Source organism: Cavia porcellus, unplaced genomic scaffold, assembly GCF_034190915.1.
Source record: "Cavia porcellus strain 051 isolate PalLab524CR breed Dunkin Hartley unplaced genomic scaffold, mCavPor4.1 scaffold_12, whole genome shotgun sequence".
Taxonomy (NCBI): Eukaryota; Metazoa; Chordata; class Mammalia; order Rodentia; family Caviidae; genus Cavia; species Cavia porcellus.
This window is the reverse complement of record NW_026947495.1, coordinates 37,496,916-38,650,348: the sequence shown is the minus strand read 5'-3', so window position 1 is coordinate 38,650,348 and position 1,153,433 is coordinate 37,496,916. Positions and strand designations below refer to the sequence as shown.

The 1,153,433-nt window shown below is 35.6% G+C and overlaps 4 protein-coding genes, 2 long non-coding RNA genes and 2 other non-coding genes across 22 annotated transcripts; 5 read left to right on the top strand and 3 right to left on the bottom strand.

The window, feature by feature from the left end:
- Window positions 1-52,120: 52,120 nt before the first annotated feature.
- Epc2 (enhancer of polycomb homolog 2) lies at window positions 52,121-168,493 on the bottom strand. Of its 3 annotated transcripts, none has more exons than XM_003478705.5 (14): window positions 168,189-168,493; window positions 125,922-126,081; window positions 88,800-88,945; window positions 80,449-80,655; window positions 74,831-74,979; window positions 73,859-73,991; window positions 71,464-71,655; window positions 67,731-67,820; window positions 66,022-66,167; window positions 65,609-65,940; window positions 57,303-57,439; window positions 55,657-55,816; window positions 54,335-54,668; window positions 52,121-53,377 (listed from the first exon to the last, which is right to left on the bottom strand). In XM_003478705.5, the coding sequence occupies exons 1-14, from the start codon at window positions 168,339-168,341 to the stop codon at window positions 53,305-53,307; spliced, it is 2,412 nt and encodes an 803-aa protein (XP_003478753.1). In that variant the 5' UTR covers window positions 168,342-168,493; the 3' UTR covers window positions 52,121-53,304. The 3 variants fall into 3 exon arrangements, with proteins under 3 accessions (XP_003478753.1, XP_012997986.1, XP_012997987.1); XM_013142532.3 differs by having other exon boundaries at window positions 57,303-57,433; XM_013142533.3 differs by lacking the exon at window positions 71,464-71,655.
- Window positions 168,494-282,126: 113,633 nt separating this feature from the next.
- LOC134478372 (uncharacterized) lies at window positions 282,127-283,601 on the top strand. Its single transcript, XR_010051000.1, has 3 exons — window positions 282,127-282,405; window positions 282,903-282,975; window positions 283,435-283,601. It is a non-coding gene; the product is annotated as an uncharacterized LOC134478372 (long non-coding RNA).
- A 10,523-nt stretch (window positions 283,602-294,124) lies between these two features.
- On the bottom strand, window positions 294,125-701,125 carry Mbd5 (methyl-CpG binding domain protein 5). Of its 7 annotated transcripts, none has more exons than XM_063259600.1 (15): window positions 701,064-701,125; window positions 571,738-571,831; window positions 525,324-525,475; window positions 439,695-439,807; window positions 354,186-354,357; window positions 344,478-345,147; window positions 341,577-341,679; window positions 340,075-340,255; window positions 335,279-337,414; window positions 322,213-323,238; window positions 320,404-320,612; window positions 316,185-317,393; window positions 304,048-304,121; window positions 297,688-297,763; window positions 294,125-294,713 (listed from the first exon to the last, which is right to left on the bottom strand). In XM_063259600.1, exons 6-15 carry the CDS (start codon window positions 344,588-344,590, stop codon window positions 294,642-294,644), a joined length of 5,199 nt encoding a protein of 1,732 aa, XP_063115670.1. In that variant the 5' UTR covers window positions 344,591-345,147; window positions 354,186-354,357; window positions 439,695-439,807; window positions 525,324-525,475; window positions 571,738-571,831; window positions 701,064-701,125; the 3' UTR covers window positions 294,125-294,641. The 7 variants fall into 7 exon arrangements, with proteins under 7 accessions (XP_063115670.1, XP_063115669.1, XP_063115675.1 ...); XM_063259599.1 differs by lacking the exon at window positions 701,064-701,125 and adding an exon at window positions 700,373-700,525; XM_063259605.1 differs by lacking the exon at window positions 701,064-701,125 and adding an exon at window positions 700,373-700,525 and having other exon boundaries at window positions 322,912-323,238.
- LOC111754170 (small nucleolar RNA SNORA2/SNORA34 family) lies at window positions 516,451-516,587 on the top strand. The gene has a single exon (XR_002788885.1). It is a non-coding gene; the product is annotated as a small nucleolar RNA SNORA2/SNORA34 family (small nucleolar RNA).
- Orc4 (origin recognition complex subunit 4) lies at window positions 700,419-767,875 on the top strand. 6 transcript variants are annotated; one of them, XM_063259607.1, is made up of 14 exons: window positions 700,419-700,652; window positions 739,341-739,415; window positions 742,286-742,362; window positions 743,239-743,329; window positions 748,116-748,191; window positions 748,582-748,667; window positions 752,171-752,219; window positions 752,597-752,748; window positions 757,274-757,447; window positions 761,978-762,064; window positions 764,492-764,600; window positions 765,062-765,157; window positions 765,237-765,304; window positions 767,411-767,875. In XM_063259607.1, the coding sequence occupies exons 1-14, from the start codon at window positions 700,419-700,421 to the stop codon at window positions 767,597-767,599; spliced, it is 1,563 nt and encodes a 520-aa protein (XP_063115677.1). In that variant the 3' UTR covers window positions 767,600-767,875. The 6 variants fall into 6 exon arrangements, with proteins under 6 accessions (XP_063115677.1, XP_063115683.1, XP_063115678.1 ...); XM_063259608.1 differs by lacking the exon at window positions 700,419-700,652 and adding an exon at window positions 701,295-701,466; XM_063259609.1 differs by lacking the exon at window positions 700,419-700,652 and adding an exon at window positions 701,452-701,470.
- Window positions 754,998-755,104, top strand: LOC111754211 (U6 spliceosomal RNA). Its single transcript, XR_002788917.1, has one exon. It is a non-coding gene; the product is annotated as a U6 spliceosomal RNA (small nuclear RNA).
- A 2,232-nt stretch (window positions 767,876-770,107) lies between the features above and the next one.
- Window positions 770,108-851,350, bottom strand: Acvr2a (activin A receptor type 2A). 2 transcript variants are annotated; one of them, XM_063259606.1, is made up of 13 exons: window positions 851,224-851,350; window positions 850,753-850,886; window positions 803,189-803,396; window positions 800,581-800,690; window positions 800,241-800,395; window positions 788,799-788,822; window positions 784,693-784,836; window positions 782,783-782,926; window positions 781,660-781,805; window positions 779,884-779,998; window positions 777,396-777,534; window positions 774,596-774,726; window positions 770,108-773,758 (listed from the first exon to the last, which is right to left on the bottom strand). In XM_063259606.1, exons 2-13 carry the CDS (start codon window positions 850,805-850,807, stop codon window positions 773,564-773,566), a joined length of 1,566 nt encoding a protein of 521 aa, XP_063115676.1. In that variant the 5' UTR covers window positions 850,808-850,886; window positions 851,224-851,350; the 3' UTR covers window positions 770,108-773,563. The 2 variants fall into 2 exon arrangements, with proteins under 2 accessions (XP_063115676.1, XP_023416876.2); XM_023561108.2 differs by lacking the exon at window positions 788,799-788,822 and having other exon boundaries at window positions 850,753-851,315.
- A 247,645-nt stretch (window positions 851,351-1,098,995) lies between these two features.
- On the top strand, window positions 1,098,996-1,116,669 carry LOC134478202 (uncharacterized). Its single transcript, XR_010050687.1, has 3 exons — window positions 1,098,996-1,099,103; window positions 1,114,092-1,114,151; window positions 1,116,571-1,116,669. It is a non-coding gene; the product is annotated as an uncharacterized LOC134478202 (long non-coding RNA).
- The last annotated feature ends 36,764 nt before the right edge of the window (window positions 1,116,670-1,153,433 follow it).

The following is a 1,153,433-nucleotide window of genomic DNA, read 5'->3' as shown; positions in this document are numbered from 1 at the left end:
TCAAGCCAAAAACAGAACATTATAAAAACCTATCAAAACAGAATATTGAATAGAGCAAAACAGTTAATCAGAACAAAGCAAAACAGTGAAAATAGTATTTACCTTCAAAGACAAGATAGAAGGAAATCCCCCATATTTGCTATATTGCACACTATCATCTTCCCAAGAGATGCGCAGATCTCTGGCCCCAGCTCAGCATAATCAACCAAACAATACAAGCATTTAGTTGCTTTATGTGCCTTAGTTGCTATCAACTCCAGCTGGCCTCGAAACCATCCAGTTGCTAAGGGATGGGGTAGCCAAGGGACAGGTTGACTCTCAGCCTGCCCACAGGCTTATGGGAAACATTAACTTATTCTCTCCCTGGTGTGCCTGCAGCTGGAGCCACTTATCAGAAAGGTTAGCTTGTTGCTTTCTTGGTTGGTCCCCCAAGTTCCAGCATGGTTGGTTCTCAGGAGACACTTTTCTCCCTGGCAAGCCTACAACTCGCTCGCACTGCTTACCAGGAAGGATGGCTCATTGCTTTTGATTGCTTTAACTCTTTGGGAAGATATCTAGAAGAAGAATAACTGAGTCAAATGGAATTTCTATTTTTAGTTTTTTGAGGAATGTCCATACAGATTTCCATAGTAGTTGTGCTACTTTACATTCCAATCAACAGTGTGGAAAGGTTCTTACCCACCCCAGCCTTGCCAGAATTTGTTATTAGTCAATTTCTTGATAATAACCATTCTTTCTAGAGTGTGATGCTGTTGGTTTCTAGGAAAATTATATGTAAAAGTACCTATATGGCTAAAGTAATGTTGAACAATACTTGTTTAGATACCACTTCTACTTCAACTTGGTCAATGACTAAGATTCAGAAAATGCACTGGTGAGGATTATTGTGTCGTATAAATGGTCCTGGTCCCTTGGACCCTGGGAAAAGTCAAAATTAAAGTCCAGTTTTGAGGGGTTTCCCTCCCTGTTTTGGTTAACTGTACCTGAGACAGGCTGTGTTTTACAAGATTTATTTTATTTTACCTTACATTATTTTATTAATTTTGTGTGTGTGTGGTTTTGGGGATTGAAGCTATAAGGCAAGCACTGTAAGAATGAGCTGTATCCGCATCCTAAGGTTTATTTTTAAAAGAGGTTCAGTTAGTGCACAATTTTGGAGGCACAAGGCCTAGGAGCCACATCTAGGAGCAGATGATGCTCTCGTTGGCAGGATCCGGAGGCAGCTCATGGCAAAAGGCAGAGGATGGCTAAGGAGCTAAATTGCCTGGTAGGACACAAACTTGAAATCTTCCTGCCCCAGGCTCCTTGGGGCTCCATCCTAATTATTTTGTTAACCCTAATCATCTTTCAAAGGCCCCACTTCTAAATATCATAGTTGGATTAAGTTTTCATCCTCTTAATGCTCTATAATGGGGAGTAAATTTCAGCATTTGAAGGCTTGAGAGTCCCTGGAGCCACCTGTAGACCAGAGCTGCTTCCATGGTGAAATGTCTTCCCCTCATCTCCTTTAGGGAAGTCTCTGCATCCCACAGTCTAAAATCAAAGGTGCTTTAGGGGATTATAGCCCAGGGCAAGGACACAGCGACATCTACCCCTTCAGCTCCTGGCTGAGATATGCTTGGTGGTGGCAGCAGCAGCAACTTGCAGAAAGACCATAATCTCCTGAAAATGGCCATTATAAAGCCAGAGAGAGTGGATGTCCCACAGCAGAGCTGAGGGAGGGGCTAGAGGCACACTACGGAGAAGAGGTAGTCCCTCACAGGAAGATGTAACATAGTGAAATAAGGCAACCCTAGAAGAAAAAAAAGAGGGACAAATCTACTGGCACATGGTGGGGACCCGCGTAGTTATCTAGCCTCACTGCCCAGCACTTTTCTTCTAATACCTTGTGTACCTTAGCCTGCCTTGGACCCTGCATATGTTGTTGGCTCTGACATTGCCATACCAAGCCCCAGCCATCCATCAAAAGCCTATCGAACTCTCAGCAGAACCTTCCCATTCAGAAGAAAAGGTTCTGGAACTAGATAACTGATGGTCACATGACACTGAGTATACTAGGTGCTGCTGAATTGTGTATCTTAAGATGGTCATTATAGTGACTGACTGATTGATTGATTATGTCAGTTTGAGACATTTAGGAGCTTAACTAAATGGGTTTAGTAACTCTACACCCAAGGGTGTAGAAGAAGACCCACCCTAGGGTGGCTCATCCCCTGAAGGTATAGAAGAGAAGGAAAAAGTATGAATGCATTCCGTTCTTGGGAGAAGCTCCACTCTTCACCTTTGGTTTGGACCTCCTCTCCTGGCTTCCAGTATAGACTCTTCAGCCTTTCCACTGAAGAGCCTTCCGCTTTCTGTCACAGTCCCATCAGCCTGCTGGTGTGGACTTGCATAAGACACTAGGGTGAACTCCAGACTTTAGATTAAATTCTTTGGCCTCAGTGCATAGACACCCTCTACAAGTTTCTTCATCTGACTCTGTAGCTGACCATCGTAAGCCAGTCTTGGTGTTTTATCTGTTCTTTCTAGTAAAACCCTAATACAGTCATGATCAATGACCAATTTTAAAATGATCAGTTTTATGTTAGGTATATTTTACTACACTAAAATAATTGACTTAAAAAAAAAAAAACCTTCCTGAACAGTTCTAGCTCACAGGACTCTCTCTTCTCAAGGCACTGGTGTCCCTGAGTTGGCACCTGATAGCTTGGTGCTTAGCAACAGTTTTCATATTGATATTTGATTCTGTTCTCTGGGTCTTCTTTGTGTCAAATGTTTTGCAGATATTCTTGCTTCTTTTTCTATGTTGTAAGAATCATATATTATTTACAATATTTGATAAATATTGTCTGACTGTTCAATACAAGTCTATCATAATCATGACAATGGTGAGGACAAATGAATATATATGTGAACCTGAAAGAAAAGGGATTATATCATAGATGGAGCCTTGGGTTCAGAATCCTTCAATTTCCATTCAGGCCATCTGCAAACAAATCTTGTGACTCTAGAAAATGTATTAAACCTATCCAAATATTTTTTTCACCCCATCTGTTGAAAAAATATTAAAAATATTATCTAGCCAGGCATGCTGGCACATGCCTGTAATCTCAGCAGTCAAGAGGCTAAGACAGGATCACTGAGATGTCAAAGCCAGCCTGAGCTATGTAGCAAGTTCAGAGACATCCTGAACTACAAAATAAGACCTGTTTTTAAAAAAGTTTAAAAAGTAAAAATTTCTATTCTGCATATCTGAGAATTGAAAAATGTTTCAGGCAATGCTTTGGAAATAAACTGTGGGAAAGGCTGTGAAGAGATCTGAAGAAATTGCTTCTTGTAAGAAAACATGAAACAAAGTGTAAAAGGTCTGTGTGACTACCCAGTACATTACCATTCCAAGGCCAGGCATGAAGTAACAACTCAGTAAATGTCTTGCATGCATTCGCTCTTTATTACATTATTTCAACAAATGTGGTTTTTCAATTGTGAAAATGAATCTTTGAAAGCCCTAGTAAATAAGCCCTTTGCTTCTGAGAACGACACAGCTCTGCTCCTTTGATTTTCGCTCATGGGTAAATTAACAGAAGCAGTGTACTCTGCCAGGAATGGGCCTATCCACTCCTCAACTTCTGACCCAGCCAGGCCTCCAAGCAAGGGCTTACAGGTCATTGGAGAGGATTTAATGAGATGAAAAACTCACCAGACAACACAAGAGAAAGGCCTCAAAGAGACTTGATGGCCCTTATCACAATTTCTTCTATCATCCTTGGATGGCCCTGAAGCTTCATTGTCAAGATGGAACAGAAAATGGGGAATTATTGGGATCATTCGGCCAACAATGAGCAGTTTTTTGACTTACTTGAGTCTAGTGGAAATCAAGGCCAAAGTATGTGGAGTTTTTGACCCTTTTCTCCCCTGGGTTATCAGAATCATTTTCCAAGCACTCTGCTTTCCTTTATTCAGCCTACTCCTAGAGAATAGTTTCAATCCCAGTCTCTACTGCCAGTGAGGAGTGTAAATTGAAGCAATTATCTAGATTGTTCAAGGGAAAAAAAAAAGCCTCAGAAATTCTTGTGCCTGACTGATCTAGGTAATTGCTTCAATTTTCACATCAGCTCCCTATCTTCGGCAGCCCCTGGGACAGCCATTTAACTCAAACCATGGGGCTGCAGGTTACCGAGCAGGTCTAATCATTTCTGATTGCCCAGGCCTGGCTCCATTCCTACAAGTGCAAAAAAAGATCTGACCCTGTGAAGATTTAAAAACCAAATGAGCAGATAAAATGTTTTTTAAAATGTTGAAAATACCTTTAAAACTTGCAAAAATAATCTGTTTCCATGGATAGAAAGTCTGGATGTCTTTTAAAATGTGCCACTTCAGTTCAAGATGTCCAGATAACCTAATTCAGGTGAGGAGCAAGTAAAGATTATCACATCCTTTTAGCATAACATTATCTGATCTGAAGGAGAAACCCCTTTCTCTTCCCAGAGAGCTGTTACACTGACTGAGGTTCATTTTAATGGATTAAACTTTTAGTATTAATTCTTGCAGAAAAAGAGGTCAGGACTCTAAAAGATTAATATGTAGAATGACTGAATTTAAGGAAGTAGAATAAAAAGCAAGAGAAAAGCCCCATTCTTGTGAACTGGCAGCAGGGTGTGGGCACCTGTGAGTGAGCACTGGTACTCATAGGACAGTGTGGGGACACCAGTCACTAGGCCCTCTCAACAGCTGAGATGCAGGAGGTTAGAGCCACTGAAGCCCCCTACTGTACCAGCACTGGCCTGACACAGTTCCAGGTGAAATGCATGTTAGCTATTCCTCCATCTTCTAGAAACTCTGCCCAATTCATTCAGGCTCTATTTGGGTACAGAATTCAACATCAATAGTTTCTCTAAAAACTCATGGAAAAGCACTAAGAAGTACATATGGTAAATGATTTGGTTTTTGGCATGATAAAAGGGAGAATATAAAATAAAAATAGCTTTTATTCTAAGGATGAGGAGAGAACTCCATGACTGCCAGGGCCTGGCTTTCTCTGCCAGAAACGTGGAGCATGGGATATACATATAGTGCTTAGGGCAGACATTGCTGATGCGCAAGTAGCTGATTGGAATTTTCTTCACGTGCAAACAGAGCTGGGAAAGAAGCAAGAAGTGGTAGGCGTTCCCACTTTGGCCTTCTGCCTCGTCAGACCACCACCATAATTTCTACCGAGGCAGGAACTTTTTCTTCTTTCTTTCTTTCTTTTTTCATTTTCATCGGTACCAGGGATCGAACTCACGACTGCCTGCTTGCAAGGCAGGTGCTTATGCCTCTGAGCTAAATCCCCAGCCCCTGAGGCAAGAACTTTTCATTCCCATCTTTGTATTGTTAGGAAAAGGGCGAGGTCTCTTTCTTACTTTTTCCTGCCAAAAGGGGGGTGCCATATTTGGATGCAGGAAGTTTGATGGGATGATGGTTGATGCCCATGCAGAAGCTGGTGCCAGATGTTTCAGCCAGAACAAGTTTATCATTGGTGAATACCCACATCTTAGACTGAAAAAACAAAGAGATAAGGTGCTATGAGGGAGGCAGGCCACTATCATATTTAAGGACCTAGCTGAGATTGAAGGAAAGGTGTCTTTGATTTAAATACGCAATTTCATCAGGACCACGGTGAGGTAGAATTCTGAAAAATAAGTGTGGGATTAGGAGGAGTGAAGTTATAAGAGGTGATTATTCCCCCATCTGAAGTTAAAAGCATAGGTAGGTAGGGCTTGTCTCTGGTCCAGGAGTTGAGCTGGAAAGAATAAGAGGGCTGTGTCACTATAAGGGAGATAAGAGCCTAAGCCTTTAGGGATCTCATGTTTGACTAAACAGCTGAGGAGAGAGAGAACTAAGACAGTTGTCATGTAGAACAACATGAAGATGATCTTATACATGATGTGGGAGTCTTTAGAAAGGCTGTTAAGAGTCCTCCTGTAAGAAAGATAATTAATTAATAGAATATAAGGAATTAGAAACCAAATTGGATAACAAAACATGACTTAGCCTGAGAGTTGTGGGCTGTGAGGCCTTGGTGAGATGGAGATGAATGGGGGTCCAGCAACTTTGACCACTGTTGGGGTTGCCAAGAAGACCAGGTAGGGGCTGCTCCACCTTAGTTGTAGCCCTTGGGATGATTTCCTGTAACAGGACTTTGCTAAGTATAGCAGTAGTCTCCCTGATTGTGGGAAAGGCTTTTATCTATCCTAAAAAAGTATAACAAAGGTGAGAAGATATTTGAAAGTTTTGTGGCAGGGCTTGTGTGTAAAATCTGTCAGTCCTGACCAGGGACTGGTGTCCTCGAAATCGATGAGTAAAGGAAGGGGTGTTATATGTCCCTGAGGAGAGGTCTTAGCACAGAGATGACAGATGTGAGTAATGTGAAGAATGATAGCCTTTAGAGAAGGGTGTGTGACTACTGGGGCTAAGAGTTTGTATAGGGCCTGTGATCCTATATGGAAATAGTTATGTAAGTCAGTGATGCTGTCTAAGGCCTGATGATCTGGGAGAACAAGTTTTGATCCCTGGGAAATCCATCCCTGAGTGTTTTGTGTGTAACTTGGTTTATGAAGTAACTGTAGCTGCTCTGGTGAATAATTAGGCTGAAGTAGACTGTTTGGGACTAATGGGAAAAGATGAGAAGGATAAGACCTTTGTGCAGCTAACTTGGCTTGTGAATCTGCAAGGGCATTGCCTTGAGCAATGGGATCTGCAGAATTTTGGTGTCCCTTACAATGAATAACTGCTGCCTGCTTTGGAAGTAGTTCGTGCTGCCTCTAGGAGTTTAAGGATAAAAGGTGCATTAATGATGGGGTTTCCCTGAGAGTTGATAGAACCCCTTTCTTGCCAGATAGAGGCAAAGGAGTGTAAGATGTTAAATGTATACTTTGAATCAGTGTATATATTTATGACTTTTTCTTTGCTAGTGTAAGAGCCTTTGTAAGGGCAATAAGTTTTGCCCTCTGGGAAGATGTCCCAGGTGGCAGTGGATTTGTCTTTATAACTTTTGACTGATTAACTATTGGAGTGATCCAGACACTCTCAGGTCTCAACAACTTACTTGGGCAGTGCTCCCCCAACGGTTCAGGGATAGTCTCCACTTCCTTTTTTTGGCTGTATTTGTTGAACTGCCATCTATGAACCATGTATCAAAGGCTAAAGAGAGAGGCATGCTACTAATGTTACAGAAAGGGGTGGGAGTCATCTGTAAGACCTCAACACAATCATGGTGAGGATGGCCCTCTGAGGTGGGAAGTAAAGTTGCCACATTAAAAAGACCACCAGTTGCAATAGAGATACAAGGGTCCTGAGAGAGGGCTAGATGTATCTGTTGAAGGCAAGAAGGGGTCATCAGGATGGGGAGTGCCTTATGTGAGATAAGCTCATTTAGATGATGAGGTGAGTGTACTATAATAGACTGCCCTCATGTAAACTTCTCAGCTTCCTCTGTCAGTAGGGCTGCAGCTGCAAGGACATGGAGACAAGGTGCCTATCCCTTTACTGTGTTGTCTAACTGCTTTGACAAGTAGGCTACAGCTTTAAAAGAAGGTCCCTTCTTGGTCCTAGTACAGCTACAGCATTGAGGCCCTGAGAGGTAGTATATAGAGTGAGAGATTGGGTGAAGTCAGGAAGGGTAGGGGCTGGAGCCCTTAGGAGGGCCTCTTTCAATTTATGAAAGGAGGAATGTATGGGAATAGTGGGATCTAAGGGTTCTGATAAGGGACCCTTAGAAGCCTTGTAGAGGGGTTGAGCTAGAACTGCAAAGTTAGGAATCCAGAGATGAAAGAAATTAGCTAAACCTAGGAAAGATGTAACCTGTTGTTTAGTTGGGGACACCTAGAGATCTTGAAGAATAGCCTTATGATCTGTAGTGGTGGAATGAGTGGTGGGGGTGAGAAAGAGACCTAGATATTTGACTTTTGGGGAAGCTATTTGGGCTTTAGCGGGAGAGACCCTGTACCCATGACTGGCAAGAAAATTGAGACTAGCTGAATGGTTAACGTATGAGATGGTGAACATAAGAGAAGGTCATCTATGTATTGAAGGAGAGTGCTAGGTTTGAGATCAAGTTCTACTAGGTCAGCAGCAAGAGCTTGGCTAAAGAAGTGGAGACTATCCCTGAACCCTTGGGGGAGCACTGCCCAAGTAAGTTGTTGAGACCTGAGAGTGTCTGGATCACTCCATGTAAATGCAAAGAGGTCCTGACAATCAGGATGTAGAGGGATGGTAAAAAAAAAAAAAGGCATCTTTAAGATCTACAACTGTAAAGTGAGTGGTGGAGGGAGGGATATGAGAGATCATGGTATAAGGGTTTGAAATAACTGGGTGGATTGGGGTAGCAGCACTATTGATTACCCTAAGGTCCTGCATTAGGTGATAAGGCCCATCAGGCTTGAGTACAGGGAAAAGGAGAGTATTATAGGGTGAATGAGTAGGTTTAAGAAGACCATTGTCTAAAGATGCTTAATTATAGGTGTAAGTCCCTGTAAATGTTTGGGAGCTATGGGGTATTGGGGAATGCAAGGAAAAAATGAAAGATCCCTGAGACGAATTAAAAACAGTCATGGCATGGGGTTGGAGGTATCTCAAACTATGGGATTGACTAGAGAAGAAGGGAGTCTGGAACCTGCATGGAATAGGCCCTGTCTGCAAAGCCTGTGTAGGTTGGCCGTCAACACCCACTATAGAGACTGAGGACTTAACATAGTAGCCTAAAAACTCAGGAGGAACACTATACATGGCCACTATGTCCACAAGTACAGAGAATGTCTTACCTGAGACCTCCAGTGGGACTTGGAGCTCTGAGAAGGATAGCTTAATAGGCGCTGTGGGCCCTAAGCCCTATCAGTCTTCAGCAGCAAGTCCAAGTAGATTAGTCAGAGATGAATCTAGTGGTGCTGGAGTCTCCTGTGAAGGCGAGGAGTTAGAGGATGGCTTACCCACTCCCTGGCAGCTAGGACAGTCCCTCTTCCAGTGGCCCTTGAGACTGCAGTACGGACAAGGTCACAGAAGAATGCCAGGGTTGGGGCACTCTCTTGCCCAATGTCCTTCTTTGTTGTATTTGAAGCATGGTGTGGGATGGGCTCAGGCACCTCCTCCTTGTGTCAGTTTACCTGTCTTAGAACTCCAAGTGTCACTACTGAAAGACCAGATTGTTATTTTTCCTTTTGATTTTTATCTCTGTTGTTGAAAACATAAAAAGCCATATTAAGAAGTTCTCCCTATGAGGTTTGAGGGCCAAGTTTAGCTTTTTGTCTTGGGATCTGGCCCACAGTGGAAGTATCTGTCTTCTCCACAGTCACAAGACATCTAGTTTTTATCTTGGGTAGGTGTATAGTTTAAAGTCTTAAGGAGACAGAGGCAAAGAATCAGTTAAGTATGCAGGGGTCAAATAATACAATCAACAATATTTATGGTTTTAACTTTAGTAATGGCTTCCCATAAGGAGGATAAGGCCCAGGGAATCTTAGAAACTGACATATCATTCATTTGTCCTACACACATTTAGGTTTTACAATTGTATAGGTACCTCTCATGCTGTTAGAATGTCTAATACCATATGATTTTTGGAAGATGGCCTATTTTATTAATTTTACCTTTTTATTTAGGAGAGAGATCAGCTGCAGTATCATTTAATGCCAGTTGAGTATAGTTAATTATGGCCACTCCAAAATGCATCATATAACATTTTTGGAAAAGATCTGGTGGTTCCCAGCAAAAGGAATCCAAAAGGAATTATAATTATCTCCTAATTTTAGTTGTTAAACATCCAGAAGATTGATAACAGTACAGTGTAGTACAGGCAGTAAGCTTAACATAGAACATTAAATGGAACTATTATTTTATATTAACCATGGGTGTTTTAACATTTGAGCATTGAGGAAATTTGTGACATTGTTTGTATTGCTCACTATTTAAGCATCTCTAAGTATAACATATATATTATATAAATTTTTGTTTAAAAATTATCATTTGACTGGTGACCTCATGTTGGTCTGACCTGAATCTCCTGGCTAGAACACACAAAAAAAGGCAGACATCTGGATCTGAAAGAAAATACTTGTCATCATAAACAATCTCAATTCTACATTTGAAGGCATGAATATACCATGAGATCAGTAACAATGAATTGTCTTAATCATATGAACTTTATTTAGTTGGGGTATCTCCCATAAGGCTATGGAGATTACTGGGGCCTCCAATTAATGAACAATAGCTGGTTAAAGTTACCAGGTAGGCAACTCTCTTGTTTAGCAATGGGAGTCCTGTCCAATGTCTCCTCACCCCAAGGGATTTTGTTTAACTAATTTTAGCATCATTTTGATGAGCTGGCAAACTAGGCAGAAGCATGTTTTTAAAATCTATAACCCAAATAAACCTTGATTAAATGATCTGAATTGTAAAAGAGGAGGAAAAATTGTTGAGCTCAAATAAAAAGAAACAGCTGTTTACAGAGCAGGCAAATGGACAGACAACCGATATATAAACTGACAATCATCTTATAAAATTGGACTGCACTCAAACATATTTGGCCAATTTGAACTATAATAAATAGACTGGTGTGAACTTTTTGTAAAGTGGTCAGTGGGGAGGGAGAGAGATCCTGGTGGAGCAGAGCAAGTCAGAAGTATTTGGGCCATCATATAAGACAGTTAGAGAAGGACAGATTCTTAAAGTGAGCAAGGCCTAAAGATGAAGGGTTTCTGCCAACTTGCCTCCATTGTGACAAAAGTATAAATAAAAGATCAGCTTTTTGTTTTTATAGCCTTCTAGAGGCCAAGAGCACCAAGGTTATGAACCAGGCACCCCAGAGGTATGTTTTTTGGGGGCAGAAATTGGTCCCCATGACCAAATCATAAGTGAGCTGAGAGAATAACTTTGCCTCAGGACGTAAGAGCTTTAGCTCTCCCTAAGGAACGTGGAAACTGTGCTGGGTCACATTTAACAAAAGAGATTGTCACCTGTTTTGAAAGTGTGACATGAAAAGTCCCAACCAACACCCATTCCCCTCAGCTGGGTCACCAAAGGGGGCTGGGCGGGGTCCCAGCAAACAAAAATGTCAGTCTTGCCTCAAGCCATCAGGCCTAAGAAGCATGAAAACTGGTATCCCTGTTTGGAGATGGCAGATGAGCTTTCTGTCACAAGCTTACTAAGGAATGGAAACAGAAAACTCCGGCAGCTCACCTGTGTTCAGTGAGGAAGGTCATTGTCACATGCGGATTAGCGGTGGCAAGTAAACAGTCCCAGAGGAAGAAAAAGGTGGGTCTTAGGCAGGGGAACTCAAACTGGAAGGGGTTCCCAGGAGCCTCTCACTCTGCCTTCCCAGGTGGGGAACCAAATGATAGGGTTTTTGGAATGATAAAAGAAATTGAATATAAAATAAAAATAACCTTTATTCTAAGGATGTGGAGAGAACTCCATGACCTCTGGGGCCTGGCTTGCTCTGCCGGAAACGTGGAACATGGGATATACATACAATTTCCAACTGGGGTGGCACTTAGGGTGGGCATTGCTGATGCACAAGCAGACGATTGGAATTTTCTTTGAGTGCAAACAGGAGCTAGGGAAGAAGCAGGAAGTTGTAGGCATTCCCACTTTGGCCTTCCACCTAATAGACCACCACCATAATTTCTACTGAGGCAAGAACCTTTCAGTAAGCTTTTCTAAAACAAACCAGGAAACACAGATGAGTGATGTCTAATGCATATCCTACAGTGAGCTAACTAAAAATCACTACATAAACTCCATGTCTCCCAAGTCCTGTCTCTATCATGCAACTATACGAGGTCCCTTCCTCTCCTGATATGCATATGGCTCCTCTGTCCTGAGTCCTGACTCCTTTGGACCCATCCTGTCTGATGTAGAGACATTCCTCATGGTGACCCAGCTCTGTTCCAGGTTCACAGCCCCAAGCCCATCACTATCCTCATCAAAACAAAGCATGTTTCTCTAGTTAGCACCACAACCTCCTCAAAGAATGAAGAAGAAAGCATATATATATACACTCATTTCTGTTACCCACCATGGAGATGTACTGCAGCATTCTCAGCAAATGAGTTCCTTTAAATATGTTAAAGACACTCGAGACCTCCAGTGACTATGAGCTCTCCGTGGAGATTCTCTTTTATTCTTGAAGCAGTAAGTGCAGTGAGGCTTTCATCATCCGAATTCAAGAAAGAGTCCAAAGACAAGAGGACTTTTCCAACACTTGTATTTGTTATCTATTGCTGTGTAACAAGTCATTCCAATATGTATGGTTTAAAAAGCTGGTCAAGAATCCAAGTGCCACTAGTGGGTCCTGTGAGTCTGGTCCTATCTCATGAATGGCTGTCACATTACCTTAACTGATGAAGGACTCACTTCCACAGCCCCATTGTGGGGAAACTTTGGTCCTTTACCTTGAGCATCGCTACTTGGATCCAGAGGGGAAAGATGGGTGTTATTCATTCTCCAGGAGAAGTTTGTCATGCTGGCTTTCTGATATATACTCAGCTGTTCTCATCACCGGCTAAACTCAGGACCTCATTGTCACTAAAGATGGCTGTGGTACTTTGTGGGGGGGCCCGAGTCCTTACTTTAAGTGTTGTTTCCTGGCTCCAGTGCAGAACACTCAGCCTGCTGGCACAGATCCTTCATCCCGCTGGCACAGACTTTCTAGCTTCCACTGCTGATCTTGTGGCCTTCCCAGCACAGATCTGTGAAACAGACTTGCATGAGTCATTGTCATGGGCTGTAGGCCTCCAGTTGGACTTCTGGGGAAATTGTCACAGGCTCTAGGTCTTCAGCTACACTCATGCAAGACTTTGCTGTGGGATCCAGGCCCTCAGCTATATTCTCTAGGTCTTCAGTGTGTGGATAGATTTCCTGCACTTCTTGTGTTTAACTATTTGGGTGACTATAATATAATAATACTATAAATTATATATCCTTTCAGTGACTGTTTTCTTTGCATTCTCTGACAATGACAGCCCCTTTGTCTAGAATCAAATAGCTGTATTTGGTGAGTCTGTTTCTATGTCCTTTATTCTATTTCATTGGTCTAAAAGACTTTTTTTATGCCAGCACTATGCTGAAAACCCAATCTCGTATAGCTTAATCTTATCTGTCATTTTTACCATATTCCATTGTTCAAAAACAAGCTACTAGCTCAGTGAACATTTAGAAGGAGAAAGTCACACCTTGTCCTGGTTACTTTCCTCATTACTGAGACAAAATACCTGACTCTCAAAGCTAAGGGAGGAAAGATTTATTTAGCTCACTGTTTGTAGAGGTTTTAGTTCATAAATCAGCTGTCTCCATGCCAGAGTGGTATGGCAGACAAGCATCACAGAGGAGAAACAGTTCAGGACAGGCAGAAGCTAGCAAAGCAACAAGCAAGGAGTGACTACAGTTCTTTCTATCCCTTATATTTTATCTAGGCTATGTAGGGTGGCCTCACACTCTTGATCCTAGTGCCCTTGATCCTAGTGTTACACCCTGATTCAATCCCAAGCTCACACACTAAATTCAGTCACCTCTGAAAAAGCCCCACCTATGACTGCATGGATCTTTGCAGGAACATTTAGACATAATAACCATAATAACACAAAGGTGTGAATACTACAAAAGCTACCTGCCATGACATCCAGTTATTTAGTGATCACTTGCAATGAAATGGATAGAGTCAGGGAATACAACTTTGGAAGCAAAATAGACTCTCAAAGAGCTTCAGTCTAACAGGGAGGTGAACTACAGAGAAATTGAGAGAATTGTCATTCTAAGAAAAAATCCAAGACAGCCATTGTTACATGAAAAAAGCGATGTGTCACAACTTATAAAAAATAAACTCCTATCCGTCAAAACCTGTACACAGAAAAAAAAGTGAGACAATTAGCTAAGGAAGGTTTTTGCAGCATATGTAACAGTCAATATCTTTAATAAAGATTTCAGAAAAATTAATAGGACAATGGTAAATGTACAATAGAAATCTAGCCAAGAGCATTGAAACACAATACATGAAAGAACTACAAATTACATTGAAGTGCATAAAAGCTATTCAACCTCATTAGCAACCAAGAAAATACCCATGAAATTGGCAATTATAACAAAGAATAATAGCGTTCTGTGTTGCACAGTATGTTAGGAAGGTAGCCTTGTCTTATCCTAGTGATAAGAGAATAGATTTCTACACTTTTTCCAGGAAAACAACATAAATCTAAACCTGAAAAGTATGTAGCCATAGATGTTCCACCCACAATGATAGAGGCATCAGTGTTTCAAACATGTACCTTTGTGGGTAAGAAGGGCAAAGTTGTATGGTGACATGTAGGGACTAAAACAGGGACTTTTAAAAAAAATTTATTTAAGGAGAAAAAGAAAAAAAAAAACAGAAAAAGGGTACAAGTTATACAGAATTTCAGAAAGAATAAACAGTAGGAAATCACTAGTTAGTATATTACATATTGTTATCTTAGAAATAGCTGTTCAAGTTACAAAATTAAAACATATAAAGTGGACTTTCAAACAGTGAGACTGCAAACAGTTCTGTTCAATGATCCAACGAAACTCAGTAATATGGTTATCTATCTTATACACTTAAATATATATGCAGTTATATCCTTTAGAGCACTTTCTTTTCCTTTTTTTTTTCTGTACAATGACAATTACACATTTTGGGTTTTATTACTCCCACAGTTCTTATTACTTTTTTTAAGAGAATAAAACCAAATGTGACATAACAGAACAGAGTCAGTCAAATCAAAAGGATGGACATAATAGATAATGTAAAAACAAAATACAATGTGATCCACAATGGTTACCACACTGCCTCTTTCTATCTTAAAAAGAATTGCCTATATCATCAGTTATAATAAAATTGAGCAAAACAGTAAAGAATAAAATCAAAATATTAAAAGAAGATAATAATCAACCAGAATGGGTGTCATAATGAATCTTATTGTCTTCACAGTTATGCCTATACTTTCAAACTTGGTACTATCAAGCAAAGCAGAATAGGGGAAAATCAGTCAAAACAAGATGGTAAGGGCAATACAGGGTTTCAAATCAAGTTAATAGGAAATTAAAGTGGGTTACTATAATGTATCCTGCTATTTTTTATTTATTTTTCCCTTAGTTAAAAAGAAAAAAAATAGAAAAGTAAATAATTTTAAAAAGGAGATTGAGATAAAAGAGGGCATAACAACAAAACAGTGCAGGTCAAAACATAACCATTTAAGCAAAATAGTGTTTTACCACAAGATATCCTGACATAAAAGTAGTTACCATAGTGTCTCTTTCCTTGAAATCTTTGAATATAACTTTGTATACTGTAGCACCAAACATATCAAGACAACGTAAAACCACAGGGTATTTAGAACCAACTATCAGAAAATGAACAATGGTTTCTGTATAATCTTCTTGTCTATAAAAGTTTTTGTTTATTTTATCACATATAATAAAATCCAATAAGATACAACCTGTTAAGACAGATGGAGACAGAAGAATAAAAGCTTGATGGGACTTCAAAACAAGATGATACTAAGTCAGCACTAGCTATTATAATGTCTTGTTTTCTCCAAAATAGCTGTTCCTACCATCCAACCTTCTCTGCCTCATTTCTGTTGAGCTCTTTTTCTGTCATTTGTTGTCAGTTTGTCTTCATTTCACTTTCTGCTCCATTCATTGTGGCCTCTCTGCTACTGTTTCTGGAATCTTGGTATTTTTCTCTTTTAGAATGTCCTGCAGTATTCTCTGTACAGTTGAATTGGTGGTTGCAAATTCCCCTAGTTCCTCTTTATCCTGGAAGCATTTTGTTTCTCCATTAATTTCTAGGGACAGCTGTGCAGGATATATCAATCCTGGCTAGAGGTTATTGTCTTTCAAAGCTTGAATTATTTAGCCCCACACTCTTTGTGATTTGATGGTTTGTGCCGAGAAGTCTGCTGTAATTCTGATGGGTGTTCCCTTGTAAGTGATCTGTTTCTTTTCTCTGACAGCTTTTAATATTCTGTTCTTATATTAGATTTCTGGAATTTTGATTATTAAATGCCTGGGTGTAGTTCTGTTTGGGTTGTAGGTGGCTGGGGTCCTGTATGCCTCATACATCTGAGTATCTTCACCTTTTGCTAAATTAGGGGAATTCTCTTGGATTATTTCTGTGAATAGCTTTTGTAGTCCATTTGTTTGTGTCCCTACTTCTTCTTTTATGTTCTTAATTCTTAAGTTATAGATCCTCTTATCATCTTCTAGTCTTTGTATTATTGCTGTTTGTTTTCTTGTTAATTTTAAGAAGTTTTTCATTTCATGCTCCCACATTACAAATCTGCCCTCCAGTTCAGATAACCTGTCCTTAGTTTCTTTCAAGCTGTTATGCCAGCTTTCAATAGAGTTTTTGGTTTCCTGGTAATCTCTTTGAACCTGCTTCATGTATTCTATGTTTTCTCTATTTTCTCCATCAGACAATTCTCCCCTTTTTTTCTGTTCTTCCATTCCACCATCTGTTTTTTCTTGGGCGGTGCTTAGCATTTCTCTAGCTATTCTACTTATATCTTGCTTTATTTCATTGAATACTGCTCTTTTGAACTTGTCTATGAGGCTCTGGAGATATTGCTTTATGTCTATTGGTGCTGTGTCTGATATTGCATGTTTTTTTTCCTCATTCTCCTTTGCATTCACCTTTCCTGGATCAGTGTTCTCAGGATTGGGGACTGAGGACTCTTTCTTGTTGCTTCCTCTTCCCATACTTTTTGTTCCTTCCATACAAGTGAATATAAGAGGCCCAGTTTTTTCTTTCTCTTTGTCTGTTACAGTTTGTTTGAATTGTGCCAGATAGGTGTTCCTGCCCACTGCAGTGTACTAGGGAGACACAGACCTGGGCAGCCTCTGCTGGGCCTGCCTCTCCATGTCAATCTACCGAAGGCTTCACTGCTAGGGTGCATCTCCAGGCGCTGGGACCGGTTTGGGCTAGCCTACTGGGTCTTAGTCCGCGGCGTCACCCAGGCCAGGCACCCCCCAACAATCCCGCTTGAGAGGGGAATATGCGACTAAAGTTACTGCAGCATCCTATTCTGGCAAGTCTGCACAGTCCCAGTATATCCTTTGCTGAAGCCTCCTACTCTATGGAAGGGTCCCCGTTCTGCTCACTCACCACAGGTCGATGCAGGGCTCCCTGCCAGTCCCACTCTCAACTCCGTTCACCGGTTCCTACTCTCAGAGTTTTCACGCGTCTCTCTTCCTGCCGTGCCGAGTTGGACGCAGCAGTGGCAGCAGGAAATTCAAATGGTGCCTTCCAATGGTGCAGTTTCCAGCTTCCGCGCTGAGGTTTTATTTGTTTCTGTTATAGCACCGGGATTCTGTTTCCAGTTGGTTTCTCTTAGCTTAGTTCGTTCCTGGGTCGGCAGGGTATATCTCCCCTTGCTTAGGACTCCTCGCACCGCCCCATTCCTGGATTCTAAGTGGGGTATCTCAGAGAGCCTCCGTAGCTGCCGTTATCTATCCACCATGTTCTCCTGGAAAAAAAACAGGGACATTTTTTTGAAGTCACTGAGACCCTTGAACAACAGAGTATTGTATTTGGGTGTGTCCTTCAACTGGCAATGGGAAAACATTGGCAGCTTGTAACTAGACTACAAGAAGAGTCCTAAACACCATTACAAATGCCAGTGAGGTATTGGGAATCCAGGGATACAGTTCAGAAGACTCATCTCTCTCTCTCTTTGTTTGTAATCTGACCTTTCCCTTTTGGCCTCTTTGTTTAGCAGAAACAAATAAATACTCCTTACTAAGGGAGACTGGAATGAAGAGTTTGAGCTTGTTTGGCTTCTCCGGTCTTGGGCAGTTGAGGTCTGTGGGTTTACGGGTAAATACTGCCTCCTCCAGGAAATGGAACTGGTGTTGTCAAGAACCCGTGCAATGGAGGTCCACAACCTAGGGTAGCTAATCAGGATTCTTTAGATTCCACATACAGTAGTATACTTAGGTTAACTAAAGCAAAAAGCAGGGAAGGGTTTAATTTTCATTCTTGAAAAGATAAGGGTGGCCTGCAGTGAAACTCAGAGATAAAATGCCTGAGGCAGTAAAGATTCTCTCTGCCTTGTTTTTGTTCTATGTGGACATATATGTTTTATTTTTCTTTTTGTATTTTGACTTCCTCACCCTCTTCAGGCCATATCACAGAATCTTCAACTGTGACAACTCGAAAGTATCTGGATGTATAATTGCTTGGTGAATTATGAAAATTCTTCTCCCAGCTTAGTGTCTAGGAAAGGACACAGCACAAGACAGGTTGCCTTTGTTGGACAAATTCACTGTGACCAAGGGCAGCATCCTGGCTGTCAGAAGTCATCTCCTTAGTCAAGTGGATGGGGACAGGAAAGGGCAGGCAGGCAAGTAACAGGAAAGGGGAGGTCCTGAGAAAACAACCATGACACTGATGTCACTGAACCTCAGGGGGGAATGGAGGCAATGAAAGGTTTTGTCCCTTTCCCTGTGCAATTCTTCTTCAGATGCAGAGATCGCCACACCCACACCCACATACACACTCACACTCACACATCAGCACCATCCAGATTTCATGGGGCTCCAATACCACCAGCGGTCAGCCTGTCACCAGCAGGATCTGCTTGCAAAGCCAGCTGACACCCTCCGCCCAGCTGCTCTGTGGATGGCTCAGGATGCTGAGCGTGGCTTTTTGTTTCCTTAGACAACCTGTTCCCTTGTGAGAGGAGACAGAGCAAAATTGAATTACCAAGGAATTACCTGACTAAGACACTCTAACCCAACACAGAAAAGAGATGGATTTGGTGTAGTACTCAGAAAACCCAGTCCTGTCATCACTCGTGAAGCTTCCAGACTCTGCTGGTGTAAGCACATAATTGTGGGAAGCGACAGCTTGAACCCATTTGGCAAATGATTCCTCAGCCCTATTTGAAGGACTCTTTACTCCTCCAGTGCACACATTGGCCACATTCAGCCTCCTAATTCTGATTAATAAAAACTAACACTACGTGCTGTTACAGTTTAAGAACTGAAAGTGTAACTCGGAGGTAGAGCATTTGTAGAGCACAGGTGAGGCCTGTGCTTTCACCCTCAGCACCGCAAACAAACATATATATATATAACAAGAGATCGTTGTTATAGTATTTTGAAAAGTCCATGTATTTATCCATTCAATGAGATTTATAACATGCCTAGTAAGTGTCAGACACTATTCTAGGTGCTAAGGATGCAGGGTCCGAGGCTCCTCATATAGTTTATGTCCTCCTGGAGGAGCCAATAATAGACAAATGAGATTATAGGTGACATGGCATGCAATGGTAAGTGCCCTAAAAGGAAACTAAAGATATGAATAAAGAAAGAGGTTAGGGAAAGGCAGGGATAATATTTTAGTTCAGGTGATCAGGATTAAAAAAGAAATTTGGAGAAATACTTCAACTTGTTCATTTGCAGTGCTGAGGATGAAACCTAGGGCCTCACCCATGCTCAGCAAATGTTCTACCGCTGAGTTACACTCCTGTTCCCTTTCAATCCTTAAACTGTAACAGAAGTAGTATAGGGGAACAGACACATGTCCGTGCTCAGAAAAAAAAAAAAAATTTCTTAAAGGAAAAGCACAAAGGAAGAAATGGAAACAGAAATGATATTAGGTACTGCTGTGTAATTAAACTTTTCCGTAAAATTGTGGTCTAGATGGCGTGGTGGCACATGTCTTGATCATAACACTCCAGAGGCTGACGCAGGAAGATTGCTCTAAGTTTGAGGCCAGCCTGGGCTGCATAATCAGTTCAAGTCCCAGCTTGAACTACACAGCAAGATGCTGTCTCAGAAAATAAAACAACAACAAAAAATGTGGTCTAAAGTGACAGTATTTATTATTTCTCTCCTCAGTGCGTCAGTGGAGCAGTTCTGATGCGCCAGGGTGGGCTCAGCTGCCTCTGCTGGGCTTGTTCACGTTGCAGGGGAACCACTGGTCATGAGCTGGTGCTAAGATGGTCTTGGTTCTTCTCAGTGTGTGTCTCTTCACACCAGCAAGGCTCTCTGCATCCACCACTCGAGGACACAGTGAGAAAGTGTCACTTGAAAGCCAAGAAAGATAGTCCTCACAGACCTCAGCTAACCTTGGTCTTAGATAGTCAACCTCCAGAACTGTGATTGAACAACTTTCTATCTTATGAGCCAACCAGCCTAAGGTATTTTGTTATGATAGCCAGAGCTAACCAAGATGGGCTCATTCATGTAACCAGCAGCCCCCAGAAGGAAGGAGGAAAGGAAAAAAGGATGGGAAGAAGAGAAGGGAGAGAAGACAAGGAAGAAATAGGGGTTGATTTATTTTCTAAAATGTGAGGAATGAAAGACATGAATAACCTCTACTTTTCTTTACCTGAACTTGAGTCCCGCACCTTCTGACTTATCTGTAGTCTCCATCTGTGATCAGAGGCAGTCAGAAAGGGACAAGCACTGAGACCAGGAAGAGAGAAAGAATCCATGACTGGTTCATTTTATTCCAAAAATAAACAGAAATGATTGGAGATTTTCCACACCTGGAACAAAATGGATTCTGTGGAAAGCTTCTGGTTCTGCCTGGAAGACTCTCGCCTTGGGCTACCTTTTTCCTATCTCAAAATTTCAGACAAGCTTAGGATTAGATATTTTTTTGAAATAAAAAAGACATCTTTCTATCTGATAAACTCTGAGGTCACCTACAGGTGTCCCTGTCCTAAAATAGAAATAGGCTCTAATGAGCAAACCTACATTAATCTACGTTTGGCTTAAATTACTGCATGTTCAAAAGAAAATCTTCTTTCACTCATTTAATGGTTGATCCAAAACTTTCCTAGGAAATTGTACCATGTATCTCTAAGAAGTCTTCCAACTCAAAGAAAGAAAAATAAATGGTGTGTTCTTGCTATTTAGGGAGCTATAGAAGAAGCATGACAAAGTTCCTTTTTCCTAGAAGTTACCACCTACTGGAAGACCAAGGATGAGAGAAAGGATTCCATGCATACTTCTCTGACATGAATTTTGGGCTTTCCTGTGTGTGTTCCAAGGAGTGGACCAGTGGTCATCACAGCGTAAAGCTACATCCTTGCAGGACAGAGCTAAGACCCAAAGGTGCAGAAGAGGAAACATGCCCATCTTTTACACCTGGAGGAGGAAGGAGGGCCTGGGCAGGTAGAAGAAGGTGCCAGTTCTCCCTAGGCCTCTGTGGAAGCCTGGATGAGTGAAGGAAGAGATAATAGAATTGGTGAAGTTCTGAGTGGGGAAGACATTGGTGTTTTTGAAAAGAAAGCAGCTCATGGTTCTGGAACAGGTCAGTGGGTATGAAGCTAGATAGGTCAAGGATCGAAGTCTGAATCAGGGAGATTTGGTTTAAAAAATTATATGCTAATGATATCATGAATGGAGACTTGTAATTTATGCACAATTCATTCCTCTGACTTGCTAAGGTCTGTTATGAATTGTCACCATTACATAGATCCCTAGGTCTCAGGTAGGACATACTATTTTATTGCTCACCTTTACCACAGGACTAATAAGTTCTTTACCTGAAACATCTTTCCCATGTATCCCTGCCTTTTTGTGTCCTTAGCAATCATTCCAATCTAAGCCATTGTGACACTGCCCCTAAATTACTACAAGAGCTTCTTCACGGCTCATTCTGGCCTGGATTCTCTCATCTCATATTTATCCTCCCAACAGCCACTGAAAAAACACGATTTCATTTTTATTGTCCCATAAATTAGAGCTGATGTGGGGAGGGAACAAACAGAAATGGGAAGCATAGCTACAGAAAAAGTGGAAACAAAATGACACATAATTGCAGAAGAGATGATTACCTCTGCCACCACCAGCTCACAAGAGAGTTAGCTTTAAAAAGCAGACAGACTGAATATGAGCATTCAATTAGGTGATCAGAGGAAAAAAATAGACAAAAATCACTCACTTTCTGTTTGTCAGTACGATTCAGCTTCAAAAAGAGACAGGATGCCATTGACAAGAGCTGCCAGTCTTCAGTGCTACGGTCTGCCTGTTTGTGCCCACACGATTCACATTTGAGACCTAATTTCCAATGCAGTGGAGTTAGGCAGAGTGGCCACTGGAAGGTGACAGGTCATGAGAGCAGAGTCTTCATCCATGGGCCACATGCACTTTTATAAAATAAGCCCAGGGGGCTCATCTGCCCTTACACCAACAGAGGACATGGAAAGGTGCTGTGATGAGGAAGGGTCCCTCCTCAGACTCACAATATGTTGGTGCCTTGAACTTCCCAGGCTCTGGAACTGGGAGAAGTAAATTCCTGTTGTTTAAAAGCTGCCGGATTGTGGTATTTTGTTACAGTGGCTTGTATAACCATGTGAAGCATTCAGGACTTCACATGGAAGCGGAGAAAAACAGACATTTGCCAGCAGTAGACAGCAAGTGGAGTAAAGGCAAGGTCATTAGAGCTGGACTCCCTGGCTTTCAGTCCCCGCCCCACTTCCTCATAGCGGACTGACATGGTGCTAGCTCAACTCTCTGTGCATGAAATCCCTCATCTGTAAATGAAGATATTATTCATACTACCTCAAAATTACTGTAAGATTAATGAGATGATGCACATAAAGTGCCATAGCCAGCTCTGGTGTGTTTGCTATCATAATTTATTATTATTAATAATTATTATTTATTAACCTACCCTCAGACTTTATCACCTTCCCTGAAAACTTGCCTGTGATTCTGAGAGTCACAACTTCTCGTATGAAAACGGTTCCATTATCTCCTAACCCCAACCCTTTTGTTAATATGAGGATCAGTCCATGTCCAAGGTCCAGGGACTGTGCTCTGTTATCCGTCAATACTGTCTCCTTCCTGAGGGGAATTTCCCCCTCAGATAATCAAAGTCTGCAAAGCTACAACTCAGCAGTCAGCAAAGACAATGTTTTACTGCCTTAGATATCAAGTGTAACCCTTTGAAGGAAGTCCCAGTGCCATTTAGAAGAGGATCTTTTGCTTTACAAGGGCTCAACTAAAATTTCTGTATGATATAGCCAAATCCAAGAGAATTACCTCTACAAGGCAGATTTTAAATGACAGGAGCAATTTGTTCATTTATCTTCTCAAGTATCAAGATTTCAAAGGTACTAGGATCAAGAGCAAGCCAGGTACAGACATCCACTACTTTTTCTATGCCAAAGGCTTTAAGATACTGCAGTAGTCATGCCTGGATAATTTGGTCACTGACAAGGGACAACAGTATCTGCTCCCTGGAGCCAGGAAAGGGTGCAGCAGGAACCCCAAGCTAAAGATGCCTAGTAAGATAGATGATTTCTCTTCACTCATGTCCCCTTTGGTACCTGGAGCTCTCACTAACCTTTCAAAAAATCTTCCAGCCCGTTCTTGGCTGTGCCAAATGGAATTAAGCAAATTGGTGAATGTTCTAATACTTTGGCTAAACACTCAAAGTAAAGTACAGGCCCCTGAGGCCAGCCTGTAGGTGGTAGAGGCAGTAAGTGAGAGATTCCCAAGAGGAAAGTGAATCTTAGAGTGGGAGCCAGGGCTTTGAGGTCCAGCCAGCACTGCCTGCTTGGTGGTTCCTGCCCCCGCAGCCAGCCGCGGAGGATCTGGGCTAGATTTTATTAGGCTTGACCATCTGGTTCCCTTGCAGCATTAACATACGGGAGAATGTTATGCTGTGAATCAATAGTGTGGGGGTTGGGCTAAGAGTTATGAAGATTCAAAGAAGAGACAAGCTATCTGTGACTGTCAAAGGATGTGACAAGACTTCATAAAGAAAATGCCGTTTGAAGAAAGGGGCTTAAACACACAGAGATTTACACTCTTTGTTGAGATCCATCCAGTACTGATATGACAGTTACAAGAAGTAACAAAGGACTGAGTAAGCAAGAAAAAGGTTCTCTCTGCTCTGCCACGCTCAGTGTGACTTCCATCACACACTGCCTCATCATTCAGTATGCCTGCTAGTGCACCAGCCATCAAGGCCTATTTTAGGCAACAAGAAAGGCAAAGGTTTACATTCCTGATTGAATAACTCCTTTAACAGAGTCCTCCAGGATGTACATAACACTTTCCTTTGCAACTCATTAACCAGAATTCATTCATACAGTCACACCTAACTACTGTAGTGTCTTTGCTGGATGAAAATAACATTGAGATTCAGTGCTGAAGAAAGGGAAATGAGTATAAAATCTCAACTAGTGGTCCCTGGAATAGACAAAATAGTATCAACCAAAATCCTCCAAAGACAACCACTTCATGAGCAGGAAATAAAAAGGAAGGCATTGGGTAGCAGCTCCACTTGCAGTGTGCGGCACAGAGAGCTCTTCCAACCTCTTCTCCAGAAAACCAAGCAGAGTTGGTGAAGCCTGTTTTTAGAAAAAACAATCATAATAAGTCTCTAGAAATTGTCTTAAGGGCATATGACTAACACAAAAACATCTATTCAGGGAAAATTATCAAACTCGCTAAGAACAGCAAGCATGTGTGGCATTTGAGCCATGACCCAGACCCTCCCTTTCTTTACCCATTTCAGCCTGATAAGAGCAACACCTCAAATAGGAGAGGTCCAGAGGGCTCCCTCTCCCAGTCACCAGTTACCTTTCTTCACTAAGGAAAGCAGACCACCAGCATTTCTCATCCCCTTCACTTTGCATAGATTACATTCCTGGCGAGCTTTATTCCACTCAGCCCTAACCCACAGGATGAAGGATCTCCCCCAAACAAGGCTAACCAAGAATACCAGAGCCTCAGTCACCCCAGGACTCAGGGAAACTAGGGAGACAAGAGCTGTGCTAACTTACCAGGTGTCAGAGTGGTTGCTCAGAGATTGTGCCCAAGGAAAGAGATACTCCTTACGGAAAGAGAACTCAGAGCTCTGGCAAAGGAACTGACTTGATTTGAAACACTGTGCAGTAACTTGAGCTTGAGAGTGTTCTAGAAAACAATAACTCCTTTTCACTTCCAAGCCGTGCATAAAACCACAGCTAGCTAGCTTACCAGAGAACGAGGGAAAGAGAATTGAGGTAGTGTCCTCTCCTCGGGTCAGAATGAACCAAAGGCTAACTTCAAAAATTATTCCTGGGAGAATTCTGAGAAGCCAGTGGAGAAAGAAGCCTCAGAATCCCGTCTTCACACCTAGACACCATTACAGTCAGAATTGGCCTGATGTTCTACTTTGTAACCCTGAAGGCTCTTGAAAGGTTGCGTCTTTTAGGGGAAGGCTTTGAAGGTTCCTGAAGCTACTTTTGGTAAATTTCAGCTGTACACAGTATACAGTAGCAGTTACCCTACTGCCATCCCCACTCCACATCAGTCAGCAACACACGTTCCTGGAGCAGTGTACACACAGCTTGCAAAATCCAAGGTGGGCAGAAAGGATTCTGTTCTTGAATATCAGAAATCTGTACCCTGACTGTTGTTTCTTGCTGCTGATGACAGACCAAGAAGTAGTGGACATTGTTGTAACTTCTTTACCCATCATGCAATCCCCTCCCATTGTAGCTGAGCCATTTTTAGGAGATGTAACGGGCCAGTATCTGCCACTATGGAGTCCAAAATTATCCAGACTAAATCAAAAGAAAAAGTGTGAATACACACAACTTAGTAAGAGAATAGACTTAGCAATTAAAATTCTCCTGGCAAAGAAAAGTGCTGGACTTGACAGTTTCACTGATGAATTTTACATAACATTTAAGAAGGAGCTAACATCAACCCTTCTGAAATGTTTCTATAAAGTTGAAGAAAATGTTCCCAATCATTCTGAGACCATTATTACCTTCATACCAAAACTTGCCAAAGATACCACACAAAACCACAAAACAACTCTACAAATGAGTGTTCTTTATTAATATAGTTGCAAAAATCATTAACAAAACTCTAGTAAGCAGAATTCAGTAGCATACTAAACGCATTATGGTCCACAACCAAGTGGGATTTACTTCTGGGATGCCAGGATGGTTTATCATATGGGCATCTATCAATATAACACAATAAGATAATGAAAAACAAACGTATCATCTTAATGGATGAAGAAGCATTGAACAAAATTCTACATTTTTATGACAAAAACAATTCAATAAACTAGGAGTAGAATGTAACTATCTCAACATTATAAAAGCTATATCTCAAACACTCATACACCATCTTTGAGTGAACATCACTTTCGATGATGAAAAACTAGAACTTTCCCCCTAAAGATCAGGAGTAAACAAAGGAAGCCCATTGTTACCACTTCTGTCCAATGTAGTGATGAAACTAGGAGAAGAATCAGTGAATTTGATAGACTGATGGAGACTGTACCATCCAAAGAGTAGAGAGAAAATCAACCAAGTAAAGTAAACAGAATCTCAGAGAAATATGGGAGATATTTAAGCACTCTAATGTGTCATAGAAGTAGATGAAGAAGAGAAGAAAACAGAGCAGAAAAATTCAAAGAAAGAATAGCTCATGGCCTTTTTAAGTTACTAAGTAACAGTAATCTATTAATCTATACATCCAAGAAACCCAACAAACTCCAAGCAGGATAAAGGCAGACCCACACTCAGATACATTATAATAAAAATGTTAGAGGTAAAAACTGCAAAGATAGAAGAAGCTTGAAAGTAGTGTAGGAAAAATAACTCATACGCAAGGAGCACCCAGTAAGATCTGTAGTTGATTTCTCAGCAAAAACCATGAAGGCCAGGAAGTGGTAAGATGACATTTTCAACATACTGACACAAAAAAACTGTCCCCCAAGACTCTGTGTCAACCACATTACCTTTCAAAATTGAGGTGAAACCAGAAGTAGTGGCGCATGCCTGTAATCCCAGTAATTTGGGAGAATGAAGCAGGAGAATTATAAACTTAAGGCCAGCCTAGGCAATTTAGCAAGATCCTGTCTCAAAAGTAAAATATTTCAAAAGGGCTAGCTATATAGTTTAATGTAAGGCCCTAGGTTCAATCCCCAGAGGGGAGGAAAAAAGGAACAACACTACAATCACCACAAAAAGATAATAACAAAAACCAGGAGATGAAGCAAAGACGTTTCAGGATACCAAGAGACTTTGTTGTCAGCACATCCGTCTTGCAAGAAATACTAAATGAAGTTTCTCTGTCTGAAAGTAAGTAAGCCAGGATGGAAGTTTAAATTCTTGTGAAAACAACGAGAACCCTTAAAGGTATTTTTAATCATAAAACCCGTATAGGTTCATATTTTTTTCTTAAGTGATTTACAGAACAATTGTGTGAGAGAATACGTAAAGAATTATGTGTTAGGACCGATAAAACATAGAAATGACAATGTCACCACGAAGGAGGTGGGTGGGTGACTGTAGAGTTGTTTTGGAGTAAAGAAATGATACCAGATGGCAACTGGGACTCACAGGAAGGGAACTGGAAATGTTAAAGTAAAAGGTGAATATAGCAAACCTTAAAGATACAGTTTCTCTTTAGTTGGTTCTTTAATAGCTATAACATTTTGAAAAGTAACAATTTTAACAATGTATTGTTAGATTTACAACATTCATGGATAAAATACACATAATGGAAATAGCACAACAATGAGGGAAAATAAATAAAACTAAACATGTCTACACCTCACTGGATTAAGTTAGAAAATAGTATATGACCTGGGAATAGTGGTGCATTCCTGTAATCCCAGGACCTGGAGGCTGAGGCAGGAGGATTGTTGCAAGTTGGAGACCAGCCTGGGCTATGAAATGAGCTCAAGACCAGCCTGAAAAAAAAAAAAAGAAGAAAAATAGTATATGGTTAAGAAGACATGTATCTGGTGAGCCGTATGAATTAGAATAGAGATAACTGATTTAGAGAAGAATAACAGAATCAATAAAAACAAAAATTGATTCTTCAAAAGAAATCAACAAAATTGGTAAACTTTTAGCTAGACTGATCAAGAAAAAAAAGGAGATTTAAATTATTCAAATCTAGAGGGGACATTACTATTGACATTTCAGAAACATAGAGAATGTAAGGGAATGCTGGGAACAATGGTATACCAAATAAATAACGTGGACAAAATAGACAGATTCCTACAAAACACAAAGTACTTACACAGATCAAAAAAGAAATGCTTTTAAAAATCTGCAGGATATCTACACAATGGAATATTGTTCAGCAGTAAAGAGAAGTAAAGCACTGATAAATGTTACATGTACCTTCAAAACGCTATCTAAAAAGAAGCCAATCACAAAGTAGTTCTAGAAAATGCCCAGAATAAAAAAACCTAGAGAACAAGAAAGTTCATTAGTGATTGTCTAGGACTGGGAAGTAGCAGGGATTTGGAGGAGTGATGTCTAAGCAGTGTGAGGTTTCTTTGGAGATATTGAAAATATTCTAAAATAGATTGTCACGATGGTTGTACAATGTTGTGAATATACTCCAAGGCACCGAATCTGACACTTTAAACAGATGGGACACAGAGTATATGAACGTGTTGATGAAGCTGTGTTGTAAATGCTTGTGAAAAGGAAAATCAGAAGATATGGAGGCTGGTGTAGTGACCCAGATCAGAGACTGGAGCGCTGGGTGGGAAGCAAGAGCCAGGATGGATGCTAGTCTTGGGCAATCGAAGATGAACCAGGAGGGAATAGCGGCTGCACGAGTGAAAATCCTGCTCTTGCAGAATATTAAAGGTCACTAATCTATAAGAATATTATGCAACACAGTAAGGATAGTTAATGACAATGTGTGTACTTGAAAATTGCTGAGAGACTTTGAGTGTCCACGCACATACAATGCGAGGTGATACATACCTAATTTGATTTTGCCACTCCATGAAGTATGCCCACATCAAAAATCTCATGTTGTGATCATAAATATATACAAATAAGTCAGCAAAAATGAACTGTAAGAAGCTTGGAAATTGTTTCTAAAAAGAGCTTTGTTTGAAGTTTAAGAAAATGACTGTCGTGCATCCACAAATAACTCCATGCATATAAGAGAGTTGGGCACATGGCTGATTAGTACTGACTTGAAGTTGAGAGGGCAGTGCATTACAGCAAAAGGGAAAAGCTGGCCTTGCCTGGTGAGGAAAACAGGAAACTTCACTGAGGCTGGATAGTCATTAATCCATTCACCAAACATTTGTGTCCGCTCTGACCCACACCCTGGATACACAGAGTTTAAGAATTGCTGCCACAGTGCTTTTGATTCATTAGAGCAGGCAGAGAAGGAAGAGGTGTCAAAGTGGCAAGACAGAAGAGCCTGTAGTGCTGAGTGCTCTGGGTCACATGAAGCCAGGTAGCAACATACACTGGAGTGACCTCATATGTGACACGGACTGCTTGGAGGAGGTGCATGTGAGGCGACAACATACAGACACCATGAAATGCGGGCCATGTGACTGGGGGGCAGAGGCCAGCGTCTCAGGCAGAAGGGCTGCTCAAAGCAGTGCAACCGAGGATGACGAGACTTGCAGAAAGACCAGTGTGATGTGGCAGCAGCAGAGGATGATAGGATACGGCTGAAGACGCCAACAGAGGCCTTATCACCCACCTTCTAGGTCTTCAGCCTGCCACGGTAAAAGGAACACAGTGCAAGTGTGGAGTGTGTGGTGAATGCAATGGGCTGCACGGGAAGGTTTTAAACAAGGACTGATATAATCTGATTTCTATTATAAAAAGATAGGTAGAGAATCGAGGTGCTAAGTAAGTGTGGAAACAGTATTACACATTGAACTGTCTCCATATCCACAAAGGCTTGTCCTAAATCCTAGTATCCCAGTGTCTGTGAATGCAGCATTATCTGGAAATTGGCTCTTTACAGATCTAATTGAGTTAAAATGAGGTCATTGTTACAGTGAGCCCAAATCCAGCGTGGCCAGTGTCCTCATAAGAAGAGGTAAATTTGGGAGGATGTCATCATATAAAGACAGAGACAAGAGACATCCACATGAAGTCAGAGGCAGAGCCTGGGGTCACACAGCTCCAAGCCAAGGAATCCAGGTCTTACCTGAAGCTCCTGGAGGAAAGGAAGGATCTGCCCTTAAGATTTCAGAGGGAACACAGCTTTGGATTTCTGGCCTCTAGAACTGCAAAACAGTACATTTCCGTTGCTTAAGCCTCTGGATTTGTGGCATTTTGTTAGGACAAGGTTCAAGGAAACCAGCAAGGTGGTTACTGCAGAGGACACAACAGGAAGAGCAGGTCCCTGAGACAGAGAAGTGGCAAGACAAGGCCTCATTCCTCATGGATTTCAAAATCAGAACTGCTGGCACATCAGCAGTTGGGGGTCAGGTGTAAAATAGAATTAGCTGGCCAGGAATAACAAAGCCTTTAAATCTGGAATTTCTAGAGAAAGGGATCCATCAGTGGAATCTCTTAAAGTTTTAAGGACCTTGGAGGTGCACCCAAGAATAAGCAAGCATAAGTGCTTGTTTCTGTGGAGTAACGTTAGGAAGCTGGAATACATTTGAAACAAGTTGACAAGTGAGGCACAGGTACATCACTGCAGACTCCTGAGTCCTAGGGGCACTCAGGAGTAACACTGCCAGGAGCTGGACAGCAAGTAGCTCTGTGTTGCAGACGCAGCCCGAGGATGCAGGGTTACAGTCGGTGAGGATCACTAGCAGGGGCACCATGGCAACCATGCCTCACTTCATTCAGGAGAAAGTAGCCCCTGGCCACGCTGGGGCATTTAATCCAAAAAGCATTCAGGCAGATCTTGCTTCCTGAAAGTTAATTGGGTTTCTTCTTCTTTGGTGGTGGTGGAGGGTGGGCGGTTTCTGGAAAGAGCAAGCAAAGCCTATGAACTACTGAGTATTTTCTACTTGCTGACATTATGTTATCTAATTTGTTATCCTTTACCACAAAGGAGGCTAAATTTCCCCCATTCTTAACAGATAAAGAAACTGAGGCTCAAAGAACTCTAAGGCAGTAGATTTCATATTTGGCCAAAAACTTGGATCTTCCCACTGAGTCATATTATGTCTAACTTTTTCATGGCTGAGACACAACATCCACAGTTATTCTGGCTCACAGTGTGTAGAGGTTTCATCTACACTTAGCTGGCTCCAAGGCAGGATAACATGGCAGAGAAGCACAGCAGAGAAGTGTCTTTATGGCCTGATGGCAGGAAGCACAGAGAGCTCAATAGAGGAGGGTGGACATAGACACTTCCAGGTCCAAGACCCATCTCTGACCAGGCTTCACTTGCAACTTCATATTTAGCTATATCCGAATATGATTAGTCCACTGATGAGTATCATGCTCTGTAATCTAATTACCTCCCCAAAGTCCCACTAGTAAGTACATGAGGCTTTGAGGGGACAGGGACATCTCATTATAAACCATACCATTGAGATCTTCCTTATTATTCAAAGTGTATTTTATGGACTGGCCGCCTTGAGTTCTTATTCAAAATGCAAACCTTCAAGCCACAGCCAGGCCTATTGGACCGGAATCTGCACGTCTGGGAGATTTACAGGTAATTGAAGTGCACACTAGAGCATGTGAAGCATTTCTCTACTTAGTCTCAAAAGACATTTGATAAATATCCACTCAAAAGTTCAACTGCCTTGTTTTATAGATGAAGAAACCAAGGGCCAGAGAGGACTAGTGAGCTGTCCAGTGCTCTTGACTCAGTGCTGCTGACACCACGAGCCAATCTTGCAAGCCTGGCGCAACATACTGCTGCAGCTGGAGAAGGAAGCCACACACCAGGAGCTGTCAATCAAGAGAGGCATGAGGTTAAAAGAAGACACTGCCAGTCTGTCACAGAGACAACAGAGGAACAGCAGCAGTGTTCCAGTCACTCAGCCAGCCCTGCTCCAGGCTCCTTTATAGCTAGGATACTGGGGCTTCTTCTGGGCACATTGATGTTCCCCCTTCTTTCTTTAAATCTTCAAAGCCTGCAGTTATGGCTTGCACACAGTAGATGCTTGGTTCACCTTTGCTGTCAAAACTGACTGTAATGGATGGAGGGAGGTGCAAGGAGTAAGAGGCCCCGGCAAGAGGGGTACAGATAAAAACTGCTTTTTTGCCTGGGGCAGCCCTGCTAGTATGCACTCTAATTTCCCATCCTTTGACATTTACTATAAAGAATGTGACAGCTTCAGCAACTCGTGGCCTTTCGGAATTCCTTACCAAGAGTGCCAGTTAGTGTGCCTGCACTCTACTTCCTTGCACTGAGCTGGTCATGTCAAAACCATGATTACTGGTGGAGCTGCCCAGCCACTTACTCTGAGCTTCAATGGGCACTGGGCAGCTAAGCCTCAAAGCATCAGCAAAAACATTTTCTGGAGCAGAGCTGGGCACTGGCATCCAACCCTCTCCACTGCCGACCCCCAGCTTCAACTTCCACTTGCTGTGGGCCCCTTCAGGCTGCCCTCTGTGGATGTGTCCCCTCTCTAAGTGGAAGTGTGGCCAGAAGTCTGTGAGCTAACAAGAAGAGCTTCCACCTGCTCAGGTCTCTGGAGTCTCAGATCATGATGATCAATGAGGAGCCACTAAGATTGAAGACTCACAGAGCCTCATGCCCAGCCCACCACTTCACTGCTAGAAAGCGGCCTCTGGTTGGAGCCCTACAGCCTGCCCCTGTCTTTGCAGAAAAGAGAGCATGAATTAGAGTGTTCCACCCTAGGGCCAATGTGTACAACCCATTCCTCTCTCTGCCCAGGCTCAACTCTCCACAGTGCACCGGGATTCTGAATCCACTTCCGTTGCAGTCTGTGGGATTGTCACCTCTTTTTTGATCTCAGATTCTAAACCTCAGCCCCTTGAATTTACACATCTTTGTAGAGCTGACCTACCCTGTCTGCAGGTTCTGTATCAGTGGGTTCTAGCTGCCACGAATGGAAAAGATTTGACATAAAATTTTGTCTGTGTTGAACATGTAAAGACTTTTTTCTTGTTATTATTACTTAAATAATATAGTATGACAACTATTCCTTTGGCATTTGTGCTGTACTTGTTATCATAAGTAATCTAGAGATAGTTCTTAAAATATAGGAATGGGCATAGTTTATTGTTGGGGACCACAGATTATAAATTGAGTCTAGATGTCTGAGGTAATCCTTATCCTGCTATTTGAGCCAGTTTGGACAGCAGAAACTCATTTTCTTCTGGTCACAGCTGCCAGTCCCAGGGGCAGTGACACCATGGCACTTACAGGGCAAAGTAAGACCTGCTGAGGATTATAAGGTATCTGGGCAAACTACAATTTCCTACTACCCCTGTTTAGTCCTTGCAAGAATGCTTTGAAGAACAAATCCTTCTTACTAGCCCACTGAAGTTGCCATTACTGTTTCCAGAAACACTCGCTGCCCTTCACCTATTTTCCTTGACACAGATGTAATCAATAAATACCAAGGTTCTGCTGCCTCGTGGCCTTTTGTTCCATGAACAACCGGTCGTCCCAGATCCCTGTTGCAGAGTTATTTTGTCTCTTGCTCTTTCTTTTCACCATGTGCTATAATGCCTGGCAGGAGATTGGAGCCCACTGCAGAGATCCTCAATAGGTTATATCAAATACTGTGCCATTTACTTGTGCATCTGCGGGGGTCCTGGGACCAATTCCCTATAGATACTAAAGTACCACTGTACACTATCTTCTGAGTCCTGAGCTTTTCCACGGCAAATCCATATTGGTCAGGCCATCAGTCTTCCACCTGACCATCTACTGGCCAGTTTCAAACCCACTTGATGGTATAACCCATGACTGTTAACTTCTTGACCAGTAACTTCTTGACCATGACACAGAGGTTGCCACCCCTGTCCTCTTTCACACATTTCCCTCTCACACTCTTGGTTACATTTTGGCAGATAGAAAAGACAGAACAAATATGTGGTCATTTATCTCAAGCTGCTAATCAAATAGACACACCTTGAAAGACTTAACAAGACCCAGTTGTGTACAAACTGATATCTGGTCACTTTTGTAAAATGGAAATTGTCCTCCTACATTGCATCTCTGTTCACTCAGATAAGATGTGGTGGTAGGGACCAATGTGAGTCAAGACATTGACTAATAAGATTGTTAGAGCTTAACGTGCAACCTGATCTGGGTGATGGGAAGCTGCGAGCTCTTCACAACTTCATCAGTCCATGCCCTGTGTTAGTCAGTTTTCCATTGTTGTGAAAAATACCTGAGATAAATCATCTTTAAAAGGAGAGTTCAACTGAAGATAGAGCTCAGTCTGCCTGGCAAATACAAGGTAATGCGTTCAATTCCTAGTACCAAAAGAAAAAAAAAAGTTTATTTTGACTCATGAGTTTAAACGCATGGTTGATTGGCCCTGTTGCTTTTAAGCCTTTGATGACATGGTACATTGTGGTGGGTGTGCACGGTGGAGGAAACTCATGGCAACCCAGAGTTAAAGAGAAAGGAAGGGAGTAGAGCTCCAATATCTCCTTCAAGGGCACAGCCCTGTTGGGGACCATAAATTGAGTCTAGAGGATGTCCACACTTGTTCTTGTCCTCCCTTTGAGTCAGAGTGGAATGCAGAAACTCTGCTTTTTTCTGGATCACAGCCAGAAGCCCTAAGGCTAAGAACTGCCGTAGTGCTTACAGGGCAAGATAAGACCTACTGGAGAAGATAGGCCTCTGGGGAACCTACAGCCTCCTCATTGTCCTCTCTCACCCATGTCCTTGTCCTTGTAAGAATGTTCTGTTCCTCTTACTAGCCCACCATAGTTGTCATTACTACTCCCAGAAACACCCACTGCCCTTCTTTCCTTGTCCTTGACTCAGATGTAATCAATAAATACCGTGGTTCTGGGGGGCTCATGGTCTTTTGTTCCTAGATTGTAACTGGTCATTCCAGATCCCTGCTATGCACCTCTAATTTAGTCCCTTGGTCTCTTTTCTTTACCTGCTGTGCATCATAACTCAGTCAGGAGATTGGAATCCACTGCAGGAGTCTCTAGTACACCTCCAGTAGCGTAACTTCTTCCCATCAGGCCCCGCCTCCTAAGGGTTAAACCACCTGTCAGTTGTCCCACAGGATGGCAGCCAAGCTTTTAATATGTGCACCTCTGGAGGACACTCAAAGAGCCCAGCTGTAGATCCTAATCCAGGCAAATTTCAAATCATGACAGGGAATATCAAAAATTATTTCCTCTATGGGAGATGGAACTAGCTGAGGCAGAGGGATAGGACAGGAGTACTTTAGGCCCAGGGTACCACCTAGAAAGACTCAAAGAGAAGAGGGGAGGAGGAAGAAGGATGAAGCAGGAGGGCCTAATCCAAGTAAGAAATGATGGCCAAAGAGTCAAGAGAAAGTGGATCAAGAGGAGACACTGAATCCCAGCCATAAGGTAGCAGGAAAGCATCCTATGTATGGTAAAAGTGCAGCCAAAGTAGTGAAAAGAGAAGGTAATATTCGAAAGAAATGGGATGCATTAAGCTCACCGCCTAAGTGAAGATCTTGGCTGTATGCTTTTCTATCTGGGTAATCTTGGATGCATTAATTCACCTCTCCAAACTTCAGTCTCTTCTGCAAATGCTGCTGACAGCCTGTTGAAGAGGCTTTTGGTACTGCCCACACCCAGCAGCAGTCTCTGCCTTTGGCCCCAGCTGATGTGGATAGTCTGATCCCGGAAAGGCTCATATTTCTGCCAACAGCTCTGTGCTGAGGAGCAGCCAGATGCTTCTTGGTCAGAGTGACTCAGGGCTGTGGAGCAGCTCCTTCTCTGAAGCAAGAAGGTAACTGCTCTGGAAGTTTACTGTCCTACAGCAGCTCCAACCATAGGCAGATGGGAGCTGCAGGGTCAGTCTGGGGAAAATAAAGCTCCCCAGCTTGGGGAAAGATCTGGGATTCTCTTTATACTCCTTAGAGTTCTGAGAGTTAGGCCTCTTGTGTGCTCCATTGTAGTCTTTGGGTTGACCACGCCTCATCCATCTGATCCCTTCTTTTCCTTTCCACCTTGACTCACTTTCCTTAGACAAGCTTGGCCACACTTTGTCCCAGGCTCTATGTCTCAGGGAGCCCAAACTAAGAGCTATTTACTTGCCCTCTGAGGTAGTCATAGAGACTACAGAAGATAATTCATGTACAGTATTTAGGAAAAAAGAGCATCCAAGATATGGAGGAAGAAAAAAGAACTCCTGACACCTGTTGAATGGTCTGACACTCACAGCCGGCCTCAGGATAATGACAGCTCCTGAGATGCTCACAGCTGGGCTATGTGGTGCTGCTGAATGCGGATAAACACCAGCACCAGACATGACACCATCATACAGTGAGAAAAAAGCAAGGTCATTGCACAACCTGTAAAATACCAACCCTCCTCTCCTTTACTCCTCACCTATTTCCCTCTTCTCCTCCTTCTACTTCTTTATCAGTTAGAGCTTTAGCCTCAATCTAATCTGCCTTCAAATAGATAAGATCCCCCCCAATCATAGACATATCCTTCTTGCTAGCAGAATCCGATTCACATTAAAGCCTCCATGTCCTTAACTGTCCCTGAATTACCCAATCGAAGCCCAAAGGCTCTCCCAGGTCCTTTCACACCTCCTTGTGATCCCTTGTGATACTCTAGTTACAGAATGAGGCCTGTTTCTCTTTGCCTCACTCCACCCAGTATGCCAATCACTAAAACAAGTTTTGCAAAACACAGTCTTTGCTAGTCAGCCAAGCATGGCAGTGGGAGGCCCAAATATGCAGTCCACTTCTTTGAAGGATAGGGTTTGAAGTAACGAAGCGATGTAATGAAAGGCACAGGGAAAGGTGATTGGAAGGGATCAGTGGTCTGCAGATCTTCGTGGCTTTCTATGGGACATAGGTTCAGAAAATGGTGAGGTCTGTATGACCTGAGCATAAAGTGTTTTGCTTCCTTATGTCAAAAAGTCACTCACTGGAACTTTTGTTTTGTCTTTTTTGAGACAGGGTCTTGGTGTGTAGTTCAGACTGGTGTTGAACTGGGATTACAGTTGTGCATCTTCTCCACTGGACACTTTGACACCTGTGTAGGCTCAGTGATTTGGTCAAAAATGACCTTTACATCCCTGAAAAATAACCTGGGCAACCATTATCATCATAATCCATGCAATTGAAGTGTGATCTACGCTAATGCTAGTGGGAGACTAATAGTATATAGCTCAATTGTATGACTTCTAGAATCCGTGATTTTAAAGCCAAGTAAAAGGAAGCACATAATGGGAAGCACAGAGGTGCAGAGCTAGAGGTAGAAAGCAGGAAGTGTTGGTTTGTGTAAACGAGACCAGGCCAGCCGTATTTGTTGGCTGACAGTCATCAGCGTTTGGATTCTGTCCTCCCACAGAGTCTAGAGACTGGGGTCTTATACTCTTTCAGTGGTGGTCACAGTCTTAAGTGTGGCTCTTAGGTCCTTGAGAGATGCTACTGAGATGCAAAAGCTACACATTTACAATTATAATCTTCATTCAGTAAATGCCCAGCAGATAGTTTTGGCCTGTTGAGCAAGGGCTCAATTTTACCACTTTTCTCAAAGATGTGCCTCACAGCACAAGGAGGAACACCCGGGAGGAAGACAGCCTAGCCTCCTTCACTCCAGGCCCGTTTGGCTATTTCATGAGTGTGTGTTGGCCTCCTACTATGTATAGAGTGCTGAGAAGCCTAGGATTGGTGCCGAGGTGCAGACAAACTTATCCAAAGTTGTGATTTTTCAATCTGGAGGCCTTTACCACCTAATCATGGTGGAGAATACAGGCACACCTTGGATCAGTCTGGGTGGCTAAGGGCACTGTCCTTCATTGTTGTGGGGCGGTGTCTTTTCAATAGGCTCTCAGAAAACACCAAGTGTTGGTAACTACATTGTACTTTCCAGATAACCTATTTGTTTTCATCATGTTAAAAAGAAAAAGATATTACACTATGTGCTGCTCATAAACATAGTCAAGAATCTGTTCTGGAAATACATTCAGGACAATTTTATATGGTGATGAAGTTTAATATCTTCAGTCATTTAATATCTTCAGTCACTAAGTCATTTTGATGCCTTATATCCTTGATATGTGGGTCAAGAATGGTACTTCAGCTCTGTGGTTTTTTCCCAAAAACCCATAATCACAGTCAAACCAGGAGAAAAGCCTAAACCAAATCAATGGACATTTTACAAAATACTTCATCAGTATTACTCAATTCTGTCAATGTCATCCAAAGGAAGAAAAGTCTGAGAAACATCACAATGAAGTATCATCTAAGGAAATACAATGGCTAAATATCATGCAGTGTTCCCGATGAGATTTCAGGACAGAAAAAGGGCATTAGGTAAAAATTAAGAAATCTGAATAAAATATTGAGTTTAACTAATAATGAAATATCAATACTTGTTCATTAATTGCGATGAATACATCATAATAACCTAAGACAAAAATAAAAAGGGACACTGTGTTCTGGGTTTATGAGGAATGGGAAACTTACTGGTCCTATCTTTGAGGTGGAGGTAAAACTGTGGCACATAGGCTCAACTCCAGGAAACTGAATTTGAAATTCAAGGTCAAACAGTTCCTATGAATGGCTAAAGATTTCATGTCTTTTTAAATATTTTAATAAAGTTCCCCCAGCTTTCAGATTTATATTAATAATTCAAATAAGGTCAAATTGTTTAAACAAGGTTCTCCCAAAGAGAGAATCAATAGGAGATAGATAAATGGATGATAGGAGATAGATGATAGGTAGATACATAGATTGAGAGAGATTTATTAGAGGGATTAGCTCATGAGGAAGTGGAGGCTAAGAAGTCCTGAGACTGGCCACATGCAAGATGGAGACCCAGCAACACGGGTGCTGTGACTCAGTCCAAGATCAAAAGCCTCAAAAGCAGGAAAGTCAACAATGTCTCAGTCTGAACCCAAAGGTCTGCGGCCCCAGAGGACTGCTAGGACAGGTTCTGGAGGCCAGAGGCCAAACTTCTGGAGTTCTGATTGTCCATATGCAGAAGAGTGTCCCCGCTCTAAGAGTAAATCAACCCTTTATCTGCCTTTTTGCTCTAACCCTGCCCCAGCCAACTGGATGGTATCCAATCACAGCAAGTAGAGATCTTTCCCCCACTCCACCTGCTGGCTCACCCACCAGTGCCCTCTGAAAACACCCTCACAGATACACCCAGAAGTAATTCTATACTAGTTCTTTGGATATCCCTTAATGAAATCAAACATTAGCCAACACCCAACTATATAAGGCAAGACACAATACCTTTATTCCCACTGAATCTCCTAGGAGCTAAGGTTCTATACTGTTTTGCCTTATAGCACATTGACAAGAAGTTGGGACAAATGTTTGTTTCCTTTTACTTGTCAGTTTTCAAAATAATGGCTTCTTCACTGAAATGCTGAAAGTGTCATGCTTTAACCTGTATTGTTATGTTGTTATGCCCCCTTTTATCTCATCCTCTCCCTTATTCATTAAAAAATTATTTAATTTTTTAAATTTCTTTTTTAAACTAAGGGGAAAAATCTAAAATCTATCAGGATATATTATAGTAACTTTTTTGATTTCCTATCAACTTGAAGTCCTGTAATACCCCCGTTATCTTGTTTTGACTGATTAGACCCTATTCTGCACTGTATGAAAGTATCAAGTATCAGAGTATAGGCAACTACTTTGAAGGGAATAAGAGTCACTGTGATGCCCATTCTGGTTTGACTATTATCCTCTTTTGAGGTTCTGTAAGATTTACAAAGTTTAGGTTTTATTGGTCTTGTTCTCTACTGTTTTGTTTAACTTTATAATGCCTAAAGATATAGACAATTCTTCTTAAGGAAGCAAGAGGCATTATGGTAACCATTGTTGATAACCTTGTTCTCTGTTTTTACATCATGTGCTATGCCTATCCTTGGTTTTGACTGACAGCTTTGTTTTATCATGCTTGATTTTATTCTCTTACAAAAAAAGTAATAAGATTTATGGGAGCAATAAAGCCCAAAATGTGTAAATTTTGTTGTAATAAAGAGAGGGAAAGAAAAGTGCCCTGAAGGATACAACAGCAAGGGTGTTTAGGTGTGTTACATAGAAGACCATATTAATATTTTTGATTGGATTACTGAACACAACTGTTTGTAGTCTCACTGTTTGAATGTTCACTTTGTATGCTTTGATTCTGTGACCTGAAACACCGTTTCTAAGATGATAGCGAGTAATCTATTAACTGGTGATAGCTTACTGTTTTTTTTGTTTTGTAGTTCTGAATTACTTGTACCCTTACACTGTTTTGTTTTGTTCTGCTTTTTTTCTCTTTTTCCTTTTAAATAAAATTTTAAAAAAAATAATGGCTTCTTTCCTCCATAATGATCAATTAGGTTTGTCCTTGTTATTTTGATATTGTTACGCACACAAGCATTTAAATATATTTGATGTGCTTCAACTAACCATTGTTACTGTCCTCAGTGATGTACAGATTGTGCAGTCTTTAGTCATGTCTTGCTCCTGAGTACTGGCGAGGTAAGACATCACAGTGTCATACTGGGAGGTCAGTCTCCAGTAAATATTCAAGTTGAAAATCCAATAGGAGTGCTTTCACCCTGTAAAAACGTTTTATTTGCACAAGTCTTGGAGAATAGAAAGCTTCTTAATCTAACAAGAAGATTCCAAGTGTAGAGAGTAGATGATACTGCAAAACAGAAGTATACATCCTCAGTTAAGACCACATTTAGACCAACTTCTCATTTCCTTTTATGCAGAGATACTGCCAATGACTAAGGCAAAATGTCTGGTAGTGAAGTAGTCATGCATCGTCCCATATCCATTCTTCATCCTAAAAATTTCTGATGTGACACTTTATTTTTGAACAGCACTCTGTTATTGATGTATAATTTACACAGTAAAATGCATAGTCTAGGTTAATGGATTTAATCTAGGTTAATGGATTGTGACAAAATGCACATCCTGTATGTCTATCATCGCCTAGAAGAAATAGAACATCTCCATCCACAAGAAAGTTTTCCAGTCATGTCTCTTCCCAGTAATCATCCCACCCACTCTTTAGCATGGAGCTACTGAATTGATTTATTACCACAGATGAGATTTGTTTTTGTACTCCAAATGAATGGTATCAGATACAATAAACCCTTTAATGTGTGGCTTCTTAGTCACAAAAAACTGTTTTGGGGATTCATCTTTGTTGTTGTATCACTAGTTCGTTCATTTTCAACACTGAGTTGCAGCACAACACAATTTGTTAATCCTTTCAACGATTGACAGACATGTGGATTGTTTCTTGGGTTCACCTATAATAAATAGAGTAGTTATAAACATTCAAGTACTGTACAAATCTTTTTGTAGTCTGAAGTTTCTATTGCTTTTGGGTGGAAATTGGGGTTATCCTTTAAGTACTATATGCTTAATGTTACGAGAAACTACTGAACAGTTTTACACAGCACTGCACTGTCTAATATTTTTACTCTATTTGCCCTATATTCTCACCATCACTTGGAATCATCAATCCTTTGAATTCCAGTTGTAACAATGGATGCGGAGTGATTTTCACTGTGATTTCAATATACCTTTCCCTCATGACTTATGAAGAGCTGAACATCCTTGTTGTGTGCATGTTGGCCGATTTTATATCTTGCTTTGTGAGTTGTCTGTCTTCGACCATTTGCTATTGGGTTTCTATTTTATCACTGACTTATAATTTTTTCCTACATTCTGCATATAAATCCTTCATCAGGAACATGTACTTTTGAATACTCCCTCCTAATTCATAGTTTGTCATTTTATCTACTTTTTGTTTATTTTTTGCTACCACTGGCTTTGAACCTAGAGCCTCACATATACTATGTAAGCTCTTTACTGCTGAGCTGTTGCCCTAGCCCTGTTTTCAGATTTTATTTCTTCATTTCTACACTCCAGACTCTTCATTCAATTGTCAACACAAACTCAAATAGAATATACCACTTTTTGAGGACTGACTGTGGACCTGCTACTTGCTAAGCCTGCTATACTACTGACCCCTCTGCTTCTCATAATTTCTTGAGGCAAATAACTCTGACCACTCTGACTCAGTGGAGAAACCGACTCTCAGCAGTCTCCTACTCACCCAGTGAGTAAGCGGCAGACAGGCTTTAAGCAGTGGTGTTCAATGCTGGCTGAACATTGAGTTCCCGAGGTGCACGTGAGGTAAAAATTACTGATGCTCAGGCTCCAGCTTTGGGAATTCAGATCTGATTGGTCTGGGAAGGAGCCCAGACATGGATATTTTTAGAAAGCTCTTCTACTGATTCTGATGATCAGAACCTCTAATTTGAAATGTGATGAGCACTCCATCCCCACTCCTGCCTTGCACTGATAATGATTTGGCTCTTAAAGCTTGCCCTGCCTAATAGCTCAGAAAGAGTTAAATAACAGGCCATTCCAGAGGCCATATCTCAGTATTGTTTACAAGCTGTGCAAAGAGAAAGCACGCTTGGCTGATGCAGTTCTCACTGTGAAGGTGGAGATGCTCTGGGTTTTAATTTAAGAAGCTCTTTAAAATCTGCTGTCTCCTCCACCCCCACCTTCCCAGGAGGTAGCATATCCACACGTCAGCTCATGAAACCAGAGGCTGCTGCAATCTGGGGAAGCATGCAAGGTGTCTTTGCACACAGGCAGGCACCACTCGGAAATAACCACTGCAGAAGGGTTTCAGTGTTGTGTTCAGATAGCTCCCTTGCTGGCAGTTTCTAACTCACTCTCATTTAACGAGGCTTCTCTACTCTGCAAGAAAAGCTGGCACCCAGCGGGGGAGGGGCCCTCCTTTTCAGTGTGCAGCCCATAGAGTGGCTTTCAAAAACTGAGCTGGGGTTCCCGAAAAGTCATCATCTTTATCAGTGGGAAAGGAGAGGCAGCCAGGCAGACATAGTTTTCTCTAAAATAAGACATTTCCTGGTCTTTCTCCCTGTGATGTGTGTAGCTCATACTTATGAGCTCCAAAGAGCTTCATTCCTTCTAGAATTAGGACCCTGGTCTCACTCAGTCAAGGATTGGGGAATGGAATTTAATGAATACTTCTGTGGAGCACTGAAAATTACCATCATTACTTCAGTGTCAAAAATACACACAGTGTGCAAAATAATATTGGATATTTGTTTCCTGGCCAACAAGTTCTGGCAGAGCAGTATGTAAGAATTGCTGCAGAGAAATGAAATGATTCACATCAAACAGAATCTCTCCTCTGACGGCTCAGGCACTATGTTTTGAACAACAGAGACACTTGAGTTTCAGGAGCGCCCGGGGCCAAGGGCATCTCAGTTAGTGACAAAAGTCTGAGTGCTATACCTGGAAAAGTGGTTCTCAAAGTGTTGCTGGGCCTGCAGCATCAGACGTGGTAGGTATGCACATTCATAGGCCATAGTTACTGAGTCAGACTCTCTCTGCCTAAGCCCATGCCATCTGAGCCTTGACCAGCTCTCCATTTGATTCTGATTGATGTACCTTAAAGTTTGAGCACCAGTGATGGAGTCTTGAGTCTAGAGAATCATTCTTGAAGACACAAGCCCTATGGTTTCTCCCTTTCCTCTCCATTATATATTGGGGTGTGACTGGGGTTGGATGGGTGAAGATGAAGGAGGCTGAGGAGCAAATCCTTTCTGACTTTATGTTGCTGCTCCAGGAGGCTCAGCCATTCCTCTTTCTCTGTGGAAGAAGGAAGCATTCTGATATAATAACAAAGTAGCTGCACGAGTAGAGCCTGCCTTGTTTCAGGAGGCCTATAGATGGGCTGGAGTAAGGGAAGTAAAGCATTGAGAAGGAAGATGTCAGGAATAGTCTGACCAGTCCATAGAGACACAGACCTTCTCTAGCCAGCCTTCTCTATTACAGGCAGGTTGAATATCAGCTCCACCTGACTGCTATATACAACCTGCTGAACTGTTCATTGAAGCGGCTTCAACAAACAAGAGCTTCACCCTCACAGCGAAGAAGAGAGAGAGAGAGAATGCCAGGGTGAGGGCCGGGGTAGATGAAAAGGAAAACGAGCCCCGTATCAGTGTGTTTTAAAGGTACCTGGGATCTGTCATAATAAGGTCCGATGGGATGTATAGACACAGAAATGACTGTAATGAAGGAAACTGGTGATGTTTATTGGTCCCTAGGGCAGAAAGTGTGGTATACAATACAGGGGCACATGAGGAAGTTCTGGGTGCGGTCAGGAGACAGAGGCAGACAAAACATGAGCAAGAACATTTATTGTGGTTTCCATGGGAGGGAATGGGTGAGGCAGGGTAGGCAGATTTAGAATTGGTGAGATTAAGTAAGTGAGCTGCTCTGGAATCCAGGGGTGTCTGGTTTTTGGTCCTGGGTGACTTGGGAAGGTGAAAGAGGCAGGAGTATGAGAGTCCCAAGTACCCTTGTATGGCACCCTCTCCAGGCTTTGGCCAGTCCTGGCAGGATCACAGGATCTGGGCCCGTTTCCCTCCAGCAAAGAAAAGGCTGCTAATGCCCAGGAGCAGCTGAGTGAGACTGTGAGTTCCCCTACTCAGCCGGCCCTACCACTTCATTACCACCTGTAACACCTGCACCTCCAGCACAGCAGTCCCTCGCTGCATGGACCTATCAAGCCCTGGAAATGTAGCTGGTAAGACCAAAGAATTAAATTTTACTTTTCTAGTTTTCAAAAACATAAAATAAACTTCAAAATTGAAGGGGTGTTACGCAGAGTTCCTAAGAGTGTAAACTGTCTCTGGTGGGACAGAGTGCTCACCTTACACGTGTGTGGGCCCCCGTGCACTTGTGCACAAGGCCCTGGGATTGGCACACACTCATCAGGATTTGGAACAGTGCAGTGGAGGCATCAAGAGATGCTGACAAGGCTTTAAAGAAAAGAATCATACTCAAGTAATTTCCTGAGAAACTTAATTCTCACAACGGCCACGAGGCCTAGAAGCAATCTGCAAGGCCTCCAGGAAACCACCAGAGCTTTCCCATGATGCTCTGTTCCTTTTTCCTGGTCCGGACCCACTGCTCCCTGGTAGAGGCAAGGACCACCCAGGAGCACCATACCAGGGGCTTCTAAGGCCTCAAGCCTGCTGCACTCCCAGGTGGCCTCCTCCTTGGTGTGTTCTTGTGTGACTTCCAGCCCTAGAGAGTATATGTTTCACAAATGGCCTCAAGGTTAGAGTTTTGGGGCATTGTGGTTATCAATTAGTACAAGAGCTTTCTCTGCATGGGATCCAACAGCTCTGGACTTTCATTGCCTGTAGGAAAGCGTCTCAGTTGATTGAGGGGGTGAAGAGGAGGATGGAGGTATACAAGGCAAAGCTGTCCCAGGCTCACCTGTGGAAACTGAGACTCAGAAGGGCAGCAGTAGACACCAAGTGTGGGAAGGTGGCCTGAAAGGTACAGGCAGCAGTAGACACCTGGGGGATGAGAGGTCACGGCCAGTATCCCTCTGCACCCACATGCTTTGGCCAGGGCTGTGAGAAGCACTAGCCTCTTTGCTGGGACAACTGGATGCCACATGCAAGAAAATGACATTTTCCCCTGATTCATAACTTCATATAAAACTAACTCAAAATGGATCAATGACCTAAATATAAGAGCTAAACACCATAATAATCTTATCAAAAACCACAGGATAAAGTCTTGATGACCTTGGATTTGGCAATGGATTCTAAGATATGATACCAAAAGCAAGAGCAGGAGCAACAAAAAATAAATGTATAGAACTTCAAAATTAAAGAACTTTTGCTTATCAGTATTATCAGGAACAGAATAGGCTAGAAGCTTTACAAGTCATATAGCTATAAGGATATGGTACCTAGGATATATAAAACATTCTTGCAGTTCAACCTAAAAAGGCAAGCAACCCAGTTTTAAAAATGAGCAAAGGACTTGGATACGCAAATTGCCAATGAGCACATTGAAAGATACTGAATTCAATTAGTCATCAGGGAAATGCAAATCAAACCCACAATGACTGTAATTCTTTTAAAGGAAAAGAAGTGTTGATGAGGATGTGAAGAAAATGGAAATCTTCTACACTGTAGATAGGGATGTGAAATGATTTGAAATGTAAATGATGTGAAATGATTTGAAATATGAATGATGTGAAATGTTGAATGTGAAATGAAGTGTAGAAATACACTTATGACTGTATGTATGCTTAAGTGTGCAAGACAGATAACCATACTACTAAGTTTTTGATAGATCATCAAACAGATTAGTTTGTGCTGTCATAGTTTGTATGTTCATTTCTATGCCTTAATTTTGAAACTTGAATTACTTCTAAGATAACAATATATATCAACTAGTGATGATTTCTTAGTGTTATTTTTTGAAATTCTGAATCATTTCTACCCTTTTTTGTTTTGCTTTTTTTTCTAAAAAAATTTTTAAAAAATTTTTGGTGCTTTCTGAAAGAGTTAAAACAGAATTTTCACATGACCTAGAAACCCTACTCCTAGTCATATACCCACTAAAAAGCACTAAAAAATAGGTACTTAAACAAATACATGTTCACAGTAGTGTCATTCACAATAGTCTAATGGTAAAAACAACCCAAACTGTGAATGAATGGACGCACAAAGTGTAATGTGAATACATAATGTTATGCAGACATAAAAAAGTAATGAAATACAGATATACTATCACATGAATAAACCTTAAAAACATTACACTAAGTGAAAAAAAGAAAAGGACCAACAATTCAATAGAAAAATTGGTAAAAGGACAAGAGTGATCCTTAAATATGTGAAAGAATGCTTTCATTGTAAGAGAAATTAAACCTACGTGGATACTATTTTTCTTGTCTCAGAACAAATTCAGTATTTCAGTTTTAAAACTCGTGAGGGTCAGTAGCAATGAACACTCAAATATTACTGGTAAAAGATGCCAGGCATGGTGGTGCATACCTATAATCCCAGCACTCAGGAGGCAGAGGCAGGAGGACCACTGTGAGTTCAAGGCCAGCCGGAACTCCATAGTGAGACCTTGTCTCAAAACAAATAAGAACAAGAACAAAAACAAAACAAAAATCCACTTATTCTCATTCTGTTCTTACCAAAATAGTAAACACATACATCCTCTAAGTCAAGTAGCCTCACTTTGGAAAATTGTTCAGGCTAGAAGTTTATCGTTTTAGCAAACAATGGACATTGACTAAATATGGCCTACAACATGTTTTAAGAGGGCTTTATGCTAAGGATCAGGAGCCATTTTTTGAAAAAATTGTCCAACTACTGAACATGTACAGATTTTTTCTTGTAATTATTCTCTAAATGATAAAAGTACTATTTACATAGTGTTTATTGTATAAGTAGTCCACAAATGATATCCACAGGGTTGTGAACTATTTTCCTGTGGATAGACAGAGATAACTTGCATAGAACCTTCCACCCTGTCCTTGATTTCAGGCAACCATTGAGAGACTTAGATACATTCCCCCAAGGAAAAGGAGACATTACTGTAGTATAGTAGTAAATACCTAAGTGGAAAGGGTATACTGACAGCCGATGGTGTAGGGAGGCTGGAAACCTCTCGCAACGGTAATGAAATGTGCACTTGGAAAGTGCTGACAACATCACCTTGGAGAAACAATTCTCCGAGCATGATGTTCTGGGAGTGATTCTGGAAATTCAGAATGCTGGAGATGGGAAGGTATGAGGCATATTTAAGAATTGCTGAAGACATTTTAAGCACATTTTAAGTCTGTAATGAGCTGCCAAAATAGAACTACTGTATTTTTGAAAATTCTACAATCTCAAAAGTTTAAGAGGGCAGTTTTGAAAAAGCATTTGTTACAGGAAATTCCTCATAATTCATGTGATTTCTAATGGCTATGGAGCTTGCTCAGTGGGAGGAATTCTCTGTATTTCCTTAGAGTTAATGAGACTGGGAAAATAATTTAATTCCCTTACTTGACAGCTAACAAAATAAATTCTGAGGCTGTCAATAAAGTAACTTGCTCATTATCACAACTACAAAACAGAAAAATTAGTCATTCCCAACCTTAGCTTTTGTAGTGTGTTGATAAAAACTAACCAACTATATGAGCAAATAAAAGAATATATGCACCAAATACTGATACCGATTCACTTTGAAAGATTTTGAATAGATCAGCCTGGAATGAGAGAGACCACATGTGTTTTCAGTACTGGGGATTGAACCTCCATCTCCAGCCCTATTGTAAAAACACTGATAGGATCTAGTTAAGTTGCTCAGGCTGGGCTTGAAGTTAGGCTCCTCCTGTCTCAGCCTTTCTGAGTGTTGGTATTATTGGCACACACCACCACTGGATCGCATATGTATGTTTAAGTACTCTCCCCAGGTGCTGACAGCCAGAACATGAGGTAGGACTTGTCCTCAGGCTTTCTGACCTGTGTTCTACACTTTTTAAATGCTAATACCATCATCAGCTGGCTTTCCTCATTCCTCTCTGCTGCTGCATTCTGCTGCACAGCTCTAAGGGAATGCAGAGCTCCTGGATTACAGATTCTCCTCCCCACTGTGGTCTCAGTGCCCCCACCCCAGCTTGGCCACCCGAACACTGAGGTTCTATGGCTCACACTTTCTCATTTGTTTCTACAAAGGCATTGGTGCTGCCACTGCCAATCTTACTATCTTGCCAACATGACCTACTCAAGATCCAGGCCTGGGGTTCATGATTTGCAAAACAGCAAAATGCTTGCATTAGAGTACCTTAAATTGTTTTTTATTTTTTAAAAATGGGTGCTATATGGAGGCAAAGCATTACCCTAAATCCCAAAATGGGAGAAGGCTAGGAAGTAGCAGAGTGGAGTTATCCAATTACAAGCATGTGGCAGATACATGCTCGATTTCCTGGCGTTAATTTCCTTCCCCAAGTGCAACCAAGACCAGTGACTTGTTTCTAACCATTATGATATGGCAAAGATTAAGACATCTGGCAACTATATGTACTGTGTGCCCTAATCATACAACTGAATTTATTGGACCATGTTGCAGGGGCCTGGTCTAATCACATTAGGTCTTCCAAAGGCCTCAGACCTTCTCTGAGGATCCCAAGTGGCAGAAACTTTCCATTGCTGGCTTTGAAGTACATTGCTCCGTATTCTATAGGAAAAGGGAACCCTGTTGCACTCCTAGAAATTCAGAACCAGAGTCTTTCCCACTTGAGCCACTAGATGAGAATGAAAACCAGGCAGCACCTTCAGCCATGCTAGATTCCTAATCTACACAGCAGTATTTGTGCTAAGCTTGTATTATGTCTTATTCAGTAGTGTAACAGATGTTCTATGCTGAAAGCTGAAATCCTACAAAATGGCTAACTCTAATCTGGGCTCACATGAGTCACTAACCAAAATCTGTTTATTGCAGTCAAGAGCACCTCACCCAGGTATTAGTAAGGCAGGAGCTCTGTGATCCCATGGGGTCCAGTGACCCTGGGATAAAGCAGAGGAAGGTCAGTGTTTTCACATACACTCGTGGTTAAAGATTTTCAACACCTACAAGGAGAAAATGTTACTGCTCTAGAATGTGCTATTCATGAAGTCGTTTGTATAGTGAAGGTGAAATTTTTTTCTGAAAGACTACACCTGTGGTTTAGTGTTACCTCCTCTTATCCTAACATGTAAATCTTTGCAGTTAAGTAAAGGCAAAGTAAGTACATATAAAGTAAGCAGTCCTTCCTTCTGACTCACAAGAAAGGGAAGAGTTGTAGGAGGGCACATAGAGGCTGACTTGTTATTGATCCTTTTAAATGGTGCTAGCAAGCCAATGCTTACTGAGGATGGCATGGAAAGTGAATTTTCTGGGAAGCAAGGAAGCCATTTGGGAAGACAGTCACAGAGTGGGGCTGGGGAGGGATGACTGGGAAATTAAGATTCCTATGGTACTCCAGCTGGAGAGGGTAGGTTATGTAATTACACCCATTTGTTGAATAACATGAGTTTAGGGATTAGAACTTCAGAAAAAGGAAAAAAAAAAAATCCAGCTCAACTAATTCTCTTGCTACCATGCTGTTTTCTCCCTCTCAATTATCTTCCCTTTGTTTCTGCTCCTCCCCCATATATACAATCTTTGAATCTTGTAGTCATTGGTTAGAATTTTCACACAAGCTTAGACACATGAATAAATCACCTATTTCCAACCTTGATATTGCCTTTTAAAAAGCTCTAGATTAACTGTATATTCAGCCTTAAATCAATGTCATTAACTTAAGCAATCAGTACCAATCAGTACATGAATACTTCTGTCAACCTTCTTGGAGTAGCCTCCTGCATAGTTTCAGGAAGTCGCTGATCTTACCCATGGTGAAACTAAGGTCCAAAAAGGCTAACCTCAGCCAAATCCTGGCCCAGGGTCTGCCCCACTGCCTTATGTTGATCTGAGAGTTCCACAGCACTGACTAGACATGTAATTGGTTTGGGTTTGCTTGGCAGCTGGCTAGGAACTACAGTAACATTTAATGCACTCAGCGTGGTGGTGGAAGAGTGGGGAGGCTGTCTTCTAAAGGGAACTTAAACTACCAAGGATGCTGTCAACAAGGGGAGTGCGAAGCACAAGTCCTACCAAGACCTTTTTCATGTTTAAGATGGGAGGCAGTGGTTAAAATGTGGTGGCTACAAAAGTTTAATTCCTGGCTTAGTAATTTACTAGTTACACAGCAGAGGGTATATACCTTCTCTGATCTGTAAAATGGGAAAATAATACAACTTCACAAAATTGGTGGGACTAAATGAGAAAGTCATTGAGCAATCTACATGCTCCAGGACTTGTTAGTGACGAGAAAACACTTGAGTTTAATATGATGCTATAAACAGGATTACTTAACATAGCCTCATCCTTAAGTAGTTTGCCAAGTTAATTAAAAGAAAATAAAACATTTGTCCAAAGTGTATTATTGATCAACAAAGTTAGGGAAGTGTCTGAAATATTAGTCCTCCTTAATGTCCCACCCTCCACTATCCCCCAAATTGTATTAGTAATAAAAAATAATATGCATAGTTACAAATACCATATTCTTTTTAATAGTCAGAATATGTATTATGTATGTTACAAATATGCCCTCTAGATATTAAAAAATGGAACCCTTTGTTAATTCCTAAAGGAATTTGTTAATTTAAAACCAACCAAACCAACTCCTCCAAAGAAACACATTCTCAATATTCTAAAAGCCCCAAGTTGTAATACTATTTCCTCTGAGAAACAAAAGAGGGTAGTACTGCCCTGTCAATGTATGTCTAGTGCAGGAATAAACTATTCTTCAATTGCATAAGTGAAACAAGATACCTATCACTTCAATTTTTGAATAGTACTGGAAAAATGTGTATGCAAATAAATGAAATGCCATCCATGAAACAGTTAAAACCACCAACAGAAGGAAGGCTTATTTTTTCTATTTTACTTCAAAAGGAACAAATAAATCGGTCATCAGTCTTTGATCAACGTTCTGGATTTGCCACCACCTTCAGAAACTGTAAAATAAGACAGTTCTTTTGTTTTACTTATTTATAACATATATATCACATAAGGCAAATTGCTTCATGCTTTACTTCAGTAAAATGGGGAAAAAAGCTTTCTCTGAAATTGGCACTAAAGTTGTTTTAAGTCCTTAATAACAAGAAGATAACATTCAACTATAAGCAGAATGAATACAGTCATAATACATATCAAATCAAAATTATTTCCTTTATATAATCAGCAATAAGTAACTCCAGAGGTAGTATGGTAGAAATGAGCATGGATCCTATCAGGTCACAACCAATGAAGAAATTAAATTTATTTTTTTCTATGGTTTTGACCATAAATTGCTTTACACATTTAGGACCTGAATAAAAACCACTCTCAGCAGAAATCCTGGCCCACTGATTCAACTGACACGTCAATTTACAACTTTCAGGACTGCAGATATAAAAAATGTAAAGTATAAAATGTTAAGTTTGAAATGGTTTTAATTGTATTCATTAAAAATATTTACATTTCCCAGTACTTACTTGACAAAACCCCTTTGCAATATAATTCTATTCTAAACTCTTTTATAAAACGAGGCTCATTTATGAGATTTCAGTGACCATTATACTGCAAATTACGTACATTCGGTAAAATATTTTAAGAACATTTCATATCAAAGGTAGTTTATATTGGATTATCTGAAACCCAATAGTGCCCACAGATGAGCTTCTTAAATTCTTTTCATTAATGCTTGGAAAGCACTGTGAAAATGAAAAGTGCTGTTAAGTGCTATCAATTCCCTTAAATTCTCACTTACACTGTGTGCACATTGTGAAATAAACACATATGCAGCATGTCCATGTTTTGATATGTATTTTTTATTTCCCTGCAGTTTTCACTTATCAAGAACAAGTAACAGGGAAAGTTGTCTGAACTAGTGCATAAACAAACATTCTGAAACACCACTACACATATCTAATTTACAAGAACCGTATAAAAAAAGTCACTAAAACACTACACTATGAAGGTGTCCAACGCTTACAGTCAGACTTTTCCAACCCGTTACTTGCCTTGTAGCCACAGGAAAACTCTCCAAAATTGAAAAGACAATCTTGCCACAACCCTCCCCCCCTCCCAACACCTGGGATGGCTCGATAGCTAGACTTCCAATAATTATTGCAATGATATAATGCAATACATACCTGGTAAATGTCATTTATGTGGTGTGTTACAGTTTTAAAGTCAGTTAAAATGCAGTCTTCCGATAAAATGTAACCCTTGAAAAATTTCCATATCTGCACAGTTTAAATGTGCTAGACACATAATTTTTCCTAGTCCATTTTTTCTGTGTAATTTTTTTATAAACTGGTATTATAAATAGAAATATACATTCAAAATATATGGAAAAAGTGAGCTACTACATTAAATTTGCATGTATCGATCCATCCCTTTCCCCTGCACAGTAATAGAAAATACTATTTTGCCTTGAACTTCATATTTGACAGTGAAATGCCACTAAAGTATTTACCAAAAAGTCCATCTAGTCAAATTGTGAAACAAAATGAACCAAGTGAAAACTTTACAGTTTTAGAAAAAAATTACAAGAATTTCATTTCCTAGCTATGAATCTTTAACTTTTTAGACACAAAGTTGGATTTATTTTTACAAGATACAAAATGTAAACATGGCAAAATAAATAGTTAAAACAAGTGATGCAGGATCCCATTTCATGCTCATGATCCCATTAAAGAATTATTTTTTAAAATCCATTCAGTTGCAAATTCAAGTGCAAAAGCATGATGATGAATATCTACTATTCAAGTAACAGAAATAATATTGATGATACAAATAAACTATTTTACAAGGTAGTGATTTTCCCATTTTACAAAATATACATCATATATGGATTTAACATCCAATATACTGTAGTCCATTTAGGTCCATTGTTACGCTCTGTGATCCACAGAGTGTTGCCTTTTGCATTCAGCTGGAATATGAATGACTGCACACCATCCACACAGGTCAAAGCCACATGTTTTAGGTTATGTCACTTCCATAGCTACTGTTGTCTCTGCTATTCCATTTAAACCCAATCTTTCTGGTTCATGGTTCTCTCTATAATAAGGCAAAGAGTAAAATAAATATTAATACTCTCTAGAATATTTATTACCACTTAGTATTTACAGATGACATTTTTATGTAATTCCAACTAAACATGATTTCACAAGATCCTTCCCCATTTTTATTACTTTTCAGACAGGAATAAGGAAGCTTTCTTTAGTTCATTTTCCAGACACGAATGAGGAAGTTTTCTTCAAGTCAGATGTTCCATTAATTTCTAATTATTTAATTATAGCTATTTAGGAAAGACAGTAACTGTTTCTTTAGTAGAACCTAATGATCAATTGCTTATAAAATATATAACATAGTATAATCCCAGTTTTTTATAACAAGTGGAGCATATACTGTGCAAAGAGAATTATCACTAGGAGTACAATACTGCTTAAATTACCTCTGACTAGAGGGTAATTCTCTAGGCTTAAGGTCATGCACCATGCAAATCAATTGTTTCTGATTTAGTATTCTTCTTGCACTACTATTATAGAAAAAAAAAACAAACTCACTATGAGATACAATATAGATTTAGTTAATTCTAGAATTTTCTCAATTTTATTAACATATATGTAGAATAATTTACTTTCTTTTTTGATATAACACAAAAGAAAATACAAATTTTGATTTGCAACTAAAACTGTACATAGAATTAGTAACAATTCTAATCTTTCAGACTGCTTACCACAAAACTGTAATATAAGAATATCTGAAGCTTCTAAAATGTACTCATTAATCTGATTTTTGAGATTTTCTTGTTTATTGTTTTAAAGAATTCTGGCCAAGATTTAAGCATCCTACTAGGAACTTCAAACACATAACTGAAGTCACAGAGCTTTAGCCTCCATATGTGTTCAAAACAGTCTATTAACAGATACTGCTTAAACAGTAGAAGTAAGGTCTTTTTCCTCCCACTGGGTAGCCAGCACAAAACGAGGGAATGGTACTTGAAACACACACCTTGCTATGCTGCTGATGGCACTACTGGGAGTAACCTTTGGCACTCTGTCCATACTGGCAGCAACTGTGGCAAGTTTTAAGGCTGTTGGCGATGGTGCTGAAGTCCGTGTATTGATATGCACATTGACTGGAGAAACAACACTGACGTTATTGAGGTGCACTGCATTTGTCAGGCAGGAATTGTTCATGGGAAGTGTTTGAGGACTGCTTGTGCACAATGCTGGGATTAAGTGGTTTGTAGTAGTGTGGCCAACTGTCCTTACAAGTTGTACAGCTGAAATCCCTGGGCTGGATGATAAAGCCATATTGGTGGAGTATAATGTTTTAGAGGTTCCTGAAAGAAAAAAATACATTCAGTTAGTGTCACGGGACACTAACTGGTAATACCTTGTGAAAGAAAAAAACCAGGAGTCTAATAAAAACACATGCAAACATAATTATTCTAATAGACTACCAAGTTAACTTTGATCTAACAGTTTCTCTCCAAAGAAAGCTGATGATCAGCAAGCACAAGTTAACTTTGATCTAACAGTTTCTCTCCAAAGAAAGCTGATGATCAGCAAGCACTAGGTAACATCAAGAATAGCCTTTTGCTGGTGTGTGAATAAAAAGGCTTTGCAAGTATTCTGCCGCCTCTATTTGTGGCAACCTTGGAGGAAAGTACAACAGGACAGATGGAAATGATAGCGAAGTTTCTCTAAAAATTTATAGGTAAATGAACTTCAGTAAAAATCAGGATCATGGATAATGTAGAACTGGGAAATGCTAGGGTCTGAGCAACAGCTGAAGGAACAACAAGTCTTAGAGGACTACGGTAGCAGGGAGAACACACATGTCATACCAACTGTCTCTTCTGAAGAATTATGAGAGAAAGTATGCCTACTAATATGTAAGAGTGGGAAAGTAAACCTGAACTAACAGTTGTTTAATGGATAGTCCTGGTTTATACGTCACTTTTTTTTTTTTTTTGGGTCTTTTTCCAGTACCAGGTTTCGAACTCACGACCACACACTTGCAAGGCAGGCACTTATGCCGCTGAGCTAAATCCCCAGCCCCTTCCTTTTTTTTTTTTTTTTTTTTTGGTTTAACACGTCACTTTTAATCAGTACACAGATTTCCTAAAATGTGAAGCAACTGACAAGTCTGGATGAAGCTTCCCAGGAAGGGTAGAATATCTAGTGTATGGGAGAAAACAGCGAATCTTAGAAAAATAGCCACATCTTACCAAGGTACTACAAAGAATGCTTTGTTATATACATTTCCCAAACTCAACTGAGTTACAACATCAAGCCAATAGTGCAATGTGGAAACAGCAGCCCTACCTGAAGGCTGGACAACACCATTTATGTTGTTGTGGCCGGTGTTCTGTTCCTTGGCTACCTCACTGCGACTTGGAACAGGTGCACTGACCACTGCAGATGCAGCAAAGTGGGCGCTGGCTGAGTCAAGTGTTTTAGACATACAGTCAGAGGTGCTTGAGCCCTATAAGATGGACAAAGTCAAATTCTCAGTTTTTCGGATATAATTTCATAAACATATTAGGAATGGTGTGAATCCAAGAGGCTACTGCCTTACTAATTCGAACAGTCACAAGTGATGTTCGAATTAAGAGATCTAGGACTTCAGAGACTATTTGTGGTATATGTAGCAGGATGTAATTAGAAACTAGCAATGATTATTTCTGAGAAAGGACTAGGCTATTAAAAAATCCACATCTTCAATGTTCTAATAATTTTTCTAATACTGTTAATAAATGACTTTAAGAATGTTTGACAAGCTAGATATGATGGAATAAGTGAATCTCAGAAATCATTATTAGTCATTTTTGTTATAATGGAAAAACCTGTCTTCGTTTTACCCTAACCTTTTTAGTAAGTTAAATACTTTAAACACAAGAGACTCACAAAAGTCAAATACAGCTAAGTTAAATGACCACTCCTTGACTATGTGGAAAACTGGTTAACTGTTACTCAAGTCAACAGCCTTCTCATCTGTTAGCCAGCCCCAGGACTACTTGGATGTCATGAGAGTTAGCTGACAGGGTCAGGGCCACTAAAATTTTCATGGTGTTTGACTTAGAATCTTTAAGGGAGATGTACTGACCCTTTTAAAATGAACTGAACCACGATGGGCAGAACCTGGCCCAAGGGCTCAGAGAATAATGAAACTAAGGTAACTTGCTAATACCTAAAGTACCTTTAGAATTATGAAGTGAGAAGACTTAATACAAGGCTTATTCGTTTTATGTGGATCAACTTTGAAATAATCTTTTAGTTTTGTTTTTGATGTCTTGAAACAAGAAATTTATTTCTTATAAAGTTCTGGAAACGAGCAGTTCACATGGAGTCTTAAAAGGGTCTCATATCAAAGTATTGGCAGTTAGTTCCCATGGTTTTATTAAGTATTTTTATTCTTATCCTTAGGGTTTTTATTAATGGTGTCTATGAACAACTTCCCATAGTGACAATTTTTTTCTATAGAAAATGTGATTCACAGAGACAAGGGGCTATAATGCTTATTTCTACTGCATAATTCAAACAATTACCTATCACCCTATATGGCATACCTACATAATACTTAAAGACATGGTTTAGGAAGGCATTTTATTTTATTTTAGTATCAAGAATTGAACTCATGACCTCACGCTTGCCAAGCAGGTGCTGTGCTGCTGAGCTATAACCCTGGCACTAGGAAAGCTTTTTAAAAAGCTGGATTCTAAAACTAGAGGCCAACTCTTTCCTAAACTAAAAATACAAATTTTTGGCTCTAGTACAATATTCAGACTAGCTAATGATCTAGTCACTTAAAATCACGTAAATTACTTAAAAACTGGGTTAGATTCTTAAAATCAAGAGTGGTAATCCATAGTAATTTCCTATGACGTAACTGAAATTGAACAAAACTACATAATTTAAAAAAAAAAAAAAAAGGGAGAAAAGACAGCACCAGTATTGAAAGACAGGTTTACCTGTGCTTTTGGATGTGTCTGTTGCGAGGAATGCTGAGATTGCTGTTTCTGCTGAAGCTGAGCAAGTTGCTGCCTTTGCATTTGAACTAACTGCTGCTGATGTGTCTGAAACTGTTCTTCTGTGATGCCCCCTGTTACTGGTGAAGGATAAATAATGTTTTAAATGTTTTAAAGTATTCTTAGTAACACAAGTCCATGATATAAACTTATTTCACAATTAAATCACAGTATACACCAGAAAAAAAAACCCTTAACACAAATGACCAATCTTTCAAGTATGGCATGTTTTTTATATCCATAACTGCCTTAATATTACATCCTACATGTAGTTTTTACTGTGTAACATAGTTCTAACATGAGAATATTCAGACTTAAGTATCTTTTAGATCGCCCCTGATTATTTACAGTATGATGGCTAAGTGATAGCTGGTTATCATGATCCTGAAGTGAAAATGCTTTCCATCTGATTATAAATCAGAGCAGAGAACAAAATGTATATCTAACATAACCACAAACCACAATTAAGCCAACACTCAATGCTTAAAATAAATCCAGCATGTGCAAATATGTGCTAGTAATCAGAAAAGCTTTTGAAAATCAGAGATACAATGTATCTTTAGATGTAAACAATTATGCTATGAACAAATATATTAAAGAGTTAGGGGTTTCAAATAAAACAAGATCTGTTTTCTTAACTGATTAAAATATTGGCTACTAAAAATTATAGTAGTAATCATTTTTCTTGAAGAAACACAAACAAAATTTCATTCACTGATATTTAAGTAGATCACTGACAAACTGACATAGGGGAGACAGAGCTATTTCCAGAGAGGTTAGTACTACCCCTCCCCGCTCCAGCATTAGGGAATGAACTCTGGGCCTTGCTGATATTTAGGCAACAGGCTCTATCACTGAGCTACATTTCCTGGCCCTCTTTCTAAATCTGGTATTAGACTTGTGATTTTCCTGCTTCAGTTTCTGAAGCAACTAAGGTTATCATGCAAGGTGAAGTTTGTACATTCTTAGTTATGAAATTGGGGGCTGGGGATTTAGCTCAGCGGCGTAAGCGCCTGCCTTGCAAGCAGGCAGTCATGAGTTCGATCCCTGGGACCGATAATAAAAAACCAAAAACTAAAAAAAAAACCCACTTAGTTATGAAATCTTAAATTGTATCGAAAAATACAGTAATTCTACTTCTGCCCCTCATCGAGTATTGGAGACTCAATCTAGGCCTCGTGGTGCTCTATCACTGAGACACATCCTCAACTCTCCCCTTGTTTTTATTACTTTCTTTTATCTCTACTATAAAAATCAGTATTTACCATTTACTATGGTGCGGTTATAGGGAAAAATAAATTAAGAAAGCCCTTGCTATTTAAAGTCCTATAGTGCAGTCGGGAAGAAAAGGTGGATTAATCCCCTGCGATAAAGATGAACTTGAGTCAGTCATATGTAGGAAAACTGTTGCACTTGGAGATCATAATATTAAATGAAATAAACCAGCCACATGAGCTTATATACTGCATGACTTCACTAATGAGAAACCCAAATTATAAAGACCAAAATAAAAGATAAGAAGAGTATGGAGACAAGAGTCTTCTTAAATGGGAAGGGGATCAAGAGTTAGAGGAAAGAGGGACAGAGGAGAGGGAAAAGAGGCGACAAAAGATGTGTTGTGTACACACACTAAATTCCACACAAGGAATACAAACATTATGCACTATAAAAACATACTAAAAAATACCAACAAGTTTTATATGCAGTTGCGTGATCTAGTCCATATGACCTATAGAGATCTAGATTATGGACTATACTCCAAATCCAGGTCACATCATTCCTCCTAAATATTTTGTTTAGTAGGATCACATATGAAAAATTTAAAAATGTCTTTATGATAACTAAGATATAAATTATGACTAGTGAAGGTCTATTTTCTATCTTTAAAATCAAAACAAAAATGCAAAATATTCATGAATTTGCAAATGTTTAAAAACCATAGGGAAGAGACAAACAGCTTATTACATGCAAAGGCAGGAAGGAAAATCTTGTAAAACTGTAAACCCTGGGTATATAATAAGAGTGGACTGTTTCAAAAGAAAGGGATTTGCAATCTGGTATTAACTAAGTCCTTAAATCCAGTACTGATTGCTCAGGGCTGAACTTTATGTACTGGTAGAAGGGTGAGACTCACAGTGGTTAATTTTACAGAATAGACTTAACATGAAGAACATAATTTTGTTGGCTATTTCAAATTGGAAATGAGAATGAGCAGCTTTTCTTTTTCCAAAATCAGGTAAGGCAGCTGACAAAATGTTACTTATTGATAATAAAAATATAGGCCAAGTATCCCTAGTAGGAAATGCTCCAAATATAAAACTACCTGACTGTATAACCCAGAGTTTCGATTTTAGAGCATTTTGAATTTTGGATTTTTAGATCAGGGATGTTCAGTAAAATGTACACCAATATTCCAAAATCCAAAACACTCAAGAAATCTGAAATACTTTTGTTATTTTAGATAAGGGACACAAGCTGTATGTGTCTAAATGAACAAATTACATTTTTAAATTAAAAAACTACTTTGGGGTGGTAGTTTATAGCTAACAGAGTACTGCTAACTAGAGGTATTTTAACTTGCTTTTATGAACAGATGAACATTTACAGATATATTTAAAAAGGATGCCGCCAAGATTATTTGCCTTCTTGGATGCCTACATCTGATCTATCTTGTTGAAATCATTAATTTGCTCAGAAATCTATCCTTTTCTTCTCACAGAAACTCATAAAGTTCCAACCCATCTCAATCCAAATCATTCTCAATCTTTTTTAAATTTTAGCTAACTTAGACACCAAAAATCTCATCTCTGATCCCATTTCTGGTTGAGAATCATGGACACAAATTTAATTCTACAATGTGGAAACCCTCTGAAAACTGCATTCACTTTTGTATCTTCCACCACTTCTAAACTCAGAACATTATATTCGTTCTTGACATTTAGATCTTTCTTTACTAATGGTGTTCTGTGTTTGAAATAAATTGACATTCTTCATCCAGAATTTTCTTCATTATTTAGTGTTACTGCAACTCTCTAGATAAAAACAGCAAATAGTAATCATGATAAAACACCCTTTCTAACTTCTTTACTATTTTTAAGGTAAAGGGAAAGTGATACAGTTTTAATAGTACACAGGAAATAATCAACCACCATTCTCAATACTGACCTTGTTAGCAGGTAAAGGATAAAAATTTGATTATAAGTACTATTTACTAATTATTTTTCCTAAATTACTGAAATAGTTCCATAAAAGACTTTTTCTTACACTGACTCTAAGATATCAAGAAGCATACATTACTGTGGGAGCTGAAGCAGGGGAATCAAAAGATTGAGCATAATCTGCCAATTTAGAAATTTAGTGAGATCCTGTTGCAAAATAAAATGAGACGGGAATGTAGTTCAGTGTGAAAGTCTTGTGTTTATTTCCTAGGACAATAAATAAATAAATAGATAAGTAATTTTTTAAAAAAGGCATCCATTAAAGTATATCAAGAAAAGTTCACAGTTATAGCAAAAACCTCTAATTAGGAATGAGACAGAAGACAAGCGATCCAGTTTTGAATGAGCTAGTATAGACATAGAGCAAAGTGGAATGCATAAAAAGAAACCCTTTGTTTTTCTTGCTCAGAACTAAGCCAAATTATTTTCACTAGCAGATGCCCAATTTGGGGGTGGGAGCGTATTTGGTAGCTTAACAGAAAATTCACCTCAAATTACAAAGTCCTGTAAACTTAAAAGCAATCATAGGCATTACTGTTTTGTGAAGGTAGAGTATTTCTCTAGATAAGATGGGAAATAAGTTCTATAAAATATTCCTGGGATAACACATTCTAATACATTGGTATGCTTATCAAGAGGACTTTCTACTTTATATGTCCAGATATGTGATTTTATACCTAAGTATCTTACTTGAGTTTTAAGTCATTGTGCAGATATAACCCACAGTTTTCCATGAAAGCTCCTAACCTTTCTAGCTAATTCATATGTATCTGATTCATTATCCATCTTAGATTCAACAGTCTTTTATTCCTCAAATGAATCCATGTGCCTTTTTTTTTTTTTTTTTTTTTTTTTAAAGAATACTTGACACCATCCTTGGAATGTTTTCAAAAGTCCTAGGCTTCTTTCATTTCATTCTTTACCTTTTTGGTTTGTGGCTCCTACATAGTACTCTCTTATGCTGACCTTGCTTCCCATTTTCTGACAATGACCCAAGAAAAACATACTGTGGATAACTCCACAGATTTTACACTAATACATAATTTAAAAGTTTTGGAAACTGTTTCTTAAGTTGGAGCTCAAAGAGGTAAACCTGAGTGTTTGTAAAAGTTTAACTGGTATTTGCTAGCTCTGTATTGTTGTTTCATGATAATCTTAAGGAAAATAAAATAGAAACACATTCTGGATCTTCTGGATGATTATCTCCCAATGGAATATGAACAGAATTGTGTCTGCCTTTTTTTCTCATCATCTTCCAACTTTTATTGCAGCATTTTTTCAAACTGGGCTAAGATGATACTATTCTTAGAGGGGCATGAATTGTCAAAGACCGTTCTAAATCAAATTTTCACGCTTTAATAAAGATTATCTGAAATTTGAAATGAATGCATGTTCTAGTATTTCTTCATCTATCAGTTTGGACTTTTTAAAAAATAAGTTTTAACAAATGCTTTACCATGGTGTTTTCATTTATTTTTTTAAAGGACAGGTTCTAGGACAAGATTAGGAGCTGAGAGGAAATGGGGATTGTACCTTATTTACTCTGATGTTAACATTGTAGGCTTGTGCCAGATGTGGTGGTGCATGCCTATAATTCCAACACTTTGGGAGGCTGAAGCAGGAGGATTGCAAATCTGAACCAATGCTGGGTAATTTGGAGACTTAGTAAGACCCTGTCTCAAACTAAAAAAGGAGGTTAGGAATATTGCTCAAATCTTTCAGGGGATAGTAGGGAGCCAGATGACTCAGGGTTTCTATAAACCACTCTGCTACTCTAAAGTTAAGCGTGCAATCCAAGAAAGTTGACATTACTTTTCCCAAACTATAAACATCCTGTAACAGCTGCAGACAAACTGACAAAGAGACTTATGTATAAGTACAACATGGCAAGGTAAGGGGACAGAGAAAAATGGAACAAATGGATTTCATGATAATAAAAACAGACTTCAGAACCATTTAAATTTCTAATGCTCAAGCTAAATAGGTAAAATTAATAGTTCTTTATTTCCTTTAGCAGTCAAACTAAGTTCTTTTAATCCTTCAGGTTTGAATCTTTTTTTCACCTTTAAAAGCGACATTAATCCAAAAACTAAATCCTTTGTTCTTAGTTATAACAGTTTTGCCCACCCTAAAACTTTTATTATGTTTGCAAAAATTTCATTGCACTGTAAGAAAGAATGGCTGGGCATGGATATACTTTAGTGGTAGAACATGTACAAAAACTAGGTCCAATCCTCAGTACTGTCTCCTCACTCCTGAGAAGAAAAACTGACTAAAAGTCAAAACGTTGTTTTAGAAACTACTACAGAACACGTCTCTGTAACTGCTTTTATAAAGTGGTAATATTAAGACATGAGAAACTACTGGTCCCTAAGACAGGTGACAAAAGAAAAAGCAGGTTAATTTGCAACGGCATTAGTCAAAACTGTTAAATGTCAATTAATCCGGCCTTCAACTCTGAACAAGAAAAGTACTCCATGATATGTAATATATTTGAACAGCATCTCAAAAGGCAGTTATAGTACTGCAGTCTCAAATGACTAAACTTTGTAACTTAAATACTTAACATTTTGGCTTTGCAAATGTAAGAGCCTAAATAATTTGTATGAAATAATTTTCCTTGTTTATTCATTCAGTACAATCTATCTTTCCTTTGTCTTGTTTTTATTAAGAATTTTTCAATTAAGAAAACACATTTAATATTTAACAAAACATGTTTCTGACTTAAAAGGAAAAGCCTAGTTTTCGTTTGTCTATGACACATATTTTTATGTATCTATACATATTTATTTGAAAGTAATGAATGATTTATTTGAATGATTTAAAGTGGGCATATCATTCTCCAAATTAGTATTTTTTTCCTAAACAAACTTACATAAGGAAAATAATATTTCATTATATATACAGAAAAAAGAATCTATTTCTACTCCACTCCACCTTATTTACTCTGATGTTAACATTGTAGGCTTGTGCCAGATGTGGTGGTGATGCCTATAATCCCAAAACTTTGGGAGGCTGAAGCAGGAGGACTGCAAATCTGAACCAATGCTGGGTTATTTGGAGACTTAGTAAGACCCTGTCTCAAACTAACAAAGGAGGTTAGGAATATTGCTCAGTGTAAAGGCCCTGGGTTCAATCTCCAGTACTGAAAAGAAAAACTGCACACTGGTGATTTAGGTTCTAGGAGACATATATGTATGTGTAAGACAGCATTTTAAAGGCTTATTTCATACTGATGTATACTGGTGTTATAGACTATGAAGATGACTGTCAGTGAACTATTAAAGTTATATTTTAGATCAATACAATTTTGTATTGATAATACAGTAACATATACAACATATACATTTCCTACTAAACAGTCAAGTTAAATCTAGATTTTATCTGGAATGTATAATAGAAAGCTGTAAATATCTAGCTCTGTTCAGGTTGAGAAGATACATAGTAAATTCATCTTGTATCATATACACTGGTAAATAAAAAAAAAAAATCAGCCTATGGTCAAACACAAATAAAATGCATTATTGTTTTCGAACTCTCCTTCCAAAAATTATTTTGAGTAATGTTCAGTACTAGTATTTCCATTTGGTTAAACAATGTGAACTGTGACCTCAGAACTGACTGAAAAAAAGATTTGATTCAGTATTTGTCAACTTCCTACAGCTTTTATATTATTAAGAACTCCAGGATTATAATTCATACTAAGTATCTGTCCATTTCTGTTTCAAAGGCTCATTAAATTTTAGACATATATGAGATGTCATTTTCCTTACCTAAGTTTGTTTAGGAGAAAATTAATTACTAATTTAGAGAAATGATATGCCAACTTCTAATCGTTCAAACAAATCCAATTTCCCATCATAATCTTTAAACAGGTAAATGTCTACATCAAGTTGAAAAATAGGCAGTTCAGTAAGTAAAAAAGACTGAATTCATGTGTGACTGAATTTCAAATCACTTTAAAGAAGTTTAGTAATTTCATATCCTAAATAAATGTAACATCCAGGAAATAATTTAAAATTATGTATTTTTACAGAAAGATTATGAATAATATTAACACAAACCACATTTATTTTCTTCCCTCTGTATACTATGCATTATTTGTAATATTTAATAATATGTATATATTATACATATTTGTATATATATGATAAAGACTCTCCACAATAAGGGGAAAAAATCAGAATTATTTTAGATTCTCTAGGCATTGTACATTTACAATGTACACATCATAAACTAATTTCACATTATTATCTCAGAACTAGTTATTCAGGTTACAAAATCTAGATACAAAAGTAATTAATGACAGAACTGTTCTTTTTGTGAACTAAATTAGTAGTATAGTTATCTATCATTTTTATCCTTTTTTAGTTTTGCTTTTTAAAATTTAAAAAAACCCTAATTTCAGCAGAATCTCTCTGAGCAGTATCTTTTGAAAAAAGACTTTCTCATTTCAATTACAGAGTCAAATTGTCAGACAATCACTATTATTTATAGGGAGTCTCTTCAAAACATTTTTCTGAAAGACAGCTTCCATTGGTATTTTTAAAGAACAATGTTTACATTTTAGCAAAGTTAACATACAAAAATGAAAACTACCTTTTTTTTTTTTTTTTTGGTACTGAGGATCGAACTCACGACCTCGCACTTGCCAGGCAGGCACGTAAGTCACTGAGCTAAAATCGCTGGCCCAATGAAATCTATCTTTAACAAAACAAAAACTCAGAGAATACTATATAAGGGCAGTTTGTATGCAGTCTGCCCCCAGGGAACTCTGCATTCTGCCTACACATTAACCACACAGAAACTCACACTCTAATTCACATCAGTGGTTTTACAGAAACCAGGTAGGACAATTTGGTTAAAAAATGTGAACCATGTTAGTAGTTTTGTTTCTTAGATTAAAGTTCCCTTTTTGAGTGAGACGAGGGAAATAAAAAGGCTCCAAAATTTACTGAGAGTTTATTTGGTGAATAATGACACTTAAGGAGAAAACAATACTGGCATGTACTCTTAACAGCAAAAGCTCACCTGATATGCCATTCTTGCTGGTGTTCAATAAAGCTACAGATGCTGCAGAAACTCTTTTATTGTTCACAGTCTGCCCTGGTTTTCTTGAGGTACATTCTTCACTATCACTGTCTTGTAAATTTAGTAGCCTTGGTTGGAAACACTGTAGTCGACAAGATCTGATATTGCTTAATATTTCAGATAGAGACAGTCTATTTTCACAACGTTTATTGGAAGCATTGGTCCGAGAGATATTAGAGAAGTCTATAGTTTGGGAAGGGCTATTCAGCATTTCAGGATCTATCTGTTTTAGAACTGGATCATGTTCTGTGGATATTCGGTCCATTATGATCCTGAAAAGCAACATAAAGCCAAATATTAACTGGAAGAGTTAAGAGCTTTTTTATTTTGTCTTCTAGCTCCAAATAGCTTACCTTCCACCTCTGCCAATTCGCCTCCTTGCAAATCCTATACATCTTCTTGGGACTGTAAGTGTTGTAAGGCAATGCCTATACCTCAACTTATCTAAATCTGCCAATTCTGAATTTTCACATGTGTGGTTAACTTGGTCCAAACGAGGCTGCAAAGACAGAAAAAATAACTTATGGAGTAAATTTGAAATCAAGAAAGGTTACATCATGATAAAAATAAAGTATTAGGAGACTAAAAATCTAAACGAAAAATTGTAAAATTAGGGCTTAATTGACATTAACCAGGTTAACATGTAACACTGCATCAAAAATTTACTCATACAAAATACTCACACACTGAATTTAGCTGATAAACACATTTAGCATGATATACTTTTTCCCATTAAAATTCTATATTATATAATAATAATATTTATCATGAGGAGTTGGTATGGGTGCTTAATAATGTTGTAATTTTCTTTTTCTCCTTTCCTTCCTCTCCCTCTCTGCTTCTTCCAACTCCTGGTCTCTTTCCATTTTGTAAAAGCTCTATTTTCATTTTTTTCCCTTCGATTCTTTTTGTTTTCCATCTTCCTTTTCTCTCCTCCTTTCCCTTTCCTTCATCTCTTATTCCCCCAACCATTTGAAAAAGATCTCCTTACTTTCTGTGCCTTTTCTTTTGCTCTTTACTTATATGTATTTTAGTATTTATAAGTCGAGCTGTTAAGTTAATAATTATGGGCTTTCTACTGCAGCGAAATAGAATGAATTTTTTTCCTAAACTAAAAATTGTCACTGTAAATGTGCTCAATCTCGTCTAAACAAAAAGTTGAGCTTCAAGCATATGTGGGTCAAGCTGAAGCTCATTTCTTTGTCTTCCTATTACCTCTATCATTTTATGTTTGTGTCTTACCACTCTCGTCCTTTCATTTTAATTTTTATTATTCTTAATACCATAAATCCCATCTCTCTTATATTAAGTATAGTACATATTCACTGAAGTTATCAGTGTACAGTACATGTTTACATAGCACAATTAGACAAAAGATCTCTACAAGCCATATAAGAAAATGAAACCATTCTTTAACTCCATAGTTGTACCTTATCAGAAAACCCCCCTGTGGAGGGAGAGCCTTCCCTAGATATAATATTAGCTGAGCCTTCCCTAGATATAACATTAGCTGCACAAAACTTGACTTAGTATCACAACTAAATTTCTAAGTACGTCAGAAAGTTATAAATACAATTATCTGAAAAATATTGCCAAGTTTAAAAATCATTATTTTGATACTCACTGGGTACAAATACACAAGACAGACTTGTGAATCAATAAATTTCAATAAATACTCGGCAGCCATCAAAGGTTTCAGAGCCAATTTAGAGATTCTGGGGTCAATTTTCACAATTGCTAAAGCTATAATTAAAGCTCAAAATGAAATTATATATATTGGGACTGGGGATTTAGCTCAGCGGCATAAGCGCCTGCCTTGCAAGCAGGCAGTCGTGAATTCAATCCCTGATACCAATGAAAAGGAAAAAGAAAAAAAAGAGAAATTATATATATTATCAATGTCCAAGTAAGAGATTCTGAAGGACTCAGTACATTTCAGCATCCTTTACTGGTATTCTCACAGTGGATGCTAAACAAAAAATACTAATGCATGACTCATTTTTAGATTAAGGTTACTATGAATTATCTGTTAATTCCCATCTACAAAAAATAAAGTTCTTACAGCATAATACTGGCATCCTGCCCGCCTTCTGAAAGCACAGGGACCATCAGGATCATTTTCTTCTTCAGGTTCTGATACCGGGGATGGAACCTGGACAAAAGGAGCATACTGTTTAGGAGTTATCAAAAGTCAATAGATGAATGTTCATGATGGTCACTCTTTTAACTATATTTAGTAGGCAGTAGATTCCATTTTATGACTAGCAAATATGTTCTATGGTTCAAGATCCTTACTCTAATGATTTAGGTCTTGTAGGTAAGTATATGTGGTTATTGCGCAATTGCTTCTGCACATGAAGTATTAAGACTTAAAAAGAACATGGCTTTTACATATCCCACTGTATAAGTAATGTACGTGACTATAAATGGGATAATGGTAGTTATGCTTCACCTACAGGTAGATTTTTTTTCTCAGATAGATTTTCTAAGAAGCCAGTGAAAGTATAATAGACAGGGAAAAAAGGCACTCTAAATTTCATATATTTTACTCAAAAGATTGTTTTATATCTCTCATCTTTTAAAAAGGCGGCGTTCTTTAAACGTAACAGATCAAAAGCAGAAAATCAGAAAAACATTTGCTTCTGGTTTTTTTTTGGTCCTGGGAATTGAACTCATGGCCTCATGCTTGCCAGGCAAGTGCTGTGCCACTGGAGCTATATCCCCAACCCCAAGTATATATATGAAAAGCACTTGCTAAAGGTTAAATTGATCAGTTGCAGACAAAAATGACAATTAAATAGCAAAACAAAAAACTTTTATATAACTATCACATTAAAAAGTATTTTGCCCAGGGCATGTGATAGAAATCTGAAGGGGGATTCTTAGGACACCCCTGAAGACTGTAACACATTTTATAAGTGTCACAACAGATAAAATGATGCACACATAACACTATGACATGTCTCAGAAACAATGTTTAGCTAAACTTTCACCCTTTAATGGTTAAAACCAAACAAATAGTTTCGAGTACTTAAGTTTCAGTTGTTTCATTTCGTAGTACATCTCTTTTTCTGATAAATGATGGCTGAGCAATATTTACTTGTATATTTTAGAACCTCACAAATCCCTTTCATCCATGGAGAAAGGCATTTGTTTGAGGTTCCAATATGCCTCCAACAACCCTATGGGGGAAGGCTAATTCATGGGGAACCAGCACAAACCTGAAATTTGAAAGAAGTCATAAATGTGAATTTTATACTTTGGTTCCTTTGCAAATCATCTACTTCTTCTAAGATATACAAGATATACTAAGAAAATGTCAAAATTCAAGTTTTAGAAATTCTTTGCTCTTAAAATGTATCACCTTCTTTTCCTACTACCATTCCTCAGGGCTGGCTTCTATGACACTGTGGCAAGACTATATCACAGAGGACAGAGAGATTCTCTGATTTTAAGAGAACTTGAAACATTATCACGAGGAGACAGTTCTCTTAACTCTTTAGTCTCATGTTCCTTGTTTACTGGAAAAAGAAGCTATGTATGATTACCTAAACAATCTTTTGAGAAATAAAATTCTGAAAATAGAAATGCTACATGGCTTCCTCAGGGAATAATGCTTAACAATAGGTAAATACTTTTTAGCAATGTGAAGCCACATTGCTAATTAAAAATTAATGAGAAGGGATATAGCTTAGTGGGAAAGCACCTGCTGGCAAGCATGAAGTCCTGAGTTCGATTCTCAATGTCATAAAAACAAACAAACGAGAGTTGTTGAAACCTAGCACAGGGACTTAGAAAAACCTACAAATTTAAAAATGTAATTTTCTAGAAGTTGGAGAATACATGAGTAAACATACAAATTTAAAGCAGAAATGAAAACTTCTTAATGCATAAGAAATGTATGACCTGTTATGCTCTGTGAGCCTCCTCTCAGGCTGGACAGACAGTCTAGTGAAAGAGAAAAGCTAGCTATTACAGGTCACAGTACCTGGCATCATTATTAAAGGAGCAGAAATGTGTAACAAAATTTTCTAGGCTCTCATTAATACTATCTCTACAATATTGTTTTACATATACTTACCATGTCATTTTCTTAAAATGTTAAGTACTTTTCCAAAATGTATAATATATGAGATTTTATTGATATATAAAATGTAAGGCCACTTGGCTGATATTGCCAACATCACTCCTTTTACTGTCTCTTCCTCTTCTGTGTTTTGTGCTTCAGCAATGGCAAACTGTAAGTAATTCTAATAATTGTTTCCTCTACATACAGCATTTTTCTATATTCTGTTATCTGAAAAACCACTATTTATCAAGACCACTATATCTCTTATTTCTTCAAAAAGCCACATGATTATTGGCCTATGGTTATTCAAAGACTTGTCTGAATTTAACTGGGTGATCTCTCTGACAAAAAGTATTAACTGGTTTTCTAAACTAGTTCTCAAAAATTTTTAAATAGTTATATAGTATTAAACGTATTTGTTACTACCCACATTAATGCCAAACTGTTATCTGTGGCAGAAAAACTAAGGGTAGAAATAAGACAATCTAATCAAGGGTCACACTTTCTATAAACTCTATAAATGGTTGTAGCAATAAAGTGTTTTTTTATAAGTCTTTTTTGCAAATGTGTTTTTAATGCCGATTTAAAAAAATCTCTTAAGCAAATAAGCAAAAATATTAAAATATGATAAACCTAGTAATAAATTCAAGGTATTTGTTACTATAGTCTCTTAAAAGGTTTTATATAACAGAAAAAAGAAAAACAGAATATTGCTAGACGAGGTTCTAAACAATGTTACTTTTTTACAAATAGATCTTTTCATATGTAAAATAAAAATCTTGCTTTAAATACAATACTTATGAAAATAAAAGCTAAAATAATGATTTATTTTTTGAGACAGGGTCACACTATGTAGTCCAGCTGGCCTTGAACTCAGTATGCAGCCCAGTCTGGCCTCTAACTCATGGTCCTCCTGCCTCAGTCTTCCACATACTGCTGGGGATTACAAGTGTGTGCCACCACCCCTTGCAAATTAAAAAATTTAAATTGTAAATATTTTGCTATAAAACTGTTGCAATATTCACTAATTATTTTCACAAATAACTTTAATCAATTCTTCTAAGTCTCCTTTAGAATCAAATAGCTACTAACTAGAAAATTAGCAAAATTTATATTAAATGTTATAAAACAGAATGCTGGCAGAATATGATACAAAGGTAATTTTTGAGGGGAGGTATTGGAGATCGAACTCATGACCTCACACTTGCCAGGCAAGTGCTTGTGTCACTGAGCTAAATCCCCACCCCTAAAAGGTAAGCACTGTTAGTGAGTATGTATAATTATGGGATTTTTTTTTGTAGACAGGATCTAACTATGTAGTTCAAGCTGACCTCAAACTCACACGAATCCCCCTGCCTCAGGCTCTCAAATGCTGGGATTATAGGCATGCGCCACCACACCTAGCTATGTATAATTATGTTTAAATGTCTTAAAAATATTGTTACTCTTTGGTTCAGTAAAAATCTCACTTTTATAAAAGAAGAAAACTGAAAACCATGTAAATGTTGCACATCAAAATAAATTCTATCCAAGGATAGAAAATACTATTTTTGTGACTATATACGTATAGTCACACATGTGCAGTCACACAAAAACAAACACATGTAGAAAATGTTTAGGTGAACAAACCAAGAACCAAATCTCTGAGATGTCAACTGTATTTTAAAATTGCAGCAATCTTAAAGAGTAAGAGGACATGTCTTTAAAGTAGTTTTAAAACAAGCACCTGTGGAAATTCATCTTCATCTGAGCTGTGAAAGTCATATTGCTTAATGTCACTCTTATTGATCACAGGCAATGTCTCAGGAGTGGGCTGCTGAGATGTTATCAAAGCCTCTGCTTTAGGCTTCTTTGGGTACTTCTTCTTTTGACGAACCACATCAGAAACCTCTTCTTTCAAAGACAAATGATGAGGGTGCTGTTTACATGACGATTTTTCCCCCAAAAGGAAGAAATAAAAATCATTTTAGAAATCATAAAAAACTATACTATCCTTTGAAAAACATACATTTTAATCCTGGAGGTAATTTTATTATTTTTAGTATGCAAAAACTATTTTTTGATCATAAATTGAAACATATTTTAGATTTATTTTCTGCAAGTTACAGTGAAAAATAATTATGGTATTTAAGTTTCTTATATTGTTATATTGGTTAAACCTACTGATTTTTTTAGTTTGCTCTATTATTTGACTCAGTGTTTAAATGGCATTTAAATTTAATTCTTAGTTAAATCTATATTGATGAAGAAACCTAGTAACTTATTTTAAAAATACTTCTAAAATTATTTTCGATTTTTTAATATCTGTGGGTGGCTAATTTTTGAGAAAAATAAGCTTATTAGCTAGAAAAAATCCTCCACTTTTAAGTATGGATAATTACTACCTGAACTGAACAATAAAATGGTTCTCAAGTACCCAAGTTATGTGGAAGTATCTGACAGATGATGTGGCAAAGGAACCAACTGAAGGAAGAAAGTTCTAGCCCCCAACTTCCTTTCATAGAGCAGTTCTATTTCTGTTCTAAAATATAGGATTCCTTTTAATAAAATGGGATTTATCATTTTTAAAAAATTGGAAATAACTGCTCTGAGTACCAGAGTACAAACAATATGGGAGTGTAAAGTTATCAAACAAGTTATACATTTCCCCTGGTAGTCTGATGATAAAACTATTTTAGGTCTGAGCATGGTGGTGCATAACTAACTGTAGTCTGAGCTAGCTACAGGCTCAAGAATGTAGCTCAGTGTAAGGGCCTCATTTCAATACCTAGTACTGGAAAAAAACCAAAAACTCAACTATCTATTTTAAAGTCATAGATTTTACAGAATGAAAATGTTGCTTCAGTGGCAAGCTGTATTCAGCAAGACATAAAACTTTCACATAGTAAGTGTAATTGTTCATTTAAAAAAAAACCCAATTTCTTAGAAACTCCCTATATCTTAAGGTAGGGAGTACAACAAAGAAATTGTAATGGGTAAGACAATAATGGAGGCAAGTATATCTCTAAAATTAGTATTTTGACAGGTTAAAAAAAGTATTCCTAGAAAAGACCTAAAGTAAGATCAATAATAAAAAGATAATAAAAGGTTGGCTCTGTCAGTAATTACAGGTTAAGGTTTTCATATTCTAATTCCTAACAATCACATACCTAGGAAATGCACTGACTGATATAGAATGGATTGTAAAAATAACTTTAAAAAATGACATTTGTTGCACTGTTAACTTTTTGGGTATCACTGTAAATGTGATTTAAAGGATATTGAGTAGGTGGGCTAGATGCCTGTGATTAATAAGAAACTGTTTTTTGAATTGACTTGAGTAAAATAAAGGTGTCTTCCCATTCCACATTGTTCCTTGGCCTTTAAGAATAAACCCATGAAAAACAAAAACTGTACATTGTAAAAAGATGAATTTCCCACAAACATTCTAAGTTACCTTTAAAATCTTGCTAGAGTAAGGTTTTATTGTCTACATGCTTCAAGTCAGTATGTTTCTTACTTATATCTAAACTCTTTAAAATTAAAGGCTTTAATTTTTATATATCTCAATTAAGTAAGGTACCAGAGTATTGAATAAATACAACTATTTATTCTAAGAATAAAACAATCATCAAGTCTAGATCTTTAACCAGGAAAAAAATGTGATCCAGAAATTACAGAATTTTCTCACATTCAAGGTAGACAACAAATAAATGCTGGTTCTTGGCAAAGATGGTGACTTAGTAATTTAATAGTAACAAAGAACAACTTAATAGTCTCAAAAAGAAATCCTCAAGGTTTAGGTTTTGATAAGATGCAGGGTTTGGCAGGACTAATAAAAATAACTACCCTCATTTTCTAGGAAAAGCGGATATACTTTTTGTAAAGCAATATACTTTGGTATCTGAACTCAAGCCTTAAACCTACCACTTATTAGCTATGACATAGAGGTCACACCAAGGTTAACCCTACTTCAAAAGGTTATTCTGAGGATTAAGGGTTAACATGCAGACTCCAAGCAAAGTGCTTAGCAAATTAAAACAAATTCATGTTACTTTCTTCCTTAACCACTTTATATTAAAAGAGAAATCTGTAACTCTGCTCAATAGTATCATACATGCACCTTCCCAAACAATATTCACCTTAGTTTTACATTCTTGAACTTTGTGATGATTTCCATTATGAAGAGTTGCTGGAGTAGCATATACTTCTTTTTCTGACCTACTGATTTTCACCTCATTAAGGATTTCACCTCCATAGTCTCCCAAATGGTATCTTCAAAAGGTAATGCAAGAAAATGTTAGCTTAATGATAAAGAAAAACCCCCCAAATAATATTATAATTAATTGAGCCAAGAAAATATAGCCATCAGATTTTTAAAGAAACAAAACAGCTCATATTTGGAATTCAGCAAAAACAAAGAACAACAACAAGTTGTTTATATACTTTACATCGAATGCTAGGAAGAATTATTTACCATACTATGGTTTAGGCTAGTTCAGACAGAAAAAATACATTAGGGAACACATTTCCAAATAGAACTGAAAAAAATTTTGTCTTTCTGGACAGAAAGTAAAATCAAATATTTATTTCCTTTAAATTTTAATAGAAATTTTAAGTTGAGCATGGTGGCATGTTCCTATAATCGGAGTAGTTGGGAGGCTGAGTCAGGAGGATCACTTTTGAGTGTGAGACCATTCTGGACTACACAGTGAGTTTAAAGTCAGTCTGAAGAACTTGTTGGTCTCAACCACCCCCATTAACAACCACCAAAACACAGTAACAACAAAACCTCAAAAGAAAGAAATTTTAATACAGAGAAATAGACAACATGATTTCTAGGTTCTTTTCTAAATAAATTTAATGATCTTGCAAAAAATTACATTTACTAAAAGATGTATTTCACATAACAAAATTCTTTCAAACTTGCAATTCAAATTAATAGTCATCTAATTAAAAAATCTAGTAATTATAATTATTTTATACACTGGAAATTTTATTGGAGAATCAATAAACTGTCATAAAACTTAAAGAGTCTCCACCAAGATTTATTTTGGTTACAGTTTGCCCATTGTTTGGCTAAAGTTGCCACTAAATATTAATAGCAATTTTACCTTTTTTCCACAACTTCTAAGGTTAAGTGCAGTAATTCTCGTTTTGTTTTCTCTCTTCTCTTAATCATTTCCAAAATTGTTATGGCTCTACTAAACTCTCGTCTCAGTTTCAACATCTTTTCATAAGAGGCTTCATCATTCTTACGATTCTATTAAAAATAAAAATTTTAGAAGAATTTTCTCATTATCTGCATTTCCCTGCTTCATTCAATAAAACATATTCAAATTTTTCTGGTCGAAGTAAAATGTTAAATGTAAAAATGTTTAGAAATCATCCAGCCTATAGTGCCAGCTATTCAAGACGCTGAAGTAAGAGAATGCTAAGTTTGAGGCTAGTCTGAATAACACAGGCAATGTAGTAAGATCAAAACCAAAACAGCAACTAGGAAGGAGAATCTGTTTAACTCTGAAAATACTAAGTATAGGCATATATTTCTCAATATATATTCAGGAAAAAATCATTGCCAGCTATGGAAAGAATAATTCTAATGTAAACAACTTTAAAAACATTAACTGAAAACAAAATTTATTACAAAATTTGTATTTTTAAACTGTTTCATAGTATTAGATTATTTTTATTGCTGTAAGATTTTAAGGACAGAAGGCTCTGCCAAAATCAGGGTATTTCACATAACCAAAGTGTATTTTTACCTATTTATCCAATTCTGTAAGTAGAGATTAGATTATAATGTCTATCATACTACAATGTAAACTTGAACAATGACAAGCAAAGCTTTGTTTCAGAAACACAGAAAACTCAACAGTAATATATATCATATATCTCAAGAAATGGGATTACCATACTTCAACATTTCATTACAAAACAATTCTGAATTTCAGAATATCAGTTTGTTTTTCAGCGTAAGATGCAACCTTCAGTTAATTACAAAGTGAAAGCTTAGTTGTAATTAGCAGCATCCATTTGCACATAAACATTACTATTAGCCAGGTGTGATGGCACACATCTGTAATCCCAGCATGCAGGGAGACTGAGGCCAGAGAACTGTCCCAGTCCCAATTGGGCAACTTGGTGAGAATCTACCTCGAAATAGAGATCAGCAAGCAGAAAGACTCAGGGTTCAATCCCCAGCACTGCCAAACCAATAACCAACCAACCAACCAACCAACCAACCAAACCAAAACACAATCTATTAATAAACTATTCTGTTAACCCAAATATCCAGAGTGTTTACTTCACACTGGACAGGGAACTACAGTTTAAAACAGGCAGACTGTGGCAGCATGCCTGTAACCTCAGCACTTTTGGGGGCTAAGACAGGGAGATCTCAAGTTCAAGCTCAGCCTACGTAGATAAGTTCTCTCACAGGGAGAACCTGTCTCAAAATTGAAGACCACTATTACCCCTTAATCTTTGTCCACACAAATCTTTGTCCAACTGTACTGATACAATTGTTTCATTCTCATTAATAATTCAACATATAGTAGATGACATTAAAACCTGAATACCAGTGGTTTCATAAAAGAAGATTATAAAAAGAGAAAATAAAAATTGAAGAAAATTCAAAGGTTTTCTCTTTTGTGGACAATTTTTTTTGCATGTAAAAAATAACCATCTACTGTAAATAACCCATCCCATGATACTGTGTACATAATATTTAAAAATGCTGAGAAATCATCTTTTTCATCTAGTCAAAAGAAAATTTTTATTTTATCCTTTGGTACTGCATGAAAAAAGAGCATGTATTCTAAAGCATGGTTTTAAAGCAGGTGATACTTTTTGGAAGGGTTTAAACAGACAATTATTTTCCAACTTAAAAAAATTAACATTATTAATAGTAAATACTAAAGTGCCTATTGTGTGCATATGCCTCTAACCTCAAAATAAAAATGACAGGGATACAGACTCATAAGACAAATGATAATACAAGATTACATGGCACTGACAGCTGAGTAATGATCAAAAGGATACCAGAACCTTTAAATACTGGCTCCCCCCATCCATCTTACTCGCTTCCTGCTATGTTAAGATGGAAATAGCAACTCTTTCTAACTTTTTCTTTACCCAGTCCTGTCCTTTCCACTCCAAAGCTAAAAGAAAACCCATCGTCTTCATACAGTTTTATCCAGAATCACTAAGGCTAATATTTTATAATACTTTCTAAGTATTACATATATGTACATACATATAAAAACACATATACAATATATTAGTGATATTTTTGAAATTTCTGAGCAAAGTTGAGATGTAATGCTTTTAAACATTCCAATATGTCTTTTTCTGAACTTTTTTCTTTCTTTTTTTTGTATTTTTACCGGTACCAGGGATCGAACTCAAGACCACAGGTTTGCAAGCCAGACGCTTATGCCGCTGAGCTAAATCCCCAGCCCCCTAATATGTCTTTTTCTAAAAATATATATTTATGTAATCAAGTACTAACAAAAATCTGGAAACTAACAATGATAAAATCTTATTTAAGTCTCAGATTTTATTTATATTTTGTCAACTATCCTAACCACTGATCTTTATACTAATGGTTGCTACTATAAAGGTCAATAGTGGGACAATAAGGATTTTTATTGTTAAAATTTATTAATAATACATTTTTTTCTGAATGTAGAATTGGATTCCGGACTAATAATTGTGTTTTGTTTTCTAAATGCTTCTTTAATCACTTATAATTTGGAATAGTCCCTCTGCCTTCCTGTGATGATTATGATCATGACATTCTTGAAGAATAGACAATTATTGTGTGAGATTTCTTCAATCTGAGTATTGTTGATGTTTTTCCATGGTTAAATTCAAATTTTGTAAATACTATAGAAATTGTATTATATCCTTCTAACATCATTAAAGAGTTAGATAACAATACCTGTCCTATTATGGCTAATCAACTGATTAAAATGGTATCTTTAGGTTTCTTTAAATACTATTTTTCCCTTTTAAATGAACAATAATTTTTTTTTTTTTTGGTCTTTTTCGTTTTTATCGGTACCAGGGCTCAAACTCACGACTGCCTGCTTGCAAGGCAGGTGCTTATGCCGCTGAGCTAAATCCCCAGCCCCGAACAATAATATTTTAGGACTAAATGATTATCTTGTTTCTCATCAAATTCTCTGCCGTAAGTTTAGTGTCCATGGATTCTAACTTTTACCTGAAATAATTATTACTACTGTGGCTGCTGAATGGTGATTTTTCTAACACTTCACCAGCATTTATAAATTTGGAAATCTATTTAAAAAACTGTTTTCTTCTCTTTTTCTTAAGCAACATTTATGTCAGTATGGACGCATGGGATATCATTTATTACTTTCACTATTTTAACCTTTGAACTTCTCCAGTTCTGATCAGTGGAGTGCCCTTTTCAAGCTGGCCCACGTGTCCTTCTGCTATAGATTCACAATATTCTTCAATCACATTATTATTTTCTGGGTTAGCAGAGTATTTCTTAGAGGCTTATCTTTATATTTTTGAGATCACACACTTTTCTATTCTCTAAAAATTGTCCTATCCAATTTTCAAAAATTCGAAAGTATTCAAACTTTTTAACCTTTCTTATGTACAGTTGTCTCTGCTTAGGCCAACTCTTTTCCTCCTATTCCAGTTACATAATATGGTTTCTGTACCTATTGCCAAATCACTAGAGGGGTGTTTCTCAAACTCCTAAACCTTAGAAATAACTGCCGATCTTTTTATAACCAAGGGTGGTTCATAGGTGATTGTTACACACAGCCAGAACTAAGAATCACTATCTTGGGAATTTTGTTTCCTAACTACTTTATTTCTGGTCCTCACAGAGGGAGGAGAGAAGGCATCGAAATGAAGAGTTATATCCATGTGGCTAAACCAAGTATTTTGATTCAAGACATCTCAGTGCATTTAGACAGAATGATGTCATAAGACTAAAAATGGACGTCTAAATTAGTTTGGTGAATTAAAATTAAAAGTGCCAAACATATATGTCAGAAGTCTTTTGGTATTTGCATTCTCTATATAAGCGTTTTTTAACTCTATGGAAATACAAAAAGCAATAGCTTTTGTCAGTAGTACTCATTTTTTGTGTCCCTTGGTGTTTGCCCACTTTCTGATCCTCTAGGGAATACAGATTACTTACTGAATGCTTTCCTATCTTTCTCATTTTGAAGCACACTGACATTTCTAACTAGCAACATTGTATTACAGGAAATAAGTGTTTTTTAGTTCAACAACAACATAAAAAAAGGGCATCAGAAAAGAAAGTGTATATCACTCAGTAGAGGAATATGAAAATAATAGAGTAGGATCAGTGTCAAGAAGGTTAAATGTAAGAACCACTTGCTAGTAATTCTCAATATAAAGACAATAAATCATATTTTAACATTATTTTTATGCCAATAAATATTATACACTTAAAGTATTTTAACACTTTCAATAATGGAAGTCCAAAACACAATCCTTGCTAACAGTACATGTTTTACAATGTATTCAAGTCAACTACAGAGCTTTTAATAACAATCAGTCCATCAGATTTTCCAATAGTTCAGATAAACTTATCCTTCAATTCCAACAGTTCACATTTTTATAGAGTTTCACTGAATTTACATGTTTTTCTCATTTTAGTTTTTCTAAGAAAGGTTACATCTTCATAAAATATCTTAGATATCTTTATTCAAGAACCAAAATCCCAAACTAACAATTTAGCCTGAGTTAGGAAAAATCACCTACACTTGGGAAATTCATCTTCTAATGTTTAAGAAAATCACAACTACTTAAGTTACAAAAATTTTGGTTATTAACTAGTAGGACAGTTTCTACTAAAATATACCATCCCTAGCAGCTGTTATGCTTCACAGCTGTTAACAAATCACAAAGGTAAGCACTCGGTGTTAAGAGAAACAAGAATCCACAGAAAATGTTTTGCTTTTGATTGTAATTCTTCATGAGTTTTACATTTATGTTTCTGATTCTTTTAAAACGTTAGAAAATGTGTTACCATGTGTGGTAATCGCTGTTAATTATGACAAATGTAAAGTAGCAAATAGCTTCTGAAGCAATGCTTTCTTCTATTCCGTTATCATTCCACAGTGTGAGATCCTATTTCTTTTAAAATTCTGGCTCACACTGCTGCTGAAAGCGAGACAGGCACAAGTTCATCAATTTGAAATCTAACACAACTGTCAACTCTCACTGATACTTTTGCTGTTGCAGGGAATGGGCTTGAAAATGAACCTTTCCCTACTTCCCAGACTCCATAATAGCTAGAGGCAGTAAGATCCATTTTTTGCTTGCAAGAATTAGGATATCATTTTAAAGGAACGTTAGCTGTTAAATGACAAACAAAAGTAGTAGTATTTAAAATTCTCAGTTTTCCAAACAGAAGAGGTTCACAACCCAACATGTAGTTTACTGAAAAACTCAAAACTTTTAAGGCATATAAGGACACAAAATTCTTTATATCATGTCAACTCCAAGACTAAAAAAACAGTATATTCAAATTTATAAAGGGTATGGATAGTAAACATTGTAAACAAATGGCCACAACTGATGAAGAATTTCTAATTAAGTTTATCAGTCATTAACTCCCAATATGTTCAAATTATTCAAAATTCAAATTCTGAGAAAAAAAATTCATCTTAAATACTATTAAGTTACACTCAATTATATCTAATTTGCACATTACCTTTCGAGTTTGCATTTTCTCTGTTCTCCTCCGAAAAGCAACATAAGGGTCATTGTTTGTAGAGCCATCTCTTTTCTCTTGTTTTATCTGAGGAATGAGGGATGGCCCCCTACAATTTTTACGTTTTCTCACCCAGTAGTCATACACAGCTTTAATAAGGTAATCATCTTCATTTAGCAGCAGTTTTGCTTCTTGAAGTGTTACGAGCTAAACGAAAAAACACAAGATGTCATTGACTACGATGTTTGAAAGAGAAATCAAAGTTAAACTATAGCTATAGAAAAAAATGTGATTCATTCTAAGTTGTAATCAGATATTATGATGGCAGATGAAGACACAATTCAATTCAACCTAACAAAGAATTCTTAATTAGGACATGTAGCTACCAATATTCTGCCCTAAAAAGCAGTGGTTCTGCCTCATAAAAACACTTAAGAAAGCTAGATGAAAGATAGCTGGGAGGATAACAGATTTTTATATCACGCAAATCTTGACTAGAAGATATCTAGGATCTTTAAAAATTCTCATATTCTTTGATTCTACATATCTGAAGGTCACTAATTTTCCAATCTATTTTGGCTTTTATCTGTTTGATTTTTAGTAGAAACCAGAAAACACAGGTTTTGGCTTTTTTATCTACTTCCAAAATACATCACAACTTACTATTATGCCTACTTTAGAAATGATAAACAAAAGGACAAACAGCATGTTTCTATAGGTTTCAACATTATGCAATTCTGAATTCCTTGTACCAACTACATATAAAAGTAACTCTGCCATCCAAGTTGAATAAGTACTACAGAATCTTTGTACCTAATAATCCTTCTGCTCATGGTACTATGACGTCTGGGACAGAGTTCTAGGATGCTTTTCCTGTTAGTGGCGGCAAATCTTTTACAGCTTTCAGTGATACAAACAGCCTGCTATGGTACAGATGCCATAGGCTTGCCTCCACTGCTGTAGGTGTTCTATTATGGCAGGGGCCTACTTTTTAAATCAATGTAGCTGACACACTTCAGACTAAGGTTTATAAAAATTTGGTTGATCGCACCTGCTGCCTTGCTCCTTGAGAACATCAGATCAACTAATCAGATTTAGAAGGATAGAACTGGCATTACACATAACCATTTAAAATGTATTTTAGAAAAAGGTCATGTCACTTTAGGGATGGAAAGCCTCCCTGCAAGGATGCCATCCTAAGTCAAATTTGCAACATTTTGAGATGAAGACTCATTTTTCAGAAAAAGTTGAGTTATTTCCTAAGAAATGTTTCTCTAAAACTTGGAAATGAAGGGCAAGTTTTTCTCATTAAAATTGTAAGAGCAAAATATAGATTGATCTACATGCTACATGAAATCATCTGAAGGAGGTGTGATTCACTAAATGAATTTTCCATTATGATTTCACTTTTCATGTTGTTGTAACTTCATGGAATAAATGAACTCGTCATAGTCCTATGATGGTGATTCCTAGCATTATAATTTGGCTGTCAATATAATTTGAGCACAGGAAGAAAATACACTGACAATTCAGCTTAAGTATCCTAGTGCAGGTGACAAATACATTTAGTGCCAAAAAAGAATCAGTGGCCATTCTTTGGTTACCCAAAGAATATCTCAGTGAACACAACAACTGTATCTGAGAGGCTAAGTAACTTGGACAGCTAGATCTTAAACCATGAGACCAAACCAGCATTTAAATCAATCAGTATTTCCCAACATTCCCTTTATTTTATTTTATTTTTTACTTTATTTATCTTTTTGGTACCAGGTATTGAACTAATGACCCTGTGTTTACTTGGCAAGCACTTATGCCACTGAGCTAAATCCCCAGCCCTCAACATTCCCTTTAAATGGATACCATACCACTGCTAGTTGTTCTCTGTGATGGTAACATAGTATCTAACCCCTAGTCTATAAGAACAGTAGTTAAGTAAGGATTGAGCTGTCTATGGGTTTGTTTGTATGTGTCTGTGTTACTGCAGACTGAACCCAGGGCATCATGTATGCTTACTCAAGAGCTCTACTACTGAACTGTTGACTCACAACTGAGTTTTCTGAATCTAACAAAATTCTACCTCATTTTAAAAGCATCACAGCACCACCAGCAGCTCTCATGTGCTCTGGAGCTGTACTGAATGTGCTTCAGATGTCTGGCCACTATGCTGCTGATAAAAGCTTATATTCTTTGATAATTAAATAAAATATGTAAACTGATCCTACAGTAAGGAGAAGGTTAAGAGCTCTTTCTATCACTCAGCACAACAGTAGTGAGTTTCCTATTTAACAATATTATCAAACTGGCACTTCTTCCTATGTTCTTGCTCTTGCACAAGGTGTCATGAGAATTAAAACCTTTGGTCAGCTTTCCTTTTTTGGTGTTGCTTGCTTCAGCTCATGTCTTTTTGCCTTGTTGACAAGTAGGTTTTTTACATCATAACTAATAATTTAATAAAGGTTACAGTTAAACACCATATTGCTTCAGTGAGCTGCTATGTTGTCACATAGCAACCTTCTGTTTTATGAGAAAAACTTAGCTTTACAATCATTCTGTAAAATTTATCTTTAGCTATTTTAAAGTATCACACATTTCATTAATACTGACTGCATTAATTTGAGTAGGAAAGAACTTTGCAGATATGGCAGTCAAAATTATTGTGCCACATTATAAAAATTCACAAGATCAGAACTCTACTTTTATATACTATGTAAAAAATTCTGTCACTTTGTTTGGATTTCATTCTCTTGAATATGGAGGAAACCAGTTATCTAATTGGCAAAAGGCTCTGTGGTAAATTTATTATTTCTGAGATTGCTCTGAATTGTTTGATTATTTGCAAGACTTGAAGTTGGGGAGTTAAAAAATTATTGTACCATTTGGGTTTTTCTTCTGGACTGCTCTAGCTTCATGAGGACAAGGACTAGTTTACCAATAGGCAAAACTAATGACCTAGTAATTTTGATAAATATATTTTAAATATACAAATTAATAAATTATATCTGTATTTAGTGGTTTTAATTTATAAAAGTTAACTAAGCAAAAACAATAATAAAGTATCATTAGCCTACCATTAGTTTATAGGTTGTGGGGATGGAAAAAACTATGATTGAATTCATTATTGAAAATAAACATTCTATGGCTAAAGGTAAGATAATTGCCAATTAGGTAATAAGAAAACAACGTGAATTTTAGAACTGCGTATTAATGCAATAAGATACAATAAGAGAACTTTCTGGAAGTATCTGCATTCTTTTCTACTGTTATAAGCTCTTTTTTTCACTTCATTTCTTTCAAATTTGATGACTTATTATCTGTATAAAAGTCCAAACAGTACTACCCAAAGCAGGTCTCCAAATAACTATAAACATGTTAAATTAAGAAAGGGTTAAAAAAAATTCACTTTTCACCTTATTTAAGAATCTAAGTTCAAAATTGATACAGTATATTATGATACGACTCAGTAAGTGACTGGAAACACTGATCTTTATAAATGGCCTCCAGAGCGATGTGACGTGCAGTAGTGAAGACATGGGTGCTCTCGCTTTTTTCCTCTTTTCTCAATTCCAGTTTTGAGGTAGTGGCAGCTGGGTCCACCATTCAGTTGCCAACATGTGGCTCTCGGTCTATGCCAGGACCTACATATGTTCAAAATGAGTGACCAGATCAAGCCTCATATAGCCTCACTGGAGAGCATCAACCTGAAAGATCAAATTGTGCTCCTGGCGGGCATTCTACTGGAGGATGAAGCCATCTATGCCAGTGTAAGACAGAAGCCCTGGCCACTCCTGGCAGTAGCTGGCCACATGCTTGGAGGTAAAGTCCATGGTTTCCTAGCCCCAGCTAGAAAAAGGAAAGGTCAAACTCCCCAGGTGGCCAAATAGAAGATGACAGGCTGGGCCAGGCAGCAGATGCAGTACAACTGGTGCTTTGTCTATGCAGTGTCTACCTTTTCCAAGAAGGCCCCAAAGCCAACTCTTAAATCCTACATAATCCTGGCTATCTTTAATAAAACCACTTCACCTATACCCCTCCCCCAAAAGGCCCCTTACTGTATGTACACAGTGCCACAAAATTAGACAGCCAGTATGAGAAAATATCAAAACTTGAAATAAAAATACATATGCTATACATATTGAATATTCTATGTAAATGAAAAGAAAGCATTACTTTTACTAAAGGTCTAGAAAATGGAAAAGATTTCAACTACAAATTTAGAATTGATTATAAAATCCTTCTATCGCTGGGAAAACACGCAAATATAAACCACTATTTTTTTCAAGGGACACACCCAATAAAAAAAGAAAATACCTGTTATATTCTGTGACTACAAATGCTGCAGGTGAATAAATACTTTTCTCTCACAGAGAAGTGACAATCCATTAACATTCATTCACACTATTATTAGTCTGCTTATCTTCATGCTTGACATAACCACTTTAGAAAGATCTGTTTGTTCATTTCTTCCTTCAAAGCTTCTCCTATAGTTTTTTGATTCTTAACATTGCCAAGACTTAGGTGAACTACAGCTATTATGGAATAATGAAATCATATTGATAAAATAATTAGGATAAAGGCCTTTCCAACTTTGTATTGTTTAAGGTATTAGAAATTGTCAACAGTTCTATTAATCTTTCATTTTGGAGAAAATCTTTTCTCACTACACATTGATAAGAGTAAAACCAACCTCTGTAGTCATAGAAATGACTCTTTGATCTTTTAACAATAAATAAATCTAGGTAAGACAAGAATTTATCTGAAATGGGAAATATAAACATTAAATTCAAATTACTTTTAAAATCAGACTAGCCTTTACATAGCACAGTTGTAACATACATGTATACACATATTATAGCACTATGTGGTTTAAGAACTATTCTCATATGACAGGAACAACCAGATCTAGACAAAAATTTCATTTTTAATATAGAAATATTTAAAACTTAAAGAACACACCCACATTTCTAGAATACACAAGAATCACTTTTGCTTAATTGGCACAGTATCTGGTATATCAGCTTGAGGCCTGGCCCACTCAGAAGATAATTAATAATGTCATTTCATGCACTGGAAAGGCATGATTTAAAAACTGTGTAACAGAAAAACTGATGGCTTGATTACTGAGTTTTAGACACCTTTAATTAAAATTTTCCAAGTACAATGATGGCTGGAAACGTACACTAGCCAAATTTCAGTCTGTAAGTAAGAGAAAGGAAAAAGGTTACTGAATAGTTCAACATTGTTTAAAGTGTTACAGAATCAGACTTAAGACTCTCCAATGCCTAAAAGTAGGCCACAGAACTGATCCAGTGGTGCAAACCACCTCTGCTTACACTTTGAGCACCAGTGACATGGGGACTGTAGTAGGATAGCTGATATTGTTGTCAAGGTAACTCCAATCTCACCACCATCTCCATGATCTTTGCTTCTGGGTTTACTGACTCTCAATTCAGATTCAGAATCTTTAATTGGCAGAACCTAGGTCATGTGACAGTACATTCATTCAACACAGGGCAACAAACAGTGCCCTGAAAGCAAAGGGGGCTAGAGAAAAAAAATCAGTTAGCATTTTCGGTTTTTAAGGAGACAGGGTAGCAGGTTCTGCCTTGTACAAAGATTAAGTAGAGGTGTCTCAAACGCAGGATGATGGCTTAGGTTATAAACAGCCACATAAAAGAGTATTAAGTGAAGAGTCAAAAGAGATGGACATTTACCAACACATATCTTTCTCCCAAAAGGACTACCTAACTGTTCAGTGTGCTTTAGGAGCCTTCCTGGTACAAACCCACAGCTTCAGCTTCCCTCTGGGTTTTAATCTCCAAGTATCTGGCAAGAATCTGGCACAGGAAACAGACCTACTGCAAACCAAGGACTCTAAATTACAGAACTTGGCTGAGTAGAAGTGGGGAAGAAAGCAGTGCAAATTCCTTTAAAGATACTGTAAAGTAACTGTGAAATATCTAGTAAAATTACCATGTTGGGATATAGACTACATGTTTAGTAAGAACAGTATTAGAAATGTAGAACTTGGTATTACTAACAGATGGGACAATGTAAACCTGTAAAAAAGCATGTTATATTAGGGGACCAGGGAGAAGTTCAATGTGGGTCAAGTCAGGTAGAATATAGTTTTTAAGGATAGTGTAAATAATTGAAGGCTTTTGAAAAGTAGGCTGGTTTTGAATAAAATAGCCAATGGCAAAACAGCAGTGGTTGAGGTGAGAGGCAGTAAAAATGAAGGAAGTGGGTATACTCAACAAATACAGTATTTTAGAACAAAAATTGGCTTAAGTATGATTCTGATACAATTTTGGGGGGTGGGGGGTACCGAGGGTTTGAACTCACAACCTTGTGCTTGCCAGGCAGGTGCTTATGCTGTTGAGCTAAATCCCCAGCCTGATACAATTTTTAAGAAGTCAATCATTTCAGTGGAGTGTTGGTCAACTGTCTAGCAGACCATACACTAATGCCACTAATTAAGAGAAAATAAATGGGGTGTGGAATGGATTGGAAATGCTGAAGCACTTGATAATGTAGGATGTTTTTGTAAGAAACATGGCTTACAGTTCAGTAAGTAGACACAGGAAATGGGAATGATTAATACAATCTTGGTAGCTTAAAAGATTATGATGTGTGATAGGAAAATACAATGCATATCTGAAATTCAAAAACATAGTAAAAACACTACTACTAATCACCCTCAAAGTACTTCCCCCTCACTTCAAACATACTTATCCCATTGTACTCAGTACTTTCTAAACCAGTTCTGGAAGTCTTTTTGGAAACAAGGTCTTGCTTTATAGTCCAGGATGGTATTCCACTCATAGCAATTGTTCTGCCTCAACCTCCTGAGTGCTGGGATTATAGGAATATACCACCATATCTGGCATGGAAGTCATTTCTTGTGAGTGTCTTTAGTTGCACTGTGTGACTGTCTTATTGTTCTGAACTGATTCAAAACATTTACCTCTCATGGTCATTTTTACTTTGAGGAAGAGAAGTCACATGGTACCTATATGGTGTTTTTATAAGACACTCTTTCCACTGGATAGTATTTGGCAGCAGCATGTATTTTTGATCATATCTCAAAAAGACACTCATGAAAGACAACTCTCACAACTGCTTCACATAGAGGCAAGAATAGTAAGTACGGGTGAGTATTCTGAGGGTCACTAATGGCTATGTGTCTTGTGCTAATAAAACCTCAGGGACCTAAAAACTTAAATTATAGAATATAGGAAGTTAATTTGTATATGTACATTGAAAAATTTAAATCTACTGTAAAATGTTTTAATTTTAACTTTGCTACCTGTACTTTAATGACAATTAGTATACTATCAACATACCACACAGGTACACCAATATTATTTTCAAAAAGTTTATTTTGAAAATTAAATTACTCTATCAACAAACGATCATTATATTAAATTTGGAAAACAGAAAAACAGATAAACATAAAAATCATCAATAATTCCAACATCAAAATACAACCATTTTTTACATTTTGTTGAACTTTTCTTAAGTACTATGTAAATACAAATGCTTTAAGAGCCTCAGAACTCTCTACATAAACAATCCTATATCGTGTTTTTGAGCTCTAGTAACTCTATAATGCATAATCTCCTATTAGTCACCTTTCAAAAATCATGACTTTTTAATAGCTGTATTATATTTTACCCTATATACAACATACTGAAAAATCTTTTGTGATCAAATCCAGGGCCTTGTATACATTAGGCAATCTTAAACCCTCTATTTTTCTTGTGAATGATTTCCAGATAGGATTACTAAATCAAAAGGATCTAATAAACATTTTAAAGTTCCTTGTATGTATTGCCTAACTGCTCTTCAGAAAGACCCTTTTAAGTTCCCTGTGCCATACATTAACATCTGACTAAAGAAAATGTGCCATTATTTTGTGAATTTTTCCTAACTGAAACCTAATATATAATTAAAACTAAAATCCACATAAAATGAACACCTTAATATGAGTAACTGAACAAAATTTCATGACTATCTTAGAGATTCAACCAAGCAAATTTAGTTAATGAAGCATCAAAAATACAGTCTTGTGCTCACTTCAGCAGCACATATACTTAAAAAAAGTCTTATGAAAAGGATTTAAACAATACTGTAACACTGTATTTTTTAAACCGTACAGTAAAAGGAACAGTACTCTTCATGCTCCAATTCAAGATAATTATTCTTATGTATTCTGTCCAAGGACTACTATAAGTAGAAATTCTGGGATATACAGAAACTCAAGAGATAATAAAACACCTAAAGAAAACGCAAAATAAGGTGCCAACTGAGTTAACAGTAAGATAAGAAAACATTTTTAGATGGTACAGTACCTGATTAGAACTGGCTTTTTCCAGTCTGTCAATCATAATTTCAAATTGCAAAGGCTTAATTTCCATCTTTCTGTTAAGTCTATTTAATAAAGTTTCATCTTCTGAATCCATATCATAATCTGGTTGTTCATTGTCTAGATTAAAAGCTAGAAAAGAAAAGAAGAATTCTTCAAACTAAGGTGAAATTAGTTATGTAGTATTGTATCACATTTCACCATAGGCTACTTCTCAATTCGTATGCAATGAGCTCATGAGCAAATATCTACTTTCAGAAACTGCACAATGGGAAAAAAATTTGCTTTACACATGATTTAAAATTTAATAAAAAAGTAAAAACATTAAGAAATTGTTTTTTGATTAAGTATCACAGATGTTTAACAAATAATAAAACAACAATTATTTTTTAAAAACCCATGATGGTGGTTTGGTAGTATAATAAGAAGCTAAGGAACAAAATTAGGAATACACAAATGAACCTGAAGTACATAGTGTATGATGAAAACAGTATTTTAAAGTGTTGAAAATAAAAGGTAAAACAGATTATGAAAAAAGCAGAAAGGGACAGATGGTACTTTAGCTAAATCCCAATCCTAACACCAATAAATGACATTATAAAAAAGATTCATAGCAAAAAAAAAGAACAGATAAGCTATAAAAATATTTGAAGACATTGCTGGAGAAAAATGCTGTATGGGCAGGTACAAATTCAGAAATCATACAACTAGTTAAACATAACTGGGCATGTAAAATTTATAAATTTTAATTAAATCAAAAGAAAGAACTGAGGAAAAAACACATAAAGGGCCAATTTTCTTAAAGATTTCTTTAAAATTACTAAGAAAAAACTTGGTAACTCAAAATCAGGCAAAGGATTTTTATTGGAAAATAAATAGCAGTAACTTTTGAATATGAAAAAGAATATTCATAACTACATAGATGCAAATAAAGTAAGGAAATAATGTTTTTACTCATCAAAGATCTAAAATTTTATACTATGCTATTTTGAAATGTAAGAAGGCAATTTATAAACTGATATTTAGTTTGATTAAAAATATATTCTCCCAGAATTGACAGTTCTAGCTCTAGGAACTTTTCCTATAGACTTACACTAAAACAAAATATATACAAGAGTATTAGCTATGACACTAAGAAGTAAAAAACAGCAGTAATATGTAAGATAAATGATGGCTTATATATGTATGGAATATAGACCAAAGTTCTGGGAAACAGCAACAGTGACCTACTGATGTGGAATGAAACTGATGTTTATGAAGTGAAAAAAAATGTTGAGTGTGTATAATGCAGTTTCAGGTATTTTAAAAAGGATATGGACAGATATATCCATACAAAGTATATGCATATGTTTATAAATGTACAAAATGTTTTTGAGAAAGTATACTCAAACTGGTAACAGTTCTGGCTGAGCGGATTGTGGGAGTAGGTTCAATGAGGTTAGAGGGAATTAAGATTTACTCTGTTTCCTTTCATATGCTTAACAATCTGAGCATGTACATGTGTTAACAGCTTATGTGGGAGAGGGAGACTGTCACAAACTACAGTTTGATACTATATGAGAAGATTTAAGCAAGGCAATAAAAGATATACCAATCACCAACAGGATGGCTAAACTGCCTGCACACCAACGTATAAATGAACAGCCTACATTCATTACCACCTGAAATATCCTGGTACTCTCAGATTCAGTATGACATTCTTAAGTAGTTTATGACACAGTGAGAGAAAATAGATGTGCATATGTATATTTATTATGATTTTAGTACAATCAGTCTCTTCCTACAATTGGTACTAACTTAAAACACTTAAAGGTTTTATAGTCAGTAAGTGACTACACCTCACAAATCTGAGCTCTAGTTCACTTGGGTCAGGCAATCATCAATGTGCTTTACACATACAAACTTATGGTAACCTCTCTATTTCGTAGGTAGCATGTTATCTTTCAGTGAGTAAAATGTTAAAATGTTATATTTAACTTAGATAATATACAATAAAATAACCAGGAGTCACAGCCATTAGTGAACTAATGACACAGGTTATTTTGCAAATTCACTTAAATATTACTGAAAACAAAATGCATTTTCTTCTTTTACATGTTACTCTTATTATCAACAATTCAAAAGTATGTTTTTTTAAAAGAAAATCAATCCAATCCATATCAAACTTAGTGACAGCTGATATGAATCCTAAACACTATATAATAAGGATTACTAAAAACTGTTTTTCCTTCCACATAGGATGTTGTATTTGTGAAGGCAGATAATGAATGATCAATGATCTGTGTTTATCCCACAGACTAACAACAAATATTTAATAAAATCGAGTAGTTGATACAACTAGAAGATACATTTGAGAATGCTGAACACAGTTAACCCAATATACTAATTTGTAAGTCAAACAAAAAAAGTTCAAGGGCAAGACTATATATACAAATTTTGCATGACCGTCTTTTACACACCTACCTAATCTTACTCACCTCTTGTTCCTCCACCTCCTATCTGCTCTATCTTCTTATTCTATTCTTACAAAAGCCAGCGCCCCAGCTTGTGAGGCAGGGGAAGGGACAAGAAAAGCTGGGAAATAGTTTAGAAAAATTAATAGTGAGAATTGATAGGAGATTTGTCAACGTGTTAAATCAGAACCAGGGCAAAGACTTGTACTAGGCACTACTATTTCTTTTTTTATTCAAAAATTATACAAGAAGCATTTAAGATTTAGGTATTTCTGTTGCTTCCAAACCAGGTACAGTTGGTTCATTTGTCCTCTTTTCACCTCATGTTATACTGATTATCTCCCCCTACCAGACAAAAAGATAAATTCTTTAAAAGCAGTAATTACTTCAGTAATATGTGTATTTCTTCGTCAAATACTTCAAGGGACCAAAAAAAAAAAAAAAAAAGTACTAAAAGCTGTTGATTAAAAATAGCATTTCTTAAATGTAAGAGATTTAAAAAAAAAAAAAAAACTATGGCAGAGTACTCTTGTAAGCTTGATACTTCATTTTTGAAACCCAGAAAACCCTGATAAAAGCCAAATCTTACAAACAATGGGTTAGTTCAACAGGCCAGTCAACCAAACAAGTAGCTATTCCTCCTACATCAATGTACAAGAGAAAAGAGACAAGGCAACAAAGTTGAAAATTTCTTGATGTGGTAAAAGAATAAAATTAAAATACGAATAAACTTAATAAAGAATGTGTTTGTATAGAAGAATTCCTGTGGTAATATTAACTAAGCAATAAATAATAAAAATGAGGGAATTTAAATATCTGTATGGTTATTACTACAAGAAGAAAAAAGAAATAGAAAAGAAAACAGACTGGAAAGTTTCCTATACTAATAAAGTGCAACAGCTTCCATGGAGATACAGAAATGGGAATAACCTTGTTAGAATATGAAGTATTCACAGGCTGGGGATTTAGCTCAGTGGCATAAGCACCTGCCAGGTAAGTGCAAGGTCCTTAGTTTGATCCCCAGTAAAAAAAAAAAAAAAAGAGAATATGAAGTATTCACAAGTTGACTGGTTATCAGGTAGAGAATATATATTTAAGTTTAACATTAGCTGATATGCCAATATCTAAGAAGTACAGATGTCTAATACAGCCTAGAAGAAAGAATACAAGGAAATTTCCCAGTATATGGCAAAATGTTCCCAGATAAAGAGATTTAGTAAGCATAGCACACAATGAGTAACATGCAATTAAATGCAGCAATAAGCCAGTTATTATCCATTACTTCATAACATTCTTATGAATATGAACTAGTTTTACAGTATGACCATCACATATTGTATTATTACTCAAATCTTCAAGAGGCAAAAATATAGGAATAATATTTTGAGTTTCTTGTTACCCCTTCACGGTCTCATCGTTCTCCTGATTGGTAAATGTGAGAGGAGTCCTAAATCGGCTCAGAACCTGGGTGTGGGCTCTCTTGTGATTCCTTTCTACCCTGTATTCTACTCAGCTTACCACTATCATAGTAAGCAGAGAAACTTGACTGCACCTTCAGGGGGAGATCTCGTATTAGTGAACTACTAGGAGGAAAAGTTGATCTAATTCAGGTTAAATATTAGAAAGTCCATTAAACCACATTTATTTTTTCAGGTTTGTGTTTTTAAAATTTTGTTATTATGCTGGTACAATTTAGATATACATATTGATTCATCATAAGGAATTTGTTATCTGTACACAATATAACGGACCTTCTGGTATATGTTTATTAGTTATAAAGCTGAAATTTTATGTCCATTTCTTAATCAGTTCCAAAATTGAGAAAAGAATGTTATTTCTTGCCTTCCTAAGCCCAGTTTTGCAGGTTATACTCAATATTTTATATCTTGCTAAACTTGTGTCTCCAGAACATTCTAGTTTCTATACTTCAGTCTCCATCACATGGCCCTCAAACAATCTATCTTCAACACCTGGAGTTTATTTACTCATTCTCTTTTTTCTTGTTATTTGGATGCAACATCATATGTAGTACAAGTACTAACACACTGCCGGCATTGAAAAACACTTTAAATTCAAGGCTTTACATTAACAACAAAATCCATACTGATCTTTCTTTACTTAATCCTGTGGATTCAGAACTCTGCATAAACCCCTTTGTAAATCACTGTGTCTGTTTGCCTGGATCCTCTTCAGCTATGTTTGTACCATAAATGAGCATCTCATCCTCAAGAGAGTTTGAAGCTTACTTGGGTCAGACATCTTAACAAAAATGTGAGGACAGAGGTGACTTCTGATTAAACTAAATAAAAGGATCACATAGTTTTCTTAAAATTTCAAACAAAAAGCAAAAGAATTCCCCCTCCCCATGGCATAAATCCTCAAAAGTAATGAGAATGAAGTAAAAATTATCTAATTTTCAGAATCATAAGGGTCATAATAATCAGATAAGAGAACACTAAAGCACCAAATGGTTGGGAAGGAGAATATAGATAGTAAGAAGGAAACTTCCTTTTTCATCTTGTCAGACTCTAAAGTTCCCTGAATCTTATCCTCATTCTCCTTATAGGAAGCCATTATTAGTTCCTCTGGGTGAAAATCTTTGTTAATTGTATTCATAATTATCTTGTAGAGTCTATTACTTGGCCCATATATACTTAATTATTTCTTTGGCTTTGTCTCCTCCAGACTTAAAGCTGTCTGTCTACTTAAGATGAAAATACCAGGTGCCACTAGAAAGGCCTTCCGTGGAGTATCTCTGACTGCCCATCAACAACTACGATCCCCTTTAGCCTGAAGAACCAGAGTGGTCATCTCCCTTTTCTCCCTCATGACAGTTTGGAGTACTTCTTCAGAGAGGAAATGTTATAGACAGCTAAGTTAAAATATTATAGACAGACAGGGATGGGCCCTGAAGGAGCTAGTGCAAAAAAGCATACCCTGCAACTATGAAGGAAAACAAACACCTCCCACTGCAGGTCAGATCTTAAGATAAAAGACAAAAATGCAGCCACACCATAAGGATAAACATCAGGGATTGATATTCTAATAGGTATCACCTTGAGTAAGCCAGAAGGAGCCACAAAGCCAAACCCATAGGCAAAGGCCCTGTATGCATGATTTCTACATGACTTGCTCCCCCATTTGCTCCCAATGTAATCAACTTTACCTGAGCAATTACACTCATAGTTTTATTGACTTACCTACCTTATGCCTGCCTTGCAGGTTCCCATTATTTCCCACCTTGGACCGGCCTTACCTTGTGGTTTTGCTCTATAAAAATCCCTGGAAAAGGTAGTCTTTGGCAACCCACTCAGCACCCCTCTGTCTCACTCAGACAAAGACTTTCTTTCTCTTGTTAATATATTCTGCTCTTATCCTCTGTTGTTCCTAATATTCATTCTTTGATTTTAGAGAATACAAACTCATACCAGACATTTAGCAGGCTGGGAGTTTCTTTCCTGTATATTAATCTGAGACCCAGAGTGTTGAAATTAAGTTATTCTTTGAAAGGATGGTATGTAGGGTACTTCTGAAAAATAGAGACCAGATATCAAGACCTTTCCTTCTCACATGTTATCACCCCAAAGGTTAATGCACACAGGCTGTTCAGGGCAACCTGGGGAATATGAAGCACCAGGCACAATGAAGATAAGTATAGGGCTCCAAGGCAAAGGATAGTAAGTGAAAGTCTGCATGATGTATCACAAAATTTCTCACCATATTACCCACCTGATGCATGCACCCCTTCCCACACCATCAACTCTGCTATAAGCACAAAAATACTGCCATATACTCCAAAACAAAACAGAAGAATTCCATTATGGGAAAACTAATCTCTGAAAAAATTACTGTCACATAAGCAAGCTTATTCAAATACAAATGGATATTAAAATGGTTCAGATATTTGAGAAAGGACAGAAAACAAACATTAAGAAGGATCTCAGAGGTAACAAAGACAACGCAGGAAGAAAAAAAATTGTATCTTGAAAGAAATAGTATTGAATCCAAGAAAGAGGAGGAAGAGGATATTGTATAAAAGAAATACCAGGAAAACAAACAAAAAATTAAAATGTAAAATTATAATAGAGAACATCAGTTCTCTCAACAGTAACAGTGGGAAGTGAAACACAAAGATATAGCAAAATTCCTGAAGGATCATGGTTTCCATTCTAAAGTTCTTCTATCAGTTAAATAAAAGTAACTAGACATGTAAGGACTCAAAAATTATCTTCTCTATATATATTTTCTTAAGAAGCTACCGGAAGATTAGAAGGGAGTATATCTAAAGGGAAGGAAGTGTGGAATGCAAAAATGGTAAAGTAATATGAGAAAAGTAAGGAAATTTCCAGGATGAAGACTGATAAACATGATGACTGACTGGTCCAAGACCAACCAGGACAAAACAAACAGCAAAATGAATACTCCAAGAAAATATGTTCAGAGAAAAATATGAAGAGACTATTCAACTTTTTAAACATGAAAATTACACTTTTGCTTAAGAGTTGGGAAAAATTTAAGTAAATACACATACAAAAGGAAGCAGACAGATATAGGTAAGAAAGCCATCATCTTTGAATATACAACTTAAGAAAGAAACACAATCACTGTTAATTGCCTACCCCAACTGTTAAAATCTGCATAAAGGTAATTTTGTATATAATGAATATTAATTTAATAATAATAATAAAACTATACCAGGAAACATGGGAAAAGTATGCAGAGAAGACAGAGAAATGAAACAAAAACCTCATTTCAAATACATTACAATACATTTCAAATATAGTAGTTTAAGAGCTGTGTGTGGTAACAACTGCCTATGGTTCCAGCTATTTGGAAGGATGAAGCAGGAGGATCACATATTCAATGGCAGTTTGTGTAAAGCAGTGAGACACTATCTCAAAGAGGAAATGGTGAAGCACTTGCCCAGTATGAGAGGCCCTGGGTTCAATTTGTAATATAGAAAGACAGTGATAGACTATTATTTTCCTCCCACTTTTTATTTTTGTTAAGTACATGTTTGCAGTACGTAACGATTCTATTTCTCATAAGGAGTTTGTACATGAACTTTTTTTTTTTTTTTCCCCAGACAAAGAGTTGCTATGTTGGGTAGGCTGACCTTGAACTTCCTTATGAAGCCTAGACAGGCCTCAAACTCATGCCGATCCTCCTATCTCAGCCCCCCAAATGTGGGATTACAGGCATGTGCCATCATACCCAGTTTACATAACACATCTTAATTTGTTTTTCATAACCCTCTTCTCTTCCCTCCTTTCCCACTTTCTCCATGTCTTGATCGCTTTCCCATTTTCAAGAATTGACCAGGGATTTTAGTTCAGCGGCATAAGCACGTGCCTTGCAAGCATGAGGTTGTGAGTTCAATCCCTGGTATTCCCCCACCAAAAAAGAAAATAAATCCATTTTCAAAAGATCTGTCTTCCTATTTTCTACTATCTTTATTTTTTTCTTTATTTATATTTTGGATATTTAAGTATGTGTGCCTGATTTATTTCATTTAGCATTAAGGTCTCAAGGTGCATCTATGTTCCTACAAATGACTCAGGGGTATTCTTCTTTTTAAGAGTAGTACTGCAGAAAAAAGTAAAAGATTTGAAGGTATTAGCCTCAGAGTGAGAAGGCTCATCTTTTTAGAGAAAAAAAGTATTTTTAATAAAGCCTAACAATAAATCTATTTCTTTGATGAAAAGAGATGTATATTTAAAAGTAAACCCTTAAAAAATCTATAGAGACAATATGATACTTAATGATGGGAGCAGAGAAAAGAGTCTTGGTCATGAGAAACTTATTTGTGAAGCAGTAAAAAAGTAGGAGGAAAACAAGTAAAATGTGAAAAATTCTAGTTTCAGTTCAGAGGCATTAAAAGTCCTTAAAATAACTTCGTCTCATTTTTTACATTAGTTATCTGAGTGGTCCATAGAATGACGAATAAAAGCAACTATTTCAATCAGTTCACCCTTTGCAAAACACAGTTATAAATTTACTTACAGCTCCATTCAAAATGTACCTTAACGTTCTAAGTCCTAAGGCACAACTTATTCTTTGACTGCTGACAGTCTCATATACTCTGTTAGTTTTGAGTACCTTAATAAAATCTTAATTCAGTTAAGTACTATACTGCATTACAGTTCTTCATAATGTTTGCTATGATGCAAAATCTTGTGTACATTTTACATATGGTAAATGGTATGGTACTCCACTTTGGAGGAGGGTTTTATTAGTTTGCACCATGTCACTGAGAATGAACACAAGTGTGTTGGATTGTGAAGTGCTACAGTTTTTCTTTTACTCTTCCTTTCTAAAGGGAGAGCATTCATTTATATCTTCTCCCAATCTTGTTTTGTTATGACATCTTTTGTTGTGTAGAAATTTAAAACTTAATCACTTTTCAACCTATGATTTCTCTTCTTTGCTTTAAAGATTCTATCTTTACTATTAGACTGTAAAGATATCTTTATACACTTTCTTCTACTTTGTTGTTTATTTTTAATCTTTATTTTTATATTTTTCCATATGGAAAAACTAACTGGTCAGCACTACCCTTAGGAAATACTTCCATCCTGTTTCCTTACAGATCTATAATTCTTTAGTCATACATCAAATTGCCTTTTGTATGGGTATACAGTGTTTCTAATCTCTTTTTAAACTTCCTTTTGTCTACCTATCAATGACTGAAAAAATCATTAATATCTCAAGCCATAAAATTTTAAGACAGGGTTAATTACAGGATGAAGGAATAGAATGATGGAAAGGGAAGGGCTTAAGGGACAGCAACTACTTCTCTTTGAATGTACCTCATTTGACAGCACTTTTAGAACCATGTAAATATTTTACCGTAATGATGAAACAAAATACTGGAAAATATCCTTAAAATTCAAAATTAGGGGCTGAGGATGTACCTTAATGATAAATCTCTTGCCAACCACACATGAGGGCCTGGGTTCAATCCCAGCACAGTAAAAAACCAAACCAAATCTAACTGAACAGAATCAAACTGAACTAAATCAATCTGCAGCAGAAGCACACATCTATAAGCCCAGGATGAATTAAGAGTTTAGCAAGTTCAAGCCCAACCTGGGCAACTTACCAAGACTTTGTCTCAAAATTTAAAAAAAAAGCCTAGGGATTGAGCATAGTGATTGAGCACTGAACTAGCATGTGGGAAGCCCTGGATTTAAGCACCAGTAGTGGGGTGGAGGGGCAGGGAGCCAAAAACTCAACAGAAGAAACAAAAAAACCTCAAACTCTTTTCAGTAATTACATTGTTGGTGAAAGTGATGTCATTGTTATGACTTTGTCACATGGAATAAAACATGAGGATTATTTGGTTATTCTCAAGAACTGATGCGTGAGACAAATGGAAGAAAGCTGCAAGTATTTAAGGGTAAAACTTTGTAGTCTTGTTTTGTTTCTGTGGTGCTGAATCCAAGACCTAGCATATGTTAGGTAAACACTATACCACTGAGCTATATATTTATCAACTCAACCTTGCACTCTTGAATTAAGAGTAAGAAACTGTAATATAGTCACATGATATATTTTATCTGTAAAGATTTTAAAGTGTGTCCCAGGTTAGGTCTATTTACAACTTTAAAGATAATAGCCAACACAGCAGCATGAATACCCTAATGCTCAGCTTTTAATCTCCAAGTATAACTCCTCCCCTAAAAAAAGAACAAAAGCATCTAACAGAAACAGCTGTTTTCAGATATGGGCATTAAATACACATAATGAGCCTAGTATATCTAGTGTTCCTGCTTTCCAGGATGGCAGGGTCATCACAAAAACACTTACGAGCTAATTTGAATAGTTTCCTACTGATCCAACACAGATGAACTTGAGTATTAATGAAGATAATAAACTGAATTAATTGAAACAATATGTATAAATCCATAATCTGTAATTACTGCAAAATAAAACATTTTCATAATCATCTTTGGAGGGTACTAAGACAATAATCTCTACTAGGAACTATGTAATTTTTGGTTCTCTCACTCTTTGTGATGTCAGTAACCATTAACAGTCATTTTAATTAATCAATCATTTTTCTTGGTTTACTGTAGCTGCAATACTTCTATACAAAGAAACTTGAGATCTTGAGACATAGCAATGTCATAGTTCACAGCAATGTCAGGATAAATGTTTGGTTCCTTATTAGAAGAGTCTGAAGAGACTGATTAACCAATTATAACATATGCAAGCATTCTAGATCTCAATTCAAAAAAATTTAAGTTCTTCTGTATATATAATTGCTCAAATTTATAGAACAAAATTCAAACAAACTTTTTTTTTTAAAAAAAGGAAACCAAGAGATTGGCAATATTTATAGGACAGTCAAAAAATGTGCACACTGACTAAGTATTTGTTACAGGTATGAGTACAGAGCTACCTCAGGGGATACTAAAAATGTGCATATATGCATACAAACATGCACATAATAAAAAGGAATCATTAGCTTGAGGGTGCTGAGGCAAAATGGGTTGCAATAATAGAGTGTTGCGTTGAGGGTTCCAGACAAAAAGTAAGCTATTAGCTGAGAGTCATGTAAGGCAAAGAGGGTACGGTACCTCTGCAGAAAGGAACCCTATTAGCAACAATTTGCTTTTAATTTCTTAATTTAGAGTTGAAAAGAACCCATAGAGGTGGAACACTCAAGGTGAAGTCTTTGCCTCTCCCCAGTGAAGATATTTTTCCTGCTATTCCACCTCCTTTGGATAAACTCCCACAGATTATGGATACCATTCTCTTTTGCATCAATTGTTCTTGAGCTGGTAGGTAATTAGAGAAATATATGGTGCATAACAAAATGCACAATATAAATTACTGAAAACTAAAGGAGCAACTATATCTAATCATGTCTCATTTTTCTTGTACAATCTAAAATGACACAAATTGATATTATTTATAAAGCTTACCAATAAAATAAGGAAAATGTAAATAAAAGTATTTTGTATCTACATAATCATGTACTATCTACATTATTACTGATGGTCAACATGCCTCCAAAGTTTTTTTTAATTATTACACTGTTATGGTAAAACAGATGTAAAATAAAGTTTGTCATCTTAACTTTCATGTGTGTGTGGTACTGAGGTCTGAACCTAGGGCCTCTGCACTGCACTGTATCTGCAACCCTTTTTAGTTTGTTTTGGTGTTTTTTTGTTAGTTAGTTGAGACAGGGTCTCATTGTAGTTTAGGCTGGCCTCAAACTCCAATGATCCTCTTGCCTCAGACTCCTGAATGCTAGATTTATAGACAGGCACCACCATGCCTGGCCCTCAACACTTTTTAATTTTCTTTGAGACTAGGTGTTGCTAAATTACAAAGCTCCTGGATACACTCCCAAAATGCTAGGATTCTTCACCATTTTTAACTATACAGGCTAGTAGTACTAAGTACATTCACACTGTTGTGCTGCCAACATCACCATCTATATCTAGAAGTACCCAAGAATTTTATTCCCATAATTTCCCTCTATCATTTCTCATTATGCTGCAAAAAAATACAGAAATACCTGGTACTGCATACAAACAATACCTACCTCTGCACCAAAGGAATAGTTTACAGTGAGTCAAAAGATGTTTGCAAAATATGTTATATGCTTGGTTTTGTGCTAGTTCAATTTATTAAGTGCTTATTTAATGGATCAGATAGAGAACCAGAGATGCAATAGATGAAAAGATGAGCCCCTGTCCTAGAGTTTTATAGGCTCTCATTCTGTGGATGTTAACATCAACTTTAATTTATAAATATACCAGAATAAGAAAAGAACTTGTGTCCACTGAGATCTTCTTAATACTCATGCATTATGGGTACTGGGCTTAGAACATAATCTATTCATCTTCCAACAAGAATGCTACATGCATTTTTAACTTGATCACATCCAGTTTAGGTTTTGCCTATTCTTTGAAGTTCACCTTCTTAGAAGTTCACCTTCTTTCCAGTTTGTTACAGTAAAGAGGTTACTTTGGTATGTAACTCACTGTTTGAATTTTCTGCAAGGGGCTTGCACCACTACTGGATGTCATGTGCTACTGAAAACTTCCCTTCCAAAGAAGCAACCTTTCTTGAAGAAAATTTGGCAAGTTCCCCAATTCATACTAGTTCACATGATAAAGTTGTAAAAATAATAACCCAATAGAGCCAAAATGATAAAAACTCTTCCAAATTATAATACAAATATAAAGTATGACAAATCCAGCTTGAATATTTCCACTAAGAGGACACAGAGATTTGTTTGACAGTGATTTTGTACACTGGGTCAAAACCTCGCATACTTGTATCTTGTTATGCACAGAAAATTGGTTCTGAAATCCTCTCTGTTCCCTGCCACAGAATACCAATCTGTGGATGTTCAATTTCCATTATGTGTAATGGCATAGTATTTGCATATAACCTACTCACATATTCTTGCACATCTTCTTGTATACTTCCATGCTTCTTTAGAGTTCTGTAACACCTAATACAACATTAATGCTACATATTGTTATACTATATTGCAAGGAAAAAAAGAATAAAAGTTTGCATATGTTCAGTACAGATGCAATTTTCCCCCAAATATTTTGTTTTTTTTTTTACTTTTTTTTTTTTTTTTGGTCTTTTTATCAGTACTGGGGATCGAACTCATGACTGCCTGCTTGCAAGGCAGGCGCTTATGCCGCTGAGCTAAATCTCCAGCCCCTACCCCAAATATTTTCAATCCAGGTTGACTAAACCCACAGATACAAAATTCTTAAAATACAGAGGGCCAATTGTGTATTTTTCTCTCATATTTCTTAATAATTGGGTAAAGTAATATAAATAAAATAATCCTTGACTTAAAAAAATTAATAATCAAAACTATTTTTGTTCTTATTGGGGAATATATACTTCATCTAAAGTTGTTGGTCTTCTGGACAGGAATTTAAAAAACAAGGTCATAAATACGAAAGGCAGAAAGAACTGAGACAGTATTTTCTACTGTGCTTTCAGAGTCCTTTCCTTATGAGCTGATATTTCGCTAAAGAAAGTTACTGAGGGTCTACAATGCACAAGATACTAGCAATTAAAAGAAGATGTCCAGAGTAAGTACTTTCTTAAACATTTCATGATTTATTTGTAAACTGTCAAGGGAAAAACTAGAATAAATAAAGGTAACTGGGAGACAGACTCCAATTAGCTTTGCCCTAATTATACAGTAGTTACTCTTCTCTAGTTAATGGGGGAATGGAAGGCTTAAAAATCATAAAAATTAGTAATTCCTATGGGTCGTAACAGAATAGAACCCAAATGTTCAATTCATTATGTAATTTCCTCTCATACTAGTGGGAAAACTCTGGGTGTGAAGAAGTATTATGTAATTAAATATGGTAACACATCGATAATTAATAAAGTAAAATCTCAGTGCCATAAAATAAAATTTGATTAACTTTCACTTTTCAAATATTTCCCCCTCACACACACCTTTTTCACTTTCTATTATACAGAAGGGTAACATAGTATGTCATCCCAAAATATGCTACTTTGACATCAGTATTATTTTGAGCTAACTAAATCCACCTTGTAAATAGCAGGTACAAGAAAGTATGGCTTCTTTTTTGCCCCCTGAAGGCAGGACACAAAATTGCAATGGATCCTGCCCTTCCCTACACCACAAGAAACTTTCTTTTCTTTCTTTCTTTTTTTTTTAAATTGGTACCAGGGATCGAACTCACAACTGCCTGCTTACAAGGCAGGTGCATATGCCGCTGAGCTAAATCCCCAGCCCCCAGTAAAAACTTTCTTAAAATCAGAGATGGATCAAGAAGAATCAATAAAAACAGAATTGCTGAAGTAACTCTCCTCCTCCTTTAGTCTTCCCATGTATTTTAATTATTTTCCGTAATGGCTATTCTCTATTCATCCATGTGTATCAGGACCTAGGACCATCAACTTTTTGGGTCTTCATTTTCCTAATAGGTTCTACATGCAGACATAAAAACTTGTATTTTTTTACCTGTTAATTTTTTATGCTGATTTAATTCTCAGCCTGAGCTAGATATTAAAGACAGTACAGTTTTGCTACACTGCTACGTCTGGAGTCTACTAAAAAACAAAAACAAAACCTGGAAGCAGTGGCATATGATTGTAATCCCAAGCACTCTGGGAGGCTAAATCAGGAGAATCCTAAATTACAGCCCAGGCTGGGAAATTTAGTGACTTAGTAAGACCTTGTTTCAGTAACAAAAAGGCTGGGGATGTACCTCAGTGTAAAACGCCCTAGGATCAATCTTCAGTACTGCCAAAACAAACAAACAAATAAGCAAACAAAATAAAAAGGTAAGGTGAAAACCAAGCCATTTTAATATAAATATTCAAAGTCACATAATTTAGAGCTGGAAATCCTTATATTATGGGTTAGAAAATGCACAGATCAAGAACTTTTGTGAGCTAAGCACAGGTTTCAGGAACCCTGGCTCATAAAGCTCAGTACTTTAGCTACCATATCACGATGAAGTTATTTAAATGAAACCTTTCTAATTGTTACAGCAATAATGAAGAAATCTGAGGCCTGTCAAAGGGAACATATCTATCAATAAACCCAATGATTGTTTTGTTTAACTTTGGACTTACATATTTATGTTTACAAATTACATTTAGTAACCAAAGACAATACAGATTAATATAGAAGTAAGAGAAATATTTTAAGTTGAACTAAAATAAACTTTGTCTATCTGGAATATCAGGCCTAAAATATATATTTGAAAATATTGAAAATTAAATTAAAAAGAAAACACCTCTTTCTTAAAGATATTTCAAGTAAAAATAAAAACTTCATCATTTATGAATTGGCAATGGTAGTTTGTTTTTAAAGGAGTAACACATATCTTTATACCAAGTACGTACATTAATATGTGTTTGAATTTCCTAAATTTTAATTCTGAAAATACCTAATTTCTCTGCAGGCAACACAACAAGACAGAAGTATGAATATGAGGGATGATCAAATTTGTAGTGAATGCTTGAACTAACAAATATTACACGAAGATATTCTGATATTAATCCATTAATCCCCCTCACAATACACTTGCTTCAGATACATTCCTTCACTTTCATCACCTCTTTTTTTTTTTTTTTGTGGTGTTGAGGATGGAACCCAGGACCTTTGCACCCAAGCAAGAACTCTACCACTGAGCCATGTCCCCAGCCCCTGCCCCCATTACTTTTTGAAACACTTATGGAAGTCCTTTATCATGAGTTCCTTTATGAGGTATGAATAAAAAGATAGTAAGATCTGTTGCTGAATGCCATCCAATGAAAAAGGAGGCTTGTAATAACATTGTGGTGTGTCCTCATTCACCTTATTCCCTGGGTCTGGCACCATGAGACTTCCTTCTCTTCCCCAAAGTTAAAATGAGGGCCAGAGAGGTAGCTCAGTGGCACAGCACCTTCCTGGCAAGTGTCAGGCCCTAGTTAAATCCCCAGTGCAAACAAACAAACATCCAAAGTCAAAATGACCTTTCATGAAAGGTGAGCATCTTGAATTGATTCAGATCAAGGAAGCCACACGGTGCAATTAATAATACTCAGGAAACAGAACTTCCAGAACTACTTCAGAAAACAGCAATAATGAAAGGATTAAGTGTATTTGATGGGGCAAAAGTCTTAAGAAGAAAATGGCAATGTTACTTCTTACCATAATAAAGTTTAAAAATTTAAACAATCACCATATTTTTTGGTCATACCACATATATCTTGTTTTTTAAATATATATCTTGTTTTTAAGGTTCTTCTCTCAGTATTAATAATGACTTTTCAAAACTATGTTTACTAATTTGAGTACAGTAACAACCAGACTGTACCACCTCAAGCACAGCATGTAGAGCGGGTTCCTCTCAAAATCAGGCTGGACAGCAATACCATAAAGCATAGAGAAAGTGAAAGCAAGGGCATTTTAGAGCAAAGTCAAGGGCAGAAGACATACTTAACTACAAAATATGAATTACCAAAAAAAAAAAAAAAAAAAAAAAAAACCAGATAGGAGGCAACTCAAATCCAACTCAAAAGTAAAATAAACATTCAGAACCATGTGTCCAAGGTTGTATGCACATATTTATAATGCATGTTTTAAAAAGAGTTCAATAGGTTTAGAAGTCTATTATCAACAAATGCTGTCACATTTCTAAATCTCAGTTAAATGGAATGCAGCATACACTAATAGACACTAAGTAGGTAGATCTATGAACCAGGCAGGAGTTTGAATAAAGTAACACTTCCCTAAGATTCCATACACTTAACCTTATAAAAGCTGCAGAAAGACCTGGAAATCTCTCTTTGATATCTCCTTGGTATATCCAGGGTGGAGCTTCTTAGTTTGCATTTCTAAATTCCCAAGAGTTAGTAGATCATGTTTTGAGAATCACTGCTCCAGTCTTCTCTCTAAAACATTACAAATCTTACTTGCAATTAATGTGAAATATACTTAATTGCAAGACTGTAAATCTTTAAGGTTTTCAAGCTTTAAATAATTTACCAGGACAGCTGTTGAAAAGCTAGTGCATCTCAGAATTCAAGCAATTAAAGTACCATCTTATAGTCTACTTGGAGCTCTCCAAGGTTCTGATTTGCTTTCCAAGTTTATTTAGAGATACACCAAGAGATTCTGAACACTGGTATCCGGGACTCTTTTACTTTCATTGTTCAAATTCCCTACAATTGTAGTCAGAGTCGATATTCACAGCCCCCATCTCTACTATTTATGGACAAAATGAACTGAAGCAAACTTCAGTCATTTGCTATCACGTCACAGTGATATAACTTCTCTTACTATTTTGCTCTTTAAGAAGTTTCAGGTCTTTAAAATAGTCAAGATTTTCTTCTCCATTTCAATTAGTCAACTACTTTCCTTTCCCTCTTTGAAAAATTCACCTTTTGTATAATTAACAAATATTACTGGCCAAAATTAGTGGCAATTATGACAATTACAAGAACCACCAATCATGAGAAAAGTGGGTACTAAGAATCTTTCAGGTAAGGGATTTTCATGATTACAGAAGGGATACAGTCTCATACTATTAGGACCCATGGGATACATAATAGAAAAATATTAAAAATAAGTCATGGGGTTGGAGGTATAACTTAGTGACAGAACATTTGATTAGTGTGCAATGGAATTTGATCCTAGTATTGCAAAAAGAAAAAAAAGTCAGTTGTGTAAAGATAATAATCTTTTCATTTTCCCTCTATGCCATTTCCCTACTTCAGATCATTTCCCTCCTTGTTGCTTTCTAACAACTCAACGAAAGTTCAGTGAGGATCAGTAATAGTTCAGAAGATAAAAATGCAAATGGCTTCTAAGTATTTGCAAAATCTCTTATCTCTTTATAATAATAAATTCAAATTATGACACTGAAAGAACTTGAAGTAAAAAAGTTTTAGTTCTTAGTATTTTACCAGCTAGTCTCTAGTTTTTACATAGGTATCACAGTAATGCCAGATGCTAACACTACAGGAAACTAAAAATGAGTAAGAGGTATACAAAACACTATACATGTGCAACTTTTCTATCAATCTGTAATTTTTCCAAAATAAAGTTTATTTAAAAGTATATTGTGCTCATTTTTGCAGCGCATATACAAACCAACCACACACACACAGACATTATTTCTCATCTACCAGACTGCGGATATCTGAAAAATTAAATGCTAACTGCTAACTGGACATGGTGGCACATGTTTACAATCCCAGCACTTCAGGAGACTGAAGCAGGAGGATCCCAATTTTGAGCCCAGCCTGGGTAACTTTGTGACTTGGTGAAGCTCTATCTCAAGATAAGAGGGCTGGGGATGCAGCTCAGTGTGAAGACTCTGAATTCAACTCTCAGTAAATTCCTTTGCTCAACCAAAACAATCAGTTAAATATGAGAGTGTTGGGACACATTCTCATATATTGCTAGCATAAATATAAAATAGTGTAACTCCTAAAAAGTACTATTTGGAAACTTCTATAATTAATAGATATAACCATATCTTTATGAAATTCTGTATGTTCATGGTTACTGCTGAAGTGTGTATGCAGTAACACAAGTGCACGTTTACTTTTATAGGAAACTGGACAATAAACATACATACACAATGTCCTAGTAAGCAGGAACAAAAGAACTCACTGTACATAATAGTATGAGATAATTTGCAGGCCATATTGTTAAGCATAAAAAGGTAAGATTCAGTAATATATGAATCATATGCTAAATTTTTTGTAATAGTAAATACAAAAATGTAAATTCTTATATACTTGAATTTACATAAGGAAATCCAAAGAATACATGAACTAATAAAAGTGGTCATTATGTAAAAGTAGCTGGAGTGGAGGTTGGACAGGGATAACGTTTGCTTTTTATGTAAGTACTGGGTGCTAACTGACTGCATCACTGGTTGTTTTTATATGGAATCAACAGACCATATTATGTTTACTTAAAAGAAAGTTATTTTGAGATCTGAATCAGCTCGGCAGAGAGAGAGACGTGCGAAAGCACTGAGAACAGGAATCGGTGAATGGAGTTAAGAGCTGGGCGGGAGGGGAGCCCTGCATCGACGTCCGGTGAGTGAGGGAAACTGGGACTCTCCCACAGTCTAGGAGGCACCAACAGAGGACATTCTGGGACCGGGCAGGCTTGCTAGAATAGGGAGCTGTAGTGACTTCAGTCACATATCCTCCTCTCAAGCGGGATTGGTGAGCAGTGCCTAACCTACGTGATGCTGCTGGCTGAGATCCAGTAGGCTAGCACAACCCAGATCCCAGCGCCTGAAGGTGCACCCTAGCGGGAAGGCCTTTCGGTAGGTTGACCTGGAGGGGCAGGCCCTGTGTAGACTGCCTGGTCCTTAAGTCCCTGGTGCGCTGTGGTGGGCGGGAACACTTAGCTGGCGCAATTCAGTCAGACTGTGGCTGATAGGGAAGGAAGCTGGGCCTCCTATATACGCTTGCATATATAAGGAACACAGAATATGGGAAGAGGGAGCAACAAGAAAGGCTCCTCGGCCCCCAATTCTGAGAAACAGGCAATAGCAGACACACCACCAACAGACACACCATCTCCAGAGCCTCACAGAGGAGTTCAGGAATGAAGTTATTAACGACCTGAAGCAAGACATAAGCAGAATAGTCAAAGAAATGCTAAGCACCACCCAAGAAAAAGCAGATGGTGGAATGCAAGAACAGAAAAAGAGGGGAGAATTATATGATGGAAAAAATAGAGAACATGCAGAATACGTGAAGCAGGTTCAAAGAGATTACCAGGAAACTAAAAATTCTATCGAAAACTGGCATAACAGCTTGAAAGAAACTAAAGACAGATTATCTGAACGGGAGGGCAGATTTGTAATATGGGAGCATGAAAGGAAAAACTTCTTAAAAATAACAAAAAAACAGGGCTGGAGGTTTAGCTCAGCGGCATAAGCGCCTGCCTTGCAAGCAGGCAGTTGTGAGTTTGATCCCCAGTACCAATAAAAAGGAAAAAGACAAAAAAAAAAAAAAAAAAAAAAAAAACAAAAACCAGCAACAATACGAAAACTAGAAGATGATAAGACGATCTATAACTTAAGAATTAAGAACATAAGAGAAGAAGTAGGGACACAAACAAATGTACTACAAAAGCTATTCACAGAAATAATTCAAGAGAATTTCCCTAATTTAGCAACCGGTAAAGATACTCAGATATATGAGGCATACAGGACTCTAGCTACCTACAACCCAAATGGAGCTACACCCAGGCATATAATAATCAAAATTCCAGAAATCCAATATAAGAACAGAATATTAAAAGCTGTCAGAGACAAACAAATCACTTACAAGGAAACACCCATCAGAATTACAGCAGACTTCTTGGCACAAACAATCAAATCACAAAGAGTGTGGGGGGAAATAATTCAAGCTTTGAAAGATAATAACCTCCAAGCAAGATTGAGATATCCTGCACAACTATCCCTGGAAATTGATGGAAAAACAAGGTGCTTTCAGGATAAAGAGGAACTGGGGGAATATGCAACCACCAATTCAACTCTACAGAGAATACTGCAAGATATTCTAAAAAAAGAAAAATACAAAGAATCCAGAAATAGTGGCAGAGAGGCCATAATGAATGGAGCAGAAAGCAAAATGAAGAAGACAAGCTGACCACTAATGACAGAAAAAGAGCTCAAGAGAAATGAGGCAGAGAAGATTGGATAATAGGAACAGCCATCTTGGAGAAAACGACGTCATAATAGGTAGTGCTGATTTGGTATCATCTTATTTTGAAGTCCCATCAAGCTTTTGTTCTTCTGTCTCCATAGGTCTTAACATGTTGTATCTTATTGGATTTTATTATATGTGATAGTATAAACAAAAACTTTTATAGACAAAAGTTGGGCTGGAGGTTTAGCTCAGCGGCATAAGCGCCTGCCTTGCAAGCAGGCAGTCGTGAGTTTGATCCCTGGTACCGATAATGAACCATAGTTCATTATCTGTTAGTTGATTCTAAATACCCTGTAATACTGACATTCTCTTGAATGGTTATACATTGTGTTGATATATTTGATGCTACAGTATACGAAGTTATACTCAAAGATCTCAAGGAAAGAGACACTATGGTAACTACTTTTATGTCAGGATTATCTTGTGGTGAAACACTAATTTGCTTAAATGGTTATGTATTAATCTGCACTGTTTAGTTGTTATGCCCTCTTTTATCTCAATCTCCATTTCATTATTTACTTTTTTATTTTTATCCTTTTAATTAAAGGAAAAATAAATTTTAAAAAAGCAGGATATATTATAGTAACCCACTTTGATTTTCTATTAACTTGATTTGAAGCACTGTATTGCTCTCACCATCTTGTTTTGACTGATGTTCCTCTATTCTGCTTTGCCTGATAGTACCAGGTTCGAAAGTTTAGGCAACAGCTGTGAAGATAGTGGGATTCATTATGATGCCCATACCAGTTGACTATTATCTACTTTTGAAGACCTGTAATGTCTCCAAAGTTTTGGTTTTGTTGGTTTCGTTCTTTACTGTTTTGTTCAATTTTATTATAACTGATGATATAGGCAATTCTATTTGAGATAGCGGGAGTCATTATGGTAACTATTGTTGATCACCTTGTATTATGTTTTTACATTATCTATTATGTCCACCATTTTGATTTAACCGATTCTGTTAAGTCACATTTAGTTTTTACTCTCTTCCAAAAAAAGCAGTAAGAACTGTGGGAGCAATAATACCCAAAATGTGTAATAGTCATTGTACAAAAGAGAGGAAAAGAAAGTGCTCTAAATGGTATAACTGCATGTAAATTTAAGTGTATAAAATAGACAATGATATTATTGAGTTTTGTTGGATCATTGAACAGAACTATTTGCAGTCTCGCTGATTGAATGTCCACTTTAATCTTGTAACTGGAACAAATATTTCTAACATGACAATATGTAATCCATTAACTAGTGATTTCCTACTGTTTATTTTTTTTTTCTGAAATTCTGTATAACTTTTTCTGCTATTCTGTATAACCCTTTTTCTGCTTTTTTTTCCTTTTTCTCCTTAAATTAAAAAAAAAAAGTTATTTTGTGAGTCTGTAATCCTATTTATTATCTGACGCTCTCCCCCATTTTTCTGTTTGAGCCTAGTAATTTTCTTGTTCATTCTTAACCTATTATTCACCAAGCACAGAATTTGGGCAAAATGGTCTTAAGATAGCTGGGGTTCAGGCAATATTCTGGCTTAACCACAACAAACTAATATTAAAATAATAATATGTACAAGTACAGAAAGTATATTAAGAAATGTCAAATAAATATAATGTATCTCTATAAACCACTAAATGTCCAGGTACTTAAAAACAAAATTTTTTCTCAATAGATCTGTTTTACTGTTAGCAAAATAATGAATAGACAAGGATATAAATTCAGTACATACAAAGATACCAGAAACATTTGAAACAGTAATCTTAGTAGGTGTGAAAAACCCAGCTTATAAAACAAAATTTGGAGAGTAATTAATAATTTCCTTTACTGAAGGGACTCCCCAGTGAAGATTTTACTTTAACTTCTTTTTAAAAAAACAGCTCTGCTAGGGATATGAATTATCTTTTAAAAAGCATACATTTTAAATTGCAAAACATTACAAAGTGACAGTGATGGCATTAGCATAAAGACATATAGATCAATAGGAACAGCATAGCCCAAAAATGGCTGGCAAGGGTCCCTAGACTATACAGCATGGGAATGTCTCTCCAACAAGCAATTTTGGAAACTGAATAGTCGCATGGCAAAAGAATGAAGGTGGACTCCTAGCTTATATAAAATTAACTCAAAATGAATTAAAGATGTATATATCATACCTGAAACTATAAAAACCCTAGGGAAAAAACCCACAGGCAGAAAGCTTCAAGACCAGATTGACAAAAATTTCTTTCTTTCTTTTATTTTTTTTTATTTTTTTTTGTCTTTTTCTTTTTTATCGGTACCGGGAATCGAACTCACGACTGCCTGCTTGCAAGGCAGGTACTTATGCCGCTGAGCTAAATCCCCAGCCCCTTTCTTTCTTTTTTTAAACTCTTTTCTTTTTGGTGTCAGGAACCGATCTCAGCCTCATGTTTGCTAGGCAGATGCTGCACCGTTGAGCTACATCCCCGGCCCAAAAATTTCTTAACTATAACACTAAAACCAAAAGTAACAAACGCAAAAATAGACAAATGGCACCATAGCAAATGTACAACAAAGGAAACAACAGTGAAAAAAACAGGAAATCTGCAAAGCATATACATATGTGATAAAAGATTTACAGCCCGAATATATAAAGAGCCCTATAAATCAAGAGCAAAAAAAAAATTAACCCACATTATAAATTGACAAAGGACTTGAAAAGATATTCCTTAAAGAAAATACATAATGGCCAAAAAGCTAGGCATGATGATGCCCACTTGTAATCCCAACACTTGGGAAGCTGAGGCAGGGGGATTGCCATGAGTTGTGAGGCCAGCCTGGGCTTCATAACGAATTCAAGGGCAGCCTGAACTGCATACCAAGATCCTACCTCAAAAACTCAAAATAAATAGATACATGGCCAAAAAAGTGTGCAAAAAGATCCTCAATATCAATTATCATCAGGGAAATGCAAATCAAAACTACAGCTAAGTACCAGCTCCCACCTACATTAGAATGGTCCACTACCCAAACAAACAAACAAACTAAAAATCTTAACAGCCCCATTCTGGAGATACATATGTATATATGAGAACAGAATCTTCAAGAGATAGGTGCACAAAGTCAAGATGTAAAACAAATTTCCACAGACCTGTGAAAAAGAAAACACAGTATATAATACAACCAAGTACTACTTAGCTTTAAAAAAAGGAGAAAATCTGGTCATACGCTACAGCATATATCAATCTTAAGGATACTGTGTTAAGTAAAATTAGCCACAAAACACAAATATTACATGATTCCACCTATGAGGCATCTAAAGCAATCAAACTCATGGAACCCAAAAATAGAATGGTGTCCATCATGTCTTGAGGGAAGGGGTAACAAACACTTGTTCAATATATATGGTTTTGGTTTTACAAGATAAAAAAGTTCTATAAATCTGTTGCACAACAATGCTTATATACTTAACACAGCTATTAGTATTTAAAATTGTTGAAAATAAATTTGTTATGTGTTTTTTAACTTCAAATAAAAGATAAAACAAAAGACCCTTACATTTAACCTGAATCATGTTGTGAGCAAACAGGTAAACCCAAATTGAATAACTTTTGACAAAATAATTAGGCTATACTTGAAAAACGTCACAGGCATAATGTATAAGACGACTTAGATGTAGTCTCAACAATATGTAGAAAGCCAAACAAACAAAATTTAATAATTCTTAAATGATAGAAAAGTGATGTCACAGGTTAACCACTGCCCTCAAAACTGGACAGGGAGGCAAATATAGAGACTGACAACTTACTGGAACAGAGAACTAACTCTATATGAACAAATGAGGAATGAAAAGTGTGGAAAACTAGAACTATAATTGATAAATTACTGGAAGTACAGTATGGCCACATCTGAGAGAAAAACTCCAAGCACCCCAGTCCTCACACTTGTTTTATCTTCAGGAGCTTGATCAGTTCCTCACAGTGAATACTGTGGGAAAAAAATCCCCTTGTACTTCTGAAGGAAAGAAAAGGTACACATTTTGAAATGTGTCCAAAAACATTTGGTTTTTAAAGCCTATAGTCAATAGATACTATGTCCCCAGAGCCTAATCTGCTGATGTGTTATCAAGAGTCTACTGACCTGGGGAAAGGAAAGATATAACTTCAGCTGCCTCGAGTCTCCCATGGACTGGTGCAGGTGGTGGGAGGAACCAGCTAGAGTCTCACTAGCAATACTGTGTCGCCAAATGGGGAAAAAGAAACTGAGAAGCACAGGTGACGTTCCCAATCCAGAGAATTTAAACTCATCAAAGATGGGTCTAACTGTAGGACTTAAGAATGTTTTCCCCAGACTTATATACCATTAAAGTCCTTTCTGTTGCAGTTCTTCATTTACCCAATACAAGTCTAGCATTCAAGAGACAACTGTAAAGTGCAGTAAAAAACAAGTCTGGAGAGATAAGATAGACAAGATAAGCATCTGAACCAATCAGATATGACAGGAGTGCTGTGCTTATCTTACCAGAAATTATGAAAAATTCTAACATGCCTAAGCCTTTAAGGAAAAAAAGGAAACAGCATTCAAGAAGAGATGGATAAGGTAAGCAGCAAGACAAAGATTATAGAAAAGAATTTTTGAATCACAGAAATCAAAATTACTAGTAAGTGTCTCGTAGATTTAAACATCTCTGAATTTGAAAAACATAACAATATGAACTTGTAAAACTGAAAAGCAGAAAGGAAAAAAAAAGAGTAAAATTCAGAACAGAATATCCACAAACTGTAAGATAATTATAAAAAGTGTAAAATGTATAACAGAAGTATCAGAAGAAAAAAAGACAGAAGATAAGCAAATTAATCAAATCACAGATGCAGAAAGCTTAAAGGACATCAAATAGCATAAAATCCAGACCACCACTACCACCAACAAACCCTGCACATACGGATAGCATATTTAAAGACAGAATAAAAAGGTTGATGTAGCTTAGTGTTAAAAGTGCTTGCCTAGCATGCAAGAAACCATACTCAATCAATCACCCACACTGCAAACAGAAAAGACAAAAATAAAAGTTATAAAATGTCATTACTAACCATTTATAACTTCACATATTAACATAGCTCAAAATAATTATAGAGGGGCTGGGGATTTAGCTCAGCGGCATAAGCGCCTGCCTTGTAAGCAGGCGGTCGTGAGTTCGATCCCTGGTACCAATAAAAACGAAAAAGACAAAAAAAAAAAGAAACAAAATAATTATAGATTTATATCGTTTTGGTTTTTACTATGATTTCTAAGTTAAGTTACTTTGGGGGTCAAGGGAGCAGTTTTGTAAATATTCCTAAACTAAACTCATATTAAGAATTTATCTCCTTGCTACAAAACTGTTTAAAGAGATACATGAACATTATACAGTGCTCTAAAAAAATCACCAAATTACTGTTAACAGAAAAGTTCTTTTTTTTTTTTTTTGTCTTTTTTTCATTTTTATCGGTACCGGGGATCGAACTCACAACTGCCTGCTTGCAAGGCAGGTACTTATGCCGCTGAGCTAAATCCCCAGCCCCTAGAAAAAGTTCTTAATCTTTTCAATGGTAAGCATGCAGTGGTAGGTATATAGAGAAGACATCTAACTTGAAGGTTAGAACCTAAAGATAGTTGCTAGGGCAGGAAATTCTATTTGGCCAACAGTTCTCTTAAATGATGATTATACAATTGTAATTAATTCTGTGGTAAGTGATAAAAATGAGATGAAACACACAGGTGAGGAAAAAACAAGATAGAAGATTCTTTGTGAGTGAAGATTAACTCATGATAATTAAAACTTGAGGAGGCATAAAACTGCCCCAAATTAACAGATTATTCAGAAACACTCTAAAACAGGTAATAAAAAGGAAGGGGGGAAAGGCACCAAACACATGCAGTTCACCTGATGATGATGTTTGGCTGCCTTAAAATGAACAAAGACTACACTTAATTACATGCATAATACATAATGCCTTGCACCACTGAATGTTTAAAATTACAGCAAGTATGGAATTATGGGAAAGACAAGGCTTCATCTTACTGCTTTTGTTCACCAGGTATAATTTCTTATACAAGTCATTTACTCCTTCTAGCTTTTATTACTGATATGTGTTATCAGAGTATTGGTCCATCTCTTTTATAATCCTCCACTGCAGACCAAACTGGTTTAAAAAAAAAAATCACCTAAAGAACTTGTTAAAAATTCAGATTCCAAAGTCATACATTAGCCACCAGTCATTTACACAATCATCAGGTGGCGCAGGGATAGTCCCTTCACACCAGGTCGAAATCATCCCAAGAGCTAGACTAAATAATGTTTAACATGTCTACTAGCTTTGAAATTCTTCAAATTTATATGCTTATTTATATGCTTAAAAGGAAATAGGAAAAGAAATGAAGGCAAATTTTTATCATCTAATGCCACCCTCAGGCTATTTCTTCACTAGGTATATTTGACAGCGTATCACTTTGAATTTTTATTTTCTTGTTAAAATGACAAGAGCCTATACAGCTAGGTTTTTTGTTTGTTTCTTTTTGCAGTACTCGAGGATTGAACCCAGGGCCTCGATTATGCTGGACAAGGACTCTATCACTAAAATAATTTCTCGTAATCTTGGATTGTGATTACATTTTAGAAACAATACCAAAGGAAGAGTATATTGTTAAAAATTGATAAATTGTGCTTCATTAAAAACTATACTGTAAGAGGACAAGAAAATGAAAAGAGAAACCACAGACAGAGAAAACATATAAGCACATATCTACAGAGGACTTATATTTAGAATATACAAAGAACACTACTCAGCAACAACAAACAATCCGATTAAGAACTGGGCAAAAGACCTGAACAGACATTTCATTGAAGAGAGTAAAAATCAATCCTAAGTCATTATGGAATAAAAATACCATTTCACACCTATTAAAATGGCTAAAACCCCAAGAATGACAAATGTTAAGTGCTAGTAAGGATGCAGGGCAACAGAATTCTTGTCACTGCTATGGGAATGCAAATGATACAGCCACAATGGAAAACAGTTGTCAAGGTAGGTATTTGCCAAACTGAGTTAAAACTCATCTTTATACAAAAAACCCATACATGAACATTTAGAGAAATTTTATTAATGATATGAAACTGGAAGCAACCAACATAGCTTTAAAGAGGTGAAAAGAGAAACAAATTATGGTATATCCATACAGTAGAATGCTATTCAATGATGAAAGAAGTGATCTGCTGCCAAGCAGGGAAAAGGTATATTGGTAAGTCAAATCAACTGAAATACCTACTTAATCTATGATTCCAACAATATCACATTCTGGAAAAGGGAAAATTTTGTTTTCAGCAGGGTGAAACTATTCTGTATGATACTGTCATAGTAGACGCATGACATACATTTTTCAAAACTCGTAAAACTGTACAACAAACTGCAAATGTAACTACAGAATATAGTTAATAAAACATCATCCTTGTAACAAACATACCAATAAATGCAAGATATTAATTGTAGGGAAAAGTGTGCAAGTGTACACATGAGCACTTATGGGGTAGCACAGGGGAACTCTATACTATCTGCAGGACTATTTGTAAATCTACATTTAAAAAAAAATAAAGTGTACTAACATTTTAAAAGCCTAAAACCTTACTTTACTTTTTCTTTTTTTTTTTTTAATAGCAGGGTCTCATTATGTAGTTCAGGCTGACCCTGAACTCACTATGTAACCCAGGCTGGCCTCAAACCTGTGGCGATCCTGCCTCAGCCTCCTGAGCGCTGGGATTACAGGAGTGTGCCACTACACCTAGCCCAAATCTTAGTTTCTTTAAAATTCATTTTATAATACAAATTACTAATTTAATACCTAGTATACAACTGTGTTTTGTTAATATAGCAAAACTACAAATAATCTGAATCTAAAACTTCTTGATAAGACAGAAGCAAACTTTTCAGTTAAAATCTTCAACTTGGGGGCTGGGGATTTAGCTCAGCGGCGTAAGTGCCTGCCTTGTAATCAGGCAGTCGTGAGTTTGATCCCTGGTACCGATAAAAACGAAAAAGACAAAAAAAAAAAAAAAAAAAAAAAAAACCCTAAAATCTTCAACTTGTAAATAGCCTTAATATGGATCCCTGCTGACTACTGAAGGATATAAAACTAATTCCTAGTATTTTATAGCTTTAAAAAAGTATTCTCATCACCTGAAAAAATAGCATCTTAAATAGTTAAAAACTGAAACCCATAAACACATAACACATATGTAAAATATAGTGGATATATGGAGTTTTTTGTCTGTCTGTTATTTTGACCAAGGGTCTCAACTATGTAGTACAGGCTAGCCTCAAACTCTCTGTGATCCTCCTATTTCAGCCGTCTGAGGGCTGGATTACAGACACGTACCACTACACTCAGCTATAATGCACATTTGTAATAAAAGAAAATACAACTTTTACCTGTATCATCTTTGGAAGATGGATTTTTCCTGCAATTAACATTTTGCTTTTTATTATAATTAGAGTATAAAAAATAATAAAAAAAAACCAAACCACCCTTCTTTCTTGGAGATTCTTAAGTCAATAATAACAAAGAACTGTTTCTGAACAAAGTTTAGTTTGAGTGGGGCAATATAAGAGCCTTAGTCAACTCCATGTAAGAGAGGAGACTGTATTCCTGTAATTTTGATTACTTTATTGATAAGAAGAATGTCAGTGAGAAAAGTTATTTAATCACTGAAAAGCAACATCACAACAGAAGCTATGTTTTAATTTTTTCTCTCATTCTAATTCTACAGCATTCCTATTATCCATTTTAGCCTCCTCTGAATCTTAAGAGGTGCCATCATTTAAACAGATAAATAAAGCCCACTTGACCAAAGTGCTACACAGTCTAATTCATTACATTCAAAGCAAACCATAGCTGCCAAACACAGGGCTCAATTGAAGACTCAGAGATCATTACTTGGACACAGCCCTTCCCTTCCTTGAGCCTCTTTTATGAGGACTATGTGATTATTATGGATGATAGAATGGCTCTGGAGCAACCCTAAAGCCACCAGAAGTTATTTTCTATCTCTGCTTGGTTAGGTGCTAAAGCCCAAACATTTGGCCAAGCCTCTTATTTGCATGTGTGCGTCCATGTGTAAGCAGCACATGTGCCCGTGTGCTGGAACTGGAGCAATGTTTGGCTCAGTCTATATAATTTTGCAGTGGTTTTCCCTCCAATGTCTTTGATTTGTAAAACTTTAAAAGCTCTTTTACAAAGTTGAACATAGGCTTTTTCAAAAGGCAAAATTTGCCTCTTTATAATAGAGCTGTCATTTCTCTACGAGAAAGAGCAAAATATGAAATGCTTATTTTTATTATCTTCATGGTTCCCTTTCCTTCAAGTGTCTCCCTTTACCTGGAATCTCCCCTTCTACCCATGCATAGTGCTTGTTGTGGTTTATGTTTGGATTGTGCCCCCAAGCCTCATGCAATCATGGATACCAGGGAGACTGGTGTTTGTAAATGGTTTGCTGGCTGGTACTGGGACTGGTGGTGTGAGAGCTGCACTTGCCAAGGAGTGGAGCTGGCATAAAAGTGTAAGGACGGGAAGAAAGTGTGTCTTTTCTCTTTTGCTCTGTTTGCTCTTGTGGCCATGAAGGGCTATCCCACCATGCTATCTTGCCTTGGAGCCAGCTGAGCCCTCAAAACTGTAAGAAATAAACCTTCTCTCACTTCTCTTTGGGCATCAGGTATTTTGCCTCAAAAATTAGAGAAAAATAACTTAAGACAGTTCTCTTCTACCCACTAAACCCCAGTAGGTCAAAAGAGAAGAGGTGTGTGCGCCTGACTTTTCTATCAATAGGCAACCTACTCCTTGCCCTGCAATTTACTGATCCATTCACAAAAGACAAAGTCCTTTACTCCCCCACTGTTGAGCCTATTTCCAAACCCTCTGGAATGGCAATAAATATCTATGTTTAATGTATATTAGTATTTGCAACTTATACTAATAATAGACCATGACTAAGAGGCAAGGTTAAAAAGGCACACTGTGAAGTCAGATTGTGTGGATTCTAATTCTGACTCTTGCAATTGTTTAGTTGCAAACTTGTGCTCTTTGGGTAATCTTTGGTTTATTTATTTATTTAATCTTCAATTTTAAAATGAGGGTTAAATACATTGGCTGTCTCAGCCTATATCCCAGGATTGTGACAGGCTGGAGGATTGTAAATTCAAGTACTGTCTAGGCAAATTAAGACACTGTCAACTGTGAAGGCCCTGGGTTCAATCCTCACATGTGGGGGTAAGGGAATGCCTCATAACATTCTTTGAAGAATTGGTCTTGTACACAAAATACTAACAGAACATGGACAGAAAGGCCAGTACATGTCAGCTATTTTACTGTCTTTTATTTGTAACTGTGCAAGGAAAAGCTTAGTCTTTTAAAATTTTTAAGAAATAAGCATACAAGAGAACATTTTTATAGGCAGGCACCCATAGAATAGTACTGAGAAAACAATAGAAGGCAAATTTCCTTTAGGTTTTTTATGGAAAACAGATGCTAAAAGGTGCCTACTCTTGTGCACGTGTGGCATGACTGGAGAATTTTCATAGAGATGCAGTCGTTAGGTGAATATGCTCAAAACTATTTTTGGTAACATCTACTAGCACAAGTAGGTGTGCTGAGTTACATTATAGTATCTTCTTCAGAGGCCTCACATGTGAGTTTTCTGTGCTTTCATGCTACCAAACATGCACTTTGAGACCAATCTTGCTTCTATGCCTTGCTTATATTTCATCTAAAATACATACTGTGATCCATCAAATATACCTCATCACTGTGCCTTTCCTTTCTCTTTTATTTTTTTTAACCACTGTCTTTAATCTTGTGTGCTGTGGTTTATTTAGTCGTTACAAGTCACCCCCCATTTATTTGTTTGTGGAGCACCTGACATAGAAAAATGCACACGAATCAAAGGGGCAGTTTCCTTGAACTCAAGACTTCTTTCATCTTTTTATTTCAGACCACTAAATGATTACTTCACTATTCCTCAAAATGCCTGACATTATTTTACTATATACTATTTTCTGAAGTTTAGGAGCCCATCTTTCTGGATTAGCTGCTACCCAAATAATGTTCTATCACTGCAACCTTCCATGCCACCCTCACAGCTCTTCCAAATACAGGATTTGGCGACAGGTTCTGTGCAATCTGAGAAGAGAAGAGCTAGTTTATTTGAATGTCAGTTATTCTCAGGGTTTGGCCTTGCTCACTGTCCTCATAGTCACACCTCTACTCATCTCAAGCTGGTAACTAGCTTTACCTGGAACATGTACTCTACAAATATGATAAAACCTACTTTTGTGGCACTATTTTTCCACGACTTCATAATTTGAATGTGTAATATCATTTCATGGGATTTGTGTTTCATTTTTTCTTATATGCACCCAGTGACATTTTTACAAGAAAATGTTATTCCTGGAATGCAGCCTTTTCACCAAGAGGTGTTACTGTGTAAGTAATACAACATTCATTACTTGGGCTTTTGATCTTAGGAGCAGAAGCAAATAATGTAAATCCCTTTGAGTTCCTTTTTCTCCTGTTGGGTAAAATAAGGAGTTATCCCAGCTGTCCTTTTCTCCAGAACACTCCTTTTAGTCCAGCAGGTGTGGTGGTCTACTAATCTGTGTTTGCAGGTGTAAGGGAGTGAAAAGGGGAAAATGAAATTTCATTTCAAATCAAGGAAGGAAGTCCTGCTTCCAAGAACCATTTAACTGGTTTCAAAACAGGACACAAGTTAACTTTATGAAACAATACCTCAATTCCTTCTTGTTCTAAAATTCTAATATTTAATGTCAACATTAAAATATTATCACATTAAATAAGAAGTGTAATGGGAGTTAAATAATTTACTCAAAGTAAACAAGTCCTTTTTTCCTTAAGGAGAAAAATGTGGATCCCAAATTTAATGAAGTTATTGAACTCCAAAAGCAATAAAAGAATTGTAATATCCGGGTTGACATATCCAAAATAAATGTGTATTAAAAAAACTAAATAAAACAAAGGTAGCATTTGCTGCATGCAATATAGAAATGACCACTGTAAAATCAGCCTAAATGAGAAAGAGTATGTAGGGTCATTATAGATTATGTACCTTCAAAATGCTTTTATGTTGCTAAAAATATGGGTTTAAGTTACCCAATGTGTTGTAATTAAGTTCCCCAGAATACCAATATGGTGACTTAGAAAACTAGTTCTTAAAGGGACAAAATGAAATAAAATGTTTATTTTATATGCATACAAGACTGGAGCCACCCTACTCACAACTCTTTTGCTTTAAAATGATACTGTTGGCCAGGTGTGGTACTGCAGTCCCGTAAGCCCAGTGCTTGGGAGGCTGGGACAGGAAGATCACTGTAAATTTGAGGCCAATCTGGACTACAAAGTGAGTTCAAGGCCAGCCTGAACTGCATAGTAAAACACTGCCTCATACTAAGATAAAGTAATATAAAATAAAATGACACTGCTGATGAATAAGAGATCTCTCTTTTTAATTTCTAACTTGGATGTCACCGCAGGTCTCTAAACCTGCCTGTGTAAAATAAGTCGTGTATATTTTTAAGCCCCATAAGATTGGTGTCTAAAAATGCCACAATGTGTGTGTTTTATCTTCAATCATCAACTCATTCATTTACTTATTCTGTATATATTTAATTGCATGTATAATTACATGGCAAGTACTGTGCTAAGCAGTAACATTCAAAGGTTTTTAAAAGTCCCAGCTCTTCTTTCAATGAGCTTCATATCATAGTGAGGCAACAGAAGGCAAATGATCAAAATGGAAGTTAGGTTTGCCACAATGAGGTATATATGTGACACAGGAGGCTTTGAGGCAAGTGGTGCTAAGAATTCTGATTAGCAGAATCAAGAAAAGGCTCCTAAAGGTAATACTGGAGGTAAAGTATACTTTACCAAGTGGAAGTACAGGATTATGGGAAGGCATGAGAAAATAAGGTATCAGTCAAAAAAGTGCAAACAGTTTACTATTACTGTAGCTTAAAACATGAAGTGTTAGAGAAATCAGAAAAAGAAAATGTATATCAAGACGACTGTCAATAAATAAACAAAAAAGGGAGACTACTGTCAAGACTGCACTGGATAATAAAATATGTACCAAAGTGAATGATTCTGAGTGCCTACTACTGAGTAACTTGAATGCAGATGAGGGAAAAGGTCCTTAAACAGTTCATTTCAATAAAACTGGGGTCACAGTGGAAGAACATACAAGGCAAATGGTTGGAGAGGCACAAGGAAGGAAACTCTTATGTACTATAAAAAGATGCTAAAACTTTACTCTGTAAGCAACAGAGAGCTGCTGAAAATCTCTTCATATGCGTAGTCACAAGAGTTGCCAATCTGGTGATGGATTAGGACATACCAAAACTAAGGAGTTTTTTGCCAAAGCCCAGGCAAACAATACCACAAAGATTAAACAGAGTCACTAGTGGCAATTTCATTTTTTTTTCCTAGCCTGGCAAAGTGAGAGTCTTTCAAATTTTTCATTAAAAGAAGGGACAAATCCTGAGTGATATTTTCCAAAATTCTTTGTATGTGAGGGCTGGGGAGAAATACTTTTAAATGTTCAAAAAAAATTTTTGGAAAACTTTTACTTAAAACTCAATAAAAGTATGAGTTTAAAATAGTTACATATAAGACCTTGACTCTAGTATTTGGCATGTAAGGGAGCAAACTACGAAATATCAATTTGATGGAAATTTATATATACACTGAAAGTGACCTACTATAAAAACCTAAGAAATCTGAAATGAAAACAAAAAAAATCCGAATTAAAAACTATATACAAACTGAGCATGGTGGCATACATCTGTAATCCCACCGTTCAGGAGGCTGAGACAGGAGGACTGCTTTTAGCTAGATACCCACCTAGATTACACAATGAGTTCAAGAACAGTCTCAACTACACAGCAAAGTACATGCTTCACAAAACCAAAGTCAAACCAGACCAAACCAAAACAAAGCTATATGGAGAGTATGACATTGTATAGTACAATATATGGCATATACTTACAAACTAAAAGAAAAAATGAAATAGTTAAAACATTTTGTTATTTTTAAATTCCATTTTACAATAAAGGAATAACAGGATAAAAATGAAATGGCCTGACCAATTTTTTCCTCTCAGTTTCCCAGAATGATTTTTACAAATAGTCCCAATATCTAGCTCTAAGTAAAGTACAAAACAACTGATACTTTGGCTAGAAGAAATCCTTAAAATTCCCATTCTGAATAGCCATGTCTTTTCTGATAAAAAGATAAAGGCAAATTTTAAAAGCTGAATGCAGGCAAAGTCAAAGAGCAAAGAGGAGACAAATCACACAAATAACTTTTGCATGTATGTTTCTCTTGAATGCTCTGGAGAAGTTTCCGGAAAATGGTTCTACCACAAAGGATTTTTTTTCTTAAGGCCATCTGAAAACAATTTAGTTAGTCAATAAACATAGCATTCATTGAACATCTATAAATCAAACACATAAAAGATACAAAAGAAAATAAAACAGTTCCTGTTCTTGAGCTTGAAGTCTAACAAAAGGATAGTTATAAATCATTACAATTAAGTATAGTGGAGCCAGGCATGGTGGTTCAGGCCTATAATCCCAGCTCTCTGGAGGCTGATACAGGAGGATCATTGCAAGTTCGAGATCAGCCTGGGCTACAAAGTGAGCTTAAGGTCAGCCTGAACTGCATAGAGACCCTGTCTCAAAAATACAAAACAAAGAAGAAAAAAAAAAGTATGGTGAATTTTCTATGAATTATGGATAATATGCTATGATAAGCAAAGATAAGAGGTAGATGAAGGTTTTTTTTTAAATCGGAACCAGGGATTGAACTCATAACCATGCACTTGCAAAGCAGGCGCTTATGACACTGAGCTAAATCCCCAGCCCCAAGAGGTACATAAAATTATAGAAAGCTTCACAAGGGAGCCAGGTCTAAAATGAGTGATAGAAAGGGAAAAAAGACTTAAATAGTACAAGCAAGAAAGTGTGAAATGTGAAACAAGGTGAATGTGGATAATCTTCAATAGTCCCTATGGCACACAGCAAGGTAAAAAAAGCAACAGAAAATGAGTAAACAAATCATAAAGAACCATACAGTCATACTAGAAAATCTAATTATTTAACGATATCAAATCTAAGCTGCCATCAATTACAAGGTGTACCTTTAACATACATATCATAAAAAGAAAAAAGATTTATCTTCAGTCTTAACATTAACCAAGTTTAATAAGAAATATATCCTCAGTGTAAGATACAGAAAGAAAACAGACTTTGTAAAAACAGACATTAAAAATTTTGCACTTCTGAAGTAGTCCAAGGGCTAGAGGAAGAAGAAAACAAAATCTTGCCCTGAGAACTGAATTTTGAGCAGGTCTGTAGTATGAATTAAAGCTAACACTGTGGTTCAAAAACAAATGTAACAGATTTTCAAGTAGTCTCAAGTTGGTAAGATCCTCAGATACCTGGCAGAAAAAAATGGAAATTCTCATTGGAAGAATAAGGCTTCAATCATGAACAACAGCAATTTAAGATGCAATTTAATTTCAAAGATGAACAATGAAAAGTATACATTAAAATTAATGAAAACAGTCAATTTAACATCAATATTAAATCTGGTGAATTTACTTGAGGAACTTTTAAAAATATTCATCACTATTTTGAACATTCAGAGATTCTGTCAGATACATACTTCAGGTAGATATGAAACAGAGCACTGAAAACCTTTTTAAAACACTACTCAGCAATTTTTTTAATCTGATAAAATACGAAGACACTAGTATATGTGGCAGAATCAGCTGAAAACTCCTACTATAGAATAAACAGTAGAATTTTGATCAAGAGTATAATTTGATTACACTGACAATTTAAGAAAACCACTATGGTACATGGTACATAAAGATTTCTTGGAGACCGTAAAAAGAAGAAAGTAAGGACAAGAATTGGAGGGTTGTAAATACTACAGTTAGGAAATTATTGAGATAGTTTTAAGACTAGATGATAATCATTTAAATAGTAACAATAGGAAGAAATTAAGAGCATAAAGGAAGCAGAATTTTATAAAAACCAAATGAATGTAGAAGTGTAGTACCTAATTTAAAAATTTTTCATACTCCTGACCAATAATTGACCATTGGGGCTTTTAAAACAAATCTACTCTGGGTATGGCAAACCAATAATTTTCAGCTATATATATAATACAAATGCCAATATAAAATCCTATATTGCATAAACATCATATGCTCCTTTCAACCGCTAATAAAATCAAAATGATCTCTAAATTCACATGTAAGCATAGATGAATTTTAATCTGCAACATTTAATATTTCTACTAGTACATACAAACAAAAATTAAAATCTCTGGACAAAAGCAAAGATTTTCACTGGTTGGTAAATCTAAATTACAAACAGAAAACAATGAATTAACAAACTTACGCTGAATATGAATGAACTGTTTGGGCTGTTTAAATTCTCCTTTGTACAAGCGATTGTAATAGTTGACGTTGCTCTCTGCCTCAGGAACAGGAATGACCATGCTCTCTTTTTTTTCTCTAAACACTTGCTGTGCTGAAATAGCTCGCTGTAAATGATGTTCCTGGAAAATGTAAAGGAGGCAATGTAAGTTGTTTTGCTAATATAAATTCAATTCATAATTCCATTGAAGAGTTAAGTTTGTGAAATAATGGCAACAATCAATTATAACTAGGTTTCTTCACTCAAAATTTCTCTGATGCAAGCCTATAGAAACTACTCATCACTCTCCTTTAATACCTATGTTTCATCATGATAACATTACCTTAGATTAGATGGTTACATTTCAGTGAGTAGAATTTTTACAAGATTAAACATGAATTTAGTAATAAACTACAATTTAAAAGTTCAGTTATAATAAAATTGATTCTTGTTTGCTAAACTGTCACCTCAAGGAAAACATGCAAGTCACAGAGTAAAGAAAAATATGCAAGTTACAGAAAACTTGTATTACAAATTTTAAGTATCTTCTGTTTATATATTTAAAACTTAGTAGTACAATATTCTGAATCACTAAAAAAAGATAAGATTATGTTCAAGAAATTGTGTTGCAAATCAGGGCAGGCACTATTTTTAAATTAAGTCTAAACAAAAAGTTCCTATAAAATATTCACTTCCACAATTTACTCCAAGAGTCTCCTAAATGTTTTTCTTTCTTACTCTACTGCCCTGCTATGGCCCATACCCAATATGGCACTTTATGCTTTGGAAGATGGTCTCCTTTACAGTAAGCTTCACAAGGGAATAAGGTCTAAGATGGGCTCCAACACCTGTTATCTCCTCTCCCATCTTTATCACAATGTTTCTCCTTACTTTTCCCAAATACTGTTCCTTGCTTTTGAAATTCCTTAAAGTCTCGTCCGTCACAACCCTTCCACCACTTCTTAAGAACATTCCTGGTTCAACAGCAACCCTCTCCTGGTTTATTTTTCTCCATGTTTATGTTTCTGACTTACTACTGTAGATTATTATTACACAAGCTAACACATGACATACTAAGGATTTCATTTATTTATTGTCCACCTCCTGCCAACAATCAAGTAAGCTCCAAGAAAACAATGATTTTTGTTCAACTTTTATATCTCTAGTTCCATGTATTGCTTAACACATATTAAATTAATGAATAAATAAAATTTTTACTGGATTTCTGCTATATATGTGTCTATGCAAACACTTTGCACATAAAGTGTAAAAATGTTCAGTAATCCATTCAAGGTCACGCAGTCCTAAGTAACAAAACAGGTATGAACCCAGACTCACTCTCTTCACCTCCCTATCAATCATCTATGTAAAAGCAAAATCTTTAATTCTATGTTACACTAATATATCTTTTGAAGTTTTATAGTGTTAGCTATTTTACCTTCATTCAAGTCCTTAGGGTGTGTAAAAAATCATTCAAAAAAATATCAGTGCAATGGCTGGAGAAAAGCTTTCATTCAAGGTACTAATAAAATTAAACTGAATGCCCATTATATGCAAAAACAGATTAGATTAAAAGAACTTTAAAATGAAGATGGAAGAGGGTGGTATCAAATAATGATGACAAAAGGATTTTGTTAATTTCATGATAGTCTATTGTTTATTCTTTTTTTTTTTTCTCTTTATATCGGTACCAGGGATCGAACTCACAACCACCTGCTTGCAAGGCAGGTGCTTATGCCACTGAGCTAAATCCCCAGGCCCTATTGTTTATTCTTAAAAAGCAGGCAGAGGATATAAAAACAGCAGTGAAGGAACAGAAACACAATGCAAGTGGAGAAACAAGCTTATGTTATAAACAAAAAAACAGTAAGCAAGAATAGCCAGTGAAACTCTCGCAAGCAATGTTAAGTTTTCTCAGACCCAATCAAGTCATGCTTGCTTCCTCCAAAATAATCAGTCAGTGCTGACTGAGTACCTGGCTGGCTGGCTCAGTAGGTTAGGTATTTGCTTAGCCCTTCTGGCAGGCGAGGCCAGCATGTGTGATCACCAGTTCGATACCCTCCCTCTCTCTCCCTTCCATCCATTCTTTCTTTAGGGGGTGGAGCAGAGATGGCGGACAGATAACAGCTGGCTACAGAGGCTCCCTGAGATAGTCAACTTAGAATTCAACATAATACAGCGTGGGGAGCCCCAAACAAAGAGAAATGAATTTTCTCTTCCCAAGGAGAAACTAAGGTGAGAAGAACCAATCAAACATACAGTCCCGGTGCTATTATTGGAACAGCTAAAGGTTCAGTGCTCCAGCCACAGCGGGGCACTTAACCAGCCAACCGAGGTCCCACTGCTTCGACTCACTGGAGGCGCAGTCACACTGAGGTTGGGGGTCGGCCAGTCAAACAGAGAGCTGAGCTGGTGGGGAGCCTGCATCAATCTGTGGTGAGGATGGGAGTGGAGCCATTCCACAGAAAGGGGGGCTCTGGCGGATGACATTCCAGGGCCAGACAGGACTGGCAAGTACAAGGGGCAACAGTGAATTCAGTCAGTTGTTCCCTTCTCGAAAGGGACTGGTGGAGTAGCTAGGCCTGGATCACGCGACCTGGCTTGATACCCAGTAGGTTATCCAAAATCAATTCCCTACCGCGGCGGTGCACATCAACCCAGTGAAGCCTGAGAAATTTGACCAGGAGGGGAGTCAGTGCACAGTAATACCGCGCAGGCCTCAGCAGCTTGACTGAGCCAGAGGGGAGGGGACAGCATACACTCCCCGTTTGCAACTCACTAGCACACTGCACTGGGAAGGGTCACCTAGCCAGTGTGCTTCAGAAGAATTGTAAGCAACAAACAAAGAAACTTGGGCCTCCTGGAAGAAACAAAAAAGATGGGAAGAGGAAGCAACAATTGAAGGGAGCTGCGCGACAGTCCCATTGCTGCCTCCCTGCCTCTCGCTCTCTCCTATGGGCACAATGCGTCTTCCTACATTAACCATAATCCTCTCCTGCTTACCTCACATACCCGGACGTGACAATGACCCTGTTTTATTCATCCCAGTAGCCTCTTCCTGTCCCACCAGCCCGCCCTTGGCCTATAAAAGATGTGATCACTTCCAGAATAAATGGGGCTTGATCAGATTCTCTCAACTTGCTCAGTCTCTCTCTCTGTCTCCCCCATGTGTTTATTTAATCCTTGTTCCCCCTCCAGGTACACCCCAGGGATTGATCCGCGGGCTGGATCTAACAACAAAAAGTTTCCAGGTCCCAACCCTGAGAACACTGACCCGGGACAGGAAAATAGAAAGGAAAATGAGAACAGCAAACATGCAATATCATACATGGCACCAGTGGACATAAAGAGACCTTCAGGACCTCATAGATGAGTTCAAAAGTGAAATATTTAGCCAAGTAAAGCAAGATATGGAAAGATGGCAAATCTGCTTGAAAGAAACTAAGGATAGATTATCCAAACTGGAGGACAGTTTTGCAATGTGGGATTAAGAAAGGAAAAACTTTAAAAATAACAAGGAAACAAGCAGTAACAATACAAAGGCTAGAAGATGACAAGAGGATCTATAACTTCAGAATAAAGAATGTGAATGAAGAAGCAGGGGTACAAACAAAGGAACTACAAAGGCTATTCACAGAAATAATTAAGGAAAACTTCCCAAACATAGGAAAAGGAAATGCTATTCAGATGTATGAGGCATAAAGAACTCCAGCCACCTACAATCACAACAGAGCTATACCCAGGCATATAATAATCAAGATCCCAGAAATTCAATATAAGAACAGAATATTAAAAGCTGTTAGAGACAAGAAACAGATCACCTATAAAGGAAGGCCCATCAAAATCACAGCAGACTTCTCCACACAAACCATCAAGTCAAGAAGAGCCTGGAGCAAAATATTGCAAGCCTTGAAAGAAAATAACCTCCAGCCAAGATTCATATACCTTGCTAAACTGTCTCTGGAAATTAATGCAGAATCAAGATGCTTCCACAACAAAGAGGAATTTGGTAAATTCGCAACCACCAATCCACTGAAGATGACAAGACTCTACGATATACTTTCTGGTTTGATTACTGCCTGTTTTTGAAGTTTTATACTATATACAAAGATGCATTTTTACAGTTATGTACTGATAAATACTAAATCTGATGATATAGCCAATTCTAGTAAAGATAACAAGAGACAACACAGGAACAACAATCTTATATGTCTTTTTCATTTCATGTGTTTATAGGAATATGTTTTGTTTTGTTTCTCCCTCTAATATAGAAAGGATAGAAATACATGTTAAGACTCATGCATGTGTAGAATCTATAAACAGTTTATAAGAACTGATCTTATGACACATGATGAAATGAACAGATACTTTGAAGAAAAAGAGACATTAAAGTACCCAGTACTGATCCTGGAGTGTCATAATGTGACACCCAGTAGTAGTAGTATTTTTTTTAATCTGTTCAATGAAGGGTAACATAGATACAGTTAATAAATTTATCATAAAACAAGTTATTTTTAATGGCTAAATCTCTACGAAAGAATTCCGACAAATCAACAACAAAGACACAGTCCCAAATAATGCTGGTAGGAGATATAAACAGGCAATTTATTTTGTTAAAAGCCTCAAATGTTAACACACATTCAGAGAAACACTCTAGTTCATTAGTGGTCAAAGAAATGCAAATTAAATATAAAAATTATACCTGGTCTCAAAAATGGGAAATTAGGGTTAATGCTACATGTTACAAAGATGTAAGATACAAATTTCTGCATGTATTGTCTTTGGAAACAAAGGCTGTTGCTATCATTCTAGAGGGCAATGGCAATATTTATAACCCAACTAAGTCCAATTACGGTCTCCATACTCTACAGTAACACGCACATCTTAACATACATAACCCCAAGAAAATTTCAAACAGGTCTGTAAGTAAACATATATACTGAAACAGGATCTGTAGTGGAGAACAGTTTGAGGCAGTGTGGATATCTACGACTGGAGGGACAGAAAAGTGAAACTGATAGATGTTCACTATGTATACTACATAGCAGTTGGTATCAATAGTCCAGAGATACACATAATATGGTAAATCTTAAAAAGCAGTGTTGAGTGAAGAAAAATTCCTAATAGAATCAGACAGGTAATTTATATTGAAAATAAAAAGAAAAACAAAAGAATTTAAAAAAAAATAATGCACATAAAACAGTATAAATTTCACCAGAATATGTATTAACTACTTAGGTAGATGCTTGAAAAGTGCAGGAAGGAGGAAAAAGATTGGGAAAAGGGATAGAACAGAATAAACAGAACTGGTAATGTGCAATTTCCTTTAAAGTCAGGTGGTGTGGGATTACTGTGTCAGAGATGAAACAAGATTGGCCATATCTTAAGGGATTCATTGTACTATTTTCTTTAGGGGGTTCATTATATTTTTTCTTTGCTTTTGTTAATTTAATAATTTCCATAATAAAAATTAAAATACATTGCAAGACAAGGGGAGAAGAGAAGCTCTTGATAAAAGACCAATGATCATGTACCATAATTGGAAGCAAGCGAAAATTCAACTATCTGCAAATGACTTTCCTCCTTTAAAACAATAAAAATACCTCTATGGTATGATAGTGTACTACAAAATTTTCAAAATATACTTAAAGGTTGAACAAAGATTATTTACTAATGTACTCAAAGCATTCCAATAACCATAGACTTTAAAAAGTGAGACTATAGGCTGGTCCGAGTGCAGTGGTGTTTACAACTAATTGATCACAACCAGTTACAGATTTCTTTGTTCCTTCTCCACTCCCACTGCTTCACTTGACTAGCCTTAAAAAAAAAAAAAAAATTAAAAAAAAAAAAAAAAGTGAGACTATCTCATATAACCACCATTTATCCCTGAAGATAAAGACAGCAAATACTGATAATTTTATAAACATAAAATGACAAGGCAGAAAGTGACCTAACAGGTCGCTTAATTGCGTGTTTTTTCAAACTGCAGATTACCATCCATTAATATACTAGAGCAATTTTTAAACAAACAAAAAAAAACCTCAAAATTAAAAAGGTTCTGAATGTAGAAAGGAAAAATACTGTTTTTAAACACTTTAGTTATGCATATGTATAATATATATCATCTTTTATTGTCAGTCATAACCAAAGCTTTTGAAGAACTCTGAAATAGTCAAACTACTCAGTTGATGTGTTTTGCTAGGGTTTCATCTGCAATAGAATTAAACATGTATAGCCTTCAAAAGATTCATAAATTGGCAGGCATGATGGCTCACGCCTGCAATCCTAGCACTCAGGAAGCTGAGGCTAGGGTCATGGTGAGGTCAAGATGGGCCTTGGCTACAAAGTGAGCTCAAGGCCAGCCTGAATTGCATAGAGAGACCCTATCTCAAAATGACAAAAAAAATTTTATAAATCATTAAATACTAGTAAAATGAATTGCTATTCCTTCTACCTGTCACCCTCCACAACCTCCTGAACAATCACTTACTTTTAGACAACAAGGCCTTTGGGTTTTTTTTAAAGAGGTCACTTCAGAAATGAAACCTAACCATCCTATCTTTTTTAAAAAAACTCCTTTATCAGTTCTCAGATTCATATATCTCTTCAATGTAAGGAGATACTCAGACTTGTAGGTTTATATTTGTTTTCACAATTACTGACTGATGCCTTCTTATGCTTCTGGACTAAACAAGAATTTTGACTGTTTTGCATCTACCACTCATCCCCAATACCTGGCACACAGCAAGCTCAGTGTTTTTACATCATACTGGAATAAAGGAATTCAGGCTATCACCTATAAAATAAAGTCTTTTTCTTGTTGTTTTCTAGGAGCTTGACAAACATGTCTCCTCCCAGAACTCAATCTATCTTAGCACCGCAAGCTCATATAGTTAAAAATGATTGGTTGCCAAGTAACAGACCTTCTGCAAAATGACTGGATAGAGACATGAGTACGCCAACTTTATCAGCTCTCCTAGGATGAGATCATAATGTGGTGCTATCAAAGGTAAGTGATGGAAACTGGGAGGTGCAACCTGGTTGAAGGAGTAGAACACATGGGGTCATAACCTTTGAGTCTACATCTGATTCGCCAGTTCCTTCCTCTCTGGCTTTTTTTCTTTTCTCTCTGCTTTCTGGCTGCCATGAAGTGAGCAGCTTTTCTCTGCCACACTCTCTATGATATTCTGTTTTCCCAGAAGTCCAGAAACAATGGGACCAGCCAACCATGAGTTGAAAACTCTGAAACTGAGTCAAAGTAAATCTATCCTCTATAAATTGTTCTTTGCAGGTATTTGGTCACAGTAACAAAAAAGCTAATACTACTCTATACTCAAAAGAAGAGTGTGTGATATGAAAAAACTACCCTGAATCAGAAACTCAAAAAATAAGAACACAGAGTGAAAAAAAAGAAAAAGGTCAGCTTTGAACCACCACCCCCAAAAAACCAAAAACAAAGTTCTCTCAGGGATCAAAGTTAGTATTAGCAGGAGGTCAATGAAAACTATACTTAAAAAAAAAAGTATGCTGATTAAAGTCAAATACCAAAAACAAATGAATAAAGCAAGCAAAAAGCAAGGTAAAGAAAATGGATTAGAAAGATGTTAATATAAAACAAGCAAGCAGAAAATGACACCTATATAATTGCATCCTTGAAAATCAAACCAATGCAAGGAACTATTAAAAACTGGTCTAAGAAAACCTTTGTGGAAGAAAGACAAAGAAGACTCGTCACCAGAAAAGGTTATGAGAGACCCTCTGAATCTCTAGCAGGGTTGAACAGGCAGTTTGCATAGCTTACAAAGACTAGGAGAGGCGACTGCGACTATGTTTTCAAATGTAGAGATCATAGCAAAAAGTAACACAGTCCATAAAAGAGGGATATATAGCCCAATAAAGGAAGAAAATGAATCTCCAAACACCAAAAACAAAAGAGAGACTGACTACGAATTACCCAATAAAGAACAAAGGAACATCTATTAGCAAGAAAGTGAAATCAGAAAAGTGATGGATATACAAAATAATATCAACAAAGACAAACTTAAAGAGAAAAAAGATACAAGTAACACTGAAATAGTTTCAAAAAGGTTAGTAGGACAGTTACAATAATTAATATATTGTGTATTGTCTTCATAGTGGTTATAGAGTATAAAATATAGGCATGACATCTTGTGTAAACAATAATGGCACAAACCTTTCTTTTCAATATATATATATTTTGGGTACCAGTGATTGACTCATGATCTCACACTTGCCAGACGGATATATATTATTTTTTCTTTTTACCTTTCTTCCTTTCCCTTTTTCCCTATCACAAATAAAAATCTTCTCTGATAAATAAAAACAGAGTTCATCATTACTATTTGCCTTAGAAGAATTGCTAAAGGGAATTCAAGTTGAACTGCAAAGGTGCTGATAAACAAAAACATACAAAAAACAAAGCTCTCTTTGAGCAAATATACAAATACAGAATCATGTAATACTGTAATGATAGACATAAATCACTTTTTTTTTTGTCTTTCTCATTTTTCTCGGTACCAGGGATCAAACTCACGACTGCCTGCTTGCCAGGCAGGTGCTTATGCCGCTGAGCTAAATCCCCAGCCCCATAAATCACTTTTAATTTAATTTTTATACTATTTATAAGACAAAATATTAAAAACTGTAACTATAAAAAATGTCAATGCAAACAAATATATAAAAATCTACAATCTGTGACATTTAAAAGCATGAAGTAAGGAGAGACAAAGTGGTTTTCTATATGACTGAAAGTAAGTTCTTGGTTTTTAGATTGTTGCAACTATAAGACATTTTATGTTATCCCTCTACAATAATCACACATCACCAAAATTCCCTCTAAAACATATACCAAAGAAAACTTACAGTGGTAAATGTCTATATAAAAATTTCATATCAATATCCAAACTATAATTAAAGAGCCAGAAAAAGAACAAGCCTAACTCAAAGGCTGAAAAAAACTGGTGAAATTTTATAATAGATTTTACTTAACCCAATGTACATATTCAAAACACTATCCTTGCAATATGTAATATAAAAAATATGAAAATGATTTTTCTATTCCAAGTCTACAAAATCCAATGTGTTTACTAAAAGTATAAAAACATCTTGATTCAGACTGCTCATATTTCAAATGCTCAACAGCCACAAGTGACAGGTTCACAGTGGATAGTGTAGTTTCGCATTGATCTTGCCTTCATTCAACCAAAAGATAACAAAATTTTAGCAAAATTATACATTTCAAAGATGAAGTAAAAGCTAGAAGACTAATACACAAATATCTGCACACTAATGTGAAAATATACTACTAAAAAAGGAGAGCAAAAACAAAAAAAAAGAATAAATGCCTTCTTATAGGAAAGCCATAAGAAGTAGCAATTAAAACAGGAAAGTGTACCATTAAAAAACTACTAAACCAGGTAACACAAGATTAATAGAACTAAAAAGCATTAAGTAGGTATAAACAAAAAGATAATCAGTATAATAAAAATACAAACCTTCTCAAATAACAAAAATAATCCCGTTTTAGGTCCCTGTGTTTTCTCTTGTGTGTGGCCCACCCACATTGTAGTGTACTTCCTTTCCCTACTTTTACTTGGCCTAAACTTGCTCTACAGAGCCTATTTCATTTCCTACCTTTAATAAAACTCTGCTGTTTAAAAAAAATCATTTTTGAAAAGGAACATAACAAATACAACAATACACAAAATTATAAAATACGAAATGAGAGTAAACACATCCATCAGTCACATCAATAACTTTGAGTAGACATAACTCAGCTACTAAATCAAAATAATTTTCAAGGCTCATAATCACTCAATATTCTGCATAAAAGAAATAATTTTCAAGGCTCATAATCACTCAATATTCTGCATAAAAGAAATATATGCTACTCATTAAAAAGTGACTCAGAAGGGCAACAATAAAAGGAGAAACAAAGCTTAACACATAAATTAGGACAATAAATACAATTAAATTAATAACAAGAAGTCTAGCCAAAGATAACAGAAAAAAGTATTTTTATTTCTAATAATTACAACTCACAACAAAGATGAGCATTTATTGCAATCTACTTATCTATCTACTTGCATCAAACAATAAACAACTATTTTTATGAAGCAACAGCTACAATATAGGCAAGGACCAACAGATAAAACTACATGAACAAATTTAAATGCATCCCTCTCAAAATAAAACAAGTCAAATAAACAAACAAACAAAAAGATCTCATAACCGTCAACCAAACTTTACACTCAATGTTCCTCCTTCCCAAAACCCCATGAGACAGTCATATAATAGTTAAAAATTAGAAAGCATAAGATAGTATGACTGGAGAAGGGAGGATGAAAAAGTAAAAATTCTCTAAGACCCTGAAGCTGTTTATAGAATTCCACATGATATTAATTAATTTCACATTGTTAGAATCATATTAATCTCTCAAATGGTCAAAAAAAACCCAAACAATTAAAATCAATAGGGATGTGGGAGAATCCAATATAGATTATCAAGACAAACAAAAAATAAACCCTACTGTATTAGAAATAAACATTCATGCAATCAACACACACTATCAGTTCATCTATAAAACTTGGATACTAATACAGTATATAATTTATGAGTGTTGTGAATATGAATAAACTGTTCAGAAGGGTTCACAGAACAGTGAAAGGAGTAAATTTTTTCTTAAAAAGGCACAGTAATCAAACAATGGGAGTTTAAAAGTAAAACAAAATGACTAAAATTTTGAGTATTAAAATAAACTTTCCCCCCACTCTAATCAGGAACTCAGCCAAACAAGTTACTCATTGGTTTTTCAGAAGCTGCAGGTGGTTCCCCTTTTTGCATTACAACGTCAACATTTTTAAAACTGTTTTTCTTCCTTTTTTGTATATTTAAAAAGCAGTATCTTTTGTACCATGAATTTGCAGAAGCTGCATAATGCATTTTTCTGATTTTTTTTTTTTTTACTTCTGTTGGTGTGTTTTGTATTTAGTCTGTGCTTCTTGTGATGAATAGAGAATAAAACTTTTTCTTAAAAAAAAAAAAAAACAAACCAAAAAAACATCTTTCTCATATGATAGTGCAACCCGGTAATCCCAGCACCCTGGGGGGTTGGGGCAGGCAGAAGATTTTCAATTCAAGCCCAGTCTTGGATAATTCAGTAAGACCCTCTCTCAAAATGAAAAGGGAAGACAGGCTTAGGTATGGGGCTGAGGGAAAGGACACTGTTCCACTTCCAGTGTGGGGGAATGGGGACTTAACACCCACTCACAATAAAACATAAATTTCTCAGAAAGAAACCTACAGCATAAGGCACCTACAGCTAATGTCTTACTTACCGATAGCCAACATCTTATTTTAAGTGGTCAAAGACATTGCTTTCCTCCTAAAATCAAAAACAAGCCAAATATATCTGTCCACACCACTTGTCATCATTTTATTTGAAGTTCTAACCAGTGTAATAATAAGAATAAAAAAAGTAATGAGGGTACACAGATTTAAAAGAAATAGTAAAACTATCTGATAAATGACAAGATTCTGTAGGGTTGTATATACAGCAAAACCTCAAAGAGCTGGCAGAATTATGAAGTTAATTTAACAATACCACAGATCAATATTCAAACTCAACTGCATTTCTATACTCTTATCAACTGGACAATGAAAACTAAATACCATTCAAAAAAGCATCAAAACCCACAAAATTCTTGGGGCTAGATTTAAGAAAAACGTATAAAGCAACATCAAAAGAAAAAATATGTTCATGAATTAGAAGACAATGCTATTAAAATGTTTGGGGGTTTGTTTCTTTGTTTGAGACAGCATCTTGCTATGTAGTTCATAGCTTTAAACACATTATGTAGTCCAGGCTGGCCTCAAACTTTAGGGTGATCCTTTTGCCTCAGTCTTCCATGTGATGGGAGTAGGCGTGCAGCACCAGACCTGGTTTAATACTATTAAAATCTAAACTTTTCCCCAAAATTGACCTAGAGACTCAACACAATCCTAATAAAAATTCCAACAGACTTTTAAAAATAACTTAACAGAAATGTGCACAATAATTCTAAGTAGAATGGCCAGAAAACCTTGAGATAAAGATATTTAAGAAATTTAACCTGATTCTAAGACTTAAGTTACAAAAGCTAAAGTAATCAACAATGTGTTACCGGCATAAAGACAAATAAGTAAGACAATGAAAAAGCCTAGAAATAAATCCACACATAGCCACTAAGTTTTGAAAAAAAGTACCAGTTAAAGAAAAGACAGGTGTATTTTTAACAAGTAATTTCAAATAACTAGATACAAGTTTGGGAAAACATACTCCAATGTTACTGTTTCATACTGTACAGAAAAATAACAAACATAAACATATAACCTAAGATTATAAAATATCTAAGTAAATGTAAGAGAAAATTTTAGTGACTTTGATTTTGGCAAAGATTTCTTAGACAACAAGTAAGCACATATTATAAATGAAAGTACTACTATATTAGACTTCATTAAAATTTAAAATTTGTGCCTTCCAAATACACTTTTCATTAGAAAATGAAAAGACAATCAGACTGGAAAGAAATAATCACCATATATATGAGAGGTAAGAGAGGTCTTCTATCTAGAATACAAGAATATATTTCTAACAAACTCGTGTATCCTAATAATAAAAAAGCAATCATTTGAAAAACAAGCCAATGAACAGCCACTTCACAGAAGATAAAAGACTGATCTAAAAATACCTGAAAAGATGCTTAACATCTTATATCAAAAAGGAAAACAAGAATCATTTGTACTATAAGCATATTAAAATAATCAAAATTTACAGAAACCACCAACTGTTGTTGGAGTGTCAAGTGATAAAACCACTATGGAAAATTGTCAAGCAGTTCCTTACAAAATAAATATTCACTTACACCTAGAAATCCTACGACTGAGTATCCCATAAACAACTTGCAGATAAATGTTCAATGTAATTTTACTCACAACAGCTCAGAACCAAACTATCAAAAGGGAAACAAGGTGAAATGCATTCATTAAATGGAATACTGGTTAACAAAGAGGGGAGCTACTGATACAACATGGGTGAATCTTAAAACATGCTGAACAACAGACACAAGTGGCTGCCTACCGTATGGTCCCATTTATATAATGTTTTAGGACAGACAAAACTATCTGTAGACATTGAAATCAGGCCAATGACTGAAATAGGATAGAGAATATGACTGCAAAACAGTTAAAGGGAATTTCTATGGGGAATAAAAATGTTCTACTCTTTGATTAGTGTGGTGGTTATAGTGGTATACTCATTAAGACAACTGTTTACAAAGTAAATATGTATAAATTAAGTTTCAAAAGGTTTAACATTTGAAGTGGATTGATTAATTAATGGTCAACTTGAATGGGAATGCCTAACCGCATTGATTCAGTGTGGTTCTGGTTGTGGAAGACCCACCTCAGGATCTCAGGATTATTGCCAATGCCACAAAAGGAGAATGGGAAGGAAAGATTGCATGCTGCTAATTTCCCAAGAGAAGCTCTGCTGTGGCTGGTTTTCCTGATATGAACTCAGGTGTTCTTGTGATTAGAGAAGCTTGTATCCTTACTGTCACAAGAGATGGTTATGGCTGTCTTAGGAGAGCTCTGAACTCTGTCTTGAGTATTGCTTCCTGGCTCCAGTGCAGATCACTCAACTCTGGCATAGATCCTTCACCCCACTGACCCAGACTATCTAACTTCAACCGTTGGCCTTTGGGTCTTCCTGGTGCAGATCCTTAATTTAGATTTGTGTGAGATACTACTGTGGGCTCTAGGCTTCCAAGTGGACTTGTGACGATCATTGCCCTGGGATCCAGGTCCTTGGCTGGATTCTTTTCAGTCTCCAGCACACAGACAAACCTCTTGCACTCTTCTGCATTTGACTTTTTGGGAGAATATCATAAGATACTCCTATAAATTTATGTGCTCTGTATCAAATCTATTCCTATTCAAACCACTGATTACAACAAGATCTAAAAACTACAATCTCTGATATAAAAAATGAAGGCAAACATGTCAGTAAGGTAGTATTTATAAAGCTGGTGAAACTGTAATTAACAGGCACTTTCAAGAATGAATGATGGTAAACCTGCTAATGTATAAACTGGTAAGTTCTTCACCTTTCTACTAATACGTTAAGCCTTAGTAAAATTTGTTAACTCATTATTTACACAATTATAATTAGAAATAAACTAGTCATCCCCAATAATGGACTAATAATATTTTAGCATATCCATCTGATGAACTTTTACACTTCTATTTGCCACTCCTTAAACCAATTAAAAGTACAAGCATTTTCAAGACATTAAATATAAAAACACTCATATACCCAAGATAATTTCCAGTATTATAAAATAAGTATAATGAGTGGTAACATGTACAGATGGGAAGAAGAAAAAAAAAAAAGAGTTACCTACAATGGCCCATGCCTGTCACAAGAGATGGTTATGGCTGTCTTAGGAGAAGCCATAAGAATACATTCTTATGTAGAAGAAGCCACTAAGAATACATTCACAGGTGAGTACCTATAATCCCAAAATTCTGGGAGTCTGAGGGAGGATCATAAATTCAAACCCAGCCTAGGCAATTTATCAAGAACTTATATCAAAGTAAAACATTTTTAAAAGAACTGAGGATGTACGTTAAGTGCATACATCCTATGTTTGATCCACAGTATGAAACACTGTAAATAAAGCAAGTAAGCAAGCAACCAAGAAGGAGGAAATGTAGCAGAACATTTGGTGATGAAATAATAGGTGGCTTTTGGGGTAGGAGGCCACTACTACAGATGGGACCCAGAGACACTCTACTCCCACTGAGCTATGTCCTTAGATTTTCTCTTTAAGACAAGGTCTCATTAAATTGAATTCCCCAGGCTGACCTCAAATTCACAATCAAGCTATTCCAGCATCTCAAATAGATGATGGGATTATAGACATGTACCACTGAATGTCTTCTCTATACTTTCAATATTTTCTGCAAACTACTCAAAGGGCATATATTACAAAAAGCAATTAACAACAAACTTTAAAAACCATTTGAACTGAACTACTGGTTCCTTTCATAGTCAAAGAAAAGATGAAGACAGATGAAGAAAAACACATCTTATTCAAAATAAATTTTCAGTTCTTCCAGTAAATTTTAAAACTGATTCTCAGCCTAGCAGCATATTAAAATGTTCTGGAGACATAAAATACGGACATGTTTATAAAGGCAAAAATGACAATAGGCACTAGTCCAAAAACTTCAGTAGCTGACTTATACTCTAGGATGAAATATATTAATTCATCCATAAAAAAGAGTAAGTGTAGAGAGGCCACATTGACTCCATATTGTCCCAGACACATCTGGTTGACAGTGTTTTGGTAGAAAGTACAGGTCTTGAAACATCCCCCCACCAAGGTAAAAACATGAAGTCCTATAAGGACAAGAAGAAGCAAACAAGTTACATAACCTAAGCATGCGCAATATGAGTTTCTTTGTCCTTTATCTCAATAAATGCTGTTTGCTTATGCTGACCGGGCAGCAGCCATTTTGCTGACCCTTAGTATGTCTGTCCCTTTATCTTCCCTTTGCTTGCAGAACCCCTACAAGTAAGTACAACATCAATGAACCATGAAAACATAATGCTGTAAAAGAATTCATATAAATATAAATAACCATCTACAGTATAATCCCATTTATATGAATTCCCAGAATAGGCAAATTCACAGAAAAAGGATACTAGTGACTGCTGAGGACTGTACGTTAGGGAATGACTTAAGACTATGAGATTTCTTTTGGTAGTGATGGAAGTATTTTGGAAAGAGAATGGTGACTGGTCACTATTGGGAATGTAACTAAAAAACTATGAATTATACATTTTTAATCATGAATTTTATTTCAATAAAAACTGAAAGATGATGTTACAGAGACAATACATGTAGAATTAAAAATAAAAACAAATCTGAAGAAATAAAACGCCGACAATATACACAAAACAATGATTTTCTTTTGTTTGTGACAGGGGCTCACCAGGTTATCTCAGCTGGCTTCAAACTTGCAATCTTTCTGCCTCAGCCCTGTCAGTGTTGGGATTATTAGGTGTGTGCTAACATGTGTAGATCAAAACAATGTTTTAAAGATACTGTACAAATGGTAGGAAAGTTATTGCTGAGAAAAGCCAAACAAGGTGAGCCCAACAATCACCTGAGTTTATGGTCTTCAAAGTTTCCAGACTATAAAGCAGGAAAGTGAACTGAGAAGTCTTCATGAAGCCCAGAAAACTCCAAAAGTAACGCAAGAAATGAGAAGACGAGGAAGACCAACACAGCTAAAATTCATAGGTGAGTACCAAAGAGGAAAGATATTCACAAAGAGAAAATATGTATTTCAAGCAGCTCCTCAGAGTACTCAGCTGTGTAGCAATTATATTAAGAAACTACCAGAAGCTAGAAAAATAACCATACAAAAGAATTAGGAGAGAAATGTCTGGCACTCTAAACAGTGTCTATTCTCAAGAGGATCAGAAGGACACAAAATTCTAAGGACACTGGATACAGAACTCAAGAAAAATGCAAACAGCAAATAATAATCCAAGAACAACCAAACCAAATCAGTAAAACCTTAAGTTATCAAACTATATATAAGTAATTTAACCACACTTAAGCTCAAGGACATTTACATAAATACAAAAATAGATTTTTGAAAAGGAAGATTAAAAACAACATTAGAAAATGGAAAAATATGCCATGTTCCTAGATAATCTGAGTCCAAATATTCAAAACAGCCATATTTCCGAAACTGGTATATAGGTTTAATGCAATTTCAATCAACAGCATTTCTCATACAATTATAGAAAACAATCCTAAAATTCATATGGAACCAGAAGAGATACAAAACAGCAAAAGCAATCCTGGGTAACAAGAACGAAGTGGGAGGCATCATAATCCTTGATTTGAAGTTATATTACAAAACTACAAAGATAAAATCAGCATGGTGTTGATACAGAAACAGACATGTAGACTAATGGAACAGAGGAAATAGGAAAAAAAACTCAAACACATCTAGCTACTTAACCTTTGACATACACTGGAGGAAAGACAGCCTCTTCAATAAATGGTATTAGGAAATCTGGCTATCCATAGGCAGAAGATTGAATCTATACCTATGTATCTCACCATGTACTCAACTAAAATCAAAATACAACAAAGATCTACATGTTAAAACAAGCTGCTAGAAAATAAAATAGGTAAAACTATTGAAAACAACATGCTGAATAGAACCCCAAGGCACAAGAAATAATATCAAGATTCAAAAAATGGTATTAAATTAAATTAAAAAGCTACTATTCAGCAAAGGAATCAGCCAACAGGGTGAAGACACAACCTACAGAATGGGAATTTTTTTTTTTTTTTCTGGCTATTCTTCAGAGGACAATCTAGAATATATAGTGAACTCAAAATTTAGATCCCCAAAATAAAAGACTCGATTAAAAAAGCAACTAAAATGAATGATACTTCTTAGAAATACAAATACCAATAAATAAATGAAAGAACTTTTCAATATCTTTAGCCATTAAAACACTGAGATTCCATTTTACTACAAAAGGAATGGCTATGCCCAAGAAATCAAATAGTAACAAATACTGGCAAGGTGCGGGTGATGGAGGAGCTGGTTATATTGTTGGCATGAATGTAAACTAGCACAACCACTAGTACAAATCACTATGGAAATTCCTCATAAAACTAAAAGTAAAAATTCCATTTGACCTAGCTGTTCCTCCTCAAAGTTTATCTTCCCAAAAGAGTAAAGGATATTATAATATAGTAATAAATATGTATCTTGAAATCTCCTTGATGGTCTATATACCCATCAACAGATGAACAGATTTTTTAAGTGTTATTTATACAGAATGAAGTACTACTCTCCTATAAAGAAGGATAAATTTGAGTCATCTGTAGGAAAATGGATGCACCTTGAGCCCATAACATTCAGTGAAATGAAACAAATGCACAGCTCAGATATCTACAAATAAATTTGTAGGATTGGCTTTGCTAGTCGGTTCTCTTCTGATTCTATATGAATTTTAGTATTATTTTCTCTAATTCTGAGAGGAATGCTGTTGGTATTTTGATTGTGATTGTATTCAATCTGTGTATTGGTTTTGGGAGTAATGCCATTCTGACAATAAGGGATGCAAACTATAAATCGAAGAGCAAATAAAGCACAATGGAAACAGAAAGATACAACTTTTGCACATGGGAAGAGGACCAACAATGGAACAAGGAGTAGGAGGTGAAGAGAAAAGGATAAAAAAGGATTCAGATGTGTCATGTACATGTACCAATTCCCCATAACCCATATAATAATTATGTACTTACTGCAAACATGTACTAACAAAATTTTTAAGAAAGACTCATGCAAACAAAACTCAGGGACAATGGTTTTACTGGTAAGTTTCAACTAGTACGTGAAGAGGATAAACTACTAACTCCACAAATTTTTTTTCCAAAATAATGGAGAAAAGGGACTATTTTCCGATTTATCTTAAGAGTACTACTCTAAAGATAAATCCAGAAAAAGTCATTGGGTGGGGCAGGGAAGCGAATTATAGAAAAATATCCTTGAGAACATAAACAAAATTCCTCTACATAAAAATTTAGCAAACAGAATCCAACAATGTAATAAAAGGGTAACACATGACCAAGTGGAGTTTATCTCAAGAATGGAGAACTTGCTTACATTTAAAAATCACAGTAATTTATCACATTAATATACTTCTTTTAAAAACTGCATGATCTTCTTTACAGACACAGAATAAGCATTTGACAAAAGCCAACAACTATTCCAAAAACTCACAAAATCAGAAATACAAGGTAATTTCTTTAATCTGAAAAATAAAACCAAAACTAACCATATACTTAAATATTAAGTATTTCCTCCTAAAATGAGACACAAGGCAAGAATATTAGGAGTTGATACTTCTAGTTGAATTTGTGAATTCGTGATTTTTATTGATGCGATAATCAGACAAGAGAGAAGCGTAGGGTTAGGGTTATTTTAATCTACCTAACAGAATAATGAAAACAAATCCCTGAAAAGATCTCATTCTAAATCACAGTGGTTTTAAACAAAGTAGCATAATAACTGCTTCTAATAAGTACTGAAACAACCTTCTACACATCCAACTTAAATCTGTCTGATTCAATTGCTATGCAGCCCTATGGTCTTATATCGATAGTTTTTTTTTGTTTTATTTTGTTTTGTTTTTTGGTCTACAAAATCTTCATTCATCTAGCTAAGGGCAAAGTTAAGCTTGTCAATTCTTCAAATGAATTTTAATTATGTGACCCTGCTTCTGGTATTTAATAAAACAACAGATTCTTCCTTTTTAATTTTGCATGATATTTTCAACCATATCAATCTCCAGCCACACATACTGTTTGCCCATCTAAGAACATGTAGCAGATAAACTTTATAACCAACCACTGGCATTAAGTGTTTAGAACTATTTAAGAGTGCTGTCCAGTTCTGGTTTTCAAACAAAAACAAAAACAAAAACAAAAACAGTTCTATGGAGCACAGCAGAAAAGTGCACAATAGAAACTACAAGGCAGCCTCCAGCAGCTACTGGATCTGCAACCCACAGCCTTTCCCACATAGATCAAGTTATGGGGCTGCTAGGTGGCCGTAACAATGGAGGTCCTGGGGTTTAAGTACATAGTGTTGAAGAGAAGCTTCTGTATCTGGAGGGACAAGGACAAACACCTGACTTCTGAACCACCAGATCTGCCTTGCTTGGCAAGTGCTACCTTGTCACTGGGAAAATACCTGAGGGACCCACTAGAGGACCTGGCTGCCAGCAAGGCCACAGGATACTCTGGGGTACAGCTGCTAAACCTGTACAAGCTTCTGGGGAGCTAGGTAGTTTTTGCCCTTCATTCTAGCCTTTGAACCCTTTAGGCTTTTGGGGGACAGTTGGAGATGCAGCCTCAGGGCTGGCACAGAGCCACTGTACCTGATTCCCCTGTGCTCCTTGCATGTGTTTCAGTCCAGATTCAGGAAGAGACAAGGCCCATTGGCTACTGTCTGGGGACTTCAGCCATAAATGCTCAAGAACTGACATGGCACGGTACCTGGCTGCTGTCACATGGAATGGGTACTGGGCTAAGCGAACAGCCTAGCTTGGAGGCTGAATCCAGAGAATTGCAGAGAATTGCAGAGAATTGCTCCATAATGCTGTGGGATACATGTACTGCTGGAGGTGCACCTGGAGTCCCAGTGCAAGAATGCAATCTCAGTGGGCAATATACGTACTAGTTACCGGTGGAAGAACCAGTGGCAATCAGTGGTGGGACTGACAGCCTTGTGGTCTGGCACCTGACATAAATGGCAGCCATCATCCTTAGCTTCATTAAAGCATAGTGTGGCATCCTGACTGAAAAACTCATTCTCTGGGACTTGGCTAATGCTTGAAGACAGTCAAGCTTCTTCAATAAGTTTTTCAACCCTCACCCATGGTTCCATCTGCCAGCATTCTCAAGAAACCTCTACCCACTCCAGAGACTCTGGCTCATTTAAAGCCCAGTCTACCCCTCTACCCACACTACTTGAGGTTAACTATGTTAAAAGACACTGTCAACTAAGTATACAAATTCCCATTTGCAATAAATTTTCTTTAAAATTATGAAAAGGGTAAAGATTTTTTCCTCCTGAAAAAGTTACAGTAAGTTTAAATAAGTCAGAATCACCCATGGTTTATCTATCTCGATTGCCTTTGAGGTATAGGAAGATGTGGAAGAGAGGGACTTTAACACACTAACATATCTTATGTAGAAATGTAAAAGTGAAAGCAATCTTATTCTGTAGCAACATATCATGGTAAGCATTATAATTCTGAAATATCTGATATATAATCAACCTTTGGGAAATTCAGTTATAAGTTGCTTAGTACTAATTTACTGTGCTTGATAAAGTAACAAATGTTTACCTTTTTTTTTTTCTTTTGGAGACAGAATCTTGCTATGTATTTCAAGTTGGCCCTGAAGTCACAGGGATCCGCCTATCTCAGTCCCCCAAGTGCTAGAATTACAGGCATGTGCCACCATGCCTGACTTACTGTTTTTCATACATCTAAATGTTGCATTTTAGGGTTGAGAATGTAGCTCGATGATAAGAGTGCTTGCCTAGCATGCACAAGGCCCTGAGTTCAATCCTAGTACCACCAAGAAATTACACAAAGACAACAGATATCCATTACAAGGAAGTATTCATGTCTGGCTAGCGAGCTCAAAAAATGTTTGAGAAGCAATTATTCCCAAATTACTAACTCTTAAAAGGGTAATGGCCAAATCATTTTATTGTTTTACATACACCTCTAATAGAGCAGTCCTCAAGGTAGGTAAAACACTGTTTATGAATATTATGTCAGGCTTAAAAAATAAAATCTCCAACCCCCCAATCCTATTTGAGAATTTCCACAGAAAACCTATCAAAGTCTTCAGATATAGTATGGCAAAAACAAAAAGAAAAAAAAAAAAAAAAAACCTTCAAAATTACTGCTCTCAATCAGATCTTTCCAAATGAGCATCTAAATAGCCCAGTGATTTTTCTTTCCTATGCATGTTTTTATATCATACTTAAGATAATAGCCATGAGTTTGAGTTTTTAACAGGCACTCAGCTGATCCCAAAGCTGTAGAACAAAGTTCTGAGAACAAGGTTCTAAACCACATAAACATCTCCAAAAAAGATATTTTTATGGTAAAGCCACTCTGAAAAAATATGACAGTTTCTTAAGAAGTTAAATATTTTTAATATGTTCTAACTGCCATATGATCAAGTTGTTTCATTTTTGGGAATTTACTCAAAGCAAAGAATGCAAATGTCCACACACAAATGCTCACAGCAACTTGGTATGTGTAATAGCCAAACATCACTCAAAATATAAATGATACTGAATACCATGAAAGGGATAACTATTGATACAATTCTAGAAAATGCAAACCACTAATGTACTGTGATAAAAAGATCAACGTTTGCCTGAAGACTAAGGAGACAGAGAAGGTAGAGGATAACATATGTTTAGTCTCTTGACTGTGGTGAGTTTCACACATGTATACACGTGACATTTAAAATACATATAATCTATGTGTCAAGTATGTATCAATAAATTTTTTTAAAGACACCTTTTAAATATCAAATTCTGGCTAAAATAATGTCACTATACATACAAAATGCAAGTTGTAATTCTTAGAAAACCATGTAATACTCAACCATTTCTGATTATAAGAATCTCTTTTAAGGACTAAAGGCGATAAGTGATTCAGAGGATCCTTTGGGATTTTAGTTTCCAGTAGCTACTAAAAACCTACTATAGAATAAAATATCCAGGTCACAGAATGTCATTATCAATAAAGGAAAAATTTATCTATATTCAATTTGGAGTTTTAATAACTGTAATTATGCATTTTGTACTGTAAAAGACAAATTGTAGTAGATACTGTCTCAGTTATTTGTTCCACACATCAATTTTTTAAACTATCATTCTCTCCTATAGGTGGTGTATTACCATCAGCCAAGCTTGTAAATCACCTCACCTTACCCAAAATCACAGTTAACTGAATGACATTACATACAACTGACCTGAACTATGCCAATAACATTCCATTAGTTCCCAGAAATTTAGAATTAAAGACTGACTCATAGAAGCTAGGAGTTGATACACAAGAAAATCCCAAAGTTTGGTTAAGTGCTTTTTCAGGGAATCAAATAATAAAACTAAGGACATTTCTCAAAAGATAATACCTCATTACTAAATAAGGAAAGCTAGGACAGTTTGTATTATAATCCTCAACAATAGCTCTAAAGAAAAAATAATACAGGACAGCTCCATAGCAGCAACCTCCAAAAAAGCATTTACCAATATTCAACACTCATTCATAATAACACAAGACTTTTTGTCTGTTTCTTATGTATTACACATATAACAATGTATATAATATATGATGTATTTGGCCATATTTATGTATATTATTTGTCTTCCACACTCATAAATCAATACAAAGTAGTCTACATCTTATTTAATTGGGGTATTCACATTAAAGTAAAAAAATAAAAATAAAAATAAACTCTGCTACTTCTACTTGTTAAATTGGGAGTATATGCCAAAAGAATTTTTTAAAAAGAGGGAAGGCAATTAGAGGCCACTATTTGGGAAAGCAGAGGTAAACTATCTCTATTAGCAAATGATATAGTAATCTAACTCAACAACGTAAACGAATCAATGCAAAAACTACACAATTAGATAAATTAATAAGTGGCAGTATATATAATTAGCTCACAGATTAATAGTTTGCTTAAATACAAGCAATAACATGTTATCAAGAATAATGACAAAGGAAATACGTAAAATACTTCAGTTCATGAATGTCTCTATTTGCAAACAATTTGGTTCATGAGCAGAAATGTTCAATAAATTTTGCTTTTGTTCCTGAACATACCCATGGATAGCCATCTCCTCTAGAATTGTGGAACAAATTAAATTTAGCAACCAAACAGGTTAAACTCCTAGGAACAAGCTTCAAAAAATACAAAATCAATGTAAGAAAAACACTCCTAAAAGATTAAAAGACTTCAACAAGTCAAGAGACAAACCATGTTTTTAGCAGTCAACACAACTGGGGATTTAGCCCAGTGGCACAGCCCTGCCTGGCAAATGCAAGGTTCCGAGTTTGACTCCCAGTATCAAAAAACAAACAAACAAACAAAAGTCAACATAATAAAAATGTCAGTTTTATTTATAAAATTTCTCTAATTTATATACATATGATGAAAACCAATAAAAATAGCATTATCTTCCAGAGTTAGCATCTAAAATCAAAGAGGAAAGATCATTTATTTTTTAAAAGCTCTTTGGACTACTGAATAACTATACGGATAGAAAGGGATTTACTAGAACAACCCATACAAGTTTGCAGGGGTTGGGAAAACTTTAGATAATTAACTTAAAAGGGGGAAGCTCCTTAACTTTAATTCTAAGAACCAAAAATACTTTTTTGTGAGGACTAAACATAGTAAATTCATTTGCTAAACCACCAATTATAGTAACAAGTTACAGTCAATGTCCAGCGCACAAGGATTTATTTAATGACCATATCTATGCTTTAAATTCCCATGTTTTTCCTTCCAAATTTCCTTAGACCAATGATCCAAATGCAAGCTGCCATTCTCCTACACCACCCACATCCCAGGCTACAGTGGCTATAACTAATCCTGTAATTGACACAATAATCTGAGCACAGTAATCTAGTAATTAACAAAATGACACAACGTAAGCCAAAGAGATTCTTTCCACAAAATTTTCAATGTAAAATGAACAGGTTTTTAAAACAAAGTCCACTTGTCTGTGTCGCTCACACATTTATTTACTAATATATAAATACATAGAAACAGGCTGTATATAGATACATCACACTAACAGAATGAAGGAGAAAAGCCATATGATCTCAACAGATGTAGAAAAAGCATCTGATAAAATCCAATATTCCTTCAAGGTAAAACCATGTAACAAATGAGATAAAGGAGAAAAATAGCTGAACATTATAAAGGTCATGTGAACTAACATGCCAACAGCTAACATTACACTGAATGAAGAAAAGCTGGAAGTGTTGTATCCAAGACCTGTACTAAGACAAGAATGCCCACTTTGATCAGTTTTACCTGACAGCGCTTTAAGTTGTAGCCTGAGCCATTAGGCAAATTGAAAACAAAGAAGTCAAGCTACCATTGTTTGCATATAACATAATCACATATACAGAAAAGCACACAGATCCTACAGGAAAACAATCAGAATTAATAAATTCAGCAAAATTGTACATATAAAAATCAGTAGCACTGCTATTTACCAACAGCAAATTATCTGAAGTAAAACCATTTATAATAGATATCCCCAACAATAAATAAATAAAATACCTAGGAATTTAACCGAACAGTAAAAGATTTCTACAGTCAGAATTAAGAGGTTTACAGAGCAACTTAAGAGAACGAAAAAGTAGAAAGGCATCCTGTGATTGAAAGAATCAACAGTGTGAAAATTGTTCATACTACTCAAAGCAGATTCAATATCATATTTATCATAATATCAACAACGTTCTTTAAGGGTCAGAAAAAAACTTCCTAAAATCTGTATAGAAACACACACACACACACACACACACACACACACACGCACGCACACACACACACACATGCACGCGCATGAACAGTCCAAGAATTTGAAGCAATAAAGAACAAAGCAGGAGGTATTGCACTACCAGGCTTCAAATTATATTACAAAGCTGTAGTAATCAAAACAGGATGGTACTGACCAAAATACATACAGAGACCAAGGCAGCAAAATAGAGAAATAAAGATAAACCAAGAAGTCTGCAAAGGAACTGGTTTCCAACAAAGGTGCTAAAAATATGTATAGTACTGGAAAAGGATGGCTTTTCAAATGAATGGTGCTGGGTAAACTAGATATCCACAGGCAAAAGAATGAAGCTTGACCCCCTCTCACATCATTACAAAAATCAAGTCAAAGTGAATCAAAGCCTTAATTATAAGCCCCGAAACCAGGAAACTGCTGAAAGAAAACGACAGAAAAAATGCTCCAGAACACTGGAATGAGTGAGTTGTTTTTGGACAACCTCAAAAGCACAAGAAACCAAAGCAAGAAAACTTCCCCACAACAAAGAAATAATAAAGCACAAAGAGACAACCTACAGAATGGAAGAAAATACCCACAAACTACGTATCTGACAAAGGAATACCAGAAAATTCAATAGTAAAAACAAACAAATCAACAGACAAAACCCAATACATTTAAAAATGAATAACAGAACTAAACAGATGTTTTTCAAAATTAGACAAATGGTCAAGGGGACCCAAAAGTGGTGGCACATTTCTGTGATCTCACAATTCTGGAGGTTAAGCCAAGAGGACTGCAAATTTAAGTTCCAATCTGGGCAATGAAGCAAGACTATGACTTAAAATTTTAAAAAACAAAAAGGGCTGGGGATGTAGCTCAAAGTAAAAGCTCTAAGTTCCAACTCCAGTACTGTGGGGGGCTGGGTGTGTGTGTGTTCCAACAGGTATACAAAAAACATGTTCAATATCACTTATAGTCAGAGAAATGCAAATCAAAGCCTCAGTAAGATATCATGCTTCTGGTTAAAATGGCTACCATCTTTTGATGGCACACAACCAGTACTGGAAAGTTATGTGGAAAAAGGTAAACTTTCTCTCCCTCTCCCCCTTTTTTTCTTGTATTGAGAACTGAACCCAAGGTCTTTGCATTGAAGTATATCTTCAGTCCTTTTTAAATTTTTTGACACAGGTTTTAAGTTGCAGAGTTGCCCATGATATGCCTGAATTTGTGATCCTCCTGCCTAAGCCTCCCAGGATGCTGGAATCACAGGCATGTGCCAAATGTAAAGGGAACAAACTCATATAGTGTTGATGGGAATGTAAATTAATACAATCACTACTGAAAACAGTATGGAGATCACTTTAAAAATTAAAAACAGAACTGTATGACCCAGAATCACACTACTGGATATATATCCAGAAATGAAATCAATGTTTCAAAGAGATCTACATACATTCTCATGTTTCTTGCACCACAATTCACCATGAACAAGCAATGGAAACAACCTAAGTGTCTATCAACTGATGAATGGATAAAGAAAATGTGGTACAAATACAAATGTAGCATTATTCAGCCATAAAATAGAACCAACTCCATTACTGTATTTGTAACAACAAGAATGGCACTCAAGATCATTAGTGACACAAGCCAAGCACAGTAAGTTAAGTCCTATATGATCTCACTCATATATGGAATCTTTAAAAACTTTGGTGTCAGAAGTTGGGAATACAGTGGTAGTAACTAGAGGATGGGGAGGAGACAGGAAAGGTTTGACCAATAGGCACTAAATTACAACTGGGAGTTAAGAATCCTAGTATTTTACTACACAGTAGGGTGACTAAATAGTAATTATATGCCGTATATTTCAAAAAGCTAACAGATATATAATGTTTTTATCCTTAAAAAACAATAAATGTCTAAGAAAATAGATTTATTAGTGCTGGAAATTGGCCCCACAATCTAAGCATGCTTATAACATACTCTTCTACTGAGTTACAGCTGCAGTTCCTAACCTGGTTTAAGTATTACAATATATCCATGTGTTATAGTTACTACCCCATGGCTGGGGCAAAATTCCTTTATTCTGTCTCATAGTCTCAATCCATAGTAGACTGGCTTAATGCAGAAACAGGATGGCAGAGGAAAACGTGCTCAACCCAAGAAGCCAAATGAAAGAAGTACCTAGGGAAAGTTATATATACCCTCTCAGTGGTGCTAGTGCTAGTGGTTTGCCTTTTCTAACCGCAACAGCAAGCAAAAAAAACCAAACAACACCCAAGATCTGGAGGCAGATTTACATTGATTGCCACTGATAGGGATCATTCCCAGAATATCATGCCCTGATCTCTGATGCTATAGGGCTTATATAAGATAGGCATGCAGGAAGTTTAGAAGCAGAATGGCTTGTCAATTGGGGACTGATTTATACATTATGCATCACAGTGACCAGCAATTTCTAAGAGATAGGAAAAAGCAAAACTGGAATGGAAGCTATTACCTGGGTAACTAACAAACTGAAGTATACTGGCTAGAGACATGGAGCCGGTGGGGAGAGGTTCTGTTGCACTCTCCCCCTCTTTTTAGTTTCTGGCAAATTTTTGCTGGGCATATTCATGTGATCTTCTGAGACAACTCCCAACTAGAAGCAGCAACACTAAGGTTGTTAGTGATCTTAGATGGTCCCTAGCCATAGTCCCCAAGTGGCTGGAGTTGTTCCACCATGAGTTTGTTGTTTCTTTCTTTATAAGGTTTCTCCCTAAAGTAACTTTGACAAGGATATGAAGGAGTTAATCTGACCTAGGGCAGTGTCCAATGTGCCTTGGACATTCATCAAATACTGGTGAGTGTCTGAGTGTTTTATTCTCTCGGGGCAACTGTCTACAGAGTTTAAGGCAAAAAAAAAAAAAAAAAAAAAAAAAAAAAAAAAAATCACTGCCAGCAAGGGGAAGCAGGGAAGCAATGACTGGGATAAGTAGCCTGAAAAGAGACAAAACTCAAGGGGAATAGTTATGGAGCAATCCTGTAAACAATGTATTCAGACTTCAGCTGTGTGTGGACTAGTCAGCATCCAGTGACCAGAGCAGGGCTTTGAGTGCCCTGTCTCTTTAAAGTGAGTCTTGGAGGAGCTGTCCAGCTAAAATTTCCAGTGGTTCTAAGAAGGCTGGGGTTCTGAAACTTGTAGAGGTAGTTAATATGTACCTGGGTTATATGTGTGTGCAGGAATGTCTACAGATAAAGCTAGTCTTTTTATTGACTAAAATTTTGTTTTACGCTTTTCTAGTGCTTTGCAGCATGTATGCTGAATGTACTTTTTATTTAATCTGGTTTTTGAGTTACCTCTGCTACAAATGTAGGCCTGTTATCATTGCAATGATCAAGGGTGGTAGGCCATATCTAAGGATGATTTTTTTACAGCAGGAACCTACAAACTTTTATTAGTCTTCTCAGTACAGGTAGAGAATGGGAGGTCAGAGCCAGTGACACAGTGAAGCCTGAGCTGGCTGCAGGAGTTTAAGTGCCAGCGCAGCAGCTTGAGCTTGTAGAACATATAGTGGGGGCAGGTTTGGTGGCTGGAGTTGATATTTCTGTCAATCGGACATCCAGAGGAGGCTTAGGCCTCGGGACCAGATTATTTTGAAGTCATTGGTGGCAGGTTTCCAAACAGCAGCAGGAAGCAGTTTGCGGTGCAGATCATCCCTGCAGTAGAGTTTTGGCTAAAACAGTTTTGTCCAGGGTGACCAGAGCATATTGAGTCTTTCAGACTTTATTTCTAACAGAGCTATTTCCACCAATCTCTGAACTCAGCATCTGTCGGGGAGTCCATTTTTTAAAATACCATATAGCATGTGGATGTGACACCCAGACAGTTAGGTCTTAGTCTAAGGTGAATATGTCAGCTTTCTTGATCAGAAGTATGGAGGCAAAGGAAAGAGGCAGCCCTTAGCAACCAAACTAAAGTGTTTCCACAGGTAGGCTACTGGGTGTTGTTAGGGGCTAAAAGTCTGATTAATTTTTATTGTTTTTGTGAACTCAAGGCCACAAAACCTATGAGTTTCTTTCTTGTAACGAGCTTCTGTCAGATACTGCAGCAGAACTTCTGTGTCTTTCCAGCTGGCAGCTTGAATGTCTTTTTTAAAGAGAGGAAATAAGTTTTTGAATTTCTGGGAGGCTGAATCCAGATCAGTTGGCTTTTGAGTCCAGAACTGGGGTCTTCATTTAAAGACAAAGAGGGGCTGACTGACAAGAGCCAAACAATGGCAGAAGGCATTTCTTTAGGTTCAAGCAGGTATACCAGCAAGCTGTGGGTGGCAGAAGACTGAGGCAACACATACTGAGGGCAATCACAGTAGCACTGGAAGCTTGGAGATCCTTAACTGGCTTTACAGGCAGGAGAGGTATAGTTTAGCAATTTGACAGTCTATACTGTTTGCTCAGGGACCATGACAGAGCTCGAATGGACAGAGGTTTAAGGTGCTAGTGGCTTAGTCAAATCTGTCATTAGAGCCTCTCCAAAAATAGTGGGAGAGTTTTTAACCCTTTGTGGCAATTGAGTACAACTGAGCTGGCCTTTAATCTCAGGATCTGCCCAGTTGAGGGGCTTATGAGAGCAACTCACAGAGAGAGGAAGGCATCTTTTAAATCTAGAACAGTCCAAAAAGGGTATATGCGCTAAGAACCACAGAGTGCAATGTGATGGCTGTGTCACTGACAGCATGGAGCACTTGTCCACGGTGATTTACAGTTAGTTTTTATTTAATCTGGCTTTTGAGTTACCTCTGCTACAAATGTAGGCCTGTTATCATTGCCAATGATCAAGGGTAGGCCGTATCTAAGGATGATTTTTTTACAGCAGGAGTCTACTAACTTTTATGGTCTTCTCAGTACAGGTAGAGAATGGGAGGTTGGGGCTGGTGACACAGATGGTGTCTATCAGGCTGTGACTGGTTGCCTGTTAAGTGTTTCCTGTGACAACTGACAGCAGTGCAGGTCGTGGTGAGGTGGCATGATTGATGGCCAGGCCCAGAGGCGAGTCTTTGGTCTATACCTCTGGAAGCAAAGTTTTCAGAACTTCAAGACTGCTGTTATCTGTCTCATAATGATGCAGGCATCATTTTTTTCTCAGGAACAGTTAAAGTTGAATTTCCAAGGTTAAACAAGAGGTGGCTATCTTGGTGCAAAGGAGATGTCCTCCCAGCCTGTAACTTTGTGCCTGGCAGAAGGGGTGAGAGGTATGAGTCCCAGATGCCCTAGTGATGGTAACTTTTGACACAGGAAATTTTTAAAGGCAGAGTTTTGATCCACTGTCTATCAGGAAAGTCGCAAGTTTGCACCTGACTTTTGCAATGACGGTGGGCTTTCGGGACTCAATTTGATAGAGCTCAGTCTAACAACTTGGGTCCTACAAGGGTGCAATTTATTTGTCAGGGCTGACAGTCCAATTTTTCCTCAGTCAAAATGTGGACATTTCTGTGTTGAACAAACTCAAAAGGAATTGTTGACAGTCATCTGGGGTGAGCATTAGATACCATCTGACCAGGGTAAGCGTAGCTGTGAAACAGAAAGTTAAGGGTTTGGGGGCCTTCTATGGCTAAAGGCAGGGAATGGTTAGCTGGAACCAGTTCAACTGGCTGAAAGTAGACAAGTCAGGAGCAAGCAGGTGAAACTACTGGCAGGAATTGTGGTGCCTGATGAGGATACCAAGGTTGGATTCTCAAGAAGAATGTGTCCCCCCCCCCCCGGCAGAGGGAGCAATTTGGTTTCATTTTTAACTCTAAAAGTTCTGTTTCTTGCAGACAGGTACTATGGATTTTGACTAATTAATTCCCATTTCTGGCTTCCTGCATGTATATAGTGTACCCTTGAACAATGATGCAACAGACAAAGGCTAGGTCCTCCTCAAAGAGAAACCATTCAGATGCTCACCTGGCCACACTCTGAGGAGACTTAGGAGTGACTTCACTAAGGAGAGAGTGAGGCCTCCTTTATGCCATATGTCAACTGCCACAGGTAAGGGTCCAATCAGCCATTTCAACCAGTGCTTCCCAATCTTAGTGCACAGACTGAACAACTTATGCTGTCCATTCCATTCATATATTCATTCAACAGACACTCAGAGGTTAAAACATTCCAACTCCAATTCTCTCGAGTGGACTTAACTAACAAGAGTTGATCAAGTATTTTTTCTGCAGCCACTTGAGTAGGGAGTTAGAAATTCTCCTCCACATCTCTCAGGGAACCTTCCTTTAAGGACCTGGAAAGCCACAACCAGTGAGCAAAGAGGTCAGAACAGTCAGTCTTCCCAGTGGACACAACAGATGCAACAGCAAGTAGAAATACCAAAATGACACCCAAGGGTTTCCTTTTGTTAAAAATAATTTTAGCTGTGAGCACTAAATTGATTTTGTTTTACTGCTAGTGTAGAAAAGTGCACACTATCATTTCTAAGGACAAGAAAGCAATTAATGTTCCTTTGTTCAGTGAGGTTGACTGTGAGCTCATCAATGAACTGACAATGTACAATATATTAAATAGGGTATTTTAAAACAAAAATACATATAGGAAAAAACTATGTATCTATCAGTTGATAAAATTGATGTGACCAGAGGCTTGTACATTTCCCCCAGGAGCAATGGTTCAAGAGTCAGTAATTTTGCACACATGGCGGTTTTATAGATCATAACTACCTCAAACAATAAAAAAAATCAACTGTATTCTTTGTGTATGTATGTATCTGTCAAAGTAGACAATATTCTGGTTATACACACATACATTCATACCTAATGATGGATTAGCTTAACAAGTGTGAAAGTTAACTGATTAGGAAAGAAACCTTGAAAAGAATGTTAAAATGCTAAGACAAAAGGCACGGACTATGAGCACACAGTCCAATTTCTTTTTCCTAAACATATCATCCTACTGTATCAGATGAACTTTAAATTGTGATCTGGCTGGTAATCCAGTATGAAGCTTACACATGGATTTTATAAAACCATCTCAAAAATTCTGATGTGTGGTCAAGACAAAAAGCATTATTCAGCCTCTTAAAATGATGGTTCTAAAAGCTGGATCTCTAAACAAGCTGTATCAGGATCACCTGAAAAATGTAAATCCTCAGTCCCTAAACAAGACCTACTGAATCAGATACCAAGGGATGAGATCCAGAGATCTGTGTTTTAATAAATCCTACAAAAGATTTTGATGGGGGCTGGGGATTTAGCTCAGCGGCATAAGCACCTGCCTTGCAAGCAAGCAGTCATGAGTTCAATCCCCGGTACCGATAATTAAAAAAAAAAAAAAAAAGATACTGATGCATGCTGAAGTTTGAGAATTACTGACCTATATCTTTTTACATGTCTTTAGGATCTATCTTGAAAGCTTCAAAAGAAATACACACTATACTGCCTCAAAGCTATGTGTTAACTCCTACTGACCAAGTCTATAATATATAGACAATCTTGTTCCAAATACTTTCTTCATAGAAAGTGGTTACTGTGGTTTAAACCAAAATAAATAAAATCTATGCATTATTTATATATTAAATAAGCAGCACTATTTCTTTACAGCACCCTTCATAACAATTTGTTTTCCTTCTAACTCTTTTAGCAGCCACTATTTTATAATACACTTTTACCTGTCCTGAAGGATGAATCTACACCAGGCCATACAAATTGTTTCAAACCTGTAATAATTTTACTGGATATTACATACTTCCTCACATGAAAGTAATGAAACATCTAAAAACAAAACAAAGAGAAAACAAAAACCAAAAAATCCTCATAGCATTCTGGCATAGAAATCAGCCCAAGCCAATTTATAAAAATTAATTCAATAGTATACTATATAATGTCTATTTATTACAGCAATTCATATATATATTCTTGTTCAATCATGTCACTCATGACATAGATTTTCGCAATACCATTTTTCCTTCCATTTTAACACAATATATCTCATATGGACTTATCTGGGTACACTCTTTCTTGTCCTTTTACCTCATCTTGATCATTCTCTATGGTCAATAAGTCCTTATGATCATTCACTCTATATTTGATGAATCTACAAGCTGCCTGAAGATAGATACATCTTAGTCCTGTTTGTCCAAACCACATACCAGGTTTTGCTCATTCAGTTAATAAATGTTAACTAAACAGCTCCTGTGGATCACTTCCTGTACTACATGGTGGGGACAAAAAGGTAATACAGAAACACAGTGTCTGTGTTCATGAGGATATATACTTAATGAATAAACATCACAAACAACTATACTAAAAGCTTAAGAGCAGTCTGTATAAAACATCTGGCTTGACAACATGATCCCTGAAATAATACAGCTTTCTTCAAAAAAGGAATCTTATTGCTCTTCTAATCCAAGCTACTAAAGTCAAAAATGTTAAGAGAAAATACACTGACAAGTCAATCAACAGTTCATCTGATTTAACAGCAATTTTGGACACACACACACACACACACACACACAGGAATATAAACAAAAACCCTTTATAAATTCAAGATGTACAATTCCTATATGGGAATGACAGGTTAAAGTTTGCTGTTTAATCTCCAAGCAACCTAACAGAAAGCTATATCAATTCTCACTTCTTAAAGATTTCAAAAGAAATTTAAAATCAATATTACCTAACTTTTATGATCCTAGACTGAAATAGTAACTTTGAGGTGACATATTAATGACTTGTTAAAATGGTTCCTTGATCAAGTAAAAACACTTATCTAGAAATTCTCTAGAACATACACATACATTCTGCTAATAGTACCTGCCACTGTAGAGTACAGACAAGAGAAAAGGATGCTTACTTTTTTATGTATAACCTTTTGTGCATCGGGGCAGCAGTGAACAGGCTGAAAGGAATAAGCCATGAGGGAGACCAACAGAGATGGTAGAAGATCTATCATTTTTTGATTATTTGCCTTGTCTGTTTTATGTTAAGTGGAGCACAACCTTAAAACTGCCTGTGTTTTTAAATTATGACCCAAGCTGCTAAAGTCATGTTTTTATTTTTTAAACCATGCATCTCCATTATTTTTCAATTTGAAAAAGGCAATAGAAAGTATCTTAAATATAAAAATAGCACAATTCTGTTTATAGCAGCATGTCCTGATAGTGACAGAAATAAAATCTGCCACCTGCCTAAATATTTGGAAGAAGAATGCCACAGGAATGGCATTTAAGCCATGGAAATTCCAGTGGAGTTCTAAATCTCAGGTCACAAATCCAGAGCATCTGTAGAAAGACTGAGGGTTCTGTGACCTCAGATAGGAAAAAGATCATGAATTTTCCTGACTTCCCACCAATTTAACATTTCTTTCAATTACTAATACAGACAAGACATCACAGCAGTGCTAGCAATACTTGTGGCTAACAATACCAAGAGAAATCATATTGCTGAAAAAAAGGAAATCATAGATCTTTTCTGGGAACTAAAGACGTAAGTTTGAGAGCTATGAGACAGTGACTCTTACTTCACAGCAATACAGCCACAGGGGGAAAAAAATCTAAAAAAGCCTAAACACACAAGGAAATGGTGCTAGGGAAAATCTGGGAGTAACTGTCATTTTCCTTCTACTGTATTAGCTCCACAAGGTACAGTCCTGAATGTTGACAGACAACTTTAAAGTTCCACTTCAATTTTATTTAAATCTAAATGAAGGTGAGTGCTATATGCTGATACAACCAAACTGAATCCAAGTGATCTGGGTCATAATTGATGTCTATATTACAAACTTTCCACCACTTAAAATAGCAATAGAAGTACATGGATCACTATCCTACTTATCTAAGGTACTGAATAAAAAAATATGATAATTTCATTACAGAGTTTAGTTGCAAAGTAAGCATATTCTCTTTCTCACAATCTCGTATATACATAACATTCACACATCTTACAAATAAACTCAAGTAAAAAACATGAAGTATTAGAAAACTGACTAAAGATATTATCAAAATTCAGAACATTTCACAGCAATGAGTAGTAAAGATAAAAAGATGAAAACCAGGGAAATGATTACATCCAAAATATAAAGAGTGCTCAATTGGGGTTTAGGAAAAATTAGTATCAAATAGTGATGTGACTGATTCGCATTTAAAAAGAATGCTAAACCACAGTGATCACATGTCAGTAGTGCTAAAGAGTTCAAACTCAGATCTTAATATATTCCTGATATTCACTATCACATTTTTAGTGCTTCTCATCTAATTAACAGTCAGGACAGTATTCCCAGTAGATAGACATGTGAATTCATAGATGCAAATAATTTTTAGAGCCAAAGTAACTTAAAGGTCACTCAGTCCAATTCTATTTCAGCAATTAAAAAACTGGGGGATATAAAGTTTCAGTGATTTCTTCAATGCTACGCAAAACTTATCCCTTACGAATCTGAAAATTAATAATCGTGACAGCTTTACATTCTTTGAAAAGACGAGACGGTTTTTAATTCAAATTTTGAAATGCAATCAATATATTTTAATTCCATTAAAATACTTTACAAGTATACAGTTTGTAAAAAGAAACTAGTACACAGGTTCATCTTGGGACAGATCATGAATTTAAACAATTCAACTTCCCAATTTGTAATGTTATCTATCTATCAGATCTCTCGGATCAGCTCCCTAGCTAGGAGAGTAAGCCTGAGCAACACACATAGCATGTTCTAACTTTCCCTACTCCCTACTGGGCAAACTTAGAAATCGACCTGTTGTTGCAAGCCAAACAGTAACAGTCTGCATCTCAACAATAACAATCATGACAATATATTTACCAAATGCTTACTGCATGCCACAAACTGTTCCAAACGCACTACAACTCATTCTTCCAACAATTCCATGGGATTTTCAAAATTATACTAACCTGCCCCAACGACTGAAACATACAGCCCAAGAACACATAGAGGTGACCAACAGAGTACTTAATGAGATTCAGAATTATTAAAGTTTAGTAATTTTGAATTTTAATCAATTATTGTTGATGGGCCATAGTTACTCAATCCTTCCTTGGAATCAGGATCCTCAAATTAACTAGATTTGGTTTCTGTTACTTGAAACCAAACTAATCATTCCACCTGGCAAATATTTATGACTTCATTTTTAGACACAGATAAAATCTAAACTTTTGCCACAGATATACCAATTTCTTTACACTTTTTAGATTCAATGGTTTCTTTCATAATATTCCCTTACGCAAAAAAACCAAAAAAGTTTCAATGAATCTGGTGTCCTTATAAGATAATAAATGGTAGAATAGTAGAACTTTTAACTATCATTTTCTTCTCAAACCACTCATTTAACAGAGGAAGCAATATAAAGGTGAAATTCAACAGCCCTGGGATTAATCAGCCATAGGATATGAGTTCAAATTTTAGTACCACGTTGCACATGATCCTGGGTTTAAGTATGCCCAATAGGCAGCAGAAAAAATTAGTATATTACATATGTGTTGGTCAGGGCTACCCTCCTAGCTTTAATTTCCAAAGCCCCAGTTTTTCTAGAAAAGAGGTAACTGTACTTACATACTCCTGTTATAATGAGCTCTAAGTCACCTACTGAATTTAACAATGTGTCCAGCACATGCCCAACACACACATTTAACATACTTAATAAATGCTGTGATGACAGCAATGAATAACCCGAAGCTCATAGAAAATAGGCAACTTCCAAGTTACATGGCTATAACAGAGCTAGAAAGGACTCCAGGCTCCACACTTCTAAGATCCTACCAACCTACAAACTCCTGGGTCTAACATTTAAACCTATGTATAATCTGGCATAGGTCTAAATTTTTCCAACCTAATCACCAACCCAATTTTTATTCAGTCATTCATCAAATATTTCCTCAGTGCTTCTGTTTTTGTTTTTGTTTTTAGTTCTGAAAGGACAGAAGGGAAGAGAGAGAGCAAATAAAGTAAAAATGTCTGCATATCCGAAAGAAACAGCTAAGAGACAAGACAAAGTGCTACCTACCTAAAGTTTGGATCAGTAGTGAAAGGTCAAAGGTAGAAAACACAGAAAAACTTCCCTTCACTCTACTTCCACAGTACTTGGTTTAAATATTCCTCTGCTCAAGTATTTGCTTCAACATATACTCTACAGACAAACATAAAAGTTCAAATTGTGATTTCTCTCCATGTAGTGTACTCTATATGTTTAGTAAATTTTCCCTCAATCGCTTCAAATACACTAACATTTAACTTCTAATGTTCTTCTGATACCATAATCTAGTACTTTTTGGTACCTTTCCAGTAAACTCACATAAGTTCTATGAAATCAAAATCTGTATTGTTTTTTACTCCTAACCTCACTTCAGCACATAGCACTACATAAACTTTTGGCATACAACCCCCTTTAAGTAGTTTCTCAACATGCTATTTACATAACATCAAGCATTTAGATAATACTTGATATTTCATTTGCTTTTGTTGAAAGAAATGCTTCATGTTTTTGCAGTATAAACTTATAATTTCACACTTCATATCCTCTATAAAAACATGAAATAAATTGTGCCAAAAGTAATTTTTAAATGACATTAAGATTGACTATACTTCTACCCTAATGGTCAAACATCACTTCAGATAGTAAGATAGCAACAAAAATTAAGCAACATATGAGGGAGAAATGACAATTCAGGTTAGTTATATTCTCTTTAAAACAAACTGAATCTCATGAATCATGCAAATTAAGTCTTGCTGGTATGAAGAAATATACAACTTTGCATATAGCTTTAGGAATTAATACAAGATAAAGACTAATAGTCCAGCCATACCTCTGTGAAGAAAAAGTTCTATTTAAAGAGAACTCTGATTCAAAGAAAATAGAAGATTTAATAGCTACTCATATGTAGCATTAAAGAGAATTCCTGGAAGTTACCAAACTGTGGTTATAAACACACACACATGCACACTCAGAGATACAACAAAGATAAAGTGTGTGTGTGTGTGTGTGTGTGTGTGTGTGTGTGTGTGTGTGTGGTGACACAAAAACAAAGCTCTTGGTTTAGGGAAAAAAGCAAGCCCATGCAACACTTAACAAACATCTACCAAGCATATATATAATATGTGCCACGCACAGTTCTAGGCTCTTGAATGTATTAATGAAGAAAAGAATCAAAGCGATTGCCCTTTACAGAAATTATGCTCTAATAAAGACAAAAATCTAAATAATACTAGGATACTTCCTCACAGATTTCTTATCTGCTTAAACTAACTTAAAATACCCATAAATACAATGGTGCTTACACAGGGAGGAACAAAATTAACTAAGAAAAATGATAGAAAATCTGAAAAGTCAAAACGGCATATAGGTCACTGGTAAAGCCTGTATCTAACACATATAGACATTCAGGCCAAAAGTTTGAACCCCAAGCACCAAAAAAGAAGAAAAACACATAAAAAAGGAAATGACAGTTCAAACCAGAGGAAAGTCAGAGTTAAGAATTTCTGAATAATAGTTTGACAAAACTGATTTTGGCTTTTACACTTTACAATAAAAGTACTATTTACAAAAATTATGCTGAAATTAATAATAGTTCAGATATAATTCTGGGTTCTATTAATTCTAAATGTGAAGAATGGTGATTATGAAAAATGGCTTTTGTGACATTAAAGGTTAGAGTCTCAATTCTAGCCCTGGCCATAATTAGCAGTAAGACCTTCAGTTTCTTCATCTGTAAAACAGAAAATTGTAGTAGGACGTGGTGGCGCATGCATGTAATCCCAACACTTGGAGGCCAAGGGTTTGAGGGCACCCTGGGCTAGTGAGTTCAAAGCCAACCTGAACTACATAGTGAGACTGTCTCAAAAAAAAAAAAAAAAAAAAAAAAAAAAAAAAAAAAAAAAAAACTGTGACACCTCTTAAAGCCATTACTAACCAAAAAGTTAGTCCCTCTTCTTCTCTAGTTTCAAGCAATCACTGTTTTTGCAGTTGTTTCAGTGTAGATTAGTTTTACCTCTTGTAGAATTTCATGTAACTGGAAGCACACATACTTTGTTAGATTCATCCAGTGCTGCATGCATCACTTTATTCCTTTTTATTACTGAATGGCATTTCAGTGACTATTACTGAACAGTATTCCAATGAGTTGGTAAATGTTTCTATATCCATCTATTGTTGGGTATTGGAACTGTTTCCAGTTTTTGGTTGTTTAATCAATGTTGGAAATGTTCCATCTTATTTCCCATTTATCAAAACTCATGAAACCCTGCTGTAAGTGTACACCTCATTGTACATGAACTTGTACCTCAAAAAAAAGTGACTTAAAAAGGATTAAATAAAATAGATGTTAAGTACTAGCACAACATGTAGGGCACAAAAAGCATTCAGTAAGTGGTAGTTACTAAAGACAATAATACCACTATAAAGCACTCACGAGGTAGCAAAAATCACTGATCTGATTTTTCTCCTTTCTATTTTATATAAACATTAGCTTACAGTACCAAACCTAAATCAAGAGCCATGAGGAACACCACAGACACCAAGTTACCAGAGGATGCCAATGCAGATGGTAAGCAAGACTGTGAAAATATGGTACGGAAAGAAAAGAAATTAAAGATGCTTGCATGTCCAGCAGAAAATCCCAAAGGAATGACACCGTCAACAACAGTAGCAGACTACCAAAGCCAAAGATCACCTTGTATTACCTCATGAAGGCCTTGTCAAAAAGTAACTCAAAATTGAGTCCATGACTCTATACAAAGCCCTATAATACTCCAATAGTTACACAGAAGACATGGGTTTTAATTCATGAGTGGGATAAAAGAAGTTTCAAAATGAAGTCCTGGATCTTGCCAACCAAATAGGAAAGAACTGTTTAAAACACCAGTCAACACAAACCCATAACCCAGGAGTTTGTAAACAAATTGTGCAATTTTAAATTATGAACATACCTAATACATTTAGACGCTGGAAACTGAACTAAAATACAATTCAAGCAAAACACAAAACATTTGTAGAATTTATATTCTACTGCTATTTAAAACTTTATCAAGGTAGAACTTTTTAAATACATCATTATGCTTAATAAAAGAACACCTATAAATAAAACATGTTATAAAGAGAGAGGGGAGGAGGAAGGAAAGAAGAAAGGAAAAAAAGGAAAACTTACATCCAACTGGACATTTCAGGAAGCAAAAAAGACTTTACACAACAAATCTTAACCATTACAGTTTGTTTTGCTTTGATTTAAAGCAGGGGGGCTGCGTTTCAACTCTATTCCAATCATAATTTGAATTATTATTCTTCTTTAAAATTGGGTACATGAAGCAGCCTAGAAAACAGAATTTGGGTTTAGTACCTACACCCTAGACTGAAAAGCACAAATTTTATGAGAAAGTGAATAGCACAAAAATGATGGGTTAAGCATTTATTTTTAACAGAACATTAAAAAACTAATCTGCAAATTTTCCTCAATTAAAATTCAAAACCTCAACATATTGTAAATGAGGACCAAGTGCACAACTTGATTGCAAAAAAAAAAAAAAAAAAGTAGTTTGTCTTTCGAGGGTTAACTAGCACAGCTCTCTTGACCCAAGTTCTAATGTAATAGGATCCAACCAGTTACATACAATATTGATATTATGGCTCATAAGATACTTTCTTTTTTGGGCCAAAACGTGGAAAATCAGAATGCTCAAAACTGTCCTTTATACAGTTAAATTCAATTAATTCTTGTACCTACTATTAACATTAAAACTATCCAATAGAAAACTGAGTAACAAATTTTATAAAACAAAAGCAAAAAATTCTGTCATAAGGTTCACCTCTAAACCTCAAGCATTAATCGTGAGTTTAATTCCATTTTTCAAAAAACTGAATGTTTACACTGTTGTTCTGTTATACTCATCTGAAAATGTTAAGTTTTCCAAGTAATCAAATGCCAAAGAGAAAAGTGATTCAATTACAGGAGAAAGTGGTAATAACAGAGTAACACAGTGAGATCAGAACTCGAGCAGCCAATCACATGCTTAAATGTATTTCCTGCATTATTAATAGTCAAAAGAGAAAACCAATCACGGAAACCTCGGGCTTTCTTTTGACAGTCACCGAACCAATCCACACACTCCCGAGGTTGACAATAAGGCGGGACTGCAGGTTCATTGAAGAAATTCTTGAGGGTGCAGTTACTATGAACTTCGCACGCAAGTAACACCGCTTCAGTCAAAAACACACTATCACACTAGATGAAATTAAATCTTATACAAAATTCAATCTCCCTCCGGAGGGAGAGCAACAATTTTTCAAAAGGCACTGCATTATCAAAATTATAAGTGCCAACCCAGATGCCGCAGATCCTGAGCTTCTACAGGACCAGCCCGCAAAGCCCAATTCAGGGAAACGCGAGAAGCGGAGGCGCAGGGCGAGCGACTACTTCCCCACCCGCCGGCTGCCTGCTATCGCGGCGCCCCGAGCAGGGCTGTGCCGGCGGGGCACAGCCCGCTGCCAGTCACCGGCTCGCTCCGTAGCCGCGGGCCCAGACGCAGTGCTGCACACCCTCCTCCCGCCGCACCACCTCGGGCGGGGGAACGGGGATCCTTCCCAGGCTGGGAGGAGGATGTTTGTTTTGAAAGCACTTTACTTTCCCTAAATCATTTCAAGTGCAATCCAATGCGAAACCAAATTTAAAAGTGAAAGAAAAATTGTCCCTCGCTAAAGGATGCCTCAACATTAAATAACCTCGCGCTGGTGGGGAAAAAAAAAATTTTTTTTAAGGTAAACAGCAGCTTACGCTAAGTGCGGCCAGCGCATCTCCTGCGCCATTCCCGGCCGCCGCTTACGGCAAGGCCCCCTTACGGCAGCTTAAGCGGCGCAGCGAGCTAATCACAACACTGGGACGCAACAACATGGCGGCAGCGGGCGGGCGCTGCGCCGGCCGAGAGGGTTTACGCTACTCCGCCAGCGTAGGGTCCCATGCGTTGGAGCAGCAGCGGCGCCCTCCAGCGAGCGTAAAGCGCTCTGTGAATGGCGAGGCCCGACTGACAAAGGGGAGGGGGGAGGAGGGGAGGGGGGGTAATAAACACTCGAGTCCCTACCGATTCCTCCTCCTTCTCCATCCCGGTGGGCATCTGGGGCACGGCCCGGTTGATGGAGACGCAGTCGTTGAGATCAGGCATGTCCTTGCCGCGGTAGATAGGCAGCGGTTTGGCGGCGTCCAGCGCCCGCGCTCGGAAGGAGAGTTTACTCATTGTCTCCCCGCCTTACAGGAACAGCCCGGGCGGCGGCGGCGGCTGCGGGGCGGGCGGGGGGGGGAGGACTCCCGCCGCCTCCTCCACCTCCTTTCTCAGTGCAGCGCGGCCGGCCCGCTCCTCCTCCTCCTCCTCAATGCCCCCGGCCACAGCATGGGCGCCCACCCCGCCCGAAAACAGCCCCCCGCCGCCCGCGGCCGCTTCCACACACTAGATCCGCCGCTCGCCCGCCCGATCCGCTCCCTGCGCCATGGCCAACATGGCGGACATTACCACAGCGGCGGCGAGCGATCCCGGCAGCCCGCGCGAGAGCGCGCCCCCGTCTCGGGGACGCGCCTCGCCCTCTCCCTCCCTCCCTCCTTCCTCTCCCTTCCCCTCCCTAGCTTGCCCACCCACTCTCTCCGCTGCCGAGCCGGTCCGCGTGAGCGTCCTTGGCCTCCGGCCGCTCGTGGAATCACGGGCGGCGACGGAGCCCTCTGCTCGCCGGCCGTCGCCGTCGCCGTCGCCGTGTGGCAGGTGCCAGGTGCGCGAGTTCAGTGGCGCCCAGAGCGTGCGCCTGTGCCCCTGCGGCCCGTCACCTCTCGCCCGGCGCCCGAAGGAAGGAAGGCGCGGGGCGGCGAGCGAGCAGGCGGTGTGGCGTGTGTGTGCCTAAGTCCGTGCGCGGGAAAGGAAGCTGTTAGCCCGAGCCCGACAGCCGCCGCCCGAGCCTGTACTTAAAAAGCGCTCATCTATCTCCGGGGCGCCCAGAGCGCAGGCTACTCCGTATCTCCAGTTCGCGCATCTCCGGGAGCGGAAAGGGGTTCGTCCCGTCTGCCCACTTAAGGGCACTGCCTTGCAGGGTCTCGCCCGCCCCCGAAGACGCCCAGGCAGCCCCAGCTCGCTTCTTCGCATTTCTCTCTGCAGGATCCGTCCGAAGAGCTCTCCAAAGAAAGGCGTCAGCGCTCAGCCTCGCCTTCGCCGGGAGGATGCTCAGAGCAGCAGCGAGGGTTAAAGGTTGCAGACTGCGGGATGCAACAAGTGAACTTCAGCCTGTCACCCAAGCTTCATTAGTTATTTAGTGGAGAATGGATATTCTGTGATTTCCAAAAATACTAGTATCTTAAAAGGTTCAGTCAAGGCAGCACACAAAGATGGTTGTAAAAACTGAGTGCTGTGAACACATAAAGAAAACTGAGATAAAAGTTCTTGCCCTAATACAGTGTTTGCGTTAATCAGATGTTGGGATAGTTGAAAAGATGAATGACAGTAAGAGCTGTAAATACTTGAAGAAAGGGAGAGCTGCAAAGGGAAACCACAGCCCTCAAATGTATAAATAGTGGAAGAAAACTTATAGACGAGATGACACCAGGCAGTAGTGCATATGATTAATTACCGAGTGACCTCCACAGGCAGTTGCTGCAAGAGTTTAGAGAAAAGAGACATGACTAGCCTCAAGTAGTTTGAAACGCTCTGAGGAGGAGGGGAATAAGATTGAGTCAAGTACCAGTATTGTTGAGGTCAGCTTCATTTTGCCAAGTTTCTTGGTTAGTCTCTAAGCGGCACAGATTTCTCACAAAATCCACACAGTGTTAACAGTTTTACTATATTTTAATAAATAGTAAAAGCTCAGAAAAGGGAAGATGGTTTGCTAAATTCCCACAGTGGGAAAAAAAACCCAGTGATAACATTGATTCCTATTGTCAGTTCTATATGACTTAGAAACTATAATTTCTTTGTTACCACTGTTCCCTCTCCCCCACTCGCCGTTTCCTATCTCTCTTTCCCTTTTCATCTCCTCCTTGAAGGTAAATGATGATACAGACAACATGGTAGAGTCTAAATAACCTCACCCGTTAGTCCCAGCAAGACTTGGGGCATTGTTTAGTGGGCTTAAGTGTTTCACATTCACTATTATTGGAAACAATGGAAATGCTGTGACTCATTTCTTGTAAGCAGTACCTTCCTCAAGCGTATGGGCATGTTCTGCTCTGAGTGCTACCCTCTGGAGCAGTTCCAGTCCCTGCAAGAAAGAACCAGAAGTTCTTAGGAGAGGGTCATCACTGGGTTCAAGACTGAAAGAGGAAAAAAGCGATGGTTGAAGAAATGAGTCATCCAGGGCTTTTAACTGGACGCCCAGCACTTCTCAGGGTCAGAAATTACAGTTTTTTTCTAATTTCGATATTTATTTGTTACTCTTGGGGAAAGAAATATTAAGTAACTGATTTCACTCAATTCTTATAACCACATAATTCTTATTTATTCATAAGAAGGAATATTGTAATATTATAATTTTACTAATAAGGAAACAGTCTCATAATTTGTGAATAACTTAGTAATATTATTTCTACAGTAATAACACAGAACTGAGTTCAAATCCAGATCTAGCCTGACTCTAAAGCTCTTATTTTTACCAGTGGTTCTGCCCTTCTATCCAAAGCTCTTCCATTTATTAAATATTCAACCTTTTAATGTTGCTGATCCAAATTACTGAGATCTTCCAACTAATGGCTAATAAGAGTGTATAATCCAAAGCCTTAATATTCAGTGACCCAAGACAGAAGAAAGAATATCTGTTCTATCAATCACTATATTTCCAGGTTCATGCCTCACATATAAAGGCATGAATATATATTTGTTGACTGATATTCCATGAAGATACTTAGTGATAGCAATACCATTCCACTCCAGCTTGGAGTTCATATACATTACTAGCTTGTCACCTGACCATGGCTTTGCTGCCAGTACCTTCTTTTGTTAGCTTACCTTGCTCTCCAGCTTCCCGTGTTTGGCCATAGGAATTTTAGAACCAACTGAAGCAATTCAAAGAAACTTTGAAATCTGAAATTCAGCTATAGGAACTGGCTTTGCTTTAGTGGCAGTTGCTTTGCTCTTGTTCTTTCAATCGAGTAACAGATTTCCTCCACGTATCTCCATTTTCTTTTGGTCCTACAGAAATGGGAATAAAATAATTTGCAGCAAATAACACAATGCTATGTTTTCTGGGCTTGCAATTCAGTGCTCAAATTAGAATGCCTCTGTTTTACATTTGTAAAGTAGTTTTTGTCTCTATATAAAAGTTATTTTTCATAAAATTTATTTCTAATCTATTTGTTGTACAATTATGTAATTGTTAGTGCCAAAGACAAAATCTTGAACTTTTTAAATATTTCCTTTTATAAAATGTCTTTAGCAAAACCTGTTTCAATGGTTATAAAATTCTAATAGCCTGTTTTAATTTCCATGTACAATGCACTAAGTACAATTGCTCTAAAATCAGTCCACTTCAAATGTGCTCTGTTAGCTATTCAACATGACCTGCATTTAGTACAACAAATGTAATACATAAACACCCAAAAATTGGAACCACTTTTAAAGCCATATCAAAAATAAAACCACTGTCTAAATGTAGTTTAAATTAAAGCAAATACCAAGTAACTGTAAAAATTGAGATTATACCCCAGTTTCTGTTTCCCAAAACTATAGTGAGTATGCAGCTTCCAAATAATGGACAAATGACTTTTTGAAAGGAAACTTAAAACTAGTAAACACAGTTGTTATTCAACTATTTCTGAGTTTTGTAAATGTCAAGTTCTTTCTAATTGGCTCCCTATTTCAGCAAACCCAATTGAAAGTTAATTAAGTTGGTATGTGAACTGCATCTCCACCCCTCCCCCCATGTTCCCTGAATGAGTCTATTACCAATAAAGCTTCGTTGTTTCCATATGTAACCTAAGTGTGGGGTCTGCATTCATTACTATCAACTGGAATCAGTCCTGTGGCTCCAGCGCCCCTTATGGAGGCAGCTCGGAATCTTTGAGGTTTAGGAATGGAGACTACACTCAGAGGTAACATGCCAAACATCTACGTCCACCTTTTCATTTGCCACAGTGGGAATACCAGATGGTAAATAAAAATGTGCAGCTGTGGCTCAGCCTCTTAGCAGCTCTTCACTCAGACCTGGTTGGAATCACAGGGTGCCACCTTGTGTATAAGCTGATGATTTACTTCCCACTTCCACAAAGGATCTAAACAGACGTAAACATAATCAGCCTGAAAGCTCTGTATTTTATTAACCAAGGAAAAAGAAGGCAGATGTAATTGAGGGAAAGAGCTTTGAAAACACATAGCTCTAGAGGGTCTAGAATGCTCCATTTTGAATCCCACCAACAGCCTGTTCATTTGTTACCCCACTCCTGACTAGAAAACAGACTCAGTGCCCCACACATGGAATAGTTTGATGCCACACACTCAGATTTTAGTGGGTATATCGAAAATAAGTAAAGCTCTTGTGATGTGAAAGTCTAATGAGTTGGACTTGGATAATTATCTGTGTCCAAACAGAAAGTGAGTTATGTAGATTTAATTTCAGGGCTTTGAATTTCTAAGGGGCACTAATGTCTATTGGGCTGATGATTATGATTCTGCATATTTTAGCAAAGTACATGATAGTGATATTTGAAAAAAAGTGAACTGGAAAGAGAAGAATTCACTTGTTGGACCAAGGTCGGGGAGGTAAAATAGATTCTTTTCAATGCAGCTACTTTGTCCTTGAGAAATTATGCATTTGGAGGGAATCAGCTCTAAATTCAGCATAGTTGCCATTCAGCTTGAGCCACTGCCACATTTATGGAACTGGCTGGGCCTGTCACATTGTTTTCAGTAGAGAGTTGGAGCCGAGATCCAGAGTTTTGTGGGGCTGTAGGTGCACACCTGCTGTTGGTTTAGTCTCCTGTAACATACATTCATCTCAGCTGCCTCGCTGACTTCCTTCACAGGCTTGTGCTTTCCTCCTGAAGTGTCACTGGAAAGTAACTGGGAAGGTTGTTTCTCTGTCTCACTGACTTGCTGGCAGCTTTCAGACAATGAGCTGGTTAGAGCACTGAGCTTGCTGGGGACCAAAGTGTTAGCTAAAGAACTCCATTGCTAGGAAACCTAGGTTGCTATTTTAAATATGGCTCACCTCACCTATTTATCTCTCCTGTACACTGTACCTACAGGAAGACTGTTCTTTAATTGATATCAATTGCTCATTTATAAGCACAGATTTGTGAGTGGAGTATGCAGCTGTAATCCTGAATTAAGGAAAATGAAGAATTAATAACTACCACATTTAATGATCGTGTCCTTGTTCCCTAGAACAAAATAACCTCTTTCCTATGTAATTAGCAAATAGAGAGCCCCCTAAATTCCACAGTGACTTGTTAAGAGGCAGAAAGAAAAGCAGCTTTGTTTCTCCTAATCTGAAGACAGGTTTTCTGTCTTTCATTGGCTGTTAAGGTGACTTTGGCAGGGCCAAACATAGAGACCATTGAAATAAAACCAGTTACTAAGATATTTATTGACTTACTCAAAGCCCTAAACTTTTTTCAGAAAGAATTTCAGGTGCCTTTTAAAAGTATCTAAACTATGTGAAGATAGTATTTGGGCTCTCAATTTCTTAGTATTATGAAATTAAGAAACCTTCTCAGCTTCACATTCACAGTGTTCATTGGATAATATGATTGCTCAGGAAATTTATAACTGTTCTTTGTCCTCCTTGAAATGTTCAAGAGCTTTCATAAATAGAACAACTTGGTGGTATAACAGTATCAACAGTATCCTTATAGTAAACACAAAAAGAGCTTCTTAGGGCTGTCTCGTGTAGTACTATTCCATATAAACTGACAGCATCAAAAGCAATCAGCATATAAAGTCAACCCTACAGTGGTTAAATATTCTATCCTAACACTCTGGAGGCTGATGCAGGAGGATCACAGTATAAACCCAACCTGGGCAATTTAATTACTTAGGGAGACCCTGTTTCAATATAAAATATAAAAATGTTAAAAACAGCCAAGGATGTTGTTCCGTGCAAAGGTTCAATTCCCAATAACACACACACACTCTCATGCTCAGAAGGCCGAGGCATCTGAGGCTATGAGTCAGTGTGTACACCTGAAGGTGTTGGCAGACACTGTGTCCTCCAGGCCATCCTTCCTTTCTCTTAATTTCCTCCTGAAAAACAGGGCTGATAGCTTAAAATTGTGCAGTACTGTACTTACCTGAAGTGTGACTCTCTAGATGCCCAGTTAAGGGCAGACTCATATGCTTTAACTGGCCATATGCTTTAAATGATCATGTTATGGAAGATAGAACTAATGTTCATTTTTGGATTACAAGGAGCTTAACAAGGACCAATAACTAAATAGATACCTGTCCCTTCACTCTTGGAAGGGGTTAAAAGTGTATACTGGCAGGGCGAAGAGCTAATTTGACTTTTGCATAAACAAGGTATGGATTGGTATCACAGGTTAGATGGCATTGGTGGGTGCTGAGGTACAGAAAGAATGTCCTTGCACACCATACCCACAGGAAGGTTGTCCTCTAATTGATATCAGTTGCTAGTGTTTGTAGCTGTTTTCCAGCTGTGACACTACTTCCAGTGCTTGTTTTATGCCCTTACTTAAAGAGCAGCCCCATTCCTAATGCGGCTAGAGCAGTAGGTTTTGAAGGAAACTAAGTTTTTGAATGTCCACTTTTTCTTTTGCAGTGCTGGAGACTGAACCCAGGGCCTTGTGCATGCTAAATAAGCACTCTACCACTGAGCTACATCCCTTCCCCCTAGTGTCTACTTTCAAAGAAGGAAGTCAGTCCCCTTTACTCAGCCAGGCAGGGGACACTGATGTACCAAGTACCCATCTCCCACACTTCTCCAGGACAGCAGTCTTGTAGCACTGAGCATTTTCCTTGAGCGCTGTTATACGTGCCTGGAGGTGACCAACACCCATCTCTTCCAGATAACTTAGGAGATCTTCATGGACTAAGGGACTCTGGAAGTGGGCATCAACTTGAGGGCCAATTTTACCGCCATATTAATGCCTGTTAGTAGTTTTGCAGGCACCTATAATGGGATGTTGAGCTTGCTGCTTAAAGGTCCTATTGACTGTTACGGTCCTTTCTCCAACAAATAGTCCTTTTCTTCTAGTTCACAAAGGTGAAATGGCCTAAGGAGTATGTATTAGCTGATATGAGAAAGGATAAAGTCATATAAAAGTGCCTGACTGGCTAACCAAAGAAAATACATTCAAAGCCTCTTTTAGGAAGAGAAACGCAGCTGGAATACTTTACCAAAATATTCTAGTATGAGAGAAATCAGAGTAAAGGGAAAGTATGATGGTAAGGAGACATCCTTTTCTTTTTATTGATTAAATAATCATCATAATAATTCTAGATCGTTTTAAAAACTCATTTAAAGAATTTAAGTCTGGTAATGTAGCATACTTGGACTTTAGAAGAAAATAGTCCTGTGTGTTCTCTGATCCTAGTTATATTGCATAAACTATAATCCTATGATCATAAACCAGGATTCTATGATCCTAGTAATAATGCATAAACTCTGTGAATTTGTGAAATGTATATAATGTACCTTTCTCAGAGGTTCTTTATGAAAACTAAATGAAATAATATAATATAAATTGGCTAGCACAGTTCTAGAAATTCATACCAGCCCCATAAACATTAAAACTACTGTTCTCAGAAGAGATCTAGAATAGCAATTCTGGACAACAAAGACAAGGCAGGATTATCTTCTAAAGCTACTATAATAAAATAAGCATGATGCTAGCAAAAATAAAATAAACTGAGATGAATAAACAGACCTAAGGATCAGTGGAACAGAACAGAAGATGCAGATACAACTCCAAACACACTCAGTCCACCTTATGTTTGACAGAGTCTAAACGTGTTCACTAGAAGAAAGACTCTTTAATAAATGGTGCTGGAAAAACTGGCTTTCCACATGCTTAAGACTAAAACTAGATCCATGTATATGTACTAAAGTAAAAGTAGATTAAAGTTCTAAATATTAAAACAGAAACTAAATGTACTGGAAGAGAAACTGGGTAGAAATCCTGAAAACATAGGTGTAGGCAGAGAGTTCGTAAACAAAACGCAGGTCACAAAGAAAATATTACAAAGAATCAACAAATGGGATCTCATCTCATTAAAAAGCTTTTGAACATCAAAAGAAATCACCAACGAAGAGAAAAGAAATTCACAGAGTGGGAAAAAATTACCCAGCTGTCCCTCAGACAACGGACTCTTATCTAGAATATATAAAGAATTGAAAAAAATCAGGCCTCCAAATTCAAAGAACAAATCCAAAATGGGCATCTGAGATGAATACACACTATTTAGATGAAAAAATACAAATGGCACATAAATATATGAAAAATATGCAACATCATTGGTCATTTGAGACATGCAAATTAAAACAACGCTGAGATTCTATCTCACTCCAAAAAGAATGGCCGTCATCAAGAAATTAACCAATAGTAAATACTGGAGGGGCTGTGGGAAAAAAGGAACCCTTTTCCACTGTGGGTGTGAGTTTAGATTGGGACAGCTACTGTAAAAAATCAGTGTGTAGCTTTCTCAAAAAACTAGGATTAGAGGTCCCATTTGGCCTACCTATCCCCCTTCTGGATGTCTTCCTGGGAGAATTCCTGGGAGAATTAAAAACATCATACAACAGCAGTATACACGCACTCATATATAGCAACACAATTTGTAACAGCTAAATCTTGGAAACAACCCAGATGCCCATCAACTGAAGACTGAATAAAAAAAGGTGGAGTATTTTTATACCATGAAGTACTACTCAGTCATAAACAAGGACAGACTTGAGACTTTTATGGGTAAATGGATGCAACTCGAGACCATATTCATAAATGAAATAAATAATCCACTTGTGAAAATATCATACTGTCTCCCTGAGAGAATAAATAAGATCCAAAATGTATAAAACATACTTTGAAATGGGAAGAAATTATTCAAAAGCAACTAGGATAAGGAAAAAAGAAAGGGAAAAGAAGGAAGGGGAAAAACACAAGATAGTTATACTGCTAGTTTCTCTCAGTTCATTGTTTGTTTGTTTGTTTGTTTTGTGTGTGTGTGTGTTGTTTTTGTTGTTGTTTGTTTTTAGTACCGGAGATTGAACTCAGGACCTCACACTTGCCAGGCAAGTGCTTATGCCCCTGAGCTAAATCCCCGGCTCCCTCTCTTAGTTCATTGAAAAGAACAGTTTGTGCTAATACACTTGAAAAAATTTTATGCACAAATTTTGTACTCTGAATAGCTACTTTAAAGATAACAATAGACAATGTATTAACTATTGTTATTCTGTTATATTGCTATGATATTTTGTTTTACTTTTTTCATAAAATAAAAAGAGAACTACTGTTTCTTTCCTCTTTTTTCTGTTTTATTTCCATGATTAAGGTGCTTAAAATTAGATAAAATTAGAACTATAGCAAATATAAGTGAAACCTGGAGTTTGGCTTATGCATCACTTTCAATTCTTCAATTTCATCACTTCCACCTTATTTATTTATTTGTGCTGGGGTTCAAACCCAGGGTTTCAAGCATGCTAAGCAGTCACTCTATCACTGAGCTACAACCCCAGTTGCTCTTTGTCCTTCTTAACACCATTTCCTGGCCTTGTTTGGATCCATCGAATTACCCTGAACTGGAGTGAAACTATGAAGTCATCATGGCCATACAGTCCAGCCATGAAACAGCATTAACCCTTTCCAAATGAGGCCATTCCTTTATTAAAGAGAGAATCCTTTATACTTAAATACTGAGCCAGGCTCTACAAAGTTAATCTCATTTTCCAAAAGTTCTCTTCAGGAGCTACAATGAGATGACTCACATGACATGAAGACCACATTTGAGTAGAGGAATCCTGTCTTCCCTTCCTTTTTTCCTTTGCTATCTTCCTCCTTCATTCTTCACTCTCTCTCTTCTTCTTCTTCTTTTTTCTTTCTTTCATTTTCCTCTTATTTTAGAGATTCTAAAGAAATTTTAGAAATTCTAAAGTTAATTTTAATAGTTCAAGTTTCTGTATGAACAGCAACAAAGATGACATCCACTCAAAATCAGAGAGATGTGCTACCAGTCCATGAAATATCCTGTCATCATCTGTGGTCTGGAAATATTTGGGTTTCTGTTCACCTGTGAAATTAGGAAACTGTGTATACAAGTGATATCATTAATGATTAGCTTTAGTAGTATTGCAATGGCAAATGGAAACACTGAAATGACACTCAGGATTTGGAGGCAGATTTATTTTACTTCAACAGACACTGATCAGGATCACTCCTAAAATATCAGGCCTCAAAGGCCCAGGGAGAGAGGTTTTTATGGGTTGAAAGGGACAGTACAGAGGCATACAATTTCACTGTCTTTGATTGGTTTTTACAATATACACCATAGTGACCAGCTTGACTAGGTATTTCCAAGAGACAGAAGTAGCGGGAACTGTAATGGGATTTGCTACCTGGCAACTCACACGCTGACTGGAGGTGGGGGCGTTTTCTGCTACAATATTACATTAAACAGACTGGCAGAACTTCTGAAAGAATTTACAAATGATATTTGAAAATGTTTAAATTAGGTATGATGCTGCATGCCTGGAATTCCAGCATTCTGGGAAGCTGAGGTAAGATTGCAAGTTTGAGCCTAGCCTAGGCTATTTAGTGACTTAGTAAGACCCTGTCTCAAAAAAACAGAAGTTGGGACACAGAATAGCTCAGTGTGAAGGTTCTGAGTTCTGTCCCTACACACACACACACACACACACACACACACACAAAGTCTGCTTGCTTTTTAATAAACCTGTCAGGACATATCTACTCTAAAATGTTTCATTGTATATATCCACATATTCACATGGCTTTATAAAAATATAGACATTGCAGAGTCAAACCTGGTGGTGACTAAAGTGACTGAGTCATCTGAGTGTCTGTTAATCCTCTATCATAAAGGAAGGAGATAACAACATTTGTTTACTTTTGTGTGTATAAACTAGCTCTGAAGTTCTTTCCAAAAGAAGAATTCACCTTAATACAGTCAGCTCACTCACTCTGATGCACAGATGTGTATATAGGTGTGCTTCTTAAGCCAGCCCCATTCCCTTATACACTATCTCTCCTCTTTATTAACCTTTGATATAATTTGATTACAAAGACATATATGAATATAAGGCTGGTAGTCTTGTTTTTTCTAATATTTTGTGATTCCTCAAAGATGAGAAAATTCTCCAGTAAAAGTTTAGCTAAAAAAGAACAACATACAGCACTGTGTTCTTTCAAGATATTTGTTCTTTACTATTTTTATGAATTTTTTAAAATCTCTGAAGGCACTTTACTTGAATAAGCTTGAATAAAGCTTGGTTTTGTAATATAGATTTTAAGTCTGTATAGATTTTATCGATTAGAGATATGCTTTATTTTAATCACAAATAAATTGCCATTATGTGAAATAGATGAGAAGAAATTGTCCCCAAATATCAGGAACTAGGCATGTCAACTTCATTCTATCCCCAAATCAAAGACTTGTTTCCCATTCCTCAAGATAATACTTACTCTCAATACTACAATTAACAGCCTTTAGCAAGTACAGTTAGTGGCTTCTTTAATGTTCTGTCATCTGATATATAGCAATGAGTTCCCAGGGTGGTCATGCAATTATATGTGACTTGATCACTGTCGCAGTAGGCCCAGCTACATCTGGGTACACATCATGATCGCTTATCCAGTAGGCATTGCTCAATATTGTCAGACAACATGATCACTACACATCAGGCCCTTTTCTATATGGATTTCTGATGTAGTCATGACAAACATATCCAGCAACTTGCATGCATCAGACTGCAACCATCATCCTTGCATGAACAACTTGATGGAGATAATCACATAATACCATTAATTCTACCTCAATGCTCAGGTGTCAACACCCGGGACAAGGTCCTTTAGTACAGATGTTTCTACTATAGAGAAAGTTAACCATAGACACGGTTGAAGCAGATTTGGTCCCTCAGACAAGATGTGATAGAACCTCTCAGTGGGACTGTTAATATTGCAGCAATATTCCAACTTTTGTCAAGTGCCTATAAGAAAAAGCCTAATGAGGAACAAAAGATTTGTAATTTAAGATACATTCTAAAAAGTAGAGCTGAAGGAAAAGAGAAGGAGCACACCATCTATGTAGAATGTAGGTTTTTCTGCATCTATAGCACTAATACTTGTAGCACAGGTGCATGCATTTAATATTATCCTGCTACTCTCATTAGAACAAATCCTATTGATAGAAGGTTCTATGTCTTAGAGTTCCTTTGATATGTATGAAAATACGTCAACTTCATGAAAAGTAGATTACCAACAATTGTGTATGATAAAAAACAAAATATCTTTTAGATAAATCAATGAAATATTTTTGTCAGCTTTAAATAAGCAAATGGACTTGCAAATCTGAAGTAAAAACAAAGTCTGTAATTGAATTAACAAAAATGGATACTAAATATCTATCAAAAACTTTCCATATACTTCTAAGTGATGCTACTCCTGTAGATGCCAATTTGGCTGATTTGGAATGTGGCCCAGAAACCTATATTTAGAAAATATGCCAGGTGATTCTACATCAGAATATTTCACAAAGCTTCAACCCAGGGATTCTTTTCTTCTTTATCTTTCTTTTCTGTCTCTAATTTTTATCTTCCTCTTGCCTCTCCCTGTATCCTTTACCTTTTTGTTTGGCTCTGTTTCCTTCCTTTTCTTTTCTCTCTCTCTCTCTCTCTCTCTCTCTCTCTCTCTCTCTCTCTCTCTCTCTCCCCCCCCCCCCTTTCTTCCCTTTCTTCTTTTCTTTTCTTTAGGCATACACAGAAAAATATTGGGTAAAGTGTGGCAAAAGGGGTGGGGACATTGGTTGGAGAGATGAGGAAAAGAGAAGAAAGAAAATCTTGCCTATTTCATAAGCCTCAAGCTGTGTTCCTAAGCAGTACAAGATCTCACTTTCTTCCCTGTGTCCCTTTAATTGTAGCATACAGATCATGCCACTTAATTTTCTACAGTCATGGTTAATAAAAGGAGGTCACTAGAACCAAGAGAAGATGGGTAGAGAGCTTGGAGTTGTCCAAGTTTAGTTCTTCCAACTGAAAGATGTCACATTTATGATACTTAGAGCAAACTTGGGACTGGATCAATTCTTGTTTTAATTTCCCACCAATGTTCTTTGCACATATTGAGTTCCAATATTTGCTGTCATATCTTTCTCTGCCCTCTACTCCAATCTCCTGTCTACTTAATGGCCATTTTGCTTTTCTTTATTTCTGCTATAGTTTTTTTTTTAATTTTTAACATAGTAGAGCAATATAGTTTGAAGAGCCCTAATGTAGGAGTCAAAAGAACTGGCCTTGGCATTGGCAACTTTGCACTTGGCAAGGTCATATAACCTTTTTGATCTCATCATCCTCTATTATTAAAGTGAAGGAGTTACCTGTAATGCTTATATTGGTTCTAAAATTGTACCAAATAAGGAGAGGCCATATTATTATACTGTAATAATGCCAGATAAACAAGGCCAGATGTAAACTATAACAAACCTTTTAGCATCAGAATAAGTGATTTTTGTCTTTAAAAAATTAGAAGTAGAGAACCTAAGATGGCCAGAGATCATTGGCTGCTCTGCCCCCTCAACCCTCAGACAGAGAATATCAGGTGGGTTGAGGAGTGTGCTGATAAGGCCTCCCTCAACCTGCAGGAAATCAGAAGGGTTTATAAGACACCTGGTGACACAGTAGGGTCCCAAATGAGGCAAACATTATAGCCAGGTAGATCTGGTGTCCTGAAACAACCTGAAGCTATAGTAACAGCAGAAATGGAGGGCTGACTTAAATCAATACTCCTAGGATAGTCAGCCAGGGAAGAATGTAGGACTCACCCAATAGGCCCTGCAGGAGGAATTCAGATGACTGGCCCTCTCCTTCACTGTGGGGCCCAACAACTGGACAAACATCAACCACATAGTAAGACCCTAAGATTGAATGCTCTACACAGTTGAGACTAGTAGGATTGAAAGACCAAATATTAACCCAAGAAAATGACACAACGAAAAAGCAAAATACCATCACAAACATCTAGTCCAACAGGAATAAGTACAAGAGAAATTGAAATAGAGGACATTAAAAGTCATACACCTGAAATTTCTGAAAAGATAGCAAGTGAAATAAAGAAATAAATCCATGAGGCTATAGAGGAAATCAGATTAGAAATAATCTCTTGGGGCTGGGGGTTTAGCTCAGAGGTGTAAGTACCTGCTTGGCAAACATGAGGTCATGAGTTCAAACCCAGAACAAAAAAAAAAAGAAATAATCTCTTATGTAAAGACAGAAATGACAATCTTAATTAAAGAATTGCTCTGCATAGCTAGAGAAGACATAAATAAAATAGTACAGGAGCACAGGAAAATGATTGAAACCTTGAATGAATAATATAGAAGAGACAAAGAATGCATGACACAAATTCAAAGAGATATCCAAGAAATAAAAAATTCTACTGAAACCTGGCAAAACCATTTGAATGAAGTTGAGGACAGAATTTCACCTTGAGCACTGAATCGCAGTTAGTGATCATGAAAGGAAAGAACTTTTAAAAATAACAAAGCAGCATGAAATGACAATTCAATAGCTTCAAGATGATGCAAAGAGAAACAATATAAGACTAACAGGCATCAATGAAGACACAGGGGTCAATGCAAATGACATCAGTAAACTCTTCACAGAAGTAATAGCAAAAAATTTTCCAAACATGAGAAAAGAATCTGATATGCAGATAAGTGAGGCATATAGAATCCCAAACAGTCATAACCAAAATAAACCCACACCCAGACATATAATAATTAAAATCCCAGACATACAGCATAAAAACAATACTAAAAGCTGTTAGAGAAAAGACACAACTAACTTATCAAGGAAAGCCCATTAGAATCACAGCAGACTTTTCAGCACAAACCTTCAAGTTAAGATGAGCTTGGAGTGAAGTATTTCAAGCCCTGAAAGAAAACAAATTTCAACCCAGATTGATGTACCCTGAAAAACTTTCTTTGAAATTTAATGAAGAAATAAGATACTTCCATGACAAAGAACAACTAAAGATATTCATGCCCACCAAATCAACACTAGAAAGAGTACTGAAAGTCATAGAGAGAGATACAAATGACTACAATTCCCAGAACAACAATAGAAAGAAACCATTAGACAGGGCAAGCAATTAAACAAGGGAGAAAAGCAGAAAACCAACAGCAAGAAAATGGCATGACAAAGCTGAACCAGTATATATCAGTTATATCCATCAATGTGAATGGCCTCAATTCACCTATTAAAAAATTAGGTTGACCGAATGGATCAAGAAACAGGATCCAACAATATGCGATATACAAGAAACATATCTGACTCAAAAGGAAACTCATAGATTAAAAGTCAAAGGACGGAAAACATGAGACAGGAACCCAGAAAAAAGCAGAGGTAGCTATTCTGTTTGCAGATAATGTGAACTTCAAACCAAAAACGATCAAAAGAGATAAAGAAGGTCACTACATACTTGTCAGGGGAATAATTCAAGAGGAAGAACTAATAATCATAAACATATATGCACCAAATATAGGAGCACCCAACTATATAAGACAAATGTAATAGACATGAGAAACCAAATAAGCAACAACACAATTGTAATAGGGGACTTTAATACCATATTGTCACAAAAAGATAGATCAACTAGACAAAAATTCAGCAAAGAAATAACAGAACAAAATCAAACCTGTGAACAAATGGACTTGGTAGATGTTTACAGTAGATGTTCCACTTAACCACATCAGAATGCATATTCTTTTCAACTGTTTATGGAACAATCTCCAAAATAGACCATATATTAGCTCATAGAACATTCTTAAGTAAATGTAAAGGGATTGAAATTATCCCATGCATATTATCAGACTATAGTGCACTAAAATTGGAAATTAATGGCAAAAGAAATTGCAAAATCAGCATAAATAAATAGAAACTAAATAATAACCTCTTGAACAATCAATGAGTTACAGGTGAAATTAAAGGAGAAATTAAGCAATACCTACAATTCAATGAAAATGCATACACAACATACCAAAACCTATGGGACACAATGAAAGCAGTTCTAACAGGGAAATAATAGCAATAAATTGTCACATCAACAAAAAGAATGAACACAAACAAATAACCAAATGCTGCATTTCAAGCTTCTAGAAAAAGAAGAGCAAGTCAAACCCAAAGCTCATAAAAGAGAGGAAATTCTAGGTCTCCTAGAATAGCAAAGGCAATTCTAAGCAGCAAAGGCAAGGCAGGAGGCATCACAATCCCTGATTTGAAGTTATACTACAAAGCAACAGTAGTAAAATCAGCATGGTACTGGAATCAAAACAGAGCCGAAGATCAATGGAATAGATTAGAAGATACAACCACAACTACAAAACACACTCAACCACCTTATCTTTGATAAAGGAGCCAAGCAGGTTCACTGGAAGAATGACAGTCTCTTTAATAAATGGTGCTGGAAAAACTGACTCTCCATTTGCCGAAAATTAAAAGTAGACCCATGCCTATCACCATGTACTAAATTAAAATCTAAATGGGTCAAAGATCTGAATATTAAAACAGAAACACTAAATCTATTGGAAGACAAATTGGGTAGAAACCTTGAAGACATAGGGGTAGGTAGAGAATTCATGAACAAGACTCAAACCACACGGGAAATACTTCCCAGAATCAATAACTGGGACCACTTCTTATTAAAAAGTTTCTGCATGTCAAAAGAAATCTCCAGCGTAGTGAAAAGAAAACCCCAAACTGGGAAAAGATTTTAGTGGACTCTCTCTCTCAGACAAGGGACTCTTGTCTAAAACATATAAAGAATTAAAAAAAACTCAGACCCCCAAAATTCAAAGATCCAATCCAAAAATGGGCATCTGAGATAAATACACACTTCTCAGATGAAGAAATACAAATGGCAAATAAATACATGAAAAAATGTTCATCATCATTGGTCATTAGAGAAATGCAAATTAAAACCACACTGAGATACCATCTCACTCCTGAAAGAATGGCCAGGATCAAGAAAACCAACAACAACAAATGCTGGAGAGGCTGTCTACACTGTTGGTGGGAGTGTAGACTGGTACAACCTTTGTGGAGGTCAGTTTGGAGATTTCTCAAAAAGTTGGGATTGGAAATCCCATTTATTCCAGCTATTCCACTTCTAGGCATATTCCCAGAAGAACTGAAAGCATCCTACCACAGTGATATATGTGCACCTATGTTTATAGCAGCACAATTTGTAATTGCCAGATCTTGGAAACAACCCAAGTGTCCATCAACTGAGGAATGGATAAAAAGTTGTGGTATTTCTATACAATGGAGTATTACTCAGCTATAAAGAAGGATCACATTGAGATATTTATCAATAAATGGGCGCAGCTTGAGACCATACTCATAAGTGAAATAAATCAATCTCGCATGTGTGAATACCGAATAGTTTCCCTAATGTAAGTAATGACTCAAATATATAAAAGTATGTGGCAATCATGATTCCCCATTATGTGGCCTTAAAGCCTTATAAAGTTTTCACTTATTAATTGGAATGGCTTTATTCTGGGCTTCTTGATATGGAAATATTTGAAGCTATAGTATATGAAGTTATATTCAAATATTTCAAGGAAAAAGACAGACACTATGGTAACTACTATTAAGTCGGGTTATTTGGTGGTGAAGCACTAGGTTGCTGAAACAGTCATGCTTTGACCTGTATTGTTATGTTGTTATGTCCTCTTTTATCTCAATCTCTCCCTTATTCATTAAAAAATTATTTAGTTATTTTTTATGGTATTTTTTAATTAAGGGGAAAAATGTAAAAAATTAGCAGGATATATAATAGTAACATTTTTGATTTCCTATTAACTTGTTTTGAAGTCCTGTAATACTCCCACTATCTTGTTTTGACTGATTAGACTCTGTTCCATTCTGTATGATAGTATCAAGTTTGAGGGTATAGGCAACTACTTTGAGGGCAATAAGATTCACTAAGATGCCCATTCTGGTTTGACTATTATCTCCTTTGGAAGTCCTGTAATGTTTACAATGTTTAAGTTTTATTGGTCTTGTTCTCTACTGTTTTGTTCAACTTTATAATACCTAATGAGATAGACAATTCTTTTTAAGGAAACAAGAGGCATTATGGTAACTACTGTTGATAACCTTGTACTCTGTTTTTACATCATATACTCTGTCTATCCTTGGTTTTGATAATGTGTAATCTATGTGTAATCTAACTGGTGATTTCTTACTTTTTTTTTTTTTTTGTAGTTCTGTATTACTTGTACCCTTACACAGCTTTGTTTTGTTTTGTTTTTTCTCTTTTTCCTTTTAAATAAAATTTTAAAAAAAGAAGAGAGGAAATTATAAAGATCAGAACAGCAATTAATGCAATTGAAACTAAACAATACAAAGAATTAAAGAATCAAAGAGCTGGTTTTTTGAGGGAATAAACAAAATTCATAAGTCTCTAGCCAACCTTAAGAAGAAAAAGAAAGAAAAAACTCGAATTCATGCAATAAGGATTGAAAAGAGAGAAATTACTACATGTCCCATGGACATTAAAAAAGCATGGATACCTACTTTGAGAATCTTTATTCTCAGATTCATGGCTGAATTCTACAAGAAATTTATAGTTTTAATGCCAATACTCCTCAAACTCTTCAATGAAATTGAAAGGGAAGCAATCCTCCCTAACTCATTCCTGGAGACAAGTATTACTCTGATACCAAAACCAGAGAAAGACCCAACCAAAAAGGAGAACTATAGGCCAATCTCACTAATGAACATTGATGCAAAGATTCTCAGTAAAATACTGGCAAATAGAATGCAGCAAATCATCAAGAAGGTTATACATCATGACCAAGTGGGATTTATCCCAGGAATGCAGGGATAGTTTAACAGAGCCACAGACAAAAATCACATGATCATCTCAATAGATGCAGAAAAAGCTTTTGCTAAAGTTAAACAGTTGTTCATGATAAAAAAAAAAAACCCTACAGAAACTGGGAAAAAATGTTATCTACCTCAGCCATAACCGACGGCCATTTTGATTTATTACATGCTCTCTTACTTTGGTTCATCACATGAGTTGCCTACAAGAAATTGGCCATGTGCATTGGTCATGTTAGTTGATTATGGGAGTCAATCACGTGGTTTCTGCCATGTTTGTTTACCTTTTTTTTTCCCAACTGGCCTCTTGGTCACCAGGAAATCTCACCCTTACAGATAAAAGCTAAGCTTCCAATTTTAGGTAAGTGTGGGCCTCCTTCCTCTTTTTTTGAATTGGGCTAAGTTGCTTTCTTGTTTCTTCTAACAAAAATTCAGATTAGCTTAGAGACATATGCCTGATGAGCTGAGCAGAACAAAAGAGAAGCCAATAAAATTCAACTCAAGCAGCTATGAATATGCAAAAGTACAGCCATCTCTGTACTGTTGTGATAAATAGTAAAGGAATATTATTTTTCAAGTGTCTAAGGGAATCCCCTTGGCAAGGGGCTCCATCCTGATCCATAGGAGTTTCTAAAGGAGCCCATGGGTAGGCACTGCCTTTCCCTCTAAGGAGTCAGTGGGCCAATGCTTCAGATCCCAGCAGCCTTGCCAGAGTACAATATAAAATTTTACTCTGAAGAACCATAGTAGGCCACAAGATATGGAGAGTTCTAAAGAAAAAGTTAAATAAGAAGGCACCAGTGTTGCTTGCTTCCCCAGAGACATCGGATAGTACAGTTAAGTGTCATGGAGAATGTTCCAGGGATTTAACAGGTTTGTATCCTTCTGTAGGGGCTGCCTTTTGAAGTCCCCAGACCTGGCTTTCTCTCTCCATAGGCCCCATGCTGGTAACTAGTTGCAGCTCCAGATGCTCCACCCTTGTCTTTACTATTGCAATATTGTTTGGGTCCAGAATCCAGGGAGTGGCAAGAGATGGGTACAGAATATCAGCTAGATTTTTTTTGGAAAAGGTAAGGAGAGAGGTGTGAAATCCTTTATGTTCAGGCTTTTATGACTTTTTATCCTTGTAAAGGATAAAAACTCAAGACCTACAGTACTTAAAGAGGCCTCCAAAAAAAATTATATCATTGATGACCCTGTTTTCACATGCCTACCTGTCTCTCAGGAAAATATGTCTCTCCCACCTTTTCCCCAGACCTTAGTGCTCGAGTGACCCAGTATTTTCAAAAGATCCTGGTAGATTTGCATATGGAGCCTCAGAACCCTATAACCCCATCACTGGGCACAGCCTTTCCTATGTACAACACTTAGGACATACATGAAGACAAAATGAGCAGGGCTGAGAAAAAAATTATGGCAGTTACAATGGCAATGCTTTAAGCACACCTAAGTCTTCCAAGGAAAAACTCAGGGTCAATCAAGCCCTGTAAGAAAACTAGATTATTTGGCCCAAGACTATACCAAGTCTTTGTCTAGGTCCTGCTCCCTGTGCCCTGCTCTGATATGCCTGACTCACAGAACTAGATAATTGACTGTCTCTATTCTCAAAGAGGGGTGAGACCAGCCACCTCCCTCTTTGTTCAGATAAAAAGACTGAACAGGTCTGGGGAAACTTGCAATGTCCTGGTCCCTGGAGAGCTCGGTATCCTGCAAGAAATCCTGGGTGACCTTTATGGGTAAGTGATTAAATCCCTTTGGCTTCTGTTTTAACTTCTTTTGGAAAACTCTGCTCTAGATCTATAGTGATAACTGGGGACAAGGAGAGCCCAAGACAGGTTTTCTTTACTCTTGCTGCAACATGTCATTTCAAAGATCAAATATTTAACCATGAGTTTTTAATTGTCCCACAGTGTCCTATTCCTTTACTAGGAAGAGTCTGATTACAAAAATTGGAAGCAGTTACCCAATTCTGGAAGAAGTCAAAGCAGATTTTACTTGTCTGAGCTATGCCAGGCATGCTTCTTAGACATCCCTGAGATTACTGTAAAAATATGTTCTATTGTTAATCCTGTCTGTTCCATGCCCTATAGGGTCAGAAGTTAGCCACTCTTGTGAACAGGTGATTTCCCAGACTTATGCAAGCAGCACATCAGCAACCTGCCCCTAAAAGACCTGAGGAGGTAAGGTTCACTGATAGAAGTAGCTTTGCACAAGAAGTACCTTAGAAGGTGAGTTATGCAGTTGACAATTTGTAACAGGTTATTGAGATCAAACCCCTTCCTCTGCTCAAAAAGAGAGCCGATAGCTCTTACTTGTTCATTGATATTAGGAAAAGACAAGAAGCTAAATATCTATAGAGGCTCTAAGCATATCTTTTTGGTGCTACATGCCCAGGCAGTAATCTGGAAAGAAAGGAGCTTGGTGATGAATAAGGAATAAATTCTACAACTCTTAGAGATAATGTATCTCCCCAAGCAGGTCGCTGTCATTTATTGCCAAGGGACCACAGTAAGACATGTCTGAGTATCTTTAGGAAATCTAAAGACTGTAGAGAGGGAAGAAGGGCAGCCTTACAGCTCCTCAAGAATCTAAGCTTTTTCACAATTCCTGAAGAACCATTAAAGTGGTCCTTCCTCAAGGGATGCAGTGGAAAGCTATAAAAATCCTACATGAGAAAGGATGGCCTGAATATTCACATGACTAAGATAAAAGCTACTCTTGTAAATCTATGGAACACTTGAGGTTCCTCCTCAGAAAGCAAGACTTTGGTACTGCTCCAGGTACAGATAAGTAAACAGACACCTGTCGAGCATCCAGGCTCCCTGTATTAATTAGATTCATAATGGAGGTAATCTTTCTAAGGCTATGGCTCTCAGGCTATTGATAGTTCATCTAACATCCTTCTTTACCATACTTTCTCCTCCACAGGGAGCATGGAAATTTGACCTGCTGCTCCTCATATTTGTACTTTACATCCCCAACTTAACATTTTTCCTCATATAGACAGATCAATAGTCATTCTTTTCTCATAGTCTTCTGATCATTTTTTTCAACCCAGTCAGTGAGACACAACAACTCAAGGTAGTTGGTGAGCACATAATCTCCAGTAGGTATGGCCTAAAACCCCTTTCAGCAGGAAATAGCTATATGAAGGTGAAGACATCTACTCCCTCAGCATCCTATAAAGAATTATGGGGATGTATGTTTCTCAGGCAAAAATGAAGCAGGAGAAAAGGGTGTAGCCACGTTAGCTGGCCTGAGTAGGCATGACCTATTAATTACAAAATTCCAGGACATGTGTTCGTAACAGTTCCCAAAGCCCTGCACATGGACTTTTCAGAAGAACTTGAGCAAGTTTTTGATAAGATGGCCTAGATCTGGGGTCACCTTAAGGAGCGGGACATACAAAAACGACAGTTGACACTGAGCTATTTACCAGTGTGTTCTCTATTGCATTGTGGTCTGCTCTTCTCCTGTACAATGTGCTTCGTTTTCTACTTTTCCTTGGCCCAAACTCACTCCACAGAGCATGTTTGTTTTCCTATCTTTATTAAATCTAAAATCTTTCCACCATTAAAAAATTGCCAGTTTCTTAAAATTCATTATTATCAAGAATATATGTTGGGTTGGGTGATACAGGCCTGTAATCTCAGCACTTTGTTGTTTTTATTTTTATTTTTATTTTTATTTTAAAGAGATTAAGACAAAACAGATCAGAACAGAACAGTGTAAGCAACACAGTATTTCACTACAAGGCAACAGGTAATTAAGAGTAACTACCATAATGTCTCTTTCTTTGAAATAGTTGAGCATAACTTCATATACAATAGTATTGAGCATAACAAAATAGTACATAACCATTGAAAAGAATGAAAGTATTACAGGGCATTCAGAACCAACTAACAAAGAATGAACAATGGCTACTATATTATCTCATTTTACATAGAAAATTTATTTATACTATCACACATAATAAAATCCAATAAGATACAATATGACAGAACCAATGGAAACAGAAGAACAAAAGCATGGTAAGACTTCAAAGTAAGGTGATATTAAATCAGCCCTGGCTATTATAATGTCTTGTTTTCTTCAAAATAGCTGTTCATACCAACACATAATAAAATCAAACAAACCAGGGTAAAACCATTTCAACTAATGAATGCAAAAATTATAAGGCTTCAAAGCAACATAATGGGGAATCATGATTACCATAAACTCTTATGTACTCTTACCATTTCTTATGCTAGGGAGTCTACACGGTATTTATACATGTGAGTTTGATTCATTTTGCTTATGAGTATGGTCTCAAGTTGCGTCCATTTATTTATAAACATCTCAATGTGATCATTCTTTTTAGCTGAAGAGTACTCCATTGTATAAAAATACCACAACTTTTTTGCCCATTCCTCAGTTGATGGACACTTGGGTTGTTTCCAAGATCTGGCTATTACAAATTGTGCTGCTATAAACATGGGTGCACATATATCACTGTGGTATGATGTTTTCAGTTCTTCTGGGAATATGCCTAGAAGTGGAATAGCTGGGTTGAATGGGACTTCCAATCCCAGCTTTTTGAGGAATCTCCAGACTGACCTCCACAATGGTTGCACCAGTCTACACTCCCCACCAACAATACAGGAGAGTTCCTTTTTCCCCACAGCCTCTCCAGCATTTGTGTTTGTAGTTTTCTTGATCCTGGCCATTCTTTCAGGAGTGAGATGGAATCTCAGTGTGGTTTTAATTTGCATTTCTCTAATGACCAATGATGATGAACATTTTTTCATGTATTTATTTGCCATTTGTATTTCTTCATCTGAGAACTGTGTATTCATCTCAGATGCCCATTTTTGGATTGGGTCTTTGAATTTTAGGGGTCTGATTTTTTAAAATTTTTATATGTTTTAGACAGAAGTCATTTGTCTGAGGGACAGTTCACTAAGATTTTTTTCTCAGTTTGTGGGTTTTCTTTTCACTATGATAGAGATTTCTTTTGACGTGCAGAAACTTTTTAATAAGAGGTGATTCCAGTTATTGATTCTGGGAAGCATTTCCCATGTGGTTTGATTCCCGTTCATGAATTCTCTACCTACCCCTATGTCTTCAAGGCTTTTACCTAATTTGTCTTCCAACAGATTTAGTGTTTCTGTTTTAATATTCAGATCTCTGATCCATTTAGATTTTAGTTTAGTAAATGGTGATAGGCATGGGTCTAGTTTTAGTTTTCAGCATATGGAGAGCCAGTTTTTCCAGCACCATTTACTAAAGAGATTGTCATTCTTCCCGTGATCATGTTTGGCTCCTTTATCAAAGATAAGGTAGTTGAGTGTGTTTTGTAGTTGTGGTTGTATCTTCTAATCTATTCCACTGATCTTCGGCTCTGTTTTGGTTCCAATACCATGTTGATTTTACTATAGTTGCTTTGTAGTATAACTTCAAGTCAGGGATTGTGATGCTTCTGGCCTTGCCTTCGCTGCTTAGAACTGTCTTTGCTATTCTAGGTCCCTTCTCACTCCAGATGAATTTTAGGAGTGATTTCTCGAGATCTATGAGGTATGTTGATGGTATTTTTATTGGGATTGCATTGAATCTGTATAACAGTTTTGGGAGAATGGCCATTTTCACAATATTTATTTTTCCTGTGCATGAGCATGGGATGTCTTTCCATTTTCTGAGATCATTTTCAATTTCTTTTTTCAGTGTATTATAATTTTCGCTGTATAGATCTTTCACTTTTTTCATGAGAGTAATTCCTAAATATTTCATTTTTTTGGTTGCTAGTGTGAAGGGTGTGGTTTCTCTTATTTCTCTATCAGTGATTTTGTTGTTAGTATATAGAAATGCTATTGATTTTTGAGTATTGATTTTGTATCCAGCTACATTGCTGAATTTATTTATTATATCTAAGAGTCTTTCAATGGAGTTTTGGGGGTCTTCTTTGTAGAGTATCATGTCATCTGCAAATAATTTATTTTCCTATCTTTACCCCTTTTATTTCTCTCTCTTGTCTAATTGCTCTGGCTAGTATTTCCAGTACTATATTGAATAGGAGCAGTGATAAGGGACATCCTTGTCTTGTGCCTGATTTTACGATAAAGGCCTTCAGTTTTGGCCATTTAATATGATACTGGCTGTTGGTTTTTCATAGATGGCCTTTATCATATTGAGGTAAAGACACCTATTCCAATTTTCTGTAAAGTTCTTATCATAAATGAGTGTTGGACCTTATCAAAAGCGTTGTCTGCATCTATAGAAATGATCATGTAATTCTTTTAGCTTTATTGATATAATGGGTTACATTTATTGATTTACGTATGCTGAACCATTCCTGCATGCTTGGGATGAATTCCACTTGGTCATGGTGTCTAATCTTCTTGATGATTTGCTGCATCCTATTTGCCAATATTTTATTGAGGATTTTTGCATCTGTGTCCACTAGGGAGATTGGCCTGTAGTTCTCTTTTTCAGTTGGGTCTTTCTCAGGCTTTGGTACTAGAGTAATATTTGCTTCCAGGAATGACTTAGGAAGGATTACTTCCCTTTCAATTTCACTGAAGAGTTTGAAGAGTGTCAGCATTAAGTCTTCTTTGTATTTTTTGTAGAATTCCCCAGTGAATCCATCTGGGCCTGGGCTCTTCTTTGTTGATAAGGACTTAATTACATTTTCAATTCCATTAATAGAAACTGGGTTATTCAGCAGTTTTACATCTTCTTGACCCAGCTTTGGTACTTCGTATGTTTCTAGGAATCTGTCCATTTCTTCTGTGTTATCGAACCTATGAGACTAGAGGTTTTTGAAATAGGTGTTGATGATCTTCTGATTTCCATGGAGTCTGTAGTGATTTTGCCTTTTTCATTCCTTATTGCATGAATTCGAGCTTTTTCTTTCCTTTTTAAAAACTAGGTTGGCTAGGGACTTATCAATTTTATTTATTCTTTTAAACAACCAACTCTTTGATTCATTGATTCTTTGGATTGTTTTCTTAGTTTCTACTGCATTAATTTCTGCTCTGATTTTTATAATTTTCTCTCTTCTTTTGGCTTTGGGCTTGACTTGCTCTTCTTTTTCTAGATGTTTGAAGTGTAGCATCAGGTTGTGTATTTGTATTTGTTCTGTTTTCCTGATGTGGGAACTCAGTGCAATAAATTTTCCTCTGAAGACTGCTTTCATTGCATCCCACAGATCCCAGTAAGTTGTATTTGTATTTTCATTTGCTTGTAGGTATTGTTTAATTTCTTCTTTAATTTCCCCTGTGACCCACTGATTGTTCAAGAGTGCATTATTCAATTCCATGTGTTTGTGAGGGTTTTGCACTTTCTTTTATCATTAATTTCTAGTTTCATGGTGCTATGATCTGATAACATGCATGGGATAATTTCAATTCTTTTGCATCTATTTAAATATGTTCTGTGGGCTGGTATATGGTCTATTTTAGAAAATGTCCCATGTACTCCTGAGAAGAATGTGTATTCTGATGTTGTTGGATGGAATACTCTGTATATGTTCATCAAGTCCATTTGTTCACAGGTGTGATTCAGCTCTGTTATTTCTTTGCTGATTTTCTGTCTGGTTGATCTGTCCCTTGGTGTCAATGGTGTGTTAAGGTCTTCTGTTATAATTGTGTTATTACTAATTTGATTTTTCATTTCTATTAATACTTGCTTTGTATAACTGGATGCTCTGGAATTTGGTGCATATATATTTATGATTGTTATGTCATCCTCCTAAAGTTTTCCCCTAAGCAGTATGCAGTGCCCTTTGGATCTACCTCCACTTTTTTTTCGGTTCCTGTTGCATGAAGTATTGTTTTCCATCCTTTGACTTTCAGTCTGTGAGTTTCCTTTTGGGTTAGAGTTTTGAGTTTCCTTTTGGGTTTCTTGTAGACAGCATATAGTTAGATGTTGTTTCTTGATCCATTCTGCCAGTCTGTTTCTTTTAATTGGTGAATTGAGACTATTTATATTAATGGTTATAACTGTTATATATTGGTTTATTGTTGACATATTATCTTTCTGCTGTTGCATCTTTATCTTTGCATTCTGTTTAATCGTCTGCCTTGCTTAGTAGTTTTTTCCTATGTGTATCTAAACTGTCTTTTAGTATTCTTTGCAGGGTTGGCTTGGTGATCATGAAGGTCTTCAGCTGTTCTTTGTCATGGAAGTATCTTACTTCTCCATCCATTTTTAAGGAGAGTTTTTCAGAGTACATCAGTCTAGGTTGAAATCATTTTCCTTTAGGATCTGAAATACTTCACTCCATGCTCTTTTTGACTTTATTGTTTGTGTTGAGAAGTCTGCTGTGATTCTGATTGGCCTTCCTTTATACGTGATCTGTCTTTTCTCTCAAATAGATTTTAATATTCTGTTCTTATGTTGGATTTCTAGGATGGTGATTATTATATGTCTGGGTGTAGTTTTATTTTAGTTATGACTATTTAAGGTTCTATATGCTTCACTAATCCATATGTCAGTTTCCATTCTCAAGTTTAGGAAATTTTCAGCTATTACTTCTGTAAATAGCCTGTTGATATAATTTGTGTTATCCCCTTCTTTTTCATTTATCCCTATCAATCTTATGTTGTTTTCCTTTGCATCATCTTGCAGCTTTTGAAGTGTTATTTCCTGATTCCTTGTTATTTTTAAAAGATCTTTCCTTTCCTGTTCACTAGCTGCCATCTTGTCTTTGAGGTGTGAAATTCTATCTTCACTTTTGTTGAGGTGGTTTTGACAACTTTCAATGGAATTTTTAATTTCCTGTATATCTCTTTGAATATGCTTCATGTATTCTGTTTGTTTCTTATATTATTCATCCAGGGATTCTATTCTTTTGTTTCGTTCCTCTAATTTTTTGTCTTCTTTAGATGTGTTCAGTATCTCTTTCATTACCTTTATCCTTTCTTCTTTTATCTGGGAGATTATTTCCAGTTTGAATTCCTTTAAAGCTTCCCAGAGTTGCTTCTTTATTTCAGTTGCTATTATTTCAGATGTATGGTATATATTTTCTTCTATGTTCATGGCTCCTAGGCTTTCTTGGGATAGGCTGGAGTTTTGAGATTGCGTTTTGGTCTTTCATTTTGTCATTTTCCTATATTTACACATTTCAAGTTGTGTTCCAAGTCTTCTCCTGGGCATGTTGGAAATCGTCTCCTATGCCATCGGCTCCTGGGACACTGTGGATGATGGTCCAAAGCTCTCCCTGGGCAAGGACCAATGTGCTGGAACTCACTTCACATTGCTCTCAACTCCCCTGATTGAAGAAGGTCACTGGGGATAATCTAGTCTGGCCTCAAAACCTTCTGAGCCTAGTCTAGTGTGGCTGCAAGCTGAGCGTGTCCTTGACCACTGGGAGTGATGATCTTAAACTCTCTGGGGGCTAGGGATGGTGAGCAGGAACTTACCCCAGCAGGCAGCCCAATTCCCTCCTCCAGGTAGCACAGTTCCTTGGATTGAAAGCAATTCCAGCACTCTGGAGATAGGAGATTAAAAACCAGCCTTGGGGAAATATAAACATAAATTATATATATATATATATATATATATATATATATATATATATATGTAATTATATATTTATATAAATTATATTTATATATAATTATTACATATATTTACATATAATTTCCTAATTTTTCTCTTTATCTTTGTATATGCTTTTTGGACATTTGTGTGTCTTCTTTGGAAAAATATTTTTTCAAGTAATTTGCCCAATTTCTTTGTGGTTTGTGGAACTAATCACAATTTCTATGCACACTGGACTATATATTCTGTTTTTCAAGACTCAAAGCCAGGAAGCCATCTTCAGTGGTGGCCTTTCTTTTTCAAACTATGAGATAACTTTAGTGAACTTCCATCTACATATTAAGTAAGGTGACACTAAGAAACAATGGAAAGGACACTGGGGAAATGCAAAGAGTTTCCTCATCATAGCCCCAGGATTCTTATTCTTAATCAGATGATGTAACGAAAAGTTTTACACCTCTCAAGCATAGCACTGGCTTACCAGACATCTTGACTCAAACCTGACCTAAGTTTGATATTCTATGCTCTTGACTTTTTCTTTTGTCTCTTCCCTCTTCTCTTCTTTTCTTTGTCTTCTCTTCTCTTCTCTTCTTCCCTTCCCTTCCCTTCTCCTGTCTTCATTTACCTTTCCTTTCTTCTCCTCTCCTCTCCTTTCCTTTTCCCTTCCCTTCCCTTCCTTTCCCTTCCTCAGCAGCCACGGAGGTAGATTCTGGAAGTGGCAAGGAGAGGAACATTTCATTGCATCAGGGCAGTTTGGATATTAGAGAAAACAAAAATTCTCTGTTCCTTTAGTACTTTCTCTGGCTCTGAAGGGTTCTGGGAAAGTTCTTATGGGCAGGATCCACTCCACTCTGGGAACTAGACTTACACCAAAACCTTACCCTAGCATCAGGCCAGTGAGACAAGCACAAAAGGATTTGCTGACCAGCAGGTTTTACCTTGAGACTTTGGTGGTGGAGCAAATCCCAGAATAGATTATTAGCTGCCTCGTGGATGACTTGGACCTTGCTGAACATCATGATGGGTAAGTCAGAATCAAGAGACTATTTCCAAACTGCTGTGACAATACTGAAGAGTAAAATGAAACATGAAACAAAAGCAAGAGAAGGGGAAAGGGACATATAATATTCTCTTTTCTCATGAGGAAAATCTCATTGAAGAAAGCTCACAACCTGAGCCAAGTTGCTCATTAGGGAGAAACAAGGGTACCTTACCTCTTTAAAAGCACCTGAACTTTTTCATTTTCACATTTATATTGCCATGTTTGCACCTCTCTACAATAAAGTGAGACAGGCAAGGGAAAATTGAGTCCTTCAGATTGTAGGAATGCTGGGAGATATTTCTAAAATAAGAAAATATACAAGCTGTAAAATCTGCCTATACATTTGCTAAAGGTAAAGCTAAAGGTAAGAATGAATAAAGCTAAAGCTAGGGGTTTAAAGCTAGAACAAATGCCAATATGAGTGCTTTTAGAAAATCCTTTGATGTCACCAAAAACCAAGAAGGACCTAACCTTTCTTTCAAATGTAACACACTCACTATGAGGCTAGAAGGTATTCTGTTTTGAACGTATCTGAAAAGATTTTTGTATTTTTCTTTTATCTTTTCTTCAAAACAAGAATAAAGGCTTCTGGTGACTTCAGCTTGCCTTCGTCTTTATTACTCCAAGGGCGATAAGTGTTGACAGTACATACAATTCTGGTAATAAGTATTTGTTTGGTACCTGGTAAAATTTCTAGTATGTGAAACTCTCTCAGCTTTGAAAGAGCCCTGAGTTTCTTATTTATACCTAGAGTCAAAAAAACCTGCTTGAATCCTACAATTAGCAAAAGACTGAACTTCTTGGGGCCCAGGCTTCTCATTGTAAAATGCAATGATAATATTTACATCATAAAGTGTTATATGTACTAGATTAAAGAAAGTATCACATAGAAAATTTGTGTTGCACAATTGCTTGGCACATCTGTGAATCAACCACACACTCTAGATCTAGCCATCTCTGAAAGTGTCCTGTCTATGACCACATGAGGTTTTGGGGAAACATTAGACTGTAAGAAAAGAGCTCTTGAATATTTTCCTGTCCTTTTATTCTAGTGTGACTCTGTGATCAATAGGCAACAGACAGGAAGAGTGTCTCAGAAGAAAAATAGAGAATATCTATTTTTGTGACAATATCACTGAGCCATTGATTTAACTCTGGACCTCCCTCTCTGCAATAAAAAAATTATAAAGCAAAATTTTACCTCCCTGTTATATACAGCCCAAAGCATTTTTATACAACACAAGAAGGGCAATGTATTGCAAGTACAGTTGATTTTTCAGAGTTTCCCAGGTTATAATTTGTAGTTGATACCTACATCCCACTTCTAATCTTAAAAGTACAAGGCTCAATGTGAAATGAGAACACATTATGGGGAGAAGATAGACCTGGAATGAGACCTCCTGGGTTTGTGTAGCTTTGTTCAGCTATGAGTCAAGCATCTCTTTGAAGTCCTTAAAGAGACCCATGCATTGACATCTAGAGATTTCACTCTTATGCTGTTCCCCTGAGAAAAACAGCATTAGGATCCTTTTAGGGTTATTCATATTGTTGCATTGTCCTGAGATATTCTGAATGCTCACCAGAAAAAGACACCTGGGAAATTCACTCAGATCTGGTAAAAATGATAAATAATGATTTAAAACATAAGAACCTGAAGAGGATGAAGCTTTTCTTGCAGTGGAAATAAGGAACTAATATATGGACTCCAGACTAGGTATCAGAACAAGCTAATGACCACCCAAAAGACAGAGAATCTTTACAACTTCATAAGGTAATGCTAGTAGCAAAAACACAGGAGGAAAATGTTTTGAAAAAGCAGGTGATGTAGGTCTTGTTCTTGGATGCAGACTTGAAGAATGTCTGCTTCTCTTAATAGTTTCTCTGGTTGCCCCCACAATCAGGGCTTTTCAGACTTGCTACAGGAGCTCTGGACACAGTTGACAGGAAATGATATTGAACAGGGGGTGAAAATAGCTCTATGTCCTCCACCTTCTCACAAGTCACAGTTCCCGGCTCATCTCATCTCTGTGTAGCCTGGGATGGGATCTGATGATAACTTCTTCGCCTACTCCCAAGGCTCTGAGCTTCAGAGCATTCAGCTGTCAGGCTAAAGCAATAGAAGGACAATGGTGACAGTGAGAAGCCACATTCAGGGCTCTCAGCACTAGGAAATGGTAGAGAATTCTAGGAAGTCTGTGAATGGCCTCTGAGGCTGTTTAGAGCTTATAAAGTCCTTCTTTCTCCTTTTGCTGAAAACTCCCATAGAAGTGAAAGGAACCTCTGTCTGGTTTATTTCAAAGGAGTGTTTGTAAAACAAAATATACTACACATTATCCAAGTTGCTCCTTACTGGCTGATTTTCAGAGTTAAATATCCCAACTGCTTCAAAACATTTCTTTTTCATATAATTCAAAGGGACGGAGAATGGGGCCTGACATCAGATGCAGTTTCCATTTATACGTTCTGTTTCTCTCTCTCTCTAGGGAGGTAGCAAATGTTTAAACCCTTTCAGAAACTATTTTTAAGGAAAAACTGTTCACTGATAAGTGTATGTCAGAATAAAGTCAACTTAAAAGGATGGGAGCTACTGCACTGTATTCTTCTTATTAGATATCAAGTGAACTCCACACAAATGAAGCCTGACCCAGTTCACTTGCTAAGTAGACAAGCCAGCAAGAATGTGGCAGGGCCACTCTAGAGTCATGGCCTTTAATTCTCGGCTTTGTGAGTGAAATTCTAGAAGTGACATGTAAAGGAATAATTACAACACCACCTCGCTTCTCTCATATCTAGGAAGCAGGCACACACACACACACACACACACACACACACACACACACACACACGGATTGGTGGTATGCGTATGCATGTGCATGTGAATGCATGTGTATACATGTGTAGTTAAGCTACAATTATTGCACTATTCAAGATTAGACTATAAATAATTCAGTGACAGAGACACATTCAAGTTACCTCAAAAAGCTGTGTGTTAGAAGCCGTGCTTCTCTCGTGACTAATGGTGATTTGAAACAGTGGGGACTCAAGGAAAAGCCATATATTCTACCCACAGGAAGAATGGGAATTTAAGTAGAGTCAGGTGAAAGGGAAAGGAGGAATTGTCCAATTCCACACAGGAAACCTGCTCTTCATATAGCATTGAGCTATTCTTTGTGGTCCGTATCTCCATCTTACTATTTCTGCTTTCTCATAGCTTTAATTATAAGAAAAACTCCTGCTATGATTTCTACTTCCCTATAATCTCTTTGGTCATGTGCAGATCCAACTGCACCTGACAAGTTATCTCAATGCATTGTTTCAGCCCCAGAGCTTACCTCTCCCCACCTCACAGTCTCTGGGAGAGAAACTGATAACTCAATTTATCCCTGTATAGAAGGGTCCCTGTTTTGTGGTTCTACTTTCTGGGGTTTCAATTACCTAGTGTCCACATGTAGCTTAAAATGTTCAATGCAAAATTATAGAAATAAACAATTCATAGGTTTTTGTTTGTGAACCATTCTGAATAGCATGATGAAATCTATTTCTGTCTCACGCAGGATGCTAATCATCTTCAGTTTGGAATTCCCAAGCCAGTCAATGTGTGGACAGATATGAGTTTATAGGGAGTCCAGCATTGAAAGATTAGAGCTAGATTTAGTTATTACCAAGCACAGTCTTGTCAAATTACTGTTGCTTACATTAGATGAAAAAGTTGTGATCTGCCGTTCACAGGCCACACTAAGGCGATCAAGAAGCCAGCCATTTCCTGTGAGTCAACACCATGCATGGGCTGCAGGGAGGGCAACCAGATGCCAGGCCCTCCTGGTCCGTGGGCTGGGAGACAAGAAGAGCTAAGGTTCCCCCTTCCCACTTCCCATCCTGTAAGCAACTGGCTGATCTGGAGAAACACAGGCTGAGATGATAGCTATTGAAGTAAAATACAATTTAATGCTTGTAATGTTTAGTGTTTCACTGACTTTGCAGGACTAAAAGCTGGTAATCTGATCATCTATTTAAAGGACAACAATACACAGTATATCATCTATGGGGGATCTCCTTCTGAAGGTGGTAGCTATTGTTAATTTCCTATTATCTTATTTTGAGGTCCAGTATCATGTTCGTTGTTTTGTTTTGTTGGTTCTATTCTGTTTGTTTTGTTTGATTTTCCTATGTCTGACAATATGGGCAGCTACTTTGAAGACAACAAGAGGCATTATGGTAGCCATTATTGATTTTCTGTTATCTTGTTTTAAATCCTGTATCACTTACACTGTTTTCTTTTGGTTGGCTTTATTCTGTTTTATTTTGCTTGGCTTTATTTTTTCAAGATAAAAACAATTTTTAAAAGCTATGATCAAATAAAAGGTATCAAATCCACTTCAAGTACCAGCAACATACATTGCTCAGCACCTCATTTATAGCACATTGCCAGAGCTTCTGAATTTGCAGTGTTCACCAACAGACTAAAGACTTTATAAGATATCTTTCTTCCATCATCATTAAAATTCTCATGCAATTTGTTTAGTGATTTTATGATATAACACATTAGAAAATGAGAATAGAGTTTGCACCGAAAAGATGGTGGAGCAGTAAACAAATAAATCAACTTCTCTAAGTTTTGGAATCCAGGCACTGGAAAATAACCATTTAGGAAAGAAAAAAAGGAGTGGAGTGAATTTTTGGGACTCAGGAAGGACATAAAAGAGAAATTGGAGCCCACAGAGAAAGTAAAGAGGCAAGCCTTAATGCAGAGAAAAGAAGGAGCAAACTATACTTTCTCACTGACTCTTGGCTCACAGCATGAAAGAAGAGGATCAAATCTATGGAGACACAGTGAGGGCAGGAAAGGAAGAAATTAAACTATCACTATTTGCAGATGACATAATACTCAATATAGAAGACCTCCAAAATGTCACTAAACACTCCTAGATTTAATAACCAAATTTGGTACTATAGCAGGATACAAAATCAACACTCAAAAATGCATAACATTCCTATACACAAATAAACTCACCGAGAGAGAAATTAGGTAAACAGCATCTTTTACAATAGCATCAAGAAAAATGAAAATACTTAATACTTGGAAATCAGTCTAACAAAGGAAGTAAAAGACCTTTGTGCTGAAAACTACAGTTCTCTGAAAAGGAGATCAAAGAGGATATCAGGAAATGGAAAGATATACCTTGTTCATAGATTGGCAGAACCAGTATAATAAAAATGGCATTACTTACAAAGCTGTTATACAGATTTAATTCAATCCCAATAAAAATACCAATAGCATACATCACAGAACTAGAGAAAACAATCCTAAAATTCATTTGGAGTCAGGAGAAACCTAGAATTGCAAAGGTAATTCTGGGCAACAAAAGCAAGACAGCAGGAAGCACAATGTTTGACTTGAATTTATACTACGAAGCTATTGTGGTAAAAACAACATGGTACTGGCAAGAAAAAAAAGACCCAAAGATCAATAGAATAGAATAGAAAATGCAGAAACAACTCCAAACATGCTCAACTACTTTATTGTTGCCACAGTAAAATAGGCCAAAAATCTTCACTAGAAGAAAGGCAGCTTCTTTAATAAATGGTGCTAGGAAAATTGGCTTTTCTGATGCAAAAGATTAAAGCTAGAACCCATGTCTCTCACTGTGCACTGAAACTGAAACTAAAATTGAAATGGATTAAAGATCTAAATGTTAAAACAATTTGCTGGAAGATACACTAGGTAAAATCTTGAAGACATAGGTATAGCAAAGGTTTTATGAACCAAATCCTGTCGCACAGGAAGTGTTACAAAGAACCAACTGGGATCACATCATAGTAAAAAGCTTTTGCACAGCAAAATTAAACCACCAATAGAGTGAAGAGATAGCTGAGAATGAGAAAAAGATATTTACCAGCTACTTCTCAGGCAAAGGACTAATATTAGAATATGTAAAGAACTAAAAAGTACCAGACCCCAAATTTGAAAAGCCAATTCAAAAATAGTTACCTGAAATGAATAGACACTTCTCAGACAAAAAGTACAAGTAACAAATAAATATATAAATACATATTCAAATTCATTGGTCATTCAAGAATGCAAATTAAAACATCGTAAGATTCCATCTCGCTCCAAAAAGAATGGCTTTCATCATGAAATCAACTATTAACAAATGCTGGAGGGGCTGCTGGGAAAAAGGCACACTTTTCCACTGTTGGGAATGTGAACTGGTGCAACTACTATGGAAATTAGTGTGGTGATTACTCAAAAATTAAAATTACAGGTGTTAATTACCTCAGCTATTCCCCTTCTAGGTGTCTTCCCAAAAAAGTTAAAAAATCATACCACAGTGATATATACACATCCAAGTTTATAGCCACACAATTTGTATAGGCAAATTTTGGAGGCAGCCTAGATACCCATCAACAGATAAATGGATAAAGAAAATATGATTTTTATGTACAATGGAGCACTATACTGCCATTAAGAAAAATAAACCTGACACACTTTTAAGTAAATGAATGCACTTTGAGACCATAATTTTAACTAAAAGAAACTGGACATACATGTTTAAACATCATATTGTTTCTTTTGTGTGAGAAATCCAAAGGATAAATAAGAACCAAATGGATGTTAGACATTGAGAAGTAGGAAGAAAATGTTCAAATGGGAAGGGAACATGGGAGAGGAAAGGGGAAAGAGAAGGAAGGGAAAAGAAAAAAGAGAACAGAAAGAGAACAATATAAACAGTTTTTGTAGATGGAGAGGGAAAGAATAGTTGAAGGGAGGCGAGGGGAATGGAAAAAAGAAGCATTAAGATATATTATATAGAAGTACAAATTCCTCATGACGAATTGTTATGTATGACAAATATTAATAATCAAAGTACAGAATTTTTTAAAAAGAAAAAAACAGAAAGTAAGAATAAAGGAAATTGTTATGGTACATAACCCTCACAGCCTCACAGGCCAGAGGAGGGCATTTTTAATGTCCCCACTTAATGGATGGAGAATGTGAGACACAGAGAAAAGTGAAATGACCTACTCAGAATGGCACAGATGGTAAGTGATGGAGCCAGACTATGAACCAAAGTACTCAGGTCCTAGAGACTGCATATTTAATCCCTCAAATGAAAAAAGAAATCTGAATCTTGGCAGGGTCTTTTAGACACCTGCATGAATCATACTTAGCACTAACTAGGGCTTGCCATGTACACAGGACAATGGTTGTTTTTATTTAAAGTGGAGGCTGTATTTTCTGTCTTTAGCAATTAAAGACTCCTAATACCTTTATCAAGTACTTTCAATTTTTTTGTATATCCAGATTCTTTTTCTCTTCTTTAAATTGTTTTTGTGCCACTTGGACAACTTTAATCAAGATAGTCAGAACATGGCACAGTGGTGCACAACTGTAATCTCAGAACTGAGGGAGGCTGAGGCAAAAAAGATGCCACAAGTTTGAGTCTTGCCCAGACAACTTAGTACAACTCTGTCTCAAATATGCAAAATACAAAATTCAGGGGCTGGGGATTTAGCTTAGCGGCATAAGCACCTGTCTTGCAAGTATGCAGTCGTGAGTTTGATCCCCAGTACCAAAAAGAAAAAAAACCCCAAAATTCAATTAAATTAAAATGACTGGAGATATAGTTCAATGGTAGAGCTCCCCTGGGTTGGATTCCCCAGTACTTGGGGAAAAAGGTACTCAGAATATTTAGGATATAGTTGGCATTATGTAAATATGTTAGGTAAATACATAGGTTTCTTTTGCTTTTCAGCCTCTTCTGCCAGTTCTTGGCCTTCTCCTTTTCTTTCATGTTGTCATCAAAGTAATGACTTTTGCTCAGATTTTCCTTTCTTATCTGAGGAAGTTCTAGAGAAAGTATTTTTATGGTTTGGAGCAAATCTTGGGTTGAATCTTACAGTACCTTACAAATTATACTTGATTTATTAGTCACAGAGAAAATCAGGAATTTCTACCTTTATAGGTTAGCTATATTTAAAAACCCTTGCATGAGAATGTATGGTCCTTCAGGACCTTGTTGAATGTATTAATTTCTAAGCCTCTCCATCTCCTCCGTGCCCCTGGTGGTGTTGCTCTGCAGCCATGTGCGGGGATCCCCATGCCATGGCACCATGAAACTCCTTCATCTGTAGTTTCTTCATGGATGGTGCCAGCACAAGCTCACAGAGCTAAAGAGTAAAGAAGTTGGGAATTTTAAAAATTCCACTTCTGTGGCTATGAAGAATAGAATATTTTGATAATTTAAGGTTTGGCTATGAACTTGAGTTCATAAGAAATGAGAGCTGGAGAAGACAGTTACCAAGATGGAGGGTGAAATGCCTTTGCCAAGAAGAAAGTAATGGATGCCAAGCAAGCGTAAATAACAGGTGTCTATTAAAAATATTTTGGCAAGGTAGTGTGTCTCCAAATCTCTCTACACGGCATATAAGGCATTTCATATCCTGAGCCCTCCTGTTCCACATAGACATAGTTCTGTCCTTTGACTATTGATTAACACCAAGGTCCTATGCACTGAAGGCCTGGTCCCTAGCCTATGGCATCACTGGGAGGTGATGGAACCCCTTAGGAGATGAGACCTAGAGGAAGGAAGTTATGTCACTGGGAGCATGCTTATGAAGAGTGTTTAGGAATCTTAGTCTTTTTCTGTTTCTCTCTCATTGCTTCTTGATAACTGTGAAGTGAACTTTCTCTACCATATGTTCCCACTATGATGTACTATGTGACACAGGCCAAAAGAAACAGGGCCAAGTGACCATGAAATGAGACCTCTGAAACCATGAACAAACAAATATTTTCTCCTTTTAAATTGATTATTTTAGGAATTTCGTCATGTACAACCATACTCTCTCTCTCTCTCTCTCTCTCTCTCTCTCTCTCTCTCTCTCTCACACACACACACACACACACACACACACACACACAAACTATCATAATATCTAACAGCAGATAGACTGACTGCTGTAATTTGAGTATTTGTCTACAAAATTCATGTGTTGAAAACAATCCCCAAAGTCATATTAGTGGCATTTGGAGGCAAATACTTTGGGAGGATCAGAAGCTATTGTGAGGGTTGGACTTCATGATGGCATTAGTGGGTTTACAAGAGAAACCTGAGCTAATGTGCTTGCTCTGTCTTGCCATGTGATGCCCTCTGATACAAACAAAAGGCCCTCTCCACACACCAAGCAGATAATCAGCACCATGTTCTTAGGCCTCTCAGATGCCAAACAAGCACACATTCTTCATGAATTACTTGGTCTTGGGTATTTTATGTCTCTAGAAAGTAGACTAAGACTCTAGCCTTCTGGCAGATTACCTTAGGCTTTTATACTGTTTGGCCTCTCTGGGAAGTGGTATATTGGTAAATATTTGTCAATTGGATCTTCAAGGGATAAAAAAAAAAAAACCCACTGATAATGTTTTCCAATCTCTGTTGTGTAAATGACTGGTTCCAAGCAATTAAGGTGACATCAATGAGTGTAGATTTGGGATGAGAGGCACAGAAAGGCACAGAGTAGTACCAGCAGGCTCCAGCACACCACACATCTTCAGATCTTTCCCATTCTTTTCTTTCTATTTAGAATAATGACCTTGCCTAAGTGATCCTTTAGCTTCCCACAAACACTTCCATGCTAACTCCTACAGGTCTTTAACCTATGGCCCAGCTACTGCCACTTTGGGAGCAGAGCTCTTCTTACTTGCTCCCAAGACTCCTGCATTTCTCTCTAGCATAGGTGAAATGTAATACGCTTATGGTACATATGTACTTCACAAAGTACCAGAGACATAATGAGTATTCAACCTCATTCATTGAATGAATGAGTAGATGCATTCTGTGTCTTGCAAAATCTCTGTGTGAACAGCTGTCTGCTTCACGTGGAATGAGGCCAGGAAGAACATATTTACTACAGATGTAAACAACGAAGCTTGAAAATAACTGTCCAGAGGCTGGGCTAGTTCCTCAGTCTTACCTCATTAAGAAGGTTGTGCCCCAGTGACCAATAATTCACTTTTTCGTCTGTAGTACTGTGCTTGCCTTCCTTACTAATGAAGCCCCAGGGAGGTATTCATTAGTAAATGAGAATCTCATACAAGGAAGAAAATGTGTGCCAGAACTGAGTCCTTGCTTACCTTTGTGAGATATTCTCACCAGAGGATGATGTGGCATGGTGTGGTATGGCAGGGGATGCTATGGTGGTGATGGGAGTGAGCCAGGGAGAAGGAGCCTTGGGGAGAAAATTCAGGGGAGATAAATCCACTCCCAACACATGACCTGAGCATGGAGGGAAGGAACATTCTATATTCAAAAGTGCTTTGGAAGTTGTTATAATATTGTACTTTGGGGGGGGGCGATAGATAACAGGTAATTCTGACCTTCAGTAAAGAAAGAAAAAATACATAAAAATCACAAATGTCTCAGAAAAGGAGTCTAGTTTCTATTCGTACAAGAGGTAAGAAAACAAAGCTTGTAAGCTTTTTGGGCACCTCATGGAAAAGACCCAGCACATATGTCCCTGTCTTCTTCTGTGCTTCCACCTCCAAGAGACATTTAAGGTTGAAGTTTGTGCATAGATTAAATCCTGTGCACAGCATAAACCGTGTGCACACTGGCTGAACAGCAGCATAGACAGGAAGTGGAGGGCTGACTGTCATTGTCTGGTGTGTGTGCCTTTGTCATTACACCGTATCTGTTGAAAGCAGGGAAGATTATTGTTTCTTGAGCCTTCTTATGCCTTGTAGCATCAGTATTATTGAAAGTTTTCTTTTCCTTTTTTGCTTCACTGATTTTCACACTCCTGCCAAGGGTTTCTAAAGCCCTCGCACAAAAGGCAAACATTTCCATCACTCCAGTGTACCAGCCACATAGGTGAAAAAAGAAAATAAGCTTCAATCTTGTCTATAAAAGTTTTATAGATGAAATGGCTCTTTACTTTGGTCCCTCGACCCTGAGAGATTCTAGGAGCAGATTCCAAGGGTGCATTCCTTAACACTGAATGCAAGATTTCTGTCTGAGGAGATGGTCCTCACTGGTGTCCCAAAAAGTTTCCCAAAGGCCACAGTGTTAAGAGGTAGGCTCATTGCTGAACACAATCAAGCTGCAGTCAGGGTGTCAGGAAGGCGCTGTGGTCTCACAACAACCTGCACAGTGGTGAGAACTTAGAGGTGATATCCTGAAGGAGGAAGCAGGTCAGCCTAGACCACAAGAGTTGAAGTTTAAATGTTGGGTATGCCACTGAGTCAGGGGAGAAATTGGACAAGTTGTTTGACCTCCCTAATTTCATGGCCTTACTTGCTTTTTAGAGTTAAATGAACAATGTACAGAATGTTCTAAAAGTTAGGGAATGTTAGGAAAAACTTATTTTCAGATAGTATATCAGTTACATTTTCCAACACTGTACTCCCTCTATTTTTCTTCAATATTTGGCCCCCTTTTCAGTTGGACAATTTCCCAATTTAAAGCAATGGGTTCATTTGTTCATGTGAAAAAATATACTTAATGTTTACTTCTGATTTCTAGACATTGTTTTATATGTGGGGAAGTACTAGGGATTGGGGATTGAACTCAGTACTTTAAATTATTTTTAAATTTCAAAACTGGGTCTTGTTAAGTCACTAAGTTGCCCAGGCTGAACTCAAACTTATGACCTTATTGCCTCAGCCTCCCAGAGTACAGGGATTACAGGTGTGCATCATTACATCAGTTAGTCTGTAGACTTTTTGGCTCTAATATAATAAGATTTGGACAAAATTTACTTGAAAAGCTGTCTCGAGGCTTAAAAAAGAGTATTGAGAATATTACTTGAAAGCACTGTTTAAACATAAGTATACCTTACTTTTACTGTAAGACTTTAGAACATATCCTATCTACAGGTTGTTTAGACAGTGTTATTGTATCTTATTTTTCTATAGAAGGAGCAGAGTACGTGAATTCCAGAGATAGTTAGCAGCACAGATGGGGACTGAACATAGTTTTGAAAACATGATGGTTAAAGAATCCTGAAGGAGCATATCACCTCCCCATCATGTGAAGAGTGCTCTTGTGATGTGTGCCTAGGGGGCTCTGCATGAAGCACTGGGGTCACACAGCTTACTTGGTAGGCGGTCTTCTTCCCTGCCTTCTGTCAAGAGATCATAGAAATAGCATGTGTCAGGGGCTGGGGATTTAGCTCAGCAGCATAAGCACCTGCCTTCTTGCAAGCAGGCAGTTGTGAGTTCGATCCTCGGTACCGATAAAAAAGGAAAATGACAAAAAAAAAAAAAAAAGAAATAACATATGTCCAACAGGTGCTTTTCAAGGAATCCCTTCCTAAAAAAATTCGAATGCCTTTGAATATGGAATGCGTTCAGTATTCAAAGGGAGTATGGCTTAATGTTATCCAGTTACATTTGGAGAAAAGTTTCTGGAGAAAAATTAAGTCTTATTAGTAAAGCCAAATATAGAAAGTATAATCTCCAATTTATTTTTTCCATGTAATTGTTTCATTAACATAAGAAGATACAAATAAGCAAATAAAAACTAATGTGCTAAGGGACATGATTAATGAAGTTGAGTGTTTCTGGTGCCACTTCAAGGTCTTAGCCCTGTTCCCTAGATGTTTTCTTTTTGTGAGTAGCGTATTAAAGACAATTTGCATCTTGAAGTAGTTAAGGCAGTGGTTCCCAACTCCAGTGGTTCCAAGCATCAACCAGAGGTCCTTTGGAATGTACAGGTTCCCAAATAATACTTATGGAACTGCTGGTTCTGGAAGTCTGAAGTAAGAGACCCAGAAACCATGATTTTAACAAATGCTCCCTGTGATTCACTTGATCTGTTAGCTGTGAGGACTTATTTCTGAGGGATTGTAACAAAGCTGGGTAGTCTCTATGATTCACTTCTATAAAGGAGTGGTTAGCTATTTTGAAGAATCACCAATATGGCTCACTAAAAATAAAAATTTCATAGTAGAAAATGACTTTGATAAAAAGTAGAGAATTCAGTAAATACGGGTTAAGACATAAAACAGCTGGAATTCTCATTATATTGCTGATGGGAATGTAAAACTGTGCAACCTTGTAAAAATGGTTGAGTTTTTCTTATCAAGTTAAATATAAAGCTATTCTGAGATTGAGCGATTCTACTTGTAAGTTTTTACCTAAATTAAGTGAAAGCATAGGTTCACACAAAGACTTGTGCACTAGTTTTCATTAAGAGTTGAAAACTGGAAATGATTTTGGTGGACATATCCTAGGGCAGACCCAGTGATCCATAGCTTTGAATAAGCTTCTCAAGAGTAAGTGAGACTTGTGACTTACTTCTAAGCTTATTACAGCAGTGATGGAATGTCACTCCTTTGATTACGTTACATTAAGTAAGGCTTGGTTTTAGCAGACTGAAGAGAGATATTTTCCTATTTGTCTTGAAGAAGCAAATAGCCATATTGTGACCTGCCTATGGAGAGGGTTGCCTGGGGTAACTGAGAGGGCGGCCCCCAGCTGACAGCCAGCAAGAAGCCCAGACCCTGAGTCCTACAATGGCAAAGTTCGGAGGTCTGCCATGTAAATAATCACATAATCTTGGAAGAAGACCCTGGACAGTAATGTAGCCTGATTGATACCATGCTTGCAACTTGGGTAGGGAGACATGGGTAGGGAGCCTAGCTCAGTCATGACTGAACGGCTCACCCATTGAAATCTGAGATAATAAATGTATACCATTTTAAACTGCTGTGTTTGTAGTAACTTGCTATGCAGCACAGAAACCAAATACACAACCCAAATGCCATCAGCTGGTGAATGCATAAGCACATTGTAGTGCATTCCTATAATGGAATACTATTTAGCAATAAAAAGGAGCTAGATATTGATGCCTATAATCACATAGATGAACTTTAAAACAATGTTCCGAGTGTGAATAGATTGACATAGGAAGTTCTTTGGCATGATAGGTGTCTTCGTTGGGGAGTAGTTACATGGTGTGTATGCATTTGTCAAATCTCATTGAACTTGCATATTAGAATCTGCATTTACTTTTCTGTAAATTATATCTCAATTTTAAAGTGCAAGTACTCTTCTCTCCTAGATTCTGAATCAGTGGGCCTAGATCAGTGGGTATGGAGTTATTCTCTAGACAATTCTGACTCAGAAGTCACCCAGAGCTGCATATCCTTAAGGAGGAAGGATAGAGGAATCAGGGACATATGGTTTCGTCTGACTCAATCTAGCTTTCTCCCAAGAGGTCTGTATTCTAATTAGAACAAGAATATCTTAATTTGTTATTTATTTAGCCAGTCAACAGGCAACCTCATTCAGAACTGTTGAGTATTTTCTTAGTACTTTCTAAATAAAAAATCGTAAGACACAGCCATTCTTCCAAAACTGCTGAACACTTAATGGAGAAAAGACACTTCATATGTGTGTGCAGCTGGAAACTGTTCGCTCTTGACACTAAACAAACAGGATAAGCATTCACTGTCTAGTTATTGAGTCTACTTTTTCTTGCTCACTTTGCAAAGTATTCTCAGTTGCTCCAATTGTCTTATAGGGTCTATTTAGCCTTTAATATTTTAATGGAAAGCTTAGTAATTTTAAAGGCCATTAAGATGTTGTTGCCGCTGTTTGTTTTCTTTTATTCTCAACGTTTTTTTCCCCACCTCATTTTACTCATTTTTTGTTCTAGCAAGTCATGAATCATGTTCCTGCAGATTTCAAGAGCTCTCTATTGAGGATCATGGCAACAGTAGCCCCAGCGGCCTTCTCTGATGTCCTGGCAAAGCCCGTGCTGCTGCTCCATATTCCACGAACAAATGAAGAAACCTCATTCTAATCAAAAGTCCAGCTGGACAGATTTTAAAAACTTCTAATTTCCAGATTTTTTTGTGGAACTCATTTCATTTAGGCAAATTTCTGTTAATGACTTAAGCATTGAATTCTAATCCTAATTATCTCACCCTGTAATATTCACACAGATCCATACTTTTGAAATCTTCCCAATAATTTTCCACATGCATTATCATAGAAATGGGATACGAGGAAGAGGATTTTGAAAATAAGGATAAGCCTAAAGTCTTTTAATAGGATTTCAAGTTGATCTCTTTCTATCTCCCTCTTCCCACCTTTAAAATCTAGATAGAACCCTTATCAGATCATATACACGCTGAAATGTTATACTGTGTTCCTTAAATATGTACAATTATTATCTCAAATTCAAAAAACTCTAGATAGTCCAGGATGGCACAGAAAATGACAAGAGCAAAATGGACAAGGGGAAATGGTGAAAAGTTTCACCTGGTTTGTTTTCCAGAGGCCAATCATGACCCCTGAACTACAAAATTTAGAATATGAAGCTGTACTTAATTAGAAAAAGGTACCAACCATTTCATTTTTTGTCTCTAAACACAGTGAACTGTTTGCTTTATTTTTAAAAAGTCAGTCATAATCTGATCTATTTTAATCTTTCACTGAGTTATACCAAGAGATCAGTATTTGAAGTTGTCATATTTTCTAAATACCTTAGCTAGTGATAAACATGCCTATAGTGCAAATGGTCAAGTCTCTTCAAAACTGCCAAGCTGAAAGTTTCAAACTAGGGCTTGTAGTTGCTTGAAATTCTCTGTTTGCTCTGAATTCTGCTCACTTCAAATGCAATTCACACATCACACTCAAGAAAGACAGGAAGCCACCTGAAATTTCCTAGTACCAGGCAAGTTGAGGCAGGCTCCTGTCTTGCTCCCCTTGACAGGTTTTGATAGTATCTTCTTCTTCTTCTTCTTCTTTTTTTTTTTTTTTTTTTGGTCTTTATGTTATTTATAGGTAAATTCCAAATAACATCAGTGCTGATAAGTACAAGACAGCCACTGTGACTATAATACTACCTTTGCACAGAGTAGATTTTGTTGATCTCTAGCAGTTTTTCAAACTGAAAGTGATGAGACCCAATGAGGGTTGGAGAAGCAATTCAGTGAGTCACAACAGCATTTAAAAATAAACTCAAGTTGGATAAAAGGAAAAATACCAGACTTTATAATTCATAGGAAAATTTCATTTTATGAAACTTAAATTTTAATCACAGATGTACATATGTATGTGTTATGTTCTAGATTTTATGTAAAATCAAATGCCTTTCTTATAGTCACAGGCAAAAGAGTTTGAAAATCATCGACCTACACCCAAAATTGGTAAACTATAGTCTACAGTCAAAATCAACACATTGCCCATTGTCTATATGGCTTGCAAGTGAAGAATGACTTTTACATCTTTAAATATTTGCATAAAGCTCACTAAAAGAGTATTTTATGATGTGAAAGTTGTGTGATATTTAAATTTCAATGTCTATAAAATATTACTGGAATAAAGGCGCACTACTCGCTTATGTGTTATCAGTGGTTTTTTTAGTAAAGCTGAATATAGGCATTAAAACAAACCTATTATGGCTCATAAAACCTAAAATACTTACTATGATGGGGGAAAAAAGTCAGCAACCCCAGATCTAGAGTACTTGTTTTTAAGATGCATTTTTAAGCCAGTATATTAGTTTAAATTGATTTGTAGAAGAAATAGGGAAATGATCTGGCAAAGAATTGGACTATGGTTCACAGCTGAGATGTCATACATACATCTGATGTTATACATGCATCTGTCATACATATTGTCTCACACGACTACATGTCATCACCGCTGTCCCTTATATCTTCTGGAGTCCTCTATTCTGTTGTGAATAGAGGACACCATTCTCTTGGCATCTGTGTCTTCTACCACCTGACCAAGAACTCTCTGCAGAGCCTGCTCCTGGGCTCCAGAAGGAGCGGTTTTGCCTGGCTATGCAGGAGCTGAAGTACCAGAGCTAAGTTAGGCAGGTCCTCTTTCAAGATTCAAGTATTCAGGATAATTTTCTTGCCTCAGTCATGAAGATGAAATGCTGAAGTATAACGTTCACTTTAGAGGTGCCCTGTGGTTTCAGCCTGATGCTCTCTCCCTCTAGACTTTGCCTGAATCACGTGGTTCCTTGCTGTCTCTCCTTTTCGAGTCCTCTTGGCCTCACTCCCATTTAGGTTGCTCAAATCACTTTCTTAGAATTTAGACAGTAGAGAAACCTTGGTCTCAGGTTCCTGTTCTGGGAATTAAGGCTATGAGACAGAAAGTGGAGGGAGAAATTCATAAAAGGCAACTGTTTCTGACAAAACTCTGGCTTAGTAGGTGTCACCTACATGTTTTGCTAAATACAGACTTTTTGCATGTTCATGTCCTTCTTCAGAAAGAGGAAAAGTAGTTCATTTAAGATGAATTAAAATGAATTATAATTTCAAAGATATCTGGGATAAGTCAAGAGAATTAGATTCTAGTTCCAGTGGATCCACTGGGCAATAATAATCACTCTAGGATTCTTTTGTCTTCATTTGAGAGAGTTAGACTACCACATTTTACCGTTTCATTTAACTTTTAGAGTTTCCTTGTAAAGTGGGTTGTTTAAACTGTTGTCTGGATACTGATTACTCCTGATTAAGCCATATGACCTGCAATCCTTGCAGGGCTCCAAAATCTAGAATTGAGCACATTGTGCATGCAGCAAAGTTGCTGATCGTCCTGGAACCCAATCATCCCAAATCGCAAGATGAGAAACTAGAGGGTCAATCAGCAGGACTAAGAGACTTTGCTTTCTTAATATAGAACCATTATGTGTTGTTATAGGTTTTTAAACCCCAAACTCTCTCCTACCTTCAATCTCAGATAGAATTGTGCTTATTGGGCTTCCTATTTGGCACCCAATTATATCAAAATCTATTGTTCTCTGTCCATAGCTGGCATTATTGCATTAGTTCTATCAGAATATCAAAGTGACTTCTTGTGGATTTGAGAATCACTAACATCTCAATGGAACCAGCAAAAGATCTAGGTAAACATGCAAAAGGACAGAAAATCTAAAAATGAAGGGACAGAGGAGGGAAGTAGTAAGAAAGAAGATCACTAGAAGATGGCCCCATTTTATTTTTATCTTGTTTCTTAAAAAACACTCTGAGTCATATAAGAGGACAGAAAAATTCTCTTACATTGTTGATGGGAATATAGATTAGTACAACCATATGGAAATCAGTGTGGAGATTTTGCAAAGAACTAAAAATAGAAATTAACATAGCTCTGTCAAGAGCTATGGCATGACATAGCTTCTGATTATCTTCCCCAAAATGTTAAAGACATTATATTAGAGTAATACATGCACACCAATGTTTACAGCACCACAATTCATAACAGCTAAATCCTAGAAGCAGCCTATATGTCCACCAATAGACAGATGGATTTTTAAAATGTGATATTTATAGGTAATGAAAAACTTCTCAGTGACAAAGAAGGATAAATCCAAGAGATTTGTAGGAAAATGAGTATACTTGAAAAACAATGTCACGTGAAATAACTCAGATACGCAAGCTTAAATACTATATAATGACTCTCATTTGAGTAATGCAAAGTACAAATAAAGAGTAAAATAAGATTGATTAAAGAAAACAGACAGGTTGCTTTTTTGCAAACGAAAGGGATCTAACAGATCAAGGCCTAATGGAGAAGAGGGAAAGATTTAAAATGTGTCATGCACATGCACTAATACAATGAATATGGGCATTATATATTGTAAATATGAAATGACAATAATGATAACAATAATGATGAAAGTTGGGGAAGGCAGTCTATAGATGGAAGGAGGGAGGTAGCTGGTGAGGAGAAGGAGAATAAAAAAGAATCAAGATATGTTATATACATGTATCTACTCCCTAAGATGAATGCAAACTTCATGTACTGCAAACATATTTGCTATAGTTTGTGTCTAGATGTGCCCCCAAAGCCTTATGCATCATGGAGTCAGGCTTCTAGAATTTGTGATTGATTCATGGTCCAATGCTGGGATTCTGGATGTGAGTGCTACACCCAAGTAGGTGTGGCCTACATGCAATATAAGGGACAGAGTCTTCTCTCACACTCTCCCTTTTTGCTCTTGTTGCTTTTGGCGGCTGTCCCTCTGCCACACCATTCTGCCTTGGAGCTAGCTGAGTATGGACTGAAACCTCCACAAACCGTGCATTCAATAAATCTTTCCTTCCTTAATTTTGAGTGTTGAATACATTGCTCTAGCAATGAGAGAAAAGTAACTAACACAATATCCTACTAAATATAAAATTAAAAAGAAAAGAAGGGCAGAAAGTATTTCTTCAACAAGATCTAAAGACCCTATGGATTCTGGACACATATTGCCTGAGGTCTGCAAGTTCTTTATATGAAAGTGTTTTTAATATTATGTATTTATTGGAATAGCCATCTCAGTGACTAGATGTTAAAATCTCCATTATCCAGATTTTTAGATTGTGATCACATTCAACTTAATGCTTGATTTTTAACTGTGCCACCCTCATTTTCATTTGTGTTTATAATCTTTGAGAATCAAGTGATAGACATTTATTTTTAATTTTTCCACAACAAAATTAGATTTACTGTGTATTTTAAGTTTATATAAATAATCATGATTCTTTAAAAAGTTTAAAATAATACATGAAAGGACAAGGGAAAGATAAAAATCACTCAAACTCCTACCACTCATGCCACTTTCTTTGGGTTTTAACTTTTTATGAGTCAGAAAGCAAACCTGACTGCCATAAGTTGGCAAATGCAATGTCAAAATAATACAATCAGCCTTAGGTTGAATTCTTTTTGAGTCATTTTGACCAAAGTTTCTTTTCGGCTATAATAGTTTTACATCTGAGTGGCCTTCTTATACATAGAGACTTAAATTTAAAAATTTTTAATAAATTGAGAATTCAAGGTGACATCCTGAAAATTCACATAATTAAAATGAGTAATACACTAGTTTAATTAATGAGAGACAATAAGAAAAGATCAGAAACTGGCTTAATGTGAAGATGATGCCTTTGGGCTTTGTGAAAACTGTAGGACACAGTGCTCAGGGTAGATTGAACTTTCAGTTAGAGACAAAATAGAAATAATGATAAAAATCTCAATTATGATAGTTTTTAAAAATAATATGAATGACTTCAGTTTTTACTATTTTCTTTCCAAACACTATGAATTTTATGTTGCAATTATGCAGTTTTCAACATCTACAAAAAATAAAGATTAACATTATTTTTGTTTCCCAATAGTTAATGCTTTAAGAAGCCCATCAGATAGTAACTCTAATTTTAAGAAAATAAGACAAGTTTAGAGTTTTCAAGTGCCATGGTTATTAAAACTGATGTATAATTGGTTAACATGGTCTGATTATCCTGAATTACAAACATAGACTTGACGTTTTGAAGATTTTTATAGCATTAACTTGATCAGAGATACCATTTTTAGTACAACATCATCTGTTAATATGGATTTGTATTACACAGATTTTTACAGCATTTAATTTGTAAGTTATCGTTGGATTTATATTTTTATCAGTGCTAAATGCATGGAGAGTACACTGATTTCTTTTACTTAGGTAAAATTTAGGACCAAAATCTTAGAATGACAGCGAATATTTAAAAGCTATTTCCCTTTACAGGTTCTACATATACTTGAACTTGATAAATCCTAATGTAAGGCTAAGAAATGTATCATGATCCTGTGTAGACTTTAAGCTACAAAGATTTCAAAAAGTAGAATAATTGAGTCAAAGAGAATATGTTTTTAGGTTTTTAATAGATCCTGTCCAACTGCTTTCCAAAAGGACCTTATCAGTTTCCTCACACATTCAGATTATGGAAGTTTACCATCTTGCACCAAGAATTCTGTATCACAGAACTTTTAAATCTTAGGAAATTTGTTGGTTGAGAAGTAAGAATTGTACCTAACTTGAGTGTTTTAAGTGTATATAGATGCTGCTATGCTTGCTGAAACACAAAATCATTTCAAAGTGTTAATACATTCATTTGAGCTATTTATCGTTCTGCATTTTCTCAGTCAACAGCTAATAACCACTGTCCTGCAGAGGTTTATGATTTTCCTTTTAAATATCAAAAAAGTAATGCTAAGGCTGTACTTAGAGGTCATTTCTATAGTGATTATAAAAAGTTATGCTCACATTTAAAAATGTTCCAAAGCTTGCAATTTTTGGAAGTTTGTTTTTGTTTTTGTTTTTATTTCCTGCCTGAGACACTTCTCCAGTCTGGTAACACCCAGGGAAAACAGGAGAAGATCAGGGCCTGGGATGGGTAGCCTGGTAGCTGCTCTTCACAGCTGTACTGACAAAAATACAATCTCAACTGTCCTGTATTCAAAAAGGATCCCAGGAAAGACTTGTCTGAGAAAAGATTTTTCTTAAATAAGAAATAAAGTAATCAGGGCTGGGGATTTAGCTCAGCGGCATAAGCACCTGCCTTGCAAGCAGGCGGTCGTGAGTTCGATCCTTGGTACCGATAAAAATGAAAAAGACAAAAAAAAAAAAAAGAAAGAAAAGAAAAGAAAAGAAAGTTATCTCTTCTCCTTTTGTTTCTAAATTCCAGAGATCTGGCTGTGCTTGAACCGGTGCAGCCCAGATAGCCCGCCAACTTCAACTCACTGGAGAGGCATTCACACCGAGGGCAGGAGTTGGCGAACCGAATTGAGAGCAGAGCTGGCGGGGAACCCTGCATCGACCTGCAGTGAGTGAGCAGAATAAAATCTCTTCCATGAGAAGGGGGAGCTCCGACAGATGACATTCTGGAACCAGGCACATAGGCTAGAACAAGGAGCAGCGGTAACTTCAGCCAGCTACTCCCTTCTCAAGCAGGATTGGTGGGGTGCACTCAACCTGGGTCTTGCCGCAGACAAAGACCCAATAGGCTAGCCCAAATCAAGTCCCTGTGCCTGGCAGTGCACCCTAAAGCAGTGAAGCCTTCAGCGGGTTGACTGACCTGGAGGAGCAGGCCCATCATAGGCTGCCCCAGTCTGTGTCTCCCTAGTACACTGCAGTGGGTGGGAACACCTAGCCACATGATTCAAATAAACTGTAACCAACAAAGAAAGAAACTGGGCCTCCTATATACGCTTGTATGGAAGGAACGGAAAGTATGGGAAGAAGGAGCAACAAGAAAGGGTCCTCAGTCCCCAATCCTGAGAACACTGATCCAGGAAAGGTAAATGTAAAGGAGAATGAGGACAGCAAACATGGAATATCAGACAAGGCACCAATAGACATAAAGCAATATCTTCGGGACCTCAGAGACAAGTTCAAAAGTGAAGTATTTAACCAAGTAAAGCAAGATATAAATAGAATAGTTAAAGAAATGCTAAGCACCTCCCAAGAAAAAACAGATGGAAGAATGGAAGAACAAAAAAAGGGGAGAATTGTTTGATGGAGAAAGTAGAGAAAACATAGAATACATGAAGCAGGTTCAGAGAAATTACCAGGAAATTAAAAACGCCATTGAAAACTGGCAAAGCTGCTTGAAAGAAACTAAGGATAGACTATCCAAACTGGAGGACAGGTTTGCAATGTGGGAACATGAAAGGAAAAATTTCTTTAAAATAAAAAGAGAAACAAGCAGTAACAATACAGTGGCTACAAGATGACAAGAAGATTTATAACTTAAGAATAAAGAATGTGAATGAAGAAGCAGGGGTACAAACAAAGGAACTGCAAAGGCTATTCACAGAAATAATTAAGGAGAACTTCCCAAACATAAGAAAAGGAAAAGATACTCAGATGTATGAGGCATACAGAACTCCAGCCACCTACAACCAAAACAGAACTACACCCAGTCATATAATAATCAAGATTCCAGAAATCCAATATAAGAACAGAATATTAAAAGCTGTCAGAGACAAGAAACAGATCACTTACAAGGGAAAACTCATCAGAATTACAGCAGACTTCTTGGCACAAACCATCAAATTGAGAAGAGCGTGGGGCAATAATCTAAGCCTTGAAAGACAATAACCTCCAGCCAAGATTGATCTATCCTGCACAATTGTCCCTAGAAATTAATGGAGAAACAAGATGCTTCCAAGATAAAGAGGAAAAGGAGGAATTTGCAATCACCAATCCAACTCTTCAGAGAATACTACAGGAACTTCCAAAGAGAGAGAAAAGCACCAAGATTTTAGGAACAGTGGTATAGAGGCCCCAATGAACAAAAAGCAAAATGAAGAAGACAGACAACTAATGATGGAAAAAGAGCACAACAGAAATGAGGCAGAGAAGGTTGGATATAATTTCTAATATAGATGGCCTAGATATACTAACTTAAGGGAAAAAAGAGAGAATCACAGGCAGAGTGGATCAAGAGGTAGAGTCCACCGACCTGAAGAAGGGTATATGGAGCAAAATCAAATATGAGAAAAAAGAACTCGATTTGATAGGGAACCAGAGAGTAATAGGGGCAAATAGACCAGAACTTATGGATAGGTTGAAAAGACCTTCACTTACTAAAGTAAATAAAGAAATACAACTAGAGAGCAAGTCCAGGAGTGAGAAAGTTCAGAAACACTTAGGTAAATAGCAGGTTGCCCCCCTAATATAAAACTGAGAGTGTTGGGGAGATCCAAAAATACAAGTACATCTTGAAGGAGTGAAAGGGGAGGAATAGTCTTTAAAAAAAGATAGCAGAAGATATTGCTAATAGTGCATCAGGAATTAAAACCCATATTACTCACACAACTCTGCTTAGATGGAAGTTGTTCCGTCCCAGCTTGCATGTAAGCACTGGATTTGAGGGTACAGACAGCTGTCCTGAAGATATCAGGGTATTGCACAGTGATCATCTTTAATTTCCTATTAACTCAATCCAGATCCCTGTATGACTTATACTGTTGTATCTTGACTGATCTTAGTTAAATCTGATGTTTGACTGCTGCTTATTATTGACAGATTTTACTCAAAACTGATTGGTTGATGGTATCAAGTCGGAGAGTATAGACTACTATGCTGAAAATGACAATAATTCAGTATGATACCCATTCTGATTTGACTACTACCTGTTTTTCTAGCTCTATACTATCTACAAAGTTGTATTACTATTAATTCTGTAATGAACTGATATATTCAATTATACTTTATCTGATGATATAGCCAATTCTGTTGATGATAACAAGAGATAGCACAGTAACTATGATAGAACTCCTTGTACAGCAGTGTGTCTTATATGTCTTTTTACTTTTATGTGTCTATAGGAATATGTTTTGTTCTATCCTGTTCTGTTCTGTTCTGTTTCTCCCTCTAATATAGAAATGATAGAAATACATGTTAAAAGTCATGCTTGCGTAAAACCTATAAACAGTTTATGAGAACTGATCTTACGACACATAATGAAATGAACAAACACATTGAAGGAAAAAAAAGGGGCACTGTAGTCCCCAGTGCTGATTCTGGAGTGTCATGATGTGAAATCCAGCAATACTATTAAGCTTTGTTCAGAATGATTTTAATCTGCTATGTTTTGTTTGGTCTCAACATAAATGAAGGTATGGATAAATGTGTACATGTCTAAGTGTATAAGATTGATAGCCATATTACTTAGTTTTTGTTAGATAGTTGAACAGAACTGTTTGCAGTCTCCTGGTTGAATTCTCATTTATATGCTCCACTTTTGTATCTTGAACAATCAATTGTGGGGGGACAATATGTAAACATTAACTAGTGATTTATTACTGTTTATTTTTTTCTTTCTTTGAAAGTATGTACTATTTCTGCTCATTTTCTGTTGTTTTGTCTTTCTTTAAATAAAAATTTAAAAAAGAATAAATTACAGGAAAGGGAGAAGAGGAATAAAGAAAAATAAATTATCACCATAAAAATAAATTCCAGAGACCTAATTTGCATTACTGTGGAATCAGTAGAAATGGATAATGCCCACACAAACAAAATGCAATGCTGCCCATTTATGCAGGTGACATTAACAGCATGCTCTGTTGTGTTGCTGCACATGGAAGTTTTTGGGCAACAGATTGAGTGTTTGATCCATTCTGAGTCCCCCACTCCTTGCCAGAATGGTGCACAGATGAATGAATCAGTGGAGAGAACCCTTGTGTGCACTGCAAACCTATATGGGAGAACATGCTTTCTGTAATATTTCTTATTCTCCCAATTAAGCTTTAGCCTTAGGGAAATTCATTAGAAACTGCTAATATAGCTGAGTCTGATTTGGACCTTTACAAAAATTGATGACAAAATTTTTAAAAATTCTCTCTGCATATATGCAACTGACTTTGAAATCATCTAGTCTACTAGTTACCTTCATCCAGTGAAGAGAGCTATGATTACTATTTGATTACTATTACTAAGTGCATCAATCATGTTAAACACCACATTATGGATTTTTAAAAAGTCACAATTTAGGGGACAAAAATTTAGCAATGACAAATAAGAGAAATTTCTCTGAAGTGATTTTGGATCTCTTTTATTGTGATCATGAACCCAGTCAGCTTTGTTGGATTAAGTGATGCCCAGGGGATATCAAGGCACACTTCTGGGTTGTCTGGGTCAGTCATGGAGGTGTGAGCTTGGACACCACATATGGTGCCTTGCACCTTTTCTCTTACTCTTCCCTGCTCATCTTCCGGACTGCCACGAACTAAGTAAACATTTTTGCTCTGCCCGCGCCTCCTGCCATATTTCTGCCTTAGAGATCACCAAATAAGGGCAGAGTCGCCTGAAACTGTGGTGTGTCAGTGACTGGAAAGTTCGCTAATATAGTTATTAGTCAGATCCTTTAATTTTTTAATGGAGTATCATTTAAATATCACAAAATTTACATTTTTAAGTGTATAATTCAGCGGTTTCTGGTATGTTCACAAAATTGTGCAACTCCTAATTACTGAATGTTTTCACTACTTCAAAAAGAACCTTCCTGCTTCTGGATTCTGGATGACTGCCAGTCTACCTTCATTCCTTCTGCTTACCTCTAGTCTCAGCGATGTGGTGGCCATTAGTAGTACCACAACCTTGAGAATATTTTGTTTCTGTGATGGTGTTCTCTCTCTGTCACCATTAGTAAATGCTACTGGCCAAGCATAGAAACCTCATGAAAGTTTCAGAATGACAACTAATCTTTGCCACATAAAGAAAGGTTGTATGAGATGGCTGGGGTAGGATTAACTGAAGAACATGTAGATTAGGTCTTTGCTGAAGTAGAATACTGATTATCATAAGTGGCTGAAGACTGCATTCTTTTGGACAGAAAACAGAAAGACAATTATTTGTAGAGTTAAAGAAACTGCTAACAAGTTTAAAGAAGGGGGTGTCATAAATTCATTAGCAAACTATGAAACTTTAATTTACTGATAGCTTGCTGACAATTCACATTTAGTTTGAAAGCATGGCAAGATGTTCAGGAGAGAGCTATGTAAGAAGGTGTGAGAAAGAAAAACAGCCCCAGCAGCCAGGTGTTAGCCTGGCAGTCACAGCTGGTTTGTCCTCTTGTAGAACATACCTGTTTCACACAATACTAATATAAGACCACTCTGTGACACTTACAGATTAAGTGCAATGTCCTACCAAGTCTACACATGGACCAGAATGTGAGCATCGTTCAAACTACAAAAATGATTAAACATCTCCTTTTCCTGGCTAAGAGGAGTGAACACCACTTGCTTACCAACCTCAGCATTAACTTACCTTCATTTCTCTCATCTTTGAGATAAGATTTAAGATGAAAAATCACAGAAATTGCCTTTGCTACCTGATAGCATCTAATCCAGAGCAGAGCCCAGCTTCCTGGAATATTCCTCAAAAGTTGTGTAACACAATCCCAAATCCTATGAAAAGTTTTTTTTTCTTTCTTGCTGATATTTCTTGCTTAAAGTATTTACTTTCTAAATACTTCTTGCTGATATTTCCACAGTTTTTCATTACAATGGGTAAAAGACCCAACTTGACCATCCACAGATGTGTTTCTGGTGGCATTTGGCTGGAAGACACTGACAGGGGAACAAGTTGTCATCCTGTAAAGGCTGACTTTAGGAGATACATACAAGGCAGCGTGTGAGTTATTTCATGTTGTATAGGATATAAGCTTTCCTTGTATTTTTCCCTGAGTGACTCCATCTTCTAAAACAGCAGTCTGCTCAAGGAAAACTGCTAAGGCAGAATGAATGATTCAGTAATTTTTTTGTGCAAATAGGTAACTACCAGGCATTGGACATACCAGATTTATCAAAGAGAACAACTTCTAACTGCACAACACAAGTATAAGGTACAAACTGATAAATTAATGATGCTAATAGAAATTTTCCTCTGTAAACCTATCAGATTAAACCAGGGACATGTGGGTCATGACTTATCAAAGTCATATCAGGGGAAAATAGGGCTGTGGACTTATTGAAGATGTCAGACCAACAAAAGATAGAACCCCCTCACCTAGATCATATAAAAAGAGGGGCACCAAACACTGCGGCACTGAGACAGACAGACATGCACGCGCGCGCACACACACACACACACACACACTCACACACACACACACACACACACACACACACACACGCGCACACACACAAATGACCTGTCATTCATCAGGCTACCTGGTGAACAGATTATGAAATCAATGCATGATCAACTCAGGCTCAGTCTTGCTGGCTGCTTTGACCCCCTCAAACTGTCTGCTACTCAGACTTGGTCTCTGAACACTCTTTATGTTTTCCACAAGCTCCACACCTTAAACAAGCTACGACCACACGAGCTCTGCCTGATCTCTAACCCTATCTGGCCACCTGCAATGCCTTTTTATATCTTGATGGGCTTTCTGCCTCAGCTGCTGTAGACCATTTCTTAGCTGTTCTGTAACCTATATATTGTTGCGTGATGTGTGATTTGAGTGTTAAAAGTAATTAAAATCAGAATCAAACAACCTACAACTGCTCAGCTCATAGCTATCAAGTGAAATCTAGAGTACTCCCCCAGCCAATGCTGATGATGTACCTTGCGAATTTATCATTAGTAAATAAATTTTGACTTTGTAGAAAGACAAAAATATGGCACAGCTTTCTCACAACAGGGGACCAAAGAAAGTATCTTGCCCGAAATTATTTTGCCTACCTGTCTGTCACAGGTAGAACCTGAAATTCCATTATGAGAATGTTATTCTTTATGGTCAGCACTTTGTCATTGACTAAAACACAAATTCTCTGAGGGAATAAATTATTCTTTAAACACTTTCAATCATAAGTACAAAACTTTAAGTAAATCACTTTCATATTTCATTTATTTAAATTTCTCTACATTTTAGCACTTCTGAAATTAAGACACACCCTATGATTTGTGGTACCTTAAATTCTTTGAAACATGGTCTTATTTCTGAGCTTCAACTTCCTCTATTGTGAGTGCTAGTCGTTGATTAAATATTCTTTCCCAAACCTCACTTCTCACAATTTTTGCTTATGTATGTGCTACTATAATGATATTCATATATTTGTTCTTTATAACCACTCACTTCTAAAATTAAAGATAATGTGTCTTTTACTTTCTAAGAGTATCCTTAAAATTCGAGGCCAAATATGCTTAGTTATAGAGTTCTCTAACATATAAAGTATCTTTAATGTATGAAAATACATAGAAAACTATAAACATTTATAAAATACATGCGGATGTTCCATCTAGGGTTATTTCACTTTCCCCCCACAAGTAGCTGTGTTGTCCTTGAAGGGCATGGAACCAGCTACTTTCTAAGCATCTTTGCTCTTGTGTTTGGTGATTTCGTGATGCTATGCCAAAGATACACTGACTGTCTCCTACAGTTAAAAATCTCAGGTTTTAAAATTAGTATGGACAAACAGGCGTAGATACAGTGATACACAGTTTTTTCAAACAAAAATATATCATCTTGACTACTGATATGGCCTTTAAATAAGGATAATGGTGCTGAAGTTACCAGAGCTTGCAGTTTAATTAGCTTTGTATTGGCAAAAAGCAAAGATCTCTTGCTATTGGAAATATACATGTAGGGTTTCAGATATGGATTTTTGTTTCAAAATATATATATATATATATATATATATATATATATACTGTTGGGGAAAAAAGGAAAATGAATTTGTTCTGAACAACTCGAGAAAGTCTCTTGGAGGAGAAAAGATTTTAGAAATTATACACCTTCAGCCCTTATCACCACCAGCTGGAAGTCCTCTGAGCCCTTTCTACTCAAAGCACAGTGGTGGGCATTGGCACAGCCCGGGAACTTGTTAGAAATGCAGACTCTTAGGTCTCAGTCACAGCCCTGCTGAAGTGGAATCTGCTTGTTTCCTGGCCTCAGGGAGTTTTACGCGTATTAAAGCTTGAAAAACTCTGCTCTAAACCACGGAAACCTATACTGGCCACACATACCTAAAAATAGTCCTTCACAGACATATCCTGGCGAGGTAGCAAGGAGACATTAGACTCTCATGTTTCCCCTTCACCACCTTTGAGGAATACCACATTACACAGAAGATGCAGGAAACAAAAGTTTATTTAGGGAATAAGAAATAGTTTAAAGTAAAATCAAAACCCCAAATCATAACTTGTGGTTCTAGAGCTGTTGGAGTAACTGAAGCTAAGAATTATGCACCACTAATTTTCTTCCTCCTTTCCACCAAATCTCAGTACTATCTCTTGTACCTACATTCACTAGCCCAGAAACTCACTTGTCCTACACTGCAAAATTGCAGGTGTTCTAGTCACACCTGAAGTGTAAAGGTCCATGTATAGTATAGATGTGAGGGCGATTTGTACACATGAAAAATAAAAGACCCACTTCTGCATTTATCTGAAGAAACATTTTCCCTGGAAAGCACAGTTCAGAGGACTTCCTTTTCCATTTTAAGACCCCTGTTCTTACACTCTTGCCTTCATTTAGTTAATGTTCAACAAGTATTTATTGAATGAATGAAATCACATTCCTTCCTGGGCAGAAATTCTCCTTTCTTTTCAGCCTTTATGGAAACTGGATTCTTGCCAAAGGTCATGTAATACCATAAATATTATTTGCCATCCTAATAAATGAATACTATCAAAATCAGTTTTAAAAATTTCTAATGACTTAAGCAGAAATTTGCTATTAAGAAGGCCAAATGAAATGAACCAATCAGACCACAAACAATTAGACGCAGACGCCATTGGCTCTTTGCCATCAAGATTTGTCTATTATATGAACTGTACTATATTGAGATATAAAACTATTTATCTTTAACTTATTCACTTCTTTTTTTATTTAAAGAGAAAACAACAGAAAAAAGGTAGAAATAATACAGAATTTCAGAAAAATAAACAGTAAGAAATCACTAGTTGATAAGTTACATATTGTCATCTTAGAAATAGTTGTTCAAGTAACAAAATTAAAGCATACAAAGCGATATTCAAATGACACTGAAAACAGTTCTGCGCAATGATCCAACAAAAACTTAGTAATATGGTTATCAGTCCTACACACTTATTTTTTATCTTAAAGAGGGTAAGATTAAACATGTCAAAACAGAACAAAACAGTTCATAAGGAAACAATTTAAAGAAACACAGATTTCTAAGCAAGTCCATTATCTTTACTGTCTTATTGTCTCTAGTTTTCTTCCAAATAGTTGTCCCCATCTTCACACATATGGACTATATACTGAATATTATAGAACTAATCAAATCATTACAGGATGATGAAGGCTTTTTAGGTCTTCAAGATCTGATTTTGGGGAAGTCAATAATGACTACCGTAATGTCTCTCATTCTCTTTGAAGCAGTTGTCTTTATCTTTATGTATGCTGAAATTGAGCATAAGAGACTAGAATAATATCACTCTGAACAGTGAATAATAGTATTGCTAGATTTTATATCATAATGCTACAGAATTAGCATTGGGTTTCTTAGTGTCTCTTCTTCTTTAGAGTATCTGCTCATTAAATCATGTATTATATAATCTCTTCTCTTCTCTTCTAAATAGTTTAGAAATTCTTCTCATGTGTGAGTCTCTACATGTATATCTATCCTTTCTGTATTTTAGGGAAAAACAGATCAAAACAAGACAACAAAACAAATTCCTAGAAACACATGAAATGAAAAAGACATATAAGACCACAATATTAGGTGATCTACAGTAGTTACTATGCTTTCTCTTGTTATTTTCAACAGAATTGTCCACATCATCAGGCATTATATAGTTAAGCATAGCATTACATAGCTATTTTTATAAAAACACAACTTTGAAAACATTGTAGGACTTGAAAGCAGTTAATAATCAAAACTGGAATGGGTATCTTTTACATCTTGCCATCTTCAGAGTAATTGTCTCTACTCTTAGACTTGATACTATCAAGCATACCAAATTCGAATAAAATCAGTCAAGGCAAAATAGCGGTCTAACAGACCAGTTTCAAATAAGATCAGTCATAGTAAGACAATGTAAGTAATACAGGGTTTCAGTTTAAGTTAATAGGAAATTAAGGATAGTTACCATGGTATAACCTGCTATTTTTGGGTTAGCTGTCTGTGCCCTCAAATCTCATATGAGTAGACAAACTGGAACAAAATATAATCAAACTAAACAGAGCGATAAGACTACTGTGGCTTTTAAATTCTGATACACTTATAACAATGTCCTCTGCTTTCCTTTTTAGGCAGTTCCTCACCTTTCCTCTTCTCAGGATGCTTTGTATATTTTGGGTCCTACTAGCTCTTATAGTTTTTAGACTAGGGGGTCAACCTGTTATCTATCTGAGTGTTGCTGAACCTTTTTACCCCTGAGCTTAATCTTGAGCTGTACTCCTTTACTTACTAAAGCCACAAAGGTTTTCCTTCCTTCCAGCTGTGTAGTTCTAAACTGCACATAAGTGTCATAACTTTTCAATCTATCTGCAGCTGCTGGATAAGTTGTCCCTATTTCTCTCTGGTTTCCTGTCACATAAAGCATTGTTTTTTCATCTTTGACTTTCAGTTTATTAACCCTCTTTCAGTTTGAGTGTATTTCCTATTCAGAGCCTCTCAATGGATCCTGCCTCCTAATCTACTCTGCCTGTGTTTCTTTTTTGTTAGTTTATCAAGGCTATCTGTATTAAAGATTAGAGTTTACCATCTCTGCCTCATCTCTGCTATTCTATTCTTCTGCTATTATTTGTCCACTTTACTCCTTCATTCCACTGTCTGCCCCATTCATTGAGGCCTCTCTGCCACTGTTGCTGGAATCTTGGTATTTTTTCCTCTCTCTCTGGAATATCCTTCCAGTATTTTTTGTAGGGTTGGGTTGGTGGCCATGAACTCTCACAGTTCCTCATTGTCTTGGAAATATCTTGTTTATCCATTAATTGTGAGAGAGAGAGTTTTTCTGGGTACATCAGCCTTGGTTGGAAGTTATTTTCTTTCAGGGCTTGGATTATTTCCCCCCAGGCTATTCTCAATTTGAGAGTTTGTGTTGATAAGTCTGTCGTTATTTTGATAATTTGTTCTTTGTAGGTGATCTGCTGCTTTTCTCTGGCTGCTTTTAATATTCTGTTCTTGTGGTGGGTTTCTGGTATCTTGATTATTATATGTCTGGGTGTAGCTCTGTTTTGGTTGTAGATGGCTGGAGTACTGTATGCCTCATTTATCTGGATATCATTTCTTTTTCCTACGCTTGGGAAGTTTTCCTTAATTATATCTGTGAATATTCTTTGTAGTTCATTTGTAGTTTACATTTTAATTCTTAAGTTATAAATCCTCTTGTCATCTTCTAGCCTTTGAATTGTTTTTTCCTGATTCCTTGTTATTTTTAAGAGATCTTTTCTTTCACTATCACACATCATAAATCTCTCTTCAAGTTTCAAAAGGCTAACTTTAGTTTCTGTCAAGGCATCTTGCCAGCTTTCAATGGAGTTTTTAGTTTCCTGGTAATCTCTTTGGATCTTTTTCATGTATTCTAGATTTTGTTTATATTCTTTATGAAAGGTTTCTCTTCCTTTTCTGAGTTCCTCCGTTCCTCCATCTGTGTTCTCTTGGGAGGGGCTTATCATTTCTTTAATTAATCTTTTTATATCTTGTCTCACTTGGATTAGAAGTACAGCTTTAAATTCGTCTAGGAGGTCACAAAGGTCTTTCTTTATGTTCGCTGATGCTGTGTCTAATATTGCATGATTACTTCACTGATTCTCTTCTCTATTTACCTCTCCTGGGCTTATTTTCCCAGGGTCAGGGGAATTAATTATATTTGAAAATTATATTAATTATATTTCAAAATTATATTTGAAGAAAAATAGTAAACATTGTGCTTTTTATCATAGTTTTACCCACTAAAATGTAATCTTTCTTTTCAACATTTGAATATGCTGTACATCAAGTTATTTCATAAAGTCTGCAAGACTAAAAAAGGACACATTCTAACATAGTTCCTTTGATGAACGTTAGTCTCTTCCCCCAATATCACCCTGGGATATCTATCTATCTCTTGTCATGTTTCTGGTTTCTTTCAAACAGGGTGTCCTGGGGGTCTCTGGCCCTCTCCATATTGCTTAGGGTCTTTCCAAAGCTTGCTGACTGGGGCTTTGCTGTTCCCCTCAATTTGCTGTTATCTGAGATACAAGCAAGGACACAGGGACAGTGCAGGCTAGCCTCTAGCCTCTGAGCCAGTTGACCTGCAATTTCCTTCAGGGACTTATGTTGTACCTTGTGGATGTCACTGAGTCATGAACTTTTGTCCTTGGTTATTGGGTCTCAACCAGAGGCGTAGCTCAGCCCCAGCAGAGCCCACCAGTCCTCTCTGCGCTGGGACAGCCAACTGACACTGCCTCGGCGCTGGGCTCTGCCCAACTCCAAGATGTCCTCCAGCCAGCGACAGCAGCCATGGGACCCAATCCTCAAGACTTACCTGGAATCAACACAGCTTCTCCTCTTGACTCTACCTCACACCATGCCGTGTCCTCCTGCCAAGGGCTCCGGACTCAATTCCCATTATGGGCAGCCATGGCTTCAGCTCCACGTTGAATCACCTGACTCCATGGCACTCCCAGTACAGTGCAGATTGGTCTCAGTGAGCGCGTAGGGCTCCAGCCTTACACTCGCGTTTTTCCTTCTTTCACAGAGGTAGATTCTAGCTTGATGTGGTTTTTCCACATCTTGATCAGCATTCTGCCTCTTCAGAAAACTGTGCGTCCTGTCACCTGGCTTTGGCGCCCAGGTGCAAGGTCCTCTCTGTGGCCTCCTCCAGAGCAGGGCCCTGGGACCCAATTTCCAGTACTCACCGAGAGCCAATCAACTTATTCACTTCTTATTCTCAGGTTTCCAGGCTCCAATGTTGCCACCATTTCATTTTTGTGTCATATTTCATCAGCAGATTCAAAATATTTTCTTAGCCTTTCAGTGTTTGCTGTCAGATAACGATAGAAGGTTATTATTAGAACATTATCTCATGTAATTACATTTAATGAAGCAGTTTGACAAATTCATATGAAGAACAGTAACATCATTTATTTGAGTTGAAAGGTCCTACAATATGTACATTTTGACAAGCATATTTAAAACCCTATATATAAATATGTTTTACTTTTCTCCAAATACCTTCTAGCAAGGAGAAAGAATGGAAAAGGAAACATTTTCCACATGTTCCTATTCTGGGTTAGATATGTGATAAGCAATAGAGCAGATAAATGATTAGAGAAAAATACATTATAGATGGGTCTACTGTGTGTCAGGTATATTTTTGAACTCTAAGAGTCTAATATAGAAATTGTGACAGTAGCTCTCAACTGTAGCTGTACAGTACAATTGCTTGGAGTCTTTAAATATATACACTAATTCCCAGAGCCCCATTCATGGAAATACTTGAATTAAGTGGTTGAAATGAGACTGAAGACATCAGGGTTTTGTTTTGTTTCTTAAAGTCTCTAGTTGATCTGTCTGTGGGCTGAAGTTAAACAGTATTTCTTTTCAGTTGGGGATTTAGCTCAGTGGTATAAGCGCCTGCCTGGCGAGCACAAGACCTTGAGTTCCATCCCCAGTATCAGGAAAAAACAAAGCAAAAAAACCCTATTTCTTTGAAACATACACATTTACAGCATTGTATTAAAATCCTTTATATGTAAGTCAGAGGGATTAAATTTCTTAAGACTTCAGTGTAATATTGATAGGACATTTTCTTTTTTTTTTCTTCAAAACACAGATCTTACATTTCCAGTACCTGTTACTATACACTAAGGCTGACAACTGAGAAACTTCTCGAAGTCATACCATACTGCTTGGCCATCTCAAAAATGTACTATATTTATTAAATGGAAAAAAGCTTCAGATAATGAAGGAATGGTGAGGTGCCATGGTACTATATTACTTCCTGGAAACAAGGAGCACAGAAACTCTCCTAACCCCGCTGTTTCTGTCTGGGTTATAGTGAGGCACTCACCACTCATTTTCTCAATAGCAAATGACCAGCACGAGCCCTTTACCACAGACTGGTCAGATTCTGAGTCCATCTCCTTGGACCCTCCCCTGCTTTGTCTAGAGATCCTCAGTGTCAGGGTCAACCAGGCAGGAGGAGCAGGCGGAGGATAACTTCAGCAGGGGAATCAGATGTGATGTCATTTCCATAGACTGAAGGTGCCAGGGACTGAATTCTATTATCTGAATAACTCTCCTTTATTTTCTTACTTACAGACAATTGTTCTTGTAAAAAGTCTGAACTCTGTGATATGAATGACTCCAGTAGAACTGAGCTGTCAGGCACTGAACAAAATTTTTATGATGGAAGGATAGATATGCATGTATCTATTAAATGCTGCATTCTTTGGAAGAGTTCCTTCATACAGTCTGTTTTGCCAGACTCTGTACAGCATATCTTGATAACTTGGTATATACCATTATGGGATATATTATATTGTGTTCTTGGAGTTGGAGATAGAGCTTTAATGGTAGAGTACTTCTCTAGTATAATTAAGGCCCTGGGGTCGACTACATTACCAAAAAAATTATATTTGAAGAAAAATAGTAAACATTGTGTTTTTTATCATAGTATTACCCACTAAAATGTAATCTTTTTTTCAACATTTGAATATGCTGTACATCAAGTTATTTCATAAAGTCTGCAAGACTAAAAAAAGGACACATTCTAACATAGTTCCTTTGATGAACGTTAGTCTCTTCCCCCAATATCACTATGATGAAGTCTCCACTATTCGACAATATTCTATGTAACTGTATGTGAAGTTTTATGCAGGATATTCTAAGACAATTCATCTGCTGCAGCACCAACACTGTGAATGTAACTAGAGTTCCCAGGTATCTCACTTGGGAAGATTCTAGTTCAAATACAAGCATCCACTCTTCCTTAAAGGAACATGTAAAGACCAAACCCCTAGGAATGCATACAATGCAGGAGAAAGTTCCTCCGAACTCTGGGGACCAGAACTGTACACAGATCTATAACAACACTTGGAAAATGAGGACAAGCTAGAAAACCAGCTCGATCCTGTGTAATGGCATATATATATATATATATATATATATAAAGCATGCATATATATATATATATATATATATATATATATATGAAGCATTTCACAAGCAAATTAGCTCCTTTTTCATTTGGTCTACCTGTTCTTCAATGTTTACTTTGTGATCATATTTTTAAAATGTATCTGATCACTAGAATGAGGAGCTAGGGTATATATATATCTGTATGATATGACATATAAAATATATAGCTTCATTCCTGTTATCACAGCTCACCTAATTTTACCTGTAAAACAAGTTGCCTCTTTACCAACTTATCTTGCACTCATTTCTTTGCTCCTTCCTCTTACAAGTTTTCAGTAACTTTTTTCTTACTTTCTCAGCATCCTCAGAATTTTCAACCACTCATTTATCAAATCAACTTCCCCCATCAATATTCTTTATGGCTAAAGAATAATTGTAAAGAAGAAAATTATATGAGGTGCCAACTGTATAGCCTTCATTTTCCTGAAGCAAAATTTCCTTGAGGTTTTGGTTCTGAGTGATCAACTACATTATCCATAGTTTGATAATTTTTTTCCTTTCACATTCCTCTATTTCTCGACGTCTCTGCTGAGAGAAAACAGTGCAGTCACCTAGGGAATTAAGTTTGAGGACTAGAGTGGACAGCAGAAGGGACGAAATAGTTTTCCAGGGCTGCTGTAACGAAGTACTGTGAATTTGGTGGCTTAAACAGCAAAAGTTCATTCTTTCACCGTTCTAGGGGTCCAAGAGTAGGATGTCAACCAGGTTGGCTCCTTCTAGGGCAGGTAAGAAAATGCATTCTATTCCCCACCCCCAGCTTCTGGTGTTCTCTCACATTCCTGGGCTTGCAGAAGCAGTACCTTGATATCTGCTGTATCCCCACATGGTGTTCTCCCAGTATGTACCTGTCTCCAAATTTCTTCTTTTCATGAGGAAATCTGTTATATAGGATTAAAACTTCCCCAGTGGCATCATTTTACTTTACTGCTGTGAAGACTATTACCAATTAAGACTACATTCTCAGGTACTGGGATTTAGGATTTCAAATTTTGGGGAAATAAATTTCAATTTATAATTGAGCATGACTTTTTTCCTGCTGTGTCCATACTGGATTGAGCTACCGCTTGTTTCCTCAACAGCTGGCTTGATTATCAATCTACAGTTCCTCCCAGTTTCTTTCTGCCTTTTGACAACATGTTACTAGTCTTACTTGATATCATCATCCTTCAAAGGAAAAAGCCATTGTTGGAGAGAATTTACATTGGACTTAGTTTTAGAAAATGTGCCCGTCATTCCTGTAGGAGAACAAAAACTGTCTCATACTTGAATATCTTCATTCCCATCTCTCCGCGTCCTTCCCCATTCCCTACTCCCAATCCTACTCCCAAGCTGTCACTCCATCTGACATGGTCTTCTTATCCTCCTCAAAAGTCTTTCTGACCTAAGTCACTACCTGCTGCTTTGCAGAAAAAACAGCAGCTTATCTAGGTCTTTTTGTCAAGCAGCTTGTAAGAAAAGGTAGCCTCATCCAAAAGGCAGCTTCATCCAACTCAAAACCATTTCTTCACAGTTTAATTCTTGTCAGCTTCCTTAGCATGTCCAAATTAAAATCTATTAGTCAATCACCAGAGAAACATTGAGAATAAACCAAAAACAAGTACAGTAAATGAATGAATCAATTGAGAGTCCCTTGTGGATCTCAAGGCCAACACAAAGTAAGAATTTTGCTGTGTATATTTTAGCCAGGTTTTTCACAATTCCAAGTACAGATGCCTCCATGGTTTAATCTCAGGACTGGAAAAGGGATTAATAATAATAATAACAACAACACCAGCAGCAGCAAGGTAAATGAAGAAGACAGCTGTTTCTTCCTCATATCGTGCAACTGCACAAGAAGTGGAAGAAACAGGGCCATCTATCAGGCAGGCTGAAAGACACTGGGCTGCCAGCATCCCTTCTTCTCGGTAACCAATGTCTTCCCTATTGCTTTCTCCCCAGAAAGAAAAGCAGTGGCTGGGCTGGGGATTTAGCTCAGCAGCATAAGCGCCTGCCTTGCAAGCAGGCAGTCGTGAGTTCGATCCCTGGTACCGATAAAAATGAAAAAGACCAAAAAAAAAAAAAAAAAAAAAAAAAAAAAAAAACCAAACAAGAAAAGCAGTGGCAGCCAACTGCCACCTGGTTCATATTCTAATCTCTCCCCTTCCGTTCCCTCATCCTCAGCCCCATGTCCTCCAGGCAGGGAGGAGAGCATGGGTGGATGGAAGAGGTGGCCAGAGGCATTTCCTTCAGGCTGATCATCAGCCTGGGTTGAGGCTGATCTGCCTTCTATTATTATGAGGGTTGAGGTAGAAGCTGCCTCCATCACTTGAGAATCTTCAGGTCACCAAAGGGCTAATTTACCATAAGATGCATCATGTGATAGCCCATTTGCTGCATGATTGCCTAATCAGCACACTTTGCTTTCCTCTCTCTCCTGCAGTTGCAAAGACTGAGCCACCCCACAGGCCTGTGCCCTAACAAATGATTTTCTACTCCAGACTGCAACATGCAGTCACAGGAAGAAGCAAGACAGCCTGCTCTGCTCCCCTGCTCCATCTGCTTCCCCAGTGGTCCTCTAGCCCTACCATTTCTCCCTGGCATCATCCCCTGCCTCGTTCTCTGAGAAGTGTTTCAGCCATACATTGTTTCGGGTGTTTTCGGAAGGGCTAGGAGCCTTTGTGGATCAAGCTGGCCCCGTGAATGCTAAGCCACTATGAGCCAAAGCTGAGAAATCAACACACACTGCGGAGGTGTGCAGGGTGGCGTGTGGCCAATGCTACAATACATTCATGTGCACCTGTGCTGCTGTCACTGACTCACTCCCGGGACTAAACAACAATAGCTCTGCAGGGGACAGTTTTCACTACAGTTCAGAACTTTGATATAATTTTCATTCAGAAATTGTTTTAAACAGCAGCAATCTGTGGTCAGGCAAGTATTCAGCCTTGGAAGCCTTTTGGTTTAACAGAAGGACAAGAACTGTTGTCTGCCACAGATACAAATACATTTTTGAGCCCTTTTCTGTGCCTTCCCCCATTTGCCAGTTCCTTCCATCAGAAGTCTCTACCATCTGCAGGCACAGGAATGTGTTGGACCTGTGGCTTCAGACAGCTGCCCCACAGAAGTGATGAAACAAGGCTACCACTGAGGCAGAATGAGCTGGTGGTTATCGTTCTGTAATTAGCCTGTTTCTGGAAAGATCTCTGCCCCAGACAAACTTCTGTGCACTAGGCTGTTAGCATAAAAAGATGACTAAGAAGGTACAGTCCCATAAGCCTACCACTGAGGTACAGTAAATGGGATAACTTTATATGAGTGTATACACTCATATAAGAAAAGAAGAAACTTTCTTTATTCTCTAAAAAAAAAAAAATGCTTTTCCCTTTGAAACAGAGGTAGTCAGGAAGAAGCCCCGAAGACTAGACATATGAGCAAATCCTACGCTTGAAATGCAAGGAAATTGTGATAGGATTCACCAGTGGGAATATGACAGCATAGGTCATCAAAGTCAATTTCTGTCTCTGCCTGTTGCTAGCTGGAGGTTTTGGATGTGTGACTTAACCTTTCTGTGCCATGTTCCTTTCTTGCAGACTCATTGTGAGCATTGAATAAGACAAAGCACAGGAAGATCTTAGCACAGTCCCTCGTAGATGTTAAGTGCTCAATAAACATTAGCTAGGAATCTTTTTGCTTTGCCTAGTAGGCATAAAAGTGGAGGAAAAAGAGAAGTCTAAGAGATAGGGGGAGAAAAGGGGACAAAGAGATGGGATTGGAAGATCGAAGGGAAGATGATAAGTGGGAGGCAAATCCTTAGGTAGATGGAGTCTCATGGAGTCTCCTCCACTCTTCTATGTGTCTGTGTGCTGAGTGAAGGAGAAGCGAGCTGTATGTTTCCCCAAGATGCATTGAGGGATGGTCATACTAACAGGTGGAACGAATTTCTCTAAAGGCCCACAGATGAGAAAGAGCATGCTTATTGCAGAATGCACGAGCCATCAGGCATCTCGGGAGCACAGGAGCTAGGGCTCTGTCAGCACAGTGTGTGCGCTGCCTTCGCACTTGATCTTTCTAAGCTGTGAGCAATCACTGAGTGCCCTTCAGCAACATAAAAGAGAGTGGTTTTGAAGGGACTGTGATCACACAGTGAGAAACAAATTAAAGACTAGTGCAGTAGTTCAAGAGGGGCAGAAGGATTGGAAGATCGAAAGGAAGAAAGTAGGAGTCATGGAAATGGAGGTAATTCACCTTTTGTAAGAAAAATCAGGAGAACTTGTAGAACTTTTAAAGGATAAAGAAAGACTTTCTAGCTTCTGAGTTGACTAATGTGATTCAAGAGACAAAGTACATGCAAGTGGACAAGAAAACTTCCTTTTGGATTCAGGATGAAAATGACAAGCAAAATGAGAGGAGTCTATATGAATGAGTACTAGGCATGAAGTTAGTAAAAAACAAAAACAAACACACACAAAAACAACCTCTTTCCACAGTGAAATGGAAAAGACATTTAGCTTATCTGCTGTTTTGTATTACTTTTGCTGCTTTTTTTTTTTTTTTTTTTTGAGTGTGGATGTTTAAAGATACCCAAAAGCAGAAAAAGCAACAAATGCTTACTAAATGTTTCCTTGGTGACTTCACTAAGTGGTTAAATACCTATATTACCTCATTTGATTCTCAAAACAGTTTTATGAAATGAACATTATCATTTCCCTCTAGTTTACAGATGAGCAAATTGAAATTCAAAGGGATTAAGAACTAAAATCCTCTTTGTTAATAAATGGTAGGGCTGATGCCCTCTGTGAGAATAAAGACACTTTCTGTAAAGGAGAAAGGAATTTCGTTCTTCCTGCTTCTGGTTGGAGGAAGATTGGCTGATAAGAAAGGTGGATGAACAAATATACTTTGGCAGCTTTATCACCTTCTGTTTATGATGTTTGTGCTTTCAAACAGGGTCACATTCCTTATCTCAGATTTCTCTCAAATTATCTGCATGAGGCAGCCAGAGCAGATGCTATGTCTGTATCAATCAATCAAACATTTGTTGAACATCGCTCTGACAGGTCACTGTTCATAGTGAAATTTCCCTCCTAGCTCTCCTCACAAGGAATTTGCAGAGTAGTGAAGAGAATCTGCAAGGTATTCACACCAAGTGCTAAACAAAGACCATAAACTGTGGCTTTCAAACTTTGTCCTATGGAAACCCCAGATCCTTGTGCCTAGGGTAATGCTTCTTAAAGCGCCGGATGGTTTTGCCCTCTAGGGCGCATATGATTCAAAACAATTCTGACTCTCACAGTCATAGCAGGGAGAAAAAAGTATGTGTGCTGCTGGCATCTAGAGGATTTAGGGAAACTGCAAAACATCCTACAGTGTACAGGACAAATCCCACAACCAAGAATTATCCAGCCCAACATGGCAATTTTGTTGAGGTTGAGAAAGCTGCTCTAGAGTAACATAACAGTGTGTCAATTTTATCTTGCAAATTACACTTTAAGAATAATGATAAAACAAAAGATACGTTAAAAATTATTGCATACAAAATTTTATCACATTGTACTCACCCCAGGATTAAACTTGGTTGTGCTACCAAACTCAGCATTTTTGTGAAAAATGTGGACTAAGTCTTCCTGGAATAGTGATTGAAAAGGGGAGTAATTGCTAGCAAGATTACTCACTATGAAGAACATCCTAAAATTTCCAGCTGAATTATCATTTTAAAAACTAATCATTTCCAACTAATTGCATTGTGTTTTATCAATAAAAGCAGATCTAAACTGCTGTCATCTACAACATTCAATTTTATATTTTTATAACATCAAATAGATTAATTGACTGACCATATAAGTAAATGTTAAGTTTAAACTTATACGTGTATATGTGTGTGTATATGTATATGTATATGCATATGTATATAAAATAGTTAAAACAGTTATACTACTGATTTCTCTGAATTCAGTGAAGGGAAAGATCTGTGCTCATGCTGTTGTTGAATGCAGATGTCTTATGTTCTGGATAACTAATTTGGGGATGACAATGCACAATTGACGTGTTTTGAAATTTTTAGGATTTTTTCCCTCTTTTTCAGTTTTTCCTTGAAAAAAAATGGATTTTATTTTTTTGTTTTTGTTTTTGTTTTTATGGTACCGGGGATTGAACTCATGACCATGTGCTTGCAAGGCAGGCAGGCGCTTATGCCACTGAGCTAAATCCCCAGCCCCAGAAAGTGGATTTTAAAAAACAGAAAGAAAATCTTATACATATGAATTCATAAACTGCTGATTTCTGTTGGAAAGAACACAGGCCTGTGCACTGGGACAGGGCGTAACACCCACGGCCTGGCTCTCCAAAGATTATCACTCAGGTTAGCAGTGTTAGCATCACCTGGGCTCTTGGTACAAAATGCAGCCTCAGGTCCCAGCCCAGACTTTTTCAGTTAGGATCTGCTTTACACAAGGTGTCCGTTGCGTTACTGTTTGAGAAGTGCTGTTCCTTAGAACTTCACACAAGAAAGGCATCAAAGCGGGCTACTCAGTAAGGACTGCAGACGAAATGGAGGTGCATTCAGGGCACTATTCAAATGAACCAAACAAGGAAATATGGGGCGATAGGAGAGAATAGACTACCCTGACCAGCTGGAGGGTTCTAAATAGAGAGCACAAGTCAAGTTGGAAGGATTCATAAGGGGAACTTGGGGCTCAGGGCTGGCAGAGGCAGTAGCCAGCCAGCTCCCCTAGGAAGGGCTGCATCAGGCAGGCCAGGCTGCCTCCTTACCTTGTTGACAGAGCAGCCTCCACTGAATTTCAGGCCAGCATTGCCAACCTCTCAGCCACCATGAATCAATTAAACCTTCAATAGCCCCATGAAGTTGGGTCTCATTATCTCTAATTTCTAGAATGGGGAGCCAACCACTTCCGAAGCTGTAATTACTGAAGGTCAGAGGGCACCTGAGGCAGGAAGTCTGGTCTGTAACAGCAAATTCTTTGCCCTCTCAGGTCTCCCTCCCAAATAGCCCAGAGGCGGGGCTGCTTCCAGCTTCTGGGAGTCCTAGCAGAGTTTAGGGGATTTGGGGAACCCTGGAGGGAGAGCAGGGTCTTTTTCCCTCTCTACCCAGGCCAACTCTGGAAACTACTGAGACTTCGGCCTCTTCCAGAAGGGGGCAAGCTGTGGCGAGGGTTCATGGCAGACAGGCTGGGACAGGCAGCCTTGGACCTGACAGGCTGGGAAGGGCTGCAGAGGGGGCAGATGCGGAGGGAAGGAGGCCCTCTCCAGAGAGAGCCATTGCAACTATCCCAGGCATCAGGCCTCCATTTGAGCCTTTCAAAACCCTCAGTTGGGTCAAGGAGTCACTCGAGTTTCTTAAAAATACAAATAGAGCTCACAGAAGACTTCTGGGTCTGCTGAGTTCTTTACAGGCCCATATGGAGGTCCTGAGAAATGGACTTCGCAGGTTGGCTGGTGGCCTGAAGCATTAGCTCTGACGGAGCATACCTTACTAGCCTCATTTCTCTAGGAGACTCTGTGGAGGGCCAGCTTTCTCTTGATCTCTTCAAAAGGTCTAAATCAAGACAGTGGACTCAATGCTGGTTAAGGAATAAATGCTCAGAGGCTAAAAGGAAAATGTCTGGCCGGTGCCTTGTCCTTCAGGGCCACTCTCAGCTACTCTGTCCTGCCTAGATGCTGGTGTAGACTCCTCTGCCCTGCACTGTGCCGAGCCAGTGCCCCTCAGCTTTGTCTTGAGACTGATTCCTCAGTTCCTGGAGGCCAACAGTGAGGTTTCTGGGCCAGTTTGAGGCCCTCTTTCCCCTTGGTGCTGCCCTTTGATTCCTGGTTAATGACTCCCAGCTGTGCAGGGTCCTGAGTTTGTTCAGATATTTTGGGAAAGCTCTGAAACCTGAGCCTTTACTAGATGGCTACATACAACAGCTATGAGGACAGACCAACTGTTGCTGGTCCTTGTCCTGGCTATGCTGTGGCCTGGAGCATCCCCCACAGGGAAGATAGAGAGGCTGAGGTTTCTTCAGGGATGTTGCCCCTCTTTGGTTTCCTAGGTCTCCTGGCCAGGTGTCATGTCATTCAATGGGATAGGTCTTGGAGTAAGCTGTCTAGGAGTTCACCCAAGCAGATGGACACAGGTTTCTTGCTCTTCCTCCAAGTTTCTGAAACACACACTCTTGGAATATTAAGCTGATTCTGATAGTTAACAAAGGCCCACGGAGGAGATGATGTTAAACTGAAAACATCTTAATATAGGAAGCATGTTCAGGACTTTCTACAAGGTGTGGGTTAGCAAAGGCAAGGCAGAGGAGGAGCCATGGCATGGGCGAGTGGATTGTAAAGTGAAACAGGCCTCAAATCATTATTAGATATTCATTTTTGAGGTGCCACAGGTGAGGTTATTAACCAGGAGCTAAGATAGCTACACCAGAACCTGGGGGTGCATTGCAAGGGGATGTAAGGGGCAGCATCATAAAAGAAAGACAATGAAACTCTAAGTTGACAGGTTAGGCCAGCCCCAGCCCAGGTATGTGTTCCTGGACCTTTAGAGAGAAAGCCAACCCAGCTGGATTCCAAGGTGCCAAGCCAAATGTCAGTAAGACCTATGGGCACTGGCAACATGACTTCCCCAGGGCCAGGGCAAAGTGTACCTAGCTGATTTTGAACCCGAGGCTTCTGAAAGTATGGTCCATCCATATAACAGCACTGTGTAGCCTTTAAAAATCACACTACTCTTTAAGAATGTACAAGTTCATGGGAAAAGTCGACATATTTGAAATTGAGAAAAAGCTAACATTATGAACAAGAGATACAGCATCTTATTGTCTTATTGAAAAAACATATCCATGCTGGAAGTGTGCAACACTGGAATGATGCAGTGCATCTTGGCTGTCTGTGTAGAAGCACTGAGGTTAATATTTATTTTTTTCATGCTTTTCTGTATGTTCAGAAATTTTTGTAATCAACATATCTTTATGGAGGACAATATTTTTTTATTTAAATAGCAGCATTAGGTATGCAAAATGGTGAAGTGTCAGAGTCAGAGAGCTTTGGGTAGACGAGAAGGCCTTTGTGGGCGCTGTTACTTGTCTACCAGCATCATTCCTTCCTCCTTCCTAATGAAGCCTCAACTTTGTTCCAGTGTTGTGCTCTGTCTCCCCTTTTCCTCTGCAGACTTACTCTCCACCTCTCTCTTCCCTACTCTGGGATCCACAAAGGAGGCTGTCCTTTATGGACTGCATCAAAGCTCTGGTTGTGTTTGGCTCAGAGGAGATGGTAGCAGGAAATCAAAGGGAAACAGAACCATAAGGTCAGGTTATCAATTCCTCTTGCTTCCTCACGGTGGGCCTGCTGTACCTCCTGCCATCAGACAACCCTCTCTGCAAAGCTTCCTTTGTCTCTGGCTCCCATCTCTGCTACTACTATCTTTTGCACAGGGGAGCAGGCTGAATAGTAGCCTCCTCCCAGTATCCTAACCTGCAGACGATGCCTGTGACTTGGTTTGTAAAAAGAGCATCTGTTGTTGTGATTCAATTAAGGATTTTTAAATGAGGCGATTATGTTAGATTACCTGGGTGGACCTTAAGTCCTGTGACAAATATCTTTATAAGAGAGATAGTGGGAGACAACATACAGAAAAGATGACAGTATAATCGTGGAGGCAGAGACTGGTGTGGCCCTGAGTCAAGGAAAGCCCCAGCCACCAGAAACTGGAAGAGATACAGAACAGATTTTCTCCTAGGACCTCTAGAGGGAGTTTCAGACTTCTGACTTCCAAAACTGTGGGAGAATAAATTTGTGTTATTTTAAGTAACCTAATTCACATTGATTTTTACAGCAGCCACAGGAAACTGATACTGATAGTGACGGTGTGCCCCACTGTTACTAGCCCCAGATGAGTGTACATGTGTGCATGTGTGTGCGCACATATGCACGTGTATGTGTGTGTGTTGTGACTTTCTTGTTCGCTTGTTTTTCCTCCACTTGCCCCTTGCTTCTACAAATAGTCTTACTGGTAAACTCTCCTCACATCGTGCAGTTTCACAAACCACCTCTTTCTATCCAGGAACATGCCTCACCCACATGTAGCACATGTCCCAGGATAAACTGAGCCACCTCCATGTTTAGGTGAAAATCCTGACTTGTCCAATCATAACAGTCCTGTTCTTCTCACCATTTATTGCTCTAAGAATGGAATTTACTAACTGTAACCACATCCAAGGGAAACTCGGGAGGTGCTGAAACAACTCCATATGACAGAGCCACAGGCAAAGATGATCCTGCTCTCCTTTTCCTCTGGACACCTGCATGTCTGAGTAATATGTCTGCAATGGCAGTTAACTATAGTGCTACATTCCCCTGTAAGTGTAGACAGGTTCCTTGATCAAATACCACTTCCACCAGCCAGACTGTCCAATAGAACCTTTTCTTTGAGTCATGTAGTTCTGATACATTAATTCTTGTAGGAAAACAAAGAGAGGGATTAAGATAATGTTATTTGGGAAATCAGATATGTTGAAATATTCAAGTTGGGAAATCTCTGTTAAGCAAAAGGCTAACTGAAGGGCCTATAGGCAAGCCAGCTACTTTTATCTCTCTTCTTGGTGCTATTTCCCATTTCTCCTTAGCCTTCTCATAGGAAATTTTCCAATAGATGCCAACTTCATCCAATGAACCTCACAAAATTTTGCTCCGTGGAACACTATCCCTACACAATATTTAGAAAATTCTGTAATTCTATAAGCTTGGAAAATGTTCTGTACTGAAAGCTCTCATAGAGTCACTAGAGGTTCTGTAGTCAGGAATTCTAATTTGTGTGCACATAGGCCAGCGTCTCCTAAATTTTTTTCATCAAAGGACTTGTTACTGCATGTGAATTATCACCCTTTAAGAATATATTCTGAGGGTCCTGCTGGCTGGAAAGAACCAGGAAGGAAACTACACAGTCCCCTATGCACCAGCAGTGACCTTGTTGGCCAGGGAAATCAAGAAGGAAGCTACACAGCCCCATGTGTACTAGTGGTGGCCATACCAGCCTAAGGAAGCCTGTGCACCAGTGGAAGCCACATCAGCCAGGGAGAACCAGAAGCTGCACAGCATCCCATGTGTCAGTAGTGGCCCTGATGGCCAGGGAGAACCATAAAGGAGGCCACTGCCACATCCACCCCCCATAAGTCAGCCAGCCAGCACACTGGAAAGAACCAGCCCCCAAGCAACCAGCTAATTTGGAGGAATGCAGGTTGAGGTGATAACAACTGAAGTAAAGAAACAACCTAACTCTTATATTGTTTGGTTGACTTTGCAAGTCCAAAGCCAGTAGTCTCAGAAACTATTTAGAGGTTAACACTATGCAATATAATAACTACTGTGGATTTCGTACTGTCTTATCACTGTTTTGTTTTGCTTCATTTTATTGTCCTGCTTTATTTCCTTTAAAATATAAATAAAATAAAGTAAAATAAATTTAAAAAGAAAAGAAATAAACCAGACCCAAGTGAAGAACTTCTATTGGAGAAAAAACAGTGATTTTTCACATATCATCCAGTTTTTGTGCATCCCTAGATGTAGTGTCTTCTGTTTCTGTGCTTTAAATGTTTCTACACTTATTAAACAAGTTCTACCTGAAAAAAAGAGAATATATTCTGAGAACTGCTTATCTGATGCTCATAGTTTTCTCAATGGTAGTATTTAGTATGGAGTGTTTTATAATCCAGTGGTGGTGTACCTCAGTTCACTTATGCTTTTGTTTGCCAACAATTTGATTCACAAAGCAGTATTTGGCAAAATTTTGTTTTTATTTGCAAACCCTGCATTGGGTGATGAACATGACTGCAGCCATCTTTCACTCATGCACACAAACATGCCCATCTTCTCTGGAATTGTGGAATGAATTTCTGTACATTCATGAATCAAGGTACCACTGTATTTCTAATGCAGTTCTAATATTGCTAATTCCCTATCTAACTGTCAATCTATGACACGTGAGTAAGAAAGAGGATGCCTCGGTCTACTTTCTGTTACTATATTACAGTAACTGAATTGAGGGAATTTATAATAAATAGAAATTCATTTAGCTCATAGTTTTGGAAGCTGATGGCATAACATCTAGTGCGGGACAGCAGGCTGTATCATAATGTGACAGAGAGCATCACGTGATACAGAGCACATGTGCTAGCTCAGATCTCTCTTCTTCTTACAAAGTCACTGATGTCAACCATTATGGTGGAGGGAACATCCTCATGACTTCACCTAATCTTAATTGCCTCGCACAAGCCCCATTTCCAAATACCATTAATATGTTACTTTGGGGATACATTTCCAGCACATAGACTTTCAGGATGTATTAAGAGGACAAGAGGCAAACTGCATTCTGGATGCTCTGCTGTTTCTCATTGACATTCCCAGGAAACAATTTGAATGGGAGCAGATTGGCACTATTCCTTACCTTCCAGTCAGCAGATGGCACCACACAGTGCAATGATATAATTTCTCTTTTCTTTATAAATCATGAAAGTTGGTTTCTGTCGAGTTGTTCTCTTCTTTACGTTTTAAAGTAAAGTTTCCTTGAGTCTCCATTATTATTACTCTGCAATATTTTGAAAGAGTCCAAAGAGCTACTTCAGGAAAACTTTCACTGTTTCTGATCTGAAAATATTTTAAATGTAATTATCACAGATGTAACTGGATACTCAGAATGTCATCTGAAAGCCATCACAAGACTGCCATTTGTGACCACAAGAGACAGACCCCAGGATTCACTGTAACACTTTCCTGCTCATAGTGAGTTCTATGCTGCACAAGCACCACATGTTGAGAACTTGTCCGAAATGTAGAAACTAAAGTCCCACCTCAGACCCAAAACCCAAATTCTGTTTGCAACAGACATAAATAATTTATGTGCATGTCAATATCTAAGAAAGAGCGGGGATTTATTCCTTTATGTTTTATGGTGGGATAAGTCATTTATTAACAAATGATTATTTGGCACCCCACTATGCACCAGGCTCTTTTGTAGGTATGGTAACATAGTGATAAAATAGCAGGTAAGTTCCTCATTCTCATGCAGCTTACATTCTAGTGGTGTAAACAAAGTTTAAAACAAAGGATTTCAAGAAGTGCTAAATGCCTGAAAATATAAGAAGGGAATAGATCACAAAATGGGAGTTGGGGTGAGATACAATGGATCTGCAATGTGCAATCTGTGTGAGTAGAGACCTGCACAGTTAGAGAAAGGGAGGCCTTAGGAACTTTCCAGGCAGGTGGCCTGATTGTACCATAGGACCTACGGAGACCATGAACATGGTAACAGGGAGAAAAAAGGATGATGTGGCTAAAGCGTAGGCAGTTAGGAAACTATGGTGTCAAAGAGATAGAGAAGGACCAGATTATGCCTACCAAACTTTCTCAAATTCAGTGGTCATCAGAATCACATGAAGAAGGCATGTTAACGGGAACTCAGATTGCTGGGTCCTACTCTTAAGAGTTCTGACTCAGTAACTCTGGAGTGGATTTAAAAAGCTCATCTATTAAAGGTCTGTCATGCCACAGGTGCCCTGAGTGGTTGCCCCATAGTCATTCACTTATTCCCCATCAGTATCTCCCTTTATGTAGCTGCGTCACTTCCATGGCACAAACATGCTTCAGTATCACTGAAGTATGTATCTGTTCTTTGTGTAATTCATACCTATATTTCTAAATAATGCAACTATTTCTAGCTTCATCAATTTTAGAAGTGTTCTATAGCCTACTGTCATGAATTATGTTGGTGGCCCCCAGGCCTCATGTGTTTGCATTGTGCATTTGTGATTGGTTCATTGTCTAGTGCTTAGATTGATGATGTCAGTGCTATACTCACCTCAGGGTGGAGCCAGCATACAATGCAATGGCAGGAAGAAGGTGGGTCTCTCTCTCTTGCAGGTTTCTGCCTTGATGTTTGAAGCCACCATGAACTACGCCCCCACCCCCATGCCACCCTGTCTAGGAGCCAACTGAGTATGGATTGAAACCTCCAAAAATTGTAAGAAATAAACCTTTTCTTTCCCAACTTGCATCAGGTATTTTGTCTCAGTGACAAGTAAAAAGTGACTAAGACAGAATTTGTTTACCAGGAGTGGGGTTGTTGCTGTGACTACACCTGACCATGTTTTTTGAGAGGCTTTGGAAATGACTTGTGGGCAGAATTTGGAAAGGTTCAGACATGTTACCTGGATGCATAGAGGTGGAGCAGCTTAGGCTGTTTTGTAGAGGAGATTCTGGTCAGAGCTCAGGAGACCAGAAGGCTAGTAGAAAGCCTCATGGAAAGACAACGCTTGGGAGGTTTCTGTGTTGGTTGTAGGACTCCCCATGATGTGTGTTATGGCTTGGCAAAAAGTTTGTATGCATTTTTCTCATTCCCAGAGACATTGCCTGAGACTGAGACTAAGGGCAATGGACTGATTAATCTGGCACAGGAAATTTCAAGGCAGTCGAATGTTGAGGTTGTGGCATGGCTGTTGTTGGGGGCTTTTAGCCAGCTTTATGCTGCAAATCAAGAGCAAAGAACCCAACAGGATAATTTAAAATGCTGTGCGTTTGGCCAGAAGGAAAACTTTAGGAAAGCTGTGGATTGTAAAGATAAAACTGAGACTTTGATTGCTGAGAAGAAACAGAGAGATAAGAAAGACAGCCATGGGGCATCCCAGGAAGCAGCATCAAAACTGCAAAAATGAAAGAATTTGCTCAGAAGCAAAAACTACAGAGCACCATGCTCCAGAAAGGTGATGGAGGCCACATGAGGTTCCAGAATGGCGACAACATAGAAAAGCTTTTCCTCACAATAAGGTAGATAGAGCCCAGCGATCCAGGGCTCTGTCTACCTTATTGTGAGGAAAGAGAGAAAAAAGCCTGGCTGCTGCTCCAACTGCCTGCAGACCTTGGCAGCACCCACATGGTGCTGATTTTAGGTGCAAGGAAAATGCACAGATTCTCAGGGTAAGAGGACTTCCGCCTTGATTGCAAAAGGCCTTGGAGGCCAAGCAGTGTGCCCTGTGAGGGCAATTTATAAAGATGTAAGGATGAAGCCAAGGGTGCAGTGGAGTCCCCAGAAATTTGGGAAAGCCAGGAGCATGGATCATCCAAGGAAAGCTGCAAAAAGTGAGCAGAGAGGGTTTAAGAGAGAAGCTGCAGGAGCTGATATCCCTGAAAGTGCTGTGGGGGTAGAATTACACAAGCCTTTGGAGCTTGCAACCAGATTGCTTCAAATGCTGAGCATGGAACTCTTGGACTTAGTGTTCGCTCTAGTGGATGCTGGACTTGCTTTGTTTCCAATGTTTTATATTCCTGTTTGTAACTTTTGGAATGGTAATGTTTATCTCCTGCCTTTGCACTTCAGAAATGTTTAACCTTGTTTCATTTGTACAGGGGGTTACATTTAAGAGTTTGCATAGACCTTGGAGGACTTGGACTTTTCAGCAATGCTGAAATTGTTAGGACTTTGGCAACTCTTGAAGATGGACTATATGTTTTTTGTATAAAGGATGTGCATGAGTCCTGGAGGCCAGGAGTGGAATGTAGTGGTTTATGTCGGTGGCCCTCAAGCCTCATGTGTTTGCACTGTGTATTTGTGATTGGTTCATTGTCTAGGGCTTGGATTGATAATATCAGTGCTACACCCACCTAAGGGTGGAGCCAGCATACAATGTAATGGCAGGAAGAAGGTGTGTGTCTCTCTCTCTTGCCCTGCCTTGCTGTTTGAAGCCATCATGAACTATGGCCCCACCATGCCATCCTGCCTTGGAGCCAACTGAGTATGGACTGAAACCTCTAAAAATTATAATAAATAAACCTTTCCCCTCCCAACTTGGTGCATCAGGTATTTTGTCTCAGTGATGAGTAAGAAGTGACTAAGACACCTACCTTGTGCATATTTCCCTCCTGTCTAAAAGCCACTTTATCTCAATGTAGTTTATCACCCATGTTGGCTAAGTTAATGTTCTGTGTTAGCATTACTGTGAGAACTCATAGTTGAACCTTCAGGTTGTTATTCCCTGTTTGTCTGTCTGTCTGTCTGTCTGTCTGTCTCTCTCCTCTTTCCTCTCTCTGGGGATAAGATCTCAATGCTGTACACTAGCAAAAAGAGCTTCATTATGTTTGTATTATGCCTAAGTTATTTGACCAAAGTACCTGTAATGCTGCCATACTGTTCTGTATGCGTTTTTTTTTTTTCCTGGGTGACCTAATTGATATGTTAATCAGTGCTCCCCTCCGTAAAGAACTGTAAATCTTTGGGAACCTGACCTAACTGATATGTTAACCATTGCTGCCCTCTACCAATAACAAATGTTGTGCTAAAATAGGTTGACAAAGGATTGTTAATTCCTGCTAGACTTCTCTGTCCTCTGCAAAGGGAAACAAAGGTCTTCCTCATTCCTTAGCATATTTCCTGATCCACACCCATAACCCCTTATTTTGTAAACTGTGCTTTCTACAAAAAGTCTGGAAAGTTTTGAGGGAGACACACATCTTTTGCAAACTCCAACTGCACTATGTCACTGGGCCCAGGACAAAATAAATCAGCGCTGCTTTTTTTAAAAAACATGTCTTGCCCCATTTTTGGACTCGAGGTTTGGGGGCTCTTGGGGGCTCATTTGTGGATTACAAGATTAGGGGGCTCCTGTGGGATTACTGGGGGACCCCCCCAAATTAATTTTTCACTGATCGATTAGCTAAATATCTGTATGTATTTGGGGGTTTTTTTTTGTTTTTTGTTTTTTTTGGCCTGTTTGTAATCTGAGTGTGCATATTTGTAACTGCAGATAGAATGAAACAACTTCCGGGGGATTTTTGGTGCCTGTTTGTAATTTAGGGCTTTGGGGCCCATTCGTAACTTTGGGCTTTGACCTATTTGCCTGTTTGTAATTTGGATGCACGCAAGTGAGTGCATGACTGTGGGTGAGCTAGCACTCCTTCTGCACTGGATTCTGGGGGCTCTTGCCCATTTGTAATGTGTGTGGCCTAAGCCCGTGTGTGTGGCTTAGGCCCGTGGGGGGGGGCCTAGGCCCATGTGTGTGGCCTAGGCCTATGTGTGTGGCTTAGGCCTGTGGGGGGGGCCTAGGCCCATGTGTGTGGCCTAGGCCTATGTGTGTGGCTTAGGCTTGTGTGTGGGGCCGAGGCCCATGTGTGTGGCCTAGGCCTATGTGTGTGGCTTAGGCCCGTGTGGGGGGCCGAGGCCCATGTGTGTGGCCTAGGCCTATGTGTGTGGCTTAGGCTTGTGTGTGGGGCCGAGGCCCATGTGTGTGGCCTAGGCCTATGTGTGTGGCTTAGGCCCGTGTGGGGGGCCGAGGCCCATGTGTGTGGCCTAGGCCTATGTGTGTGGCTTAGGCTTGTGTGTGGGGCCTAGGCCCATGTGTGTGGATTAGGACCATGTTGGGGGCCTAGGCTTGTGTGGAGCGTTGGGGCCCATTGTGTTTGGAGCCCGTTTGTGTTTTGGGGCTTCTCGCTCATTTGTCTCTATGTTCAGTGTTTTTTGTAATTTGGGGTTGTCTGCCTGTTTGAATTTGTTTCTAACTTTGTTTTTTGCCCATTTGAATTTGTTAAATTTGTTACTAGGGGCTGGGGATTTAGCTCAGCAACATAAGTGCCTGCCTTGCAAGCACAAAGTCGTGAGTTTGACCCCTGGTACTAATAAAAAAATTTTTTTGTTACTAACTTAGAGGCTCATTGCCCATTTCTGTTGCATTTCTGTTGCATCCATGCGGCTTATTGGACTCAAAGTTCATAATGAAAATTATTTCCTTTAGCTCACCAAACGGTGGACAGAAAAACTTTTGTTTGTGTCTTTAATGTTGGTCTTAATGTTGGTCTTTTGTGGCACCTTGTTTAGTGTTTTGGTTCTCAATTGATTACTTGCAACCTTGGCATGCCTTTAAAAAGTATTTTTCTTTCTGGTTAAAATGTGAATATATATATCCATATATATAGATATATGGGTTTTAAAAATCATATTAACTTTACCGAGTAAAACCAGATCATACTGTAATTGAGCCACTTTAAAAAGTTACAGTTTTTTAAAGTATAACATTTAAGGTGGTAAAAAGACATGATTAAATATGTTTTAGACTACTAAAAGAAAGTCACTTCAAGGATTTTGTTAAAGGTTTTAATGTTGTCTAAAAAGCAAGAGAAAAAGTAATTGACTGGTAATAAGTAAAAAAAGGTGGTTTTGTCTTAAAGTAAAAATGTAAAGAAGAAAATGCTTTCTGTGGCATAGCTATTGTTGGGGGCTCTTAGCCAGCTTTATGTTGCAAATCAAGAGTAAAGAGCCCAACAGGATAATTTGCAATACTGTGAGCTTGGGGAAGGGGAATTTCCAGGAATGCTATAAATTTTAAAGACAGAGTTGAGATTTTGATTGCTGGGAAAAAACAGACAAAAAGGAACAATTGGTCTTGTACTGAAAAAAGCCGATCTAAATTTAAAAGAAATAACTATTTTACCTAATGTGATTGGTGATTATAGAGATAAAATGCAAGTTCTTTCATGTGCTGTGGACATCTGGGAGATTATGTGGCACAATTAATTTTGTTACCTATGAAAAAGCCTTTTTTGTTAAGTATGTAATTTCAGTAGAACAATAGCCTGCCATGTGGCACCCTGGAACAAAAAAAAAAGCAGTGTGCCATCCAGATGAAACCTGCCCTCTGATCCAGAATGCCAGAGCCATGTTTTCCTTTTGTCCCACCCCGATTGGACAACCAGAGGTAAGGAGGTTCCCGATTGGTATCACCAGTTGTTCTTGGTAGCCATTAGAGCATTCCAGAAAACCTACCAATATGCCCAAGATAGCAGAGGTGAGGCAATTGGCTAATAAGTCTCCCTCAGGGTTTTCTGAAAGGATTGCAAAAGGCCTATCACATTTATACAATGGTAGCACCTAAAAATGCAAGGGCCATTAATATTGCCTTTGTAGCTCAGTCAGCCCCAGACATTAGATGAAAATTGCAGAAGTTTGAGAGATTTGAGGGAATGCCCTTCAGTCGGTTATTAGAGGTTGCTTAAAAGATATTTGACAACCAGGAGGACCCTAAAGACCAGGTGTAAGAGGTTTCTGCTGGGCAGAAGGACTACATTGGTTGTTGGACTCTCTATAAAGAAAAATAAGACTCTTTCCTCTCAGCGGATGCATGCCATCCAACTGTTTCCAGTCCCTGTGACTAAAAAGCAAGTGTGAGAATTTCTAGGAGCCAGAGGACTGACCCAGAGTTTGGGATCCTGGCAGAGGCCTGTTGCCTATCTTTCCAAGAGACTTGATTATATGGCAGCTGGATGTCCACCTTGTCTGCGGTGATTTCCTCGGTGGCCCTCCTGATAAAAGAGGCTTAAAAATTGACTTTTGGACAGAAACTCTTAATTGTCCCCTCCTATTTACTGGAGGCTCTCATCAAGGCTCTGCTGGACTGATGGCTGCCCAACTCCCGAGTCATGCATTGTAAGGCATTACTTCTACATCTGACTACCATCAGTTTCAAGGGCAAAGTGGCTTCAAACCCTACTACTCTGCTGCCTGATGATGATCCCTCCTTGCCCCTCCATGACTGTATTGGAGATGACAGATGAACCACTATTCAGAGTTCCTTTATATTCCTCCTATGGAAGCAGTTACATCTATCAAGGTAAGTGGGTCTTGGGAGCTGCCATTACAACAGACTCTCAGATTCTATGGGAACAAACCCTGGAGCTGGGAACATTGGCCCAATGGGCTGAACTCATCGCCCTCGCTGAGGCCCTCAAGTTGTCAAAGTATGCATTTGTTACTGCCCATGTTCATGGAGCCATTTATCAAGAATGGGGCCAAAAGGTTAAGCATACTCCCCAAATTTTGGACTTGTTGACTGCCATCTGGATGCCAAGGAGAGTGGCTATTATCTGCTGTAGAGCCCATTGGGCAGGAGATGGCCTTGTTATATGAGGAAATAATTTGGCAGACACCACCACCCAAAAGGCAGCCACAAAATCAGTGGGGATTGAGATAGCCCGGACATTACTGTTGATCCCACCTACTTTGTCAGAGCCTATTTTCACTTGAAAAGACTTGCATCTGGCAGCTCAACTTCAAGCAATCCCTGGGGGCTAATATCAAAGCTTGCCCAGTCTTGTGAGCCTCAGATGCCCTTAGTGCCAATTGGTGAACCCAAAGCATCCACTCGCTACATGGGACTATGCCTACAGAACATTGGGAAATAGACTTTCCAAAATGGGGAAGCCTGAACTTAAAGGAAATAAGTACTTATTAGTAATGTTAGATATTTTTCACTAGCTGTGTTAAAGCTTTGCCTACTAAGTCTGAGTCAGCCCTGATTTCCCCGATTTGGCGCCCCCTTATCCATGGGGTCTGACAATGGCCCAGCTTCTGTAGCCCAGATAACTCAAAAACTAATCTAAGCTTTGCAGATCAATTGGAAACACCATTGTGCTTACTGGCCTCAAAGTTGAGGACAAATAAAAAGGATGAACCAGACTTTAAAGAAGGTAATAACTAATGGCCTTAGAAACTGGCAAAAACTGGGTGAGTCTCCTTCCTTTTTTGCCCTCTTGCGTGCACAATGTACCCTCTATGTTACTGATATTTACCCTTCTTGAGGCTTTATATGGGAGATCTCCTCCTCTTATCCCTAAGATTTCTGAAAAAATTAGCTGATTTAGCTAATCAAGATCTTATGAAGTCCCTCCTAGGCCCTTCAGCCAGTTCTGACTTCCATCCACTGGTTATTTCAACAACAACATCCTCTGCCTGAGGCCCACTGCGAGGACAAATGCCCTGCTGTGGAGCCTGGGACACTGGTCCTTATCAAGAAATGTCACTGTGAATCTCTTGAGCCATGATGGGAATGTCCCTAAACTGTAGTCCTCAGCACTCCAACCACTATCAAAGTAGCCGGAAAGCCTGCCTGGATTCATCATTCCCACTTCAAGCTGGTCCTGGCCTCTGAAGGCAATCAACCTACAGATAAGTGGACTGTCGTTCCCTCGAAGGACTCTTTAAATCTTAAGATTGCCAAATGTAACTGATAATCTTGTGTTCTTCCTTATGGAGACCCCAAGGAGGCCTCTGTCTGACTTTAGGAAAAAAATTGTTACTTGTATGCCAATCATTCTGGAGTCATCAGACAGAACAGAGTTAATTTAAATGTTGGTTTTCTTTCTCCTTTTGGTTAACAGTTTTAATAATGGCACCTGCAAGACCTTTGTTAATCCTCCTATTGGGCCTTGTGTTGTAAACAAGTTGGTAAACTATGTCAAAGATCGGGTTCAAACTATAAAGCTTATGATTTTAAAGACACAAGGTTATAAATAGATACCTATGTCTGAAAACCCAATGAGCCAATGATTTGGATCACTGATTAAAATCAGTGGGGAATGCTATACACTAGCAAAGAGAACTTCTTTATGTTTGTATTATGCCATACTGTTCTGCATGCGTTTTTTTTTTTCCTGGGTGACCTAATTGATATGTTAATCAGTGCTCCCCTTTGTAAAGAATTGTAAATCTTTGGGAACCTGACCTAACTGATATGTTAACCATTGCTGCCCTCTACAAATAACAGATGTTGTGCTAAAATAAGTTGACAAAGGATTGTTAATTCCTGCTAGACTTCTCTGTCCTCTGCAAAGGGAAACAAAGGTCTTCCTCATTCCTTAGCATATTTCCTGATCCACACACATAACCCCTTATTTTGTAAACTGTGCTTTCTACAAAAAGTCTGGAAAGTTTTGAGGGAGACACACATCTTTTGCAAACTCTAACTGCACTATGTCACTCGGCCCAGGACAACATAAATCAGCGCTGCTTTTTTTAAAAAACATGTCTTGCCCCATTTTTGGACTCGAGGTTTGGGGGCTCTTGGGGGCTCATTTGTGGATTACAAGACTCACTAGCCTTGAATTCACTAGGTAACCTAGGCAATCCTCTTGCCTCAGTCTCCTGAGTCCTGGTATTACAGGTATGTGCCACCATGCATGACCAGGTTGTTATTCTTTTTATACATCAATTTTGGTTATCTTTGGGTTACTATTTACCTCATTTTTTTCATTGCTTAGTTTTTCTAAGCATCCATTATGAGGTTTTTCTAAATTTTCTAGTCAAATTATAAGACCCTTTATATGAGTCACAGGCAACAAATCAATGTGGCTTTTTCATTAAGTCTGGCAACTTCATTGCTATGGTTAAAGAATGGCTTATCTGGAAGGGTCAACTGATGTAGTGCTGATGTATGATCTTCTGGGTTGGAAGTTACACTTCTCATATGGCATCTGAGTACTCCAAGACTGAATGTTCCAGGAAGAAAGTAGAAGACTCATACCTTCTTATGACCTTGCCTGGTAATTACATGGCAGTTCCACCATAGTGCATGGAAACAGTCAGAATTCTACCCATTTTTAAGAGGAGAAAATAAAAACTTCTGTTCTGCATGGGAGGTATGTCGAAGAAGATTTGTGGCCATTAAAACTTCCATAAAGATGCACATACTTGCATCTTGTATTTGAGTAGAATATCTTTGGAAAGAACTTCAAGAAACTAATGGGAGGAGAAATTGGGACACTGGAGACAGAGACTCACTTTGTCTCATAAACCATTTTGCATTTTATAAGTTTTACATCATGTGCTTGAATGATCTTTTAAAAAGATTGAATGGTTTACTTTTTTTTTTTAACATACACATCTTTCAAGGAGCTGTACCTATCCACCAAGACCTTGTCAGTTATAAGGCTACTGTAGACCTGTGCTGTCCGTTAAAACTCTCTGTGAGGATGGAAATGTTCTGTATCTTCATTGTCAAATATAATAACTACAAGCTGTATGTGGCTATTTAGCACTTGAAATGTGGTCAGTATGAGTGAGGAGTTAAATTAATTCAATTAAGATTTTAATAGTCATCTTGACCAGTGGCTACTTATTGGACAGCATAGCTCCAAGAAGAGGAGGAGATTATGTGAATGGGATTTCACAGTGGGGAAAATGAGACCCTTTAGGCAAATGTTTTTTGCTCAAAAACTTCCTCAAACAATTTTAGACAATTGTATGCCCCTCGCATGAATTAAAGTTGACATCTAGATGCTTCATCCTTACTTTAAAAGTTTATTTTTGTTAGGAGCTATAAAAGATTAAACATTTCACAAGATGAAATAAGATGAGGACTAGCTATAATTGGAATAAATATTTCATGAGCTGGTTTGATAAAATAAGTTTTAATTACTGAATAATGCAGACTGATTCTGAAAGAAATCATGTAAAAAAGTCCATCATCACTAACATACACTGCTTTATTTGTTCTAAATTTAGAGCATCTCAATGTGGGCCATGTTTCACCCTTGACAGAAATGCATCTGCACCCCCAAGAGACAGGAAGCTCTGGGGGCAGGGCTGTCTTATGAATCATGAAAGAGGCCCCAGAAACCAAAATATCCAACTCCTCTCTTGACTTGGGGAGGTTTTTAACATCCCAGAGCAAGTCATGATGAGATCATGATGGGTATGAGAGGCTTGGGATTTTATGAGACAATTGTAGAAATCAGTACTTTGGAAGTTAAGGCTCTAGAACTGGATTCCCTCTGAATCACTCATGGATCCTAGTTCCAAACACCATGTGGACCCCTCTCAGCAGATTTGAGGACAGCTGCTGGGGGAAGACAGAGTGAGGCTTGGTATCCAGCTGCTAGGTAAAAGAAGTAGGACTGCTCCCTGGTGCCTGGGGCTGAGACTGAGAGCCCCACCAGAGTCACTGTCCGCATCTGGCCTGCTCTCTGAGTCTCACTTGCCTATTCTGAGCAGAAAGGGGCAAATGCAGAGCTGTTTTCTTGCAAGACTTGGGGAAAATTAGCATAAAATGAGTAAGGTTTTCTTACCCATGCACTCTGTTCCAACATTCACCTCCTGCCCTTACCCCTTTGTCCTGATACTTAGTTATTTTGGGTCAAGGATACAATAGCAGAGCATGTGACTGACAATAGACAGTCATCTAAGAAACTGGTGGGCGATTAGAGCATCTTTACACAGAAAGGGCTCTTTCTTTATAGCTATGTGATATTCCATTGTATGGGAATACCACATCTTTTTTATCCGTTCCTCAGTTGATAAGCATTTGGGTTGTTTCTAAGATTTAGGTATTACAAATTGTGCTGCCGTAAACATAGGTGCACATATATCTTTGTGGTATATTTTTAATTCTGAGAAAATATCCAGAAGGGGAATAGCTGGGTCAAATATGACCCCTAATCCTAGTTTTTAAGGAATCTCCACACTGATTTCCACAGTGGTTGCACCAGTCCACTCTCCTATCAACAGTGGAGAAGGATTCTTTTTTCCTGCACAGCCCTACTGGCATTTCTTATAGGTTGATTTCTTGATGATAGCCATTCTTTCTGGAGTGAGGTGGAATCTGAGTGTTGTTTCAATTTGCATTTCTCAAATGACCAATGACATTGAACATTTTTTATATATTTGTTTGCCATTTGTATTTTATCATCTGAGAAGTATACCTTCATCTCAGATAGCCATTTTTGGACTGGGTCTTTGAATTTTGGGGTCTGATTTTTTTTTTCCATTCTTTATACGTTCTAAATGAAGTCCTTTGTCTGAAGGACAGTTGGCTAAGATTTTTCTCAGTTTGTGGGTTTTCTTTTCACTCTATTGGTGGCATGTAGAAACTTTTTAAAAGTTTTCTTTTGACATGCAGAATCTTTTTAGTGAGATTCCAGTTGTTGATTCTTTGAAATATTTTCTGTGCAGTTTGGCTTTGTTCATGAACTCTCTGCCTATGTCTTCAAGATTTCTACCTAATTTTCTTCCTCTAAATTTAGTGTTTCTGTTTTAATATTTAGATCTTTGATCCATTTTGAATTTAGTTTAGTACACGGTGATAGACACAGATCTAGTTTTAGTCTTTGGCATGTAAAAAGCCAGTTTTTCCAGCACCATCTATTAAAGAGGCTTTCTTCCACTGAACATGTTTATCCCCTTTGTCAAAGGTAAATTGGCTGAGTGTATTTGGAGTTGTGTCTACACCCTCTAATCTGTTACATTGATCCTCAGGTCTATTTGTTTGCCAGTACCATACTGATTTTGTGATACTAGCTTTGTAATATAATTTCAAGTCAGGGATTGTGATGGCTTCTGCCTTGCCTTTGTTGCACAGGATTGCTTTGTTATTCTAGGTCTCTTCTGGTTCCAGATGAACTTTAGGATTTTTTTTTCTAGATCTGTGAGTTACACTACTTGTATTTTGTTTGGGATTGTATTAATTCTCTATAACAATTCTGGGAATATGGCCATTTTTACAATGTTTGTTCTTCCTATCCATGAACAAGGAATTTCTTTCTATTTTCTGAAATTCCCTTTGATTTTTTCCTAGTATTGTAATTTTCAATATATAAATCTTTTACTTCCTTTGTTAGAATGATTCCTAAGTATTTCGCTTCGTGAAACATGTGGTTTCCCTCATTTCTCTATCAGTGAGTTTGTTGTTTGTGTACAGGAATGCTATTGAATTTTGAGTATTTACTGTGTATCCAGCTTTGCAACTGAATTTGGTTATTAAATCTAGAAGTCTTCTGGTGGAATTTTTGGGGACTTCTACTATGTAGAGTATCATGTCATTTGTCAATAGTGATAATTTAGCTTCTTTTTTGTCCTTATTCCTTTTATTTTTTTTCTCTTCTTCAATTTCTCCTAGCCAATGTTTCCATAGCTATATTGAATAATAGTGGTGATAGTGGACATCCTTGTCTTGTGCCTGATTTCAGGTTGAAAGCTTTCAGTTTTGTTCATTTAGTATAATGTTGGTGATTAGTTTGTCATATATAGCTTTTACAAGATTGAGATAAAGATCAACTATTCCAATTTTCTGTAGAGTTTTTATCATGAATGAGTGCTTGATTTTATCAAAAGCTTTTTCTGCATCCACTGAGCTGATCATGTGATTTTTATCTTTAATTCTATTGATGTGGCATATTACATTTATTGATTTGCATGTGTTGAACCACCCCTGCATTTCTAGGATGACTCCTATTTGGTTATGGTGTACAATCTTCTTGATTATTTACTGAATTTTATTTGTTAGTGTTTTCTTGAACATTTTTGCATCTATATTCCTTAGCGAGATTGAACTATAGTTCTTTTTTCTAGTACATGGTACATACAATTTAAAGGAGAAAGCTTAATTCTGGATCACAGCTTCAAAGATTTTAGTCCATGGTCATCTGGCTCTGAGGCAGAAAGGCACAGTCAAGGAAAGCTGCTCAGTTCATTGCATCCCAGAAGCAAGCACATGGGAAAAGCCAAAGGCAAAGGGACCAGAGACAAAATGCGTTCCTCAAGATCTCATTCCTATAACCTACCCAGCCTTACATAGATGTGTGCTTTACTAATCTCCTAGGCATCTCTTGATCCAGTCAGACTGGCAGTCAAAATTAACCAACACAGGCTACATGATATAAGCTATACCTTCATTGTCACGTGGCATTGTCCACGTGTGTCTCTATGTCTTCACACGACTTCTACTTACAAGGACACCTGTTGAACTGGATTAGAGTCCACTCTACTCCAACATCAGTAGATTGTATGTTTGGTGACCTTATTTCCCAGTAACATCTCATTCTGATGTATTGGGGATTAGGACTTCAATATATATATTTTTAAGGAATACAGTCAAGCATCATTGCATCGGGGAGAAATGAAGTGAGAGGTCAAGGACATGTGTGCTCTCAGAATTGGCAGTGCAACAGGAAAGAGACAACGAACACAAGCACATGGGTTAGGAAGAAAATGAGAGGCTCACACAGTAAACATCGAGGAGGGTGGGGGGAAATAGGAAAAGAACAATTTGAAAGGAAGTTGGTGAAACAAGTTGGTGTCAGCTGCACCCAGGGAGACATGTTGGCAGGGAGAGGAATGGGAGGGAGGAGCAGGAAACCACATATTCAATGTAAGAAAGCTGGTCATTGCAAGTCACCATTTTAGAATCTATTAAGCAACTTCCTGCATGAGACCAGAAGGGTAGTATGTCCTGCCCAGGAAGCTGATGGTCTTGCATCATTTTCATTTAAGAGTAGAAAGGCACACAGGAAAAGCCCAGGGCCATGGCATTTTGATCCAGGCTGAGAGACACCACTTCCTAGGGACTGGAGCACTGGCTGGAGTGGCAAACTGATCCCTGTGGGAGGTGAGCCCAGGGCTTGGCCAGACATGGCCCACTATGACCCCACAGAGGCAGAAGGCATAGCCCTTCTGGGTCAGCTGGCTCAGACCCAGAAGAATGCTCACATCCAGTTCCCACTCCCTAGCTCACACCTGTCTCATTTTTGCTCCAAGGGAATTCATATAATTCCATCAGAGAATGAGTGAGTTAAACTGAGAGCTGAAAACAGACAGCTTATCTTTTGACAAGCCATGCCGTGATCCTGGGCTCTTCTGTGTCCTTTTCCATCACTTAAATGCCAAGCACTGACATTGAATATTGCCAAACTTTACCATTTCCTCCTTGGCCTTCAGTAGATCTCCTTCATCTTGCCACCTTTTCTGTCATTAAGTTGCTATCACATTTGGCCAGTTATCCTTTAAATGTGAAAATTGATCGTGCCTTTTCTTCTCCTGTAGCTTGGCAGTGGCTTCCTATTGCCAGTGAGGTTCTATGTGCCCACTGCCCCTCTGTCTCCTCCTGGGTCCTTAGGCATCTCCTACCTCCTCAGGCTTTCCCCATAAGCTCATTCCTCAATTTGGAGCTTTGATCACCACCCTTCTCTTCATTCCAACTTGCTGATATCTGTAGCTCTTCTCTTAAATATACTTTCTCAGGGAGAAGGTTTCTGACTTACTTTTAGCCACGTTATATCCTCCTTATGTGTGTCCACAATATCTTGCTATCTCTTTCAAATATTCAATAGAATTGCAAACTTTGTCTTTTGTGTATGGGGAAGATTTTCCCTCTTTTAAAACAAAGAAAGTAGAGATTTTGTCCACCTTGTACCACAATCCATCCCACACCCCTCCCACAGGGCCTGGCATGAGGTCAGTGACTAGCCAGTAAATGCTGCTGCCAGTCAGTGTCACCACTCTTGAGAACTCTGGAAGTGTGGTCCTTGCTGGACCCTGTTTGGCCTCTGAAATATCTCCAGAGTTTCACATGAACCAAGCTCCGCTACAGGGGACAAAAATTAGACAAAAGCAGGAACCAGTTTGGGACCTGGAAGCAGTACTGTTGCTTTCCAGAGAGAAAGTGATTTATTAGAATTCAGAACATTTCCCTCACAAGCAGAGTTGCTTCTTAGTGTTTGTTCTAAAATGTTTTTGTGAATCAAAGATAGAGACTGCAGACTTGAAACAGAAAGCAAAGGCGAGAGGAAGAAAGCCGGGAGCCTCTTCCTGTTCATTCATACCCTCTCCAGAGGGTGTCTTTGTGCTCCTCCCACTTCACTGGCCATAAGTGGGTGCCTTGACAGTCCCCAAGTCAGCACTCCCTCCTGGGCTGTTGGGGGAACTCTGCAGGGAGAGGCAGCCACACTGACGCCCAGAAGTTGGGGGCCATACAAAGGGCTCTGGTGGAGCCTCTGTGCCCTTTCCCTGGGAAGGAAAGCTGCATCTGGAGGCCAATGTGGACCCTGAGATGGGAGCTTCTACCTCCGTGCAGGGTGGAGGGCCTTCCTTCTCAGTCTACCCCACCCTCACTGCTGCTGGTTGCATAGAGGCCGTTCTTGTCTTTAAAGTCAGCAACAATCATTTGAAACTCATTTCCATGTGCTTCTGGAACATCCATGGAACTGCTTTATCCTGGAGTTAGAGATACAGTGTTTGAGGCTGTTCTGTCAGAGAAGAGATCACTAACTGAGGTAACTGGCAGGAGTGGGAACAGAGAGAGAATAGTGGCACATAGCCAGCCCATTGGCTACTGGCCTCCATCAGACAGAGCTGGTACAGTGCTCTGGGACCTACCATCCTGCAAATAGAGGAGGCCAGAAGGTGGAAAATTGAGGCCACTTTGTCTGGAGGTGCTAGAGGTAGCAAAATCAGCAGGTCAGATTTGAGTGGAGGATGCGGGATGTAGAGCTCTTTATCTCTCTGGGATGACATGGAACTGGTGGTGTTGGCCTATAGAGGACCGTGTGGAATCCTCAGCACACAGCATGCCTGGGATTGAGAGGCAACTTGTGCAATGCATGTGCGGGCTGAACTCAAGAACTACCGTGTTCCTTCACCTCCACCTTGCTGCTGTAGAGTGAGTGAGTGTACCATTAGTCCTTGTGGAAAAGTTCTTGGTGGCTTCCTGTGGCCCATGTCAAAACTTCTCAAGCTTTTCTGCTCAAAGTATTCTTTACATGAACAAATGCGTGCCCCAGAGTGACAGATATGAAATTTCTTTTTAAGTCCCTTGTTCTAGCTTAAAAATTCATATGAAGTTTGCATCTAACTGCATAATCTATTCATGCTTGTTTTAATATAAATATATTTTTCCCTCAAATATTCAAATAAAATGCACGATTTGAGAAAGTTGCTAGAAGAAAGGGGCTGGGTGACAAGGGAGCGACAGGAGAGCTCAGTCTCCCCCATTTGAAGCTTTGGTTACATAGCCTTTGAGGTAGAGAACTTTTTAATGTGAAAACATATTTACTGTAAAAGAATGAAGACGTGACAGGCTTTGTAAGACAGAATGTGAACGTGCCTTACAATTTGACTCAGTAAAGGAAACCCTGGTGAATATCTGTGCTGTCATTATTTCCAGCAGCCTGGCCAAGCTGCTGGCCCTGGAGTCTGTGAGGTGTGTCTATCTCCCTTGTAGATGCTGTTCCTACGCTGCAGCCTCTGTGCCCAGATCCCATTCTGTTAATTACATGGAAGAGTTGGTCTGAAGTCAGCTATGTCAGAAACCAAAAGCAGTGACAGGACACTTTAACTTCTGCAGGCCCAGGCCTGGTCTTAATGCGAAGCTGAGGTCCTGGTTGTGTCTGATGGATGCTTCATCAAATGGGGCCATGTACGGGCAGGCTGGCACCCAGGGATCCATTTGCATAAAGAGAAGAGGTTGTGGGGACTTCATTTCAGAGCCCATTTGGAGGAAGGATGGAGCTGGGCATTGCATCTTCATTCCCTGAGCTGTGGGTGACGGGTGCGGTTTAATAGAAACTGCAGACAGGAGTCAGCAAGCTTCTTGCAACAGGGACCTTGGAAACTCAAGTCCAGAGGATGAAATGCAATGAAGTTAGGGTGAAGGTCCTTGACTTGTGTTTACCGAGTAAATAGGGTCCCCAGGAGGAGTCATTGCTCCCAGAGAACCTGACTAAAATAACCCCAAGCAGCTTTGTGGGCAGCGATCAGCAGTGAGGTGTTCAGACAAAATATCCCGAGGGAAGAATCTGCTCTTTACCACAGCAGAGGCCACAGGAGTACCTGGGGGGCCTCACTGGCGATGCCAAGGCTGAGACAATGAGCCAGTATAATTTAATGTTCCTCTTTAGGTGGCCTAAAGAATCCCCACATCCCTGGAAGGTTTAGGAAATAGAAGATGATTCCACCAACCAACCATTTAACCGTGTAATATTTTTCACTCATGTATGGTTTTGAATATAAAAACAAGCAAACTGGAACTTACTAGAGTCTATCAAATGAATTAGCCCCTTCAAAGTGGTATCTCAGGAGATTATGTGCAAGCTCCAAGGTGCCATCAGTATTTTCAGGAATTGTTTTTGGGAGCTGACTTCAGAGCCATTCTGACTCATACTAAGAGTCAACTGGTATAATCACCCAACTTATTCTTCAGCTTTGACTTTGAATACTTTTTTTTTTTTATTCCAAAGATAAAATCTTCAGTCAAATTAGCATGCTTTTTCACCAAGCCTGCTTTGTTGAGGTCTGTATATTTCTTGAACCAATGGAGCATATCTGGTTCATCTTTGGCTGCCCCGACCCTGGCCAGGTGTTTGCAAAATTCTCAATCAATATTTGTTTCTGGGGATGTTCACTCTATAGCGCTTTTATGTATTTCAGACCCTAAGCTGAAAAATGTTTGCCTCCTCTTTTTTGAGCAGTTTTGGTTGTTAAGCAGTTAATTCTATTCTAAATCTATACCCACTAAAATCTATGGTGAGTGTCCTTTCTGGAGTAAGTGTTAGCTGTTTTGCTTTTTCTTTTGGTTAACGTCACAGAGAACAGTCTGTCAACATTTTTCCCTGCATTGCTTTTCTTTTAAGGGGCATAGAACAAAGATGAAAAAGCTCAGTTCCCAGAGCACACAGAACAGAGAACTGGCACTTGAGGGATTGATTATGTATTCACTTATTTATTACAGTTTTTTTTAATGGCCCAGCTGCTTTGGCTTACACAAGCTGGGCTGAAATATTTCATTTGGTAGTATTCTCATCTGGTGGTTACAATATGGAGTAAATGAATGCAAGTTTTCTTTTTTCCCTCTAAAAGAGGAAAATAACAATTAAGTAAAAAATAGTATTAGTGTCTGAAACTAGGATTCAAGCTGAGTGAGTGAGTCAGCACGTTCAAATGTTTCCCTGGCATGCCCGTTGCTTGCTTCCTCTTCCTGAGTTGACCTCTGGCAGCCACTAGAAGGAGCATGTGGGAGCCACACCTCCAACTGAACTCTCCAGTCCACACATCTGTCCCTCCGGGGAGCTCGGAGACCCTTGTGTGCATCTTATAAAGCGCTCTCAGGAGACTCTCAAACTCTGACTGAGCATACGGGATCCATAACCATCTGACCACTGCTGCCATGTGGTTTCTTTCCTTTTGTCATTATGCCTCAAAAGTTATTTTGGTCAGGTGATGGAATAGCCCACCTCCAGCTATTTTGCCCTGAAGGAGGAAGTTGCTGGCTCATGTAACTGACAGTCTAGGGGTAGGTTTGGCACAGATGTTGCTTGATTCAGCTACTCAAGATGATGTCACAATGGAGCTTGTTTCTTCTTTTTGCTTTGCCCTTTTCATGTTTTTGTTGTTGTGTTATTTTGGGGGGGTTTTGTTGTTGTTTTGTTTTTTTCTTAGACAAGCACTCTTGCAAAACTGAAATGGCCACCAGTTGTTCTCATCTCATCTCCTCCAAGTCTATCAGAATGTTATTCTCCATTTCTGATTTGCTGGAATGAAATTTTATAATTTAATTCTCCTTGGTCCCAATTGGATTCAAGCATCCATCTCCTCTGTACCAGGCAGAGGTACAGAGGAGATGGATGTTCATTTGTAGAACATCTGTGTTCTGTGTTCATTTGTAGAACACAGAAGATGCCTTGTATATTTAGAGTAGGGAGAGCCTAACACCAGTATTGGAAGCCTATGAAATGGTTGGATGGTCTGATAGTTTGAATCTTCAGAAGTAATTCCCAAAACACAGCAGAACTGACTTGCTGGGGAGAATTTTGACTCTTGAAACGCTCAGCAAGTCTACCATGGAAACAATTGAACTCAAGATTGCTTTCCATATTTGTGACTCTGGCATTATGAGGACAGGAAGTTCACAACCCACTGTCATGGCCACCAAACTGCCTCTCTAATCCAAAACATGAGTGACCTGCTGTTGGCCTGCTACCATGGAGGTCTTCATAGCATGTGTGTGACAGAAAATGCTAAGTCATAGGAAAACCATCTCTGTTGCACATCTGCCTTCGAAATCTTGTTTGAGTAGAACACTTTGGGTGATAATTTACATTTAGACCATAGCTTGCAGAAGAGTCAAGCAAGGGTAGTTTCTGGTTGCATGGCTCTTCAAGCACTGTAATATTGGACGGTGCTCTGGGGAGAGGTTGGAAAGGCTTCTGAGGGCAAATCAACCCTAATGAGGCTGGGAAGCTGGAAGCTTCCCAGAGGAAATATAAACTGTAGAAGGAAAGGTTAAAAAAAAAATGCTAGGTGACAAACTCAAGAAGTGTCCCCTTCTTAGTCCTACATGGACCTTTGTCATTTACGAGTACCTTCATCCACACATTCACTTACTTTTCATGAAAATCTTATGGAGGAGAAAGACAAATAGTATTTCCATTTTACAAACATAAAACATAGAGGTCAAAAGGTCTGCATGAATTCCTGTACAGCTGGAGGCAGAGCTCAGATTCAGCCATTTGGACTCTGGTTCAATCCTATTCCTTTGGGCTGGATCAGAATATGGAAGAAACTTCTTTCTGAAACAAAGGTTTCTGAAACAATGGTCTTGCAGAGCTTTGTGGTTAGGAAGAAGCATTTTCCTACTTGCTGGAAGCTCTGGCCAGCTTGGAAGAACACGAGAGGCAGAGTAGAGGCAAGAAATCTGTCAAGTGTGTGGCTGCTTTCATTCAAATGCTGTTTATTTGAAGAATAAAACAAGGAGTTTCACATTTGTTTGTTTGTTTAATGCTGGGTGATCTAAGATGCCACAGTTCCATAGTAAATATCTACATTTAGGATATGGATGGGCCCATGGTTCTCCCCAAAAGCAATACTTTTAACATTAGTCATTCCTATATAAATGCAAAATTTTCTTTGATAATAGATCAAAGCAGACTCCTCCTCTTAGCTTTCTGTGTGAGCTGCAAAATGACTGTTTTTGCATAAACCAGATTGGAGCTGCAGGAGCTGTTAGCTGCATCGCAAATGCCCCCTGTTGTCAGTGCCCAACTAGCAAGAGATTCTTCTTCCTCAGGATGCTGACTTGGACCATTGAAGTGATATTGATTTCAAAACTGAACAGAATTTATAATCCAGGCAGTGTGGGAGGCTGAGACAAGTGGATCACAAGTTCCAGCCCATCCTGGGTAATTTAGCAATTTAGCAAGAACTTGTCTTAAAATTAGAAAGTGGGAAAGGAGATGCACCTCCCTGCAAAGGAACTGAGTTCAATCCCCTGTACAAAACACACACACACATACACACACACACACACACACACACACACACACACACACACACACATCAATAAGAAACAAACAAAAAACCAACCCTGACCTGTATGGTATCCAATAGCATGAAATCTTGACCTTGGATATTGCCTTCAACCAGTGAGGGAAGTGTAAATTTGAAGTCTTATTCTTGGGGAAAGGAGAAGAAACATGAAGTCTGACCCAGCCCAATTCTGCCTCAAGCTCACATGCTGCAGGGCCTATGCCCTGAATGCCGATGCTTCCACCCCAAGGGGTACTGGGCCCAATCGTGTAGAACCCAGGAGGATTTTTTTTTTTATTCTGTCTATGATTGGGCCAAGCTGCTCCCAGGGTGTTCACCATCCTGCTGTAGGCAGAGCTTTGTGTGGAGATGGTCCTGGGCTCGAGTGCCTGAGTTGAGTTGGTCTCCTCATCTACACCTTACCCCATGAGACTTTTATACCTTTTCACACAGTGAGCTGGTTATTTCTCTTTTGTCCCATAGCTTCATTACCAAAGTTAATGAAATACCTCTAAGTTAAATTGTGTCCTTCCCTGAATTCCTGTATTAAAGTTCTAACCACAGAACCTCAAAACGTGACTGCATTGGAGACAGGCTCCTTAAAGAAGCAATTACAGAGCTAGGATACAGCTCAGTGGCACAGTGCCTGCCTGGCAAGTGTGAGGTCCTGAGTTCAATTACAGGTACCAAACAAACAAACAAACAATGACAAAAAAGAGGTAATTATAGATCAGTGAGGTAATTTGGTTCTACTATAAGGAGATATATATATATATATGACAGATACAGGGACAAGACAGAAATCACAAGCTTAAAGGCTTTAACAGAAATCAATCCTCAAGACTTGTGGTCTCCAGGAGTCTGAGAAAATAAATTTTAGTTGTTTACACCACTGTGTATATTTTGTTATGGCAGCCCTAGCAGACTAATACCTTCCCTGTCCCTCCAGACTAACCACAAGGAAGACTTTCTGCTCTGCTTCCGAGCCCATTTTTTGAATAAAACTGCTGACCATTTGCTTTCTGGATTCAAAGATGGTAGAGAGGCCTTCACTAGTAGGTATGTGAGTGAAGTCCTTTTTCAATGACTTTGAAGACACACACACACGTGCATGCACGCACATACACATACACCATTCTTCTAGCGCCAAGTTTATCAGGTGCTTCTGCTGGGAACCTTTTTGTGGGGAGAAGTGGCCCTGCATGTAGGATTCACCCAACTGACTCATCGTGCAGTATGCCCATTTTTTCTGCATGTGCAGTTTAATCCAGGGGCTCTGCCTTTCCAAATGTATCCCACTAACTCAGCACAACACTCAGACACAGCATGCCTGACTTGGCTCATGTCTCCTAGACAGGGTCTACACCTTGTCCCGACGGGGTGACTGGGCTCACCATGGTCTTAAATCTGTGCTGATTACACATTTTCAATAAGAACAGTTGGCACACCATCTTTGGCTTGCAACCCTTCAAGGCATGGCCACTGTTCTGATAATAGCATTGATTTCTAAACACTGTGAAATCTTTAACTTAGGAGAATAAGGAATAATTACAGCATTAATGGTGCGTAGAGCAGACCATCACCCTCGAAGTCTGGCCCATGCCAGTGTTCCCTAGACAACCTAATTTCTAAATCTCCCAACTGCTTTTCAGTCTTCCCTCTGTGGGCAGGTTCTTGTCAAGACTGATTCTCCTCGATGTGCACAGTGCAAGTTCTGGCATTCATCAGTGCTCAGTCAGTACTCCCTGAAGGCACGAATTATGAACAAAACTTAATTAATTTTCACAAATGTAATTTAATTTCAAAGTATTTCTCTTTTCGCATCCTCACTCTAACTTTCATTACAGTCAGAGAAGCAGACTCACATAAGTAGAGGGGACTCGGGCGTGGCTGTTCTGGTTTTCCAAAAATAGCTGTCATTCATTCTGGGTCTGATATTCTCAAGACAAGTCGCTTCCTAAAAATTGACACAATGACCTCCATGGTACTCGGACAGGAATTGGCATTCGGTAAATATCTGCTGTTGAAAGAAGCAGCCAGTGAAGAAACCCTCAGAGTAAAACACAAATGTTTTGTTTAACATCTAGCCTCAATCCATCAAGTTCCTTAACACTCTCATGCTTGAGTCTAATTGCCTTCACTTAGAACATTGTTTTGGAGACCCTGTCATCAACTACCTCATTTCAGGAGAAGCCAACATCTTGGTGATCTGGCCAAGATCTGTCCCAGGGCTCAGGGTGTCCCACAGGAACAGAGCTTTCTCCGTAGCCTCCTGTTCGACCTTAAACATTCACATGGGCTGTGCATCCTACTCCATAACATAGCTGTGCTTATGCCTGCCTTCAGATACACTGAGGTACTAGTGTTAGGTCTGAGAAGAAGGGAGAGGAGGAGGAGAAGAAGTGGAGGTCCGAGGTCTGTGGAAGGAATGGAGTGGACGGCCGTGAAAGTAGTGGGCAGTGGTGGCTTTATTTCGGGAATGCGGGGAGAGGCCCCCCCCGCTGGCCCCGGGCGCAGCCTCTCCACTGCACCCGGGGCCGTGGTTATCCCGGGGAGAGGAGACTGGCGCACTGGCTGCTGGAATCTGGCGATCTCTCTCTCTGGCGATCTCTCTTTTTGGCGATCTCTCTCTTGCCACCTCAACGTCATCCTGATCAAATAACAGGTCTAAATCAAAGACACCTTCCCCTCTACCTCACTTGGGTCCATAAATATGACAGTGCCATGTCTCCTCATAACATCTTGTCTCTTTGTTTTTTCCAGTCTAACATACGTGCATTCACCAGTGAAGTTGTCCTGGCTAAAACACCTAACATCAGCGTCTACCTGGGCATCAACCTTCATCCCGTCAAATTCCCCTAGACCCCAATACAGCGCCCTCAGCCAGCAGGAAGTAGTTACAGAGAGAAATCTTCGCCCCTTTTCTTAATAACCATAAGACGGGATATGAAAGAGTAGCTGGCCCAGACCGGACACTGTAACCAGGAAAAGCTGCAGCCAAGTTAGAAAACTCCTGCCTCCCCCCTCCCCCCCCCCGCCCCCTATAGACTTGACTGTAACCCTAAACCCCCTCCCTAGGAACCTGCTTTCTGGCGCTAAACCTGTGTGCCAATGAAATACCTGTACATCTCTAATGGCCTTAGGGCACTGCCCTAAGCTTAGGCTATTTATATTCCCCCACGCCACGTGTCCGAGAGAGATCGCCAGAAAGAGACATCGCCAGAGAGAGAGATCGCCAGATTCCAGCAGCCAGTGCCCTAGTCTCCTCTCCCCAGGATAACCACGGCCCCGGGTGCAGTGGAGAGGCTGCGCCCGGGGCCTGTGGGGGGGCCTCTCCCCTCATTCCCGAAATAAAGCCACCACTGCCCACTACTTTCACGGCCGTCCACTCCATTCCTTCCACAGACCTCGGACCTCCACTTCTTCCCCTCCTCCTCTCCCTTCTTCTCAGACCTAACACTAGTATCTGAGTAAACTGGTGCTCTATAAACATGTATCCTGTGCATTGTGGTTTCCAGGGCGACCAGCACATTACCATGACCCTGAATGGAGGAAATCTGCATCCCCAGACCCCTAAGGATCAGCAAAGACTTGACCCAGTGGTATGTAAATCACCCCAATGAAAGCAGGAAGAAAATATTAGAACTCCAACTTTTGAATATCTTCTAACCATTGCCATTTTAGTGTGTGCTTTACATTATCTGTATGTTATAGTGAATAATGTACTACCTGCATTTACGTGATACAAAATAACACTCACATAATGTGGGTGGCTGCTCAAGAATTTTTCACTGAGGTCAGGACTATCAGATACTAGCTGAGACCCGGAGCCAGCTATCAGCCCCACTTTCAACAGCTGGCCCTGGGTTTGGGGCTGCTCTTGCTCACAGGGGGACCTGTTTTCTTCCCTAACCTCTCATTTTTCCCCTGTCAGTTGTAGTGTGAACTGGATGAGGCACCAGCAACCTCCGAGCAGCTCTCTGGCTGACTTGTCCTGCCTATCGGATAGTAAGCAAGGGCCCCCTGCCCCGCTCATGTAAAACTTAATGTATGACACTGAATTCTTCAAAAAATAAAGGACTTTATTGAAGGTCAACCAACAAGGAGACAGAAAGTAAGTTCAAATCTGTCTCCCAACTAGTCCCGTTAAGGAATTTAAGCCATCAGGGTATGGCGAAAGAAGGCTGATTGACTGTAATCAGGAGTCGTGGTGGAATGGTCTGCACTCAGGATGCTGGCCCAGGTAGATTCTGGAGATTCTGGCCTGCCTTGCGACTGTAGATGGCCTCCGTTGCCTCTAATCTAAGTCCATGAGGCTCTCCTCTCCTTCCTCACTTCCCCTGGGCTTTCAAGATCTCTTTTTAATGTAATATAATGTGATTTTATTTAATTAATTGATTTTTCATTGTGATGGGGATGGAACTTGTATGTTCTACACAAATGCTCCACCACTGAGCTACACTATCAGGATCATATTAGATCAGGTCCTAGGGTTTTGTGTTTGCATCAGGAACAGGGCCAGAGAGAGAAATTGCCATTTTATGGCCCACTTTCAAATCCAGAAATCTAGAGGGACTATTTCTGACCTGCAGAGGAAATCTCAGACTCGGGCTCTTGAAAGGAAGCACCCCTTACAGCTCCCAGGCAAGCCCACACTGAGGCCTCTTCGTCAGCATCCCAGAACTCCTCTGCAATGGAGATCTCCAGGAGATGGCCAGAAGGGACTCTTGTGGTTGGCTGGGCAGGTGTCTGCAGCCTGCCCAAAGCAACTGCCTAAGCAGGGCATCCCAGCCTGAGTGTCTGTCCCAGATGCTGCTGCTATAGAGGGAGCTAGGCCCAGGCCTCTACTACTCTCTGGCCCTTGCTGCATCTTCTCTGGCCCCAGGAACAGGGCTTCTTCCTTCTGAGACCAGCATGACCTGTAGGCACCAAGTGGAACCCCTTACTATGGAAAGGACATGCTTCGGGTACAGCATAAGATGAGTGGGCTTTGGCATCAGATCGCTGTGGAGCTTTGGCAAGTTGTGGGCACTAAGCTGCTGTGAGCCATGTTCCTTCCTGTGAAGCACAGCTGAGGCAGAGGCCCTGGACCTGTGGCCAGGACTCAGTGACAACTCTGCCACTCACCATCCTGGGCTAAGTCCCTTTGGTGTAATAATTGTTCCTGCTGCCTTGGGCAGTGTGACTTCAAACAGGATGATGCATGTGATACACTTAGCTCAGCTCCTGGCCACTGTGACCCTTACAGGATCACTAGCATTATGAATGCAAAGATCACCTACAGAGTCTGGTGCACAGTTGATACTAAACAAATATTGGGTAAGTGAACTTGAGAGCTGGAGGTGAAGTCCCTGCCTGGCTCCAGGGAGCCCTGTCACCTTGGAGAATGAGACTGGAAAGGGGCTGGTTAGGTTAGGGATTGTCTTCAGGTCTCTTCTGGGTTTAACTTGCTGATAGGGAGCCAGGGTCTTTCACTCAAAAAAGGGGTGGGGTCTTCATTCTTTCCCCTCCACTGGTTTTGGACTTAGGATATCCCCATGAGAGGTCAGAGCTCAGCACTGCCCTGCCTAAGCCTGGTTGAGGCAAATCGCAGTCCTCATGGGAAGAGCCAGTGGTCAGTTTGCTCCTGGTCCAGGGGTTGTGGGTTGGGGCATGTGGCCTGTGTGGTGCTTAGAGGCTCTGCCTAGCAGTTGTTGGCTCAATGCATTCTGCATTCCTGCTCTTACCCTGTCATCTCCAGGCTGGAAGGAACTGGGAAAAATACCCTTTTTTTTTTTTTTTTTTTTTTTTTTTAACTGCACCAATAGCTAGTGAATCAGGCTTATTTGTGACATCCAGAGGTCACCAAAGGAAGTAGCACACCGATGAGCACGCACATAAGAGAAGAGTTTAATCTTAACGTGGCTGTATTAAGAGTTGCATTTTTAGCACCATATTTATGAAAGCTAGGGACATCACATTACCTGTGTGGTATTTCCAGGGTGCAGACAAATCCAGCGGGATCGTGGGGAGAGGGTGGCAACAAGAGGAATCTCATGCAGAACATGCACCGCTGTACACACACGTGTACATGCAGACATGTAGACACACCAGTACATACACTCATGCATAACAAGACCTGCAGAGACCCACAAATCTGCACACCCAGCTATACCCACACAGACACATAAAGAGCAGAGCCTGGCTGTCCAGCAGCTTCCCGAAGCCCCACAGTGTTTGCATCAGAATCACTGGGGCTGGACAGCTTGTTTGGGACACAGATTTTGAAGCTTCACTCCAGAGATTGTGACTTTGTGGCCCTAGGTAGTTTCAGGAAATCTATATCTCATATGGATTCCTTAGGCAGTACTGAGGAGCATATTTTTTTAGGGCCCAGAATCAATATTGAGAGTTTGGATTGAGAAGCAGGGGAACAAAATAACTTTGAGATCTGGGTCACTTCTGCGGGAGAACGGTCTGCTCCCAGTCATTCCAGGATCTGGTGATGGCATGTGGCTAAGGAGCAGAGGATTCCAGGAAGAATGAGCGTAGGGATCTCAGTTAGGCAGCAATGGCTGAGGACAGGAAGGCCGCTCCTTTCTTTCTCTCTCTTTTTTCTCCTGACACTGGAAGAAAACCAAGTGATGATCCACCAGCCAGCACAGATGCTTTCAAGAGGCCGAGCCTGAGCTTCTCACCTTACCTGCTCACACTTGCCAGGCCCCTCCCCCTGCCGCACTTTCCCAGCCTACTCTTCCTTTACGTCATTTCCGCTTCCGCCCAAAGGGCTGGCCCTGCAGTAGGCTGCCAGCAGACTCTGTTCCTGTCTTGGGGACAAGGACTTGTTGGGAGATAGCTCTGTCTTCACTAGCTAGTGGCCTTGGCCTGCCTTGCATTGTGGTTCATCTAAAATGTCTCCCAAACGTCTTGTGTGTTCAAAGGTGGGGCTTTTGGAAGGTGATTGGATCATGAAAGCTCTAACATCATCAGTGGGTTTCCCATTGCTGAGGTCATGATTTGGTGCCATTATTAAAAGGTGAGGGACACTTAGGAGGAGGGGCTTAGTTGAAGGGAATGGATTGTGAGGACATGAATTGGAGGTGACATACGGTCTCCTGCTCCCTTTTCTTGGGCTCTCTCAACTGCTCTGCTTCCTGGCTGCCATGAGGTGAGCAGTTTTTCTCTGCCATGCCCTGCTATGCTGTTTAAACCTCACCGCAGACCTAAAAGAATTGCAGGTGGCCAACTGTGGGCTGAAGCCTCCAGGGGAACAGTAGGCGAAAATGAATCTTTTCTTCTCTAGGTTGCTTTTCTCAGCAATGAAAAACTGAACTATACACTGTGGGACATCACACACCGTGGCCACCTTCCATTCTGTGACAGGGACTGAGATGGGGTTTACAAGGAACCTAAAAGCTGGAGCACCCTGCATACAGCACCACTCAAGGTCATAACTTCTCCTGGGTGCAGATGCCTGCTGTGTGTGGTCATTTGAGGGCAACATATGTTCTGTCCTTTGCTTCTTGCTCTGTAAAATCTCCTTTCTGTTTGCCTTTTGTTTTCTAAGTAGGTGGTAGAGCCTGCTTTTTTTTTTCTAAGTAGGTGCTTTTGTTTTGGAAAAGACCACTGGGAGAATGAGGAGGAAAGAGAGGAGAGAAAAATGTCTGCACAGGAAATAGGCCCAAAGGGAAAAGCCAAGTCCTCCTTTTGACCTGTTAAAGGAGAGGACAGGAGAGGAGTTAGGGGGTTCTGATCTCTGCCTTTTTCTACTGCAACACCCCTGGGATGGGCACAACCATGCAGAGCTTGCCAGCCCTGCGCTGGGCCTGTGCTGACCTTGGGAGAACCCTGGTGACAAGGGAACACACAGAGACTACATAAGGTTCCATGGGTCAAGCCATGCCCCCTGAAAGACAAGACTGAATTTTCTACCAATCCTGCAGGATCCAAGAGGGGACTGGGTAAGATGGATTCAAAATTAAGAAGATTTGAATTTCTTTGTTAAGAAAATAAGAGAATGCTCCATTTCTACTACTCTTGGTTTCCTGGTCTGAGATTTATATCCCATTTACATTTTAATAGATACCCTAGCCAATGTAGAACATTGTTATTGGCAGAGATTTCGCAGCAGTTGAGTCACCCTGTGTGCGAAGCTGGAGGGGTGGGGCTGGAAGGAATTAGGTGACTTCCTTATCTGTGTTAACCAGTGGTGGCCAACTTGCTGCTAGCTCTGGTGCTAAAGAGGTTTAAGGAGACAGCAGAGAGCTGCCCCCTCCCCCACGAGGGCTGGAGCAGCATGAGCGTGTGACCCTCTCAGTGAAGGCTCAAGTCTTTTCTCTAGGCTCCCCTCCTGACCATGTGCTCTTTCTTGGGAGGGGTTTAAGGTAATACTGCATGGGAGCCTCCTGCAAAGCTTCCTTCTGTTAACGGGGCCTAGGCACAAAATAAACTCAATTCCCATCAATTCGGCCTTTTCAGGTTTTTGTTTTTGGTTTCCCTTTTGATAAAGAACTTCCCCAAATCAGCCCCTAGGAGCTTGAGAAAAAGTCAAATCTCCACCTGAGAGCAATCAGAGGAAGCCTAGAGGTCTGTAGTCAGCACCATCCTCTGTGCCAGAGGGAGCCACAGAGACATTTCCTGCCATGAGTGCTTTTCAAGGATATGGTCAGTCATCCCTCATGCGGGTGCTCAAGTCCCTTCTATAAAATAACCTGGAATTTACAGCTTACACATGTCCTCGCACATCTTCCTGTATACTTTAAATCATCTCTATTGCTTAGAAAGTCTAGCACAATGCAAATGCCATGCAGATAGTTGTTATACTGTAATGCTTAGGGGATAATGACAAGAGAGGTCTGAGCTTGTCCGATCCATAGGTGTGGAACCCAGGGGTTTGACTTTATTTGGACTTGCACAATCAGACAGGCAACAAAGCCCTGCTAGACTCTCAGGAGAGGCAAGTATTCAGCGAGTAGGATCAGCAGACCTGGATGGAGATCAGGCCAGGATGCCACATCCCAGTGCTAGCTGGCAAACTTCAGCAAGATGGGTGGCAGGAAACTGAAGGGTTTACTGAAGTAAACCCTGACATACCCACCCACATCCTTTCTGCAGTGCTCCCTTCTTTGTAGTGGACACGTCCCAATCCTCCCTTGAAACTTGGCTCAGCATTTCTTTATCTTGGGTTTTAACTCTGTGAGTCTGGTTTGCCTGACCACTTTGTGCCTTCCACATTTAGTGTCCTATGATCATCCATACTTTCTGGCTAAGTGTGGATATATAAGTGTGTACTCATATCAGCAGGAATTGTGCCTCTTGATCCTGCTGCCTCTTCTCTTAGTGCCTGGGATGAAGAACTTCCTGCAGAGGGACTTGTGAATGCTAGGGGAAACTGTCTCAGTTACTTTTTTTCTCATTGCTGAGTACCTGAAGCCCAAAATTAGGGAAGGAAAGGCTTATTTAGCTTACAGATTTTGGAAGTCTCAGTCCACACACAACTGACCCCAAAGACAGGGTAGTGTAGCTGAGGGGCATCCACTGAAAGCCACAAGTGACAAGAGCAAACAGAATAAAAAGGGGGAAAAGCACGCCTCCTTCCCTCCCTTATATTTTATGTCAGCTCCCCATCCCTGGGCGGGTGCAGCACTCACACTGCCGATCCCAGTGCTAGACAATGAACCAATCACAAACACTAGACTCAGCCGCCTCCATGATGGCTTGAGGCTTTGGGGGGACATTTAAACACAAACTGTAACAGTAACAAATGCCAGTGAGGGAAGGGATTCAGAGATCATGGAGTCTGACAACCTCGTAACAAAATTGAGAGGCTAAAGTACAGAGACTTGCTTAAGATCACATAATTAGCTAATACTAGTTTCTTATGATTCTTCAGAAATAGTTTGGAAAAAGAAAAAAAGTAGTATAAGAAATGGAGAATATTTTTACCTTCTCAAAATTACCATATTTAATATTTTACAAATATTCTGCTATTTGAAATTGTTGCCCAGTTATACTCCTTTGATTAAAGTCTACTTAAGAAGCAGGACTTGGGAGAGTGGAGAGAGGAAATAAGGGGATCAAAAACAACCAAGGTATGATATATATATATATATATATATATATATATATATATGTATAGCAGCTCCCCAAAACAAATGTAAATATCATGTATCACAACCCATTAAAAAAGGAAAAGTTAAAATAAAATTAAAAAAGAAGCAAGAGTATCAGTGCTTCTTTAAAGCACCATGAAGTCACATTCTTGGTACTTAGCTGGACTCTTCTCCGCCTCCAGGATCTAGAATGTCAGGGACCCACAGTCTTTGATCACAGCACATCTTTGTCATTCAGGAGGTAAGTTAGTTTTGGGAATGACCAAAAGTCATTTGATCTGGTGAATGAGGCAGGTAATTTAGCTCGAGGCTGGTATTGGAGGTCAAACACAAGGACTACCTATGTAACTTTAAGGTCCTTTCCCTTCTTGTCCTTGTAGGCTGTGCCAACACTGCTTTACATCCTCCATGAAACAGGCAACAATGTCCTGAGGGGGCCATGTGCCAAGAGCCTTGGGTGCTGCATTCCCCACTCCACTGCTATCCTCCCTGGTTTCTCCCTAGGACCAGACTTACTCCTAGGTACACTGATATCTATCTTTGGGAGATATTCTAGGGACACCAGAAATGACTACTTCTCATTCACTTCCTTGCTGATACCATAATACACTATTTGACAAACACTTTTGAAGTGATGAGTTTGAGACAGGCACTATCCAGTGTGCTAGTGAAAATGAGTTATTGACATCTCTCTCAACCCCACCCCGATCTATGGGTAGTCCTCCTGAGCCAGCCACCAATATATTGAAGTCATCCAGTTGGTAGGGATGGTAAGTAAGGTGGATTATATTTCCATGCAGAAGAAATTATGAGCTTAGAAGGACGTGGTGCATGTAAGGTCCATGCGGTCCCATCTGGTGGGAGCATGGGTGTCAAAGGAGGCAGGCAAGATGGGGTAGAAAGTTGGGCAGTGCCTGTAAAGGCTCTTTCTTAGGCAGCTCAGGCTGCCATAACAAAACACTCCAGACCAGTGTGAAGGGTGCAGAATAGCATACATGTATTTCTCACAGTTATGGAGGATGGCAGTCCAGCCAGTAAAATTATCCTCAGGTTTCACTCTGCAAAGCCTCTCCTTGGAGGGCAAAGTTGGGAACTTAACCCTCCATCTGATCTAAACAAGCAGTCTTTATGCACATCTTTTTTATTTCTTTTCCCAGATAACATTTCTCTCTTTTAAAAAATTATTTGTTTATTATTTATCTTTTTATTTTTTGAGACAGGATTTCACTTTGTAGTTCAGGCTTGGCCTCGACTAACTCAGCTTGGCAATCCTGCCTCAGCTTCATGAGTGCTGGGACTATAGGCATGCACCACCATGCCTGGCTTAGATTTCTCTTTAAAACTTTTGGTAAAGAAAAAAGAGGGAGAGGGAAGGAAGGAAGGAAGGAGGGAAGGAAGGATAAAAACCTTGAGGACACTAGGATTGGTTTTCCCTCTGGTAGCAATGTTCCCAGCCTGCTGGTTGCCTATCTTCCCAGGAGTCACATGCACTGTAGTAGTAGTCACCTGCACTGCTATAATGAACTATTGTGGGCTGGTGGCTTAATTAACAGATATTTATTTCTCACACTTCTGGAGGATAGTAGTGCAAATTGTGGGAGGGATTGGTTTCTCATGAGGCTTCTTTCCTTGGCTTGCGAATTAAGGCCTGATGGCTGTGGCCTTACATGACCCTTCCTCTACATGTGTGCATTTCTGGTATCTTTTCCTCCTCTTATGAAAACACCCATCCTACTGGATTAAGACTCATCCTTACTCTTTCTTTAAGCCTGCATTGCCTCCTCAAAAGCCTCATTTCTAAATACAGTCCCACGGGAGTTAGAGCGTCCACATATGAATTCCAGGAGAGCAGGTTTTATCCCACAGCATCTCTTTGCTCCCTGAAATAGGAGTGTCCCACGTAGAAGCTGTCTCTCACATGTCTCTTCCCTGGATTGCATCTGGCACAGCTCTTAGTGACTCAATAGCCCTAGGTGTTGGCTGAGAACAAATGGGCTGCAGAGACCACTTCCCTATGCACACTGAGGTGTGAAATCCGCGAGACCCAGCAACAGCCAGGAAAGTGCTTTGATGATTTACATTAAATGTGACCCAAATTCTAATTCTATGGCAAACTCTAATTCTGTTTCGATGGTTTCCTTCTTCATTAGCTCCAGTTTCTCTAACTCCTTGCTGCCGCCCTCAGGCTTCCTGGCCTCAGCCTAGGTGTGGACGTCCACCTTTATTCTCTGTTCCTGCCACATGCAGCATTTTCATGGGTCACTGAATTTCCTGCCAATTTCAGGGGAGGACAAAGTGGGATCATACCAGCACAGAATAACCTTCTGCCATCTCCTTCTAACTTGTCTCACCCTGCTGTGACTTCAAAGCCCAGATGCCCCACTTATTTGGTCCCTGGGAAATGTCATCCAGTTGTTATGTGTGGCAGATGCTGTCACATGAACTCCTTCCTCCTGCGAGGACAAGGCACTCCATCTTCGTGAGTGTGGCCTCCTGAAGCTCCTATGACAGGGCCCTTCTCTAGACAGCACCTTGAACTTCAGGGAGCTGCTTTACCAACAGGGCATCCAAGACCAGTGTCTTCTTCATGGGAGGTGGGGAGCAAAGGCACAGCTCTCACACTGCTATTAGGGACAATCTGAGAAGCCATCCCAGGTCATTTCTAGTAAGTTTTTGAAAGCCTTTGCTGCAGCTTCTCTCTCTTCTCACTCCTGTCCTTACTTCTCACAGGGGCTGAGCCTGCAAACATTCCCTGATCAAATGGCCGTACTCAAGTCTTTATCTCCAAGACTATCTCTGGAAACATCTCTGAGAAACTGACCCCAGGCTAGCTGCCATTGGGTAGTTAGCCATTAGAGTCTCCATCTACATCATTACCTCCGTTTGATTGACAAAGAAACTAGGCTAGGAAAGGAGCAGGCATGACAGGCCTAATGTCAACATTGCTGTTAGTAACTGAGCAAACTGGAGAGAGGCACGGCCACTTGAGTGTGTGCAACTCCTCAGTAGTTTGGTTTGTTAATTGCCTTATCACATGACATCGTGAAAGCCTGATGGTAAATGTAAGCCAGATGGCCCGAAATATGGAAGGAGACCCCCCCATCTCTCTGTACTCCCTAGTAGGAAACCTGTGCCATCAATGGTCCTTTTACGAACCCTTGTACTCTTTCCTACCAGGAAAGTTTCTCATCTGATTTGGTTAGGGTTCCTTTGGTTGCTAGGAACTAAAACACTTATCATAATTAGCTCAAAAAACTCACGTGATCAAGGGAAAGTCCAATAAATGAACCAGAGTTTAGGAAGCGTTGGAGTCCAGGTGGTTTCTGGAGGTATCTTTCTCTCATTTTCCTTTTAAGAAGCAATATTGTCTGGTAGCTAAAAGCAAGAACTCAAGAGCCGAGGGTTATGGTTTTAGTCTAAAATGTCCTCCCAGAGTCTCATGTGTTCAAAAGCAGGGCTTTGGAAAGTAACTGGATCATGAGGGCTCCAGCTTCAGCAGTGGATTCACCTGCTGAAGAGATTATAACTTGATGGCATTGTTGAAAGATCATAGAACTTAGGGGAAAGGCCCAGCTGAAGGAAGTGGATCTTGGGGGCATGACCTTGGGAGCTGTGTCTGGTTCCCTGCCCCTTCTTCTCTGGATCGTTTCTGTTCTTTGCTCCTTGGCTGCCATAAGGTGTGTACCTTTTCTCTACCATGCTCTTCTGTTATGTTTCTGTCTTGAAGCCAGCCAACAATGGACTGTAGTCTCTGAAACCAGGAGCCAAAATAAATCATCTTGAAGTTGTGACTGTCAGGTACTTGGTCCCAGTGGAAAAATACTATTTGGCTTTTATCATGGCTTTACCATGAGTCATCTTGGATACCACTTGGCCTTGGTTTTTCCATCTGTAAAATAAGACAATCATAGGACCTATATCATAGGCTTGTTATGAGAAATAAACAAGTCATTTATAATGTAAACTTTAGCATGGCATTTGAAATATATTAAGCACCACAGGTCAGTTTTATCTCTAATTCATGGTTAACAGGGAGAAGTAGACCTATTTCTGCCCACTTTTGTCCTTGTATCTGTTGTTCTCTTTTGTAGCCACCGCCTGTGGTCCTCATGGCTCAAGCATGCACATGATCCATTTTATACTCATCGACTTGGTTTTCAGCTCACGGATTCATTTCTGAAAGGCATCTTTTATTTGTGCCTCTTGGTTTGATGTTCCCATAAGGAAGGATCTGATTGTTCTCTATTCATCTTTTTGGGGCCCAATCAGTCAAGAAAAGTCAGTCAACCATTCTCAGACCAAGCACCTGCTGCCACACAAGTCCAATCACCCGAGACTGGGAGAACAGAGATACTGTACACAGTGTGAAATCCATTTTGAGGTAAGACTCTACTCAGAATTTAACTAACTCTTCTTGTGAAGAGTTCTAAAATCCTTGCTCCTTTTGGGGCTGTGACTTCTGACGCTATGATAAAAGAGGCAATTAGCTTCCCCCTGGCTCTTCTCTTGGAACATTTCTTCTTGGAACCCATACAGTGAGGAAGCCTGGACCACAGAGAGGCCATGTAAAACTGTTGTGGCCAACAGCGCCAGTGTCAGCCCTCACCAACTACCAGTGGGCATGTGAGGAGGAAGCCTTCGTGATGACTACTTAGCACTGACCACTGCACTGGAGACCCCATGTGACAGCCACCTACCTGAGCTGGGGTACATTATAGCAGTGGTGAACCTTGACATGCTTATGCTCTTTATTCTTATTTCTCATCTCAAATACAGGCAAACATGACAGCTGCAAAACATATCTGAGAGATGTTTCATCACCCTAGTGGTCTGAGTATAAGGCATGCTGATTGGGTGTCCCACCTTTCTGTCTCCTAGGATGACAGCATATGGCACTAGGACCACACCCTCATCTTCTCTGCTGTCCTTCCCACAGCTGACAGGCTTTCAGGTAATTTATTTGATCTCATGGGGATTTGTAGATCCTGGTCAAGAAAATTATAGATTTTGTGATGGACAGAAGCAACCCCCTCAAAGCTCATCCTATGCAGCATTATCTTTTTGCTTCAGGAGTTTTGCTTCATATATTCTTTTGTAGTGAGAAAAGAAAATAGCAAATCTATCCTGAGGGAGATAAGATGTTCCATGAGGTATAAGGACAAAATGTACACATAAATTGGATTGTTCTTGTTACTGCATCTCGGTAATTCAGCCCAACATAAAGGACAATAGTAAGTGTGGGGTTGGACGAGGAGATTGAAGTTACCTGGAGAAAATGCTTCAGGGAGCTATCTTGCTATTTTTGTGAGCAGGTAGATCTTACAAAGATAAATACAGTAAACCCCAGCAGCGGTTTTCTTAATAAACAAAGGTTGACAAGAACATGCTAATTACTAGTCCTCTTCAACAGAATCACAGAGTATTAGTTGCAAAAGAACCTTCCTGTCTCCTTAAAATCATTTGGCCAGAGAATCGTGTGACATGGACAATCAAGAATGAGCTGAAACTGGAAACTACAAGCCTCCTGACTTCAACCTTATGCCTCTGGGTTCTAAATGTAACCCTATTAAATTGCTGACCATTATTCTGACCATTTTCCATGTCTTAATTTCGGGAGTAAATGGTATTTTGACTGCGTCTCTCACAAGGCAGCAGGATTTTTACCTTGGGGTCAGTGGAACAAATTTGCACTGTTGACATTATTCTAGGAGGACAGGAAACATTATTCACCATGAGATTATGGTTAAGGTGACTGTTCTAAAAATAAAATTTTATGGTGCTATAGAATCCTATAGGTGTCCTAATGGTCATTATGTTTTAGCTATTTATTTGGCATCAGTTTTCAAGGTTAGACTGTGAGGTAGGAATATGGCATTTATATTCACTATTGAGTCCTAGTTAAGTATTCCCTTGAGCTAAGAACCTAATACATACTTATTGAGTGTGTGTGTGCAGATGAGTAGCTGTCACTTATCTGGTTTAAACTATTTCAAATGGCTTTCCATGGTCCACTGCCCTTGAAGATCTGCCACCACCTCATGTCCCATATGACCTGACTTCTGCTTACTGTCTGGGCTTATTATCTTTTCCTTTATTTCCTTACATTATACTCAAGACTTACAGAATCCTTCTAGTTCCCAGAAAAGTATACTAATCTCCACTTTTACTGACTCTGGGCCTTTGTATTTTGTCTCCTCATAAATGTCCTTGATCCCTGTGGGCTGAATTCTTACCCTTCTGTAAGTCACTTAATCCCATCCCCCAACATTTGAGTCTCCCAGTAGCCAAAGCTCCTTGTAACGTACCTGACTTATGGTTCTTTTCAGTGCATTGTAGTACTGGCTTACTTGTTTTTCTTTTACACTAAAACATGACCTTTGAAGAAACCTTTACAATTTAACTAAGAGGTAAAATAATCCTTGAATATTTTTTGAATGAATGAATGAACAAGCAAAGAATACCCACGGGAACCTTGGCATTACAAGGTGGCCCAGAAATCTACTCAGTTGCTTCGCGGAAGTTTTTAATGTCCACCTGGTTTATTCCTTAGGTTTACAAAGCTTCCAGAGCTCTAGATTCAGATTATTCATCTATCATGTACCAGTTTTTCTCTAAGCTGGACTTGGAGAAAATTCTTCAGCATGTTTACTGCTGTAATGTCTAGGAAATATTTATCTTTCTTCCTTGAAAACCCCTGAGTACCCGTGGGTCTGAGTACCTTTAGACTTCATTTGTAAGGTGTTTTGCAAAGCACTTTCATATGCCTGCTCATATGTGGGACAAGCAATGTTCCAGGGACAGATGAAAAAACTCAGGCTCAGCCAGACATGGTAGCACAAGCCCATACAAAATCCAAGTACTTGAGAGACTGAGGCAGGAGCATCCTGCAAGTTTGAGCTCAGCTCGGGTTGCAAAGTAAGCCCAAGGCCAGCCTGAACTGCACAGCGAGACCCTCTCTCAAAAAGACAACAACAAAAAGAAAAACCACTCAGGCTCAGAGAAGATGAGGTACTTGTTCAAAGTCACACAGCTAACAGCAAAACCAGATCTAGGACACAGGTCAGTTCTTTTTCCACAGTGCTATAACCTTATGAATGAACTGCTTCAAACCACACTCTGTGGTTATTTGTCAAGCAAACTACAGAAGTATCTTGAAGTTGGGAGTATTTGGACTACAAATTCATGTACACAGTTAGGGTGCTTGACCTGTGTCTTGAACTGGAAATTCTACCATAGCTTTCATTTATCCTCTTACTCTTAGCAAGCGTGGCACAGAAAGTTCTGGGACTGTGGTTCATCTTTTCTCCTAAGCAGAGGACAGACCCCATCTCAGATTTACGGAGACCCATTCAGACGGATATCTTGCAGTTACAGAAAGATCAAAGTCATTCTCAAACCTCATATAAAGCACAGATTCCATGTTACTTACCATAGTTTTAGGAATTCTTTTCTTCCTTTGTCTTTCCTTCACCATTTACTTAAAAGTGAGCATGCAAAATTGGTTAAGAAAAAACTGGGTTCCTCTTCTAGGAGTTCATCACTGCTGATAGTCATTGGAGCAACCTGTTAGGAATTTCTGGTTACTTGTTGCTCAGCCTAAGGGTGTCCAAAGCTGGATGCACACCCTCTGGACATGATGCAGGACAGAACTGGGGTGGGGGAGGAAAATAGACTTACTTAAGTTTATCTCAGTTGTTTCTTAATTTCTATGTTGTGTATTTATAATATTCCACATGTTAATTCAGTGTTCATACATGCAACAGTACATACATATACATATTTGTATATAGTGTGTCCTCAGTTTTACTAATAGGAATTCCTGATCAAAATGATGAAAACCATGGTCTTAGGGAAAGTAAAGCCCTGAGGCAAGAATTGCACATCTTTTTATATTTCTGTTTTCTGCTGAGAGAGCTAGGAGCTCCTCACGACGGCAATTACTGGGTGTAATCTCTTTGGGCCTGATTGCCCTGAAAGGCACAATGCAGACACTTGCTCCACTCCCCTCCCCATGCCTCACCCCTTCACGAACTCCTTGGACATTTGGATAGAGCCAAGAAGCCAAGATAAAGGAAAGGAAAGGGTGCCTCCTTGCTTCTGCTGGCTCCTGCCCATAGAGATGGCTTTTCCAGAGGTAGCCTAGAGCCTTTCTTCATTCCAATTCTAGCATCCCCCTTTCCGAGCTCCTGCGAAATGGTAGGTCCACTTCCTTTTTCCTTTGCAACACAAACCAGAACAGTGAGAATCAGTCTGAAATCACAAACTCCTAACTCCATGTTCATTCTGAAGTTCAAAGAATCCTACTGACTCTAAATAATACCAATTTGATTGGGAAAGGTGACAAGAGTATGCGAAAGGGCACAGGAGATTCTCTAAGGATACTACCTGAGCACAGAAGCAATTTAAGATTAATCTGGCAGGGAAAGCTGTGTTTTGGAGGAATTCAGTCACAGTCCAGGGACCAAAGCCTCAGGCAGCTGGTCCTCCTGGACACATTTTCTACCTGGAGCATTCCACAGCCTCCCAGGGAGCTGGGCAGACAGCGGTCCTGCCCTGTGAGCTACTTACTCAACTAACCCTATTCCTTCATCTCTGTTGAACATTTCTGCCTGCTTTAGCAAGGCACAAATCAGTTATCACAGACAGCAAAAGTCTAGGTATAGTATCTGGTCATGTATTTCTAATTAAGAAATAATCCCTAATGGCACATAAAAATACTATCACTTTAGAGTATTAGCTCTTTTTTCTCTTAAATTCATTCACCAGAAATTATCTATTTTCACTTGCGTGTTAGTTTTTTGGATACAACAAAGCCTAGTATGGTTGTGGACCACCCCCACCCCCAACATATATACATACATGTACACATACACATACATGTACACGTACACGTACACATACACATACACACATTTCAACCCCTCCTGAATCTTCTGAGGACCTCCTGACTCTTACTTGGTTCAAGATTTTACTCAACAGTATCCATGTTAAAATTAGAGAGGACAAATACGGGTTAAATGTGAACAAGGCCCTCTTACGTGACCATCCCATAGAAAACTGATGCTTTAAGTTACAGGAGGGCTAAAGTCTACTTCCCTGACCTGACTAAGTTTAGGTTGTTATCCGTTTCAGGTCTAGAGCTACTACTTATTTGCAGAGTGAGTTTCAACCTTACCCTGAGGCTGAAGGTTACCAGTTCTCAAATTTACCTGATGATAACTCTGTCCTGGTTACCACAGGTGACTCATTGACCTCCTTAGAAAAAGAATATTTTAGACTGGCTCATTAGGAAATAATCTTGCTGGTTCATTTCTGAAAGTGCCATCTTAGACAGTAGCATTCATCCAAAACGAGAGACGAGAAAAGGATGCTTCAAATCTGTTCCTTTTTATTGGCACCACGCTATCCTACCTTCTGAGTCTCCCAGGAAGACACAGCCACTCTAGACATAGCTCTCTTTCTATTTTGTTAGTGATACAGTTTATCTTTGAGACATGGTCTCATTATGTAGTTAAGACTGGCCTTGAGCTCACTATGTAGCATGGGGCTGGCCTTGAACTTGCAGGAATTCTCCTGCCTCAGCCTACCAAGTGCTGACACTATAGGTATGCGCCACCAGGCCCAGTTTCATTCCTCATATATTTGATTATGTCTTTCACTGGCAGGGTGTTGGGTTCCTTTGCTAATCAAAAACTTTCGTATTGCAATTTTGTAAGGAACATTGTCTGAGTGCCTGTTAGTGTCAGGCACTGAGGGTTTTATCTGTGTCATCTCATTCAATCCTCAATCAATCCTGAAGGAAATGCTATTCTTATCCTCTTTTTGGAGATAACAAAGTTAAATTCATATAGGTTAGGTAACTTTCTGTAAATCAAATAACAAGCAAGTGACACCATCTAGATTTGATTGCTTCTAGATGAGGACTCTCTGGGCCCGATTTCTAGCTATTCTAATGGACTGCCTCTGCTGTGGGATCCTGTGCCTGAGGGAAGGGCTATTTGCTAGCCTCTGGATTGGATGCCCCTAATGCACTATCCCTGTTCAGCTTTCTTAACCAATGGTTAGCTTTGATGAGCCCCAAAGACACTGTTTAGTGAATAATGGTGGCTGAGGTGTTTAGGAGCAAGTACCTAATCCTGGGCGGGAATGGCTGAGGAAAGGCCACTGTGGTCTCCCTGACTGTGAGACACCCATCTCCATAGCCAGATAGCCTTGTTCCGGGCCCTGACCCTTCTTGTGCTGACTTCCTGTGCTCTACAATCTTTAATGCTCACCTGTGACCTCCTGCATCGTTTCTTCCCACTGCAGCTTCTGATTCCTAGGAGAGAGATGCAGGATGAGGTGGTCACTCCAAAGGCCCACACCTTGCCTGCACTTACCTGTGCAGCTAAGTGGTTAGCCCAGCCTGTGGTAGTCAAAGTAGAAACACTGTTGCTTTCCTATTTGTATATAATAAGTAGGGCACAATTCTATGGGCAGTAAGTATAACTGTGCTGAGTTCCACTTCTTTATCTGAAATCCTTAGAAAAAATGTTTTGAATTTTGGGTTTTCTTTTTGTCTTTGGAATACTTATGTATGCATAATGTCTTTGGGATGGGACCCAAGTCTAAACAAGAAATTCAATTGTTTTATATAGACTTTATACTCAGAGCCCAAAGCTAATTTTGTGCAATATTTTCAGTGCACCTGCACTTTGACTATGACTCATCACATGGAATCTAGTGTGGAATTTTCCACTTGCAGTGTCATTCTGCAACTCAAAACAGTTTGAACTAAAAAAGAAGTTTTGGCTTTTGGAGCATTTTCAATTTCAGGTTGTCAAATTAAGAATGTTCAATATATATATTTGAAGACATTTCTAAGATTGGGAGGGAATTTGCTCAACAAATGTAACATGAAGCATTATGGTGAGGCTGGAACTTTTTACTTTTTAAAGAAGTGAGTACTTTTTTTAATGCTGCACTTCGAGGGAGATATGCACTCTTCAATCTTTATCCCTCTAATTATCCTTTCCTAACAGTGCAGTTAGAAGAATCTTTTTTAAACACATTCCTTATCATATCACCTCTTACAAGACAATAATAACTCCCTATCAATGCATGGTACATGCAAGAGTGATAACAAGACTTCCTCGGGAGGCTGAGGATGTGGCTCAGTCAGAGAACACTTGCCCAGGGTGCACAAGGCTCTGGGTTCAATCCCCAGCACTCCAAAAGGAAAGAAAAAGAGAAAGACAGACTGGCCCAAGACCCGTAACTCTCCAGCCATTATTCTTTCATGCTTCTTCTAATATCCAAGCCTCGGCACATGCTGGTTCCTCTGCCTCTAACACACTCTGTCGTCCCCTTCCCATGCCATGCAGGTCTTTGCCTGACTCCTCATCTTTTCCCTGCCCTCCTTTGACCCTGCCCCCCATGAAATGATGTCACAGCCCTCTGATGTGCTCCCCTCTTATCCCTTAGCATCATTTATCATATTCACCTGTTTAACTGGCATCTATAACTCTAGTCAGGGAGAGGATGGACCTGTCTCATGCACTGCTACATCCCTATTTGTCACTTAGGGTATGGTACACAATGGCATTCAGTAAACATTTACTGAATGAGCAAATCTAACCGTGAAACCTCCTAAATCTTCTGAGATGCTCATCAAAACTGATTACAGGCAATTCAGAACTACTGGTACCTGAGCCCCGCTTGTCCCCGTAGGTATTCCTCTTCTTGACCCAGGACAGGCAGCTACACTGCCATCGGGAAGCATTCTCTTACTGAAGCTCCTTGCACTGCCTAGGATGCAATGTGTTCCTGCAAACTCTGGGCCATGGTATATATAGGTGACTCTTCTAAGCCAGAGGGTTCTTAAAACATGCCTGTCTTGGGTCTTACAATGTAAAGTGAGTTGAAGTAAAACTGATATTAATGTGTTTGTCTCCTTAACCATATGCTCAGAAGCTCTACTTTGGCATAAAATTTGGCTACTTTTAGGCATCAGTTTCTAAATGCAAATCTGCCCGTACTTTACACAGATATATGCTTTCGAACTAGTTTCATTATTGTAGTGGTTTTCAAATTTTATTTTTGAATCCCCTCATTTCCCCCCCCAAGGAGACATTTGGTAATGGCTGTAGTCATTTTTGATTGCTACAGTTTGGGAGGGAGTACCACAGGCCACTAGTGGGTTGAGCCCAGAGGTGCTGCTAAACACTCTATGATTCATAGGGTGTCCCCACAAACAAAAAATGACCTGGCCCAAATGTCATTAGTGTCAACATAGGGAGGCCCTGCATTAAGGTGACATTCTGCACATACCTGAGATCACAGAACCAGGACCTATTTGTCTGTGCTTTCCAAAATGTATGGAAACAAAGCAGAAAATAGTAAGTTGAAACATAGTAAGGAAGCTGGGGCTTTTCCTCTGCTTGCCTAGTATTAGAAGATGGGTAGCTAGGTCTCCAGTGGAATAATTGTGTAGTTTTCATAGGTAGATTTTTGTCATAGATTAATGAATTACCTACGGAAACCTTATAATGAACAGCATTTAAAATGGAATTGAACAGATTTTTGGGTGTGAAAAAAAGTTTCAGTGAAATCAAAACCATATTTGTTTTTCACATTGAAAATATGCAGGTCATTTTCTTTTCCTAATAATATAACCCTGGGGACAAAAATATCCATTTGAAATGCAAGTGAAATGTAAACTGCGTCTTTTCTACATAGACATTCCAGTGTATTTATACTTAACCCATCAAGGCATGATGTTACAAAACACAGTTGTATATTAATGAAGCCATCTGGCATCAAATTTTCCAATTTATAGACAACTTTGTATTTACATAACAAATTATTAAATCAACCATTTTTCCGGTTTATAAAAGGTCACTGAAGTACACACACAGTGTGTATAAAGCAGATAAGGCTGATAATACATATTTACAGTAGATACAAATTAATCTTTCATTTTTGAAGATAATGCTTTATATATATATTTTTTTTTCTATATCAGACTCCCCACTGTTAGCAGGATATACCATGCTTCAGTTGTTTATTGCTTTTTGGCTTACTGATTTAATATTCACTTCTGTGTTGTTACACATATGAATTACTAATGTTCTTATCTCTTTGGCTAATGCAAATATGAGAAAGTGAATGAAAGAAAGAAAAACTAATTCAGGATTATCGTTATGGTTGCCTGGTATCTTTTGTTCATATCCCCAAATGAATCAAGTAGCACATAACTTATTTTATACATGCCACTGAAAAATCTTGAGTCTTGCATCATATCATTTGGGTATAAATGGGTAAAGTAAATAAGATTTTGAATCTTCACTAAGGTATAGAGTCTTCTCTTTCTTTTCAGAAAGAACAAAGCCACAAACATCTTGAGCGTCTGAGATTTCAAAATCCTAATGCAAAATTGTTCCTGACTTCCAAGGGAACACTGCGGATTGGTACCAAAGTTGATATCATGGTCTGAAATGAAAAAGAATCAACTCATGTGATAAGAGAGTCTTCATAAAGCTCATGGAAAGTGAAATAACAGCCCTCCACCCCTCCTACAATTCTGCAGGGTTATATTTAAGTAAGAAAGCTATGTTTACTTAAAAAACAGACATAGCAAAAAACTCTAAGTAAGAGTTTAAATAAAAGACTACATGTAGCCCATGATATCACAAGGGATGAATATTCTTCTTAAAGAATTTTCATTCATAATGAGACTGAAAAGTACAATCCAAAAACATTCCTTTAAATAAATAAAAACCTTTGAATGCTTTTTATGCTACAAACAAGACAAGCCACACAAAAGCTGCTCAGTTAATATTCACTCATTGGAAATACTCTCTAAAAACTACTGCAATGTGTAGTTTATTCTCCATGTGCATCTAGGGCTGTTAGGGACACAAAATTAAATTAGATTTCCTTTTTCCATCAGGAACTATTGTGTTCTTGAAAGAAGCAAAAAAATTTCATTGTTTCCATTCTTGGATTTGTTTAAAAAAGTTTATTTTAGGGAATAAAAAATGTACTAACATTGAAGGTCTAGCCTTCATTTTTTAAAAAAATGAATTAGCTTCAATACAAAGAGAAAGAAATGGCTTGATGGGCAGAATTGAAGTATGAGTGACCAATTTTTAATTGTAAACAAGGTGCAACATCTAAAAAAATATTAAAGTACTCCATGACCTAAAACGCTAACAATATTTACATTAACTACATACATGAAACCATTTAACTGCAAGAGGAAAAAGACCTCATGTGGACTGAGACAGCTATACCTAGCACTCACAGCAAAGCCATATGCAACCAGTGAAGTCATGGGCAGAAACATACTTTATATGGGCTACTGATGTAAAGTACACAGTGGTGGGCAAGCACGAATGGAATTCGCTCAAAATGACAAAAAGAAGGTTTGGTTGCCCCAAACTCATTCTGAAGACAGAAAGGCAAAGGCTAAAAAGTCTTCATATATCAACACTTAACAAACACACATACAGACACACGCAACACACAAGCAACAAGGGTGCCTGTCTGTGAAGAAACACGTTGTGTAGACAAAACAGTAGAAAAGCAGGTTGATGCAAAAAATATATATATAAACATTAATGGTTTCAAGGTAGCAAAGGTATAACAAAAACGTGTCGACTAAACTACATGTTTGTGACCTATATAAGGTGCCAGGCAGGCAGGTCCAGCATTTTGGAAACATGGAGGGACCTACCCCTGGAGGAAGAGTTCTGCACCAGGCCATGAACCTCAGTGTGCCCAGTTCGCCCCCTCAGGATGGAGGGTGAGAGTGGTGGGTACAGAAGGGACGAGACACATGGGGCCTAAGAGCTGTCGCCATCAGAAGTGAGCCAAGGTGGCATGCTCTGTGCTGTGGCCCCCAGAAACTCACTCGAGGAATGACCTCGGTCTCCTTTCTCCTGAGTGACTGGAACTCAGCACTGAGGAGTGGGGTCGGGGGAAGCAGATGGGGAAAAGAGTGGGGGAAGCGGTGGCGTCCAGAGCTGGTTATTAGAGAACTTGAGGCTGTGGAGAGAGCCCCAGGCGAGGCACAGGTAGTGCTCCAAGTGGATTGTGGGGTGGAGGCAGGTGGTTCCCAGAAAAAGGGATGACAACCTCCTTGGGGTGAAGTTAGGCTGGTGATCTGGAACTTCACTTATCTACCTCCGGGCCGGGTTATGCCACCATCACGAAAAATTGTGGAAAGAAAGATGGAAAATGATGTTGTGCTACAATTCTTATTAATTACCTTGTACTTTACAATGGCTCACAGTTTTAGGTTTGTATACTTGTAGTATTTTCTCTCTACATTTGTTTCACATTTTTTTCTTACTTAATATAATATAAATAATTTGGTTAATAGATTTAACCTGCACATTTCAGCCACATTTTATATATATATATATATATAAGAATCTGTTAATGGTATAAATAATTCTTTAAATAAAATAAATCTGATATATTACATAATACTGATAAAAAATTACCATCACTAATAGTTTTGTAAGCCACCTTAACTTCCGGGTTAAATAATACTGATGAATGGATATGAAATTTGCTTCGATGATTTGTATTTATTTTGGCCACTGCAAAGAAACTGAACTATAATCACCCTTGCCTTTGATAACAGTTTCAAAATGGGGCTTTTGCTTCCATGTGTGGAAATAGAAATTTTACCTTGTCAGGTATCATTTGCAAAAAAACCTTAGTTCTGAGGATCGGTGGTGGTAAGATACTTAGCTTAACAGGTGGCTATCAAATACTAACTACAGAACTGGCTGAGTAAAATATTCCATCTAAGTTTTTTTTTATAAAACTTATTCTATTTTAAAACTTAGGTAAAAAAAATATGCAACAAATGGTTGCAGTTTCTGAATTCTTAATTTAGACCTGTGAGCCCTCATCCCTTTAGAAATCTGCAAGGTTGCAATTTCCTAGCTACCCAAAATTGAGTCCAGTGTATCCAGGCAAGGTCCACTCCAAATAGACATTATAAATGGACACCCAGTGGTGTGTAGTGTTATGTCATAATTCAGATATTACATCATCATGCCTTTTCTCTGCTGTTAAATACAAAAACAGCATCTTTTACATTATCATAGAAAAGCATTTAGGTTGTATTTTTATTTATCACTTTACACTGGTAGTCTCTGGTAGGTGTACTCCATAGAAACCAAAGAATTTTGTACACTATTTCTTTGTACAATAAAAGATAAAGTGTGCATTAGGTATGCTTGTACATGACAATATTGTACAATATTTACATTTTCGATATTACCATGAAATTCTGTATTTTCTATATACAACACTGAAAATTCTTCAGAAACATTTGGACTATTTCTTTAATCACAATTTTAGTGTCATAGAAAAAGAGTTGCTCAGTACTCCTGACCATTGATCCCTCTCATCATACAGGGATTATGACTGGTTTTCCACCACTCATTATCCTTCCTCATTCTCCGTGTGTATCACTGTTCCTCTTAGCACCCTGTTGTGGTGGTAGCTATCTGCCATAGTTTAAATACTGATATAACAGTGGCCATATCCATATCTATGTACATATACATCTCTGCACATCTCTTTGACAAACACTGCACATTAGTAGAGTAGTCTCTGTTATCTGGAGATCTTCCTCCGCTTGGGCTTGGGTGGTCTCATTTGTCTGTCTCCCTGTGGGATTTGGTGAACCTGGAAATAAAAAAGTAGAAGAAACCAATAACAACAGAGGTTGAAATCATAAACACCATATGAGTTCTGATAAAGAAATAGGCTTTTACTTTTAATCACGACATCCTGAGACATTTAAATTTTTTAGCAAGACCTCTATGTGCTCACAGTCAAAACATAAAGTATACTAGAAACCTGGTAAATAGTGGAACATAAGGATGAATAGTGATGGCAAATCTTTTAGGCTTGCTGTGTGATGTCATAACGAAACCTTTAGGCTTGCTACAGTACTCGCGCCCTACCTTTGCCATCAGGGAACCAGAGAAAACCAAATGCAAGGAACGCAACGCACATTTGCTACCTCCACTGTACTTCTAAGACTAAAAGAAAGCCTTTCTTGCCAGGTATCCTAGTTGACCAATCTCACAGGAGCCTGGAAAGGCAGGTTAATACATACAAAACACGTTCTTTTCTACTTTATCACTGTGTTTAGTTTACAACTATGAAGCAGTATGAAAGGTCATATGAACATGCACACACAGTTCAATGCAATGCTTGCTTATGTAAAGAATAAGGATGGAAAATGGGATACCACCACCATCTGTTGGCAGGTCTGCGCTTGTATAGTCTGAAAGAGCAATTCATACAACTCGTCTTTAAATAATAATGCAGGGACCAGCAGCAATTAAGGCCATGCATCAGATTAAGCAGGGGTTAAGCAGCATTAGAGCATTAGCTAGCAGAGAGGATTTTGAGGGGCAGGAAGCAGGTGACCTAACACAGCTACTGATAGGGAGGGAGTAAGGACAAGAACAGGAATAGCAGGACAGCCCTGAGGTAATGGTACAGGAATGCTTAACAACCAGTATTTAGACACAAGTTCATTGTAACATTTCCCAACTTCTGTGGTGTAGTTACTTTTACCATGACCAATTTCAATCTACCAATAAGGGTATCACAGAATTTAGAACTAAGAAGAGATGTACATGGTTAGCTCTTGAGATCCACCACAAGTTAGTTCAATTATACATTTTAAAAACAATATTTAGGGACTGAGATGTAGCTTAATAACACAGCACTTCCTAGGGATGTGTGAAGCTCTGGGTTCAATCTTTAGCAACACAAATACAAACACACACACACACACACACACACATATACAGGTTATATCAATACTATTCAGTCAAATGCAGGATTTTTAAAACATACTTAAAATTTTAAAAATGTTTACGAGATTTTCAAACTACCTCTTCCTTCTAATTCTCTCCATGCATCTTTCCAACAAAATATTATAACTGAAGACTTTTTTTTGGTGCTGGGATTTGAAATCAGGACTTTGTGTTTGCCAGGCAAGTGCTGTGCCACTGAGCTATATTCCCAATCAAAGACTTTTGTAATCGAGGAAGTCTTTATCAGATTGCAAACTACTGTTGTAATCTGTGGACAAAATGTGGTTCCAAATTATTTTATGTAGCCATATGGCATTTTAATTTTTTTCTTATCTTTTTGAGACAGTTTCACTATGCAGTTCAGGCTGGCCTTGAATGCACTTTGTAGCCTAGGCTGGTCTCAAATTTGCAGCAATCCTCCTGCCTCAGCCTCCCAAGTGCTGGGATTATAGGCATGCACCATCACATTTAGCTTCAATATTTTTTAAATAGTTGCAAAAATGAGAAATTTTACTTCTACACTTTTGGCTTCTGAAGAAAAATGGGAGATTTTGGAATCCCAGTACAGTTCTCCACATAGCTAAGATCTCCTGGGGGCATGAAAAGAGGAGCTTCTTCTGGAGAAAGAGCCCATATCCCCAGGCTACATGATCTTTATGGCTCTTTGGTCACAAAGGTCAAAAGACCTGAGGCAGAGAATAGTGAGATTATGGTCAAATCCATTTTCTCTTTTTCCTGGGGACACATCACATACTACATTTCCTAGCCTGCTCCAGTTAAGAAGGTCATATGCAGAATCACAAGAAATGGTAAGTTGGGCCTGGGAATTTAGCTCAGTGGCATAAGTTCCTGCCTTGCAAGCAGGCAGTTGTGAGTTTGATCCCCGGCACTGATAAAAAGAAAAAAAAAAAGAGAGAGAAATGGTAAGTTTGCAGGCCCTGCCCACAGAAATTATGCAGAAAGTCCACTACAAATGCACTTTTCTTTTGCTTGCTGGGCTGGATGCAAAGGCTGCCTAGAGCACTCTAGGGTCCTGAGGAATGGTGGATACATGGAAAGAATGTGGACCTCTGAATGAGTGTGTGGAGCAACCACTTCCTCAACCAGCAGCAGACTCAAGGAGCAACAACTTTGCTGAGTTGAATCTCTAAGACTGCAAGTTGCAACACAGCCCATAGCAAAGCGCATCTTCATTGGTTTTTCTCAATCTCCTTGAATTCCTGTTGCTGTCAGACCTGATCTACTTTGCTTCTGAAATTATTTGTATGGTCCCAGGAGACACTAGGAATTTTAATGCACAGCTCAATTAAAAATGTAAAGAAAACATAGATAATATTTGCAAAATCAGAGTGTATAGCTTATAGTTTAACAGCAAAATCTTATTCTAAGTATTTTAATTAGAGGGAAGGGAGTAGAAATGAAATGAGATCTATATACTCTTCATCCAACTTTTCAATTTCACTTTTTTTTCCTAATGGAAAGAGTGAAATTTGCACTATTAAATATTTAGGAAATAGTAATGGCCACAGATATTCAAAAAGTCAAGAAAGCTGTGACTTTAACTTCAATATATTGTTGCTTATATTTTAAAAGAATGTTGTATAAGAAAACAAAAGTTATTTATCTCAGAAAAAAGACATAGTTAATATTGCTAAATTATTTTTCTTAAATGACTGTGAACTGTTCCTGATAAGAGTCTTTTCCTGATCCAGTAATTTAGTATTGCTATGTGAGTTGCTTGACAATATTCAAGAGACACTGCCAAAAAGAATAACACAACTTATTTTCAAAGAAACACAGTATAATGGAAAAATAAATTAACTTACACTCCCAGACATTTTGTCCAGTTCACTCATGGCCTCATGAATAGCAGCTTCTAAATGGTTATTTAGCTTTCCACTTCTGAAATTAATGAAAACAACACACCAGATTAATAAATTAAAGAAACAAAATCTCAATTTAATTCCCTAATCAGAAAACAAAAGTACCAATTCTACCAGAGAAAGTCAATTTATATTCACATTTGAAAAATTCAGATGACAAAACATCACTCTGGGATTTTTACCACTGAATACTAATGATTAAAGTCACAAAACTACTAAAAAGTTGAACATATGAAGCAGAGGAAAATAGGTCCTTTTCCTTCTACATGGTTTTTCCACAATATGATAATTTTGGAAGAATGCTGGGCGACGCTTCTCTTTTCCCACCAATGTAAATCATTCTCTTGAATCCAGCCGGCTCTCCTAGTTTTTTGCTGGCTATCTCAGACTCCCAAGCTCTCTCTCTAAACGGTGGAGGGGGCGAAGTGCAGGCTCTGGCCACTAGGGAGCGCGCTCTGCCCTCTCTGGAGCATCCTGGTTTCTGCAATTGAGCAAGTAAAAGCTGAAATTCTGGTGCTCTTTCCAGGAGGCAAACAGCTAATTAACTTGCTACACTTGAACTCCTAGCCTGACCCCCATCACATTTCCCCCAAAACTAAAATGCTATAACTCTTTGAACAGAAATAAAGAAGGCTGGTCTAAGGGTGCTTTCCACTCCTTTGACCTTTTCTCTGCACTGAGTATTCTGTTGTACAAGTTTGGCTTGAATACCATGCCATATATATATCATTTTGGAAACTCACATCCTTTATGTTTATGTTATGTTTTTCTTTAATCTGAAGCTTACATCTATGAAATTCTTATATTAAATATGAAAACCAGGGAATCCACAGTATTTATCTTCGTGGTTATGTAAACTTTGCCCATTCTGTTAATTTGTTTTTTCTCTTTTATACATATAAACAATTGCCAAGTTATTCCAAATACTAAGATGATTCATTTCACTTATCCTGTCAAGAAAACCTGTTCCTCATAGGCTATTACCATGCCTAAATTCTATCTCAGCATCTACATGCAGACTGGAAATTTGCAGTTGTGAGAGTTTGGCTCGTGGTCCCACTTAGTTTAAAAGCATTTTGAACTTCTGGGGAATGCCTTGGCTCGCCACAGCCTTCACTCACTAGGTTTTATCCTTAGTACAACATGATGGGAGAATTCATCTGCATCATTTCTTTCTGTGCCTTCGAGAACTTTGATTTCAACCTCTGAATATTACATTTCTAGGCACACCAGAAAGGCTGAGTATATTTACTAAATAAAAATATGTAGAGCTAGGGATTTAGCTCTGTAAAGTAAGCACTCATGAGGTCACAAGTTCAATTCCCAGTACCACCACCAAAAAAAAAAATCTGTCCAAAGCTAGCATGGATAGTCCTACATTTTGGAAAATATATATGCACTTTTAGGCAGAGTGGTAAAATTAATTATATGAATATAAATAAATATATTTGATTACAAATATTTTTCAAAGGTAACAGTCATAATTTTTTTACTCAATTATAAAAATGCAGTAGCATTACCATTAAGGATATTAAAATGATTCAACAACATTAATTAAAATTTTGCAATTTTTCCTTTTGTTCTTCAATAAGATATTTAAAATGTCTATAAAACCTTATAGTAATTTAGGTGAAATTAGTACAATATAATGTCTTGGCTTTAATAAACAGTTATTAGAGGGGGAAATTACTACTTTTGGAAGAGAAAATACATATATGGACACAGAGCATGAAACTGCTCGAATATATCAGAAGGCAAAGCTACAGACTACTTTCACACTCCAGCCAGGCCAGGGAAGGATGAACTTAGAAGGGAAAGAAAAACTCCATGAGTTCATGACGTGAACGATTAGTTAAAGCTTAGCCTTCCAGTCTAAGGGGCCTTCCCGTAGAATTTTCTTTACTATTTTGTATTCCCCACTGACATTTAATAATAAACATTTTTACTAATGGACACTTAAAAACCTATTTGATCATGCAGTAGATGTTCATATAATCACATTTCTAATTATTAATGGAGATAACTGCCATTTTCACCCATTGCGTGTATTGTCACACATTATTCTTATCTTCACTAATTTTTTTTAAAAGCCAGGTACAGATCTGTGAATGACCCAAGAAATAGGCGGGGAGGGTTTGAGAAGCTGCATGCCACTCTGCACTGTCAGTTTAGAATGACTGCAGCTCACTTTAGGTGTAGAGAACCAGCTGGAATAAACTTGGATGTGGAAAATCCCAGACTCTCAAAATAATCGAACCCATAGAGGAAGTATACAGACTTTAGAAAATTTAGCAATCTAAGTATGATTTTTGGTTTTATATTACAGTTGTGACATTATACCACTTAACATTTTCCAGGTTTATAAAAAAAAAAGTATACCAAAAAGTATGTATATATACAGATAGAAGATCTGATTTCCCCTTAAATGAAAATCATAGTATATCTAAAAAGCTGTAGAATATTTTTCTTTAATAAACTGATTTCTTGATACTTAAGTACAAAATTACTCTGAGTAATGTGCTAAATAAACATTGTTAACTCTTATGTGATTAGGCTATAATTAGGAAATCAGTTTAAAGATATTTATTACTGTACAGTTTGACTTAAGATGTTAAGGATTAAAATGACTCCACAAAGTTTTAAACATCTAATATGGTGGTAGAATGTTTCCACTAGCATAAATATTACATAATTTTGCTTCTTTACCTGTAGCTTTATAATAAAAGTAGCTATTTACTAAATATCATTTGCCCAGTACCATTTTAATGCATTCTCTTATTATCTTTAACAAACATGAAGTACTAATTAATATTCGTATTTTAGACATGAAGGGCTCAGAGAAATTAAGCAACCAGGGTCACACAGCTGGAATGTGCCTGAAACTGGACATGACTCCAAGTCAAACAGCAACATCTTAATATTTTTATTCCAAATGTAACTACTTTCTTTTTTCAGGCTTTTCCTTTTTTCGTCTTCCTCAGTCTACAAATCTTTGCCATCTTAAAAGTTCTCTGGTTGCCATTTTTCAACATCTTTTCACATGGGTAAAGACGGAGAACAAATCTATACCTGCTTTTTCTGCTCACTCCTTCCTCACCCGCGGCCACTTTCGTCTATGCCACTGAGCTAAATCCCCAGCCCCACCCACGGCCACTTTCTACATCCATCATGGGCTGGAAACTTCCCACCGAGGTCCGCTGTACCTCCAAATTGTCCCATTCAATGTTGATTCTTTTAGTGCTTGTCTTATTGAACAAAACAATATCTGTCCTTCATCATTTTACCATCCAGGAATTTTCAACCCTTGACTTCAAACCCTACCGCCTTTCTCTGGTTCTCTCCTCCTTTCCAGTCGTTCTCCCCTGTTCATTGTTCTATTCAATGTTCGGTTTTCCTGGCACTCAGTCTTTAACCTACCATTCTTCACACTGGCTTAAGCATCTGGTGACTGCAGCATTTTTGCATTGTCAAATATCCTTCCTCAACTAATTTCACCTAATGTAATTTCAACTAATTATTTAGGCTCTGTGGGTTTTAGGATCCTCATTTGAAAATGGGCTTAGTAATTATGGCCCATTTTTAGATTGGGAGAGTAAAATAATGGACATGAAATTACATGTGCAACATGTATAGCATTCTATAGGTGATCTATAAAGCAAGTCAATCTGCTTAGACAACAGTATAAGAAATAAAGCTTTATTTTTGCTAACGTTTGCTTCATATGTTCTTCTTTTATCTTTCCAGTCTAAGCTGTGAATTTATGGCTATCATAAGAATTGTTTCTGAGAGTGTCCATATTAACTCACCACGAACAGTAAACTGGCTTTGTAAAAACAACTTCAAAATTGTGGCTTTTCCTTATTACCTTTCAGAAACCACGAAGTAAAAAAAATGGATGGGAAAATAATCCAACTCATTTGAAGGAAATGTAGCTAAATATTTGGAGAAATTGTTTCATTTTTATGCTATCAACTGTTTTGCGTATAACCCACATAAGGAGCATGTTTCATTGGTAGAAACATTTTGAAAAATGTTTACACCGAGAAATAGGCACTGTTGGATATTTTACAGAAACTGGTCACTGCAATATTTTTGATGTAGGTATTTTACAATTTCTCTCCTTTCATCCAAACCTAGTATTATTTTTACTGACCTTGTCTTACTCTAACCTCTGCAGAGGAAGTGTCACTTCAGTCAGCACAGAGGGAACCTCTAGCCCTGTGTGTTTCTTGTGACATGTACAGGGAAGTAACTGATAATTTACTCAGCCCTCACCACTACTGCCAACATGTAACCTCCAAAAAAGTCTGGACACAGGTGTACAGGATTTGCCCTACGGATGTTATCTTCTTGTGACACAATTTATGGAGGTGAACATTCTTCCTAAGATCTGTTGACTTAAAATTTTACCTCTTGAAAGAATTGTTAAAAACATCACAAAGGGAAAAAGAGTGCTCTATTAATATGTATTACTGACATCATTATTTAAGCCTTTTATGTAAGATATACCATTAATTATTCTGATCTCCACTTTATAAATTTTGATGTGCAAACATATGTTAAAGGGATAGTTTAAAAGAGATAATAAGATACAAAAAGACTGAGCTTAAGTGTTAATATTTGAGGGAGATGGAAATTCCATTTGACCCAGCTATTCCACCTTAGGTATATTCCCAAAAGAACTGAAAACATAATACCAGAGTGTAAATACTACAGTATAAACTCATGTTTATAGCAGCACAATTTGTAATAGCCAGATCTTGGAAACAACCTAAGTGTCCAAAACTGAGGAATGGATAAAAAAGTTGTAGTATTTATATACAATGGAGTACTACTCAGCTATAAAGAATGATCACATTGAGATATTTATAAATAAATGGATGTAACTTGAGACCATACTCATAAGTGAAATAAATCAAACTCACATGTATAAATATCGTGCAGTCTCCCTAGTGTAAGTAATGCTAAGAGTCCACAAGATTTTATGGTAATCATGATTCCCCATTACATTGCTTTGAAGCCTTATAATGTTTTCACTCATTAGTTGGAATGGTTTTATTCTGTTTTGTTTGATTTTATTATGTGTGATGGTATGAACAGCTATTCTGAAGAAAACAAGACATTATGGCAGCCATTGCTGATTTAATATCATCTTGCTTTGAAGTCCTGCCATGCTTTTGTTCTTCTATTTCCATTGGTTCTATCATGTTGTGTCTTATTGGATTTTAATATGTATGATAGTATAAACAAATTTTCTATGGAAAATGAGATAATATAGTAGTCATTGTTCATTTTCTGTTATTTGGTTCTGAATGCTCTGTAATACTTTCATTTTCTCAAATGGTTTTATACTATTTTGTTATGTTTGATATTATTTTATGTGAAGGTCTGCTCAACTATTTCAAAGACTATTTCATTATGGCAGCTACTGTAAATATCCGGTTGTCTTGTTGTGAATTGCTGTGTTGCTTACATTGTTCTGTTCTGATCTGCTTTGTTCCATCCTCTTTTGTCTTAATCTCTTTAAAATAAAAATTTAAAAAATATTTGGGGATAAATATAAGGATTATATTGTACATAAACAAAAATCAATATGTAATGTTTTTAATTGTTTGATAATACACAAATCATAACAAGTTAATAAGTATATCAATGGTATATTTTAAAATAATATATGTATGTATACAAGGTACGTTTGTAGTTCTCTACATTAGTATGAATGTGAATTAATGTGAATAGTCAGTATAATAGCAAAGATGATTTCTAATATTGGCTTTCTGTACTACGCTATATATAGGAAATAAAGATCTAGAAAAGCTTGAGTTCAACTTTTTATAATTCTAAAGAAAATCTATTTTAAAATCCATACCCCTGCTGTGACCAATATTCATTAGTGAGCATCAATTTGACTAAATGATTAATCTGCCACATTAACATGTGTACAACTAGGTGTTAGTTCTCCCGCCCCGAAGTGTTTGAATTGCAAATAGACAGACTCACTAAATTTCTAGAGTGTATTTAACTGATATTTAAAGAACTACTAACTCTATTTCCTACTAAATGAGAGAGGGATAAGGTTAAAGGGAGGGGCAGATCCCACACACAGAATAAACATAAATTGTTAAAATATTTTTTGTGATAGCTAGTTGGACTTCTCTGTAGTGCTTCTCTTCGGTAATAAACTACTGGACTGGACTGAGGCAAGTCACAACATACACCACATTTTGGGATTTTATTGTCCCTCTGAAGGAAAACCAGTAAATTTAATTCTTGAGAAACAAAATAGAAAACAAAAATGCTTACTTTCTGTTTCTTTTCCGGGCTCGGTTGTAGGCTTCCAAACCTTCTGTTAGTGTCTTCAGCTTCTCGGACTCCACCTGAGTGAAGGTATGAAGACCAAATCACATTACCCACACCTGTAATTGTTAAACACGGTTTTTACTTTCCTGCCGTACAAGCAGGTGCACCAGGAGAGGGAGCTCTAAGTTTCACTGCCCTCTCAAATCTGTCCTTGCTCAACCAGCAGTTGAGCCTGTGGCTCTCAGCTCTAGTGTCAGTAGAAATGGAAGACTGGCTTCAGAGTCATCAACATTTGAAAATAATACCTGGGGAACAAAACTTGGAATTAAAGTGACTTTTGATTCACAAAATCATATTAAATCAAAGCCTTGATTTGCTTTCTCCACTGCTTGATGCTTAGCAACCACACATTAGAATTCCTGCAAGGAACATGAGAGCCATGATTAGGGTGGGTTTTGCGGCCAAGAGATTGGAGTTTGAATCTTACCTCTTCCCATTTAACTTTTCTAAGACTTGGTTTCCTCCTTTTAAAAGTAAGGACAAATAACAGCTACCTTCCTGCTAGATTTGCTGTGAGCATTAAAATGTGACATCATGTTGCATACAGCCTAGAGTAGAGCACTTCTTATTATTTAGGATGCATTGTGCTCTGCGGAGGCCAAAAAGCAAATGGGGTAACTGGCCAAGCGTGCCTCACGCTCATGTGGGAGAAGGGTGCTATCAGTAATACCTTGTGGCATGTCCCCTCTCCTGTCCTGCTTTATCACTGCCTGTCTGTGTAACGTGCCACTGTAACAGTTCAGTCACTAAGTGTGGTGGAGGCAGTCTCCATCACACCCTCCCACCTGCCCGGTGATCTCTATCAGGGTTCCTGAAGTCACACACCCTCTCAAAAAAATGATAAAGAGCAAAACTTGTATGTCAGTTGTGAATAAAAGGGCTGTTAGAAAACTTTTCTATTTTTATTGACCTGTAAAAAAAAATCAATCGAAGTAAAAACAGTGTTGCTTGCTGTGTAAACACAGCTTTAAGGCACACATCCAAGCCATCTGTTACTGTAGTTTCTCCTCCTTGCTCCTAGGCCACTTTTATGTAAAGATTCAGAGTTCATAAAAATGCCTAAGAAAGAAAACATATACTAATAAGCAAATCAATTATTAACTTTTGTCTTTAAATCTTTATGTCCGACCCAGTAATGCCATGCATAATTTCTCCACAACCCTTTCAACTCTAGTAAGAATAACAAAGTATTTCCATCATGTAGGAGCACAAGGATTTCTAATTGTTCAACAAGGTAAAAAAATTAAATAATGGAAGTTTTTTCTTTTCATTCTTTGTACTGTGTTCCACAGAACGCACATACCTCATAAGCACAAGTTCACTGGGACTGTCTGATCCATTGTGTGCCAGAACAACAGACAACTTTGTTTCTTATAATATTTCACATATTAAACAATATCCTGCTACTGGATGACTAGAAAAGCTTAAGTAAGCAGAAACATCCATGTGTTAGTTTAAAACAAAACAGATCCGAGATATATTTTCACATTTCATTTTAGAAATGAGGGTCTTGTGTTCCCTCACATGTAGGGAATATGCAAGATGATGTGCACATTACACTTATGTATCAATAATTAATTCTACTTATATTTAAATCAACTTCTCGCCAGCAAAAAGGGAGTTCTCCTGCAACATAAAGTTCTGTTAGATATAAGCTGGTGAGTGAGAGATTTTAAAGGAGTTGATCAGGGCCTGGGGATATGGCTCAGCAGCACAGCACCTGCCTAGCATGTATGAGTCATGAGTTCAATTCCTGGCACCAAAAATAAATAAATAAATAAATAAATAAATACAGAAATGTAAATGATATTGATCCGGCCACAGAATGCAGGTTCACACTGAAACAAAGCAAGACAAAAAAATGAGAACTTATCCTCTTGGCTTTAATGTTAAGAAACTGTTAGATCAAGCTGTTTAAAAAAAACTTTGAGTTTTATTTTTAATTAAATAAGGAATAAGGGAGAGTAAAAACATATGTGTATTTTTATGTAAAACACACTGTTTTATCACTTAATATGATAGTACTGTCAGCTGGTATTATTTTTCTTCCACCAATAGGACTTTAGAGTTTCAGTTAACATGGCCATAATTGAAACTCAGCTCTAACTCCAAAATATTTAACTTCTTTCTACCATACAATTGCAATAAGTCACTTTATACATACATAAATTATTATTTATTTTATATAAATATATAACATCATATATGTTTTATACAAAATTTATAAATATGTAAAAGTTATATATAAAAATTACACACATAAAAATACACACAAATACATACTCAAAAATTAAACTTTTAAAAATCAAATTACAAGTTAATAGAACTTTAAGTAAAAACTTGCCCAAATTTAACTTCAAATTTTTTTTATACTTGGATAATTTTCCAGTAATTTTTTTCTTGAACTAATTCTCTACTATGGTTCTTCATTTAAATCTGTCTGTGAGGCTCTAAGGTACTGTCATAATGAACTATATTATTTATAAAAGACTCAATAACCTTGAAAGACAAAGCAATGATAGTGCTTTCTGAAACTAGATATAAATAACATAATACCACTGTGGATTTCTGCTTTGAGAAGATTATATCCAGAGGAAAATGTTTAATTATGTTCTGAATTTTAGTACTTTTCTATATTGTGTAATATATTTGAAAACTGTGTGCTGTTTCTAGGGAAATATCCATATACTAGAACAATATTCAAGAAACTCTTTAACAATATCCAAAAAAACTGCTTGCTATCAGAGAAGAACAAAATAAATTCAACTTATCAACAATTGGAAGTCATGTTTAATGATTTAATGAATAGTCCCTTAAAATTACTATGTAATTAACTTATGAAGCATAAAAATACTAGAAATCAAGTACACAAAGATAATATTAAAAAGGTTAAACATATACAGATATTTTTTAAAAACCTATGCTAAAGGAGCAAGTAATTTAAGCTATTTTGTACTTCTACCTATATTTATTGGATTCTTGCATATTTTCAAGCCAGAAGTTCCACAAATAACTTAATTCCTACATTACTGAGAAACTGGGAAAGGATTTCATAATTTATCTTCAGTCATAATCTGCCTACACAGTTTCACCCCAATAATAATGATACTACATAGTATTAACAGCTATCATGGCATAACTCTTTATACATTATTTAATAATTATAAAAGGGTAACTGAAATGTATGTATAATTATAGTTCATATATTACTTTATATATAAATACACATTTGTTGAATATTTTTGACAAAGAAAACTTTTCTTTCACTTATCTAAATTCTTTAGATACAAAAATTCTTCAACACACAGTCTCTGAGTACATTCAGTGGGGCTGGAAATATACTCATCAACCCAGGTACCATAATATAGCAGAGGATCAAGAGCTTTTCTGAATAAGGCAGAATTTCTGGTTACTTATTTTGCTTACAAGGCACATATTAAATATTTGGTAATTTAACTTTATTTGGGGTTGGCACAGCAGCATGTATGGTATCTCAGAAGTAACAAAGGCTATGGCAAAAAGAGATACAGATATTTCAAAAAGCCACATCAACCCTCTAAAAGGAGGTACTGTACATATTACAAGAATCTGGATCAATGATCCTAGATCACTTTTGAATAGAACCAGTTAGCTAGAGATGATGTAAAATTCCCTGCAGGCTTCATCCTCATAGCACTTTCTTTGTCTCAATTATTTGCTGACTCAGTGCAAGAAAAGCTGTCAAACAAAGGTCAAAGGGTAGCTCACAAGCCATATCACAGACTTCATAACAGAGATGAGACAGCTGACCCAAGCTCCCCTTTCAATTCTTCACTTCCCCATTCCATTTTGACAGTGTTCTGTTGTTGGGGGATGGTACCATAAAAAGAGTACCAGGCTTAGCGTTAGCAGCCCAGGGTTGGGGCTGCCTTAACTGCCTGTGATTTGCATCCTGAGGTGTGCCACTTCTCTGAGCTTCAGTTCTCTCATAGGTAAAGTGGGGATAAGTATCATTGTTGAGATGGCTTAAAGAAGACCATGAACATGAGGTGCTTTATAAATGCCAAAGTATTTTTTCTCAAAATGCCACTAGTGGTCAGTGAAATTATTTTAAGTGGAACATAAACAAACTTTTAAACACTTCAAATTGTTATATATTCATATATATTTATATTAAAAAATAGAAATGACAAACCTATGATTTCTCATATAGAATTAGAGTAAAGGTGGCCTGAATATATCTAGTACATACATGTCCAATACATTTTTTGAATGAATAAATTAGTAAATGCACTGGAAAAAATATTTCAAGGAAACTATAGTACCAGTAATACAAAGCTTTAGCTGAAGTCTGGAAAAAACAGATCTAAAGTGAAAAACAAATATGAAGCATTTATTAGGTTTATTACTATCAAATATTTATTAAATAATAAATACTTAATATAACTATTTCAAAAAATAACATCTTTAAACTGAAAAATGTCCCACTAACCTAAATGCAATATTTCAATATTTTTGAAAGAATGGACATGAATGAAATAATTTAGGATAAAAAGTCAGTTCATTTGTGACAGCAAGGATAAACCCAATTTTCCAGCAATACAGCAGCATTAGTGAATGTCTCCTCACTCATGGAGACAAACCCTTACTGAATCCTACTTTTTTTCATATGAACTAACCACATCCACATGACCAGTTTTAGTCAGTGGTCCTATCTGAGGCTCTGTGTGTGTGTGTGTGTGTGTGTGTGTGTGTTTCCTCTTCACTTGTGAGAGCACTGTTTTTAAATATTATAGAACTATTAAAGCATTAAAGGACATTCTATTTTAAAAATGATAACAAATTCGATATCCATCTATATTACATAAATAGAATTAAATAAATATTTGGATAAACTTGATTTTCTAAGAATATAGTGTTTTAAGAGTTTGTGTGACAGAAGCATACATTTGCCTTGGACTCTTGGACAACGATGCCTGTGTTGGCAAGCTGTGAACTCAGGACTGGGTCTGTCACCTGTGTGAAAGGAGACTCACCTCCCACCCTGTTTAACCTTGCCCGGGAACAAAAAGTTCCCAGCCTTCCACAATCAACCACAGTAAACGTTATAGTCCTACACAAGCTTTCAGTTTAGTCTTGATATTCACATTTTTGGTCTTATTTCATTCTTATTTCTTATTTCTTACAATCTCTTAAATTTTGATCAGAAACATTTAGTTGGCTTAAATTTTCCCTTTTTAAAAATTACGTTCCCAAACTATTCTCCTTTTCAAGGAGATTCTTGTGCTGACAGAGCATTGTGTCCCCCATTAAAGCATCAGCCAAAAGGCAGCTTAAGTATTGTAGATATTGATTGAGTACAGAGAAAAGGATTCATTTCTAACAGTAGTTAAGAAAATCGACAAAGCAAAGTGAATACATAAGGAATACTTTCAACAGAGAGTTATGGTACCGAAGAACACAAATTAGTTGACACCGGTAATTAAGCACAGAAAGAATATTCTTCAAAGTAAAATGTTTAAACATCACAAGAGGCACAGCTCCCAAAGTGGGTCATAAGGCTCACCGTCTTAAGATTATACACTTGAGAATGCCAAGGAAGCCATATCTGGTTATGTATCAGAGTCAAAACGTGTGTGCTTGTGATACTGAATTAAGACATAGAAAGCTTTCTGCCTCGAAATAAATTTGGTAATGGATTTAATAGTGAAACTTTGTCAGTCTTTTAAACAGTATTCAAACAGCAATTTTATTACTACCTGCCAAATACAACCTTGTGAAAAAAAGTCAAAGCATGACTCCAAGAAGTGGGGATTCTCCACACTGGCTTCTTTGTAGTTTTCTAGGTAATTAGGAGGAAACTCTCTACCAATTCAACAACAAATGTTTCAAGAAAAGAAACATTTTGGTACTGGTTTAGCAGTAAATCCTTTCTTAAATTCAGCTCATCATAATACAGATTAAACATAAGAGCAATAAAATATTCCTACCAATGAGATGATGTTCAACAAGTGAAAATGATTTCTACAGAAACAAAATAACAATTTCATATTTTGCTATTATTATTAGAGAGACAACTTTTTAAGGGTAATTTATGCAAAATCAAAAGTGGCAGATAATTATGACTTTAAGGCAGATTATTAATACTTTAGAAAGTATTTTCCTTATTTTAAAACAATTACTGAAATAAGTACAAAAATAATCATTTCTCCTGATAGCTTTATAAAGATAAAAGTAGCCATTTTCCTTTCCATCAGTTTCCTATCACTATGCCAAGATCTGAAAGAGCATCTGTCTGGCAGGATAACATACTGGGACATAGCACCGGGGTCTTATTCTTGGCCACTGAACCACAAACAGTAAAGATCCATCGTTTGGAGAGAAGTTTGCATAAGTATAATTAGAGCAACTGAAACTATCCTCCAGTATACACTTCATTACAAACTGATTACTAAGAAAAACATATTAGAAGATGCTACTTTCTGAACAATATAAGGCACATAGTATCTCTCTAGTATGGGCCAGGGATTTAGCTTAGTGGCATAAGTGCCTGCCTTGGAAGTATGTGGTCCTGAGTTTGATCCCCGGTACAAAAAAAAAAAAAATAGTATCCCTCTAGTGCTGTCACATATCTTCAATATTAGAAAAAGTAACACACCTGGGATTCACCACAACTTTTCACAGACTGTTAAAAAATCTCTACAAATTAATATTGGTGTTTTGGGTTTGGGAGGTAAGAATGTAGAGGTAGAATGTTTTAGCTGATATTTTTAGACAGATTGAGAAAAGAAAGGTTTTCAAGTTCTCTCCGTGAATTCAATGAAATGTTTCTTTCTTTTTTTTAAATTTTATTTAAAAGGAAAAAGAGAAAAACACAAAACAAAACAAAGCAGTGTAAGGGTACAAGTAATACAGAACTACAAAAAAAAACAGTAAGAAATCTCAATGAAATGTTTCAAAGTGGAACTTTTGCTTCAAATGAATAGCTAATAGTTACTTATAATCAGATATAGCAATTATTTGTGATTTGCTGAAATTCATAAAACTGTCACAAACTATTTCATCCTTTCAACCTGTTATGGCTTCTATCGAGTCATTTCCTCAAAGCCTCATGTAGTCACAGGTGATGCTTTTTGGACGTGGCTGGATCTAGAGTGTGTGATGCTGGGACAAAGGATGTGACACTGGGGTTAAGAGTGGCCCACCCTGGCTATGGGTGGCACCACCAAAAAAGAGGGGTAGCTTGGAAGGGATAAAAGAAAGAGGAAGGCTGCTGCTGCTTTCTGCTTTGCTGCCTTCTGCCTGCCATGAACTATTTCTCCTCTGCCAGGCCCCTCTGCCAGGCCCCTCTGCCAGGCCCCTCTGCCAGGCCCCTCTGCCTTGGAGTCAGCTGATGGTGGACTGAAACCTTTACAAACTGTAAGCTGAAATAAACTTTTGTTCCTTTAACTTTGTTTGTTTTTTAATTAATCAAGTTTACTGGTGTGCTTATACATAATGATCACATTCATAATAGGAATTTGTACCTGCACATGATATAATTTGATTCTTTTTTTCCCTTTCCCTTTCCCTCTCTTCAATTCCTCTTCTGCTCCTTATTTACAAAAGCTTTGTTTTGGGGCTGGGGATTTAGCTCAGCGGCATAAGCACCTGCCTTGCAAGCAGGCAGTCGTGAGTTCGATCCCCGGTATCGATAAAAACGAAAAAGACAAAAAAAAAAAAAAAAAAAAAAAAAAAAGCTTTGTTTCCATTTCTCCTGCTTTTTTTTTTGTTTTTTTCTTTTCCCTTTCTTCCTTCTCCATCTAGTTTCCCTTTCTATTTGAACATTTTCTTCCTGTTTCATAGTATCTATTATGTATTTTGGTCCTTATTTATACTTTCAGTTTCTCACACCAAAGAAATTTACAGAAATTTAAGGACTCAATCAAAAAATGGGCATCGGAGATGAATACACACTTCTCAGATAAAGAAATAAAAATGGCAAATAAATATATGAAAAAAATGTTCAAATTTGAAAGATACAATGCTGAGATTCCATTTCACTCCAGAAAGAGTGACTGTATCAATAAATCAATCAATAGTAAATGCTGCTAGGGCTGTGGGGAAGAAGAAACTCTTTTCCACTGTTGGAGGGAGTGTAGACTGACGCAACCACTCTGGAAATCAATGTGGAGATTCCTTAAAAAACTACAACTAGAGGTTCCATTTGACCCAGTTATTCTCTTTCTTGGTATCTCCTCAAAGGAGTTAAAAGCATCATAGTGCAGAGAGCAGCACAATTTGTAATAGCTAAGTTTTGGAAACAGCCCAAACGCCCATCAACTGACGAGTGCATAAGGAAGAGACAGACACAGTAGAGTACTACTCAGCCATAATGAAAGATAAACTTGAGATATTTCTAGATAAATGGATACACTTTGAGACTATATTCTTCTTTAACACTAGGTATTGGGCATTTTGTTTTAACAATGAGAAAAGTAACTAAGACACACACATCCTCAACTTGATTAGTAAATTCTCCACACACAGGTAATACATAGATGAATAATATGGTAAGTAAAATCAATTACTTCAGTTTCATAAGGGTGGCATCCTGTTCCACCATAGAGAGGAAGAATAAAGGGCTACTAAAAATTAGCATGCCTCTTTTGTGTGCTTGATATTTCATTCAGTCTATCTATGGTATTTAATTTAATTCCTAAAACATCATTCTGAAATTAATATTCTCATTTGTAGTAATGACTGCAGCTCCTGGGAGATGAAAGTATCTAAACAGGGCAACTTAGGGAACTGGCAGTGCTTGGCTTAGGCTCCCAACCAGAATACTCAACGCCAGGTCTCATTCTTCCATACTGGTTTCTCTTCAGGTCTCCACAAACTGTGTTCATAGAGTGTTCAATGCTTAAAATCACATCTCCTAGGAAATCATCTCACAAACCACAGGACATTTCTAATGTGTTGTCAGTCATTCTGCTACATATTCTACCCACCAAAGATTTACCATGTCCTTCTAAGATCATAAACTGACCAAGCCATTTACCATAATGACCAACAGAGCCTACTAAAATATTAATGTAGGGACCATGTGGATACCACAGCTGTTTGTAGATGTTCCAGCCACAGCATTGGCCTCTCTTAGACCAGAGATTACTCGTGCAACATGAAAACGTGAGAGGTGCCCAGCTTGCTTTGAAACAGTATTCTGCAATCCTACCACTTATTTATATTTTTTTATTTTGCATATTTCCAGAAAGAATTTGGAGTGGCCTGCTGAGAACAAAGCCTGTAAACTCAAAATAATAAGTGGTAAGTTGTCAGGTGGGTGAGAGAAAATAAATCTATTTTAAAACTTGAGTTAACATAGATTTTATCTAGTGGCATCTGCCTGAAATATTGGATTATTTGTTTAGTGGATTGAAACCTTGGATTACTTTTTTAGTAAGAAAACTAAGAAGCTAAGATGGTTTAAAATGAAAACATGTAAGAAAATAATTTGGCAAAGTTTTTCTTTTAAGAGTACAAAGTTAAACACTAGAGGAAATGATTCCACATTCCACTTCAGCAAAGTAGAATTACTAGCTTTAACTACAACAGATTGTTTCTGGAGTCAGTCTCTGTCTTTTTCTCTAGAATTTACCAAGATACTGGGCATTTTAGTATAGAAAAGAGAACCTAAGGCACTGCTTACCTTTTTAAAAACAGAAATCTGGTTTTTAATGCATGAGTCTTTATTTATCCAACATCACAGAGCACTAAGAGATTCTATGTAGATACAACTTTTATCAAAATTGGTTCACTTGACTAACAGGAGAAATTTTTAATGTTTCTTTAGAAACCTTTCTTAAATAGATTGTACTTTTTCTTACAGAGATACTGAACATAATTTGATCTTTCTTGATGATCGAGGGTCATTAATGTGTCAGCACAGGCTACTTGGCTTGAAGTCAGACAGACCTGTTTGAAATTTCACGTTTTCTGGTGTTATGAAATGAGAATACTATTGGGCTCACTGGGAATCATTAAATACGGTATGAGAAAGACTTGCCTTTGTTTTATGAACCATAGGTGAAAAAAGGCTTTTATAAAGTAGTTCTTTTTTTTTCATGTCCAAAAGTGAGGTGAGTCCTGAAGGACCAGAGGCTTATAAAAACAGTAAGTGCCCTAAAGCTTTTAAGGCTGCTATACCTTGCTTTTTAATGGTAGATAAATATTTCATGCATTGTCATTAATATTTTATTACGTTTTCAGTTTTCACCTCAAAATGTGTGCTTTAAATTATGTTTTCTGAATTAGTAAAATTACTTTTAGTATTTATTGATATCAAAGTTTTAACTAGAGCATGCAAATTAAAATATGAAGAATATTTGAATTTTCTGAAGCAATTTCATATTCTCTTTCAGGAATTCAGCTATTAAGTAAAATAAGGAAGAATAACCTGGATTTTAAAACATTTACTTTTACCTATTGTAAATAAAAACTAGTTGCTTATTTAAAGCAAAATAAGTGTGCTGTATTCTTAAAGACTTTTTTTTTTTTAAAGAGAAAGTTTAACATCAGTGTACAACTCGAACTCAGCAGGATTCAAGTACAGACTGATCAGCAGAGGCAGACCATCGTTTAATGTGAAATGTGTTAAAAGTACATGCCCTTATCCTCTTCAGGGCATAAAAATATGTGTACACAAGGCATTTAGGACAGAAAGAATGTTTCCAGGGAAGGCTACTATAATCTTTACATTAGTTAAGATTTTTGCCAAATGGTACATGAAAAAGACTTGATTCATTGGTACAGAATTTGTAAAAACAGTTTGGTGTGTACATTTTGCATATATAGCAGTTCTATATATATCATAAAAGCCCACTTTTGCTGTTTCTAATTATTTCTTAAATAAACAGTCAAAAATATTTAGGTTTACCAAGCTAGAAAATATTTGTCTGGTCTCAGAGACTATAGAGAATAAAATGTGTTGAGGAGAAGAATATGGAATTCATTTTCTTATCAAATGTAGAAACATTATATCAGGAGTGTATCCTGACAAGTATATATATTAAACATTATAAGCAAAGGTTTAAGGACCTCCTGCTCCTTTAGAGAAGACAATTCTTTTATTGTGTTGGCAAAAATGCTTTTGGTTTCCTGCCATTAAATCTAAGTGGCAGTAAAAATTGGAGCAAAGTTGAAATGGTTCTTTATTCAATATATTCTTTAAGTGAATAATATATAACTGTAAGAATAATTTTACCTAAGAAGATGAAAAATTATGTTTCTTTATCATGTGAGGGGGAATGGGCATAATTATCTCCTAGTCAGATATAAATTTTTCTATCCATTTTGAACATTTTGCATATGCCTTGACTAGTGAGCCAATTTTACCATTTGAAAGCGGGGGAAGAAAGATCAGAAAACTCTTGCTAATTTATTCTAAATTGAATGGTGGTTTCATGGAGAAGTTTTCATTTAACTTATAATGATCAGATTGTGTTAAGTAGAACCAGACTATGGGTTAAACATTTCCATATGTTATAAAGACTCAGAAGTTTTCTTGAAAGGAGACACCATTCTAAATTCAGACATTACCTGCTGCTTCCAAAAATGGCTGCAATTCCCCCGGATAATTCCCCCCTTCCCAGCTCTGTGTGTTACATGTAAGTACCTGGAGAAGACTCTGTCCCCTGGTACTTCTTGTTACCTGGGAGGACCCCTAATTCTGCCACAGTCTTGGACCTCCACCAGCTACCACATTGCCCCTCCCCTGAGTCTTTTATACTTGCCTTCCTCCTCTGCTTATAAAATTAAAATCTAGGTAAATTCAGGGAAGGAAGGCACAGTTGACAAAATTCTGGAAGTCTGGTTCATGAGTTAGAGTCACTCTGAGCCTAGTGAAATCTATAAATGCTTCGTAACTCACCCCTTGTTGATATGACCTTTTGGTGACTATAACCATCCCCTCTTCATTTTATGCTCCAGAAGCTTGTGAGACCTCAATGAGTCAGGAAGAATCTTAAATTCAAATCCAAAGAATCCAAAGTGATGATAACAAAAAACAATAATTGACATCTGAACAAAGGTTAGTATTTGACAATGGATAAAGATTGATATACCTTCCCTTCCTCGGGGCTTTGTTGACATGAATTGTGAACGTCGTCTTCTCTTACCAACTTTCCAGGCCAGGAAGTCAGTCCTTTGATTTGGCCCCAGACCAAGTCACCAACATTGAACGTCCTTGGTCTATAATGTATCAACTCATTTGAAGAAGGGGAATCTGGATTCCTTAGATCATCTTCACTACTAATGCTTTTAGCGTCCGACGGGCTGGGCACACACCCATTAATGCTTTTGGCGTTAAAGTCTCCATTGTAATGGATGTAGTCTTTAACCAGAGAACTTTCCAAACTATTTGAGGAACTTGGAGACTGCTCCTCTAAGATTAGATCTTGCTTTGCAGTGCTTAGCAGCTCTCCAAATCCCCTACTCTGTCTAGGCCTGTTCCCATTAATATGTGCACATCTTTCCACCGTGTTCTCTAGTCTCTCCTTAAAACTTATCATAGTTCTTTTGTAGTTATTATATTTGAAATTTTCCTCCAGAATTTTATCCCCTTGACAGTTTCTTGGTGGTAACAATATTGGGTGCTGTTCCCCAGGCAGAAATGGCAGTGTAGAGACATTGTTGGGCCTTTCATGACAAGGACTACTGTGGATATGGCCTGGATGATCTAAAAATTCCTCATATTTCCATCTGTTGCGCTCCCCTCTGGGGCTTTGCTCCCCATCCCACTGTTTTTTGGATGTGTGGCAACTTGCTGACTTGAAATACTCAAACCCATCTCTTTCATTTGAGTTTTTCCCATGGTCTAGATTCTTGGACAGCCGGGCCCCTCTTGCATTCCTCAGCCTGCCTTCGTGATCAACACCTGCCATGTTCCGTCCATGAATGACCGCACTGACAGCGCTGGAGAGATTCAATGGGTCGCCAATCGAGGCAGTGAAGGCACTCATGGCACTCAGAGCTGGAATAGGGCTGATCTGAGTTGTACTGTTGACGGCAGTGGTGATGACAACCTGCATTCCTTTGCTGGCTGCATCGACAACTGCTTTGTATATGGCATCTACAGAAGCATCACCTTGGCTACCCATAACAAGACCATCCTTCACCTGCTGACCAAGAGATGGGTCGATCCTCTGTTGTAACTCACATGGCGTATCTTGGAAAGGTGCAAGTGCCGTGTTTGGATTCTCAGGAATTGCTGTGAGCCCAGGCTGAGTGCTTATTCTCTTGTTTAGGAGAGTTGCATCTTCCTGCATTCTTACCTGAAGGAACAGAAAGAAGTTAAGGTAAGGTAGAGAGAAAAACCTTTAAGGTCTCAAAGAAAAACACCGTAATTTTAAGATTTACCAAAGTACAAATTAAACAAGAAAGGAAATATAAAGAACAAGACTCAAAAATGGAAAAAAAAAAAAGCCCATTCTTTATGAAAAAAACTCTGGATTATATTTGGAGACTTGTTTTTTTGGTTAAAATCATTCAATTGGATTTTCTTTTTTTTTTTTTTAATTATCATTGCTACACATTTTCTAGAAAAATTAAACTTGAAATAGTTGAACACAAGATTGTTTTCAGGTTATGACTTCATTTAGTGGTGTTTCTCACGGATATTTCTACTTACCTAAATCAAATATGAGAGAAAATAAATTCCTAGATGACACTATGGTTTGGAAGACTTTAGATGTCCTAGTAACAACACCTACTCCTTAGCCTTACCAGCCACTGGCAACTGTGGACATCACACTGTCACCAAGGACTATCGTGCACTGTATATGTGATTTCTAATAGGGAAGAGATGAAAGAAGGAATTGCCTATCAGGGAACATACCAGAAGGATGAGTGCAGTTTGAAAAAGTCCCCAAAGTTACTGAGATTCACCTAAAAATGATTGCTTCAGATTCTTGATACTTTGGATTTATACTCCAATAATTACTCCCTTTCTTTATTTATATTCTTCTTTATTAAATGAGAACCTGGGATTCCACACAACCTCTCTCTTAATGTTATCCTTTTGTTTCTACTTACCAGATCAAATCCAAAACTTGTGTTATTTCACCTGTCTGTTTTATCTATACTGACAGTGAGGATGCTGAGTATCTTGTGGTCAGGAATATATATATGGTTTCCAACTTGTCCTGGGGACTTGTTGCTTGCCCTTCAACACTGTGATATTCTAGTAGGTATTACTATCATTCTCCATAGCTATTTCAATCTTCCTTTGCTTTTTTAAAGCTGGTTACTGTACTGCTTTCCACACTGCTCTTAGTAGATTACCTTAATTCACAACTTGGAGCTCAGCAGGTAAGACTTGGGCCAGGGATATAGCTCAGCAGTATAGTACCTGCCTAGCAAGTACAAGTTCCTGAGTTCAATTCCAAGTATCAAAAAAATTCTTATAATTTCACACACTCCAATATTTTCTGCTCCTAACAGTACATATTTCTCTGCAACTGTGTCTGCTCTAAATCTTGCCTTGCTTCCCAGTATAAGAGAGGTCATCTTTTGCTCTCTGAGTAAGTATTTATATTTTGTATTTATACTCTGGATATCAAGTCCTCTCTTAAGGATCTTGTCTTATTTATCGTCCTTTTTCTTCTTTATGTTCAATCACTTTCAAATTTTTGTCTTTTTATAATATGATTATGTATATGGCTTCCTTTTTTTTGTTGTTTTGAGGCAGGGTCTTGCTATGTAAGTCAGGCTGGCCTCAAACACACAGCAATCCCCTTACCTCTGTCTCCTGTGTGCTGAGATTATAGGTCTGTGACACTACATCTGGCAATGGCTTCCATATTTTAACTTTTTGTTTAAGCTGATGTTTTCCTTGAAGCACTGTTTTATTTCTCTTTGTTTTTCAAAGTGATTTTTTAGAAGGAAAATCCATAGTCTTTAATTCCTAATGTCTCATTTACCATTTCATCTTTTACAGTATGGCCCCTGCTATCACCGCTCCACTGAAACTACATTCTACCAACTCATTAGTCATATCCTAATGGCTAAGTACAATTGATTCTCTTCGAGCTTTGTTTTACTGGTGATATGATTAAGAACTTCTTTATCTTTTCTAATTATTATATAATATATATGTGAACATTACTGTCTTTCTTTCCTTCTTTTTTTCCTATACACATGGAATTATTTGTAGTACTCTTCTGGGAATACTAATACATTGGAACTAATACATTGCAGTCTTATGGAACTTCAATATTGGATTGTATAATTCTATTTGATATTCATTCTCTGTATGTAACTATTTCAACACCAATGAATTCTTAAATGGCTCATAATTTCCAATGCTATAAATCATATTGCAGTGAACATACTTTATGCAATTCTTTTCTTCACACTTTTAGACTTGTCTTAAATAGACACTTAGATGTTGAACTTATGGGCCAAAGGATCTACATATTTAAAAACTTGATAAGCTACCAAATTATCCTCCAAAAGACATGAACAAAAGAGGATCTATTTTCTCATCTCTGTGTCAGCAATGGTTATTCTCAATCCAATGGACATGCGGTTATAATCTGTATAATATCTAATTGTTATTTTCATATATTTACTAATAACCTATCTTTGATTTTCTGTGTATTTTGTGCTTATGTCTATTGGTCATTTTTTCCTAGTAAATGACCCGCTTTCTTCTTGATTTATAGAAACTTTTTATATTATAGAGTATGCATTGTACAAATATTTTCTTCTAGTTGATATTTGCCTTTTACTTTGTGTAGAATGTCCTTGATCATGATTTAAAAGTTTTATATTCAACTGTTACTTTTTTCTTTTGACACACTGATTTTGTGTTAAAGAATCTCCTTTAAGATTCTATATATTTGAAAATTCTGTATTTTGTTCTTATATTTATTTAGTGTTACTCTCTCCATCTAATTTTTTAATCTAACAGGAATTTATTCTTTTTGTAGAACCAAAGAAAGGTCATGTGGCTGACATCAGGAGAGGGATACAAACTCAGGCTGGAGAGGAAAGTTGGTGGGCAACTTGGGGGTGAAGCAATCATGAAGCAATGAGAACACAATAGCATTCAAAAGAGAAACATCCATTTTTAACACACAGCTCCAAAAGGGACTATTGCTTGAGACAAAATAAAATTACCTTTGAAGGAAAGACTGAAATATTTAATACCCAATAGTGAGAAATAACAAAACAGAGATAAAAGGGAACACCACCTACTTTTTTCATTCCTTCCCTAAAATTAAGTGTCTAAACAAACTCAGATACTGTTTTCTACTCGAGTGGCTTAAGGAAGGAGAGTACCTGAAAGTTTTGAAACAGACAAGCCATGGGGTTACTGTTAGCTGGGCAAGGGACTGAGGGCTGTCCTTGGAAGGCCTGGAGATTCTGGTACCCCTGGAGAAGTTGCTGCTGTTGCTGATTTGGAGGAAACATCTGATTGTTGTTTAACAGCGACTGTAGGTGAGTCAGTTGATGGTTATTCAAAGTATTGTTTATTGATGACATATCACCTACAATTTGAAAGACATAAAATATGAATCAATATGATTTTTCAGAGATCCTATGCCTATCTTTATACCTGAGAATTTCTGAAACAAAAACTAAAACCTAAACCTACATGGATAATTTTTGTTTTCTTCTCAAAGTCTTACTAAGTGGTAAGAAACAAGTAGTTGTATTATTTAGTTATACCTTCCATAATTAGATTTTTAAAAATTTTTATATCCGTAAAGACTAGTTAACCCTTGCCCTAGAAATTAGCCAACTGTTATATTTTAAGCTTCCTTGCCTCTATTTCTTGCCTCTATTTTATTAGAACACCTACAATAAATGGTTAAAATTTGTCCTAAAATATTTTTGCAATCATAAATAATTTACCAGATGATTAAAATGAGTGGGTGTGATAGATCTCGTTTGTAAAATTTCATTCTTAAGCCATAGTCATCAGTAAACACCTCCAAGTAAAATAAGAGATTTAGTTCAGAAATGCACATTTTATGTTGAAGTAAAACATTAGTCACCTAAAATTGAAATTATAAAGAAAGCTAACAATATAAAATTTCTATCTTAAAAATAAATATTAAGGATATTAATTACTAGCATTAATTAGATTGTATAGATCTTAAGTATTAAGAATTAAATTTATATTTAAAATTCAAGATTATTTTGCAGTTATAAAATTATTCTGCAATGACATAGAAATTGCCATGTAACTTGAAATTTATAAATTTGTAATGCTTTTTAAGTTATTTAACAATGCTTTCAAGGCCTGATAAAATTAGTTATGCTATCTCACAAAAGTGTCCATAAATTGTGGAAAGAAGTATTTTAAAAAATGTTTTTACGTATTGAAGATGCCCATGACACCATCGTGGATATTTGCCTGTATTCCTGGACTTCATGGATACCTTCCCTATATTTTATGCTATAGTTATATGCATCCATCAGTTAAATTCACTTGACATTATTTTCTGACTTGTTTGTGATGGGATAACGAAGGGTTTTATTTTAAAGACACAAAAATCTGAAATAATAATTTGGCTTGAGGAATTCTAAAATCAGTTAGAGGGGCTGTTTCCTTGAAATTGGGTGAACTTTAACTTTGAGTGTTTTTATGGCTTTTTATATCGCTGGAAAAACATTTAGTTTTTTTTATTTTTATTTTTTTTATTTAGGGTTTTCCTGGAAAATACTTCTTCAAACCGTTTCCATCCACAATGCAGCTGCTCATAACTAACCCTGTGATGCCACACCAACTAAAATTGAAGTCAGTTATTTAAAAAATGTTCCTGTGCTATGATTTGAACATAAAACTCTACTTGGGTTAATAGAATGATGGGTAGGTAAGGTTTGGGTGGCATCAGAATTAGAAGAGAAAGCAGATTAAAATGATATTTAGTATTGCTAGAATAAAGGAAAAGAAGAAAATCATTCATGTTTGTACAACTATGATTGTGTGTGGGTGGTGTTATATTTAGTTCCTTAAGCAAACTGTGACATAACAAAAACATTTTTAAAAATAGTGTGATAAAATGGAGTTTTTAAAAAGTAGAAAATAGAATTAGAAAAACGTTCTTTTTAAAAAAAAATTTGTGAAAAAATTTAACTTACCAAGCAGACCTGTCCCCAGTAGAGGGTTAAGTAGCTGTGGCACCACAGAGTTACTGTTGAGTTTAGCTGGACCAGGTGTGTCCCCAGAATTATTAGATATATTCAGCAATGTTTCTGCCATTGACACCACTGCTGTCCCACCAAGTGTTGAGACAGTCAGTGCTGCCACTGCTGATGATGTAGTGGTTGTGGTAGTGGTTGCCTGGGAGGAGGTTGCTATGGAAACCTCTGGATGATTAGCAGTGTTGACTGATGCTGAGTTCAGGACACCTCCCAACAGCTGGGGATTCAAGGCTATTAATCCTGAGGCCCCAGTGACAGCTGGGAGGAATAGGGGGTTAAAAGTAGTGTCACTGCCTGCAAAATTTGGTACATGGTTCCCCAGGGGGTTGGTTAAAAGGGTCTCAGCTCGGCTGTTGTCTGACTGATTGCTTGGCAAATGGTCTGGTGGGGCTGTCATCTGTGCTAATGGGGGTAAAGGGGTATTTTGTTGTTGTAAAAGATCTGAGATAGTCAGATTGAGAGACGGCAGGGGAAGCATGGCAGCTGCTTGGGCTTGGTTCTGAAGCAGGGCTGCTAAGAGCTGAAAGTGAACAGGCTGTAATACCTGTCCATCCATGTCACCGGAGAGAAAAGCTAAAGCAGTGTTTACATTTGGGTTGAGAAAACCTAAAGGGTGGAGGTTGATCTCAGACTTGCCTTCTCCTGCTGAAGGCTGGAGGATATTTAATAGATTCTGGTTTAGGAGATGCTGTTGATTCACTGGCAAAGAGATAGGTAGAGAACTGAGGAGGCTGGGGTTCAAGGGGTGTGGAAGATGGTTGTTTGAAGTGCTGTTGGATGGAAAATGAAGTGCGTGCTCCTGGCCAACAAAAGGAAAATCACTCCCAATGGGCAGCTGATTCTGCAGGGGGTTTCCAGATGCGGTGGTGACTATGACTCCATCTTGAAGAACAGATGTTGTCTTTGTGATGGCAGGATGACTGGAGCCAGCTATGGCTATGGAGGAGGATGGGCCTGTACTGCCTAAAACAGGGGAAAAAAACCCAGTTATTATGGAAATTGAGTAAGACTATCCCTAAAATGCATTATGAAACATTTCAATGTACAGCATTTATTACATGGCACCTTCATCGACTGTAACTGCATTAATTGTATCAGAGAAGATTTAACATCTGTTAATGGAACTTCACTTGAAAATATAGTGAAAAAGTTTGACATGTTAAGAAATAGCTCATGCTGAGTATCAAAAAGGCAAAGAAAGAGACAAGTAGAGAAATGAGGTGGCTGGGCCGCTGGACAAGTGATGACGGCAGAATCTGTTGTTCATTCAGTTCTTCATTTTGTTTGTTTATTTTAAAAAAGTTTGTGGTCTTTATTTATAAAAAAAGTGCCTTCTTTTAATGGTAACAAAACAGAATCCTCTCAAACCTAGAACGTACATGAATGTTTAAGCAGAAGATTAAAAAGTATCTAATAGAGATAACAACAATTAGTATTTTAGTGTATAGCTTTCTGCTTATTCCCACATATATATACATTTGCAAACATATATGTACACATTTAAGCACATATAGATATATTTTTAAAATAAAATAGTGATAGACCTTTTAATCATTTTGTAAGTTTTTTCATTAATAAATAAATGTATTGTGAATGTTTTCCCGTAAACTCATATAGGTACAGAATTTTATTTTACTAGTGCCATGTACTGATATACAGAATGTAATAAACATAGCCATAAGTATTTTCCAATGTTTTACTATTACAGGCACTATGATAATCATTTTTATTAACATGTATTTGTAATTTTGCTCAATTATTTTCTAAGGATAAATTCTTCAACATGGAATTCCAGAGATAAAAATGTTTACATATTTCAAAAGCTTAAATACATACTGTTAAACTACTCTTTTGAAGTTGATCATGATGTACACATTGTTTACATTCCTATAAACAGTGCTCATCTCTAAGAAACACTATTTTATCATGATTTTTAAACAATGAATAGAAGTAATAATTTCTGTCATTCTGATATTACAAAAATATTCTTACTTATGACTTCTTAAATTAGGTCAAGCTTCATGGACATAGCATTTTTACTCTTGAAAGTCTTACATTAAAGATGAAAATTCAATATATTAATATTTTCAGATACAAAATTTCATTTGTCATAATTGCATTAGTGGTTCCCAACCAAAGTTACACAGTAGAATTATCTGGAAAAATTAAAAAGAACAAAACAAAACTAAACACCAAAATAAACCAATACATGGACACTAGACTAGCTGGAAATTCATTACTCGAGGTGCAGCATGGGCAGCAGTTATTCTGTGGAATTACCCCTGGTGATCCAGATCTCATGGGGTGAGTAGGGCAGGGAAGATGAAAAGCATATTCTACTGAAAAGCAATCTACAGTCACTTTTTCTTGATTAAAGAGCTTCTCCTGAACAGATGCATTCTTTTAGGCAATACATGCATTTTGTCATTATAAGCATATATATTTAATTTTAAACTAATAAAATTATATATAATGTAATAAACAATATCCATGTCACTAAAAATCTAAAACTCAAGCATTTTAATGCTTTTACATTTGACCATGTTAGCATGGAAGCCTTATCAAAATACACAGAAACATCTCCATAGTTATAATGATAGTAAAATTAATTATATACTTGTTTTATCTAATAGAATAACATAATATTTCCTTGATATATATGGACAGGTACCAGGAATCAAACTTAGGATCTCATGCTTGCCAGGAAGGCACTGTGCCACTGAGTTAATCCCCAGCACCTGCAAATATATTTTTAACTGTGTAATATATGGATTCACTACACTTGTTGAACCATTCTGATAAAGTTTCACATGTGTATTTTGAGTTTTCATCATTATATTGTAATATAAGGAAGAATACTTTTATGTTCTTGCTACCACTGAATTATCTCCTCAGGGAAAAAATAAATCACCCTTGGTATGATTGTTGTGAGTGTAAAAAGTTGTGAGAATAAAAAGTAAGTAAAAGGTTTGTAAGTGTAAAAGTCTACACTGATTAAAGGAGTTAGCATTATTGTTATAACTGACATTCGTAGTGGTAACAGAAGTAAGTATAAGCATTTCCAACATACCTTACAGAGTATCTCCATAGGAAGGATTTGTAATTTTTCCCCATCTGTTATGGTGCTTTTTTGTTTTTAAAGTTCTCAGTGTTTTTTTTAAAGAATAAAATTTTTAAAAATCTCTTTGAAAACATATAAATATTTATGAAATATTATCATGAAATAATGTCTATGTTCATAAAGATTAGGGTCAGAAGACATACCAAATGCTGAAATATGCATATTGTGTAGAATTCTTTAAATATTAACCCCGATTTTTTTTTACAAAACAATCAACACCTTAAATATTTCATTGCTTCTTAAATCTTGATGCTATTTCCATAAGTACTGTGCAGTATTTGCATTTGAAAACAATCTTTTAAATAGAAGTAGTAAAAGTCTTATTTACTAGTAATTACTATCCTCCCTGCTTAAAAATAATGCTATATTTAAATGTAAAGAGCATTGTTTTGTCAGCAAAGCACATTTTAAACACGTTAGCATATACATGGCAACATTGTGAGGATAAAGATTTTTCTTAGAGATTAATGGTGTTTATGATCTTTAGTTTGCAACAGAGAAGCAACCATATTTATGATTCAAGAAAGTAGTTATTTAGGGATAATATTTCTTTTATAATTCTACATCTAAATATTTTTGAGGAATTACAATAAAATGTATAGTTACCCTGGACGTATTATTGCCTTATGAACAGGAAAGTAGTGAATATCATAAGCTTTTTGAAAGTAATATATGGATCAAGATGTATTTTTCATTTTGCATGAGTTTCAACAAATCAATAAACAGGTATGTTCTGTTGGACAATAGAAGAGAAACAGTGATATAAAATAAAATACCCAGCCCTTTCATACAGGAACCACCAGTGTGAGCACAGATATGAAGACAAATCTGTTTTTCTTTATTCTGTGTAAAATATACATTTCTGGAGTTTTAAACTAGGAAAGTTTAAAACTCTTTTCACGTGTTAGCTATTATAACTACAAAGCAATATGGTTAGAGCTACAACTGATGTGTTTAACAGGGGACAATTATGAAACTGAAGGTGTCAGAGGAAACCAAATAGGTAGTATTATCTGGAACCTCAGAGATGAAAGGATAAAAACTGTTTCTCAGTAGAGACATAATGATTTTTTTTAATACAAGGAGATAATGTGGAAGATAGAAGTAACGAGTCTTGTATGTCTCCAAAACAAAGAAACACAACTGAAAATATGTGTGTGGCCTTCCCACACCCTAGCTCCCTCTGCCCATGGTTAAACCTGCTGTCTTACGCAAATAGTAAAGAAAGCTGAAGTTGTTTTTCTAAACCATTCAAGGCAAGACATATTTCTAATATTCCTTTGTATTTAAAGACTTAACACAGCCTCTGACACATGGGTAACATTCAAAAAATGCTTGTGGTTGAATGTATCTATTAAGACCATAACACCTGCACTCAACTTCTGGAAATTAATTTGATGCCATGTATGAGCATGTATGTAGAGAAAATGAAAACTGAAACTAATGTATTGGTCCAGTGCCAGGAAGCAAGGGATACTTGAAAGGAGATGGTCAGATGACAAGTTACTTTAGAAAGCTCCCAGGTATTCTAAGAAGTTAGAACTATCTTATAGAAGGGCAGACCCATGCCAGAGTATATTTAGTTCTTGAAGTCATCATTAGTGCTTGGGGTCATTCAAAGAGGAACCTAAATTTGTATGAAATTTTATAACTGGAGGAAAATTTGGAAAGTTTATTTCTGGACCACTTAATCTTGAGTAGGCACTATCTGGTGAACTTTTTAATAGTTCTGCATAAAAATCTTACAGTTTGTTGAAGCATGGGGAGATGTTTGGCTGGTTTTTGGTTTTGTAGCCGAGATATTTTATGTTAATGAAAGGGGCAGTTGCTAAGTGTTTCTTAAAATGTAAATTATTCATTAAATATTTAACAGCTAAATAACCAAAAGGAAGCTGGAATTCTGAAACAAGTTACAAATCAAAATTCTTTAACTGGAAAAAATTATTTTATACCAGCCACCATGAACTGGCAATTTCTTTTTCTCATTGTCTGTGCTGCTTTTAAAGAGTAGGTGAGGTGGGGTGAGGTACTGGAAGTCTACTCAAATTAACTTGGTAGGTGCTGGATAACATTCTTAGACACCCAGTGATGGAAGAAGTCTAGTCTTATAAGGCAACAGTGGTAGCTTCCCTCATACGGTAGATTTCCAGATATGTAAGACTCTGCACATGTGATTTGTGCATCTATATGTGTATATGTATACAGAAATAGCCATCAGTAAAAATTTTAAGGATTTTAAAGGAGATATTTTTCTAACATTATTAATTGAATCCCTGAGAATGTTTACTTGTTCCAATTTTAGAACTGATTTTCAAAATGAGGTAATGTCTACTTTTTTAGATTTATTTTTCTTCTGGTCACAAACATTCCTTGAGAAAGCAATTGTTCCTATTGTGCCTAATTTTTATATGCCTGACTCTTAAATATACATGCATTCAGAAAAAAAAGCATAAAGCTCACACCAAGTAAATCAATTAAATATTTAAAAAGATGGTCTATTCTATATCTCCAATTTTGATTATATACTATGCTAAGAAAATATATCTAAAGTGATATGTCCAAATACTTATCAATATATCTATAAAATTCATGAACTTAAGAAATTAGTCATGGCTGGGGATTTAGCTCAGCGGCATAAACGCCTGCCTTGCAAGCAGGCAGTCGTGAGTTCGATCCCTGGTACCGATAAAAAGCAAAAAGACCAAAAAAAAAAAAAAAAAAAAAAAAAAAAAAAAAAAAAAAAAAAAGAAATTAGTCATATAGAAGGTATATGCACTACTCAACCTTTGCCATTTGCTTTGAAAGTATACTTTCATTGTAAACAGGGTCAAAAGCAATCCTTAATAAAAATAAATGCTTCTAGAGATGAGAAAATATGATGGCCTAGTGAGTCTAATAATTCATTTTTCAATCACACTGAAAGTGTTTTTTTTCATCTGTATTGAAAGGCTAGTTTTCAATAATCATAATAATAAACTGAAAGATGACTTTTATGAGAAGTCTAGATATTCCAATGAGACCTTATTCTCAAGCTTTAGTAATAATGCATGATAATGTCTATTTACAGAAGTATGCCAATACCTATCACCGTGCTTTGGACTCTGATATGAAGTCGAAGCATTGTTTTATATGGAAAGGAAGATCTAGGGACGGGAGACTATTTCGATCTCTACAAAGAGAAGAGACCCAAAATTAAAGAGCTCAGAAAGGTAGAAAAGATGGGGAAGGAAGCAAAGGCAGTATCTAAAGAAATGCTCTCTGCTCAGAACAGAGCCACACTGCTGGGAGGAAAGGCATTTGGAAAGGATGCAGCTTAAATCTTAGAGTAAGAGATCTGCATAGTTACGACTATCAAGGAGGTTAGGCTTGTGATGGTAATGAAATCAGAAAGGCATCTTGTGTGTGCGTGTGCCCAATCACATTCTTTTTCTTAAAGACACTGAATTACTCTGAAAACTGCTGGAATTTAAAAATGCCTGAATTTTTCAGATTATTCAAGTAACAAAGTTTTTTTTTTAAATTGCCTCTTTTTTCAAATTTTGCTAATATTTGTTGTGAAGAAACAAGAATTGAGAAAAGAGGTTAAGTGTTTTGCTTGCTGGAATTTCTAAGTACGCATGTGCAACCACGAAAACGCTTTGTCAGTACTCCAGTTAGAAGTTTTCTTCTGTGTAATAAGCAGATAAAATGCTGTCTCTAATAAATATGGTCAACTTAGTAGCATTTGACTATATTCTGTAGTCTAATACTGTGCCTAGCATAGCCAGGATGTTCAATAAATGCTTAATTATCCTATGAATATTCTAATGCACTTTTGAGATGTTGGTGTACTGCAAAATCATTTTAGTATTCCACAACCATTAGATCTTGAGATATGGTATATGAAATATAAGGAACATTATAGGTTTATTTTGTGGAAATTCTATTTCTGATAAGTGCTGGGTCATGATCTGCTACTGGGTGTTAAGATCATTTCAGTATGTTATGACTGTCATTTAAAAAAAAATACAATAAGATACAAGACAGAATGGGACTGAAAATATCAAAGTACATCTTATATAATAGATACTTTCTCCTAAAATTTTTGTTATACATTAACAATGTATGTCTAGTGGATTATAATGTCTTACTGTGAGAAGAAAAAAAAAAAAAACAAAGTTGAAAAAAACCCACCACTCTGATCATGTTTCTGAGTTGCTCTATTTCTGGGGAATGGTCTGTAGAGTTGTATTCCAGGGAGCATATTTTAGACTTCAGCATGAAAGTGGTCCCTGAGCAGTTGTATAACACAGGAGCCCCATTCTAGAGTGTTTGTCATGAGTACCCTCTCTTATACTTATGCCTATTGGGGTGTGGTGGCATACATCTGTAATCCCAGCACTTGCAAGGCTGAGGCAGGAGTATCATCACGAGTTTGAGGTCAGCCTGGGTTACAAAGTGAGTTCAAGACCAGCCTGAACTATATAGTGAAACTATGCCTCAAAAACCAAAAAAGCCTTATACTTGTGCCCATGGGTCTTGAATACTCTGAGCCTCTCTGAACTAGTTTCAACACTAGGAGTACCTCAGAAACTGTTTTAGACTACGTTGTCTAGTTCTATGAAGAGGTGAGTTGTTACTTTGAATTTGCAGGAATTTTAATAATTTCAAGAAAACTTTATTCTTTGCTTGACTGGTGTTATCATTAAGTTCCTTGAATGTAATTGTTTGTAAGAATTCAATTTAAGACTCGACTCATTTAGAGCTACATGCAAGTGAAATTAAACCCATTTTGAGGACTCCATGGGAATATTTTGTAGCATTATTTTTTAGGAGTCAAATTTTTGTAGAGTTGGCATCACTTCTTAGAATCTGGGCACCTTTTAAACTTATTTAAGTGCTTCTTGACTACTTGATTTTAGTAAATAGCTTAGGTATCTCCTAGAGAATGAAAAGACTTCTAGTGGCTTTACAAATGAGCTTAGTGTTGAAATACAATAAAATCTCCCAATTTACACACTGGGACAATTTATTTCTTGAAAGGTACAAAATATATCATTGAATCAGCAAACATATCCACTCTGAGTTCTGTTATCACTCTTGATTACATAGACTCAATGTCTAAAGTCAAACATATTTTAACTCTTCTTTTGTATACAAGGAAACATTAAACCTGGAGTACGTAAACCCTCATGTTATGAAACTTTAAAATGCAAGACATTATGTGCAGTACAAATATCTTACAGCAAAGAAAAAATGGCTCATTTTGCAAAAATTTAAAAGAATAGACATAGATTTTTAAAAATCACACAATCCAGAATTTAATATAATGTTGTTTGTTAACAAGAGCAGAGGCAATTTTTGATTTATAAGCCTTTTGCATCAAAGGCTTATAAAAATTTGAGTAAAAATACTTTCAACAGAAACTGTTATAAATTCAGTCACAAACTTCCATATCCATAGTACAATTGTCCTTGAGCATTTTTACCCCTTAATCTTTTGGCACTTGTAGCCTCATCTAGGAAATGTAGGGGATGATGATTTCTTCCTCCCCTGTTTTTTTCTTTACTGGCATGTGAGAATAAATAAAATACATACAACCAAAACCCAAGTCAAACACACATACACACGCAAAGAACCCCATACAAAACAAAAACTGCTAACTCATTACCTTGTAGTTTTTTACCCAAAGCATATTTTCATGATTTCACTATTTAATTGTCATATACCTACCATTTCAAAGGCTGTCCTGAGTTTCAATCAATGCATTTGTGTTGAAACAAAAACTTTCTTTTGCATAGTTTAAAAATTATACATAAATAATCATGAACATATATTTATTGTTTTATTTATATTATTAGTCAATGTATATATTTAAGAATTAAGGCAAATAAAGTTGAATTATTTTCTTTTGTCACAGATCCAAACTCTGTCTCCTCAGAGGTTTATATTTTCATGTGCTTAGAAAAGGTGATTGAATGTTTTTATTAGAAAAAATAGAATATAAAATACACTTTAAAGTGAAAAGGTTATATTTAATAGCTATCATTTGGGAAGAAGGGAAGGGTGTTATTAAGCAAGTTAGCACAATAACCTAAAACTTTTTTCTTCTTTGAAAATTGTGGAAAATCACAGGGTCAGGTCAGGGACAGTTGTGCAGATGCTGAGAGGGCAGAGTCCTGAGTCCTGGCATAGGTGTCTCGGTTACGTGGTGAGCAGGTGCACAGTAGTGAAAGGCCCCAGGAAGCACAGGCCTTTTGACATTTGCCAGCCAAGGGCACTTGTTTTGGATTCCTCCAGAGCAGCACAGAACAAGTGCTAGAACCACTTATGTGCTGCATTTTCTCTCTCTTTAAAAACTGAAAGTTTTAAATGTACACTACTAATTTCAGGAGATACCTATGTTCAGCAATTTGAATGCCTGGACTGAAAATTAGGAAGTTTGAGTTTGGTTGCCAGATCCACCAGAGTATTGTTTTATAATTTGAGGCACATCACAAAATATCCTACTATTAAGATCTAAATCTGTTATATGGAAGTATTATACTTCATTTATAACTTAATATTCAGAACGCTAATAGAAACCTGTACATGTTACAGTATGTTACAAGAATGCTTAGAAATATTACTGAAAAGGAAATTTGAAAATCTCAAATAAATAAAAACTCATATAACCTTAAATTTTAGAAATGTTTTCCAAATATTTTGTATGCTTTATCTTATTTTGGCATAGTTTTTGTCTCTAATTCCTGTACTTGAGTTGTAGTACGTTTTTGATGTGAATGCAAATAGGCTTAAAAAGGGATATTTGGGGTTTTCAAGGTATTTTGGAGTTTTAAAAATGAATTACCAATTACTGATACATTTTCAGAGCAAGTCTCTTATTAATTAATATCTTAATGTACTATTTTTGAACTGCCTTCAGGAGAGTGAAGAAAGGCACTGAAGTGAGTGGGAGGTGCCCTGAGTTGTGTTTAAGCCATTACCGCGGGGTGCAGCTGGATCATGTTACCTGTGGGTCTCCTTCACCCCCCATGCTGCAATGCTTGGAACACCGTGAGTGGCATATGCAGTCACCTCTTTCAGAGGTCCATTAACACATGACCCATTAGGAAACCCATTTTTTCTGAGTGAGGTGATAATTCATTAACAGAAAGGTCACCACCTGTGATGCATTTTGAACATTTCATCCGCATTGACAGAAAACATTCTAATCACTGTATGCTATGAAATCCGAGTCTAAAGGGAAGGTAAAAATAACTGCTTTTGTATAGAAGTATAACAAGAATTTACAAATGTGGCTTCTCACATGTATTAATGTGCTTTAATGAACATTTTAAAAGATTTTGAAATAGAAAACAATATTTTTCAACACTATATTTCAGATGAAGAACTGAAGCAGCTGGAAAGAAAATGGATTTGAGAATCAGCTGAACTGTGTTCAGATTCTGATTCAGTTACATATGATCTGGACAGCTAAGTTCTCTGAGGCTCAGTTTCTTTGTCTGTAAAATAAGAGTAATGCCTTATGTTCTGGAAAACTGCACAGGTTACAGATAATATAGGTAAACCCCTTGGCACATGACAAGAACTCAATAACAACAGGCAACATTTTAAGAATGTTTTTTCCCTAATGTCTTACTGATATGTTCAGAATACCTAGCAAAACTCTCACAGGAGATAGCTGTGACTGTCACCTGTTGTCTTATCCCGAATGCCCAGCCTTTGCCCTCAATGATTATTTGATGAATGAATAAATGTCAATGGAATAGATATTTAGGCAAGGCATTTATAATGACAGTACATTCATATGCAATACACTACGTAGCAAAGAGAAACACGGCATTAAAGACCTCAGAAGAGTTATGTAAATTAGTAAATCAGCCCATTTTCATACCAGCTGTACATCAAACCTATGTACATTAATTAGTATTAAATTTTACTATGTTTAATATTTTAAAAACTCATACTGATGTAGATTTTTATAAGGCATATGCTTCCTATTAGCTTACATATGATCAATCACATCTATATCATTAGTAGACATTTCTTCTTGCTCCTTTTAGTTATTTATATGCTAATACATTTCCTACATTAATAAATTTTTAATGTGTGCTTTGACATCCCCAATACTAGCATTCCAGGTTGGATGTTTTATAAAATACATGGAACAAGAAAATAAGTGACCATGATGATATAAAGTAAGTTTAAACTTGAAACTCTGAAGAAACAAGAATATAAATAAATGTTGGTCTTTTCCACTATAGATGGGTTAAAATACATTCTTCATAAAATAATACACTTTGCACATATGATTTTAGACCTGAAATTAAGTAAACTGAGGTAAGAAATATCAAAACTATATAATGAGACTAAAATGTCTCCTCAAAATGATTGAAAATGTGCTCAATAAATATGGTATATCTTGAAGCAGTTATGGACTTTATGTAACTTCAATTTTCTAAATATATAAGATTAAATTTCATTTGCATGAAATAAACTAACAAGGAGTATTGTTCAGTAAAAAGCTGAAAGTTCTTTATGGAGTAAGTATCCTGTTAAACACTCAGAAAAGAAAATTTCATGAGGTCCCTTAAACTAATCATTTCACATATCTTTTAAATCTTAAATTCTTTTTAACAAAAAAGGGTCATTGGACAGCTCTTCATTAAATACTGATATCAAGACATAACACGTAACAAATTGTAAAGGATGGTAGATGCAAGATGGAAAAACTAGAAGAAAAATACTACAGTAACAGACTCATAGATCATGCTTTCCCAGTATGGTGGTATAATAGTCTATACATTATCTACATGACAGCTTATTAGTTAAGGTCCCAGAACTTTTCTCATTTCCAGTAGCAATTTGTTTTTCAAGCCCACTCTTTTTCAAATATGAATTATAATGTCTCTGAAGTTGTCTTTTATTTCTTCCCTGTTATTTCTCACAAATCTGAAATCATTAGTATTGGGTTTTGAATCTTTTTCTAATATTTTCACAGTCAAATATGCTGATGCCTCAATGAATTTACCTCGTTAGTGCTTCAGTACAGGTTTCATAACAATTTTGGAGGACTGTATTGCACATGGTTCCTTTTCTAATGTGTCTACTTTTAAATAAACTTGTCTCCTTTACTAATAGTGCCTGACAGTTTACATTAATTTGGGCTCAATCCTCAATGTTAATGGTAAAAATAATGGTTTAGTTCTGCAGGAAAATGTAAACATTTTCGAGATCAAAAATTCTGGAAATCAGGTTTTCACACCTTTTTTATTAGGAAACTTAAATTATTACTTTTTTGTAAAAAAGGAAGTAGCCAATATCCATTTTTGAATTTTCTCAAACAAAGAATAGTAAAAGATAGCAAACTAGGATAAGAAAACACATTAGAAGACAGTTTCCTATTTCATACAACTTCTAGTTACGTTTTCCTATCCATTAACCTATTTATTTTCAGCAGCAAGAAAAATAATATCCATTTGTCTTTGCCTTTTTGGATTTTTCAAGGTGAGTTTCATTTACCTGAATACAAACAAAGCTAAGGAAACGGCTTTTGTATTGGCATAGACCAAGGACATGTTTCACAACCAGGAAATCCTGCCTTCTATGGCTTCTGTTGCAGTTTATAGTCCAATGATTCTTAAACCAAACGACAGTTGAACAATGTTCAAAATGACACAGATTGACAACAAATAACGGAAACACATGGACTCCCCTTAGCTGTTATTCTTTCCAAAATACAAATTTTTAGCGTTTTGTAAATAAAATTATAAATACTAAAGAAATGAAGAGAATGGGGAAAGGATCATTTCTTATCATAATAAATATTTTGGTACAAATTTTTAAAAAAACGTAGAAAAATTTAGTACCTTTGGGTACTTTTTTCTAATAAAACCATACCTGCTTCAGAACTTGTCTGATTATAGCTGCTAACAATGCTGTTTGGTATCACTGGAGTGGAGGACGTTGAAATTCTTGACTGAGGTGGATTGGGATGTAATGAATTTCCTAAAGCCATGCCCGACTGACTGAGCATCCCACAGTTCCCGCTAGCCTGAATCTGATTTATTAAACCTGCAAGATGGTGGTTGGGGACTGGGCTGTTATTGTGAACAAAGTTAGTGTTTGCATTATGGCAGTGCACGGCTTCCCCTCTTAAAGGTATGTTCTGTGTCAGTGAATTCTGCAGAACACTGGAGTTCATACTGGGATCTGTAAAATGCAGCTGGTTAGCAGAGCAAGGCAAAGCAGTATTTGAGCCCCCACAACCTGGGGTACTATTGCTACTCAAGTGAGAGCTTTGACAACTCATAGACTGTAGTAACTGAGACATTGAACTGATGGGAAATGAACCCTGACTCTGCTTCCTTAGCAAGTCAGGTCCAGGTTTAGAAACTGCAGAACTATCCATTTGAGACTGTCTGAGCAAACTCAACACTGTGGTAGGTGGCTGTTTTCTTTTCCGTAATGAGTCTTTTTGCTGAGACATCAACTTATCTCTTAGTGCTGCTCGGCCACTTTGCCCTTCACCTGTTGGAAGAAGCATGTTGGCAGTAGGAGGGAACATGGTGTTTAAAGTGCTATGTCCTTCAGTGTTACCACCGCCGGCAACAGCTCCAGAATTGCTACTGCTGCTACTGTTGTTACCAGCAAGTTTGTTTTGATTTGCTAGCTGTGCTTTGGCTGCTGCTGAGAGTAAACTACTTGCTGGAAAGGAGGCAGCATTGTGCTGGTTCAAGATCTGATTTAAAGGCATTCCCAGCAAACCAGGCTGACTCTTTACAGAAGCACTTCCGGCAGATGCACTAGGAAAAGCTGCACTGCTTGGAGGATTTAGTACATTACTCATTCCAGCAATTAATGGGTTAGGGATATCCTTGTACTGATGATGTCCATCGGACTTGGTAGAAGGGCTTGATGGCATTGATGGCCTTGGGGACCCTATTGTTGACCTTGGTGACCTGGGTGGAACCTTAATACCACTACAGGTAGCTTGGGGTCCTACAGGTGGCATCATGAAATTTCCATGATCTGATGATGTGGAAGATGAGCGTGATCTTTGGGGCGATGCCTCAATCCTTCCAATTCCAGTCCCCATCATGTGCACTGGGGATGTCACTGGAGAAGGGGACAGGGAAGTTGAAGCTAAATGCTGAACTCTTTGTACATGACTCCCATGATTCATGTGACCAGGTTTTACAGTTGGCAAAGGGAGATTACTTGGCAAAGGAACAACAGCAGGAGGCATGCTTACATTCATCACAGGTACCTGAGAGTGGACATTTGAATGGAAACTGGTTGGATTAATGATAACAGGGTTCTGATTCACTGGTTTACTAGGAATAGGGTCAAGAATGCCAAGTGGATCTTTCTCAGATGTTAATGGCTTTTTTTGAAGAGCACAAGAAGGTGGAAGTGGGGGAGGTGGGCCTTGGGGTGGTTTGTGGTGGAACATTGCTCGTGGCATTTCCATGTTAGTTGAAAAATTACACATTGATTTTTTCATTACTGGACTCTTTGTAGTCAAGGTTGGGGAAAGAGGTATATTAGTCCTTCCAGCCATTGCACAGGATGACTGTACAGGAGAACCATGTAGCATTACTGAAGGTGGAGAAAGAGGAGTCCTATTCAGGTGAACAGGACTTGAATTGGGAGCTCCATGAAAGCCAGGATTATTTCTTGTGAAAACATCTGGGCTTCCAAGTGGGTCAGTTCTTGGAGAGATTGAACCATCTCCATAAATCTGGGAACCTGATGATGCTGGGCTGGGCAGGCCTCCATGGCTGCCACGGAATGGAGACTTCTGTCCGTGTTCACTGCTGCCCAATCTCTGCCGAGGATAGACAGGATGGAGTTCTTGTTGCTGGCTTCCAGGCAGTTCTTGTACATACAGTCTTCCCATAGCACTGGATGATCCAATCATTAGTTTGAAAGGATTCTTACATTCAGGCATTACAGAATTTGTAATTCCTTCATGCGACTTATTTCTTACTGATCTTGGAGTTGCTGCCCGTGAAGGTACCACTGGAGTTGCATCTGAGTGAAAGAGAAAAAGAATTCTGTTAATAGTCTTAGTTCTTTTGTCTCAGCAGGGAGGGAAGAAGAGGAAGACATCAGGAAGGGAGAAGAAAGAAGAGCATCTGGAATACAAATTTGAAAATAAAATTATGATTCTATGCAGTTAAAAAAGTTCTACAAGCAGTGTTAAATTTCGATTTAAAACATGAATATTATTTTCTCTTAGTTGACCAAAGGTTCTCAGTACCGCTCATTGTTCGCTTTCTATTTATTGAGAAAGCATGCGTATCTAACCATATTCATACTGACACTGGTCATTCCAATAATACGTAGAGTAGGCAAAATTAAGATTGACAGCCCCCATATAAAATGGTGACACTAGTACCTTACTGGACTTGAGATTTTTAAGAACACATAATTAGAAAAGAAAATTGTAATTTGTATGGCACAATATTTTCTTCTGTGATTTAAATGATCTCCATTTCCTCAAGAAATTTTGTTTCCCTATAAATGTTTCTGTTATTGTATTGAAATCCTTTAAAGACAGCTGTAGCAATATACCTTTATCCCAACATTTTCACTGAGATTAAGACTGAATTTTTATGAATTAAGTGACTCAGATTGCAAATCTTTTAATTAGAATGATGACAAGTATAAATGCAATGATACTGTAATCATGCTTACTTTCACATCATGTTTATAACACTGTAACTATAATTTCTTTGCTCTTAATTAGTTATTATTGTAAAAACAGCTTTTAGTCAACTAACTTAGGTAAAATGTTTCAGTTCTTTTATTAGGCTAGAATTCTCATGTAAAATTTAGTCACAGTGCTGGTTTCCAATTGAGTATTCCCTTTTTACATGAATGCATTTCTCCCTCTCTGGCTTTTTGGAGTCCCTTCAGTTCTTCTGGAGATCAGACAGAATACAGGCAACAAAAGCAAGCTGGCTCATCACACAGAATTTTCACCCTATCATGTCAGAATTCTAGGATTAAGTTCTTTAGTTCCAAAGGATCCTTAACTATTTTATGAAGGTGTGCCTTCTAAACAAGAGAGGCAAATAATATTTGTTTCATATGCCAATTCCCATCAATTTGTGGTGGTCACTTAGACTGCTAAGTGAAAGGGTTGCTAAGCTTTAGCTGGGCTCTATAAGAAAATGCTAGGGAGTCCACTAAGGCATAGGAAATGAAAGTGATGCTACTCATACTATCTGTCTGCCATGCCTATTTTGAGACTCAAAGTATATTAATAAGCATTCTTTGTTTGCAATCACAAGTACCTTTACTTAAAAGGATAATTATACATTTAAAATATATTTTTACTTGCTAGATAGTGTTCAGGTTAAATAAAATGATTTCTACTAGTATCTTTTACAAGCTAGGGCCCATGGAAGTCTAAGTAGGGTGTACTTGAGTAGTAAGGGAAAACTGTGAACATATTTTCCTTGGGAAATGTGAACTTTCTGATTCTAGCATAATAGAAGCTCTTTGACAGAGTTATTTTGGGATATAATATACGAAATGCTGAAGATCAACAACAGAAAGCAATGGATAAATTCAACTGAAGGTTACTTTTTTGTTATAGAGATTTTTAAAGTTTGTAGTTCAGAAAGTAATATATTAAATATATGTAAGGTATTGTGCTTGACATATAGTGAGAACATTATATGTAGTAACAAACCTAGCATTATTATGGGATTGACCATTTAATGAAAAAACCACCTTGTTGTACCTTTTCTTAGATATTAATGTGTTTATATAATTATTTGCTGTTCAGTGATTCCAAACATAGTGGCATTTCTATATTCAACTAACTGAATTTAGATAATAACTAGATTTAGAAAGGATTTCTTCTATACCTGGGACAAACAGTCATACTTAAAATGACAAGACTTCGGTACTCGACAAACAAAGTAAGGGCAATGTTCTATGACAAGAACCAAAGGCGTAGGAGAACTGGCAAGCGCAAATGCTAGGAATCTATCAGGTACTTTCATGTGTATTCAAGTAAACCTTTCAAAGAATAAATCGAAAAAAAATAAACGTTTATATATTTACATAAAAAGGGTTGAAAACTATGTGAGCCTTCTGAATTTTTAACCATGAATTTAGGATAACATAATTTAATATTAGGGAATAGATGCTATGTCTAAAGATAGAAAAAGAGTGGCAACTGACAATAAAGTTCGCCATTTAAAAAGAGATGGAGCTGGTGCACAATTATAAATCCCACACTCTGGAGGCCGAAGCAGGAGAACTGCAAGTTTGAGTCTTGCCTAGGCAACTTAGCCAGACTTTGCTTTAAAAAGAAGGACAACAAGATAAAAAGAATTTCAATAACTAAATTTGTATGCTTAGGTATAACAATGGACCTAAGTCAAGTTCCTGTGAGGTGCTCCAAAAGGTAACAAAGCAAACTTTGTACAAACAGGTAAAATTTTGACAAACTTGTATAACTAGATAATCTGGGTGTGAAATTCTTGGAAATAATTTTATGAGACTTTTGCAGACTTAATCTGCTTTTTGTAATAAAATGATAGAATACATAAATCTTAAAAGTATTGTATACATTTGAAAAGTGAAATGGGAAAGTACTTGGCTAAGTAAATTCCAGCAACTCCTTGTATTAGAAAAGGGAGGAGAGGTCCTAAGCCCTTAGCCATGTTACATACTTGTTCCTCCTCCGGGACTGGTGAGCACCAGAGAAGGATGGGGGGTTTCCATGCTTTTATGAAGTGTGGCCACTGCAATGATTTTTCTTTTATGTATGCATAGCTTTGTGACATCTTCATCTGCCTTGACATCTTCTGCAGTTCTCTGCTTCACAGCTGCTCCAGGATCAAAATTAAATACCTGGAAAAAGCACAGCTTTAGTTTAGAAAATGTCTGTGACAACATTTAATAAAAAGATCCTCTTGTTTAGAAAGAAAAAAGTTAGATTATGCCATTGATTAAATCATAAGGAATTTGAGTAAAATTTTTCTCAAGGTTTTAAATTTAAGGAAAGCTAGCTGGGCATGGTGATACATGCCTGTGATCCTAGCACTCAAGAGGCTGAGGCAGAAGGATTTCGATGAGTTCAGACCACTTTAGGGTATATAGCTCGTTCAAGGCTGGCCTGAGACCTTGAACATAACAGACCCTGTCTCAAAAAAAAAAAAAAAAAAAAAAAAAAAAAAAGATCTCAGCCATGAAATCAAGGAAAGCAACTTTATATAATGTAACAAATACAGCTGAACTCATGGTTTTAATTGGCAAAATGATGAAAATTATACTAACTCTAAGATATGATACATATATGGAGAGATGTACATCTGATAAAGTTTCTAATTATAGATACTTCCTCGTGTTTTAACAGTATAAAAAAGTTGAAGTACAATTACAGAAATAAAATAAAAGCTATGACATTTCTACATGCTTTTTCTTTGGTTCCCTTGTATTTCTATATTAATGCCTTTTCACTAAGTTAAAAAATCTATTACTCTTTTTAAAAGATATTACTTATACAAATATTTTAGGATACAATGACACTCAAGGAAGAAGTTATTTACTAATCTTTATTTATTAATCAGTATTATAACATATACAAAGCATAATGATCTACTTCTATAGCAAACTATATTTCACCATTATATATGGTTATTCTTATTACCTTATAAAGGAATAAAATAGCTTTATATTTTGGCTGTGAATATTCAGCTTTGTGATTTTAGGAAAATACTATATCTCTGAAAGGTTTATTAACACCGATGCTAACGGTAACACTGTTAATTTGAAGAGTTACAGCATTGAAATAAAGTACTGATGTACTTAGGAGACTGAGACAGTAGTTTGAGGCCAACCTGGGCTACACAGTGAGTCTTCATCTCAAAAAGACCAAAAAAAAAAAAAAAAAAAAAACCTACTGCAGTACAAAGTACTAAGATAGTCACAGCTCTAATAAAATGTGCAGTGGTAGTTTTGATGAAGTATTTATTATGAATATAAGTTTGTCACCTTTGAAATGACTTGAATTATTATGCAATATTTAAGCATTTCAAAATGCACATAAAGGATGTTTAAATGAATACATGATTGGAGAACTAATATTAGATGAAATGCCAAATGAGAAAATCAAATATATAAAATACCTTAAAAAAAAAAAACTGCTGTTATCCCACTGTGAAACGGTTACCTTGGGAAGAATAAGAGGACATTCCAAGCCGCACTTGCATGTTCCATCAGTAAGCAGGTATGTTTTAACCTGCTCCAAGCAAGATAACAAAGACCCACTGGGACTGTAAAAATAGTTTAAAAAAACATCAGGAAATAATTTTGGCTGCATATAAATATGAAAAAATGCATAATATATAGTCTTACCATCCTCCAGAGGATATTTTTCCACTAGTGAAAAGCATTTTCTTTATCAGTATTATGTTAGCTACTAAATTATAGCCTTTAACACTATCATTCTTTCCTTTGAAACAAAATCTCTCTAAGAAAAAGACAGATCTTCATAGAAAATTATACAAAAGTAGTTTTGAAAACCTAGAGTGAACTAAAAAAGGACATAAATCGGAAAAAATGTACTAAAAAGGACAGAAATAGGCAAGAAAGAACAAAAAAAGTACTAAAAGTAATTATGATCGTTTTAAACTATAAGATTTATTTTTAAAGCTCTTTGAGGAAAAACTAAAGTTGAAGGACATATTATGGTTCCAATAAAAAATTTGGACCTAACAAGCTCATTCTTGTTTATCTTGGAGTCTAAAATGAAGTTGTCTTTATGTAAAACACAGGTTTCTAGAAAAAACAAAAACAAAACAAAAAAACAAGCCAGATTTCTTATCCCCCACACTGGTGTATTTCTTTGAAGACTGATTAGCATGACTCAACTAAAATTATACTCAAAAGCAAAACCAAACAGAGAAGGGGAGAAAAATCGAGCAGAACTGACAAGAATGGGAAAGTTTTGAGGAAATATCCTGTTAGTTGGCCAAAAGGTATCTTGTAGTTCTCCTGGTTGGCAACTAGGCAGGTATCTTACTACCCTTGTCACAAGAATCAGTAAAACATGATAATATTGATCAATTTCATGTCTACAGATTAGGTATTAATATATCAGATGGTAGTAGAATGAGCCTGGCTTTTATTTACAATAAGAATTAACTTAAAATAAGTAATTTCTTTTTTAGGACTTTTATTATTAACATATCAATCTTACAACTTAAATATTCATATTATGCTTTGAAACTTTATATACTTTTTATTTGAGAATGTCTTTTTTATAACTATTTAGTGAAAGCTTCATGTAAGCGTACTGATCAGAATTATCCAGAAACAATTATACTCTCCATTTCATAAATAAAAGCATTATACTATCAAACATAAACAACTCTGCCTCTATAAAAATGTAAGTACTTGTAAATGAACCAGCTTTAAATGCAGTCCATGTTTTGTTTTATAGAAATATAAAAAACTTGGGCATACAAATTTAAAAGAAAATTCTTAACTAGGTTAAATTATTTATTCAGGCTATGTTTTATAGATGATATGCAGAGAATAATAATTTTCACATTTCAAACTGGAGTTCTACCATACTAGGGAAGATAAGGTATTTTGTAGATCTGGTAATTTTCATTTTTTTTTTGTAATTATCAAAAAGCACCTTACTGGATTTTCACATTAAGAATTAATGAATTTGGTAAAAATACACTGTCCAACATTTATTTAAAATACATAAAATAACCTAAAGAAATTTAACTTTAAAATTAAAACTGAGTACAAATATCCCTAAATTCTTAGTGTACCCCATGTACTTTGCAAACATTTCCTCACAGTCAATTGGGTCCTTTCATTCAGCTGTAGCTCTTTAATTAGCTTCAGAGAGTAATAATTACTATAAAAATAGTTACAAGTCTTGTAGCGTAGGCAAAACTTAGAAGACTGGAAACAGGTAGAAAAGTTATAGTTTCAATAGCACATAAAGTAGGAGCGGCTGGAGATTAACTTAAAAATTACAAGTGAACTAGGACTGAGATAAGAAGTATAGAAAATGGTCGTTTCCCATACACATTCAAGTAGTAATTTAATTAGTGATACACAAACAAACCCATGCTGGCTTGATTTCATTTAAAAGCATTTTAACTTATCTGGGAAAATTAGTTTCCATAGTGAGTCTCTGTGTATAGATTTGGATTTTGAGAGCTCATGCTAACAGGATTACCAGGTAATAGTCTATCAGACTGGGAAATTATCAATAATATCACTGACAGAATCTTAGACTTGAAGTTGTTTTTTAATCCCCAAACTTAATTTGGTTAGCTCACAGCCATATAAAAATCTGATTTATATTTTCTAAGGACGGAGATGAAGTAAAAACAAAAAAAATGAACAAACAAACAAAAAAAACCCAAGTATTAAGACTTTAGAGTCATTCACTCCCAGATGAATGTTTTCTCTTATGATCTAGAACAATCATAAACATAAACATATATCCCCACTATCTTGTAGAACTTTGTAACGAAGTATTTCTAGCAGTTTATTAACCACATCAGTAATAGAAACACTCTGCAAAAGTTATCCCAAGTCTCCTTGTCTGTCTTACTCATTATGGGATAAGCCCCTCATTCGTGGCCTTTCTATCCTTTCACTTCAGTGAATTAGGCATGCAAGGAAGCAGATTAAAAAATGCAGAAAAATAAGGGAACTGCTTTTACCTAATATCAGGCATTAAAATGTCTAAAAATTAAAACTGTCTATAGATGAAAATATAATGTTAGAATCAGAAAACCTAGCCGAAATCTCTGAAACACACAGTAATACTGTCAAAAGGTAATGGATTTATATAAACAATTTTACATTCTTCTCTGACTATGGTAATAACGCTTGATTCTCTTTGGTATTCTAAGGCAATTCACATTGCAAAACATTGCAGAATGAACATACTTGTGTTTCTAGCACAGAGGTCATTTACTCAAATACATTTGATGTATTGTCAGTCAATACTTTGTTTCTCAAAGAGGAACAGACTCCATCTTCCTTAATCTTGGAACTGCAACTTTGGAGGTAACACAGGAATTAAATAATTGCTCACCTGACATAAAGAACTCCATTTTGATCCACGCGGCGCTGCCAACCCACAGGAACTTGTATAGCTGGAAGACCTCCTTCCTTGTCCCCTCCGTCACACTCCTTGCCTCCATTCATTTTCTGTGTCTGCTTGGGACTCTCCAAAGATATCAGCAATAAGATGATATCCTCATATTACACAGCATGATGGCCTTCAAAAATAGGCCAGTGTAGCACAGTTTTTCCTAGACTGTACAGAATGCATTGGGAAGCTACGGCTCAGTTTGAAACCAAGTCCTTGAAATCTGCCATGATGAAAATATCAGTTTCCCATTATAATTTACATTAAATAACCGATATTTAACTCCTGGGGATGGTCTACATGTGTAAAAATGAGTGATTCCAACTAAGTAAAATCATAATTCACCAATGTTAGTACCTTTCTCAAATAGGAGATGGAGGATTGTAAAGTTTTTAGTTGTACATTTTGTCTTAAACCTTGATGTTGGATTAAGATAACCTCCACTGCTTAAAAACTGATCTCATTTTTACAGTATGTCAGTTAATATTTCCAGGTACTACCCGCCTTTATAGGCCACATTCTTTAAACTTTCTCTTTATCTTCCAATCTGAATCCCAGGTGTTGCAGGTTGGTTCATTTGATGTTTTCATGACTTCAAAATTCCAATAATTCCCTGAAACATATGTAAATATGTAAATAGTATATTTAATGTTGAAAACTGAGAAGCTGCATGACTTTAACATAGAATAATCTAAGTGTACCTGATCATTTTGATGTCCTCTACCATCAAAATCACATGTAGAAATGAACTTGCTTTCTTTTTCCAAACTATCTACTTATGCTAGGCAAATCAATTTACTTGATCTTTACTACACAAAATTTTATTTCAATTACTAGAGAAAGACCAATAAGTATGGCATTATGCACACACAGAGGCACACACTCTAATCTGAAATAAAAATATATACATTATTTCCTATGACCTACTTCTAAAGCAGAAAACTGAGTTAATCCAATCACATTTTGATCATTACTTAATACTACATACACCAACAATTTGGTTTTCATTCCTAATCATTATACTGGACTAATGAAGGTACAATTACTCTTGTTATTTTTTTTAAAGAAGAAGTTTCAGGAAATAAATTTATAGTACATTGCCAAACATAAGAAAACTTTCTCCCAGTGTTAACTGAATATGAGTGGTAGTCAAGATTTTGCAAAATCCCCTGTATCGTGGGTTATTTTCTTAATTTCTTTACTAAGTCACACAGTGAAGAAGACACACTAGCTAGACAAAATAGTGCTAGTGTGGGATAATTACAGAAGTCATCTTAATGGAGCTGTTAAAAAAAGAAAAATTTAAAAAGACTAATATTGTGGAAAGTGTGATGTCATAGTTAGTGGTATTATTTCCTGTTGGAAACAAGCTTTTTAATGATCAATGTAATCATATTGTTTATTAAAGAATGAGTAAAAAAAAATCCTGTGTTATATAAAACAAGGTCTTGTGGTTTGTAATAAAAAATTTCTAATGAGCACCATTCAGAGTAAAAAGTTGCTATATCTTAAACAACTAAAATAGAAATACAAATGATATGCTGTTAAATGGGAAACTGTATAAATTACTTAAGATTTATACAGTAATCTTAAATTGGTTCCTTAAAATTTAAACAAAAAAATTCATGTACTTCTTAGATAATGTGTTCTGAATATACCTGTATAAATAAATTAATTGGTACAAAACATATACACACTTCTTAATCTATATTCCTAAAAGTCTATATTTAAGTGGCCTAAAACCTTTTTTGGATCTTTTTACTAGGAAAACAGGGGATTATTTTACAGTGAAGATCATCATGTACTTAGGTATATGCCTGATTTGTAACCTTGGCTCCAAGACTGGGTATGAGTATTTTAATAAAGCATACTCATTTAGGTGAAAACCAGGAACTGTGCTTATGGGCATAGAAAACGCTGGCAGACAACAGAAAAAGTAGCAAAAATTTATGGAAAACTCAGGGTATAAAGACAAGTACCAAGCAGGGTATAAAGATAAGTACCAATCCTTGCAATGGGTCTCTCATGCTGGTAATTTCTATCATTGGGCCTACTTCATTGTGCTATCCTTGTCAGAGAGATGATCCCCTTACAGATTTAACATTTGATTTCTGTCTTCTGCTCTTTCCATCTTTGATCATGATTTGTAGTGTTCATGTGTCTGTTTATCCACATTTCATTCAATACTTACAGAATAGTAACTGTGTGTTAGGCACTGTACTAGGTTCTAGGAGTACAAATATGATAAGAGACAAGTAATCTGTGACCTATAAAATTAACTCTCACTAGATAATACATTTGCTAGTTTCATGATTTCGGACTTCTTAGCTTCCAGAATTATGAGATACAAATTTCTATCATTTATAAGCCACCCAGTTTCCAGTATTTTGTGATAGCAGTCTAAATAGGGTAAGGCATCTCATCCTAAATGGAAATTTCTACTGTATCCAAAATTCAGTATAATATCTAGTACTAATAAACTGCTTACTGTGGCAGTTGGAAGATGAAAATAAAATTGAATTGTAATTTCACTGCAGAATAACCACTTGCAAATATTGACACTTCCAATCAATTTCAGGAGTTCGAAAAACCACATAAAAGTGAGTTTAATATAATAAATATGTATCACCACTCTAAATTACCTTATCACTTTTGCTTTTTCTTTAAAGATTACACATGAAGAAAAAATTATGCATGAAGTTAAATATTATCTCCAAACCTCACCTCATTTCCCTTTTCAGACCCTTGCCGCTTCCTTTTTCCAAAAGCAACCATCATCATGGTTTTGGTTTGTAACCTTGACCATGTTTTCCTATGTTTATTTCCTGTATGTGTACATGTAAGCCATAGTTGTACTGTTATGTGTCTTAAAATTTTATATAAATATTGTTATGCAAAATACATATAATTCTGCCACTTGCTTTTAAAAATTTAACATTGTGTTTAAAGCTGTTTCAACTGAGATGTTACAGATATACAGGTCCAACCCATTAGTTCTTAACATCTGAATGGTATTCTAGTATAACTTTCCATCTATTATCATATCACTCCTATTAATGTTGAGTTGCACAGTCTGTATATTTTCAGTTCTATAGACATCCACATTCTTCATATCGCTTTATCAAATCCCAATAAAAAGACGTTATAACAGAAAAGATACTGTGATATGAAGGCTACCTACAGCCCATGAATATTTGGGATATATATTACACTTAGGACTTAGTTTATATTTATTTCAAAACAGTAATAATAATGAAGATAAAAATGTGTTTTCGGCGTGTCCATATGCTAAATATCTGTGATAATTCCAGAAGTTTTCATTCTTCTTTTTAATATGGAAATTAGTTTCTGAAAATTGGCTTTTACTGATTTTTCTCTTTTCCTTTTTTTAATATTTGCATCTTCTGACCATTCGGAATTCATATTAGATGTTACCTCCTGAAACTACAATGTTTACTGTAATGTAAATTAGTTACATTTTGTTAATTCACTAATACCTCTTATTTTATGATTATTATTGCTTATATATTTATTTATTTATTGACTATAGTTCCTCATAGTAATGTAAATATTGTCAGAGCAGAGACCTTGTCTTTTTAGGTCTTTCCTATATTTCCAGTTCCTGATGTAGTCCATGGTGCTTTAACTACTTCCTGAAGATTTTGTATAATCTAATTAGTCAATATACTTTTATATTTTGATTTTTATCATGTACACTTACAAAATTATAGCAACAAATGTGTTCTAAAATGAGAGAGGTTTTAAAAAGAAGCCAATAAATATGCGTGTTGATAAATATAGAGGACATTTTACTCTAAATTTGTCCCTAAAAATCTCACAATTTCTGAGAGACAATTTCTGTGTAGAAAAAGTATCACAGGACTTCTAAGAAAACAAATAGGCTAATTTTAAATTCTATTTATAAACTATCAGAGTTTTTATAAGTGGTTCATATACATACTTAATTGAATTAATAAAGGAACCCATAAAATAAATGTAACAATGTAAAAATTAAAATTATATTTCAATAGGATGCTAATTAATACAATAGAACTTTTCTCAATTTAATTTACGAACATAGTTTATATAGTGTTAAGTCTGTTTTTGAAAGTTATACCCAAAACACCACAAAGATGAAATGTTAGAGAACATGATATCATTAAAATAAGAAATAGCTATTCTTCTGAACAATATTAAATGTCAGCAGTTCTTTGAATAATGTCAAGCAAACTTCATTAATAGTAAAAATAAAAAGGATTTTTTTTTTTTTGTACCTGGATCAAACTCATGACTTCATGTTTGCCAAGCAGGCGCTTCTGCCATTGAGTTAAATCCCTGGCCCTATTGAACTGGCTTTTGAGAGGTGATATTACTGGCTTTTTTAGAGACAGGGTTTTACTAGATAGTTCAGGCTGTACTTAAACTTGTGGTAACTCTACTGACTCAGCCTCTTACATGCTGAGATTATACGTGTGTGCAACTATGCTTGGCCAATTACTGGCTTTTGAGTAATAGATTCTATTAAAAATGTTGATAATGATCTAACATACTACTCTTGTGTTCAGTGAGGATACCTGAAAACACAGTGAGGCAGAATTACCGTCCACAGCATTATTCATTTGTTAAAAGATGAGATTGTGTAATTTAACTAAAACATGGATATTATATAATGTTATGAAAGTCTAAACAATTATTTACATTATGAATATCAGGTTAGCTTATGAAATTTTTAAAATCAAAAAGTTTACTCCTGGGACTGGGGATTTAGCTCAGTGGTGTAAGCACCTGCCTGGCAAGTGCAAGGTCATGAGTTCGATCCCTGGTACCAAAAAAAAAAAAAAAGTCTACTCTAATCCTATTGCAGAATAAATGCCTCATTTTCTCCAATTAAGAGTAAGTTTCACATAAAATCTACCTCTGTACTTAAACTGCAAAACAGTACATACATATAACAGTAAGTATGATTAGATTGAAGGTATTATTAGCTTTAGCAAAGTCTGAATGGCTAGGACTTAATTATCATTTCATTGAATAAATACCATGATAATCTTTTTATCATTAGTTAATAATGTTAAAGAAACCCTAAATGGCATTCACCCTTCCTAATTATCTTTCATTTCTATATCAACTATCCAAACAGCTCGTCCATTCCATCTATGCAATGCCCCATTCGATCTTCTCTGATCTGTTTTACCCTTCACCTATTTTTCAAGCTATGCACTGTTATTTGTGAGCATACTTATCTTGAAGTTATATCTTCTTTCAGTTAAAAAAAACCATTTTGCAATGTATGAATCCATTTTTACTTTGGCTATGAACTATTTCCATTTGGTTCTTATCACTGGGCAAGCTACCTCTTCCTTAATATATCTTGCAGATACATTGTCTATGAAAGATCCAATAAGACGCAGTAAGATTCCGTGAGAACCTCTGCCAAATTCCACTCATTTACCCAAACTACACTCAGCGTAATTGTATTTGTTTAATAGAGTGGTATCCGGATATCTTCAATAAACACATATTCTTGCCCTGATATCTAAAGTTTTCTAACTCCACATGTTCTTGTCCTTTAGATGCAGAAGAGTATAAAAAAAGGATTTTTACAACCTGTGAATGTGGGGTAGTATAAATGTAGGAAGGCTGGATATTCACAGTCTCTGAAGCTATAGAATCTGGCTCCCACAGTGAGGTCAATTCTTAGAGTCAAAGGAATAAGCAGCGTGATCAGTCTCCCTCTATAGGCAGGAAGATTTGTAATCAGGCCATTTTTTGCTGTACAAGTTCTACTTACACTTTCTAGTCATGTCTGAAGAAGTCTTCAGACAACTAAATGCTGACTATGGCAGACTGCAAGTGACCATGTTTATCAGTTCATTAGAAGGTAAGATTTATTATCCTCATTTTGAATTTCAGCTGGCCTTGTGCTTTGTTTTGATCAATAAAATATGATGGACTTAATGCCATTTGAGTTTTCAGCCTAAACCTCAACAGGACTTGTGTCTTCCACTCTTGTTCAGTGAAATGCCGCTGACATAAAAACACCTTAAACAGACCACAGACATGAGAGTGAAGCTAGTAACACAATGTAAAATAGAGATGAGCTGGCCCAGCTGAGTTCACACTAAAGTGCCAACCCACAGAATTATATTATTTCAAATAGCCAAATACTGTTCTGGAAATAATGTGAAAGTCTAACATAGAAGTTAACTTTAAATTGAGAGATTATGTAGTATTTACTAGTTCACGTGTAAACTCTAGAGTCAGACTTTCTGGACTTGAACATTGGGTCTACAAGCTGTGATCTTGATTTTTAAAATTTTTTTCCTTACAAAATAGAGATTGTAACCTTTTGACTTTTTCTGAGAAAAAACAATCTTATGCGTATGTGTCTAGGACATAGTAAATATCCAAATTATTACTCATAGGCAACTGTTAAAGTCATGGAAAATGCAATGGCACTGAGAAAAGACTATTATAATGGTAGGTGGAAAAAACATACTATAAAGTTGTATATATAATGTTAATCTTAACTTACAAAAGTGCTTACCGTTTGTCACTATAGGACTAGAACAGCACTATCCTCCCAGGAATTACTATGTATTTTCTTTGTTAGTAAGAATATTCTTTCCTTGCTTTTCTACATTTTCAAATTTTTCTACAATAAACATGTAATAGCTTTATAATTGGGAAAATATTATTTTTGAAAAGTTAAAAGTATTTTATATATATTATTTCATAGATTGAATAATTTATTGATGTTTCCTGATTCTTAAATGCATTAGGGAAACTTTTCATTGGAAATAACCATTAATTTTGTGTTTAGTATTATGTTACATTTTTCTTTTTGCTTTATCCAAGTGGAAAAGAAGATATAGAGAGTCACAAGAACATTATATTAACATGGATGATCCAGATACCAGAAAGAAAAAACTTAAAGCTGTCCCTCTGATTGGTGCTCAAATGTCTCTGAGTGTCACTCTCTTTCTGCCCGGCATACCATTTCCCATTTCTACCTTCTTGTTTTTCACTAAATGAGTTCTTACTTCAGTTTAAATACCACTTTCTTAGAAAGGTCCTCCATTATTTCCCCGGTGTTTATTTGACTTTCCAAGTCTAAACTGAGTTCTCCCTGGAACTTCACAAAAATTACTTACACTTAACTGAATTTTCTTTTTGTCCTTGCCATTCTACAGGAGTGACAAAAAAAAAGAACCAGAAAGGGCTTATCTGCAGTTTAAGGGCCAGAAGTGAATAATGACCAGCTCACAAATACATTCTCTTAAAAACTATTTATAGAATTATAGGTGACCCCCAGAATCTATAAAGTAATTGACAAATTCACTATAGCTCTGAAGGAAAGAATTCCATGATGTATTTCTGCATAGTTAGCATAGTTCTGCTTAGCCCCCAGCATAGTTCTTCTGCTTTTCTATAATGTGAAGATTCTCATGGGGAATTCTGATTAAAAATATATCCTGCATTTGCATAATCTTTTAAGGAACGAATTAAGCAAATTTAAGGGAAAATTTTCATATTTTATTCTTGTGTTATTGATATTTTGGCTATTTAAAATGCAACTTAATATGAACACATCAAATCACTGTTGAAAACTGATAGACATCAACATGGCTTTTGCTCCAAAATGTATTAAGAATAAAATAATTGTGTATTAGTCTGCTTGTAATACTCCAAAACAACTAATATTTATCGTACTTTACTATAAAAATGTTTAGCAGTTCAACTCATGATAGTGGATGCCAATTCCCATTAGGAGTAATCAGTACCTAATAGAATGTAGCCCACACTCCCTGCTGACTTTGAAAATCAGGTTACTGTTTAAAAACTATTTATTTTTAAATGGGTAGATAACCATTATATGTTTTTATTTGATACAACATATTCTGAAGTATATCTACACATAACATGATACTTTTTGAAAAATACATCATCAACTATAATTACTTTACTGCACAACAGAGCTCTTGAAATTTAACCTTGCTAGCTAACTAACTACATATCCTTTGAGAAATGCTTTTCTCCCTAGGCACTCTGGCTTTTGGCAACCACCATTATGTGTCTTACTTCTGTAAGAGCCATCATCATTTTTAGATTCCAAATGTGAGTGAGATCACACAGTATTTATCTTTCTGCCCAATATTTTATTTAACACAATGTCCTCCAGGTTTCATCCATGTTGCTACAAAAGGCAGAATATCATTCTTTTTAATGGCTAAGTATATCACATTTTCTTTATCCTTTATCCATCAACAAAGACTTTTGTCAATTTCTTTTCTTGCCTATTGTGAGTAGAATAGTGGTAGAATAAATGATTTCACAACTTTTGATCTATACTCTGTAGTTGAATTGGGATGCCATTTTTACTTGTAGTTTTTCGAGAAACCTTCATATTATTTTCCATAATGGTTATACCAATTTACATTCCCACCAACAATAGAAGGGTGTTATTCTCTATATGTGAATCATGACTTGTTTCTTTTGTCTTGGGATAATAGTAATTCTTTTAAATGGGGTGAGATATCTATCTCATTGTTGTTTTGATTTCCATTTCCCTTACTATTAGGATTTTGAGCATTTTTTTCATATACATCATAGCCAATCATATGTTTTCTTTTGTGAAATGTCTTTTGCCTATTTTTACATTGGGCTATTTGTTGTGTTTATTGCTACTGAATTGGTTGAGTTCTTATTTACTTTGGATATTAAACTGTTGCTAGAGTATAGTTTGCAATTATTTTTCTCATTTTGTAGGTTATCTCTTCTTATCATTGATTATTTCCTTTACTGTATAGAAGCTTTCCAGTTCGTTGCAATTCTATATGTCTATTTTTGCTTAGGTTGCCTGTAATTTTGATGTCTACAAAATTTTTTTAAATTCTGAACAACGTCAGGAAACACTTCTCCTGTTTCCTTTTAGTACTTCATAGTTTTGAGTCTTACATGTATAAATGAGAATTCAGTCAATGAAGAAAGTCATGCAAAGAATTGTCTCTGAAAATGTTTAAGTATCCAAGATCATCCAAGCCCAATCAATGACCACTAAACAATTAAATGTAAAAGAAACTATCACATAATAAAGAACATCTAGTAAGTTCACTTAAGAACGAGAAGGAAGAGTGTTTCTGCATAGATTTTAGAAAGAGCAGCCCAAAGAGAATACAAGATTCATGAAATATATGGTCTTTTATTATATTTATGTAGCTCACATATCAGGAACAAAATGAGTAAGTAGTTATACCCACAGTTGTTTAAAAGTATCATATGTAGTGTTTCAAGGAGATTTCATTTATGTGACCAACTGCTCAGTGGAATGCTCAAAGTGGCAGAGAAACGTATAGTAGTTGAAGAAAGTTTATGCACAATGCACTTAGGTTGGAGAGGAAAGGAATATCAATATTACAAAGTCATACACAGAGTATTCAGAAGGCATATTAAAGAAAAACAAAACCTGTAGAAAATAAAGTCTTTAACAAATAAATGAATAAAACATTAGCCTGGTTATAAACAGGAGGACTTTGCTCAAATCACACCTCAGAAGTATTTGGCATTTATGTGTTTTGAAAATAGTAAGAGAAGTAACTGATAATCTTTAAATCAAAAGATTTCACATGAAAATTTGCATTCCTGCTTTACCTGGGAAACTGGACAATGTGGTAACACTACGTCAACATTCCTGCCTTGCAAAAAATTATCTGGAACGGAGCAGTGGCTCCTTTAGAAAAGACTTGGATCTCCAGTTCACTGCAGTAGCTTCCTGCTTCATTCCCACCAGTCTGGCCTCTGTAAGCATTTGGGGTTCCAACTTCTGGAATAGAAAGGACCTTGAGGTAAGGATTGAAGGACCCAATGTAGCCCTTGATAAGATGTACAACTCATTTTTATTAATCATTTACCCTATATTTCATAGTTTCTTCAAAAGGGTGGAGTATCAGGAATTATTATTAGTATACAGAGGAATACTAGTAAGTGAGCTAAAATAAAGCACACAGATGACTTTCTTAATAAAATTCAGTTGGTCCTAAGACTGATTATTCTTGAGAAAAAGGCTATAAACAGTGCAGAGAACTCTCATTCAATTTCAATTGTCTATCACCTACCTTTCTCTCTTTGGACCATAATCAACAATATCACATTACTGTTATCTCAGGAATGCATGGGGTGGTCAAAGAATTACAGAATCAAACTGGACAACTTACTTATTATTAAGATACATTGAATGTCATGAATTTTTCTGTTTTAACAAAAACATTTATAAGGTCTTTCAGTGGTATACTCAAGAATTTATAACCCCATACTTTATTTTCTTTTAACCTCCAGGTAGAGGAGGTACTTGCTATAATGTTTTGTGTGATGACTCTTACTCATGTTAGGTAACATAATCCTGAAAGTTGTTTACCTTATTTTGTCCTGTTTTCAAGTCACTGGACAACTTTTTATTATCTGATAGATTTAATATGTATTTAATTTCTATACGAGGTGATGTATAAATAAGTCACCTGGTATAGAAATTTGGTTTTTGCAAATATTGATGTTCTGTGTTATAAACCAGAGTCTTACTCTCGAGTAACAGAAAAATCAGTTTTTTACTTGACTTTATCAGCATTATTGAATTATTATATCAGTATTATACTGTCAAATGAAATTACAAATGGAACTTCACAATATGAAACAGAAAAAAGTCATTTTTAGCAAAAATTCATTTTATAAGATAAAATTACATTACTTATTAAAATCTACTAATAAGAATGGACTATTTTGATTAATATGAAGTCATGGAATGTTGGTGACAACTGAAATGTTAAAGATTAATAAAATTTTTCTATTTTTGGTTTTTTAGTATTGATACAATTCAAATTAACAAAGACAAGTGATTATAAATGGCAACAACTGTTTAAAATAGTTAATTTGGCAAAATTAAGGTTTCTGCAATTAAAATGGTCCAGATGATTGAGGAAAGAGTAAGAAAAATTTTTATTGCCAAGAACTAAATGACTGTATTTAATTAGTATTCACATTTCTGCTTATGAATACAAAAAATCGGTAAGAAGTACACAAAGCTAATTATACTACTTATGAAATCTACCAATAATGATGGATGCTATTATTTAATAAAAATATGAAATTCAAGGGATATTCAGGACAACTGCAATCTTAAATCATTTTCAACCCATTAATAAGAAAACTTTCTTTAGCATAATGTTCTCACACTAACTTGCCATAGTAAAATTTTCAGTGAGTGCCAGAAAGAGGCTTACACATCTTATTTGTATTTATTCAGTGTGGTATAATGTGCAGCAATAATGTTCTCATTTGCTTAATTTGATTTGGACATATTATATTGGATTCAAGCTTTAAAATGGATAACTATAAGCTTAAAAATAAAAAATATTTCTAGAAAGTTTAACCATCTACATGAATATTAGGAGGGAACGTTTAGTTAGTCGCTCACAAGAAATATTAACTAATACAGTTTATTTTTGTTTTATGGTATCTAATATGTTATAATTTGGTGTAATACAGTTGAAGGTACATGTTATTTTTGTTATAGTCTTAACATACTTAAATTTTTAACAGATTTGAATGTCATGTCTAACATTTGGAAAACCTTGTAAAATCTCCAGCAACCAGATGTTTTTTCCTGGTCCTTCTAGTTCTATACCTACATAACCTAGAAAAGCAAAAAGAGTTTTCAATTCAATGTTATACACATTTACTGAGATTCAACACTCACAGGCAAGAAAGAATCTCATCAGGTAGAATTAGAGAATATAGGTGTAACGAGAAATATAGCCATTTAAAAAATAAGATTTTTTAGAACAGGGTAAATCTCAATGTACCTAAATTAAAATCAATTTTGGTACCATAGGCATACGAAATATCTAATATAGCATTGCTGGTATAGTGTATCTTAATTTATAAAAAAGAATTTCATTTCTATGTAGGTATTTCCTGATAGACATTTGTCAGATGTAGAATAACTTCAGTAATTATTTTAAAAACATATTTTGATTTGAACTACAGAGGAACTCAATTAATTTCCACTTATGAAAATCATTAAATTAACCAAAACTTCTCTTTAAAAACAGACAAACTCTATTCTTAACAGCTATATGATTCCTAAAATCAGTTATGTTGTTTACAAAGCCATTGAGCCAGTATTTGTTGGTCTATTTAGAAATTTAATAAAATATTGTATAAATTGATGAAATACAACTATCAAAAAATGAATGTATCTATGAAAACTGAGTTATCAGCAAAGTTATAACATCAATCTCTTAAAATTTAATGTTGAATTGAAAGAGAAGTAAATCCTGGGGGAAACCCCTAAATCTTGAATAATTCTACATTTAGATTACGTTGCTGTGTCTTTGAGTTTCTGTTATTCTCTAATGACAGAAATTATCTCATGCTATATATTACTGGTATAAAGAAAATTTACATCAACGTTTGGACTCTAATCAGTAAAGCAATAAATAGGGAAAGCCCTTTTTTAATAAAAGGCATACATTTTATAAGTTAATGTTTAGTTATAAATATTATTTCTTATAATTCTCTGACTTGATAAATATGTTTAGCCAATTGCCTAGTTATAGGTTCAGACTGTCTTGGATAAAGGGCCTTTTGCTGTTACATGAATAATACTTGATTGTGATTGAGACTCTGAATTTCATGTTGAAATAATGAAATAATTTGGGATTTGGGTTTGTTTCCATTAGACTCTCTTACTACTTTAAAATTTGTTGGCAAAAAAGGTCACTAAGTTTAATTAGTCCCTAACTTACAAAGAGTTCTGTTCCTGGTGAACATGTGTAAGATGGATTTGTTCGTAAGTCTGACCAAGTGAGTCTGTATACAATGTATACTGCTTGTACTACCTAGCAGTACCCTCTACATCACCACTGCTTTTTCTCTTGCTTCTGGAATCCTGGGCTCTCACTGAGCACTGCACTACTGTACACTATCATGTGGTATAGGAAGCACACAGTAGCACAATGGTCACAATGTCTGGCAGACACATGAGGTACTTTTATGATTTGTTTGCATCTACGAATGCTTGTAATGTGAGATCAGTTTGTATCTGTGAAGGTTCACAACTTGAATGTTCATAAATTGAGAACTTCTTGTAATTATCAAATGGAAAGCCTACTAAAGAGAACTCTTAAAACAGATATACCTTGCAATATCCTAAAAATAACTGCTATAAAAATGCAGAACTGCAATAAAACTGAACCTAAAAGTGGCTATTTCTCTTTTTAACTAACATTTCTTTGAGACCGATAAATGTACCAGGCAAGACATTAATAAAGATATATAAGATTTAAATTATGCAACTAACATGCTCAGTCTACTGAAATACACACAGTCTACTGAAATCTATAAGAATTAGTAAAGATATATAAGATCTGAGCTATTTAATTAACATGCTCAATCTATCAGAAATACATATGAAACTGTAAGGCTATAAGAATTTAGATTCACATTTTAAAAGGATCAGCACTACTGGAAAAGCTGGCATTGTATATTGGTTAATAGTATGAATTCAAAATATACATTGATGGGATTAAAATTCTAGCTTTATTACTTGATGTCTGACTTAGAGCATTATTGACCCTGTTTCCTCATCTGCAAGCTGAAGACACAATATTAGTACCTTCCACAATATTATTGAAAAAAACTGAATAAATAAAATATTTTTAAAGTGCTTGCTTCCTGGCCCATAGTAAACATAAATAAAATTATCTAATTAACATAATAAAAATGTTTTATTAATGTAATTATCAATAAAAATTTACATAAAGGAAATCTGAGTGATTCCAACAGAAGAAATCATATAGGATGTATTATCTTCTCAAATTTCCATGGAAATAGAATGCCATAAGAAAACAAAAGTCACAATTGCATAGGTTTGCAAATTTAAAGAACATTCATTCATATATAGGTAGTAGTGAAAATCAACCTGCGGTCCATGATTATGAATTTATCACGGAACCTAAAGTGTAATCTTGAATATATTTGGATATTCTGTTCATTGAATTTTACGGCTTGTATCTAGATGTCCCCTCAAAGCTCCATGCACTCCTAGCGGTGCTTTTCAGAGCTGGCTGAATCTAGGGTATGTGATACTGATAAGGGTAAGTAGTAATGGTCTACCAACTGGGATTCATGTAGTTCTGGGTGTGGCTGAATGGATTTACTGAAGAGAGAAGCCCCATGCTGGGTGAGGGAACCATCACACAAAAGGCTTATAGTCTTGGTGGGACAAAAAAAAAAAAAAAAAAAAAAAAAAAAAAAAGACAGGCTCCTTGTTTGCTGCTTGCTGCTTCCCGCCTGCCTTGCTGTGGACTGCCTCTCCTGTGCTATGTCCCTATGCCATAAAGCCTTGCCTTGGAGCCAGCCAATGTCTGTGGACTAAAAGCTTTGTAAACTATGAGCTGAAATAAACCTTTCCTCCTTTAACTTGTGGGTGTTTGGTATTTTGGTCCAGCAGCAAAAAAAGTAAGACCCTGAAGATAAGCATGGAAAAAGGAAAATAAAACACCACATAATATTTGCAACTTAATATCAAATTGCTCCAAACTGTATCAAATACATGGGGAGGAAGAAAATGATAAACCAGTATTGGGGAACATTGGCTTTGTGTGAAATTTGTGTGCTGAGTTTACATGAAGATAGGTCTATGTACTATAAAAAAAGGAAAGTTCTATGAAAACATAAGAAAAACAAAAACTAAAACAGGACCAGAGTTTTAGTTTTGACAGACAGGCAGAGAAACTTCAGATATAGCAACTGTGTATTGAAGATATGGAAGCAGAATCATACTTCTAAAGAATGTTGATATGAAGCAAGGAATGTGTGGTATAGACACAAGAAAAAGGAAATAAGCTCTGGGTATATAAGAGGCAAGAAAAAACGTGATCTGAAAGAGTTAAAATACTGGAGTAAAAAAGCATACTTGTGAAAATTAAAATATAAAAGTGTTTAAATGTTCATAAAGAAGAAAGAAAAGTAATTCTAAGTGGCTAGAGAAAGTTAATGTCATATGAGCTATTCTATTTTTGAATCCTTCCAGCACTCATATATGAGTTGGAATAATTTCATTTTAGGGCAAAGAAATGTTTGTATATACTGTGAAAAATAAATGTATGTTGAAAAAATGGAGAAAGACTGTATTTGGGTAGGAGGTAGGTAGGAAAAGAAAACATTCTTAAATTCATAGAAATGGGATGTTTATATGAAAATGGATTTGTCTTATTCTGCAAGAACAAATATTGTTACATGAAGCATAATAAATAGATACAAAGACACAAAGCTGTCAGCATATCAATATAGTTGTTTGAGAAAACTCAAACTGAAAAATTAAGGACAATGACAAAGGTAGAAAGTAACCAGATATAACACTGACATACAAAAACAAAAAGGGAAAATGCTCTATCCAACAGTAAAGTATATTAGAACATTGTACTACTAGTATAGAAATAGGCAAATACTGTAACAAAAGAGCACAACCACAATAAAATCACTGTAAGTTTGTAGTGGTAGTGGTATTATAAATCAGTAGAAAAGTATGGCCAATTGAATAAATAGTACTGCAGTGACTACATTCCCATTTGGGTAAAAAAGAAAAGAATTACTTTCACAAGTCATATATTTCACAAAAATAAAGGTGATTTCTGATTTAAAAACAAAAGCTAATAAAAAATAAGATATAAATATATTAAGAAAATATAAAAGAATATGTTTATTTGTGACAAGCTAATGAAGGCCTTCTGCAAGAAGTAAAACAAATACTGTAATGAAAAATAATGGTAAATTTACCTACAGAAAGTTTAAAATTTCTTCTGTGCAAAAGAACAACAACAATAAAACCCAATAAATAAATCCTTAAAAGTCAATCGATAGCTGGGGATATAGCTTAGTGACACAGTGCCTCCCCAGTAAAAGCAAGGTCCTGAGTTCAATTCCTGATACCAAAACAACAAAACAAAACAGGCAAGCAAACAAAAAACAAAAACAAAACTCAACAACATAAGTCAGTTGATAGCCAGGGGAAAATTTATACAACACATACAAGAATCAAAATGTTCACATTTGAAATGTAGAAAGAAAATTTGCAAATAATAAAAAGATAAAAAGTCTAAAAGGAAAATGGAAAAACTGAGAAGAAATATAAAAAGGCCAGTAAACACAAAAAATGATGCTGAATCTTATTACTAATACAAATACAAAGTAAATAAAGTAGTATTGCTTTTTACTTATATGATCAGTATCTATATAAATTCCAAAATATTTATCCTTCAAAACAATCCTTTACCACATACAAAGAAACAAATATATGCACAGTTATGTAAAATGGTATTCTTCAAAACATTGACAATTAGAAGGAAAAATACAAAACAACCCAAATTCCTATTAGAGAATAAATTATAGAATAATCATACTATAGAAAACAATATATCATTTAGAAAAGGTAGTTCTATAGTGCTATGGAAAGAGTTCTAAGATTTCTTTACTATCAAATAAAAAAAGGGTTTGAAGAGTATTTTTTGAGTATAAAAAACATTTAAGTGAAGTTACATATCACAATAAGGCTGTATCTATCACTATCTGCAGATAGTAAAACTGGGCTCCTTAATAAAATACACCAATTTCCAAACTCTTTTCACTGGGTGGTCTATTAAAATTATTCTTTGTATTTTAATCTTTAGACTGTAAAATTACATGGTAAAATAGTGTACATGTTCTGAATATCTATATGTCTAGGTGTTCAACAACAAATAATCCATAAGACGGTCCTTTAAAAACATATAGAATAAATCTGGACAGGAACTGAGAAATTTAACTATGTAGTATGAAGCAATCATCTTCTGGCTACATATCGTGTAAAAAATGTACATTATTTTAAACACATGTAATTTCTGCGTTTAAAAATTAAAATACAAAGAATAATTTTAAGATGAATGAGGTTTTCTCATAATTTTACAGTGTATAATGCTTTTCTATGTTCATTAACATGAATTTTTATAGTTTATAGCAAAACTTATGGAACTCAATAGAAGCCTTTATAAAAGCATTTGATTTGTTTATTTTTATTATATAAATGTTCTTGGAATTCTTCAGTTTATAATTTGAAGTTTTTCCTTGTTTAATGTTTAATTTTTTGCAACACTAGAGAATAAAAATATGATAGTAACATTATTGTAACATTGAACACTTCAATGTGTTATATGAGTTTCAAACATTCTCATAGAGCAACTCTTGGGAATCTGGAATGTGTTGGAGGTTAAAACACAAAAGTCAGTTTAGGAAGTTTCAGGAACACTAGGAGATGAAATGATGCAAGCAATTTTCTCTCTGGATAAATCAATATAATGTTAATGAAAAAGATTTTCCTGGCATTCAATATGGAAGCAAAAATACAGAATAAAAAGATAAATGTTTCTAACTGTAAGTATCATTGAGGCCTTTAGTCTTTATTGCAACATTTTGTTTTAAATATGAATTAGAATATGTTTTTTATAGAACTTACAATGGATACTGATGGGTCACGCTAAATAATTACCTGATAAAACAGTCTCTAATGATCTATTATCATTTTTTGAAAGTGTACGTAATATTTGGTAGCATATATTAATTCAAATTCATAGCTAAGCAACGTTGATTTGCTATTTCTATCAGAAAGACGTGTCAAATGGAGCCAGAAAACAGATGTTGCCATATAAATCATCTGTTAAACACAGCAGGCAAGTACAAAACATAACTACTAAATTTTCACACTGAAAACAAGAGGTAAAAATAGGAATTTACTATGTTTATAAGAAAATCATCGTGGAAATATAGAACTTCAAATTTACATACTGAGGCTATTTCTTACTAATAATATACAAATATATCCAATGACATGCCTGCAATAATTCTAATGTTCTAAAATGAACAATTTAATATAAAACTACAGTGGTAATTTGCATATTTTAAGCATGAAGAACAGACAATAACATTTTTTGAAAAGAAAAAGCTAGAATATTGCAGTATCAGTGTTGCAGTACTATGTGACCAATGCTGAATTATTACAAGATGAAATCTCATACTATTTAATATTTTCAACCATGTTTTAACATCAGATATTATTAAATACTTCTACTACATGACATATTTTTCTAAAGAAATTCCCGGCAGGGCTAGGGATCTAGCTCAGTGGCATAAGTGCCTGCCTTGCAAGCACGCGGTTATGAGTTCAATCCCAGGTACCAAAAAAAAAAAAAAAAAAAAAAAGAAAAAAAGAAATCCCTGGCAGTCATGCACACATGTTCGTTTGCATATCTTAGAGCCATTACAAAGTTTCACATTGTCAAGTCTCTATTAATCTTACAAGCTACAATAGGACTGATTATAAACAATTAAAAATGAAGTTAAATATGATTTATGTTTATGATATTTAAGAAACATACATTATGATGCTATAATGTTAATGTTAATCTTTTTCATATGGTTCTGCAATAGACTCACAAGAGTAATAGGCACAGTGAATCAGTAATCTGGATAATGACAATTTTATAACACTTATATATCCTTTTTTCTTTTGCTGGGCTTTAATAATTAATTCATTATTAATGAAAATTATCATCAAAAAATCAATTTTATTCTAGCTTTTAGTATTTTGCATTTATTCACAAATACTTCCAAAATATATGAGCTGGATATAAACTTAAATGTAACTATTTAAATTTTTCCTTAGAGTCTTTCATCCTTCAGTCATAATGCTCAGCACTGAGGATACTGTAAAGAACAACAGATCTTTGGATCTTGTTTTTAGGAAGCTTACATTATAGTGGTGGATACAGATCAAAACCCAGCAAACAAATACATAAGCATAACTGCAGATTGTATTAAGTGTGGTAAAGGAAATAAATAGGGGCCTAAAGGAGAATAAAGGTGAGGGAAAGGAAAGACTTCCTTCATATAGATGGGAAATCCTCTGTGAGGAGGCAACACTTAAGCAAGATGGTGAGACAAAAGCTGGTCATGGAACGGACTTAGGGAAATTCATTCCACGCAAAGAAAACAGCAGATGAATACTTTATAGCTAGATAAAACCTGGCTGTATTCTACAAAGTAAAGGAAGAGATTCAGTTTAAAGAACTGAAATCAGAGCATAATAGTTACATGAGATGAGTTTGGAGAAATGGTAGGAGAGAACCATGTAGGACCTTATTAGCCATAGACAGCTTTTGATTTTATTTCAGTTACAATGAGAATCCACCAAAAAAAGTTCAAGCAGAAGAGTGATAATTTCATTCCACAGCCAAGGTACAAATTAGTTCCATTGTCCAATTAATTCTTCATCTTATCCTTTTCATTTTAGAAAGGATCTCATTGTTGTGCTGAAAATGGATTGGGAGAAGCAATCTATTAGAAGTCTGTGAGACAATCTGGTTTTGGATTCCTTCCTCACAACCAGCTCTTAAAATTGTTTTTTGTATACAATTTAGACCAATAACTGGAGGCATAACTAGAATAATGAATAATGTCTTCCTGGAGATTACAGGAGTCTAGAAAGTGCTCAGTGTGAGTGATCACCCAGTTATTTTAGACTTTAGAAAAGCACATTTTGAGTTTTCAATCCAGGTAAAAGTACATGACTAGCATCTGTCATATGGAAGACAAAGTTTTTGAGGGTATCAAAATAAATAAATAAATGAACAAATAAATAAATAAATAAAAGACTCTACGAACACACAAGCCTAAGCCTGAAGATGAAGACATCAGAAAGACAGATACCTGTAAACGTTCAACTGGAGGCAGAGGAAGTTTTCTAAGGTGCTTAATTGGAGGCAGAGGGATTTTTCTAAGGTGTTTAATTGGAGGCAGAGGGATTTTTCTAAGGTGTTTAGGTATTATAACAAGTTAGTCTTCAAAAGTAAAAGAAGCCAGGGTGGTGGCACATTTCTATAATCTCACCTCCCAGAGAAGACAAATCTAATTGGAATTCAGCAAATGCTCTATAAATTGATTAAATGAGTTTAAAATGGGTACAGGGGTGCATGCCTGTAATCCTAGCACTCAGGAGGTTGAGGTAGAAGGAATAACGTGAGTTCGAGGCCAGCCTGCACTACAAAGTGAGATCTTGTCTCATAAAAACAAAAGTAAAGCAAAACAAAACATGCAGAAATCTGCAGAGGCTTCCTTTTGGTATGCAGCAGAGTACTAGTAATTCCATGTATGTCAGGAAACTGAGGCTGAGAAAAGAATCATCTCAAAGGATAAAGGAATATAATCATATCTGGCTGGGAAATAAAACACTTCCTAACTCATGAGGGCAAGGACAGAAATCTCAGAAGTGCTTCACTCAGCAGTGGTGAAAAAGTACATTTAAACATTGTTCTTGTACCACATAAGTGCCTCAAGAGCAAGACCTGAAAGGAGCAAATAATTTTTCCAAGTCACTTAAATGCATAGCAGAACAAAGCTGAATAAAGGCACAAGTAAATAACAATGATGGAACAAGAAAAACCTATGATCGCCAGCATCCAACAAAAATGATCAGATATGCAAACAGGAAGAAAATAGAACCTATCACAAGAGGAAAAAATTTAATGAATCTTGGACGAACTTCTAGGAAATTATGGTAACCAAACTCTAGATTTCATGTATGTAACATTTAAAAAATGATAACTTTTTAGAAATTAGGGATGAAGTGTGAAGTGAGAGGAAGATTATAAAAGGATAAGATGAGGAATTAATTGGACAATGGAACTAATTTGTATCTTGGCTGTGGAAGTGAACACATACAGGACTGAACTCTATTAAACTAAATATACACATGTATACAAAACTGTGGAAATAAAATTGAGGAAATCAAAATAGAATCTGTGTACTCTATCACTATAGTCTCATTGTGATGTTCTATCATTGAGGAAGACTTGATAAAGGGTACAGAAGAGTTCTCTGTATTCTTTCTTACAGTTGCCTACAAATCTATAATTAATACAAATTTCAGTTAAAAGAATTAAATGAAACATCTAGAATTTAAAGAGATTTTAGAATTATCAGACAAGAAAATCAATAGACTATATTTTATAATTATAACTGTATTCTATTATTTAAAAATAGACAGGGAAGATAATTTTACAAAGTTGCAAAGTGAATTTCTAGAGATAAAAACTACAATGGCTGAGATGAGTAATATATTATCAGGGATTAAAAGCAGATTGGATTCTTTGAAGGAAAGATTTATGAACTTAAAGATATAAAAATAGAAACTCAATGCAACGTGTGGTGAAAAAAAAAAAAAACCAGAAACAAACAGAAAAAAAAAAGAGTAATACAAAAATGATCACAGCTTCAAAGATATGTGTGGGACAATTCAAATGACTTATTACATGTGAAATTGGAATCCTCAAAAGTGAGGAATAAAAAAAGTGGGGAATAAGAAAAGTATTTTTTTTTAAAAAGAATGAATGGTTGGGATGTTTCAAGATTTGAAGGAAACTGTAACTGCAGACCAAGGAAACATAATGAATCCCAAGTATAAAATGCATGAGAAACAACCCTTCAAAGCCTCTCAAACTATAATACAATTTACCAAAACGAAAAGCACAATCTAATCATGTTGCGCAAAACTAATGAGAAAGAAGAAAGTCTTAAAAAGCAGTTAGTGATTAGAGGAAAGGCATGCAATATAAAGAGGGAAAATTTTGAGGATAACAACAGATTTCTTAATAAACACAATGTATTTAAGGAAACAAGTTACTCATCTTTAAAGTACAGAAAAATTAAACAGCGGAGTGCTGTGGCATACATCTGTGATCCCGGTTACTCAAGAAGCTGACAAGAAGAAGGCGTGTTTAAAGCCAGCAACATGGTGAGATCCTGCCTCAAAAACAACAGCAACACAACAAACCACACATATGCATGTCCCTCTGTACCCAGAATAAAAATCTGTCTTCCTAGAATTCTATATGTAGTAAAAATGTTTTCAAAATGGAAGATAATACGTAGAGTCTCAGATGTAAAAAACCTGACAGATTTAATCACTGGCAGATCTTATCTGATATAATGATAAAAAATGCCACAGGCATATGATACCCTACTGAAGTCTGAATCTATGGCAAAGTAATGATGAACAGTAGAAATGGTACTAAAAGGATGAATAAATAAGATATTTTCCTTAAATTTGAAGACATTTTAAAGAGCATCAACTATTTAGATAAAACAATGCACTAGGGGTTTATAAAACACGAGAAGGTAAACTATTTAACAACTACACCACAAAATCTAAATAGAAAGAAATATAATTACCCTAACTAAGGTTCTATTGCTAAAAGTGAAATGATTTCTTAACACATCAAAGCAGATGATGAAAATCTAAGGTAGGTAGAGAAAAGAAGACAAAGAACAAATACAAAATGGGAAACAAAACAAATAACAAAATAACAGGCTTAATTTTAAGTGTATCAACCACTATATTAAATGTAAACAGTCCATTTACTACAAAGAAAAGGGACAGGTTGTCAGATATTACAAATAAAATCTAAATATATGCTGTGTATAAAAATGACATATAAAATATGACACAACATACCAAAAATCAAATTATAAACAAAGATAAATTTTGTTAACATTAATAAAAAACCTAGAATCATTATTTGTAATAAAATGAAAAATATAACAAAATTGGTCTATAAATAGATCAATAGAGAGAAACTAATTGTGCTATATTTATATGGTAATATATACCTCAGAAAAAAAGAATTACTGATTCATAAACTAGCAACAATATATCTTTTTTTTTTTTTGTCTTTTTCATTTTTATTGGTACCGGGGATTGAACTCACAACTGCCTGCTTGCAAGGCAGGTGCTTATGCCACTGAGCTAAATGCCCAGCCCTGCAACAATTTATTTCAAAATAATTATCTTGAGTGAAAAAAACCAAATGAGAAGAAATATATGCCATATTATTCCATTTATATAAAATGCAAACTAATTTATAGTTACAAAAAGAGTACAGTACTTGGGGACAAGAAGAGAGATGTGAGAATTGAGAGGAAGGGACTAGAAAGGAATATAAAAAAACATTTGGCAAATATATGTAGGTTCAACATCTTGATTGTGGTGATGGTTGTATATTAAAACATCAGACCATACTCTTTAAATATATGCTGTTTATTGCATGCTACTTATATCCCACTAGAGCAGTTAAAGTGAATAAATAAATAAGTGAAAAAAGAAACAACCCTCCTTAATAGAAAAATTCAAACTAAGAGTAGGAAAATAGAAAATCGGTATAATTGTAGTAATTGTCATAGTAATTGATAGCAGACATGATCTATCAATGAGTGCTAAGAATAATTAGTGAAAGTTTAAGAAAGTAATATGTGCACAGCCTTAAAATATGTCTTTGCAAGTATTTATTAATTACAAAAGGAAAAGAGAACATTAAGTATAAAATCTGACATTTTCTAAACTAAGTAATATTATCAGTAATAAGAAATATCAGTATTAAGTTCTACCTGCTATAATGCTCTGATTAAGGACATAGCACATCCACACTTCTGAGATTGAAGGAGATTAAAGAAACATAAAAGTTAAATATAATCTGAGATTCTGGATTGGATCCTGAAAAAGAAGTATACCAATGACAAAACTGAAAATCAGAAGAAAATCTGAATCGGGTGGTGCACGCCTTCCTAGCATTTGGGAGACTTGGGCAGGAGGCCTGCTACCAGTTCAAGGCCAGTCTGGACTACATACTAAGTTCAGAACCAGCCTGGACTACACAGCAAGACCCTGTCTCAAAAACGAAAGAAAGGAAGGAAGGAAAAAAGAAAGAAAGAGACAGAGACAGAGAGAAAGAGAAAGAAACAAAGAGAATGAGAGACAGAGACTTAGAACAGAATCTTCCCTTAAAAACAAGAAAGAGAAGAAAGTCTATAGTGTAGTTAATAATAATATACCAATGTTAATTCTATATTTGATAATTGGGTATATTATATAATATGTTAATATTAGGGGAAGTAGTTTTGTAACTTCTGTAAATATAAACTTATTTGAATATGAGTTTCTTTAAAAAAGTCATAAAGATAAAGAAATAGTAGCAAACCTTTTATTTTTTTTAAATTAAGATAAGCATCTTGATTCACATGATTTCCTGAAAGAAATGAGTGAGAGAATATCTAGAGATGAAATGTTTGGGCTAATTAGAGTAATCTTTCAGGAAGTACAGAGATAGAAACAATGCTAGAAGACTATAGAATGAAATTATTTTTTTTCTCTTTAAAGAAAAATATGGAAGCCTAAAATTCTAAACCACCCAGATTTTAAATCATGCAGTTAAACTTTATAATACATTTAACTGCTAAAAGTTTTACATGTATTTAAAAAGCAGAGTAGTGCTAACCATGACCTAACTTGGTTTCAACACAACCAGTTAGGTCAGACTAATTGCAATCCTTTCTTGAAACTATTAATTGCTTTGTAGTTCTATCAAATGATGTACATACAGTAAATTTGATTTCAAGAAGGCATTTATCAAAGTTATACAAAATTTACTTGGTAACTAGACCAAATCAGATATATTTTTATTGATTGAATGACCATTCATAGGGTTATGATTCAATGTACAAGGCCAGTCTGCTATTAGAATTGTCTACTGGCAGTTCAAATGGTTTTCTCTGCAGTTCTACTCAAATAAACACAACTATCCAATAAATAGGATGAAGACATTATCAACTTATACAGATACACTGGGTGTTATAAGAATGGATGCTGAATAGAATTTTACAAACTTCCTTGAAACAAAATTAAATGGAAGCTAGAGGAGATATAATTTATAGAATTGAGAGAAAAAATACATTTTTGACTAACCACAAGTTCAGTAGTTCTATTCATAGAATATGGCTGGTAAAAGGGCTAAAGAGTGATATTTATACTTTATTAATATGGGAGATTCTTCTCACAAACTTGGTGTTTTCCACATTTGAGTCAGTAGATTTAATTCAAGGATAAAAAGCGAGAATAAATCAATTTTCACAATAGATGGAGAAATTACAAGTGCCTTTAAACAGTAAGTTTTCTTCAGAAGTCATCCTGACCAGACTGGGTGGGAGGTAGGATCTCTTTAGATCCAGTTTATGATCAAGCGGTAAATATGGGTAGGGGAAATGGTTAGTAAAATAGCGATGCTTATTTATTAGTGTATTAAGGGCTAATATCAAGTGAGGTTATTTCATACATGCTAATTCAACACAAGGCCAGAATGGCAGTAGAGTCAGACCTGAAAGGGGAGAGAGAGAGAGAGAGAGAGAGAGAGAGAGAGAGAGAGAGAGAGAGAGAGAGAGGGAGAGAGAGAGCGAGCAAGAGACAGAGGAAGAGAGAGAGACATAGAGATAGAGAGAGAGAAAGAGAGAAGACACTTTAAAAAAACTGGTAATAGATGATAAGTAATTTTCCTATAGCATCTTAGGTGCAAACCCTGCTTTAACTGAATGAGCTCCACTTTGATTCATATTATATATTAGGATTCCATCTGAAGGACTACTAGATAAAAATATTGTATATTTATAAATAAAATAAGAGGAAACAAAAATTAAATAATCTTTTAAAATATAAGAACGCGAAGAGGTCATGGCAGCATGAGTGTTCATGAGTTCTGTGTCTCTTCTGAGCATGGTATGGTGCATGTGTGTCACAGACATACTGAAAACCTGAACTAGGATTTTGAAAGAATGAGAGTAAAAAGAAGGGATACACTTGTAACTCAGACCTAAAACAATCAGCACATCTTTGTAATTAATCCAACCTTGGACTAGGAAGACTACCATGCTTACTTGCCTGGTTAGTGAATGGCTGTAAATCAAATGAATACAAAATATAAGAGACAGAAATGTGGGAGTGGGGATGATAAATTCAGTTTAGGATATGTTGATGGCTGAAATGTCCAAAGATCATGGTTCCTTGGATCTGCAGTTCAATGGCGGAAGCTGAGACTGTAAATTGGAATTTTGGATGTAATGGCTGACATGTGATACTATAAAAATAGAAAGTAAAGACTAAAAAGGGTAGTGGATAAGTATAGAATCTGAGGAATGTCAACATTTATGTGGTGGGCATACAAATAACCTACAAAAGAAGAAAAAAGCAAGAATAGCCATTAGGTTATAAACAGTACTGTGGAAATACAGATGACTGTGTGGTAGAATGTGTAGGTCAAAGTTTCCAAGAATATGAGATGTTGAAGACAGAACAGTGAAGCAAGGACAGGAAAAATATCACTGGATATGACAATTAGAAGATCCTTGGGGTACTTAGTGAGAACAGTTTTAGGAACACAATAGAAAAGGAAGCCCGATTTTACTGAGATGTGAAATTAATGAGAGAGAAAGATGTGAACCCAAGAAATATCACTCCTTTGAGAACAATGGATGAGCCAAAGAGGAGAATGAGATGGCAGTAGCTAGACAAAAGTTGATCAAGAGGTTTGTTTTTCTAAGATGATGAAAGAAAATTAAGGTACAGGAAAAAGGAAATACTAGAATGAGAATATACAACCTTGGACTAGAAAGACTACCATACTTATCTGCCTGGCATGGAAATACATGGGAATGAGAGAGCTACAAGTAAAGGCTGGAGCTTGTTTTACCAATATGTACCTAAAGGAAAATGCTATATGACCACAGTCTCTAGCTATGACAGCATAGCATATATGGTGCGATTCCTCACCCCTCATTATGGATGACTGACTAATGTTAGGCATATAGGTTAGCTAATGAGCTACTACCTACAATGAAAAGATATGACCTATGTTGAAAAGATGAGTTGAGTCAACTGGATTCTCATTAGGATTATGAACGAAGATATACCAAAACAATTGGCTGATCAGAGATGGAAACTCAGATGGAAAGGTAGTGGTACAAAAAGAAAGTGTGATGCAGCAATCATGAGCCACATTAAATCTGAAGTTAGATAAAACAAAAGCAGTAAATGGCTAAAAGATGCATCTGTAAGGTAGAGCATATGGAAGTGGACAATGCAGAAGATGTGTGGAGAGAGACAGAAGCTAAGTGGGAAACCATGTTCCCCTTAGGCAAGACAGAAAGAATTGATTTGGTATCTGACAGCTTATCAGTTATAGAGGAGATAGGAAAAGAAAAGTGAAAATAGAAAAAGTTGCTTTAAAGAAAACTGAAAGACCTAACCTTCACTGATCTTATATCACAAAGAACTGGTGTTGATAAAGGAATCAGGAGGGAATTCAAATATATTTAGCAAAAAAAAAAAAAACAAGATTAAAATTAAAAGAATTAAGCACTCAGTTAAAGAAATTGGAAAAGAAATACAGAACAAGCCCCAAGAAGGGGCTTGTTTTTGAAAACATAGTATATGGTTAGAGTGACATAGAGAAGGGCTAGGAATATAGCTCAGTGGCACAGTGCCTGCCTGGCAAGCACAAGGTCATGAGCAGTTTGATTCCTGATTAAAAAAACAAAGACATAGAGAGCAACATTCAATATCAACTAGAGTAATAAATAAGATAAACAAGAAAAGAAGACTAAACAAAAAGTGACTGAAAAAGATTAGTAAAATAAGCAGACTTCTACTCGGACTAAAAAAAAGGCAATCTGAGCAAAAAAAGTACAGAACAAAGAGGAAATTATAGATGATACAGAAAATAGAAAACATAAGAATGGTTATTGTGAACAACTACCTACAAAAATATTTGAAAATAGAGATGAAATGGATCAATTCCTAAAAAGTATTGTTACAAGAAGAAATGAAGAACTTAAATAATATAGATATTGACAGTTGAAGTGACAGTTGAAGACTACCCTTCACAAGAAAACACAGGATCATATCGATGGCTTTGCCAGAGACTACCAAATGTTCAAAATATAGGTTAATTGTCATTTCATATAAGTCCTTCCAGAAGATACAATGTGAGCAAAAGATTTCCAAGTTATTCATGAGCTAGTATTTTGATTCTGTGCAAGATTGCCTAAATGTCTACCTTAATAAGCATGACCTTTGGCTTCCAATTCAAAATTACAACATCTCTTCAGTGATTTTCACCAACCCTTCTTTCCTCTTCAATTTGTCAACTTCCCCTAGCCCACCACTGCACTGTGTCAGTAATAATCATTTCTTAGGGGTGTTAAGGTTGAACATGAACACCAAGAACACCCACTCTACTATCTGATAAAAGGCTGGACTTCCCTTCCAAAGTTGTGAACTTGAAGCTAACATTAGATTTTCCAAACTAGGATACAAATGAAAACAGACCAGAGTCACAGACAAGGGAAATCTGCTGCTGACCCCACAGATCTAGTATGTGTGGCTAAACTTGGGGTTAGGCTAACTTAGAAACCCTGATTTAAACAAGGAACTTAGTATCTTGTTGTCATTTTTGGTATTATACAGGAACAAATGAACTGGCAGTTTGCTTTAAATTTTGGGAGGTACAGAATCTGTTTTTCAATATGGCTTCAATATCTATCCCGTGCTGATTGTGAAGATTGCCGTAAGGAGAAAGATGACGGGAAGAGGGGCATGCCAATCAGAGACTATGAGGCTTTACTGCTTTACTTTGGCTAGCTTAGGGGAACAGAGAAGTCTGGATGATGTATTGCTTACTTTTCTTTGTTTCAGATATTTGATTCTAGGCTGATATATTTCTTCACATTAGTAAAGAGTTGAAGAGGAGATTGTAAAGCCTATGGAAAGAATATTTAGTGGATATAAATTTAAAAGAGTGCACAGGAATACTTTCCCACAGGATTGCCAAACTTCTCAGTTCTTTAAGATGTGCCGGTGGTTTCTTATTTTCTTTTATACAGAAACTCTCACAGGAGTAGGCTGAATAATTTGTTAGGAAGCTTTTTTCTTTCACTCCCTTAGTCATTTATATAACACAACATCAAAAGGCCTGTGGCCTATAATACTTCTGGAACTAACTAACTCCCAGAAATACAGAGAAGAAATAGACTGAAACTCCTAGCAGACAATTACAGCCTTCAAATAGCAATTTATTATTTATGCTGTTCTCACTGTAGAACTAATCATGGAACAGTGAAATATGATACCGTGTCTTCCAAAAAACTTCTTGTGGTATGAACTTGGTTTACATTTTTAGAAAAATAGATGTTTGTAATAAATACCACTATTCTTAATTCTGGACAAAAACCAATAAAGTAATTTCCACTTGTGAGAAAAAAATTTTAAAAGTTTACAAGATACACTCTATTATACGAGATGGAGATAAGATACAACAAAAAATATTAAGCGTTTCCTTTGTTCTTCAATAATTCAACACAAGTCAGAGAGAACAGGCAAAAAGCAGATACATGTAACAGTCAGCAGAATTACCCTTTTATAGAATACATGTCATTTGCCTGTATCTATCTCTTGTGGAACAAATGTAAAATCTAAGATGAATATTAATTTATTTTTCAGAATATTTGTAAATCTTAGCTTTTTATTGGACAACTTTATTAATATAGTTGTCAGCCTGTTAAGCTTTGACTACAAAGTAATTGAAGGAATATATGCACTGCAAAAAATTTTAAAGTTTCTGTTCATTCTTATAAACATATTTTCTAAAATCAGAAGATGAGAACTGACAGAAATGCTATCTGCTGATACTTGGTCCTTGCTTTAGATGACTCCCGAAGTTCATGACTTGGGAAATACATAATGTCAAAAGAAAAGTATTCCAAAGCAAATATTGCATTTAGGTAGGAAAAAGTATTTTTAAAAAAGTATAAATTATATTAAACCATGCTGGTATTTTCTAAAACCCTTAATACAGAGAAATACTAACATTGATTCATAGCATCTGATCAAAACAAGATAAAACATAGAGCTGGACTACATATTTAACCTGTAAATTTATTCTTGTTTGTGTGATAAAACATAAGATCATATGATAAAACTACTTTCGGATGTGTTTTTCACAGTGAGTAGTATTCCATAACATTGTTTCCAAAAACATCTGAAAAATAGTAATACTCATAAGCCTCAGGTCAGAATATTTTCTTCTCTTGTCTCTTCTATTGCTAGGTTTATGAATGAGTCCTGGGAGTTATAATTTCTTGGCTTGAAAATGTAAACTTTTTTAGGTTTATGTAGAATAGTAAGTGAATATGTCCATTCCCATTCTACCTAGATCCTTTTGTTTTTTTTAGAGAAATATAAAATAAATTCCAAAAAAGGTTATAAAGAACTTGAATACAAAAAGTGTTTAAAGTTTTTAATTAAAAAGTATTGTTATGGATTGAATTAAAATCATATGCTGATGTCTTAATCTCCAGTATGACTATATTTGGAGACGAGCCCATTAAGCAGGTAACAAGAATGGGAACTGACATCATTGGCACATTCTGGCAAAAGGCCATATGAAAGTCAAGAAGAAAGGTGGGGAATCAAACCTGTCAACATGTTGATCTTGGACATCCTTCTCCAGAACTGTGAGAATATAAATATCTCTTCTTTAAACTACCCAGTCTGTGGTATTTTGTTAAGATAGCTCTAGAAAACTAATACATCATCCCCTCATATCTGTAGGAGAATTGGTCCAGGACCCATGGTACACACCAAACCTGCAGAGACTTGAGTAAAGTCTCTTATGCAAGGTGGTGCAGTATATGCATGTAACCTATGCACAAGCTCATGTATACTTTAAATTATCTCCAGATGACTTATAATACCATCTAATACAGTGTAGTGTTATACAAATAATTGCTCTGCTACACCATTTGTGGTATAATGATAAGAAACTACAGATACAGTATTTTATTTTTAATCTATGGTTGGTTGAGTACATGGAATCAAAATCTATACATACAGAAGATTAAGAGTACAATTATACTATGCATATAACATGTATATACCATTCAACATGAAGCTTAAATTTAAAATCCATACCCCAGAGAATCACTATCCTGTTTTTTCCCTAGGACTGGACTTGAACTCAAGGCCTTTGTAGTGAGCTACATCCTCAAGTTCCCCCATTTCCTTTTATGGTAATTTTTAAATTTTGAGACATGGTTTCCCTAAGTTGCTAAATTGTTCATAGTGGCCTTGAACTTGCCATCCTTCTGCCTCAGTTTCCCAGGTATGCATCACCACACTTGGCCACTATCATAAATTTCTTTTCAGTTTTTATTTTTTGTTAGTATATGTTTGTTGTTCATAATGATTACATTCTTTGTGGGGACCTGGTACAGGTACATAACATACTTTAATTCTTTTTTTCACCTGGTTTCCTTCCCCTTGTTCTCCCTTCTTTCCATCTTGATTGCTTTCCCTTTAACAAAAGATCTAAATTTTAAGTTTATCTTAAAACAGTATATTTTATTCCTTTGGTCAAGTTGCCTATTCTTCTGCTAATATACTGCCACTAATAGTCTTTTTTTTTTTTTTTATCGGTATCAGGGATTGAACTCACGACCGCACACTTGCAAGGTAGGCGCTTATGCCCCTGAGTTAAATCCCCAGTCCCACCACTAACAGTCTTATAGCAAATGTTATCTAGTAGCAAACATACCCACTTAATTCTTCTTTAGAAGTCTCTTAGCTATTCTAGGCTTTCACTTTTCTATATGAAGTTTAGAATCAAGGCAGTTTTCTTAAAATCCTGTTAGGATTTTTTTTTTGTTCAAATCATATTGATTTATATGAATCTGGGAATTTGTATGACTGGGAAAACTGACACGTTGACTACATTCACTATATGAAATCCTATATATTAGTGTTACCTCCATTTAAATTTTAATGTTACTACATAGAGTTTATAAGTATTTTATATGGCACACTCATAACTTTTATATCTGTGCAGTATGGATCTTTGTTGTTATCACAAACAGAACATTTTGTAATATATATTTTGTGCTACAAGTGTAACTTATTTTTGTATATGGGTTTCATAGTCAATTACCTTGCTAAACTTTTCCTATTATCTTTAATAATTTCTTTATAAATTATTTTGAGTTTTTTGTGTCAATAATCATGTCATGTACAAATGACGGCAGATTTATTTTTTCCTTTCCAATAATAAAACTTTGTATGCTTTCTTCCTGTTCCTGTGTAGGGATTGTGATCATCATGAAAATGGTGAATTATTTTGTTTCAAATCTAAAGAAAATATTCCAGCACTTCATTGGGAATAATGTCATTTGTGGCAAGGTCATAATTATTACTTGTTATCAAATTAAGAACTTCTCCTCTATTCAAATTTTACAAAGATATTTTTCCTTCCCATGAATAAATAAACTGAATTTTTAAAGATTCTGTAATTTTTTTACCCCTCTTTTAAACTGACAAGATATTGAATAAGTTTTTTCTAGTTAAACTATACTTGCATTCTTTGCATATCCTAGTTAGTTATAATTTTTTTTGAAAATAGATTTTGCATTTAGTTTGCTAATGCTTTGTTTAGGATTTTGTATTAATGCTCATGAGACTGACGTGTACTTTTATCTTGCTGTTTTGGTTCAGATGTTAAGGGTATAATATAGAAATACATTACTCAGTTTGGTATTATTTCATTTTCTATTCATTGGAAGTGTGTAAACTTGAAACAACTTTTATTTGAAGGTTCTTTTTTTTTGTTTTTTTGTCTTTCTTTTTCATTTTTATCGGTACCAGGGATCAAACTCACGACTGGCTGCTTGCAAGGCAGGTGCTTATGCCGCTGAGCTAAATCCCCAGCCCCAACAACTTTTATTTGAAAGGTGACATGTCAGCTACAATCATAAGGGCATAGTTTTTGCTTTTCTAATGGGAATATTTTAACTAAATATTTGATCCTTTAATGGTTATAGGACTATTTTACCTTTCTGTATCTTCTTAAGTTACTTCTGGTAGGGTATAATTCTTTCTAGTTGGCATATTTCATCTAAGATTTTACAATTCGTTTGTATAAAATTGTTTATAGTACTTAATATAGTATCTTTATATCTTCTGGTTCTCTACTTGATGATAAGCATACATCACTCTTACCCTCTTCTTTTGCAGTGCTGGTGATTGAACTCAGGTCCTCATACATGCTAACCAAGCACTCTACCACTGAACTCCACAGCCAGCCTCTCCTTCCTCTTGTTATTAACACAAAATATCATTTAATTCTGTTTTTTTTTTTCTTTAACTACCAGAGGTTTCTCTATTTTTTTTAGGTCTTTGAAATAAAACCATTTCAGGTTTTATTGATTATCCCATCCACTGAATGTATGTTGTTACTTTATTAATTTGTCTTTATTATTTCTTCCTTTTTGAAAATTAAAGCTGTTATTGATTTTCTAACTTTACATTGAAAGCCTAGGTTTTTAACTTTCAGCCTCTCTTTTTTCCTAAGATAAGCATCTAAAGATTGCATATCTGAGAAATTTATTAGTTTTTGTAAAGCTAGAAATATTTTTTCCTGGTTCATGAGTTACTCAAAGGTGATACAGCTTGTATTTAGATGTCTTCCCAAAGCCTCATGTGGTCACAGGTGAGATTTTTCAAGGTGGCTGAACCTATGTGTGTTATGCTGGGATTAAAGGTGATTACTAATCAGTCCACTGACTGGTTTGGCACAGCGCTAATCCCAGCAGTGTGGATAAGATATAAAGGACAGAAAGATGCTGTTAAGTCCCCTTGCTTGCTTGTTTTTTTTGTCTTCTGCTGCCACAAACTGTTTCTCTTCTGGCATGCCCCTCTGCCAAATCACCTTACCTCAGACCCAGCCAACCTCCATAAAGTGTGAACTAAATATAACTTTAGCCTCTTAACTTTTGGCATCAAATATTTTGTCTGAGCAACAAGAGAAAGGTAACTAAGATAAAAGGTTTTTAATTTTTTTTCCACATGTATAATCTTTTTAAAATAGAGGGGATAGACATAAGCAAAACATACATACTGAAATCCTCTCCCAAATGTGAAAGGGAAGGGTGAGAGCTGTGATGGGAGGGGAAATGAAAATGGTCAAAGTATGTTATGTGCATGTATGAATAATAAAAACAGGAAATAAACAAGCAAAATGAAAAAAGAATTTGGCAATAGTCTGGCTTCTCTCCTAGACCAAAACAACAACAACAACAACAACAACAACAACAACAACAAAACAAAAAAACAAAACAAAACTCTGTTAGTGACTTTTATTTATGGTCAGTTTTATTTATGGTCATGGTCTACATGACAATAGTTCTTTGAAATTTACTAAGACTTTGTGTATGATAGCTCCCATTTTTCTAAATAGTTAATCTTTAGAGAATGTACAGTTTCTCACTAATAGATATCATTGTATTTATTTTGAATTTATTTGTATGTATTTATAAGAAAGAACAATAAATACATACAAATAAATTCAAAATAAATACAATGATATCTATTAGTAGTAGTGATAGGATTTTACATGGACTTTATACAATTTACTCATATTTGTAAATTGATTGATTGATTTATTGATTGATAGATTGTGATACTGGGCAATTGAACTCATGGATGTTCTACTACTGAGTTACATTCTCAAAATTTTAAAAAACATTTCAGGCTGGGGATTTAGCTCAGTGGCATAAGTGCCTGTCTGGCAAGCATGTGGTTGTGAGTTCAATCCCTGGTATCCCCCCGCAAAACCAACAACAACAAAAACAAGAACAAAAACATTTGATCTTAGCCAATAGGCTGAGAAGTGATTTTTTTTTTTTTAAACAGAGTCTTGTTGAATTACCCAGGCAGGACTTGAATTTGAAATCTCCTGCATCAGCATCCAAAAGCATCCATTTCTCTCATTTCTGAGAGAAAATGCCCAACACTCAAAGTTAAAAGAGGAAGGTTTATTTAGCTTACAGTTTGTAGAGGACTTAGTCCAAAATCAGCTGGCTCCAAGGTAGGCTGGCATATAGCAGAGGGGCAACAGTTCATGGGCAAGGAAGACAGCAAAGGAACAAAAAAAAAGGAGGGACAAGCCTCTTTTTGTCCCTAGTATTGAATCCAGTCTATCAGGATTAGGATGGTGCCAACCCAATTAGTGGACTGATTCAGCAATCACTCACCATTAATTGCAGCACACTTTATGCTAGCATTCAATCATGAATCAGTCACACACTCTAGATTCAGCTACCTCCATCTACAATTGCATGAGACTTTGGAAGGACATCTAGACACAAATCATAACTCAGGCACAGACTACCATGTCCAGCTACATTTGCAAAATTCACTTATCATTCCTTCTAATAGATTTTGCATTTAGAAATTATTTCCCTTTTCCTGTCATTCTACTTAATTTTTTCAAAGCTGTTTCCTTCAAGAAGTTCCATTAATTTCTGTCTGCTGGTGGCATATTTCTGTTTTTTTTTTTTTTCACCCCGCTTTGGCTGGAAAGAAAATTTTACGAAGCAGCCAATTTCATGTTGACAGCTATTTGCTCTTAGCAGTTTGAAAATATTGTTCTGGAAGATGAAGGAAAGAGGCTTCTCAAAAGGCTGCTGAGTAGAGGTACTATGGCCGGATAAAGTAGCAGGATCACAAATTTGAGCCTAGCCTGGGCAATTCAGTGACTTACTGAACACTGTCTCATAATAAAATGTAAAAAATGGGCTGGGGATTAGGGTTAGGATTGTGGTCAGAGAAGTTTAATGCAAAGGTCCTAGATTTAATGTGCAATACCATCTATGTCCTCCACCCCCTTACAGCAACATAAACCTGAAAAACAGACAGCTATAATATTCAGGAAAGAGCATTGGGATGCAGTACAGAAGAAATGGATAAATGTTGGACACCCAGGCACTGGACAGTTTGAAACAGATAGGAATAAAATGCTAGCATCAACTACCCCCTATCAACTACCCTAGTTTGAATCCAGGAAGGTACTCTCACAAAGTGAAAAAATGTAAAGGGGAGAACCTTAACAGCTCACCTGAATTCTCCAGCAGCTCTTGAAGCTCTCAAGCCCATTTGGGTAGTGTTTATTACTGTACTGCTCCATGGCAGGAATACAGTTTTCATAGTATCCTCTCTCAACTCAGATGCTGCTGCAAGCCACAATTTTGAGGCCAAATCCAGCTATGATTTGCCCCTAATGCTGTTTGACTTACCTTTCTAGGACACTGAAGCAGCTTCCTCTCTGCAAAGCCTATAGTTGGTAGACACCGATGACATAGCCATATTATATTACACTCAAGTATATTCTTCAAGTTGAAGAATGATCTGAAGACTATTCTGTGGCACCCATCTAGAAGCAAGCCACATAACCCACTAAACTGACACTATAGGACACATCTTTAGGAGGAAGTCTTTTATGATAGAATCCTTTTCTCTCTATTCCACATGAAACTGGTAGAAATAAGTGATCTGTTATGGACATGTATCAGCGATGGAGAGCCTTTTAGAGGTTTTAATGATACAAACAGCCTGCTGTGGCATAGGTGTTACAGGTTCACCACCACTGGCATATCTCAACAAAGGGACATAGGAAGGACTAGCAAGGTAATGTGATACTTCCAAAGGAACATCATAATGCTTTAAGGAAATAAATGCCTGAAAAAGAACTCAAAAGAATTATTTTTAAAGAAACTCAAAGAAATATAGGAATACACAGACAAATCAGTGGAATTAGAAAGACAATCCATGATAGAAATGAGAAATTTAGTAGAGATAGAGCGAGTGAAAAAGTCAAGCAGAAATCTTGTAACTGAATAACTCAACTATCTAAAACACACAGTTGAAAGTTTTAACAACAAACTAGATCAAACACAACAGTTTCTGCACTTGAAGCCAGTTCTTTGAAATAACCCAGAAAGAATAAAAAAAAAAAATAAATGGAAGTGATTAAAGCCTCTGATAACTTTGCAGACACCATTAAATGAATACATTTTTAAACTATAGTGGTTCCAGGAGACAAAGAAAAGGAAAAAAAACATAGAATTTCTACTAAATGAAATAATACCTAAAAAAAATTCTCCAATCTTAGGGAAGATATGAACATATAAGTCATGGAATTCTTAAAGAAACTCATATATATTAGACCAAAAAAGTTCTAACTGCAGCATATTATAGCTAAACTGTCAAAAGTCTGAAATAAAAGGGAATTATAAAAACGGGGGGGGGGAATAAAATTAAGGATAATCCCATTAGATTAATAACAGATTTCTTAGTAGAAATCTTATATCCTCGAAAGGGAAAGGATGTCATATTCAAAATTCTAAAAGGAAAAAATTTCCAATGAAGAGTATTATACCTCAGAAAGTTATTCTTCAGAAATGAAGGAAAACGAAGATTTTCCAAGACAATTAAAAGTTGGAATTCATCACCACCAAACTGGCCTTTCAAAAGACGCTAACAGGATCACATATCTAGACGTAAAAATCAAAATCATAGTATGCACCTTTTTTGACCAAATGGAACAAAACTAGAAGTAAAAACAAAAACAAAAGGAACTTTGAAACTTGTATAAATACTTGGAGACCAAACAATATGCCATTGGTCATCAAAGAAATCAAAGGTAAAATTTAAAAATTTCTTAAAAACAAATGAAAATGGAAAAACAACATAACAACACTAATGGGATACAGTAAAAGCAGCACTAAGAGTGAAGTTTATATGATAAGGAACTACCTAAAAATTAGAAAAATTTCCCTCCCTGGTACCTGGGCCAAAGGGCGCCTTGACCACCCCTCCCCCACAGCAACTGACAAGATCATTTGCTACCTCTCCTCCACACCTAGAAGACCTCAGCAGCCCATGGACTGTCAGTGACTTCCACCACCTGCAGTACCTGGCAAGAGTGCAGCAAGTGCCCCCACCGAAGCAAAGGACTTCACTGGGTCAGCAGGAACCTCAGAGAACCCTCCTTCCACCTGGTGAGCCAGTGAGAGCACAGGTAAGTTCTTTTTTTCATACAGACAACCATGGTGGGATGGTGAGAGCAGAGGCAAGAGCTCTCCCTCTGCCTGGAGGAACCTGACTGGCTCTGTGAGAACCCCAGTAAAACAGTAGAGTACCAGTAGGGGTACACACTATAGACAGGTAGGTCTGGTGACTGGAAACAGTCTGAAGCTGCAGTAACAATATGAGTTAAAGGTTGGTCCACATCAATACTCCTAGGCTTCTCAGCCTAGGAAGAATACAGGATTCATGCAACTGGCCTGCAGGAGGAATTTAGGTGACTGGTCCCTCCCCTACATTGTCAGACCCAGCAACTGAGTGAATATTAGCCACACAGTAGGATCCTAAGACACATACAACAGACAGTCAAGACTAGTGGGATTGAAAAGACCAAAGTACTAACCTAAGAAGTAAAATGACAAAATGAAAAAGCAAAATGTAGTCTCAAACACCCAGCCCATCTGGAACAAATACAGGAAATATTGAAATAAAGGACACTGGAATTCACACATTTGAAATTTCTGAAAAGATATCCAGTAAAATAAAGAAACAAATCCATGAGGCTACAGAGAAAATCAGATTAGAAATAATTTCTCAGGTAAAGAAAGAAATGACAACCTTAATAAAGGAATTGATCAGCATTGCTAGAGAAGACAAAGATAAAAAAAGTTCAGAAGCATGGAAAAATGATAGAAACCTTGAGTGAACAATATAGGAAAGAAATAGAATATATGAAACAGATTCAAGGAGCATTTCAGGAAATCAAAAATTCCATTGAAAGCTGGCAAAATTGCTTGAATGAAACTGAAGACAGACTTTCAGATCTTGAAGACAGGATGGCAGCTAGCAAACATGAAAGGAAAGAACTCTTAAAAATAATAAGGGACCATGAAATAACAATTCAACAGCTCCAAGATGATGCAAAGAAAAACAATATTATACTGATAGGTGTCAATATGTCAACACAAATAACATTAAAAAAAAAACTATTCGCAGAAGTAATAGAAAATTTCTCAAGCATGGCAAAGAAATCTGATATACAGATAAGTGAAGCATAAAGAACTCCAAATAGCCATAACCAAAAGAAATCTACACCCAAGTAAGATTTCAGAAATCAAGCATAAAAACAGAATACAAAACGGTATTAGAGAAAATAACTCATCTTTCAAGAAAAGCCCATTAGAGTAACAGCAGACTTCTCAACATAAACCCTTAAGTCAAGATGAGCTTGGAGAGAAGTATTTCAAGAACTGAAAGAAAACAACTTCCAACACAGATTGATGTGCCCTATAAAACTTTATTTCAAAATTAATGTAGAAATAAGATACTTGCATGACAAAGAACAACTGAATAAATTCATATCCATCAAACCAATCCTAGAAAGAGTACTGAAAGATATTCCCAGAACAACAACAAAAAGAAATCAGCAGGCAGGGCAAGCAATTAAACAAAGGAGGAAAACAGGGAATCAACATCAGGAAAATAATGTGACAAAGTTAAGCCAATTCATATCAGTAATATCCACCAATGTATGTCTCAATTCACTGTTTAAAAGAAATACACTGGCAGAATGGATTAAGAAATAGGATCCAAAAATATGTTGTACGCAAGAAACACATATTACTCAAAAAGAAACTCATAGACTGAAAGTCAAAGGATGGAAAACAATATTACATGCAACAGGAACCCAGAAAATAACAGGGGTAGCTATTTGGTTTGTATGCAATGTGAACTTCAGATCGAGGGTGGTCAAAAGAGATAGATAGTCATTACATACTTGTCAGGGGAAAAATTCAAGAGGAAGAGAATACAATCATAAACATATATGAACCAATTACAAGAGCACCCAACAATATATAACAAATACAAATAGACATGAAAATATACAAATATACAATAGCACAAGTCTAACGGAGGAATCTTACTACCACACTGTCACACAGAAGTAGATCAACTAGACAAAAAGTTAGCAAAGAACAGAACTGAATCATACCTGTGAACAAATGGGCTTACTAGATGTTTACAGAGCGTTCTACCCAAAAATATCAGAATACACATTCTTCTCAGCTGTGCATAGGACATTCTCTAAAACAGATCTTATATTAGCCTATAGAACATGCTTAAGTAAGTGAAATTATCCCATGCATATTTTCTGACCGTAACGCACTGAAATTGGAAATTAATAGCAAAAGAAACTGCAAGAGCTAAATAAACACATGGAAATTAAATAACACTCACCTTAACAACCAATGGGTTACAGATGAAATCAAACAATATCTATAATTAAGTGAAAATGCAGATACAACACACCAAACCCTGTGGGATGCAATGAAAGTGGCCCTAACAGGGAAATGTATAGCAATAAATGGTCACATCAAGAAAACAGAATGAGCACAAATAAATAACCTAATGCTATATTTCAAGCTTCTAGAAAAACAAATAAAACCCAAAGCTTATAGAAGAGAGGAAATTATAAAGATCAGAGCAGAAATTAATGCAACTGACACTAAGAAAAAAATACAAAGAATTAATGAATTGAACAGTAGTTTCTTTGAAAGAATAAACAAAATTGATAAATCTCTAGCCAATATTATCAAGAAAAGGAAAAAAAACCTCTCAATATCATGCAGTGAGTAATGAAAAGGGTGAAAATACTATAGATCCCATCGAAATTCAGAAGATCATTAACATCTACTTTGAAAATCTTTACATGCACGGTTTGGAAAACACAGAGGAAATGGACAGATTCCTAGAAACATACAAATTACCAAAGCTGAATCAAGAAGATATAAAAATTTTGAATCACACAGTATCAGTTACTGAAATTGAAAACATAATTAAAAACTTACCAACAAAGAAAAGTCCAGGTCCTAATGTATTCACAGTTGAATTCTACAAGAAATTTAGAGAAGATTTAACTCCAATACTCCTCAAACTCTTTTCTGAAATTGAAAGGGAAACAACTGTTCCTCATACCTAGAGGCAACTGTTACTCTGACACCAAAACCAGACAAAGACCTAACCAAAAAAGAGAAGTATAGGCCAGTCTTCCTAATGAATATTGATGAAAAAATTCTCAATAAAATACTAGCAAACAGAATACAGCATTTCATGATTATGCACCATGACTAAGTGGAATGCATCCTAGGAATGTAGGGATGGTTCAACATATGCAAATTAATAAATGTAATATGCCACATCAATACGGCCAAAGACAAAAATCACATGATCATCTCAATAAATGCAGAAAAAGCTTTTGATAAAGTCCAACACTTGTTTATAGCAAAAACCCTACAGAAAATTGGAATAGATGGTCTCTACCTCAATCTGATAAAAGCCATCTAGGACAAACCAACAGCCAACATCATACTAAATGAACAAAAACTGAAAGCTTTCATTCTAAAATCAGGAACAAGACAAGCATGTCCACTATGGCCATTCCTATTCAATATAATTCTGGAAACTAGCCAGAGCAATTAGACAAAATAGAGAAATGAATGGAATAAGGAAGAAGTTAAAGTATCATTTTTGTAGATGACATGGTACATTACAAAGAAGACCCCAAAAACTCCATCAAAAGACTACTAAAGTTAATAAGCAAATTCAGTAGCATAGGTGGATACAAAGTCAACAATCAAAATCAAAGCATTGTTGTATAGAAACAACAAACTCACTGAGACAGAAATTAGGGTAATAACACCTTTCACAATAGCATCCAAAAAAAAAAAAAAAAGAAAGAAATACTTAGGAATCAACCTAACAAAGGATGTAAAAGATCTATACATTGAAAACTATAGTACTCTAAAAAAGGAGACTGAAGAGGATATCAGAAAATGGAAAGATATCCCTTGCCCTTGGATAGGAAAAACCAATATAGTGAAAGTGGCCACACTCCTCAAACTGTTATATAGATGTAATGTAACTGTGATCAAAATACCATTAACATACCTCAAATATCTAGAGAAAACATTCCTATAATTAATTTGGAAACAGAAGAGGCCTAGAAAAGGAAAGGTTATCTTAGACAACAAAGGTAAGGCAGAAGGCATCGTAATTCCTCATTTGAAATTATACTACAAAGCTACTGTGATAAAATCAGTACAGTATTGGCAAAAAAATTAGAGGATTCGTGTAACAGATTAGAAGATGCAGACATGAGTACAAAGACACTCAGCCATCTTATATTTGACAAAAGAGTCAAATATGTTTATTGGAAATAAGATAGCCTCTTTAATAAATGGCGCTGAGAAATTAGCCTTCCACATGTCAAGACTAAAATTAGACCCATGTCTATCACTGCTATGGTTGATACATTGTGTCAACCTGAGAAGAAGTTTAAGAGGCTCAGCAGGGAGCCAGGATCCTTACTTTATAAATATCCTCATCCTGTGCAAGAGAAGGGCATAGAGATTTTGTGGCCTGTGTACAAAATAAAAAGGAGGAAAAGAGGCTTGCCCCTTTCCTCTTTTTGCTCTGGCTGTTGCCTTGAAATGTTGCCCCGGTGCCATGTCATCCTGCCTTGGAGCCAGCTGATTTTACACTGAAACCTCCAGAAACTGTAAGCTAAACAAACCTTTCCTTCCCTAATTTTGGGTGTCAGGTGTTTTGTCTTAGCAACAGAAGAAAAGTAACCAAGACAATCACCATGCACTAAACTAAAATCAAAATGTATCAAGGATTTAAATATTAAAACAGAAACACTAAATTTATTGGAAGACAAGGTAGGTAGGAATCTTGAAGACACAGGGATAGGCAAAGAGTTCATGAACAAAATGCAAACTGCATGGGAAGTACTACAAAGAATCAACAACTAGGATCTCATCTTACCAAAAAGCTTCTGCACTTCAAAAGAAATCAACAACAGGATGAAAAGAAAACCCAACGAATAGAAAAAAAAAATTTAGTAGTGCCACTCAGACAAAGGACTACTATCTATAACATATAAAGAACTGAAAAATGTCAGGACTATCAAATTCAAAGACGTAGTCCAAACATAGGCATTTGAGATGAATATACATTTATCAGATGAAGAAATACAAATGGCAAATAGATACATGAAGAAATGTTCAACATCACTGGTCATTTGAGAAATGCCAATTTAAACTGATATTCTACCTCACTCCAGAAAGAATGGGTGCTAACAAGAAATCAAGGAATGATAAATGTTGGTGGGGCTGTCAGGAAAAAGCAACCCTTTTCCACTGTTGGTGAAAGTGTAGACTGGAACAGCCACTGTGGAAATTCGTGTGGAGATTCCTCAAAAATTTAGTATTGGAGATCTCATTTCATCCAACTACTCCACCTGTGGGTATTTCCCCAGAATAACTGAAAACATCATACCACAGCAATATATATGCACCCATGTTTATAGCAGCATAATTTATAATAGCTTAATCTTGGAAACAACTCAAATACCCATCAGTTTTGGAATGAATAAAAAAGATGCGATATTTTTATACAATGAAGTATTACTCAGCTATAAGGAAGGATAAACTTGAGGCTGTTATAGGCAAATGGATACAACTTGAGACTATACTCATAAGTGAAATAATTCAAATTCACATGTGTAAACATTGTATTGTCTCCCTAGTGTTAAAAAAATGAAAGAGTAGTAAGATCCAAAATGTATAATAGATATTGTGAAAATGAAACAGAAAGTGCTCAAAAGGAAACAAATGGGGAAAGGAGAAAAGGAAGAAGGGAAAAGATTATGTGTACATGGGCATACATATATAAATACATAAATATAGATACATACATACATACATACATATATTTATACACACACATACACGATAGGTAGCTATTCTACTAATCTCTGTAAGTTCATTAAAATGCACAGTTTGTGGTTTCCCTGATCATTTTTTATGCCTAAATCTTGTAATCTGAACAACTAATTCTAAGATAACAATATGTACCATATTAACTACTATTAATGTCCTATTTTTGAAATTGTTTCATTTCTATCTTTTGTTTATTTTGTAAATAAAAAATAGAAAAATTTTAAATGAACAAACTTACAATGGATTTCAAGGAACTAGAAAGGAAAACTAAACTCAAAATCATCAGAAAAGAAAATAATAAAGATCATGATAGAATTAGAGAGCAAAAAAGATCAATGAAATGAGTTGCTTTTTCATAAGACAAAGAAAAGTAACAAACCAAGAACAAATGAGAGAAGAAAAGAAAGAGAATACTCAAATAAACAAAAACCAGATATGACAAAGGAAACATTTAAACAAATGCCAAAGAAATACAAAGAAGCAACAGGAACTAGTGTGAATAACTATATACCAACAAGTTGTAAAAACTAGAAGAAATGGGTATCTTTAATATAAAACCTCCTGAAACTGGATCATGAATATATAGAAAACTCGAAGAGGACAATAATGAATAGTGACAGTAATTCAACAACAAAAGTCTTCTAAAAAACAAGAGCCCCAAACTGGATGACTTCTTTTTGGATTCTACCAAACTTACAAAGTAGAACTACCACCAATTCTTCTTAGACCTGTTCTAAAAATTGAAAGGCAGAAAATGCTTGCAAACTCATTCTGTGAGGTAAGCAACACTCTCATAACAAAACCAGAGAAAGACACAACAAAAAAGAAAGCTATGTGCTAACTTCCCTGATCAACAGATATATAAACACTCTCAATAAAATACTAGCAAACTGAATCCAGTACCACATCAAAAAGATAGTGGAATTATCCAGTTATTATGAATAATTTCAAACAAGTGCAGTTATCTCAGGGATGCAAGGATACTAACATATGCAAATCATTAAACATAATACAACAAATTAGCAGAATAAAGGACTCTGCAGATATAGAAGAAAACTAATAAAATTCAGTAGCACTTTATGATATCAATTCTGAAAAAATTGAAAATAGAAGCAATATACCTTACTATAATAAAGCTTGTATATGACAAACCCACACTGAACATCATACTGAATAGGGAGAAGCTAATTTTCTATGAGATATGGAATAAATCTTTCATTAGTTTTATTCAACACAATTCTGGAAGTCTTTGCCAGACAATTAGAAAAGAGAAAAATAAAATAAAATGCCTATAACAGGGAGAGAGGAAGTCAAATTATCCTTGTTTGCTGAAGACAATGACTTTACAGAAAAACCTTAAGATTATCAAAAGACACTTAGGACTGATAAATTAAGTAAAGTTTCAGGGTACAAAATTCACATTTGGCACAGCAACTGCCTGGCAAGAGTGAGGTCCTGAGTTTGATTCCCAGTACCCCTCCCCAATCTATGTTTAAATATTGGTAGCATTTTTATATATCAATAACAAACTTAGGGAGAAAGAAATCATTAGAGCCATCTATTCACAGTAGCTACCAAAAAAGTCCTAGAAATAAATTTAATTAAGGAAATGGAAGACATCTACAATGAAAATTACAAATCACTGTTAAAGGAATCTGAAGATGACACACATAAAATGAAAAGCCTTCTATGTATATGAATTTAAGAATTAATATCATTAAAATGTCTATGTTATTTAAATTGATTTACAGATTCCATCAAAATATCAATTATATTCTTCACAGAAATTTAAAAAAACCAGAATTTACATAGAATCAGAAAAAGACTTAGTAGCAAAAGCAATCTTGAACAAAAAGAACAAATCCAAAGGCAAAACACTTGATCATAAGATATACTGCAGGTCTTCAGTAGCTAAAAAAGCATGATAGTAGCATCAAAATCAACACACAGACCAATTGAACAAAACACCAAACCCAGAAATATATCCATTAATATACAGCAAACTGACTGAAAGTATTAACAATACATAATGGTGGAATGACAGCTTGAGTAAATGGTGCTAGAAAAACTGGGGTGTCTATATGGAAAATAATGAAACTCATTTTTACTATATACAAAAATCAACTCAAAATGGGTCAAATCTAAATGTAAGACCCCAAACTATGAAACCACTACAAGAAAACAGGAAATATAGCCATTCCTCATTTAATGATTAATTACAGTCATGTGACTAGGTTGTTCACTGAATTGATCATTACATGAGGAATAGTATGTACATTACAATATTCAGAACAAAGAAACAAAGGGAACTCCACCTTGATGATTTTGCTTTTATTTGCATAGTTCCTGCATGCAGTATACAACAGAACACAAGTCCAGTACTGTACTGTACAATCAGCAAAAATTATAGTATTGTAACAACAAGGTGTACTGTACGAAAAAAACTGAGGCTCAGTGAACAAGATGTACAGAACTGCACACCTCCAAAGACGAGTGGTTAAGTCTGAGCCATGGGTCCTAAGTCTAAATAGCAGGTTTTTAAGTCTAAACAGTATGCTTTTGTTGTAAGTCCAAACAGGTACTGTATGTTATTAAACAAGGAAGACCTGTACTTTAAAACATTGGCATATACAATGATTTATTTGGTAAGATCACAGAAGCATAGGCACCAGAAGAAAAAAACAGACAAATGGGCCTGGGAGTGTAATTCAGTGGTAGAGTATTTGTCAAGCATACACCAGGCTCTGAGTTCAATTCCCAGTACTAGTAAGAAAGAAAGAAAGAAAGAAAGAAAGAAAGAAAGAAAGAAAGAAAGAAAGAAAGAAATGTTTCAAAAGTTTCTGCACAGCAAAAGAAAAAAATCAACAGTGAAGAGATACCTACCAAATAGGATAAAATATCTGAAAATTATTCAGCAGATAGAGGACTAATATGCAGATAATGTAAGGAACTAAACAAAAACAAAAAGACATAAATCTCAAATAATGCAATTAAAAATCAGCAAATGATACAAGTAGACATTTTACAAAAATATAAGTGGATAATATATGAAAGAAAATGCTTAATATTATTAGACATCAGTGAAATGGAAATCAAAATCACAATAAGATGATTTCACCACACCTTAGTGAGGATGCCCTCATCAAGACAGAAAAATAACAAATGCTGCAAGAATGGACAAAAACCAGAATTGTAATACAGTGTTGAGGAGTGTAAATTAGTATAGCCTTTATGGAAATCAGCATAAAAATATATTAACTACTTATCCTACTTCTGGTATAAAAAAGAGTATCAAAAAATACATCTTCACTCCCATGTTTAGTCTAGTATTATGCACAACATCCAGCACATTGAATCAATCCATGTGTTCACTGATGGATGAAGAATATACAGCATATATACACAAAAGAACAGTTTTGTGGCAAAATAGATCGAAGAGGAAGGCATTTTACTAAGTGAAATAAGGCAGGCATTGAAAAAACAAATACCATATGTTCTGCCTTATACGTAGTCCTTAAAGTTATTTGAGAAGAGCTATTCAAAAGAAATTTTGAGAAAAACTACTCTGCCATTCAAGAGAGAACAGTAGATTAGCAATTACTAGAGGGCAGAAAGGACAAGAGGTAAAGGGAAGGAGAGTTTGGATAATGAATTGCAAAATACATTTAGATAGGTGGAATAATTTCTAATATTCTATAGCATGCTAGGGATACTGTAATTTATGACATCTATTATATATTTTTGGCAAACTAGATAAGCAGAGCTTGAAGGCTTTCAACATAAAGAAATGATAAAAACATGGAAATATTAAATATCCTGATTTAAGTACACATTGTATACATGTATCTGAATATCATACTGTATTTCATAAAAATGCACAACCATTGGTGTTTTAATTAAAAAGAAAGACATTGCACATAAGAAAATATTTCATTATTTTTCTGCCTTTCATTGTGGCTATTGAGAAGCTGGCTGTCAATCTCAGAGCTTGTTTGCAGATCTGTGTTTTTTCTTCTCAAGTTTATTTTTAGTGTCATTTCTTGGCTTTGATAGCCTACAGTTTAATCCCACTACTCTAATCTATAGATTTCTTTTGTTTTTCTTTTTTATATATTGTGCTTCCACTATACCTTTTTACCACTTCTGGAAAATTATCTGCCATTAGCTAATAAAATATTGTCTGTCCAAGATTTTCTCTATTTTGTCTTTGGACAACGTAGATTAGTTTACTAATTAGTACTGGATTAATTTCAGAACTTCATATTTTATAGTTTATAAATCACTTTTCTTTCATGGATTTATCTTTCCATGATACATTGTTTTATTTTAAAGTCTCTCTTGACCCATTACTGATCTGTGTATAAAGTGTCCTGTAATGCACTCTGCCAAACCTTTGTCTGTTTTATGTATAAAGGCCCATTTCTACTTTTCCAAGTTCTATTATGTATTTTAGGGACTAGTGATCCACAAATGTCTGATTCTCCAGACAAATTTCTTACTCAAGTTGCCAAAGAGAGACAGTGATAAAGGACCACAAGCAAGGAGTTGTTTTTCTGTCAGAAGGCATGAGGTGATTCGGACTCCTGTAGCTTTTGAAGAAGTAGTAACTTTTCTGTAAGTTCTGGTTGATCTAAAACTGACTGCAACAGTGTTTTGGTATATATAGTAGTTTTGTGGGCTCCAACTGAGGAGTGTTAAGATCTGGTTATATCTTTTTCCTTTTCTATTTGTTTTGAGAGTTCTTCATTATTTTAAATTTTTCTGCTTCTTTCTTGTAACCTCTGTAATCAGTTCCCTGAATTAAAAATTTTAATGAAACAACTGGAATAATTTATGTTCTGACTACAAAATATATCTATCCATCAAGAGTTTACCATTTCAATAATTATATTGTCAAAATTCAAATATGCTTAATTATTTTATTAAATAATATATTACTTAATAAATATTTCATATTTGCTCTTATATACTTTACATGAGCTAAGTTCAATATTTGTAATCTTTGGGGTCTACTATTATTCATGGTAGTTTATTTCTTTATATGTCTGTTGACTTTCTCTACAACAAAACCAGAAAGAAAATGAAAGCTTATTATTCAGATACTTAAGTGAGTGTAGATGTTCATAGCTGTTCCACCTTGATATTAGCCTACATTTATTTACTTATGAATTATTTTTATTTGCCATTAAGATAATCTCACCTATCCTACATGTTTACTACTTGGGCTTTATTTTCATTTCAAGTCTTTCTCCTTTGCTTCTGAAATTTTACTTCTATCTGAAGAACTCACATGAAATAATATATAAACTTTTATGCAAGATTTGGTTTTTTTGTAATAGGACAGCACCTTGGAGTAACTAATTTGTTACACTGGTGGAAATGATGTCCCTAAAAGGATTTTTTATGTATTCCGCTTCTGTCCAATTTGACTATTTTCCAGATGAGTATTATTTTTAAAATAAAAGCCCTTGTTTAAAAATGTAATGACATTAGCCAGATTGCATAGTATTATTCTTTCTAATGAAATATTTCCTTTGATTTTAATAAAGGATGAATATAACCTCTTATGTTTAATTACATTTTCACATAATCTTTTCAAATTTCTTTCATTTGGTGCAATAACATGTACAATTTAAATTACGCCAATATCATGAACAGGAATTTTCTGGGCTGGGGATATAGCCCACTGGCACAGTGCTTGCCTGGCGAGTGCAAGGTCCTGAGCTGTATTTCCAGTGCCCTACCTCCAAAAATGGAAATTTCAAATCACAAAATTCAATGCAGGGATTAAAAATGAGACTATAAACTGGAAGAAAACTACAACTTCTCTAGGACCTGGAATTAAGAAACCTAGAAAATGATTTGATGGAGAAAAAAAGTACATCTGGGAACTATAAGAAAGCTGACAGGAAAACAAGAAAATACAGAGAAGCTGGAGGAACAGAACATAATGTAGAAAAACAACCGAGCAATTAGGAAAGAACCTCCAGCTCCTGGAGAGGGGACTCTATTTCTGCTGATACAAGGTAAGTTCAGAGAAGACCAGTGGGACTACAGAGAAACAACAGACCACACTGGCAATATTTACTCCAAGAAAAGCCCACAGTTATTGTAAACTGAAAAAAATAGTATAGGGTTTTACTTTGAAAGTGACTGTTTCTGAATGGTAAAAGTTGGAGAAAAAACTCAGTGGAGCACTTGTCATATTTGGGGGTGTGTAATCAAGATCCATTTTCAGAAAGGATTAATTGTTTAATTTTGAGCTCAACAGCAACCACAAAACGACTATACTTCGGGGTTTTAGATGCCAACGTACCAGAGTGACTGGGTAAGAAGTGGCCACAAGGAACATTTGTGGAAAGGTGTAGGTGAGACAGAAATACCCTCTGAGAAGTTTAAGCACAGGTTGGGAAGGTCATGTAGCCTCCATTTTCCACAGTGAGAAGCTAGACCAGCTGGGTGTTGATTCTGGGGATGGACAGCTGTGCCAGAAAGTCTTGGCACCAAATCCAGCGATCTGTTTGCTTTCTCTATCTGGCAACATGATTGGGGATATGCTTTGATTTGGATGGTTGTCATACCCTGGAGCAGAGGGGCCTCTGGAGCAAAAATCATAACTCGCATACTTATAGGCTGTAAAGCTAGGTGGAGAAAGTTATGGCTTGAGTCACATGGAAGGATCTGGAAACTGGGAGTGGCTGGAGTAACTGTAGCCCTAGAGTAGACATTATTGACCAGTTATGCCCAGTAGGAAATGTGGAGCAGGATTTGTGATTTGCATGTAAAAAATGTGAGTGTGAAAACACAATAGGTCTTAGGAGTGGCTTATTGCTAAAACTTCCTCTATCTCATGGATTCTAATACTGCAGACCCTGGAAAAGAATTATCCATTTGGAGGTCTTAGAAGATGGTAGAACAGTAAGCAGCAAAGTAAAAAGCCTCTCTGAGAGAAACAGCCCAGATGCTGGAATATAGCATTCTGGAGAAGAAAAGCAGGAAAGACATAGGTCCCCTTGCCCCAGAAAGAAACTAAAGTGAGAATTGAAGCCCACAAAAAGAATTTTAAAAAAGAAAAACTTCAACAGAAGAAGGTGGTAGCTGGTGGCACTCTCATTGGAGCCAGTCCCACTGTGCCAGAAGCACTGCTGGAACCCAGAGATGCACGGGGACAGTGAAGCTTGGGCTGTGAAGGCCTTAGTAGGGAGATGTGAAGGCAGAAGGGAGCAGAGAACCAGGAACTGTATGGCTGGTGTGCCTGAACTGGCATGGCTGAACTCACGTGGCTGCGACCCAACGAACTGTCCTAATTCCTGCTGCTTTGACTTGTGGGAAACGCAGCTGCATTGAAGTGCAGGAACACTGAAGTCAGAGGTGGCAAGACCAACAGAGAATGGAGCCCACAAGGGATCTGCATTGACCTGCAATGAATGCTGGAAATAAAACCCTTGTATGGGAAAGGGGACAACATTTTGGAACCAGGCAGGACTGGCAGAAACAAGGTATGGCAGAGACTTCAGTCAGTTGACCATGCCCAGAGGGGATTGGTGGGGTTTGCTTAGCCTGGGTTACACTCCTGGCTGAGACCCAATAAGCTATCCCAAACCAATTCTCTATGTGAGGTGCACACTAATGCAGTGAAGACCTGAGCAAGTTGACTGACCAGAGGGGAGGGGAGTTTGCCATCAATAGCACACTGGGGTAGGCAAGATTACCTAGCCAGTGCTTCAGAAAAACCAGAACCACCACCACCACCACCAATAACAACAACAAATAAGGGACTGGGGCCTACTCTATACTCCTGTATGGAAGAAATAAAAAATATGAGAAGAGGAAGAAATAAGAAAAGGCCCCCAGCCCCCAACCCTGAGAACACTGATCCAGGGAAGGTAAATACAAAAGAGATTGAGGACAGCAAACATGCAATATCAGACACGGCACCAGTGGACATAAAGAGGTATCTTCGGGACCTCATAGACAAGTTCAAAAGTGAAATATTTAACCAAGTAAAGCAAGATATAAAGAGATTAATAAAAGAAATGCTAACCACCTCTCAAGAAGACACAGATGGAAGAATGGAGGAACATAAAGGAGAGAAACATTAGATGAAGAATATAAAGAAAATATAAATACTTGAAGCAGATTCAAAGAGATTATTAGGAAATTAAAAACTGTATGGAAAGCTGGTAAAAGTGCTTGAAATAAACTAAGGATAGATTATCCAAACTGGAGACAGGTTTGCAATGTGGGATTATGAAAGGAAAAACTTTTTAAAAATAACAAGGAAACAAACAGTAACAATACAAAGGCTAGAAGATGACAAGAGGATCTATAACTTGAGAATAAAGAATGTGAATGAAGAAGCAGGGGTACAAACAAAGGAACTACAAATGCTATTCCCTAGAAATAATTAATGAAAACTTCCCAAACATAGAAAAAGGAAACAATATTCAGATGTATGAAGCATACAGATCTCTAGCCACCGACAACCAAAACAGAGCTACACCTAGGCATATAATAATCAAGATCCCAGAAATTCAATATAAGAACAGAATATTAAAAGCTGATAGAGACAAGAAACAGATCACCTATATAAAGGAAGGCCTATCAGAATCACAGCAGACTTCTTGACACAAACCATCAAGTCAAGAAGAGCCTGGAGCAAAATATTCCAAGCCCTGAAAGAAAATAACCTCCAACCCAGATTGATATACCCTGCGAAACTGTCTCTAGAAATTAATGGAAAAACAAGATGATTCCAAGACAAAGGGGAACCGGGGAAATTTGTGACCACCAATCCAACTCTACAGAGAATACTGCAGAGCATTCTCAAGTGAGAGAAAAGTACCAGGATTCTAGGAACAGTGGCAGAGAGGCCTCAATGAATGGAGCAGAAAGCAGAATGAAGAAGACAAGCATACAACTAATGGCAAAAAAAAAAAAAAAGAGCACAACAGAAGTAAGGCAGAGAAGGTTGGTTATAATCTCTAATATAGATGGCCTTGATACAGTAAATTTTTTAAAAAAAGAAACACAGGCAGAGTAGATCAGGAAGCAGAGTCCACCGAGATGCTCTTTATAGGAAATATAATTACCCTGAAAAGAGTATATGGACTGAAAATCAAATATGAGAAAACAATGCTCTATGTGACAGGGAACCAGAGAGGAAGTAATAGGTGCAACTAGACCAGTATTTGTGGATAGGTTGGGAAGACAGGCTTTAATAGGTAAAGGAATACAATTAGAGACCAAGTCTAGTAGGGAAAAGGTTCAGAACCACTTAGGTAAATAGCAGATTGCCCACCCAATTTAAAACCGAGGGTCTTGGTGAGACCCAAAAATGCACAGTGTACACCTGGGGAAGTGAAATGGGAGGGATAGTCTTAGAAAAGACAGCAGAAGATATTGTTAATAGTGTATCAAGAATTAAAACCTGTATTACTCACACCACTCTGCTTAGATTTTATTCTGTCCCAGTTTGTCTATCTGTATTAGATAAGGGGACAGACAGTTATCCCAAAAACATCAGGATATAGCATGTAATCATCTTTAATTTCATATTAACTTAATCTGAAGCCCTGTATGACTTATACTGTTTTATCATGACTGATCTTAGTTAAATCTGGTTTGTTTGATTGCTGTTTGGTATCAACAAATTTTATACAAAACTGGTGATTGATAGTATCAAGTCTGAGAGTATAAAAACTACACTGAAGATGACAAGACTCAGTACGGTACCCATTCTGGTTTAATTACTGGATGTTTTTGAAGTTTTATACTATATACAAAGTTGTGTTTTTATTAATACTCATTCATTTGTACTATGTCTGATGATATAGCCAATTCTATTGAAGATAACAATAGGCAACATAGTAACCATGGTAGAACTGCTTGTATAATAGTCTTAAATGTCTTTTTCGTTTCATGTGTTTATAGGAATATGTTTTGTTTTTTCTTGCTTCATTTTGTTTCTCCCTCTAATATAGAAATGATAGAAATACATGTTAAGACTCATGCATGCGTAGAACCTATTAACAGTTTATAAGAACTGATCTTATGACACATGATGAAATGGACAAATACTTTGAAAAAAAGAGACACTACAGTACCTAGTGCTGATCCTGGAGTGTCATAATATGAAACCCAGCAATACTATTATTCTTCGTTCAGAGTGATTTTAGCCTGCTTCGGTTTGTTCAATCTTAATATAAATGAAAATATGGATAACTGCATGTATGTTTAAGTGTATAGGATTGATAACCATGTTATTAAGTTTTTGTTGGATAGTTGACCAGAACTATTTGCAGTCTCACTGGTTTATATGCTCCACTTTTGCATCTTGAAAACTATTTGTAGGATAACAATATGTAATGATCAACGAGTGATTTCTTACTACTTATTTTTTCTTTGAAAGCATGTATTATTTCTACTCATTTTCTGTTTTGTTTAGTCTTTCTTTAAATAAAAAAAAGAATTATCCATTCAAAAACACAGAGGAAGATCAGCTCAGCAGGGCTTGTGCCTGCCTGCACCAACTTCCTGGCTTCTTGCTGAACTCGGCTAGCTCTGGGGATTTGGGCCTACCTGGGCCCTCAGCCTGGGTGGCCTGGGGTGAGTGTCTGTGCATCATCCTGAGCCCTGGGAGGGAATTTGAGATCCGTGCTCCTGCTGGCCAGGGAATTTCACAGCTTCCTGCTGCACTGAACCAGCTCAGCATGGCCTGGGCCTATCTGCACAACTTCCCAGCTTCCTGCAGTGCTCGGCCAACTCTGGGGATTTGGGCCTGCCTGTGCACTCAATTCTGGAGATTGAGCACCCTGGAGTGCGTGTCCCCACATCATCCTGAGCCCCAGCAGGGAGTTTAATATTGTTGCTCCTGCCAGCCAGGAAACTTCAAGTCTTCCTGCCACACTGAACTGGCTCAGGAAGGCTTGGGCCTGCCTGTCCCACACCCAGTGACCCTCTCTTAGTCTGGGGAACTGTGTGGCCATAGTCCCAGGAGCTGAGAGGATAAAAGAAGATTTCCAACAGGCCCAGGGGAAGCCTTGGAAAAATGCTTGAAACACAGAAATATAGAAAAATGACAAAATGAAAGACCAAAACACAATCTCAAGCCTCCAGCCCATCCCAAGCCTTAGGAGCTATGTATATAAAAGAAAACATACACCATATACCTGAAATACCTGAAATAATAGCAACTGAAATAAAGAAGCAACTATGGGAAGCTTTAAAGGAATTCAAACTAGAAATAATCTCCCAGATAAAAGAAGAAATGATAAAAGAAATGAAAGAGATGCTAAACATATCTAAAGAAGACATAGGTAAAAAATTGGAGGAACTAAACAAAAAGATAGAATCCCTGGATGAATAATATAAGAAACAAACAGAATACATGAAGAAGATTCAAAGAGATATATAGGAAATTAAAAATTCCATTGAAAGTTGTAAAAACCTACCTCAATGAAAGTGAAGATAGAAATTCAGACCTCGAAGACAAGATGGCAGCTAGTGAACAGGAAAGGAAAGATCTTTTAAAAATAACCAAAAAATCAGGAAATAACAATTCAACAGTTGTAAGATGATGCAAAGAAAAACAACATAAGACTGATAGGGATAAATGAAAAAGAAGGAGACAACATAAGGGATATTGAGAGGAAACTTAGAGAAGTAATAGCTGAAAATTTCCCCAACATGAGAATGGAAACTGACATCAGGATCAGTGAAGCATATAGAACTTCAAATAGCCATAACCAAATCTACACCCAGACATACAATAAGCACTGTCACAGAAATCCAACATAAGAATAGAATATTAAAAGCTGTCAGAGAGCAAAAACAGATCACCTATAAAGGAAAACCTATCAGAATCACAGCAGACTTCTCAGCACAAACAATAAAGACAAGAAGAGCATGGAGGAAGTACTGCAGATCCTAAAGGAAAATGATTTGCAACCCAGACTGACGTACCCTGAAAAACTGTTTTTCAAAATCGATAAGATACTTCCATGACAAAGAAATGCTGAAGAACTTCATGATCACCATGCAAACCCTGCAAAGAATACTGAAAGACACTTTAGATACACTTAGGAAAAAACCACAAAGCAAAGCAGACAGTTAAACAGAACAGAAAGATAAAGATGCAACAGCAGAAAGATAACATGTCAACAATAAAAACAACATATAACAGTTATAAACATTAATGTACATGATCTCAATGCACCAATTAGAAGAAACAGACTGGCAGAATGGATCAAGAAACAAAATCCAACCATATGCTGTCTACAAGAAACCCATATAACCCAAAAGGATACTCACAGACTGAAAGTCAAAGGATGGAAAAACAATACTACATGCAACAGGAACCCAAAAATAGTAGAGGTAGCTATTCTGTTTGCAGACAATGTGAACTTCAAACCAAGAATGATCAGAAAAGATAAAGAAGGTCCTTAAATACTGGTTTGGGGAAAACTTCAAGAGGAAGAGGTAACAATCCTAAATATATATGCACCAAATTCCACAGCACCCAATTATATAAAGCAAGTATTAATAGAAATGAAAAACCAAATTAGCAATAACACAATTATAATAGGAGACCTTAACACACCATTGGGCACCAAGAGACAGATCAACCAGACAGAAAATCAGCAAAGAAATAACAGAACTGAATCACACCTGTGAACAAATGGACTTGATAGACATATACAGAGTGTTCCATCCAACAACATCAGAATACACATTCTTCTCACCAGTACATGGGTCATTCTCTAAAATAGACCATATACTAGCCCATAGGACATATTTATTTATGTATTTATTTGGTCTTTTTCCTTTTAATCGGTATCGGGAATTGAACTCACAACTGCCTGCTTGCAAGGCAGGCGCTTATGCCACTGAGCTAAATCCCCAGCCCCTCATAGAACATATTTAAATAAATGCAAAAGAGTTGAAATTATCCCTTGCATGGTATCAGATCATAGCACCATGAAACTAAAAATTAATGATAAAAGAAAGTGCAAAAATCCCACAAACACATGGAAATTGAATAACACACTCTTGGTCAATCAGTGGGTCACAGGGGAAGTTAAGGAAGAAATTAAACAATACCTACAAGCAAATGAAAATACAAATACAACTTACCAGAATTGGTGGGATGCAATGAAAGCCATCCTCAGAAGAAAATTTATTGCACCGAGTTCCCATATCAGGAAAACAGAACGAATACAAATAAAAAACCTGACACTACACCTCAAACATATCAAAAAAGAAGAGCAAGTCAAGCCCAAAGCCATATAAAAATAATTTTATAATTTTAAAATTATAAAAATCAGAACAGATATTAATGCAACAGAAACTAAGAAAACAATACAAAGAATCAATGAATCAAAGAGTTGGTTCTTTGAAAGAAGAAATAAAATTGATAAGCCCCTAGACAACCTTATTAAAAAAGGGAAGAAAAAGCTCAAATTCATGCAATAAGGAATGAAAAAAGCAAAATCAGTACAGACTCCTAGAAATAAAGAAGATCATCAGCACCTATTTTGAAAACTTCTACTCTCATAGGTTTGATAACACAGAAGAAACAGATAGATTCCTAGAAACATATGAAGTACCAAAGCTAGATCAAGAGGATGTAAAACTGCTGAGTAACCCAATCTCTATCAATGAAATTGAACATGTAATTAAGTCCTTACATACAAAGAAGAGCCCAGGCCCAGGTGGATTCACTGTGGAATTCTATAAGAAATACAAAGAAGACTTAATGCTGACATTCCTCAAACTCTTCAGTGAAATTGAAAGGGAAGCAATCCTTCCTAAGTCATTCCTGGAAGCAAATATTACTCTAATACCAAAATCTGAGAATGACTCAATTGAAAAAGAAAACTACAGGCCAATCTCCCTAATGAACACAGATGCAAAAATCCTCAACAAAATATTGGCAAATAGGATGCAGCAAATCATCAAGTAGATTATACACCATGACCAAGTGGAATTCATCCCAGGCATGCAGGAATGGTTCAACATACATAAATCAATAAATGTAATCCACTATACCAATAAAGCTAAAAGTAACAATCACATGATCATTTCTATAGATGCAGAAAAGCTTTTGATAAGGTCCAACACTCATTTATGATAAGAACCTTATAGAAAATTGAAATAGATGTCTTTACCTCAATATGATAAAGGCCATCTATGACAAACCAACAGCCAGCATCATATTAAACGGAAGGCCTTTATCTTAAAATCAGGCACAAGACAAGGTCCCTTATCACCGCGCCTATGCAATATAGTGCTGGAAATACTAGGTAGAGCAATTAAACAAGAGAGAGAAATAAAAGGGGTAAAGATAGGAAAAGAAAAAGTTAAATTATCATTATTTGCAGATGACATGATACTCTACATAGAAGACTCCCAAAACTCCAGTGAAAGACTCCTAGATATAATAAATTCAGCAATGTAGCTGGATACAAAATCAATACTTAAAAAATCAATACCATTTCTATACACTAACAACAAAATTACACAGAGAGAAATAAGAGAAGCCATACCCTTCACTTTAGCAACCAAAAAAATGAAATATTTAGTAATTATTCTCGCGAAAGAAGTGAAAGGTCTATAGAGGGAAAATTACAATACACTGAAAAAAGAAATTGAAGAGGATTTCAGAAAATGGCAAGACATCCTTTGCTCATGGATAGGAAGGATAAATATTGTGAAAATGGCCATTCTTCCAAAACTGTTATACAGATGCAATGCAATCTTAATGAAAACACCATCAACATACCTCATAGATCTCGAGAAATCACTCCTAAAATTCATCTGGAGTGAGAAGAGACCTAGAATAGCAAAGACAATTCTAAGCAGCAAAGGCAAGGCAGTAGGCATCACAATCCCTGACTTGAAGTTATACTACAAAGCAACCGTAGTAAAATCAACATGGTACTGGAATCAAAACAGAACTGAAGATCAATGGAATAGATTAGAAGATACAACCACAACTACAAACACACTCAACTACCTTATCTTTGATAAAGGGGCCAAACATGTTCCCTGGAAGGATGACAGTCTCTTTAATAAATGGTGCTGGAAAAACTGGCTCTCCATACGCTGAAAACTAAAACTAGACCCATGCCTATCACCATTTACTAAACTAAAATCTAAATGGAACACCGAATAGTTTCCCTAGTGTAGAAAATGATTTAAATATATAAAAGTACGTGATAACCATGATTCCCCATTATATGGCCTTGAAGCCTTATAAAATTTTCACTTATTAATTGGAATGGCTTTATTCTAGGCTGTTTGATATTATGGCCTGTGATGCAATGAACAGCTACTTTGAAGAAAGTAAGACATAATAATAGCTAGTGCTGATTTAATACCATCTTGTCTTAAAGCCACACCAAACTATGGCTCTTCTGTCTCCACTGATTTTATCATGTTGTAATTTGCTGGATTTTATCGTATGTGGTAGTATAAACAAAAATTGTTATAGGCAAAGAGATAATATAGAAACCATTGATCATTTTTTATGTTAGCTGGTTCTACATACTCTACAATGCTTTCATCCACTTGAATGGTGTTACACAGTTTTGATATGTTTGATGCTATAGCATAGGAAATTATATTTGAATATTTCAAAGAAAAAGACACTATGGTAACTACTATTAAGTTGGGTTATTTGGTGGTGAAGAACTAGATTGCTGAAACAGTCATGCTTTGACCTGTATTGTTATGTTGTTATGCCCCCTTTTATCTTATCCTCTCCCTTAAAGAGAAAGGATAGAAGGGAAAAGAAAAAAAAATGCAAGTTAGTTATACCATCAGTGTCATTTAGTTCACTGAATAGGAAAGGTTGTGCTAATATTGATTGAAGAAATTTTTATGCCCATATTTTGTACTTGAGTGACTAAAGATAATGATGTGTAATTTATCAACAATTGTTACTTTTTTATTATTTTGTTGTGAAAATTTGTTTTACCTTTTGTCCTTAATAAAGAAAAAAAAAATAAATGGTGCTGGAAAAACTGGCTCTCAGTATACCAAAAACTAAAACTAGACCCATGCCTATCACCATGTACTAAATTAAAATCTAAATGGATCAAAGATCTGAATATTAAAACAGAAACACTAAATCTATTGGAAGACAAATTTGGTAAAAACTTTGAAGACATAGGAGTAAGTAGAGAATTCATGAACAAGAATCAAATCACATGGGAAATACTTCCCAAAATCAACAACTGGGATCACGTCTTATCAAAAAGTTTCTGCATGTCAAAAGAAATGTCTAGCACAGTGATAAGAAAAATCTACAAACTGGGAAACAATCTTAGTGAAATGTCCCTCAGACAAAGGACTTCTGTTTAAAACATATAAAGAATTTTTAAAAATCAGACCCCAAAATTCAAAGATCCAATCCAAAAATGGGCATCTGAGATGAATACACACTTCTCAGATGAAGAAATACAAACGGCAAATAAATACATGAAAAAAATGTTCATTATCATTGGTCATTAGAGAAATGTAAATTAGAACCACACTGAGATTCCATCTCACTCCACAAAGAATGGCCAGCATCAAGAAAACTACCAACAACAAATGCTGGAGAGGCTGTGGAGAAAAAGGAACTGTCCTGTACTGTGGTGGGAGTATAGACTAGTACAACCATTGTGGAGGTCAGTCTGGAGATTTTTCTGAAAGCTGGGATTGGAAGTCCCTTTTGTTCCAGCTATTCCACTTCTAGGCATATTTCCAGAAGAACTGAAAACATCATACCATAGCAATATGTGTGCACTTATGTTTATAGCAGCACAATTTGTAATAGCCAGATCTTGGAAACAACCTAAGTGTCCATCAACTGAGGAATGGATTTAAAAATGGTGGTATTTTTATACAATGGAGTACTATACAGCTATAAAAAAGGATCACATTGAGATATTTATAAATAAATGGATGTAGCTTGAGACCATACTCATAAGTGAAATAAATCAAACTCACATGTATAAATACCGAATAGTTTCCCTAGTGTAAGAAATGGTAAGAATACATAAGATATGTGGTAATCGTGATTCCCCATTATATTGCTTTGAAGCTTTATAATGTTTTCATTCATTAATTGGAATGGTTTTATTCTGGGTTGTTTGATTTTATTGTCTGTGATGATATGAATAGCTATTCTGAAGAAAATAAGACATTATAATAACTAGTGATGATTTAATATCATCTTGTTTTGAAGTCCCACCAAGCTTTTGTTCTTCTGTCTCCAACGGTTTTATCATGTTGTATCTTATTGGATTTTATTATATGTGATAGTATAAACAAAATTTTTCATAGACAAGGAGATAATATAGAAACTATTGTTCGTTTTCTGTTAGTTGGTTCTGAATACCCTGTAATACTTTCATTCTCTTGAATGGTTTTACACTGTCTTTTTATGTTTGATCCTATAGTATATGAAGGTATACTCAAATATTTCAAGGAAAGAGACTCTATGGTAGCTACTGTTATGTCGGGTTGTCTTGTGGGGAAACACTATGTTGCTTACATTGTCCTGTCCTGCCCTGTGTTGTTATGTCCTCTTTTATCTTAATCTTTAAAAAAAAAACACAGAGGAACTGTTTTTAGAGTCATTTCTTTTTATTTCTTCTTAATTTTTTTGCAGGGAGTCTTGGGTCCACCTTCCATATCTGGCACTCTATTTTTCTGTTACTTTTATATAATTCTGTTGGTTTTTAATGCCCATACTTTTTCTACTCCATCTAATCTTCCTTTTCTGTTTTTCAAAATTCACAACCTTATCACATTCCCACCTACTTCATTTTGCTACCCGTATTAATACTAGTATCAATCTTTAGATTTCATCAATCTTTAGATATTAACCATGATATTACCATTGAATACTTTTCTATTGTTAGTATGGTAGAGTAATTGCATTTTGTAGATATGTACTGTGAGTATCTAGTATGGTTTTTGTTCTATGTTATGATTACAGAACTCCTTTCTATGGTTAGTGTGGTACAGTGGCAGCTATACTGTTTATTCACATGTGTCAATATCCAGTTTGTCTTTAACTCTATTATTGTTTAATTTGTTGTTACTGCCAAGGGGATAATGATGTTGCTATTAAATTGTATTTACTGTATGCCAGTATCTGGTTTGTCACTGTGTCACCAACAATACTGTAGTTCATTTGCTGAGAACTGGGTGCTTGGCCAGCTATACTGTAACCTATCCTACGAAATTAAAGGAGATGACTGAATCCTAGGACAGAGGCAAAGGCTTGTAGATAGTCACAGAGTGTATCACTGGAAAACAGATTTTAACTAAAGAGGACACTAATTAAAAGCTAGTTGAGCTAAAAAAATACAAAACATAAATAATCAATTTGACAAAAAATTAGTCTAAGAAAAATACCAAACAAAATTCAGGAGCTAAAAAAATTATTTTGAAAGCACGGAAAACAGAAGTATCGCATGTAAAAAGAGTGTCAGAAACAGAAGATAGGTCTTAAAAAAGTAACTATATACTCAGAGATACCTTACAAACAACAAGACACTATGGCAAATGGATTGAGAAGGTGCTAGGTGATACAAAGACTCATTGAAGATTAATTATCAAAAAATGAAAAGATAGCAGGAATGGCGTAAGAACCTATTTACTGAAATAATAGCAGAAAACTTCCTATGTATGAGAAGAAAGCTTAACATACAGAACAATAGGCATACAAATGCAAATAGCCATGACCAGAAAAGAACTTCTCCATACACTTAGTCAAAATATAAGAAGTACAAAACAAGGAGAGAAACTTAAAAGCTGTTAGACAAAAGCAAGAAATCACTTATCAAGGTAGGCCCATTAGAATTACAATAGATGTATCAATGCAAGACTTAACAACCAGGACATTTTGAAGTATTTCACGCATCAGAAGAGAATGACTTTCAACTCATACTGATGTATCTTGTAAAACTATCTTTCAAAACTTATGGAGAAATAAGGACTTCTTATGAAATTGAGCACCTTAAGAAACTCATGACTACCAAACCAATACTCAAAAAAAAAAATCAAGGATATCCTAGAAAGGGATAATGTAGCTAACAATTTAAAAAAATATAACAGAGTTGTCAGGCACTGCTACCAAAAGGCCCTTTCCTAACGAGGCACAAGGTAGGCAGACAGAGCCAGACAGATCCACCTCTGCCTGCCAGATGCAGCCACTGCAAGGCCCTTTCCTGGGGTGGCCAGCGTAGTTAGGGAGAACCAGTAGATATGCCTCCACCTGCAGGGAGCTGCCACTAGAAGGATCCTTCCCACAGGTGGCCAGCAGGATCAGGGACACACAGCCAGGTAAGCCCTGTGCACCTGTAGGCCACCATAGCAGGTCCTTGGTTCCTTCAGACAGCCATCATCCAACAGCAGAATCAGACAAATACACTCCCATGTATCTGCCACCATTGCAGGAGTCCCATAGTAGATACACAGGCTAGAGAAACAGTCCCACCTCCATGCATTCCTGATCATCAGGGAAGTCCCAGTGTAGCCGCACAGATCTGGAGAAGCCTGCTCCAAGCCTTGTTGTTTCCCTGTAAATCTGGAGTTAGAAGAACCCAGGTAACTGTTCCATCCCCCTACACTGTGGAGGGGCAGCCAACATGGGAAGTGCCTGGGTTGTTGAGAGGAACCCAAGAGAATGTCAAGACTAAGGAGAAAAAGGCAATCTCAGACCTTACAAAACAAGTCTAGGAGATACAGTCATGGAAGAAAATAGAAGTTACACCCCTGAAAGCTCTGGAGGATAGCAAATGAAGTAAGGAAACAACTTCATGAGATTATAAAAGCAGTCAAATCAGAAATGTCTCAGGTAAAAGAAGAAATCACAAACATATGCAAGAATTGTTCAGCAGGTCTAAAGAAGACATAGACAAAAAAGAGGAGTATAGGAAAATGATGAAAACTTTGAATGAATATGGAAAGCAATTACAATGCATGAAACAGATTCAAAGAGAGATTCAAGAATTTAAAAATTCAAATCAAAAGTTGGCAAAACTGCTTGAAAGAGACTGAAGGTAGACTTTCAAATCTTGAAGATAGGATTGCAGCTAATGATTGTGAAAGGAAAGATCTCTTAAAAACAACATGGTATCAGGTAATAACAATCCAATGGCTATAGGATGACACAAAGAAGTATAATTTAAGAGTGACAGGTGTTGATGAAGAAGCAGGGGTCAACAAAATTGAAATTAAAAGGCTATTTACAGAAGTAATAGAAGAAAACTTCTAAAACATGGGAAATGGATCTGGCATACAGATAAGTGAGGCATATAGGACTCCAACTAGCCATAACCAAAGTAAATCTATACTCAGACATATAAGGATCAAAACCCCAGAAATTCAGCACAATAATAGAACATTAAAAGCTGTTAGAGAAAAGAAACAGATCACCTATAAAGGAAAACCAATTAGAATCACAGCAGATGTATCAACACAAACCAAGTCAAGAAGAGTTGGGAGTGAAGTGTTTCAAACCCTGAAAGAAAACAATTTCCAGCCCAGACTGATCTACCTTGCAATTGATGGAAAAATAAGATACTTCCATGACAAACAACAACTGAAGGAATTCATGACTACCAAGCCAACCCTACAGAGAGTGCTAAAAGATATTCTAGAGAGAGATAAAGATGACCATGGTTCCAGGAACAGCAGCAGAGGAGGGTCACCAAACAACACAGGCAATTGAATGAAGGGGAAAAGTGGAGGGCCAACAACAGGAGAATAATATGGCAGAGACAAACAAATGTATGCTGGTTGTAACCATTAATATAGATGGCCTCAGGTCAGCAATAACAAGAAACACAGGGAGATTGGATCAGGAAACAAGAACCATCAATACACTCTATAAAAGAAACACATTTAACTGAAAAGGAAATTCATAGAGTGAAAATCTAAGGAGAGAAAACAATTGTTCCATATGACAGGAGAGCAGGAAAAGAAAGCAAGAGTAACTTGCCCATCAACCATAGAATGGATAAGAAAGATATGGTATTTTCGTGCAGTGGAAAGCTACCCAGCTATAAAGTAGGATAATCTGAAGTCTCCTGTAGGTAAACAGACACAAGTGGAGATCATGTTCATAGATGAAACAGTTCAAACTCATACATGTGAACCCTAGCATAAGAAACAGAAGGAGTTAGTAGGATCCAAAAGCAAAATAGTTATTGTAAGAGTGATAGAGGAGGAAACACTTGGGAGGGAAAGTGGTAACTACTGTTAATTTCTTATTGTCTAATCTTGAACTCTTATACTGTTTTCAAAATTTTGTTAGGTTTGGCTTTGTTCTGTCTTGTTTTGTTAGATTTCACTCTGTCAGATGTTAGAGGCAGCTATTTTGAATATAATACTATAGTAATCTTGGTTTCCTATTATATTGCTTTGATGTTTTATAATGATTTCATTCATTTAATTGGTTTTATTTGATTTTATTATGTGTGATGGTATGAACAGCTATTTTGAAGAAAATGAGACATTATAGTAGCCACTGCTGATTTCCTATCATCTTTCTTTGAAGTCCTATCCTGCTTTTGTTCTTCTGTTTTGATTGGTTCTATCCCGCTGAGTTTTATTTGATTTTATTATGTGTGAGGGTATGGACAACTTTTTTGAGGAAAATGAGATATTATAGCAGCCATTGTTCATTTCTTGTTACCTGGTTTTAGAGTCCCATAATGCTTTCATTCTTTTGAACAGCGTTATACTATTTTGTTATGTTTGCTATTATCATGTGTGAAGGTATGGTCAGCTATTCTGAAGAAAACAAGAGACATGGTAGTCACTATTGATGTCCTGTTGTCTTGTGAAGTGCTGTGTTGCTTGCATTGTTCTGTTCTGATTTGCTTTGCTTTGCTTTGCTTTGCTTTGTTTTGTTTTATTCACTTTAAAAAAATTAATAGAATGAACATATCAGTTAGGGTGAATAGCTAAGCAGAAGTAAGAAAAAAAAAAGGAAGCAACAGCAGAGAAATGAAAGGGCTGTCAGTAACTTTCAGTAATAACTATCAACGTAAATGTTCTCAACTCCCCATCTAAAGAATGTTCTCAACTCCCCAGTCTAAAGAATCGTACTGGCAAACTGGATTGAAAAACAAAACTCACTGATACATAGGGAACACATTTAGTTTAAAAAGAAATTAATAGCCTAAAAATTAAGGAAAAGCAAACAATATTACATGCAACAGGAGCCTGAAACAAGCAAGAATAGTTATCCTATTGTTAGACAAAGTGGACTTCAAGCAAAACTGTTTCAAAGAGGAAAAGAACCCCTTCCTGTGAGCTGACTGGCAAGCAGGTTGGGAGGCAAGAAGAGGCAAGGTTCACCCACTCACCCCATAAGCAGTTGGCTGATTTGGAGAAACAGAGTGTATGGCGATAGCTATTGAAGTAAAACAAACAAACTAACAAAAAAAGCAACTTAATGCTTGCAATGTTTAGCATTTGATTGACTTTGTAGGTCTAAAGCTGGTAGCCTGTTCATCGTTTGGAGGATAACATTATGCAGTAGAGCAACTATGGGGATTTCCTTTGTTAATTCTCTATTGTCTTGTTTTAAAGTATGGTATCACTTTCATTGTTTGGTTTTGCTTGGCTTTATTCTGTTCTGTTTTGTTTGATTTTATATGTCTGATAGTATGGACAGCTATTTTGAAGATAACAAGAGGCATTATGGTAGCCACTGTTGATTTCTCATTATCTGGTTTTGTATTGAATAGCTTTATTCTGTTTTATTTTGCTTGATATTACTCTCTTTTTAGAAAAGAAATGATAATAATCCAGTAAAAACTCCACAATAGTTAAAAAGATATACTTAATTTTTAATGAAAGAATGAATTCTGGAAAAAAAAACCCGAAGCGGCAAAAAAGGCCATTATATATAAGCCAAACACTGATATACCCGAGTTCATAAAACAAACACTAGTGGATGTAAAGTATCAGATAAACAGCAACAGACTTATAACAGGGTCCTCAACAATCTACTATCAAAAATAGGTCAACTAAACCAAAAACCCAACAAAACCCAAAAAACTCAATCTGCTGTAAGATAAAATAGATAAAACTCTTGAAGATCTAGGTTTAGGTAAGGACTTACTGAACTGAGCCCCAATTGTGTAAAAACAGCAACAATCAACAAATAAGATATCAAATTTAACAGCTTCTATACAGCAAGAGTGAATGATCTGCAGAATGGGAAAATATTTTGCTAGCCATGTATTAGTCCTTAATATATTAGGATATATAATGATCTAAAGAAATTAGACCCCTCCCCAAAATTAAAGGCCCAATCAAAGAGTGTGCTATTGGAATTGAATGGACAGTTTTAAGAAAAAGAGCAAATGGCCAATACACAGACAAAAAAATGTCTAACATGCCTGGCCATTAGCCCAGTGAAAATTAAAACAACACTGAGATTCCTGCTTACTCCAGAAAGAATGTGTATCATCAAGATATCAAATGATAACAAATGCTGGAAAGACTTCAAGGGAAAAATGAACCCTTCTACACTGTTGGTGGGAATGTAAAAAGTACATTGGAAATCAGTATGGTGATTTCTGAAAAAACTAAAGCTATAAATTCTTTTTAAGTAAACACAAAAGAGTTAAAGACATCATATTATCGTGATAAATGCACAACCATGTTTGTAGCAGCACAATTCATAACAGCTAAATGATGGAAGTGGCCACCAATAGATAAATGGATAAAGAAAATGTGATATTTATGCACAATGGACTATTTCTCTGCTATAAATAAGGATATATTTGAGACATTTGTAGGAAAATGGATGTATCTTGTTACCATAATGTTGAATGAAATTTATAAGACATACAAGCTTAAATATTACATAGTTTCTCTTACATGAGAAATCCTATAGTATAAATCAATTAAATAGCAAAATAAAAGAGAGATACTAGGAAACAAAGATAGATCATTTGCAAATGGGAAGAGGACCAAAAGATGGAAAGAGATGGGGAGGAGAGAGAAAGGGAGGTAAAAAGAATTAAGGTGAGTTATGTATATGTATCAACTCTTTACAATGAATGTAATCATTATGTACATATCATATATATATACAATAAAAGTAAAAAATAAATAGGTCAATAGAAAACCAGTAATTATATTTAGAATTACATAATCACATATTTATAATTTTTTTTCCTACATATATTATTAGAATCTGACTAAACTATACTAGATTCTTTTTCTGAAACCCATACCAGATTCTATGTCAGTTTTACTTAGAATAATGAGCAGTTGGGAGACATTAAACAAACTGAGCTAAAACAATTTTTAAAAATTTACTGATTAGGATTAATGACATTTTAAAACTGAATTAAGATAAATATTACTTCTCTTTTGTTAATAATATAAAAACTCTGAGTATATCTGGTTTAAAAAGTTCTCTCTAATGTAACTGATGAAGTATTTATGGTACAGTATAAAAAGTAAAACTATCCTGACAAAAAGTTGAATTATTTATTCTACTCAAATGCAAGAGGATAAAGGTTAATCATTTCCTCATACTTGAAAAGCTATAACTTATTAGGCAGTAACAAAAAATTGCCAGAAATAAGGAAATGAGATGTTACCTTTCAATTTTGGAAAGATTCATTTCTAATTTCATAAAAGAGGTTAGTAATTTTCGAGATTAATGTCAAAAAGGAGCAATATGATTCAGGTCAACTTTGAAATTTATCAATAAATCAAATATCATGAAACTGATTTCTTTTTTACTATTTTTATCTTTGCTTAGAGTAGTTACGAATTAACACAGAATATTATTTTACTTTCATAAACTGTTCTATTTCAAAAAGTGAATATATATACAAATTAATGAATACTGCAGAATATATTAAAAGAAAAAGGCAATTCATATAGTGTATCTACTATTTTCTGAATTACAGAAGAAATATAAGAAGCTCATTTATAAAAGGTTTCCAGGTTCAATCTTAAATTTGGACATAAATAATAGCTAATTTTTATGTATGGAGACAATCTTTTCAAGTGGAATTAATGTAATGACAAAATGGTACTCGTGTTTCATTTTCTTCCATCATAACCATAAAAATATGTAGTCATTCAATCCACCAAAAAGTACACTGTTCAAATTCAAATTCAAATATGAACTTTTTGCCTCTCTTTCTTCCTATAAGTCCCTCTTGCCAAGTATATCTTTGAAGGAAAGAACAGGAACCATTTATACTGTACAGAAGTGACAGAGGACAAATATAAAGTAAGCATGGGCAGAGGCAGAGTGAATCACGGGGGGGCCTTACAAAAGAGATAATTTTTTTTTTGCCTCATGTTTAGATTTATGGAACTTCTTAAATTTTCATAGGGAAAGGAGTGAGTAAAGACATAATTACAACATTAATGGTGAGACTGTAGAGAACACAACGAAAGTAGTCATTTATTTATTTCCTTGATAGCTAAGCAAGGATATTATTTTAGTGGTTTTCAACTGTCACTGATTTTGTATCCTATGTACATTTGTCAGTTTTTGGATACAATTCTTCATGATAAATCTATTTTATTTAAATATAACCTGAATAGTTAAAATGTATAAGTCAAACATAAAGAATTTAAAGAATTTTTGTAAAATGTATACTCTCTTGTAATCAGCATCAGACTAAGAAACGGAATAGGACCATTACTCTAGAAATTACCCCCTTAGAATGCAACTATTGAAGACAACTTTGATTATTATTATGTGCACCCAAGTGTACAGTATTGGCCTCAAGTAGGTCAGTAAGGTTGCCAGACATTCTGCAATGCACAGGATTATAAATAAATACAAAAAAATTATTAGCCTCAAATTGTCAATAGTGCTGACTTGGAGAAACAATGTTTTATAACTCTGGTTGTTTCTCTCTTCTAGTTGAAGTCTGTATACTTAAAGGAGGCAACATTCAGTGATAGTGATACACCGAGAAAATAATTTGAATGATTACTGAAGGCAAAAACAGGGATCAATTTTCCAGAGAAAGACTATGATTTTCTACTTGACTCCAATCCTCTTAAGGCAAAAATTAGCATATCAGTATTCCCAGAGAATCATACAGCTGTGTAAGTATTTCAGGCCCCAGTACTTAAAATCTAGAGTGTGATATTTGGGTGTAAACAACCTAAGTATGCAAATCTTTCTGGTGGATTTGCATTGTTAGAAGAGACATCAGGTTCTTAGGGACAACAGTGCAATTCAGACTAGTGGAGTGTAGTGTTGGGTTCTAATGAAAACTTTTTGATACAGCAGCTCTTGGAATATGCTTATACAGTGTTACTCATGGGGCAACTTCAGAGCCATCAATGATTCTGCTGACATATATTAGCCACTTCATTTATATCTTTGAACATGTCCCTTTTACTGTTCAACTGCTAAGAGATTATGTTGTTTGCAATAAAGGATCTCGATTGATAGAATAATATAAAATATAAACACTTCTTTTCTAAATACTTCTGTGTAAAATTACTAAAGAATCAACAGTAGGCCTGTGACATGAAACTATGGTGTTTACAGTAATAACAGATATATTCTGAAAAGGATTTTATAGTAGGAAGTTCAAATTTGTGGCATTCAGAAAGATTTTATATATTTATATACAGCAGACATTAAATAATGTGAGTTAGGAAGTTAAATGAATTAAAAATATCACTAAGTTGGAAAAGTCATTGACCAAAAATGTAATGTCTACTGATGGTAAGAAAAAAGCACAGAGAATGAAAATGAAAATTGTAAAACATAAGTTTAGTTGTATGTATGTATGGCAAAAGGACATTAAACACGACGATTGAAAGGACAGTATGTTCACTTGTTTTGAGATGGAATCTTGCTATGTTGCCAAGGCTGGTCTTGAATCTGTGAGCACAGGCAATCTTGCCTCAGCCTCTGGACTTGCTGAGACTATATACACGTGCTGGCAGCGGAGGTCAGTATAATTTGTACTACCCTTGTTTATATCTGTTGTACTTAATTGTTTATCTGCCTGAGAGATCATCTTCTTCACTTCTTCAGAGTCCTAAGAGGAGGTGCTTTGTCCTCCCTTAAATTCAGGTAAGGGAGTAGTTGAGTAACCTTCAGATTTTCCAACTGTGAGGAAACAGTTAAGTAGAAGATATGAAAGGGAAGGATCTTAATTTTCTTCTCTTTAATCAGTACTTCAGACTTTATACTACATTTAGTACTCAATAAGCATTTGTTACCTATCATTTATGGCAGTAAAAAGGAGGGGAGAATCCCAAAACATACATACAAACAAAAAACCCCCAAAACACCCAACTCAATAAGAAACAAAAACAAATGGATACTGTAAAGATTCATAAGAATAAAATCAGAATTTAGTCTCAGTCTCATATTATTTAGGACTGTAAAATAGTCTTTTAATTCTAACAGAGTAGGTGACTGAGGATTGTTTGTATTTGGAATTATTCTACCTTCTCTCCATTGTTAAAGAGAAAAAATACATTGGAATAAGTATGATCTTGTGTATACATAAACACACATAAACAAATACACTTCTGTAGTCTTATGTGCCCTAAGATAAAAGTTTGGCAAACTGGCATCCAAGTACATCATTCCAATCCAATCACATATTTCAGAATGTCAATATTGAAATCAGGTAAGCCTAGATTCATCAGTTAAAAGGAATGCACCAAACAGAGACAGTGTTTACAGGAAGGGTTACAGAGTTAATTAAAGTACTATGAATAATTCTAACTGGTAAACAGAAAAAAATATAGTCACTTGATAACTAGAGCATAGCTTGTTTTGTGTTTTCACTGACATTCTGCTAATAAACATAACCTGTCCTAGAGTCTCAAAAAAAGGTAATTTACATATTGTCTTTGTCACTTTTCTGTAGCTGGGACACAGTGCGTGACATATTTAAATGAGAAGAGGGTTATTTGGCTCAAGAGATAATGTATTCAGTCTGTTGTTGGTTGGTTCCAAGGCAGAAACGGCATGGAAGACAGCATGGCAGAGAAAAACTGTTGGCTTCATGGTAGCCAGGAAGCAGATAGAGTAGAAGGGAGAAACAAGAGAACACACCTTCCAGATCATAACATTAGTGATCTCTCTCCAACCAAGTACCAGCACATTTAGCTATGAACTCATGGATGAGTTAGTTCACTGACCAATCACCATTCCAGAAACTCCACCTCTGGGATGTAAAACTTCCAGAAGACACCTTAGATTTAAATCATATTATTCTGCCTCTGGTGCCCAGAAGGCTCATGGTCATCTCATCATGCAAAATGCATTTAGTCCATCTCTGAGAGTTTGTTAAAGTCTTAATAGTTCTATCATAGTTGAAAAAAATTAAGTTCAAAGTTTTCTCTGACTCAAGGTAAACTGTCAGCTCTACCCCTTTATAAAAATAAAAAGAAAGTTTAATACTTCCAATGTATAATAACATGGAGTAAACATTCCCATTTCAAAAGGGAAGCACAGGGGCTAGAAAAGAATTGGACCAAAGCAAGACCAAACTGAAAGGTTCTTGCCCTTGAATAAATTACTGTACTGCAATGGCCGTGGTCTAATATGGCAGAAGGCTAAAGTGTGAATGCCTACCACTTCCTGCTTCTTCCTCAGCCTTAATTGCAACTCCCTTTCCTGTTTGCGTGCTAAGAAAACTCCAATCAGCTCCTCTTGCCTCATCAATGCCCACCCTAAACGCCGCCACCCCCCCATCCCCGTCAGATGTTATATGTAGATCCCAGTAGATCCCATATCCCACGTTCAGGCAGAGAAAGCCAGGCCTCCAGCAGTCATGGAGTTCACTCCACGTCCTTGGAGTAAAGGCTATTTTTACTTTATATTCTCTCTTTTATCACTGAAAACTCTTTCACAAACTCACCAAGGTAAATATGAAATTCTGTAGCTCCATGTCCAGTACCCAGGGTAGGCTGTAGTGACACACGAACTCCAAAGGGCTTGGGTAGTCCTGCCCCTTTAGTCTTAACGGTTGCAGGCCACATGGCTTTTTATAGGTTTGCTCCCTGCACTGACTATGGCTTTCCTCAGTGTATGTTCCACAATTTTGGCAACCGTAATTTTCTAGGGACTCTACTGTACCTCTGCTTTACTATTACAACTTTAAGTGTGACCTTCCCAGGGGCTCTGGGAGTGACACACTTTGCTTAACTTCCTAGGTCTTTTTCTGAAGTCTAGATTGAAACCCTGCATGATCCCCTAACTCTTGTCCTCTCTGTCTCTCTTTCTTTTGAGTTAGGAGAATGTTTATTGGACATCAGGAGAAAAAAATAGTTCCTAGATTTCTAGGAGGGGTACTAGTAGGTTATCATGTGGGCCCCTCTATCCAGAACTTTTTATGATAAATGGAGCACGGGAGTTGCACAATTGTTTAGTGGCCAACTATTACAGGTAGTTCTGCAGATGTAAAATGACCAATTTGAACTCAGTTTTTTTTTTTAACCCACTTACAAAGAAGGGTTTAAAGGAAACTGGGATTTTAAAGAAAACCTAGATATTCTGCATTTTAAATTTCTCAAATCTCAGGAGCTTAGTAGGCTGGCACTGCATTCCATGTTGTCTGAAGAAGTTCAGTCTTGGCCCAAAGTTCTAGTTCACTGTTTATTATTGTTATTGTAATTCTTATCCGTATGCCTGACTGTACAACTTTATCACAGGGTCTTCCCAAACTAGCTGCCTATTCATACACCAACTAAATTGTCTTTAAAAATTCCATCCTTGTAAGGAATATCTCTAACTCCTGTTAGGGAAAAATGAGGAAGCCCAAATCAAACTATTTCTTGCCTTAAAGGGGTCAGTATAGATCCTAGCAGTTAGGGATTTTTTCCAAATAGTTATTAAGGGATCATTGACACAAGTTGTGTTGAGGTTTAAGCAGTTATTGACTCTTTTTCGGACAGCTGATCTAATGGACCCTGACAAAAGGAGTCTAACACATTTATCATTTGTTTAATGCTTTACTATTTAGTCTGACAGGGCTCTTGGCAAGAAGGAACAAATTTAATATGAGGTTAAGGATACATGCTTAAAACATAAGAATCAGAATCAAAAGACAAGTTGGGATGCTTAAAGGAAGGAGCCAAGTTCAGACAAGATTCTTAAGAGATTTAGAGAAGGGGTTTTAACCAGTTAGGTCTTAGAGGTGCTTATTCTCAGAGGTCTGATATTTCTTTTTATAGTATGGAGGTCTTCACCTGATGTGCATTATTTTCCCCAAAACAAGAAGTTTCATTTATGAGTGTGTAAGTTCCTTCAGTTTTGGCCATATACAAGATCCAAAGTTCTGTAGTTTTGGAAGACTATTTCAGCTAAGAAATTTAAAAACTTTTGCTGTGCCCTTTATCCGATACCATGGCTTTTCAGCCTAGTTGAACTATCAGAGTAGTAAATTCCAAGTGGACTGTTGTATCTATATGCCTGAAAAACCAGCTTTGTGGGGATGATGGAAAGGTTTGCCACCAGTCTGAACAGTAATCTAGCCCTTTTTGGTGCATGGCCTCTGAATGGCTGGATGGCTGAAATTGGGGAAATACTTCCCTGGGTACCCCTGAAAAAGCAGGTTACCTTGGGGCTCCCTTCTCAAAGGAAAGTCGTTCAAAGTAGTTTACTCTTTTATTCCCTTGAGCCACAAATGGGTGGGGTTCCTGAGATGCCCTTAAGACATCTTTCCTATTATCCTGAGGTAAAGTACTTGACATTTTTAATGCTGTTTTCTTCAGAAACCATGTTGTCCCTCAACCGAACTTTATAAGGACATTCTTTATGGTGGAGATGCAAAGTTTTCACCACTTTTGGCTTTGCTTTTTGATCTTGATTTTCACTACAGATGCTACTAACAGTAGATAGCAATATCCTTGCTGCAGTCTGAATTTGAACTGTCTTAGAAATTCACTGTGCTGGATTAATTAGCTTGTGTTACAGTTCATGCTGAGATGCTGCCCCCAAAGTTTAACAATCTTTTGAAAGGTGACTGGATTATGGGAACAGTGTAGTTAACTTTCTGTAAGGCAGTGCGGTCTAGTCAAAAGAAGCTGGCTGATTACTGTGGGTAGGTGCGACTCGGAAGGTCATATCTATTCCTGGCTTTTTCTTTGGCTTCTCAGGCTCTTGGGTGCCACGAGGTACATAATTTTCCTCTTACCATGCTGTTCTGCCTTGGAGCTAGCTGACTATGGACTGACCCTCTATAAACTGTAAGCCAAAATAAACCTCTTCTTCTCTAACTTGTGGGTGTTGAGTATTTTGTCCCAGCAAAGACAAAAGTAAGACACTCTATACAACCTTTAAATTCAGCCTCACACAAAGTCTTAAAACATGTCTAAAGTATGGACAAGTTCATTTACAGAATGTAACATGAACGGTCTCTAGTCCAGTTTCCAGGAGTCCTGTTCCCAACAGAAACCTTATGAAATACTATTTATGTTCATATTGTTATCAGCATTCCGGTTTTCCAAATCCTGACTATAACCAACCATCAGGTTTTACCTACAGCATGTAAGGGCTTCTACAGACAGCATTAAGAAACCTTTTCAAAGTCCTCCTGCAAACTAGTTCCTAAGGAACCAGATGGTCAGGTATAGTTATCACAACTTCACTTCAGCTGGTTCCAGTTTTCTGTATTGGTCACTTTTCCATTGCTGGGACATAATATGTGACACAAGTTAAAGGAGGAGAGGTTTATTTTAGCTCATGGTTTTAATGAGTTTAGTTCATTGTACTCTGGCTCAAAAGCTGAAATAAATGGAAGAAGGGCATGATGAACAAATCTGTGTACCTCATAGAAGCCAGGAAGCAGAAAAAAAAGAGGAAGAGAATAGCTGGGAACAAGAATACACCCTTTCCAGCTGACACCCTTAGTGATGTATCTCCAACCAGCCCTACCTCTTAACAGTACATCTGGCTATGAACTCATTAATTGATTAATCCAATGATGAGCACAGTGCCACTACAATCCAATCACTTTGCTAAAGTCCCACTTGTCACAAGAGACTTTTTGGAGACACCTTAGATATTAACCATCATACATGTAGACAGAAGGTTGCCCATTTTTAAATTTAAACCATCATCTGTATTTATGACACATCTATATTATTAGTATAGAATATTTAGAATCCTACAGATTCTAACATAGTATGATCTAGAAAGTTTTATAGCTGATTATTGTAAATATAATATTTATAAATCTTGTCCTTTCAACAATAAATACAGAAAACCTCTGATTTATTCTCATATCAGATCAAAATGACCCTACTGAGTAGGGTCATTAAGTGGTGATTCCACATTTACTTCTGTGATGCAATTCCATCACCAAATAAGCACTATTGTATGCCCAAATGACTAGAATCTAACAAAATCATGAGTAAAAATTAAAAATAAATATCATCTTTTCAAAGACATTGTCTTCCTCTGCCCTGAAAACTTTGAATATTGAAGCTTATTTTTTAAAGGTCTTGCTTTCTTGTGCTATTACAGAAATGATTTCATGTAAAAAATTTATTTGTATTGTTATGTTTACAATGATTATATTCCTTATGAGAACTGGTACATGTATATAATAAATCTTATTTTTTTCTTTTATCCCCTTATCTCACCTTTCTTCATTTGACTTTTAATTTTTCACTACAGTCCCTTCGTACTGAAGTTAAAATTCAATTTTGTAGCCCTGTAAACCATAATTACTATAAAACTTAGGTAAGGACTAGGATTATGTATAGCTAAACTATGTGTTTATTTCAGCATGTAACTCAAAGAAAAGATACAAGTCTTTATTACAGTACAAAAAGCTAACTACAACTGTTTAAAAATGAAATTATTTTTCTCTTAGTTTGCCATTAATAATTGATTTAAAAAATTCAGAAGAATACTTGTAGAAAATAATAATGATTACCAAAAATCCCAGCTTTAAGTGACTTTCCAAGATATTGAACAAACTTTTCAAATGTCTTGAACCCACTCATCTTTTCTAATTCATGTTTTTTAAGCTAACCTTTCTCAACTTCTTATCTTCCATCTTAATTCTGTAATCTCAGATCTTTCGTTTTCATTTTACCCTGAAAATTTCCATTTCATTCAAGATAATTTTTCCAAATTCACCACTATTATTCTTTGGAAACAGTGAATCATAATGCTTTTCATACTGGCAAGGGCTCATCATCATGATTCATCATCCTTTACATACAAGAATGAAAGCTAATGATCTAGCATTCATTAATTAGTAGACCATGAACTGGTGGAGTTGTGTTTTCAGCAGAAAAATATAGATTTCATTAAAAATTCATATTTTTTCTGAGTTCCCCTGAAAGCCAAAAAGTATATGTGAATTGTATGGCTTAAATTGGTATATAACAGTTAACAATAGAGTTCAACAACTGAAAGAAATAAGGCAAACATTTTCTCAAGAAAAAAATTATGTATTCAATGTGGATAGGAGTATATTAAGATTTAGCATACATAGACAGTCAATAGATTATGTTTACTTATCACATGATATTGCATTGTTAGGCTCAGTTTGCTTATTTTAAATAACTTGAGAATGAAGACTATACCTTCTGTGATGATACCTTTGGATTAACTACTGCACTTGGCACATTTGTATGTGATCTAAGTGGAATGAATGTGCATGCCAAAGAAGCTTTCAATAAGGATTTCAGTGAACTAGCACCCAGGGGTACAGCGATGCTTTATAAGCAAGTTCCTAGATCTGTCTCATAATACTGGAGGGAGGAAAATCACTTTTTTCTCATGATAAAGCTATTTTAAAAAATTTTAAAATAGTCTTTTCTAGTGTCCTACAATTAGGAGACTAGAAAACCAAAACTGACTCAGATTAAATTTAAGGAGACGATAAAACCATCTGATATAATAAATAAGACCCCAACTTGAAATTTCATGCTTTTCTTTCCCACTCTGAGTTGAACATTTCTTAACAAAGAGCATACGCAGTGTAGAGATGCATTAGCAAAATCTTGAAAATCTTGAATTTCTGGAATTAACCTAGCATATAATAGCCTAACTTCTTAAAATATTCTTTTTCCCCATCTGCTGGTTCTTGATATGCTATAACCTTATACTCAGACTACTGAAACACGCAAGAATGAATCTCTTTTATAAAATATGTTACACCAAAATTATGGCTTGATATTCTGGTGTGATACAGTTGTTGCCTTGATAAAAAAAATATTAGTGAGGAAAACAAAAATAGGTCAATACTTACGTGGAATCTTTTCTGTTGTAATAAAGTTCCAAGATTTAATTCTATAAAATAGTTTTAAGTGATGACATATGATCATGTTCTCATAGAAATTATATAGTCATTAAAAGCGCAAGAATGTTATTACCATGCTTTATTCAATACATTTTGAATGCAGACTATAAGATTCTTCATGGAGTTTTAAGAAGCTACAAGACAGCAGAAAATAATTCATTTTCTGAAATGTTTATATACTTATCTTTCCTTAAAATAACTATTACATTTTCCAAAAGAAAGTTATTAAATTTTCTATTGTTTTCAAAACAATCTTTTCCACATCAAATATCTCTCTTAGAACTTATGACATTAAAAATAATATGCTGGGTGTGGTGACATATTCCTGCAACCTAGTTATGTGAGAGGCTGAGTGAGGCAGGAGGAGAACGAGATGAAGGCCAGCTTGGGCAACTTAGTAAAACTCTATCTCAAAAAATAAAAAGGGCTGGACATGTAGCTGAGTGGGAGAGTACTTGCCTACCATACACAAGGCCCTGGGTTCAATCTCTAGCAAAGAAAAAGGAGTAACAATAAACCCCTACACAGAAGCATCAGTAGTTTTGAAATCCTGCTTTAGACACATTAATATATCCCCAATATTTGGTACTTGTTTTCTTATCCTACCAATGCATTTGCTTTTGGTTTAAAATCACATATTAAATGGCAAATATTCTGCAAAATTATAACTATAGTATGACTTCACTCTCTGGATTTTGCTCTGGCTTACCAACTCTTACTGTCCAAGCAAGCAAAAAAATAATATTTGGCTTCTAAACAGAAAAATATAATACCACATGTCTGAGAAGACTAGAGAGCTTATACGGACAAAGATGACTCTAAGAAAGTTAAGAGAAATAAAACATAATGTAAATATACACTATATAACTCAGATAAAACTGATGTATTAAAATATTTAAAATGAAGACCATTTTAACAATTAACTCATTTTAAAAATAAAAACATACCACAGTATGTAGTATGTTTTGATATAAAACAAGTATCAAACAACAGGAAATTCTTGTACAAACAAGTTAGTGCTTTTCAGTTTAATATATCATCTATTACCTTTATTGGTAACAATGATTAGAAGGAGAGGAAAAATGTTCTTTTACCCTATAGTTTTAATTAGGTAAAGTAGGGGATTAAGTGTAAGCAAATGTGTTGTAGCTGGAATGGAGATTGAGAAAACAAGAGACATAGTATTATGATTTTTGAAATAGTTGTTTAATGTACATTCTCTAAGAGCATTCTCTTAAAATATTAATATATTGAATTCATATGGTACATTTAACATAAAGAATTTAGCACAGCTCACAAATATACTATAAATTATTACTTGGGGGAAGAGTATTATTTGCCATTATCTATGTTGCTTCACAAGTTTACTGACTTGAACAAAAAGGGATAAATTTCTAAGTTTTAGTCTTATATGGACATTCTTCTCTTACATATCTGAAACAATTGGCTCAATATAGTAAAATAGGCTGACTCTCAGTATGCATACTTAAGTTTAAAAAAAGTATAACAATTTTTTATCTTGGTATAAAATCAAATTTACAGAAAATATTCAAGAATAGCATAAAGAACTCATAAACTCTTTACACAAATTCTTCAAATGTTTACATTTTGCCCCATTTGCTTTTGCTCATTTATCTGTGTCTCTGAAGTCTTTGAGAATAGACTGGAGCAATGTGTCAATTTATCTCTAAATGCTGAACTTCATTTCAATGTGTATTTTCCTAGAACATGATGGCTGTTCTTTTATATTACTGAAATACAATTATCAAATTTAAGTAATATATCTCATCAATAGTCCATATTTAATTTTTATAATTGTGCCCATAATGCTATTTGTAGCATTTTATAGATTTCTCTTCATAGCCCTGGGACAGAATCCAATTTATTATCACATATTGCATTTAGTTGTTAAGTCTCCTTAGTTTCCTTTAAAATGGAATTATTATTCAGCCTTTCTGTCTCTAACTGACGCTAACATTTTTGAAGACTATAGGACAATTGTTCTGTTGACTTTGCCAAATTTCAAGTCTGTCTGATATTTCTCCATTAATGGATTTAGGTATATATTTTGAGGAGAATACTTTAGAGGTAATGCTGTGTCTTTTTCAGTGCATGATTTCAGAAGCCAAGTAAAATGGCAGCATAACCCAATGGAGTGTTGACTTCAATCAATTTGCTAATGTGATAATCTTTGGTTTCTCACTGTCAAATTTTTTTATGACAAATGAGTAATTTGTGGAAAAATATTCTGAAACTATTTAATATAAAATTTCATCCACTAATTTGAGGATATATTTATTGTTTTCTAACTCCATTATCCCTTCTAATAGTTGGAATTCTTAGGTAAAGATTTTTCTGTTCTCATTTATCTATTCATGTACAGTGTATGAATGGATTATTTTTATTCAGGGTAGTATAATTCATTATTATTACTATTATTTATTTTAATATTCATATTGTCTTAGATTTTATCAGAGAGGGTATCTCTGAAATAACAACTGTCTCCAAATATGTTTGCCAGTAACTTTTCATTTAAAAAAAAGTAATTTATATTCTACTCTACCTGCAAGGAAATAAAATATTCTTCCATTATTTACTTTTTAATAGAAGGAGGTTACTAAAAGGAATATGTTAATGAATAATTACACTGTTGGTAATAAATTAAGTGACAAAAACGCTTCTTATTTTGGAAAAATTGCTATTCCTAAGAATATTTTCTTAGAGTTGTAGGGCAGCATTCAGTTTTCTAAAGTTCAGAATAATAGAATGCATGATTTTTAGAACATTTTACCTAGAAATCATAAAAACACTTTAAAATAATTTTAAAAATATTTAAATATTCTCAAATCATACAAGTCTTATTTTTAATTAATTCAGAAGATTAAATTTAATGTGTAGTTGTTACGGGATAAGCTAAAACCTAAGACATTTTTTCCCCCAAGCATTTTATTGGAGTTTTTGGATTTTCTCTCTCTCTTTCTCTCTTTCTTGTCTCTTTCTCTTTGTCTCTCTCTCTAGCCTTGTCTTACTCGAAAAACTATATATAGATAATCTAAAATCAGTGAACTATAACTTTTAAGAAGAAGAAATATGAAATCTGCGATTATTTAGTACTGTATTTCTCAAACTATGTTCTGAGCACCACTTAATATATGTAGTACAGATATAGGATAACATAGAAAGCTTTAAAACTACATTAATCTATTAGAAATTCACAATGCAGATTAACACTGAACATGCTCAACTGAAACTCGGAATTTTCCAGATTTCAACACAAAATTTACAAGTTTTAAAGATTATTAATTATACCTAGTTGTGAAAAAAGGTAATTCCATTAAAAAAAAAAACTATCTGTATAATATTTTAGAGATATTGATGGCAGATCCAGAACAGAAAACACAAACGTATGGCTACTAATAATTCTATATATCTTCATCTAACATATTGTTTCTACATTAACATAAGTCCACATCAGGAATTTTTCAGCTGGAGTTCTGTTTATCAAAAATTAGTAACAGTGGAATTTATTGTACAACATGCCTTGATATTTCTATAAATTAGTGATTCTTATCTAAATTTTTGGATCAGAAATGTGCTTTTAAAAATCAGTATGGTGAGTTTCCTAATGTCCTGTTATATAATAAAACCCTTTTCATGTTATCTTCTGGATCTAATATATAGCTGCTATACACTGGATAAATTCAGTTATTCATTTAAAATATGTGCTACTTGAATTAGTCATCTTTGTGTTGTTGGGGGAAAAGGTCTGGTATATACAATTTAAAGGATAAAATGTTTATTTTGGGCTCATGGTTTCAGAGGTTTCTATCCATTGTCCGTTGGCCCCAAAGCAGAAATATTACGGTGGAAGGGCATGATGGAAGAAAGCTGCTTAGTTCAAGGCACTGGGAAGCAGACAGCATAGAAGGTGCCAGAAATAAAGGGGCCAAAGACCAGATATAGTTCCCATGGTCAGGTACCTATGACCCACTCAAAAAATGTGTCTTACTGATCACCTCGTTGTCTTTCAAACCAATCAAGTTGACAAGGTTAACTGTGTTACTATCTCTTAAAAATAGCTTTGCAACAGCTTTCTGTATTGAAATGCTAATGAAACAGTTTCTCTAACTGGTGTTCAGGAGCACACTGCTCAACAACACTGGATTTCATGTGTTGCACAATAGTGTGGTAATGGTCCAACAAGCGAAATGCTGGGTTTATAGATTTTTGTGGGATAGAGGCTGCAGAAAAGTTGTACACTAAGGACATTGTGAGTTTTCGAGAGAGAAATATAAAGAATGTTTGTATGTGGCTGTGAATGAATGAATGTAAATTGTAATTCTTCAAATTCACCTAGCAACTGATTTTTTTCTCCCTACCCTCATGACATAGCTTTTAGAAGAGTGCATTATGAAACCCCAATTTGCAAAATACTGATGTGGATGAAGTGAATAAATTTGATCAAAAGCTGGAGATAAATCAGAGCTAGATTTATAGTTCAATTATATGAAGTTTCTGATCCCAATAACTTTCCTATGCCATCACCTTAAAATGTTATTAACACGCGCTGTCCTATGCTCTGTTTTGAGTTTTGTATTTTAAAAACTGTTTATCTGCTGCTGGCATATGATTCTGCTGAGCTTCTACCTCACACAGTTGCACTGCTTACTTATTTCTGTCTTTCCTTACACTCAAAGTTGATTCCAGGTATGAATTTTCATCTTGCAGCCTTCTTAATACTGATTCTGGTCATCTGCCCTGGTATGCTGTGTTTCACTTTGGCTATATAAAGAAATCTATGAATTAGTTTAGTAAGCTGATCTTCCTATAAATGAGAGAGATAAAACTACATAGATGACCTGTAGCATATATGCGCTTTACTTTTTTCAGCTGACAATAGGATATAATTTTATTGGAGTTTTTGGATTTTCTCTATTTTATAATTTTCTATTACATTGAAGGAAAAGCAGATCGGATTCTCAGTATAAATAATTCACTAGCTGAATACAGTTCACGTGTGCAGATGCCTTGACTTATTCAATGCTTTCCTTTCAGGGTTTTGCTTTCATACAGAAATATTAAAGGAAGAAACAGCTTTACACACTGGGAGAATATGGCTTCTTGAACGTAAAAGCTGATTTTCTTTTTAGAACGAAAGCATTCTGATATAGGATAAAATTTATTAATTTTACAAAGCAGACTGCAAGATTCTTATTTTTAATAATTTATCAACATTCCTTCCAAATTAATAAGCTGGAACAATTAATTGTGTCTTATTGTGGTTAGATTTCTGAATTTACTAATTACTGTAATTCTAAATACATGGTAAATAGTAAGAGAAAAAACTATCATGAATCATATCCAGCTTGATCTTAAATTAAAAAGTCAAAATTGCATACTGCATTTTGATTGTAATATAAACCTCGATTATTTATAAAAGACTCTGAACAATATTTTAATGCCAGCATGAAAAATGACTGTATAGGTTAGCAGAGACCTTTTAAAATATCAGCAATATTAAACATTGTGCACCCTGTAATTCTAGCATGTGGAACCATAATGTTCCTGAGGTTTCACAGTAAATATCAGCAATGCAGCATATTCTACCTTGATTTTCTATCTAGGTCACATGGACTACTTTGAATACTGTGAATAAGAAAAAAAGCAGGGAGATTTCTGTGGAGCTGCCAAGAAATCACAACATTCATATTATGAAAAAACCTCAATATAATGATTTTTATATAATAACACCTGATAAAACAAGTGTCCTAAAATTGAACATCTTATCTACTATGCAAACTAAAACCTTTGAGGAATATTATTTACTTAATAAAATGTCTTTTGTTTTCACTGCTGTCTTTCATGTGTGTGTTGGTGCACATGCACACTGAGCAGTCACGCAGAGACGGACACATAATGAAAAGAAATGTACTGTTAATTGAAAGATATACTGATTTGGGGAAAAATTTCACAATAGTCAGCAGTAATCAGAAACTGCATCCTCCATTTATAATAAAGGAAAACGGACATGATAATAATGATTTATAAAATCATAATTATAATCAGAATTATAATTAGAAATGGAAACAGGATTTATAATATATTTTAATTATGAAAAATATACACTGTGCTTGCAATTTCTTGTGGTTGTGATCATATAGTTACAGAGATTTGGAGACTGAAATAAGTTTTACTATAATTTTATTATTTTGCTTGAAATTTAACAAATGAATTAGGTTATGGATTTAAAATTCCTCTTTGCCCTTTCTCTAAGTTTACATATGAAGGATAAGAATAGTAAATATATTTCTAAGAAAAATGCAAGTCCCTAGAAATCAGTAGCAACAATGCTAACATATAACTCACATATGTATAATTCTTTAAGGGATCTAGAAATGAAAACTTGTATAAATGTAGTTCTTTTAATCTATTTGAAAACATTAAAGCACATCACATATGCTAGCACAACTGAGATGGAGAACATTGGAAAGTCACATTTAAATGACTAGGATTTTGGGAGATAGAACTTTTCACAAAACACTTTATCTGCATTATTGAAAAGATGTATAGTTTGCCTATAGTGAATTTTTTAAAAAAATGGCTGTAAAGCTTTTAATCTCATATACAAGGGAGCTGATTAAATGTAAGAAATCAGGAAATATACTTTTTTATATGTAATACTTTATTAGCTGGTAGCAGTCCTCTTTTAAAACATCAGAAATTTAATAACAGGGTGTGATAGCACACGCCTGTAATCCCAGAACTGATGAGGTTGAGGCAGGAGGATGTTGCAAATTCAAGACCAACCTGGGCTACAAAATAAGCTCAAGGCCAGCCTGAACTGCACAGTGAGGATATGTCTCAAAAAAAAGAGAAAAACAAAACAAATCAAAACCAAACCAAACCACTGAAACTCTCATATAGATGCAGATTGGGAGATTTTGATTATAGAACTTATTCTACCTATGCAGAGAAGGCTTTTTTAAAAAATGGGATAGTACAAAGAACAATAGAAATTAGCAGACATATATTTTATTTTACTTTGGTTATTACCTTTACCCCGTGTGATATTTTTCAATACTATGAATTAAGTACAAATTAAAGACTATAAACTTCTGAAAGTTCAAATCTGCTTTCAAGCTCTTTTTTTTTTGCAAGTCTATGCAAAATAACAATTACATTAAAGAATGAGAGATGGGTTGAGATCAAATGACGGATGGAAAGCACTGCTAGACTAGATACAGATTAAATTATTGTTGATGAAATTCAGTGCAGTTTGGCCTGGAAATAACTATAGTATGGTTTTTGTTTGTTTGTTTGTTTGTTTTAAAGACAGTGTTTTGGTAAGTAATTCAGGCTGACTTTTTGTTTTGGTACTAGGGACATCAGACTTATATTTTGCTTTTAATAGGAGAAAGCATTTAACTTGTTTGTAGATGACTTGGTTACTACACTGTAAATGTGAATCTACTAGTTTATATGTAAGAATACACTCTTTATGCCCTTAATAGTTTTACTACTTACATCTTTTGTTATAAAAATAACACAATTGCCTGCAAAAAATATAGCATGCTAAGTTTATGTTACCATAACTCAAACCAAGCCTATAGTGATCTTTTTAAATGCCATTTGATATGGTCATTTTTCTGCTTATAAACTTCCAATGATTTCTAGTTAAAGATAGTAGGTAGGACATTTTTTATTTTTAGGGCCTAGTAAGCTGATAATAAAGAAAGAAAAATAAATAACACCACTACAGATGGTGGATAGGTCATTATCAGATGAGAAATTGAACAAATGCATGTAGGCTGGAAACAGTAGAGCTGAACTGAAGTGGGCCTTGGAGGCCACAACGTAGAATAGCCAGGCCAGATCAAATGCAGAACGTCAGAGAGGTTCAGCGGCTCAGAGGTGCCTAGTAAGAGGCCGGTAGTGATAATGAGAGAGCTGGGACTCAAAATGAATAGATGAACTACATGTTTATTTAAAGAAAAGTATCATTATCCATCCACTGAAGAAAAAATCAAAGCATTCCTTACGATAGAGATCAATCCTTAAGCAAAGAACAGCTTTAACGTGTAGCATTAAAGGGTTAGTTCCCTAGCTCAAGCATCCTAAAGCTGCTATTGAATTTTAGAAAAGGGTGACTATAATCTAGAGTCTCAGACTAGAGTTAAGATGGCAAGTAGTTAGATGGGCAGTAATTGCTTCTCCTCAGCATATTCTTAAAGATAAACCCATATGATAATTATGATTATTAAAAAAAGAAACTAGTAGAAGTAGAAAAAAATGTCAATTTCTAGATGTCTCATGTAATGTAGGTAGCCCAAAATAGCTCCTCGTAAGGGTGTTTTTTCCCTCTCCAATATGGACATAGCTCTTCTCTTTCCAGCCACACCCTGCTACCAGGCTTAAACATTCTGATGTTGAAACCTGGATACTCTTCTCCTCAGAGTCAAACTTCAAACATTTGAAATAATTAAAACTTGGTTTTCCATATACTCTTTCTTAGGAAGTTGCTAAGTTATATATATTTCATTAAAGAGAGGTTTAAAATATAAAAGAAAAAAAGTGAGTTGCAATAGTCTCAACCAGAAGAACAGTAAAGGGAAGTCCCAGGATGACAGCTGTGCAGCCAAAGCAAGAGCAGTTTCTAGGGAAAAGAATAAAGTGATTTCTACCTGAATGTTTGATACAATGGAGAATAGTTTTTATGAAGAAAGAGATTCTACCAAAATATTTGAGACAATGGAGAGAACTAAAAAGTTCCATAAGCAAAGAAATATAACAAAGAAGAATACTTGTCACTATAATGACTCGTTAATTAAAATAATTAGTGTCAGCTGGGGCTATGGTACCCTTTTAGCTGACAATGTGGTAATTATGGGGAAAAATAACAAAAAATAAAATTAGATTGTTATAATTATTTCAGTTTTCTTGAATCCTACAGTCCAGTAGAGGGACTATGACAACTGCTTAAAAAACTAAGTTAAAATAATTTATAATAGGTCTGAGTAAAATCATAATGAGAGATGTAGAGTAAGAATGCTAGTAGAGGAGTTGCTTTTTTAGAGTAAGTTGGCCACGGAAGCCCTGTTAGCAGCTGCCTCTTGGGTCAAAAATCTGAAGGGAGGGATCAAGCACTGAGGTCATCTGCTGAATTTATGACAGAGGGAAGAGTGAATGAAAATGTTCCTTTCCCAGAATCATGTAGATGCTTCCACACAATAAAAATGGATATAAATGGCAACAATATTTAAAAAACTAAAATAAAAGAATCAAGAATAGAACCTTTGAGAGAGAAGATCTGAAAGAGAAGGTGAGTATACTAATAGCCTCATCTAATAGAGGAGACAAGCACAAAGCAATACACAGTTAATGGGATAAAAAATGTCATCAGTTTATTATCCATAGTTACAACTAAAACATAGAGCCACTGCCTGCTTCCTTAGCCTCACCTCATGTTGCCCTCCCCTGCATTCTGTGGCATCACTTGCTTATCATAGTGCCAATATTTTGGTATGAATTCCTTTAGTACTTGCTCTCCTATCACCTTGAACTACAGCAGCAAAATAAGTAAAATTGTGTAAGTCTGTGCTTAATGTCAGCAGCAGTCAGGGGTTGCGGGAGGAGAAAGAAGCAGCCAACCCCTTCCTGTGAGCATCCAGCATGCAGGCTGGGAGATAAGAAGAGTAGAGGGGCCTCCTCACCCCATAAGCAACCTGTGATTTGGAGAAACACAGGCTGGGATGACAGCTATTGAGCTAGAAAAAACTACTTAATTCTTGTAGTGTTTAGTATTTGATTGACTTTACAGGTCTAAGGCCAGTGATCTGAGCATCTATTTGGAGGCTAACAATATGCAGTAGAGCAACTATAGGGGATTTCCTTCTGAAGGTGGCAGCCACTGTTAATTCCCTATTCTCTTGTTTTAAATACTGTATAGTTTTCATTGTTTTATTTTATTCTGTTTTACTTTGCTTGATTTTATTATATCTGATGGCATGGGCAACTTTTTCAAAGATAACAAGATATATTATGGTAGCCATTATTGATTTCCTATTATCTTGTTTTGAATTCCAGTATTGCTTTCGTTGGTTTTTTTAATTGGTTTTATTCTGTTGTTTTTTGATTTTATTATGTATGATGGTATGGACAGCTATTTTGAAGATAACAAGAGGCATTATGGTAGCCATTGTTGATTTCCTATTATCTTGTTTTGAAGTCTTGTATTACTTTCCCTGTTTTGTTTTGATTGGCTTTATTCTGTTTTGTTTGGTTTTATTCTATTTAAAAAAAGAAAACAATCAGCAGCAGTATCTGCCATATGTATTACTATACCTTCAGCATGAAGTGCAATGTCTTACATACAAAGAGAGACACTGAAGGACTGAGAATTTTCCACTGTTGCTCTCCCATGTCTTTGTATCCACAGTTATTCCTCCTAATCCCTTCTTCTTGTGTATGAGTTTAGCTCCTACAGGTTCCTCTTCTCCTCTTGATAATATTCACATTGAAAAACAATGTTTCAAATTCACAAAAACAATTCATCCTTTTTGCAACAATCATCTCTGACCAGTTCTTAAAATTGAACTTTGGCTGATCTTTCCTGTTAAAAGCCCTTATATATATCATCTTCCTCCAAATTATAGAGTATCTTTGCAATCTTTTCATGGCTAGCACTTTTGAATAAAAGCTCATATGCTCTGGCTGACTTTCTTCCACAATGAGCATTCACTCAGGTTATAGAATAAACAACTGCTTCATGCATTATAGGCTTGGTGCCTTGGGAGAATTAAGAAGTTTTTGAGATCCACGAGTACAGCTCAGTGGCAGAGCATTCAGTAGTATGAATGAGACCCTGGGTTCAATCCTAAAACAGAGGACAGACAGATAGACAGACAAACCTTGCTTAAATTTTACTCTGCTTAAATTTTAAGTTTCTACAAACCTAAAATTATCAGTTCACTTTTCTGATCCTACAATATATTATATAATCTCTTTGTCTCTCATTGCCTCAGCTTCTTTATAAAATTCAGATAATAATAGTTATGAGTTATAATAAGAATTAGGATAGTTTTGGCATATGGTAAATTCTATTTAAAGCCTGTTATTCTTCTTTTTATTATTAGATGATTAATACTATACCACAAGTGTTTTTTTTAGTATCATTAGTCTATAAAATGGATGAGTTGGAGCTGGAGATTTAGCTCAGCGGCATAAGCGCCTGCCTTGCAAGCAGGCAGTCGAGAGTTCAATCCTTAGTACTGATAAAAAGGAAAAAGACAAAAAAAAAAAAAAAAGGATGAGTTAAGTAAATATTTTAGTTTTTAATTTGCTTCCTTTTTGCTATTTGCCACATAAACTATTTGCCTGTATTCAGAAGGGGGTATAGTTCCCATAACTTTAAGGCATAAAGTGTTTATTAAAGAAAGAAAGTAGCTATACAGATGAAACTGAAACTGAAGATTTAATAACTGAAAATACACAAACATTAAATTCAAGATTTCAGGGCTTTCAAAATATGCATAGTAACCAGTTTGTAATTTTATCCAATCAGGATAGGATAATATTTTTAACGAAGAGCAGCATATATAGGAGTTTTTCAACTAACTATTTCCCATGGAAATCTAATAAAAACGAGAGATAAAATTTATTCTGTTTCAAAAATTCTTACCTCCCTTGAACCGAATTTTAACATAGTTGAAAACATTTTTCAACAGTGATTACTTTCTTGGAGTTACAGTTTTTGTACACAACATTTGTAGACATGTGGAAAAAATATATACATACTAAAACACTAGAAATGAAATATAATAGGAAATGAAAAAATCTATAAAGGCCTATTGTTTTGGCAAACATTTAATCTACCACTGAGGTTTGATGGCTAAGATAACCCTTGGGATATAGTAAAAGATTCAAATTTGATTTCCTCTTGTATTTCAAACAATATACCACAATCTAAGGGCCATTTGAAGACTAATGTCTCTAAGCTTTGCCTGGGCCTATAATTTCATCTAATCATTACTCAGGATCCTGTAGAATAGCCTCAAACTAAAATTGTGACTATTTAGAACTACGCTTGTATATTAATTTTTGAACATCCTTTCCTCTGCTTTCATGACTTCATTTTTTGTTTGAATCATGTTTACAATGAAATACCAACCATAGCAAACTGTAAAACGTACAGCAATAGTCAATCTGTTTTGAATGTTGCCTTTCATTACACATTTATTAAAAAAAAGTCTAGTAACAACTATTCTCAGCGACTATATTGCATAATACATGCAACTAGATATATAAAAGTCTCAAAGAACATATGGAAAATAGTGGCAAATGAGAGTTCAATAATTTAGAATTTTTTTTTAGTATAGTTTTCACGATCCAGTTATCATTTGAAAACCCAAAATAATTTTGAGAAGTGCCAAAATGAATGTAGGGATGCAAGTCTCTGAAAAACAGGGAATAAGCTGAAGTCAAATCATATCAAAAATTAATTAGATTTTTCAGTTTTTTCTTACATGGGAAGTAAATATATTATTTATTGCCATCTGCAACTTTCCATTCTTGCTTTATTTATAGGATTGACCATCACAGTTGTTTCCCTTTTCTTCTGGTAACTGTCTGTTCAGTTGACAGCAACATACAATTTTTTTATTCATTATCACACTTAAAAATGTGGAAAAAGCATATATAAAATTTTACTCAAAAGAATTTGGAAAGATCATGATAGTATAGTTATGTAACTATTTAGACTCGTAGGTTCTAAACTGGGTGTGGTGGTGCATTCTTGTAATCCCAGTACTTGGGAGGTTGAGGGAGGTGGATCCTTTCATGTTCCAGCCTAGGTTACAAAGTGAGCCCAAGGCCAGCCTGAACCAAATAGCAAGCATAACTTATTTATTACAATTAAATTCTTATGGGGTCATTTAAAAATAATATCATTAATCATAGCTAATGCTGATGTTTGATATATTACAAATGTGTTACAGTGGAAGTGATTTCGGCCAGAAAAAACTATGGCAGAAGTACAATAGGTGTTAGATAAAATCACATCTAGAATCAGTGTATACCTTGAAATGTTAACATAAAATAATATCTATCTTTCAAAGTAGTATAGGAAGTATAAATAAAACAAAATTGGTTATGAGTTATTAATTATTAATGCCAAACTGAGGTACATGAGGGTCTATTATTAACTTTATATGGAAAAAATAAAGGATACAAAACATTAAAACAAAATATGATACAACAAAGCCTATCTACCTTTCTTTCCTTTAGATCAATCAGGATGAGACCTTTGATCACTGGCAAGAAGAATCAATGCCCTTCCTTAAGCCTGAAGCAGTTATAAGAAGATGGACCCTCAGCCCATCTATACCCCGTAAGAATAAGAAATCAATTTCTGGTGTGTGGGAATGAAGTAGAATAGGTTTAAAAAGAAAGAAAGAAAGAAAGAAAGAAAGAAAGAAAGAAAGAAAGAAAGAAAGAAAGAAAGGAAGGTAGAAAGGAGATAAGGAAAATCCTAAGTAAAAAAAACTACTTTTAAGAACACTATAACCATAAGATAGAATTTTAAAAAGCATGTATAGGATGTCAACAGGTATTTGTATGGGTATGTATATATACGATCTAAATTTAATGTTAAATGTAAATTTATACAATGGTATTTAAAATGTTTCCCCTTTACAATTTTTTTCTCTTGCTTGTTTTCTTTTAAAATAGTGTTTATTTTTCAGAGCAGTTTTAGATTTATAGTAAGATTGATGGAAGTATAGATTTCCCATCCTCCTCATCCTGTCAAACTGAACCCCAAATACAGATATAATTTATACGAAAGGATTCTATGGTCAAATATGTTTGATTTGTTAAGATCTTGGTACACTATAGAGGCAGGAGACTAGGGTATAACCAGCTGTCTGGGAAAGTGGGAAATGGGTCAGTCACAGAGATCTAGGAAATATGCAGCATAGCCATGAACCTGAGACCAATCATAAAGTTTATTTCTAATTCTTCTCAAACAGGTTTTTGATAGGACAACCTAGATTTGATATCAGTCTGAGGAATGGGAGACATAAAAGAAGGCTATCATTATCCCCATGCCCCTGTGTTCTCTTTCATAGAGGTTTGCTTTTACTCTGTAGAGTGCATTTTTTCTTTTAATTGTCCCACACTCATTCTGCAGAGCATGTTTCTTTTCCTATCTTTAGTAAAATGGAAAACACTACACCTTTTGCAGTTGTCTTGACCAATTCTTTGTTCAGGACAGAAAGAACCTAAAAATTATCTTTTGAAAGAGCCCTCAGTATACCAGAACCTGGTAGCACTATTATACTTTGGACCCTTAAGTTACAACCATTATCACATATGAACACCTCAGTTTACAACTACAATTTTAGGTTTAACGGATAACCAACATCTTGAGTTACAAACCATCTGAACTCAGATGTGTGTCTGTGGACAGGAATTCAGACAGTACTTCATATAATTACTAGAATTACTGCTATCAAAATGGCCCCCCAAGAGCTAGAAAAGAAGCTTAGGAAGGTAAAGAAAGCAATTACAATTGAGAAGAAGGAAATTAGAGATATGAGAGTGAACAATCTCACTAATATGTACTGCATGTTGAAATCTACAACCACAGCACTCTTACAGAGTAAAGATTTGTATAATGAAGCTAGGTTTGCTAAAGCTGTTACTCAAATTAGTAAGTCATGATTAACAGTGTTACATGAGGTAGAAAGGCTATTATTAGTGTGGATAAATGAAAGGCAGATGGCAGATTCTAGTATACTTGTGAAAAAGCTAGGGCTATAGATGCAGATCTTTTAAAGGATAACTCATCAACAAGTGATAATGGTGAAACATTTCATGCCAGTTAAGGGTGGTTTGACAATTTTAAAGTGAGAACTTGTGTTCATAGCATAGCTAGGCATGGTAAAGCAGTCGGTGCTGATAAAAAGGCTGCTGAAGATTACATACACCATGTTGAAATGATGACACAGAAAAATGGCTTTTGCTTTCACTAAATCTTCAACTGTGATGAAACTGGTCTCTTCTGGAAGAAAATGCCCAGTAGAACACATATTATCCAGGAAGAAAAGAAAATGCCAGGCTAGCATGCCTGTGAAGGATAGGCTGTTTACTGCTATGTGCCAATGTGAGTGGTCACCTCAAGATAAAGCCTCTTTGGTTTATCACTCTGAGACTGCCAGAGTATTCAGAAAACATAAAGTCATGAAGAATAGGTTAGTGGTCATGTAGCGATCTAACACAAAAGCCTGGGAAACAAGAGTACTTACTCATGAGTGGATCAGGGAGGCTTTCTGCTCTATTATTAAGAAACAGTACCTAAAGGGCAAATGTTTTACCACTCAAGGCTTTCCTCATCATGGACAGTGCTCCTGCTCACCCAAAGATTTGGAAGAGAAATTGGCTGACAAATCACCATGGCTCTCAGCCAACTTCCTCCCACCTAATACAACTCCTCTACTGTAGCCTATGGACCAGCAGGTTATAGCTAACTTTAACCTGTACACCAAGGAACTGTTCCTGAAGTGTTTCCAGATGGTCTTAGATACAGATTTAACCCTTAAAGAGTTCTGGAAAGAACACTGTAACATCCTTTCGTTTGTGGAGGTGAGAAATCCTGGGCCAATGTTTCTCTAAGGACACCAAGATCTGCCTGGAAGAAATCATAACCTAAAATTGAACAGGAAAGTGACACTGAAGACTCTGTAGAGGAGTCTGAGCTTTTAATTGATCCTGTGGTTGATGACACTATCACTATAGCAGATAGACAGTGGTGATGGTGAGGGACTGGTAGAGGAACACTCAGGGGAACTGTCTACAGAGGAACTCGCAACTTCTGGCTGAGCAACAGAGAATGGCAGCTGAGAAGCTTTCTGAAGAGGAGGAGGAGTATAAATGATCAGTGCAGAAAAGTTCTTCAGAAATAAAGGAAATTCTGAAAAAATGGACAGAGCTACAAACATTTGTAAAGAAGACTCACTCAGAGAAAAAGCCAATTATTACATTCATTTGCTTGATGACAATGTCACGCCATACTACAGAACAGTGTTAAACAAAAGACAGAAACAGACAACCTCAGGCCAGTTTTTAGTTCTCAAAAGGTTGAGACCTAGTGAGCCATATTCCTGATACTCTTATGGAAGGAAGCTCTCTTTGCAACAGTAACTACCCTCCATTTCATCCTCCCTTCCTGCATGTCAAAGATGTTAACTAGAATGCTGAGTACAATATGAAACTGTTGTTTCTGGTAAACTAGGCACATGTTCTAACTTTGGTGAATATACTTAGAAAAATTATTGGTGTTTCTGGTAAATTACACACATTATGTAATCCATTTTTATTATGATAAGGTTAGTTAAGGGGTGCTTTGGGAAGTTCATAATGCATTATGGGTATTTTCATTATTTCTTATGGGAAAAACAGTCTGGACTTAGAACCAACTTGAGTTACAATCAGCCTTCGTGAAGAAATTGAATTTATAAGTCAAGGGCCCACTAATACATCTCAAAGATGGTAAATAATAGTACTTCCTAGTGATATGTCTTACTTTTAACAGGAAGCATACATAAGAATTAAGGTTCTTCAATGTTTATTTCTGGAAATTGTCTTTAAAAAATCCTCAGACATGAGAAAAAAGATGTATGTACAAAGATATTCAAGAAGTCATGTTTACCCCAGAGAAAACTTGTAAACATTGAACATAGTCAATAGGATATATAATATTTGTTACAATTCTCAAATTAGAATATTACATCACCATTAAAAATAGTGAGTTGGATATTTACTGACATGAAAAATGCCACAGTATATTGCTAAGTAAAGGAAGCAGGGCAGCCAAATAACATTTATACCCTATTGTTTTTATCCATAATTAATATTGTAATTATAAGTACATATGTTATACACAAAGTGCCTATTAATAAATTCAGAAAAGAGGACTAGAAAATACAAACAGTACTATTTTTTCAAGGTGATAGGATTACTACATTTTTTTCTTTTTTTCACTGAACATGTATTAATTTATAGAATTTTTTTTTTGGATAGGACATGTTTAAATACCTTAAATACCTGGAAACATGGCACTTTAAGTCACTGATATCAGATACTTTCTGATTAGGTCCACAAGATATAAAAACTATAATTGTTAGAAGAACTTATGGAGATAAAACACAGTTCCTACCTTTTGCAGAAAAAATAATGAAAACATAACAAGTGCGAGATCCAGCCGTGTAAGGGAGGCAGTAAATCTTCAGACACTATGCCTTTATGAGTCTCAATAAGGGAATACCTCTTCTCTCTGCAACAGAAATAAGATGGGTATCACATTTATTTAAAGACTAACTTTCAACTTTGATTTTATTTGACACTGGTAGTTGGTATTTAAATTCTAGTATCTTTAGCAAAGCACCAGAAAGAAGCTAGGTGTGATGGTACCTTCCTAAAATGTCAGCACTTGGAAAGCTGAAGCAGGAGGAACATTGTGAGTTTGAGGCAGTCGAGATTACATTGTGAGTTCAGGCTAGCCTGGACCAGTGACGAGACCCTGTCTCAAAAAAACAAAAACAAAAAACCCTAATGACAAAAATATCTAAAAAACAACAGAATAAGAGAGTGTTGTAGTTAGGGGTTTCAAGAAGAACAATTACATATGGGATACATAATATCATTTATAATGGTCACCAAGGAGTCAAATACACAGAAAGTACAGGAAATTTGTCCACAACACTAACGATCTATAAAATCCAGTTGAGGGCCTGGATCCCATGGCAATATCTGCATGAGTTCAGCTGAAAACCTACCGCCCATGACAATGACCCATGCAAATTCATCCCACGAATCTGCATGGGAAGGCTCAAAGGTCACCAGTGGAAGCTAGAAAGTCTATGCCAGTGTGGTAAAGGATCTGCGTCAGCAGGTCGAGGGTTCTATACTACAGTCAGTGGTGCTCAAAATAAGGACAAGAGGTGTCTTGCAAAGTACCACAGCCACCTGCAGCTCCTTCTCCAACGAGAACAGCAAAGTACATATCAGGAAGCCAGCATGACAAGCCTCTCCTGGAGAATAAACAGCACACATCTCCCTCTCCAGAGCCAGGAAGTGATGCTCAAAATAAGGACCAAAGCTCCCCTAAAATGAACCTCAGCCGTTCTCAGCAACAAGATCCCGAGCTCCTCTGATAACAAAAGCTGAGTTCATATCAGGGGAGCCAGCTGACAAGTTCCTCCAGGGGACCCAATGGCTCCAAACAACAACACCACTTAGGGGAAACCATAACACTACTCTTCCTTGCCAAGTCTCCTTTTTTATGCTGGCAACAGTCCTTAGGTTGGCCACTGAAACTCAGCACCATGCTGATTCAGGTCAGCTGGTGTTTAAGTTGACTACCAGTTACCAATCCACTACAGAGAGTATCTTCATCCTTTTCATGATGAACTACTATAGTAGTACTATACTTTTAATGTTTCTTAATTTATTTAGTAATTTAAAAATTGTCAATAAAATGAATATAATTTTTATGGATTTATTATTGGTGAGACTGTATGTTAGATCTTGTGGTGAATTATTTTAGTCCATTTACCATCTTTTTCTTTTTCTGTTTTTGGTTTTGTGAGGCAGGGTTTTGCTGCAGAGTTGAGGCTGGCCTTGCACTCAGTATGTTGCCCAGGCCAGCCCTGAACTTGGAATACTCTTGTCTCAGCATTACCATGACCGTGCACAGCCCTTAACACTTTTTTTTTTTTCAATTAATATTTAGTCAAAAGTATTTCTTGGGTGCCTATTATACCAGGCACTATACTTTCAACACTAATCATTTTAATACAATGTAACCACTAATATCTTAGTTTTAAGATTAAGCCTTCAGGATTTGATCACAAATAGACTCCTTAAGCAACTATTTTTTTAAAAATTTTATTTAAGGAGAAAAAGAAAAAAAAAACAGAAAAAGGGTACAAGTTATACAGAATTTCAGAAAAAATAAACAGTAGGAAATCACTAGTTAACAGATTACATATTGTCATCTTAGAAATAGTTGTTCAAGTTACAAAATTAAAGCATATAAAGTGGACATTCAAACAGTGAGATTGCAAACAGTTCTGTTCAACGATCCAACAAAACTCAGTAATATGGTTATCTATCTTATACACTTAAATATACATGCAGTTATATCCTTTAGAGCACTTTCCTCTTTTTTTTACAATGACAATTACACATTTTGGGTTTTATTAATCCCACAATTCTTATTATTTTTTTAAGAGAATAAAACCAAATGTGACATAACAAAACAGAGTCAGTCAAATCAAAAGGATGGACATAATACACAATGTAAAAACAGAATACAAGGTGATCAATAATGGTTACCATAATGCCTCTTGCTAGCTTAAAAAGAATTGCCTATATCATTAGTTATAATAAAATTGAACAAAACAGTAAAGAACAAAACCAATAAAACCAAAACACTGGAGACATTACAGGACTTCAAAAGAAGATAATAGTCAAACTAGAATGGGCATCATAGTCAATCTTATTATCTTCACAATTGTTGCCTATACTCTCAAACTTGGTACTATCAAGCAAAACAGAATAGAGGAAAATCAGTCAAAACAAGATGGTGAGAGCAATACAGGGTTTCAAATCAAGTTAATAGGACATCAAAGTGGGTTACTATAATGTATCCTGCTATTTTTTATTTTTCCCTTAATTAAAAAGATAAAAATAAAAAAGTAAATAATAAAAAAGGAGATTGAGATAAAAGAGGGCATAACAACAAAACAACACAGATCAGAACATAACCATTTAAGCAAAATAGTGTTTCACCACAAGATATCCCGACATAAAAGTAATCATAGTGCCTTTTTCCTTGAAATCTTTGAGTATAACTTCATATACTGTAGTATCAAACATATCAAGACAATGTAAAACCATTCAAGAGAATGACAGTATTACAGGGTATTTAGAACCAACTAACAGAAAATGAACAATGGTTTCTGTATAATCTCCTTGTCTATAAAAGTTTTTGTTTATATTATCACATATAATAAAATCCAGTAAGATACAACCTGTTAAGATCGATGGAGACAGAAGAACAAAAGCTTGATGGGACTTCAAAACAAGATGATATTAAATCAGCACTAGCTATTATGTCTTGTTTTCTCCACAATAGGTGTTCCTACCATCCAACCTTCTCTGCCTCATTTCTGTTGAGCTTTTTTTTTATCTCATTAGTTGTCAGTTTGTCTTCTTCATTTTGCTTTCTGCTCCATTCACTGTGGCCTCTCTGCCACTGTTTCTGGAATCTTGGTATGGTCCTTTTTCAGAATATCCTGCAGTATTCTCTGTAGAGTTGAATTGGTGGTTGCAAATTCCCCTAGTTCCTCTTTATCCTGGAAGCACCTTGTTTCTCCATTAATTTCTAGGGATAGTTGTGTAGGATATATTAATTTTGGCTGGAGGTTATCTTTCAAAGCTTGAATTATTACCCCCCATGCTCTTCGTGATTTGATGGTTTGTGCCGAGAAGTCTGCTGTAATTCTGATGGGTGTTCCTTTGTAAGTGATCTGTTTCTTGTCTCTGACGGCTTTTAATATTCTGTTCTTACATTGGATTTCTGGAATTTTGATTATTATATGCCTGGGTGTAGTTCTGTTTGGGTTGTAGGTGGCTGGGGTCCTGTATGCCTCATACATCTGAGTATCTTTACCTTTGCTAAATTAGGGAAATTCTCCTGGATTATTTCTGTGAATTGCCTTTATAGTTCATTTGTTTGTGTCCCTATTTCTTTCTTTACGTTCTTAATTCTTAAGTTATAGAACCTCATCATCTTCTAGCCTTTGTATTATTGCTGTTTCCTTGTTATTTTTAAGAAGTTTTTCATTTCATGCTCCCACATTAAAATCTGTCCTCCAGTTCAGATAATCTATCCTTAGTTTCTTCCAAGCTGTTATGCCAGCTTTCAATAGAGTTTTTAATTTCCTGGTAATCTGTTTGAACCTGCTTCACGTATTCTATATTTTCTCTATTTTCTTCATCAAACAATTCTCCCCTTTTTTTTTCCTCTTCCATTCCACCATCTGTTTTTTCTTGGGTGGTGCTTAGCATTTCTCTAAGTATTCTACTTATATCTGGCTTTACTTTGTTAAATACTTCACTTTTGAACTTATTTATGAAGCTCTGGAGATATTGCTTTATGTCTATTGGTGCAGTGCCTGATATTGCATGTTTTCTCTCCTTATTCTCCTTCACATTTACCTTTCCTGGATCAGTGTTCTCAGGATTGGGGACCGAGGACCCTTTTTTGTTGCCTCCTCTTCTCATATTTTTTGTTCCTTCCATACAGGTGTACAAAGGAAGCCCAGTTTTTTTCTTTGCGGGTTACAGTTTGTTTGAATCGCACTGGCTAGGTGTTCCTGCCCACTGCAGTGTACTAGGGAGACACAGACTGGGGCAGCATATGTTGGACCCACCCCTCCAGGTCAGCCAATCTGCAGAAGGCTTCACTGCTCGGGTTCACCGCCAGGTGCAGGGACCTGGGTTGGGCTAGCCTACTGGGTCTTAGTCCGCGGCTTCACCCAGATCAGGCGCTCCCCACCAATCCTGCTTGAGAGGGGAATATGAGACTCAAGTCACTGTAGCATCCTTTTCTGGCTAGTCTGCTCGGTCCCAGAATGTCCTCTGTTGGAGCCTCCTTATCTATGGAGGGGTCCCTGTTCCTCTCACTCATGGCAGGTTGATACAGGGCTCCCCACCAGTCCCGCTCTCAACTTTGTTCACCAATTCCCGCTCTCAGAGCTGTGTCTCTATCCCTGCTGTGGCGATTGAGACACAGCAGCGGCGGCAGGAAATTCAAATCATGGTTTCCAGAGGCGCGGGTTCCAGCTTCGGTGCTGAGATTTTATCTGTTTCGGTCATAGCATCGGGAATGCATTTCCAGTTGGTTTCTCTCAGCTTAGTTCATTCCTGGGCTGGCAGGTTGTATCTCCCCTTGCTTAGGACTCCTCACACCACACCATTCCTGGATTGTAAGCTGGCTATCTTAGAGAGCCTCCATAGCTGCTATTATCTATCTGCCATGTTCTCCCAGAAGTCTACAGCACAATATCTCCTAAGCAACTATTACAACCCATTCAAAAACAGTTTGCCTGGTACCAAGTATGATTGTTACTATCACCAACAAAGAAAAAATTTCCAAATGTATTCAGTTATGTTATGGTTTAAATCTAGACGTCTCCCAGGAGCCCGGTACAATCATAGGCCAGGCTATGGAAGAGGATGGAACCATGGGAGCACCATAGTTGACTGGCATTAGGAAATGGGGCCTGAGTAGGGAGCTCCTGTCTGCCTCCTGGTGCCTTACTTCCCTCTCTGCTTCCTGGCCACGATGGCATTATTAGCTGCCCTCTCTCTAAGCCCTTCTGCCAGGCCATTTCTGTGTTTAAATTCACCAAACATGTATTGAATCCTCTGAACTCTGAGCCTCTATTGCATAAAGTTGTGCAAGTTGAGCATTTGAACCTAGCTAGGAGGAAAGTGACCAAGACAAGTTAAAATGAAGAAAATATCAAAGATATAACAATAAGTAAATGTGGTATAAAATACACACATACTGTATGTTTCATACAGTCTTTATTATGTGTAATGTGACCTATATTGATTCTCACACAATTTCCCACCAGTATTCTAATTTTTTAGATGAGAATTTTGTAGCTTAGAGAGAATAGTAAAATAGGAAGCTTAAATCTGGGTCCAACTTCAAGCCTAAAAAAATGTTATTTAAAGAGAAATAAATTAAAAATTATTGAAATGGAGAAAGTAATATTTACTGTATTACTAGTTAAGCATCCTGATATATGTGATGTGATCAAAAATATGGTGAATGTTTAATTAAAATTATTATAGTAGAAGACATATTGCCAATAATTTCTCTATCCCTTTCCAATGCATTTATCACATTATTTTTGACTCTATTTGAAGCAATTCTGGAAGTCCTCTTTCATGACTATCTGTATTTTTGCTGCTGTGGCCATCTCAAGGTCTTGAATCAGTTTAAGACATCTAGTTTTGACATGGGAGAAGAGTAGAAGACACACGGTAAATAAGACACCCAGGGAATAAGGTGAACAAAGACAAACTGTAGTATTTTTATGAGCATGGCTTTCTGCTCATGGCAGCACTCACTATATTTTTGATAACGTCTTGTAAAGACATGAAATGGGACTTGCAGTGCTGCTTCAGAAAGTGGCAAGAACAATGGGATAAGTGGGTTTGAAGCCAGGGGAATATTTTGAAGGGGATCAAAGGCAATGTCTTTTTTTTTCCCCTCTTTTTGAGACAAGGTTTCACTGTGTACTTCAGGCTGGCCTTGAACACACTTTGTAGCCCAAGCTCTTCTTGAACTCACAGTAATCCTCCTGCCTCAGCCTATTAAATGCTGGAATTATAGGCATGAATCTCCATGCCTCCTTGCAATGTGTCTTTTGTTGTAATAGATTTTAAAAATTTAAACATTCATCATATATTTTGATCAGCCCTGCACACATTCACACACAGCTATATGTCTGTATGGGTTGCGGTATTGTTACAAATATGGTAAAACATCACATAGGCAAATAGAGGTGCAGGGAGAAATGGAGGAGGTAACTATCTGGAAAAGAGAACAAGCAAAAATCAGCCTAAAGTATAGATTATATTTATATTGGCTCCTTATTGTCAACGGGGGTCTCACAGATAAATAGCAGTTGACTGACACTAACTTGCTCTATGGCCTCGATAACAAAAAACTCAAAACAATAACAATCTACACTTTCAAAACAAGATGATAGGACGTACTGTTATCTTCAAAAGAGTTGCTTAGATTACTAGATATAGACATGCAAAATTGATCTAATTGTAAGAGTATTGTTCTTTTCAAAAAACTAATAGAATTAGTAATATAATCATTTTAGCTACTATATATTTTTTTCTTCCTTCTTTTTTCCTTTTCCCTATCCCAGTTATTTTTCCCCTTTGAGCAGTTTCTTGCCCTTTCACAATATTTATTGTAGATTTTGGATCTTATATACTCTATCAGTTTCTTATACTTGGGAGACAATATGGTATTTACACAGTGAGTCTGATTTATTTCACTTATAACTATGATCTCAAGTCTCATCCATTTACCTATAAAAGCCTTGATATGATTCTTCTTTATAACTGAGTGGTACTCCATTGTATAAAAATACCACATCTTTTTTAGCCATTTCTCAGTCCATGGGCATTTGGGTTATTTCCAAGATTTGGTTATTACAAATTGGGCAGCTATAAACATGGATGCACATATATCACTGTGGTGTAATGTTTTCACTTCTTCTAGGAAAATGCCCAGAAGTGGGATAGTTGGGTCAAATGAGACCTCTAATCCTAGCTTTTTGAGGATGCTCCAGACTGATTTCCACAGTGGTTGCACCAGTTTATACTCCCACCAACAGTGGGGAAGTGTTCCTTTTTCCACACAGCTCCTCCAGCTTTTGTTGTTGGTTGATTTCTTGATCTTGGCCATCCTTTCCAGAGTGAAATGGAATCTTAGCATAGTTTTAATTTGCATTTTTCTAATGACCAATGATGCTGAATATTTTTTCATGTGTTTATTTGCCATTTATATTTCTTCATCTCAGAGGGGGAGTTGGCTAAGATTTTTTCCCCCAATTCATGGTTTTTCTTTTCATTCTGTCGGAGGTAACTTTTGACATGCAAAAAACTTTTTAATAAGGTGAGACCCCATTTGTTGATTCTGGGAAGCGTTTCCCATACAGTTTGATTTCTGTTCATGAACTCTTTACCTTCCCCTATGTCTTTAAGATTTCTACCTACTTTGTTTTTCAGCAGACACAGTGTTTCTGTTTTACTATTTAGATCTTTGATTCACTTTGATTTTAGTTTGGTGCATGATGATAGACATGGATCTAGTTTTAAGCATATGGAAAGCCAGTTTTCCAGTACCACTTATTTAAAATGCTTTCTTTCAGTGAACTTATTTGGCCCCTTTGTCAAAGATAAGGTGGCTGAGTATGTTTGTAGTTGTGGCTATATCTTCTAATCTATTCCATTGATCTTCAGGTCTGTTTTTTTTTTTTTTTTTTTTTTGTCAGTACCATGATAATTTTACAACTGTTGCTTTGTAGTATAATTTCAAGTCAGGGATTGTGATCCTTTCTGCTTTGCCTTTGTTGTCCAGAACTGCCTTTGTTATTCTAGATCATTTCTGGCTCCATATGAATTTTAGAAATTATTTCTCATCTATGAGGTATGCTAAATGGTATTTTGATTGGAATCACATTAAATTTGTATAACAGTTTTGGGAGAATGGCTATTTTTACTATAATGGTTTTTTCCTATCCATGAACAAGGAATGTCTTTCCATTTTCTGAAATCCTGATTTTTTCAGAATAATGCAATTTACAATGTATAGATCTTTTACTTCCTTTGTAAATTGATTCCTAAGTATTTCATTTTTTAATGTACTATTATGAAGGGTGTGGTTTCCCTTATTTCTCTCCCAGTGAGTTTGTTGTTTGTATACAGGAAATGCTATTGATTTTTGAGTGTTGACTTTGTATCCAGCTATGCTTCTGAATTTGTTTATTCTAATAGTCTGTTGGAGTTTTGGGAGTCTTCCATGAAGAGTATCATGTCATCTGCAAATAATGAAAATTTAATTTCTTCCTTTCCTATCCTTATTCTTTTTATTTCTGTCTCTTGTTTAATTGCTCTAATGTTTCCAGAACTATATTGAATAGGAGTGGTGATAGTGGACATCCTTGTCTTGTACCAGATTTTAGGTTGAAAGCTTCCAGTTTTTGTCCATCTAGTAAGATGTTGGCTGCTCGTTTATTGTATATAGCATTTGTCAGATTGAGGTAAAGACCATCTATTCCAATTTTCTGCAGAGTTTTTTAATCATGAATGAGTGTTGGACTTTATCAAAAGCTTTCTCTGCCTCTATGAGATGGTCATTTGATTCTTGCTTTGGCTCTATTGATATGGTGTATTTATTGATTTTCATATATTGAAACATCCCCGCATTGCTGGGATGAATCCCACTTGGTCATAGTGTGTAATCTTCTTGATGGTTTGCTATATTCTGTTTCCCAGTATTTTAATTTTGTTAAAATAGAGTGGTAAGGTCCTCTATTATGATTGTGTTTATTGTTTATTTGACTGTCCACATCTATTAATATTTGTCTTACATAATTGGGTACTCCCATATTCAGTGCATATATATTTCAGATTGTTAACTCTTCCTCTTGAAGTTTTCCTCTAACAAGCATATATGACCTTATCTCTTTTGATCATTCTTGGTTTGAACTTCACATTATCTGCAAATAGAATTTCTACCCCTGCTTTTTTCTGGGTTCCTGTCACATGGAGTATTGTTTTCCAACCTCTGACTTTCAGTCTGTGAATTGCCTTTTTGAGTTAAATGTGTTTCTTGTAGACAGAATATTGTAGGATTATGTGTCTTAATCCATTCTGTCAGTCTGTTTCTTTTGATTGGTGAATCAAAGACACTTACCTTAATGGTTACAATTGATATGTACGGAGCTATCTTTGTCATGTTATCCTTCTGTTGATGGTTCCCTATTTTTACTCCTCTGTTTAATTGCCTATCCTGCTTGTTGGTGGCTTGTTGTTTCTGTTGCTGTTCTTGAAATTGTAATCATTTCTAATTGTTTCTAGAAGATCTTTCAGTACTTTTTGTAGGGCTGGTTAATTTGCCATAAAGTTTTTCAGTTGTTCTTTGTTGTGGAAGTATCTTATTTTCTCCACTGATTTTGAAAGACAGTTTTGCAGGGTACATCAATCTGGATTGGAAGCCTTTATTTTTCAGTACTTTAAATACTTCTTCCATGCTCTTCTTGACTTGGTGGTTTGTGGGGTTTGTGTTGAAAAGCCTGCCATTATTCTGATAGGCATTCATTTATAGGTGACCTGTTTCTTTTCTCAAATAGCTTTTACTATTCTGTTCTTATATTCTGAATCTTATTAAATAATGAGGTGAGAGTTTCTTTTAGTTATGGCAAATTTGAGTTCTATATCCCTCACTTACCTGTGTGTCAGGTTCTATTCCTATTTCTGGAAAATTTTCTGCTATTATATCTGCAAATAGTCTTTTTATGTCATTTGTATTGTCTTCTTGATTTTCATTGACATCTGTCAGTTTTATATTGTTTCCCTTTGCATTATCTTGCTGTTGTTAAACTGATATTTCCTGATTCCTTGTCATTTTTAAGAGTTGTTTCCTTTCATAAGCACTAGTTGCAATTATGTCTTTGACATCTGAAAGTCCATCTTCTGTTTCATTCATGCAGTCCTGTCAGCTTTCAAAGGAATTTTTGATTTCCTGAATAACTCCTTGAATGTGTTTAATGTAGTCTATTGTTTCCTGTATTGTTCATTCAAGATTTCCATCACTTTCCTATGTGCCTCTATTTTACTTTTATTTATATCTTCATTGGATATACTCACCAATTCATTCACTATGTTTATCATTTTTGTTTTTACCTGAGCAATTATTTCTGATTGATTTCCTTTACAGCTTCCTAGAGTTGTTTCTTTACTACCCTTGCTATCATTTCAGAGATTTCAGGTGTATAATTTCCAAATTCATTCATGTCTATGTCTCTTGGACTTGATCAGGATTGTCTAAAAGTTTGACTGTGTTTTGTTCTTTCATTTGGGCATTTTCTGTTTCTCTGAATCAGCCTGATGTCAAATCCTTCCCTTTTGGTAGGTTGTTCAGCAGTGGGCCTCACTGAAGGTTGCTGTTGGTTCTGGGTTGTTGGGTGCCGACATCCATTCCCTGTGGACTTCCCTGAGGGTTCTGTGATACCAGAAGATTGCTGGGTGCAGTATCCCAGTCCCTGTGGGACTCAGAGATGATTCCCAGGTGTGGATGGGTCTTTGGGTGCAGACTTCCAGTCACAACAGGTCTCACAATGGGTTTCCAGATGACTGAGAATCGCTGGGCATAGACTCTCTGTCCCTGTGGGCCTCAGAGATTTTTCCTGGGTACTGGACACAGCTTCCCAGTCCTTGCAAGCCTCATCTAGGGTCCTTGGATGTGGGCAGGTCACTGGGTACAGCTTCCCCAGTCCTTTTGAGCCTCACCAAGGTGTGGGGCGGTCATTACTCAATTGCAGCTTTGCAATCCTTTTAGTAGTCACTAAGGGTTCCTGGATGACTGTAGGTCACTGGGAGCTGACTCCCAATTCCCACAGGCCTCAGAGATGGTGTCTGCCTGTGGGTGGGTCACTGGACACAGCTTCCCAGTTCCCAACAGGGTTGAGAACCCAGTTTTCACTCAGGGTTGCTGGATGACTGTGGGTCACTGGGTACAGACTCCCATTCTCTGTGGACCTCAGAGATGGTATCTGGGTGTGGGTAGGCCACTTGGAGCAGTTTCCCAGTTCCCAAAAGTGTCACCGAGAGTTCCTAGATGACTGTGAGTTGCTGGACACAGACTTTTGGTCCCCCTGGGCCTCAGAGATGATGTCTAGGTGTGGGCAGGCCCTTTATGTATATTTGTTTGTCTGTGTGTCCAATTTGTAAACAGTTGTTTTATTTGAGCTGAACACACTTTTCTTCATTTTGCACTTTTGAATTTTTGAAGCATTTGTTTGTCATTCTATTTGGCTTATGGATAAATGTCATCAAAATTAAAGATATACTTCCACTCAAATTACCAGTTGGTTGAAGTGGTGTTAAAATTGGTTTTAGAAATGTACTGCATATTGCTGCTTATATATTATGCTTGAGAGTCTCTTATTGTTCAAAAATAATGTTAATTGTTATGGTCTGATTTTCATAAGTCATTAAAAACTGTTAAGCTAATTAAAGAAAAATCCCTTACGGTGGGGGAAAACTGTTGGACACGACTCCAACTGATAAAAAAGCAGCGGCCTGGAATAAAAATTATCCAGTTCTTGTTAATGAACAGAGGTCCCCAGTAATCTCCATAGCCTTATATGAGAAACACTAAAATTTTGTTCAAAATATATTATTGTGATATGTTTACATTGGTGATCATCAAAAGGTTAAGTTTCTAGAAAAAAGAAAATAAGGTTTCCTGATTTTAAAATGCTCTGGTAAAAAAAAAAAAAAAACACAACTAAAAAACAAAGTTTTCACATGGCTATGACACTTCTTTGTTGCTACTCTTACGGTACATTTAATGCATTCATGGATTCATACGTACCAGTTTTCTAAAATGTAAAACTGGTATTATGTTGATGAACATTTTCTTTCAGAGTCAGTCTTATGCCTTTCTCTTGTGTTCCAGCTTTTGGTGATAAAAGGTTGATGCTAAGCTAACATAAGGTCACTAGTCAATAATATTTTTAAGAAAAACTCCTGTGATATGTATGTGCTATGTACGTCACTATACTTAGGCATTAAACAGTTCAGACAAGGTCACACAGTTCAATGATGTTTCATGAAAAGACCAAAATTAGGCAAGTGCTTCTTATGTACTAAATAGAGATGACTGACTAAAAAGCTATTCTATGTTAAAATATAGATTAAAATGTGTTACAAAATGTCATCACAATTGTGATGCTAAAGTACATTTTTTGGTCACGCTAAATGTCATATATGGCTTTTAACCTCAGTTTTCTCTGAAAAACCATGTAACTGTTGTCTGTTAACATTATATTAGAATTCAGTTCCTAGAACATTCATGGGTCATAAGAAATAACAGTGCTCTGATGATACTTTATATTTCAAGGTGCTTGATATTCATTGCTTCCATTACAATGTAACATTATTAACTTTCTCTTCTGGCTGTGCAACAACTAAAAACTAAAAGACGGGCTATGAGCACAGCCAGTATTTTGGTCTCAGTCCTCCGAGTTCAATGAGGACCCAGGGAATGAGAGAATTTTTACAGCAGATATCCTAACTCCGGTGAGTTATACAACCTTCTGACTAAGGAGGTTACTGAATCACAGGGGAGGAGGGGAAAGAGATCAATGGTGATAAGTGTGCCTAAGAACAGTCACCAAGAGAAAAAGTCTCCAAAGCTTTCATAAGAAGCAGTATGGTCAAGCAATGGCCATGCCTCATCCAGATGGCTGACAATGACAGAAGAACTGAGAAGTTGTATACACAGTTCCAAGGTAAATCCTGAGGAGACTTAACTGACCTTGATGCATAGATAAAAGGAGGTTAATGTTTATTAATATAGGTCTCAGTTTAACTTTGTGTTGAACAGTCAGTTGAGAAGTATAACCAAGAGATATTTAAAACAATAATAATAAAAATAAACTCATAATAATAAAATAATAATAAAAAAATAAACTCAAGTCACTAACCCCTTCTGGCAGTTTCCTGCTATAACAATAATTAACTACTGCTATAGGTCATCAAAAAATACAGTAAAATCTATAAAAACTCAACAAAAAATCCTTAAATTCTTTAGGTAAGATCAGCTAAAACTAGAGGCTTTTGACAAAATATCAGACTCCATCAACACAGAGCCAGAGAGGAAACAACAACAACCAACTAACCAACCAATCAACAAATAAAACAACGGGCTAAACTCACTATTTCACCCCTTATAAAAACAGTTTCTGGATGTGACTCTTTCTCAAACTTGTTTTTCCCTTCTGGGGTGCATGCTTCTATTACACATGCTCTAATTTTTCAAAATTTGTTTATTTTTGCCTAAATGCTACCAAACTCCAAGTGACCACACAGATTAAACCAATGATAAATATGGTAGGTTCCTTCCACTGATCAATCTTGTGAAAAGTGTTCATTCTTGGTAAACTACAAAACTTCTATTTGAGGGCCATTAGATTGACTTTCTAGGAGGGTCCTGACTTTGGTCTTCCTTCACATTGACTCTATCTTTTTTTGGGGGGGGGCAAAATACTGACACTCAAAAGTAAGGAAGGAAAGGTTTATTTAGCTCACAGTTAGTGGAAGTTTTAGTTCATAATTGGCTGGCTCCCATGCAGGTTGGCATGGCACAGGGGCAATACTTCACAGTGGCAGAAGACAGCAAAGCAACAAGAGCAAGAAGAGAGGAAGAGTAAGCCTCTTTTCCTCCCTTATATTGTACACAGGCCACCCCCTCTCTAGGGCATGTATAGCACTCACAAAAATCTGCTTGCCTTCCTCTTCCATATGCTGAGTATGTTTACAAAGTAAGGACTCTAGCTCCCTGCTGAGTGGCTTAGTTAAACTTCTAAACTTCCCCAGTTGACACAGTATATCAACCATAACAGAGTCATTTCAGTTTGAAGCAGTTAAGACAAAATTATGCTCAGTGTCTCCTAATTGCAGTTAGGGACAGCTCTTCAAAAATATAAACAGCTAAGCTAGTTACAGATATTACAGGCAGTTAGAGAGGGGTGGGCCTTCAACACAAAAGACAATTATGGCCAAAGACACATTCTCTAAATCAGGCTTTTAATTAAAAAACAAAAAAAGCTGGGTGTGGTGGTACATGCCTATAATCCCAACTCTTGGGAGGCTGAGGTAGGAGGATCACTCTGAGTTTGCAGCCAGCCTGGGTTACAAAGTAAGTTCAAGGCCAGCTTCAATTGCAGAGCAGAACCCTGTCTAAAAAAACAAAATAAAACAACAACTACAACAATAAAGGAAAAACGAAACAAAAGAAAACAAAAAATTCCTTCAATCATGGAACCCATACCTGATACCCCTCCTGTACCCATTGTCCATTTTATTTTTCATTTTGTTAATAGAGCCTTATATCCTTAGTTGGTTAATACAATTTGTGTCCTAGCACCTAGATTCTGTGAAACTATAGATGTCCTTACCCAGAGTACATAAATGGCCCTACGGTCCCAGACAAACCTAGTCCCTATTCAATCTGAAACAACAAAAACATGATTTAAACAAACACATTATAGACAAAGACTTGTCAAGATACAAATAATGGGAGGAATAAAGCAGAAAAGCCCCTTTTATTATAGTTTTATTTTTCCAACCTGTCGGCCTCCTCAGTTGCTGTTTGCATATGTCTAGAAGTCACTTCTTGGTTTATCATTCATGCTGGCACTATGATTCTATTTCCCATTTCATCCACCTGTTTCTCAAAGTCATGGGACCTTCCTTGCCCTGTCAGAAACCTACAGTTCTCATTCTGTGCTTCCTGCCTGTGAAAGCCTATAAAAACTCTAGAAGACTAAGGGTGGGGCTTGGCTTTGTTGTTGGGAGTAAAAGAGCCTGACTGTGATCACAGATGTAAAATAAAGCTGTTCACTGCCTCCAAATCCTGGATGTTACTTTGTTGTTTCTGCTTGCTGTAGCAGTATCTGTAGGAACCAGCCTATGAGTTTATTGTCTTGGGGGTGAATGAAGATGAAAGACAAAAGGCATGAGATTAACCTGGAAGGTGCTCTTTGACTGTAGTGGACAAAAGAGCCTTGAACATTTGGTCAACCTCACTTTTATTTACTTAGACATAGAAGCAAGAAATCAGGGCAGCAGAAGATTAATCTGCCTCCTATTATCTGTAAAACGTGCCTAGGTAAACAAATTGGATCTCATCTATTGACTCTTTCCTTGAATTTGCAACATGCCAGCATGCCCCTGTGTTGCCAAAAGAGCACAGTTTGGTGTTTTTCTTTGTGCTCCCAGAAGTCAATTAGGCCTTGATCCTTATTAACTGTTTTCCTACAACTATCAGTTCTATTTCTCTTCTATTAGTAATCCTCACTTCAGCTCTGTGAGGTAGACATTACAACTGACACTTAGCTTCAAAAGTCAGAATAATCTTTATTATATCAACTCCCCAAATTATTAAAAACAAACAATAAACTGATCAATTGAAAAGAGACCACTAGTTATTAACAGTAGATCTATTTTAAATATCAAATCAAATACTAATTTCCTAATCAGTATAAACTGAAAAGAACTGATAACTCAAATTAGACCTTCAATTAAGCCATAATATTCTGCCTGCCTGTATTAAGAATTTCATTTTACTCTGGATATACTTTGAAAAGGAATAGAATCATCAATGTATTATTCTTACTGAGAATGTTTAACTTGAATTTAATAATGCTAAAATTTTCAGAAAAATCTAATTAAGGGACTGACAGCCCAGTTTTACTAAAAATGTAAATTATATGGTATAAAAAGGCGGGGAAATTTGTTTTTGAACTATATTAAACAATGATAGACAATATATGAATGTTGATTGGCTCCTACATCATGAAAAACAGGACAGTCCTAATTACTAGACAACTGGAAAATTTTAAATACACACTTTAAGAGTCTCTATCAGTAACACATTTAAAACCATATCAGGTGTTTATTCCTATATGTAAAATTTCATACATTTATAGTTATCACTACCTACTAAATATCTACTTAGTGTGATAATCCTGTAGACAGAAATTCTTGCAAGAAATAGGGCAAGAAATACTTGGCTTGGCAAAAGGACTAGATAAAGGGTAGTGAGGTTTCTTCTGCCTCATACTGATGAATTAGCAAAACAATGAAACACCATCATTGTTATATTTTGTGACTCAGGCCATCTGTAAATTAAAGCATTTTCTCTGCAAAAAGAAGAGAAACATTCAGAATGTTGGAACATGTTGGCTCCTTCACGTACCCTTAACAAAAGTCCTTCATGATTCAGTGGCATATCAGGAAGAAAAGAAGAGAAAAAAGACAGCTTTGCCAAATGAGGTGGTTTCTGGTTGTGGCTAAGAATCCGGTAATCTGGACCCTAACAGGGTTAAGTTAAATTCAGGATTTAGGATTGAAGAAGTCAAATTACAAATGCTTTATAATTATCATGTATTTATTTTTTGTATAGGCTATTCACATGACAGAATTTGGTACAAGAAGGCAGAAAATCTCTCTAGTAGTCTTGTCGCCTGCCATCTGTTTTCTATCCTCAGAGGCAACTTCTTTATCAGTTTCACATGTCCTTCCAGAGAGTTCCAATGTCTACAAATATTTCTATTCATGGGACAGGTTGTAAATACTGTTCTTCTTTGCCTTTTCCATGTTTTGTCAACTAATCAGACCAGTACATATACAGCTGCTGTACTTTAAGAGCTCCATTAATATAAAGCTTATATAATAATAATTAGATTAGATAAGTGCATGAAGATATAACTATAGTCTTTCATAAGGCTCATGATTTAAAATATGAAATGTACAAGAATATAAGAAGACGTAACAGATGTTTTTGCATGCAAAATAAGATAGGAGACACCGGGCAGAAAACAGCTTAGAAAGCCTATGATTTACATATGAGAGTTTATGGTACCAAAGATACTGGCTGAAGAATGTACTTAGGTGAATTATCTAAAAACATTGTTGTACTTCAAATATCTGAGTGTGTTGCAGCAAAGCATCTGAAAAGATATTGAAACTCCACAGTAACAAGCGAGGTGCAAATATGGGAAAGACATCAAAAAGACTAAGGTTTGAAGCAAAAAAAGGGTACGGAGTACATGATGTGTACCACTGGACATTGACATCTACTACCGGTGGCAGTAGATAGGTACATGAAATCTGGAGATTAGACAAGAGGAGCTATACTTAGATGGATTCTGCCCCATGGTGCTGCAAGGTCAAAGGCCAAGCAATAACTTGGCAGCGGTCAGCAAGGAAACACTGCCTGACCCATTAAAATCTGATGATATATAAATCTCCCCAAGAATGTGAGGAAGAGCAAAAGGAGAGCAAAGCAAAGGATGGTCAGTTGCACAAGCGCCTGCTTGGCAAGTGCAAGGTCCTGGGTTCCATTCCCAGTACAGAAAAAAAAAAAAAAAAAAAAAAAAAAGAGGAGAGCAGTGAAAGTAAACTCTTATTTTAAAGATCAAATTGATTCAATTTTGACTCAGAAATGAGAAGGTAACTTCAAATAGGCAATATTAAGTTTTCCTCTGTCTTTTGACACGTTTTGGTAGAGGTCCCAGAAAGATGTGAAATAAATCTACTGTAGGGATAAACAAGACTTTATACACGAGATAACTATAAAACTTACATCTACACAGGTAGCTCAAAGGGTATTAAAAAGATCTAAAGAAAGGTAGTATGAAAAGGTACAAACAACAGACTGGGGTAAATTTCCACTTACAGTTTCTAATAGTAAGCTTTCTTAGACTTCGTTCCAAGTTTTGGGGAGTTTTAATGCAGTTCCATATATAGATACATTCCAGGATTAGAATTTTCGGAGTAAAGATGAGCAGTACAATATACCCTGACAGGAAATGAAAATGAGAAACCTGGAAAACAATAATGTGGTGGGCAAAAATGAAGATCTTTGGGATTTCAGAAGGAGCTAAGGGGAAAAACACAAACTATAAAGAAGCTGAAGAAATGGAATACAACACAGAAAAAAGAATGAAGCAGGTGGGAAAGAAAGCTCACAGAGAAGGTGATCTGTCTCTGCAGTACAAGGAAAGTCCATAGAGGGTTGGCAGTCCCAGGGAGAAATAATGGATTAGGCTGGGAGCAGTACCCCCAAGTAAAGCCCACAGCTATTATAAACTGCAAAAACAGCTTGAAGTTTTACTCTGAAAGCAACTGCTTTCAAATGGCAGGTTAGAGTTGGAGAAGATATACAGTACACCACTTGCCATATTTGAGTGTCTAATCTGGAGCCATTTTGGGAAGGGATTAATTGTTCAAAATTGAGTTCAAGAGCACCACAGGACAACTTCAGGGTTTCTGATGTGAACCTATCAGAGTTACTGGGTGAAAGAAAGATGACCATAAGACTGTCATGGAGAAGGAGTGGGGTAGAAATAAACCCACCTAAGAATATTAAACTCAGGCAGGAATATCGAGGAGTCCCACCATTTAAGCTGAGAAACGCCATGCAGTGAGGGGCCAGTTCCTTTCCTGTGCTCCACCTGACCCCAGCCTTGTGTCTTCTTTATTTTCTTTCCTCTCGTAGTTCTTCACCCCAAGAACCTCAAGAGCCACATGGTTCATGGAATATTTTCCTTATTTGTTCATTTACTACTTTTATCTAATTCTATTAATGTTCTTTCATACCTTAACAGGATTTTTATCTCACTTTTTTCTGTTCCTTCTCATCTTTTCTTAATTTTTCAAGTTTTACTTCTTTAATTTTCGTATTTTCCAACCTTTCCATCTTTACTAAGATTTATTAATCTTTAGAAATTCAATTAACTCCATGCTGTTACCAAATTCTTTTCTATTGTTAATGGTAGTATAGCAGAAACACTGAATAGGTATGTACTACATGCAAATATATGGTTTCTTGGTGTCTATTAAAACATATTCTTTTTTCTTTCATTTATTGAGACTGGGTCTCAATACTATTGAACTATTACATGCTGTTACAAGGAAGGAAATTATATGTATACTATAAAACAAACAGTCTCCAAGTTGATAAAGTAACTGCAACCACAAAATAAGAACAGATTCATTTACAGAAAGAAGTGTAAGCTTTAAGTTATAGACTAAGAGAATATATATTCAGAAAAGAAAGGACAAGTAATTAAAAAGACTGGCATAGTAGGGAAAATATCCAAATAACAAGAGTAAACAGAGAAAATAAGAAAATATAACTCATGAGAAATTTCCTGAACTAAAAAACACAACTTTCTATATTGAAATGGCTCACTGAAGCTGGATGTGGTAGCACACACTAGTAATCCTAGAACTTTGGGAAGCTGAGGTAGGAGGAGTATAAAATCAAGGCTACCCTGGGCAGTCTACTACTTAATGATACCCTGTGTCAAAGAATAAGATGGGCTGGGGATATAGTTCAGTGTGAAGGCCCTGGGTGCAACTCCCAATTTTACCAGAAAGCAGAAAGAAAAAGAAAAAGAATAAGAATAAGACTCCCTGATACTTAAACAGTTAAATGAATGAAAGTAGATCTCTAGCTTATCCCAATAAAATATCAAAACTCTGAGACAGGAAATACTAAAAGCTTCCAGAAAGAAAAAAAAATAGATAAAACAAAAATTACAGTATCTGTCAATTTTTCAACATTGGAAGTTAAAAGACAATGGAGGAAGCTACAAAAAATTTGAGAGAAAATTCTTCACAGAACTAGAGAACAATCTTAAAATTTATATGGAAGGGGAAGAGACCCAGAACAGCCAAAGCAAATTTGAACAAAAACAGAAAAGCAGGAGGCAACAGAATCCTCAATTTCAAGTTATACTGCTATAGAATAGTAGTGGCACAAAAGCAGACATGTTGATCTACAGAATGAAGACAGCAGAAACAACTCCAGTCACATTTGGTCACCTGTTTTTTTTTTTTTTTTTTTTGACAAAGGGGCCAAAAACATAAAGATAATGCCTTCAATAAATGATGCTGGGAAAACTTACCCATGTGCTCTGTAGTAAAAGCAAATAAAAATGGATCAAAGACCTAGATATTAAATAGGAACATTTATTTAACTTATCTGCTAGAAGATAAAAATAGATAAAGCTCTTGAAAACACTGATGTAGGCACGGACTTTCTGAACAGAACACCAATTGCATACGAAATAACATTAAGAATCAACAAATGGTATCATAACAAATTAAAAAGGTTCTGCACAGCAGAGGAAACAACCAATGAAGAGACAACCTATGGAATAGGAAACATTTTTTGGCCAGCTGTTTCTCAGACAGAGGACTAATATTTAGAATATGTAATACTGATATAAAAACACATACATGGATCAATGGAACAGAACAGTGGATTCAAATCAACCCAAAGCACAGTCCACCACCTCATCTTCAATGAAGGGCCCAAAAATATAACAGGAGGAAAGATAGTTTCTTTACCAAATGGTGCCAGGAAAACTGTCTATCCATATGCAGAAGTATATCTTTCAGCATGTACTAAACTAAGCTAAAAATGAAAGCAGGATCTAAATATTAAACAGAAACAACTTGCTAGAAGATAAAGTAGGAAAAGCATAGTTATATACATTGGTTTAGGCAAGAACTTTCTGAATAGAACCTTAACTGCATAAGAAATAAGATGAAGAATCAACAAATGGGGTTATATCAAATCAAAAACTTTTGCACCTTGTATTTTGTTTTTACATTATGTATTATGTCCATCCTTTTGATTTGACTGACTCTGTCCTGGTATGTCACATTTGGTTTTACTTTCTTCAAAAAAAAAAAAAGTAGTAAGAACTGTGGGAGTAATAAAACTCATTGTACAAAAGAAAGGAAAAGAAAGTTCTCTAAAAGATATAACTGCATATATATTTAAGTGTATAAGAGATAACCATATTACTGAGTTTTGTTGGATCATTGAACAAAACTATTTGCAGTCTCACTGTTTGAAAGTCCCTTCTATATGCTTTAATTTTGTAACTTCAACAACTATTTCTAAGATGACAATATGTAATTAACTAGTGATTTCCTATTGTTTATTTTTTCTGAAAGTCTCTATAACTTATACCCTTTTTCTGTTTTTTTTTCTTTTTTTATCCTTAAATAAAATTTAAAAAAAATTTTTTTTGCATAGCAAAGAGAAAAATCAACAGAGTGAAGGCAGAATTTACAAAATGGGAAAATACTTTTGGCAGCCATTCTTAGACAGAGGACTAATATCTAGTGCATATGAAGACTCAAAAAAAAAAAAAACAAAAACAAAAAAAAAAAAAAACAAAAAAACTAGGCCTGCCCAAATAAAAGACACAATTCAAAAAAGGGCAACTGAAATAGAAACGTCTCAAAAGAAGTACAAATGGCCAATAAGTACATGAAAAAAATGTTCAGTATCTTTGATATTAAGAGAAATGCAAATCAAAACACTCAATTCCATCTTATTGTAGTAACAATGGCTATAATCATGAATTCAAAAACAAATGCTAGCAAGGTTGTAGAAAAAAGAACCCTTCTACATTGATAGTGGGAATCTAAATTAGTCCCACCACTGGGAATAATTTAAACCCCATCACAATATCAATCACATGTTAGTAACATAAAGTAGGCATTTATAAATTCCTAAGTGTGATGTCCTTGAAAAACAGGCACTGTGAGATTCAAATCCTAGCTCTCACTGTATAATCTTAGATAAGATTGTTTTGGCTATAATGATTAAAGCATTTTAACTGTATAAATTAATGAGTCTCATATCCACACATGGGTACATTATGCTTGGATTACATCCATCCTCCCCCTTCTACCCTTTTCTCTCCTTCCTCTTTTCCTCCTCTGCCCAGTGGAACAAGACAGTAAACACATTTTTGCTTAATTTCTCTTAAAGTCCTTATTTTATAAGGACATTGTGAGTATTAAATGATATATGAAGAGTTGGCAAAACGTCTAACACATAGCAAGTAGTCAATATAGTTTATGTTGACTATTTTTATTTAGTATTCCCAAATGCTAACTATGGATTATAAGGATCACTTACTTGGATTTACAGATTAAGCTCACTTCACTTGTTTTCCAACTCTATATATAGGTCTTGCAAAATTTCATTTTCCACAAATGTCTTGTCCAGCTACAGAGAAGTCAGGCTCAAAACACATCTGATTTCACTTCAAAATGTTGGTTAGAAATAAATGTCATACCTGGAACTACTTTTCTTTTCTTAACCAATGCTGCTGTTTACATTTTGCTTAACAAAATCTAGAACAAGATTTGTAATCAAAAGACCTAGGTTTAGGTAGGTCACTTGGCTCTAAGTGTTTAATTTGTTTTCTGTAAAGTGGACCTGATAGTACTTTCTGGAGTTGACATTTGTCATTTACTTCCCCTCCTGCTACTTCTGGTAACTATATAAATAGCTGTCTTTGGACCGCTTGTGCCAGTTGTTGACTCTCCCTCTGATCACAATAATGAGTCCAGTGATAGGCACTTAAACAAATTAGGGTCAATGACATGCAAAACTGTGTGGGCTATGGAGCTAAAATGGAGCCAACCCTGAGCAAAACAGCCTCAGATTAGTCTATCTGAATACCATTCTACCCTGTGAACTAATAGGTCCTCTTCTGACCTAACTTAGTGATGAGCATGTGTCTAAGTGGGACATGCAGTAATGGGGTTAGAAAAGAATTTTTCTTTACAATCAGGGAAGTCTTAACTCCTACCTAACTTATAGGTATTATCTCAAATGTTTTTAGTATTAGCTGACATACTAAATATAAAAACATCTGGTAAAGGTAACACATTCAGGAATGGGCCACAATTCATGTCTCACTGCTAGGTGGTTTGAACCATTTGTATCACCAGTGTATAATCAGGCATGCAAGTGTTACCTGGTGGTCCGAGCCAGTGGGAACACGTTAAAACAGTATGCAAATGTTTACTGTCATTATAATTTTTAACAAAATATGCAACTTCTTTACATAGCATACTGTACCTTTTAGTTATATTAGTAGTTATAACTAATATTTATACAAATCAAAGTACCCTCATTAAAAATCTGGGGATATTACATATTTGTTATAGTGCCTAGATATCTCCTCAAAGCCTCACACAGTCATAGGTGCGGTTTTTCAAAAGTGACAGGATCCACAATGTGTGATGCTGGGCTTAAGGGTGTGTGACTACTAAATTAATCCACTGATTGATTTGGCATAGTTCTGGGTGTGGATAATGGGAAGGCCTACCCAGGGTGAGAGTGCTATCTGCCCTAAGGGCATGTAGCCTGGATAGCATATAAGGGCAGAAAGAGGGCTGCTGAGGTCGGTTGCTTCTCTGCACTGTCTTGTACCATTTCTCTTCTGCAGTACCCTCCTGCCATGTCACCTTGCCTTGGAGCCAGCTAACCACTGAAACTTCTACAAAGTATAAACCGAAATAAACCTTTTTCCTTTAACTTTGGTGTTGGGTGTTTCGTCTGAGCAATGAGAAAAGTAACTAAGAAAACATGATTTGTAAAATATATTCCAAGTAAAAATTTAAGATTGTACAAATGTTCAGGTCATTTTAGCTTCTATTTTAGCCAAATAGCACATTTGGCTTCTTTATCCATTAAACATAAAATGTTAGACTAGTTCTACCAAATATCATGTTTTATTCTTTGATATTTGTGCTCCATAAACCTATTTGAAACTTTTTGCAAATATGTATTATTTACTAATTAGTTTCAAGTGAATTTCATCAGGCTTAATTAGTAAAGTCTGGAGCAGTACACTTGTTTTAATATTCATCAACAAAACACTACTAAGGGAACATTAGAAAAAAATTAACTGGTCTATATAAAACTTGATGCTATAAACTTATAAAATACTTTGAAATTAGAATAAAAATAGGAACTAATGAATATTCCAAATAAGCTCACAGGCTTTTTTTTCTTAAGTAAATCCCTCTCTGATTCTATAGGACTACTTTGACTATAGTTCTTTTCTGGCTAAAGGAAAGGTAAACTGCAGATCAACTTAACACCTATTCTATTTCTCAGACCGAGTAAGTGTAGCTGAAATAAATGTTATTTTAACAGCACTTACTCCATCTGTTATATCCTGTCTCCAGATTAGGCTTCCGTAGGTAAAGGATCAGAAAATCAGGTAATGAGGTTGTTTTGGTGGTTTTACCTTCAATTATCACTACCTGATCAACAGCAATGAAGTGACATAAAAATCATCATAACACAAATATATACATTTTGTCATGATAAAAAAGTTAGCTACCACAATCTTTATTCTTTTCTTTTTCTTTTGCCACTTAGTGGTTATTTACTTATCTAATGAGACAGAGTCTTGCTAGGTAGTTTAGGTTGGCCTTAATTAGAATGTGGCTCAGGGTAGCCTTGAATTTGTGGCACACCTCCTGCCTCAGTGATGGTTTTATAGGCATGTGCCACTGTGCTCAGCTATCATCATATTTTTTAAAAAAGATATAATGGAATGATGATATTCTCTAATAAGTTATAATATCAGGGTCATCAGTAAAAGTTGAATGATCATTCATACTAGCATTAGACTGATTATGAGTCAAGAAAAATAATAAAATATTCAAATTTCAGGTAAGTAAAGTCAACAACTTTCCCTGATAAACCAGAATTGCAAACTGAGACTATGAAAAGAGTGATATAATTTAGTGGCATTTTGGGGGTTTTTTTGGTTTGTTTTTGGAATAGGCTCTTGCTATGTGGTTCAGGCTGCCCTGAAACCCACTACTGAGCCCAGACTGACCTCTAACTGATCTCCTGACTCCACCTCCCAAATGCTGGGATTACAGGTGTATGTCACATACCCAGTTTTCTTTTTAAATTTTTTATTTTTGGCTTTTTGAGAAAGAGTCTTGCTATGGAGTTAAACCTGGCCTTGAACACATTAACAGCCTAGGCTAGCCTCAAACTCAAGGAGATCTTCCTACCTCAGCCTCCTAATTACTGGACATATATGCATGCATCACCACACCCAGCTGATGGTGATATTTTAATAAATATAATTTTAATTAGATTTGTCTTTCAAAATGGTTGTCTTTGTAGCCCATAAAGCAAGTCCCAAAATGCTACAATTGTTGAAAATATAGTTCAAATTACTTTTTGTAATTGACCTTACTACTAGGTTGTGTTTTTTCCGACACAAATAGACATAAATAGCTCTGAGTTACAGAATTAGCTTTGGATGAGAGTCAGTTGCTTTCAGAATTCTTATAAAGTCAATATGTGTATTGAAATGGTGTGAAACAAAAGTCCTTCCATAAATATTTTGTGCAAAGGCAGTACATATGGAATAAGATGCTATAAACAAAGAACTTCTGAAAAGAATTATAATAATCCAGTTGTGCAAGTTTTGTATGCTGTCTCCTCTATAATTATTTCTTAAACTAGGAAAAAGAAAGTTACAACTATAAAATTGTAGATTATGAGATCAAATTGCATAAAAAAACAAGCAATTCTAAATAATTTAGATTTCCAAACATTTGAGCACATACTAAAACCCTTCAGTAATATTAGGTACAACAGGATATAGAAAAGTGAATAATATACAGATTAAGTCTTCAAAAAATTTAAGTGAAAAAGTGAGTGCACTAACTGCTAATGTCATTCTACTTTATACTCGAAAATAATGAAGTTAAAAGCTTGCACAAGCCAATTTACAGTCAAGTAATTTTAGTCCATATTTTCATAGCTCATGAGAACCAAACAAAAATAGTCTAGCTCCTACTGAAGGTTGAGGAAAGCTTCAGAAAAGAATTGATGAAAAATAAAGGTCCAAAAAAGCACAAAAGTTAAAAAAAAATGCTACAAGTGCTTTAAAGTAGTTATATTACAGGTTTTTGTCATTGATTGATAGATGTATTATAAGTATAGAGAAATGTAGTGGAAGAAACATCTAGGTAATTTAGTAGAGGTCTGAGTGAGTCTGCTGTCTCAAAATCAGGCCACTGAGGGACCAATACAGGTGCCATGAAAATGGTCCTAGGGAATCTAACCACATGATTAAACACAATTCAAATATCTCCAATTATTAGATAATGTAGAGCACCATTTGCCAAATGGCTTTACATAGAATAATATACTCTTAGAAAAATATAATGCAGTTTTGCAAAACCCAGTTTAGTCCAGTATATTTCCACAAGTTATTTTGACCACAGAGCTCTTGTGTTTTAAAATTCCTATTGACATCTCAGCCTGCTAAACATGGTAGCTTGGTGTTTAGCATGTTGTGAGGCCATTAGTTTAATCCTCAGTACAACAAAACAAAACTAAGTAAAATTTCATTTGGGAAAATTTATTATACTTTTCCTATAATTAAAATGTAAGGTGTGATTGTACTTCAAGTTGAATCAATGTATGGGTCTATTTCAACCACTAGAATGCAATATTATTGCTGTGAAAAATTCCTAAATACCCATTAATTTGATAGCAAACAAAAAATACATGATAGCATTTTGAGTATTAAGAAATTATCAACACAAATTTATTTTCATGTTATATAACCAAATCTACTGTTTATGCTGCTCTGCATGCTGAATTCTTCCTTAACAATTTGTTATTTGGTACTAGGAATCAAACTCATGACCTTGCGCTTGTCAGCAAAGTACTTGGGCTGCTGAACTAAATCCCTAGCCCCTCTTCTTTAACAATTTTATAGGCAAGATCTAGTATATAACAAATATAAAAATATACAAAAATATAACCTATACATTGTCAGAAAGAGTAAGTATTTAAATTAGTCTCGAAGGATTTGTAGTTAATGTACAGAAATCAGGAGAAAGGACAAAAGCAAAGAAATATGTATGGTATACAATGCAAGACATCTTTAGAAGGCAGTCTGGTATGGTGAAAATATGGTAAATGTGGACAGGTAAATGATTTATCAGAAGATTAACGCAGGGAAACAGCAAATTATAAGATGGTAAGGTTAGATTGGAGCTACATAACTCAGGGCCTTAAATATGAAACAGTTACATAAATTCTGTTACGCATGTCTAGGTTCTACAAACGGGAAAACTTGCTTAAATGAAATATCTTCCTGGATAATCAATTTTATTTAAAAATCTAGAGAATTTAGTTCAAATAATATAAGTGATACCTAACTTAAAATATTACTTTTATATTAAAAAGGTGTATTTTGAAGTGCAATGTAAGTCTTTTGTAAAATTTTAAAATGCAACACAAGAGTTCAAAGAAATATTGAGCTTGCGGTGAAAAGTTATGAATGAACTTAAGAGTCAGCTGTGCTATAAGAAGTCAGTGCTTATTTTACATCCTCTGCTGACAGTGAATATGTACACTAATGAAAGGAATTTGAGAAAGGCAGTAACAGGATTAAAGGGATGATTTACTTATATTAATCTATCAGCAGGATGCAGGTTGGTCTAGAAGAGGGAGATAGGAGAACTGTAAATTAGCTTAATTACTATTCATATAGAATATCTGACCAAATTTCAGTTAGGTCTTCTGAATCTTTTTTCTGCGTAGGCTCTCTAGTCTTAGGCTCTGTCCTCAGACTATTTACTTTACTTCATTGGCCCAGTTTTAGCAATTATTCTGATGGATCGTTTAGTGAAAATTCTGTTGATGAGCTTTCCATTATTGTGACCAAATACCTTACATAAACAATTCAGAGTTGGAAAGATTTACTGTGGCTCAAGGTTTCAGTTCACGGCAGCCTGGTCTCAATGCTTTAAGACCCTGTTAAATCAGAATATCATGGTGGAAGAGTGTGGCACAGAAAAGTTGCTCATCTCCTGGCAGCAAGAAGCAGAGAGTGAAAGAGAGCCACAGAGGAAGGAGCGAGGATCAAGCTCTGATCTTCAAAGTTTCACCTGCATGATCCTCTTCCTTCAACTAGGCCCCACCTCCTGGTTACATTACCTTTCAATAATACCATCAAATTATGATCTCACCAATGGATTAATGTTCTGATGAGATTAGAGTCATCATGATCCAATTAGCATCAGCTGAATCGATGGTACTTTTGGGAGGGGCTTATTTTAGCTTAAAACTGTAATATCCTATGTCTGTGGTATATGGTTGAACTCAAGATACTATCATCATCTTGATTTGCTTTCCCAGTTGGTTTGGACAGAATCTCCCTTACTCTTGATATTTTCTTGTAGTGATACACTTATATCCCCAACATACATCTGGTTCTGGCTACAAGTCCCCCACCCCTTTTTTTTGGTAACCGGGATCAACCTCAGGAGCTTGCACGTGCCAAGAAGCACTTGTGCAGCTGAGCTAACCCACTGGCGCTCCCCGCCCTTACGTTCAGTTCATTGGAGTCAGAATTGAGCCCGTTTCCCTCCTACAATGTACAACCTTATTGCAATCGTTTGTTTATGTCTTTTATAATAGTCTGTCCTTGAATAAAATCTTCTTTACTGTCTCTAGGGTGCCATTAATAATTTTTAAAAAATAAAATCTTTACTGTCTCTAGGGTGCCATTAATAATTTTTAACAATTATGATGCTATAATTTCACTCCTTGGGTGGGATCCCCCCTTCTCTGTGAAGCCAAATAATCCAGTTTCCAGGGTAACTTTTAGGCTACTGAAACTTCTCAAAATCTTGATAACTATTCTGCTAACTCTGTTCCTTTTCGTTTTGCTGGCATAATTTTGCTAAGATAATGTAGAACTATACACACCCACACACACACACACACATACACACACAATGATACTAGCTTTGTTTAATGTATCATGAAGCTTTCCTCAACAATTCAAACACAGTCATGAAAAACAAACTGATTAGATAAATGTTTATGAATGGACTTTTCAACGATAATTATGTTTTATGTCTGTCTAAAAAGTTTCCAATTTTCTTTGCTATCTTGAAACCTTATGCTAAGTAATAGAGATCTATTGAATATGTACTGGATTTCCAAGTAAGGTAATTATTGAAACAGTAATTACTACATATAATATTAAGTTTATGTAGATACCTTGTTTTCATATGGTATACAGATGCTAAAGATATTTGTGTTTGTTAAAAAACATTTTTTCTTCCAAAAAAAAGCACTATGAAAAAGCACATACCTATATAAAGTGAAAGAATGCATGTAAATAATATTGCTAGTCTAGTTACACAGAATGCCAATGTGACAGACAATTCACAATTTGATATTTAGTTATCTTTGTAAAAGAAAGGTTACCAATAATTAAAAACCATAACCATTGCCTATACAATGAAAACTGCAAGAAAAAGGGAAACTCATTTAAATATACAGTATGCAAGGAAAGTAAGATGCATTTTTAATAAGGAAAAGTATAAAAGGTATAAAGAATGTGTTTTCATCAAGGGAAAAAAAGGGTAATTTTCTACTAAAGTAAAATGGTTGGTTGTTCCAGACTGAAAAAGAGGAAGAGTAGGAGAAAAGCTTAATGGATGTAAAAATGGTATAGAAAGTTTGCATGAAAGAAATTTTATGTGTAGCTAAATTGCTGAAATTGGATGGATTTATTGTAAAGGTTTTTAAAAGGCTCAATAATGTGCTGATACAAAGCTAGAATTGATTTTTTTCTACTAAAAGGAAAAATTTTTCATAGCTTTATCATATCTTTAGTAACAGATGCCAATCAACTAATGTGGGGGTTATGTTCAATAAACCTATTGTAAGTTCAACTATTCTTCAGTAAAAAATGCATTTAATACACCTAACCTACCAAATCTCTTATCTTACATCATTTACCTCAAATGTGATTGGCATACTTACATTAGCCTACAATAGGGAAAAGCTGACTAACACAAATCTTATTTTATAATAGTATTAAATATATCATGCATTTTTAAAAAAATGATATCCATGTAAAAAACACAATGATTGTATGAGTAAATACATTATCATAGAGTCAAAATATGGTAAGTTAAACAATCATAAGACAGGGAACATCTGTATTTAAAAAACTAGAATCCTTTCAATATTAAAAGACCTTAGCTTTTAAAAATACATTAACTTATTCTTTCGCTCAGCAAAAGAAATCATCAACACAGTGAAAAGAGTGGGAAAAAATTTTTGCCATGTGTTCCTCAAACAAAGGACTAATATCTAGAATATGTAAAACAAACTAAAGCCAGGGATATAGCCCAGTGGCACGGTACCTGCCTGGCAAGCTCAAAGTCCTGAGTTTAGTTCCAAACCAAACCAAACGAAATCAGACCAAACCAAATCAAACCAAACCAAAAAGCCTCAAAAATATCAGAACCCGCAAATTTAAAGACTGAACCTAAAAATAGGTATCTGAAGTGAATATACATTTCTCAGATGAAGCAGTATAAATGGCAAATAAGTATATGAAAAAAAAGATATATGGTAATATTAAATATTTATATCATTAAATATCAAATTATTAATATTATTAAACATTATTATTGCATATGAAATAATAATTTATGAAAATCAATGGTCATTGGAGAGATGCAAATTAAAACAACACTGAAATTCCATCTCACTCCAGAAAGAATAATTATCAAGAAATTAACCAATTACAATGGATGTGACAGACAATTCACAATTTGATATTTAGCTGGCAGGGCAGTGGAGGAAAAGGAATGAGTAGACTGGTGCAACCACTGTGGAAATCAGTGTGGAGATTCCTCAAAAAACTACAACTACAGGTTCCATTTGACCTAACTACTATTCCCTTTCTTGGTATCTTCCCAAAAAAGTTTTAAAAATCATACCACAGTGATGTATGAACATCCATGTTTTGGCAGCACAGTTTATAATGCCTAAATCTTGGAAATATCCCAAATGCCCATCAACTAATGAATGGATAAAGAAGATGTGGTTTCTTTCCTCGACACAATGGAGTACTACTCAATCATAAAGAAGAACAAATCTAAGACATTTCTAGGTAAATGGATGGAAATAAAGACCATATTCTTAAGTGAAATAAATTGAACACACATGTGTAACTATCACATTGTTTCTCTGGTGTGAGACACTAAAATTATAAATAAGGACCATAATGTATACTAAATATTATGAAATAGGAAGAAAATGCTCAATTGAGGAGGGGAAAAAAGAGACAGCGGAGTAGGAAAGGAAAAAAGGGAAAAGAAAAAAGAAAAAATAGAAATAAAGCTTTTGTTAATGAGGGGAAGTATGGTTGAAGGGAGTGTAAGGAAATAGGAAAGAAAGAGGAATTGAGATAAGCCCCCTACAGATACAAACTCCTTATGAAGGGATCATTATGCACATTTAAACTGCACTAATAAACATAATTTATCATTTTAGACCTTTACCATTTCTTTGTGTTGGAAACATTCAAAATCTTCTTTATTATTTTGAAATAATTAATTGCTATCAACCACAAATATCCTATCGTAACAGAGAACATTTGGAGTTTTTTCTTCTATTCTACTACGTTTCTTTTCCATTAACTGCTCTCTATCTCTCCTCACGCACTACATCTTTCCTAAGCTCTAGTAAGTAAGATTCTATTTTCTAACTGTATGAGATCAGCTTCTACACACAAATGAGAACATGTAGTAACTGTCTGTTTTGTGTCTAACTTACTTTACTTAACTGAGTGCCATCCAAATTTAGCCGTATAGTCACAAATAACAGAACTTCGTTGCTTTTCCTGGATGGGAACTACCCCTTTGTATATTTGTGCCACATTTCCTTTACCCGTCTGTCAGTGCACACCTGGGTTGGTCAGGTATGTTGGCTACTGTGAGCAGTGCTGCAATGAACATGTGAGTGGTGATGCTTCATTTACATACTGATTTCACTGCCTTTAGATATATAGCCAGTAGTGGGATTGCTGTATCACATTGTAGTTCCATTTTTGGTTTTCTGAGAAGCCTGCACACTGTTATTCATAATATCTGTGCTATTCAGGTTTTGATTAAGTGTGTAAAGTTCATTCTTCTCCACATCCTTGCAGCACTTGTTATCTTTTGTCTTTTTGATAGTGACTATTTTCACTAGAGTGCCATGATAGCTCATTGCGTTTTTTATTTGCATTTCCCTGATGAGCATTTTTTTCATATTAGTGACATTGGCCATTTGTATATCTTTATTTTGAGAAAAGTCTATTCAGGTCATTCGCCTATTTAAAAATTATTGTGTTTGCTACTGTGTTTGAGTTCTTTATATCCTGGATATTAATCCTTTTTTTTTAAACGAATAGCTCAAAATATTTTTCTCCTATAGGCTTTTTCTTCTTTATGTTGACTGTTTCTTTTGCCACACAGTTGCTTAACTTTATATAATTCTATTTGCCAATTTTTGCCCTTTGTTTAGTTTGTGCTTTTGAAGTCTACTTAAAAAATTCCCTTTCTAGCCCAGTGTCATGACGTATTTTCTCTGTGTTTTGTTCTAGCAATTTCACAGCTTCAGGTCTTACATGTAAGTCTTTGGGAAATGGTTTTCGTATGTGGTCACAGAGAAAGGTCTTGTATCTTCTGCATATGGATGTAAAGTTTTCTCAGTGTGGAGAGCCATTCTATATAGTTTTTTGGGGAAAATAATTTCACAATTAAATTGTGATTAGGGCTCATCTGAGGCCAAATATCTTGCTGTGCAAGCTGGTATGGTAAGAAGGAACATGCCGTGTGCCTCACTTGAACCCTCAATGTCCTGGGATGCTGTGATGGCCCAGACAGAGCAAGATTACATTAGTTGAAGACAACCTGGTTCCTTGAGAAGTGAGTAGTAATAAAAAACAAAAGTATGTGGGAGGAACAGAGTCCTCATTAACTTGCTATTGTAAGAATGCTTTCATCCCACCATCCTCTTCTAAAACTATCCTCATCAATATAAGATCCTCAGGGGCATAAGACCATCACAGCCCTCTGAATCATCCAGTACTCTTTCTAGAAAGATTATTGTGTGCACCTGATAAATAGTGGCTAGATGAGAGTGTCTCAGTCTTTGCCCATCCTGAGGCACCGACCTCTCAGCTCCCCTGCCATGCAGTGCTATATCTGTCTCTGTCCCTTGTTTCATCCTTCTGCCACATGCGTCCTCCTGGCAATTGGGGATCTTGTTCCTTTGAAGCCCCTGATACTCAGCATCGTTTACTAAAAACATTTCCTTTTTCCAAATTTGCTATCTTTGTAGAAAATCCAGTTGTCTGTAAATATGTGGATTTGAATTTTCTATTCCATTATCAGTGGGTATGTCTGTTTTTATGTCAGGATCATGCTGTTTTGATTATTATAGCTTTGCAGTATTTTTAAGTCAGGTATAATACCATCAGCATTATTTTTGCTTAGGATTACTTGAACTATTATTGATCTTTTGTAGTTCCATATAAACTTCAGAAGTTTCATACAAATTTTCTAGTTTTGTGAAGAATGTCATTTTTGGTAAGAATGGCATTTAATCTATAGGTTTTTTTTGGGTAATATGGACATCTTAAAAATAGTACTTCTTTCAATCCATGAACATAGGATTACTTTCCATTTTTTGCTGATTTCATCAATCTCTTTCAGTAGCGTTTTGTAATTTTCATTATATGTATTGGTCACTTCCTTGGTTAAATTTATTCCTAGATATTTTATTTTTCTAGCTTCTGGGAATGAAATAGCTTTCTTGATTACTTTCTCAGAGTTCAACATTAGTATTAAAAAGACCTGCTAATTTTTGTATGTTGATTTTGTATCCTACCCCTGAATTAGTCATTAATTTAAAAATTTTGGGATAGTCTAGGTTTTTCTGTATATAAAAAATCAAGCTGTTTGTGAACAGGCATAATTTGATCTCCTCTTTTCTTATTTGACTGGCCTTTAATTAAAAATAGCTTATTGAATACTGTATTGAAAATATATTTTCATACTACTGTAAGGCCAAAAAATTCTAAGTTGAACCATTATAAATTGAGAACTGTCTATACTTAAAAAAAACCCAAGTCTACTCTCTATGAAAAGAACTATGAGTTTTCTTTTTCTTTTTACTTTTTTTTTTTATTTAAGGAGAAAAAGGAAAAAAACAGAGAAAGGGTACAAGTAATACAAAATTAAAAAACAAACAGTAAGAAATCACTAGTTAATAGATTACATATTCTCATCTTAGAAATAGTTGTTCAAGTTACAAAATTGAAGCATATAAAGTGGACTTTCAAACAGTGAGAGTGCAAACAGTTTTGTTCAATGATCCAAAAATACTCAGTAATATGGTTATCTATCTTATACAATTAAACATATATGCAGTTATAACCTTTAGAGCACTTTCTTTTCTTTTCTTTTGTACCATGACAATTACACATTTTGGGTTTTATTACTCCCACAGTTCTTATTACTTTTTTTGAAGAGAGTAAAACCAAATGTGACATATCAGAACAGAGTCAGTCAAATCAAAAAGATGGACATAATAGATAATGTAAAAACAAAATACAAGGTGATCAACAATAGTTACCATACTGCCTCTTGCTATTTTAAGAAGAATTGGAAGTTATAATAAAATTGAACTAAACAGTAAAGAATAAAACCAAAACATTGGAGACATTACAGGATTTTAAAAGAAAATAATATTCAACCGGAATGGGCGTCATAATGATTCTTATTGTCTTCACAGTTATGCCTATACTTTCAAACTTGGTACTATCAAGCAAAGCAGAATAGAGGAAGATCAGTCAAAACAAGATGGTGAGGGCAATACAGGATTTCAAATCAAGTTAATAGGAAATCAAAGTAGGTTACTATAATGTATCCCGCTATTTTTTATTTATTTTTCCCTTAATTAAAAAAATAAAAGAAAAAAGTAAATAATTTTAAAAAAAGGGGGATTGAGATAAAAGAGGGCATAACAACAGAACAGTGCAGGTCAAATCATAACCATTTAAGCAAAATAGTGTTTCACCACAAGATATCCTGACATAAAAATAGTTACCATAGTGTCTCTTTCCTTGAAATCTTTGAGTATAACTTCGTATACTCTAGCACCAAACATATCAAGACACTATAAAACCATTCAAGAGAATGACATTATTACAGGGTATTTAGAACCAATTGACAGAAAATGAACAATGGTTTCTATATAAACTCCTTGTCTATAAAAGTTTTTGCTTATATTATCATATATAATAAAATCCAATAAGATATAACCTTTTAAGACCAATGGAGACAGAAGAATACACGTTTGATGGGACTTCAAAACAAGATGATACTAAGTCAGCACTAGCTATTATGATGTCTTGTAAAATATGTAACTGTGCAGACTTCTGAATCTTTTAATTTTGTCATTTTGATTAAATGGTTAAGTATTATATCACAGGACCTGTGACCCTCCATTTATGCAAATGTTAAACTTTTTGACATTCTGACAGACTTTCCCAAATGAAATCCTACATGTTATCTTGTAAAATGATAGCTGTTATATTAATTTGATGTTTCTGCAATTATTTGATGTTAAATTCCATGGAAACTACTAATTGAGAAACTGACTTAGCTTTCTTTACATTTGAATAGGTGTATGTTACTAAGGTAAAATATTACAGAAATTGTATAAAGCTCTTACAAATGTGGTGATAAGGGATTGTCCAATTATTATATTTTCTGCATGTCAAGAAACAACCAAATTTCTCATTAAATAAACTCCCACTAGATTTTCAGAAGCAAATCCACTTAACTGCCAATCTAAAATCAAGCATAACAAGAATTAAGTATGTGGGATGGACTGAATTGATGTTTATGCAATTTTTACTTAAAATACTACTAGTTATTTATTGTATTATTTTTCAGATTTAAGAAGACCTTTTTCCTAAATTTTTTTATGCTAACTATATCTTATAGCAGATTGGCAGATTATACTTCTGTAAGCAAGATGAAACATTTTTGTGTTTGTCTATTATCTCCAAAATATGATACTATTATTGGTATATTATTGGTATTCTTATTCTATACATAAGTTCGCTATGAATCTGTTCTTTTTATAATAAGACAGAGTGGAAATATTGATTATACTACCAAGCCTTTGACTAGAATAGCACATCTGAGTATTAAGTGCATGGAATCAGATATGACCAGACACAAATCCAGAGTTTACAAAGACTTCATGGAATACCAGCCCTGTACCTGGCTTACAGTTTTCCTATTCTTAAAATTGAAAAGTTTTCCTATTCTTGGCAGAGCTAGGAAATGCAGCAAATCTGGGGTTCTCAAGAAAAGAGGAATTCAGTCCATCAGTAGGTTTACAAGTGGTCACATTTACGTCTGGCAAGATCTTATGGTAAATTCTTGGGTTGGCTCAGAAGTGGGCTACTTAGTCTCCAGAGGCTTTAAAAGTTTAAGAGATTCCCAATGAAAAGTTCTAGCAAAGCAAATTAAAAAATGCCTGTGTGGTCTATTACCATTTTTGCTGTACTTATGGAAATGCTCAGAACAAACCTAATAAGGCAAGACTTACTATGTAAAGAAGAATCAAAAGAGTGGTGATTATGGGAAGAAATTTTATTTCAGAAAAACACTGTGGTCTATCCAATATTAGATTCCAGTCCTATTCAGTGTCTTTGAAGTTTTGCTTCATACCTGTAAACTGGATTGGGTTCTTAATCTATTTTGATCCAATATCTAGCTACAGCTCTACAAACTAAAATTCTAATTTTATTCCAATCCTCCTGGCTTGATATCACTCAGAACTAAAACTGTGATTTTCCAAATGCTCTATGAGCTGAGGCTGGACAATTGTATATGAACTTCCAAGAAATAAATGTAACAGATCAAATTAATTAATATATGTAAAGCACTAGAAGAGTGCTTGGTACAGTGGTATTTGGTATGCCATTTGCAATTTGGTTACCTGCAGTGACTATTTTATTCTCTATTATCACTAAAAATATAAATAATACCTTCAAAATTTTTATTTGTAATAGCTTTTCAAAAAAGGATATAATGATGCATAGTATATATAAAATACCATGCATATATATCCTTCATTTTGCTTTTTTGTTTTAAAAGGGTAAGATGAAAACAATCTACTCTTCAAAACAAAACAGTAGTTTTAATATCTGTATAATAAAATAATTCAAGTTGTTATATATATAGTTAAATGGGTATGATAAAATTTAAGTTTTAGCAACACCTATTACTAATAGTAAGAAACATTGAGAAAATATTATCCTGCCTTGTTCTGTGTCTCTAAGATTAAAAGGCTGTCCAGTGGGGAGTAAAGTCTTCATTCTGGATTGTTTCAAAAAGAAAAGTGTATAATCATTAGAAGGATATGGCCAGAAGACAGTGATCAGCTTGAAATAATACAGAATCTCTTACCTTTATGAGCAAATCTCAGATTCAGGTAAAATCACCAGTATTTCCCAACTGTCTTTATCCTTCATGCCACACTAATGTTTTTTTAAAATACAAATTGAAGCATAATGTCTGCCAGCTATAAAGCCTCAGTAACTTTAAGTTATTCTTGAATTTAAACACAAAAATGTCTTTACATAATGTTGTAGAGGTAGCAAGATCCAGTTACTTAATTCCTCTAACAGCTTCCTATTCACTGACACATTTTAGCAGTGAGTTCACTCCACCCTCTGGACTCTGTTTCTTCAGTCCCTCATGCTATGTTCCTTTCAGCTGCACAGGCTCCTGTTAGGCGTTCTGTGTAGAAAGCCCTATCTTTCCTTTCTGATTTGGTTAATCCACATTTTCCTGGCAATTACATTAGCATTTATTGCTCTACTGACATATGAATACAGTATTTGTTGGGGGGACACCAAGGTGACAGTTAATTAGGTATTCCTGTACCTCAGTTATGGGCAACAGGCACTGATTTACCATAATTTTGGCAGAAAATAAATTTGTTTAAGAATAGGCAGCACCTTACAGAAGACTCAGAAGACCATGAAACTTGTTTTGAAGGCTACCCAAAACAGAAAAGGAGGCTGCAGTATGCTATGCTACCATCAGGAAATTACAAGAAGGATGCTGCTCATCTCTCTATATACCCTTATCTATCTATCTATCTGGAAAGTTGAAGTAGCTGCTGCTATTACTTCAGAAATGAAGACTATAGAAATGGAGTCCACACTTCCTGTGTTTTTATCTGTAAGTTTTGCTTCAATGTTTATAGTGGGTATGCCTGATGGGCAGAATTTCATTTATATGCTCATTCCTAGTGTATATGGAAGCTGAGAAAGTATGTAATCAGCATTTTGAGGCTTTAGGTTATGAATTATCTTGGAATCAGTAGGCAGGGTACTCCTTAAGCACAGAGGGAGGGTTTCAATATTAATTATTCAAAATTACCATTTTCACAAGACCATCAATAAAGATAGAATTGAGAAAAAAATTTCAGAAAAGGTTATTTTAGTTGGGTCTAGTTTTTTCATTTTTCTGTTAAAAAAAAAGAAAGACTAACTCCTGAAAATATTTTGCCAGGTGAAATGAGAGCAGATGTAGGATATTACAGAAAGAAAATGATCAGTACCAATAGTTGCTAAGTAGGTTTAGAATCAAAACTAACGAGCTTTAGAACAAAAACAAAGACAAAAACAAAAACAAAAAAATCCTCAACCTGGTATAGTGGTGGATACTTGTAATACCGGCTACTTGAAGGTTGAGGCTGGAAGATCACAAGTTTGACTCCAGCCTGGGCAATCTACAGAGACCTTACTTAAATTTTCATTAAAAGATTTGGGCCATGCAGCTCAATAATGGAGGATTGCCTACCATAAGCAAAGTTCTGGATTCAATCCTCGGTACTATAAACATAAAACAAAACAAAATGAAACAAAACAAATCCCCAAAACCAAAATAAAAAACACTGATGCAATCGGTGTACAGTTGGGTCACTGTCAATGTGTGTTATTATTACGGTATTTTAGGTATTCTTTGTCAAGAAAAACTATGGACATGAGGCATAAATGCTGTTTGGAGAAAGTAGTAAACTGTTGGTTCAGGGGTCAAGATGAGACAAGAAAGAAAATTGTACATACATGAAACTTTATAAATGACTGTCTAAAGAGTTTGACTTACACCTTATTCTACAAGGTGCCAGACAATTTTGGAAATGAGAATAATACAGCATAGAAGCCTGCAAGGGGATAATACAATTCTTCAGTGACTACAACAGGAAAAGCCTGGATATCCATCATGAAACAAAAAAAATATCACCAAGGTAATGGAACAAAACTGTCTTTTGTATATTTTGTATAAATGCCTAAAGGTTTAATCAAGCAATAATTCTAGAATGTCTGCTCATCCATGTTTCATGAGTAAGTTAGAATGAATAGTTAGTGGAGATTGGGAGGGGAGAAGTGAGGTTCAATAAATAGAAAAGTAGAAGTCTTACATTTGGCGGTATATATAAAGTTCTTTAAGAAGAGGATAAGGCAAAGCTCACCCTTTCTAGGAAAGGTATGGGAAGAAAATAGCCGATGGAGAAGAAATCAGGGTCTGTCCTGGCCTGGTCACCTGAGAAATCATATCTCAGAGATAGGGCATATTTTCTCCATCCTTTTATTATCACATTAGCTTTGGAGACAGTAGCCTGACAACAACTGAGAACGGTTGTGACCCAGAATTTCTGATTTCCTTTGAGTATGACCTACAAAATATCAGACATACAAACAGGTTGTATCTATTTATACATGTTGTTTCTAAGTCCTATACATATATTATTGATATAGGAGAATGCTAGAATTTAGTGATATGTATTATTAGAAGCATGATTGATTTTCAGAGCTGTAGCTAATAACTGGTAAGTTATAAATCACATGTTGGTAAAAGTCCTTCTGAGAAGATTCGAGAAGCACATGGGATGTTTTCCAAATGTTAATAGCTCAGATCTTCTTCTGGAGCTGATAAGGTGTAAGTGAGAAGCTCTCCAGCAAAATGATCACAACTGGCAAAAAGCATAAAAACACTTAACATTTATATAATTCATTTAGTCACACAGTAAGTAAAGAGACATTTATATAAGACATTTACTAGCTCTTGGAAAGAACAATGAGAGTTTTTGGTGCTTGGGTTACGTATAACCTATTCCTCCTCTAACCCCTGCCCTCCAATTGCCAGCTTAGTAAAACAGACACTGCACTTCATATGAGTTACTTCTTTTCCCAGCCAAGGGCTACAACGTCTCTCAGAGAAGAGCCATTAACATTTCTCATGATCTCAGCTTTGTGTTGCAGAACAAGTACCTAAGCCAGTACCTCTGAGAAGCTAGGGCCTCCTTTCCTGAATCGAGTCCCTGATCTGAATAGTAGGTTTATTCCAGGTGATACAGCTGAGAAAACACAGGGACTAAAATCATTCTTGTCTAAGCTCACACTTGAGACAGAGAAATTCTCCTAAACAGTTTATGAGAATCAATTATATCATGCGTGATGAAATGAACAGCTACTTTGAAGAACAGACATTACGGTATCCATTGCTGATTCTGTATCCTCATGCTGTGAAATCCAGTAGTGCTTTTATTCTTTGTTAATAATGATTTTAGTTTGTTTTGTATTGTTTAATTTCAACATACATGAAGGTATGGACAGCTATTTTGAAGAGAACAAGAGACATTATGGCATCCACTGTTGATTTTTCTTATTGTCTGGTTTTGAAGGCCTTTAATGCCTTCATCACTCTGTTCTGATCAGTTTAATACTATCTTGTTTTGATGAATTCATTGTGTGTGAAGATATGGACAACTATTTAGAAGAAAACAAGAGACATTATGGTAGCCACTGTAGATTTCTCATTGTCTTGCTTTGAAATCTGTGTCACTTACATTGTTCTCTTCTGATCTGCTTTGTTCTGTTGAGTTTTACCATCTTTAAAATTAAAAAAAAAAAAGATTAGAGAAAATAAAGCTTCCAAGTTCTCCCTAAAAACATGACTATATTTAGGAGAGAGTGTGAGAAAGCACAGTCCCAAGGTACACTTGCAACAGTAAAGAATTCGCTGATAAGCAAGTTAGAAAAGGCTAGCATGTTCAGGAGAGAAACAATGTAGGTGATGTGTACACTTACATGTGCATGGGTATGTATCGTATTTACCGGAAATACCAAAAAAAGATAAGAAAAGGCTTTCTGAGGTCAGAACAGAGTTAAAAGTATGTGCTGAAAAACTAATGGAGCTAGAATTTAAGTGGAATCAGTACTGGGAGTATTATTGAAAATAGAGCTTTCTACCAGTAATTAGTAGAACTTAACAAAGGGTACGATCAATGGAGGATTTAGGTATAACCAAGAGTGCTCTAACTACTATCACCCCACGGTGACTAAATGCACAGGCAAGGTTGTACTCCCTGAGAAGGAAAGTAACATCAAAAGTATCATCTAGTTGGTCAAACAGTTGATTGAAATCAAGTTACTAAATAAATCCCATGGGAAATGACTAGTACCAAGACAGAGTTCCTACAAAATGCCATTTAAAAGGCCTAGGTTTGTTACAAAGTATAAGAGATTCAAAGAAACAGGAAAAATTAATGCATACACAGAAGGAAAGACAACAAAACAAAACAAAACACCCACCAAAAAAACCAAACCAAACCAAATCAAAACAAAAAACCAGCAATGGACAGAAATTGAGAGGGCCCAAATGTTGGACTTAACAAAGACTTTAAAGAAGCCATTATAAATATGACTACAGAACTAAAGGAATATGCAGCTAAAACGTTTCAAAGGCCATGCAAAAGTAATAAAGAAATATAAGGGGGCTGGGGATTTAGCTCAGTGGCATAAGCGCCTGCCTTGTAAGCAGGCAGTCATGAGTTCAATCCCTGGTACCAATAAAAAAACGAAAAAGACAAAAAAAAAAAAAAAAAAAAAAAAAAAAAAAAGAAAAGAAAAGAAATATAAGAAGCAAAAGAAATCTTGGATTTTAAAATATAATGAAATAAAGAACTCACTTAAGAGGCTCTTAGGTTTGAGCTGGCAGAAAAATCAGTGAACATGAAGGTAGAACAACAGAGATTATGCTAAGGAAGAATAGAGGGAAAAATGAATATGAACAAAACCTCAGGGAAAAGTGTTATACAACTAAACATACCATTATAATATAATTTAAGGACCAGGAAAACAGTAGAGGAAGGAAAAGAAGTAACATTTAAATAAAAAATGGTTGAAAACTAACTGACATATCCAAGAAGCTCAATGAACTCCATGTGGGTTAAACTGAAGGTGATACATACACACACACACATCAAAGTAAAAATATTCATGACAGAAAAACTCAAAGATTTATCACATACAAAACAATACCAATAACATCAGCACTTGACATTTCAATAGAAACTATGAAGACTAAAGGATAGTGGAATGATATAAAATATGGACAGGGGAAAAAAAAACTCATCAATCTACACTCCAATGTCAAGCAAAACTATCTTACAAAAATTCAGGTGAAATAAATACGATGCCAGATAACTGGGCCTGGTAAAAACTTAATTGTAGCACTCAGGAGGGCAAGGCAGGAGGATCCCTGCAAATCTAAGGCCAGCATAGGCACACAGTAAGTTCAAGGCCAGCCTGAACTACCTACATGGTGAGACCCTGAGTCAACATGCACACACACACACACAACGCGCGCACACACACACACACACACACACACACACACACACACACACACAAATATTCTCAGGAAAAATTTTTAGTTTATTGCCAACACTCTACATTATGAGAAATACTAAAGAAGGTTCTTTAGGATTTCAGTTGGTAATTTGACTTGAAACCGAAAATGAAGAACACCAGTAAAGGTAATTATAGCAGACAGTGTGTATATGTCTCCTTTCTTCACTGATTTAAAAAGGAACTACAGAACAGAAAGCAGGACTGTTGGACCTACAACATATCAGAATATATTTGACAGTAGTAACATATAGCAGCACAGAGTAAGCATTTGATGAAATTCAATGCTTCACGTTAAAAATAATCCAGAAGTAGAAGGGTATTTTCAAAATCTTTAAGGTCATCCATGAAAAATCTATCACTCACATCATAGTTAATGGTGAACCAGTGAGTGCTTGGTTCCAAGACTAGGAATAAGACAAAAGGTATCTATTCTTGCCTCTTCTATTTGCTATTATACTGGAGGCTCTAGCTAGAGAAATTAGAAAAGAATATGAAATGAAGGCATCCAGAGTGGGAAGGACAAAGTTAAATTATTTTCTCTCAAATAACATGAATCTTATATATAGAAAATCCAAAGATATCATATAAGAAATTGTCAGAAGGATTGCAGGATACAAGATATATACGATATTGTAGGATCAACATATAAAAGCCAGGCATATTCTCTAAGTTCACAATGAATCATCTGAAAGGAAATAAATAATCTTATTTAAAACAGTATTAAAAGAATAAAATATTCAGTAATTAAACACACAGATTAAACTTTAAAAATTATGAAACAATATTAAAAGAAATTAAACGAATTTAAAGACATTTCATGGTCATAATTCTGGGCCCTAATATTGTTAAGGTGGCAATATGTCCCAAATGATCTAGAGATTTAACATAATCTCTGTCAAAATCCTTGAAAATTTCTTTGGAGAAACTGAGTAACAGATCAGAAAAGTCAGATGCAAATTAAGGGTAGCATGCAAGACTCAGAAGAACAAGAAAAAAACGTCTTTAAAACAAGAACAATACTGGAAAAATTACACTTTCTTACTCCAAACTTTTAAAGGTATAATAATCAAGGCCAGCAAGATTAACATATCGATCAGTGAAATAGAATTCAAAATCCAGAAACATTCACATTTATGATCAGTTGTTTTTCAAAAAGGGTGCCCAGACAATTCAATAAAGAAAGGACAATCTCTTCAAGTGCTATAATAACTATATGCCCATGTTAAATAGAAGTTTGGTCTGTTTGTCTTACCATACCTTCAAAACATGACACAACTAAATGCAGAATTTAAAGTACAAAAATGTCAGAAGAAAATATAGCAGTAACTGTTCATGATCTTGGAATATACAAAGTCTTTTTAATTGCTGAGGACTATGAACTATAAATTGAGTCTAGAGGATGTCTGAGGACATCCATCTTCATCCTGCTCTTTGAGCCAGACTGGAATCAGGAAATTGCCCACTTTCTTCTGATCACAGCTAGTGAGGTTGTAGTGCTCACAGGGCGAGATAAGACCTGCTGCGGACAACATGGATCTTTGAACAATGTAGTTGCACTAGTAAAATGTTTCGCTAGGGGAAACTACAGTTTCCTTGTTGTCCCTTGTCTCATCCTTGCAAGAATGCTTTGTTTTTACTAGCCCACAGCAATCAACATTACTGTTCCCTGAATCAGTCTCTACCCCTTGCCATGCTCTAATAAAATAGTACAAATTGGAGAGTCTTTGTTTTTGCCCATTTCGAGGCATTGACCTTCCAGTGCCATTGTCATGCCTTACTAAATTTGTCTCTGTCTCTTATTCTTTCACTGCACCCCTCACAAACACAGTTGGGGATCTTGGTCGGGTTCCCAACAATTAGACATAAAACCAAAATCATAAATGATGAAAGAAAAAAGCAGATAAAATGTACCTCACCAAAATTAAAGACTTTTGTGCTTCAAAGAAAGAGTAACATTAAGAGCATGAACCCTACAGAATGGGATAACGTATTTGCAAATCAAATATAAGAAATGAGCTAATACTTACATTATCAAGAGCTCATGAAACTTAGTAAGAGACAAGTAATTCAATTAAAAATGGGCAAAGCATCTAAATGGCCATTTCTCAAAGAGGATATAACAAATGATTCATAAACACAGAAAAATATTCTCAGCAGCATTTCATGTTAGGGGAATACATATCAATAAAGCAAGTTTCTATTCTATGTTTACTAGGATTGCTAAAATAACACACATAATAAAAAATATTGACAATGATGTAGGAGACTGAAACCCTCATACATTTCTGGGAGTACTATAAAATAGTACAGTCCTCTTTGAAAACAGCCTGAGAGTTCCTCAAATGTTAGTTACTCTATGAATAAAGCACGGTAGCTTTGTGTTGCTGTAACAAAATACCTGAGATAATCAACTTAAAGGAGGTAAGATTTGTGTCAGGGTTTCAGAAGTTATAGCTCCTGGCTGCTTGGTCCTATGAATTTAGGCCTGTGGTGGCACAGCACTTCATGGTGGACGTACAAGGTGGAGATGGTCTGTATACTTCATGGGAACCAGGATGTAAAATACAGTAGAAGGAAATGGGGATCTCAATACTTCTTTAAGCAAAAGACCCAAAAGATCTAATTTCCTTCTTAAACACCTAATTTCCAAGGAGGCTACCATCTCCCAGCTGTGCCACAGGGTAGCATGCAAGCCTTTAGCATGTGGGCCTTGCTGGACATTTAATGTGCAACCAGAACACTTGGTAATTTCAAGCCTAGTTACATACTAAACTATGTAGCTAGCTGCACACCAGTGTAATTAAACATCTGTTCATACAAAAATTTGTACACAAATATTCATAGCATAATTATTCAGAATAATTAAAATGTAGGAAATACTCAAATGTTCATTAATTGACTAGCAGATACATTAAATGTGGTATTTAATAGCATTTATTTGGTAACAAAAATAAGTGCTAAAATATTGTGCTAAGTGAAAGAAATAAGTCACAAAAAACCACAAGGTGTATGATTTCATTAATAAGAAGTATTCATAATTGGAAAATCTATAGAAATAAAAAATTAGTGGTTGTACAGATGGAGCAAGACAATGGGACATAACCTAGAAGGAAATGAACCATTGTTACTGAGTTCAGATTTCTTTTTGTGAGTGATTAGAATATTTTAAAATACATTATGGTAGTGATTTTCCAACCAGGTAAATATAATCAGGTCTACTGTATCATACTATGTATTGCAGTTCAGAAGACTGAAACCAGGATCTCATACATACTAGGCAAGCACTACATCACTGAGGTACATCCCCAGTATGTTTTTAAATTTTACTCTGAGTCAAAGTCTAAGTGGCTCAGGCTGGCCTGTGATTTTTGATCCAACTCAGTCTACCAAGTATTTGAGATTACAGTAGTGTACATTGCATCCTATGGTTATAGACTTAAAAAGGGTGAAATAGATTATGTATCAACAAAGTAGATACATACATTTAATGAAAGTTACGTTCTTGGTATCTAGTATGTATGGAGTAAGCTGAATCCTAGGTCAACAATGTCTGAACCAGGATTCTCATACAATTTGGGTTTCAGAAAGTAAAGTTTTGTGCCAGAGGTTTAAGATGCCCATTTTGTTGACATTAAACAACACATAAAAGATCACCTCAAATAAAGTACAGCTTTATTTTGGTGCTTTTTAAAACACAGGGTAAGATTCAGCACAGATAATTAGGTTAAAGAGACGAGGGACCATTCTTCCTGGTATTAAAAGAAGGAAATGAAAAGCCAATAATGGATAGGGCAGCAGTCTGGGTTTGCCACACTGGAAATGGACAGGCATTTGAATGGCTTAGTTTTGATAAGTGAAGAGAATGTCTGCTAATGCATGAAGACAAGACTAGCAATGCCCATTGAGGCCTGCTTCATCTGGAAGAAAGAAGAGCCAATGCACTGTGATTGTAAATTTGAACATGTTCCTGGGACTTTAAACTATTTTTAGTTCTGTTTTCTTATTTTGAAGTTGGCACAACCTGTAAAAAGGTGGATATCTCATTTTAAGAAGTCTGTCTTTCCCAATAGGATGACTTCATTATTAATTATTTCTTGGTATTTCATTTAAAAAAATCACATGAATTTTATAACATAAGTGTAAAACTGATAACATGCTATTGTGGTTTAGATCCACACTGTCCCCTAAAAGCCTCAAGCATTCAGAGGGGAGCCTTCTGGAAGATGACTACATCATGGGGGCACAGTACTGACTGCTGCTAGGAGATAGGGGCTGGTTGGAACGGTGGGTCACTGCCTGTGAGACATGGAAAGGTGCACCTTCCTGTAAGGCTGGGCTTGCTTTCTCCCTCTGTCTCCTGGCTGCCAAGGCATACGCAGCAGTCCTCTTGTGGAAGAGCCTCCGTGCAGGCTCTTCCACAATGCCTTTTCTGCTTTGGCGTCAGATGACTGTGCAGTGAATCCTCTATAAACCATGAGCCAAACAGACCTCTTTCTTTCTTTCTGTGAGTGTTTGGGTATTTTGTCCCAGTGATGGGAAAGTGACAAACACATATGTCTACCACCTCAAATCAAATAACTGTTAAACTTGATGATTTTTGCATATCTTTTTTTCAGAGTTTTTCCATAAACTGTTCTTTGAAAAGTGGTGATACTGGTAAGTCATATAGATTTTAAGAAGAAAATCCATGCTTAAACAAATTCTTTGTAAACATAATAATATCATATTATTATTGCATTGTGATTTGTTTAGTATCATTCACTATTACATTTTTTTCCTAAAGTTAGTTATAATGTTGCATAATTGTCTTTGGACAGCACTTTTTCTGTATTTCCTCAGAACAGAATTTTAGAAATTGGGTGAGAGGACAAAATCTTCAGGTTTTTGATATTCTAAGAATTGTATCAATTTATGCCTACCATCAGTATAGGAAGATACCTGTTTTTGCACATTTTCACAAATATATCTTACACTCATGAATATTAGTCTTTTAAAAATTTTAAAACATGAATCTGAAATTCTACTTTTAGCTTTATAATGGAAGAACTCATTGGGCCAGGTATGTAGCTTAGCAGCACAGCACTTGCCTGGCAAGCACAAAGACTCTGAGTTCAACTGCTAGCATTGAAAAAAAAAAAAAGGAAGAAATCATTGCAGATTTAGCAATAGGGGAAATGGTTAACCTTTATTATTAAGGTTTTGCATAGTTTCATGAGATAAATGTTCTATGCTACAATAAAAAGTAGTTAAATTAATTTTTCTTATTTTTAAAAAGCATGTGTTTATATCAGTTTGAATCAAATTTAAAAAAGTATCTTGGGCATATTCTCCTATTAGCAAGACACTGTAGTAAATGCCAGAAAGTACGACAAGGTTATAAGGAGTTTACATTTTGGTTGAAAAGAAATAAGAACAAAAGTTATTCAACAACAATGAGATTTTGTTTTGTTTTTTGACACAGGGATTTACCATGTAGTTCAGCCTGGCCTAGAACTTATGGCCATTCCCCTGACTCTGTCTCTCGAGTGATGAGATTACAGGTATGTACCACCACACCCATATGACAACGTGAGATTTAAATAAAAGTTTCAGATACTAGCAGAAGAGTTATTCACAGTCATTACAAAATAATTTGTCAAAGACATAAAATTTAGAAAACAAAGCTTCAGAAGTTCAGAGCAAGATACTTCAGGCTAGGATGAAATTTATTTCCTAATTATAGAACCTACTAAATATGTAGGAACTCAAGAAAGGTCTTTGATTTTGCTTTTGTTTATTTATTTTTTTTATTTAAAAAAAAGCAAAACAGAAAAGAGGGTTGAAATGATACAGAATTTCAAAAAAAATAACATTAAGAAATCATCAGTAGTTGATATATTGCATATTGTTATCTTAAAAGTAGCTGTTCAAGTTAAAAATCATAGCATAAAAATGAACAGACAATCATAAAATGACAGCATAAACTATTCTGTCTGATGAACTAACAAAAAGTAGTACGATTATTTTTGTTGCACACTTTCTTAGAAAAGTCTTTGAGTATCATCAACATTATGAAAATGTTGTTGCTTACTATGTATTATCATTTGACTGCTAGATATCATTCATTAGTATTCCCCATTTCTAATTATTGATTTTTCTTTATATAATCTGTACTTTAATTTTTACCCTTAATAAATTACCTGATAGTAGATTATGCTAAATTTCTTCTTGGATTGAGTGGTTAATCACATGTATGGTTCATCAAGCCTATCATCAGGGCTTTCTTTTCTTTTGTATGTGTTTGTGCCTGATATACCTATTATGACACTGTGGTGACTCAGCTAGTACTAGGTTCTTTTCTGTACTACCCATCACATAGAAAAGCATCTTTCTTGGATAGAATAATATTATGCAAACTAATCAAATGTCATTATCAACACTGGAGACTCATTCCAGTTAATGTTACAAATGAATTTCCATCTTCTACTTTGAAGAAATCACTTTACTTTAAGGTATGAAGTTTATATATATATACAAATACTTCTTTACTGGTCAGCATTAAGTAGACTATTCTTATCCTAATGATCAAAGTTTTGCTATTGAGTTTTCTCCTAAGCATTGGATAGTTTATATGTTTGCATTCTTGGGGGATGCAATTATGGTTATAAATAATATAAGTTGACTCAAAGTCAGCATCAGTAAAAATGAAGATGGAATGTAATATTTTAGTATCACTTAAATCATACATAAATTCAGTAAGAGCAGCTAAAAGGTAAACTTGAGAAAACTAGGAAAGATGATAATTCAACAGATATTCAATGGAGGATAAAGATTCTTAGAAAAACTGACAAACTATTCAACTACTCTTACAAAAAAATCTCTTAAAAGTCATGACAAGGCTTAAATATTATTGGAAAGATGTCAGACTATGTTATTAACTTTGTTAGAAATTACAAAGAAGAAAATAAAAATATTATTCATTCTTTAACTTTATTGTTCCTACAGTTAGTTATAATCCACACTTAAATAGCAAATGGCTTATACTTTTTCATATAAAATTTCACTAAACCTTCCCTCCCTGGTCCCATGCCCCCATTATTTATCATAAATTTTTGATTCTTACTTCACTTAGCAGGTTCCTTGGTCTGGTAGCGATTATTCTTAGATAACAACAAATAAAATAAAAGAACAAGTCATGGACAAATTTAAATTCTTAAAAATGAGCACAACCAGATTTAGAAACTTTTTAAAAGATACAAATGCAAACCTTAAATAAATGTTCTCATAAGCAAAGCAACCATAGTTCTGATAATGTTTAAAAAAAGAGAAATCTGTATCACCTTCAATCTTTGTTTATTCCATGACAGATCACAATGTAGAGAATGTTGGGGGAAAAGAGAGCAAGTGAGCAAGTGACTAAAGCTCATCTAAATAGAATCTGAAAAGTCTGAAAGATTAAAATCAATGAGAAGTGATATAGAAAGTAAGTTCAATAGCTTAGGGATTGAAATGTAGAGAAATACGTTTATAATTCTCACGAAGCTTACTGTAACATTTCTCACTAAAAGTTTTTAAAGATATACACTAAAATTGAAATGACAAGTATAAAAATGATCAATATATTGTGTAGAAAAAAGCAAGAATTATTCAGAAAGTAATAAAAAAATCAGTAATTTTTCAAGGTAGTAAGAGAATATGTTTTTTTATAAAGAAGGAAAAAGTCAGTCTGGCCTACAATATTGAGCTCAAGGCCAGCCCTGAACTATATAAGACTCTACCTTCATTCCACCTCTTCAAAAAAATAATGAATGAAAATGCATGACCCAAATATTTGTGATATAACGGTAAGGACAACTGTGACCAGACAATCTTATGCAAGAGAAGTTAGAAATACAAATTTTAACATAGTATTTACTAATTTCAGAAGATTATATGAGGAAATTATATCAGTCTACCAGCTGAATCTGGCCCAAAGGCCAATGCTTTACAAATCTGCTATTTTGGTTATTTATTTATAGTCAATTTACATATATAGTAAAGACACAAAAATTTTCAAGCTATTTAGTCCAATTTCCCTCATGTCCACACCATTAACACCATTCTTTATTTTAGAAAGTTTATGTATGGAATTCCAAATTGTAAGATCTTTTTAATCAGATTTTATTTCCAAATGTTTTAACATTAGTAAAAAGCAGAATAGACACAAGTTATACATGAGCCAGATCTTGTGACCATTTAGTAAAGAACACTACCAACTCAAAGATATGTAAGTGCAAGGGAGACTCTACTGCTTTCCTTCAGTTATCTCTTAGTTATTCAGAATGACAGAGTGCTGTAAAGTAAGCTATTTAATTGTAGAAGCAGATGGAGAAAGTAGCTGCACTAAAATGTGATTAAAATATGAAGCCTCTGGTTAGTATTTATTTTTCTTCTCAAGCTTCAGATTTTAGGCTTAAACAATGTTAATCAAAGGAAGAAGAGCCAGACAGCTGTTGTAGCCTTAGCCCACTGCTTACGTTTCTGTACTCAGAATGCTGTAACAACAAAACACAGCAAACATATAATTGACTCTGACCTTTCTCCAATCTTATGAAGAAAAATTTACTCACATTATGTTGGGAGAACTGCAGTGTAGGTGTGTAGTGTTAAGAATACTAACAATGTCCATCAAAATTCAAAATTAACTATTTTATACGTTGATTTGGGTGGTACTTATACAAATTTATGCACACATAATTTACAGAATGATGCATCTAAAGAAAGAAAACATTAGTTTTATTATATATTTTTAAAAAAACCCAACTGAGCCTCACTTGTGTATCAAAGTTGTAGCCATTTTCAGGTTAATAATCCCAGTAGTTTAAAGGTAGGCAGTGTGCACAATTTCCACTCATTCTCTTCAAATTTTGCAGTCACCCACTGAGATAGGTCTAGTCTTCACTATTCACAGAGGCCACTGGGGCTCTGTGAAAGAGGAAGTGCCTTGTCCAAAGCCACACAAAGAGTGAAGATCAAATCCAGGTCTGACTGTACAATGAATGCCCTCTCAGATTGTATCCCTGATGTTCTTGCTATCTGATGTAATAACAAAGATGCTTTAGAAAATGTAATCACTCACTGATATGTCTTTGGATATTCATTCTGCACATGCACAAAACAAAAATATTTAAAGTTGTACCAGTGTTTGTATCAACAAAAGATTGAAAACACCTTCAATGTTCTTCCACAGGAGGCTGCATAAATGATTTATGGCATACACTTCTAATGGAACATGATGTATCTCTAAAAAGGAATGAAGACGCTATGTCTATATTGATATTTAAAAATACAGCATCAACAAAAATCCACTCAAAAGTCAAAAATAGTTTAAAAAAAGAGCCAACAGTCAAACATTGTATGCATAATATGATATGATCAGAGTAAGAAGGCAGAAGCATACATTTGTATTTATGTTGCTATATTTATTTTTAAAGGATACAAAAGTAACTAGTAATAGCAGCCAACTGAAGTCGGGTAGGTGAGAATGTGGGGCAAGACATTTAGTATTTACTGTTTACTACTTTTTTGATGTCTTAATCAGATGTGAAAAAGTAAAAAAGAAAGAAGTTAAAACATAGCTGAGTCTGGTGCTGTGTGTGCTAATCTTTTACTTGGTTACCAATAGAATCAATTTTATTATGAGCAGTGTTTTGTTCCAGAAGAGCAAACCATGTTCCATTTAGAAAAGTCCCCCCTACATTGGAATACGAAGGAGGAAAGAACTATCTCACAGAAGACAAATCTATGCACATATTATAATTTATGGAACTATGTCCCCAAAGAAAGAAATCAGTTTTATTATATGGTTAAAAAAATGAGGTTAACATGAGTATCAGAGTTGTGGCCATTTTCAGGTTAATACATTAACACATTTCTTGTAACTTAAAATGGAGCTCAAAACTAAGGATAAAAAGCTTATTTCTTAGATTTATTCAGACTACTCCACTAGAGGTATGTAATAATTTTATTGAATAGTAAAGGAAATGCCTATTACTTACTTTAGAACTAAAATTGTTTTTTTTTTTTCTGCTTCAAATTGCTAAAAGCTAAATACTTTAACTGTGGCTGAAAGAAGAAAGGATAATATAGCACTGTACTCTGATTCTCAGCAGCTGAACTATTAAATCTAAATTCCAGATAAAGTCTACTTCACTCTTGTTTCCTAAGAGCTATGTTTCATGGACTGCTCAGAGACTCTTACTTTACTAGAAACAGTGTGGGATGGATCCGGTTACGTGCTTTCCTCATGAGCTCTGTGAAGCTGCTGTAAGGAAGACCAGCAATCATTCTTACACATTCAGTGAGTCAGAGTTTATAGACTGTACTCTCATACTTTGTTTCATTGAATCTTTATAAGCACTCCAGTATATGGGTATTATCTTTTGCTTTATAAGCAAGAAGATGACATTCAGAATGGTGAGATAACTGGAAGAGATCTCACCTCCAGGGACTGGCAGAAGCCAGACTGGAACTCAAATGTTCTGATTCTGGCCCAAGTATGTTTTTTAAAAATTACTGAGCAGCTTTATATAATTATCAATACCTGACATAAATATACATGTGACTAAGATAGAAAGAACTAAAGATCCTTTTATCTGAGGAGACAGTTAAATCTTAAAAGTCAGTTTAAATGAAAAAATATTCAGCAGTCAAAATTATCTTTAAAGATCAGACTTCATGCTCCAGACATAAAGTATGGAAAGTATTCTCTGTGTGTGTGTGCGTGAAAATGTCTGTGCTTAATAATCCCAATATTTCATTTTAAAGAAAATCTAAAATACAGTTGAATTTATAATTTAAACATATTTACCTTATAATCTTCTTGCTCAAATAATGGCTAATGGTCATTAAAAAAGTTTATGATGAATCATGTACTATGCTGTTATTTTATTTTTCATAAAATTCTTTAACATTTGTAAGTTAGATACACTTAATGCAGATGAGAAAACAAAGATTTTGAAAGGTGGTGTCTTACAGAAAGCAAGTGTCAATACCATCATTTGAACCTATTTGAATTAGAAGTCATGCTCCAGAATGGGAACTGAATTCATGTTTCTGTTCTGATGTGCTGCATCTGTGCATTAAGCAACATCGTAGAATAAATCTTATATATACCAAAGACAATGAGTTTGACAAATATTTGGTTCCTAATTTCTAAATTCTTATGTAAAAATTATACTGATAGGACTTCTGGAAATCTCTCCATATATCTTATCAGCTCAATCTTTTGGAGCTCCTTGAATAAAACCAAGTATCATTTAAAAATTAACAAACTATCAGGGTTTTAAATAAATAAATTTAATAGGTAAAGCAAAAATTAGAAAAGAAAGAGATACTTAAAAATCACTAAAAGTAGACTAAACCAAGTGTGGTGGCACATGTCTCTAATCCCAGCACTTGGGAGCCTAAAGCAGGAAACTCACCAAGAGTTTAAAGCCAACCTGGGCTACAAAGTGAGTTTAAGGTCAGCATGAACTACACAGCAAACTTGTGACTCAAAAGACCAAAAAGAAAACAAAAAAACAAAATAAACTTTAAGTATTTTCAACACATAACACAGACATTAATTAGGCTGATTTAACCATTCACAATATAAAAATATTTCAAAATATTCTATTATATATCATAAATCTGTAAAATTTTTGTCAGTTAACACAATAAAATGTGGTAAGACTGGAAATAGTAACAGTGTATTTGTAGAAATGTAAGCAATGCACTATATGGCAAAATTAATTTTAAACTGATTAAAAAGTATAGATTTACAGTGAATATATATATTTTATAAAAATTTTATATTTCAAGCAACATAACATTCGAATATGACACAACAGCTATCTGAAATTAAGGACACCATGAAAAGATTGAAATAATTCTGGAGAAATAATTTCTCTTAAGGTCATTTATAAATCAAGCACTCTAAATAAATTAGTATAATAAAGGTATACAACTGTATAAAACAGAGAACATAATTATCTTTAAAGCCCATGGAATGTTTACAATGTTGATTATATTCTATACTACAAAGAAAACGTCACTGACCTCGAAAACTTAAAAATTTACAGACTAGCTACAAATCACAGGGCAATAAAACTAGAGACTACTAACTAAAGACAAAGAGAATAAACAAAACTATTTAGAGACTAAAAATCATTCTCCAAAGAAGAAACCAATGAATTACGGATTCTATGCTTTAGAAAATAACCATGAAGACAGGCAACCCATCTGAAGATGGGTTTCTGTTACAAGATGATAGGTTCAGGGCATTTCTATCTCTTCTCTTTTGAGATGTCATTACAACAACAGTAGAGAAATAGATTTGCTCTTTTGCTCTTGTTGCTTTGCTGTCTTCTGCCACCTGAACAGCTGCCTGTCTGCCACGTGTGGCCCAGCCTCAGAGCCAGTGGATCATGGACTGGAAGGTTCACAAGCTTGAGCACACACCTTTACTTCCAAAAAAAAAAAAATTTTTTTTTTTTTTTTAAATAAAGCAAACCGTAAGGTAAAGGGATGTAGGGCCAGCTATCAATGAAAAGGGAGTTTAACAACTTCAGAAAGAAGAAAATTTGAAGCAGAAGTGATTAATAAAGCAGTATATGAAGGAGATGGCAGGTGAGAAGGGACCTTGGAAAGAAAGGGAAATCAGAAACAAATGAACATGGATTTTAGCACAGATCTATGAGACTGAAAGCAGGAAATAATTGAAAATGAGAAGACAAAGTTGTGGCTTTCCAAACAATTTATCATCCCAGAATGTTCAGCAGACAGGAAACCCTCATCTCCTATTAAGACAAAAAATTGGATGTTTTGTCTCCAAAGAAATTGAACAGAATTGTACAAACTAGGGTGGCTAGAATGACATATAACATTTTTCATCAGTTATAAGCATTTTGGTAGTTAAAGGATGCAAAACATAATGGCTATCTTTATATATACTTCTTTTAGGACAGGCTGAAAGTATACTAGTCTGGTCACAGATGCAGGACCCAAAGCTTTTCTAAAATTGTGTTTAAAAGTAAACAGGAGTCAATGCTTCTCAGATATCTGAGTTGTATTTACCACAATAAGGAGAAAAATAAAGAACAAATGGGAACAAAGTTGAATATTGAGAAAAGAATATTTACAGACTATAAAAACTAATATTGAAAAACTTCTAACACATTGTACATGTAATAGAGTGTCTTAAAGAAGAAATAAACATGAAGCAAGACAGAGCTCTTGGAAATTAAATATGTGATTACTCAATTCAATATGTCATTTAGAAAATAAAGTTGATAAAAATCTTGGATTAAGATACAACTAGTAAGACACAGGATATATAGAGGCAAAAGTAAGAAAGCATAGAGTGTAAGTTTTGGAGATAAAAAGTATATGATTGATTATCTCTGTATGCCAAATACAAGAGGGTAGAAAATGAAAACAAGCAAGCAAAAAACCACAATCAGACATACTTCTGTAAAATTCTGGACCAGCAGAAGAATTCTTACAGACTTCCTTCCAGAAAGAAGAAATGTCATGTAACACTAAGAAAAGATCAATGTCTTAAAACTGTAAGGAAAATGATTTTGAACTCAGATATTTAGCAAAACCAGTTATCAAATATGAAAGTAAAATAAAGATGTTTTCTGACACACACGGATTTATAAGTTTAACTCTTATATATTCTTTCTAATTAAAGATTACTTCAGCTTGATGATTTATTTAAGAATAGAAGTCAATGATGAGGAAGACCAGGAGACCTAAGAAATAGCAGATGTCATTCATGTTTCAGTATCAGATTAAAATATAGCCTAGCAAAGAGGAGGGTAGTTTAAAAAAGGGGGAAAGATAAGTGATATAAGAAAGACTATTGAGCAAAATTACCTGTAAAATTTATAGCTTACCTAAGTGTTGATGTACATTAGCAAAAGAAAATTTAGTAATGATGTATCGTGGTAGCAGGTATAGAGAAATGTGAAAGAAAAATCTAAATAGCTTAAAGTTTTTGATTTACTAAATTGGAGGATATAAGTATTAATTACCTCCAGTTATAAGGAAACAAGCTTCTGTGTGCTTAGGGTGAAGATGTGGGAATCACAATAGGAACAAAATTTCCAAATCACCAGCAGAGGAACCAAGACACAGATCAATTCATAAAAACATAGTAGTAAGACGAATAAATATGCAAGAAAGCACTAAGCAAAAAATTCAATAATCAAGGGGGAGGAAACAATGTAAATATATCTGTAGTCCTTCAGTAAAGGACAATGACTGAGTTAAAAACAATTCAACGTGCTAGTTTTAAAATCTATACCTAAAATAATGAAGATCAAAGAAAGAAAAATATAAACTCATGGAAATGTGCTAACAAAAGAAATTAAATATGAGAAATGACAAAATTTATTAAATAAGACAAGAATATTCAAACTGATAATAGTAAAGTTTCGAGAAAAATATATAATCATGTTGAAGCTTTAGGCAATAAATGTTCTCTATATACATACACACATACATATTTATACACATACACACTAACATTAAATTATATTAATACATACACACAAATACTGTTTAATAACACAAGAAATAGTTGTATCTTAAACCATGGCTGAAAACAGAAATAAAGCTTTTATAAATCAATAATCAAGCAGTTAAAAATCTATGACAGAAATACTCAACTTCATCATCAGATAGTACATATTATTTTTAGATATCAATGACAGTGATTATACAACAGGCCACAAAGAAAACTGTGGTAAGTTCCTCAAAGTAGAAATTACAGATTATATTGTTTGAACTAAGAGAAAAACTATCCACACAAGAAAGGAATACCTGAAATCATATCCTCTTAGAACTTAAGCATTTTTCTAAATACCATTATTAAAGAGGAAATTAAAAATAAATTAAGAGTTAAATGCAAGATTTTCAAGAGTTAAGGAACATTATGTATTATTTATCAATAGCATATATTTTTACTAAAAATATATTCATAGGATAAAATTAATTTTAGAGTAATAATTATTTCTGGAGAGGGAGGGCAGGAGAAGAGACAGAGGTCAGCTTTAGTTTTGTAGGCTGAAATATCTCTTTTTAAGAAATAAGAGAGGCCTGGGATGTACCTCAGTGGTACAATGTATGCTTTGATATGCACAAAGCCCTGAATTCAATACCCAGTATCACCACCAATTAAAAAATAAAACAAAACAAAAACAAAAACAAAGAACATAAATCAGAATTAAGTATAACAAGATTTGTTTAAAGTTACTGAAGCATTTTCTGTACTTTTCTGTGTTTTTGAAATATTTGACAATGAAAAATATAAAGAGAAAAATGTAAATATCTTGGATCTTTATTTTGCCTGACACTACTTGTAAGATTCATCTACTAATTTGACTTTAATTTCTACAACTCTATTGAATGATCTAATTGTATCTATTTTGATTTGAAAGGTTACTTGTATCATACTGTTAATTTAGTTATATGTGGGCCCACTTTTGTGTTTCCTAATCTTTTCACTTGTCTGTTTTGATTTCAGTATCAGTGTTTTATTTATTTACAGCAAAATTTTAAACGTAGAGTTGTAAAAACTTGTAATTCTTTTCATATCATTCATCACTTCTCAAATCAAAAATAGCCTTGTACTTAGTTGCATGTTCATTGTTCTTAAATAGCATTCAAGAAATGTTAGATCTTCAATATTTCTGATAAAGCCTTTTTCATCCTTTGTTCTATTTTAAACAGTCTCGACAGAGTTTGACAGTCATTGAAGAAGAATCTGTTTATCTTTATTTTTTACCAAAAAAAACTACTAAAAAGTAAGACTATACCTATAGATTAATCTAAAGAAAATTTCCGTTTTATTATGTTTCACCAACGTGTATCTATTTGTTAATGTCTTTTAAATGTTCCTTAGCAAAGTTTTCTGGTTTTATTCACATAAATTATCATGAAATTTATTCTTAGAAATCTATACTTTTTACTATAAATTTTTCATATAATTTTGTTACAATTAATAGTGCCTTTTAAAAATGGTGATTGGGAGACAAGGGAATGTCTGATTTTGCAGGCTGATTTTTAATCCAACAAACTGGCTTTTACCTTTCAAATCTACAGATAACAGTAGTACTCACAGATAATGACAGTTCTGTATCTTGCTAGGCATTCTATGTATTTCTCTTCTTTCACCTTTCCTTACATCATTGGGTAGAATTTCTGGTATAATGTTGAAAAGTTGGAATTGTGACAGGCAACCTGTTTTTTTCCCACACTTAAAAATGATGGTTTGGCCTTTATAAAGAATTTTTTTTAAGTTTTTATTGACACCTTTTGATCATATTAAGAAAATTCCCTAATTTGCTTGGAGAAATATGCTTATTTTTCATAATTATTTTGGAGTTTCATTGAATGTTTTCAATATATTTATTGAAATGACCATATATTTTAATTTACTCAATATAGTAGATTACATGAGTAGATCTGAAAAGAGAACAAAACAAAATACACTCAACCAATTTTGAATTCCTGCATGGTCAGGAGAGACAAAGATACATCCACACATCTCAACTTTCCTGTATTGTACTAGGATTTCTCTGTCAAAATTTTCTATGTGAGTCTAGCTTGTGATTTTTTTGTTTTATATTATCTTTGCTTGACTTGGATACTAAAATCAAAAGAAAAGTACCCCTTCTTCAAACTCAAGGTGATCCTCATGCGACTGTTGGGATTAAAGGTGTATGCCACCACATCTGACTTTGTACGAACATTTCTTAGTATGGAAAATCTCAAACAAATTGGAGTCTGGGACAGCCTCTTTTCTAGCTCTTTAGTAATCATGAGTCCTGTTATATACATTTATCCAAACTGATGCCTCTATTTAATACTGTGAATTCTGTGAGAGTAAAACAGAGCCCTAGAAAGGCATTAGAGATTATTTATGAAAACTGTTGTCAAATTGGGTCATCAAATTGCACTGAATGCCCATGGTTTAGCATCCAGTAGTATGATCAACAGTGTCCAGTGGAAAACATGTAAGTAGTAGCTTCCAATGCAGAATTTTCCTGTGATACAGTCTTGGCAGGGATTTGCCTTTTATTTTTTATTTTTCCTGTTTCTTAATTCTGGTTTTCCAGGGTCCCTATGGTTTTATTAGCACTATGCTATTTCTAAAACATTTGTTTCCTGCTTTAGACAAAATTAGATTATATTGTTTAAAACCAAGAATCCTGATTGACACAATGCTTAGCAGTTAGCACCAGCAGCATATCCTTGCATGTGAGAAATTGTTTTTATTTTTCTAGTTAGTTCAAAAACTTACTAACAAAAAGAATGGAATTTTGACTAATCTGATTTGAGTACCAGTTGTTATAATTTGATAACCTGGAACAACAGGCCTAACCTATGTCAGCCTTAATTTCTGTAAAATCTATACTCTGAATTCAGGCATACCTCCATTCTCTTGTGTACTATTTGCCAATACAATCAAATCTTTACATCTCATTGGGGCAGGAAACTCCTATGAATGAATTCAAATGTTTGCTTTGTTCAGGAAAATGCATAGATTATTAGAGAAGTTAGAAGTAACCCATACAAACGTAAGCTGCCTTTTGGATAGACTCATAATGTATGCTCAGATAAAATTAAACAAAATAGCAGCATATATTGAAAAATAATTTGTAAGTGAAAAAAACAAATCATTACCGGACTCAAAAAAAAAAGCACTAATGAAAGACTTCATTGCTAACACATATTGAAAGTTCACATAATTTACTTTCTCCCTAAATCATAAGCAGGGCAGTTGTCCTAGTATCTCACCTCATAGCCTCACATCTTCCTCAGAACTGTCTCCAAGTTCTACGCAATGTGATGTTGTCCTCTAATATACTCCCTGCTCCAGTCTTCCTGGATTTTTTTTTGCTTCTCAACTAATACAAATCAACCTAGCTTTCACAACTTTCAATTTCTCTCATCACACACACACACACACACACACACACACACACAATCAGCTCTGAAACTGAGCAGGTCAATAGGGAAAGATTTATGAACTTTTAAGTACTCATAATTTCTTAAACCCCTCCTTCTCCCTTGCCCTCTAAGATTTCTCCTTTCTTTCTTCTTCCCTCTTTCTGCCACTCTCATGTACATAGCATAACTGTAGAGATTTGTTCATGATATATTTTAGAACCTCAACTATGTCTTCAAAAATGTTTAACAGTCCTGTTTTTACTTTCTTAGTCCTTTCTCCATTTCCTAGCATAGATATTTCTCCTGAATTCAATTCACAAATGCCACAGCCTTTTGGACATTTTCCTTTAGATGCCAGAAGGGCATTTCAAACATGAAAATTAAAGAGAATGAAAAACTAATCAATTTTCCACTTAGAGTTTCCTCCTGCCTGTTTTCTTCATCTCAACTTCTCAAAGAAAAAACCTTGATGATCTGATTCCTACCCTCCATGTTTGTTTCATGCTCAATGTTCTTTTATCACTATGCTAGCAACTAAGGATGAAAAGGTTTTAAAAATTTGATAGAAGTTACGTAAAATTTATCATTTCATATTATATTATAATTTATTAAACTACTGAGAACTTTAAAAACTGCTCAATTAAAAGCAAATGCTATAATTCATCATCGTTTTCTGCCAATAAAAACAACAGCTAATAAGAGTAAATCTTATACTTTGTGAACTTTTGTAGTCATTCTGAAGTCTCAATCATATACCAGGTGAGTATGATCATCTACACTTTACAATTGAGCAAAAATTTTTGGTCAAGGATTACTATCCATTTCCTGAAATGAGAAGAATTTAAACATGATAGAAAGTTAGACATACGTAATTCGCTTGAGTTTTCTCAAAAATAGTTCTGGAACATTCTGTTGAGGTGTGGCAGAATACACATTTTTCTCAACTGCATAAAGGTCATTAACTAGGATGTATTATATATTACAAAAAAAATACTGAACTTACTTAAGATATACACAGATCATCATCAAGTATCTGCTCTGGCTCCAGCAGTATAAAATGAGAAAACAACTGTAAAAAGAACTTTAGACACTTTATAAATTCATGGAAATGAAGACCTCCTTTAAAATAGGAATAAAGTATTTTTTCAAATTTTAATAGTATATATTTGCAGTACGTGCGGTTTACAGTCATCTCAAGGGATAATCATATGCACATAATACAGCTCATTTCCTTTTTTAAAAATCCCCTCTGTCTCCTCCATACCTTGCTCTCTCATTCTTCAGTTCCCCTTTCCCAATTTTCTTTTCTTTTTTTTTTTTTTTTTTAAATCTTTTTCGTTTTTATCGGTACCAGGGATCGAACTCACGACTGCCTGTTTGCAAGGCAGGTGCTTATGCTTCTGAGCTAAATCCCCAGCCCCCAATTTTCATTCTTGTTGATATCATGAATTTTAGCTCATGTTAGGGCATATAATGTTCACATTAACTGAGGTTCTTCGGTTCTTGTACATGGGATATTTTTATTCTTATTTCCTTTTTCTCTCTTGCTCACCCCTTGCTCTTGCTCCCTTGGTCCTCTTCCCTATTGCATGAAATCCATCTCCTTGTCTCCTTCTATCCATCTTTTATTATTCCCTTTGTTCTTTGTCTCACTTAAATGAGAGACATTATATTGTAGTGATGGTGAACTTACAACACGTGTGATGCAACAGGCTATTATTAATGAAAGTTCTAAAAGATTTGCCATCACTGTCATTTGATATTTACACCTGTGTCTCTCTCAACATTATATTTTCTAGGTGCACCTATTTCCCTACAAATGTTTCAAATGTCTCATTGTTGAGAGAAAAGTAGTAATTCATTAATATTTGTCATAAATAGCTTGTATTATATTCAGGTATGGCCCTTCTACATCTGTATTCTTTAGAGGGTTTCTCATGAAAGAGTGTTAAATTTTGCTAAAAGCCTGTTCTATGTCTGTTAATATGACTTTGCCTCTGCTTATGTGATGTGTTATATTTACAGACACACACATGTTGAACCACTTTGCATGTCTGGGGTGAAATTTACTTGATCTTGATGCATGATCTTTTTGATGATGTACTGCATTCTATTTGCTTATGCAGTGGTACATCAGTTCACAAACACTTTTGTTTGCAAACAATTTGGTTCCGAAACAGAGTGGCAACATTTTATTTTTGTTTACGTGCTGTATTGGATGACAAACATGAACACAGCCCATCTTTCCTACACAAACAAAAACATGGTCTCTCTCCCAAAACCTTAAAACAAAGTAAGTTCACGAATGTTGGTACCTTACTGGAAATTTTTGCATGTATGTTTACTAAGGGAAAGATGTACAGTTTTTTTTTTTTTAAGTTGGATCTTTATCGTTTTGGAATTAGGGTGACACCAGCTTCCATAAATGAATTTAGGAACATTCTATTCTTTTCAATTTCTTTCTAGAGTTTGGAGAGAATTAGTGATATGACATCCTTAAATGTTTTGTACAATTTGGAAGTGAATTCATCAGGTTTAGTTTTTTTCTTCTTTGGTAGATCCTTTATTACTCCATCAATTTCATTGCTTGTTAATGGGTTAATTTTGGTAATTTATATGTGTCTAGGGATCTGTCTATTTCTTCAAAATTTGTAGTTACTATCTTCTGGAGTCCAACAGTGTCTGAAATGATTTCATCTCTTTCATTTATAACTTCCTGGATGTTAGTTTTTGTATTGGAAAATCTGGCTAAGTCCCTATCAATTTTATTTATTCTTTCAAAGAACCAGCTCTTTGATCATAGATTATTTTTAATCATTTTGTTTTAGTCTTGATTTTACTGATTTCCATTTTCATCTTTACAACTTCCCTTCCTAATTTTTGATTAGGGCTGGTTTGTTGTTTCTCAAGTATCTTAAGATTTCTCATACGATTATTTGGGTTTGTTCTGTTTTCCACATGTGAGCACTGCTTGTAATGAATTTTTCTCTTACTGCTTTCATGTATCCTAGAGGTTTTAGTGAGTTGTACAGTCATTGTCATTAGCTTCCAGAAAACTTTAAATTTTTTCTTTGATTTCTTCTGAGACCCACTGTTTGTTAACAGTCTGTTGTTAAAATTTTATTCTGATTGTTTTCTATTTTCTTTGAACAGTGGTCTGATAGCATGCATGGGGTCATTTCAATTCTTTTATGTTTATTCTAGCAGGCTTTGTGGACTAGTATGTAATTTATTTTGGAAAAAGTACCATGTACAACTGAAAAAGAATGTGTAATCTTTTGTAGAGGAGTGGAATACCATGTTAAGTATCTACTAAATCCAAATGTTCCACAGTGTAGTTTTGTTCTGATATTCCTTTACTAAGTTTTTGTTTAGTTGATCTCTTTGTAAAAGTAGGGTATTAATATTTTCCACTATGATTGTTATTGTTTATTTGATCTTTTAATTTGAGGAGTTTTTGTTTTACAAAAGATGCTGCAATATTCAGTGCATGTCTTTGTTACTTTTCTCTCGTGGCTGAGACAAAATATCTGACACTCAAAGGTCAAGTGGGAAAGGTTTACTTAGTTCACAGTTTGTAGAGGTTTCAGTACATAATCATCTGGGTCCAAGGTAGGGTGGCTTGGTGAAGGGGCATCATATCTGACACTCAAAGGTCAAGTGGGAAAGATTTACTTAGTTCACAGTTTGTAGAGGTTTCAGTCCATAATCATCTGGGTCCAAGGTAGGGTGGCTTGGTGAAGGAGCATCTCAGAGAACAGTTCATGGTGGCAGAAGCCAGCAAAATCAAGCAAGCAAGGGAGAAGACAAGATTCTTTCTGTCCTTATAATGAATGCAAGGTTCCTACCTGAGGGTGAGTGCAGCACTCCCTCCCTTCACCCTAGAAAAAACTATAGCAAACCATCAGTGGAATGATTTACTAATCACATACTTTCACACCAGCATCACACATTTTAGGTTCAGCCATCTCTGAAAAAGTTTTATAACTGCCTGAGGCTTTGGGGGGATATGTAGACAAAAGCCATAACAATAAATGTTTATCAGTGTTATTTCTTTTTGTTCAGTTGGTTCCATGACTAGTATGTAGTGATCTTCTTTGTTTCTTATAAATAGTTTTGGTTTGAAGTTTGCTGTATCTGAAATTAGAATTTCTACCCCTGCTAGTTTTTAGGGTCCTGGTGCATGAAATACTCTTTTACATCCTTTAAGTTTTAGTCTATAAGTATCTTTCTGGATTAGATGAGTTCCTTGAATTCAGCAAAATGTTGAATCCAGAAAACTGTTTTGTTTTAATCCAGTTTGCCAATCTGTGTCTTTTGATCGGAAAGCTGAGATCATTAACGTTGAGAAATATGACTGTTATGTGTTGGTTATTTGCCATCATTTTCTCCATCTGTCAGTGAACCCTTTCTCTTTTCCTGATGTTTTTTGTTGCTGTTTATCCACTAGCTTCTTTTGTGTTTTAGCTGTGCCAGTCCCATTATTTCAGTAGAGAATATTAAGTATTTTCTTGGGTTAGCACTCACATCTTTTGAACTGGTCTTTTTCATGGAAATATCTTATTTCTTCTTCTATTTTGAAAGTAGCTTTGTTGGGTAAATTAATCTGGGTTGAAAGTTATTTGCTCTTAGGACTTGAAACACTTCATACCAAGGTTTTGTGGCCTTTATCATTGAGAGTATACTGTCCTTATGTTTTGCTGAAAGATTTACTTCTAGTTACAACAGCATCAAAAGATTCAATCACACAACACTTCTATATGATAGTGCTTGCAGTTATTCTCCCCTGCTTTGTCTATCCTCTATGCATCCTATGACTATTTATTATTTGTGGTTTTTCTGCAATGAGCTAGGTGAAGTGGAGGGAAGAGAATGACAGGTGCTTGGATAAGAAGTATAAGATACTAAGGAGGAAGTTTCAAACAGGAGGACAGTGACAGATGAGAAGAAAAGTCTGATGTGATATCTGATTTCATTGGAGTATTTTCAATTGATTTGAAGAGTCAAAATCGAGTTTTCAGAAGATATTTGTAGGGGCAAGGTTAAGATGGAAGAAAAGGGGTTCACTTTTTGACTGAGGAAAGTTAAGTGATTGTCAGAACCTGTTGATATGGAGGATAACCAGCTAGGTAATGTATGGAAGAGCCAATGGTTTAGGATGGGGAGGATCAAGGGTTAATTCAAGGGACTATAAGAGTGTAAGATATGTGAAGGGGATGTATGTTAAATATTTCAACGAGATCTTGCATATGTGATTCTCAATTAGCTTTTTGCTAGAGTGCTGAGTACCCACAGACCAATAACTCCTCTAAGCTTTTGACTCCAACACTGAAGCTAATTCAGACTCATGACTTCTTTTCACCAAAGTGCATGCATTCTTGCAGAGTTTGATCCAGTCTAGTTCTTGGATTAATGGACTCTCGCTGTCCCACAAGACATGGAAATTGGGAATAGTTGGAGTGACTACAGTGTTAGGGTAGGCACCTCTGACTGAATACACTCAGCAAGAAAGGCGGGAAAAGATTCAGCATTCATACACAAAAACACGATTTTAGTAGTGCCTTACAATCCTTTCCCCATATCTGGTGGGTTCCAATATTGCATATCCCAGAAAGAAACAATTTATTCAAAAATACCTGGGAAACTTTTAGAGTCATTTTTCTTTTTATTCATTGTTTTTAAAATTGGCATGTTTTTTTTTCTTTGTTTTGCTTTTTTTTCTTGCTTGTTAGTTTCTGTTACTATTATCTCATTCTATTAATTTTCTTTTATTCCTTAATAGGATCATTTATGTCACTTTTCTCTCATCTTCCTTTTATTTTTCAATTTTTACTTTCATTTTTTCATTCCTCCCTGCTCAATCTTTACCAGTATTACTATTAAGCTTTATTAATCTTTAGATAGTTTATAATGTGTTACTATTGAATTCTATTGTTAATGGTGGTAAAGTTGTTTCATTTAGTAGATTTGTAGTATAGGGTTTCCTTTTGTGTCTATATTATTATTATAGATCTTTTTTCTATACATAAGAGAGGTAGAGTGGTAGCTTTCATTTGTTTTTATGGTATGTTGATATTGTTTGATTCTTTCTCTTGTTGACTTTGTTGCTACTGCAAAGTTTGCATAGTTGCTATTTTTGATTAGATTTTAACACAAGCAAATATCTGATTTGTTTTTGTGTTATCAACAATATAGTGGTTAATTTCCAAAGATCAGGTGCTGGGCCAATTACACTGTACCTTCCTATCCAAATTAATGAATTGGATGGATCATGAGACTGAGGCAGTTTTAAAAGTAGTCAAGCTCAGAGTGCATAATTGAAAAGCAGGCACTAAAGAAATATCCACACCACTTAAAAAGTCTTTCCACTATAATCAACCCACAAATATCAGTCAAGAAAACAAAACAGAAACATGAGAAACAAGGAAACAAAATGTGTGCAAAGCTTCCCAACTCCTTGAAAGCCAATCATTGGTGCGTCAAATGTGTGGAAATTAAAAAGAAAAACAGCAGAGATACACAAAATGATAGAAAAGGAGACAAACAGAAAAAGCAGATCAGTATGTGCTTGGTGAGTTCAAGGCAATATAACTAAACAGATAATGGAATTAATGAGCAAAATTATCAATGAACTTACAGAAGAAACTAATAAAAAAGGAGCTAGCCCAAATAAAACAATAGAAAACAAGAATGATCAAGTAAGCAGAGTTAGAGTTCATGAAAAGTTACTGAATAAAAATCCAGGAGATAAGAATTTCTGTTGAAGTTATGGGCAGCAGAAGCAACAATGTGAGGTCAGATGTCAGAACATGAAGACAGGTGTATGATGATACCTTAAACAGATACCATAAAAAACAAAAAATAACATGGAAAAGGGATCCAACAGCTGTTAGATGATAGAAAACCAGTGTAAGATGAACTAGAATTTGTGAAAATTATAAGAAAGTAAAAATAGCATTAAAAACCTGTTTATAAAAATAATAGAAAACTTTTGGAACATAGGTAAAGAAACATTCAGCTAAGCAAGGCATAGAGAATCTCAAATGACCATAGGCAGAAGAAGACTTCATGACATATTACAGTCAAAATTATAGAAGCCCCATACAAAGAATCTTAAAGCAACTGGAGAAAAGCATCAAATCACTTATAAAGGTAAGTACATTAAAATGATAGCAGACTTCAATACAAGCCTTCAAAGCAAGTAGATTTTAGAGTGAAGTGTTTCAAGCTCTAAAAGAAAAAAAAACTTCAAATCCAGATTGATATATTATTCTTTCATAAACTGCAGAAAAAAAATGTTTTTGCATGACACAGAGCATTTTAAGAAATTTATGATTACCAAACTCAAAAACTTGTACTTGTACTGAAGTACTTACCAGTACTCAAAAACTTCCATATGACACTCAAGAAAGAAATAATAAGTCAATAATGCCAAAAAATCTAATGAATGATTACACTAAGTAGGGTGAACAATTAAGCAAAAGGCGGGGCAGGGGGGAGAAAACAACAAGAAGAAAACAATGCAGTAAGTCTATCTTTCAGAAATAACTCTCAGTGTGAATGATCTGAGATTCCCCCCAAAAGACAAAAATTGGCAGAATGTATAAAAAAAAAACCCAGAATACTGTATAAAAGACACATTTAATTGATGAACAAATTCATAGACTAAAAATGAAAAACAAAAGGGAAAGCAATTATTACACACAACAGGAGCCCTAAAACAAGCAGGAATAGCTATCATATATTCAGAGAAAATGGACTTCATATCCTATATTCAGAGAAACACCAGTGTACCCACATTCATGAAATAAACACTAGTGGATATAAAAGATCAGACAAACATCAAAACAATTATATTGATGTATCTCAATACCTCACAGATAGATAAATTAGACAAAAAAATCAATAAATAACAGAATTGAGTAACAGCTTTGAACAAATGAACTTAACAGATATCTACAAAATGTTCTACTCAATAACAGAATATACATTATACTCTCAGCAGCACATAGAACCTTTACACAGTAGGCCATAACAGCTCATAAAACATGCTTAAATAAATACAGTGGTATCTCTGTGGTGAACAATCTGGTTCACAAGAAGAAGCATTTGACAAAGTTTCGTTTTTGTTTGAGAACTCTGTATTGGGTGATGAACATGACCATGGCCACATTTCCTCTATGAACACAAACATGGCCATTTTTTCCAGAAGCATAGACCAAATTAAATTTGTGAACTGAAACACCACTGTACAAAAAATTGAGGTTATCCTGTACATATTATTAGATCACAGAGCAATGAAAGTAGAAAATAGCAAAAGAAATCATAAAATTAGTCAAAGATACTCTTGAATTAAGCAATGTATTCTTGAATAATCAATCAGTGGAAGAAGAATTCAAGGAAGAAATCAGACATCTTGTGAATCAAACAATAATTAGTAATACATACCAAAAGTTATGGGACGCAATGAAAGCAATCTTACAATGGAAATTTATTTATCTGGTCTTTTTTATGATACAAGGTCTTGCTACATAGGCCAGGCTGGCCTTGAATTCACTATGTAGTCCAAGCTGGTCTCAAACTTGTGGCAATCTTCCTACTTCAGTCTCCCAAGTGCAGGGATTACAGGCTCGTGCCACCGCACTTGTCTAAGAGGGAAGTTTATAGTGTAAATATTCTCATGAGAAGCAGAGTGAGCCCCAATAAATAACTTAATGATTCACCTCAGGATTCTAGTAAAAAAAAAAAAAAAACTAAAACCAACATTAATACAAGGAAAGAAATTACAAAGGTCAGAGCAAAAAGTAATAAAATTGAGAATAAAAAATATAAAGAATCTATGGATTGAATAGATAGCTCTTTAAAAGAATAAGGAAGACAGACAAATCCTTAGCCTAAATTATCCCCCAAATGGAAAGATCCACATCCATTCAATTAAGAAAGAAAAAGGTGAAATCATAAATGGATAATTCTGAAATCCAAATTATCAGTAACTATTTTGAAAGCCTGTATCCTAATAAATTGGAGAATCTAGAAGAATCAACTAAATATCTAGATAGGTATGAATTAACAAAACAGCCAAAAAGATAATAAAAAATTTCAATAATCTAAGAAAAGGCAGTAAATTAAAACATTAATAAAAAACCTATCAACTATAATCCAATGGATTGATTCACCACTGCATTCCATAAAAACTCCAGCAAAGAGCTAAGCCAATACTCCTCAAACTCATTAAAGAAATGAAAAGGGGATAAGTTTCCCCAAAGTCAGCATGGACTGATTTTAACATCAAGAAGACCCAATTGAAAAGAAAAACTGTAAGCTCATCTCTTTAATGAACACAGACAGATAAATTCTCAACAAAATTCTGGCCCACAGAAATCAGAAAAACACAATTATAATTAAGTATTTCAACAGAGATGGAAAGATTCTTCAATATACATAAATCAATAAATGAAATATATCACATAAATGCAGAAAGGACAAAAACCATTCTACCATCTCAATAGATGTGGAAAAAGCATTTGACAAAGTCCAACATCCATTCCTGACTAAAAAATACTGAAAAAATAGATACAGAATGACCTTATTTCAATCTGATAAAACACATTGTGAGAAACCCCCTTACAACATCATATTAAATGGGAAAACTGAAAGCTTCTCTTCTAAAATCAGGAATAAGACAAGGGATGTGTACTTTTAACAGCCCATTGAACATAGTACTTGAAACTTTAGAAAGGGCAATCAGAAAAGACAAATGAAAGAGACACATATAGGAAATTTGTAAGAGAATTAATATTATTTGCAGATAATTATATCCTTTAGATAGAAAAACAAAAAAAATCCCATCATAAGACACCAAGAATTCATAATCAAATTCAGCAATCTATAGGATACAAAACCAACACACATAAGTCAGTAGAGTTGTACACCAATAATTAATTCACCAAGAAAGATATTAGGAAAATGATACCATTCAGAATAGCTTCAGGAAAAATTAGATACTCAGGAATTAACTAAGAAAGTGAAAGATCTTTACCAGAAATACTATGGAATTCTGAAAAAGGAAATTGAAAGGGTATTAGGAGATGGAAAAACATCTCCTAGTCCTCAATAGGTAGAGCTATATTTTCAAAATGGCCATACTTCCAACACTGAAATATAGACTTAATGCAATCCCAATCAAAATACCAACAGCATTCTTCACAGAATTAGAGAAAATAGTTGTAATATTCATATGGAATCAGAAGAGGTCCAGAATAGTAAAAAGCAATCCTGGGCAACAAGATGAAAATAGGGGCATTAAGATCCTGGTTATCAAGTTATATTACAAAGTAACAGTAATAAAAACACCATGATATTACTACAAAAACAGACAGGTCTATGGAACAAAAGAGAGGATGCAGAAACAACCCTCGGCACATTTAGCCATCTGATCTTTGACAGCTGAACCACAAACATAGGTTGGAAAAAAATAGCCTCTTTAGAAATTAGTGCTAGGAAAACTGGCCACCTATATGCTAAAATTGAGGCTTAGATCCATATCTCTGACCAATACTCCTCAATACTCCTCTTATTCAAAAGAAAATAAAAAAGGATCAAGGATGCAAACATTAAAACAGAAACAAACTGGAAGAAGATAAAAATAGGAAGAACATGTACATAGATGTAAGCAAAAACTTTCTGAACAGAACTTCAGTTGCATGAGAAAAAACATCAAGAATCATATGAGAGCATACAAAAATAAAAAAAAAAGCTTCTATCCAGCAAAGGAAATAACCAAAGAATGGAGACAACCTAAAGAATGGGAAAATATTTTGCCAGCTACCTTTCAGAGAGAGGACTAACATCTATCTGTATACAAAATACTAAAAAAAAAAAAAAAAAATTATACCCCTGAAATGAAAAGACTCAATTCTAAAAACGGGCAACTGAAATAGAAAAAGTACAAATAGCAAATAAATGAAAATATGTTCAACTTCCCCAGCCATGAATGAAATACAAATTAATAGCATTGAGAATCCATCTTACCCTGGAAAGAATGTCTCTCATCACAAAATCAAATAATAAATGTTGGTGAGGGTGTGGGGAAAAAACAGCCCTTTACACTGTTGTCAAGAATATAAACTAGTACAAACACTATGGAAATAAATGTAAAGATTTCTAAAATACCCAAAACTAGAACTTCAATACAGATATTCTTCTCTATGTCTATTTCCCAAAGAGTGAAAAATAACATATTACATGATATATGCATACTCATGTTTATGACAGCACAATTTACAACAGTTAAATCTTGGATGTGGCCTTTATCAACAGATGATTGGACAGAGAAAATGCATTTTTTGTACACAGTGGATTAATACAAATCTGAGTTATATGTAGGAATATAGATACACTTTTGAGACCATAATGTTAAGTAAAATAAATAAGATATACAAATTTAAATATTGCATTGTATCTCTTATATGAGAAATCCAAAGCATAAGTAAATAAAGAATAAAAGAAAAGACAGATAATAGGAAACAAGGATATACATCTTTTGCAAATGGGAAGAGGACCAAGAGGTAGAAAGAGTAAGGAAGAAGATGAGGGGAAAGGGATGTAAAAAGATATCCTTTCATAAAAATAATTTTCAAAAATTGGTATAGAAGACAGATATATAAACACAGTGAAATCCCATTTATCATATGTATCATATTATAGGGGGAATAATTATACTAAATGGGGAAAACTGAAAGCTGTTTCTGTAAGATCAGCAAGAGAATCACATGCACTGTATCATTTCTATTCAAAATAGAATTGAAGTCTTAGCCAGAATAATTAGGCAAGTGAAACAAAGTCATTTTAAACTCAAACTACATGTTTTGGCAGACAACATGGGCTTTTATCTACAAAATTCAGAAAACTTCATCAAAAACTTCTTAGAATTAATAAATTCAGTAAAGATGCAGAATATAGAATCAACATACAAAAATTAGTGGAGTTTTCCATATCAGCAATGAATCATCAGAAAAAAATAGTATTTGTAACACACACACACACACATACACTCCATCCAGGAATAAATGTAACCATGAAAGTGAAAGGGCTCTACACTGAAAAACTATAAAACACTGATATTGACATTAAAGAAGACGCAAATAAATGGAAAGTTAACACATGGTCATGGGTTGGAAGAATCAATATTGTTAAAATATCCATACTGCTCAAAGTGACCTAAAGATTTAATGAGAGCATTACCAAAATAGCAATGACATCTTTAATGAAACAGAAAAAGCCCAAACTAATATTCTCACAGGACCAAAAAAAGACCTTGAATAGCCAAAGTGATCCTGTGAACAAGGAAAAAAAAAAAACTAGAGGAATAACATTACTTGACCTCAAAATATAGTTTAATGCAACAGTAACTAAAACAGCAAGAATTGGCATAGAAACAGAAACAGATCAAAAGGACAGAACAGAGAACCCAGAAATAAATCTAAGCACTTAGTGCAAACTGCTGTTTGACAAAGCCATTAAGGACACACACAAAAGAAAGGACCACCTCTTCAATAAATGATGCTGAAAAAACTGGATAACTGCATGCTGTAGAATGAAAATAGACTTCTTTCAATATATATGTATCACCACCAAAAATGGATTTAAAAAGGTAAAATCTGAAACAATGAAGCTACCAGAAGAAAACAGAAGGAAAACACCTCGTTACACATTTAAATGGCCTAGTATTTTTTCAATAAGACTTGAAAAGCACAGGCAACAAAAAGAAAGACAACTGGCATTACATTAAAAACAAAAACAAAAAAAAAAAGAAAGAAAGAAAGAAAGAAAGAAAGAAAGAAAGAAAGAAAGGAGAGAGACTAGAGAGATAACTCTGGTATGGGAGAAAATGTTTGCAAACTGTCCAGTACATCTGACATGGGGTTAATATAAAAAATATGCAAGACACTGAAATAAATCAATAGAAAAGCAAGAAAAAAATCTGATTATAAAGTAGACTAAAAAATCCCCAACATTGGTGTTTGGTTTAACTTACTTGGTACAAAATGTCAGTTTGCAGGATTCACTTTTTTTGCATATATTAAGGTCTTTATTGTTGTTATAAACATGGTCTATTTGAAAAAAGTACTCACAGTAGGGAAATCTATGAAGATAAGAGAGTTGCTCAGTAGTTACCTAGATTTAGAGGCTGAGGGATTATAAAATGATAGTTGGTAGAGTGTTTTGATTTCAGATAACAAAACCAACTCAAACTTGATTGTGATTATAGTTGTACAACTCTGTTAATGTGCTAAAATCTACTTAACCTAACATTTTAAGTTAGTAAATTATGTGATATATACATTTTAGTTTGATAAAGTTGTTTTATTTCAAATTAAAAAAGTGGATAAAAGTCTGAATTGAAGGCAATTCTCTAAAGACGACATATAAGTGACCAAAAAGTATATAGAAAATTTTCATCATCACTAATCATCAGAGAAATACCAATAGAAACCACAATGAAGCCTGGTATTGTGGCATACGTCTGTAGACACAAAACTCAGGAGGCTGAGATAGGAGAATCATTGTGAGTCTGAAGCCAGCCTGGGTTATATAGTGAGTTTAAGGCTCTCCTGGAATGCAGAGTGAGGCCCTATCTTAGTACCAAAGCAAAACAAAGCAAAGCAAAGCAAAAAACCCAAAACTAACAATGAGACATCACCTTATAATCTGTTAAACTGGCCACTCTAAAAAAGACAAAAGAGAATAAATACTTGGAAAAATGTAAAAAAAGTAATCTTCTTATATACTATTGATAAGAATGTAAGAAGATTATGTAGATGTGTTAAAAATTAAAAAAAGAACAACCATATGATTCAGCAATCCTACTACCACAGACAGTTTATACTTAAGGAAATGAAACCATTGCATTAAAGAAACATGTGTTGCCCATGTTTATTGCAGCATCATTGACAGTAGTCAAATATGGAGAAAACAAGTGTTCATCAGTGGTAAAAGTTAGAAAAGAAAATGTTACGATACTGGATTGAAAGTAACTTGTTATGTAAACGTTTTGCAAGATGGGCAAACATTTCTAATGAGTTTTAACTTGATAAGCAATGCTTTACAATAGGATTAGTAGGAAAGGCTGAATATAATGTGATCACAACTGAGCCAATGTTTCCTCTCTCTCTTGCTGTAGGCCTGTAGTTGATTATCTCCCAAGACACTATGAAGGAGATCCCATTTTCAGAGGAGGAAAAAAGAAAGAACTTATTTCAAATGAGATTAGGGAGAAGTATAAAATGTAGGAAACAATGCAAAATTGTGTTCAAAAATACCACATGAATAAGGCTATAGAAGTGTAAGTGATTGATCTCTTTAATGATGATGCAATGTCACATTTCTATGAAATTGTCAAAAGGAGGCAAAAGCAAGTGCCACTGAATTGATTTTTTGTTAAGGTGGTAAGCAAAATAAGAAAAATTCCATTGAGTCAATAGATAGTGGTAATTTCATTAGTGAGGATCATTCCACACAATAACCCTCCTCTTTTGTCACCTTGTATCAGTCGCAAAGATTTTCAAAGATAAGTGTAGGTTAATTTATTTTTCTTTATATTTTGTTTTCTCTTTATTACTTTATATTATGGTACTATAATCATTTTATATGATTATATGAGTATACTGGGTTGTAGAATGAATTATTAGAGTTTCCTTATAGGGAAAATTGCCTTGATATACAAGTACTTTAGATTACAAGCATGTTTCTGGAATTAATTATGCTCACAAATCAGAGTTTTACTATACACACACAACAACAACAACACACATGTGCACACATGGAATAGAACATTATTCAGTTCTTAAAATAATGAAATTTAGTATTTGTCATAACAGATGAACCTGGAGGGCATTATGTTTGGTGAAATGATTTCATTCACATGGAATTTAAAAAGTCAAATTCATAAAAGTATATAGTAAAATAATGGCTACAAGAGGCTGGAAAGGAATGGATAAGGAAATGTTGGTCAATGGGTGTAGTAGGAGGCATATGTTGAGGTATTCCGCTGTACAGTAGCATGACTATATTTAATAATAATATATATTTCAAAAAGGAGAGTATTTTGAATGTTCTTATGCAAAGAAATAAATCTTTGAGGTAATGGATATTTTATTTATCCTACTTCGGTCATTTTACAATATATATACATACCAAAATATCACACAGTACCCTGTAGTTATGCATTGATATATGTTCATTAGAAATTTTAAAACAACTAAGTTATTTTCATACAAATAGTACATAGGAAAGTAGACAAAACATTGACATTTGGTTTTCCTGAGGTATAACACAGTGTTTTCACTAATGAAGCTTTTTCCATATAGTCAGGAATAAAGTGATTAAGGTAGAAAATATAGAAGGAAAGTTTCAAGTGGAACAAAGGTACCAGATAAAAGACCAAGGTTTTCTATATATAAAAACATAAGGAAAAATTTAATTCTTTTTACTTATAGTAGCATATATAAATGGACTATACTTGATTTTGAAGATGGACTTTTGTTGTTGTTATTGTTTTGATACAAGGTCTTACTATGTAGTTCAGCCTGGCTTTGAACTCAGTATGTAGAGCAGTCTGGCCTTTAACTGGTGAACACTCCTAAGTGCTGAGAACACTCCTAAGTGCATGCATGTGACATCATGCCCAGCTTGTATTCATATTTTCTCACCTAAACTAATACAGGAGATGAAGAAAAAGGAGCTCAGAAAAATAATTTACTTAAGGTCATAAAAATGGTAGAGCCTACATAAAAATCAGTAGAATTCTAAAATAGCAGATTTATCCACCAAGACAGTTAATATCTATACAAAAAAAAATCACACTATATCTAGCCTACCTTTCAATTCCAGGCATTAAAGAATATTTTTCTAATCTTCCCAAATTTACTGAATACTCATTTATGCTTTAGTTACTATGATAGGCTCTCTTAATGATAACAATGACTTGTTATTTTGAAATATAATTAAAAGGTGCCACATAAGAAGATTCTTATATAATTAAAAGATGCCACATAAGAAGATTCTTATCTGGAATGTATTTAAAACTATACTCTCCTGGCCCTGTATCAAGGCCAACAGTTTTCTGAAGCTGTTGGTTTCAATCAGAGGCCTACAGTGGTATCTTTCTGTGGTCTGTTGGCCATTTTTGAACTTGCGAAATATAATGGTCAATTCATTAGAAAAAAACAACTCACCCACCCCCACACAAGTCTGTCACCTGGGCTTGAAGGAGAAGAAGCCACACCCCCAGTTAGCTAATCACAGCAGGCTAGGTGAAAAGGCCACAACCCCGGGTGAGCCCACCTCAGTGGCCCTACAGGAGAAGAGGCAGCGTCCCACATGTGCCTTCTTTGACAGGAGGGGAAGAGAGAAAGTCATGTCCTTCTAGAGAGCCAGTGACTGCTAGCATGGAGAAGAGGCCATAACCACCAGTGAGCCTACCACCTCAGCACCAGAGGAGAAGAGGCCAAGTCCTCCTTGCTGCAGGACTAGAGGAGAGGAAGTCATGCCCTGCATTGAGCCAGCCACTAGGGGCTCAGAAAAGAAGCCATGCTCCCCAGTAATCCTGCACATCACAGGCCTGGAGAAGAAGCCACATCCCTTAATGAGCTCACCATCACAGGCCTAGTGCAGTGGAAGCTATGACCTCCAGTGAGCCCACTACCATGGGCTGCAGGAGACAAAGCCATGCCCTGCAATGAGCCCACCAATGTGGGCTCAGAAAGGAAGCCTTCCCCCAGGGTTCTGCTCCCATTGGGGGAGCATCAATGAACAGCCACCCTCCACCTCTCTGCACTCCAGGAATCTGGGATCAGAGGAACCCAGGTGCCTAGCCCAATCCCCTGCACTGTGGGATGAGCAGCCAAGGAAAGAAAAACCCAGGACTCAGCAACCAGCTTATTTGGAGGAACACAGGAAAATGTCAAGAAGGAGCAGGATGCAATCTTAAGACTTCATGGCAGCCCAGAACAAATCCAGCAGACACAACACAGAAGAAATTAGAAGTCACATACCTGAAACTTCTGAAATAATAGCAACTGAAATAAAGAGGTAATTTAGTAATATATTATTTAATTAATTTTGCATGCCTGTATTTCACCCAGAACAAGGCTAGGAGACACAGACATAGAAGAAATTAGAAACCACGTACCTGAAATTTCTGAGCCAAAGGCAACTAAAGTAAAAAACAACAGTGCTTATGCTGTTTGATTGACTTTGTGTACCTCTGTCTGATAGTCTGCGTATCTATTTAGAACATAACAATGTGCATTATAGTAACTTTGGTTGATTTCCTACTGTCTTTGATTTTGAAATCTAATATAGTTCCCATTGTTTTGTTATATTTCATTTTATTACTTTGTTTTATTCTTTTTTAAATTTTATTTAAAAGGAAAAAGAGAAAAAACAAAACAAAGCAGTATAAGGGTACAATTAATACAGAGGTACAAAAAAAAAACAATAAGAAATCACCAGTTAATAGGTTACAATTATCATCTTAGAGATAGTTGCTCAAGTCACAGTATCAAAACATACAAAGTGGACATTCAAACAGTGAGACTGCAAACAGTTGTGTTCAATGATCCAACCAAAAACATATTCTCTTTTAAAAAAAGAAAATTATACTCTAAGTTTCCCTATTCTGTACATACCCATATGTTATACATTTTGTTCTCCTAAACTACTCAGTTCTTTGAGGTAGAGAAGTACAAGATTTATGTCTTTGTATACCCTAAAAATGCCCATTTCAGTGCTTTGCCATTAACAAGTTCTTAATAAACATTGCTAAAAAAATACAGAGGGTGAGTTTAAATAAAATCGCTAACTTTTTATGAAAACAAAAAAGAAATCTATAAATTTCATATACTTTGTAAACAGGATTTGCTTGCTTTCCATATATTATAACCTCAGCTAAAGTTCTTTTTATAACACAGTCTCCTACAATTCGTGTTAGATTAGGTGACTGCAAAAGGATAAAAGATTCCATTTTTAAAAGCTCTAGAAAAGATTCCATTTCTAGAGCTATTATTATAGAAATACATACGCTGTCGATTCTTTTAAGATTTTACATAAAAAGGAAAACAAGTCTTGACAGAAATTATTTTATTTCTTCATCTCACACTTCATTTTGCTTTTTTGTTGATAAAAATAAAATCAAGCTGAAAGGACAGGATAGAATTTAATCACAGATGTTACTGAGCTTTTTCTTTTGGTGGAAAAGCGATGTGGTAATTTACGGTACACATGAGAGATCAGAATCTGGTTCTCAGTTTACATGATTGATGAGTTTCTATTTGAACAGGTGCAAATGTGAATAGCAACTGTAATAATGGTTTCCAGAGACAGACAGAGAGAGAGAGAGAGAGAGAGAGAGAGAGAGAGAGAGAGAGATATACAACCTTAACCGGTTTCCTCTTCTATCCTCAGCATTAAATTACTTCCACTATAGCAAAATGTTTTTGAAACCACACACATCTTATGTATTACTTAAATATGATACAAAATACAGATACATACATTCCTAATATAATTCTAGCAGACAGGTCAGACAGTGATGTTAACTATTCCCAAGAAAAGTCCTTTCAATAACAAATTTTGGAAATTACATGTTAGCCCAGATCACAAATCACCCATTTCTGAATCACAGACTGATGATAAACAAGCTCATTACATAGTGGTATTTTTTATAACATTCTATTAACCCTATATTAAAATGCTATTTATTTAATGAGCTTGAGCATTTTCACAGAACATTTCATCTGACTTAAAATCATAAACTTCTTAGACTCCTTTGAAACAAAAAACAATAACAACAAAACCAAACAAAACCTAAAAATGCTACAACAGTATCTTAGGGCTGGCTTTTAAGTGTACACTAGAGAAAAGTACATTGATTTGAACCTTCTTATATGGGTTAGATCTAAATGTGTTCAGAGGTGGGGCTTTAGAAAGAATATCTTATCATGGGGATGCTATACTCATCACTGCGTGGAGTCTTCAAGGAGTCCACAGTTTAATGTGCTAATAGGAGGTGGGGCCTGGCTGCAGATGGGTCACTGCATGCTTGTTTTGGAAGGGTGTATTCTTGTCTTTGGATCCTCTCTAAGCTCTCAACTTCTTGGCTGCTGCAAGGTGAGCAGCCTTTCTCCATGCTCTTTCACCATTTTTCTGCCTTGGAACTTGCAGACTGTGGACTAGATTCCTTGAACCAAATTAAACCTCTCCTTAAATTAAGGGTGTTGAGTATAGTTTTGTGTCCTAGTGACATAAAACTTTGTTTTGCTGTTCTTTACTGAATTGTAATTAAGTAGTTTCTCCTTCTCTATGAGGCAATATTGAAACTGGAGACTCTGAGAGGCCTAATCTTATCTTACAGAATTAATTTAATTAATCTGTTCCAAGGTTATCTAGAATTAGATTTTAGATAAAATCATGAGACACAGTAACACCTTATCTTCCAATTTTGTTGAATAATTACAGTAATAAAAGGTAGCATTTATAAGTGTTAACTAAGCTCTAGACTCTATGCCAACACTTTATATATATTTTCACATTTAATATCCAAAAGCAACTCTTTGAGGTACATATGTTCATTTCTAGTTTATATATGGTGACACTGATAATCTCTGAAGTAACACATTAATAAACATAGCAACACTGTAAAAGATAGCAGAGTCAGGAGTCACACCTATGTCTAAGTGACTACACTGATCAAAAAGTGAAATATACACAAATTGAAATAACAAATGAAGTGAATAAGTAAATATAAAAGTACACAGAAATTCTAATTCTGGTAATGTGATTAACTTTTCCACTGACATCAATTAAAAGCTTTGGAAAAATACCAAAACATACACATAAAAAAGAACTATCTGAAGACACACTGGACAGCATTCCAAAAATAGGCTGAAGTGGAAACAGGGAGGATGTGACCCTTGAAAAAAGAGAATATCACTGGGAAAATCTACATTTATATAGTTTTCTCTTGGGATTAAAAAATCGTAAGAGTGCTAAACTTAAGCACAAAGTCAGTTTAACAAAAATATAAAATTAAGCCTTAATAGGTAGAGGCAAATTGCCAGTGATTTAACTATTAGAACAAAAAGTCAATACACTTCAGTGGAAGATCACAAAATCTCCTGTCTCCAAACATAACATCTATACATAGCACATAATAAAAAAATTTTTCTTAGAGGTGTGAAACAGGAAAATGTGATTAAAGTTTACAGAAAAAGAAGTGGCCAATAGAAGTCTCTGCAATGATCTATATGGGTCCTTTAAAGCAGCTATAATTAAGGCTATAAGGGAAAATATCATCACAATTAATGCATAAATAAGGAATTTCAGCAGACATAGAAACAATAGGCTAGGTATCTAGCGCAGTGGAATAAGCGCTTTCCTATTAAGTGCAAGGTTCTGCATTTGATTCTCATTACAAAAGAAGGAAAGAAAGATAAAGAAAGAATAAAAATAAAGTACACTTATATATGTTTAATACAGAATATTCTATGCTATGTATATTCATCTATTATTTTTATAAGATCTCAATCACAGTACAGATTTTTTTTGAGAATCTCAAAGATGGTAAAAAGTAACCCAAAACCTGGATGTTTTGAGAAATGGAAGAATCAGAAGAGCAAAGAGCTACCTACCCCCTCCCCGCACCAATTTTAAACATATTTTAAAGACAAAGAAATTAAAGCATTGAGTTTTAGAGAAGCAATAAATAAGCAGAAAATATATACTAGAGAATTATGTATATTTCATATTTCATATTTATAGTTTCATATTTATAAAGATTTCATAGTTTCACATTTATAAAGATTGTGTGAAGACAGGTCAGTGAAGAAAGATGAGATTATTTGGTAAGAGCTGCCAGAATACTGCCAGAATACTTCCAGGGTTCCAAATAATTTAAAGTTTTAAACATAAAAAAATTAAGTCATCAGGTTGGAGAAAAAAATGGTGCCATAAATGTAAAAAACACAGATAATTTTACTAAACCAAAATGTAAAATTTCGATATGGAACAAAAGGAACTAACTTAAATAAAGTTGACAGGGAAATGAAACCACAGAAAAATACTAGAGACACATGAGAAAATGGACATTTTATTATTATACTATGCTCGTTCAGAAATCAATAATTAATGACAAATAGTAGAAAGGCCAGTAGCAAAAAACTACTGCTTCAGCTGCCTTCATACAAAAAAGTATATGAAGGTATTTATTTGTGCATTATACGTATGTGTACTTGCTTATAGACAGGCTTCTGAAACGATAGGGGAAAATTAAGTAAGTTATCTATGGGAACTAGAAACAGTGATGAGACAAATTTTAATTGTTATAATGCATTTTGCCACGTTATTTGTTTCCTATGAGTATGTACTGCTTTTGTAATTCAAAAGTAAAATCTAACACATAATTCTGCAGGAACATAAGAGTAAAACACTGAATCAAACATTGTTAAGTTCTGTGGTTTCTTCTCGTCTCTTTGACAGTATTACAATTGAATTCTATAATAGAATTAAAATATTTTTAAAAATGGAATGATTCACTAAAAATCCAATAAAACAAAAAAGAACAGTAAAATTCTGTAAAGGAAATAAATGTAGCTTAATTTTCTTTAGGAACTTATTTTCTTGTTCTTAAACTGCTTTGAAACATACAGGGCAAAAAGGAAATAAGTATTGCTATTTTCATTTTCATTCTTTAAAGCCAGAGCCGAGAGTTCCTTTAAAAATTCCTTTCTCTTCATTCCCTTGAGGACTCTGGAATTTATTTTCTCCTGTCCTCCAAGGCTTACGACACTGACTTCTTATTGAGATACTGCTTTTCTACCCCCATAGCAGTTTTTCTTCCAGGAAACTGGACTGTCCTCTAAGGGGCATCAAAACCCAAAGAGGGAAGCATCAGAGGGAAAAGGGACAAAAAAGAATTAAGATGTGTTATATATATGTACAAATCATTATGTACTGAAAATATGGACTAATACAAAAGCATACATAATTTTAAAAAGCATATTTAAAAGAGCAACTCTATTCAATAAAGAAGCCATCAGGCAAGGAACAACAATGGTAATTATGATTTCAATCTTATTCTTTAGTAGTAATTACACAATATATTCTACTTGGTTCACCTCATTCAGAGTTTGCAAACAAGAAAAAAAGTTTTACAAATGTTTCTGTTTGTAAACCACATTGTTTGCAAACAAAAGCATTCTTGAACTGAGATATCATGTATAAGTGCAGAGAGTTTTTCTTTGAGGTCCAGGATGAAGAAGACACTTTTCCAGTGATCACAGACAATTCATCTCCAAAGAGTTAAGTATACTGGAATTCTTATTACATTCATTTTAGTTCATATCGAAATGTTAGTGAAAATAATCAATAGATGTAAAGAAACACATGATTTAACTGTCTCCATGATACAATGTTATAAGAATTATCAGACTTAGTGTATTCTGTATTTTCATATCCATACAAGAGCACACAAAAGTTTTTAAAATAGCTAAGTGAAGAATTACACAAAAAAGGAATGACTGTCAATAATTTACAGCCATGTCACAGTAGAATTTAAAGGCACCTTAGAGGTTTCCAATCTCTAATCACACTCAGCTGACTTATTCTTTAGCTGAATTTACTATGAGGAAACTTGTTTTTAATCATTTGGCAAAAGCAGAGAAAAAATTAATACCTAAAAGTCTAGGCATTTTACTTATGTATCAGTTTAATTCTCAAAATTACATTATTATTGGCACTCAAATTTTAAAGATATACAAACCAGGGTATCAAAGGATTCATTTGCCCACACTCATATAGCTAGAAAATGGCACAGTTATGGTTAATCAGTTGGTCTTAATCTGTTCTAGAATTTCGGTTCTTGGATACCAGACTTATAATTCATACTTGCTCAGTTTTAATTGCCTTTCTTTCCTCTCAAAAGTTTTATTACTATCACTTTCAAATAATCCTAAAACTGAGGGAAATAAATGAAATAGCACTTTCTATTAGAAATACAAATATTATGGCTTATTAATGACTAAGCAGGTGGAATGAAATTAATAAAAGAATGTAGGACCTGGTTCTTAATAACATGGAAGAAGTAGAAATTAAAGTTATCTTTAAAGATGTGCTGGGGTTTAAAACTAAATGAAAATAAGATATACAGTGTGGATGAGTCAGAAAGGAAATGTCCGAAAAGTAAATTTGATAGTAAGCTGAAGAAATTTGATAATTTTCAGGAGCATGATTTATGGGAACTGTTCTAGTAACTGAAGAATAATAAAATTTTAGCAGTTTCGAAAATTGTTAAATTTGTGTGTAGTGGTGCATGCATGTAATTCTAGCACTCTGGGAGGCTAGGCAGCAGGAGTGCAGGTTTCAGTTTAACCTAGGCAACTTAGTAAGACTGGGGAAAAAAAAGAAAAAAAAAGGTTGGGATGAATTGGGTAGCTGGAACCATAGATTAGAGAGAAGGCACTGGGTTCAATTCCTTGTACTATAAAACAAAAACCGTTAAAAGGTTTTAGCAAACCAAAAAATATCCAAAAAATGTTGAAAAGTATAATTCTGAGCAAAAAAGTTTTAGAAAGTTATTTAATAAAAGCACTTAAAAGGCAAAGAATTTCGTGCTCCTGAGACCTGTCATACTAAACTGAACTGCCAAAGGATGTAGCAGAGTCTACTTTTTTATTCCTTACAAATAGAAGACAGATTATCAGCAGTGCAGAAAGGTTAAATGTTTGTTGGAAGGCAGCCAGTGGATAGCCACTTTATGATTTGATAAAGCCCAGTGACTGCATAATAATACGACCGGTGTAACTATGAGGCAAGGGCAACACAGCTGTTTTTTCTTTGGTGATCAGGATTTGGTGTTCAAAATGTTGCAGAAAAAATTGAATGCAATTAGACAAAATTTTCTTCAACAGAAAAGCAAGAATTTTTATTCTAGATGCTGAAAAACAACCTGAAGCTACATATTGAGCTTTTTAAACATTTATGGTTTCCTTTACTTACAGAAAGAATTCTGCTATGTACAATTTAAAAAGTAGTCATGAATAAGGAATGACATTAGGCTCAAGTTGAATTAACCGTAACAAAAAAACTCTGAGCATATATACCATCTCTATATGTGTATAAAATCCTTTTGATAATTTAATTTTTGTGTGTTCTACTTCCATTTTTAAGAGTGTACATTTTACTTTATTTTTCCTCTACATAAGTCTTTTTTCATGAATGTGGCAAAGATACTAGATTTCTTATGATCTTTTTTCTTTTTAACTATGGACAACTTCTTTCTAAGCAAACTTTCATTTTAAAAGGCAATGTTAATTCACTTAAATCATGGTCCATAATCCATGTCCAACTATTCTTCCAGAAGCAATAGTAGCTACTCTGAAATTAACTTAAAGTTCAGTGAAGTCTAATGTGTTCCAAAATCTTGGGACGACATCCTTTTATATGCTTTATTACTTTATATTTTATGAGTCTCTTTTATTAAAACATTTCATTGAAAAAATCTGGAAAAAATGCTGGAATTATTGAAACAAAAGAAAACACTTAAACAGCAGGTAATGCTAGGATAAATGGAAAATAATTTATTCTCATAATATATTTACTACTTTGCAGTTACATGATATGTGTATAGACACAAACAACTTTTATTTTCAACTATAGTTATTCAGTTCCTGTTAAATAAATCCTTATTTTTTATTAGATTTAATGCTGCCTTATTCTAATACTACAGGCAAGGGCAAAGCATCATAATGTAATTTCTGACATGCAACAGTGCTATACAGAAAAAAAAAACAACATATAGTCATGACTATGATGATTTACTCACTAGAGATTTTACTCATTAAAACCAAGATAATTCTATCTGTTCTTACCTAATTAATAACAAAAAGATTGTGGCACAAAGGTTTAATTACTTGCCTCCAAAAAATTGTTGACATCTTCTGTGGCCATCTGTCAAGGTGTTCATTCCTCTGTGCTGTATGGAATTACAGAAGTATTAGGATTTTGTGGACTGATGAAGAAAAACAGTCTGTGCTCTTGTTTTCTGGTATTTATTTACTTGGTCCTGTTAAACAGAAAACAAAGATAAATTTATCATTTTAAAACTAATAGCCAGTTATTGTTTGTTATTTTAGATTCCTCCTTAAGGCAAATTTGAGGTTTTTATGAAATCTCATTCACTATCACGCTAGAGTCTAAATCACAAATGACTTTAATAAATTTCAGAAAACAGATTAAAAATGGAAGAGCTGTACCAATAACACCATTCAGTTTCCATATGTTTTACTACAGGCAAATGAAATCCAGAGAGGCTAAGCAACCAACCAATATTATAGTGAGTTCATGGCAAACTCAGAAATCAGACTAAGAAATCAGTTATTCTTCCAAGCGTGGAGATCTTTTTTTAACCTGTCTCTCAACAGATAAAACAGAATCTCTGAGAAGAAGGTGGGAGGACTGGGCAGAGCATTAAAATGACCAAGCTAATTTATGAGACCTAAGCCTGGAGAATTTTAGAACAAAAAACAAAACCTGTAATACTTAGATTGCTAGTATATGGCAAAAACACTTGTTTAATGGATACCTAAGATGTTGTTTATATTAAAAAATATTTTTATGACTAGTTACTATTAAATTTCTGAATTTCACACAGACTAATAATCTGCTTTTTCTTAATTCTTTGTAATACAATGATCCACTATCTACCTAGCACAAGAATGATAGCTAAGTATTCATGGAGCAACAAAGTGAGGCTCTGTACAATGAAATTAGACTTAAACTAGTTTATTGGTCAAAATCTTTCAAACATTTATGATAAAATCAAAAGGTTTATCTTTGCCTGAAATGTCTGAGCTCCCAACTCCTTGTTGGCAGCCTATCCAATCACTCCTCCCATTGCTTGGGATTTCACAGCTACTGGTTATCAGGTTCTTCCTGAAACATGCTAAACTTTCTTTTGGTTTAGATCTTTGGCCTTGGTCTTCCCTCAGACTCAGAACACTTCCCTGGTTAGCCACATCTGTTCCCAGTTACTAAGATACTCTTTTTCCTTGAGTGATCCAAGGCAAGTTTCTACAATCAGAAGCTTGCATAGACTAGCCATTCTAGCTAAAAGACCTCCTCCAACATTTGTCTTCTTCCCCACTGGCCTCCATCTCTCAAATTTGTGTTTCATTTCCATTCACAGTATTTATTATTCTTACAGTCTCTTTGGTGACTCAATGTGTTTCAGTCAGAATCAATACATTTTTTTGAGTTTTTTCAAAATGTTATTATACAGTTCAAATACTGTAATTAATTAACACCCTCCCTATATCTGTCTAAGAAGTCTAGACCAGTACATTAGTTTCAATCCGTACTCAGTTGGCACCAAGGCAGGCGGGCATGGCTGGGCCACAGTTCATGGCAGCCACCAACAGCAAGCAGGAACCAGCAAAGAGCAAGACACACCTTCTTTCTGCCATTACATCACATCCTGGCTCCACCCCTATGTGGGTGGAGCACTGACATCATCAATCCAAGCACTAGACAATGAACCAATCATAAATGCACAATGCAAACTCATGAGGCCTGTGGGAAACAGACATAAAGCATGATAGTAGCCTTATAGACTGTAAGTAACCTAAAAAATTAGGGCTAGATTTTGCACTTTATGAATAGCAAAAATTTTGGTTTACACCAAAAGTTTTGATTATGGAATGTGGATAAAGTAATACGTAATAATTTGATAACTGCTTATCTACTCATGGAATATATACTCAATAGAAATTTTTGTCTGTAGACCATCTAACAGATAGCAATATTCAATAATATTAATTATGTGGATGAACGAAGACTTCTATCGGGATCAGTTTTTACATTTTTGCATTTTAAACAAATTCCATTACATAGATATCTCTTTGAATTTGTTCTTAATCATTTGGGGGAAAACAGCTGAAAAAACTTACAATTCTTTGTTTTTAATGGTTCACTGGAAGGTAGATGGACAAGAAAGAATGATAAAGACTATTTGCATAAAACTATTATTTGCATAAAAAAGTAATACTGAGGCTGTGTGATAGAGTATGAAGAGTTCTACAGAGTTCTCTATAATTCTAGAGAACTAAGTTTGCTTCTTTGCATTCTCTTCCATTCAACTACTTCTCTGTCATTTATCTATCCATTCTCCATGATCCATTCATGCAACTTTTTTTTACTTAACGCATCTTACTATTTGACTTAATTCATTACCTATAAAATGAAAGAGTAGAACCTGATGATCTGTGGCAGTTCAAACAATTAGACAATTGTGGGCAACAACCAATCTGACCACTCAGAGGTTGGCTAGGCTAATCAGTCTGAAAGACATAACCCTATTTACTGTTATTACAATTAAAACAATAGAGATTAACTTTTTAATAAAACTTATGCATGTTTGATTCCAATGAAAGAATATACTTACTAAGTTTTTTTGTTATAGCTTTACAACACTGAAGTTCTGTGTATTTTACATAGAAGTATGCCTAAAATAACACTTATTGAGCATGTGCTATGTGCCAGTAAGTAGGCATTTACATATTTTAACAGAACAACTCTATTTGGTGTTAGCATTACCTGCTGTGCCTGTGGTAGGTTAGGTTACTCTTCTTTTTTGCCTACAATGTCTCATGAGAAAGTCTACACCTCTCCATGGTTTAACTTTGTCTTGGTCACTTGATATTCTTTGGCCAATGGAATAATAGGAGATGTCATGGGGGGTGGGAGGCCTGAGATATGCTTGTGTAGTTTAGCTTTTTCCCTAGGAGTTCTGCATTTCATTCTGAGAAACAAAATAATCTCAGGTATCTGTTGGTTTAAGGAAGATGACAGGCATTAGCATACATCTAGACCTTTCCTCCTCCTGAAACTAAATTCAGCTGAGCCCACCATGTACTAGATCTACTCCAGTTGAGGCTAATGCCTGAACAAGAAAAAAGATTCATTGTTGTATAGCAATAAGATTTCTGGTTGTTTACTTTATAGAAACTCCTTTCATTTTTTTAGACAATGAAAATGAATGGCAGAGATGGGTAGTGAGCACAGAACCAAAGCCCAATCAAGTTTGGCTCAAAACGTGTTCAACCCTCTATTACTGAATATGCCTCTACATTATACTTGGCATATTATATAATGTTAAATAGTTTATTAGTATACCATTGGTTGATATTAAGTTATATAAATAAATTATATGTAGTTTTCAATGGATAAAGTTGCCTTGCAGTATGGAATGAAATTTTTATCTTGACAAATTAAGCAGTGATAAAAAGAGCACATTTTCCTGGAGTCAGATTTATAGATCTGTATTATAAGATACATCATGAGGTTGCTTCCCAGATCAGCTGGGTGCTAAATAGTGACCCTCAACACTGATTGCTCTATTACAATTCCACTCTTAGCCCTAGTTCACCAATTCATGAATCTATGGTCTAAAATGTCAGGTTTCTCTAATAGTGTTTTCATATTTGGACCCAATATTAGGGAGCTTCCATTAATGGCTTCAATCTGGAGAAAGCCAATATTCCTAGATCTATCAGTGTTCCTTTCCTCCCTACCTGTCAATTCCATAAGACTTTCCAGAAGTTTCCTTGAAAGTGCCCTTTCTATACAACCTTATTCAGATTTGCTTTTCTTATTGTAACCAAAAGAAAGTTTACCAAAATAGGTCTAAAAATTCAATGTTTCTGTTGTACTTTAGAAATGTACAGAAAGGATTCCGTAGATAACATATAAGGGTTGCATTTATTTTACATCCTAGAAATTGGACCTTATAGTTATTTACGGTATTGCTAATAGTCAATTTTTCCTTGTTTTTAAGAAAAACAAGGTCCATAGACTTTCAAGGTTCGAGAACAGAACTATACTTTAGTAAAGTAGATTCGCTTTGTAATACTATGTGGTTTATTTCATGTATTTGAAACTTTATAATAACCTTTTATATTCCTTTCAATATGCAAGTCAAATGAATATATGGCATTATTTGTATAATTGATTTTCTCAGAAACTATTTATGAGTTAAATTCCAACTGTTTTGGAAGCTGAGGCATAGCAAGGAAAATCGAGAGAAAGCCTGTGTTTCATACAGTGATAAGAAAGAATACATACAATATGAGAATTTCATGATATAACTAGTAATAAACCATATACCTCTATTAGAGTGCAACAGTTGTATAAAATATGTGACTAATGAAGGCAAAATGCCTGGAGGAAATTTATGTGCAATTCTTAGCCTGAATATAGGCTTCAAAAGCGATATGTCAACATATGCATGGCCTTAACCTGTGTGTAGATTTGAAGAACAATACATTGATATATATAAGAAGGTCAGTCAGACATCAAATGTAAAAGCAATAATAAAGTGTAATCAACTAGCAAAATTAAAACCATCTGTATCATAGATACTTCTACTGGTTTACTCCATAAACACTAAAAGTGTTAAAGTAGGTTCTGTTAAGTAGAAGAAAATAGATCACAATAAAGCACATTATCTTTAATTAAATAATAAAGTGCATCTCCCATTGCAATGGCAATAAAGGTAAAAGTCAATTGCAACATTACCAATAATTTTGTATCTATTATTATGACCATATAACCTCTTAATATTCCTTCACAATGAGCAGTTGAGGAAATGGGAGCACTGGAGGTTTGAGAAACTTGAACACTTTGACTAGTGGTAGAATGGGACTACATTCTGTTTTCCTTATTTCCCACTTTGTTCCTATTACATTACACTACATTATAACAAGAACGACAAGGACTTTCACAATAGACAGTGCTGAAATGTTTTTAAATTTACTTCTGTGAACTATTTGTGCACTATCTGTGAACATTATTAGGGTCAAAAAAGATACTGGAAACAAATTAAATGCTCTTTGTTATCAGTCATAAGCTAAGACCACTAAGAATTTTGGGATAATGTGACAGGTGGTTCTGGAAGAATTCAAGAATACACTGCTAAAGCAGACTTTTCTCAAACAGTAGATTTAACCACCTAGAGCAGGAGTTGGCAAACATTAGCCCACAGAAACAAATGCAGTCTGCTACCAGTTTTTGTATATGTGAGCCAAGAATTAAATGGCTCAAAAAATACCAAAAGAAGAAAAATATTTTTTGATACTTAAAAATTATATGCAATTCAAATTTCAGTAGCTGGGCCAGGCATGGTGATGGAGACCTGTAATCCCAGCACTCATGAGACTGAGGCATGAGGACAGCCGTCAGTTGGAGGACAGGCTGGGCTACAGAGTAAGTTCAAGACTACTTTAAACTTCATAGTAAGATTCTGTCTTAAGCAAAACAAAAAAACGAAACAAAACAAAACAAATTTCAATCTCTATAAATAAAGTTGGAACAAAACCAAAATTATTTGCTTATGTATTGCTTAAGACTCTCTGATAGATGTAAAATAAGTTGCTACAGATATAAATAAGCTTCTATTCTATAATCTATAATACTATTTCTCAGTTTCTGCTAGAACAAGAGGCATTTACAAAGTAGAATCCATTCTGATCATTCAAATGAGGGAATTAAAAATTAAAATCGGTGTCAATGAAGATGGATTTTATTTAGAGATATATGGAGAAAAAAATGACTAGTGAATCTTTACCTAGGAATAAGGAATAAAATGAAAAATTTCCACTATAGAAACTTGTAGACCAAAGGAAAAAGGCTGAAAAATGATACCCCATGCAACTGGAGCCTGAAAGGAAGTGGAATGACTATCTTAAGACGTCAGTATTTAAGTCAAAACTGGTCAGAAGAGATAAAGATGCTCACTACACACTGGTAAGGGAATAAATCAATAGGAGAAATTAACATCATATATATCTATGTATAACATAGTGTTACACCCAATTTCACATAACAGAAACTGTTAGCCATAGAATGACACATAAGACTCCCAATAAAACCACAGCAGGGACTTCAGCACTCAACTGTCACAAGTAAACAGATCAACTAGACAAAAAAATTAACAAAGAAATACCCTAGTTGAATCACACTGCTGAGCAAATGAACTTAGCAGATATTTATAGATACTTCATTCAACAACAGAACACATTTTCTTTCAGCAGCATATTAACTCTCTCCTAAATATATCATATCTAAGGTGATAAAGTATACCTAAATAAATAAAAAAGGACTGAAATAATTCCCTACACACTATGAGATTATAAGGAAATGGTGCTAAAAATCAATTGCAAAGAAAACAAATAAGTTAAACAAATTTATTGAGCTTAAGCAATATATTACTAAATAATCAATGGATCACAGACAAAATCAGTGAATTAAAAAAGTTCCTAAAATCAAATAACCATGGAAAAACAACATTCCAAAACCTTTAGGACAAAATGAAAGCAGTTTTAAGAGGAAAAATTTATAGCTGTCAATGTACATATTGAAAGAATTGAGCAATTTTAAATAAATAAACTAATGATACATCTCATGTTTCAAGAAAAACAAGTGCAATCCAAATGTGAAATTAATAGAAGGAAAGAAATTATAAAGATCAGAGCAGAAAAATGAAAACTAAAAAAGAATAAAAAATAGAAAATATCAATAAGTAGAAGAGTTGGATCTGAAAAGATACACAATTAGAAATGAAAAAGTCAAAATCACAACTGGAATCATTGAAATATAAATTTTAAGAAACTACTTTGAAAATTCATATTCCAATAAATTAGAGAATGTAAACAAAATGGAAAACTTCCTAGACATATATGAATTATTTAAAGTTGAACCAAGAAGATAAAATATTCCAAACAGATCCTTAAATAGCAACAAAATAAAGCCTGTAATAAAAACCTTCTCAACAAAGAAAAGCCTAAGACCTGATACATTCCCTTCAGAAGTCAAGCAACACTTCAAGGAGGATATTATACCATTTCCCTTCAATGAAAATGAAAGGGAAATAGTACTGTGAACTCATTACTGGAAGACAGCATTACTCTAACAATAAAACCAGATGAAGACTTAACAAAAAAAATAAAAATTCAAGCCAGTCTTATTAAAGAAAATACATGCAAACATTTTCAACAAAATACTGGCAAATAGAATGCAATACATCATTAAAAGATCATAGATCACTGACCAAGTTGGCTTTATTCCAGGGATGCAATGGTTATTTAACATTTGTGAAATGACAGATGTAACGTATCATATAAACATAAACAAGGACAAAAAAATCATACGATCATCTCAATAGATGCAGAAAAAGTCTGCAATAAAGTTAAACATCCATTCATGGCAAATACTCCAAAGAAATAGGTATCAAATGGCTTTAATGTGAAGTAGTAAAAGCAATTAATGACAATCTCACTGCCTACATCACACTAAATGAGGAAACCTGAAATTGAACCCTTTTCTCTAAAATTAGGAAGAAGACATGGGTGTTCAATGTCATCACTCTGTTCGGTATAGTACCTGAAATTTCACCAAGAGCAATCCATTAAGAAAAAGAAATGAAAGGAATACAATATAGAAAGAATGTCTATCCATATACCCTAATAATATAATCATTCATACAGAAGACTCCAAAGACTCCATCAAAACACTTCTAGAACTAATAAATTCAACAAAGAAGCACAATAAAAAATAAACACACAAAAATAGTGTTCATGTATACCAATAAGAACCCATTGAGAACAAAATTAGGAAAATAGTACCCTGGTACAACAGCTTGGAAAAAAGTTACTTAGAAATAAACCTAGCCATAGAAGTGAAAGATTATAGTACCATGAACAAAAAAGAGATGTACAAGGAAATCAAAAAATGAAAAGATATTCCCTATTCCTGGATACAAAAACCAATATTGTCAAAATGGCCATATTCTGATAGATACCAACAGATAAACAATGCAATTCCAATAAAGGTATCAACAGCATTATTCACAGAGCTAGACGAAACAAACCTAACATTCATATGTGTCTTGGTTACTTTTCTCTTGTTGCTGGGACAAGTGACACCTGAAATGCAGGAAGTAAAGTTTTATTAAGCTTACAGTTTGTGGAGGTTTTAGTCTATAATTGGTTGGCTGCAAAGCAGGGTGGCAAGGCACTGGAGAAATACTTCAAAGTAGCAGCCAGCAAAAGCAGCCAGAGCAAAAGGTGGGGGGAAAGGGGAGCAAGCCTCTTTTTCTCTTGTATTACACACAGCTCTCCTGACTCTCAACACTGGTGTAGCACTCACAAAATCTCCATGCCCGCCTCTTGCACAGGATGAGGATATTTATAGAGTAAGAGCCTTGGCTCCCTGCTGAGTCCCTTAGTTAAATTTCTAAATTTCTCAAGTTGACACAATGTATCAACCATAACAATATGGAATTAGGAGAAACTATAAATCATGAAACCAATCCTGGGCAACAAAAGCAAAGCAGCAAGAACTATAATCTTGGATATCACCTTATAGTACAAAGCTACATTAGCAGAAACAGGCCAATACTGTCACAAAAACAACATGCAGATCAGTGGAAAAGAGGGAGGAAATAAACACAGGCATATTCAGCCATTTGATCTTTGACAAAAGAGCCAAAAGCATATGCACAGAGAAAAGACAGTGTCTTTAACAAATGGTGTTGGGAAAACTGGCTAGTCACAAGAAAAAGAACCATTTAGACTCTTATTTCTCAGCATACACAAAACAACAACAACAAAAAAACAAAACAAGATAGAACAATCTACTGTTATACATGTTATACAATATTTGAAGACATAGTTGGAGGGAAGGATTTTCTGAACAGAACTCCAATTGCATAAGAAATAACATGAAGAATCATTACATGGCATCATATCAAATTAAAAACGTTCTTCACAGCAAAGGAAAGCATTAACAGAGTCAAGAGACAAGCTATAGAGTGGGAAAATTTTTCTTTCAGCTATCCCTTGGACAGCGAACTAACATCTAGAATATGGAAAGAACTAAAAAAAAAAAAAAAAATCAAATTACCCCAAAAAAGGCTCAAACCACTGGCTACTGACATAAGTAAATACTGTACTTTCCAGAATAAGTACAAATGCATACAGTAGGTACCTCAAAAATGTTTCCGTTTCTATGGCCATTTGAGAAATGCAAAGTAGAACACTGAAATTCCACCTTACTCCAGAAACAGTGGTTATCACCAAGAATTTAAATAACAAGAAATGATGATGACACAGTGGGGTTAAAAGTAATTGTCTACACTGTTGGTAGGAATGCAAACAAGTGCAACCTCTACGGAAATCAGTATGGAGATTTCTCAAACACCAAAAATGAAAATTTCCTTTGTCCCAGCTATACCTCTTCTGGTTATCTTCCTGTAAAAGTTAAAGAAGTCATTATAATGATACATGCATATCCATGTTTAGAGCAGCATGACTCAATAACTAAATCTTAGTGTGTTCTTATTCATCTTATTTACCAAAGCTGGCACTGTGTGCCTTCTGGGTTTCCTCCAAAATCAAAATGACTATGAAAGGTAAATACCTTAAATAGACTGGACATTGAGACAGTGAACATAGCACAACTAAATATTCAAGAAAAAGGATGTCAGCATTGCTTCAGGAAATGGAAAGGATGATTGGATGAGTGTGTTTAAGGAGAATGGGGTTAATGGTAATGTGTCTTTTAGTGTAACACACTATAAAAATTTAAAAGCACATTATGTTTTTTGGTTATATCTCATATATGAAATCCACTGAGTTAGAAAACAAACTAGATGTTGCCAAGAGTGAATGTTATGGATTAAAAACTGGTGGTCAATTTAACACCAGTGGAATTAAATCACCATGCTGCTGAGCATAGATGTTTCATCTGAGGAAAGTTGCCAGCATAAATAGAGATGGAGAAGGAAAAGGAGATAAATACAGGAGAAGGAAGACAGTGAGGTGAGTTGAGGCATTGTGCGTTCTTCTATGAGTTGCTGTTTGAGCCATTAGGTTCTCCTGGAGAAGCTTTAGTCCTCACATGGAGCATTACTTCCTGGCTCCGGAGGCGAAGGCGTGTGCTGCTTGGTCTCCAAGAATGAACTCGTCACGCTGGCTTCTAGCATGTACTCAACTGTGCTTTTCGATGGAAAAGCTTGGGGCCTCTGTGATGCTGAGGATGGCTGTGGTGCTTTTTAGGACAGCCTGGGTCTTTGTTGTGAGTGTGAATTCTTGGCTCTAGCGTAGAACTCTCAACCTATCAGCACAATTCCTTCACCTGGCTGGCATAGACTTTCTAGCTTCCATCACTGACCTTTGGGCTTCCCCAAGCATGAATCCATAAAAGAGACTGGTGTAAATCCTTCTCACGGGCTCTAGACACACACTAGTCTCTAGACACACAGCTGGACTCGTGGGAGGCACTGTCATGAGCTTTGGGTCTTCATTTGGACTCATGTGGGACATTGCTGTGGGATTTAGGCCTTTGGCTGAATATTCTATGTCTTTGGTGTTGTGGATAGATTTCCTGCATTTTCTTGTGTTAACTCTGGATGAACATCATAAAACAATATTTTAAACTCCATGTCCTGATTATAATTGTTCTCTGTACAACCCCTGACTACAACAGTAAGAGTAGAGGAGAATGGGATAGAGAATGATACAGGTTCTTTTCTGCATAACATATATTATAGAACTAGATAGTGTTAAATAATAGCACTGTGGTACTAAAATGTCATGTCTTGTAAGTTAAAATTATAAATTTCTTGGCATATGAATTATACCTCAATAAAGCTGTCATTAAATTTCTCTGTAAATATAAATTCACAGAATTGGTTTTGCCCTTCTAGATCTCTTCTTATTCATATGTCCTTTAGACCTTTCTCTGGACATGTGAGGAATCTTGTTGGCATTCTAATTGAGACTGCATTACATTTGTGCATCAGTTTTGGGAGTGTGGCCATTTTGACAACATTGTTTCTCGATATCTAGGGGCCACCTTTCCATTTCTTATAGTTCCTCCAATCTCCTTTCTCCTAGTTGTAGAGGCCTTTCACTCTTCTAGTTAGGTTAATTCCTAAGTATTTAAGTTTCTTGATGCTATCAAGAATGGTATTAGTTTCCTAATTTCTTTCTCCAAAAGTTAATTATTGGGCTACAGGAAGCTATTGTTTTTTGTGTGTCAATTCTGTATCCTGCTACATGGCTGAATCTGGATATTAATTCTATAATTTTGCTATAAAAATTTTAGTCTTTTATGTAAAGAATCATGCCATCTGCCAATAACGATTTGATTTTTTCCCTTTTCTACAATTATCTCTTTTACCTGCCTAACTGCTCTGGCTGATGTTTCAAGTACTTCATTGAACAGGAGGAGTGACAGTGGACATTCTTCTAATTTTCAGGTTTTTTCCCAGTTAAAATAATGTTGGCCACTGGTTGATAAATGGTTTTTATCAGATTGAGATATGATTCTTGTGTACTGATTTTCATCAGTTTTTACTATAGATTTTTGTCAAAAACCTTTCCTACAAATAGTATTTGTGAAGTGATTTATGTCCTTGCATCTGTTTATGTGATGTGTTATATTTATTGATTTGTGTATGCAAAATCATCCCTGCATTCCTAGAATGAGAACTACTTTATCATGATGCGTGATCCTGTTGATGGTTTGCCGCACTGTATTTGCTAACATCTTATTGAGGATTTTTGCAACTATATTCATTAAAGAGACTAGTCAGTAGTTTTCTTTTTAAGTTTGGTCTTTGTTTTGGGGATCGGAGTGATGCTGGTTTCTCCTAGTGATCCTGGGCTTTTCCTAGTAGGTAAAGTTTTCATTACTGCTGCATTTTCACTGCTTCTCATTGGCTTGTTCAGAATTTCTTTACCTTCTGATTTCTGTTTTGGCAATTTGTATGTCTCTAGGAATCTGTTCACTTTGAGATTTCCAAGTCTTGGAACACAAATTTTCACAGTAGTTACTAACAATTTTCTGTATTTTGTCAGTATCTGTTGTGATTTTGTGTTTTTCATTTTAACTGCATTAGTTAAAGTCTTTTCTTTTTGATAAATGTTGCTAAGAATTTATCTCTTGTTTATTCTTTAAAAGAACCATCTATCCAAATATATATGGGTGTGTGTGTGTATATATACACACACACACAAATTTTTTGTTTTAATATTTTTACTTTCTACAGATTTGTGGGCTTACTTCTAGGCTTTCTATTGTTTCAGTGGTCTATTCTTCTGTTTAACTTCCCTTCCCAGTTACCATGCTGCTTTGATATTAGCTTTGTGTGTGTGTGTATGTGTGTGTGAACTAAGAATTAAAACTAAAGCTTTCATGTTCTAAGAACTTAAATTTTTTAAAGACAGAATCTTGTAAAGTTGTGAAGTGATTCAGGCTGAGTTCATACTTCCACCCCTTCTTCCTTGACTTCCTGGAATGCTGGGATTATAGAAATGTGCCACCACGCCCAGTTTTATTTCGGTTATATAGTGTGAAATCTGTATTGGTGTTTCTATCTCTGAAACAAGTCTATATAAAATAATAGCATGTATGAATATTAGAAATTAAACAGTATTATACAATATACTATGATCAAACAGTATTTGTGAAGCTCCTGAATGTGCACATCAGAATTTCAGCTGAAAATGGAAAGCAATGAAAAACTAATGTCTTCCTTCAATAGGCAACAGTTATAATTTTATATTTCTATTAGGGAGTTTTAGTCTATTCAGGTTACTAAATCAGAATGCTTCAAAATACGCAATTTTTAAGCAGTAGAAGTTTATTACTAATGGTTTTAGAGTGTCTAGAATTAAGGTACCAGGAGCTTCAATGCTTGAAGAGGATTTCCTTCTTAGAATGATGCTTCCTACTTGTAACATGTCGCAGAAAGGGCAAACAAACTACCTTGGGTCTCTGTATAAAGGGTATTGCAGTCATTGGAAAGGACTCTGCCCTTATAATGTAATTATTTTATAAAAGTTGACCTCTCAATACTGCTGTATTTGAGATTAGATTTCAATATAAGAATTTTGGGGGGAAACAAACATTTCAATCACAGCAGTTATATGTGAAACAAACTCCCAAACAGAAGTGTGTGTTTGTGTGTACATGTGTATAAAAATGAAATTTATGAAATTCCACTGGATGGACATTTTGACATTGATATAATTATCTGGGATAATTCATTTAAAAATAAAAGTATACCAAATGTATACCTCATACGCAATCTTTCCTCATGCTTCCTTCTGGCATGGTCTTCCCTTGTTTTTGCCATTTTCCAAATGCTCTTCATCTATTAAGACTTGGAGTAAGTCCCCAAATTTTCATCAAATGCCATCCTATGCATTTTGGTTCACAGTAATATGAAACTTTTTGGGACTGTGGTTAAGCACATTACTTATGTAAAACTTGTAAGGCAGCAAAAAGTAGACTTGTTTTTCTGTCACAGAAATGAATGGTTTCTTATTTATTTTCAAACTCTTATTTTATTGTTTAATCCTTTGGTTTAGTGGTAAAATTCAAAAAGTACATAAGGATATCAAGTAAAATACAAAAGTGGCATCTTTTCTCTCCATATATAAATACTATCAACAATTTATGTATATCTTTAAGTGTTACACACCTGCTGTAGAAACTCCTGTATGCAAAACTATTTGGAATTTTTCAGATTTTTGAAAAGTAATCCATTAAATTTACTATAGTATGTATATATACTAAGAAGAAACTCAAAATTAACATTTTTATAGTGAACACTTACCTTTTGATATAATAGCTTATATTTAGCTTTTAAATTTACTTGATGATAAAATGAAACATTTTCTTAATCAAATAATAATGACAGTTCTTATATTGCTTATCATTTTGCTCTAAGTAGTTACTAAGAGCTGCACACATTGTATGCCTGTAATCTCAGCTTTAGGGGCTGAGACAAGAGGACTGGGAGGAGTTTGAGGCTAGCCTAGGCTACATGAGTTCAAGGCCAGTGTGAACTACACAGTAATACCTTGTCTCAGTCCCCTCCAAACAGAACAAAACAAAACAACAAAAGTAGTTACTCAATCCAACACAAACCAAAAATATTCTTAGGAAAAAGAAACAGTATGCCAGGGATTTAGCTCAGCGGTATAAGCGCCTGCCTGGCAAGCACGAGGTCATGAGTTTGATTCCCGGTACTCAAAAAAAAAAAGAAAGAAAAAAACAGTAACAAACTTTCTTTTTAAGAAAGTATGATAAACTTTTAGTGTAAAAAAAGCATGTTAGCATATTTATTAATATTTTGTGTTTTCAGACAGAGTCTTCCTGTGTAGTTCAGGAGGGTGTTGAATTCACGAGGTTCCTCTTGCCTCAGTTTCTTAAACCCTAAAATCAGAGGCCTGCAGTACCATACCCAGCTGAGATATTTTTAAAACAATAAAAACAAGGAATTTGGGAAAGTTTTTAAATCTCCTCTCCTTTCTATTTACCTTTCTTCAATTGGTTCTTTATTTGCACATAGTATTTCTCATACAAGAGAAAGCATATGATATTTGATATTTGACTCAAATATCAAATGTCTTATGTGCATCTGACTTATTTTTCTTAACATGTTCTCAAGTAGCATCCATTTGCTTCTGAATGACTCAGATTTATCTTTATGGCAGTGTACACTTCACTGTGTATAAGTACAGTTTCCTTATGCATTCATTTGTAGATATACATGCTGATTCCAAGATCAAGGCATTATAATTGGGTATGCATGTGTCCCTGTAAAATGATGATTTTAACTTTCTTTGAAAAATAGTGACTGGTAGGGGTACAGCTGGGTCAAATGGAATTTCTACTTTTAGTTTTGTGAAGAATCTCCATAATGATTTCCATACTGGTTGTATTTGTTTACATTTCTACCAACAATGCAGTAGAGTTGCTTTTTCCCTACATCCTCATCAGCATTTGTTATTATTAGGCTCATGAGAGCCATTCATTATGGAGTAAGATGACATACAAATGTAGTTTTAATTCACATTCCTCTGCTAACCAGTGATGATGAGCATTCTTCATGTATTTATTGACCATTTGTATTTCTGCTGAGAAGCATCAATTCATTTCAATTGCTCATTTATATATATATATTCTTTTTCTGGAGACAGAGTCTTGCTTTATAATTCATTGTGGTCTTGAACTCACAATGTAGCCCAGGCTGGCCTCAAAATTCCAGCAATCCTCCTGCCTCAGCCTCCCAAATTCTGGTATTTATAGGTGTGTACCACCAAGTCCAGCTGTATATACTGTTGATTTTAGTAATCTGTCTTTGGGATAGCTGGCAAAAACATTTCCCATTCAACAGAATCTCTTCATTCTGTTGTTTATCTTTGCTGCATAGAAGCTTTTCAATTTGATAGGATCTCATTTGTTGATTCTTGGTCTTATTTCTTGGGCCACTGGGATTCCGTTAAGAAAGTCCTTGCCTATACCTATGTCTTATAGAGTTTTAGCTATTTTATCTTCCAGAACATTTAGTGTTTCTCTTTTAGTATTTAGATTCCTGATTCATTCTGATTTTAGTTTAGTACATGGTAAGATATATAGGGCTAGATTCATTCTTCTGCATATGCATATTCAATTTTCCCAGTACCATTTATTAAAGAGGCTATCTTTCCGATAGCATGATCCTTTGTCAGGGATCAAATAGCTGTAAGTGCCCAGGGTTGTTTCTGGTGGCTCCGTTTACTGATCCACATACCTGTTATTGTACCAGTACCATGTTGTTGTAATCACTGCAGATTTATAATGTAACTTCAGGACAGGGATTGTAACACTACTTGTTTTGCTTTTTAAATTCTTTTCCAAGGATTGCCTTGGTCTGGGTCTCTTCTGATTTCCACATAAAATTTACAATTATTGTCTCTAACTCTGTAAGAAATCAAGTTGTTAATCTGATTTAGATTGCACTGTATCTGTTTATCAGTTCTGGAAGCATACTCATTTTGATTATGTTATTTCTGTCTACCTAGGAAAACAATGTATTTCTTCTATTTTTTGATGGTTAATACTCATTATTTATTTTTATGGTATCATAAATGATATTGTTTTTAATTGTTTTAGCGGCCAATAATATCATTATTAGTATATAGGAATGATATTATTTTTTGTATACTTATTTTATATCCTAGTACACTGGTGAATTTGGTTCTCAATTCTAGGCATCTATCTAGTCAAGTTTTTTGGGAGTTGTAAATAAAAGATTGCTTTATCTGCAAATAATATTTTAACTTCATCCTTTTTATATATATATTCCTTTTTTTTTTTTGTTTCTCTTAACTGTTTGCACTGGCTAATGTTTCAAGGACTATGCTCAACAGGAGTGGCAATTGACAGTCTTGTCTTGTTTTTTTATTTTAGAAGGAAGCCTTTTAGCTATCCGCCATTTAATATGATGTTGTACTAAGTTGGCCATAATTGGTCCCCACTTAATATGATGTTGCACAAAGTTGGCCCTACTTGGTTTTTGTCAATTTGTGGTAAGAGCCTTCTATACTATTTTCTTCAGATTTTTAAAATAATGAATACATATTGGATTTTGTCAAAGGCTTTTTCTCCATCTATTGAGATGATGATGTGATTTTTGTCCTTGCTTCTATTATGTGATAATATAAAATATTGATTTGCATGTAATGAACCATCTTTGCATTCCTGGGATGAAACCTACTTGATCATGGTGTATGATTTTTTTTTTTTGATGGTTTGTTACATTCTGTTTGCCAGTATATTCTTAAAGATTTTACATCTAAGCTCATTAGAAAAACTGGCCTACAGTTTTCTTTTATGGGAAGACCTTTATGTGGTTGTTGGATCAAGATAATGTTAGCTTCTAAGAAATATTGGGAAGTACAATAAAACTTCAGTTTGCAATAAATTTATTTCACTGGCAATCCAAACCACTTACATATTAAAGCAGTAAGTCAGAGAACCAATTATGATCATGTGACATTTGGTATGATGTACTATTCATGTTGCAAAATACTACTCACTTATCAAGTTAAATCTTCTTGGAATACTAGCAGAAAAGGTTAATTTTCAGTCCAATTTTGACTATACTCTTCTTTTGTCATTAAAGTTTCAGGAGTATTGGTATTAGATTTACATTGAAGTTTTTATAGAATTTGGCTGTGAATCCATGAGGTCCTGTGTATTCCTTAGCTGGTAGTTTTCAAAGTCCTGCTTTAATTTCAGTATCCATCATAGAACTGTTCAAGATGTTTATGTATTCTTAGTTTGGTTTGGCAGTCCATATGTATTGAAGAATCTCCCCATTCTGAGTCCTCAAATTTTTTGCAATATATTTTTTTGAGTTAGTTACTAATAATTTTCTAGATTATGTCAGGATCTATTATTTTACCTTTTTCATTTCTAATTGTTTTAATTTGTGTTTTCTCTTTCCTTTTTGTAAGACTGGGAAAATGATTTCATCTTAATAAAAAGCTTTTGCATTCAAAAGAAATATCCAACAGAGTAAAAAGAAAACCCACAAACTGGGAAAAAATCTTAGTCAAATGTCTTAGATAAAGGGCTTCTGTTTAGAACATATAAAGAATTAAAAGTCAGGACCCTGAAATTAAAGACCCAATCAAAAAATGTGCATCTAAGATGATACACACTTCTCAGGTGAAGAAATACAAATGGCAAATACATGAAAAAATGTTTAGCATCATTGGTCATTAGGGAAATGCAAATTAAAACCACACTGAGATTCCAGAAAAAATGACCAGGATCAATAAAACTACCAACAACAAATGCTGGAGAGGGTGTAGGGGAAAAGGAACTCTTTCACAGAGTTGGTGAGAGTGCAGACTGGTGCAACCATTGTGGAGGTCAGTCTAGAGATTCCTCAAACAGCTGGGATTAGAAGTCTCATTTGTTCCAGATACTCCACTTCTGGACATATTCCCAGAAGAACTGAAAACCTTATGTCACAGTGCTATATGTACACCCATGTTAATAGCAGCATAGTTTATAATAGCCAAATCTTGGAAACCATTAACTGAGGAATGGATAAAAAACATGTGGCACTTTAATACAATGAAGTACTATTCAGATATAAAGAAGGATCATATTGAGGCTTTTATAAGTAAGTGGATGCGACTTGAGACCATACTCATAAGTGAAATGAATCAAACTCCCATGTATAAATACATATTGTCTCCTTAAAGAAACTGTAAGAGTAAATAAGATACAAAACCCTCAATAAATACTGTGAAAGCATAAAAATCTGCTCAAAGAGGAAAAAATAACTCAGGAAAAAGGAGAAAAAGTAAGGAAAAAGAAAAAAAGATATACATTTGTATCACTCATGTAAGATAGCTAAGAATATTGTGCTACTAATTCTATTAGTTCTTGGAACGAAACAGTTAATATTCATAGGATTAGATCAAATTTTCATGTTTGTATCTGGTAATATGAGGAGCTCTTTTGAACATTACTATGCAAAGTAACAACCTTAATTACATTTCTACTACCTATATTGTCATTGTTTGGTCTCTTTGTTATTGTTATTTAATTGTCTTTTTTGTTTATTGTTTTTCTAGTATTTTATTTTGTTTTGATTTTTCCTCTAATAAAGAAAAGATAGAGGCTTATACATGTCTAGAACCTCTAGAGTTTACAAGAATTGATTGTATTATATGTGATGATATGAACACCTACTTTGAAGAAAAGAGAAATTTTGGTAACCATTGCTAATTTCATACCATCATGTTGTGAATTCTAGTAATGCTCTTACTGTTTAGCTTGGTTGCAGTCTGTTTCCTATTATTTAATTTCAATATATATGAATGTATGGACAGCTAATTTTAAAGAGAACAAGAAACATTATGGTAGTCATTATTGATTTTCCTATTGTCTGGTTTTGAAGGTCTGTAATGCTTTCATTCTTCTGTTTTGATCAGTTTTATAATACTTTGTTTTGCTTGAATTCACTGTGTGTGACAATATGGACAACTGTTTTGAAGAAAATAAGAGACATTACAGTAGCCACTGTTGATCTCCTGTTGTCTTGCTTTGAAATCCCATGTCACTTGCCTTGTTCTGTTTTAATCTACTTTGTTATGTTTTGTTTTACCCTCTTTAAAATAAAATGAAAAAATTTAAAACAAAGATTGGGAAAAGTTGTCTGTTCTTTCAAAGAACCAGCTCTTCCATTCTGTTTGCTTATATATTTTTTAAGTCTCTATTTCATTAATTTTTGCTCTGACATTTATAATTTCCTTCCTAAGACCTTGAGATGCATCATTAGGTTATTTGTTTGGGATTGTAATATTTTTTCATGTTATTCTTTACCATTATAAACTTCCCTCAAAGGACTTCTTTCATTGTGTTCCACAAGTTCTGGTATGCTGCACTTGTACGCTGCATTTAATTCTAGGAACTGTGTTATTTGTTTCTTAATTTTCTCTGTGACCCCATTTATTATTCAACAGTGTCTAGTCTGAGTTCTACGAGTTTGCACAGTTTTAGTTTCTTTTGTATTGATTTCTAGTTTCACTGCATTGACAATATGCATGGTAAAATTTCATCTCTTTTGCATTTGCTTAGGAATGCTTTATTCACTAACATGTTGGAGAAAGTACTATATACAGCTGTAAAAAATATGTATTTTTAAGTCAATTTATTCAAAGATTTGCTTCAATTCTTGGTATTTCATTGTTGCTTTTAGTTGATCTATTTTTGATAGTGGGATTCTGAGATCCTCCACTATAAATGTATTGATGTTTATTTGTATTTTTTGAGCATTACTTTGTTTTATGAAGTTGGGTACACTGTGGTTTGGTGCATGTATGTAACTGTTAATCCCTTCCTGAATAGGTTCTATAACCAATGTATAATGTTTTATTTAACTCTTTTGATCAACTTTGGCTTGAAATTCATTGTGTATGAAAATAGGATAGCTACTAATGCTTGTTTTCAGATTTCTATTGTGTGAATTTCTTTCTGTGTTAAATGTGTTTCTTGTATACAGCATAGAATTGGATTTTGTTCCTTGACCCATTTTGCTGATATGTGTCTTTTCATTGATGAATTGAATTCATTTACATTGGTAGTTGTAACTGACAGGTATTAGTATAGTTGTACTAATTTCTTCTTGCTGTTTTATTTTCCCTTCTGCAGTGGTATCTTGGCTCACAAACTTGATCCTTTCCATGATTCAGGTTGCAAACCAAGTTGGACAAGAACTGAATCAAATTCAATGATTAGATTCAATGTTGACCTGGAAAGGAAATTTGATTTGATTCTTATTCCAGTTTGGTTTGTGGCCAGAATTATGGAGACAATTGAGTTCATGAACCGAGGTACAACTATACTTAATTGCTAGCCCTACCAAATATATTCATTTTGCTACTATTAGGTTCATTGTATCCTGCCAGGACATCCTTGAGAAGTTTTGGAGTGTTGGTTTGGGAGACATGAATTTTTTTAGCTTTTACCACTGTACCTCAGTTTACAAAATTAATTTCACCTATTGTGCCAGGGAAGTTGGTTGCATTTATGTTTGTGAGGGGAAGTTGGTCACAGTCATACTCATCACCAGACCCAGTTCACTAAAAAAAGCAAGACTTTGCCAAACTGTTTGTGAATTAAATTATTCATGAAAAGCAGCTTTCATGAACCAACCTATTACTGTATCTTACTTCTTCATCAATTCTGAAGATAATTTTGCAGGGCACTGGAAGTTGTTTACTTAAGAAAAGAACTTGAAGCATCATCTATTTTCTCCTTGCCTTTAGGGTTCACATTGAGAAATCTGTTGTAATTCTAATGGGTTTACCATTCTAGTGATTTGTTGCTTTTCTCTAACAGCCTTTAAGATTTTGTTACTGTTTCATTTCTTATATTTAATTATAATACAGAGAAGAGTGGTTTTTTTTTAATGGTCATGGCTATTAAGGGTTTCTATATGCTTCATGTATCTGTAAGTTAATTTTTTTTCCACATCTGGAAAGTTGCTTCCTATTACTCGTGTAAATAATGTGCTTTTAAAAAAAGTCTTTTGCTTTGTTTTCTGATTTTTCACTAATTTTAATTCTTATATTAGTCCTCTTTGAATCATCTAAGAGTTGTTGGGTCCCTTTTTCAATGTTCCCTTGTTGTTTTAAAGACAGTTCTCATTAACTGATAATGGACCAGAGTCTTATTCTCTAGGTCTAATACTTTATATTAGTCACTTCTACTATCCATACATTGAATTATATTTTTAATTTCCGGGATTTGTTTGGAGCTTTCTTATGAATACACATTCTTTTTTATGTTGGGCATTCAGGTTTTTCATGTTATTTTTTAGCTCCACCAGGTTTTTATGAGTGTCTTCAGATTTACTGATCATGTGTTTCATAACAGTCATTATATGATCAGTTCTATTTTCTTTAAATTCATCAAGTAACTTATAGAACTGGTTTGCCTCTATTGGTAACCTTTTAGATCTAATCAGCCCTGCAGCTTTTGATTTCCTCTCCTTCAATTTCCTCTACGATGATTTTCGGGAGTTGAGAATTTTTGGAGCCATCTCTTTTTCTCTCTTTCTCTCTCTCTCTCTCTCTCTCTCTCTCTCTCTCTCTCTCTCTTTCTTTCTTTCTCTTTCTTTCTGCTAGGGTTTGCAAATTCTTCTGCCCAGTGCCCCATTCTTCAAGAGGGCAGTGTTGTTTATAAACTCAAAGGTAATCGAGGTATTGGTAGAAAAAACCAGCTGCCAGCCACTACTATGTTTCCTTGTCTAGGTTACTAAAATTCAGCAACAATAATGGCAAGAAATGCCAAATGGATATTGAAAAGGCATAGGAATTACTCATGAAAAGTCCTTTACCAAAACAAAGAGGTATCTAATTTTAGTGAAGATATCTGGTCTTCACCCTTCTATTGATTTATAGTAATTCAGAGCAATGATTTTCGATGGATGTTGCCAGCAATATCATAGCTCAAGCATATCATTTTACTAATGCCTTCTTCACACTATCCCTTCTGATCATTATACCCACTGAATCTGAGAAATCCTGCCAGTAGAGACCAGCTTGGGAGGTTTCTGCTGGAAAGAAGGACTGGATTGGTTGTTGGATTCCACACAATGTGTGTTACGGTTTGGCAGAAAGTTTATCTACATTTTGCTGCAGAGATTTTGCCTCAGATGGAGATTAAAGGCAGTGGACTAACTATTCTGGCAAAAGAAATTTCAAGGTAGTCTAATGTTGAGGTGGTGGCCTGGCTATTCTTGGAGGCTTTTTGCCACATTTATGTTGTAAAGCAAGAGCAAATAGCCCAGTAGGATGATTTAAAAGGTTGTGAGTTTGGCCAGAAAGGAAGCTCCCGTAAAGTTGTGAACTGTAAAAACAGAGCTGAGAATTTGATTGCTGAGAATGAACAAATAAAATAAAATAAAATAAAATAAAATAAAATTAAAAAGATGGCAGGTAGGTATCACAAGAAGAAGCAGCAGGTCGCCACACTTTGTAGCCTTAAAACTGCAAAGAGAAGAATGCCACAGAGAACCATGTTCTAGAATGGTGGTGGCAGCTGCACCAGGTTCCAGAATGGCAGTGAAATAAAGAATCTGCTTCTCAAAATCAAGTTCAGAGTGCTCAGTGACCTGGGCACTCAACCCTTACAGCCCACACAGAAGAAAGCCTGCCTACAGCTCCAACTGGCAGCAGACTTCAGCATTATCCACATGCCACTGTTTTTAGGTGCATGTTGCACAACTTCTGAGGTTAAAATGGCTCTCACTTGATATCAGATATCAGAAGGCTTGGGAGGCCAGGCAGTATGTCCCTGAGAAGGCAGTGTGTGAAGCTGTGTGAAGCCAAAGATGCAGTGGAGATCCCAGCAGTTTTGAAAAGACAGGAACGTGGATGATCTAAGGTAAGCTGCAAGAAGGGAGCAAAACCAGCCTAAGGGAAAAGCCGAAGGATCTGTAACAACCAGAAATGCCACAGGGGTAGAACCACACAAGCCCTTTGGAGCTCACAATTTGCCACAGATTTCTTCAGATGCTGGATATGCAACTGCAGGGCTTAAACTATTCAGCAAAGCTGAAACTTTTAGGATTTTGGCAACTCTTGCAGATGGACTAACTGCCTTTTACATAAAGGGATGTACATGTGTCTCTGGAGTCCAAGGACAAAATGTTATGTTTCTAGTGTAATATAATTTTGATAGACAGTGCTGGTTCTTAAGGATTGCTAAACTATATTATAATGTTTAAGCTTCAAAATGTTAAGAATAAGCACACCTTTGTATCTGGAGGTTGGTTTAAAGAAATTTGTCTGGTTGCCAATTTGGCAAAGGGTAGAATGTTATGATCGATACTTTGTGTCAACTTGAGGAGTTTAGAAGTTTAACTGACTCAGCAGGGAGCCAGGATCCTTAGTTTGTAAATATCCTCATCCTGTACAAGAGAAGGGCACAGAGATTTTTGTGAGTGCTACACCAGTCCTGGAAGTGAGGGGCAAGGGTTGTGTGTGTACAATGTAAGGGGAGGGGGGAAGGCTTGTTCCTTTTTGCTCTGGCTGCTACCTTGAAGTGTTGCCTCAGTGCCATACCACCTTGCCTTGGAACCAGCTGATTATGGACTAACACCTCCACAATGAGCTAAATAAACCTTTCCTTCCTTCATTTTTGGTGTCAGGTGTTTTGGCCAGCAATGAGACAGAAGTAACTAAAATACTCTTGTCCTAGGCATTGGTCTCTTCTTTGATCAGGTTATCTGTTGACTGTCAATTCTTTTGCTCTGTGCTGTGGAGAACTTATGAACTGCAGGTGGGGTGTATTATTAATGGATTTTGCTCAGTGGTTAGCAAAATCAGTTGCGTGTGGGTCAAAAACTTACTAGGACCTCCTAGGTTCAGTGGGCATTGGTGTTGGTTCATTGTGAAACTCCAGTGAGAGATTTTATATTAATAATTATATTAAGTGGGTCCCTTAATATGTCTGGGTTAGTTTTTGCCAGTAAATGAGTTGATGGAAAAAGAAGTTCTTGATTTTAGATCTTTTTGCCTCTCAGATTTGCCTCTACAGATATTTACTAATTCTACTCCCCAAACACAATATATTACATGTAATTACATACATACACATTGTACGTATATATAATATACATTATAATATATTACATAAAAGTTGTAATTTTATATTTGTTAATTCTACTCCCCAAACACAATATATTACATGTAATTACACACATACACATTGTACATATATGTAATATACATTATAATACATACATGAAAGTTGTAATTTTATATTTGTTAATTTCACACATTTTATGGTTAATGAAGCACAATCTTGTTTATGTCATCATATTCAAGGAGCCCAGTAATAGGAATGAATGTATCCATTGGTTTCTCAGTACAAATAGGTAGTAATTTAGCACTCACTAGTGAAAAGTTTCATTGTGTATTTGTTTCTAGATTTGTGCAATTTTCTGTAAGCTGCTCAAGAGAATTTAGGTACTGAATGAAGTAAAATTTCATGTTTGCTCATTCACAGTGTCTTATTTGTTTATAGTATCTTGCCTTCAGAAGGATCTCATTCAGATGTACACTTTGCCTTTGATTATTGCTCATTCAATATTTACATCTTTCACATGTGTTTGATTAGTTCTTTAATATGTTGCTGATTTCAGTTCCAACTTTTTTTTTCATTTCTGATATCTTCTATTACTAGCTTTGCTTACTAGATGTTCAATTTGGCTGATTATCAATCTGACTGTTCTGATATTTTATTAGTGTTCATTGGTTTCATAAAGTTCTCATATACTAAAATTTTAAAGCTCTTTATGTATATTAACTGTTTAGAAACACAATTTATGCAAGTAATGCTATATATTATGCCATATTCAAAAATAAGTAGTGTGCTTAATTTCAAAGACTAGATACAATGTAAGTTTAATTAAAAAACAAACACACAGAAATATAGTATTTTAAAAGTCATCTTTACATACATGTCATCTCAGTTTTGTAATTGAGCTATATGCTATGTTTGCCAGCTGCCAATATAATGAAAACAAGCATAGTCTGTCCAGAATCACTGAATGCCTGCACACTTACAGCCTAGGATGGAAGTGGAAAATTATGGTATAATATAGCTTTGGAAAAAACACACCTAAATTTTATAGTTGTGTGTGTATGTATATATATATATATATATATATATATATATATGCAAAGATATATCATCTTCTTAACTTACTCAAATGGGAATATTATCGCTCTATATAATGTGTTTAGCTCTTTTATTTAATAAAGATACCTTTCCAACAGTATGTAATAGATCTCTTCAGTTTTGCAAGGCCTAAATAATGTAGGAGAAAACTCAAAAACCATAATGATTGGTTTTATTTTTAAATTTATGAAGAACTCAAATTCGTGCTGCCAGGCATTCACAGTACACTTCCCATGTGCACTGAATTTCTCATTTTCCTAGATAAAGTTTTCATTCCTCCTTCTCCTTGAGTATGTTCCCTTATACTTCTCAGTCTGTAAAGAATCCAGTTGGCCTATCTTTCTACTACATTCAAAGTACTGCTTTTCATTGGTTTTGCCACCTTTCTGGTCTATGGAAACATTATCTCCAAATTATCTCATAATATTTACTCTTGCTCCTCACCATTCTGTTTGTTATACTGCTCATCTCTTTTAAAATTTAAGATTTTGTCACTCCTCAGCTAAAACAAACAAACAAGGAAATAAATAAAATCTCACAGAGGGACATAATATTTCTAACCTCATCTGCTACCACTAGCTTTCTTATTCTTTGTGTATTAAGAAAATTAACATATTGTCTTATCTACCTAATATTAATTCCTAGAATTTTCAAATATCTTTTAGTTTGACCTTTGGATTTTCCTTATTACCTAAAAATTGCTACAGTAAAAAATGATCAACATATCATTTTATTGCTTTTAAACAATTGATTTTTAACCAAATTGTTATTCAGCATAAATATCTTAAAGAAATCAACCGTGTGTTTCAAAGATGTTTTAAAGTTTGCAAATCACATGAACCTCATGCATAAAACTCAACAATAACTTTTCTTCACAGTTGAAATTAAAATCAAATTTCATAACATGATCTGTAAGACCTGTACATGTCTTTCCCTTGCTTCTCTGCAGCTTAACTTCCAACTGTTTGTGTCTCTCACTTTCTCCATACTATCACACTAGACTTTGAGCTGTTTCTAATAAAATATTAGATTTTGCTAACTCAGCAGCCTTTTCATTTTGTTGCCTGAGCCTGTCTTTTTCTACAAAGATCATTACTTTCATGAATCAAGAGATTTCTGCTTAAATATAATTTTCTCAGGAAAGTCTTCCTTAACCTTCCTATCTAAAACAGAATTTTCATTTTTCATCTCCCTCAGCTACTAACTCATCATATGTGACAGGTGAGCATAACTGCCAACTGGATTGACTTGAGAGTCATGTAGGAGGTTAGCAAATCACATTTCTAGGTGTGTCTGGGAGGTTGCTGAATTGTGACTTTGTCACACTGTTTCTGGCCTCCTGCTTTTTCGTGTCTGGCCCAGTTCCCCTGTTCTGCTTCCTGGACTACTATGAACTCTGACAAGTCTTTCTACCACATTCCTGCCTTGGAATCCAATGATCAGGAAATGAATTCTCTGAAACCAGAAGCCAAAATAAACTCTCCCTCTTTTGAATTGTCAGTGTTGAGTATAAAGTGTCAGCAACAAAAAAGGTAATACAGTATGGCATAGTTTTATGTTTTTCAGAACATGTCACTTTTGCAATTACATTATGTAATTATTTGACTGTTCAGTTTTGTTGTTGCAATAAGGTGGTAAACGTATGACTGTACCCAGAACAATTTCTCGCTAATAATTGGTATATGGATATATTTTAAATGAAGGAACAAATAAAGGAATGATGTTTTCAATGCTGAGTTTTTAGAACAGCTTTTAAAAATGTCTCCATAGGTGAAAAGGAGCATAAAATAGAAAATTATTTAGATAGGAAGAGCTTCTTTAGAAGTTACTGATTTTAAAGTTTTCCCCAATGATTTGTGAAGTATTTTTAGAACATTGCTCAGTACATGTATAAAGTCTTTTCTTCTGTAGTAAAATGAGATCATGTTTCTGTTTGGAAAAAAAAATTTGTGTGATTTATACTTGCTTTAAATGTTACATTTTCATAACTAGTGAGATTTTACATGCACAATGTTCTGAGAAGGTATCTCTACTAAATTACAAAAAAACATGTCTCCATTACTTAGCTTCTGGAAGAGGCGGATGATAGGTACGTAGATTATATAATACCTTAGAAACTTTTAGTGCTATGGAAAAAACAGAAAATTAAAGAAGAGATACAATTTAAGATATAATTTTTATTTTTTAATTCTTTCACTGTTGCTGGGAATGATTCTAAGACTGGTACACCTTAGGCAAGTACTCTTTCACTAAGCTATAACCCCAGTTCTTATTTTTTTTTCTTTTTTGGGGGGTGGGGTTGTTGCTATTTGTTTTATTTTTTAATCTATTTATATCTTTATTTTTTAAGGATGCAAAGGTATGAAATTATACTGAAATGTATTAATATAAAATATATTACCAAAAGCATGCCACATTATTTGACTTTGTGATGGTTGCTTAAATTCCCAATTACAAATCTGGGTGTTGCTGTGGCAGGCCTTTAATTTTTGTTTTGTTGTTCTTCAATTTATTTATTTGTTTATTTATTTATTCTTGGTTTTCTAAGATAGTACTTCACTGTGTAGGCCAGGCTCCCCTCAACCTCACTATGCACCCCAGACTGGCTTTGAACTCACTGTAATCCTCCTGCCTCTGCCTCCTGAGCACTGGGATTACACGTGTGCACCACCATGCCTGGCTCTTCTTTTCTTTTTATTTATTTCTTATATAAAATATTTTTTCCTTTTTTAAAAAATGAATCAGGTTACAGTATAATCAGTTGATTTAAGTAAAATAGATTGCTCCACAATCTGCATGAGCCTCAATACAGTTACTTAAAAATTTTAAGAAGCTAGATAAGATTTCCTTAAAGAAGAAATTTTGTTTCCAGATGGTAGTACCCATCCTTATCAAGAGTTTCCAGCTTGCTAGACTGTCCTACATATTTACTTGCTAGCCACACAATTATAACTTGAAAAGTCAAGCTCTAAAATATCTGTATATGTATACACACACACACATGCACTTCATTTGGAGAATCGTAATTGATATAGATCTATTACCAGTATTTCAGATTAGAGTTATGGCAGAAAGTCAAAATGTTGTTAACAGATACAACTGCAAGTGTGGTTAGGTGTGTTAAGATAGATAACCATATTACTGAGTTTTTGTTGGATCATTGAACACAACTGTTTACAGTCTCACTGTTTGAAAATGTCTACTTTGTATGCTTTAATCCTGTAACTTCAACAACTATTTCTAAAATGAAAATATGTAATCTATTAGCTAGTGATTTCTTACCATTTTTTTTGTAATTCTGTATTACTTGTAACCTTATACTGTTTTTTCTTTTCTTTTTATATTTAAATAAAAAATTAAAAACAAAACAAACCAAAAAAAACCCCAAAATGTTGTTAAAATTATTGCCCCTCCATTTAATATAGTTGACAGCATGATGCTTTCTTGAAAGAATTAATATAATCATAGAAGCTGGAAGGTAATGTAATGAAAAAAAAACTATGTTTTAAAAATTTATAAATTTTAAACAAAGAAACCAACAAATAAAAAGGAAAATGTCAGTAAGAAAATTAAAATTTATATATATAACTTTATGAGGAACTTAATACACATACAGAATCATAACAGTTAATTTGTGTGAGAAAAACCTCGATTTACTAAACATTCTCAGTGTTTAAAAATGTTTATACTGTATAAAATCAAATGTTTTATATGCATTATTCCCTACTTGCAACAACTTGATAGGAGATAATCTTTGTAATACTATTTTACTGAGGAAACTTAAGCACAGAGATACTGTGCCTAAGAAACACAGAGACAAAGGTAAGTATTAAGTTGTAGTATTCTTTTTTTATTTTTAAGAAAAATAATTTGAGGGTCAGGGATTTAGCTCAGTGACATTAAGTGCCTGCCTGGCAAGCACAAGGTGAGTTCGATCCCCAGTACCACTAAAAAAAAAAAAAAAAATTTAGCTGGACATGGTGGTGCTTGCTTGTTATCCCAGTAGTCTGGAGGTTGAAGCATAAGAATCACTGTGAATTCAAAGTCAGCCTGGACTACATTGCAGTATCATGTCTCAAAAAGTTTTCTCTTTTAAATTTGTCTGTTTGTAATATACCATAATTATACTTGTTTTGGGAGATTGGTATATGTATATAACATATGTTGATTTGTCTTCAGAACACGAAAATCCAGACGTGTATATTAATAAAAACGTGCAAAATAACACACACACTAACACTCATACACAATCCCAAACAAAGGCCATTAAAAAGACTAAATTAAATCTTGAAAGAAATTTTTAAAATTCAATGCAAAATTTTTACAGTTTAGAAAAAAGAAAACAGTATTCATCAAGGCTTTAAAGAAATGAAGACAATCTATAATATTTATGATAATGTTAAATATTTAAAGTTTTTAGAAATTAGTGGAGTAAGTTATTAAAAATTTTACATGCTCTGGTACTGTAATTCTATTCAAAAGAATAGAGTCTGAAGAAATAATTAAAGGTGGGGGCGGGCAGAAGAAACATATACCCTAACTGTCCAAGCACAGAAAAATGAACAAAATCAGACTTCCGGAAGAACATGGCAGATAGATAGCAGCAGGTACCGAGGCTCTCTGAGATACCCCACTTAGAATCCAGAAATGCTGCGGTACGAGGAGTCCTAAGCAAGGGGAAATACACCCTGCTGACCCAGGAATGAACTAGGCTAAGAGAAACCAACTGGAAATCGAAACCTGGTGCTATAATAGGAACAGATAAAATCTCAGCGTGGAAGCTAGAACCCACGCCACTGGAAGCCGCGATTTGAATTTCCTGCTGCCGCTGCTGCGTCCAAATCTGCAGGGCAGGGAGAGAGACACGCGAAAGCTCTGAGAGCGGGAATCTGCGAATGGAGTTGAGAGCAGGACTAGCAGGGAGCCCTATATCGACTTGCGGTGAGTGAGGGGAACAGGGACCCTTTCATAGAGTAGGAGGCTCCAGCAAAGAACATACTGGGCCTGGGCAGACTTGCCGGAACGGGACACTGCAGTGACATCAGTCACATATTCCCTCTCCACAGATTGGCGGGGAGAGCCTGGCCTGCCTGACACCACTGACTTAGACCTAGTAGGCAAGTCCAACACAGGTCCCAGAGCCTGGAGGTGCACCCTAGCAGTGAAGCCTTTGGTAGGTTAACCTGGAGGGGTGGGCCCAGCAGAGGCTGCCCAGGTCTGTGTCTCCCTATTACATTGCAGTGGGCGGGAACACCTAGCTGGCACAATTCAAACAAACTATAACCGAAAAAAGAGACAAAAATTGGGCCTCCTACACTCGCTTGTATGGAAGGAACAAAAAGTATGGGAAGAGGAAGGAACAAGAAAGGGTCCTCAGTCCCCAATCCTGAGAACACTGATTCAGGAAAGGGAAACACAAAAGAAGACAGAAAACATGCAATATCAAACACAGCACCAATAGACATAAAGCGTTAACTCCAGAGCCTCATAGACAAGTTTAAAAATGAAGTATTTAATGAAATAAAGCAAGAGATAAGTAGAATAGTTAAAGAAATGCTAAGCACCACCCAAGAAAAAACAGATGGTGGAATGGAAGAAGAGAAAGAAAGGAGAGAATTGTTCAATGGTGAAAATAGAGAAAACATAGAATACATGAAGCAGGTTCAAAGAGATTACCAGGAAACTAAAAACTCTATCAAAGCTGGCATAACAGTTTGAAAGAAACTAAGGATACATTATCTGAATTGGAGGGCAGACTTGTAATATGGGAGCATAAAATGAAAAACTTCTTAAAAATAACAAGAAAACAAACAGCAATAATACAAAGACTAGAAGATGATAAGAGGATCTACAACCTAAGAATTAAGAACATAAAAGAAGAAATAGGGACACAAACAAATGGATTACAAAAGCTATTCATAGAAATAATCCAAGAGAATTTCCCTAATTTAGCAAAAGGTAAAGATACTCAGATATATGAGGCATACAGGACCCCAGCCACCTACAACCCAAACAGAGCTACACCCAGGCATATAATAATCAAAATTCCAGAAATCCAATATAAGAACAGAATACTAAAAGCTGTCAGAGACAAGAAACAGATCACTTACAAGGGAACACCCATCAGAATTACAGCAGACTTCTCGGCACAAACCATCAAATCACGAAGAACGTGGGGGAAAATAATTCAAGCCTTGAAAGATAACAACCTCCAGCCAAGATTGATATATCCTGCACAACTGTCCCTAGAAATTGATGGAAAAACAAGGTGCTTTCAGGATAAAGAGGAACTAGAGGAATTTGCAAACACCAATTCAACTCTACAGAGAATAATACTGCAGGATATTCTAAAAAAGGAAAATACAAAGACTTCAGAAACAGTGGCAGAGAGGCTACAATGAATGGAGCAGAAAGTGAAATGAAGACAAACTGACAACAAACACAGAAAAAGAGCTCAACAGAAATGAGGCAGAGAAGATTGGATGGTAGGAACAGCTATTTTGGAGAAAACAAGACATCATAATAGCTAGTGCTGATTTAATATCATCTTGTTTTGAAGTCCCATCAAGCTTTTATTCTTCTGTCTCCATCAGTCTTAACAGGTTGTATCTTATTGGATTTTATTATATGTGATAATATAAGCAAAAACTTTTATAGACAAGGAGATTATACAGAAACCATTGTTCATTTTCTGATAGTTGGTTCTAAATACCCTGTAATACTGTCATTCTCTTGAGTGATTTTACATTGTCTTGATATGTTTGGTGCTACAGTATACGAAGTTATACTTAAAGATTTTAAGTAAAGAGACATTATGGTAACTACTTTTATGTCAGGATGTCTTGTGGTGAAACACTATTTTGCTTAAATGGTTATGCTTTGATCTGCGCTGTTTTGTTGTTATGCCCTCTTTTATCTCAATCTCCTTTTTTAAATTATTTACTTTTTTATTTTTTTTTCTTTTTAATTAGGGGAAAAATAAAAAAAGCAGGATATATTATTATAGTAACCCACTTTGATTTCCTATTAACTTGATTTGAAACCCTGTATAGCCCTCACCATCTTGCTTTGACTGAATTTCCTCTATTCTGCTTTGCTTGATAGTACCAAGTTCGAAAGTATAGGCAACAACTGTAAAGACAATAAGATTCATAATGATGCCCATTCCGGTTGACTACTATCTTCTTTTAAAGCTCTGTAATGTCTCCAATGTTTTGGTTTTATTCTTTACTGTTTTGTTCAATTTTATAACTGATGATATAGGCAATTCTTTTTAAGATAGCAAGAGGCAGTATGGTAACCATTGTTGATCACCTAGTATTTTGTTTTTACATTATCTATTATGTTCATCCTTTTGATTTGACTGTCTCTGTTCTGTATGTCACATTTGGTTTTACTTTCTTCAAAAAAAAAAGTAATAAGAACTGTGGGAGTAATAAAACCTAAAATGTGTAATTGTCATTGTACAAAAGAAAGGAAAAGAAAGTGCTCTAAAGAATATAACTGCATATATATTTAAGTGTATAAGATAGATAACCATATTACTGAGTTTTGTTGGATCATTGAACAAAACTGTTTCCAGTCTCACTGTTTGAATGTCTACTTTGTATGCTTTAATCCTGTAACTTCAACAACTATTTCTAAGATAACAATATGTAATCTATTAACTAGTGATTTCCTATTGTTTGTTTTTTCTGAAATTCTGTATAAATTGTATCCTATTTCTGCTTTATTTTTCTTTCTCTCCTTAATAAAAAAAAAAAGAACAAAATCATGATGGTTTGAATAGAATATATGGTGTTTTGTTTTGTTTTGAAAAAGGTCTGGCTGTGTAGTCCAAGCTGGTCTCGAAGTCACTACCAAGCCAGCCTCTTACTTATGATGATTCTGCTTCAACCACCTGAGTGATGGAATTAAAAGCGGCTGTCACCATGCTCTGCTAAATATGTGGCTTTTAAAAATGACTATGTAAAACAATTCTCCAGGATGTATTCTATGGAACACAGACATATAAGATGCTCTATGAAAAGCGCATATTCTAGTATCTTCCTGGCCAGCATTATAAACTTTATAGTAGCACTCCTCTTGCTGTTCTTTATCCAGATGTCTTCCAAATTAACATGAAAACAAAAACCTTTTTTTGTCCCAATTAATTGTTTCTATATAACAAATAACTAGAGAGTTCATTAGGATTAGATTGCTTCTTGGTGGCAGGTGTGGCAGCTTAAAGACTACCAAGTTGAGTTGTCTGAAAACATAATCATACACTAACGTGGCATCTCATGTAGCATAGGCTTCATCACTTGAGTAGATATTGGGTATTATGAAGGCTTTGTTAAATTTCTCATTTAGTTATGCTCTTATCTAGCTGCTTATTTTGTTCTCATTTTGGTAGAAAACTAGTGGTAACTGACCTGCTCCAAATCACAATAGCAAAATATGCTGTCTAACAACGTCTGATGGATGTTGTTCATAACTGTCTTGGTTTCTCTTCAACTTTTGATGATTTTATTTTGATAATATTCTGGATCATGAAAAACTTTTCTGCTATATTGTTCCCCCTATTTTCTTGTTGACAAGTCCTATTGAAGCAATGTGACTACTTCTATTTTGTTTCTTTTTCCTTATTCTTCATGCTAACTATCACTCTTCTATTGTACAGGACCTAACATGATCTAACTGCCAGCTCTAATCATCCTTTCTGGATCCTAAGATTTGGTGTATCGTACATATGAGGATACCTTATTCAGGTAGCATATGTCTTGGTTCATTTTATTTGCTAATGACACATACCTGAAGTGGGTACCCAACACTAATTGAGTACTAATCTTTAATAAGTATGCAATATATTCAAACCTTTCTCATGTAGATATTAATGATGGAGATAAGGTGATGAAGAACTAAATACAGTTTGGAAAGTACTTTAATAACAATGTAAAGCTAATACTAAGTAGCCTCACAAAGGGATCCTGCAAGTTCATCTAGTCAATAATTGTAAGACAAGTAAAACACTAAGAAAATGTAACCAGAAACGAAGAGAATAGAAAAATATAGAAATAGACCAACAAATGACAGGAATAATTAGAAAATATTCTAATATAGCTAATACATATTACATATTTTTAAAGATTTAAGAAAAAACATGAAAATAAAGTGAGATCAAACAATAAAATATTTTTCCATATAAGATGCTTGGAAAGCCTTCAAATAAATAGCATGACCTACTGTGAAATCCACTAATCCTCACATCTCTTATAAAGTCTGGACATTCAAATGAACTAGTTTCTTATTTTGACAGTACAATGAAAACTATATAAACCAGTATTTTTTCTTTTTCAGCCTTGATTTCAGAGTTTCAGTTAAAAATTAAAATTAGCACAGCACCTGCCCAGTAAGTGCAAGGTCGTGTGTTTCTGTTCCTGGTAAACTGGCCCCTCCACCTGCCAAAAAAAATATACAAGACCAAAACAAAAGAAAAGAAAAATATAGGTTTGGCACTCCTATATACCTATATTCCAGCTGCAAATATATATTACTAGTCTGTTCATAAGTTTGGAGTACAAAGCAAACATGCACATATTACACAAATTTAGAAAGCTGCAATAAGAAAAGCAAAAACAAATTCATCTATCATTTTATACTAAAAGATAAGCTTTATTTTGGTTCTTATATATATAGGCATCAATTTAAAAAGTCATCTAGTATTCAGAATAGTCTACACTATGAATATCAATTTATGAAATAACTGTCAGTGTTGGGCATTTATTGTTCAACAGCATAATTAAGTCTAGAAAATACATATAGAAGAAATTTATAGAAATATGATTTCTAGGTATATCTGTTTATAGATTCATTGCTCTAGTTTTATCTGAAGTGATTATATTAAGATTTTGGTGGGTGCTTCTGCAATACCAACTCAAATATGAACTATACAGAGAAAAAGTCAAAAGTAAACCCTGGGGCTGGGGATTTAGCTCAGCGGCATAAGCACCTGCCCTGCAAGCAGGCAGTCGTGAGTTCAATTCCCGGTACCAGAAAAAAGAAAAAAAGAAAAAAAAAAAGTAAACCCTAAAATTTCCAAGAAAGGTGGATGAGTAGTGGAGAGGACTATTTTTAACTGGTTAAGAGTGCTTGTCAGGTGTTTCGGGCACTGAAAATTGGGAGTCCAGAGCAGGAGGCAGCTCTCCAAGGCCTTGGGAGCACAAAACAGCTTGCCTCTGATCTAAGCAAAAACTGTCTCTCATCTATAGGGACTCAGATTGCTGTACAAATAACCTTAGGAATAACCAGAATGTTTACAAAGAGTTGAAGAAAACAGGCAAGGACTAACTAAACTTAGACACTGATTTTTCCTTTCACATCAAACCATATAGCTGCTAAGTTAAAATCATCAGCTAAACTTGGAGATTAGACAGTGAAAGACAGATTTGAGGTATCACTTTGTTGAGCTGATAAATTAACTGTAATTTCATAGGTGACATGGTGTTCTTTTATCAACATTCCACTCTCTGAGCTCATAGAAAAGGACACAGACTAGATGTTGGCTCTTCATGATATATCATGCTAGACAAGCCAATATCCTCATTGGAAAAATGTCCTACAGGTTGAAATATCAAATAGCAAGATATTTAAGGAATATAGCTATTTTTAAAGAAAAAACATACTGGCAAACAGATTCTAAGAGAAGCATACATCATATCTGATGACTCAAGAATTTAAAATTAGGCTTCCCAATGTACTAAGAAAGATAAGGGAAGATATTAGCAACATGTAATAGAATAAGAAAATAAAAGAGGCAGAAATATTAGATGTGAAAACACAGTTGAAGTATAGATTGGCTAAATAATTAATTAAAAGGAGAACTAAATTAATGAATTCAAAAATCAATCAATGAGGAAAGTTTTGAGACTAAGGAAAGAATAAAGAAATAGAAAATAGACAAGCTAAGGCATAGGTATTGTTAACATATGAATAATTGGAGACAGAAAAGTAAATAATAGAAGGGAGAAATTATTTAAAGAAATAATGAGGAGGAAGAGGTTTTTAAAAAGCATAGATTTTCAGTGTTGAAGGAAAAATGTTAAAATCTAGAAAGTTTACATAGAGCTATGTATTCCTGAAAAGTGAGAATAATATATATATATATATATATATATATATATATACACACACACACACACACACACACACACACACACACACATATACATATATATTTTTTCAAGCTTATTGGTCTCAGAAAACAGTGTTTGATGATATATTCAGAAAAGAATATGGAAGGTATTCTTTAAATATAAAGTAATGCTGATAAACATCTTGGGAAAATTTGTGTTGCCTTTTATAATAACTAACAGAAAAAGAAAATAGAAAATGTGATAAAGTAGATTATAGGAACACGATAGGGTAAGAGAGGGTGAAGGACACAAAATAGAATTTAGAATGTACAAGAATCTTGAGGGAATATAAATACTAACTTTTAGTATGAAAGTTTTTTTTGAGGAAAACTAAAATATCTAAGATGGTAGAAACACATTTAAATGTATAAAAATTATAAATGTTTGATATTCTTTTTTATCAATGGATCTTTTAATTTCATTCTGAAAAATACTGTGCATAGCTCTACAATGTTCAAAGTCTGGACATAAGCAGGTGTGGTGGCATATGCCTGTAATTCCAGCACTCAAGAGGCTGAGGGAGGAGGATCACTGAGTTTGAGGCCAACTTTGCCTCAAAATGAGTTGCAGGTCAGCCTGCACTACATGGTTAAACCCTATCTCAAACAGACAAAACAAATAGAAACGTCTGGATATAAAAGTAAAATTTGTTTAGCCTTCACTATATTTGGTATACACTGAAAAGAATATTAGACAAGATAATTGCTGATATTTTCCCAGCACTCTTTCCTTACATGACGCCTTACTTTTTCATTTTATCAAAATATTTACATGTAACCAGAAGCATGGCAAAAGGTTTAAGAGATACAAGGAAGTTAATTCTTGGCATTACTAATCTTTTTCTAGTTAAAGAGAAGCACAGTACTTTTGTGAGGGAGGATTCATACTGGCATCCAAACGTGGGAGTATAACTGAAGCAATACTGGGTAGATCAGAGCTGGACAGGGTGGTACAAGGCTGTAATCTCAGCTTTGAGGAGGCTGAGGGAGGAGGATCTTTAGGAGCTTACCTAGGTTACACAGTGAGTTCAAAGTCAGTCTGAACTACAAGGTACTGCCTCAGAGAGAGAGAGACAGAGAGACAGACAGACAGACAGACAGAGACAGAGAGAAAGAGAGAGAATAAACAAAAAAACACTGGGCATCAGAGCTCCTTAGACAGGGTTAGAACATTAAATCCCTGGTTAGTCCAAACGGTGGTTGTGGAGTGATTATTACATGTTTCAGTTGGGCATTGAGATTACCTAGGTTTTTCCTGACTCAAAGGAAATTAAGTCTAGGCTATATCTTCGTGTGGGTTGGGTGTTGTTGGTAATGCAGCCTATTGTCAATACTCTAAGAAAAGGAGTGGAAGAAAGGAGAAAAGGCAAGCTCAACAGAGTGATAGCATTAAAGATACATATAGTCAAAGATGTCAAGTCTGTCAACATCCTCAGAAGCAGATAAAATTACGTTTTATCAACCATTAAGTAGACAGTAAATTTCTATCCTATAAAGTATTGCAAAAAACAGAAAAGAATTAGTCCTATCTCATTTTGTAAAGCTACTTCAATCTTAATTATCAAACCAAGCAAGGAAAATGAAAAAACATAGTGTATCTCATTTAAGAATATAGATTCCTAAATGACCAATAAAATATTTGTTAAACAAACATAATCATGTGTTTAAAATAAAAGATAACTATGTAATATATCATGAATGCGTAAGTAATTTAACATTATACATTCTGTTCATATAATTTATAACATTAATACAACACTGGATAAATATCATATGATTATCATATATATATATATATATATATAAGTAAAAAGAATTTGAGTTTAATAGGTATTCAATAAGACTACATAGCAAGCTAGAAATTGAAGAACCTGTATTAATTTAATAAATGTTATGCATCTAGATCTTTGGTAAGTGTTATATTTGAGAAATTTTAGATGCATCTCGTTTAAAACAGGGTAAAAGATGAGGATACCTGATTTCTACTTGTACTACTGCTCTTTAATACAGCTCCAAAGGCATTAGTCAAAGGATAAAGAAAGAAGAAAAAAGTTCAGGTATAAGGATGGGAAGAATAAAAACAGAACTTGTTCTTTGCGAGTGATGATATATTTATCTATCTACAAAAGATATTAAGAACAAGAGAGTACAGCAATGTTAGAATTTGGATCAATTTCTGAAAATTATCCAGCATTTTTGCATGTCATAAATTTATATAAAAGTATTTTTAATTAAATATTTGAGATCTGTGTGTCTATTTTAAAAGCATCATACATAATAGTAAAATGCCACCGGAACTAAAAGACAGTTTTTTCAAATGTTTTTTTTGTTTTTTTTTCCGGTACCAGGGATCGAACTCACGACTGCCTGCTTGCAAGGCAGGCACTTATGCCGCTGAGCTAAATCCCCAGCCCCAGTTTTTTCAAATGTAAAAGACTAGAAATTAGTATCTAGCACATATAACAAATTCATGTAAAACACACCAATCAATGTACACATTCTCAAACTGAAAAAAAAAAATAAAGAATATAAACAAGCAATTTCAGAGGGATGCAAAAAGGCCAACAACTATATGAAGAGATACTCAGACTATTTTGTAATACAAAGAAATCCAAATTTGCAAAATGAGATATATAATTACACATTAGAATGGAAGTATGAGACAGCTAATGTGAAGGGCTAGCATGGATGAAGAGTTTACTGGGCCTATACAGACTGAAGTATTTCTGAGGGCATATTTGACAGGACTCGGTCAAATTAACTATAAACTTAATCCAGTTAGTCAGCGATGCTGATCTTCGTATATGTCCCAAAGAAATCCTTGCAAAGCCCCATGATAGGGTAAGTATAAGCGTACTTATTACAGTGTTGTTTGTGGTGACAGAACATTGGAAGCAATCTGGGTTGTACTTTCTGAGGAAAAATGGATAGTTAAAAAATGTTGGCCATGTGATACTATACATTAGAAGCAAGGAAAATGTACCAACATAAAAAATGTTAAAAGGCCAAGTATGGTACTGTATCCTGTAATTCTAGCACTCAGGAGGCTCACTGTGAGTTCGAGGTCAGCCTGAGCTACATAGTTCAAGAGCAGTCTGAATTACATAGTGAGATCATGATTCAAAAATCAAAACCAACCACCACCACCAACAACAAAAACAAAAACCCCAGGAAGAAACAGAATTAAAAGCATGGCACAACTCAATACCCCAATACTATTTTTGTATATTTAAATTTTAGGGGACTTTCAGGAAGATGATAGTGGGAAATGGCAGAAAACCAGCCTCTGTGAGATTTGAATCCAGGAACTTTAACAACTTGGGGAAGAAAAGGAGGGAGGTACACCCCTGGGACCTAAGAAAGATCCGAAGAGAGAACTGGAGCTCACAAGGAAAATAAAGAGACAGAACTCCATGCAGGAAAAGGAGATAGAAAACCGTACCTGTTCCCTGACTCCTAGTTCTCAACATGAGAAAGGAGGATTAAATCTACAGAGACACAGTGAGGACAGGTGACTCCAGAGAACTGCACCAGTGCAACAGAGCAGTAGATGCTGTGAACTACAATTCCAGTTGAGTGCTTGTCAACTTTTAGGGAGGGGCCAGTTGAATTGGAGATTTGGAGCAGTGATGGGTTAGCTTCTTCTCAGGGTGCCTAGTGTCTGGGAGAGGCACAACTCACCGAGAGATATCCAGGGTCAGAGACCCAGTGTCAGGTGGGTAACAGACACCCAGTAGTAAGCTGAACAACTCAGGTGGCAACCCCTCTACCAAAGTTCAAAATCAGCTTGAACTTCCGTGGAGTTGAAAACACCAGGATTGACACCACACCCAATTCTTTACCGCAGGTTTGCTGGAATTAACTAGCAACCTGCTTTAATCCTATTGCAAGCTTGCTAGAGTAATCCAGAATGGATCTCGGCATTGTCTACAGAAACAGTAGAGTGCTCTGAATCGGGTGGACACTACCATGAAACTGCAGATCCTAGAAGATAATCACAGCTTTGAAATCAGAGAAATCTCTTATCCCTTTTTTCCTCTTTGCTTTTTTCTTGATTATTTTTGTGTTTATGAACATTATTATTACTATTATTTTGTGGTTGTGTTTAGTTCATGTTTTTGTGTTTTCCTTTTTTTCCCTCATTGCTTCTTCACTTTGTTTCTCAAAGCTTAGGAGATTGTCTTTTGTCTTTCAGCCTTGCTTCTAGTCTTTTTCTCTTGTTTATTTTTCTTTTTGTCTTATCCCTTTTACGTGTTCTCCCCTGAGGGTGACACCACAATATTGAAGAAATACTTACTGTATATAATTTTATTTGTTTTATATTATATATAGCTATAAAATTTTGTTCCTATGGTTAAAGGCAGCAAATTAACAGTTACAACAGTTTGTCATTTCTGGACCATGCTTGTCACTAATGTTTTTTTCTGACTGTACTACTTTAGCCACGGTGACACAGTTGTGATCAGCTGTTCTTCCCTATCGGGCAATACTGTGATTGTCCACGGTTAATAAAAAAAAAAAAAACCACAGTCCCACTGAAGTGGGTGCTAAGTAAAATAGAAAGCAACTTCTCATCTCTAATAAATTGAAGAGGCAGGATCTTGGGATGGATTCAAAAGCCAAAAGCCAGTTGCACTTAGAACACATCCTTGAAAAGTAGTGATTTCCTAAGGAGGTCTCGATACTAGTAATAAAGCTATCTATCATAAGGAATTTACAAGGATCAATCTTCAAAACAAATTTTTAAAAAAACACAAAAATGAGAAGACACAGAAGCTAGATGCAATCTCAGATCCCCAACTTGCCCAAGGAAAATTCATGGGGGACTGAGGTGGAAGAAATCAAAAGCCACCTAGCTGAACTTTCTAAAATGGTAGAAAGGGAACTAACAAAGCAGATGAATGAAATTCTAAGAAAAACCAATCAGAAATGATTATACAGATAAATAAAGAGATGTTAACCCGAATGAAGGACATGATTAGTGAATCTAAGGTAAATACAGATTAAAAAAATAGAGGAGCTTAGGAAACAGATGAAACCAATAATGCCCAATATAAGGAAGAACTGGATTTCATAAAACAGGCATCTAGGAGATTAAAATTTCTATTTAAACTTTACACATTAGAATACACCAATGTGAAGACAGAACAAGGAACATAGAAGGTAGGTTTGTGGTTAGTGATCATCAAATGAAAGACTACTTAAAAATAGCAAGGGACCATGAAAAATCAATCTAACAGTTGCTAGATGATGTAAAGAGGACTAATATAAGATTGACTGAAATCAATAAAAAATCAGAAGATAGCAGAAAGGGCATTAAAAAAAAATCTTGTAACAGAAGTAATGGCAAAAAATTTCCCAAGTGTGGAAAAAGAGTATCTATAGTGTTCTGCATCACCAAAACAGAATACAAATTCTTCTCAGCTGCACATGGGACTTTCTTCAAAATAGACTATATACTAGCTCATAGAATATGCTTAAATAACTGCAAAGGAAATGAAATTATCCTATGAATATTATCAGATCATAGTTCAATAAAATTAGAAATCTATGGCAAGCAAAACCACAAAAACATATGGAAACTAAATAACATTGCTCTAAACAACCAATGGATCACAGCTAAAATTAAAGAAATTAGACAGTTTCTATAATTAAATGGTAATGCCAGTACAACATACTAAACCTTATGGGATAAGTAAAAGCAGTTTTATAAGGAAATTTAGAGCAGTGAATTATTAGTAGAAAAGATATAATGCACTACTCCTAAACCTCTTTTAATGAAATTGAAAGGGAAACAATACCCTTAAACTCATTCCTGGAAACACACACTATTCTGATACCAAAACTGAGAAGGATTCAACCAAAACACAGTACTACAGACAAATCTCCTAAAGAAACACATATGCAAAAATCCTCAATAACATATAGGCAAGCAGAAAATAGCAAGTCATCAAGAAAATTATACACCACTACCAAGTAGGATTCATTCCAGGGATGCAGGGATGCTTCAACATAGACAAATCAATAAATGCAATACTATCTCAATAGATATAGATAAAGTGTTTGATGGAGTCCAATGCTCATCCCTAATAATAAAAAAAACTACAGAAAACTGGAGTACATGGTCTTTACCTCAATCTGATGAAAGCTATCTATGACAAACCAATAGCCAATATAATGTTCAAAAATGAAACTTTTCACTCTAAAATCAGGAACAAAACAAAGATGTCCACTATCACCACTCTTGTTCAATACAGTTTTGGAAACATTAGCCAGAGTAATTAGTTAAGACATAGAAATAAAAGAAATGAAGACAGGAAAGAAAGATATTAAATTACCAGTGTTTGCAAATGATATGATACTTGTTATGGTTTGTGTCTAAATGTCCCCCCAAAGCCTCATGCAGCCACGGAGGCAGGCTTCTAGAGTTGGTGAATGACTCATGGTCCAATGCTGGGATTATGGATGTGAGTGCTACACCCAAGTGGGTATGGCTTACATACAATATAAGGGACAGAAAGACCTTTCTCTGTGTTTCTCTTCTTGCTCTTGATTGCTTTTGCTGTTTTCTGCTGCCATGAACTACTGCCCTCTGCTATGTGCCACTCTTCCTTGGAGTCAGCTGATTATGGACCGAAACCTACATAAACTGTCACCTAAATAAACCTTTCCTTCCTTCATTTTGGGTGTCAGGTATTTTCTCTCAGTAATGACAAAAAAAAAATAACCAAGACAATTCTCTATATGGATGACCCCAAAACTCCACCAACGACTTTAAAATTTAATAACCAAATTCTGAAGCATAGCAGGATACAAAGTCAACACTGAAAAAAAATCAATGGAATTCTTGTACACAAATAAACTCACTGAGAAAGCAATTAGGGAAACAACACCTTTCATCCAGCATAAAAAAAATGAAATACTTAAGAATCAGCCTAACAAAGAAAGTTAAAAATCTTTCATTCAAAACTACATTACTCTGAAAGAGTGATCAAAGAGGCTATCAGAAAGTAAAGATTTCCCTTTCTTTCTTTTCTAGACATCAGTGCTATGTCTGAAAAACAGCTGGTAAAAAAAACCAACAAACAAAAACTTTTCCCCATTCAGCCACCTTATCTTTTGACAAGGGGGCCAAAAACCTTCACTGGAAGAAAAACACTCTTTTAACAAATATTGCTTGGAAAACTGGCTTTCCAAATGCCAAAGACTAAATCTAGATCCATGTCTCTCACCATGCATTAAACTAAAGTTGAAATGGATCAAAGATCTAAATATTAAAACAGAAACACTAAATTTGCTAGCAGATAGAATAGGTAAACTCTTAAAGTCAGAGGTATAGGCAAATATTTTATGATTAAGACCCAATGAAAAATGGTATGTGAAATGAATAGATGTGTCAGATTGAAAAAGAAATAATGGCAAATAAATGTATAAAAAATGTTCAATATTGCTGATCACTCAAGAAATGAAAATTAAAACAACACTGAAATTCCTTCTTACTCCTGAAACAATGGCTGTCATCAAGAAATCAACCAATAATAAATGCTGCAGGGATAAAGAAACTCTTCTGTACTCTTGTGGGGATTGTAAATTAGTACAATCACCATAGAAATCATTACAGAGATTCCTCGAAAAGCTACAACTACATGTTCTATTTGACTTAGTTATTTCCCTTCTTGGTATCTTCTCAAAGGAATTAAAAGCATCATACCTCATTGATATATGCATATCCATGTACAGCAGCACAACTTGTAATAGCTGAATGTTGGAAACAGCTTAGATGCTCATCAATGGATGAATGGATAAATAAAATGTGGGTTTAATCTTCAATGAATACTATGCTGCCATCAACGATAAACTTGAAGCATTTCTAGGTAAATGGGTGCACCTCAAGACCACACTTTTAAGTGACAACAAGGTGATATACAAGTTTAAGTATCACTTTCTCTTGTGTGAGAAACTCAAAGGATAAATAAGCAGTAAAATGGAACACAGGGAAGATTGGGAAATAGGAAAAACATATTCACATGGGAAAGTGAACAAAGGGAGAGAGGGGGAAGGAAAGCAATGGAAAAGGAAAAAAGAATAAAAGATAAAAATGGAAACAAAGCTTTGGTAAGTTAGGAGATGAAGAATTGAAGGGACAGGACGATAATGGGGAAAAAGGAAGAATCAAAATATATTATGTATAGGCACAAATTCCCTATAATCAGTATGATTAGTATGAATATCAAAAGAGTACAAAAATTAATTTTAAAAAGATGGTGATTGCTAAAGGAAAAAAAAACAAATTAATTTTAGGTACATTAATGGAGGAGAAGTGAGGGAAAAGATAAGAAAAACAAACTCAACCATGAAATGATAATTGCTGAAGCTGAGAGACAGGCATACTCTTCCCCTTTTTAGTGATTTTAAAATAGGGTCTCAATATATAGCTCAGGCTGACTTTTAATTCATTTTGCAGCCAAAGTAGGCCTTGAACTCTGGATATCAACCTGTCTCAGCTTCTCAACTGCTGGGCTTATTAAATGTGTGCTGCAATCATGCCCAGCTTCCTTTTCAATAGTTGACAAAGTAAAATCAAATACATATATACATAATACTTATGTGAAAATACAAAAAAGGATAATCAGTAGGTATTATTTTACAATATCATATGACAATGGTTTCTTATGGGTCAAAATAAGGAGAATGGGAATAGAAAATATATCAATAAACAAAATAAGTGCTTTTCATGGACTAGTGATGATAGTGTGCAATCAACTGAGAGGTAGGATTAACTATATTTTGTCTCTATGAAAATGTTAATTACAATAAAAAGTTTTTTTAACCAGAAGGATCTGATTTAGACTATGGTGATGATGGATGATAAAAATAATTAACTAATCCTTGCATTTCAGAAAACAAATAGCTTTTTCAAGTAACTAACTTTCCATATGTAACTATGGAAATGAATCAGAACCAAGTATCATTTATCTTTTAATAGAAGTAATTCTAATAACAATATGCATCAGACAATCATTAAGCTGCTAATCATAAATTAAGGAGAAAAACAGACTCTATGAACTTGTACTCTAAACAAATAAAGAAAATCAGAACAAAGGCTGTAAACTGTTTTACTTGGTTCATATGGCAGCAAAACTAGATTTCCCAAGGTAAAATTTTATGCTGTTAGTGAAAAATGTATCCTTTTGAAGTTGAAAGTTTTGGTTTTTTTTGAAAACAATATTGTAAGGTTCAGCTTAATGGTCTCCATTCCCACTTGGCAAGACTTGCCTGGCAAGGAGAACCCCATTTACAGGTCACATCCTCTGTAGGCTTTCATTGTCCCCATCTGACAAACAGTATTGTTTAAAATATCCTTTTATCCTCAAACTTCACTTATAATTTACCAAAACATAATTAGAAATTTATAGTCACAGGACTGTAAGTAGTCAAGGAAGGGATGAAGAGAGCATGCTGACAGGATAGGCAAGATTAAGAGAAACCCTTCAAAAAGCATGAAATAATAAAGCTTGGTATTTAAAGGTAGTAGGTTTTGTGGAATAGTAAAGAAGGTCTTTCCATGCTTAAAGGAACTCCTTCCATATATGAGAAAGAAATTATAGTGAATGATACCAGCTATTTATATATTTTTTATCTTTTTATTTTTAGCTCAGAGGCAAAAGAGCCTGGCTAGCAAGCATGAGGTTGTTGAATTTGATCCCTGGTATTAAAAAATAAATAAATAAAAAAATTAAAGATACTGTTTTTTTCATTACAGTCTAGCAAATTGTGCTTAGAAGTTTGGTAAGTATACATCCTCATTCTTTCAGTTGCTTTGCCCTTCCATAATAATGCATCCTTTTTTAGTCAACTATATGTTGTAAAGGAAACATAATAGTCTCTTGTCCATATGGTATTAAGATACAAGTTTTTGTTTCAATATCAAGGAATGTGGTGAGGAGATCATTTAGGAACTACAACGAAAATAAGCAAATATAGCAAGACTAATTATAATAAGGAAAACTATTCACTCAAATAAAATTATTTGAGACCATAGTTTTATTTACCTTTACTGTCTAATTTCTAAAGATCTTGTGTGTAAACCATAAAGCCTTCAGAATATCCTTCACAAGTGCAGAAATTGTCATCGCCAATGTTCATCTGAAAGAGAAACACAGAAAATGTGAATCTATACTACTGTTTCACACTTATTTTAAATACAATAGAAAATCTTGAACTTATGACTTATGAATGCATAGTACAGAACAGTGACAGCGAAGTTTTTAGTTTTCCAAGACACAAACAGCCCTCTGTGATATGTGTGCCATAGGTTCACCACTACTGTTACAGAACATACTTTGTATAAATAGGAAGGAATAATTTTGAGATTTCCTCTTTGGCAAAATCAGAAAGTTCTGTTGAACATAGGTTTTAAATCCATGTCATAAAACATTTTTTATTGTGCTAATACTACCTATCTTTCTATTAAAAATTCCAATAAATAATTTTAAAAACACTGATTCTGATGTCCTATATGAACATAGCCTCAACCTAGAAAATACTTCTGTTCAAAATCATCACAATATTACATTTTTAACTACATCTGAATTACTAGAAGAGCCACAAATCAAAGAAACCAACAAGTTCAATATTATATTATCATAAAAAAATAAAAATTCTATTTCTTATTTTTCTTAAAAGTCTGAACCATTACTTTACATCAATTTAGGAAAACTTACTCCCTTTTAAGAGAGAATGCTGTCTGATTTCTGACAATGCAGCTTAGGAAACAGGATTTGGATATTGGACTCTATAATTTTAGCATATGGTTTTGGGTATTACAGATTCTCAAAGCAAATATGAATGATTTTTTAGACTAGCAATGTCATTGTTCCTTTGGTTACTAGTGTAGATCTCTGTTTCCTAGGTGAAACTGTACATTAGAAGTTTTTTAAAAAAAAATTAAGACTTTGTGAACTCAGCTATTCAGAACTCATTATTATGAAGTAGACCAGGACCTAGATATTTTTAAGGATGAATATCTATTCTTCCAGTTGTGAAACAATCTCTCATCAAATATTTGAGCGTTTCTACATATTAATAATAAGACATTAATAATAAGACCAAAAAAACATGTGAATACTGAGATATATATTTGCTAATTTTACTAATTATAAAATGACTTTAAAGATTTCACGACATCAACATATACACAAACATTCCTCAGCAACAATGCAATATTTTATATCTATGGATTCAAGCAAGATGTAATTGTTGGTTACAAGTAATCTCAAACTATAATGTACTTAATGACCAAATGCTTTAAAATGTAGAACTCCAAGAGTCAAGCTCCGATTCTGATTCAGAAGAAGTAGGCTTAAGTCATAGATTGGCCAGTTTTTATAGGCATTTTAGGCAACTATAAAGCAGGTCTACCATTTCTGTTAAACAAATGTTTTAAGCATTTATGAACTAGCTATTACTAGAATGTCATTATATCACTTGCAAAAATAATTTTTCAGTTTTTTCTAAAACTATATTTCCAATTTTATAAGATAATCCCAAAACCTATTGGTTTAAAATTAAATTTTGTACATATTATAGGAATGCTGCAATAGTACAAAAAATTAAGATGTTTTACAAACTTTGCTATACTCCTAAGTAGATTTTGCAGACAGAGAAACAATAAAATATTTGTGACAAAAGCAGGAAAATTAGGTTATATTCTATAATAAAAAACTTCAATTGAAACCTCATATATAATTATTGTGTTATAATTTAAATTTTTTGAAACTAATTCAGTGTAGCTGAGAACTGGGGCATATGGAAGCACTTTTACAGCAACATTTTGTCTGCTTAAATATAAAATCAACATTTGATAAAGAAAAAGTCTTGAATTATTTCCCTTCAGAACATACACATACCAACAGAACCACTAAAAAAAACATTAAATAGGCTGTCAACATTTTAGTTTTGAAAAACCTTATAAGCAGGTACAGAAATACTTTGCAATAAAAATAATGTATTCATACACACATATCCTTTAATATTCCTTCTGGAAAAGAAAACTCTAAAAAACACAGGCAGTATCTGTGATTTTGTTATACACGCAACAATAATAGTGACCTCAGTAACTACTAAATTTAATAAAAGCTATTTCTTTAGCTCTTATCATCCTTACCTAGTTTGGAAGTGCTACTATAACTTTTTCTTTTTACTCATAAATGGACTATAAACGATCTCAGATTAAAGATTAACCTACTGTTTATGATTGATATTTTTCCCTACATATTTTATTGATTTTTTTTTTTTTGGGTACTGGCGATCAAACTTATGACCTCACACTTGCCATGTAGGTGCTTATGCTGCTGAGCTAAATCCCCAGCTTCCTACATATTTTAATAAGAATCAATGACTGTAAATCATACACAATACTGTTGGTCAAAATAATTCGATATCAGAGTATTTTAATGATTAAAAATAGTTTCTGTTAACATTTTTAAGTATCATCAATATTTCATATAAACTAAAACTAGTGGCTTTTTAATTCAGCATTACTAGTCCAACATATATTGAGTTCTAAATTCTAAGTAACATTTAACAATTCTAAGAAGTATTATCATTTACATTTTATAATTAAGGAAACTGAGGAACAGGGAGATTAAATTGCTTGACTTAGGTTCTATGGCTAATTATTGTCTGAATTGCATTTCAGTTAGGTATAGTAATTCTCGAAAGTCCTGCATTGCAAATTTTCAACAGCTCTAGAAGCTCAATTGTAACATTTTTGTTTTAATTTCTGTTCTATACTCCCCATCCTTTTACAACATCTTTCAAGTTTTCATCTGCAAAGGAAATACCAAATTTTCTTCTTTACAAAAAAGTTCATTTCTAGGATCTATTTACTACTTACATAGTCTAAACTCGGTGCAACTTAAATAATAATTCTGTAATACCAGAGGTTTATTTTAAAACCTTAGTCTTGCTTTTGAATGCAGTGTTCTATATGAAAGTTTCTTGCCTTAGTAGAAATAATGGAGGTGGTCTAACGTGGCAGAAGGCCAAAGTGGGAATGCCTACCACTTCCTGCTTCTTCCTCAGCCTTAATTGTAACTCCCCTTCATGTTTGCACACCAAAAAAGTTCCAGTCAGTTCCTTACAAGCCATCAATGCCCGCCCTAAGCACCACGCCTGGGCAAAAGTTTCATGTATATCCCATGCCCCACGTTCCGGCCAGAGAAAGCCAGGCCGCCAGCAGTCATAGACTTTTCTCCAAGTCCTTGGAATAAAGGCTATTTTTACTTTATATTCTCTCTTTCATTGCGCAGAAAACTCTTTCACTACATACCTAATTGCATAATGATCCATTAAATATGGTTTAATATTAAGACATGCATTTGTGGTTTTAGCATGTTTTCAATCATCTTACAAAAATGTGCCTTCCTAAATTATTACTTTACTGTCAATTTTAAAATGTGGTAAAACATAAAGGAAGAATTCATGTTTTCTAATTTTCCTGAGTTACTGGATTGTATCTATACAAACTTTCATAGGTGAATGTTTTTACAGCTTAGTAAGTATGCAACTGTTACAGCCTTCAAAATTCCATTTATTTTTGATCTAATAAGTGACTTTAAAAAATTCTAAGTTAAAAATTTCATATATGGTTGAATGGAAGCAGATGATAATAATAAAGTAATAAAATAAAATCTGTTTTATTTCAAGAAAAATCAAACAATTAAAAATATTTTAACTTACATTTGCTTTTTACAAAGAGCATGAATTTCTTCAGCATAACCAAAGCTCTAATAATGCAATCCATGAAAGTTTTCTTTCTAAATTTCTTAAAACAGAATAATTTTAATTTGAGCATAACTCAAACCATTGCTTACTACCATTAAAACCATCAGTATGCTTATTTCAAATTAGTTTTTCTATGGACTCTGAACTACTTTTCATGGCAAAAGTACAACTATTATATTTATGTGACAAAGCAAAGAAGAGTCCTAGTTAAGTGTGCTCAAGTCACTTTAAAAAACAAAGATCTAAAGATAATTAACTTTAAGCCCCTTCTACCAAATAAGCCTTGATTTTAGTCCTCTTTAACTTGTTTAGATGGTCTGATTGCAGTAAAAAGCTATATTTAAAGTACTAAGAAATTAAAGGTATATGCGAATTGATACATCAGGCTGTTCAAAGTAACAGTATATTAAATATTTTCTTTAGAGAAAGAAAAACATATGTAATATATTTTTCTTTTCACATAAGCATTTTTGAAAATGTTTATCAACTCTGGACAGAGTAGCTCTTCAGCTGGAATAAACAATTTGCTTTTGATAGCCCGCCTTTATTCTATTCTAATAAAGCCCACTATTTAATCAATAGGGAATACTATTGATTTTTGTGTCAAGTCATATGAAACACAACTCTGAGATTTGTCAGAGAGAAACAATGCTTTGTTAAATATAGTAGCAAGAATGTGCACATTAACATTCTGGCAAGCCAGCTGTGATGGCATATGCATGTAGAGGCAGAGGAAGGAAGATTGCTATAAGTTTGAAGCCAACCTGGACTATGTAGTGAGCTCAAGGCCAGCCTGCACTACAAAGACCAGTAAATGGGCTTGTAGTTCAGTTAGTCCTTTATTTCTACGTAGCCTTTCCCTGGTCTCAAAAATAAGTTCCTTAAAAATCATTTTGGATCGAGAATTCAAGGCTCAGAAATGAACACACTGCTGAGAAAAAGAAATGGGATACTGAGGTCATATGAACATTAAAGTCTATGTTAATAGGTTTATGATCACTAAAACCAAAAATTTAACAAAAGGATTGCTAACTAAAGACAGGCTCAGTGACAATTTACACATCTTTAGATAATAATTTCGATTTATTCTTTCATGCTTACTAGAATCTTTTAAGAATTTCCTCTGGTACCCTTAAAAGTATATAAACAAGATTATGTTATGTAGGGGCTGGAGGTTTAGCTCAGCGGCATAAGTGCCTGCCTTGCAAGCAGGCAGTCGTGAGTTCAATCCCTGGTACCGATAAAAAGGAAAAAGACAAAAAAATAAAAAATTTTTAAAAAAAGATTGTTATGTTGTCTTCTTCAAAGTTTCTGGTTTTTTGTCACTCTAAGGTCTCTCTCCTGTGATTTTAGTAGCATACTCTACCTCACTGGTACCAATGGAAGGAAGCTTGAAATCTCAGATATACTGTCCCATTGAAGTAGCTTGTATTTTACTTACAGCCTCCTTTGAAAATTACTATCATAGACATCACTTTCATTTTCTTTAATCAAAAGTCATATTTGGCTTGTCCTCATTTTGCTCACTAATGGGACTTGTCTATATTTCCACAATGTTAGAAATTAAGTATTTTATCAGTGCTAAGATTTTCTATGGAGAAAGGAAAAAGGATTAGAAGGAAAGAACAGTGATAACTATTGTTGACATTATTCTTCAGGATTATGTTAAGATTATAGAAATAGGAGAGAAGGATTTTAAGTATTAAAGAAAAAGGCCACAAATCATGGTAACCTTGAAGTTGTTTCCAACCCCATGATTTCACGAATTTGTGACTAGTAATCAATAGAAATTACATGAGCAAAGAAAAGTGCTTTGATAAAAGCATTCACATATTAAACACCAAAGTTATACTGAACCCTCTGGAGGGACAAAAAAAGAAATAACCATTTTATAGGGTATCATGAATTTTTAAAAATTCTAAAGCAACACAACAAAGTATAGGCATCTGATGTACCAGTCAGCAATCTAACATTTAACCCATAAAAGGAAAACATTTATTTCATCCTATTTTAATTTTTTAAAATTTTTTTATTGGCACATGTTTGTAGTACAGTAGTGATCCTATTCATCATGGGTAGTTGGTACAGGTACACATCTTAATTCTACCCTGTCCCCTTCCTTTCTACCTCCTTCCATCACTTGGACCTCTCCAATATATCTATTTTTGTATCTATTTGTAGTACTTAATGATCACATTCTTCAGAGGGACTTGGTACATATACCCAACACACCACAGTTCTCCCCTCATCCTTTTTATTTTGACATACAGTCTCACTACATAGTGCAGGCTGGCTTTGAATTCTCTTATGCAGCCCAGGCTCATTCCTACCTCAGCCTGCCAAGTGCTAGGATTACAGGCATGCACCACCATGCCCAGCACATGGTTCTTCTTTTGTAAAACACTGATTTCCCTGCCCTTCTTTCCTCTCCCCTGCATGTCTTGCCTCTCTTTCCCCATGCTAAAGATCTTTTCACTAAATTCAACTGTATACCTTACATTTTGTTCTTTATTTGTATTTTGAGATTGTCATATAAAAGAAACCATGGGCTATTTAAGAATATGTGTCTGATTCATTTCACTTAACATTTTGGTTACTGGGTGCATCCATATGCCCACAAATGATTCAAGATAAGTAAGAAAATATTACTTTGGTGAGCCAACACCACAAAATTAAAACAATCAAAGAAAAAGCATCAAATTAAAAATTGTAAAAGAACTGGAATTTAACTCAATGAAAGAAAATGTTTTGGTGGCAATAAAACAAAACATTGGTCTATGATCTAGATTAAGAAAGACCTCCAGACAGAGATATGAAGTTTTATGATAAAAATTAAGAAGGTTCTAAAAGTTTGCTATATTTTAAGTATTTTCATAGTGCTATATTTTGGTTACTGAACACATAAAAAACTTTACTACTACAATTTTCTTCAAGTTATCATAAATATACTACAATGCCTAAAGAGAAATTTAGACCCAAATATAAAGTACAATGCTTTATTTATGTGGTTATGGCAAAGACAGTAATATGTCAAAGTGATTCCAATGAATGGAAATGAACACATTAATACTTAGTAATACTAAGGTATTACAGAAAATGTTGTGGGACATGCTGAATCAGAACTCAAAAAAGTTTTTTTCTAGAAAATTGTTCTCTATAGAAAAACAGAAATAATGAAGTTAAAAAAAATTAACAAATGCAACATCAACTCCTTAATCAATTAAGCCTAATTTTAGGGAAAACTAATTAGGGAAAATACATTTGAATTAATTTATTGCAGTTTTAAAAATAAATATAATTTTAATTGTTTATGCTATAAGACTTTAAAATTTTTTGGTACTATTACCCCCTTACTTACCTTCCTACCTACCCCCTTATGACATTGACAATATAACGCATACTCTTTACATACTGTGCATTTCAGCCAAGCAAATTTTGAAATTATGAAAATTTACAAAATCTCCAAAATGAAATATTTTATATAAAAAGCCTTAAGGGAGGAGCCTTAAGACAGCCTAACAGTCAAAATAAGTACCCGATTTGGGGAAAATATTGAGAAATTACAAGAGAATGTTAAGAGAGAGAGGAAATCAGGGAGAAATTTCCTATATAACACAAAGAAAATCTACCATAATTTCTGATAGACAAATAATAATAGCAGGAAGAAGTGTTAGAACTCAGGGGGATAAATTCCAACATATCAATATATTGAAAAACAAAATAGCAGAGAAAATGAAAATACACAGAAGAATAGAGTATCATATCATCCTTGTTGATACTGGAAAAGGAAGCAGGTTAACAGGACTTAGAGGATCAAAGTAGCCAATGCTTTGGGAAATGATCAGCCTCTGAATTTGTGCAGTTTTTGGTGCTGACACTAAAATGAGAAAAAGGGATAATATAATATCAGAAATTCTGTGAGCCAGCAGTATTACTTGATTTAATTATTTCTGAAAATAGTTATGCTTTACTAAAGGAGAGCAATATTTCCAGTTCTATGAAAAATGGCTCAAAATCATGCCAACTTGCTGAATTACAAAGTTTATAAAGAGAAAAATAGCACACTGATGCAAGAGTAAAATCTCTATAAACAAAAAGATGTGCAGATTATACTAATTACCTATAGGAATAAACAAAAACAAAGATGGAGTTATAATTGACTTGGTGATAGGTAATTGAGAAATAGAAAATAAAATATTAATATAAGCAGTAGCCATAAATAGCTCCTGAATCACTTCTGTTTATCAGAATCAAGATTTTTTGAGATGCAAAAAAGTAATGCTAGATTTCATGTGACAAAAACTATACAAATGTATTTCTAGATACTTGCTCAATTTGTGCTTATAAAAATCCAAAATGATTATGCAGAAAATTGTATCACTGTTTAAATCAAAGCATCATTAGTCATTTTGGTCCATTACGTCTCTTTATTTTTTGGTACCAGGAATCGAATTTAGAACCTCTCACTGGCCAGGCAGGTGTCATGCTGCTGAGCTATACCCCAGGTCACCATTAAGCCTTAACACCATATCTCATAAATAGTTTCAAGTGCCAAATATTAAATGTTGCTTGTATTGCTGTCATCTACAATGCTATGATTTTTCCAGTGATTTCTTAGCATGAAGAATACAGATATAGACAATATTGCAAATATACATATTAGAATAGAATACATCATATATATGTCATAGAATTTTAATTTGGTACAGAAAAATGCAAATCAATATGTAGAAATGAAACTATATGGTGGTTTCATTGTCAGTAAAAATGTAACATAAATTATTTAAAATATCTAATCATTGGCTGGTTGCAATAGAGAACATCTAACCACTAGCAACTAAACCAAATGAAATATTCAGTTCATATGGAGAAAATAATAAACACAAGTTACTCCAAAGCAGTAAACATTTTGACAACACATGGCTATATACTGTATTGAACCAGGTGAGATTTTCTTTTTTAAAATGAAAAAGGTCAATACTGGTACCTCTGTATGGTTCAAATTAAAAAGTATTAGGACTAATGTATTCAACTTTTAATTGTGATATATTATAATACAAATAAAGAAACAGTATGTTCACTGTCCAAAATCTGTAACAACATTTATACCAATGTTAAAAAAGAAAAGGAAAAAAAAAAAACAAGATGAGCAAATTGCTTCCAAATTATCAACAGATTAGGTTTCTAACTTAATATATAATACACAGGTTATGAGGTAGAAATTATTTGTTTTATGCTTTTTGGATGTATATAGAGAATATATACGTAGTAAGAGTAAAGTTACAAATGAGCAAATTCAAATTTGGTAAATAAGCAAATCATTAATGTTCTCTTACAGTAAGATCAACGTTTATTTATTATTTATATTATTATTATTACTATTCTTTTTTTTTTTTTCAAACAAAGTCTTGCTTTGTAATTCAGGCTGGCCTGAAACTCAGCAATTCTCTTGCCTCAGCCTCCTCAGTGCTACTATTATAGGTGTGTGCTCACCAGGCCCAGCAGCTTCCCGTTTTAAATTAATGCAAATTGTTAGTATTTAAACTGTGTTGAAAACAGCCCATTAATGGCTGATTAACCAGTCAATGCCAATGAAACACAGCCATATGCTGCTGTTAACAGCAGAAATCACAAGCAGAAATTCTTGGTCATGCTTAATGTTAAAAAGTTTTAAATAATATATAAAGTTTTTCATATATTAAATTATAACAGTAATATAATAATTATCCTGTCTGAAAAAGTTACTCTTCTAAGCTCTTGACAGGTGTCATCTAGAGAACCCTCCTTCAGTAAGCCTCCTTCATGTTAGGTAGGAGGATAAGGTGGGGACAGCACAGATACTCCAGGATTCTGATACTCATTTGATTGATGCTAGTGCTATCCCAGTTAAGTACAGTATTTTACACCTCTCTCCCATCAGTAAACATGCATAGCAGCAGAATATTTGAGCTTGGGTCTGATTACAGTAACTGTAATCTGGGTAAACTGCTATATCTTTTTGAAATTTCAGCTGCCTCTCTTGAAATGGGAGTTATTACTAGCTACCTGATAAGAGTATTTGTAGATTACATGAAATGACATAAAGTGTTTCTCAGCATATAGTAGGCATAACACTTGCTCTCATTTCACTTTAATGTAAACAGTAACTTATACAGGAAAAATAGTTACAAACTGGACTCTAGTCACAAATGGATTGTGTTTCAGGGCAGGTAAACCTCTCAGTCATGCCCGGATCCCTACTTCCTTGCTTTTAGATAAAAATCTTTTTTTTTATTCTAAGATTCAAGTGCTCTATGACTATTTCTGTGTTTGAAAGACGGCTTTTTAAAATTCAGTTTTTGGCCTGCTAAAAATGGTTTCCATTCTAATGCTCCTAGTATTTTCCTATTACTCTTAATACCACCATTTGACCATTTTATTACATCTTCTTTTAATATCAGGGTAGCTGTTAAGCATTTTATTAGTTTATTTGGTACATTAAGTTCTCAAATATTAGATCTTATTTCTTTAGTATTCTTGTTATTTTCAATTCTTCAGAATTTTAACTGCCATTGCACAATTATGTATGAGCATTTTAAGGATATTAAGGTCTGTTTTAGTTTAGTATGGGTCACAGTAAACTTTTTATTATATATGTATATATATACACATATACATATATATATGTATATACACATATGGGGGAAGACAGAGGACACTAAAATGCATTTTCTTGCTTCTACTGTTAATACTTTATCATTTATATTGATTTTAGTACTTTAAAACATTTAAAATTTTACAAAAAGTGACAAAAATGCCCTTTTCCTCTCATGCCTTTGTTAATATTTATTGGTATTTGATTACTAGTAATTTTAACAGTTTGCAATACAAAATATTGAAAATGATTGTTTTAGATTCCAAATAAACTGAAATAGATCATCCTTATTGCTATCAACTTTTTCTAAACAATTTAACATGACAGTATAAAATAAGCTACATAGGTTGTCTTGAGGCTCCCCCAGAAGCAGGCCCTGGGACAATGAATAAGTAATCAATTTATTTGGGAGCTTTAGAATAGCTGGTAGGGGAGTGAGAAACACAAGTAGCTAAAACAGGGAACAGTGTCAAGCCTAGCATCACAGTGACCAACTGCAGCTTAATCCACTGGGGAAAAACTCTGGCAAGTGGTGTAAGACTTAAGTCTTAGAACTACGTGTAAGCCAGAGAAAAGAAAATGTGTATGTGTGTGTGTGTGTGTGGGGGGGTGTATTTATATGTTGAAATTTGCCAATCATTGCTTAAGGTTTTCAGTGGTTACCTGCAACTCAAAGGTCATCATCTGACATAAATGCAAGGGCTGGCCTTTGTAAGACTGACTTACATAAAATGGCAAGAGCTCCAGAAGCCTACAAGCAGAGTGTATACATCATTTATTATATTAGTAACAACACTAGACATTCACAATCATCATAGTGATAATTCTCCCAAAGTAAACATAGGTCTAAATGGTAATGAAATTCCAAAAGACTACTTTTACCTAGAAGGTGAAGGTATGTGAGATATATCTAGTATTATTAATAGTACAGCAGCTTTTAACCTCTCAACTGAAAATGTTAATAAAACAGAACTCTGATACTAGAACACTAGCAAACACAGATTAAGGTCAAATAGTATCAACCTATGATCTCTTTTTTAAGACTTAATCCTTACAGATTTGTGCAATGGCTCACATGATAGCATAAACATATAGCCACTTAGGTCAAGGATAGGAACAATTATCCAAAATAACTAGTCTAGAAATTGTCCTAATAAATGGCTACATTCCTACAAGAGCTTGAAGGTACTACTATATGGAAGATCCTCAGATACTTACTTTGAGTTGATGCTTCTTCAACCTATATAAAATTTCCTTCAGTTCTGAATTTTTTCCTTAGCTATTTAAACTCTTTATGGGACCCTCTTGGTAGTCTTCTAACATCAGCCTTAGAGCCTCCTGTTTTGGTGATTATTCTATACCATTTATCTTTCTTGGGGTCAAGGAAAGATACTGACAAATAAAGGCTCAGATCCAGGTCTTGACATCATGATCATGTCTCATGTCAGAGCTTTTTTTTTTTTTTTTTTTTTTTTTTTTTTGGTCAATAAGATGCAAAATTATTATTTCTGGAAGTTTATTTTTCTCTATGTGTGACTCTAAGTCAGCAACTTACACCTGAATTGATAGCTGTAACAAACTGAATAGGTAAACTGTGAGCATAGTGGTCAGATTACAGTGTCTCTGGTCACATATTACCCAGTGACGTGAATTTAATAAAAAATAGTAACGTGCTGAAAACCAAAAAAATCATTAAAAATACCTATCAAGATCAGTATCTATAGCTATGAAACTAATTTCTGGTTATAATCACTTTGCAGAGGACATGAGGAAGAAAAGATGGAAAGCAGGGATGTGTGTGACATGAAGTAACATTTCCACCTTAATCTGTATTATGTCATAAATCACACTATTTGAATCAATTATACTTGCCCTTACTTCCTCTGAATTTTATTTGCATGTGATTTGGCTGCTAAGTTTCATATTTATTGCTACTGCAGAAAGCAGTGCCCCAGAATTTGTTAGGATACCTTTGGTATTAGTCTCTGGGGCTTCTGTGGTTGCAGTGACTTTTAAAATGTAGGGCTAGGATTTGGGGCTGAGATTAAGTAGATTTTGGGGGAGAGGTAGATGTGAAACAAGAAAGAGGTAGCAGAAAATGAAGATAGGTGATTATGAGAAACACTTTCTATCTTAAATAAGCCTGGAAAAGAAATATAGTGCATTAAGTAGCAAGCACTTAGGAAAAAAGGATAAAATTGATTTTTACACATTCTAAAAAGTATTTTGCAATATAAATTATACACTATTAATACTTTCTGAGTAAAAATGTTTATGTAGCATATTACTGATATCTTATTATTTCAAATTTTAATAAGGATAGAATTTTATAGCTGGAAGGAATCTAGCAATGCTTAAGACCTTGCCATTCTTTCATGATGAAGATAATACACAGCATAAATGCTTATCTGTTTAAGGTCATGGTCAGTGACAGAAAACAAGCAAAGACCAAGATCTAATTTCCTTTTCAAAATTCTTTTTACAAATAATTTAAAAATATTTTTAACAAAACTGTTTTATTAACTTCACAGAGCTTTTGACTTGAATTCCGCACCATAATACCTTCAACATAAATAATACCTTCAGGGAGTGTTAGTAGCACTGCATACTTCCCCTTCTGAACGTATCTCAAATCTGTACATCTATTTTTAATTTTTCTTATTAAAAGAATAGTTGAGAAAACATGTTTGGATGTGGCTATAATATTAAGACCTAAGCCTTCACTGTAGATATTCTTAACAATTCCATTAACACGAAACATATCTGAATTATTGTACTTTGATTAAAATTTATAGCAAGTTATCAGTCTCAAAGATAACGCTATGTTCTAAGACATACCTTTGAAAATAAAGCCAATTTAGGAAAAGGAGGGAAGTGGATTTAATGTATCTTTTCAAAAACTACTCCAACATTTTAACCCAGAGTTTTTATTTTTTCTTTCTTTGTTTTTTCCTTTTTCTATGAGACAGGGTCTTACTATGTAGCCCAGGCTGGTCTCGAACTTATGGTGATCTTTCTGCTCAGCCTCCTGAGTTCTGGGATTACAGGCCTGTGCCCTCACACCTGGCAGTTTTTCCTTTTGTGCCCCTTTTGCCGTGTCTACTGTTTTGATCTTCATTCTTCTCCAAAAAATGCACACAAATATGAAAATAAATAACTTTTTATGTTTTTTTGAGCAATCCCTAAGAGGTTTTAAGGCAAGAATAAAATATGAATTCATTAATTAAGTCATCTGGGTACAGTTGGTGGTTTGGTTGGGAAACAGGCTGAAGGAATTTCCATTCATTACACTGCTGGTGCAGAAGGAAAGACATGGGTTCGGCAGGCCTGCATAAAATACTGCAGAGCCAGCTCAGGCCTATTAGAGACATAAAGAGTGAACTTATTTTTCATAAGTGCACTATTATTTATATTAAGAGTGAGACAACTTTTGGGGCAAAACACCACAAGACAATTCTATTTGTAGTACAGCTTACCTAAGAAAGTGTATTCTATGTTTCTCTTTTAGATGCCGGTAAACAGTTTCCCTTGAGGTGGACTGTGTCTTTTGAGAGACAACATGGAGGCCTAGGAAATAATTCTTCCTCTCCAGAGAACTCCACAGACACAATGTCTCCACAACATTCATCAGACCTTTACCCATCAGATGTTCAGAATTCAGACTGCTTTCCCTAACATTCCCATAAATGGGACAAACTATAACAACTTGGCCACAAAAATTATAAGTTTTGAAAGAACACAAATTACTTATTAATTAAAATTACAATCACGTTTTCTTCCTGGGAAAAAGCAAAGCCTTTAAACATAATATAAAAAGAGTGTACAGTATAACAAGCTTTACTACAAACTTAGCTTTTATCTTCATCAATATTGTGATATAAATTCCTCAAAACTGTGAGGAAAGGTGATACATTCCTCAAATAGGTTAAAGGGCAAAGTACGCGGTGTTTATGAACACTTAAATTCATTTGCCTAGCTACTAGGCATAGTAGCATGAGCCCAAGGGTTTGAGAACAGCTTTGACGACACAGAGATACTTGGGGGAAGGAGGGAAGAAAGAGAAAAGGATAGGAGGAAGGAAAATGCAAGAAGGAAAGAAGGAAGAAGAAAGGATGAAAAGAAGGATTTCATATGCCTCTAAAATAACTGATGTGGAAAAGTTCAAAGGTTAAGAAGTTTAACATACACAGCTTAGTACCATCTGCGTGGAATGCTATTAGTCAACACATACTTTGCTTTTCTGATTGAGGCTGGTGCTTCATACTTTACTGAGAACCTGTTATTTCTAGGCCAGCCACTTTAATTCTTGTGAGGGGGTGAAATTATACATGCATACATTTTAAATTTTCTTCCTTGCCTACCTACTTACATATCTTTCTTCTTTTTGTTGTTTCAAAGATAGAGATGTTACGTCGCCAAACAGGTTTTAGAAAATAAATAGTTATCACTACTTCAAACAATGAAATTTTAATATTCTGATTAAAATATATCTAGGAAGAAATAAATTTCCACATATCAAAAACCTTTCTTATGTTGGTAATATAATCTGGCTCTTGAAGCTACAATTTATTAACTCTTTGATATCTATATATGTATCTATATATGTATATGAATTTATGTTTTGTTAAATTTACACACAGCATCTTATATACACTACAGTATCTTTATTAAACAAGATAACTAATTTAATGTTATATTGAATTAATAATATTTTGAACTCCTATCATATACAAGACAGCTTTATATTTATATATTCATGTTATATTGAGAACAAAGAGTTTGGGAATGTCAAATACAAACCAATGTTAAAATAGAGCTTCAAATAAAATGCTATGCAAACTAAGAGGGAATTAATAACCGCTTTGTAATTCTTAAAGAACTGAAATAAAGCATATTTTGGTGGACTAAGTTTCAAAATCCAATTCTAAGGAGTCCAACTCTAAGGAGTCCACACCAAACTATAATTTTCAGTAAAAAACCTCACAACTCCCTCTTCTTTCTCAAAGATTAACTCAACATATCTTCCTTTGAATGATCCTATTTTAAACAGCGTCCTGACATATTTCAAATGACCTGTGAAAATACCACTTCTGGAAAGCTCCCTCACCCGATTCTGAGATGTGGTTATAGTCTATCTACAGCATACAATCACTATATTTATTGTAATATCAGTTTACCTTTACAGATTTATATAATTAACTTGCTAGTACACTAAAATCATGTGTACAGCATCTTAATGCAGATTTCCAGTTGGGTTAGGTTTGATAGAAAACACACACCCCAGTTCTTTTTGCACAGCCACTGTTGAGAGCCAATGTGCATCATACACTTTCATGACATACACAGATTTTTAAAAGCAAAGTTTTGACTGAATGCTAAATTTCATTGCTTAGCAGGAACTGCCTGTAGTACCAAGGCCATGGCAAGCTCAGACTGCGTGGATTCAGTTCTTCAGTACTAATTACCTGTATTACCTTGTATTTTAGCTTCTCTACATGAAAATAGACACAAAACTGCTATTTATTAGAGTTGATGAAAAGATTAAAAGGGTTAGTATTAATTTACAGTTCTGCCTAGCTCATAGAAAGCTTGCATAAATACAATAATTGTAATGGGAGTGGTGTTATGGATATTATATATTTGCCAGTTTAGATCTGGGAGACATTATTGGGGCTAAATTTTAATTATATATGTGGCTTTATGCAAATCATTTGTAAACTAGGACTGTTTGAGACTTTGTGCTGGTGATATTCATTGTGGTACTGAGGAATTAAAGCTATTTGGTACATAAGAACATACATGGACTTGGAAATATAATATTGTTTGAGACTCTATTATAAACTGCCTATGTAAGCCACAGGCAAGTTATTAGCCACCTTTGTTTTGCCATCTGTAGGCAGGACTATAGCTGTTATTCATAGTGTTTCTGTGAAGATTACAGGAGATAATGGACATCAAGGTATCTATGTTATACAATAAATATTAAACAAATGTGATATTCCAAGCTAGCTCCCCCAAGTCCTGTTTAACTCCTTTACAGCTAAATGACAGTATAAACTATAAAATAATTCCCAATTTGATATGCTAATATTTCTCCTGTCCTGGTTGTTTGTACCATGATGGGAAAAGGTTTGAGTACAATGAAGAGTCCACAGAAAAAATCAGAGTCCCAAAAGTTGATGATCTTACCAGAGACAAGAATGAGACTAATAGAGCACCTGCTATTATACCACTGGGACAAAGTCATCAGATACTTACATAAGCTAAGGAATACTTAAGTTTTCTTTTGGTCTTTTTCTAAGTATGTTTGTTTTTAAAAAGTCCAACTGTATAATTTTGTATTCAACATTTTGCATATATGGCATTTTCTCTTGAACACTTTCCCATATCAGTGGCTGCATAGTATTCCAGAATTTTCACCCATTTTCAGTGGCTGCATAGTATTCCAGAATATAGATGGATCACAAAGGATCACTCTACTAAACATTTAAGCTGTTTCTAAATATTTCTATTATAAAAATACTGAACTGGACATTCTTTTAATATTCATACATTTATTTCTTGAGGGGTTATATATTTTGAAAATAATTTACTGAGGTAAAATTCACATAACATAAAATTAACCATTTTCAAGTGAGTATTTCAGTGGCATTTAGTACATTCATAATATTGCATAAATTAATTTTTACTTCATGTCAAATTAAATATTTTGAGTTATTAATGGATACTGGTCATTTAAAAAGTTTTCAGTACACATTGTTAAATTTTTTTCCCTCCCCTCAAAAGGGAGCAACTTATACTCTCATCAGTACAATCTGAGTTCATTTCATAGGTCACTTACTATGACAATGATAGGGCTTTTTAAAATATCATATCTTTCTTCAGTTTACTGTTTACTACCAAGGTTTTAACTTTTAAACTATTTACTTTTGACCTATGTTTCTTCTTTTCAGAATTGACCATACACTGAGATAATTTGAGAAGCGAGTCTATGGAACACCTGCTATAATTATTATGATACATGCTTTGAAGGCTTTGATTTAAGCCCACTTATGCTTGTGCTGGAGGACAGACACTGTTTTAAGGCTCTAGCAAAGCCAGGAATCTTAGTTTGTTCTTTTAAGGAGTTAAGTATCAATTTTGGTGAGACCATTTTATTGTCCATAACACACGAGGGTTTTACAAAATAATAACCAGAAATACATATCTTAAAGTATTATCATGCTAAAATAAAAATGAACAGATTTTAGATTTAAGTATTAACTTACAAAATTCCTTTTCTATTTAGTGATGAGTATATTACCCAGAATGACTGAAAATAAAAGAATTAAAAAAAAAACACAAAATCCATAATAATGTACCAAGTATTACAGGGGTAAGTATTTAAGGGGGGTACCTTCCTATATGCCAGGAACTATAATAGGTCTGGAGATACATTATTCAGGAAAAGCTTTATATTGTAATAGTTAGCTTATTCAATAATTAATGAGTTTGCTAAATCCTGTGATTTAAATAAGTGATACATAAAGGTTATATCTTTCTTATAAATAATGCTCATTGGTTTTTGGACAAAATTAGCCAAGCTTTTTATTAATTAAATGCACTATTTATTAAAAATGCACTATTTATTAAGTGCAACTAAGTGACAGGCATTTACTGGGGTTACATATGCAGACTACAGACAAAAATAAAAAAGCTCATAGACTCTGAAAGTTTATAGTTATTAGAGAAGTTTAATTTGTAAACAAACTTCTAGGTAATAACTAGAATGAAAATTAGAATAGAAGAGGAAAATATTAGCTTTATTTTAATTTTCATGGAGGATTCTTCCAGATGTGACACTTGAGAATAATTTTGAGGGACAATTCACGAGGAAGACAACAGCCAAAGAGAATTCTGAGAATTTGCTCTGGTCCAGAGGCTTGAAATCTCTTTTCTGAGGTCTATTAACAAGCAATTCGAGACTCTTAATGCTGAAGAGTGGTATAGGATCTATGGAAGCTGATGCTGAAAAGGTAAAATTCAGGTTAAAGCACCTTCTTATGTGCTGTGTCACAGTTTAAGTTTAACTTACATTTTTTGGGGGATCCACTGAAGGTTTTATGTCTGGGTGTTAAATGCTTAATGTTTTAAGGCAGTCCTTCTGGTGACAAATAGCTTTCCAACACTTTAACAGGGCCCAACAATACCAGGCACGATCTGCCTTCTTTCTACCTCTCAGGCCTGACATTGAGCCCTTTCCTCTGTCCACTCTATGGTAACACTAAATAGCTTTTCATTCTATGGGTTTTTGTTTTTGCCTCCTGCATATGTGATTTCTTTGCTTAGGTACTCTTTCTCTTTGAAGGACTTTCACTCATCTTTTAGGGAGTACAACTTGCTCTTCAAAGCTTGCATCAACAGTTATAAATCACAGTTACCTACACTTCCGGTATACTAAGACTGCTGTTTTTCTTCAACTACATTTTATACTGTCATGTCATTAAATGTTCTCATGATTTTCTCTCAGAATTTTGTAAGAGCTACAATCATTTCTACTTTGATGACTATATTATCCATATGTAGCACAGGACCTAGAAGATAGAAGGTATTCAATCAAAATCAGTTGACTGATAGCTACTTATAAGGAGTGAGGTTGGCAGCAGATCAAGTAGGTGGCCAGTAAAACTGTAACAATCTTCCCTCAAGTGTCCACCTAAGTCACTCCATTACCTCCTCTGATGTTACCTTGTACCTTTTCAGTGATTACTTTCACAAGCATTCCACTTAAAACCACAACCTTGATTCTCACCTCAGCACTCCTTGGCAGTCTTCATTTATATAAATTCCCTTGAGAGGTGAGGTTTTGCTTTTATTTTTCAATTAAAAAAAACTATACTTTTAGGGCCTACAGTCTAACAGGCATTTAATAAATCATCTCAGGTAATCTTCATCACAACCTTTTGATTTGTTTTACCCATTAAAAAAAAAAGATACAGAGAGATAAGTAACTTCCAGTGGCAGACAGTCTGTCAAAATGAAGTTCATGGACTTTGTGCCATTATCTTCAAAGCCCTCATCTTTAATTCAGACTAAGTAGCTTTCCATGTTGATTTTCCAATGAGGTCTAAATTTCTAGTGAAGCAATCACAAATATTTCCCTAAATGAACTCTTAAGATGTTGAATTTCCAGAAACTATAATTTTAATTCAATAAAAGGCTAAGTTTTTAGAATTTTGGAAAATTCAATCTATTGGAAGGAAAAAGGGAAAATACACAGTATAGAATATTAACTCTAATTTCACCTACCTGTTAGGTAGATATTTGCTAACACAGAATATTAATGAGTCCTCTGTACTAGTGATTTATCAATTATACTAATTTCACCAAAACCTTAATGGCTTAAAACCACACAATCTTTTGTTTAATTATTATGTGGATTACAAATCTAACATGGGATTGATGGGGCTAAAGTCAAGGTGTTGGCAGAGTTCTATTTTGTTTTGGAGACCAAGAGAGATTTGGTTTGTCTCTTTCAGCTTCTTTGCGTTAGCCTTGGTGACTGGTTATCTTTCTTCATTCTGAAAGTCCACAAGGACAGGTAGAATTCTCACATAAAATAGACCTGACCTCCTCTGCTGCCTCACCTTTGACTTTTAAGGCCCACTGTGATAATACTGGGTTCATACAGAAAATCCAAGCTAACCTTTCTATTTTAAAATTAGGTAATTAGCAAGGGATTTAGCACAGTGGCATAAGCACCTGCCCAGCAAGTGCAAAGTCATGAGTTCAATCCCTGGCGCACGCACAAACACACACACACACACACACACACACACACACACACACACAGTAATAAAATTAGGTATATTAACAACTTTAATCTATCTGCAACCTTAATTTCCCTTTGCCATGTCAGATAACATATTCACAGGTTTTAAGACAAAAACATGGTCATTTTTGGTGAACCATTATTTTGGCTATTACAGTAACAAAGAAAATCCCATCTGAAGCACAATGTGATCCTATTAAAAAAAAAAGGGATGAATTTTTTTTTTTTTTTTTTTTTTAACTTCTTGTCATTATTTCTTTTACTGATAGAAGGAAAGAGACATTAGCTTCAGTGGAAAACATTAAGATGAATTAACTAGGATAGAAGAAATTAAGACTGAAGCAGCACAGCACCTACCTGGCAGGTGTGAAGACATGAATTCTATTCCCAGTATAAATAAACAAAAAATTAAATAATGTCTTGTAGGTCTAAAAATATTAAATTATTTTTCATCTATGCAACAATATTAGTATACTATTATAGTCCTTTTGGGACCATATTTTCAGTAAAAGTACAATTTTGTTAGTGGCCATATATTCTTGAAACTTCGTATCATGCATAAGATATTACCCTAGCTGGGTATCTAGGTAGGCCCTTTGTTATATATATATGTATGTATATATATTTGAATGAAAAGCATCTGAATCTTAAGTAATGAGACCTACACTTTTCAGATAGCTTACTGTTTTTTCTTTGTGGTACTGGCAGGGATGGAACTCAAGTCTCATATATTCTAGACAAGTATTTTATTTTGAGTTAGGGTCTCATTAAGTTGCTTAAACTAGCCTCAAGTTCTCAAGTTTGTGATGGTCTTGCTTCAGTCACCCCCATGGCTGGGACTTACCACCATGCCTTGCAGGGAAATATTTAAGCCATACACAGGGAATAACTTGGAACTACTTGTTTAACAGAACTCACTTTGTACTTGCCTACTTTAAGAAATAGCTTTTCCATTGAGTTACATCCCCCAAACCTTTTTGCTTTTTTATATTTTGAGACAGGATCTCTCTATAGAGCTAAGTTGTCCAGACTGAGCTTAAACTTAAGATCCTTCTTGACTCAGTCAGTCTCCCAAGAGTACTAGAATTACAAGTACACATTACCACACCTGGCTTTAGTTTCAACATTTTCCAGGGCCCCCTTAAAACATTTCCACCAATTTGCCAGATCTTACCAATGTAACAGATTAAAAATATTAATTATCAATATTTGAACAATCCATTAATCACCAAATAATGCAATTTTTGATATTAAATTATGAACATTAAAATTACCAACAAAAATAAACTATGTAAGAATAAGCTTAGGGCTAGGATTTAGCTCAACAGCATAAGCACCTGCTTTGCAAACACATGGTAACGAGTTCGATTCTCATACCAGTTTAAAAAAAAAAGAATAAGCTTAAAAAAGTAAAAATTAAGAAAGTAAAATAAGTAAAATGATGTAACTTGTAACCAGATTTAGATTAATTACGGAAGGGTGCTATTTGTATCAAATTATATATGTGTGTGTATATATGCATACACACTCATACCAAACTTCATGTATCTATATCTATATCTATCTATCTATCTATCTATCTATCTATCTATCAAAGGATCTCAAAAAATATTGTGTCCCCAAAAGGCACTATAATATTACTGGAATTTACAAAAAAGGTTAGCTCTTAGGTCCACAACTCAAACTTACCTATATCAGAAACTCTGAAGATAAGGCCCAACCATGTTTTAACTAGTTTTCTCCCTGAGTCGGAAAAACAAATTGAGAACTACTGACATAACCTCAAGAGTGATAATGGAAGTATCTTTTCATTATTTCTTTTACTGGTAGAAGGAAAGAGACATTAGCTTCAGTGGGAAACATTAAGATCAACTAACTAGAATGTAAGAAATTAAGTATACTAGAAGATGTAAGAAATGAAGTATAATAGAAGCAGATAAAGTGATTCTAAAGGTCACTTAAGATAAGAATTAAGGTTTTGGCACTAGAGATGGAACAGATTGGCAAAATAATGGAAAAGAATCAAAAATCCAGAAATACCTTCTATACAGAAAGAATTCAGTATATGACAAGAGTGACATTTTAAAATCAGAGAAGAATTCCAGAGGCAAATGGTAGTAACTCATAAACAATGACAAAATAAATAAATGAGATATCATGTAATTCAGAGAAATCCTAAAACTTTTTTGAAATAAGAAGCAAAACTCTTCTAAAACAAGACAAAATCATGGAAAAAAATTAACTAGAAAAAAGTATATGTGTAATATAGAAAACACATAAAAGATTACTCAACTAAGAACGAGCTATACCAAATTGAAAACATTAATTTACAGTAACTGAAAGACATGAAGTATTGTGTGTGCAAGCAGAGGAAAGTCTAGAGATACAGCAAAGGATATTATTCAGTTTCATTTATAATTTAAAGAGAATATTAAAGCATTAAAGAGATATTTTCTAACTTTTAAGTATTAAATATACTTGAAAATACAGTCTGGCAAACGTGAGAGGAAAGAGCACTGTCCTTTACTAAAGATGGTTATAACAAATAAAATAGTATTGAACAGGTAATTTACCAATATCCATGAAAATGTAAAAGCAACCACACTTTGAATTTCTAAGCTAAGAATTTATCTGAAAGGTATACCAGCACATAAGGATAAAAAAAGCAATGATATTCTCTCCGCTGATTCTTTTATTAGTAGATTAGCAGTAAATAATATTTATATTACATTGTGGAGTTGGTACACGGTAACACAATTTTTTTTTTATTTTGAAGAGAATAAAACCAGATGTGACAAAACAAAATAGAGTCAGTCCAAACAAAAGGTTGGACATAGTACATGATATAAAAACAAAATACAAGGTGATCAACAATGGTTACCATAATGCCTCTTGCTGTCTTCAAAAGAATGCCCCTATCATCAGGTATAATAAAATTGAACAAAACAGTACAGAACCAATAAAAACAAAACATTGGAGACATTACAGGACTTCAAAAGAAGATAATAGTCAAACCAGAATGGGTATCATAGTGAATCTTATCGTCTTCAAAGTAGTTGCCTATACTCTCAGACTTGATACTATCAAACATAACAGATTCGAATAAAATCAGTCGAGACAAGAAGTGAAAGCAATACAGGGCTTCAAGTCAAGTTAATAGGAAATAAAAATGGTTATTGTAATATATCCTGCTATCTTGGAATAGCTGTCTATGCCATCAAATCTAATATAAGTAGACAGAATAAAGCCAAACAGACAGAACAGAATGAAACCAAACTAAACAGAATGATGAAAGCAATATGGGTTTCAAATCATGATACAAGATTTGGATTACTTTGCTCCAAGCTCTTCTTTTTTTTGAATTTTTAAAAAATTTTATTTAAAAGGAAAAAGAGAAAAAACAAAACAAAACAAAGCAGTGTAAGGGTACAATTAATATAGAACTACAAAAAAAATAGTAAGAAATCGCCAGTTAATAGATTACAATTATCATACTAGAGACAGTTGCTCAAGTCACAGCATCAAAGCATACAAAGTGGGCATTCAAACAGTGAGACTGCAAACAGTTGTGTTCAATGATCCAACCAAAAACATTAATATGGGCATCTACTTAACACCCCTAAACACACTTGCAGTTGTATACTTTAGAGCACTTTTTTTTCCTCTCTTTTTTACAACAAAATTTATACATTTTGGGTTTTATTACTCCTTAGTTCTTATTACTTTTTTTTTTTTGGAAGAGAATAAAGTAAAATATGGCAAAACAAAGCTGTCAGTCAAAACCAAGGATAGACATAGCACATGATGTAAAAACAGAGTACAAGGTTATCGACAATGGTTACCATAATGCCTCTTACTTCCTTAAAAAGAATTGTCTATTTCATTAGGTATTACAAAGTTGAACAGAACAGTAGAGAACAAGACCAATAAAACCTAAACCTTGTAAACACTACAGGATTTCCAAAGAAGATAATAGTCAAACCAGAATGGGCATCATAGTGAATCTTACTGCCTTCAAAGTAGTTGCCTATACCTTCAAAATTGATACTATCATACAGAATGGAACAGAGTCTAATCAGTCAAAACAAGTTAGTGGGAGTATTACAGGACTTCAAATCAAGTTAATAGGAAATCAAATAAGTTACTATAATATATCCTGCTAATTTTTTTGTTTTTCCCCTTAATTAAAAAAATCATAAAAAATAACTAAATTTTTTTAATGAATAAGGAAGAGATTGAGATCAAAGAGGACATAACATCATAACAGTACAGGTCAAAGCATGACAGTTTCAGCAACCTAGCTTCACCACCAAATAACCGGGTTTAATAATAGTTACCATAGTGTCTTTTTCCTTGAAATATTTGAATATAACTTCATATACTCTAGCTTCAAACATATCAAGTCAGTGTAAAACCATTTAAGTGGATAAAAGCATTGTAGGGTTTTTAGAACCAACTAACAGAAAATAAACAATGGTTTCTACATTATCTCTTTGTCTATAATAATTTTTGTTTATACTATCACATATAATAAAATCCAGCAAGATACATCATGATAAAACCAATGGAGACAGAAGAGCCATAGTTTGTTTGGTGGGGCTTCAAAACAAGATGATAGTAAATCAGCACTAGCTATTCTTGATTATATTGAGAAGTCTGCCATGATTCTGATGGGTTTTCCTTTATAGGTGATCTGTTTCTTTTCTCTGACTACTTTTAATATTCTGTTCTTATGTTGAAATTTTGGGATCTTGATTATGTGTCTGGGTGTAGATCTATTTTGGTTATATGGCTGGAGTTCTGTCTGCCTCGTATATCTGAGTATCATTTTTTTTCCTATGCTTGGAAAGTTCTCTTTAATTATTTTTGTAAATAGCCTTTGTATTTCATTTGTGTTTATCTCTGCTTCTTCACTCATGCTTTTTATTCCTAAGTTATAGATCCTCTTATCATCTTCTAGCCTTTATATTGTTACTTCCTGGTTCCTTGTTATTGAGATCTTTCCATTCACAATTGAAAGCTGCAAATCTGTCTTCAAGGTTTGATAGTCTATTTTTAGTTTCTTTCAAGCAGTTTTGCCAGCTTTCAATGGAGTTTTTAATTTCCTGGTAATCTCTTTGAATCTGTTTCATGTGTTATAAATTTTTTTATATTCTTCATTTAAGGTTTCCCATCTTTTTCTATGCTCCTTTATTCTTTCATCTATGTCTTCTTTAGAGGTGCTTAGCAATTCTTTTATTATGTTTCTCATATCTTTTTTTTAACCTCTAATAATATGTATATCTGTTCTAAGTTCTTTTATAGCTTCATGGAGTGATTTCTTTATTTCAGTTGCTGTTGCTTCAAAAACTGCAAGCGTACAACTCCTGATCTCTTCTGTGTTTACCTCTCCTGGGCCAGTACTGCTTGGGTTGGAGGCCAAAGCCTGCCTTTTGCTTCTTCCTCTTGTTCCTGGTTTCTTCTGGACAAGTGGGTGGCAGGGTCCTTGGTACTTCCTGTATTGGTTATTATTACTCTGAAGTGTGTTGGCTGGGTATTTCTGCTGTTTGCTACTTTCCCCAGTCTGTTAGTGGCAACTGGAGTGTGAGCAGGGCGGAGCAGGCTGGCCCTTCCCTTCTGAGCTGGTTAACCACAGGGAGTCTTCACCACATGTGCTCAGGGCAGGTGGGGTTGGTTAGGGATAGCTTTAGGGAAACCTTGGCAGTGGCCATTGGACTATGCAGAGGGGCGGGACTCAGTCCAAGCAATTTCCATGAGTCTGCTCTGAGCTAGGAGTGGCTGAATGAAGCTGGCTGCAATTCTCTCTCCAAGCTTATCCTGCCCAACTCCAAAATGGTGCCTGGCCAATCTCCCACTCCCACGGGAGAACTGAGTCCCACACACTCACCGCCAGCCAGTACAGTTCTCTGGTCTGCTGCTCCCCTCCAACACCATGTTTCCCTGCCAAGGCCTTTGGGCTTGCTAGCCATCAGCTTCACTGTGCCCATGCATCTCCAGGTTCCAACAGCACTTCTGGCACGGTGGTTCTGGCTCAGTGAAAGTGCCAACAGCTACCACCTTCTTCTGTCTTTTTTTAAAATTCTCTCAGTGGACTTCAATTCTCACTTTAATTTCTTCTTGGGTTGAGGGGACCCACTTCTTTCCTTCTTGTCTTCTCCAGAATGCTATATTCCAGCATCTGAACTGTTTCTCTCAGAAAGGCTTTCTACTCTGATGCTTAATGTTCCACCATCTTCTCAGACTCCTCAGAGTAACACATCTTAATTCCTTTTTATCTCCTTCCCCTGATCTACCTCCCAATTCCTCTATTTCTTGATCCCTTCCCCACTTAAGAAAGATCTCCCTACTTCCTAGTATTTAGTTTTTATTTTGCTCTTTATAATTTGTATTTCCTTTATAATAGAAAGCACATGATATTTAATCTTGTGTATCTCATTTATTTCATTTAACATTATGGTGTCAATGGGCATCCATATTCCTACTGATTCAAGTTTATCTTTATGTTAGACTAGTACTCCATTTTGTATAGACACTAATTTTATTTTTCTGTTCATTTGCTGATGAACATAAGGCTGCTTCCAAATTTTAGATACTATGAATTGCACTGCTATACACCTGAGAATGTATGTATCACTGCAATATATCTTTCACTCCTTTAGGAAGATACCTACATGCTGAATACCTGCATAAATGGAATTTCTAGCATTATTTTATTTGAGGGATATCTATACTGATTTTCACAGTGGATATACCCATCAAAAACATAGAAGAGTTCCTATTTGCATTCTTAATGAGGGCCATTCTTTTTGGGTTAGATGGATTCTTATTGTTTTTAATTTACATTTCTTTAATGACCAAGATGGTGAACATTTATTCATGTATTTAGGGACCATTTGTACATTATTGTTTGGAATAATAAAAGAACAGACAAATCCACAGGTTTATGACATACACGAATATGTATGAATAATGGACTATAGAATACCTGACTAACAAAAAATAAAAAACACCAGCCATACATCACACAGCATTGTAAATGTAATAAATGCAAAGAATCATAGCAAAATAGAACTATTAGTGGTTAATTGAAAAGATACAAATAAACAAAAATAAGATTTTTTTCAATTTAGGCCAAACTCTAAGGTAAAGTGGCAAGTCAAACATACAAAATAGATGAATATCTAGTTTTCTTCTATAAAGTAAGTTGCTTACTTAAAAACATTCTGGTTGTGAACTTTTTATAGTAGGAACATACCTTACATTAGAACATTCATAAATGTGAACAATCTGTTGAAGTAGCTCACATTAGTGCTGGGCATTGTCAGTTGTGCTGCTTGCTGTTGTGTTTACTGTACCTGACAGTGTACAGTATTTTGTGTTTGTTTTTTTGGCTTTGCATCATGTATTGTGTCAAAGGTATATAAGACTCACTTTGTCAGAATAATGAATCCAACTTACAAACGTTTTCCTGAAACAAAATTAGTTCATAAATTAGGGACTTACTATAGAAAGAAAATATTATGTCTATATTCATACATACTTATCTAGCCACATATTTTTTTTAGCCACATATTTAAGAAAGATGTACAATAACTGTTAACACTAGTTAATACTCTGGTTGGGATCAGAGAGAATAGGTGTTTAGGACAAAAACTTTATTTATAATACTCCTTTGTTCTATTTGCATTACTTTTTAAAAAATAGCACAATTTAGGCATAGTAGAGTAAATGCTTCCACAAATTTGTATTGATATGAAAGTAATGGTGGCATTGGCAAAAACTGTCAGAAGCATTTTTTTCCTCTCAGAACTCTGGAAATAAAAGGCAAGAATTCCAGGAATATTTATTCAAGAAAAGTTTCCTGTATCCAAAAATAACAGCAAAAAAGAAAGAAAAACATGGGAGGTGAGGGGGAGAGAGAAAAACAGAGATGAGGCAGTCCAAGGAGGGAGGGAGGGAAGGAGGGAAAGGAAGGGAAGCAGGGGCAGGAGGGGAAGAGAGAGAGAGGCAGGCAGACACAGACAAAGAGGAATCAATAGGAAAAGAACTTTGTGGCATTTATTTTGATGCTGATCTCATCACCTTTTCAAACTGTGGAGCAGTTTTGCAAATCAAACACTTAACTACTATGGTAGCTGTATAAACTAGTTCTATATATGAGAATAGTTTTAATAGTTTCCAAACATTTATCCTCAAGAGTTACCTATACTGTTTGACCTGTATGCCAGCTCTCCAATCTCCATTTTTAGGGAGTCTTGTTTCAGCTCACTAAGAGCAAACTTCAGCTCCAAGTATTCAATAATGTAAGTATTTGCAGCATCTTTAGCAGCTGGAGCTAACAGAAAAGTAGACCAAAAATATTAAAATGAAAAATTTGGAAATGAAATGTCAATAGGGAGTCTATGAAAAGTTTTAGCATCCCTTCTGTGTAATCTAAAGAGACATACCATGCACAGTGCTTTACAGATAACCAAGAAACACCTGAGAAGACTAATGTTTCAACCCTGACTAAGCTTGAGGCTCTGTATAAGCAGAAAGTGAAGGCCAACGCTAAAGCAAAGATGTAAATTGTCTGCAGAAGAACAGAAGGTATTCAGTAACAAACACACAGTCCCCTTTGGCAAAGGCTGGGTGATGAAGTTTTGTTATCTCCCATCAATCATTAGCTGACATTAAAAGTACAAAAGTAGATATTTCAATGGCCAAACACAAGAAGAAGTACTCATTTATTTAAAAAGTTCAGTTTTAAGAACAAATTATGATTTGTTGGAAAGAGGAATATTACGTGTCTTCAGTACTAGGAAAAAATAGTCAATAGACACTGTTCCTCTAGAAGCTCAAATGTTTGATCTATAACAAAGATCTTAAATTATCTGTAACAGATATGTTGAAAGAAACAGAAAAAATGTCTAAAAATGAAAAAAGAACATGCAGATGATGTCTTATCAAGTAAAGCCTAACAAGAAAAACTAACTGCTTCTTAAGAATAATGTGGTAGAAATTCTAGAGTTCGAAAAAAGTATAGTGTAATAAACAAATGAAATAATTCACTAGGAAATCTGATCCGCATATTTAGGCAAGCATAAGAAAGAATGAATAAGCTTGAAGACAACAAACCAGAGACAGATCAACTGAGATCAACCTGTGTAAGAATCAAAAACCAAAATAAAAAATTATACAAGCTTGTGATATCTCTGGGACATTATTTGGCATCTGTACAGATACCTAACGGAAATTCTAGAAGGAGAGGAAGAAGGCATAAATAAGAAATAATTGTTGAAAACATTTATAAAAATAATGGAAAAAAGAACAATATGAAGATTCCAGAAGCTTAGGTTTCATATAAGCTCAAAAAGATAAACACTAAAAGACAATCATAGTCAAAATATCAAAAGAAAAGAGAAGGTCATCTTGAAAGTAGCAACAAAAAAATCAGATTCATCATATACCAATATATCTACAGTCAGATTTGAAATTGATCTCTCAATGGAAACTATGCAGGCCAAAAAGCATAGGAATGACATATTTAAAGAGTGAAAGAAAAAGACTGCTAATCCAGAATTTTACCTCAGGTAGAACTATTCAACAAATTAAATGGGAAATCAAGATTTTCCCATAAAAACAAAACTAAAAGACTATGTTAGCAGCTTTTGTGTCAAAGAACTAAAGAGGAGAATCTTTCAGGCTGAACTGAAGGGCACTAGACAATAATTTTAATCTATATAAGAAGAGAAGGCGATCACCAGTACCGATAAAAAGGAAAAAGACAAAAAAAAAAAAATAAAAAATAAAAAAAAGGACTAGTAACTGTCACTACATATAGTAATTTACAAGACAGTATAAATATTTGTCTTTGCAACTCTCCCTTGATTTAAAAACAAATACATAATTTAAAAGTGTTGATAAGCTTACAATGTGTGACAATATAACTGATAGGAAAATAAAAGCATGAACTTGAAGGAGAGTGAATGAAACTATAGAAGATCAAACAACAAAGTTTTGGAACTGAAATTAAATTGTCCTTAATCTAAATTATATTTCATTAAGATATGAATTATAATCACAATGGCAACAATTAAGAAATTGAGAGGCTGAGGCAAGGACTGCTGTGAGTTTGAGGCCAGCCTGATTTACAAAATGAGTTCAAGGCCACCTTGAACTGTATAGTGAAACCCTGTATGAAAAAGACTATCCCAAACAAAAACAAAAACAAAAAAACCTCTCTAAAACACATAGTAAAAGAAGTGAATTGAAATGATATGTTAATAGCATTTGTCAAACAGAAAACACAGGAAAGATGAAGGAATAGATGTTAGAAGGAAAGACAGACACATAGAAAATAGCTGAATGATAAATATCAGTAATTACGCTAAATGTAAGTAAAATCAATACTCCAAAAGACAGAGACGCAGAATGGATAAAGAATATGATCCAACTATATACTATCTATAACAAATAAACTTTAGATTCAATGAAAAAATAGGTTGAAAGTATACAGATGAAAAGTATGGAAACAGTAATCAAAGGAGAGCTAAACATAAGTAGGTACTTGAGACAAAGACATACTAATAAAAGATATAACATACTGACTTAACTAATAAGAAATATATGCACTTAACAAAGACATAAAATAGGTGAAAGAAAAATTCACAATTCACAGAACTGAAGGAAGAAATAATTTAACAATATTAGTAGGAGACATCACTTTCCCATTCCATTTTTAATAACAAATATATTAATTAGGCAGAAGATTAACAGGGAAACAGAAGATATGAAAAGCATCATAAACAAATTAGACTCAACAGACATCTACAGAATTCTCCAACTAATAAGAGAAAACACAATTTTTCTAAGATGTACAAGGAAAGTGTAAAAATTAATACTCCCAAATAGCCAATGGATCAAATAAAATAATACAACAGAAATAAAATACTTTCCAATGAATGAAAACATAAGCTGAATATGTCAACACTTTAATGATTCAGATAGAACTGCACTTTGAAGGAAATTTCTATATAAATTTCTATACGAAAGACTTCAAATCAGTAACCTAAACATTAACTTTAAAAGACAAGGTTGTAGGAAAAGAAATTAACTAAACTCAAAGCAACTATAGAGGGAGAATGAAGACAGGATCAGAAATAAATAAAATAAGGAAAACAAAAACGAGAAAAATCAATCTCTAAAAGTTGATAAACTGGGAACACTAGCTAGACAAAGAAAAGACTCAAAGTACTAAACATCAGGAATGAGAGAGGACATCACTAACAGCCTTATATAAATGAAAATAATTATGAGAATACTATGAACAAACAGTTGTTAGACAATTTAGATATAACATTAAAAGGGGTTTATAATTTTAAAATATTCTATAAAGTGTATCTATAAAAGTTCACTATTTCACAAAATGTAGAATATTGTATTTTAAAATTGATTTTACTTTATCATAGTAATATAAATATTTAGTGTATGTAGTAAAATAATATAAAAAAGCTTGTTGCCAAAAACACCATTTTGCTAACATATGCTTTGTTCCTTTTATTCCCCCAAAGCAACTGTCCTCCACTTTCCAGGTTTTTCTACTGAAAAGTCTTTTTTTCTAGTTTTTGTATTGCTACTTCATTAATCAACTATAAATACAACTAGTTTCCTTCCTACCGTATACAACACTTTTTTGTATTCTTACCTCATATTTCCTCTAGTCTCTGATGCCAAAATAATGCTACAGTTTTGTTAAATGATCAGTATTTACATGATTTGTAAATCTTATAAGCCAAAAAGTGAGTAAGGATGACCTTTACTATTTAACTATTTAACTATGGGGACCATAGAGGATTTCACACATCACAGAAAACCTACTATACTGTGGGTCTTTAGAGAAGAAATTGAAGATCTATATGTAGTATTCTCAATAACTAAGATTATTCAAGCAGGAGTTCATCATACCAAGGCTGCAAACTAATGGCCACCACTTTGAGTACCTCATATAATTAGAGACCAAAGGTAACTTGTGTTACTTTCAGAATGTCTTGATAAATTTGGTAAAATACTTATACAAGTTTTTCTTTTCCTGAAGTATGTATTTTTTGTTTCTGTCTCTATCTATCTATCTATCTATCTATCTATCTATCTATCTATCTATCTATCTTATATATAATTTCAGTCTTTAAAAAGATACTTCTATCATTTATGACAACATGAATGGAACTGGAAGACATGTTAAATAAAATGAGCCAGGTATGGAAAGACAAAATGATTGCAGCAATATGTGAAAATTTAAAAAATTGATCTTAAAGAAATGGAAAGTTGGTTACTATAGACTAGGTGTGAGAGAGAGAGGAGCAGGAAAGACAAGGAAAATTAAAATACTGATCAAAGGGTATAAAGTTTCAGCTTAAATTAAATTTTAGTGATTAAAGTTTAGGGATCTATCATACTGCATGGTGACCACAGTTAAATATTAATGCATAATTTATCACAAAATTGCTCAAGTAACTTTTAAAGTTCTCGCCACAAAACTTGATGAGTGAGGTTAGTTAGATTAAAATTTCCTATGATGTGTACACAGATGAAGAAATCAAACTACCCCAGAAATACATTTAATTGTCATTTAAAAATTCAAAATTTTATAATTAAAGCTAATAATATTTTTAAAATGTCATTTTTGAGAAAATATATTACTCAAAAAGTACAAATTATTATTGTGATTTTGCACAATGTTAGGTATGTTTTATGCAACTTATTTATATCAAAACAGAAAAAAAGTAGTTTGTACCACAAAGTATCTTAAATTTCAAGTTGCACAATGATTCGAGTACGTATAGAACTAAACAGAGATTTTGAACTATCATTCAGATTATCTTATAAGATTTAAAACAGGTTCTAATTGATTTCCTCTCAAGATTATATAGGAAAATTAAGATTAGTCAATTACCTTCATGTAAGATACCAAAATATAAACTTACAAAATGGAAGTGGTCAAATATTTAAATTTAATGCGCAACACATCCTTTTATTTGCTTTTGTTTCAGTCAGCCTATATTCTTACATTTTAAAATCAGTACTAAAATTACTAGCAGCGTATGGTGGTTTTCAATTTACTTTTGTAAAAATGCATTCATTTCTAAAATTCGAAGAAAAAATCCATTTTCATTACACACAGACAGATATAATGCCTAAAGGTTAATACTTAAGTCACAAGTCTAATATAATGCAGTTTTTAAAAGCACTGAAATGGGAACAAAATAATCAGAGTTCTAGTTCATTATCAGTATTTGGGCAAATTCTTTAACCTCTTTGCGTCTGTTTTCTCTGGTATTTAATAAACACATTACAGTAGATCATTTAGGGCCTCTCTTGCACTTGAAGTTTAATTACTTCAAGGAAAATATTATCACAGGAAGAATATTTACTAATTGATAATGTGGGCTATGGACTTAGTTTTACAACTCCAGTGTTTATCACAACCATTTGACCATTAACATTGCAAAGTAGCTTAACTTCAAAGTCTGCTTAAAGGGAGAAAAATATGATAAAGCCTACCCAGCTAGAAAAGGACAGAAATCTGGGCAGAGGGGTGCACAAAAACATGTCATCCATCATATCCTATGAGCTAGAGTTTCAGAACAGACTTGAAGGATAGGTACAATTTTAACAGGCAAAGATGAAAAAGGAGGATGCTGCATGAAGAGGAAATTAAGACTCTTTAACAGGAAAAAAAGGAAGAAGAATGCAGGGAAATATGGAGAACAACAGAGCAGCCCAGCTTGGAGGGAGCACATGCTAAAATGGAGAAATAATGGTCATTAATGATGGATCCAAAATTAGTTGGAAGAATGTATTTTGCTGGGAAAAAAAGGGAAGATTTAGGGAGCATGGGCAAAGAGATTAAATGAAATTAAGACAGTTCCACAACTCTTTAAGAATTATGAATACGTATTTTCTTACTAAGGTATCTACATACAGTTAGCTACTGGTTTGGCCACTAATTAACCCTTACACTTTAGCCATTATTTATTGTAGTAAGCAAGACATTATAGAAAACAGGTACATGATCAAAGATTTTTCCAGAAAGACATTTCAAATCATAAATGATGGTCAAAATAAATGTACTCAGGAGACAACTATCTCATTAGACTCTGCTTAACTTTTCCATTTTTAAACTTTCCTGAAAGCAAATATTCTGAAAATTTTCTTCTTTTAGTCAAAATTTCTATTTCCCCTCTTATAATTTATAACTTACTTAGGACCATTTCTTCTCTTGACTCTCAGGTTATAAATTAAATATGAATATAGACAATGTAGTCATCTGAGTTATTTATTTATAAAAACATATCACAGAGTACATAAAAATATGATTCAGTAAGTTATCTCAAAATTCTCTGAAAATTAAGCAATTTCTTTCCACTTAATTTGCTTCTAAAATGGCTACTTGAAAATATGTTTCGAATGACTTCATCTAATTCTGTTATTCCTCCCTATGATGAGCACAGGCTGGTGATCAGATAGTTCAGAAAATGTGCTAGGTCATGAAAAATGCTGGGATTCAAGCAGGATGAGGCATCCAATTTTGCTCCTTCCTGGAGCTAACAGAGGCTATAGAAGCTATAATTGAGAGACTTGACCATATTACTAAAACTTAATGCCTGAGAATTCTTCACCTTTGGTGAAATAAAGTACCAGCCCATGTATTCCATACTATGTTGTTTGGTTCTTGTTTGTGGGGAAAAAAAAGTCAGAGGTGCTTTATATCCCTGAGAACTTTAAACCGAACAATCTTTTTATTGGCTCAAGAAATTATGAAGAAGCTTGTCCTATGGAATATTTAAAGGTGACAGAACAGCAAAACTTAAGCCTTCTTTCATCACTCCAATTAGGCAAAGGAAAATAGGAGACATAATAATAGTAATAATAATAATAATAATAATAATAATAATAATATACTCAATCAATAAAAAAAAAAATAGAGACCTGAAGCATAGGGGACTTCTAGGAGCCCAAAGACTGGACATTCATATGTTAAAACTAAAAGTAACCTAATAATGATTGATTGAATGGGTGTTTGTAATACAATGGCTAAGTAAAGATTCTTAAAATAGAAAGAGATATATGGTAAGGGAAAAAGCTAATACATTTAGAACTAAAAGTATTGAACACCTTAGCAAAGTTGTAGAGTTAAATAACAGTTGAAGAAAGTAAAAGAATACTGCAGGTCTCAGTTGAGAAGGAAAACAGAAAGTGGAATTAATATGCTAAAACTTTTACTTAGGAGAATATGGAATTAGTAGGAGACTTATTTGGTTTCTGGACTTTGTACATAATTTTGGAAAAATGCATGTTGAGTGATGAATATCAGAATAAAATGCACAAGTACACAAAAATACAATGCATAAATACTGGTAGTTACGATGGGCTAAAAAGCTCAACTCATGTAAAGAAAGAAATGAATCTTTCTTGTTTAAAATGTAGCTTCAAAATTATATATATATGTCTTTGTATCTCTCTCTCTTTTTTTTGTCTTTTTCCTTTTTATCGGTACTGGGGATCGAACTCATGACTTGACTACCTGCTTGCAAGGCAGGCACTTATGCCGCTGAGCTAAATCCCCAGCCCCTACATCTTTGTATCTTTCTACCTACCTGTGTATCTATGATGGACTTACAGATACATCTAAAGATAAATTAAGAAGTGGGCATGATTAATAAAATTTAAAATCAAATTTAGTTGAAAGACTGATAGATGCTAGGCCATTAACTGAAAAAAAATCATATACTATTCTTTAAGAATAATATATATGTGTATATATATACACACATAAAATATATACATTTAATAAATTGAGAAATGAATCAAATTATTTTTGAGCCTAAGGAATGATAGAAGTAAACTTTTTTACTTGCCCAAAAATTATTTCATAGTACCTCTAAATCATTTGTTTTGATACAAGGAGTGTAACTTAAAAAAAAAATTATGATATACTAATATCAATATTCTCACTTTCTATTAAAAACTAGGTTTTTAAACAGATCACTAACCAATTGTTTTAGGTAGCAAGGAGAGTATATGAATAAATCACATTACCAACGTATCCTTTCAGATAAGATTTCAGTTTCCTGAATTTTATGTGAATTGTATGTATAAATGCTGCACCCTTAAAGACAAAACTACATACTCATCACAACTACCTTATGAGGTTGTGGTTTAAAGAAAAATGTATCAAATTTCAATAGTTTAGTAAAGTCCAAAGTATCTTGAAAAATAATGTATCATTAATTAGATTAGGAGGCTGATTACAGATGAAATGTCACTTTCTCTCCTGTGTAAATTTCTCAGAAATTTGAGAACTGATGTTTAGTCACCCTCCAAATATGATTTTTATGAGCAAAAGCAGCTATTTTTGTGTTGTGCAAGATGAGAAAAGATGTATGAATATTCTTTTTTAAGCAACATAATTTGATTTTTATGCTTATTCAATATTAAATAAAAAGCAGTTCATTGTTACATTTCAGAATTTCCATATGGAGCTAGGCATGGAGGTGCTGTCTGAAATCCCAGCATTCAGGAGGCTGAGACAAGAGGATCACCACAAGTTCCAGGTCAGCCTGGGCAAGACTCTGTCTCATAAAACCGAAAAATAAAAACCAGCTAGGTAAAGTTCACTGGATGTTAATTTCTGTTAAAAATATGAACAGTATTTGTTTATAAAAAGAGATGAAAGCACCTGAAGAAAATTTACATATTATCATTGGCTGGATGTGTTGTAGACCTAGCACCTGGGGGGATGAGGCACGAGGACAGACCCTGAGCAACACAGCAAGACCTTATCTCAAAATTTAAAAAATACATATATATATATATCATTTTTATATATTTGATCTTTACTCAAGTTTTTGAATCATGCTTTAAATTTCTCGAAAAACAAAAACATGAAAAAGGCAAAACAAAACCTAACATAGGTACACCAAAATCTTTCTTTTAATCCACTATGAATAGTTTTGACTATTTATCAAGCACATTCAGTGTAGCTGGCATTTTACTAACAGATACTTCATTTACTCCAAGTAATACATCTCTGTAGCAGGTGTATTCTTGCTCTGCTAGTACTTGGAGAGATAACATGGGCAACAATTGACTTCAAAATTGTTTAAAATAATGGAGAAGTCATTTATTAAAAGCATTTAATGTTAACCTATGTGCAAAGTAGACATTAGTGAATATGTACTATGCATATGCACACACAGAGGCAAAAAAGCATCTGAAGATGAGGAAGCCATCATGCTGATAAGATATTTCACTCATCTGTAAACATCAAGTAACTAGAAGCTTGAAGTAAAGAAATTTTTCCAGGTCATTAAAATGTAACAGTGTATCAACCACTTAAAATAATAAAAGAAATTTTCCAAATGTCCATGGTAATTTTATTTTTTCTCTAAAAGAGTGAAGATAATGTACTTTAATATACCTTTCTTTTCATAATGCTGCTATTAATAACTTCAGTAAACATTAAGTAATTACAGGTTGACTTGTATCAGTGAGTGGCTACTGCTTGCCTCCATTTTTTTCTTTGCACAGGGAATCAAACTCAGGCCCTTGCGCTTGCTAGGGAGGTGCTTATGCCACTGAGTTATATCCCCAGCCCTGCTTGCCTTTATTGTAGCAGGATCCAGAATATCATAACTTCAAATTCACTTTTTCTTTTTTTTTTTGCTTGTGGTACTGAGGTTGTAATCTTAGGCCTCCTGCGTATCAGGCAAGTTCTCTATAACCCCTGGCCCTTCTTAAATGTTTTCTAAAAAGTTTCCTTTTTTTCTTGTCATTTGGCTATTGTGAGCATATTTACTGCTGTTAGCATGCTGCATAATTCATTACAAAACAAACAAACAAAGCAACCTCAAGCCTCCATCCTAGCCCTATGAAAGCTGAGGCAGAAAGATCCTTCAGTTCAACATCAGTCTGAGGTACATATTGAAACATTGTTACCAATCAAGCAACCAACCAGCCAATCAACCAAAAATTGTAGGGTGGGGAAATAGATGAACAAATCAATCTTTCAATCTTTCTATCTTCTGTCTTCTCTTCTGGTTCCTCACTCAACAAATACTGTGTGGCTATTCTAGGTGAAGGGATTATGCCAGATTCTAACAAGAAATAAGATTTTCTGTCACAACAACTATGAAGATGATCACAATTTCTCTAAACTACTGTGTTGTCACTATTAAAATCTACTACTCAGTAACACAGGTGGTATTCATTAAACTTCTGTGAGTAGCTATGAGACAGGGTAATTTCAAAGCTTCCAGTCATCATTGTTACTGTCATCTTTTATCTTCCTTCCTTCCTTCTTTCTTTCTTCTTCCTCTTTCTTTTTCTTCTTCTCCTCTTTCCCCTCTCTCTTCTTCTTTCCCCCTTCCCTTCTCTTTCTTCTCCTTTCTTTCTTCTTGTTCTTTTTAATTTTAAAATGAAGAAAGAGTGTAAATAAGATGGCATTTCTTTCTAGGCAAAAAGAACAACATTGTGAAGTTGTAAGATGGTGAGTTACTTATGGTGGTTTATAAGTAGAGGATCTATAAATGGAATATGAAAAAAACATTAAAGGCTGTTTCTTCATTTATTAAATACAAATGTACAGAATACTACTGGAGGTAGAGTTCCTGATAATCATGCATGGGTTCAATCATAAACACATATACACACAAAACAAAAAAGATTTATAGAACATTCATTATATACATCATACAAGTATCTAAATGTTGATAATGTGAAGATGGTGAAGAGATATTCTTACTCAGAAAATACTTTGTAAAAGCACCACAACTAGTAGTCTCTTAAACTAATAAGCTCTCATTAAACTCAATTTTTTTAATATAGATGTCAATGCAATTAGTTGATGATATAACTTGACCTATAATCCTCTATAAAAAAAGGCAACGAAATAAGTGCTCCTGAATAACCTCTGTATTATATTTTATGATGATGCTCATCTATTAGCAGGAAATAAAATGTTATGGATGAATGCAGTTTTCTGATAAATGAAGCTTCACTTATTAAGTACCCAAACTATTTTGATTCTAATCACTTCTGGTGAACTTTCTTAAATACATTACATATTAGCTGGTCTCCCCAACCTTACCCATGAGAATCATTAACCATCATTAAGTGCATTAATTCATCCTGCTGTTCACCCTGGAGGACGCTACATGAGGAGATGGATGGCAAATCAGATCGTGTAATTCAACAGATCCATTCTTGGAACTTTTAACTGTAGCCTCATATTTAACATGATTCTTTTCTTTTTCTAAGATATCTTAATTTACATGCAATTCTCCCCAATAGCCCTAAGGATCACCTTTATTAATATATAATAAAGTTCCTCTAGTATCCAGACTAAATATTTGTGCATAACATAGCTTATACATTATTAAATCATCGGAAGCAAAAGTTACAGACTAGGTGAGAATTTTCTATATGCTTTACAAAGAAAATATCCATGTCATAGTAAGCAAGAAGTCAAAAACAATTTTGCATGACTTTAGTGACTGATATGATAACAGAATGACATAAAAGAATAATACTCTAGGGGCATTTGAGGTCTACAGGGTCACTGCTAGATTACGTCAACTATCAGAACTACACTGATTCTAAACTACTTAGTAGGAAAAGTTTAAAGCTACAAAAAGAAACAAGAAGATGCAATTCATTCTAATTATTAAATTAAAATTTATATTAACATTTTTCAAAGTAGTAATGTTTGCTATAGTCCTCTCTTATATGACAACATAACTTAGCTATCATAAAGCTATCATTCTCCTAAATGTTCAGAGACTGCTTCTAAATCCATGATTTGGTAACAGAATTATTTTAAAGACTTAAGTCTGCTAATCTGGTACAATATCTATCTGCTATGTCATGAAGATTAAATTTCAAATTTTTTTTATTTGAACCAAATTTAAACAGCAGAAAAATTTATTAATCCAAAAAATTTAAAAGTGTTATTTAGAAGGTACTTTAAATTTCAGAATGCTTTTATAAATCAAACTCAAGTTGAAAAAATTTCAAGGATATTTTTACATTGTTATAAAAATGAGCATCAAATTCTACATTTGCCTATTGTTTTAGTGAAATAAATTTGTAATCTCTGACATACTTCACAGCTACAAAAAGGAAAGCAAAAATAAAACTAATGGGTTTTCCATTGGAGACAGTTTCCTGCTGGTAACCAGCTTGGCCCTGGATGCAGTAGCCAGCCTTGCCCTGCTGTACACAACAGCTGCCATCTGGGATGCTTCCTGCTGCCCAGCAATCAGCACAGGCTGGGAAGCATCAGCCAGCACATCAGCACCCAATGGCCATCACTGGATTTCCACAGCCAATACTGGACAGGAGAATCAAACAATCACACTTTGGAGAAATTGTAGCCAGTGTGGCAAGTACCTGGGACACCACTACCCACTTGTCTGGAAGAATCCAGGAATATGCCAAGACAAAGCAAAAAAAAAAAAAAAAGGCAATCTCTGGCCTCCAACTCAGGCAGAACAAGTCCTGGAGATGTAAACAAGGAAGATAATGGGAGTCATGCATCTGAAGTTTCTGAAGTGATGGCAACTGAAGTAAAGAAACAACTTCATGAGGCTATTAAAGAAATTAGAACAGAAATACTATCTCAGGTAAAAGAAGAAATGAAAAATATAATAAAAGAATTGCTAAGCATCTCTAAAGAAGACACAGATTTTTTAAAAGTAGAGGGGCATAGGAAAATGAGGGAAACCTTGAATGAACAATATAAGATTTAGAATGCATGAAATGGATTAAAAAAGATAGTCAGGAAAATAAAACCTCCACTCAAAGCTGGCAAAACTGTTTGAAAGAAACTGAAGATAGATTTTTCAAACTCTGAAGAGAGGTTTGCCACTTGCGATCATGAAAGGAAAGATCTCTTAAAAATAACAAGGAACCAGGAAGTAACAATTCAATGGCTGCAAGACAGCTCAAACAAACATAACTTCAGAATAGTGTGAGTGAAAAAACAGCGGTCAACACAAAAAGTCTATTTACAGAAATAATGTAAGAAAACTTTCCAAGCAGGGGAAAAGTGACATTCAGAGTAGTAGACATATAGAACTCCAGCTAGCCATAACCAAAACAAATCTACACTCAGACATAGAATAATCAACATCCCAGAAATTCAAGATAAGAACAGAATATTAAAAGCTGTTAGAGAAAGAAACAGATCACCTATAAAGGAAAATCCATCAGAATCACAACAGACTTCTTAACACAAACCATCAAGACAGGAAGACCTTGGAATTAAGTATTTTAAGTCCTGAGAGGAAACAACTTCCAATCCAGATTGATGTACCCTGTAAAACTATCTTTCAAGATTAATGGAGAAATAAGATACTTCCAGGACAAAGAAAAACTAAAGGAATTCATGACCAAAACCAACCTTACAAATACTGAAGGATATTCCAGAGGGAGATAAAAATGGTCATGGTTCCAGGAATAGCAGCTGAGGGGGACCACTGAGCAGGGCAACTGAATGGAAGGGAAAAGCAGGGAGCCAATGGCAGGAAAATAGCATGGCAGAGACAAGGCAGTGCATGCTGGCCATAACCATTAAAGTACATAGTCTCAGTTCACCAATAAAAAGAAACACAGAGTAGATCAAGAGACAGGATCCATCAATATACTCTCTACAAAAACACATTTAGCCAGGCATGTGGCGTACTCCTGTAATCCCAGCACTTAGGAAGCTGAGGCAGATAGAAAACTCCAAGTTCAAGACTAGCCTGGACTACGAAGTGAGCCCAGGGCTAGCCTGAACTCCATAGCAAGACCCTGTTTTGAAAAAAGAAAAAAAAAAAAAAAAAAAAAAAGAAACATTTAACTGGAAAGAAAATTCACGGACTGAAAGTCAAAGGAGAGAAAACAATCAGTCTACGTGACAGGGAATCAGAAAAAAGCAAGGGTAGCTTGTCCATCAACTGTACAGTGGATAAGAAAGATATGGCATTGTTATATAATGGAAAGCGACTCAGCTGTAAAGAAAGATGACCTTGAGGCTCTTGTAGGTAAATGGATACAACTTGAGACAGCTGAAAAGGTTCAGTCACATGGGTGAATATCCTGTTGTTTCCTTAATATAAAATACTAAAGGAAGTAGTGGCATCCCAAAAGCACAATAGATACTGTGAAAGTGAAAGTGGAAGACTTGTCTAAAGAGGGAAGGCAGTGGCCACTGTTAATCTATTACCATGTTTTGAAACCTTATTTGGTTTTCATTGTTCTGTTTAGTTTGGCTTTATTCTGTTGTGTTTCATTTTAATATATCTGATGGCATGAGTAGATGACAAAATATATTATGGTATCTGTTATTGATTTCCTATTATCTTGCTTTGAAGCTCTGTATTGCTTTTATTGTTTTGTTTTAATTGGCTTTATTATATTTGTTTTATTATGTCTGATAGTATAGGCAGCTACTTTAAAGATAACATGAGGTATTAAGGTAGCTATTTTTGTTTTCCTATTGTTTTGAAGTCCTATATTGGGCTCATTGTTTTGTTTTGAATGTCTTTCTTCTGTTTTGCTTTGTTTGATTTCATTATGTATGATGGTATGGGTAGTTATTTTGAAGATAACAAGAGGCATTATGGTAGCCATTATTGATTTCCTTTTATCTTGTTTTGAAGTCCTGTATCACAGTCATTGGGGTTTTTTTGTTGTTGTTGTGTTTCATTTTTTGATTGTCTCTATTCTGTTTTATTTCATTTGGTTTTCTCTTCAAAAAAAAAAAATCTAATGGGTTTTTTCCCCAAATTTCCTTTTTTTTCCTTGAGATGGGGACTCATTATACATTTTAGGCTGGTCTTGAACATATCGTTTAAGCATGTATAAAATGACATTAACATATTGCAGGCAGAAAAGGAATGTTTAAACTATTGTATAATAGTAAAATGTTAAAAATAAAACAAAACCAAAGAAAGTGAACCAAAAGCCATAATGAATAATAAAATCCCTCTCTTGAAATAAGGGATGACAACAATTTGAAAATTATGGAAAACTGGGGTAAGGGGCCCAGGGATTTAGCTCAGTGGCATAAGTTCCTGCCTTACAAGCACGCAGTTGTGAGTTTAGTCCCAGGTACAAAAAAAAGAGAAAACTATGGAAAATTCATATGGATTGATACATATAAAAAAGAAAATAAATTAACTACTATACTTCATTGTTTTGTTTTTTTTTTTTCTTTCAGCACTAGGAATCAAACCCAGGGCCTTATGTTTGCCAGGCAGGCAGGTACAGTGCCAATTAGCCATATCCCCAGCTTTACTGATTTGAATTCTGTAGAAATGATCATTCTATCAGTATCATCAGAGGATTCATTTCAAAATCTCTGAAGATGGCAAAATCAATAGATGCTCAAAATCCTTATATAAAATGTGAATATAATCTGTACATAGCCTCTTACATATTTTAAATCATTTCCAGATTGTCTATAATACCTATAATGTAGATAGTCTGTAAAACACTGCTATAACTTTATTGTATAATAACAAAATACAGGAAATAATAACAAAAACCAGTTTGTACATGTTTCACTTTAGATTGGTAGTTGGTTGAATCTGAGAATATAGAATCCAGATACTCAAGACCAGCTGTACAATATTTATTTGATTCAATATTCCATTCATTTAAATCTTTCTGTCATAAATTTTCAAGTAGCAACAATTCACTATGAATCTTTCTGGAAAAAAAATGCATGAAAGTTAATATAGACATAAAGTATAACATACTTCTTCATTTTAGAAATATTAGAATGTGAAAAAGTTTTTATCTTGAAATATAATGTAATATGTTTACATGATAGAAATATGAATGGAGAAGACCAGCCTGATCTCAGAACAGTGAGACCTTGTCTTGAAAACAAACATACACACACAATTGGACAGATGATAAAAGAAACTGAAAAGTGGGAAGATAGGCACTTATATTTTATTTTCTAATTTTTAAGCACAAATGTATTATTTTTGAAATTAAACTATCCTTAAAGAATCCCTATGGATATTTATGTTAATTACACTATTCAGATAATCTGCCCCATGCTTTGCTAGATCATCTTCTCTTTTAAATTGCTTCTTTCCTAAGTATTCTACATAATCTTTACTGATCCTTTTTTACATCAAACTTTATCTATTTCCTTAAATTTTAGTTTTCGGTTTTCTTCCTTTATTGAGACCTTGCTTGGAAACTTCTATTTAACAAGCTCAATGTATTTATTCAGAAACTTCCTGAGGCCTAAGCTCTCACGTGTTAATAGTGGTGGCTTGTTTCCAGTTGTCTGGTGAACATTTCTCAGTGGACATCATGTAATCCACACAGTGTAAAGATATTCAAAGTAATCCATATTTTTTATCTTCAATTCTATTTTCATATTTGTTCTATATTTTGGGTTAATGAAATCATAAATTTTCATGTTAGAAACTTCAGGATCATCTTCTGATTATTCTTTATACAAAACTCTCAGTCTTCTCAGTAACCAGACAACAATGTAGAATTTATACCCATATTGTTTATAACATTTACCCTTCTTTCAAAGTTTCATAATTTCCATACATGTCTCTCTCTGTAATCTACCTGCATCAATTCATAGCATCATTTATTTGGAACTTATGTCTGTACAGCTAGCCCTCAGAACTTAAAATTTTGAAGCCTCTTACACAAAATAAAGCTCAAAACTCCTGTTTTGAAGAACTCTACAAATATTTAATCATTATTTGTATATGTGAAAAATAGAAAAACTTTTACATCAAGATTGCAGGTAAAGATAAGGAAAAGGGTAGAATTTGGTAAGACTACAAAATTGTATACTTGCAGTTTTCATGTATCTACCCAAGCCTCCAGTCCTTACCCTCATCTGATTATCCCTAGTCACCTTTACCTTTAAGAACGTTATTTGAACTCATATATGGCCTCTCATATTTATCTGTCCTGTGTCTCATAAAAAAAGCAACAGTAAAAATATTAAATAAAACATAGCTTTGAAGGAAATGAAAACTGCCAAGAATAACCTGTAAATAGCACTTCAGTGTAGCCTACTTTCATATTCACTACATGTAATATAATATCGACCTTGTTTTCATTTTGAAACTAAAGTAACATAGCATTCTTTACTGAATACAGGTAAAAAGAAGTCAACCTAATAGATGGGTATAAGAACCTGTAACTTTCATTAAGTCATCCTGAGGAAGAAGTTAGAACAAATTATTTATGCAGTTTTTAGGAAATGAAGTGTTTGACAAAATTTTCTAAGTAAGTGAACCACTTCAAATTTATACACTGTACCATTTTCAAAGAAAAGCATTTTAAAACTGTATCATATACATCTCTACCTTTATGCTTGATAATCTCAGTCCACTTATTACAATATACTGTTATCATTTAGGTAGCTCATTTTTTAGATTCCTATATTAATGTAGACTGTCTCTTTTCTAGCAAAACATTTTAACAAATTTCTAAAAAGAGGTACTGCTTTTAAACTTTTGTGAGCTAAATGATTAGAAAACTTTATTAAAAGTCAATAAAGTTAGTGAGAGCCTAAAGACAAAAGGGAATTGCTTTAACAAAAGAGCTTCGTGATAACAATTTTCAGTGCTCTGGGTCTTTGTATTTTCACTTATGAATGAAGCTGTGCCCAAAAGATTGCCTGCATTAAAATTATTTCCTGTCAAAAATGAGGATGTCAGTTAAATTGAGTTTTTAAAAAAATGACTTTTATAGTATCAGAGCTTTATTAGATGACAGTAACTCATTTGAAATGGTTTTCTCTAGTACAAGGAAACTAACATGCCAAAAATTGTGGTATTTTGGTGATGACTATAAATAAGTCAAACAATTTCATTTTAAAACATCTTCTCATACCTATATACCTAATTCATATAACGATAATATAATTTTAAAAAATTATTTGCTTCTCTCAATTTATAGTCAAAGGAAGTCTCACAACCCAACATGGTTTTTTTATTGTATTATAAAAAACCTAGAATGCATATAGCCCCTCAAAGCAAAATGTGTTGCTTTTCACAGCTCTTTATTCAGTTGCTCCAAGGAACTAACTTGGCTAACTATATATCAACACCAGGAAGATTAAGCTTTTTGTAGACAAGGTACATAGTATTTTAAAAGAAACAGTTTGAAGAACTGAAGTCATCTATAGGATGAGAAAATAAACATGAACCAAACTACTTCAAAAATTTTTAAGGGCTTCTGATCTCAATTTTGTAAGTGCTAGATGTATAGACAGAGAAAATGTGCTTAAATAATCTAGAATGAGATTACTGGAAAGAAAAAGGAAAAGAAAGAGGGAAAGGGAGGGGGACAGAGCCAGAAAGAGGGGCAGTGAGCAGGAAGGAAAGAGGCTGGGAGGGAGTGAGAAAGAGAGAGATAATGCTTTGGAAAAACATATTATTGTTTTAAATGCCTAAGTGATCTATACATGAGAAAAAATATATTGGGAGCGATTCAAGCATAAACAATGCATATTCTTCTTAATAAAACTAAACTATATTATTAGTAGCGATTTCAAAGTGCTATCTGAAATATTTTGCTGATAACAGTTTGATTTTTATAAAGTCCTGTGACATAGGCAACAAAATCAGGCAGCTTCAAACCAGACTACACTGTTAATATATTTTAGTTCCTTCAGTACTCAAATCATACAGGTTCCAATAAACAAAACATTAAATATAAGAGCTCAAGACTGTAAGTTAAAGGCAGTCAACAAAGTAGGGCAGTTCTCATTATGATAGAAGATACACATGAAAAAGCCACAGATAATGTCATATTTATTGGTGAGAGACTTCATGCCTTTCCTCTAAGCTCACTACATGTATTCCACACTGTAATGGGTAAGAGGTAAGAATGAGAGAGCAGCATGAGTGGCACTCACCTATAATCTCAGCTCTTGGGATGCTGAGGCAAGAAGACTGCAACAAGTACAAGGCCAGCCGGGATTACATAGTAAGTAACCAGATTTAAAAGGAAGAATTTAATCAATCTTTATTTGCATAGGGCGGAGAAAATCCTAAATAATTCATTAAAAGAATACAGGAAATAATTCCATTTATAATTTCATCAAAAATACTTATATACTTATGAAAAAGTTTAATTAAGAAAGTATAAGACTAAAAAAGATAAGACTTATGCTCTGAAAACTAAAAAGCATTTCAAAAAGACATTACAGAAAAAAATCTAAAGCCAGACATGGTGGCATACACTTTAGTTCCAGTAGTCCAGGCAGCTAAGGCAGGAGAATCACCAATCTGAGCCAAGTTAGAAAGAACATATCTCAGAATAAGCTGGAAATGTACCTCAGTATGAAAAAAAAAAAAAAAAAAAATGAGCTGGTGATGTAGTTTACCGGGTTTGATCCCCAGTACGGAGGGGTACCTAAAAACATAGAGAATGATATTACACAGAGAATGAATTAGAAGACTTAATCTTCTTAAGAAGTTACTATTCCTGAAATTGCTCTAGAGTTCCAGTGCAATTCCTATCATTACCATAGCTAGTGATTTTGTAGAAATTGAGAAGATGATGAGGATTTCATACAGAAATAACCAAAACAACAAAAAAGGAATAAAGTTTAAAAATTCATGCTTCAAAATTCAAAACTTACCTCCAGAGATAACATTAATCAAAACAAGAGTAATAGTAGCATTAGGCATAAGACATATGGATTTATAGAACAGAATAGAGATAAGAAATAAATTCTTAATGTTTATGCCCAAAATTAAACAAGACTGGATTGTAGACCTAAGGCAGGAGCTAAAACCACACAATCCAAAAGAAAATATATTATGAATAGATAATTGAAACCTTGGATTAGGTAAAGCCTTCTTTAGGTATGATACAAAAAGCATAATAAAAAAAAGGGAAAGATTAGATTTCATCAAAATTAAGAAGCATTGTACTATAAAGGATGCCATCAAGAAAATGAAAAGATAACTCATGTAATAGGGAAAAAATATAAATATATATGAATATATATATGAACAAAGGACTTGTACTGATTATGTAAAATGTTCTTCAAATTCAGTAATAAAGACAAACCAACTGAAAAATGAACAAAAATTTTAAGTAGACATTTTCCCAAAGAAGTTATAAAAGCATCCTGTAAGCACAGAAAGAGATGTTCAACATCATCCGTTATCAGGTAAATGTGCATCAAAAGCATAAGACACTGAGCATGAAAGTGATCACATAAAAACAATAAATGTACATGTCAACATGGAGAAAGTGGAATCTTCCTATGGCTGCTAGAATGTACAGTGATGCAGCTTCTTTTGAAAATAATTTAGAAGTTCCTCAAAATGTTAAATAAAAATTTATCAACAATTATCTTACAAAGCGAAGTAAAAACAAATGTTTACTCAAAAAATTCTACATATAACATTCATAGAAGCATTACACATAGTAACAAAACGGTGGGAACAATTTTAATGTCTATCAACTGACAGATGAAAAAAATGTGGCATATCTAGACAATGGAATACTCTTTGTAAATGGAACACAATGAAGATGCGATATACAGTATAACATGGAAGAACTTTAAAAATATGCCAAGTGAAAGATGTCAGTCAGAAAAGACAAATATAATTGAAATTTTACAAAATGTCTAGAATAGGCAAATCTACAGGAAAAGGGTAATTAGTGATCCTTAGTATTAGGAAGTAGGATCTGGGGTAATGGGCAAATGATCACTAAAGACAACAATGTTTCTGAGAGTTAATTATAAAATGATTACGTTGACTGTTGCTTAACTTTGAATATATTAAAAGTCATTAAATTGCAATGGATGCAATGGGTGAATTACTTGATGTGTTACAGTTAAATAAAGTGGTTAAAAATATGTTTTTCTATCTTATATAAACTAGTTGGGAATGGAATCTATCTTTAGGTGACTTGAAGAACTGTCATACCTGTGAAAGTGAATAAGCAATTCAATTTTCATATGCTGCACTGTACTTTAATGAAAACCAAGCAAGAGCATTCTAATACTAAATTATTCCCAGAAATAATTTTATATTTATTTAATGCTAAAATGATTAACATTTATTTTCAAATACATAACTGACTTACAGCACTAAGTTAATAAGACAGTTTTGCATATTAGGAGTCATATTTTAAAACATTTGGTATAGTGGGACTGCATCACGGATCACTTTAGTTCATGATAACAGTATTACTGAGGTTTATTCTTTCTCTGTGAATATTTACTACTTGTCAAAGATGAGTTTGGTACAGTAATGAATCCTGCATTGAAGGTAGTGGGCATTCAGTGACGGCTACAGTAGAGGACTCTTAATGCCTACTCTGGTAACATGTAGAACAAGATGCTTTATGATGGTTTCTCAGGAATTAGTAAATTCTTTCTCCCCATATGATAAAGGAGATCAAAATGTCATTTTTAACTTAGGATGCAGTATAAGCATGAATTTTGATTCTGTCAGTTTTATTTTTATTTTATGGAACATTGAAGAATTACTTAAATTCTCTTTGCCTTATTTTCCACATCAGCAAAATGAGGATAATGATATCTGTCTTATTAGATTTTTATGAAAATAAGATAGCATTTTAACATATGGAAACTATCATCTGCCACCACAGTTAACTACTAAATAAACCTGATGATGATGATGAAGATGATGATGATGATGATGGTGGTAGTGGTGGTGAAGATAGTGGCGATGGTGATGATACAGTGGTACCACCTGGTTTACATACAGGTGTCCTTTTGTATACAAAAGCAAATTATTTGTTTACTCAGATGTGTGCCTTGGTAACTGTCACTAATTACCTTAAAAGAATGTTAATTTTTTCCTTTGGTCATCTGGCTTTATAAAACATGGATCTGTCCTGAACTGGCAGCTATAACAAATGCTTTCCATCCAAATCTATGCAAGGTCTAGTTGAGGGAAATAAGAAGCAGGAAATGATAAAGTTGATGTGATTTGTATATTATATTAAATAGTGTAGGTTCTGTTTCTAGATAAAACATAATTTCCAAAATGCTACAAACTTGAGATATGTATCTTGGCCCTTTGCAGAAAATACATTTTTTAACTGGCAAAGGAAAGAGAAACAACTATAAGCAACTCATTTCTGCATTTATTACTGAAATTCTGTAGAACCCATATCTATCTACCTTTTCATCAAAATTTCCAAAGATGCTTTCACATTCCATGAATATCTTTTCTTTTAACTTCTCTTGTGGGTAATTGCTGAGGGGTGGGAGGGCTATATGGAGCATGTTTGCAAACTATACCTTTATCGATCTTTTAAATACTGTACTTAAATATTTGCCATAAGAAGGGTATTACTTCAAGCTCTACTATCTTACTATATTGTGTAAAAGATATAAGAAATGACATCTGACTATTGCAATGTATAGAAAAAGACACATGTTATTCAACCAGCTTATCATATTCAGTAGTAAAAACTCAGCATTTCCCAAACAGTTCCTCCCAGGGATGCTCTGAGACAGAACTATCTGTGGGTGTAATGTGGAGGTCAAAGAGAGCCAACAATACTACTAATAAAAAGCTACATGAATATGGGTAAATAGGTATGAAAATAGAATCAGCAGTTCAAAACAAAGACTAGTGTGAGTAGATGGTACAAATTATAACCAACAAACAGAGAGAATACAAACACAGAAGTGATCAGAATTTTTTGTAATTGAGACCTACGAGGTCAGTAAAATAGGAATATACTACTATAGAATGTGTAATCAGCAATAAACAGTAAGAAAAATTGTGATAACCTATATAACACTATGGTACATAAAATTTAGAATTTACACACATAAGCGTTATTATTTTTAAAATCAGTTCATCTGAAAAGTAGTAGATGAATTTCATTGTTATTTTTCTTTATAATTCTTAACCACTTTTCAAATGTTTGCTGTTAGTAGAAAGCAATACTAAGGACCTGAGAGCCTACAAGACATTTCACAGAAAGTAGCTCTCAGGAAATCTTTGTGGAGGGATGAATCTAGCAAACATTCCTGGCCCCAGACCACTGAATACCAGTAATATCTTCATAACTTTTGCAGTAACTTAAAAATGAACCTGAAATGGCTAATCACTTTTTTAAAAACTACAGATAAAATATTTATATTTAGAAAATAGAAATGATTGTCTAGAATATAGGAAGATATTTTATAATACCGATGTGATGTTCCTTCTTACATGAAATAAAGACCAGAAAACATATTTTTAACAAAACAAATATGTAAAACTTAACGGGAATTTTATTTAAATACTGGATTTACTATATTTAAGTAAATTTAAATTAAATTTAAATGTGGAAAAACTTAAGACAGGATGTAAAAATAATAAGATAAATCTTAGGTGGTACTATGAGAAGATATTACTAATGTTGAGTTACAACTTTTGAAAAACAACTTATAGAAAGGGAATGAGCGGGGCTGGGGATTTAGCTCAGCGGCATAAGTGCCTGCCTTGCAACCAGGCAGTCGTGAGTTCGATCCCTGGTACTGATGATTAAAAAAAAAAAAAAAAAAAGAAAGGGAATGAGCTCATTTGTATAAATTTAAGAAATTAAATAGAAATAACTATGTACGTGTGTGTTTTACACACATGTATACATACACAACAACTTTACAGATGTTTCTGAGGAGTAACACTAAGGCAGGAAGTTTTATTTTCTGCTGTTTTATATTTGTATTCTATTAAGAGACAATAACATACTTACATTAATTTTATTATTTAGAACCAGAAACATGCCTACTTTTCTTTTTTTTTTTTTTTTTTTTTTTTGTGCCAGGGATTAAACTCATGAACTCACGTTTGCCAAGGAGGCACTTACATCTCTGAGCTAAATCCCCAACATGCCTACATTTTTAAGAAAAAAACAACATAGTTATTAAGCCATTGATTACATAGGTTATGAATTCCTGATATGGATACGTGAAATATACAATGCTCCAAAATCTGATATTCATGTGACATCGATAAAATGTTCAAGAAGTTTTGGATTTTGGATCTTCAGATTACAATGCTCAACTGATAAAGTCTATGAAAATGGTATTCCAAAAGATGAAGTCTAAAACACTTCTTAAGAATTTCACTTAAGGGGCTAGGGATTTAGCTCAGCGGCATAAGCACCTGCCGTTCAAGCAGGCGGTCATGAGTTCGATCCCCGGTACCGATAAAAAGGAAAAAAGACAAAAAAAAAAAAAAAAAAAAAAAAAAAAAAAAGAATTTCACTTAAAGGATACTCAACTTATAAATGGTCTGGTAAAATGTACTATGTTGTTACATGCATATTTTAATTTATATTGCTAATTTCTAATATGATATTCCTATTGATAGCAGACAGCAACGTATTCTCACTTCCAGACATTCAACCAACAATTTTCAGTTTACTTCAAGTGTATTTGGAATTTTGAGACAGATATTTAAACTAATCATGATCCTCATTAATGTTTCCAAAATTTAAACTCTTCAGCATAGAGTGTTCAAGAGAAAGTCAGTTAGCAATGTAATTTCAATAAAGTAAAAAAATCTTCACATAGCACCTATATTTTTTACTCATTTACTTTATCAAGGTCACCAGAGCACTAATATAATTAAAAATTTAAACAACAACAGGAAGCTACTTAAACAAATCATGAAATGACCATATAATATTATACTGTCAAACTAATAGTATAGAATAAAATTAAAGAACCTATAAGAATCTGTAAAATATGTTTTAATGAAAAATATCAGGCAACAAAATGATGTTGACAATATGATCTCATTTAAAAAAGCAGTCTCTGGAAAAATATGTGGGAGGAAAAGAGCCAGAACAATTACTTCTGGGAAATATAATTACATGTGATTCTTATTTTCTTAGTTTGTTTCTTTGGTATTTTCTCAAAGACGTACAGTAATACTTTGCAATAACAAAATTAGTTTAAACAAAAGAATCACATCTGCACAGTGTATCATAGTTATTGTATGGTATGGGAATGCACAGTTTATTTACTCAGACAGGAAAAATAGAATATAAAAGCAAAGTGATCAGCACACCATTTGCTTATTCAATTTTTCACCTTACTGTATTGATTAACTTTACATTATAGCCATTTCCAGGCTGAAATGGCCATTAGTATCAGAACAAGGTATACTGATGGTATTTACATTTTTCTAGATAGCAAAAGTAATGAAACTTTTCCTGCACACATGTCATTTAAGTTTTTTTCTTCTCCAACAAAAATGCAGCTAAGCAACAACTTTTTAGAGATTCAAAGCTATTCATAGCAAGTGCTAAAATATCAACAGTGTACACTTGACAGTAGGTACCATAAATACTAGTTTTCATAAGGTAATATTCTCAGCTGATAAAATATAATGTACGTGTTATCATATAAAGCAAAAGAGAAGTATCAAGCCCTAATCACTGAATGATTGTAAAAATAAAAAACTGCAGGTCATACCACCCATTTCTCAGCTCTGACTGTATCTCAAAAGTTAAGAGTCTGTGATTAGGGAAGCAAGGTGTTAACTATCTTTGGGAGCAAATAACAACAGAAGGCACATAATACAGGGAGACAAGGCTAACTCACTGAGTGTTAAAGTAGAAGTAATGTGGCAACTGTCACCTGGTCTAATGAAATTTTTAGAAGCACAAACAGTCCCAGACATACAGATACCCAAAGGGATGTCTGAGTTTTAGAGCTCAAAACTGTGCCTCCTAAGATTTCTGAGTCCAGATTGAAAAAGCTTTTTCCAAGTTTCAGTATGCAAAGGAGACAGACATGCCATAAAGAGAGTATTACTGGAAATGGATTTATATAAAATTTAAGAGTTAACTAGGTGTCAAAGTAGATAATAAGTGACAAGCATTTAAAAATTATAAATTTATTAAGGGAAGAAACAGCACTCAGGACTACTCTGATTAAGTACAGAAAACCGTGATTTGCAAAGTGGCTCACGTGGTAATTTTTCACCCTTATTCTATTTTGTATTGCGATATAAATTCACACAGACATTCACTTCGTACCAAGTAGAAAGTATTTGGTACAAAGTTTTGCAAAGGGATTTTAGGAAAATGTTTTTTAAAAACCTGGTATGTGGAATAATTTTCAGAGAAATAAAGAACAACCAGGCATGGTGGTGTACACCTGTAATTCCAGGATTTGGGAGGCTGAGGCAAGAGAATTGCCATGAGTTTAAAGCCAGCCTGGGCTACATAGTGAGTTTGAGGCCAACTTGAACTAATAAGAATCATATCTCTCAAAAAATCAAACCAACCAAACAACAAAAAATAGTAAAGAACATGTTAGTTTAGGATATTTATGACAGTAAAACCACTAATAAATATATATGTCTAAAAAATTTCTTGAGGAGTTGGATTTCAATAGAGCCCTTAAAGGTTTACACAAATGCAAGTACATGTACATAAATATGCAAACACAAAAATATACACACTTCTCATTTAAACTAAAAAAATTAATTAAAACAGAAATTATTACTAAGGACATTACAAAAACATAGTTACAAATATATATTTCACTTTTCTAACTGCTTCATTATTTCAAAGAAATTTCTAAGGGAAGTGACCATGAGAGGACTCCCATATACTACTCAGGTGTCGTTCATCTACTTCAGCCACTTTCTGGCCTGCTGTCATACTAGTCTTTTTTCTATGTTTCCATGTGTGTGCATCATATCACATATGTATGTAATTGCTTTCATCTACAGTTTGAGTTACTTGCAGACCATGAGAAGATACTTTATATGTATCTTCAATAAATGACATTTTCCTATATAAATGAAACATGTAACTATGTTCATGACATTTATTATTTATATCTAATACAATTTATAATCTTTGCTATTTGTCTCCAAAGTGTCCTAGAAAAAATGCTGGTTATATTGGCTCAGTTTTTTTTTTTTTTTTTTTTTTAATGAGCCATTCACTTTTTAGTTTCTGTCCATCTGAAGTAATTCTGCAATCTTGTTCAATTTTCCCATAACTGAAATTATGGAAAAAGACTATGGCAGCTTTCTAGTCTGTTCCTCAGTTTGAATGTATCTGGTTATTTCTTCATTAAATTTAGGTTTAAACATTATTAACAAAGAATATAAACAAAACAATGTCTTCTTCTAAGGTGTATCATATTATAAAGAACATGAACTCAGACTATCTTCTACTGGTTTATGATACCACCACTCTATAAGAAAACAAATCCCTAAAGAATAAAACCATATATCAAAAATGATAAAATAGCATAAATTTAGAAAAAGTTAAAAGATAAAGTTAATAAACTATCTCAAAAGGTGTAACAAAATGAGAGAAAAATGAACAATAGGATGAAAAAATAAAGACAATTAGAGGATGCTATCATGGTTTAAATTGAAATTTCCTCCAAAAGATTTCAGAGATGGGGCTTATGGAAGTTGACTGCATCACATTTCCTATGTTTAGTAGTGGGTTAGTCAATTTACCATTACTTGACTATGCTGTTTGGAACAGTGAAATAGTGGGGCCTGGTCAGAACAGGAAGGTGACTGGGGAATTGTGACCTGGAGGCAAGACCAGGAAGGGTATAATCTTGTTTCTAGCTCCTCCCTTCTCTTTTCTCTCTCTGTGCCTCCTGACCCAATAACTTGACTAAATTTGCTTGGCCAGGCCCATTAACTGTAGCATTTGAAACCTGGAATTAGTGGACTATGGACTAAAACCACCAGAAGTATGAGCCAAAATAACCCTCTCCTTTTATACAAGTCAAGTGAGAGATATTTTCTCCCAATGATGAGGAAGTCAATTATTATACAGGTCCAATCTAAGAGGATTAAAATCCAAAAAACTGTGAAAAAGATGTACAACAGCATCACCCACAACAAAAATAGGAGAAAAAATATTACAAAGAAATAACATGAAGAATTTCAAAATATGTGTGATACCAAGGCCAACGTACGAAAATTGAAAAGTAAGTTGTATCATTAAGAAACTATAGCACACTAAATAAAAAGGACCTTCTAAAATTTTCTTGCTATCAGATAGGGTGCTCTTATGCGGAACATGAGAACATGAAAGACATTGGTTAGTCTTTATACATCAATTCTAGAATCCAATAGTAATGTCTTTTAAAATTCTGAAGTAGGCCCAGCAACTTCCAAGTAGCAGGGAGCAGCCGCGTATGAGCTGAAGCCTGCCATAGGAAAATGACAAAACAAAAGAGCAAACTGCAACCTCAAATCTTTAGCCCATCCCAAGCAAGCCTAGGAGACATGGACATAGAAGAAAATATAAGTCATACACCTGAAACTTCTGAAATGATAGCAACTGAATTAAAGAAGCAATTCTATGAAGATCTAAAGGAACTCAGATCAGAAATAATCTCCCAGGTAAAAGAAGAAATGGTAAACATAATAAAAGAAATGCTGAGTACATCTAAAGAAAATCTAGTTAAAAAAAAATCAAGGAGAACTGCAAAAGGATGGAAGCTTTGCGTGAACAACATAAGAAACAATAGAATATGTGAAACAGATACAAGGACACATCCAAAAGACCAAATATTCCATCGAATGCTGGCAAAACTGCATGAATGAATATGAAGACAGACTTTCAGACCTAGAAGACAAGATTGCAGCTAGTGAACAAGAAATGAAAGATCTGTTAAAAATAACAAGGAACCAGGAAATAACAATTCAACAGCTGCAAGATGCAAAGAAAAATAAAATAATATTGATAGGTGTTAATGAAAAAGAAGGTAAAAAAACGAATGATATCAAAGGACTATTTATAGAAACACTAACAGAAAATTTCCCAAACATGGGAAAAGAAACTGATAATACAGACAAGCAAAGCATACAGAACTACAATTAGCCATAATCAAAATAAATCTACACCCAGATATATAATAATTAACATCCTAGAAATTCAACATAAGAAGAGAATATTAAAAGCTGTTAGAGAAAAGTGACAGATCATCTATAAAGGAAAGTCCATCAGAATCACAGCAGACTTCTCAACACAAACAATAAAGTCAAGAATAGCATGAAGTATTTGAAATCGTAAAGGAAAATAACTTCCAGCCCAAGTTGATATACCCTACAAAACTGTCCTTTAAAACTGATGGGAGAGGGGCTGGGGATTTAGCTCAGTGGCATAAGCACCTGCCTTGCAAGCAGGTGGTCGTGAGTTCGATTCCTGGTACTGATAAAAAGTTAAAAAAAAAAAACTGATGGGAGAAGTAAGATACTTCCACAACAAAAAACAGCTGAAGAACTTCATGACCACTGAATCAACCCTGCAAAGAATACTGAAAGATATACTAGACAAAACAACTACATCCTCAAGAACACCAACAGAAAAATGCCGTTAAGTAGGGTAGACAGTTGAAGAGAGAGGAAAGATAAAGAACCAACTGCAGAAAGATAACATGGCAAAAATAAGCCAATATATATATTATAACTATTAATGTAAATGGCCTCAATTCGACTATTAAGTGAAACAGACTGGCAGAATGGATCAAGAAATATCAACCATATGCTGCATACAAGAAACCCATCTAACCCGTAAGGAAATTCACAGACTGAAAGTCAAAGAATGGAAAACAATATTTCATGCAACAAGAACGCAAAAAAAAGCAGAGGTAGTTGTATGGTTTGCAGACAATGTGAACTTCAAACCACAATAGATAAAGAAGGTCACTATATTAGTAAGAGGAAAATGTCAAGTGGAAGAGATAGCAGTCCTAAATACACATGCATCAAATATGGGAGCATCCAGCTCTATAAAACAAATATTAATAGAAATGAAAACTCAGATAAGCAATAACACAATTATAATGGGAGACTTTAACACCCCTTTGATACAAAGAGACAGATCAACTAGACAGAAAGTCAGCAAAGAAATAACAGAGTTGAATCAAACTTGTGAACAAATGGACTTACTAGGTATGTATGGAGTGTTCCACCCAAAAACATCACAATATACATTCTTCTCAGCTGCTCATGACACATTCTCTAAAATAGACCATACACTACCCCATAGAATATGCTTAAATAAATGAAAAAGAATTGAAATTGTCCCATGCATATTATATGAGCATAGTGATATAAAACTGGAAATTAATAAAAAAAGAAATGCAAAAACTCCATAAACACATGGAAATTGAATAATACACTCGTGAACAATCAATGGGTCATAGAAGAAATTAAAGAGGGCCAGGGATTCAGCTCAGTGGCATAAACACCTGCTGCCTGGCAAGCTCAAGGTCAAAAGTTTGATCCCTGGTACAAAAAAAAAGAAAGAAAAATAGAAAAAGAAGAACAAGAACAAGAACAAGGGTAAAAAGAACAAGAAATTAAACTATATCCACAAGTAAATGAAAATACAAATACATCTTACCAGAATCTGTGGGATATAATGATAGCAGTCCTCAAGGGAATTTATTGTGGTAAACTCCCATATCAGGACAATAGAATAAACCAAAATAAACAACCAGATGCTACACCTCAAACATCTAGGAAAAGAGTAAGACAAGCCCAATGCCAAAAGAAGGGACGAAATTATAATGATCAGAGTGGAAATCAACACAATAGAGAATAAGAAAACAATACAAAGAATTAATGAATCAAAGAGTTGCTTCTTTGAAAGAATAACATCAATTAGCCCCTAGCCACCCTTATTAAAAAAGGAAAGAAAAAAACTCTCAAATTCAGTCAATAAGAAATGATAAGGGTGAAATCACTACAGACCCTGTGGAAATACAAAAGATTATCACTATCTACTTTGAAACATATGAATTACCAAAGCTGAATCAAGAAGATGTAAAATTATTAAATAACCCAATTTCAGTTCATGAAATTCAAAATGTAATTAGAACCTTACCAACAAAGAAAAGCCCAGGTCTAGATGGATTCACTACAGAATTCTACAAGAAATTCAAGAAGACTAAATGCTAACATTCCTCAAACTCTTCAATGAAACTGAAAGGGAAGCAATTCTCCCTAACTCATTCCTGGAAGCAAATACCACCCTAATACCAAAACCAGAGAAAGATCCAACAAAAAAAGAGAACTACAGGCCAATCTCCCTACTGAACATAGATTCACAAATCCTCAATAAAATACTGGCAAACAGAATGCAGCAAGTTATCAAGGAAGGGTGAGATTCATCCCAGGAATGCAGGGATGGTTCAACCTATGCAAATCAATAAGCATAATATGTCATATCAATAGAGCCAAAGATAAGAATCACATGATCATCTCAATAGATGCAGAAAAAGCTTTTGATAAAGTCCAACACTCTTCATGATAAGAGCCTTATGGAAAATTGGAATAGACGGTCTTTTCCTCAATCTGATAAAAGCCATGTATAACAAACCAACAGCCAGCATCATATTAAATGGTCAGAAACTGAAAGCTTCCACTCTAAAATCAGGTACAAGACAAGGCTGTCTACTATCATCATTGCTATTAAATATAGTGCTGGAGATAATAGCCAGAGAGAGAGAGAAAAGGAATAAAGATAGAAAAGAAATTTGCAAATGACATTATACTCTTATATAGAGGACCCCCAAAACTCCATTGCGAGATTTCTACATGTAATAACCAAATTCAGTAATGTAGCTAGATACAAAGTCAACACTCAAAAATCAATAGCATTCCTGAACATAAACAACAAACTCACTGAGGGAAATAAGAGAAACCATACTGTTCAGAGTAGCATGCAAAAAAATGAAATACTTATAATCAATCTAACGAAGTAAAAAATCTATTCAATGAAAATTACAGTACTCTGAAAAAAGATACTGGAGGAGAAGAGAGCTCCTGAGACCCAGCCATGGTGGGACTCAGACAGCTTGTTCACCCACCCTCTTGGTGTCTAAAACATGGGCCAGGAGGAGAACAGAGCTCCAGAGACCCAGCCATGGAGGGACTCAAGCAGCTTATTCACCCGCCCTCTTGGTAAACACCTGCGAAGTGGGCCAGGAGAACAGAGCTCCAGAGATCCAGCCGTGGAGGGACTCAGGCAGCTTGTTCACCCACCTTCTTGGTGTCTAAAACACGGGCCAGGAGGAGAACAGAGCTCCAGAGACCCGGCCATGGAGGGACTCAGGCAGCTTATTCACCCATCCTTTTGTTAAGCACCTGCAGCGTGAGCCTGGAGGAGAACCGTTATCTGTGAGCCTACTGCCATCCAGGCTGAAAATCAAGCACCCTTCTCCCACCTGCCCCCTCCCTCTTAGCTACTGGCAATAGATGTTTCAGCATCTCTTGGGAGGATGACCATATGCAGTATAGTAAATATGGGGGATTTCCTTCTATCTTCTGTTTGAAGGCATAGATTGTTTTCACCGTTTTGTTATGTTTCTTTTGCTCTATTCAGTATTCTCAATTGGTTTTATAATATTTTATTTTTGGTTTGATTTTACAATACCTAATTGACTGGACAACTATTGTTAAGTTAAAGAGATATACCATAGTACTTACTACTACTATCCCAGTATCCTACTGTGAAATCCTGTACCAATTTCACTGCATTGTCTCAATTGGCTTTGTTCTGTTTTGTGCTGTTGCATTTTTACTACTTTCAAAATTAAAAAAAAAAAAGAGAGAAATACATGTTAAGACTCTTGAATGTGTAGAATCTATAAACAGCTTATGAGAACTGATCTTATGACAATTGATGAAATGAACAGATACTTTAAAGAAAAAGAGACACTAAAGTACCCAGTGCAGATCCTGGAGTATCATAATGTGAAACCCAGCAATACTACTATTCTTTGTTCAGAGTGATGTTAGCCTCCTTGGGTTTATTCAATCTCAACATAATTGAAGATATGGGTAATTGCATGTATGTTTAAGTATATAGGATTGATAACCATATTTTTAAGTTTTGTTGGATAGTTGAACAGAACTGGTTGCAATCTCACTGTTTGAATCCCCACTTTATATGTTCCACTTTAGTATCTTGAGTAACTATTTGTAAGAAGACAATCTGTAATCATCAACTAGTGATTTCTTACTGTTTATTTTTTTTCTTTGAAATTATGTGTTATTTCTACCTATTTTCTGTTTTGTTTAGTCTTTCTTTAAATTCAGTTTTAAAAAGAAGACACTACAGTACCCAGTGCTGATCACGGAGTGTCATGATGTGAAATTCAGCAATATTATTATTCTTTGTTCAGAATGATTTTAACCTGCTTTAGTTTGTTTAATCTAAACATAAATGAAGATATGGATAACTGCATGCATGTTTAAGTGTATAGGATTGACAACCATGTTAAGTTTATGTTCTTCAGTTGAACAGAACTTTTTGCAGTCTCTCTGTTTGAATTCCCACTTTACATGTTGCATTTTTGTATCTTGAACAACTATTTGTAAAACAACATCAACTAGTGATTTCTTACTGTTTATTTTTTTCTCTGAATGTATGTACTATTTCTACCTATTTTCTGTTTTGTTTAGTCTTTCTTTAAATAAAAAAAATTTTTTAAAAAGTTCAAAAAAGAAAAAAGATACTGAAGAGGATCTCAGAAGATAGACAATCTTTCCATGGATAGGAAGAACAAACATTGAGAAAATGGCCATTCTCCCAAAATTGTTATATAGATTAAATGCAACTCCAATCAAAATACCATTAGCATACCCAACACATCTAGAGAAATGCTTCCTAAAATTCAACTGGAACCAGAAGAGATCTAGAATAGCAAAGACAATTCTGGGTAACAAAGGCAAGGCAGGAGGCATCATAATTCCTGATTTGAAGTTATACTACAAAGCTAATGTGATAAAATTAGCAAGGCAGTGGAATTAAAAACAGACCTGTAGAGCGAGGGACTTAGCTCAGCAGCATTAGCACCAGCCTGGCAAATGTGAGGTTGTGAGTTCAATCCCTGGTACCAAAAAACAAAACAAAACAAAATAGACCTCAAGATCAATGGAATAGATTAGAAGATAGAACCACAACTACAAACACACTCAGACATCTTATCTTTGACAAAGGGGCAAAACAGGCTCACTGAAAGAAAGAGAATCTCCCTTTAACAAGCAGTGTTGGAAAAGCTGACTTTCCATATGCAGAACACTAAAACTAGATTCATGTCTATCACCATGCACTAAAGTCAAAATGGATCAAAGATCTAAATATTAAAACAGAAACACTGAGTCTGCTGGAATACAAAGTAGGTAGAAATCTTGAAGACATAGGGGTCAGCAGAGAATTCATGAACAGAAGTCAAACTGCATAAGAAATACTTCCCAAACTCAATAATCAGAATCTCATCTTACTAAAAGGTTTTTGCATGTCAAAAGAAATCTCCAATGGAGTGAAAAGAAAACCCCTCAATTTGGAAAAAATTTCAGTGAACTGTCCCTCAGACCAAGGACTTCTGTCTAAAACATAAAGAATTTAAAAAAAAAAAATCATGCCTCCAAAATTCAAAGACCTAATCCAAAAATCGGACATCTGAGATGAATACATACTTCTCAGATGAAGAAATACAACTGGCAAATAAATACATGAAAAAATGTAAAACATCATTGGTTATTAGAGAAATGCAAATTAAAACCACACTGAGATTCCATCTCACACTAGAAAGAATAGCCAGGTTCAAGAAAACCACCATTAACAAATGCCGGAGATGCTGATAAGAAAAGGGAACACCTAGGTACTGTTGGTGAGAGTGTAGAGTGGTGCAACCACTGTGGAATTCAGCGTGGAGGTTCCTCAAAAAGCTGGGATTGGAGGTCCCATTTGACCCAGCTATTCCACTTCTGGGCATATTCCCAGAAGAACTGAAAACATGACACCACAGTGACATATGTGCACCCATGTTGATAACAGCACAATTTGTAATACCTAAATCTTGGAAACAACTCCAATGCCCATCAACTGAGGAATAGAAAAAAAGATGTAGTATTGATACAATGGAGTACTACTCAACTACAAAGAAAGACCACATTGAAACTTCTATAAGTAAATGGATGCGACTTGAGACTGTAATCATAAATGAAATAAATCAAACTGACGTGTAAATACCGTGCTGTCTCCCTTGTGTAAGAAACTGAAAGAGTAAATAAAATACAAAATTTTCAATAAATATTGTGGAAGTGTAAGAAACTGTTCAAAGAGGAAAAAATAACTCAGAGAAAATAAGAGAAATGAAATGATACAAATTCATATATATACATTAAGATTACTGAGATGATTGTACTACTAATTCTCATAGTTCTTGCAACAAAACAGGTAACGGCCATGGATTAGATCAATTTTGCATGACTATATCAGGTAATTCAAATAAGACAAAACAACATAAATTGTTATGTTCTTACCTCTTTGTTTTGTAAGCCTACATTATTATTGTTTTGGGCTATTAAATACAGTTATTTATTTTTTATTTTGTTTTTCCCTCTCATACAGAAAGGATAGATGTACACGTATATGTTTACATATGTCTAGAACTTCACCTAAAGAGTTTATAAGGACTGATTTTAGTATGTGTGATTATATGAACAACTACACTGAAGAAAACAAGACGCCATGGCAGACAGTGATGATTTCTTATCATTTTGATTCAAAAGCCAATAATGCTTTTATTCTTGGTTTTGATTGCTTTTAATCTGTTTTCAATTATTTGATTTCAAAATGTATGAAGATGTGGACGGTTATTTTGAAGAAAACAAGAGATATTATGGTAGCCATTATTGATCTCCTAGTGTCTGATCTTGAAAACCCTTAACACTCTCATTCTTATGTTTTGATTGCTTTCATACCATCTTGAGGTGTATAACTTATTATATGTGAAGGTACAGACAACTATTTTGAAGAAAATAAAAAATATTATGGTAGCCACTGTTGATTTCCTGCTATCTTTTTCTGAAATCCTGTGTTATTTGCATTGTTTTACTCTGTTCTATTTTGTTCTGTTCTCTTTAAAATAATAAAAAATTAAAAAATAAAATTCTGAAGTAAATGAGAACCAACAAACAGGACTAATGTATAGTAATTTGTATTTCTAGGAATATTTCTTACTGCTATCCACAGAATGGTTTTATGTCATTAAATTGCTCTAAGAATTACAAGTGACATTTTTTGTAAAGCATTATGAAGGTACTTGATAAGTTACATTTGTCATAATTATGTTTAGAAATATAACTGCCATTTTAATTGATGTAGTATTCACTATGTAAATATTTAATCACTGAAATATGATTTTAGAATATAGAATATAATGTCATCAAATTCGTAACTACAAAGTTGGGCATAAACATGGAAAAATAATTTTAAAATGCAAAGGAAAAGAAGATTATATGATTATGCCTTAGAACTTTTAAAAATCAATCTGCAAAAATGAAAATAGGTAAGAGATTGGCATTGTAAATTATAACATGTCTTATTTAAGAATTGTATGGCTTGCTATGTATTTTTAATAATGTAGTATGTATTTTCAACAATGTTTAGATAATTAGAAAAATAAGTGAAAAGGGGGCTGAAGATATAGGCCAGGGTTTTAGCTCCGTGGCATAGCACCTGTCAGATAAGTGCAAAGTTCTGAGTAGATCCTTAGTACAAAAAAAAAAAAAAAGAAAATGTTTCAAAAATTACATAAAATTTCTTTTTCAAGACATGTTACTTTTAACCCTTATTTTAAAAAACACAGCTTAATTGAGGTATAATTAATATAAACAAAATTAAACATTTCTAATAACACTGATGAGTTTGATACTTGTAATCATCTGAGAATGTTATATAATCAGTTTTTAAATTTTCTTATTTGTATATTTTAGTTTGTAGTCATTTTCTCCTCCACAGCTCACAATTAAGTTTCCTCTCATAAATTCACTTAAAAGATACCATTTAAATTTCTATTTAGCATTTTATTAGGCGGAGAGTTCATATTTGCCTGAAGCTATTCTTTTATTGTGAGGTGATTACATATTTCCAATACTCTAATTTTCCGTTAAGAGATGCAATGACCATCACTATGGGTAAATCTCTCTATATACCTTCAATTATTTTTATAAATTCTTGAAAATGAGATTTACATCTCATGAATATAAGTATTTTAACAATTTGATATATTGCTACATTGATCTGTATAGGAGCAGTAACAATATTCTTGCCAGTAAAGGCTAAACACATTTGAATTCTTGAGTGCTTATCACTATTGGCTTTGAAATTCTGTTTTATCCTTTTCTATTCTAAGAATTTATTTTATCAACATTACCACTAAGTTTGATTATACTTTTCCCATGATACATTTCTTCTTTAGGAAGTGTTTGTTATGTCCTTTGTTGAGTTGCTTCTTCAGGCATAAGTTTTGAATTGATCTGAATTTTGGTCTTGGTTTTGGAATTTACAAACTATATAATGACCTTCTATTTTTTGTAACATAAGTACTGCTTAAAAAACTGAAAAAACATGAATATATGAAAGGAAAGCAATAAAGAAAAGGAAATGTTGAAACTAACAAAATTAAGTGCTAGATATAAACAAAAATTGTCAAGTGTGTATTTTTAAAAAATTTGATTTACTAGAAATACAGGCAACCACTAAAAACTGATAAAAGATTTCATTTATCAGACAGATGTAAATTTCCAAGGAGTATGCAAGTAATAATCTCACAGAGCAAACCTTAATCAAAACTAAATAAATACCCACAAGTAGGATCTTTTTTATATAACTAACAAAAAACTGAATGCATGTGAATAGAAAAGACACAAACAATAGTTATCCCCATCTAATTGATATATCTATCTATAATTGTATCAATAGTTGCAGAATTTGCATTTTTAAGATATTTCCAAAACAAGATATATTCAAAATTTGATCATAGGCCAAAACATAAAGGTTTAAAATTTTCAAATAATTAATATAAAAATCATATATCCTAGAAAGAATTAGATTTTAAATACAAAATGACAATCAGATAATCCCATTGATTTGGAAATAATAATGCCTTTAAATAGCTGAGCGTGTAAAAAACATTCAAAACTAAATAAGAGCTCGATCTTAATATGATTTTGTGCTATACTGAAAAAGTAAGTTTCATGAAAATTTTATAACCCTAAATTATTCGTATGAAAAAATGAAAATTAGCTGATTTTCAAAAAATGAAAATCAATAAATGATAAAATTTTGACAAGTGAAATAAAATAATTTCATAACTGCAATAAAATAAATTTCATGAATATAATAAACTTCAAAAAAATCTGAGAAAAAATAAGAAATAAATGACCTAGAAAACAAAAGTAAAATAGAAGTCACAAAACTAAACATATAATCTGAAACACTTCCAAAATTAGGAAGACAAGAAATTTCACTAAAAGAAATAGGGCAGATTTAAGGAACAAGAAGTTAGGCTGATAGAAGGAAGGAAAAATGAAAGGAAGAAAGGGAGCAAGTGAATGGGCATTTTTTGTAAATCACTAATATTATAAACTATATATAAACTACTGATGTTATAGACATTAGACTAATAAAAGGATATTAAACAATTTCATGCCAATATAATTTAAAATATGGACACATGGACACTGTCTTAGGAAATATGACAGTGAGACTGTTAAGATAAAATAGAAAAATCTGAATAACACTGTTAAAATTAAGCTAACAGCAAAAAGATCTCCACATACAAATCAAACTCCACAAAGAGCTATAAAATTGAAGATCTTTCTTTGTTGCGTTTTGAGATAGTGCCTCATCATGCATTCCAGGCTGGCCATCAACTCACTATGAAGGCTGGTCTCCAGCTCAGTGATCCTCCTGCCTCAGACTCCTGAGGGCTGAAATTACAGGTTTATGCCATCATGCCTGGCTAACGGCTTTTATTAAACAGCAATGTTTAGTGTTTTTACTTATAAAATGAACCATTATATTTCATTATATTACTTTATCAGCATACTATCTCACATTTGAGAACTATTTAAAAACTGTACATGAAGGGAATTTATAAACTTTTCTAATGCAAATTATATATAGATTTTAGATTAAATGGAAAAGTCCCTAACTCTAAATAGACACCTTCCAAGAATTTACCAGTGTCAAGGTTTCACCATAAGGCAAATCTTACTATCTCACTACTGCCCTCCACTAAATAACTAAGGCCACATTTTTTGGCAAGAAAACTGGCCACATAATACAACTGCAAATCAAGAATGCAGAATTTTTAATTGCATTTTAAATGTATCTTTTAAAAGAGTTAATAACATGTTAAAACATTACTGACAAAGTTATAAAACTTAACTTCAATAGTAATCATTGTTGCTGCAACAGATTAAAGACCCAAAGACAAAAATAATACTGCAAGATAGGATAAAGAATAATCACTTACTCAATGTTTCAGGAGTGAACACAAGTTTTACTTTCTCCTGAAAAATCAATCTTTTATGAATCTAAGTTTCATAAAATACTTGTAAATCTATCCATACTCATTTTTCCCATCTTGCATAACAAAAATCAGGTAGAACATTACCTGCTAAAACATAAAGTTAAAAAAAAAAAAAAAAACAGCAAAGCTTGCAGCAATGTTTTAGGGAGAGGGGGAAGGAAGGAAGGTAGAAGGAAAGAGGAGAGGGAGAGGGAAGGAAAGAGAGAGGGAGGAGGGTCAGAAAAGTGAGGAGACAGAGGAAAGACAAAAAGACACAGACACACACAAAGACAGAGAGATCCACATCAGAAACACACGAAGGATGTTCACAGAAGATAAACTATAACAAAAAAGTTAAAAAAAAAATACAAAACACAGAACATGCCAATAGGCAGACTGTGAGTTCCTGGTAGAGTCAATCCTCTGTTTTCCTAAGTCTTCCCTTATTCCTATAAATGTGCTATTCAACAATTTGGATTTATATTGACATCTACCTGAGTGGAACAAATAATATGACTCAAAGGGTACATAAATGTTAAATCAAAAACTGAGAACCACTGTAGAAATGCTATACTTATTAGCACTATTCAGTGAACACAGTGCTTGGATTTAAGCAGATCTGTCCTAGAATTCTGTGATATAATAGATAAGCTTCCAGCTGTAGCTTCATCCTCTGTGAAATAAAATAACACATACTCCTCTGAATTTCTGTGAGGACTGAATGAGGTAAAAATAATATGAAGCACTTGACAAAAATAGACAGCACTACCATCCTTTCATCTAGATTTTGATCAAAGTACTGGGAGGTCTTTTGCAGGTCACTGACTCTGAGATTTGGCAAAAGTGGATGAAAACAGTACCTGTTTAACCTTTAGCCCAATTCAACCTTGTTCCTGTAGTGTTTTTTGAGGTAAGAAGAGGACAGGCTAGATCAAAAGAGAGAATTTGATATCCAGAATAGGTAAGTGACTTTTTAAAAAGTTTTCTTCCAATATTATTTTAAGCTTTCCAGGATCACTTTAAAATCAGATGAGTGAGTCAGGCATCAGATTAAGACACTGAAATGAAATAAAAAAATCATCTTAACTACATATCTGTGGTTAAAAATGTATTTATGCATATATATATACACAGAAATTGTTCAACATATTGGTGTGTGCTCACATGATTGGGTGCAGATAAGACACATATGAACATATATAAAACCTATTTTTACTGAGAGTTTTCTGAGAGTGTTTCTCAACCTGGTCTGTATATTAGAATTACTATGGAAACTTTATTTTTTATTAGTACTGGATGTGTTTTACACATCCATGGTTACATTCATTATGGGGAGTGCATGTATGTATATATCTTATTCTTTTTGTTCCCATTTCCATCTCCTTCCCCACTCCCTTCCTCTCAAGATTGCCTTCCCATTTACAAAAGATCTTTTGGAGCTTTTTTTTTTAAGTTTTGTTTTGTTTTAGGTACCAGGAATTGAATTCAGGGCCTCGTGCTTGCCAGGTGGGTGCTGTGCTACTGAGCATACAAATTCAACTGTCTTATGCCTGATTTGATATGCTCTAAAACAAACCTCTCTTCATTAGTCCTATAATCCATTCCTCTTATTAACTACCCAAAGGACCACTTACTAAATTGTAACAATTATACTTTTTAAATATCATTCCAGTGTATCTCTTCCTGTGCTTCAAACAGACCATCATCACTGCCCAAATTAACTGATGTTAGAGCTTTTTAAATGGTCTCCCATCTGCAGACTCACTCTCCTCCAATCCACAATATTCACTGTAACCAGAATGATCTTTCTAAAATGCAAGCATTATCATACTGCTGTCCTCATGTTACTCAAATTTTGTCATGTTATTCTCATGTTACTCATATTTGACTGGCTTTCCACTGCCTTCTGAATAAATTTATAAATGCCCTAAGACAGTTTATAAAGTACCCCTACCTACTCACATTAAAATTCCAGTTTCTGGAAACAGTCATGCTGTTTTCTTTAGGTACTGCCATAAGAACATTATTATTTCAAATAACATCTCCATCTCCCTCCAGATCGACTTAACTACTTGTTTTCTCAATTTTAAATGCAATAGTTTCTGAGCAAGTCTTTCCTTAACTATTTAATCTATAGTAAAGACCAATAGCAGACTTGGTATTCACCAAATATAGCTCCTCTGTATTTCTAGCCAGGCTTCCAGTTAGATTGGGGGAATAAAATTGGTTTCTGGCCAGTAAAATGTGGAGGGAAAAGAGCTGAAACCACTTATAGGATTTGGCCCTTAAAATATCCTTTGGGATTACCCATTTCTCCTTTCCCTTATTATGGCAATGGAGGGCTGGATGCCTACTTGGAACTGGACATAACTTGAGTGAAAAACAAATTCTTTATATGACAAATTATGAAGAGTTCTGGGTAAATTGGTCACCACAGCTTAGCTTACTGTTAATAACAATTCAGAGGGGCTGGGGATTTAGCTCAGCAGCATAAGCACCTGCCTTGCAAGCAGGCAGCGTGAGTTCGATCCCTGGTACCGATAAAAACGAAAAAAGACAAAAAACAAACAAACAAACAAAAAAACAATTCAAAACTCTAGCTAGCCACTTACACAGAACTCTATCATTTAGCATAATTTGTTGGTACTTACCTATCTGTCTTGATAAAACTGTAAGTACCTTATGGAAAAGTTTTAGCCCTCTCTTATTCACTGCCTTATTTCTAGAATCTAACAATGCTTGAAACATAGAAGGCACTGAAAACCTAGGTGCTACCTGAGCTATGGATCAATATAATCCACATTAATACAACTGAATTGCCATTATGAACTAATACTACATTCAGTATAATTTATTTGCTAGTATTTTTGTCTTTTCCTTTTTGTTAAAACAGTTACACATTTTCTATTTTATTTGTATATTCTTTTCACATAGATATATGTTTATTTCACATTCACCAAAAATCATTTATATTAAGTATATAATATTCCCCTTACATGCAATTACTGTCATGAATCAAATACTGGATATTTAGATAGCTTCCTGTCATAAATGTTAAATGCAATATCATTTCTATCCTTATTAATTTATATTTGAGCTTCCATATATTAAAGGTTTCATTTTTTACTATAGTCTTCTTAAAAGCTTGAACATTCTCATCCCACTATGGTATGCCTCAGCATGTCTTGAACAGAATAAATACTGGTAAAATATATGGCTTATTTTAAAGGAAGCTAGTTATTGTATTACTAAGACATCTGAGCAAACAAAATATAAACCCTGTTGTATAATTAAAGAGAATTACAATAGGTATTAACTGATGATTCATTCCATCACTTTCACTCCTCCTCCTTCCCTTCTTTTCTCCCTCTCAAATACTTAGAAGACAGGTATTTGATTCTAAGAACAAGAACCAAGGAAAGCACAATGGCATGGTGTCAGGAGCTCTAGATTCAAACTGGCCAGGAGTTGTGTGGTCTTAAGTATATTTTTCTATATTTCTATTATTTTGAGCATATCAATTTCTAAGCCAGGTTGTTTTAACCTCATATAACTGACATTTCGGCCAGGACAATTCTTTTTTACTGGGGATTGTCCTGTATATCATAAGGTTATTTAGTACTATTTCTGATCTCTACCTGCTAAATGTCAGTAGAAATACTATGACCACTGCCATCCCCTTGATCTATACAGTCAAAAACATTCACAAACATGACTAAATGTGCTCTATTCAATAACCGTTCCTCATTCAGAACTACTGCTAAGAGAAGGAAGATAAATCTTGCATGATTCTACAGCTTTGTCATTTTATCAATTTATACTCCCAATTTTTTCCAGAATTCCTAACAAATTACCAGATTAAATATCTACGCTCTCTGCCTGTTTTTTTTTGCTTCTTTACTCATATGTAATTTGCTTTTAAATATTCAAAAGCACATTGAAGAAGGAAAATGGAAAATTTTTAAATATTCAACTGATTATACAAGGTTAACTGACTTCTCTGTGGGTAATTAAAACTTGATAATATTAGTCTTTTAACTCATCAGTATTTCAATTAGCTTTTCTATAATCATCTTTTAAAACAAAAAAAAGAACCTCAAGTTCCTCTTTTTCACATACAAAATAGTATAAAGTGGCTTTATAGCTCAGAAATCCCAATTAATATTTAACATTTTAAACAATTCACATATGAAATTGCCTCTTCATTCAGAGCATTTTTTCCAAGTCCATTGCACTTGGAAGAGTCTTTAAAAACAATTCATCTTATAGTAATGGAACTAATTAAAGAATGGGTATTGCACAGAGATATGTATCATTTGGATGTAATTTATATTTATAATACTTTATATACTCAAAAACTCTTCATAAATGTGGAATCTAATCATTAAATTTTCCTCACTTTTAGGAGAGGAATAAATTTTAAGGATCTGAAAATGAATTCTTCAAAATACACCTTATGGTTTTATATCATTTTAACACTAAGTGAACTGATGTATTTTTTACTTAAAGAATATTGTATATAAAGATGACTACAACAAATAACACAAAATATGAAGTAATTGGCTATAAATAATTTATATAGCAATTATAGTGATTTGTAGATCTTTCAAAATCTAATGTAATGATAACACAAGGAAGTAGTTTTTTTGACCCTTTGCTTTTTCTGGTATACAAAGGATTGAACCCAGGGAATTTTGAGCTACATCCCCTTTTTATTTTTTAGAGGAGTTCAGTACATTGTCATCAGAACCTTAAACTTGAAATTCTCCTGCCTTAGCCAACCAAGTAGCTGAAATTTTAAGCATCTACCATATGATTGGTTGAAAGTATTTTTTAATATAGAAAAAACTGTTCACTTTTGAATAATTCTTAAAAAGATTTTCATTTATTTTATTTATTTATTTATTTATTTATTTTTGAGAGAGATTTTTTACTATATAATGAAGACTGGCTCTGAACTCACTTATGTAGCTCAGGCTGACCCTGAACTCATGGTGATCCCCCTGCCTCAGGCTTCCATGTACTGGGATTACAGGTGTGAACCACCATGACCAGCCCAAAATATTACTTTTTAATATTCATGTGTTCTTTCAGGAATTTGAAGACAAATATTCCTATGGCAGACATTTTTCTTCCTGTTAAAATAGGGTTTATTGAATCTAAATTTCTTAGTTACAATCCAACATTTTGAAATAATTATGTATATGCTAGGAATAATGTTAACTTTTTGATTATGTTTCAGGAGCAAAGAATGATCAGCACAATTTTATTCATTTATTATTTTTAAACACTAGACTTATGAGGCAGCATTGAGTAGAGCAAAAGGTTTGGCTTTAGAATATAAAACATGGGAATCAGAATACTTTTTCAGAACATAGAACCAGTATTAATCACCTTTTCCATCACTGAGACAACATTTGACACACCACACATTAAAGGAGAAAAGGTTTGATTTAGCTAATGGTTTTAGGAGATTCAGTACATGGCCAGCAGGCTAAAGTAGAGAAAGCTGCCGAGTTTGTGGCAACTGGGAAGCAGAACAAGCCAAGAGTGCCAGAGAAAAAGGAGGGAGGAACCGTATGTAGTACCCGAGGTCACCATTCATAGTACTTGGGAGTGTGCCTGACTAATCTGCTAGCCATTTTTTGACACATCAAGATTAACATAGTATGGAATCTCAGTGACGTCACTCATCTTACTGTGTGAACAGCAGATTCTATACCAGTTACTTCTGATGCTTTTTATCCACTTTTTTTTCACTCTCATTAGACCTATAGAAAATTAATGTTATTTTTCACAATATTCTCATCCAGTTTAGAAAAGATAAAGCTTAGTACAAGCTTCATAGGAAAAGCATCACCATTTCAAAACATCAGTGGAATCCTGGACTTGTTTTCTTTAAAAAAAAACTACTCTATGTAGTCATATCATTAAATGTAGTTAATACTATTTTAAGGATATCAATGGAAATTATTTCTCTGAAATATAGTAGTTTGTGAAGAGGTTTCTGAGGAATTGACATTTAAGCCAAGATCTGAATAACAATCTACTCAAAGACTGAATTGAAAAATATTCCAGGTAAAGGCAATAACTTGTATAAATATCCTAAAGCAAGAAGAAGCTTAGTATGTCAAAAATCGATGTGTTAATTTGGATTATTATTCAGGGTGGCCAAATCAATCATTTTTGGGGGCCAGGATATATAGTTTGGTGAGTTTTATTCAACAAAAGTGCTTTATTATGCTTACTTTAAAATACCCCACCAGTAAAATACAAGTAATATTAAAATTAATCAGTTGGTATTCTACCTATAAAAATAATTTCTCTGCATACAAATAAAATAACATACTTTCAACTGATCAAACAATGGTATCAGTAGCAAGAGACATATTCTAAAAAATGCAGAGTAGGTTAAAAAGAAGTCAGACACCGTGCTTTTCAGTCAAGTGACTAATAGTCTATCATTTCAGCTTTTTGAAGCTCAGTCTCTTGAACAGATGAATGGACACAGTAAATGTCTTCAAAAAGTGTTGTGAAGATTAAGACAATGAATATACGCTACCTAGAAACTTGTTATTTTGTGAGTGGGTATACTACTCCTAGCAATGTCATTCTAGATCAGTCTCCTCTGCTTTTCCAGATACATTTATCATTCAACCACCAAGCTTTCTAGGTTTTCAAGAAAACTAAACAGGAGCTGGGGATTTAGCTCAGTGGCACTGTGCCTGCCTGCAAACATGAGGTTCTGAGTTTGGTTATTAGTACCCAAATAAAAACAAACAACCAAACAAAAAATTCCTTACTTTCTAGAAATATTCCAGGTTTTCAAGAAAACTGTTTCCTACACTAAACTGCCATAACTTCAACTTTTCAATCAGCTTAAATCAAGTCAATTTCTCAATGGTTAATACACTTATACCTAAAAATGGCCATGAAACATGGAGATATATAAATTCAGACAGGATCTTACTATGTAATTAAGGTTGGCCCCTTACCTCACTAAGTAGCCCTAGGTTGGCTTTGAACTCTTGGCGATCCTCCTGCGTTAGCCTCCCAAGTATTGGGACTACAGGTGTGCATCCCCATTACACTCAGTTTATATTTTAAATCAATAAACAAAAATTTATTGGAACTGTTTATAAGCCAGGCCTTTACATATGCTAGGATAGTGCTTTATAATTGAGCTACTTCCCAAGCCCTTTTCATTATTTATTTTGAGACAAGGTCTTACTAACTTGTCCAGACTGGCCTTGAAATTGTGATTCTCTTGACTCAGCCTCTCAGGCAAAATCCAGTGTTCCAATGTGCCCAGCTAGTCCACAGCTTTCTAATTTTTATTCATTTTTGATCAAAAGCTAATGAAGAAACAAAATATTAAAAACCCAACTCACCAGACACTACTCAGAAAATAGTTTTTAAAAAAATCACACTTAAGTCCTTCCAAATGATTTATAATACAAAGAACATTGAAAATAACAATATACACTCATAAAAGTATTCCCAAAGTGTTTTGCAAAACATCAAAGAACTAGTAAGTACCCCCAACATGTTTAAGCAGCAGTGAAACAAGTATATACCCTTCTTATGTGATTATTTTCTAGAGACAACTGTTTCCATGGATAATTTCTAGGATGCTTAAAAGAACTCTATCTATCTATATATTATGCTATGCACATAAGAAACAGACTGAGAGATGATTTATAGGAAAAAAAGAGCTCACTGGGAAAACTGTATAAGAAACTAATTGTCATACATAACTAATAATCTACAAGAAAATGAAAAATAGGGCCAGGGGTTTAGCTCAGTGGCCTAAGTGCCTGCTTGGCAAACATGAGGTTGTGAGTTCAACCTCCGGCACAAAAAAAAAAAAAAAAAAAAAAAAAGCAAAGTCATGATAAAGATGAAACTAGTTTTTCTAATTTTTTGGCAGTGTTATTCCAATATTTTCTTTTCTGCCTCAGATTCTTATGGCATTGTCATGTACTTCTGGCATTATCATGTACGTCTGATTCTACTTTTTCTTCATTATTAGCAGTCATTAGCCTTCCTTGCAAAAGAGAGACACTGATGGCGTGATTAAAAGTTAATGGTAAGATAGTAAAGAAACAGGAACATAGTCGCATTTATTTCCAAGTGGGTACCAAACTACAGGTAGTATAAGCAGGAAGGGATTTAGGGAAAGTAGTTCCTAGAAGAAAACAATTAAAATAATAAGGAAGTTAGAAGGTACCAAACCCCATCTTTACCCCAAACCCTGTTATATGAGTTTAGCTGTATTATGAGCCTACTGGAACTCCTACTCTCATTACATTAAGAAAAAGAGTATCAGAAGTCTTGTGAAGCCTGCAGTAGGGGTATGCTTATGTACAAGTGAACGAAGGAAGATGAATATCAATCAAAAGTGTTTTCAGAGGTTTGTGAGAGCTCAATGGTACAGTGCTTGCCTAACCTCCAAAAGGTGCAAGGTTAGATTTCCAGAACTTCAAATGAAACAAAAAGTTTTCCTTAAAAACATCTTTGTATAATTACATTACTAATGATCTACAGTGTCTCTCACCAGAAACCTCTGAGGCAATGGAGTTTTCAGAAACTCTCTCTGTACTTTAGAAAAGCAATATAGTACACATACTGTATGAGATTTAACAACCATAATATGACTTGGGTAGCAGTAAAGAAAAATAAGTAATAGTTCTGTATTGAAATATAATAGTTCTGCATTGAAATATAATAACAATCATATATTTAAAAATGTCAAGTTTAAAATCAGCCTAACAAAAATTTAGCTCTGAATTTGACATCATAGATATTTAATTTATTTCAAAGCCAGATTTTGCTGTGTGAACTAAATATGTACTTATTTAATTTTTCTTAATGAAAATATGGACTTGTTCCATTCTCAACATTACACAATTAAAATGTTAGATTAGGAAAAATGGATATTTATGTCAACATTCATAAATTTTATCTTATTATCTAAAAATCCTTTCATGGATGATTCATGTTACCTTTAAAAAGAAATTTCTTGGCTTCCTAACTGGTTAGAGACAAACTCTTTTAAAGTCCTGGAAATCAGTAATTGCTCTGGTGCCTAAGGATTCCTAATACTGTTGAGAAAGAGAGAAAAAAACTAAGCTTCTCTTAGACCTACTGTTTTTAAAAGCAGGGTTGAAAATTAGAGACTGAGATTAATCTCTTTACCACATTCACCAATAATTAGCAGTAATAACAATAATAGTGATGGGGGGGGATCCCTGCTTTATACTGGTCCCAACAAAACCCATCATTCCTTGTTCCCTCATAATCAAGCAAAATGTCCTGCAGCTGGACAGTGTTACTGAGCTCCAGCCCTCATTCCAAGAGTCTTGACCTCCTGTATTTGGAAGATCCTATCTCTGAGTCAATTTACTTCTTCCTTCCCACTGACGTTTTTGGTGCCAGGTTCTCACTTATTTGTTGGAATTAACTCACTTCACATTTCATAGAATTTGGATTTCAAATTAGATTCCATTTTTATTGTTTAAGAAACAAGAAAAAAAGGATGTTAATACGAAAATATTAATAGCCAAATATATGTTGGGAGAGCAGACTGCTTAAAATATATGGAAAAATCTTCTAAAAAAAATCATCCATTGCTAAAAGACAATGACAAAATATTATATAAATACTAAGGAGATATCCTGTATTTATGAAATGGCTTTTTCCTCAAAGATTTCACAGTAATATATTTTTCAACATCAAGACAAGTTAAAAAAAAGAAAAGGAGAAGGAAAAACAAAAATAACTACATTGGAATAATGCTTAAAATATGTTATATTCATATATTGAAAATGATTTAACACTAGGAAAAGTATAATACATTTAAGATATTTTTTGTTACCGAGACAAATATCTTAATGGGCTCAAGATCAATGTAACAGTGCTAAAAAATCTACTTGGAAATAATGAGTTAGAAATCAATAAATACTATAAGAAAACTGTTCAGAGGCAATAAATTAGGATAAACATACCTGTCATAATTGTTTTATTTCTTTGATGAGTACCACAATACAATTTTTAATATATCCTTACTGGTAGAATATTTTAAGTTCCACTTAGGCAGAATTTTGTAATCCCACTGTAAAGATAAATCTAGTTTGAGATGCCTCAAGGTGTTGGTGGCATCTTTACAGGAGACACACAAAAAAAGTTAAGTGACCCACCCAATACAAATACTGACACAAGAGCTTAGTATCTGACTTTGAGTTTTAAGAATTACATAAATCTGTTTTCTGTAATATGAAACTGAGTGTTAAATTGCAAACAGCTCAAGCAAAGAGGTGTTTTATAAAGAATTTCTATGCCAAATTTTTAGGCTTTAAATGTAATCTTTATATAAAAGGAGAAAGTCTCCTAATACTCCTAAAAATAAGAAAGATATAAAACTTTTAAAAATAAACTATGTTAACAATTGGATCAAAAGGGAACTATTATGCATAAGGGCAGGGTGAAATATAGGACCTTGATTGGGATGTTTTCTATTTGTTATTTTTGGGAGAAACATATTTAAAAATTTACAAAGTTAAAAAATACATATATATATATGTATACACACAGAGTCATAACTTCATAGTTAACTGCTTTGAAACTGATATTTGATACTCAACACATTTTAATGCAAAAATGCCCCACCACTTGTTTACTTGGTACTCCTAGGGCAAGTTAGCACTTATTGGTGTTAATTAGCTTTCTACCCTTTCTAGCTAAACAATTTATTGTTTCGTTTCTGGTACTATTTCTTGATCCTTCTAGAACCAATGTACCATATAATGTACTTTGTGGGGGGAACACATATGTCTTTTCATTCCACTTCTTGACTACATCTTTTTTGAACAAAGAAACTATGCTTTCTATCTCCCAACTAAGCAGCAACCATTAAGTCAGAAATACTAAAATATAATCAGTACTTTCACAAAAATGTTTTTCATTTGATACAAACACTTCCCCAGCATATCAAAAGTTACTTTCTTTTTTTTTGTTAATCGGTACCAGGGATTGAACTCAGGACTGCGCGCTTCCAAGGCAGACGCTTATGCCGCTGAGCTAAATTCAGGGGCTGGGGATTTAGTTCAGCGGCATAAGCGCCTGCCTTGCAAGCAGGCAGTTGTGAGTTGGATTCCCGGTACTGATAAAAAGGAAAAAGACCAGAAAAAAAAAAAGTTACTTTCATAAGCAACTAAAAAGTATCTTTATGAATGTGGTTATATGCATTCTTTGATTTTAGAAACTGCTATTTTTCTTAATATTTTATAGAGCAGAAAGTGCTGGATGATTAGTAAGAGCAAATGGGTAACACAAGTTTCAGACATTCAACCTCTGATTAATTTTACTAGTGCTATAAACCATAACAGAGCTCAGGTTATGAGACTTAAAAGACTTGGATTTAAATGTCAGTCAGTACATAAGCAACTTTGGACAAATGACAACTTATTTGCACTTTGACCACATCACAAGTTTGTTACAAGGACTATAAACAATCACATTTATAAAGGGCAAGAAGTGTTTTATCTAACAATGTCAGCTATAATTATGAATAAATTTGTGTAGAGGATAACATACTGATTTTACCAAAAACACACCAAATGGTCTTAAAATTATGCCAAAGCCACCAGCAAAAGGTAAGATGATTATTTTACTGGTTTTAAGGTTGAAAAATACATGTACATTCTGTAATAAAGACGTTTCCGTGAAATCACCTGTACATTAAGTAACAAAATTGTAGATAATTAAATTGTAGATATAAGGTTAATATTTTCTGCTTCAAATAGATAGCAAACTATAAGGACCAGATCACATTGTTTCTTTTAGTACATGTTCTAATAGCACAGTACAGGTACATATTGGAAATTCAATAAATACTATTTGAGTGAATAAATAGATAAGTAAATGAATAATACCAACTGGAGAAAATATAGAGTGAAAAATAAATAATGGGAAATATTTGACTACCTGAAATAAAGAAAAATTCATAATGAGATACCAGTACTCCCAGCATATTCCTGGGGAATTCAGAGAACTTGCCAGAGCCAAAAGAAATGAAGAGGCTTCATGGAAGCTTGGCAAGGTGATGGAAATGTGCTCCAAAAAAAGGAAGGCACCAAAGATGCCTTCTTTAACAAATGCCAAGAATTGAAAGAAAACAATCAGAGCTAAGACAGAGATCTTTCTTTATAAGCATTAGTAGTTCCGCAGGGAGTTGTTTGAACCAAAGTGGTCTAAGACTAGAATATAGAAATTTTACCATCTCACATTCTAAAAGATCTTCAAGAAATGTCTCCATATAAAGTGTTAAACAATTCTGCAAAGAGAAAAATACAGAAAGACACACTTAGCAAAATGAATGAGGCTGCAGAATAAATGAAAGCAGAACAATTCAGCCTTAAGAATGACTTATACAGAATCACAGTAAAATGAGTAAAAGGAATGAAAGTAAATCTTATGGCTGTGCAGAAGATTGTATATCAGGTTAATGTGCTTTTTCTTTTTCTTTTTTTTTTTGTCTTTTTCGTTTTTATTGGTACCAGGGATTGAACTCACGACTGCCTGCTTGCAAGGCAGGCGCTTATGCCGCTGAGCTAAATCCCCAGCCCCTGGTTAATGTGCTTTTAAGGAGGGAAGTTATTGTTATTTTGTACTTGTACATTTGGGTTCTAAGATCCATGAAATTTTCCTACAAAAGAACGAGCCACAGCACAGCAGGTGCTATGTACAATAAATAGAAGGGTTAAAGCCATAATTATGGAGCGAGGGCCACAGAAATGCAATCAGATAATTTAAGCATGCATAGAATATCTAGAAACCTTTTGAGTCAGTGACACCTTGGGCTGTGCTGCGATACAAGGTTCATTTGTAGAAAACAGACCAGGAGTTATGGGAAGCAGTCCTACATACTATACTCTCATTTCTCATTAGATTTGGGGTGTTTTGCTATAAGTAATATGGCAGTAATTCCTCATCAATTGTACTTGGTTCCAAATTACTACATACTGTATCAGATAATTCAAAACATCTTAAAAATTGTGACAGATTTTATATTTCTCTGATTCTAAACCAGAAGAGAAGGAACATAAGTAATTTATATTGGCAATACCTGTACATATACCATTAGCAACTAATTACCTACCTCTCTCATGTTATTTATTCACTAATTCAACAAATACTACTGCCACTTTGTTTTAGTAACTATTCTAAATGCTAGAGAAACAATAATTTAAAAATCAGATAAGAGTCAGCAATGTAACTCAATGGCATAAGCAGAAAGCTCAAAGACATGAGGTCAATTCTCGTACCAAAAAAACAAACAAACAAACAAAAAAAAGACTAGAACTCAATCCGTACAAATGCACTTCATTTAAGGTATGTATTGAAGGGTTGAGGAGTTTTAAAGGAGAATAAAGAATTTAGTGTTTATTTAACTTCTTTTGAAGTAAAACTATTTTATACTAATTCTGTAAATTGACTATACCCTGGCACTATGGTTTGAGCTGCCTTTCATCCTGAATGTACAGTAAAGAAAATATGCTCGTTTAGGTACACAAATTGTCCTTATATTAAATAATTGCCTTTGAAATATTTTCCAAAATTAGAAATAAATACTTTTCTATCTTTAATCTTTGCTTTCTAGATTGCATTTTGTAAAAGCATATTTATCCTTTTCATTATAAAGATAACAACTATATTACAGAAAAATTTGAATCCAGAAAAACAAGGGCTCTGATCTTAATACCTTAACACAAACACTATTTCCATGCATTTCCTCTAATATTTCAAGTGTTTAAATAGTTGTACAGTGACACTTGTTACATCATATATGTAGTGATTTTTAATTCTTTGTAATTAAGTTTTATTTTAAGGATTATTCATAATTTAGTTTACTTTTAAATTTAGGGGATTTGCAAATTAGGAAAACAGCAAAATATATATTTGTCTGTTCCCTATACCATCTAAAACATTAAACTGGGAGTAAAAAGTCTATTTTAAGCCTAAACCTACATATGTATGTATCTGTGTAAGTATATGACCTTGTTATAAAATGGTACACTTGTACTGGCTATCCTGTAGAGGAATTAGCTTTCTGAAAATTAATAATAAAATGACAAGGAAATTTTTAAATGATTATCTTAATATTACATATAGAGCTGGGTGTAGTGGTGTTGCATGCCTGCAATCCCAGCACTCACAAAGCTAAGTCAGGAAGACTACTATGAGTTTGAGGCCAGCCTGGACTACACTGAAGGTTTAAGGCTAGTCTGTATTGCAAAACTGGACCCTAATTTCAAAAATTAAAAAAAAAAAAAAGCAAGCAAACAAATTATATATATATATATATATATATATATATAATAGTATCAATTAATAGCCATTAAAACTGTATTATATATAATACATGGTAAACACTGATTACAATTAATTTGTTGTATCTAGAACAGTCTGCTACTCTAGAAACAGAAAACTGGTAAAATACTAAGTTAACTTGACACAAAACTAAGTGAGCATTCACTGGTTATGAAAGATATCCAGTAGATAAATTCAAAATCTGGTTAGCATTACTAGAAACTATAAAATCAGCTATAATCAGTTTAAATACCAGGAAGAACTTTGGAAGTAATTAATAAAGTTACCTTTGGCTAAAGTTAAGCTACTCTAACGAATGTAAAAGAGTTGAGCATAACTCAGGCTCTGAATCAATACATCTAGGAGAATTTCCCCAAATTCATAAAATCTAGTTCATATAAGCTACTCAACAGAAGATGACTTTAACCAAGATTAGAATTCTACAGAATTTTCAGTGTCTTTCATACTGACAATCTATATTCCACAAGCTAAAACACCCAATAGTTTCTGAAACTGGTGTGGAATCTGGAAGAGTTGTACAATCTAATGTGAACACCCCAAAATTGGTATATAACTGAACTGTTTCAATGGTTAATACAAAAAAGTATTTGTCTGGGATAATTTTTCTTTCCTGTTTCTTTTCTCTCATGTTATAAAGGTTTCCTATTTTGCAGGCCTTTTCTCTAAAATTGCTTTAGATCAAGCCAGGTTCACTTTATATAATCTCTTAATTTGAATCAGAATATCCTCCTTATTTTGAATTGAATATCCAAGTGATTCTTGACCTTTCCTTGTACCTCAACAAGTGCCTCATATATGCCAAAACTCTCTACACTGTCTGAATCACAGCCTTTTACTAAATTTAAAACTGTAAACCTCAAATGAGTAGTCTAGTTAATAGTATAGAAAATAAAATCTATTCTTATATGTACTTCTGCTCACTGATATTGATTTGTAAAGACCATTTTTGGTCTTACTTCTCTTGAGAAAACAGGTATCTTTACTGTTCCTTTAAATCCTACTTAAATACAAACAAATTATTTAATCTTAATATATGCATATAGACATCTTAAGAATCTCATGTATTAAATTAAACAGTAAATAGGCACCCATGATTATGAAGTTCATGTCAATAATACAATTTAGGCTAACAACATACGAAAAGATTTATATTTCCTTAGCATCACACTAAACAAAAGGCACATTACTGAGATACATCAAGACACACTATTAAAAGATTAAGAAACTTTTGTGGCGTTTCTCTGCTACAGTGGCTAGCTAGAAATTAGCTTAAAGATAATATAAAACAGATTTTGGCAAATTTTTTTTTTCTGTAAAAGCTTAGTGCTCTTTCTTTCTTTCTTTTTTTTTTTTTTTTTTTTTTTTGGTACCAGGGATCAAACTCATAACCTTGCGCTTGCCAGGCAGACACTTATGCCGCTGAGATAAATCCCCAGCCTGCCTAATATACTTTTTATATTGTGTAGACTACCTGTAGTTTCAGTTGTACATTTTTGTTTTTCTCAGTCCTTTAAAAGTGTAAATGAGGATATACACAAATATCTGCAGGCCAGAAATGGTCTACTGAATGATAGCTTGCTAATCCTTACTATGGAATTGGAACCTGTGTAAGATCTGTTAGATGCACTAACAAAATTATTAGTTGGTCGTTTTCTTTTAAATACTTACAAAACTAAACTTCCAACCTACTTTTTATTGTTATTGGATGTGTTATTTCTGGGCTGCCTCTTTTAGGTGCAAATGTGAGATGTTCCAAGGATGTTTTTCTTTTTCCCTCCCCCGCAACTTTGGCACACTGATCAGCACTGATTGAAATGGTGGCTGCTCTCTAAGGTCCCTAAGAGACTATAATAGAGAACCTGCTGACCATGATGGACATAAAAAGAGAACAAGAAATAGACCTTGTTGCTTTAAAACCACTGAGGTTTTGTGGTTATTTCTCACCACCTCATAACAGAAGCTTACTCCAACTGATATACCACCACTTATTATTGTATTTTCAGGCTACATGCAACCTATTTTAATATTCACACCTAGCCGTAGTACAAAAAAGAAACACAGGTTTATAACTCTGCTAAATAAATAAATAAATGCCCTAGATTTTCAAATTGGTTCCCACTGGTGATCAAGGGTAACCCAATGTAATTTTTATGACATATTTTCTCAACCAAAATAGGACAATAAGGATAATGTTTACTTTCTAAGACCACACTTATAGGATATAACAAGAAAACAACTACACAGATATTGGGTTAGTTTTGTTACTATAATCAAATACTTGAGAAAATTAACTTATAAACAGGAAAAGTACACTGTGGCTTAGAGTTTTGAAAGTTTCAGACTATAACAGGCTGGGCTTCTTGATTCTGAACCTTGGAGGAAGAAGCAAATTACGGAAGTGGTACATGGCAAAACCATTTACCTTATGACTAGGAATCTAGAGAGACAGGAGAGAGAGAGAGAGAGAGAGAGAGAGAGAGATACAGAGACAGAGAGAGAGAGACAGAGACAGAGATAGAAGAGTCCCATAATCCCTTTAAAGGCATGGCCCAACTGACTTAAAACTTCCTGTTAAGTCTCCACCTCTTCTATTATCCCTACAGTTCTCTACCCCTCCACCCTTATAGAACTCTAAGCCTCTTAGGACTCCGCTTTTAATACAGGGGCCTTTAGGGGATACTGTCGATATTGCAGATTCAAGCAATAGTTTACAACTGAGTAAGTGGCTCATCATCATTTCTTACAAAATAACTATCTTGATCATTAATAGAATTATGAATTAATTGCATAAAAGTTTGGATAAGATTTCAGTTATACTAAATGGTCTGACTTACAGCCTGATACAAACTTTTAAAACCACTAAAAATCTTATAATTTGAAAATTGACATAACTAAGGAATATCTCTTTTTAAAGTGTGACAATGGCATTGCAGTTCTTTTTAAATTTAGTCATTTATACACACACACACACACACACACACACACACACACACATTTGTGTATTTGTATATACATGGAAAAGTTCCAATAGTTTGATGCTAAACACTTTCAGGAAAGTTATTTCCACTTCTCTTAGGCCAGTCTGGTACTTTAGGTAAGACAGTCTACATGATAGAGCCAAGAAAAGAAGGTATAGTAGAAAGGGTTCTAGATCTCCACTCTACTGATTATGTCTACTGATTATGAAAAATGAAAAAAAGAATAGGAAGAAGATGAGAAGGAGGAGGAGGAACAAGAGGAGGAAGAAGGAGGAAAAGAGGGAAAAGGGGGGAAAAGAAAGAAAAAGGGAGAGGAGCAAATAAACAAAGTGAACCTTTAATGTCCAGATTAATTCGGTACAGTATTCACTACAGTCCTTTATCTTTGGCCACACCCTGACATCCAAAATCCACATCTATAGTCATCTATAGTCTCCCTTAGTAGTTTTATCCTTCTATGAGCTGCTTCTTTCTTGATTCATATTTCCAATAACCTTCATCATAAAGATTTTCAACCACATTTCAACTACATTCTGTAACTATTAAATAACAATAGATAATTCCATATGCCTTATTATCTTCAGAAAATGGTTCTTCTAGAGACCTTTCTATTTTAGTAGAAACTGAAAGGATATTTTTTCTGGTATCCTTCTCTAGAGGAAGACTTGATTGTCCCAACACCTTTATATAATTATACAATAGAATCAGGGAAAGGAAGTAGGCTGGTTTTCCTCTAGCCATTCACAGATAATTCCAAATTCTTATCATCATATTCTTTTGCATAAATTCCTTTCCTTTGAGGTTTACTATTTTCCAGTTATATTCACTGTTCTTTCCAAAAGAAAATAATTTTTTCTATACAATTATTTAATCAGAATGCTTGCATTAGTGTTTGTTTATCCCTCTTCATCAATATTTACTGTAAGTCCAGGGAACAACAAGATAAATACTACAGATGTTTACTAGGGAAAAGAGGAAGCATCCAAAGAACTTAAAGATACACACAAATCACAAATGTACAAGGTTCTTCTCACAGTGAGAGAACTGCTAAAGGTCACCAGACTAAGCAGTGTTATTGTTTTGTAGACATTAAAGTATCAAGATTGATGGAAAAGGGTAAAGCAGAACGAAGAGGAGGAAAGTTTGGGCAGTGATTTATTTATCTTTCTAAAACATAAAACTTTTATTTAATTTTTCTGATTAGTAATCATAAATACTGTAAAAAAGTCATAAAATAAAAAAATTATCTAATATTCTGAGCTAAAAATAACCACAAGGCACAATTTTAAACAAATAGAATCATGATATAATATGCCATTTTTACCTTATCTCATAAATAATACACATTTTCATACCAACAACATAAGCCTACATAGCATATCAGTTAATGCTATTAGATCTACAAGCAGATGGTGCCTCGGTTCCTGATTTACCTTTTCTTCCCTTCCTGGTATCTGAGTGAACCTGAGTATATTAACTTTATGTATCTCACACAAATCATCTTCACTATTAGGCTAAGAATAGTCTCTAAATCATGAAGTTGTGAGGATACAATGAAAACAATCATGCTGTCACATTCCAATGATACCTAATACATTAAGTGTGTTTAATAAATATTATCTTTACTTGTACATCTGTGGAAGCCATTTTAATAGATACATTATGCTGTTATGAGAATGTAACATATATATTCAAATAAATCCTTGCTTATATGTTGTCTGCTTTGAGACAATGGTCTCAAATGTGAGTACAAAGAAAATGATATCTACAGTTTTAATTTACAAAAACAATTATAAAACTGACCTCAAAAATCACCATTTTTTTGTTAATATTCACTCCTTAAATGCTAGAGTTTTATTTGTCCACCAAGAGAAAATATTTAACAGGCACTATGACTTGCTTATACTCCCACAAAATGGTAAATCTAAATTAAGATACGGGTAGCTTTTTTCTCTTCTATACTGACTCCATCACTACACAGCAGTGTTGATCTGTTCTGTATTCTTTGAAAACACTAATAGAAAGTCATTACACTGAAAACCTAACACTTCCAAGAAGTGCAAGCTATGTAGATTAAATCAAGTACAAAGAGACAAATATTTTCACACAACGACTTTTAGCTGACTCTTTTGAAGCACCTATGAAATGGGATGGCAAATAATGTTAAATAGGGCAATTACCCCTATTGTGTATCATTTCATTTCCCAAGTCATTTTTTGTTACAAAGGTGAACTCTAGAACTTCATAGGTATATTCTAGAACATTTAAAAAATATAAACAAGAAATTTCTATTTGTCAATGAAATCAATATGCCGTTGGAAAACTTACAGGAAATATTCATAGATATTTACCGCGATTTAAGAAAAATGCCTTTAGTTCAATCCAAATGATCTTGCTTTTAAGGGACATGAAATTTTGAAATTAGTTAAGTTTGACAAATTCAAAATATAAGAGCCTGTCATGCAAAGTAATGATTATATTATTAGGAGCAACTTATGCCACTTTATTTAGTTTTCATATAATAACTAATTTGCATGTCCCTAAAGAACAAAAGTGATGTTTTTCATTAAACTGAAAATTATTCAACATCTTACCAATCCTTTGATTGGTATAAAGGTTATGTCCTCAAAATAATTCTAAGCCTAAATAAAAGAATTTAATTTTCTTTATGGTGCATAACACATACTATTTTTAAGATAATGTTTAGATGGTTTTTAGATTTTTAAAGATAATATTGATGATTTCTAAAATAGAAGTTTTACCTATAAGCATTTATATCTATATAATGGCCCTTACATTTTAAAAATAGTTGATTTTTGATAAAGAATCTACTAAACCTAAAATTTGTTAGCCTAAAGGATGACATTTTATATAATAAATTAGTAACCTTATTTTAAACAAAACGATTTCAGTATCAAGTTTCAGATAACTATATATTTATATAATTCTATTATATATACAATGTTTTTGCTACCTGAATTTCAGTTGCTTTCAAGACATTGTACCTATTATGAGAAGTGCTTGCTATTAGTATACAATAGTATACAACAGTGCTTGCTAATGGTATACAACAGAGCAGTGTGAGCAGGCATACAATATATATCTTTAAATTAGCGAATTAAATTCTATAGGTGAATATATATTGGTATATAAAACTAAAAATAGTATAGATACAGTTAGCTGTGATGTTCTCAAAAAAATGATAATTCTATTTTTATTATTACTTCATCAAATTTTTACTTTTTTAGACTTTTATTATTATTTGCTTTGAGAGATGTAGGTACTGGAAATTAAACTCAGGACCTTGTACTTGCCAGGCAAGCACTTACGCCACTAAGCTATCTCCTAGCCCAAGATAATTTTTATGTAAGACTTTTTTTACATGTACTCTCCACCTACTTTTTAATTTTTTTCAAATGATCTTTCAAACTTAGTACTAGAACTCATCAGAAAAAATTTAAAAATCTAGGCAATGATTACCACATTTGAGTTCCAAGGTCCAATAATAGTGAAACACTGGACATTATTTTCTCCTGCAAGTCAGTTTTCTCAACACAAAAAGGAAGAAGGGATAAAAACAGTACTTATTTCACTGGATTATCAGAAGAAATTAGATAAGAATATAAAGTGCCAGCATAATACTGGACTCAGGAATTGTGGCTTCCTGCTATTATTACACATTTACATGCACAAATCCAAATGTATGCATATATACATACATAGAATATGAACATATATAGAGAGATAAGACAGATGGAGTTTATCAGAAATGAGAAAATATTACATCCTACTAGGCAACTATTAGTAATTTTAACTTTTAACAAAAATGTTTCTCAATATTATAATAAAAATCCGTTAGGTATAACAATCTAAAATGTGCTAGACAGTATGAGAGTAAAGCCACAAAGTGCACTGAAGCAAAAACAAAACATCTCCATTATACAGTTAGGGACAAGATAAAGAAATGCGAACTAAAGACATGGAGTTCAAGCAGTTATACTTTGCATTCTACAAAATTTTGTATCACAGTGCCATGGCTTTATTACAGTAAAAACAAAAGGCTCATTTTTGTGTGAGAATTTTTAAATTTATATTTACAGGAGCTCTCAGTGTTTCAAGTTTTAACAACTGTAGTTTTTTTTTTTCTAAGAAAAAACATTGGACACTAGTTCTTGTCCTATATGTTGTAAACAGACCACTAATCACAAAAATGTTCATTAATTAAATAAAAATACTAAGTAAAATGAAAAGGCAAATATATGTGAAACTCTTGAAGACCTCTGTCTATGCGGATACAGATTTGTACTTTGAGGGGTAAGGTTGTTAAATAGGAGGATTGGTATGAGTTTGAGGACAGCCTAGCTAAACAGTGAATTCAAGGTCAGCCTGAACTATATGGTAAGACGCTATCTCAAAAAAAGAAAAATAATAAGGGGCTGGGGATTTAGTTCAGCGGTATAAGCACCTGCCTTGCAAGCAGGCGGTCATGAGTTCGAACCCTGGTACCAATAAAAAAGAAAAAGACCAAAAAAAAAAAAAAAAAAAGCAAAATAAATAAAATTAGGTTGATAAAGTATTGACCAGAAAATATCTTCATGAATAACCAAGAAAAAGTTCGTAACAGTATGAACATTTGATCATATTATTAAAAAAACAATAGAAATACATACATCAATCTTTTATCTCTGACTTCTTCCTGTTGCCTTTCTTTATCTATTTATATGCACACAAAATAACGAAACTTTTGGAATGAAACAGATATGCTGCTAACAGTGACTATCTCTATAAAATGGAAATATGAATTTTGAAAGTTTTCTCTCATTTATCCATGCAGTACAATTTTTCAAAACAGAAAAAATATTGTTTCACTAACACATAAAATTCAAATAAATGTAATCATTGAAAATTTTGATTTTATTCTATGTGGTTTTCAATTCCTTAAAACTCTGTGTTATTTTCTAATATCAACTGGATACAGCATATAACTTACACTCTTAACTAGGTGTAGGCCAGTCTGGTGAGTTCAAAGCTAGTCTGAAATATACAGTGAAACTGTCTGAATAAAGTCTAAAAAAAGAACCAAAAAAAGCTTATGACTAGGAACTAAAGATCTCCCTTTAAATGATCTTAAAAAATCACATCTTAAAAGAACTCATAAAATTAAATGAAAAACTTAGCAACATGATTCAGAGAATACTACAGTAAAAAAGGAAGTACTGGGGCTGGGGATTTAGCTCAGCGGCAGAAGCGCCTGCCTTGCAAGCAGGCAGTCGTGAGTTCGATCCCTGGTACTGATAAAAACGAAAAAGACCAAAAAAAAAAAAAAAAGTACTATTTGCACAAACTGCTAAGTAGTTACAATTATTACCAGTTATCTCTTTAGTTAATAAGATGGTCTCTAAAACAAAAACAACAAGAGGAACCTATCAATGGTCAGGGTAAAAATTACATGAGTTAACAAATATTACAGTATCACATAATACATGCTATAACAAAACTTCTTTCTTGGAAATACTGCATTCCTTGCCTTACAGTATGGAAAGAACACAAACATTCAGAAAATACGGGTGCTATGATTAAAAAAAGAGATTCTTGTGAAATAACATATACAAGATCAATGCTACTCTTCTTTCAATATATTCTATTAATAAGATACAGGAGCAAAGGATAGTCAAATATCTAATGCCTTACTAAGAAATCTCTGTAGATTTAACAGGATATACAAATTCATAGGAAAATTATAGACCATCTTGGGAGTCAATCTACCCTGGAATGTTACAGGACAAGAAATACAGCAATCTGCGTTCTTCTTACCAGCCATTGAGGAGCTTTCTTTACTGGCCTCCCAGATCATGATTTACATGCAAGACCAGGCTCATATTAGTAGATATGGGAGCCCATTTAGGAACTTCATGTCTCACTTAAGTTAGTATCTCTTGTAAGAACTTCACAGACAAGGAACACACCCATTCTGTGTATTACATAAACAGAAGCCCAAAGATAAGACTTTCTGAGAAGTTTATAGGTCTTTAAACTTCCAGATAAAGTTTTTACTGATTAGGGATCATTTCTACAATAAGCAACCTTGACCAGAAACACTACTAACATACTATCCTTACCAGATTACCAAGCAAACAGAGCTAGAAAGTAACAGAATATTTAATTCTCATGCCAAAAGCAGAAAGGTATATACCTTTGCCTATGCAGGGTAACATATTTTCTAATAGCACAGATGAAATTTAGTTCTCATTAGATTTTTGAAATTCAGCATGGAGCACTGAGCTAGAGAAAGAATTAGATGCAGGGAACAATGAGAGATAAAAGAAAGGAACTAAAAAAAAACTTTCTTGTAACCCTAATAGCATTAACTCTATTTAATTCCACGCAACAACCGATTTAAAAAAAATCTAAATTCACTTTTTTAATTTTGTAGACAAGCAGACAGAAATCTAAGCTTCTATCTACTTACTAAACAACTCTTAAAATGAATCTATAATGGAGACATCTTGGGTCTTAGAAGTATCACATATTAAAATGTTATGCCTTGCCAAATGAAATAAAATATTGAAGATTTTTATCTCACTTTATGCCTAATAATAATCTGTAAAAAAAAGCATATAATAGAAATTTCTCAGACATTTTTGTCACTAATTTTTGACTGGTTCTTAAATGTTCAAAACACTTCTTTGATGTAGATACATTCAAAGCTCATGGACATTTTATTATCTAACATAGTAAATGGTTCAGAGCAGGTGGTCCATAAATGTTCTGAATATTCAGAAAATGAATGGTTTGCTTTTATTTTTGCAGTTATTATGAATAGGGTCACAACATCTATCGTGATCATCTAGTACTTTTTAGCATTAATCAGACTAGATATAGTTACTCTTAAATCTATTCTCAGTTCAACTATTGTTGAAAGCTGCTGTGTTTCACATTTGATGGTTGATACTAAGAATACTTTTTCCTCCTAGATTTTCCCCAAAATTCTAATACGATGACACAGAATATAATACTGGATACATGCCATGAGGAACCAAAGAACAGGGTATCTGACAGGATATATAAGCAAAATCTTAAGACTAAGAATGAGGAAAGCAAAGATAAGTGAAATGTATTTCATATTCAAGAATAGCTTAACAGAAGACTGAATTCTCACCTATCTATCAGGTTTTGACAATCAAAAGAGGAAGACAAATGGGTATCATAATTTCAGGTAACAAGAAGTGAGTAAAATATGTAATTTCAGCTCTCAGGTATGTTTTCAGATACACTAATACATTAATACATATAAAAAGAACACTCAAAATTGTAAAGTTTTCCATGTTGTTAATTATTAAATAGAAAGAGACTAGGAAAACAGAATAAAGAAGGTAGGGAAAAATAAATCACACTATGAAGCTTGTAATGTATTTATTAGATGTTTGTCTCAGAGATACTGCTGCTTTAATCTGGTTGTCAATGGATAACAGAAGGAGTATGAATTCAGCTGTGTGGTTTGATGAGCCTTAAGAGAAATAAATGGGCCTGAGGGACATTGGGAGATTTGGCTTTCTTCAGAGAAAGGTAACTAAAACTAAAATAAGAGTATTCAAGGAGTCATGGAGAAGAATGTAGACTTAATCCAGGATAGCACCAATTTCTTGATGATCTCATTTGATAGGAGGAATATGAAAGGAACATTGTGCAGAGGCGACATCAGAAGACAAATAGTGGTGACAAGATTCATGGTGATTTGTGGTGTATAAGGAAGAACCAGAACATCATGATTCTTTGCCTTGAGCATAAAAGGGTTGCAGTTCCATCAGACGCATTGAATAGAAGTTTGCTAGTACTGGGCAGATAACTAAATCTTTAGTCTAAGCAAAGAGGTTGGCGACGGTAGGAAAAGGTTATTACTTGTTGGTGTTAGGACACTTATACAGTCAATAAAGGCATCCAAATATGCTATATGTATAAAACATAAAAATCTCACTCAAGGATGAGATTCTCAATACTATGGCTCAGGAGCATGTTGGATAGGTTCTGAGATATTGGTAAAGAAAGCAACCAAATTTTAATTGATATATTTTATAGATTTTTTGAGGATTCACACATTCAAAAAGCCCATACCAAGATCACCACTTAAAAAAACTAACCCATTTTCACACAGACAGCAACATGCAAAATACATATTACCACAAGAGGCAATAAATTAAACCAGCTGTTTAATCTCCTTGTGAAAAATAGTTTTATTGGAACATATGAATAGCCATTCATTTATGTATGTCAATGGCTGCCTCTGCACTACAAAAGTAGAGTCTGGTTGCTAACCATTAAATATTTATAACCTGACCCTTTTTAGAAAAAGAATGCTAGCCACTGTATAATAGTAATTTAAATAGGAAAACATCCTAAGGATCTTCAACTTCCATCCATGCATGCCATGCACTTTTCAATGATGTTTTGCAAAGATAAAATTTATACTAAAACAGGAAAAGTAAATAAATAAAGATTGTAAAATTTCAGGAAAAAAAGTTCCAAACTTAAAGAATAAGTTAAATTCTGAAAAAGCAGAATTGGTATTCAATCTATTCAGTCATTAAAAAAAGAAAAATGTTAAAAGTAGCATCTAACTACAAATATAAAAACACATTGCGGGCAGATAACATTATCATCATCATTTCTATTAGAATACTTAAACAGAGAAACTAAATCATCTAAAATTAAGGCATTAAAATCATCAACCCAGTTGGGCCCTAAAATAATCAAGATTACAAGTGTATATATTATGAATGCACACTAATAAAATGAAACTTTCTTAGTGTAATAAGAATCTGCAAAATGGATGATAAAATTTGATTTTCAATCAACTATAAAATTAAAAGATTTTAAAAGCATGTATCTATAGTGTGACATTTTAAAGGTAAATTTCATACTTCTCTGACTTTCAAAGACCCTGAAGCATGTTACTATAACCAAGAACCAAGATACTTTCTGGTCTGTGCTACAAAAATCCCTTAAAGAATTGAAAGAAATTCCTTTGTTATTTCTCAATTGAAAAATAATTTTAAATATATTCAAATTCAGGCTATGAAATAACACTTTAATTATACAAGTATATTTACATAACTCACTTAACATTAACCTAATGCATTAAGATTAAATTGCCTCAGTACATATAAATTGAATAATGAAGAACTAAAAGGGAAAAAAAATGTTTACTAGATACTCCGTGGTTAAGCGTGTATATTTATTGTACATATGGAAACCAAGAACTAAACTGTACTTTTTCAATTGCCAGAACCAGCTTTCATGCATGAGAAAATATTTTCATATTTAAAAACCTAATGACAAAATAAGTATTTTTAAATGACACTAGGATGAACATATGTAAACTATAGGAATATCATAACTTTTTATGCAAGCAAATATTATTACAATGAATGAATGATTTATAAAACATTCTTGACAAAATTCTATCTCCAGAAGTCCTCCCTCTGTTGTTGGCTCTAGTATCAACATCTAAGATAGATGTTCATGTAGAAAAACCACATATTATAAATAACTATATATAAATTTTCCACTTATTTAGTCACTCATTTACTCATTCATCTATTCAATCATGCATCCACTCAAATGACATAAAATGCTTCCACTGTACTTTTATGATTTAATTTAAAACTGAAATAACTGACAGAAGTTACAGCTAAGCACATATAAGGCCACTATGTTCTTCTGTAACACTATATTCAATACATGCAACAAAATGCAACCTGGAAATGTCTAGAACTAATAATTCAAACATACTTATTATTTAGACATTCTGTGAGCAAATCTTTTAAAGCAGACAGAAAAAACAAATAATGAAATTAATTTGAGGAAAATTTCACTTACTATTTCTGAATTTTATAGTACTTACAGATAAATCAAAAATATATAGGGAGATGAAATCATACCTTTTAATAATTCTTTGCTCAACTATTTTTAAGGAAGCAACAAAACTAAAGTGAAATGACAGTGGGAGAAGCAGGCATAATAGGACCTCAGAAAACCTTTTATTTTCTTTAGAGTGTTTGCAATGCAATAAAAGCAATCTGGAAAAGTAAAATAAATAATCATATTGGAACTTGTTAAGTAACTCACAGTATAAACTTTCTTCTACGTGCTGTCCCAAATACTACAAAAGAGCTACATAAAAATATTTAATACAAACAAACACACAGTTGGCAGTGTGGGAGTACAATAGTCTTGAATTCTGATTACTGTCACTAGGTGAAGAAATAGTGAACAATTAAATTTAATATTTTAGTTCTGATTTCACTGTCTGAAAAATATGGCCACTACCTAAATTTAGGTTTCTGTGAGTATCCAGGAACACTACACAAATAGAAACATATAGTAAGGAGGAAGTAGGGGAAAAATCCTTAAAAGAAAAAATGCTATACCACACGGAATCATTCAGTATGAAGGTTAAAGTTAGCAAACCTAAACAAGAAAATTAGATTGCAGAACGAAACAATAACTCAGTTAATAGTTTTTATAATCTGACAGTAAAATTATTTAACTTTGTATGTGATTTTTTAGATATTTACTTATAAATGCTATTTATTAGGATTGAAGATTCAAGAGAAGACGACAGTACCGCAAATGCATTTGATTAAAATACAAATCCTCAAGCATATATATCTGATAACTAATAATACAAGGTAGTTCTTTATATAAATTAAATAGTTTATCAAATGTATGTGTTTGCAAGCTGATTTTAAAGGTGGAAGAATTAATTCAAATTTTACAGTATGATATTAAAAGAATTTTCTTATACCAGGGATTGAACTCACAACCTTGCACTTGCCAGGCAGGCACTTATGCCACTAAACTAAATCCCCAGTTGAGATTAAAAGAATTATAATACTCCTACTGATTTACTGACCAGCCTCTAAGCAGGCCACTTTCTATGATTATTATCCTTAAAACACACATTAAAATCGGTAACAAAGAAAGGTATCTTTACACACTTGTCGGCGGCAGGAGTGGGGGGATCCTGTTCTAGAGAACTTAAGAGTCAATAAAAAAATCAGAACATGTTTTAAAGAAAGAACTAACAATCCTGACATATCACAGCTTATAGAATACAGCAAACTCAAAACTTACATGATATCTAATGCCCATAAATGTTTAAATTTTAAGGCAGAAAGATGAAGCTGAAAATTAATGAGAAAGCATTACCTAAGCAGATGTAAGAAATAAGACATAAAATAACAAACTAAAACTTAGAAGAAAGAAAATAATAAGATACAGAAGTTAGAGGCATATAGTTCAAGAACAAAATAAGTACAAATAAAAATTCTAGACATGAAAAATGAAATATAAATACAACGTACACACTAAAGAAAATATTTGGAAACATTCATGGAAATAATTGTGAACAAAAAGTTGAATTCCTAGGGAAATATAGCAATATATTCCTAGAGAAAATATAACAGATACATTCCTAGAGAAATATAACAGATATATTTCTGAGACTTTACATAGTCCAATAACTAAAGTTATTAAATAAAAACTTAGCCACTCTACACAAATCCCTGGTGAGTTTCAGGTGATTTTTATTATGTGTTGAATAAACATAATTCTTATCTTACACACACACTTCTGGGGAACAAAACCAAAAGGATATACTCATCAACTTATTTTACAAAAAAGGACAACAGAAGGTGAATTTTACTTTCTGTATAGACAAAACAAGCAAACTAAACACTTTTAAATTTAAGTATAAAAAAAGTCTTAATTTTATTCTATTTGGAAAGTCACACAACTATAACTCATTGCATTAACAAATAAAAATAATAGTCATTACAAAGCTACACTTAATATAACTCAGAATTTTTTCATGAATGATATAAATTCTTATACTAGCGATACAAGAAAACTTTAAACATTAATAAAAAGCATTAACAAAAAGAACATTACATTAAAGGATCACACAGAAAGCATTCTTCTTAAGATCACAACCTTACAAAGATGCTCACTATTAGATTCTAACAAGTATGCAAAGTGAAAAGAAAAAAGTTCAAGATTTGAAAAAGAACAGAAAGATTTCCTTTAGTAAAAATTACATTTGCAAAAGTCTACCAAAAACTTGTTGGAACTAGAAAGAATGCTGAATATAAACCTCTATAATGTATAAAACACAAATACAAAAAAGATAATGATACAGAAGAAGTAGAAAATATATTTCAACATACTAAGAATAAAGGAATAGAAGGGACAGTTTTCAAAACTTTGAGAGACATTAAACAGTAATCAATGAATCACAAAAAAAGAAAACAAGAAAAGTAAACAGAAGTGATAGCCCATGATTTTGAACACAAGAATTATTATAATGAGATCAACTTCAATTAAAACTTCTATGAAATTTCTTAAAAGACTGAAGTCAAAGTGAGTTTGGTTCTCTGACCACAATAGAATAAAATTAGAATTTACTAGATGAAGAAAATTTGGAAAATTTATAAAAAATGTAGAAATTAAATTCACTACTAAATAAAAGAGTAAAACAAGAACTCACAAAAAAAATTAGAAATACTTTTGAAGGGGCTGGGGATTTAGCTCAGCGGCATAATACCTGCCTTGCAAGCAGGCGGTCGTGAGTTTGATCCCCGGTACCGATAAAAAGAAAAAAAAAAAGAAATACTTTTGAACAAAAATGAAAATACAACATGAACATTTTGGGTGTGCAGCAAAAGCAGCGCTGAGAAGAAAATCTACATAGTTATAAATATCCACATTATTTAAAAAAAGGCTGAGGCAAGAGGACTGTAAATTTGAACCTGGCCTGGGCAACCTAGTCATTTAGGTAGACTCTGTCTGGAAAAAAAAAAAAAAAAAAAAAGACAAACACAAATAAACCAAAAAACTTAAGGTGAGAATTTATCAAATGCTCCATTTCAATCCCCACTACCCTCTACCACCAAATTTAGAGCTTTTCTGATTTCAAGAAACTTGCAGAATACAAGATCAATATATGAAAAGCAAGTTACACTGTATTTGTAAATACTAGCAATGAACAGACCAAATTAACAATTCCACATATAAGAGCAACAGAAGAAATAAAATATTTAGGAATAAATTTAATCAAGAATTTAATGATTTGGGTACTAAAAACTAAAAAAGATTGTTTAAAGAAATTAAAGAACAGGTAAACACATAGAGAGATATCTTTTGTTCATGGATTGGAAAAGTTATTATGTGAACATGACAATAATCCCCAAATGTTCTACAGGTTCAACGCAATCCAAAACAAAATTTCAATATCCTAGTTCTTTGTCACGTTTCCCACCTCGAAATTAGGCAAATTAATTTTAAAATGCATGTAGAAATGTAAGGGACTCTGAATAGTCAAAACAATCTTAGAAAACAACTAACAAAAAAAATCTCAAAAACAAAGTTGGAGGACACACACATCCTGTTTCAGAACTGATTCAACTTTCAGTAATCAAAAGTGTGGTGCTGACACAATGAGAGACTTACAAATCAATAGAATAGAATTCAATTTCTAAAATACAATCTATAGTCAATAGCTTTGATAAGAGTAACAAGTCAATCAGTGGGGTAGAGAGTAGTCTCTTCAAATGGTACTGAAGAAATTTGATGAGCAAAGTAATCAATTTGAACTCTAATCTTACACTACATTTGTAATGGTTGATAAATGGTGTCAACAAGAGAATTTGAGGCTCAGCAGGGGGGCCAGGGTCCTCACTTTGTAAACATCCCAGTTCTGTGCAAGAGGAGGACATGGTAACAGTGTGAGTGCAACACCCTTCCTAGGGGGTGGTAGCCTGCATAGAATACAAGGGAAGAAGAGAGGATTATTCTCTCCCTTTTTGGTCTAGCTTCTTTTGCTGTCTTCTGCACCCTGAAGTGTTGTCCCTGTGCCATGCTACTCTGCTTTGAAGCCAGTTGATTATGGTCTGAAACCTTCGCAATTTATGAATTAAATAAACCTTTTTTTCCTTAATTTGGGGTGTTGGTATTTTGTCCCATGAGAGAAAAGTAACCAAGTCAGGATTTGGTACCAGAGAAGTGGGATCATTACTAGACTGTATCTGATCAAGTGGTTCAAGAGCCTTTGGGAAAGGCTTATCGAAAGAGTTTACAAAGTTTTAGAGATGTCGCCTGAAAAAGTAGAGTTGGAACACCTTACATTGTCTTGTATGGGAGATTTTGGTCAGAGCTTAGTAGACCAGAAGGTGACAAAAATCCTGTCAGTAAAGATTAGGTTCAGGAGGTTTCTGCTAGGGAGAAAGATTGCATTGGTTATTCAACTCCAGATGATGTGTGTTATGGCTTGGCAAAGGTTTGCACAGTTTGCTTGTGTCCAGAGACTTTGCCTGAAACTAAAATTAAGAGCAGTGGACTAATTAATCTGGCAGAAGAAATTTCAAGGCAGTCAAATGTTGACATGGTGGCATGGCTTTTGCTGGGGGCTTTTAGGCAGATTTATGTTGAGAACAAAAAGCAAAGAGCCTAGCAGGATAATTTTTAACGTGAGTTTGGCCAGATGGTAAACTCTAGTAAAGTTGTGGACTGCAAAGATAGAGTTGAGGAGATCAAGAAAGAAACAGAATATAAAAGATAGCCTGAGGGCATCACAAGAAGCAGTAAGCATCCACTCTTTGCAGCCTCAAAACTGCAAAAGAAAAAAGACTTTGCTTGAAGAGAAAGCTGCAGAGCACCATGTTCCAGAATGGCAGACACCATACTATGTTCCAGAATGGCGAGAGTATAAAAAATTTGTTCCTCAGAATTAGATTCAGAGTGCCCAGCAATCCAGGCACTCAATCCCTACAGCCAAGACAGAGGAAAGCCTAGATACAGCTGGCAGCAGACTTTGGCATCATCCACATGATGTTGGTTTTAGATGCATGCAGAATGCAAGAGTTATGGGGTTAAGAAGGCTTCCACAGGGGCTGGGGATTTAGCTCAGCGGCATAAGCGCCTGCATTGCAAGCAGGCAGTCGTGAGTTCGATCCCTGGTACCGATAAAAACGAAAAAGACAAAAAAAAAAAAAAAAAAAAGAAGGCTTCCACCCCAATTTTGGAAGGTCTGGGAGTCCAGGCAGTATAAACTCAAGAGGACAGTGTGTGAAGATATGAGGGTGAAGGCACAGGTGCTGCAGAGACCACAGAAGTTTCTAAAAGTCAAGAATGTGGATCATCTAAGAAAATCTACAAGGAAGGAGCAAAGCCAGACCAAGGGAGAAGCCATGGGAGCTATAATCACAGAAAGTGCCATAGGGGTGGGGCCACTAAAGACCTTTGGAGTTCACAATTTGCCAAGATTGCCTCTGATGGTGCATATGGAACTACAGGACTTAAATGTTTGCGCTGCTGGATTTTGGACTTGCTTTTGTCCCAATCCTTTGTATTCTTCTTTGTAACCTTTGGAATGAAAAAGCTTATCTAGTGCCATTGAATTTTGGAAGTGTTTAACTTTTCATTTGTACAAGGGCTTGCAGCTAACAGTTTGCCATACATCTCAGAAGAGACTTTGAACTTGGATTTTTCATCAGTGCTTAAATTGTTAGAACTCTTGCTGATGGACTACATGCCTTTTGCATAAAGGGATATGCATGAGTCTTTAGGGGGGGAAAGAGCAAAGTGTTATAATTCTAACGCAATATAATATTGATAGACATAACACTGGTTTTTTAAAGATTGTTAAAACTGTGTTCTAATGTTTACATTGTGAAATGTTAAGAATAAGCATTTCTTTATATCTAGAAAGTAATTTAAAGAAATGTGTCTGGTTGCCAAGTTGACAAGGGATGGATTGTAATGCTTATATAGCCTATCAACTTGAGAAGTTCAGAAGTTTAAGCAACTCGGCAGGGAGCCAGATCTTCACTGTGTGCAAACCTATTGCACAGGTCCTCCTTACAGGTATGAAGCAGCAGGGAGCCAAGGTCTTCACTTTGTAAACTTACTACACATGTGCTACACCACCCTAGGGGGTGGTAACCTGTATACAGTATAAGGGTTCTCTCCCTTTTTGCTCTTGTTGCTTTTGCTGGCTTCTGTTGCCTTGAAGTGTTGCCGCTATGTCATGCCACCCTGCATTGGAGCCAGCTGATTATGGACTGAAACTTCCACAAACCATGAGCTAAAAAAAGTTTCCTTCCTTCATTTTGGGTGTCAGGCATTTTGTCCCAGCAACAAGAGAAACATAACCATAAAAATTAAAATGAATTAAAATTAAACATCAAAGCTAAAATGTAAATCACAGATGCAGAGGTACAAGTCTTCATAACTATGGATTAGGCAGTGATACTTAAAGCTAAAGTAATAAAAGTAACGAATCAGACAAAAATTTGTGTGCTTCAAAGTACAAAACAAAGCAAAAGGACAACACACAGCATAGGAGAAAATATTTCCATCATATATCCAAAAAAGGAACTAATATCCAAAATATATCAATAATTCTTACAATTCAATAATAAAAAGATAATCAATTAAAGGATTTAAATAGATATTTCAATGAACATATGCAAATGTCTAAGAAGAACGTGAAAATATTTGTAGCATCAACATTCATGAGGAAACACTACTAAAATGATGTACCATTTCACACTTAGTAGGTTTGGTATCATAAAAAAGATATATAATAAATGTTACTAAGGATAACAAGTGTAACATTTTTACTAATGATGGCAATAGTAAATGGTGTGGCCACTCTGAAAAAGTCTGAGTTCCTCAAATGTTATTGAAGACAGCTATACATTTAATACAGCAATTCCACTCTAGGTACACTGTGTACTCAACAATACTTTTTTTAATGTATACGAAAAAGTCTTGTACAAAAAATTAATTATCCATGATAAAATTTAAAAGCAACCATAATACCCATCAAATACTGACAAATGGATAAACAAAAATTATTTAGCCACTAAAAAAAATTTAAATACTGACAAGCACTAACACATGTATGAAATATCATGCTGTGTGAAAAAAGTCAGACCAAAAGACCACATTTTAAATGGGCATGGTATCATGCAGCTGTAGTCCCAGCACTCAGGAGGTTGAAGCAGGAGGATCACTGTGAGTTTGATACCAGCCTGGCTTACAATGTGAGCTCAAGGCCAGCCTGAACTGCATAGCTAGATCCTGTCTCAAAAAAAAAAAAACAGCCACATTTTACATGATTCATTTATATGAAATGTCCAGAATAAGTAAATAATGTTAGAAAGTACATTAGAAGTTATCACAGCTTACAAGTTACCAATAAGTGTAGGCTTTCTTTGTAAGGTAATACAAATAGACTGTGATAAGACAGTTATGGTAGTTCCAAAATATTATGAATATACTACTCCAAAAAACAATGACTCCTAGAGTTTACAAGTTACTGCTAAAAGGGTAGGGTTTCTTTTTAAGGTTATAGAAATAGCCAATGATAAGATACTCATAGTAGTTCCACAACATTGTGAATATACTAAAAAACAAAGAAATGTATACTCAAACTGTAAAGTTCATGTTACTAAGTTTTACCTCATAAAAAAATGATTGTTTCTGGTTTCTCCATAGGAAAAGAGAAAAACAACAAAAATCTAATTCTACAGTGGTAGGGGTAGAGTAATTATAAAAATTATTTTTTATTCATTTTATTTTCTCATTGTAAGGATATCGCCAGCTGGCTATGGTGGTACATGTCTTTTAATCCCAGCATTCTGCGTAGCTAAAGCAGAAGGCTTGTTAAGGTAGAGCCTAGCTTGGGAAACTTAGCAACTTTGCAAATTTCAGTACAAAGGACCTAGGTTGGATCCCCGCTACGGTTAGACAGATGGAGGAATAAAATAAAAATTAAAACACTGTCATTGTAGCTATCCCTACGTTAGAAATAAATATAGCTGGCACTGGGAGTGGTGGCACATGCCTACAATCCCAGCACTTGCGAGGCTGAGGCAGGAGGACTGCTGTGAATTTGAGACCAGCCTGGGCTACAAAAGAGAGTTCAAGGCCAGTCTGCACTAGGAGATCTTGTCTCATAAAAAAAAAAAAGAAGAGGAGGCAGAGGAGGCAGAGGAGAAAAAGGAGAAAGGAAGGGGGAAAAAAAAAACAAAGATGGAATATAAAACCAGAACACAGTGATTGGAGTTGAAAGCCATCTACAGTATTTTCATGGAGGTTTCTTTGGGAGACTTTCTAAAATAAGCAAGAGATCTTATAAACAATGATTTCTCTAGTCTTGATGCTTTTTACCTCACATTTTTGCTATGCTCTCTCTTATTTCAGGAAAGCTTTACCATCTTATCCACCTATAGATTTGCAACTCATATTTTAAAATTTTGCTGAGCCATTACTGTCAATTTAAGGCCAGTCTGCCAAAAGAAGATTCTCATAAGAGGTTACCATTCATAATTATTTCAATTACACAGCTCTAGATGACATTATATTTATGTATCTGTCTTCCTTATTTCTTCAATGTCAGAATCCACTTTTAATTCATCTTTGCCTATGTAGCATTTAGTAAAAATTTTGGTTAACAACGTCTCATCCAGGTAAGACTTCTCATAGGTTTAAGCTAAGCAATATATAATAAACATTCAGACTTCCCATTGCCAATGTTCCTTCCTTTTTAAAACTTCCTCCACACAAAACATATTCCATTCCCTTTACTGCAGAGTCCTTCCTTCAATCCAGTAATGTCTGAGACTTTCCAGAATCCATGGCCTGTATGACTATAAGAGATTTAGGACATGAATGTGTGATGGCTTAGAATAGAGTAAAAGATACAAACAAAACAACCAAGGTCTTAGTAATTTTGGGAGTAGATGGGCACTAAAAGTAAAGAGATAATCATCTTACATACCATAAAAGTTAACTGTGTATACCATTAACCAAGAAAGGACAAATTAATTCAAATGGGCTAGAATGAACTCATGAGCTACACCTCATTTAGAACTTTCAGTAGAACTCTGTTGAGGTAGATGGTGAGTTTCAGAAGACAGCACATGTGTGCAGGTAAGGAGACACGAAGGAGCACAATATAACTCTGAAGAGAAAGAACTTATATGAGCTACAACAAAACATATAAGTAAGAGCAGTAGGAGATGAGGTTGGAGGTCTAATTAGATGGTAAAGATGAAGGCCTTGTATGACAAGTTGGAATCAGAATTTTATATAAACAAAAATGAAACCATACATCTAAAATTTTTTTTTAATTAGTAACATAACTAGATTTTTGTTTGGGAGCAAGTGTTTTAGGAAAAGCTAGGACAAAAAAAAAAAAAAAACAAAACAAACAAAAAAAAAAAACCCAGAAGCAGATTAATTAGCCAAGAAGATTACTTACTACCATCCTCCAGTCAAAGAATGAGCTAAAGCATCAGTAACACACACAAGAATAAAGAACAGAACAAACTCAAAAGAATAAAGAAATTTTATAGCATTTGGAGATAGGAGGGATATGGAAATAAAGGAAAGGGCTTCAGGGAATGTGACTTTTAACTTGGGTACTGGGATGGACAGGGATAACACCATTCAATACAGATGAAAAAGGAAGTTTGTGAGAGGGCTGGGGATGTAGCTCAGCAGGCATAGCACCTGCTGGGCAAGCATGAGGTTGTGAGTTCAATTACCGGTACAAAAAACAAAACAAAACCTCAAGACAAAAGAAAACAAATTTCTTTCAGAGATGTGAATGAACTTAACTATATGAGTTCTAAGAACCTTGAAGATTTACTACATATCACTCAATTTAGGGCTTTATCATATGGAGAATTATTATCATGTGTTCTAACCAATAATAAAAATCTTTCAAGATCTTGTGTTTATTTTGTTCCCAACATCATACCACATAAAAAATCTACAGTAAAAACAAGGCCTAGGTAAGCTGATTTGATTCATGTGAACTGTTTGACTGCACATACAAAGTTAAGACAGAATTTTACTATCTATTGTAGGATTAAGAATAGAAGTCTTCAAAACTTCCAGATTGCTACATGCAACAAATCCTTATATATTTAATAGGATAAGGTAATGGAAAATGGAGATAAATGACATTTCCTACTTACATTTACTAGTAGCTTTGGATTATTTTTCCTTTACTCTGTTTTATAGCTATTCAACATTTGGCTTGCCTGGGCTGCATAGATTGAAGAAAAACTATCTTGGCTGAATATAAAATATATCACTAATACATAAAAGTATTTATCTATCTATCTATGCATTTATGTCTTTCTGCCTTTTGTTGTTATTAGCAACAGCAACTTTTTGCTGTTGTCTTGCTATGATCTCAAATTTGACATTCTCCTGCCTCAGCCTCGCAGGTGAATGGACTATCACTGGTAGCCATGCCTGTTTTTTTCCTTAAACACCATTAAAAGCAGGGAGAATACCATAAACTGTGCAGTGGGTACAAGAGGTGCAGTTTCCCTCCTGCACTGTACCCAACTTTACAGAGTTCCCATGATCATCTATTTGTATGGTCCCTACAGAAGCACCATGAAACTGAGTAATGAAAATGTCATAAAAAGAATCATACAATAATGTTAAAAGTGTATTATGTGGGATTACATTCAGAGTCATATGCACCTATAGATCACAGACTAGACATGTCTGGTTTATGTGCTTTTTATCTGGGACCAAGAAGATTTTCAGTTTAATTGAGAAAGCAACCTAAATTTAGTTTAGTTTTTTATTTACCAGTCACAAATACTTTAGTGTCAGACATGGGTTCTATCACCTTCTGTACAACTTAAATAAGTTTTTAAAGTGGACCCTAAATGAAGTCAGCAAGGCCTACTGCCTAATGCTATAGATACAAGTGTCTATAACTATGTGTGGCATACATTAAGCAGTCAAGTTAATATCTTTCTTTTTTCTTCATGGAGGAGGGAAATACATTGATATAAATACTTTAATTTGCTTGCAGTAAAGGGAGCTCAGCTCAGAGCCTTGAACATGCTAGACAAGCCAGGTAAGTGATCTACCACTGAGAAACATTCCTAGTCATATATACATATGTACATATATATTATATTTTATATAACATATAATTATATTTTACATAATACCTATACACATACTTTAAATGAATATTGGAGCTATAACCCAGAGCCTTCACAATGAGCTATAATCCCAGCAGTTTTTAAAAATTTTGAAACAGTGTCTTGTCATACTGTCTAAGCTGGTCTTGAACTGTGATTCCCTCTGCTTTAGCCTCCCAGAAAGATAGGATTACAGTCAGGAGGCCTCATGTCTGACTAATATGCTTTTTAATATGAACAAGCTGATATATTTCAAAAACATTTTCAAAGTTAGTACACTGGTTAAGAAGTGCTGAAATTAATATTATAAAAACAATTAAAATTTGCTAGTTATATAACCTCAGTTCAATTTATCTAAATTCCTTTACCTGTAAAATGAAAATAAAATTTCACTGAATTTAAAGATGACTGTGTAGAGTAAGAGAAAAATACATTTGTAAAGCATATATTTTGTTCAAGTTAGGGTATTAATTAAAACCTGCTATTATAACATTTATTAATAAAAAATAAACCAACCATTTCTTAATTTGTGGATATGTATCCTTGAGAAACATATGAAGACAAGGCAACCTGCCACCAAGAATATGTCCAACAATTCACTAAAAAAAGTACCAAAAAAGAACTATCATCTTTTAGGAAATCAAATAAATTTTCAGTCAGAAATAAGATAGTAAAATATTATTTTATATAAATTTGGATATCATAAAAGATACATAAAATTATTACAGCTTCTTTTCCAGAAGTAAGGATCTTAATAATAATAAATCTTATGTGAAAATATTTTTTTGTTGTTGTTTTTTTGGTACAGGGGATCAAACTCACAACCTTGCACTTGCCAGGCAAGTGCTTATGCTGTTGAGCTAAATTCTGGGGCCTTACGTGATAATCTTTACTGAAGTAATTTTAGTTTGCTTTTAAGGAAGAAATACACAGAAACATTAACAGATGTTTTTATTATGCCACTAAGTAATGAAAGGAAAAATTTTCCCCATAAGTGGTATTTCTGACTTACCCATGTTTTTTTTTTTTTTTTTTTTTTTTTTTTTAAGAATTTATTTTCTCTTGGTAATAAATATCCTTCATTTTCCCAACCATGTCATTTCACCTATTTGGACCCTCACAATATGTTTGATGAGAAAGCTGACTACAATACATGGTATATAGTCTTTCACTAGAAAACTTTCTTCTACTTTTTAAGAAAGTTATAATACAGAACTTGTAATTGCCTCACAGTGCAATGATGCAACAGCGTTTATACTTAGTACTAAATAATTCAGCTCCATGAGCATACAAGCTCATTAATCCAATATATTGAAATGAGATAAGGGAATGCCTCCATTGTCTGAATGTATCTATGAAGTAAACCAGCAAAAATAAAGACCATAACAAGATTTACAAGAAATGTTTAGTCAAATTTCCATGTTATTTTCAGACAGTTCTTAATCTCTTTTAATAGCACTAATTTATATAACACTTAACTTGTACATAAAAACTAAGCCTTACTTCACTCAAACACACAGATGATTTTTTCATAGCAACATTTCATATCCCTATGTACATTTGAGTTTAAGTTGTATACATTTAAAAACAATTCTGTAAGTCATGCTTAAGATTCACCTAGATTCAACCAGATCTGATATCAATCTTTGATTCAGCACACTTTTAAGTAACCAGCATTAGAAATTCCAATCTCATCTCCATTAAACATGTGAGTAACTAATGATACATTCTGATAGCAAGTAAGGGTATTTACTTAGGAACAGGAAGAAATAAGTGAAATTTACTTAACTTGCCCATCGTATGTACTGACAGATCTAGGAAATATATTTTTCATAACTTATTTTAACTAATTCAGTAAAAATTACTGTGCTTTGCTGTTCTTTCAGTAAAAAGTCAGCAAAAATTACTGCATTCCATAAAGATTATGATGCTCATTAATATCAACAAAACCTGTTGATAATTTATATGCAGGTAGGAAACTGGTAGGTAAAATATGGTAAGTCAAATACTACTGAACTGGCAATTTAAAAATTTTATCATAGGCCAAGGGAAAAATGACAACCATAAAACTCTAGAGAAGTATCTTCCAAACTTCCACAGAATACCACAAGTCAGAGTTTGTCAGAATCTCAGGCATGGTGGTACATATCTGTAATCCCAGAACTCAGGGATGCTGAGGCAGGAGGATCACACAGTTTAAGTCCTGTTTGGCAGACCCTGCCACAGAATCAAACTTAAAAAGTGGAAGTACTTGGGATGTAGCCCAGAGGTGGTACAAAATAATAATATAATAATAATAATCATTCCTAAGCTAGAGTTATTAAAAATTCTAATACAAAGGTGTGGGTATACTCCACTAGTTTTTAATAGGCAACCTGGCTGATTATAATGCAGGTGATCTGAGTTCATTAGTCTTCATTAAGTGCACAAACTTCCAATATATATAAATTGACCCATATAGCACTTTGCATATGGACATCCTAAGAGTTCAATGATTTACTAAGATTTTCAAAGGGACCCAAGAACTAAAACAGGGTAAATGCCACACTGCTATAGAAGGACTTAAAACTCAGGTAAAAATAATTCTAATCCAGGTTTTTTAAGCTTTTTTTCAGCATTAATCTGCTCTTTTTCCTTTTTCAACTGTAGTAGTTACCTTTAAGTCTTAATTATCAAATGTTAAAAAGGAAACTTTAAAACATCAGTTCTCTAAGCAAATCTGAGAACCACAATTTTTCTTACTTTTGGATTTTTTATGCCCTTCATTCTCTTAAACTTGTTAACATAAATTTCATTTTACTGATTTAATGTAGAATATAGATTTGTGCTGCTGTGGTTTAAAAATACTGTAATGGGCCTTGGGAATGGAAATTTTTTAAATTGTTCTTGTATTAAAATGCTCATTTATCTTTATGCATCCAAGGACATTCTTTAAAAATATATATACATAAAAGCTCTTTGATCTTTTGCTCGAAGTTCTTAAGTTTACTCACTGATGTGAGAAATGTTTTATCTGTAAGTCATAGTTTCTTTTCTTCCTCATAGCTTCCCTTCAGTCATATAAAGGACACAACTTTAGAATGTTATACAGGTACTAAAAATAAATGGGAGAAAAATTGCCAAAAAGAACAGCAAAGCACAGTCCTTGAACTCTTAGAATAACAGGGACTTGTTCACTGCCATGATTAGTTATTCTAAAGGCTATTACATAGAAAAGAAAGAAAAAGCATGACTTTTCCGAACCATAGTAAGAGCTACATATCAATTCTGATTATAACAGTGTTTACTATTTATATCCCCATACATTTTTAAAAGTCTATTTATTTCATAAAGCAAAAAAAGTATCATATGTTTATTATTTATCTGCAACTAAATTGCTCAGTAGAGGAGTAATAGGCTAGAAGTATTTTTGTACACCTTTTATCTTTCTGTTAACAAAAAAGGTAAAGAGCAAACTAGGAAGCAAATGACAGCATTTTACCATACTTGTCATTTTCCCTCAGATTGAAATATACAGCAATGATGCACATATGCTACAGCAGGCTACTTGTTAAAAGCTCTAAAAGATTCTCAATCACTGGTAGAGCTTTCAGTGACACAAACAGGCCAGTGTCGTAAGTTTACTACCACTGATATAGATATTTAATTTTCTAAGACTATACTATAAAAACATTTTAATGTATATATTTACATGTTAGGTACTTTTTAAATCTCTAACTATTTAAAAGGACAGTCCGTCCTCCTTAAGAACTTTCAACTACAAGCAAATAGGTATTAAAGATCTTTTGTTTTTTGGAAGGCAAAAAGGTAGGTGCAAATAGAAGAAAAGCAGTAAAGCAAAGCACCAGTAGTCAATCTGCATCAGTGTGTGTAATTTTACTTGCTTTAGAATAACTGGGTCACAATATGTGACATGCATGAGTGTGTAATAAGTATGCGTGTACAAAGAGAACAATCTAAAATAGGATGGCCTATTAATACCTGATTTCCATCTTTCTTCCTAGGAAATGCCATCCATGTTGGCCTGATGGTGGCTCTTCTGCAAGTCTCTTTCAAGGGGCTTTAGGACATGAATAGCCATACAATCTGCTTTTTAAAAGTTACTTTCCTGAGAGTTCTAAACTCACTTCAGTTTTACCCAATCAATCAGATCCCTGTCCTAATATTTAATGTGGCTGATCCAGGGTGGGCACTGTCATTTTTCTCACTAGCCTCAGAAACTAGAGGTGAGGATCTAGACATCACCCTCACAATAATTCCTCATCACATACTAGTGTCACTCTCTAATGAAGGAACACGTAGTCCAGATTTAGTGGCACTATCAAGCTCTCCAACCACAATAAACTCGTGTTAAGGATCCTGCAGGACAATGTCTTAAATGTTAACACAGATGATCTTCACCCTAAGACAATAATTTTCAACAATGTCTACAGTTCAGCATCAGCAAAAGGGCTTTTAACAGTTAAAAAAAAAAAAAAAACTTGCAAAGATTTTGATTTAAAAGTTAAGAGCCAGTCTGGCATGTTGGCACATATCTTGTAATCCCAGCATTCTGGAAGGCTAAGGCAGGATGTGTGCAAGTTCAAGCACAGCCTGGGACTTGTGAGATCCTGTCTCAAGAGAAGGAGAAAGAAAATGAAAAAAGTGAGAAGGGAGGTGTAGAGGGAGGGAGGGAGAGAGGGAGGGAAAAAAAAGCAAAAGGCTGGGTATGTAGCTCAGTGCTAAGGCACTGGGTTCAGTCCTCAGTACCATAAATAAAATTTTAAAAAGCTGAGAGAGAGAGAGAGAGGAGAGAAATGGAAAGCAACAGAAATAAAAAAGAAAGAGAAAGACAAAGACAAAAACAAAGAGAAAGCACAAGAGAAAAAGGTAGGAAGGTAGGTGGGTTAGGAGCCAGTTATACGTGACTTCCATGCATCCAAAACCACTGATCTAGACTTAAGAGAAAGGAGATGTATGCAAAAACAAAAACAAAAAAATTTGCTGTAACATGTTAAGATTGGGGTAAGCAATTAATGGATATATAATAAAGACAGAGTTATGAAGTTGAAGCAAAATTGATGCTGACTTTAGACAAAGGAAAAACATTGGTTCTCACTGCCATTTATAGCAACTATAATATTTGCCTAATTATCATTAATTTTATGAGTATGCATGCTCAATAGGCACATATCAAATTAAATTTGAATCCAATTGTTTTATTTAAATAATAGAAATATAGGATCAGATATAATGATGATAGTCAAGTCTGTCTGCATATTATACATGCTCAGATTTAATAGATATGGCCTCACTTAAAATTTTAAAAGAATTAAAGAATAGCAGAGGATGCTTTGAATAGCAAACATTAAACTAAAAAACAGTTCAATATTACAGACCATTGCATTCCTTTTTACTGATGAAGGTATGTCCAAAGTCAATGTTTATTAAAATTTACTCAAAGATATTTTGAAATATAGCTTATAGGCCAGTGTTACAGCATGTGCTTAATTATACTCATTAAACAATGGCATTTTAACTCTTTGTAACATGACACCCCTGTTAAACATAATTTATTACTCCAAGTATTATTTTCATATTAACTCCACAAACTAGTCAGAAATAAAATTAAATCACAAATCAATAAAAAAGTATAAGAATTAGATGCAAATAGTTTCTATGTGCAGAATAATTTTTCACTGGTGTATAATCAAAATTTCAGAAGTCTTTTCTTTCTAGTTACTATTCAGCTGTAATGTCTTCTGACGTTTATTGAGTTTTAGTGTATCAGAAAAGTCTTTTACTTAAAGGAATTATTCAGTGAAACATTTGCATTAATTCTTTAGAGATTTTGTATGTTCAATTTTCTTAAAAGTTGGTTCAACATTAAATGAAAGTAGTATGTGCTGCTAAGAGAGAAACAACACATACTAGAAAAATAATAAAAACCAAGGTGTACATGATACTTTAAAAACTAACCATAAGAGGCTGGGGATTTAGCTCAGTGGCATAAGCGCCTGCCTTGCAAGCAGGCAGTCGTGAGTTCTATCCCTGGTACCGATAAAACTGAAAAAGACAAAAAAAACTAACCATAAATAACATAAAAACATAAAGTGGGATACTTAAGGGCAGACATTTTTCATATGAACTAAAACATGTTCATACATGGAAAAAAGAATATCTTTATTTTTGAGGCGACAGATCTAAGGTTGTAAAGTAGAATACATTGTACTTGACTTAACTGCCAGCCATTATTTCCACCAGTTGTCTGCTCACTATCTTTCTCTTTTGCCATATGCATTGTAGGTTGAATGTTTCTTGTTATTACTATGTCTAGCTATCCAGGTTCAACTTTCAAGCACTTTATTTACTTCAAAGTACAGTCTTACAAATGTGCTCTGCTGTTCCCAAATCAGTTTACTAGGATAGTATCTAGTTTTTCTATTAAATATATTTTTAAAAATTAAAAATCATTATATTGTTTAAACAGCAACATAAAAAGTCAAATTAAAAAACTTACAATGGAAACTTATAAAAATCATTTCATAAAAATCTTTATCAATTAAAATCTTAAATATGATTGGAATCCCATTTCTAATTTATTCTGAACTCTTGTATTATCAGATACATTAGGACAGGTCCATAGTAAAAGGATTTCAAATCAATGTTAGAAAATAAACTGTCCAGGGAAAAATATGTCCTTCAGTTTTCAAGATCCTTATTTGTCTTTTTTCTAACAACAATCAGACTACAGCTTAGTGATATAAAAATAACTAAAGAAAACAATTTTCTTTACAGAGGGGAAAAAAACCATAAAACCCTGAAAAGTTTTTGTAGAGCACAGACAAGTGACCATGGCACCAACAAATTTGGCATCCAGGGTCACAATGCTCTCTTTTAAAACTTTTGTGCAAGTATGAAAATTAGTAAAATCCAGAAACACTAAACGCTAAATCAAAAGAAATTCAAAGAAATTAAAACAAGCATAAAAAATCTTAACAGGTAACATTCCTCAAGTTATTTTAACACATTAAAGTCCAAAGTGGTTAAAGCCAACTTTCTAGGCTTCTTGTTTGATTTTCTGTCTTTCAGAGTTCTGATTTCACATAGCAGGTACAAGTAGAATAGGAGGCTGGTGACCTAGGGCCCAGATATACCACTTGGTATAAAACCTTGGCTAAAGCATCAACCTTTTCTGAGTCTCAGTCTCCATCAGTAAAATTAAAAGAATGATAAAATAATTTCTTCATCATTATTACTTAGAAAGGTCTGTTTGTACAACTCAGTTTATGCTTGTGTTTTCTAAGTATCCAAAAGAACTGCTATTTGTAGTAGAGATCATTAATATGAATAATTCTTTAATATTGATCTTCACTGGACAGAATACAAGCCCCCAAATCCTTATTTATCTTATTTATTGCTGAATACCTGCTTAATGGTAAGTACTTAATACTTACAGAATGCTTAAGAAATAAATGAACATTTATTCTTACTTACATCGCTGTGAAAACCCAAGATTGCATTGTAAGTCCTAGTACTCTTTTCTAACTATCTACATAATATGATTACATGCAAAACAATATAAATTTCTGTTCATGAAAATTTTAGTATTGCTAAGTCAGAATTTGATGTTTCTTAGCAGCTGAGGTTAGCCTTAACAGTTTAAAATGTCCATCAACTCTCTCATTTAAAGAAAATAATCCTTTTCATAAATTACAACTTTTAAAAAAGTACATTTAAACATACATTTATTTTTCCAGGAGAAATTTAATATGGTTTAATTGTATTGAGCTTTCAAAATAACCTGTTTTCAAACTGGGGTACTGGTTGAACTAGGTTTACAAGTTCATGTAACTACTTAACAGGACAAATAAAAGAAGAAACCAAACATCAAAACATTAGGGATTGGGGATATAGTTCAGCAGCACAGTACCTGCTTGGCAAGTGTAAAGTCCTGAGTTCAATTTCCAGTACCCACCCCCCACCTCATATATATATATATATATTACATTACATAAAAAGTAGCAGAGAGGTTGTGCACCTTAGCCTTTATGTGAAAATCTCCAAAAATACTGCCACTTTTAAAAATATTAAATCTTTATTTTGCAGTGCTGGAGATTGAACACATGGTCTCACACATACTAGATAAGCACTGTACCATTAAGCTATGGTCAGTCCTTGTTTGAAAGACGGAGGACGACTAAGGGAGTGAGCAACTGTGAGATAGCATGTGTGCAGGAGACAGAATTGATAACAACAGAAATAGAGCAATGTTCAACCTACTTCATCAAAAAGGAGAAAAAGTCAATTGACAACAAAAAAAGATATTCAATCTTTAAATGTCCTAAGCTAATCAATTAAGCCAAGGCAACACTTGAGTTTAGTTGCTCTAATCCCATTTAAAACATGTTTTCATGTAATCTTTCAGTGAATAAATCCTAAGGACACATCTACACAAGCCAGTGAAATATTATGAAGAACAGAATGGCAATTGTTTAACTTTTATTTTGCCAACTAATATGCTTGTTTGACATCTCAATAAAAAGTACAGATAGTTTGGTTCAACACCCTGGCATATGAAATATTTTCAATTATAGTCTTTTTTCTGATATTACTGTTGTCACACTTTAAAAATTCCTAAACACTTCTGGATGAGAAACAGTTTTTCCCTTTTATCTTCCACAACAATAAGATTAAATAAAAAATGTAAAGAATTGGTCAAATATAAAATGCTATGTAAAATCTGGACAGATTTCAAAGAACTGTAAATTAAACTGACTTTGATCTATTATGCCAATAGAAAAATTACAAAGTTAGAGACTGACCAGGACATATCCATCACTATTTTTTTCTATATTACATCTAACATACAGGCCATACATATAACCAATACAACAATTAACACTTTTGTGTCACTTAGCATGTGTTAAGTATTTTTAAACTATTATATGTATCCAAACTCATTAAGTAACCTGACAGATGCACAATTATTAGGTCTATTTCATTAATAAGATAGAAGCATACAACAATGTAGCTAATAAGGGTTGGAGTAGACACTTGAAACCAGTTTGGATATACAGACTATGGTTTTGACATTTTTGCAATATTGCATAGTGAATACAAAAATGTTAAGGAAGGAAAGCATACTTAAATACTTGCTCACTTAGTGACAATAACCATCAAAACAATGTGATAAACTAAGTACAAAGTTTACATTCACTGTGACTAATTTCTCTGTAATCTAAGTTGTACAATGTTTATAAATGTTAATTTTATTAGCAAAATCAAGATGGCAAAATGATTAAATAGATTAGGACCCTGGCCATAGGAGTTCAAAAAATTTTAAAGACCTCTAAAAATAACAAACAATTTGTTTTGTTTCATTTTGAGACGAGGTCTCACTATATAGTTCAGGTTGGTTTTAAACTTACTGAGTAGTCCAGGCTGGCTTAAAACTCACAGCAATCCTCCTGCCTCAGCCTCCTAAGTGCTGGGATTACAATCTGCCACACTGGCTATAATTTTATTTTTTTAAAGGACAAAACAAAAATTTCTTAAAGTATAATCTAATTTTAAAGCTTGTGAAACATCTTTGTTATTAATTTTAGAAACAGGGAAAAGTAAAGGAAATCAACTTTTAGTGAACGTCCATGATATGCTAAAATTCATATGTAATCTAACATGCAACACTCAAAACAACTCTATGTTATGTATCACTATACTAACTTTACTGGCAAAGAAGTAAAACACAGTAGCTCATAAAAGCTTCTGTAGTACCACATTCAGTAAATGGATCTAGTATTCAAAGAATGTCTCTAAGAACTCTTCAGGCTTTTTCCCAGTATTAAAACAGGTGTTATGGTCACTGTTTATTATCTATGAGTACTATGGTTAGAAGAGTATGGGAACATACTGCTAAATCTGGCATTTAACTTCAAGGCTGTTCCATGATCCTTCTTTTCCAAATCTACTGCAATATCATGAGACAAAGTAATAATATTTATCCCACTTTTATATATTTAACAGTAGTTTTTGAAAGCAGTGAAATAATATTTATTCTACTTTTATATATTTAACAGTAGTTTTTAAAAGCAGAGAAATAATGTGAAGAAATACTTCTTCAAGTGTGTTTCCTACACTGATTTTTCAAATTTTAAAAATTCAATATAATATCCTGTATAAAATTTGTATGGACCAGAGATATAGCTCAGAGGCCTAAGTGTCTGCCTGGCAAGCACAAAGTCCTGAGTTTGATTCCAAGTACAAAAAAAAAAAAAAAAAAAAAAAAATTGTGTCACACTAAGTAGCAGAAAGTATTCAATAAATGTTAGTGATTACTATTGGAAATTCAAAAGAGTTACTATTGATATCCTGGAAACATACGTACCATTCTTTAATTATAAACATAGTAACCCGTAATAGTAAGCCTTATTTGATGAAGGAACCTTTTTGCAGTCATATCTATTTACATGTTACAAAACCAGAAGGCTCTTGAAACATACTTTGCTACAAAGACAGTAGGAAGGTATAAAACAAGAAGGAACACATTAATCCTTGCATAGTGTCCAAGTGAATCTTCATTTCTATTTAGGAGTTACACCAATTCCTCAGTATTACTAAATTCGGTAAACTTTCTTTTCAAAAATTCTAATAAACTTTTCAAATTCTGTTTGGTCTATAACTTCTGAGTGGCCTGCTAGATAACTGCATAAAAAAAAATGAATCCGTTAGTAATATTTTCCTATCTAGAACATTCTATAATACATAAGCACTAAATAAATAAGTACTAAACTATTCTATAGTTCCAGTTTGAGATTTAAACTGTTTTAACAAGTAAGGTCTACCACACTTGATAACGTCACAATGCTAAGACCAAGATTCCCTGATGATATTTAGTCTTCAGTCTGCACTGGCACAATTCGTCAGCTAACACTAATGTGAAACATCCTCTCTATCCAATAAAAAGTTGTGTGTAATTTTCTTCTTACAATTTAATATCTGTGATATTTTGTTACTAGCAAAAGTAACAATCTATTCATTATTTTTATAATGCTCATAATATTCTACACATTTTTTAAACCTAATGATATTGTTAAATATTTAATACAGAAACTAGTCAAAGAGACTCAACACTTAAGATCAACAGAAAATAAATTTACATGTAAATTACACAGAAAATAAATTTTAAACTGTTTTAGTACTATTCCAAGTGAGATACATTGATGTATACAATGGTCATACTATGGCCTGAAATGATTAATGGAGTTTAGTAATTTATAATTTCCAACTATATGAGTTACCTAAACATAACCAAAATAAAGGTGACACTATATTGCTATTTTTTGTAATACTTTTCTTACCAATAAAATAAGGGAAAAAATTTTTCTAATAGTTGAAACAAACATGCAGTACTTTTTGAATGTTATGTCTTCTATTCTCTTTGCCTTATTTTGCTCCAGATACCACACTGTCTGACATAAAAGTAATAGCTATAGGTCCTCTCAAGTTACACAACTTAGTGTGTCCCTCGGCATCACCTGTTATGATCTCCCATATGCCAGCCTAGTAATACAGTTGAATTAGGCTTTTTCATTATTCACAGTTCAGTTAATCAAAACCAGGACATTCTCTTTTGAATAGATATTATTAATCCTTTTTTTCAATCTTCTACTTGTCTCTATTTAGGATGCTATGTTATTACATTCACTAGTTTCCAGTTTTATGTTTGTTACAGACTTTTATGAGACCTGATACTATAACCATGATTCCATGTGAAAAAGCAGTATGAGTTTTATTAATTCGTTTCTTCGTTTATTGTTGTGGTAATAGGGATTCAGTCACGGGATGTCACAGTGAGGTAAACTCCTAGTCTCCTTTTTTAATTTTGAGACAGGATCTTGCCAAGTCACTGTGTTACCCAGGATGGGTTTGAATTTAAGATCTACTTTACCTCTCAGAGTGCTGGTCACTGTGCCTGACTGTACTATGAATTTTAGACTGAAATAAAAATTCTCTCTTAAAACACAATCCTCCCATAATAAATAAGCTTTTCCTACTGAGAAAGAATACTAATATAAGGTTAAATATTGACCATAAGGTCTCTATCTAACTTTCCAGCATCATTTTTGATCATGCACCCTCCTAAGTTTCTTCCAAGTTGATCTTTTTTTTAAATGTTGGGTACTATGCCCCTTAATTCCAGGATCTTTCTACACAGTGGTCCTTCACACGACACTCTTTGCTCCATCTTTATCAAGTTCACTCTTATTGATGGAGATCTTAGCTAAATGAACACTTCCTCATTTTTTTAACTGTCCATTTTTTGATCCCACTGATTGGTCAAATTTTCTTTCTTAAAGCTAAATATTAAATATCAGGAGCCTCTTTACAGCAACTGAAAAGTTTCAATTTTGCATTTATTTGTGTGATTACTTGATTAACATCTTTCTCTAGGATATAAGCTAAGGAAGATCAAGATGCATATTTATGATATCAATGAGCATGACATTTGTTGAAAATAGTAGCAAACCATTGTAAAGAGATAACAAATACTGAGCCAGTAACAATTGCATAGTTTTAAAAGAAAAATCACTGTCTTTTTAATTAACAACGAGATACATAGACATATCTGATAAAGCCTGTTTAAATTTACCTATTTTCAGGAGAAAAAAAGTTCAAAACCTAGGGGTAAGAGTAGACGGAGTAGTAATTTATATGAAAGGTCTACCTGGAAATACAAATAAAATTTGCAAAGTAAATGGAGATAACGAGCCATATTCTTTTATTACTTGTATTATTTATGTATATGTTAAATGTATATTTTAATTGTGTACTGTTTACAACTGGTTTGATGGACCAACATGGGTATGACTTTTAATTATGATAGGAAAAAACTGCTTAGTACTCTCGCATGTTTTGCTGATTTTAACTACAGTGTTTCATTTCCAACTCCTCTAAATATACTTATTTCAGACTCCAATAGATTTTCTAATTATAACAGCAAAGAGCTATTCAGTTGCTCAATTTTTGTGTCCCCCCTTTCTAATTTACATTCTGGAAAGTGAGTATTTTAAAACATAAATGTGAAGATAAACTATTTCTAAACTTTCCCCTAATTTACCAGGTGATCTTGAATTATAATCTTGGCATTCTAATAAAAAACAAACTTACCAGTCTCTTCCAAGCTTTGGAAGCTTTGTTTTTATCTAAATTATCCTCTTCAGTGATAACCTAGTACTTCCCTACCTACACCTGATAGATTTATTACATCTTTTTTAAAATGTAATAATGATTAAGTCCACAGAAATCTAATGGCTTTTTTTACTAAGCTTATTTATGTATTCGGTTCAGGGTTATTTTACAAACGCTCCCAAATTCTTTCAAATATAGTTGCAATGACTTACTAACTATAAGTGTTTAGTCCTTAAACTTTGAATTTCATTGTTTCCCACTATCCAAACCAGTAGCTACATACAGGAAACACTACATAATTGTCCAATGACTATGTTATCTGTATTTTGAGTGAACATATAATAATATAACTTGGATCATTGATTGACATCATATATATATATATATATATATATATATAGAGAGAGAGAGAGAGAGAGAGAGAGAGAGAGAGAGAGAGCCTATGTATTCTATCTTACCTCAGACTACAAACTGTCTACAACTTTATAACTGGTATCCTTCACTATCATCACCAGCCCAGTCTATACTTTCCTAGAATAGCGAGAAGTACATTTTTAGTAACATGTGTCTCAATATTTAAAAATCAAGACATCATATTCATCGCTTTCAACTGCTTAGAATAAACAAGATCAACGTGACAAGTCATATTTTGTACCAAGCTATGGGTTTTTGTTTTGTATTGTTTTTTGTCTTTTTGAGAAAAGGTCTTGCTATACAGTCGATTCAGGTTGGCTTTGAGCTCACTATTTGTAACCCAGGCTGGTCCTGAACTCACAATGATCCTCCTGCCTCAGCCTCCTAAGTGCCAGGATTACAGGCGTGTGCCTCCATGCCCTGCTGATGTTTGTTTGAAAACACTGAATTTTCTATAAGATATTGAAGAGACATTCATGTGACTCTTTGGCTAACACTGCAATTTTCCTGCTTTGTTTTGTTGTTTTTTCTCTTTGTTTAACACATAGCCGTACTTCTCCACTATAAAATTACTAGATGGATATAAATTGTTAAAAATAAAACCAAGTAATGCTGAATTACATATACTATTGAGAAGCCTTCGAGAGTTCCTCCAGCATCCTACATACACATATTCTATACACAAAAGGTATAATTTGGTCTACATCTTCCAGACTACTGCTTAATATACTCATATGTGCTTTATTTTTATATGGTATATACATGTTATAAAATGTGTATTATGCATCTGTGTGACACATTCTTAAACATTACCAATATACTATTCTATGTTTTTTACATAAATAGGACCATGCCATATATATTTGAGACTTGCTTTTCAATTTACCTTATTTTAGAAATCTGCTTGAGTATTTCACCTGTAAGTCTAAATTTTGCAGTTATTTTTAGTTCTTACTTTCAAATATACTATCATCATATTCCCTAAATTTCTATGTTGCTATTCCAAAGTAAGTGGATTTCTTTTAGTGATTAAGTAAACGAGCCACGTACAACTTTCCACTGTCATATTTCATAAAGGATTTTACCAGCAATTCATTCCATTTAGTATTTTTTGCCCTTCCTACATGATGTTATTTAAAACTACCATAGGTTTAAACTTCATAAAAATGTTTATATATAAACAATGCATTCATCCAGTTAATCAAGATCTAAAATTATAACAAAAAGTTTGTTTTTTTGAAAATGAAAATTTATATAGAAAGTTTTCCAACTTCATAGAAAAATTAAACATACATACAACTGAAGTCATTTTCTAAAAGGGCTTAGGTAAACCATACAAAACAGAGAAGCAGCTGAAGAAATGTTCTTAATGAATTCTTAGTAAATGAAAAAAAAAAATAAAAATCTTTTCAGTTTATCAACATACATAAAATATAAAAACCATGAATAGCAAGAATAGTAACCTAGGAAATAAACCTAAAACTAAATTAAAATTTATGTTATGTGGGCCTACATTTTTTAAATGTGTAAAAACACTGGAATAAAGTAAGTACTGGTTTTATTTTCTATTAGGCAACATACTGCTACATTCTTGAAAAGAAACTCAGATGAACTGAGCAACACAGTAACATCTACATGGAATGTATTACTTTTAAAACAACTAGATATAATTATCAAAATTAATTATTAAAAAATAAAAGGGTACCAAGTGATGGAGGGAATGGAGATGAAGAGGATGAAAAATAATTAGGATGTATTAAGTACATGTATCATCTCCCCACAATGAATATATTACAAGCACATACTAATAAAACATAATGATTAAAAATGTATCATTTCTGGTAATATAAGCTTCATTTAAAATATGAAATAATGTAATGCTAACACCTCCTTACAAAATTATTCTTAAGGCGTTGTAAGAGTTAGGAGAGTCTATGGCTACACAAAATCACTAACATTATTGCTAGTGTTACTTCTAGCTAGCATGAGCTTTTGGATATATAATAGCTTTAATTGAAGTTTAAATGTTATAATCAGTTAGATGTCTGGCTCTTGACTGCATTCTAATATCATCTGCAGAACAGAGATGCGAAGCATAAACAAACCTTTTAACTAGATTACAGTGTCCAAAACGGCCAAAAAACTTTCAGCAAAAACTCTAGTACGATAAATGTGAAAGGGAGAAAAATTATTTTGGAAAAATGGTAAAATAATAGCCTTTATCGATCATTACAAAATCATAGGTTTGATTTTCTAAATATTTTGATGTCATTAACCTATTAATGATAAAGTTAATATTTCCCAAATATTTTGTCTACATGAGTTTTTGAGATGACTGTATTCCAAGTAAGTTACTTAAAACTCAGCATTCTAATTTGAACATAGAATACTTCCATCACCCAATGTTAGTAATGTCTACAGTCTAAGTATTTATGGATTAAATTAATTAATGGGCAACAGGTTAGAAGACATCTCTGGTCTCAAGTGTATAAAGCTGTGACTATAAGGATAAACCTAAATATAATTTACTATTCAGTAACTCTTAAAGTTCTAATATCTGAGATATATTTGTTTAAAAAAAAAGGTAGCACAAGAATGCAACTTTTTTTTAGCACTGGGGATTAAACTCAGGGGTGCTCAGCTACTTAGCCATACCTTCTGCCATTTTTGTCTTTTATTTTAAGCCAGAGGCTGAACTGCACAAGCTGGCCTGGGACTTGCGATCCTACCTGTTTGAATCTCCTAAGTAGATGAGATTGTAAGCATAAGCATTGCACCTAGCTAGAATATAAATTTTAATATAAGCATGAAACAACAATTTTCTCTCATTGCTGAAATCTTGATTGGTTGGCAAAGAACTTGGTACAGCATCTATGCAGAAAAGTTTTTCACCACTTAAAAGTTGGTGATTGATTTACACAACTCCTTTTCATCTTTTAAAACAATGTAATATACTTGATACAGAATTTCATTACAAGTCCTCTAAGAAAATGTTATATAGGTCAACCAGAATAATTCAAAATAGTCACATCCAACTTTGAATGAAGTGTAAGTTTACATTAGGTTCAGTATCAAATTAACAATTTCCCATCGTCCAGCTAGAGGATACATCTTGATATGTACAAACTATATTTCATCTTTTCTCTTTGAAGAGTTATACCAAGTTATTCTAACTTTTTAGATATCACATGACATGGGAATATCTTCAACAGAAACACTTTACTGTTAGAGTTTTTACTTTTAACTGAATTACTTTCAGGTTATCTAAGAAACTTAAATTTTGGGACCATAGATTTATTCTAGTCCACTGATTATTTAGATTTTTTGGAGCTAATAATCATTTGTAGTAAACTTTCCTTTCTCAACTGTAACATGATATAGAATATTCCTTTAGTTTTTTTGTGGGATGAAGGTGTATTTTGGGAGTTGAACCTACAGTCTTAGCACTAGCTATATCACTGGCACTTTTTATTTTTATTTTGATACAGGGTCTCACTAAATCATTAAGTTTCTCAGCCTGGACCAGAACTTGCAATCTTCCTGCCTCAACCTCCCAGAGATACAGAGAGAATTCAAAGCTGTCAGTTCTTCCAGGAAAAATGTTTTGGATTTTACTACTGAAAAATACATTGACTTAATCCTATATGTGAAATATAATTATGAAAATGTTATGTAACAGGAGTTTAGATGGTAATGGATATACAAATGTATATATTTTATACATTGTTATCTCAAAGTACTAGATAATATAAACTTCCCCTTTGTTCAGATGTATTCTACTATCAACAGTTATATAAAAATATTTTTAGTAAATTCTTACTGTGTTAGACTGTTGGAACCTCCAAACTTCACATGAGAAAATGCTACTAAATGTAATTTAACACACATTAAAGGGAATTTCAATACAAGCAAGGCCCAAATTTGTAAAACAACTGAATAGACTACACTTGTGTCTATCTTATTTTAAGAACTTATAAAGAACTGAGCTTTTTGTTTAGTTTTCTGTCCCGCAATATCTTTAGAAATTTTCTATTACCCTGTCAGTGATTATGAGGGTCATGATTTTACGAACACTCTCAAGTTCAGATGACAGAAACTTTTCACTGATTGTGTTTTAAACTAGAAAGTGTCATAAACATAAAATGATGGTGTACTTTGCTCATATATAAATGAAGAAGTGTTCTTTGGTTAGTAACTGATTTTCTCATTTGTAACATAGGGACAATAACATAAAGTTCACAAGGAGCACTGTAACGACTGACTGACTGAAACTGATATATTATCACATTGCTGAATGCTTGAAATGAGATATAATTACTAAAATAGAAATCTAAGAATCAACGTGAAAGAGATCAAGATTTACTATTCAGAAGTCTATCTTCCCAAAATATATCAATCAACATTATTCTAAAACATACAATGTATGACCAAAACTTACAGTAAATGTTTAAATTTTTTTTAAACTCATGGTAAAACACATGTTGCCATTAATCCTTCTCAAAATATTCCCCCTCATATGTCCCATCACTCTTGCTTCTTTTTCAAGAAGTTCTGGAAGTCCTGTTTCATGAATGACTACGAAGGATAAATGTTCTGAATTAATTGAGGACATAGAGGCAGCCATGGCAGTACAATTAACGATACAAAAGAGGACTTCCAAGACTGTTCCAGAGAGCAGCAAGAATGAAGTAAGTGCATTCAAAGTGAGAATGGTATTTTGAACAGGAGTAAAACCAGTATGCCTTTTATTGTGACAAATTTTTAAAATTTTAACCATTTACTGTATTTTTTCTCTCACACCTTGTGCATATTAAGCAGGGAGAAGGAAATGCAGTAGTTTTTCTAAACTTTCCTGTTACATATGAAAGCCATGACAGAAATTGAGACAAGAGTCTTTGTGCTTGAAATATTCACAGACTAAGAAAATAATAACTCACTTTAATATAGCTATAGAAAGAGTATATATAACAGAATCAGTATTACCACTGCGATAGTTTTAGAAAAAAATAGCAAAGTTTTTGTTTGAATAGTGCATCCTACACACTAAAAATTGAAAACTCCTAAAAAGTACATACTAATTACTAGACAAGAATTAAACTGTGTTATATTTGCTTAAAATATGGTGGAACTATCTAAAAACTAAAAATGGAAACACACAATGTTTTTTCAATGAACCATAAAAGATAACCTGTTACATGAAATGTAAACAGAACAAAGTTACTTTCATTTAAAAAAAAATGAAGTTTGGAGTGGGTTTTTTTTGTTTTTTTTTTTTTTTTTTGTAAAAAAGTTTAATGTACTGTGTTGGTCATCTACAAAAAAAGAATTATGGTTAGCACAGTAAAATTCCAGAAATGGTAGCCACAACTATTTCATAGTCTAAAATTAGTGAACTATATAAAGAATAGAAATGCCCAAGAAACAGTATTAAATGAAAATTTTTTCTTTGTATTTTTCTATTTTAATAAAATACAGCAATATCCTCCTCAAACATACATTTCCCCCACCTATTTAGTCAATAAAATAAGTATTTAAGTAAATTAAAATATGGGTATGACCAATACACTGTGGACACAAAGAAACTTCTTCACAATAAATTATGGGTAGTATCCTTGTTTTTCATCCTAATACAACGCCTGACAGTTAGATGTTCCATAGATGTTTAATGAATAGCTAAGCATATATCTATTATTCATATACATTCCAAATACAGACAGGTTTGCAAAGGTACATAAGATGGACATAGGCTTTCTGGCTGACTTCATGGGGTCCCACTGATGACTAGAAGTAAATCTTCATATCCACAAGAAAACTGGAAAGTTGGTAATTGTCTGGGTAAGGACCAAAAAAAAAAAAGTCAGGGAAACATGTCACCTAAGTAATAGTTGCTTTACAGAGTTGGTAAAAGCAGGCTAATCATCCCAACAACCTACTGTACTATTCACTCAACAAAATAAATGTGCCTTCTGAACATTTATAAATACTTGATGTGAGATCTTAAAAATCACTGTCTACTCAAAATCAATCACTTTTGTCAAATTCCATCCTATATGAGGATTAAAAAGGGAAAGGTTTTTACTTTTTAAGAGTACTACAGTGTTAACGGTATAAATTTGGCTGTTAATTAGAAAAAAAGGAAATCCAAAGAAATAAAATAAATCCAGAAAACTTCACGACTGAAAATTTTAGCAAGAATGAAGGTAAAAGGGAGGAGAGGAAAGGAATTTCACACCTGGGAATAAAGACTGTGACTGTGAAATTAAAATAGAATACAATAAAAATAAAATCAGTGAGACCTACTGTGCACCAGGTATTAAGCTGAAAGTGGGAAGTTTCAAGAAAACCAAAATCTTTGTTCCTAAGTAGTTCACTGAGGCAAGACGCACAAGTAAACATTTTCAAGATAACATAAATTCTATTTCTTTTTTGATAAAATGGGTCCCTGGAACAAAAATATTAAGTATATTTTCAAATAAACTGGAAGTTAGTGGGGGGAAAATAAGCACTAAAGAAGTAGAAATATTTGTCAAAATAGTAACCCACAATGAGTAAAATGTATCCTTCTTTAAAAGATCAATGATTGAACTATGGATAAAATTATAGTTCTAACATTATTTACCTTTATATTCTTTAAAAAAAGTGTACCTTCATAAATAAAACTTTTAAGTGCTATGCACAGAATTATGTATGACAGTTTCTTTTCTGAAAAGAACAATAAGGTAGTTAGCACAGTGTTGAGAACTGAGTTCTGTAATATCTGTGCTGCCTACTCACAGACCCTAGAACTTCTGACAAGTTCCTTCAAGTCTCTGAATTTCAGAAAAATGGAAAATGAAGACGGGAACAAAGTGACAGCCAAGAGACCATCTAGTTAAAACATTACAATCTTAAAATATCGGTGGTTCTTTCTACTTAAAAACTAAACCATAACACAAAATAAAAGGGTTTGTAAGCATAAATCATTATCCAACTTGGAGAAAGTCTAGAATCATTCAACCATAAAAGCGTTACCCTAGGGTTGTTAGGATAAGAAACATTTTCAAAGGAAAACAATAGAAAGTAAAGATATTAAATTCAAAACTAAATTTGACTCACATGCCTACTGGGGCAACTACTACCCTAATTATCTACACAATTCGCATACTTAACATTGATTTCTTCACTAAGTTTTACTTTGTATCTCTAATATTAAGGTTCCTGAGGTTTAAATTGAGGACAAATTATCTTAGGTGTATCTGGAATAGTAGTATTAATGTTGGGATAGCAACCTGAACTTGGCACAGATATCTGCTTAAATGTACCAATTACACTTCAGAGAAAGGTAAGAAACTATTCAATTTGATAACAACAATGAGAGAAATATGACCATATTTTTACTACTACATAGCTTTTTCTCCTGTGTAAATGTCTACGTTTTCAGAGTTGGTAATTAAAATTTTACCAAACAAGTTGCTGCCTATGCAATGCTTTTCAGTCACTTAAGTATGTATATTATGATTTGGCTTTGTCATTAAAAAATAAAAAATTAAACATCATCATGTATTTATGATATTTATGTCAAATACCCTTCGAGATTTAAATTTTTTCAGTATTTTCTAGCTGATCAAATTGCTGTTTTCATACTGCCAGTTTGATCACAAAATTGCTATTTTACAGACAAATATTTTTTGCTGACATAAGTTATGAGATGCAATGTAGTTACAAGAAAAAAGTGTGTGCGCGCGTGTGTGTGTTGTGAGAGACAATATTTGTGCATACATCTCTAAGGGTAAAGAAATGTAAACAAAATACCACTTCCCAATGTAAACCCTAGAAGGCCTACATCAGAAACATACTTACTAGCATTTGTGAAATAAAATACAGCACTGAATGAAAACTATTCACTGAGAACATACTGTGTAAAAATGGAGAGTGATTTTTATCCAAATTGTTCTTTTATAAGCTTAAATCTGGATTTATTCTCCTATTTATATGTAACTACAAGTAATATATTACTAATTATAAGCTCATGATTTCTTGGACTCATGAAAACATATTTTAAAAATTTGCCTCCTTCCCCATATAGTAAGCAATTTGATTCAGTACCCCTGGAGATGTAAAACTCATCTCAATTTACAACAGTAAATAAATAATTCAGTTAAAACTGAAAGTGGTACCAATCCACCAAACTACAGATGGAGAGGTTAGGCCTTCCATGCAGCTAGAACAACACAAAGTTTTCAATGGGGATTACCTGTTCAGACAAGTTACAAAGATTAGAAAAATACACAGTTAATTATGAAATAGCTAATATTTTTCATCTTAAGGAAAATAAATACTAGGAACGTCTGTGGGGAAAAACCTACTACTATTGGCATTTAAACTTTAAACATTTTGTGTTTTAGACTTCATATACTCATGTATGAAACAAATATTTAGCATAAAGAAGCAATAAAAGTCATATCCTCACCAAAGGCCTCTATCAACTAAAATTTTGCAATTTACTATGCAAATCAGACAAAACGAAAAATGGAGAAATTAGATCGGTAACGCAAAAAAAAAAAAAAAAAAAAAAATCAAGTCTTCCAACACTCAAGTCAATATCCAAATCACATACAGGACCAAAAAGGGGAAAACACTCAGGTTTACAAATGGATAAGCAGTTCCAATACAATCCAGATCCCGACATTTTCCCACTCAGAAACAAATGCAGTAGAGCTTTTCTTGGGGAAAAAGAAAAAAGCTCTTCAAATGAATTTTTTTAAGTGACATCTACAAAGTGTGCCTCTTTCTATCTCTTTCCCTGGCGCTTCATTGGAGGAAGGAGGGGGTTGTTTTTGTATTCTCCCCCACTGGAGCAAAGCACAATCAGATGTTAGCTGGAGGAGAGAAACCACTTTTGACAACAGCAAATAAAAATAAAAGTGTCCTTCTTCCCCTGACAGGATGGGCACCCCAACTCACACATCCCTCCCCACTCCAACCCCTCCTTCACTCACCCCCCCAGCACCACCACCTCCTCACCCCAGAGCTCCACTGCGTATGTGGTTTGGTGCCACTGTTGCCCCGGAGTGAAAGTCAGAGCCAGAAGAAGCCCCCACAGACACACTTACCTTTCCTGCCCCCCACTTTAGAGTGCCTTCCCTGGAGCTGTGGAGGATGACACAAAGGGTAATAAAGGGGGGGGGGGAGTGGAGGAGGAGGAGGAGAAGGAGGAGGAGAGCTGGGGAAGTGGCTGCTCCTGGGTGTAGTGAGATGTCTCCAGCCAGGGCCAAGCAGCAGCAGCAGCAGCAGCAGCAGCAGCAGCAGCAGCAGCAGCAGCAGCAGCAACAGCAGCAGCAGCAGCAGCAGCAGCAGCAGCAACAGCAGCAACAGCAGCAGCAGCAGCAAAAGGTCTGTGTTGCTAAGAGGCTTTTGGTCTCTTTCTCTCCTCCTCTCACGGCCAAAGAGAAGGAGGGTGGAGGGGGCTCGGGAGGGAGGCGAGTGGAGGGGTGTGAGGGTAGGAGTCGTGGATGGGGGTTTTCGAAGAAGAAGAAACTCCTTCCCCTTCTCTCTCAGGCTCAATACCCCTCTCAGGGCTCAGGGCTGGAGGGTGGGGGAAGGAATTGAGCCGCCTTCCCCCCCACCCCCCTTAATTCAAGGTTGAAGTGGGGTAAAATTAGTGTCCTGTCCCTTTAAAAATAGAAATAAAAGGTGCCCCCCCTCTGCAACAGCCTCTCTCTTCATCATCAGCTGCTGCTGCTGCTGGGGTCTCTCTGGTTGGGGGGGAGGGGGGGTTCGGTAGAAGAGACGGGAGAAACTCACTGCGCATGCCCCTCTCTGACGGGAGGCTGGTTGGTTGAAGGCAGGAGGAGGGGGAGGGGAGGAAATGAGATGTTTTCCCAGAAGGCTTAGAGGCTCTCGCGACCCGGAAGAAATTGTAGCAGGAGGTAGAGGGGCAGAGGCGGGGGGGGGGGCCAGGGGCGGGGGCAGGGGCGGGTGTAGGGGCGGGGAGGTGGAGGAAGTGGCTACTCTAACATTCCCAACTCCCTCCTCCCTTCTAAGGAAAGTGGAGAAGCGGAAGTGGGCGTGGACAGGGGCTGAAGGTCACGTGCTTTGGCGGGCGGGGTTTGGGAGAAGAGGCGGTGCTTGCGCTGGGTATGCCGGGAGTGGTTGTGTACTGCTGGCAACTGCTGGTGAAGCTGAATCGACGCGACGGGCTGAGCTTGTGAGTAGGTTGCGGCTGTTGCTGGATCCCAGCTTTGCCTTTCTGAAACCATACTTTTCGTGTGAGAGGTTACAGTTGATTAGTTTGGCTTCGCAGTGGAGGTCTTTGCCCGCGCGTAGCCAACAGCGAGTCGAAAGTGGGAGGCCTGGAGACTGGCAGAGCAGTGAGGAGGCAGGCTTGTCTAGGCCAGGCAGGCCAGAACCAGGCGGGCTCCTTCTGTGTAGCGACCTCCCCAGAAGGCTGTGGATGAATCGCTGACTAGTGTAGTGAGTGCTGAGAAGACTAGCACTATGCGGGGATTGTAGGTGAGATTTGTGAGAGATCTGAGGATAGGAGTGCAGTGAGATCTCTGAGCCTGGGCAGGTGAGTCTGGTGACATTCCAGAGCTCACAATGGGCGACCTGTCCGAGAACAGAGAAATCTGGTGAGATTTTGAGCCGCTTCTTTGGTAACATTGCTTGTATTGCACATAGTGCTTTTCATTGCTGATCTTGTGAACCTGTCTGAATTGTGAAATGTATGGGGAAGGAACAGGGAGGGAACATAGTCGAATTTCCCTCTATGTCTTGCGTTGTGGCTGCAGCATCAAATGTATGCCTGTTCTCAGAAGAATGTATGGAATTTTGTATGCAGTTCTTGAATCCTGAGTTTTAGGATTGAGAGAGGAGCGTCGTTAAAGTTTTCCCTCTCTGTATTTTAAAGTAAGTGTTTTGTCTTTTATAGTGAAATATCGTGGGGTTTTTTCATATTTGTGTCGTACAATTTAAAACATTCCAATTTTCAGTTTTCGTTTGTCTAGGTAATTTGAAGGATTAGCTCATTCGCTTTACATTTATTTCGTACAATTTTAATTGAAAACATTCCGATCTTTCTGTTACGTTTTGTAAAGGTAATTTAAAGGATAATGTGTGTATTTAGGAACCTAAAATTTTTGTTACATATTGTTATGTGAATAGTGTGGGTTCTCTGGAATATGAAAGTTACTGTGTTTCTACATTGTTTCCTACAAGTTTTGGCATACTAATTATGCATAGTATGGACCCTAGTTATGCATAATTGTGTAGTACTACTTTCTTTGTGTACAGTAATCCTGTCAAATGGAATCAAAACTATTCTGTGCCTTAATTTTTTTCATTGGAAGACCAAATATCTTTTATCTTGTCATTCAAAAAGTATATAGCAAAGCAATTACTTTGTAATAGACACATTTTTTAAATCTTTTATGATAAGACAAATATTTAGAATCGCGTAAAACATGTATTGAACAACTGTGTACTGTATAGCCACTCCCAGTCAGGAACTAGAACATTGGTGGGTCCTAAGAAGTACGTTTTCCCCACCCATCCCCTCTCTTAACCCCTCCCTGACTGTATCTTAGCAGAATTTTTATGGTAATTATTTACAGTTTTTCTTTCTAGTATTTATAAACCTTCTATTAGCATTACTAAACAATACGGGTTAATTTTGTCTGTTTTTTTCCTATACATACATGGATTCCATATTATGTTACTTCATATTTTTTAAAAATTCTCATGTTGCTAAGATTTTACCTTGTCTGTATAGTTAGCTGTATTTCATATCTTTTCATTGCAGTGTGGTAATGGCTGTATAGTGCAGCCTTTTTTTTCTAAAAACTAATCCACAATTTAAGTAGTCTTAATATTAATGAACATAATTTTAGCAACTATAAATAATGCAGTTAATGTTTATATACATGGCTTCTAACGCGCATGACTACATTTTAGATTTTATCCTCTGTTTTCATTAACAATGCCATTTGCAGAGCAGAACTTCTTAATTTTAACAAACTCCAACTTTTTTTCTCCAGTTATTAGTGGTTGAACCCGAGGATGCTCTACAACTGAGCTACACCTCAAGTCCCATTGATCGATATTGAGCAGTCTTAGTTGCCTGAGTTGGCCTCAAACTTTCAGTGTACCTTAAGATTGCAGGAGGTCACCACCATACCTGACTACTTCTTCATTTTTGAAGGATAGTTTCACCTAATGTAAAATCTAGGTGTTTGGTTTTGGTTTGTCTCTCAGCACCTACATAGTTCTTGCTTGTGGTTTCTAAAAAAAATACTCATTACTACACCATACCAAGGATGTTTCTTTATGACTTAGTTCAGGATTTTCCTTTTGTCTTTGACTTTTCTGTGGTTTCAGTATAATATGATATAAGAAAGAATAGTTTTTTTTTTTTTTTTTTTTTGGTATCTATCCTGCTTGGTGTTCTCTGAGATTCCTGGATCAGTGGTTGATTGGCTCTAAATTAATTTTGGGAAAAGCTCAAGTCACTGGCCAAATACTTCTGTTCTTTTTTCTGCCAATGTTTTTACCTATGCTTATATTACAACTTTTGTAACTCTCTCAGGTTTTGGATATCTTTACCAATTTTTCATTAATTTTTTTTTTGTTTTAGTTTGTAAGATTACCACTGACATAACTTTATACTTCATATTTCTTTTCTAAATCCTAGCTACCTTATTGAGCTCATCAAAGACATTATTATTGTTTTTTGACTTCTAATATTACCTTTTGCTTCTTTCTTAGAGTTTGCTTATATTACCCATCTGTAAATTACAGTTTTTTTCTGATAGAGATATAACCTTAGTCTTAGTTGTTTTAAGTTCCATAATTTCTGCCATATCTGAAGCTAGTTCTGGTTCTTATTTTTTTAAGGTGTTTTTGTGTGAGTTTTTTGTTTTGAGGAGAGTGAGATTGTTTTGTTTTGTTTTGTTTTGTTTTTGTCTTTTAGTATGTTTTCCTTTATTTAAAGCCAGACAGGATGTGAACTTAAGAACTAGTGGTGTAGATCTTCATTGAGATTTTTGTATTTATGTATTTCATAATAATCCTATAATAATTATTTGTTGTAGCTACAGATCCAGAGCCTAAATTCTCACTGTGTCTTTGTTTCTGTCTTAGTATTTTCTTTCAGCTTTCCCGGTTGTTTCTTAAATAAAGTCTAATCCATTTTGAACCAGAGCTTCTTAAGCATTAATCTTTTTAAAATTAAAACTAAATTAGTAACTCTGGCATACTAGCATTCACTGTAATCCCAGCTCTTGGGAGTTTGAGGCATAAGAGCCTGTGAATGTAAAGTTTGAGGCCAGCCTAAGCAACTAACTTGGCAAGACATTGTCTCAGGGAAAAAAAACTGAAGTGTGTTTATCATGCTCATGTATATGTGTATGTATGATTCCAGACATACTGCTGAGGACTGGTTTGAACTCAGAAGTGAAAGAAAAGCTTTTCTAGAGAATTAGAAGTCTTGTTTCAATTTATCATTTTTGAGTATTTAGACAGAAAAATATTTCTTGTGCTAATAACAATAAAGAAAATACCATGTCATCAAGTTAACTGACACTTTTGAACCTTGCATTCGTGTAATCTGAAAGTAGTTGTAAATACATTTTACCCATGTATATTCATGAAACAAAGTGCGAACTGATCTTATAAAATTGGCACTGATTTTTATTGTTTATTGTTTTTATTGTTTATTCCACTGTGGGAGAATTTTTCCAGAAATCACATAAAGTAATTATTCTTTTGGAATTCCTCTCAAGGAGACTTCACCAGAGACTATGTCATGGCATGGCTCATTAAATCTACATAGTTTTAACTGATCCCTTTAGCAAATGCCAAAAATATGTTTGCTTAACTGTCATCTCAAACTTACACGTACAGCCCCTTTACTTCCTCTACCCTCAACCTTTTTTTATAAATATATTTTTGTGTTTATTTCCCTACAAACGTGCCATCTTAATATAGTGTGAAAAATAGCTTAAATTTTTGGCCTAGTTTCTCTCAGAGACCAGTAACAAAATATGAAAACCACCGAGTAAGCTCTCCTAATACACCTATTGTTATACATTATTTGACTACTAACCTAAGCAAGAATATTTCCTCTCTGAAGAGGGGAGAAGTTTTAACTTTTGTCCATTCTTACCTTTTTTTTTTTTTTTTTTTTTTTTTTTTCTGGATAATGTTAACTACACAAAGTTAGACGCTAAATAATCATAGAACTTGTACTGTTAACTGTTTTCCTAAACTAAAGGGAAAGTAATAGTAATGTTGTCTTTGGTGTTAAGTTGTCATTGGAAAAAAAACCAGTGTTAACACCCTTTTTTATTTTATGAAGAATTCTTTTCAAGAAGAAATGTCCCCATCTGCTGGATCCTTAAATGTTTGCCTCAGAACAATGCTGTTAAAATAATACATGACAATTTATGAATTTTTAAATTATCATTTTTTATTCTCATCCACCAGTTTCACAAATATCTTTGTAACAATTATTCCAGTAAATTTAATCTTCACCATTATAAGCTTGCTTGCAAAATGATTGGTGAGTAGTGTGCCTTTAAATGTGAACAAATGGATATACTCAGTTTTTTTTAAGATTATCTGTTAATAGAATGGAAAGCTGTTTATGTTTTTAATGTACAAATGTGAAATTGTTTTAAGGCGTCACTTTAGTCCCAAAATTAGTGATACATTTTTTTTTTATTTAAAGAGAAAAGGGGGGGGGCAGTAAGAGGGTACAAGTAATACAGAATTTTAAGAAAAAAATATACAGTAAGAAATCACTAGTTAATAGATTACATACTGTCATCTTAGAAACAGTTGTCCAAATTACAAAATTAAAGCATACAAAGTGGACATTCATACAGTAAGAGTGCAGACAGTTCGGTTCAATGATCCAACAAAAACTCAGTAATACGTTTTTCTATCCTACACACTTACATATACATGCAGTTATATCCTTTAGACCACTTTCTTTTCTTCCCTTTGTTACAATAACACACTTTTTGGTTTTTATTACTCCCACAGTTCTTACTACTTTTTTTTTTTGAAGAGAATAAAACCAAACATGACTAAGCAAAACAGAGTCAGAACAGAAGGATGGGCATAGTACGATGCAAAAATAGCATACCAGGTGATCAAAAATGGTTACCATTATGCCTCTTGCTATTTTAAAAAGAGTTGCCTATATCATCAGGTATAATAGAATTGACCAAAACAGTACAGAACAAGACCAATAAAACCTGCACTGGGGACCTTACAGGACTTCCAAAGAAGATAATAGGCAAACCATAATGGGCATCATAGTAAATCTTATTGCCTTCAAAATGGTTGCCTATACCCTTAAACTTGATACTATCAAATAAAACAGAATAATCAGACAGAACAAGATGGGGAGAGCAATACTGGGGTTCAAATCAGGTTAGTAGGAAAACAAAAAAGTTACTATAATATATCCCACTATTTTTTAATTTAGTTTTCCCTTAATTAAAAAAATAAGAAAAAATAAATTAATTTTTAAAGAAGGAGGGGAGACTGAGATAAAAGAGGACATAGTAACAGAACAACACAGGTCAGAACCGAACAATTTAAGCATCATTGTGTTTCACCATCAGATAACCTGACATAATAGTAGTCACCATAGTGTCTCTTTCCTTGAATTATTTGAGTATAACTTCATATACTGTGGCATCAAACATATCAAGACAGTGTGAAGCCATTCAAGAGAATGAAAGAATTACAAGGTATTTAGAACCAGCTAACAGAAAACGAATAATGGTTTCTATATTATCACTTTGCCTATAAAAAATTTTGTTTATACTATTGCATATAGTAAAATATAATAAGATACAACATGTTAAACCAATGGACACAGACGAACAACAGCTTGATGGGACTTCAAAACAAGATGATATTAAATCAGCACTAGCTATTATGATGTCTTGTTTTCTTTAAAATGGCTGTTCGTACTTTCACAGATACTAAAATCAAACAACCCAGATTAAAACCATTCCCATTAATGAATGAAAACATTATATGGCTTCTAACCAATATGATTGGGAATCATGATTACCACATACTTTTATGTATTCTTACCATTTCTTACACTAGGGAAACTATTCGGTATTTATACATGTGAGTTTGATTTATTTCACTTATGAGTATGGTCTCAAGCTGTGCCCATTTATTTATAAATATCTCAATGTGATCATTCTTTATAGTTGAGTAGTACTCCATTGTATAAAAATACCACAGCTTTTTTATCCATTCCTCAGTTGGTGGACATTTAAGTTGTTTCCAAGATCTGGCTATTACAAATTGTGCTGCTATAAACATGGGTGTGCATATATCACTGTGGTATGATGCTTTCAGTTCTTCTGAGAATATGCCTAGAAGTGGAATAGCTGGGTCAAATGGGGCTTCCAATCCCAGCTTTCTGAGATATCTCCAGACTGACCTCCACAATAGTTGCACTAGTCTACACTCCCACCAACAGTGCAGGAGAGTTCCTTTTTCCCCACAGCTTCTCCAGCATTTATTGTTGGTGGTTTTCTTGATCTTGGCTATTCTTTCAGGAGTGAGATGAAATCTCAGTGTGGTTTTAATTTGCATTTCTCTAATGACTAATGATGATGAACATTTTTTTCATGTATTTATTTGCCGTTTGTATTTCTTCATCTGAGAATTGTGTATTCATCTCAGATGCCCATTTTTGGATTGGGTCTTTGAATTTTGGGGTCTGATTTTTTTTTAATTCTTTATATGTTTTAGACAGAAGTCCTTTGTGTGAGGGGCAGCAGTGATACAGTTTTTAAAATACAGTTTCTGTGTAACACATTTCTTTCAAAAAGCAGTTTCCTACTTTTATCTTGAAATTCTTGACTTGAAGCCACTTCTCATTCCCAGAAAGATCTGCATTGGAACACTTGGTTTACTATATTTCACTTTCAGAGTGAAAATTGTTTGAATAATAAACACCTATTAAAGTGAGCAGATTAAGAGGATTCAGTAATTATTTCTAAGTTAGCCCATTTACCAACATTGTGTGTTAGTAAGCTGAAAGCAAGTAAGTATGTGGTACCATTTGCACACCTTCACTGTTAAACTGATATTGCACTCTTTCTTAGGACTCCTGAGTTCCTCTTTGTGACATTTTATGATCTTTTTGTAAAAACACCAAGGGAAAATAGCTGGTTTATTTAGCTCTCATTTTATAGATAAATATTAAGTTTTTGGATGCCTTTTTCTTTGTAGAAACTGCTCTAGATACCATTGAACTACTGAATAAGAACTTTTTTATCTATTAAATCAGATAACTTTAAAAATAATAGATATGTATGCACCTGTTTTCACTTGAAAGGATTTTGGTATTCAGTTTCATGTCTCTTGCTCTTCTCACTAGCATAGGCGTCATCTCACTTTGCTTTTCACCTTTGTTGTCACTTCAATTGAAACATTACTTGTGTAAGATATCTACTATATCCAGTTTGCAATAACCAAAAGAAAAAAAAGTTGCTCCTAGTTTTATAATACTTGAGTCAAAAGGTAGATTGTTTGTCTACATTGTTTTATCATTTAGCTATGGTACTTTTCTCAAACAATTTGATCAGTGATTCTGTAATTCTGTTTTTGTTTTTTACCTTAAATACAGGAAAAATAGTAAGATATATGAATATGCTTTGTGTGTTTCATATACAAAGATATAGAAAATTATTCATGTTCTTAAATGACAAGTATTTTAAAGCTGTATTAGATCTTTTTTGATGAGGGGGAGAGAAGGCAAGATCAATAGGAGGTTTGCTTTTATTCAGTTTTCCTGAATTTAACAAAATAGGAATTTGCTGAATTTTGGGTATTTATTAAATCCAAAAAAAAGTTATTCTAAAAGATTCTATTTTTTAAAATTTCCTTTTTTATGTTACATATTTCAGTTTTAAATGTGTCTTCCTACTCTGAAAATTAGCACTCCTAGGCATCTACTGCATTTTCCATATCTTTATTGTATAAATTGTTTCCATATTATCAAGTTTTTTCTGCCTTTTTTGTAACCATACGTTTTGTAATTATTTACTTTTATTTCTTTTGGCATATTGAAAGGTCACCAAGGGTATGTGTCTGTGTTTCTGTTTGTTTCTATTTGTGTGTATAATTGCTTTAGATAATGCTAGATTGCAGTATTGGCTTCTCTAGACAACCCCCCTCCTCAACAGGGCCTCTTTCTCTTTCCTTTCATCCTTGCTTTATTTCTGGTGGCGCTGGGTTATTGAACCCCAAGCATTCTAGGCAGATTCAGTACCACTGAGCTACAACTACAGCCCAAATAAAGCTTTTATTTACTTTATTTACAATACTCATTCATGCTTGATAAGACTGTACCTTTTACCTAATATGTATATGAAGTTGCTAAGTATGAGCTGTAATCTCTTAAAACCTTGTAGATATCTTTTCATTATATTTCAGCATTTATTCTTTTCTTTTGTAAGTTTTTCTGCTTGGAAGCCTGACACTGTTTTACTTTTAGAATGTAATGAGTTAATTAGAATTTTTGTCAGTTTGTTCTTTTTCACATTTGGCATATTGGTGAGAAATTTGGAGGTTTTGTTTGCCTGTTAGCTCCTGAATGCAAGGATAAAGTTGTAAAGATATTTTTGTAGAATTTTCTAGGCCTTTGTTAGGACTTTTGCATGTGTGTGGTGCTGGGAATCAAAGCCTAGTCTAGTGCACACTAATAAGCACGTTTTACCACTCAGCTACACCCTGGGCCCTAAGACACTTTTTTTTAAGTGTTCTTTGTATGTGTGTTACTAGTATTGGGAAACACTCAATATTTTTAAGATTGGATATTAGAGATTTTCTAGTTTGACTTTGCTTCATAACTTTTATCCACATGATTCTTTAATGGAATTCCAAAATTTTTATTCTAAATGTGTATTAATTTTTAATGAGAAAAATCAACATATGGCCTTAAGAAAGATATGTACAAAAACATAAGTAGTATAGATACATATTCAAAGGAAAATGAATTGTCAATTCTGAACCTCTGGAATATTAACCATTTTCTTCTCGAATGCATACATGTGCTATTTATTGTGTCCTAAAAAAAACCAGTGAGACTTTGGTAACTACTCTGGTGTAGGTTTTTTGTATCTTTCCCTCCAACCCACCCCACCATTCTTGTTGAAACCAACCAACCACTTAAGTGGGGGCCACAAGACCTAAAAGGTCTTACTACTGAAAGTAAATTGCATGGTCTTGGACAAGTCATTTGAAATGCCTATGCCGAGCTTTTATTGTACAGAATAGAATATATGTTTAATGCCTCTTATCTTTATGAGTTTGTATATTTCCCCTTGATTTGAACCTGTACTGCCTTATTTAATAGGGATATGTTATTCCAAGAATATTATAAGCTTCTTGAGGGTAGAGACCAAGTTGTATGTTTCTTCATCATTATAATGCTTACTAGTCTTGCTGTAAGTAAACACTAAATAAGATCAATTGGGTTAGGTTGATTGCAAACCTCTGGCATTGACTTGTAGCTACTTGGTTATCTTATTAATTACAGAACAAGGTGTTTATACAAACAGTTTACTTTTTCAGAATATACCTGTTTTCCACATCAGTTGAAATGCCTTTTTATAAAAATTTGTGTTTCAGTGTAGTGAAAATGATTCTTAAATACCTGAAAACTAAAGGCATGAACTCATATGTTTATATGTCACCCACACACATACATACCACAAACAAATATGCCAAATTATGTCGTTTGGTCATATTGTTAATTTCCTGAAACACAAGAACTTAATCATGAAATGTTTCACTATTTAATACTATTACTGGAAAATAGATGTTTTACACACCTGAAAATAGCTTGTGCCTAAAATCTGTGACTTGAAATATTAGAGTGACAGTATTATTTAGATGAAATAAAAATCTGTTTGACTTTGAAATATATTGTCAGTTCAACAATTTATTGAGCAACTTATTCTTAGAGATATAATGTTCTAAAACAAGTCTCTTGTGCTATAGTTTTTAGACATAGATCATTCTAAATTCTTTTAAGGCAATATATTTGAAGTTCAGTATAATTATGTCATAATGTAGATATTGTGTGCTGTTGTTAATCATCAAGCAGAGAGCTATTTGGATAAACTGACCAAACTTTTGGGAAAAAAAAGTCTTCCGTGAGGATCTTTCCCTAAGTCTTCCTCCAGGACTCTTTCCCTCCCTAGTTCAGTTCTGTCAGTCTGAAAAACTGCAAATACAGTTAGTCATCAGTGGGGAACTTAAGCTGGCTAGACTTGCTGAAGTGTGGGGATCCTTATGTACTATCTCCATAGCTGAAAAGCTTGTGATATCTGATTGGTGAATATTTGTGAGAATAATTAGTGGCACTTAATTTTCTTACTAAGTCTCATAATGGAAAGTTACTAAATAATCATTGTTTTTATTAGTGAAACAAGATTAGTAAAAAGTGCACTGTATAGTCAGGTAGATATAGAGGCTCTGATTGAAATTTTGAAGCTGAGGAAGGCATCATGAGAAAGAGCCATAATACTTATGGGAGCCGGTATCTTAGTGACTTAGTGGTAAAAAATGAGCATAGAGTACAGGAAGCCCTGGGTTTAATCCTAGGACCTCCAAAGAGGTAAATAACAGTTATTGATGAAATCTTAGGCATGGTAAACGATGTGCTTCAGAAGCTACCAAATTTAAGGTAAAAATGAGGAGTTATGATAAAGCACTCTTTGAAAAGTGAAAAGTATGATGCTACACATGATTGAGTATTGAATTTACTCAGTTATTCATCTTGCTTTGATTAACATGGTTTTTAAAATATAAAATTCCAAATGTAGTAAGTAATGGTCAATAAATATATTTTAGAATTTTATCTTTTAATATCCCATTCTTTACAAATAGTTTAAGTTGTAGAGACTTGTCATGGGGAAATGCAGATAGGCTTAGAAAGTAGGCAACTTTAGGTATAGACACTTTTGTAAGTGACAGTGTTTTTCTGTGTCAGAACTTAGAAGGACCTAAGTCAGTGAAAAGTCAGAACCACACTGCCATTTGTTTATATGAGCCAGTAGAATAAATAAAACGGTTCTTGAACCTGGTGATATAGCAGTCATTCAGGGAACATTGAGTAGAGTCCCCAGTGTGTGATTGAGACCTAGAAACTAGAATTCAAAAGAGTTCTTTCAGATGATTATGTTGAAAATTTGAGAAACTGATTTAAAGTGATTATTAAATTGTTTGTGTTTCTAATCATAATTTATTACCTTCATAGCCTTGGCATTTAATAAAAAATAATAGTGAACTTCTTCACTTTTATGAAGGTGAATGATTTCAGTGAGAATACTACATTTGCCATCTTGGTAGGTGTTTTGATTTATGAAGAATTATTATAAACAGTGGAATCTCATTGTTGATGAATTCACTACAACTAAACTTCACTAAAATGTAACTGTATTGTACTGCAATGGTCCCTAGGAATGTTACGGGTTAATTAGGGATAGGAGAAGAAAATCTTAAAGGTACATGTTTTCTATGTAGCTTTGACTTTTCTGTATTAACAACTTCCAAAATAAACTGTTAATTTGAGTAACATAGGGAGCTTAACCTTATAAACAAATATTTAAGAATAGGCAAAATACTATACAGTACTTAAAAATAGTTCATTTTATATATATATATGGCTATTCAGTGAATGATGTAGCTTTTCTTTATCATTGTAAGATGCAGTAACCTGCTTCGATAGTTTTATGCATAGATACACATGGGCTGAATACCATTATTCTTTATAGTTACTTGGTTAAGAACTTTTTAATGTCTTGAATTTTAAAATGTTTTGAAAATTAACTGCTGATTGCCAGTTTATAAATCAGAACCTTTTTGATCTTGTGTGTAAATACAGAAAAACATTATACTGCTTAGAACCAACTCTACTAATGTATTATAAAGGTAAATTATTTACTTCTTAAAATAAATATTAATCAAGACCAAAACATTGAAACAGTGAAGAAGAAAAAGATGTGAGATTTTGGGTGTTTTTTTGGTTATTGTTTTGGTTTTTTGGTAGTATTGAAAGTCGAACCCAAGGCCTTTACACAGAGATATATCTCTAATTCTTAAATTTTTAAAAATTTCGAGACAGTAGGTAAATTTCACAAATTGGGCATGAACTTGAGATACTCTATCTCGGCCTCTCAGAGTGCTAAGATTATTCCACTATGACATGGCTTCTTTTTGTTTCTTCCCCTGCTTTACTTATTTTAACAGATAGATTATCTCTACTGTCCTACCTCAGTTTTCAGTGTTTACCTCATTCTAGGCATTGTTTGAAGCACCTAGCTTTTGAAAAAATACTGTATTTCCCTTTGATAGTTCTCAGTAGTATAAATGTGTCCTGTTTTTGTTTTCATTTTCTCACTGAAGCTCTAAGTCTTGTGACATTGTCCATATGAGAGGTTAGTGGTCAGAGAAACTGGAAAACTAAGGCAGATTTAAATTATGCAGCTTTTATAAAAACCCCACTAGTATTTTTCTGCAAGTAACTGTGTGAAATTAATCCATTTTCCAATTGACTATAAGTCACAAAGTTAATTATTCATTATACTAAAAAAGAAAAAGGAAAGAAAATTTCTTTCCAGTAGGTTCAGTTATGTTGTTCTGAATTGGTATTTCTTATGAACATTCTTTTGTGTTACTGTTATCCTTCTGTGTACTGTTTTCTCTTTACCACTGATGATCTAATAACTGATTTAGCCTAATAATCCATTCATCTTGTAATTTGTACCATGAAAAAAACTACGCTTCAGGAAGCTCCATTACTTGGGTGACTATATCATAGCATATCTCTGTCTTCTCTCAGATTAAAAACATTGTGTTATATAAAGAGGGTTCAAGTTGTTTGATACCACACTTAGATTAATACACTGACAGCTTTTGAAAGATTTAATTTCCATCTATAGGTACTAATTTTATTTTTTTTTAATGCAGGCATCTCAGTTTCAAGAAATATTAATCAGTGTTATTTCAATCCTCAGTACCAAAGAAAAATTACTATTATGAAAACATTTTCTATATTGTTAAAACATTCTTATAAAAAATAAAGACTCTTGGCAAGAAAAATATTATAGATGAAGTATAAATAAATATAAATTATCCAAGTAAGTAGTTCTCGATTTTTACTCAGCTTTTTTAAAAGTGTATATGAACATACAGGTAACTAAAAGTATCTCAAGTAAATCAAAGTGTTTAGATTACTAGATGATAAAACAGAAGCATTGAATTACATTCAGTAATATGAAAAAAGAAAATCTTCCAGTAAATGAATGGCTTTTTGGCATTGGGAGCCTTTAGCATTAATGTATTCTATATTGATAGATCGCTCCATAATGTCTTTGTATTACTAATATTTAAAACTTAATATTTTAAATTGAAGAAAATTCTTACCGTGAAAGTCTAATCATAAAAGCCTGATCCTTCTGGGGTACCTTCCTTCAAGTTGTCTTTGGAGGCAGTTGGTCCTTTAATGCCACCAAATCTTAATCGAAGGTAGTATCAATAAAATATAAAATATGGTGACCTAATTCTAGATAAGGAAATACATTATTAATTTTTTTCTTAATTTGTTGTAAGCAAGCCAACAATCCAGTATCATAAGAAAATAGAAGTAATTGATATTCTTCTTCTAAACACAGTTGAATTTATTTTCTTATATTACCACATATAGTGTTATACAGTTTACAGCTTAATTTAAAAACTGAAAAAATTATTATGTACTTTTTTTTTTTTTTTTTTTTTAGTTTTGTGGCTTCTCTTTAAAAACAGTACAGTTCTTAAATTCACTATATATTGGCCATTTTTAAATTCCACTGTCGGATATTGTGATTAATAATATACATGTATTTTTAAATTATAAAATAGCTCATTCTATTTCTGTAACAATCCTTTTAATACTCCAGAATTCTTTGAGGCTCAGGGCATTTAATCATTTCATATTGCTTAAGAAGTCTTTTTACCTCCCTCTTGTGTTTAAAGGACAAAAAGCTATGGAATGAAATAAACATTTCAAAAAAATAAAGATTCTCAAACAAAATGCCTTATGACGCTATAAGAGCATTCTAAAAAGTTTCCTGCAGCAGTGAGGATGACTACTTTTCTCCGAAGAAAGAGATATTAAGGGACAATACATCTGTGGAATTCACTTTTCTATAATTCCCAATTTCGGTGTTAGGAAACAAAAGCTTGTTTGTTGAGTATGGCCATGTCTAGCAGGCTTCGCAGTGAAGAAGTTGTTTGCTGTTTGTCAGGATCTGGAACAGCAGCAGACCTATTAGCATATGCAGGTTGATTTTTGTGATTGGCACTATATGAAATTAATACATGAATATAGCATAAAATATTGCCAAAATGCCTGATCTTTTAACTTACTGAAATGTATTTGTACTTCCTTTTTAACACAGCTGAGTCATTTGGGTTCAAGTCCTGTCCCTGACATATATGCTGTTTTTTATGTACTTTGTAATATTTAATTGACAAAAAAATTATAGCATGTTTTAATATCTGTAAATATTAAGTAAGAACTAAATCAAGCTAATTAACATATGCATTTCCTCACATATTTTTTTATTAAAAACATTTGAAATCTCAGTAAATATCAGTTAAATAATACATTGTTATAAACATCATATTCTTTTTAAAATTTATTTGTATACTTTTCATATACATAATAATCACATTTATGATAGGAAATTTGTATCTTTACATAATATATCTTGATTCTTCTTTTTCCCCTATTTTCCTCCCTTCCCTTCACCTCTTCTTCCCCTCCTTACAAAAGCTGTGCTTCCATTTTTTCATTCATTCATTTATTCATTTGGTACTGGTGCTGCTGAGCTAAATCCTCAGCCCTTTATTCTCCTTTTATTCTTATTCTCTTCATTCCTTTTTCTTCCTTAACTCCCTTCCTGTTTGACCATTTTCTTCATACTTTCTAATGTCATCAATTTTGATTCTTATTTGCACTTTCAGTTTCTCCACAAGAAAAGCAATGTGATATTTAAGGATGTGTGTCCTGTTTACTTCACTTAAAAGTATGGTCTAAGGTGTATCCATCAACTAAAAATGTCTCACTTTTATCCTTTATGGCAAAGTAGTACTCCATTGTATATAAAAACTACATTTCTTTATCCATTCATCCTTTGATAGCATCTAGGCTGTTTCCAAGATTTAGCGATTATAAATTGGGCTGCTGTAAGCACGGTGTGCATATATCACTGTAGGATGGTGTTTCTAACTTTCAGGAAGACAGCAAGAAGAGGAATAGCTGGATCGAGTGGAACCTCTTGTCTTAGTTTCTTGAGGAATTTCCATATTGGTTGTACCAGTTTACATGCCTACCAACAGTAAAAAGCGTTACTTTTTTCCTATAGCCTCTCCGACAGCACTTATTCTTGGTCAATTTCTTGATGATAGCTATTCTTTCTGGAGATGGTTCCTCAGTGTTTTTTTAATTGCATTTCTTGAATTACCAATGGTGTTGAACATTTTTTCATAATTTATTTGGTGTTTGTACTTCTTCATCTGAGAAGTATCTGTTTGTTTCAGATGCCCAATTTTGGAATGGGTCTTTAAATTTGGGGAGGGTCCATTTTTTCACATTCTTAATATATTCTACATATTTAGTCCTTTGCCTGAGGAACAGCTGGCAAAATTTATTCCCCATTCTTTGGGTTGTCTCATCACTCTATTGGTAGTTTCTTTTCCTGTCCAAAACCTTTTTAATATTATGAGAGCCCACTTGTTAATTTTTTGTAGTATTTCCAATATGATCGAGGTTTTGTTTATGAAATCTTTGTCTGTATCTCAAGAGGTTTACCTGTTTTATCCTCCAGCAGATTGTTTCTGTTTCAACAATTAGATCTTGGTACATTTCAGTTTTAGTTTAGTATGTGGTGAGAGATACAGGCCAGATTTAATCTTTGACATGTAGGAGACCATTTTTCTCAGGCTTTTTTCTTCCAGTGAGGCAAGTGGCATCATAATCTCTGATTTGAAATCATACTGTGATAAAATCAGGATTGTGCTTGGAGTTGTTTTTATCTTATATTCTCTTCCATTGATTCTCGGGTCTGTATTTTTTTTTCCCCAGGGCCATGATATTTTTATCACAGTAGCTTTGTAGTATGATTTCAAATCAGGGATTGTAATACCACTTGCCTTTCCTTGTTGCCCAGAATTGCTTTTGCTATTCTAGGTCTCTTCTTGTTTCAAATAGATTGTTTTATCTAGCTCTAGTAGGTATGCTATTCATTAAATCTGTGTAACAGTTTTGGAAGTATGGCTGTTTTCACTATACTGGTTTTGCTTATCTATGAAGAGGGGATATCTTTCCAATTTCTGATATTTTCTTTCATCTCTTTATTCAGAGTCCTACAGTTTTCAGTGTATCAGTCTTCTTCTTTTGGTAAATTAATTTTTACTATTTATTTTTCTTGATATTGATTATCTTTAGTGAGTTAGAGACTTGTGTACAGAAATGCTATTCATTTTTGAGTGTTGACTTTGTTGACTGCTACGCTGCCAAATTTGGTAATTAATTCTAGGAGTCTTTTGGTGGAATTTTGGGGGTGTTTTAATGTAGAGTGTCATGTCATCAGCAAATAATTAACTTTTCCTTTCCTATCCATATTCTTTTCTTATTCTTATCTAAGTGCTCTGACTAATGTTTCCAAGCTATATATTGAAGAGGAATGGCGATAGTGGATGTCCTTGTCTTGTTCTGATTTTAGCATAAAAGCTTTTCAGTTTTTTGATCATTTAGTATGAAGTTGGCTGTTGGCATGTCATAGGTGGCTTTTATCAGATTGAGTTGGAGACCCTCTTTCTGTTTTCTGTAGTATTTTTATCATGAGCAAATGTTGGACTTGGTCAAAGGCTTTTCCTGCATCTCTTGAGATGATCATTTGATTTTTGTCTTAGCTTGTGTTCATGTGGTGTATTGTATTTATTGATTGGCATGTGTGTGTATGGGTGTGTGTGTGTTTGAGACAGGGTTTCACTCTGCAGTTCAGGCTGACCTTGAACTGACTTTGTAGCCCAGACTAACCTTGGAACTCAACAGTTACCTTCCTTTTTAAGCTTCCTGAGTGCTGGAATTGCAAGCCTGCAACATCACTCCAGAGTTTGACTGGCATATGTTGAACCATCCCTGCATCCCTGGGATGATGCCTACTTGATCATGGTGTATAATCTCCTTATGACTTTCTGGATTCTCTTTGCCAGTGTTTTGTAGTGGAACTTTGCATCTATATTCTTTAAGGAAATTTCCCTGTAGTTTCTTTTTTGGTTGGATCCTTTTTTTGGTTATGGTATCAATGTAATGCATTCGGGAATGATTTTGGGAGTATTGCTTCCCTTTCAATTTCATTTAGGAGTTTGAGGAGTATGGCATTAAGTCATTTCTAAATTTCTTGAAGAATTTAGCAGTGAATCTGTCAGAATATGGTCTTTTCTTTGTTAGGAGTTTTTTAACACAGCACAAAGCCAGTTTTGTATTAAAGGCATGTTATAGAGGGTGTGTACTACAGACATTTATTCTTTAGTATATTTCTATATTAATTTTAATTTTATAAAATTTATTATATTAAATAATGAGTACTTAGCTGAAAAAACGTTCAAAAAAGTATTGAGTTTTTATGTTATTATTTTATATTATTATGTTTTGGTTTACAAAGTCTAGAAAGTAACAAGAAGAATAATTTCTTAGCAATTAGTGTACCAATAGAAATCTAAAACAAAAATAATCTTTACTTCATTTATCACACCTAAGGCAGTTTTCACACATGACAAAGCACTTTCCATGCGCAAGTATCACGCTAACAGCTCATGTGCTTTGGTTTCTTGTCTGTTTTGGTAGAATATACTTGTCATCTCAGTGCTCTTGCTATTTTGTCAGGAGGTTCTTACTATATTATACATTGTGTAGTTAACAGGACTATAAAATATCGATAAAATACTGTGTTTTTAATGTGTATGGTGCATTTAGAATAAACATCAACATTAACAACAGCTGTGTACTTGCTTACAAAACCTAGAAGATAACATCAGAAATACATCACTATACGAACCGCAGTGAAAATACCAGTAGAACTCTACAACAAAAATAATATTTGGTCAGATTGTCACACTGAAGGCACTTTTCATACATGATAACTACATTTTCTTTTAATTTTATTTAAGGAGAAAAAGAAAAAAACAGAAAAAGGGCACAAGTTATACAGAATTTCAGAAAGAATAAACAGTAGGAAATCACTAGTTAATAGATTACATTTTGCTATGTTAGAAATAGTTGTTCAAGTTACAAAATTAAAGCATATAAAGTGGACTTGCAAACAGTTTTGTTCAATGATCCAACAAAACTCAGTAATATGGTTATCTATCTTATACACTTAAATATATATGCAGTTATATCCTTTAGAGCACTTTCCTTTCCTTTCTTTTGTACAATGACAATTACACATTTTGGGTTTTATTACTCCCACAGTTCTTACTACTTTTTTTTTTGAAGAGTGTAACTACATTTTCCATACACACATCTTGCTTAAACTGGCAGCTTATCTTTCCTTTTCTGTGTGGTAGGCTGTTCTTGTCACCTCTCTTATCTTCCTCTTTTGTCAGGAGTTTCCTGCTGTATTTTACAATCTGTACATTGCAAGAAAATAAGATATCAAAACATGTAATCCATGTTTTTTTTTACTATAATATATCCTGCTATTTTTTATTTCTTTTTCCCTTGATTAAAAGGATAAAAATGAAAAAATAGATAATAAAAAGGAGATTGAGATTTTAAAAAGAGGGCATAATAACAAAACAGCACAGGTCAAAACATAGCCATTTAAGCAAAATAGTATTTCAGCACAAGATAAGCTCGACATAATAGTAGGTACCATGGTGTCTCTTCCCTTAAAATCTTTGGGTATAACTTCGTATACTGTAGCATCAAACATATTAAGACAATGTCAAACCATTCAAGAGAATGAAAGTATTACAGGGTATTTAGAATCAACTAACAGAAAATGAACAATGGTTTCTGTATAATCTCCTTGTCTATAAAAGTTTTTGTTTATATTATCATATATAATAAAATCCAATAATATACAACAAGTTAAAACTGATGGAGACAGAAAAACAAAAGCTTGATGGGACTTCAAAACAAGAGGATATTAAATCAGCACTACCTATTATGATGCCTTGTTTTCTCCAAAATGGCTGTTCCTACCATCCAACCTTCTCTGCCTCATTTCTGTTGAGCTCTTTTTCTGTCATTAGTTGTCAGTTTGTCTTCTTCATTTCGCTTTCTACTCCATTTATTGTGGCCTCTCTGCCACTGTTTCTGGAATCTTGGTATTTTTCATTGTTAGAATATCCTGCATTAATCTCTGTAGAGTTGAATTGGTGGTTGCAGATTCCCCTAGTTCCTCTTTATCCTGGAAACACCTTGTTTTTGCATCAATTTCTAGGGACAGTTGTGCAGGATATATCAATCTTGGCTGGAGGTTGTTATCTTTCAAAGCTTGAATTATTCCCCCCACACTCTTCGTGATTTGATGGTTTGTGCCGAGAAGTCTGCTGTAATTCTGATGGGTGTTCCCTTGTAAGTGATCTGTTTCTTGTCTCTGACGGCTTTTAATATTCTGTTCTTATATTGGATTTCTGGAATTTTGATTATTGTATGCCTGGGTGTAGCTCTGTTTGGGTTGTAGGTGGCTGGGGTCCTGTATGCCTCATACATCTGAGTATCTTTACGTTTTGCTAAATTAGGGAAATTCTCCTTGATTATTTCTGTGAATAGCTTTTGTAGTTTATTTGTTTGTGTCCCTTCTTTTATGTTCTTAATTCTTAGGTTATAGATCCTCTTGTCATCTTCTAGCCTTTGTACTATTGCTGTTTATTTTCTTGTTATTTTTAAGAAGTTTTTCATTTCATGCTCCCACCTTACAAATCTGCCCTCCAGTTCTGATAATCTATCCTTAGTTTCTTTCAAGCTGTTATGCCAGCTTTCAATAGAGTTTTTAGTTTCCTGGTACTCTCTTTGAACCTGCTTCACGTATTCTATGTTTTCTCTATTTTCTCCATCAAACAATTCTCCCCTGTTTTTCTGTAATCCATGTTTAGAATAGACATCAACAATTTCTCATCAGCTGTGTACTTGGCTACATAACCTAAAAGATTACATCAGAAATGAAATCCTATGTTAACTACAGTGTAAATACAAACAAAGGTCTATCACAGAAACAATGTTGGCTCCAACTGTCACATCCAAGGCAGTTTTTACACATCATAACTGTGTGTTCTGTACACACATCTTATGCTGACAACACATGTGGTTAGCTTTCCTTTTCTGTGTGGCAGATGTTCTTGTCACCTCTTGTCTTTGTATTTTTTCAGGAGCTTTCTATTGTATTCCACAATGTGCAGTTAGCAGGAAAGTAAGATAATATAATAAAATATCAAACGTGTAACACATGCATGGCATAGACATCAGCATTTTCACATCAGCTATTTACTTGCTTATAAAAGCAAAAAAAAAGCATCATAAATAAAAACCTGTATCAACTACAATGTAAATAGAAACAAAAGTCTACCACAGAAATAATTTTTGCTTCAACTGTCCCACCCAAGACAGTCTTCACACATGACAACTACATGTTCTATGCACAAGTGTTGCTTACACTGATAGCACATTTTGCTTTCCTGTACTTTTTTTTAGGGCACAGTTGACATCTTTTTGGTTTTCCAGTTGTCATAGTAGGTCTTTGTGATGCTGTACCTAAGTGTTTTACCTATAAGCTTACCCAGTGTGCTCCACAATTTTTTGTGTCATTCCCTGGGCAGAAACATTTTGTTCTGCCTCTGGTATAAATGATTGCTTCGGAATTCCAATTCCAGTCCTCTAAGAGAATTTCACTGTGATATTTTTGCACTTGTTATTTCCTTCGTAAAGTATCAAACTATGCCATACCTGTTTAGGATCAAGTAAAATACAACCATTGGCCAATACTTTGTGTTTTGAATGATGTCATAGTTGTGGTTTAACTTATCAACAACATCTACTTCACCTTTGGCTTTATTATAAAAAGTTTCTATCTCAGGCTTCAGTTTTGTCAAGGTTTCTATGTCAGTGTTTCTATCATAGCAGTGTTGGCATCAGCAGTACCCAGTTTTTCTTTCCCATATACAAGGCCAGTGTTACATCTTTCTGAAATCCAAAGACAGTAGTATATTGGAGCTCTCAAATTATAAATTGATACAGAATCTGTCTGAGACCCTCTTGGCCCTGCCTTGTGGGCTGGTTTTGGAATATCCAGAATCCCACTTCTCTAGCAAGGTCACTGCTGCAATCTTGGTGATCAGTGAGATTGTGAAGCTCATAGAGCAGGATAAGGTCTGCTGAGGACAGTACAGGGAGAACTAATACCCAGGAGTGGTGATAACTCTTTATTTTCTTTATATTGTTATATTGCAATTCAACCACTACTTCTAGGCTCCTCCCATTGCACTGGCTAATAAAATAGTAGCTAGCTGGATATTCTTGGTCTTTGTTTCCAGAGAACATGGGTCATCCCACAGTCCCATTTCCTTACAGTTCTGGTATCTTGCTCTTTTTTCTCATCGTGCGCTATAACTTCAGATAGAAGATTGGGGGCTAATTGCAGGGGACTCAGATAAATAACCTGCACCATGGAAAGGGTTGCTGACAGTACTATACAGTTCTCTTTTGTAATTGCAGCATTTCATTTGGAATTTCTGTTTTGTTTTTATATATAGTTCCTACACTGGTCAACTTCTGCTCTGTTAACAAATATACCTTCAATTTCAGGTTAGTAAACCAATTGTCAAATGTCATTTTCCAATTAGTTTGGAAGATGGGAATAATAAATCTGTTCATAACATTATTCAGTTTGTTACTATACAAATAAAGACCTAGGTGCTGGATAAATTTCTAAATTGAAAGTATAATGTCTTTCGGGGCTGGGGATTTAGCTCAGTGGCATAAGCGCCTGCCTTGCAAGCAGGCAGTCATGAGTTCCATCCCTGGTATCGATAAAAAGGAAAAAGACAAAAAAAAAAAAAAAAAAAAAAACAGAGAAAGTATAATGTCTTTCATCTACTAGGGAATAGTTTTGTTTTGTTTGTTTTTTGTGCTGGCATTCAAATTCAGGACCTTGCACTTGCCAGGCAAGTGCTATACCTCTGAGCTATATCCCCAGCCCCCCCCCGCCCAGAGCATATATTTTTATGAATGCTTTTCATTCAGCTAGTGAGATGTTTCATTGTAAACATGTTTTTGAGTATGACTATCAGTACTTACAAAACATTTTACTTGTATTTCTCTGTTTGTATTTTTTACATCCTCTTCATCTATTACAGTTTCCGACATTGAATGGCAGTGCTGGTATTCCATCCAATAGGTTTCACCCTGCCATGATCCTCACTGTATTTTTGGATCTAGTTCTAACATTGGATCATTCCATTTGGTTGCGTAACTATTTTGTATCATTGACGAGTCGAAAATGTACTCACATGATGTTTTCTTTATCATCTGAATCAGAGGTCTGCACTCCCTGTGTCTGTATTGGTTGTCTTGCTCCGTTTCAGTATCACAAATACTTTGACTCATATAAGGAGCCAAAATATGTGCTTGTATCTGACCAAGGGATGACAAAAATGATACAGAAAGAGACACAGAATTAGGCTAAAGTGTTGGGTGCCAAGGGGCCCTTGTCTCCCATTGTCAAAGAGCCCCTTTTCACTCAGACACAGGCACAAGCAGAGTAAAACGGCATTCATCTGTTTCCCACCATCCTTGGTACATTTCAGAGTAAAAAAACAGGACCTCAGATGTACTGATTTTCTTGCAGCATGTCAGCATGCACTCAAGCCACGTTTTTCTCTAGTGCTCACAGAAGATACCAGTTAGGGCTTAATCTCCCTGTCTGGTCTCCCATGTTACATGGCCATGTCAGAGTCATCATCATCATCATCTATGAATGAATAATCTGATGATTCACTTACTACCTTGACTAACACTTGCAAATCTGGTTTTTTTTAATCTGCTATTATCCTAAATTGGGCTAATTCTACCAGAAAAATAAGAAGAAAACTTTTTTAAAACCCCCCCTAAATACCTAGAAATTTTACTGAGCATTTAATGGGTAAAACTCCTTTGTTGCTGCTTTGGACCTCCTGTACACACCTTGCAGTTCATCTGCCATGTGGATGAATACAAAGATGAATTTCTTGCTTTCGTGGGCCCTGCTACTGTTAAGCCATACTCACATTCCATTACCTTACAGTTACACTGCAACTGAAAAGAGTGTGTATTCTATTGTTTGGGGGTGGAACACTTGTAAATGTATACTAAATCCATTTGTTTAAAGGTTTGGTTCAGCTCTGATATTTCATAGTTGATTTTTGTGTTTAGTCGATTTATTTTTTTAGACAATGAAGTATTGAGGTCACCAGTTATATTAATGCTTTCCTGGTTTTTCATCTCCATTAACATTTGTCTTATATAGTTGAGCACTGTCATGGTTTATGTTGGTGGCCCCCAAGTCTCATACCTTTGCATTATGCATTTGTGATTGGTTCATTGTCTAGTACTTGGATCAATGGTGTCAGTGCTACACCCACTTAGGGGTGGAGCCAGCATACAGTATAATGGCAGGAAGAAGGTGAGTTTCTCTCTTGCCAGTTTCTGGCTTGCTGTTCGGAGCTGCCATGAACTGCAGCCCTGCCATGCCACCCAGCCTTAGAGCCAACTGAGTATGAACTGAAACCTCCAAAAACTGTAAGAAACACAGTTTCGTTTCAAACTTTCTTTTCCTTTCACAACTCAGTGCATCAGGTATTTTGTCTCAGCAATGAGTAAAAAGTAACTGAGACAGAATTTGGTACCGAGGAGTAGGTTCATTTACTGTGACTATACCTGACCATGTTTTTCAACAGGCTTTGGAAATGGCTTGTGGCAGAGTATGGAAAGGTTCAGACATGTCACATAGATTCATAGAGCTGGAGCAGCTTAGGCTGTTCTGTAGAGGAGATTCTGATCTCAGGAGACCAGAAGGCTGATAGAAAGCCTGATGCTAAAGACCAGGCTTGACAGAAAGTTTGTCTGCATTTTGTTCATGGCCAGAGACTCTGCCTGAGACTGAGATTAAGGGCAATGGACTAATTAATCTGGCAAAAGAAATTTCAAGGCAGTCAGATGTTGAGACTGTGGCATGGCTATCATTGGGGGCTTTTAGTCAGAAGAGCAAAGAGCCCAGCAGGATAATTTACAGTGCTGAGAGTTTGGCCAGAAGGAAAACTGCAGTAAAGCTGTGGATTGTAAAGATGGAGCATAGACTTTGATTGTTGAAAAGGAACCTAGATATAAGAAAGATGGCCACAGGGCATCCCAGGAAGCAGTGGGTCTCCATCCTTTGCAGCCTCAAAACTGCAAAAGTGAAAACATTTGCTCCTAGGGGAAAGCTGCAGAGAACACCATGCTCCAGAATAGCGACAGAGGCCACATAAGGTTCCTGAATGGCGGCAACATAGAGAAGATTTTCTTCCCAATCAGGTTCACAGAACCCAACAATCCAGGCAGTTGGCCCTTACAACCAAGAGAGAGAAAAGTCTAGCTACTGCTCCAGCTGGCAGCAAACCTTGGTGGCATCCACATGGTGTTGATTTTAGGTGCAAGGAAAGTACACAAATTCTGAGGATAAGATGGCTTCCACCTCGATTGCAAAAGGCCTGGGAGGCTAAGCAGTGTGCCCCTGAGGAGGCAATTTGTAAAGGTGTAAGGGTGAAGCCAAAGGTGCAGTGGATACCCCAGAAGTATAATATACTGTTTTTCCTTTTCTTTGCCTTCTGGTTTATTGCTTTTCTTGCCTGGTGGATACGTTCCATGGGAGTCATGGAATTGTCCTCATTATCTATCCTTTTCTAGAATAGCCTTTAGAACTTTTTGAAGTACTTGTTTGGTGGTCATAAATTTCTTCAGGTGTTGTTTATTGTGAAAGTATCTCACTTCTCTATCAAATTTGAGAGAATTTTGCAGGATACATCAGTCTGGATTAGAAGTCATTTTCCTTCTTTTTTTTTTAAGCACTTACAGTACTTCTTCCAAGCTCTCCATGACTTGAGTGTTTCTGTTGAAAAGTTTGCTATGATTCTGATGAGTTTACCTTTATAGGTGATTTGTTTCCTTTCTCGAACAGCTTTAATATTTTATTTTTGGGTTGAATTTCTGTGACCTTGACTATTATTTGTTTGTTTTGATAATGGCTAACTGGGTTGTATATGCCTCACTTCTGTCTGTGAAATTCTTTTTCTGTGCTTAGGAAGTTCTCTGTTACTTCTGTAAACAGGTTTACTGTTTATATCTTTAATGGTCTCTTTTCTCTCTCTCTCTCTCTCTTTTTTTTTTTTTTAGTAGTACCAGGGATTGAACTCAAAATCTTGCACTTGCGAGGTGAAGCAGGTACTTACTTACACTGCTGAGCTAAATCTCCAGTTCCTTTTCTGATTTGTCATTGATTCAGATTAATTTTACATTATTCTTTGAATCAGCTAGCAATTGTTGGGTTTTGGGGGGGGGTTGTTTTGTCTTTTTGGTCATTCTTTGCTACTTTTAAGAGATCTTTCTTTCATTTAGTAATTGCTAACTGTAAACCTGTCTTCCATAGGTCTGATATTCTGTCTTTGCATTGATTGATTCTGATTCTGCTGTGTATACTTTCAGTATAATTTTTAATCTCCTCTGTATTTGTTTGAATGTCTTCTGAAATCTAGTTCTCTATGTTGGGCATTCATGGTTTCTATCACTTTTCTAACTTTTGTTTTAGCTTTATCTACTGTAGATTTACTAACCATGTTCTTTATTATAATCATTTCTTTAGTAAACTGTGCATTTGTATCTGATTTTTTTCCTAATTTCTTTCTAATACCTCATTCATAAGCTTTGCCAATTGTGTTTTGACCTGAACCTAGGTTTTTGATATGTATTATGGTATTGCTTATGACCCCCAGACAGTCTCTGTTTTGATATACAAGAAATAACTACTGATCACAGCTACGTCACCTTGGCTGCATATGACCTGTAATAACAAAAGCATAGTACAGTAAATGACAAAATGATAACTCTTAATTTGCCACCTTTAACCTTAGATACTAGCTTTACTATAACAATCTAAAACCACTCAGAAAATTATATACGGACAAAATACTCTTAATACAGCGAGTTTCTCTCCCTCAAGAAAGAGAATTTCAATCAGACCAGTAGATAAAGTAGAGAAATAGAATAACAGAAAGTGATGAGAAGCAGAGATGGGGAGGGCAAGTGAAAAGTACTTAAGCTTTGGCAAGCCAGAGAACAAGACTGAAGATAAAGAAAGAAAACAACAAAAGAACAGAATAAAACCAAACAAAGAAACTAAAAATAATGTTCACATTCTTGGAAAAACAAAAATAGACAAGTTTAAAAAGAAAAAGAAAGAAGTTTCTCTGTGACTTCAAGCTTCTGATTGTCTCCTGGTGTCTACAGTTTAGAGGTAGAGTCCAAGTCAGAGCTGAGGTCTGTACTGTATAACCACAGTAATTCTACAAGTAGGGTTGAGGTGGGGCACCAGGTCCTCTCAGCTCCGCAGAAGTTTGGACTGATCCCAGCCTCCTGCCATGGGGTGAAGCCTGAATCCTCTTCTAGCAGTACTCTTAAATGTTCCTCATGGGCCACAGGCTAGACCACAGTTCTTCCCTGGACCACCAGGTGCTCTGCCCATTCACTGTTTCCCACCCAGCCCCCTGGGAACCCCAACACTGGGGGCCCTGAGATGAAGTCAACCCATGGCTGTTCTGAGTTCCGAGTTCAGTTAACCTCCCTCTGACCCCTAAAAGGTGTCTGTCCAGTGAATACTGTTGCTGGCACCTGAGTCTCTACTACTGTGGTGCACTTCACCCTGGGTGCCTCTGGGCTGGCCCACTCTTACTGTGTCTTGGTAGGTTCCCACACTCCAACCTGGGGTTGAGGGGATTAATCTGTACTATAATCTGTTTCTTCTTTCTCTGCAAACTCCAATTTTCTGATCATTTCTGGGTCTTGGGGATTTACCTCCCACCATCCTCTCTTCCCTAAGTTGCTGTCTTCCCAGCATCTGGATTCCAAATATTAGAGAGTCTAACTTGTTGCTATTCACTAGTTTGCCATCTTCTTGAAAATTCCCTAAATTTATTCTTAAGTCTGAATTTCTATATCCTTTGACCAGCACATCCCTTTTTCCCCCCAGTCTCTTGGTAATCACCATTATGCTGCTTCTGTAAGAGTGACATTTTAGATTTCATATATAAGTTAAGTGATACAGTGTTTCCTTTTCTGTGATTGACTTATTTCTCTTTAACACAGTGTCCTCCAGGTACACTCACGTTGTTGCAGATAACAAGCACTCCATTTTGTGTGTTTGTGTGCCTGTATGCCACATCTTCTCTATCCATATTCATCCTATAAATGCACAGATACTTAGATCAGTTCTGTACTTGCATATGGTAAATAATGCTGTGATGAACATAGGACTGAAGATATGTAAATCCTCTTTGACGTATTAATTTCCAATCCTTTGGTTATATATACTCAAGAGTGGTATTGCTAGACTATCATATGGTAGTCCTCTTTTTAACTTTATTAGAAATTTACTTCTGTCTTCTGCCCTGGCTATACTAAAAATATATACTGAGTACATTCTGAGTAGATAGGATTACCAGGTATATATATATGCCTTTTAATATTCTATTTTGAAACAGGGTCATAGTAAGGGTAGGCTCAGCCTCCCAGAAGGTTGTTTGTTATATACATAATGTAAGGTAAGAGTCCAGATTTATTCTTTTAAATGTGAGTTTTCAGTTTTCCCAGCTCCATTTAAAAAGATTTTCCTCCTTGTATGTACTTGATAACTTTGTTGAATTTAGTTGCACATAAAAGCATTTTTATTTTTGGCTTTTAATGTTCTGTTTTATTGGCCATAAATTTGATTTTGTGCCAATCTCATACTGTTGGATTATGAAAGCTTCCTGATGGATTTTGAGATGAGGCAGTATGATGCTTCCTGTTCTGTACTCAGTGCTCTAGATAATTTTTACTTTTGCTGTCTTTGTGGGGCCATATGTGTTTTAGAATTGTTAATCTATTTCTATGGGAGAATACCACTGGAATTTCAGTCCTTGCACTGAATTTGTAGATCACTTGGGTAATAGGGGTGTTTTTGCAGTATTGATTTCTTCCAGTTCATAAACAGGGATATGTTTTCTGTTGGTACCTTTGGTTTCTGTCATCCATCTTCTATTGTTTTCATTTTACAAATCTCTTGTTTCTCCGGTTAAATTTACTCAATTTGTTTTTATACTATTGTAAATGAGATTATTTTTTTGATTTCTCAGCTCATTTGTTAATAATATGTAGAATTCTGTTGACTTTGTGCCCTACAACTTTACTGTAGTCATTCATTCTCTGCTTTTTGGTTGAGTCTTTATAATGTTTTATGTACTGTAAGATGATGTCACCTACATGCAGCAACAGGTTAGCTTTCTTCTTTGGCTTACGAATGAGGTTTTTTTACTTTCTTTACTAATTCCTCAGGCTAGGACTTCCAATACTTGGTTGAATAGAAGTAGTGAGAGTGAGCATTCTTTTCTTGTGATCTTAGAATGGAAGTTTTCAGTTATTCATCATTATTTCATTAGTGAAATCCTTGAGATTCTGAATCACATAAACCTTTTAAGTCTTAGTGACTGAAAATTCACTATATAGAAATAGTCTTTTTCAAATCTTCGGAAAGCATTTGAAAAGGTATTCTTTAAATCCTGAGAAAAATTCAGTTATAAAACTATTGGTTTATAAGTCTATTTGATGTGAAATTCTGTGTTACTGAGTTAGTTTTCTTAGTTGTAATTGGTCTTGTTAAACTTTGTTACTTTGTAATTCAGTTTTTAATAGTTTATATGCTTCTGAGAACTTATCTATATCTTCTAGATTATCTAGTTGTTGACATTTAGTTACAGGAACTTAGAATTCTTTGTATACTATCTGTCTGCTTCATTTCTGATTTTGAATCTTTTTCAGGTTAGCTGAAAGTTTGTCAACTTAATTTGTTCAAAAAGTGGTTTAGTTTTACTGCTTCTTTTCATTAAAGTATAATATTAGGCTCTCTATTTGAAACCACTTATTTTTTGGTGTAGTCATTTAATGTTGAAAACCCATTTCTAACTGCTTTTGCTGTATCCTATAAGTTCTAGTGCCAGGAGTACAGCAAGTAACAAGTTGTTTTACCTGGAAAGATTAACTCATCAAGAGTGAGTTAACACTGACGAATTCTAACCTGCCAATGGAGTACTAAACAAATGGCAATACCACCTAGGACAGCACCCAAGTATCAAATTCAACAAGTTTCAAAGCAGTTTAGTTAGGACTGTATATTATGATCTGTATATTGTGTTTCATTTTCATTTCTCAAGATTTATTTATACTTTTAATTTCTCATTTTACTTATTGTTCAGAAGAATATTGTTTAATTATCACATACTTAAATTTCTAGTTTCGTACAATTGTGATCCAAAATGACTCTTGGTAAGATTTCAATCTGAAATTTGTAGAGATTTGTACCCTGACATAGCTATACTAGAAAACAATTTTATATGTAAGAAGAATGTATATTCTGGCCATTTGGATGGATTGGTCTGACTATGTCATTTAGGTCAATTTGTGTGACAAGTATAATACAAGACAAATATTTCCTTAACATTTTTTTTCTGTGATTCCATTGTTGAAAATGGAGTATTGGCTTTTCCTCATTATTGTATTGGTATCTGCCTCTCCTTTCAGAACTTTCTGTATTTATATATTTAGGTTCTTCAATATTGGACACATATGGTGGACCCTTGACTTACGAACATGATTAGTTCACGAAGGCTGTTTATAACACAAAATTGATTGGAAGTCAAGACTTTTTCCAATAAGAAATAATGGAGATACCCATAATGCATTCTGAACCTCCCAAAGCCCCACTTTCACATTGAGAAAGAGTTGTATAATGTGCATAACTTACCAGAAACACCAATAATTTTCTTAGCATATTCACCAAAAAGTTATAAAATGTGCCTCGTTTACCAGAAACAATTATTTCATACTGTACTCACCGTTCAGCTTTGGCTTGCAGAAAGGAAGGATAAAATAGAAAGAGACCCCTTCAATAAGAACATCAAGAATCTGGTTCTGTATGTCATTTCTATCTTTGCCAGAGTCTAGTCCACTAGGACCTGCTTTTTTTTTTTTTTTTTTTTTTGGCTAACTACGTCTCAACCTTTTTTTAAAATTAAAAACTGTTCTAAAGTTTTCTGTTTTTGTCTTTTCTTAAACACTTTTGTAGTATGACATGACATTGTCATTAACTAAGCAAGTGAACACAAAGATGAGCTTTTTCTCTGTTTGGATGGGTGTTCTCTACAGAAGTTTGTAGCTGTGTCCATTATTTAGAGTTTTCTTTTATTTCTGAAGATCTTTGCTACACTGATTGTTGATACTCCCCCATCCTCTTCCAAAATCTCCTTTACAGTTATTCTTGATTGTTTCTCTACATCACCACTGTTTACATGCAAGTCTTGCTATAGTGACAGTGTCATCAACTGTAAGGTCAATTGAAGACTTGGGCTTCTCTACACAGCCTTCAAAGTCTCTCTCCTGTATACTACTTTCTTCCAGGCAGATCTCAGGGTCATTGGAGAGACACTGGTCCAGGATTTCTCAACTCCACACAGGAAAGAATTTTCCTTCCAGAACTCTTTAAGGGTTAGATATATATCTGAGACCATCTGGAAGCACTTCAGGAACAGTTTCTTAGTGTATAGCTTCAAAGTTAACTGTAACCTGCTGGTCCCTAGGCTGCAGTGAAGGGATTATATTAGGTGGAAGGCATTCTACAGAGACCCATGGGAATTTGTCAGCAAATTCCTGTAGCAGGAGCATTGTCCATGATGAGAAGACCCTTGAGTGGTAAACCTTTAACCTCTTGACACTGTTTCTTAACAGTAGAACAGAAAGCCTCCCTGATCCACTCAGGAGTAAGTACTCTTGTTATCCAGACTTTTGCCTTAGATTTCCACATGACTTCTAGCCTGTTCGTCATGACTTTGTTTTCTGAACACTCTAGGTTCTCGGAGTGATACACTACCGAGAGGCTTTACTTGAGGTAACCACTCACATTAGCATATAGCAAGAAGCTTAGCCTATCCTTCATAGGCTTGTGGCCTGATGTTTTCCTCTCATCCTGGATAATATATGTTCTCCTGGGCATTTTCTTTTAGAAATGGCCAGTTTTATCACAACTGAAAACTTAGTAAGAGCAAAAGCCCTTTCTCTGTTTTGTTTCATAGTGTAGTATTTTCAACAGCACTTTCATCAGCACTGGGTGCTTGCTTCACAATGCCTGGTTATAGTATGAACCTGAGTTCTCACTTTAAAATTATAAAACCATCCCTTACTGGCATGAAATACTTCATTATTTATCACTTGTTGTTAGATTATCCTTTTACAAGATCTGCATTCATAGCCCTAGTTTTTTCACAGATTATAGACTCAAATAGGCTATAACCCGCCGTTTGTCTTTCATTTATCCATACTAATAAATTTTCTACCTCACCTAACACAGTTGATCATGACTTACTAATTTGAGTAACACCTTTAGAAACTGTAGCTTCATTATGCAAATCTTTTCTCTGTAATATTGTTGAGATGGTGGATTTTAACATGCTATCCATATTAGCGAGATTGGTCAGATAAACACCACTCATAATGTCTCCAGTTTTATTCTTCTTTTCCCTTGTGATTGCTTTTTCTTCCCTTTCTTCCTTAGCTGCTTTTCTAGCTTTGTTGAGGCCATTTTGATAGCAGTAACCATAGCAAGTATATAAAGCACTGACTGAAATTATGTCCACAAACATGCACATTCAGGCTCAGACTGACACTTATATATGCTTTTCTGACATGAGTCTTTCTTTACAACTGCACCAGTGGCCTGCATTCATGTCATAACTCCAGATTTTGGTTGTAAGTTAAACTTAAAATTCCAGTACTAATCTAAGTTGTTCCTTTGTGAGTCCAGTTGTAATTTGAGGGTCCACTGTACTACTGTGTTCTCTTATGGAGTTAATTTATCATTGTGTAGTGACCCTCTTTGATTCTTTTTGCAGTTGTGATAAAGTCTATTTTGTTTGAAGAATTTAATTACCCCGCTTTATTTTCATTTCTGTTTATATAGAATATCTTTCATTTCACTTGCAATATATGCGTGTCATTAAGGATTGAGTGAGTCTCTTACAGAGAACACATAGTTGAGCCTTTCTGTGTTTATTCATTTAGCATCTGTTTTGAATTTATTTACACTCAAAAATGGTTATTGTTACATAAGAACTTAGTACTGATTTATTACAGCCAATATCAGAAATGTCCTGACATTCAAACCTCTTCCTCTTTTTTTCTTTTTTATTTATTAGTTTGTTTGGCTGTACTGAAGGAGTGAACCCAAGCCAGTCTTGCACTGAGCTGTGTCCCCAGTCCTTAATGTTTTTGAGGTGAGGCCTCATTAAGTTGCCCAAGTTAACCTGACTCCTGCCTCAGTGTCTCAAGATCACAGCCATCGAAATTCAAAACTTTTTGAACTCACAAAAAGACACTTAGGCTTCAGCATTAGGCACATTTTTGCTTTTGAATTTTTGGATTAGAGAATCTTAACCAGAAAAGTGTATACAAACTTTGCAAAATAGGAAAAACTTTGAAATCGGAGACTTTGACCTCAAGCATTTCGGGTAAAGTATTCTCAACCTGTGGTGGTTTTCTCTCCGGCTCCAGTCCTTTGTACTTTCCTTTATTGTTTGTGTATGTGCTGTAGGTTTTACTTTATGTTTTCCTTAAAGGATTTATAAAATGTTTTACAGTTCTGATCACATACAGAAATTCTACCTTTCATTCCACAACATTTTTTGGCGTAATGACTTACATCATATTTATATTGTCATCCTTTACCATATAATAGAGTTTTAAATTTTGTATCATTACCTTTATAGTAGAGATATAAAGGCTTTATGGTGTCCTGAATTTAATTTTGTGTTTACTTTTCCCCTTGAATGTTTCACTTTCATATATTTTTATGATTTTCAAGGTCTATTTAAAAAAGGCAATGTTTAAACAGTTTATTACAGTAAAAGGCACATTGCTTTTAATCTGCCTTAAAATACTTCCCCTTGCTTTCAACACAGTTATCCTATCATTCTTACCACTTTGGAAGCAATTCTTCAAAGTCTTTTTTTGTAAGTGTCTTTAGGCGTGTTGACATAGCTGTCTTGATATCCCAAATTGATTGAAAATCTTTTACCTTACATGGTCATATTGACATTGGGAAGAAGCCAGAAGTTTCAAGATGCAATCTATTGAATAAAGTGAGATGTTTTTAAGAGGCTTCTTTTCCCTTGCATGTCACTCAGCAGCATTCACTGATAAAATACAGTCACCAAATTCAGTCAGAGTCACAAAAAATTTAATCATTCTCCATATTTTTTAGTCAGTCCTTGTAAATAATAGTTCTTTTGTTTCAATGTGAAAGTGCTCCTTTGGCATTTCTTTTAACTAAGTCTAGTGGTGGTGAGTTCCTCAGTTTTAGTTTGCCTGGGGATGTCTTTCTTAGTCTTTTCATAGGGTAAGTAGTTACCAGATATTCTATAAGTAGCCTGCGCACACACACACAGAGTTTTCCATTTACCCTTCTCTCCTTCCCCTCTCCCTCTCCTTTTCTTCTTCTTCTTTCTTCTTCTCCTGTTCTCTTTCTCCTCTTCTCTCCTATCCTATCCTTTCTTTCTTTTTCTTCCCTTCCCTTCCCTCCCCCACCTCTCTTTTTCTGCTTTAAATGTATCACTCCAGTCTCTTCTTGCTTGCACTATGCCTATCGAAAAGTCTACTGATAGCCTTCTGGGCATTTTCTTACATGTGATGAGTCTCTTACTGCTTCTTGCTTTCAAAGTTTTCTCCTTGTCTGCAGTTTGAGTATAAGGTGACTTTGTAGTCTTATTTTGATGGATTCTCCTTAAGGCCCTTCTATTTTTGTGAAACTGATTATGTATAGATAGCCCTGTCAAGATTTGGAACATTTTCAGATAGTCTTTATCTGAATAAGCTTTCTGTTTTTCTCTGTATCTTTACTTTCTGGAATTCCCATAATTAATAAACAGTCATTCAATACAAAGCATGCATTTCAGTCATGATGTACTACATATTCAACTGTAGTTCCATAAGATTTTAATAGAGGCACAAATTCCTGTCACTTAGTATTTTTGCTTGTGTCTGCTTTTTCGATATATAAAAACTTCCATTGTGTTAAAATTGCCTATAATGTATAGTACAGTAAAATTCTAAACAAGTCTGCAGTATAGGAATAGTAGTTCTGTATCTTGTAATTTATACCAGTGATGGCAAATTTTTCAGAGCTTTCAGTGATAACAAACAGCCACCTGTGGCATGCATACCATAGGTTTCCTGCTTCCGCCCTAAGTGCATAGTAGGCTATACCATCCAGGCTTGTAGCTGTACTTATTTCAGTAAAACTAGGAAATTACCTAATAATGCACTGCTTAAATCATATTCCTATCAATTTAATATTCAAGGGCTTGATGGTGTCCCATACTTTCTTTGCTCTTTTTGATTTTGCCTTTTGTTCCTCTGGTTGACTCTTTTTTCTTTAATTTTTAAAGAATAAAGCCAAACAAAATAGAACAAAGTCAGTCAAAACAAAACAGTGAAAGAGATACAGAACTTCAAAAGAAGATAAGAGGAAATCAACAATGACTACCATAATATATCTTGTTATCTTCTAAATAGCTGCCCATACCACCAGATATAAAAAATAAACCAAACAAAACAGAATAAAATCAGTCAAAACAATGAAAATGCTACAGGACTTTAAAACAAAATAATAGAGAATTACCTTCCCTTTTTAGACATTTGTCCCCCTTTCACTTTCACAGTATCTGTTGTACATTTTGGATCCCACTTAACTCCTTCAGTTTTTTATACTAGGGTGACAACGTGATTTTCACCTATGTGTGTCCCAACTATTTCAACCCAAGAGCATTATCACAAATTGCGTACATTTACTTACAAGAGCCTGGTGATTATCCTTCTTTGTAGCTGAGTAGCTTTCCATTATATAAAAATGTCTCATCCATTCTGTGGATGACAAGTAAGCTTTTTTCTGGTTCTGTGTCACATAGAACATTGTTATTTGTCCTTTGATTTTCAGTTATGAATTTCCTTTTGAGTTGATATTTTTTTACACTCTATATTGATCTTGTTTCTTAATCTACTTTGTGTTTCTTTTTATTGGTGAATTGAGGACATCTACATTAATAGTATGGCCAGCATCACTGGTTGATCTCTATCATGGTTTTTTCCTGCCGTTGGCTCCCTACTTTTCCATTCAGGAGTCTGCACTGCTTGATAATCCCACTCTGCTGCTGTTCCTGAGGCCATGATCATTTTTATATCTCTCTAGAATATCTTTCAGTACTCTTTGTAGGGTTGGTTTGATGGTTATGAATTCCTTCAGTTCTTTGTCATGGAAGTATCTTGTTTGTCTGTTAAATTTGAAAGATAGTTTTTCAGGGTACATCAGTCTGGGTTGGAAGTTGTTTTCTTTCAGGACTTGAAATACTTCAAGCTTCTCTTGAGTTGATGGTTTGTGTCAAGAAGTCTGTCGTGATTCTGATGGGTTTTCCTTTATAGGTGATCTGTTTGTGTTCTCTAACAGCCTTTAATATTCTGTTCTTGTGCTGAATTTCTGGGATCTTGACTGTTATAAGTCTAGGTGTAGATTTATTGTGGTTATGGCTAGTTGGAGTTCTGAGTGCTCACTTACTCACCTATATGCCAGTTCCTTTTCCCATGCTTGGGAAGTTCTCTGCTATTTCTGGAAGTAGTCTCTTTATGTCATTTGTATTTACTCTTGCTTTTTTGCGGACACCTGTCATTCTTAAATTCTTTTTCTTCATGTTGCATTGCAGCCATTGCATTGTTTTTTCCTGGTTCCTTATTTTTAAGAAATGTTTTCCTTCACAATTACTAACTGCCATCCTGTCTTTAAGGTCTGAATGTCTATCTTCAGTTTCTTTCAAGCAGTTTTTCCAGGTGTTAGTGGAATTTTTAATTTCACTGTTACTCAGATTTCATCAGAATCTTTGAAACAGATTCACAGAGACTCTGTTTCATGCATTCTGTTGCTTTCCTATGTTGTTCATTTAAAGTTTCCATCATTTTGCCATGGTCCTGTACTTTTTCATCTATGTGTTTTCTGGCTATGCTGAGCAACTTCATTAAAGTTGTCATTTGTTTCTTTACCTGAGAGATTATTTCTGATCTGATTTTTTTCTGTATCTTCATGGATTGGTTTCTTCGCTTCACTTGCTGTCTTTTCAGAAATTTCAGGTGCATTTCTTCCAATGTCTTTGATATGATGTCTCCTCTACTTGTTCCACGTGGGTTGGGGATTTGAGATTGCATTTTGCTTTTTCATTTTGTCATTTTCACTTCTCAGTTAATATTTAGGTCTTTTCACTCCCACTAGTCTTGACCGTCCATCATATGTGTCTTAGAGTCCTTCTGCTTGTCTGACATTCATCCAGTTGCCAGGTTCTACAGTGTAGAGGTGGGACCAGTCACCTGAATTCCTCCTGTGGGACTAGTTGGATGATTCTTACATTCTTGCTAGGCTTGGAGTATTGATGTGAACCAACCCATAGCTCGTAGTGCTACTGCAGCTTCAAATTGTTCAAGCCCCCAGACCCATCTGTTCACAGTGTATGTCCCAGCTGGGACTCTGCGATGCCACTAGGGTCTTGCAGGCCCAGTCCATTTCCTCCACGTGGAGGGAAGCCTCGCTGGTGTTCTCACAAGCTAACCCCGGGTTCTCTATATGGAAAAAGGACTCACCTGCTCTTGCTGGCCTTACAAGATCCTCCAGTAGAAGGGAGGGTTGGCCAAGGCTTCTGCTGTTCCACTGAGGTCTTCTGCTTGGGGGTGAGGGGAATCACTGTGCTCTCGCTGGCATGTCAAAGTCCTCTGGGTAGAGGGAAGGTGTCATTGAGACTCCCGCCAGCCCACCAAGGTACTGCAGGTTGTAGAAGGGACCACTGATGCTCCCGTGGACTGCCTAGGTCTTTTAGATATGGAGGAAGGTTAGCCGTGGCTCTTGTGGGCTGCTGAGGTCATTCAGCTGCAGGGAAGGGGCATCTGAGATGTTCCTTAGTTGCTGAGGTCTCCAGGGTACAAGGGAAAGGAGGAAACAATTTTTCACCTAGTTCTGGTGCCTAAATAAACACTGCTTAAATTATTATTGTTGACTGTGAGGTATTCCCATAAGAATTCCATGTTTAAAAAATTGATGTTTTAGCCAAAGGGATTCTGAAAAAGAAAGTAACCAAAAAAATGTTTCTTTGCTTGTCTGTGTGGTTTTTAATTAATGTTCTTTTCATTGTAATCATAACTTCATTGCCAGTTTTGTTTTGGACATAATGCTGTAATAACTGGAATTTAAAATGTCCTCAGAGAACTCTGACAAAAGGGTAATTTTCCTTATTATAATTTGGTTGTAAGTAAAAGAGGAATGTGCATTCACAGGTATTTACAGAAGAGACATTTGATCTGATCTGTATATTGGGTGGTTTTGAGCAATCAAGAAAGGAAAAGTTCTCTGTAAAGGATTGAATGGATAGGAGAAATGTTCTGTGTTAAGGAAAAAGAAAGAAATGAAAATGTTTAAAGGAAACAGGAGTAGTAGTTGTAACAATTGTTTAAACTATAGTATAGGTATCAGTAACCCAGTCATTGAACAAAGAGAAATAGAGATTTTTTAATTTTGAAAAACCAAAAAAATTTTCACAATGAAAAGATTGTATCTATTTTGATTCACCCTAATTGTTTTTTAGGGATTTGAATTTGTTGAAATGAGCAATCGTAAATCAAAGAACAACAACTTACTACATGGAGAGTCCCTTTCTCAGGTTAGTATGTATTTATTTTAATTTTTAAACTTATTCTCATACAGAGATGATCATAGAAACTGTTGAAATAGTCATTTAATTTGACTGTTTTTCTTGGTACTAAGGAACAGGTTTCCATTTTTAGGGAGATATTCATACTAGGAAGGTATTTGTATAAGATAAGAACGATTTTAGAAACAGTTTTCCAAATTAAATGACAGATCTGTTCTCAAACCTTTTCTGTCAGTTGATAATTTTATATATATATATATATATATATATATATACATATATATGCATATATATTTATTAATGTTGTATGCTACTTCTTAATCATCCTTTGTCTTTGGATAGTTGAATCCTAAATTATCCATGTCTTCCTAAAAGTGATCAGATTTCAATTTTAGAATATAAATTTTCCATTTCTTTTGTCATATTTATTCCTATTTTATTCCTTTAATTGATGGCATGTATAGGTAGTATATAGAATTGCAATTGTTTTTAATGTATTGATATTTTTTCTTATAACCTTGCTGAAATGATTTGTTAGTTCCAGTATTCTTACTTTGTTAGGATTTTCTGTATTAACATTATGTGATCTGCAGATGTAGGTCACTCCTTTCCTTTCAACCTGGATTCCTCATTTTTCTTTCTCAATGGACCTGGTGTGAACTTTTAAGAAAATGTTAACTAGAATGATGAGAATAGACATTCTTCTTTGTTTCTTATCATGAGGAAAAAGCATTCAGTGTTTCACCATCTATATGATGTTAGTTCTAGGTTGAGAAGGTACCCTGTATTCCCAGTTTGTTGACTATTTTAGCATTTAATATTAAGTACATCATATATTTGTAGTACTATCTTTGTGTCTCTTCCTTAAGTTTATAATCCAGTAAGGAATGGACCTTAATAATTCTATCCTGGATTTTGAATTAGCTGACTTGTCTGGCTCATTAATTTTTTTAAATCAACATAACATGTTATTTATAGCCCCTTGTAAGACCTTATTGTTTTTCTGAAAGAAAATGACTCCATGTCAAACAAAATTATAACCTGAGGTGTAATTTGCATACCCTTTTTATGTAAAGTGTGTAGTTCTTCAATGTAAATTAATGTCTATATATCTGTTTAACCTACATCCAGCTCACTTTGGGATTGTGAACCTCCTGAGAGTTGTGGCATCTCATACATTTTAATGGACTGGTTTTCTTTTAAAGGAAAGGGTTAGGCTTATCTTTGGATTCAAAATGATCTTATCTACATAGAAGAAAATATGTCATAAAAAAACATATTTTGAATCATTTATATGTAAGTCCATTTGAGTATTTTACAAGGGATCAGCTATTATCTACACAATTCCTGTAATTGTGTTACAGGTAGCTACTTTAATCTTCAAAACAGGCCTGCCACACAGGTATTACTCCTTGCATTTTTCAATACAGAAACTAGTAGTAGAAAAGGTTTCATCTTTCTAAATTCATACAAGTAGTTCCTGTGTGCCAATCCCTTTATTCTCTTAGTTTCCTTAAACCATGGATTGTTTCAGTGAATAATTTTCTTTGCTTAGTCTGGTACGTGTAAAGAAAACTCAGATTCATCTCTTCAGTTGTCCTATGCTGTAAATCTTAGAGAAGCAAATTATCTTGGAGCTTATTTTTCTCTTTCTTGATGTTGAGGTTTGAACCTGTGCATTAAGCACGAAGGCAAGCATTCTATCACTATGCTGCTTCCCTAACACTTTATTTTGAGATAGGATTTTGCTTAGTTGCTCAGGCTGGACTTCAACTTGAGGTCCTCCTCCTCCAAGCTTCTTAGTAGCTAGGATTATCAGGTATATGCCACCATACCCCACCTTGGAAGCTTCCTATTTCAGCCTCTAGGGCTAAACAGGGGATAGCTACCTAAGCTTTTCATCTCTGAAAAACTATATTAGTAGCAAATCCAGAAAACGATTGAATTTTAAAGACTATAATTAAGACTCTGACATTTATATAACTAATCATTTCATTTCTAAGACAAATTTAAAATGTAGCTATTTATAAGAATTTTTTTCTTAGTTTATTCCAGTGATTCATTCCTTCCTTCCTTTCTTCCTTCCTTCCTTCCTTCCTTCCTTCCTTCCTTCCTTCTGTGCCACTTGGGGAACCCATGGCATCAGTTATACAAGGCAAGTGCTGTATCACTAAATGCACCCATTGCCCTCATTTCTTACTCTATTTCCTAGATAAATGGTTCTCTCATATAATTGAGCATTTGTTTATATGGTGAACTAGTGCTGTTTGTTTATTTAACTTGTGATTTCTCTACAAATTATTTATATCTTTTTAGACATGGATCATAACCTTTTAGTTTTGCCATGCCCTGAGTCTAATTGGTCTTAAAAACTACCTGAACTTTTAACTTCTTTTTCCTTAGAATCCTGACTTTTATGACAGGTAGAGAGGGATAGTGATTGAATTAAGCTAGTTTAATTGTTTTGGTCTCTAGCGAGTGAATGTGTGGTGCATGACCAATATTAGATTACATTGCATTGTAAACTTTTCTCCTTTTATTATTGTTTGACTAGCACATTATATAAAATGAAGTATCTGTTTATTCTTTCATTTATTCATATGTATTAAAATAGTCCCCAAGTGCTCTTGTGTTTAATGTAAGTAACTCCCTTTTTTTGAACTTTCTCAACTGAATTGTCATCATTTCTCTGTGACTTGATAGGTAAACAAATCATTATCATTAATTTTGTAACTCAATGAAATGATGCTAGAACTTTTGAGATCAAATGTTTAGTGAGGATTGAATTAATTAAAACCTAATTCTGATTGCTATTAATGTAGTTTCTCATTCAGTTTTGATTGTACATGTAATATTTTTACTCTTGTTATTTTCATTAGGTACAAAGAATTTTACGGGAAAGATTTTGCCATCAGACTCCATATAGTAACTTATTTGGAGTGCAAGTACAATACAAGTAAGTCTAATTAGCCTCTTGTCAGTTTTGAACCAACTTAGCTGGTACTCTCTAGGTTTTGTAAAAAATTAAACACAATTTCTTAGTCACTTTCCCATTGCTGGGACTATATATCCAACACCCACAATTTTAAAAAAGAGAGATTTATTTGGTTCACAGCTCACATTGTGTTCATTCTAAAGATAGCTTGCTTCAAGGCCAAAGCAGTAGGGTAAAAGGGCATGGTTGAGGAAACCTGTTCAGTTAATGGCAACCAGGAAGCTGAGAAGGGGGAGGATCCTGGAAAAGAACACACCCTTCCAATGCAGGGTGCCCTCCTCTGAATGTGGGAGTTTGGAGGAACATTTCAGATTTAAACCATAACACACAAATTTGATCTTAAGAGTATTTTTTCATAGGAGTTAAAATGTTAGCTTTGTATATAGAAATACTGATTATCATGAAACATGAGCAGGTGCAGATATTTTCACAATGTTAAAGCCCTGTACCTATTTCTGTCATCTTGCATTGTGGAGAATTCTTTCTTTTCCTTAACACTTGGCAGCCAATTCTAGAGTTAAAGACCAGAGTGTTAATTAGAGAAGGTTCTCTACATACAAGGGTCTTAAGAATTGCCATTATTGTCTTTTGACCCTCACCATCATAAAACCTAATATATTCTAAATTTACCAGGTTTCCTCATCAGGTTTCCAAGAATTATCCCTGACATGCTATCTTTTCTCTTGTATTCTTCTGTATAAGACTATTGAGAGTCTAAATCAAGGCCCAGAGGAAGAGGAATTTGTGTTCCATGTACAAATCCAGCCTATAAAAAATTTTACCTAACAAATTATTCCAGCTTGATTTCGAAATGTTGGCCTATTTATATCATTTTAGACACTTAATTGAACTGCTAAAAAGAACTGCTGTCCATGGAGAAGGTAACTCTGTACTCATTGTTGGACCCCGAGGATCAGGCAAAACCATGGTAAAAACCATTAATTTCAGATAACATGAAAAACGCTTTTCATTTCATTATTTTGTAATGTTTTGTTTTTAATTACAGAGGTTATGTAAAAGTCTTACAAAATTAGTGTTTTTTTTTTTTTTTTTGAGTTTAGCATACCTTTTTTTTACCTTACCTTTCCTCCTCAATGACAGATTTTTTCTCGATGTTTTTTCCATCATACTACTTTGTCTCAAAATACTAGAGATGGCCAGTGAAGGAAGAAACTAAGACTTACTGCACATTTACTTACTTGTCCCTTTATTATTAATATTCTTTTACTTATTCTTCAACCCTGAAAATGTAAGGTTTTTCTCTCTTTTATTAAGGAATTACCAAACTATGCTCCATCTCCCCTCTTTTACTGGTTTTTTCTTTCACTATTTAACTAAAGCAGTTTTTTCTTATTGTCAGTAGTTTTCTTCTACTTATCATATTTGTTTTGTTACCTCAAAAAGAATTTCTTGCTTTTTTCCACCTTCATTGTTTTCTTTCATATTCTTTATTCAGTATAAGAGATAAATTATGGATGCTAACTTTTGATAAGCTTTAAGTTGAGTTTTATAAATCTTTTTAGTATCTTCTGTACAAAAATTAATTTTTATAAATGTTTGCTTCTGACTATACTTTAAAACATGGAAAACAAGTAAAATTACTGTGCGTTTGTATGGGAGAGAAGTGTGTGTGTGTAAATGTCGGGGTTTATTGAACAAACTTGGGTGCTTTTCCACTCGACCACATTCCTAACACTTTTGTACTTTTTATTTTGGGAAAGGGTCTCCCTGAGTTGTCTAGGCTGGCCTCAAAGTTATGATCCTGCCTTTCCTTCTTGGTGGCACATTTTTTTTTCTTTCAATTAGAACGTATTTGCAGTACATGATGTTTATATTGCTTGTGTGGACTTGATACATATACATAACACATCTTAATTTTTTTTTTCCTCCTCTTTCCTTCCTTCCCTTTTCCTGCCCTCTATCTCATAATCCCCTTTGCATTTGAGAAAGATATCTCTACTTTTTATTACCTATCAATTTTTGCTCTTTTTTATAGTTTTGGAGTTTTTCATGTTGGAGAAAGCATATGATATGTAGACTTACGTGTCTTTTTTTTCACAGTTTATTTTTAAAGTAATATATGTTGGTTCTATTCTGTAAAATGAAGTTAGAGTTTTATTTTTGTCACTCATTTCTGTTGTAGTTTAAAATATAAATTGAGAGTAGGTATTTTTAATAATAAGACTTTTCATAATATATTTATAACCATTTTTAATCTGGATCTAACTTTTTTTAGTCTTCATGCTCAGTTTCTGTAATTAATATTTCATATTCTTGAGTTTTTACTGTGGTTTCCTTAGAATTTGACTTCAGTGTCTATTTGGGTAGTTTTTACTGAGCTATTATTTATTTTATATAACTTACAGCATGGCTAAGAATTGAATTCTTGGATCTGATTTTTCCTGCTTGGAATTACATTCACATTGACTCATTTATTTTGTGGTATTATAAGGGACTCGGCACAGAACCATTGCATTAAACTATGCCTCTATCATTTTTTTAATGTTTTATTTGAGACAGGGTCTCAATAAGTCACTAAGTTGTCAACGTTGGGCTCAGACTTGTGATCTTTTTGGCTCAGCCTTAAAGCATGCTGGAATTACAAGCACGTGCAGCCAGGCCTGTCTAATTTTACTTTTGTTTTGTGCAGAAATACAAAAAAAAAAAAAAAAAAAAACTAAACTAAAACTGAAACTATGCTTAGTGCTATAAAATCATTTATCTAGCATAACTTCACTAAACTCTGAAGGAATCCCCTGTTTTTATAATTTACTCATGCCCATGCTGTACTCAGTAGAGAGAGACTGAAGACATGGGACACACTAACTTGTGGCACTTTTGTAATTTGTGTATCAAGGGTATTCTGAGATATGAAAAAGGTTCAACAAATTTTCAGATATACTTTTTTCTTAGACATCTCAATAGTACCTTTTGTAAAATCAGATTAAAAATGGGATTACAGTATATTTAAAAGGTAACAAGCCAGACATGGTGGCACATGCCTGTAATCCCAGCACTCAGGAGCTGAGGCAGGAGAATCAATGATAGTTCAAGGCCAGCCTGAACAGCATAGGGATGCCCTGTCTTTAAAAAAAAAAAAAAAAAATTTGAGTTGACTTTGGGATGTTTTAAGAACGTTTTGATGTGCTATAAGGTTTGGGGTTTTTGCATGTGAATATTCAGTTGTCCCCGTATATTTATTGAGAATACAATCCTTTCTCTACTTAATTGCTTTTACAACTTTGCCAAAAATCAAATGTTTGTTGTGTATCTATTTTGGGACTTTATATTGGTACTTTGGGTGGCTTGCCTATCTTGATATCAATCCCATTTTGTCCTGATTGGTGTAACTTTGTGATAAATTTTGGAACTGGGGAAGGTTGGAGCTCTTAATTTTGTTTCTTTATCAAAATTGTGTATTCTGAGTCTTTTTAATTTTACAGAAATGTAAGAATCAAAATGTTAATCTATATGAAACAAAAATTTAAAAATCAAAATTAAAAAACATAAAAACTCTATCTTTGTCCAAAATAGTTGAAATGTAAATATGCAAAAGCTACAATTCATTAAAAAGGATAGCAAATAATGTGGCTTATGTTGTAAGTGATTAAAAACAGATACAGTTCTAAGTGACAAGTTGAGCCCTTGAAAGTAGTTATCTACTAGATTTACTATAGATGAACTTGCTAAACGATGAAATAGGATGTTTTTTCTAGTGGTATATTGATGACGAAAATAGTTATCTACTAGATTTACTATAGATAAACTTGCTAAACGATGGGATGTTTTTTCTAGTGGTATATTGATGACTTGAGTTCATTATACTATCTGAAAAGAGTAATAAGTGATAAGCATAAAAGTCCTTAGATTTTGGCAGATCCAATAAAAATTATCCTGGTATATTGGTAAAAGTAATTTCTGGGATTTAGAAAGTACTTAACCAAATTGGTTATGTTGGTAATTGTAACATTAATAACATTACATATTTTTGTTACCCTATAATATGAAGTGTTTGAAAAGATACAGTGTATCTATGGAAAAAAATGATTTAAAATATGGAGTTTATTGATTACCTAGCTAACTATAGAATAAAGTTTAGCAATATCCATGCCGGAACTAAAATTATTATTTGAAGATACATTTCCTAATATATTTAGTTTATCATTTTTGACCATACAAAAATGACATTCTGATAGTATTGTGCAAATATAGGCAAGTAATAAATTGAGGTTTGAATTCAATGGAAAGAATCCTATGACATGTCAAATGAAATGTGACTAATGTATTACATTTTTTAATGGATTCAAAATGTTTTTCATAACAAAATATAAAATGATTTATGAATTAAAATCAGATTCAAAGAAAATAGTGTATAAGTAAAAATATAAGAAAGGAAAGAATATAGTAGAATACTACCAAAAGCATGCTGAAAAAAATATTTTGCAGTATCAGATTTGTATCCTATAGGGATGTTCACTGTGATGGGGTCTAAGCTGAACCAGAGAAATACTATCTTGCCTCATTGGGTCAGGGTCACTTCCTCAGCTGGGCTACTAGTAGTGTAGTTTGGCAGTAATAACTTGAGATTTTTCCTTTTTAGGAGGACATAGACTGCCTACGATCTAAAGTAGAATTCTATGTTCTTTGAAAACCATACAGACATACCAGGAATAGTTGGTATCCTTCATGTCCAATTGTGAAACCTAACGATTTAAAATCAGGATAAGTTTTTCTCCTTTTCCACAAAGATGATGCAATCACAAATAGTAATAACGTATTACAAGTACAAATAGTATTTTACTTTTAAAAAATAGCATACCTGTTGTCTCATGACCTTTGTTAAATAATCCTTTTTGTCCTTAGTAAATTTCTATGTCATCTACATTAGTACATTTGTATATTCAGGCTCTTTCTAGACCATTTATTTTGTGAGGGTACTCTTTTATTGTGACATAAGAAGGAATAGTTCCTCAACAGTCCTCTTTTGAAAAGTTTTTAATTTTTCTTAATTCTGTTTATTTTCAAATTTTAACAAAATATGTGCTGTGGTAATGATAAATGCATATATTGCAATATAAGAGTTACAAGATGCTTCATCAGAAACACTTAAGTATGTGGCATAGATAATAAAAATGTGAAACTAATGAAATAATTTAAGATGCTATAACACTTTGAGTAGAGCTATATATTTTAGTAGTAATTATTGGTAGTAACCATTTTTTAAATTTCATTCTGTAGGTGACTTTAATAAGGACTTTGTGTACTGATATATCTCCTCTTTCAGTTAAACTTCTAAGTTTTGTTCTTTCATGACATAATGTACAAAGTAATTCTAGTTTCCCTAGGAATTGTTCTGTTGAGGGGTAGACTTTTGACTACTGGTTAGCACTGTTCTGATTTATATTTTTTAGTACCTTTAACTGGTTTTAATGATAGTTAGCAGAGTATCTGTTAATAAAATGTACTCAGACATGGAAATTCTTAAGAAATTATAGTTGAGGTAGACAAATTCGGGTAGAAAATTGAGAATGTGTGTTTTTTGTGACTATAGTGTCTTAAAAATAATCAGATATAAGATGTTCTAGTTAAAGTTTTTATCTACAAACTATTATTGAGCAATTTTTGTGTTCTGATTGTACAACTAATAGTTTTATAAAGAACTGGGACTTTTCATCTTTGCCCTATATTTAAATATTTATAAACTTTATATTTAGTTAATAAATCACGCTTTAAGAGAACTCATGGAAATAGAAGAAGTGAGTGAAAATGTATTACAAGTTTATCTAAATGGTAAGTATTTCTTAATTTTGCCACCAGATATTGTGTAAATAAACCACGTATAGTTTTTATATGGAAAAAGTAAACTCACTTGAATGTTTTAAATCTGTACAAATAATGACATTATTAAAATGAGATCTATGTTTTAACATACTGTAATTTAGCAAACCATACACATTATTTTTAGAAACCAAAAAAATATTAAGAAGTACTACTTTTTCCAAGCAATAATATCCCCAAGAAAGTCTGTTTTTTGATTCTACCACATGTCCTTATTGATGGTTTTTTAGAAGGAAGTAATGTATACTATGATTTTGATTGTTTTCTTTTTAATTAAATTTTAAAAGCATTGGAATATACACTTGACTGGAAAATAACCGTGTCAAATGGGCTGTATTTCAGGACTGCTGCAGATCAATGATAAAATTGCTCTGGAGGAAATCACAAGGCAGTTACATCTCGAAAATGTAGTGGGAGATAAAGTTTTTGTATGTATCATTTCAGTTATTTTATTAAATACACTGTAAAGTGTTTAGCAGAGTCATTTTCGTTTTTGAAAGGTTAGAGGAAGGGATCAGAGATTCACATTTAAGAGTCTTGTCATAAAAATAGTTAATGTACTAAGATACATGCACATATCAGACTCAGATTTCTGAGTAATAGTAATTATATAGTAGCTAATCTAGGTTTATATAGGTATTTGGAGTTTGTTCCTTTATAAAATAAGTAACACTTCTCTTTTAAATGATAGTGTATTTCTAGTATTCCGAGATTTGGGTGGCATGGGCATAATAGAAAAATGTGCTAAATTTGAAGTTATAATAAATTAGTAAGATTGCCTTTGCCTTCCTGTTGGTCTCCAGCCAAACAATGTCTCTGAATTTCGGAGACATTAATGTATTGAGTGTTATTTGTTTATACCTACTCCAAATAATCATTCTAAAGAAAAAATCATCATTGTCTTTTATTGAAATGAAAACAAATAGTTTCCTCAGCAATAATGTGCAATATAAATATCAGTGTTCTGTTTTTATTGTTTTCAGAAATTTATTCATAGCCCACTATCATGCAGCTTACAGTGTCAAGACAGTGAACATCAATAACTTAATGGGATTTGAAGTGTTTTGAAACTTTCATTAAGCATTTAAATTGTCTACTATTTTAGGCCTCAGAAAATAGGATTTGGGTCCTCATTTTCATTTAGAAATTACCTTTCATGCTGCTTATACATTTGGTTGAGAATATATATACATTTATGTTAATTTTTCTGGTTGCTGATGATTAAGTTGTTCTGTCACTGTAATGTCTTAAGTATGTTCTCTGTGCTGCAGTGATAAAACTGTAGCATTTAGGAAGTGTCCATTTATTTATTTATTTATTTTTAATGTTTAGCCAACCATTTGTTGCCATTTGTAGCCTTTTGTTCTCTACAGGACTTTGAAGGCCAGTTCAAAATGCCACTTTTGTAATGTTCTGACTCTAATCTAGGATGTAGTGCCTAAGTTAGTCTTCAACTCTAAGCACAGTTGTAAAACAAGACACAGTTGTTTTATCATCCTATCCTAGTTATCAGTGTTGTTATCGTCATCACATGCAGTCAGCTGTTTGTTTGCATATATATAGGCAGTTATATTAACTTTTTGTTATTGGGATAAAATACATTGTCATCTATATTTTAAAGGAGAGATGTTTGTTTGGGCTCACGGTTTCAGTCAGAGGTTTTAGTCTATGGTCAGCTAGTCCCAAAGTGGAAACAATATGGTAGAAATGCATGACAGAAGAAAGTTGATAACTTGGTGACAGCCAGGAAGCAAGGAAAGGAAGTAAAGTGAGAAAGAGAGGAAGGGGCTAGGAACAGGATATACTATCGAAAAGCATAGTGACCTGCTTCCTCCATTTAGGCTGTGACTCCACATTGAGTTACACAAATTATGTAAATACCTTTCCAAAAATCCCACATATGAATACATGAGTGTTTGAGGGTATATGTTTTAATTCAAACCTGAATAGTAACCAATTGCAAATTGAAAGTTTTCAAGATAAAAGATTGTAGGGGCTGGAGATTTAGCTCAGCGGCATAAGCGCTGGCCTTGCAAGCAGGCAGTCGTGAGTTCAATCCCTGGTACCGATAAAAAGGAAAAAGACAAAAAAAAAAAAAAAAAAAAAAAAGATGAAAGATTGTGTCTGTACTGAACCTGTACAGACATTTTTGTTACTATCCACTGAATAATATAACAACTTTTTATATAGCATTACATCTTAATAGGTATTACATGTAATCCAGAGATGATAAAGTATGTGCTATGGTTTGTGTCTATATGTTCCCCCAAAGCCTCATATGGTCATAGAGCCTTTTCAGAGTAACAGAATCTAGTATGTATGATGCTGGGTTTAAGCGCATGTGATTAGTAAAACATGGTTTGGCATAGTTCTGGCTAGGATTAAGGGTAAAAGTGCTGCACCTGCCATAGCCGCCCTATTGCAGCCTACATACAATATAAGGGATGGAAAGAGTCTTGGCTGTCTTGTTGTTTTTACTGTCTGTTGGGCCCCATGAACTGTTCTCTGCCAAGCCACCCTGCCTTGAAACTAGCCAGTTATGAACTGAAACCTCTACAAACTATGAACTAAATAAACCTTTCCCCCTTTAACTTTGGATTTTGGGTATTTTGTCCCAGCAATGAGACAAATAACTAAAACAGTATGTATGGTTTATATGCAAGTAGTATGACATTACTAAAGGAGACTTGAACATCCATAGATTTTGCAATCTACTGGGAGTCTTAGAACCAATCCTCCAGGGATAATGAGGGATGACTATATAGAGATTATTATCATTTTAACGCCATTATATAGTTAGTTATCTGAGGCTAGGTGAGCATTATTTGCTTCCCTAAGGTTATAAAATAGAAGAGACTGTACATTAAGAATATAAGTCACTCAATCCAGAGCTTTTATGTTTGATACACTTTAGAAAGCAAATGTGTATTACGTAATAGACAAAAAAATTATGTCTATAAGGATATACTCACAGCTTTATTTTATATATGTATACATGCTTATGTATAGATTTTTATTTAATGCTAGATAATGATGGTGTTTTAAACAGAAGCCATGATAAACTACTTTGAATCATTTGACCATTGACTTTGCAATAGATTTTCTTTGAGCCTTTCTTTTATTATGGTACATTATGGATAGTACCTTTTACACTACCTCAAAAGTAGTACTAATGTAATAGCATGTCTTTATCACAATATGTGAAAGTTCTTAAAAACCAGTTACGCTATTTTATATCTGATCTTTCAGTTGGGAAACAAGTAGGGTTTTTTCTTTTACATTTCTATAATTAAAGTTGGCAAATCCTTGAAAACAATCTGAATAAAATAAAAACTAACTGTAATGAAAAGATATTTCAAAGGAATTTCTACCTAGAATGTGGATCATTCGAATAAATACATCTACTACTTTCAAATTTCATGTAGAATATTTAATTTTTATCCAAAATATGTTGGCTGTATTCCAAATAAACATAGCTAGATTCCATGTGATTTAATAAAGTTCATTTTGCTGTGAAATAAACAGAATCATACTATCAAATATGTCAAGTAAATTTTCCCTATCTCCTTTGGTTCTCCATTTAAGATCATGGTAATCTTTGGTGGTACAAATTAAATTAATAGGTATGGAGCTTGATACACTTAAAGATACAAAGTAGAATGCATTTTAGGTCTCCAGACTTTATTTAGAATATATCAGCTCTCTAAAATTTTTAGTTTTACCAGTTTTGTCTGGAAAATACAAAATTTCAAACGTAACATAGTATACAGTGCCATCTCAGCTTTCATATTTAAGTTTTACTAGAGACAGCTGAGAGTCTGATCAGTCACTCATTTACTAGAAAAAAAAGTAGTTTTTGTACAAACACTGAGAATCAACCATCGTTCATTTACTGAACAACCTGTTTTATTACCTTCTTTTTGTTGTTTAGGGAAGTTTTGCTGAAAACTTTGCATTTCTTCTGGAAGCTTTGAAAAAAGGTAATTAATTTGTTTTAACAGTACCAAAGAAGTACTTTTAATTTGATTCTCCCCCTTGATTATTAAGGTAATATATGCTATTCCCCAATAAACATAATACAGAAAATAAAAGAATACAGCAGTAATTTCCTCAAGTAATATTTGATTTTTAATTTTTATTCACCTGCCACATATCATTGTAACAGATACATAAATAGAATACTTTTTTGGCAAGACAGAAATCATTCTACCTATTACTTTATAATCAGTATATTTTTACAGTTTTATGAAGTAGATGATACATGTTTGCTTTTAGAAGTTAAAAGATAGTAAATAGTTTGGAAATTTCAGAGAAGTTGGTATAATTGCCTGTTAATGTAAATTTTTTAATTTCTTAGGTGACCGGAGTAGTAGTTGCCCAGTGATCTTCATATTAGATGAATTTGATCTTTTTGCTCATCATAAAAACCAGACACTGCTCTATAATCTTTTTGACATTTCTCAGTCCGCACAGACGCCAATAGCAGTTATTGGTCTTACATGTAGATTGGTAAGTCATTTTTTAAAAATTGATTATAATGTTTATAAAACTTTTAAAATTTGATAATTCCTCTATAATTCTTTGATTTTGTGTGTGTATATTTAAAAAGTGCTTGAAAGCAACTCAAAATCATATTATCTCAACAAAGTATGCATCTCCAGAAGTAAAGAAATCCTTTATATTAAACAGTAACAGTTGAGTGGCATCTTCATTCCTTGGGAGATTTTATAGTGATTTCTACCACAGTCCCAGCATCACAATTACCTAACGTGATGAAGGCTATATAATATGTTGGAGCTTGTGTTGTCATGCTCTTATAGTATGAATTTTCCTGCTGAATTCAAATAAACCTGATATTTGAGTCATCTTTCTTATATCGTGACTGTCATATCCACAATTTTCTGTCATTTTCCCCTCTGCGTTCCTAATGGACTTGTGTGAGGCCCTTTTTACTTGTTTTCCTTTCCTATAGCTTTTTCTTCTTTTTAGAAAAGTGAAACCTTTTACTAAGTCAACTTTAAATAATTCTTCAAATGCTGTTGCCTCCTTCCCTTGTGTGCTATAGTACTTAGAATGTCGTGCCTTCTTAGAACATCTGGCTGGTACTCCTTGTATCTTTATTCCTTAAAAATGAACCAACAGATTTCTTTGGGTGGAGATGGCAGTGCAAATGTTTCTGAGCCAGATGTTTCTGAGCTCAGAACTGAAACTGAAAGTCAGCAGTAGCTCAGTAGCAGTGTAACCACAGATATTTTTATTCTATATGTAGAAGTCTCTGTATCAGTCAGGGTTTGCTAAGGAAACAGATAAAACACAAGATACACAGATGTTTAAGAAATTACAAGATTGGCTTATAGTGGTCAGCCACAAAGTTGGATGAAGGAGCATGCAGCAGGTATCTGCACACCGGAGGCTGCAGGGTCCAGCCCCAAGGGCTCGAGCTTACTGTTGTATCCAGTATAAGTCTGTATCAAGAGGCCAATGGGTCTGCAAGGGAACACTGAAGAATCTACAACAAAAGGTTAAAGAGTACAACAAGAAAGGCTGAAGAGTCCCCAGGCAGAAGCCAAACCATCTGTGCCAGAAGCCAGGAGAGGATGTCCAAGCTTAAGGCAAAGAGCTCCTCAGAAGAACCAGCAACCATTCCCTCTTCATTTGCCTTTTATTGTATGTAGGCTCCTCCCCTAGGGTTGGTCTAGCATTCCACCATTTCAGTGCCCTTCTGCACAGACTGAGAATGTTACAAACTAAGGACACTGGCCCCCTACTGAATCACTTAAACTTCTGAAATTTATAAATTGACACAGTGAACAATATCATAATGGTAATAGCTTGTCCTCTATATCTCATTAGGTAGAGTTGCTGAATCCCTTAGTTACGCTCATAAACTTCTCAACTTTACAGTGTATATACCATAACAGTCTCCAATTATGTGGTTCTTTCAAATTAAATCTTCCTATGTAATATGTTTGTAGGGAAAAGAAAAAAAAGGGTAGATGGAATAAGTGCTTTCCCACCAAGCAACCTTTTGTTCCTTGAAAATAATTTACTTTTTTCCCTATTCCTTTTGTCCCACTTTGCTAACTTGTGTTCTGATTTTCCATAACTAAAGCATCTTTCCCTCTTTCTTTCTCCCTCTCTCTGACCCTCCCCCACCCCACCTGTCTTCCTTCCTTTCCTCTTTTTCTCCCCCCCCCCCTTCTTTCTTCATTGTTGAGACTTCATTGTTGCATAGGGTATTAGTTTCACTGTTTTCCACTGTCTAATGCAGACTTCCTCCTTAATAGAGAATAGATGTGCTGTGTCTAGACATGATTGCCTCTTTTAATTTTCATGCTGGCAACTATACTGTATAAAACATTTTGAATTTTTGTCTCCTCTTTCCACTACCTGAAAGTATTAGCCTTACCGGCACTCCTCCCTCAACCATCCATACTCAACTTTTTCCTCTGAATCAGTGCTTCTTAATGGCCGTACTATGAAGCTCAGATCATTTGACTGGATTTAACATGTTGTATTTCTGGATCTTGCTACACCCTCTTTTATAAAAGAAAATTTTATTACAGAATCTCAATACATATAGGAGAAAACATGATGAGACTCAATCTCCTTGCTTATTTATCATCCAGCTGCAACATTTGTAAGTTGGTTTCACTTTTCCTCTTGTATCTCTTTTCTATACCTGTGTTTTGAGACAAAAGTAGGTGCAAAGCCTCTTCATCAGTGTTTCAAAGCCTATTTTCAGAAGACAAGAACTCGTGCTTGCTTCGGCAGCACATAAACTAAAATTGGAACAATACAGAGAAGATTACCATGGCCTCTGTGCAAAGATGACACACAAATTCATGAAGTGTTCCATATTTTTTTAATCTTTGTTCAGAGTGACTTTAGTCGGTTTTGTTTTGTTTAATTTCAACAGATGTGAAGGTATGGACAGCTATTTTGAAGAAAATGAGAGACACTATGGTAGCCATTGTTGACTTCCTTATTTTGTGGTCTTGAAGACTTAAAATGCCGTCATCATCCTGTTCTGATCAGTTTTATGTTATTTTGTTTTGTGTGAATTCACTTTATGTGAAGATATGGACAAAGATTTGGAAGAAAACGAGACAATATGATGGACAGTGAAGATCTCTGGTTGTCTTGCTTTGAAATCTGTGTCTCTTACATTGTTTTCTTATGATTTATTTTGTTCTATTTAATTTTACCCTCTTTAAAATAAAATTTAAAAAAAAGACAAGGACTTAACTTTAAAAATACATCTCCTTATTGTAGTTGGTAAGCCTTAAATATTAGCAGTGATTCCTTCAGTTCATCATGCATCACATTAGTATTCATATTTTTAAAATAACATAATTGAGATGTTATAAACCATGTAGTATATTCTTTTAAAACATGTTCATTGGGCTTTTATGTTCACAATTTTGCATCTACACAGTGTAAGAGGGCCTTTAGCCATTACCCAACTACCTCCCTCTGCCTTTTTACTCTAGCATTAGACTACCACAAATCTGTTTTCTATATAATTATTTATTGTGGACATACATTTCTTATAACTTCAACCATATGACATAAAATTATGAGTAGTTTATTTCACTTAATGTTTTCAGTGTTTTATCTGTATTGTAATATATATAACTGAATTTCTTTTTATCATTAAGTAAACAATAATGCTACTGCACAGCACAGTTTGTTCATTCCACAATTCATAGATATTTGGATTATTTGCATTTTTAAAACTTAGGAATAATGCTGTTATGAACATTCATTTACAGTTTTTCATTTTTCTTTAGTCCTTAAATTTTTTCTGTGTTTCTGTTAATTGTATTAGTGGGATTCAGTGTAATTTTTCTATGCATGCATGCCTGCAGCATGTGCTGATCAAATCCAGCAACCCTTTTTGTTCAGTCTTCCCTACCATAAGACCTGCCTAGTCTCTAGTAACCAGTATTTTAGGTTCACTGTAAAGTTTTTACCTTCCTCATACAAGAGAACGTGATGTATGTCTTTATGTCTGGCTTATTTCACCTAATTGAATGGCCTTTGACTTTCTTTATTTTGCTATAAGTAGCAGGGCTTCTTTCTTCTTTGTGTCTAATATTTCACAGTGTATATATACCATATTTATTTATTACTGGTTCTTACATCTGCTAGTGAAATTTTTGGGTGACATGTCAACACTATCCATGTACCACAACTTGTTTCAAAAGGTACCTCAAGTTCAGTTTTAAAAGATTTAGTAATGACAATTTCTACTCATCTGTATGACATAAGAAGGCAAACTTTACCTATTATACTTTTGCTATCTTTCATAGTTTTGAGTGCATATCAACTCTGGGGCAGTATTTCTTTCATCCAAGAAAATTTTCTTATAAGTAGTACATTATTAGTTGCCTTTATTTTCTAGTGTTCTTGACTATAAATTTGATTCTTGATTTCTTCCTAAGATGTGCAGTTTCTAAATACATCATTATACAAACCATAAGATGAGTAAGTTAACAGTATCATGCTGTCTGTTTTCCTGTCTGTTTCATATTCTATACTTGGTTCCTTTTACTCATCACAACACATTAATTTTGAGAGTAGTTTCGCAAATGGAACTTTTTTCTTCTGATACACATTTTGCTTTTTTTGTTTGTTACATAGAAAAAAGACGTGCAGTGAGTCTCACTGTATTTTATCTTCTCAATTTTTTATCTGACTTTTTCACAGAATGTATAGAATTTCTTATTGAAATGCTTAAGCTGTGATATATAAATATTCAGTAATATTCAGAGTTTTTTATTAGCAATCATTGTACATCTTGGAATGTTACATTTTAGCTGAGGGCAACGTAGCAGGGAAAAGATGTAGCATGACCAAATCTACAAATGCCTAGAACAGAATTAGTTCCCATAAATTTTTTTTTTAAATGCTGGATTGCATACCATAGAATAAGCATTACTAATTGTGTGTAATAGTTTACTTATACTTCTACCATTAGTGCCATGTTTTTTAAACCTGCATCTTACAGGGATTTCTGTTTGTTTTTAAGGATATTTTGGAACTCCTAGAAAAAAGAGTGAAGTCACGATTTTCTCACCGGCAGATACACTTAATGAATTCATTTGGTTTTCCACAGTATGTTAAAATATTTAAAGAACAATTATCTCTACCTGCAGAATTTCCAGATAAGCTTTTTGCTGAAAAGTGGAATGAAAACATCCAGGTAACTTGAAGGCAATAATGTTCAAGTAATTTATGTCTTGTTATATGTCTTGGTTATTTATCTCATTGCTAGGACAAAACATTAGACACCCACAAGTTAAAGGAGTAAAGGTTTATTTCAGCTCAAAGTTCATAGAGGTTTCAGTTCTCAGTCAGCTGTGTCCAAGGCAGGGTGATGAAGCAGAGGAGCATCATAGCGGAGAAAGAATCTGTGATGTGACAAACAGCAAAGTAGCACCAATAGCCCTCCTTTCCCTTCTTCATCCCATCCAGGCTGTAAGCCTTTTGGGTGGTACTACCTACACCTGGGGTAAAGCTTCAGTCAAAATCCATTTAGCCACACCCAGAACTATACCAATTCCAATCAGTGAACTGATTGGAATCATACCAAGAATCCTTAATCCCCATTGTCACATGGCCTACATCAGCCAGCTGCGAAAACCCCCACCTATATCATGGTACTGAGGCAGCATCTAGATAAAAGCCATACACTATATGGTTTAAAACAAAATTACAGATTTAAAACATTTGTAAATTAACGCAAAATCTTTAATTTTACTCTTGTGATTAGGAAAATGCAAATTGTATACCCTTTTTAATGAAATCAATTAAAATATGTATCCTTAATTCTTTCTCTTGAATGAATTTCACATTTGAACTGTAGCACTTGCATCAGTATGTTCTGTTCTGTCCTGTCCTGTCCTCTGCTTTGCTTTCTTTTCCTTTCCTTTCCATTGCTTTCCTTTGTTTCACTTCACTACTGGGAATCCAACTCAGGGCATCACACTTGCCAGGCAGATGCTGTGCCACTGAGCTACATCCTCAGCCCACACCAGTAGTTTCAAGTAAACCGTAAAGTTTTTCATTTATTTAAAACGTTTGTGATAACTTCTTTTTCTGTGGTTTATAGTTTAGATAATTTTGTTAATTTGCATAATTTAAATTTTGTGAGTTTAACAAAAACTCAGTTAATGCTTTATGCTTACTTTGTGTTTGTGGAACAACTTAAGCTACATCTTTTTTTACACTAGTGTCAGTTAATTTGTTGACAAATTTCAGCTAGCAGGGAGAAGGAAGGGAATGTGTATATAAATACGTGTTCAGTAACATTAAGGGAAGGTAGTTCTGATGTTCTTAGTAATTCCCTCATGGTAGAGTATAAAAAATACAGATCCTGTGACATTAGAAAATATTAGCCTTTTATCACAGTCTATATTCATTGATTCTAAAATAATTGTTTTATGATAAAGCAATAATGCTAGATTGTATTTTTTTCACCAAAAAGTCTTAGATATGAATACCAGTTTAAAGGGGGAATTTTGCATTTATTTTAATGTTAGAATGATCTTTTATAATCCCAGATTATATAATCTGGCCATATACACACTACTAATTTTGACACAGTTGATTTTTGTTAAATCATAAAATGTTGAAAAATGTCATCACTTTTCAGTTATTTCATTATAGAATACATGGTAAAAAATAAAAATTTCCCTTATATCTGTGTCCATTCTTTTCTTATTATAGGGTATTTGTTGAACCTTGCATGCATACTGTTTATTTTTGTCTGAAGGGTTCACCTTATGTCATACTTTTTTTCTTTTACTTTTTTCACTGATTCTGATTCATAATTGCCCACTGTTTTTCTAATATACCTTACAGGATTGTACATTAAAATGCCTGATTTTATTCTTAAAATTCATATATCATACCTTGATATAATTAGATATGGGTCTCCCCATTTAAGCTGGATTAATTGCTGTCAGAAATTGACATTTTTTAGTTAAATTACCTTAGTTTTGTTTGATATTGTCTCTAATCGTAGGATTTCATTCTAACAATGTATTTTTCTGTGTTTAAGAGATTCAAATGCCATCACTTAAAAAACTTCATTTGTGCATTTATAGTTCATGTAATTTATAATCATCCTAGTAAATCATTGTATGTACGTTAAGTTTCTTTTTTGTCTTAATCTCCCTCCCTTCCTTCCTCCTTCTCTCCATCCCTCCTGCCCTCCTCGATTCTACAGTTTCCCTATCCCATTTTTCATTCTTGTTAATATAATTTGTCTTAGTTCATATCATGGCATATAATGTTTGCATTAATTGGGTTTATTAGGTTCCTGTACCTGACATATCTTTATTACTCATATTTCTCCTTCCCTTCCTCTTCACCCCTTGCCCTTGTTCTCTCCCAGCATTTCTGTATTTGCAAGAGATCCATCCATCATTTTCCTTATACTTTGCCTCCCTCAAATGAAAGATACCATATGATATTTAAACCTGTGTGTCTGATTGATTTCTGAACATTTATTTTCCGGGAGCATCCATTTTCCCACAGATGTCTCAAATTTGACTTTTTTTTTTATAACCAAGTAGTGTGCCTTTATACATAGATACCACATTTTTCTTTATCCAGTCACCTGTTGATACTCCAGGATTTAGCTGTTACAGATTGGGCTGCTGTAATATTGCTATGCATGTGTTGCTGTAGTATGATGGTGTAAGCTCTTTGAGGAATACATCTAATAGGTAGTAGATGAGTCATACAGAATTTCTTACTTGAGTTCTTTGAAGAATCTTTATAATGATATTACATACACATAGATAATGTAGATTTTCTTGAAAAATTAAGTAAGCAAATAAGGAAGTGATAGCTGTCAAAAGCAATTTGAGGCAGACCACTAAAAATACAGAGATACATTTAGAAGGCAGAACATAGATTAACCCTTTAAAGTATCATGTCAAAGAAAGTGAAATGTGAGTTTTAAAAATAATTAAATTTTGTGTTCATTATTTTTGTCCCAGACTTTTTTTTTTAGTTTTCCTAAGTGTTCCAATTTTACATAAGCTTTATAAATGATGCCCTGAAACTCAACGATTACAGAAGTAAAGACTTGCTTCTTATAATTATCCATAATACCTCTCAAGTTTCTTCTATATAAAATTAAAGATCATGGAAAAGTTTAAAACTTATTTATATTACTTTAATATTGTATGTTCATCTGTTCCAACAGGTATTTGACCTTGTTTATGATTTTAAAAATATAACCAGTAACCTTTTAAAAGTATTGAGCTTATTAAAAATTAAAGGGAGTGGAAACTTTACCTAGTATGATATATTTATTAAACACATAAAATTTCATTCCACTAGATTAGTATGTCTCCCTGAAAAAGGACTCCTCTTACAGTGGAAGAAAGATACATAGGAATAACTCTAGCAAGTATAGAAATGCTTAGATAATAAAGAAAATATGTTTCACACAGATGATACTTAAAAAGCTATTTCAATTTTTCTTACTCTTATGATTCTGCTGTCTTTGAGTTTACTCTCATTTTATCTCTACTCTCATTTTATCTCTTTTTTTTTTTCTTCAGTGCCAAATATTCCTCACTTTCTACTGAATCCTTATTCAGTGGAGTCTCTTGGGTCATTTAGATACTGCTTTCTCAGAGTCCTTTTGGTCTTCAGATTTCTAAAAGTTATCTAGATCTCAGTTTAGTTTTACATTACACAGAGGTTTACACTCTGTATCACCAATTCCCTCTTAGAGTTTCTTCTCTTGTTTTCTGCTGTCATGAATTACTTTTCAGTGTATTATTTACCTTTCTTTTCACTTTGTTCTTTTGTCCACCTATTTAATACTGACACATACTGGTATTCCAAAGCTTACTCCTTGATCACACTTCACTCTTCATAAGGAGTCCCTTCCTACGTAGTTCATCCATGATTTTTGTTTTCCCGTTTTCAAATATGTCAGTTTCTTTTCTTTATCAGTTGGTTTTCCATCAGATTATCTTCTGTAAATTTCCTAATATTCTTTTCTTTACATCACTTTTATTCATATCTTCATCTTTGATATGAATAAATGCAATTACCTCCAATGAAGTTTTCTTTCCTTTATCTTTGTATACTATCCCTTTGCAAATACTTGAAGCTTAGGTGCAGAGAACTGTTTGTTTTGTGTTAGTATGAGATGGAAAGGGGACTACTTGTTTTGTTTTGTTTTGTTTTGTTCCATTACCGGGGATCAAACTCACTACCTGTTTGCAAGGCATGTGCTTATGCAGCTGAGCTAAATATCCAGCCCCTGGGACTATTTGTTTTATATCAGTATGTTATGCTGTTCCCTTCACTGCTCATAACTTAAGGGTCTTCCCTCTTCATTTTTTGTCTGTTGATTGACACCTTCCTAGAATCTACTTACTTTTCAAGTGTACTAGTATTCATTCACTGTTGTATATTGTGCTGCATTTCATTCATCCTAGTAGTATGGCTGTGTGATTTCCCCTTACTAATTTAGAAATTTTGGAGTGACGAGAATCATTTCATTCTTGTGTTCATCAAGTTAACTTAAAGGGAGGAGAAAATCAGTAGACTGAAAATTTGGCTTTGATCTTACTGTTCTTTAGATCAGCTAATACCTATGTAATAATGAATAAACATCAGATAGTTGATAAGGTATACTGACTACTTATGATACATAACTACATGTAGATTTAAACTGTACTGCTCAATATTTTTTCTTTAGGGTCTTTCAGAAGATAAAAATGTACGAGAAGTTCTACTGAAGCATTTTAACGTCAGCAAAAACCTGAGGTCATTACACATGTTATTGGTTTGTACTTTTTAATTAGTTTTATTTTTAACTGATACGTAAAAATTAGACATAGGTATCTTGTGATGTGTTGATCAAGTATACAATGGGTAATGTTTAAGTTAGGTTTCATATCTATGTCCTCATTAATTATTTTTGATAAAAACTTTCAAAAACATTGTAGCTTTCTGAAAGGTATACTATATTCTAGTCACCCTACAGTGGAATAACATACCAAAGTTGATTGTTCCTGTGTAACTGTAACTTATATCTGTTGTCTCCAACATGTTTGTTATTAGTGTATACCAGTGTAATTGATATTTGTGTGTTGATCTGATATTTTGTGATATTAGTGAGCTTACTTGTTTTATTAATAGATCCACATTTTTAATGCAGTCATTTAATTAGGATTTTTTTTTCTTTCCAATCCATGTGCCTTTTTTTGCTGACTTACTCTAATTGTTAAAACTTCCACCATTATGTTAAATACAGTTGTGTGCCTCTACCTCCTTCTTTGTTCCCAATCTTAAGAGAAAAGCATTCAATATTTTTTTTTCTTTTATTTGGTTTTTTTGTTTTTGTACCAGGAATTGAACCCAGGGCTTCACATTTACCAGGCAGACACTTTACTGCTTTGCTATAGCCCTGGCCCACACTCGGTTTTTAGTTTGTATATGTTATTAATTATAGATTCTTTTTCTGACATGCTCATTATTAAGTTCAGATTATTGCTGAGGATATTAGGAATCAATCTTGGATTTTGTCAAATGCTGGATCAGCCAATCATATAATTTTTCTTTAGATGTTAATATGTTGGATTACATTCTTTTGTTGTTGTTGTTGTTGTTGTTGTTGTTGTTTGGGTTTTGGTTATACCAGCCTTACATACATAGGCTAAGTCCCATTTGGTTATGGATGGAGTTACTTGATTGTTCTGAAAATTAAAGAACTTCTTTCCAAAGAGTTAATTGGCATTAGCCCAATTTAGAAAGTTATCTATGGCAAATACTTTTGAGAAAATAGTTTGTTTCATGAATTTTATGGTTAGATTCAACAATAATAACCATCATTTATTGACTAGCTCATCTACTAGATAATACTGCTACTATCCTACATATGTCTAAACATTGCAGTAATTCTATTTTTATCCTTAAGTGTTTTATCCTTGCACGTTAAAGAAGTTTAGTCTCATAGAGGTTAAAAATCTTGCTCATAGCTAGTTGATCTCAAAGCCAGAGCTCAATCAAAGGCCGACTACAGCAAGTTTTTGTCTTACTTTACTACATGGCTCTGCCATATTTATTTAGCAATGCTCCCTTTTATTACTTTGTCCCCCATCCTGCCCATCAAAAATATAATGCCATCTTAGCCATATGCTAATATGAAAGAATTTGTGGCCTAAATTTTTAGAGTAAATGTATTATATAAATGTATGTATCATATAAATTAGAATTGACACCCTACCGTGGATAAATTCTCATGTTCAGTGGAAAGTGCAGTATTTATATAAAACTTAAATATTTGTAGTGTGCTAAGAATACCTGCATATGTAGTAGAGGTGAATGAAGTATTAAAGATATATGTGGTAGTTTTCTGTGATGTAAGGTAGATCCCAGTCAGGAGAGGAGACCAGCTTTAACTATAAAATTATATTTCTTAAAGTGGTCAGAAATACATGAATCTCTGTTGCTGTTTTGTGTATAAATACTTCATAATGAAAGGGAAAGAGCTAGTGGTGTTGGTCCCAGCCAGCATAGTACTTATCTCTACTGAGTAATGTCATTGTTTACTTGAAATTCAGATTTAACCTGGTATGGTGCATTTTCATCTACTAAATCTTAAAAATAAATTTTAATTTTTCCTGACAATATAATAAAGGAAAACATTGATATTTGAGTGGGAACCTTAGTGCAGGAACTTCATTAGTTTGGGGAAAAATAAAAGTACATGAGAAATCATTGGCTTTCAAGTTGTTTTTACAGATACAAATTTGGTTTGGGGTTTGCTTCTTTTTTGTACAAACATAAAATAACTGACTTCTGCCTTACCCTAACTGTTGCTGTATGATTGTTTTAAAAGAGTTAAAAGTTAATACAAGGCAAAGATGGGCTTTTTGGTTTGTGTTTGGAGTTTCGATTAGTATTCTTATTGTCAGTTTTCTTATCCCTCTCTTGGAAATACTCTTTGTTTTTTTAAGATCAAATAAATGCAGTGCAGGCGGGAAGTGGTAGGACAAGCAACAGAACCTTTTTTGATTTACATTTATGAAATTGTGACATACAAATTGAAATTTAAAAGACTAAATTTTAGAATACCTTCACCAAGCATTCTTCTCCCATAATAATAGATTATCCAAATTAAGTAACTGTTAACTAATAGTTAATTTGGTCAGTAACTATCTCCAAAATGCCCAAGTAAAAAATGTTTTTCTGGTCTACATTTCCATAGATGCTTGCTTTAAATCGAGTAACAGCATCACACCCCTTTATGACTGCAGCAGATCTGATGGAGGCAGCCCAGATTTGTAGCATGGATTCTAAAGCAAATATTGTACATGGTGAGAATCTGCTATTAGTCATTATCCCTTTTAATAATCTAATGAGCATTTTTCTTTCTGAGGAAAAAGTTGCACTCAGAATTTTGGATATAATTTCCTTAAGTGTTTTGATTCTATAAATAAAGAACCTGTGTGATTTTGAAGTAACATAATCATGGTTTCTGTTATTTACTGTGGACAATACAGTGAGTGCTTGATAATCTCCATAGCATATCTGAAAGTTTAGGAAGATCCTTATTTTTCAGATATTAAAAAGTATACTTAGAGGTTGAGTTTTACTGTTTTGTAGATAATAGAGTTTACAACATATTTGAATCTATAGGAATCTTGACCTCTGTTCTTTAAAGCGATGATCTTTTCTGTTACTCCTTGGGAGACAGTTTTCTTTATATAATTATCTCGTAATAGTCAATCTTGTGATCACTGAAGTACAATTCATAGTTTGTTTTCTTTTACTGTAGGACTATCAGTCTTGGAAATTTGTCTTATAATAGCTATGAAACATTTAAACGACATCTATGAAGAGGAGCCCTTTAATTTTCAAATGGTCTACAATGGTGAGACTTCGGTGGGGTTTCTTTCTGATTCTCCTCTTTTGCTTTTTTGAGGGTCTTACTGTCATTACTTTCTCTCTAGAGTTTCAGAAGTTTGTTCAAAGGAAAGCCCATTCTGTTTATAATTTTGAGAAACCTGTTGTCATGAAGGTAAGATTTGATTTGCTATTATTTTTTGCAGACAAGTAAATTTTTTAGCTCTAACTTGAATATATAAACCAAGATTTAACATTCATTTATTTTTAAACTTTATGTTTGAAATCTTTTTTCCAGACAAGAATTGTCCAAAAATAAAATATTCAGTTAATTTGGAAGAAAGCTGCAAGCTTTTGTGGTTTCTGGGGGTAATACTGCCCTCTGCTGTCTTTTCTTAGCACTTGCATCCTGCAAGGGTGTTATTACTACTGTTGCGCTGCTACTACTGCTCCACTGTATTCATTGTAGTCTATCACATAAACTGTAGTAACTCTGCCTCTTTCCAGTCCAGGAATCTGGTTTATAATCTCAGCGGTCAGTGGGGAAAAAATATAGATAAGAGCTAGCAATAAGATAAATGAGAATCTCATTGACTAATGAGGCCATAAAGAGAAAGTTACTTGGCAGGCAGATAAGGTATGAGTTTGAACCTTGACTTTATTTCAGGATACCATTGGCTACCAGAAGAATAATTGAACCATATTGTGTACTTTTAGATTTTCTAGCACTTATACACACTTTTAAAAGAATTAGCTGTAATATTTATCAGTTATTATGACCTACTTTTCAAAGATACAATAGAAAATGGAATTTGGTGTGATTTATAAGTTATTTATTGGAAATATTTGTTTTGATTCGTTGAATTTGTAACTGAAAAAGTAGATTTACATTTTTAGTTGTTCTATAAACGTATCATTTTTAGCTGAACCAAATATAGTATTAAGTTTAAATAAAATTAAAAGTTGAGCCCAAATTTTATGTATTTGATTGCTCATTGTGAACAGTGAAGCTCTAAAGGAGTTTAGGGGAATAAACATGTTACTTATTTAAGCTGTGGACCCCTAACTCCTTTGATATCCACTAAAAGCCCTACTCGTCAGTTTTATGCCTTGTAAAATTTTTTTTAAATGAGTATAGGGCATTACCATTTATTCATTATTTGGCATAATGAAGATTGGATTCTCCCTCCCCCAAACTCTGGATCTGTCTCATAGTCGTGGTTTGTAGAGTTGTAGAAGTAAAAAGATTACACAAACATTGAAATTCTTACAGTTTTCAGTTGGTCTTGTCTACATTTTAAATACGGAAATATTTCACACTCTGGGAATATTTTAAATCTCAGTTTTGTCCAGTTCCAGTATTTTCTCATTTTCAAAAAATTAGTTCCAACATTTTCTCATTTTCACAAGATTGTTTCTTAAGAATTTTTATAGTACATGGAGAATATATTCAAATGATACTTTTTTACAATAAGTTCTAAGAATAGACTGCTCAGGAGTCTGTCCAGTGTATATCACTGCTTACTGGTTGTGAACAAAATTTAATGTTTTTTTCATACCCTAATACACTTTACACAATCAAAAGTTAGGAAAGAGAGTAACGTATGTCTAGGGTAAGAGAAAACAGTGAAGCATTCTGTAAGGCAGATGTATATAGAAGCTTGTTGACAGGTTGTGACAATCTCACTAACTCTTTAAGGTGAGAGCATCTACTCACAAGATCTAATTGAATAGGCCCGGTGTACTTAAGGCCTTTCTTGTCACTTGGTTACAGCTGTGTTAAACTTTTACAGAGCAAAGTCTTAACAGAGTTAGAAACAAAATGTAAGTGCAAATTTGAATAGTCAAAGTAATTAGAAAGCCTTACAAGATTGTTCGGTTTTTAGAAAAAAACTTACGGTTCTGTATAGAAGGAAAGGTTGGGGTAGTTAGCTTAGTGTTAGAGTAGATACTTAGCGCTGGAGTCATTCTGTCTGCTCTGGCACCACCCTAGCTCACATTCACAAAGAAAGCAGAATATAAGCTTAGAAGCAAAACCTCCTTGTGAAGACAGGATTAAAATTTCCTTGTTTACATTCAGTAGTACAGGATTAGAGACCATGAATTTATATTCTCTTATCTGATAATTAGTATGGCTTTTTATGTGGTTGATGAGAATTTTTTTAACACTAAGGATTTTGATTCCTTTGTCTTTTCCACAAATAACCAAAACTTTTTAAGTGTTCTCTGGATTTTGTTACTTTGTTCTCCTGTTTAAACTATTTGTTTTTTAATCTTTTAGGCTTTTGAACACCTACAACAATTAGAATTAATAAAGCCCTTGGAAAGAACTTCAGTAAATTCACAGAGAGAATACCAGTTGATGAAACTACTTTTGGATAATACTCAAATTATGAACGCTCTGCAGAAATACCCCAACTGCCCTACAGATGTTAGACAGTGGGCAACATCCTCACTAAGCTGGCTGTGAATAGTTTCACTTTTGGCATTTCAGACATGATTCACTAAAGACCTAAAAGCCATTTGTCCTTTATAAGATATGTTGTTGCATTTTTTGCCTTATTTTATAAACTTTTTTTTTTAATTTGAGAAACTGTTGTACATCTTGGCTGTGTCTTACCTTTGAATTACAAGCCATTACATGATTTATAATTCCAGTCATTGACTTAGACTGTGCTGTAAGTAGCAGTTCAACAGAATAAAATGTGATTATTTTAGAAATTAAACCATTTTTTAAAACATTGTATTTATGTGGTCCATTTGAAAAGTTCGTTTCAGCCAGGCAGCCAGTTATTTTACAAATTCTAATGTAAACAGTAAGAAAACAATGGTAAGAATTGAGTTGTGATAAGTAATCTTTTGGTTCTAAGAGGTGCTTTAAAAAGTTTTGTTTTCCTTTGCACATGTAAATTTTCCCAGACCCTATATCTTGCAACTTAGGAGACTGATCAGTTTATACAAAGGATGGGAGAAAAAGGTCAAGGAACTTGAACATTTCTCCACTTCTCAAACTGACACTGTATCAGAAGAATCTCTTGTGGGATTTTTTAAAAATGTAGGTTATTCCTAATAGATCAGAATTTGCCTTAACAGATACTTTTAGAAATTCAAACCACTCCCACAAACGATAAGAAGTATTTGGCAGGGTCTGCTGAATATTTATATCAAAAGTAAGTCCCTAAGAGGAATACAGAAATGTCAAATCATTACCTAAAAATTAAAAGATCTACAGACTTAACTATATGTTTAAAATGAAAGTTAGTATTCACTCTGTGACTTCAGTTAATTCAAGAGGATTTGACTTCATTATATCGTGGGATGTTTACAAAAAGACAGAGTTCCTATCTTTTTGTAATATACATTGGACTGAGGTAAAAAGCCCTCTGTGGCTTATGTTTTTTACGGCTGAGAAAATTAACACAATAGTGCCAGTGTCCAGAGTCACACAGGTTTAGAATGGCTGGCCCTGGAATTCAGCTCAGTTTTACTGACAACAAGAACATGCTATTCAGAACTGAAGTACATGTTGTTTGCCAAGCATTTTTAAAAGTATACTCTGAGGTTTATCTGGCTTTTAAATTTTTGGAATATAGTGGCATATGATTTTTGTGCATGAAGTAGCCTTTCTGTAATAACTATTATCTTGCATATGTAGCTTTTCCTTCCCCACAAAAAAATTAAGCCTTGTTGTAAGTCTTCAGATCACTATTGGTTACCTATTAGCAGTGTCTCATTAAGGCTCAAGCTTATGTCCTCAGGCTGTGTGGTCTGTACCCTAGACCACACAGTTGTACAGGCTATTTTCTCAAAATAGTTAACATGGTAACACCACTAGAAGGAAAAAGGATTTTAACATTTGAATTATAATTTTCCAGTAATTTGTGAATGTAGGAAAGTACTGCCCACTTTAAAAAGAAAGAACCCAATGAAATGATTTGTGATGTACAAATCCAGTTAAGATGCCACTTTAAAGCTCGGAGTCCTAACACATACTTCCTGGACTACATTTGGAACCATAAAAGATCCACCAATTGGGTGTACATATTTCAAAAGAGGGAAGGTGGGTTTTCCTTTTTAGGGATTGTAATAGAGAAGTTACAAAACAAGTTAGGACAAAATAGGTTAACAAAAATCATACAATGAACTATGTGCCTGCACGCAAAGGCATTGTTGTGGGCAGTGAAGTGGGAGTTAGTTCCCTAATACAGAGAAGCTGAGACGTATTCACAAAAATTTTTAACTAACTTCATCTCATAATTTGCATAAAATACGTTAGTAAAATAACAAACCAACCTGAAAAGACCTGGTAAACACACAAGAAAGTACGGCCAAAAACAAAATTTATAAGCTCCTAGGTTTATCAGACTGAAAAGCAAATGAAGTCAGGAGTGCTGAGTGTAGCTTTTACTTGAATTCCCTCCAGCTGGCCCACCAAAAATGACAGCTTGTTAAAAAGACCTTGTCTAGTTGATGTGCATGCCACATAGCTAATACTAAAATTTGTGTTGTTGAAACAGGAACCTACTGTAATCATAATGCTATAAAGAATATTTTTCAGAACATACTGTAGAAAAGCAATCTTTCAGTAGGGTCCATGCACATTTTCATATGGTTTAGAAGGGGACATTTTCTTTCAAACCACCATAAATAACTTAAGTGCTGCCCTTTACAACAACAACTTAAAAATTTCACGATGTATGATTCTATTTTTAAATCCTAAAAAAATCCTGAGACTCCACTGTCATGAAATGTGATCCAATGCCAGCAAGCCTTTGGTGTACTCTAATCCTGGCAGAACCAACACATACCCGGGTGGTAATACTTCTGCTCAGACAAAAACAGAGACGTCATAAAGAACAAACCTCCCTTCCACCACTATGTCCATTCTGGGAAATCTCGAAATGGCCTCACAAATTACAAAACTACCACTCCCCTCTTCAAGAACATGTATCTAAAAAAAAACTGCATATGCAAATCATACCATATTCATTTTTTATTTAACTTGGGGATGGAACGGGGATAGCATACATTTTATTTATACAGTATTTAACAATCACTTACCGAAGGTGGGATCTTAATGGGGTTTTTTTTTTAAGCTTTCTGTTAAATACTTGCAGAAAAAAAATAGCAAGTACAACTTGACAGTAGTACAACAATCTGTGCCCAAAAACACTGACAGGAAATACAGAGTAAAGCTAAAATAACTGCTTACCAATATCTTCAGAGGTAACAAATAGGGTATGGGTTGAGACTGCATAAAAAAATGTACTGCTGGTTGAATATCTGAGGTAAATGATGGTCAATCAAGATGCTACTTGTATCATTTTGCCCATAAGTTGTAAATAATTTTATGCACATTATACCAAATGTTCCTAAAAAGTAATTTTTCAAAAAAGTAAAAAAGAGAAACTGGAAAATATCTGCGATGTAGCATTTTTTAAAAAAATAGTAATCAGTTTGTTCCACTAAACTACCATTTGGCCAGTGGTTTTTCCCAACCACCTACATATTAGATAAATGAAACTTACTGAAGAGTGAGAAGGGGGCAGAAGAGACTTTTTAAAAATTTCATGATGTATGATTCTATTTTTAAATCCCAAAGTAGTAGGAGTTTTTCCTGACTGTATTAATATTATCATGAAAGATAGTACAAGTTCATGGGACCAACCGAGAGGCACAGTCTCTTCTGGAATTCACAAGGTACCTGTAATAAACATTCAGATAAGAATCACACATCACATGCTAAAAACTTCCTAGCATCTAAAATACATTGTAAGATCTGTGCAGGGCATAGACTTTGATTAAAGCCAAACACTAGTTAATCCATCAGTCCTATGGCAGTTGATCATAAAGCATTTCTGAACACGGGAGATCTGGGCAAGGTAGAACGTAAGAGAGCAGCAGTTATAATGGATATCAGAAAGGCAAAGTACAAGACAAGGCATGAGGAGCACCATACACATGAGGAAAAGTTACTGGGGTCTGTTTCCCCAAAACAAATCGCTACTTTGCTCATTCTTTGATCTTTTCACCAGTATCCCCAGCTCAAACTTTGAGTTAACTTGCCCACTCTGCACTGATTGTAAACCAAATACTAAAATGCCCTGCAAAAGAAGTTTTTAATAAGACTAGGTATCAGACAAGGTAGTCACTAGAACATTCTTACTTTACTGCTTATAAAAGATTTCTCTATTAATGAAGTTCTCAAAAGGATACAAGTTTTAAAATTGGTTAGCCAGAATTAAGTATAATACCCAGGATTTCTAAAAATATTTCCTAACATGAAGATAAAACATACTGTGAATAACAGATCTAGAAAATTTATCTGTAGTACTGTCATAAGTCAAATATTATGATATCTCTCATTTAGTTTTGTTTCAATTGTTTAAAGAGGGTTAAGTGTTTCCCACAAGTAGAAATTTGTTTTCCATACAAACATTCTGTATTTTACCCTGGATTAGTTTTCAAATGGAAGCAACACTAAATAAAAAACTAGAGAAACTGAGTCCTTTTTGAAATAAAAGTGCTAAACACTGAAATGGAAATTTTTAGAATACAAGACCTGGGTACATACATGACCAAGAGCACAAATACTTCTGTATGGTATGTGGCACACAGACATGAAAGCCACTTACTCTCATTTACCTCCCTGCTTGGAGTCTGTTGACCTATGTATTGTTTATAAATAATTCTTCCCAGAGATTAAGTACATATTATATGTCAAGTGTAGTGTACTGTGTAGTTAACCATTTGAATACAACACATTCACAGTGAGCTCTTGATAGTGACATTGAAAAATCTGATTACAGAATTAATGCATGTATTTTAAAATGACCTGACAAAAAAGTACAAAGCGTAACACTAGCTGTTGGTGAATAATCAAAAAATCCAGGAAGTTAATGTTTTACTGTACTTTGGTCCATATGAATTTGAGAAGAACCCAATTATATTCTATGCAATATTGTTTTAAAGAGCATTTTGGCACCCACCATAAATTCCATTTTCTTAGCAAGGATAAGGCATGAACTATCCTAAATATCAGAGTTATTTGTGAAAGCAATTTTGGGGAACAAGGCTTTGTTACTGTATCAACATTGGTTACCTCTAAATGTCATTGCATATTTTAAATTGTAACTTTGACTTTTTATCCCTGATTTGTTTTAAAGCAGTAACATCTGAATCTGTGCTTAGAGGCTAATAATCACTATCCTAAGAGAATTCTTTACAAATCCCAGGCATCAAATATTACTTTCACAAGATGGCACCAAACAGAAGTAATAGTGATAAAGTTACAAGTCTCAAAACAGTGAGGAATTCTGGGTAATGCCACTTCCTGAGGTGATCCTAAAACAGTGATAAAAAGACTCTCCTACACAGTTTGGTGAAAAGAAATATACAAATTCTACATTAAAAAAAAAATAGGAAAAATGTATTTAAAAAGATAAAATGAAGAGCTTTCCAGTGTCACAGCTCACTTTAAAAAAAAAAAAAATGAAATCATGCTTTAATTTTTTAAATATTCCCCAAACACATCACACCTGAAAAGAAGTAAGTATGCAATATTTTGAGACCTGGTTATCGATGAAGATTTTAAAACATAGATAAGGGGGAAACTACATTTCATCTCAAAAAACAGCACTTCTCTCCTTAAATTACAAGCCAGCACAATAAAAGCTAAAACACTGTTTTACAAATGGCCACTTAGCTATTGGCACTAACCATAGTTTACCATTTTTTCTTGAATAACACAGTGAATTTGTAATACCTTGTTACAAAACATGGATCAATTTATTCAAATTTGTTAGTGTTTTCAATTTCATAATTTAGCAACCATGGAACTGAGGTATACCTTGTTGAGAGGGAGGTTAAAGTAATGCTTGGAAGCCTCTTTACTGTACCCCACTTTGACGACTTTGTTTATGTACACAGAACAGCAGCACACTAAACATTCACAAGCTGTGTCATATTGGCATTACAATAGTAATTTATAGAAACAACAACAGCAAATGCAATAAAAACAAGTTACCCTTTTAAAATCTGAAATGAAAAGTTTTTGATTTTAAAAAAAATAGCAGTAGTTCATTTAAGGAATTAGTGTCTTCCGACAGACATTAAGAAATCTGACGTCAGTTTTCAAACACTTGATTAGCCAGGTCCAAAAAGATCCTTGATTTGGAGAGGGCCACATTCTTCATGTACATTTTTTTCAAAAGTTATGGAGTCTGCAACTTTTCTTAAGTCTCATGTCCTTCACGTCTGTGCTGCAGGCAATGCAGTAAGTCTCCCAGCACCACACTTTGCAATGAGGGGCTGCTTTCTTACATTTCCAGGAGACCTACTCATTTCACACGGAAAATAAACTGTAAGCAGTTTTGTTAGCTTAGCAGCTCCAGTTCAAAGTCCCATTTCTCAGTGTGTACAGATGGTGCAACCATCATAGACTAGATTCTTTGGGAGGAAAGTCAACATTTGTCACCATTGTGACCACTGTTACAATGTCCTCTGTAGTAATGATATTTGTTAGTCTTTGCATCTGGGTAATTCTTTCACCTACACATCCAGCTGATAACCTGGCTTCTGCATCATGATCCCAACATTCTTCTATTGTTTCACAAAGCATTGCCATTCCCTAAAAAGAGAAAAATAGTTAAACACTTCAGCAATTTTTGTGGTCAAAGAAGTTTCAAGATTAACAAACTCTCATATTATCTGTCAACATTCATACGAAGTATCTTGTAAGACAGGAGAAAAAGCACACAGGGTAATTATGTTTTTTATGCACTGGAGACTGCAACAGAATTTTTTAATTCCAAAAGTGCCTGTTCACTCATAAATAATCATTTCAATGTAAACCTTGAACTCGTCTCAAAACCAACACTAACGGAATTCGTACCACTGTTTTTCAGTTTTACTTAGTATAACCATTTCTATCTAATAACTAAATACAGGATTGGAGGGCCATTGTTTAGGATTCTCTACTTGATTTTATCAATGTTTCTAGATATACTTAGACCAAAACTACCAGGACCTACAGTATCCTCTACATAGGCTCTAATTTTAGGAGTTGATAATAACTTCAAAGTCTTGTAAGCCAAAATCAAAATGCTAAAGCAAATTCCTCTGGAGAGGAGAAAACCTGGTGCTTAGCTTAGTAAGTTTAAAAATAGTACCATGTTGGAAGGTGGTGATCCACCAGTGCTACCTGGCTATACAGAGGCTCAACACCAGGCATTTCTTTCTGTAGAAAGCTTTCCAAACCAGACACCCATCTGCCCAAGGCTGTCTAGATAAGAGCTCTGACTTCATACTCTCCCTGGTCAGTATACGAAGTCCTAATTCTCCTGCCTAGCGCTTATACAGAATAACCTATGTGAAGATCACCTTCCCAGGAATGTGCAGAGAATGAATCATTCTCTGAAAAGTGTTATAGTGAAATTTTAAATAAAAAACTAACAGTATAACTTACAGCATGTTTCTGCCAATAGTCTCTTAAAACAGGCCTCTTTTTTTTATGCACAACTACTTCCTGCATGTCTTCAAGAGATGGATGCTGGCCAATTTCCTCTTCAAATGGCAACATGTACTCATCTACGGGTCCTGAAATGTAAAAAAAGAAAAAAGTCATTTTAATTAAAATCTTGACTTCCAAACTGGTATAAACTTGCTAGAATATACCATTTTGCCTTTTTCCAACTCTGTATGCTACAAGGACCCAAAAGAAACAGATTTAGTTATACCTATACCAAAGTGTGACAAGAACAACAAGGAATCAAAAGGTTTATGGTTTGACACAACATTGTTAAGACTGTTTAGGAGCTTTCTTATCTACTTTATGAGGCCTGTTTATATTCATCTGGATATAGGACACAGGAATAATCGATGCTTGCAAATCAAAAACAATATTCCTCTTTTAAGTGACACTACCTTGTAATTCCAATTAGAATGTTAACAGTGCTGTTTCTGTCTTTGAAGACTGGTTACAATCTATTATTATATCTTCTTTCTGTAGTACACTCTTTCTATAGTATACTCAAACCCCCTTCATGTCCCACTTAAGAAATTAACGAACCTCAGAGTCATACCTCTTCTCCTCTTACACACATTACTAAAAAATGTTTGCTTATTTTTAAAAATCACAAACTTACTCTCCACCAGGATTTTCAACAAGTCAGAATATTCTTCACAGGTAGAATTTATTGAACAACATAAATACCTCCTTTTTACTCACTCAAAAGGAAAATGATTTAGGACTTACTAATAACTAGTATTCGATGAGCATTCATCTTGACCAGGAACTTTACACGTATTACTCTTTACAAAGAGAAGACTGCATGAAGCTCAGAAAGTTACAGAATTTTGCCCAAGAGCATATAGCTATTACCCTATGGACTTCGAAGTTTTGAATCCATCAAATCTATGCTTTCGCCTTAACAGAAATAGATCACTAGAGAGCAATTGTATTTACCAGATGTGTTGTGTACCTAGACCCAAGACTCATGTAAGGCCTTGAAATGCACCAAATACTCCTGGATTATGAATCATAAAGATGTAATTAACTCTGTAAATCTAAGGACCTTAATGTTTGAAGAGCCTCTCCAGTGTGCTGACACTCCAAGGTGCTTATTGGACTCTTTTTTTTTTTTTTTTCTTTTTTTAAACTAAAGAACAACTTATTGGACTCTTGTATGGTCTTATGCTGGCATCAATTAGTAGCTTGTTTAAAAAAAAAAAAAAAAGTGTAGACTCTCAGGTCTCAACCCAGACTACTGAGTCAGAATCTTGATTTTAACAAACTTCCCAAAGACTCACTGTGCATATTAATTTGAAAATGACTGGATAACTACTGTAGCCACCAATCAAGGCAAAAGCACCCACTTTAGCAGTGTTGTTCACACTGTCCCTTTGGCCTCCAATTTCTGACTTAAAAACCTGACTGTTTCATGGCACATACACAGCATTTAAGAAAAGTCAGCATCCTTTTCTTTTTCCATAAATCCTTCCCTAATCCCTCTGCCTCAAAAGGTATTTTTTTCTCTAAACTCCCATAACACTCCGTAATGTCTTAGTGCTAAATTCATCGAAGAAAACATAATGAATGTCTACATACCAGGTGGTGGACTAGATAATTCACACCTCATTTTACAGTTAACTGTCCAGAATATATTTTATTGCCTTAACTGTTTATTACTAGAGAACAGGCCTTGTGTGCCCTGTGGGACCTAAGCCAATATTTTTCTATAGAGAATTCATATTAAATTCTTATGAAATGTATCTTCCTATAACACCTGCCATCTGACCTGCTTCTGCTTCCAAAAATGTACCAAGTTTTACGTATCTTCTATTTTTTGAGTCAAAATACACTGGACAGCTTACTCATTTTCCTACAGACTGAGAAGCTACAGCTGTTCTCAAATTGCTCTAAGATTTCTTAGATTCTGAATCTACTGTCAAGCCAAACCTCTAATCCTGGAAGAATAAACTGCTCCCCATTTCTGAACATTCTACTAAGTCCCTTTAACATAAGTTAACTATGCCATTTAATAGTCAGCATAATTTTTCTCTGCTCTTTAGCAATCAGAGGAAGTTCTTAGGCAGTAAACCCAGATCAAATTCACTTACATCTGTTTAGGATATTAGCAGTTAAGTAGTTTGCCTTATCTGAAAAAGTGCTGCAACACATTTTGAGAGAGAGACCATATGAATAACACTAAAAAGAGAGTTCCTGTAACACTACAGTTGTCACACTAGGAATATAGTATGCAAGTTTATAATCGATACATAAATGGAATACATTTATATGATGAAAACTTGGACAAACAGGAACTTTAAAACCAAGGTAAGGTGTTAAGAGTAACTAGTATTCATCACAGTAATGTCTATTAAGTTTAGACCTTTATAGCTTTGGGGAGGAAGAATTTAACTTGTGATACACTGAAATACATATTCAGAGTCCTGGGACTAATCTGGCTAGTTTAAGTATAAATTGGCACTAACCCAAAGCTGAACATACTCAGCCTGACTATGTTGGAAGGCGAAGTTCCTGCTACTCTTTATACATCTCCTCTTACCAAAAGAAGTGACTTGAGAACCTGGAGGGCAAGATCTACATAATGTAACCTTCTACCCCACCCTCTCTGCTCCCCAGCCTCTTCTGAATTCTCTACCACCTCTTGAAGGCCATTTAAAAGAAACTATACTTTATTACCTTTGAATGTATTCTCTCTTAATAATGTGGTATATATACTTAAAAAGTACTTTTTCCTTACCATCTGCAGCAGTACAGCGAGAAGCCAGTTCCCACAGGACTAATCCCATGGCATACATATCTATCCTCAAAAATGCATCCCTTTGGAAGTTTATAGCACCCTCTAATACCTCCGGGGCCATATATCTCCGAGTACCAACCTGAAAAAGATTTTGAAAGCAAGAAGTATTCATTAACTTTATGATTTTTGTGAAAAGAATCAAAGCCAAATATAGTCTACCATTAGCATAAGACAACTAAATTACGATCAACAGACTATAAGGTATAGATACTAAGATTATTTCTGGTACACATAAATATATTGACATTATGCTAGTAGAGAGGCTTAGAATCCAACCCCCACCCCCACAACAAGTAATCACAAGAATAAGAACAATGAGCTAGGAAGAAAGAACAGAGAAAACAGCATAATCTCCAGTTGTATCTTTGTATCTGTTTGAAATATAGCCTTAAAAGACTTTTTTTTTGGGGGGTACTGGGAATCAAACTCAGGACCCTGCACTTGCCAGGCAGGCACTTGTACTGCTGAGTTATATCTCTGACCCAAAAACTTTTTTTGAGGGCTTCACCAACTACCAGATGTTGTATAGGAATTAGCCAAGTAAAAGATGAATAAATAAAAAGTTCTACTTTTATAAGATAGTTTGTGTATTTATTTACTCATGAATTCTTGTCTTGGAGTCCTTTATATTAGTATCCAGTCCCAACAATTTGGTATTTCTTGCTACTGTAACTATGGTAACTAAGTTAGTACATCTAGGTTTGGTTGGTACTTGACAGAATTCTTATATGAATGCTTAAAACAATTTTTTGTGAGTTTTCTGGATAGACCACATGTACATACTTAAGTTTCAGCAGACCTGTGAGACAGCTTTGATACTGGTTATTCCCAAAAAGCTCCTTCCTTATGTGACTGCGAGGTCTAGACCTGAAGTTAGGAAATTATATGTGTCCTTCCAAAAAGGGGGAAAAAAAAAATACACACACATGGACACACACACACACACACACACACACACAATGGTTTTATTTTTTTTTAAATAACAGATTACCGTAACTCTGAGATTTAACTTTTTAATTTACATGAGAACACTTTATAAAAAGAAAAAAGTACTTCTATTCTGAATTTTAATTTTACTGTATCTCCTAAAAAACTTTTCTCTTAAATGTATGCTATCCAAAGCACTTCTTTAATATGACTCATCTACTTTTTTAATCTGAAATGACCTTTTATAAACTGATGATAGAAGACAAAAGTTTTTATTTTTTAAGCATTCTTTCTTTATATAAAATGTACAATAACATTCAAGTACCTCCAATTTTGAAATTTTATGGCCCATGAAATCTAAAGTCAAGAAGCTACTGTTATTTTTATCTCGTCATATAACTTAACTGTGAGAGTGTTACAAGATGAGTGAGCACCAATACTTTTTCTCAAAAAAATGGAAGAAGCTAACACAGTACGAGATGAAACTGTTCCCAAACACAGGATGTGCAGAACTTAGTGCCTCAGCTTTCTGCTAACCTCCATCTTGGTAGTACTCGCAACAAACCGCCTCTATTTGGGAACAAATTGAGTGCCAACTTTTCTAGAGTTCTTATGACTGCTGATCAGCACCATAAACTAAATTTTGGTCAATGCTAAAATTCATTTTGGCATGACTATTTACAACTGTATTCTTGGGGATCAAAAGGATATTCTGGAAAAAAGCAAGCTCAGAGCTACTTGATCAAGCTGCTTTTACAGTGGAGGAAATAACACCAAAGCCAGTAAATCACTGTTTTATAGGAAGTGTGAACTTCTGGGTAAAATTGCTTTTTATTGATTAAAAGGTTATATATTGTGGAATGAAAATTCTTTTCCTAGCCTCAGAGTTTCTGAGAATAAAGAAAAAAGATAGTCTTTTTCTCTTTGGCCTTCCCTAAAGGCTCTGTGTAGACTTTCATTGGAGTTAAGATACCTCACTCATGCCTTTTCTAGGGCTCTGAATTCTGAAGACAATTCAGAAAAAAAGCTGTCAAACTGACTAAGCAGTTAATAAAGCAGTAAAAAGCCAGAAGCAAAGAACGAATTGTTTAAAAAAATTGGAAGGATATTTTAATACACTGTAGCCAAAATAGTGATTGATGATTCTTCCACTTCTCTTTATGATGAGGAAAGAATTAACAAGTTACAAATACTACTAAGTTAACAGAAAGAACTTCTTAAGGATAAGGCCTATTGAAAGATGGACTCTTCTGTCTTCTGTGATCTGTTTTTTAAAAAGAATCCTGTAATATCTAAGAAATTTTTTTAATGAAGTGGTTATTTTATACAATTTGAGTTCTCTACCATTATATGAAAATCTTATCTTCCACAAAAAAAATATAAAACATTACTCTTGAGTAGATGCTAATTAATAATCACCACCACAATTTCAGACCAATTCATTCCAGACAGGCCAATCTAAGAAAATATGAGAGCTTATTTTTCTTTTGATCATCCTTACCTGTCCATGGGTATCACCTGCAGATTTGCCAGCCTCAAACTTTAATGCCAATCCAAAGTCAGCAATACAAGCTGTCAGATTATTTTTCAGCAACACATTTTTACTTTTGATGTCCCTTGTAAACAGAAAGATATTCAAATTAAATTTAAACAAGTTATCTTTTAGAAATGTTTATTGAAAGTGGAAAAGAATATACTATAAAAGAATATTTTAAAATATGAAATGCAGAAAAAGATGCAAAAAGCTTAAGCAGGGTACAAGAGTAGGGTGACAAACACCTATTTGTAACACAAACAGTAAGACTCTCCATAAATTGTACAAAGAACTGCCATTCCAAAGATACACTATTTCTGTCACTCCCAATACATGTTATCTGTGTCACCTGCACAGAGCAATCATAAAATCGCTGTTTTTTTAAGACAGAATATTTCAGAGTTTATAGTTAAAATTTCCATAGAAACTAAGTTTTTTAAAAATGGGAAAAGAAAGTTTTTAAATAGCCAAATTAGGATCTTTTGTCTATTGGCACAGACCTACATTTTAAAATGTCCCTTAGAGTGGAGGATTATACAACCTGGTTGTAGAGAAGTTATCTAGCAATATGTAACACTTACAAAGGTTTGACCTTACACATACACTGTTCAAGCCATCTCCTGGTGTTCTGAAAAGGATAGCTGGCTAAACTTATCTTTGAAATTACTATATACCAACTAATTATAGCTGTGCCATGACCCATGGTAACATTTTTGTGTACAGTCACATAGACCAAGAGTGTGATGAAGGAGGCAGAGAAAAACAGAAATGCTTTCAGTCTTAAAAGATTTTCAGGGCCCCTATCTTCTTTTTTTTTTTTTTCTTTTTTTTTTTTTTTTCTTTTTGTCTTTTTCCTTTTTATCGGTACCGGTGATCGAACTCGCAACTGCCTGCTTGCAAGGCAGGCGCTTATGCCGCAGAGCTAAATCCCCAGCCCCAGGGCCCCTCCTCTTAATAACCTTTACTTTTCTTTACTTTTTTTTTTTTTTTTTGTAGGGTAGGAGAGGATAGTCCAAAGGATAAGTTTCCTATTAGAAGACAGAAGACAGACTGCATGCAGGAAGGCAAGAATAAATGGGGGGGAGGGGCGCACACCTATTTCTGAAGCAGAAATCTAGAAGTTTTGCAAACTGAGATTCTACATATTTGAGGTAGATTTAAAGTGATGCCTCCTAACAACTTATCACTGTCCGATGGCACTAAAATACCTGTTAATGAATCGTAAAAACACACAGACACACACACACCTTTAAAATAAATACAAATTTGACAGATTGAATCCCAGGTACTATTTCTTCATTAGGCAACTGTTTGATATAATCCTGTAGCTTAGCTCATGGAAAAAGTATGTGGTTATTTAAAAAACAAGTAAAAAAATATTCAAAGTTTTTCCTTAACTGCATTGCTTTGTAACTATTCATAATCACCATTAAGTAAATGATGTTTTGAGTTAAAACAATTTCTTTTTCTTTTCAAATAAAATTTACTTTCATTTTCAGTGCTTTCAGAAATGAGAAATTAAGGCATAAGGAGATAATTAAACTTTACTAATGATGTTAACATACACGTTTTCCATAATGATTCAATCTTAACTGATTTAAGAAACAAATAAAAATTGTAAAAATTACTTCCTACAGCATGATTAAACAGATAAAGAGAAAATAAATTTTACCTAAGGGATTACATTTTAAATACTAGACATATTCTGAATTATACAGGGAATCAAGATAAATTTTGCTCTACCTGTGAGATATTGCGGGTTTGTGGCCATCTTTCAAGCCAGGTATATCTTCATGTAAATATGCCAACCCTCTAGCCATAGTTTCTGCAATATGGCACAGTTCGTTCCAAGAGACCACATTAGCCTTAAGAAAGTCTGATAGTGAACCCTAAAGAAAAGAGCAGGAGAAAAAAAACTAAAGCACTTGACAAAAACCATACTTACATAGATTTTTTTAACCTATCAGTAATTATAAAAGGCAAAATATTATTTCTCATAATAATATCCAAAAAGCAAATTTCCTGGAATGGTTGAAATTTTCTCCCAATTTGCATTAGTAAACATTTAACCACAAAGAAAAAATAGTGATCTCTAAAGGTTTGATAGAAAAATATTCAATTTCCCACTATTTGAACAGTAAAATTTAAAAAAGGACTATTTAAAAATCTAAAGTTCTAGAAAATACTCATTTTTTTAAAGTGAAAACACATTGACTACAGAGATGCTACCTGAAAGAACTAGAATAACACAAAATATAAGAAACCACTAATATAAACAATCTTGCCTCTAGAGATTAATCATCCTTATGGTTAAGAATTGAGAAACTATGAGTTAGGTCCCTAGTAACAAAAACAAAAACAAAAAAAAAGAAGGAAGAAATTTTTAAGAGCCACTTGATGAAACTGATCATCAAAAATACAATTTCTTATCTCACTTATGTTACTTTCAAACAACTGTGAGGGTTCAAAAATAGCAAGTGTGTTTGTGATAATAATCCTATAAACTAGTGCCAGAGTAAAGATCACATAAATTTTGTAACTTTCAGTCTGTCAATAATCTGGACTTATTATTAAAGCACAAAATTCAGGCTGGAGAAATGGTTCATGAAATCAAAATAGGTCACACACAGTAAGTAAATGACCATGTATATCAAATACTGCGGAACAGGAAATCAGTATGAGTAGGACAGTTACAGAAAAAAAGTTGCTACTTTTACTATTTAGTAAAACAAATTACTTTTGAAAGAATTAAGCAATTCATACTTTAAGTTAAATAATAATCAACTATAATAACACACTATTTCCTGAAAAGTCTGAGATTCATAGCCAACATCATCTGATCTTAATAAAAGTTAAGTAATTTTACCTTTTCATGAAATGCTGTAATAAGCCAAAGATCCACATCTACACTGGTACCTCGTTTTTCTGCACCAATAAACTGTAATATGTTCTCATGCTTCATTCCAGGCAAACTATAGACTTCATATTCATTTTGCCACGATTGTTTGTCCTAGAGTTAAAAAGGTAGAACAGTAAAAAATACAGGAATACAGAAAAATACACCATGTCTAGGAGATTACTCAAGTTCTAAAAAAAAAAAAAAAAAAAAAAAGGAAAAGCTAGCTAAATAGAAAAAGGAAATAAAGCTAATCATAAATGATCTTTTGTTTTGTCCTAGTTTTTAACAAAACAAAGCTCCAATAAGTAAGAGTTCCATACTAAATGCCTCACCCTATCTCCTCAAAATGTACTTTCCTGGGTTTTAGTTTATGGACAAAGGCCATCATCAGGACTTCTATATATCATGATGGCAACAAATTCTGCATACAAATATCATATTGTAGTTTCATCATAATGTGATGTTACTTGTGTTACTATTTATCAGGTGGAAGACCAACTATGGTATCTTACATTCTAAAACCACCATATATTTATTATGGCCTGCAAGCAATGCATTTCTACTACCCATCTACTTAATAAAATGTTACTTTCTTTGCACGATGAAAGTGCAATAAAAGTGGCAGTACCCTACATAACAGTTAGGAAACCTCTGGATCCAAACTAAGTTTGAATTCTGGCTCTCTCACTAACCTTTGACAAGTTACATAATCATTTCTTATTTTCCTAATTAAATAAAATGGAGATTACAGTATCTCTTGCACAGTGTTGCTATATTTGATATATACATGAGTAATAGATGTATAGATAATATGTAAAGCACTCATACTGACACAATAAAAAGATTCAATAAAGTATTTGCTACTATTGTTGTTACTCTTAACATCCAAATGTTTTTCTCTAATTTTTAAGATTCCTGACAAACTGTAAAATTTTCCTGATGTATTTTATGACTCTTGGCACAGCAGAATATACTTTCTTTCTGAGTATTTAACTATATAGAATCTGTATTGCTACCAAAAGGAGTAAAATCAAATTTCTTCACGGGCTCTATCACAGAAGCTTTACAAGAGGTAGAAAGGCTAAAATCTAAGACTAGTAAGACAAAAACACTATTTATATGATAACTTTGAATAAGGAAGATTTGATGTTTCAGTGTAGTAGTAAAGCCTATATATCCTTAAATCTAGCCAAGGTTGTACTATCACGAATATCATTAGCCACAGGGGTAAATAAGCAAGAAAAATGAAAGCAGCATTATCAGGTTCATACAGTGGAACACAATAAAACAGAAAAACAGCTAAGAGGTGGTTAGAACAGGATTTATGAGAAATCCAGCAGCTTTTCAAAGAAAAACAACGGTAAACCAATTGTTAGGAAGCTTGATCAGCTGCCTTTGAAAGCTAATCAAACAAAAATTGAAATAATTACATAAGCACTCAAAAGTGGTATAAAAACGTATCAGTCTAGTAATATACTTTCAAATACCAATTCTAAAACAAGGCACATTACACTTACACTCTTCTCTTTGCTTTCTCTGATAATCTCAAAGGGATATTAAAACAACCACTCAAACACTTTGTACTTTTTTTTTTTAAAACGGGAATCTTCAACTTAACATTTCTATAAAACTTTTACTGACAAAACATCATCTATATGCTCATTTATGGTAATTCCACCACTCCAAACATGACTGTTGTACTAATAATTTTCTCAGATGTGAAGTCAGATATAAAGAGGCTAACTCTTTTTCTAGTATCACCAAGAACCACTCTATATCTGTGGCTTATATTTTCAGACTGTTTCTGAGTTTTGATATCTTCACCGGTTACAGCTTTCAGAACATAAACACAGAGTAGATAGCTGCAGTAAACATACCTGTATTGGAAATATTTTGACAGCCACATACTCATTGAGTAACTGGGCTTTCCAGACACAACCGAATCTTCCCCTTGCTTTCACTTCTAATAATTGCAGTGGTTTCAAACCTAGTAACGGAGAGGGTGGAGGTGGTCCTGGGTCCTACAGATAAATAATAACAATACTTTAAATAAGCAGAAAATGTAATGCATCAATTCTGAAAATGAGAAAAAAAGTGAGTATGCCAAAGAATCAGCTGACAGAAACAATAAACACATGTGGATACATTAACTTCAATCGTGCCAAACCTGATTTTCTGAAGTATTACTAAGTATCTTCAGTAATCACAAGGCAGACAACTTGACTTAAGAGTTTTCATACTGACAATTAACACTACTGTTACTTATGTATAGCAGGGGGAAAAAATAAAAACCATCTTTATATCCTGTCTTACTAATTTTTTCCAATAAGATTTTCTGTGAACTTTAAGCACTCCTGAGAATATTTTATTTTCATCTAATTTAGACTTCCTGAAAAGATGAGGATTTGAAAAATATTAGAAAGAGGAAATTGTGGCTGTTCCTCAAAGAACATCTTAAAATCTACTGTTTTCTTCAATGGCTATCTAATTTCAAATGTTTTCTTCATTAATGTCAGAAATATAGGTATTTACAAACATATTGCAGACAGATCTATCAAATACAAAACCACATAAAGGAAAGAAACTACAGCCAATCTGTTTGGTCTGTTCTCATTTTTTAATGTATTAACAATTCATCCTTTTGTATGTAATTATTTCCCAAAACTGATCTTAGATTTAAAAAAAATTATTTGCCCTAGTACAAAAAATAAAAACTAAAAATCTGAAATGTAGTAAGATCCTAAATATACAATAGATATTGTAATAAAGAAAGGGAAAGAAAGTGCTCAAAAGGACAGAACAACTAGGATAGGGGAAAGGAAAAAAGGAAAAGATTTTATGTATGCTGATAAACACATATAAATGTATGTATGTACAGGTATGCTAGATAGATAACTATGCTCTACTCTGTTAGTTCATCGAAAAGTTTGTGCTTGTTACAGTTTGCATCATTTTGTGCCTTGATTTTGTAACCAGAACAACAACCTCTAAGACAACAACATACAATTATTAATTAGTGTTGATTTCCTATTTTTAAAAAAATCCTGTATGATTTCTATCCTTTTTTCCTGTCTTGCTTTTTTAAAAATTTTTAAAATTTTTTTAAATTATTTGTATTTTAAGGTTGATTGCCCAAAAAAATACAAGTAAAAATGCAGAAAAGTGATCAGTGATGATAATAAGCTATAGTAAATGAAAGAGAAATACAGTGTTTAGAGTCAATAGAGCAAATACAGTTTAAATAACAGTACAGCGAGGAGATCCTCCCTATACAAAATAGGATGCAACAACCCTTTATTGAAAGCATTCTACCTATTATCTTAACCTACAGCAAAGAACAAGAAGTCTGGAAAGCTCTCAGAGAAAAGTAAAGTAAGTATTTCAAGGGCTGCATAAGAGGTATTACGACTGTAGCAAGAGGAACAGGCATGACTGCAATGGCTGACACCTCAGTTACATGGAAAGAGTATGTCACCGAAGATCAATGCATGTCACTCAGCTTTTTAAAAAAATCTCCTCTTCTAAAGACTCACAGACTAATACCTAGCTAGTGCTTAGGTATTGTTTACCTCACTGGTGCCGCTCAGGAGTTTGAAAAGTTTACATCTAACATCAGAAAGGCCCCTGACAGAAAATTGCAAGGTATTAAATAAAAAAAAAGATACAACTTCTTCTAAAGTAATCTTAATAAAATGGTTTGAGAATTCCTATTTTAAAACATTAAGAAAAAATAGAAGACTTCTTGTGATTCATTCCAAACTCAGATATTTATTTTACAATGTCTATGAAAGTTCCTTTTCCTTCTCACATTCAAAGAAAGGTTAGTGAAGCTAAAATGTTTCCATTTAGCAGAGTGACAGGTCAAGAAGGTCAGGTATAAATCTTACAGAAAGGACTGTCTCCTAAGTATGATTAGGGGTACGGTGTGGGAACAAGAATCTCTGGAGATTATCTATGAAATATACCCTTCCTTCCTTGTTCTTTAACTGATCACCTCTACCTGTAACAAAACATTCTACCTGTAATAAAAGACAGCAGCTTAAATGAATCTTGAGACTGGAGGAAAAGGGTTGAAAACTACTTTCCCACAGGCAAAATCCAGTCCAAGTATTACTATATAACTGCATAAAGGAATAAATAAGCATAGTAGAAAATGCTATGAGGGTAGTATTTTCAAAGCAGGAATGTTAAAAACTGAAGTATAGACACAACGGCTAAAAGCTGACACAGGAAAATAATCAAGTAGAAAGTAGTTTAACTCTAAATGGAAACAGTGGAATTTTCAACAACTTTTATATAAATTGGTAATGTGTCTGCTGATATATGTGGTCTGTTCTAAAAGGTGCCAATCACAGATACAATTCACTCTATAAAACAAGATTTAGATGATTTAATCCAAATCTCAAAAATGTTGGTGATTCAAAATACAACTTAAGGACAATATTAACTTTAAGTCCAGAAAATGTACAATAATTTTTAATGCCTATGTTTAAGAAATATAGACAAATGTCTTCCAAATGCATAAATATTAAAGTTCTAACAACTTGCTAAGGCTCTGCTCAGCAAATTTCTAAGCTACTGATATTTCAGAAGAAACTTCAGATCACCCTCACAGTAATACAGTTACATTCAATACTGTATCTTAACAGCCAGAAAATACACTGCTGTCAAAATTACTTTAAAAGGAAAAGAACCTTAAAACCAACACTGGATAATTTTCAAAGGCTAAGAAAAGGTCTACAAAGGCACAGGCATATAAAGTGGCAAAACTTTTAGAACTATTTTTAAATGTAATTTTTTTTTTTTTTTTAATACTAGGGATTGAACTCAAGACCTTGCACTTGCCAGGCAGGTGCTTGTGCCATTGAGCTAAACCCCCAACCCCTTAAATGTAAATTTAAAATAATAATACTCTTTAATACTTAAAAGAATTAGGCTCAAAATGAATAATTCTGCAGCAAATATTATAGCTGTATAAAACCTAAACACTAATCAACATATGTTTTGCCTGCTTCTTTAATGAAAAGTTGCTACAATGACATTTTAAGTGTCAAATATTTGGGTTTTACTTATTCTACTATCTGAAAATAGTAGAAAGTTTTTAGTTTACTGGCATTATAGTAATTTACCCACAGAAAACCCACTTAATATTTGCTTCTAGAAATAAAAGATTTATACCTTTAAAATTTATGAACCCTTGGAGACAAATGCAAATGTAAACCTCATAAATGGTAGCAACATTCTGATTTCATTCACAAAACATGGCTTGGCTCTGACTCAGAAAAACTATTCAGAGGAAGAAACAACTGCTGAAAATTTCATAAATCTCCATTTCTCTTACAGTATCCATGCTATTTTGTAAAACAAAAAAAAAAGGTATATATTAGAAATGACTCATTATATTTCTTCTTATGGCTCAAAAGATACCACGTTGATATTTCTGAGTCTTCCATTCTTAGGGTAAATTCTAATCTTATTATATAAACCTCCAGATAACAAAAGATCATCAACAGTTATACTTCACAACTAGTTCATTTGCTAGAGATGTCAAAGATAAAACTGAAAACATACTGTGATTAAAATGTGATTAAAAAATAATGTGCTGTACCAGAAAGTCAGCTCTTGTTATATATGAGCATATGCTGACATTTAAACCTACTACTACATACTATAAAAATAAACCAACAAAGGTTTTTAAAGTCATCAATCATTACATATTTTCTAATCCGCTTAAATAGTTGCTTTTAAAAATACTTTACCTTAGATAATTATGGATTTTAGCAATCTTTTTAAACCAAAAGCTGTTACTTTATAAATCTATCATACTTTTATGTAGTGGTGATGGAGAGCCTTTATAACATTAATGTATATAAACTGTAAAGGATGCACAGTAGAACAACAGTAACAAAAAAACTAAGACAAAATGTTAAGTATGCATCCACAAAAAATTTTACAACCATAAAAAAAAATCAATGCATCTTACCTCTATCATTATATGAAAGGCGTGCTTGCGAAAAAAAAAAAAAAACACAGGCAAAAGAAATTACGATTCATATTCAGAATGAAATGAAAAATGACACAACAGTTACAAAGTGAAGGAAAGACAATAATGATTTAACTTTTAAGAGGCTGGCAGTGACCCAATGTACCATATTTTTAAAATGAGAATTGAAAACACTTTCTTTTTAGAGGAAAGTAATACAAAAATGAAAAACACACACAAAAACTCTTTGGATATTAGCTATCAGATGAGAGATAAACAGAATTTTAACTCTAATGTATCCCCAAGATAGCTGATGCAATGGGCTTCAAGCCAGAGAGTAAACTAAACCAAGTCTTAAATATTTATTTTTTGAAAGGTCCTACAGTATATATATAAATTTTTTAAAATAAGTGATTTATCTGATGAAGATACATGCTAGAACTGGCTCTAGAGGGCAGTGTTGCCTTTCACAAGAACTAGGTAGCAGCCTAAAGAAATTACATAAAGCTCCAGTTATTCCTTACAGACCACATTCTCTTGACAGCTGTAAGAACCTCTAGAATGTCCTATTTCAAGTGAGTCAATTGCTTCACTCCCCTTTCAGGGAACACAGTAAAATCACAGTGGTCAGACAGAAAAATGTTTCTGGTGGCTATGTGTGTGTGTGCAACATAAATAATACAATGGCAAGAACATAAGACGGGAAAAACAGCATATGCATTAAAATATAGTAACAGACCAGGCCTCCCATTACTGTAGTTGCCCAGCTACATGAAGGTGAAAAAACTAAATCTTAATAAAATAGAATTTAAATTATTTAATGCTCATTTCAAATTAAGGATATGCCAGCAGTCAAAACATGATTTTGGCATAGTATTAACTAAATTTAGGAAATGCACAACAACTGAATAAGCTAGGAGCCGGGTAGTGTGTACACATAGTTCTCATAGTCTGAGGACATTCAAAACAAGTTTTTTATTTTTCCTGTCATCCCAAAATAAGAGTAAGAACTAAAATTTCAAAGAAATACTATTGCCCAAGATAAAGAACACTGACAATTTCTCCAAATAGATTATCACATTCCCCAATTTCCAGCATTTCTACAATACTTCCACTGAGAACAACAACACTGAGAAAAAGGAACTGACAACTCATTTATCTCCAACAGTTGTTTAGTTTTTCTCGATTTGCCCCCCCCCCTCTGGTAATGATTCAAGAATATAATTCATCCAAAAGGTGGAGCTTATCTTACTATCAGAATACCTTATCAGTATTTCTAAGTAAAATTCACTCTTTGAAAGAAATGCTAGTCAACTGATTAAATGAGGCTCAAAGACCACTTGGATCTTGTTTAAAGGCAGGTTATAACTAATGACATAGGCAATTCTATTAGAGATAGCTGGAGGCATTATGGTAACCATTGTTGATCACCTAGTATTATGCTTTTACATTATCTATTACGTCCACCCTTTTGATTTGACTGACTGTTCTGTTATGTCACATTTGGTTCTACTCTCTTCCAAAAAAGTAATAAGAACTGTGGGAGCAACAAAACCCAAAATGTGTAATTGTCATTGTACAAAAGAGAGGAAAAGAAAGTGCTCTAAACGATATAACTGCATGTATATTTAAGTGTATAAGATAGATAATGATATTACTGAGTTTTGTTGGATCATTGAACAGAACTGTTTGCAGTCTCACTGTTGGAATGTCCACTTTATAAGCTTTAATTTTGTAACTTGAACAATTGTTTCTGAGATGACAAAATGTAATCCATTAACTAGTGATTTCCTACTGTTTATTTTTTTTCTGTAAATCTGTATAACTTGTACCCTTTCTCTGCTTTTTTTTTTCTTTTTCTCCTTAAATAAAATTAAAAAAAAATAAAGGCAGGTGCTTTCAGAGATAAAGATGATACTGCATTAAGATGAATTAGTGCTATTCTTACATCTTACAAAAAAGTATACCTCTGCTTAGCATATTTCCCAATCAATGAAAATTAGAATGAGCTATAAAAAGATACTAGCTAGAGGAGAAAACAATATATTTGTCAGTGTAACTAAGTAAAAAGGGTTCAGATAAAATTTTAACTGAAATACAGATAAAGAATATCTTTGCTTAATATACTTCTCAAAAAATAAACTTTAACATAAACAAAATGACCCAAGCTACACAAGAGACACCAACAAGCTTCAAAGCATGAACTGTGTAATAAGGATTAAAACAAAATAAAAGTAAATTCACTAAACTATACACACAGGAAATAAAAAATTGGGATTCACAAATGCAAAATGTCACTTTGAGTACTAAGTACTATAACTAGATAACAGTGAAAGTCAAAACAAAACATTAATGTCTAGTAATTAGAGTTTTGGATTAGAGATTTGTTCCTAGATGGAAAAGAAACTGCTGCCAAAGATCAGAAAGAATGTACTTCTTCATCCATTCATTTGAAAATGTTTATCGAGTACCTTGTGTCAGGCATTGCCTGTCCAGTCTTTCATGAAGCTAACAGTAATGTGGGGCAGAGACTAATCAATGATTTTCACTCATGCATGTATAATTAAAAACTAAGCATGGTAAAAAGGATTTTAATATCTTGAGCATCTGTAAAGAGATACCCAAATAACAGTAATGTCAAATAAAAGATGTTTCCCTGAAGAGGAGACCCTGAAGAAATGAAGCAAGTACTAGAGAGAGGCAGATGAAATGACATACCCTAGATGTCTGATTCATTCAACCATGTGGACAGTTGTTCCATTAACTGAAAACCAGATTAGGGAGAGACAATCATTATCGTTGACTGTGTAAGTATCTGGAGACATCTAAGTGGAGCTACTCAGTAGGCAGATCTGAAACATAGCTCTGAATAGACTACTTGTGAATAAATTTCACAAAAAATCTTTTTAGGAATATGGATTTTATATACCATACATAAATATGTATAAATTATATGTACTACACATTTTATTTACTATTTAAACCATTTCAAAATATATCCTTACTTCAGTATCTAGGCATATAAATGTATTTTAATTTTTTGTTTTATTTTCCTTAGGTTTGGTTTGGTTTAAACAACTCATTTAAGAAGATGTCTAATGATATCACTGAGTTTTATTGGATCATTGAACAGAACTGTTTGCAGTCTCACTGTTGGAATGTCTACTTTACATGCTATAATTTTGTGACTTGAACAATTATTTTTAAGATGACAATATGTAATCCATTAACTAGTGATTTCCTACTGTTTATTTTTTTCTGTAAATCTGTATAACTTGTACCCTTTCTCTGCTTTTTTTTTCTTTTTCTCCTTAAATAAAATTTTAAAAAAAAGATGTCTATGAAGAAAGACTGAGATTCCCTTCCCAAAGTATGTGAAAACTAACAAATTCTAAATGTCACCTCTTAAGTCATATAATCATCTTACATTCTGAGAAATTTTACAGTTGTTCGTTTTTTAAGACTACTGCCAGTATACATCAGCATAAGTATTTCTGAGTTAGAAAAACCAAGGTATACACTGACAGATTCAATACTATTGAAAACTATCAAACACACAGCCATAATTCTAATTAGATATTTAAGATTCTTTTGTTATACATTCTACCACCTACAGTTTCTCTAGTCTTACTCCTCCTGAAAAGAAAACAACAAAAGACCAACATAGATGAAATGATGATTCTTGACAGGATCCCCAAGAAGTGGTTAGTACTCAAAATGGCCAGAAGTAAGGCTAAAAGTCTGAAAGAAATATAAGCATACTCATCCCCACTGTACTTGCTGCACTAAATCATCACAGGTATGACTAGCTATAAAAGAAATTTTAAGAAAGACATGGCGGCACATGTCTGTAATCCCAACCCTTGGGAGGCTGAGGTAGGAAGATTACTGCAGATTCAAGATGAGCCTGGGTTACAAAGATAATTCAAGGTCAACCTGAACTGCATAGTGAAACCCTTTCTCAAAAAGGGGCAGGAGAGAAAAAGAGGAAATTTTACTGAACGTTTATATTCTACAGGCCAGCATAAAAAAAGAGAGAAAAAAGCAAGTTACAATTTATGAGTAAATTGTGATGTGATATAGTAGCTCTTTATCTACCAGGCTGTAGATACTCTCAATAAAAACTATTTTAAGTGAAAAACTACATCCTCTAGATGCCCTTACCTTATTTTAGTTTATTATGAATTATTTATTGAAAGAAGCCATTCAATAGTCAATAATTCTTGTAATTAAATATGTAGGCTCTGCTACTGAAAACTTTAAGGCAAATAACTTCACTTATGTGTCTCAATTTTCTCATCTAAAAATGGACTTGATAATACAGAGTATTTCATGAGGTACTGAAAGATTAAATGAATTAATCTTATGTTAAGTGTTTTGTATAGTGCCTTATGCAGTATTCAAAATGAGGTCTTTCATTACACCAATCTCAACATATTAACTTTCATATATATCAACAATAATGTTTGAAGTTCAATTTTAAAATTGTGACTTTAAACATGCTTATCCCATCATTCTTTCCACTGGCTGACAAAGTTCTGCAAATCTTTCATGAGTGTCTCATTGTTCTATGTCATGGCTACCTCAATTCAAGATGTTTACCTTTCATGGCAAAGTGGACAAAGATACCCCATAATGTTTTTATGAGCCTGGATGGATGGCATTAATAGCAGCATTCACTGTAGTTTTTATGGTACCATGTAAACATACAAAGAGAACTTCCAGAACTTCAGAAAGTATCATGAAAGATGGGCATGTTCAAAGTGATGGAGAATATTTTGAGGAGGAATAATGGCAATGTATCTTTTATTATAATAAATTTTAACAATCACATATTTTTCAATTATCCCCTGTACTCTGGTCTAAAAGCATCAGTTCCATTTATAAACTGGGAGATGAGGCCTGGCACCAGTCAAAAGAAACTGAACTCAAAATTTTAAAATTTAAGTGGAAATTACTTTTAAAAATAAGATGCTTTAGTTAATTTTAATGTGTAGCTTTTAAACTACTGCTAAAACTTCAGATTTTTTCCCCTTTTCTCTGTTCCTCTTTGCTTCTGGACATGGGAGTTTTAGCTTGTCTCTAAGTGGTCCTGTCTGAATATTTTTTTATGTCTAAAAAATCATACATGCATGCTAACAGTAATTTTTTATCAAGCAGCAAGTCGATGGATAATTTACAACACTTTATCTCATAATCAGAAGTGTATGTTAAAGGGGCTATGTTAAACGTATGTATGTTAAAGACATGTAATTCAGTTTATTAAACAAAAAACAAACATACAGCACAGTTGAACACAAAGGGAAGACCATGTATAGCAGCCCTTTACTATTTCTTGGATGTATCCAAAGAAAAAAAACAATGCTCAAATGTACAATAATAGCTTTATGGCGTATTTTAAACATGCTAAAATATCGTTCAAAATTTGTAAAATGTTATTTGTCCTAGAACCTATACAAACTCTAAATTGATAAAATATCACAGTGTACATCCTAAATATAAATAATTGTTACCAAAAATATTAAGTTTTGCTATTTTCTTGCATCAAACATTGACCTAAATTTTACTTTAAAATACGTCATTTTAATGAAATAGATTAAATTTATCAAGCAAGACTATCTTTTGTATGTTGTCAATTTAAAAGAAGCCAGTTGTAGTACAATTTTTATAGTCTATATATCGAAAAAATAAGAATAGAGAAAGGTGTCCAGGGATATAAACCAACTTATTAACACTGATTGCTTCACAAAACTGATGAGAAAGGGAAAAAAAGAAAATGTCAATCTCAATCTCTCTCTTCCTCCCATTTGTCTTGATAAAACAAGGTTATATGTATAACTAATTTAAGTGGAAGAGTTTTAAAAGATGGAGAAGTCAAAAAGAAAAAGCAGGAGTGATACAGTAATTAACTCCTCTAAATTGTGCTTATATATTTATTTTTAAATATAATATTAGCATACTAAATACTATCAATAAAGCTAATTACCCCTTACTCTCCCCAAATAAGGAGGTAGTATATTTTTCTAAGTTGAGCTGACTATTATCTTACCCTTCCACTGTCGAATTAATTTTAAATGAACGTATATACAGACTCATATTCTCAAGGAAAATCCTACAAGGTATTTTCACAGCTCACTTGGTTTCTCAGTGGTAGTAATTTGACATAGCATGAAGTGACAACCTATTATTACTTTAATAATAAGGTCAGCAGGATTATTTTGCATGCCCAACTCACCCCAAAACATCTGAAAACTCTTAGTTCTTATCAAACCAATACCCAGACAATAAGTCATGATGTAAGAACTAAAGAGGCATCAGAGAGAAACCACACCTTCCAGTGAAGCAAGTCCTTCTGTGTGGATGGGTAAGAGGTTTAGCCAGAAGAAAAGCCACGCCTTTCAGTGAGCTAGCCGGTACAGGCCAAGAAACCAGAGGAGCAACTCCAATCCCCCCAGTCTCCCTCAACCCCACCACGCTGATTCAGAGGACTCAGGGTGGGATGATAGCAACTGAGGGCAAGAGAACAGCTCGATGCTTGTGTTGTTTGGTTGACTGCGGCCTCACACTGGTGGTCTGGGCATCTACTTGGAGGATGGCAGTGTGTACTGTATCAACTGTGGCCGATTTCCTCACGTTTTGTTTTTGAAATTCAATGTTTTGTTCCATTTTACTGTTTTGTTTTATCCCTACATCTGGCAACCTGAGCAACTATTCTGAAGATAACAATGTGCAGTATTATTGTTTTGTTCCGATTCATTGTTTAATTTTATTCAATGTTGTGTTTTGATTGATTTTGGTTTTGGTTTGGCTTTGCTATGTGTGACAGTATGCACAACTACTGTGAGGGTGTCAGGATGTATTGTGGTGGCCACTGCTGATTTCCTGCTGTCCTGTTTTGGGGTTCTGTACCACTTTCACTGCTTTGTATTGGATGGCTTTGTTCTGTTTTGTTTTGTTGGGTTACACTCTCTTTAAATTAAAAAAAATTTATAATAAAAAAAATAAAGAGGCCGATGTCATCGTAAAAAGTACTAATGCTGAGGCCCAGGATACAGCTCTGGGGCCAGCACTTGCCTGGCAAGCATAAGGCCCTGAGTTCAAGTCCCAGTACCAAAAAAAAGTACTAATGTGGTAACACAAAGTGCTATTTATATATCCTTTAAAAATTAACTACATATCTTGTTAAAGGTAGGCCACGTCTAGCTCTTAAAGTTCATTTTCTTATCAATTAGTATGCTTTATCAGCACAAATATAAACCTTATAAGCAGAAAAGTTAAGCACACATATGATTATGAAATAATTGCCAGCAGTTTTACTGAAACCACATTAACTCTAACCACAATAAGACTGTTTAATAATAGAGTCCCTCATATTCATGACTCATCGTCACCAGAAAAACCAGTTTGCTTTGAGTTTACTCACTGCCTCTTCCTATGTGGAAAGACAGTTTCAGCACAGGCAAAGGAAAACTGACCAGGTAATAAACTGATAGGATGCTTCAGTCTGATTACAGAAAGAATTTAACAATGCCATACTTTTATAAAAGCACTTACATAACTGTTATTACAAATACTATGTGAAATAGAGTAGTAATCACAATACTTACTTTACGTTCAAAGGGCCTGCAATCAATAACACATGAAATCAAATTACTATCAACCATTTTCAACTTGAAGTTGGCCATCTGAATCACAGACAACAGAAAATGACTTGAATTTTTATTTTATCAATCCTTTCAAGGAAGGTATCCAAGTAATATAGTTTCAGGTATATGATGGATGGTGTGGGATGAAGCGGGAAGAAAGAATCAAAAGGCAGATAAAGAATAAAAGCCCTCATGCCATGCTCCAAACTTTGTATTCTCTGCCGTGATCATTGAGAGCTCCCAAGTATTTTTAAGCACAGAAGTAAAATGATCAAACACGAAAAATGCTATTCTCACAGGTACAGGTGAAAAGAGAGAAATGGAAGTAAGAAAACAATAAGATTCTAGAAATCTCAACCTTACATCTAATAATGTCTTGAATGAACACAATTTTGTAAATGACAAAACCAAAAACAGAAGCTGTCTGCAAGGCTTTCATCAGCATGACTGGAAAGAAAGTGATACCATGAAACAGTGGGAGAAACACAGCAGTTAATGAGTTCTCAAGAACAGCTTCAACTTTTAAAAACCAGCAAACTGCTTGTTCTATGCCTTTGACTAGATTTTAGATTTTTTTGCTAGATTTTAGAATAAATTATTTGTTGATTACTAAGAGCTATAATTAACCAAACCAGATTTTCAAGTATTTATATTCCTACCTCACTTTAAATTAGGAAAAGATTATGTGATCTTGCCATGGACTTCTGAATCATTTCCCTCCATATTCTTTAAATGTTTTTATCATCGCTTTTCTTAGGAAAATTTTGCCATAGATTAAGGCTAGTTTATGAATCAACTGGTCTGTTGAAAGGCATTGTTCTGATCATGGTCACATAAGCTGGTTCTAATAATTAAATGGTGGAATTCTTCAAGACATCAAATTGTTTAGACTTTACAGTATTTCTCTCTCCTAGTAGTACTTACTACTACTCCTATCCTTCAAAAAAAACCAAACTTGAAAACTAATAGGCACTAGTAGAATCAAATCAGAAGCATGAGGATTTTGTTTGCAAACCTCCAATCACACACTATTCATAAATCTTCATCTAAAGTATGCTAAAAGATTTTAAAAGAATACATACAAATATGCTTTTCTATGACTTTTCACTTTCCTTTTGCCCCATGTGATATTAATCTGAGATGCTGTTACTGCTCATTTCAGAAGTGATACAAACTATTCAATGTCTAAAAGTGAAGAAAAAAAAAAAAAAACAATTAGTCTATAGGATGGTTCTAAGATGGCAAAGTTGTTAACTGAATTGTCTGAAACACCAGAAGTATCCACTCTATGAAAGAGCAGAACAAATCAGCATCAGCATTACAAAGCACAGCTTCAGTGCCACAGCTGACACTTCTGAGTTTTGTTATGTCAGTTTCTTTATCTATAAAATTGGAATTACACTACATACAGAGTCCTGTGAAGTAAAAATTAAATGAGTACTTCCCACGGTTACCAGAATCACCTGGGAAACTTATTAAAAACACAGTATTAGCCAGGTATGGTGGTGTAGACTGTAATCCTAGCACTCAGAAAATAGACCAATCGTATCTCAAGTTCAAGGCCTGCCTGTATAGCAAGTTCAAGGCCAGCCTGGATTACATAACAAAACTCTATCTCAAGAAACAAAACAACACACACACACACACACAGAGTCTCCATTCCATCCTTTTAAAGGGCCTTTTAATGGCCCAACAAGTTATATTTTTAGATCTCAAAGAAGATGATCCAGTATTACTATCTGAAAAATCACTATATTTTTTTCTATATATTTACATGCATTCTATAGATTCTTATATAATTTATATGTTTATGCATAACATAAACATACCCCAGAGTAAGCACTTAAATCTTCAGTAAATGCCTAGCTATTAAGTAGTCTCGTGGAACTATAATTTGCATTAATCTCTTACCAAAAACAAGACCTAAAAGCATGAAACTGGTCTGTTACAGAGATAGTGAGACATGACAAAAGTGAACTCCACCCTGAAGGCAATGCTTTTCCACACACTTTATGACAAAAGGAAAGCATAAAGTCAGTATTGTACTTTTGTATTTTTCATAACAAAGTTTTATCATGCCAGGTTACTCCATCCCAAAATCTTTAAACTTATTCCATGTGTTTCATAAATTGACACAATTTGTGCAAATTTATGATAGGAAACAATGCAACTGCTAAATAATTTTTGTTCAGTAAGATTAACACTAGCAAAAATATGTAAAATCACAGAGATGGGTTCTCATGAAAGCTCCCATGTTAAGAATAGTAGCAGCATCTTTCCTTTTTAAAAAATCTTAAACCCTTGAATTAATCAGCATTTCTAAGTGAAATGGTCTGTTATATAGGCTACCAAGCTGGTTTTAAAATTTCTTAACCATACTATTGTATCACTATTGGATACAAGTCAACGTTGTATCTATAAAGTTACATTATTGATTAAAAATTTTTACTATAAAAACTTTAGCATATTTATTTAAATGTGAGTTTCAGCTTGTTTCTATCATCACAAATATAGGATAAATTTAGGAAACTGTTACAATACTGAACACTTCTAAACTTAGGTACTAAAACAAATATCTAAGTTATCACTGACAAAGGGTAAAGTGTATCTTATGGTCATTTGGAATAAACCATATACATTAGGTACTAATTTTTTCTTTTTAAACTGTTACAAATGGTTTTTAACAAATCTGTGTATAATTATTAATGTTTGAAAGTTAAATATTTGACCAATATAAACTATTGTGTTTATCTAATTGACTGAACTAGCTATTTTACCTTTGGCTTTATTTCTCTATATACATATTGTCAAAAGATTATAAAGATCAGTGATCTAATGCTAACAGATTGTTGAAAGTACTGAGAAAGAAATGTGTTATATAAACAAAGCTTAGAGGCAAGAAGTTGTTTTGGTCATAAAATTATAGGACTTCATTGTTTTTTCTACTAAGTTTTAACCATTAATCCTACTGGTATTAAAATAATAAACCAAGAGATCCAGAAAGCTAAGGTAATCTGATCATAAGAGGTAAAAGAAACACCATAAAAGCTAGAATCTAGAGATGTCTCAAGAAGTATAACCACAAGTTATCAGCTTCCTGGGCCTGCACAATATTAACTACTTCTATGAGAAGGCCTCGTAAAGCAATGGACTAGTGCCAACTGTCAAGGAAAATTTAGTGCATTTTATCTGATTGCAATGAAAACTATTTCCAGAAATATTTAGGGTGGGGTGAGAGCAGCGAGGGCATTAAGTTTTTAGCTTTCAATATACACCTTAAATGCTGCAAAAAAAGAAAATATACTTGTACTACAAATAACACATAATATGCTCCTGAAGCATCATAAAACCTCTTTTTTCTATGTTTTCTCAGTTACCTATCTGAGAGCATCTTCGTGGTTAAAAGGATGTTTTGGAGAGTAGTCTTGGAAAAAAAGAGTAGTCTTAAAAATAGGAGATAGGAAGGAAAAAAAGAAAAGGTTTTCACCACTTCTCCATTTTTTTACAGAAAGCAAAGAGGGTACATCCCATACTTAAAAGTATTAGAATGAAAGTAAAACTCTTCAGAGAAAAACAGGATGGGAATACTCCTAATTTTGCTATACCTCAATCTCTAAGAAAAGATTAAGAGAGAAAATTTGGTTTTTCAAAATTAGCTATAATTTAATTTCTATGATAAATATGCAAAAATTAACTCCAAAGGAAAATAATTTGTTAAGCTTATGAGTTTAGCGACATTAATATTTCTTTAAAACGTCAGACCTAAAACAGTGCAAAATGTAGGACAATAACTTACTTGAGTTGGAACAAGTACAGGAGGGTAGGCCATCTTGTGATGCCTATATACCCAAAATGCACAAATGACAATCCCCGCAATCAACATAAGTGGCACCAAGGAATAAAGCAGAATGTTGTAATATGGTGCTTTAGGTGTAACTGGATTTGAAGTAGCTGTAAAAATGGAAGAAAAAACAATTCAGACATAATCTACATAATTCTATAATAAACATTTATCACAGTGTCACATTTTTGGGAAACAATTTGAGAAATAGGGTTAAATTATTCTTGCAACACAAACATACTGTGTTTTCAATCTACTAGCCAAGATGACCTATATATTTTCCCTGTGAACTTACGCTGTGTGACTTCCATTTCTGGAAAGTAAGAAAATTTTTCATTACACATGTTGCCTTCACAGCAACAAAAATATACTTCTGGGCTGTCTTTTTTTTCTATGCAATCAGTCCTATAAACAAACAGAGGAGAAATAATTAAAATAAATATCATGCTGATCATATAGAGTTTTCCTCAAAGATAAAATAATGCATCACTTACATTAATTTCAACATTTTTATTAATATTTAATGATCAATTCTTAAAAGCCAAAAATGTTCCTAGACTCCTGTTACTAAACTTCATAATAAAAAAAAAAGTTGATCTTATAGCAATCACAGTAACTCCCTAAGACTATTGCTTTAATATAGTTTTTAATAAGCAATCCAAGGCAACCATCTTTTTTTTTTTTTAATTATTAGGAAGACCTAAAGACAAATATACAAAGGCAATGAGGTAATTTAGACTGGGAATGCTTTTGATCACAAGAAGTTCAGCTTTCCTATTTCATGAATATTAAAAACTACACATAAAACTGTTTATAAATCACATATAGATATACACATGCACATACACATGCACATACACATTTCAACATTAGAGACCCAAACTAGACTTGGAAATTAACAGTGTCATTTTTTATAGTAGTAGATTTGGGTTTCTTAAAAACAATGAATAAAGTTGAGGAAAGCAACAAGTAGACAACAAATACATGAAAACAAATATAAAGGACCTAATAACCCAAGCTGATCAGAAGTAGGTTGAATTTGGAAGACACAAAAAAAAGCAGCCTTTTGTATGACACTGAAACTGGAAAGACCTATTTAGCCCCTAGAACAAACTTTAATTACTAAGAAACAACTATAGTTATTTTTTAATCAAACTTTTAAATATTATTGATAAATATCAGGTGAAGTTAAACACATCTCACAAATATACTAAAGCTTTGTGCTGGTGGTTCCAATAATATTGTTTTTTACTCTGAGGTGAAAAGTTTAAGAAATTTCAGGGAAATGACAGTTTTAACAAAATCTAATTTTAAAATACAATCTACACTAATATCTACTTAGTAGAAGGTAAAAAAGACAGATGCAAGCTACATTTTAACAATTTACAATGAAAAATGTATAAATTTTTAAATTAAAATTTAGAATCCTGCCTCAAATTATAGGACAGTGACATGATTATATACTTAGCCTAATTAATTCAAGAAAATTACTCTTCATCATCCAATTTCATTCTTCTTTTATCACTGTTTTTTCCTCCATACTTGGACATTTCTTGACTTTCTTTTTTCTCTTCCTATCCCAACTATTTGTTTTTCAATCAAATTGGGAGCGTAAGAACAAAATTCATGTAATTTTATATTAGCATTTAATCCCCATACATAAATTCATTTGCACTGAATAAAGCACTCAGCAGACACGCCAGTTTTAGGGAAGAAGCATAGTAGCTTTTTACTATGAAGGGGGAAAAAAAAGTAGGAATTCATTTCGAATACTTAATGAAAGATAGTTTAGAACAAAGACAATTCTCAAACCTAATTTTTTTTTCTTATTTCCTCCTATTTGGATTTCCTAACAGCACTTATCACCAGATGGCCACGTGCATTGGTAGAAAAACCAATAATCAAAACTCTAACTAAATCATGTATGTATAAAGAAATAATCCCTGGAAAACATACAGTTTTAGATATTTCAATGATATATTTTCATTTTTCACTGTACAGTTGAGCTAATTCAATTTTCAGAACTTATTCAATGCATTCTGCTATTAGTCATATATAGAAAACCAATCACAGACTACAGGTAATCATTTCAGGCTCCTAAAGAAGTAGCTCTAGTATTCAGGACATGTAGCACCCCTTTCTGACTCCTAAATGTTTGATTATCTAGGTCTCTGCTACCTCTGCCAGCCTTCACCATTTACCCACAATGGAAATCCTCTGGCCCAGGCAAGTTAAGTAATCAACCCAGTATCTATAGGACTTCCTATAGACAGATCGCAGGCTATCAATAACATCACTACTATATTTTATTTCCAGTGCAGAACAATTTAAGCAAGATCTTTTAAATAAAATATAGCTTTCTGTGAGAACTATGTTAGTTCTGATATATTCTGAGTATCAAGTTAAAATGTCTCTTGGGCGAAAGAACAAAGGCCTACTTTGCAGGGAAAAAAATGGAAAATTTAATGAGATCAATTTCTTCCAGGTACATAAAGGAAACTGAAAGTAAATTAAATACTACAATTAAGCTTTATTCTCCTTGAGGATAAATTTTTCAACAGACGTATTCTCTTTTAAAGTAATTTTTTTTAAATCCTCAATCCTTAAAATTCACATAAAAGTTATAATTCTCACAACATGGGGGAAAGAGATGATTTTTAAGAGTCCTCACTACTTGAAATATTCTTCAAAATATATCAAGAACTAAAGATTATCATGCCATATTTATTATTTCCAAATACATTATCTTGTCATTATAGCCTGCTATAACATTAATAATTCCATTTTTTAAAAGGCAAGAAACATTTATGTCACAGTCCATGTATTGAAATTTTCTCAAAAAGGAGAAGGGGAAAAAGAAAAGTCCTCAATACTATCATTATAAAAAAAAAATATGTCCTCACCTGTCATAGCAGTTGATATCATCCAGCCAACAACCTTGTTTCACTATTTCAATGGAACCAGAAATATTCTTCCAGGTAGCAAAACAATGTCGCCGTTTATCTTTGTCACCATAACAGGGTTCCACACCAGTTTGATTGGTTTTGTCTCTTTCCCAATTAGCATTAAAGAAAAGACACTCCTGAGTTTCTGATCTACCAAGTATAGCACCTATAAGATAATAAAACAATTTAATATAACTATATTAAACATATTATAATTATATTAAACATATTGTATTATATTAAACTATATTATACATTAGCTCTTACAAGATTGTCTCCCAAGATATCAACTTCAGATGTTATTAAACTGTAAATAATTTACTGCCTTCCCCGTGTTATAACTGAATTTGTGTTTCCTAGTTAGTTTCAAAACTTTTCAAGTATAAAATAGCCATAACTCGACATGTCTGTATAGATCATAAGATTTCTCTTGATAATGCCTGTCTTACTTCATTCAACAACATCCTTGATGAAAAGCAGTAGCAACTGTTAACTTCATGAAATTTCAATCCTTGAGTAGATTTTTTCTTAATATCCTGCATGATAAAACAATAAGCCAACAATTCTGTAGCATAATAAAGTATAACAGTTGCCTCAAGAAAAAGCTCAGTGCAGACTTCGGTGAAGACATTTTCTCAAAAGTGAACCAAGTGAATCTGTTTGCTAAAGAAAAGCAACTGATAATGTACAATACCAATGATAAAATTTGAGTTTTCAGGCAAAAATAAGAAGTTTAGAAAACCTTATGCCTGCCACCACTAGTATGCTACCTTCCCAATACTCAAAGTGACCTTCAAATATGGAGTAATGAAATATGCCAATATTTAGGAAGTCTATATAATTCACAGAACCAGTATTTTCTAAGTGAATTAAATATAACATTACAAAAGCATTCTTGGGTAAAAAAGAACCTATGTACAAGACAGATCAACAGATTCTAATCTAAAGTACAAAAAAGTTCATTAATGGTATCAAATTCCACAATGAAACTAAGCTTTAAGAAACTGTCTCTAGTCTTATTTAGAAAAGCAAAGTTAATCATAATACCCAAAATACTTCTTTAAAAAGAGACATAAGAAAGAACTCATACTTCTTGATTTTAAGGCTGAACATAGAATCTCAGCTACAAAAACAGTGGGGTTTTAGTGAAAAGACAGGCACATGCATCAATGAGACAAAATAGAAAATCCAGAAACAAACCTACACATTACATGATAAAGTGGTGTACAACAAAGATGTCAAAGTAATTCACTAAGGAAGGCAGAGGCTGATGCTAAACAATTAATATTCACATGGTAAAAAAAACTTCAAATTAATTCTAAATATATCACAGATCTAAAAATACAAACTAAATTATTGAACTTCCAAAAGAAAACATGAAAAAAAACTTTGACCTTGAATTAGGAAAGATTTCTTTGAACACAAAGCTACATAGTGAGCTACATAGCGGGTTATGTAGTGAACTCAAGGTCAGTCTGAACTATACAGTGAGACCCTGTCTCAAAACATATGAACTACAAAAAAAGAACAAATGAATTGAACCTTACTACATTAAAATTTATACTCTTGTGATAGCTGTGGGGAGGGGAAGCTCAGTACAGAAGAAAACGCTTGCAAAACACATTTCTAGAAAAAGGCTGAAGTTGAGTATGATATTGCATTCATGTAGTTCCAGCTACTGGGAAGGCTATGGCAGGAAGATCTCTTAAGCCCAGGAGTTTGAAGGTTTGAGAGATCTTGTCTCAAAAACACAAAAGACGACGACTGATTTTCAGAACATAGAAAGATCTTTCACAACTCAATAATAAGAAAACAGCTTGTCAAACTGTTTTTCAAATTTTTTAAATGGGCAAAACATTCAATTAGATGCTTTGCCAAGTAAGAAATTTGACTAGAAAAATCCTATAAGAAACAGTCAAAATCATCAATCATTAGGGAGAAGCACACTATCAATTAGAATAGCAAAAACCAAAGAAAATAAAAACAGTTGATAACGGCAAGTGTTGCTAAATATGTGAGCAACTGAGACTTTCACACATTTGGGTGGAAATGCAAAGCTATCCAGCCACTTTGGGAAAACACAGTTTTACAGCTTCCTAGAGTTAAATGTACACCTGCCATACTACCAAGCAAACACACGTTTGGGTATTTACCTAAGAAATGAAAACATATGTCCATATAAAAATTGGTTGCAATTGTTTACAGCAGCTTTATTTATCATTTGCAAAACCAAAAACAACCCAGTGTCCACCACAGGTTAACAGATAATCAAAAATTTCAAGGAATGAACCAGTGACAGTTGTATTAACATAGATAAATCTCAAACTTAATATGCTAAGCAAAAAAAAAAAAAAAAACAGAAACTCAAAACACTATTACTACATGGTTCCACTTACACAATATTGTGCAAAGGCAAAATTATAGGGAGATAGAAATCAGATCAGAAGTGCCACAGCTAGGAGCTAGGACATGGGGCTGGGCATGGTGGCACAAGCCTGTAACTCCAGAACTTAAAGAGGCTGTAGCAGGAGAATCACTGTGAGTTCAAGGCCTGTCTGGGCTACGTAGTGAGCTCAAGGCCAGCCTGAACCATATAGTGAGACCCTGTCTCAAAAAAACAAAGGGGGGTGGGACAACATGGGATGATGAAAACATTCCACACCTCAGTTATGATGGCGTAATAGAATCAGTGCATATGGATCATAAATACAAATTAAAAATCTACTGCTAAAATATATTTTATCTTATATAAATTATATTTTAATAATTCCAGGCTTTAAAAATAGAAAAGAAACTACAACCTTTTGAGTTTTTATGGAATCAAAGAAACATCTAAAACCCACAAACATCTAAATAAGTTACATACTATACTAACGTATTATCTTTTTTTGTAACTACAGTATATATTCATGCATGGCCAAATTTCTTTCATATACTTCAATCAAAATAATGTATTACAACAAAGTGAATGGAGAAACAGAAACATTCAATAGTCTCCTACTAAAACAATCATGAAAGAAATCTGTAAAAATTTCACTAATTTATTTTTGATTTGGAAAATATTTTTCATAAAAATCTCCTGCTAATTTAGAATGGATTTATTATTGCTATTTTTAACAAATTAATACTGACTTGCTGTCATTTCTAATATGAAAAACATTAACACATATAATTTCCATTTTAAAAAATACAAGAAAAAAGCTCTTTGGGGTTAATTTTTAAGAGCCTAGAGAAGTCTTGAGACCAAAAAGTTTGAGAACAGTCACTCTATCACGTACTATGAACAAAATGTAATTGTTAAGTCACTGGTCATCCGTGGACAGTAACGATGCCAGGGACTTCCCTCAACAGAAAGATAAAACATGAACTAACATACTACAACCTATGCTGGTAACTACATTAACTGTATTCTACAAAAGAAAGACTGCTACTACTACTTATCTATATACAAACAATAGCCATTTCTAAGTATTCCTTTTGAAAAACTTGTTCAAAATATGAGCAAACTAAGTTTCCTCCTTTACCAAAAACTCCAAAAGCAATCATTTACGTCCTACACTGTTATCTTAAAAAGGGATGGCAAACTTTTTCTGTTGAGGTCCAGACAGTAAGTATTTTAGGCTTTGCAGGCCATATGGTCTGTCGCAAGTACTCAACTCTGTTCATGAAGCACAAAAGCATCCATAGACAGTAAATGAATGAACATGGTTGTGTTCCAATAAAACTTTATTTATGGACACTAAAAACTAAATTTTATGCAATTCTCACATCTCACAAAATATTATTCTTTTTTAGATTTTTTTTCAATCATTTAAAAATGTAAAAACCATTCCTAGCTACAGGCCACATTTGGCCCACAAGTTGTGTGGTCTGTCATTCCTGTCTAAAACAATGTCCTAATTCCAGCAGTACAGCTAGCCGCCTTTTGTTTATTTTGTTAGGAATGAGTTCCTGTGAATTATCATCCATTTAATTCATGTTAAAAGCCACAATTATTTTCAGTATCCAAAGAAGAGTCCACTGAGGCATAGGAAACCAGGACCACTGGTTTTCAATTTTATCAACTGATAGTGGCTGTCTGGAACACTCACTGAAAAAAGATTTTGAGGATTTTTCTAGAGGATGCTATAGTACAGAAGGAAAGGAAAGCAACATCTGTCCAGAGAAACAACAAACAGTTTTTACTTTTTAGAAAGTTCTACCACTCTTTTAAAAGGTAAATAAAATCTCTAAGTTTCTAGATCATTTGGTAGTTTTCATGAGAGAAAATTGCTCATAAGGAAAACTCCAGCACTTTCCCCATCCTCTCAAGCTGATTCTGTAATCAATCTTTAAATTTAATAATATACTTTCAAACATAAATCAAGTTAAATGTTTTTATATCCTCAAGCTTACATTTTGACTTTAAAGCTATAGTTCTAAAAAGGGATGACAAAAAATTTACATGCACTAATTTTTAATGGTATTTCCACTTTCAAGCTTTCTAAAACTTTATATATCCATAGATCTATTCTATCAAACTAACTGCAAATACTTAATGAATTGCCATTTTAAAAGAAATATATAGGCACAAAAGTTTTGCAGGCAAGACTTGTACAGTGATTATTAACCAATAAAGTGCATCAGAATCCCTGGTTTTTAACATGCGTACACTTGAGTACAATTTCCTATGTCCTGGGAAGGGGATGGATAAAAGGCACATTTGGCAAATTTGTATACAAACACACACACAGACACACTGGCAATGGGGGAAAGGACAACCAGTGAACTAATATTCCTCCCTAGGTACAAACCACTGCCTTTAACAGATTATGGCCTGAACTTGAACCTAAAATATACTTCACAAACTGACCCTGGACAAGCCCACAATTCCTCACTGTCATGTTTCTACACCTATAAAATTAAGCAGATTGAGACATTTTTCAAATTTTTTTCTCACCCATAATGCACACTGTCCATCATCAGTTAATTTAGGTAATATTTCTCTGTTAAAAGTACTCACTGTGCATTGATGACTTCTCCATCTATCTTATTACCACCTCAAAATTTGGTAGAATAGTAGGCTATGCAATAAAGTAAGGAAAAATTGTTATCTTATGCTTACTTTTCTAATACATGAACATAAAGTAAGCATAAGATAACAATTTTTCCTAACTGATGTACAGCTTTAATGCAAATCATCAAAATCTCAGCAAATTTCTTTGCAGACATAAACTTATTCTACTTTTTTTTCTTTAAGAATAAATGGGAGAAGTCATAACATATGGCTTAGAACAGTTATGGTGTATCAAAACAGTGTGCTACTAAAGGAGGCATACATATACAGATCAGTTGAACAGATAAATGACACAGAAAGAGAGCCACACAAATACACCTAATTAACTTTTGACAAATAAACAAACCAAGTCAATGGAGGAAGTACAGATTTCTCAATAAATGGTACTGGGGCAACTGGGCAAAGTTTAAACAATTACATCTTAAATACTCTCCCCTCCACTATCTATTGTTATGCTAGGATTTCCTGAAAATCCAGCTCTTTTAGGAAAGTCTCCCTGGCTAACTCTCACATATGTGATGATTTTCAAGTTTTCTCAAAATACTAAAATCTTTTAATGAGGGGTTCTTCCCTTTTACATCATCATGTCACTGGGGATTAGATTTTAAGAGTTCTCACCACAAAAAAAAAAAGCAATCATTCATATGTAAACTGACATTATTTAGTCATTTCACACTATACACATATTTCAAACACATTTTACACGACAGTGTATACAATTCTTGTGAATTAAAAAAATTTTAAAGTTCCCAGTTTAAGGACTATGGAAGCTATGTAAATGAAAATGGCTTGAATCAACACACCTTCATTTAGAAAGACAGAAGGTGATAACAGACTGGTATGTCCACCAGATTGTGAAGTTTTTGCTAGCAAATTATGTGCTTTATTTACGACTGAATCACTCATACATAGCACAATACATGAAATTCAAAAAGTACTTAATATCTGATGAAGTAATCACAATATCTTGGATGTAGCTTAACATGTAATTAAGGAATTCTTTTTTAACTCTTCCATCTGTTACACTCTAATTACATCATGCACAATTTCTCTTCTTTAAATTTTTGTCTTTTTGCAGAGTATAGCGATAGTTGGTCACAATGTGTGATTCTCAGTAAGATGAAATACCTCACCTCTGACATTGTAGAATCTGAATCAAAAAATTACAAATGTAAAAAGAAGGGATAAGGACATTCAAGTCTGAGAGTTCTCATCTTACCTTCCAAATACAAACACTTCTAAATCAATCATAAAATACAAAACCACAGTACAACTAAATAAAAATCCATCAAGTACTAAACATGTCTATGGAAGTGTCAAAATGCTATTCTACAGTTTTATTTCACTAAGATGACAGTGTTTTAACGCAATAAAACTAGAAATCAATGCAAAAGAAACCAGAGAAATTATGCAAACTCATGAAAATTGAACAATGCCACCTTGAATGATCAGGGTCACAGAATAAATCTCAAAAAGAAACTAAACAATTCCTAGAATCTAGCAATTATACCAGTACAACATACCAGAAACTATTAGACATGAAAGCAGCTCTAAGAGAGAAGTTTACTGTTGTGAGAGCCCACATGGGAAAAGCAGAGCAAGCCCCAGGAGCCTAAAGATACAACTCAAAGTTCTAGGAAAAAAAAAAAAAAAAAAAAAAAAAAAAAACAGATATCCAAGGTTAGTAAGGAAAGAAAGTATAAAGATCAGAGCAGAAATTAATAAAACTGAGACTAAAAAATACAAAGAATGGAAAAAGCAAAAGACTACTTACTTAGAGGAATTAACAAAACAGACAAACCCTTAGCTAATCTTAGCAAAGGAGAGAAACAAAAGACCTAAATCAATGTAATTAGAAATAAAAGGGTCACCCAGGAAGCAATTCGGGAGGCTGAGTTAGGAGGATTACTGTGTTGAGGCCTGTCTGGCCTACATGCTGTGCTACACAGCAAGACCCTGTGTCAAAAAGCAATGACAACAACGAAGAAAGTTAAATCACAACTGACACTGTCAAAATCCAGATTATAGTAAGTTACAGATTTATGAACATTCGAATTGTGAATGTTCACTGATACAAAGGGATCTCACATTACGAATTTCATAGATGTAAACAAATCGCTAAAGTTGCTCATGTGTTTGCTGGACACTGTCAACACTGTGCTGCTGTGTGCTTACTGCATAGTGCAACAGCATATAGCAGTATCATGCTCAATCAGAGCTCAGGTTGTCCAGAAGCAAGAGGAAAGCAGTGGTGATGTGGAGGTGACTGGTAGACAGTACAAAGAGGTATGTATTGTCTATTTGGGTCTAAAGTGTGTAAGAATCACGTTGTTGAACTTACAAAAGAATCTGACTGGGGCTGGGGATTTAGCCTTGCCAGCAGGCAGTCATGAGTTCCGTCCCTGGTACCGATAAAAATGAAAAAAAAATGAATCTGACTTATGAATGTTCTCCCAGAATATAAGTTGGGGACTTACTACATTAGTAACTACTTTGAGAGCTCCTGTTCTAAACATAAAATTTGAGAATTCAGAAGAAATGGACCAATTCCTAGATATATATGGATTACCAAAACTGAACAAAGAAGATATAAAAACCTTGAACAATCCACTAAAAGGTAGTGAAACTGAAATAATTGTTTTAAAACTACCTATTAAGAAAAGTCCAGGTGGGCCGGGGATTTAGCTCAGTGGCATAAGCACCTGCCTGGCAAGCATAAGGTTACGAGTTTAATTCATGACATCATAAAAAAAAAAAAAAAAAGAAGAAGAAGAAGAAAAAGAAAAGAAAAGTCCAGGTTATGATTGTTTTACTGACAATTTACCTAGGAACTTTAGGAAGATCTAACATCGATACTTCTCAAACTCTTTAACAAAACTGAAAGGACCCAAAGTACTCCCAGTTATTCCTGGAAGCTAGCAAAACCAGAAAAGGATCAAACCAAAGAAAGAGAATTACAGGCCAATCTTTTTAATGAACATAGATACAAACATTTTCAACAAGAGGTTTACAAACAATGCAACAAATTTTTGAGAAGATCATATATCATGACCAAGTAAGATTTTTCCTAGGTATGCGGGGAAGATTCTTCCCAGGTATGGATATGACAAAAATCATATGATCATCCTCAACTGATCAAAACAACCTTTTAACAAAATCCAACATCCAACTGTCATAAAAATCTTGAAGAAAATAAATACAGAAGGACCCTATCTCAATCTGATAAAGTCATTTATGACAAACCAATGGCCAACATCATATGAAATGAGAAGTGGAATGCTTTCCCTCTAAAATCAGGAACAAGATAAGGATGTCCTCTATCACTACTCCTATTCAACATGGTTCTCAAAACATTAGAGTATCAGGCAAGAGAAAGAAATAAAAGTGGTATACACAGGAAAGGAAGAAGTCAAATTATCATTATTTTCAGATGACATGATCTTCTACATAGCAGATTTTAAAAATTCAACTTGAAAGACTCCTAGAATCATAAATTCAGTATTGTAACAGGATACAAAGTTAACACACACAAAATCAACAATATTCCGTACACCAATAATAAGGTCCCTGAAAAAGAAACTAGGGAAACAATACCATTCATAAGAAAATTTAATTAAAAATTAACCTAACCAAAGGAGTCAAAGACCTCTATGACTAAAACTATACTACTCTGAAAAAGGAGACTGAAGAGGATATCAGAAAATGGAAAGAGTCCCCTGCTCCTACATAGGCATAAAAAATATATTCAAAATGATCATATATTTAAAATTGACATAAAGATTTAATGCAATCCTAATCAAAATACTAATAGCATTCCTCACAGGTTAGGAAAAACAATCCTACAATTCATATGGAACCAGAATGACAAAAGCAATCCTGGCCAACAAAAGCAGAGCAGCAAGTGTAACAATCCCAAACTTTAAGTAATAAAAACAACAAGGTATTGACAAGGGAAACTTTTTCCCCCCCCTTTGGTACCAAGGATTGAACTCATGACCTCGCGCGCTTGCCAGACAGAAACTTGCGCCACTGAGCTAAACCCCCAGCCTCAAGGTACTGACAAAAAAGGGGGGGGGGGAGGAAGGGGGAGAAAAGGGGGAGGGGAGGAGAAGGGAGGGGAGGGGAGGGCGAGGTTCATGAATCAAACAGAATAGAGAATGCAGAAACAACTCCAGGCATATTTAGCTACCCAATCTTTGACAAAGAGGCCAAAAATTTATCCTGGAGGAAAAATAGCCTCTTTAATAAAGGGAACTGGACCCATATCTCTTACTATGTACTAAATTAAAATTAAAGTAAATCAAATATCTAAACGTTAAAAAAAAACAATCTGTTCAAAGACAGGTAAAATTCTTGAAGACAGGAGTAGGCATGGGTTTTATGAACACAACTCCAATAGAACAATAATACCAAGGATCAACAAATGAGATATCAAATTAAAAAGCTTCTGCACAGCAAAGCAAACAATTAACAGAAAGAAGGGACAACTTACAAAATTTTAAAATAAAAAAATTTTTGCCAGCTATTCCTCAGATAGGTCTAATATCCAGAATACATAAAATTCAAAAACATTAAAACTTCCAACATAAAAGGTCCAATTAAAAACAGGGAACTGGGGCTGGGGATACAGCTCAGTAGTATAAGCGCCAACTGCCAAGCTCAAAGTTCTGAGTGTAATTCCTGGTACAAAAAAAGGGAGGAAGGAAGGAGGGAGGGAGGGAAAGGAGAGAGAGAGAGAAACAAAAAGGAAGATTTTTATTTAAAAAAGGAGAGGAGCAACTGAAATGAATAGGCACCTCCCAGAAGAAGCACAAATGGCCAATAAATACATGAAAAAATGTTCACAATCTCTGGCAATTAGATAAATGTAAATTAAAATAATACTGAGATTACATCCTACTCCAGAAAGAATGGCTGTCATCAAGAAAACGAACAACAAATGCTGATGAGGTTGTAGGGAAAAGGGAATGCTGTTGGTGGGCATGTAAGCCAGTTACAAGCATTATAGAAATCAATATGGAGATTCCTCAAAAACTAAAACCTAGCTATTCCCCTTGTAGATATTTACCTAAAAGAGCTAAGGACATCATATTACAGAGATACAAGCATACCTGTATTTACACAGCACAAATTACAATAACCAAAACCTGAATGCAGCATCTATGTCCATCAACAGATGAATGGATTTTTTTAATATGGTATTTACACAGTACTACTTTGCCATAAAGAAGGTTACATCAGTCATTTGTAGAAAAAAAAAATGGATGCATTTAGAGACAAAAATGTTAAGTGAAATAAATCTGAGGCACAAGTTAAATATCACGTTTTTTCTTATATGAGAAAGCCAAAATATTAATAAAGAACAAAATAAACGATAGATCACGAGAAGTAGGGAAGCATCTTTTATAAATGGAAAGGAGACCAACAGATGGAGGAAGAAGGGGATTTAAAAATCAACATGGGCTTTGTATATGCACAAACTCCCTATGAGGAATGCGACATTATATACTACAAACAATAAAATGGTAATAAAAATATAAAATGAAATGAAAATTAATACATTTTAAAAAAAGAGAATAATGTCTTTCACATATCACAATGTTTCTACAGACACAAACAACATTAAATAAACAAAATGTTTGGCAACTTATAAATCTGAGACTCACTTCTGGAGAAATATTACATTGCTCTCTGATCAAACAATCACCAGAATACAGTTCCAATAGATATACCACTGAAGGCCTACTCTAAATATGTATTTCCCATAGCCCACTTGAGTCCTCCAGGAAAGCTTAATGAAGTTTCAAATACATCAAATCCAACTTGAAAAACAATTCTTTTCCTTTCATATGCAATTCCTCCTGCCACTATCTGGACAGACCACAAGTTCAGAGAATAGGCTATAAAAGCCAGATCAAAAGCCAGATGATTTTTTAAATTCAAAACATCTTGTGTAAATTTAAAAAATAAGAGCAGCTATCAAAAGTACTATACAAATGAATGATTTTAGATAAGTCACTGGAAAATTTTTGGATTGTACTATCCTTCATAAGGAAATCCTAAAATTATAAACACACACAGATTTTTAATTACCTCAAGCTGTACTATTCAACAGTCCTTCACAATGTTATGCAGTCATCCAATTACACAGAAATTTTCAAACTGTCACAAATGCATCCTAGGCATTTCTCCAGGTAAAAAGAATCCTCTTTTTCCTCAAAGAGAAGATTTCAAGAATTTTGACTAACTTGAAAAAGACGTATCTTTTATATTTACATGATACAGTCCAATGCATGCTTAACTAGTTAACTTAAAAGCTTATGTTTTAAAATAGCAAAGCAAATTTTATAAAATGATTTTATTCAAACTTCACATATAGCTTCAACAAATGTCTTATTACTGAGCCAATGAAAGGTACTATAAGGGAATAATCTTTATTTGTATTTCAGTTGTTCTGAAAAGCAATATTTTGGGGAGAAAAAGAGGTAACTGGGGATTCAACACAGAGCCTCTTCATCTTTATATGAAGCTACATCCTCAGCCCTTTTAAAGTTTTTTATGCTAAGATAGGGTTTTGCTAAATCGCTAAATTACCCAGGCTGGGTCTGAATTTTCAATGCGCCTGCCTCAGCCTCCCAGAGTGCTGATATTACAGACATTTGTTACACTCCTGGCTACATTTTAAATTCATATACATTAATATAATTGAAAATGTTTCTTCCAAATCAAAAGATTCATTTAGACAATCTATTATGACAGTTGGGTTGTTTTGTTTTTTTGGGTTTGGGTTTGGTTTTGAGGGGCACTTTTGTTGTTGTTTTTATAGTTCAGGGGATTAAATCCAACAGCCTCATGCATGCTACCACTGAACTTCATCCCCAACCCACTTTATTTTATTTTTTAGACTGGATCTCACAAAGCTGCCCTTAAATTTGTGATTCTCCTTCCTCTATCCCCCATGTAACTGGGATTACAGGTATGTGCCATTCCACCCAACTAGACGATTGATTTAATGGTTCTATAAATGTACACTGAGATCTTCATAAAATAACTACAGATTGAGCAACCTTAATCCCAAAGTCTAAAACCTGAAATGCTCCAAAATCCAAAACTATTTTAGTACCAATATGTGAAGCCACAAGTAAAAAATCCTTACCCAACACCTCATGTGACACACAGTGGAAATGTCGGTGCACTAAAAATATTGTATAAAAACTAGCTTCAGCCTATGTATATAAGGTACATATGAAACATAAACTCTAAATAAAATAATTTAAGAGATTCAAAGTATGAAAAACTTTGAAAAGATTAAAATGACTTCTTTGAGAAGTTTTAGAGAAACGCTGGTTTCAAGTGCTTCACTATAAACTAAAATACAAAGGTATGATAAATGCAGTAGGAATTTAGAGGTGATAACCTCATACCTGTAAAACCAGCCCAGGCAACAAGTCTACATCTTTAGCACTTGGCATAGTACTGGCATTCAATACTGTCATGTAAGTGATTTTACAAAAGCCTAGATAAGTTAGGAAAAGAAGGCTTCACAGAGGAAATGGGACTAAAATGGGACTAGTGATGGAACAAAGGTAAGCATATGCAGGGAAGATGAAGATCAAATAAACAGGGATTTGAATAAGCAGTACATGACAAGATGGCCCTCACTAGACAGGAACATTCCACATTCTTTCATATTCACTATACTAAAAGACAAGACAGATTTGGAAGACATCAAAAGTACAAAAGTGGTATTTTAAGGTTAATAAGAAAAAAAAAACAGTAAGTAACTAAGTTGGAATGGAAAGAAACTCATGAAGCCACACTAACTAAAAAATATAAACCAATGCTCACCCTGGTAGGCTGAGGAAAAGGATCACAAATTTGAGCCCACTCTGGGTAACTCAGCAAGACCCTGTTTCACAATTTTAAAATTTTTTTAAAAGGGCTAGGATACAGCTCAATGCAAAGGTCATGGGTTCAACACCCAGTACAAATGCAGGAGAAGGGCCACAAGGTTCATAATACCCAGTAATATCCGTGCTGACTAAATACCCGTTGAGTATCAAAAGGACTTGCAAATTAAAGCATGAAAAGCAAGCTTTTGCTTTCTGTCGTCCCTGAATACAAGAAAGTACAGTAAATGAGAAAAATAGAGTTTAGGAAATGATTTAGAATATTGGGTTGGGTATCTGACTGTTCCTAAATGTTTACCTTATAATTTCTGACACTATGAACCTAGCTTCCACACATCTATGTTTCTCTGCTACTAACCCTTTTTGATAGTCTGTTGTAAAGGATATACATTGTCCAGGATAAGATAGATATCCTCAAAGATAAAGGCACAAAAGAAAATTGTTTTTGCCCATAGACCCAAAACATGTGGTGAATCTATAAATGCTCAGGTCATAAAATAAGCTAATAAAATAAAAATGGCTGAGGATTACAGTTCAGCATAAAGGCCCTGAGTTCAGTCACCAGTGCCAAAATAAATAAATACATACACATGCTCTGGTAAATTACTTTTAAAAAGTTGTAGGCTGTTCTCTGATACTCATTCAAATGATTAACATCCAAACAGGTGCAAGCAGATAGTAAGTCTTACCAAGATTTTAAAAAAGAGATTTCTTTTTTTTTTTTTTGTCTTTTTCTTTTTTATCGGTACCGGGGATCGAACTCACGACCACACACTTGCAAGGCAGGCACTTATGCCGCTGAGCTAAATCCCCAGCCCCTAAAAAAGAGATTTCTGATATTAGATATTTATCTCTGGGGGGAAGAGAAGGAATCACAGAGACTACAACTAGAGGTTAATGTTCCCATCAGAATTCATAAGCTTTTTAAAAAAACAATGTAGAAAAGTTAAAAGTAGGCATAAATTTAGACAAATGAGAGATGAAAGATAAACTCTCAAAATCAGAAGAGTGCACCTCAAACAGATGAAGGAAACACAAACAACAGTTCCTACTAAAAACAACCTTCAAGTCTCAAACTGAAGAGATGCCATCTACATTATGGTTTTGTAGTGCTATATTACCTTGGGAAGATGAAGGCCCTCTTTTTAGTAAATGATCAAACTCTGCTATAAACAAAAGTAAAAACTGTTCACTTATGCTTGTTATGAAAGCAGTAAGAAATATTACCCTTCAGGAATCAGCAGTGTCAAGAGTCACAAAACTAAAAATTCATAAGTGTTTTCATCAAAGCAATATCTAGCAGATTAAAACAGCAATTGAAAAAAAGTAGATATTTACTAAAATAGCTTTAAATAGCAGTACATGTCTATTAAAGTAAAAGAATGCAAGCTCATAATTCATTGACATTAAATAATAATGGATATAGAATCACTTAATTTTTCAAACCAACAGCTTTTTTCAAATATATAATCATGTTCCAATTTACAAAGAGTAAAACTAGTATTAAAAAAGAAAAATCGTGCCAGGGATTTAGCACTGGCATAAGCAACCTCCTGGCAAGCGCAAGGCCATGAGTCTGATCCCCGGTACCACAGAAAAAAGAGAAAAGAAAAATCTAAAAATTTTATTATCTAATTTTTTCACACTTGAAAATACATTACAGTAAAAGTGTCTGGTAATCTTTTGTTTTTAATATATATATATTCTAGAGGCCCTACTAGTCTTCCTATTTGGCTACTCTGTTGTTTTTAAGAGTTACAAAAGACCAATAGTATACAACATTTGCCCTAAAGTCCAAAATATCCCCCAAAGACTTCTGAGAGACATATCAGAAATACTGTAGGATGAAACAGAGCCACATCAAGAGAGATGAGAGACATACCAGAAATACTGTAGGATGAAACAGAAAAAACTTCCAAGTAAAATTTCTGTACAGAAATCCAAAATTTTAGAGTATTTTTTTCAACTAAGCACCTTCCCAGCATAAAACAATCACTTCTAAAGGAAAACGCAAACACTTCTGGCAGTCTTCCCAGAACTTTTGTTTTCCTTTACCTATTATATCCCGTATTTACCACTTACTATTAGTCTGACAAAATATTACAAGATTCTATCCTCCTAGCTATAGTAGTATACTTATGTTGCTAAATTAAAAATACAGAATAAAAATATAAATACTATATGTTGTGGCACTAACAAAATATGTGGATGTGCAAAATGTAGTACAAGTACTCGGAAGTGAACACTGAACCACTGATTATTTAAAGATCACTAATGTTAATTCTTGACAATAACAAATGTAGGTAGGGGAAGAAAAGAGACAATCTTCAAACAAGACAGGGAAGGCAAAAAATAAAAGAAATTCACAAATTTGTGAAGGTCCAATCAAGCTTACTTTAACTTTCTTATAAAGTAAGAAAGCAGGAATAATAACAAGAAAATAAAAAAGACTTGGGAATTTCACATAGGCTTCTTTATTTACATAGTTTATTTAAAGAAAAATTCACATCAATGCCTCTTAGAAAAGTAGACATTTCGAAAACTACTTAGAAAGCAAAAGAGACGAAATATAAATATTAAGGGACATAGACTAAGTTTATATATAAAACATATCTGCTTAATAATAAAGATCAAGAGCCACATGAACTCTTCATTGGTAGATAATAATACCCCTATAAAGGTATTTGTATTATCAATAAAGAAAAACACTCGTTTGGCACTCAGTCTATAAAACAATAAAAACAGTGTTACCTATCCTGTCAAGAAACAATTTATAATCAAATCCAAAAAAGAACAAAATCAGGTCAAAATTTAAGCCAGAAGCCGTTGAAAATTAGAAAAGCAATACCGTCCTTAAGTGATTTGCTTCTGCTTTATCCCAATCTAAAAATCCTTTACTAAGGCAAACAAAATGAAGTCTCTTCTCCCATCTGAGGATGGTTCACAATGGCTTCCCAGTGCCCTTAGCTTTAAAATCAAAACGTTTAATAAATCTCATAAGATCTCTCACAATTTGGCTCTCCTGCAGCCTCAATTCACACAAGAGAATTTTTTTCTTGAAATACGAAACTCTTTCAAGTCATGCCACATTTGACTACTCTATCTCCAATCTCCTTTTAATGGGTGAGAAACACTGAAAAAAAAATGCTTGAGAAAGTTGGCTTTGGTTTGAAAGTTAGGCATCTCCAAAACTTCTGTTTCAATTTAACTGCCAACAAAAGGTACTGGGAAGTGGAAGACTAATGGGAGGCCATGGAGCAATGCTGTCTAAAAAAAGGCGTTCTGGAGTGGGCTCTTCCTCTCACCCTTGTGTCCTGTGAAGATACAATTAGAAGGCTAGAATTCTCATCATCCAGAATAATGAAAGAATAAATTTCTGTCCTTTATAAATTATTCAATCTCAGGTATTCTGTTATAGTTACACAAAATTATTCTAGACAAAGTTGACTAAGTCCTCATTTCATAAAATGAAAATATAAAAGATTCAAAATAATCACTTCTAACTTACAAATAGTTCTTAAACTACTGAGAACACAATTTGATGTCATTAGTAAGTTTACAAAATACATGTATTTACTACTGTCTCCACTCAGAAAGCTACTGATTTCTAAACTCTAAAAAATTGGGACGGGAGTAAAAAAGAATTAGGATGTGTTATGTATATACATGTACCAACTCCCTAAGATGCATATAAACATTGCGTACTGACTTCAAACATGTACTAGTAAAAATTTTTAAAACTAAAATTAAGTTTCTATGATATATTTATACTACCTTTCCTTCTAATAAAGAAACATTTATCTAATTTGCTAATTAGTTCATCAGGAACAACCTAATAATACCTAATACTATTTCTCAAAAAATCCCTAAGTCAAGGTACATAAACATGTACCCAAACCAGAACAAGTCAAGTAAAAACTTTAGATAAACATTCTAAATCCAAGAATATCTGAATCTAGTTCACAGTTCCTGGCCTCTTGCTTAAAAAGTCAGAGTTGTCCACTTTTAAATGTTTTTATTAGTACATGTTTGCAATACATAATAAATACATTCATCATGGGGAATATATCTGTGTGACTTATTTCTTATTTCCTCTTTTCCTCTCCTCCTCTTTTCCCCTCTATCTCTTAGAACTGTTTCCCATCTGTAAAAGTTCTACCTCTGTTTTCTATTGTCCATCTTGAATTTTGCCCTGTCTATCTAATACCTTTTAACAATTATCAAAGTTGTTTTAGATATAGTCTTATCTAGATACATAAAAGGAAAAGTAGCAGTAATAGAATCACACTAACACATACTTTTTATTAATATTACTAAGTATAATATTTAATCTAAATCTTCATGTTTATACTTTCAAAACATTTTCTTCAAAGCTAGGTTTATTCTTTGTCTTCTAAACTGGAAAAAAAAATTCTGTAACACTTCAAATCTTGCTATAGTCATACTATTCAAAATGTAACTGAAAGACAATTCTATTGTTAATTACTACAAACATTTTTAAAGCCATCTCAGGAGATTCTTCTGTCCACAACTTAATGCAACAAAGTATACAAACTGTAGATAATAGTCTTTAGTATATTATTCATATTTTTCTGCCTAATCAGTGAAAATATAGTTTTCAAATAAAAAAGGCAGTATGATAACTGAACATAAGGATCAAAGTTATAGCACAAAATAATATAAACTAGCCTCCTACAGAAAGTTTAAACATAGTACTAATATTCTGTTTATAATACTTATCAACTTCATTAATTTAACTTTCACTTGATATGTCACATTACTTCAACAATAATCAGAAAGTTTTACTGTCTAGGTAAACAATAAACTAAATCCTAATACATCACCATTATCTTAATAAAGTCAGAAAAACTTTACTAAGAAAACAAGGAATATTTTGTGTTTCCAAGTATGACAAAATGGCAGAAAAGAACTGAAAAATAGTTAATAAAGTTAAACTAATAAGTTTTACATCCAGTAGTGGATATTCCTAATGTCTTTCTCACCCAAGAGTTTTGCTTATCTTTTGTGTATTATTCAAATTTTAGCACATATGTTGTCTAAGCTAACATTTTGCTTATATCATAAATAAAATAAATGTTTAAAAAGACTTTTGTGACTTCACTTTAGCTTACACTGAATGGCATTCTACTATTTCTTTTACATCCTACCACACAGAAATGTTTATATCCATCATTCTCTTAAAAAAAAGTAACAGAACTACTTTTATGATAATTAAGCTATTCATAAAGCAAAAACTCTTATTAGCGGCCTACTGAAAAATACTAAAACAAGAATGAAAGACATGCAAATGCTAAGACACTTTCTTTCTTTCAAGTCAAAACTAGTTTTAGATATCAAAAATGAAGTAAGGCCCAGCTGGCCAGTTTTTTTTGAGTCTGATCTATTCCCAGTATGGAAGCCTGAGACCAAGATGTATGTAGGACAAAATAATAGAATTCAAACGCAGGTATCAACTTCAGTAACAATAATATCCTATTTTCATATTCAATGTATTTGTGCACTGAGGAGATAAGGAGGCCAGAGAAGAAAAAAGAAAAAAGACGGAGACAAGGTGAAGTTGAAAGGGCACAGGGAACAACTGCATCTGTCAGAGCTGTTCTGCTAAGCAGCTGGCTAGGGGGTGACTCAGGGGTCAAAAATTCTAATCTCTGGCCTTCCACTAAATCTGAAAACCAGTTCCTGGTGGAATTTACACACCCTCTCCCCATTTATCACTTACACACCCACCTGCTGCAATGTCTACTGAAGGAACAGTTTTGCTTTACAGAGACAATTAAAGAGGGAAGAACAACTGCAATATAAGTTTGAGGCCAACAGAACTTAAATATCTACAAGTACTTAAAAGGCCTTGATGCCTGATGAAGAGAAGGACAAATTATAGGCCGATGACAATTATGTCCCAAGGCGTAAGCCTTTAATATTAGTGATTTTTAAATAAAAATAAGCACATTATATAGTACCTATCACCTGAAGAAAGGTTTGGGGTAAATACTTCAAAGAAAGGCTCTAAGAGCACTGGTATAAATAAAAGTGGTTTTAGCAAACCAAAAAAGTTCTTCTTTTGCTTTAAATATTTTAATCTTCCCTTATAAGTAATTCATTCATTTTTGTAACTATAACATATACTAAAAGAGAGAAACACAACAGAATCAATTTAACCAAACAGAAGTAACAAGTGACTGGGTATTTAAATGCAAGACAAGAAAAATGACCACCCTGAGGGTTGCATGGGAATGTGGACAAAGCCAAAGTAATTTAATCTTTTTAAGAGGTATGCACTATGATTATAAAAGATATGAAAATTTAATATTTAATATTCCATATAATAAAACAAAAGTTTGAAAAAAATCAAAAGTACCAGACAGATACTGCCTATCTATTTCTACTTCTCTATTTTGCCACAAAATCTTAACATCACAGAATCAGTTTTCTCTAATGGGCAGAACATATCCAGGCACTGGACAGGCTCTTTTGAGAGCCAGTCATGTCCTATGATTTTTATAAAAATGTTTTCTGTCAGCTATGACCTGTAGGTAGTCAATGTGTTTGCTCCTTCATTTGACATGTATGTTAATATCATCTTGAGTCCTTATGTAAAACACACACAAACTCACATTTAAACGTTCACCTTAGGCTAAAAGCTTACTGCGCCTAATTTATGTTAGTTAGTACCTATAATCTGTATCTCTGAAGCCACAAGAAATACCAATTGTGGGCTCTGTAAAATCTCTATCAAAATCACCAAAATGCTGATTTCTGGACCCATTCCAGACCACATCAAGTTCCTTAAAGATGTGCTGTGCAGCTGGAACTTGGCATTTTTAGAAAGCTACTTTTTTGTTTTGTTTTTTGGCTTTTTGAGATAGGGACTCTATATCCTCCAGGCTGACCTAGACTTCCAAATCTTTCTGCCTCAACCTCCCAAAAGTTATTGGGATTAGAGGTGTGTGGCACCATTCCCAGCTTGCTTTTTCTCATATCCAGAGATAGATAAAAAGAGAGTCTATAAATTTATGTTTAGGAATTAAATAAGAATTTTTTAATCATGACACACTGTAACTAATACAAAGTAGATGTTCAGTAATAAAATTTCCTTTCTGGGAACAGAGAAAATGGGAGAAATTTTATCCTTAGAAAGCACTGTATACTTATGGTGGAGTGGCTTTCCATCCTTGACTGGTGTTTTTATCTCTTAAGGGCAAAAGGGGTTAACTGATAGAAAAAATTTATTAAAGGTTATATTACAGAAAACTCTTTCAACAGGACAAGCTACTTTAAACAAGAGTCACAGAGTTTGTGAAAAAAATAATAATCAGTTTAATACTGATACACTAAGTCTTTAAATTTAAAAATTAGAACAGATATTATTTTTTCAAATTATACACAGTCTATATACCAAGGGGATCATTTTCAGGACCCCACTGACAATACCAAAATCTACACAATGCTCCATCCCCTTAAATAAAATAGTATAGTATTTATATATAATCAAGATACAACATCCTGTACATTTCAAATCGTCTTTGGACTACTTATCATACTTAGCAAAATGCAAATGCTACGTAAAGAGTTGTTATGTTACATCACTTAAGGAATAATGAGAGGGAGTAGTCTGTAAATGCTGAGGACAGACTCAATCTTTAAAAAAAATTTATTTCCAACCTTTATAGTAATTGCCATTTCGACACTAAAATCTACAGCAATGTAAAACTTTTCACTTACTCCTATTTTTATATTATTAAAAATATTATTTGATCTTTACAACAATCCTAAAGAATAAATAGTAACATAACTATTCTATCCAATTTCTACTCTAGACTTTTAATATGAGATCACACCTGCACCAAACATGATCTTCTTATCTTTTCCAGTACAACAGCTACAGTTGAGAGCAAAATAAAAGTTCTTTGGCCCTACATTGGATTGATTCAGTAGGATGAAGAATCTGCATTTTTTCTACACTGATTCTAATGCTAGGAAATCTTCAGTTAGTTTGAAAAATAAGTCTAACTGAGCCCCAGGAAGATGAAGTGATTAGGATAAACACAGAAGAGGCAGGATTCAACCACAGACTTTTGTTCTCAATTTCACCATCAGCACCATTCACAAAAAGTGCCTAAGAAAGCTCCTCCTTCACTCAACACGAATTATGGCTAAAGAAATTTTCATCAACTACAAATCAGAGGTTTCACCAAGTTGAACTCTGAAAACCACTTTAAAGATTAACATTTTAGATGATGCAATGTGAATATGTATTCCAAGAAAATACACTCAAAACATGATGGCCACCCTTTTCTCTACTGGATATCTTAAACTAAGAATAACAAAAACTGTGTCATACTAGTCAAGATCACTACACAAATAATCTCAATTCATCCATACAATTCTATGAACTAGGTATTATTTCTGCCCATTTTATGAATAAAGAAATTGAAGTGTGGCAACTTGCCAAGCAATACAAAACTGAGTTCTCAGGCCTGAACTAAAGTTAAAAGCTGAGCTCTTATCTACAGTTATACACTATGACTTACACTAGGCACTAGTATTCAATGCCTTAAGCAATGAAATTTTCATATAGTATTCTCCATGATCTTCCATTTGCTCTTAGGTCACGAAGAACTTTGTCCAGATTTTGCTTCATAAAAATCAATCATTTACCCCACGCTCTTTCTCTCTACTATATTAGCGTACATCATCCTTCCCCACTTCCTTGCTACCAATTATGTCTCTGCAATCAATTTTATCTGCTGATTTCAATGGTTTCTCTTGGGTGTCATTATGAATAACTACCTCTCTCTTCCACACTATATATTGACATAATCTGGGCCCTTGGTTAGGAAACATGTTTTCCTTAAAAATGATAATTGAATAATTTGGTCTTCTTATGGACTACGAGAAATTGTCAAATTCTGCCATTTCCTGTTTTCATGACATCTTTTGAATTACCTGTGTTCTCTTGCCATTATCTGCTGTTTCATATTCATTTTAATTGTGCAATTTTATATCACGTGCTGTTTGACATCAGTTGCTGACTCTATGCATACCTACCATTTCATATGGAATTTACAGGTTCTATTTTAGAGATTCATGTTTGCTTCTCCTATTATCTTCACTAATTTTCTGACATCATCACAGATTTTCCACTTGCTCTAGACTTCAGCTGTCCAATACAGCCAAATGTGATTAGTGAGTCTTAGAAATATGGCTAATTAAATTAAAATGTGCCTAAAGTGTGACATAAACACTGATTTTCAAAGACATGCAAAAAACTTCTCATTAGTAATTTTCATATTAGTAATAGGTTGAGATGATTTTTGAATATACTATGCTAAAATACATTAAAATTAACTTTACTTTTTTGAAACATGCCTCCTAGAAAATCTAAAATTTCACTTTGTGTCTTGCAGTATACTTGTGCAGCATCGTTTTAGACACTTTATCCTTCTAAAAGCCTGACTGGCCCAATACTCTCATTATAGCACAAACACCACAGGAGATTCAGACAAAAAATAATATACCCACTCTTTCTGCATCTCCTCAAAGCTGTATTACTTCATCTTATTTAGAATAAAAGAAAAAGATTCAAAACGCTGTTGCATCACAAATAATATATGTGTGCATTTGCAGGAACACATATGAAATGTCTCCAAGAATGAATGTTTCCAAGTGGGAACTACAAGTTACATACCAAATAAATGGGTTATTCAAAGGCACATAAGCTACTCTACCTACTCTACATTTGTACTAGAAAATTACTCTCTGGAACTCTTTTCATTGTTTTCCTTCTTGGTAGTTCAACCATACTTTTAAGAAGGTAAGGACACAGTTATCTCTAACAAAGAAAAATTTTAGGAAAGACAGAAATATAACTAGAACTTCTATTACTAAAATATGTATATGTAAAGCCAACTGCATTGAAGATACAAGATGCTGGGAGCTAAAAAGATATATCATTAAAGTGAAAAAACATTCTGATTTTCATAAAGGGTCTATTTAATAGCATCTGCCACAAATCTTGTTCAACCAGATAACCTGAGGACAGTGGCAGATGACTCAGACTCTGACCATAGGTTATCTAGTAATGTTTCTGTTGAGGAAAGAAGTCAAATCAATACTTTTTTAATTTTGTAAGAAACAATCGCATCAATAACAACCTTTCTGAATTTGTAGAAGTGGCAGTGATAAACCAAAACATTAGATGAAAAACCATGGCAATCTGTTGCTGTCAGACTAAAAAAGAAGGGAAAGAAATGCCTGTTCAGAAATAATCTGAAAATATAAAGTACAACACAATGTAAGCTATCAAGGCTTTAATACAACGTGTTGAATATCTATGAAATCAACTTTCCATTAAGACATAAGAAGCTTTTTACTTCTAATTGGACTTTACATAATATGGTTAATGTGCAAAAAGAAAGTATGACTTCCTTTTGACAGATACAAACCTATTAAGTGCAGCATATTTAAATTAGCCATCAATCATTAAAATTTTACTGCACTGGAAAACATACATAAAAGCCATGAGTCCCAAATTTTCAATGCTAACCCAAAAGAAAAAATGAGAAGTATATAATCAGGTTTGTTGCTATTTTGGGTAAAATAACTTGTATCAGAGAGCAAGCAATCTTCACAAATGAGAACTCCTTATATAGTAGCCACTCAACAAACTGTTTTTCTCCACCTATGTCAAAGACCAATGAGAAAAGCAAAATCATATCATAAGGAATCCAAGTGGGAAAAAGAAACAAGAAAATGTGCAAAAAAAAAAAAAAATGAACAAGATGACATGCTGAAAAAAACCAAGAAGATAACTTAAGCAGCTCTCTAGATGACCTCAAAAAGCAGGAGACAATCTTGTCTTTAATCAACTCATATACTTTACTACCCTGGCGGCTCTGAACGAACAGTGCTACATGAGTTACTGTCCCATTGATCAGCACAGGATAGTTCCATCACATGATACAAGCCAATCAAGAGGACAGTCTTGCATGAACCACCAGCGGGAACATGTTAAAACAAAATTATACCAACTGTCTAAAGAGGGACTGAGGCCTCAAAATATACAATAAATTTTCCAATATATACCAGCTCAAGTCTACTGAAATTAAAAAACAGTAAAGGCATAAATGTAACTGTTCTACATTTTACTTGCTAGAATTCACCCACAACAGAGTGCACAGTTTTCTCCCTAAAATATAGACGTAATTACTGTTATTTAAAATTAGATGGATCACATACACATAAAATGCAAAGGCACCTAGGCTTATAAATTTTCTTAAATAAAACTTTGACTTAAAATGCATGCCAAATTAAACTATGTCTTGATGTCCTTCAAGTCCTTAGAATTTAGTTATTAAAATGGAAAAAAAAATGATTAGCAAGAGGTAAGTGCAAAATAAAGCTTATCAAAAATATTTAAGTACTGGCTCACTGGCATTTACTCAACAATAAAAAAAAGCAGAAAAGAACGTCTCTTAACAACTGTTTAATACCACAAAAATCAACATGTACTAGCATCCAAGTACTCTCAACAAAGCAAGAAGGCTGTAAGCAAAGAATGAGGCCTGGTAATTGAACTTCAGAAAGTAACCATAAACATTCAGAGTACACGAAACTATGGAAACATACCAACAGAATGACAAAGGTCTTCTTCTGCCCTTCACAAATATGCAGTGAACTGTGAATAACAAATAAATCAGAAATTTAGAAAATATTTAAAATAATTTGTGTGCATATTGGCAAAAAAAAGGAATATTAAAACTAAAAGGGATAAAAAGGATTAATTAGAAAAGTCTTCACAGAATAGGCAGCATATGAGAAAGTTTAGCTATATTTAGAAAGTAGAAAAAGAAATATATAAAGAAGGAAAGAGTAATCAGGGAAAAGAATGGCACACATGTGGAAAGCATTATGTACTGAAGTAATGAAAAAGGAAACTCATTAAAAGGCAATAAGGAAAAAGGGACTCTTCTTCATGATACAGTCAGTGGAACAGATAAAGGCAATGTAAACAGTTCTTAAACCTGAAAGAGTCTTTATTACAGACAATTCTATGGTATCCGGAGCCCCTCCAAGTGACCTTACAGGTTATGGGATCTGGAGGTTCAAGAGACAAAGCCCAAATCTCCAATTTTTAGTGCCAACTTCATACTGGGCAGCCCACAGGCCACAACATAGACCAAAATACTGTATAAAATGTGACAACTGTTCTGAAGACACAAACATTCTAACAAGAAAAATCAGAAATGACATGTTAAATTCAGCATTCTGAATCAAAGACTGATCAAAGGGGTAAATGTAGAATTGAGATTTGACATAACATTTTTTTTATTTAACAAAGAACAAGGAAAGATGTCCAAACAAATATTAAAGGAGTAGTGGGAAACGATTTGATACTATACTACGTGAGTATCATAACGATGAGGAGGCATTTCTGAACACTAAAGTTTCTTATACTTTGGACTATTTTCACTCTACTAAAAAACTGTTTTTGCTTTAGGCAGAATACACCTCCAACTCTCACTCCATTCTCCACATATTCTCCTCTGACAGCCTCGCACAAGCCCTCACACTCCCAATACCTTGCTCTTACCACATAAACCTCTATCCTCTCCACATCCCTGGCAGCCCTTTCATACACCCCACACACCTTACCAACTTACTCTGACGTTCTTGGCCTAGTCAATAACAGGGCAGTGATTTATCTTACTGCTACAGTTCTGACTTGGACAGTACAGAAACATCATTGTCATTGTCACTATCTTAGTTCACACCACTGCCTTCTCCACTATCACCAACCCCACCACAACCATTTCCCATCTATCTAAATTTTAACTCATCTTTCAAGGTTCACTGAAGTCCTATTTTCTTCATGAAGCTTTCCAAACTACTCTTCCTCTTGATTTTTCATTGCCCTGGTTTTCCTAGTTACTCAGCTAGTAGTCAGCTGGTTTCTCATGCAACTTAGCATTTAAATATAAACTATAATGTAACATACTGTTAACTTCTATAAAAAATTCTTTCCACAACTAAAGCATAAGCACAGGCCAGTTTTCTATTTTCTCTACAACAACGCAATATGGGTATATCTCTTTCAAGTAGTTATATACACCTTTGATCCTACACATTATTCCTTTCCTTAACCTAATCTTGTCTAATTCTCCAAATGCAATCCCCAAACATACAATTTCTGTGCTTTCTTCTACAACTTCGAAGTATTACGCTTAACACATCCACATGCAATGGTGAGTATCTTAAAACCATAAAGTGCATACTACCTTAAGCAAATTACAAAAAAGCAAGGATGAATAGTCACTCTCCCTCATGAATGATGCAAAATGAATTTTAACACTTTTTACAAGTAAAGTAGATACACAGAAAAACCTGTAGATATATAAAATGCAGAAGTAATTCTGAGCAGTAAGTTACCAACCTGAACAGGGACAACTTTAGGGGAGCTTTAATGTTAAAATAGTTCCTAATGTTAAAGAACAAATAAGAGAAAAGACCTAATAAAATGTAACTCTAAGAAAATCTAACTGTTGCATCAAGACTGCAAGGATACAAAAGACAATGACAGAAAGTACATTTATTAAAAAAAAAATATTATAGTCTTTAGGAAAAGAAAACAAAATAAAAAGAACAGAAATAATTAAAATATAAAATAAAAACTAACAAAACAAAAAAAACATAAGTTATTAAAATAACAAAACAAAAACTGAAATTATTGAAATGTAAAACAGAAATAACAAAAAATAGACATTATAAAATATTGCAAAAAAATAAAAATAAACCAGGGTTCTCCACACCTGATACTTTTGGAAGGTATAAACAGTGATGGTAAACCTTTGGCACACAGAGTCCTCTCTGTAGGCGCCAAGTTGCCCCAACAGATAGGGAATGCACAAAAGCATACCAAATGCAAACTTTAACCTTTCAATAAAACTGTTTCTGTCACTGAAAGCTCTGTTACTGTGTTTTTAAGACAAAAAGATGTGAATATGAGCTGTTTTTTCTAAACTAAAACATCAGTATTAAAGTTTAATTGCAGTGTTCGTACTTTGCAATCAGTGAGTGGATTTTAGTTTGGGTACTTGGTCTCTAAAACGTTAGCCATCACTGGCATAGAACCTTTCCTCAAAATTCAAGAATTAATGTTAAATCCCAATTCAATTAACTCACAAAGGTTGCCCATTATTACAGGGAGGAAAAAAAGAAAAAGGTCTGATAAATGCTACTTTATTATATAGGTATCACAGAAAACGGCAAAACTCCAGCACAAAGGCCTTTCTGAGCCTTACTATAAATCATTCCCTTACATTGCTGTTCTGAACAAGTAGTAATGAAATATTACTAACTCTCCTTTCCTAGTCACTCCTCTCTTCCTGGATTTAATGCTTGACACTATTTTACTGGTTTGCACTGGTTTATAAACACCTACTCCCTATCTGAGGCCATGTGTCCTATGGGTTTGGGGAACTTGCCCATACTTGGAGTTGTCTTATCAGAAAGCATAATCACCAGGCTTGCAGGAAACATCAAAAAATATTCCTCCCATTTTACTTACCTAGTGAATTCCTAGTTATCCTTCATGATCACTTTAAGCATCACTACAGAAAAACAGGACCTGGTTCCCTCCATACTGAACTAAGCCACCTTTTTCTGTAATCCCGAAACACTCTAATGCAGGTATAACATGCTGCATAATGACTGGTTTACTAATCATTCTCTTCCAATGAGTCTGTAAAGCCTCTAGGGCAGTGATGGAACTTTTGATGATAACAAAAAAGGCTGCTGCAGTGGCACACATGCCATAAGTTTGCCACCACTGCTCTACAGTAAAATCTGTGTCTCACTCAGCATCAAAGCCCTAGACATATACTTACTGTTTACTAGATGACTAATAAGTAAGTCTGGAGCTCAAAGGGTGATCAAAGTCAGAGACATAACTCTGGACAACTACATTTAGTTAAAAATAAAACTGAAAGGTGAGATTCAGCAGAAAAGGATATATAAAGATTAAGGCTGAAACTCTCAAATATCTGCAATCCAAAAGGACAGCCAGAATTAACATTTAGGGAAGAATGAGGAGAGTTAAGTGACAAAAGAATTTCAAGAAGGGACAAGCAGACAATATAGCACAAAATTTACAGAAAGTCAAGTTATAACCAAACGCAGATAACAAAAACTCATTAAAAGCAGGCAATAGGAACATCATTAACCTCTGAAGGCATTATTCCCCTTAATTTTAACGGTAGGCTGTAGAGAGAGAAAAAAAATACAGATGCAGAGTTAGAAGGTTCAGAAATATAGCCATTTCCAAAAAAATGGACAATCAGTAGAAAGAAAAAGACAGACTCTCACATTAATTTACACAACATACATTTATCGAGCACTAAACACTGGGAATGCAATGACAGACACGAAGGCCATAATCTCTGTCCTTATGGTGCTTTTAGTTTAGCAACAATAAATTCAAGAAGGAACAAGGCACAGAAGAAATCAAGATTAAGGAGATTAATCTTGAATTAAAGAGAATCTGAAATGTAAGTCTCACCTAGTGAAATCTCAGGAAAACAAAAACTTTTGAACAGGTGGAGGAGGAAAAGAAGAAAAAGGGGAGGACAAGGAAAGAAAGAAAGAAGGGGAGGAGTGGGGGAGAAGAGGAAGAAGAGAAGTGGAAGGGAAAAAAGAAATAATGTCATTGGTGACAGACATCATCAATTTTAGTAATCAATGTGAGATGTGTGTATGCTGCAGAATACATATTGTTTAGAGTGTAAGACATCTTTCAGAGTGACTAGTTTCTAAAACAAAGATGCCTCTCTTCATTAAGCATCTCAAAAATGGCAAACTCAAAAGCAACAGTAGTTGTCTGTTAATTATTGGTTGATTTCAATTATAGCTAAGTGGCTTAGAGGTATGACATTAGTTTTCCTATAATGGATTCCCCATGGATGTACTACTTGTCTCCACTACTCATTTGCCATGTTTTAGTCATACTTCCTACTCAAAAACACAGACATCAGGTGTTTAATTATCCTCCTATTCTCTTAGTTCTATTTCAGTTTCCACAAGCTCATCAATACTTTAAAATTTATAGTTACAGGCCAGGTGTGGTGGAGCACACTTGTAATCCCAGTATTAGGGAGGCTGAGGCAGGATGGCTACCATGAGTTTGAAGACAGCTTGGGCTACACAGAGTTCAAGGCCAGTCTAGACTACATAGCAAGAACCTGTCTCAAAAAAAAATTATGGTTACAGGAAACTGAGATCCTTGGACTTGGAAAAACAAAGTATGTATTTTGTTTTGTTTTTTGCCTTTTTATTTTTTCTAATACTGAGGATTGAATCCCAGTCCTCATACATGCTAGACACATGCCCTACCAATGACCTACATTTTTTAAGGTCTTGTTAAATTGTGTGTTATACCTGCTTATTAATCTTTCTTAATATGAATGAGGGGAAATGAACTACAAATGCTAATGCTAGAATCATGCATACTGAACTAACGTTATTCCCCATGCAACCAGCACTGGTAACACACATCAAGTGAGTAATTAACGACCACTATTATCAAATTACTTTCCAAATATGAGTCAAAAAGAACATGGATTCACCTTCCTTTACATAAGCAAATTTCAATTAATTAAATTTCTCTGAAGCAAGGTATAGTATTTTAAGAAGATACATTTATTTTAAATATTTGATTCATTAATTACTTGAATATGATCAGACCAAATGAATTCTGATCTTCTGATTCTGGCTTATTGTATAACTAAAAAGAACAACTTCTTTTTTTCTAACAGTTGTGCACAAACTATTACTTTTATTTCAGAGGCAGAGAGAGCTCTGCTGCATCAGCCATTGATACATCAATTTGATAACTTAGCATTCTGGACTGCATCATAGTTTTCTAGGTGTGCTACAACACGAGCTATTGCTAGAGTAGGGACAGGAAGAAGGAACTGTGGCAGGTTCAAAAAAGTCATACTGCCCAAGAATTGGTAACTCATGTTTTAATACATGTTTTAAAATATTTGCTTAAATAGAAGAGCTTTAAGTCCTGCAGACCTAGGTTTGATAATCTGGCTTTGCTACCTACTTAATTATATACCCTTAGGCAAATCATTGAGACTCAGCTCATTTATAAAATGGAAATAATATTTATCTTGTAGGGACACATGTAAATTATCACTGAAACTTAGAAAACACCTAGCCCAACGCATGCTGTAAGCAGTAGCTGTTAATAATCAGTCTTAATAAATAGTAATCATTAGTAATATTATTGTTATACATAACTGTCAGGCTATGACATAACTTTCCAGTTGCAATTCTGATCAAAGAAATGTAATAATGTAGAAACAGTATAAAATTCTGGCACCCATGTAATTAAGGCCCATTTGGAAAACAGCTTTAAACATTCTTTATCAAAAAGCAAAAGTGATTGAGAAAAACACTTCTGCACCAATTGAGGACAAGATTTACCTATAAATTTCCTTCAAGCAACAATTAGCACATATGGATTTATGGTCAACAAGCAAGCCAGACAACCAACAACAAAACAACATCTGTCCTAAGGTTAAAGTTCACTTTGGTGTTTCCCACTGCTATTGTTATTTGCAGCTCCCCAAACTGTAAATATGTTTTAATCAAAGTGTGATATAAAGATTATCTGCAAAGTAACTGTTCTACAAAGTACCACAAACATTTTCCCTTGAATTTAAAAGTAAAGAGTTTTAGCTCCACTGAGAAGTGACTTCAGCAAGTCATATTACCTCAGGATTTGAGTTTTTTAAAAAAACTATTTCAAAAAGATTCAGTCAAAGTCAAATAGGAACATACATGACATCACTCAGAAAACTATAAAACATTAATAAATGGAAGCTATTTTCCCAGAAATGTGGTATACTGAGAAAATAACAACATAGATTTTTGGAAATTTAAGTTCTTCTAACACAACCACTCACCTTTATTTCACTTAGAAAGGAAAGTGCACTTATTTGGGAGTGCACTACTAATGACTACTAGCTCATTCTATGATTTTCTGAAAAATATTCTACTAAATTATACAATATTATTAAAATGCATAACTGAAAATTCTTCACTGAAAATCAACTGATTCTAGAATTAAGCCAGAGTCAAATAAATATTATAAATATAGTTTGCATTCTAAACAAACAGTATGGTCAACTGTAAGAGTATACTTTCTTACTAAATATGGAATTATTTAACTGGAATATCCTCAGTTTCCAATTCACTACATTTGTCTTAGTCACTTTCTCATAGCCCAGACACAATACCCAACACTCACAACTTAAAAGAAAAGTTTATTTTGGCTCACAGTTTCAGACATTTCAGTCTGTAGTTAGCTGGTAGACACAGCAACAGAACAATTAAAGGGCCTTTCAGGTTATAATAGGCACACCAGAGAAAGAATGGAGAAGACTGGGAAGGAGAAATACCCTTCCAGACCACACCTCCAGTGTCCCACCTGTAACCAAGCCCCCGCCACCTCCCGAGAGCAAGCCAACCAGCTTACACACAGATGGGAATTCTGAGGAATATTCCATATTCGAAGCATAACATTTTCTTTTCCAGGCACAATTTTTTTTTTTTGTTTTTAAGTCATTAAAAGAAACTGGGTCCTAAATGACATACAGTGATATAAGCAGCTGCAAATTTGTGCAGTCACCTTTTTCTTCCTTTAAGTATAATTAAATTATTACATTCCTGGTACACTTCATTTGCATGAAATTCTGTACCATATACACTAATTGTAAAGTTATTAACCCTCATTCCAGAGGGGGGAAAACTACTCTGAAAGATAACTTTCACTGAGATCTAACCAAACCTTAAGTGTATTGTGACAAGTTTATAAATAATGTGGAAAATAACATTTTAACATTTGGCCATCAACTTAAGAAAATGGTTTGCCTGTACAAATTTTGTAATTTTTAAAATGTATGTTCTAACTTCCTATGGTCCTCAGAATTAAAGCACAATGAACAAGAAAGAAAAGGAGAAGAATGCAACTGACTCCTAAGGCAGAACATCTTGCCAAGAATAATGAAAGTAGAGTATATACTACATCATCAAGTAAACAATTTATAGGTAGATACTACTAGGCAATAACAAGCAACATCAGCAATTAGTATCTATTTAACTATTTAGAATAAAAAGTGAAAAATTCAAAGCACTTTATAGCAATTTATAGATTATAACAACAGTATAAAGTAGATGCCATTATTATGTGCCTCTTCCAGAGCCTCCTCTGGACCAGACAATCTGGCTCAAGTGCTTTTAACCTACCCTGAACACTACCTTTACTCAGAAAAATCGGAAAGAACATAAGAGTCAGCTGGCAGGCAAACACATTAACAAGCAATTATAATATAGAATGCTAAGCAATAAGGTAGGGGAGTGGTCGCAAACCTATGGCACCCATACCACAGCAGGCTGTTTATCATTGAAAGCTTTCGCAACATCACTAAGGTACAGCAAGTGATGGGGCCAAAAGATATTAAGTACTGTGTAAATTTTAGGCACTATTAGTTAAAACTCATTACATATGAATAACTACCACTGCAAAAGTAAGAATTTCAACCTATCAGAGAAGGATACATATATTTTCTAAGGGTCTGTCATATTTCCATTCAATTACGTAACCAGGGATCTGCTATGTTTTAGTTACTTTTATAGTGAGGAACAATAGCCTTCCTCATATTCTTGTTCTTCCCAAAACAATTCCAAATCAAGTCAGAAATCAAGAGTCAGCATACATTAATGTTTACCATATTTGCTAACTCATACAAGAGACAGAAATCTTTTAAACATAAAAACAGTATTATGCTTTTAAGAACTTAAAATTGGTAACTGATTCTGGACTAACGAAGTGTTGCTCTAGAGAGGATTTCCTTTAATGTAACTTTAAAAGGAAGTATTTTCAATTAGCATATCAAAGCTAACAACCTCCAAAGCCAAGACTTTTACTTGTAACACAATTTAATAGCAGGCTCTGTTTTACCTACACCCACTTGTAAATTGCCACCTGGGAATAGTCAACCCATCTGGGTGACCAGGTGGCCCTGCTACTTGGGTTTCTGTCCTCACTCCCCTTTCAGCTAAAGACATGCTTGTATTACTTACTCTTCCTCACTAAACCTCCTCCTCAATTCCCTGCTATTTCTAGCACGAGTTAAGAGCCCAACTGCTGTTAAGATATAAAGGGGCAAAAACAGTAAAAGGAAAGAAGAGAAAAATAAAGGTAAAGTCCCCCCTCTCTTATACAGTGTATCATTCTTTATTCCTAACCTAATTTGCTTTACCTTTCCAGTATTTCGTCCTATCACTGCAGCCTATGTATTGTCTCAAGCAATCTGGTGGAATGCCACCATGTAGGGTGATTTTGCATCCCAAAACACAAAGCAGGTCATATGTAGTTTCTTTCATTCACAGTATGATGGATGAAGCACAAAAGCTAAAATAAGGTAAACCTGTTGTGAAGCTTATTAGTAGTAAGATCGTATTTTCTCATCTGCAAAAAAAGGTAACTATCCAATAAAGAAGCTTCATACCAAAAGCACAGTATATAATAAGCAATCGAGAGGCTTCCTTTACATATTCCTTTGGGCTCTCATAATGAAAAGAAAAAAGCTCAAGATCGGTATCTCAAACCCTTACAAAACAGGCTTTTAAAATTCTGACCACAAATTACAATAAAAAGTACATTTTTCATTGTAACTCAGTACATATACACATAAAATCATACACACAACTGAAGCTTCACAAACTATACTCTCTTACTTTGATTCATTCTGACTTCTTTTATTTTATTTTCTTGTCTATGTTGATCCCCTACACTGATTTCATGGGTTGTGATCTGCAGTCTGAAAAGAAAACTGCTTTGTGCTTTTTACTCTCCCAGACTTTCTCCTCCCATTTCCTCCTCCCTAATCACATACATAAACCTGTTCTTGGTCTTACCATCACCATGACACAGAAGCCCCTAAAACTTTCTAGTCTGCAAGCCTAGGAAGCAAAAGAGCAAATAAAGAAGGAAATTCTGACAATAATGGGGAGAGTTTGTGATTCTTCTGGTCCAAAAAGGAATACTAAACTATTCCTTTTAAGAAAGTGTTATTCCTGAGGGTAAAGTTTTACCATATTGCTGGAATACAATACATGAAGTGAAAAAGGTTTGTGGATCGGTTAGGGAACCAATGCACGTTACAGTGATTTTTTAAAAAATATTTCCTAGGTTCCAAAGGAAGTTTTTAATCAAACTTATAAACTGAAGGATGCATGCCACTCATACAATGTCCAAGAGATTGGCAATCTACAGTCCAAAGGTCAAATCTAGTACATAGCCTATTTTTATACAGCCTCTGAACAATGGCTAAACCAATAAAATAATCATCATCTTTGGTGACATGTCAAAAATATATCAATTCAAGTTTCAGTTGTTTGCAAATAAAGTTCTACTAGAATACAATCACACTTATTCATTTACCGAGTGTCTATAACTGATTCTGTGTTAAAACTGGCAGTTAACTACAGAAGATTTCAAAATACTTACCATCTCATCTTTTACAAAAAAGTTTGCAAACCCCTGTCCTAAACACCTGAAACGCATCCCACAGTCACTCAAACATTTGTAAAGCATCTATTATGTGCTAAACACAGGCAGCATTACAGTAAGTCAGATATGGTCCCTCTTGTAAATTCTAACGGAAGGCAAGCAGAGAAATAAAAGGAATAAAAAGTGATTGGCCTCTTGTAGGAACTACCAGAAGGCCGATATGGTAAAAGATGAGGTTAAACAGGGGTCATACCATGCAATGCCTTTGGTTACCCTGAGAAATAAAACTTCCTTTAGTACTATTTATCTGGTTGCTTAAAACTCCCCCATTCACTGACAGTTTAAAGATAAATGTTTATGAATTAAGAATCACAAATTCTGAATTAGAGATGTTGCATAGTTCACTTGTACCCTTCTTAGTGCTCTGTCTAGGCCTTGAAAAACATCACTCTTAGAAACACGCATTTGGCTTAACGGTTATATGTATATCTGTATATATGTATATCAAAATTATAACGGTTTTATGTATATCTGTATATATGAGTGTGCTTGGGCTTGTATGTGTAGCTTTGGATCCTCAATTGATTCTCACTGTAATTTTGTAAGATGAGTATTATAAATCCCATTTCATAAATGAAGAAACTAAGGTTACAGAATTTCCCCAAGTTAACACAATGTATCACACATGGCAGAGAGAGACCCAAAACCCAAGTTTTCTCCCTATAGAACATCTGTTTAATATACCAGTTTAAGAATCATTTAATTATTTTACTGAATTTGAAAATAAAGGAAGTTCTTTAGCTTTATATGTTTTTTAAAATCCTGTCAATAAATAGTTATACTTGTACCAACATTATTAGTTTCTATCTCTATTAACCATTTCAGCTTATTGGTAAATCACATGTTTCAATGGCAGAAAATTCTATAAATGACTAATGTAATCCACTCTTTTGTTCTCTATGTTAGTGAGCTGATTTATTTTCATAGCATAAATATTAGATTAGCTATTATTTTAAAAGAATAACCATCATTTAAATCAAGACTGTTAAATATATACTCTCAGACTAGAAACTACAGTTCTTGAAGTGACACTTTTCTTGGGCTACAGTAGTAAAAGATCTGTAGATAAAAGATCAAACTATGCTTCACTGACTTAAAATAGAAAAAAGTCTAACTATACTTCTTTTACTTTAACCTTTTACTCCATCTTTCAGAAGTGAGAATCAGCTTGAGTAGTTTATTCCTAAGACTCATTCAGATAAAGGAAGTTACTGGAGAAAATGGTACTTGACAGTCTGTTAGGCCCTCTCAACAGTCAAAGCCTCCTAATTTAATTGCCTCTATTATTTCTAGTCTTCTCAGCTAATAAACAATCTCTATGTACATTTTAACAAAAAATATAATTAGCCCTTAATTTCCCAATTCAACACTAGAACCTGATTTATCTTTAGAGAACAGGAAAAAAATAAGAAAAGGTTACCAGCTAAGATTGGTATATAAAGATAATGGCGATTTAAAGTCTCCCCCTTATCACTCAGAAAGGCATTGTATTTTACGTCTCAATACATGTTGAATTGTTTTTCTATTACCATGCCCTCTTGTTATTATCTAAAAACTACTTACTTATTATTTATCACTATTCTCTTTGACTTTTCTCCACATCATTTTAAAGGATACTTACACAAGTTCAAGTCTGGGCTTCAGTAAAAATAAAGAATTCTACAGTAGGTACGTGACATGAAGCTTCACTATCAGGTAATAAAACGCCTGGTACCAATTTCTTTTACTAGTACTATTTTATTTAACCTAGTAACAAACAGAAGGCCCCATAATATTTATAAGGTGCAACTGCATTTTTTTTTTTTTTGGTAGAAGACAGCTTACCAAAGATAGTTAGCTTTACTGCTTCCAAAATGAAGGTGACTAAGCGGAACAAAATGAAGAGGCAATTACAATTGTGTTTTTAATTCAGTAAAATTTAGCATCTTTTCTGATTTTACCCTTCTATAATAATGCAATTCTTCTTAGTCAAAGATGCTGCTGCTGAGCCACCATAATAAAGAGGTAATCCTTGTATCAAGCAGCAATTCCATACTACTTCCACAATCATACACAGGAGAGGCTCGCAATCACAGATAAAAATATTATGCCATTTCCTAAAATCTATTATATATTTTGGTCCTTATTCACACTTTTGGCTTCTCACAGTACAGTATTTACACACATGTCCCATTTATTTTACTTAAAAGTAAGGTCTCAAGGCGTACTGGTTTACCTAGAAATGTCTCTGATTTACCCTTTTTTATGGAAGAATAGTACTCCACTATATTAAAAAACAAACCACATTTTCTTTACCCATTCATGAGGTGGGCATTTGGGCTGTTTCCAATATTTAGCTATTACAAATTGTGCCACTATAAAAATCAGTGTTTATATGATGCAGTATGATGTTTTTAATTCCTTTGGGAAGATACCAAGAAGGGGAATAGCTGGGTCCAAAATATTCAAATGGGAAAGAGAACAGGGAGGGGGAACAGAAAAGAAATAAAAAATGAAAAAGCTTTTGTAAATAAAAAGAGGAAGAAAGGCTGAAGGGAAGTTAGGGTAATGAGGGGGGAAAAAGAATCAAGACATCCTATGATGATTCCTATGATGAATGAACAAACTTAATAAAAAAAAAAAAATCAAGCGGATTACCTATAGTTAAACTAACAGTCCAAGGTATTAACTGTTTATCATTTAGCCTTTCCTGTAAGATAATGGCAACCTAAAAAGATAAATTCCTAAGAATTTCTACTTCTGAGTCTTTTAACACTGTAACATATTGCATGTTTCAAACAATAAAGTGGTAGTGGGTGATCTTATAAAAAGATAGTTATTTGAAGAGAGCAAAGCCAAACTTTCAGAAATAGGAATGTGTGAGTAAATAAGAATATAAACTAGCAAAGGCACAAAACATAGATAGGAATTTGTCATAAAAACTCAATAATCTCTAGAATGTATTTTATCATGGGGGGGAGGCACACTGACATGTATCCAAAGTTGTCACATGCATAAGAAGCCTATTGTGTTTTAAGTAACAGTAAGAAAAAAATGTGGCTAAAAATATGGCTAAAAATACTAAAGGAAGTATGACATACAGTCAGAAAATGTTCAAAGCTGGAAGGAAGCTCAGACTACCTCTCTAGCTTTCAATGATGCAACAGGCTGCTAACTGGTCTTACCTCTTCACTCCTCATACTTCTCATGTATTTTTTAGATAGCTGTCAAAGTGATCTTAACACATAACCCAGACATAGTTCCCCCTTACATTTTATTCTAATTCCTCTCCCTGTTAGAGCAAAGCACTGCATGATTTTGCTTCTATCTCTCCAGTGCAGTATCATCTAGGTTAATTTCTTCAGGCAGCCAGTTAAATCTTTATTGGGCTCCTACTTTGTGTCAGAAATTGCCATGTTCAAAAAATACTGTGATAATAATAAACAAGTCAGACACTCGCACCCTCTCTCCCAAAAAAGCTTGCACTACAGTAGTTGAAAAGACAAATAAGTAGGTAAATAAGGCAATTAACTAGAAATGATGTCTGTGTGATATGGAGCAAATAAAGTTATCCTCTCAGAATTCTGACAGCATCTATGGCAATCTTTAATTATTTGATTCATCTGGTTCCTTAGTTTAAGACTATGAGCTCCATAAAGTAGTAATCGTCTATATCTTTTTTTACTATTACATCCTAAGCACCTAGCATAGTCTAGCATATATTCCAATACTTGTTAAAGAACAAATACTGGGGCTGGGGATTTAGCTCAGCGGCATAAGCGCCTGCCTTGCAAGCAGGCAGTCGTGAGTTCAATCCCTGGTACCAATAAAGACGAAAAAAGACAAAAACAAAAAGAACAAATACTTATTTTATCCTCCTTAGAGATGAGTAAAGTGAGTGTCAAAGGTCAAAAAAGAGTCAGTAGAAAAGTAGGAATTTTAATGACAAGACTAAACTTATGGGTTAGCATCTAAAAACAGACTTGAAAATCTTTCAAAACTTACACAAAAAGTTTTAAAACACCTAAAATTTAAGTGAAATGGTGCAGAAAAAAAAATGTTTAAAATTCCAATCAATAAATTGATGAAAATTCATTCCAATGTTTCTTTTTAAAGCATGCTAATACACCAAGATCTTAAAGCACTCTATAAAGAACCATGAAACTTGAATGTTCTTTTTATTTCCTGGCACTTATCTGGCTCTTTATATTAGTATTTCCTCTAGCAGTATAATTTACATTATTTCATATTATCTGACAAGTATCATACCTGAACATATAAAACTTTCTCCCAAGAACTGATCTATATTTTTAAATGTCTTACATGTCACATCTAAATTACACTTAAAGAAAGATTAATGAATAACACATATATGTGAAGGATACTCTGGACCAGCTCCCGTGTTATTCGCTATTTCGTTTACCACATCTTATGTGCAAACCTAAAAAAGTAATTACAAAGTTTCAGAAACTTGCCATGATCTCATAATTTGTTCATGCTCCTCTGTCTTGGAATAACACCTCGTAACAAATCCAATTTATCATATATCAATTAAAGATGTGAACAACAGATTTTTCCTAATAGCAGCCTCATTTCTACAAAATACAGATTTTTAAGACAGCAATCATAAGAAAAATTCCCCAAACTTTATAAATAGGATTATCTTTATGATAATATGTAAGGCTTAATTAAATTTGAAAATCTGTTATAAGGCAACCATCTCCACAGCTAGTCTCTAATCTGGTTAACTATTTTCTTGCTGGACACTTACTAGCTTTAGCAACATTAGGGAATGAAGTTGATTCCCAATGTGACTACAACCAAGGAAAAACTGCTTCTATCTAGTCTAAAAGAATGATCACTCAAAGGTTTAGGCCTCAATCCCAGATAATATATACTGAGTTTGCACAAAAGTTTCTAAATCTATTTCTATAAGAAATCTATTTCTATACAATTTACTATAAGGAAAATGCCCCATATACATTTAAGAGAACATAATGTAGCATGAGTAATTTTTGAAATCTGATCATTACTTAAACACTGCTGAGCCATTAATGTTTTGAATTCTTTAGACTTCATAATGGTGACACATCCAGCAGTGTCTTCCCCTCTAAGAAAATATCACGTTCTCATTTTTACGTACTTTTATTTTTTCAAACCTATGTGTGTATATTCACTCGTTTATCAGATAAATCCTTGTCTGTCTCTATTCTTATTTAGTTATGAAAGTGCTTTCTATTTTCTTCTGGCTTCTTAGCCAATTTTGTTAGTAGTGCTATCTACCTTAATCTTCAAACTGCTTTTCTGTCCTATATTCCACACACATGTATTTAGGACAGCCTCAAGATCCGTATCATCCACTCCTACCTCCTTTCAGTTTTAATTACTTTCATCTGGATTTTACCCACCCACCCCCACACTGTCCTGTCTCCCCAAACAAGTATAAGTATCTCTTCACACAAGCCACTACCTTAAAACTCCTCCATCACAACTTGCCTTCTATCCATGGTCAAGTTTACTATGAAGCGGTCTTTCTATTCCTGATGCTATTCTGTGCCTTTTCCTTCATATTAAGATGAATTAGTCTTCTTATCCTCCCGCTAAGATATTTTCCCCCAACATTAGGAACTATGTTCTCCAGTTAAGTCTATCATACATGAAAAAGTCTAAGCTCTCCAAAATTATAATCTAATTCTGTTTCAGCATCTTCCTAGTGCTTAATTTATGCACTAGTCCACAAAAGACTAGTCCATAAAGAGAATAATTCAGCCAGACTAGGTCCAAGTTATTTCCTGGGACCAGTTTTTCCTGTATTCTATTCCTAAGTACATATTATCTATTATAAATTAATTTTCACTCCATATATTTCCTTCTCCACTCAGAGGTACTAGGTAGAGAGAACAGTGGACTGCTGAACTACATCAGTGTATTTTAGGTGTTTTCAATCTATTACTTGGTCACTGAATCATTCTGACAATGAAATAGAATATAAAAATAAGTAAGTGGGGGCTGGGGATTTAGCTCAGCGGCATAAGCACCTGCCTTGCAAGCAGGCAGTCGTGAGTTCGATGCCTGGTACCGATAAAAATGAAAAAGACAAAAAAAAAAAAAAAAAAAAGTAAGTGCCCTGCATAGAGGAAACAGTTCATAAAACTTTGTTCATACATGCACATAAATCCATGCGCATGCACGCACACACATAAACACACACACACACTAAAAACTATGTCATGATACAATATACAATTCTTATTGTGCATCAGAGTCAAAAAGTATGAGTCACAGGACCTGAAGAGATCTAAGATTATTTCTACATATACAATTCAAATTGTATAAAAAATTCAATCTAACGATTACAGATAAGACATTTTTTAGAAAATAAACAGAACCTAAAGATATCCACATTACTTCCAGTAAAATAATTTTTCTTACTTAAAATGTCACTGTTGAACTCTCATCCTAAAATTACAGAATCAAAAATCTTATAGAATAGGAAAGAATTTAAGCATCATCAAATCAAAATTCCTACCTTACTAACATAAGAAAAAATCTCTAGCTCAAAAAAGTAAAATAATTTCAATGCATTCATTTAATAGACATTTGCTAAGCACCTACTATGTGCCAGGTTCTAGCAATGGGTCTGTGGATGTTTTTTAAGAACAGAAACAGTAAAGTAAACATTTGCACTAAAGTAGAAATAGAATACTAAACATTTGCAATAACTAAAATGAAGGCCACTTATAAGATATTAGATGAATAGAAAGAAATGAAATTCAGATTGGATGGTATTACAGAAAGTGTTTCTGAAGAGGTGATATTGTACTTTTGAGCCTAAAAGAAAACAAGAGTTAAGTAGGTAAAAGATAAATAAACAACATGTATAAAGGGACCATACTAATACATAATAATGGATGACAAATTCAAGAAACTTCAATTTGCATTTTCATGACTAGAATACAGTATTCATTCAGAAGAAGAGCACCAGCAAAATATTTCACGTTTATGTGCCATTTAATCTTCAAACCACTCTCTAAGGGATATACCTAATATCCCCACTCTGTACATGAGAAAACTGAGGCACATCAAAAGGACACAAGTTTTGCCAAAATTAAGTTATAAAGCTAAGATTTAAAAAAGGGAAAGTTCATTTCTAGAGCTTAGGCTCTCAACTACCAATCAAGAGGTTAGAAAACATAGGCAGGAACCAAATTATGCAAGACCTTGTATATCCTTCTAAGACTTCAGATTCTACACTAAGGAAGACTCAGAGTCAGTGAAGGGTTTAATCAAGAATGACATACTCAGTTTTATTTTTTAAGAAGGTTATTTTCGCAGGTAAGTAGAAAGACTGTAAAGAGTAACAAAGAACTAGCTAGTTTTAGCTAGAAGGTACTACAATAATTCAAGTATAAGAAAATGACAGACAAGTTAGATGGTGTTAGCACTACCATCAGAACCCAAGTCTACTAACCACCAAGACCACATTCTTGGTCACTAGCCATAAGAACTCCTTAATTTCTTCCCTAAGCTCACCATCCCAGCAGTTCATGAAATTCAACCTATGAGATAACAATACATTTCTATTTAGTCCCTTTATTAAACAAAATCTGACCACTACATAGATGGATATATGAAAATGACAAATCCAGCTGGAGAATGACAGAAAGTCAACTGCAATATACAGTACAACAGTTTTTTTGCATTCATCTTCTACACATTATTCCTGAAACTTTCAAGTCCGATAATCAATTTGAAATCAATGTTCTGTCTAGACATGACCGTTATAACCTAACAGAATTAAATGTACCACAGAAGATGTCTAATGTGGGCCCGTCAGTAGCAATAAATACACTCTCAGGTCTGGTCAAATACTCACTTACTGAGATGATAAATGACTATTAAGAGACTTTGAAAGCAGCAGGGTTAAAAAAAAAACCTAAACATGTAAAAGTACATAAGAGCAATCTGAATTTCAGGCTATTTGATTTCAAGACAACAACACTATTCCCAAATATATATGTGGTAGTTCAGAAACCACCAGTGGAAAAACAGTGGAAAACAATGGACAATTCAGAAACATTCTAAATTCAATCTGCTTCATTAAACACTAAGTTAGCCTTCTTCTGGCACCCATGATGCTTAACAACAACTAGATTCCACAAGAAAGTGAAGTGACATACAGAAAGGAAACAGCAGAGAAAAGCAACAGACAAAAGAGAAAAGTGGAATGAGAACTATAATGAAAAGAAATGATGAGGTTTACAATGTAAAGAGTAAAGATGTACCACTGACTCCAGCATGAAATGTTGCCAGCCAGCTAACCAGGATCTCATGGACACAAAGATAAGTGGGAACATAAAGGAGCATGAAAAGACAAATTTAAATCACTGACATCAAAAATGAGAACTAATACTCAAGTAACAAAAATGCAACAAAATTGTCTTAAAATCAGAAAGAACAATTTAGAGATTATTAAAATCTCATTCAGTTTAATGATGTGTTACTTATATGATGGACCCAAAAGGTAAAAATGTCAGTAGTACCAGAGGAAGTTTATGAGGAAGTGTGTCACAAAAGCATTATGAGGCTGATTTGCGTATTTTTTGCGGGAGTGACTTCAGAATTTTCCTCAGTGGTATAGTGCCACTTATTTTAAGAGTGTCACTATAATTCTCATACTGGCTGGCTGAGTTAACTTTCTTAAAATCTAGAGTTCAAAATAAGGTATTTATTAGGATCAAAATTTAACCTTTACAAGGGTATGCATATGCATAAAACTCCCTTGATCATATACCACTACATAGTGCAACCTAAATGAATCTAATGGTAATCAAATCCAAACTAATGCTTCTCAACAATTAAGAACTTATTTTAAAAGTTTCTTGAGATTAAAGTTAACAAGACAAAAGAAAAAATTTTTTGATCTGTTTGTTTCAAGAAATATTTTTTTAAAAAAATCAAATTATACCTTGAAATGAATCAAGGAACACGTAATAATGAACATATTTTTCCATATGATATAAAACTTTTAGGCACAAAGTTAAATATACACAACCACACACACACACACTCCCCATGGCCATTCAGTCCAGTGATTTCAGTAAGAATAAAAATAAATATGCCTGTAGCAAAGAAAATATTAGATCAAAAACAAATATACCTAAATGATATATTAATTAATCATTTATTCATTACATCTATGAACATGTAGTCTTCACAAACAAGCCATCAAAACAGGTATTGGAGAGTTTTTTCCTAACAGTCAACAAAATACATTTATTAAAGAAGGACAGGATGAAATAATATATATGACTACAGTCTATTCACCAATTTAATCAAATTCTAATTTTAAAAGATAAAGAAAATATAAACCCTGTCAATACAAAGTCAGCTGAAGACCAATGCTATGTACTGAGAAAATTTAGATTCAATCTCTGGAGAATGAGCAAGTATAACCATTTTACTAATGCACTAATGCTTTAAAAAAAAAAAAAAAGTATAGGGGAAATGAAAAAAAAAAAAAACCCAGAATGTATTATATACACATACCAACTCCCTACAAGGAATATGATCAATATAGATTACAAACAAGTATTAGCAAAAATAAAAACAAAAAATTCAGAATTTAAAACGTGATTCCTCAATCTCAATACTATTGACATTTTGAGCCAGCTGACTCTTTGTTACAGAGGCTGTCCTACACACTGTGTGACAAGGAGCAGGGCTCCTACCTGCCATCTACCCACTAGATGCCAGCAGCACACAAAGCCCCCCTCTTCACCCCACTGAGACCACCAAAAACATCTCCAAATGTTGCCAAGGGTGAGGGGCAAAACAATCCAGTTTGAGAACTACTGACTTATAGCATAAATAGAAAAAAATGTCAAAGTGGAATCAGTGGATACTGTTTTTATATTTTTGGGGTCTGCAAGTTTCAACATATTATACTTTATTTGGACTTGATCACAGACAACATTTAAGAAATTCTGTCTTTTAGAGAACAAACCATTTAATAACTATACTTGTCGGCCAAAGTTCAGATGTGTCCCAGAACATCCTCTGTAATGCCAACTCTTTCTCAAACCACACGACAAACTCGCACCCACACTGCATCAAATACAGAGCTAAATAAAAGAAAATATAACATAATGATTACATCTCCATTTCTTACTTCATCAAATATATTAACCACACTGTTTTAGCTCCCACAGAATCAAACAAATTCTCCATTTACTTCAATGCAACTCAAATGTCACAAAGCTACATCACGCGAGCTAGGTAGATAAATCTAAGTACTACTAGGGTAAGTATTAAACTTACATTTTAACAAACTATGAAAAACAAATTAACCATCATTCTTTAAAAAAAAAACTGAAAAGCAGATTTGTTTTGAAGCAGAATCTGAGGTAGGATAAAAGGAATAAAAAATTCAAAATTAAAGCAAATCTAAAAGCATTCCAGGATGAAGGCAAAATTAAAACTGTTTCCTCTGGAATGAGAGAGGAGAAAATTATACTTGGCCGTATCTTACAAGAATGGTCTGTCTACACAATCAGTCTCTAGAACACATACCATAGGATAGAAACTGAAAAAACTCAAAGTCCATAAAATGTTAAAGAAAACTGTAAACATCCATCCTAAATACCTAAAATACTTTTTTAGTACTATTTTCCACTTGAGATACATATATATCCAGAAACAAGATAAATTTCTTAATTCTCATAAAAATAGCCACTCTCATGGTTCCAGCATGCCGGATTACATATCACATAGAAAAATCAATTAGGAGAAACAATAATCCTATCTTAGAGTGCATTTTACTCATAACAAAGCCTTTTCAAAAAATCAGGCATTTTAAGTACTAAAAACCTTCATGGATAAATATGGATTAATAAGGCTTTTAAGATTATGTCAATTATCTTCAGGACAATCATATTTTAGTTCAAAGAGGAACTTCATTTAAAAAAATCTACACAACAATACTTAATGTTAGTTTAATATAAATGATATATGTATATGCTCTACAGCAACAATATTACTTTATTTCAAAATTTTCACTGTTAACCTCCTGGCTCAGAGAAAATAATCCTATAAGAAATTAATGCTCAATTTTTTTTACTTCCAAACCAAACAGAAAAAGCTGTAACGATCTGTAGTGACACTCTGCTTTTCCAGAAGCAGCCTGCTTTTCCAGAAGTAATACCTTAAGATTGCTCAAGATTATCCTCCTTCACCAATTAATATGACTCAGGTGTGTTTGGAAGGGAATAATGTCCACAAGCTCTTGGTCAGTGGCCATGATGCTCCTCCTCCTCAAGGGCAGAAGATCAGAAAAAGGGATTTGAACCAGAGGAGTTCACCGACGAGAACACATAAGGCCAGAGAAAGAGTACTTACTATAGAAAGGGGAAAACTAGATGGTTAAGTCATTTCACAAAAGCAAGATGTTTAACGTTATCAAGGCCTTCATTCATTTCAGATACACCATTGTTTAGCTTCCTCCCCAAACCATGCACAAAAAGAACTGTCAGCCTGCCGTAAGCATGTTCCTTCTTCCATTTGAACAGACATGATTCTTTTGGTTAATCTCTGGCAATGATCGCCATTTCACAACACATTGAGTCCGCCCGGAACTGATCAATACCATTACAGACAGAAGACTAGACTTTATCCATTTATTAACCACAAGGAAATGTACCATTCAGCAAAATTCTATACATTACAAAAGATTCTATGGGGGGAGTGGACACATACACACACAAAGGTACACAAAGAAAGACTACCACCCTCTAATTTCCCTGTGGCAAATGAGATAAAGACGTGACCATGTAACCTGTCAATTCGCGCCCCCCCCCATAATTCTATTTCACAACCTAGTAATTGAATATTGAATATTTATGATACATAGATTCATCATGACTTTTAAACTCTTTCATCTATGAAACTAACTCTCCCCTTAGGCACATTTGCACACCTTTCAGCTAGATACTGTGTTCATTTACAGAATCTGAAATACAAAAGACTAGACAGTTTTTCCAACCACTGGTTGCAACCACAGAATGTCCTCACAAAATAAAAAAAATTTTAAATATAAAATGGCCAAGTTATTCTCACAACCTTGGGCTACTACATCCATAAGTAAACCATATTTAACAATAAGATCAATTTCACATAGCCTGTGCTAAATCGAAAACAATGCTCCAATACAAAGCGTTTAAAATAAGTATTCCGTAGGTAAGCAAAATCTTTGCCTGAAAAGAGCACACAAATGGTGGTTGGAAGCCAGCATATTACCAACACACAGTGGCATACCTCTTCTGCACTGAGTTATAGTTAATACTCCAATACCAACTATTTTTATCACTGCCGGACAAAGAAGTTGAAAAAACCGTGAGAGGATAGTAGGATTAAATTTAGTTAACAAGATGTATTGTTTCTCACGGCCGAAATTAAGTAGTCACCGAATTGATCCATGTCGTGATATTCACCGATGAAGGTCTACACACAAAACTAGAAGACGACAAAAGCTACCCTTGTTTTGGAGCAGCTTACGCTAGATGACATTTCGGAATACTCCTTTTGGGTCTCAACCTTTGCATAAATTGTCACTTGTGGTATTTGTGGCTTAACTGCAACCCAACCAGTGCTGTCATCCAGTGTTATGGCCACAGACCATGACTTTCTCACTTCCACAACAACACAGCACTCTTATCAGTTCACCAGCCCAACTCAAAACAAAACAAAACAAAACAAAAAAATTTCATGGAGGTTTCCAGATCACAATCAGACCTGGGGTTAGCAACTGAGGGGCACAGGGCATAGGAAACCTCCCCGGGCAGCACTGGAGCTCACCAAGACCCAACAGCAGCCGTGGCCGCCTGCAGCAGCCCCGCCGCGCCGCGCTCCCGGCACCTACCTGAAGAACAAGAGATAAGAAAGACGGCAAACGCCAACTTTGCAGCAGCTCCCATTTTCCCGAGGCGCTGGGGAAGCCGTAGGAAGTTCTCGCTAGAAATCCAGTTCCCTGGGTCTTCCTCGGAGACAAACCTCCTGGTGTAAAATCAACCGTCATAAAACATATTCGGAAGCCCCGAGCAAAAAAACGTTCACGGGGTTTGGAAAAAAGGAAAAAAAAAAAAAAAGCACAACAATTAAAAAAAAAAAAAGGCACCACGGGGGAAAAATCGCCACACACACGCACAACACACAAAACCAAACAACGAAAAGCCAACAACAACAAAAGCGGATTTAAATCACTGTCAAAATCACTGTCAGCTCCGCTCGCCTCTCCGATCTCTCGGAACAAAACGCCAGGCTGAGGCGAGGAGAAGGCGGCGGCGGCCCCGGACAGTCCGGGAACCTAGCTGGGTCCGACGTCCGGACCGACCTTCAACCCGGACACCCAAAGTCCGCGGACCACTAGCGGCCGAGCTCGCAGCGGTGGAGGCCGCGGCGGCAGCAGCGCGGGAAAGGGGCGGCGGAAGGCGGCGGCGACGGCGGTGCAGGCAGGGGCCAAGTTCTGGTCCAGGCTCTGGCTCCGGCTCCCGGGCTCCAGGCTCGGCCGCGTTTTCGGTCTCCTGGCCTCCGCCGGCCCCGCCCCCTCGACTTCCGGTTCCGGCCCGAAGCTGGAAGCCCGGCGCAGCGGAGGAACGCTCGGCGGCGGCGGTGGCACCAACGGCAGGCGGCGGCGGCCGAGCGCAGCGCGCGTGCCGGGCAGGGAGCGCGAGGAGATTGTTGGGGAAGCGAGCGGGGGCGGGGGAGGGGTGGGAATGAGGGCGGGGCCGACTGCAGGGCGGAGGGGCGGTCCGGGCGGAGACTCAGTACCGCGAGGCCTCGGCGCCCGGCCTGCCTGGGCTGCAGATCCCGCGACAAAGGGACGCGGGCGCCTCAAAGTCCCTGAGCTGTGGCCGGGCTGTGGGTGGGCGGCTGGGTGTGGTCGGGGACCCAGCGAACGGCGTGTTCGGATCGCGCCCCCTGCCTCCGCGGATTACTTGTCCAGTGGTCTGGGGAAGCCCAGAAGGAACTCTCCGGCTGTGGAACGGGTGGCCGACGCCTCCCCCGAGGGGCGGCTGCGGCGCCCTGCGTTTCCTCTGGGGGACGCCACGGCCGCTCGCAAGCTCAGCGCTCAAGGATGGGAGCCGACTGCCGCGCCCGCCGAGCTGCCCAAGCGAGCTCGGGCCGCGCGAGCTGTGTCTTCGCTCGGGTCTTGGCCCGCTGGGCGTCCCACCGCCGTGGTTTCTGCATTAGCGTTTTGTCTTTTGGCTTAAAAAAAAACTCACCAGAGAAAGAACTGTGCGCCAGGTTAGGATGTGCACAATTATCACTACGTGCAATTTGAATCCTTTTGCATATCTTTTATGCACAAAGCATTGTGTTGAGAACCATTATACACGTAATAGGTTAGCAAAAATTTATTGCGCTTTGAAGAAAAAAATGCAAATTTGTATTGACATAGTTGATGGTCAGACAAATGTTTACTTTTTCAAAATTGAGCTCTTTTAGGCCATGTTTTTACCTCTTGGCCCATGTTGATTGCTTTTGAGTACAGTGTTAGGCACAAAATGGGATCCAAAATGTAAAAATAAGATCTGTACCTCAAGGGGCTCAGGATACTTGCTGTGAAGTTAGCTACATAATACAGACTAAAGACCATTAAAGTTAGTAGCTCTGACATTTACACTTTAGCTAAAGGTAGATAGCTTGTATTTTTCCCATCACCCACGAGTGTTGGGTTAATGAATGTGTAAATGACTAGAGAATGACTGTCCTTATTCTTATATATATTTTTACAAGTAATTTACAAGTTTTTGGATTCTTTGGAAATAAATCCCACTGCATAAGATGACTCATTCTGTCTTAGGATTTACAGATTCCCACATTATTCTACAAAGCCACTTGTGTTTCTACTGTTTTCTTTTGCTCTTCCTCTAAATTACTCTATATTTTTGTTTATTACATTCATCCTGTAATTATCTGCCCATTTCTACAGCTTGTCAAGGTTATTAATAATCATTGTGGCGCTTTAAACTCTCTCCAAGATTTTCAGTTCTCAAGTTGTAGTGCTCAAAATTTGGCCTGTGTTGTGCAACAAAGTCCCAAGCTGGTGTTCAAGTTGTCTGAGTGATCCCACAGAGTTCCATTCTGTGAACTGAGAGTTGCCACTAACAATTCTGGAATGGAAGTGTATTTTAATTTCAGTTCATTCAAGAATATGATGGCAGTTTTACCTTGGATCAGGCTCCATTATGGTGTTATCACTAACATCACTTCAGTGTTTCTTGTATTATGAAACCTGAGTAAGTGGAATAACTGGAACAACAAGAAACAGTACTGAAGCTTGAAAGTATATTCTTTATTTTCTCACCCAAATTTTTCTGTAGTGTTAAAGAAGAGCAATAAGTTAGTCTTCCCTAAAAACAATAAAATGAAAATGAGTTAAAATAGAAGAAACTATTTAATTACATCCATTACCAGTAACTCTGTTCTTAAATCTGTGTTCACCCCATGTATTTTTTTAATTCAAAAATAATTTAACTTAAAAAAGTGTGTTACTAATTCCCATGAGAGTTCCTAAACGTTAAGATAGAGGTAGCTGTAGCTAAGTGTGCTAGCCCTCCCTCCCTATTTTCTTGAATCACTGTTTTTTGGAGATGTGATCTCCCGTGTTACCCAAGCAGGCCTGGATCACAAAATCCTCTTGCTTCAGCAGCTCAGGTAGCTGGAATTATAGGCACATACCACTGCACCTGGTTTAAGAGTCACTTTTTATTATCAAATCCAGCACCTTCTTAACAATATAAACTGTTACATTCTGAGTTTATGAAGAAAAGAAAGGAAAGGAAAAAGAAACATGAAAGGAATTTTATTCTGTCAGAACACTTGAAATTTTTGAGATAAGTAGCTTTTAACTAACTTCATTCATGCCTCAAACCAAAGACCTAACATTGCAGCCATTCCTGTCTAGAAGTTGAAGTCTACAGAGTCCTGCCAAGAAGTTCAGTTGAAGCACAAGTTGTCTTCAGAACCAGTTCAATTTACAGATTTAAGTATATGTTGGTTGGATAAGGAGTCTGAGATAAATGGGTGACACAGTTTGTTTCCAGAATAAAGGATGATTCCTATATGGCTTTAAAAGATATGGAAGTTTATTTAAACTTCAACCCAACTAGAGTTAGAACTGATCTGGGATAGAATCAAACTTGACTTTGAAACAGTGTGGTAGATCATCTCTGTGGAGAAATTCAGCCTAAGGCCTTCACCTGCCTTCTGGCATACCAATAGTCACACAGCATGAACAAGTTATGTCAGATTTCTATCTTCAGGAAGACAACTGGAAAACTTTGACGTATGTAGAATGTTAAGTTCCCCTTCAGTGAAGGATGTAGAAGAATTTCTGCTATCAGGTATAAAAATTTACACCTATATTCAGTTAACATAGGTATTCCTGAAATTGTACAAGTGTTTTGTTTTTTTTTAAATAATACTGGGGTTGTACCCAGAACCTTTTCACTGAGCTACACTAATATTTCACTTTGAGGCAGAGTCTTGCTAAGTCGCTACTTTGCCCAGGCTAAGTCTAACTTGCAAGTCCTTCAGAGTAGATATGCTATCATGTCCTGGTACAAATTTCTTACATACTAATGCTCTGAAACATAATACATGGGAAATAAACTTGGTATCTTGATAAGTCAAAGGAAGCCAGATAATGATTGGTATAACTTTTACAAATAATGTTTTTGTCCAGTGTGGGAAGGACATTTGCTACATCATAGGTTGTTGCTATTCATTCTTACACTTCTACTTACATGCATTGCACTGTGTCAGCGAGGTCAATGAGACACGAACTGAGAAAAATACGGATGCAAGAATAGAGGGAAGCAAAGCAATAAGGAAAAGTATTTTATGGCAAGAAAATGAGTTAGAAGAGTTAAGAGATGGAAATAATGTGCCCAGCAGTTTGATAAAAGACTAACTCAACACTCTAGGAAAGTGAAGCAGGAGAATTGCAAATTCAAGCCCAGGCTAGTCAATTTAGTGAGTAAGAACCCACCACAAAAAAAAAAAAGTTGAAAGGGGGCAGGGAGCCAAAGATGAAGCTCAGTGCAAAGGCCCTGATTCTATCCCCAGTGCCACAACAAAAAGGTGGAGAGGGGATAATCCAGCCAGAAATGTAAATCTCAACAACTAACTGATTTCTCTATAATGTCCCAGAGGCAATATTTGACTTTTTCTCACCATTGTCGTACCCTTCAAAACCCAGTAAACATGTGGGAAACAAAAGTAACAGCCTTCGCTTGGAAAATAATTTTTTCCCACCTTCTAATTTACATTCATGACCACAGCTGCTCAGTTTTCCTGAATAGGTACTAAGTCCTCCCCAGACTAGTAACAAGATGCCTGCTCTGAAATTGTAGAGTGGCTGGGAGAATTGCGTTCCCTCAGTGGTGCTGAATTATGATACTATTGACTCATCTCCCAGTAGCTAGAAATGGAGATAGGAGGTAAATAGAGTGTAGGTTTAAACAGCAAATGGTAAGAGTAATGTCCCTAGTATTTAGTGTCCTAGAAATAGGATGCTAATTGCCCTTTCTTTTTTTGTCTTTTTCATTTTTATCGGTACCAGGGATCGAACTCACGACTGCCTGCTTGCAAGGCAGGCGCTTATGCCGCTGAGCTAAATCCTGAGCCCCAGTATGTAAGCTAGTTCTACCAAAGAATAGTTAAGCTTTGTGATGTACTACCTTAAACCAACCACAAGTGGAATGTCAGCCGAATCACCTACTACTAAGCAGAGTGCTGTTCTCCACCCAGTGCTAGACTCAAATTACTTGTTATTGATCTTCAAATTGGTTGTTATTGATCTTCAACAAGATAAGTATAAATGTTGACAAAACCTGTTTAGAATGTTTTGTCGAAATTTAGTACAGTAACTTTACATTTATTAATAAAATACTTGGGCTTTTATTTTATTATTTTTATTTCATGTGCTAAATAATTCAATTATTTTTGCACTTTTATTTTACAGTAGTTTTGTTTTGCTTTGATTTGTTTTGTATTACTGGAGATTGAACTCAGGAGCTTTGCACTGAGCTATATATCAGCCTCTTTTTATTTTTTATTTTAAGACAGATTTTCACTGAATTACTAGTTACCCATGCTGGGCTTGAACTTGCAATCCTTCTGCTCCAGCCTCACATGTGCCACCATATCAAGCTATAAAAGTCTTACAAATTAAAATTCATCGCAGAGAATTTGAGAGGTTCTTGAGTAGAGAATAAGCGTATGTTCTCCACTCCTGCTAACAAAACATGCCTTCTATCCTGTTTTGATGAATGTTTATTATCTTAAATAAAGTTTCTATATATAGCTCTGAAATTTTCTATAAAGCAAGACTACATAAAGATCAGTCATTTTTACCATATTGTCCATTTTTAGCTGTGGTACTTATTTATTCAAGTAATTATTGAGTATAGAATGTGTGCTAGATACTATTTGTAGACATGAATACTGAAAAGGATATAATCTCTCTCTTCATTTCAGTTTACAGTATGTAAGATGACAGAAAAATAGCCAGTAAATAAGTGATTACCAAGTGGAAAGAATTACTCATAAAAGTAGACAAAATGCTGAGGTAAAAAATGAGAGCAGTGTGATAGAAGAGAGGATTTTTTTTTTCTTTAGTGAGAATAGTTCAAGGAGAACTTACTAAGAAAGTGACATTTGAACTGAAACCTGAATGATGAAGAGAGGCAAGCCAGGGAGAAAGTTAGTGAAGAAGTTACTGTTCAATCTGAGATGAATACATGCTTCTCAGGTGCAGAAATACAAATAGCAAATAATACATGAAAAAGTGTTAAGCATCATTGACCATTCAAGAAATGCAAATTAAACAACACTGAGATTCCATCTCACCCCAGAAAGAATGACCAAGATCAAGGAATCAACCAATAACAACTGTTGGAAGGGCTGTGGGGAAAAGGAACTTGAGGCTGGTGCAACCACTGTAGAAATCAGTGTGGAGATTCCTCAAAAAGCTAGGATTTGGAAATTCCTTTTGACTCATCCTTCTTCTGGGCATTTTCCCAGGAAAACTGAAAACATTATACCACTGTGATACATGTGCACCCATGTTGATAGATAGCCCAACTTGTAATAGCCAAATCTTGGAAACAATCCAAGTGCCCATCAACCGAGGCATAGATAAAAAAGACTTGGTATTTTTATTCAGTGGAATACTACTGAGCTATAAAGAAATATTGCGCTGAGGCTTTTATAGGTAAAAAGTGACTTGAGACCATACTCAGAAGTGAAATAAATCAAACTCACATATGTAAATACTGTATTGGTATAAGAAACCCTAGTATAAGAAACTGAAAGAGCGTATGTGATCCATAATCTATAATAAATATTGCATAAGGGTAAGAAACTACTCAAAGAGGAAAAGTAACTGGGATAGGGGAAAGGAGAAAAAAAGGAAGGGAAAAGGAAAAAGATACAAACTTGTATATTTATATGTGAGAGACTAAAATAAAATTATATTACTAATTGTATTAGTTCTTGGAAGAGAACGGTTAATACTCATATGATTAGATCTGTTTTACGTGTCTCTATCTGGTAATCTGGTACCCTTTGAAGGTAACTATGAATATTACAACCATTGTTAAATTCCTATCATCTTGTTTTGAAAACCTATATTGCTATTCTTTTGAGTTTGTTGTCTCTTTTGCTTTTTGTTTTTTCTTTATCTTTTTTTCTCTTAAAAAAATTTTAAGTTGCTGTTCAAAAACTAGGATATATTTTAAAAACTGAAGAAAGGTTCTTTTGTCAAGGAAAAAGTGACATGAGGAAGGCAAGAGAAAAACAGGCCTCAGACTATGCAAGGTTTTATAGGCTAAAGTAAGGTCCTTGAGTTTTATTCAAAGTGTAGCATTAAACCATCAGAGGATTTTCAGTAAGAGAGTTAGGTGATCTGGTTTATGTTTAAAAGTTCACTCTGTTATATAAAGTTTGTCAGAGACTAAGACAGCAGAAACTGTTTAGAAGGGTATCACAGTAAGCCAGGCAAAAGAGTGAGCTGGGAACTTTGTGTTAGGAACTTTCCACTAATGAATGTGGAAAACTCTAGAAGTGAAATCAACAGGATTTGCTGAAGAACTGGATGACTTCTAATTTTTTCTTGAGAAAATGAGTGTAAGTAGAGTTATTTACTGAGCTGAGAAAGATTTAGGGGGAGGAACATGATATAGTAGAAATTGGAGCAAAGAAAAATGAAAAAGTTGAATCTTGAAAAACATTAAATTTGAAGTGCCTATAAAATATAATCTTACCACTGGGGAGGCTGAGACCAGTCTGCTGGGCTACAAAATGAGCTCAAGGCTGGCCTGAGCTATATAATGAGACCCTGTCTCAAAGAGACAAAAACACCTAGGTAAGCAAGTGGATTTTTGAGACCAAAGTTTGGAAGGACATGCAATGCCACAGCGATAGATTTGGAAATTGTCAGCATTCAAGTGGTATTTTAAGGCCATGAAATAAGTGAGACGCACCTAAATAGGGAGTAAAAAGAACAAGAAGAAATCGTCAAATAACAAATTAAAACTAGGAAAGGGGATAATGAAGTGACTGCCAGAAAGATAAAAACCACGGGATAAGGATATCATATATGAAAGTGTTTTACAAAAAGGGAGATAGGAAACTTGTTGAAACTGATAGAGATGTGGCATCATAGAGAATCAATGTCCTTGACCATATTATAGTAGAAGCCACAATGAACAATGGGAAGTAAAAACTGAAAGGAATCATAAATACATTTTTAGATATTTAGATATAAAAATCAAACATATGGAAGTGACTGGTTTTAAAAGCAGAACCAAGAGAATTTACTTGGCTTCCATGTTCAGATGAGAGATGATAAATTATATTTGTAAACTGACATATAGTAAACGTAGGTGGGATGATTGACTGATTATGTCAACTTGAGAAGTTTAGAAGCTTAACTGAGTAGACACAGCAATTCCTAGGGTGTAGAGGACCCACCCTGGGGCAATTCATCACCTGGACAATAGATATAAAGGGGAAATGAGGAAGGATGAACTTGTTTCTGTTCTTTGAAAGAGCTCCAGTTTTCACCTTCAGCTCTGGGCTTACTCTCCAGCTTCTGTGTCAGATCCTTCAGCTTCCAGCACAGACTCTTCAGCTTTCTGGTGTAGACTCTTCAGCTCTTCATCATAGACTCTTAAGCTTTCTGTGGCAGACCCATCAGGCTCCTGACACAGATTTGCATGGGGCACTGCACTGACCTGCGGAACTTGGACTGAAAGCTTTGTTCTCTAATATGCAAACACCCTCTCTGCAGGCTTCCTCATCCAGCTCTGGTGAGGATCCTAAGTCAAATCTTGTAATTTCTTATACATTTCTGTATCTTGTATTATCTGCTCTCTAGTAAAATACTGACTGATACAGGAGGAAAGACTGAAAATGCAGAAGGAAAAACTGGAGAAAATCTTATTAGGCAAGGAAGGAGGAGCTTCAGAAAAAAAATCTAGGCTGGCCTCTCTCTGAGAGTAGGCCAGTCATTTGCTTCCCTTTCTTCTCCTTTTTTCCTCCTCCTCTGTCTCCTTCTCTTCTCTTCCTCTTTCTGTGCATTCTCCAAGTAGGAAGTCTGTAGAACTGGACACAAGAAAATGATGCCAGCTGAGTGCTCTTTATCTTTTCAAAATATAAGACAAAGTTTTCAAAACAGTCCTGGTGTTGGAGAACAAGAAACTGTAATAGGGTTGTCAAGGTTAACTGTCCATTTGAGTTTGGATATTGTGTTTATAATGAATATAGTTTGCTCAACTGTGTGATTATTTTCTGCAACACATACGTGTTGACAGGTATAGCGAATGCAGTTGATTGAATTTGTTTGCTTGCTGTATTTGTTAAGTAGAAGACATTGAAAAAAAAAGGGAATAGGGAAGTTTCAGGAATGGTGAGAGTCATTGGAACAACTACTTAAGGAATGTGAGTTGGATAAGAAGAAAGTAAAATTTTAGAAGAGGATATTGTGCGTAGGAAGAAGATGGAGCAAGGGTTTAGAGGATTGACACCATCAAGAATTCCCATTGCTTCTGGGCTGATAAGCAAGTTAGCTGGAAGGATAGGAATCACAGTAAAAGAAGAATTAGCAAGATTTTGAGAAGAGTTATTTCTGTTAATAACATGGTTGGAGAGATAGCATTGCAGTGATTAAAAATAAAGGAAGAAGAGGAGAAAAAAGAGAAATGGTGACTGGTAATAAAGAGGTCCAAAATCATGAAGTGAAAGTATCCAGGGAGTTGAATGAATCATCTGCAAGGTATTGAAATCACCCATAATGATGATAAAGTTGGGCTGATTTAAGACTTCAAGAATGTAAGGGTGTTGCCAGAAGTTAAATGACAGCATTGCTCACTGTTGTATCTGACAAGGTTAATGCCTTTCAAAGTGTTGTCATATACATTCTTACTTGACTTTCATGACAACTTTATGCAATAGAGAGCCTGGATAATGTTGTTATCATTTTATAGGGAGAAAAAAAAACCCTTAGCCTCAGATGTGATATAGAGTTATAAAGAAACACATGGTAGTGAGAGTCAACTTATTGTCCTATATTGTAAATTAAATTCATTAAATAAATCAAGGTATTTATTAAACATTTAAAAATTCATCTTAAGGCTTTCAATGGCATCTTTCTTAAGTACAAGTAAATTTTAAATGTTTCTGTAATAAACATTTCAATCTTCATATTTTTAGAAGCATATTTTGTGCAAAATGAGATAAAGTTTTAGACAAAAGAATTATCAATATATTTGTTCCTTATGTAGCATAAATAAGAGCATTTTTTACCTGTGTGGAGATAAGATTATCACAAAATTTTAGAAATTATTATTTAAAACCCTATTTCTAAAGAAGTTTGAATATGAAAAGGAATTAATTAATTTTATTACTATTTGTGTAAAAGTGATTTTTTAGGGGGGCGAACCGGGGATGAAACTCATGACCTTGTGCTTGCCAGGCAGGCATTTATGCTGCTAAGCTAAACCCTCAGCCCTTTTAGTTTGTTTTTTGGTGTCTCACTATGTAGTTCAGGCTACCCTTGTATTTGTGGTGATTCTCCTGCCTCAGCCTCCCCATTGCTTACAGGCATGTCATACCATGCCTAACTTCGAAAGTGAATGTTTGCAGTGGAGAAATAGAGAATTTGTTCAAAAACTCAAAAAACTATGTTTTGCCCATTAATTCTATAGGTATTTCATAGAAAATAAACACATAAAAAACAGTAACACGTGATACCCTGTCTCAAAAGAAAATAAATAAATAAATGAAGTCAGGTATGGTAATGTACATCTGTAATCCCAGTACTTGGGAGGCTGAGGCAGGAGAATCATTTGCAAGTTGGAGACCAGCCTGGGCTACAAAATGAGCCCAAGGCCAGCCTGAACTGTATAGTAACACCCTGTCTCAAAAAGACAAAATATAAAAATAAAACAGTATCACTGTCACAGCTCACAAAACTGGCTTTAGAAATCAAGAGTTACAAAAGCTATTCTGAATAAGAAAATATTCCAGTTCCAGCTTGGTCAGTTAGTGACTCTCTGCCCCAAGCATGATGTGTCCACACTGCCTGCAGGCTTGGTGAGAAGCCATATCCATAGCCTGTGTGTTTCCGCATTTTCTACTAGTTTGCCACCCAGTCAGTGGACAGGGGCCTTTGGGTCCCTCTCAGCAATGTTCAGGACAAAGACAAAGTTCTTGGATTGCATATTTGGTCAGTGTTTGGAGTGCAGCTTAGGGGACCAGGGGCTCCCACTGTCCATACCCCATTTGGCACTAGATTTTCTTCCCTCTGTTTAAGTCACCAGTATCTCAGAGCAGGCTGACCGTGCTGCAACAGCAGAAGAACAGAAGTAGAAGAGGCAGAGCAGAGAAGAGCCGACACTGGACTGACCATGTACTGACCTAGCAGCTGACCAAGTCCCAATCCTGTCACCCCCAGCATTGAAATGTGTCATTCAGGCAGCAGGAAGCAGATTGAGGTGGGTCAGTCTGTACAGGTCTCCTCCACCTTGGATTCCTCCATCTCGGGGAGTGAAGAATGCCAGGTTCATGGTGGGACGCCTTCATCCACAGAGCTCCTGCTCATTTCTGAGGTTCTGGCTGGGTTTCCTCTCATATCTTAGCTTTCATCTTCACTTTTTTTCATGAGGAAAATTTTGCTACCCAAAACATCAAAACATGAAGGAAGAAGGGACTGATGAGCATGACCACAGCCAGTTTCAGGTCTGAGTTTTCAGTGGGACTCATTAGGGTCACCTCTGAGGGGGACGGTGAAGATGACAGACTTGTCAAAGCACGATCATGGTGCAAAGGGCACCCTGGTCTCCATATTCACCAAAGCTCAGGGATGCCCGCTGCTGCCATACCCCAGGACCCTGAGAATGTGCATGGCCGCGTAGATGGGTGATGAGCTCTGTGCCCTGGTACATGAGCCACATGCCAGGTGGAGTCCAGTAAAAAGTTGATGAAGGATAGTAAACAAGGATCCTCTTCAATGAGTTCTGCTCATTTGCAAAATGGGAGAGCAGCATCCCAGTGGCTTAAGTGGAAATGTCTAACAACCATATCCTGCACGGACTTCTCTCATGCTTTGTTTTTTTTCTAAACCCTCTAAAGATACTCCGAGTAGCCTTTCCTCAAAGATATAGAAACTGCAGGCGCGCTGACTCTCTGGCTCTATGCCCAAGCCATCCAATGTGGTGGCCCCGTGGGAGGCTTGGGTCACCAGCCCGCCCCACCTAGCTGCTGCAGGGGCCATGCCTAGAAATAGAATTTGCAGTTAAAGCCTGTGGAAGTGGAGAGATTCTCTCCTGTCCACCCTCTCCTTTTCTCCTTCTCTCCCTCTCTCCCTCTCCTACTGTCCTTTGTTGTTTCAGGCTTAACTACACTGGATTCCCCCCACCTGTTTAAGCATGCAAATTAAACAGAACACTTAACTGAACTTTATTGTACTTTATTTTAATTTAGATCAGAAGAATTTTAATCAAATCAGTACTAACGCTTTAGGGGAAACTGAATCATACAAATATTTGTAGTAATTTTAACTTGTCATAAATATATTTTGTGCATTTCTTTATAATCAAAATCAGTTATTATCAGCTACTCTTACAAATAAGTGATATTTTTATCCCATTTTTCAGGTGAGCATATGCAAAGGTTAAATGGCTTGCCCAGGGGCACAAATTGAATCAGTAACAGAAGTGGGATTATAACTCCAAACTACTAACTCAAAGCTTAGTCCAATGAGCCGTGCTGTTTCTCAAGTGGTGAGCATATTAATTGTTCCTCCAAGCCGAAAACAGAGCTCTAAATGGAGCATAACCCTTCCAGAAGACCTAAGCAATGCAATACAGAGATCCATTTTTTCCTTAGTTAAAAAAAATTACACATAAAATTATCAAACTTGCCTTTATGTAGCAGAGGATATATACATTCAAAAAGTAATACAAAACATATGTTACAAAAAGATATTGTTTTCTAGTAGTAAACCCGTAAGGATGTTTGCTTTTCTCAATGGTGATATTAGACTTAGACAAACTAGTGAATTTACGACACAAGATAAATATCTAGATAATTCAGGAATCTATTTACCAGTTGCAATCTAGGTTAATTATAGAAAAATAGCAATTTTCTCTTATTTCAAGTCTACCACAGTAAACAACTTTTCCCCTAGTTTTAATTGTGCACTTTTAAAAGCACAAAAGGGAAGACTGTATTGACAATAAGATTAAGGAAATTTGAAAATTAAAACGAAATGATGCTACTTTCATTTTTGGCTATGATGCAATAGCTTATATGAATGATTATTATTTTTTTTTGTCTTTTTCGTTTTTATCGGTACCAGGGATCGAACTCACGACTGCCTGCTTGCAAGGTAGGCACTTATGCCGCTGAGCTAAATCCCCAGCCCCATGAATGATTATTTAGAAGTGCACATGTAGGCCAGACATGGTGGCACTTACCTGTAATCTCAGCACTTGGGAGGCTGAGGCAGGAGAATTGCTGTGGGTTCAAGGCTAGCCTGGGCTACAAAGTGAGTTCAAGACCAGCCTGACCTGCATAGTCAACTCCATTTCAAAAAGATAAAAAGATAATAAATAAAACCATATGCAACAATTGTTTATAGCCACCAGGGAGAAACTAAAGAATCTAGTAATGAAAGGGCAAACACCCTAGAGAATATAGAAGTTTGATGAATCGAGGATTATATTTACCTATTTTTTTCACTACAGACTCATGGTGTGAGTAGTAGAGGATAAGGAAAATGTGACCATCTGGGCATAAGGGTATTTTACAGGGCTAAGAAGACAGATATTGTAGTTTGAGGTTGCCAGAGTGATTAGGATTTGAGGAATTAAAACTCCTGTGCAGTTTCTCCTCAAAGCATAAGCTGGCTCCTTAACTATGAAGGTAAAATGCAGAGAGATAAGGAATGAAGAAACAGTTCAGTATCTGAAGAACTGAGTCAAGATTTTGGCACTCATAGACAACTTGGAAAACTGAAATGTGAATTTGGGGACTGCTAAGGAGGAAAAACGCAAGCAAGCACTTAAAGATTTTGGATGAGAACCCAAGATATCTACGTCTTAAGAACTAAAGGTTAAGCCTTAAAAATTAGGACAAACTAAAAGGTGATGAAACTAACAATAACCTAACAGCCAGCATTGACTGGGTATTATGAGAAGCCTATATAACTTCTGGAGCAAGTTAAATCCTCTCTGAAGAAAGATAATTTCATTCAGAGTCTTTGTAATTTTTTGTAATGTCCAGAATTTAATTTAAAAATTACCAAGCATGTAAAAAGCAGGGCCAAATGGAAATGCTAGAACCCCAGATTGAAAGAACTAAAATGAATAAAAGGTTAGTTTGTAATAGATTAAGTATAACACGAAAGAATAAGGCAGTAGAAACTATTCAAATTTAAGCATAGGCGGGAAAAAGAATAGAAAACACAGAAGATAGAATAAGAATTTAAAAGAGTTACAGAAAATAAGAGTGAAACAGAGCTTAAAAGTTCTGATGTTTAGGGGCTGGGGATTTAGCTCAGCAGCATAAGCACCTGCCTTGTAAAGCAGGCAGTTGTGAGTTCATTCCCCAGTACTGATAAAAAGGAAAAAGACAAAAAAGTTCTTGATGTTTCTATAATTGGAATTCTAAAAGGTTAGGAGAACATGAATTGAACAAAAGCAATATTTGAAAAAGTATTGCTAAGTAATTTATAAAATTAATTAGTTTATAAAATTACTTAGTTTTATAAAACTGGTGAAATAAAGCCAGTCATGAATTCAAGAAGCTCTATAAACACAACTATACACAAATTATTATATTTAAACATCTGTAAAGCAATGATTAAAACACTTAAAGTAGTCAGAGAGAAAAATGCACATTCTTTCAAAGGTGTAAAAAATGAGACTTGATGCTGACTTTTCAATGGAAACTATAGGACCCAAAAGACAATGGAATGACATTTTTAAAGTTCTTAAAAAAATTCAACTACCAACTAAGAGTATAAACATAAAAATATCCATCAAAAATAAATGTTAACTAAATATATTTTCAGACAAACAAAAGTAGTTAGAATTTATTGCATCAGATGCACCAAAATAAAATTTAAAGGAATTTTTTTTTCAGATTTAATATTACACTTGCAGAAAAAAATTAAAAGCATAGGCAAGATTAAAACTTGTATAAATCTAAATATAAGCACTAGTAGTTAGCATATTATGTAGTTTAAAAATAGATGTAGAACTACATCACAATAATAACAAAGTAAAAAAGGAGTGTCATATCGAGTTTAGGCTGCTATAACAAAATAAAACACACTGTAGCTAAAAAGCATCCTTTTCTCACAATTGTACCTGCTGAGAGGTGTAAGATCAAGTTGTCAGGATATTCAGTGCTAGTAAGGGCCATTTCGCAGACAGTCACAACTTTGCTTTGTCTTCGCGTGATGAAGAGTAAAACAAAAGCTCTAGTTTCTCTATTCTTGTAACTCTAATCCTATTTCAGGAGCCCAATGAATTTATCAAAACATAATTGCCATTCAAATGACCTTCAGATACAATCACATTGCAAATTAGAGTGTCAATATATGAATTTGAGGGCAGGGAAACTTAATTCAGTCCATAAGAAGAAGTAGCTGATTTAAGCTCTATGCCTAGAAAGTTCAACATCTGGGGTTCCTCAGTGGCAGTTTCTATTATGCATTTTTTAAAAAAAGTGTGGGCCCTATTTTTCATCTCTTTGCAAGAAAATTACTTTTATATTATATCATCTGATAACTTCCAAAACAAGAATTTACCCTTCAAAGTTTAAATTTATTGCTGATTGTTGTAATTCTTTTTGGTGACTTTCTTGAACTAATTCTGCCAACTTTGTATTTTTTGTCACATCTCACCAATGAAGCTTCTAATTGGTTAACTTAGTGTTCAGTGAAAGGTTGAAGGAAGATTTCTCTAAATACCTTAAAGCAAAGAGTCTCCAAGATTTTGCCCAGAGGCCATGTGTTTGTGTTGAGGCAGGCATTTGATGCTTTATGAGCCTGAGCCTGATTCAGGATTCACTTCCTCTTACACAGAGCCTCATGTTTTTCTAGAGATTAGAGAAAGAGGACCTGCACAGGACTTTCTGGGGCATGCATTTGACCTTCTAGCTTCCCAGAAATGTGTCAGCGCTCTTCCATGTCCACTATGCTCTTGTCATTCTCCAGATTTTCTTTATAAGATTGTTAAAGAACCTTTCTTATTTGCTCAAATATTTCTTAAACAGTTATATTAAATAATTGCCCCTGAAAACTTTTGACAAATGCCAATGGGATAGAGCTTGATAGAATTGTGGGGGCCGGTGGTGGCTGAAAAGATAAGTATGAAATATAAATGACCTTTATTTTGAGAAAGCGGGGAGAGACATCTCCCACACACACACCCTGGGGCGGTGCATCTCCCCTCCCCCCTCACAATCTCTCCGTGGAACACGTGGAGTGGAGGCATCATGTAGCTTAGGTTGGGGGTGAAGCCTGAGGGGGGATTAGTGATGCACAGGTAGCCCATTGGCACTGTTTGGCGCTAGAGGTAAATTCCTAGGGGTGGGGGAGATGGAGCTCCTTGGTTCCTCCTGTCGCTCTACCGGCTACAGTGTCCTGTCTGGGCCAAAACTGTTTCAGAACTCTCTTTGGAAACAGGTAAAATGAAGACATGTTCTATAAAGGAGGCTTTCCCAGGGAATTGCCAGTCAGGTCAAATAGTGACAATTCACTCAGAAGTTCTTTGGAGCCCCAAGCCTATTCTGTCCTCTTCAGTGTCTGCTAAAATGGTTTCCCATAGCTGGGTCAAAGGCTGCTGATTTTCAAGACCAGCATGTATCTGGGTAGAGAACTATGAGAATAGAGCACATTAAAACACCACAAAGTTCGCTGTTTAACCCAACTTCAGTTGATCTTCGTTAGTACATGATTCTAACATAGCTTTCAGTCTTTGGTTTGTTACCAGATTTCTGAAAAAGCTAATTTTGATTACTTTTACTGACATTATAAAAGTGGAGATTTTCAGAAGCCCTTTCTGTTATTCCAGGAGTTCTTTTATCTTAATTTTTTCTTTCTTGCTTTCTTTTGTTGTTGTCATTATTGTTGTTCTGTTTTGTTGAGATAGCATCTCATCATTTGAATTCACTTAGCTCTCCCTGCCTTAGCCTGCTGACTGTTGGAATTACAGGTATGTACCACAGCAGCTGGTTTTTTTGGTATTTTCTTACAATGAAACAATCTAAAGCAATTTTAAAAACTCAACTGCAAGAAATAATGTTGAGGTAAAGAAAAGAGACAAAGGATATATACTGTATAATTTCACTTATGTGAATTTCCAACAATTCAAATAAAAATCAGCATTGGAAGTTGCCTTTGGGGAGGGGATATTAACTGAGATGGGGCATGAGTGAATATTTTAAGATGTTGATAATGTTAATAATACATTTTGATCAGTATGATAGTCATTTGTTAAAATTCTTTGAGCAGGGGCCAGGGATTTAGCTCAGTGGTGTAAGTGCCTACCTGACAAGTCCAAGGTCTTGAGTTCAATCCCAGTACAAAAAAAAAAAAAATTTCTTTGAACAATATACTTCATGAACTTTATTATAGGAGTGAATACTGTTATTAAAAACCTTAGTAATAAATAAAAACAAATGATTAAACTTAAAGTCCTTCCTTAGTTTTTGAATAAGTTGTGTTCCAGAGTATTGTGCGCAGTGAAAGCTTTTGTATTTATAGATAAGAGATGCACATAAGGGCCTCCAAAACATAGGAATAGTTTGTTATTACTATTGTATTATTACTACTACTATTACTATTACTACTATTAATTAAGAAGTTATTATGACTACAATGCTTTATGATTTTGAACTGCTTTAACAGAATCATCATCTGTAGAATTCTTGTATTTCAATATTATATCTTCCAAATGAGGAGAATCATGTAGAGAGTCACAGAATTTGTGAAGAGTCTGGATTTCTACTCTTAGGTTAATAAGCTTTCTTTCCTACCATATTTCCATATATACTGCTATGTCATTTTCTTTAAGGTATTGGTAGTGACTAACTTATTAAAATTGCATAGATGCCCAAAAGTTTTAGAATTCTTGTTACATAATTCTTAAAGACTATTAATCCTTGATTCTTTGGGTAATTTTAGATCCTAGGGATAGAAGCAATTTGGGAGGATTGAAATAATGTTAAACTTTTATTCCCTGCAGGACTGAACCCAGTAAACACTGAGCTCTATCAACAGCTCTTTTTAATTTTGAGAGAAAGTCTCACTAAGTTAACTGCCCTAGAACTTTCTATCCTCCTGCCTCAGTTTCTAGTATACCTGGGATTACAGTCATTCACCATTATGCATGGATAAACTTCCTGTTTTAAGTTTGGCAGTGAGATTAAGAGATTTGGGAGCTGGGGCTATAGCTCAGTGGCATAGTGCAAGGTCCTGAGTTTGAGGCCCAGTACAAAAACAAAACAAAACAAAACAACCAATCAAACAAAAACAAAACAAAAGAGATAAAGAGATTTTTTCATTCAACTTAAATACATCTTTTGATGAGATGTCTCAATGTTCATTCATTATAGTATCACGTACTTTTTATTATAAAGTAAGTCATCCATGATTATACAAAGTATTTCTTCAGCCTGCTATTCTCCTGATTTCTCTTCAAAAGTAAATGACTGATCATACTCTGACTCCTTTCTAGATATTTGAGAACTTGTAAAACCTATTTTTACCCTACTGATCATTTCTCTAAACTTGTCTTGAAAATTGTATATACTACAAGCACCAATTCCTGCAGCTAAGAAAAACAGTGCCCCAAATTCAAAACTTTTCAAATGTAGACATGATCCCACAAAAGAAAAAGAAAAATTCTACACCTACTCTCACATTGCAAGTTACAGAGAAAACACCAACACATCTGGGCATGGTGGCCCACACCTGTTTGACCAGAACCCAAGAAGATTGAAAGAGCCCAGACTGGGCAGCTGAGTGACTTACTAAGATCTTGTCTCAAAATTTAAAAAAGAAGAGGTGTTAGGGGTGGGAATGTTATTCAATGTGAAGGCCCTGGATTCAATTCTCAGTACTACAAACAAACAAACAAACAAACAAACCAGACACAATAAAAATATTGTATAAAATTGTCTTCACATTATGTAATAAGATATATACATAAATTTTAAATGAACATTGTTTAGATTTGAACTTCCCTTCAAGAGATCTCAGCATATATATGCAAATAATCCAAAATCTGAAAAATCCAAACTATGAAGCATTTTGGTCTAAAGTATTTCAGGGAATATTCAACTTGTATAAAGCGATATAAGGATTTTGTTCTTGTTCTATTGTTTCCTCCTCCTCCTCCTCCTCCTCCTCCTCCTCTTCCTCCTTCTTCTTTTTTGTTACCAGAGATCAAAGTCACAATCTCAGGCTTGCCAGGCAAGCACTTAAACTGCTGAGCTAAATTCCTGGCTATTTTTTTTCTGATAGATCATAACTATTAGATAATATCTTTCTATCTTCATGTTTATACAAATTTCTAACATTTCTTTCTTTTTTTTTGGTACTGGGGATCAAACTTACAACCTTGTGCTTGCCAGGCAGGTGCTTGTGCTGCTGTGCTAAACCCTTGACCCTTATTTCTTTTCTTTAAGTGAATTAGTCTGCATTTATCCCCAATTAAGTATCATCACATTTGTGGTGACTTCAAATTCAGTCATATTTTCTATGTAATGAGCAGATCAGCTAACCTTGGATCATTGGCTAGTTTATTGGTTGCTTCTTTTTTTCTTTTCTTCTTCTTCTTTTTCTTTCTTTCTTTCTTTTTTTTTTTTTTTTTTTTTTGGTACTGGGGATTGAACTCATGACCTCATGCTTTCCAGACAGGCACTTGTGCCACTGAGCTATATTCCCGGCCATTAGTTAGTTTAATAAGTGGATTCTCAGTATAAATTTTGAAATCACAGGTGAGAATAATAAAGCAAGATCCACAAAACTATTATATATTTGTGATAACTACTAGAAAGCTTTAATTTACTTTTCAGGCAAATGAAGAGTAGCACAAAAGTGAGAAAGTGCTATTCTCTTTATGAATAAGGAGTTTGAAAAATTTATGCTTTTGTAATCAAGTTCAAAATGGTTGATGGAACATCCTTCTTAGATCACAAACCAAGAGCAAATTTAAGGTAAGTTTTCTCTGCCTTTTGTCCTGAACAAAAACATCTAGATCAAGGGATGGGCCCAGCTGGGGGTTTAACTCAGTGGCATAAGCACCTGCCTTGCAAGTGTATGGTCATGAGTTTGATCCCTGGTACCGATAAAAAGGAAAAAGACAAAAAAAGATCAAGGGATGAGGGCCTTCTCCAAATACCTATCTCCTGATACATTTTTCTCTCTTGGGGAGGACATCTTTTCCATTATATTCACCAAAACACATCTGATCAACCTCACAACTAATACTACTATCCTCTTAGGAATTTTCATGAAAAAAACTAAAGCTAGATGAGTTACTGTAAATGCTTATTAGCTCAGGGCAGCTGAAAGCAGTACACCATCTCTTAAGCAAATCTCTTTTAGCCTTTTAAAAAAAAATTCACTCTACTTTCTTAAACCAAAGTCAGATAATTTTTTTTTTAATCTTTATCTTTGAAAATGTAGGGTCTTCTTCTGCCCAGATAAACTTCAGGTTAAAACTGCAGTCCTGCGGTCATCAAGGTGTTCAGCCTGTCTAGGGTTATTGAAATTGAGCCCACCAAGATTCCATGATTAGCCTCCTTTCCTGTAAGGTATTTTGGTTATCTGAAAATATGCAGAGGTCTTCCGAGCCTGATGTTTAATGATCAGTGTGTCTCAAACTTGTTTGTTTCCTTGTTTTGCCATATTCTTTGTTGTCTGGACCCAAACTTAAAGAACAAAACGAAACAAAAAAACTTATTTCATCATAGCAACCTCATTTAACTTCACACCTTTTCCCCTCTCTAAATGTACATAGGTGGCCTGAGTGACATCCCCCAACTTCTAGCATTCAGGTGTTACCACCATTTTGTTATTATTTCTCTATTTTTCCTATTATATTATCTAATTCAATAAAATAACACAACTTACTTCAATTATTTCTCAAACCTTGACTTTGGATTTAGATCCCATTTAGGAACTTCAGAGACTGTCTAATAGCATGCATCACAGCAAAAAGATTAAGAATATACTTATTTTTACTTTTTGTTGTAGAAAAATTTAAAGATATGTAAAAGTAGAAAAAATTATTATGTTGAACTCATAGGTATCTATTATTCAGCACTGAAAATTATTTGTCTATGCATGTTTATTCTTAGAAGAGACATTTTTTGGTTTGTATATTGCATTAGTGTTACTTTTTCAAGAATCATTATTACCAAGATCAATTTGCTTTCTATTATAAATCCAGGCTGAAAACCAAAGTAAAATACCAGATGAAAAAGTGGAGGAAGATTTTTTTTTAAAATGGAGTATAGTTCTTTGAATCCCAGGGGTAGCTCTTTCTTATTATCTTTAGTACTATAAAGCAAGTTGCAATGCAAAGTGTGCTATAAATTATTCTTTGAAACAATGGCAGAAGGGAATTCTAGATTATCAGAATGCACCTTTCTTTCATCCATTACTGTTGTCATAGTTACCCTACATTTATTTTTCAGTGAAACCTGTGGCCAAAAAATTGGATGAGTTTCAATCTAGTCAGGTTAAGGTCTGGGAATATCTATTTATGATGAAGTATTAGCAGCTGCAACAGCTGCAAGAAGAGAGAAGCAGCTTTCAAAGGACCAAAATAGTACATTGTGGCTCACCCCACTTCTAGGTAGTTGACAAGTTTTTTGGCAAAGTGGCCGCTAAAGTGAGGTTAGTTATAACTGTGCTTCTAAGGGAGACAAATCAAATGGTAATTAGTGCAAGTCTGCAATGAGAATAACGCTAGAATTTGTATTTTAAGTCTTCCCTAAAGGTCTATGTGGTAACGTATTGGTCACCAGAATAGCTCTGTTGAGAGGTTGCGGGACCTTTAAGAAGTTGGGGATACAGGAAGGTCTTCAGATCTTTAGGGGTGCTCCCTTGAGGGTGACAGTAAGATGCAAGCTCTTTCTTCTTCCTCTGTTGCCTTCCTAGCCATGGAGTGGGTGGTTTTGCTCTGCCCTATGTTCCCACCATGACATGTTGCTCACCTGAGGCCTCAGGACAATAACAACTGACCATAAACTGGAATTGCCAAAACTGTGAGCCAAACTTTTCTCTTTATAAATGGATTATCTTTGTTGTTTGTCATAGTGATGGAAAGCTTATAAACACAGATAATTTTCTTCATATCAATATGTATGTCCTGATGAAGTCAGAGCATATCTGTAGACTTACAGGAAATTGAATTAGGAGATTTGAGAGTATTTTAGTAAAGAAAGAACTGACCTTGGTAAACTGGTGAAACATCGGTCTGAAAACAGGGTATGAAATTATAGGTGACAAATTCAAGATGAGGCTTAAAAACAAAGAAAGTCCCATAAATTCAGTTTGAGATACCCTATATTATATCCTACTATTCTCTTCATTTGGAAAATTTGTACTAAAACAACATGTCCACCATGATCAGAAAGCTTTAAAACTTTTTAGACAAATTGGAAAAATTTCCAAGATTAATGGCTGTGTCAAAAAAAGTAGAGTAAAAATTAACTTTTAAAATATTTTCATAGTACTAAAGTACATTATAGAGACAGTATTGATTGTTTCCCTATTTTAAGAAGCATTCAAAAAGAACACAAGGTATTTGTTTCTCATTCCTTTCTTTTTGGTCAAGCAACAAAATAAAAAGTATATTTTATTTATATCTCTTTTCAAAGTGTCAGTTACTTTTCTCCTTTCTGAGACAAAATACACAACACTTAATGTTAAAGGAGGAAAGGTTTGTTTTGGCTGACAGTTTGTGAAGGTTTCAGTCCACAATCACCTGGCTCCAAGGCAGGGTGGCATGGCAGAGGGGATCACAGAGGAGGAATAGTTCATGACAGGCAGGAGATACCAAAGCAAAGCAAGCAAAAGGGACCTTAACAGATTCTTTCTGCCCCTTATATATTCTACACAGGCTACTGGGTTTAGGGTGGGTACCAAACTAATCAGTGAATTTATTTAATAATCCCAACACCTTTAATCCTAGTATTGCATCATGAATCAGTCACATAGTCTAGATCCAGTCATCTCTGAAAAAGCCCTACTTATGATTGCATGAGGCTTTTGGGGGGACATGTAAGCCATTATGTGGGAATATCTAGACACAAGCCATAATACAAAATATGGCTTAAACTGAGGTATTTTTTAGTAGAAGGAGACCTCTGTCAATAAAGAGGGTGATTTTTAAATTGACTTGCTGTGCTCCCTGCCAGCAACTGGTTTGCTTGTGATTGGGGTCGTAAAGGAATATTGTTGCTAGCAAGTAGACTGTGCCCTATCTTCTATCTCAAAATGTCCTATATATTCTTTTTTAAATTTTAAATATAAAAAGCACACAAAAAATAAAATTTTGCTCTCAGCTTGTGTACTATTTACACCACACTCTTATATACCTACCTATAATCACTGCCATTATTTTCTTATATATTCTTATAGAGTTTCTTTATGTAAAATCCCAGGAAAATGAAATATAATCTTATTTTTCTTTGTACAGAGTATCACATACTATCCAGTAAATAATATATTACTTTTTTTCTTGCATTTTGCAGTATATCTTGATTTACACTGTTATGGATTAAAAATTGGTGGTCAACTTTACGCTAGCTAAATTAAATCAGCATTGTGCTGAGCGTAGATGTTCCACCTGAGAAAAGTTGCCAGCATAAATAGAGATGTGGAGAAGGAGAAGTGGGGCACTGGGAGTTTCTTTAAGTGCTGCTGTTTGAGCTATTGTTTCTCCTGGAGGAGCTCATCATGACTAGCTTTCCCAGTGTGAGTTTGATCATTGCCATCAGAGGACCTCAGGATGTTGTTGGTGAGAGTAGCTGTGGTTCACTTTGGGGGAGCTCTTGTCCTTACATAGAGCATATCTTCCTGTCTCTGGAGGGAAAGACGTGTGCCATTTAATCTCCAGGAGAAACTCGTCATGCTGGCTTTCTGGCATATACTCGACTGTTCTTATCATTGGAGAAGCTCAGGACCTCTGTGTCGCTGAGGATGGCTGTGGTGCTTTTCAGGACAGCCCTGGTCTTTATTATGAGCATGACTCGGATCCAGTGTAGAACCCTCAACCTACCAGTAAAGGTACTTCATCCTGCTGGCATAGACTTTCTAGCTTCCACCGCTAACCTTTGGGCCTTCCCAGCACAGATCCATAAAACAGACTGTTGTGAGTCCTTGTCGTGGGCTCTAGACCTCCAGCTGGACTCATGGGAGGCATTCTCATGGGCTCTAAGTCTTTATCTGGACTATTATAGGACCTTGCTGTGGGATTCAGGCCCTTGGGTGAATATTTTATGTCTTTAGTGTTGTGGATAGATTTCCTGCACTTTCTTATGTTAACTTTGGGTGACCATCATAAAATAATATAAATTCTGTTCCCTTCTAATTGTTCTAATTGTTCCCTTCACAACCCTTGACAACAACATATACTAACAAACTTTCTCATTATTTTTCTAATTAAAACCACTATCTAGTACTGTAAATGTACAAGACATATTTAACCATTCTCCTATTAATGGGCACTTGGATTGTGGCCAGTCTCTAAATTTCAGAGGATATGGTATGACATATAATGTCATTACTCATGTGGACAAATATATCTATAGATAAATCCTTAGAAGTACAGTTTTTAATCAACAGTTGTATGCAGTTTTGGTTTTATGAATGTTGCAAGATTTCCTTCATCACTCATACCAATTTCAAGTCTCCTTAATGTATGAGAATATTTGTTTACCTACAAATAACAAAAAAAACTATATTATCAAGATTACTGTCTATTTTAGCCTATCTTTTTATATGTTTAGTCTTTTATTGATTGTCAGTAGGTCTTTATACATTACAGAGATTAGTATTTTTCTATGCCTCATTTATCTTTTGACCTTATAATTTTTTATTTTATTAAATTTATTAAATTTACGGGCCAGGGGTTGAGCTCAGTGGCTCAAACATTTGGTTGGTATGAGGTCAGGAGTTCAATCCCATGTACAAAAAAAATCCACTAAATTTATTATATTTTATTAAATTTATTATTTTCTTATATTCTATTGAAACTAGATTTTGAGCCATAAATATAAAGGCTTTTTCAACACTGTAATGTTTAGTGAAATTCCTGTGCTTTTTTCCCCAATATGTATATGGCCTCAATATTTTATATATAAATCTTTGATTTATTTAAAATTTATCTTGGCTTTCCTGGTATATACTCCCTTGGTCAATCAATTATTTGATCAACTTTTCCTCTAAGCATTATAATTGTATGCCTGGAAAATTAGAGAGACTAACACTAATAAAATAGTGGGACACAAAAATAATTAGTATAAAAACTCAAAAACAGCAAGAATATATAATGGAAGAAAATATTCATTTAAGTAGATAGAAGAGATATCTGCCTCTAAATTTCATCACCATTAATTTTGAAATGTTTCTCTGTTGATTGAAATACTATCTTTATCATATATTAAATGGCACTAAATTTTTGGAATTATTTCTGGATTTTTATAATTGATCAATTTGTTTATGGATGAAACAGTAACTTGAACACTTTTTAAGTATTCAGGTTTTTAGAATATAACATTTGATAGTGTTAAATCCTGCTTGTTGCTCTTTTTACAAAAAACCTTTCCTATTTTTGGCTAATTTCCATATAAGATTTATGATCAGCTTATTTCATAAAGCTCACTGTCAATATGTTTTCTTACTGAACTCATGTTAAAATGATAAATTAGCTCAGAAAGAACTGACATCTTTGAAATGTTGAGTCTACCAACTCTGTAAATCTTTGTTCACAATTTCCTGTGTGTCCTCCAGTAGTGTTTTAATATTTTTTATTTGGCTTATTCCTGTGTATTTTATCTTTTTATTATGCATTCTCTGATACAGCATCATTTTAGGGAGAATATTCTAGATTGAGGATTAAGTTTGTCAAATTTCTATCACTGAGAAAAAATATCTAAGAGAATCAACCTTTAAAAATGACTTACAGTTTCAAAAGTTTCATTCCATGGTTGCATGGTCCATTGCCTTTGGCTCTATGGGGAGGCACATTAGGGTAGGGAGTCTGTGATAGAGTTAGCTGCTCACCTCATACCAGGGAGGAGAAGGGAGACAGAGAGAGAGAGAGAGAGAGAGAGAGAGAGAGAGAGAGAGAGACAGAGAGAGAGAGAGAGAGAGACAGAGACAGAGATAGAGAGACAGAGAGAGAGAGATACAGAGACACTCAGAGAGGCTTCTTTTGCCAAGCAGGCACTTATGTCGCTGAGCTAAACCCCCAGCCCTCAAAGAGACTTCTTGAAGGGCATGTCTCTCCATGCCCCACCTGCTAAAAGTTCCACCACCTCTCAAGAATGCCATGGACTGAGGACGAAGTCTTTTACAAATGGGTCTTTGGAAGATACGTACCCATTCTCTTTGTACTAAAACAGAATGTTGTATTATTGTCTTAATCTAGTCATCCTAGATTAAGTCATCACATCTTATATTTCTATAGAACCCTTTGTTTATTAAAAGTAACTAGTACAAAGCTACCTATGTATTACCATTGTTATGACCAAAAATGAAAAAAATTATCTCTGATGTATTGAGGTAAGGTTCAGTGGAGTTTAACTTTAGCATGGTATGGTAAAAAACAAAAATCCAATTGTATACAGCCAGTTTCCCATCAGTCTTGCAGTAGGGTTGCATGTAAGTAGCTTAAGTGAGTTGCTTTGTGTTTGTGATGGGCACAGCAAATCCTCCTTGCTGAAGTTTCTAAATCCTCCTCACCTAACACTGATCCCTTTTGTTGATCTTCAGGGAATGGTGTCTCATCTGTTTACTTTGGCCTTTTATTTGACTTTCATTGACTTTGTGGCCAAGCCTGTTTTCTTTGTTTGATATGTTAGCTCAAATATGTAGGTGAACTCAACCATTTAGTGCTGGGCATGTAATTTTTGAAAATATACATGTTGAATTTGATGAATGAATATAATTTTTCCTAGCAAATGGAAAAGCAAATGTTTGACTTGTGAGTAATATCTTGCTATCTTTTAGCAGAACTGTTCGATTGTCTCTTGCTAAAAGATAGACTTCTGGCCACAGAATTTCTGTCAGCTTTTTTTCTACATACAGTGTTTTATCTTCAACTGGATGGTATGAACTTGTTTTCTTTAAATGCTTCCTAAGATATTAGCACCTTCAGTGCCAGTTTCTGGAGAGCTGTAGCTGTCACTCAACTCTTAGTACTTAGGCTCTGTCACCTGAAATTTGGTGTGTTAAAAAATCTTATCACTCTAGGTAATCACAGGTTGTGCCATATTTCCAAGTGTTAGAAAAATATAAGTACACATATTGGGCATTTATGTTAATGCATGTAAAAATAGAGAAACCAATAGTTGTAAATAAGTATATTTGTACCTGTTGCTACTGGAATCCTAACTTTTCTTTAGTAAATTCAACTTATTGCTTTGTTTCAGAGACGACTGAATTTCAAAATTGTATTTTCTTCTACAAAGTTCTCGTAAGAAAATCAAGATATAAAATGCTTTTTAAATCCCAAAGTTTTATATAAATTTTAGTTTTCTATATTATTTCTGAAATAAAACCAGTGAAACTAGATCTAACAACATGGAAAGTTGAAATCTTAACTTACTTGCCATTCTCTGTGTTATTGGCAAATGGAATACCTTCATCAATTGGAGGCTTCTGTTGGTTTCAAATGGGTGTTACTTATTTAGTTACATAAAGAGTTGCTTACATAAAATTTCCTTTAGAATCTCTATAGAATAGAGACCTTACAGGTTATTAAAAAGGGTGTTGTCTTATTTTATAGGATTTCTTGATTGCCAACATGCTTGAAGTTTCAATATACAAAAGTCATTCATGTATTCTCTTCTTTTATTGATGTGGTTTTAAAAAGTTTCAGGTACTTGCTTGCAAATGTTTCTCAAGAATATTTCCTGGCATCTGGAGTTTGCTATGATTTTTGCCCTCTTTCTTCGTTCTTGAACTATTAAAAAAACAGTGGTTTTTAAATATAGTACGTCTTTCACAAGAAAGAAGATTGGGAGAAGAACAGAGGTAGAGCTGAACCTGGGTTTCTTCATGTGATCAGCAGAACAAAGGCATGAGAACATTTTCATAAAGGGAGCTCTTATTTTATTTAACATGATATCAAATCAATAAACAAAATCATAAGACAACTTGCCACCTTTGTGGGAGTGTGGAACAGTAGGTAGACAATAGAGATAAGCCTGATGAGATTTTTTTGTTTGTGTTGTGTTGTTACAGATTTTAATGAAAGAAATGTATGATTAATTTATTGTTGTGTCTCTTGAATTGTTTCTTCCTTAGATTTTCTCTTATACTTGAGAAGATTTGGCTTTACATTTCAAAGGTCTTTTCTGATCCAGGTCAAGTTTTAGCCTGGTGATAACCACTGTGTGAGGATGAATGCCCACACAGACAGTTGTGCCATTAGCCTTTTCCTATACTCATTCACTGCCAATGCCATATTTTTCTTGTAAACTTGGTCTATTTTTGCCAACTTGCGGGTCTTCATAGCATCCCTATGCAACCTGTGCTTTATCATCCTTTTGGATCGATGTGGATCAAATGTTGTGTTTCTCTCTCAGTTATTTAGAAAATGGAACACAAGTAATCTTTCTATGAATAAAAGAAGGTACATAGAAATGCCTGTTCTGTTTCCTGCTGCAGTCAGAAATCGAATAGTGACTGATTTCATTTTGGTGTCTGCCACTTCTCTAATGACTACAGACAGAAAGAGACAATGGAGTTTTCAGAGGAGTTTCTCTGCCCAGAATATCTTGGTCCTTGTAATAGTGTAAGATCTGCCAATCCAATCTATATTCAGACTTTTGTTTAGGTTTCTCTGGGGTTTTTTCTTTCTAAAACCTAAGATTCATAATTGTCACACACTTGGAATCCTACTCAGGCATTTAGCTACACTCTTTTAAACAAAGGTTTGTTTCTAAGTTTTTTGTTGTTGTTGGTACTGATTTTTATTTGTCAAAAAAGCATAGTCATATTAAAAAAGAATAGACTATGAAGTTAGACATATCAGGGTTTTAACCCATATTCCCCATGTACTGACTGTTTTATTTCTTAAACCAGTTGTCTGATACTTCATTTTTAATTCAGTTATAAGAAGACCAGTCACATAGTACTTGCTATGAAAATTCCCTGATATCATACTTATGAAATGCTACCAGAGGCCAACCCCTGGCTTGTGCTCCATATATATGAGTTTATTTTAAATTTATTTGAGGCATTCAAATGCTTTTTTATTTTTGAAAAGGACATGTTTTAAAAATTAAAAAAAAAATATTTACTTTCATTCATTCTTCAAATATATGTTGTGCACCTTCCTTATGTCAAGCCCAGGCTTAAGAGCTGGAAATATATAGAGAATAAAATGCTATTTAATAATATTAAATTTACATAAGAATTTGTAATCTTATAGAAACCATAAACAATAAACAAAATAGATATATGATATATTTGTCAAATAATGGTCACCATTATAGGGGAACGAGTTATACTAGGAGCAGATAATGTTTGAGAAGATCCTTGAAGGAAGGGAGAGAGTGAATGATTTGGATTCCTGTGAAAAGAGAGAACAACATGCACATTATTCTGGAGCAAAGAGCTTGGTTTTTCTGTAGGCGTAGCCATACAGGTAGCAGAGGTCATATCATTTGGAGTCTTGTAAACAATGTAAGGACTATGCTGTTACTCTGAGGAAAAGTAGGACATTTGAGAGGTTTGATCAGAAGAATGTTATGATCTGACTATGGTCTAAAAAGAAAATGATCTGTTGAGAACAGACTATTAGAAAGACCAGGACAGAAGCAGAGGAAACCAGTAAGAAGACTATTGCAGTGATCCACACAAGTAATGGTGGTAGCTGGACCAGAGTGGTAGATTGCAGAAGTGGTTGGAATCTGTATATATATGTGCATGTAGGGCTAAGAATTTTTGTAGGGAATGAGAAACAACAAAAAACAAGTAAATGGAGACCCATTTCCGCATACCCACTGCTATCACAAGACTTGCCTGGGCAGAAGGTGAGGACAGCGATAACAGCCAGATATGCTCCATGCACCAACAAGCCACCATCAGAAGTGCTTGCTTCCCACAGGCAGCCAGGGTGGGCTAGAAGAATCAGTTTTAAAACTCTTTTTTTTTTAAATTGATACTGGGGATTGAATTTAGGACCGCACACTTGCAGGCAGGCATTTGCTGAGCTAAATCCCTAGATCTGGGCTTGCAGAATCAGATGCAGCCCTATATGCCTGCTGTATCAGGGGAGTTCCAGTGTAGCTTTTCACAATGAAGGGAGAAGCAGCCCCACCACCATGCATCCATGGCCATCAAGGGAAACTTCAGTGTAACTGCAGTGGTCTGGAAAAGCCCACCCCATGACCCACTGCCTTCCTGGGAACCTGGGATCAGAGAAACCCAGGTGCGTGGCCTATTGCCCTACACTACAGCAGGGCAGCCAATGTGGGAAGTGCCTGGGACTGTACTAACATTTGTTGGGAAGAACCCAGGAAAATGTCAAGATGAAACAGCAAAGGGCAATCTCAGACCTCCAGCCCACACAGAACAAATCTGGGAGATATAGACCTGGAACAGAATGGAAGTCGCACACCTGAAATCTTGAAAAGATGGCAATGAAGTAAAGAAACAGCTTCATGAGACTGTAAAAGTGGTCAGATCAGAAATAATGTCTCAGGTAAAAGAAGAAATCACAAATATAATGAAAGAATTGCTGAGCATACCTAAAGGTGACAAAGATCAAAAGGAAGAGCACAGGAAAATGATAGAAACCTTGAATGAACAATATAGGAGGGAATTACAACACAAGAAGCAGATTCAAAGAGATATATAGGAAATTAAAAAGTTGATCAAAAGTTGGCAAAACTGCTTGAAAGAGACTGAAGATAGATTTCCAGACCTTGAAGACAGAATTGTAGTTAGTAAGAGTATAAGAAAAGATCCTTTAAAAATAACAAGGAACCAGGAAATAACAATTCAACACTTGCAAGACAATGCAAATAAAAATAATTTAAGAGTGATAGATGTCAGTGAAAAAGCGAAGCCAACACAAATGACATAAAAAGATTATTTACAGAAGAAATAGCAGGAAACTTCCCAATCATCGGAAAAGAACCTAACACACAGATAAGGCATATAGAACTCCAACTAGCCATAACCAAAATAAATCTACATCCAGACACATAATAATCAAGATCCCAGAAGTTCAGCACAAGAACAGAATATTAAAGGCTGTTAGAGGAAAAAAAAAAAAAACAGATCACTTATAAAGGAAAGCCCATCAGAATCATGACAGACTTCTCAATATGAATCATCAAGTCAAGAGGAACTTGGAGTGAAGTATTTCAAATCCTGAAAGAAAACAACTTCCAGATTGATATACCCTGCAAAACTACCTTTCAGAATTGTTGGAAAAATAAGATGCTTCCATGACAAAGAACAACTGAAAGAATTCATGACCACCAGACCAGTGCTACAAAGAATGCTGAAAGTTATTCTAGAGAGATAATGACGACTGTGGTTCTAGAAATAGCAGCAGAGAGGGATCTGCAAACAGGACAGGCAACTGAACAAAGGGGAAAAGTGGAGGGCCAACAGCAGGAAAATAGCATGGCAGAGATGAACCAATGTATGTCAGCTTTAACCATTAATGTAGATGGCCTCAATTCATCAATAAAAAGAAACACAGGGAGAGTAGATCATGAAACAAGATCCATCAATATGCTATATCAAAAGACATTCACAGACCAAAAGTCAATGGAGAAAACACAATTTTCCATGGAGACAGGAGATCAAAAAGAAGCAGGAGTAGCTTGCTCATCAATTGCAGAATTATTTCCTACAATGGAAAGTTACTCAGCTATAAAGAAGGATAATTTTGAGGCTAATGAATGAATTGAGATCATGCTCATGGGTGGAACAGTTCAAAATCATATGGGTGAGCATCATGTTATCATCTAGCATAAAAAAAACTGAAGGAGTTAGTGGGATCCAAAATTTACAATAGATATTATGAATGCTATAGGGGAGGAAACCTCTAAAAAGGGAAGCTAATAACCATTGCTAATTTCCTATTATCTTGTTTTAAGTTCCTGTACTGTTTTCATAGTTTTGTCAGGTTTGGTTTTATTCTGTATTGTTCTGTTTGATTTTATTGTGTTTGATAGTATGGGCAGCTATTTTGAAGAAAACAAGAGGCATTATGGTAGCTATTGTTGATTTCTTACTATCTTGTTTTGAAATCTTTTATCACTTTATTGTTCTGTTCTGATTAGCTTTATTCTGTTTTTTTTTTGTTCTGTTTGATTTTATTCTCTTTAAAATAAAAATAAAAAACAAGTAAATGAACAAAATGGCAAGTAAAACATGATGCCAGCATTTTTGGTGTGAGGAACTAAAGTTGCCGATAACTGAAAGAGGAGGACTGGAAGCATTATACAGTTGGAGTAAGAATGAGGAAGGAGATCAGAAGTTGGATTGAGAGATGTTAAACTTAAGATTAAATTGCTAATTGAGCCTAGAAGTATTTACTTCTATTAGATGTAAATGGGTGAAAGCTGATAAGGAAAAAGTACCAATAGGCAAGAGACTAAGACTTGGAACTCACTAACTAACATTAAGAAAAGCTGGAGATGAGGATCTGGGTTATAAATATGTTGCTTACAGTGGAAGTATAGTTTGAGAATACAGTTGAGGAAAATTACCTATATTTGCTATGTTTCCCAATTCAAGCACCAAGAAAGCAAAATGTTTGCTTTATTGAAATAAATACTGCATATATATTGATAAAGAAACATAAAACTCTAAAGACATTCAGGAAATTTCTATGAAAGATAGACATAAACACCTCTATGCTACAGACACTAAAAGCTCTTTTTAAAAGAGCTTCTAAAAAGAAATAGCAAATTTAGAAATGCCTTATAAATAACATCAGAAAAGTGAAGTAATGGATTGGGTTAGGAAGTGATGGTCAATGTTTTTAGTACATAGAGCCATTGGCTGAGTGAGAAATGGCTTACGAAAAAAATGAACATTCTGTACTGTTTTGATCAATTCTATTATACCTGATGATATAGGCAACTCTTTTTAAAAATAGCAAGAGGCACAATGGTAACCATTTTTGATTACCTGATATTCTATTTTTGCATCATGTACTATGCCCATCCTTTTGTTCTACCTGACTCTGTTTTGTTTAGTCACGTTAGGTTTTATTCTCTTCAAAAAAAGTAATAAGAACTGTGAGAGTAAAAAAACCCAAAAAGTGTAATTGTTATTGTAAAAAAGAGAGGAAAGGAAGGTGGTCCAAGGGATATAACTACATGTATGTTTGAGTATGTAGGATGGAAAACCATATTACTGAGCTTTTGTTGGATCATTGAACGAAACTGTCTGCAATCTCATTGTATGAATGTCCATTTTATATGCTTTAATTTTATAATTTGGACAACTGTTTCTAGGATGACGGTGTGTAGCCTGTTAACTAGTGATTTCTTACTATAAATTTTTTTCTTGAAATTCGATATTATTTGTACCCTTTTACTGCTTTGTTTTTTTTATTTCCTATCTTTTTTCTCTTTAAATAAAAAAAATGAACATCAATTAAAGTTTATAAAGAAAAGAACATAGACTGGTAGAAAGGAGAGAATTTCAAAATTGAGAATGATCTATTAGCCACTGAACAACTAATCTAGTTTTCTGAGAAGTAACTCCTTCATTATTATTGTTATTGTTATTGTCATTATTTGGGATTCCATATAAAATAGATGGTTCGAAGACAATTGAGGCAAATTTGATGAAAGAATATTTTTCAAAGATATAAACAGGATTAAAACATTGTCCAGCATCCTGTTGGCGCTTCTCATTGTGTATGATCCCACAGAAAGTTCACACACTATATATACAAGGCTGATAGCCTCCTGAGATGCAGAGCAGGTAGGAAGGATGCAAAGTGGAAATCAGGGACACATGGAGATTATTCAGTCTCTTGTATTGTAAAAAATTCATAATTAGGCTTTATGTAATTGGAGAATTCAGAAAATTTATTTACCAGTAAGGTCTTTGAATGATCATAAATTGAATGGTGGACTCCCAGGCTTCCAATGTTCATACTTTAATAACTTCCAATACCACTACCTCATTTTTTATTGGAAGTAATATTTTTGTATGCTTTGTTTGCAAAGTTCTGCTCAAATATTTTAAAAATATTTATAAAGATCTTGAAATGCCATTGCTTTGGGAAGAATCTGCTTGTAAGCAGGATGCCATGTTTCCAACTATACTAAGTTTCATTTTGTCATGCAGATCATTTATAAGTCTTGGAATATTGAGACCATAGTTTTTTAAAATTATTATTTAACGAGAAAAAAGAAAGGAAATAAAAAAAAACAAAGCAGTAAAAGGGTACAAGTAATACCGAATTTCAAGAAAAAAAATTTATAGTAAGAAATCACTAGTTAACAGGCTACACACCGTCATCCTAAAAACAGTTGTCTAAATTATAAAATTAAAGCATATAAAGTGGACATTCATACAGTGAGATTGCAGACAATTCCGTTCAATGATCCAACAAAAGCTCAGTAATATGGTTTTCCATCCTACATACTCAAACATACATGCAGTTATATCCCTCGGACCACCTTCCTTTCCTCTCTTTTTTACAATAGTAATTACACTTTTTGGGTTTTATTACTCCCACAGTTCTTATTACTTTTTTTTTTTTGAAGAGAATAAAACCAAACATGACTAAACAAAACAGAGTCAGGTAGAACAGAAGTTTGGGCATAGTACGTGATGCAAAAATAGAATATCAAGTGATCAAAAATGGTTACCATTGTGCCTCTTGCTATTTTTAAAAAGAGTTGCCTATAAACAGTACAGAACAAGACCAATAAAACCTACACTGGAGACCTTACAGGACTTCAAAAGAAGATAATAGTAAAACCATAATGGGCATCATAGTAAATCTTATTGCCTTCAAAGTGGTTGCCTATACCCTCAAACTTGATACTATCAAACAAAATAGAATATAGTAAAATCAGACAAAACAAGATGGGGAGAGCAAATCTGGGGTTAATAGGAAAACAAAAAAGTTACTATAATATATCTCGCTATTTTTAAATTTAGTTTCCCCTTAATTGAAAAAAATAAGAAAAAATAGATTAATTTAAAAAAATAGGGAGATTGACATAAAAGAGGATATTGTAACAGAACAACACAGGTCAGAACCAAACAATTTAAGCACCATTGTGTTTCAACACCAGATAAGTAGTCACCATAGTGCTTCTTTCCTTGAATTATTTGAGTATAACTTCGTATAAAATAGCATCAAGGATATTAAGACAGTGTGAAGCCATTCAAGAGAATGAAAGAATTACAGGATATTTAGAACCAGTTAACAGAAAAAAACAAAGGTTTCTATATTATCTCTTTGCCTATAAAAAATTTTGCTTATACTGTCGCATATAGTAAAATATAGTAAGATACAACATGTTAAAACCAGTGGATACAGATGTAAAACAGCTTGATGGGACTTCAAAACAAGATGATATTAAATCAGCACTAGCTTTTATGATGTGTTGTTTTCTTCAAAATAGCTATTCGTGCCATCACAGATACTAAAATCGAGCAACTCAGGTTCAAACCATTGCAATTAGTGAGTGAAAACATTATATGGCTTCAAACCAATATGATTGGGAATCATGATTACCACATACTTTTATGTATTCTTACCATTTCTTACACTAGGGAAACTTCGGTATTTATACATGTGAGTTTGATTTATTTCACTTATGAGTATGGTCTCAAGTTGCGTCCATTTATTTATAAATATCTCAATGTGATCATTCTTTATAGCTGAGTAGTATTCCATTGTATAAAAATACCACAACTTTTTTATCCATTCCTTAGTTGAGGGACACTTAGGTTGTTTCCAAGATCTGGCTATTACAAATTGTGTTGCTGTAAACATGGGTGCACGTATATCACTGTGGTATGATGCTTTCACTTCTTCTTGGAATATGCCTAGAAGTGGAATAGCTGGGTCAAATGAGGCTTCCAGTCCCAGGTTTCTGAGAAATCTCCAGACTGACTTCCACAATGGTTGAACTAGTCTACACTCCTACCAACAGTGCAGGAGAGTTCCTTTTTCTCAACAGCCTCTCCAGCATTTGTTGTTGGTGGTTTTCTTGATCTTGGCCATTTTTTTCAGGAGTGAGATGAAATCTCAGTGTGGTTTTAATTTGCATTTCTTTAATGACTAATGATGATGAACATTTTTTCATGTATTTATTTGCCATTTGTATTTCTTCATCTGAAAATTGTTTATTCATCTTAGATGTGCATTTTTGGATTGGGTCTTTGAATTTTGGGGGTCTGATTTTTTAAATTCTTTATGTTTTAGACAGAAGTCCTTTGTCTAAGGGGCAGTTCACTAAGATTTTTTTCCTAGTTTGTGGGTTTTCTTTTCACTGTGCTGGAGATTTCTTATGACACGCAGAAACTTTTTAATAAGACGTGATCCCAGTTATTGACTCTGGGAAGTATTTCCCGTGTGGTTTGAGTCCTATTCATGAATTCTCTACCTACCCCTGTGTCTTCAAGGTTTTTACCCAATTTGTCTTCCAATAGATTTAATATTTAGATCTTTGATCCATTTAGATTTTATTTTAGTACATGGTGGTAGGCATGGGTCTAGTTTTAGTTTTCGGCATATGGAGAGCCAGTTTTTCCAACACCATTTATTAAAGAGACTGTCCTTCCAGTGAACATGTTTGGCCCCTTTATCAAAGATAAGGTGGTTGAGTGTGTTTGTAGCTGTGGTTGTATCTTCTAATATATTCCACTGATCTTCAGCTCTGCTTTGATTCCAGTATCATGTTGATTTTACTACGGTTGCTTTGTAGTATAACTTCAAGTCAGGGATTGTGATGCCTCCTGCCTTGCCTTTGCTGTTTAGCACTGTCCTTGCTATTCTAGGTCTCTTCTCACTCCAGATGAATTTTAGGAGTGATTTCTCGAGTTCTATGAGGTATGTTGATGGTATTTTTATTGGAATTGCATTGAATCTGTATAAAAGTTTTGAGACAATGGCCATTTTCACAATATTTATTCTTCCTATTCGTGAGGAAGGGATGTCTTTCCATTTTCTGAGATCATCTTCAGTTTCATTTTTCAGTGTACTATAATTTTCCCTGTATAGGTCTTTCGCTTCTTTTGTGAGAGTAATTACTAAATATTTCATTTTTTTGATTGCTAGTATGAAGGGTGTGGCTTTTCTTATTTCTCTCTCTGTGATTTTGTTGTTGGTGTATAGGAATGCTATTGATTTTATATCCAGCTGCATTACTGAATTTATTTATTATATCTCGGAGTCTTTCAATGGAGTTTTGGGGATCTTGTATATAGAGTATAATGTCATCTGCAAATAATGATAATTTAACTTCTTTTCCTATCTTTATGCCTTTTATTTCTCTCTCTTGTCTAATTGCTCTGGCTAGTATTTCCAGTACTATATTAAATAGGAGCGGTGATAAGGGACATCCTTGTCTTGTGCCTGATTTCAAAGTAAAGACCTTCAATTTTTGGCCATTTAGTATGATATTGGCTGTTGGTTTGTCCTAGACAACCTTTATTATATTGAGGTAAAGACCATCTATTCCAATTTTCTGCGAGGTTCTTATCATAAATGAATGTTGGACCTTATCAAAAGCTTTTTCTGCATCTATAGAAATGATCATGTGATTCTTACTTTTGACTCTATTGATATAGTGTATTACATTTATTCATTTACGTATATTGAACCAACCCTGCATGCCTGGGATAAGTCCCACTTGGTCATGGTGTATGACCGTTGATGATTTGCTGCATCCTATTTGCCAATATTTTATTGAGGATTTTTCCATCTGTGTTCATTAGGGAGATTGGTCTATAGTTCTCTTTTTCAGTTGGGTCTTTCTCAGGCTTTGGTACTAGAGTAATATTTGCTTCTAGGAACGATTTAGGAAGGATTGCTTCTCTTTCAATTTCATTGAAGTTTGAGGAGTGTTGGCATTAGGTCTTCTTTGTATTTCTTGTAGAATTCTGCAGTGAATACGTCTGGGCCTGGGCTCTTCTTTGTAGGTAAAGATTTAATTATGTTTTCAATTTCATTAATAGAAATTGGGTTATTCAGCAGTTTTACATCTTCATGACCTAGCTTTGGTACTTTGTATGCTTCTAGGAATCTATTTCCTCTGTGTTATCAAACCTTTGAGAGTAGAGGTTTTCAAAATAGGTGTTGATGATTTTCTGTATTTCTATAGGGTCTGTAATGATTTTGCCTCTTTCATTCCTTATTGCATGAATTTGAGCTTTTTCTTCCCTTTTTTAAATAAGGTTGGCTAGGAGCTTGTCGATTTTATTTATTCTTTCAAAGAACCAACTGTTTGATTCATTGATTTTTTGGATTTTTTTTAGTCTCTATTGTATTGATTTTTGCTCTGATTTTTATAATTTCTTCTCTTCTTTTGGCTTTGGACTTGACTTGCTCTTCTTTTTCTAGATGTTTGATGTGTAACATCAGGTTATTTATTTGTATTCATTCTGTTTTCCTGATGTGGGAACTCAATGCAATAAATTTTCTTCTGAGGACAGCTTTCATTGCATCCCACAAATTCCGGTAAGTTATATTTGTGTTTTCATTTGTTTGTAGGTATGGTTTAAATTTCTTCTTTAATTTCCTCTGTGACCCACTGATTACTCAAGAGTGTGTTATTCAGTTTCCATGTGTTTGTGGAATTTTTGCAGTATCTTTTATCATTAATTTCTAATTTTATAATGCTATGATCTGATAGCATGCAAGGGATAATTTCAACCCTTTTGCATTTATTTAAATATGTTCTATGAATTAATATATGGTCTGTTTTAGAGAATGACCCATGTACTGCTGAGAAGAATGTGTATTCTGTTGTTGTTGGGTGGAATACTCTGTATATGTCTATCAAGTCCATTTGTTCACAGGTGCAATTCAGTTCTTTTATTTCTTTGCTGATTTTCTGTCTGGTTGATCTGTCCATTGGTGTCAATGGTGTGTTAAGATCTTCTGTTAGAATTGTGTCTCTGCTAATTTGGTTTTTCATTTCTTTTAATACTTGTTTTATATAACTGGATGCTCTGGAATTTGGTGCATGTATATTTAAGATAGTTATTTCTTCCTTTTGGAGTTTCCCCCTAACCAGTATGTCGTGATCTTCTTTATTACTTCTGATCATTATTGGCTTGAAGTTCACATTGTCTGCAAACAGAATAGCTACCCCCACTTTTTTGGGGGTTCCTGTTGCATGTAGTATTGTTTTCCATCCTTTGACTTTCAGTCTGTGAATATACTTTTGGGTTAGATGGGTTTCTTGTAGACAGCATATGGTTGGATTTTGTTTCTTGATCCATTCTGCCAGGCTGTTTCTTTTAAATGGTGCATCGAGACCATTTACATTAATGGTTATAGCTGTTATATGTTGATTTATTGTTGACATGTTATCTTTCTGCTGTTGCATCTTTATATTTCTGTTCTGTTTAATTGTCTGCTTTACTTAGTGGTTTTTTCCTAAGTGTATCTAAAATGTCTTTCAGTATTCTTTGCAGGGTTTGTATGGTGATCATGAAGTTCTTCATCTTGTCTTTGTCATGGGAGTATCTTATTTCTCCATCAATTTTGAAGGACAGTTTTGTAGGGTACATCAGTCTAGGTTGGAAATCATTTTCCTTTAGGATCTGAAATACTTTACTCCATGCTCTTCTTGAATTTATTGTTTGTGCTGAGAAGTCTGCTGTGCTTCTGATAGGTTTTCCTTTATAGGTGATCTGTCTTTTCTCTCTGACAGCTTTTAATATTCTATTCTTTTGTTCAGTTTCTGGGATGGCGATTATTATATGTCTGAATGTAGTTTTATTTTGGTTATGGCTATTTGGAGTTCTATATGCTTCATTGATCTTGATATCAGTTTTCAATCTCATGTTTGGGAAATTTTCAGCTATTACTTCTCTAAATATCCTCTTGACATCCTTTATGTTGTCCCCTTCTTTTTCATTTATCCCTATCAACCTTATATTGTTCCTCTTTGCGTCATCTTTCAGGTTTTGAATTGTTATTTCCTGATTTCTTGTTATTTTTAAAAGATCTTTCCTTTCCTGTTTACTGGCTGCAATCTTGTCTTTGAGGTCTGAAATTCTATCTTCACATTCATTGAGGCAGTTTTTACAACTTTCAATGGAGTTTTTGATTTCCTGTATATATCTTTGCATCTGCTTTATATATTCTGTTTGTTTCTTACTTTGTTCATCCAGGGATTCTATCTTTTTGTTTAGTTCCTCCAATTTTTTTTAACTCTGTGTTCTTTAGATATGTTCAGCATCTCCTTCATTTCTTTTATCATTTCTTTTTTTACCTGAGAGATTATTTCTAGTTTGAATTCCTTTAAGGCTTCCCAGAGTTGCTTCTTTATTTCAGTTACTATTATTTCAGGTATTTCAGGTATGTGTCATGTATTTTCTTCTATGTACATGGCCCTTAGGCTTTCTTGGGATGGGCTGGATGTTTGAGATTGCATTTTAGTCTTTCGTTTTGTCATTTTCCTATATTTTCGAGCTTCAAGTGTTGTTCCACATGAGGGAGAGAGGTCCACCAGGCTGGGACAGGGTTCCACAGCTCTGCCTGACTCACTGATCCTGGCTGAGACCATAGTTTTAACATTTCTTCCTACTTATAATTTTGGATCACTAGTTTCCAAAGATAAGTAGTTAAACTCTTGCAAAAAATCACTCATCAAATTGTGTTTTTCCCCCTGTAAATGCTGTTAAAGTATCCTGCTAATGTTGATAGTAATCATCCTCTTTCTGACTTGAAAGCCTTCTTATTATAGATATTTAGTAAATAAATTTAGGCCAAATATATAATTGAAGTTAGTGAGATGAGGTAAGACCAAAGTTCACAATCTATTGGGAATATATGACCCTTTGCAAATATCTATTACTTTCTCCTAAATTCATGCTGCCTTTGTCCAGAATGGTCAATGTCTCCATGTCCTACATTAGTTGTACCTGTCTTTCTTGAGTAACAGAACTCCTACAATTAGTTGGGTACATGACCACCCAGATAAAGGCTGCATTTCTCAGGTGTTCTTGCTATTGTTTGTCTATGTAGTCTAGGAGCTATCTAATAAGATTCAGGTAGAATAAAACCATGCCAGTGAAAACTGCAAAAGTCATTTTAGACCAGGGGATGAAAACATGTCTTGAGGATGGTAGAAACAAAGCTGAAAGAGCCTAGGGGCCCCCGAAACTGTGAAATGACTGCAACATGATACCTGCTGGCTTATGCCCCATCAGAAAGAAATCCACATGTATTCATTTGAGTCATTTTCTTAGCCTCTTTGACAGCAATCAGATTTATATTTCAGTATATTCATGGCCCTTCTCATCGAGGTCAGTGAGCTATAATGTAATAGTAACAATATTATCTGCTGATAGAGAAAATACATAATGAAAAAGAGGTGGTATAAGCGCAAGAAGGCTCTAAGTGAATTTTTATTTAATAATCACAGCTACATATATATGAAATGCAATATAACTTAATGCAGGTAAGTTAGATTACCTACTTACTGTGGATATTTGATAATGCTTGGATTGGCAAGTGGATTTAAGGACTTTTCCCCAGATTCCTCACCAAAACTAGATGTTCATGGGTTTAGGTCTTGGGATTAAACATGAAATTGGGCAGTATATGTCCTGCTCAGAGGATGCAAATAAAACATGAAATACTAGTTAGCTAAAAAATTGTAGACTATAGCTGGGTAAATGAAAGGCTAAGGTCCAATGAGTCCAGTATTAGTAGGGTCATCGCAGTGACTAAGAATCACTGTTTTACTTTCCCATCACAAAACTGGCTATTCCGTTTGGATAAACATACAGCTCCTACTCCTCTCCAAAATTCATGACTAGCCAAAATGCATGTATGTGTTCTCATTTGGAAATGGGGCCTTTGCAGATTTAATCAAGTTAACATGAGGTCATATTTGATTAGAGTAGCTCTAATCCAATGACTGGTGTCCTGATAAGAAGAGGGAAATTTAGACACACACACAAAAGGAAGATAGCCATGAAGAGGTTGGAGTTACACTGCTATAAGCCAAGGAGCACCAAGGATTGCTGGCAACAAGCAAAAGCTAAAAAGAGGCAAAGAGATACGTTCCTAGAGCCTTTGGAAGGAGATAGCCAACTATCTCCTACATTTTTTATTTCTAGCCTTCAAAACAATGGAAGCATAAATGTCTGTTGTGTTAAGCAACACAACTTGTGGTTCTTTATTAAGTTCTAGGGAACTAACATAATGAATTCTGCTCTCAGCTGCAGGCTCCGATGATATTCAGAATGTTTAACAACAGTACACTCTGCATCCAAACAGAAAAGATGTCTGCTGCATTTATTGAGCAGGGTCCAAATGAACCTTTGCCTTTTGGAAGTCAAGGGTATTTGAGCTGGGTTGTTGGTGCAGTGAAGAATTCTTGGGCTGGACTGGGGAAATTTGGAGCCTTAGCTATTTATCCTCTGGCTTAGAAAAATTTTAATATTTTTTTTAACACCCATGGAATTGTATTGGTGTATAAGTGCTCTAGATGATCTAAGTCAGTATACCTTTCCTTCTTGCCACTACAAGGGTCAGTCAAAATTAAATCAGTACTTTATTCTTTGGCTAGAGAACATGCCCTATCACTGGAGATGTGAATGTGAAATAACATGGCCCTGACTTCTGCTAGCTGAAACTTTAGAACCAGAGAAGAAGCTAGTTTAGAGGCAGACGCAACAATTAAAAAATGAAAGTGAACTACAGCCAAATGGATCTGGAAGTCGCCTCTCCTCCCAGCCTATTAGTTGTAAGATCCACTAAATCCTTTTTATTGTTTATGCACATTTGAGTTGGCTTTTTGTTGTTGCTATTTCTAACTAGGCATATCATTACTAATACTAATACAATCTCAGTGATTTTCTTCAAAGATATTTATTAGTTTCTTCTCTTTGAAACATTTTATTTTGTTGTTTGCCAATACAATTATTTTATATTTACTTTTTACCATTGTGTTCTGTTAATAAAAAAGATATCAGCTAGAATACAGAAAAGTAGGGATTTACTGGGAAGCCATTACATGCTCACTTTAAATACAGAGGCTAGCAAAAGAACAGAGATGGAGAGAGACGAATACAGCCAGGCAGGGAAAAATCATGAAGTTAAACTACTTTTCCTGTGTCTCAGCCTCCAAAATAAATATTTCTTTTGATGTTCTGTAGGCCATTTCAAACATAGAAGGAATGGCAAAAACAATATACTGGTGTTCTCTGTGCCCCACTAAAAATGAAAAACTTGAGTTGTTTCAATTAATTTTGTTGCTTTGAATTATAACAATGAATATTAAAAAAAACTCCATATTTGGCAAACATTTTTAATCATTTATGATCAATTTTTAAATTTGTGTATTATTTTCAATAAAAAAGAAAAGAAAATTTTAGAACCTGTAAAAACTGTAAAAATTATGAACTATGCAGTTCACATTTCCTACTATAAAGTTCATGTTAAATTGATGCTTTCTGAAGAATACTAAATTGAAATTTTATCAATACATGTAGTTACCACACATTTCCTATTTAAGTTGTTATTTAATATTCTGGTGTGCAGTGGAATACATAAAAATTAAATGTTAATGCTGTTTTATCTGTGATTTAACATGTAAAAGTGTTACAGTATGCAGTATTATCTTGTCTATGCACATGTGTAATTGTTTCTTTGCTTTTTCTTTGCAGTCATAGTGTCTTCATGTATTCATTTGATTTGATCTTCTAAGCACCTGGTATGAATGTCTTTACTTTAACAAATTATCTCCCTTAGTTTAGAAATGAAAAGATATACCTGAGCGTCATGTTTAAAAGGCTTCAACTGAAGACTTAGTTTAATTGATCCACTGGTGAGGAAATTTTAGTTTTTTCCTTCCGTTTTGCTTTACTTAATTTATGATTAACATTTACATAAAATTGTAAGCCACCTAATGGAAGTAGTTTTATAAATATTGCATGCCATTTTATGTTCTTTATGTTCTGTACTTCCCTTATCAAGTATTTTTATGTTAAAATTTTTCTAGGTTAATGTATGAGGAAGTAACTAGCCACTTTAGTTAGTTAGATTTCTCTTCCCTGAAGAAAATTACTATAATGGTTACTTTTGCTAAAATGCAATTACTGTCACTGTAACAATCAATCACATTTTTTATATAAGAAACTTTAACAACTTTTGAATGCATTAAGGAAAGTAAATGAAAAAGATTCTGTGAAATAAGACTAGATACCCTTCTCGCCATCCGTCCTGATATCTGGTAAGAAAAATACTTCAGTTACCTCTCTTGAGAAATGTTTTAATGCTTTGTCTATGATTACTGTGAAAGTTATAGCTGTAATCAAATTTGTTAGAACATCACTGAAAAATGTTACATATATTTAACAATTTGGAGCTGTTATTGTTTCTGATGAATTACAGTTTATCCTAATCCAATAAGAGCTTGAGTTTCATGTATTTAATCAAAAGTCATCATTTGAAAAGATTTAACATTTATTATACTTTTGCAGATGAAAACGTCTTCTCATGTAAAATGGAGGCTAGGATATAGGAACTATATTAGGTTTCAGCTTTAATAAAATTACTAGTTGAAGTCAGAAAAACTTTTGTCTCCAAATATTATGTAGTCTCATAATTTATAGACGGGATTTTCCCACAAGAATCATCTGTGATGAATATACTTCTTATAAAGGTAGATTACTAAATATCAAATGAAGTTACTATTACATAGTGTATACTTCTCATATAGTTTTGGGAATATAGAAATAGGTGATGTGTTTTGTATTGTTATTTAATAACATGTATATTGACATGAAGAATATAATATATAATATTAATCAAAATATGTCAAAGAATAAAGCATTTGAGTAAGAATTATTATTTCACACAGGTATTTCCACTAAAACACAAAATTAAAATGTATCAGTATAGATCATCACAGTTCCGTTTTATCTTGGAACACATCCTTGTCTAGTTTTTTCTAATTTTCCTTACTATCTTTAACTTTAAGTCCATCCTATCACTTGTCTAAATTGGACATGAGAGATATTTTGAGTCCTCCTTTTCCCTTAACTCCTTCTTTTACTCCATTATTTAATTTTCATACAAACTTTCAGAAGTTTCTGCAGATTCCCACAGTCTTAGTTTAGGTTTCTTGTTGGCCTTTTCTATATCTCTGGTCTGTTTTATTGGTCTCCTTCTGTTTGTCACCCTTTTCTCTGTTTCCAGAGTTATCTTTTCCAACACCTTGGTGTGACATACTCTCCCTATCTTATTCTATCTGCCCTCACTGCTTCTAGCTTCTCAGGCAAGTGCCTGCTGTCCTGTTCTTCCAGTGACCCAGTGAATTAGTCTGCAAAGTTCTCTAATACTGGGTGCTTCCTTTTCTTCTGGGAATACCCATTTCTTGGCTTCTACTTAGAAAATTACCTTATTAAACTTCATCTAACTGGCCTTCTCTGATACCCACAAGAAAAATGAGATGTTTACTTCTCTGTGATATCATAGTAGTTTGGACATAAGTGATTTATAGCATTTTCTGTTTCCTGAATTTTTCTGCACTACATTCTGAGCTTATCCAGGGCAAGGGTACATCTTATTCTTTTTGGTATCCCTGGTGCTTAGCTCAGTTGATGACATGTAGTAGCTCCCCAAACAGGGTAAAAGAATAAATCCTTCAGTACTTTTAAGTCATGAACCAATTTCAGTGTTACAAATAATGCATTTATATTTTGTCTGGGAATAAGGCCATTAAGAAAAATAATTTTAAGCCAGGCTGTAAATACTAACTTTTACCAATTTACCTGATCCATTTCAATTAGAAAGAACTCTTCATTATTAGGAAACTCCTCCATTCTTATGTATGTATATATTTTTGGAAGAGTATAAAAATGTGAGCTGTGAGTCACCAACGGCTAATACTGTGTGCACGATTTAACAGAAAATTTGTTAACAGAAAATTTGAAGCAAAATTAAGCCATTATAGGATATCTGTTGGACACTGGGTTTCTTTTATTCTCCTCAAAGCTAAGGTTGCCTGCAAAGTTTATCTGGTCACAATTTTTTTGAATGTATTTTAATACTGGGATAGTAGCAAGGCAGTACTATCTATAGAAAATTGCCTTTGGTTCTATTGTTAATATGGGCTATATTTTTCCCTTAATCTCTTTCTGTTATCAAAGTAATAAAGGTGTTTCTTTATGCCACTACCAGGCTTTCTAAAAAAAAAAAAAAAGAAAGAAAAAAGAACAACAGCATAAGATTTAACTCTGTCTCTCAGTCTCTCAAAGGAGAACTTTGATTTTTTTTATTTTAAAGTACATTTGATGCAACACCAGTTATCTTAATTTGATCAGAATGCCTATGATGTTTGAGGAGTTACGCCTCTCTAGTGTCAGGAATTTTGTTGAAATGTCAGTCCCAGGGACCTACCAGCCTCTGGTATCATGGAATCATGAATTTCTTATTCTCTATCATTCATAGTACAGTAGTTTTTTTTTGTCTTTTTCTTTTTCATTTCTTTGTCTTTGTCTTTTTCTTTTTCTTTTACCAGGGATTGAACTCACAACTGCCTAATTGCAAGGCAGGCAATTATGCCGCTGAGCTAAATCCCCAGCCCCTCATAGTACAGTAGTTCTGCTTGCTTTATTGAACACTTACTGATACCACTGTAGTCTATTTTTCATTATTATTCATTTCTGAAGCCTTACGGAAAGCTCGTCTCTTATTGGATAATAAAACTGTTGAAGGTTAAAAGAATTTAGGCTTTATTCTCAGGCTAATTAGTAGTCTTTACATTCTACTTCTACCTTTGTTGCTTATTATCTTTGTGGTTTTAACTAAGTCATTGAATATCTTGATGCCTTACCTTTCTTAGTCACAAAATAATGAAAGACTAGACCTATCAGTGAGAATGCTATTAGGATTCACAAGGAAATACCATTTGTTTTGCCAATTAGACATTGTTCATTACTGCTGTCTCAATACTTAGCACAATTAGCTACAATGTAGCTACTTAGCTACATTGAATATTGTCTTTTTGCTGAGACAAAATACCAAATACCAGGCATTCAAGGTTAAGGGAGAGAGGGTCTGTCTATTTGCTCACAGTTTGTAGATGTTTCAATCCATAACCAGCGGGCTCCAAGGCTGGGTGACAGTGGTAGAGGGGCAATAGTTCATGGCAGAGGAAGACACAACAGCAAAAACAGCAAAAGAGAGGAGCAAGCCTCTTTTCATTCCTTATATTGTATGCAACCAACCCCTTTAGGGTGGGTGTAATACTCACAGCCCCAGTTCCAGAACTAGATGATGAACCAATCATAAATTCTAGATTCCACAATATACAAAAAGCCCCACCTCCATGAGTGCATGAGGCTTTAGGGGAACATTCATACATAAACCATAACAAACATATTCTACAATATTTTCTACACTGATGAATAAATGAGGGTGTGGTTCATACATGTTAATCTTGTCATCCTTTAGTGGAAGAGATGCAGTCAGTTATTGTAGAGGAATTATTTAGTCCCTTGTTTTAAAAACTTCCACGGGAGACACACATTTCTCTGTCTTATTGATACTGATTTTAATGATGTGACTGATTTGAAATAATGAGATGTTGTATAATATGTTCTAAGCAAAAGTTTGGCATGTACTTTCATAGTAGGATTTTCTTTCTTGCTTGTTGTTTCCACCAAAATAAAACAAAAGCAAAAACAAACTTCAAGTTACTGTGGTCCATTCCATAGTGAAGCCGAAGAGGTCCAGTCTGAAACAAGGACACTCCAGATTACCTACTGAAAAATAACAAAAAATCAATCTTATCTTTTTCTGATTTGAATACTGGAGTGGTTTGTTATGGTTTAATCGAGCATGTTTCCTAAAATCCTCATGTGTTCAGAGGTGGGGCTTTGGGAAGGTGACTGGATCAAGGGAACTATAATTGTCAATGAATTTATCCACTAGTGAGTTAAGTAGCTGAATGTGCTGTTTGGTAGTGGGGCCTGGTTGGAGGTGAGTCACTGCAGGTGTGGCCTGTATTCTTACACTCTCTTCCTGACTCCTCCCTTCTCTCTGCTTCTTTGCCACCCTTGGGTGGCCAAGAGTGAGCATCTGCCCTTCCTGTTTGGGAGTCAGCTGACTTTGGACTAAATCCTCTAAAACCATGAGCCAAGCTGGTCATGATGATGTATACTGTAAACCCAACACTGGAGAGGCTGAGGCAGTAGGATGACCATGAATTCCAGGCCAACCTGAACTACATAGTGAGACCCTGTCTTTAAAAAAAAAAAAAAAAAGTGAGCTTCTTCTTTTAAGAAAATAGTACCTCATTTAAGAGTCCAGTGGCTGCTCTGTCTAGAGCAGTGAAGGTGAGCCTTTTAGAGCTTTCAGTGACATGAACAGCCTGCTGCAGCATGCATATGACAGGTTTGCCACCACTAGGGTCGTTGTGTTGCTTTTCATAGATACATAGAGAAAGAATTATGCACTATTTCGAGGATGTGACCTTGGAGAGAAGAAACTCCACTTCTTCAACTGTAAAATGAGGACAACAACAGTAGAGTTGTGAAACTTAATTGAAAGCATATGCATAAAGTTCTTAGCATACTATGTGACACAATGAGCAGTCAATAGGAATTGGCTCTTGTAATTGTTAATGCTTATAGGTGACAAGATTATCAGGAAAGAGGCCAGAGTAATTTTACCACTTTCAGCCATAATGGAGTGATAACTCATTCTGACTCTGTGATAGGACAGGAAGTCCAAGAGCAAAAAGAATTTATTATGGGGGAAAAAATCTAGGAGATCAACTTCTTTATTTTTATGAAAAGGAAAATAATGCAGATCATAAAAAATTTTAACTATTCCTTATGAGGTCTGTTGAATCAGATTTCAGATTATTTTTCTGTTAGGCTAAGGAATTTAAATACTTGTAGCTATCTTTTTGTTCCCCTACAAGTCATCTACAACATTTTTCATATTCTTCTTTTTATTGTATGAAGAGTATACCAAGAAAGAGCTAATCTGAGCCAACCACATCAGAAAAATTGTCAACTGATAGACTACCTACCTTACTGTTTTATTATTTAGCATTACTTTATTTTAAAATACTTATTTGTAGTCTGTCTTTCTCCATTCTTATCCATGAGTTTGGCAGATGGGAGTGCTTATCCTCATCCCTGGACAAGGTCTTAGTTGGTTTATCAAGTCTCACTCATGTGGCCCTCAGGATTGATTCAGAAGCACATGCTTCAACGTAGGCCAGGGTATCTTGAACCCAAAATTTGTATTAGACTTATAGAACTCTTCTTTTTCTGAGTGGGATATGAGGATGCTAAGCTTGCAGAGGCTGCACATGAGGCCACTATGTGTGACCAGAGGATAAAACCAACCCCAAAGGAGGTAAAATGTGGAAAATAGAGATAAACTTGCACACTGGTAAAATCAATGAAGCTGTTAACTCAACCTAACCTGAAGTAACTCAACTCCTTAACCTATACATTTCTTGTATTGTTTAAGGACATTTGGGTTGGGTTTTCTGTCACTTGCAACCTAAGACTACTATACCTGCATGTCACACCCTTTTTTATATGTCTGTATCTCAGCTCATCAATAATGGTGATAAGAGTTTTTGTTTTTTTGTTAAGGGTAAATGAAAGTCTTGCTTCAACAACGATATATCTTTAGCTAATTGCTCATTTTTTACTGTTTCAGTTTCTTCTTTTTGGTTGGGAATGTGTTGCAGAACAAGGTCCCCTAATTATACTTTCAAAACTCTTAAGAAAATGCAATATTGTATGAAAGATTGAAAAAAAAAACAGAACAAAAATATACCTATATGCAACATACATAATCACACAGAATCCATATTTAATTCTATCACATGAAAGTCTCAATGATGTAGATAAATAGAGGAAAAGATGAGTTTCATAACGGAAAGTAAACATTATTAAACATACTCCTTCCAGCCATGGAGCTATGAAAATAAGATGCTGTCCTTCTTAGGCATGAAGCACTCCTTCATTATCTAGTCAGTCCTTGTGACATTCATGTTATGTTCATTTGTCACACAATCATTTCACTTAACAACTAGATTGTGATTAAACATTATAGCATATTAATTCCCTAGTGAGACAAGTTAGAATATAGCATATCTTGCTGTTTTGTCATATTTCTCTCTTTTTATTGTAACTTTTTTTAACATCACCAAATTTGGTGCTTTTTATCAAGATGATTGACTCCAAAATTAGAAGATGTGTTTGATGGTTAGGCTCCATATCTTGAATTAGAGAGTTTTGCTGAAACTTTGTAAGTGCCTGTAAGTGGCACTATCTCCTCTGCCCTTACATAGCATGTGTGTTAGGTAAAAGATTTTATATGACTGCTGTTGTAGTTAAGAAAAAAGGGAAAATGAAAGAAAGAAGTCTACTCTTAAAGATAAGTGTAAAATGTCTAATGATTTTCCATGTGTTATCTAATCATTGCTAAATTTTATTGTTCCTATCTTGACATATACCTTTAAAAAATTAATTTGCCTTGTGACACAGCAAAAAAAAAAAAAAAAAAAAAGAGTTTTTCAAAGTGGAGAACTAATAAGGCTGATATTAATAAGAATTCCAAAATAGCATTGGCATGATCATTTATAAACTCTATACTTAACTGTATTGTCTTAATTGCTATGATACTATGTTTGCACTCCAGGTAAATATGAAAAAGTGATAAAATTGTTAAAGGAATGGGGTGGTGATGGTGGCAGGAGTGATAAAATAGTATGATGCGCTTTTCTTTCCAGTAAGTGATACAATAACAAAAATGCTTATTTGAAATTTTGAGCTTTTTTTCTAATGTTTTTGATCATGCACGTCCTCCTAGGCCTGTGCCTATTTTGGGAGAACTGGGGTTGGGAGGTCATTATAGTCAAAGAAGAAATTCAAGAAAATTAGACAAAAAATCTTAAGAATTTGCTCTGTGTTGGTTCAACAAAGAGGGAAGATTTGTGTAGCATTCTCAAAAATGACTTTTACAATATTATGAAAAATGGAGCCACTGTCACATTGGTGACAGATAAAACTTACTGTCATCATTTAGGGTTTTTTTCCTCTGTATTTTATTGAAAGATACTCAAGGTCAAACTGAAGTATAACTCTAACTCATGATAAAAAATAATTCATACAGGATGATACTATACCTTGATTCAATTTAGATGTTAAATTTTGTGTCTTGGCACATTAAATCATAAATGAGCGTCTCCTTTGCCATTAAGCTATTTGTGGTAATTTCCTCAAATGGAAAGAGAATGCCAGACAAACTTTTAAAAAGTTACTTCTTCTTCTTTGCCAAAGATTCATAACAGAAGTTTAATAGATGCTGTGTGTGTAGAATGCTTGTTAAATAGTTATTGAACTTACAATGATATCTGAAATGATATAGTTTGACCAAGGTTAGTTAGATTTGGTTTCTTCCTAATATGAATTTTATTCAACTTGTTCTTAGCTTATTTTATATTAATACACACACACGCACACATATCTTCAGCTTTACATATCTACAGATAAAATCTTGCATATGGCATTTTTTAACACACAGTGTTAGTTTTAACAGTTGTTTTAGAAGTTATTAACAGATAAATTGACAAATTAAATATTCAAAAATTTAACTGTGGTTAGTGTCAAGGAATACTCTTAATATATGTGCATTTAAAATAATTATCAAGCATTAAAATCATCTTGAAAAATATGAAATCTATCTTTTTTTCTGCAAACCTGAAATAGTGCCAGAATTTAGCTCATTTTCTATATTTATCATAGGTATGCTTAAAACTTATAAAGTGCCCGGCCATGTTGTATTCTAAAAATTGCTCATGAACCTTTAACTTGTAATCTTTTACTCTCAGCTGAAAGATTTTACTCTCAGCTGAAAATTCAATAGTATACTACAGGGTATAAGAGCATGAACTTTTGTCCTGACTTCCCTACCAACTATCTAACCCTGCTAGAAGTACTCAACTTCTCTTCCCTTCTTTTCCCAGATGTGAAATGGGGACAGTTAATACTACCCTTTAGGTATGTTGCCAGAATTAAATGAGTTAATAAATATAAACCATTTAGAATGTGTCTGGCATATAGAAGGTTTGATGAATGTTTTTTTATTACTCTTTAAAATTATTTTTATCTTCTTTCAATGGTTGATTAAAAATAATTCAATTAATGATATTATTTTATTATTTTTCAAATCAGACCAAACATCCTGAGTCTCAAGCCCTAAATCATTCCACTGAAATGAAAATTTCAGAATATGTAATCAACACCTTAATAACACTTTTGCATTATGTAAGAAAGACAATTAATTATGAAAATGAGATTTTTCTTCATGTCACTAATATTCTGAGGAACTCAAAATAAAGTATTTAATATACATGTTACAGAGAGTACATAATCTTAATGCAGTAACTTTCTTTTTTATCCCCATTGAGCTTGTGATATTTAATTAGTTAACATATGAAAAGTGTTTTGTGGATTAAAAGCACTAAATAAGTGCTAAATCTTCATTATTAGCAACAAAAGATCAAGTTTGAAAGAACATATCAAACATACTGTATGAAAGATTTGTATTTTATTGTAAGGTTTGCTCTTTGCCTTTGTAGAAAACTGCCATTAAAGTTTGTTCTTTCAAGAGATAAAAGCAGAGTGCTCACTGGGAATCTCAGTTCAGTAACCCGGTGATAAATGGTGGGACTTTGACTAAGTCACCTAAAATCAACACCTTTCCTTTTCATTATCAGTGAAGATAAGCATACTTAACCCCTATCTACTTAATTCAGAGATAGAAATAAATACTCCTGTAAGGTAATGCTGGCTTTGAGCTCTTTGGAGGACAGTACTATTTATAGCTTTTATGATCGTTGCTCAGTGGCACCACATTCCTCATGTACTCAGCAGACACAAGGGTGGTGAAACAGGTGAAGTGTCTCTGCCCACAGCCCTGATTATAGGCGGGGCAGTCTTCCCTCCAATCACTCTGAGCTGCGAACTCCTCAGAGAAAACCTAGTCCAACTCTTTCCTTCTCTCTCTCTCTCTCTCTCTCCTTTTTCTCTGTGAATGTCTGCTACTGTCTGCTATTTTCACCATTCTCCAAACTGAGGGACAAACCTACTTTACTGACCCTGTTCTGATACATTTGTGATGTTTGAGGGAGGCTTTTCTCTTTTTCAAATGGCATTAACTTGTTTTTGTTTTTTGTTTTGGTGCCTGGAATAGAATTCAGGTCCTCGCGTTTGCCAAGCAGGCACTTACGCTGCTGAGCTAAATCCCTGGCTGGCATTAACTTTTTAAAGTTTCTGAGAAGGTCTTTTTGATCCATAAAACTTAACTTTCCACAATCTTCCCCAACTTAATTTATTACTCAGTGTTAGCTTTAGTTTCTAACATATCACCCTGGAGTTCTTTTCCTGACACTCAGTGACTCTCCTAGAGGAGTTTTTTAAACGGGGCATTCAGAAATAAGAGGGGACATTTCAAATTACCACAAGCAGGTGGGGAAAGGGAACAGGGATGATGGTAAATATTTTTCATGATAGTCAATCAGAAGAAAGAATTATACCACCCAAAATTCCAGGAGTAGATGTGATGAGAAATACTTGCGAAGTCTAATTTAAGACTGTTTTTTTTTGGTTTGTTTTTTTGTTTTGTTTTGTTTTTTGACACATAAATACCAGAAATGTGGACAGACCCGGCCTGGGATCCTGCGGCGGTGGGCAAGCTCCACAGAAACCCCTCAAATGTCATTGACCTTCAGAACTTATCATGAATTTCAGATTCTTTCCTTGAAATTAGTTATGATATATTAACCGATAAAGACACAGACAGTGCACATGTAGATGAATTTCCTGCAGATTATTTTCTCAGAGGGGCAAAGAAAACAGAAAGGGAAGGACCTGTAGTGGACACTGTTGATTGACTGACCCATGGCCAGGTAGATAGTCACTGTTTCCAGTTAGGATAGGACAGTGTCCACATCAGAGTCTACCTGAAGAGGTGGCATTGCTTTATATCTAAATACATGACAAAAGGCAGATTTCTAAGTTATCACTATATTTGCTTTTTACTTTAACATATGAACTTTCAATGCTTTCCAACATTTCCTGATCTTTCTTGATGAAATCACCTATTTCATGGGAAAAATTAATCAGACAAATAAATGAGCAAAAAAATCAGTGGAAGGATCTGTGATGTGCTTTGTGGGAGGAAGAGTTGTTTATTGTTTAAGAGTGATTACTTAGGTTTTGAATTCTGACTCTGCTACTGACAAATGTGAATTGTATCTTTTCAAATTGCCAAACATCCCTGAGCCTTCAGTCTATTTCTAAAATTGGAATAGAATTAATATCTACTTCATAGTGTCGATGAAGTGACTAAATACAGTAGCTTATGTTAAGTGACTAGAACAGTGCCTAGCATACAGAAAATGCTTAAAAAATATTAGCTATTGTGTGTATAGCACTGGATGAGGTCATTGTTAATGCCATGAGCTATGTAAAGAGTGTTGGATCTCTAATCCTGTCACTAAGGAGTATAATAGCATCGAGGACAGGATGTGAAGTGAGTAATTCAGTTTGTTGAATTTCCTGGGAGAAGGGGCTGAATTGGGCTAGCTGTAACTGAAGCAGCTCCAACCTGCAGTACTTGGTTCCATACGTATTTCAAGCCAGATTTTCTCTGAATTTTTACCCATATGAAGCTAAGAGTGAAGCCCTGCATGATTCTCTGGAGGCAGCAGGGAGGTAAGCTTTGGATGGAGAGCTTCTGAATAAGGCAGAATGGGTTCCACATGCAGCTTGGGACACAGGAAAGATATGTAAAAGGGCACATTTTCAACATTGTTCAAAAGAAAATTTGCTGTAGTTTATTCACTGTACCACATGTCAAAAATAGGTAAAATTTGTGGAAAATTAAAGAAAGAAGTGTAGGAAAAGAAGATTCAATTTGTTCAGAGTGCTCAGGGAGAATTTGCTGGACTCAAACTAAAAGGAGAAAACAGATAACTCAATTTTAAATTAACAGAGGATAAGTCAAGATACTTTATATAGATGGCTGGTGTTTGTCTTCATTTCATTTCATAAATGTGGCAATGTTTTTTTCTCTGTCAACAATGTTTATAGTTTTATATAACTGTATTGCTACTCTCAGTGCTCTGGAATGCATATATCCCAAAGTCAAATTGGTAATGTATGAGTTTCCTGAGCCTGGGTTACATCATTACACCCACATACATATGTAAACTTCATGTGGCTTATTTAACTTATTTAACACAACAAAACTTAGCTACCAAAACATTCTTTGTTCTTTTTGTTTTCTACCACATGACATTGTTTGGAAGAGTGCTTTGGTCTTGAGCACAAAAAACAAGATATTTTTAAAATAATTAAGATTTTGATTTCCTCCTGTAGGTGCTGGTTTTCTGTTTGAAGCATTAGAAAAACCACTCTTTGGAGCTCAGTGCTTTCATTTGAATAGAGGATCTACATCTATATGTTTTAAAAGGTAAATGCAAAGCATTCTAGTATTCAAGTAACTTTTGTTTGGAGCCACAGTCAGATTCCATTGACTTAGGCCCGAGTAAGAGTGGTTACATCCATGACAGCTCCCTTGGTGCCCATTGCCTCCATTTGGGGGTGTGCATTCCAAGGCAGAAGGAGAATGCCCATACAGTGATGTCGCTGTGAAACTCTCCTCAAGGTGAGCTTGTTTGTCATTTTGTGGCTTCTTTTGGCATAACTGAAGCTAGAGAAGTTAGATACAGAACAATCAAAAGTGCTGATGAACATATATGCATTGTCATTGGGTGTCTAGAGAAATTATATCACAATGATTAAAAAGAACTATTCAAACTAGTTTTTTAAAAAATTTGTCCTCATTGAAGATGATTCAAGACTTTAAAAATAACACAGCAAATAACGTTGAAAAGAAGAATTTCTGACAAAAAGGAGGCTATCAAGCAGACATAACTTTACGTGGTTTTGTTGATAAGATTCACAAACATTAATTTTAATTTAGTTTGTAGTTATTCATGGTAAACAAAAGAGCAATGAAATTAAAAGAATAATTTTCTCCCTTTTGCTGTGATAGTGAAAAACTTTACAGATAATCAGTATGTTATCCTAGATTTTATATTAACAGTTTACCCTGTGGCATACTAAATACCTATAGGGCTAAGCATATTCAAGACACACACACACACACACACACACACACACACACACACAGACTAGCTTTAATTTTTTTATCTTGACATTATATAATGAAAATACTTTTTCATTTAAAATTTTTAAAAAATTTATAAAGTCTTATTTGCTAATAAATGTTTCTATTTTTTTTCCAGTGCTAGAGATTGAACTCAGTCTCCTCCATGTCAGGCAAGTGCTCTACCACTGAGCTACTACCTCAGCCTTTCTATGGATCTGCTTATCTGTCTTGTCTACCTTTGTATCTATCTACCATCTCTCTATCTCTATCATTTCTTCATCCAAATATCTATTCATCCATCCACCCAATCACTCTGCCAGTCAACCAAGTAGCCTCCAACCACCTATCCACCCAACTATCTATCTACCTACCTATCTCTATTATCTTTTCATCCTGCTATCTGTTTGTCCATTTATTCATCCATCTATTCACATCCATCCATCTATATCTACTCACTCTGCTCATTAGCCGACTAGCCAGCCACCTGCCTGCCTATTTATCTATCAATCAATCATCTATCTATCTAGATATACAGAGACAGAGAATGCTTCTAGTTTTAGTCTTTTTCTTTGAGTTGACCTTCCTTGTAATGAAAGTTGGTGATTATGATGCATTACCTGATTATGATGCACTATATCTGGGTTTGTAGTTAACAAAAAGTCTTGAACAATAATTTCCTTGATTTTCAGGAATCAGGAGTCGTTGAAATTAGAAAGACATTTATATCATTGTTCTCACGTACATGGATAGTTTTATGATTATTCCCCATGGTTCTCTAGGTACTTTGCTCCATCTCACTATGAATTGAGTAATTGGATTTCCCATAAATGGTATAATAAAGTATTTTATGATGGAGTGGGAGAAGACTTCTCAGCTGCTGGGCCTTAAATGATATGGGACATCTGAGTGTAGGTGAAAATTGTCCTTCTGTTCTTGAGGCTGATGGGCAGTTTCTGATATTAGTTCTGAAGAACACTTAAGTGTTAAAAATGCACATGGTATACATATTATCTCTTATTAAATGTTTATATCAGAAAAATGTTTCTTTTTTTATAAGAATACACTTTTAACTAGCTACCTACTTCTAGGTAATTGTTTTTTTAAACTGTGGACAGATACAATAACTATAATATAGGCATAATATGTGACTATTTGATTAGAGACTGATGCTTCACTGTTCAAATCAACTTTAAAGATGATTTTTCACCCAAACTGATGATATTTGACTGGATACCTCTGGACCAAAGAGTTTTGCCTATGTTAATATGGTTTTGTCATTTGGAGAACATTGGACCTTCTTCACACCCACCCTTGCATTTCTAGTGGCACCTCACTGCACAGACAACTCTGGGCCATGTGAAACTTCCACTGAATTTAACATTTATACCTTATTGTACATTTGCTTATCAAGTTAGAATTGGATACCTAAGAGCAGGAGAGGGATCAGGTACGTTTTGTTGGGAATGAAATGAGAAAAATGAAAAAAATGTCTTTAGTCACAGGGCTTATCTAGGTAGACTTGTGAAAACTGAGGTAACCCTTGACATTCTGGCAGTGAAGATGGTATAGAGTTCATTTTTAAAAAATGCAGAACAAAGATTTGAAAGTCTACAAGTTTATTTCACATACACATACTGTGACAGAGAAGGCCAAATCTAGACATCACAGTCAAAACAGAACAGAACAAAACAAAACAAAACACTCAAAAGTTCTGTCAATATATGACTTTGAAAATAAGTAAATGAAAAGTAAAAGTCATAAAAATGTATGTAATAACAAAATGTATTTTGAGAGTCTCAGGAATTTAAAAGTGTAAAATACATTTTATTGTAAGCCCATTTGGCATATAAAAAGATATAAGGCAAGTTTAAGCATGCTGTTCCAAAATAACATGCTAATTAGTAGGTTCAGGATAGAGGATAGAGGCAGGCTGAAATACTCAGGGGAAACTCCACAGAGCAAAACATGTAAGAGACACCAAGGAGTCAATAGGATCTAGATAAGATGAGTGAGAGGAAAGTAGCTGATATTTCAACAGATAAGAAAAGCATAGCAAAGAGAAGAAATGTTTTTAAAAGAATTTTTGGATAGCTTATTTAGTGGTACAAAGGTGGGTGCAGAAATATTTTAAATTGGGTCAATTTGTGGCAGTACCTGAGTACTCCACTGTGCTCACTATGAGTATGCTACAGAACAAGATTATCCATCTATCTATCATCTATCTTCATCATCATCATCTATCTATCTATCAATCTATCTTTCTATCTAGAGACTTTTAAAAATAATGGTCCTCATAAAATCCCTTTCTCTTTTAGTTTTAATATACGTAACTACTCTGATATAACCTGTGAAACTGTATCGATGCTAAAGTGAACAGTCATACAAGATGGCGAGTATTTACTGTATACCTTCCAGATGTTTACTTGCTCCTTCTGTCCCTGTCTGTGTCTCTATTTCGAGTCTTAATTACCTCCTCTATGACTTTTATAAGTTATCTGTCTTTACTCTGTTGGATTACATATAAAATTAGGATAATAATACTCTATTATAGGCAACTATGTTCCTGCTTATTTTCCAGTACATCTGACTATGTAATTCTTAAGAGAGATTTTCCTTTGTGATTAACATGCATAATGGACTAGTGGTTAGTGCAGGCTGCTATAACACAATGCCAGAGACATGAAGGCTTAAACAACAAGTAAATTTAAGATCCAGGTTTCATCATGTAGGGTTCAGGTAATGGCCCTCTTCCAAGTTTACAGATACATGCCTTCTCACTGTATGCTCACATAGAGAGAGGAGACCTTGGTGTCTCATTGTCTTATAATGGCATTAATCCCATCCTGAGGATTCCACCTTCATGAATTCATATAGCCTGATAACCTCCCAAAGACCTTATTTCCTAATCTCATCCTACTGGAGGTTAAGGTTTCAACATACAAATTTTAGGGGGACACAAACATTCAGTTCGTAATAGAATTCAACAAATATTTGTGCAGCAGATACTTGAATGGGGTCTTTTTCAAACCAGAAGAATTGAATGATAACTGGGAAAAGTGTTTTTAGATAATAGGATTATATATAAATGATGTCTTTCCTCTATTTCTTTCCTAAATCTCTGTTCAAATGACATGGATTCTGGGTGTGAACAGAGCCAGGGATTTTCTTTTTAAACTAGCGTGCTATTACCATCATGGGGTCCTCAAACCCATTTCCTTTCTATGCCTGAAACCACCAAATGTCACTTCCTTAGCTCTCCTGAAGTTGGGTTAAGTTATATGACTGAGGCTAGAAGTCAGAGATAACAGCATTGATAAGGTAGTTCTTCTGAGCACTGTGAGGGAAGGAGAAATTTCAACTTTCCCTCATCTCTTGTCAGGGCCACCTGCTCCCCAAGGTCTTCATGTTATCATCCTCTGTGTGTATCTCTGCCCAAATTTCCTCTCATCGTAAGGCATCATCAGTCATATTGAGTTAAGGTTCACCCTAATGATTGTGTTTTAACTTCATCCTCTGTGATGTAAATGTCCAAAATACTGTCACATTCATTTTGTTCTCTATGGGAGGAGGGGATGAAATGGATATGTGATGACCAAGGGGCAGACTGTGGCAAAGACACTTTGCTGTGCTTTCTTTACTAACTGGGGACATATCAAAATTATATTTTCTATCATTTCTTGTAGTTCAGTGACGCCAAATAGCCGAGTTCTGAACAGTAGAATGTGAGTAGAAGTGACACGAACCTCTTTAGGCATGAACACTATAATGTTCTGTAATCCTCCAAACTCCCTTTCTCCATTCTCTAGATACCACTCTTGAGCACAGCTTGTGGTCCCTGCATGTGCATGTGAACCAGAATCAAGCTCCTTGCTTCTGAAGCAAACTGGGACAAAAGCAACAAGCACACTTATTGTGGCAAGGCACTGAAACTTGCGGGGTGTTTGTTATAGCAGCTGGCGTAGCATTACTGATAGTCACTGCTGCTGCTGCTGCTTTATTCTTTTCCAGTTTAGCTTTTCTCACATCTCACAGTAGCCTCTTCCTGAGCTTGTAGATTTGATGGAGGGACAAAAGATCCATTAACCCACTCTCAAGTTTAAGGCCCCGGTTGATCCCAATCTTCTTATTTTCTCTATATTTTCATACCTTGAGAAGTAGTTTCTGTGCTATTTTAATTGGTGCCTTCATGTAGAAAACCCTACACATCCCTCTCTACTTTAGACTTCCTCTTGAATTCCAGACTTGAATTTCTGAACAGTTACTGGGTATAATTCCAATATCAAATTGAATCTGATTCACAAGTAAGAGATACAGCACTGATATAGTCATTTTTCCCTTAAATTTTCTGCTTCCCTTTTTGATGGGTAGCAGATTCACAAATCTTTTAACCAGCATGGAATCTAAGAGGTGTTTCAACCCCTTCTGCCATCTGAATCTCCACCTCCACTCTAATACTACACAGTTTCCCTTTGGTGTCTCTTGTATCTTCCTTCTTTCCTTTTCTTTCTTAATCAAGACCTCCCTACATCATTTCTGAATGTTAGTGGTTTCATCTGATTCTAGTCTCTTCCCTGTCAATTCTATTCTTTAATGGTGTATTGTATTTTAAAACTTGTGGCTGGATCATGATTCTCCTTATCTAAGAAGTTCTGGTAGCTTGTCATTGTCTACAAAATAAATCTCCATTCTTCAACTTAGCATTTAATAGTCCTTATTTAAAAGCTCAACCCATGATTTTAGTCCCTTTCTGCACTCCAACAATACCTTTGTCTTGTCTGCTTTGCTGTTTCCTCTTGAACAACCCCTATTACTACTATAGGTTGCTAATAAAGATTCTCAAGAACTGGCCAAAGAACAGTCTAGTTCAGAGTCACAGGAGAATTTAAAAACTAACTTTCTAAGTGTCTTAGTCTTTTCTTTCATTGCTAAGACAAAATTCCCAACACCCAAAGTTAAAATAGAAAAGGTTTATCTACCTCACAGTTTGTATAGGTTTCAGTCCATAAATGGCTGGTTCTAAGATAGGATGTCACATAGCTGAGAGGCAACCATTCAGCAAAAGCAACAAGGAAAAAAGACAAAACCTTTATATTGTATGGAGGCTATCCACACTAGGGTAGGTGTAGCACCCTTAATCCCAGGGTTACACACTCTAGATCTGAAAGGCCTGCTTCTCCCATGACAGCATGAGAGTTGGGGGGGGGCACCTAGACACAAGCCATAATACCAGGTCACATTCTCATTGCTCTCTTAATGTATTTTACATAAAAGTGAGAATAAAAAATTTATAGTAACTTTTTACAGATTTCTGAGCATGTTTCAGGGACAACTGAATCATAATGAATAGGAGTAGGGTTTCTCCAAACTTTATAACATGTGACAAATAACTGATAGGTAAACTAAGACTGAAAAGAGTAGAATAAAGCCAAGTCATTCCTTATATTCACAGGTTATTTGTTCTAGGACATTTTGCAAATACCAAACTCTGTGAGGCTCAAGTCTCTCAAATAAAATACTACAACACTGATACACAATTTATGCACATCATCCTGTGTGCTTTAAATCATTTACAGACTACTTATATTACCTAATACAATGTAAATGTTATGTAAATAACTGTTATACCATATTGTTTGGGAAATAATGACATAAAAGGCTACATGCTCAGCTCAAATGCATTTTTTTCCAGAATATTTTCAACCCATGATATCCCTATCGATGTAAAACCCACACATATTGAGAATAGAGTCCCAATCCCAAATACAGCCTAAGGAAGGAAAAGAAAAATACCATTGTAAAATCAGAGTACATCTTTGAAACTAGACACATTGAGATCTGGATTTTGTATAAAAAATAAAATTCAAGTAAGGCTTTCATCATTGGGAAGAATGTGAAAAAAGGGAAAGTAATTTTCTAAAAACAGACAAATTGTTAAAAAAAATACATACAGTTTAAAGTGCACTACGATAAATGTCATATCCAGCAACAAAGAGAGCATATGTGCTCAGGAAAACTACCCTCTTAGCAGACAAGAAACAAAAGCTTGCTGGCGAGTGACTAAAGCAGGAAGACATGAGGAGGCAGGATGACAAAAGCATCTGTGTCCAACTGACTACATAAACCAACTGGCCATCCCGTCAAGTGGAGTAGTGAGAGAGAAAAGAGCCATTGAGGATGCCACTCTCTCTCACCTAGACCTTATGTTTTTGACCTCAATGGAGAAAGAATAATAGCAATTGAATAGCTCACAATAACAAATTAACAAACACAGAGCAGAAAGGATGATGCCTTCCTAACAACTCTATGATGAATCAGCCTCTCTACTCTGACCTCAACCAATGAATAGGAGAATTATATTCATTTTGCTTTTGTTCTTAGCTTCAACAATTGTTAAGCCATTGGATGCCATACAATAAGTAATTTATGGTAGCATGCAGCCACTATGAGAATGTCATATTTTGAGATATATGCAAATGTCTGGATCCAAATGACTTTTCATGATAATTTTTTGTCTTTAACCATGAGGATTATCATTTCAAGGGATTCCACATCTTGAAAAGGGTTAACAACATAGTGTTTTGAAACCAGATCTGGTCTGTTTTTCAAGCTGTGCTGTATTTAGAGATATATTTAGTTCTGCAGATGTCTTGAGTCTGTCATTGGAATTGGACTTTACCATCAAAACCAGACACTGCTTCTTGAGGAGTCAGAATAGTGTGCTCAATGCAATTTGGTAGGACCATTTTTACTCTTTCTTTCCACTGTGAAGCAGCACTGCAGCAAAAGAGCTGATACAGCTTTTCTTTTTTTGTCTGCCTTCAACAAGCCTTCTCCTATAGGCTCTGCAATGCAAGTTATAGGGATTTGTATTCCTTGGTTTTCCTGTCCCTGGGACAAAACACCTGACATACACAGCTTAGAGGACAGATTTATTTTGGCTCACAGTTTCAGTGGATTCAATCCACTGTGGACAGACTCCCAGGTAGAAACTTCATGGTGCAAGAGTCTGGAGAAGGAAAGTTTCTCACATAGTAATGGTTGGGAAGTAGGGAGAGAAGGGAGGAACCAGGGGTTTGAAGACACCCTTTCAGGTCACCTTGTATCCTGCCCCTTCCAAGAGGCCCCAGCTCCAAACATGAGACTTGTGGGGACCTTTTTGATGTAAACTACAAGTTTTTATTTGGGCAATTCCTCAAATAAGAAAAGTCTTTGTAAGCTGTGTAAATTATTCTCAAAACTTTAAAAAGGTGTGTAAATAGGAATTTAAAAAATGAATAGAAGATTTATTTATATTCTCTCCAGAGAAGACTTACTGCTAATGGAGTGGGGAAGGGAAGGTGTTGTAAAAGAGAAAAGCATTATAATGGTTCAAGATTCTATAATGAGCCTCTTAACTAGCCAAGGAATGGTGACTCAAGACCTGAGGAACTCTGGTTATCTCAGGTTGGAAGAACAAAAAGAGGCATTCTTTTTTCACCCCCTTAATCAGGAGCTGAATTTTGAAATACTCCAGGAATCACTGAGTATGGCAGAAGGTCTAGTGTATATCTCATTTGATTGAATGGATAAAAAAAAAATAGGATAAAATGGTTTTCTATCGCTGCTATTGTGTTATTTTGTCCAATTATCCCCCCCAAGGTGTGATTTACATAACAAAGTTAACAAAAAAATTTCCAGGCCTAATTATCACTTTCAAAATAGAATCTGGAAATCAGCCATTGGTAACTGAAGATTACAGATTGCTTTTTAAAAAAGCAAATCTTGAGTTCAGCTCAAATATTACCCTGAAAACTGGATTGTATTGTTTTGCTACATCAAATCAGATGCCTTCTTGGCCTTAAGGAAAGCAGCTCCGAAGCTAATTCATAGCTTAAATGCTGTCAATTCAGCTTATGCTAAAACCTTAGTTTTTACTGTTAAAGAGATAAACGACAATTGTGCTTACATTGTTTCAAATGACAATTTGCTCATGTAGCTTTCAACAATCTTTTCCACTTTGTAAAGACAGTGGTTGGAACCCAAAAAATGTGTTCTTTTCCTTTCATCCATACTGCATTACAGACAGCAGAAGAGTCCAGGCCCTGATTTCAACTGCCTGAAATTACATTCCAGAGTCTATGCTCCCCAGCCACAAGCCCTTTGGGCAAGGTTAAGCTCCTTGTGTCTTAATACTCTCAGTTGTGAGAAGGAATACAGGTTCAGCATCCTTAATTGGAAAATGCAAAATTTGTAAGTTCAAAAATCTAAATTTTTTGAGCACTAACATGTTGTCACACACATCTTGTATAAAATAATTTTCTGGCTATATGCATAAGATGTACATGAAATCTTAAATTAATTTCATGTTTAAACTTGAGCCTTCTCCCCAAGACATCTCATTAATATCTTGGCAAATATTCCAAAATATGAAACACAAAAATCTGAAACATTTCTAACTTTAGGCATTTTTAGATAAGAGATATTCACCCTAATAATAATAAGACTTCTGATAAGGTTTGTTAAGAGGATTAAAGATATCAATACACACAGAGCACTGAGCTACAGGCCTGGGAAGTAAGGATTCTGTATGTATTTATTATATTATAACATGATATGCGTTGAATGTTCACTTAGGAAGATTCAGACCTTCCACATAAAAGAGGTATTCATTATTCTTGGTCAAACAGGTAATAAGCTAGTTGGGAATATTTTTTAATGTTGAAGTGCTAGAAATTAGTTGAAAAATATTTTCTTATTTGCTCACAATTTATATGTTTTTTTCAAAGTTGACTAATTTTGACAAGATTAAAAGCTTTTATGTCCAACTTTAAGAAAATTTTTCTAAAATATTTTCAGCATTTCTAAAATATTTAGGTGATGAGACTCACCTATTTCTTGTGTAACTTGATTAGCAAATATTTTCTGAATTCTTACAGAAGACTAGACTGCTAATATCTAAGGACAAAGAAGTAGTAGTGATTAAGAAAATCATTTATGTAAATAAATATTCAACACTGATTCCACTCTACAAGAACTTAAAATGTTTTCAGTAATTTTATGCTCATAAAAAGCCATTGAAAATCCAACATGAGTAAGAAACAAACTCTGTTGCATTATTGAGGATTGGGGTTTGTCACCTATGACAACTATAGTTACCTGCCTTTATTAATTAAATTGTTTCTGAATCTCAAGCAGACTGAGAATACGAGATTTGGAATGGTTCTGGTGATGTTGGAGGATCCCAAGAAGCCCTACCTTAAGAGCATAGTAAGACTCCTCACCTCACATTTAAAATTTTATTGAACTCTAGCTGCATAAAGAGATGCCATATAAGACATCAGTGATAAGAATGTGGCAGAATTCTGTCTCAAGGAGCTCATAGATTGTCAGTAGCAGGAGAGATAATATAGTTAGCACTTATTGAGAGATTATTATCCCTTTTGATCATTATTCTGAAAGAAATATTCATAAAAATCCTTCTAAGTACATACTTATTTCTATGCCCATCTTGAAGATGAAGAAAATGAGGCCTAAGAAATTAATATTTGTAAGTATTTGGAATTTGTTTTTATGTTGCTATTACAAAAATCATACAATCAGATATTAAAGTCAACTGGAAAGTTACAATATCTATAGTTTTCTGAGTATTATGTTACATGATTTACATTTAATTGCATTTAGTTCAAGTAATATTACCCCAGTGGTATGCATAATTGTTTCCACTTATAGAAAATAAATATAAGGGTTGGAGAGGTTAGATGATTTCCCCTAGATCACTCAGTTTGCAGACACGTACTAAGTGTTTTAATCTATGTTGGTCTGACTTCAAAACTCAAGTTCTCTCTGCCACATCTAGTGGTTTGTGCAAGATGAGGAAAAGAGAAAGATCTGTAAGAGATATCAAGGCCACATCATACCGAACCTCGTGGGTGATAATTAGTCATCAAAAAGTTTTTACAAGTAGAACAATATCAGATCAGGAAGAGCAATCTGATAGAATTTAAGAAGATGATTCTATCTTAAAAAAAACTTTTGTAAATTATAACTATTATCCTATTTTCTTTATTGACTTTGGACTTGGATCTTTCATTATTTAAGACTTTGGATTCTACATTTTCTCACTTTTCCAGAATTTAATAACTCAGTCTCCTGTCCTGTCCAATCTTGAGTCTAGGTTTCATGAGATTGCCTACTGTAGACTATTATGCCATGATAGTGCCATCTAAATTTCACCATAGATGATTGTCTCAAATTAGGATGGTAATAGAGGTATCCCCTGCGTACTGTTATAATGTAATAAGGTGGAACACATATTGTCTGGTTGGAATCATCAATGCCATATTGTTTATCTGATACACTGATTGAAAGCTAGGGCTATAGACAAAAGTTGCCTGGGTAAGAACCCTGCCAGGCTACTTGCTAGCTGTTAAGCACTTCACTTAAGGTCATTTAGCTAAATACATAATTGGAACATGGTGAGGCATTTGCTGTAATAGAGCCACATACACAAAAAATACAACAGGGGTAACTTTAGTTGAACACTTACAGCACAAAAGTATGCTAGGCATTGTGCCGTGTATCTGACATATATCAATGCATTTGATAGGAACATGGCAGGCCTTGTGTAAACTACATGCTTTACATATATGTATCCTTTGTACTTAATCAAAGTATGGAATACCTCGAAGACAGGTATTATTGTTCAAGATTGGCTCCTTGTGCATCATTTTACTTATCTTTGTAAGGATAATTGTAGATGTCTCAGGGTTGCTATGAGGAGTAAATGGGTTAATCCATTATGTATTTATCATGTAGTAAGCTGTCAGTAGGTATTATTACTTGATGGATTCATCAAAGAACAATTCAAAATAAAGGTTTGTGGTCTTTGGTACAAAATGACAGGGCATTAAAGAACCATATTCATATAGAAAATAAATAAATAAATCCAGCAGAGAGAAAACAGAACCGTTTTTTTCCCCAGCTGGTTTATTAGATTAAAGTAGAACAAGCTGACTAGCTGCAAAGATTGTGCTGTGTATCTATGACCACAAGTACAGAAATAGCATCAGTCTTAGATTTAAACAACCCTGATAATTTATTGAAAAATCTTATAAAATGAATACTTTAAGCAATTATATGTTCACTGATTAAACCACAGAAATGAAACTTTAATGAAAGAAAATCAGCTTAACTCTTAAGTGTACCAATCTAATGGAATTCAAGTCAGAAAAAGCTAAATTTATATTCTGTGAAACTGAAAAATAAGCAGATGAAATTGCCTGTAAATATCAATTGGGTATCATTTTGATTTCTTAACGTTTTATACATGTAAATAACATCCATTTGCATAAAGAGAATATTAGATGAAAATGCAACCTTATCAAGAAAAATTTACGGGAAAATAATCTGTAGACTGGAAAAGGGATACTGCTCATCAAATCAGCCTGAAATGAACATGAGGGCCCTGAGATCTCAAAGATGCTCATCTTATTAAATATTAGAAGAATATTCATATTTCTCCCTGTTAAACATTAAAATGATCCTTGACAAACCTTGGTGGCCACAATGATTTGTCTTCCCCAGGCTGGGGCAAGGTCCAATGTAGGTTTAAAATGGTCTTTTTCGTCTATAGTATCTTATTGGGTCAAAAATAGCAAATCATTCTACTTTTACTTTTCTTTTGAGTATCCCATTGCTGTTCAGCAAATGATACTACTAGTTAATACGATTTTTTAAGTTAAATTGGGCTGAGTGTGGTGGCATACACCTGAAACCCCAGCACTGAGGAGAGGAGAGAGACTAAGGGAGACTAAAGCGGTAGAATTCCTGCGAGTTTGAGCTGAGCCTGGGCTACAAATTGAGTTCCAGGCCAGCCCGAACTGTGAAGTGAAACCCTGTTACAACAAAGCATCACAACACAACACAAAACAAAATGAAACAAAATCAATTGGATGCCTAGTCAAAGAGGAAAACTATATTTTACAACTATGAGGGCATTTTGGGTTAATTTTTCTATTTCAGATAATGATCTTTATGTGGCTGTTTTTGTGTGTCCTGCTTTTGTGCTTGGTACTGTTCCTTAAATATTGCTTAGCTGCCAATTTTGCGGAGGATGAACGCTCAGAAGTTTGAAGCTAAATGTCTTCTTATAAATTAGAGACAATGTAAAGAAGATGTTGATTCTGATAGTACTACAAAATAAGAAGGATCCAGGAGATCCATTAATGAGAAATGCATATGTATATGTATATGTATATGTATATGTGCATGTGTGTGTGTATACTTTTCTTTTCTTTTTTTTTTTTTTTTTTTTTTTTTTTTGTCTTTTTCCTTTTTATCAATACCGGCGATCGAACTCAGGACTGCCTGCTTGCAAGGCAGGCGCTTATGCTGCTGAGCTAAATACCCAGCTCTGTGTGTATACTTTTCTATATACAAGAATAATGCCATGTATTTACAACATATATAAGTATATACCTAAAGTATAGCCCAGTAACATATCAAAACTAATGAAAACTAAGAAAGCTTTGTATATGATATTTTTCTTTTTTAAATGGCATCAATAGTCTCCTGTTCCCTCTGTCCACAAATAGAGCATCTAGGGGAGTGCTAGTCTCACATGGATAGCTCCTTCTGGAAGGCCAGTTTCAGCCATCCAGTTCAGCTACTGCAGTCACATTCATCACGGGCATTTAGCACACCATTAGGAAAGGATCACACCCAATTGTTTTCTTTTGCAAGATTTGCCTCTCGTGTTACCTTGGCTTCCTTATTCTCTCAGAATTCTCTCAGATACTCAAATACCTGTGTTACTGGCTGAATGTAATATGTTAGCACAACCACTTGCATTACTCTTGCTTCCCTGCATTGGCCTCACTCAGAGATGGTACTCCTGGAACCACAGCTAGGTCTCCTTTATTGTTATTGCTGTTACTGACTTTTTCTGCTGCTTTCACCAATGTTGCCTGCAGCATCCTGTTTGCCATCTACCACATCTGTGCTCTCACTCCTTCCCAGGACAACTGGATCCTTCTCTTATTCTGATTCTGAGAGGCAAACGCTCAAAATTAAAAACTGTTCCACACATCTGAGTCCTGTAAACTCCCCATTTCCTTCTAGAATCTGCTGGGACAGAGGAAAAAAAAAACCCAAACTGATCAGGACAACCAACAATTCCCGTACACTGGAAGATTGGTGTATGGAACTCTAGGAATATTTCCTTTTGCTGGCAGGTCATTGCAATTTTGTCTTTGAACCCACAGGCTCTTTGTCTTCCATTGCAAGTCTTGTGCTTAGAAGTATTTTTGTTACATGTTTGATCCTGGGGCTTGATACTTTGAGCTATCTGGTGCAGGACTAAGACTTCAGTTCCCCTTTGGCCATATCCACATGCTATCTCTGTTTATTTTTCTTCTAGATGCTACTATTTGTAGAGCTCAAGAAGTTGGATTCTAAGGGTTTCTGTTGAGTTCCCTCCTATTAATGGTGGAGGAGTAGAAATTATAATAAGAAACCAGGCACTCTAATTTATGTGTATCAGATGGAGTGCTAGATCTGTTGATGGCAGAAACATAAATGAAACCAAGAAGATTTAGTCATGACATTCACACTGTGGTGCCTATTCTACCCTAGGCAAATTTTTGGCAGCTGGGAAATCTTTCCTTCACAATCAAACTAGAATATAGGGTCATCCTTTTAATGGATATTCACATTGTCTAAGGAACAATGTGAATATGCACCTTTTTCTGTACAGAGCATCATTAGACTTTCTTAACAGCAGGGGCTAGTGAAGTCAAGAGGGGATTCTCCAGGTCCTGGAATATCTTTGGAGGAAGACACTGCACACAGCAAATCTCTTCCTATATGAGCTCTCAACCTTGGTTCGTATGATATCCATTTGGGATCCAGGGCAGTGTTAGCAGTAAGAAAGGATATTACATTATTCACTCCAACAGCAGCTCCAGGCCAGGTTGAAGGAAGACAGAAGTGGCAAAGGGATTGCTCACATGCCATCTGTCTACTTGGAAGTCTTGCTGTCATCAGGGCTGCAATGTCAACAATTCCCCATCTTTGTATACAGATACAGAAACAGTTGCTTGTACATTTATTAATTTAAATTTTACAATATTTGTGAACAAATATTCAGTGAGTACCTACTATGTACATGCTGTTGGACTAGAAGATGAGAGCCATGGGCTTGCTTTTCAAAACTCCAGTACCTATGATATAGACATCTCTGTCTCCCTTTGTGTGGGGAGACAGAGAAGTAGATATCATACAAAATAGTAACAAAAGAGACATGACAAGTGATGGAGTGGGGAGCTGAAAATGGAAAGAGCCAGCATAAAGTCTCTGATTTTAAGATTAGTGTTACAGTACATGCAGCTTTTATTTCTTTTGCAAAAGGAAGAATAAAAATTCTGTGATCTTTTTTTTAATAAGACTATTAAGCTAAACTACTTCCAGCAACTTAGAAAAATTTGGTTATTCATGAGAATAACACCTTTTCTAAAAGAAATAAAGTTAATTTTCTACTCTCTGCAAAGGAGGTCATTAATTATACATTTTTAGATTTCATCAATTTCAGTGAGATGAGACTAACATTTTAACTAGATGTCAGGGAAGACGTAAGATATTAAGCTAAAACACTGGATGACAATAAATGGTTATTAAAAAACATAATTCTGTTATTCTCATAATTTTCTCACTTGGGTGTCTAATGAAAGCATGAGTTTCACTTTGAGGCAGACAAGTCAATGTATAGTAATCCTGTGAGCTTTGAACAAAAGCTTCTAAACCACTGAGTCATTTTCAGATTAAGGGCAGATGGATGGTTTTTTCTCTGAGTACTTAAAAACCCCAAAACTTAACAAAAACATTGGTATCCACAGTAGTTACCATCTATCTACAAAACAGTCAACATGCCTCTTACTTTGCTCCCACTAGGAACATGCTGTTTTTGAGGTAGGCACTTGTATTGAAAAAGTTTAACGCATGTGATACTATTTTGAGGGTTCTCACTGCCAAAAAATAATAGGGAAAGAAGGAAGGAAAAGCTAGGAGCATGGGTTGTTTGGCATGCTTGGTGAGTTTCCCCAGGTTGCTGTTCTGTGTTCATCTTCTACTGTTTTTCGGAAATTGCCCTGTTTGGACAGTTCCCTATGAAGAGAAGCAGGAGAAGTCACACCACGCTCTCTCCAACGCTCCCGGGGGGTAGCAGGAGCCAGCTTTCATTTTTCACACTATCTTCTGCTCAGTTGGCCCAGATTCACAATTGGAGAAACTTTTATTTTTCAAATTCTTTTTCTTAAGGAACCCAGCAAAAAATATTAATTAATCTGAATGGTTTTTATTAAATCAGACAATGATAGAAAATATTCACTTTCCAATAAAATTTAAATTGATGGTTTTCTAGAATGTAGATTTGAGATACAAAGTGTCTTTAAGCCATTTGAATTCTATACATAGAATGGATTGGAATAGTTCGGAAGCTTGCATGATGAAAGACCTACCAAGGGTGTCATCAATTTGACCTTGCTTTCTCTCCTCACATCTATTCTGCAAGTTCAAGAAAAGGAAGTGCATGGAAAGAACTGCACCATGAAAATAAAGTTAGAAAATCAGACATCTTTGATTTTGGTGTTGCGTAAAATGTTCACATTTTTCCTTCACATTTTCCTATAATTTTGTATGCTATTATTTTTGTGTTTTGTCCTTGCTTGATTTTGAGTTCTTCAAGAAGCATGACTAATGTCTTTTGCTTCCCATTTCTCCATGCAGAATCTATTCCAGCACTCCACACACATAGTGGCTATTTAATAGATAATTGTTAACAGATTGACTTTTTCCTAGTTACTGATTGAAATTGGTTCTTATTATGTTTTGGTTTTCTTTTTTCTCTGCATAACACTCTGTGAAGTCATTGACCTTACTCTTTAGAGTGGTACATAAGGAAAGGAGATGACTAGAGTTTACATAAATTTGAAATAACAATGAAATAGGCAAAATTGGCTACCTATTAACAATAACTATGACTTTTCCAACTGTTAACCAACTATTATTTTCCAACTATTATCGATTTCTCTCATAGTGGCTTTGAAAGACCTCTAACAATAAACTCATCATTTTAAAATGTTTATTTACAATTTTGCCTTCTCTTTTCATCATGATATACAGACACTAAACCATAAGATTTTTGTTAAATACACTTGAAGCTGAGGACATTAATTCCCTGTGTGCGCAGGGGCAAGAAAAGACCTTTATTCTTTATGAAGCAGCAGCAATCATAGTTTCATAGATTTTTGGAAAGTTTCCTGCTTTTCCCTTTTTCATTCTGTCATCATTTTAGTTTTATTAGAAAACAAGTAACCATCTGTTTTTATATGAAAAGAAAATGTTTCTTAATTATATTCAAGTCAATAATTCGAAGCAACACGGTTAGTCTGAAGCAATACATAAATTATTTCAAGAAAGTACTTATAAAGACCACTATCTTCAAGGTTTTGGCTCTTCTTATCTTCTTAAATTTGGGGGATAAAGCCCTTCTTGATTTCCATTTGCTATTAATTTTTACTATAATTGTTGCTTGAAAAAGGTCAGTAGGCAAAAAATGAATCATTATACAAAGAAGAAAATCTGTAGCACCTGCTTAAATTGTGGTTTATTTACAGTCAAAGAAACTGGTATTTAATATTGCATTTAGTTGTATTCTCATAGAAAAATACTGCATGTATCATCATAGCCAGTTAGCTGAATCAGAAAAAGTCAGTCTTTTCAATTTGAAATAAATGTTTACACATAAATATATTATAATATAGAATCTATAAATATTGATTCTGATATACAAAACAATAAAGATAACCCCACTGGTGTACTGGCTAAATGTCTGTTCTACTCTGTTAGATGGTCCCTGTTGATTTTTTCACTTGAACAATTTTTGTAGTGCATACAGTTGCTTAGATGGTCAGAGACATACAATTTTCAAGAAAGTATTCAGCCGAGACAATTTTGGAATGATTATGAATTATCTTTTATCCTTTTAGTTTTAGAGAAAATATTAAACAATAAATTTCAGAAGAAAAAATATATACTGATTGAGAATAGTTTCGCTCTTTGAATCAAAGACCACTTCACATTAACAGAACTGTGAAATTTAGTTATAAGACATTTTCATATATGTCTAAGACATTAAACAGTGATAATTCAACACCAAGGCATAATTTAATAAATATTGCTTGTGCAATCTCTGTGTGTCAGGGACTGTGCTAAATTCTAGAGACACAGTTTTCTTTTATGAAAGTTATAGTTCCAGATACTAGATAAATAATGCAGTACCTGAGGTTGATGTGAACTTTCAGAACTTAATGCTCTGTTAATATCTGTTCTTCTAATGACTAACAGATGTCTTGAACAGAATATGAAGTGTTCTAGGAACGAATAAAGGTGATCATATTCTCAGTTAAGGAAGTCCAGATGTTTTGGAACTTTAATTAAGGAAGAGCTATTTCACTATCCAGTTGAGAAAATGATAGGAGAAAAGCAAAGAAACTCCATCATGCATAACTCACAATCTTAGAGTTTCTTCCCCATTTGTTAGCTTTAACTTTTGGTTTGTGTTCAGAAATCAGAAGCCAATAACCAAAGCTGTAAATAGCAATCATATATGATTGTGAATACTTGGTCTCTTTAGCATATTAACTTGACTTGGAAACCCAGAGGGGCATGTATAGTTAGTTATTGGTGGCCAATAGTATGGCCAAGACGAGCCTGTAATTTAGAAATAACATATGTTTATTTGTGGATTAATAGTTATGTATGGATATCAAATTCATGTTTTTAAGCATATCTATACTTACTGATGACCAAGATTAATTAGGCTGAAAAAATCCCAGATTAATAAATTCACACTTTTTCTCCAACACACATGGTGAATTAAACAACTGAAGGATCAAAGTTTTGTGTTATGAAAGTGTATTTGCTTTTCACACCAGGAAGCCAAGTTTACCAGCACTTGAGGAATTCAAACAGAAACTTTATTCACTGGCTAGAGGCATGGTAAAAGCCATAATTAAATACATATTTAGGGATTAAGAAAATCAGAATGGACAAAATGTATTTACTTTTGAGTACAGTGATTTTTCTTTAGTGACTATTGTAAGAAATTCCTTATTTGTTTAAGAGTTGATTAGAGTTTTTAGTGGCCACAATCTGCTTTGGATGGTTTAAAGAGAACAAAAATTTATTAGACATATCACTCGCAGAATCTCTGTAAAGGTTATTGAACCAGGTTGGAATACAATACATTTTCCACCAATATCTTGGAGCTCTGCCTCACAGCTATGCAGAACTGTGGCTAGACTGCCACACTTCACTGATTGTGCTGAATCCTACATGCCAGAAGTTGGTTACTGACCCCTCCTGAAGAATTAGATGCCTCCATGATCACATTTGCATCAATCTACTTACACGTGGCCTCTGATTTTTGTTGCTACTTTCAACATGTTTTATGTCTCTGTATCTTCCATGAGTTTACCTGCTTAGTGCAACCGAATATGAAGCTTATACTGTGGCTGCAAATAAGCCTGGAAAGAGTAACATCTCTTGTTTTAATTTTATTTCACTTAATTTTACTTTGACAAGGTTGGACTCCCAATGTGAGCATCTATCAAAATGTTAAGATATTTGAAAGATAACAGGCAGCCACATATTATAAAGTTCCAAAGTCTATTGCTAAAAACCTCAGTGAGGAAATATTTATTTTGAGAAAACTAAAAGTTAAAATGAATGACACATTAACATGTATACTGATTGAAAGTAGGAAGCTAAGATCTTTTTTGAAACTTGAGTAGAATGTAGTCTAATTATAATTTTTGTTACCAAATCCAAAATACTTCTAGATAAACTTGAGATATATATGATCTGGGAAGAAAGTGTTAAAAAATATACTGAGGGACATCAGAGAAGAAATGAAAAACCATGTTTTCTTGTCTAGAAACATGGCAGTGATTTAAGCCTTAATCGATACATGAATGATGCTAATCAAACTCCACATGGGATTTTTGGAGTTAACAACTAACACTAAAGATAATCTTAGTTCAATTAACTAATAATTAACAATATTATGAAAAAAGTCAGTGATTGTGATAATCAATAATTTTCTGAAAAAGAAACCACGATTCTTCCAGCACAGGGATAGACCGCAGGATGAGATAAAGTAGAGTCTTGAAGGAAACTATTAATAAGGGAATAAAATATAAAGGCAGCAATACAGACAGATAGATGAACTGACAGTGTAAGGAAAACTGGGTAGTCATTCAGGAAAAAAAGAGCTAATTACTGACTTTCCCATGCCTACATAAATTGTATATGGGTCAAATATTTACTACAAAAAACTTAACCATAGAATTATAAGAAAAGAAAAATAAATGTGGTTAGTAATTTGTATTCTGATGGGTAATAAAGCATTTTCAAACTGTATACATACATCCTTCTGTTTCTCCCACACTTAAAGAAAAATACTGAAGTATCAAACTATAAAAAATTTAAGCATAGTAAAACTATTTTTAAAAACCCCGAAAGATCTAAAACAGGATAGGCAAAATAATTTGAAAATATTTGAGAGTATGTCCTAAATGAGGTAACAATGTACTCCTACATTTAGGGAGAACAGTTCTGTTTTTTTATACTTGTGACATATACAGACTGATGTCTGTGTCCCTTTCATAATTTAGAACCTTTATAGAATGTTCATTGTGTGTTTTATGGTACCTAGCAAACATACGTTAAAAAATATTAAAAGTTTTGCTGAAGGGTTTTTTTTTTTTGATTCAAGGAAACATACTTCTTTAAAGAAAATTTGTGTCCACTGTAGAAAACTGAGTTTGTGTTTTGAATATGTTTTCCCTGGAAAATAATTTTACATGGTTTTCATTTTTGTAGAAAGTAACGAAAAGTTTATGCAGGATTATGCAGACTCTTCTAGCTTCTTTTGCTTTCTTGAATCTGGGTAAGAAAAGTCAGGCTTTTAAAGGGGAGTATTGTGTTCCCTTCAGATTGTTATTCTAAATCTGACTTGATAGCAGAATCCAAAGTACATCATATCCCAGATAAAGCTAGCTGCTTGCCAGACTGCTCTGTTACAATTGAACTGTAAATGGCTCACATCAGCACATTCTGTCAACTTTATATAAACCCCCACTTTATGTAACATGATTATAGATCCCCTGAAAACTGCTCTGTTACCTGCAGCTTGCAGACTTATTCTCTTGATGTTGTCTATTAGACATGACCGAGAAAAGCAGCAGACGCTGGTGCTGGGCACAAAGGTGAGGGCAACAGGCTGCTAGGGCCTTGTCATTTCACTTTTAAAGATGCTTATACCTCCATGTGCAAAAGACAGAGGGCAAGTGAAGACATGCTCTCTCTTTTTTCCCTCTGGGCCACTAATCCTTGATCTCTGAACTTATCACATCCAGAAATGTTTTGGGGTTGACTGTTTTGACCACAGGCACTAAGCATTCTGTAAGAAGAGCATGTGAGTCATGTGGCCAGCATGTTCTCCTGTAGTCTGACTTTTCGCAGGAAAGCTTCTTTTTCTCTATCTCTCTTTGATCACATCCTTCTCTTTGGGATGTGGTCAGGCTGTCTGAATGCAGTGGGGAGTTTCTGAAAAGTTTAGAGGAGGTCAGCCTGTGTTTATCGTGCCTTTGCTATTTGCAAACCCTGAACCACGCACTAGCAATACCAAGACAAATAATAGAGGATTCCTACTTGGTGGAGATGACATCTGAGTAGGAGAGTCAGACCAAAACTAGAATTTCAGCACACTATGAATACTAAGACTTCTGGCTGGTGAAAAAATATTTATAAAAGGATATCTCTTAGTTACTTTTCTTTTATTGCTGAGAGAAAAACCTGATGCCCAAAATTAAGGATAGAAAGGTTTATTTAGCTCACGGTTTGTAGAAGTTTCAGTCTGTAGAAGTTTCAGTCTGTAATCAACTGGCTTCAAGGCAGGGCGTCATGGCACTGAGGCAGTAGTTCAAGGCAGGAGAAGATAGGAAAAGCAACAAGAGTTAAAGGGGGAGGGTAAGCCTTTTTTCCTCCCTTACAGTGTAAGCAGGCTAACTCTACCTCAAAGGGCTTGCAGCACTCACAGTCTCCATTGCCTCCTGTTTCACAGGCTTAAGGTGTTTACAAAGAGAGAACCCTGACCCCTGCTGAGTCCTCCAGTTAGATTTCTCAACTTCTCAAGTTGACACAGTGTATCAGCCTTAACAGGGTGCTTGATCAAACCTGGAGTCAGGAAAGGCTTCCCAGAGAGATAACAACTCAGTATGGGAAGTTGAGAAAGAATTGTTGGGATGCAAATAGAAACTCATGAAAGAAAAGAACAGCTTGAGAAATGCCATAGAGACATGAAGCAACCTGGGGATATAGACAGAAAAACTCCCCAAAATGAGAATTATTGGAGGGAAATATTTCAGTCATGGAGTGGTGGGAAGAGAGGGTGAAGAAAGCAAGAGTCAGGTGGAGAGGGACTTGGATGCTACACTTGGGCTTGATGCTGGAGTCAGTGCTGAATCCTTCGTTCATTGCTTCCTTTCTCAGCCACACTCAGTCCTTCGATGTGATCACCAGTCCAGACCAAACTAACACTGCTTCCACCTGGATCACGGTAATAGCTCCCTAAATAGGCCTATGATACCCCACCTCTTGTTTTAATTTCTGTGCCTCTGCAAAGAAGCACAGTGTTTCCTACAAAACAAATAATGGCATTCCCAAGTGCTCTAGCCACTGATGATTTCCTCACATTTAGAATAATTACCAAGGCCTGAAAAGTAAGGCTTTACATGTATTCCCCTTTCCCTATCATTGATAATGCTGTTCCTTCATCTTTATGTTAAGATGAAACTCTTCTATATTTTTTCTAAAATTTAGTCCCCATCTCATCAGTGTCATGTATGTATGTGTATAGATGTAAAACTATCTGCTTTTTATATGTCCTACAGCAGGCAAAAGTCAAGAAAGTAAAGGTTTTGTTTATTATCATGTCCCTGGATCTGGAGCATTGGGGATTTGTTGAATGAATGAAATGAATGAATCAATGAATGAGTTCAGAACAAAGCAAAACTTGAGAGTGAAATAATCCAAATGTGTGTTTCAGGTAAATAACCATCTGCAAATTGGAGGACCTGAGGAAGGGGATGCATTCAGATGGAGGGAATGATTAGATCAGAGTCAGAGAGCCCAACTAGGAACTTCTTGTGTTAGTCAGATTAGTGATCTGAAGGACTGAATTAAGGCAGTGGTATTTGGCTTGAAGAAAGATGATACAGATTTGAGAAGTGTCTTAATGATAAAAATGGCTACACATAAACAAATTAAGTCTGGGCTTCCCTTCCCTTGACTGCATAAAAGGATGATAAAGAAAGCTGGAATTAGAAGTGGTCTTGAATCACAGGGGTAGGACAATGTTGTCTGAATATCTTCTGAGACAAGCGCTTTTCCTTTTCAGCATTTCCCTGGGTTAAAATTGTCAAGGCATTCATGTGTCACTTATAAAGTGCAGAAGCATTGTCTTGCTATGGATTAAAATGACAACAATGATTTGGATGTGTTCTTGGCACCAGATGGAAGTCCGATAATAGTTTTAATGATAGTTTCTACAGCAATTGGGCTTACCCTGGAGGCTTCCCATCTCTCTAATGATTGGGGCTATGCAAAGTTAGTTTATAAGATCTGGCAAAATTACAGTGTGAACTAGTAATATCATGGGCTGTTGTACAAATTATAGCAAGTCTGTCTCTTGTATATCCCTGAGGAACTTATCTGAGCCCAGTGCCTCTAGAGATTTCATGAATACTGACTTCAAAGGAAATACTATACTATTATGAATAACACATACCAGTACCTAGCGAAAAAGAAGGGATCCACAGTGCTTAACTTGTAGAAGTATTTGATCTGCTTGAAATTTTTAAAAAAGCATTTGATCAATTGAAATTGGCATTTGGCAAAACATGACAATTTTGTTCTTAGCATGGTTTGAGAAAGTTCTTTTTAGCATAGGAAAATTTATTATCTTTGTCCAGGGAAGAATTATGTGGGCCTCAAATTTATAAACTCTCAAACCAAGAGAGACTATGAAATTATTCTGGATGATTGGGACAAAGGTCTTCCCAAAGAAAAGGTTTTTTACATTAAAATACTACTAACATAGCTTTCCAGGCAATGACCTAAAAATCTGACAATGTGATAATGAATTCTCAAACAAATAAAACAAACAAATAAAAAATCACATTGGATCGTCTCACAATTGGCAGGATAAAAACTGGCAACAGTAACTTCTGGAAAAGTGAGTTGGATCTTATAGCATTAAAATGAGTTTGGGGACTCTAACATGAAGTCAACACTTTTGTGAGAATTTTGGAATGCTCAATTTCCCACAATCTCATCATTTCTCTGCCTGACAATTGTAATTATTCTTCATCAACTTGACAGTCAAATTTGCCTCCTGTAGTGATAATATACCTGCTACCATCCTGACCATAATGGAGGAATAGCTTTTTCTTTGATAGATTTGTTCATTTTTGAAGCTAACTTTCTATGTTATTCTAACCACTCTGTTACATTATTCATTAACTTATCACCATTCATGGTTCTGACAGTAGTTTGTAACTTTGGGAAAAATGAGGAGATACACAGTTGTCTCCCTGATTATAGAGCAAAGATTACTTCATTTATATGTGTCACAAATTAAAAATGATAATTTGTGTAGGCTGAGAAAAATATGTATGGGGCAGTAGACTAGGCCATATAATTAATAAAAATGATAATAAGGAAAAAATAAATGCAAAGTAAAAGGTGCCTGATATTGAACAAATACATAGATTTGAAGTCCATTCTCTTAATTTGACAAGTTTTGTTCATCTCCAAGTTGGCATGCGAGTAAGACTTAAAGGAGGGGAAGGAGTAGACATTGCAGGTTCTTGAAGAAACAACTTTGCAAATGGAAAGCCTTGAAGTAGGACCCTTCCTGGAGTGCAGTAGAGGAACCAAGAGGGGCACAAAAGCCATAATCTGGAATAATGTAAAAAAAAAAAAATGGGAGAAAAGAAGAAGATAGGGTTAAAAGGTGGCTGGCTTCTTACAGACCAGGATAGATTTTAGCTTTTGTTCTGGGTAGAATGGCAGAGGTGGGCTGGGTGGGGAATTTATAGTGTTCTAACAGGATCTGCTTACCTTTCAAGTGTCGTGTCAGCTTGAATGTTGAGAATATTCTAGATGGGCATAGGAGGAGTCAGGGAGCTCTTCAAGGAATTTATCGTAACATGGACAGTGACTTGCATTAGTGGAGGCCATGGAAATGGTGAAAAGTGGTGAAATTCTGGATATGTTTTGACAATAGTGATGTTAGATAGATTGCTGATTGAAAGAAAATGTTGGTTAAGAGTGGTCCCAGGGGAAGAAAGAAGTTTTCCATTTTTATTAGACTTTTTTCACCATGCTGTAACAAATTATCCCAAACTGGTTGGTTGTAAGTGTAAGTGTTTTCTTTTATAGTTCCAGAGGCCAAAGTTCAAAGTCAAAGTCAAAGTTCAAAGTCAAAGTGTTGGCTTGGCTGGCTCTCTGTGAAGGTTCTAGGGTGAAATTCATTCTCTGCTTCTTGCAGTCTCTGTCTTTTGGTTTTCTTGGGTACTTCTCAGTGGTATTTTTCCACACTGCCTTTATGGTCACATCACCTCCTGCTCTTCTGTCTCTTTATTCACTTGTAATTGAATTTAGAGTCCACTTGTCTGATTTGAGTAGTCTCATGATAAGAATCCTTAGGTTAATTACATTTGGAAATCCCCAACCCCATTAAGTAATATTTACAGGTCCCGGGAACTTACTACACACTTTTTTGGGAGAGATCATTTAATCACCACATCGTTCACTGAAGTGGAAAAAAGTGTAAATGAAGCAGGTGAAATGAGAGGAAGACTGCATACAGTTTTTCTTTTAGCTGACTAGACAGTGGACAACAAGCTGAATTGTTGAGTAAAATGACCAAGTTTTATCATTAAAAGTATTTGCCATATTTGTTATATAGAAATAGATTATTAAAATCTCTATAAAAATTCAACCTTCAACTGAAATTTAGCCTTTATCTTTATTAATCTTTTTGAGATACTTTAAGCCAAAGGTTAAAATAAGAGAATTTTTATAGTTTAATTTTATTTTCTTTCTTTTCCACCAATCTATGGCTTGTTAAGGAAGAATGTATTTATTCAATTGTTATTTCTATATTTTATCTAATGTGTGAAGTTCATTGTGCTAGTCAGTTCAGAGACATAGAAATGATTAGGAAGTAATTTCTATGACTGAAAATTTCTATATAACTGTTTGGCTCAAATTAGTGTTCATTTCCCACATTCTATCCTAATGAGGCTGGTTAAGCATATAGCTCACTTACAATAGGTGCTTTGTGGGTGAAACATGGCACCTATATCCCTAACATAGAAAAAAATGGACAACATGCACAAAATCTTTGTCTTGCTTTTGTTTCACAATCCATATTCCACCTTACATTGAGAAAATTTAAGCAATTATTCATTGTGAGCTTCAGGTTCCAAAAGTACTTCATAATGCAGTAACAAGATACCAGAAGGAATACGCAGTGGGCGGCATCAGTTTATTTGCAGGAGCTTTTCCTAGAAATAACGCATCCTACACTGTGATTTGGAGAAGAGTTTACTGAAGACAAAGAAGTGCTGGGAAACAATCACCATAAAAGAAATTATAATCTTGGAAATGGAAGTATGTGATTGGTAAATGGTCCTTACCAAAGTTCAGAAAGGAAAAGTTGGTGACAGTATTTTCCAGTGTTTATCCAGAGTTTAGTGACAAGAGGGAGACTATATTTGACATCACTGGAATCTGCATACTTGAAGAGTGATGGATTTCCTGATTTCTTGGGTGACTTGATTTAAATAGTTCCTAGCACTACCCAAACTTCTTTACAGTGAAGCTGGGCTCATGGAACAAGATATCAGACTACTATTATAAAGAGCTGGGGACAATGCTTGGCACATAATATAAACTCCACAAAGTTTAGTTATTGTTATAAATAGTTTCTCCTTTTCTGTTTTCTACTTTCTCCCATGTTGATCACACTGCTGGAGGTGATGCTAATGAAACTGAATTTATAAATCTTCTTGGCCTATTCTGGTCCGTGATGATGGTTCTGGTCAAAATGCAGTCAGTCACTTATCTAGTTACTTCTGAATCTACTGGTTCTCTCATGTTACAATAGGGATGTTTCCACATGCTGAAGATATTTTCTTCTAAGTGTCACATACATAACCTGATTATTGTTTTTTAAATCACACTAAAGCATTATTTTAATCAAATATATAAGTATTGATTCTGTAACTACATAACATGTTTCTAGGGTTCAGGGACAATGCCATGTATGCCTTAGTAGTTGCCCCCTAAACACCTAGTTAAAGACTGTCATAATGTATATACATCCAGGTAGGAAGAAAGTATATCCAGACTCTCTCTGCAAGGAATACTGTCAACCTAGTCCATTCACTTTGTGCAGTCCAAAATTGACTGCTGTTGTTAATTGGGCCCTTGAGATTCCCTTAGTCCAGATAACATTCTTCATGAAGATCTCAAGGAATTGCTGCAACTGAGAATGTAATGCAACGCAATGCAATGCAATGCAATGAAATGAAATGAGTGTAACAATACTGAAAATTGAGTTAAATATAATTTTCTCCAAGAAAGATCAATACATATTGTAAGTATCTGACAGTGAGATTCATCTCTTCACCATGAAGGAATAGTTGAAACCTTAGGTGAGTGTGGGTCAGAGAAATATCATTGAGTTAGTGGTAATCCATCTGTGCAACTCCTTTCCTGGGTCCTCTACATCTGTTTACCTTAGAACAAGTATGCACTGCAATCAGGGTCAGAATAACTATTGGAAGAGGACACTTGGTTGCTATATTATAATTACATAATGTTCAAGTAGAATTTTGATAATGTGTCTTTACATATAATTGCATCGAATTTCATTTGTGTCAAATCTGTGGTTGCATTAAATAGTTGCATTAAAGAGGGTTTTGTCCTATCTGTATGTTTGACAAAATCCTTGCCCCATTTTGCTGCAGGGATTCCCAGTCTCTAACAAGGGCTTTCTATTTGCAAACCTTGCTACAACTTGGTTTCTCTGAGAGGTTTTATCTGTCCTATATGGAGGAGCTGGAACTATGTGTTTTCTTTTTTTTTTTTTTTTTTTTTTTTGATATGAGGAAATAGCTACTAGTTGGATTCTTTCTAGAACACAATCACTTGTGAAGAAATCATTTATGTGGCTTCCTAGTGACATTGTGGAGAACCTTTTATGTTTACCTATAATTTAAAAAACTAAACATTACTAATGCTTGAGTCATATAACACTCTTACTAAACCTTTATTGAGTAACTTTAGAGTTTGCTTCTATTCTTACAGTATATAGAATATCTGAATCCTATTAATAACAAAATTCCTAAATACTGTTTTAATTCCCCAGGATCTAAAAGTGTCTTGTGACCGTCATGTCACCTACATATCACCCTCACAAAATGAGACTTAAGCAATTATGTAGCTGTATGAAATTGGAAAGATTACTAACTAATTGTATTAAATCTGGTTGTAATAACTTTATCATAATATAAAGTAGTAAATTCAAAGATGAAGGTGAGATGATGAAAGGAAATTAATAAGAAATTTGAAATCATTTAAAATTTTTCTCAAGTGCATTATTCCCTAATGTCTCTCTGTTAATTCTTTATTAGTCATGTGATATACATTATCCATGGTTTTATAACATTAAAACTATGATTCCATAGTTACTGAAAATTATTTCTAGCAACAAAACTAGATTTTGTTGGGAAAGATAATTTTGAAAGGGAAAGGAAGGTTATGTTTCAATCATCTTTTCACAGCTGGATAGAAATTAATTTTATCTGGTGTTAGGAAAATTAAGCTCTATAGCTTTTCTTTTGCTTTGAATAAGAGGAATATTAGCTCTAGTGATGAATCTCTAGTCCACCGGTTTCATTTTAACACATGGAAGAAACTGAGAAAGACTGGATGTCTAACTCAAGGACACATCGGGAGTATTAACATAACTGAAGTCTTTAGAATTCTAATCCAGGGTACTTCACTCCCCACTATTTCTATAATTATTTGAAGTATAAAATTATCTCAGAAAAAAACTATTGCTGTGGGTTGAATATTTGTGTCTTCCCAAAATGTATATGATGAAGCCCTAATTTCTAATGTAAATATATTTGGAAATAGGGTCCGTGCAGGGTTAGGTAAGGTCTTGATTGTATTCTGCTCATGTTGGGGTTGTGGCTTTTTATGAGGAGACACCAGAGAACTTAATTGGCTTATGTGCAACACATTCTGGAAACTTTCTAGCCTCCAGAGCTGTGAGAGAACACATTTATGCTGTTTAAACCAACTAATCTGTGATATTTTGTTATAGGAGGCAATCAGATCAATGCAACCAATAAGACAAGGAAATTTTTTTTGATAAACTTGGCTATTTTTCCATTAATTTGATGGCTCACAAGTATTGATATTTCAATTAGAAGGTGAGAAGGAAAATAGAAGTATCTTTATTCCAGTAGTGCATGTTAAGTTTCTGCAACTGCCAAATTTACATTTGCAGATAGAGGTGTGTTACATGACTTATGTGCAAATTCAATTCTTGAGCCTGCCCTAGAGCTGGGTCTGCTTATGCAAACAAAGATTAATTTGATTAAAAAGAATATGTATTACATTTTAAAATTTCTCTTTCAAGTGAGAATATGTTATTTGCTGCTGAGTGTTCAGGGCTAAATTAGATGATTCCTAATTATCGTGGTCAAAGAGTTTGAGGCAGGAGTTTTACACTTCTCATTCTGCAGGGCATCCATCCACAGACTTGTCCCAGCTTCCAATGAGATGAGAATTATTTGGCATTATAAAATGAACTGCTGCCATTTTTGTTCAACTCAAAAAATTTAACATTTTAAGACGAACTAATATTAAAACTGATTTGTTTAATCCATACATTCATACAGGCTTTGTTCTTTTTATTTTAAAAAACAAACAAACAAACAAAGGATAAAATGATACAGAATTTCAAGAAAAAGAAAGAAATAGGAAATTAACACTAGTTAATATATTGCACATTGTTATCTTGAAAGTAGTTCTTAAGACTACAAGGTTTAGGCATAAAAAAAATAATCAGTCAGACAATAAAAATGCAATTGCTCTTTTTGATGAAGAGATTAATAGTATATATTACATACACACATGTATATAAACATACATATTCGTTCCCTTCTTCCTTTCTCCTTTTCCCTATCCAGAAAATGCTAAAAATAGGCTTTGTTCTTACTAGGAAAAAAATAAGCATCAACTTAATTTTACCATTGTAAGTCAAATCTGTATGTTTGTTGAGGAGAGAGGCAGTGTGACTTACTGTTTTCATTTGGGATTAAGTAATGTCAGGGAGTTATGGTTTAGATCTAAAATGTCCATCGAAAAGCTCATGTGTTCAGTGGAGATAATTAAATCAGGGGGTGCAATAATCCACTGATGAATCCAAGCTAGATGTGCTGGTTAGGATGGTGGTGTCACTGGGGGTATAACCTGAAGAGTGTATCACCTTCTCCAGATCCTCTGTCCTGTCTGTACTTCCTGGATTACGTGATGTCAGCAGATTCTTTCAATTTGCATTTTACACTACCCCTCTACCATGCTATTTCTGCCTTACAGCCAGCCAGATGAAGACTGAATGCCCTAAATACATAAGCCAAAATAAACTCCTTCTTTAAATTGTGGATTTGGGGTATCGTCCAAAGACAAGAAAATGACAAAGATGAGGGGCAGTTTGTTTCTATTTAAATCCAAAGTAAATGGTAAATGTGTAAATGATATTGGAAGCCTTGTTATTTATAATAGAGAAACCTTTTTAAAGATGAAAACTTTCTATCTTTGTGACTTTCCATCTTTAAAATCTTTATGGATTGCTATATTATTGCACTATTGTTAAAACAAAGACGAGCAAGAGGTTTTAAAATTTCTTTTAAAAAGTTATGGTTTTAAAAACAAATGAATTTTAAATTAGAAATAAAATATATTTTCATGGTGAGGGCATTTAAGAAAGCAGTAATACCGGACTTCAACACAGGTTTCATTATAAAAATGGACCAGGAGAGAAAAAAAACATACCTCACACTCTGCAAAATATTACTTTAAGAATTCCTTCAACAGTGTAACGATGTTGCTTGAGTACTAATAATAATCATGATGGGTTTTACCAAATGATTACCAAAGAAAAACACCTTCATATTTGAGCCAAACAAGAATGCTGCCCAGCATGCAGGGCAAATATTCTGCTCATGAAGTAACTAATGCTTTTAGAAATCATGAGACTTGTGCAGGCTGAAGATAAGGAATGACTAAGTCAGAAGTAGGAATTAAGTCCAGTGTTTTTTTCTGGTATAGAATTCAACATTTATTTATTTATTTATTTTTAAATTTTATTTAAGGACAAAAAGAAAAAAAAGCAGAAAAAGGGTACAAGTTATACAGAATTTCAGAAAAAATAAACAGTAGGAAATCACTAGTTAACAGATTATATATTGTCATCTTAGAAATAGTTGTTCAAGTTACAAAATTAAAGCATATAAAGTGGACATTCAAACAGTGAGACTGTAAACAGTTCTGTTCAATGATCCAACAAAACTCAGTAATATGGTTATCTGTCTTATACACTTAAATATACATGCAGTTATGTCCTTTAGAGCACTTTCTTTTCCTCTCTTTTGTACAATGACAATTACACATTTTGGGTTTTATTATTCTCACAGTGCTTATTACTTTTTTTTTTTTGAAGAGAGTAAAACCAAATGTGACATAACAGAACAGAGTCAGTCAAATCAAAAGGATGCACATAATAGATAATGTAAAAACAAAATACAAGATGATCAACAATGGTTACTATAATGCTTCTTGCTATCTTAAAAAGAATTGCCTATATCATAAGTTATAATAAAATTGAACAAAACAGTAAAGAACAAAACCAATAAAACCAAAACATTGGAGACATTACAGGTCTTCAAAAGAAGATAATAGTCAACCAGAATGGGCGTCATAATGAATCTTATTGTCTTCACAGTTGTTGTCTATACTTTCGAACTTGGTACTATCAAGCAAAACAGAATAGAGGAAAATCAGTCAAAACAAGATGGTGAGAGCAATGCAGGGTTTCAAATCAAGTTAATAGGAAATCAAAGTGGGTTACTATAATATATCCTGCTATTTTTTATTTTTCACTTAATTAAAAGGATAAAAATAAAAAAGTAAATAATAAAAAAAGGAGATTGAGATAAAAGAGCACATAACAACAAAACAGCGCAGGTCAAAACATAACCATTTAAGCAAAATAGTGTTTCACCACAAAATAATCCCGACATAAAAGTAATTACCATAGTGTCTCTTTCCTTGAAATCTTTGAGTGTAACTTCGCATACTGTAGCATCAAACATATCAAGACAATGTAAAACTGTTCAAGGGAATGACAGTATAACAGGGTATTTAGAATCAACTAACAGAAAATGAACAATGGTTTCTGTATAATCTCCTTGTCTATAAAAGTTTTTATTTATATTATCACATATAATAAAATCCAATAAGATACAACATGTTAAGACTGATGGAGACAGAAGAACAAAAGTTTGATGGGACTTCAAAACAAGATGATATTAAATCAGCACTAGCTATTATGATGTCTTGTTTTCTCCAAAATAGCTGTTCCTACCATCTAACCTTCTCTACCTCATTGCTGTTGAGCTCTTTTTCTGTCATTAGTTGTCAGTTTGTCTTCCTCATTTCGCTTTCTGCTCCATTCATTGTGGCCTCTCTGCCACTATTTCTGGAATCTTGGTATTTTCCTTTTTTAGAATATCCTGTAGTATTCTCTGTAGAGTTGAACTGGTGGTTGCAAATTCCCCTAGTTCCTCTTTATCCTGGAAGCACCTTGTTTTTCCATCAATTTCTAGGGACAGTTGTGCAGGATATATCAATCTTGGCTGGAGGTTATTATCTTTCAAAGCTTGAATTATTTCCCCCCACACTCTTTGTGATTTGATGGTTTGTGCCAAGAAGTCTGCTGTAATTCTGATGGGTGTTCCCTTGTAAGTGATCCGTTTCTTGTCTCTGATGGCTTTTAATATCCTGTTCTTATATTGGATTTCTGAAATTTTGATTATTATATGCCTGGGTGTAGCTCTGTTTGGGTTGTAGGTGGCCTGTATGCCTCATACATCTGAGTATCTTTACCTTTTGCTAAATTAGGGAAATTCTCCTGGATTATTTATGTGAATACCTTTTGTAGTTGATCTGCTTGTGTCCCTGCTTCTTCTTTTATGTTCTTAATTCTTAAGTTATAGATCCTTTTATCATCTTGTAGCCTTTGTATTATTGTTATTTGTTTCTTTGTTATTTTTCAGAAGTTTTTCATTTCACGCTCCCACCTTACAAATCTGTCCTCCAGTTCAGATAATCTATCTTTTGTTTCTTTCAAGCTGTTATGCCAGCTTTCAATAGAGTTTTTAGTTTCCTGGTAATCTCTTTGAACCTGCTTCATGTATTCTATGTTTTCTCTATTTTCTCCATCAAACAATTCTCCCCCTTTTTTTTCTGTTCTTTCATTCCACCATCTGTTTTTTCTTGGGCGGTGCTTAGCATTTCTCTAACTATTCTACTTATGTCTTGCTTTATGTCATTAAATACTTCACTTTTGAACTCCTCAATGAGGCTCTGGAGATATCGCTTTATGTCTATTGGTGCCATGTCTGATATTGCATATTTTCTGTCCTCATTCTCCTTTGCATTTACCTTTCTTGGGTCAGTGTTCTCAGGATTGGGGACTGAGGACCCTTTCTTATTGCTCCCTCTTCCTATACTTTTTGTTCCTTCCATACAAGCATATATAGGATGCCCAGTTTTTTTTTTTTTTTTTCCTTGTCAGTTACAGTTTGTTTGAATCCGCCAGCTAGGTGTTCCCGCCTATTGCAGTGTATTAGGGAGACACAGACCTGGGCAGCCTCTGCTGGGCCCGCCCCTCCAGGTCAATCTAGTGAAGGCCTCACTGCTAGGGTGCACCACCAGGCACTGGGACCTGGTTTGGGCTAGCCTACTTGATCTTAGTCCGCGGCGTCACCCAGGCCAAGTGTTTCCCACCAATCCCGCTTGAGAGGGGAATGTGTGACTAAACTCACTGCAGCGTCCTGTTCCGGCTAGTCTGCACCATCCCAGAATGTCCTCTGTTGAAGTCTCCTAGTCTATGGAAGAGTTCCCATTCCTCTCACTCACCGCAGGTCAATGCAGGACTCCCCGCCAGTCCTGTTCTCAACTCCATTTGCTGATTCCCACTCTCAGAGCTTTTGTGCATCTCTCTCCCTGCTGTGCTGATTCAGACGCAGCAGCGGCGGCAGGAAATCGCAGCTTCCAGTGGCACGGGTTCCAGCTTCTGCACTGAGTTTTTATTTGTTCCTGTTACAGCACCGGGATTGCATTTCCAGTTGGTTTCTCTCAGCTTAGTTTGTTCTTGGGTCGGCAAGGTATATCTCCCCTTACTTAGGACTCCTCACACCACACCATTCCTGGATTCTAAGCTAGCAATCTCAGAGAGCCTCCATAGCTGCTGTTATCTGTCCACCATATTCTCCCCAAATTCAACATTTATTATCAACATTTGCTGATCATTCTCTCTTGAATATACCATCAAGTTTTCATCCTTATCACTCCAGGTAATTCACTCTTATCTAAGTTGCTAAGGACCTCCATGTAATTTTAGAAGTGGTCACATTTCAGTTGTGCCTAAACGTGTCCCGTTGAAAGCCCTTATTTATTATAGAGACATTCTAAGCATATACAAGGATATTGTGTTTGTGTTATTTTATTTTATTTACATTCTTAAATAAGAGATAAGTGATTGAGAGAGACTGAATGTTTAGTATAAGAATACACATGGAATTGTAACATAACTCATCTCTGGACTTCTAATCCAGGGTACTTTACTTCCCAAAGAAAGGATCTAATCAGATGAGGTTACCTGATCCTGCAATTCAGAGCTTTGGAAACTTTATTTTTATAAGCTACCTGTTGCATGGTGTAAGTCTAAAATATTCCCCAAATGTCTCACATGTTCATAGGTGGAGCTCTGGAAAAAGATTGGATTATGGACATGCTCTAATCATCAGTGGATTAATTCATTGATGAGTTCATAGCCAAAAGTGTTGTTAGTAGGTGGGAACTTGTCAGACTATGGGGGTCACTGAGAGAATGACCTGGAGGGGTACATGTATTTCTCCCCAAACCTTGCTTTCTCTCTGTTTCCTGCCTGCCATGGGTGTCTCACCTTTCTTCTGCCATGCCCTTCTCTGTGCTGTTTCTGTCTTAACAGTCAATTGATCATGGACTGAACCCTTTGCAATCATTAGTTGTACAAACGTCTTCTCTAAATCTTCAGGTGTTTTGTGCCAGCATGGGAAAGTGATTAACGTGTTACTCATTCTATGTATTTGCTTATAGCAACTGAAGTGGGCTACAATATTATCCGGCCTATAGGATTTCCATCTATTTCCTTATTTTGCTCTATTTTTTTTTATAACACTTGTCATGTCCTGAATTCTATTACATTTTCTCTCAATTATATTTCTCTCAATTTATTGTAAACTCCATGAGGTCAGAGTTTCAGTTTTGACAGGTAGAAAGCTCTAGAGATCAGTAGTACAACAGCATGAATCTACTTCGTAATATTACATAGTACACTTAAAGAGTAATAAGGATTGTAAATTTTCTGTTATATGTGTTTTTCTACTATTTAAAAAATTTGTTCTTATACAAAGAAGGTGAATTGAAATACTGTATTGTGTGCTACGCCCAACAATACAGACACAATATAATTTTGAAATTAAATGTAGGAGTTCTAATGACGGTGTTCAAATCCTTATAGAATGAAATTGTCCCAAATGATGGATTTAAAATGTTACTGTACAAAGACATGTGGGGACACACAGAAACCATTTTTATAAGGGTCATAATGGCATTTAATAGCTATTAAGAAAAACTGATAAAAATTCAGAAAATTTTGTCTTATCTCTAAAGCTTAATTGGAAGTGTTTTCTCTTAGGGACCCCCAAATATATATTATGCTTGTGCAGATGTGCAACTATGTCACACATATTCTGATCTTTTAACTGCTTCTAAAAACGCATACTATTTTAATGAGTCAGTGCCTTTGCTGTATGACAAAAATGCTTGTATGTACTTCTGTCTTTATATGTAAAAAAAGTTACATTTAATGCTCAATATGACAGACTTTCTTGAAGTGCTTTTAAAGCATACACTAGTTCCTGCTTACCTATGATTTTACTTTCTACAATTTTAGTTACCCATGTCAAAATGGTCCAAAAATATTAAAAGGACAATTCCAGCCAGCTGTGGTGAATGCCTGTAACCCAAACACTCTGAGAGGATCATGGAGGAGGATTACAAGTTTGAACCTAGTTTGGCCAACTTAGGGACATCCTGTCTCAAAACAAACGAACAAACAAAAAATCTAAAGATGCATCGGGGATGAGCTTAATGTGAAGGCCTTGAGTTAAATCCTCAGTGCTTAAAAACAGAAAAAAAAAATAAATTTCATATTTGAAGAAAGAAAGAGACTGTCTTGCACAAAACTTTTATTCCATTGTTATAATTGTTTTTATTTTATTATTATTATTGCTGTTCTTTTTATTTTTAATGTATAAATGAAACTTAATCATCCTTAATCATCCCACATAGAAAAAGCCACTGTGTATGTAAGGTTTGGTACTGCCAAGAATTTCTAATGTCCACCAGGAATCTTGGAATGTATCTCCTTTGAAAGGTGGTACTACTGTATTTGTCATTACATTTGAAAATAATATATTTTTTAGGTTGTATGTTAGAAAAAATTACATTCTAGTGGGAAAGTGCCTTTTGTTATTTTATGTCATTTTGGTAGAAAGAAGAAAGAACTACCATTCGTTTTTTTCCATTTATGTTGGTTGATATTGCTTTGGTCTTTAATAATGTTACAATGTATTATTGCTGATTCTTAGAATGACAAAAATATCAAGGTGTTTTTTTAATTAATATAGTATGCTTGTGAATTTGAGAGGCAGTAGGGGAATTTCTCTGCTCAAAGATGTAGTCCTATTCTGGATATTTGAAATGCCACCAATAATGATTCATTGCTCTCTGGCAAGTGTTTCTATTGTGTACTGGCTGTTTTTTAAACTACAAATACACCAGGGAAGCGTAAGACACTGAGTAACTCACACCCTATTATGAAATAATTGAACATATCTTTCTTTTTAATCACGGGAGGGACTTGGTGGGGGGAATGCTGACAGATGACTCATGAAAGAAGACTTGCTAAGGATGACCATGATTAGGTAATGTATAGACTGCAAAGATTCTCCTTCCTACCTGAGCTGATGGCCTAGAGCCTGTTCCTTTCTTGTAAATTAATTTCTCAATTGCAAGTTCAAGCTTTGAAGATAGAAACAAAGTAAAATGGAAACTGGGACAATTACTCAAATTATTTCATTTTTAAAAACCTTCATTAAAGCCAAAAAAAGATTTTTAGCCTAAGTTATTCAGCTGGACTAACTACCTTAAAATTATCTAAAATTGCCTTGCTCCCTGGTTCATCTTATCTGTTTAGATAGACAGACAGACCTTAGGCTGTGTCTGCTTTACTCTGTATGGATTGATGTGGGGACAAGAAATTCAATTAATTCTATTCACAGAGGGCCATCTTCACACTGAGCAAATGGTGAAATGAATGCTGTTGGTTTCTTGCTGTCCCATCCCACTGTAAAGCCTGGGAGGGTCTGAATCTAACAAATTTAATGATCTCAGTTCAGCTGGTTTATTATGCATCTGCAGGTGGTTAACACTTGGCATCTTATTTTAAATATATTGCCTTCAAAAACAGTTTTGCTTTTGGGACCATCAGCAGAGCTAGTTCATTGTTTGAAAAGCAAACTGAACTATTGTGTAGCTACCTAACAACTACTGTGTGCTTACCATGTGTTGGGTATTTATTACCTCATTAATCTGAGAGTAACTGTAAGTTACTCTACAACAGTTTCAACTCCTTGGCAGTTTGGCATTATAACCCATGTACCTAAGCACAGCACTCTCTTGAATGCAATACAACTGAGTGGCCAAGAGTATGGGCCCTGTACTCAGCTGAGTTAAGTACTTCTGTGTGCCTCAGTTCCTTTCTTTATAGAATGAAAGTAATAATTTCTATCTCATAGAGTTTTAGAGAGGATGGAGAGTTAATACATGCAAAGCACTTAAAAGAGTGCCTAATACATAATAAATTGCTTAATAAATGCTACCTATTTATTATTAACATCATTAAATATTACTGTAGTCACTACGTCCAAAGCAGCAGTGTATCCCAAAGGGTTTGTGTGGAAATCTCTTTCATCACCAAATTTACTTCTCCTTTCATCTTGAATCTCCCTTGACTCCCCCTACCCTTCTGACTGATCTATTCTTCAAAATAGAGTTTGACTTTGGACTGTACATTTGAACAGAGCTAGAAATCAAAAGCAAATGAGCTGTTTCAGTCTAGGTGCTACCATAAGCTTATTTCTTATCTTTTTACTTTAAAAAGTATCATAAATGTCACCATGATGATGAGACTTATGTATCACTCATAGTGTGAACATATTTAATATTCATTATCTCATCTGATATATTAAACTTACATAAGAGTATACAGATATGCCTTTCATCAGTAGAAGTTGGAGTGCAGAGAAGTTAAATAATTTGCAGAAGAGTTCTTCACTAGTGAGTGAGGTTGGGGGAGGCAGTAGAGTTGAGTGAAGGAGGAAGGGAAATATTTGATATTGCCTTGGGAGATTTTAGATACTTGAGACTGTTCAAGTCAGGCCTAGGGCTGATACACAGAGGGACCAGGAAGTCAGAAAGGAGAAAGAAATAGCAAACAGTTAAAAGATGTTTGCAGGTTGAGAAAATAAGGAGAGCTAACAGCAGTTTAAGACTGCTGACTATTTGCATCTGAAAACGGATGTTCTTCTATACCAGGGCCTTTATCTAGGTCCTTAATTTCTCCTCCTGGTACTTAGTGTAGTATTGCTGAGTGTCTAATGCATTGTTTTCTCTGGCAAAGGATTTTCCCTCCAGTAGGTACTGCAAGTTTAAATGATGGAAAATGGTTCATTTGTTCCATAGAGGAGAAAGGAAGATCTCCTATGAAGTCAAGGAATTGGATGAAAATAAAGGGTATTCTCTGGGGTGGTTAAAATTAGAACTCTCTGGTCTAGAGAGTGTTTTAGTACAGAAACATTTATGGAAACGTCAATAAACATTGTGACTAAACTGTAGATAGGATTCCATCAGTGAGAACAACTCAAACTCTACACAATGCATTTGTTTGTTATAGGTGCTATTCTTATTTGCAGATTAAAATTCCATTTTAATCACTCAATTGGGTTATTCAGTTCGTTTTGTTAAATTCAAATTATGTTAAAGTAAAAATCTGGTCCTGTAGGATGTAGGAATTTTACTACCTATCTTTTTTATGTGCATTCCTTATAGATAATAATAGCTTCTCACCATTCAAACTTTTGGCATAGGCATGGATCTTTCCATTTAAGACACAATAGGCTTATGCTTAGGATATTCAGAGAGCATTGTTACTCCAAGTACATTAAATTTCCTGGCAATTAAAAAATCGTGACAGTGACAAGATTTCTTAGAGAAAAAGCAAAAGAATGTATAAGCTTGGGGGAGGGACAGTTGGTAGAGTCTGCTTGGTCCTTCTAGTCCTACAGTCTCTCTATCTCTGTCTGTCTGTCTCTCTCTTTCCTCCTTATGTACACTCACACACCCATATCTGTGGGTTTTGCATTCATAGACTCTACCAACTAAGGATCAAAATATCCCACAAAATCATATCTCTACTGAACATGTACAGATTTTTTGTTTCATGCCCTAAACAATTTGGTGTAACTATTTACATAGCATTTACATTGTATTAGGTAATATAAGTCATCTAGAGATCACTTAAAGTATATAACAGATGTATATAGGTTATATGCAAGCATTATACCATTTTTCTATAAGTCATTTAAATGTTTACAGATTTTGGTATTATAGATGGGTGCTAGAACATGTCCCTGTAGATACGATGGCACTATTATGTATATCTGGGGAATTATTAATCTGGACTAATCGGATTAAATTTGTCTAAAATTGCTTTGTTCCTGATTTTGGTCACTATCAGAACTGAAGAACTGGATGGTTGATGAAGGAGGATTTGGTAAGGGTGTTTGAATCAACCTGGAAACTGGTAAGAGAGACTGAGAAAAGATAAGGCTGAAAGGTAGGCAAGGTCTAATCTCAGAGGGTCTTGTCTGCCATCCTCAGTGTTTGCAGTTTATTTGGAATGCCACAGTAGAGCCCTTTAAACAAATCATGCTGGCACTGGGGATGAAAAGAGGGGGCAACACTGCAAGAGTAGAGAGACTCTGGATGCATTTGGCGATGCTTTGCATTTTAGATGATATCCCCTGGGCTTCCGGGAGGGAGTGAGTTGGAAGGTGTGACTGAAGGTAGCAGGGGGTGACTGGAGAAGCCTGCAGGAGAGATGCTGACAGTGAGAAAGAGGCTGGTTTGAGTAGGAGTAAAATGGAAGCTTTAGCACAGTTTGGTGAGTTACTCCACGATGGTGTGAGAAAAAGTGAGGAATCAAAGAAGACTCATCGATTTTAACCTTGAGGATCTAGTGGATTCTTTCCAAAATAAAGGATACACTGGGAAAGAAATAGGTATGGGGTGGAAGATAATTTAAAAATACTACATCGGGAGAAAAAGCAATGGGATTAACATTGCCTGGAAAGCAAATATCAGGATGTCATTTTTTCCTGCTTTCTGACAACTATCTCTGAAGCTTGAGTTTTGACTAGCCTGCCCTGTTTTCTTTTTCTCTCCTTCCCACTGACTTCTCAGTTCATCTTGTTGCTGTTTTCTTTTCTTATGTACTTTGCTAATGTTTCTTTCTTCTTTCTCCGCAAGCACATACAGTTATAACAGATAGAACAAGTACTGAACCAATATTTTTGTTAAATAGCTTAACTGCTTTGTGGACAGGGATTTGTCAACACATCTGTTCTAGAGGATTTTCTTTTAATAGTTTTTTTTTATGTGTGTGTGGAAACCAGATCAGCAAAGAACTGTTAGTATGGCCAATCCTTAGAGACTTGGAAACTGCTGTATGAAGCAGAATTGATTAAATGATAGTTTACCTGTTTGGAGTGAAACTCACAGTCCATTCTTCAGAATTGTTACATTATTCAGCCAAAGGCAATTGAGGAGAGGATCCTATCATTTCTCATATTCTAGGGCTGAGACCTTTTATTTCTGTCTGTAGACAGTGGGCTCTCTCCTTAGTGAGATAAATGCAACATAAAGGTTGAAGGGCACTGTTCAGATAAGAGGGACCTCTGCAGGAAGGAGAAGAAAGTTTGATTACTGTGCAACTAAGGATGCTACCAGATGCAGAACTAGGGTACAGATCAAGTCGATGACACCTGCATTCACCATATATGAACTAGTGTTTTCTTAAATGTATCCTTCTTGTGGCAGTGTATAAGGATCCTGCTTACTAATTCAAGAAAATTCAAAAGCTGGATCAGCTGGAGATGTGTAAGTTCTGAAGATGCTTAAGCCACAGAGTAAATGTTACCCAGCCTTAGGAAAACTTGAATGTAAGAAGACTGCTAGCTCTGAATCCATTCATGGAGAGACAGATGCAGCAGTCTGCCTGGTCTTTGCCCCCCCGAAGCATATCGGAGAAGTAGTGTGGCTAGAATTAAACTGTCTATCTGGGCAGACTAACAATTCTTAGGATGCTGGTGATTAAGAACAGGGGTGGTGGTCAGACCAAGCATCTAGCTTGGACCTGCTTTCATCACTTGCTTCTTAGTAGTCTAATTTTAGGCAATTAATTCATTTTTCTGAGCCTGACTTTTTCCCTGTATAAGGAGAATAACATTGCTCATGTCTTTAGTTTGTAATGAAGAATAACTGAGGTCCTGTAGTTACAGAGCTTTGTATGTTGCTTGGCATGTAAGGAGAGTTCAATAAATGTTAGCTGGCATTATTAATGGATGTTGGATGGGAAGAGATAGTTGGAACTCTATAATAGACACTGCATCAAAAATCTCTGTAAAGATGTTTCCATGTTCTGGCATTGATAGAGAGGTCTTTGGGGTTTTGGTTACAATAAATTGTTACAAGGAATAACCATATTCCACAAAAGCATTCTTGAGTTTGTAAAAGTCTTCTTGCTTTTACTCAGCTCACTGTTACCATGATCAACACTATTCTGTAAAGTGTTTTGGTTGAAAGTCTGTTTTAGTCTCTGACTCTGCTCACTTTTTATCTGCAGTGAATTACCAAGTTGTATGGAGAGTTCTCCAAAGAGAGGTGAAGGATCAGTCACAGAAGCAAGAATCTTGAGGGTAGTTTGTTTTCTATTTATAGCCTCTTTTCTTTTCCTGATAGAGGAATTAAACATTTTCTGAATAAGAACAGAGGCATGGTTCTGAGCGTTGGATGCAGAGGGTCTGTGAAAGTGTTGTTAGTAAGATGCAGATGCGCAGGTGCCTGACACTGAACACTGTGTTATGTCCTTGTCAAATCAGAAACCTGCAACCATATATGGTTGTGGTAAACACCCGAGAGACCTGGAAGCATCTCTCATTGCTATGGGATTCTATGTATTTCTTAGAGACAGCAGTATCCCTACAAAAAAAATCTTGCTTGGATGTTGTTCTCTAATACGGGTACTTTCTAGTCTTACATGCAACCTCCATCAATTGCATTTGGCTTTGACTAAATCTTTTCCTGTTGCTCTTGCACAGATGTGCAAAATGGGACAACTTTAAGATGTGTGTTTTCCTTTCAGTGTGAATATGTGCTTTAAAACAAAATAAAAATTTCTGCAATATTTAAAATGAATCTGTCAGGAGTTATCTGGCAAGAATAAGATGGTCTGCTGTCTGCATGCTTCCTGGATGTTTTCCCTCATTGGTCAGAAGCCTTTTTCTTTTTGGCACTTTAATCTATCAGATACAGCCTCCTCCTTGACACCTAAGCTTGGCTGTAAAAGATGAGGTTCAGACCTTTCTTTAGGGCCCTGCCTTTTGTAGTTTAATGCCAGCATCTACCAGAGCTGGAGCTGCCTCCCCATTATGAAATTTATTTGCAGGTAAATTTGAAGGTTACAAGTTGCTATTTCTTAATGAGTTTTGTTGTATTTCTTTCTTTGCCTTTAATTAGAATTAACATATGAGCATTTCTCAGTGTTTCTTTATTTCAGAGATATTTATAAGTGTTACTAAATGTCTTGATTACTTTTCTTATTGCTGAGACAAAATACCTAACACTCAAAGTTAAAGGGGGAAAGGTTTATTTAGCTCACAGTTTGTAGAGGTTTCAGTCAATAAGTGGTTGACTCTAAGACAAGGTGGCACATAGCAGAGAAGCAGCAGTTCATAACGGCCAAACACAGCAAAATCAACAACTGAACCTTAGCAGCATCTTTCTGCTCCTTGTGTACTCTGTCTAGGCTGCTGCCAATTCAATCAGTGATCTGATCCAGCAGTCACTCACTCTTAATCTTAGCATTGCACACCAATCGATCATCATTGTAGATTTATCCGCCTCTCAAAAAGGCCCATCTAAAACTGCAGAGGCTTTAGGGGAACATCTAGATATAAACCATAGCATGGGAAAAGTAAAATATTTCCTAAACAAAATACTGGAGAAATACTAGAAAAAACAAGTTGGTTTGTTTTCTATAGGGCTTATCTGAATTTTTAACATGATACTATTAATTATAGATTCAGTATTTTCCCCAAATTATTTTCCTACATCTCTACTTTCCTCCCACAGAAATAAGACTCTAGTCTCTGAGGAATAGGTTATGGGGAAAGTGTTTTGGGAAATAATGTCCTTGAAAAGAAGTGCATACAGAGTAAGGAGGAGATAAATATCCCAAACTGAAAATTGGTGTGATCTTTTGATATGTTCCTTATAGTAGAAAATTTGAATAATGTACAATTTTTGATCTTGTGTGCCTCAGGCCAAGAAGGTGACTAGAGATAGCTCAGTCTTTGTAAATTTTGCCAGGAAGCCTTATGAAAACAAGTGTCTTTGTCCTTTAGTTGCTAGTTGTCTTCAGTATTTAGTAGCTCCTTTGAAAGATTGGGTAAACCATGCTGATCAGGCAATCCAACACTTTCCATGACTGCTCAGGGAGTTAGACAATTTGGGGCAAAAACCATAGGACCCCTTCAAAATTGACATGGTGCTAAATTTTGCCAGAGATAAGTTGGCTGGGGAAGCTGTTATGGCTGATACTGCTCAGTAGATGGGCAGAATATTGGATCATTCCCTTGGTTAGTACCACTGTGGTCAACCACCTAAGAAGGAATCACATTCATGTTGCTCCTGTTGAAAGCACCACTTGATTCAATTATCAAATACTGTGTGCCTGTAAAGTAGCAGGTACTGTTTGGTGCATCTTAAGTATAATGACAAAAGAATTAAATTTCTGTATTTAGTTTAATCTGAATAAGGACATCATTTAATAGGTGAAAAATTGTAGTTCTAAGAGATTGAGACCCTGGGAGTTATTTTAATCAAATGCTTAATTTTACTTAGGAGCAAATAAATTTAAAAATTACTTTGACTGTGGCTGGGGATTTAGCTCAGCAGCATAAGCACCTGCCTGGCAAGCAGGTGGTCGTGAGTTCGATCCCCGGTACCAAAAAAAAGAAAAAAAAAAAAAGATTACTTTGTCCAAAAGTAGTGACAGCTAGGAGCAAAATCCAGGTCTTCTTCCTTCCTGCTCTGATCGCTCTCTGTTGCCATATGCTTCTTAGAAAATTGGTGTGGAGATCGAAGAGGTAGGCAATCAGCAGAAGAGTGATTCGCAGAGATTGGATACAACCTCTGCCCTGACACAGTCTGAATCTGACACCATCAGCTCAAACTGAAAGTTCAAAAGATGCAGTTGCTTGGATATTTCTCAGGGTAGAAGGGAAAAGGGATCCCCATTAACTGAGAAGGATGAGATAAATGGCCCCAGAACTTCTGCTTGCGTCTTGCTGAATTGTGAAAGCACAGTGGATGTGTTCCAATTTAAATTTGGCCAGACGCTGAGGGATTAAGTTTCACGACACAAGGGGTTAGTATTGCAACCCTTGTAAGTTCTCCACGAGAAGATGGGAACTCTTTTTTGTTATTACACATACAGAGGGGATTTAAGGGCCATATTTCTGTTATAAACTGTTTTGGAAGCCAGTATTTTATTCCCCCTTGATTGCAACACTAAATCAAGGAAAATCAAGGGACAGACCATGGAATTCAGAACAGTTTAAAAAAAAGCTTAAAGGTAAAAATTTATGAAAGAGAGAAAGCAAATAACATAGTTTTTATTTTCTAACAATTTGAATTAGCTAATAAATAGATTAGTTTATTGAATGGATTAATGAAAGGGGAATCAAATGAATAAATATTGGGCCCTTGACTTTGAAGAATACATACACAAGAGAAAAAGTGCTGTAACATAAGGATGAAATTTTTATGTACATGAAAGAAGTATGGCATGTTTGGAAGAACAAAATTATTTCCCACTATGAGAAATATAGTTAAAAAACTAGTGGTCTAGCATTTACTATGGTGTTGGAACTTAAGAATTTGCTTAGAGACATGCCACTGAATTGTTATGGAACTACATGATTTACCTTTTAGAAACTTAAGTTGGTATGGATGGTATGATTCAAAATACCATTTGCCACATGATCTATAATAATAACAGTTATTTTTTGAGATGACGTTATATTGGCCCGGATCCCTCTGAAGTTGGTTCTGACATTTATAAGGGAGCAGTTAGCTTCTTTGCAGACAGCAAGCTCACCATCCTTGCATACTTGTATCTAAAATAGTCCAAAAATTCTCTTTATTGCCTCTACACTGTTTCCCAAAATGATGCATGAGATCATGGTAGTATTTAGTGATTGGTTCAGTTTCCTGTCTTCCTGGATCTTTTAAAAAGTGCCTAAGTCCTAACAAAATGATCTTCTAACTTAATGTCTATGTGAACAGCTATTTACCATGTACTATCCTAATTCAATTCCTTTTGATATCAAAGAGGACATTTAGTTGTATGGTCTATGCTAAGTGTACTTTATTTGGTAGTCCCAGATTTGTTTGCAACCCTGCAATGGGGTAACTGAATTATAACACTTGATTAGAATTAAGTAAACTCTTTTGTGATTTCTCCAAACTTTCTTCACTTGTTTGTTATAATAGTTCTAAATGAAATAGATGAAAAAATTTCAGTCAGTGAATGTTTTGAGCTGTTCTTTAATTATTAGCTTCATTATAAGTGTATATTAAATATCTATGGATTATATGTATTAAATATTATTTGTGGAGAAATATGTGTATTTGAAAACAAAAAATGGTAATTTTTCTTATATTTGTAGTTACTTAAATTCTTATCTTAGAACCCATGACTAAAGGTTCCATTAAGGCACACCCGTTAAATAGTCCTCAACCTTATTGAAAGTCTATTATGCATACATAATATATTCTGCACTCTTGCAAGATGCAAATGATTGCACCCAATAACATTTTTTCATAGAACATTACATTTTTCTTTGCAAGAATGAAATATCTTCCTTAGTTTGTAGTATCTCTTTTTGTGGAAGGATTGTAGAGTTTATACTCTAACCTTATAGAATTTGTCCTTATTTTATTTAAAAACGTTGTACAGTCTTATGCAAATCTTTGTGAGTGGCTATTTTTGTATGCAGTTCTCAACAAGAACAAGTAAATACTTCAGTATAAGTTATTTTTAAATGTTTTAAAATAGTGTTTGTTATTTCAAGGCATTAATAAGTAAAACCTTTTTAGAAAATACTGGTCAGTTGTGTTTATTGCCTTATGTCAACACATTTCTCATTTTGAGAAAGTGTCACAATCCTAGAAGAACATGGTTTGCACTCCTTGTGTCAGAGTCTAATCTGAGAAGTGTCCTGTGTTTCTCTCAAAAGATTCATGGCTGCAGTTGTAAGCATCTTTCTTACAGCATAACACATGCCTATTGCATTGACTTTGATTCTTTTCTGGATAGCTTGTGTGAGAGAATAGAAGGCTCTTATCATGTGTAGTATTATTTTTTTCTTTCCAACATAGTCTTTACATTGTTAGCATTATAAGAGGAAGCTAGTTACTACTGGGCATGGGTAGAACACAGAACTGGTATCAAGAGACCTGGGTTTGCATACAAAGAGCTATTTGAGTTTAAATATAAACTCCTTAGGTTTCAGTGTCCTCATTCAGTGAAATAAGAGAGTGCAAACTGGTGGCTTATGGCTTAAGTCTATGCAAACAGGTATTTTGTTTAGACTGCATATCTTTTAAAAAGTGATGAACTTTTATTTAAGGCTTTTACTATTTCTCAGGCTAGGAAAATAACTCAGTGGTAGAGCATTTGTCTAGCATGCACATGGGTCCGGATTCTATCTTCAGCACTGAGAATAAAAGATGTTTTGTATATCTCAACAAATGAAAAACTCTGGCAGTCTGTATTCTCATATTGGATGAATTTTTCCTAGGCCCTGTGGGTTACTTAATTTGTATGTCCTTGCTTTTGATGGGGGTTTTGTTCCCTTGATCCTCTAAAATGGTGTGACTCTTTGGGCTTTGTTTCAAGGAACATTGTGGGAAAGGTTTAGCTACTGTTAAATATCATTAAATTAATTAGTCATGCTACTTTGCCTTTTCTGTTTCACAGGATTTTAGTTTTCTCCTAATTCCTTTCTGACCTTACCCCGTCACATAGGTTATTGGTTCTCCCTGTGTAGGGCCTGTCCTACTCTGCCCTCTCTTTAGAGCAATGGTGGGAAATTGCCTTGGCTTTGATTTTCATAACTCCATTTAATTTTTTCCTTCTATACTTTTATTTCTAGATTGATAGTGTAAACTAATTTGCTTTTGGGGAAGTTAGAGAAACAATAGCTTTCTTCTCATGAAATGTAGAAAATATGAAGAACTGAGAATAGAATAGTAAATCTCACTTTGTAAAGTTGTAATATACTTGTTCACATTTTTGGTAACCACACTGTGTCTAATCAGACTCTTGCAGAGCAATGCTATGCATGCAATGATTCCCCTGTAACTCCCTTTGGAGATGGAGCCCAGCTGCTGTGGTGAGGGTAAGCTGGCTTGGGATCATCTTTCATTAAAAGTCACAGATGGTAGTCTGTCCTTTCCACCAGAGAAATGATAGAAGCTTCCTTTAGTTAGGCGAAGAGGGGCATGTGACCACGAAGTTTCTTTCAGCAGAGTATCCTTAAATCATGTCCAAGTGTCACACATCTTTAGTTGACCCCCTATTCCTGATTCTTGGAGAGAATCAATAGTGCTAACAGATATAAACAAGACAGGAAAATGGCCTTCAATCTATAGGACAGTAAATATTTAGAAATTTATTTTTGTTTATTTATTGTTAAATTTGCATACAAAATATTAGTAATGACATTAGAGAGACAGTTAAGAGGAAGATCCTATCTACTTGCTGAAATAAAGCATTAGGTTTTTATTATGCTTTTGCAATATGGCTACTCTAAGGAGCTATAATGGGAGACAAATGTTGCCTTTTTGTCAAATATGAAGAGCCTGGCTATTGACAGCTTAGAGTCATCTAATGATAATGAATATTTTGCTAGATGATTCTCTTTCACCTGCTGATTAAATTATGAGAAATCAGTGAGCTCAAATGCAAATCTCTCTGTTCCTGTTCTACTGGACAGGCTCCCAGGACTAGACTAGAGCTAATGCAAATTAGTGAATTTCCACTAACTGATTCAGGGGAATAGATAGCTTGAAGTATAAACCTTTCAGCTATGAAATCCAGTAGAAAATGCAAAAATAGGAGCTTTAACTCAGGAAATGTAAAGGCCCATGTAGTTCCTTGCTGTAAGGAGCAGATTGAGCAAATCCTCCACTTGTGAATTTATTTTCTTTCTCATTTTCTCCTCATCACTTATTTTGTGCTCAACATTGACTGTTAAAAGTGAAATATTACAACCTAGAGTAGATCCTTAACCTCTGTACTTTTGCGAGATTCATTTCCCCAGGCCTCTTACTGAAGCAGGGAAACTGCTTCCAAAAGAATGTAGGAACATAAGGGGTACATTTTATGAGGCACACAGGCAAAGAATAACTTGGGTAGATTAATCTCACTTCATATTTGACTAAACCCTTTAATAATTCCGTGGATGGGAGGTAGAATATTTTGAATATCTTGTGATGAAATCCTAGACATCATTCCACAGGAAAAGAAAGAAACAAAAGTCTGGAATAAGACAATTTTGCGGATGCTAATCTCCATATCCAGTTATGATTTGGTTTTAGAATTTACTTAATGATATAAATAATTTGGTAAATTTTTATAACAACTTGTTCCCTGGTGTCTTTGGAACCCCTATGATCTGATGTAGGATCATTGCCTGCCAGATTGTTCAGGGAGGGTAACAACTGGTCCTGGAAAAACATTTAAAATATGATTTATTAGTTAACAATCAACAAAATAGAAGTGTGGCTTTCAGCTATTGTACAAGCTTCATTTATCCTTAAGCTTAGAAGAGGACTCAAAGTTAGATGGACTAGTGCCTTTGCCTTGCAGATGTTAATGCCTTGCATTAACATCTTAGCACCAGAACCAGAATGAATGAAGCTTTGCAATTAGGACTTGCTGTCTTATATTTCCCATCAGATCAAGCTGCTGGCTTGGGTAGAATTCTAATAATTGGTACTGTATTTTTGATAGAAGTTTATTCTGTGAAGCTTAAATCACATCTTGTCCTCTCAGCATTGTAAAAAGGAGCTTAATTTGTATGTCCTTGTAGCATACTGCACCAACTAAGTGTACCAACTTATCCAGCACAGTATCAGCACCAGGCTCCAAGAACACTGTGTAACTTTTCCCACCTAATGCTAGCCTCTATCCATCATGTTCAGTTTTAATCTGAAAAGCTGCCCAATTTCCCTCATATCTGACTAATCTTACAGAATGATGCTGCCTTTAGAGTATGCTGATTTTCAAAGAATCTTCTTCTGAAATCTTTTTCAAATCAATGCAAAAAAAAGAAAAAATACTTTTTCCATAGAAAATGCTGGCATAAATAACAAGAACATACTGTAAATGAAAGACTGCTATGCTGAGACACCTAGGTTTTCATGAAAGTTGCTATTGTGCTAAACTGTGGGGCCAGGGTCCTGGAATTTAGCTCAGCTGCATAAGTGCCTGCCTGGAAAGGGCAAGATATGAGTTCGATCCCTGGTACAAAAACACAAAAAATTGTAGAGCCAAAGCCAGGTAATGCAGAAGACCTCTCTCCTTCAGGCTTCTTTAGTTGTCCCTCTTTGAATAAATGCACTTTGATATTGAGGTTTCGACTGTCCTACTTGTTTCTTTTTAAAAATAATTTAAGAAGTTAGACTGATGACTTGGAATACAATTCTCCCTTAAGAAAGAAAAGGGAAAGATCTGAACACAGAAAAGCCCTATCTTGGAATATCTACAACTAAAAAAGGGGGTAAAACTTCTCTATCTTTAAGAATTATTTCCGAGCCTAAACGATTTCCATGGGTTGTAGTTGCTGCTGAAGTCATGGCCTGGGAAAAGGAAAAGATGGTGGTGCAGGATAAAGAAAAAGAATAGTAAGAAAAAGACAAAATGCTTGCAGGAGCACGTGGAATGGCAGAATCCTCCCAGGATTGGCTACAACTATGTCTGTGTTGCAATCTTCCACTTTTGAACTGTTTTTGTCAGATTTACTGCATAAAATTTACCTGCCATAAAATTCAGCTGTGAGGGTACAATTCAGAAAACTTTCCTATTTTGCTTTCCATTTTCTTTTCCATTATTTCTGATAAGAAGTTAGCTATTAATTACATTTTTGTTCAACTGTACAAAATGTGTCTTTTCTCTCTTGATGCTTTCAAAATTTTCCATTTGTGTCTGTCATACAACAGTTTGATACAGCTAAGTGTAGAGGTCTTTGTATTTAACCTACTTGGGGCGCACTGAACTTCCTAAATGTCCTGACTAATGTTTTTCATGAAATTTGGGGGTGGGGTCACCATTAGCTCTTCAAATTTTATCTGTTCTTTTGTCTCTCTTCTTTTGAAACAACTTTGCATATGTTATATGCTTGATTCTGTTTCAAAAGTTTCTAAAGTTCAGTTCATTTTTTCCTCAGTTTTTCAACTTGGATAATTTATATCAGTTTCTTTTCAAATTTGCATATTTTAATGTTTTATCATGTATTCTGTTGAAACCTTCTACTGAATTATTATTTCAGTTACTATATTTTTCAACTCCTAAATTTTTCCTTGATTTTTTTCTAATTTATCACTTTTTGAGATTCTCTATTTGCTGAAGCACTGTAATATTTTCCTCAGTTCTCTAAACAGTTATGCTTTGTTCTTTAAACATATTTGTAATTAGTGCTCTCAAGTCTTGTCTGCTAAATTCAGCACCTTTGTCTCCTCAAAGACAGTTTTTATTAACTGCTTTTTCATCCTCAGGATAGTTCATAATTTCTCTGTGTGTCTTAGTAGGTTTATTGATTTGAATATGCTGCAAAATATTGACTATTGGACATTTTATAATCTATTATAGAAATCCTGAATTCCGATTCTATCCCCTGAGGAATTTCTGTTTTTTCTTGTTTAGTAACTTTTCTGGACTAAGTCTTTGAAGTCTGTTACCTCTGCAATATGTGGCTTCAGATGTCTCTTCTCAATTTATTTTTCTGATTTTTATTTTGAAGCCTGGCTTTTTAGGGGTCATCTCTATGTCTTCATCATTTAGGGTTCAGTTGATTATTGTTCAGAGGCTGCTCTCAAACACTTTGATCTAATGCAGTATAAATTCTTTTCCAATGGATCTGTGAGGTCAGGGAGTATATTCAAACTTCAGGTCATTTTCAAGTCTGTGTCAGCTCTTCTTTTTGGTTGGGTTCTCTTGAGTCTTCTCTTGCTGTGTTTAGATTTAGCTTTTGTGAATCAGGAATGTATGGGTGGCTAGGCAGGAAGATAGCACTAGGTTAAGCCAGGGCATTTGAAGAGTGTCCCTAAGGAGATGTCATGTTCCACAGTTCGCTGTTAAAACTCTGTCTAGTCTGTTAGACCATTACTTGCCCCAGTAGACCAGTAACATCAGGCTAATGTAGCTCTGGTCCTCCCTTTCCATTAATAATCTCCTTTTTACCTCCAAATCATGTGTGCCCGGGTAGCAGCATCAAAATTTATTTTTACACCTTACTCTACTCTAGCTGAATTAGTGGGCTCAAAACTAAAGGAAAAACGGTTATGACCCTGGGTAAAAGGCCAGAATTGGGATGTATTTATCCAAAGACAAGTAACTTTCATGAATAAATGTTTCTCAGGTCGTTGTTTGTCTTTAATCAAATTCCAGAATTGAGATAGCTGCTTTTGACTGTTTTGTTCAACTTCATGGTTACTTTTGGGAGACAGTGGTTTTTTTTTTTTTTTTTTTTTTTTTTATCTCTTAGTTTGTCATAGTAGAAGCTGCAGTTCTTCCACACTTAGTTTTTAAAATTTTAAATGCTTAGTTTTAATCACAAGATCTTCCCTGAAAATGAGCTTTCCCATTTCTTATGCATGTGGATATACGTTCAGTCTATACTTCAAAGGTCATGCATTATATTTGACAGTATGTCAAATGGGAAATATTGCATCTGTTACCCATCTCTCCAGAAGTGAACAGGTTTGAGGCTCTTCCTGTACTTCTGCCTCTATTTCCTTGTGAACACCTAGTGTTTTTATTTCTGAGCACTGCAAACCAAAAAGCAGAGTACTATTTTTCCCTTGGCAACAGCAGTAGTCCCTCTAGTTTTCAGTTTGGGAGATTAATTGGAAAGGAGTCATCTTTCTACTTTCTTAATAATAAATATTTTTAAAAGATTAAGTACGTGTATCTAATCTGTCATCATTTAGTGAGTGCTTATTATGTGCCAGTTATCGTGTGGTTATAGGTTAGAGAAGTTAAGGAACTTGTCTTAGTTCAACCAGAAAATTATAAAGAAAAAATTCCAACCCAGGTCTGTTCGATGCCTAATTCTATGTTGTTAATGACCATATTATACTCCTTTGGGGCACCACCGCTACCAGATATCAAACAAATGAGGTCAACACCTGCTTCAAAAGGTTGGCTTCCATCAATATGTGATCGCCTGATGATCTTCCCATGGTGATTTTTGTCTGTCTCAACTGAAATTTTCTTTCTCCATATTTTCTTCATGACTCCCTGAATTCAGTTTTTAAGTTGGGTGCTAGCAGAGGAGATTCACATGCTGGGGGTTAGCTCAGCAGCACAGTGCCTGCCTAGCAAGTGTGAGGTCTTCAATTCAGTCTCCAGCACCAAAAATAAATAAATAAATACATACATAAATAAAAGAGATTCAGGATTTTGCTTAAAAGCATTTAACTTTTCTAAATCTTTAGTTTTCTTAACTTGAGGGTATAAATGGTCACAGTTTGATTTTCCTGCGAAGCAAATTTTGGGTTAGCAAATAGAGGCTTTACTAGGGAGTACTCTTGTGATTGACATCTTTAAAGGGAATGGAAGGATGTGGGTTTAGGCAGAGGGGTGAACTGAGTCATAAAAAACAACTTTACGGGGAGTTTGGAAGCATGCATAACCTTTACAGAGATGGAGCTGAAGAGGCTGGGTCCTTTATTTTCACATAAATCTATCCATGGATGTAGGCTCCCTGAAGGGAAAGGGTGATCTTGAGTGAAGAGGGTCTCCAGTTAATACAAGCTCTGATGGGGGCAATGTACTCTCTTGTCCCAAAACTAGAACCTGACAATAGTTTCTAGCTTTTCCTTTGCCCTCAGGAGAGGAGAATTAAATCTATTCCTTAAAATTGTTTTAAACTGTTTATATTTATACATTTTCCTATAATTGTTTATGCTTTAATTTTTTCAATCAAAATGTAACTTAAGTGTGAAACTTTTGTGAGACACTGCAAGAAGCTGGAGATACGATAATGCAAAATGTGTGTAGAGTTCCTGTTCTTAGAAGCTTATTGCTTGGGGGGAGGCTGTTTATATTTAATCTTCTTCATTGAAATCGCTTGTTTACTCAGAAATTGCTACTAGGCCAGGAACTCAATGTGGCCTAATTTAATTAAACTTTCAACACTCATCCAAACTTTAACCTCTTGGTTATTGTTTCCTAAATTCTTTTAAATTAATGTAAATTTCTTTTGGATAGAATTATACTGGACTATGTTTAGAGGTTTTAACCATTTGCAAAGTCACAATTACCAGGTTAGTAGAATATGAGCTGAAGAATTCTTTATTTAAAAAAACTAAAAAGTAATCATAATTGTGAGAGAAATGAGTAGTTTAATTTTTTATTCAACATCATTCTAGTTTCTGAGTGTTATTGTATTTTGTTAATAAAAGAAGTATCTTCTAATTGCAATTATTTTTGATAATTTTTTCCTTGAAAGTAAATTATTAATTAGGGTGTGCCTTATGAATGACTTTTTATTAGGTGATTTATGTTTGATAATAGTTTCTAGTTTTTTAAATTAAACTATTTTCTTAGATTTATTATTAACATCTTTGGACTATATTAAGAGGAAAGCCAGTTGGAGCTCCACCTTATGACTCCACGTGCAACTGGAAAAATGCCGCTGCCTCACTGAGGTAGCTGGTGAATTACATGTGGCTGATATGAATATTTTTGGATGAGGAGTCATTTCTAAATAAAAGTGTCATTTCATCTTTTTTCACCCTGATATTTCATTACAAATTTTAAGCCCAGTTTAGCTCACTATTACACATATGTTTGGAGGAATAGCTTCAGGTCTTTCAAAATCTGGTCCAGGAAGGCTGGGGATGTAGGTTAAGTGCAGAGCACTTAAGCTGTGCGAGGCCTGAGTTCACCAGTTGTCACAGGCAGGGAGAGGGGACAAAGTGGTCCTGGAATAAAAGAAAACAGGAAAGGGCAAAACAACTCAAATGTAATCAACTCCAAGTGATACAAAAAAAGGAATTTGTGGATCATTAATAATTATCCTCTTTGGATACAAACAGTATTGTGGCTAATATTCAGGCTTGAGTTTTTTTTTAAAACTTCATAGGTATAAATAAAAAAACACTCGACTAACAAAAACTTCAATGACAAAACTATAAGTACAAATATTTAAAAGTAGAAATCAATTATATTTTTATTTTCAGTATACCTGTTGACCTCAATTTTGTTTTGAGAAAGCTATTTTGAAAGAAAGATATTTTGGGGGCTGGAGATCTAGCTCAGTGGCAGAAGCGCCTGCTTTGCAAGTGCATGGTTGTGAGTTCGATCCCCGGTACTGATAAAAAAAAAATAAAAAAAAATAAAAAATAGAAAGAAAGAAAGGTATTTTGGAGGAATCTGTATTTCATATATCATCATAATACTCCAGAAAAGTCTGAGACATCACCTTATCATCAAACTCACATTTCTGTAGTGAAGGCTCTGTTATTTACACTAAGTAGATAAATAAAGGCCTATTATTTACATTATTTATACTAAGCTATTTACACTAAGAAGGTAAATAAATATCTTCAGTCAGTTCAGTTCATGTTTGCCATCTAAAGAGTCACTCCAAACTTAGGAAAAGTTTTTGAGCATTTCAGATTTTAGAATTGAAATAAGATATTGGCTACCTGTGTTATAACATGAGACTGGCCACCTGTACGTTTTTAAAAACACATGCTTTAAAAAACACTTTTTTCTAAACTAGTATGGACTGGCTCCTATTGTTAGGAACGTAGAGTCAATTATTTCCAGAAAAATATTCTGAGGCTTTATATCTTAAATAATTGAACTAACTCATCAGAGAATTAGGGCCTCTGGTATTGATGCCAGTGCCTAGAGGAGAAGCATTTCTATGCTTCAGGCTGGGACATGGATAAGGGTATTCAGTCTCAAAGTTGGTTTCTGATTCTCAAAGCATAAGACATCTGCAGTTAATTATAAGTTTCCTACTGTCTTATCACTGTTTTGATTCATTTTATTGCTTTTTTATTCCCTTTAAAATTACAAAGAGAAAAAGAACTGAAGAAGTTGGTGGCATCCAAAGTGTATAATAGATATTGTGAAGGTGAAACAGGAGGGAATGTCTAGAAAGGGAAGTTGGTAGCCATTGTTAATTTCCTATTACCTTGTTTTGAAGTTCTGTATCATTTTCATTGTTTTGTTTTGTTTGGTTTTATTCTAGTTTGTTTTGTTAGATTCTATTATGTCTGATGGTATGGGTAGCTATTTTGCAGATAATAAAGATATATTATGATAATAATTTTTGATTTTATATTATCTTATTTTGAAGTCCTGTATAACTTTCATTGTTTTGTTTTGATTGCTTTTATTCTGTTCTGTTTTGTTTGACTTTATTATGTCTTATGGTATGAACAACTATTTTGAAGATAACATGAGGCATTATGGTAGCCATTGTTGATTTTCTATTATCTTGTTTTGAAGTCCTATATTGCACTCATTGTTTTGTTTTGATGAGTTTTATTCTGTTTGATTTTATTCTCTTTAAAATAAAATTAAAAGAAGAAGTCTGCAGTTAACATGTGCAAAAAAAAAAAAAAAGAAAAGAAAAGGATCAGGAGAGGGATGAGGGGAAAAGGAGAAAAGAGAAAGAGGATTTAAAGGAAAGGAATTAAAATGTATTATGTATGTGTACCAATTCCCCACAAGGAACATAAACATGTACTAATAAAAAAATAATAAGCCTGCAATTTATGTTTCACTCATTGGTACATAGTTCACTGTGCAGTTTGCTACTTGTGTGAGAACTTCCATGAAATGTATTGGCTTATGCAGCAGCAGAACCCTAGTCTCTTATTCCCCTTTTCTGAAGTGTTATAGGATAGCTAAGAAGCAGGAAGAAAGTAAATACTGTGGAAGAAAAGTCTCATGATAAATGGAAAGAAAAGGAAAAACAAAAAAGAAAAAGCCTTTATAAACCCAAAGGAAATCACGGTCTTTTAGAAAACAAAATAAAGCTTCAAAAAACAAAATAAAGCTTCAGCTCTCAGAGACAGTCAAAAAAATTTTTCTTTGTAAAATAAAAGTAGTCATAAAACACCTCTTAAAGAACAAATATATCATTGTGCACATAGAAATAATTTAGTGCGAGTTGGAAAGTGATATAGAACAACTCTTTCAGAATGTAAAACTGTAATAAAATGAAATAGAAATATGAAAACACAAAAGATATGAGAACCAAACTAGGAGGTCTAACAGGTTCTGACAGAAAAAAAAAAAAATAGTGGGGATAACAGTTAGCAACTTGTTAGAGACGAAACACATGAATGACCAACTTGCCTGGGCCACTCAGTGAACCTGCAAACGCTGTGTTCTGAGCACAGGTAAAGCACTAAGAGGAGGAACAGGACCTGGCATCTGTCCTTCGGGAATCCAGGAGGTGGGTAACTTGGATCTTCCTTTTTTGGGGAAACTGTTCTGAATTCTATGTGTAAAGTGATTTGCTAAGTGAGTGGAATTTTTCCCACATTGTTTTGACCTAAGAACATTGATGGTGCTGAGATACGAAGACAGGATACAGATTTTCTCTGATAGGAAAAGGCAAACTTTTTGCATTTAGATCCACATTTTACTAGTATTTATTCAGGCACTTTCCCTAGACTGTCCCTAGGAACTCAATAGTACAGTGGAAAAGCAGGTTGCAATCTAGTATAAAGGTATAGTCTGATTCACTTTTTTTCCCTGTCCTTTAATTACAGTGAACTATTTGCCTTTTGTTTATTTATATTTACTACATGTTTGTAATTTATGATGCTTACATTTCTTCTGTGGAGTTGGTACAAGATAATCTAGGAGGATATATTGAATCTTTGGTTGGTGGGATGATGGGAGTTTTTTCCCGTCTTCATAATTCTATATTTAGAAATAAGTATGTATTAATTTTATAATTAAAATTAAGAAAGCTATTTCCATTAGGGGATGTGTGTGTGTGTGTGTGTGTGTGTGTGTGTGCGCGCGCACGCGTGCACATGCTATTTTGTAGTATTTAAAATACAAATGAAAACTCTTGAGAAGAAAAGGTTACGTAAACCAGGGAGTCTATATGGCTTGTGAAGGTATAAATAGCAGGAAAGGAGCCCTCTAGGGCATTGAGAAAGACCTGAGGCAGGAAAAGCCACAGAATGCTATGGTAAAATATTAAAGATGGAGTTGGAGAAAAGCTTGATCTACTTTGGGTTTGCCCAAGACCTAATTTGCGAATTTTCCAACTGAAAAATTTCCTATACAGCATACATGTTGCCTAGGGTTGATGCTACTAAGGGGCAACCACAGAACCAGAATCCAGAAAGAGTCTGGCCAGTGCTCAGCAAAGGAAGGGAACTCAGGGCTGATAGGAGACTGGGAGATGGCTTATAAACGCATTTGGTGGTTACACAGATCTTTGGAATTTATTTAAAAATAAATACCCAATGTTTTACCAACCATCCCAACACTCTTGCAGAATGTTTTCATAGCTTTTGTCTTCCCATTGTCTTCACTTTGAATTGATCTGCATGTGGGATATCCTAGACACTTTAAAACCAGGTGAGAGATATGGAGCACAGTTCTGAGAAAAAAACAAAGCAGTCCAGAAAACTTACTGCAGCTTCTAGGTGGGGACTAGTTCCCACTGACTCAAGGTAAGCCTGGAGAGGGTCAGAGGCTCCAGGGAGAAGCAACAAAACTGGGGGGGGGGTAGCACTAGCCCCAAGAAAAACCCATACCTATTATAAACTGGGGAAAAATTGGGATTTTACTCTGAAGGTGAATTCTTCCACAAGGCAGGCTGAAAGTAGAAAAGAAATCCAGTGTAGTGCCTGCCATATTTGAAAGGGTTTAATCAGCAGCCACTTTGGAAAAGGATTAATTGTTCAAGACAACCACAGAACAGCTATACTCTAGAATTTCTAGTGATATCCCATCACAGTGATTGGATGGGATATTATCACAACAGACAGTGGCAGGGAAAGTGCAGACTAGATGTAGATCTGAAAAGTTTAAGCTCAAGGTGAGAAGAATGTCAAGATACTGCCCTCTGAGGTGAGAGGCCAGGGTGGTTGTGTGCGGCTTCCACTGGAGGCTGAATTTGAAAATGCTGGCATTAAGTCCAGCAGACTGCTTGATCCTCTCTCCTACTCCTGCTCTCTACATCACACAGAATGCAGAGGTATGTTTGCTTGCCCTTTCTGCCATTGTGAGCAGGGATATGGCTCAGCATGATGGTTGCCACAGCCTGAGGTATATGGTCAGGGAAGTCTCTGGAACAAAAGGGCAGCTCACAAAGCTGTAAAGTGAGGGAGAGAAAAGTGTTACCTGGTGTGCACTGAGATACACAGAAAGGGGAAGTTGCCAGAGTGACTACAGTTGTAGGGCAGATACCATTGAGCAACTACACCTGGTTGGAAAGGTTGGGTAGGATTTAGCATTCAAACACAAAAACATAAGCACAGAAGCAAAATAGGTCTCAGCAGTTACTATTCCTCCCCTATATCTGCTAGATTCTAAGACTACAGACCCTTCAACTATTCATTCAAAAACACAGAGCAATTTTTATGATTTTTTTGGACTCATTTTCTTTGCTTCAAAAGAATAAACAAAATTAATAAACTTTTACTAATCTTAAAAAATGAAAGAAAAGACTCAAATCAATGCAATTAGAAATGAAAATTGTGAAATTATAACAGTTATTGGTGAAATACAAAAGATTATTAGTAACTGCTTTGAAAATTTATACTCTGATAAGACTGGAGAATCCAGAAAAAACATAGATTTTTAGATAAATATGAATTATCAAAACTGAACAAAGATATAAGAACTCTGACTAATATAGTAACAGGCAATGAAATTGAAGAAGTAATAAAAAAAAAAAAACCTACCAACTAAGAAAGGCCAAGGAATTGATGGATTTACCACTGAATTCTACAAGAACTTCCAGGAAAATCTAATGCTCATACTCCTCAAACTCTTTAGTGAAATTGAAAAAGAAAGAACACTCCCAAGTCATTCCTAGGAGTTAGTATTACCCTGATGCCAAAACCTGACAAAGACACAAATAAAAAACAGGATTATAGGCCAATCTCTTTAATGAATATAGATGCAAAAAGTCCTTAGCAAGATACTGGCAAACAAAAAGCACCAAGCATCAAAGCATCAAAAAGATCATATAACTAATTTCACTTCATACCATGGCTGTAGGGATGATTCAAGATACGCAAATCAATAAATACATCAGATAAGTAGAAGAAGGAACAAAAATCATGCGGTCATCTCAATAGACACAGAAAAAATCTTGGACAAAATCCAACATCCATTCATGATAAAAACCCTGAAGAAAACAGATATAAAAGGATTTATCTCAATCTGATACAAGCCATTTATGACAAAGCTATTGCCACATCATATTAAATGGAAAGAAGCTGAAAGTTCTCTCTCTAATCAGGACCAAGCCAAGGGTGTTTACTATCACCATTTCTATTCAACATAGTCCTTGAAACACCCATACCAATAAGGCAAGAGAAAGAAATAAAAGGGATACATGTAGGAAAGGAAGAAGTCAAATTATCATTGTTTGCAGATCTTCTAAATAGAATTGTAAAAATCTAAATAGAATTTTCTAAAAAATTCCAACAAAAAACTCCTAGAATTTATAGCCAAATTCAGTAGCATAATATCAACACTCAAAAATTGGTAGAGTTCCTATACACTAATAATAAATTTACAGAAGAAGAAATTAGGAAAACAAAAGCATCAGGAAAAAATGAAATGCTTACAAGTTAAGCTAACCAAGGAAGAATTCAACAACAACAACAGCAGTACCCTGGAAAAGGAAATCAAAGAGGACATCAGGAAATGGAAATATATCTTGTATTTCTGGATAGGCAAATGAATATTGTCAAAATCACCATACTTCTAAAACTGACATACAGATTTCATGCAATATCAGTCAAAATACCAATAGTACTCCTCACAGAACTAGAGAAATAATCCTAAATCTTATAGGGAACCAGAAGTTACCCAGAATAGCAAAAGCAATCCTGGGCAACAAGAGCAAAACAGGAGGCATCACAATTCAAAACCAGAGGTTATAGTGCAAAGCAGATTAAAAATAGCATGGTGTCAGAGCAAAAGTGACTTGGATCAATGGAACAGATTAGAAGATGGAGCTACCTCAAACACATTCAGCTATCTGAGGTTTGACAAAGGTGCCAACAATATATACTGGAAGAAAGATTAACTTCTTTAATTAATGATGAAAACTGGCAATCTGCACTCAGAAAATTAAAGCTAAATTTATTATCTTCCACCATGCCCTAAATTATATCAAAGTAGATCAAATATCTAGATGTTAAAATACAGACATTTAATCTACTAGAAGTTAAAATAGGTAAAACTTTTGAAGACATAGGAGGCAAAGGCCAGAACTTTTTTTTTTTTTTTTGGTAAGGTTTTGCATTTACTAAAGGCAGGAAAATAAACATGCTCCATAGAACAAGTTGTAGGCCAAGTACAAATAGGAAAAGAAGTACACTTCAGGGTAAGAACAGAACACTAAGACAAAGATCATGCGGTGGCTATGGGGAAAATGGTCTCATCTCTTGTATCCCACTGATGTCTCCTCTAGGCTATTCTATCAAAACCTTGCTTGAGTCCTTGTTAGAAGAATTGAAGATAGCATTCTCTGATTGGTCCCAGGTGCATAGCTTAGGGAACTGTTTTTTTTCCTGCAAATTTCCTGTATCTCTATGATTGACCAGTCATACCTACTTGCTTAACCAGTTTGCCACACCCTTACTTCCCTCTGAGAGATACAAATCCCTATAATTCTTTATGGAGTGCTGAGGTTATGCAGGTGTCTGACTTCACATACTTACTTGTGATGAAAAGAGGCTGCAGGCCCTAGGTACACTTAGGTGTTCTCCAACTACCTTGGGATGTTGTGGCTCACCAGCTGGGTTGAAAGAAAACCTGTCAGAAGACAATAAGAAAGGAATTGACGTCTGTAGGTCAAGTACTATTAAGTTGCCTGTTCAATGAAAGAAAGCTTGGTGAACTTGTCAGAAGAGTAATTTTAGAGCCCAAATATGAGAGGGAGCAGGTCAGAGTTCCCTGCTTCTTATGGAGTAGAGTGTGGCAAAAGGGTTAGTAGACTGCCAGTGCCCTTTTATGGTGAATATACTTATTTTCACTCTGACTAGAACTACAGTCTTGCTTTTGAAGCACAGCCTAAGGTCTACCAGAAGAAGTATTATTTCTTTCATACTCCTGTGACCACAGGCTAGGAAACCTGTAGAGTTTTTATACCTTTTCACCATATCCCTTGAGAAAGAACAAGTTTTAATTGTTCCTCAGGATCAGAGATAAGGCTAAGATCCTGAGGGGATTGAAAGCTACCCTTTGTGCCTATTAGCCTTGTGATTACCCCAAGGAGACTTCAGACCCCAAGATGTCTTTTGCCATGAATGATAGTGCTTGGGAATATAGACTGCTTCTAGGAGTCATAGAGTTTACTGATTGTGCTTTATTTTATTAGTTAGCAAACTTCTTTCCTTTCAAATTGCTGCATGAGCTTGCCAATGTCTGTGTAAGGGTTATGAGCTCTGGTCTCTGTGCAGAGGTCCTTGAGGGGAGGGGTGTGGCTTCAATAACGTGAACTGATGAACCTATCACCTCCCTTTCAATGTCTTTTTTGGACAAAACTACTTCTATGAGTGAATCACACCTCCTAAAAGTCCTAGAGTAGCAGGTCTAATAATATCCTGGCTGTTTGTACAGGTCTGGGAAATTACCTGTTCATAAGAGTAGAGTGCAAGTTTTTATGGTAACCTCCAGTGCATTTAGAAGCATAGTCTGGTATGGTCAAAACAGATAAAATCTGCTCTGGCCTTTGCTAGAACTAAGAAAATTGCCCCCAGTTTTGCTGGTAAATTTCTTCCTTGGTAAGGGAGTAGGGCACTATGGGGCAATTAAAAACTCATGGTTGAACATTCTATAGATCTAGAGGAGGACTTTCTAGAGAAGAAGATAAAACTGAGTAATTGAATTACCCATGACATTCAGTATCACCTGTGTTTCTGTATTGAAGACAGAGATGTCTAGACAGGGGCACTTCAGGGGGCCTTGGGCCCCTTCAGTCTTCTTCATCAGAGTAGGAGCTGAGGGTTTTGGTCAGCTTAGCTCTTCTCTGGAAGTAGAGGCAGTTAATCCTCCAGTGCCATGAGTTAGGCACTTGGGCTACCTAACATGGAGCGGGATTGGTGGTGGCTTGGTATAGTCATGCACCCAGTATTCAGTTTTCTTGCAGTCCTTGATTGGCCCTGGGCTTTCCCTTGGAAAACTTGAGTGTGCTTAAACCCTTGCCAATTGTAGCAGCACTAATTCTGTTTTGTCTTTTTTCTTGGCGCTTATCCTTTATTCATCATCCAGATCCCAGTTGTTGAACACAGAAAAGGTCATGTCCAGCAACTGGATCATATTTGAAAATATTGGAGCTCTCTGGTGCACTAGCTTCTGGTGGAGTCAGGCAGCAGAGACCCATATGCCTCTGAGTGACAAGTGTGTATCTGAGGCAAATTATCATTTTTTTGGAGGCCTCTTTAAGTATCATAGTTCTTGGGACTTTTCAGAGACAATGAGCCATAAGAACCTGAACATAAGGGACTTCACACTGTCTTCTTGCCCTCTTCTAATTGAAAAACACTATCATAATTTAGACTGCCATTTTGTGTCTGTCTCTTGCCATTTCCTAGTTCACACTGAACCCAAACATTATTTCAATATAAGACAAATTGTTAAGGACAGGGATGGAGCCCCTGGGGCTCCAGGTAGCTACATTAAGGATCAAATTGTTCTAAATTTTTTTTGGTCTTTTTCCTTTTTATTGGTACTGAGGATTGAACTCACAACTGCCTGCTTTAAAGGCAGGTACTTATGCCTCTGAGCTAAATCCCCAGCCCTAAATTGTTCTAAATTTTTAAGGATACAGCCAATGGTAAGGTCTCTGGGATCTGCAGAGTATTTCTCACGGTGTGTCTTGCATTATGAAGACAGAAATCTAGGTCTGGAGTTCTTAAAATGGTATCCTATGCAGAAAGAGGAGTCCCATTGAGCTTACAAATTATCCCTTGGGAGACTCAAATACTACTAAATGGATGTTTCTGTTTGAAGCTGGTGTGGCACTGGTGCTTTTCTAGAAGGGTAGAGTCCCTGGGGTGTGTCTCTTAGCCTCCACAGTGTGCTTCACTGACTCCTTAGGAAGAGGGGTGGCACCCTCTAGGTCTTTCTTAAGAGAGGCACCCTGAGGGGAGGGTGTCCTTTATATCAAGAGCCCTTGATGGCTTCTGCAGCCCCTTGGTGACTCTATTAGCTACTTATGTCCCAAAGACCAGTGTGGAGTTCCCTTGGTGCTCCCTTAGAAACCATAGGAGATTGAGTGGAAACTTCTTCGACCACTTGAGAAACAATGTACTTTATGTTTCTCCCAATAAAAAAAATTAGTAATTACTTTGTTTAAATTAGCAAAGACAGAAACTTCTTCTAGACATTTATGAGAAAAAATTTTAAGTAAAAAGATAGCTCTACTTTGATTCATAGCTGCTTGAGCTGACCTTTACTGGCTGATCTCTGTGTTTCACTTGGGCCCTTAGGCACATATTTTAAAACTGCGTGAATTTCTGTTAGAAGAAACTAGAAGGGGATCTATCCTCATTCAGAAAAGAAACCAAGAAGAGGTCCATATGTTTCCTAACAGTATAAGGTTAGTTCTTATCTATAAGGATTTTCTGATGTCCATGAGATCAGCTGAAGAAAAGAAAATGATTAACACACATTGTGGAACTACATGACTGGTCCACATGACTGATCAAAATGGCTGACAAACATGGCAGAACCATGTAACCATACACAGTATGAACCAAAATGGTAGCCAAATATGGCAGAAAGGTGGTCTGGGATAAAGCAAGTCCTTGAGAATGTGACATACTGAGAATACTGAGATAAAAGGCCATCTAGGAGAAAAGTACAAATGAGAGCATAAGCAGGCTCCCAAAACAGTGAGAAAACCGAACATGAGACTTGAATGATCTGTTCTGCAACTGGGTTAATAACGGATTTAAAAATAAATAAATTTTGTGCTGACAAAAACAAAACCAGGTGAGTGTATAAGAAAATGTGCTATTTGTATATAATGGAGTACTATTCTGGCATAAAGAATAAACTTGAGCCATTTGTAGAAAAACGGACACATTTTTAGACCATAATGTTAAATGGAAATAAATCAGACAGACAAGCTTACACATAATGCATGATTTCTCTTATATGAGAGATTCAAAGCATAAGTAAATTATAGATTAAAATAAAAGATAATAGGAAACGGGGAGACAGATCTTTTGCAAAAGCTTTAGTGACCAAGAGATGAAAGGAGGGGAGAGCAAGGTAGGAGGCTGGAAGGTGAAGAACTGGGATGTGTTATGTCCGTGTACCAACTCCCCTCAGAGAATCTAATCATTATGTACTACAAACAGGTACTAACAAAAAGGCTATAACTGAAAAATATAAAATAGGTGAATAAAATAGAAGTGGTAACTTTCCTTTTCAGAGCTTTCAGAATATTAAAGATAATGGTTTAGAGTTAACATTATTTAAATAGAAATTATCAAATGCCACTCTTCATTAGGAAACCCCAATGACCATGAGTTGATTGAGGTAGTTGAAACCATCCTTAGCAGGGCGGAGGTCATTAACTCTGGCCCAGGAAAGAAAGGTGTGAGCCCCATGAAAGCCCCAATACCTTAACAATGTTCAATATTATATGAATCTCCATTATTTATATAATAGCAATGACTGAGAATTGTTACAGAATTACGTACCCAAGTTAAACTTTTTTCTTCAAGAAAGGCATTATATTTACCAAATTAAAAATAAATAATTCAAAGTCTAGAAGTTAGTTTTCCCTACAAAAATGCTATTGCAGATTTTTTACTTGAAGGCAGAATGCAACAAAAGCAGGGAGAAGGCGGGAAAGGCACAGAAAAGTTGATTTAACAGATAATGTATTGCATTTAAAGAACCTGAGTGCCATTACTTTTCATCACTTAACTTTTCAAAGCACACTTTCAGCTTCCTTATTTGCATGTTTCATTGTTTTCAAGCCTTTACACTGTATGCTTAAAATGCAAATGGAATAATATAAGAATAATGAGAAGTAATACTCGGAAATGTTCTGAGAAAATGTTGCAAAAAGGGCCTGGTTTCTGTCTGATTGAAAGGAGGTGAGACTTGGGAGAGTCAGACTAGATGTAATTTTATGTGCAGTCTAAGACGTTCTGTTGCCATTCTGCTTTCTCTTTTGTAGTGCTGAAAATCAGTTAGTATTTCTCTTTCATGATGCCTTCACTCTTGATCCATTTTTCTTAATTTTTACATTAGATAGCTATCAAATAATTAACCTCAATTCAGTGACCATTTACTGAGTCCTTACTAACCTTGGAATGTAGAATCAATTGTTCTTCATTAAGAAGAGTAAATTAAGAACGAATATGGGGAAACATCAGTGAACTTCTCTGATATCTGTATGCTCACTAAATAGGCTCAGAAATCAGACTTTCTGGAGTCCAGTCACAGATCTGCCTTTTCTCATACATGTTACTTCCTTTCCCTAATCCTCAGTTTTTCCATCTATAAAATGGAATAATAGTAAAATAGCTGGCAGGGAAAGTGCAATTTTAAAAGTTAGAATTTTTTTCTTCAAAGACTAAGACTTCTCCGAACTTCCTCAGGCACGGGGTGGAGGGACAGTAACTGCCACCCCTTTCTCTCTTCAGTCAGTCTAGTGAGTGGACAGAATATGCAGATGCTGTCCCCGGGAATCTGGTTGATTTCTTTTTCACAGGGAAGACTGAGAATGGAAAAGGGCTAGGTGGAAATAAGCAAGCACGGAGGTGCCTACTTTCTCATTATATCCCCGTTCTCCTCTATTCTTTACAGTTAAAAAGAACTTGCACACCTAGACACAGTGGGATGATGATTTGTGGCAATGTGAGGCCCTTTCATCTCTTTGGAGCTACCTTTGAATAAACCTCTTTCTTTCTCATTCTCCCTCCTGTGTTTTGTTCTGTTTTTGCTTTTGTTTTTCTTTTTTGTGGTACTGGAGACTGAATCAGACCTGGCGCTGAGATACTTCTCCAGCCCATTTTATGTTTTGAGACAAGATCTCACTAAGTCACTAGATTGCCAAGGCTGAGCTTGAATTTATAATCTTCTTACCTTCGCTTCCTTTAGTGATGAGACAATAGGTGTGTATCACCAAGCCTGGTCCCCTCCTAAGTTTATTGAAAGGTCTGAGCATACAGTGTTGAGTTTTCATTAATGGTAACATCTTTCTTGTCAGGTGAATGTGATAGTTTAAAAAATTATACATGATGCACTTGGAGAAAAACATTCTTACATATATGAATACATACTGCCTTGATGCAGAGATGAAAAGGTACCTGGCCTGCTTATAAAAGCCCGACTGACGTATGAAAGGCATAAATCTGTATGTCTCAGTCACTTTCATCGTCAGGGCAAATATCTAGTACTTGCAATTTAAAGGAGGAGAGGTTTATTTTGGCTCATATTTTCAGTTCAGTCCATGATTTGTGGGTTCTAAGACAGTTACAGGATGGGAGAGGAGCATTCAGGAAGATAAGCGACTAATGTCTTAGGAGCCAGTAAGCAGAGAGTGGAGGGAGGAATCCCTTCTAGGTCACATCCTCAGTGACCCACTCTACCAGGCCTGTCTCTCAACAGCAGGTTGGCTGTAGGGCCCTCACGGTTAAATCAGCTTTCAAAAGCCCTGCCTCTGAGCGCAGGAGGCTCTTCATAATGCAAGACACACCATTTGTTATTGGTTGAAGCTTGATAATAGCCATTCTTCCTGGAGTGAGATGGAATCTTAATATTGTTTTAATTTACATCTCTTGAATGACCAGTAATGTTGAACGATTTCTTAATGTATTTGGTTGCTGTTTCTACTTCTTTATCTGGGAAGTACATATTCATTTCAGATGCCTGTTTTTGGATTGGGTCTTTATATGTGGAGGGTCTGACTTTTGTGAGTTCTCTATATATTCCATTGCATAGAAGCAATGGAAAGATGGCCACAGAAGGGTGGCAGATGGGGCACAACAGAGGTATAATCGGGACTCCTCAAACCAAACTTACACCCCATTTTTCTCATGAAAACTCATGTGGCCACTTCACATAGACTGAAATGGAAGATAGGTCATTATCTCTTATTTTAGTATTAAGTAACTAAAACATTTCCAGGCTTTAAATATTAAAGAGTACTTTCTTTATATGATAAAATGTGTAAGGTAGTTTTTGTTATCTTCCAGATTCAACTTGAGGGCATCTTTGACCCTCCTTTTCATTATTCTCCTGATCTCATCAGCGGTCCATGTGTTGATTTTTGTCTTCACAGAGATTTTCTTTCTCTCTGTTCTCTAACTTCCTTCAAGACATAATTGTATATGGTCCTTCCTCCTAGTCTCTCTCAGCTCTAAACCATTCTGAATTTTGTACCCAATTAATCTTGTTAAACAGCACTTTTGACATGTCACTCTCCCACTCAGGAACCCCCTGTGGCTTCCTATTAACATCTGGATCTAAGCCACTCTTGTCAGGCTGGCTTCAAAATTTCTCCATCAATGGATCCCTACAACTACTCAGGTTTCTCCCACACTATTTCTCAGAAACAATTTGTACTACTCAGGCATGTCTTCTTTCTGTCTTTAACTCTTATAAATCCTGTTCTTACATCCATTTCAAACTGTTCCTAACACATGCAATGAGTTTCCTTGCTGTATAAATTCAAAGCTATACCAATTTACTTTGAGAGGAAAAGAAGCATCAACCTTGTTATTATTCTACAAAAGGAGCATGGCTGGTGTGTGTGTGTGTGTGTGTGTGTGTGTGTGTGCGTATGTGTGCATGTGTGTATAAGACAGACAGAGAGACAGACAGAGAGAGAGAGAGAGAGAGAGAATAATCTCATGAGTTTCTGTCCAACAACAACAACAACAACAATAATAATAATTATGGTTTTCCATTGCTTCTATTTAAATCTTCTAATCACACTAATTCTTATTAATAACCCCAGTTGTTACTTGTTCATTGAAATAAATCCAAAGATCTAATTATCTTCTTCCCATCTTCTCCCTTTTGGCTGAAATTCAGGTTTTCGTATAACTTTATTTCACTAATGTTCTACATCTGTACCTGTCAGTCTGTCTGTCTATCTACCTATCTCTATCTACTTCTAGCTGCATCTATAACCATACTTAAAATTTACATACATATGGCTTTATAGCTGTATGTATATTTACATATATACATGTACATACAATATATGCTTTAAAGTTGTTTTTGTTTGCTTTTCAGTTTTTTGGCAGTGGGAAGATGGTTTATTTCAATCAACAAGTATGTTGAGATATTGAGATCCTAGACTCGGACTAATTCATCTGTACATTAGCATGACCTACCTGGAAGTTACTGATATTTCTTTGCAGCTTTATGAAGTTGAACATATTATTCAATTCATATTTTAACCTCAGAATTTAAACTATTAGGAAAAAGCTGTGGAGGAGTCTGAAAAGATATTCTCGGGAGAATTTTTGTTGCTGAAATAAAAGATACCAATTGGCTCACAAAAAGTTCCATAAAACAAATGAAAAAAATGTTATACTGAAGATACAGATAATTTGGGAAGCTGTAGCCATCTGGTTATGGTCAAAATAGCTGCTTCTGATACCCTTAGATGGTACAAATTATTGGCAGACCTCAAAAACCATCCAGTTTGAGATCAGATTTCTTTGGCTTTCAAGACATGTTTACAAGGAAATCAAGATTAGAGGAAACAAGAAGAACCGAAGTGTGGAGAGAATTTACCATCGAGAGTCACTCAGTTCGGCCATTGTTTAACATAGCAGAACTTGAATGAGAGGACAGGTGGCGATCCATGCCAGTTTATTCATTTGGCTTTTCCCCTTTACTTCCCAGCTCACCACTCGTGAGCCAGCTGGTGACAGGTATCACACACGACACGTTAAAAGTAGCAACAAGAGGCTCCTTGCAGCAGGAGCACTGTTATCCTCCGTGGAAGAGGCTAACAATGGACGGTTCTTTCCAAACACAGTGGGCTCCTTTGTAGAAGCCTACAAACAACCAGGGGGAAAATATTACGAGGCTGAACGTGGAGAATGATATCTTGATTTGTGATTTAAGCATCAAAAGTAATGATTTTCTGAACTCATAATACATTGATGGCATTACTGAGCTAATCAATGCAGCCTAAGGAGGGACTGTGCACTGCCTTGCTCTCACCTTCAGTCACTCAATCAATGCGTAACTAAACTACCCAGCATCCTCCTGTTCTCCTGCTCCCAACCCCACATTCCCTGGTTTACTGAGTGTAGTGGTTTCCTTTCTTTGTTTTCTAGCTTGGATATTCGTTCTTTCCCCTCACAATCTTTATTATTATTTTTTAAATCTTCATCCTTATCTTGCTCACCACTTTCTAGGACTGCTCTTTGCTCTTGTCTCTTTTCTGATTTCCTAGTCTAGCAATCTGTGAAACCAGAAACTAAGGAACTAAATAACTTGCTTAAGATGTTCTTCAGTAATGAGGAAGGAAGGGGAGGGTGTTGGTATTCTCCTATGTGAAAAATAACTTGCATGCCTCAACAGACGTATTACACATGTTGTTTATGCGGATTCAAAATAATTTTTAAAATGTTTTGAAATTATTTTTAAAGAATATTTCAGAGTATATTGCATGGAATATTGAAGAAGATAATGTACTTCACACGGTATGCACATTGCTTTCTGTTGGTCTTCACATTATTCTAAATACTAAAATCTTATTGTGTGCCTGTAACTGAGATAAGAACTGATGCATAATTTGTGTAATCATACTCAGATAATTACTATGTGACATATCAGAGATTCACTTGCGAGTGTTCTCAGGGCTACTCTAAATAGATAGGTATCCATCTCAATCAAACTGAAAGGAATTTGACAAGTTTCAAGATGATTTTTGGCTAAAAAATATGTCTGTGTTAGTTCAGGTAGGATAACCACCATGAGAATAGACTTAAAATATATTATGGCAAAAATGCAACAGAAATTTATTTATTGCTAACATAATAGTATGGGCAAGAGAGCAGGTCAGCAGAGTGACTTCTCATGAAGTCATTTAGGAGCTCAGAGGGATGAGAGCTTTGTCATCTTCATGGGGCTTCCAGGGACATATAGCTAACAGGAGAAAAGAGGACAGAGGGTCATACCTGGAAGGGTCTAATGAACTAGATATGGGAGTAGCTCATATCTCTTTGGCTCATACTCCAGTAGCCGTAAGGCCACATCTAATTGCAGGGGAAGATGGGAAATATAGTCTACCTGAGCCTCCAAGAAGTGAAAAATATGGGTTTTAATCAACGATGTCTGCCGCAATGTCCATTTATCAGTCAATGGCTATTGTGACCTACAGGAATAGACATACTTCATTCAACGGATGAATTTGTCAAAAAGATTTAAAAGAGGGCTCTCTTTTCCAAGGTATGCAGGTAACTCTGACTTCATCCAAGGGGAGATATTTAATGTACAAGATACAAAAGTTCAGCACTGTGCTGTCCCACCTTTGTCTTCTTTCCCTCTGATTAAGCAGAAACAGCTTTCTAGCTTATCTCCACAGGGCAGTAATTAATCTGATTTCAGCAAAATGTCTAATAAAGCTTTATTTAACTCAATATATTATTATTGAAAACAGTTGTTTAATTGTATTTGTGTGCATTTTCTAACTTTAAGACACAGTCAAAGCTCAGGGAATTACCTATTATTCCAAGTCATGCCTAAATTGAGCCTTTAAGATTTATTCATTAAGGTGAGCATGATATCCATCTTTGGACTTTTCTGGCATTTGAAAATGAATAAACACAACTTGGCTTAAAAGTCAACAGAAGTAAGAGGCCTTAAAATGACTTAATGATCTTGTTCATTGCAGGCTCTAAATTATATTTAATCTGAGGGTGGGACATTGCTGCTGTGTTACCTGTAGAACCAGTTATGCTTCATGCAGAATGACTTTGTGCATCTAAAATCAGAATTGAAGTCTTTGTCTAGGCTAATTAGGTGGGCAAAAGGGCAAAGCAAACAAAACTGCTTTGGAGCCAACTTGATTATGTAGGTTTATAAAAAACAGTGAATACTTTGAATACTGAAACATGCAGATAATCCCTAAATCTCACTCTACTCATTTGTTTGAATTACTTCCTCCTTGGGTTTGGTATCAGTGTAGGTCAGATGGACTGCTTTGTTTCTCCTCTTTCACTTGCCCTTGGCCCCGGCATGCTTACTCTTCTGGAGGATGAAGGAAATCTGTATGGGTGGGGAAGTGGTAAGAGGTTGTGTTGTTGGAGAACTGTGTAAAAGGCCTTCGGCAACTGAGGATTGATAGTAAATGGTCTTTTCTTGCCATTGGGTTTATGATACAAGTCAAAACAGAGAACTAAAATATGAGTTCTGAAGCCAGAGAGACCTATGTACCAATCTAGCACCCCACACTATGTGGTTTCAGACCATTATTTAATCTCTCTGATCCCTGCGTATAAAATAGATTGAACTGTCCCTTTGATAGTGTTTTTGTAAGGATTACATAAGATAACACATTTTATGCTTTCAGCCAACTACTTGGCATGCAGTAAGTACTCAATAAATGTTAGCTATAATTTTTGTCAGCGAAAAATTTGGGTATCCCTTTCTTCTTTTCAGGTTTTACAAGCTTCTTTATTCCCAATGAGAAGTAAAGGAACATTTATTATTGAGGCTCTGCAATCCCATGCTGCTTCAGTAGTTAGTGTGGTAGTTCCAATGCCCTTTATGACCTCAAGGATGAAAGAGCTTGGTGGTTCAGAGCAGTTCTTTCTTCTCAGCTCTATTTTGTTCTTGATATAGCTGTTCTATTCACACACCTTGCAATCTGTGAAGTTAAAATTAACCTATTTGCCAACCTGCATCTCAGTGAGAAACTGAAAAATTACACCTTCTTTACGCACTAGACAGTGTTTTGTAGTACATCTTTGATGATGAATATGATAAAGCAAGAGATGGCTTACGGGGAAAAGACAGTTCTATCTGTGCTTAGTTTATTCCTTTGGAAAAGTCCTGTGCAAATGTCAAAGCTGGGTTGAGAGAACAGGATGTGACATGGAAGTTGCTGAGTTGCGTCTCAACACAGGTTTTTGAAATGGAGAATCAAAGCGTGCCAGTGTAACTGTCAGATTTGGGCATATGGAACAATCTAAGGAATCAGACTCTTTCCAGTAACAAGTTTAGCAACTTCCTTTAAAGAGAGACAGAGAAAGAGAGGGAAAAAGAAAAAATCTCATTGCCTTTACAATCAATGGTAATCTTCAATCAGCGGCCCAAAGGAGTCTGTTTTCCATCCTGTGCGTAGTTGCTGTTTCTCTGACTTTAGGTAGGAAGGTGCAGCACAGCTGCATGCATGTTGCCAACGTTTGATCTTAGATGCCCTAGGTTAACCTGGTGGTCTTCCATTTTCCCATTGTTTTGGAGCCATGGTAGGTGGTTAGGGATGGATGATTTGCCTTGAACTTGTCCTGGAAGGTCACTGGATGTTATCATTCATCCCTGAGACAGTCTGGATCAACACACCAATCTGCACAGATGTGGTCTCTTCCTATTTGGTTCCTATCTCTTTCAAAGAACCATTCAAGGCATTCCTCAGTTCTCTTAAGGATTTATGTCTCTTCCCTCATCCCTCCCCCATTATTCAACTCTAAAGTTTCATGCTTTACAGTATAGAATTAGTGGAGGCATAAGCAGGGAGTTTGACTTAAGGTGTAAACCAAAGAATTTTAAGCTATCATAAAGCTTGTGACCCGACTCTTGAGACTCTTAAAGGGGTTGAAAATAGCCTAGCACAGTGAATGCACAGTTGGAGAGGGTAGCTATCTACATGGTGGATAGATTGGAGAGTACTAGGCATAACATTTTGCCCTGAAATATCTTGCTGATATTTGAAATTTTTTCACCAGGAATTACTTCTTTTGCATCTGGGTGTGCTTTAGTTTTTCAGGAGGCCTCCATTTATACCTGTCTTGGAAATATAATTTTAAAAGTTCCTCCATATATATAAAATTCATTTAATACTCAAAATAATTCTATATGATGAGTAATTCTGTTATTTCCATTTTATGGAAAACTGAGGCATTAGTAACTTATCCAGAGCCCCCGAGCTATGAAGTAGAGGAGGCAGAATAATTTGAACCCAGGCAGTGTAGCCCTCCTTGTGTTCCACACCAACAGGAATAATTCTTACTTTGCTGGCCACAGCACCTAACTACTATTGTAGAAACTCCAGCCTCCTGTAAAAATCTATCTTCTCCCATTTTTAAATGACTCTGGGAGTTCCCAAAGAGTATCTGGTAGATGTGGCTCCCAGGATATTGCTATGAAGTGCAGTATCAACTAATTTCATCATCTCACTATGCCTTTGCTGCTGCCCCTATATTACAACTCTTCTACTCAAGAAGTCTAGGTTCTTTAGAGTTCCCAATGAGTTAAGCCATGTGAAATCCCACATTGAAGGACCAAGAATATTCTGCTCCCATGAGACGTTGAGGTTTAAACAGCACTGTTGTGCCTAGATGTGCAAGATACTCAGCACCTGAATCCCTTAACTAAGAACACCCTCTCCTCAAACCCACTCCTCTCTGTGCACACAGGGATGAAGTCTTGAGTTCTTTATGATGTCACCATTCCCAAGTCCTATCTGACAGGTGCCCCTGGATACAGCCAATCCCGGGGCTCTCCTGTGGGCCCTAATTTATGAGTCCAAAGGTTGATTTAAACTTGGCTTCTTGGATGGTCTGAGAGCCACACAGAGAATGAAGGCAATCCCTTTCTTGGGATTAAGTCTGTAAAATGTCTTATAGACTTAATTTAGCAACTATCCCAGGGCACGTATCCCTTCATTTGGAGAATGTCAACAAGCAGAGAGAGGGAATGAAGCTGAAGGGCATAAAGATAAGAAGGAAGAAGAGCAGCATGAAAATTCAGGGTTTGAATTCCTTGGATTCCTCACCCTAGTAATTTCAGAGATTCAGCAATTTCCAATGTCATTGTGTCTTATGATTCTTTTTTTGACTATTAAAAACTAGCACAGTCTAGATTTGCTCAAGCTGATTTGCATTATGTTTTTGTCTAAAAGAAGTATCTAAAAGAAGTTTAAAAGCTCAACAGTTGACAATTTTTGGTTCAAATTTGTTGATGTCTATTTGTAACACTCCTTGGTATTGGCAAAGGGGATGGATATTTGGAAATTTTCCATTAAACACTTTCAGATTTTTACCTTGGTGCCTCCCCTCATATCATAATTAGTCTCTTAATCCTAAAGCAGATGGTTTGAAATTTTTACATATGTGCCAATACACTTGGGAAAATAAATATGTCAAACTACTATTAGATAAAAGCCATTGTCTGTCTGCAGGGAGACTAGTTGATAGTTAAGAACAAGGGTTCTGGGAGATGAAAACTGGCTGAAGAGCAGCAGAAATTGAATGTGTATGGCAGATGCTATATGGTTTGAGCATAGCCTCAGGGGCTTGTTTGCTGGAAGTGTGGTTCTCTGTGTGTTACTATTGAAAGGTAAAGGAATCTTTTAAGAGGTAGGGTTTGGTGAGATATGATAAAGTCACTGGGGATGCTGTCTTTGGAAGGGATTAATGTAGTTCTCATGTGATTTCAGTTCCTGTGAAAGTCAGTTGTTCTAAAAAGAACAAATTTGGACCCTAGATCACTTTGGTATCTTGTTTCACCATGTGGTCTTTTTGACATCACTGGTCATTGTGATGCCATTTATCATGAAGCCCTCACCAATGGCAGAAATGATAGGACCACAGATATCACAGACTTTCAGCTTTCAAAACAGTTTATTTGGGGCTGGGTATTTAGCTCAGTGGCATAAGCACCTTCCTGGCAAGTGCATGTTTGTGAGTGTGATACCCAATACCAAAACAAACAAACAAACAAACAAAAACAAAAACAGTTTATTGACAAAATATTTGGGCTTAGGTATTTTGTTATAACAGAAAAAGACCAGAGAAAAGAAGGGAAGTTTGTTAAGGCTGAGTCATATTTTCTTACTTTAGCAGGATAAATCTAGACATTTCTGTTTGTTTTTTTTTCTTATCAAGAACAGGAATATAATGTATATTCATATATATGTATGTGTATGTATATGTGTGTGTATATATATATCCTATCAAAAAATATATGCACCCTCAGGGAAAGAAAAATAGTATGATTTTTTTCAATAGATGCTATTACCCTCATATGGCAGGCCCTAGAAGATGCTGAATATTGCAGAAAACTCACTATGCTGCTGACCCTTACGGAAGAAATTGAAAATGCTTGTGCAGTAATCTCACTGAGCAAGATTACCTGAGTAGTAGTTTGGCATACTAATAAATGTCTGGAAGCTAATGGCCACCACTTTGATGACCTCCTGTAACTGTAGAGCTCAAAACTAATTTGTATTAATCTCATGATGTATCAATAAAGTTAGTATTAGTTAGTATTAAAATATTTATCATTTTTCTTTATATATATATATATATATATATATATATACATATATATCACGTTTGTGTGTGTATATGTGAATTCCTCTGTATTTGAACTGTACTGAATATAATGTAGGGGGTTGTTTATTGCATAATGTGATTATGAAGATCAAGAACAAACATCCATGATTTGACATCTGCTGGCTGGAGAATCAGAATATCTGGTGATATAATTCAGTCAGAGCCTGAAAGCTTACACTAATGTCCAGCAGCACTGATGTTTAAGGTCAGAAGCAGGTGGATATCTTGGTGAAAATAATAATGTAGTCCAGCCTGGGCCACATAGTGAGTTCAGAGTCAGCTTGAACTACATAGTAAGACCAAAAACAAAAACAATAAATTCACTACTCCTCCACTGTTTTGTTCTGTCTGGGCTTTGAATAGATTGGATGATCCTTACACTAGTGAGGATAGTTTCCTTTCTTCAGTCTTCCAATTCAGTGCTGTGCTTTCTGAGCCATGTCCCAGGCCCATAGTCTACCAATTCAAATGCTAATCTTTCCAGACACACCCTCACAGTTGCAGAAATAATGTTTTACTAACTATTGGGGTATTTCTCAGCCCAAATGAGATGATGAATGGAATTGATCAACACACATCTTGAAATCAAAGTGTTAGGATTTAGACTGAAAATGTGCCCCAAAGTCTCACAGTGTTCAGAGATGGGGCCCGATCAGAAGAGGCAGGTAACCAGGGGACTGATTTGGAGGAGTGTATTCTTGCCCCAGCTCCTGCCTCCTCTCTCTGCTTCATGACTCCATGAGGTGAGCAGTGATCCTCTGCCAGGCCTTTCCACCATGCTGTTTCTGCCTTGGAGCCAGCTGACTTTGAACTGAATGCATAGGAAATCAAAAACCAAGTAAACCTCTCCTTTAAGTTATGGGTATTGGGTATTTTGCCCCAGTGATAAGAAAGTGATTATCTTTATTTCTCATCACTAGGACAAAATGCTTAATACCCACAATTTAAAGAGGAGAGGTTTATTTGGGCTATAGTTTCGAAGTTTTAGCCCATGGCTGGCAGCTCCAAGGCAGAAACAGAATGACCAGGGTGGGGGGCTATGGTAGAGGAAAATGTGCTCAACTGGTGGCAGTCAGGAAGCAAGAGAGAGAGAGAGAGAAGAGCTGGGGACAACAATGGACCCTTCCAGATCACACTCGCAGTTGACCCACCTCTAACCAAGCCCAACTCCTAATAGTACATATAGCTACTGACCTCATCAATGGATGAATCCACTGTTGAATATAGCACACTCATGATCCAATCAACTTTTAAATGCATGAGGCTTTGGGGGAACATCTTAGATCTAAGCCACAACAGTACCAAAACATCTGGGAATTTAACCAGATTCTAATATTGCAAATCTAATTTCCTTGCCATGACTTAACATTCACTGATCAGGGGAAGTGGCTGAGTTTTAGGAATCTTATAAATATACATATTTTGATTGCTTCTGAGTTCCTAGTCAACTCACCAAGAGCCACATCTCATTTTTTTTAATGAAGAGAGAAGGATGGGAAGACGAAAGAGAATTTAGCTATCCTAACTTTCATTAGCTTGGTGCTACCTCCTGGGTCCTCAGTCTTTCCATGCTGTTGAAGAAATATTTATTATTATAAAATTTATGTTCCTGTTCTTTTTGAAACTCTCACTTCATCAAACCATGAAATCTTAAATCTAGACAAGACTTTAAGGATGGAGCCATCCAAATATTTTGATCACAGACTTTAGTAAACTGAGTTACCTTGATTAGGACTATCCTGTTATTCAGAAACCTTTTAACTCCTAGAGCAGTGGTATTTCCAAAGATATGGATTTTTTTCAAATTACGTTTTTTGAATGTACAGTATATTAAGGCCATTTCATGTACATTCTCCATTTGTTTCCTTTACTTGCCTTTCAAAGCAAAGCTGACAGGGCTCAGTTTTGCCAATGTTTAGACCTTCTACAGGTTCAAAAGGCCTGATCAGGGCTAGCAAGGCTAGAGAACAAGGGATGTTAGGAAAGTGTGATTAGCTCATGACTGAAAGTAGAACCAAACAATCTCTGAAAGCCTGCCCAGATGATGGTCCAGTGTTCAGAACAAATTGACATTTCTGTCTACAGGCAAGGTAGAGATGAAAATCAGTGGTGTCACTATGGGATGCAAGATGGAAACCAGTGAGAACCAGGGCTACAGGAAGGTAGCACAAGGGCTGTGTTTGAAGCCTCAGAGTATCCTTGAGAATTCTCTTCCCACCTTCTGGGCTCCATTCTGGGTATGGGGATGGGGGTGTTTTATCTGAATCCATGAGAACTTTCCTGACTAAATGAACAGAAACTATCAGAGAAATAGTAAATATGGGCAATATTTTGGCAAATATTTGTCAGTTCTGATTGGAAAGCTCAATAAGGAATGAAATGGTCATGTGTGAGAAGATTTCTTAAGCCTTTTTAAGTCCTTGCATCTCATATGAACCTATTAGGCTCATACAAATCCCTGATGATGTAAATCAAAGGACTAGAAAATATGAAAAACAGTGTTTCTATGTATTTCAAGTCATGTATATTTTGTGACAAGTTCCTAATGTGCTTCCATGTGAATAATTTATGATTAAAATTCTCCCACCCTCCAGTCTGACAAATTTGTGTTGAAATTAAAGTGATGAGTCCCTTGAGAAAAGCTCTAGAGAGAAACTGTGGAAATACAGATTTTTGTGTTGGCACAAAGCTAATTTCTCTATTCGGTGGCTTAGGAGGGTAGGTTGCAGAATGAGGAAACCTCTATAAAGACCTCTAGTTAAAACTTTAATTTCTTTTTCTTCTTATTCTTAATTCTTGATTTCTCTTTTTCATTCTGCTTTATTTGACCTGAACTTGGATTTAAAAACTTCAGAAGTACTGTGACAAGGGTAAGGGGAAAGGAAGAAAGGGAAAAAGAAAAAAATATATTGAAACATAAGACAGTTATACAGTTAGTTTCTCTTCGTTCATTGAAAAGAAAAGTTTGTGCCAATATTGTATGGAGAAGATATCACACCTACATCTTGTACTGTGAATAACTACTATGAAGATAACAATATGCAATGTATTAATTATTATAACTCTCCTACTAACCCGTTTTGAAATTGTCTTGTTAATTTCTTTTTTCTCTTAAAAAATAAAAAACCCTAAAAACTTCAGAAATACATGTATTAAAAACATTCCAGTCTTGATTCAACTATCAAAAACAAAATATCTCAAAAAATTCAGAAGCCATAAATGATTTGTGTATTTCCTGACTTGTATAATACACAAATAAATTAAACTTCCATGATCAATGATGAAAGTCCATTATAAAAGCAGATGTGTTCTTGTACAATGCTTAGAATGCAGCTGAAAGTTTGAGGAAAGTGAGTGATTTGATTCCATGCATTTGTTTAGTTCCTCGTTGCTGTGGTACAACCCCAGGCTGTACTTCCTATGCTAGCTCATCGCATTTTATTACTGATATTTTCAGTTCCTTTTTTCCAAGCATACCTTCAAAATTCATTGCTTTTCTTGCACCTTAAAAAACAGCAATCAGAAATGAGTAGGAGATTGGGAGGGGTTTGAGAAGGAGTAAAAGAAGATACCCAGAAAAGTAGTTTGCTACCTGGACCATCATGGGGCTAGAATAGATAGAGCATATGCAACTAGTGCCACGACCAAAGGTGGGTCACTTCTTCCTTCCTGTTTTGTGTGGACAAATTCTAGTTCAAGAAGTATCATAGGAATCCCTGCATGGAAACTACGCTTGCCTTATCCTTCTGAGATGCCACTTGCCTGCTCACAGCATATCCCTTCCCATGTTGCAGTTGGTGTTGAAGTACCTCTAAGTGTCTCCCTAATGCATCTCCAAATTCTGCAGGATGGGCCAAAGTTCTAGGGCAAAGTTGGCTTTGTGGGTTTTCTTTTCTTTTCTTTTCTTTTCTCTCTTTTCTTTCTTCCTTCTTTCCTTTCTTTCTTTCTCTTTCTTTTTGGTACCAGGAATTGAACTCACAACCTTGCACTTGCCAGGTAGACACTGTGCCACTGTGGTCCTATGGGTGTTTTTCTTATGGTTTTGTATACTGTTTCCCAAACCACTGTTTCTTTTTTCTTATGGGATGGGTGATAAGGGCTTATTCATCTACAATAGTATCTCCACTCTGGAATTTGGGTGTTTCAGAGCCTTGCTTTTTTAGTTCTGTGAATGTTGTCTCTTATGTGAATGATGTTATATAAAGAATTTTCAGATGGTGAACATCCAGGATAGAGTCTACAGCTCAGTAATGACATCAATGAACAAGGCTCTTTCCATTTCCTGCCTAGTCATTCTCAGTGTATTTGTGTTTGACTCTTGGCCTGCTTACCTCAGGGCCACAAAGTGATTACCACAGCTCCTGGCACATGGTCATATCACATTCAGTGGCAGAGAAGTTGTGAGTGGAGCTATATAGAAAAGAAAGTGATCTACACTATTTTTCATCTATTAATCTATCTATCTGTCCATCCATCTATGTTTTTTTTGGGGGGGGGAGTTGGACTTTGTTTGTTGTTTTTTTGGTCTCCATCTATCTATGTACAGACTGATATAATGATGTATTAGAAAATCTCAAAAGACTTTCACTTTTATCCCAGTGATCAGGACTGAGTTCAATAGATATCTGTGATATTGTACATGAATCTAAGAAGGCCAGCACAAATTGGTATACCTGGCTGGGAATTTAGCTCAGTGGCCTAAGTGCCTGCCTGGCAAGCCTGAGGTCATGAGTTCAATCCCCCGTACCACCAAAAAAAAAAAAAAAAAAAAAAAAATTAGTAGCCCTTATCTAAAATGCTTGGAACTTAAAGTGTTTCGAATTTCAGATTTTTATTTTATTTTTTGCAGTGTTTTACGTGTGATGTAGAATTTTCCATTTGCAGGGTTATTTCAATCATATTCTAGAAGTATTTCTGATTTGGGATTTTTGGATTAGGGATGTTCAGCTTGCATTGTGAAAGAAATGATTGAGTTTCTAAGAATGGCTTAGATAATCACAATTCAAACACACTGGAGCTGAACACATTGCTGTTCTGTACAAAACTGTTTTCTGTTCATATGGAAGAGTACATGGATGGCTCTTGAGGGGCTACTAAAAGTTTCATTGAGTTTCTTCTTCCCACTGTCATGGAGTGTGAATCTTTTATTATAGAGAGCTACCTTTCCAGTTATAGAAAACAAATCAGATCATGAGAGATCTAATCAGGGTGGCTTTTTTTTTTTCTTGCCATTTGTTGGGGTAAGCATGGACGTGTGACACAGTTTTGATCAATGAGATATAAGGAGAATTGAACAGGATACTTTTAGGAATATTTTCCACCCTATGAGAAATAGATGGAAGAAAAGAATATTTTTTTGGTAGAATCGTTGTATGTGGTTGTGAGGTCTGGTGCTGTTGCAGTCATGATGAGAGACACAAAATATGCTGAGAAAAGCAAAGAGAAAGACAAAGCCCTAGTGCTGAATGAGGTCATTAATTGGCTGGGTTGACCATCTTTGAGATACTAGATGAAGAACTTCGTGTATGAGAAAGCAATTCTTTTTGTTTAGACCATTCTGAATCATTTTTTTCTATTATTTTCACTCTAAATCATTTCATCAGAAGAAGCAAGAATAATTAGGTCAACTTTCCAACTGTATAATTTAGAATGTTATTGCCTGGATAGGTTCCTTAACCTGAAGTAATGTATGATCAAATAAATATGGTTACAGAAATTGATGATTAAGTTGATACTGAAGTCTCAGAGAAAAAATGATTCTTAAAAAGAATTTTGACCTCTGCTTATAATCCTGTGGGTCACATTCAAGAAAGAAGTAACTAAAGATATATAAATGAAAGAAGATGCTTTTGAATAGAAAATATATTTGGTATACTACCTCAAAATAAAAACATCTACAAAAATTCTTCATTTTGTCTATCCCTTGGAATTGGATTTATCTACAATGCTGGAAAATATCATAGCAGGGCCCTTATGCTTTACAGATATCTTGAAAATGGTTCATTGTCTCTACTCAAAGACTAGCTCTTATTTATGGTGCGTAGACCAGCTTCCCTGACTTGCATAATTATTATAGAATGTCTTCCTGTTAGTAATAAAGTATTGATTATTGAGCCCTAGCCATGGGCTCAAAACTGTGAAATCTGAAAGAATGCAAGTGGAGGATGAATATCTTTTATGCAGAACACATGAGACCAGAAGTGTTTTGAACTTTAGGCTTTTTTAAACTTTTAGAATATTTGATTTATATGGCAAGACATATTTAAGACTGGACCCAAGTTTGACACAAAAATCCATTTATGTTTCATGTACACGTTATACTCAAGTGTTATGAAATATTTTTAGTGCAAGTTCTGACTGAAACTCATTATGTGAGGAATTTCCCAGTTGTGATGCTGTGCTGGTACACAAAATGTTTTGGATTTCAGATTTTCAGATTAAAGCTGCTTAATCTATATAAAACATTGATTATGTAATACTTTCCTATAATTATTAATGGCTTAAAACAACAGAAACCACTCACAGTTCTGGAGGTAAGGGATCAGAAACCAAGGTATGGGTAAAGCCATGCTCCTTTCATTGGCTCAGGGAAAGAAAATTTTCTGGCCTTTTGTAGCTTCTGATGGCTGCCAACAACCTTGATGGTCCTTGGCTTGTGGCAGCATAACTGTCTCTGTCTTTGCATATCTGTCTTCTCTGTGTGTTTCTGTGTCTGTCTTCTTATTGTCTTCATTGTAATAGGGCTCACCCTAATCCAGTATGATTGCATCTTAACTAAATATATCTGCAAAGCCCTATTTCTAAATAAGGTCATGCTGTGATTCCTGATGGACATGAATTTGGGGGAAGGCATTATTCAGTTCAGCACAGTCTCTGGTCAAGGAATGATTACCCTGATTGACATGGCTCAAACTTCTACAGTGTTGTGCTTATTACAAAGAATCATAAATTCAAAGAGAAGACAGTGTGTAAATTGTCTGAATGCATCACCAAATGTGTGTGTATGAGGTAGGGCTTGAATAGAACCTTCAAGTGTGGGCAAAATTCAGCCTCTGGAAGGAACAGAGTAGAGTGTTTTCAATTAATCTTGAAAATGGAAGGAGTTCATGAAAATACTATGAATCAGCATGCCTACTTTTACAAAAATAAGTTACTTGACCTGTTACTCACTTCTGTTGTGATTCCTGAAGACATGTGTGTCAAAGACAGTGTAAACATATTGTGTCCTAGGTGCTAAACTCCTCTGCATGGCAGGAAAAAGCAGATGTGTGTATATAGCAGTGAAGTGAGAGAGAACTTCCCTTACACAATGAGCATGGTCTGTCTGTTTCCTTACAAGAAAGAAGTGGGGATAGCATCAAGGGAAGCTAAGTGCTTTAATTGTAGAAGCTGAAGTTGGGGTAATGAATGATACTTAACATGGATATTTGAAGACTAAAGTTCTAGATTATATTTAGATGGAGATTTTTGTATTTTAAACCAAAGAAGCAATTTAAAGCCTTGATTATTGTTGTCTATGGATTTGGTTTTATTTGCTAACATTTGTTTAGTTACCATTAAGATTTGTACATTTGCTTAAACTTATCCCCAAATTGTCCATAAGTTAACTGATTTATGGCTTTCTAAAGATCTGTAATATTTTTTGGATGCTCCAGCTATTAGCCTTAATCGTTTTAACAGAGCTCTAGTGTGGCTCCACTTGCAAAAAAGTTGCTAGAGAAGACTTCGCTTTAGCTCATATAGAACCAGCCTAGCACTTCCTTTCCTCTATATAGCTTTTTCTCCCTATATATAGACCAAACAGTTTCTAAAAGTATCTCTAATTCCTGGTCTTCAAAGTCTGCTACAGCAGCTCTGAAACTGTTTCCAGAAATAATTAAGTTTCTATTCAGCCTACTAATTTAAGTCAGCCATCCCCAAATTGGCAAATGGTGTTTGCTCTAAAATGACATCCTTTCAGTTTACTATGACTACAACTTTGGTTCAGGGTACTTTCAGCCATCATTGTTGTCTACAGTGGTCCTGTGTAGTCACTGAAAGTTTCACCTGGAAGATAGGAATAAGCCCCCTGCTTGTCACTGTCTTCTTTAATAAATTACATCATTTTTGAGGACAAATTTTGGGTTTTGATGACAAAATTGTCTGATGTTCTAGTGTCCTACAGGCTGAGATCAAGACATACTATTTCTTTTCAAATTGATACGGCTAAAAAATAGAAAATGTATTTAGTGATGTGAGTACAAATGAAAGTCTTCACGAACAATACTAGCCCTAAGGCCTGGGCACCAACAGCTGGAAGAGGCTGGACGTGAAAGTGTGGTACAATTACCTTGGTGCTTATTGACATTGATCAGCTTCCTCAGATGTTTCAATTGTCTGAACTCTCTCCAGGTTGGCCGGGGTTGCCTGCTACTCTCTTCTGTGATGGGCTGCAGGAAAGGCAAGTACCTTGCTAGCAGTGTTCCTCTTTGAAGAAAGCTGCTACTTCTACCTTAAGGATCATTTTTATATAGAAAGTGTTCAAGGAGTCTTCCTAAGTTTTAAGTTTGAAACAGAACCTGAATATTTTCAGAGAAAAGATTTGGAAATCTTTTGGCAGACAATCTTTTCTCCCATAAAAGTTAAAGAGAAATGGGAGATAACAGAAACCAGATCTTTGTAGTTCTTTTTAGTTAAAGTTAGTATAAAAACGTCTGGAAGTTGGAGACTACTAATAAGAGTGTTTGAAGTGTGTTGGCCAAAATGTTAAATCAGGGTTCAGTGTTTTTGTTTCTTGTTTTTGTGAATCACGACCAAAAGAATTATGTTTTATAAATTCTGTGAGATCAGGGACAAGATCTGCCACATAATAATACATGGTCGGTGCCCAGTTCACTGACCAGCATACCATTAGTTCTCAATAAGTATTTGATGACTTATTGGATAAACGAATGACAAAAATATATGCCTTCTAAGATGTATTTGACTTTTATTGGCAGATGAAAAAGACTTTTAGATTTTTCTGTTATTTGAAATTCCACTATTAGAAATTCCTTCTCCATTTTAAACATTACCCTCTTCTTTTTTTATCTATTGAAGCATAAATAGTCCTGAGTGGGTGACATATGAAACTGGCAGTACCCTTGATGTTCTAGTGTGTGTCAGATCATGATGCCAGAAGACATTCATGAAAAGGGAGAGAGAGTAAATGGAGGAAAAATATTGCAGAAAATGAGATCAGAACCTGGGAGACAGAATGACTGAACCATATGTTTTCCCTAGACTTGGACTTGTAAGAAGAATCTGCCCAGCTGCCAACATCATTTGGGGATCATCTGCAGTGTCTGGAAAGTGTGAAAATTAGGGAAAGAAGAGAAAGGTAGTGGGAGAATGGACATTTTAAAATTCTTTCCAAGCTTTCTATTAATAAAATGTATTTATTACTTAAGGAACATTTTTCCCAGTAGGCAAATTATGACTAACAACATACAATTTTAAGCTAACATTCTTTTGCTAAGGCCCTCAGTCATAAAAGGTATTATTAAAGGTAATAAGTACTTGAGAAGTAAGAGAACAAATCTTTTACTGGAATGTTTGCAGAAAACCTGGTCATGGTAGTTGAGAATTATGTCAAGTGCCTTATTTTTCAGTTTTGGAAAGACTATGATCTGAAGATCTTATAGTGCTTGGTAACAATGAATCTGTTAGCTACAATCGAAATAGTCTCACATATGCCTATGCCTTTGAAGGTAATGACCCTGAGTTGAAACACAATGGACATTTACAACTAGGACTTGAAAAAAAACACTGAATATGTAAGATATTCCACTATAGGTAAGCAGGCACTGGAAAAGAAGGAGAAAGCCCAAACGTTCTCTGCTTAGCATATGACAGCAGGAAGAGCAGAGCTGGGAAATGGAGCCAGGTGGTCACCAATCATCAGAGCACCACTGTAGTACACTGAGAGTACCCAGGCCAATACCAGCTCAAGAAGGTTCCTGAAATGATTACTGACTGCTTTCTTTGGGACTGTACCTCTTGGAAGAAGAATAGATATGGTGTGCTGATCAGATTTGCCATGTCAAACACTTGTAGCTTAAAAAATATAGGAACATTGTTATGGTCATTTATTGTGGAAGCATTTTATTGATTTTAAAAATAGATATTGTGAAAGATACAGCTCAGTACTAGAGCGCTTGCTTAGTATGTGCAAGGCCATGGGTTCAATCCTCCACATTGAAAATAAACAATTAGATAAAATAAAAGCAAAAGGTAAAAATTGGTGGTAGTGTGTGCCTGTAGTCCTAGACGGGAGAGTCTACAGCAAGACCTGCAAATCTGAAGCTATCCTGGGCAACACAGGCAACCATGCCAAAAAATACCCACATATAAACATATAAAACCCAAAAAACACCCATATATAAACATATAAAACCCACAAACAAAGAGAAGACAGTTATTTAAATTAGGCTTCCCTTTTTGGCAACAATTATAAGTTCATACTGTTACCGTACTGATAGCATTCACCCTGGTTGTGTACTATGCATTTTATTCCAGAACAGGGTACACAGATATGAAGCAGGCCAATAAGTCTTGTATTCTGGAGCTTGTATCTTAGTGGAGGTAATATATGGTAAATAATAACAAGGCTATAGGGGTGGCATTTTAAAAATGGTTTCTACCCTGGAGGTGGCTTTCAGTATAGTTGGACAGACTGTAACATATCAGATTAATGGATCAGTGTATTTGTCTCATAGAAGTGTGGAAATACAGCTTCATCAAGTTTAAAGGACCTTTGGATCATTACCTGATGTCAAATACAGAATGTAAGAGTATGGAGCCAATTTTACTGCAGCTAATCTTTTCTGTTTTTCAGGACTTAATTCAGATACTGTATGATTCAAGTTGCACTACAGAAAGAGTTAATGTATGTATTTTTGTTCTTTCCCACAAAGTAATCTTAAAGTGGCCTCCAGCAGAGACAGGCAGGTATTGAAGAATACCAAAAGGCCATCTGCAAGGCTCTAGTCAAAAGCTGAAGACCTGAGCTCACTGTAGAGTTTCAAGAAAGTCTGTATAAGGAAGTTGTAAGTCTGTGCTGGAAGCTAGGAGAGGACTTCCAAAGCAACAGGGAATGCTGGGCTCTTCTGGAAAAAAACAGAAGTGAGACTGTTGTTTCCCACTTTGTTCCATTCAGGCTACAAGCCTATTGTTGGTGCCACTCACACCCAATGTGGTTCTTCCCTTTTCAGTAAAGCCATCATCTAGCACACCCAGAACTAAACTAAGCCAATCAGTGAACAGTTGACAAAACAGTTGACTACCACAGATAGCGGCTCTCAAGTGATCTCTGAGAACCAAATCTGTAGCTATCTCCCCTGCTTCCCAGTTATTCTGGGGCTCCTTGGCTTATCTCAAGGTGTTTACAAACAAGAAGATGTAAGAAAAATATATAAATAAACATGAAAAGAAGAGAGGGCATGCAATGTTGTAAACAATTATAAATAGTGTTATGTAGGATTAGTGGAAAAACGACATTCCAGACATTTTTTATTTCATATTTTTAAAGAATTCTGCCCTTGGAGAAAATGAGGATATATATATATATGTATATATATATATATATATATATATATATATATATATACATATATATATGATCTTTGAATCATTGGGCAAGAAAATAAAGGTCTTGGAATGTTAACAAGATTTATGAACACAAGCACAAGGTCTTACAGAGGCGATTGAAATATGTGACAGGCATTAGCATTTCACAGTAGTGATGAGCTACTTGTGTAGATTGATGTGGCTAAAAATTAGACAAGGCATATTAAAAGCTGAGATCATTCAGGCTTAGGAGCGGCTGAATATGAGCAATTATGAAGCAGTTAAGCCATTAAATAAAACTGAAGATCTTGTGAACCACTAGAGCAAAAATGTACCTCTGTGTGACCAAGAGCTTTATCACCAATGCTCTCCTTTCAGAAACATAAATATTAGGAAATGTTGGTGCCAAAGGCAATGGAGAGGCTCTCTAGAGGCAAACTGATTCCCATGTTGCTTAGGACAGCAATCCCACACAGAGACAGCCGTCTCTAACAGCGTGTGCTGATTGTGTGAGCATGGTATGGGGACAAAGCAGGGAGGCCAGCCTTTTGGTGTGGGGCTGATGTGGAGTTTGGACGTTGCAGAGCCCGTGGAAAACTGCCCACCTGGCTTCTCTTTGCTCATTTGATTGAACATTCAGACTGGCTGCCTGCATCTGCCTGTGAATGATGGCAAATGGGGCAATTCTGTTTATGGGGAAAATTGTTTATTTTACTCCCATTCTACTTGAGTGTTAGGCACTTTAGCATGTCAGGGTTGCTAGAATGTGCTGTATGAGGGGATATAATCCTAAAAACATCTGTTCTGTCCCCTAGTCACTGTGACTTGGCCATATCATTTGATAGTAAATAAGGTTATTCCGTGAAGAAAAAGCAAAGCCAATTTCAACATGAGTCTGGCCTAGACAGTAATGCTGTGTCTATATACATAAGGCGTTTTGAATGGTTTAATTGGTTGTCAATAGAAACATCTAATATTTGTTAAGAATCTGCCATGTGTTAGGCATGGGCTAGGAGCATTTCCATGTTTATTCAGGGAAAGCAGGGTGCTGGAGTAGAAAGTGTGTGACAATTAGAGTCTTGGCATTGTCTCTAAATAGCAGTGGGGGAACTAAGCACATCATTTAAAGTACCCAATAAATGTAGGGAAGGAAAGCAAATGTCTTATACCTGGGCTTATTTTACTTTTTAAAAGTGCATTGGTATGTCCGTGTGCTTGCAAGCATGTATTCCAATTCTAAAGTTCTCTGGGCTGTGTGTGTGTATATTTTTATTTACATTTTGATCCCTCTGCTATTTCTTTGGTAATACACTTACAATTTGTAGAATTGTATTTTCTTTTTTCTACCTTCAAGTCAGTCATAAAATTCATCTTTGCCTTTTCTTCAAAGTATGCCTCAAATGTCTTCCTTTCATCTAGTTGTTTAGTGTTAGGAAAGTGGTTACAAGATAGATGATAGGGTTGGATAGATTTGGGTTCATTTACGGTCAGTAACTGTGTGATCTTGTGATGTTTATTTTGCTATCAAAATGTCTAAATTCAGCTTTCTTAATTATAAGAGGGAACATTTGTCTCTCAGGACTATTGTGACTATTACATAAAAAATGCATATAAAATACTTAGCAAAATTAGTATTAGCTTGTTCTTTTACTGATTAGTAGTAATAATTGTTGTTAATTCCTTTACCACCATCACTAGTTACTGTGATACTCTACCATCCTCCTTCATTAGCTTAGGCTGCCAGGACAGCCCTTTTGCGCATATTCCTAACTCTGTTCTCTGAGAATCTATTGTAATAAGTAACTACACTGCATGGTAGATTCTGTTTCACTTTAGAGAATTTCTATTGCTGTTTATTCAGGCTCACTATTTTTGCCTTTTGTAGTGCCTAATATGCTATTTATTTCACTCCATGTGTTTTTTACCTCAGACGTTATAGTTTAATCACTGCTAAAATTTAAATTGGTTGTGGGTTTTTGTACTATCATTGTTTCTCTCTCTATCTTATCCTTTTCTCTAGCTAACTAGTTCTCACTAAAGGGTGATTTTGCCTTGTAGGAGACACTGGGAAATGTATGGAGATATTTTTGGTTATCACAAGCATGGGGAAGACATTACTGGCATCTATTGGGTTAGAAGTCAGGAATGCTATTATAGTCAGCTTCTTATAATACATGGGATAGTTTTCACAATGAAGAATTATCTGGCAAAAATACCAGCAGCGCCAAGGTTGCAAGACCTGGCTCTACCTTTTTAAATACATAAAATACAATATAGTAAATGTTTTAATGTCTATGTCCACTTATCATCTGTACAATTTCTGTTAATTGTTTTTTCTCTTCATTATGCTTCTTTGTATCTTGGTACTTACTTTTTTTTTTTCTGGATACCAATTACTGTGAATTTTGTCTTGTTGCATGCTGGATATTTTTGTTTTCTTTTAAATAGACTTGAGCTTTGTTCCAGCTTTTAAGTTACATGGAAACAGTGTGGTCCTATAGGCTTGTTTTAAAACTGTTAAATGAACTTGAAAAACTTCTAGTTTAGGAGTCACTTTCCCCGCTGTTGAGGCAATAGCCTGATGGGTACACTGCTTTATAGCCCTATGCATGGTGGGATTTCCCACAGTGGTGAGGGGAAGAAGAATTATCTCTAAATCTGTGTGAACTCTGTGATTGCTTCTTTTCAGCAGCTTTCACTCAGTGTTAAGAAGTGTCTTACACATACGTGCTGCTCAGCAAACAGGAGGTTACAGAGGGGCCTTCTGAGATCTGTAGATACTGTCTGTGCAGCTCTCTCCTGTCTGGTCCTGTGTTCTCAGAATTCCAGCCCCTGCAGCCTTCTTTCATGTAGATTCAACTCCATCATCTCAATCCAGGGAGATGTATGCTGTTTGGGTTTTGCTCCCCTTGGAACAACTGGGAAACTACCCAGGCAGAAGACGAAGTCTAAGTGGAATTCACCTAGTTTGTGTCTCTTCATTCAGGAGCTTACTGCCTGTGCTTACTGTTATCTGGTATTTGAAAGCTGTCATTTCATATGTTATTTTTTAAAAGCTGTTCAAGTCAGAAATATAGATCTAGACTTCGAAACACCTTCTTGTTCATGGTAGACTTTAAAAGCAGGGAGCTAGACAGTGCTATATATTAAAAATGCAACCTTGGTTTATTTCTACAGCTGTGCTTCTGGCTGCAGCCTGTGTCTTCAGAGTGAAACTCAGTGCTAATATCTAACCACAAGATATACACTTAGCAGGAGCCTCTGAACGCTTCTATGTTGATTTGCTCCTGCTCCTTTTCTGCTTGGGATTATTCACTTGAGGATCTATGCTTCATTATTTCAGCCTTTCCATTTTTAAACATTTTACCTTCCTGGATTCTATTACTTGTTCAATTAGTTTGGACCATTTTATGTTTGTTTGTTTGCTTGTTCTTTGGCCTTTTCTATAGTCAGGTTTCAAGTTTTATATATGGCTCAATAATTCATCTACCCATTTGTTGGTTACAATGTAATTTAATTGCCTGTTTATATTGCTGTATTTATTAGTTTTGAAATTCCTAACAGAGATATCCATTTTCTGCCCTCAGGACATACTCACGTTTTAATTACCACTTATATATTAAAGGATATTTCTTTACATGTTTCTAGTAACTTTTTTCACCTCAAATTCTTTCATTAAGGTAAGTTTATTGAAAAGGAAAGGGGCAGGAAACATAATGAGAACTGGGAATAAAAGCAAATAAAATGCTACAAAGCCCCAAGTTTCAGTTCTTGCCAGCTGTCCTATTACTATTTTTCTTGGTGGCATGTTTTCAGATTTCCCAAAGCTAGAAAAATATTAGCTTCTCATGGCCTGTGGTCACTAACCTGGAAATTACAAATCCTGATGCTGTTACAATGTAGCTTGAGTGAGTTGTATCTGGTTGGTGTTTTTTTTTTTTTTTATGCTGCTCCAAATAGTATGATGCTTGACATTAAAGCCATAGGTTTAGATTGTGTGGCCCATGAGATTAAAGATGGGAAATATGGAGTTTTTCATCTTTTGGTTCCCAGTTCAGAGCCAATCAAGGAGTCACTGGGTTGAAGAACCTACAGTTAGACAGTCCTATGAAATAAGCTGTTGCTGTCAATCCTACTTTTAATGAACAAAAGTACCCCTAATTCTATGCCACCTAATACCCTTTGTTCCATAAGCTTGATAAATGGATTGTGAATGGAATGATTTCTGGAAACAATTTGTATATAATTTTTCCCTCCCTCCTAAGAGTTTAGGCAATTTGATATAATAAGCTATAGAAAGAAAGAAGTATAACCAAATGTTATAGCTGATCCAAATATATTATTTGTAGTTGTTACAGGATGTCAGGCTTACATGGAGAAGAGGGCCATGGCAGAGAGCAGAAATGGTCAGTCAAAGGAACCTGGCATCTACAGTTAATCTGATAGCTAGGAGCACTGTGGCAAAGGCCAGAAGTCATTAAGCCATGGAACACATGACTCATTCTAGAGATTAGAAATTTTCATAAGAAAGAACAGGGGTCAAAGACAGGAAGAGGTAAAAAAAACATACTGCACTCATGCTGAAGAGTTCACTTAAGATACCAGTAATGGACAGTGATGCTGAGGTGCTCTCTTGTCATAAAGTCTCTTGCATTTTTGTCTTCATGAGTAAAAATGAGTAGTTTATAGAGTAAGCAGGATAATGGAAAATAAAGACTGATGAGTGACAAAAGATATCGAAGTACTTGGATTTAAATGACATGTATGGTGGAGCTGTGCACTGTGTCCTTGCTAGTAGAGAGGATGAGGTAGGAAGATTGCTTGAGTATAAGAATTCAGGACTAACCTTACCAGCAGAGCAAGAATATTCCTCTTAAACAAAAATAAATACCAAAGCAAAACAAAAATCCAAAACAAACCAAATTAAAAATCAAAATAAATGACTTATACTCAAGTTAGCCTTCTTGAGTTGGAAAGAGGAAAGAGAAAAGTGATTTAAATAAAATGGATGCTGAGTCCACCATAATGAAAGGGCAAAAAATGGGGGATGTGAAACCAAGATTTCTTGGATTGGTCAGAAGTCTGTGCTTCTCACCACTCTCACGTTTGATATCTTTCTACACCATGGGTGATTCAAATACTTAATGACTCAGCCTTCATGAAACATAGTTACTAAAAGGAAACTAACAACTTTATGCATTGCTCAACTGAAAAAGACCTGGGGAACATAGGATTATACATTTGGCTGGTGATCTTTACCCCAGTGGCAATTTTGACTCTATATGATTTTTAACCTCAAGTTCTGAACCTAGAACTCAATTTCCATAGATGTTACTTCATTGAAATGACATAATACCTAGTATGTGGTTGGCACTAAACAAATATTAGTTAAATGAATGAACATATGAATATTAGAGGAGAACAGTTTTTATGGCTTGTGCCTAGATGTCCCTACAAACCCTGATGCTATCATAGGTGGGGCTTTTTCAGAGGTGCTGGATCTAGGGTGTATGATGCTGGGGTTGATTCATGGTGCAATGTTAGGCTCAAAGGCACAGATATTAATGATGTAAATGTTCCCCATCCTAAGTAGCCTAGATAAGATACAAGGGATAGAAAGATCTGCAGTTTTCCTTTGCTTTCTCTTCCTTACCTGCTTGCCTTGGATTATTTTTCTTGGGACTTCTTTTCTGTCATTCCACCCTGACTTGGAGACAACCAGCTGTGGACTGACACATCTATAAACTGTGAGCTAATTAAGCCCTTCCCCTTTTGACTTTGGGTGTAGGATATTTTGTCTCAGCAATGAGAAAAAAGTAAGACAGTGACAGAAGACCCTGTTTCTAGAATAGCAGTTTAGTTAAAAGTGTCTCTGAGAACGGCTCCAGCTGTCAAATATGCATGCATATCCTCCTATCCTCTCATATGGTTACATCTACCACTCAAGCTGATTATTAAAGGATTACTTTGGTAAATATTTTTGATTGTGAGTTATAATACTGAGTGGTCTATTTTGTACTTTCTTATTCTTGTATGTAAAAGAAATTTTAATCAATCATTAAAACAAGTTTAAGAAGAGGGAACCTGGGACTGGGGGGAGATGGGAGGGAGAAGAGGAAGTAAAGATCAAGATTTGGTGTATGCACCAGTTGCCCAGGATGAATATATCACTATGTACCACAAACATATATTAATAAAGAAAGGAACAAAAAAGAGCAGTTGTTAAAGTCATGTGTTTCAGAAATGGTTTGCACAGATAGAAATTCACCTTGTAAGCTAGAAAGAACAATGGCACAGGAGCCAAGAGATTCACTCGAAGCCTTCTGTTTACCCTTCTGGCTCACCAACCTTGGGAAGATGCAACATTTCATCTGAAAAGTGGGAGGTTTGGATCAGTACATTCTCTGAGTGTCTCAGTGACTTTCTTGTCACAGACACAACAGCAGATACCCACAATTTAAAACAGGGAAGATTTTTTTGGGTCAGTTTTTAGAGGTATAAGTCTATAGTGAGCTGGCTCCAAGGCAGAATGGCATGGGAGAGGAGACTTACTTATGTCTTGGGAGAAGGAATCAAGAGAGAGAGAGAGAGAGAGAGAGAGAGAGAGAGAGAGAGAGAGAGAGAGAGAAGAGAGAGAATCAAGAGGACCAGAGAAGGCCAGAGAAGGGAGATAGACCTTTCCAGGCCATGCCCACAGTGGCCTTGCCTGTTCTGACCAGACAGCACTGCCAAACAGCCAAGAATACAAATCCAGGCACCTCCCAAAAGCCTTACCTGTATCAGTCTTTGACATCGAGATATATCCTATACTATTTAAAGTTTAAATGCTCTGTAATGAGTTTTTATGTTTCAATTTAGTGTGCTTCAGTGTACTAAAAAAAGTATTTTATTAGATCACTTTCCTTTTACAGAGGTCCTTGGTATTAACATAAAGGTCAAGTTTTGGTGACTAAAATTTGTACCTAGATAATAGATTTGCAACTGGTTAGCAAGACTCAACAATGCTGTTTGGAAATCTTTAAAAATTTTTTTTATTGTAACAATGTTTTAACAATGTTATGTAGTATGTTATGGTTATTTGATAGATGTATACAATGCATAATAATTGAGTAAGTATAATAAACATTTCTATCTCTTTAAGTATTTGTGTTTATGTGTTAGAACTTTTGCACTCTCATTTCCTAGTCATTTAAAAACATGCGATTGTTTAACTCATCGGTAGGTAGCCTGCTGTGCTGCAGAAAACCAAAACTAATTCCTTCTTTGTGTTTTGAACTTCTTTCCATTCTCTCTCTTTCAAACCCCTTGATAGTCTCCAGTGACCATTATTCATTTTCATTCTTTTTTGAGATTGATTTTTTAGTTTCCAGAAATGAGAAAGGACATGTATAATTTGGTTTTTTGGTGTCTGACTTATTTCACTTAACAAAATGATCTCTGGTGGTTGTTCTTAAGTTTCAGGATGCATAAATATACCCATGAGGCTTTTTGAAAATTTACATTGTGAGATGAAGCTCAAGACTGTTAATACTTAAGACCGTAAGTAATTCTGAAGTGACAGTTTCTGAGCTCATTTTGAGAAACACTGAATTAAGGTATGCACAAAATTGTTCTTAGATAGAAAGGAGCTCAAGAAACATTCAAGTCCAATCTCCTAGCCTCAAAGGCAGAATGTTTACCCTCAAAGACTGCTATTGAAAGGGATTTCATTCAACTTTAGTTTTAACTCACGAGAATATTGAGATTTTTAAAGTGTTAAATATAACCAATACTTTTTCATTTATGTAGTTGTTTGTCTTTATTGGCCCTACTATTTAAACTAAACATTCTTATGGAATCACGAGATCTTGTAGTGAAAGTGATGTAAAACATGATTTTTATTCTATCCTTTACTTTTCAATTGGTTTGAGTTAAATAAATTTTTTAGAAAGGTAAAATGATAAAAAGGCTAACAAAAATATGTTTTTGGTTAAAAAAAATCACAGGCATTGTAGCATAAGTAAAATATAGACAAAAATGAGGAAGCATTTAAAGATGTTTCAAGGCACAGAATTTCTGTAGCCAAAGGTTGTTGGAGAGTTATCTTTAAATATAACTATATGGGATGTGAATAGTTGGGGACAGTAAATTCTCTCCTAGGGTTTGTAGAGGTGTGGATCAGGCCAAAGTTTAAGTGAATAAAAGTGAGAGGAGTAAGTCCAAAAGCTCTTAACTCACTGGTGCACCATTTCAAACTACAGATTTTGCCCAATGACTTGAGAATTATTTTGAAGATCAGGCACAGCTCATGTTTTACTTACTTTTGTCTCCTTGCAGAGGAAAGTTTTATTTAGCTCAAAGTTTGTAGAATTTTCAGTTCATAATTGGCTGCAAGTGAGAAGAGGACTCTTTCTGTCCCTTATACTGTATCTACTCTACCAGGATTAGGGCAGTGCAAATCCAATCAGTGGACTGATCTGAAAAATACCAACCCTTAATCCCAGCACCCTTAATCCCAACATTGCACTATGAATCAACCATACTCTAGATTCAGCCACCTCCAAAAAATACCTTATGAATGTATGAGGCTTTGAGGGGACATCTAGACACAAACCATAACAGCTCACACTCCTGACTTAGGTTTTAGTGGGAATGAGTGGGAAGTCTTGGTGGAGAAAATGAGTTTGTCAATACCTTTTGTCTTAATTACGCATATGGGCAAGCCTGGTGAAGATTTGTTTACTCTGGTTTTCTGGTTGCCCATCTTCCAGGGACAAAGCTGTTTATAATCTTACCCTGTGTCATAGGGAGTACAAAATGGCTGGATTTTGTGCCTCCAAAAGGCAAGATAGTAGACAGTGAAATTCTGTTTCTTGATCTACCCTTCTGACTCCCCAGACCCCGACACAGGCAAATCCATTTTTTTTATTGTCTAATTTGGACTTCATCTTTGATTTTTAATTAATCATAACCTAACAGTGGGAGAAGATGGAGTTGAAATAGGAAGCTTTGTTTAGGGAAGATGGACAGAGGTCAGATGAGGTTGACCCACAGTGTCAAAACTTCAGTGTTAACAGAGTTTCAAGTTAATGCTGAAGTAAATCTTTCCTATTTCTCTTATTCTTTTGTTTTTTATAAGTGAAACCAAATAACATTTCTTTAATTTTTTTTATGGAAGCACAATTAAAAGAGCCCTAAAAAGAAATACCTATTGATGGCTTATGAAACACTATGTGTGAAGTTAGTAAGTTCAAAGCTCTGTACTTACTCAGTTTACCCTCATAATAATTTGTTTTAATAATAGTGGAGTGTGTGTTGAATTAAAACAAATAACCTGGATAAATAATTTCCAAAATGGAATGAATGTCCCTAGATCCCAAATCTATATTTGTTTAACAAATAGACATTTTCTCATTGTTAATATTTATATTATATAAATCCAATAATATTTGAATGAAGTGTATCTGATAAGCCAATACTTGGGGAAACATTTTTGTTTTATTATTTTTTCCCAAAGAAAAATCAAACAAAATTTTTTTCTAGAATTTTCTGAAGTTCACTGCATCTTGTGTTTCCTATCTCTGCCCCCACCATGTCCTATGATATATTTATTGCTGTATCTACTACTAGAAGGTAGCACAAGGAAGGTAAGCAGGCTGAAACCTAAAAGCTAAAGTCCAGTCCCAACTCCATCAGTTACTATCTGTGTGACTTTACTTATGTATTTGTTGTCTTTTTGAGGCAGAATTTTACTCTGTAGTTTAAGCTGGCCTTGAACTCACTTTGTAGACCAGGCTGGCCGTGAACTCCTAGGGATTCTCTTGCCTCAGTCTCTGAAGCGCTAGGATTCTCACATTATACTGAGCTGCTCACTGTGTGACTTTAAACAAGTCAGTTAACTCCTCGAGACTCAATATCTTCATTTGTCAACTAAAAGCATCACTAGTATTGACTTCATAGAGCTGGTATGAAGAGTCTAGAATAGTCCTTGTAAGGTGACTGCCGTATATTGATTGCTCATTGTAAGTTAGCTAGATATCGAAATTAATTTTCTTGTTCCTCTTCTACACTGTGAAATCCCACAGGACCCCATTCATATGTCAACATTCCTGTCTGTTCCTCTAGTTCTTGGCATATATTTAGTTCTCGATAGATACTGAATGAATAAATGCTTTACTTTTAGTGACAGTGTGGAATCCAGTTTGCAAATGAAATTAAGCAAACAAAAAGGAAGCCTTCCCACTTCCTGCCAAGACTTGCTGAGTATGTGCTAAGTTTTAATATTTTTGGGGAGACTTTCAGTATCATATGCTAATGGAAGACTGTGACAGGATTGCAGCATTTATAGCTAGGGGGGCTCTAATCTTTCATTTCATAGATGCAACTTTGTTCCTAGTGGCTCTGTGCTTAATCAAGAGCCATTCAACAAGTTATAGGAAGTTCTGTACTTCTCCTACAAAGGCTTTTGTAAGCCAACAGGCATAACTCATAAAAAAGCAGAAATGATCTGGGTAATCTTAATCAGCAAACAAGAGAGACAATTAACGTCCTACATCCCTCTGTCACTTCTTTGTTCTCTTATTTCCTAACCCCTACCCAAGGACCGAGGACCATGGAGCTGGCTTACACCCTGCTGTCTGTGTACAACCAGTGCTGCATGTTAGTGTGTCAGTTTAAAGCTGACCTTCTTGTCCCTGCCCTTCTATTTTGTATTCTCCCATTCAAAACCCATGGTTGTTTTACTCTTCTCTGAGTATGAGTAAGGGAAACAATCTGATTAAAAGCATTCATGGTGAGATCTAGAAAACCGATAAGTCAACTTCCAGGCCGTTTCATTTTATAATCCATGCTAAAAGAAATGTTATTTGAAAAAAAATCCATACAGTCCATTTAACCTAAGAAGTCAGGCATGTCTTTATGAAAGAAGAAGATAAAAAAGAAATATCTTGTGGAAGAAATATTGTGAGACAATGAACCTTCCCTCTTCTGGCAACATGTTTCCCTCAACACCTACCAAGAAGGAAATGAGTCAGCGTCCTCACTTCTGAAAGGTTTCTGCCAGTTGAAGCGATCTTTTCGCTGTGACTGTGGTTGTAGATGCTTGTGTTTGGGTCTCTTGTAAGTTTGACTGGCTCAAGTTGATATTTCTTAGCAGAGATATTTTGGAATATCCCATTTTTTGAGACAGTCCTAAGCAGCAAATACATTGCTTTTTTTTTTCCATAAGAGCACAATGGAGCCCTCTATTTTTGTCTTGGCTGCAAATGAAAGGGAATGCTTCCAAATACTTCAGATCCTCAGATGTCTTTAGTTTGGATGGGATAATATGAAAGATGAAGGCTGGCGGGGGTGTGATTGAAGTCTATGAAGTCACGAAGGTCTGAGAAGGGTGAATACAGACTTGCTCACTAAATTGCAGAAAGCTAAAGCTATGTTCAGTGTCAGAGCATAAAGGACTAACACATTAATCTATAGACAGCTTAACAAATATTAGCTGGGTGATAAAATCACATTTTGTGGAATTTTGAGACATTATCAAATTCAAGAAAGTTTACCTCGAAAGTTGCTAGAAGTGTGTCTTAGGTTCTACACTGTATTTGCAATAGAAAGAATAGGATTAGAAAGTATCTAAGAGCCTTTCTCTGTCTGTGTATAACCAGTGTAAGTTTAGGATGCTTAGCTCTACTTTCTAGAGTGTGACACACTATAAGAAAAAAGAAAGTCTATAGTGTTAGTTTGGGACTGCCTGTGGAATCTAAAGGGTTTCTACTGTCAGGCCTCACTTCTCCTGAGCTGAGTTTAGGGAAAGTGAATGACCTTCAAAACAATTCATGAATTCTTAATTGTTCATATTATTGTGTGAAAAAACAAACCAAGAGAATGTTCCGAATTTATGCCGCCTATTCCAATGTGTTCCTTACTTTATCAAATTATATATATGTATATATATACATATATATAATACATGTTTCTTGACTTGAAGTGATTTTATTAATTTCAAAAAAATAGCACACAGCTCACAATGGATTGCAAATGTGTATTGATTGGATTAGAAATGCATATATTTCTTTAAATTTCAATAGGAAAGGATTCATTTTCAGAAAGAAAGGCTAGAAATGTGCATTTATGTAACCTGATAATCTCAGATAAGTGGCATTTAATATTTCTCAACAGGAAATCTTTCACCCTATACATTTAAAGCAAAAAATCTACAATGTAAAGTGCTGCATGTAGTGTATATGAAGCGTTTAGTAGAATAGAAAGCTCTGCAATTTAAGTCAAGGTCATATGCATCTGACAGAGTAAAGAGGGAGTTGAATAATTATCCAGGGAACTTGAGGCAGTCTAGACAGTCAATCCCGATCATTTAAAAAGTTATGTTAAAGATGCTCATAAGAGAAGAAAGTTATCTGCTAACGTGAAGGTAACAGTTTGGGAACAAATTAAATTTAGTGGTAAGAGCTTTGAGGTCTTTGCTTGAAATCCATTTTATGAAAACATACACTTAAAATAATCCCATAAACAGGAAGTTATTTAATAAATTAATATGTTTTATTTATTGATTATACAAATAGTCACAGGAATGTCTTTAACATTAACTTAATGTGTGTGAATGTTTGTGTTTTTCCATGTCAAATGGGTGCAATCAAATGAGCAAAGTCTGTAAACTTAGTGTATTATGTAAAATAAACAAACATCAGAAGAAACACTTGCCTGGAAAGGCGAAAAAATCCAGGATTCTCTCTGGTTTTTCATTGAGTACTTTTAGGAAAGTTTTAAAATTCTTTTTCAGTATTTTGTTCTGTAGAAATGAAGAAAGAATAGCAGGAAGGACACAGAATAAATAGCTTTTATCTTTTACCTCAACATGAAGTCTAATAAATATTGTCATGTACTTTTATGTCATACATGTATACTACATTGTAAATCTGTTAGCATTTAGCTAATTATATAACTGGGAGAATAACTAGCAGATTAATAAATTATGCTTTTGTTTACTCTTTCCCTGGGATAACTGCTCAGTAGTTCAAGCTTCCAAGTGTAAGGAATTCATTCAATGGTCATTGAATTGAGTTGACTGTGACCCATTACAAAAAAACAAATTTGAAATCTATCAAATATGCTTACATTTTATAAATCTTGCATTCTACTCTAGAAATAAGTCTTAGAAAGTATTTTCATTATTTTCATGGCTTGGGTAAAGGTGGTAGATCTCACTAACAAATAGTTATCTTTGAGAACAGAAATATTAACAAAATCACAGCTTGCATGTGAATTGATTCTCCTTTCCAATGCAGACTGAAGGCCAAATGTGTAAATATACATTTCCAGTGCTAAGGCTCTCTCTCAGATAAGCTGACACTCTAATTCTGCCAGTAGAATGTCACGCCTTTGCCTTTCTCACAATTCTCAATACTGCCATCATTTTCATCACTGTTATCATCCTGGACTAGTCCCAGATGATTTCTTTGCTCTTAGAGCTGAAATATAGTAGTCACTAGCCACTGGGGTTATTGAGCCCTGGAAATGTGGGTAGCTCAAATTAAGATGTATTTTAAGTATTAAATTTGGAATTCAAAGAAATAGCATGCAAATAATGCAAGAGATGTTATTATTAATTTTTATATTGATTATATGTTGAAATATTATTTTGGTTAAAATAGATTAAGTAAAATATGTCATTAAGGTAGACTTTATCTGTTTATATTGTTACTTTTTATAATATGGCTCCCAACAATTAAAAATTGCATTAAGTGGACCCACATTCATGGCTCACATTATATTTCTGATGGGTGACACTGTTATGAGTATTTGCTAGAAATTAATCTCACACAGATGCTCTTTATCAAGAATTTCTGTGGTGCTACTTCTAGTCACATCATCAACAGGTTCTTTTTAGCTTTTAAGGCCCCCCATCAGCATGATCCCTATTAAGTGTTTTAGGAGAAAACTGCCTATTCTCTATCTCTTTTCTCCCCATCCCATATATGCCAACTGTTGTAGTCAGGGGTTACAAGGAGAACAATTACATACAGGACACAGAATTTATAATATTATTTTATGATGGTCACCCAGAGTCAAACACAAGAAAGTGCAGGAAACCTATTCACAACACTAAAGACTCAGAATATTCAGCCAAGGGCCTAAATTCCACAGCAATGTCCTTGTATGGGTTCAGCTGAAGACCTACACCCATGACAATGCTTCCTATGAGTTCAAATGGGGGTCTAGGGCTCAGAACAAGGACACATGCCAGTCTGTTTTATGGATCTGCACCAGGGCCCAAAGGTCAGCAGTGGAAGCTAGAAAGTCTATGCCAGCAGATTGAAGGATCTGTGCTGGTAGGTTGAGGGTTCTACAGTGGAGCCAAGAAGCAACACTCAAAATAAACACCAGTGCTGCCCTGAAAAGTACTACAGTCATCCTCAGTGACAATGAGATCCTGAGATCCTCTGACGATGAGAACAGTTGAATGTGTGCCAGGAAGCCAGAGTGACAAACTTCTCCTGAAGATTAAATTTCCCCTCCAAAGCCAGGAAGTGATTCTCAAAGTAAGGAATAGAACTCTTCCAAAGTGAACCACAGCCACCCTCAGGGAGAAGGTCCCAAGTTCCTCTGATGACAATGGGGAATTCCTCTGATGACAGTTGGGGAAACTAGCCATGACAATTTCCTCCAGGAGAACCTACAACTCCAAACAACACTTAAGAGAACCCACAACACCTCATTTTTCTTCTCCACATCTCTATTTATGCTGGCAGCTTTCCTCAGGTGGGCTATCTCTACTCAAAAACTGGTGGTCAACTTAATGCATAACACCAAGGCAATAGCAATTTCATTCTAGAAATATTTACAGATTTCAGTGCTCTGAGCAAGAGACTGTGGTAGACCATGAAGCCACAATCCCTATTCTCTTGGGCATTCTAGAGAAAATTCTATGACACGGGCAAAAAGTAAATGACAATTTGGGGCTACAGTTACTAGGAGGGGTGGGAAGAAGCTGTTGAAGGGTACACAGATGGGCCCCTAACTGAGGTTCTAGAATTTAGAAAGCCTTTCCAGAGGGGTTGAAGGCCAAGTTGAGCCCCGAAGAATTATTTACTGGACAAATTTCAGGGTCGATATGGCACAGAGGGCCTTCTAGGTGGAGAGCGATGGGCCTAACTAGGACGTGAGAGAACACATCTACCCACTTAGTGAGATGAAGAGGGTGATATTGGTGGGAAAGAAAGCAAGAAGTTCAAGTTGCAGTTCAAACTGGCCAGATCATGATGGTCATGCCTAAGAAGTTTGGTTTTACAAATATTTTTTCCTGTTTACTTTTCTCTTAACCATATTCTGTAGCTTGATTCTATTCCCAAACCTATTTCTTACCTGTTTATCCTTTTTGCCATGTGGAATTAAAGTTTCTCTCATTATATACCTAGGTAGCATCTGGTCTCCACCCTTGAATCTGGATTTGGACATTGATGTTAGCAGACCATGGGTCGGGGCTATAGCTCAGTGGTAGAGCTCATGCTTAGAATGCACGAAGCCAAAGCCATGGGTTCTGTTCCTAGCAATCTCATCCTTCCTAAATGATAGCAGACATTACCACAAAGCAATTGCACATTTTTCCTGCGTTTCTGCATTATGCTGTTGTTCTGAGAAGGACATGCCCAGGCTGGTTTCAGAAGGAGAGTAAAAGACATATGAAAGGATCCCAGTTACAATGGCCAAACTAACCAAGGCCCTAGAAAACCAGCCTGTATCCAACCCAGCCTAAGACATGTGAAAGAAAGCAGCCAAGATCAGAGATACGTGAACACTAAGTTCTTTTGTTGCATGTGATTATTTGTTATTCAGCATTATGGTGGATATATAACTCAGACCCAGATAGGCTGTCCTTGAGGCTAGGATCATATATTTTCTACAATTCTACTAATGTTCAGTGTATAACTAGTAATTGTCACATATATATTTGAATTTTCTAAGATTTTGATACAATTGAAATGAAAAATGAAAAATGGAAATTTTCTTGAGCCAATTTTGGGATCTTTCTAAAATGTTTCTAGCAAGGGGGAAGCAAATGCTATTCTTCACCCTTCAGTTTTTTTTTTCTATTTTAGAAAGCAAAACAGAAAAAAAGGGTAGGGATAATACAGAATTTCAAAAAAGAAAGAAAATTAGGAAATTAATATTGGTTAATATATTGCATATTGTTATCTCAGAACTAGTTGTTCAGGTTACAAAACTTAGAAAAGTGATCAAACAAAGAATGAATGCTTCACTTTTTAAAAGGTCCCATAGGCAGCCTGATAGTGCTGGGATCAGGTGAAGAGATAGAGTGGAATACTTTGAGGGTTTCCTACACCAAAGAAAAGCACTCCCTTCCAGAACTTTAGGATACCTTTCCTGGTGACATAAATATTCTTCAAAGAGCAGCTGACAGAGGGAAAATGCTCAGTACATCTTCAAGAATATAAATCTAATTTGACAGTTTTTCTAGAATGCTTGTCCTTCCCATGAAAGCTTGGCTCTGACCGACACTAAGTAGACTGCCAGAGAAAATTGCTGAGCTTCATAGACTCTGGTCAGGAGGGTCAGAGTTGATGGCACTGTGTCATAGTCACTTTATATCACAAAGGAATAAGGAAGGGCTGCTCTAAGAGTCTGGTTTCAGTCTCTTTTGTGTGTCTATACTTCATAATGTCACTAGAAATCTAAGAATGCTCTTTGTCTCTGTTTCACAAGACTTGCTGAGATGATCAAGGGTTACTGAACATCTGAGGTCCTTTCCTAAGAACAAGCCAGGCTGATTTATGTAGGTTGAGAAAGGCATTCCCAGCAAACCCAAGAAAAATCAGTTTACTTTGTCAAGTCACATAGAGGCACAGTTCTCTGCTCTTAGGAGTGAAATCACACACCAGAGCCCATAGGAGGAAATCCCTCCATTTTCTGAAGGCATCATTAGTAATTCAGATATATAATGTGGCTTTGGAGTCACATTTCAGCTATGTTACTATTTTCTGCATTATTTTGAGCAAGAAAACAGTCTCTGGGTTTAGCTTGTTTTCTCCACAGGAAAGGATAGAAATGACAGTAGAGTCAACCTTGCTGCATTACGGTAAAGAGTAAATGAGATAAAGTATGGAAAGCTCATCAAAAAGTGCTGGGCACCTAAAGAATTCTTAGGAAAAGGGGATTATTATTATTAGTGATTTCTTCAGTCTATGTTAATTCTTAAGAGCCAGATAGTAGTCAGTGATTGTCCAGCTTGTCCCATAAGGGAATGACTGGTGGAACGCTATCTTGACAGCAGACAAATTTTTAGGGTAAGTCAAGTTTCAATTTAGCAGTGCATTGCCTGTTCTACTATCAGGTTTGCACTGGCTATAGATAGTAGTGTAACAAAAACAACTGTCCTGAGAGTATTACTTCTTTTCCCTAAAGGCTGGACTATAGCTTACTAGAGAGTTGTTCAATTATAGAAGTCACTCACTACATTCACTGCTCAGGGACAACTATTTATTTCAACTGGAATCTGGGCAAAATAGTAACTTTGGAAGATTCAGAAGTTGAGTATTTCCACAGGTCAGTGGCCTTCTACTGTAATAGTTTGGTAGTGTAAGGTGTATTTGGATCATATTTCTTTGGTCATCTAATCTTTTGACAAATATGGAATTTGCCTACTAAATACAAATGCCTACTGTAGTGGGCTTTAGTGTAAGTAAAGTAGATATGACTCTTACGTTGTGCCATTTGCAAGCAGGTTCATTTCTTGATCTCTCCTGCAGTTTCTAGGTTCTCTTGCCAAGTGGCTTCTTGTTATATTCAGCCAATAGGAGAAACTAGGGGGAAATAGCAGAGCAAGAAGACAATAATAGCAATAGCAATAATATTTCTCGCTTTGTCCCATACCTTACACTTTGAGAAGTGATAGCTTCCCTGGGTCTCATCTCCTGCCAGGAAGCTTCTGTTGTTGTGAATTCAAGTTCCACCAGCCAACTCAGATCTTGGGATCAGATAACAGTCCTTTCTTACTTGAGATAATAGTAACTTTTTTGCTTCTGCCCAACTCAATTGTTCCTCTTTCAATTTCTTGAATACCTTTGTAACTATTTTCTTAAATTAAATTCCTTTTGTTAAATTACCTGCTATGATCCAAGTTTATCTAACCAGAACTTGAGTGACACAATCTCAGTACTTGGATTTTTTTGTTGGAAATAGATATTATTAATGAATATGAATATGTAATGACCACCATGATATGTTATGAACTACAGGTATGATGACAGCATATAAGTGGGTGAGAAGCTGTTTGTTGATCAACTTTCAGGTCTTGTTAATCCAAGAGAGGCCTGTTCATCCTGCACTGTTACCATCCTCTGGAAGCTTTCTATAAATGAAGAATTTAAATCTCTCTCCTATGACAACTCATTCAGAACATTCATTTTAGCAAGCTCTCCAGTTCAGAAGAGTGACCCTAAAATAGCATGTATTTTTTTTAAAATTTTTTTATTTAAGGAGAAAAGAAAAAAACAGAAAAAGGGTACAAGTAATACAAAATTTAAAAAATAAACAATAAGAAATCACTAGTTAATAGATTACATATTCTCATCTTAGAAATAATTGTTCAAGTTACAAAATTGAAGCATATAAAGTGAACTTTTAAACAGTGAGAGTGCAAACAGTTTTGTTCAGTGATCAAAAAAAACTCAGTAATATGGTTATCTATCTTATACACTTAAACATATATGCAATTATAACCTTTAGAGCACTTTCTTTTCTTTTCTTTTCTTTACTTTTCTTTTCTTTTGTACAATTACACATTTTGGGTTTTATTACTCCCACAGTTCTTATTACTTTTTTTGAAGAGAGTAAAACCAAATGCAACATATCAGAACAGAGTCAGTCAAATCAAAAGGATGGACATAATAGATACTGTAAAAACAAAATACAAGGTGATCAACAATGGTTACCATACTGCCTCCACCTATTTTAAGAAGAGTTGCCAGTTATAAAAAAATTGAACAAAACAGTAAAGAATAAAACCAAAGCACTGGAGACATTACAGGACTTTAAAAGAAGATAGTAGTCAACCAGAATGGGAGTCATAATGAATCTTAATGTCTTCACAGTTTTACCTATACTTTCGAACTTGGTACTATCAAGCAAAGCAGAATAGGGGAAAATCAGTCAAAACAAGATGGTGAGGGCAATGCAGGATTTCAAATCAAGTTAATAGCAAATCAAAGTAGGTTACTATAATGTATTCTGCTATTTTTATTTATTTTTCCCTTAATTAAAAAGATAAAAAGAAAAAAGTAAATAATTTTTTAAAAAAGGGGATTGAGATAAAAGAGGGCATAACAACAGAACAGTGCAGGTCAAAACATAACCATTTAAGCAAAATAGTGTTTCATCACAAGATATCCTGACATAAAAATAGTTACCATAGTGTCTCTTTCCTTGAAATCTTTGAGTATAACTTTGTATACTATAGCACCAAACATATCAAGACACTATAAAACCATTTAAGAGAATGACATTATTACAGGGTACTTAGAACCAATTAACAGATAATGAACAATGGTTTCTGTATAATCTCCTTGTCTATAAAAGCTTTTACTTATATTATCATATATAATAAAATCCAATAAGATACAACCTTTTAAGACTGATGGAGACAGAAGAATACAAGTTTGATGGGACTTCAAAACAAGATGATACTAAATCAGCACTAGCTATTATGATGTCTTGTTTTCTCCAACATAGCTGTTCCTACCATCCAATCTTTTCTGCCTCATTTCTGTTGAGCTCTTTTTCTGTCGTTTGTTATCAATTTGTCTTCTTCATTTTGCTTTCTGCTCCGTTCATTGTGGCCTCCCTGCCACTATTTCTGGAATCTTGGTATTTTCCGTTTTTAGAATATCCTGCAGTATTCTCTGTAGAGTTGAACTGGTGGTTGCAAATTCCCCTAGTTCCTCTTTATCCTGGAAGCACCTTGGTTTTGCATCAATTTCTAGGGACAGTTGTGCAGGATATATCAATCTTGGCTGGAGGTTATTATCTTTCAAAGCTTGAATTATTTCCCCCCACGCTCTTTGTGATTTGATGGTTTGTGCTGAGAAATCTGCTGTAATTCTGATGGGTGTTCCCTTGTAAGTGATCCATTTCTTGTCTCTGACGGCTTTTAATATTCTGTTCTTATTTTGGATTTCTGGAATTTTGATTATTATATGCCTGGGTGTAGTTCTGTTTGGGTTGTAGGTGGCTGGGGTCCTGTATGCCTCAAACATCTGAGTATCTTTACCATTTGCTAAATTAGAGAAATTGTCTTGGATTATTTCTGTGAATAGCTTTTGTAGTCCATTTGTTTGTGTCCCTACTTCTTCTTTTATGTTCTTAATTCTTAAGTTATAGATCCTTTTATCATCTTCTAGCCTTTCTATTGTTGCTGTTTGCTTTTTTTGTTATTTTTAAGAAGTTTTTCGGGGCTGGGGATTTAGCTCAGGGGCTGGGGATTTAGCTCAGCGACATAAGCACCTGCCTTGCAAGCAGGCGGTCGTGAGTTCGATCCCTGGTACCGATAAAAATGAAAAAGACAAAAAAAAAAAAAAAAGTTTTTCATTTCATGTTCCCATATTACAAATCTGCCCTCCAGTTCAGATAATCTATCCTTAGTTTCTTTCAAGCTGTTATGTCAGTTTTCGATAGAGTTTTTAGTTTCCTGGTAATCTCTTTGAACCTGCTTCAGGTATTCTATGTTTTCTCTATTTTCTCCATCAAACAATTCTCCCCTTTTTTTCTGTTCTTCCATTCCACCATCTGTTATTTCTTGGGCGGTGTTTAGCATTTCTCTAACTACTCTACTTATATCTTGCTTCAGGTCGTTAATAACTTCATTCCTGAACTCGTCTATGAGGCTCTGGAGATAGCGCCTTATGTCTATTGGTGCCATGCTGATATTGCATGTTTCTCAGGATTGGGGGCTGAGGACCCTTTCTTGTTGCTCCCTCTTCCCATATTTTGTGTTCCTTTTATACAATTGTATGTAGGAGGCCCAGTTTCTTTCTTTGTCAGTTACAGTTTTTTGAATTGCGCTGGCTAGGTGTTCCCGCCCACTGCAGTGTACTAGGGATACACAGACCTGGGCAGCCTATGTGGGCCCGCCCCTCCAGGTCAACCTACTGAAGGCTTCACTGCTAGAGTGCACCTCCAGGTGCTGGGACCTGGTTTGGGCTAGCCTACTGGGTCTTAGTCAGCAGTGCCATGCAGGCCAGGTACTCTCCACCAATCCCGCTTGAGAGGGGAATATGTGACTGAAGTCACTGCAACATCCTGTTCCAGCTAGTTTCCCTGGTCCCAGTATGTCCTTTGCTGAAGCCTCCTACTCTATGGAAGGGTCCCCGATCCGCTCACTCACCATGGGTCGATGCAGGGCTCCTGTCCAGTCCTGCTCTCAACTCCATTCATCACTTTCCACTCTCAGAGCTTTCATGCCTCTCTCCTTGCCATGCCGAATGGGATGCAGCAGCAGCTGCAGGAAATTCAAATCACAGCTTCCAGTGGTGCGGGGTCCAGCTTCTGTGCTGAGACCTTATCTGTTCCTGTAATATCACCTGGTTTGCGTTTCCAGTTTGTTTCTTTTAGTTTAGTTTGTTCCTGGGTCGGCAAGGTATATCTCCCCTTGCTTAGGATTTCTCGCCCAGTACCATTCCTGGATTTTAAGTGCAGTTTCTCAGAGAGCCTCCAAAGCTTCTGCTATCTATCCGCCATGTTCTCCCGGAAGCTGCTATTAAACTTTTCAATAGCATCTATTTTTAATGTGATTACTGTGGCTCAGTCCCCCTACATCTAGTCTACTGGTATTGTATAGAATACACAGAGTTCCCGAATCATATATCCATTCAAACAAGGAAAGTGTGCAGTACCTAATTCTTGATCCAGACTGAACAAATAGTGTGGATACTTTGTGTTTCTCTGAATTCTATGAGCCATCCTAGCAAACTAATCAAACTTAAGGATGAGGTCAGCAAACATGAGTAAAGAGAGAAGACATTAAGATGAGAGTTGGAATAATTTAGTTAGAAGGGCTAGAAAATTGCTCCTCTCATGGATATTTTGGGGTAACTGGAAGCTGAACTCTGGATAGCTGAGTCTTTGAAATGTATTAAAGTATACTGCAGAAAAGCAAATATTTTTCCCAAAGTGATTGTATCTTGGATCACCAATGAAGGACATTTTAGCACCTTATCCTTTCTATGTCAGTAAACTTCAAGTAAGACTCAAATGCGCTGTTTTGTCAATCAAAGTGTAAATGCTATCAAAGAAACATAAACATACGTTTGAAACTAAGTGCTATATGCAGATTCGTATAGATGAGCTCTTTAAAATTTTCAGTTTCCCATACCCCCAGATTCAATTGTTGATTTTGAACATGCTCTTCCTTTCTCTGGCTGTTATCCAAATGTGAGTGTAGTGGAAGAAGAACACCATCTGGAAACAAAATACCATGTCAAGTCTCTGGGGTAAAATATAGAATGTATTTGGTCTTTGTCCCCAGTTCTTACCACAGAACTCCTGAAATCTTTGGAATCTCTTGAATGACAGGAGGTTTTTTATATCCTTCCCCTATGCTATGCCCCATCTATTTCTTCATTTGGCTATTCATCCATGCTTTTTATAATAAACTTTATGATAATATCTTTGTGATAACATTTGTGTTTCTCTGAATTCTATGAGCCATCTGAGCAAACTAATCAAACTTAAGCATGAGGTCAGTGGGAATGCTGATTTATACCTAGTCAGTCAGAAGTATAGGTGGCAACTTACTATTTGTGATTGGTATCTGGAGTAGGGTGTGTAGTCTTGTGGGAATGAACACTTAGCCTGTAGAATCTGATGGTATCTACAGAGAGATAGTGTCAGAATCAAATTTAATTATGGGATACCAAGTTGGTGTCTGCTGGAGAATTGCTTGTCATGTGGGATAAACTTTACACATATCATAGAAGTGTCCTGTGTTGAGTATGAGAGAAAAAGGTTTGTTCTTTCTTTAATATCCCACCCCCATATAATTTTGTAAGCAGTGGTACCTTGGCCAGTGCCTTATTATTTCTGATTCTATTTTTTTCTTTTCATATGACAAATGGGACTTTAAACACCTTCACTTATTGGATTGTGGGGCAATTCAAACAGTACAAAATGTGTTGTATAAAATAAAGAAAATTAACTAGTTTTTGAAAGTCTGCATTTGAAGTAAAGTAAGCTGACAAAACTCTAGGGGTAAAGGAAAAGATTGAAAGTGCATGATTAAATGAGGTGCTATGTACTTTCTGTGTTTAGGTCAGAAAAAACAAGGACTGCCCAGTATCCTCTGCATCTTAAACTTGTTTTAAATTTGTGGCTGTTAATACTCATAGCAGTCTCATTTATATTCATGCATGTTGAGATTCATTCAACACACACTTATTGAGCATTGACTCTCTACTAGGTACCATTTTGAGTGTTAGAGACACTCAGTGATCCAAACTCTCTCTTCCTGTTGACTTTGTATTTAATGAGGCCATGTTGCTATAGCAATGACCCTTATGGTTGTACTTCAGCCTATATTATCCATTATTTCTGCCTATGAACTTGGAACGTAGCTGGTCATATGTGGGATGAATATGAAAACCCTTTTTAGTTTTTGCTGGTTATAATTGCCATTTGTCTATCTTCAGTGAGTAAAAATATGCCATATTTGCTTATTTTCTGGGTATCATCTTCAGAACATCCTCCTACATTGAGTATTTTCTCATTACTGTGTCAATTCTGCTGGCTCCTGGGGTAGGATACCTTCAGCTTGCAGACTATTACTTTAGTCATTCTGTAGCTCATTCACTCACTCATTCCTTTAACTAAAATTTATTGAGTACACTATTCTACACACTATGCTGGGAACTGAGGACATAGCTCCAAACAAGACAGAGATGATGGTATCTTCATGAATCAGATGCCCTTGAATCATCCTTTGTAGCAGGGGAACCAATTAAATACTCAATTACAAGTGTTTTTCAAACCTAGTCTGGAGCATGGGTGGCATTAACCAAGTGAGGGAAGGAACGATAACATTCTATCTAAAGAAACAGTGGATAAAGGCATAAAGCAAAAAAGGAACTTTGTGTACTTGATAAAAGATGGTGTATGACAGGAGCCTAGCAAGTAAGTGGCATCAGGAAACAGGATAAACTACAGAAGCATAGACTTGCAGGCTATGTGAAGATTTTATTGTTTGTGATAAAAGTAATGGAAAACCATCCCATTATCTGGATACTGTTTATATTATTAAGCAAATATTTTGGCTGCTGTGTAAAGAATAGGTTGGAGAAAACCATGAAGCTATTATAGCTGTCCAGGAAAGATTGCAGCAAGGGTGATGATTCAGGGTGGTGGCTTTGGAAATAGAGAAGGGTAGATTTAATTGGTAAGAAGGAGTGAAAATGGCAGGATGTAGTGACTGAGTGGTAATAGTGTTAAGTAAAAGGAAACATCAAGGAAGGCCTACCAGTCAATTTCCTGCTACTATGTCAGAATATGTAAGATAATCAATTTAAAAGGAAGAAAAGTATTTTGGCACATGGTTTCAGATCTTTCAGTACATGACCAAGAGACTGTTGCTTTGGCCTGTGGAGATACATCATGGTGAGAGTGTGGGCAGAAGATGTCTATTCACCCTACAGTGACCAGGGAGTAAAGAAGGTGTTAGAAGAGGCCAGGGTCACCATAGCCCCTTCCAGGGCATGCCACTGAGACCTAACTTTCTTGTACTGGGAGTCACCTCCTAAATGCTGTACCACCTTTCAGGATCATTGCAGGCTGATAACAAAGCTCTTACTTAGTGTGTGGGCCTTTGGAGGACATTTTGGAGCCAAGTTGCAGATGGCATCCAGGATTTTGGCTTGAGCATCTAGGTAAAAGGTGGAATTTTCTATTGATTTGCATCAAACAAGAAGAGAATGGGATTTTCTGGGCAAATGATTTTAGTTTTGAATATGTTGGATTTTCACTGCCTTTAAAACATCTCAAAGGAGTTGTTAATATACATGTTTGGAAGTTAGAGGTAAAGAATGGGCTGTAAGTTGTTGACAGTAACTGTTTTACTCAAGGGTGGCTAAGCACTCAGGTACTAAATCCAATACTTCAGATCTATAGCAATGGTAAAAGCACCTTAGTAGTATTCTCCATAAAATGAGTTGTCTAGTAAGTATTATTCTCAGTGCCTCTTGAAATATTGTTAAACTTTTCTAAAGCTTTCATATTAAATCTCTGACTTTTTAGATGCAGAATGTGTATTACCAACTACTTGATGCTTACTTACAAGAATAAGTGAAATAGTGTCTGTTGCAGGTATTGCTAATTACCTTCCAATACCCATTCACACTTCCTTTGTAACAGCACAAGCTGGAATACATTTCCTAGCCTCTTTTGCAGTGATCGATATCTCTATGAAGAGTACTGTTGAGTTAAGAGGAGTCATCAGTATCTAGGAAGAAGAGTTGGCTCTTCTTTTTGCCTGAAATTCAGATGTAATGACAGGAAAGCAATTGCAATTTTGGACTGTGAATGTCTTATGTGGCAAAATAGATTTATATAAGAAGTCTGGATCCTTGATAATATTGTGGAGCCCCAATGTTAGCCTTAGTTTGATTAAAGTATATCTTGTGCCTATACTTTATTTGGGAGGGAATCTATGGACATTTAAATCTTACTGAATAACTATTATTTGTATTTGAATTCAATTATTTTACTTCATGCATGGCAATTACCTGGGCATTGCAGTATAATGTAATTTATAGCCTAAAATTTGTGTAAAGAGAGTAAGTTTGGATCTTCTCTAAGAAGTTTTCTGGTAAAGTGCTAGTAGGATCTTGCTTGGCCCTAAATCACTTGTCCTAAGAACTGATCAATCAGTGCAAAAAAAAGGATCAGAAAGATTAGCAATTGGAATTGAACAAGAAAATTCAGGAGAAGACAAGAAATGAACTACTTCAGGATTGAAAAAAACTTGAAAATTCTATCACTGAGCTTTTACTGCATATCAAAATACCCCAAAATTAAATGACTACTGTAGCCTGTTTGCAACTTCCCCAAATTAATGATAAGACCCTATAATAGTATTTAGAGCCAGGTATTTGGGAGGAAATTCAATTTAAAGTAATGAGGGCAGAGCCCTTATGATGGAGTTAGGGCCCTATGGAAAGAAAAGAATTTAACTCCCCTTCTATTCTGTAATTATACAGAGAGAAGGCAGTTATCTGTAAACCAAAAAGGGATCTTGGGGTCTTTCACCAGACAATGGATTTGCCTGCATCTTTGTTTTGAACTTCTAGCCTACAGAACCAGGAGAAGCTTTGTAGGCTAGATGTCTGTTTTCTTAGCATCCCAGTGTGCTTTTTTTTTTTTTTTTTTTTTTTTTTTTTTTTTTTAATTTAGCAGCCTGAATGAAAGCAGTGACTTAGAACAATGACTATTGATTTAAAGGATGATTTTGCCCACTGAAATTTGGGCTAGGTTTAGTTGGATTGCTCTGAGGAACTGAACCATATTTGGATTCTTTTGGCTGGGGCTCATTCATATACCTGGAGTTAGTTAAACTTTCAGCTGGGCTGATTTTTGACTAGAGTGTTTAGCCTTTTCACTATGCACTTTCTTATTTTATAGGACTTGTTCATATGTCCTAGAGATTTCCAAAGCGGAACTGTGTAAGGATTTTAGCTTAAAGTTGTACCAGCATCTATTTGCTAGCCAGAGCAATAATTCACAAGCCCAGCCCGGTTTGAAGGGTGAAAAAATAAATACTGTTTCTTAACAAACTTTACATGCATGTGGGAGAATTTGTAGCTGTTTTTGCAATCTATTGCATAGACATCTAAATATCTAATTTAAAATGGAAGTGATGAGAGAATCTAAGATGTAGTGGGAACAAGATATCTGAATACCATCTGTAGGAAATGCAATCCAGAACTTAGGACTATGCTCTGCAATTAAAGAAACCTGGATTCAAATCCTGACTGTGCCGTTGATTGGCTAGGTTCCTTATTGGTAATGACTGTCTCATGAGTTTGTGGCACGTGAGGATTATATATATGTAAAACTCTTAGTACAGCACCTGGCATGTTATTAAACGTGATAAAAGGTAGTTGTGTAGTTATTATTATAGGTTGCTGCTGAGGCATAGGACCTAGATTGCAGACAGGCTTTACTAGGACTGAAGATAGGCAAGAGAGGGGTTGGCTCAGATTGGCAGACAGAAGAGTTGTAACCAGGATTCAGATGAACTAGAGACTCATAACTTACAGGAATGTGGGTGAGTACAAGTCTTCTAATAACAACAGCAACAGTTAAGATTTATCTAGCACATAAAATATTCAAAGCACTAGTCTATATATTTCCCAAGTATCAACTCATTCAATGCCTCTAATACCTCAAGGCATTATTTTTTCCACTTTATATTTGGGGAAACTGAGGCCCAAATATTTTTTTAACACTTTGCCCAAGATAACACATCCCACGAGTGGTGGAGTCAAACATATACCTAGTTTGCTATACTGTGAGAAGATTCAAATTGGAAGCCAACGTTTGGCGGTGAAGCTCTCCAGCTGCCAGCCAGACAGGGAAGATTCAAGCAGAATTCGTGGCATTCAAAGAATAACGGTTTAAGAGCTACTGTGAGGAGAGCAAAGAAGGTAAAGTATCTTAATAATTGAGACTATAGCTTAGTGCTCCAATTTGCACTATTTCTGGCATTAAAACTTCTAGTCCTCAAAATGAGATAGGTGAGAATTACTTTCCTTTCACAGTTAAGCTATTAGAAAAAGTAGGCTCCACTTCCTGTCTTCACTTTATTTTCTCTTACTCTTTGAGGTTAAGTACCTTAATCTCTAGCCTCTATCTTGATCAAGGTCACCAGCAAGCTGGGATAACCACCACCACTGGATTCTCTTCAGTGCTCAAGTCTTGTTGTTGGAGAGCTTTGAGTTATTCATTTATTGAAAGACCTGGGGGAAAAAGCTCCTGTCCTTTATTAAGTGTGTCCTCAGGTAAACCATTTACTTTCTTAGAGCCAAATCTGGACTCTTTCTCTGATATCTGGTCCAAATGTATAGTAGCACATTCTTATGACCAATTTCAGGCATTTCCAGTGCTTCAGTTATTTTTATTTCTCTGAATGATAAAAGGATTGATACTTCTGTAGCCTCTTGCTTGTCATCTAGAATATGGAAATCTCAAATGGGGCTGGTAACTCTCATCTAATGGATTCACATTATAGTATCTTGTAGACATGGCAACAAATCTGTGAGGTAAGTAATGCTACTTTTTAAAGTTATCATATAGATAAGGAAAGTGAAGCTCATGGAGAAACTTGGCAAATAGTTTATAGAGGATGAGCCTGGATTCAAATATAGGTCACTGGAAACCTATGTAATTTTTACATCAGAGCATCAATTACTGACAACTTCCTGTTGCGTCTCATAAGTCATACATTACATACTATGGGATCAATGGCTTTGTCTGCTTACTAAAATAGCCTAATTTGCATTTATTTAGTGTTTTTGTTTATTATTTATGTACTGTGATTGCCTTTGGAATGCAGCAGAACCTGGCTGACTAATTAAGGAGTATTTCAGATTTGCTTCCCAACTGCCTAGGATGTAAATGCTCTAAGTCCAAATTGCATTTGAATGCCCAAGTGCCTCTTTTTCTGTAATTTGTAGCCAGAATCTATCTTTAATTAGATCATCTCTGGGATTTTATGGGAAGGGGAAATGTACTGGAGAGATTACAGATCAATAGCTCTTCCAGAAGACACATAGATAGAGAGCACGTAATAGTTCAGAGATTAGAAATTTAGAAATTGCAGTCCAGGCATGAAGACACCTAGAAAAAACACATTTCATCCACTTCTGCCTTTGGGGTTACTGAGTGTCACTGAAGCCAATAAGTTAAAGCTTAATATGTAAAGCTTAATGAGTGAAACAGCATATTAACAGAGGAAAATGAAAGGTATGTTTTGACCTGATAATTTGAAAGGAGAGTAGGTAAAGTGTGTAAATTAGAGGAAATTCAAAGGTGAATCATTTTGGAAATGCATAGGAGACATATATCACACTAACTGCAACTCAGAATCTCATCCCTGAAGTCCATTAAAGTAAGGCTTCCTAGCATTTTTGCCATTTTAATAGTTGCACAGTTGTTCACTTGATTTAGTTATATGTAGTCTATGTTTATTTAAAACTTCAAATGAATTAAAATGATCCTTCCCCTGGAGTTTTAATGATGTTTCCTTGGGGTGATAAGGGCACTTTGGTGAGAAATATAACAGGATTGGGAATCTGGCATTATTGAAATGCAACCCAAGTGCTACCTTCTCATACTTTTAATTTAGAAAGAACAGCTGGATATAATGTTCTAGAACTGAGGCAATAAAGAAAGGCAGTCCTGTGTTCCAACTGACTGGTCTGAAAAGCGTTAAAAAGAGTGGTGGTCGGTTACCTTTGACTTTCTTGCCCAAATCCACTTAGGAACTAGCACTGTCATTGCAGGAAAGGAAATGATTTGGTGAATCCCATTATGTTAAGAATATATTCCCTGAGGCTGGGGATTTAGCTCAGCGGCATAAGCGCCGGCCTTGCAAGCAGGCAGTTGTGAGTTCGATCCCAGGTACTGATAAAAAGGAAAAAGACAAAAAAAAAAAAAAAAAAAAAAAAAAAAAAAAAAAAAAAAAAGAGAATATATTCCCTGCCAAGACTTAAGAATGTTTGTGTCTAATTCATTCAGTCGACAAATATTTCTTGAGGCTCTACTACGTACCTAGCTCTGTGTTATATAATGGGCATTCAATGACAGAAAAAAAGTAGAATTTGTCTTCAGAAAGCCAACATTTCCTGATTGGATAACTGACAAGAAATAAATGTGATACTGTCAGATTATGCTTAGCAATATAAAAAAAGAGGCAGGATAAAGGAGAGATCTTGAGAATGATTAAGGAGAACTCTATGAGATCAATACTATGTTATTTGATCAAAGGATTGATCTGTACCAAAAGTCAATGGAGTAAAAAAAAATAGCAAGCACTCTGTACTTGTAAGCCTAGGTTCAGGGAGGCTAGGAGGGTAAGTTCACCAGAATTCCTTTTGAAGTCCACAATGCCTTTGGCTGTACTAGTGAATGAATATTTAAGGAAAACATCTTGATCTCTTCTGGGGTCTCAATGCCAAAAAGCCATCACTCTTTTGGCTTGAAACTCTAGTTCTACAGCCTTGCTAATAATATGAATTTGTGACTGTAAGGATCACCAAGAGCTCTAGTTTGGATACTGATTTAGTTTACAAGTTTTCCTGGTCCCCAGTGACAATAGGAGCAAGTAAAGCAATTATCCAACTCCAGGGAAAAGCAAATCAAGATTCTTGGACAATACAATGTATGATAGTCATTCTTCTTGACAGGTTGTCATGGTGTGTTAAATAAAATTTCTTATCTAACATCTGAGGGTGGGAAATAACATGGCATAGAAACTTCAGCAAGAACAGAACTGGTTATTTGGGGAATTTTTACCTTCAAGACAAAAATCACTTGTTTACTTAAGCAAGCCATTATCCATCTGTCTTCTTATGCCCAAACCTTCTTTAGTCTATTTCAGGATTTTCGTTGGTAAGAAATTATTTGTCTGTAAGAAACAGAACCCATTCAAACAATCTTAAGAAAAACTGGGGAAGTTTATTAGGATGACACAAGGCGACAGCGTGGAACCCACGGGAAGGAAGACAGCTGGGCTCACAGTACTGTAACTTTAACCAGAAAATCATTGAGTGGGTGTTTCTTTCTTCAGCTTTCTTCAATCTCGTGGCATCTTGTCTCTGCTTCCCTCTGTTCCTCTGCTTTTTGTGTCTATCTGAAGAATGGCTTTCTAGGTTTCTCTGAGCACATGGCTGCTGTTACTTCCTTTATATTATTTTCTTGCTCATTCTTAAAAAGGAATTCATTAGAACTACCTAATAAATATGTCGAAGAAGCAGGTTGTAAATAAACACACATACTATAATTCTATAAACAAATTTCATATCTATGTTTATGTAGGTAAAAAACTAAGATAATGCATTAAAATACTTTTAATAGTTATCTCTAAGAATGGAATTGTGATTTTAATTTTCTCTTGGAGAATATTATATAAAATTTAAAGCACATAGACTTTTCCATCATTAGCATGGAAATCACTGTTTTGTGATTGTGACAAATGTTATTGAATTAAAAGCTTAAATACATATAAAATATCCAAATGGTCCAGGACCATACCAAGAGTAGAGCAATCATGTGCTACATCTAGGGTACAGGGCGGGGAGAAGGCTTAAAGAACTAATGGCCAGGTGCACTGGGCGTGGGAAAGACTTCATACTCACAGAGGACCAGCTCTTTATTTCTAAGTTTAATTATTTTAAAGAAAATATCCTCAGTTTTCAATATCATGGAGGAACAGAATTTATAAACAAAACAATGGTTGCCAGGTCTCTGAATTTTCCCTGTTTTTCCTTCTTGCTTTACTTATGCAACTGTTAATTATGTGTGAGAGAGCCTGTTAGTCCAAGAGCATTGCCTGTTTGTAAGACTGACTGCTCAGTGACAGCCAAATGATAAAGTTGAAGTCCTATGTTGAGCCCATTCCCTGATTTTCTCTTTAGAAGAAATCAGAACAAGTCCTGCAGGCTCCTCTCCTTTATAAGACACCTCATGAAAAAAACCACTTCTTAGAACCCTTCCCTGTCTCATCATCTGCAGAATCAAGTCCATGCTTGGCATGACAAAGAAAGCCCTCGTTCCCTGGCTGCTGCCTTCTTGTCACCTCAGCTCCTGACACTTTCTCCTTTCACTTCATGCTGCAGTAACAGTGAGTTGTTTGCAGTTCTCTTAACACACTATGGCATTTTACACTTCCTTGTACTTGAACATGCTATTCCTACCTTCTGGAATGTTCTTGACCTCCTTTGCCCCCTTGAAAACTTTCATCCTGCACAGATGTCACATCTTTTGGGTAGAATTCCTTGCAGTCTCAAATGGGAACTTTATTCTGTCACACCTTTGGAATTTCACCCATTCCTAGATTTGCTTCTTCCAAGCTATATAGTATTTGTTTATGTCCATGTTATGGTTTGTGCTTATAGAAGTTCCCTTAAAGCCTCAGGCAGCCATAGGTGGGGTTTTTCAGAAGTGGTTGGATCTAGAGTGTGTGACATCAAAATTGATTCATGGTTCGGTGTTGGAATCAAGGGCATTAAGATTAAGGATTTGAGTACTACCTACCCTAAGAAGCCTGGATAAGTTGAAAGGGAAGGAAGACCTTGGTTGGCCCCCCTTGTTGCTTTGCTACCTTCTTCACACCATGAACTCTTTCTCTTTTGTGTTGCCTGGTACCATGCCACCCTGCCTTGGAGCCCCCTGATTATGGGCTGAACCCTCTGCAGACTGTGCTAAATAAGCCTTGTGTTCTTTAACTTCGAGTGTCGATATTTTGTCTCAGCAATTTGAAAGGTAACTAAGCAGCCATCTCTCCCCCTGAGAAAGAGGCAAGAACTAGAGCACAAGCAATATCTTCTGGAAGCAAGCACTCTATCACTGTTTCTGAATTCCCAGTGTTTACTGCCTCACAAGTGCTCAATAAATGCTTCCTAATGGAATAAATAAATAATTTCAACTTGGACTCCTGCAAATATTGGCATTGGAAAGTAAAGTGAATTATAATGTAAAAAGGGAAAGGAAAGAATGTAATAGAGGCTTTACAGACATTATCTTCTTTAATGTCCTCCACATCCCAGTGAGACTTTTATCATCCATCTATTTTACACATGAGGAACGTAGTTCAGAGAGCTTAAAAACTTTGCTCAAAGTCATGTTTCTTGCAAGTGGCACACCTAAGATTTGAACCTGTCTCTAAAGTCTGTGCTCTTTTAATGACAAGATCTGTAGGAATATAAACCTTTGACTATTGCAAATGAGTTATGTAACCTAAAGCAGTTTATTTAGCCAATTAAGGTCAGGTTCTCATGTATATAAAGCAAACTGAACTCTGTCTAAGGAAATAGTGCTCACACCCTGGTTGCACATTAGTGGCACCTCCCAAATCTTTGTAAACTACTTCTATATTCCCACACTCAGCGATTCTACTACTGTCTTTGGTTACTTGGGCATTAATTTTTTTCAGATCCCTAGAGTCTCTTAAGATGTGGTCAGAATCAAGAAGCAGTCCTAGTTTTGAACTTCTCAAACTTCCACATGCAGTAGACTTAAGGTAACGCCCTAGGTTCTGTATTTCCAATAAACTTTTAGGTCCTGGTGCCTGTGTCCTAAATGATCAGATCAAAACTGCTCCAATTGGGGCTGGGGATTTAGCTCAGCGGCATAAGCGCCTGCCTTGCAAGCAGGCAGTCGTGAGTTCGATCCCTGGTACCGATAAAAATGAAAAAGACAAAAAAAAAAAAAAAACAAAAACAAAAAACAAAACAAAACAAAAAAAAACTGCTCCGATGAAGGGATTTATTGATGTATCACTTTCTCCATCAAGAAAAATGTAGCTTCCCCTGCCTATATAATTCAATTTCTACGGACCTGCAATCTTGCTCTGGGTGATTCTGTTCTCCATTCTTCTTGGTACTAACAACCAACTTAGGCTTATCTCTTGGTAGCATCACAAGGGTTAGGGGGCCAGGCTGAAGTCTCAGGATGGCCACAACTGGAAAAGGATCTTGGATAAGCAATCAGGACAGCAGTTAGAACCAATCAAAACACTGAAGTGGGTTACAAGGGGAAGTGTGGTAGCTTTGATTTTTGTTCAGTGCTGAAGTGCCCGGCTGATAGGAGCCTAAAGGCTAATTCATTAAGTAGTACTCTAGGGATCCAGTGCAGGTGAAGGCAATGGAGAAAGTAACTGGTAACTAAAGCAGAGCCAAACAAGCCAGATTGCCATGGGGCAAGTTGTCAACAATCATTAACCATCAATATGCAGTTATTTACTATCTACTATCTATCACCCAGAGCTGGGTGAGTGTTGTGTGGGTGGAGTAAGTAAGGGATGAATGAGCTGTGTAATGTGAGTCACAGAAGGAACCTGGCTTGTGGAAAGGCTCTGCTGCCATCAAAGAGGCAGCTTCCAAGTCCCCAGACAACCCACAAAACCACTTCACACCAGAGACATGCGACCAATTTATAGACTGACAATTGTTACAGTTTGCTTAAGCACTCTATTGGAACTCCATAGTCATACTGCTGTGTGAACACGGGTGCAGTTCAGAATATGTGGCAGTCAGACTACCAATGAGAGGGAAATTTGCCCCTTTATGTGGAAACACAGAGAGGCAAATGTAAGTAAATTAGACCCTGGGGAGAATTTCAGCTCTCAGAGCTTCAGGAGCCACTGACATATTCACTGGGGAAGAAAACTCTGTAGCTATTCTCTGCAACTGCAAAACTGTCCTTTAGGTTTAAATTCAGTTGTAGAGGCAGGGCCAGACTGAGATGGGCCCCTAGTATGGTCTTCCAGCCCCAAGTCAGGTTCTGCATTTTTAGATTGAAAGACCCATACTTTAAGTACTCAGATATCTTAGACACTGAATGTTTTTCACAGAGTTGGTAGTGGGAACATCCTACTTCTTTGTTTAACCACTTCAAAAGGAGAATTAAAAAAAAAAAAAAAAGTCTCACAGCCTCACTATGACTACACAGAATCAAGCTTGTTTTGTCAAGCAGTCTCTCTAAATTGTGCCTCTATTCCTTATGGAAACTGAAGGCAGAGATGAGTTTGCTTTGTGCAAATTCAGTAGCACAGGGACCCCTTGGCACAACGCCACATCACCCCTTGCTTGGAAGACATTTGCGCACAGTCTCATTTGTTGAGGCCTTGCTTTCTTCCAAAGCACAGATGCAGCTGAGATTCTTGATCTGCCTCTTATTACCAGTAATCTGACCTGCAGGCTTGTACCTGAACACTGAAACTTTGGGGTTCACTGCTCAAATATAATGTTTGGGAAAAAAAGAAAAGGAGTAAAGACATTCTTCTTAACCTTTGCAAATGTCATACACTATTTATATAACATTTACCACTTTTGTTTCCCACAGACTGGGATTTTGTGAGGAGAAATGGGCAAGCACCTTAAACTAAACTGCCTTCTTCTTGGTTTTAAGTTACCACTTCTTCTTTCTGAAGGCTAAGCTCATTGTGTGGACATCATTCTTCAGGGGCAGACTGCTTCACAAACAACTTGAGTTCTATTTCTTGGATAATTCATAAAACTGGTTTTCTAATAGCTTCAGGAGATAAAAATAAATTTTCCTCCCCAACCTAAATAACTAAACAGCCCTAAAAGACAAGTTTCTATCTGTAGAGTGAAATATTTGAAATATTCTTTCAGTCTAAATTATAAAAAATGAAACAACTTTCATTTTCTCATCTAATCTTACCAGGTGAAATCACAGTTTTATAAAGACTGGACTCAAAGTTCTGCTGCTTTGCTTGTATAACTTCTCAAGGCCTTCACAGGACTGAATGAGTCCTCATGTGAAGGCTGGTAAGTGTTTTATAAATGTTAGAGAGGAAGAAGCTGAGGAGTCTCACTTTGACAACTATCCTAATTGCAGGTAGATAAGAAAAGCAAACACACATTATTGCCTCCCAGGGATAAAGAGAACATGAACCTCCAGGAAATGTGACAGACAAATATATAAATGATTGGCCTCACTGAAGGTACTTGTTTCAACTATAGTACAGGTTTCACATATTTGGTCATTTAATCAAAAGGGACACTTCCATTCACAAGCTGTTAAATAGCTCAAGTGGTAGAGTGCTTTAAAATGAATATACTCCATCATGTCTTAAAATGGTTGCCATGACTAAAGTCAGAGGTTGTTACCTGGCAGAGTTCCAGCCACCTCTGACCCAGAAGTGGTAATTCATTTGGCTCTCACTGTGCTTAAAAATGAATTTTAAAATGAAGATGTTTCAAATAAAAATAGAAGCTTCTGAACTCTGTAGGAAAATGAAGGGATTGGTGCACATTCCCGTTTCGTCTCAGCTATCTGGTAGTGGGTAGAGTTGCCCTTTCCTTAGAATACGTACTTACTGTCTAGTTGGACATTGTTTGGCTGAGGTGGATTTATTCACATTGCTGTCCTCGTAGGTCTTTGGTGTTTAATCAGAAGCTAAAGATGGAATATTTCAATCTAGCACAGGGTGGCACCCTGTGGCATGGTGGCCCAACAGGTGACTACAAACTGTTGTGAGTGTCTTTTTCATTCTAGTGGAGTTTTTATTTTCTTTCTTGCAAAGACACTACAGCACAAATGAAGGAGTCCTGAACTGAGGGTCAGGGTTTCATGTCAAGCAACAACTTCTTTTTATGTTATGAATGCATTCAAGGCAGCCATTTAATCTTCTGGAGTATATTTTCTTCTCCTTAAAATGAAAGACTCACTTATTAATTGATCCATTCAACTAACATTTAAGACAGTTCACAGATTTGAAGATGTACTAAAGGACTCAAATATAAAATGACAAGAACCAAAATTGTATGGACACACTCCATGTCGGTGTCCACCATCTTTTGTATAAAGGGTGAATTTGCATGTCTTTATGTGCTTTCCCGCAGTGCCTACCTCTCCTAGCCGGTAAGGATCTCCATTGCCTGCTTGCCCCATCGGTCACCTGAGTTCATGAACAGATCCTCACCTCTACAGCTCTTCCCTGCTCTGGTTTTGGTGGGTTTTCTCTCTTCTTTCTCTGCCTTGCCTCTTTCTTTTGTTCTTCTGCTTCCATCCCCCAGCTCAAGGCTTGCCAGGAGCCTGGCTTTTAAAGTCTGCTGTAGTTTCTGGTGAGAGAATTCCTCTGGCTCCCTTTTGTTGCTTTTTACTCTCACCTTGACAATAAGGACACCATCCTCAGCTTTGCTCTGTAGCTTGGTTTACTGTTCACAGCAGTTTCCCTCCCTTCTTTGCAGCAGCTGTTCTCATTCTTCTAACCAGTTTTTTAAAGGCTTGAATTTGGAAATACGGTCGCTGCGCCTCTTCAGAGATTCATCCATAACTGTCAGAGTCTTTTCATTCCCTGTCTTTTGTATAGGTTTCTTTTATGAGCTGAGTAATTTGCATTTGTCTTTAATTCTTAATTTGTCTTTGCATTTACTGTGGATGTAATGTGCAGCTGAATTTGCATTTTCTTTTCACTTCCATTCTCATGGACTGGGGCTGTCTGAGGTGTAAACTGTGGAGAGATTCAGGAGTGTGTTTGCTGAGCCATAAACTTGGCTGCTCTGGCTTTATTTTCTCCACCCCTTACTCTGAGTTTCTTAGTATATTTAGATGCTCTGAACTGTAATCAAACATACTCTATGCTTTCCAATTCATCAGTTGCTTTGATTAACAGAATATTAGATCTTTAAATAGCAGTTGCATTCGCTTATTAGAAGACGCCCTATGTAAGAGGATACTGTCTGATTCTTGGGTATTGGAAGCTTAGGGTTTATTTTGTCTCTACTACTAACTAGTTGGGTGTATATTCTGCCACTCTCTGGTATGCATTTTCTTGATCTGTAAGAGGGGATCTTTGCCAGTTTCCCTGCCTACTTCACAGTTCTTCTGAGATCAAAGGGCAGATGTGTGTGGAACTCTGAGGAAGGTGGTGTTCTGCACCAGTGTGAATCCCAGGGTCCCAAGGATCTTGTAGAACCACCCTGGCAGGACTTAATTCAGTTTCTGTGTGGCTGTTGATGGAGCTTTGGGCCTGTGGGGTTTCATCAAACATGACCACTGTGTTTCAAATGATATTAAAGTTTCCCAGTAGAAAGGTGAAAAGACTCTACCCACAGCCTCACACTGGGGACTTCTCTTGAGTGCTGCGAAATAACATTTAAACAGAAGGTTAATGCCTTACACTAAACCTAGACTCCTGATGTGTCGAGGAAAAGCATTAGATCTAATTACGCTTCCTAGAATGGTAGCAGCTAGTAGTGGCCCTATATATTCCAACATTCAATTACAATCTCAAGTTCTTGAGAAATAGATTTTTTATTGCACTGTAGAAGGTTGAGAAAATTGTTAGCTGCTTCTATTGCCCATTCTGTAACAATATGTAATTTTTTGCCTGAGATGGAAAAGAATTTTAAGTCAGTGTGAACTAATTGAAAGGTTGTTCTCAACAAGTTGTTCTCAACAAGTCCGATGGTCCCTCCTTACTACTTAGATTCATTTAGAGTTTAATCACCAGAAGGTCCTCAAAGGCAGTAGAGAGGCTTCTAGGTTTTCTATAAAATTATGCACTTGGTCCCAGAGAAAGGTCTGTCACATTAAACCGTGAATTCATCCTCTTTCCTCTCAGGAATTCAACCCTTCTCAGTGTGGAACTAGTCTCTGAGATATAAAGAGTTTATCTAAATCATAGGTTCAATTTGACAGTTTGGAGTAGGATCATTTTTTATTTTTTCTTTTGCTAATTTCCCTTAATTCTTCTTGTGCCCCTTTACCACACAAGGAGCTCTTGTTTTGGGAAATAGGAAGAGGGTCGATCTCAAATTACTTTGTATAGATCTCTGCCCTCAATGGTTCAAGTGTGGGTAATGAGAATTCTGAGAACTCTAAGTCCATTGTTCTGGAGACACATCACCAAACTCGGAGGCCAGAGGACAAGATAAGAAGGACCTAGGCTAAAGAAGGCAGAAAAGGTGCGAGAGGCTATTACATGCCACGAGAACAGAAATCAAAGGTAAAACACAACAATGTTTGAAGAAAAAAATTTTTTTAACTCTCTTGAAATTTTATAATGAAATGGTTGAGTTCAGAGAGTTGCATTTTATTTTATTATTTATGAACAATATTTCATTGTGGCAGGAAGCTTTGTTGCTACATTCTCCAATAAATGTAAAAAAGCACTGCAGTTTTGCATAGAACTTTTTGACACTTAGCTATGAATTGGAGTTTAAGAACTAGATTCATTGCCCTATTTACCACTATTTGGGTAGATGACATGCAAATTTCTTATCAACTGACTTCTTGGCAAATAGTTGCCCAACTCCTATGGATTGGAGGACAGGCTATTGATTTTTAAAATCTTGATAGACTTCATCTGGGCAGCTGTAAATTCTCTTCTGTCCTAATCTCTTGCCTAGGGGAGGGTCTTGTTTTCCTCCAGATTGCTGACTTCTTTTCTTCCTTCCTGTTGTGCTGGAAAAGCCTTGTTCAAAGATCTCAAAGCCTGGCTGCATCTCTTTTCTAATGAAGCACCCTTAGCTTGAAGCTGGGGGAGAAGGTCCATCTGGCTTCTGCCATATGTGTGTATGCTGTCAAACCAGTAAACACGCCAGAGTTTGCTGACAGTGAGGAGTTTCAGTTAGTCAGTCATAAATTAGAGATGAGATATGCTGTGTTCCTACTGCTGTGAGCTTTCACACTCCAGAAAGGAGTTTTTCCTTACCTATCTTTAAAGAAGAAAATGTGGATCAAGGAACCGTCTGATGGGATATCACATCAAGTCACAGGTACAGGTACTCCTCAGAGACAGTGAAAATAGACTCAGTGCTAAGAAACCAAACTCATTTCCTGAGCACCTTATTTGTATCTGTTTGCTTGTGTAGTTGGTGCATCAGCTCTTCTGTTTCAGCACATAAACATATCTAGTCAATTATGGTTTTTATTGTCTACTTAGGGTGAGTGTTGGGGAACATCTCTGTGAAGAATCTTTAAAAGTATTCCTGTGCAGGGTGAACATATGTGTATTTTCCTCCCCAAATGTGCTTTATTCTTGTCTGATAATCAGGTAGGGAGACAATAATTAAGTTTTAATGCATCTGTCTTTTTAAAGAGAAAAGTGCTTTCTAACTCTTAATGGCAAATTTCATTATTATGATTTTAATGCTTTTAGACTAAAGGAGAGTTTACATTTAGCTGCTGCAAGAAGCCTAGCTAAACTATTCCTCTAAGACATCTTTGTTTCATTTATAGGCTGTGTTGAGGTGTGTGTTAATGTATTATATTTAAAACAGACTACGATACATTAGGTTTTTAAAAAGTCTTAAACTAGAATTGTTTCAGATAATATTACTGTCTGTATCTGAAGACATTCCCACAGGAAGGTCACAATTTCCAAGGCAAATCTTACTTTTTTTTTAATCCTAAATATCCTTCTTGCCAGAGATGTCCTGTGATCCTCCTCAAGTTTCAAATTCTTTTGCTCTAAAAAATGGAAGTTGTTAAGAAATAATATAAGAAGTAGAAAACTATGACAGTCTATTTCATTTGGTTAGTTTTGAAATAGGCTGTAACCTCTGTTGGACTTTGTTGGTTTGAGATTGGGATTCAGGTAGGAGAAGAAAGAGTAAGTTTCTAATTCGGTAGCAGGTTTGGGGGCTAGCAGTGGGGTGTCCCAGAGATAAATATGGTAGGCTCTTTCAAATGCACTTTTTGTTACTTAGTATGAGAAAGAACGACATGTATTTAGAAAAACTTTACACCTTACATACGTAGTTGGTTTTAACCATCTGTTCAGTAACATCAAAATTTGTTATGTTGCTAAAGTGGTAAAATAGCATTCCTCCCCCGAATTCATGTCCACCTGGAACCTCAAAAGTGCCCTTATTTAGAAATTGGGTCACCTTAGATGTAATTAGTAACATGCTGGGCTAGAGTTAGCCCTAAACCTAATATTTGATGTCTTTATAAGAAGAGGGGAGGCCACAGACACAGAGAAGAATCCATGTGATGACAAAGGCAGAAATTGTGAGCCTAGAAAGGTTCAAGATGGTGACAAATGCCAGAAACTAGGTAAGGGACATGAGTCACATTTTCCCTTAGAGTTCCCAGAGGAATCAACCTTGTTGATGCTATGATTTTCATTCTTTGAATTCCAGAACTGTGAGAAAATAAATCTATTATTTTAAGCCACCAAGTTTCTTCTTTCTTTCTTTCTTTCTTTCTTTCTTTCTTTCTTTCTTTCTTTCTTTCTCTCTCTCTTTTCTTTGTCTGTCTCTCTCTCTCTTTCTTTCTTTCTTTTAATTGCTGTAGAAGCCCTATAAAAGAGTAGAGTTGCTTATTAATTTCCTTTTAACACAAGTGGTTAATAACTATAGCCTGGGTATTTTAACAAACAGAACAATTATTTTACTGGATTTAAACATTCCAGCCACTATTGAAATAGGATTTATGGAACCTCCTACCCAAAAGAGTTTGCAAACCCAGACCTGAAGCTTCGGAGTTTTCTGTGGCTGGATCATGGCATTGAACTCACAATGTTCCCCACCTGTGCAATATGAATGCTCTTATTCTTCTTTTTATCTGGCTTCTTGACCCCTCTATATAGCCCCCTCACTCTCAGATCTTCTGACTTGAAAATAGGTGGAGGCAAGACCTCCTCAGGGTCTGGTGAAATCCAGTTGGAGTACTTGTGAGAGTATACAGATCAGTCTCTCCGGAAGAGAGTATTCTTTGGTATCTACATGTCACTTCTTCTGATTTGAGGCTTCCATCCAATGCTAGGTCACTGTTTTAGATACTTTCTTTGTCACTGAGATACCATATCTGATACCCAAAAATTAAGGGATGACAGATTTATTTTTGTCTTATGGTATGTAAGGATTTCAATTCATAGTTCCCTGGCTCCAAGGCAGGATGACATGCAGAAATGGGTACACATGCTCACAGCATGGTGGTTCAGAAGCAGAGACAGCATTAAGGGAGGAGATGGGAAAAAAGATTAAGCCCCTCAGAGCCATAGCCCCAGTGATCCACATCTTCCTACCAGACCCTACTTCCTAACAGCAAGTCAGCTATAACCCCTGTAGTAGCCCAATCAACTTCCAAAGCCCCTTCCACGAGTGCACAAAGCTTTAGGGGACATTTTAGATCTAAACAATAACAATTACTTTTTATTATGTATTACTATAGCATCTAATTCCTATCACATCTAATTGTAATTATTTCTTAATCGTTTGTCTTATTAGAATATAAGCTACATGGAGGCAGGGATGTATCCAGTTTTGCTCAATATTCTAACGTCAGCTCCTAACTTTGTATCTGGAATTCAGCAAGTACTGAGATTAAGATGAATGCAAAAAACAAATGCAAACACATAAAGCGATGTGCAGTGAGTAAGGTTTTTTTTTATTTATTTATTCAGATAATTCCTTTTAGGGGCTTGGTTCTCAGCATGGTTGGAGTTATTATCTTTTATCAATCATGCTTCTTTCATATCAGGAATTTGCCTTGTGTCATTGCATTGTGTCAGCTGCCAGGTCTTCAGGAAATCTGTTTCCCAATGCTGACCTTGACTGACATCTTATCCTACCTCCAGGGGTTTTTAGACAGGAAGCAGAATACCACTGTGAACCTATTCAAACCTCCACCCTTTCCCAGAGTCTGACCTGGGAAGTCTGGGGTGGACCTCACATGTGTACCTTCTGTAAAAGTTCCATTGATGGTTCTTGTGCACGATTTGTTCTTTCATGTTTTGTAAATGTATGAAGCAACTATTAGGAAATGAAAGAGAGTCACGAAAACATATTTGGGCCTGTATGTTAAGTGGGAGAAAATCAAAAAGAGAAAAATATTGTCTCCCACTTCTGTTTACAAATAGGCTCCCTGTACTTATAGCGCATCTTAAAATTCCTGTGTTCTCCCAGGAATTATGATTCCTCTTTTACTGTCTAATCCAGAGGGTGATGTCATGTTGGCTATATTGGAGGTTTGGTGAGTCAGTAGCAGATCCATGTAGGAGCTATTTGGGGGTGGTAGGATACTGTGGGGCTCTTCAAATTATAAACAGGGATGACCTCTTTTGGGTTACATATCATCAGAAAGTTTTCTTCCCACCTGCTGAGGTTGGTGGTTGCTGTCAATTTTCAAGAAAGAGGACCTTGTACTTAGCTGTGGTGTCACTAACTATTCCACTTTATGTAACACAGCCTTTAGAACATTGCTCTTAAATATATGTTAGGGTTGGACTATTTAAAGCTCAAGACTTATGCTGCTCAGACATGAAGCACAACACTCCAGCATAGCTTTAAGTTATGCAAATGGGCTCTTCTCAGTTGCTGCAAGAAGCTTTGTTTTGTGATACTGGCCTAGGGCCAAACAGGTAGCGTGATATGAGTAGGCAGCCCTCCTACTCCTTCTCAAGAGGAAGGCTTCAGCCGCTGTTAAACGTCAAACAGAGCAGAAAGAAGTCTGAACAAATGCGTGTTGGAGGTGCATGGTTTGGTTTTGTATAGCCAGCACCTGACTGGAAGGTAGTGGGGCTGAGTTTCAATGTAGGCTGCGTTCTCATCCATTCATTTCTTTGCCCAACATTGTCCAAAGACCGGAGCTGCTCTGGATCACATTTTCCAAACAAAATTTTGCTTCTTAAAAATTTTTAAACATGCATAAAACTTAGACACCAAAAGACATCATACATCTATATTTTAATATCAGCTCAATCACTTCCTCTCTAAGAAATTTGGTCTAAATTTGGATCCTAGTCAGTTCTAAGACATGGAAAGTCCAGAGTTTTCCCATCATGTCTGTAATTTCCCGAGCTCATTGAGTTGTCTGTTTCACCACGCTCATCAGTTTGGGTGCTAAATCAGTCCTATTTTCACAAAAATTCCACGAGCTATTAATATTTGATCTGCTTAGTGAAATTTTTCATACCTGGAAAGGAGAAAAGCAGGAAGGAATCACATGAGAAGTCTGTGTGGCCTCTTGCAACTACACGGCTCTGAGTTACTTGCTCCCATCTGTGCACCTACCTCCATCTTTTCATGTTCTCTGCCTTCTACTCTAACCTCAAATTACCCTTGTTATATAGAATAGTTTGGTCCCTGGGGACAGCAGAGGGAGTTGGGACTCAGTCTGCATTCCCGAGCTCACAAACACAAACATGAGCTCCATATTGCTCTTTAGATTTACCCTTCTGAGACAACAATCTTGGTTATAAGTTTTCTCCCTCTAGTTGCATATTTGATATCTTTCCATGTGTGCTCAGGTGTATTGTGCATATGGATACAATAGGTACTGTGGAAATTTTAGAAAGTACAGGTGGGTCCTCCTGCAGAAAAGCTGTGTGATGTTATTAGCCGTGAGCTATATAAAACCAACAACTTTAAAGCTTGAATCTGCACTATTTTGTGTACAAAGAAAGTGATGTTAAAGAAGAGTGAGAGAGGAATTGGAATGTTTAGGTATAGATGTAAAACTTCCAAAGTGAAAGGTGGAAAAAATATATAAACCACCTTATGAATATTAATAAGGATACTTTGCAAAGCACTTTGAGTTCTCAGAAGAAAGACGCTACATAAGCACAAACTTTACCTCATTAATCCTTACAGAATCCTTGCAAGAGAAGAGCCAAGAAAGATTATTCCATTTTAAAGATGAGGAAATGGAGAAAGGACGAGACATAATTTGTTCCCAAAGCCATCATTATCTCTGTTGCAGAAGGCCTGCATAACTCTCTTTTAAAAGTTTCTTCTTGCCAGCTTCATGATGCTGCTTCTCTACTGCTGGATGCTGGTCACCATTTGACCTACCTGTTCCATCCAAGTAACCAGACTGTGAACTCCTTGAGAGTAGACCCAAGTCCTCTGTCTCTTCACATGGGTCCCTCTCTGCAGCCATCCAATAAAACTTATAAAAACTCAATGTTTGTTGATTGATGGTCAGTTGCTTTGGAGTGAAAATGATATTGATTGGACTAGTTATGTTTTACCTTGCTAGTCCTCTTAAATTCTTCCTAGTGTAAAAAGAATCCTCTTTTTACACTATTTTGAAAAACAATTACAAGTAATATGAATACCTTGTCTCTGTAAAAACAATTATAGACTTCTATTTCCTTTTTCTTAGATTGAATCACTGAATTGTGATAAGATTAGGTAGAATTTTTAGCAACATTTATATCTATATCATAGTAATAATACATAGAATGAAGACACATACACACACATATACATATATATATTTTTTTTCTTTTTCTTTTTTGAGATGGGAACTCACTGTGTTACCCAATTGAGTCTCAGCTTCTTAGGCTAACATGATCTTCCTGTCTCAGGCTCCTGAGTAATTGGAACTATAAGCATGTGCCACCATCCTTGGTTAATTTTATATATATATATAATAAACCTCCAACAGCATTACAGATGGTATTCTGTGAAAAATAATTATCTCTCTACCCTTCCCACTTTTTAGAGGTGATTGTCATAATGATCCTGGGTGTCCTTCTAGCAATGCCCTATGTTTACACAAACATACATGAGCATATTATTTTGTTTTTTAAATTTTTTTTATTTTGAAAGTATACAACAGAACAAGTCAGAATAAAGCCAGCTAAGATTGTACAGTGAAATTGGTACAGAACTTCACAGCAAGTTACCGGGATAACAGTAATAGGTATCACAGTATATTTTGCTATCTTTATAATAGTTGTTCTTTCAATCCCGTATATCAAAATGAGATGAAATATAGAACACTATAGAACTTACCAAAACAGAATATTGAATAGAGCAGTACCATTAATTAGAAAAGAGCAAAACAGTAATAAAAATATTTGCCTTCAAAGAAATGGTAGAAGAAAGTCCCTCTTATTTGTTATGGTCAACCTGCCAGGAGATGCTCAGATTTCTGGTTCCCATTTGCTAATGGGTCGGGGGTGGGGGGAGAAGGAGGAGAAGGAGGATAGGGGAAGTAGGATATTTGACTCTAGGCCATGTAGCAGTAGGTTCACTATTGCTAAGCAGGGAGGCAGGATGGTCATTTGTTTTCACAGCGTCCTCAGTTCCAACATAGGATTTCAGGAGACACTGCTAGTTCTCCCCTTGGAAGGGCTGCAGTTTGCCACCCTGCCTCCGCTTACCAGGGAGGGGAGGTGCTGGCTTGGCTTCCCAGAGTTCTAACATGGCGTGGATCTCAGGAGACACTGCTGGTTCTCCCCCTGGAAGGGCTGCAGTCTGCAACCCTGCCTCTGCTTACCAGGGAAGGAGGTGCCTGCTTGGCTTCCCAGAGTCCTGAGTTCCAACATGGTGCCTATCTCAGGAGACACTGCTGGTTCTCCCCCTGGAAGGGCTGCAGTCTGCCACCCTGCCTCCACTTACCAGGGAGGCGAGGTGCTTCCTTGGCTTCCCAGAGTCCTAAGGAGCATATTATTTTCTAAATGGTGGCTTATTATAGACCATTGCACTCTATATTGTTCTTTTTGCCTAGTAACACATCTTAGAGATTGTTCAATATCTATTTACGGTTGCTTCATTACAGTGTTTCTTTATATGGATATATAATCATTTGTTTACCTTCCCATTAATGTACATTAAGTATTTTTCCATATTTTGCCATTTCAAGCCATGTCACGAATGTTTTTTTTAACATATATCACATTCTATGCATGCAGCATATTATAGAATAAATCCCGAGAAATAGAATTTCTGCCTTGGAGGATTTGTACAGTGAAAATTTTCTTGAACATTGCTAATTTGCCTTCCAGAAAAGAGTCATCCAGTACAAATTCCCAATTACAACGTAAGAGAGCATGATATGTTTTGGATATGTCTGTGTATGTGTGTGTGTGTGTGTGTGTGTGTGTGTGTGTGTGTGTTGGGGATGGACCCCAAGACCTGTGTAGCCGAAGGAAGGGTTCTATCACCTCATACCCCAACTGCAGCTCGAGCCTGGCACATTTTAGAAAACCTATATGTATGAGATAAAAACGTGAGAAAAGTGCAAAAGTCAGATTGTAGAACAGTACCATGTCTTAGTGCAGTCAGTGGCTGATGATTAGTGCTCATGCAGAGAGCTTGCTGCATACTGGGTGCTATTGTCATTAGCTCAAAATGACAGTGTGATTTTATTTGAAAGGGCTTTAAATTGGCACCTTAATAGTTAAAAGAGCTATTAAAAAAGACAAATACTTATTGACTAACTCTCATGTGCCAGATATAGAGATAAACATGTCCTATAAACATGTGTTATTTAATCCTAGGAAGTAGATATTGTTATCCTCTTTATTTGTTTTAATGAGGGAACTGAAATTCAGATTAAGTAACTTGACTAAGATGTGCTATGGAATGAGAAAAGGCCTACTATGCCACACTGGCTTCTTCCATATGATCTGGAAGATTAAGGAAGTGCTCAGTAAAGGGAAACTGACCTTGGTTTAATGGAGAAGATTGGGAGTCCAGCAGTACAGCAGCAGAAACTATGTCTCCGTATACATATTTTGAACTTGTCCAAAGACAAGAAAATAACCTGGCAACCAAAGGATATAAAAATCTGAACAAAATTCTACTCTTCTCCCATGTGGCAAAAGTCTTAGAGACAGACATGTTACCATGTGTAATAACCCTGCTCAGAAAGGAATAGATTTAAATCTCAGTAGATTTTAGGCTTTGCAATTTAAGGAAAGGGAACACAATGAAATGGAACAAGTTATTTTCACATTAGAATGTACAGCTGAACTGAGACACAATCAGTGGCCAAAATTCTAGCTGTGGTAAGATCTATGATGAAATCCTGTGGAAAGAGGAGTTTCACTTCCAGACACAGAATGATCACCAACAGAGTCAAGAAAACCTATGCAATCATCTGGTTTTCCCCACTGAAGACAACGGTCAGAGTACTTTCACAGGAAGCCAGAGACGATGCTTCTGTATCCCATGGGTTATGTTTAGAAGATAGTGCCAGCTCTGAAAGTACCTTTATAACAGAGATATTTTTACATTGCACCTGGGTACATGGCTCCAATACGACTAGTTGGTTCAGTTCTTATTAAGTGCTTGCTAATATGTGAATATCTTCATTATGAGTCAACTGGAAGATACATGAGATATAAGTTCTTGTCTTTATGTACTGCATATGTGGGAATATCTTGTCTCATTGCGCAGATAAAAATACATATCCATGAAAAACTACAATCCATTTCTTTTGTTTGTTCAGAATCTGTTATGTGAAAAGCACTGAACTAGGTTTTCAGAGTACAGTGAAGAAGAAAATAGATCTGGTTCTTGTGCTCCTTATTTACATGTAGATGAGGAGAGATATGATTAAACAGTTGTGTTAAATGAAAATTACAGAAATATGTGTTAGAGGAGAGGTTATATTAGGTTGGCTGGTGGTAGAAAGTGTTTAGAATGTGAACATGGAAGTAAAAAGTATGTACATTCTTCTTTCTCAATGAAAGGAACCTTTTAGTGGGAGGTGAGTGTGGAAGCCCTAAAGGCTGCTGCCCAGATATTTCTCTCTTTCTTACTTCTGGGTTCATGAAAGATTGTATGTTCTGACTCTCTTTATAGTTAGGTCTGTCTCTATAACTTATTTTGCCAAAAGCAAACAACATTGATTTGCATCGATTCCTCTGGGAAACCTTATGGATCCGATGCAATTAAATACACCCTGTCTCCCCACTGGTGGGACGATCTTCATGGATACATTTCAGTCACTGACCCCAGTGGACCACAATGAGATGAGTCCCCCTAGAATTTAAAAGATACATCCTGTGGTTTTCACTCACTGAGATTTTGGAGTTGTGTGTTTCTGTAGTCCATCCTGACTCATGAATGGGTCTCTCATTCATTTAGTTCTTAAAGAATACTTATTGTAGATATTAAAAACTATTCTTAGGTGCTAGGAAGAAATCATAGAAAACTGCAGATAGTTCTCTTATTGCTTTAGAGTTTTTGCTGTAGTTGTAGGGAACTAGGGAGATAAAGCCAAAGACAAAGAAGAAGCCAGTAAAAAAAATAAACATATCATTAGTAAGACTTTAAGGTGTAATAATTCTTATTCAGGTACTGGCATACAGAGTACTTTTTATTAGGCAGTGTTTGGTCAAAAAGACCTCAATGAGAAGGCAATGTTTATAGCTAAACTTCAAGGTTGAGTAAGAATCAATAAGGTCAGAATTCACAGAGCACCCCTAAAAGAGGGAATAACAAAATCCTGAGGTCAGGAAAGAGATTGGCTTGTATGAGGAGTAAAAGGAGCCCAGTGTGGCATGAGGAAGGTGTTTATGGGGAACTGAAAGGGGTTCTCATTGAGATCAGAGGCCTACAGGCTTATGTAGGCTTTATAAGAAATTCAAATCCTATTTTATTAAAAATAGGAGTCATTTCAATATTTTAAGTTGGGAATGATGTGATGTCATTTATATATATTTTTCAAATTGCTGTTTTTGCTATAGGCAAGGGCCAAGTCAAGATTAAGGAAATTCACTTAGGTGACTACTGCTGCCTTATAGGAAGGAGATTTCAGTGGCTTGGTCTAGGGAGGCAGCAGAAGAGATGGTGAGAATTGAACATATTTTAGGTATAGTTTGTTAATGGATTGAATGTGTCTTAATTTTTCATCTAAGTGAATAGTGGCATTTATTGAGAGAGGATAGGAATAGAATTAGAGAAGATAGGGAGACAAATTAAGAATTCCATTTAGATAAATTTAATACTCATATTAGATGTCAATGATATTGAGACTGGAGCTCCAAGCAGGTGTCAAACTTAGAGGTAAAGCAAAGAGTAATCTGCAAATAGGTAGTACTTGCACGAGAATAGACAATGTAATCTGTGGGGTATGCACAGAGGAGAGATGAAAAGTCTAAGATGAAGCCTGAAACCCTTGATCATTTCAAAAATTAGAGGCTAAATAGAAGAGGAGTTGTGGTAGAGGATTGAGAATGAGTGACTAATGAGATAAGAAAGCTTGTGTTACTGTTTCCTTTTGGATCTATAAAAATATACAGTATGATAACTGTTGTTATTCATTTATTTAGTTATGAAAATATGTGTTTTATTTTTCATAAAAAAGTCAAAGGTCGTATGAGTATGAGCTGTTAGAAGCCAAAAGAAGAAAGCAAACTAACAAGATAGAATGGGTAAACTCGTTGCCTACTATCAAGGGATGGATGAGGTAGGAAGGCATATGTTTTCATTGTCTTGGCACATAGGAGATTATTAGTGAGCTGAAAAGAACAAGCTAGTGGAGTTAAAAAGCTAAAGTGCAAAGAATTAGAGAGGAAATAAATGTGAAGTAGATAAGTAAGGGAACTATGGGCAAAGATACTGTAAAAGCAAAGCACAAAAGGGACTGATTGGTAGATGGTAGGCAGATCATGGCTCATGTAGGTCAAAAGAAATTTTGCTTTTTAAGGACAAGAGTTTCTAATGCATGTCTTATGGTGATAAAGAAACTCGGGAGAGATAATGAAGAAGGGTGGAACAGAAGAAGAGGAAGGAGGAGGACGAAGAAGGGAAAAAGAGAAGGAAAAAGAAGGAGGAGGACAATGAGATGGAGGAGGAAGAGGAGGAGAAGAAGAAGAAAAAAAGAAGGAGGAGGAGAAGGAAGAAGAGGAGGAGGAGGAGGTGGAGGAGGAGAATAAAGTAGAAGAAGAAGAAGAAGAAGAAGAAGAAGAAGAAGAAGAAGAAGAAGAAGAAGAAGAAGAAGAGGAAAAGAGGAAACTGGTAGGTATAAAGGACTTGGTTGCAATGGAAATATGAACACCAGTAGAAAAGAAGGCATTGGCTTTGACTGGGATGGGTGACTAGGATTTGTTAGGGCAGAAAGGACCATGAACATTTTTAGAAAAGGTGCATATGTAGTAGTTTAGATGATGTTTTAGTGCAAAGAATTACTAGAATGGATTGGTTTTGAACCATATTTACTAGGGAAATAGAATTTAAGGTTGAAAATACCTGGTAACACTGGAAGTTGGAAGGGAAGTCTGCTCAATATAAAGTTTATCCTATCACTTATGCCATCCAGACTGTTCAAAGGTGACAGCAGAGGGCCAGGGATATAGTTCAGAGGCACATCACCTGCCTGGCAAGTGCAAGGCTGTGAGTTCGATTCTGGTAGCAAAACCAAAACCAAACCAAAACAAAACAAAACAAAACCCCACAAAGCTGATGACAGATTGCAGAAACATTAATATTTGAGTCATCTTTGTGAATTCATTTATTAGGCCATAAGAATCAGAACTTAGAGGAAGGAGTTTAGTGAAACATTTTAAGCAGATTTGAGGGAGAAAACATAGGAAGCAGAAGGACAATAGCAGGAGAACTCTGGGAGCAGAAAGGCCCAGTGGGAGGCTTGTGAGACAGAGGCTAACAAGGCACTGACATTGAAAAGGAAATGAGGCATCATGGAAGATTGCAGAGGGCATAAGAGGAGGCAAACTGATATCTGGGAAGAAGTTTTAGGAAATTGATGGCAAAACATGATTATGTAGTTTTGTATCTAGGAAGGTAATGTGGTTTGAATAAAACTGAAGAAGTTATAAACAGAGAAGAGTAAGTTAGAGATGTGGAACTTGAACACTGGAAGAGATTTTCATATGCTTGATTCCATAGTCAGTAATACTGGATGAATCTGGGAAAGGAAGTTATGGAGGATGAGCAGAAGAGCAGGATGTGGAGGAGGAAAGGAACGAGTGGAGGAAATAAAGAAGAGCAGTGGATTAGAAAAAAGTTCCAAGAACTTAGTCCTTCAGGTTCATGCTACAAAGAGGGGCAAGGAAAGTGGGATAGGAGGTTAGCCATGATACATTTGTTTAGTTTACAAAAGGTTTTCAGCAGGTTTGGTTTCAATTACAAGTTTTTGGTCTACTATCAGATGCAGGGAGAAAGTGATTATTCTCACTTTCAGGGAAGAGACTTTAGGGGTCACATGGCAACTTTGCTCAAAGTCATATCGCTCAAAGTATACAGAGTGATGGCTCTTAGAGATTCCATGACCTGTCGTGTCTGGGAACCAGTTGGGAATATAAATTCTTTAATTCAGTACCTCAGACCTCCTGAATCAGACATGCTGAGGGTTGGCCCTAGCAATCTGCTAACAAGCTGAGCCTTCCAGGTGATTCTGATGCACACAAAATTTGAGAGCAATGAACTAACAGATAGCAAGCATGTGACAGAAGGAAGCCTGATGCCAGATGGCTAAGGAGCAAATGGGAAGTAAAGTATGAAGGTGGCTAAAGAAATCACTTTCTCTTGTGAGCACTGACCTCATTTCCTGGGGTTGTGGTTCAACGGAGTGCCTTTAGGACCTCTGGCCTCTGCTTATTTAGTAACACATTTTAAAAAAATTTATTGAATCCTTTCCATATGCCTGTATATCATTCCGGTAATATATTTGTTCATTGCTATTTTGTTTGTGGGGATATGAACTCTAATTAGAAAGCAAATTTTACACTAGAAGTAACACTTTAGTTTCAAGAAGTGTTTTCATAGTACATAACATGGTGATAAGCACTTCTTAGTTTCTTTTTAAATAAAAGCTCATCAACATATTGATGCATCTAGACTATAATGTGAGGCATAAACTTGTCATGGCTATTTAGGAGAAACACGCATAAAAAAGACTGTGGCATAGGGGCCTAATGTAGGTCAGAAATGGTTATGTGAATATTTGGAATATTTGGTGGTCCTTATATTTTGGGGGAAATATTGAAAAGTAAGACTGACATGAGATGACTTGAGAAATGCTTACTCATTTGGCCTGTGTTAGTAAGCTAAGACAATGCCAGTTCAAGGAGAGAAATATGTAAAAGATTTCCTTCTAAACTACTTAGTTTTTTTTTTTTTTTTTTTTTTACCATGGAATTCATTAGAGTTGCCTTTGTGAGGTAACATAGTAAACCAAAAATAATGTTGCACCCCTGGAAGAATTGTAGAGAATAGTGCCACCATCGAGGACTTGAAGGATGCAGGATCCACCACATCTGCATTTAATTCTCCCATTTGGGCTGTGCAGAAGATGAGAGGGTCTTGGGGAATGATGATAGATTACCATAAACTGAATCAAGTGGTGACTTTATTTGTTGCTTCTGTGCCAGATGTAATATCTTTGATGATTAGATTAACACATCTCCTGGTATGTGGTATGAGCAATTGATTTGACAAATATCTTGTTTTTCATATCTATCCATGATGCCCATCAGAAAACATTTGCTTTCAGCTGAAGGCTGGCAATACACTTTCACTCTTTTACCTCAGTATTATATTAACTGTAGTCCTGTGTCACAATTTAGTTTGTAGGGATCTTAATCGCCTTCCTATCTCACATGGTATCACATTGCTCCACTACACTGATGATATTACACTGATTGGACCAAGTGAGCAGGAGATAGAAATCACTCTGGACTTGTTAGTAAAGCATTTGCAAGATAGAAGATGAAAAATAAATCCAACTAAAATTTAAGGTTCCTCTCCCTTGGTGAAATTTGTAGGAGCTCAGTGGTGTGAGGTATGTAAAGACATCCCTTCTAAGGTAAAGGATAAATTGTTGCACATGTTGCACAATACCTAGTGAGCCTATGTGGATTTCAGAAGAAACACATTCCTCACTTAGGTGTTTTATCCTGGGTCATTTACTGAGAGACTTGGAAAACTGCTAGTTTTGAGTGGGGACCAGAATAAGAAAAGACTCTGCAACAAGTCCAGGCTGCTGTGCAGTCTGCTCTGCCAATGGGGCCATAAGATCCAGTAGATCCAATGGTACTTGAAGCATCAGTTGCAGGTAGGGATGCTGTTTGGAGTCTTTTGCAGCCCCTTAGGTGAATTGCAGCAGACACTTTTAGGATTTTGGAGCAAGCCTCTGGTGTCATCTACAGACAACTACTTTCCGTGTGAAAAACAGCCCTGGGGCTGCTGCTGGGCATGAGTGAAATTGATTGCTTGACCCTGAGACACCAAGTTACCATGTGACCTGAGTTGTCCATCATGAGATGGATATAGTATGACCCACTGAGTCATGAGGTTGGATGTTCACAGTAACAGTGCACCATTAAATGGCAATGGTTTATATGTGATGGGCCAAAACAGGTCCAGAGGGCAAAAGTAAATTACATGAAGAGGCTGCCCAGACGCCGATGGCTGCTTCTCCTGCTATATTGTCTTCTCTCTCCCAGCGTGCATCTGTACCCTCATAGGGTATACCATGGGTCAGCTATCAAAGGAAGACAAGCTGAAGGTCTGGTTTACACATGTTTCTACACATTATATCGGGGCCACCCATGAATGGACAGCTGCAGCATTATAATCCCTCTCTAGGACATTCCTGAAGGACAAGGGCAAAGAAAAATCCTCATAGTGGGCAGCACTTGGAGCAGCTCACCTGGTTGTACATTTTGCCTGGAAGGAGAAATGGCCAGATGTACAACTGCATACTGATTTATGGGCTTAGCTAGTGGTGTCAAGAATTTGGAACATGGCTGGAAAACATGCTTCTATGTAATATAATGTTGATAGACTGAATATTGGCTCCTCAGTATTGTGAAATCTATGTTAAAATATGCAAGTTATAAAATGATAGGAATAACATCACCCAAAGCAAACTTGCATTCTATTGTGAGAAAGGAATTATTGCATTTCTGTTTGTACACATGATAGTTATTATACGATAAGTATAATGATAAACTTGTCTTTTTATCTGAGGGTTAAATATGGTTTTAGGAAATGTGCCTGGTTCCCAAGTTGACAAGAGTAATAGTTAACTGATGGTGTCAATTTGAGTAAGAAATGCCCAATTAAATTGGACCAGCATAGTTCTGGCTGTGGCTGAAGGGATTTGCTGAAGACCCACACTGGGTATGAATGGCACTAACCAACAGGCTTACAGCCTGAATGGAATAAAAGGGAAAAGAAGAAGGAAGGCCTGCTTCTGTTTCTTTGGAGGAACTTCAGTCTTCACCTTCACCTTGCACATTGTCTTCTGGCTTCCAGTAGACTCTTCAGCCTTCCAGCACAGACCCTTCAGGCTTCCATCACAAACCCTTTGACTCCTAATATGGATTTGCACAGGACACTACAGTGAGAGCCAGGCTTTCGACTGGATCCTTCTAATTCCAGCATGTAAACAGCACTTTTGCACGTTTTTGCACTTAACTATGGGTGGTCATTTGTAGTTTATCTTGTAAATCCTTATATATTTGTGTATTTTGCATTAGATCTATTTCTGTAGTAAGCACTGACTGATGTGTTGTGAGATACAACACAGATCTTTCCACCTTTTTTACTTTATCTATCTGTGAAGCTTCTTACTCCTTTTAGGGTCTGAGACATCTGATTTCCTGTTTAAAGTCTTGATTATCGCTTAGGTCATCTTGTGTGTGTGTGTGTGTGTGTGTGTGTGTGTGTAAAGGAAATAACCAGATTCAACAAGTTTCACTTTTGTGCATCAATTTTCCTTTTATTTTGGTTAGGTCCAGCTTCTTTTAGATTATTAAGGTGGGAAAGTATCACCTTTCTTAGTCCCCAAATAATTCTTGCTTGAAATAATTTTTGATTGACTAATTTTATGGAGAAAAGGAAAGAGCTTTTGGCAATGTGCAATAAGACAGATGGAAGTGTGCCTGGCAGGGTTTGATGTTCTAGGATGAAGTTTCCATCATCTTTTGTCTAGTCACAGAAGGTGCTTTGGAGTAAGAAAAGTAAAACCAAGTTTGATGTAGGCTCCTTTGGCTAGATATACTCTAGTGGGAGCTGAAATCTTTTGGCTTGGATGTCTAAAATTGTCTGTAGTAAATAGGAATCTCAGTGAGCATTTGATGAAGAAAACATGAGACTTCAACCATTGCAGCAATGAAAAGAAAGCATTAAAATAGAAAATCTAAAATCTACACATGTCTGTTAAGGTCTATATGTGCAGACAAAACTATATTTACAGACTAGCGCAGAGCTCAGTTTAAGGAAATGTCAAGGTTAGAAACTACATAAAGGAGCAATAGATACTACAGGTAGATTCACTGAACTTAATGGAATGAGGGAAGATAATCTGCAGTTTGTATTTTTGATGTGTGTGTTATTTAAACATTTGTGGCCTGCCTATGAAGTGAGTCAGAGTTCCCCATCATACAGATGAGGAAACAAGGGCAGAAAGAAGTGCTGACTTGCCCCTCTCCGGGCCAGAAACATCATTCCAGCCATATTGCCAGCATTGCCACCCAGGCTTCAAAGGATGAGTTTAATTTCACGTTAGTCGGGGTTCACATAAGGTCACCAAAGTGAAATTTTTAGTTCATGAATTCAGCCACTTTATCATGTCTGGGAGGTGAATAATGGTCAGTAAGAGTTCCCGTGGAAGCTGTGGGCATTCTAAGTACTTCTCATGATGACTTAAATTAACACTTGTCTTGCTTTCTTAGTATAAACTTTCCATCCTTCAGTGCCACTTATGTGCTACATAGAACAAAGAACAAGCTTGTTGGGAAATGAATTAATTCAATAATTAGTGGCAAAGGAATTTGAAAGCTCCCCAGACCAGCAATCCAGTGTGATATATAGCAACAGAGTGGAAAAATACCTGAGGAATGAGTTTCATGCATTGGGGTATGGGGTGCTATGATAGCTCCCAATAAAGGAAGGGATCGCTAAGTACAAATGTTATGTATTCAATTTTTTTCTTGCATGATGGGAATGGTCTGGATAGAACAGCTACTGTACATGAGGGAAAATATCAAGTGTATTGGTAGAGGAGAATATAATGGGAGACTAATTGTGCTTTGGAGGTGTGAATCAATGTACAGATACTACTGACAGGGTGCTATTGCTTATGCAAATTGTGCAGATAGGGTGTGGAAAACATAGGTTTGTCAATGGCATGATGGTTAGTTGTGCATTTCAACTTGGTTTGGCCACAGATTGTTAGGGATTTATTTAAACATTATTTCTGGGTACAACTGAAGATGTTTCTGGAGAGACTAGCACTCAAACTGCTAGGCCAAGTAAAGCATATTGCTCTTCCTAATGTGGGTGACTTCTGACTCATCAATTGAAGGCCTAAATAAGACACAAAGGCTAATCTTCCCTGAAGGAACAGTGCCTTCTGAACCTCACTGCTTGAGCTGGAACATTGATCTTTCTGATATTTTCTTGCCATCAGACTTAAACAGTAGCTTTGATTCTTCTCAGGTTTCAAGTCAGCTAATTTTTGGACTGTAACTTACAACCTTGGCTCTTCTGGTTCTCCAGTTTGTTGACTGGCAACTGCAGATCTTGAGACTTCTCAGCCCCCATAATCACATTAGCCAATTTCTTATGTTAAATATCTCCCCCTCCCCCTCCCTCTCCCTCTCCTTTTCCCCCTCCCCCTCCTCCTTCCCCTTCCTCTTCTTCTCCCTCTCCCTCTCTCTTTCTCTCTCTCTCCCTCTCTCCTCCCCTTCTCCCAATCTCTGGAAACTCTAAAGAGATGGAAGGAGGGTTTTATGAAGCACCCAGGATTCTGAGTGATAAAATATCACCTATGTGTGGGGCTATACAGTGGCAAAAAAAGAAGAAAGTAAAAGTCCAGTGTTAGTTAGAGAGCCCCACCTGGAAGGTAGGCCACTAGGCAACTGTTGTGTGCACAGTGGAGGATTCCAGCTGTATAGAATCTGTAAGCACAGAAATTATCACCAATGGGTAAGAGAACTAATTAATTAAAGGAAAGGAGGATCTTACAGTATTGAGAAATTTTAGTTTTCAATGGAGAAGTTGTCAGAATGTTTCAGAATGAGTCAGAGAAGCTAAATGTTTAGGGGTGCACAGTTTTTGAGCATATGATTCATCGGGGAAATTTTATGTGCTAAAAATGACACTGAGTAAGCGAGTTTTTCTTGTGCTTTTGGAGTTCAGATTTGTGTGATTAGCAACAAAGCTCTAAATGAAAAGATTATACTTAGAGAACTATAGTTCATAGATTTTAAGCACTAATAATTTTGTAGATGAATTTTAATGTGGTAATTTCTTATAATGAACTTTCATAAATGAACCTTGAGAACAAACATCCACTAGCATTGAATTGCCTGGAGAAGATCATTATGTATAGTCCTGAGGAATGTTCAGAAAAGAATAAGTGATATATGTTATCATTTGGAATTCCACTTTCAAGATGCATTGAAACACAGGTTACTTTCTTCCTATAACTTCTTTCTAGGTATCTTTCTTATAAGAATAATCAACAAAACAGAAATAATCACTATAAAGACATTAAGATATTATTCAAAATTGTGAAACAGAAAGGTTTTGATAAATAAGCAAGCATTATTCCATTATTTAGAATGATTTCCAGATAAATTAAAGCACACTCATTGGATAGAGAATAGTATTTTTACACTGTTAAGTATCAATAAAATAAAAAGCATAAAGATTTTCTAGTCAATAGGGAAACGCACATTGTTAAGATTCAGGTCTAAAATGGCCCTCAAGGCCTCCTGTGTTTGGAAGATGACTGGATTATGTGACACTCTAATTGATGTTCTCTTAGGCAGTGGGACCTTGTCAGAAGAGGTGGGTCACTGGGAATGTAACCGGGAGGGTATATTTTCCTGCCTGCATCCTCTCTTGGTTCTCTGCTTCCTGCCTACCATGTTATGAGCAACTCTTCTCCACCATGCTTGTCTGCCATGCCATCCTGCCTCAGAGTCAGCAGACTTCAGACTGAAACCTCTAAGAACTGTGAGCCAAAATAAACCTTCCCTTCTTAAAGAGTGCCAGGTATTGTGTCTCTGTGATGAGGGAAAAGTGACTAAGAGGCATATAAACTCAGGTTCAATGGAAAGATAATAATGGGACGATAATAATGACTAACATTTATTTAGCACCTATTAGGTAATACGTTTAAGTCCTTTAAATGTTTTAACTCATTTAATTATCAGAATTTTAAGGGGCAGATATTATGATTTCCATTTTGCAAATGAAAAAATCTGATATACAGAGCAGTTAAGTAATTTTCCAAGTTACACTTTTTAGAAGTAGAGTCTGGGTTTAGAGTGCAGGTCATTTGGACTCAGAGACAGGATATAAATGTGAATCTATTATATCATTAAAACTCCATGTAAAGTTTATATGAAGAGAGAATACATTGATTTTATAAAGTGAAAACTCATCCAATATAGAACTGTCTTCTCCAAGGTGATTATCTTCTACAGTTAGTTATTTAACTAGCCACCAGAATTAATATGCTCCTGTTAGACCTGAAAGTATGAAATGGATTTTATGGCTTATTTGAGGAATATGTACAGTTGTTTTCCAGGCATGGCATGGATAGTCTTCCTTGTATTAATCATATCTCACTATTTGTTTTCTGTGTTGTTAACTGGTTACAACAATTGGAGACCAGAAGAAATAGTTGATACTGGCATAGTTGGACCTAAATGTAACTTTACAGGTCAACATTACCTTTTTATGACTTTGCAGAGCCTAAACTTCAGACTTACATGAGGCCACAATATAATAACGATATTATTTTGTGATATCTGATTGCTATGTGCAGCTCACAAATAATTTTCATCATTATCTCATTTGGCTTTCACAAAAGGATTAATTTTATTTTGCAGGTGAAAAAATTGAAAATCAAATGTCACTTAAACTGTAAAGCCAGAATGCATGTCCCACTGTGCTATTCTTTCAAAAATATGATCAAATTATGTATGTATATGTATCTGCTTGACTAACTACCTATCTTTTTAGCTTCTATACACCTTATGCTTCTCATTTAATACCATATTTTCTCACTTAATAAGACATTATGTACATCTCTTAAAATATATGTGCAAGACTCATTTGTTTAATAGTCACATGATAAAGTGTACAGTAAGGGTACATTGTAGTCTATTCACCCTTATCAACCTTTGTATGCATATAAGTCATTTTATGTATTTGCAATTATAAATACAACTTCAATTAAAATTAAAGTACAAATACACAGGAAATACTGAAACATCCTTGTTAAGTATTTCCTGTGTATTTGTACTTTAATTTGTTCAGGATTGATTCCCAGAAGCAAATTTGCTGAGTCCAATGAAATGTCCTTTTAAAATTTTAATACTACATATCATGTCTGATTCCTCTCCAAAGAACTGAATTAAAGACATTCCCTCTGGTGATATATAAAAGTAACTCTTTGTCTTCATCACTACCAGCACTAGAAATTGCCATTTGTAAATTTATTTTACCCTCTAGAACCTCAGTAATCTAACTTTGGATTCAGGCCTCTGTGTTTTTAACCAAGCTATCTCAAGCAACAGGGATTTTGGGCCAAAAAAGCTACAATTTTTTGGAAAAGTTATTTTAAAGATATTCTTCACAATTTAATAGAATTGACCTCTGTTAAGAAGCTGCTTTTGACCTCAACCATTGCTTTGTATATGAACGACATATCCATAAGTAATAATCATGATGGTTAAACATAAAAGTTGACAGTATTGTAAGTTATAAACAAATCTCATTACTAGCACTATTATTTTGGTGTTTGCAGCAATCTAGTATTCCCAGTTAAATTGAAACAAGAGCCATTATATATGAAAGACAGTTTTAGCTCATTTACTCTGAGCCCATTTTGCATACAAGAGCACTTGGCCCATGCCATATGGTGTAATGTCAGGACAAGATGCTAATTGAAGTGAAAAGGAATAGGACCTCTTTGACATGAGAGTATATTATCATGTACTTGTATTCTCATGACTTCAGAAACAAGTTACCAAATGTTACTGAATGGATTCAGATTTTAATTTCCATTTGAGTGACCTACATATTTTCTTGTTAAAGCAGAAGAGCTACTGAGCTAATATATTTATGGATGTATGCCTGCATTTGCTGATTAGTCATAAATTGGAATTGTGACTGTCATTATTTTACAAGCCTAGGTTGCAAAGTTAATTCATTTGAAAGCTGTATTGAGCATTAAAAAAATTGTGTGTCTTCCATTTCTGTTTTTCTGGCAATGATACCTTGACTTTGCTTTGGGGAACTGCCTCTCCTCAGCACCTTCGCACATAAGGCTTATATGATGATTACATACAGAATCTCCCTCTGCCCCGGCTCTGTTATATATTGTTCTTTTGCTTCAGGGGTGGTCATGCATCCTACTTTAGGACAGTGACACTCAATCTGAGACCTTTGTTAGAATTATGGGGAAGAAATGATCTCTTTCTTCATTGACCACTGACTTTAGGCTACAGTAAGTCTGAGGTTCAGGTCCTTGTAAGGATGAGTCTTCCTAATTGTGAAGTCAGCCCAGAGCTTTGCAGAGTAGAAGCAGAGACAGAAGCTGAGTCCAGATGATGCCATTTGTACCCTGGTTCAGATATATTAGACTTCACTGTTCTGTGAGCCATCAATATTCTTCTCAGTTTTAATTCACCAATTTTGAATTGATCTTTTTTAACTTGCAAATAAACCCTAACTGATTTGGGGTTGAAGATGTTTTTATTTTTCTATTTCATTATTATTTGTATGATCATTCAGTGGCTTAGCTGTATCACTGAATGAATCAATGTTATTTAAAAGCTATTTCTAATGCAAAATATTCTTATGTTAAAAAATAAACAGAAGAGCTGAGGAATGAGCTTCTCTTTGCCAGATCTACAAATAAAAAAGTTGATTTCTCGTATTTTTCCAGAGAATTGACTTAATATTTTGAGGTCAAATCTTGGCATCTGTATTTCCTTTCTCCTGGTTAAAGTTATCAACTATATGGAATTTTTAAATGTGTTTGATTCTTTAGATAATATCCTATAAAAATTTATTGCCCCAGCCTGTTAAATACTGTTGGTGTACTGAGAATACAGCAAAGGTACTGATAGCACTAATGCCAGGTTTTTTCACTGGGAGTCATTTGTGTGACTCACCAGAATAATAGTAAATAATTTCATAACTTGTCCTTTATTTTGTCCTATGCTAGGCACCTAAAGTGGACTTGGAATTTAATTTTTTTCCTCTGAGCTGAGGTAGATTATGTGTCATCTTGGAAAAATCAATAAGAATGTTTGTTTTAGAAATAAAATATAAAGATGGATAGAGGAAGAAGGGATATTTTCTCCTGAAAAGTGTTGGGGAGGATCAGTCATTCTTGGTTTAGATTCCAATCTGAAGAACATTTTGCTCAACAAACTGAAGTTAATATATTTCCGACAGTCTCAGGGCGATCACACATGGGAGTCATGGAAAGCAGGGATGTGCAGATAAAAACAGCACCGGAGGACGGACACACTGAAAGAGGATTCTTTTCTGAACTGAAGCACTGAAAAATGTACCGGAGAAGGCAACCAATCTTAGAAATACTACTGATATAAATGCTATATATAACTCATGCTCCATGTAAGGACAAAATCAAAGATTAAAAAGTTTCTGGGCCTATAACAAAACATGCCAAGGATTGTGTGGAGTACACAGGACATGATGAATGGTGTAAGCCTTTTCTTAGATGGGAACTTTAGACATTTTCATCTGCCCAACTTGGCCGAGAGTCATCACTGATTCTTTAATGAGTGGAGACAAAGTGAAAGAAAAAAAATTTTTTTTTTATCGGTACCGGGGATCGAACAAAAGAAAAATATTTGTAGTGTAGTATTGGCCACATTGTGTAGGTAGTCCAAGGTCATGCAAATGTTTGTGATTTATATATTACTTTTGCATAGTTAAATGTATAGGCAAATGCTTACAGTTCTTATTTCATAGAGAGTAATCTATATCGGGTTTAATTATCTGTAGTCTCCTTGAAATCTGTAACTTCTCTGTGACACAGTTAAGATTTCTATGCCAGAATCAAACAAATGAAAGAAGTTAACATCTGAGAAGTAATGGTGCTCTAACTGGAAAGAGTTCCATATGATTGTGCTGCCCAGGCTGATCGGCATATAACCCAGACTTGCACATTATATCTCTAAAGCCATAGAGCTGGATATATAGAAGACCAAGTCTGTGGGAGCTGTTTTTAGATTGGTAAAGTGGCTGAAAGAGCATCTTGTGTATCTCTTTTGTTCCTTTGTCTCTGTTTTTGATAACACTCTAGCAGGTCCAGGAGACTAGTGGTGATGTATTTGTGTGTGTAAAACTATGGAACTGGGAGTAAGGATGGATAGAACCCGTACTTTGTTGCTTTGTTGATTTATGATTTTGCATAAGTTCCTTAGACACTGGCCTTACAACACTGTAATAAGTTTTTTAAGAGAGCAATGAATTCATGAATGTAACATATATTGTAGTGCTTGGCACATAGTAAACACTAAATATGTTTTAGCAATGGTGATGATGATCATGGTAAGCTTTCACTAAAATAACTGACTGTAGCTTAGTCAGTCAGTTCAAGAATGCCCTGAAGTCATAGTTGACAAATCTTAAGTATGGTCATGAACTAGAAATTAAATGGTGACAATAACTTGGTTATTCAAATGGCCAGCAAACTACTTCATGTTTATGTGAGGTTATTCACTTGTATAGAGGATCAATGTTATTTTTGTTGAAAACATCCTGTGACAGTGTGAGGGGTATAAATAAGTCAATGCTTCCCTTTGTAAGAGACATGTGTGTTTGTCACTGAAGCTAATGAGTATGTTAGTGGACATATCACTGGCTAGGAAATTTTGCCTCTTACCAGAGAAAGTGTCTTAGGAGATATTAGAGAACTTGACATTTTCCCATAGCAACATCTTTTGCTGCTTACAATTTGGGCTTTAAATAGCTCAAGAGATGACATGGGTTGAGATTAAAAGGCCAAACTGTGCATGTGCTCACATGTGCTCAACTCATGCTTTGCATAGAGTGGCTGGGGTATTTTTTCATTCCATTTCTGCCTAGCTGATGTTATTTGTTTCCATGACACTGGTTCTGGGAATGGCACTGAGCACATGCAGCTATTATAAGTGATGGATTAGATATCAATTGATGTGTACTATGAAACTCACATCTGGGTCTTCCACCGACTGAGAGTCAGTTTGATTTGATCTGGAAAAAAAAGTTTCAAAGCATTTGGTTTTGAAGTTGCAGTGATTTATAGAAAAGTGTTAAGAAGACTATCAGTTGGTAGCAGGTTGGGTTCCCAGTAAAAGTGTTTTTTCGTTGTCCTGATTTCTTTAAATGGCAAGCTCACTATGGCACTCTTCATAATTATGGCCTCCCAAGGCCATGTCTTCCTTTGGTTGCATGTACTGCTTACGGGTAGGATTTCTGATGCTATATTTCACTGGGCTACAATTATTTTGTTTCAGTGAGTACTGCAGGGGTTATTAAAATGTGGGAATAAAGCACTTTAATAATAAAATTAGAATTTTAAAATATCATAAATTTATGTGATCAAGAATATATTATTTTCTTTTGATTCAAAGTAGATAAGATTTTGCCCTATAAAAACTGTTAGGTTTTTAAATTCAAGTTTGTGGTTTTTAGATTCCCCCCCTCTTTCTATCATATTATTTTCCTAGTGAATAATTTACAAACATTAAATAGCATCTCTCTTTCTCTCTCTCTCTCAACTCCTCTAGCAAAACTTGCAAAAATCTGATCTCTGTCTTTTTTGTTGTTGGATTTCACCTTAGCATGGTTAAGTTTCTGCCTATATTTTATCTTTTTGGAAATTTTTATTTTATTTATTCTTTTTATTTCATATTAAGGACAAAAGCATTTTCTTCCTTACTAAAAGATTTTCAAGCATCGCTAAGTAAGAAGTAAACCCACCTGGAACCAGGCGCGAGTCTTCCGATACTCAATCTGGAGCCAGGAATCATCAGGAGTCATCTTCCACACTGCCGTGGCTGCTGCCAGTCTTTCCCAGGAAGGAAATTTTGGTGTCTTCAACCAAATGTGGGTTTCCTACGTAGATCCTGAGGTATTTCTAGAGTAGTGCTTCTCAAATTTAATGTGCATTTGAGTCATCTGGAATTTGTTAAAGTGCTGATTTCAGCTTAGTAGATTAAGGTAGGATTGAGATTTTTTTATATTTTGGACAATGCTGATGTGAAAATTTCATGCCAATGTTGCTGGTTCCTAGACAGCACTACCTGAGTAACAAGAATCAGCAGGTTTGACTTGTCTGAATCTTTTTTGCCTCCCTTTAACACTTTTCATCTTTTACTGAGCTTTTACCTTTTCCTGGCACATGTATGTACACACACATTCACACGCATTCACACACTCATATACACATTATGGAATATTTAATGTCATTTTTATTATTATCTTATTATATCATATAATAGACTCTTTAAAGTTTCCAAATGACATCACTGAATTAAAACTATTTATTAGGACACCACCAAATGTGGTGTCCTAGAAATTGGAGATATAAGGGTAAGCAATATAAACAAAGACCCTATCCTCATGAAATTTTCATACTACTAGGACAAAAAGGCAACTATTGAATAATAAATAAATGTATAAAGTTATTCTAGATGAGGATTAAGTGTTATTCATGAAAACAGGCCAGGGTAAGAAGCTAGGATGGTAGTGATTTATCCTGAATGACAACACATCACTCTTTGCAAACCAAAAAAAAAAAATTGAAATTAATAGTTAATCATGGAACAGATTAATATTTAATTCAAACACTAAAAATCCAAAAAATATTTCTTGATTGAAAACCAGAAATTAAAGTTTCTCAGTACCAAAATATTTGAGTTTGTGAATCTAGCACACATTGAATAATAGGGTTCTTTCAAGAAGCAAAGAACTCACCATCTAATGGAAGAAGGATCTTTCCTTCTGTCAGGGTGCCACTTAACACATTACCCACTGGCGTTTCTCTAAGTACCTAGAACATTAGTGACTTCTGGAAAGAATTAATAAACCTCAAAGGAGGTTTAAACAATGTTGAGCATCTATTTAGTAATTTGCCTTGCTTCAGTGTATCACTCTCATGTCACCTGCTGCATTCATCACCAGCCAGGCCTCCTCATTTCATACACACCTTTCCTGGGGGAAATGGGTGGCAACTTTTGGGCCTATGCTTCACTGGTATTTAGCAGGAAGGCTGGCAGCAGATGATGTTAATCTCTAAATTATCAGCTTTTTGGGCTCTTCATTTTGCTTTAGTGCCTTTGGCTTTAAATGGAGTCTTCCCACAGTGTTTCAGGGAAAGGATCAAAACGGGATGGTAACTCTGAACTCCTGGTTTCCTTTATGATCAAAGAGAACCGTGTGTGATCCAGTAATGTAGATTCCTAGAGCGTCTGTGTTATGGCATCTACATTTGGCTGGGGAACGCAGTAAATAAGCAGAGAGCCACAGGGACCTCAAACTGGCATCTTTCAAATAAACTCATCTCTTAAAAAGTGGAATTGATGATGATGCTGGATAACCAGTATAGCTAACCAAAAAAACTCCCCACGCGTTTCTTCAGAGAAAAGCAACTGGTACTACAAGATATAATTTTAAAAAGAAAAGAATGAAATAACAAAAAGAAATCTTCCATTGAAGGATAACGCTAAATTTGTGTCATTACTCTAAAAATTGGTAAATCAAGAATGTTTAAGTAAAAAGTAAGGGTGTGGGGAGAAATGATGAATATCCACATTCAGTAAACTCTTTCCATGGCAGATTTGTTGAATGGATGAGTCCCTGAGAGATTAGCAACCCATTTTGAAGATTCCTAGCCTCTGGGCTGTACACTTGCAAACCACACATGAACAAATCAAGTAACACATGGAAGAAACAAGTACCATCCATCTGAGCAGTGTGCATTTTTCATGTAAAGTTAGTTTGAGTTTGGTTTGTACCTCTAGTTTTACTGCTCCTTGATCTTTAGTGAAAGAACTTGAGCTGGTTTGTATTTGTTGTTTTTTGAAGTCTAAATACATATAAAAAGAAAATTAACCTTGCAAGAGTATTTTATCTGTTTTTAGCATTTAATTATTTTAAGACCAGCAAATTCTTACTATCATGGATAATTTTAAGACCATCTTATAAAATTACCAATATAATTCCTTTAGAAAGATAAAGTGTTTAGATTTTTGCCAATTGAAGTACTTTGTGTAAAAACAGATTTCTTCAAACATAGCAAATTGTTGGTTCGTTTATTGCCATGTTTGTTTCATGTATATGCACTTGCCAAACACTGAGAACACACATACACATTTAAATTTTATTGCAAAACCACCACTTCAAGGCATACTATAAAAATATAATTTATGTTTCTGAAATTTTTGTAGTTCTAGAATGAGCATTTCAATTTCATCCTGAGTACCTTATACCATTATGCTAGAAATACTTCTGGTTTAAATATACATAATTTATTTTTAACAGGTTTTGCTGGGATACATAAATGAAATGGAACATGAAACAGTCATTACGGAGATTGTTTTAGTTCATTTACTAAACACACTACGCTCCTCAGTTTCCCTTATTTAGTTCATAACTCCTTGCCGTAGCTTCTGTTCCTTGCTTTGATGTAAGCTTTAGGTTGCCAGGTTGCCAGAGGCTCCCAGCATGAGTTCTCTTTTAAGGGGAGGGTGTAATCCTGGCACCTAGCATGGGTATGTTATTCAGATGTTCTATGCATTTAAAAAAATCAGATTTCTAAATTGGTCCTTCCTCCATTCTAAACCCTCACATGTGGAACCTGTCCTTTCTTTCTTCTTCAAAATTCCAAATAAACAGGCTTGATCTTGAAGATGACAGTTTCATCGTTGGAAGTTATTTTATGCAGAAAAAATTTTTCAAAACTCAGTTTCTAATTAGTATCCTCATTCTCTCTCAAGCAGAACAGATCAAAGAAATGAAGGTGGAGATTCTGCTTATAACAGTTTCATGAGTGTTCAGCAGGAATTACACAGTGTTGAGCATATGAATTAAATAGAGTAGAAATATTTCATAATAGACTTTTCACTGAACCTATGCACAGCAAGGTTTGACTTCTAAATGTTTGTATTGGGTTTGTATTATCTTTATACAAAGTCTTTGTGGTTTGTTAAATATTGTCAAGCTCAGTACACATGGCTTATAAAATATTTTCTTTTTCTAAACATAGAACAATGATTGAGGAAGGTCTCAGTATTCAAAGCTGCCTGTTGCCTGGGCAGATTTGTGCCATTTGAAACTGGAATTATGTAGAGCAATTATCAAGAGCATAACAGAGATTTTGGATTCAACAAATAGGTGGAGCTCTACAAAATTAGGTTTTCATTTTGGGGGGAGTAAATCTCTCTAAGGGATTAAGGTTGCAGAACAAGCTATTGCAAATTTCTATACATTATTTACCAAGTTTTCCTAAGATGCTATAAAGAGTCATATAACTTTCCTGGCAGGAGCTAAAAGATAAAGACGTGATTCTGCGAATGTTCTCTGTTGTTAGGTGACTTTGCCTTAGGTAATCAAATAAAAACTGGCACATGCCATTAGCGTTATGGAGAGAGGATTTTATATATCTCTCTTCAAAGTTATGCCCTCTTTTGATTTATTTGGTGGTTTCTTTTATTTGCCTCATATTTCTGAAAGAAACTATGATGGGGGAGGTACTCAAGGGATCATCTCTCTCAGAAAGTGACATGTTGAATTCTACATACTACACAGTTTGTCTTTACTATTGCACCCTCTCCAAGCATTGAATTAATTCTATTGCTAAAAAAAACCCCACTAAAAATCCTGGGCACAGTGGCACAACCTGGTAATGCTAGCTATCAGGAGGCTGAGGTAGGAGAATTACAAGTTTGAAGTCCATTTGGGCAACTTAGTGAGATCCTGTTTCAAAATAAAATCAGTAAAACGACTGGGGATGGGCTTAATGATACAGTGCTTGTCTAATAGGTGTAAGGCTCTCTATGGGTTTAATTTCCCATATCACAGCACACACATACACACATACATACACACACACACCACACCACACACTACACAAACCAAAAACTAGACCTCTAGACCTCATAAGAAAGCAAAGAATTCAAACATGGCTGCGTGCTTTGGCAAAACATAAAAGTAAAGATTATATTTGAAAAACTAAAAATATTTACCATGAGATGAGAGACTCTGAGTTCTAACTGGGTGTTTTGCTGATGCTTGCAGGTTTCATTCATGCTCAGACCTCTGTGACCTCTGCTATTCAGGCTTTAGAGGAGAAAGATGAAGGATGTCTTCATAGGGAGGCCTGTGGCTAGTCAGAAGGTGGAGGTGACTTCAGTAGATATGAGGCCTGCAGGTGCTCATTACATGGAGATTGGAGAAGCACAATAAAAAGATAAAATTCAGCAGAGATAAATGATACAACATCATCATCTTAGGTGATCAATAACCAGCTTCTGAGTGTAACCACTGTTAGCTGAGCTGTATCAGTTGCTTCCTGAGACTCACAGAGAAGTGAAGATTACATTTCTTTCAAGTGTTGAGGCCTTAAAGCAAGGAAGCCCACAGGGATAAAGGCATGTTGCAGTGATTTTTCTATAACATTACAAAGGTTTGCTTTATTGATGGAAATAGGATGATTTTACCAGTGCAAGCAGTGTGAAATAAAACAAAAGCAAAACACCATGTTTTCCACAGTCACCCTACTAAATACTGACCTTTTAAGAGGAGTAAAGGAGGAACTTTTTCTTTTTGCTGTAATACTGAACTTGAAGGTGACTAAAGCAGGTTACTTTAGGACAGAGTTTCAGCAAGTTCTGACTGGAACAAAGTCTTAGCAATGGCTTGCAGTCGAGCGTAGCTACATATTTCATCTAGACGTTTTGAGAATGAAAACGAGAGGGAACTTTAAGAGGACTTAAACCCTGTCTCTTCGCCCGTACTTTCAAGTATAAATTTAGATAAGTGTAATGTAGAGAACGTAAGCATCTAAATAGACTCATTTGATTATATGGCTTTTCTGTCTAGGAATTATGGAAACAGGATGTTTTATTTGATCTTGGGGTATAATATTACTGAAAGTTTTTGCTAAGGTTAATAAAAAGGAAATTCAATAGATACATTAAAATGTCTGAAATAGGCTCGTGAGTTAGAACACTGAGCTCACTGCACTTAGAGCTTGGAAGACGGAATTCTGTCGCCACTGAGATTGTGTGTGTGTGTGTGTGTGTGTGTGTGTGTGTGTGTGTGTGTATTCCAGCATGCAAATGTGTGTCTGTCTGCGTGTGTGTGAAGTGAGGAAGTTGCTCTAGGAAAAGAGATTTCCTTGGCTCAATATTTTAGAGCATGTTGCTTCAGAGAAACACTTTTAAGTGGCATTTAAACTCTTCTATTAATACAAGTTGTTACAAAAATGACAATTTTTATTTTCTGGAGACCATTTACCATTCATTCTCATCAATATTTAACTATTGGGAAGCAAGGGAGGTTATCTCAAGGACTGTTTAAAAATCTATGATAATTTGAATCAAAATTCAATGTGCGAAAACTCGGAGAACTTGTCTATCTGGAAAGGTTTTTCTTTTTCATTTCTCCTCCCCTCCCTCTTCAAATTCTTCTCATTTATAAGCCCAGGGCAAGTTTAATTATAATTAGTTAATGTTAGTTAATTAGGTAATGTTCATATAGTGCTTTGAAGATGAAAAGTGTTTTAAAAATGCTAAGTGCTATCATTATTAATGTCAGCAGTGGGGGAAAATTAAGCATGCCAAATACTTTTAGAAATTGCAGAATGTGAACATGAAGTGCTTGGTGCCACATGATGCAGGTCCACTGTCTTCACTGTTCCTAAAAGAAAATGAAACAGCCTATTGTCTTCATTGTTTGGTTATCCAGAGCTCCCTTCCTCCTTCCAAGCAATAGCTGTCATTACTCAAAAAAGTGAACCAATGTGTCTCTGTCTATATAACTCCATCCATATGTGTGTTGGAGAGTATATTCTCACCTGCATGTGTGTATACATGTAGAGCAGCCTGCAGTGTGAGGTCACACTTAGGCTTGTTTCTGAACTCTTACACATTTCATAGGTTCTCTGTCTGCGTTTTTTTTTTATCACTCCTGTTTGTAAGAGAACAGTGGAAAATTAACAAAAGCAAAAAGAACCCAAATTGGATTATCTAATTTATTTAAAAGAATGAACCTTCCAAGTTGAAACAGAATCTTTTACTTGCAAACACATGGAATTCTCTTACTTGTAATTAAGATGCAAACTTGGAGGCATATGGCTTCTAAGTTTCAGAAATGCAAGGCTGTCCCATGCCACTTGCAGAACATAAAGCATTTATAGGGCACATTATATCTGGGTGGCACTTCACACAACTTTTGATTAGCTATGTTGGGGAAAGGTAGGTCAATCTGATCTCTGATCTACAGTGGAGAAAAGGGGACCCTGGCCAGAGCTAAGTCCACTTGAGGGTGACGGTTGCTTTTTGGAAGAGAATGCAAATGGCAATGCTTTCCTCTACCGGGTTTCCAAGTAGAAATTACATTCTCCAGGATTCAGTTCTGAAGATGCTTATAATGAACAATAGGTTGAAGCTTATGATCTTGGAATAAAATAAATCAGTTTATATGGATGGGGAAACAGAAAGCTGAGGGCCTGCGTGGCGATGGTCTTCCTCCAGTATGTGTGATGTGCACATGAAGTTTATGTGATCAAGCACGAGGCCAGTCAGATAAGCAAAGCTCAGCTTGTGGCTCCTTTCTTTGTTTCGCTCAATACTTTGCCTCCTTTCCTTCATATAAATTGTTTAGGTGGGAGGAATACCAGGGAAGTGATGTAGAAGTATCTCGGAATTGAGTTAAATTGTTCTGAAGGGTTCAAATTGGTTTCTTACCATTTGATGGAGTAGTTTGTGCATCAAACTGAAGGGCTAGTGAACACTTCACTTTGGCGCTTGGAAATAGACACATTCAGATCATGTTAATCAAACATAATTAACTTTCAAGGAAGGAGTCTGGGAAAGCGGGCCAAAGCAAATATGCTGAAATAGAACAGAGATGAATGTGAAGCCCTGCAGTTAAAAAAAAGTAAGTGCATACATAAAATAGCTATGCAGTTTATTAAAACAAAACAAAACAAAACAAAGCACCCACCCAAATCTAGAGGCTTCTACTGACTGAAAGCTCCATGTGCATGCAGTGATGGACCTGAGCACACAGGCCTCAGGCCTCTTGTCTTCCTCACGGGAGTGTCCAGCACCAAAGCTGAAGGAGGGCTCCTCTGGGCTGTGAACACTATGTCCTGCGGACTGAGTTTTTCTGGGCTTCAGACTTCAAGAAAGCTTCGTTTTCTTCTGAGGAATGATTGACCTCTGAAGGATTTAGCCTGGAAAAATAAATATTCTAGAATTTTGTAATGGTTCTTATAAAATATTTTAAATTAGAGAATTTTAAACATTAAAAGTCTTAACATCTGGAGGAGAAACTAGGCTCTGAGTAGTTAGAAGGAGCAGAGGAAGAAATGCCCAGTCACGCTGCGGTCTGGACTTTAAGGCCTTGCATATATGGACCCAGCCCTTCTTCTATCTCAGATACCCTGCTCAGTTGCCCTGGGGTGGCTCACTGTTACCTAAGTGCACCTACTAATCATCCTGAGATCCTTTCCTTACCTTCGTGATTGTCCCTACTGCTTTTCTGACTTGCTTTGTGGTTTTCAGTTCTGGTTACATACTAGAATTACCCAGGGAGCTTTTAAAATACTGTGCATGGGCTCTGCTTCCTGAGGTTCTAATTTAATTGGTCTGGAGTGGGACGCAGGCATCAGTATTATTTTAAAGTTCTCCAGGTGATTTTAATGAACCTGGACCACCAGTTTAGTCCCAAACTGGATTTTAGTGATGCATATCTCAATTTTACTTGTTCCTCCAACCTGCTGAGTCATTTACTTCTAATTAGTATAGTGTCTTTTTAAAGTCATTCTAAGAGAAACAGTTATCAGCTCCATGCTATTTTAATCGTCTTTCAGGTCCATATGCCTGATTTTTCAGTTGGATCCTAAATCCTTTGGATGTGTTTATTCTGTATTCCTGTCTCTCCAGAGCAAAACTACATTGCTTTGTCCATAGGTTTATGTGTGTGAGAGTTATATTATTATTGGGAACCAATAAGTATTTCTTACTTCATTGGCAAGTAAATTGTGTATTTTGATACTTGATACCAGACTTATGACAATCAATAGGCCCAGAAATGTATATAAAAAGAGAGAAGCACCAAAATTTGGCTGAACTGGTAAGTCAGAAAACAAGTTAAGACAATTTTGGATGCATTTGTTTTTGCAGATGATGAAAGATAGTTGTGACAATTCACCAAAGGTGTCACCTGAGAGAAGTGAAATAAAATTCTTTGTCTAACCCTGGGAGTGGCATAGCATGACTACCAACCAGGGAACTGTGACATGAGACTGCAGCCACACACGAAGTCAATTAACTGTTGACTAATGAGAATACCTTTGCTGCTTTTGTTGTCTCAGAAAGGGTAGCTTCTTGGATCACTGGACCAAACTTCGTTTTAGCCCTACGGGTGGATTTGTGCGAGCCAGAACAGAAAATTATATTCAAAGAAACTGGCAAAGTAGCTAAACTGTTAATAAATTTTGGTGCCACCTAATAATAATACTTTGTATTTATATAGCCTTTTATTTGGAGGAGCTCAAAGCATTTTATAGGCTCTGAAAGTTAATCAAATTGGGAATTTCTCAACCATTGTGGGAAGTAAGACACAGGGCTACCAACCTCCATGCTGTAAAGCCAGCTTGCTTTATTTACACATGTGTGCCTTGTTAATGTGGCGACTTCAAAAAGTCTCAATCTCTTTGGCCTTAGAGACATTGTAACATAAAGTGAACCTAAATCCATTTCTGACCAGCTGGTGTAAGGATCCAAACAATGCTTAAAGTATTTTAACAAATGAAAACAGTAAAAAAAAAAAAATCATATGCAGCTGTCTGGCATTACTTTGTTACCATGACAATTGCTGAAATATAATGATCCCTGTGTTTGTCTTTCAAGTTATTACATGAAAGATTGTGAGGAAGAAGAACAAATTTTGCTTTGCTCTATTTATTGACATTTTCTGTTTCTCTTTATTCTAGCATGTATTTAACACCGTAATAGAGTAATAGAAGGGACATTGTAATAAGTAATAGAAGGGACTAAGGCTTCTACATCATGAGAAGGGTAAGAGGCTAGAGATAAACACCTTGTGACAGTGTTAAGTAGTACCTTGATTATTTTCATAGGAATAAGATACCATTTCATGAGAGAGCTCTTATATAAAAGTCTTCAAATGTGATCAAGAAATGCATCCTGTGATGGAATTATAGAATTTGTGTTAATAATAAGAATCATGTAAATGACCCATATCATCAAACACTGATTATTTGTGTAAGCTTAGTCTTCAGATCTGTTACTATGGGCTGTTTCTATCTTTGCTTAGGAGCACCTTTCTTACGTTTGGTTGACAGTAGACTATTATGGAGCTAGGCTTTTGTCTAGGCAACCACTTTCTTTCTCTGGGTCATAGGGTCTTGAAATGTGTCACGTGTAGCAAGGTTTCATGTATCCTCAGAGTGAGATGAAGTTGACTTTGAGCACCTGTTGTATTGTAATGGAGTGGGTCTTCTAGAATTAGATATCAATTCTTCATTCAAAGACACTGCCATTCCAAGTGGATCAATGAAAAATACTGCACTTGCAAGCATTTGGTGATTTTTTTTAAAGTACAGAGTTTCCCACAGTGAGAAGGGTGTTTGGTGATAGTCAAGATGATTTTAGATGGTCTGAGATTTAATAAAAATATGAGTCACATAGAAAGCTATTTCCCCCAATTTTTTCAATTTTTGATTCTTTAAAAAGGTCTAGTATATCTTTATTGTCTACTTTTTAGTATAAATGATACTAATTTCTGATTTTGGGTAATGATAAAGGTTTCTTTTAAAATACAAGTAGATAGAAAAAGTGAAACTATAGAACAAATAACAATAGCACAGGTGGCATGTGCCTGTTAAAATTTGGTTGATGAAAATGACTGAATTCCCTTACTATTTGAGATTATTTCTAAATTCAACTATTACTTTTACTTTTTTGTTCTTTTAATTGGAGTTGCCTGTCTCATGTAAATCTGACTTTTCACTAGACCATATCAGAAGTCATTTGTCTCATTTCTGAATGACAAAACCAATTTCTTCTAATTTCTTTCAAACTTTCTAAGAGTATTCTCAGTCAGGGTTTTTCAGCAGAGTTAAGCACCCAACAAGTTATGAATTAACTTTTTCCTTATGCATTTAGAATAATTTGAGCTATGTGCTCAGAAGAATTGGAGGAATTCTTTATTTTCAGGCTCAGATTAAGACATCTGGCTAAGAAAGGTTTTTGAAGTTCTCTTGTCAATTGGTTTAGTAGTCTGTGCTTTGAACCTCTTAGTTATGTAAAGGAAGGGAAGAAACATCATTATGAAGAAATAGGAGGAAAGGGTAAAGGGTAGAGAGAAGGGAGCACTACATAGAAATGTCAAGGAAGGATAAAACATGCAGGAAGTGTGGTTAACAAGAGTGGGGGGCAGGACAATGTGAAACCACTGGGTGGATGTGCTTGTGTGGGGATGATGTGATGCTGACAGGCTATTGTTAAACATGTTGAAACACATATGTGGTACATCCTGATGCTTACTTTTCAGGGTCTTTGTTGTTTTAAAAGAGGAAGCAGACAAGGCTCAAATTCTGATAGGTGGCACAGCTTAGTGACTGTGGGCAAGTTGTACAACTTCATTAAACCTCATTCTCGTTTCTTTAAAATGCAATTATAATATCTTCCTTACAGAGTTACTGAGAAGATTAAATGATACTAACTTACTATGGGCAAATGCAAATTGTATTGCATTATGACTAATAAATGCATTGCATTTACCACAGCCCAAAATTAAGCAGGAAAATATGTTGGTCTCTTAAAAAAGCCAACATACTTTCTAAAAGAACAAGGGTCTCTGTGTCCCTTTCCTTAGGACATGACCTCTTCCCTCGTCATCCCTCGGTGTCATGGTGCTGATGCTTTCTTCTTGGTTGTAGAACAGCTATCCTGCTCCTGGTGCTACTGTGAGCTCCCGGTGGCAGACTCGGGAATCTGCTCCTGTCCACTGTCTAGGTGATTCACTGCTGGCCTAAAATGCGCTGGAGTGGGACCCCTACACAGATGTGCCTGTTGTGTAAAGAGAAATGTAAACGTGAGCCAGAGAGCCATTTCCTGGGACTAACCTGAAATGACTTATTTTGGTTTTTCCCTTTTGCCATTACGGTGCTTGCTCTCCGCACAGGACAACTCTTCTTTGTGTTATGTTTCTTCCTCATAATCGTTCAATCCTTACCCCTCATATCAAAACCTCTCTCAGGAAAAAAGCTACTTAGATCTTGTGCAAAATCAAGTTAGTGTTATTACCTTTCCCAGGTGTGTTTGTAATTTGAGCTTTTTATTGCCAGTTGTGAAACTCTGCCCCTGCTAAAGGACTTTAGAAAACTAGAATTTTCTGGAAAAGGACCTATTTGGGCAGGATCCTATAGGCAGACTATGGAAAAAGCTGTATTCTTAGGCCTCACGGACTCCCTAGGCCTGTCTTTAGAACTCAGGGCTGATGCTTCCAGGGTGGTCTCATTTTCAATGTTGTACTCTACACATCCAAACATTTTGACAGGGTTGGGTTTGGTTTGGGAAATGTACTTAAGATTGAATTCTTACTTTAAAATATGTCAACAATGTATATATGTATGTATATGTACAATATATTTATATATGTTGGTCCTAAACTGACTTTCCATCCTGGAAATGTTTAGCAACAGCTCTAACCCTATCGAGATCTTCATAAACAGGAGGTCATAGCTTGTAAAATACATCTAGAGCAGATTCACCTCCATGCAGTAATCCATTTGTTCTATCACCTAGCTGTGTATTGTAAAAAGAATAGAGGGGAGAGGCTGAAAGAGTTTTAGCAAGTTTCTTTTGACAGTTCTGGATTTTGGCTAGTTCTGCTTATCTGCTTGGCCTTGAGAGGTCAGTTTTATTAGATCTCAGGACAAAGTATGAAACACTACCTCTTTCGACAAGGCAGCAAGGTAGAAGGGCCACAGGAGATTTGCTGTTGCAGGCTGCTAGTGTTTAGTTTTCATGTTATTGTGGCTGTTCTGGGTTTTAAATATTTTAATGAAAATTTTTATTGTGTTTATCTTTTAGCAAAGGCTAGTGAATAGGAGTTGTCTTGAAGAGAATTAAAAATGGAATTTAGTTCCTTACAGATGATTTGATAGAACATGATAGAGAATCTTTTGAAGGTCAAGTACATAGCCAGGTGCTGGAGAAATGGATAATGCTTCCTCTTCAGAGCTAACATAACCACAATACCTCTGCACATTCTTAGTTGGTTTTGTGAACATTTGCTTGTCTCTTTCCTTCCAGAGGATTATTGTCATTTGCTTTGTAATTGAGTTGCCATGCTTCAGACTTCTGCCTGGTTACACAAAGAACAAAGAAGATGAAGAAAGTAATAGTAACCTAGAAAACCTGGCCTCACGCAACCACTTCCTGCCTCTTGCAAATAAGTGATGAAACCTTATTCACAAGGGACATTAGCTTATAGATTTTATAAATAGGCCTAACTATCTAAACCTGTGTATAAAATTTTCCCAGTGGGCAGTGTTGTTAATTTTGTGAACTGCACTCTTTTCTCCCACCTCTGATACTAAAGTCTTAGGGCCTTCCCATGGAAAATGAGCAGCAATCCATCTAGCTAGGTAGTTTTCACAGCGCTTCAAAAGTTCATTCTCTTTTTGGTGTGGTAGGAGAGTGTGACAAATACTGAGAAATAAATTGGAAAATAAATCCAAATCATGCTGTTCAATTCTATTAGCTCTCAGACTGATTTCTTGCCTTTCTATAGGGCATTCTCTGCACAGTCAGAGAGGCATGGGTAGGATAGTAAAGGGAGAGAGACTTGGCTGGTCTGTCTTCTATCTCACGCTGCATCCACAACTGTGTGCTCAGCTCCCAAACACTCCCTGCCTTTGTGGTCATCACCTGCACCCTGCAGGATTATCTAGATCCAGTTAGACTGGGGTCTGATACTACCACCTCTTGTTCCCCTACTTGTATTTAAGAAAAACTCTAATGCATTATTCTCTGATTATGTTATGACAAGAGCAGTGTAAAAAAATGAAAACAGAAATCTATGATAAGAAAAACGTTGGGCCAGGGATATAGCTTAGTTGCATAAGAGCTTTCCTGGCAAGTGCAAGGTCCTGAGTTTGATTTCTGATTACCCCCCCCCCCGGCAAAGGAAAAGAAAAATGTTGAATTATGTGAAATTCCACTATCCAGCAATAACCATAATCAACGTACTAGTGTATTCCTTCCTGTGTGTTTCTGCTAAGAATGGATATGACCTGGGAATTGTTTTGGAAGCATCTACTAGCTGCTTCCAAAAACAATTAGGGACTTCTCAAGGCCATAAGTTGTGAATAAACTTCTGTGCACATGCAATGAGAATATTAGTCCATTTCCCTGGATGATATCAATGAATGCCAAGCTGCAGCAAGCCATGGATGTGAGCCTCTAACCATCCACCAAACATCCACAGGCATGTGCACCTCAAACACAGTTATCCTGAGGCCAAATCCAGTTAGTGCCTTTGGAAGCAGCCCCACTCACTCTGCATGTTGTATACCACAGGTGGATACTGAGCAGCTTCAAAGTAGGCTTCTGCAGCAGATGTAGGAAAGACTACAACCAAATGGTTTTCTGAGCAGAGTAACAGTAATACCAAACTCTGGGGTAATGTGATACCTTTCTTCTCATGAGCTTAAGGCATTCTAGCATTAACTCATTATTTCTTCATTTTTGTTAGGAAATGAGGAATTGTTTTCATTCTTTGTGGATAGTGTATCTGGAAACAGCAAAGTATCCATATGATGAAAACTACTGATCCATCATATTTTGAATTTAGCATTTTAAAAATTAATTTTTTCTTTATTTTAATTGATTAATGAATTAATTCCTTTATTTTGACTTTGACTTTTTGACTCTGGGAAATTTATGATTTCTTAACTGCAGTCATGGGCCACATTTCTAGAGATTCTAACTGTATAGGTTCTTGGATGGAGCCAAATAATTTCCATTTTCCTAGAGCTACCCAAGAGCTGTTGTATAACTAGGTCTGCAAACTGCTGCTGTAGGAATCTAGTCGTGTTCACACGAACTAATTATTTAAATTCTTATGGTATATGCCACATGCTGAAAGGCATGAAATTTTGAATCTTAGGGGAGTATTCCTCCAAATTAGGGATACTCAGTCCTTTTTGGCTGTGATTTGTTTTTTTGCTGTTTCTGCTTTTCAGTGTACATGGTTGTCTGTGCACTTAACTTGCCTCATTATGTGTAGGCTAGCCTCATCTTTGGAAAGCAGAAAGTGGGCTCAGGTCTGTGATGATAAAAGGTGAGTGCTAGGTAACACTGGGTGCAGTGCCAGGGTCCCTTCTCCCTCCTGTCAGATCTTGCTGATAATCCTGTTCTTTTGTTCTCAGCTTGGTTTTGTAGAAAGCAGAGAAAGAATTGCAATGACATTTATAAGAAGGAGGAAACTCTTTTCCTTCCGCCTATGTATGCAGGAGCTGTGATATCCCCTATATCCTAGCAACAGTCTTGGAGGTGAGGCAATGCTTTGGAAGAATCAAAGCAAGTCTGAGAGTAGTATCATGACTCTTGAAACAGCCTTTGAAAGATGAAAAACTGCAATTATATGTCTTTGAATTGGATTCCATGCAAGCTTTTCCTGAAAGAATCCCATTTGCTTGGTGTCTGGGCAGGGACAGTAAGGGAGGAGCAGGGTCTGTAACGAGTAACACAGACGGATGGCCCAAGCACACACAGCAGCTCCTCTGGCAAAGAATGATGTCTGTTTCCCAGGTTAGGTTACTGAAATGTGATGATGGATAAAGCAAGGATCAGAGTTCTGTCAGGTTTCTCAGGACATCACACATTAATCAATGGCAAAGAGGAATAAGAACACTTCTCTGTGTAGGTCAGAGAGATACAGAACATTGCCACAGGAGGAGGGACATTTTCTAAACTCTGTCTTGTCCAAGAAAGATCTGCTTCTGTAACTCCTTTGTAATAAAGACCAAAAAAAGCAGGAGCTATAGGAACTGTGTTGCTGATTATAAAGTGACATTTTTTTGGTCTTGTTAAGGACATGGACGGGTTTTTCTTGGTTTATTATTTCTTTAGGATATGTTTATGAAGGATAATAATTAGGAAGAGTAGTTGGACTTTTGTTGTAAACCAACCCTTTTCTAAGTGCTTTCTAGTAGCAAGCATCAAAGGAAGTTGTATTGTTTTAATCTTTATTTAACTATCATAACTACCTGGAGAAGTATCTCTTTTTATAGGTTAAAACTCTGCATTTTGGGGTGTTAGGTATCTTACCTAGGGTTACACAGCTTGTAAGTTTCAGAACCAGAACTAGGATCCAGATCTCTTGCTTCTAGTGCTCTGTGTACTTTGCCTCGTTATGAATGATGTTTGAAATGGGACTGTTACAAAAATCTCCCACTTCTTATTTGGAATAGTTTTGTGTTTTTTTTTTAAAGGCAGTGAAATGACCTCTTGCATTTGTTCAACGTTCTAGTTTATAAGATGGGCTAGTTATTGGATTAATGTGGAGATCAAAATGTGATTAAATGTCAAAGTCTTTCTGGAACTGGAGAGTGCGGTTTAAATGCAAGACAGTATGCTTTCACCTCCTTCAGAACTTACTTCAAGTGTGATGCATGGTCTGAGTGCTTGCTGTCGTTCTACCTTCATGAGTGGGGCCAGTGCTCTTACAGGGAAGGCTGGAGGGAGCTTGTCTGCCCTTTCCCCTTGTGAAGATGCACTTTATATGAGGCAGATAATGCCTTGATATAAACACCGTATCTACTGGCATTTTGATCTTGGGCTGCCCAGTCTCCAGCACTGTAAGCAGCAGATTTTTATTGTCTATAAGGCACTCAGTGTTGGCTATTTTGTTATGGAGGCCAATCCGACTGAGACAAGTGTATAGACTAGCTAATAAATAAATGGTGAATGCTTATTGTGTTCCATGTATTCCAACAAGAATGTTTTTAGAGTTGAGCTGATGAGGATATTTCCACCTAGTGCTCCTGTGGTATTTCTTGAGAATTGGAGAGTAGTGAATGTAAGAGCTGGCCAAAATTGGCTCAGCAAAAGGTGTCATTATCTGTGTGAGTTCTGTGCTCTCTTGCACTTTTGGAGTTAAGCTGAAGAGTAGCACATCATTACCTTTGTGGAAGATAAGCCATTGCCTGTTTTCAGATACTGTAATCCTAGAGTGAGAAATGAAAATGTGTTAAGATGATTATGTGGTGCAAAATACAGGAATGACCCTTCATTTCAAGTGTAAAGGAAAAAAGCAATCTGGGCTCTTCTCCCTGTATAAATTCTGGTGAGAAAGAACAGTATACAATGAAATAGTTGAATAAATAACACAAGATATTTATAAGATGATATTTCTCATCATAGAAAGAAGGTTTTGAATGCAAATGTGATACATTTATCTTCGTGCTACTTACCATCATCTACTTTAAATAAGATTGTCTTGATCATTAATAATGAAGAAGATAGCAAACACCATCATTCTTAAGATGACTGCATAAATTTATATTAATTTATCATTTCTAGGTGCTTACTCTCATTTATTAGTTTTCTATGCATCAATATCTATAAAATGAAGGCTTTCAAAATTATTTTCATTTAATGGATTTGGGAATTCTAAAGTACAAAGAGATGTGCTTCTAACGATACCATAGTTTGAGGATGGAGTGGGCAAAAGGACTTGCAGCTTAGGTTTATTTGGTGTCAAATGTGCAAGGGTTCCTTAGTCCATTGCCTTCTACTAATTCATTTTAAAGGAGACCGAGAAGCACAAACTTTGGTGGAGCTTTGACTGGGAACCAGCTACCCTGTTTCTTGAAGCTTTGTTTCATTTGACTCTAGTGAGCATCATGCCAACCTATCCAAACCCGGCATTATTGGGAAGCTACACTCTCTCTTCTGCTTTGCTTTCTGGATGGAGGTGGAGCTAGTGGGTAGGTAGAAGTTAGGACACAATAGGAATTAGGCACATAAAAGATTTCAAAACTCCTTAAGCATTTTTTTCAACCCACAACATTTGCATTGGCTTTACTCCCTGCCCATCTAATCATCTTACTCCTCATCAGACAACTATAAATGCCAGCAGCCATAGCCTCAATTTTCCCAAAGCTACCAGTTACTGTAAATCCGAGGAGAAATAGTAAGGCTGAACACCATTTCATCTTGGAATTTGGCCATGTTTCTCTTCCTTCCTCCAGGCTGCTTGTAGTCTGTAGTTACTTGAACTTATTTTTGGTGTATTTTTAGAAGTTCCTATGGATGGTGGGACACAGGACCATGTTCTTATGTGTAAATGTAGGGTTGGATACTCCCAGAATCAGTTAGAGAGCCATAAATAAAATACAAAATGAAGCTGAGAAAGATTCTGAGCAGGGAAAAGAACAGTGCAGATAAAACACAGGACCAGAGGAGTCTCCAACCTCATCTCTAATAATTCTACTATGTGAATCAATTCTATGCTATCTTGTTCTCAGATAGTATTGGTTGCTTTAGGATCAGACCAACAGACATGTATCAGACATTGTGCTAAATCCTAGGAAGAACAGTCAAGGATAAGATCCATCCCTCTGTCCCCCACTTCATTTGCCTTACCTGGAGTCTCGGTAAAACACCTGAGCTCCACTCCAGGCTGGCTGAATCATCATCTCTGGGAGCAGAGCCTTCCTGTGATACTGAAACAAACCTAGATTAACCACCCCAAAACTTAAGGGAAGGCAAGTCAGAGAATATTGGATGGTCCCTGATCACAAATAGATAAAACATTTATGTATCCTGCCCTGACAATAAATCCTGATGGATCCTGATATCTGAAAGGGTAGACTCTAACTTTAGACTGCTGGTGCTTGTAGGTGCTTCTTTAGATAAAAAAATAAACATCTCACACCAATTTTAGATGGGCTGCGTTATGGATTAAAAACTAGTGGTCAAGTTAACATCAGCTGAATTAAATTAGCATGATGCTGAGTGCAGCTATTCCACTTGAGGAAAGTTGCAAGCATAAATGGAGACATGGAGCAGAAGAGCTAGCCATTGTGGTTTCTCTAAGTGTTTTTGTTTGAACTGTTGGTTCTCCTGGAGGAGCTTGTCACAACTAGCTTCCCCAATGTGAGTTCGACCATTATCATCAAGGAGCTCAGGACCTTGTTGGTGAGAGTGGCTGTGATTCACTTTGGGGGGTGGGGAGGGTTCTGGTCCTTACCTCAAGCATCACTTCCTGGCTCCAGAGAGGAAGATGTGTGCTGTTTAATCTCCAGGAGAAACGTCATGCTAGCTTTCTGACATTTACTTGACTGTTTTTATCGAAGGAGCGTGGATCCTCAATGTCACTGAGGAAGGCTATGATAATTTTCAAGGCAGCCCTGGTCCTTATTTTGAGTGTGACTTCTTGGCTCCAGTGTAGAACCCTCAATCTACCAGCACAGCTCCTTCACCCTGCTGGCATAGACTTTCTAGCTTCTACTGGTGACCTTTGGGCCTTCACAGTGCAGATCCATAAAACATACTGGCGTGAATCCTTGTTGTAACTTCTGACCTCCACCTGGACTTGCGGGAGGCATTGTCATGGGATCCAGGTCTTCATCTGGACTCATGCAGAATATTTCTGTGGGATCCAGGCACTTGGCTGAATATTCTGAGTCCTAAGAGTTATGGACAGATTTTTTGTACTTTCTTGTGTTTAACTCTGGATGACCATCATAAAATAGTATTATAAATTCTGTGTCCTGATTCTAATTGTTCTCTTCACAACCCCTGACTACAATAGGGTGAATATTATTAGAGTACCAAAATCAAATCAAAGACTCATTAAAAATATTTATTATCTATGATGGCCATGACCCCTGGCAAATGAAGTTTGAATGTAATCTCTTGACTTCCATTTAGCAATGGACATAAGACTTAATTGATGGAACCTAAAGGATAAAAGATAAAGCAAGTAAAACCTCTGCCCTTGGAGCAGAGGGATGTGAAGAACACCACCCCATATGGAGAAACATTGAAATGTAAAAGTGAGAATCCTGGTGGAGAGGATAAGGTGAGAGCCAAGGCAGATCCTCATTGATGTGGATACAGCTCTCTGAAGGTGTTTTAATAAAATGAGTGGCCCTCTGCATTAGTTGGAAACATGTGTGGAGCACTTAGCACTGTCACAACTTTCAGGGATTAACTTCCTTCCCTCCTGTAATGGTTGACCGATTGCATCAATTTGAGAAGTTTAGAAGCTAAATCAGTTTAGCAATTTTACACTCTATGGTATAGAGGACCCATCCTAAGGTGGCTCATTGCCTGGACAGTTAAAGGTGAAATGAGGAAGGAGGGACTTGCTTCTGTTCTTCAGAAGGGCTCCAGTCTTCACCTTCAGCTGGATATCTTCTCCTGGGCTCTAGTGAAGACTCTGCTGTATCTGCCTCAGATCCTTCAGCCTCCTGGCGTAGACTCTTCAGCCTTCAATTGCAGACTCATAAGCCTGCTGATGTGGGCTTGCAAGGGAGACAGCAGTGAGCTCCAGATCTTAGACTGAACCCTTTTTGGTTCTGAAGTACAGACATCCTCTGCATGCTTCCCCATCCAACTCTGTGGCTGATCATAGTAAACTAACCTTGTAATTTTCTAAACACTCGTATGTCTTGTGTTATATCTGTTTCTGTAATGAAACACTGACTGATACATCCTTCACAACAGCACAATGAATTAATCTCCTTATGACAAAATGAGGTATAGAGAAATTAACTGAATTGCCCAATGTCATATGGCAGTTAAGAAGTGGACCAAGGATTTGAGCCTCAGAATTCTTCCTCTGGGGCTTTTGCACTGTATAATTCCCTCCCTTAGTTTAGGGAACATTAATTAGCCTTATGTACTGTTCACACTGCTGAGTTCACTCTCCCTTTCAGCTTCTCTACAGAAAAAAGCTCCTGCTGAGGTCCTTGGAGGACTGGAAGTGAGAGCTGTAACCCTCAGGGAAGCCCAGTGAGAATGTGTTAGTTACTTTACTTGTTGCTGTGACAAGTAAAGTATTTGGCTCACAATTTGTAGAGGTTTCAGTACATAATTGGCTGGATCCAAGGCAGGGTGGCATAACAGAGAAGAACATGTCATAGCAGAAAGACTGTAGCAAATCTACAAGGTAAAGACGAGCTTCTTTCTGTCCATTATATTGTATCCAGTGTACGAGGTTTAGGGTGGTGCCATTTCAGTCAGTGGGATGATTTAGCAACCACTCACTTAACACTTAATCGTAGCATTGGACTATGAATCAACCACACACTCCAGATCCAGTCACCTCTGAAAAAATCTCACCTATGACTGCTTGAGGCTTTGTGGGGGACATCTAGACACAAGACATAACATAGGATGAGACAAGGCTAAAAACACTGTGAAACTTGGGACTCTTCCTCAAAGGTGCTACAATACTTTGAGGTCATTTCATTTAATCTTGGACAAGAAGCCAACCAGTGAGCTTTCTCAGTAGTGGGACTCATGTGTGCACTTGTATTGGAGCTAGGTAGCCCTCTGTCTGCTGGTTTTGTTGCCTAAACCAACCAGCAGGGCAGGAACAGAGATGTATGGCCACTGTTACTCAGGATCAGTGTAGTTGGAAAAGATAAGCATTCTGAGGAATTTAAGAGTGATGGTGAGAAAAAAATTACAATGCAATCTTGAGGTTGGATCTGGAGAACAATGGAGCTGATAGATGAGGGTATTGAGAGGCACTCAGGGTCGATGTCAGATAGAAAATCAGCACCACTAGAATGGTGAGTTTGGAACTTGGGAGGTGCTGCTGCAGCAGGCCGCTGAAAATGGGTGGGGTTTATCAGTATCGGTGAGGAACTGTGAGAAGCAGATAATGAAAAAGTATTATAAGAATACTGAAGTAACAACATATATAGGCAGTGCTAGGGAAAGTTGGCGTGAGGCCTCCCCGAATTGTCTTTGAGTGGGAAGAGGGGGCTCAGAGGGTGGAAATTGTGTCTAGGTGGGAGAGAGAAGCTCCTGAGCCCTATTCCTATTCTTTTCCCTGAGCTGGCTGTGTCTGTGCTCAGGATCTATTGTCTTAGCCTATTCCAGTTGTTAGAACAGAATACCATAAACTGGTGACTTACAAACAATAGAATTTCTTTCATATTTCTCAAGACTGGGAAGTCCAGGATCAAGGTGCCAGCAAATTTGATGTCTGCTGAAGGCCTGCTTTCTGGTCCATAGATCGTGCACCTCCCTGTGTCCTCACATGGCAGAAGGGGCAGGACTCTTCTATTAGCAGTAATACTGTGTGTGTAGGCTCAGTCTCCTCCTGGGGACAGCTTTACTGATTTCATTTCCTTGGGGATTAGGATTTTAGCTTGCATTCTGGAGGGACACAAAGGTTCAGATGCTAATGGGTGGAATATTTTCCCAGGTATTGTATCCAGAAATACTGGCTCTCACTGTTCTGTCACATACGCATGAGAAAGTTGGTTTAGAGAACTTGTTTAAAAGAGCCTTTTAAACAGAATAAAAAGGCTTTCATGTTTTGGGTGAAAAGAAAAGGTGACTTTTGTGTTCTTCTTAATGCATATGTACTGCTTTGAATAGATGTATTATAGAACTCAAGAACAGAAGATTAAGAAATTAAGGATCATAATGCTTAAAATAGAGAGCACTATTTTTTTTTTCTTTTCACTTTAAGCAAAACAATCTGCCAGGCAGGTGAGATTTCTGAAATGGTGACAATGAAATATTCCAAAGCCTAGGATGCTATTCTACTGCCAGTAAATATTTCCAAAAGCACTTTTGATGAATATTTTAAATTTTATCCTAGCAACATGTAGATGAGCAGAACTAGGGAACAATCTTCATGCCCTTCCCTGTTCTCACTGCCCATGGTAAAATGAATTTCGTGAATTTAATAACATTCTTAATGTCTTACAAAACTTAAAAAAGCACTCAATCCTATGCTTTCTTTCTCAGGTCACAGATTTTCTTTTGTTTTTGAAATAAGTGACAGCCAAGAAGGAAAAGGAATCATTTTTTTTTGTAAGCTGTGTAATTGCTTTTCTTCACTCACCAGATTACTTTTTTCTTCCATTTGCTATTAATGCCAGGCAGAAGATGGAGTTAAACCTGCCTAAAGTTTCAGAGAGACTAATATGCTCAGCTGAAAAACAGGGTCATGACTGTATACCTGGACTGTCCTGTCATGACTGTATGTATTCTATGTCAGAAATTGACCTCAAGTATATGCAGATACCATTTTTCTTAAGAGGAAATAGTGTTTTACTTAGAAATCCTTTAATTTAGAAATCCTGTTTACTGTATCTGTGTCTTGTGCTATCTTTAGTTATGTTTCATTTCTTGCCTACCATATTGTAAACTCCTGAAAGGCAACGCCTCTCTGTTCTGTATCTCATCATCTTTGGCTATGCCTTGCTTCTAGCAGTGACTAATAATTTTTCTAAATAAATTAAAGATATAGAAGAGGAAAATCATGTAAACTTACCCTACTAATAAACTACCTGATGTAAGAGATACTAAGCCTGCTATCCTCAAATATATTTTGTGTGAGTTGAAATTTTTTCACTTCATCTTCACTCCCCCACCCCACCAACCATCTGTTAAAACAGTGTTTTACCTGGGAATGAGCCTGGAGGGGTTAGGACACAGGCAGTGTGATACATTTTGAACAAGGAAGTCTGGTGGGAAGGATGCAGAGTTGAGATGCTGCTGGTAGGGACATCCTACACCCAGAGCACCTGAGGGAAGAGGTTGCTGAAAGGTAGTAAGATTGTATCAAGATATGTATTTTCCAAATATCTTTTTTGCAAAAGTATATTTGGACTAAGATCCCTATAATGAGCTATGAAGATTTTAAAAACAATGGGCAACTAGAAAATCTTGCCTGTTCAGTTTTATAATCCTGTCTGAGAGATTCAGTATGGCTAGTGCACATCACAGACCTCTGAGCACTCACCTACCCCTGTGCACAGCTCAGTGACTGCATTCTGCAGAGCTGTAGGCAACTGTATGCTTACAGAGCCAGGTGGGTGATAATCTGGGAGGGCAGCCACCCTCTTCCCAGTCAGCAAGCGTTATTCATTTCATCTGTAACAGGAGTTTTCAAAAAGCATTCCCTTCCTTAAAATCCTTCAGATGACTTCAGCAGGCTCTTTGAAGACCATGCCAATGAGAACTTTCCAAAGCTAGAGGAAGCTCGGTGACACTTAAAGGTACTGTCTCCCAAGACACCTACCTGTTGTGTCCCCTGCCGCACTTTCATTCTTCAGAGCTTCTTACTCAGCTAGCAAGGGACTTGGTTTTAAAGAGCTGGAAGTTATTGTTTCTGTTTTTGCCCTTCAAAATCCCTAATTGGGAGTGTCTGGAGTCATGCACAGTAGGCGGTGTTAGACAACAACATGTTCCAGGACAGACATGTCAATCAAAAACACTGTGACTTTTGGCAAACATATAATAATATTTTTATAAGTTTTGCTTCTATAATGCAGGATTTTCTTTGAGTACAGAAATCAAATGCTAGTCAAAAAAATAGCTCAGTTTCCTTTTGGTGGTGAAAATGAGAGTAGGGATGGGGCAGTGAGGAGAATATCAGAGAGAGAGAGAAAGGGTGGGAACCCCTGAATATGGCTCCTGTATTTTGGGGACTGTCAGGATTTCCATTTCTGAAACCTTAGGGACTGTAATGTAATGTAGTGATAAAATTTATTTTTGGACTTAAAGGTTATTGCTTTATTGCTTACACTATTGACATTTTGCATTTTTATCTTTTATTTTAATGTGATGCTAGTAGATATTAGTCAAGAAAATATAAAAATACTTTTGTTACCTTTATGAAAAAAAATTTCATATCAAATAATCAGGGAATAACTGTGGTTGCTATACCTTCTCTTTTTTTAAAATTTTTATTTTGAAAGTATACAACAGAACAAGTCAGAATAAAGCTAACTAAGGTTGTACAGTAAAATTGGTACAGAACTTCACAGCAGGTTACCGGGATAACAGTAATAGGTATCACAGTATATTTTGTTATCTTTATAATAGTTGTTCTTTCAATCCCGTATATCAAAATGAGATGAAATATAGAACACTATAGAACTTATCAAAACAGAATATTGAATAGAGCAGTACCATTAATCAGAAAAGAGCAAAACAGTAATAAAAATATTTGCCTTCAAAGAAATGGTAGAAGGAAGTCCCCCTTATTTGCTATGGTCAACCTCCCAGGAAATGCTCAGATTTCTGGTTCCCATTTGCTAATGGGCGGGGGGGGGGGGGAATGAGAAGGAGGATAGGGGAAGTGGGATATTTGACTCTAGGCCATGTAGCAGTAGATTCACTATTGCTAAGCAGGGAGGCAGGATGGTCATTTGTTTTCACAGTGTCCTCAGTTCCAACATGGCGTGGATCTCAGGAGACACTGCTGGTTCTCCCCTTGGAAGGGCTGCAGTCTGCCACCCTGCCTCCGATTACCAGGGAGGGGAGGTGCTGGCTTGGCTTCCCAGAGTCCTAAGTTCCAGCATGGCGTGGATCTCAGGAGACACTGCTAGTTCTTCCCCTGGAAGGGCTGCAGGCTGCCACCCTGTCTCCGCTTACAGGGAGGAGAGGTGCTGGCTTGGCTTCCCAGAGTCCTCAATTCCAACATGGCGCAGATCTCAGGAAACACTGCTGGTTCCCCGCCCCTGGAAGGAGTGTATCCTTATCTTAAAAGAATGACTAAAATATTACTTGAATTAGAAGTCATAAATAAAAAGGTTCTCTTTTATAAGAAGAAGCAAACAAATGACAAAACTTTCTTTTTAATGAACAAAAGAAACTAGTAGTATAAAGGAAGTGAATTAACACTTATCTGAAAATATCTTTGAAACAACAAAATTGATATTTTGTGGCATTATTTGAACTTTTCCTACTTCCTTTTTAACTGTTCTTTTATCTATTCTCTCTCTCTCTCGTTTCTGTTTCTCTGTCCAGTTGCATCAATTTGCCTACAAATGCTTCAAGTTTATCTTTCTTTATGGCAGAGTAGTACTCCCTTGTGTATGTATGTCACCTTTTCTTTACTCATTCATCATCTGTTGATGGGCTGTTTCCAAGTTCTAGCTATTATAAATTGTGCTACTACTAACATGGGCGTATATGTATTGCATTTTTGGACAGTGTAAAAGATGCATTTTCTTCCTGTGTTGAAATTACAAGAGAACCTCAGAAAGTCTCCTTAATTTGGCTATTTTAAGAGACCTTTAAGTTAATAAAGTGTAGACATAGAGTTAAATCTTTTTTCTGTTTCTACAGCTTTCATTTTATCTATCATTCCTTCTCTTCTTTGCCTTCTGGGATGTCTGTATATAAAATAAAATTATACCTTTTTTTGTATCCCTTCTCCATTAAACAAACCTTTTTTCCTATTTGTGAGCACTATGTTTTGAGCTCAGATGAACAAAGAAAAATAATACTATTCTCTGGTCAATAATGGTTCTTGTCTATGAGGAAATATATGAGGTTTTTTCCTATGTTAGATTATAATCATTTTGAGAGTAAAAACTGCCACCATATACATGAATATACTTAAAAAGCAAAGCATAAAGCTAGGTGTGGTGATACATGCCTCTAATCTCAGCTACTCAAAGGCTGGAAGCAAGGAAATTGTAAACTTGAGGCCAGCCTGGGCAATTTAGAGAGACCTTGTGTCCAAATCAAAGCAAGGCATTTCTGAATGTCAAAGCTTTAAGTACTTAAAAATGTTTCCTTTCTTTGGTATCATTAATTTTCTCCCAGCATCCCTTTCTTTTCTATGTGCCTGATACCACATGATAGAAAAGCAACCAGTGCCAAGGTATGGTAGACAATACAAAGGTTCTTCAAAGAGTCTACTCATTGGGTCTGTGACTGTGTTACCTTACATCAACGACAGACATGAAGATGGCAGATGGCATTAAAGTTGTTAATCAGCTGACCTTATTAAGGAGCTTATCCTACTTTCTCTGGGTGGGTCCAGTGTTTCACAAGGGTCCTTAAAGCAGAACAAATGACAACAAAAGAGATAAAGGGATATAATATAAGGATCTAAATTTCCATTGCTGGGTTTGAGGTGAAAGAAGAGACCACTAGCAAAGAAAGATAGGTGGTCTCTAAAGCTGGACCAGTCAAGGAAATTAATTTTCCTCTACGGCCTCAACACCTTGATCTTGGATTTCTAACTTCTAGAATTGTAAGATCATAAATTTGTTTTAAGACCTTAAGTTTGTGATAATATGTTATAGCAACCGTAGGAAAGTAGTATACAAAGTGCACACAGAACAAATCACTGTGATAGACTACTCAGTAATCAGAGCTCAATAGTGTGAATTTCCTTAGACAGTTTCCATTCTAAGTCTTCATTCATATTCTCATCATTTTGAACTTCATACTATGAACTTCTCCTTTCTCTTTATCTTCTGTTCTCCACTTCTAAATTTACTTATTCCAGTTCTCATCATTTAGAGCTTCTTTCTACATATGAAGAATCTCTGATCATCAGTTTGGATGTTTACATTGTTGAAATTTGGATGTTTTGTATGATTGTTATTGATCATTACCAATTAGGAACCAGAAAGCACAAAGTTACTTGGACAAGAAAGTCCAAATGCAAAGGCTTACTAAATATAATATTCTTCACTTCCATACACCAAACAAAACAGAAAAAGTCTCCTCATGAGTATTATTTGTTTGAAATTTCAAATCTCTCTTCAGTATCTGAAGGCAAATTGAAAGAAGTACATAAAGTAATTCTGCTGCATGTAAACATATGTATGCACTGAGGAAAATAAAGCATTGTTTGAATTGTAAGCTGATGTACCAGCCTTCCCCCCAAAATGCCTTTTTAAATGAAATAATGATGGAAAAACTATGGTTATTGAGTCTTGGGTGTTTACTAAAAGTTTCCTGAACCTGTAACTTAAAGAAAAAAGTGAATATTTCTTAGCAGTGATAAAATCCAGGCTCTGAGTTAGAGATTAGAATTTTGGAATTTTTGTGTCTGTCACCACGAGCTTGACAACTTCCAAATTCCTGAAGACTTTTTTTTCCTGAACATTTTTCTAATGAGATTGTTAATGATACTAAAAATTTTGATATATATAAACTATGTCAATATTTAGAAGACCTGATAATGTAGTAAATTAAAATTTCTAAATGACTGATGTATTCTGTTCCAAAATCATTCGTGGGTCAAAGATTCATTGAAAGTATGAGAGAGCCTAATAGATTTTAATGCAACAGAAGACAAAATATTCATTGGTATGATATCAGATTCCATATTTCAGCTAACCTTTAAAGTACTTTCACTTGTTGAGTTTTGTGTAATAGCAAAGAATTTTCACAGTTAATTACAAAAGGTATTAAAATTCTATTTCCTTTTCCAAGGACATAATACATGTAAAGCTCAATTGTCTTTATGTATTTCAGTCAGCATATCACAACTGACTTAATTCAGAAACAAATATGAGAATACAGCTATCATCCATAAAGTCAGATATTAAGGCAACTTGCAAAAATGAAAAGTGATGCCATTCTTCTTATTAATATTTTATTTAGAAAATAATGCTATTTTAATAAAAGTATTTTATGTGTCATGATCAGTTTACTTATAGATTAATAAATGTTTAAGTAATTCTCAATTAAAATGTCAAAATAGTAAGTATTAACAGATAAAACTTACAAGCATAACAGTTCTTTGGGGTACCCAATAATTTTTCAAGTTTCTGAAGGGTACATGAGGATAAAAGACTGCTGACATAAGCAATAAATGGGACGATGCTGTAGGTTTTGGATTAAGGTGAGAAGTACTGTTGTATAAAAACTGTATAAAAACTTCAGCTGTTGCATCCCACTAGTAATCCGAAAAGTAAATGTTAAAATACAGATGAAATCATTTTTTCCTCTTCACATTAGCAAAACTTTAAAAACGTGATAGTGTCAAAGTTGATGAGAACTTTCGTTTGTTGTCATTTAAGGATTTTTTTTTAATTTTGAAGAGGATAAAACCAAACCAAATAAAACAGAATAAAGTCAATCAAGGCAAAACAATGAACATGACTTCAAAACAAAATAAAAGGAAATCAACAAAAGCTACTATAATGCCTCTTGTTATCTTCAAAATAACTGTCCATACCATCAGTCATAATAAAATCAAACAAAATAGTACAGAATAAAACCAATAGAAACAAAGCAATGAAAGCAATACAGGACTTCAAAGCAAGATAATAGTAAAACAACAGTGACTACCATAATTCCTCTTGTTATCTTCAAGGTAGTTGCCTACACTATCAGACATAATCTAATCAAACAAAACAGAATAGAATAAAATCAATCGAAACAAAACAAGTAAAGCAATACAGGGCTTCAAAACTACAATAGGAAATCAGTAATGGCTACCATAATATATCTTGTTATCTTTGAAATAGCTGTGCATGCCATCAAATGTAGGAAAAATTAGACAAACTGAAACAGAACTAAACAGAACAATGAAAACAATATGGATTACAAAGAATAACAATGGATTAAGAATAGCCACTGCCTTCCCTTTTAGATACTTTCTCCCCTTTCACTTTCACAATATGTATTGTGCATTTTGGATCCCACTAACTCCTTTAGTTTTTTATACCAGGGAGACAACATAATATCCACCCATGGGACTCTGAACCATTTCATCCATGAACATGATCTCAAGTCGTATTCATTTACCTATAAAAGCCTTGAGGTTATCTTTTTTTTATAGTTGAGTAGTTTCTCATCATAAAAAGTGCTACTCTTTCTTATCCACTCTGCAGCTAAGGGGCAAGCCACTGCCACTTTTTTCTGATTCCCTATCACAAAGAACATTGTTCTCTCTTCTTTTACTTTTGGTCTATGAACCCCTTTTCAAGTCAAATGTGTTTCTTGTATAAAGCATATTGTTGGATCCTGTCTTCTGATCTACTCTGCCGGTGTTTCTTTTTATTGGTGAATTGAGGACATCTGCACTAATAGTTATGGCCAACATGCACTGCCTCATCTCTGCCATGCTATTTTCCTCTGTTGGATGCCAAATTTTCCCCTCCATTCAATTGTCTGCCCTGCTCAGTGATCCTGAAACTGTGGTCATTTTTATCTCTCTTTAGAATGTCCTTCAGTATTCTTTGTAGCATTGGTTTGGTGGTCACAAATTCCTTCAGTTGTTCTTTGTTCTGCAGATATCTTATTTCTCCATTAATTGTGAAAGATTTTGCAGGGTTGGAAGTTGTTTCCTTTCAGGACTTGAAATAATTCACTCCAAGGTCTTCCTGGCTTGATGGTGTTAAGAAGTCTGTTGTGATTCTGATGGATTTTCATTTGTAGGTGATCTGTTTCTTTTCTCTAACAGCATTTAATATTCTCTTCTTATGTTGAATTTCTGGGATCTTGACTATTATATGTCTGGGTGTAGATTTATTTTGGTTATGGCCAACTGGAGTTCTATATGCCTCACTTATCTGAGTGTCACTTCCTTTTCGAGGCATGGGAAGTTTTCTTATATTATTTATGTAAATAGACTTTTAATGTCATTAGTATTGACCTCTGCTTTTTCACTCACACCTATTATTCTTAAATTATGTTTCTTTGGGTTGTCTTGCAGCCATTGAATCGTTACTCCCTGGTTTCTTGTTATTTTTAAGAGATCTTTCCTTTCATGATCACAAGCTGCAAACCTGTCTTCAAGGTTTGAATGTCTATCTTCAGTTTCTTTCAAGCAGTTTTGCCAGCTTTCAGTGGAATTTTTAAGTTCCTGAATATCTCTTTGAATCTGTTTCATGTATTCTAAATCTTTTTTATATAGTTCATTTAAGATTTCTTTCATTTTTTCTATGCTTCTCTATTTTTTTATCTATGTCTTCTTTACTTTTTTTTATTTTAAAGAGATAAAACCAAGGAAAATAAAATAGAATAAAATTATTTGAAATAAACCAGAATAAGTGATACAGGACTTCCAAACCTTATGAAATCAACAATAGTTACTACAATATATTACATTTAGTACCTTAAATGTACTACATTTACAAACCTTAAATGTACTACAATGATACTACCTTTGCATACACTAAAAATCAAACAGAACAGAACAGAATAGAAGCACTAAAAACAAAACAATGAATGTAATAAAAGACATTAAAACAAGACAGTACTAAATACATAATGGCTTCTATAACATGTCTTGCTATCTTTTAAACAGCTGCTCATGCCATCAAAGTTAACATATATAAAACAAAAGGAAATAAAAACTCAACCCAACAAAACAATGAAAATGATATGTTTGCCAGGCAGGGATCTCCTCCCTGTGGGGCCAGGTTATCTCTCCCCACAGTCTGCAAATGGCACTGACTCACAGAGGCAGGCTTGGGTCTAGCTCTTCCCAAGTCGGCAGTGGCCCACCCATGGTGCTTGTTTCTGGACTGGGATCTCCTCCTATGGGCTCTGGTTCTCTCCCTCCGGAGCCTGAAAATGGCACTGATTCATGGAAATGGCCTTGGGTCTGGCTTTCTCCAAGTGGGCAGTGGCTCCCCACAGGGGACTGGTTTCTGGACTGGGATTTCCCCACCATGGTATGTCTTCTTTAGAAATGCTTAGCAATTCTTATGTTTTTCATTTCTTCTTTTACCTGAGGTAATATTTCTGTTCTAATTTCCTTCACAGCCTCATGAAATTGCTTCTTTGCTTCAGCTGCTATCACTTCAGAAGTTTCAGGTGTGTGATTCCTGATCTCTTCCATGTTTATATCTCCTGGACCAGCTCTGCTTGGCCAGAGACTGCCTTTTGTTTCTTCATCTTGACATATTCCTGGTTTATTCCAGACAAGTTGGTAGTGGGGTCTCAGGTACCTCCTGCATTGGCTACAATTTCTCTGAAGTGAGACTGGTTCTTCTAGCCAGTGCTGGCTACAGGTATCTGATAGTGGCTATTGGGTACACTGGTGCAGGGCTGTCTGCTGCTTTTCCCAGCCTGTGCTGACTCACTGATGGCTGGGGGAGTGTGCACAGGGGCAGGGCTGGCTGATGCCTCCAGAAGAGCTAATTGCCTACAAGGATCCCTAATGATGGCCATAGGAGTGCATTCAGGGGTGGAGCTGGCAGCCACCTGTGGACCTGGGCTGGCTGCTGGTGGGGAACCTCTGCTATGTTTGCTGGAAGGATCATGGGGGAAGGCTCAGTCCAAGCAATTTCCACCTGTCTGTACCCCCTTAGGAGCTGCAGGATAAAGCCAGCAGCAGTTCTGGTTCTGGGCTTATCTGGTCCAACTCCAAAATGGCTCCCAGCCAATCACTGTCTCCCACAGAAGAACTGAATCCTCTGCACTCACTGCCAGCCAGTGCAGTCCTGTGTCTGCTGCTCCTCCGCACTGCCAAGTCTCTTTGTAGAGGCCTCTGGGGCTGCCAGCTGCTACAGTCACCGTGACCATGCGTTCCCAGGTTCTAACGGCTCCTCTCACATAGCATAGTAGGTTTGGCTCCAGGAGAAGGGCAGCTACTGCCTTCAAGTTTTTCTTTTTTCTCTCTCTGTGGGCTTCAGTTTTCACTTTAGATTCTTCCTGGGTCCAGGGGACAAACTTTCTTCTTTCTTGCTTTCCCCACGATACTATATTCTAGCATCTGGACTATGTCTCTCATAAGAGGATGTTTATTTTGCTGCTTTCTGTTCCATCATCTTCCCAGAAGCTTCCTCAGTTGAGGTTTGAGAATGATTATTGGTAACAGCAAATTGGCTACCTCTTATTTAATTGAAAATGCATTCTGCAGTCCAGTGATTCTACTTCTTTTTATATACTCTCAAATCTCCTACTTGTGTGTGCTCAAGGATGAATGAGCACGGATGTCCATTGTTAGCCTTTTTGTTTTTGTTTCTTTTGTAATTAAACTAAGCTCTGAATAATGAATAGATACAATGTAGTACTTTTATAAAATGAGATCCCATATACCTTAATTGTTAAAGTAAGTGTACCAGCTCTTTAACTGCATGTAAACAATAAAAATATAACACTGGTTGGAAACAGAAAATTTCAGAGGGATGTGTATATGGCGTAATATTATTTACATAAAAGTAGAAAGCCAGCTCAGGAAACATATTTGCTGTTTGAATCAAATGAAATCTTGTTCTTTAGTCCAAGAAACAGTCAAATACCAGTAAATCCATATTATTCAAACTAAATGTACAGGAGTTAAGAAATAGCTTTGGGGGAATCATACTAAGTTCCTTTGGGGAAGGACATGGCCTAACCAGTGAGGAAGGACTTCAATTTTATCTGTGCTAATTAATTTCTTTTAAAAAAATGAAAAACAAGACAAAAGGTCAGTGTTGTAGTTCTAAATTGTGGATTTGGAGATGCCTATTTTATATCATATATTAAAGAAATGTTAAAAAGTGAAATTATCAAAAGAGGATGAAATGACTCAGGAGGCAGTATGTTTCTTTTTATTAGCAGAATCCAGAGGGGACATTTTGCAGGGGGCATTAAAGCTTCCCAACAATGACTTCTAGGAAATCCACTGCCTTTACCCAAAGAAGTAAGTATGCTTTGAGCATCTTTGGTCCTGAGGCAATATGTTATGAGAAGAGACACAAGCACCACACATTTCTTCAGAGTTCTATACATAATGAAGTCTGTTATTATAGAAAGCCCTTCCACACCTTGTTGTAGTTCGGTGACATTTATGTTTGTAAGCCCAAGGGAAAGTTACTGGAATTCCAGTAAGTTACTTCTAATCTATCAATTCCAGTGCGATCCATGGCACAAATGAAGACACAAATACATATCTAAAATGGTGGGAAGCCAAGAGGGTCTAAGTCCAGTCAGAATAATGGTTATTTGGAACAAAGGCCTCAAGCCAGGGCCAAACCTGGGTTTTATTAATTTGTGATGAGGGAAGTGGCTTAGAGATGAGTGACTGAAAGATGGAAAGTATGTAAGTGCTGTAAGCTGGGCTAGGTTGGAGGAAATCACTTCTCTCTCTGCATAACACAGAACAGATTGGGCCAATAGCTAGTGTTTTGGGATCAGTGCTTCAGTTCTGATGTGTAGTCTTCAATCTGAGATGTCATTGCCTGTTTCTTGAAGCTCAGCCAACAGTGTGGCATCATTTAGCCTAGCTCATGCATAATACTTGGGAGCTACTGGTGGGGCATCACTGACTTGTGGCATTGCTTCAAAGGTTAAACATTGGGGCCTTGGCTAGACCCATATTCATTGCTTAAAGCCAACTGAGGGGACAAAGAAATAGCCTAGCCAGCCCTGTACATATCAATACATGGATGTATGCATACATGCTTTCCTTGCAAGAAGTCCTCCAGGTGGCTCTCCACACATTATAGGTTGATGTATGTATGGTGTTGAGTGAAGGAAGATTTTTGTATAACAGAATCTTCACTTTAGCAGAGCTGGAAGTACTGACCTCCACCAATCCACTTTTAAGAAGAGCTATTTAGATATTTTTCATCAGCACTGTGAAAGAATGATCAATTACACAGAATGAAGTAAAGATGTATAAATTGTAGTTAAAAGGTAGTATATAATGCACAACAAACATATTTGAATTGATTCTTTACTTTTGTCTATTTTGAATCACTTTCAAATTAGCATTTTTCATGAGAATCTCACAAGATAATAAATGATAGTGCACATAAGCACTCTAATCAGATATTTGCAGATCTGTGATCTGGAGGGTCAAAGAGAAAGATCTGCTTTTAAAACTCTCAGTTTATATGCCTGGCCAGAGTCCATGTGCATGAAATTCCCACCAAAGAAGTGGTAGGAAGTGACACACGTGGGCCTTGGCAGTGATAACTGGAGGGAGAACTAAAGTCACTGTGGAAAGAGCTGGCGAGGTGCTGGGTAGACAGTGGTTCCTCAGGGAAGATGTGTCCTCCAGAGGACTGAAAAAGTGATGGTTCAGTTTACCCGTGTGAGGGACGGCTTCCTCTGAAACTTACACTTTTCTGCTGAGTCTAGAAGTTAATTCTGAAGAATGGATTGAGCTAGCAGCAGAGAGTGATTCATAGCACAGGCTTGAGTCTTGCAAATGAGTTGGGAAATATGAGGAATGTGAAATATAACAGGGGATGGCTAAATAGTTAAGGGATGGTTATTGTTATTAGAATGTGTGAGGCAGTCTTCTTCTATTTATAGCGTGCTGTTCTGAGTGTTTGTTCAAGTTCCACCTCCACCCAAAGAACTCAATGTGACATCAGGCTGAAGAGCTGCTTGTCTCAGTGAAATTACTTAGAGGATTCCAGTTGAGCTTCAAATTATTCACATTTCAATGACATTTTCTCATGAAAGATACAGGACTACTTATAGCCAGCTGTCAGACAGCTGAAATATGCTCCAAGGAGGGCCCTAGGTTCTTTGGGGTTTTATTTCTCTATATTGCAGCCAGGCCAAGGTGAGATCATCAGCAAGTCTCTGCCCTTTTCTAACTCTCCTCCTTGTCAATCTTTCATAGAATGGAGGAGAAAACACACATCCTCAAAATATGTTTTAAGAGGGAGTGAAATGAGATGTTCTATATTAACTCATCACAAAGAGTACAGGTGATAGTATGTGAGAAAGAAGGAGAAGACAACGGAGTAGGAGATTTTCAAGACCCCTAAAGAAAAACAGCCAATCTTGCAGGACCAAAGAGTGAGTACCCTGACCAGTTTATAATTTGGTGGTCCTCAAATGAAGTGGATGGTCTTAAATATTTGCTCAGTGTTTGTTTAGTGGGGCTAATAACTCTACATCTTTTCTATTGCCTGGAGTGAACAATTCAGCTTTGGTCCCTGGCTGACATAACCTATTTAGCAGGATTAAAGCTCTGTGGTTACCTGAACCCACTCTCTCTGGAAGGCCGTCTAGCTACCTACCATCTGTGGTTATTCACACTTACCCCTGCCAATGTTTCCCACTCCTAAGTGGCTTTATTAAATTATTCCTCTCTAACACCTACAGTGCTGTTTCTGAATGGAGTCCTAGTAAACACAGTTTGCTTCATTTCATTATATTTTTGAGCATTGCAGGGGGAGTTGCCATCTGGCCCTCTCCTTAATCTAGCTCTGGAAAGGAACAACAGCCTGAGCAAAGGTTTGGAGGTTGGAGAGCTTCAGGCGACATCCCGGAATGTGAGGTACCATCTGCAGAAGTGAAATGGGAGAAATACCATAAAAGAAGAAGCACTCTTGAAGGCTGCTCTAGTTTAGGAGAATTGGCATCAGTTTGCTAAGTCATAGCAAGACACTTAAGGCTTCTTATCCCAGATTATGATTTATATGATCAGGTTTATACTTGTGAAATTCCTTTTTTGTAATAAAAGAAAATTGTGAATTTAAAATGTATAAAAGCTATGCAACCCTATTATAATTTTTCATTACAAATTCTGCATTTGCAAAAATGTCTGTAATCAATCATATTCATAAGCTTGGTTAAGATTTTAGACTGTTTCTATCCATTTTTATTTTTGTGTATGTGTGTTTATATGGTTTAGATCACACTGTATTTACAATTTTCAGTCTGTGTCTGTTAATCAACATTAATGTTTTATATAATTAAAAACACTTCATAAGCATAGTATTGGTACATTATTTTATGAAAATAATATTTCCTGAAGCATTTTCTTACTGGACATTAGGGTTATTATCCATTTATTTATTATTAAATGGTACTAAAATGATTTAATATTTATCTTTTAGCAATATAATTTGATAAAGGAAGTTATATTGTATAAATAGCAACTGATTGGAAATAAAAACCAATGATAGGGAGAAAGTGCACTGATTCAAAACCTAAGTTGGGCAATAATAAAGGAAATTAATTTATATTGTCATTTTCTCAGGCTTTGATTTCCTGAAGGTCTATACCAGATAATCTTTTTTCTTACCTACTTATCCCTCAATACATGTTTATTTAATGAATGAATGAATGAATGAATGAATGACCAAATGATAATTAAGCTTTGATGATACTGTTGTTGCCAAGGACTATCACATTATATCACATCACATCACATCACATCACATCACATCACATCACATCACATCCATTCTAAAAACATTCTTAATCATGTAACCTCCCCAAAGGAAACTTCATCCATTCTTAGTAACCACCGTCCAAACTATCTCAATGTATCAGTTCCCTCCGATGTATATTTTCTGAAACAAAGTGTCCATAAAAACCAAAGGTAGTCAGTAAAGAAACTGATATATTTTCCTCTTTCAAATATATTTCTTATTTACTTCCGATCAATGAATGAGTACTTCTGAAAATTCTGTTGAGCTCAGCACTGTGTTTGGTGCCTAGGCAGGTGTAACTTCTGCCTTACACATGACTTAAAATTCAGTTAAGAAGTAAAACCCGACACTCACTAGTAAGAAGGGTTATGTTTATTCAAGAATGCATTTGCTACCTATAAAGTTCTGAGGAAAAGCATAAGAAAATGAGATGGGAACATTACTAAACACAGAAGAAAGCAAAGCCAATTTTATGAACTAAATTGAATTTCTGATAGTTTTGTGATTTTGTCTAACTTGCTAAAATGGAGGCAGGCAACAGCTGGTGCCCACGTGCTGTGTAGTGAATCTTTCTTTTCTTCCTTGTGATAAATGAAGTTTTCCTAAATTCATTTAACCAGTGCTACACTACTCTACTTTCTACTGAAATCTGGCTTGGGTAGAAAATCTCAGAAAAAGATAGGCTTACACTAATACCTGCTATAATACTTGCAAATAATATTTTCTGGTGCAGTGATCTCACTCTGGAAAATAATGCACATGAGCTAATTGAGCTAATGAAATTATATTAGCTATTGATGTGGTGAAAGTGATGGGGAGTAACTCCTACTGGCTCCTGTATAACCTTCAGTTCACAGGCAATGACATTAATAAATGTTAATAATGTATTAACACTCAAGTATACATGGTATGCGTGTACCAAGTAGGACAGATGGTTATCATAACGTCATAGTGATTCTTCAGAGTAGATCTTTACCTGTTTTTACTGACTGCATTTCAGGAATCCTGTGGAATTGTATTAAAAATCATTATACCTTTATCTGTAGTAATTACTAATGAAATTTAGAATTAACTTTCAGTGTGAATGTAGGCAACTAATTCTAGTAGTATTTGTAGTATTCTGGCTTCAGTCAGTCATTAAGAGAAATCACAGATATTTTTGTGTCATGATTGTTTCCTATATCATGAGATATTGATGGTGTTCAACTCTACTAAAAGAATATGACAATTATCAGGCCCACAGATAGATCTTCCTATTTAATGTATTAATAAAGGAAAAGTATATTCTTCTATCACTAATTTTAAAAAATATTTCAATATTAAAATTTCAGTGTAATTTATTTGCTTAGTATGTGTATGTGTTTTACTTTGTGCGTTTCAGAATATAGCTGTGAAGAGGCATCATAGACTTTGCTTGACTGCAAAGAGATCTTTAATACAAGGTGAGGGACTATTGCTTACAAAAAGGACTTTGGAGCCATTTCTTCCCTATGGAAATATTGCCATTTGCAATACAAATTCTTTCTGCTTTTCTGACACAGGGGGATCCCTCCAGTCCCTTTCTATGGGGGAGAACTTGGACTGGCTCTGCTGTCAGTTTACATAGTGAGATCTCACCATATGCAACTCTCAAGGCTGGAGAGATGACTCGCAGCCAAAGTGGTTGGGAAACATGGAGAAGCAGAGCTTGTAGCTGGGCCACCCTTTGAGGAGAAGTGACTCCTGCAAAATTGTATTGTGCTGCAGGCTGCTGCTCTCTCTCCCTGGCTAAGCTGCTCCTGGACATTCATGTAATAATAACAAATACAACAAAAGTGTAGGAATACATAGAAATATGTTAGCCAGCCTTTCTTCCAGCTGTTTGGCTTGGTGGAGGGAATAGTATAGAGTGTAAAAGAAAAATCTCATGGATGATTGACCAAATCGTGATTCTCCTTGCCAAAGTGGGTCTCCATTGACTATGTGGCCTTGAGTAAGCAACACATCCATTTTAGACTGGGATTTCCAGTTTTGCAAATGAGGCTAGTTCAGATCTTTTCTTTGTCCTCAGGGCTGGTAAAGATGGAAATGTTCTTTAGGGCTCCACTTTTGTTTCGCTGGCCCTGACCCTCAGATAGTCCAGGGCTGTGAGAGTAGGAATGGAGAGAGTGAATAAAATTTGGTACCTCAGCAGCCTCTCGAGGGCAGGCTCGTGGTGCTGTAGTCTGCCATGAGGAAAGATTACAAAGAGGTTCCCTTTGGCACTGTTTTCTTTAGGATTTTAAAGGTAGCAGCTGGATAGTGTTACCAGTGAGAAAATACAGATGCCATTAAATAAAGATATTTGGAAAGCAGGTTCTTCGGAGTCAAGTTGGTATCTGACAGAGTGTAGGAGTAGTTTGTTTGGGCCTAAGAATAAACCTGGTTTAACTTGTCATTATTTCTCCTAAGGTTTGCTTTGCTTCCTATAGATTCTTTTCTTTTTTATTTATCTTTCATATTACTTTTGCTTACAGCAGATATTGCTAGCTCTCATGTACTTAGACCTGAAATGAAAATAAGCCTTTCAGATAAGAATTTTGTGGCCTAAATTGGAAAAGAAAACAGGATGCAAAGGAAAAATGTTAAAGTGTAACTAGTTTAATGGAAATAATTGTGCACATAGATGGCCTCCAGAGTTGCACAACAGTTTATAACACGTTGTTTTATAGTAAAATATTTCACAGACACACCTTGGTCAGCATAGGTTGTAGTACTTTTGAGCAAATGATTTCAGCACTTTCTAGAATCTGAAGCCCATCTTCTTTCCCACATCTCTTTTGAATTGCAGGCAGGTGAACTAGTTTGAATGTAACTAATTCCTTTGTTCTGTTAGACTTCACCTAGAACATTTTGTTTTTTCTTTGAAGAAAAGGCCTTCATTTAGCAGAATGTTTTTTTTTTTTTGCCTTTGATTTTTGGAAAATTATTTTTAGGAGAAAGATAAATGCCAATGAGATATCTGCTAGTGCTTTGTTTGAAGAAACCAACTCTCATGAAATGATTTGGGATTAGTTGGAAATTTATTTAATCTATACCTGCTACCTAATGACTGCAATGTATGACTATGATTAACTTCTAGAACTGGTCTAATTCCCATTACAGCCTCAAATCACAAAGGATACAGAAAAGTTTATAAACAACAGGTGGAAACTGTTTTCCTTTCTTAATCCTCATTATTAAATCTCATATTGAAAATGTTGATTAAAACTGGGCAATGTGGCACATACCTGTAAACCTTAGCACTTAGGAAGCTGAGACAGAAGGATTGTTGCAAGCTCCAGACCTGCCTGGGCTACAAAGTGAACTGAAATCCAGTCTGAACTGCATAGTGAGATCCTGGCTCAAAATTAACCAACCAACCAACCAACCAACCAACCAACCAATAAAAAAGCTGATTAATTTAATTGTATTATCCTATAGGAAGAGTTTCAAATTTTGCTAAACAAAAGCAAGAAATTTTATCATAGCTTTTTATTTCAGAATGAGAAAGTCTAGGGAAAGGAAAGATGAAAGTGAAGTGAACTTTATAGGATTTTTAGGATCTGACCTTTATTCTTTTGGAGGCAGCAATGAGGAAACCGGGCAAGCTCTTTTCTGGCTGTTGGTGGTATATGTAATTCCAGTGAACGCTGTAAGATTTCTGGAACATAACATTTTGATCACTAGATCTGGACCAGGAATGGTATGAGCTTTGTTTATTATTTCATTTTACTTGACAATCTGCAGGAATATTATTCACAGCTCTGGACTTTCTTTTTTCCATCCGTGTAGCATCTCTTTCAGCCTTGTTAGTTTATGTTTGTGACAAGATGAATCATAAAATCAAATGCAAAATATTCTTGTTTATACCTCTGGACAGAGAAACCAGCATGCAGCTCAGTGATATAAGGCAGTAAGCCTCATTTCTCTTTGCAGAATGTATGAAAGTATATAGTTGTGAGTGCCTGCTCTGGTATGTGCATACTTAAAGCCTGAAGTCTGGTAGCTTAATAGTGCCTTTAAGTTTATGAATAATATGAAGAGAAGCACAAAATGCGGAAATTAAATAGGATACTTTCAACTGCATCTGAATGAGTTTGTAAATCTAATCAGGTTTGATCTCACATTCTGAACTCTTGTTTTCTACATCAGTTATCCAAAGGACTGAGTTGCAGTCATTCTGTGTGTCGTCCTTCTGTGACTTAAAGGCACATGATTTGTTGCCTCCTTTGGAAATCAGCAATTTCTAAATCTCTTTAAATCAAGCAAAGACAACCAAGCGGTTTTACTACAAAAATGTTGACTCCTATTATTCAGTAAGCACCTGCCAACAGGCCAGTAAGAAAGGAAAAAGCTCTGAGCCTGAGTGCTGAGAAACTTTAAAGTTTAAAGATCAAATAGAAGAGGTCCTTTTAGCCTAAAATGGTATGAGTGGAAGGAATGTCCTGATGGTTCAGTAGAATGAAGACCTAATAGTGTAGAATTTTGTAATATGAGGCATAACTTAGAATTCAGTAGACCAAACAGTAAATGGAAGTAAATAGATATAGAATGTGAGAAAATAGACATAGAACATGTAGATGGGACAAATCAACTGTCAAGAGATAGAGAAAGAGAATAGGTACTTAGGAACTGTGACTCAGAGGGGGGATTTTTAAAAATGGAGGCTACTTTAGCCTGTTGGAGTATGAACACTAAAAGGAACAGTCTGATGATGCAGGAGGAGTGTCAGAGAACAGCTTCTCTGAGGAGGTGGGAAGGTGTAGTATGTTTGTAGTGAGACAAACCAGAATGCCACCATGAGTTAGGATTTTGCAAGGCGGGACTTAGAGAAACAGAAAGGAGCAGTGTTTAATGGTGGATCAGATATGATCTTAGTAAGAAAGAAAGTGAGAGCATGAGAGGCTTCATTAGTAGAGAGAAGCCAAAGAATCTGAAGACAAATAAGGACAAAGAACTTAAATACAAAGGATGTCGTCTTCACGCATTTCACCCATGTATTTCTAGGTCTTTTCTGTTTTGAGCTCTTTTAGCAACTGTTTTATTTATTTACTTTTTAGTATGTGTTTATATAATGTTTACATTCCATGTGTAGTGTTGGTGCATGTACACAATACATCTTAACTCTTTTTTTCATCTCCTTTTTTCTCTCCCTCTACCTCTGATCCCCTTTGTATCTCTCTCTCTCCTACCTATAATCTATCTTTCATTTTGTTATTTATTTGTAATTTGGGTTTCTCATATGAGAAACCATATGATATTTAAGCTTATGTGTCTGTTTTATTCCACTTAATTATGGTCTCTGGGTACATTTATTTTCCAACAAAACAACTCAAGTGTATCTTTCTTTTTTTGTACCAGGGATCAAACTCATGACTACACACTTGCAAAACAGGCACTTATGCCACTGAGCTAAATCCCCAGCCCCTAGTGTATCTTTGTTTATGTCAGAGTAATACTCTATTGTGTATAAATACCATATTTTTCTAATCTGTTAATGAACATATAGGCTGATTCCAAGATCTAGCTATTATGAATTGTGTTGCTATAAATATGAGTGAGAATATGTCACTGTAATAGGGTTTTCCTTTTTATTTCACTAACCATTTCATCTTATTTATTTTTTTGCATTTTGTATACAAAATATGCCATGAAAATGCTCATACTTACCAACTAAGTACAAGAGTAAAAAAGTTAGCTTATCTTATGTTTCTCTTATACTTGCTGCCTGATGTTCGTTAGGTTTCAATCTCTTTCTTTTTGGCCTTTTTTAATCAAGGATTTGATGATATTTGATCAAATGAATATTTTATTCTCTAAGAAATTGATTTGAGGTTCTTCACTATGTAGGAGAAATATTCTTGAGTTCCTTGTTACTAAAAGAATCAACATTTTGGCCTCTGCTAACTGAAGACTGTAAACAATTCAGAACCAATATAAAGACTGTATTGGAGAAAGAAGTTTATTGGAATGTCAAGATCTGTTCACTTAATTCTCCTTCTAGTTAGGCGTTCAAATTTATGTGGTTCCCTCACCAATAAGCTTTGTATAAATATCACATTTGTATGCCTTTACTGTATGGGCCTGCTAGATCCAAATATTTTTTCTGGCTCTGATCAAACTGTGCCTTAATTATTACAGGTTTTTTGTTATTGCTGTTGTTGTTATTGGTTCCTGTCTAAACCCTGACCCTAAAAGTATCCATCAACTGACTGGCACTGTGCTAGATATTAGGAATCAGGAAACGAGAAAATAAATCTGCCCCAGGCAGGCATAGTCATTGTAAATGCTCTCAAAAGACACCAAGGTCTAGGAGAACTCAAAATAGAGAATAAGTGATTCTACCAGGTAAAATAAGTTTTAAAAATCTGAATCCAGGAAGGGATTTTTGAGGAGGATGCTTAAGTGTGAAGGGAAGTAGGTGGTGAAGGTCTGTATGTGAAGGTCTGTTTGTCAGCAGCAGAGAAGTCTGTCGTGGTTTGCAACTCAACTGTGTGGCTCTGTCACAGGGTTTCAGTTTTGAAACTTAACTTGGCCATATTCCTAAAGGGATTATGGATCAAAGAACCAAGTTACACATTATTCTGTTGGATTTTATTAAAAGTTTTGAAGTGGAGACTGATCAGGTTAGTTTATCTTGCTCTATTTCAGTTTTTCTTACAGTCTTAATATATTTTTTAAGAAATTATTTTCCTTAATAGCCAAAATTATGTCTTAGAAATGAAACTACTAAATGCTGAAAGTCTCAACTTGCACTGTAGGTGGTACAAACTCTGTTGTCCCCACTGCTCCCTCTGCCTCTGCCACAGAATCAGCAGAACTTCCTGCCCTGCCATGCCACCTGCCCCTGGAATGGTGCTTCTCTGTCTCTGCTTCTATCAGGCAAAATCCTAACTGGGTGAATCTGATGGGCCAAGAACTGACCAGGTGACTGTGCCCTGTTTTAAAGGGAGCTTGGAACAATGAATAACTCATATTCTCAGTTTTCACAATGGAAGTTTGTTCTGTCTTGCACCAACATTCATAAGGTAGGAGAATCCTTAACCATAAAAAGAAATTCAAATATCAGTCAGCTAATCACCACCACCACCATCCCCATAAGAATAAAATGTCAGATCACCTTTTAGATAAGAAGAGAATGAACAGAATATAGAGTAATTGGTTCGAGACCCCAGTCATGTAGAGGAATGGCAGTGGATGAACTGAGACATCACACACTACAAAGAAACTTCGGACAATGATAATAATCTTGAGGAAATATGTGCATGAGTCATAGATCTGTGAAACAGAGTAGAAGGAATAGAGTGGAGGATCTTTGTAGGAACAGACCTATAAGAACATTCTTATTCAGTTTAGAGTCTGAAGTTCAACTTTACATAAATATTCATGGCTAAGGTCCCTAAAATTGATTTCTTGGTAACTGTGGTTGTTGTTGAGCTATTTTTTCCTCTCTATTTGTTATTTCCAGTCTTGCCCCGAGACCCCTAAATCTCCACTTTTCCAATAACTAACTTTTCTATGAGGTTCTTCCTGGAAACTCAAAATTTGGAACCTGAGAGGGTATTTAGTGGGTCTATTTTGGCAGACAAATGCCAACATCAGTCACATATATACACCAGATGAAAAAGTAAGAACAATAAAAATATATAATTTTATTTAAAGCCAAATCTGGTCGTCAGATGTTTCTAAGAAGTCATCAGACCCTTTAAAGTAAATTTTGGATGGTTTGGATCCCTCAGTGAAAATATGAAACTTGGAAGAATTCTTATAAACACAAGTCAAGATGTTGCAATAACTCATTCTCTAAGCTACACAAACACTAAGGCTCAGTTATATAATTTCTATTTTTTTAGCCTGGAAAAACAAAACAAAGCAGAAAGGAAATGCTTATGATTATTCCCTGAAGTTCATTCACTTCTGTACAAAATGTTGGCTTCTTTGTTCCTTATTAACGTTTGTGAAATGAGGTACCCATCCCCTTGGGTACCTAAGGCTTGAAGTCCTCCTAAGTATCTGTTTCTTCCCTTGTTTTTATCTTGTGGCATTATCCAGATACCAAGTTCAAAACTTCTTAGAGCATTCTTTAAGTACCTAGAAATCCTTAGTCTTTGAAAATAGTAAGACTCTAGTTGAATTCTACAACTGCAAAGCCATTTCTGAATGCTTTGCAATAATAAATATTTCTTATTCCTTTTCATAAGCAATCGTACTTGTGAAAGTCAGAAAGTTCCTGGAACTTGAGAAGAATATATACCTAGTCATCAAATACTCATGAAATTTCTAGCCTTTTTACATCACAGTATTTGTTGGTGTTGCTCATGGATTTGAAAATAGACTTTTAGTTTTCTTTCAGCAACTGCCAATATTTAACTTTCATTTCTTCTGCTTCCCACAATTATCTACCTCTAAACATTATCAGAATTGTCCTCAGGCATGTAAACTTTAAATGAGATTGTAACTTTTCCATTTGGGCCTTGTTTCATTAAACAAATATGTGGGTGCTACATGATTTTGCAGCAGATACTGTTTATGTGGGAGTTGGATTTGTACTGTGTTTACAGCTAAAGAGAAAAAAATTAAACACTTTATTGGACATGTACTAGCTTGCGAGAGAGACTAAAGAAAATAATTGAGTGTTGAAATCAAATACAAGCCTGGGAAAATATTTCTTTCCAATGGGGCTGGCAGGAGAAATCAACAGCTGGCACACATGGAAATCTCTAAGACTCATCCTAGTTTGTGGATATACTGCTTCAGGAAACCCCGCCTCCTACCTGAAGCTGATCACTTCACAAGTCAAGATGAAATGCTGTCTATATGCAAAAGCTGAAAAATAAAAACCATGTATCATTAGTGTGTTGACTATAACTTCTCTCATATCTCTAAAAACCATCAACCACTAATTCTTATTATGTTATTTATGGTAATTATATTCTATAAAGTTACAGTGGATCCTGAATTACTGAACACTGAAACATTTCAAGAGAAATGAGACATAAAATTAGGTTCCTGTGAACCCCTAGCCATTGAGTGCTTATAATTTGTTGTTGCCTTAACATTTATATGTAAGTAAAAGTTTAAATAAGAAGTTTTATTTATTGGAAGCAGGATACAGTTGTCTTTGACAGTTTCTAATTCTACTTCACATCCATGCATCTGAAGCTGCTGGCTAGGGAAAAGATGTTAAAGAACTCTCTCACATAATATACAGGGCTCCTGTTTTCTTCCAATTTCCTTTAGCTAGACAATTCAGGCATTTTCTGGAGAAATTAATGACCACTTTTCTTAAGCACAGTGTGACCCTTGAAACTCATTCTTGCTTTCAATGCTTAAATTAAAAGTTCTTTAGGGAGACCTGTTTATGGACCCAAAAATTGACCCCAGGGTCTCAGCTCTTTTGCTGTCTCCTTGTTTGTCTTTCCCCGAACTTTGTATATGAGGCCTCTGGGTATTCTGTATATCCTCCAGGTTTTATAAGTACTAAAATCTCTTCCAGTTTCATATTGTGTTTGCATCATTGAAATCACAGCACTTGTAATTTGACCTCTAAGGGTGGGACCCACTCACCCCACGAAACCCTGGCAGTGACCCTAATGGCAATCTTCTGTTTGGGCCTCTAGTGGCTTCTGGGCACAGTAGTTAGCTAATTTGCTAGGTTAACAGAGAAACTGAAAGAAATTCATTCAGAACACACTGGTCACATTTTCATTGACTGAGTAATATATAGTCTTTCATGTGAGTTGTGTTTAAATAAATTATATATATATATATGTATACATACATACATATGTACACACACATATATTTGATTTGTTAACACTAAACTCATAACACTATAATGCATGCCCGAATAAAGCTTATTTAACATACATTTCTCCACAAGGTACATCAGAGACTTATTGCATTAGGAACACCAGACAACATGTTTTATTTTTTTTTCTTTTTATCGGTACCAGGGATCAAACTCACGACTGCCTGCTTGCAAGGCAGGCGCTTATGTCGCCGAGCTAAATCCCCAGCCCCAGACAACATGTTAATGCTACACCTGGGGGCCATTTTAAAGTGTGAAATCAGCCACAAAATTACCAAAATGTGAAAACTGTCTCCCTAAATAGACTGCAAAAAGGACACTTGTTTATAGTATAAAAGCTGGAAAGAAAGGTAGGGTGTCACCTGGTTTGAACTCAGTTGAAAAACTGTCAATTGGGTGATGCAAATTTTTCTCTGTTTTGTGTGTGACCATGAATAACTGTGAAAGCACTGCATGTACTTGCTCTGGAGCTAAATAAATGTTAGTGAGAAGGTGAATTTGATAATTAAGAATTCACCAAGATTTACTATGCATACATGCATGTATCTATCCATCCATCCATCCATCCATTCACCTATCCATCCATTTGTCTGGTTACTTTCAGGGTGTGAGAATACTAAGAATTTATTATTAGTTAATTTGGAGTAATCTACATTGTGAATGTGACATATTATCCTTCTAGTTTTAAAAGTGTCTGTTTAAAATATGCATTTGAGAACAAGGACTTGAAGGTCTTTTTCACTCCTGTTTCCCCGACTCTAGGGTAGAGTATGCCACAGAGGTATGAATATTTATTTGAATGACTCAACAAGTGATTTACAAGTGAGACTGACTGCATAGAATGACATTTTCTCTCCTCCCATATTGATCTCAAGTAGAATCATCCCAGAAATCTGAAAACATTTCTACATACGTTATCTTTTGTATGTAGGCATCAAAGAAGAGGATTGAAGTAGAATATTCAATTACAATCCAAGAAAATAGATGGATCTCATCTTTAGCCACCAATTTAGTCAGATGGAAATCTAGATCCAAATTTCCTCCCAATTTCAACTCAAATTAAAAAGAATCCACAACTTTTCCAAATATATATGTCAACATTTAAAGAGACTTAACAAGTGAAAATTTTTCTTTTGTTCTTTTGTCAGTGGGAGCTTTTTATCTTACTCTATTTTAAGTTACCCCTCCACAATACTGGGTTCTATCTCTTTCTGTCTTTCATAGGGTAAGCAATAACTCTGTATATCAAACCCCTTAGACAAACGGCCACAGTGTTTCATTTCCCCAAATTAAACAATGTGTCTTCCTTCAGTTTTTTTGACTGAGTATTAATTTACAGCTGTTGAATTGTCTGTGTATGCACATTCCTTTTTTTTTTTTTTTTTTTGGACTGACTTATTGGTTGGTTATGTTACTTTGGGGAAAGTGCAACTGGGATTCTGTGTTGAACAAATTGTTTAACTCAACATATGCTCAGAGTTGTGTGAAGTGTAAACAAAGCTCTAAAAAACTAAAGATGAAAGAGACAATGTTTTTAGCTTGGACGTCAAATAATGGGACACAAAATTAATACTACAGAATGCAGAGTATAGGTCATTGCACAATTTGACGAAAAGGTTCTAAGGAGCAGTGGCCTTAAATGCTTCAGATGTGGAAGGAAGTCATTGTAATACTAGAATGAAGTGGAAGAGAAGCTGTAGGATGTAATCGTGTGACTTGTGTCATTCTGAATAGTTTTCTAATCCCAAGGTTTTGTCCCTTTTTAATGCTGGAAGTAGTAGACTGTCCGTCTGGCAGAGGGTATTACTTTAACATTATGATAAACCTATTCACTAGAAGACTATATTTGTGACTCTGAGAGGTGAGTACAGGTTGGTCATGTCTGGAATTGGAGCAAGGTAAAGTTACTGGAGATACTATTGTGAAGGCCACCATTTATTGAACCTTTAGATCATTGTTAGTTTTCATGCTACATGTTTTATTTTCTTATTTCATTTTTACAACTCTTTGAGGTGATATTATAAATGCTTTACATATGAGGAAAATTCATCACAGGGAAAGTACTCCGCCCAAGGTCACAGAGCTAGTATAAGGAGCAAATGAAACTCCAGCAGAAGCTGGACCCTGGAGTCCAAGCCATGCCTTCCTATTTAGAATGGAAAGTGCACCAAAACGAAGAAACAACCTATTTTATTTTTCTGATTATAAAAATCAATAAAAGTTCATTATAGGAAACATAATTCAAAATAGAAGATGGAATAAAATTACACTTGGTGAAGTTGTAGTCAATTTCTTTTAGTCTCTTATTCACTGCATCTTATCTATGTACCTTTGTTTGAATCTATGTCTACATAGATCTGTATGATCTATATGAGTAAAGAGATATGAATAAATTTTAAAAATATATATCTTTATGGAAAAATATACACACATGATTGTGATCATATGATATATAGTGATTCTTTGATCTATTTTAATAAATAATATGGTGTTATTTTTTCTCAAATCAACATGATTAATGACTAATGTTTCATAGAGTATGTATGCTGTAATTTGTCCACTTTTTGATATTTAGGTAGGTACATATTTGTAGTATTATAGATAATACTACTGTGAATATTGTGGTTTAAAAACCTTAGTCTTGCTCATGATGGATACCTGAAAAGAGAATTACAGAGGATGAATGCAATTTTAAAGCTGTGTATACTCATAGCCAAGTTGAATAGCCAAATTTGTTTACTTACTGTCAATATGTAAGAATGCTACTCATTGTATATAATGTCATTAAAGATCTTGTGCTAGTTTTGGTTAAAATAATAGTATTTGTTATCACTGGTAATGAGTTTAAACATTCTTAGAATTTTCAATCCTCATGCCTTCCATCATGTCCATCATTTTGCCCTCAATTAGTGAACTTTGAATATTGTGACATTTTTAGTACTTTCTTGGTATAGCACCTTTGGCCCATTATTATATGTCCTGGAAATCAAAGATCCTGCCTGTATGCCAGTTTCTGTGATATGGTGACATTGGTTAGCATGTAGTGTTTGTGAATGACACAGATGAAAGATAATCAGTCTTCATCTCAGCCCCACTGAGCTGCTCCCCGCAGGGTCAGTCTTCCCTATCATGGCACCAGTGCACACCAAATGGATATGGTATCTGTAGCTACATCCCTGTTTGTGGTAAGGCTGGAAATAAGGTGTAGCTCCCCAAGTATCTGGAGGCTACTTTAGTCTTGATCTACTGACAGGTTAATGCTAAGGGCTTCCTTTCACTGTGTGGCCAGCCACTCTCAGTGGGTCCTTTGATCAAAATCCCAGGGATGATGTCTCTGCTGTATCACTTTTATATGGGAAGTGAGTGCATTTCAGTGTTCTAGCATTTTACTCTGTAGCCTTCCTTTACTTGGCTTCCGCAAGTGTACTCCTTAGTTAATAATATTGTTCTCTGAAAAAAACTACCACCGTTCAGAAGTCACCTCTTGATTTCCTCTCACCTGCCTGGGGGTAAATCCCTGCCTAGGACAGACTAGAGTTTGGATCTTATTCTTGGAGTTTAGAATGTTGGATTCCGACTTCTCCCCTGCCATCATTTCCTCTCTTCTTACTCCCTCACTCTTTCCTTCTTCTTTTCATTGAAGAGTTGGGTGTGGACCTAAGTTGTCTGGATTTCATGGAGCTGTGCTGGTGATGATGGGGACTCAGAGATCTGAGATTCATTGCTAAATTTTTCTACAAGTGTGATCTCACCAAGATATCATTTGAGGCATGCTTTATTAGAAGGTAAAATACAGATTCATTTGTTCATTCATCTATTCATTCATTTTTTATTCCTAAGCCAAGATTTATTTATATATGGGAAAGTGACCTTTGGCCTTCAATTTGGAGCTCTGAACTTCTTGAAGCAAACAAATTCTTTCTACATAATGCCTTTATGTCTATATTTTACTTATTCTATCTTATTAGTAATTTGGCCCATATGTTCAAGAATCTTTCAATGTAATCTTTTAGAATTATATTCTATTTTACTAATAACAATGAAATTTCAATTCCAAGGAGTGTATCTATAATTCATTACAGCAATCTAACATTCTGTCCCCCTCTCTCACACTCAGCCCCCATATATCAGCCTGTTAAAGACATTGATGTTTCCAGAAAAGTATTTTTCTTATTCAATCGACTAAAAAATCAACCAGTAACTGTTACAGTATAAATTTTTTTTGTCTAGAAATTCTACATTTCTCTTTTACAGTCTCCTACATAGGTTTAACACTGTTAAATAGTTTAAAATCTTGATTCAAGAAATGAAGAAAATAATCTTTGACCTGTATGTTGCTTAGGATTAAGTGTGTTTGTATAGATGTGTATAACTATGTTTTAATAGAGTCTTAATGCCATTTTATTATATATTGAATATTGCCATTTTATTATACTTTTAACATTATTTCTACAGTGCCAAGGGAGTATTTTTGCTGCATTATTTTTGGGGAAAATAATGCTTTAGCTAATGAAATGAAATAAGAAATAATAGGGCTTAAACTCCAGCTAGATGCAATCTAGAATATAATTTTGATTTTTTAATGTTTTCTGGTTTCTTCATAAAATATAGATCAGATGTAGATGTTTGTAACATGTGCATGCATATGACTATATGTATACATGTAAGCAATATTGTTTGCACATACTATGTTTTATGGTGGAGCAGCTTACCAGTATATATGAAGACTGGGGAATTTTATGAAATAATTGAGTAAAACCTGATTTATAAACTTGCCAATATCATGACATCCCAGAAGGTGATATTTTTCTAATCTGAAGATGGATGACCCTGTGGAGTGATTCAATACACCATGACTTGTTCAATTTGTTTTAGAAACTAAAGAATCTAGTTGTTCTTTTTAACAGGTAGTATTCACCAGTCTTTTAATGGGATTCCTATATTGATTTGTATTTTAAAATATTTTCTCCATTTCAATCTCTTGCCACTCTGAATGATTCTAAGGATCTTATTGATTTGGATGGAAACCTCTGTGAAGTTTGAAGAAATTATTTTTTATTTACAAATTTCAAACAAGGCATCATTTACCATAATGAACAGTCAAGTTCTAATAGTGCATTAGTGCATTAATCTTTAATGATTTTACAGACAATTTAGCAAGAGCTAAAAAAAGATCATGCAATCCAAACCCCAGTGCATGGTCCTAAGCCTTGAGTCCTCCTTCACCCATTTTGTTTTTTCTGTTCCTTCACCTACTCCTATGTCTTGAGTTTAAGATGTAATGAGATTGGAAGGTTAGGATTACAAGGACAAGTAAAGACAGGATTGATTAGAGGAGGAAGATGAAAATGTAGTGAGTTGAACAACAATTACATATTGAGTACTTTTTATGTGCTAGCTACTCAGCTAGGACTTGAGGATTCAATGGTGGTTAAAAAGGTAATTCCTGCCCTCTAGCACCTGGTTCCTGTTCTCTTAATCAGCAAGTGGGAACTAGATATGAAAAGTCAGTAATATGAAATTTTTGTTGCCCCTATTCTTATTTAATTTTTGAATGGTGTGGGAAGATGATAGTTACTCACTGCGAGCCTACTGTGTGTCCCATATTGGGCTGAAAGCTTGCAACACATCCACTTTTAAAATTATAGTTGTTGTGAACAATTGATCTATTCATTTGAAGGACTCTGTTCTCTCCAGGAGTAGTAGTTGTAGTGAACTCATATGACCTCAAATGCAGTGAACTAATTTTTCTTTTTAAAATAATTTTGGGAAAAAAGTTTATACTTTTACTTCATGTATCCTAAGAATTTCATGAATTCTGCTCTCTTGCTCAAACTTTTTTTTGCAAATACATATATGAAGAACTATGTGCATAATATTTAGTGTCATCATGAAAGTTAGTGAAGTTTGATTCATTAATGCTAAAGTTATTGTAAAGTATTATGTATGCAGAAGAAATTTTCCTTATTTTACTTTTTAGTGTGTGATGGAAGACTTACTATAATCTGGAGTTGTGGACTGGAGACTTGAAAATGAGTTTATTCTGAGTGGATTGTTTCAGACAGCTAACATGAGAAAAAGTAATTTTATATTAATCATATATGGTATGTTCCAATTACATTTGCAAAGAACAGTATTGTTGCTTTTACCAATAATCCTTATCCATTAGATAGTATCTACATACCTGGCTAATAGGCAGGTTTCCACCTTGTCTGTAGATTTCTCAGTTTAACTTACTTTGGGATCAAGAAAAGATATAGTTTGTTAAAATAAGAACTGAAAGTAGAAAATCTTTCCATTTTGAATTTCCAGAAATTGTATTTGAAAATTGATGACTATATTGATGACTCAAATAGGAAATAATTTCTTTGAAGCAGTTAAAGTGGGCCCTGCCTAGACTCTGTGAATGGACCAACATGATAGTCTACGGTCTCTTCTGACTAGACTCTGTGTCTTCCCATGCATGAACCTGATACAGGAGCAATAGAAAAACAAGTCTATGGATACTGGTAGTATTAGAGTCTCTTGACTTCTGCTGAAATAGCTTCCTTATCATAATCTACAACAGAATTATTCACATTGATAAAACAGATGTTGGATACTAATGTCGTTTTTGTAACATTCAATCAGATGAAGTTCACTTTGATGGGGAATTCATGTCATATTCAAACTTTAAGAAAAAGGCATTATAGCTTAATTCCTACAGATGCTCATTAAAAGTGTTTTGAAATTGTAACATTATATGATTTTGGGAATTTCAGATTCCCTCAAGACTTGCACTAAAATTATGATTTCTTCATTATTTTGTGTTTATTGTACATGAACATTTTCTAACAGAGTTTGAACTTCCTGCTCACACCGAGGTGATGTTTGTGCTTACTCAAACAGAAAGATTTGCTAGCAGTTCAAATCTACACCAAGAGGATCTTCCATTATTTTAAATATAAGCCTTCTACAAAATAAGGACAAAACGCAGGTGATCATTTTGATAATTTTGAATGTAAAGATCAGGTATTCGGTAAATCTTGCTGCCTGATTGACAGTGCGCAGAGCAGACAACCTAGAATATTTAGGAAGGGATTTCCTCCTCAGTGCTTTCCAACAGAAAAGAGTAAGATATGATCTCTTCTGTAAGTGCATTTATAATCCAGGTGAAAAGTTCAAACAAGAAATAATTTCAGATCAAATCATAAGGCAGCAGACTAGCATAAGGAATCAACCTCTGAATCATGGATAGAGAATATAATCATTTGGTCCTGGGAAAGTTATCATTAATGAGGTAAATGAGAAAGCACAAAATAAAAATAATGAAAAAATAACTAACACATTTTTGTCTATGTTGTGCTAAGGCCTGAGCTAACTACTTCATAAGCATTTTATTAAATGTTTACAGTACAGAAATTTCATGCACACAATTATTATCTTGTTTTATGTAACTGGACACTGAGGCTTAGAGAAGTTAAGTAACATATCAAAGAGCTAATGAGTGAGTGATAGAAGTATAATTTGATTTGATATCTGTGTTAGGCCAATTTGCTAACTGTTTTCCTAGGGCCTGGTAATATGTGTGCTTAGCAAAACTAAAAAGTTTTACAGTTGGGATGGGAAAGCTTCAAACAAAATGAAGGGAAATTTGAGATTGTTGCCGGTCAGTGCTTGCCAACTGCATAGACTAATAGGCATGTTCTTTAACTTCCATGAGGTGCAGAAGTACGGTTATTTTGTGAGGCAGGTGCTTTTTAGTATTTTAGAACTTTGAACCCTAAAAAAGCAGTGTCATCAACAGACTAAAGAGTTACAAGTGTTGCAGGGAGATGCAAAGATAGTGGTAGAAATATTTCATACTTTTCTAGGAAACAATGACTTATCCTGTAGAATATATATATATATATATGTATATATATATGTATATATATATATGTATATATATATGTATATATATATATATTTTTTTTTGTCTTTTTCGTTTTTTTATCGGTACCAGGGATCGAACTCATGACTGCCTGCTTGCAAGCTGAGCTAAATCCCCAGCCCATCTGTAGAATATTTTTTTATCCTGCTAATTTTTAAAATTTTTATTTTATTTTTCCCCTTACTTAAAAAAATCATAAAAAATAACTAAATTTTTTTAATGAATAAGGGAGAGATTGAGATAAAAGAGGACATAACAACATAACAATACAGGTCAAAGTATGACAGTTTCAGCAACCTAGTGCTTCACCACCAAATAACCCGACTTTAAAATGATAGTTAATAAAATACTATTTGAGGCTTAATCACCAGGGGTCTAGTGCCAAAGAGAGCCAGTGCATTCTTACATTTCCTTTGTGTAGGAAATACTATTGAAGGGTAGGGAAAGTGAAAAAAGAAAAAAGAATTTGCAAAGTTAAGTAGTGGTTTATCCACAGGTGTCTCCACTGATGTTATCATTGAAGGCAAAAAATTCTTTAAAAAATTAGTAAGTGTCAAAGTGAAGTTTTGGGACTTTTTCCAGAAGGAGTGTGGGATAAAGTCTGGAGTGCACTTATTTTTGGCACAAAATGCTTCCTAGTGGTTGATGTTTGAGATCGAAGTAGAGTTCCCATCTTCAGAGTCCCGATAATAGGCTTCATAGGTGGAACAAATGCTAGGATTCCATCTCTTTAATGACATATGAGCTCTGATGACAGTTGAAGAAAGTGATCATTATTCTTTGCATGATTGTGGTTGCTGAAAATCAAGGTTCATCTTTAAGTTAGTCATTTATTCCAGTTGCATCATGCTAAACCTGATGTGCTAAACATGAAAAATTCAAAGGCAAAAAGAAGGTGGGATATGCTGTAAGCATTTTAGTTTTCATTGAATGAAATATATAAGCACATGCAAATTTGTATTTTTTAGAAAATCAAGAACTTGATGGCTTATTATAATAAGATTGCAGTCCTATTCCATTTAAACACTGTAAGTACACTTCCACTTTAAATAATAATAATAATCTGTTCCAAACAACACCTTTCATACATTAACCACTATCAATGCTACCTTTGAATAGTTCTGTAGCCACCCATGGTGCAAATGTCTCTGTTTAACTAACACTCTTTATTTTATTGCATTCAAAATGTACTTGTGAAAATGAAAGTGCTTTGTATTGCTGTTATAGTTCCAACAATGTGATTATTTAGCACTTTTCGAGAATGATTTCCTCATTAGTATTTATGCAGTCCATGTACCTGCTACAAGCATTGGAAAGGTGTAAACAACTTTGGAAGGTTGGAATTATTTAGCATGCTTTAAAGAAAGAATGACAGGGAATAACAGTAAGAGGTCAGTAAAAAGGGTATTTCTAAGAAGTGAAACGTATAGGCTCCTGCTGACAAAATCCTCCGAACATGTATGGAACATAATCAAAATGACCATCACTGCATCTAAAATAACAACTCTGGTTGAAGAAAAGAGTAGAGGTGTGGGCATTCTGAAATATACACCTGAAGCCCAGTGTTGCTTGATGTTTTAGAAGATAAGAACAACTTTGCTCAAAATATCCAAGTGGTCATGTAGAGGAAGTGTATTATTTTAGATGAGTACCTATTCCTTAGGCCCGTAAAAATTTCTGACTCTAAAGGTTGTGAGTTTAATATATATTAATAAATATATTAATATATTTATATATGTATAATGTAACTATTTCTATAAAGTAGAACTGGAGATAACCAAGAATGAATTGGATATGGCAAGAGCTAAGAGCTTGAAAACCCCAATCAAATAATAATCAAATAATAGAACTCTGGAGGTTAATGCTTCCAATTTTCTCAGGTATTCAGAGTTCAAGATAAGCTGAAAAATCCTTTCATTGTAAAAATCTTGTATTCTCCTTATATGTATTTTTTAACTGCATGAAAGTCAGGTGAGGGCTTATAATATGCTAGTGGTAAGGTGAGCTAGCAGAGACAGGCCCTGTGAGCAGAGTTACATCCTGTGGCGTTACAGTTCTGAGTTTTTCTTGTCTCCTGGTTTGTCACTGACGTGCTACAGTCGTGGAATAGCTAACAACTAGGATTGCCATGCAATGGAGTATTATGCAATTTTTACCAGTTATAACTGGGAAGAGTAAGTTGAAACACAAGCTATTGTATTTACAAAACAATTGAAAGTTAGATTGAAAATTCATATGTACACCGTGGTGATGACTATATATCGTACAATAATAAGCAAAAATTTAAAAAGGGGTGGGAGGCTAAGGTATGCCTCAGTAGTAGCACAGTGCTTGTCCAGCATGCATGAAGCCTTGGGTTTGGCAGTTAACACTGAAAAAAGAAAGATGAAACCGAAGTTGGTTTAGGGGGGATTAATTTTTTTCATAATAGTATGTACCATAGTTTCATCATTTCTTCAGCATGAAATGTTTATACCAAAACAAACAAAGAAACAAACAAACACTCGGTATTAATTAACTTTCCTGACAAATTGCAATTTAAAAGGAGGAGAGATTTATTTTGTCTCATAGTTTTCAAAGGCTTCAGTCCATGGTCAGTTGGCTTCAAGAAAAAGGTAGCATGGTGGGAGGGCCTGATGCCAGTCACTCCTGGGCACAAGGGAGCAGAGAGACCAAGGGAGGAGCCAGGTACAAGAGTACAGTTTCCTATGTATCATTACAATAATCCACCCCCTCTGACCTCTGAATGTGGAAATGTGAGCATAAATCATTAAAAGTCTGAGAGGTGCTATAATTTGGTAAACTATGGAGAAAATGTGTTTCTAACATGGAACAATGTTGAAGCTAAAATAATTGAATTGAGTCAAATTCATAAAGTTAAATTGAATTGGCTATGTGTTATGTACATGGCTTTTAAAATCACTTATAAAAAATAGAATTAAACTAGTTAATCCATTGTTTCCTGACTGTCATTGTGCTATCTTTTCTGAAAGAAGAATAGCCAGGCATTGCAGCTGGGTGACTTGTCTATCCAAGGATGGAATAATGAAAAATGTTAACAATGTTTATTAAACAGCTGACAAATAAATAAACTGGCTATATGTGATGACCCCTCAAAGTATTTTCTCCAAAGAAAAGTTTCACGGACTAAAACTGAGTTAAAACCTTACTGTAGAGCTCTGATTGAAAAGTACTTTAGACATCACTTATACAAGTGAGTCTCCTGATTCCTCCCCCGCCCCCCCAGCCTGCCAATGGTCTTTCTACTACATGAATAGTTATCAGTTATTGATTTCCTGGACACACTGGGATGATCTCTGCAACTAACAGAAGAAAGTAATAGCTGAAAAGGGAGCTAGAACAAGAATGAGGGTCCTTTACTCCATCTTTGAGGGGTTTGTTATTACTCTTTTGTATGATAGAGTTTATTTCCATGTTCTGCTATAGAAAAAATCCCATTGGCCAACAGGACAAAGGCAGAAATGGAAAGAAGAATGGATGGAGAGAAGTAGTGAGGAGAGAAGAAAGGGAGAAAGAAAATAAAAGGTAAGATTATCAAGTATATATTCGCATTTTTAACTCTAATTTAAAAATATCCACATTTTAAAATCTCCTATCTATAAAAACACTGGACACACACGCAAACATTTTAGAGAAAATCACAAAGCAATGGAAGCTGGATGGTAAAGCAGAGCCTCCTGACTAGAAAGTGGTGCTTAGCAACCAGGACTGTAATGTTTCTGGTCTGGCCACATGGATTGATTTTATTTTTAAAGCTCTGATAATAGCTGGAGACTATCCTGTGGTTTGGATTAGTGATTCCCAGTGTATCTTTGTGTAGTTATTTTGTTTGACAGGAAACAATCAACTTTCCTTTTACTTCATGTATATCTAGGAAGCTACTTTAGGCCACTTTAGACCTAATCTTGGACCAGCAAAATGTGGACCACAGGTATGGAGAGTTGCTCTGGAAATAAGAAACCTGGTACCACTGGACTTCTGAAATGGAGAAGAGGGGACTGTTAATTGGCAGAAGACGTTCTAATTATACAACTCAAAGATACAGTAGAAAGAAATAGATATTGAGATGATTTGTGTGGATCGAGGTGTTTTGTGCTAAGATGAAGAGGGAGGCATGCCTGACAGTTCTGTTGGGAAAATGTTCATGGGCTCCACTCCATATAAAATCGTTGATGCTTTTTCTATATAAAGAATGAAGTCTGATCTTACTGGATTTGGAAAATGAAGGCCATGAAAACAACAACACGTATCTACATATTCCTGTGGACTATTAGTGACTACCATGAAAGTTGTTTCAAATTAATGTATAAATTTAGAGAATCTTGTCCAATAGGAGATTTTAAGGTTATATTAACCAATAGTAAACTAAAATAAAGCAATTATAGTTTCATTTGCAGATAGTGTCTTGTGTCAGTGATAATTCTTTTCTGTGTGACTGTTTTGCATGTTTATTTATATGCTTGATAGCTTGAAGGTCCATTAGCAGATGAATCATCTACCCTTATCAGCTTCAGAAGGTCTTAAAGAATCTCAGGAAACAAATGGCTACCCTATCACCCAAGGCCAACCAGGAAATAGGTTTCATTTGGACAGCCTCTTAATACTTGGAGAAAGCAGGGAAAATGGTTATGAAAGTGGAAATTTCTCAGTTTACTTTCTTCTCTGCCTTGGGCCAGTCTTCTATGATCCAACAGTCAGCAGGACCCATGTTCTTTCGTCTCTGTGGTGTTGGGACATTTCTCCTCACTCTGAACTGCTCTGTGTTCAGAGGTGCCGCTGGAGCTTCCCTTCCTCCTGGCATCGCACAGAGTAGCTGCCTTTCAATCATTCGGCTTCTTGGCTTGGATTTGTGTGTGGGGGAGTGTTTTTCCTGTTTTCTAACTCTCAATTTGTTTGGTGGGGTGGAGATATCTTTGTCCAGATGGTCCTTATCCCAGGACATTTCACAGAGTATCTGTGAGCCAGCAACCACCGAGGAATTTTTTTCCCGTCAATTCAAGAAGGTCCCTCAGTTTGTTCCACATTGCCAAGTCTTCTTGTAAATCTCCAGGCATGTTCCCTTCACAAAAACAAATCCTTCTGAAAACACACACGTACGCACATATGCACACACATTTAGTTTTGCTGGCTAAAAAAAAATGGTCTCTGGCTAATTTTTGCTTAGGTGAATTGCTGAAAGAGGATAGATTTTATCCCTCCAAAGTGTCTGGTAAACTCTCTCCCTTTTGCGACTTTGCTTCTTAAACAAAACCTTTGAGCCCAAAAATCACTCTTGAAGCAAATGTTCCTGAGTGGGCACCCCACAGAAGTTGATCCTCAGGAACCAGTGTCTCTCTAACCAGTTCCCATCACTCCACCCCAAAGCAAACTTGGGTCCCCTAGATCCAATCACATAGAATAAACCAGATTGCAAGTGAAAGCTGTGAGGTCTATTGGAGGCAGCATAATTTGTGTTTATTATGCTCTTTCAAGCGATGCGCTATTCCCCCTTTTTCTTATTTTCTTGTGCATAGTAGACATCTGCTCACCACTAAAATACCTAAGAATAACCTGATCTCTGGGATAGGAGATGTGAAGGCACAACAGGGGTTGTTTCATCCAAATTCTGCTTGTGCACTTCAACTCTGGAGTATTTTGCACAACAATTTTTATTCTCCTTTTCTTCGGTAGCACAACCCCCCCCCCATTGTCTTACATTGTGCAAGATCTATCTAAAAGGATGTTGTGTTGAATGACTATCCCTGTTGAGGGCTTTTAAATGCTTTAACATGTGGCATTATTGTTATAGCTGTCATTGCTGTCTTGGAATTTATTCTCAGCTCTGAGAAAGCTTTTAGCCATGTGTCAGGCAGCACGTCAGCAAAAATTGCCAACAAGCATGATTTATATTCAGTCTTTTAGGGCTAGGAGAGTACTGCCTCAGGCCACTTCAGGTCTAAAAGAGATGAAAACTATGTCTTGGCAGCCTATGACCTACATCTGCCCTTGGTCAGACAAATCATTGAATTTGAATGATAACAGAAATTTTCAGTGGCATATTCCCAAATGTGCTTTCCTTGTTGGTAGTTTAAGAAATTGGCCTCTCCCTCTCATTTTATTATCCTATCTTACTTTATATTTGTACTTGATTTCTTTTCATCCCCAGAATATAATTTAGGAAAGAGTGGTTCCCATTCTGCATGGCCAATTCTATCTTAAAGTGAGACAGAATTTCTAAGCTTTATCTATAGGGGCATTTATGCAAAATAGTTTGCAGTTAGCAGGTTGAATTAATACTGTGGTGTATCTCACCCAATGGAATGATTCTTCTTATTCAGTGAAATATTCTGCAAGCATTAACATGATTTTAAGTTACATTATTGCCATGTAAATGAAAATTTGATGAGTAAAAATGCTACTAACCTAACTAATGAATTGATGCAGTGAACTATTATATACCCTAAGTACTGATAAATGTTACAACTAGAATTGATGTTTAAAATCATTAACAAAAGGAAGACAGATGCAAAACACCACCTATTATAATATTCAGTTCCTAAGAACCATATGAAATCTTCAACTACAGAAACACAGAAAATATACTAGTAGCTGCTAGGAACTACTAACGGGTATTGAGTGTCTTTGGAGATGAAGACAATTCTGAGGCAGATGAATGCAGACTGCAAATATACTAAAGGCACCATACTGTGCACTTTAAAAATGTAAGTTTTATGTTGTGGGAATTATTTCTTAATAAAGTTCTCTGTATTACGCCTGCCTTACAAGCAGGCATTCGTGAGGTTAGCATTGAACCTAACCACTGAATTTGATTTGGTTCTTGTCCAACTCGGTTTTAGACCAGAATCATGGAAACAGTTAAGTTCGTGAACTGGGTTACCGCTGTATATATGTATTTATGTATAAATGATTAATGTATTTAATCTCTTTATATAAGTGAACTAAGAAAAAAAGAAGTTTACCTTACTCCATGTATTAATCATGGCTTTATTTTGTTAAAAAAAAATCCCAGGTTAGTAGATACATATTGGGAAAGACTAGAATGACACAGTTACTGTGGATGGAATTTTTGTCCTTTTATCTGTACTCATTTGTATTTTTGCAATTAGAAAAATTATGCTGATTTATTGCATAAAACTTAGTAGATGAATATCATTTTTAAATTTAACACAAAGAAGGGTAAATGATGGTAGCTTGAAACATATGTTAAACAGTTTCTCTCTTCTTTCAAGAGATTTTGTGGGCCTGGAGTGTAAGCACCAAATGGAAACATTGAACTATGGAACAATAAGCAGAAAATTCAGTTCCTTACCCTTAAATTCCATTTTCTTACACTCAGAAAATAGTGTCATAATAAATATATTGTTTTGAAATTGCAACTGAGATTAAAAGGGGTAGAAAGAAATTTAACATTTACTGAGTGCACCTGCCTTCCAGCAAGTCTGAAAAGCATTCCCCTGTCAGTTACACTAACAAATATATCTGGCTGGGGTTGGCTACTTTCAACACATCCATTCAGGGTCTGTGAGAGAGAACTTATAACCTAGGGATTCCTACTGCAAGAGAGACTGACACATAGTTTGAATAGGTTGAGGAGGTGTCCTGAAAAAACTATGATAGTTTGAAAGAGGGAAGAGTCAATCTAGGGTGAAACTAGCAGATTTCCATACCAGCTGTTTAGAGAATTCTTTGTGGACTTCTTTTCTAAATATTTAATTATTTTTCAAGTGCAGCAAAAATGATATTTATATATAAAGAAAAATATCTTGAGCCAATGGACAATTCTGGATTGTATGGGAGGTAATATTAGCTGTCAGTGTTCACTAAATATATGAAAAAGATCCCTCAGTTTCAATAGTTGATGGATGTTTAGCTACCTGTAAATCGGTTATGGAATCAAATGACCCATAGAAGTCATTCAAAGCTGTATATTTATTAGTGTCCTTGATCACTGTGCTTTTAAAATGTAACACAGAGATGATTCCTTGTATACAACCTGTATTCTCATTTACCTTTTGTATATTATTTTTTCCAGGTAGTGTACTATCACTACCTTGAAGGGTGACTTTTGTATATAAAGAATTTATCACTTTTCCTTAAATTCTGTAGCAATTAGGATAATGTAGAATGCTAACAATTAAGTTGTAAATTTCAATTTCTTAACAGGATAAAACTTTACTTATTGCTTAAGTGTTAGTGTAATATGATTGGTAATGAAAACTTTCAATATCTTCCTTCTTTTCACTCTGTCAACTTAGGTGCCTGTGATGTTTAACTTTCAGATGTTTGTATAGGGAAAAAGAGAAAATGCATGATGATATGCGAGATTTTTATGACCTAACCTTCCAAGTAAATTTGCGAAACTTCTACCTATAGCCCATTCGCTAATAATCAGTCACGTGACCACACCTGTCTAAAAAGAGGGTGGGAAATGTAGTCCACCTCCATTCTCCTAAACAGAATAAAAGAGAATTAAGAAACTATTAAGCAGCCTGTCACAACTTTTTATATTAAAGGAGTTGAAGTTTAAACTCTTAAGAAATGCAAAGTCCTTTATTTCTATTTACTGATGCAGCACTATCTTGATTCTATTTAACTTCAGGTCATGAAATCGTATAAGAATCTGACACTGAGGTGTTTATAGTTTATGCAGTAATACTGTTTACTAGTATACCAGTAATTAGTAATTATTTGAATCTTTTAATTTAGTTCCATAGGACCAATCAGTTCTTAATCAACTTTTTTCCCATAGTGAGTACTATTACTTAACCACTGTATGATATTTTATAGGGGCTTGTCTTCTTTTCCATTTTTTATTTTTTTCTTTTCCTTTCTTTTTGACATCCTAGCAAATCTTAAAGACTATGTGAGAAATCACTTCCATTTATATTTCTGTGAGAATTATTACTTTCCTAAAGCTTTATCTGGTTCTTATCCTTTTATTTTCCAAGATGGAGAGTGGCAGTTCATTAGTTAGTGGTTTAACTAAAATACCGTTCTTTTTAGTTTCTATCTCTATAAGGGAGAAGAAAATTATCAGAGATTGGATGAAGATTTGATAATGTCATGGCAGAGAATCTGATTCAGTAAGGTTTGTGTAGCATCTAGGAATCCCTATTTTTAAGGTTCTGATATAACAGTCTATACAATATAATTTTAGAAATATCTAGATAGTTAGAATACAAAGTAGTGAATAAGAGCACTATCTAGAAAATTTTATCCACCTCTACTACCAAGTATTTATATAAACTTGGACAAGTTTTTAAGTGCTCTCAGTGTCTGGATGATGGCCAACAAATTGCTACTGAAAGTGAGTGTCACATTTACTTTGCTTCTAGATGTTCCTCTTTGTACCTTTAGTGGTCTTGCACCAGTACTTCAGCTGGACTTCCGCCCTCACCAGCTACAATGTGGACCCCAGAAAAGGATAATACCACTACACCTATGAACTGAAAAACTGGCTGTTAGAACCAGGGAAGAATTTAAATTCAGTGAAGAAGGAATCAGGATTCTGGAAATTTACTTTTACTTTTTTTCTTTTCTCTTCTTTTTGATTTTCTTTGCTTTTCTTTTCCTTTCCTTGCTTTTCTTTTGAGACAGGATCATAGGTCAGGCTAGCTTTGAACTTATTACATAGCCCAGGTGGCCTTTAACTTTTGGTGATTCTTGTTCCTCAGCATCCCAAGTGCTGGGATTATCAGCATGCACCACCATGCTTGGTACCTTTTCTCTTTTAAAGTCAAGTCCTTGACTACCTGAATATAGTGAGGTCACTGGTATGATTCAGCTACTAAAAATGTAACACAATCACTGTTGTCCTTAAAGAGGTATTAATGCACATATTAACAAAGAAGGACTTATTTCACTCAGTGGTGGCTACAGCATATCTGGAATAGTATTTCCTTGTGGTACCACTAAAATAAGAACTTTGATAATCAAGAACACATCCAGAGATCCACAAACAGGCACAAGATCTGGAAATTCTGTATGAAGGGAAAATATTCATTCAAACTGTGAAGCATCATGTTTTGGAGATTGGTGGTAGATCAGGGTGATGGCTGCCTTAACCTATCTTTAGGATATGATGACTAATGTAAACCATTCAAGAAGACAAAGATTTTAAGAGTTCTTAAATTCATTAGTAGATGTGGCAAAATGATGACATATTGGTAAGGAACAGATGAAAATGAAAGATATTTCTGAGAGTGACAGATATTTCAATGTTCAGAAATGTTCAATTATGGGAAGAGCAGAAGCTAGTGACCAGATTCTGTCATGTTTGTGAGCAACCTTTGTCTATGAGATAAATGATACAATCTGGAAGATTCTGTAATTGGACTGTGGAGCTGGGTAGTGCAGCAACAGGCTTCAAGGCCCTTGTGCTCCTGGTGATGCTATTGAAAATGTGCCAGTTCATTGGAGCGCATGGGTTTCTGGGTTTCCCTCCATAGAAACAGTGCTATTAAAACCAAATCTGCATGTTGCTTATGAAGACAAATGTATAATGTGAGTAGCTTTCTGAAATCAGTAACAGTACTCCCTCTTTTGCAATTCAGTTAGTGGCCCTTGAATGTAACTGGGCAATGTGATCCTCACTTTGCTACTCCTCTCCAAATGAAGTGGGAAAATATTCTTTCTGTTTTGTATCTCTAAAAAGCAGAAGAGAATTAGCAGTAATCAGGTGAAGATTTGATAGTGTTAGAAAGCAAGAATGTCTGAATCGTGTTGGTTCAAGCATTCTTTTTAAAATAAATTATCTGATATACAGACAAGTAAAAGTAGCAGATGAGAAAATAGCACAATTTTTAAGTAAGCTGGGCTGAGGTTTGTTAGACTCATGTAGTCTCTGATAAAAACTGAAATAGTGTTCTATGAATTTGGTGTGAAGTCTTAGTGATATTAAGATATAGCAAAGTCAGGGTACCTAAGAAGACATAAATTTTGCTTTGTACATGTTCACCTATACTATAGGAAATTTTCTATGAAGTTTTATGTATAAACAAAAAAGATAAATGGGAAATTAAATTCCTAGGCTACATGAGTGTTCCTTTCATTAATGTAAAGCTCTCTAATGAAAGTTGGCTTGGCACAGATGGCTCAGACAAAAGCCCACAATGTTGGTTCTCATAAGCCTCAAGTCTATATATCTGAACTCCTTTGAACAAATCGCTACATATGAAAACATGAGATGTAGAAAGTGTTCTAAAGGATACAACTGCAAGTGTGTTTAGGTGTGTAAGATAAATCACCATATTACTAAGATTTTGTTGGACCATTGAACACAACTGTTTGCAGTCTCACTGTTTGAATATCCACTTTGTATGCTTTAATTTTGTAACTTGAACAACTATTTCTAAGATGTCAATATGTAATCTATTAGCTAGTGATTTCTTACTGTTTATTTTTTGAAATTCTGTATTACTTGTACCCTTTTACTGTTTTTTTTCTTTAAATAAAATTTAAAATAAAAAAAAGAAAACACAAGATGTATTAAAGGCATCTGTGATCATGTGTGTGATGGATGAATGCAAGTCTCTGTATATCCAGGGGCAATGCGGCATATTGGTAACACCCAGCTGAATTGTTATCAGCGTGGGCTGGGTGTGGAAGACCTCTTGAGAGTTTTTGCTAACAGCTTAACAAAGAACTGGCGAGAAAGAGGTAGTACAATTGATTCTTCTGGAGAAGCTTGTTGTGCTGGCTTTTCTGATATGAACTCAGCTGTCCTCATCATTGGAGCAGCTCAGGCCCTTGCTGTCAATGAGGACAGCTGCGGTTTACTTTGAGTGTATTCTGGTCCTTACTTTGAGCCTTGCTTCCTGGCTCAAGTGTAGATCTCTTAGCCTGTTGGCAGATTCTTTATCCTGCTGGCTCAGACATTCTAGTTTTCACCACTGACCTTTGGGCCTTCCCAGCACAGATCTGTGAAACAGACTTGTATGAGATATTGTTCGGAGTTCTTGGTCTCCAGCTAGACTCAAGGAGGGGCATTGTCATGGGCTCTAGGTCTTCAGCTGGATTCATGCAGGACATTGCTTGTGGGTTCCAGGTTTTCAGCTGGATTCTTTGGGCCTCCAGTGCATGGACAGATCTCCCACATGCTTTATATTTGACTCATTGGGTGACTATTATAAAATTATCCTATAAATTGTGTGCCCTGTATTAATTCCTTTTCATTGAAAACCATGACTACAATAGGCCACTTACCCCATGATCCATGGGGAAGAGAAACAAATGCACTAAAGGAAAGCAAAAGAACAGACTTTCTTAGGTTGAGAGTACATGACTCTCAGGGCCAGGAGTCATGAAAGAAAGCCATGTAGAGCTAAATGATTTTAAACACATCAATGTTCCACTCACTGAATTATGGCCTCCATTACTGCCAGCCTTGTCTAGAAGAGGGAAAACTGCAGTTCAGTAAACAAAGGACAGGGTTTTGTGAGAATCTATTCACCATCAGATCTTACCTAGTCCAAAAACTCTACATAAGGCAAGTAGAAAACAAAACAAAACAAAACAAAACAAAACAAAACAAAACAAAACAAACAAAACATCAAAAAACGGGTCTGTAGTAGACCTTGGCTTGATTAGTTGGCCCCTTAGCCACATAGAAAAAGAAGGGCATATAGCAAGATGGCCAGGTTCCTTATGGAGATTTGATGCAGCTTATGTGACAAGACAACAACAGAGACCAAGGCAAGATGAATGGATCAGTTCAAATCTTAGCCAACCAAAGATGTGCAAGCTGGAAGTAAAAAAAATTAGCTCCCTGGGATGGGGTTTTAAAAAGTACAGTGATGCTATTCACTATGGTTCCATCAAAGTCCTGAAATCTTCCCAATGACATAAGCAAGTGTTCCTCTTGGTGTATGAATGGGGCAGTAGGATAAGAGCTCTTTGGATCTTTCCATCCAATACTAAAATATTCATGCTGCACATTGAATGGGGCAATTTCCTATCACCTTGTAGGTTCATAAAAATTGCCTTCAGGCTGTGAAGGGTCTAGGTTGTGGTCTTTAGTCTTGAGATAAGTGGGGAAACACTTAGAGCTCCAAACATTACTATGATTACTATGATTTTTGATATCATGCTTGGGTGATAAGAAAAGCACCATCGATTTAGGTTAGAACTCACAAAAGTTTTGTATCATTTGTGATGAGACTGGCTTGTATTGGAAGTCTAGAGGAAATTTGTTTTGCAAGCAGGATTATAAAAATTTGGAAGTTGAACAGAATTCGGGCTACTTTTGCTGTTACTCTGAGACACAGAATTTGAGGAGAGAAGAAAAGAAGACAAACCATAGCTGACTTCAGGTACTCAATCTTGTCTTGGAACATTGGTTATCAAGTACCTTATCTTTCCTCTGTATACACAGGCCTGGAGTATCTTGAGTGCCTGCAATAAACTTTCTGTCTTTTATTTTCATGATTACACTTGAAGTTATCCAGTCCAAATTCCAGAATTAAACATATCAAATTCTTGGGATTCTAGCATTTAGAATCACAGAATGTTCCAGTTTGCAGAGACCTTAAAGATTATCTTTTTGATTCCTTCAGTTTATTGATTACAAAACTGAGTCCCAGGAAGGTCATGTAACTTGCCAAAGGTTGTATAGCTAATAACTAAAGTAGCTAAGATCATAGCACACCTTTTATAACACAGTCATTAAGATTGGTTAAGGACATGAAATTCTAGAGCTAGATAAACTCTATTCAAGTTTTTAGGAACAAACTCCCTCAAATTAAAACCTTGGGGTAGTTAACTTCTCTGTGCCTCAATTTCCTCATATATAACCCATTGATCAAGAGTACTTACCTTATGGGTTGCTATGAGGTTTAAATTAGGTACTGCATACATGACTCTTAGAGCAATGCCTAACATTTTGTAAGACTTTTAATAACAATGTTTTACCATTAATTTTAGATCACTATTTTTTCTGTACAAAATTTTAGGCAACCATGTATAGTTATCATTTCTTTCTACATAAAAATGCACCCTAAATCATAATAATTTTCACTCTCTCCACTAATAGCACCCCAAAACCATTCTCTCTCCACTATCAGCACCAAAACCCATTCTCTCTCACTAGTCCTCACTGTTTTTCTTTCTTTATCTCTAGGCCTTTGTTCTTCTTATTTATTATTGTGTAGAAGAGTTCATGAAGCTCAGTCTCACAGTGCTGTGGGTCAGAGATGCAGGAAAGCTGGGGATAACTGCTTTTTGCTACGTTTTACATTGTCACTTAGGATAGCTGAGCTAAGAGCGGAGGATCCATGTTTGAGACGTTTGCTCACATGACTGGTTTGTTGGTGCCAGTTTTTGGCTATGAGCTTGGACAGCAGCAACATCTGGGAGCCTCTGGTCCTCTCCTCAGGAACCTTTCCTTGAAGCCACCTGGGCTTTTTCCCAGACACTGGAGATAGAAACTGTCAATTTCTAAGACATAGGCCAGGAAAACTGGCAAAGCATCACTTTTACCATATTCTTTTGGTCAAAACAATCACAGAGCCTGCCCAGATTCAAGGGGTATAAAAATAGACCTTACTCCTCAATGAACAGTGTCAAAAAAATCTGTGACTGTCTTTAATCTGCCATGCTCCGCTATAGTAAATTATGTTCAGAGTATCACAAACTAACTTTAGAAAATGTAAATTAAACCATGTCACCCTCCTACCCGTGTTGCTTTAAAACTCTTATATCCTATTCATCACACTCAGGATAGAGTTCAAACCCTTTACTGTGGCCTACACATCAGACTCGCTACTAATTTTCTAAGCTCATTTCCTTTGTCACTTTTCAATTTTCTGTCTGACAAGATGTCAGACAGTACTGTAGAAAGCAGTACTATGCTGCTTTCTATACTCCTGCTTTGTATTATTTTTCCTTATAGCATTTATCTGGCATTGTATTGTTTTGGTTTTTTTCTATCGATCAGTCCATCTCAGTCCTAGAATGTGAATCCATTAGTGCATGGGTTTGACATACTTCTATAGTTTAGGACGATGCTAGACACATCAGAGATACTCTATAAATTTGTTGAATAAATGTATGATGATTATTCCTTTTCTTTTCTCTCAAGGTTGGGGAAACCATCTAGTTTTCTGTGCCTGATTTTCTACTATACTCTCTTTTTTCCTGGAGAGGGAGTAGTGTATCTTGAGTCAGTGTGTTTGTTTATGTATGCACTGTAAGGAGAGAAAGGAAAGTAAGAAGAAAGATGTAAAGTTCTTAGCATAAGATGGGGATAGAAGTCATTTGGTTTGTATTAATGAGAACTCCCACTATTAATTTAAGTGCACAGATTGTGTGTAACAAGAAAACAAGAGATACAATCTATGCTATCGAAGAGTTTAGTATTATAAAAGTGTTGATGTGATGGTGACTCAAGGTTGGCAGAAAGTCTAAATGAAAAGATTGGTGGCATGAAATGAGACAACTTTGAGTTCCTTTTTCTAGGCATGAGATTTAAATAATTCGTTTGCTTAACTTCTGTGAACTTAGGCTTTCCTCATCTATATTACTGAGAGAATTAAATATGTGATTGTATCTGTGGTAAGCTTAATATACAAATGTAAAATCAGTGTCATGTTTTCATTGAGAGGTGGGGAGTCTCTTTGCCCTCTCCTGGAATCTGAAAAAGTGTTTTCTTCAATCAAGAGAAAATGACAGATCAATGCTGTAATGTCTCCAAGAATGGGCCATAAATGGCCAGAGTCATTACTCTAGAAGTCTCACACCCATGGGAGCACAGTGCTGGAATGGCCACATGTGGGCATTTTGGTTGAGTCCTGCTAAAGCTGTTATTTAGTTATTCCAAGTTGGCACAGACGCATGAATGAAGAAGACATTTGCACTGCACATTTTCTGAACTAAGATATTCCAGCTCTTTGTTCTTTGCATCACCCTCAGTCAAGGTCCCACACGGGTTGAAAGACAATTGACTCAACTGTGCCCTTTCTAAATCCCTTACATTTGGAATTCGGGAGAATAATGAAATGGCTGTTTAAAGTCACTGTGTTTTGGGGGTGGTTTCTTTCACAGCAAGAGATAACTGCAACAGAATGGAAAATTTCCAATCCAATCCTTTGTGAAAAGTATGTGATCTCAGATTGTCAATTCTCTTCTCCTTTTCTCCTAAATATAAATATAGTAGAAAACTGGATTTAGGCAAAGTGCGTGTGGACTGTATGGAGTGGTGGGCTTTGAGTTAAGTTTAAACGTAGCCTATGATTTTTGCAAGTGGATGAAAGGATGTCCTATGAAGACCTTCCAGGCAGGGAATGTAGGTGGGAGTCAGCATAGTCCCAGCCAGGCACCTTGAGTAAAACTTCAGTTGATTCATGGTTAGAATAGTCAGTGGACAGCAGTGATCACTCAGAACAGGAGATAAACTGCTAAAGGAGGAGACTTCCTAAGTGGCCACTTCTTTCATTGTGAGGATGAACTGTGATGATGTGGCTCTTTCCTTCAGGCTTCATTCTCCAGGCCTTGGCCTTAGCAGGAGGAAGCCACAAGAATCACAGGAATTCTGAGATCTTTGACTGTGGGTCCATTTTTCTCTTGGCTTCCTTTTTGGTCTCACTCCCAGGGCTTCCTTTCACCCCACTTGTTTCATCTTCATTCTGTTTGCTTGCTCTTTGAGACTCTCTGTGGCCTGACATTTTTTCCTGCAATTTCCTTCACAGGAATATAAATAAAAATTCAGTTTTGCCATTTTCTGCCACTTTAAAGAAATACAGACACCCTTGAAAAGGCAGAGTGTCTTTTGTGGTTGTATGTGCATACCATGAATGCTTGCCTTTATTTCAGGAAGGGACTTTATATTAAATATAAACATCCCACTAAACAGCAAACTTCTCAGTAGTGAGGGCAATGACTTTTAGGCAACTTTTGGGTCTTGCTTAAGACGGGTCTCACATGTATCTGCATTAAATTAGTTAGTTATCTTGGAAAAATGTTTGGTTGTAAGTGAGCAAAAAGTCCTTTCCATTTCAGTGAGGGAGCAGGGCTCCTCAGAGAGCTGTTGCCATCATTACAGATTTCAATCTGAAAGTTGTATTGAAGATCTCAGCCCGCATCCTCTTCCTCTTAAGAAGAAACCAAAATCTGAGATCCTTATTGAACCAGATCTCAAAGGCACATGATAGTAGAATTTTTATGCATGGCCTGATTAGTGCTAATCAGTCATTGCACTATGTCAGTTTGAATGCTCTCCTCAGTTAATGCGTGTGTGATTTTCTCACTTCATTCTCCAAACCTAATGATTTCTACCTAGTAACAGGAAAGGAAGATTTCTGAGTGTACTAATCATCATTAACATCCTAGTAACTCTTATGTTCAAAGAACAGACTGGTCTGGTTATTTTCTTAATGATGCTTTTAATAAACCCAGTCAGCTTACCCTTTACTCTTGGACAACATGATGGTCAAGTCTGGAATATATCTTTTTATTTCAGATAATAAAATGTTCTCTAGTCACTTTAACTGGAAGAAAAAATGTTTTTTAGGGAAAGGGGTGTAGGTTAGTGTAAGGATCAAAACTGGGAACCTCATTTGAAGTTAAAACTATTGTAAGTAGAACACTGGCAGGGGGAGGGGCTGGAGGGCCTGTTCCACTGTGCAAGGTGTTTCATTCCCACTCGGCCCCTCCCAGCTGCCTGTTCATGGTTTCTGATCCTCATAGATACATCAGTGAGTCTTGTATGATTGGTACTACTGTGAACTGGCACTGGAATACTGCAGGTCAGGAAGAAGACTGAACCTAATTCTCACATGAGTTCTTTTGAGTTCTAGTGCTCTTCCTCCAACTCCCTATAGCTGTTCCTGCAGGGCCTGTTACAAGTGTGGTATTCTTTGGCTAGCTAGCTGCATTTGCATAGATCATCTACTGATTTATCTGTAGTATGTTTCTGCTGAGATTTCCTCATTCCTCCAGGGCAGTGGTGGCAAACCTATGTCATGCAGGCTGCAGTGTGGTTTGTTACCAGTGAAAGCTCTAAAAGTTTTGGCATCACTGTTCTAGAGTATCCTCATATTGGTTTTCTATTATAGTTTAACAATTATTACAGACTTACTGGCTTGACGACGTATATGTATTATCTCAGTTTGTATGGGTCAGACCTCACTAAGTACTCTGCTTAGTGTCTCACTTGGCTGACAGCCAGATGTTGACCAGAGGTGGGACCTCAACTATGGCTTGGGGTCTTCTTCCAGGTGCATCTGGTTGGCAAAATGTGTTTGCTTGCATCTTCAGAACCCATCAGAACCCCTAGAAGCTTCATCTTCTAGGACAGTAAGGTACTGTCTCTCATATACTTTGCCTTCTTGTAAAGGCTCAACCAATTAGGTGAATCTTACTCAGGAAATCTCTTTGATCAACACAAAGTAACACGATCAGTAGCCTAGTAATGGGGATATTATTCTATGATACTCCAAGGTATTTAGAATGACACATGGGGTGACTATGAAAGAGGAGGGGAGGACTCAAGGGTAGGTGGGAGTGGCATCTGAGAATTCTGCCCTCTGTCAGACCGGGTCCAGAAGGCCTGCCCTCTGTGCTGCCATCTCTTTCACATAGTGCAGATATGGAACTCTCTGTGGGAATGCAATTACTTTCCAGAAGTTTATACTCTTTTTTTGCAGGATACTTTTGCCATCTCTGATCTTGCCCCTTACATTACTTAGGCATGGTCCAGTTTTCATTTTGTTTGGCATCAAAGAGATTTATAATCTCCAAATCATAAACAATAATCTCTTTTATTAGTACTAAAGCTGGAGCAAGGGTAGATGTCTACAAAAACCAAACCTCTCTCCAATCTTCCATGTTCCCTGTCTTATCTAATTTTTTATATCTATAGTGAGTAACAAACACAGGTCTTAATACAGTTTTAGAACATCTACTTTGTAAATCCTCCTTGAGTTATTTAGTATATTGCTTTGAACTTTGGGGACAATTGGTATTCCTCTCAATTTGGGTATTTGGACTTTACTATTTGTTATTCTTATCGGATTGGTAGTGTGTAGCACACTCAACTAAGCACATAAGAAAAAAACAGACTTAAGATCAAATTACTTGCCTAGGGTCAAACAGCTGATAAATAATATTGCTGCCACTTGAATCCAGATCTAATCTCACACTCTGTCTTACCCATTGTCTGTAGTGCTGTCTTAATACTTTATTCACCAATTTTTCCTCCTCAAATGAAGTCACTTAAGTCACATTGGACCAAATTCCTTGGTGATAATTATCCATTGAATGTATTCCCATGTTGGTTCTCTACTTGTTTGTAGTATATATTTATGATAAGAACTTTTGATTAGTGCTGCTATAATCAGAGTTGTTTGTTTCCTCTTGTCAGAAAACATCCCTGATGCTTTGATCAGTAAATTTCAAATGACTGACCAGTTACAGATCTGGCTCTTTGTAAACTACCTGGCTTAAGTTCAGTATCTGGGAATACAGTTGGAACAATGAGACCCAGAAACATCTTTTTTATATCTCAGGTATGTTCCTGCTGTGCTGAGCTTTGTGTATCTGTCTTTCAGTGGTTCACAAATGGAAATTTTGAGAAATTCCTTTCTATGGATAGAGAGCTAATGATATACTGTTGATTTGTTTGTATTCCCTCTAAAGAAAGAGACCGCAATTGAATGTGACTATTTATTGACTATATTTCATATTTGCCTTTGTCTAAGCATCTGGTTGCCTTACATTGATTGAGAACACTTGCCACTCTGTCTTTCAGCTGTTTTCTTGGTCACAGGCAGAGTCAACACACCAAATAGAGCCAAACCTAATGACGACAGGAAACCCAATCATTCTCTCACTGTGTGTCTTAGTAACAATAAGCCACCTTGAGGCATTTGAGACTTGGCCTGAGCAAAGGTGGTAGAGAGCAGTGCAAAGATTGCATCTTGTGTAGAGTAACTTTAGCCCAATGGGGATGGAAAATTTGGGAATGGTACCAGGATGAGAATTAAGACCAAATGTGCAGGCAAGAAGGCAAATTTTAATAAATTATTGATTGCTCATGGATATTGAGTATTATTTCTGAGATAGAGCTTCAAAATCTTCAGTCTATATCAAAGATACATTGTCATTGACTAGCCACATAAACAATTTCTTCTGTGCCATATTCATAGCGAAAATTCGATCTCAGGCTATTTACCATTGCTATCAAATGGAATGTGATCAGGGAATGGAAATTCATTGCTATAGCTGCCTAAATAAAACCCAATTAAGAAGATAAATTTGCTCCCAGGAGAAAAAAAATGTGCCATACTTTCCAGAACAATGCAGAAATGAATTACTTTGGATAATTTGGTTTTCTTCTTAAATTGTCTTTCCCATAGTTATGTTCTCTCATTAGAGAAATGGTCTGGGGGTGAGAGGGGGAGACAAAAGAGAGCATAGATGGTCTTTTGTAAGCTTTAAAAGGTCATTTCAGGCCCGTGAATTTAAGTCCAGGGAGAAAGAAAATGGTGAAGAGAATCTAAGCTTGGATGGGGTTTTGTGGTTAGGTATGATGCAACCCAGAAGCAAGTATTAGAAGTTATGTTCTCCAGATGGTATTGTGTCTCAGACCAGGCCAGAGATATCACATAATTCCCTTGAGCTTCTTGTGTGAAATATGTCTGGGTTGGAAAGCACAACCAAGTAAGGAATCTGTGGAAGAAAAGCCAAATTCTGGGAAATTCCCTTCCATGCAGCTGGACTCAGGTCTTTGGAGGGTTTCTGTGGGCTCCCTGGAGCAGGATTTTTGATGAGTGAATGCTCACTCTTATCACTTAGTCAGAAGTTCTTATAGGGACACTACCAGTAAAATGAAGAGAAGAACTTCACTTTTGACGAGAATACAGACTGTATTATGAATTTATTATTTGGATGGCTGAATGAGATGAGCTATAGAGTAGGGTTTTTTATTCTAATTTTACAGAATGAGGAAATAAAGTCAACCAATTGTTAAAGAAATTGTTCAAAAAATGAATGAGAAGATTTGAATTGAAGTAGATCACTACTGTTTTAACTACAGTATTACACTCACATTTGTAAACACCTTGATAATTGATGTTTAAAACTTTCAATATTCTAAAATTTTCATGTTTGCTTACTCATTTACATACGGTGGATATTCATGGAATATGAAGCTGAGTGATTTGCCTTAAATCACACAGATAGATGAAGTCACTGTCAGAACCAGAACTCAGGAGCATGATGATTATTTCAAGGCACTGTCTTTCAGTTCTTATTTTCTTTGGGCAATATAAGTCATCTGAGGGCTGCACAACAGCTTCTCACTTTAGTTCTTATTCAAGGTAGGAATGCATATGGTGTGACTTCATTCTTGATGGGCATCACTGTTGGTTAATGCAGCAAATTAGGCTGCTTTGTCATTAAGAATAAATCTGTACAAGCTGATACAAAATATTTTTTAAAAACACCTTGAGTTTCTATGTTTAAATAGCTCTAGCCTGATTATAGATAAATTATCTATAATCAAAAGGCAAAACCTTTTCCATGTGTCAGCTGCCACATGTGTACCTTTAAGAAGAAAAACTAGGGATATTTAATGTATTAAAGGCTGATGTAATTAAATATTCTTGTATCATAAATTTTATAGGGTTTGCCTAATGCCCATAGGTCCAAAAGCTAAGTGCATTGCCACTTTGCCACTTATTGCAGTATTTAGTAAGGATCTTTTATTCTCAAGTATAATGAAAGAAAGGAGACAGAGAGAGAGAGAGAGAGAGAGAGAGAGAGAGAGAGAGAGAGAGAGAGAGAGAGGAGGGAAAGAGAGAAAAGGAGAGAGACAGAGAGAACATTAGTGTTATACTTGTTAGATTTTTCTTCTCATGTACTTGATATCATGTTACACTGGCAAGCAAGCTATAGACTGATTAAGTTTGGGGCTTTTTGAATGAAGTTTGGCCAGAGATTTCATGTCCTTTTCTAGAATTCCATCTTTTATAATGTTCATGTTGTGTATCTCAGAAGAATCCTATTTCTGTGTGTTTTCTAGAAGTTTTCTATCATCCAGGAGAAGCAAAACAATTTTGGATGTCTGACTGGGACACCAGGGCCAGACAAAAATAATCTACTCCTAGACTATGATTCCTGACCTTTTTTGAATTCTGCAAACACTAGATCATTTAAAGAATTCACCACACCCACCCACTCTTCTTAAAAGTGCTGGTGGCACTTTTTAAAATTAAAGTAAATTAACAGTTTGTTTTCAGAATTTGGGACAGTGTAAGCTTAAATTCATTGCTTCAAAGATTCTAGGAAGGGAACTGAAGCTTGGATTGATAGAATTCTTATCTGTATGTTTGGCATTGGGTGAAACGTTGGAGTATATTCTTATCTTCCACAGTCCTGGGCAGTAGAACTTGTTACAAGCATTGTTTAGAGATATAAACTTAAAATGGAAAAAGGTGATGCCCACAGCCAACGTCATACAGCAAATAGTGATGGTGGAGGTAGAATCTGACCCTGGGAAAGATGAATGTGGTCATGTTGACTACCTCTTGTGGCTCATTAGGTCAAAAAGAACAGGTTACCAAGGGTATGTCTCTTGTCTAGTGGCCTTCAGATAGATGTAACCAAATGCAGCTACTAAAACTAAAACTTTTGGAAATTTACCAAAGGTATCAGACTCATCAAGAAAGTGTTCATTTTGCAGTTATGCTAGTCACAAGGGCACAACCAACTGGAAGACTGATTCTCTCAGGGCTCCCAGGCAGATGGTGAGGCAGACCAACAGCACATTACAGCCTTAGGACCTCCCCAAGCAGCAGTTCCTGTTGGAAAGTCATGTAATTTGCAGCAATCATTCATGAGTTAACAACTAAGGCCTTTACCTGGATCGTATCCCTGCAAAGTGGCTGATTTTCCCAGCTGGGTGTTATGTGGGTTGTTTTCCCAGCTTAGAGCAGTATGAATGGAGACAGTTCTGAGATCAAATGTCACAGAATTGTTCAACCCACTGCAACAAGAATTTCCTGAGTGCCTACTCAGCAAAGAGCAGGGCAGGATATGCAAAGTAAGTAAGACTTATTCCTTCCCCTGAAAGAGGGTTATCATCTAGTCTGGGCTTGGGATACGTGTACAAATAACTATTTTGCAAGGGTAGATATATCACATTTCAATTATCAGGCTTATCTAGCTTCTAAATCATCATGTTTTTTTAGTGTTGAATTCATAGCCATGATTCATTCACTGTGGGGAAAGAAATGATTTTTATGTGGGTACTTTTATTTTTTAAGTTGGTCATTTATTTAACGGATAGTTGCTTTTTTTTTTGCTCAAAAGTTGTAGCAGGTAAAAATATGAAGGTTGTTGGATGATCAGGTATCTTGTGTTTATTTTACTATTGTTGCTATCTAGAAATTTTATTTTTCAGACCCTTTTGCTCCTCTCATTCTCCTGTGCAACATCTTCAAGGTCTACTATTACTTCTAGGATGAAGTCCAAAATGATACTGTAATCACCACCAGCTTCTCTGTTTCCTTGATATATTCACTTTGTTTTGTTCCTTCTCTCTCTCCATCCCTCCTTTTTAGTAGGGAGAGAGAGAAGGAACAAAACAAAATGAACATATCAACATATCATGTTCTCTTGAATGTATATCCCATTCTGTTCTGAAGGTTTTATGCCAATTAACTTCTTTAAACACCATAATCTTGAAAGATTGTTGGTACAGTCTGTGTGTTTGCATTCCTCCAAAAATCTATGTCCAAATCTAATCACCAATGTATTATGAGGTGGGGCATTTGGGAGGATGTGTCACTCATGATTGACATGTGTGCCCTTGTGTCCCCAGAGGCTTCTCCAGCCTTTTTCATCATGTATGAATACAGTAAGAAGGCTCCACCCATCATCTGGAAACAAGGCCCTCAATAGACACGGAATCTTCCTTGATCTTGGACCACCCACCTTCAGAACTGTGAGAAATAAATAGCTGTTGTTTATAAGCCACCCACTCAAAGGAATTTTGATGTAGCAGAGGGGTAGCCAAGTTGTTACTGTTTCTCATTTCTGTTTTACAGCTGGTGAAGCTGTGGTGCCAGTTAAACTACTTGCCCAAGGCCACATAAACTGGTAGGAGGCAGAAGCTGGATTATAAACCAGTTAACCTAATTTAGGGGCAGTGCTCAGCCTCTGCACAATATTGTTTCAGAACTTAGAGAATCCTGACTCACCTCGGGACCTTCACAAATAAGTTTTCTGTCCAGAATAAAGGGCCTGGCCAAATCTGCCTCCATTTCTACCCTTTCCTGCCCAGCCCGCACAGGTCTTGTCCAAAAATGACATTGTAACCACCACAATTCTGTTTGTTCATACTATTCACTTTTTTAATGCTTTCATCCATTTTCCCCGCCTCACCAGATGACTAACTCCAGAAACACCTTGTGTCTTCATCTTGTTGCCGAAGCCCCACTGTGTAGCGGCAGGGTACTGAGTGGACCTTACCATCTTGAGTCGCCCTTCCCTCATGTGTAAAACAGGACCCTAAGCAACTCCCTATGTACCCTAAAAGATATTAATTGGGACCAAATTAAGAAGAGGTATATTCCTAAGATTACTCTGTCCCACTCTTTCATTGGTAGTCATGAAATTTTCCCATTTATGAAAATGGTGTGGTTGACTCTCATTTGTTTCTGTCTGTATGAAAAGTACATAAAAAGCAACCCACTGCAAAGTTTGATCAGCTTCCAAATTTCAGGAGATATGACAGAGGAACATGTGAAACTGCATTGTGATTCTCCAGTGAGAAAGATCTAGATAATGGGCAGTCCTCAATTCTTATGTTCAAGTTACCTCGAACCTTTAATAGACAAAGGAAAATAAAGGTGTGAGAATAGAAGGGGGAGCATGGTAGATGAAAATGGATAAAAAAACATGTTTTTTTTTTAAATGAATAAGATAAAATTAGTGACCAGGAATTCACTCTTGGAAGTAACCCTATAGAAACCTAAATGATTATGATAAAAGTTAAGATTCTGATTATGCCTTTGGAGAGAGAGAGAGAGGATTTTCTGATTGGGATGAGACATGAAGGAGACCCAGAGTAGCCAATGATACTCTTATTTCTTGATCTGCCTGCTGGTATAAGAGTTTTTGTCCTACAAGAATTCATTCCACTACACATTTGTGTAAGTTTCTGTCTCTGCATTATTTTTTAATGAAATAGATTTTTAAGTAAACACACTGAAGCAATACAAATAAGAAACCCAATTAGTCTACAAACAGCAATAAAGAATCGTACTACAAACTAAAACAGAAGATTTTAGCAAGTACACACACTGATAATAGCCTACATCAAGAGTGGGTGAACTTTCCTTGTAAAACACCAGATAATGCATAGCTGGGATTTTGTGGGCTGTAGGATTTTTGTCTTAGTTACTCATCTCTGCCATTGTAGGAAAAAGCATCCATAGACAATACATAAACGTATGAGCAGGGCTGTGTTCCAAACTTGATGGATCAAGACAGGCTGAGGAGTGGATTTGGCCTAAGGGTGCTGGTTTTTGACCCCTAATCTAAATGTTTAAATCAGAATGCTGGTTGACTTGTTTTCTAGTGTCTGTTAGATGAAAAGTGGCCCTACCAATATCCAAAACTTCCTTCAAAGCAGTTACTAAAGGAGACAACCCACTTGTTTTAATACTGCTTTATTATTCAAAATGTATTGAAAAAATATTCTTTGGAACTGACTTCAGAGAAAGATTGGCAGTGCTGTCTTTTAAAATTGAATTTAGGTTTCAGAAATACCTATACGAGTCATTCAGAGCTAAAGTTGATAGGTAAAAGGGGGATGTAATGTATTTAGTAAAAAAAAAAAACACATCAGGTTAAGTTTGTTGTGAACCAGGGCCTGGTAATAGGCTACTGTTCACATCTTTCTATGGATCAGACACATTGAAATCCTTAAAATATTTTCCTCTGTAATCCGATAGTTAATCTGGTTTTACAGATAGATTCTCCTTTAAATAATGCTACTGATACTGGAGAAACAGTATGATATCATTTATATTTGTGATGTGAGCACATCTTTTTTGTTGTTATAGTTTATTTTATTTTTAGGAGCCCTAAGGATTTTCTAAGAACTTTTGTGATTATTTTTGGCCACATTCAAAGGAAACAGTGTATTAGTACTCTATAACTTAAAGATAGGATGGTGCTAATTTTCTTTGATTGATAAAGACCCATGTTATTATGTCTGACAATTCTTTTGAGTAGGAGGTACAATCTTTACAAAAATTTGATTCTTCTTCCCTCACACTGAATCTATTTGTTTGGAATAGTAATTCCTTAACTCAGCTCACATTCTCATGTCCCACCTTTTATGTGGATGGACTGAAATCTCTCGCCTTTTAGCTACTTTTCATAAGTCTCCTGGACATCTGATAACTTAGGTCAATACCATATATAGCTTGCCTGCTTAGGTACCTCTAAAATTCTCTTTTATATTGATCTTATTTCAACACCATGTTAACTTTTAAAAACAATTTTCATTGACTTGCTTTCTGATTTGTTCAGTTTCACTCCACATTTGACATTAACAGTGTTCATTTTATTTTAAAAAGAAAAACAGAAAAAAGGATAGAAATGAGACAGAATTTCAAAATAAAGTATGAAATTAACACTAGTTAATATATTGCACATTGTTATCTTAGAAGTAGTTATTAAGGTTTCAAGATATAGGCATAAAAATGATCACTCAGACAATGACAGTACAAACTGTTCCTTTTGATGAACTAAAAGAGATTAGTAGTGTAGTTATCTATATTGCGTACATATACACACATACATTTAGATATGTATATTTACCTACATATAATCTTTTCTTTTCTTCCTTTTCTTTGGAAAGAAAATGCAGTTTTCATTTTAAAATGTGGAAAATACACGTAAGTGAACTACTTTGCTAGTAGCTCTGTGTTACTTTGAGAGGGTTGCTCTAAAGTAAACAAGTTACAATGTATCCTTGACATAATTTCTCCTTCTTTCCTTTCACAAACCACGTGAGATAAACATTCCCACTAGAACAGAGTACTATCTTATCTACTGCATCATGAAGTTTGGAAGGAACTTGACATAATCTTGCTGAGCAGAAAACTAACAGGAGATAGGAAAGCTGACTTCAAGAATTTGAAGAACCGGTTATGTGGAAAGCAATTAGATTTGTGTCTGTGAACCAGAATTCATGGGTAGAAATTATATCAACAAAGTTCTGGAGTTCTAATAAGATCGGGCCAAAGCTTGTCCTCCTCCTCATTTGTGTAAGATTGCAAAAATGGCCCCAACTCTTCCTGGTGTCCTGCTGTCATGCCCCACAATGTGCCTTTTCAGCTTCAGCCTCAGGGTGTGGATTCTATTCTCTTTTCTCTTACTTCGGACCTAGTTTTCCCCATGCTCTTGCTAATACAATACAGTGGAAATAAGAGTCTGAAACTTCTAGACTAGACCATGAAAAGCATTGCATGATTCTGTTTTCTCTTTTGTCCCCTGCAATTGCTCACTGTAGGGCAAAACGGATGAGATCTGTTTACCCTCTTCCTCTAGACAATAGTTTGCCAGCTGCCAGACAATTTAGGCACCCAACAGTGGGGACTAGACACAACGTAAGTGAGCCTGACTCAGATCAGTAGACCCAACCAGTTGACCTATAACCTTATGATCAATAATAAATACTTGTAGTTTTAAGTTACTGAAGTTTGGAATGGCTTGTTATGCAGCATTAGCTAACTGTTGACCCAGTGCAGTTCTAGAACCCGACCAAATGCTCGCTGCCACAGAATAAACTTAGCACATACTTTTTGAATAAAGTCCTTGTGAAATAGTGACTGTGGATCTGTAACTAGAGAATCTGACCTATCTGAGGATGATGGATGATCCTTTCAAAAGGCATTGTGAACTTGGTCCACATTGTAGTCTGTGGAGATCTTTTTTGGATCATGCTTCTAGCATCAATTTTTAAAATTTTCCCTCTTTGCCTCATGTTAAACAAAATTTTAGTGTGCAAGTATCTATACACATTTTCAAAAATTACTACTAAGTGTTATTTCACTCTCATTTCCTCAGAGGCCCCGAAGGTGGTGAGACCCAGAGGTGCGAGCAGCTGATGGGTCTAGTAGAAGGAGCAGGGATTGAGGATCAGATCTAAAATCTTGCTTTGGCTCCTATAGTCAATGTCTGTGTAGTCTCATGCAGGCATTTTCATTTCAACAACATTAGATATGTTTTGCTTTCTTCCTCTATAGCTCTTTATTTGTAAAACTGAAGAAGATAATGTTTGCCTATTTTGTCACAAGACTTTTTTAAAGATAGAATGAAGTAAAAGGCAAAATACATTTTATCCAAATCAGTGTGCTTCAATAGCATTCATTTTATTTAAATAGTAGCTAATATCAAGCTAAGTTAAATGCTGTCAAGCACAATATCAATTTTAATTATCCTTTCTACTTATGTGGGACACATTCTCTCAGGACCTTCTCTAACTTTTTCTTTGATTACAGGATTTTAGTGAAACCACTTTATAACTCTAAATAAATCTGTACTGCTTCCTTTTAAACAAAATGATGCATTAGTGTGGAAAATTATAAGCTATTCTAGTGTTAAAACATATCTTTCTTTACTACTGTGTGTATTGTTTTCCTAAATAAAGTGTTCTTTGGTATCATTAGACTTACCTATCAACTTTAATATTGTAGTTTCTTTTTGATAAAAAATCATGGAGTAGAGATTTAATATTTAAATGTTAAACTTTGTCGTATAACTACCAACTTCTTGCAAAGGCACTATCCCTGATCAGAGAGGCAGCCTCCTGGTGCTGGCAATACAGACCTGAAAAATCACTTTCTGAGTGATAGACTGGAGAATTTACCTATAAAATAAAAATTATAAATATCAAAGAAATCAATGATCATGCACATATCTGAGAAAGTTCAGGATTCCTGAATGTACAGTTTAGATTGCATACATTGTCATTATATTTATTGGTGCTAGGATATTTCTCAAAGGGAAGGATAATTCCTTTGACATATACATGAAGTAATTTTTATCATTGGTGTTAATTTTCCATTCTATTTTTGATTGTGGGTGGGGCTGGTAGAGCTGGTTTCTAGGAATCTGATTTTGGTCACTGACAGAATTATGTGCACAAATAAATCTTGTCCAGGAACTGAATTCTGACTCCTTTTCTCATGCCAGTGGTGGACCTGAAGTTGACACCTCTCTTTATCTCATTTCTCTTTCATGCACATTCTAAGGATACAATCATAAAGAGCCTATTGCTCTCCCCACAGTTTTTACAGACATATCTTGGAAGAAGAATTTTTCTGGCAATATAGACTCCTAGTCACTGGGGAAGGAGCTGATGTAATGCTCCATTGGGCACCCCGTGATAGCCCCCCTGTGACAGCTGACTACAATGGACAGGAAACTTGAAAGCAATTCTTTCCTGTATGACATCATCCTTCCGGATCCTTTCAGAGACTCCACTATGCCAAGATCCCTTCCCCTTCCAGAAAGATCTCTCTTACTTTTTCTCTGGTCTGGAGGTGGGGCAAAGGAGAGGTGGGCACAGAGGACAGAGCTCACATCTCCCCTTTGGAGAGCAAGAAAAGCTGTGATTTCAGTGATACTATGGGAAAAAAATTAAAGTATAGATCAGTTCTTCTCTGCTAAGTGGGCAAAAAAAGTCTATAGGATTATTTATTCATGGGCACAAAGAAGCCATCTAAATATTTTAAACACAAATTAAAATTTTAAAAATGCATGAAAAGAGATTACAGTGTTTAAACTAACCTTAACTCATGTAGTCACAGGTATAAACCTGCTTTTGAGAACAAATGGTGCCATTATCTTGCTATAAGTTTGCCCTTCCTGATGAAATTGCAACTGCAAAGGCAGTTTTGTGGATGGATGAGATGTTTTTATTTTACCTTATAGTAAATTTTCATATAATTTTGCTTTTGATCACACATGCTAAGCAATTGCCAAAAAATCAGTACAATGTTTGTGAGGACAATTCTGGAAGAATTCCATTTTATCCAAACTAATGTAATGGGAGGGAGAGCTGCAAGAAACTTACGGCTCAGATTCTCCCATCTGCCAGTTTTGCTATGGTTCCTGCTGTGGTATTGTTGGATACTTTTTTGGGGTAAGGAATCACAGGTTCCAGTGAAAGTGGTGGTTTCTGTTTCTGCTTTTGTTTTTCCACTGCTGAAGATTGAACCCAGGCCTTCATGCATGGTAGGAACACACTGTACCACTAAATTACATTTGCACCCGCGAGATGTAGAGACACATGGCAAATAGTATAAATAGTGCAAACAGCGTAGTGCAGTGAAAGGAGCTTGATCCCTAGAATCAGATTGTCTGAAATTTGAATACTGGATCTGTTATTTATTCATTTTTGTAAGTCTAAATTTCATCGTAAAATGGTTGAATTCTTCCACACTCACAAGCTTCTGGGGTCAAATATATGTGGCACATGGAAAGGTATTCAGAAAAATGTCCCCCTTTTCTTTGACAGTAGGTCCCCAGAGTGGTAAACTTGGACATGCTCACCCCATTATTTTAGTGGATGAGAGGGTCAAAAAGAACCAGTAGATAGTGACACAAAAAGCTTTATTCAGTGGAGTTCCATATGGGGCATACTTTGACCTTGGGGCAACCATGGCAGACATTCTGGTTCCACATGATCTCTTACTCTAAACGTTAGGTGCGGGTAAAGGATGTAGCCAGAAGGGCAATGAAGATCTGAAAACAGACCACTTATCTTTTATTGGTACCTCAGGTGGCTTCAGTGATGGCTTATATGTCTTACAATCCCTCATTCCCCAAACATGGAAGCAATGCCAAAAGGTTGTATCATCAAATAGCTCCTAAAAACCCAGTATCATCATCATAATGTAATTTGCATGCTGTTAATTTATAGTCCTCCATCTCTGTGATTCTCCAAAGGTCTATGCCTTTTTTAAATGCCTGATTTTTTTATGTTTCTCGAGATGCAGTGTCTCTCTAAGTGCTAGAATATTCTGTTCCTTTGGCTTTTCTCCAGGTTTTTAGAGCGAGAACTCAGTCAACATTGGCAATTTCCTGCCTGCTTGCCAGTTACCTCTGGGAAGCAAAGATTCCAGGGCCAGGTGCTTTTGCTTTCTTTTACATTTATTTTCCATTGTCACCTTCTATCTTAAATGTGTGTGTGTGTGTGTGTGTGTGTGTGTGTGTGTGTGTAGATACATACATATGCATTATGCAGCACACACACACACACACACACACACACACACACACACACACACACGCATGCACACCCTGTATTCCAGCTGCTGGGAGAGACATTAGAGGTTTGTGAAGAATAAAGCAGTTTTCACTCTCAAGCAGCTGGTGTAATTGATGAAAAATATATTTTTAAAAGCTTCCAATTTCAGCACACTATGTGTGCAGGATGCTTTCAGAGTCTTAGAAGAGGCATCCAAATCAGTCTGGACTTTTCTAGAAAAGCTGCCAGAGTGGGAGGATGCTTGAGTTAAATACTCAAGGACTAGTGCATGTTAACTAACAAAAAAGGACCACCTGTGTGAAGACACAGAAAAGCCAGTGCTTTTTTTTCCCCTCTCAGGATGATGAATGGATAAGAATGCTATGATTTTAGAGGAAGGCAAGAAATAAGGCTTGTAGGTTATCCAGAAATTCTCTCACATACTGTGAGAAAATTTTGTTCAGTCCTACATTCTACTCTGAATGTTATGGGTTGGTGTGATGGTGCTGGTGGGAAGCAGGGCAGATTAATGAGGATATTGAGCAGGAAATGACAACAGCAGATGTTAGGAGACTGAAGATCAGGGCCTAATTATGTCAGTGATAGCAAGAAATTGTAAAAGTTTGGTGGCTTGAGCTGAAGCCCTGTAAAAACAGTATACATCTAGAAATATGTTAGTGTAACAGTTTACTCTCTGAGAGTTGGTTACATCATCTCTGTATTTAATCAAGTATGCCTTGCTTCTCTAGAAGCTGAAGAAAATCATTCCTCAAAATTTACAGTAGCAAATCATTCATTCATTCACTCATTCACTCACTCATTCATTCATTTAACAAGTACACACTGAGAAGCTATAACGTTTTAGGCTCCACAATAGGCCTGTCAAAGTTTTAAGAAGTGCATATTTATGGTATTAATAGTTAGCTAAATTCTTGAAATTGATATCCTGTTTTCTGATGACTTAGTCACCTGTAATATTTATTCCTGTATCCAAGATCAGGGTATAATCTAGCATGGAGTAGGCTGCCAACGTATTTGCTGGGTGAATTGACTGGTGCTTTGCAATGGAAAAGGCGACGAAGATTGACTATGCCAGTATAGAAGCAAGCATCCCTGTGCCACCAGTTACCATTTCCTTCTTAGAAGCACATAATGTCCTTTTTTTCCCTTTCCCTAGTAACCACTGAGAATGGGAATGGCAGGAGGAAATAAACCAGGCTCTACAACACCTTTGGCTATTGTGTCTGGTTAGTGTAAACTTTAAGGGTTTAACAATTAATAGTTAAATACTAGCTGAAGAGTGATTTGAGGAAGCCTACATGTATCTGAAGAGAGATATGCTTGGTAAAGAAGCAAGCTGAGACATTTCTCTTATAGAAATAGAAAAAATATGATTTAAAAAAATCTTGAATCTTTCCCTCCCTCCCTCCCTTCCTCCTCCCTCTCTTCTTTCCTTTTCTTCCTTTCTTACTCCCTGTCTTCTAGCTCTGTGTTAATGTCTGTATAGATTACCCCAAGGGATCAAAGTGAAAGAATAATATCTCATCCTTTAATGTATGCGCTGCCAAAGCAAGCATGAAAGACTCATCCCTGAGTGTGAGAAGTTACACGAGTCCCTGGCATCATCGCAGCTCTATGGGATGGGCATTCTTGTGCTATCAGTGGAGGCTGACTGCTTGTTTAGATGTAAAATGGAAGAATAGAAAAATGCTGCTCAGAAATCTGGCTTCTTGTAAAAGCTAAATAAACCTTTCTGTGCAAGCAGAACATTTTATCTAATGAGGGTATAAAGAAAGCATAGGAACGGACACAGGAGAAAATTAAAGTGCAGCCAGGATGCTGGTGATTAGAAGAATATAACATGGAGCAGAACGATGAAGAAGCTTTAGTTTTGCATTCCTGTACTTCTGAGAAAAGGCTGAACTATTGCTCAGGGTGAAAGCTGGATGTCCTTTCTAAGAAGGAGCCCTCTATGCCTCACAGGATAATGGAGAGGATTAATTGTAAGTGGCAGGTTTTGTCAGTTCCATTACTGGTCCAAAAGAGATGTGGGACATACTGCATGGAGGGGCTGGGAGGGTCAATAGAGAATTACAGTGTTCCATGACTCACACTGATCCAGTTAATGAATGAATGCATTTATGGCTGTTGGGCACATGGCAAATCTTCAGAAAGTGCCTAGTATTTTCCTTATTACCATTCTTCCTTCACGGGTGTGTAGAGTATGAGGCAGAACCTGAAGAATAACTGACCCCCTGTCAGTCTGCCAGTGGGCTTCGCCAGCACCCTTCCATCCAAAAGCTTTTCCATTATTTATGAAAATCAGTATTAGGAATTACAGGAACTCACAGACACAGATGGCATTTGCAATTTTCCTTCTAAGGTGATTATCCTAATTTTGAGAGAAAAAGGGAAATTTGAAAAGGAATCATCTGGCTTGAGATATAGTCAAATGTTGAGTTTGCTCAAATATGGCTCATGGAAGTGAAATGCCAAGATACAAGGAAGAGTAAAGAATAAGGTAGAAAAGCAAGCAGACTCACCAATCTAATTGGAAACATTTTAAACAGAAATTTGAAGGGGAAGAGTCAAATACTTCTAGATATTATGGGACACAGTCAGTATGGTACAGAAAGAACAATGATGAGAAGTGTCCAGGGATTCACTGAGAAAAATAACAGGGAGAGTGTGTGATGACTGTATTTATGACCTCAGATTTTAAGTAATAAATAAAGAAATCTGGAGCTTTAACACTTCTAAATCCAATAATGCAGAAAATACTGTGACTCTGTGGGCTACAGTTTAGAACAACATGCAAAAGTTTATCTTGTTCAGAGGATGCAGACCAATGAAATGGAAAAGATGGGCATGCCCCAGAGCATCAGCTATTTATGGACATCCACATAATTGAAGCACAAATGCACAATGGAGAACATTACTGAACATAAAAGGAGAGAAACCACGAGTGACTTGAGGGATTGAGAGTAAAGGCATCTCATGTTACCTGGTCAGGTGAACAGTGCCAATGATGATTGATAACTGAAACAGTCCATATAGGACACTGCATGGCGATTTTGTTTGACCTCTCTTGCTAAGAGCTGAGCATTCAATACACTGCCTCAGGGACAATATCATTTATGAGAAGTCATAAACTCTAAAACTGTGAGCTGGATGCTGATCTCTTGGCAAAAATTTGAGAAATTTCAATTCAATAAAAATTTTTAAGTACCTAATAAATTGGGCCAGACAGTAGACGGGTATACAAAGCTGAGCAAGACAGACATGAAACTTACATCCTAGGAGAAGACACAAACATTAAATAACTGATTCTACAATTGATTACTTAAGTTGACATTGTGACATTGTGAGACATATCATAAAACAAAAATAGAGTGAAGTCAAGCAAACTAGGGCAACTCACTGCATTAAGGAAGTTGAGGAGGACTTTCGGTGGCGGGAACATTTGTGCTGATACTGGAAGAAATTTGCTTGGCAATAAGGCCTTGAGATGGAACATGACAGAAGCTGGGCCTGGGTAAAGGGTAAAAATGAAGGAAAAGTGTCAGCCTCAGAGTTCTCTGCCAGGGCATTCTGTAAACCTCATCTTTAGGGTGGCACTGACATACAGAAAAGGAGTAGGAAAAGAATGGTTTTTGGGTGGTCCAGGAGCACCTCAGCTACCTCAAACGTGCATATTTCAGGATTGTATATGCATAAATGTTCTTTTTACAGCTAGAATGGTGACATGTTGCAAAGGCCTGAACTCAGGTGAAAGAATCCCTCCTGCCCCCCATTACTGCTTGCTACTCTTTTCTGTTTTGATGGTTCTCCACCAACTTGGCCCTCAATCTCTGGTTGTAATCTGGACTTAATCTCCTGCCAGCCCCTTGGATGGACAGAGGTTTGGTTCTTCACCATAGAAACTACCTTTGGACACAGTTCTTTCTTTTCCTTTGACTCCCAATTTCCCTAACTGCTGTTTCCTAATCGATTCTTGGGTTCTTCTCTAGTCTCCTCCCCTAACCTCATCTTGCTCTTAAGCGCTAAGAAAGTGGTTTGGGAGCCTGGGAGCACAAAAGCCGTGTGAGGAGTTGAGCAGGAGCTAGTCTGAGGTAGAAGGCTGGGAGGATATTTCAGCCGGGAGAACACCATATGCTCTTGCACATCCTGTCTACCCAGGAATAAATTGCTTACTGTTGAAGGGGCAAAGCGGAAAAACATTAATAAACTGGTTGTCAAAAGATCAAGACCCTAATTTCTGACCCTCTCAAATTTATGCCCCAGTTACCACCTGAGCATGAATGTACCTGCTATCCTTGTCCTAGCGGAACAGAATCTGGAAAATAATGTGAGATGGGATTGTGATTTTAGTGCTCCATGAAAGCGTCAACTATGTAGACAGACAATATTATGTAAATTAAATAACTATTAAGTGGAGTTCCTTTGTGATCCACACTAGAGCTTTTCATTATTGATTTATTTAAACAGACCTAATTCTTGGTGTAAAAGCCACTTGAGCAAGAGAATTATTTGGGAAACTGGATGCTGAAAGTGCTGTACTCCGCACTCTGCTCGGATGGACTGCCATAGAGAGGGCTTTTCCCTCCTGCTGCTCTGCCCTGGGAAACAGTCCTGGGTGCTTAATGCAAGGCATCTTGTGCTTAGCCAAACAGGCCTGCTCTGAGGTGAACATTGGTAAGTTCTTTCTTTCGAGTCTTTGAATACCTTTGGCAAATGTTTTCCTATCAGAATTGTCGAACTGAAAGAAATGAAGAAAGGAAGTGCTGTTGAAGTGTCATGACAGCTGAGGGTTCTTGAGTGAAAGTAGGCTTTAGGACTGAGTGCACAATGCTGGTGTTGCTCAGCTTCACCAAAGGAGATATTTCCGAAAGCATATGGAGTAGGAGCACTAGTTTTGGAGCATGTGTGTTCCCTTGGTGAGTCCAAGATAGTGCAAAGTATCAGGAACATCTTGGCACGTTAGTCCAGACAGATAACAGACTCGTGAATCCTGGACAGAGATCTGGGCTGTGGGTCAGCAGACTGTGTTCTTTTCCTGGTGCTGTTATAATTAGCTGTATGACTTCAGACAGCTCCATGACTCCAAGTCTCATGTTAATCCTCCATAAAATGTGCTGGATGGACCCATCAGGACCTTTTCTGTTGAGATAATCCAGAATTTTCTATATGACTTGCTACCAGATGTCTCAGAGTAGTTTCATGCTAAATCTGCTTTAGCAGGTCAAATAGTCTTAAAATAAAGCTTTGGTTTCTATAGACACTTGTTTTAAAATAATCACTACCAGAATCAAGATTTGGTTCCCAGTGGCCTGGGTAAGAGTATCTCCTTAGTAACTTTTTTAAAATATGAAATTGTTCAATTGTTTGTATGAATGGTGGGATGTGGTCCCATGTTTGTTAAAACATGGAGATTATGCAAATGTGCAAAATACCTCTGTAGGACAGTTTTTGGTGGATATTTTTGAAAATTGGGACTATGGAGGCAGCAGGGTACAACGGTTATGTTGAATTCAACAAAAATGATATGTTGATACTCTAGTGCCCAACATGGTTCCTGTCATTGTAGCCTTTAGAAAATAAAGTGTTGGAAGATTTGACCAAGTCATTACAGTGAACATTCACCTGAAATGATTAGTGCCCTAACAAGAAGAGGGAAATCTGCAACAGACACACTGGGACATTGCCACGTGAAGATGGCAGCAGAAGTTGAAGTTAATATACACACAAGCCAAGAGACACTAAGAGTTGCCTGCTGTTACTGAAGAGGAGAAAGTCATGGAAAAGTCTCACTTCAGAGCACTTTGAAGGATTAATACAGTACCTCGAATTCAAGCCTCCAGAATCATGAGGTGATAAATTTCTGCTGTTTTAGGCTATTTTAGAGAGCAGCACCTTGTTATAGCAGCTCTAGGAAACATACAAAAGTGAAGAGTAAGCTCCAAAGTCTTTTGAGTTGCTACTGGGCAAGTTACTTAAATTCCCTGAGCCTCAATGTCCTTACATGTAAAATGCAGATATAAGCATCTGATAAATGTTGGACATCCAAAAGAGGTTCATCTTTGAAAAGACACTAACAATACATTGTGATAAACATTAGCTATGCCAATGTCCTTTTCCTTGAACCATAAATTAGAGGATGGATTGAGAGCCTTCAAAGATCAGGGCCATATTTTATACCATCTCATTTAGCACGTGGTGTTTGTTACCCATAGTAGCTGCTCAGTGAATACTTACTATGGTGAGTAACATAGATAGAAGTTATTTTTATTTTGCCAGAGCCCAAATGACTATGAATAAAGTTGAATCTATCCTCTTGGTAGGCTCTCCTCTATTCCTGATTTCTCTGGAGAGTACTCTGGGGAAACTGTAGAGAGGAGTGTAAGAGAGAGTGTGATGTAGGGTCAAATCCTTATTGCTCTTCCTGGTTGTGCATTCTGGAGATGTTATTTTGCCCTCTTAGCTTCAGTTTCCCTGTCTGTAAAGTGGAGATGGGGATGGAGAGAGGTCAACAGCACCATTTCTTTCCACAGCCCTGTGCTCCGTGGAGAGGGCTGGCCACGCCTAGCTCTTCCCTTTCGAGTTCTGCTTCTGGCACTTTCAAGCCCCAGATGCTAAGTAGAAGCACCACATTCAGTTAAAAAATAATCACATGAAGAGTAATACACTTTCAAGAGGAGTTGTAACTAAGACTCTTACCAATTTACAAACACACGCAACATACACAAAACAATAATTTTTCATGGAAATAACTTCAAGGGTCAGGCATCACCTTAGCTATTTCAACAATGTAGAAAGTATGGCCTTGGCAATCATATACACAATTTATGAGGGGATTGCTAGATTGGAGGGTAAATCTTATCAAATTTATTCTTTGACTGAAGAGATTCTCTAGTAGCAGCTTTCAGGAGGAAAGCTGAGTTCAAAGGCTCAGCTTCACTCTCAGTTGACAAACATTTAAAGTGCTGTGGCTCAGCGTGGAAAATTGAGGCAGGAACTCAGGGCACAGAGCTACGGGGAGGGGTAGGACTTGTGAGAGTGATAGATGAGATGCGTTTAGTGAGGACTGACAAATTGTTTCCTTTTAACAAGACAGAAACCTCCTGAAAACATCATCTGTTTATGGCTTGCTAATTATGTCTTTGCCTTTCTTCATTTAGCTGAAGCTTTGATGGCCCTAAGTTTCCTAAAAGCCTGTTAAGAAAAATTAAAATTAGAATTTAATTATATAAATGTACTATATGTATTAAAGACATATATGTAAAGATTTAACATATACACATGTACATATATATGCATATATTTGTTTAATTATATATATGCGTGTGTACATATATATATATATATATATATGCGTATATATAATCTTTTGAAGCATGCCACACATTATGTGGATTCATTTGCTAATTTTCCACATTTTATTGGGCTCTATTCTATCCCAGACCAGTGCGGGGTACCAGAGTTAGTCACAAAGTGGCTGTGAGAAATTAAGATTTTCAGTGGTTGTATTAGACACAGTTGTGTTACATTCTACTGCCACTAACCCTCTATCACTGGGGCTGACAAAGTGCCTATACTGGGACCAGTCTTGCCCGCCAACAGCTTGCAATCTAGGTAGAAAGAAAGAAAAAGTTTGGCAGCCTTCATGTGTGCTGTGGTATTAATACAAATGGAATCAGAAGTCACTGTAATTGTGACATTAAGAGTTAACTTTGATTTTTTGTAGTATATGTTAGCTTGTGAGTGTTTTAAATAGAGTATATTATTTGACCCTCACATGACCTGGTGCAGTCTGCCTCCAGAACTCACTGTCATCAGCAATTCTCTGTGTTGCACACTATTCGAGTGTCACCAACTGCAGCTTTATACACATAATGTTAGATTACTCACTTTTTTAGGAGTATTTTTTGAAGTGGTTCTGTAAATAGCAAATGCTCTTGATGAATTCAGAAGGTTTAGTTGGCATAAGGTTGACTTAGACTTTTGTCTTCAGGATGTATCTACTTTGTAGTGGGAAATTCCCCTGGTTATATAAATTTAAATCAGCTTACACATAACAGAGGGAGGTAAAGATGATATTGGAGAAAATTTCCTCTGTATATGAAAATATTTTTATTGATAATTTTTTAAATAAAGAAAAATGTAATGAAAGCTTTATTTTGACTTTGAACTTCAATTTTGTGTGTTTATCACTTCTATTTTTTCAAATAAATAAAAGTATAAGATGAAAAATGAAAGGCTTATTTTTCAACTTCATTCCCTTATAAGAATTTCTTGAGTATTCTTGAGGAAACCATTGCGGAACTGAGTGTATTTCGAAGTGGGCAGAAAAAATGAAAAGATATTTTTTACTGTGTTCTGTGTCCTCCCAGAGAAATAATACAGATATACCTTGACCTAAAATCGGGCTATGTCTTCATAAACCCATATTAACTAAAAAGCACTGTAAGTTGAAATACAGTGCTACAGTGTGGATCTGGAAAGTCACTCAGAGATCCATGTTAAAAGAATTGGTGTTCAGCTTGGAGCTGTTGGGAGATCTACTCCCACGTGAGGTCTACTGGGAGATCTTTAGATTACTGGGAGGGGAGTGTGTTCTTCAAGGTGACAGTGAGATAAAATCTCAGCTGCTTCCCCTTCTTCTCTTTCACTTCCAGAGCACGAGGTGGATGTTTTTCTATGCTGACCAGCTCTGCCATGATGCACTGCTTGGCCATAGGTCCCTAAAAATGGGACCAATCAATCATGGACTGGAACCAGAACCCATGAACCAAAATAAATATGACTAACACTCAGCTTCCATCATGTCTTCAGAACATAAGATACTTCCCTTCATGATTGGTGTGGCTGATGGGAAGCTGTGGCTTGCTGCCTCTGTCCGGCACCATAAAAAAGTATCACAGGATTGTATGTACCATTTATTGTTAGAGAATGATCGAAATTCAAAAGTCCATGTACAGTTTCTGTTGAAAATGTTTTGCTTTTGCACCACTGTAAACTTGGAAAT

What these genes read in the sequence shown, in the direction of transcription:
- Orc4 (XM_063259607.1), top strand. Translation starts at nt 700,419, where the DNA reads ATGACACAAAGGGTAATAAAGGGGGGGGGGGAGTGGAGGAGGAGGAGG. An exon ending in AGCAGCAGCAGCAGCAAAAG is followed by an intron (nt 700,653 to 739,340) that starts GTCTGTGTTGCT and finishes ATTGTTTTTTAG; the next exon opens with GGATTTGAATTTGTTGAAAT. An exon ending in AGAAACCTGTTGTCATGAAG is followed by an intron (nt 765,305 to 767,410) that starts GTAAGATTTGAT and finishes TTAATCTTTTAG; the next exon opens with GCTTTTGAACACCTACAACA.
- Mbd5 (XM_063259600.1), bottom strand. Translation starts at nt 344,590, where the DNA reads ATGAATGGAGGCAAGGAGTGTGACGGAGGGGACAAGGAAGGAGGTCTT. An exon ending in GTCCTCTTATTCTTCCCAAG is followed by an intron (nt 340,256 to 341,576) that starts GTAACCGTTTCA and finishes TGCTTTTTCCAG; the next exon opens with GTATTTAATTTTGATCCTGG. An exon ending in ACTGGGGACAGGTCTGCTTG is followed by an intron (nt 320,613 to 322,212) that starts GTAAGTTAAATT and finishes TTCAAATTGTAG; the next exon opens with GTGATATGTCATCAATAAAC.
- Acvr2a (XM_063259606.1), bottom strand. Translation starts at nt 850,807, where the DNA reads ATGGGAGCTGCTGCAAAGTTGGCGTTTGCCGTCTTTCTTATCTCTTGT. An exon ending in AGAAATGGAAGTCACACAGC is followed by an intron (nt 800,396 to 800,580) that starts GTAAGTTCACAG and finishes CCATTTTTACAG; the next exon opens with CTACTTCAAATCCAGTTACA. An exon ending in TCAAAATATTTCCAATACAG is followed by an intron (nt 782,927 to 784,692) that starts GTATGTTTACTG and finishes TTTTAACTCTAG; the next exon opens with GACAAACAATCGTGGCAAAA.
- Epc2 (XM_003478705.5), bottom strand. Translation starts at nt 168,341, where the DNA reads ATGAGTAAACTCTCCTTCCGAGCGCGGGCGCTGGACGCCGCCAAACCG. An exon ending in TGGAGAAGGAGGAGGAATCG is followed by an intron (nt 126,082 to 168,188) that starts GTAGGGACTCGA and finishes TACATTTTCCAG; the next exon opens with GAACATCATTTACAGCGAGC. An exon ending in GCCATCAGCAGCATAGCAAG is followed by an intron (nt 53,378 to 54,334) that starts GTGTGTGTTTCA and finishes GCCTTATTATAG; the next exon opens with AGAGAACCATGAACCAGAAA.